Raw genomic sequence first — 1,153,433 nt, 5'->3', positions numbered from 1 at the left:
AAATAATAGACATAGACAGATAGTTTTAAGAGCAGTGAGGCTTGGGAGGCGGCACACGCTTCTCTGTGAGGCTTCGGTGTGCCACCCCAAGTATTGGGCTAGCTCTGTATTTATTTCATATATCAGTATTACAATCATAAATCTTATGAAAGCAAGGCAAATAATCCCATCAAGGTTCTTGTTGCACTTGCATTTCTACTAACTAGACTAACTCTACAGCTGATTGCATTAATTATATAGATTTACTTGTTGTTTTTTACTGTTTTAAGGTGTATGGTCTTAATATAAACAAAGTCTTGATAAGGAAGCCAAGTAGAGGCTGACTCAAGGACCAAATCCTAGCTGACCCACGGTCACACATTGCAGATGCAATGTTTTAATACTCTGACAGCCTTGTGTCCAAAGATAGACTCCTCTGACCCAATTAAGGTGACAGAAGAAAAGAGATGTTTCTTCTCCTTATCTGGACTGGAGCAAGTCTTCCTGTGTGGGACTAAGTTTAAAGATTCTACGTTCTTAACTCCCAAAAAGCACTCTGGCAGCACATAGCCCATCCCTGGCTGGAAGCAGCTTCAAGGCCTCCAGACAGCTCTAGTGCAGCAGCTCTGAGGGAAGGGGATCGATACAACACACCAGAATATTAAAGTGACAGGATCTCGCACTTTGTGCTCTAAGCCAGGAAACTGAGTTCAAATCAATTCTCCATTACTGTCCCCCTTCGTCCAGACTCTGTTCTCTATTCCTAATGATATTTCTAATCTAATAATTCATAATTGAATATTAGTTTCAAACATATAAAATCATTACTACTAGTAATACAAGCACATCAGGGTATGACTCTTCCCTTAAACATTCCCACATGCACTCTTTGGAAAATGAAACAGTCTTTTTACTGATAGGGAGAAAGTTTGAGCGGTCTGGACAGAAGGTCAAACCAGTCACAACATTCCTTAACCAAAGCCTAATCAAGAGCAAGGCCTTAACTCTTGAGTTTTGTGAAGGTGGAGGGAGGTGAGGAAACAGAAGAAGAAAAATTAGAAGTTAGCAGAGGTTGAAGGAAAGAAGCTATCTCCATGACATAAAAGTGTAAAATGAAGCAGTAAGTGCTTATGCAGAAGTTGCAGCAAGTTATGAGAAGAGCTAAGACAGATGAAGGTGACTACACTAATTGACAAATGTTGCATGTAGATAAGACAGCCTTCTACTGGAAAAAGAAGCCAGCTAGGACTTTAACAGATAGAGAGGAAAAGTCAATACCTGGCTTCAAAATTTCAAGGACAGCTTGATTCTGTAATGCAGGTGGTGACTTTAAGTTGAAACCAATGTTCATTTATTTACCATTCTGAAAATCCGAGGGCCCTTAAGAGTGATGCTAAATCTACACTGCTTATGCTCTAACTATAGAACAACAAGGCCTAGATGACAATACATCTGTTTGCAGCATGGTTTACTGAATATTTTAAGCCCACTGTTGAGACCTACTGCTCAGAAAGAAAAATTTCTTTCAAAATATTACTGTTCATACTTAGTAATCCAAGAGCTCTGATGGAGATGTACAAAGAGATAAATGCTATTTTCATGCCTGAAAACACATCCTTTCTGCACCCCATGGATCAAGGAGTAATTTTGACTTTGAATCTTATTTTTTAAGAAAAACATCTCATACTGCAAAGCTGCCATAAATAATGATGTATCTGATGGGTCTAGACCAAGTGAATGGAAATCTTTCTGGAAAACTTTCAGGAAAGGACTCACTATATTAGATGCCATTAAGAACATTCGTGACTCTTGGGAGCAATTAAAAATATCAATATTAACAGAGTTTGGAAGAAGTTGATTCCAACCCTCATGGATGACTTTGAGGGGCTATAGAATTCCATGGAAGAAGTAACTGTACATGTGGTGGAAATAGAAAGAGAACTAGAATTAAAAATGGAGCCTGAGGGCGGCGCCTGTGGCTCAGTGAGTAGGGCGCCGGCCCCATATGCCGAGGGTGGCGGGTTCAAACCCAGCCCCGGCCAAACTGCAACCAAAAAATAGCCGGGCGTTGTGGCGGGCGCCTGTAGTCCCAGCTGCTCGGGAGGCTGAGGCAAGAGAATCGCGTAAGCCCAAGAGTTAGAGGTTGCTGTGAGCCATGTGACGCCACGGCACTCTACCCGAGGGCGGTACAGTGAGACTCTGTCTCTACAAAAAAAAAAAAAAAAAAAAAAATGGGCCTGAATATGGAACTGAACTGCTGCAATCTCATAATCAAATATAACATATTTATATGCACTGAGAAACCAAAAAAATTATGTTACTTGTTTTATTCTGGTATTTGCTTTACTGAGGTCATCTGGAACTAAACCTGCAATATTTCTGAGATATGTTTGCAGAGGTAAGTGAGATATCACATAGTGTTAAATCAAAAGTCCCTGATGACTCCAAATATATCATTTAAAATCTTTTCTTTATAGCATTCCATAGTTAGCAGAGATTCAGAACACCAAAGAGAATCCTGTCATTAGAATTGTTCTAACTTACTTGTGTGTTGTGAACAAAAGTATCTGAATGTAATACTTCGTTAATCAGGCCAGTGAACACATAATGGGAAGTTTATAAGAGAAATGTGTCCCTTTGCGTTTTATCAACTGTGGGAGAAACATCAAGGACCTTCCAGCCTCATCTTATTAGCTGGACACTATGGGATTTTACTTGTTCTACTGCAAAGAGAAGAGATTCCCAGCTGTCCCTTGCAATTTTTCATGGTTCTAGACACAGAGAATTTCCATTCCCTTTGTATTCTCATTGTACAAAGTGAAACACTTATTCTATTGCACCCGTATCTTTCTGTTTTTTTCCTACCTTCTATCTGTTAACCCTCTACGATACTGAAAATGTTTTCAAATAAAGATCAGTGAGAATTCATAAACACTGATAGTAGGAGTGCAAATGATTAAACAACCTCAGAAACAATTCAACAAATTCAAGTGGAGCTGAAAATATTCATAACCCTAAGACCCAGTAATTCTATTCCTAGATACATGCCCTTGCACATTTAGGTGACAATATGGACAAAAATGGTCAAAGCAATTGTATCTCTAATAACAAAACCATATAAAGAAACTAAACATCCATAAATAAAAGAATGGATATAAACTTGCAATGTATTCATATACTTGGATATTATGTAAAAGTAGAAATCAATGGGTTATAGCTATATGTATCAATATGAATGAATCTCACAAATACAAGTTTGAACAAAAAAGGAAGTTATGACAAAAAAATGCAGTATAATGTTATTTATGTAAAGCTTACTAATGCAAAATAATAATAAATAAAAAAGATGATAACCATTATATTCAGGTTAGTGATCTCCTGTAAAACAGATGGAAATATGTGACCAGGGAAGGCTACACAGTGGGAATTGGCATATTGATAATATTTTCTTTCTCAAGCTAGGTTGTAAGTGCATGAGTGTTATATTTTTCTTCTGAAAGTAATGCTTTTATTTATTGAGCAGCTACTCTATGCAGGACACATTGCATCCATTATGTTATATATTCAAAGCCATACAAGATAAGAGCATACTCCTTTAAATTAGAAGGAAATGTATAATTAATTTGCCCTGATGACATAGCATGTAATGGCAAAGATAGAACCTACCCTCTTTGTAGAACCAATCGTCTTCCAGTCTCAGGCATTTGGACTGACTCCATCCCCCATCTGTAGGTATACACATAATCTATACATAGCCAATCAGAAAATCCATATTGTAAGGCACAGATTATAATAGAGTGTGAGAAGGACAGGTGATATAACCAGGTAAATTAAACCCAATCCCAGCACCATCATGATGTTGAGAAAGATACTTGTTCACAGGGTTTACGAAAGTAATAGGAGATGGTTATTTTGGGTATTGTAAGCTGCTTTGCTGTCTAGAATGGCATTGCTATGCTTATAGCAACCACCAGACTCCTGGTGGTCATCTTTGTTACTGCTTGTGAATGAAAACAGCACAGAGAAAATGAAGACAAGTGATAAAAAAAAGATGATTCCTAACAATATAATTGGAGACCTGGACTCCACGAACAGAACCATCAGCTTCATCTGGGTTTCTATTGCCAGCATCCAAGCATCAGTCTATTTCTTAATATGCTTCCTTTTTTTTTTATTGTTAAATCATACCTGTGTACACTAATGCACTCAAGGGGTACAATGTGCTGGTTTCATATGCAATCTGAAATATTCTCATCAAACTGTTCAACATAGCCTTCATGGCATTTTTCTTAGTTATTATATGTAGACATTTGTATTCTGCCTTTAGTAAGTTTCACCTGTACCCATTCTAAGATGAATGGTAGGTGTGGCCCCACCCATTACACTCCCTCCACCCAAACCTCCCCCCTCCCTTCCCCTCCCTTGGCCCTTTCCCCATATTCTTGTGCTATAGTTGGGTTATAGCCTTCTTGTGAAAGCTATAAATTAGCTTCATAGTAGGGCTGAGTACATTGGATGCTTTTTTTTCCATTCCTGGGATACTTTGCTAAGAAGAATATGTTCCAGCTCCATCCATGTAAACGTGAAAGAGGTAAAGTCTCCATCTTTCTTTAAGGCTGCATAATATTCCATGGTATACATGTACCACAATTTCCTAGTCCATTCGTGGGTCAATGGGCACTTGGGCTTCTTCCATGACTTAGCAATTATGAATTGGGCTGCAATAAACATTCTGATACAAATGTCTTTGTTATATTGTGATTTTTGGTCTTCTGGGTATAAACCTAGTAAAGGAATTATAGGATCAAATGGCAGGTCTATTTTTAGGTCTCTAAGTATTCTCCAAACATCCTTCCAGAAGGAACGTATTAGTGTGCATTCCCACCAGCAGTGTAGAAGTGTGACCTTTTCTCCACATCCATGCCAACGTCTCTGGTTTTGGGATTTTGTTATGTGGGCTACTCTTACTGGGGTTAGGTGATATCTCAAAGTAATTTTGATCTGCATTTCTCTGATGATTAAGGATGATGAGCTTTTTTTCATGTGTTTGTAGATTGTGCGTCTGGCTTCTTTAGAGAAGTTTCTCTTCAAGTCCCTTGCCCACCCTGAGATGGGATCACGTGTTCTTTTCTTGCTAATACATTTGAGTTCTCTGTGGATTCTGGTTATTAGACCTTTAGCGGAGGTATAACCTGCAAATATTTTCTCCCATTCTGAGGGCTGTCTGCTTGCTTTACTTACTATGTTCTTGGATGTGCAGAAGCTTTTTAGTTTCATCAGGTCCCAGTAGTGTATTTTTGATACTGTTTCAATTGCCTGGGGAGTCCTCCTCATAAAATATTCACCCAGGCCGATTCCTTCAAGAGTTTTCCCTGCACTTTCTTCAAGTATTTTTATAGTTTCATGTCTTAAGTTTAAATCTTTTATCCAGTGAGAGTCTATCTTAGTTAATGGTGAAAGGTGTGGGTCCAGTTTCAGTCTTCTATAGGTTGCCAGCCAGTTTACCCAGCACCATTTGTTAAATAGAGTATCTTTTCCCCACTGAATGTTTTTAATTGGCTTCTAAAAAGATCAAATAACAGTAAGTAGCTGTGTTCATCTCTTGGATCTCTATTCTGTTCCAGACATCTACTTCTCTGTTTTTGTGCCAATACCACGCTGTTTTGATCACTATCGATTTATAGTACAGTCTCAGGTCTGGTAGCGTGATTCCTCCTGCTGTGTTTTTATTGCTGAGTAATGTTTTGGATATTTGAGGTTTTTTTCTGATTCCATATAAAATGAAGTATATTTTCAAGGTCTTTAAAATATAACAATGGAGCTTTTATAGGAATTGCATTAAAATTATATATTGCTTTGGGTAGTTTAGACATATTTACACTGTTGATTCTTCCCAGCCATGAGCATGGTATGTTTTTCCATCTGTTAACATCTTCAACTATTTCTTTTCTTAAAGTTTCATAGTTCTCTTTGTAGAGATCTTTCACGTCCTTTGTTAGGTATACTCCCAAATATTTCATCTTCTTTGGCACTACTGTGAAAGGAATAGAGTCCTTGACTGTTGTTTTTTTTTTTTTTTTTGGCTTGGTTATTGTTTATATATATAAAGGCTACAGATTTATGGGTGTTGATTTTGTAGCCTGAGACATTGCTGTATTGCTTGATCACTTCTAAAAGTTTTGTAGTAGAATCCCTAGTGTTTTCCAGATACATGATCGTATCATCTGCGAAGAGTGAAAATTTGATCTCTTCTGACCCTATGTGGATACCCTTGATCGCCTTTTCTTCCCTAATTGCAATGGCTAAAACTTCCATTACAATGTTAAAGAGCAATGGAGACAATGGGCAACCTTGCCTGGTTCCTAATAGAAGTGGAAATGATTTCAATTTAACTCCATTCAATACGATATTGGCTGTGGATTTGCTGTAGATGGCCTCTATCAGTTTAAGAAATGTCCCTTTTATACCAATTTTCTTAAGTGTTCAGATCATGAAGGGATGCTGGATATTATCAAAAGCTTTTTCTGCATCAATTGAAAGAATCATATGGTCCTTATTTTTTAGTTTATTTATGTGCTGAATTATATTTATAGATTTACGTATATTGAACCAGCCTTGAGACCCTGGGATAAATCCCACTTGGCCGAGGTGTACAATTTTTTTTCATGTATTGTTGGATTCTGTTTGTTAAGATCTTATTGAGTATTTTAGCATCCGTATTCATTAGTGATATTGGTCTATAATTTTCTGTTCTTGTTGGGTCTTTCCCTGGTTTTGGGATCAAGGTGATGTTTGCTTCGTAGAATGTGTTGGATAATATTCCTTCTTTTTCTATATTTTGGAAGAGGTTTAGTATTATAGGCACTAGTTTTCTTTAAAGGTTTCGTAGAATACTGACTTAAAGCAATCTGGTCCTGGGCTTTTCTTTTTAGGGAGATTTTGTATAGTGATGCTATTTCAGAACTTGATATTGTCCTGTTCAACATTTCTACTTCATTCTGGCTAAGTCTTGGTAGGTGGCGTACTTCCAGGAATTGGTCGATTTCTTTCAGATTTTCATATTTCTGAGTGTAGAGTTTCTTGTAGTATTCGTTAAGGATTTTTTGAATTTCTGAGGGGTCTGTTGTTATTTCATCTTTACCATTTCTGATTGATGAAATTAGAGTTTTTCCTCTTTTTTCCTGGTTAGGTTGTCCAAAGGATTATCTATTTTATTGATCTTTTCAAAAAACCAACTTTTGGATTTATTGATCTTGTATAATTCTTTCACTTTCAATTGAATTTAATTCTGCTCTGATTTTGGTTATTTCTTTTCTTCTGCTGGGTTTGCGGTTGGAGTGTTCTTCCTTCTCCAGTTGCTTGAGATGTCCCATTAAGTTATTAACTTCCTCTCTTTCCGTTTTCTTGAGGAAGGCTTGCAATGCTATAAATTTCCCTCTTAGGAATGCTTTTGCAGTATCCCAGATGTTCTGGTAGTTCATGTCTTGATTATTTTTTTTTGTTCCAAAAATTTGGTGATTTCCTTCTTAATCTCGTCTATAACCCATCTATCCTTCACCATAAGGTTGTTTAGCTTCCATGTTTTTGTATGGGTATGCAGGTTCCTGTTGTTATTGAGTTCAACTTTTATTCCATGATGGTCTAAGAAGATGCAAGGAATAATTTCTATTTTTTTTAATTTGCTGAGGTTAGATTTGTGGCCTAGGATGTGGTCAATTTTGTAGTATGTTCTGCGGGCTGATGAGAAGAACATGTATTCAGTTTCGTTGGGATGAAATGTTCTGTAGATGTCTGTTAAGTCCAGATGTTGAATGGTTGAGTTTAAATATAAGATTTTCTTTGCTTAGCTTCTTTTTGGAGGATCTATCCAGCACTGCTAAAGGGGTGTTAAAATCTCCAACTACAATGGAACTGGAGGAAAACAAGTTGCTCATGTCTGTTAGAGTTTCTCTTATAAATTGAGATGCATTGGGGTTGGGTGCATAAATATTAATAATAGAGATCTCATCATATTGAGTATTACCTTTAAAAATATGAAGTGTCCATCCTTATCCTTAAATTATTTTCGTGGTTTAAAGCCTATTGCATCTGCGAAAAGGATTGAAATGCCTGCTTTTTTCTGCTTTCCAATTGCCTGGAGTATAGTGCTTTTTTCTGCTTTCCAATTGCCTGGAGTATAGATGACCATCCCTTCACCTTGAGTCTATATTTGTCTTTTAATGTAAGATGTGATTCTTGTATGCAGCAGATATCTGGCTTGAGTTTTTGCATCCAGTCAGCCAACCTGTGCCACTTTAGAGGAAAATTTAAACCATTCACATTAATTGAGAATATTGATAAGCCCTTCGAGGGTCTGGTGAATATTTTTAATCCTTTTGCAACTGTGGAAATTGGAATTGATCGAAATTTACTTTTGTGGTGGTGGATTACGCTGGTCTTTATAGAGGATAGGTCTGAGAATATCCTGGAGAGCTGGTTTAGTTTTGGCAAATTTCTTCAACATGTGAATGTCATTGAAGTATCTAATTTCTCCATCATAAATGAAACTCAGTTCAGCTGGGTACAGGATGCTGGGTTGAAAGTTATTTTGTTTTAGGAGATTAAAAGCCAATTACCATCCTCTTTTAGCTTGAAAGGTTTCAGGAGAGAGATCTTCAGTTATTCTAATATTCTTCCCCTTGTAGGTAATGGTTTTCTTTCATGTGGCTGCTTTCAGAATTTACTCCTTCATATTAACTTTAGTGAAATTGATTATGATGTGTCTGGGGGATGTCTTATTTGGGTTGAGTCATGCTGGAGTTCTGAAACTATCTGCTATCTGAATTTCAGAATCTCTTGACATGTCTGGAAATTTCTCCTTCATAATCTCATGGAGAAGAGACTCTGTGCCTCGTGAAGCCACATTGTCACTTTTGGGGATCCCTACAAGATGAATATTGGTTTTCTTTGAATTATCCCAGAACTCTCTGAGAGAGAAATCTGTTTTTGCCCTCCATTTCTCTTCCTCTTTGAGAGTTTGGGAGCGTTTGAAAGCTTTGTCTTCAATGTCAGAAATCCTTTCTTCTGCTTGTTACATTCTGTTACTGAGGGATTCTACTGTGTTTCTCAGATCTTTGAGGGCTGCAACTTCTTGTCTCAATGTGTCAAAATCTTTGGTCATTTGGTCTTTGAATTTGTTGAATTCTTGAGATATCTTTTGGGTTACTGCTTGGAATTCTAGTTCGATCTTATTTGCTATACAGATTCTGAATTCGATTTCTGACATCTTAGCTATTTGTTTGTGCATGGGATCTTGTCCTGTGTCTGTCCCATTGATCCTTGGGGGTGTTAGGGAGTTGATCTACTCTGATTATTCATATTGCCAGAGTTTTTCTGTTGATTTTGCCTCATGATTGTTTTTCACCGTTGCCTATGGCCATCCTCAGAGTTGGGGAGGTGTCTCTCCAAGATTAGACCCCAGCAGGATCACTCTATTGTTGCTGGATCTTTGTACAGAGTGACCCTGTGTAGTTCCTCTGAGGCGGCCCCAGCTGGGGAGTTCTAGTTGTGGAAGCGGCTCCATAGTGTGACACACCCAGATCCAGCAACAGGGCTGGAGGTGGTGCGCATGGTTCTGAGAGTGCCTGGCGCCCAGTGACTTTGGCACAGAGAGCCCAAGGCTCCAGCAGTCTCTGGCCAGGAGAAGGGCTCTGCGCAGAGGCACGGAGGGCTCCAGAGGGCACACAGCTACCAGAGTCCCTGGCCAGATGAGCAGGATGGTGTGGAGGCAAAGAGGGTACAGGAGGGAGGACGCAGGGTTGCGTAGCTCCTGCAGTTCCTGGTCAGGGCATGCAGAGGCCCGGCGGGCACGTGTCACGGGTCAGGTGTCACAGCGCAGCTCTTATGGAGGTCCGGTTTGCACCAAGCCCAGGAGTTTGAGGTTGCTATAAGCTGTGATGCCACGGCACTCTACCCAGTGCAACAGCCCACGGCTACAGTGTGCCAAAACTGGTCTCACTTTGCCCCTGAGGGTTAAGGCTGTAAGGCAGCTCAGTCCCCACCTTTAGGCTGCCACTAGGTTCCTAGCTCGTGCCCTATCCATGCTCTGCGACCCTGAGGGTGGAGCTTGCAGGGGCAGTTTTCTCACAATGGCTCCCTGCATCTTACAGTCAAACACTATTACCTCCATCCGGCTCAGCGGCTCAGTCTGGGGCCCTAGACAATGCCCAAGGTTCTCCGCACTCCTGCTCAAGCTCTCCCCAAGGCAGTTCAACTGAGTACCAAGTCCAAAAACACCGAAACAGTTCACAGGTAAGGCCTTTCCAGTTAGCAGTCTCACTGCTGCTTATACTTATGGCTGCCAGCAGGATTAGCTCAATCGAACACACACAACCACTTGCCAGTTTTCCACTGTTTTGTCGCCCTCTTGGGGTTCATAAGTCCTTTGCTGACTCCCTGTATCCTCAAAGGGATGAGTATAGGCAGATCCCACCAGTCAGAGATGCTTGGAGTCTTATCTCCCCAGACTCACCGTGCCCAGCTATAGGGAAGCTGTTACTCGACCGCCCTCTTCCTCCACCTTCTCAATATGCTTTCACAGAACTCTGGTCCTTTCCTCATATATTAGTGTCATTACTCATTTATTTGAATATATTTTGATTATTATAATATGAAATGTAATATGCATGAAAACAAGGGTCATTTTACTCACCATTATAACCTCAATATTTCCCAGAACTACCAATTGGTGCTTATTATATATTTGTTGAACAAATAAATACAAAAGAGCATCCAAACTCTTGCCCTTTTAAATAAAGTTCCCATTTCAACCTCTGCATTCATATTTCAACAGCAGAGGAGAGCCACCTCAACCTGTAATAATCCACCTCACCCTTAATTCCCAAACAGAAATGAACAAGGGTCACTAGATATTTGGAGGAAACCCTTCATAGAATAAGTTGTCCCTCAGTATCTGTGGGAGATTGGTTCCAGGACTCTTACAGATTCCAAAATCCATGGATGTTCAAGACCCTTACATAAAATGGTATAGTGCTTGTGTAAAGTCTTCATACATCCTCCCATATAATTTAAATAATTTCTAGATTATTTATAATGCGTCATGTTCTCTAATATCTACACATCAGTTTATTCACTTGGATGTAACAGCATGTGGAAAATTCAAGTTTTGCCTTTTGGAAATTTGTAGAATCCCTTTTAATATTTTCTATCCATAATTGGTTGCAGATACAGAGGGCTGGGAGTGCTGGATGAGGAAATCTATCAAATGTGGAAGCTGAAAAGAAAGAATAAAATTTTGATAAAAGAAAACAATTAAGATATGGAAGCTCATTTCAGAAGATTCAAATCTTTTAATATAAATTCCAATAAGAGAAAATTAGTCAGGAGGGCGGAGACAAGATGGCTGACTGAAGCCAGCTTTCCACAGAGGCTCCCATCCAGAAGGAGAGTTAAAGGACAGAAATTTAGCAAGTAACCTGGTGGATTAGAGTTGCACCAAGAGAGAAGGTTGAACAACGCACATCAACCCCACTGAGGTGAGCTGCAACCCCAAGGATACAAACAAAAGGTACAAAATCCATCAACAGGCGGACGGGAGTCCCTTCCCCCATGAGAAGGACTCAGAGTGCCCCACAAATAAACAAGTAGTGTTCAAAGGTCCTCCCACTACACTCCATGGGAGAGACCCTCTAAAAACTGGACCTACCTCCCCTACTAGGGTGCCACGGCGTTCTCCTGCCAGGCATAAAACTGTATAAAACTGTTTATATTCTCTACCTGCAACACTGAGCTCCCAGCACTCCCCTCCACTCTCACTCTGAGGTCTAGAGACCTGTCACCAAGTAGTCCAGATTCTTGGGTGATTTCTCAAGGGGTGTGGACAGGGCCTAAATTACAGTTGGTCAGTGCTGACTCTGGGGCAAGAGAGTGAGAAGAGGATGGTTGGCTGAAAGGGAAACACGCCGGAGCGGTGGTACCCCGAGGCGCAGAGCAGCAGCCATTTTTGGCAACAATAGGGCTCACCCCCGGATATTCCAAAGCCACGCCCCCTATCTCCCCAGAAACCAGAGGAGGCCAGACATCTTCTCAGGCGGCAACCACTGCAGAATAGATCTGGGACAGAAACGCAGGCCCCGTGAGTAAAGGGTTTGCCTGAGGCAGTTACCGGCCTGGGTGGAGTGTGGGGACTAGAAAACACACCCGCAGAGCAGGGAGATTCCCATGGCGGGGCTGACCCAGAGGACCACTTTACTGAGCCTAAGATGCACCTGGCCCTCAGGGGACCATCAGCCTATAGACAAAGGAAGGCAGGAGGCTACAACTGACAGCTAACTGTGCTTCAAACACAAACCTGCAGTACCAAAGACAGGGCCTGACGTTCAGGTTCTGGGAACTCAAAACAGCTTCCCTTCTGCAGGGCAATTTGGCAGGGACAGAAACAAATTCCCACAAAGTTGTTCTGTTCTGTCAGTAACATCAATTAGAGGCGAGGCAGGAACTGAGTGAACACCCCCAGTCTCCATCAAGCGACCAAGGTTGTCAGGCCTCACCTCCCCCTGCTGGATAGAGGCAGAGAGCAGTGGCCTGGCTGAGCAGATACAGATTTCCTTTGTGATTCAGGCAGGTGCAAACCAAGGAGTATCTGCTCATTCGAGGCAACTGGGTAACAGCCCTGCGGGACTATCAGTGACTAGGTGTGACAGAGCTGCAAGGTGGGGTAGTAGGCATCAACCTTCCCAGACTAATCTATTTGCTGGGTGGGTCCTCCTGACTTCACGAACCACTGGACCAAGTCATATTTGAGTTGCCTGCAGACCCCTGAAATCTAGTTGCCAGAGACATTTTTAACTCTCCTACCTGAAACAGGTGCTGACTGAGACAATTGATTTGGAACTTTTGACTCAGCCAATCACTGAGGACTATCCAACTGGTGCCCTGGATATGTGGTTGTAAAAAGGTTTGATTTTGCTTTTCCAATTGTTGCCTGTAGGGGGCGGGGTGACTTAATTGCTGGTATTTCTCCACAGCTGAGACTTCAACCCAGACTAACTGTTTCACCTGGGTCGCACAGAGACCAGCTGAAAACAAGAAAGAACCACTTAGCCCCATCACACCAAAAAGGTCCCCAGTTTCTCAGGCCATAGCATTTTATGGGTCCTCGACAAAGTTCAAGGGGAAAAATCAAATGGTATAAAATAATCATGGGGTGGAATCAGCGGAAAAACTCTGGTAACATGAAAAATCATAATAGATCAACCCCTGCCAAGGAAAGATATGGCAGATGTAACTGAAGATCCCATTCAAAAACAGCTGGCCGAGATGTCAGAAATCGAATTTATTTGGATTGCAAACAAAATTAATAGAATGGAGGAAAATTTGGAATTAGAAATTCGAGGAGCAATTCAAAAGTTGAAATTAGAAATTCGAGGAGAAATTCAAAAGTTGTCTCAAGAATGTAATGAATTTAAAGACAAAACTACCAAAGATTTTGACGTACTGAAGCAAGAATTTGCAGCCCTCAAAGAACTGAAAAATACAGTAGAACCCCTCAGTAACACAGTGGAGCAAGCAGAAGAAAGGATGTCTGACGTTGAAGACAAAGCCTTTGAAAGCTCCTGAACTCTCAAAGAGGAAGAGAAATGGAGAGCAAAAACGGATCATTCTCTCAGGGAGCTCTGGGATAATTTGAAGAAGGCTAATATCCGCCTCATTGGAATCCCTGAAAGTGATGAAGTGGCCTCACAAGGCACAGAGGCCCTTCTCCATCAAATTATGAAAGAGAATTTTCCAGACATGCCAAGAGATTCTGAAATTCAGATAGCAGACGGTTTCAGAACCCCAGCATGACTCAATCCAAATAAGACATTCCCCAGGCATATAATTAACTTCACTAAAGTTAATATGAAGGAGAAAATTGTGAAAGCAGCCAGATGTAAGAAATCCATTACCTACAAAGGGAAGAATATTAGAATGACTGAAGATCTCTCTGCTGAAACTTTTCAAGCCAGAAGAGGGTGGTCATCGACGTTTAATCTCCTAAAACAAAATAATGTTCAACCCCGGATCCTGTATCCAGCTAACTGAGTTATATTTATGATGGAGAAATTAAATACTTTAATGACATTCATATGTTGAAGAAATTTGCCATAACCAAACCAGCTCCTCAGGATATTGTCAGACCTATCCTCCATAATGACCAGCCCAATCCTCCACCATAAAAGTAAACTCACTCAGATACATTTGATCAAACTCCAACTTCCACGGTGGCAAAAGGATTAAAAATGTCCACTGGACTTTTAAAAAACTCAATACCCAAAATTTTACCAGACTTATCAATATTCTCCATTAATGTAAATGGCTTAAACTGTCCTCTAAAGAGGCACAGGTTAGCTGACTGAATACAAAAACTCAGGCCAGATATTTGCTGCAAAAAAGAGTCACATCTTACCTTAGAAGATAAATATAGACTCAGGGTGAAAGGATGGTAGTCCATATTTCAGGCAAATGGTAATTTCAGGCAAATGCAAAAGAATATACCAGGTGTTGCAATTCTATTTGCAGACACAATAGGCTTTAAACCAAAAAAGTAAAGAAGGATAAGAATGATCACTTCATATTTGTTAAGGGTAATACTCAATATGATGAGATTTTAATTATGAATATTTATGCACCCAACCAGAACGCGCCTCAATTTATAAGAGAAACTCTAACGAACATGAGCAACTTGATTTATTCCACCTCCATAATAGTCGGAGATTTCAACACTCCTTTGTCAGTGTTGGATAGATCCTCCAATAAGAAACTGAGCAAAGAAATTTTAGATTTAAACCTAACCATCCGACATTTGGATTTAGCAAACATCTACAGAACATTTCATCCCAACAAAACTGAATACACATACTTCTCATCAGCCCACGAAACATACTACAAAATCAATCACATCTTAGGTCACAAGTCTAACCTCAGTAAATTTAAAAGAATAGAAATTATTCCTTGCTTCTTCTCAGACCACCATGGAATAAAAGTTGAACTCAGTAACAACAGGAATCTGCATAATCATACAAAAACATGGAAGTTAAATAACTTTATGCTGAATGAAAGCTGGGTCAGAGATGAGATTAAGAAGGAAAATGCCAAATTTTTGGAACAAAACGACAATGAAGACATGAATTATCGGAACCTCTGGGATACTGCAAAGGCAGTCCTAAGATGGAAATCTATAGCACTGCAAGCCTTCCTCAAGAGAACGGAAAGAGAGGAAGTTAACAACTTAATGGGACATCTCAAGCAACTGAAAAAGGAAGAATACTCCAACCCCAAACCCAATAGAAGAAAAGAAATAACCAAAATTAGAGCAGAATTAAATGAAATTGAAAACAAAAGAATTATACAACAGATCAATAAATCAAAAAGCTGGTTTTTTGAAAAGGTCAATGAAATAGATAAACCTTTGGCTAACCTAACCAGAAAAGAAAGAGTAAAATCTTTAATCTCATCAATCAGAAATGACAAAGACGAAATAACAACAGACTTCTCAGAAATTCAAAAAATCCTTAATGAATATTACAACAAACTTTATTCTCAGAAATATGAAAATCTGAAGGAAATTGACCAATACTTGGAAGCATGTCACCTTCCAAGACTTAGTCAGAATCAAGTGGAAATGTTGAACAGACCCATATCAAGTTCTGAAATAGCCTGAAATCTCCCTAAAAAGAAAAGCCCGAGACCAGATGTCTTCACGTCAGAATTCTACCAAACCTTTAAAGAGGAACTAGTACCTATATTACTCAACCTGTTCCAAAATATAGAAAAAGAAGGAAGACTACCCAACACATCTACGAAGGAAACATCACCCTGATCCCCAAACCAGGAAAAGACCCAACTAGAAAAGAAAATTATAGACCAATATCACTAATGAATATAGATGCAAAAATATTCAACAAGATCCTAACAAACAGAATCCAGCAACACATCCAACAAATTATACATCATGACCAAGTCGGTTTTATCCCAGGGTCTCAACGCTGGTTCAAAATACGTAAATCTATAAGCATAATTCAGCACATAAACAAATTAAAAAACAAAGACCATATTATTCTCTCAATTGATGCAGAAAAAGCTTTTGATAATATCCAGCATCCCTTCATGATCAGAACACTTAAGAAAATTGGTATAGAAGGGACATTTCTTAAACTGATAGAGGCCATCTACAGCAAACCCACAGCCATTATTGTATTGAATGGAGTTAAATTGAAATCATTTCCACTCAGAGCAGGAACCAGACAAGGCTGCCCATTGTCTCCACTGCTCTTTAACACTGTAATGGAAGTTTTAGCCATGCATCTTAAAAGGGTACATGTGAAACTTAGTAAATGTAGAATATAATTTACTATTTTCTTAGTTACACAATAACTAAGAAAATGCCAGGAAGACTATGTTAACCAGTGTGATGAAAATGTGTCAAACTGTTTATAAAACCAGTGTACGGTACCCCATGATTTCATTAATGTACACAGCTATGATTTAATATTAAAAAAAAAAGAATATGGGGAAGGGGGAAAGAAAGGGGAAGGAGTGGGGAGGATGGGGGGAGGGAGGGTAATTGGTGGGATTACACCTGTGGTGCATCTTACAAGGGTACATGTGAAGCTACTAAATGTAGAATATAAATGTCTTAACACAAGAACTAAGAAAATGCCAGGAAGGCTGTGTTAACCAGTGTGATGAAAATGTGTCAAACGGTCTATAAAACCAGGGTATGGTGCCCCATGATCGCATTAATGTACACAGCTATGATTTAATAAAAAAAATTAAAAATTAAAAAAATTAAAACAAATTGAAAGAAAAAGAGAAAATTAATCAAATAAGGACGAGAGATGACTAAATAAATACAAGAAGAAAATATTGTCAATCTAAAGAATGGCACAAATCTTCAGTTTGGACATACTTCACGTTATGAATGAAGAAAGGTCATATGTAGACTCTACTACAAAAACAAAGAGCATGTCCTGTGTAGAAAAATTAAAATAAGCTGTATGCAAAGGAAGAAGTTTCAGATTGGAACTAGAGTTTTTACCAGTGACACAAGGGTTCAGACATCTGAGAGAAAGGTAATTTTCAATTTAAAGACTACATCCTTTTAAAACATCAACAAGTGTGACAGAATAGACTGTTTCTATGCACAAAGACTCAGAAACTTTACCATGAACATACCCTCTGTGAAGAAACATTTACTTAAAATATTTACATAAAAATATTTACTGGATTAATTCAGCCAGCAAAAATGAAAACGTACCCAAGAAAGAGAAAGCAAGAGAGCCAAGAGATAATTGAATTAAACTAAGAGCGCAATCAAAACAAATCTCAGGAGACAGACAAGCTCCAAGACCCAGAAAGCACTCAATCCAAATTAAAACAAAAACCAGAGGGCGCCGAGAAAAGAAAGTATTGCATTCAATAGATGAAACTATTAAAAAGCTTGAAGATTTTATTTGCATGAGTAAATTAAGTATAGGCTTCTAGCATCAACACTTTGCCCTTGGCAGGGGATGGGGAGCAGAGGAGGTAAATAGCTGTACACGGAAATTACAGTACCATATTAAAACTTTGCATGATTGTGAACTGATTTGTATGTAAGCAAAGGTAAATGCATTTGATCTTGTCATATGAGACAGAACACAATTGTTACAAAGCTTGACTGTGTAAAAATAATGGTATTCTGGCTAAACTGGGAAGGAGGAAAACAGGTGTAGGGAAGCGTAGGCACGGTGCTTTCCTCATCTTACATAGTAGGATGCAGAAAAAACTCTAGAGATGATATCTCAGGTATTAAGAGCAGAAAGGTAATCAGTAAGAATTAAAATTAAAAATGACAAAACAAAATCATAAAATGGGAGTTATAAAAGTGGACCAAAATAAGTTGATTCTTTGTTTTTCATAGCAGGAAGTCAGTGAGTCTTGTATAAGCTTACCAATCAGCTCCTATAAATAAAAGTATTTTATATAGTCTTAGAGAGGTAAGAACTGAAAAAGCTAAAACCAAAAAAGTGAGAAGTGGTTAATTCAGGGGGTGGGACAAGTGGAGAGACCCGGAAAATAAATGCTTACTTTTTATTGATAGACTTTGAAATAGCATGAGTTAATTTCTTCCAAGTATTGGAATTACTTGAATAACAAAAAGGAAAAAAATGACCAAAAAACTTTTGATCATTTTAGACCTTTACTAAGATTAAGTATAAACGTGGTTAATGTCACATTTATCATAGTACGATTTATATACAAAAAGATTTGCTTCTTTAAATGTCATAGTTCACAAATTTTGGCAAGTGACACAGTACCACTACAATCAAGGTATGGAATCTTTCACTCAACCCAAATAATAGACCCCTCCCCAGACCCCAGAAACCAGTCATCTAATTTCTAATTTTTTGCCTTTTTCTTAAAGATTTGCCTTTTTCACTACATTGAACAGTTTGATGAGACTATTTCAGATTGTATATGAAACCAGCACATTGTACCCTTTGATTACACTAATGTACACAACTATGATTTAACGATAAAAATAAATAAATTAAAAAAAAGATTTGCCTTTTTCAGAAGGTCATATGGATGAAATTATAGTGCTTTTGAGACTTACACGTAATATTGCATATATAATAGTTTGTTCTTTTTACTGATGAGTATTTCATCACATAAATGTATTAAAATGTATTTATCTGTTCAAAGTTGATAGGCATCTAGGTTGATTCTAGGTTTTGTAATTATTAATAGAACTGCTATCAGTATTTGCATATAGTTCTTTTGGTGGTATATGGTTTAATTTCTCTTGTAGATACCGAAGTATGAGATCACTAAGATACATGCTCCATTTATGATTAACTTTATAATACACTGCCAATCTGCTTTCCAGTCCTGTCTGTCATTCCTTTCATTATCTCTGGTTTTGTTCCTTATCCTGAGTCACCTTTGACTGATGTTAATATGCCCACTCCAGCTTTCTTTTTTTTTTTTTTGTGGTTTTTTGGCCGGGGCTGGGTTTGAACCCGCCACCTCCGGCATATGGGACCGGCGCCCTACTCCTTGAGCCACAGGCGCCGCCCCACCTTTCTTACACTTAGTGTTGGTTGTATGGCTTATATTTCTGATCCTCTTGTTAAAACTTACCTGTGTCTTTACAGAGTAGAGTTAAACTAACCTTAGAATAAAGATTACTCTAGACCACTGTTTTTCAACCTTTTTCATCTCATGGCACACTTAAACCTATAGTTAAACTTCTGGGGCACACTTAAATTATGTTGTTCAAAAAAAAAAAAAAAGGACAAAAAAAAGAATATATTTACTGTGCTTTGAACCTCTTTTAAAAATAATTTAACAAATTATCTTTAAAAATTCGAACAGCACATCTGAGATCCTCTCATGGCACACTGGTTAAAAATCACTGCTCTAGACCTTCCCTAATATATCTTAATAAAACAAACTTCAAAAATGCAAGTAACACATCTAGCCCATCAAAATAAAATTCAGGGTGGTGCCTGTGGCTCAAAGGAGTAGGGCACCGGCCCCATATACGGGAGGTGGTGGGTTCAAACCTGGCCCCAGCCAAAAACAGCTAAAAAAAAAAAAAAAAATTCAATAATTTTTCTGGAGGTCTAGTATACAGAAAAAACTTAAATATTTTTTAAAGAAAGACAATGACTAGGCACTCAACTTCTTAAGATATACTGTGCCAACTAAAAATTATCAGACAAGTGAAGCATCAAGAAATGCAACCTTATAGCCAGGAGAAAAATCAGTCAATGAAAACTGACCCAGAAAGTGACACTACAAATGAACTCAGTATAGAATGGCAGTTCAGGTCGTGATGCCACCCACCAGGGCTGTGCAGGCCTCACCAGCCACATCACCTCACTTAGTCTTAACCCAGTGTGACTTCTTCGCAACAGGGTTCATATGGGTTACACAAATGTCCCTTCTGGCTGCTGCAATGGCTTTTCAGAGTCCACAACCTCTCAGATACATGGTTTTATTATATTAATGTTATATAGCGTGGCCATAAAATTCATGTGCAATTTGAAGTAGTGTGCAATTTTAAATCACACACGAACTTTATATATAACGAATATATATGGTCACCCCATATATTAATAATATACCAGTTACTCATTACCCAGGGGCTTAGCCAGATATTGTTAGTCACAGCCCAAATGTCAGTAAAAAGAAAAGATACCAGCCCTTAGGTGTATTGAACAGAGGTTGATTTGAATTTAGGCTATTGTGCTGACTGGACCTCATTACAAATCAATCTTCCAAAGCTGTCACAGGTCTAAACAGCTGCTGCCACCCAGGAGATGCCATGAGCTTTAATTTTAGTTCAACCATCAGGAAACCAGTTGCTCTTTGCCAAAGTCTTTAATGAGCATAGTTATCAGTAATATATTTATCTGTAGTTCAAAGAGATCCTGCAGTTTATAAGCCCTGAGTATGGGCTGTTGAAATGGCCTGTTGCACCGTCTCTCTCTCTGCTTGCTCCTCAGAGCCTCAGCTAAATTTGGGACATTTTCTGGTCATTTTATACATTGTTTGGGCTCAACAAAACGCCTAAATGAGATGTGCTATAGACCAAATGCTTAGGAGCCCCCAAATTGGTATGTTGAAATCTAATTCCCAGTATTTGAAGATGGGGCCTTTGGATACAATTACTTCATAAGAGCAGTGAGATTAATGCTCAGAGAGGTGCCTTGCCCCCATCACCATGTGAGGACACAGCAAGAAGCCAGCATCTGTGAGCCAGGAGGAGAGCCCTCACTAGATACTCTATCTGCTGACATCTTATTTTTGGGTTTCTCAGATTCCAGAATTGTGAGAAATAAATGTTTGTTGTTTATAAGCCACCCAATCTATGGTCTTCTGTTACAGCAGCCTGAACAAACTGAGGCAAGATGGTATTGTTTCCAAAATCCAAATAATCTAATGAAGTGCTGAGCTCTCTTTTAGGTATTGGGGGCCAGAATGTAACTGTCCCTGTAGTGTCCCAGTGGTCAATTTTCGAGCCTCATGTACATTGCTGTCAGGAATCCGACTGCTTCCTGAACATTATCAGAATTAACAATTAATTCTGATGGGCTGTCACGTCAGTTAGTGTACATTCTAAAGTCACCGTCACTTACTCTATATCGAGGAGTGTGGTGAGCAGACTTTAAGATGGTCTCCACTACTCCCCACCTCTGAGTGGTACCCACAGCCTATATGATTATGCCCTCGACCAACTTGCTTCTTACCAATAGCCTACCTACCTCAGCTTTGAGGTGGCACTTTGTGATTAGATTACAAGAGGCTGTAATTTCCACCTTGCTAACAGACTCTCTCCCTTGCTGGCTCCAAGTAACTGAGAATGGCCTCCAGCAAACAACTGGCAAAGAATTGAGGCTCTCAGTGCAACAATCTTTGAAGAAATAAATTCTCCTGATAATTGTGTAAAATTGAAAGCAGATCCTTTCCCATTTGAACTTCTAGTTAAGAGCCCAGCCTTGGTCACTGAATTCAATGGCAATAATCTATCGTAATGGGAACGTTTAGCTCCTGTTAGCCTTTTCAATGGCCTCACTGCACTATTGTAGTGAACTGCATTTCTCAATAACCCTGGTGGCCTTTATGTCCTTAATAATGGCTTTGAATTCCTTTTCTCCCCTTGTAATTCTACATTGTTTTGGTCATATCACAGGGATAGAGCTAGAGGCCTAGCAGTCCACTCCGTTGGAAAAATCCCCTTGAAATTGATGAGCTCTTATAGCACCAGGATGCAGAACATCAATAGCAACCGGGCATGCTGCAGTGAGAGGGCAGTGCCCAGCCACGGCTCCACAGCCCAGTCACCTCCACTCCACATTGCACTCTTTTTTCCAATCTGGCCAATTTAATGTGTGGGCTTCACCCCTCATAAGAACTGAGTAAGATAACTGGGTGAACACAGTTACCCAAAAGAGAGATAAAAGTTTATGCCCCTAATCCCTCCATCCTAGCTCATTGTAACTTCAGTGAGATCTTCATAAAGTCTTCAGTAAGTTCTGGGATCAGAGACCCTTGTCTACCTTCTCCTAACAGGATTCAAATCAGGACATCAGGGCAAGGGTGCTGACAACCCCTTGACTTATTTTCTCTGGTAGCTGGAGCTGATCACCATGGAGGAATCTGATTCTAAAAAAAGCACTTTCAGGGCCAAATCTCATGACTCATGCCCATAAACATTGCACTCTGGGAGGCTGAGGGGTGTCTTGACAAAATAAAAAAGTTAACCAGACATGGTGGCCTGTGCCTCTCGTCCCAGCTCCTCGGGAGGCTGAGGCAGGAGGATGGCTTGAGCCCAGGAGTTTGAGTTTGCTGTGAGCTATGATGTCACTGTTCTCTAGCCCAGGCAACCAAGTGAGACTACCTCCCCCAGTTAATATTGGGACCACATCTCTCTACATGCCAAACCCATCAGTCTCTTCTTTGGGAAATTTCTGTCAATCCGTATCCATCGTGCTCTGCTTCCTTCCAGGCCCGTCGGAAGTGGCTGCTGCCATGCCTGCTCTTGCCTCACTCTACAGAGATGCTGCTTCCTCCGGGGGGTGTGAAGGTCACTGTCCTGGATAATCATTCACAGCCTTTTGCATAGCGATTCCAGCTATCAACAAGGAAATTAATGTTCTCCACATGAAGGGGTAGATTTTAAGAACTCACCAATCGTTCTCCAGTACAAGGTACAGTTTTGCCCACTGTGCAACCAATCTGAAGAAACTGTCTCTCTTGTGCTTTGATTATACAGCTACTGTTCCACAATATTTTCTAAGATTTCATAAGCCTTGGGAAAATCTCCGTGAGTTGGCCATGGTGTATCACTGAAACAGAATCCAAAGCCTTTCTGTGGAGACTGATTCTGGGGCTGCATGACATGGCCCAGTGGCTGGCCTTCCTGTGCTAACAGCATAACCTTTCTCGTTTCCTTGTAATATGAACACATTTGACCCAGACACACCTGCCAAATCTCTAAGGCCTCCCTGCTTGGAAAGGTTTGCTTCGGATTCTACTCAAAACCTAAAGAGTTTCTTTTTTAGTTCATCTCTCTAAGTGTTGATAGCTTTTCATATACAGCCAAAAGAGTCTCATTGCCTGAAACTCCCTTCACCAAATTGTGTTAAAGCTATGACTCTGCAACCCACCAAGTGTGATAGTGGGTAAAGATATTGTACCCTCCTTTCCTTAATGTCCTCACCTTACCAGTGGGAATATTGATGCCATTCTTAGTAGGTCATTGAGGAGACTCTACTGAACAAATGCAAAGAGCTAGAACCACAAGTTCATTAAGCGTTTCATTTTCCATCGTATCAACTTTATGTTAAGCTGTATGGGTTGTGTATTTTCTCTGGCCTCTAATGACAATTTCCTTCCTGACCTTAGAGGCTTCACTAAGGATCCCTTCTGGAGTCCCAAAGCTAAACCCGTAAGTTACAGTACGGGTTTTTGTTATAGCAGCACACCACATCCAAGCAACAGTTTGTCTTGGTTTCTAGTGCTAAATAACAAATCACAACAAAAGATAGAGAGTTTGGAAAATGTTTGATGTCTCTCACACTTCTGCAGATGCCTCACCTGGTGTTAGTCAGAAAGGGATGACACTGAAGTCATCCAGAGGTTTCTTTGGACACTCAGATGAATCAGTATTTCTCTGTGAACCATCATGTAATCTCTCCAACAGCGTAGCCAGATTTTTACACAGCCACGCAGGGCTCCCCAAACTGCAGAAGTAAAAAAAAGCTGCCAGACTTCTTAAGGCGTTGGACCCCTTAGGTTAAGTGTCACTTCCATGGCGTTCTGTTGGTTAAACAGTCATAGGGCAGGCTAAATTACAGGGAAAGGAAAAAAAGAAGAAACAATCCAGGGCCATTTTTTTCAAATCTACCCCAGTACTTGCTACCAGTTATCTAACTTGGCATATCAACTTGGTTGGCAAAAGCTTTGGTCATGGCACTCTAGAAGAATGTCTGACCTCTTGCTGTAACAATGTATTTCATTAAGAACAGATTTTTGCCACTGTTCTTTTATGCAAACATTTTCACTGACTCATTTCCTGGGGTAACAATCTAAGAGATTAAGAAAAATACATCTTTAATTTGTTCTTATAGAGGAAAAGGGGAGTGAGGTTTAAAACAGAAGACAAAACACCACATCTCTCTTGCTGATAAAAAGCAAAGTGTCAAAAGAAACAGATAAGCTAAAACCAGGCGTTCTTGTTGCTGAAAGGCACTAAAGGAGACAGGCAGCACTGAGATTTTGCAGGTTCTGTTCTGATGTGAATTTCACCTGGATGCATCATCGCATCACATTCCTGCAGTGCCAGGTGCCAGAAGCACCTTCCAGACAAATGAACTCTGCTAGTAGTGTTTACATCTTTGTAGATCCAGTCGATCAGAGATTCTTACCACATAAATGCTTCTTAAGAAGTAGAAGAAACACTTTGATGACATCCTCATTAAATAGATGACATATAATTAAATGTTCAGAAGTATTCTCAGACTTGGGCAAAATCCATGCATTGATTCATTCATGCTTTCACTCAAAAATTGGTGTTGAAAAGACTGATAGAGGGCAAATGCGACTTAGAATTTCAAAATAAAAGCTTAATAAAAGGCATTATGGGAGAAGTGTCTTTAAAAAGAGGTAATTTATACGAAGGGTGATACTGGCAAATTATAAGACCAAACACGATCTCTGCTGCAGGCAGGTGATACACTCTGCTTCCTACATGGGACAGATAAAACTCACACCAGGGGAGACAGAAATTACTTATGCAGGGTAGCCATAAAATTGGTGTGCAATTCAAAATTGCACACAAAATTTACAGCCACCCTGTACAGTTGGTTTGAAACTTCCACATCTTCGCTCTGAATTTTCTGTAACTGTGCTCTTCCTAATAGGTGCCTGGATGCCACAATTAGATTCACCTTTTAAGTAAGCTATTAGGAGGCTCCTGGAAACATGTCAGCAGACTTTAGTATTAAGCCACCAAGATTGTTCATCCAAACAACTAGCTGAGAGCTGGCTTGGAATGACTGAGACATGGGCCAGGGATGATGTGATACAGAAGTCTAGAGAACAGTGCCATGCCACAAGATCAACTCGGCGTAAACAGCAGTGCTGTATTTATTCAATAAGGCATTGCAAGAATGCTTATCATTCTCCATACTGAAGAAAACAATCTCCATTTTCAATAATGACATGGGTTCTCTCGTACTGAACACCTGCCTCTGCCTGTTACTACGATGGAACTCAGCATTAATTCACTCTGCTCCTCCCAAGAATGTTTCAGGAATATCATTATTCCCCCTAGAATGGAAGAAAAAGTATCCAATGTACTTAGCCCTACTATGAAACTAATTTATGGCTTTCATATGAAAGCTATAACCCAGTTATAACCTAAGAATATGGGGAAGAGGGAGAGGAAGGGGAGGGAAGGGGGAGGACGGGTGGAGGGAGGGTGATTGGTGGGATTACACCTGTGGTGCATCTTACAAGGGTACATGTGAAATTTACTAAATGTAGAATATAGATGTCTTAATACAATAACTAAGAAAATGCCAGGAAGGCTATGTTAACCAGTGTGATGAAAATATGTCAAACGGTCTATAAAACCAGTGTATGGTGCCCCATGATCGCATTAATGTACATAGCTATAATTTAAAAAAAAAAAAAAGAAAGAAAGAAACTGAGAGTAAAGGAGGTTAAACTTCTTGCCTTGTATTGCACAGCAGGTGAAGTCTGAGTCACACTTTAACACTTATGCCAGACTTTAGAAACCCTCTGAGTTCTGTTACAGGTAGCCACCTCTCAGTCAGTGACCACCAAGGAGCACCATCAAAATCAGACCAAGGGAGCATGAAAAAGCTTCAGGGGACAAGGATGCTGAAACCAAACCTCAAAAGAACAGATTTACCCATTTCAATTCAAATTTGCTTATAAAATTATAAGTTCTTGGTAGACTGTTCAAACTAAAGAAAAATGTAAAGAAAAAGCAAAATCTCTTCTCTGTCCTCCCCCACAGCCAGCAAGTCTAGCAATGTTCTTCAGAGGTAACCACTGTTAGGAACGCCTTGTGCATCTTTCAAGACATTCTACCTATAAAATCCTCTCAAAATTTAAGTTCAAATTATAAATTAAAATTAAATGTGTATCTTAAATTTCAAATGTGTATTAAATTTTATACATAGTACAGATCACTATGTGCTTTTTGTTTCTGAGACAGCGTCTCACTCTCTCATCCCAGCTGTGTAAAATTGTCATCATACATCACTGTAACCTCAAACTCCTGGGCCCAAATGATCCTCCTGTCCCACCCTCCTGAGTGGCTGGTACTACAGGCATGTGCCACCGTGAATAGCTAATCTTTCTCTATTTTTTATAGAGTTGGGGTCTCACTCTTAGGCTGATCTCAAACTCCTAGGATCGAGCAATCTTCCCTCCTTGGCCTTCCAAAATGTTAGGATTCCAGGCATGAGCCACCGCACCTGGCCTATGCGAGTTTTTTAATTTAAGAAAATACATTAACATCCTCCCATATTAGCATTAATGGCTAGATTAGTATTTCATTTTATGGAAGTGCCACAATTTATTTATTTTTAAATTGTTAAATCATAGCTGTGTACATTAGTGCAATCAAGGGGTACAATGTTCTGGTTTCACATACAATCTGAAATATTCTCATCAAACTGTTCAACGTAGCCTTCATGGCATTTTCTTAGTTATTGTATGTAGACATTTGTATTCAGCCTTTAGTAAGTTTCCCCTGTACCCATTCTAAGATGCACTGTAGTTAGCAATTTATTTTTTAAATGAACAAAATAGCTCCCATTTTTAATTTGCTATTACAAATAACACTGCATGTAACATCCTCGGGTATCCACACATCTCTGTGCACTTTCACACAAAAGGAGAAATTCCAAGAAGAGAAATTCAGAGTCATGTTTAAAAAATGATGACTATGGCCGAAGTGTGGAGGATAGACTTGGGGCGAAAAGGTCCCCGGTAAGGCAACATGGGGACTGCACATGAGAATATCAGGAGTAGAAATGGGGCTCGGCGCTGAGCAGTGGTTAGGGACCCGGCCACATGCACTAGGGCTGGTCGATTCAAACCCGGCCAGGGCCGGCTAAACAATGACAATAATAACAACAACAACAAAAAATAGCTGGGCAGGGTGGGTGGGGGGCGCCTGTAGTCCCAGTTACTGGGAGGCTTAGCCAAGAGAACTAAGGCTTAAGCCCAAGAGCTTGAGATTGCTGTGAGCTGTGACATCACAGCACACTACAGAGGACATAATGAGCCGCTGTCTCCAAAAAAAAAGAGTAAAAATGGGTCATGCACGTGTATGTGGCATACAGATTGTGGAGATAACCCTGAAATAAATTTTTTGCCTCCCCCTAACCACCACACTTGTATACAATACACACACACACACGTACAAGCACACACACTAGATAAGTCCTAGGTACAACCTCTTTTAATGAGTGCACTTCATAAGATGCTGTAATCTTCACTCTTTTTTTTTTCTTTTTGCAGTTTTTGGCCAGGGCTGAGTTTGAATCAGCCACCTCTGGCATATGGGGCCGGCGCCCTACCCCTTTGAGCCACAGGAGCCACCCTGTAATCTTCACTCTTTCAGGTCTCATGATCCACCTGAAGGAGGGCAGGGCAGAGTGCTCACTGCCAAGCAAGCGATCCTTGTTAGACTTGTAAAGCCCAGCAGGTCTCGAGAGGCCCAACCAAAACACGATTAGACACAGTTGCCTGTAGAGCAGCTAATATTAATGGCCTGGATTTACACTCATGACGTAAACACATTTTGAAAATTATCATTATTATTCTTATACCAGCTACCTTTACAGGAGTGGTAGAGGTGATAATGGAATTGTAGGGCAGATAGAAGAAAAATAAAGCCTCATATTTTGCAATCCCCCAAACTCAATATACATCCCTCAATATGACAAAACTTTTCTGCATATTGATGAGATGAGAAAGCCAAAGTCAAAACATTAGTTTTGAAGAAAAAAGCTAAAACCCAACAGAAAATGTAATCAAATTCCAATAGCTCCCTCTACTGTCCTTTTGTGTAATTGTTTCATTTTATTTATCCTTGTAATTATTCAAATAGGAGCCACACTGAATTACACGAGTGGGTCATTATAAAAGTTTTGAGATACACAAAAATTTAAACAAAAACGAATGAAGCCTTTCCTGCAATACCGATAAGCCAAGCAAGTTGAAACTTGCACAGGTCAATCAGAAAGGATGATGTCAACTGTATTTCTTGCACGTGAAACGACGTACCATAACACAGTCTGTCTCAAAACTCTCACATAAAAGTGTACTTGATGAAATCTTTATCACTTTCCCTGACTGGAGGCATCACACCCACATCATAAATAATGGGCATTTTCTGATCAAGCATTTCTTCTACATGGCAGAGAGAGAGGAATTTGGAGGGTTAGACTTCTGAAAAATGTTATATATGCTTCAATAACAAGGAAACATCGATCTCTAAAACGTAGCCTAACTTTTAAAATAAAGCTTTTAAATTTTCACTTAGATCTAATTCTGGTCATGTGAAATTTGAAAAGTCAATGGCTTTAAGAAAGAACTATACAGGGTGTGCAGATAAATGCAGAAAAGGAAAAAGTAGCTAAATTAAGAGAAAAGAGAACTCTTCCAGATGAAGATAGCCAGGACTGCTAGAGAGGAGAGGCGGGAGGAAAGGTGATGCTGGGTGAAGACTTGGAGCTGCCATGCAACATGCATTTTCATTTAATTCTCAGAATAATGCTAAGCAAGGATGTTACTCATTTTTGCAAATAAGAAAGCAGGGGAATAAATGTTGCTTTTATGTACGGTTTGAGCACTCCTTATTCAAATGCTTGTGACCACAAGCATTTCAGATTTCAGATTTTGTAGTATTTGCATTATATTTACTGGTTGGAGCAGCCCTAATCCAACAATGCTCTAGCAAGCACTCCCTTTATGTGTCACAGAGGTAGTCAAAACGTTTCCGATTTTGGAGTATTTCAGATTTTAGATTTTAGGATTAGTGGTGTTCAATCAGTTGTTGGTTGAGGGCGCAGATATAGACACATGTGACTTTGATGTGGAGACTAGAAAATCTGGGCTTAAAACCCTAATCGCTCACTCACAGGAACCTGGGGAATAGCCTGTTTCTTCATCTATAAACTGGAAGACGAGATTAAATGACCTGTTGGTTCCTTTCCAGCACTCTATTACCTCAGGGTAAATCATACTGTATTTCCAAACTTTACCTGACCCAGATAAAATCCAGTTTAAGTGAGAATCAAAGACAATTTTGGAAAGAAAGGAGGGAGGGAGGGAGGAAGGAAGGAGGAATGAAGGAAATGAAGAAGGCTTTGACAGAGCAGCCACGTAGAACACTGAAGGTGAACTGGAGATATCATAGAGCAGGGAACCTCCCCTTGGAGGAGGAAGGAAAATCACATGGCTTTTTTTGTAACTAGCAGCACCACTTTTTTCCTATTCTATGTATCACCAGTTCACAGACTGACTCCTGGCAACACCACGGCTACATCAACAGTTACCGAGTCCATTCATCACAATTTAAGAAAGGGTGTGGAGGACAGTCGTGACCCTCACTGACCCAGCAGCTATGGAGGGCTCCATGTATCGGGCAGTAAAAGAATCAAAGAAAACAAAGTCCAATTCCTCATGAAAACCATAGTTTACAGAATAAAGACATGGCCATACACAAATTTTAGAAAAAGTTTTATGAAGTAAAAAAACGACAAGGGAATAGAGGGCAGAGTAACTATTTCAGAGGGAGTGATCGGGAACACGCTCTCTGATAGAGCCCTGCAGAAGGGAGGAAATAGCTGACACCAGCAGGGAGGACAGATAAACCCTGGCGTGGAAACACACCTGACAGCTGGCAGGAACACAAGACAGCCAGTGTGGCTGGAGCAGAGCGACAAGGCACAAGGTGGTGAGGCCCGGGTTAACAAAGGGAATGATGAGTACAGATCTGGACAGAAGAGAGAAACACAGCAGAGGAAAGTAGAGAAGAAGAATGAATGATTTACCTCTACCTTTGCTTAGAGCTTGACCAGTCAATCCATTAGTGCTATTGAAAGAACTGAGAAAAAAAATGAAACAAGGGAATGCTGGCCTGAGAGAGCTGGGATTAGGACAGATGAGGAACGCCAAGGTTAAAAATGGATACTTCCCTTCAAAGTATCCCTACAAAAATCCCTTTAAAAATAAAACCAAAACTAACTGTGTGGCACAAATCAAACATAAATCGAAACTAATTTCTACAGGCCAGGCCCAGTGGTTCACCTCTGTAATACTAGCTCTCTGGGAGGCCCAGACGGGATGATCACTTGAGCTCAGACGTTCAAGACCAGCCTGAGTCAAGAGAGAGACGTTGTCTCTACTGAAAATAGAAAAAATTATCCAGGCATCATGGTGGGCACCTACTCACACCTACTCAGGAAGCTGAGGCAAGAAGATCCACTGAGCCCAGGAGTTTGAGGTTGCTGTGAGATAGGCTGATGCCAGGACACTCTCACTCTAGCCTGCGGCAAGGGGGAGACTGTCTCAGAACAAACAAACCTATTTTTACAGTTAAATCACTACTACTCACATTGTTTTTACATGCATTGAAGCATGAGATATAGCGAGATAATGATTAAAAGAAAGAAAATGATATAGTTAATGAAAACAATTCAATGATAATTAAAAGTAATGATGCAATAAGGTAGATGCCTCGTAATGCATCGACACTGACAAGTGAAGCATCTGTAAACAGGGCTGCTCTGGAAGTGTTCCAACTGAACTTCCTGAGACCTTCATTTACAGAGGAGCGTGAACACCACGATCCATCACCCCTGGCACCACAGAAGAGTGGTTCTCAAACGGAATTTGCAAAGCCAAAGTTACATTCATAACTGATACTGAGACGCTTTCATCTGCATTCTCTCACGCACGTTCAGTGTTTTCCAGAAGACTCCTGGGACAAGTGATAGTGCAACAACTGAATGCAGAAGCAGAATGAAAATCCAGCACTTTCTATTAAATAGAACAAAAAATGCTTTAACTTTTTTCAGTTTTAATTTCTAATATGGTAAATGTATCAATAGCTATAATCCACATAAAGGCTGTTGGGGGTTCCTCAAAAATTTGTGCAGAAAGGGGCCCAGAAACTACTAACTGTTGCCTAACCTGCTAATAAAGATTAATGTCATGGAAATATTACAAATTTGACATTTTTGATAATTTTACTGTTAATAAATCATGAGAGTCCATTAAGACCAGATACCTGGGAAGTATACCCAAGTATCAAAACTCGAGAACAGTGGTTCTTAACCTGTGGGTTGCGACCCACAGAACTGTATTAAAGGGCCGCAGCATTAGAAAGGTTGAGAACCACTGCTTTAGAACCACGTAAGATAGCAGATACTGCAATCTCTGTCTCCGGGGGGCCTGTGCAACACTCTTGAATTGTGTATAAGAAGAGCTCCATAATGATGAAAGATTTAAGGTTTCCCTTGAAAACAGGAGAAGTTGTGATTTCTTTGAGAATGCTGTCTTCATCAAACTGTGAGCATGAGCTAAAAGGGAAGGAGTGGCTATGTTACTAAAGCAGTGGTTCTGAATGCTTCGGTTCTCTAATGCTGCGGCCCTTTAATACAGTTCCTGTGGGTTGCGACCCACAGGTTGAACCGCTGTATTAAAGTCTTTCAAATGTGAACCTTCCCTGGAAAGCTATTCAAAATGTCTACTGTGAAATCTTTTTTTGTTGTTATTTTGTTTAAACTAGTTGCCCATGAAAATCAACACTGATCTAAATAAGTGGTTTATTTCTACATATATATGCTATTGATATGCATTCCATTTTTTTTTTTTTTTAATGTTTGACCTTTCAAATATTGCCTGGAAAGAAACAGGAAATTAAAACAAAACAAGCCTAGCTGGAAAACCCAGGCTACATAATGTCAAGACAGATATTTTATGACTAACTTCCTCTTCCTTACACATTTTTTTCCATTTAAAAGGGAGCTTGAGGGGTGGGGGAACAGCTTATACAGCTGAAACCAAAACCAGTGCCCACCTAAAAAAGGAATTCCTAAGATTTGACATGGTTAGTGCCCTTAAAGTTAGATATTAGGAATTGTTGCTGGATACATTTCTTTTCTCTAGCATTTCATACTAGAAATATTTCTCATAATTTAGATACTTAAATATGTAAGTACTAACATATATTTTCTAAGTGGCATGAATACTTCTTTCTCTTTATTGCATTTATTTGAAAAGATATTAACAGTGTATCATTACACATATTCACATGTGGCCACAGGCAGAAAATGGTCACCTTTTTTAATGCAGAGGAAGAAAGTGCTTCTGGACTTTAAAATATGTAATCTAGGTTAAAATTTTAAAAATGAACAGTGTTAAATTATGAGATATTAGTTAAGAAATGGATTACAAAGTGATACAAACCTACCTTAAACATTTTTATTTAAAATATTTTATACTTAATATTTTAATATTTTTTTAAATATTAAGTACTTAAATTACTTAATACATCCAAGACATTTTCTTTGAATGAGAATTTGAATTCTCTCATGTTCTTCCTCAATAAACAACACCTATAAGTTGTTATCTAAGATTTCCCAGTGCAGGGGGAACTAAGAATACACTTGCAAACTCAATACAAACTTCTGCATTTTTATGATGTTTTTTCTCAAGCTTTTAGTTTTCAAACCAGACAACTCACCTATATCAGGAGTCTCCAAAGCAGTCAACTTAACCTTCTTAGAAACAACTCTTCTTCAGTCCTTTTATCAATTCACATGTTTAAATCTCATAATAAAGTACAACTGGAATAAACAAGTTCAGAAAGAAGCACCAAAGATTCTTGATAGGCATTCCGAACAGGGAACTAGAAAACAGCTCTGAGGGACAAGTACTAATTGTGATCGGCACTGGGTGCTTTCCAGGAGACACAAGTCAGTTAATCCAGCAAGTCCAAGTAGAAACAGTAAATTTAACGTACCTGTTGAGAGCATTAGCTTTAATATTAGCATGCAATAGTATTATGTTGCTCACTATTACATTTTGTGAACTTTTTATCTCAACGCACTCTTTCATTTGAGTATATTTACTAGAATAGTTAGAACTACCATCGCATTTTGAGCATACCAAGTACCTCTTCCTTCTACAGTTGTAGTTTCACTGATGAAGACTCTATATATCAAGGGGTAATAAGCAAATCTAAAGACTTCTTATCTATGGCTTAGCACCTATAGCTCAAGTGGCTAAGGCACCAGCCACATATACCAGAGCTGGCGGGTTCGAACCCAGCCCGGGCCTGACTGACAAGGACAACTACAACCAAAAAAATAGCCGGGCACTGTGACAGGCACCTGTCGTCCCACCTACTTGGGAGGCTTAGGCAACACAATCACTTAAGCCCAGAAGTTGGAGCTTGCTGTGAGCCATGATGCCACAGGCACCTTACCTAGGGCGACAGCTTGAGGCTCTGTCTCAAAAAAAAAAAAAAAAAAAAGACTTCTTATCTAATTTTCACCTTTGGCTTCTTTAATTTTCTATGTTCATAGGTTTTCTGATCATTAGTTTCCCATGTTTGCCTTCCCCAAATGCACCTTTGGTCCTGCCATCTGCTCTAGCAGAATGAACTCTGTATTGTTACATTTTGCTTACTTGGAAAAGGCATGGCTGACAGTCCTCAAGAACATGGAAACCAAAAGCAGCAAAATCAACTATAAATTATAATTTAACGAAGCTTTACTCACACAGTGGCTATTCTGAGGATAACAATGTTCTAACTATATGAGTTGAAAGTAATCAACTTTGACTACAACCGCTAAGCTGTAAGCTGTGTCCAAGCAGCAAAGATTACCATAAGAAATCTTGCGTGGCAATCAATAAACTCTAAATTCTCCATAATAAACAAAGAGAATAGTTAACTTTTGAGAGCTTGCCATGGGCCCAGGGATTGTACTAAACACTTGTAAGTACTACTTCATTTAATCCTTCTGAAATAGGTTCCATTATCATTTCTGTAACCTTTGTTTAACCAGAAAACTGAGGCTTTGTTGCATAGAGGACCTAGGATTCCAGGGTAGATCAGGCTTCAAAGTCCATGACCTTGACCATTTCACAGCAGCCTCAAAAGTGGTTCAAAATAATTAGATCAAAACCAGACACCATCACTTCAGAGTGATTCAAAGAAATGCACCATTCTAACCATACACCTACCTCAAGTTTTGCCACCCAGACAAATCAGAATGACTATCAGTTCCCACCTATACATAAAAGAACAAGGTTTTTCACCATCATCTAAATCTACTACATCTTCAGTCCTTTTATTAGAATCATTGTTCCTCTACACACATAATTACAATAAATTCAGGTAGGTAGGTATGAGTCTACGTTAGAATTCCTCTAATAGCTAATCACCCTATTAAAAAATGAGAAAATGAAAGGGAGTTCTAAAAGGACGCAAGCAAAAATGTACTAGCACACAAGCTTACTGGGGTAAGAATAAATAGTAATAAAAGAGATTCTTGTCTTCCTCTTTGAAAATACAAGAATGTAAAAAGAGCAGTTTCTCATTCAAGTGTGGGCTGTGACTTCTTTCCAACAAGTACTGTGAAGAAAGAAGGAAGACGAAAGAGTAACATGAAGTGAAACAACCTAACACACACTATCTCAGCCAGGTGGTCAACATCACGAGTCATAAAATAGTGGTGGTATATATCCTTGATATGATATATCCTTGATATGACGTGATAAAAGTGGCACTTTACTTACATGCACTTCCTCTTGAAAGCTCATACTCCAGTCTAAGCATAAAAACACTGGCCAAATTCCAGAGGAGGAGCATTTTACAAAATATCTGACTGGTACTCTTCAATACTATCGAGGTCATCTAAAACATGTCCAAGAAATCACAGCAGAATCCAAAGAGACATAACAACTAAAAGTAATGTATCCTTGATGGGATCCCCACTAGAAAAAGGATACCAGGTAAAAACTAAGGAAATCTGAAAAAAAAAAAAAAAAAAGTATTTTAGTTAATGCATTTTAGTTAGTATCAATATTAGTTCATTTATTTGTAAGATGTTAATAACAGAGAAAACTGGATACTGAGTATATGGCAATTCTGAAGGTCTTTCCAAGTTTTTTGTAAAATTTCTAAAAATCTGTTTTTTAAAAAAATACAAAGAATATGAAATGGCAGCAAACCGGGGGAAAAAATCCTTGGATTTCTTTGGGACATACATCTCCTCTTCCTTATCTCTACTAATATTGTGGGAAAATGGGGATTTTGTACCATTAGACTTCAAAACTCACTGAAACTAGAGGTCATATTTGATCAGATTCAACCAACAAAACATTGTTTGGGTTACTCATTACATATACTCTGTATTAACGGATGACTATTAAAAATCACATCAGTGATGGGAACAATGGGTCACACCTGTAATCCCAGAACTTTGGGAGGCTGAGGTGGGAGGACTGCTTGAGGCCACCAGCCTGGACCACAAAGCAAAACCCAACCTCTACAAAAAAAGAATTAGCCCACCATGGTGAAGTACACCTATAGTCCCAGCTACTCTAGGAGGCTGAGGCAGGTGGACTGCAGTGAGTGAAGATGACATAACTACTCTCCAACCTGGGCAACAGAGTGAGACCTTATCTCTTAAAAAAAAAAAAAAATCATTATCTCCAAACTTACCTCCAAAAAAATAAAATAAAAAACATTCACTATTGCTAGAAATACAAAACTAGCACCTACAAAACTTGCTATTTAAATCACGAATCACAAAATCTCAGAACTGCAAAGAACCTTAGATGCAGTCTCCTCCAAACTCATGATTTTATTAGTAGTGGCACTATTAACAGAAATGACTTGCGCAGTCATTTCTACCAGTTAGAAATAACTAAGTCTGATCTTTCAACTACTAATTGTAAAATTTTCCTTAGATGATGATTCCATTCTTGTTATAGGTCTCTCTTAGACATATCCAATAATGCCGTGGACCTTTAATACAGTTCCTGTAGGTTGCGACCCACAGGTTGAGAACCACTGCAAAATGTTTCTGAGACCAGCCTGAGCAAGAATGAGACCCCATCTCTAAAATTAGCGGGGCACTGTTGTGGGCAACTGCAGTCCCAGCTACTCAGAAGGCTGAGGCAAGAAGATCACTTGAACCCAAGAGTTTGAGGGTGCTGTGAGCTATGATGCCACAGCACTGTATCAAAGGCAACAGAGTGAGACTGTCTCAAAAAAAAAGAAAAGAAAAAGACATTCTAATATCTAAATCTTTAAGTGTGTACTTTGAAGGGGCAAAAGGGGTTAAGGAATTTACCTCTTACCAATCCTATACTTATACCTTCAGTGCATACTACAAAACCAACTTCTAATTTACATTTAGACCCAATGTTGTACATATAACTAAAATTACAGAGGTGACAAATTCTGAATTTAGTATACTATTCATAAATAAACTTCCATTACTATGTGTGAGTGATATACAGAAATTCTAACTATTGCACCAAGAGAAATGAGGAAAAGAAGATACTAAGATTATGTACTGGCAAGTATGTATTTGGCAAGTACTATGATTCAAAAGTACAAATAGCCTTAAATTGTTAACTTATGACTGGAAGAATATTTTGCTTCACAGACTACAATTACTCAATCTAGTAACACTAAACAAATTAAGTCCCAAGTACAAATGACTGGCCTAAACTGTACGTACACTGATGACAAAAACCTTCCCTTTAGACGAGTAGGAAGGAGGACTCTAATGATGACACCATGTGGGGTGATTCTTTTAAGACCTGGTCACAGGCCAGCAGTGTTGTAAGAGTCCTGCTGGTTTTAGGAGTACAATACCTTAAACAACCCAGCAATAATCTGCGACATCCAGTTACCATGATCCTGTCCATACAAACTCCATCAACCCCAGAAGGCCAGTGTACAATGTCAGAAAAGCATTCCTTGGTACCAAGAGTGGGTACAAGATTATTAGCCACTACTGCCTCCTACAAGAAAAAAATAAACAGGCCTTCTCTTTCTCTTTTGCTGTGAGTTTAGTATGAAGAGCAAGCATATAATTCAGTAAGCTCATTGGAATGGGTAAAGATGAGGATAAACTGCTATCCTCCCTTTAATTCACTTACTTCAATGACCAACTAGAGGGAGCAAATAATCTATTCATATTTGAAAGATACATCTATCAGGGAATTCATTAGAAAGAAAGCAAAAATGTTAATGTTTTCAGGAAGGCAATACATATTAATAAAGATAAAATGGAAAGAACACAGGTATGAGTGAACAATTTTTATTGAAACCCTCAAAGATTAAAGAGGACCAATGGTGAGTTTGGGTACCATAACAGAAAATCTCACCTAACTGTACCATCATTCACAGGAATGAACAAACCCAAACACGACAAAATTCAAATTCTCATGTAATTGCTACAAGTGAATGTAAATGAACTAATCATTTTATCATAACCTTCCTTTAATCATACGTAAAAGGGAATTTACATGGCATAACAAAAGATACGCAAAACTAAATGAAAACACAATTCTCTCAAATTTCTCAAACTTATTTTTAAAAGATGCAGAATGCACTTGAAATGATTAAATGACTTAAGCTGATTCTTTTTTTTATTGCAAACTGTTTTAACATCAGCTTAACCCCCATGCATGGTATTCAAAAAGAACACAGCTTTTGAATTAGAAAGATCACTTAAGTTAGAAAGAGGAATTAAGGACTAAAATTAGGAAAAGGCTGGGTTTCTTTTGAAAGAAATCTTCAAGTACCAATATGTATAGAGAAGAAATACTAATTTTGGTTACATTTTCCTCCTTACTGTTAAATATACAAACTATTAATACCTTTCAAAATAAAATACCCACATAAGATAACTTTAATAAGAAACATTCAAACCAGAACTTGGAAAAACATTAGGCAAGAAAATTTACTGGGCCAATAATGTCTTAATTTGTGATTACTCAAACATTTGATTGTGTTTCCTCTTGTAGACCCCAGGCGACTCCAGGCTCTCTCCCTTTTGGTCCCCATGGTTAAGAAACATTCTATTTGCTGTTCTTGACACAAGTAATAATTTCATTTAGAGGAAAAACATTTTGCAATACAATGACAGACCAAGAAGGAAGAGAAGGTGGGTGCTCTGGAGAAAACGTAAATGAGAAATACACAAAATTATCAACTGAAAAAGAAAAAGGGCTTTTTTTCCAAAGGAATGCTGTACCCATTTCCTTTCAGATTAGAAATCCAGGTTAAAGGCACTGGGATGTACCAGGAATAGACTCTCACATACATTTTCTTAACCCTAGCTGAGTCTACTGCAATCAAGCCTGCTTGCTGGGTGCTTCCATGACAATCTTACATAAAAACCTAATGTAAATTGAACAAGTTTGAATCCATTTATAATGTAACTAGTTTTATAAAAATATCCAGAGTTGCTAATAAAGCACCAAGAAAAAGAGAACCTCAGGGGGAGGACTCAGATCCTTCCTACAAGGTCCCCCTTTTAAAGTAATAGGACCTTCAGAATGACAACAGTCATCTTTGACATGTCCCAACTATTTAGTCCTAAGAGATGGAGAACATTATTGTGAAGACTATACCCAAATGCCAATTTTCATTATAAATAGTAATGAGACATGTTATAAGATTTCATGGCTTACTCTTAAAAAGGTAAAATAGGTGCAATTTTCCTTTAAGAAAGTCTTTGTTTTATAATATACCATTAAAATTTTAATGTTCCCTTCAGTAAACACTGATGTAACTACACTGGGACTACCAAAAACTGTGTAGAAGCTATGGTTCTCTACAAATACTGTATTTTTTTTTTCACTTAAATACAGTATTTGTATATTTTAAGAAAACACTATACAAAAAAAATCATAAATGAAAGCCTCAAAGAAAATCTGACACTAGATTTTTGAGTTGAAGTGACCAAAGACCATAGTAAATGAAAACATTTCTAAACATGATGTAAACATAAACGGAGTAATGCAAAACATCAAGGTCTTCAAATCTACTGTATTGCTATTTTCACCCTTAACATATCTTTCTACATAGCTTTCTCCTCTCAAAACAGTAACATAAGGGGCAGTACATTATTTTCATAACCTTATGCCATCAAATCAATTAATACAGATGCTTGACATATTTAATTATACAAAATCAATTTGCTTCAAGATACAAAATTAATGTTGATATGTAATTAATGAAAAAAATAAGATGTTAAAAAGATAACTATAAGAATACCCAGATATATGTATTCCCACTTATATAGATCTGATCAATAAAACATCAACACATTCACTTAGATACTGATTTAATCCATGGATCAAGGCCATATTTTCAAAGTATTTTAAGGATGCCAGGACACTGCAAAAGCTGGAGAAAAGAGCTGAGGAACAGTATATGCTTGCTAAACAAGAACTATGTTTATTTAGCTAGTGAATACCTAGAGTAATAAATTTTTACTTCATGATAGCAATCAGGCTTGCAAACACCCAGAAATAGGAATAAGGGTTTTAAATGTAATTATAAAGGTCATAAAAAGTCTGATTAGACTGAGGTACATTTACTCAAAATTTTGAGATTCATTAAGTGGTAGCAAACAAAATAATTCCTCAGACAAATGCACATTTTTCAATATACATATTATTGAGGGAAGGAGGGGAGAAGAATGTGCATTAACTGGTGAAATCCACCAAGCTGCATATCAATATTCTGTTACACCAAACAGTTTGAAGACAAGGGAAATGTTCTAATATAATTTCAGATTATGTTTTATTTGGCTAAAATAGAGCTTAAGGTTGCTTTGCCATATTAAAAGTTTACTACAATAATTTTTCACATAAACATTTAGACTCGAACTCCAGGACTAAATATGGCATGATTATTTTGCTTTTAATCTGTCAAATAGCTAAAAATTGACAATTTAAAAACTACAACAAAGAAAAGTTGAAGCAGTGTGACTCTTACATCTGATTAAACCACTTCTAATGGTTAACTGTTAGTATTTAACAAATTCAAAGAGTTAATGAATCCTTGCATTCATTCAGTCTTCTGTGCCTTAGCTAGGATGCATAATTACAAAAGACAGCAGATACTGGTAAAAGCTTCAGGACAGAAAGTGCTTGACGAAGTTACAGTTCTCAAGTGTGTTTGGTGAGAGTATAAGGGCAGATGCGCTGATGAAAACCATTACAAGAAGAGTCAATTTTGTGTTAAAGTGTTCAAAGATGTCACCTTAAGCAGAAAAAAAGCTTTAATAATGTCTTCTTTGACTTATTAGGCATTTCCAGAGTCTACATCATTAGTGTTGTAATTTTAACAGGACATCTCCATATGGTTATTGTTTGTTTCTATTTCTCTCCTGAAAGAAAAACATATAAAGAATTATAACAAAATATTATCATTATTTAAAGACTTTAAACTATATGCACATATAATACAAATTATCTCCACAGAAAGTTGTTCCAATACTAAATCAAGTTAGTTCAAAACAATTTACAATCACTTCCACATACCATAATGTAATGAATTTCAAGAACTACTAAATACAAAAACCTATTTCAGGAAGTACAACCCTAGTTTCTACAGCCCTACTTTCCCACAGGATTTTGTTTAAAATAAGAATATTATAATGTATTTTGAGTCCTTTTGATAACTTTTTGATGGTCAGGCATTAAACAGACTTAAAAAGGCCTTTATAGTAATTTGAAAACTATTGCTTAAGTGGGGATAGGAGGAAAGGTAAAGAGTTGCATTAATTTCATTAACGTTACATTCAATTAAGATTTCAGTATTAGTAAGTATTTTGAATCACTAACTTCCTCCATATCTTACTCTCACGTTGATCATAACTTTTCTCATCAAGAAGTATGATGAGTGTTAGGCAGTTTCAGTTGAATGTTAATTCATGACATAATTGAGAGAAAAATAATCCCTTCTATATAAGAAAGCAAAAATTGCTTGAATAAAAGTTAAACTGAGTAATGTTTTCACAAATTTATTATTAATCAAATACATAAAGTTCAAACTTTATGGCCACCGTGTATTTATCTATTAACACTTTTGTCTAAAAAAATGACTAGCAATGTACACACCTACAAATGGAACAAATCAAGTATTGTGTACCATCTTGTTTTAGTGTGTACCATCAGTGGTTCTCAAGCTTTAACAAGTATCAGTATCACCTGGATAACAGGTCAAAAGACTGACCTTTAAAACTCAGAGGGGTCTGAAATGGAACCCGTGAATTTTCATTTCTAACAAGTTCACTGGTAATCCTGAACTACTGGTCCAGGGACAGCATTTTGAAAACCACTGGTGTTTATAATACATTGTACGACTTTCTCATTTTGCTTTTGCTACTCCCACTTTATTTTTTATTTTTGAGTAATATACATTCTAGAGCAAATACAAAACATACTCTGCAAGTGGTCATTAGTTTCCCATATTCTGAGATGCCAATAGAAAACTATATTTTAAACTTCAGAGAACCCCAAGTTCCTTGCTAGTAAAATCCTTTGTTTTTTGTTTTAATTCACTCCTGTAATTTGAACAACAGCAGTTATTTCTTGCAGAAAAACTAGTAAAATAAATGTCCTACTATATAGGTATAAATAAAATTATGAGACACAGTTGAAATGAAAAACTAAAACAAAAATAACAAACAGCTAATTTATGTTTCAAAATAATAAACAGCTTTGGTACCACAAAGCCGTAGCCTAATTTTACAAAGGCCCTAAAACTTTTTATGAACCAGCTGAAACAGAAAGTTTAGTTCTCAGCTGAAGGAATCAAATAGTTTGGATGACAAATTTGGAAGAAGATGCCCTGAATATGAAAATTTTGACATTATTACCTAGAAATAAAATGTATATAAAGCAAAAAGAGCTTAGAGCACATTCTTCAGACCTCCCCAGAAAATGAGTAATCAAAATAAAGAAAAACTCTACAATGAGTCCCAGAAAGTACAAGGGAAAAAAATGCAACTCCACATAAAATAAGACAGACAAAGAGAAGTTTAATACAAGGATGATAACCTATAATATGGATCATGTGTTATTTAAATGGAAGGTGGAAATCCTATTTCAGTTTGAACTGTAATCAACTATATACATAATACATGACTTCTCAATGAACAGGAAAAGTAGAAAATAAAGAAATCTTAATCCAAAAGGACAGAAAAGGGAGAGAGAACTTGAAAGATCTAAATTAATTAGAAAATACACAGCCGGGTGTGGTGGCTTACGCCTGTCATCCCAGCACTCTGGGAGGCTGAGGCAGGTGGGTTTGGATAGCCTGAGCTCACAAGTTCCAGACTAGCCTGAGCTAGAGCAAGACCCTGCCTCTAAAAACAGCTGGGCATTGTGGCAAGTGCCTGTAATCCCAGCTACTGGGGAGGCTGAGGCAAGAGAATCCCTTGAGCCCAGGAGTCTGAAGTTGCTATGAGCTTATGACGCCAGGAGCACTCTACCTGGGGCTACAAAGTGAGATGCTGTCTCAAAAAAAAAAAAAAAGAAAGAAAGCACAAAGTAAGAAGGTAAAAATAGGGGCAGCGCCTGTGGCTCAATGGAGTAGGGCGCCAGCCCGATATGCCGGAGGTGGCGGATTCAAACCCAGTCCTGGCCAAAACTGCAAAAAAAAAAAAAAAAAAAAAAAAAAAAGAAGAAGGTAAAAATAAACATTTATGCCATATATCAGGCGTCGCAAAAAATGGAGGTTCATCAATGAAACCACAGGTATCAGCTCCAAACTGTAAAAGATTTCCATTATATACAAAGTATAAGAAATAAACTTAAAATGTAAGAAGAAAAGTCAAAATTAATGGAGACATGACAACTGAAGCCGAATGACTCACACAATTATATTAATATCAGACAAAATGGAGTTAAAGGCAAAAAACAAAGGCAAAAAAAAAATAGTCACTACATACTGAATAAGAAATAGTTTTGAAAAGCTATTAAAATATTAAGTTAAAAAGACCATTTAAAATATTAAAAGTCAGAATTACAAGAAGCTGACAAATTATTGATGCTAGCAGGAGAATTTAACACATTTCTCTTAATAACTGGTAAAACAAACATGTTAGTAAAAATACACCTTAAAAATACAGAATTCAGAAAACTTACAAATAACTGCAAGGTACATATTCTACCCAGGAATACAATGAACCACAAAAGGTAACTGAACACCAAACCAGAAAGCAAATCTCAATAAATGCCAAAGAACCAGTGTTATATATATTTTCTGACATCAATTTTAACAAATAGAAAATAAGAAACACTTATATTTGGAAATTCTAAAATACAGTTCTTAAGAGTCTCCAAACAGAAATCATAATGGAAATCAGAAAAGAATAGTAAAAGCTGGTTTGGTTTTGTTTTGTGGGGCGGTGGGGGGGGGGGGGGTTGGTGGAAAAAAGCAACAGAAAAATCTCCAGAATAATGGATCTTAAAAAGAAATAAAGGGCCACACTTTAGTGGCTCATGCCTGTAATCCTGAAACTTGAGGAGGCTGAGGTAGGTGGATGCTTGAGCTCAGTAGTTCAAGATCAGCCTGAGCAAGAGTGAGACCCATCTCTAAAAATAGCCAGGCTGATCATGGCGGGCACCTGTAGTGTTAGGTACTTGGGAAGTGAGACAAGAGGATTGCTTGAGCTCAAGAGTTTGAGATTGCTGTAAAATATGGTGTCAGGGCACTCTACCGAGGGCAACAAAATGAGATTCAAAAAAAAAAAAATGAAGTATAAATGTCATGAAGACTTATTATCACAAAAATGTTACAAATGCCAATATGCCAAAAATCTGAAAGAGCAAGAGAAAATTAACTTTAAAAGAAGTAGAGCTAGTAAGAAGTGCTTGGATTCAGTATATATTTGAAAGCACAGTTAACAGGACTTAGTGATTAGATAAGGAATTAGAAAAAGAAGCATCAAGGATCAAGTCCAGAATTTTTGGTATTATCTCTCTGCAAAATGGAGATGATTTGGCAAAGAAACATGAGTTATATTAAATTTAAGATGCTTATGAAACAACAAACTGAAGGATGTTAAACAGACAGCTGGATATGTGAGCTGGAAAGAACAGGAAAGGTCTAGAAAGGGAATACAAATTTGGAAATCCTCAGTGCATGATAAATATCAAAAAACTCAAGTCCTCCAGAAACCTATGATCCATTTTTCAAGAACCTCTGCTTTAAGACCAAAAAACCTCACATTTGTATTACCAAGATGGATTGTGCCAATAGTGTTTCTATTAAACACGTATTTTAATGTAACAAGGTATTTCGATATTTATGAGCGAGCTATCAGCTCCAGAACACTAGAAATGAGACTAAAAATACCATGAGCTTAAAGTGATATCATTAACTGTTTTGTATTATAATGAAATGAGGTCTATATTACACAGCTAATTCATAATTATAGGTACTGGTGTGCATGTATTGTTGGGAAGTGAAACAGAGATAAAGGAAACCTGAATTACATGAATAAACAGCCCCTAGAACTAGTTCAGAGAATGTCACTTTGTTTAGACATATACTCTCCAATCACTTTCCAAAGTGATTCACAGAACTTAATTTTTACTTTTATAAAGATACCTCAAAAAATGACTTGGAGAGAGATCCCTCCCTCACCCACCTCTCAACCATTTTCCATTTATAGCACTATGCCTTGATCATGCAGATTCTCTGAGACTTCACAGCTAATGAGTCTCTGAGGAAGATACTGTAAAGTATAGGGCTTCTTGCCCACCCTGAACTGAGCAAATAACATTAGACACCAAAGAGAGGATCCTAAGGTAAAGACCAGGACTTCGCCTATAGGGATGAACCCAGGAGGAAATTTATGGCCAACTCTTGTCTTTTTGAGAGAAGTTAAAAATGAACTAAAACTTCCCTAGTCTTCAAACTAGGGAAAAACTAGAATACAAAGACTTTTGTCAATGACCGACAAGGGGCCAATATCTGCCCTTAACATTACAGATAAATGATGTATTTTCCTTCTAATCATCTGTAAGTTTATCACCATTAGGAATATTTCAGTAACCAGACTGGAGCCCAAATGAGCCACAAGGGAAAAGGTAATGGTGTATCTAAGAAGCCACAGCATTTAGAAGGAAAATGAGAATAAACATGGAGAACACAGGTAAAATAGTGTCCCTAGGGGGACAAAATGAAAACACAAACAAACACGTGAAATCCAAATGCAACAAACACAAAAAAGCACTTTTTGTGGCTGAGAAACCTGATTTTTAAATTGAAAGCTTCAGTAAATAACGAGGGAAATGGTTACTGACTCATTTACAGTGAATATTAAATCCAAGGAATACCTCACATCACAGAGCAGGAAAAATGAAATGGGAAGCACACATACAAAAGTAAAATAACTAGAGTACAGATCCAAGACAAAATGAGTACTCTAGAAGTAAGAAAAACAACAAATGGAAGAGAGACAAACAACAACGAAATGTCACAAGTTCCTTAATACTCTTCCTGCGGGGTGAGGGGCTGTTTATCTCCTCTTGAGTGTGGGCTGCAGTGACCTGCTTTTAGAAACGGGGGAAAACAGGACACTTAAGAAAGAAACCTAGCAGATACCGTGTAAGTGCTCCAAGTTAACATCACTAGTAAAAAGTTACATATGATGAAAAGCAAAGGACATGATCACCTCTAGTGGTATTCTGCGCCCAAATTCATAACTTCAAGCTAATCATGAGAAATCATCAGGCAAACTAAAACTGGAGACAACTTACAAAATACCTGAACACTTTAAAATGTAATGAGAAACAAAGCTGCAGAAACCCTAAGAGCCTGAAGGACACTTAAAAAGAGACATGACAGCTAATGTAATCTTAGTGTCCAGACTGGATCTTAAAACACAAAAGGATATGAGAAAACTAGGGAAATTTGGAAAAACTCTGAAATTTACCTAACAGTATTGTACCAATGTTAATTTCTTAATTTAGATAAGGTACTATGACTATGTACAGGTTAATACTGGGGAAATTAAATAAATGATGTATGGAAATTCCTCGTATTACCTTTAAAACATTTCTGTAAATATAAAATTATTTCAAAATGAAGTTTCTAAAAATCACCACTAAATTTAGAAATATAACCTGCATGCAACTGCCAAGTATCAAATATCATATGGCAGAAATACCCAAATAAATGTATTTAATAAGGGAGTATTATATGTTAATGGCTGCCTTTCTTCTCTTGTTTATGAAGATAAGTGTTAAATCTTACCTTAAAGTTAAAAACAAGGAATGTACCAAGACTGCATTTTTAAATTATGAAAAAGACAGTATGTATGTTTCAAAAAAAGACAAGGTTTATTACAGGTCTAAAAGATAATTTTTCAGAAAAATGAATGATTTACCAGAAATAAAATCTATACAGGTGGCTGATTAGTCTAGAACAATTCATGCCAAAGAACAGAACAAGGGCAGTTATCAGATAAAACCCCTGTTGCACAAAAATCTGCATGGATTAGAGTCCTCAAAGCGCTATAATACCTAAAGACATGATGGTTTCCTTTGCATTAAAAAAGCAAACGCCAAAAAAATGTAAAGGAAACAAGCCAATTCACTGAAAAACAAATTCAAACCATGCAGTCATCAGTGAGAAGGACAATGATTAAGCTTTGGGAATGGAGAAGTCCTGTTTTGGGAAATCAGTTCAATTTTTTTAAACTTACATTTCCAATTTAATGAGTTTCTAACATTCTTGATCACACTATAATACAGAACTACTTTGAATGGTTCCAGTACCTAGAACAGTCATAACATGTTAAATGGTTCTATGAGAGTAAGAACATGGCTGTAAGACCTAGAACTAAATTCATGTTCTAAGCTGTTATTTAATTTGGCAAAACAATATCATTCATCAACACAACTTTTTGTTAATGTGTAGTCTTATTTTGTTTCTACAGTTTTTACTTAATTTCATACTTAATACTAAATCATATTTAAGTAATATTAAAATAAAATGGAAATAAAAAAGCATAAAGATCAAAAAGAAATAGTACAGTCTCAATCTGTGGACTACATGATTATTAGGTAGAACATCATAAAGATGTATTGCTAAAACTACTAGAATAAGTAAATTTAACAATACCACTGGATACAAGGATATATTAAAAAATTAATTCTATGTCTACAAGCCAGCAGCAATTAGAAAATACAAACTGAAAATGCATTTTTATTTACAAAAGCATCCAAGAATGTAAAATATTTAGAAATAAACTTAACAAAATATACAGGTCATCAACACTGAAAACTACAAAATTCTCCTGAGAGGGAATATAATGGTTGTCTCTCTAAGCAGACTAATCTCTACAGAGTAAGAATTATTTACCTTTGGTGGCTTTCTGGTAGCTTTAACATATATCTACGAATAAGTGAGGGAACACAGTTAATAAAAGAACCTGCAGGATCCAAATACATGGTGATAGAGGTGGACGGACTGCTAATAGAAATCACAAAAAAAAAAGACTTGGTAACAGCAGCTTTTGAAGCCAAGTAAAGAAATCCATGCACTATTTTATTTTGGATGCCAGATTTAGACTATTTATGACAACATAAAAAAAAAAAAATCACTATATCATAGACTGTCTTTCACAAGTAGAATTATTCACTAGTAGCTTTTTTTTAAGCCTAGGATTCTATAATGCTTTTTTCCACTCCCTCATGCTATTTCAAATGCAACAGAAATCTTAATCAATATTGAGTGTGTCAAATGTGTAAGACAGTAGAATAAAAACATCTCTGAACAAATTCAGTTTTCTGCCAAGAGACAGTGTAATCAATTTCACTCAGAAATTAAAGAATGCAACACAGTAAAGTCTAGTGGGAATTGTCTACCATGAAAAGAGATTAACTCAACATCTGATAAATGATACATCTACCTAGCTAGAGACCACATGATAAGCAGAGTTTTACACATACAACATTACGTGCACTAACAAAATGGGGGAAAAAAATAGTTATAAAGGTTTTACTTTCATTCACGTAATTTAACTGAAAACAATACATATCTTTATATCTTTACATAAATACATACGATAGCTTAGATATTTCTAAATTAACACTTCAACAAACCTTTAAGTCGTACATAACTTCCCTGCTTAAAAATATTTAAAGGCTGGGTGTGGTGGCTCACGTCTGTTATTCTAACACTCTGGGAGGCCAAGGCAGAAGTACTTCTTGAGCTTAAGAGTTTGAGACCAGCATGAGCAACAGTGAGATCCCTGTCTCCACTAAAAATAGAAAAACTACCTGGGTGTGGTGAGTTGACATTGCAGTGAGTGGTGATAATGCCACTACACTTTAGCTGGGGCAACAGAGTGAGATTCTACCCCTCCCCCCCCCCCAAAAAAAAACAACTTTTAAAATGACTCCTCAATACTACCAGACTTTAGATTCTTAAAGACAAATTTTCTTAATGAGCTCTATCCCCTAAAGTATAACATAAATCTTGAACTGTCAGGGAAGGAACTATGGCATCTTTCCCTGTCTTCAACAACATTCACTACATGAGGAGGGTAAAATAGATAAGAGATCCACGTAGATGAAAAGTGTTTAAAGCCATTCCAAAGAACAGGTAAAGTCAGTCAAGCACTTTGATCTACATTTACTGAAGAATAAACCTTACATTCAATACCTACAGTTCTCTTTTCATGAAAAAAATATTTTCTTTACTTGAACACATGTATTCCAAATTAAGAAACTGCATATCATGTTTAAAATAAACTATAGTATCCAAGGCATGTGAAACCTGCATATACAGAGGCTAACTGTAGGACTTTGGTATGTGCAGACTTTGTTATAGTATAGGGTAGTCCAGGAATCCCCCAGATACGCTAAGAGACAACTGCAACTGCAATTCCATTCAATTTAATGATGACTATTCACAATTACAGTACTATAAAAATAAGTATACAATTGCCAGAGAAATGTTTGCTGTTGTAATTACGGCTGAAGCAGTATCTTGTATGTTAACACAAACTTGGGTACTTTCAGACAAACCTAACATTATCTCATTTTAAAATCAAATTCAATTCAAATGTGAAAAAATTTATATCAGGCCCTAAACCTTAAGTCTTCAGAAATACCCAACTGTATAATAGCACACATAACTAATACACATAGAAGATTCTAGAAAAGTAAAACTGTTTAATAGGAATTTTATTACAATTCTACCTTGCTTATTTCTGAACAAGCTGAAGGGCTCCATTTCTGTCTAAGGAAAAAGATACATGTCATGTTTTCAAAGTTATAGGCAACTGAAAACAGTAATTATTCATTCCTATGTGGACTTGACAGAGCTACTGAACTAAAAATCTCACCTCAGATTATTTCCTGATCAATGAGATGTTAACAGAAACTGAGAAATATAGAATTTAAATGGCTCATATTCAGTACAATGAAAAAATTTCAAAACAAAAAATATCTAGAGTCAAAAGTAGAGTTTACTGCTACGCAGCTTACTAGAATTTATACTGGACAAATATACCCAAAATCTTGGTAATTCCTTTTTTTCTATTATTTTCCAACTAAACAAGCTTTAACACAGAATAACCAATACAAATAATTTCTTTTGAGGGTAACTTAAGGTAAGAGAATTGCCTTTTCTCTAACTCTTTCTATTTTAAGTTGCTCTGGTAGGTTGGTATTAATTTAAACAACATACAAATGTCTCATCAATTCAGACACTGTCAATTCCCATTGTATACGATAAATAATTTTAAACAGTCAATATGCCAATTTTGTTTATAATCTTAATTATCTTTTGTCTCGTCATTGATTATATATATATCACCTCTCTTCCTTGGTCTCATACTAGAAGCCATACTATTTTTACTTCTAGTTACTGTACTCCTATGGCTTTAAATATTATGCTTAAGGCACTACTCTTTAACATCATCTTTAAGCGTTACCTTTAAAAAGATAAGAAAATAAGTGATTTGCCCTTCTTGCAACCTTTCCTTCCCATTCCATCTTGTTAACATTCTGTTCTAAATACATTTAATCTTTTATATCCTATTGTCCATTTCTACAAATGGAAAAACTACTGGACCAGTATTTGTTATGTGACTTGAATGATCACGTAAATAAGAAAATCTCTTAGCAAAGTATCTCAAGAATGGAAGAAAAAGTATCCAATGTACTCAGTCTTACTGTGAAACCAATTTATAGCTTTCTTATGAAAGTTATAACCCAATTATAGCCCAAGAAGAGGGGGAAAGGGGAGAAGGAGAGGAGGGAGGAGGATTGGTGGAAGGAGAGTAATTGGTGGGACCACACCTGCGGTGCATCTTACAAGGATACATGTGAAATTTACTAAGTGTAGAATATAAATGTCTTAACACAATAACTAAGAAAATGCCGTAAAGGCTATGTTAACCAGTTTGATGAAAACACTTCAAATTTTATATAAAAACAGCACATTGTACCCCATGATCGCATTAATGTACGCAGCTATGATAAGAAAGAAAGAAAGAAAGAAAGAAAGAAAGAAAGAAAGAAAGAAAGAAAGAAAGAAAGAAAGAAAGAAAGAAAGAAAGAAAGAAAGAAAGAAAGAAAGAAAATAAATTCTATGGCATTCAAACTTTGCAAAAGAAAATAAAATTCTTCAATTTAACAAATGTCTACTTCAAACCTACTATGTGCCAGGCATTTTTTTAGGTGCTATGGATTCAACAGAGACCAAAGCCAGTCCTGCTCTTTCAGAGGTTATGTTACCAAGCTATCAATTTTCTCTTTAACTTCATTTCTTCAAAGCCAGCATCTCCCAAATAAGGGTCCATTTCATTTGTCAGGCTTGAAGGATCCCAACGCCGATTAGTAGACAGGGTGATATGCCAAAAGTCCTGATTTACACTGTAAACAATGAAGACCTGACTCGAAATGCAGTTTCTGTTAAGAGACATTTGTTCTAACACAACCCGGTGTGACCACGTGGTGTTATCTTTCTTAAATTCCTTTTTCATTCTGCTGAAACATGTCAAGTAACTTTTTCGTGAAGGATATGTGACCAAGTTCTTATAAACCTAAATTTCTTTATTCTGTTCTCCCCACCCTCCACCCCAATTTACTGATGTAATTATATATTCAAGTTTACAGGTGTAATTCTATAGCCAACTCCCCGCCAACCTGAAATAAAATTTTACATTGAATATACAGGTTGTAAATTAGAAAATTCTGATGAGTCTCCTTCTCCTTCCTTTGTAGGCAATTCGTTTATTTATTTATTTATTTATTTATTTATTTATTTATTTATTTATTTTTGCTTAGAAGCCTTGAAGATTTTCTCCTTTAAACTTTTCTTTTCAGTTTTAACCTACCCTACTAGTCACTCAGTAAATACCCATTCCAACTAAAAATATGTATCTTTTGGCTCTGAAATTTTTCCTTTAATCATTTTTCCCTTTCTGTATTTTTTAATGGATTTGTCTTGGTTGTTTTTTCATCCAAGCTTGATTCAATTTCACTCAAACACATGTATCAAAACTATGTCTTCAGATCTAAGAACTACACAAATACTAACTGGCATGAATTTCTCCTACGGTTTGAAGCTTCACTAATATCCTTCACTCTAAAACAAAGGGGCAGGCATTTCAAGTTTTTTTTTTTTTAATTTTTTAAATTTTTTTAAATTTTTTAAATTTTTTTTTATATAAGCAGACAGGATATGTTAGGTTGGCTCCTCTACAGGAACAGTTCTACTTACTGGCCAGACAAGCTGGGGAATTCCCATTGCCAAAATAATCCGGAGGAAAAAAGTGAGTAAAAAATAACCAGCAATGACAAGAGATGGAGTTAGCATTTTAGAGTCCTTATCTATCATAAACAGGTCTAAGATTTTTAAGAAAAACATGAACAAAGAGAAGAAATGAAAGGTACATTAATCACAGACAAATATAAAATTTAGAACTATGAAACTTTGAGAAAGAAATAAAAAAATTCCCGGAACTTGGGGAAGGCAAAAATTTGATGTCAGATTAGCATAAACCTTCTAAACTTTTTCTTATTCAAAATTGTTTTGACTAATCAAGATCCTTTACCTGATCCTAGACTGTATCCTCTACTAGAAGAAATTAAAAAAGAAACAGAAGACTCTGTTGATCAACTAATGTAACTGTGGTTTTATAAGAATAACTTTATTATTAGGAAATATACTAGGTGAGACAATAAAGTTCACAAATTCATCCTTCAAAGTACTCGTTGGCCATCTGATAACCATACTGATACTCAATGAGCTAAGGAACACTTTTTCTAGGATGAGATTCGTGAACTTAATTGTCTGACCTTGTACACTACAATTTGGGGGGAAAAGAGTCATGATGTGTGGAAATTATTCTCAAGTGTTTCAAAAAGAACCATAAAACAAATAGAAAAAAATGTTTATAACAGATGAATCTGGATAAAAGGTGTATGTATGAATGTTTTACACATTCTCCCAAATAAATTTAAAACTATCATCCCCCCAAAAAAAGAGATGAGAAAAGATTCACCATACTGTTACATTAACTATCATTCATTCTACTATATTACTCTAGCACATAAGCATTTGGCCATTTTCCTACTGATGAACATTTGAATTGTTGCCTTATTTTACTATTATCAATTGTGTTAACAGCATTCCTATACATGTTTTGGGGGGTAATTAGTAAACTTTTGTTAGGTATGTATGCAAGAAAAAAATGCTGAATTATAAGATATATGAATGTTAATCTTTGCAAGAAAATGCAAACTTGCTTCTTCCCAAATTAACTGTTATTAATTTATACTCCCATGTTTAACTGTGTAACAAAGCCCTTCTTCATCCACATTCTTTCCAATACTTAGACTGTCAAACTTCTTAATTTTGCCAAATAGGCATAAAATATTCTCATTGTAGCCCTGTCTTCTGTTTCCCTAATTTTTGAAATCAACAGATGCAGAAAAATATTTCCCTGATTTTTAATAAGGTTTTACATACTTTTTAGCTTTAGTGTTTCTTGTCTCATTAAATGCCTATCAATATCTTTTGCTTATTTTTCTATTGGTTTATCTTGTTCTTGAGTTCTTTATATAGCCTTGATACTAATCGTTATTATGTTCAAATTTCTTCCAGTCTTTTCAAAAACATGTCTTCTTAAACTTTCCTTAAGGTATCTTTTGATGAATAGATTTTAGTCTAGTCAAATTTATCAATTTTTATTTCACAATTAGTGCTACTTGTATATTGTTTAATAAGAAATTCAACTTTTACCCAAAGTCTACAAGACGTGCACCTGGGAAAGTATGACAATCACATACAGAAACTTTCAGATATTTCAGCTAAAAACAAGACAGATGGATTCATATTAAAAGATAACATTAATAATCACTTGCAACTACTTTTATTAAAAAAAAGATATAAATAGTAAAGAAAATGCCTGCAAAACACTACTAATAATAATCTGTGTCCTTTTTGATGGAACCACTGGACTGAGAATAGACAGGTAGTATATCCTTCATCATTGGGATGCCAAAAATATTTGAAAGCAGTTATGCTGAGATGCCCAAATGCATCATTAAACAACTATTACCTTTATATCAAATATATACAAATATACCAAACAGCAAATCTATAAACATTTACAAATCTGCCTGGACAGGGCTAACAGCACCAGAAAGAATACCAGGCAAAAACACCTGGCAACCCATGTGTTAACACCAGTGACACTAGTTCCTGACACAGTAATTCAAACTTAAGGGAAAGTCAAATACCTAGTAGTATCCATTATATTGACTTTCCCTTCTAAATCTCCACATGCTGATGAATCATTCAACTGGTAAAGTCAAGTTACAGCATGATTCACCCATCTCCACATTAGCAGTAGGAAAAGTATATGCAAGTAACACCAGGAATTAAAGAATAGGGGGCGGGGAGTGAGGAGTACCTATTATGAAGCAAATTCCTTAGCTGGAGGATTCTCTTCCTCATTCAGTGAAGAGAACAAGAAAAAAGCCCAGAGCCTAGAAGCTTTCTCCCATCTCCCACAAAAGAGATAACAACAAAACCGTAAGGCCAATCAGGGACTGCCAGGGGTTAGACATGGGGGAAGAATGTGAATACAGAAGAGTTTGGGGATTATGAAAGTGTTCTATAACCTAGCTGAAGTGGTGGTAACACAATCCACACATTAAAATTCACAGATCTAAACACCCACACCCCAAAAGTGAATTTTACTGTATGATTGTTTTAAAAAATCTTTTAAGGGCCAAGCCCGGTGGCTCATGAATGTAATGCTAGCACTCTGAGAGGCCAACGCAGGTGCACTGCTTGAGCTCAGGAGTTCAAGTACTAACCTGAGCAAGAGCAAGACCCAGTCTCTATAAGAAACAGAAACACTAGCTGGGCGTTGTGGTGGGCGCCTATAGTCCCAGCTACTCTGAGGCAAGAAGATCTCTGGAGTCCAAGAGTGTGAAGTTGCTGTGAGCTATGATGACACAAGCACCTTACCCCAGTCTTACTCTGTCTCCAAAAAAAAAGGGAAAGAAATAAAATTGTAAAAGGTTTCTAAAGTGGTAAGTGCAGAAAACAGACAGAGGTAAAGAGGTAAAACAAGATGAACTCTGGCTCAAGACATTCAAGCAAGAAAACAGAGGCAAAAGAGAACTGAATGTGATGATGTAAGGCAACTAATACTAATACTGACCAGACCATTGAAGAACACTTCACAAATCACAGCATCAACACAAAGCAATCAAATGGATGTAAAAAAAAATTCAAATCCTCCAAATGAAGAGAAAAATAAAGAACCAATGGCACTCAAGGACAAAGATTCAACATATTTACAGACATTACTAGAAAAGTGAAAAAAACTTGATCTGTAGTCTAAGGAGTATAAAAAAAGGAAACCCATCTTGTACACATTTCACATATACATTCATATCGCAAGAATAAAGAAAAACCTTTTGTGTACACAAAAACAGCTATTTACAAACAGAAAATTCAGGCTGGCCTAGATTTTTCCATAATATAAAACCATAAAGAAAGCCTACAGCACTGAGTTAAAAACTGTGACCCAAGAATTCTATATTCCACTAACTTCTTGTTCACACATCCTGGCCAAAGAAGAGCATTTTATGAATCTGAACGAGCTTACAATTTAAAAAATATTTTTTAAAGTTAAGTAAAAATCAAAATAAAGCTGATAAAGGTGGGATAGACATTAAAAAGACTAACAGCAAATAACGAAACAAATACAAATGCAAAAAAGTTTAAATCAACACTGTGCATATGGCTACAATACGTCATAATATAGCTACAATTTATAACTATCACAGAAAAATTTCTCTAACAACTGTGAAATACTTAAATAATAAAACCAGAGAGCAGGAGGCAAAAGAATACAAAAACAAAACAACTGGGACCGAACTTTTGGACTGGGTATAAAAGAAAAGTGAGAAGACATACAAAGGTGACATCTCTCAGTGGTAGGAAACGCCGACAAGTGTTCCTGGCATCTTTCTCTGGGGGCATCCCAACCCACCTCTGTGCAATCAAGTGTTCAAACACAAGAAGTCCCTCAATCTTTGATTCTCACACCCAATCACTCAAAGGTACTTTGCAATCAGCACATCCCAAAATGAAGTATTTACTGGCATCCCAAGCTGGAGAAAGCGCAAATACATTCAGCAACCCACTTAGAAGGTTCACATGTGTATTACGCCAAAGTTTCTAACAATTCAGCACAATAATCAATAGCACCAAAATCACCTGAAGTGTTTGTTAAACATGTAAACTAGGAAAGGGCACAGTGGGTTACTCCTGTAATCCAAGCACTTTGAACCAGCCTGAACAAAGATGTGACCCCCCCCCCTACAAAAGTAGAAAAATGAGCTGAAGTGGTGGTGTGTGTCTGTAGTCTCAGCTACTGGGGGGCTGAGGCAAGATAATCACTTCAGCCCAGGAGTTTGAGATTGCAAAGAACTATGACGCCGCCACTGTACTCTGGCTGGGGCATAGAGACTAGACTATCTCAAAAAAAAAAAAAAAAAAAACAGGACAAAACAAATTCACCCTATCAGGTACAATGCACCCTACCCAAGTTGAGGGGCACATTTAGAACTTTAACTCATGTAACTCACAAAAAGCAATTCCTGTAACCAAAACATGGTACCCCTGCAATATCCTGAAATTTAAAAAAATAATAAAAACATAAATCTAACAAAATAAAGCAAAAAATGTATACCAGCAGATCCCTTACCAAATACACCAGAGAGTGGGTCTCAAGAACCTGCATTTTCAAGAAACACCCCAACTGTTAAGAATGTGCCCTAAGGTTTGGAAAGTACTGCTCTAGGATCATTACTTCAACCACCAATGTTCTCCACTGAGGAATGTTAGTTGTACCAGTTTCCCCTCCTGCACATAATGAAGAAACCACAAGGTAATTTAACTTCACACACAGCAACCAATCACTAGTATTTTATATAGAGTTAAATTAAGCTCCCACTTTATCTGAATTTCTACACAGACCTTTCCACAGTAACAATTATTTACTAGAGGAACTTCAAACTTTATCCCTGCTTCTTTTCGATGTATAGCCTATGAAAAAGTCATCTATTCTCTCTCCATAAAAATAGGATCCTGAGTTTATGTTGTAGTTTGGAATAGGAAACATTCCCCTGACCTGCTGGAACCTATTCCCTATGAATTCACAGCATAACAGGTACAAAAAATAAAAGGTTATTGTAAAAATGTTTCTCTTCATTAAGTGAAAGTGTGCTGTCCCCTCCCCCAAAGAAATATTTAAAGTAAATTTTAATAGTATCCTTTAAAAAGAAAAAAAAAAAAGAAAACATTCCCATCTACTTTAGCCTGTTATCAAATTCTGGCCAATGTGATGCAAGCATAAACGGAGCGTGTAATCTCAGGAAAGTCCCCCTCAGCCTCACAGAGGACAAATAACAGAACTCAAAACCAAATTCCGTAGTCTAATCCTAAAGCCTATGCCTTTCTCAACTCTTAAGTTGCCTTCTGAAAACCATATTGTCACTGTATTTTTGTACGAATGCTTTAAATATAGAAATTACAAAAATACTTCCGTAGTTTTGTGTTTAAGAAAATCTATTTTACTTTTCATAAACACAAAATAGTCAAACGTTTAAAAGTTGTTTCAAACTCTAAACACATTTTCTCATAAAATTAATATGACTAATAAGATCGGTGATTAGAGCCCCTAGCCAGTCCATAAAAGTCTGTTTAATTACGAATGCCAAACTCATTCAGCTTTGATCAGCAGAGAGTCAATGACCTTTTATCACCTGAAGGGTATAAAGAATTGGCAAGCTGCAAATTCAGTGTAAGGGGTTACCTTGGGAAGCAAAAAATAAATAATTCACATGGGGGACACATAGACCCCTTCGAAGGTGTTTGCAGAGTTCAGTTTCTCAAGCTAAGTGGCTGGTTTCTTTCAGAATGAAGCTCTTAAACTCAGAATGTAATATTAAGAAGCATTAAAGAATACTCATCATACACCCCATCAGAAATACAAAGACCCCATACACACAAATTACCATATTCTTACCCTACGCATGGCTTCCTCCTCTTCTTGACGCTTTTCATAATGTGCAAAGTCATCAAAGATTGAGGTGGTATGCTTGAAAGTAGCAATTATTTTAAGCACTTGCTTAGCTTTTTCTAGGGGTACCTCTTGAGTGTCCCTTGAATTGGTAACTGGTTTGTTGTCATTATTTTCTAAGCGAATATGCCGTAATTGGTTATTGGGAACATCTTTGACAAAGATCCATTTAACTTCAAATTTGCCCTTCCACTTATCCTGAGACCATACACCAGCATACGCATTATAGTCCACAACAGACTTCATTTCAGCCACTCCACAGAAATGTCCACTTCCATTCACACTGAAGAGTAAATAGAGTGGGCCTTTCCCATTCAGTGAACGATAAGCTGCATCCAAACGCTTATTACCATGCTCAGTACTACACCAGATAGAGTACTTAATGGAACGATGTATGTCATCCTCAGAGTAGCTTTTAATTATAAACACACGTCCGTTCTTCAGGTTCCAATCAAAGTCTTTGGGATTATAGTTGTTTATGGCCTTTAGCTTTTCCAGCACTGGATGCACTTCTATGCTAGAAGGTGAAGCACTGACAGGCACGACACCTAAACCAAAGTTTTCACTGCCCGCTCCATTGTTCTGGTTGAAGCCTGCCCCCCTGTTCCGAGGAGCTACCCAGCGATTCTGCAGCTGCTGCTGCTGAGGCTGCACTTGGTGAGGCTGGGCCTGCGGCTGAGGTCCTTGTTGCTGCTGTGGTTGTGGTGGCTGAGGCTGCTGTTGAGGCAGTTGGCTTTGCACCAATGGTGGTGGCTGAATTAATGGCTGAGGCTGCTGGATTATAGTTTGAGGAGGCAGAACTGGTTGGGTTGGTGGAGCCTTCACCACTGACCCCTTTTCATCCCACGTTCCAATATTCATGTTGTGTTTTATAGGAGGTGGTGGCACAGCAGAACCCCCAATTCCCACATTGCCCTTGGGTTTAAGTTTCGGTTGAGGTTTAGCAGGCTTTCTGGCAATGGCAGCCCAGGAAGTTGGTTTAGGGGCTGCACTGCTAACTGGGGGCACACTATTGGCTGCAATGCTAGTCATACCACTGCTGCTCAAAGCTGTACCTACTGTCTTTGTCACTGCGGCTGTCAGGTCACCACCAATTTTCAGTCCAGTCATGCCTTGCTCAATACTGCTAATGCCAGGTACCTTACTCAAAGTATCATTGCCAAATCCAGCCTGTCCATCAGTAATAGCTCTCCCAAGAGAACTAGGTGGATAGCCATAACTGCTACTATAAGCAGAACTTTGTGTTGATTGTCCCTGAGATCCACTTGTCCCCCATGTAGAGAAATCAGCATTACCAGGAAAAAAGTTAAATCCATGTTGACCAAGAAATGGAGGGGTATTTCCTAATGCCCCAGGTTGACTAAACACACCATCTGGTATATAATGATGTTCTCCATTACTCATTTGTCCATAGGTTGTCAGATATGGCATAGGCTGGTCTCCAGCTGTGGACCACGCTGCTTCCCCAAGAGAATAAGGAAATCCAATGGATGGAGCATAGTAACTAGGCATATATGGATCAGACATTGGTGGATAGCTGTTACTCTGCAAAACAAAATACCACAGTCAGTAGTGAATTGTCCTCCTAACAGAAGGTTTAAAAAAAAAAAAAGACACACGAAAGATTAAAATCAAATAGTTTTAAATAAAGGAAAAATCTATCTATTCTAGATAAACAAAAATTAAAACTTTAAACCCAGTTTTATCAACAGAAGTTGTTAATGAGTATTTGCATTTGAAAGTACTTGTAATACAACTATTTACAGGGCTTTTTTTGGTGTTGGCGTGTATAGGAGTAGCATAAAAATTATTTTTGAAGAGTCAGATTCCCCAGCACAATTTAATACCATATATTTTTACAGAAAACTACTTTTTAAACTTTGCAGACATATAATTATCATTGACAGCCAGGTGTGTTTTAATCTACTGTTGTATTCAAAAATTTACATACAAGGATTAAAACTGGAAACTATTATCAAATGACAGCAGAATTAAATTACAGTTTATCTATGGGGGTCCTCAAACTACAGCCCGCAGGCCACGTGAGGCGGTGTGATTGTGTTTGTTCCTGTTTTGTTTTTTTACTTCAAAGTAAGATATGTGCAGTGTGCCCAGGAATTTGTTCATAGTTTTTTGTTTTTTTTTTTAAACTATAGTCCAGCCCTCCAATGGTCTGAGGGACAGTGAACTGGAACCCTGTTTAAAAAGTCTGAGGACCCCTGAATGGAATCCAGTTTAGCCTTTAAATTTTGTACTTTCATTAACAAAAAAATGAAGAAATGCTCTAATTCCGAGGAAAGAAAAAGATTTAAGATTATGCCTATAGCATGACTCAAATAGTTTCGCTTTACTTATTCATTTTGAAAAAGAAAAAAATCCTTAACATGGTTTACTAATGGTAAGATAATAAATGCCCGGTCTTTACAGGCGCCTCTATTTTTCAAGTTTTACACAAAAAACTTACTACTTTCCGAAGAAGAATTTTTTAAAATTTATAGTGAGTTGATGTAATTTTTTTACAGCATTGCTATTAAATTGATCTTCATTTTGAATAATATTAATAACCATTTAACAATTTGCCAAAAATCAAGGCACCAAATTCTATTAAAGAAAAAATAAATTTTCAAATTTGTTACTAGTCAATGGTTTTTTTTTTAAGTATTTTAAAGATTCCCTTTGAAAGTAAGTTTCTTATGACAAAAAGAAGTATGATGCTAGGCTTTCAATCTTTGACCTCGGTGTGATTTTAAAGTTCCAGATTTTTAGAATTTGTAGGATTATGCATGTCTGTTGTTTTTATTTTATTTTTTATTGTTGTACCATCTTTTTTTCCCTCAAATATAGTTGGCCTTCCATATCCATGGGCACCACATCTGTGGATTCAATCAAATGCCAAATAATGTTCGCAGGGAAAAAACAAAATGAATAGTTAACAGTCTAGACTTGTTTTGGGGGTCACTATCTCCTAAACTATACAGTGTAACAACTATTCACCATAGCACTTAATGTCATATTAGGTAGTACTCGGCATAAATCATTTGGCGGTGACTTAAAGTATACTGGAGGACGTGCACAGGCAAATGCTACATCATTTTATATAAGGGTCGCTCGAGCATCTGCAGACTTTAGTATCCAAGGGGAATCTTGGAACCAATCCCCATAGATATCAAGGAACAACTGGTTTTTTTGCTCTGCAAGTGGTTGAAACCGCAGATATAAATCCCACAAACACAGAGGACTGGTTATATTTGAAACTAGGAAATTCATGGGTTAAATTTATTAATTCAGTTGAACATATTCTTTCGTTAGACTGGATATTACCTATAATTGAAAATATAATCACGGAATACTCACAATATTAACATGAAAGGAATTAACAGTATTTGTAAAACCACAACAATAGCATCATTACAAAAACTAATATTGGAAATAATGACTGCTATATATATTTAAATACACCTACAAAGAGCCTGAGAGAAACTCAAATACACCAACAATGATTTTCAAAGAAAAAAATCATGAAGAAGTTAACAATGAGTAAATTTTAGAAGCCATGATGATGATGTACACATGAAATTCAATCACTAAAATACCTGCTAAAAATAAAAATATTCACAGTGCTTCACAAAACTGAAAAGGAAATGTGATATAAAACTCTAAATAGAAATATAGAGAGGCACCCATAGCTCAGTAGGTAGGGCACCAGCCAAATACAACCAGGCTGGCAGGTTTGAACCCAGCCTGGGTAAACGACAACTGCAACAAAAAAATAGCCGGGCATTGTGGCAGGTGCCTGTAGTTTCAGCTACTTAGGAAGCCAGGGAAAGAGAATAGCTTGAGCACAAGAGTCTGAGGTTGCTGTGAGCTGTGACGCCACAGCACTCTACTGAGGGTGACATAGGGAGACTCTGTCTCAAAAAATAAATAAATAAATAATAGAAATATAATAAAAAGGAATAGATGTTCGGCCAATACAAATGAACATATATAACAACTGATTAAAAGATAAAATTGTCTGTTTAAACTGTTACTTAACCATATTCTTTTATTTATAATTTTACTATTTATTTTGACTACTTACAAAATGCCTACATTTTGAAAAACACAGAAGATACTCATTCTAAAAGAAAATCTACAGTTAAGTAGAAGACAAATTACACAGGAAGCAAATAAATTCCACATAGGGAAAGAATAGAAAAGCTGGGCTGAATATGGAGGCAACTGATTTTGAAGTTTTTATTTTGAATGTTGGCAGTAAAATCTGGACTCAGTAAATCTCAGAAGGATGTGGACAGTGAAAAAGCAAACCAAGTCGAAAAGTTTGTACATTTTTATAATAAAAAAAAATCAACACAATTATGCTTATAATTTAATGCTCTTATTTCACCAAGACAAATGCTGAATTCTACACATGTTACCATCAAATTCTTAATTTGTCTATATCCATAGTATAATCCAAGGGTCATCAAACTATAAGGCTGAAGAGTATATTTTTAAGTTCTGCAAAGCCACGTCCAATCTCTGGTCTCAGGCACAGATTCAGGGTTCCTCCCCCCAACAATCATTTCATAGCTTGAGAGCTTTCTCAAAAAACATTGTCATGGTCCCTGGACCACATTTTACCAATCCAAGTTTATCTATTACCTATCTGGGCCAATTTCTAAAAATAGAAAACTCCATGCTAAGCATGTTAGTTAGTGCCTGTAATCCCAAAGACTTAGGAGATGGAGGCAGGAGGTTCACCTGACGCCGGATGTTTGAGAGCAGCCTGAGCAACATAGTTAAGACCCTGTCTCTTCAAAAATTAAAAAATTAGCTGGCATGGTGGTGCACACCTATAGTCCCAGCTATTTGGGAGGCTGGGGAAGATCACTTGAGAACAGTAGTTCAAAGCTACAGTGAGCTACCATGCCAATATACTCCAACCTGCATAACAGCTCAGGACTCTGCAAGGAAGAAAATCCCCAAACATGTACCTTTACATACACGGAGAGCAATTTTTTGTCAATTCTGTCACACCTAAGATTATAACAGACCAAAACTTTCTAAGTATGTGGTTCAAAATTTTTTACTGTTTTACCCCTAAATCAGTGATTTTTGTCAAAATAATAGTTTAGTTTACTTTAAAATGTGCTCCATTAAACACAAGTGCCTCCAGACATTTTTGGCTAATAAAGCAGAGGTGCACTGGAGTCCCTATCTGCTTATGGAAATGTTCTAAGTGTTAATTACCACCTCAAACACGCGGTATAAATGGTCTTTCTCCTATTTATCCAAGAAGCTAACCATTTATTTCCCAAATCTTTAAGTAGAGATTTTCAACAAGACTTTTTTCCTTAGTTCTATCAAAGTAATTAACACAAATTTCTTTCTGAAGTCCAGGCTTTGGTTTTAGTTCCACTAATAACACAGACTTGCAGCAAAGTTGAAAAGTAAGACAATATCAACTGTTACAGCTCTTTTAGAATCTGTCTGGCAGATTTTCTATTTGTTTTTTTTTTTTGCTTTGTTTTTTACTAGAAACCCCCCAACACATATACACACACACACAAAATAATGATTATATAATTTTTATTATTAATTGTAAATTAATATACGTTCTGCTAATGCGGTGGTTCTCAGTCTTCCTAATGCCACAGCCCTTTAATACAGTTCCTGTGGGTCACAAACCACAGGTTGAGAACTGCTGTACTAATATAAGATAAATGTTTAATTCCTAGCTAAGGAGATTATCAATCAGAAGAGAACACCTTGGCAGTGAAGAACAAAATTTCTACTCAATAATGACAGAAAACAATAATTCAAAACTTACGTTTATATTTTCATTCCAAACAAAGCTAGTCACAGTAATAAACACAATCAACTCAATAATTTATGTTGTCCATTTAAAGTAGTGAGTCTATTCATAATTTGGAAATTGTTCAGTAATAGTGAAATTTTACTATGTCCTTAAAGTTCTTTAAAGATATGATACATTTACTAGGATGCCAAGGCAGGAGGATCACTTAAGGTCAGAAGTCTCAGCCTAAGTAAGAGTGAGGCCCTGCCTCTATTAGAAACAGAAAAATTAGCCGGGTGTCGTGGCAGGTACCTATCGTCCTAGCTACTTGGGAGGGTGAGACAGGAAGACCACTTTAGCCTGAGAGTTTGAGGTTGCAGTGAGCTTTGTTAATGCCACTATACCCTAGTCTGGGCAACACAGAGAGACTGTCTCAAAAACAAACAAAAAACACCTACAGCTCCCCACCCCAAAAAAACACCCTTTAAATACAGTGATATAAAATGTTTCATACTTTCCCCATATTCAAAGAACTAACTAGAACAATGGTCTCAACGTTCCTAATGCCGCGGCCCTTTAATACAGTTCATGTGGGTTGGGACCCACAGGTTGAGAACCACTAAACTAGAAGGAAAATAACATTAAGAAAAAGATATAAATGGTCACTGCATATAATTAAATATACTATGAAAAAAAAAAAAACTACAGACCCTTTATCCACAGTTTAAACACACACATAATCTGAAGAGGCCATCTGCTAATAAGAGTAGTAAAACCATGAGGTATAGGTATTAATAATCCCAGTCCAGAAGGGTCCAAGTTACTTATACTATAAACTGCATTTTTCATCTAATAAAAGGAAATAAAAAAAGAGGGCGTACAAACAGGTGTTCAACAAACAGTAGTTAAATTAATAATTGAACTTGCTACTTTAAAATGTAAATTAATCACCACACACTGCATAATTTAAACCTAATCTAGACTTAAGAGTAAAAGTCACAGTCATAGGAGTCATAGTAGAATCAAAGATATAGGCTCAATTTTTTACCACTGTCAGATCATTTAATTCAGCAGTTCTCAACCTGTGGGTTGCAACCCGTTTAGGGGTTGAACGACCCTTTCACAGGGGTCACCTAAATATATCCTGCATATCAGATATTTACATTATGATTCATAACAGGAACAAAATTACAATCATGAAGTAGCAACGAAAATAATTTTATGGTTGGGAATCATCACAACATGTAGAACTGTATTAAGGGGCTGTGGCATTAGGAAGGTTGACAACCACTGATTTAATTTGTCTGTGTTTCCTTGTTAACAAAATGGGAATAATACCTGTTGTTCTATTCAATTGTGAAGATTTTTAAAAAACTACTTTGTTAATTGCAAAGTGTTGTTATATCAAAGTAAAGTATTATGAATCATGTCTTTTACCTTAAAAGTGCTTCCTTAGAATTTCAAAATCATTTATAATCATTATTCCTTAGCCTTGTGATGTAGGTCAATTATTTTTCTATTAATTCAGGGAAAACTTGAACAAGAAGAAAAATTTCTTGCTTACTATTCTGACCTAAGGACAACTCAATTATAACTGCGTCTTTCAATTATAATAACTTAACATCCATTTTTACTTCATAATTACCCAAACATCCAACAAAGAGAATTGGACAATGTCTTAAAAGCTCAGTAAAAATGGTTAAGGCATTGTTCACTAATAATAGTTAACACTTCTGTACAGAGAAAAATGAAAACTTTTTCCCATTAAGAATCTGAGATACTTTTAACTCCTGAACTGCCTTCTGAATTAATAAAAAAATTACGTTTAGTATACTTTCAATGCTTGTATTATGCTGTGTATTTTCTTCAATTATTGTACTTTTTGAAAGTACAATCTGTGAGTATCTAAATCATGACAATGCTAAAAGAAAAATGTTACATATATAGTAATATTCGATCTGAATCTTTCATCTACATTAATTCTGCATTCTCTAATTCTATTATCTAATCCACTGATTCACTTACTAAATCTTTAACAAATGGTTACTATGTACCAGATACTATGCTGGTCAAGGAAGACAAAAAGATGAAGAACATGGTCTCCAACCTGGAGCACTTCACAGGTATAGTGAGGAAGACATGTAAATATACCCTACAGTGTAGGAGGCACTACAAATGAAGTAAAAAGTATGTAAAACCAAACACTTAATTCAAAGGAGGGAGCAAGTTAACTGGCACATCAGTAAAGACTTAATGAAGGAACCAACACAAACTGTGTGTGTACATGTTTGTGCATAAACCACACAAATAAACACAAAAACTGAGATCATGAAAGAGTCAGAAAATATTTATATTTTCAGATAATAATGGTTAAGTCCTACTTCCCTAAACAGAAGGAGAAAATTGACAAAAGATGGGGTAGAGAGGGAACTAGAGACATTTTAACATTCATATAATAAACACATGTACTCTTGTGAAACTGTGGTACTTCTTTAACATGACAGTGACACAATCAGACTTAGATTTTAAGATGTCTGCTGAATGGCAGTGCAGAATTATCAATTAGAAAATCATTCCAAAACCCTTGCATTAAAAAGAAAAAAAAAGACAGTGATTTTCAACCAGGGTGCTGTGAGAGGATCTAGGTGTGCTATGAAAAATATTAAAGATCATTAATTAAATTCAAAAAAAAAAAAGAGAAGAAAATTATTCCAATGGGCAGAAATAATGAAAACCTTAAGGCAATGAAGGCAGGGAGAGGAAAATAACAAAATTCAAAATATTTTGTATTCTTAATTCTCTATACTACTACTCTGATAAATAAACATAGGAATTTAGTTCCCTATACATGGCAAGCAAAACTAAACTTCAGTTTTCCAATTTACTCTTCAAACTAATAGCCACAATTACATGGTATCTTTAACAGTGCCTATTAAAATCTGAATTTACCAAATTATTCTCAAGAACTATAGAGAATTAATTTTAAGACCTGAAGAAATGGCATTTGCTATCAAAATTACTATAAAAATTGTTCCCTAAGAAGTTGAACACTATAAAACAGAAAAGTCAACGACTTATTTTAAATTATCCCTGGATTTGATGTGAAGTAAATCTAAGATACAAAACAATTTAAATCACAGTCAAGATATTAAACATCTTTCCCATCAAGATTGTTTTGTTATTTGTAGTTTTAAAATCAAATAAAAAAATTTAATTTTGAAAACACAATGTATATTTAGCTGTATTTTTTTTTTACTAAACAATTGCTTCATTAGGTCAGTATACAAGGACCTTATTAGTTTTCAAAATTTTATATTTTCACTAATTGGAAGTAACTGAAAATTCTCATAACTTACCTGTAAGACTCCAGATAATTTTCTTTTTTTTTTTTTTTATTGTTGGGGATACATTGAGGGTACAATAAGCCAGGTTACACTGACTGCAATTGTTAAAGTCCCTCTTGCAGTCATGTCTTGCCCCCATAAAGTGTGACACACACCAAGGCCCCACCCCCTCCCTCCGTCCCTCTTTCTGCTTCCCCCACCCATAACCTTAATTGTCATTAATTGTCCTCATATCAAAATTGAGACTCCAGATAATTTTCAATTTTCCTCTACAGTAAACCCAATGTTCAATATTCTACAGGATTAGTGCTCTTTAAAATGTAAATATGTGCACTACAGATAATTATTATTAATACTTTGGAAAGATGACCGGAGAAAACCTGTTCAGTACTGGCAAGGAGAGACAGAATAGGCCCTAGTGAAATAAAACTTCAAAACTTCAAAGGACATGAGTATGTTGTTTAAACTATCATTAAGTTATAATTATCTAATTAATACAAAATTTTAAAAGCTTTTCATTTTACTATCACATTAAAACATACCTTTTATAAATGGTTTTGCCCCAACATAAGAAGTAATAATACAACTGAAACTGATTTGTGCTCACCATAATGGTTTCCCAAGAATTCCTGAAATTTTTTTACAAGTAAAATCTAATGCATAATTTGAATATATAACACAGACAAGAACAGTACAACTCTGGCTGCCATACTGGGATCCTCTCATCTCCCTTAAGGAGACCCTAAAGTGCCTCTGTGCTACCTCAAAAACCCTTGTGACAAAAACTTCTGCAACAGAAACATTTCTCCATCTTTAAGGCAAATACTAAAGAACTGCAAAGTATCTGTTACCAAGTAAAATAAGTAAGAAGATTCTTTCAGGTAGCAATTCTGAAACGGCCTTTTACAGTCCACTAAAATTACTTAACAATAGAATCTACACAAGTCAGGAGATTCATAATATATCTGTATCTATCTTTATCTTAAGAAATTCGTTTATAAACTACGAAATCAAGCAGGAAAAAACTCCAAACTTATTTCACCATGGAGACCTTCACGGAGGAATGGAGGAACATATATGCTATATACTTCACAATATTAGAATTCCTAAAAAAAGTTGGAAAATTCTGCTATAAGGGTCAACTGAGATTATTATATGGGCCAGAATATAGTCTTTTTTAAAACTGACAATACAGCCGGGCACAGTGGCTCACAGTGGCCTGTAATCCTAGCACTCTGGGAGGCTGAGGCAAGTGGACTGCCTGAGCTCACAGGTCCCAAACCAGCCTAAGCCAGAGCGAGACCTCATCTCTAAAAACAAAAATAGCCGAGCATTGTGGCAGGCGCCTATAGTCCCAGCTACTCAGGAGGCTTGGCAAGAGAACTGCTTGAACCCAAAAGTTTAAGGTTGCTGTGAGTTATGACGCCATAGCACTCTACTTAGGGCAACAAAGTAAAACTCTTAAATAAATAAATAAACAAATGAAACTGACATTATATTTCAAAACAAATGATCTTATACTTTGAAAACGTTAGGTGGAAAGTAAATTTGTTGAGATTAAAATTAAACTACATAAATATAAATTTTTTCATTCTTTTAAGAGCAGTCAACTTTCACAGATTCTGTAACCAGCTTTTATTCCTTCTTATTTATTCCTCTTCATGTCTGCTAGGAATATAGCAGATAGGTAGGGGTGGTTAAAAAGAAATGACAAAGAGGTAGGTCAGGATGAACACAAACCACCACTCCCCAGTTGTGAGAACAATCTTACATTCCACAATTAGGGAACCATTTTGTTCATATTTTCTCTACACTGTACTGTTAAGTTCTGTAGTAATACTTGGTTCCTTACTCTTTCATAGTTTTAAAGCTCTCGGTTAAAAATGCAGAGTACATTTTCATTATTTCCCTATACATAAGCAGACAACCTCAAACTTTGGTTTTCCAATTTATTCTTCAAAGTAATATGCACAAATTACAGAGTATCTTTAACAATGCCAATTAAAACATGAATTTTTAATTTTAATAATTCAGTACAAACTTAATCATCAGATTATTATGAACAACTATAAAGAATTAGTTTTAATACTTGAAGATTTTTGCTTTGTTGGCAAAAAAAAAAAAAAAAAAAAAAAAAAGAAGTTTCATTCCAGGTTGTTCCCTCTAAAGAAACTGGTTAACATGAAAAATTTATTTTTTTAATTTGTTTCCAGTGGAAACCTATTTGTAACAACAAAAATAGTATACAGTATCAAATACCAACATTTTTCAAAGTTTAAATCTGAATTATTCCCATACACAAATCCTCAAAAGTTACCAGTTACTTAATTTTAGGAAATTCTCCATGTCTACACTATAGAAGTATTTTATAAGATCTATTCCCTAACACTGTCAAGTTATTAAAACAATCATAATTATCAATAAATTCAAAAAGAAAAAATACTACATTTAACCAAAAATGGCAGGCAATTTCAGACAACTAATCCCCCACTACATAGCACAAATTTCTAGCTAACTAAACCTTCTTATGGACTCAAGCTATGAATATGCAGAAGTGACATTAAAAGATTAAATTCTTTCAACACTCAAAAAAATCTAACCATGATACATACAAATAATGTTCACCTTCAAATCTTTAAAGTACTCTCCTGGGCCATAAATCCGCAACTGCTATTCACTACTATGTAGGCCTACAAAATTAATTCATTTTATGGTTAGTCTTATTCAACTAATATACCTATGATTAGTTTTATTTTCTAAAATCTTAAACTGTCAGGAGACTTACCTGATTTGTCTGGCTACTTAAGTATGGCTCAAAATCATCATCATTTACAGCATCTTTCTGATGAATCGAACCGTTTTGTACTGAAACTAAAAAACATACTTGTATTAGAAGCATTGCAATTATCTTTATGAAACACAAAGCACAAACTACTGTTTTTAATATTTTAGAAGGGTGATCATTATCTTTAGGAAACTCACAGCACAAAATAACATTTTTAGTATTTTGAAAAATACTAAGCCAACTCAGAAAAAGTAATCTTGAATTCTTTGTTCTTTCCACTTAGAAACCTCTAAGGATAAACTTTATTTTGGATACAAATCTCTTACTTTCCACAAATAACTTACTGTGATATACGGTATAAGCCCAAGATTACATAAACACGTCGTATGTACACTGTCCTTTACCAAAACCTTTTAGTAAATATCCAAATTTCAACAATGTACTGAGTAAATAATTATACAAAAATCCTGGAAAAAGTTCCCTAAAGCTGTATTTAAATCTAAAATAACTATTTCAAATAATGTTATCAACAATAAAAAGATTGCTAAACATTCTTTTTGTTTAAATCTCTGTATTAATTTGGTATAATAAAGATAAGTAAAGATTAAATAATTATTTTTGATATGAAGTTATAGTAAACGTCTTAAATGTCTTGAATAAAGTGACTAAAATTCATTTTATAGTATCACAATAAATATACTTCAAAACCTAAATAAAAAAGGCCTTAATTCACCCCCCTTCTCAATGAAAACAAGAAAGTACCAATGAAAACACTGAAGATAACCATGATTATTCCTGCAACACGTAAGAAAATGAGTCAGGAAATAATTCAGAATGGCACATTTCAGCAGTCATTTCCACACTCTATAATTCTTTGGATGCTGTCTCTCGAGCACGGACTCTATAAGTAAAAAGGTCCCAGATTTGAATCTCAAGTCCACCACTGAGATGGGCGATTGTTTATTAACAACTTTAAGTACTGCTCTGTTCAAGATTATTAACAGTATACACCTCATCGGACAATTAAATGACAATGTTCAATAATCTTGGATATTATATTAAGTATCACAAGATCCAAATAGGACTAAATATGACATTAGAACCATTTAAACAGAGAAGCATTCCTAGGCTAAAAATTGATAGGTTGGTACCATGTAAATACACTATCTTATACTACTGAAACGTGTAAGACAAAGAAAATGGCAGTTTCTGATAGATGTCAACTAAAGTAACAAAAAAGAACTCAGTATCTGTACTTTTACTGCTCAAAAATAGTGTCACAGAGCATTATAAATTAAGGTTAGGGCGATGGATTTAAGTTGTGTGTTCTGCTATACATTTTTATTGTTCTTCATGTTCTCCTGAGTTTAGATCACCTAAAATGTAATATGAGTTAACAGTGGCATGGGAGCACAGATATATGTGAAATTCCTTAGTGCCTTGCCATCTACTGAGCAGCAAAAATGACTCAAAGATACAATGCTACTATGTGAAGCCTTCCAAGTAGAACTCTTATACTCCACTGCCCGTAGAGGCCACAAGAGTAACCAGATCAACTTGAACCTAGGCTCCAGTGAAGTGATTTAACTGTTTTTGATAAGGACTCCATCAGAACTAGGGATAAGTTAAATGTGCTCCACAAAATTTAAATACATAGTAGCCACTAGAAACAAAGCAAAGAGAAGGGTGCCTTAGGTTACTTAAAAGGCGAGGCTAATTATTTCAGATTCTGACAGACCCGCTTTGAACCCGCCACCCTATTCTCCCTTTATTACTGGCTTCACTGCTCATTTATCAAAGATGTACTGCATGACCTACTGCTTCTTGGAAAAAAAAAATTCTTCACTATTAGATTACACCATATTTGAAACAGCTAGCCATTTCAAAATTGCAACTAACTCTTGTATCAGGTTCTCAGAATCCAGTCCACATTAACTCACAAAATGCCTACTTAAAATTTATGTAAACATTTACTACAGCAGAACCTCCAAAGCTGACCACCTATACTGACACCTCCTAAAGCTGACCTAATTTTCATAGACAAACATGGACCACATGGAACTATCAGTACAGCAGGCCCAGTTCCTTATGTTGACCATCTCCATATGCTGATCAGTTTGTTATAGTCCCTTGGGTAGTCACAGAGGTTCTACTGTGTACTCTTTTCTTATTTCTTCTGTAATATACTTTCTCTTCTAAGAGGCAGAGCCTGAGAACAATTCAATATTCTTATATTCTATGTAAATAAAGTCTACAATTTTAAATATGCATAAATGTCTATAAAGTCCTAAAATATTACACAAGTAGTAAGGTAATCTAAGGAAAAGATGTGTTTTCTTCTTGGTTTTTTTATTTTTATTTTTTTATTTTTTATTAAATCATAGCTGTATACATTGCTTTTTGGTTTTTTAGTTGTCTTTTTTTTCTTCCTTTTCCTTTTTTTTTTTTTTTTTGAGACAGAGTCTCACTTTGTTGCCCGGACTAGAGTGCTGTGGCATCTACCTAGCTCACAGCAACCTCAAGCTGGACTCAAGCAATCCTCCTGCTTCAGCCTCCAGAGTAGCTGGACCGCAGACACCCACCACAAAACCCAGCTAATTTTTCTATTTTTAGAAGAGACAGGATCTCACTCTTATTCAGGCTGGTCATACGCCTCAGCTCAAGGGATTCTCCTACCTCACCCTCTCAAAGTGCCAGGATTACAGGCGTGAGCCACAAGGCCAGCCAAAGGAAAAGTTTTGTTTTTTTTTTTTTTTTAAAGACAGAGTCTCACTCTGTCACCCTTGGTAGAGTGCCATGGTGTCACAGCTCACAGCAACCTCCAATTCCTGGGCTTAGGCGATTCTCTTGCCTCAGCCTCTCGAGTAGCTGGGACTACAGGCGCCCGCCACAATGCCCAGCTATTTTTTATTACAGTTTGGCCAGGCCCACTTTGAACCCGCCACCCTTGGTATAGGGGCCAGGGCCCTACTCACTGAGCCACAGGCGCCACCCTAGAAAAGATGTTTAATTAAATACTTTTAATTCACATATAGTGATAACCAATTTACATTAAACTAAATTCCATATAACCAGTCCTTGAGTTTCAAAATATACCTTTAACAAATTCAACCGCCTTAAAGACTTTAGTTTTTGAACATTATTTAATGACCACCTAATGTAAATGTCTTGGAGTTTAAAAGTCATTAAATAGTAAAGAAATCCAAGCTAGTTCCATAGTCTGTAAAAGTTCTTCAGGGGGAAAAAAGAACAACGACTTACATGATTCTTCGCCTGTTTCCTCTGCTCTATGAAGCAGAGTCAAATCAAGATAGAACATGGGCCTTAGGAGCCAGGTGATTCTTTGCTCCGGTCCTGACTACATCAAGTTAGGAAAGTCAACAGATCTGTGCATCATGTTTCCCCACCTACAAAAACAGTGACAATACCATATACCCTCTATCTCCTTATAGGAATGTTGTAAGGATTAGTAACAAAATGAAACCTAAAATAATGACAGTAAAGTGCTCTGAAATCATTTCTGGGAGTATGGAAAAAAGATACAACAAAATATTGCCAAAATATAAGGCATACTCCACTACCTTTCTGAAACATTAAAACTTAGCCAAATTCAATCTAATTCTTTTAAACTGCAATTGTATAAAACGATGCACATCTCTCTGTGGCATGGGGGAAAAGGGAAGAGAGGAAGAAAATGACAAATTATCTTCCATAAATTTGCCTATTTATAAACTTAGGGACAGGAGACACAGGCAGCAAGGCCTAAGATTACAACTACAGCATCTGATACTTCCATCTGTAGTGCTTTCCAAGTAAAGGCACAACCTACCTTTATTCCAGTAAGAAAAAATTCTACATGTTAACAATTTAAATATGAAATCAGTATTAAATTATGGACCAACAGGTCACTAATTACCCTTAAGTTTACTATCCTTTGGTACTACCTTTGCCAAGGATAATGGGGAGTTCTGATAGTTAATATTTAATATAGGGACAATCTATTAATTACAAAATAATACAAATTTATAAACATATAAAACTAGATTCATGCTACAAGAACATTTCCCCCCATCAAAGAGACTTAAGTATAATTCTTTTTAGTGCCTTTGGAGCATTAAGTCATTAAGGACACAACAGAAAAACACTCAGCAGAAAATCAAAGACACTAAAGCCAGGTGATAGGCTAGTGCTGTCAACTGAAGATAATTTAGAAAAAAAATTCAGCATCTCTGAAATTGTATCAAGTCAACTGAAAAAGATTATGCTTTCAAAATGTTAACTCACTCCAACTTCTCAAGAACATACTTTTCATAAGCTTGCTAAGTTCTGATCTCAAAATTACTATTCATATTCTTAAGACTATTTAGGCTGCAATTTAAGAAAAATAACTTTGCTTTCTGCTTCATAAAAGTAACCAATTGTAAAACTATTTTACTAATTTGAAAACCAGGTCAGAATAGTTTGCCCAAATACATACATGTAGCTATTGTTATCCGTTTAACTAGTGGTGCTAGCTCTGCCTTGCAATTCTCTGGTACACTTTGTACCATCTGCCATTTTAAAGCAACACAAATGATTACCAATATTTTTAGGCCAGTAGCACTTTTCCCCTCCTGCCATGACTCCATGCAATAGAGTCTTTCTGCACCTTAAAAACAGATGAAGTGAGGGAGATGAAAAGAAATCCAGCAAATATAATGTCTAGTAGAACGGTGAATTTTGTAATTACAATCCTTATACAACAGAATTATGGCTAGAGTAGTTATTACACTTGTTTTAGAGAGGGGAACTTCTAACGTAGGGGAAGAAAAGGTTTGTGTGCAAGCTCATTTGGCAAGTCTGTAGACAAAAACAGTACTAGAACTCAGGACTCCTAGGAATCCCAGACTATCAGTCTAACCTTGGATGAAACTATTGTTATTGAACATATTGAACGTAAGGGGAGGGAGAGTTCTCAGGAATAAATAACAAATAGGGCACGTGTCTAAATATATCTAACAGAAGTGATAGTGAGGGATTAAAATGTTTAAATAGCCAAAAATATTAAAAAAGAGTGGATACATAACATATTTACAGGTAATTTATATCCATAATATCAAAGATAACACTGGGATAATTGTTTCACCTAAGGGAAATGACCATTATAAAATCAAACTTGTAGCAGTGGCTTACAATACTGTAGTTGCTCTATTTTATCAAGCAAGTACTTTATAGAACTTGTGTACTTACCTTAAAGCAGGTAACACAAAACACATAGCATTTCAAATAGCCTTGCAAAGTGCCACCTCCCCACAGATCTAGGATAAAATAATTTATGCTAGGCAATAATAACCACAGATTTCACAATCACCAAGTCTACATATTTCCTAATGGGCAGACTAGCAAAAAAAGAAATTAATGGATCATTCTCTTTAAATTTACAAATTTAAAACTCATTTAAAATAAATCAATAATCCGGTTTCAAATCCATAAGGTTTATGCTTACAACACAAAAAATAATTCCGAATAAAAATAAAATTCTAAAACTTAGTTTCCAAATATTTATACACTTCAAGAAAACAAATCTTAATCAAAACAAAGCAATAAATATGCTACCTAATACAGTGGCGTATATTCAATATGTACAAGTTCTTATATAAATTGTACAATGCAAAATAAATGAACTTATCTATGTATATGAAACCTGCTTGTCTTCACATTAACCAAATCTGCAATAGCAGATAAAAACTCTAGCAAGAATTTAAAGAGTACCAATGAAGACACTGAACTTACATACAAAAGAATTACAGATCTTATTTTCTAAGTAATACTGTTACTGAAATAAAAACAAAAACAGGAAGCACAATTCTATTTAGTATTTCAAGCACCACTACCAATGTTATAAATATATAATCCACAATAATGCTATTTAATTGGCACTATCCCAAGAAAGCAGTTATTGTTCTCTTACAAATGTCACATGACTAATGTCATAATATTTCAGTCAGCTGACTGCATTGTTTTATATTAACACACACTCATTATTTCCAAAGGTACTTTTCTAAGGAGTAAATCAAATAATCCTGGCAGAAACCTCACAAATTATTTCCTCTTCAACCCTTTATAAAATACCAGATGGGAGTTACATCTTGCAATCAGTACTACACAGCACGATGACCTGCCTATTCAGTTTTTTCTCTCATATTACTGCCTCATTGCAACTGACTTCAATAGAACCGGTGGTAAATAGTACAATTTTAATTAACGTGACTTGGAATACTATGTAAGTTACAGTTCCAATGTAATCCAGACATATCAAACAAAAAGTACACTTTTAAGAACATACTTTTCTGTATACATATGTAAAAATGTTTGTGGCAGAAGTTACATAACACAGATAAATTGGAAAACTAAAGAAATAGCACTATATTCACGGTATTATCTGCTTAACTGATATAAAACTAAGAAAACTGTTCCTTACATTACTCTGGTTTCTATAAAAGTGGCTTCAAAGCAAGGAACTATCTAACTTTTGGATAGCACTGGCTGCCTTAGCCATGATGAATGTTCTTCTAATCCTACATTTCAAAAAAAAATGGAGCAAAAATAAAAAAAAAAAAGCCATCGCGCAGTTTAAAGGTTAACGTCAAGGCAACACTGAAAAATAATAAAAAATATCAAAACTCACCTTTATTTCCTTGCCCTTTAGGTCTCTGTGTACCAAGACGAAAGGTGTGGGAAAAAGGGAAAAAGGAGAGAGAAAGCGTGTGTTAATCAAAGACGTTATCAAAGACAAGTTATTTTAAATCCGCGTAGGAGGAAAACCTACCATACACGTATCGTATCCTCCACAGCCACCAATTTCCCAACCACCCCAGCCTTTAAACCTCCCACCCGCCCCTAGAAATCCGTCTCCCAGGTCTCAGCCCCTCGTCTGCCGCCCTCGAGATGCGTCCTAAGGGCCCCGAGATTGGTCCTTCCCCCCCCCCAGCGCGGCACGGCGCCCGCCAGCCCGCAGGCTCCGCGGCGGCAGGACCGCAGCAACTTGCGCCCGGGGCACCGTTTTTGGGGCCAGCAGCAGCGGCGACGGGGAGGAGCCGAGCCCCACGCGAGGGTGGAGCTCCGGGGCTCAGGCCTTCGCTGAGCCTGGGGCCTCTGCTCCCTCACCTGATCCACGCTAGTGGCTGACATTCTTCACCGCAACCCGAGAGGAGCCGCCGCTGCCGCTGCCGCCGCCGCCGCCGCCGCCGCCTGGGCCTCTCCCCGTGCACTCACAGCTGTTGGCCGCCGCCCTCGGCCGAGTGATTGTTCCAGCCACCAGTGCTGCTGCCGCTCGTTAAGAAGCCAAAATGAGGGCCTCGGACTCCGGAGTCGGCGAAAGGGGTCCGTCTTTTCCGCTTGCACGCTCCTCTTCACCTCTCGCTCTCCGCTTCTCGGGTCCACAATGGCGGACAGACTCCCTAGTCTCACTTCCGCTCCGAGCCTCCCTGACCTTCCGCTCTCCACTCTGACGTCCGCACTCACCTCGCTCTTCCTCTCCCACCCTCCCGCCACCGGCCTTGGCTCCGCCTCCTCATTGCCACGTCACCGCAGACGGGCTCCGCGCGCCCGGCCCCTGGGCGCATGCGCTGCGCACGGAACGCTCTAGTGCGGCTGCAAGCGGCAACTTCCAGGGATCATGCAGTGGGTCCTGCTGGCAGGCGGCGGGACGTGAGCAGAGTGGCTGCAGCTGGAAGGCTAGCCAAAGGCTGGATTCCGTCACATTTGCAGCAGGAAGAAGGGCCGAGCAGGACGCGGTGGCTGTCCGGGATCGCAGGGCCTGGGCTAAGGCGCGCTCTCCTGAAGGCGGATTGGACTGAGGCCGGGAGAAGCACCGCCACCGTGCTGGCCCCGGGAGAGCAGGAAGCAGTGGCCAGGCCTCCGCTGGAGCCTACGGAGACGGTCCAAGGCTGCGTGGGCGGCTGGCTGACTCAGCCGTCCTCGGGTCGGAGTTACCGCGCTATCCCCACAAGTCAGTGCAAGCAGTGAAAGTGACTGGGTTAGAACTCTGGCACTGGAAAAAGTGGAACCTTATAGGAGATGCACCGGCCCTGTTCCTTCTTTCCAGACCCCAGTAACAGGAACATCATAGGAATAGCTCAGTGCAACGGTAATCTCCGAAGTCAGACTTTGCCATTTAATTGGTGGACTTTTGTTTTGGTTTTTTACCCTCTGCCAGTTAATTTTAATGAATGAATAAAATTGCTTGGGAGAGATAAACATAGTTAACAGAGAGTTTTCCGGTCCTACAGAGAGGGAAAGTTCGTTTCAGTAGAAACCCTTAAGGTTGTCTTTCTATATACTGGCAAAACCAAAGCACCCAATTTGCAATATTTTGAAACTTGTGTTGAAATGTCTTTGCAATAAAGGCAAAGGTTCTTTGCCTTACGGTCATAATGGAATTTTTTGGTTTATAATTCAACAATATCTTAGAAGCACTGAATAAAAGAACTAAAACTTAACTTGAAAGGCTACTTCTCATGTAAATCACCGAAAGGCATTTTTAAGGTCTGATCAGCCAGCTTCCCCTGCTCTTTCATTCTTTACAACAGGCTAGTCCAAGATTTTTTCCTTTAAGAAGTATACTTCTAACTGCTGCTGATCCAGTGAATAATCAAGGCAACTTGAATCTATGCTCCTAGGTTATAGTCCACAAGTTTGGCCCAAATAAACTTTCTAAGTCTTCCTCATGAATAAAATTAGGTCTCTATGTACAATTCTTCGCACAGAGTAAGCTTTCAACAAATTGTGACTGTTCTAATTCCTTTGCTAAATGATTGCTGGATAGTAATAACTTACACTTAACTGAGTACGAATTGTATGTCAGAGAGATGGGGGAGAGGCTGAGTAGTCTGGTATGGCCAGGCCCCACAGGAACATGGGGGCAGTGCAGGAAGGCACTCCTCCCAGTAGGCTTGAGCATTAAGTGTTACTGTAGAAATCAACAAATACCAGGTTGAGAAACCTGCTGAAAATAACAGCCACTATGAATACAGGTAGTTTTGTCTCCAGAGCTTGTACTGTAGTCACCTTGTAATACTGTCTAATGACATAATGTTCTAATGAATTTCTGTTCTTTCATTGCTTCTCCTCAACAAACTCCTTCCTTCCCTAGGGCCTTGCTTCCTGGCAATGAGGTCTAAAGTTGCTGAATGGAGTGTTAGCTACCCTCAGATATAAACCTATTTAATATTAATAGATTTTTGAAGTATATCTGAGAACTGCCTAAACACATTCCCAATACCTCCAGAAGTATGCAGAGAATATTTTAGGATGCTGTTCTAGAATCTAGATTCTAGACAAAACAGCAATCCTTTTCAGAGACACTGGTATGTCACAGCCTCCGGGTGAACACAGTACAATGCAAAGGTTGGAAAGTGGAGGACAGACTGGATTTAAACCTCCATTTGCCCTTCAGCCAACCTTAGTGCTTTCATGCAGTGATGTTCCATGCTGCACAACTGTTAACTTCTGTATGACTACTTGTATCAGTTCAAATTAGATGCAGCTACAAAGGGCATCAAGTTCACAATAAAGGAGCTGAAAATAGAAGTCTGTTTTTCTCTTTCACAAAAGCAGTCTGTAGATAGCCAGTCTGGGGGAGTTGGGCTGCTCTAATGTCAGATATCCAAGCTTCTGGCTTCTGTGCCATTGCTCCACCATCCTTACGACATCTCTAGTTGGGCAGGATGGTTGCTCAGCTTCCAACCACCATAATCACATTTCCACCAGCAGAAAACAAGGTGAAGAAAGAAAGCACATCTGTGCCCTTAAGGACATTTTATAGAAATTCCATTCCCTACTTCTGCCTCCTATGAACAAAAGCATAGTTTCTTAAAAATACTTAGTTGAATAAAAGCTAGAAAACATATTCTGGGTGGTCATGTTGAGAAAAGAAAAATAATTCAGAGAAGGCTGAGCTAAGTGAGCTATGCAGGTCCAGAGACATGAGTATGGAACAGCACCACCCCTGTATCCATGCCTGGACCAATTGCTTAAAGTCATTTTGTTCTGTTTAGCTGCGTCACGCATTATCTTCACGTTCCTAGAATTTATGATACAAAGAATAATACTGGCCTGTTTGCCTCTTTGCCTACTTGTCCTGCAAGGGAGGCCCACTCACTGTCTGTGGCAGATGTATCCTGATCGTAAACTTTCTTACTTTGTAAGCCCACGTTATTCTTCCTCAATAAATTTTGTTTTCTGATTGCCTTAAAAAAAATAATAATAATACTTAAAGCCAATCAATAGCTTATATTATTTTAATGTAAATTCTTGGTAAATAACTCAAGAACTGCCTCTGTTGTTCTTTAAAAAATCAACTTGTAACTGCTGCTAATCCAAGTGTATTCAAGGCAGCTAGAACCTATGCTTCTGGGTTGTAGTACTCAAGATTGGCCCAAATAAACTTTCTACTTATGTGGACAGAAAAATTTACACTGTAAAATATTATTCTGAGCTGCATATGTGGTGTGTGTGGCCCGGAGCCACACCCAGAAAGCCTCGAGCAAGTAATTGTGCCATGGTTCGGTTGCAGTTTGGTTTTATTCATTTTAGGGTGACAGAAATTGCATATAAAGTCATAAGACATGAAGGTGTACTTTGTTTGGCCTGAAAAGGTGGGACATCTCAAAAGGGGGTAGGGGACTTACAAATCATAGGTGAGTTTTAGGGATTCTTTAGTTGACAGTTGGCTCTAAGAGTTAAGCTTTGTCTAAAGATTTGCAGTGAGTGAGAAAGAATGCTTGAGCTAAGATGGGGTCTGCTATGATACTTGAGTTAAGACAAAGGAGGTGTCTTCTATCTGTTATATGATGCTGTACCAAAATCAGATTGGGAATTAACCACATTATATCCAGTAAACAAAACCTGTTCAGGTTAAAAAAAAAAAAAGTTTATCCTTTGTAGATGTGACTCACCAGGCCTCTTAGGAATGTAGGCAAAAAAAAAAAAAAAGTTAGAATTCAGTCCTCAAATAATTTACCTCAGCATCTTCCTTTTAGGTTGACAATGTGCTCAGCTAAAAATTCAGGGAGTTTACTGCTGAAGGAGCAGAGGAGAATGGATAATTAGCCATAGGTATTTAGTAATAAACTGTGTACATAGTAATTTCCTAACTAGCAATATTTACATGTTATCTTTTCTGCCAGGCACAGTAGCTCATACTATAATCCTAGCCCTTTGGGAGGCTAAGGCAAGAGGATCACCTAAGGCCAGGAGTTCAAGATCAGCCTGAGCAACAGGGAGACTCGTCTCTACAAAAAAAAAAACTATATATATATATATATACACAAATTAGCTGGGCATAGTGGCACATGCCTATAGTCCCAGCTAGTCAGCAGGCTGAGGTTGGAAGATCACTTAACCCCAAGAGATTGAGGTAGCAGTGAATTATGATGAAGCATACTACCCCATGAGACACAGAAAGACCCTGAATCAAAAAAAAAGAAAGAAGAAAGGAAAAGAAAACCAAACAGACAAAAAGTATCTTTCAATTTTGTCGATATTTAAGCCAAAACGTCTGAGGCTTTCTGTTACCTTAAATAGCATAAGATATAGCCAGCCATGGTGGCTCATGCCTATAATCCTAGCACTCTAGGAGGCCACCCGAGGTGGATTGCCAGGAGTTCGAGATGAGCTTGAGCATGAACGAGACCCCATCTCTACTAAAAAGTGGGGGTGTGGGGGGAAACTAGCTGAGCATTGTGGTGGACACCTGTAGTCCCAGCTACTTAGGAGGCTGAGGCAAGAGGATGGCTTGAACCCAGGAGTTTGAGGTTGCTGTGAGGTACAAAGATGCCACACACTCTTCCCAGGGCAATTGACTCAGTCTCAAAAAAAGAAATAACATAGTATGTGAATCAAATGTGAAAAATTCAACTTGAAGATTGATTAATGTATTTTTAAAATGAAGTATCCTTAAACATCATGCTGTTAGGCAGGGACCAAATTTGTAGGTGCCATTCATAGGGGGAAGAGGCCAGGGATCAATCTGGGAAAGGAAATGCAGGCAAAACACAGAATACCTGTCAATCATACATATCAATCGTCTGGTAATATCCCACACCTCCCATAATCCCTCCCTTGAACCAGGCCAATAAAAGGAAAACAACTGGGAGCTTGAACATCTTTCTCCACACTTGAAGATTGACCTGTTTCTCTCTCTGGAAGGTATTTTCCACTTTATATAGCTTCCTTCTTTTCTGCTGTTTGTGTAGAATTGCTTTCTCTCTCTGCAATCACTCTGTTGCCCTGGCTCTGCTTGTAATTCTTCCAAGCAAGGAGGCAAAGAACCAGGACAATAGTCTGCCAAAAGGCTGGATTTGATAATCCTTAAAGCGGTGGTTCTCAACCTTCCTAATGCTGTGACCCTTTAATACAATTCCTCATGTTGTGGTGACCCCCAACCGTAAAATTATTTTTGTTGCTACTTCATAACTGTAATTTTGCTACTCTTTATGAATCATAATGTAAATTTCTGATACGCAGGATGGTCTTAGGCAACCCCTGTGAACGGTCGTTCAACCCCCAAAGGGGTCGCAACACACAGGTTAAGAACCGCTGCCTTAAAGCAAAACTACTAATAACTGAAAAGGACACTAAAAAGAGCTCATAAATAAATAAACCTTCCTTGAGACAGAAAAGCCAAGAACTTTTTCATTCATTCTTACATTTGCTGCATGGAAATTTACAATGACAAGAAAAAGGCAGCAGAAAACAGCAAGTAACCTTAAGGTTTCCCTAAAACAATGTTTCTCAAAGTGTTTCCCTGAGACTAATAGCAGCAGCTAGGAACTTATCACGAGGGCAGATTCTCAGGAGCCAGCTCAGATATACTGAATCAGAAACTCTAGGGTTAAAGTTCATGTTATTTTTTTAAAGCTCTTTTTTTTATTAAATCATAGCTATGTACATTAATGCAATCATGGGGCACCATACACTGGTTTTATATACATTTTGACATTGTCATTACACTGGTTAACATAGACTTCCTGGCATTTTCTTAGTTATTGTGTTAAGACATTTATATTCTACATTTAGTAAGTTTTACATGTTCCCTTGTAAGATGCACCATAGGTGTGATCCCACAAATTACCCTCCCGCCACCCATCCTCCCCCCCGCCCCTTCCCTCCCTTTCCCCTTTCCCCACATTCTTAGGTAACAAATGGGTTATAGCTTTCATATGAAAGCTATAAATTAGTTTCAGAGTAGTGCTGAGTACATTGGATACCTTTTCTTCCATTCTTGAGATACTTTACTAAGAAGAATATGTTCCAGCTCCATTCATGTAAACATGAAAGAGGTAAAGACTCCATCTATCTTTAAGGCTGCATAATATTCCATGGTGTACATATGACACAATTTATTGATCCATTCGTGGATCGATGGGCACTTGGGCTTCTTCCATGACTTATCAATTATGAATTGGGCCGCAATAAACATTCTGGTACAAATATCTTTGTTATAATGTGATTTTGGGTCTTCTGGGTATATACCTAGTACAGGAATTGTAGGATCGAATGGCAGGTCTATTTTTGGATCTCTAAGCATTCTCCAAACATCTTTCCAAAAGGAATGTATTAATTTGCATTCCACCAGCAGGGTAGAAGTGTTCCCTTTTCTCCACATACACACCAACATCTCTGGTCTTGGGATTTTGTTATGTGGGCTAATCTTACTGGAGTTAGTTGATATCTCAAAGTAGTTTTGATTTGCATTTCTCTGATGATTAAGGATGATGAGCATTTTTTCATATGTCTGTAGGCCGTGCACCTGTCTTCTTCAGATAAGTTTCTCTTCAAGTCCCTTCCCCAGCCTGCGAGGGGATCACTTGTTTTTTTTCTTGCTAATATGTTTGAGTTCTCGGTGGATTGTGGTTATTAAACATTTGTCTGAGACATAACCTGCAAATATCTTCTCCCATTCTGAGGGCTGTCTGCTTGCTTTACTTACTGTTCTTGGCTGCGCAGAAGCTTTTTAGTTTGATCAGGTCCCAGAAGTGTGTTTTTGATGCTGCTTCAATTGCCCGGGGGGTCCTCCTCACAAAATATTAGCCCAGGCTGACTTCTTCAAGAGTTTTCCCTGCACTTTCTTCTAGTATTTTTATAGTTTCATGTCTTAAGTTTAAATCTTTAATCCAGTGAGAGTCTATCTTAGTTAATGGTGAAAAGTGTGAGTCCAGTTTCAGTCTTCTACCGGGCACCAGCCAGTTCACACCATCATTTGTTAAATAGGAAATCTTTTCCCCACTGAATGTTTTTTTTTTTTTTTTTTTTGCAGTTTTTGGCTGGGCTAGATTTGAACCCGCCACCTCCAGCATACGGGGCCAGCACCCTACTCCTTTGAGCCACAGGTGCCACTAATACCAGAATTTCAGGTTCTTGGTCTCAGCAATTTGAAGAATGAATCCACAGACCACAGGATCAGTGGTAAGTCAGGATTTATTTACAGAAACAAAAATTACAACAACTACCAAAACCAAACCTCCTGGCAGAGAGCAACCAGGAGGGGAACAAGTTCTCCTGCTCCCTCTTTGAGGTCTGTCCTCGGGCTCTCTGCTCAGAGGTTTATATAGTGGCAGGAGGGTTGTTCTGCTAGGGCATGGGTCTTGTCAGTTACAGCCAGCTGTCCAATGAACTCTCAGGCCTTGGAAACTGACATGAAATCCACCAGTCAGAAGTGCACTGGAGGAGACAGCAAGGTGCCATCCATGAAACTGACTAGTCAGAAGTGGAGGAGCAGGAGACAGCAAGGCACCCTCTCCCGCAGAGGTGTCCGACCCTTGCAGCAAGCTGGTTCCTCTGATCTCCAGGAGCATCAACACCTCCAGGGCTAAGGCAGCAGGTCATGGTGCCACCTTGTCCTGCATCACCACCACCACTGAATGTTTTTAATTGGCTTGTCAAAGATCAAATAACAGTAAGTAGCTGGGTTCATCTCTTGGTTCTCTATTCTGTTCCATACATCTACCTCTCTGTTTTTGCTGTTGTGATCACTATCGATTTATAGTATAGTCTGAGGTCTGGTAATGTGATTCCTCCTGCTTTGTTTTTATTACTGAGTAATGTCTTGGCTATTCGAGGTTTTTTCTGATTCCATATAAAATTAAGTATTATTTTTTAGAGATCTTTAAAATATGACAGAGGAACTTTAATAGGGATTGCATTAAAATTGTATATTGCTTTGGATAGTATGGACATTTTAACAATGTTGATTCTTCCCAGCCATGAGCATGGTATGTTTTTCCATTTGTTAACATTTTCAGCTACTTCTTTTCTTAGAGTTTCATAGTTCCCTTTATAGAGATCTTTCACATCCTTTGTCAGGTAAACTCCCAACTATTTCATCTTTGGCACTACAGGCAATGGAATAGAATCCTTGACTGTTTTTTCAGCTTGACTATTGTTGGTATATATAAAGGCTACCTATTTATGAATGTTGATTTTGTAACCTGAGACACTGCTGTATTCCTTGATCACTTCTAAGAGTTTTGTAGTAGAATCCCTGGTGTTTTCCAGGTATGCAATCATATCATCTGCAAAGAGCAAAAGTTTGATCTCTTCTGACCCTATATGGATACCCCTGATTGCCTTTTCTTCCCCAATTGTGATGGCTAAAACTTCCATTATAATGTTAAAGAGCAGTGGAGACAATGGGCAACCTTGCCTGGTTCCTGATCTGAGTGGAAATGATTTCAATTTAACTCCATTCAATGTGATATTGGCTGTGGGTTTGCTATAGATGGCCTCTATCAGCTTAAGAAATGTCCCTTCTATACCAATTTTCTTAAGTGTTCTGATCATGAAAGAATGCTAGATGTTATCAAAAGCTTTTTCTGCATCAATTGAGAGAATCATATGGTCTTTGTTTTTTAATTTGTTTATGTGATGAATTATATTTATAGATTTCTGTAGATTAAACCAGCCTTGAGACCCTACGATAAAACCCACTTGGTCATGGTGTACAATTTGTTCGATGTGTTGCTGGATTCTGTTTGCTAGGATCTTGTTGAATGTTTTTGCATTGATATTCATTAGTGATATTGGTCTATAATTTTCTTTACTCGTTGGTTTTTCCTGGTTTTGGGATCAAGGTGATGTTTGCTTCATAGGATGTTTTGGGTAGTATTCCTTCTTTTTCTAATATTTTTCTATATTAAGTACTATAGGTACTAGTTCCTCTTTAAAGGTTTGGTAGAGTTTTCTGATGTGAAGCCATCTGGTCCTGGGCTTTTCTTTTTAGGCAGATTTTATATAGTTAATGCTATTTCAGAACTCGATATAGGCCTGTTCAACATTTCCACTTCATTCTGGCTAAGTCTAGGAAGGTGGTATGCTTCCAAGAATTGGTCTATTTCCTTCAGATTTTCATATTTCTGAGAATAAAGTTTATTGTAATATTCATTAAGGATTTTTTTAATTTCTGAGGGGTCTGTTGTTATTTCGTCTTTACAATTTCTGATCGATGAAATTAGAGATTTTACTCTTTTTTTCCTGGTTAGGTTAGCCAAAGGTTTATCTATTTTATTGACCTTTTCAAAAACAACTTTTTGATTTATTGATCTGTTGTATAATTCTTTTGTTTTCAATTTCATTTAATTCTGCTCTAATTTTGGTTATTTCTTTTCTTTTGCTGGGTTTGGGATTGGAATGTTCTTCCTTTTCCAGTTGCTTGAGATGTCCCACTAAGTTGTTAATGTCCTCTCTTTCCATTCTCTTGAGGAAGGCTTGAAGTACTATGAATTTCCCTCTTAGGACTGCTTTTGCAATATTCCAGAGGTTCTGATAATTCGTGTCTTCATTGTCATTTTGTTACAAAAATTTGGCAATTTCCTTCTTAATCTGATCTCTGACCCAGCTATCAATCAGTATAAGGTTATTTAGTTTCCATGTTTTTGTATGAGTATGCAGATCCTGTTGTTACTGAGTTCAACTTTTATTCCATGGTGGTCTGGGGAATAATTTCTATTCCTGTAAATTGCAAGGAATAATTGCAAGGAATAATTTCTATTCCTGTAAATTTACTGAGGTTAGACTTGTGACCTAAGATGTGATAGATTTTGGAGTATGTTCCGTGGGCTGATGAGAAGTATGTGTATTCAGTTTTCTTGGGATGAAATGTTCTGTAGATGTCTGTTAAATACAAATATTGAATGGTTAAGTTTAAATCTAAAATTTCTTTGCTCAGCTTCTTATTGGAGGATCTACCCAACACTGTCAAAGGAGTGTTGAAATCTCCGACTATTATGGAGCTGGAGGAAATCAAGTTGCTCATGTCTGTTAGTGTCTCTCTTATAAATCGAGGCACATTTTGGTTGGGCGCATAAATATCAATAATTGAAATCTCATCATATTGAGTATTACCCTTAACAAATATGAAGTGACCATTCTTATCCTTCCTTAGTTTTGTTGGTTTAAAGCCTATTGTATCTGCAATTAGAATTGCAGCACCTGCTTTTTTCTGATTTCATTTGCCTGAAATATAGATGACCATCCCTTAATCCTGAGTCTATATTTATCTTTTTAGATACGATGAGATTCTTGAAAGCAGCAGATATCTGGCCTGAGTTTTCGTATCCAGTCAGTCAACTTGTGCCTCTTTAGAGGACAATTTAAGCCATTCACATTAATGGAGGGTATTGATAAGCCTGGTAGAATTCTGGGTATCAGTTTTTTGAAAGTACAGTGGACATTTTTAATCTTTTCGCCACTGTGGAAGTTGGAATTTGATCAAAAGTTTCTGAATGAGTTTACTTTTGTGGTGGAGGATTGTGCTGGTCATTATGGTGGATAGGTCTGAGAATATCCTGGAGAGCTGGGTTAGTTATGAAAAATTTCTTCAACATATGCATGTCATTAAAGTATTTAATTCCTTCATAAAAAATGAAACTCAGTTTAGCTGGATATAGGATCCTGGGTTGAAAATTATTTTGTTTTAGGAGATTAAAATTCAATGACCACCCTCTTCTAGCTTGAAAGGTTTTAGTAGAGAAATCTGCAGTCATTCTAATATTCTTCCCCATGTAGGTTATGGTTTTCTTATGTCTGGCTGCTTGCAGAATTTACTCCTTCATATTAACTTTGGCAAAGTTAATTATAATGTTCCTGGGAGATATCTTATTTGGGTTGGGTTCTGCTAGTGTTCTGAAACTGTCTGCTACCCGAATTTCACAATCTCTTGGCATTTCTGGGAAGTACTCCTTCATTATCTCATGAAGTAGAGCATCTGTGCCTTTTGAAGGAACCTCATTGCCTTCAGGAATTCGTATAAGGCAAATATTAGTTTTCTTCAAATTATCCCAGAGCTCTCTGAGAGAATGATCCATTTTTGCTCTCCATTTCTCTTCCTCTTTGAGCGTTTGGGAGTGCTCAAAAGCTTTGTCTTCAATGTCCGAAATCCTTTCTTTTGCCTGCTCCATTCTGTTACTGTGGGATTCTACTGCATTTCTCACATCTTTGAGGGCTGCAAGTTCTTGTCTCAGTGAGTCAAAATCTTTGGTGATTTTGTCTTTAAATTTGTTGAATACTTGAGACAACTTTTGAAATGCTCCTTGAATTTCTAATTCCAACTTTACCTCCATTCTATTAATCTTATTTGCAATCCAAATTCTGAATTCAATTTCTGACATCTCAGCCATTTGTTTATGAATGGGATCTTCTGGTGTGTCCTCCACGTGTTGCATGACCAGAGATGTGAAAGAACAGCAGCTTTGCCATGGGTATAAGCTCACTCCTGCAATTATTAAGGGTAAACGAGAAACAGACTACACAGTATGGGATGGCATGTAGGAAAGTTCTTTAATTCGGGGATCTGATTTTATACACTTCTAGTCATGTACACACTTAATCTATCATCTGTTAGTTTCACCATTACCTCATTTTACCTGTCTGAAATTAACTTTTAAGGAAATATCCTGTTACCACATCAACACAATCACTTCTGCAATAAACCTCCTCTTCTAGACACTGACTAATCTCTTCAGCAGGTATCTAAATAAAGATCACAAAGAAGAAAGCAGCCAAAGGGGAACAGAGTTAATGGAAGAGTACCTTCAAGCGTTCACTCAGTTTACTCAGCATGAAGTAACCACTGTGTCTCTCCTCAGGGCAGAGTACCTATAGACCTCTGACAATACGTTTTTAACATACGTCAAACCTCTGGCCCGTATCTCTGAGGAAGGGTGGAATGCCCTTAGGCCTCAGGCTTAACCGGGTGCACAACTTCAGAGAATTGGCTTATGGAATTTTAACTCCAGGGAAGCTAACTCTGCGCATGCCTCAGGGGGGCCCAGTTCCCTTAAGCCTCTGTAAGAATTGCAAACCGTTTTAAACTCACACTGAGTTCACTTTTGTGCTTGATGTAGGATATGTTTATTTCTAAATGTTATCCTACACCATGTTGTTCCTTGGGGGAGTTTATCTACTCTGATTATTCATGTTATCAGAGTTTTTCTGCTGATTCCGCCCCATGATTATATTACACCATTTGGGTAGATGAGCAGATAAGGTGAAGTTGGGTTGGGGGCTCCTGGAGTAGTGATTAACCAGCCCTTTGCCCCAAATCTGGGACTGGTGTCTGTACCTTTTCCTCTAGAGCTTTGCACAGGACCCATACAGTGCTACAGACTGAGACACTGGGGATCTGCTTGGTGTGGTAGGGCTAACTGGCTCTGTCTTGTTTTCAGCTGGTATCTGTCCTACCCTAGTGAATCAGTTACTCTGGGTTGAAGTCTCAGCTGTGGAGAAATACCAGCAATTAAGTCACCTGCTCCCCATGGGCAACAACTGGAAAAGGAAAATCAAACCTTTCCACAACCACATACCCAGGGTACCACTTTGGATAGTCCTCTGGTGATTGGCCCAGTTCAAGAAATCCAAAGCAATTCTCCCAGTCAACACCCAGTCTCAGGCTGGAGAGTTCAAAAGGTCTCTGGCAACTAAATAGCAGGGGTCTGCTGGCAGTTCGAGTATGACTAACTCCAGTGCTCCATGGAGTCAGAAAGACCCATCCAGCAAATGAATTAGTCTGGGAAGGTTGATGCCTTCTTCCCCACCTTGCACCTCTGTCATACCCCATCACTGATAACCCCACAGGTCTATGACCCAGTTCCCTCCAATGAGCAGATGCTCCAGGGGTTTGTGTCTGCCTGAGTCACAGGTAGTTCTATGTCTCCTCGGCCAGGCTACCACTCTCTGCCACCATCTGGCAGGGGGAGCTGAGGCCTGCCAACCTCGGGTGCTTAATGGAAGCTGGGGTGGTTCACTCAGTTCCAGCCCTGCCCCTGATTTGTGTTGCTGACACTTATATTTTCACAGAATTTGTTTCTGTCCCAGCTATATTCTGCTGCAGACCATATGCTGTTTGAGTTCACAGAAACTGCGACTCAGCACCAGTCTGTGCTGCTGCCCAGAGCTGGCGTGTCTGTCTCCACTGCTCTCTGTGTTGGGGTGGTTGCAGTTAGAGCTCACACTCAGCTTTCAGTTCCTGCCTCTGCCCACCTGCTTTTGTCTCAGCTATGATCCCCTTGGGGCTGCGTGCTTCTTAGGCTCACTAAAGCAGTCCTTCTGACTCAGCCTCACCCTGGGAGTATGCCATCTCTTTGCAAGGGTATTCTAGTCTCCATCCCCACCCCAGGAGAACATACCTTCTACAAATAAGCAAGCAGAGTGCAGATATCCTCCTATTTTATCCCACGGGAGAGACCGTCTAAAAACTGGAACTCCTTCTTCAGAGAGGACCTACCAGTGTACTATGGAACTCTCCCACCAGGGCATAAAATTGTGTACCCAGGCAGATACTGCCTCAGGCATACCCTTTACTCACGGGGCCTGTGTTTCCATCCCAGATCTCTTCCGCCAGTGGCTTCCACCAGAGAAGATGCCTGGCTTCCTCTGGTTGCCCAGAGAGACAGGGAGTGTCTGTCCAAAATATCCCCAAGGGTGTGAGCCCTATTGTTCCTGCCTGCTGCCACTCTGTGCTGCAGGGCACCACCTCTCCCTCTCCTGTATGGTTCCCTCAGTTCGCCGTCTTCTCCTTACTCCCATACTGCAGAATCAGCACAGACCAGCCACAGCCCATGCCCTGTTCACACCTCTCGAGAAAATGCCCAAGAATCTGGACTCCATGGGGGGCAGGCTTCCAGACCTCGGGGTGGGAATGGAGGGGAGTTCTGGGAGTTCAGAATTGCAGGTAGAAAATATATACAGTTTTATACAGTTTTATGCCTGGTGGGAGAGTGCCATAGTACACTGGTAAGTCCTCTCTGGAGAAGGAGTTCCAGTTTTTAGAGGGTCTCTCCCATGGGATAAAATAGGAGGATATCTGAACTCTGCTTGCTTGTTTGTAGAAAGTATGTTCTCATGGGAGAGAGGACTCCCAATCCATCCATTGGCGATGGATTTTGTACCTGTTGTTTGTTTCTTTGTGGTCACAGCTCACCTCAGCAGGGTTGATGTGTATTCTTCAACCTTCTCTCTTGGCTCAGCTCCAAACCATCAGCTTACTTGCTAAACTTCTGTCCTTTAACTCTCCTTCTGGATGGAAGCCTCTGTGGAAAGCTGGCTCCAGTCAGCCATCTTGCCCAACTCACTGTCATAAAGGTTCTTAAGTTTCTCCTTAGATAACATCACCTTTTGAAAACCTAACAGTGTTGGGATGGTGCAAACATAATTGCAGTTTTGGACCATGAAATTTAAACCATCATAAGTAGTAAGTAGGCTTAAATACATCTTTATTAATCAAAATAAAACCCATTACAATCAAGACATTGTTTCCAATGAGAAATAAGTTTCTTCCTATAGTATGAAAATTCATGTTTTGGGATTTGACAAACTCTTGGAGAGTATTTTCTGCATCCTGTTGGTTATGGAAGTGTTTTCCCTTCAAAAAGTTGTTGAGATGCTTAAAGAAGTGGTAGTTGGTTGTCGAGAGGTCAGGTAACTATGGTGAATGAGGCAAAACTTCAGAGCCCAATTTGTTCAACTTTTGAAATGTTGATTATGCAACCTGTGGCTGGAAGATATCGTGGAGAAGAGTGAAACCCTTTCTGTTGATGATGCTGACTAGAGGCCTTGCAGTTTTCAGTGCATCTCATGGATTTTCTAGGCAGACTTCTTGGATGTAATGCTTTCACTGTAGTGGATCAGAGCAGAAGCAGACTGTCAGTGACCATGACCATTTTTTGGTACAAGTTTGGCTTTGGGAAGTGTTTTGGAGGTTCCTATTAGTCCTACCATTGAATTTGCCATCACCAGTTGTCATATAAAATCCACTTTTCACCACATCACAATCCAATAAAGAAATGCTTCCTTGTTGCATAGAATGAGAAGATGACACTTGAAAACAACAGTTGCTCTGATTTTCACTCGGCTAATGGGACACCCACATATCAAGCATTTTCATCTTTCCAATTTGCTCCAAATGCCAAATGACCATAGGATGGTGGACATGGAATTCTTCAGCAACTTCTCATGTGGTTATCCAAGGATCAGCCTTGATGACTGCTCTCCATTGGTTGTTGTCAACTTTCAATGGCTGACACTGCACTCTTCTTTTTCAAGGATCTCATCTCCTTTGCACTGCACGTTTGCTAGCAGTCCCTGGACCAAATGTGAAGTTGATGTTGTGCTGCTTTACCACCCTTTTTGAACTCGAATAAGAAAATCACTTGATTTTCCCTTTTGTCTGACATCATTGCCATAGTCCAAAATAAATATAAAATAAACAGCAAGTAATACATCATTAGCAGAAACACATAAAGTAAAAGATGCATATTAAAATGATGTGTAGCATAACCATATTTATTTAAGAATGTGTTCCAGTATCAAAGGGCAAATTTCAACAATGCAAAAACCGCAATTACTTTTGCACGAACCTGATAGTTTCTGCAATATCTTCCAGGCCCTGCATTCCAGTGGAACAGCTGACCCATCCAGCTCAGTGGCCCCATACCAAGGAACTGATTCAACTGGTCCTGTGAATCCCTCCACCAAGAACTGACTCATCCAGGAAGACAAGTTCTACACCCATGAGGTTCTACCCCAAACCCAGCCAATTAGCAGACCCAATTGCCTAGGCTTTTGCCCACCAAACTGTCTTTAAAAAACCTTTCTCCAAAATTTTCAGGAAGATGAATTTGAGAAATTTCTCTCATCTCCTTGCACAGCACCTATGACAGTAAACCCTTTGTTTGCTGCAGCACCTGCTGTCTTAGTCTATTGCCTTCATCTTGAGCAGCTGGCAATGAACTTGGTTGGGTTATAACACATGTATTGACTTTGAATTTATACATAATTCCTGTCTCTCTGAAATGTATAAAACTAAACTGTAACCCAACCCCGGTAAGACCACTAGCTCAAGGCTTCATGGGTGTGGTTCTCCAAACCATGATTGTTTTTACTTGGCTCAGAATAAACCTCTTTAAATTATTTTACAGATTTTGTGTTCTTTTCTATTGACTATGTATACATGACAACCCTCAGAATGAAGACTATACTCTTCAATAAGGTACAGACTTTTTTTAAAGATTGGAGGATTGAAAACAGAAATACAGGTTTTGGAAGAGAGAGAGGAAGAGGCTAGACCAGCTAACAAAGGTAGTTGTGTTATATAAATGAAATCTGACAGGAAGCAGCCCTCACAGAGAAAAGATGGCAAATGTTGTTCTCTTTTTTCAGACCTTTACAGGTGTCAGACTCTCAGTCAATCTTTTCTAGATCAGGAAAGGATAGACCTGGCTGCATTCTCAACAGATATGAATCTACGCTCCCTCCCCCGAAAAAAGACAGCCTTGAAATGTTATTTCCATCTATAAGACTCATGGAAACCATCTCAAAATATGTCATAGAAATATATTTTGAGCATACTGTATTTTTAATTTCCTTCAATGCCACAAGGCGAGGTGCCTTTCTCATAATATCATGTGTTGTATGTGCCACCAATATGACATATCCATGTTCTTCTTGGTCATTTTGTTAAATTCGTGTCTAGAAGGTTTCTCCATGCAAAGTAGGTATGTTTCCCTTTCCAAACTCCCTCATATTGGGAGAAAAGTCATTAAATCCAGCCCATACTCAAAGGAAAGGGAATTAGAGCTCCACCTCTTGGGTGGGAGAATACCTACATGCATTGTTCGGAATTCGCATGTAAGGGAGGTTTTTCCCTTCTTCTGCATTGATATATATCACTACGAACTTATGGATATTAATTTTATTCTTTGCATTATAATCCATTACTGTCATTATTTATTTTGTTGCTCAAATTATTTGCCTTTGGTATTTGGGAGCTCAGGTTGTATCCTTCTGGCATGTCCCCATTCTTTTTTCATCACTTCACTTTTGAGTACAACTTTCTCATTCATTGTCACGTTTAGTGCAGGGAAATTTACAACAGGAATAAGGCAGCAGAAAACATACCCTGGGATGCGAATATCAGTGTTACCAGGAAGTCTGTTAGAAGTGCAGATTCTAACAGGGCCTGACCCCATAGTCTTTTTTTTTTTTTTTTTGCTTCAGTCATACATATCTTTATTTTTTTTTATTATTGTTGGGGATTCATTGAGGGTATAAAGAACCAGTTTACACTGATTGCATTTGTTAGGTAAAATCCCTTTTATAGTTGTGTCCTGCCCCCATCACCCTATAGTTATTAATCAGAAATTCAAGCTGGGTCTCAACAATTTGTTTAAACTAGGCCTACTGGTGATTCTGATGCCCACTAAAATTTCAGAACCACTGCACTAAAATTTTCTCAAAGCAGGTTGAAACTCTACTGAAATAATCTCCCAATTATGTTATTACCCTGGTAAAAGTGTTTCTGAAGAACTTCTGTTTACTTCCATTAAAAATAATACAGATAGAAAGACATGAACAGATATTTCACCAAAGAGAATATACAGTTGGTAAATAAAAACATGAAAATATGTCCAACATCTTTAACTATTAGAGAAATACAAATTAAACAATGATGAGGTATCATTACTTACCAATGAGGATGGCCAAAGTAAAATAGCAACAGCTCCAAATGCTGGTGAGGTTGTAGAGAAACTCTAGCACTCACACGATCGATGCTGATGGGATTGTAAACTGGTGCAGTCACTATGAAAAAACAGTTGGCAACTTCACATAACATTAAACATACAAGTACTGTATGACCCAGTAGGTACGCTTTTGGGCATTTATCCCAGAAAAATGAAAACTCACTGTAGTTAGCTAAATATTAGCCCAATGGTGATGTCTATGTCTTAATCCCTAACTCTTAATTCCCTAATTCCCTAATCCAAATTTAGGAATATGTTACTTTCCATGGCAGAAGGCTTTTTCGCAGATGTGATTAAATTAAGAAGGGAGATTATACTGCATAATCCAAGCTGGCCCAATGTAATCCACAAGGATCTTTATGGGAAGAAAGCAGGAGGGCAAGAGACAGAGATTCTGTGATATTGGAAACAGTGGCCAGATTAATGCAGCCACAAGCCAAGGAATGTCAGCAACCTATGGGGAAAAAAGACAAGGATTGGATTTTTTCGAAAGGCCTCCAGAAGGGCGGCGATTGTGGCTCAAAGGAGTAAGGCGCTGGCCCCATATACCAGGGTGGTGGGTTCGAGCCTGACTCTGGCCAAAAACTGCAAAAATAAACAAACAAAAAAAGAAAGACCTGTGATCTACTATAACTGTAAGATAATAAATTTGTGTTGACAACAATCCAGATGTCCTTCAAGGGGTAAATGGTTAAAGAAACTGCTACAGCCACACCTAGAATATTACTCAGTAGTACCAAGGAATGAATTTTTTTTTTTTTTTTTTTTTTGTAGAGGCAGAGTCTCACTTTATGGCCCTCGATAGAGTGCCGTGGCATCACACAGCTCACAGCAACCTCCAGCTCCTGGACTTAAGCAATTCTCTTGCCTCAGCCTCCCGAGTAGCTGGACTACAGGCGCCCGCCACAACGCCCGGCTATTTTTTTGTTGCAGTTCGGCCAGGGCCGGGTTTGAACCTGCCACCCTTGGTATATGGGGCCAGCACCTTACTGACTGAGCCACAGGCACTGCCCAACCAAGGAAAGAAATTTTAACACATGGATCCATTTGAATAAATCTCCAGTAAATTATGCTGAGTGAAAAAAATTATGCCAGTCTCAAGGGTTTGTAAATTGTTCGGTTTTTGGGGGGCTTAGAAAGTGATACCCTGGAGACTGGCACTCTGACATATCAGAAGGCCTTAAAATCAAGGTTTCTCTAACCTTGTCTTGTCCCTCCTGCCCAAGAGCAGAGAAGTAATCTCTTTAGAGTTTTATTCTCTGACCAAGTAAACTTCTTTCCAAAAGAAAAGCAATTGTCTTAAATGCCACCCTCAGGGCAGGGCTTGGTGGCTCACATCTGTAATCCTAGTACTCTGGGAGGCTGAGGAGGAAGGATCCCTTGAGCTCAGGAGTTCCAGTTACTCAGGAGGCTGAGGCAGAAGGATGGCTTGAACCCAGGAGTTTGAGGTTATAGTGCGCTATGATGACTTCACCACCCTGTAGCTGGGGTGACAGAGTGATGTGGTTTGAGTATACAAAGGATTTTTACTTTGTTTCAGATCAGATTTTTTGCTTTTTAATTTTGTCAAGTGAATTTTTAAGGCTAGCTATGATTCTATTATGTGTCTTTTTTTTTTTTTTTTGAGAGACAGGGTCTCACTTTGTTGCCCTTGGTACAGTGCCATGGTGTCACAGCTCACAGCAACCTCCAAATCTTGGGCTTAAGCAATTCTCTTGCCTCAGCCTTCGTAGTAGTTGGGACTACAGGCGCCCACCACAATGCCCAGCTTTATTTGTTGTTGTTGAAGTTGTCATTGCTGTTTTTCAGCTGGCCGGGGTCAGGTTCGAACGTGCCACTCTCGGTATATCTAGCTGGTGCCCTACCCACTGAGCCACAGGCACCACCCTATGTGTTTCTTTTTAAGTTTTTTTTAATCAATACAAATAAGGCAATTGGTCACAGGAGAGATCTCTAAAATCTACTTTTTTTTAGTGTAGGAGTCTAATTTTAAGGGATCTATTTTTTTTTCTTTGCAGTTTTTGGCTGGGGCTGGGTTTGAACCCACCACCTCCAGCATATGGGCCTGGCGCCCTACTCCTTTGAGCCACAGGCCCTGCCCAAGGATCTATTTTTTAACCACTGACAATTAGAATTTCCAGTGGTGCACTTAATTCTAATAGTGACCCACTTTAATAGCCTCTTCAGAAAGGAAGCAATCCCAAAGCTGCCTGCACACTCCCAGAAATTAGCTAAAACAGCAACAGACTTGTCGCTGCAGTATTAATACACACAATGGTTGAAACTGTTGGGTTTCAAGGCTGCTGCAGGAACCCTAAATATCAGGATTTGAAGCAGCTGTCTACGTCCTAAGTTCTTGGGGTGCTCTTGGTCAAAGAATGACCAGACACTCCAAGATAAAGCAAGTGTGAAACTAAGTTTATTGAGGAAGAGAAAGGTAGGTGTACAGAGTAAGAAGGTTTACAGAACAAGATACATTCCCCAGAGATAGCAAATGGGCCTCCATTGCAAGGACAAAAAGGCAGAGGGGCAAAGATGCCTGGGTTATGGACAACAGTTCTATTTTATACTGTCTGGATCAGGCCTACCTTGTGGTTCAGAGGTCACCTTGGAATCATTGTGTCTTATACAGCATATGTGATCATCCACAGCCTTTCTAAAAGCCCAGTGTATACTTAGGCTAATCACACCAGTAATTAGCCTTAAGGCTGTTCCAGATAACATTTAAGATTCTAACTTACCTGTTACTAGGCCCTTGGGCTAGAGACTTCTATATTCTTTTGCAGGTGGCATGCTAAATTCTTTTTGGTAGATTGGTAGGGTCTTCCGTCCTCCACAGGTGTGAGAAATCACACACAGGATTAAGTTGAGATGGAAGCCTGGGGTCTCCTGCCCTTGTCTTTTCTCCCTGGGAGAGCCAGATTTCTCACTATCAACCTAACAAAATGGCAAAGCCCTTTATGAATGGGACTTCTTATGACAAACATCCCTGAGAGCCTGACACAGGAGTTTTTTTGGAATAAAAACTCCCAGGTTTCCAGACATTTTATATTTTTATATTTTTTTCAGATATTTTTAGACTGGTTACCTGATGTGATCCAAGAATCGCACACCCCTCCCCCAAGTGGTGGAGCCCAATAGAGCATTCCCACTTAGTCAAGCTTTCAAGGACATAAAACAAGAAAGGCAAAAACGTCAACCTGTACCCCTCTTTATGCCAAAACACAGAAAGACACAGATAAAGGAAAAGATCATTTCTAGGATAAAAGAGAACAATATGAATATTCATATCACAAAGCACCAAAAGTATATCAGAGTCGCTATACCCCAAGACTAGTCATACAAATTCTTTTTTCTTATTAATTGAACCTTGCAGAGGAACAGTGATTTTTACCCTTGGCTCAACTGAGTTCTACAGGGAGAGGCCAGGCAACTCACTGGTAAGGACATCTTACCCTTTTGCTGGTTTGTTAGGTTCCTAGATTCCCTCCAGTGCAGCTTCCAGAAGAGCAGAGCTTTGATCCCTCTGCTCACTGATTTTATAAAAGAAAACCACTTTCTTTCTTTTTATGAGTTCAGAGGCAAAAACTGTCTAGTTCTTCAGAAAACACCCCAATGGGTTAGAAGAAGGAATTGAATTAGCATATCCTATATTAGCCAAGACAAAATTATACTACATGAATAACATGGACACAAATGCTGGCTACTCTGCTCATTACCAAGTTTTAACCTTGCATAGCAGACAAAACGAGCAAAACCGTTACCCCTGAGTCAGGTCAGGCTTGCTGAATGTGTTAGTGATTCTTTCAGAGTTCCCCACACAGATGTGACAAGACAAAGACAGACATGAGAACTCTCAAATCAGAATTTGAAAACCAAAAACAAAATTTCAATTAAATCAAATGTGGTTTCTCAAGGTCATAGTCCCTTCAGCTTGAGAGTATCCCCCACCAAACCAAATGCTCTGCTGGGGGGAAGCCCAGCACCCTGCCAAACCAGAACCAGTGATGCAAAAGGATAATACTGGGTGGGCTGATGTACCACAGATGAGATACTCACTCAGGACATACTTTCATCTCAGTCTGCATTAGTTACCAAACCAAATGTGGGTCCACTCACACAGTGCAGCAAAGCCAGACATTGATGCCAAGATTTTCAGTAGGAGAAAGAAAACTTTTACTGCATGGTGCCAGGCAAGTAGAATGAGCAGCTGACACCTAAGACCTGAATTCACTGACATCATATAAGTTAAGAGTACTTCTTTCTTTATTTATTTAAAGACAGAGTCTCACTTTGTTGACCTTGGTAGAGGACCCTGGTGTCATAGGCATCATAGGCCCTGATGTTCCACTTAGGTTGTTACAAAAGGTATTAATCAGTTCACCATTTTTTTATGGCTGAGAAATACTCCAGTGGTACAAATATACCACATTTGTTAATCCACTCATGTATTGATGGACACTTGGGTTGTTTCCAAATATTTAAAGTTGTGAATTGTGCTATTTATAAACATTCAAGGGCAAATGTCTTTTTTATAGAGTATCTTTTTTTTCACTTTGGGTAAATACCTAGTTATGGGATTGCCAGATCAAAAGGTAGGTCTAATTTTAGTTTTTTTAGTATCTCCACACTATTTGCCACAGAGGTTGTGCTAGTTTGCAGTCCCATCAATAGTGTATAAATGCTGCTTTATGTCTGTCTGCATCCACACACACTGGCATCTACTGTATTGGAACTTTTGTATAAAAGCCATTTTTACTAGAGTTAGGTCCTATCTTATTGTGGTTTTGATTTTCACGTCCCTGGTGATTACAGATATTGAGCATTTTTCATGTCTATTGGCCATTAATCTATCTTCTTTTGAAAAGCTTCTGTTCATGTGTTTTACTATTTTTTAAGTGTTTTTTTGTGTGTGTGTATGTATTCTTGCTGATTTGCATGAGTTTTTGTAGATTCTCCATATTAGCCCTTTATGGGATGCATGGCATGCAAATATTTTCTCTCATTCTGTAGGTTGCCTATCACTCTGTTGTTTCCTTAGCTGCACAGTTATTTGATTTAGTCCCATTTATTTTTGTTATTGTTATGCTTGTCTTTGGGGTCTTTTTCATAAATTCTTTGCCTAGGAGGGTATCAATAACAGTTTTTCCAATCTCTTCTTCTAGAATTCTTATAGTTTCACACCTTAGGTTTAAGTGTCTTATCCATTGTGAATTAATTTTTGTGAGTGGTGAGAGGTGAGGATCATGTTTCAGTCTTCTGGGTTATCTAGTGTTGAGTTATCTAGTTCCCAGCACCTTTTTTTTTTTCCTCTCTGAGACAACGTCTCACTCTATTATCCAGGCTAGAGTGCCATGGTGTCAGCCTGGTTCGAGCAACCTCAAACTCCTAGGTTCAAGCGATCCTCTTTGTCTCAGCCTCCCAAGTGTCTGTGACTACAGGTGGCTGCCAAAACACATGGCTAAATTTTTCTAGTTTTTTGGGAAAGACAGGGTCTCACTCTTGCTTAGGCTGGTCTTGAATTCCCACCTCAACCTTCCAGAGTGCTTGAATTAAAGGTGTGAGCCACCACGCTGGCCTACAACCCAGCACCATATATTGAATTGTGTGTTTTGAGTATCTTCCCCTCCCCCCCCCCCATTGTAGGTTTTTGCCCGCTTTGTCAAAGATCACAGAGAACTTTGACAAAGATCACTATGGGGATGGTTTTATATCTGGGTTCTCTATTCTGATCTCTGTTCTTGTGCCAGCACCATGCTGTTTGGTTACTATAGCCTTGTAGAATTATCTTAAGTCTGGTAATGTGGTACCTCCCGATTTGCCTTTGTTGTTGCTGTTGTTTAAGGTTGCTTTGGATGTTTGGACTCTTTTATGGTTCCATGCAAACTGTAGAATCATTTTCTCTACATCTTCAAAAAGTGATGTTGCATTGAATCTATAAATCACTTTGGGTAGCGTAGACTTTTTCTTTTCTTTTCTTTCTTTCTTTCTTTCTTTAGACAGAGTCTCAGTCTGTTGCTCTAGGTAGAGTGCCATGGTGTCATGCTCACAGCAACCTCAAACTCTTGGCTCAAGTAATCCTCTTGCCTCAGTCTCCTGAGTAGCTGGGACTATAGACACCCATCACAACAGTCAGTTTTTCTATTTTTAGTAAAGATGGTGTCTTTACTGTTGCTCAGGCTGATCTTGAACTGCTGTGGTCAGGAAATGCAGTCATTTTGGCCTCCCTAAGTGCTGCAATTACAGGAGTGAGACACTGGGCCCAGCAGACATTTTAACAATGTTGATTCTGCCAATCCATGAGCATGACATATTTTTTCACTTGTTTACATCCTCCACAATTTCCTTTCTTAGTCATTTGTTGTTCTCCCTATAGAGGGCTTTCACTTCCTTGGTTAAATATGTTCCTAGGTATTTTATTTTCTTTGCTGCTATTGTGAAACGTATTAAGTTTTTGACTGGATTCTCAGCTTGACTGTTGTTATTATATAGGAATGCTACTGATTTGTGTATATTGATATTGTAACCTGAGACTATGCTGAATTTATCTATCAATTTCAGAAGCCTCTTGGCAGAGTCTTTGGAATTTTCTAGATGGAAGATCATGTCATCAGCAAAGAGTGAAATTTGCCTTCTTCTTTCCTTATTTGGATACCCCGAATTTCCTTCTTTTATCTGATTGCTCTGGCCAGGACTTCCATTAATATGTTGAACAAAAGTGGTGACAGTGGTTAATCTTGTCTAGTTCCAGTACTAAGCACGAATGCTTTAATTTTTCCCCATTTGGTATGATGTTGGCTTGTTATCTATGGTTTTAAAATATGGAGGAATGTTCTGTTCTATGCCTATATTTTGTTGAGACTTTTTATCATAAAAGGGTGCTGAATTTTGTCAAATGCTTTTTCTGTATCTGTTGACAGAATCAGATGGTCTCTGGTTTTGTTTCTGTTTATGTGGTGTATTACATTTCTAAATATTCATATGTTGATTATTTTTTTGATATACAGATGAATTTGGTTTGCTAGGATTTTATTGAGAAGTTTTGCATCTGTATTCATAAAGGATATCGGTCTGTAGTTCTCTTTTTCTGTTGTGTCCTTTCCTGGCTTTGATATCAAAGCAATATCAACTTCACAGAATGAATTGAGGAGGATGCCTTCCTTCTCAATGTTATGAAATATATTTTTTAGTAGAGGTACCAGTTCTTTTTTGTAGGTCCAGGAAAATTTGGCTGTGAAACTATCTGGTCTGAGACTTTTCTTGGGGGCAAGGTTTTTAATTTATTACTTGATGTTGGAGTGCCAAGGAGTTCCATTTCTTCCTGGTTGAGCCTAGGAAGTTTGTGTGTTTCCAAGAATTTTTCCCTTTCCTTCACATTTTGTGAAGCTTATGTGGACAGTTTTATAGTATTCAGAGATGATATTTCTGTGATCTCGATTGTGGATTTCCATTTTCATTTCTTATTGAGCTTATTAGAATTCTTTCTTTCTTGTTTCTGGTTAATCTGGTGAGAGGCCTGTTGATTTTGTTCATCTTTGCAAAGAACCAGCTTTTTGTTTCATTAATCTTCTGTATAATTATTTTTTAAATGTCATTTAATAAAAATACAAGAGCACAAATCCACTTTTATTTATTTATTCTTCATTAGTTTAAATCCTTGAGGGGTACAACATCACACGTAGTCTGTGTCCAATGACCTTAGCAGGAAGATTGTTTTGAAATTTGGCAGAAACCATGCCACTGTTTCTGTAAGCCCAAATTACCTTTCCCCAGATTACTCTGGTTTTGTTCACTTTGCTACCCGGTGTCACTGAGATGTTCTTTGCTTTTGTATACATAAACACATCTCTTGCTCAAATTGAATTTGGTTTCAATTTGGACATAAACACTGTCAGTTTTAAGAAGAGCTGTGTTATCTCTTTGGTTTTAGAGACCCTGCATGGAGCCAGAAAAAATGGTCTTGGACCACAGACTTCCAAGCACATTTGGCTTTTGGAAGTCCTATTCCCAGCAGACCTCCACAGGCTCTAAGATGGCAGAAAGGTTTGTATAATTATTTTGTTATTAATTTCATGTAGTTCTTCTCTGACCCTAGCAATTCTTTTCTTCTATTGGGTTTGGGATGGGTTTGATCTTCCTTTTCCAATTCCTTGAAATGATTATTACATTGTTGATTTGTGATCTTTCTGTCTTTTGGATGTAGGCCTTTATTGGCAATACATTTTCCTCTTACGACTGCTTTTGCAGAGTACCACAGATTTTGATAACTCATGTCCCCTTTGTCATTTAATTCAAAGAATCTTTTGATTTTGATCTTGATTTCCTCCTTATTCCAAATATTGTTCAGTAGTAGGTTGTTTAGTTTCCATGCCTTTTTGTAGAGATGAGCATTTATCTTGGGATTGATTTCTAATTTTATTCCTTTGAGGTATAAGAGGATACATGATATAATTTTTTCTTTACATTTTGTTGAGGTAGGTGATCAGTCTTAGAGAATGTTACATGAGTTAATGAGAGGAACATATATTCAATGGTTTGGAGATACGATGTTCTGTAAACATTAAGCCCATTTTTTTAGAGTTCTATTTAAGTTCATCATTTCTTTCCTTGTTGTTTGCTTGGAGGATCTGTCCTGTTCTTTCAGTGGGGCTTTGAAGTCCTCACCATTTTGATGCTGCTGTTTATCATTTTGTTTAGATAAAAATGACTAGGGTCTGCTTTATGAATCTGCATGCATCTGTGTTAGGTACATAAATATTTAGGATTGTTATGTCTTCGTGTTGAATTGTTCCCTTCACCATTTCATAGTGACCATTTTTGTCTATCTTTATTTTATAGATTTGAAGTCTATGTTATCTGAGAATGACTACAGCAACTTTTCTTTTGTTTTCCATTTGTATAGACCTTGTTTTCTATCACTTCATCTTGAATCTGAATGAGTCCTTGTGGGTTAAATGTGTTTCCTGAAGATGACAGATACTTGACTTGTATTTTTATTCGCTCAGCCACACTATGTCTTTTTGGTGAGGAATTCAAGCCATTCACATTTATTGAAAAAATTGATAAAGGTTGTAGATTTCTGTTTATATGGATGACTCAAACTTTATTCTTTTGTTTTACCTCTTGAGCCATTGTAGTATCTGGGTTCTGATCTTTAGCTTTTGTATGGTGTTACATTGGTGGTTATCTATTGTGCTGATCAGTGTAAAATACAGATCTGAGTACTTCCTTCAGGCAAAGTCTGGTCTTGACAAATTCTCTCAGTGTTTGCTTGTCTTTGAATATCTTTATTTCTTCACATGCAAGAAACTTATTTTTACAGAATGCAAAACTCAAGGATGGCCATTATTCTGTTTGAGAAGACTTAGAATGGTGCTCCAGTTCCTTCTGACTTATAAAGTCTCAGCTGAGAAGTCTGCAGTTAGTCTGATCTAATGGATTTTTCCTTTGTAAGTTACCTGATGCTTTCGCCTTACAATTCATAGGAGTTCCTCTTTTATTTTAATTTTGGCCAGTCTGATGACTGTATGTCATGGTGATTGCCTCTTGGTGAGGAATCTCTGAGGAGTTTGTTGCACTTCTAGTACCTTGATACCCAGATTTCTAGTAAGAGCTGGCAAATTTTCATTGAGTATTCTCTTAAATAGGCTGTCTGGCCATTGTGTATTTTTTTCTTCATCTTCAAGGATGCCTATAATTATTAGGCATCTTATTATCTTATTTTTAGGCATCAATTATCTTATATTAAGTCTCTTTCAATAATCCAAAATTTCCTGTAGACTTTTTTCATTCCAAAATTTCTCTGTTCTCTCCCTTTGATTGACTTGCTTAATTCAAAGATGTTATCCTCCAGCTCTGATCTTCTTTCTTCCAACTGATATAGCCAATTCTTAAGGCTTTCCACTGTGTTCTGTATATCCTTGAGTACATGTGAAGCTCTGCTTGATTTTAAAAATAATTTGACTTTTTTTTTGCAGTTTTGGCCGTAGCTGGGCTTGAACCTGCCACCCCCAGTACATGGGGCCTGCACCCTACTCCTTGAGCCACAAGTGCCACCAAATAATTTGACTTTTTTACTGAATTTTTCACTCATTTCCTTTGTTGTTTTGTGGGGTTTTTGTGTGTCTTTTGTTCAGTTGCCTTACAATCCATGTTCAATATTCTTTTTATTTTTTCTTTCTTTCTTTTTTTTTTTTAGAAACAGAGTCTCGCTTTGTCACCCATGGTAGAGTGCCATGGCATCACATATCATAGCAACCTCCAGCTCTTGGGCTTAGGCGATTCTCTTGCCTCAGGCTCCTGAGTAGCTAGGACTACAGGCACCCTCCACAATGCCCGGCTATTTTCTTTGTTGCAGTTTGGTTGGGGCAGAGGGAACCTGCCACCCTTGGTATATGGGGCCAGCACCCTACTCACTGAGCCACAGGTGCTGCCCTCAATATTCTTTATAATTCACTTTTATATTCTATTTCTGGTTTATTTCCATTGGTACATAGTTACCATTTTCTTTTGGGAGGGTCCTTTCACTCTGACTCTTCCTATATCCAGAGACCTTTCACTGACACCCCTCTCATCTGGAGTGGCTTTTGCTTCTTATGTTTGGATTTTCTTTTGTTTATATAGTGGCATGCCTGGTTTAAACTTTGAGACAGTGGGTGTTGCTTATGGGTGAGACTCAACCACATATGGTTGAGTCAGTAAATGCTATAAAGAAAGAGCAAATTCACCTTCTTGTCAGCAGGTGGTGCTTGGCAGAAAGAACACGCTGCAATATTGTTTTTGGGTCCTGTGACTGACTCTAGTCCTTCAGGAGAAGCACTTGATTGCCCCAGGTGGTGTATGCGGCCCTGGAACTTCAGGTGAGACCTAATTTTTTTCCACAGTAGAGGCTGAGGGAGGGTGTGGCCAGACATGTGTGGGTTGGGTGAGCCTGCCTTCTGGCTCCACAAACGTTAGTAAGTTATCTGTTTCAGCAGAGTCAAAGGTCTAAGCAAAGTCAGAATAGGGAGGGGCTGTAGTGTGTAGTGTTACTAACAACGGACATTGTGGCAGGCTCAGGAAACCTGCATTCAAGTAAAACTAATTAATTTGCAAAATAAATTTTAGTCATTCCATGATTTGCTTGATTATTTGCATAAATTGCAACAAGAACAGCAATTGGCCTTATATGTTCCTTTTTTTTTTGACACGAAGTCAAGGCTCAATTACAGTGGCATCAGCAATCGCAGACTCCTGGGTTCAAGCTATTCTTCTGCCTCAGCCTCCCAGCTATCTTGGACTGTAGGTGGGTGCCACAGTGGAGACTGTAAGTGTGTGCCACAATCCCTGGCTAATTTATACTCTTTTTAAATTGGCTTTACTAGAAGTTTTTCATAAGGAATTTTATTGACTTTAGTAGATTTTTTTAAATTCTCAAGGTTAGGAAGCCACGCCAAGGATTTGTCATCAGACTACAACTCTAACACTTCTCTTTTCTCATATTCTCCCAAATATATGGACGTTTCTGAGTTTGCCACAATGTCCATTGTTAATAATTTTTTAAAACTCTTAATCTCATGAATTATTCTGTTCTGCTTGATGTTGAGTTAGAAATCTTCATGGATACATCAGTTTTTTTTTTTTTTTTAGACAGAGTCTCACTCTGTTGCCTAGGTTAGAGTGCCATGGCATCAGCCTAGCTCACAGGAACCTCAATGTTCTGGGCTAAGCAATCCTCTGGCCTCACCCTCCTAAGTAGCTGGTTACTATAGGTATGCACCACAGTGCCTAGATAATTTTCTCTATTTTTATTAGAGATGGGTTCTTGTTCTTGCTCAGGCTAATCTTGACCCCCTGACGGAGCTCAAGCAATCCTCCTCATCTTAACCTTCCAAGAGTGCTAGGGTTACAGGTGTGAGCCACTGCTCCACACAAATGTATCAGCTTTTAATTAAAGTCCTAGGAGTTTTCACCCAGTCCAATCTCCAAAGTTATCAGAAACCTGCATTCAAGTAGGTTTCTACTATGAACTTCTTTGGTAGAAAAGGTAACTGGAGAAAGAATTATATTTCAGAATACATCTATAGGTAGCGGCGCCCAGAGCTCAGTGGGCAGGGCACCGGCCACGTGCATTGAGGGTGGCGGTTCTGGCCCAGCCAAACTGCAACAAAAAAATAGCTGGGTGTTGTGGTGGGCGTCTATAGTCCCAACTACTTGGGAGGTTGAGGCAAGAGAATTGCTTAAGCTAAGGAGTGAGGTTGCTGTGAACTGTGACGCCATGGCTACCCAGGGCAAGGGCTTGAGACTGTCTAAAAAAAAAAAAAAAAAGAAAAAAGAAAAAGAAAAAGAAACAAAGAAAGAGGCAGCGTGTAGGGGATGTGGTGCTGGTGGGGATAGGCAGGAGGAATTGGGGGGGGTAGGGCTTAAATTTTCTATATTAATTTTACCTTAGCTGCTTCCTTTTATGTCAATAAAACATACACTGCATATTTTCTGTATTATTTCTTACAGTATATATGAATCCAAAATTATCTCAAGAAGCATAATTTTAAATAAATAGACACCTTTCTTAAAAAGATAAGGCAGACATTATGAAAAAACAATGACTTGTTAAATGAGAATGCTTAAAAGGTTATATTTTATTATATTTTGAAGAATATTTAAACATATGGAAAATAGTACAATGTTAAATGAAAAGAGAGGAAGTGAATTTGGCTTTTACTCTCTGCATAAAAAGACTGAGAAAAAGAAATTAAAATGTTGATTCGGTATTAATTTGTGTGATTTTTCTTATATTCTAACATTTTATGCACAGTTACTAAATTTTCTTCTCATAATTTTTTTAGTTTAGTAAGAATTTAACGTATAAAATAGATAAATTGAAATGACACGCATTTAGGATTTGTGTCAAATCCCAGCAGGAAGCCCTGGCACCATGGCTCATACCTATAAGCCTAACATTCTGGGAGACCAAGGTGGGAGGATTGCTTGAGGCCAGGAGTTACAGACTTGCCTGAGTAAAAGCAAGACCCCATCTCTACCAAAAATAAAAAAAATAGCCATGGGTGGTGCATGCCTGTATTCCCAGCTACTGCATTTTGTCATTTATAAGGCACTCTGTGTACCCAAGTTTTCGGTCCAAACTTTCAGGAAAACATCCCTTGAAAAGTGGCCAGCCGTTGGCTGGGAAAGACACAGCTGGGAAGGGCTAACTCCCCTGGTAAATTTGCAGATTGCACTGCCCTCCCATAGCTGCTCGTTCTGTGAAGGCCGTCCCTTCCCTCTCTCCTGGGAGCCCTTCCCTTCCTGTGCTATCAGGGGCTGCAGCTACTTGGTCACTGGGGGCTTCGCAGGGCTTCTGATCCCCTTTGTTTGGCCAGGCCTCAGCCTCTGGCACGTGCCCGCACCACTACCTCCTCCTCCCCTGATTGCAGTGCTCTGTAGAGGACCCTCTGGCCCACTCACTCCAGATTCTGAATCCCCTGGGCTGGAACCCCATATTCCCCATGAGCCCAGGCAGGAGAGCAAGGCAGCCCCAGGAGACTTGCTGGGCTCCCCTGCACCTGAGCCATACTACCCGTGTAGTGCTTATTTTTCTCTCAAACGCTTGGACCGAAATAGTGTACATTATACGTGACAAAACATGGTACTAAGGAGGCTGAGGCGAGAGGATTACTTGAACCCAGCTGTCTGCCCTTGCAGTGAGCTATGATCCTGGCACTGGACTCTAGCCCAGGCAACGAGATGAGACCTTATCTCAAAAAAATAATCCTAGCAGAAGGAATTGTGGGGTTAAACAGAAAACTGGCTATAAGCTGTTGATCGTTGAGGCTGGGTGAAGTATCCCTGGAGAGTCACTTTACTATTCTCTCTATTTCTCTCTTTCAAATTTTTCCATGCCTGTAATCTCAGCATTCTAGGAGGTTAAGGCAGGAAGATTGCTTGAGCTCTGGAGTTCAACACCAGCCTGAGAAAAAGCAGGACACTGCCCCTATAAAAGATAGAAAAATCAGCCAGGAATTGTGTTGAGCACTGGGAATGCCAGCTACTCCTGAGGCTGCAGCAGAAGAATCGCTTGAACCCAGAGTTTGAGGTTGCTGTGAACTAGACAATGCCATGGCACTCTACCTAGCCTGGGGCAACAGAATGGAAACTCTGTCTCAAAAACATTTTTTTTCACAATAAAATATTTAAAAGAAGGATTAGGCTTGGCACCTGTAGCACAATGGTTACAGCACCATCCACATACACCAAGGCTGGCAGGTTCAAGCACAGCCCAGGCCAGCTAAACAACAATGATAGCTGTAACAGAAAAAAAATAGCCAGGCATCGTGGTGGGTGCCTGTAATCCCAGCTACTCGGGAGGCTGAGGCAAGAGAATTGCTTAAGCCCAAGAGTTTGAGGTTGCTGTGAGCTGTGACGCCATAGCACTCTACCAAGGGCAACACAGTGAGATTCTGTCTCAAATAAATAAATAAATAAATAAAGGATTAGATTATGAAAACAAACCAATGTGCAGTAAATTCTCATTATTTACAATAGTTAAGTCCAGTACCAAATCAGGCATTACGGAGTTATTGTTCCCAGGTATAAAACAAGGTAAGATTCTTGTGAGGTCTGGCCACGACATTTTCATGAATTGATTAATTACCTTAAATATACTCTTGTTTTATTTGTGTTTCTGTTTACAGAAGCTTATTCAATGTAAATCGTTGATTCATTAACCTTGAACTCATAACCAACAGCACTATAACCCTGCCTACACGAGGCTTGTCTAACATCCTTATTTTCTTTACAAGGCGCATCACAGCCTCTTGCACTTAGATATACCAGATGGCACTGCAGCACACTTGCAAGTCATTTTGGACAATGAAATCTCTGACAAGAACTCCAAAAATGTGGCCAGAAGCAGACCACAAAAAGGAGACTTTTAACAGTATGAGGGGTCGAATAAGAAGGCAGAGCATCACCTGGTTTGATTGAGTTCAGCTTGGAATTTGTGCCTCCTCCAGCAACACAATTTGGTTTTCTTTGCTATGCTTTACATGCATATGTCTGTAACCATGAAAGTACTAGAGTGTTGATTTGAGGCTTACAAATAAATTTTCACATGCAGGCATGTTCACAAATACAGAATTTGCAAATAATGGAATCAACTGTGTTTGATTCCATTCACAAGCATAGTGATTGGCACATTGTGAGTGATAGCCAAGTCTTTCTTCATGTTGCTACAACTATGACATCGAATTACTAAACAAAATCTTATAATTACTGTTGTTCTCTGAGTGAGTTAAACATATCAGAAAGCAATGAGTAGATTGAGCAACTATGTCATACAAATATTTGCTGTTTAAAACTAGGGGTTGAGTCATAGAAAGTTGAGCATAACCTCCTAGCCTATGAGACAATGTTGTAATGTTTTGAAATTACAATATTTTTGTCAATACCAAATCAACCGTAAGCTCAAAGACCTGTTATTAAATGAGATTTGTACTTACCCAAACTTCACATAAACATCAAATATATTTTTTGAACTATTTTAAGGCAGAAATATCAAAGAATTCTAGTTGTATTTTTCAATACAACTACTCCAGTTTTTTTCTTAAACTGGAAGCTTCAAATGGAATATATTGATGTTTCTGGTAAATCTATCATACACAGTGAAATCAGATTTCAATCATAAACGAAAATAGGGGCTTGGCGCCGGCAGCTCAGTGGCTGGGGCACCAACCACATACAGCAGAGCTGGTGGGTTTGAATCCAGCCCAGGCCTGCCAAACAACAATGACAAACACAACCAAAAAATAGCCGGGAGTTGTGGCGGGCACCTGTAGTCCCAGCTACTTGGGAGGCTGAGGCAAGAGAATCGCTTAATCCCAAGAGTTTGAGGTTGTTGTGAGCTATGACGCCATGGCATTCTACCAAGGGTGACATAGTGAGACTCTTTTCAAAAATAAAATAAAATAAAAATAAAAATAAAGAAAATAAGATCATATTTGTAAATGTCACTTTTAAAAAATCAGAAATATTAGTTGTGTGCAGTAGCTCAATCCTGTAATCCTAGCACCCTGGGAGGCCGAGGCAGATGGATTACCTGAGCTCAGGAGTTCAAGATCAGTCTGAGCAAAGAGAGACCTAGTCTCTACTAAAAGTAGAAAAATTAGCTGGGTGGGCTTGGCACCTGTAGCTCAAGTGGCTAGGGCACCAGCCACATACACCAGAGGTGGCGGGTTCGAACCCAGCCTGGACCTGCCAAACAGCGATGACAATTACAGTAAAAAAATAGCCAGGTGTTGTGGTGGGTGCCTGTAGTCCCAGCTACTTGGGAGGCTGAGGCAGGAAAATCGTTTAAGCCCAAAGAGTTTGAGGTTGCTGTGAGCTGTGATGCCACAGCACTCTACCGAGGGCCATAAAGTGAGACTCTGTCTCTACAAAAAAAAAAAAATAAAAAATCAGAAGTATCACTGATTTTTAAAACATTAAGCATGTTAGTAAATATTGTTTAACAGAATTGAGTGTAAAAGTTCCTCAAATTGACCAAAAGATCTCTCATTTAGTAAAAATTGTATGTTTCTTATTAATTAATGAATACTGAATGTCTTCTGTGACCCTAGCACATTTTGAGGCATTTTGCCAGGGTGTGGAGGAAGCAAAAAGACTTGATATGATCCTCATCCTCCAAAGAACTTGCTGTCTAGTCCTGAACATAAAACCTGCCATATTGCTAGCCCACGTGGCTAGTAATTGGCCGCTTTTAGGAACATTTTTGCATACATTCTTACACAAGCATTGTCTTGGTTCTTTGAGGCATCAGAGGTAGTACATAACCCATTTGCAAAAGATTGTGCCAGTGAGAATGATAGAACTAGAATTAGAACATTGATTTATCAGATGGTTGGGCTAGTTTTCTGAACAAATTACAGGCAATTTTTGGAAAGGCCTCTATGTTTTCCAGAATAATAGAATTTGTATGCCAAGCGACAGAAGAATTTTAAGTGGTCAAGAGGCCTTAGAAAGTGGGGCTGAAGCTTCTGCACAGCTAAGGGTACCATAACTAAAGCAAACAGACAGGTTTAGGAATGGGAGAAGATTATTGCATGTTATGAGTCTGACAAAGGGCTGATTAACTAGAATCTACAGAGAGCTCAATTGAATCAACAAGAAAAGAGCAAACAAACCCAGTTATAAGTGGGCAAGAGACTTGAGCAGAAACTTCTCTGAAGATGACAGATGAATGGTCAACAAACACTTGAGAATATACTCATCATCACTAATTATCAAAGAAATGCAAAGGGAAACCACTCTGAAATATCACCTAACTCCAGGGAGAATGGCCCACATTACAAAATCCTGAATCTGCAGATGCTGGCGTGATGTGGAAAGAAGGGAACACTTTCACACTTGCTGGTGGGATTGCAAACTAATACAAGCTTTAAGGAAAGAAGCCTGGAGAATTATTGTTTATTTTGTTTCATTTTATTTTTTTGAGACACAGTCTCACTATGTCACCCGGGTTACAATGCCGTGGTGTCACAGCTCACAGCAACCTCAAACTCTTGGATTTAAGTGATTTTCTTGCCTCCGCCTCCTGAGTAGCTGGGACTACAGGTGCCCGCAACACTGTCTGGCTATTTTTTTGTTGCAGTTGTCATTGTTGTTTAGGAGGCCAGGACTGGACTCAAACCCCCCAGCTCTGGTGTGTGTGGCTGGTGCCCTAGCCGCTGAGCTACAGGCGCCAAGCCAGTATGGAGAATTCTTAAAGAACTAAAAGTTGACCTACAATTTGATCCTGAAATTCCATTACCAGGTATCTACCCAAAAGAATGAAAATCATTTTACCACAAAGACATTTGTACTCGAAATGTAACCCTCAAGTGTTTCCCACCGTCACCCAGGCAGCTATCAAAGCTTGGTCAAAAATCCCTGATTCTCATTCCCCTTCTGGCTCTTTCCCCATCATCCACCAGGGGGCAACAGAACCTTACATAAATTTCATCGTTTACTTTCATTATTCACCTACTATTGAATGATAAGTAGAAAATCCTGAAGTTGCAGAAGTCCTTGTGTCACAATTGACTTGAGAATGCTAATACTGACTATCAGAAGGTCCTTCTTCCCTTAAAGGATCAACAAGCGAGGGAGTCTGACTGACTTAATCCATGCATGTCAAAACGTTGGCACAGAAGCCCACAGGATCTAGGAATTGGTGGCTGAATCTACCCACCAATGTTTTAAATGTGGCCTAGGACATTTTCAAAAAGATTACAGAACTGAATAACCAAGCTCTACTAAGCCTTTGCCAAAAATGCTTTGCCCTAAATGCAAAAAGGGGCTCCACTGGGCCAGCAAATGTAGATCGAAATTTGATAAATATGGCAAACGCTATTAGGAAACTCCAAAAAGGGCAAAGCTCCCTACGCTCTGCTACAAATGGGGAACAAGATCCAAACCCAAACCTGGAAGGTGACTGCCCCCTGGTGGATACCTCTGGACCCAATCACCCAATCCAAAAAAGAAAGAAAGATCAACAACCCATTTGCAAACCAATAATGTGCCTAAAGTGCTTACACAGAAGCACCAGAGTGGACTTGGAATTAGTACAAGATCTTGCTATATGAGAGGCCAACAGAGGCCAGGTCATCCTCACTACTATATGGGGACTCTTGCCTACTGGCTACTCTGGTTTTGTGGTAGGCAATCCTAATTGTTACCAGTAAGGAATTTTAATTTTTCCAGTTATTGTTGAACCCTTTTTATACAGGAAAAATCAAAGTTATAATGACAAGTTTTTCCTTTCATTTCTTGCCTAAAGAAATGAACATTCTACAGCTCTTTCTAATACCTTTTGAATTGCCAGAAATAAATAGTCATGATCCAACGAATATAGACTTCAGAAACTGGGATGTTTTTTGGATTATTCCTCTGTCTAATACCAAGCTCTTGCTTATTGTCCAGGTTAATCATAAACCTATTACTGGGCTTGTTGACTCTGGAGCCGACATTCATCATTGCCACCATGTTGACTCTGGAGCCGACATTCATCATTGCCACCAAAGATCGGCCAGCACAATGGCACACTCACAGCTCTATTATTACAGTTCACAGCTTAGGCAGGACTAAAAGCCTTTGCCAAAGCAAACACCCAGTTTTGTGTGTAAGCCCTCACAATCAGTCTGTTTCCTTACGTCCATATATTTTAGACCTCCCGATACTCTTTGGGGATGAGACTTACTGTCTCAGTGGAATGTTCGAATCACCACTGATTCAAATTTGTAGTAATGGTCACTGAACTTGCCCCACTCAAATTACATTGGATCCTGGGCTCCCCAGTTTGAGTGAATCAGTGGCCTTTAAAGGGGGAAAAATTACATCACGCCCCCCAGTTAGTATATGAATAACTTGCAGCTGGATGTATTGAACCCTCACAAAGTCCCTAGAACACACCCATTTGTTGTATCCCCCCCAAATCAGGAAAATGACATTTATTACTTGACTTAGGACAAATTAATTCCCATCTTGTCCCTATGGGAGCCTTACAACCTGGCCTCTCTAGTCCAGCAATGATTCCATAAAGCTATTATCTCATAATTATTGATCTTAAGGATTGTTTCTTTCCCATTCCATTACATCCTGATGATGGAGACAAATTTGCCTTTTCTTTACCTGTTATTAACAATGGGGCTACAATAACAAGGTTTCAATGGAAACTTCTTCCACAAGGCATCATTAATACTCCAGCCTTATGTCAATGGTATGTTAGTCAAGTCATTACTTCCACTAGAGAATCTTTCCCTAACGTCCTCCGTTATCATTACACGGACAATATATTACTTGCTCATTACAGTCTACCACTACTAAAAGGCTCAATCAACCATTTAAAGAAAAGCTTTAACTTCTGAAGGATTTTTCATCGCCTCTGAGAAAGTACAAACTATTGATCCCTGGCAATATTTAGGCTATATATTGTCATCCTGAACTATTCCACCACAAAGAATACAATCACATACACCCAGCCACATTACTTTAAATTAGTTACAGAAGTTTTTAGGTCACATTAACTGGCTTCAATCTTTGTTAAGCATCTCAACTCATGTGCTTAACCATTTGATACTTTGATAGTTTAAAAGGGGATTCAGCTTTAACTTCATCCATATTTTAGCCTTCCAAGCTAAAACAGAATTAAAGTTAATTAAACAACTCATTTCCATAAATCCACTTTCATGTCTTATTACTAATTTACCCATACATCTCCTTTTATTAAACAGCATACAGTTTAACTGGTGTCCTTTGCCAATTTAATCTTCAGATTGCTATCTTAAAATGATTATTTAGCTCCCAACATCCTTGTAAAAAATTACAGAGTCAGCTTCATTAACGGGTGTTATTATTACAAAATGGTCACCTCTAATGCCAGCAATTAACAGGAGCTGATCCATATATTATCAATCCAGGATTAGACAAAGATTAATTTTTTTACTTTACTGCCTGGCACAAAAATGAAGAAATGCAAATAGCTTTAGCAGATTTTGTTGGAGAACTTCAATTTTATTCTCCCTCCACAAAAGAACTTCTTGGACTAACTTTATTACTTTTATAACTCCTAAAAATTATTTCCTCAGTTCCCCTCCATGGAGCTCTCACCATTTTTCTGGATGGGTTAGGAAAAACTGGGAAAGGTGTAGTTACTTGGAAAGCAAATGACACTTGGCAATACTGTTTAACTTGTTATCATACTTCCACCCAAAGAGCAGAATTTTCTGCTGCCATTTTGGTGTTAACCCAATTTCCTGCCCAACCTTTAAATATTGTTGCAGATTTGGCTTATGTAGTTCACATAGTTACAGTAATTTTTTTTTTCCCCTTTTTTTTTTTTTATTGTTGGGGATTCATTGAGGGTACAATAAGCCAGTTACACTGATTGCAATTGTTAGGTAAAGTCCCTCTTGCAATCATGTCTTGCCCCCATAAAGTGTGACACACACTAAGGCCCCACCCTCCTCCCTCCATCCCTCTTTCTGCTTCCCCCCCCATAAACTTAATTGTCATTAATTGTCCTCATATCAAGATTGAGTACATAGGATTCATGCTTCTCCATTTTTGTGATGCTTTACTAAGAATAATGTCTTCCACTTCCATCCAGGTTAATACGAAGGATGTAAAGTCTCCATTTTTTTTAATAGCTGAATAGTATTCCATGGTATACATATACCACAGCTTGTTAATCCATTCCTGGGTTGGTGGGCATTTAGGCTGTTTCCACATTTTGGCAATGGTAAATTGAGCTGCCATAAACAGTCTAGTACAAGTGTCCTTATGATAAAAGGATTTTTTTCCTTCTGGGTAGATGCCCAGTAATGGGATTGCAGGATCGAATGGGAGGTCTAGGTTGAGTGCTTTGAGGTTTCTCCATACTTCCTTCCAGAAAGGTTGTACTAGTTTGCAGTCCCACCAGCAGTGTAAAAGTGTTCCCTTCTCTCCACATCCACGCCAGCATCTGCAGTTTTGAGATTTTGTGATGTGGGCCATTCTCACTGGGGTTAGATGATATCTCAGGGTTGTTTTGATTTGCATTTCTCTAATATATAGAGATGATGAACATTTTTTCATATGTTTGTTAGCCATTCGTCTGTCATCTTTAGAGAAAGTTCTATTCATGTCTCTTGCCCATTGATATAAGGGATTGTTGGCTTTTTTCATGTGGATTAATTTGAGTTCTCTATAGATCCTGGTTATCAAGCTTTTGTCTGATTGAAAATATGCAAATATCCTTTCCCATTGTGTAGGTTGTCTCTTTGCTTTGGTTATTGTGTCCTTAGCTGTACAGAAGCTTTTCAGTTTAATGAAGTCCCATTTGTTTATTTTTGATGTTGTTGCAATTGCCATGGCAGTCTTCTTCATGAAGTCTTCCCCCAGGCCAATATCTTCCAGTGTTTTTCCTATGCTTTCTTTGAGGATTTTTATTGTTTCATGCCTTAAATTTAAGTCCTTTATCCATCTTGAATCAATTTTTGTGAGTGGGGAAAGGTGTGGGTCCAGTTTCAGTCTTTTACATGTAGACATCCAGTTCTCCCAACACCATTTATTGAATAGGGAGTCTTTCCCCCAAGGTAAGTTCTTGTTTGGTTTATCAAAGATTAGGTGGTTGTAAGATGTTAGTTTCATTTCTTGGTGTTCAATTCGATTCCAAGTGTCTATGTCTCTGTTTTTGTGCCAGTACCATGCTGTCTTGACCACTATGGCTTTGTAGTACAGACTAAAATCTGGTATGCTGACGCCCCCAGCTTTATTTTTGTTACTAAGAACTGCCTTAGCTATACGGGATTTTTTCCGGTTCCATACAAAATGCAGAATCATTTTTTCCAAATCTTGAAAGTACGATGTAGGTACTTTGATAGGAATGGCATTGAATAGGTAGATACCTTTGGGAAGTATAGACATTTTAACAATGTTGATTCTTCCCATCCATGAGCATGGTATGTTCTTCCATTTGTTAATATCCTCTGCTATTTCCTTTCTGAGGATTTCATAGTTTTCTTTATAGAGGTCCTTCACCTCCTTCGTTAGGTATATTCCTAGGTATTTCATTTTCTTTGAAACTATGGTGAAGGGAGTTGTGTCCTTAATTAGCTTCTCATCTTGACTGTTATTGGTGTATACAAAGGCTACTGACTTGTGGACATTGATTTTATATCCTGAAACATTACTGTATTTTTTTATGACTTCTAGGAGTCTTGTGGTTGAGTCTTTGGGGTTCTCTAAGTATAAGATCATGTCGTCAGCAAAGAGGGAGAGTTTGACCTCCTCTGCTCCCATTTGGATTCCCTTTATTTCCTTGTCTTGCCTAATTGTATTGGCTAGAAATTCCAGCACTACGTTGAATAGTAAAGGTGACAGAGGACAACCTTGTCTGGTTCCAGTTCTAAGAGGAAAAGCTTTCAGTTTTACTCCATTCAGTAAAATATTGGCTGTGGGTTTGTCATAGATAGCTTCAATCGGTTTTAGAAATGTGCCACCTATGCCTATACTCTTCAGAGTTCTAATTAGAAAAGGATGCTGGATTTTATCAAATGCTTTTTCTGCATCTATTGAGAGGATCATGTGATCTTTATTTTTGCCTCTGTTAATATGGTGGATAACGTTTATAGACTTGCGTATGTTAAACCAGCCTTGCATCCCTGGGATGAAGCCTACTTGATCATGATGAATGACTTTTTTGATGATAAGCTGTAATCTATTGGCTAGGATTTTGTTGAGAATTTTTGCGTCTATGTTCATGAGTGAGATTGGTCTGAAATTCCCCTTTTTGTTTGGGTCTTTTCCTGGTTTTGGTATCAGGGTGATGTTTGCTTCATAGAATGTGTTGGGGAAGATTCCTTCTTCCTCAGTTTTTTGGAATAATTTCTGCAGTACAGGAATAAGCTCTTCCTTGAAGGTTTGATAGAATTCTGGAGTGAAGCCATCTGGACCAGGGCATTTTTTAGTTGGAAGCTTTTTTATTGTTTCTTTGATCTCAGTGCTTGAAATTGGTCTGTTCAGGAGGTCTATTTCTTCCTGGCTAAGTCTAGGGAGAGGGTGTGATTCCAAATATTGATCCATTTCCTTCACATTGTCAAATTTCTGGGCATAGAGTTTCTGGTAGTATTCAGAGATGATCTCTTGTATCTCTGTGGGATCAGTTGTTATTTCCCCTTTATCGTTTCTGATTGAGGTTATTAGAGATTTTACTTTTCTATTTCTAGTTAGTCTGGCTAATGGTTTATCTATTTTATTTATTTTTTCAAAAAACCAACTCCTTGTTTCATTAATTTTCTGAATGATTCTTTTGTTTTCAATTTCATTGATCTCTGATTTGATTTTGGATATTTCTTTTCTTCTACTGAGTTTAGGCTTAGATTGTTCTTCTTTTTCCAATTCCATAAGATCTCTTGTGAGATTGTTGATGTGCTCTCTTTCTGTTTTTCGAATGTAGGCATCTAAAGCGATGAATTTTCCTCTCAAAACTGCTTTTGCAGTATCCCACAGGTTTTGGTAGCTTGTGTCTTCATTGTTGTTATGCTCAAGGAAGTTAATGATTTCCTGTTTTATTTCTTCCTTCACCCATCTGTTATTCAACAGAAGATTGTTTAATTTCCATGCCTTTGGGTGGGCTTGAGCATTTTTGTTAGAGTTGAGTTCCACCTTTAGTGCCTTATGGTCTGAAAAGATACAAGGTAAAATTTCAATTCTTTTGATTCTGTTGATATTTGTTTTGTGTCCCAGGATATGATCAATTTTGGAGAATGTTCCATGGGGTGATGAGAAGAATGTATATTCTTTATCTTTGGGGTGGAGTGTTCTATATGCATCTATCAAGCACAGTTGTTCTAGGGTCTCATTTAAATCTCTTACATCTTTGTTTAATTTCTGTTTAGAGGATCTGTCCAGCTCTGTAAGAGGTGTGTTAAAGTCCCCTGTTATGATGGTATTATCAGATATCATATTGCTCAGACTGAGTAAGGTCTGCTTCAAGAATCTGGGAGCATTTAAATTGGGTGCATAAATATTTAGAATGGAAATGTCTTCTTGTTGTAGTTTTCCCTTGACCAATATAAAGTGACCATCTTTGTCTTTTTTGACTTTAGTTGCTTTAAATCCACATGTATCTGAAAATAAGATTGCAACTCCTCTTTTCTTCTGAATTCCGTTTGCCTGAAAAATTGTCTTCCAACCCTTGACTCGGAGCTTTAATTTGTCTTTTGAGGCCAGGTGTGTTTCTTGCAGACAGCAAATGGATGGCTTGTGTTTTTTAATCCAGTCAGCCAATCTATGTCTCTTCAGTGGGGAATTCAAGCCATTAACATTTATTGAGATAATTGATAAGTGTGGTAGTATTCTATTCGTCTTATTTGGTGAGAGTCCATTGCTTAGTTTTATCTTTTGCATCAGTGTGGAGGTTAGGTTTTGTCCTTTGATTTCTGAGTTCTTACTTTGCTGCTGATCCATTGTGGTGGTCAGTGTGCAGAACAGGTTGAAGTATTTCCTGTAGAGCTGGTCTTGTTGTGGCGAATTTCCTCAATGTTTGTATATCCGTAAATGATTTGATTTCTCCATCAATTCTGAAGCTTAGCTTAGCAGGGTACAGAATTCTGGGCTGAAAATTGTTCTGTTTAAGTAGGTTAAAGGTAGATGACCATTGTCTTCTTGCTTGGAAAGTTTCATTAGAGAAGTCTGCGGTAACTCTGATGGATTTGCCCCTGTAGGTCAACTGGCGCTTACTCCTGGCAGCTTGCAGAATCTTTTCTTTTGTCTTGACTTTGGACAGGTTCATCACAATGTGTCTTGGAGAAGCTCGGTTAGAGTTGAGGCGACCTGGGGTCCGATATCCCTCTGAAAGCAGTGTGTCAGACTCTTTGGTGATGTTTGGGAAATTTTCTTTTATAATATTCTCTAGTATGGCTTCCATTCCTCTGAGGCATTCTTCTTCCCCTTCTGGAATTCCTATAACTCGTATGTTGGAACGCTTCATAAAGTCCCATAATTCTGACAGTGAACGTTCTGCTTTCTCTCTCTTCTTTTCTGCCTCTTTTACTGTCTGAGTTATCTCAAGAACTTTGTCTTCTACCTCTGAAATTCTTTCTTCTGCATGGTCTAACCTGTTGCTGATACTTTCCATTGTATCTTTAAGTTCCCTAATTGACTGTTTCAGTTCCTTCAGGTCTGCTATATCCTTTTTATATTCTTCATATCGTTCATCTCTTATTTGATTCTGTTTTTGGATTTCCTTTTGGTTATTTTCCACTTTATTAGCAATTTCCTTCATTGTTTCCATCATTTCTTTCATTGTTTTCAACATGTGTATTCTAAATTCCCTTTCTGTCATTCCTAACATTTCTATACTGGTGGAATCATCTGCAGTAGCTACCTCATGGTCCCTTGGTGGGGTTGTTCTAGACTGGTTCTTCATGTTGCCTGGAGTTTTCTGCTGATTCTTCCTCATGGGTGATTTCTTTTATCTGTTTCCTTGCCCTAATTTTCCTTTCACTTCCTCTTGCTCTTTAAGTTCTTGTGCCTGTGGACTAAGGGTTACAGGACCAGAAGGGTGAGAAGGTTGACGAGCAAAAAAAGGGGATGAAAGAAAGGAGGACCGAGTGATAAGAAAAAAAGAAAGATAGAGAAAGGAGAGGGGGTGGGTATAAGGAATATTGACAAAAAGAAGAGAGGCACAGAAAGAGGGAGACAGGGCAATATAGGTGTACAGTAGGGTACTTTGACACAACCTTAAAAAATCCCACCTTCTGAGGGTGCCCAGTTGTGTGGTTCCCTTGAGGTCAGCAGCTCTTTGCTAACCTGATCAGACACAGTACCCCACCTCCACCAAGTAGAGAGGAAAGACAAAAATGCTATAAATCAAACCAAAAGAAGCAAACAGAAAACTTTACGGGGATAAAATTGGGTGAAAAACCAAATTATATCGGTAGAAACACTAGCAAAAATGAAGTTGAAGTTATTAAAAAAGGCAGCAATGGGAAATTATAATTAAACTAGGAAAATTGAGAAAGAAAAAGAGATCTGTGTGGAAAAGATTGAAATTAAAAAAACAAAAGAACATCAGCAATGTCAAAATAAACAAACAAAAAAAAAACAACCAAACCAAAAAAAAAAAGAAGAAAAAAATACACAACCAAAAACAAAGCAGTTTGTATATGTTATTGAATATTGTCTGGGCAACACGTGGTCTTCTGGGGTATGAGATGTTAGTCACAGTTCTGATACGACTGGAGGCTGCTGATTTCTCAAACCCCAGCAGGTAGACACCCTAAATCTCTCTTCAGCCTACTTAAAAGGCACTTTGAACTTGTAAACTTGCTGAGCAGAAGCTTTCCCAGCTTTCTCGCTGGAATCGCTGCTGAAGTGGCTATCCACTTACTCAGTATGCCAAAACCGGTCTCACTCTGCCCCTGAGGGTTAGGGCTGCAAGGCGGCTCAAACCCCACCCTTAGGCTACTTGGTTGCTGGGTTACCAGCTCCCACCCATTTCTAGCTCTGCGACCCTGAGGGCGGAGCTTGCCGGGGCAGATCACTGACAATGGATCCGTGTGACCCACCGCCAAACACTATTAGCTCCGTCTGGCTCAGCGGCTCAGACTGGGGCCCTAGACAACAGCCAAAGTTCTCCGCACTCCCGCTCAGGCCTTCCCCAAGGCAGTTCAACTCAGTGTCAAGTCCAAGGACATCAAAACAGTTCACAGGTAAGGCCTTTCTGGTTTGCAGTCTCGCTGCTACTGAACTTACAGTTGTGGGCGGGTTTAGACGGATTGAACACACGCGACCACTTGCCGGTTTTCCACTGTTTTAGTCCTCCTCTTGGGGTCCAGAAGTCTCTCGCTGACTCCCTGTATCTTCATAGGAGTGATGATAGGCAGTTCCCACCAGCCAGAGATGCCTGGAGTCCTATCTCCCCAGACTCACGGTGCCCAGATGCAAGGAAGCTGTTACTCGGCTGCCATCTTGCTCCGCCTCTACAAGGGAGTGATAGTTACAGTAATTTAAGACTCATTAATCATCAAACTTCTGATAAAAAATAATTTACCCTTTTTCTTTCTTTACAAAATTTAGTGCAAAAATGACAACACTCAGTATTTATTACTCATGATAAGTCATACAGGCCTTCCTGGGCCCCTCACTGCAGGTAATAAATAATATTACAGATTCCTTAATGATGTTCACACATGTCCTCTCCTCAGCTGTTAACTCCTATCAGTTTTTTCATCAAGGAGGATGTGCCCCGTCAGAACTTTTAACATTTCTTTATAACAAACCAAAGAAATCATCTATGCTTGTCCTGATTGACAACGTTTTGTTAATATATCTTTTTTTGGAATTAATGCTTGAGGTCTTTCTTGTAACTACCTTTAGCAAGTGGGTGTTACCCATTTTGCTCCTTTTGGCCATTTTCTTACATTCATGTTTGTGTGGATAAAGTTAATCACATAATCTTAAATAAAGTTTGTAAGTTAAAAGGCAAAATATTTTGAACATTTTATATATTGCTCACACACCTAGATCTAAAAATTACTAAATTAAGTATGGAGAATCCTTAAGGAATTAAAAGTTGACTTCCATTTGATCCTGCAATTCCATTATTAAGTATTTACCCAGAAGAACAAAAATCATTTATCACAAAGACATATTGCAGCCCAATTCATGATTGCCAAGTCATGGAAGTAGCCCACCTGTCCATCAATCCATGAATAGATTAACAAATTGTGGTATTTGTATACCATGGAATACTATTTAGTCATTAAAACACATAAAGACTTTACATCTTTTATGTTTACATGGATGGAGCTCCTTCCTTTCTTCCTTCTTAGTAAAGTATCTCAAGAATGGAAAAAACATAGAAAAAATTAGCCAGCCATGGTGGCACATGCCTGTAGTCCTAGCTACTTAGGAGGCCAAGGCGGGAGAATCACTTGGGACCAGGAGTTTGAGGTTGCTGTAAGTTATGATGATGCCACTGCACTCTTGCTAGGGGAATAGAGGGTAACCCTATACCTCTTTCATGTTTACATGAATGGAGCTGGAATATATTCTTCTTAGCAGAGTATCTCAAGAAAAAGTATCCAAAGTACTCAGCCCTACTATGAAACTAATTTATAGTTTTCATATGAAAGCTATAACCCAATTATAGCCCAAGAATATGGGGAAAGGGAGGGAAGGGGAGGGGGAGGATAGGTGGAGGGAGGGTAATTGGTGGGACCACACCTATGGTGCATCTTACAAGGATACATGTGAAACTTACTAAATGTAGAATATAAATGTCTTAACGCAATAACTAAGAAAATGCCAGGAAGGCTATGCTAACCAGTGTGATGAAAATATGTCAAATGGTATATAAAACTATCACATTGTACCCCATGACTGCATTCATGTACACAGCTATGATTTAATTTTTTTAAAGTACAAAAAAATAAAATACTTAGAAAATAGCTGTTACATGTTGAATTGTGTCTCCCTCCCAAAAAGATCTATTGAAATTCTAACCCCTAGCACCTCAAAATGTGGCCTTATTTAGAAACAGGTTCTCTGCAGATGTGATTAGTTGAGACAAGGTCATACTTGAGTATAATGAGTCCTTAATCCAACATGATGGTGTCCTTATAAGTTAAAAGAGAAGAGAGAGAAAGGAGAAAGCCAGGTGCTGATGAAAGCATTTAGACATGCAGTGCTTGTAAGCCATGGGACAGCAAACCACCCATACCAGGAAGAGGAGAGGTTTTAGAGGGAGCTATGGACTTGTCAACACCTTGATTTTGGACTTTTAGTTTACAGAACTGTGAGGTTATAAATTTCTGCTGTTTTAAGCCCCCAGATAGGTAGTATTTTGTTGTGGAAGCCCTAAAAAATTAATGCAATACCTTATGAATCTCCTTCAAGAATGTCAGAGAATCTTAATTTTGAAAAAATAAGAGGATACATCAAAGCTGTCAAAGTCATCAAAATCAAACAGTTGAGAGAAGCCTAAGGAGACAGGACTACTAAATATAATGTGATATTCTGGATGGGATCCTAGAACAGAAAAAGAATATTAGGGAATTCTGAATAAAGTATTGACTTCAGTTAAAAAAAAAAAAAAATAAGAGGATAGATTTTGGTGAATTTAAAAAGTTATGAAATAAAATGAGAACTAATAATAAAATACTACATTGGACCGTACCAGAAATCTAAAATTCTATGACAGTCAGTGGAACATAGTGGAAATGCATGAATTTTTCTTTTTCTTTCCTTTTTTATTTTTTTACTTATAAAATTTTTCATTTATATATCTGGTTTCAAATATTTGCTGAGCTACCTCATTGCTGTGTGGTTTTAAGTAAATTACTTAATACTTCCTCAGTTTTCTCAATTTAGAAATTGAATCACAATTCCCATCTCATAGGGTTGTTGTGAATTCATATCCAGCACTTGGGGCCCAGCAAGGGCTTTGCCAATTACAGCTCCGAGAACATGCCAGGGTGGGACAGTCTATAAAACAACATAGTAATTCCAGTTTACCACATTCTCACGTTAACAACGTGCAAACAATACTAAATTAATTTGTCTTATGGACATGAAGTAGAATATCGATTTTGCCATATTTATCACTTTCCTTCCAAATAGTCTATTTTGTTGACATTTTACTTTCACTTTTTTTTTTCTTTTTAGAAAGAGTCTCACTTGGTCACCCTGGGTAGAGTGTGGTGGCATCATCTCCGTTCATAGCAACCTCAACTCTCAGGCTCAAGCAATCCTCTTGCTTTAGCCTCCACAGTAGCTGGGACTACAGGTATCTGTCACAACACCTGGCTAGTTTTTCTATTTTTAGTAGAGACGTGGTCTCACTCTCGCTCAGACTCCCAGAGTGCTAGGATTATATGATCCTTTTTCCATATTTAAATAGCAGTTAGAGTCTTCTGTTTGCCCTTAGGGAAGAAATTTGGCTACAGAAAACATGCGGGAAAGATGAGTCAATTAGCCTTCTTGCCTGAAGACCACATGGCCGTCTTATTTTGAGTAACCGTGATTAAGCCAGTAGGTGCTGTGTTATCTCAAGTGCTTGATTCAAAGTCACTGTTGTTCTGCCCACTATCTAAGACTTCCAAGGCATTCTGCTGAGTGGACTTCCCAAGGTGCACTTTCTATGGGGGGACAGCTTGTTATGTTTGTTCACCTGCCCCAGGAGCTAGATGAAGGTGATGTCTGTGTTTGCTCATTGGCCGTCAGAAGCTAAATAAAGGGCATGTCACAGCTTCCTCAGACACTTCCATTTATCCTCCAAGGAGAATCCAGTGAGAACCTCCTTTGCCTCAACCATTGGCACAGGAAAACAGAAAAAAACAAACAAACAAACAGCGGAAGGGAGTCTCTTCTTGGCTTTTCAGTTTTAAAAGAAGAGAACTAATGAATAGATGAAAAAGTTGGAAGGTATCATCAGAAAAAGTACAGATATTCCTCTTCCATAGCTCTCTACACTCTTTGCAAACAAGAATCCTCAAGGATGAGAAGAATTTGGATGGTCTGGGAGGAGAGGTATGGCAGGGCTGTAGAAAGAGGGTGCCCCTCCTGGTCTCCAGGGAACAGGAGCCCAGGTGGGCACATGAGTCCCACTCAGGTTTTTTCCAGGTTAGACTCTAGGAAGTCAGACTCAAAGAAAGCAGCTGTGCAGTATATCCGTGTGGATGGGGGCTTAGCCTCATGGGTGTTCCCCTGGGCCCTGTTGCAAGACTCAGTTAACAAAATGAATCCTGCAGATCCAAGAATGGTGAGAAGTAGAGGAAAAACACATTGGCTTAATGGAGTTATGGAACAAGACCAAGGAAGTCCCCAGATAAGCCTGCTTGAATTAATTCAAATGGCCATATGAGGAATGGGTATCTCAACTGACTGAGGGTTAAAGGATGACACTGCTAATAAACTATCAGAAAATTAACAGAAAAAAACTCACAGTACATAATTGCCCCTTTGGAGAGTGAGATCATAGCACACAACTGCCATTTTGTTTCATTAGCCACATGGAGCTCAACTCATCTTTAAGATTAACTGTCTGTGGCTTTATGAGATTTTTTTCTTTCATTTCTTTTTTTTTTTTACAGCACTTGAAAATAACTGAGAAGATAAAAGGAGCATGACCTTCCCCCCACACCCACCAGACCACACTTCAAGGACCCTGATAAGCCAGCTGTAGGATAATATTTAGAAATAAACATATCCTACATCAAGCACACAAAGTGAATTCAGTGTGAGTTTAAAATGACTTGCTTTTCTTTCAGAGGCTTAAGAGGCCTGGACCCCTCTGGGACACAAGCAGAGTTGGCTTGCCTGGAGTTAAACATTCCACAAGTCCATTCTCTGAAGCTGTGCACCCTGTGAAGCCTGAGATCAAAGGGCATGTCCCCCTTCCTCAGAGATACGGGCAAGAGGGTTGACGTATGTTAACAACATATTGTCAGAGGTCAGTAGGTGCTCTGCCCTGAAGGAAAGACACAGTCATTACTTTATACTGAATAAACTGAGTGAATGCTTGAAGATATTCTTCTATTAACTCTGTTCCCCTGTGGCTACTTTCTTCTTTGTGATCTTTTTTTAGATACCTGTTCAGGAATTAGTCAATGTTTAGAAGAAGAGATTTACTACAAAGGTGATTATATTGATACGATGACAAAATATTCTCTTTCAAGTTAATTTCAGATAGGTAAAATAAGATAATGATGAAACTAATAGATAATAGATTAAGTGTGTACATGACTAGAACAGTATAAAGTCAAAACCTGGAATAAAGATTTTTGCTACATGCCATCTCATTTCATGTAGTCTGTTTCTTGACTTAATAATTGCAGGAGCGAGTTTACACCCACGGCAAAGCTGCTGTTCGTTCGCGTCTCTGGTCATGCAACACCAGCCTCCCAGAGAAGAGGGGTAGGGGAAAGGGAAAACATACAGCTGCTTCCGCTTTCTGCTATCAGATGCAAAAATAACTATTTCTTTTCTTTCCCCTTTATCTCAATAAAAACCTAAACCCCTTATGTTCTCCACAAGTACTTCCTTTTGTGCCATTCCCTCCTCCACCTTGGAAAGTAAAATAAACTTCTTACTTCTTTCTATCTTAATTTTGTGTCAAGACTTCTTTCTCAACCCATGCTGTGAGTTCCCACTCTGAGGGGACAATGACTTCGAGGATAAAAGTTTCTTTTCCTAAGTAACTTGGCTCCATACAATCATGAGAGGAAGAAGAGGGAAAGATGCCCAATTGACCAGACAAGATTTCTACTAGCCTTCTAAAATGATGTCTTAGATAGAAATCAAGTTAAATTGTAGAAATAAAGTTATCTGTATACATTGTATTGAATACAGGGACTGGCTGTGTTGCTCAGGCTGAACTTGAACTCTTGGGCTCAAATGACCTTGCCGCCTCAGCTTTCTGAGTATCTGGAGCCAAAGGCACACACCACCTTGCAGGACAAGCTATATTTCTTGCATGACTAAGTTTCCAGGTGGAGAGTCTAACCTGGTTTATATGCTTGGCCTATAAAGCTTGATTTAGTTCAATACACTTGACTGAGGATGTGCCAGGCAGTGTGGGAGACAGATATTAAAAAACAATTACAAGTCAAGTAAATTTTATCAAAAGAGAAATACATGGGAACATAGTGCAAAAGTATTTAAACTTTAGAGTGGTATGATAAATGCCTTCTTGATAAAATTCAACCTAATTTGAAAAATGAAAAATAAGAATCCCCAAAGCAAATGTAACAAATGAGACAGAAATAGTGGGAAAGAAGTTGGAAGAGCATGTTTCAGAGCTGAGACTGGAATCAGCATGGCTAGAGCATAAGAAATAAAGAATATTGGACTCCAAGACTCAGAGATGTTTGTAGATCTTTTATTATATTATTCTTTGCCAGGTAAGTTTACTGAAAATAAGGCAATGTACCATATTTAGGTAAAAACAGGGAGAAAAGCCTAGCCATTATTTACAAAGCTTCCTATCACAATGTTCCAAAATAACGTGCAGCGAGAGTTTGAGAAAAGTATTTCCACCCCTACACTTTGTGCCCCCCACGGGGCTTTTATCTGTACCTTTACACTGTGTCTAGATGAGAATCTGCTTAAGATTTTAGAGACTAAGTGCTCTCCTAAATATGTCACTATCTGTTACAACTTTGGCTGATGTTTACAAGTAGAAATGAGTTCAAAACATTAAACCACTTCCACTGTAACTCAGTACATTTCAAATGTTTCTTTCCATCAGAAAGATCATTTGTGTTGGCCATCTTTGACCACACATTTATTTATTTTATCTGTGTGAGCTAGAAATTTAGAACTTAAAATGTAGTCTTTCATTAAGCCAGTGGTTCTCAACCTTTCTAATGCTGCGACTCTTTTACACAGTTCCTCGTGTTGTGGTGATCCCCAACCATAAAATTATTTTTGTTGCTACTTCGTAACTGTAATTTTGCTATGTTATGAATCGTAATGTAAATATCTGATATGCAGGAGACCCCCAACCAATGTTCTGATCAGTGGCCTATACAAGGTCATGCATCCTATAACGTTGCTGAGCTAATTTGTTCTGCTCTTGACTTGTAATTGTTGTTACTTCACGAAGGTTTCCTTTCCTTCTTTCAGTTTCTGTTATTTCTGTTCTTTTTTTCTTTGCATTCCAAAAAGTATTAATTCTCAAAGACCTATCTATTGTGCTTCTAAATGCTGCTCTAACACGTCACTTTCTCATCACTCCCATGGCCACCTTCTGAGTTCCAGCTCTCGTGGTTTCTTGCTTTCAGACAGGACTCTGGACTGCTCCTGTGCACTCTGCCATCAGTCATCCTCCCCCTGTCTGCCAAGGCTTTAGATCTTGTCAGCACACTTCTGTCTCTAAATCTCTCATGCTTTCCCCTCACCTACAGTGGTTGTCTCCAAACTTCCTGGAACCCACACCCATATTAGAAAAACAATTTTGGACTCATCCCAATGTAGTCAAATTTATTTTTTTATAATTGATATATTTTCATTATACGAATATTATATCCAATATATATTATATCTTAAGAAATTTTGTAAATATGAATTGAAATTAATAACAATTATAATTTCCCCCAACTTTCTTGGCACCTGGGACCGGTTTCATTGAAGGCGATTTTGCCACGAACAGTGGGGCAGGGGAGGGGGAGAGGGTTTTGGGGAGGACTCAAGTGCATTACATTAATTACATACTTTATTTCTATTATTATTACATTGTAACATAGAATGAAATACTTACATAACTCATCATAATGCAGAATCAGTGGGAGCCCTGGGCTAGATCTCTCACGTGTACAGTTTACAGCAGTGTTCATGTTCCTATAAGAATCGAACGCCCCCCTGATGTGACAGGAGGCAGAACTCAGGTGGTGATGTGAGCAATGAGGAGCAGCTGGAAACACTGCTTCACTGCTTCGCTGGCTCTCCTGCCACTCACCTCCTGCTATGCATACAGCTCCTTTTTTTTTTTTTTCTTTTTTTTTTTGTAGAGACAGAGTCTCACTTTATGGCCCTCGGGAGAGTGCCGTGGCCTCAAGCACAGCTCACAGCAACCTCCAACTCCTGGGCTTAAGCCATTCTCTTGCCTCCCGAGTAGCTGGGACTACAGGCGCCTGCCACAACGCCCGGCTAATTTTCTTTGTTGCAGTTTGGCCGGGGCCGGGTTTGAACCCGCCACCCTCGGTATATGGGGCCGGCGCCCTACTCACTGAGACACAGGCGCCGCCCAAAGTGTGCCTGTCTTTTTTTTTTTTTTTTTGTAGAGACAGAGTCTCACTGTACCGCCCTCAGGTAGACTGCCGTGGCGTCACACAGCTCACAGCAACCTCTAACTCTTGGGCTTACGCGATTCTCTTGCCTCAGCCTCCCGAGCAGCTGGGACTACAGGCGCCCGCCACAACGCCCGGCTAATTTTCTTTGTTGCAGTTTGGCCGGAGCCGGGTTTGAACCCGCCACCTTCGGCATATGGGGCGGGCGCCCTACTCACTGAGCCACAGGCGCCGCCCGCATACAGCTCCTAATAAGCCATACACAGTATCATTCTGCAGCCCGGGGACTGGGGAACGCAGCTCCGAGTACCTGCATTCAGCATAACCACTCTGTAAAACTGTCTTCTCGTGGTCTACCTCCTAACTCCCACCAGCTCACACCTATGCACCTACCTTCTAGCCACAGCAGAGCACTTAGAATTCTCTCAATGTATCATAGTCATTCTTGGCTCTGTTTCTTTACACATGTTTTTCCCTTTACTTGGATGTCCTTTTTCATTCCCCTTCTGGCCAGCCACTTCTTTGCCTAACTCATCCTTCAGGGCTCATTTCTATTATTGTGTTCAAGGATTTCTTCCTGATACTCTCAGCCAAGGTTGGACACCTTTCTCTATGTTTTCATAGCACCTTGGGAATCTTTTATATTGTGATCCTTAAAGCTCCATGCAGATAAGGATCAAGTATTTCATCTTTAATATCATCATTGGTTAGTATAGCACTCGGCACAGAGTATTACATTAGGCTGAAAACAATTTGGCCAAAGATACTTTGGAGGAAAGCAATCTGGTAAACCTGTCATTTGGGTCATGAGGACAGTTTTGTATTATCATATGCATCTTTGAGTCTTGTTGGTCAGGTGTTTTTTTTTTCCTCCAGTTGCAGAACTCTGTATTTTTTTTTTTTTTTTTCAGTTTTTGGGCTGGGTTTGGTTTCAACCTGCCACCTCCAATATATGGGGCTGGTGCCCTACTCCTTTAAGCCACAGGCACCGCTCAGAACTGTACTTTTTAATATTAATTTATTTTCATCTAATTTTAACTGCTTTTCATTCTTTGTCATTTCAAACATTTGGGACAACATACATGTCCAATAACTGGTGCAAGAGTATGGATGGTTTTGGTTTGTTGAAGAATGACACATATACTTTATATAAATGAATCTTTTTTTTTTTTTTTATTGTTGGGGATTCATTGAGGGTACAATAAGTCAGTTACACTGATTGCAATTGTTAGGTAAAGTCCCTCTTGCAATCATGTCTTGCCCCCATAAAGTGTGACACACACTAAGGCCCCACCCTCCTCCCTCCATCCCTCTTTCTGCTTCCCCCCCCATAAACTTAATTGTCATTAATTGTCCTCATATCAAGATTGAGTACATAGGATTCATGCTTCTCCATTCTTGTGATGCTTTACTAAGAATAATGTCTTCCACTTCCATCCAGGTTAATACGAAGGATGTAAAGTCTCCATTTTTTTTAATAGCTGAATAGTATTCCATGGTATACATATACCACAGCTTGTTAATCCATTCCTGGGTTGGTGGGCATTTAGGCTGTTTCCACATTTTGGCAATGGTAAATTGAGCTGCCATAAACAGTCTAGTACAAGTGTCCTTATGATAAAAGGATTTTTTTCCTTCTGGGTAGATGCCCAGTAATGGGATTGCAGGATCGAATGGGAGGTCTAGGTTGAGTGCTTTGAGGTTTCTCCATACTTCCTTCCAGAAAGGTTGTACTAGTTTGCAGTCCCACCAGCAGTGTAAAAGTGTTCCCTTCTCTCCACATCCACGCCAGCATCTGCAGTTTTGAGATTTTGTGATGTGGGCCATTCTCACTGGGGTTAGATGATATCTGAGGGTTGTTTTGATTTGCATTTCTCTAATATATAGAGATGATGAACATTTTTTCATATGTTTGTTAGCCATTCGTCTGTCATCTTTAGAGAAAGTTCTATTCATGTCTCTTGCCCATTGATATAAGGGATTGTTGGCTTTTTTCATGTGGATTAATTTGAGTTCTCTATAGATCCTGGTTATCAAGCTTTTGTCTGATTGAAAATATGCAAATATCCTTTCCCATTGTGTAGGTTGTCTCTTTGCTTTGGTTATTGTGTCCTTAGCTGTACAGAAGCTTTTCAGTTTAATGAAGTCCCATTTGTTTATTTTTGATGTTGTTGCAATTGCCATGGCAGTCTTCTTCATGAAGTCTTCCCCCAGGCCAATATCTTCCAGTGTTTTTCCTATGCTTTCTTTGAGGATTTTTATTGTTTCATGCCTTAAATTTAAGTCCTTTATCCATCTTGAATCAATTTTTGTGAGTGGGGAAAGGTGTGGGTCCAGTTTCAGTCCTCTACATGTAGACATCCAGTTCTCCCAACACCATTTATTGAATAGGGAGTCTTTCCCCCAAGGTAAGTTCTTGTTTGGTTTATCAAAGATTAGGTGGTTGTAAGATGTTAGTTTCATTTCTTGGTTTTCAATTCGATTCCAAGTGTCTATGTCTCTGTTTTTGTGCCAGTACCATGCTGTCTTGAGCACTATGGCTTTGTAGTACAGACTAAAATCTGGTATGCTGACGCCCCCAGCTTTATTTTTGTTACTAAGAACTGCCTTAGCTATACGGGGTTTTTTCCGGTTCCATGCAAAATGCAGAATCATTTTTTCCAAATCTTGAAAGTACGATGTAGGTACTTTGATAGGAATGGCATTGAATAGGTAGATAGCTTTGGGAAGTATAGACATTTTAACAATGTTGATTCTTCCCATCCATGAGCATGGTATGTTCTTCCATTTGTTAATATCCTCTGCTATTTCCTTTCTGAGGATTTCATAGTTTTCTTTATAGAGGTCCTTCACCTCCTTCGTTAGGTATATTCCTAGGTATTTCATTTTCTTTGAAACTATGGTGAAGGGAGTTGTGTCCTTAATTAGCTTCTCATCTTGACTGTTATTGGTGTATACAAAGGCTACTGACTTGTGGACATTGATTTTATATCCTGAAACATTACTGTATTTTTTGATGACTTCCAGGAGTCTTGTGGTTGAGTCTTTGGGGTTCTCTAAGTATAAGATCATGTCGTCAGCAAAGAGGGAGAGTTTGACCTCCTCTGCTCCCATTTGGATTCCCTTTATTTCCTTGTCTTGCCTAATTGTATTGGCTAGAACTTCCAGCACTACGTTGAATAGTAAAGGTGACAGAGGACAACCTTGTCTGGTTCCAGTTCTAAGAGGAAAAGCTTTCAGTTTTACTCCATTCAGTAAAATATTGGCTGTGGGTTTGTCATAGATAGCTTCAATCAGTTTTAGAAATGTGCCACCTATGCCTATACTCTTCAGAGTTCTAATTAGAAAAGGATGCTGGATTTTATCAAATGCTTTTTCTGCATCTATTGAGAGGATCATGTGATCCTTATTTTTGCCTCTGTTAATATGGTGGATAACGTTTATAGACTTGCGTATGTTAAACCAGCCTTGCATCCCTGGGATGAAGCCTACTTGATCATGATGAATGACTTTTTTGATGATAAGCTGTAATCTATTGGCTAGGATTTTGTTGAGAATTTTTGCGTCTATGTTCATGAGTGAGATTGGTCTGAAATTCTCCTTTTTGTTTGGGTCTTTTCCTGGTTTTGGTATCAGGGTGATGTTTGCTTCATAGAATGTGTTGGGGAAGATTCTTTCTTCCTCAGTTTTTTGGAATAATTTCTGCAGTACAGGAATAAGCTCTTCCTTGAAGGTTTGATAGAATTCTGGAGTGAAGCCATCTGGACCAGGGCATTTTTTAGTTGGAAGCTTTTTTATTGTTTCTTTGATCTCAGTGCTTGAAATTGGTCTGTTCAGGAGGTCTATTTCTTCCTGGCTAAGTCTAGGGAGAGGGTGTGATTCCAGATATTGATCCATTTCCTTCACATTGTCAAATTTCTGGGCATAGAGTTTCTGGTAGTATTCAGAGATGATCTCTTGTATCTCTGTGGGATCAGTTGTTATTTCCCCTTTATCGTTTCTGATTGAGGTTATTAGAGATTTTACTTTTCTATTTCTAGTTAGTCTGGCTAATGGTTTATCTATTTTATTTATTTTTTCAAAAAACCAACTCCTTGTTTCATTAATTTTCTGAATGATTCTTTTGTTTTCAATTTCATTGATCTCTGATTTGATTTTGGATATTTCTTTTCTTCTACTGAGTTTAGGCTTAGATTGTTCTTCTTTTTCCAATTCCATAAGATCTCTTGTGAGATTGTTGATGTGCTCTCTTTCTGTTTTTCGAATGTAGGCATCTAAAGCGATGAATTTTCCTCTCAAAACTGCTTTTGCAGTATCCCACAGGTTTTGGTAGCTTGTGTCTTCATTGTTGTTATGCTCAAGGAAGTTAATGATTTCCTGTTTTATTTCTTCCTTCACCCATCTGTTATTCAACAGAAGATTGTTTAATTTCCATGCCTTTGGGTGGGCTTGAGCATTTTTGTTAGAGTTGAGTTCCACCTTTAGTGCCTTATGGTCTGAAAAGATACAAGGTAAAATTTCAATTCTTCTGATTCTGTTGATATTTGTTTTGTGTCCCAGGATATGATCAATTTTGGAGAATGTTCCATGGGGTGATGAGAAGAATGTATATTCTTTATCTTTGGGATGGAGTGTTCTATATGCATCTATCAAGCATAGTTGTTCTAGGGTCTCATTTAAATCTCTTACATCTTTGTTTAATTTCTGTTTAGAGGATCTGTCCAGCTCTGTAAGAGGTGTGTTAAAGTCCCCTGTTATGATGGTATTATCAGATATCATATTGCTCAGACTGAGTAAGGTCTGCTTCAGGAATCTGGGAGCATTTAAATTGGGTGCATAAATATTTAGAATTGAAATGTCTTCTTGTTGTAGTTTTCCCTTGACCAATATAAAGTGACCATCTTTGTCTTTTTTGACTTTAGTTGCTTTAAATCCACATGTATCTGAAAATAATATTGCAACTCCTCTTTTCTTCTGAATTCCGTTTGCCTGAAAAATTGTCTTCCAACCCTTGACTCGGAGCTTTAATTTGTCTTTTGAGGCCAGGTGTGTTTCTTGCAGACAGCCAATGGATGGCTTGTGTTTTTTAATCCAGTCAGCCAATCTATGTCTCTTCAGTGGGGAATTCAAGCCATTAACATTTATTGAGATAATTGATAAGTGTGGTAGTATTCTATTCGTCTTATTTGGTGAGAGTCCATTGCTTAATTTTATCTTTTGCATCAGTGTGGAGGTTAGGTTTTGTCCTTTGATTTCTGAGTTCTTACTTTGCTGCTGATCCATTGTGGTGGTCAGTGTGCAGAACAGGTTGAAGTATTTCCTGTAGAGCTGGTCTTGTTGTGGCAAATTTCCTCAATGTTTGTATATCCGTAAATGATTTGATTTCTCCGTCAATTCTGAAGCTTAGCTTAGCAGGGTACAGAATTCTGGGCTGAAAATTGTTCTGTTTAAGTAGATTAAAGGTAGATGACCATTGTCTTCTTGCTTGGAAAGTTTCATTAGAGAAGTCTGCGGTAACTCTGATGGATTTGCCCCTGTAGGTCAACTGGCGCTTACTCCTGGCAGCTTGCAGAATCTTTTCTTTTGTCTTGACTTTGGACAGGTTCATCACAATGTGTCTTGGAGAAGCTCGGTTAGAGTTGAGGCGACCTGGGGTCCGATATCCCTCTGAAAGCAGTGTGTCAGACTCTTTGGTGATGTTTGGGAAATTTTCTTTTATAATATTCTCTAGTATGGCTTCCATTCCTCTGGGGCATTCTTCTTCCCCTTCTGGAATTCCTATAACTCGTATGTTGGAACGCTTCATAAAGTCCCATAATTCTGACAGTGAACGTTCTGCTTTCTCTCTCTTCTTTTCTGCCTCTTTTACTGTCTGAGTTATCTCAAGAACTTTGTCTTCTACCTCTGAAATTCTTTCTTCTGCATGGTCTAACCTGTTGCTGATACTTTCCATTGTATCTTTAAGTTCCCTAATTGACTGTTTCAGTTCCTTCAGGTCTGCTATATCCTTTTTATATTCTTCATATCGTTCATCTCTTATTTGATTCTGTTTTTGGATTTCCTTTTGGTTATTTTCCACTTTATTAGCAATTTCCTTCATTGTTTCCATCATTTCTTTCATTGTTTTCAACATGTGTATTCTAAATTCCCTTTCTGTCATTCCTAACATTTCTATACTGGTGGAATCATCTGCAGTAGCTACCTCATGGTCCCTTGGTGGGGTTGTTCTAGACTGGTTCTTCATGTTGCCTGGAGTTTTCTGCTGATTCTTCCTCATGAGTGATTTCTTTTATCTGTTTCCTTGCCCTAATTTTCCTTTCACTTCCTCTTGTTCTTTAAGTTCTTATGCCTGTGGACTAAGGGTTATAGGACCAAAAGGGTGAGAAGGTTGAAGAGCAAAAAAAGGGGATGAAAGAAAGGAGGACCGAGTGATAAGAAAAAAAGAAAGATAGAGAAAGGAGAGGGGGTGGGTATAAGGAATATTGACAAAAAGAAGAGAGGCACAGAAAGAGGGAGACAGGGCAATATAGGTGTACAGTAGGGTACTTTGACACAACCTTAAAAAAACCCCACCTTCTGGGGGTGCCCAGTTGCGTGGTTCCCTTGAGGTCAGCAGCTCTTTGCTAACCTGATCAGACACAGTACCCCACCTCCACCAAGTAGAGAGGAAAGACAAAAATGCTATAAATCAAACCAAAAGAAGCAAACAGAAAACTTTACGGGGATAAAATTGGGTGAAAAACCAAATTATATCGGTAGATACACTAGCAAAAATGAAGTTGAAGTTATTAAAAAAGGCAGCAATGGGAAATTATAATTAAACTAGGAAAATTGAGAAAGAAAAAGGGATCTGTGTGGAAAAGATTGAAATTAAAAAAACAAAAGAACATCAGCAACGTCAAAATAAACAAACAAAAAAAACAACCAAACCAAAAAAAAAAAAAGAAGAAAAAAATACACAACCAAAAACAAAGCAGTTTGTATATGTTATTCAATATTGTCTGGGCAACACGTGGTCTTCTGGGGTATGAGATGTTAGTCACAGTTCTGATACGACTGGAGGCTGCTGATTTCTCAAACCCCAGCAGGTAGACACCCTAAATCTCTCTTCAGCCTACTTAAAAGGCACTTTGAACTTGTAAACTTGCTGAGCAGAAGCTTTCCCAGCTTTCTCGCTGGAATCGCTGCTGAAGTGGCTATGCACTTACTCAGTGTGCCAAAACCGATCTCACTCTGCCCCTGAGGGTTAGGGCTGCAAGGCAGCTCAGACCCCACCCTTAGGCTACTTGGTTGCTGGGTTACCAGCTCCCACCCGTTTCTAGCTCTGGGACCCTGAGGGCAGAGCTTGCCGGGGCAGATCACTGACAATGGATCCGTGTGACCCACCACCAAACACTATCAGCTCCGTCTGGCTCAGCGGCTCAGACTGGGGCCCTAGACAACGGCCAAAGTTCTCCGCACTCCCGCTCAGGCCTTCCCCAAGGCAGTTCAACTCAGTGCCAAGTCCAAGGACATCAAAACAGTTCACAGGTAAGGCCTTTCTGGTTTGCAGTCTCGCTGCTACTGAACTTACAGTTGTGGGCGGGTTTAGACGGATTGAACACACGCGACCACTTGCCGGCTTTCCACTGTTTTAGTCCTCCTCTTGGGGTCCAGAAGTCTCTCGCTGACTCCCTGTATTTTCATAGGAGTGATGATAGGCAGTTCCCACCAGCCAGAGCTGCCTGGAGTCCTATCTCCCCAGACTCACGGTGCCCAGATGCAAGGAAGCTGTTACTCGGCTGCCATCTTGCTCCGCCTCCTATATAAATGAATCTTAGAGAATATAATCTAAGGCATTAACAAACATATTTTATTATAAAACTGTATGTGCATTAAAACTATTCCTGCTCCTTTCAGAAAATCACAATCCACAAACAACCCAATAAATAAAAGAACAGTCAAGTTGTCACTGTTCTAGAGACAAGGGGGAAATGAAAGATATCGATATGACTTGGATATTAGTGACTTGATTAGGAAAAGGCTATGCTTTTTATTACTAAATTATAGCTGTGTACAGTAATGCAATCATGAGGTACAATGTGCTGGTTTTATATACAGTTTGAAATATTTTCATCGAATTGGTTAACATAGCCTTCATGGCATTTTCTTAATTATTGTGTTCAGACTTTTATATTCTACATTTAGTAAATTTCACCTGTACCCTTCTAAGATGCACCGTAGGTGTGGACCCACTCATTACCCTCCCTCCACCCATCCTCCCCTCTCCCCTTTCCCCATGTTCTTGTGCTGAGATTGGGTTATAGCTTTTGTATAAAAGCTATAAATTAGTTTCATGTTAGGGCTGTGTACCTTGGGTACTTTTTCTTCCATTCTTGAGATATCTTGCTAAGAAGAATATTTTCCAGCTCAATCCATGTAAACATGAAAGAGGTAAAGTCTCCATCTTTCTTTATGACTGCATAATATTCCATGGTGTACATATACCACAATTTTTTGATCCATTCGTGAGTCGATGGGCAATTGGGCTTTTTCCATGACTTAGAAATTATGGAAAAGGCTACTATTGATAATATTTTTGGAGGGTGTCATAAAAGATCATGTGAATTTGATGCTAATCTAGGAGGGACAGCTTGAAATAAATGAAAGACTCTTTCAAAGGATGGTGATGTTGTGCCCAGTCGAAATCCCCACAAAGACCACCAAGGAGCTGAATCTGATGCAAAAGCAAAAGAGCCATTTTACTGCAAGTTGGAGCTTGGACTCCTGGGGTCTCCATTACAACGGATCCGAGCCAGGAGCCCCGAGCTCTGGAGCAGGGGGGTTTTATGGTCCCGTGCAGCGGGTGGGTGTGCACAACTTGAAACAAAGGGGGCGCTTCTAGATTGCTTAGGTGGGGGGGAAGGGTCCCTGATTGGTGGGAAGTTGTCTCATGATTTCAGGGAATTGCCTGGGCTTGCCTGGGCTTGCCTGAAAGGTGAAACTTACTGAGTGAAATGGTGGAGGGTGGGGGGAGTGAAACTTAACTCCTAAGATGGCGCTGTTCTGGTTCTTCCAGTAAAAATGCCTGTGGTCCAGCCTTGCTGAGTGTTTCTGCTGGGATGGTGCTCAGCTGCAGTTAAACTTATCTTCCTACCTCAAATGAAAGTGCGATTTGTTCATTCACCTGCCTCAAATCTGGACAAATGAATCATATATTCCCGAATCTGTCTTTCCAGGTTTATTTTCTTCTGCTCCTCTAATTGCAACCAAATTATGCCCCTTATTCTTCTGCCAAATTCTTCCCTAACATTCTCTTAATTTTATGTCCATGCACAAGTTATTTCCTGGAAGGATTACCACCAATCATTGCCTAGTGACCTTTCAAAGCTCACCTGGAATGCTTCCTTTTCATTGAGGTCTTCACTTCCACCGCACTCCTACCACCCAATACAAGGAGTTCATTTCCTTTGAACTTCAGTAGCATATTGTATTTCCTGATGGCCTTGGCCTTCTGATAGTGTGGAAAGGGACAGAACAGTGAATTTGCACTATGTGCAGGGGGTTAGGAACTAAAATCACTGTAGAAATATGCTTCTAAATACTGCTCTAATATGGTGGTTCATCCTCACAAGTAGACTTTATATTCCTTTAGGGTAGAGACCATATTTTATTTGACTTTTTATCCCCATTGCCTAACATGATATCCAGTACATAATTATTTAAAGAAATATTTGCTGAATTTTTCTGCCTTCCCTGATATTTATTCTTTAGGAGTGACCATGGAACTCAAAGAAATGCTTCTCATCTTCGCTAAGCTACTAGTCACAATATTATCAGCCTCCATGCTGACTATGGCTGAGGATAAGGCATTGATCTTCCTCATTGAGTTTGTGAGATGTTGGTGTATAAAGTTTATTTCCTGGTATCATGCCTATCTAATCTTTGAAAAGTAGCTAATGAGTCATTGTCCTGGCCAAATGAAAGCTGCCCGAACTAGAGGAGTGGGCACTGGTTTTCTGGGTGGCATAAGCCAGAGCACCTGCCTTCACTTTGGGCTATTTGCCATGTGTGGTCTCGTCCCGCAGATCTTGCTTTGGAGCACCACCAGAAGGATTTCTCCTGCCTCTCAGTGTCAGAGAAGGTGACAAATTCCTTCCACACCGGCATGTCAGATGGTCTTATCCTTCATGTCCATCACAAACAAGTAGAGACCAATGTAAAATGAAGATGCTTGGCTCCCTCATTCCACTGGCTATTTCTGAATTACACTGGCTGGCTTTTCAAATAACATAAATTTTAGTTTTTAAAAATGTGAGTTCTAAAGGAAGAAAGTTTGACACAAATCTCCATTAGTTAGATATAATTCTGTTAGACAGATCTATTTATCAGAAAATTGCTTTTATAAATGTGCATTCATTCATACATATGTTGTTACCAAAACATGTTTGTTTGTGCATGGACAATTCCTTTCAGTTCAGTACCCATTTATTGTAGTTGTATTTTGTGCCAGACAGCTTACTAGTTCCTGAGGAAGAGGTGAATGAATTGCAGCCCTTGTCTTATGGAACTTAGATAAACCCCCCAATATACCCAGAAACTCACAGTGAATCGGAGCAGACCAATAGTTGTAATTTACCATGAAATGTGGGGTGGTTGACAAAAATTACAACAGTAGTGCAGAGGAAAGCAATATTATCTCAATCTAAGACAGTGGTTCTCAACCTTCCTAATGCCACAACCCTTTAATACAGTTCCTCAGGTTGTGGTGACCCCCAACCATAAAATTATTTTCGTTGCTACTTCATAACTGCGATTTTGCTACTGTTGTGAATTGTAATGTAAACATCTGATATGCAGGATGTATTTAGGCGACCCCTGTGAAAGGGTCATTCAACCCCAAAGGGTTGTGACCCACAGGTTGAGAACCACTGATCAAAGAGAACAAAGGACAACTTCACAAAGGTGGTGAGAGTTTTGGAGGATAACTAGGGGTTCATCAGGCAAAAGGTGAGGTTGAGGGGACTTCAATCACAGAGGGACAAATTGTGTATTTCAGGGGAATATGTAAGGTGATTAGAGCACCAGCTAATAAATTAGTGCTTCTCTATAAATAGAAATACTAATTCAATCTATGCTGGGATGCCATTTCCCTTCTCAGATTAGCAAGAATCCAAAATTCTACACATGCTTTGGATGAGGTTTCAAAGAAATACGTATCTCTACACTGGTGGTGAGAATATGAATTGGTACATTGAATAAGGAAGGCAATTTTGAGGTGTCTATCAAAATTACAAACACATATGTCCTTTTGCCCAGTAATGCCCCATCTGATAACTTGATAATTTATCTTCCATGTATATTTTCACAATTATAAAATGACACATGTAATTTAGGTAGTTTTTTCATGGTAGCATTATTTGTAATACTGTTCTGATTCATCTATGTTATTGTATATATTTGCTATTCATTCCTTTCTATTGCAGAGTAGTATTCCATTGTAAAGATGTTTATCCATTGATTATCTATAATTTGTTTATTCACTTCCCAAACTGATGGACATTTGTTTTATTCCCCCAGAGTCTGATTACTCAGAATAAACATTCACTTACAGATCTTTGTGGTGCTTTCATTTCTCTTGATTAAATATCTAAGAATGGGACTCCAGAGTTGCACGGTAAATATATATTTAAATTTATAAGAAGCTGTTGAATTGTTTTTCTCCAGCAATTTAGAAGAAGCCCCCTTTCTTTTCTTTTCTTTTCTTTTTTTTTTTTTTTTCTGGCAGTTTTTTTTTTTTGGCCAGGACTGGGTTTGAACCTGCCACCTTTGGTATATGGCCAGCAGCCTACTCCTTTGAGCCACAGGCACTGCCCAAGAATTTCCCTTTCTTTGTATTTGTCTGCATTTGTTATTATCAGCCCTTTTAAACTTAGACATTCTAGTAACTGTGTAAAGGTTTTTTGTTGTTGTTTTAATTTGTTTTTTCCTAGCAATTAATGATGAACTTTTTTTTTTTTTTTTTTTTTGTAGAGACAGAGTTTCACTGTACCGCCCTCGGTAGAGTGCCGTGGCGTGACACAGCTCACAGCAACCTCTAACTCTTGGGCTTACGCGATTCTCTTGCCTCAGCCTCCCAAGCAGCTGGGACTACAGGCGCCCGCCATAACGCCCGGCTATTTTTGGTTGCAGTTTGGCCGGGGCTGGGCTTGAACCTGCCACCCTCGGCATATGGGGCCGGCGCCCTACTCACTGAGCCACAGGCGCTGCCCGATGAACATTTTTTTTATGTGCTTATTTGTCATCCATACTCATTCTCTGGGGAAGTATGTGTTCAAAATCTTTCATTCCTTTTTATTGATCATTTGTCTTCTTACTGACTTGTGAGTGTTCTTTACATATCCCAAACACAGTTCCTTCATCAGATATGGATTAGAACTATTTTCTCCCAATCTGTGGCTTTTTCTCCCTGTTCACAGGGGTTCCTTTCAGAAAGACCTGAAGTTTTCAATTTTTATTAAGTCTAATTTATTGATTTTATGTTTTATGGTCATGTTTATTGTGTTCGATTTAAGAACTTTTTGCCTTAACCAGGGTCACAGAGATTTTCTTCTATGTTTTCTTATAAATTTTTAGCTATAACATTTAGATCTATTATTCCTTGGAGTTAATCGTACATGATGTGTATATATTGATCTTCAATAAAAAGTGAAAACAAAAGAGTTTCAACTTTGTTGATCTTCATTTGGTGTTTTTATCAGATTCGTGTCACTCCATCTAGTGGATACTTAAAGACACTCACATTTAATCTGTCCGTTCATGTGACATTTTAACAATAAATACAGAAGTTCTTTTCCTCAAAGGAGAACAGAAGTATTTTGACAAGTGTTTAAAAAATCATCTTGTAATTTTATTTTTGAAGTAAATATAAATATATCACGGATACCAGTTCTTATATCTCTGCACATTTAGAAAATTTAGAAAGAGATTTAGATTTTTTTCTAGCATACTTTAAAGTCTTCCACTTGTAGATGAAGCACTTCAGGGGATTCTAACTTTTTCTAAGGGTTGAAAGTACAGCACCTTCTAATTACTTATTAAGAACAGTTGATTGCCATGAGGAAAAGTGGAGATTTACTGATTTTCAATAAAACTTTTTTTTTTTGGAGACAGAATCTCACTATATCTCCTTGGGTAGAGTGCTGGTGCGTCACAGCTCACAGCAACCTCAAACTCTTGGGCTTAAGTGATTCTCTTGCCTCAGCCTCCCAAGTAGCTGGGACTACAGGTGCCTGCCACAACACCTGGCTATTTTTTTGTTGTAGTTATCATTATTGTTTAGCTGGCCTGGGCTGGGTTCGAACCTGCCAGCCTTGGTGTATGTGGCTGGTGCCATAACCACTGTGCTACAGGCACTGAGCCTTCAATAAAACTTTTTGAGCAAGTGTATGGAATTGAAAAATGAATGTTGGATCTCAAACTTTTGTGAGATGTATATTTTTTATAACCAAATATCAGGATAAGCTGAACTTATAACTCACCTTTTGGATTGTTGTATCAAAAACATGGTCACTAAAAATTTTAAAAAATGAGAATGCATATTTACTTAGCATTCAACAAAAATATTAATAGTAAGAGCAGAAAGCATTTTCTTTTTTACTAATTTCTAACATAAGTTTAATTCATTAAATCCATGCAGTTTAAACTTGTATTTTCCTGTGAAAGCAGAGGCATGAGTGTCCTCACTAGGCCTGCGCTGCTCCACTCATCTGGTTCAGCTTTAACCAGCTTCATGAGGACTGAACAGTCTGCTGAGTCTTCAGAATGGTGAATCCACACAGCCTTCCATCCTCAAATCCATCCTATGCAGGGCTCCTTACTCCTTCCACAGGAAGAATTCCTTGGAATCCCAGAGGGCTTTCCCATCTAGCAAGGGCCACCAACCATTCCCTATCCTCCAGCCTCAGCCCTCCCTTCCTTCCTCTCAGGGTTCATCTCAAAGGAAAACCTTAAATCCCTCTAAATTTGACACCCAGGCTTGGCCAGAGTTTAGGCCCCAGTCTGTCACCCTCTGTCCAGCTTCATCCCTGCATTAGTCGCCTCCCCTGAATGCCCTATTTGATTCCAGCTGTGCATGTAACAGCTGCATTCTGGAACATTTTTGAAAGACAATATGCAAATTTCAACTTCCAATCTCTCCCTGAAACCTGCTCCTTCACCATATTCCCTTCTTAACTATTCCAAATGTCCAGGTAAAAAAATAATGCAGCAAAAACATCTGGTGGCTTTACCTTTAATATCTATCAAGATTATTATTTATGTCTTATCTGCCACAGTCTGATCCAGAATCCACCATAATTCTCTTGGAGTCTATTGCAGGAGCCTCCTCACGGGTCTCCTTGTGTCACCCTCATTATCCCCTAACCCAGTCTGTTCTCTTCTGGGCGGCCACACGGAAGACTCAGATGGCTCCCCAGTAACATGGTCTTTCAACCGCAGACATGATGTCACTTTCTCTGCTGACAGGAGTGGAGCCCCAGGTTTCCCACATGGTCCGACTCAGGCACAGTTCCTATTGTCTGCAACCTCTGCCCCCTTGGGCACACTGTTGATCACATATGGAGCCCCACCCAAGCAGGGGCTGGCAGTGCAGTGACCTGGGGAGCAGGCAGTCCTCATTTGGGGCTTTAGAATTTGGATCAGGGTCGGGGAACTCAACACCAACCTATGGCGGCTTTGCAGCTAGGGAGGAGCATCCAGAAGCAAATCACTAGTGTGAGGCTCATACCAGATCCCTCCTCTGCCATGGGGACAAGGCTTCCTCTTGCCCTTTCCGGCTCCGGTTACCTGGGCCCTAGCCAGCAAGTTGGAGCCTCTGATATAGAGGACTTTTTTTTTTTTTTTTCCATAAAGCATTTTATACTTCTGATAAAATAAACTGATTTTAAATTGTTTATTCCATTTTTATATCACACTCTAAAATGCTGTATATATTTCATAATGTATTTAATTTATAAGTACATGAACATACACGTATAGTAATTACTTATACCTCGGAACACCTTAATCTCTCGAGTTCCTGTATTCTCGCCTGTAAAATGATGCTTTTAATTCTTCGATCTGGTCAACTTTCTTAACAATGCTTTGATTATGTGATTCTACTCCTAGAGACCCTGCTTTTGGCCCATATGCCCACATTTTTTAAATGATACCATCATCAGGCTTCTTTCCTATGTTTAAAACACATAGAGCCTACACTGGCTTTGGAATTCTGATAAAAGCATTTTTCTGTGTCTGATGTGAGTCTCAAAATCATGCAAGTATCCTCTGAGGTAAAAGTTAACTTTTTTCCCCATTGTGGAATACTGGAAGCAATACCACTATGATTAAGGAATGAAAAGAAAGAATTACTAAGGCAATTATTTCAGGCAGACTGAAATATGCATGGGGAAAATGACAGAGGTGTTTTTTTATTTTTTATTTTTTATTTTTTTTATTTATTTTTTTTTTTGTAGAGACAGAGTCTCACTTTATGGCCCTCGGTAGAGTGCCGTGGCCTCACACAGCTCACAGCAACCTCCAACTCCTGGGCCTAAGCGATTCTCCTGCCTCAGCCTCCCGAGTAGCTGGGACTACAGGCGCCCGCCACAACGCCCGGCTACAGAGGTGTTTTTTTAAAGACAGAAATAATAGAACCTGGGGATAGGTTGGTGATCTAAGGGAGTGCAGGGGACTGAAGGCTTGTCTCCTCCCTACATATATACACACTTTTTTTTTTTTGAGACACAGTTGGGCTCTGTCACCCATGCTAGAGTGCAGTGGCCTCATGATAGCTAACTGCAGCCTCCAACTCCTGAGCTCAAGTAGACTTCTTGCCTCAGCCTTCTAAATAGCAAGAACTATGGGTGCATACTGCAATGCCTGTTTTTTTTTTTTTTTTTCTTCGTATTTTTAGTAGAGATGGTTGGTCTTAAACTCCTGAGCTCAACCGATCCTCCTGCCTTGGCCTTCCAGAGTGCTAGGATTGCAGGCATGAACGACCATGTTCAATTTTGAAATTCATATATTGAAATCATAAGCCCCGAGGTGATAGTATTAGCAGGTGAGACCTTTAGGAAGTACATAGGTCATGAGAGTGGAACCCTCATTAAGGGGATGAGTGCACTTATAAAGGAAACCCCACAGAGCTCTCTCTCTTCCAAGTGAGGCTGCAACCCAGAGGGGATCCTCACCAGAACCCCACCATGCTGGCACCCTGGCATCCAGGACTGTGAGAAATACCTTTTTGTTGTTGGTAAGTCACCCAGTCTGTGGCACTTTGTTATAGCTGTTTGAATGTACTAAGACAAGAATATTTTAGAAAAAAAGAGTTAAAATAACTGACAAAATGGCTTGGCACCCATACCTCAGTGAATAAGGAGCCGACAACATACATTGGGGCTGGCAGGTTCAAACCTGGCCTGGGCCTGCTAAACAACAATGACAACTGCAACAAAAAATAGCCCGGTGTTGTGGCGGGTGCCTGTAGCCCCAGCTACTTGGGAGGCTGAGGCAAGAGAATCGCTTAAGCCCAAGAGTTTGAGGTTGCTGTGAGCTGTGAAGCTACAGTACTCTACTGAGGGTGATATAGTGAGACTCTGTCTTAAAAAAAATTTTTTTTACAAAATTCTAACCTTTGAGATTAAATGAAGAGTGACATCATGGGCAGATTTATGAACATATTAAAAAGATACTAGTTTGTAATAGGAGAATGGTAAGCTCAGGGACAAAAGTTGAATTGGAAATACTTTTGGTACAGCCAGTTTTTTCCTCCACTTTTTAATTAAAATATTCATCACAGATTGGGGAGAAAAAGTGTTAATATCTTTAAATGTACAAATCAATAGGAAGAGGAATGCATGTCCCACAGAAAAATGGGTGAAAATGATGGCCAGGAATTCACCATAGAAGATTCCCAAATGACCAATCAACATGAAAATGCTCATCTTTGTCATTTATAAATTAAAATAATAACTTATAATAAAAAATGATCAGGATAGGCTTTACCAGAGTTACGCTGCTTCTTTGGAGAAATGATTCTTGTATAGAATTACACTTGAATGCACTTAGGATACAGTTAGAAGTTCTGAGTTAAGGGCTCCAGCTTCTGGAAATGAGAAGCAGAGAGGGGACTGGAGGCAGAAAACCTAGCTGAGCACAGCCGGGTGATGCCACGTAAAGGGGAGGCTGGGAAGGTGCTGAGAGGGCTGACAACCGGAGCAATCACTAGTGTCTACATCCAGTGGAAAAGACAATCTTTTCCAAATTGAAATGATAGACCTCATTTTCAAAGATAATGAAAAAGTCAAATGTATCTCCATAAACCATGTAGTTGGGGCTTTGTCAACAGTAATCCCAAAGTATTTGGAAAAGTTAAGAAAGCACCGGAGAAATACTGAAAAGACAAATACTTTTATGCAAAAAGTTACAAAATATTAGGTACATTAATATGGAACATAAAGTTGGGCACATGCACTCCAATATCCAAAAAATGAAGAAGTTTTGTCTGAAAGTTCAAGAGGATGGTCTAGAGACTCAAAATAGAAAAATTGGTCATGTTAAAAAAAAAAAAAGAGCTCATGTTTGTGCTCAAGCAGGTAATCCCAGCACTTTGGAAGGCTGAGGTGGGAGGATTGCATGAGGCCAAGAGTTTGAGACCAGCACGGGCAACCTAGCAAGATCCTGTCTCTGCAAAAAGTAAAAACAGTTAGCTGGGCATGGTGGTGCATGCCTGCAGTGCCAGCTGCTCAGGAGGCTGAGATGGGCAGTTCACTTAAGCTGAGGAGTTCAAGGTTACATGGAGCTATGATCAAGCCACTGAGTTCCTACCTGGGCAACAGAATAAGAGCCTAGACTATATCTCTAAAGAAAGAAAGAAAGAAAGAAAAGAAAATTAAAAACATCAGAAGAAACAGCAGAATTTTTCCACTTCCATTTGGAATCTACAGAAGAAATTAAGGAATATCACAATGAAAAAGAAACTTCTTTTCATCAGCGTCTGGATTGTGGTACATTTTATGATGACTTTTCTTTCTTTTCTTCATTTTTTTTTTTTTTGATAAGAGGTGGTCTTGCTCTGTCTTCTGGGCTAAAGTGAGTGGCGTCGTCATAGTTCACAGCAACCTCAAACTCCTGGGCTCAAATGATCCTCCTGCCTCAGCCTCCCAAGTAACTGGGACTAAAGGCATGTACCACGAAACCTGGCTAATTTTTAGTAAAGACAGGGTCTCAGTCTTGCTCAGTCTGGTCTTGAATTCCTGGTCTCAAGTGATCCCCCTGCTTCAGCCTCCCTGAGTGCTAGGATTGTAGGTGTGAGCCACTGCACCTGACCTGTGGGAAGTCTTAACCTTGATAACAATACTCTAATTAATTTTCTCCTGTACAAAGCTGATTATTTGTATGTCTTTGGTGACTATTTCCTATTTTAACTGAATAACGTTTAGACTCTCAGGAGTGCCTCCTCATTTTATAGGCGAAAAATTTTAAAGCCGTGCTCCCATGCTATGTAGAGTAGATTGTCTAAAACGATGCACACGTCTCCGTGGCATGGGGGCCAGGGAGAAGAGAGAAGAGAGGAAGAAAATGACAAATTATTTTCCATAAATTTGCCTATTTATAAGCTTAGGGACAGGAGACACAGGCAGCAAGGCCTAAGATTACAACTACAGCATCTGATACTTCCATCTGTAGTACTTTCCAAGTAAAGGCACAGCCTACCTTTATTCCAATAAGAAAAAATTCTACTTTTTAATAATTTAAATATGAAATCAGTATTAAATTATGGACCAATAGGTCAACAATTACCCTTAAATTTACTATCCTTTGGTACTACCCTTGCCAAGGATAATGAAGAGTTCTGATCGTTGATATTTAATATAGGGATAATTTATTAATTATAAAATAATTCAAATTTACAAAACATATAAACTATAAAAACATAAATAGTATAGTACAAACATACTAAACTAGATTATTTATACTACAAAAACATTTCCCCCTTATCAAAGAGACTTAAGTATAATTCCTTTTAGTGCCTTTGGTGCATTAAGTCATTTAGGACACACAGAAAAACACTCAGCAGAAAATCAAAGACACTAAAGCCAGATAATTGGCTAGTGCTGTCAACTAAAGATAATTTAGAAAAGAAATTCAGCGTCTCTGAAATTGTATCAAGTCAACTAAAAAGAATTATGCTTGCCAAATTTTAACTCACACCAACTTCTCAAGAACGTACTTTTCATAAGCTTGCTAAGTTCTGATCTCAAAATTACTGTTCATATTCTTAGACTATTTTGGCTGCAGTTTAAGAAAAATAACTTTGCTTTCTGCTTCATAAAGATTCCAACCCCTCCTTTCTTCTGATTTCCATTTGCTTGAAATACTGTTTTCCAGCCCTTAACTCTTGAGTCTTGATTTGTCCTTCAAGGGTAAGTGTGCTTCCTGGAGACAGCATATATCCATATGGTTATGCCCAAAAGCTTGGGCTTTTGTATCCAGTCAGCCAGCCTGTGCCTCTCCAGTGGTGAATTCATTCTATTGACATTTATTAAGAGAATTGATAGGTGTGTTGGAGTTCTATTCATCTTATTTTGTGAAAGTCCATTGTGTAGTTTTATCCTTTGCAACATTGAGGAAGCTAAGTTTTGACCTTTAGCTTCTGGGTGTTTGCTTTTCTGGTGATCCATTGTGATGGTCCATGTTGAGACCAGGTCTAGGTATTTCCTGTAGAGCTGGTCCTGTTGTGGCAAATTTCCTCTGTATTTGTATATCCACAAAAGATTTGATTTCTTCATCAATTTTGAAACTCAGTTTAGCAAGATATAGAATTTGAGGCTGAAAATTGTTTTATTTAAGAATGTTGAAGGCGGATGACCATTCTCTTCTGATTTGGAAGGTTTTAGTTGAAAAGTCTGTTGTCATCCTAATGGCTCTGCCTCTGTAGGTCAGTTGGTGCTTATTGCTGACTGCAGAATTTTTCCTTTCATCTTGACTTTGGGCAGATTCATTACAATGAGTCTTGGAGAAGCTCTGTTTGAGTTGAGATGACCCAGGGTTTGCTATCCTTCTGAAAGAAATGTGTTGGGTTCTTTAGTAAAACTTGGGAAGTTTTCATTTATGATAGCCTCCAGTAGGGTTTTCATTCTTTTGGGACAATCTTCCTTGCCTTAAGGGATCCCTAGTATTGTATGTTTGAATGCTTCCTGGAGTCTCGTAGTTCTCCAAGCAACTCTCTCTTCTTCTCTGCCTTCTCTCTCTTCTTTTCTGCCTCTTTGACTACCTGGGTTAACTTGAAAACTTTATCCTCTAGCTCTGAGGTTCTTTCTTCTCCATGGTCTAATCTATTTTTGATACTTTCCACTGCATCTTTACATTCCCTGATTGTCTCCTTCACTTCCTTAAGCTCCACCATATCCTTTCTATATTCTACCTATCTCTTGTCTGACTTTTGGATCTGTCTTTCCATTTTTTGTCCATTCCTTTTACTGTCTTTATCTCCATAAAAAATATGGAATGCAAATTTGCATGCCATCCTTGCACAGGGGCCATTGTAATCTTCTCTGTATTGTTCCAATTTTAGTATATATTCTGTCAAACCAAATGCATGCTTCCATTTGTTTTTATTTTTTTATTCTTTATTTTTTGAGACAGAGCTTCAAGCTGTCACCCTGGGTAGAGTACCACGAAATCACAGCTCACAGCAACCTCAAACTCCTGGACTCAAGTGATTCTCCTGCCTTCCCCTCCCAAGTAGCTGGATTTTTGTATTTTGTAACAGTTATTCCTCCCCTCAGAATATGATGGTCCATATAAATAACTTACATGTGACATAATAATTGTGTGTTAACATTTATCTATGAAAAGAGATAAATTGGAATTTTCCATATTCTTAATCTGATATCAAATTAAAACTGTAACACAGGAAATTCCCAGCCACAACACCAGCTGTTTTTTGTTTGTAGCCATCATTGTTGTTTGGCGGGCCGGGCTGGATTCGAAGCCACCAGCTCAGGTGTATGTGACTGGCACCTTAGCTGCTTGAGCCACAGGCACTGAGCCAGCTTCCATTGTTAATGTCTTCTACTATTTCTTTTCTCAGGGTTTCCTAGCACTTATTATAGAGATCCTTCACATAATTTGATAGATAAATTCCCAGGGATTTCATTTTCTTTGGAGCTACTGTGAAGGGTATTGTATTATCAATTTTATTCTCAGCTTAATAGTTATTAGCATATATGAGAGCTACTGATTTTTGGACATTGATTTTATATTCTGAGACATTACTATGTTTCTCAATTACTTCTAACAGCTTTGTAGTTGAGTTCTTGGGGTTTTACAGGTATAAGATCATAACATTTACAAAGAGTGAGAATTTGACTTCCTCTGCCCCAATGTGAATACCCTTGATCTCCTTCTCTTGCCTGATTGCATTAGCTAGGACTTCTCGCACTATGTTGAATATTAGTGGCTGTAGTGGGCATCCTGTCCAATTCCAGTTCTAAGTGGAAATACTCTCAGTTTTACTACATTCAGTGTGATATTGGCTGTGGGTTTGTTGTAGATGACCTCTATCATTTTATGAAATGTCCCACCCATGCCTATTTTCTTAAGTGTTGTTGTCCAAAAATGAAAGCACAAATTAAAGAACAAACCCAGGAATTAAAGAACAAAGCCTAGCATCCACAATAGTTCAAGGGATAAAACTAAGCAGCAGACCTCCATAAAACAAGACAAACAAATCCCCAAAATGCCTATCAATTTTCTCAATAAATATGAATGACTTGAATTCCCCACTAAAGAGGCCAGTTGGCTCTTCAGGCTAGCTGACTGAATAAAAAAACCGAAACTTAATATTTGTTGTCTGCATGAAATACCTCTAATCGCTAAGGATACAATAAGATTCTTTGTAAATAGATGGAAACAATACTCCAGGCAAATGGAAATCAGAAAAAATCCAAGATCGCAATCTTGTTTGCAGATACAGTTGGATTTATACCACAAAAATAAGGAAAGGCAATGATGGACAGTATACAACATGGAGAGATGCAATCGTTAGTATCTATGCACCCAACCTAAATGCTCCTGGGTATATAAAAACAAACCCTAAATGATCTGAAAAATATGGTATCTTCCAACTCTAACTCCATAATAAATGAAAATTTCAACACCTCTCTGACAGAACTGGACATATCCTCCAAGCAGAAACTGAACAAAGAAGGAATGGACTTGAACATAGAACCAATGGGCTTAACAGATATATACAGAATGTTTCATACTGGTAAAACTGAGTACACATTCTTCTCGTCAGCTCACAGATTATCCTCCTAAATTGATCATATATTAGGGCATAAATCAAACATTTTACTTTTTTAAGTCAAGGTCTTAGTCTAGCCCCCAGGCTAGTGTCATCATCATAGCTCACTACAATCTCAAACTCATGGATTTGAACAATCGTCCTGCCTCAGTCTCCGAAGCAGGTGGGACTACAGGCAGGGATCATAACATCCAGCTTATTTTTCTATTATTTTAGAGATGGGATCTCATTTGTGCTCAGACTGGTCTCAAACTCCTGGCCTCAATTGATCCTCCCCTCTTGGCCTCCCAAGATGGTGGTGTGAGCCATCCACAACAATCCCTGATTGACTATGGACATCTGCATCACATCTACTTAAATTTTACTGGCCATAACTCAGTCACATGTCCCACCTAACAGAAGTGGGTGCACTGGGAAATGTGGTTTAACCACATGTCCAGGGAGGAAAACACAGATGGGGGGTGGCACCGATAGTCTTTTGCATGCTGCTTAAGGAGGCACACAGGGAGTGGACCACAGAGCAAATCCAGACAATTAGAAGTTGTAAAAAACAAACAAACAAATAAAGTATAGTTATCTATAGAAAATCTAGGCATAAATAAAACAAAGACATGAAATGAACAAATTTAAATAAGGCTCTGTGGGCGGCACCTGTGAATCAGTCGGTAGGGCGCCAGCCCCATATACTGAGGGTGGTGGGTTCCAAACCCAGCCCCGACCAAACTGCAACAAAAAAATAGCCGGTGTTCTGGCGGGCGCCTGTAGTCCCAGCTACTCGGGAGGCTGAGGCAAGAGACTCACCTAGGCCCAGGAGTTGGAGGTTGCTGTGGGCAGTGTGATGCCATGGCACTCTAGTGAGGGTGACAAAGTAAGACTCTGTCTCTACAACATAAAATAAAATAAGGCTCTGTGTGTGGTTTTAAGCTTCCCAGAAGTTAAGGCATATAAATAGATAAATTGTATTACAGCATCTTAAGTGTGTTTGACAGCCTAAACAAGTTTTTTCCTGAATAAAAAAGAAAAGCCTCAATGTATCACATTGATCTCCTAAAGGTAGATATTAGAGTAACACACAAAAATTATAATCACATACTCATAATCTTCTTCTCACTTCTTTTTTTTTTTGCCTTTTGATAGTGTTGGGTACCAACTCCATTCAGTTCTGATCCCATTTTAGCAAAGTGTCAATTACTTATATAGTAAATTTGCATTTTAGAATATTTTCTAAAACTCAGGACATGTGATTCAAATATCTACAGGGAGAGTAAAACTCTTTTCAAAACCTGAAAAAGAGATATTCCATTTACATATTTTTCGGGAGTAATATTGCTCAGTAGCAGTATCTGGAATTTCTAATTGTTGATATTTCTGTTAGCTCATTTTTTTCTTTAAAATTTCAAAAATCTGATCAGTATAAAATGAAAAGTAATTTAATATACTTTAAGCATTAGGTTCCAAAACAGAACAGTAGACTCCAACATCCATGACCCTGGAACCTAGAATAGTTTCTGGCAAATAATAGTTACTTGATATGTTTATTCAATGAAATAGTTGAAGGCAAACATGTGATACCTGTTATTGACAATTTGTACTTAAAAGCTTACAATATGCATGCAACTCCAATAGCTCCAGATCTCCCTTTCTTAAGTGTATTTAGGCTGTCAAACACACTTCAGAAACTGTAATGTGATAGATTTATTTATATGCCTTAACTTCTGGGAGGCTTAGAGCCACACACAGTGCCTTATTTAAATTTGCTCAGTTTGTAGATTCAAACTGAGTCTGAATTATTGTTGCCTCAATTTTCCAATTTGAAGAAGAGCTCTTCTGAAGAGCCTCGTCTAGCCCCTTCCCCCCCCCACATGTTCCCTGGAGGCCCCCGGTGTGTGTTACCTGCATTCCCATATCAGGGGAAGCTTCTCTCATTATACTGCTTCACGCCAGACAGCCACTGAGGGCCTCAATACTGTGCCTGAGCATCTGCCTCCACAGGGGTGTTGCACTCTGCCTGTTCTCCAAGGGCCTGGTCCTATTCCTCTCCAGGTTTGTCAGCAATCCTAGAGCTGGAGGCTATCTCCTTTCCTGCTTATCTTGTTAGTTGGGAGTATCTCATAACAGAAACTTCTGGCCTTACCTTATAAATATTTAGTGAGAAATCTCGGAGTTTGCCACTCCCTCCCCCATGAGCATTCTTGTATGTAATAGACCTTTGTAATCTTGTCTGATTATTTTCTCAGGCTAAATCTCCAGGCTAAATCGCACGTACTTTTTTTCAGACCATTTGAATACAGATTGCCAAACCATCTGGAAAGGTCCCACCAGCTGTGTGTGAGTATTGGTTTCCTAATGCTTTCCTCAACTATCCTGTTGATCTTCCCTTTAACCTAGTCTCGTCTGATGTATTAGAAATAGTATGTCACCGTCTTGTCTCTCGGATTACACTCTATGCAACCTTCTTAAAGGTGCATGAACATAGTTGCATAAAAATGCATTTCAGAAACGGTCAATGATGAAATCACTGATTTTTTTACAGGACAAATTCAAGCACATTCTGTTTTGAAGTATTTCTTGAACCTGGCTAATCAGATGAAAGTTAATTTGTATAACAGATCTCCAGAATTAACTCAAAGTGCAAGGTTAAGTAAACACATGCTGGAGTTGGTCTTTGGATATTTACAACACTGGGTAGTGTACTAAAGGCCACCACTGAATAAACAAATTACAGATGCCTGCTTGCCTCATTCCTTTTAAAATCTTTGCATCCAAACACTTATTCCTCCTCTCAGAATATGATGGTCCATATAAATAACTTACATGTGACATAATAATTGTGTGTTAACATTTATCTATGAAAAGAGATAAATTGGAATTTTTCATATTCTTAATCTGATATCAAATTAAAACTGTAACACAGGAAATGCTTTCCTGCAAATAAAACTTTCTCAGTGATTATTCCATGGCTATCATCCTGCTTGGAGAGAATGGAGGAGCCATTGGTGAGACGGCTCTTTGTAGTATAAATTCTACGTGCTACATGGTACATAGATGTAGCTACTTAGGTTCATTTTACTTTTATATCACATAGAAGCTCTTTCATGGCAAAGGAGGTTTTTGTATTTTGTAACCGATATAATGTTAGCCAAATTAATGCTGTCTTGTTTTGGCTAAGGCATTCCTAAAACTTCTTCAGGCAGAGATACCATATTTTTTTGCATCATATCCTTTAATTCAATCATCTGTATCCTTGTTTTTCTGCTCAATCATTATCCTCTATGGCTGGCTACAGTCCCCAACCCCTGCAGACCTTACCAGTCTATGGCCTGTTAGAAACTGGCAGCACAACCTTGCTGCCTGAGCTCGGCCTCCTGTCTCTTACTATCTCTCCACCCCTCTATACACCCTTAATCCTGTCCATGGAGAAATTATCTTCCATGAAACTGGTCCCGAATGCCAAAAAGATTCCAGTCAGTGGCATGTTAGGACCAGGCCACGTAGCAGGAGGTGAGAGCAGATGAGCAAGTGAAGCTTCATCTGTATTTACAGCCGTGTCCCCATCCTTAGCCATCTGCGTCACCACCTGAGCTCTGCCTCCTGTCCCTTCCTCATTCTCTTTACCCTTCAACTCCCCTTCCATGAGAAAATAATGTCTTCCATGAAACTGATTCCTGATGTCAAAAGTCTGGGGACTGCTGCCCTATGGCATTAAGATGTTTGTTAAAGGAGTCCCTGAAGGAACTTAAAGCCTCAGTGAATGTGGACTGCAAGGCAGCTTTGCAATGAAATGGAACCACCTCGTTTTGATATTGGGAATGTCAAACACTACATCTGCTTCACCAGCACTCCCTTCCGTCTTCATGACACTTTGGCTCCCACCTGTGACCTGCTGGTAATAGCAGTTATACAAGATTGCACCGAATGAAGCCTCTGTGGAAAACAGTTCGTCTGTTTTTCAAAAAGTTAAATGTGGAACTACTATATGACCCAGAAAGTCTACTCTTGGTTACTTTATGGCCAGCCTGTATATTCAAAAGAACTGAAAGCAGAGACTCGAACAGATACCAATACTCATAGCAGCTTCATGCACAATAGCCAAAAGGTGGAAGCAGCTAAGCGTTCACTGACTGATGAATGGATAAGCACTGTATAATCATACACAATGGATTATTGTTCAGCCGTAAAAAGAGAATGCAATTGGATACATGCTGCCATGTGGGTGGCCCTTGAAAAAATTATGTTAAGTAAAAAAGATCAGACACAGATGGAAATCCCACTTACATCAGGTACCCAGGCTAGCTTATGCAAATTCATAGACACAGAAAGTGGAAGAGAGGTTACCAGGGACTGGGAGAAGAGGAGGAGGCAATTACTGGTTAATGGGTAGAGTTTGTGTTAAGGACGATGGAAAAGTTTTAGGTATTATAGATAGTAGTGAATACCTTTTAATAAATTTAATGGAACTTAATTATACACTTAGGAATGATTAAAATGATAAATATCATGTTATGTGTGTTTTAACAGCAAAAAGAAACGAGAGAGAGAGAGGCCGCTCTTTTATCTCCAGTTTTGTTTCCATGTCACTCACACTGCCTGTGCCAGTCGTTCTGGCCCTTTGGATGTGCGCAGGTGGCATCGACTGTATCTTACCTGTAGCCTGGCTGACAGCAATTATGGGAAGTCCATTAAGGCACATGATAATTTCAGAGGTATAAAACATGGAAAAATGTGTATTCAGAGCAATGAAACAAGGGCCAGAGTCTTGGGATAGAATTAGGTGTCACTGTATAAGGCAAAGAAAGTATGCAGAATAGAGAAAGGGCGACACTGAGATAAATGTATTCGGGAACATGGGTAGTGAAATAGCACAGAAAATGGCCAATTTCAATTCGTAGTCAGCTCATGCCTGTAATCATAGCACTCTGGGAGGCCAAGGTGCGTGGAGTGCTTGAGCTCAGAAATTCAAGACCAGACTGAGCAACAGTGAGACCCAGTCTTTACTAAAAATAGAAAAACTAGCCAGGGGCCATGGCAGGCACCTGTAGTCCCAGCTACTTGGCAGGCTAAGGCAGGAGGATCGCTTGAGCCCAAGAGTTGGAGGTTGCTATGAGCATGATGATACCACGGCACTCTACCCAGAGCACCAGAGTGAGATTCTGTCTCAAAAAAAAAAAAAAAAAAATTGTAGTGAACTAAATTAAAGTTTAGTGTCAGAGTCACAAAACAAAGAATGTGGGTGAGCATTTTTATGTTTTGAAGCAAAATATAAATTTTGAATCTATCTGATATAATAAATAGCTTTTGAACAAACAGAAATATGTTTGTTATCCTAAATTTGTATTTACCTGCAACATAATTTTACATATATCTCATTTTATTTGACTCTCTCTTTTTTTTTTCCTTTGAGATAGCATCATGTTCTGTCACCCAGGCTGAAGTGTAGTGGTGTCATCATAGCACCACCTCCCAGACTCAAGCAATTCTCCTGCCTTAGCATCCTGAGTAGTTGGGACTACAGGTGCCCACCACCATGCCTTGCTAATTTTTCTATTTTTTGTAGAAACAGAGTCTTGGTCCTGCTGAGGTTTCAAACTCCTGACCTCAAGTGATCCTCCTGCCTCAGCTGCTCAGCATGCTGGGATGACAGGTATGAACCACCACACCCCCAGCCTGATTTGACTTTTGAAACAACCCCATGAGGTAACAGCAAGAATCTCATTCACGGAGGAGGAAGCTGAACCCTCAAGGTGAGGTTCCTTAGATTCCTGCATCTTGTGAGAAACAGAATCAGATTCCAGCCCAGGTCTTCTGACTTCAAAACTCAGGGCCTTTTGGCTTGAACACAGGAAATATTGTATCATATTTTAATATTTAATAAAGGAATTATCTGTGATTCAGTTCTGTGAGTTGATTTGAGTCAAGGAATAAGTAGATTTGAGCCTTGAATCAGTAGAGGTATTCTTGGGTTCATTGTTGGACCTTAATGTAATCAGGGTTGGACATCATGTCCCAGAGGGAGTGCTCTAAACCACCACAGTGTTCCTGACTTGTCAGTGAATCAGGTACACAGGTACTTCATGCCAGAAACTGAATTTAATCCTCTTGCCCAGCAGTCAAGAACTGAGTAGCATCAGGTTTCATAGCTATAATATTCTGAGACCCAAATCCTCACTTCTAAATAGGGATGGTATTACTCATATTAAGCATTGTTGTGAAATTAGACATAATGGATATAAAATATCCAGCACAGTAGCTAACAAAATGGTATGTATTAGTGACACTTAGTATTTACTCAATAATTTTATTTTTACTTCTAATGGCAGCCACATCGACCCAATCAGCCGATTATATATTAAAATAATTTGGTTCCTACAATATCAATTCATATGAAAGATATTTGCACATTTGAGGAAACATAGCATGAGAGACATGTGTGACTTGGGGCAAGTCACTTAACCTCTTTGTTCCTCCGTGTCCTTAATTATAACATGCATGTAATAGAATCTACCTTTTAGATTGTAGTGAAAATTAAATGAGCTAATATTTCTATTAGCTTAGGGCTAATTCCTGAGCATAGACTATTTCCTGGCATGGAGTAAGGGGATACAAGATATTGTTTAAACAAATAAATGTTTATATAGACTTTAACTCATGTCACTTTCAGATGAATGCTTGAACAGTAAGATACATCATAATATTCCCAGTGAGTTGTCTGAATCCATTTCTGCTCCTATAATAAAACACCTAAGGCTGAGCAATGGAAAAGCAGAAATTTACTGCTCATAGTTCTGAAGGTGGTGTGGAAGTTCAGAATCAAGGTGGCAGCAGATTTGGTGTTTCTTGAGGGCTTGCTCTTTGCTTTAAAGATGGCACCTTCTTGCTGAATCTTTGCATGGCAAAAGGGGCAAACATTCTGTTCAGTTTCTTTTAGAAGGACACTAATTTCACTAATCCCATTCGTAACCTAATCACCTCCTAAACACCCGCCCCCTTTTTTTTTTCTTTTAGAAACAGGTTTTCACTCTGTTGCTCAGACGGGAGTGTAGTGGCACAGTAATAGCTCATATGTACCACCACACCACCACACCATACATATATATAGTGTTTTGGGGAGGGTGGGGGTAGAGTTGGAGTCTTGTTATATTGCCCAGGCTGATTTTGGAACTCCTGGCCTCAAGTAATTCTCCCTCCTCAGCCCCGAATGTTTTGGGATTACAGGTGTGAGCCATTGTACCCAGCCAGGGCCTCACTCCTCAGTACCATTACATTGGAGGTTAGGCTTCAACTTATGAATTTTTGAAAGACCATGGCACAAAGGGAAACTTTTGACTTTTAGTAATCCACATGATTCTTAACGCACAGCTAAACGATAGTCTTCATGTTTCAAAAGTGGACAAACAAGTACCTAGTTCATATATTTAAATACGTGCTGGGTTCACAGATATGGAACTCCCTGATTGAGAAGAAAGTCCTGTCCCTTTGAGACATTGCCTGCAGCAGATGTAGACAATGATTCTTTCCCCCTGACCAAGCCCAGAATATCCTACAACCATTTATCAAAGTAACAAAGAAATAGGGAAAGGGAAATACTTGGAAGCTCTGAGGGTTCTGGATATTAAAAGGCTTAGGCTGAGAACCCCCAAATGCTACTGTGGCCTCTACTCAGAAGGAGGAATACAGACATCAAGTGTTGGGTGAAGTCTTGACTGGATCTGATGAAAGAAAACTGATCCTATGGTCATATACTCACTCACAAAATATATAATGGGAATAAATATACTTAATAGCTGGCAGAATCCCCATATTCGTTCCCTGATCCATGAAGAAAGCACTATTTAGTAGAAAGAGCCAAATAGAGCCTTCCCACACCCCTACTCTCATTCTCCTACCTAGTCAAAATTGTACACCCAAAGCAGTACCACGTGTCTGGGTGACTTAATGTAGAGACTGGGGCTATTTAATAGCTCCTTTGTTAGCGAAAGCCAGATGTCTTAGAATATGACTATGAAGTCTTATAAACTTAATCAAGTGGTGATACCAATTACAGGTAAGGTTCTCCATGTGGTTTCTGGACTGGCACAAATAACATTGTGATGTAGACTTAGAAAAGGATCTCCGATTTCTGTCAGTGGAAATAGTCAAAAATAGTTGGGCTTTACATGGCAGGGAGTGTAACTTTACTCCAGAGCTAGGGAAACTTTAACGCTTTCTGATATAATGTAGTCTAGAGAGACCTTGATCATTTTACTAGCCCTGACTGGTAGATTAGAGTTCTAACCAGGAATAGGTGGCACAGTCAAATTGGGGTAGTTTAAGGAAAGGACTATTTACAACAGTGAAGAGATGTGAAACACAAACTCATCATCACCCTTAGACCTTGTCATGGGTTAAGTACAGTAGAACTTCAATAGTTACCACTTCCCTACATTGACCACCTCCTTAAGTTGACCTAATTTTCTTTTTTTTTTACATTTTTTTTTTATAATTATTATTATTATTTTTTTTTTATTGTTGGGGATTCATTGAGGGTAAATAAGCCAGGTTACACTGATTGCAATTGTTAGGTAAAGTCCCTCTTGCAATCATGAAGTTGACCTAATTTTCATAGACCAGACATGGAGGTTGAGACTGGAGTGATGAATCCATAGGCTGGGGAATGCCAAGGATTGCTGGCAAGGACATGACACTGCGAACAAGCATGGGACAGACCTGTAGAGCTCAAATGAAAGGAGCCAATCCTACGACACTTTCATTTTAGAATTCTACTTCTAGAAATGTGAAAATAAATTTCTGCTGTTCAAGCCACTCAGTTGTGGTAGAAGCCCTAGCCAACTAATTGATCTGAATGGATAAGAGCTGGGAAGTTATGAAAACCCAGAGAGAACAGCTGTTTGTGCCTATAAGAGAGATCCATCAGAAAGGTCTTTCCTGGTCCCCCAGAAAAGGGAGATAGCCAATCTGCTATCACCCCATGGGAGGGAGCCAGAGGGATAAAACCCTGACCTCACACTCCTCCCATCTCTAGCCAGTGTCTCCAGTTGACCAAACACAACTAGAATCCAGAGGTCAAAGGGAGCACGTAGAGGAAATCAATAAAGGTCAGCCCTGTGGCCCACAGAGAATTGTGGAAGAGAGCAGAGGGTGCCACTGGTGTTAAAATAAAAAATATTCTGCACACTGATCTGTTACATTGCCACATATTAATTGGGCCTGGTGAGCAGGGTATGGCTAAAAGATGAGGTGTGTCAGTGAAACACTGCACAGCACAGCAGACGACCGGGGATGAACCTCACATTAGTTCAGGTGTTGCCACATCAATGAGAAAAGAGGCACAACATTTGCTTAGTCCTTTGGATGTTGGAGATAACATATTACCACATTTGAGCATGTTGCTGTGACCCAGTAGGTGTCCAGCTGTCAGGATGCCAACATTGAATGGGGCATGAAAAAATAAAGCGCTTTGCAGTTGGTTCAGGCTGCAACACCAACTGCCCTATTATTTGGGCCTTTTGCCTCACCCAGTGGTGCTGGGAATGTCTATGTCAGACACAGATATGCCATTAGGAGAATCAATGCAGACTTCTAGGGTTTTTTAGTAAAGCCATGCTCTGTTCTGCTTACAAAACACAGCACATCGTCATTCACATAGCAGCTCCTGGCTTGCTATTGTGCTCTGGTACAGACTGGATATCTGACCATGGGACACCAAGTAATAATTGCCTACCATCAACTGTGCGTTATTTGGTCTACTGAATCATGAAATTGGATATGTGCAGTGGCATTTTGTTGTTAAATGGAAAGAGCAAGCACAAAGCTGGGCCCTAGTAGGTCAGGAAGCACAGATAAATTCTATAAGCATTAGCACCAAATCCTCATTACCTGACCCTACTGGTCTCCCACCTCTACCCTAACTCACATCTGTGGCCTCACGGAGACTCCCTACAGCCAGTTAACAGAGGAGGAACAGCACGGCCAGAATATGAACCTGCTGACACCGGACATGGACAATTTCTTCATGACAGGCTCACTCTGTTTTACCCATCTACTTCATGTTAGCAGAGAGAAGGCTGAAATACAAATCTACTCTGATTCGTGGGCAGTGATTGATGGGTTGCTGAGATAGGGACCTGGAAAGAATAGTCCTGGGGACTTGGCAATCAGGCAGATGAGTGGAAACACAAGTGGGTGTGCCTCTTAAGACTGGCATGGTGGCTCACATCTATAATCCTAGCACTCTGGGAGGCTGGGGCACGTGGATTACCTGAGGTCAGTAGTGCAAGACAAGCCTGAGCAAGATTGAGTCCCTGTCTCTATTAAAAAATAAAAAAAACACTGGCTTGGTGCCCATAGCACAGTGGTTACAGCAGCAGCCACATACACTGAGGCTGATGGGTTCCAGCCCGGCCCAGGCCTGCTAAACAACAATGACAACTGCAACAAAAAATAGCAGGGTGCTGTGGTGGGTGTCTGTTGTCCCAGCTACTTGGGACGCTGAGGCAAGAGAATCACTTGAGTGCAGGAGTTTGAGGTTGCTGTGAGCTATGACACCATGGCATTCTACTAAGGGTGAGAAAGTGAGATTGTCTCAAAAAAAAATTAATGAAAATAAAATAAAATCACTAACCGGGCATTGTGGTGGGTGTCTATATTCCCAGCTACTCAGGAGGCTGAGGCAGGAGGCTAGCTTGAGCCTAGGAGTTTGAGGTTGCTATGAACTATGATGCCACAGCATTCTACCCAGGGTGACAGAGTGAGACTCTGTCTCAAAAAAAAAGACACGGGCTAAGAGTATAAATGTCCCTTGGAGACCATGGATTTCTGGCATAAAGGTGAAGATAAAGAGTCACCAAAGATCTCTGGTGCACAGGAGTCTCTCTTTAATAAAGATGCTGAGATGACCTATCCTGTGGGTGATTCTTACCCTCTTTTCCCAGGAACCCCCTTGCTTGGTCAATGCAAGCAGGAAGGTAGGCTGTACGTAGGATGAAAAACATGGACCAAGATCACTAGTCTGATCTGGTTCTTTCCCAGTTGGCCGTCTATGTAAGCCAATCCTGACCCTCAAAATGGCACCAACCCTGGGAGACAATTCAGCTGCTGAGCATTGATTACGCAAACCTGCTTTTACCAGGGAGAGAAAGTAATAACATCCTCATAGAAAAGTTACATATTTCAGGTATACCTTTGCATTCCTTGTTGAAGTATCTTCAGAAACACCATTGGGGGTAGACTCATAGATGCCTTGTCTTTACTGTGGTATCATTGCCACATCATTGCCTCTGACTCTAGAATTCATTATATGTCATAGGAAGTATAGCAATGGGCTCAAACCGACAGAATCCACTGGCCTTGCTTGCCCCCTTCCCCACCACCAAGGAGCAACTGAATGACTCAGAGTCAAAAAAGACTGACAAAGAATTAACTAAAGACTCAGTTATGGAGCCACCTGGGAGGCAACATACTGTGAGATTTATAGCCTGTCTTGGAAGATATAGATCTACTTTAAGCATATGATTAGTATATGGTGTATTGAACCCATTACCTCAAGACAGGGTCAGGAAACAAGGAATGAAAGTGACTTTGTCCCTTTATTGTATCTAATAACCTCCTTATGAAATATTTTGCTTGGAGTACCCGAAAGTTTTGGTTCAGAAAGTTCAGAGGTCAACTGCCCAAGAGAAGAAGTCTTTCACTAGAAAACATATTTATTTATTTATTTATTTATTTTCTCTATACATATATATGTGTTTATTTGGTTTCCACTTTTCACCTTCCCAAAATTCAAAAGGCTTAACATTTAATGACAATAACAATGTTTAAGATAAGGACTAGAAACAAAAACCTTGTAAAGAATGAACGAAGATAACTATTCAGAAAATAAATCAGATGATTGATGCAATGAAATATTGAGCAATAATAATAATAATAATGCAAAAAAAGTAACATTCACATTGCCAGATAAGAGTATGTCTATCATAGAATGCTTTGACTCTGAGGTTCAGTATAGAGTCATCAGTTAACTTCTTCTTTTTTTTTCCAAAGTCTCAAAAAATAGACAACTAATATTTATAAATACAAAACACATTTATGATTCTAATAAACAAATTCGAAACTTAAACTGTCTCATAGCCATTTGGGGTCTCTCTTGTCATTGAATTGACCCTCAGAAAAGGGTGATTATGGAACTAACCAAAGTAATTGATTAGAAATACTATAGAGACACTGGGTTTCTGCTATTCAACAGATGGAAAAAGGCCTTTTTTTTTTTTCTTTTGAGACAAAGTCTCACTCTGTAGCCCTGGCTAGAGTGTCATAGCATCATAGCTCACAGCAACCTCAAATTCTTGAGCTTAAGTGATCCTCTTGACTCAGCCTCCCAAGTAGCTGGGACTATAGGCGCCTGCCACAGTGCCTGGCTAGATTTCCTCTTTTTAGTAGAGATGGGTTCTCACTCTTGCTCAGGCTGGTCTTGAACCCCTGAGCTCAAGCAATCCACCTTCCTCAGCCTTCCAGAGTGCTGGGATTCCAGGCTGAGCCACCGCACTGGCCAGGACTATGTTGTTGACCTAGGGACTTCATTCAGGATCTCTGTGTTCAGTGGTAATAATGAACAAAAACTTCATTACCTAAACAAACTCCAGGGCCACCAAGGATTCAATTTCACAACTGCTTGTGAAATGAATGTTTGGGTCACCTCACTGGGCAAATAACTCTGTCTCACTGATAGAAAGGATGGGAACTGTGGAATGGGTAATGGATGAAGCTGGCTATTGATATTAATTTAGGCCATATGTGGCTGGCGCCCTAGCTGCTGAGCTACAGGTGCTGAGCCTCAGTCACCATATTGATTTTGAACTTAGTGTGGATACTTCATAGCCATAACACACTACAGTGCAGAACCTCTGGGCTCAAGCAATCTTCCTGCCATGGCCTTTCGGCCAACAGCCGGGGCCACAGGCACAAGCCACCACTTCCAGAAGCGTTAACTCTTTTGTGCCTGTCTTCTTTAAATCAATTCTTGTTGTGAGATGTGGCCGTGTTACTTGTATGCTTTTACTTTCCTCATCCTCCTTATCTATAGTACTCTATTGCACAAATAAAATGATTTTTAAATCTCTTCCACTATTGATGGGCATTTTCATTGTTTCCAATTTGGGGGCTATAACAACTGGAGCTCCTCCGAATATTTTTTATATGCCTTTGTTGAATATATGGTACATACAGTGCACGTGTTACACATTCAATCACATGTACATATGTGTAGGAGAGAATATTTCCACCTTCAGCAGACACTGCCAGCCAGCTAATGAATACAAGCAAGCATTTATCTTATGTTTCTTACAAAAACTGAATTTCAGGTGAACGAAATAGTGCATAGGGGAAGTTCCTATTTATAGACAAATCCCTCCAAATGGAAGAGGAGAGAATATAAGAGTCAGAAAATGAGCATTTTGCAACCCTTAATAAAGTAATAGACCAAAGATGGCCATCAGTAAATGATAAAACCATCGGGGGAAGGAAAAAGAAAAGCTTTAAACTGGACAGATCATGATGAAGGCACCTAAATCAACCAGTCATTATTAATGTACCAAAGTGTCGCTGGCGCTCAGAAATAATATCCCCCAATATGGCTGAACTGAAGAAGAAGGTTCAAGGGTTCTCTGATCTTCCCTTGCCCCATCCCCCAACCCTTTGTCTTTGTCAAAGCACAGGATGAAGATGTTCTCTGAAGCTCCTGCCTGTAGTCTGGACCCACCCAAGAAGAAAACAATTATCTCTGGTCCCTTCTCTGAAGATGCACTAATGTAACTGAGGAAGAAAGATCGAAGTGTCCCAGGCTATGTATGTTCTTCAAGCCAATTGAATTCCCCTAAAAATCATTTACTACCCCCTAAAATCACCACACTTCTTGACCTCCCTTTGCCTTAAGAAGAAGAGCATATAACCATCTGTGCCCGCCATGCGGTGGGGTAACGGCTCTGTGATTGCCCCTGTGCATGCTGATAAATTTGTATGCCTTTTTCCCCCTAATGACTCAGCCTTTTTTTCAGTTGATTTCCAGTGAATCTTCAGTTTTCCCTTGGCCTCTACAGTTTTAGGATCACAAACAGGATGCCAAAATCGCTCTGCTCTTTTGGAAGCTGCAGTCAAGGTCACTCAGGACCTGACAAGCCAGCAGATGGGTAAGAAATTCTTACCAGCCAGGGCTCCTGGCCTCTCTCGCTGCTCCTGGCCACTCAATCTGGCTGAGTGGACAGTAAAACTCACTCCTGATCTCTTTTTCCTCCCCAAAATCTTGATCAATGGGAGAAAAGGATATGTGTGCACTTAGCAACTCCAGTGTGCTTTTGGCATGAATATTCATGTTATGTGATCCTTTTTCTCCCACGAATTCTTTTCTTTTATATTCATCTTTCTCTGTTGTTCTATCTTAAAGAGGGATTCCACAGAGTAGAATATGAATCTAAATGCCCCACAAGCCCACTCTGCAAGCCAGCCTGGCAGACTGGTCGGTTTCGCAGTTCTAGTCATACCAGCACTGTTCAGACAAACTGCTGTAGACCCCTGAAATAAAAATGGCACAAGCTTCCCCTCTTCCCTGTGTTACATCCTTGAGATTCAAGCTGGATTTGTGACCAAGCGGGAGGGTCCTCTCATTCTCCACCATCTAGGGGCTATGAAGTTTAAGTCACATCCCGTCCCGTGGCCAAGATACTTAAGATTTTAAGCAGCATCCTTAACACCACACCCTGCAAAGTTTCTATTTTCATTTTTTTAGAGATGGAGTCTCCCCATCTTGCTCAGGTTAGTCTTAAGTTCCTGATCTCCAGCAATCCTCCTGTCTCAGTCTCCCTTACAGACATAAGCCACCATGCCTAGCCTCTTGGCGTGATTAGGTAAGAAAGGTACTGCCAGACACGTGCAGGCTGTGGAAACAATCACCCCCAGGGATGAGATTCCCATAGGGGATGGACTGATCAGAATGGGCTGATTGGCACTTCTCCCCCACCAGCCCAGAGGGAATGGCGTTTGCGGTACACTGTGGAAGTGTGATATAGCCAGATTCTATGGCATGTCCCTATTTTCGGAGGACCTGAGATTAAATGTTAAATTGAGACCACTGATTTTTGAAGATCTAACTGCTCTGTGGTCTAGTTGTGCCTCATTTTTACGTGTGTGAAAGCTGCAGATATTTTGTAGGCCCTATTTGTTAATGGGCTTTGCTCTGAGCTCAGTGGTCTAGCTGGATAACAGAGACCAAATCAGAAGTTACCTACTTTAATGAAATTGGTCTCCTTATAAATCCTGGAGGGCATGCCTATAATTTTGTGTTATCTTGGCATTTCTTTATAATCTTCCTCTAACACATCTAAATTCCTTGAAAAATCTTAAATTGACTCTCTGCTTTGAGATCTGAATTTGATACCCTGTTCTTTCTGAAACTTGGTAAGGGTTTCGGTCATGTGGGACAGATTAACCTGTTTCACTTATACAGCTACTATTTAATCCAATTGTCTTTCAGGATTTTTAGCTCATGGCAAAAATTTAAAAATCAAAACTGTAAGATCTTTGCACCTATATTTTTATATGTACAGATTTATATTTGCATATTGTCTACCTGATACCAAACTGACTTATAAGTAATTATAAATTCATAAGTTAAGTAAATAAGCCCAAATTCTTTTCCAGTTCATGTTACATTAGTGATTTTTAGTAAATGAAACTAACTTTAAAATAGTTGGTAAAATAAAACAGAAATGTTTTAGCATTCTAGGCATTGCCTGGGTCTACTGATCAGATAAATTTAAACTGTCTCTCCTAAGGGTTTTAAGTTATATAACTGCTGTTTCTGTGATATTTTTGATACTTGTTTAATGTGTCTATGATCTTTTGTCTTTTATTTTGAGCCGTTAAATTCTGGGGTATAGACAAGTGACCATGGAGAGGCCAGGAAACTTGTGTGTTCGTAGCTGGACCACCAGCTACAGAGCAGAGCCAAGCTTAATAGGGTCCTGTCCTACCTGACCCAGCTTTGCCCTTGGCCATGCTGGGAGGTGTGGGATCCTCCAGGCATTTGTACACATTACTCTGTCCTGTTCTATACTTGTCATCTGTTGCTTAACAATTAATATTGCTTAATTCCTAGGTTTTTTTTTTAAAGACAGACAGAGTCTTACCCTGTCACCCCAGCTAGAGTGTAGTGGCATCATCATAGCTCACAGCAATCTCAAACTTCTGGCCTCAAGTGATCCTCATGCTGGGGATGAGGGTCTGTGCTGGGACTACAGATGCCCACCACTATGACTGGCTGATTTTCTATTTTTTTGTAGAATGGGATCTTGCTCTTCCTCAGACTGATTTTAAACTCCTGAGCTCAAGCAATCCACTTGGCTAAGCCTCCCAGATTATTGGGATTATAAGTGTGAATCATTGTACCCAGTCTGTTCCTAGGGTTTTGTTTTTTTCATTAGCTGAAAATTTTACTCAAAATTTGAGTTGTTAAGTATTAACAGTTTAATGTATGGAATTAAAACCACTAGATGTGATAACAACAATTCTGTAGACAATGGATAAGGAAATTAGGATGTGTTTTTGGTAAAAATGTATATGAGAAAGGTATGAGACTATGTTCTTGTTAAAGGAAAATTAATTTTGCCTAGTTTAGAGATTACTTAAAGTTTTTCTTTTTAAAGTTGCTTTTTAATTTATTTTTTGTAGAAGCAGGGTCTTTCTATGTGGCTCAAGTTGGTCTTAAAAGCCTAACCACAAACAATCCTCCTGCCTTGGTCTCCCAAAATGCTGGGATGACCAAACCTGGTGTTAATGATTATTTTAAATTGAAGAAATCCTGCCTTGGGTTCCCAAAATTCTGGGATTATGGGTATGAGCTATCAAACCTGGTGTTAATGAATTGTTTTAAATTGAAGAAATAAAAAAGAATGGTATATTAAAAACTGAAGGGATATAGAAAGTTGGGGAAAGAAAAAGAATGGGAGAAAATGTAAAAGGGTATAAAAGGTTTACAGAAGTCTTCTGTGTGGTCAAAGCTGAGATTACATGAGTCTGTAGTTTTATTAATATTAGATTAATGTGAATAATTCACTGATACAAGGGCAAAATTTAATTTTTTGTTTTGAACAAGATTTTCATATAGTATTAACAAATAAAAAAAATTTTTGCTCACATTTAGTGTAAGCAAAAGGGGAAAAATAGAGGGGACAGAGGGAGGGACAGTCTCATGATGTCTTTATCAAGTCTTTTGAGTATTTGGAAGACTGAGTTTCCTCTCTGTCAAAGGGTAAAGGCTTTTCCTTTTTGAAGTTTTGAATTATCAATTTGGCTAAATGCCCAGCTAATTTTAGAGACGGGGTCTTGCTCTAGCTCAGGCTGTTCTTGAACTCTTGAGCTCAGGCAATCCATTCGCTTCAGCCTCCTAGAGTGCTGGGATTCTAGGTGTGAGCCACTGCACCCTGCCTGTCTGTGTTTTTGTTTTTTTTTGTTTTTTTTTTTTGCGACAGGGTCTTGCTCTGTTGCCCAATCTGGAGAGCAGTAGCATCATCACAGTTCACTGCAATCTCAAACTCCTGGGCTCAGTGATCCTGCCTCAGCCTCATAAAAAGGGGGAACTTTTTATAACACCACCATCCCTGGCTAATTTTTCTATTTTTTTTTTTTTTTTTTTTGTAGAGATGAGATCTAGCTCTTGCTCAGAATGGTCTCAAACTTATGGCCTCAAGCCATCCTCCCAGAGTGCTAGGATTACGGACGTGAGCCACCACACCTGGCCTTTACTCTTCTTTTAACAATGATAAAATGATACTCCTGTCTTTTCTGTTTAGTGTGAAAAAGAGGTTGAGGAGTTAGACATAGCCTGTAGACCTGTGATCCCCAATGCCTGGGCTGTGGCCTGGTACCAGTCTGTGGCCTATTAGGAGTTCCGCTGTATAACAGAAGATGAGTGTTAGATGAGTGAGCGAAGCTTCCTCTCTATTTCCAGCAGCTCCCAATAGTTTGAATCACCCCTTCTGTCAGATCAGCAGCACATTAGATTTTCAAAGGAGCATGAACCCTACTGTAAGCTGCACATTGGAGGGAGATAGTTTGCATACTTAGTATGAAAATCTAATGCCTGATGAACTGAGGTGCAGCTGAGGTAATGACGTGAGCACTGGGACTGTCTAGTTGCAGGAAAATGAGCTCTGGGCTCCCACTGATTCTCCATTACGGTGAGTTGTGTAATTAGTTCATATAGAGGGTGCCAAGTCTAATCTATCGCAATAACAAAAGAGGAATATAAGTCATGTTTGAGCACCTCTTGTAACTGCAGAAGGCAAACGTGACTTGAATATTATAATTTTAATAGTTTTTTTCTTTATTAAAACGTGTATACTTTTTTGGCACGCTCTGTGTATGTGTCTATATGTAAATATATCACAATGCAATAATAACAGGAATAAAGTGCCCGATAAATACAATGTGCTTGAATGGGAAACCATCTCTCCCCACCCCACCCTGGTCCATGGAAAACTTGTCTTCCATGAAATGCTGGCCGGTTCTAAAAAGGTTGGGGACTGCTGCTGTAGACCTAAAGTTACAATGAGCACGTCCCTATTTATGGGAAGCCAGCAAAGAACGATTCTGAATGATCTGTGGGACAGTCCTAGTGGAGGTCTGGCGCCTGTACCTTTCTGCCGGATCTGCTGAAGCATGTTAGTAACGCCATTCATTGGGAAGGGGGTGGGTGACTCAGCCTGCAGGACTGACTTTTCCTTTTGCATAATGTGTTTTAAGGGAGGTGCTCCTGAAATCGTTATTTTCCTTTACAAGTATTCATTTACTAATTTACCTTGTTTACTGTCTGTCCACTTCCTCCCGCCACAAGAATGAAAACTTACCTTGTGGGTGTTCACAAGGAGTACCCTGGGTACCTAGAATCCATGTGGGCACAGTAACCACTCAGCAACTTTTTAAAAACATGAGCGAACTGTCAGTCTTCCTGGCTAACTATCTTCTGAGTTCTTTAAAGATAAGAACTTGGTTTTATTTGGTTTTGCAAGTCCAGCATTTCTTAGCACATAGTGTACATTTGCTAAGAATTGGCGTCATGATTCTTGGAGAAATAGGTCAGTGCTAAGATAGTTCCAACAGGTAAAGAAAAGGCCAATTTAACAACCTTTTGGGTTTCCACATTCTTTCCCCATTTCATCTTCATTCCTCAAGATCACATAGATGCGATCCTGTAAGGGCTTTGGACCATCCCTGAGTGACTAGACACCCTTAAAGTTTAGGGATGGTGGAGGATAACAGGGTAAGTTCACGGTGTAAGAAGTTTGAGAGTGGAGGACATACGTGCTAGTGATTTATTTGTGCACGACTTTAACAGGGCCAGGTGCCAAGATCTAAGAATGTTCCCAGATTGGGCTAAAGGGGAGGAGTAGAGAGTCTGCTAAGGTGGCACAGGGGAGGGTGTATTTTAGAAACCATTGCTGTCATACAGATTGAGGCGTGGAGTTTTATAGGAGGGAGGAGCGCTCAGCATGCTGCCTACCCCAGGCCTTCAGTGGTGGCCCTAAGGCTCCTTTCAGTCACAAGTTTGTAAAAAGAAAGGAAGGAAGGGAGGGAGGAAGGAAGGAATTTAAAAAAAGTCTGCCAGTTTTTTATAAAGCATCCCGGCTAACTTTTTGACATCTCGCGCGCCAGGGACCTCCTCACCAGGTGAAGGGTCTGGTCACCGCCCAAAGCGACCACAGACGTGACTCGCGCGCGCGGGGACGCCACACGGTTTCGTTTCCGAGGCCGCCCGCCCGCCACCCGCGGGGAGCGCGGGCCGGGGACGGTGGGCGCGCTCCGGGCAGAGTCGCCAGGAGGCTGCGGGCCGCGGGGGCGGCGGGCATGGCCGAGGCGCGGCCCGGGCTGGCGACCGGGCCGGAGCTCAACGCGCTGCCGGACCACTCGCCGCTGCTGCAGCCGGGCGTGACCGAGCTGCGGCGCCGGGCCCGGGAGGCTGGGGTCCCGCTCGCCACGCTGCAGCTCACCGACGCCTTCTTGCTGCGGTTCCTGCGCGCCCGGGATTTCGACCTGGACCTGGCCTGGCGGGTAAGCGTGCGGGCCCGCGGCGCCCGGCGGTGCGGGCGGGGCTGTGCCCGGACCCTCGGGGAAGTGCAAGGTGCTGGAGGGGCCTGGCGGGGAACGCGCCCGCGTGCGCGCCGGCTGCCGGGGTGCTGAGCAAGCCTGAGCTGCTCCTTCCAATTTCTCTGAGTCGCGGAAACCTAGACAACCAGAAAGTGCTAGAGCCCCGGGCGGATGGCCTGTTTGATTCCAAGCTCTGGAACTGAGCCTATCAAGCTTGGAGGAAACGCTTCCTCTCCCTGGAAGAAAGTCCGTACTGTAACAGAGGTAACAGCCGAGAAGTTGGAAACTCAGACGTGTCACACGTGGACAGATAACGCCGGGTGGCGGGGAAAATGAAATGGCTGGTAGGCTGAAGTTCTGAAGCCATGTTATTATCAGCAGTACTTAAGGGCCAGTAAAACAGCCCAGTGTATTTCGAGTGATGGGGGCGAGGGGGTTGTGCGGTCGGGAATGATGGGGCGCTTCTGCGCTTCCGGGTAGGTTACAGCTGGTGGAAAGACAGGAATCCTAAAGAGGTGTGCGACTTTGAGTCCTGTCACTTTGAGCTCAGCATCCTTATCTGTTAAATAATGATGAAAACAGCTGCCTCGTTGACTGGTTGGGAAGGTTGAACATTAACCAGTTTAACAGAACAAGCAGTGCCCAGCGCAGCTCCCGGCACAAAGTGCGCTCTGAGCGCTTGGATCCGAACTAGCCGTTCCTCCGAGCGGCTTCCTCAAGGCTTGCAAGTTGGGCGGCGAGGAAGGTCTTCCTAGTCCAGAATCCCAGTGTGTCTCTGTATGAGGTTGGGGGGTTGTTTTTAAACTAATTTTTCTTGAAAAGGTAAAGAGTTGTGGTAACAAAAATCTAGGTAACACAAAATAGTAAAAAGTGCAAAGCAAGTTTCTAAAAGTAACATTCTAAAGGGAAAAAGAAGTTCTCCACTCCAGACCTTACATTGGCAGTCACATACCCAGAGGCCACTTACTGTAACCTGTTTGTTGTTTTAAGTGTCTAAGTTTCTAAAGGTAACTTTCTAAAGAAAAACACTTCCCCAGTTCAAACTTTAGTTTGACAGTCGTGTAACCCAGAGGCCACTTACTGCAAGCTGGTTCTTGTTTGTGTCTGGTTGTAAATTTCTAAAAGCAACTTTTTATAGGAAAAATGTTCCCCACTTCAGGCTGGGTGCCGGTAGCTCAGTGGTCAGGGCGCAGGCCACGTACACTAGAGCTGGCTAAACAACAACCCAACAACAGAACAGCCGGAGGCTGTGGTGGGCGCCTGTGGTCCCAGCTACTTGGGAGGCTGAGGCAAGAGAATGGCTTGAGCCCAAGAGTGTGAGGTTGCTGTGAGCTGTGATGCCACGCACTCTACTGAGGGTGACACAGTGAGCCCATTCCCTCCCTCAAAAAAAATGTTCCCCACTTCACACCTTAATTTGGCCGTCTTGTAATCAGAGACCACTTACTGTAACCAGTGTCTTGTTTATCTTCCCAGACCTAGCCTGCTCTCTGCAGGCATGTGTGTGTGTGCTTTCCGTGTTGCTTTCTTTGCCTGTCTCAGCACAGGGGTCATCCCATACCAGCTTGTATACATCCGTCTTACTCTTATGGGGCTGCTGTTACTCCACTGGATGGATGTATTACCCTGTATTGGAGTTTATCCAGCCCAGTCCCTTGTCATTGAACACGAGACTCATTGCTGGCTGAAGCCAGTGCTGCCTTGCACGCTACTCATCCCTCTGTGTCATGATGATTTACTTCTCCCATTTGCCTCGTAGTTCACAAGATGAGGTAAACTGGGCGGCTGTGGTTTCTTCCATCACCGACGGGCATTCTAGTATGTCTCTGTATTTTGTGCATAAATAGGGATATATCCTTACAGGATAAATTCAACCTGTGAAATTACTGGATGAAGTGAGATATGTATTTTTCAGTGTTGAGGAATATAAAAAAAAAAAACAACTGTTCTCCAAAGAGTTTGCCCTAGTGTTATCGCTCAGGTACATAATGCTGCCTTTCTCTCCATATTATCGCCTATAACTGTAGAATCAAACCTGACTGCAAACTTGCTAGGTGAGAAATGGTTTTTCATTGTTATTACGATATGAATTTTTGTAAATTCATTTGTAAATTCATTTACAAAATTTTGTAAATTTTGTAAATTCAGATGATATGTAAAATCATCTTTGATATATGTAAAATTTTAAAATTCTTTTTCGTTTAAATGGCCTGTTTATGCCATTTATTCATTTTTATGTTTTATCGGTTTATAAAAGATATATTTAAAAAATATCTTTATGTATAAAAGAAAAAGGTCTTTGTTCCAGCTTATTTACATCTTCGAACATTACTTATACTACCGTAGCACTTCCATAGTTGACCACCTCCTTACACCTCCCTAAGGTGACCTGATCGTCACAGACTGGTCCTACACCACATGTACATATCAGTACAGTAGGCCTAGTTCTTTATCTTGACTACTTCCATATGGCAACCAGTTTGTTACAGTCCCTGGGGTGGTCAACTTGCAGAGCTTCTACTGTATGTTCTTTCAGTGAAAAATTTAAATTTGTAGTTATTTATTTATTTATTTAAGACAGAGTCTTATTCTGTCACCCGAGAGTAGTGGTGTCATCAGCTTGCTGCAACCTTGCACTCCTGGGCTTATGCGAGTCTCCTACCTCCACCTCCAGAGTAGCTGGGACTACAGTGCACACTACCACCCCCAGCTAATTTTTTTCTGTTTCTGGTAGAGAATCTCATTCAGGCTGGTCTCAAACTCTTCAGTGATCCTTCCGCCGTGACCTCCCAGGGCTAGTATTATAGGTGTGAGCCATCAAGCTGGCCTAAAAATTTTTATGTATTCAAATGTATCGATCTGATTGTTCTTTGATTGGTTCTGGGTTTTTTTAAGCTTTTCCCTTAGAAATTTTTTTCTAATAATGTAGGTTTCTCTTCATTTTCTTGGAATCATTTGTCTATCAGGATTTATGTTGTTGTTAGGAGTGAAATAGGAATCTAGCTTCTTTCATTTTAATTGTGTCAGATGGCACCATGAGTAATAAATTACTATGTACTCAGCAGCTGAATCGAGGCACAATCTGAGGTCCTACGAAGAGTGCAGTTTAAAAAAGGCATTAAACATATATATGTATAGAGTTAACTAACAATAAAAGAGTATCATTTGCTGATTTTATTTTAGCTACTTTTTAAAAGGTATTGTCTAAATAAAAAAAGAAATAAAATTTACATCCAGCCTCTGCGATTATGTATTCTTATTCCTTATTTTATTGAATTGTTTTCATTCTACCAGTCTCTTGAGCAATTGGCTAGCAGGACTGTGTCTAAATCCACTGGACAGAAGTCAAGTTTCTGTCTGTGAACTCTTTGCCTTGTATTTCTGCCAACTGGAAAGGCAAGATAAAGGGTAAGAGTGTGAAATTATTTTTTCATTTTCCTCTTCAATGGCAGTTAATTTAACTCAAATTTATTTCTAATGTAAAAGCCCTGTAGTTTTTGTATTAAAAAAGCTTGATAAATGCCTCAGTTATGATGAATCTCAGTATTCTAGTTTTATATTTCAAGTTATAATGGATTAATAAGGTTTTATAATCCTAATAGCTAATATACTTATGAAATGCCAGGTACTTTGGTAGGCAGTGTTTGCATGGATTATCTTATTATTTTCTCATTTTAGAAGAAATTGCAATATAAGGAATAAGTAATTTGTTCAAAATTATGTAGCTGTTAAGTGGTGGAATAGCGATTTGAGCTCAGGTGAAACTCAGGAGAACCTGTGGTTTTAGGCACATAGCAGTTGCCTCTTCAATTTAAAACAATGATTTGAAACAAGGACATAAAAACAACTAATCGTTAACTTCTCTGTTCTACAAATTCTTACATGTGCCACAAGGGAATAGCCCAGTGCCTTATTCTTTTGTTACATGTGATAAGCTTTTTACCCTTTGACTGCCTTTGTAGTTTTTCCAAAGACTTTGAAGCTTCCAAAATGCCATAGACTTTCCAGGCTAATTTCCCTCTAAATGTAGTTTCTTTCTTCTTTTATTTTTTATTTTTTGCAAAATATATCATTTTAAACCTCAATTTCAGATTCCATTCTGTTCCTGATAGTTTTTAACCTTGAACAAATGTGTAATTTCTCAGAGCTTTATTTTCCTGTGTCTTTAATGCCATAACAATAGTGAAGAGGACTGAAATGATACAGTAATCCCTACACAGGTGGCACAGATATGATGGTTGTCATTTTCGTGAAAAATAGAGGCAGAAACCCCCTAAAACAGGAGGAAGAGAAATTCATCTTAGAGGCTAGAAAGAATATTTAGTTTTAATGCCGAGTAAACTATTAAAATAAATAATAGGATTGTGAAATACTATTAATAGTTATTCTGGTGCACTCTAAGACAGGAGGAAGAAGAGAAATTCATCTTATAGACTAGAAGAATATCCCAGAATCCACAATGAGTCTGTTGTTCTCACTGCTTTCATAAACTGCTATTCACCAATTACTGCTATTCACCAATTACTGCTTTGTTGGCAAATTGACATTTTTTCATTCTTACCTCTCTGTTGCATTTAACTCTTAGCGATATTCTCCCTTTTTTCTAAGTTAAGAAAAATTTATTGAATGCAGAAATGAAAGAAAGAGAGAGAGAGAAAGAGAGAGACCAAGAAAAAAAGGAGACAAAATCAGAAAGAGAGAGAGAGAGAAAGGGATAGGGAGAGGGGAGCAGAGCAACTCAGATGACGCCGTTCTCCCTTCTAAACGCCATAGTGCTGGGTCTCTTACAGTTCATCCAGTTTCTTCTCCCCCCAGCCATTCCCAGTCATTAACATTTCCACGGATCAGAATTTCACCTTGTAGATTTTTTTTTTTTTAATGGTTTCTATAATATTTCTCCTTCGGGTCATTGCTATTTGTGTGTTGATAGTTGCCATGTTCATGCCAATGATTCTCAAATATAAAATCTGTCCTTTTCTTTTATCTGAACTGTGGTCCCATATTGCTAAGAAATTTCTTTAAACTCTTAACAAATATATTATCTGTTTAGAAAAACTGAGAAGGCTAAAAATCATAAAGAGGAAAGTTAGAATAAAATATTTTAAATGCAGAATTCGCTTTATTATTTTTTGCAGTATGCTGTCAATATTTGTATTTTTGTGTTTCCATTGATTGGCCATTTCTGGTAGTGCTTTTGGAAAAAAAAAAAGTGAGATTACTTCAACCATTTTTTGCCAAAATCTAACATCCAGGTGTGCTGATCCTTAGGCTCTCCTAGTTCATTTCAATGATTTCTAGTCTTCTTTATTTCCAAAAAGACTATAGATGGTATTTCAGTTATTTATTGCTGAGTAACAAATCAATCTGAAACTTAGTGGCTTAAAACACAACAGTTTATTTGTTTGTGGATCTCCAGTTTTAGGCAGGGTGTGGTGGGTTGATTCTTCTCTGCTCCACATGGCATCAGATAGAAATTTCACTAAAGTCAGACCATCCAGGATGGCCTCTCAACCTCTAAGGCCTCTCTCCACACAAATTGTGATCATTCAGTAATCTTACATAGTGTCTGGAACCCAAAAAGCAAATTCAGAAGGTACCAGGCTTCTGACAACCTGGCACAGCGTCAGTTCTGACACATTATGATGGTCAAAGCAAGTTGTAAGGCCAGTTCAGATACAAGGAGAGGGGATCCAACACATTCCACATCTTAATGGTAAGAATGGCATGAATATACCAGCAGGGGAGGGATCGTTGGTGGCCGTTTTTGGAGACAATCTACAATAGGTGGCGAATGAAAATTACTCAAAATTGAATTTGTGATTAATCCCTATCACCTCAGATCTATGATCAAGGGAACTTTTGTTTTTTACAGCTAAAAAGATATACCAGATAAAAATCCTGGCATAGTGGATGCAAGATTCATACACAATGCCAAGGCTTTCTTAATGTTCTTACAAATGCTTACCATGTATGCTATTTGTAGAACATTTTAATTTTATTTTTCAGTTACTAAAAAACTATTATAAGTGGAGGGCAGAATGTCCGGAAATAAGTGCAGATCTACACCCTCAAAGTATTCTGGGCCTTCTGAAGGCTGGCTACCATGGAGTCCTGAGAGCCCGGGACCCCACCGGCAGCAAGGTTCTTATTTACAGAATCGGTGAGTCGGACACAACCCTTCTTTTTCTCTTCCTGCCTCCTTCTCTTCCCTTCCTCTTCCTGCTCATTTCCTTCTTCTTTTCCTCTCCTCCTCCACCTCTCCTTCTGTTTTTCCTTAAATGACCGTATAGAAAATTACAATGAGTCCATCTTTAAGAATTTAGGTTTAATTTGGGTTTTACTGTCGTCCAAATGTAATAAAAACAGTTGTGAGAAAATTAACCGATACCTGTGAAAATCCTACTTCCATTCTTTCACAAGATTTACCCAATTGTATGAAATAAGAGAATAGGAAAACAGAGAAATAGTGGGGGAAGGTAAACAAGATTAAGGAAACGTGTTTCAAAAAGGCTTAGTAGGAAATACAAATAAAAGAATCCTGAGCCGTAATAACGTAAGTTCTGTGAGATTGTGAATTTTGTCTGCTCTGTTCACTGATGTCTCTCAGGCACTGAAAACAGGGCCTGGTGCATGGTAGGTCCTCATTAGAAATGTGTGGCATGAGTGAGTGAATGACCAGTCAATTATGTCCCAGGTGGGGAGCAAGGGGCTTATTCCCCCATGAAGAGGAGAGTGCTGTGGAAGGCGGGACCCTGGGAATTGTTGCAGACCCTGTGTTCCATTAGCTTCTCTTTCTGTTCACTGCTTCCCCTTTTCAATGTTAAAAGCCCCTGGTGTTTCTTGTAAGTTGATATCTTAGTCCATTCAGGTTACCATAACAAAAGCCTGTGAATTGGGTGGCTTGTAAAAACAGATTTTTATTTCTCACAGTTCTGTAGTCTAGGAAGTCCAAGGTGCTGGCAGATTTGGCATCTGTTTGTTATCTGGTGGAGTCTGTCGCCTCGTTTGTAGATGACAACTTCTCATTCTCACCTCACATGTTGGAAGGGCCAGATGGGTCTCTCAGGTTTCCTTTATCAGGGCACTAATTCCATTTGTGAGGGCTCCACCCTCATGACCAAATCACCTCCCAAAGATACCACCTCTTACTGGTTCTTAACCTTCCTAATGCCGCAACCCTTTAATACAGTTCCTCATGTTGTGGTGACCCCCAACCATAAAATTATTTTTGTTGCTACTTCATAACTGTAATTTTGCTACTGTTATGAATCATAATATAAATATCTGATATGCAGGAGACCCCCAAAGGGGTCATGACTCACAGGGTGAGAACTGCTCTACCATTATCTTGGGAGTTAGAATTTCCCAAGAATTTGGGGGGGACATAAACATTCATACCATAACAGTTAGTGACTTACCTTTTATCCTTCCTTAGACCTGTGTCTGATTAAAAATGGCAGATGAAAGAGAAAGACTCATAATTGCTCCCTAGTTGAAAGGGTAAAGATAACAATTCAGGAGCAGAACCTTGTGAATTATAGCCTTACAGAAATTTCTACATCTTTTAACATTAAAATACTTATATATTTATACCTCTCACCTGCTTATAGCAAGTTATCTGACTATAACTCAATTACTTGCTATATCTTATTGGAAGACATTATATTTAATTTTTAAAAGGATATCAGAAGATTGAATAAAATGACTCAAGATTTTTTTGTCCTCCCTATATGTCAGGTACAATTGGGTTAATCATAAAGTCGTCATCTTATAAACGGACATCATAATGTCCTTTCTGTTCTTTTATTGCTCCGCCAGTATCAGAATAACTCAAATGAGCTCCTGACAATGAAATTCTTTGATCTCCTTGGGTGTGTTTTGCCATATTTAGCAAAGTACTTACGTTTTATTTAGCTAATAACTTACGTTATAAAAATGTAGGGTTCCCAGTGACAATTGAATTGCAGATAAACAACAAATAATTTTTTCTGTATGTATGAGGCATATCTATGTTAAAAAATTATATCCTCAAGGCGGTGCCTGTGGCTCAGTGGGTAGGCCGCCGGCCCCATAGACTGAGGGTGGCGGGTTTGAACCTGGTCCTGGCCAAACTGCAACAAAAAAATAGCTGGGTGTTCTGGTGGGCTCCTGTAGTCCCAGCTACTTAGGAGGCTGAGGCAAAAGAATGGCCTAAGCTCAGAAATTGGAGGTTGCTGTGAGCTGTGACACCACAGCACTTCACTGCGGGTGATAAAGTGAGACTCTGTTTCTAAAAAAAAAAAGAAAATAAAAAAGAATTATATCCTCATAATCTGAAATTCATCTTTCACTGGCTGTTCTATATATTATCTGGCAACTCTATTCAGGAGTCTGAGAAACATAAAACTGAGATGCACAGCTGATTCTTTCTGCAAAAATCTTTGCTCTACAGTACTTGGCTAGATTACTTTTTTTGTAGTTTGTTTATAATGTAACTGGGGCAGGTGAAGATTTAAAAATGACACCTTAATGGTGAGAAAGCAGATATGCTACTTTGACCATAAATTCCTGAACACTAATCCAGCAGGCCTTGTTTCTAGTGTGGCTCTTTTGTAGTCTATTAATTTATAAGTGCATTGTTTGACTCAAAGAGATTTGAAAATCAAGAAAACATGTAGTGTAGTGACAGAACAGGAAGGTATGTAGCATATCTCCTTTGTATTATGTTATTCTAGGATGAAAAGGAGAAACTTAGAAGACATTTTTTTTTTTTTTTGAGACAGGGTCTCATTCTTACTCTATCACCCAGACTACCCTGTTTCCCTGAAAATAAGACAGTGTCTTATTTTAGGGTATGCTCCCAAAGATGCGCTAGGTCTTATTTTCAGGGGATGTCTTATCTTTCCTGTAAGTAGGTCTTATTTTCGGAGGATGTCTTATTTTCGGGAAAACAGGGTAGAGTGCAATGGGGTCATAGTATAGCTCGCTGCGACCTCACACTTCCTAGCTCCAGAGATCCTCCTGCCTTAGCCTCCTAAGTACCTCTCCTCCCACCTGGCTTATTTTTTTGTAGAGATGGGGTCTCACTCTTGTGCAGGTTGGTCTTGAACTCCTGGCCTCAAGCATCATCCCAAAGTAGGAGGATTTTGAGCATGACTGTGCCCAGTTTCTCAAAAGAATTTTATGAGCAAAATGAAATGATAAGATAAAGATTTATAAATTCTCAAAATTTCACTGAAGTAGTAGGAAGAGCTGATAAGGAAACCCATGGTAGAACATTTTGGTAGAACAACGGTATAACCAGCTTTCCTTGATACCATCTCTCCTCAGTAAAAGCAATGATAAAATACACAGAGCCCATTCCTCCATGCCAGCTGGGCAACCCAAAGTGAAGCTCAAGTTTAGCCCCTTTCAGCATACATGCCAGAGGATATAATGTTATGCTTTTCGAGACTATTATACTATGGCAGCAAAAATAAAATGTAAAGTGAGAAGATCTGATTATGGTTTAGTTCTTATGAATACAGGTTCTGGGGCTTATGGGCTGAGTTGGAATCTCAGTTCTGCTACATTCTAGCTATGTGGAAAACTGTAGCTATAACTTCCATCATCTCTTCTATAAAGTGGGCAGAGTAAAAACCTGTTGCATAGGGTTGCCCTGAGCATTAAATCTATGTATCATCTATCTACCTGTTTATATAACAATATTACCTGGTGTATAATAAGCACTCAATAAGTGTTAGGTGCAGGCAGTCCCGAGGTTATGAATGAGATATGTTCTCTAGGTTTGCTCTTATGTTGAATTTGTATGTAAGTTGGAATAGGTACATTCACCTATTACCTGTAATAACTTCCATTTGTAAGTGCAAGTTTTACGTAGGTTGGATGTTTGTAACTCAGGGACTGCTTGCATGTGCTAGAGAAGGGATTAAAATTTCAAAGGTTTTTTTTTTGTTTGTTTTTTGTTTTACTGGAGCTTAAAGTTTAAAGAAGTGGTTCTCAACCTTCCTAATGCCTCCTTATGCTGCGACCCTTTAGTACAGTTCCTCATGTTGTGGTGACCCCCAACCATAAAATTATTTTCGTTGGGGAGGCTCCTGTGGCTCAGTGAGTAGGGCGCCGGCCCCATATGCCGAGGGTGGTAGGTTCAAACCCAGCTCCAGCCAAACTGCAACAAAAAAATAGCCGGGAGTTGTGGTGGGCTCCTGTAGTCCCAGCTGCTTGGGAGGCTGAGGCAAGAGAATCGCTTAAGCCCAAGAGTTAGAGGTTGCTGTGAGCCATGTGATGCCACGGCACTCTACTGAGGGTGGTACAGTGAGACTCTGTCTCTACAAAAAAAAAAAAAAATTATTTTCGTTGCTACTTCATAACTGTAATATTGCTACTGTTATGAATCGTAATGTAAATATCTGATATGCAGGATGTATTTTCTTTTCTTTTTTTTTTTTTGAGGCAGAGCCTCAAGCTATCACCCTGGGTAGAGTGCCATGGCATCACAGCTCATAGCAACCTCAAACTCCTGAGCTCAAGCGATTCTCTTGCCTCAGCCTCCCAAGTAGCTGGGACTACAGGCGCCCACCACAAGGCCTGGCTATTTTTGGTTGCAGCTGTCATTGTTGTTTGGCGGGCCCAGGCTGGATTCGAACCCGCCAGCTCAGGTGCATATGGCTGGCGCCTTAGCTGCTTGAGCTACAGGCACCGAGCCCAGGATGTATTTTCTTTTCTCTTTTTTTTTTAGAGACAGAGTCTCACTTCACTCTCAGTAGAGTGCTGTGATGTTGCAGCTCACAGCAACCTCCAACTCCTTGGCTTAGGTGATTCTCTTGCCTCAGCCTCCTGAGTAGCTGGGACTACAGGTGTCCACGGCTTTTTTTGTTGTTGTTGTTTGGCCGAGCCGGGTTCAAACCCGCCACCCTTGGTACATGGGGCCAGCGCCCTACCCATTGAACCACAGGTGCCACCCAAGGATGTATTTTCATTGTTACAAAGAGGTCGCAACCCACAAGTTGAGAACTGCTGGGTCTAGCCATCACTATCCAATACCTTACATGATGATGAAACTGTTCTACAGCAGCCACCAGCCACATGGGGCTACTGAGAACTTGAAATGTGGGTACTGCAACTAAGAAAATCAATTTTAATTTAAATTTGATTAGCCACATGGCTCCTGGCTACTGTACTGGACAGTGCAGTCAGACTGTCATCTGATCTGCAGACTTCATTTATTCTGCTCATATTTTTCCTCATCAGAGCATTCAGCCAGATGTCTTAAGTTAGTAATTTTGAATTGGGTTATCCATGGGTTTATTACTTAACTTCCTGCCAGGAATCTGAGGCTTTTAAAAAGCAAGGGCAATCCCACTGTTCCTTTTTAGGAATACTACTGATTATCCTTTCTCTTTGCAAATTTTCAACTTTTTCCTTACTAGTACTTGCTACCAATAAACACTTAAATCAGTTAAGGGTCAACCATCTGAAACAAAACAATAACTTCCTCCATCCCACAAAACCCTCCAGCCCCTCTCTAGCCATCTCCCTTCTCCCCTTCTCAGCCAGACTGTAACTTAGTGATGTCTCCACGGTTCCTTCTCAGCTCACTTCCACCCCTGCTGAAATCACTTTAACTTAATCATTAGTTTAAATCACTTAAACTAAGTGATTTAAATCACTTAAATCACTTTTCTTAAATCTTATGGACGTGTTTAGTCCTACTTTGCTTAACCTCTCGCAACAATGAACCACCTCCTCTTTCTGGAACTGTCCTTTTCCCTTGGCTTCTCTGAGGCCCCATTCTCCTGGTGTTTTCCTCTGACTTAATTGGCTGCTCCTTCATTATCTCTTTTTGGCATCACGTCCGCTACTCACAGTTTAAGTTTTGGAATTTCTTGGGACATTGGCCTCAGCATTCTCTTCTTATCTGATAAACACTTTCTCTTCTCCACTACAGTGGAGACAAACATAGATCTAAGATAATATCCCTGTCACAGATTGTCCTGCAAGCACAAACCACCCCCAGATCTTTATCCCTGTTTTAGATCCATCTGACTAGCTCCCATTCCAGCTGCATTCTCCTAGATGTCTCAATAATCACAATTTTCACATTGTGAACTATTGTGAAAGTTTGTGAACTTGTCCTAGAAAATGTGCTACATACCTCATTGCTGAGTATCACTACAGTCACCTTCGAAGTACTCCTCTTGGTCAACTGGTGACCATAGTAACAGTTGGCAATGAGGTATGTAGTACTTTTTCTCACATGAATTCATGAACTTTTGTCAGACCTCAAATGATGACAGCTCTGATGGCCATATCAGAAAAAGAGCTCTAAAATTGCTTTGAAGAATGGACTAGGCACTGGGATGACCCATAGTTTCCCAAGGGGAGTACCCAAAAGGTGACCCTAATCATATTCTGCCATGAGGTATGTAGCACTTCTTTTAGGATGAGTTTGTGAACTTAATTGTCCAACCTTATATGATCTTTTCCACCCAGTACTTCTTGTATCTCAATAAATGGTACCACCATTCTATCCAGTTGCCCATGTCAGAAAAAAATGTTTTTTAATTTTGCCATTACTTAGTTATGAATTTTTTTTTTCTTTTTCATTCATCCTGTTGGGCATTTCATGGACTTTTCAATCTGAAGACTTATAGGGCCTTCCTTTTGAGACCTGCTACTATACAGGGAAATTGTTCTATACTGTTACTATTCCTTTCTTTTTTCCCTGTTCTATTATTCCCTTCTAGAACTCTTAGATGTAGAAACTTCTGGATTTAGCTACATATATTTCTTTGTTGTTGTTGTTGTTATTGTTTGTTTGATTGATTGTTTTGAGCTTGTTGCCCAGGCTAGAGTGCTGTGGCATCAGCCTACCTCACAACAACCTCAAATTCCTAGGCTCAGGTGAAACTCCTGTCTCAGCCTTCCGAGCAGCTGTGACTATAGGTGCCTGCCACATCTTGCTAGTTTTTCCATTTTTAGTAGAGATGGAGTCTTGCTCTTTCTTGCTCAAGCTGGTTTTAAACTCTTAAGCTCAAGGGATCCTCCTGGATGGGCCTCCCAGAGTGCTTGGATTATAGGTGTGAGTCACCTCACCTGGCCTTCTATATGTCTGTTAACTCTTTATTCGTATTTATCAACTCTTGAAGAACATTTCTCAAACTTATTGGCTGCGTCTTTTCCATCATTTGTCCCATCACCTGAGTTTCTTTTTAATCTTTTTATTCCCAAACTCTCAACTGATTCTTTTAAATAGCCTTTTTATTTATTTATTTATTTATTTATATATTTTTATTATTATTAAATCATAGCTGTGTACATTAATGCGATCATGGGGCACCATACACTGGTTTTATAGACCATTTGACACATTTTCATCACACTGGTTAACATAGCCTCCATCCATGTAACCATGAAAGAGGTAAAGTCTCCATCTTTCTTTAAGGCTGCATAATATTTCATGGTGTACATATACCACAATTTATTAATCCTTTGGTGGATCGATGGGCACTTGGGCTTTTTCCATGACTTAGCAATTATGAATTGGGCTGCAATAAACATTCTGGTACAAATGCGTTATGATGCGATTTTTGGTCTTCTGGGTATACCTAGTAGAGGAATTATAGGATTGAATGGCAGACCTTGGCTATTCGAGGTTTTTTCTGATTCCATATAAAATGAAGTATTATTTTTTCAAGATCTTTAAAGTATGACAGTGGAGCTTTAATAGGGATTGCATTAAAATTGTATATTACTTTGGGTAGTATGGACATTTTAACAATGTTGATTCTTCCCAGCCATGAGCATGGTATGTTTTTTTATTTGTTAACATTTTCAGCTATTTCTTTTCTTAGAGTTTCATAGTTCTCTTTATAGAGATCTTTCACATCCTTTGTTAGATAAACTCCCAAATATTTCATCTTCTTTGGCACTACTGTGAATGGGATAGAGTCCTTAACTGCTTTTTCAGCTTGACTACTGTTGATATATATAAAGGCTACCGATTTATGAATGTTGATTTTGTAACCTGAGACACTACTGTATTCCTTGATCACTTCCAAGAGTTTTGTAGTAGAATCCCTGGGGTTTTCCAGGTATACAATCATATCATCAGCGAAGAGCAAAAGTTTGATCTCTTCTGACCCTATATGGATACCCTTGATCTCCTTTCTTCCCTAATTGCGGTGGTTAAAACTTCCATTACAATGTTAAAGAGCAGTGGAAACAATGGGCAGCCTTGTCTGGTTCCTGATCTGAGTGGAAATGATTTCAATTTAACTCCATTCAATACAATATTGGCTGTGGGTTTGCTGTAGATGGCCTCTATCAGTTTAAGAAATGTCCCTTCTATACCAGTTTTCTTAAGTGTTCTGATCATGAAGGGATGCTGGATATTATCAAAAGCTTTTTCTGCATTAATTGAGAGAATCATCTGGTGTTTGGTTTTTAATTTGTTCATGTGCTGAATTATACTTATAGATTTACGGATATTGAACCAGCCTTGAGACCCTGGGATAAAACCGACTTGGTCATGATGTATAATTTGTTTGATGTGTTGCTGGATTCTGTTTGTTAGGATCTTGCTGAATATTTTTGCATCTATATTCATTAGTGATATTGGTCTATAATTTTCTTTCTTTTTTTTTTTTTTGTAGAGACAGAGTCTCACTGTACCGCCCTCGGGTAGAGTCCCGTGGCATCACACGGCTCACAGCAACCTCCAACTCCTGGGCTTAAGCGATTCTCTTGCCTCAGCCTCCCGAGTAGCTGGGACTACAGGCGCCCGCCACAACGCCCGGCTATTTTTTGGTTGCAATATTGGCCGGGGCTGAGGTTTGAACCCGCCACCCTTGGCATATGGGGCCGGCGCCCTACTCACTGAGCCACAGGCACCGCCCTGGTCTATAATTTTCTTTTCTTGTTGGGTCTTTTCCTGGTTTGGGGATCAGGGCGATGTTTGCTTCATAGAACGTGTTGGGTTGTCTTCCTTCTTTTTCTACATTTTGGAACAGGTTGAGTAATACAGGTACTGGTTCCTCTTTAAAGGTTTGGTAGAATTCTGACGTGGTCCGGGGCTTTTCTTTTTAGGGAGATTTCGTATGGTTGATGCTATTTCAGAACTTGATATTGGCCTGTTCAACATTTCCACTTGATTCTGGCTAAGTCTTGGAAGGTGATGTGCTTCCAAGTATTGGTCAATTTCCTTCAGATTTTCATATTTCTGAGAATAAAGTTTCTTGTAATATTCATTAAGGATTTTTTTGAATTTCTGAGGAGTCTGTTGTTATTTCGTCTTTGTCATTTCTGATCGATGAGATTAGAGATTTTACTCTTTTTTTCCTTGTTAGGTTAGCCAAAGGTTTATCTATTTTATTGACCTTTTCAAAAAACCACCTTTTTGATTTATTGATCTGTTGTATAATTCTTTTGTTTTCAATTTCATTTAATTCTGCTCTAGTTTGGGTTAGTTCTTTTATTCTACTAGGTTTGGGGTTGGAATGTTCTTCCTTTTCCAGTTGCTTGAGATGTCCCATTAAGTTGTTAACTTCCTCTCTTTCCGTTCTCTTGAGGAAGGCTTGCAGTGCTATAAATTTACCTCCTAGGACTGCTTTTGCGGTATCCCAGAGGTTCTGATAATTTGTGTCTTCATTGTCATTTTGTTCCAAAAATTTGGCAATTTCCTTCTTAATCTCATCTGTGACCCAGCTATCACTCAGCATAAGGTTATTTAACTTCCATGTTTTTGTATGAGTATGTAGATTCCTATTGTTACTGAGTTCAACTTTTATTCCATGGTGGTCTGAGAAGATGGAAGGATTAATTTCTATTCCTTTAAATTTACTGAGGTTAGACTTGTGACCTAAGATGTGATCGATTTTGGAGTATGTTCCGTGGGCTGATGAGAAGTATGATTATTCAGTTTTGTTGGGATAAAATGTTCTGTAGATGTCTGCTAAATCCAAATGTTGAATGATTAGGTTTACATCTAAAATTTGTTTGCTTAGCTTGTTATTGGAGGATCTATCCAACACTGCCAAAGGAGTGTTGAAATCTCCAACTATTTTGGAGCTGGAGGAAATCAAGTTGCACATGTCTGTTAGAGTTTCTCTTATAAATTGAGGTGCATTCTGGTTGCATGCATAGATACTAATAATTGAAATCTCATCATATTATTACTCTTAACAAGTATGAAGTGACCATTCTTGTCCTTCTTTATTTTTCTTGGTTTACAGCCTATTGTGTCTGCAAATAGAATTATAACACCTGCTTTTTTCTAATTACCATTTGCCTGAAATATGGACAACCATCCTTTCACCCTAAGTCTATATTTATCTTTTAAGGTGAGATGTGACTCTTGTATTCAGCAAATATCTGGCCTGAGTTTTTGTATCCAGTCAGCTAACCTGTGCTTCTTTAGAGGACTGTTTAAGCTGTTCACATTTATGGAGAATATTGATAAGTCTGGTAAAATTTTGGGTATCAAGTTTTTCAAAAGTCCAGTGGACATTTTTAATCCTTTCACCACTGTGGAAGTTGGAGTTTGATCAAAAGTTTCTGAGTGAGTTTACTTTTGTGGTAGAGGATTTGGCTGGTCATTATGGAGGATAGGTCTGAGAATATCCTGAAGAGCTGGTTTGGTTATGGCAAATTTCTTCAACATATGAATGTCATGAAAGTATTTAATTTCTCCATCATAAATGAAACTCAGTTTAGCTGGATACAAGATCTGGGTTGAAAGTTATTTTGCTTTAGGAGATTAAAAGTCAATGACCACCCTCTTCTGGCTTGAAAAGTTTCAGCAGAGAGATCTGCAGTCATTCTAATATTCTTCCCTTTGTAGGTAATGGATTTCTTACGTCTGGCTGCTTTCAGAATTTTCTCCTTCATATTAACTTTAGTGAAGTTAATTATGATATGCCTGGGAGATATCTTATTCGGATTGAGTCATGCTGTGGTTCTGAAACTGTCTGCTATCTGAATTTCAGAATCTCTAGGCATGTCTGGAAAATTCTCTTTCATAATTTCATGGAGGAGGGCCTCTGTGCCTTGTGAGGCTACTTCCTCACTTTCAGGGATTCCAATGAGGAGGATATTAGTCTTCTTTGAATTATCCCAGAGTTCTCTGAGAGAATGATCCGTTTTTGCTCTCCATTTCTCTTCCTCTTGGAGAGTTTGGGATCATTCATAGGCTTTGTCTTCAATGTCAGAAATCCTTTCTTCTGCTTTCTCCACTCTGTTACTGAGAGATTCTACTCTATTTTTCAGATCTTTGAGGGTTGCAAATTCTTGCTTCAGTGTGTCAAAATCTTTGGTGGTTTTGTCTTTAAATTCGTTGAATTCTTGAGACAACTTTTGAATTGCTCCTCGAATTTCTAATTCTGACTTTTGAATTGCTGCTTGAATTTCTAATTCCAAATTTTCCTCCATTCTATTAATCTTGTTTGCAATCCAAATTGTGAATTTGATTTATGACATCTCAGCCAGCTGTTTATGAATGGGATCTTCAGTTACATCTGCCATATCTTTCCTTAGCGGGGTTGATCTATTCTGGTTGTTCATGTTACCAGAGTTTTTCTGCTGATTCCACCCCATGATTGTTTACAGCATTTGATTTTTCCCCTGGAGCTTTGTTGAGGACCCGTACAGTGCTATGGCTTTGAGAAACTGGGGACCTGTTTGGTATGATGGGGCTAAATGTTTCTGTCTTGCTTTAAGCTGGTTTCTGTTCAATCCTAGTGAAACAGTTACTCTGGGTTGAAGTCTCAGCTGTGAAGAAATACCAGCAATTAAGTCATTCCACCCCCTACATGCAGCAATTGGAAAAGGAAAATCAAACCTTCCTACAACCACACACACAGAGAACCACTTGAATTGTCCTCAGGCAATTGGCTCAGTTCAAAAGGTCCAAATCAATTGTTTCAGTCAGCACCTGTCTCAGGTGGGAGAGTATAAAATGTCTCTGGCAACTGGATCACAGGGATCTGGTGACAACTCAGATATGGGTTGCTCTGGTGCTCCATGGAGTCAGGAGGACCCACCCAGCAAATTAGTCTGGGAAGGTTGATGCTTCCTTCCTCACCTTGCACCTCTGTCACACCCAGTCACTGATAGCCCCACAGGGCTGTGACCCAGTTGCCTCTAGTTAACAGATAATACAGGGGTTTGCACCTGCCTGAATCACAAGGAAATCTATTTGTGCTCAGGCAGGCTGCTGCACTCTTCCTCTATCCAGCAGGGGGAGGTGACGCCTGACAACCTTGGGTGCTTGATGGAGGCTCGGGGGTGTTCACTTAGTTCCAGCCCTGCCCCTGATTGATGTTACTGACAGAACAGAACAGAACAACTTTGTGGGAATTTGTTTCTGTCCCTGCTAAATTCCCCTGCAGAAGAGAAGCTGTTTTGAGTTCCCAGAGCCTGTACCTCAGGCCCTGTCTTTGCTCCTGCAGGTATGTATTCGGTTAGCTGTCAGTTCTAGCCTCCTACCTTCCTTTGTCTATAGGCTGACGATCCCCTGAAGGCCGGGTGTGTCTTAGGCTCAGTAAAGCGGTCCTCTGGGTCAGCCCTGCCCTGGGCATTTACCGGGTCTGCGCGTGCATTTTCTAGTCCCTGTGCTCCACCCAGGCCGGTACCACCTCAGGCAAACCCTTTACTCATGGGGCCTGCGTTTTTGTTCCAGATCTGGTCTGTGGTGGTTGCCACCTGAGAATATGCCCAGCCTCCTCTGGTTGCCCAGGGAGACAGGGTTGTGGCTTCGGAATATCTGCGAATGAGCCCTATTGTTGCCCAAAACGGCTGCTGCTCTGCGCCTCGGGGCACCACCACTCTGGTGTGGTTCCCTCTTAGCCGACCGTCCTCTCCTCACTCCCGTGCTGCAGAATCGGCATTGACCAGCTGCAGGCAGTCTAGGCCCTGTCCACACCCCTCGAGAAATCACCCAAGAATCTGAAGGGACAGGCCTTCAGACCTCAGAGTGAGAGTGGATGGAGTGCTGGGAGCTCAGAATTGCAGGTAGAGAATATATGCAGTTCTATACAATTTTATGCCTGGCAAGAGAATGCCGTGGCACCCTAGTAGGGGAGGTAGGTCCAGTTTTTAGAGGGTCTCTCCCGTGGAGTATAGTGGGAGGACTTTTGAACTCTGCTCGTTTGTTTGTGGGGCACTCTGAGCCGTTCTCATGGGGGAGGGGACTCCTGTCCGCTTGGTGATGGATTTTGTATCTTTTGTTTGTATCCTTGGGGTCGCAGCTTGCCTCAGCGGGATTGATGTGTGTTCTTCAACCTTCTCTCTTGGTGCAGCTCTAATCCACCAGGTTACTTGCTAAATTTCTGTCTTTTAACTCTCCTTCTGGACGGGAGCCTCTGTGGAAAGCTGGCTTCAGTCAGCCATCTTGTCTCCGCCCTCTCTTAATAGCCTGTTCTTATAATCATAGCCTACACTATCATTTTTCCCTGTGCTGAAACCATTATGTTTCTTTATAATTTTTTTTTGTTTTAGAGGTGAGAGTTGGGTGGAGGTGGTTCTCATTATGTTACCTAGGCTGTACTCAAACTCCTGGGCTTGAGCAATCCTCCCACCCGAGTCGCTGAGATTACGTGTATACACCACAGAGCCCCACTTCTGTTATTCTTGTTTTAATGACTTTTGCTTTTGCAATTGTTTTGTTGAGTTTTGATGCCTTTGTTGAGTTTGGTTCCTCTGTTCTTTGTGTCTGTGTGCACGCACATGATTTGAGTGTGTTTGTACATGTATGCGAGTGTGTTTAATATACTAATTTTTGTTTTTAAAGATCCTGCATAATTTTCTCACTTATCCATTACTATTATTTCTGCACGCTGTGGCTTTTCCTGGGGATGGAGGGGAGGAGTGAGATGTGTGGACTAGATTGTAGGCAATTCCTTTCTTATATAGGTACTCCCTGTTTTCCCTGGGTGTGGGCAACTTCTTAAATCCTTACCTGGTTCTTCTTTCCCAAGCCCAAATTTATTATTCTAGCCAGTAGGGACATGACTCTGCTATGTGCTTCTTATCACGGAGGGTTGTCAAGAGGACCAACCTGTTTGTCTGCTCCTCATGGATTTCCCTTAGCAGTGGCTTAGGTTACCACAGGAACCTAATTGCTTCTCCTAATCCAGGTCTTTGCTTTTCTCATTTCCAACATCTCTGAGTTTGAAGCATACATAGTGGCATTCTCATCTTTAGCCACAGCCCTCTCCTATACGTGAAGTTGTGATTTCATTCTACAATCAAATCCAGCCTTCAGGGTGGTGCCTGTGGCTCAGTGAGTAGGGCACCAGCTCCATATACCGAGGGTGGCAGGTTCAAACCCAGCCCCAGCCAAACTGAAACAAAAAAATAGCTGGGCATTGTGGCAGGTGCCTGTAGTCCCAGCTACTCCGGAGGCTGATGCGAGAGAATCACCTAAGCCCACGAGTTGGAGGTTGCTGTGAGCTGTGTGATGCCACAGCACTCTACTGAGGATGATAAAGTGAGACTCTGTCTCTACAAAAAAAAAAAAAAATCCAGCCTTCATCCATTCTTACTTCCACTGTATTCCAAAAATTTGTTCTCTGCTAGGGATTTGAGGAGGAAGGGAAAAGTGGGCCCTTATTCCTGGATCCCAGTTTGATCTATTATTCAATTCATGTTCTTTATACATGTTTTTTTTTTTTTTATCTCTACTGATCTTTAAAACAAATTCATTTTTTAAAATCTTTCTGAATTTTTACACAATGCTGAAATATGATATGCTTTATTTTTTAGCACACTGGGACCCAAAAGTTTTTACAGCTTATGATGTATTTCGTGTAAGTCTAATCACATCTGAGCTTATTGTACAGGAAGTAGAAACTCAACGGAATGGAATCAAGGCTATCTTTGATCTGGAAGGTTGGCAGTTTTCTCATGCTTTTCAAATTTCCCCATCTGTAGCCAAGCAGATTGCTGCAGTACTTACAGTAAGTGTATATTTTAACTGTTCCGTACAATACTTCCAAATAGTAGTTTTAAATTTTGTTATAAACTAGACAAAGAGAAGTGATAGTACATTTATTAGAAACATAAATACATGGGCGGCGCCTGTGGCTCAGTGGGTAGGATGCCGGCCCCATATACCGAGGGTGGTGGGTTCGAACCTGGCCCCGGCCAAACTGCAACAACAACAACAACAACAACAAAATAGCTGGGCATTGTGGCGGGTGCCTGTAGTCCCTACTACAGCTACTTGGGAGGCTGAGGCAAGAGAATCGCCTAAGCCTAAGAGCTGGAGATTGCTGTGAGCTGTGATGCCACAGCACTCTACTGAGGGTAACAAAGTGAGACTCTGTCATTAAAAAAAAAAAAAAGAGGGCGGCGCCTGTGGCTCAAGGAGTAGGGCGCAGGTCCCATATGCTGAAGGTGGTGGGTTCAAACCTAGCCCCAGCCAAAAACCAAAAAAAAAAAAAAAAAAAAAAGAAACATAAATACAATTTTAGAAATGATACACAGAACACAATACAGTAGTACTTTTATTAATTTATAAATGAAAAATTCTGCAGCATACTATAAAATATTTAAAATTAATCACAAAATTTAAACATTTTCACATGTGGTAATGTAATCTTTTTTCAGAAAATTAAAATATTGACTCAAAAATACAGCAATAATACAATAAATGACACATCAATCTTGGGAGGTATATATTGGGTTTTTTTGCTTTTTTTTAGAGATCAAAAGGGTTTTTTTTATGCTCTACTCTTTTATTATTATTATTATTTTTAATTAATATTAAATCATAGCTGTGTACATTAATGCAATCACGGGGCCCCATACATTGGTTTTATAAACAGTTTGACACATTTTCATCACACTGGTTAACATAGCCTTCCTGGCATTTTCTTAGTTATTGTGTTAAGACAATTACATTCTACATTTACTAAGTTGATTACAAGGGTACATGTGATCAAAAGGTTTTTAAAATGATCATCTTTGACCCAGTATTTGTACCTCTGAGAACATAGCTAAGGAATAATTGTAAACACAGTAAAGACTTTGTAAATAATAATAGCTTACCATGGCTTGGCACCTGTAGCTCAAGCGGCTAAGGTCCTAGCCACATACACCAGAGCTGGCGGGTTTGAATCCAGCCTGGGCCTGCCAAACAACAACAACTACTACCAAAAAATAGCCAGGCCTTGTGGTGGGCTCCTGTAGTTCCAGCTACTTGGGAGGCTGAGGCAAGAGAATCACCTAAGTCCAGGAGGTGGAGGTTGCGGGGAGCTGTGATGCCATGGCAGTCTACCTGGGGCAACAGCTTGAGTGAGGCTCTGTCTCAAATAAATAAATAAATAAAATAATAATAGCTTACCATGTGCCAAGTATTTTGCAAAGTATTCCAAATGCATGACTTCTTAGTGTCCACATTGACCTATGACACATAACTGTTTTTCTCATTTTAAAATTAATAAACTGTGTCTGAAAAGTGACATAGCAATGTCCAAACACATAGTTTGGCAGCAGTGAAGTGAGGATTCCAGTCTAGGTCATTTGAATGTAAAAGTTATGCAGATAACAACTCTTCCCAAACCTCAAAGATAGGAGCAGCATCACTTTTAGTAGAAGAAAATTAGGAACAACCGATTTGTCTAGAAACAGGAAATTGGTTACTTAAATTATGGTACATGGATGATAGATGGATAACTGCAACAATATTAAAACATGATGTTTATAAAAACTCTTACATCAATGGAATTAAACAGGATGCAAATTATTCAGAAAGCATATTTGTAATTATGTTTAAAATAAAATCATGCATAGAAGGGACCTGGGGAAAAAAACTCCAAATTAATAATATACCTCTAAAAGCTATGAATAGAAAAATAAAAGAGAAAATTCTTCTGGAAGAAAGGAAAAGTGTTTGTATTAACAATATAACTTTGAGGTAGGGAAACTATTTTTTTCTTTTAAAACTTAGCTTTTGAAACTTTCTGCATAAGCCTATATTACTTTGCTACTTTAGATGTATACCAATTTTAAAAGTTTAAAGTTTGTGTTCATTGGACTATTCTTTCAATTTTTATGCAAGTGTAATTTTTATCTCAAAATAAAAATTTTTGAGGAAAAAGGTAAATATAGTTGTTTAAATCACTTATTTGTTCCTTAAAAAACATCATTTAAATGCGATCACAAATGTAATATTCTGGTAAAAGTGTGCAGGTATCTCTTAAAATACTTTAAGCTATAAGGATCTTTTTAGAGATCTTAATCTAGGGGCAATAAGCTGTAAACCAGTCTTTTATGTTAATGAAATGAATGATTTTGGAAATGAAAATCACAGTTTGAATATTGCTGTAAGTTTAACAAGTGTACAAGAGGAGACTGTTATTAGTAATAGGATTGTAATATTTGTTTTGTTATTAAGAAGATTTTTCTTTATTTTCAAAAGGATTCCTTTCCATTGAAAGTTCGTGGAATCCATTTGATAAATGAACCAGCAATTTTCCATGCTGTTTTTTCCATGATTAAACCATTTCTGACTGAAAAAATTAAAGGACGGGTAAGTAAAACTTACTCAAGTCACAGTTCCTCTACACCAAACATTCCAACCTGTTTTCACTTAAGCATTGCTATAATTTTAATCCATACAATTAGTCCAATATTATAAATACTTGTATAACAAGCTAACTACTTTTATAAATTTAAATTTATTTTTAATTTTGAAAAAACAAGGATATTGGTTATAAGGCTGAGGGGTAACTGGGCCTTTGATAGATTGCTGGTTTAAATGCAAAATGGTGTATTTCCTGTAGAGGGCAGTGTGGCAACACTTAAAAAATCATAGCTTTGGCACTGCTGGGAATTTATTCTACAGATATACCTGTACATAAACAAAATTACATATACAGGGGGATTCATTGTAGCAAAAGATTGGAAATCAGCAAGTGTTTATCGTTAGGGAACTGATAAAATAAACCATGATACTTCCATACAGTGGAATGCAACAAGATTAGCATGTTTTGTATAGAGAAACAAGCAAAGTGCACAATATTTCTATAAAAAGAAGAGAAATCGGAATATTTATTTACATTTTCATAAAAATTAAAGGTTTATACAAAAGATAATATAAAATTATCTTGTTTTGATTTCTAACCATGTGAATGTATTATTTATTTAAATAGAAATAAATACATTTCTTAATTAAACATGGAAGTTTAATGAAACAGTTTCAGTGTAACTGAAAACTGTAGTACCTGAATTATGACCTTCTGTCAGGCTTATGAAAGCTGAGAAATTTGGTGCTTTTTACCTATCCTGTGGAGCCTTATTTCAGGTGACTATCTAGTAGCTCTTATATCTAATATCTTCTTTCCTAGTTTGAAAATAGACTCTATGATTTCAAAAATGGCAACCACTCTTCTACATTAAATGGTAGAAGAGAATTTTTAGAGCATTTATTTAGACAAGCATTGGGATCATCTAATGCCCTGAACACAAAACAATTTTTAAAGGCCTTGACAATTTAAATCTCAAAAATTATTTAAATATACCAATGTATGAATTATAATAGCATATTTAGAATTTTGGAAACTATATTCTTTCATATTAAGAGAATATAATATCTTGTGCCTAGTCAGAAAATGGTGACCCTAGAGCTTTTTTAGAGGTTATATAGTGAACATTTCTCATATAATGGCCACTTTTTATTCTCATGCTTTTATATAAGTCAAATTTTGGCATTCATTTTTTTTCACTCCTCAGTGTAGCTTTTTAATAGCTGGCTAGCCTCTTAAAAATCTAAAAATAAGTATTTCTATTTCGAGTCATATTTTGGACAAAAATAGAAAAAAACAAGAATGAACTGCACATACTAAACAGGAGAATATGGACCAAAAAAAAAGAAAGAAAAATAAAAAATTGAGAAGCAGATGGAGCATTTCTCAATGAAAGATATGACACCAAACAGACTTGCTGACATACGGGGAATAAACCCCAAACCCAGCCACTTGCTTCCTTTTCAACTTTTTGGCAATACTCTATAAATTTGCTCATTTTGCTCTTTCCTGAGGAATTTCTTCTCACTTAATTGATAACATTTTAATTATTTCAGAAAAAAATTTAGGTTCAGGATTTTATTCATCAGTACTCCTGTTTGGCACATAGTAGGTATTTATTAAATGATTTTTGAATGCACAGATAAACATTTTGCCATAGCAAATGGAAAGGTTATTTATTTATTTTAGCAAAATTTGTTATGGTTTAAATTCCTACAGTTTTCTGGCATTAAATGATCAATTTTTTACAGTTAAAAATTTGAGTTCTCAACCATGATAATTATCTCTTAATTCTGTACTAGCCAAGACTATCCATCATCTATAGGATGTAAGTTATATCACATATGCCTAATTGTATGCTCAGATGTATGCTTCTATTTGATAGGAGTAGATAACATTTTAATATCTATGGAATAGACCCAGGATATTAGATGGTTTGGGAAGAATCACCTGAACATCAGGCAATAGAATTTACAAAACAATTTTATTTACTGTTTAAAAATCTGTTATTGAAAGAGGAAAAGAAAATCCTTATAAATATTTAGCTATTATAAGAATGCAAGTCTAAGAAAACAGTAAAATTATTAGATCCACAGCAATGCAATCTAAATAAAATATACTTAGATTTATAAGCAGAAAAATAAAGAATTTATTTTTATTTTTTTTTTTTTTTGAGACAGAGTCTCACTATGTTGCCCTTGGTGGAGTACTGTGGCATCACAGCTCACAGCAACCTCCAACCCTTGGGCTTCAATGATTCTCTTGCCTCAGCCCTCCAAGTAACTGGGACAACAGGTGCCAGCCACAACATCCAGCTATTTTTTTGTTGTAGTTGTCATTGTTGTTTGGCAGGCTCGGGCTGGGTTCGAACCCGCCAGCTCCAGTGTATATGGCTGGTGCCCTAGCGGCTGGGCTACAGGTGCTAAGCCGATTTATTATCAACTATCTATACATACTGTTCTATAGGGTACCTTGTTTTATGAGGTTGATTTTCCATTGGAAATGCATCTTAACACAGTGAGAAATGAAGGGGATAGTGTCTAAAATGTTTTGGCTATTTCAGATTCATATGCATGGGGACAATTACAAACAAAGCTTACTTCGGCATTTCCCAAACATTCTTCCGGTGGAATATGGTGGTGAAGAATTCTCCATAGACGACATTTGTCAGGAGTGGACAAATTTTATAATGAAGTCTGAAGACTATCTCAGCAGCATTTCTGAGATCATTCAATGAGAAGACGTTATTTCATGTGAATAGCTTTCTAATTAAACATACATGAATGAGATTCTACTTGGATATGGAAATGAAAGAAAAAAAAACAAATCTTTTAAACTAATAAATTCTTGTCTGATCTTTAAAATACTAAAATCTTTGGCAATGAGGAACATGGGATATTTGGGAAACGTTTTTACTCTCTAAATTTTCTTTTGGCTGATTTTTGCACTTGAGGAGATAACATTGAGATGGGTGCCAGCAGCCTCATCACCCCCATAAGATGGATACTGCCTGCCCCCGATTTGCACCAGGGGGCTGCGTAGGATAAAATATGAAAGCACAAACAGATGAGACTACCGTAACTCTGAAATGATGACAGACACCCTTACTCTTAGATTGGTCCAAATAGGGCCCAAACAGGATAAGATAAGAACCAATGGGCCTTGGGCGGTGCCTGTGGCTCAAGGAGTAGGGCGCCGGTCCCATATGCTGGAGGTGGTGGGTTCAAACCTAGCCCCGGCCAAAAAAAAAAAAAAAAGAACCAATGGGCCAAGTACTGTCACGATGAGCATTAGCGAGCTAAGTGCTGTGACACATTATTTTCCTTATCCTTTAGTTGCTACATCTGCGTTATGTTACCTTACTGTTATCTAACTGCCCTTTATGCTACCTATTGGCTAAACCGCTAAATTGCAAGGTTCACTTCTGTAAAAGAGATCATCGTGACCCCGTGCTCACTTTTTGCTTCTTTTGCCAAATTTCTTTTTGCTTCTAGTTACTAACTTTCAGCCCACCTGTTTGGCCTTTTACCAACTTTCAGACTAGAAAAACCCCAGCTTCAGACCCCTCACTGCTCTCTGGCTGAGTCTGCTTTAGACTTTGCTGAGACAGCCCTGCGGTTGATAAAAGACTCCTTTTTGAAATTCTGATTTGAGTCGGTGGTCCTTATCTCGCCCCAGAACAACATGCAAGTTATTTCTGAAGTAGCTGCTCCTGTGCACCTTTGTGTCCAGAATGTTTCATTTTACACAAGGTTTCTGATTACAATGGGGATTTAGTAACAAATTTAAAAATAGTAACTGAAAAGCATATTAGCACAAATTAACTGATAACATAAAACCATTAACACTCATTTTGGGTGGGTGTTAGATTATAATTCAGATTAAAATCTGAATACGGTTTTACAGTTAATTCTGTAGGCCATCTCAGGGAAATCCTATTTTAGCACATTTGCACAATAGAAATCTTTGACTGAAGAATCTATATACCATACTATTGTATGTAGTTGATTCACAAAACTAGTTTAGAAAATATGTCAGGCAAAGTTGATGGCATTTTTCAGATTATGCATGGAATTATTTCAGTTTTATTATTATCTCAGAATATTCCAACCAAATCCCATAATTTGTATTAACTTAAAAAAATTAGTAATCAAAATATGCTGTTTGTTCTGTAGTTTATGTCAAAGAATATTTCATTTATTGAGAAAGATATAATCTCAGTCATGCTTAATATAGCTTTCAATTATGACATAATTTTATACTTAGTATTTTATAATTTTTTAGTTTTTAGACTTGAAAGAATGTAAGGTACATAATTGGTTGAACATTTATTCAGTTAGTTGGGTTTCAATATAGTGATAGTATCTTTGTGCAAGGATATGTTAAAGGTATTTTTCTTTACAAGAAAATTATTCTAATTAGGAGACTTGTGATTCTCTGTATATATATCTATAATAAAATTGAGAGCAATTGTGAATGTTCTTTAAAGAATATGTTTGATTTTGATTTAGCATTGGGAAGCTAACTTAACACTAAAATTTTATTTTTATTTTATAAATTTTAGAGACAGAGTCATACTCCGTTGCCCAAGCTGGAGTGCAGTGGCATGATCACAGCTCACTGTAACCTCAAATTCCTGTGACCTCAAATTCAAGCAATCCTTCTGCCTCAGCCTCAGTAGTAGCTGGAAATAGAGGCATGTACCAACATGCCCAGCTAATTAAAAAAATTTTTTTTTGTGGAGAGATGAGGTCTCAGGATGTTGCCTAGACTGCAGACCTCAAGGATCCTCCTGCTAAAGTGCTAAGATTACAAGCATGAGCCACTCCCAACTGGCAACATTAAAATTTTTATAACAAAATTAGATCCTGCTGTTTTCTAAAAACCATTTTAAGGTCTTTTTTAAATTTTTTTTTATTTTTATTTTTTTGCCATTTTTGGCCAGGGCCGGGCTTGAACCTGCCACATCCGGCATATGGGGCTGGTGCCCTACTCCTTTGAGCCACAGGTGCCACCCCCATTTTAAGGTCTTTTTAAAAAATAAAATCGCATAATTTAAATTGTATAATTAAAAATAATAACAAAACCAAAAACCATTTTAAAAGAATAAATAGTAATATGTTTTAATAACAAAAAACATCTGGCTTATCCAACTTTTGTTTCTGGAAGGAGACTTATTATCCCAAGTTCTACTTCATTTATATTTGACTATTTGAACACTTTATTATGACCTTTCTTTTGAAAGAATTAGTTTAGCACCTGAACAAACGAGAACATTCTAAAATGTTGTTTAAATATGTGATTGGTTAGTGATGGGATTAATAGTAAACAGAATTAAAACAAGTCAATTAATTTATGATGGAACTCTGAACGTTTATAAATGGAAGAAATTCACTGATAATTGTTAAAGGAACAATGAAATAAGCAGGCATTTTTACAAGGTGTCAAGATAGTAACTGTCCAATTGTATTACTTGACTGTGATTGTATCAGAAGTGCCTTTTAAAATGTTATCTCTATGATGTGCTCATTGTGTTACTGAACTGCATAGCAGTTTAATACTGTTCAAAAGAAAATAAACATCTTTCAAATAAACTATAGTATGCACTTTTTTCATTTTTAAATATGAATATGAGGCATTCTTTTTCAAAAACTGATTTTCCTTTCAGAAAAGATTAAAGAAAAAGGTTACCACATCTAGTTGTCTATTACACATGTCAGTTTTAAGTTTTAATTGTGGGCCGGTTTTCCCTGCGGCTTAGTTCAACACTACCCCTAATGTCTTCCACTGTACATAGAGGGGACTGCAAACTGATTTCATAAAGCCATGCAGACTTAAGAAGTTAAAACTTCTAAGTGAAAAAAGCCATAGGGTACCACTTAATCAGACAATGTTTTCCTTATTTGAAATTAATATGAGGGTACGTATGTTTAGCTCACATCATTTTCAATTCTAAGGTAAAGTTCACGTTGTAGTTGAGCCTTTCACCCAGGCCACGTGCTGAACGTGTGCACGTTAGGTGAGATCCCGCCAATTGCCTTCCTTCCTGCCCACACCCCTCTTCTCCTTTCCCCTCCCCCTTGCCACATTTGTGTGGGCATGTAGGTGTCCACATATTGGTTTCATATTAGTATTGAGTACCTTGAATAGATTTTTTCCCCCATTCTTGAGATACTTTACTGAGAATGTTTCAAGTCCATGTAGGTCAGTGGTTCTCAACCTTCCTAATGCTGCAGCCCTTTAATACAGGTTTCTATGGGTCACGACCCACAGGTTGAGAACCGCTGATCTAGGTAAACATAAAAGATGTAAAGTCTCCATTTTTTCTTATGGCTGAATAGTACTCCATGATATACATATGCCACCGTTTGTTAATCCATTCATGGGTTGAGGGGCATTTGGGTTGCTTCCATGCCTTGGCAATTGTGAATTCCACTGCAGTAACTATTCTGGTGCAAATGTCCTAGTGGTAAAATGATTTTTGTTCTTCTGGGTAGATACCTAGTAAGGGGATTGCAAGATCAAGTGGAAAGTTGATTTTCTTTAAAAGGCTTTATTTTTCAGAGCAGTCTGATGTTCAGAAGAACGTTATTAAGCACAAGGTACAAGATAGATACTTTAATTGTGAAACTATCTGCTATTAGTCTAGATCAAGATTTTATTTGTCAAACTAGATTTTTCTTACAGAAATATCACTGATGCCCTATTGCAAATATTATCAGTGTCACTTACCTAGATTAAAACTGTAGATCGTAGAACAGATCAAACAAAAATCCAGCTAATCAGTAAGATGGTATTGTCCGGAATACTACTAATCAGCTTCATATGTTGAATTTTGCCTACCTAGATGCTGTGGAGAAATTATGAGTTACAGAGATGGAAGTAAAATGACAGCAGTGAAGTTAGAACCCGCAGCAGTGCTTCCCGCTAATATTTGTTATCAAGGACACACACTGTCCCTTGCACTCCCACTCCCAGCCCTTGACTTTCTGCATTTGACTTCTGTATCCAAATCAATCCTTTTAAGCAGTTAAAGATCTATCTTTGATAACACTGTACAATGAATTAAGTACTACAGTCAACTGAAAGATTAGCCAGATGGTATGTAGGACAGAGAAAAAATATATCCCAAACAGCGAAAGTGCAATCTATTGTAAAGGTCATTAGAGTGATTCCAATAAAGTGCTTAGGATGTTTAACAGAAGGAAAGATAATTTCCACCTGCATACTAAAGACGTCTTCTTAAAGGAAGCAGTATTTGAAGCAGAGCCTTTAAGGAGAACTGTTGGCTTGACTTGATGCAAACTAATAACACCTACTCAGTCCATTTTGTATTGAACTGAGGGGCCCCAGGGAGGCCAATACCCCAAGCCCTCCACAGGGAGAGACAAGGGTGCAGCCCTTGCCAAGGATCCTCACAGGCTTTTATTCAAGTCGGGAGTGAGAAAATACAGCACAGCAGCAAGCTTTAAAGAGAGAGTCAAGGTTAAAAAACAAGTTTTTCTTTAACAGCATGAATTAGCTCTTAACACATTCTGTTTACTGCACTTCCGTCTTGTCTTTTTCTTATCACTGCTAAATATGATTGAGGGCTGAGACAGTGTGCTGTGTCTAATGAGTATCGGTTTCAGTATGCGGGGCCACCAATGATGCTTGGCTTTTTCTCAGATGAGTCTGTCCCTAGTGCCTAGCACTTTTAACTCTATGCTCTCTTCCACAGAGAATTAACTTTTATAGGTAGCAATAAGAACGGAGAAGAGGAAGGATATTCCAAGAAAAGAAAGCCTGAGCAAGGCCTTAGAGATGAATAGGCACGTCTGAGAAAAAGTAAATAGCCCTATGTTTTTGTGGTATAAGTTGTAATGTCTTTTTTGTTTCTGATTTTATTTCTGTTTTCTCTTTTTTCTCACTTAATCCAGCTCAGTGTTTTTTAACCTTTTTTAGTCTCACAGCACACTTGAACCTGTAGTTAAACTTCCATGATACACTTAAATTATGTTGATCAAAAAAAGAGTAAAAAAAATAATATACTTATTGTGCTTTAAACTTCTTTCAAAAATAATTTAATTGGCAGCGCCTGTGGCTCAACGGAGTAAGGCACCAGCCCCATATGCTGGAGGTGGTGGGTTCAAACCCAGCCCCGGCCAAAAGACTGCAAAAAAAAATAATTATAATTATAATAATTTAATGAATGATCTTTAAAAGTTTTCACAGCACACCAGTGTATTACAGCACACTGGTCAAATATCAGAGCTCTAGCTAATAGTTTAATTTTGTTTAGCTTTTCCAAAAACCAACTTGGTTTTTCAATCTTTCATATTGTTTTGTTTATTCTATTTTATTTGCTTCCCCTCTGATCTTTAGTACTTCTTTCTTTCTACTAATTTTGGGTTTGCTTTATTCTTGCTTTTCTAGTTACTTGATGTGCATCATTAGGCGTCATATTAGGAGATCTAAAGGGACAGATAGGCTCTAATACAATAATAGGAGAGGAATTTAACACCCTACTCTTAGCCCTGGACAGATCATGTACGCAGAAAGACAAACAATGAAGAAACACTGGATTTGAAAACTGTACAATAGACCAAATAGATCTAAAAAGACATTCACAGAATATTTCATCCAATAGCTGCAGAATATACATTCTTATTAGAGCATGGAACATTCTGCAGGACAGATGATAGGTTAGGATATAAAGCAAGTCTCAACAAATTTTAAAAACTGAAGTATCAAGTATCTTTTCTGACCTCAGTGGAACAAAGCTAGAAATCACTAACAAGAATAACTTTGGAAACTGTACAAATACATGGAAATTAAATGACATGCTCCTGATCAACCAATTGGTCAATGAAGAAATTATAAGGGAAATCTAAAAATTTCTTGAAACAAATAAAAACTTACCAAAATCGATGGAATACAGAAAAAGCAGTACAAAAAAGTTTATAACCAATAAACACTTCATCAAAAAGCCCTATATTTTTGGAGAGGGGTGGGTACAGGAGAGTGGCCATTTTCCTAGAAAGATCCATGTGAATCAAATTATGGAAGGACTGTTAGCTGAAGGGCTCTAAAATACAGGGGGTGCCAACAAATGTGTACATTATCTATGTATTACTTTTGTAATGTTATCTATGTATGATTTTTCCTTCACTGTAATCAGAAGTGTCTGAATGCTAATGATAAGCCCTATGAGTACCTCTTGTAATTGCATAAGTCAAATGTGACTTGTATCCATCCTTTGTTAACACTAGATATTGAGTATTACAATTGTAATATAATTTGTTCCTTTCCTAACGCATGTATACTTTTGGCATCCTCTGTATATGAAATGCCGGGCACTATATTAGGTTTATTATATGTACATATATCATTTAATCTTTGGCAAAAAAAAAAGAGGCACTAGGTGGCACTAGGCCCATTTGAATAACCTATGCTCAGAATCACAGAGCTGGTAAGACAGAATCAGACTGAATTTGGCTGACCTAACTGTAACACCCACACACTTAATGACACCATGATGCTCCTATTAGATCTGATTCTACAAGCCTTGGAGATCAATGGCCAACGGATTGTATCAGTCCTACCTGAAAATGTCAGTTTATCTCTGAGGATTATCATCCCTCATATAATATGCTGCAATAGCTTCTTTCTAGACTATAAGTTTTCCACTGTTCCTCCCTTTACCTTCTATGCTACCAGATTTATTTTTCTGTAAGATTTAATTATCTGATCTTCAGAAGATAGCATTGCATGCAGGTGACTGGTAATTGGCAGCCAAAGACTTTCACACCGAGGCCCAATCTATTTTTTCATCCTCATGTTGCAGGACTCCTGACACTGCAGGTACTTAAGGCATACTGACTTTCTCACCACTCTTAATATATTGCCCCTTCCATACAAGACATATCAGAATTGATAGCAAGGAGTGGAGGGGTGAGGTGTATTTTATACTCTGAACCTTTGCTCTTACTGTTTCTCCTACTCAATACCTTTACACTGTCGGCTTATTTTCAAAGTCCTGCCCCCTGGTTCCCTCTGTGGAGCTTTCTCTAACCCTCTCCAGTAATAATTTTTGCTCCCACTTTTGTTACCGTTTGAATTTATAGCTGCTTACCTGCTTGTCTCTCTAATAGAAAGTGCTCTTAAACACAGATACTCTTTTTCATCTCTGAGGCATGCCTATATTCAGTAAATCATGCTGCAAACAGAGGTACCGTAATCTAGGCTTTGTTATTCCATTTCTAGAGCACAGGCAGAGCAGATTTAGTTTAATCCTTAAAAGTTCTAGGGTTTTTGGAATTGTAAATGAGCATTGGCATCAACTTAGTCATCAGCTGCATTAGCCCCTAACAAGAAAATCAGCCTGTCCTGTGAAGCTTCAAAGCCAGCCACTGACTTCTCTCTAGCTGTGTAAGTCCTAGATGGCATTGCCTTACAAGAGAAGCCTGTTTTGTCTTTGTTGAAAATTTGTAGAGTAGCTGCCTTCATTAAGGATCTTAGCTAGATCTTCTGGATAATTTGTGATAGGTTCTGTATCAGCACCTGTTGCTTCACCTTGCACTTTTACCTTTTGGGGATGGTATATTTCCTTAAACATCATGAACCACACTCTGCTATAGCAGCTTCTAATTTTTCTTTTGCAGCTTCCTCACCTCTCTCAGCTTTCCCAGAATTGACAAGCATTAGCTCCTTTTTCTGGATTAGGCTTTGGCTTAAGAAAATGTTGTGTCTTGTTTAATTTTCTATCCAGAGCACTAAAGCTTTCTCCATATCAGCAAGAGGGTTGCTTCGCTTTCTTATATTTGTGTGTTCACTGGAGCAGCACTTTCAATTTCCTTAAAGAATTTTCCCTTTGCATTCACAACTTGGCTAATTGTTTGTCATTGTAGCTCAGTTTTGGCCTATCTCAACTTTCAATTTGCCTTCCTCTCCAAACTTAATCATTTCTAGTGTTTGACTTAAAGTGAAAGACATGTGACTCTTACCTTCACTTGAACACTTAGAAGCCACTGTAGGGTTATTAATTGGCCTCATTTCTATATTGTTGTGTCTAAAGGAATAGGGAAGCCTGATGTGAGATTCAGAGGTGGTGGAATGACAGCTTAGCAGAACAGTTCAGAACACATACATTTATCAATTAAGTTTGCCATCTTATATGAATGCGGTTTGTGGTGCCCCTTAACACTATTAGGAACATCAAAGATCATTGATCACAGATCACCCTAACAGATATAATAATCATAAAATAGGCTGGGTGCAATGGCTTGTGCCTATAATCCTAGCACTCTGGGAGGCCAAGGCAGGAGTACAGCATGAGGTCAGGAGTTCGAAACCAGCTTGAGCAAGAGCAAGACCCCAGCTCTATAAAAAATAGAAAGTGAAGCTGGGTGTGATAGTGTGCACCTGTGGTCCCAGCTACCTAGGAGGTTGAGGCAGGAGGATCGCTTGAGCACAGGAGTTTGAAGTTGCAGTTAGCTGTGATGACACCATATCACTCTACCCAGGATGACAGCTCAAATAATAATAACAATAATAAACACCTTAAATTATTGCAAGAATTACAAAAATATTATACAAAGACACTAAATGAACACATACTGTTGGAAAAATGGCACCAATAGACATGTTGTTCAACACAGAGCTGCCATAAACGCCCAAATAGAACATGGACGTTCTACCCCCACCCTTCCAACCCCTTAAAACCCCCATCCACCTTAGAGTCACGTGCTGACCTTCTTCAGCTCACTCACTTGAACCTGGGTGGAAATAAAGGCCAACGCTGCCCACACAGAACCTGGAATCCGTTTCCTTTCCTTCACTTTCGGAATAATCTTTATTTTCAGTTTTTGACCTCTCATTTTGGTTCTGTGCCTGGGATCAGGGAGAAGCCCCCTTGGGGAGCTGAAATACACCCCATTGATGGACTCTTGTTCTGACGAGGCAAAGGGAAACAGGGGAACCCCTCTGACCCCTGCCTAAAATGCATCCATTTACTGGTGAGGTGAGCATTTGTTTAGAACCTCTTTCTGAACCTTTATAACTTTTCTTTCCATTTCCCCACTCCAGCTCCTCCTTCCCTCTCCCTCCATCTCTAGGGCTCTTAAGCACTCTTATACAGCCCCTCTCTCAGTTTTTTTTTTTTTTTTTTTTTAATTCTGGTGGTCTGCGCCTAACCCCAGTGAGTCAGGCTCGTCCATCCAGGGCCTCATGTTTCTAGAGACCCTCCTATGGGCCTAGACCATTCTCTGGCTGGTTAAGCCCATCCTTGCTTTTTCCAGCTGCTTTCACATGTGGAGGCTTAGTACCTAGCCCTGGCCACCTACAGACTCAGCCCGGCAAGTCAGACTCACCCATTCAGTGTCTCATGTTTGGGGACGCCCTCCTGTGGGCCTGGGCCACTTTTCATTCCACCTCTTTCCTCCTCTTCACAGGCTCTCTTTACATTTTTGCTTTAACCTCATTTATTTTTTTACCTCATTTCTGATACAGGGACTACTCAGTCATGAATTCCCCCTTCTTCACCTATAAGCTGCCTTTTAACTCACCTCCAGCTTCTGTGGCTTTATCCTGACCCTAAACCTAAATGCCTCATCTTTTTCTAGCCTATGTACAGACTAGACAATGGCTCTTGATGGCCTGAAAATGGCACATTTGATTTCTCAATCCTCACTGATCTCAATGACTACTGTCGGAAATTACGGAAATAATTATTCACAGATTCCCTACATCGAGGCCTTTCCTCTCCTCCCTCAACCTCATTCTTACCCGCAGAATTCCTACTGGCAGAATTCTACTCCATTCCCCTCTCTCTCCACTGCCCCCCACCCACACTCCACTGCATGGGTAGAGAGAAAAAAAAAAATGGCAGAACTCCGAAAATTCCCCCAGGGTCCTTAGAGTCCCCAGCAAGATCTGCTTGATCTTCCCTTGCAGGTGCAGCAGCGTCTCTCAGAGCTCCAGTTATTGGCTTCTGCCATTAGACAAAACCCAGATACTTCTTGAAACTCTGCAGGGCACTCCAAAAGAACAAAATCTCCCCAGGGACCATATTTTAAGTGCAGCAAATCAGGCCTTTGGGCAAAGCAGTGCCCAAATCCAAACCCTCCTCCAAACCATGTCCAGCCTGCGAAGGTCCTCACTGGAAGTTTGACTACCCAGATCTTTCTGAAGATCTGGTTTCACAGTCACTCCCAGGACCTAGCAAATTTCCCAACCTTTTAAGCCTAGCAGTGAAAGACTGACAATCCCCAGAAAATCAGGATGCCATCCTAGAAAATTAAACTCTGGGTATTTTTACTAGTGGAAGGTAAGCCAATTTCTTTTCTAATAAAAATGGGAACAATTTTTTCCATGCTGCCATCCTATAAAGGTCCTCTAAAACAAACAGATCTCGATGGTGAAAACTGATGGTAATTTATGACACCCTCAGACTACTCTACCCTTGTGGTGCTGGAATTGTGGCCTCCTTGGTTATTTCCAATTTTAGGTCCACTAATTATGATTTTTCTTATTCTCAGTTCTGTATCAGTAATCCTCCATCTCATCTCTTGATTTATTGACCAGGCACTCACCAGGAAAAAAACTGCTCACATCCTTCCCTGTGTAGATATCAACCAGTTCAAACTGAAAGCCTAAGAACATTCTCCAGTAAACACCACTCCCTTCCCTCTCCCATTTTCCTTTTTTCCTTATAGGCAGGCCACACCACCCCTCATTCCACAGGAAGCAGTCAAAGAGATACCACGCCCATCATCCTGCCTCCTTATAGTAGACTAAAAAGACAAGGGTGATAGAGTCAAATGGAGGGACCCGCCCAAATAGAACCCACCATTACAAGCCCTTAATACTCTCATCCACCTTAACACAGGTGCTGAATTCCTTCTCAAGCTCAGCTCACCCCAACCCGGGTGGAAATGAAGGCCAATGTTGCCCGCACAGAACCTGGACACTCTTTCCTTTCGTTCACATTTCGGAATAATCTTTTATTTTTGGTCTTTGACCTGTCACTTTCTCTTTCATCTAGGTGTCCTTTCTCTCATTCATATTCTCTCTCGCTCTTCCCCATTACCTCCTCCCTCAGGATTTTCCTTAGGGGTTTCCTATGTCCATAACCAATGCCTACCTTAGTCAAGCAAAAGATATCTTCCAAGGTTCACACTCCTTTAAAAGTATGAAAATAAGGTGGGGAGAATTGATGATAATTAATTCTTCACTGTATTTTTTCCTGAGTTTTAATTCTACGTTTTTTTGTTTTTTTTTTTTTAATTTGGGAAGTTTTTAGCTCATCTAAAGCCTATTTTTTTGTCCCTTTTGATTTGTATTGAGAATTTTGTAATTTCAAATTCAAATTTTTATTATTTTTCTTTTCTTAGTAACTTTAAAAAATTTTTGTTCCCTTGAGAAATATCAGTAAGATGGTGGAGTAATAATTCTCTGGCTTCACTGCCCGCAAAAGAAATCCCTAACAACTATCCATAGGTAAGAATACTACTGTGAAATCCTAGAACTTGGGAATGAGGCTAAGACACTCTTCTGCACTGCAAAACTGAGAAAAGTTGCAATCAAAAGGTAAAAAGAATGCTTTTCTTTTATCATGCTGGCCCTCCCCAAAGCCAGCATACAGTCACACACAGAGAATTCCCCTGGACCACAGTTTCTATAGTGGAAAAAGTGAGTTGGAGGTAGACATTTAGATTCCACACCACTCTGGCTTCCTTCACAGAAGGATCCCTCCTATCTTGTACCGTAGAAAACATTGGGAATTTCCAATGTTTCTAATGGGAAACTCGTGAAGGAGCTAAGGCAATCTTGCCCCAACATATGACTCCTTGGTATAAAGACTATTTTGAAGGCCATTCATGATCAGGAAGCATGGAAAGAGGCCTTTCCCCATTTACATAAAACCTGAGTAACCTGATTGAGAATCAAAAAGGTGCTGCTGACTTCCTTATTACATGCTAATAGACCTGGCCCCAGGGTCACTTGAAACACTATACCTGTCTCTCTGGTTAATCTACAGCTCAATCTGTTTCCACCCATCTACACACATCCCCTGCTGGCAACCACTTGCTGCACCGATACTTTCCACATTCTCCCCCTTCCCTTCCAAAGGCATCTATAAAAGTCTTTGACTATCACTGAAACTTTAGGTAATCATTTTTTGAGGTTCCCCCATGCACATCGCATTTGGAAACAAACCTTTCTCTTATTAATCCACCATAATTGTGAGTTAATCTTTTAGGGAACCAACCAAGGGAAAAGGGCAGGTTTCCCTGTCATCCCTTCACTGGCAAGGGTAGACCACCTGGGGTCAGTTACAAACAGAGAATGGGATTTGGGCTCAGCAACCAGTGCATGAATGTGGGTGGTTGCTATTCATTCTGGCCAATGGAAGAGCCACACTAGAGTAACTAGCCAACAGCATTATGCTGCTGAAAACATGGTCTATGGGTCTCCTAGGAGCCTCCCCATACAGTTCAAGTGCTCTTAAGTTTTCCCCAGGTCAGCAATTTCCTGCAGAGAAGTATTTACCCTTGCCCAACCCTAGCAATGGAGATGTGATCGAACTAAGTTCTAGTGCTTGTATTAAGTCTTTCCTGGAATGGAAAATAATTGCAGGTTAGCAAGTATTAATAGAGGGTGCATCTGTCCCTGCCCAACCCAAGATGAAGAGCAGTGACTCCACCAAACTTCAGTTCTCTGGTAAACCCTACACTAGGCCAAGAGAAGCTCATGTCCACACATATCTTTAGAGCATAGACATAAACCTGCCTACCATGTATGGCTGAGCAGACATCCCATAAGACCTTACCCAGTGTTGGAACTCATCACATGGCTCTGCCCAATCCTTGGGCTTAAGTGATATTTCAAACAACAGCACAGCCCATCCGGGAAAGAAAAATCTGCAATCCTGGGCTAACAGAGATGCTCACAGAACAAAGCCAGGAACCACACCTGACAGCAGAGTCCATCCAGTTAGCCTTGCTGAATCATGGAGCACAGGCTGTGACCCAGCCCAACAAGAGAACCTCACACCAAAGTCTGCCTGTTTAGGGTTGCTACCAGTGGAACCATCCTGAATCCCAGACTAAAGGAAATAGTTAAGGTTTATTTACTATAAAGGAAAAGGTGATTATTCCCACAAATGTGCCGGCATCAACATAAGTATACAGGATTATAAAAAGTCAAGGAAATAGGATACAAAAGGAAAGGACTAAAAAAAAGAAAGAAAGGAGGTTCTGGCATAGAAATGGGGTGAGGGTGTGCAAGAAAGGAGAGGAGGCCAGTCCAGGGACAAGTAAACATTTTAAAGAAGGGAAAAGCAGAATGGAGAATAACCAGGTATCAGCTCAGCTCCCACACTTTGCAAAAGCCTTTTTTAGTCCCTTGAGTACAGCTGGAATGGGGAAGTGAGTCTAGCATATGTTCCAGGATTCTTCTCTAGAAGTCAGAGTCAGAATCAGAGGCATGGTCATTTATGAGTAGGGTGTTTCCCAGAAACTGTCTTTGAAGCACTCCAGGAGTCTGGGGAGAGGGTCTGCTACTTTCTCCTCTTTTTTTTTTTGGAGACAGAGTCTCACTATGTTGCCCTCAGTAGAGCTGTGGCATCACAGCTCACAGCAACCTCAAACTCTTGGGCTTAAGTGATTCTCTTGCCTCAGTCTCCAAAGTGGCTGGGCCTACAGGCGCCTGCCACAATGCCTGGCTTTTTTTGTTGCAGTTGCCATTGCTGTTTAGCAGGCCTGGGCTGGGTTCAAACCTGCCTTGGTGTATGTGGCTGGAGCCCCCACTGAACTCCAGACACTTAGCTGGATTGCTGGTTTCTAACCTATTTTTCTAAAATGGCTGCACTCCTGTCAGGATTGTGAGAATTCCTTTCCCACAGAAAGAAATAAAGCTCAATAATGGATATCTATGAAATGACTGATAAAGAATTCAGAATAACTCTCTTAATTAAGTTCAGGGAACTCTAAGAAAATAGAGATAGAAAATTAAATGAAAATTTAAAAACAATTTAAGAGCAACATGAAAAGTTTGACAGAAATAGAAACAATTAAAAAAGAAGAAATCCTAGAGATAAAGAATATGATAACCAAACTAAAAAATTCAATAGAATTTTCTTCTATTCAATCAACAGTACACTTGATCAAGCAGAAGAAAGAATTAATGAGCAAAATCTGAAAACAGGTATCTACTATGCTCAGAAGAACTGTCCTTCAGAAATGAGGGAGAAATAAAAACTTTTCCAGACAAACAAAAGCTGAGGAGTTCATCACCATCAGGTCTGTTTTCCAGGAATTGATAAAGGGGGTGTTTAAACTGGGGGGGGGGGGAAGGCTTCTAATTAACAATAAAAAAAGAGGAAAGTAAAGAAAATTAGTGATGTAATTAATACACAATTATACTCAGAATTCCCTAAAACTATAAGGGCATTTATCCCTACTAAAAGAGGATTTTTTTTTTGAGGCAAAGTGACTCTGCCACCCTGGGTAGAATGCCATGGTGTTATAGCTCACATCAACCTTGAACCTTGGGCTTGCGCAATCCTCTTGCTTCAGCCTCTTGAGTAAGTGGGACTATAGGCATTTGCCACCACGCCTAGCTAGTTTTTTCTATTTTGTTTTAGTAGAGATGAGGTCTCACTCTTGCTCAGGCTGGTCTTGAACTCCTGAGATTAAGCAATCTACCTGCCTTGGCCTCCCAGGGTACTAGGATTACAGGTGTGAGCCACTGTGCCTGATTTTTAGTTAAAACTGGGACAGTAGAGTTTTTGCATTCAATTAAAATCAAGTTATTGTCCACTTAACGTCACTTGTCTTAAAGATAAGATAGACTGGGCGGTGCCTGTGGCTCAGTGAGCAGGGCGCCGGCCCCATATGCCGAGGGTGGCGGGTTCAAACCCAGCCCCGGCCAAACTGCAACAAAAAAATAGCCAGGCATTGTGGTGGGCGCCTGTAGTCCCAGCTACTCGGGAGGCTGAGGCAGGAGAATCGCCTAAGCCCAGGAGTTGGAGGTTGCTGTGAGCTGTGTGATGCCACGGCAATCTACCGAGGGCAATAAAGTGAAACTCTGTCTCTACAAAAAAAAAAAAAGATAAGATACACTGTGCAGGCTTTAGGGTAGCCACAAAGCAAAAACTTGAGGGCGGCACCTGTGGCTCAAAGGAGTAGGGTGCCAGCCCCATATACTGGAGGTGGCAGGTTCAAACCCGGCCCTGGCAAAAAAAAATAGAAAGCAAAAACTTAATAATAAAGCAGTCCAAAGGGGGAAAAAATAGCAATAAACACCTATGTTAAAAAGAAAAAAAGATTACAAATAAACTAATGATACAACTTAAGAAACTAGAAAAATAAGAACTAAGCCCAAAGTTAGCTGAAGGAAGGAAATCGCAAAAATAAGAGCAGAAATCAATGAAAAAAATAGAGCTAGAAAAACAATAGAAAATGTCAACAAAACTAACAATTGTTTTTTTGAAAAGGTAAACAAAACTGTCAAACCATAGACTACCTAGGAAAAAATAGATAAATTCCCAGACACATACAACCTTAACAGTATTAAAGCATGATAAAAAAAAAAAAAAAATTGGAAAACCTGAACAGACTGACACTGAGTGAGGAGATGGAATCGGTAATAAAATGTCTCCCAAAAAAGGAATGCCCAGGATCAGATGGTATCACTGCTAAATTTTATCAAACATTTAAGGAAGAACTAATACCAATTCTTATTAAATGCCACAAAAATATCAAAAGAGAGAGTATACTTCAAAACTCATTTTCTGAATTTTGTTATAGGCGATGAGGACCTACAAGTAAATTATAATCTAATATCTCTGATGAACACAGTTGAAAAAATCCTCAACAAAATGTTAACAAACCAAATTTGAGAACACATTAAAAGAATCATTCACCATGATCAAGTGGGATTTATTCCTGCGATGCAAAGACGGTTCCATATGAGCAAATGGAAAGTAAATAAGCTAATACCACATTAACTAAATAAAAGATAAAAATCATATGATCATCTGAGTACATGCAGAAAAAACAAAATTCAACACCCTTTCATGATTAAAAACTCTCAATAAATAGGTATAGAGGTAATATATCTCAGTACAATAAATAACTAACCAACAGCTAGTATTATTCTCAAAGATAATCTAAGATACCCACTCTTGCCACTTCTTTTTAACGTAGTAGTAGAACTCCTAGCTAGAGCAATTAGGCAAGAGAAAAAAGTAAAAGGTATCCTAATAGGAAATTAAGGAGTGAAAACAGTCATATTAATGACATAAATATAAATACATATATATAAATTATAGATATATATAATTTATAAATAAATAAATAGAAAATCCTGAAGACGCCATCAAAAAACTGTTGGAACTTACAAAGTAATTCAGTGAGCTGTAAAATATTAATAGAAAATCAACATACAAAAGTCAGTGTATTTCCATATATTAAACTATATGAAAAAGAAATCAATAAAACAATTCTGTTTATAATAGCAACAAGAACATTAAATACTTAGGCATAAACTTAACAAGGAGGTAAAAGATCTATGTACTCAAATCTATGAAACAGGCTCTGCGCCTGTGGTTCAAGTGGTTAAGGCGTCAGCCACATACACCTGAGCTGGCAGGTTCGAATCCAGCCGGGGCCTGCCAAAGAACACTGACAGCTGCAACCAAAAAATAGCCGGGTGTGTGGTGGGCGCCTGTAGTCCCAGCTACTTGGAAGGTGGAGGCAGGAGGATCGCTTGAGCCCAGCAGTTGGAGGTTGCTGTGAGCTGTGATGCCACAGCACTCTACCCAGGGTGACAGCTTGAGGCTCTGTCTCAAATAAATAAATAAATAAAACAAAATCTATAAAACACTTATGAAAGAAATTGAAGAAAACAAATAAGTAGAAACATATCCTATGTTCATGGATTGGAAGAATATTGGATCCACATATAAGTAGAAATATATCCTATTGGATCCAGAATAAGTAGAAAGATATCCTATGTTCACGGATTAGTAGCATCACTCTTGCCATGTAACAGGCTGTTTTGCTACACAAAAACTATGCACACTACTCACAGCAATCTACAAATTCAATGTAATCTCATCATTTTTCACAGAAATGGGAAAAATAATCCTGAAATTTATAGGGAATAAAAAAGAGATTCCAAATAACTAAAACAATCTTGAGCAAAAAGAACAAAGTTAGAGATGTCATACTCTTATTTCAAAACATAGTATGAAGCAATTATAATGGCATAAAAACAAGACATATTAACCAACGTAACAGGACAGAAAATCCAGAAATAAAACCGTGCATTTATGGTCAACTGATTTTTGACAAAAGATTCCAAGAATACTAAATGAGGAAAGGGCAGTTTCTTTAATAAATAATGTTGTGAAAGCTGGATATCCACATTCAGTAGAATGAAATTAGAGCTCCATCTTTCATCATATACAAAAATCAACTGAGGGCGGCGCCTGTGGCTCAGTGAGTAGGGCGCCGGCCCCATATGCCGAGGGTGGCGGGTTCAAACCCAGCCCCGGCCAAACTGCAACAAAAAAATAGCCGGGTGCTGTGGTGGGCACCTGTAGTCCCAGCTACTCGGGAGGCTGAGACAAGAGAATCGCTTAAGCCCAGGAGCTGGAGGTTGCTGTGAGCTGTGTGAGGCCATGGCACTCTACCAAGGGCCATAAAGTGAGACTCTGTCTCTACAAAAAAAAAAAAAAAAAGATTTAAAAAAATCAACTGAAAGTGAATTAAAGACTTCGGTAGCTGTAAAACTACTACAAGAAAATAGGGGAAAAGCTTTATGACATTGGTCACTTACATTTAATATTTTATCACAAAAAAATGCTTGAACAGATGTGTATTTGTTTAGTGTTTCTCTAGGATATATTCTTTTATCTAGAAAATGTTTTACAGAATATGTGAATCTTCACCTACCAGATATTGCCTAACTGCTCTCAAAAATAGTTGTAAATAGCTATAATTCTCCCAGCAGTGTTAAAAAATTCCCATTTTACTACACATTTGACTTACTAAAGGCTTAAACTTTTGTCAGTCTGTTCTGCAGCAAGCAGGTATATGTAAACCTACCCCCCAAAGGCCCAGGTTGTTGAGAGGCTGAAGAAAGAGGCTGCCAAATCCAGTTTTTAGAATAAATACTCAAATAGGGAGTATTAGGAACAGACGCGAAGTTTTGGGTGGCCATGAGATGGTGGATCCTTGCACTTGCTCTCCAGAAAGGCATGCTTTATATAGCAAGCTTTTGGGGTAAAGACATATACAACTGGTCATATTTCAGATGTGTGATCACTGGAGAGGTTAGATAAGGATCATACGGTTTAGGTAGCTACAGGTATTGTTTAAAGACTTTAGTGCAGAACACCTTGGTATATGTGGTTCCTGTGGAGCATGATGTTCAAACGTCAGTCATCATGGTGGTTTCCCTTCAAGGTAGCATCCCTCTTGCCATGCAACAGGGGAGGTAAAAGATTGTTGTGATATACAATCTAATGGATGTGACCTATTGTATTAACTTATATTTCTCTGATGACTAGAGAAAGTTTGGTTTTCATTTCATATTCTTTTCCCATTTTTTGTATTATGTTTGTCTTAATTTTATTTCTTTGTACATTCTAGAAATGAACACTTTAAAAGTTCTATATTTTATTATTTTCCAAGTTTGTCTTAACTTTGCTTGAAGATGTATAGAATTTTTAAAATTTTAAGATAGTCAAACCATTTGTGATTAACATTTGTATGTTTTACATATTTTATGAAACCCTTTCAACCACCAAGGTTATAAACATACGCTCCAATATTTTCTTATCAGACTACAATATTTTGCCTTTCATTTTTACATCTTCACTTCACCTGTAGTTTATTTCTGTGTGTAATGCCCGATGAAAAATTTACTTTTTTCCTACGTGGATAGTCAATTGTTCCAGCACCACAAATTCATATTTATGATTGCTCCTTGACTATTCAACTATGCTCAAAACCAGGTTGGCGCTTTCACAGTATCTTTCCTCACATCCTGTGGGGAAATTATACCCCTTTACAGTAGCATTATTTTCTCTTTAAACCAGATTACTTTTTGCATTCACTCTTCTTTGAATATGTCATGTACTCTCCACAGGTCATATCCTTGGCCATTTTTTCTTTCTAAATTGAAAATCTCTCCTGAAAAAGACATCACCCAGTTTAATTTTTCACCCTTAATACTCAGCATTGTTGAAGTAGGTTTTGAAATACTTTTGTTTTACTTTAACTTGGCCCTTAGAGGTGGGGAACTCTACCTAATATTACTGCTAGCTTTACAGCAGTAACCTTGAATGAACAGGAATCAAAGATGACTTCTGTCTCTGCTTAGTAGAGTTTGTGGTCATCTGTAGTTGATTGCCGCTGACTGTGAACTTTATTAGGATTAGGCTAATGTCGGTTGCCAGTGTGGCCTAGACTTGCCCCTCTGCAGCTGATGCCAGGAATTGGCTTCTTCTTGACCCAGTTCTGAGGTTAGGTGATGTTCCTGGGAATGTGTTCTCCTCCGTTCTTCACTTCCTCCAGATGCCTAGATCCTCCAAATAGCAATACATAGAAATCACCTCGGGAGCCACAGGGTAAGAAACGCCGGAGCGTCAAACTCGGCTGGCAGCACTGACAGAGACAGGGCCTTGACCATTGAAGCAGGAGGTAGAGTTGGCGCAAAATCTCTGGAGACTTCTAGAACCCCTGGCCAGCCTCCCTTGCTGCTAGGTTACCACACACGGCTAGGCGGGGCTCTCCTTTCCCCTGGAGGGGCTGGCCGCCCCAGCTTCGTCAGGGTGACTTAAGGCCCCACTGACATAACAGTCGCTGCTCAGGGGTCCCGGCGACCACTGAATACCCAACCTGCGCGTTTCCAGATTCTCGGCAGAGGCGGCCAAGCTACGCGCCAGTTTCGCCGGGTCGCAGGTCGCCGAGCGCAGGCCGGACGATGGGGCGCGCGCGCCGTTCGCTCGCCCAGAGTCACCCCTCACGCCCCCGCGGCCGCCGGGCGTGCGCGCCGGGACTACATTTCCCATAGGCCCGCGCGACGGGGCGTGGTCGTCGGAGCCCTTCGCCCGGCCGCAGGGCCTTTGAAAGGCGGCGGGAGGCGGCGGGTGGCGGCGAGGGCCATGGCGAGCTGCGGTCGCCTGCTGTGCGTGCTGGGCCTCTTGTTCTGTGGATCGGCGACCCCGGGGCAGTTCAGTCCTTTCCGCGACACTACCGAGAAGCCCATCATTGGTAAGGAGGCTCTGCGGGCGTGGGCCCTAGACCTGCGGGTTAGCGTCTGGGTGTCTGCGCTGGGCGCCTCCGCCTGTTGGGGCTCCTCCAGGCACGTCCGCCCTGGAAACCCTGCGAAGTGCCGGCTCACTCGCCGGGGTTGTAGTGCGAGTGAGACCCCGGGCTAGACCGTTCGGATCACCCTGACCTGGAGCAGATGCCTTGTTGATTAACCTTAAACTCACACGGCTCTAGCTTGCACTGTGAAGAATTCCGCCCATGGTCTTTGTTGCACCGTAGCCAGGAATGTGTAGTAAAATTTTTCTTCCCTTTTTTTCGTTTGCAAGGGATTTTTGCTAATTTTGCATTTACAAATTTTGTACATGCATTATATTAAAATTCCACCGGTTGAAGGCAGTGCGTTAGAATATAAAATCAAGAAAGTATACCTTAGACCTTGTCAGTTTTAGTAGTGGAGGGCAACAGTGACTGATATCTTAATGTCAGTTTTTTATTTGGTGTTAAAAGGAAGCATGAAATTTTTCTATTCCCAGCATATTCATGTTTTAAAAAGAGAGTTAAATCAGCTTTCATTACTATAACAGACATTTGAGACAGGGTCAGGAAAACCTACACAGAAGAAATCGTCATGAAGGTTAAAATTTGCCGAAAGGAATTTGCGTGTGGACAATTAAGATTGGTTTTATTTTCTTCTACAAAGAACTGTATTCTGTAACTTTACAGAAAATGGTGAATACTTTTACTAATATATGGGTAGTGCCCAATTTTCTAATTTACTAATATTAAATTGGAACTTTGGAACTTATTTTATAGCTGTTTGAAATGGTAATTAGGTTTTCTAAGAAGAATTAATTCAAAATATAATTATACATAGTGACTCGTATATTGTGAGTCCAAATTGGAGAAAAAAAAAAAAGAGAATGCGGGAGAGGATTTTTTTCCTTTCCTAGAATCTGGTAGATTGGGTCAAATAAGAAAAAGGGAATATGCTTTTAATCACTCTGGTCAATTAAGACACAATAGTTAACTGAGCACCTACTGTGTGCAAGGCATTGCTCTGGGAACTGCAAAGGATCCAAAGACAAAGTAGTCCCAGAGTTGGGAAATGGGTGGGTATGGTGGCTCATGCCTGTAATCCCAACACTTGGGGAGGTGGAGGAGGGAGGATCCTTTGAAGTTAGTAGTTTGAGACTGGCCTGAGTATCATAGCCAGACTTCACTTCTATAAAAAAATAGAAAAATTGTCTGAATGTGGTGGTGTGGGCCTGAAGTCCTAGCTACTCAGGAGTCTGAGGCCAGAGGGTCACTGGAGCCTCAGTCTGAAGTTACACGAGCTATGATGACTCTACTGTACTCCAGCCCAGGCAACATAGTGAGACTTTGTCTCAAAAAAAAAAAAAAAAATTGTAAGAGGTGGCTTTAAATTATGAGTAGAATTTTGGTCACATTTTGAGATACAAGGGAACACATCAGTCTGAGCTGTTTACCCTAGCATGGGAAGTAAGTGTGTGTGGGGCAGGGGAGGGGCGGTTTTGGTGGAACTTACTGTGATGTACTTCTCTTTTTCTGGTACCTTGTGCTCCCATGTTGCTTCAGACCCCGCTATGTGGCACCTAACCACTGTCTGCCTTGTACCACTCCATTTTCCTTCTTTATTCTTTCCCTAGCCACATTTCATTTTTCTGTAGTAAAGATGATCTTGCCTACCAGAGAGGAGAAAAGCAAGTTTTTCTGAACAAATTTTGGTCTTTGACATAATGTTAACTGAGTACCTGATAAAATGGCAATTGTTATAAGAAGCTGGGAATAGGAAGTGATTCATACAACAGCTCTTCCCGTTAGGTGGCCTACAGAGACATTGAGAATGTTCCAATTGAAAATGCTCCAAGTGGTGGAATATGGGATGATAATGAGCACAGGTTCCCACCTGACAAAACAGATGTGTTTTAATGTATACTGAATGCTAGTACTAGGCAAGGGCTGGGGTTTCACTAGTAAAAGGTAGCCAGAGAGGTGGGTGCGGCAGAGCACATTGGTTCTTTTTTTTGTTTGTTTGTTTTGAGACAGAGTCTCAAGCTGTTGCCCTGGGTAGAGTGCTGTGGCATCACAGCTCACAGCAACCTCCAACTCCTGGGCTCAAGCGATTCTCTTGCCTCAGCCTCCCAAGTAGCTGGGACTACAGGCGCGTGCCACAATGTTGACCCAGCTATTTTTTGGTTGTAGTTGTCATTGTTGTTTGGCAGGCCTGGGCTGGATTCGAACCCCCTAGTTCTGGTGTATGTGGCGGGTGCCCTACCTGCTGAGCTACAGGCACCAAGCCAGCACACTGGTTCTAACAGAATTTAGGAGCCCACTGAGGTGCTTAAGCACAGTGATGACCCCTGCTGATGATCTGTAGCTATCTCATCTCATTTCCCATGGCTTTCTCCCTTCCCTCACAGGGCTCCAGTCACATCCTTGCAGTGTGACAGGCGCACACCTGACTCATGGCCATTGCACTTGCTTTTCCCTTGCTCTGGATCATTTTTATCTGAATATTGCTTAACTCCCTCACCCCTCTGAATTCCCAGCTCAAATCTCGTGTTCTACCTTCTTAGGGAGGACTGTCTGGTCACCCTATTTGAGAGTCTCCCCTTTTCTCCACAAGGACCCTCCCCTCCACCCCCGGCCACCGTCCACTGCTTTACTTTTTCTCCTTACCACCAGCCATCACATGATAGAGTGTACTTTTTTATCTTGTTTGTCCTCTCTCTCCTCCCTCTTATACACTAGAATTAATGCCGCAGGGCAGAGATTTTTGTTTGGTTCATTCATATGTCCCTAGCACCTAGGTCATTTCCTGATATGTAGTGTGAGTCAGTGGTATACAGTATATTGAATGAATGAAGAAATGGTGATATGCTCAGATTTACCCGCCTTGTGGAGAGCAAACCATGTGGGTTTTTTCTTTTCTTTTAAGAAACAGTGTAGAGAGGACGTTTTAAGAATCTATTAGTCTGATGGGGAGAGGCAAGATACTAGTTGCGTGGATTAAGATGGTGTTGGTGATGTTAGAGAGATGTGGGTGGAAGATTTTCATGCTTTTGCTTTGTCAAGGAATCAACGTGTCTGTAGGAAGGGAATGGGCTCCTTGCAGCTGAAGGATCTGTACCCTTGAGATGGATTCTAGGTCTAAGGCTGTGTGACGGTTGCTGGTACTGTTGTAAACCTACTTTGGGGGTTTATTTGGCCTCCCTGGTACGTAAGAGAGATGAGGCTGCCTGGCAGATCAGTTTTCTGCCATTCCTTCCCCAGAGTGTATGGATAGATGAGTAGAAGCTTCCTATTTAATTCTGAGAATTAAAAAATAGGATATTTTACTGGGATGGTTTTTATTTTCTGAGCAAGAAGAAAAGAAATTTGCTTGAAACTAAAACATTTTTTTGTTGTTTAGGAGTATTAATGCAAAAATGCCGTACTAAACTCATGAGAAACCTTGGAAAATATTATATTGCTGCATCCTACGTAAAGTATCTGGAGTCTGCAGGTGCAAGAGTTATGCCAGTTAGGTATGCTTCGTTTTTGTTTTTCTAATTTTTCAACCAGCTTTATTTAGGTATAAAATGTACATATTTAAAAAGTGAAATTTTGTAAGACCTGATTTTCGCACATACTCAGGAAACCATCGCAGTCAAGCTAGCGCCTGCATTCATCATCCTCGCAGTGTCTTCCTGCGCCTTTGTGGTTTCTCTCTTCCACTCTTCTCTCTCCCCTTGCCTCTCCCCAGGAAACCGTTCATACTCTGTCACTGGACATAGGTTTGCATTTCCTTGAGTTTTACATAAATGCACGTCATACAATATGTACTAGTTTCTGTTTAGCTTTTTTCATTTTGCATAAAAATTTTGAGATTTACCCATGGTATAACATGTATTAATAGTTACTTCCTTCAGAAAAACATTTTTCTTTTAGAATTTTAGATTTATAGAGACATTGCAAATACAGTAAGTACATCAGGCTCCTGTAATATTTTACTTTGCTTCCCTGAATGTTAACATTATACATAACCATTGCAAATTAGTCAAAACTGAGAAATTAAGACCTTACTTGGAATTCATCATTTTTTTACTCGTTTTATTGTAATGGGCCACAATCCAATCTAGGTTACCACCTTGCGTTCAGTCCTTATGTCTCATTAGTCTCCTCTCATCTCTGGTAATTCTCAGTTTTTCCTTGACTTTTATGACCTATATAGTTTTTTTTTTTTTTTTTGTAGAGACAGAGTCTCACTTTATGGCCCTCGGTAGAGTGCCGTGGCGTCGCACAGCTCACAGCAACCTCCAACTCCTGGGCTTAGGCCATTCTCCTGCCTCAGCCTCCCGAGTAGCTGGGACTACAGGCGCCCGCCACAACGCCCAGCTATTTTTTGGTTGCAGTTTGGCCTGGGCCGGGTTTGAACCTGCCACCCTCGGTATATGGGGCCGGCGCCCTGCTCACTGAGCCACAGGCGCCGCCCTTGACCTATATAGTTTTAAAGAATACTGGTCAAGTATTTTATAGACAGTTCATTCCATACCATTTATTTAATGGGAATAAGAAAGTCATTCTTTTTATTTCTGACTTAAGTTCCAATATATGGACACATTCCATATTGTTTATACATTCACCTGTTCATGGAATTTTGTGCCATTTTTAGTTTTTGGCTATTATAAGTAGGTATGATGTTTTCTATGCTGTATAAAAAACTTGTGTTTTCTCTCTAAAATTAATGCTTGCTTGCCTATGATTGCATCATTGAAATGTAGGAATATTGTACCTAATTTTTGCCACAAACCTAATGCTTAGAGTCTTCGAATTGTTTAATACATGAAGCAATGTATATCTGTAACAGCGGTAGAGGTACTGTTTGTCATATTTGTTAGCATAGAGAATGAAATGATAGTTTTCTTTACCCCATTAAAGGTGGTCCTCACTGACACCATGAGGGGAATGAAAAGAGTCTATAATTTAACTAGCTTTATTCCATAATGTTAGCGTAGGAAACAGGGAATAAAGGTGATTTTGAAAAAATGACTTTTAAAATACCCTCAAACTCTACTTTGAAAGTTTGTAAATAACTTTGGCAGTAGTGTTGCTTCAATATGAATTATAAATATTACATTTTTAAAGGAGCTATATTATGTGTGTGTTAAATTGGCCTAGTAATAAAATGTTTCATATCATATTTTCATTTCAAAGGAGCTGAATTCATCTTACATTTGGAAGGTGCTAACAAAATCTTAAAAATGTTTGTAATAGCATGTCAGTTAAAGTTAGTATGTTTTAAAAGCCCCCAGCACCATCATCAAATCCATTTTGAGTCATTTCACATACGAAACAGAACTGTTTACTTTGTACAACCTGTTTGTGTAAATACTTTCTTATTAGAAATTATAGCAAAGAGAAGTACTACTCAAATATATTAATAACAATCAAATCAAAATATTATAATTTAGACTTATACCACAAAATATTACATTTAGATTCATAGGACTTATCTCCTTACTTGTTCTTTTACATTTAAACTAATTGTCATCTTCCTCAAGATGAATATTTCTTTGTGACATAGGTCTTTAATGTTCTAGTAGCAGACTTCATTTTTAAATGAAAGCTTATTTGGCATCCAGATAAACCAGAGTTTTAGAGCTGATGAAGAGGCTTTGAGAGTCTTCAGAACAGTATTTCAAAGTTTTCATCATAGAAGCTTTTTAATACAAGCTGTTCTTTTAGGATATTAGTGCTGATAGGAGAGAGGGACAAAAGGCAGCTGGACCAATTCAGAGGTGGTAACGTTAGGCTGGGTGTGAATAATGAGAGGTTGGCTTAGAGCAGTCGTGTGGGATTGACAGGTAAGCATTCTTAAAATTATCGACGCACAATGACTCATAAAAGGGTGCAAGGAGGAAGATATAGGTAAGAATGATTGAGGAAGTTTTGAAACTGGGGACATTTTGAAACTGGCTGACTTGTGGAATACTGGTATTTACGATGGAGGTGCTAAGTATCTGACTGCATAAAGGTGAATTTCCAGCTTGGGTTCCAAAAGTTCTTTTCAGATATATTGTTTGGAATTGGAATCATGTGTTCTTCTAGAAACAATGTAATACCTGAGGGCTAAATTTCCAGACTAGCTTTCAAAGGTAATGATCCCGATGATGATGTTAAGTTCATTGCTGAATTTTGGATGCAGGGTGTTAACTTCTGCAGTTCAGGAGGGCTAGAGGAGGAGATGGGAGACTTAGACAAAATCCTGAAGGAAGCCGGAAGCTTGTCTTTGATCTCCTTCTCCCTGTCTGCCACCTTCTCTCTCAGGGACTTGGTGCTGTCCGGTTGTCATAAATTCCCACTGTCAGATTATTAGAAAACACAAAGTGACTTGCCTTTTAACAGGTAATACAGAACATCCCACTGATGTTTTTGGTTGAAAAATGTGTTTTGTTCACCTAGCATTTTACAACATCTTTAAACATTTACAAATTAGAAGACTTCGTGAAAGTCTGAATTTCTGGCTTCTTTTGAAAACAGTTATCTGGTTTTAAATGGGGCAGGCATTCTGCATTGACAATGGTAAATGCTGCTAAGTGGCATTTACCATTATTACTGGGCTTATACCATTTTCTTTTGTTAAGGTGAGCATGAACTATTTCTCATACCCTGTTGAGAGGGTGTTTCAGGAAATGTCTAACAACATGCAAATAACATCCGTGTTCCAAAAATGTGCCTTGACCTGTTTTCTCTGCCAGGGCCAGGAGGCATGTCACTTGTGACGTCATTCCTCCTCTCTCCCCCCCCGCCCCCCCCCCGCAGCAATTAGTCTCCTTAATAATGATAAGCGCCCCTCCCTCCCCAGTTTAGTCCTGGACAGTATGGGCCTGCACAGGTGGCTGGCAGAGTCCTTGGAATGCAAATGAGCAATCTAAATCCATTCTGGTCTCTCACCAGACTTGAATATCCGTGGGGAGATGTCTGGGTCCTGTCTGGTTGGTTCCAGCTTTGTGGCACATCCTGGGGAGGTAGGACTGGCAGAATACTGGGCAGTGTGGAGAGTCACATTTCACCTCCCTGTTGCTTCCTAAGACAGGGCTGCCTGCTGTTTGATTCTCATTTAAGACTGAGGGAAGCACCTGTGTGGTATCACCCACTGGAGCTTTGTGGCTTTCTCTGGAATGGGGTTTACTTTGAACTTCAAAGGACTGACCTGGACATGTAAAGCTTATTTGCACTCAAAGGAGAGCCCAGAGGTGTTTGCTAGCAAAGTGCAGCTGGTGTTCTGGGGGTCACAGATGTCTGTTTAATAACGAGTGAAGTGTTCTGATGCCTCTAAAGCTGCTTCGGGGCAGAAGCGGACTGTAGCTGACATCTGATCATAAGTTTGCTTCTTTTGGGCAAATTGAGAGAGCATGTACCCTGTTATTCTCTAGAAACAGAAGACTGCTGAATGTGGAGGAGTTTTTACAAGGATTCCACAAATATGATGCTGTCTTCCCTTGTTCTTGCATTTTATTGAACTGTGGAAGAGCAAACATCTTACTGTGACTTGAGTACTGTGACATCTTACTGTGACGTCAGTTGTCACAGATTAATCCCATAGGTTTTCTTTGGAGAAAGGAAATAAAATCAATAACCTGGTGATTATTAGGAGGGCCTTAACAGGTGTTTGATCAAGGATGCTTCAGAATAATTACCTGGGCTGTCAGGCCAGTCTGCAGTGATCTGACATGTGGTCTGGCTGGTGAGACTAGACCTGAACTATTCTGACTTTTGAATGCACAGTAGCCCCTAGACTGTGGCACCTGGTTGGTGGGAGTGGGATAAGGTCAGAGACTTGACGTTTGTTTGTATTGTTTTTATTTGCCAAACCTGCCTCGAGTCAGGATATAACTTACATGATAGTAAAGTTCTTTATTGAGTCTTTGTATGAAACTATTGGGTATCTTCACATTCCTTTTCTTTTTTTTTTTTACATTTCTTTTATAGTTCTTAGAAAACAGAGAAATTACTAATGTCCTGTACTCTCATGGTTTTAAATGTTTTGCATAGTAGCACATACTTCACGATATCAAATTGCTTTAGATCACAGAAAAACTTGTTTCTTGTCTGATTGGCAAAACAAAGATAATTATTTGGCTTTCCTATAGTTTGAAAAAATACTTCTAGGAGAGCAGAGGTAATATTCCCTGGTATTTAAGAATTACTTTTCATTTGGCTTTTTAAAAGTAATATGGTGACTTTAGTGGTTTACTTTTTCCATGAGTTTTAGAAATGGATGTTTTATAACTGTTTTTATTGTTTTCAGGCTTGATTTTACACCGGAGGAGTATGAAATACTTTTTCAATCCCTTAATGGGTAAGTTGCAGCCTTGATTTAATACAGTATATGAGTGTCTACATATATATTTTGCTTTTGCAAAAAATGAAATGTAGATATTTCTATGTAACTGTCTTAGAGTGGTATAACAGTTTTCTGAGTTCTTTTATAGGAAATATTTTGTTAGGAAATTCGAAAGTCCTGTGAAGAGGAGGAAGCTGGTTAGAAAATGTATAATTGTTACGCAATAGATGTACTTAATTTCTTTTCTTAATGTGTTACATAGTCTTTGTTCTCTTAATTCTTGTCCTAAATGTTTTGAAGTCACTTTGAATGGCTTGGCATATACTGTCCGTAGGAGATCTATAAGTCCCAAGTCTGAGGATAGTTATCTTTCAGACATTATTTGAATAGAACTTGGAAATAATTTTTCTGTTTTAATGTCTTTACTTAAAGGTATGATTGGTTAACTCACAGAAAAAGAATCATATGAAAATATGTTTAACATTACTCTTAACGTAAGGAGGGAATGCTCATTACAACAATTAAAAACTGTTTTAACTGTCAAGTGGGCAAAGATCTGATAATTTGCTAGTGGTGTGTGGCAAGGGTGTGAGGAAACAAGTATCCCCACGCTTTCTTAGTGGAAATGGAAATTAGTGTTTAGAGGGACAATTTTGGAATATCTACTGAAATTAGAAATACATATGCCCTTTGACCTGGAACTAGGAATTGTATTCTCCTACTTGGGGGAAGACTTAGGCCCCACAGGCATTGTAGTATTATCTGACGAACTCCCAGTTTAGAAGTCAGTGAATAGTCCATGAGTTGGAAAGTGGCTAAATAAAACAAGACTGATGTACACTTAATAGAATACTAAGCAGAGGCTAAAAATGAGGATATCTACATCTGCTTTGGATGACTATGAGCCAAAGTGTGTGATACTGTCATGTGAAAAGGCAAGGCACATAATGGTGTAGATAGTATACTCTTCATTTGTTTTGTTTTGTTTTGTTTTTTGAGACAGAGTCTTACTTTGTTGCCCTCTTTAGAGTGCTGTATTGTCACAGCTCACAGCAACTCTAACTCTTGGGCTTAAGCGATTCTCTTGCCTCAGCCTCCCAAGTAGCTGAGACTACAGGTGCCCACCACAACACCTGGCCAGTTTTTTTGTTGTAGTTGTCATTGTTGTTTGCCAGGCCCGGGCCGGGTTCCAACCTGCCAGCTCCGGTGTATATGGCAGGCGCCCTAGCCACTGAGCTATGGGCACCGAGACAACGTGTTTTTGTTTTTAAGATAGCGGTGAGGATATGAGGTCTGATAATTAAGTTTGTAAACTCATCCTAGACACCTTTGAAGTGCTGCCCTGGGGAAGCCATGCACTGATGCCAGGGCCTAGTCCACCTGTCTAAGCACTTTTACTAGGGTGAGTTCACAAACTGAATTGTCAGATGTCATACAATGACAGCTCTGATGGCCATTCCAAAGAGTTCCAAAATTGCTTTCAAGGGTGGCCGAGGCATCAATGCATAGCTTCCAAGGGGAGCACTTTGAAGGTGACCTCAGTGATATTCAGCAATGAGGTATGTAGCATTTTCGCTAGGATGAGTTTGCAAACTTGTATATGCATAGCATATTTCTACCAAGTCAGCACAACACATTTTAATAGTATTTGTTTCTAACTGGAAGTAGGGTAGGAGGGTTTTTTTTTTAACTGTAAAACTTTTTTAATAAAAGCTTTGTTATTTAGTATTTTTACTTTTAAAAACTATGTTCATTTATTACTATTTTTAAAGTTTTGTTCAAAAAAAATTATTTGCCTTCAGTTTAGTTTGGCTTAGTAAATATTTACCGTAAAATCAGTTCAATTTAGTAAAACATTTACCAGGTCTGTTATGTGCTATGTGCAAGGTACTTTGGCACAGACGAAAATAAGTAAGTCCAGGCTAGAATATAATGGTAGAGCCTCAAAAATATAGTTTTTGAGGTACATCATTCATTTCTACCCTCTCATCAATTGCATTTCTGTTTGGAAAGGAATCTGAAATAGCAGTATAGTCAGAAGTAAATACTTTGGGAGCTAGCTTGTCCAGATGCTCATTGGGTCGTCATGGAAACCAGCAGTGGTCCTTAAATCTGTGAGAGAGCCCATCTGTATCCCCCTGCCCGTCTCTTGCGTTGCTTCCTGCTCTCTCTCCCTTAGGCCTGTCTTTCCCTCTCCTGATTGACAAAGAAAGCAGGGCTTCTAAGTGCCGTCAGCCAAGGCCCTTATTTACTGTTCCGGAGTGTCACAGGGAAAATTAGTGTTACTTTAATACAACTTCAAAAACACCTTACTTAGCACCCTGTTATGCCTAGATCCCATACTGTTTTGTAGGAGAGATGAAAAGACAGCCTTGCTAAAGAAGTTTGGCATCTGGGAAGAGCAGTCAAGTTTTACTGTATCAAAGGACTTTGAAGTTAGATATACCAAATTTGGATAGAGGCATATTTTATTCATTGATTGATTGAGACAGAGTCTCACTCACTCTATTGCCTAGGCTAGAGCGCCCTGGCATCGTAGCTCACAGCAACCTCAAAGTCCTGGTTCAAGTGATCCTCTTGCCTCAGCTTTCAGAGTAGCTGGGACTACAGGCGCCCACCCTGGCACCCAGCTAGTTTTCTGTTAGTAGAGTCATGGTCTTGCTCCTGCTCAGGCTGGTCTCAAAGTCCTGAACTCAAAAGCTCCTCGCACCTCAGCCTCTCAGAGTGCTAGGATTACAAGGGTGAGCCCCTGAGACAGCCAGAGAGACACCTTTTTAAATACTGAGTTAATGAAAAGAGAGAACCGCTACTGAATCTTCATGAAGCACTTCATAGGGTTTTCTGCCTGGTTTTGTGGCAGGTGCTCTATCACACAGATATTTATATGTTTATACTAGACTGTGACCTCCCTAACAGCAGAAACCACTCATCTTTGTTCCTCTAGGCAAGTACTGAGCCTGGCTTATGGAAGAAGTAGAATATATTTTTCGAATGAATACCAGCCTCAAAAGTGATGTTTCGCATATTTCAAATTCGTATTTAAGTATTTTCAGAATTTAATGTTTAATCCAGTTTTTGTAACTCCCTATGAATACTTTTAGTTATTTCAAGACCTATTATAATGTGTTTTAAGTTGAAAGTTAATTTTAAAAGTTGTTATGAAACATGATGCATTTTTATTCTATATTTTACTGTTATGAGTATATAAAACAAATTCAGATGTTTTATGACTGCCTCCTTCTTTTCCAAGACTTTTTCTGGAATTATAATTGTCTTCTTTTAAAAAAAATTTCTAATACTATGCTTATTTCCAAAGTGATCTCAGGGTGATAATCAAGAATTAAATTCTTAGGCTAGGTACGGTGGCTCACTCCTGTAACACTAGCACTCTAGGAGGCTGAGGCGGGTGGATTACTTGAGCTCAAGGGTTCAAGACCAGCTTGAGCAAGAGTGAGACCCCATGTCTACTAAAAATAGAAAATCTACCTGGGTGTTGTGCTGGGCACCTGTAAGTCCCGTGAGACTGAGGCAAGAGGATCACTTGAGCCCAAGAGATTGAGGTTGTTGTGAGCTAAGATGCCAGGGCACTCTACCTGCCCCCCTGAAAAGAATCAAATTTATTTCTAGTTTAAATATATTTTTATGACCAATTTGTTTTATGTAGTTTAATGAATTATATTGTGACCTACTTACAAGTATGGCCCTGCAGTTAATTTGGCACCACTGATCACCTTGATTTAAACCTAGCTATACCTGGAACTTTGTTTTATTTCTAGCCCTTGGTGCTCTTGCCCTTCCCTTGCTTATGCACCTTTAATTTGTTCACACTCTATTTCATTAAATAACTTTGTTTATTGAAGAAGATTTGGAAGAAGATGCACTAAAGGGTTGTTAACTTCTGTCATTTCTGAATGGCTGGGACTGTAAATATTTTTTGCCTTAGCTTTCTAATTTTCTTTAATGATCATACAGCTTGTATAATAAGGAGAAAATTGTTTTAAAATAAAAAGATTGCTTACTTTCTGGGGGATATGGAGCAAAACGTACTCATCTGATGTTGTTTCAGAATCCTTTTCCCTGGAGGAAGTGTTGACCTTGAGCGCTCAGATTATGCCCATGTAGCTGATGTATTTTATAAATTGGCCATACAGGTAAATATCAGTTATTGCTTGTTATTCCAGAAGGAGTTTCGTTCATTTCTGTGAGGATAATTACTTTTTTTTTTTTTTTGCAGTTTTTGGCTGGGGCTGGGTTTGAACCCGCCACCTCCGGCATATGGGGCTGGTGCCCTACTCCTTGAGCCACAGGCACCGCCCAGGATAATTATTTTTTAAGCATGTGGTCATGCTTCCTTCGCAGTGAGCCCTTGAACTTCATTATCACTTTAGCCTTTGAGGCGTCTGTTCTTGAACAGCCAGTGACTGCTCCTGCTCACTTTCTGTGGGCTTCTAGAGACCCTTCAGAGCCCTGCTGACTGGCTGTGCACGTGGGTGCTCATTAGTAGTGAACCGTCTCATCGTGTCGCTCAGTAATTCTTGTATCTCTCTCTAACCTCTTTTTATCATGTTATTAATTCTCATCACCTCTTGAAATCTGTTTTTCTTCCCAGTTCATTAAATCCTGTTTGCCCTTTCTTGACACTTACCTTAGACTTTATGTTCACTTACCAAGCAGAGCCTCTGACTTCTGCTTTGTAATTTCCACATTGGCCCTGCCTTTGCACCTTTGCTGAGAACCTTACTATTTCTCCCCTCAACTTGTACAACAAATTTTAAATGAATCTGGCCGGCTCTCATATCTTGCCAACCCTCACTTGAATATTTCCCTAAATAACTATTTTTAGGATTTGAGATACTTGTTTAAAAACTTTTATTTTATTTTTATTTATTTATTTATTTAAATTATTTTTTATTAAATCATAACTTTGTACGTTGATACATTTATGGGGTTCAGGGTACTGCTTCGATATACAATGTGAAATGCTTACATTGAACTAAGTAACACATCCATCACAATTATACTCTTTTCTTAATAGTTTTGAAATGTACCATTGCATCATGCACATTAGGTGAGGTCCCCCAAATGCCCTCCCTCCCTCCTATGTCCTCCCTCGCCTCCCCTCTCCTCTTCCCGTCTACTTTCTGAACTATAGTTTTATTTAAAAACTTTTAATAAGTTGTTTTTTTTTTGTTTTTTTGGTTTTTGGCCAGGGCTAGGTTTGAACCTGCCACCTCCGGCATATGGGACCGGCACCCTACTCCTTGAGCCACAGGCGCCACCCTGTTTAAAAACTTTTAATAGGCTCGGCACTCAAGCAGCTAAGGTGCCAGCCACATACACCAGAGCTGGCAGGTTCAAATCCAGCCCGGGCCTGCCAAACAACAATGACAACTACAAACAAAAAATAACCAGGCGTTGTGTTGGGCGCCTGTAGTCCCAGCTAATTGAGAGGCTGAGGCAAGAGAATTGCTTGAGCCCAGGAGTTGGAGGTTGCTGTGAGCTGTGATGCCACAGCACTCTACCCAGGGCGACAGCTTGAGGCTCTGTCTCAAAATAATGATAATAATAAATAAATAAAAACTTTTAATACTAGGCTAACTAACCTATATCTTTTTATATTGTTTGGGTCAAGATCCATCCACAGCTCATCTTTTCCATCCTATGTGGGGGCATGGTATGAAGAGGGGTTAAGTGATAGCTTATTTATGTATCCTGGAGAATTCTTTAGAAATCCCTGCATAACTCAAGGTGCCTACCTGGTAACGATAAACAATATATATAATTTTTGTTTTGGAAAATTTGAATAAACCTCGCTTTCTCTTTTTCTTACTCTTTAAAGAGTTTTGATAAGGGAGACTATTTCCCTGTGTGGGGCACGTGCCTTGGATTTGAAGAGCTTTCATTTCTAGTTAGTGGAGAACATTTATTAACTCTCACAAATACCACCAAGAACAAACTGCCACTGAACTTCACTGGAGGTAAGAATCTTCTTTTTAGTCCTTTTAGAAGTATTTACTGAGGATTATTAAGTAGCAAATATTAAAAAATGCTTAGGCCATTAATTTTTAGATTATCCCAGGCTAAAGATGGGAATGACCACCCTCATAGTCATTTCAGAAGATGACTTTGGAATTTTGAATTTTGATAACTCATTACTTCTAGTGATATCAGGACTATGTGGGATTAAGAGTTCTGAAATTAGAGCTGGTTTTGAGTCCTAACTTTCTCATTTTGGCCACAAAGAATCATTTAACCTCTCTCAGCTTCAATTTCCTTATTTGCAAAAGAGTCTAGTGAGAATTAAATAAAATGATGTTTTCCAGGCACTAAGCTTGGTACTTTAAACAAAACTCTTACACATGTTAGTTGTTATATTATTATTATTATTATTATTATTATTACAGTATCCACCTTTCCCCCTTGACTGTGCATTCTATTATAACTCCAAGTGAGTGTACTGCTATCCTGACACTAACCACCTAGAGTTCAAGGGCATGGTCCTCAAAAAGACTGCCCTGTTTGTTTAAGATGCCAGCCACAGGTCACATCCCCGAGCCACTACACTTCTTACCAGTTGCTACAGATGACTCACAGAACTCAGGAAAGTGCTGTGTTGGCTCACCAACCAGGAACTCCAATGACCTGTGGTATCCAGAGTTTTTATTATAGAGTTTTATTATGAGAGTGTGACTGATCGAGGCATTGGCTCAGTGATTGAACTCAGTATTCAGCCCCTCTTCTGTCTTTGGATGTTGGGCTGACTCATAGTTCCAACCTTCTAATATTGGAGTTAGGATTTCTTGTTGTCAGTCCCCATCCTGAAATAATCCAGGGACCCACCTGGAAGAGTTTTAGAAGTTCCCTGTGAGGAACCAGGACAGAAACCATACAGATTCTTTATTATACTGTGTATAAGTAGATAATGATTTTTGTAGGTTACTTGATCTTTGAATCCTCAGAACTGAATGCTACCAACTATTCCTATTCTTACGGAGGATTTTGGAAGGAAAGTTCATATGTAGAACTTATAGAATTCTTTGTACTTTTGAAAGCTCTTTATTTCATTGTCTCTCCTAATTGTTGCAAGAACGTTAGGTCAGACTACGGTCAGACTACTTTCGTTGTGTATTGTGAAAATCCAGTTTGTACAAAAAAGGAATATTTCAAGGTATTGGGTTCTCATGCATGGAAGCTATTAGGAAGAAAGAGGGGCCTGGTTTGGAACAGCTAACATCAGAGCTTAACACTTCAGGATTTTTTTTTCTCTGTTTTCCTTTAAATCTGTGTATCTGATTATAGACCGTTCAGTATGACCACTAAGATACAGTAGAACCTCTGTAAGTTGACCATCCACGAGACTGTAATGAATTGGTCAACATATGGAGGTGGTTAACACAAGGAACTAGGCCCACTGTACTGATGTGTACATAGGTACATGCTTGGTCTGTGACAATTAGGTCAATTTAAGGAGGTGGTCAATGTAGGGAGGTGGTCAACTATGGAGATTTTGTTGTATATTGCTTTTTTGATTTGTTTGTTAAATAGAGATTTCTTTGTGTTATCAGACAAAGGGGTCCAGCGCCTGTCACACTGTCTGCCAATATGCAGAGGTCGGGATAGGTCCTCCAAACTTCGTCACAAGGCTGGCGATTCTGGAGAACAGTGAGCCTAGCCTCTGAGACTATTGTGTTTTTCCATTTGCAAACTCACAGTTTTATACAGAAAAGTTCAAAGTAAAAATCACGTTAATCTTTATTTTAAACAATAATCGGCATAACCCATGACCCATAATAAACAATAATCAGCATTACCCTAGATCCAAAACAGCATTCCAATTCAAAGCTTAATCTCCTAAATCAATTCTTCTAAACTACTCAAGATTATGCACTTTTAGGTTAAAACTGAATTTAAAAACAACCAGAATGGGAGACATAATGCGAAGTCATGGAGGATCTAAACTGACCAGACCAGCTGTGTTGTCTCATCTCTAGCCTGAATGACTCCATCTTATTCCCACTACGTGTGGTTTCATTGGCTTGGTTAATGTTCTCTTATAAATGATTGATATTTTAAAACTTTTAGGTTCCAAATACCTTTGAAAATACATTGAAAATTCTGGATTCTTTCCTGGAAAACAAATATTTGAATTTTTTTTTTTTTTTTTTTTTTTTGCAGTTTTTGGCTGGGGCTGGGTTTGAACCTGCCAACTCTGGCATATGGGACCAGCTCCCTATTCCTTTGAGCCACAGGCACTGCCCAAATATTTGAAAAAAAATTTTTTTTTTTTAAATTTTTAATTTTTTGTAGAGACAGAGTCTCACTGTACCGCCCTCGGGTAGAGTGCCGTGGCGTCACACGGCTCACAGCAACCTCTAACTCTTGGGCTTACGCGATTCTCTTGCCTCAGCCTCCCGAGCAGCATATTTGAAAATTTTTAACCTGTTTTTTTCATAGCTGTCTAGTTCTCTAGCACATTCTCTCCTTATTCTATATCCTTGCTAAATCTCATATCAGAAGAATTTTACTTATTCATGTTAAAATTCTATAAGAAAACTACTTAAGTCTGGGGCATATTTGAATTTATGTTAAACGTATTTTGTGTTAGATTGGAATAGTTCTGTGAAACTGATGTGTTTTGCTTACCACTTGGTCGTCTTGCAACACAACCAAAGTAGTCTGACCTAATGTTCTTGTAACAATTAGAAGAGACAATCCAAATGTATGAAGAATTCTGTAAGTTCTGCATACGAGTACTACTACTTTCCTTCCAAAATCCTCCGTAAGAACAGGAATAGTTGGCAGCATTCAATTTTGAGGATTCAAAGATCAGGTAATTTATAAAAATCCTTATCTACTTACACGGAGTAGTATAATAAAGCATCTCTGTGGTTTTTGTCCTGGTTCATGACAGGGGACTTCTCCTTGGCTTCAGGGGATTTTATTTTTTGTGTGTTTATTTCTTTTGTGCTTAAATTATCTCAGGTTCATTGCACAGCAGAATGTTCCAGAATTTTCCTGCTGAATTATTGATGTCATTAGCAGTAGAACCTCTGACCGCAAATTTCCACAAGTGGAGCCTCTCCATGAAGGTATCACATCAATTACATAATGAAATTAGCAACATTTAGAATCACTACAGAAGTAATCATTTCTTTTATTTTTATACTCTAGAATTTTACAATGAATGAAAAGTTAAAGAAGTTTTTCAATGTATTAACTACAAATACAGCTGGCAAGATTGAGTTTATATCAACAGTGGAAGGTATATATCCCTATAGCATGTATGCTTTATTTCATTTATTTTATATTTATTAATTTGGTTTATATGTCTTTTCTTATGAATTAAATCATGTTACTTTGGGGATTGAGGATGGAAGTTAGAACATTTTTGGAAACAGGAAATGAGACATGTTTTATGCATGTTCCAAATCAATTAGAATTTACCCAGGTGTTTTCTAAAATGGAGTGAAGAGGAAGAGTAAGGGGAAGGCATAAAGAAACAAATGAATAAAGTAACTTCTGTTTTTAGCAATTTTGCAGATTAAGTACCTTGACAGACTCTCCCCCAAACAAGAACACAAAATGTGGTCGATAGAGAAAAACATGTTAAATACATTAATGAAATGGCAAGAAATAAAGATACTTCACGATTTGATTGGAGTATTTAAACCAGCATTATTATTGAATCAGAGAACTTGCAACAAAGCTCAGGCCCCCCCTACATGGACAGTCCCGATGGAGCAGGACCTGAAAGGGGGATACCTACAATGTAAGGGTGAACTCAGAAAACTCCTGGGATCCCGCCCTGCCAACTGCAGGGAGAAATTGCCCATCTTGAATCTTGGCACTAATGGAGTGTGGGGCAGGGATGGTGACTAAGCCTTGAGCATTCACAAGGAGAGACTCATTTTCCTAATGTGGCCTACATTGTACTAACAGGGAAGGTAGAAATCTCAGATCAACAATTTTGTTCAAAATTGTCTTAGACTGGTAATGCCCATATGTGCATGACAAATACAGATAATTCCTTCAGGAGAACCTCATGTTCAGCTGAGGCTTCCCGGAATTTCCACATATGAGGTTTGAAGGAAAATGAGCAATTGATAGCCAAAAGATCACTAATGATCAGGGAAGCAAGGTATCATGACCGAGAACTTGCAGAAACAAAAGATCCAAAGCAGATCTGCTTAGGTATTAGAATTATCATATACAATATAAGTTTTAAAGAGTAGGGCCACTTGAAAATATAAGCATGGGGAGGCACCTCTGGCTCAGTGGGCAGGTTGCCAGCCCCATATACCAAGGGTGGCAGGTTCAAACCCGGTCCCAGCCAAACTGCAACAAAAAAATAGCTGAGCGCTGTGGCTGGCGCCTATAGTCCCAGCTACTCGGGAGGTTAGGCAAGGGAATCGCCTAAGCCCAGGAGTTGGAGGTTGCTGTGAGCTGTAGCGCCCCAGCACTCTACCATGGGTGATAAAGTCAAACTCCGTCTCAAAAAAAAAAAAAAAAAATATATATATATATATAAAAGCATGAAATAATCAGATTTAAAAAGAACCAAATTCAGGTATTAGAAATGAAAATACAGTTGAAATAAAAGATGCATTAATCAGAAGATTAGACACGGACATAGATGAATGAACTAGTATATAGGACAGATCTGAGGGAAACATTCATAATCCAATATAGATAGAAATGCAAAATGGGCTAAAAGCAAGGTTGGAACCTGAAGGATAGAGTGAGAAATTCTAATATTCCTAACTCGAACTTGGGAAGGAAAGGGAGCGAATGGGATAGAGACAAACTGTATTTCCATCTACAAAAACAAATTTGGGGTGGATGAAAGACCTAAGTGGAAAGGAAAACTATAACAAGGGTTTAATGGGAATAAAGGAGAGTATCTTTATCATCTCCTGTAAGGTAAGAAGTTTTGGACACAAAAATGTAATATAAACCATAAAGGAAAAGATTGATAAATTCAGCCAAATTAAGAAGTTGTATTCTTTTAAAAAAATAGCACCGAGGGCCTCGGTGCTCTTAGCACAGTGGTTGTAGCGCCTGCCACATACACTGAGGCTGGCAGGTTTAAACCCGACCGGGCCAGCTAAACAACAATGACGACTGCAACCAAAAATTTGGAAATCCTTGTATTTTTTTTCATAATACATGTTTTCTGTGAACTTTTTGAACTCGTATTTATCTGTATGTATCTTTCTTTTTCTCCATAATTTATCAGATAATTTCTTACTATGATCAATCACTTATGGCATTTTTTATTCTCAGTAATACTTTTCATATCTTGTTTTATTTATTTATTTTTTTCAGATTAATGTGTGGGTATAAACAACCCACAGTGTTGCATTTGGTAGGTAGAGTCCCTTTTTTTCATAGCTTGAAGAAAAATAATACTAGAAGATCTGCCTTTTGGTTAACTGTGTGTAGCAGTTAATTTCCTATTCACCCAGCCTGTGGGTCTCTTGCTGGTAGCCAGTCCTAGACCACAGAGAAAGGACAAAGTCACAAGGAGGTGGGGTGGGAGGGAACAGAGCCCTGGGAGCTGCTTGTGGTGGGTTTTACTTCTTGTGAACCCCGACCAGGCTCAGGTAAAATGTTTTTTTTTTTCCTCACGGTCTGCTCTCTAGTGAAAGAGTCTAAGGGATGTGAGTGAACAGTGCTCATTTCCCTAGATACCTTTTCTTTTCTTTTTTTTTTTTCATTAAATCATAGCTGTGTACATTAATGTGATCATGGGACACCATACACTGGTTTTTTTTTTTTTTTCATACACTGGTTTTATAGACCATTTGACATATTTTCGTCACACTGGTTAACATAGCCTACTTGGCATTTTCTTAGCTATTGTGTTAAGACATTTATATTCTACATTTACTAAGTTTCACATGTACCCTTGTAAGATGCACCGTAGGTGTGATCCCACCAATCACTCTCCCTCCCCTCCCTCTCCCTTCTCTCTCTCCCTCCCCTTCTCCCTCTTCCCCATATTCTTAGGTTATAACTGAGTTATACCTTTCATATGAAAGCCATAACCCCTAGATACCTTTTCACTCAGCTAATTCTCTTCATTTCTCTGAGTACTTTCTGATAGTATTCATGGTTACAATTCCAAAGCAAAAAATAATAAAGGAGAGATACTTTTTATTAAAATTAGGAGAGGCACATGTGAAGAAGAATGAGTATGTGCATTTTTCAGAAGGTAAATATTACACATATATATGTTTTTAAAAAACTGTGGAATTCCTTAAGCTCATGTGAAAACAGAGAGCAGTAATACTTTGGACCCTGGGTACCTGTCTGTCAGCTTCAACAATTGTCAACATGTATGTGGCTCTTCTTGTTTTATATTTACTTTCTTTCCAGATTAGATTATTTTTTGAGGCAAATCCCAGGGATCATATCATATGTCATCTAGTAAGAGGTCTAGAAATAGGGCGGCATCTGTGGCTCAAGGAGTAGGGCGCCGGTCCCATATGCCAGAGGTGGCGGGTTCAAATCTAGCCCTGGCCAAAATCCCAAAAAAAAAAAAAAAATAAAAAAAAAAAAATAATAAATAAATAAAAAAGAGGTCTAGAAATAATTGAATTGTGTTACCTAGAATCTTTAACACCGAGTTTTAAAGTTTTGAAAACATTTTAAAAATTGACACCATTCCTCAGGAACAGTATCTATTAAAAAAAATTGGCAACATGAAGTTATCAATCTGTCCTTAGATTGAGAGAGAGAGACAGTTTAGGCTGGGACACATTGGCATGTGTAGAAGGACATCATAATTGCTGCTATAGTCCATTCTCCTTTGAATAGTAAGTCATGGGAGGGCATGAAAGCATGGTATAAAAAGCAGAGGAAAGAAACCAACCATGGGAGAAGCTTACGTCACTGCACTTGGCTGCTGAGCTGGGATAGCTTCCTAGACTCAACCGTTTTACTTTACTGTGGTTATCTAGAATACACATTACAAATTGTAAAAGCTCGCAAATAAGTTGAAGTACATTATTGGGAATTTACACACTGTGAATTATTTTGTATTTGAACGAATATGTACAATTTTGCTTTGATATATGGTATGATATTTATTATCATATTAAACCATTCCTAATATTTACAAGTTTGTGTTCTTCATACAGGGTTTAAGTATCCAGTATATGGTGTCCAGTGGCATCCAGAGAAAGCACCCTATGAGTGGAAGGAATTAGAAGGCATTTCTCACGCACCTAATTCTGTGAAAACTGCATTTTATCTAGCAGAATTCTTTGTTAATGAAGGTAATATGGGGTACATAATTTTGTCACCCTATCAGTTTTGTAGGGAATTGCCCTCATCTGAAGTTTTGTCTGTTCTTTTGCTTTATGAATGTTCTATAAGTTCTGTAGGTTTAATTAATATACATATGTATATATTAAATAATGTTTAGGTCCTGAAATCGAGATACTCAGTATTCAAGTAAAGCCAGGGCATTTATTGCAATTAATAGTACATGTATCTTATAAAAAGTGTGACAATTAAGTTCATGAACTCATCCTAGAAAATGTGCTACAAACCTCATTGCTGAATATCACTACAGTCACCTTTGAAGGACTCTCCTTGGGAAGCTAAGCAACTATGCCAGCACCTAGTCAACCTTTCAGAGCAATTTTGGAACTTAGAATGGCCATTAGAGCTATCACTGTATTACTCTTGATGTCTTGAATTTCATCGAAATGTCTTCCTTTCAGTATTTTCTTTATCTGTGGGTAAAGAAAAATGTCACTGGGGGCCAGATCCAGGGAGGAGTAGGAAGGGTGTTCTAGTACAGTTATTTGTTTACTGTCTAAAAACTCCCTCACAGACAGTGCTGTGTGAGCTGGTGCATTGTTATGCAAGAGCCATGAGTTGTTACCTAAAAGTTGAGTTGTTTTTGTCTAACTTTTTCACACAGCCTTTTCAGCAATTCCGAATAGTAAATTTAGTTAAATTTCTCTCCAATTGGTACAAAGTCATAATGAAACTGCCTTGTTTTGACTCTTGATTTGGACCGATAGAACTTTTTTGGTCATGGAGAATTGGCTGACTTCTGCTTGTACTTTGACATTTTGTTTCAGGGTGGTATTGGTACACCCATGTTTCATCACCAGTGATAACATGGCCCAAAACATGGTCTGGCCTCATGACAGGGTCTTAGTAAACTGACTGTCCTTTGCTTTTGTTCACTGGTCAGATTCTTCAGGACCATTTTTATCCATACCTTTCTCATGCCAAGATTTTCAGTTAAGATTTTCTTGTTTTTCTATCTGTTTACTTGGTGTCTACTATGCTTCTCACTCACAATTCAATGAATTTTTACGATGTTTTTATCAGTTCTGCTCGTTTACAGGCCATCCTGATCTCTCTTCATCAGAGATGCTTTTTCTCTCCTCAAAAATATTTAATCCATTTGTACACTGCTGTTTTCTTCATGGCATTATCCCCATGAACTTGGACTAATATGTCCCTGATTTCTGTTCCACTCTTGTCAAGTTTAAAAAGAAATTTAATGTTTGTTTATTGCTGTAATTTAAGCTCTGACATTTGTGAGACAGTACACAAAAACATGTAACATGAATGATGAACACCACTCAGCAAGATAGCACCACACCTCGACACGAACACTACTGTGAGACATTGATATACCAAGGTTGTGAAATCTTACCAAGCTGTTTGTACAGTGCTGCCACTGTACGCTCACAGTGACCAGTTCCTGGACTTGTCAGACCTTGTGACAATTATATGATAGAGTGGCCAGAATTCTTGAACACCAAGATAAAAAATGTTGAGTTCTTTTTTTTCTTTCTTTCTTAAATACTTCCATTAGGTTATCCCTCATTACTCTTCTTTTTTAGGGATAATGTTTTAATAATAATCTCTGAAAATTCGTTGTTATTTTTTCAAGACAATGATATAAATTGAATATATACCCACCAGTCTGTGATTTTAAGACTGCTTGCCTATAGTTAGTTAATAAGCTTTGCCTACTTTTTGGTTATAAAATCACAGACATTTTCATGGTATGTTTTATTTGGTGGTGAAATTGAGAATTTAGTTGTGTTTTATGTAGTAGTTGCCTATTTTTTAGTTGAGCGATGTGGATACAGTAAATTCTTATTTGACAGATTCTTAGAAACTGCACCTTTAAACTTAAACAACATATAATGAAACCAGTGACATTGAAGAAAGTGTTGTTGTTCAAGGACCTGCTGTCATTTTGTTTAAAGTAGCAGTTTCCAAGAATCTACCCCTGTTAAGTGAAGACTGCTGAGCGTGGCTGTTTGAAGACATCATGAGCCATGCTTTTTTATCCCCTCTCCACACTTGCTCTAAGTTTTTATCAACCCTCCTGCTTTAATTGGGATGTCAGATACTTTCTATCGTATTCACTCCAGTTTAGAATTACACACAGTCGAGTAAATGGTCCCGTGCCAAAAATTCTACATTAAAAAAAAATGAATTCTCCCATGTACATTATTAATCCAGTTAAGGATTTTCATGTTGTATGTGTGGGACTGAGTGAGGACGACAGTGGTGTAGCCAGGTTAGCTGCATGTTAATCACATGGTGGTCTATTTAGTCTTTATCTTCCAGGGCCCTCTTTCTAAAAATGCCTTTAGGAGGAAGTCTGAGCCCTCACCCCTCCACATCCCAGTTTTAGCAATGGTAGACTTCTTACTGTGCCTCCTTGTTTTCTATTATTCTGCTGTATCTGCCTCAGTTTCACTAATTTCTCGATCCTATTCTTGAAGCATCCCAGTAAAGATATTCTGTAAAAATTTCATGTCATACAATTCTGTCGGTTACCAAGCCAAACTTGTTGAGTGTTAGGACCTTTTCCTGCTTGTATTCCCATCCCCAGGCTCTGTGCACAGTCTCAGTGCACACAGTCACTTAGCATTTGGATGAATGGGAGACTAGTACCACAGCGGGTATGGTGCAGGGCAGACACTCTGTAGCTGCTTTGTTAGTAAAGCAGGTGCTGTTTTTTGGGGGGGGGAAATTTGTAAAGCATTTCTTTTCTTGTTGGTATTTTCCTGCTTAATACTGATTGCAAGAAGAAGAAATACAGTCTTTTGAAAATTTTGTCATCCAGTCTTTCTAAAAATTAACACTTTCTTTTTCTTGTAGCTCGGAAAAACAATCATCATTTTGTATCTAAATCTGAAGAGGAGAAAGCACTGATTTACCAGTTCCAGCCGATTTATACTGGAAATATTTCTTCATTTGAGCAATGTTATATATTTAATTGAAAGTCTTGGATTTATTAATAGAAAACTTTGAATAATTCCATGATTAAAGCCACAGCGATTTGTTTTTCTATGATGAGACTGACTGGCTTCGATTCTTTGTTCAGTATATGACTGTTTATATCACATTTGATACCCAGTGAGACACGTAAATAATACAGTATCGTTCATGGAAAAACCTTGTATCTGAACGGTAGAAAAATAAATTTATTGAAAATACAAATGTTTTTTCTAACATTGATTTTAGAAATAAATATTGCCCTTTTCAATCCCATCCTCCTTGCTGAAGACTTCTTAAATCCTACGTCTAGTTCACTGTCCTGTCTTTCTCCTTTGGGTCTCGGGAGTATTATGTCTGTGTGTACATGGGGGTGTGGGGGTGTGTATCTCCTATTCTGCTCCAGAGTTAAAGTGCACACATCCCGAGCAGAATCTGTGTCTTGAATTGTTTGCCTTTCACAATGTCTAGCACAGCAGGCCTTGATAAATACCTGTAACTACTTATAAATGAACTTTTTCCTATGGAAATAAAAAGCTGTCATACATTTATTCTGATACATTTTAGTATATTTTTAAATCTGTGCTCTCCTCCTCTACTCCTCACCATACTTTATAAACCCTTGAAAGTATGAAAGGTGGGAACTCCTTGAGGACAACCAGTTGTTGGAAGAGAGAAATTTGTTGAGCTTTATCTGATAAATGCTATTTATGCATCTGTTCTCTCTGGTCTTTTAGAGCTGTTGCTAGAGAATTAGAAATAGAAGAAATAGGGATTAGGAAAGATTTTGAAAGGGATTGTGAGTGATTTTACATGTGGAAAGATGAGAACAAATGTCAGAAGCTACTGAGGTAAGCCATAATCTTCAGGTAATAAGGACAAATGGGTCATAGAAATTGAAAGGGATTTTCAAGTTTAGTCTGCCGGGAAAGAAGTATAATAGAAACATGGCAGATTTAGTCTCTGTCCGTGAAGGTGAAGTTTCTTTGAGGTTTATGTTGTTGTATGTGCCATTCCTGGTTAAGTTCTTGTTTCCTACTAGAAAAAAGGCAGCAGTACTATTCCTGCTCATAATTGCCAGAGCGCTAGCGTGGAATCGTGCAGGTTGCTGGTCTCTGCGGATGCCAAGGAACGCTGCATTCTGACCCTTCTGGCGCACGTCCTTGTGCCCGTGAACAGTGACTTCCAAAGGTTCTTACTGGATGTCATGGATGATGGTCACAAATGCAAGTTTACTGTTTTGCTGTGTAGTTTTTTGAAGTTTTTATGCTGGAACACTAGTCCAAGAATGGAATGAATGTCTTTGAAAGTTGACCACACCCCTGCCTTTCAGACACCACCACCAGCGGGAAAGCCAAGCACGGGAGAAGAGCAGTCCCATTCAGGCAAAGAGCCTCTGTTCTTTGTCAAGCCTGACATCACTACCTCAGTGGGGGCTAGAGAGGATATTGATTAGAAGTTGCAGCACTTTGAGAGGCCAAGGTGGGAGGATCTCTTGAGCCTAGGAGTTTGAGACCAGCCTGAGGAACGTTACAAGACTTTTTACAAAAAATAAAAAATTAGCCAGGCGTCGTGGCTGCACTTGGTAGTCGTAACTACACAGGGGGCTGAGCCAGGGGGATCACTTGAGTCCAGGAGTTTGAGGTTGCTGTGAGCTGTGATGACTCCTGGGCAACAGAGTGAGAGATGCTGTTATGTTAAATAACATAAGTAAAGAAGTTCATCAGAAGAGGTGAGTGGTCACTGAAGGAGTGGGGACAGCTGGTCATATACTTCTTTGTCAACAGGAAAGGGACAGAGCTGAAAGGCCCAGTGTGACTGAGGGAGCAGGTGTGGATTAGAAAAGGGAAAGCAAACAGCAGAAGGAAGATGGATCGAGTGAGTGTGGGCTTCAGGCTTAAGAGACAGCTGATGAAAAAAAAAGAGACAGCTGATGTACACCCTCCTCCCCCCGGAGCTGATTTCAGTTTCTAAGGGTTTTTGGAGACCCTATTGCCAAAGTTCATAACCTCTGCCATTCCTTCTTTAATACCCCAAGTGAAAGGGCAGCATCAGGCTTCATGAGCAGGCCCTGCTCTCACTTCTGTCCAGTTAGACAGAGGGCCTAAAACTAAAGACCATTTGAGGCCTGATTCACGATACTTTGTGCAGTGTTGGGTGCAGAATAGGGAAATCCTCCAAACCAGGTCAGTAGGCCACAATTCTGTGGTTAGGATGGTCTTAGGGCACGGTTCCTGTACGTGGTAGGACCTCAGTAAGTGCCCATCCCTGATTTCCCTTCTCTCTACTACAGTAATTGGCCAGCCCTACACACATGCTGGGTCTTTCTGTTTTTACTTACCAGAATTATAAAGAAATACTCCATTTGAAAATTTCCTTATATGAGAAGAATGAAGAGAAAAAAGGCTTTCACACCTTAGAAAGAGAAATTGCTATTATTTTGCTTGGGATTTTATTCTATTGAAACAAATTTCTTTCTCAAATGAGTAAGTTTTTATTCTACATAGCATTTTCATTCTAATACGCATAGTCGTTTACACTTAACCAGGCTGTTTTGCAGTAATGCCTCAGGAACACTAGATGTCAGGGGAGACCAAGCTTACCTTTGGTTGCATTTGCCCTCAACCATTTAGAAATAGTACATTTTAGGAAATCGCTAGAAACCTAAAGAACATTTCTTGGTACAATATTATGTCTATTTAAATACTAATGGTTGTGTAAACATTGACTTATGCCTAATACTTGACGTTTTCTGCTGTGATCTACGGGGTAGTCCTAAACAAAATGACTTGACAAAAAAGAAAAAAAATTCAGCATTTTTTTAAGGGCCAGGTCTTTTTTGTACATAAATCTTTAGACAGTACATAAAATTCCAACACCCTTTCACCTGAAGCCTAACTGGCAAAATCTAGGCTAGAAGAGTGTTGTTGTGGGCAGGCGAAGAAAACCAGGGCCTCATAAGGAGAGATGCTGCTGCAGAGGCCTGCAGGGATGGCATCAAATCAGTCGAGATAAAATTTTTTGTACTCCTTGATCCTCTCCTGTAATGGAGAGGAAGGAATGGTGGAAGGTCTTGAACAAACATGGCCATCGTTTGTATTTCCTCTGTATAGTTTAAGGTTTCTTCACATAATGTACTCCAAATTTTGTTGTAGTTTCCCTTTCTAATTTGAGGGAAAGTCCTTAATCATAAGTTTTCCTGTTGAAATTCTTCCTTTCTGCATAAAATTTTCATGCTCCTATGCTTGTGATTCTCTGACATTTATTATAATGTATCATATACCTAATTTAGAGCCAGTTTGTTTCAGAATATAGGTTGTCATTAGAAGTATACAATACCGGCTTGGCACCTGTAGCACAGTGGTTATGGCGCCAGCCACATACACCAAGGGTGGTGGGTTCGAATCTGGCCCGGGCCAGCTAAACAACGACAGTGGCAACAAAAAATAGCTGGGTGTTGTGGCAGGTGCCTGTACTCCCAGTTACTTGGGAGGCTGAGGCAAGAGAATGGTTTAAGCCGAAGAGTTTTGAGGTTGCTGTGAGCTGTAACGCCATGGCACTCTACCAAGGGTGACATAGTGAGACTCTGTCTCAAAAAAAAAAAAGGATTATACAATACTACTTTAATATCTTTTGCTATAGTTCATCATTCAAGTTAATTCATCCTGTACGTTTTTTAGGGAGAAACTCAAGGGTTTGAAAGAATTAGAAAATCTCAGCGTGGAAGAGAATTTGGATTGTCATGGTAGGCTATGGGAAGACTTTGTATTTCTATTAAGGAAGCCTAAACAAGGTTTATTTTAGGTCAACCATCTTACCCCTGGATTACATTGAACTTGCGTTCACAAACCAGAAGTCCTAGTTCTTTTCTGTCCAGCTCATACGTCTTATCTTCCATCCAGCTTCCCAGAGGGTAAGAGTGGGAAAGAGCATGGGAAGTCAGAATGCCAACGATCCAGTGCGGTTTCTGCCGTTTCCTAACCATATAACCTTGGGCAAATCGTGCATTCACTTAGCCCTGAGCATTCCTATTTATACTCTGTGTTCTGTGTACTTCAGGTCTTTTAGCATTGTCCTTCAAGGTTTTAAACCCAGACTAGATACTTTAATAGTCTCTGGTAATCTTTTTGAAAAAAAATTTATACTCTTTTTTATAAAGTTAAATAACACAATAAAGTTTTCAATCTAAGCAGTTAGAATAGCAATTTTACTTTGCCAATAGTTAAAACTCTCTTTTCTCTTTCAATTTTATAAAATAAATTGAAGTGAGGCTCAGCATTTACTTCTTTTTCTTCTTTAGTCAAAAGAATTTAAATTACTTGGTTCCTCTTTACTAGTCTCCACCCAAGGACAAAGGAGCTAGTAAATATATGCAAATCTATTGGCATAATTAAAGATAATGAGTGACCTTGTTGAGAGAAAATATCCACATAAATCAGGATTTGAACTGTGTTGGAATTAGACTTTAGAACAATAACAATGTAACCATGATAATAGAAAAAAAATTGAATTCAGAAAGTCCTGTTATTTCCCCTTAGCATATTTTCATAATGTTGCAAATATAATTAGGGTCCTGCTCCTTTTACTTGACTGGATCAAAGCAGTTTCTGTGTTGCTGTATGGCCATCCTACCTTGCTGTGTCTTTGCCCTTCAGGGAGGGAACAATGGTCCTGCTGTGTGCTAACCTCAGCAGGGTAGGATTGGTCAGTTGTAGGCAGTGTGTAGACTAGAGTTCAAACAGACAGGACTTCTATTTGACCTAGTCTAGAGTGGGCAGGGGGCAGTGAGGTAGATGCAAGCCAAGGTAGGAGGGTAATCGGAAAGTGCCAGACCCGGGCTGGGTGCGGTGGCTCAGGTCTATAATCCCAGCACTTGGGAGGCTGAGGCAGGTGGATTGCCTGAGCTCAGGAGTTCGAGACCAGCCTGAGCAAGAGTGAGACCCCCCCACACACAAAAAATAGCCGGGTGTTGTGGTGGGCGCCTGTAATCCCAGCTACTTGCGAAGCTGAGGCAAGAGGATTGCTTAAACCAAGAGTTTGAGGTTTGGTGTGAGCTAAGATGCCACGGCACTCTATCGAGGGTGACAAAGTGAAACTCTTGTCTCAGAAAAGAAAAAAAGTACCAGGCCAGAGGACCACAGCAACTTAGTAACTGAACAGTGGAACCTAGAATTAAGGCCTGAACTGAAAAAGCTCGATGGTTTCCTACAAGCCAGGAGAGTCCAGGTCAGGTGCCCCAGTGTCTGCAGCGAGATAGAAGCTTACTTTATGTTCAGGAGGACAACTAGGGGCACCTCTGTCTTGAGATATGATAGCAAGTATTATACTAATTTATTTCCAATGACTGCAGCACATTCCATCTACAGAAGCTACCAGCACTTGCCTACTATGGGCATTGTAGGATGGCTACTGTAAAGCCAGCACAGGTTACACTTGAACCTCTCTTCTTCCAGCCCTCAGCTGTGGCTTCCCTGTCCAAGCCTCCTAGGTTAGAATCGCTCTGGGCCACCAGCCACTGTGCACTTCAAACCTCCTTTATTTCATGTTCTTTCTGGTCTCTTCTCCGGAGGGGGTTTGATATTCAGAGTGTCTTATGTTCATGCCCAGCTCTGTTGTATGTATGGGTCCTTGGGGTGGTCTGATTTGCTTTGTGATTCAATGAATAATGTACAAGGTCAGATTCCAAGCCCAGCTCAGCCTCAGCTGTGGAAGTGTCTGCTGCCTTATAGTAAGTGGGTAAGTCTTTCAAATCCTGGCCACAGTAACCAATCGATTGTTGTGCCAATATCTGGACCAGCATAACCAACATGGGCTGCATGCTGATTTTGTGAGGACTTTTGCTTATCCCTGGTGTCAGATATCATGAAAAGTATGTGCAGACCATTTTTTGCTAATCAGCTTCTGTTAGTGATTGTGTATTTCATGTGTGGCCCAAGACAACTCTTACTCTTTCAATGCACAGGAAAAAAAAAAAAAACAAAAAACAGTAGGGCACTCCTGATAGATCATGCAAAGGAACCTGAACTCAACGTGAGCGCCTGGTGGGACCAGTTCAGGAGGTGGATGGATGGTAAGATATGACATCTACAACCAGAGAAGGAACATCAGCTGTTTTCTGGGTGAGTCAGCTGGACACGGAATTGCCTTTGGAAGCTCAAGAACTATCTTTTTCTCTGGTAAAGTCACTAAAAAGAAATTTTCCCTCTGCATTGAAAACAAGGATGATGCTGGATCTTTCCTGGGTGACCTAGCAGGGCAATATTGTGATCAAACCCTATGTTTTGATTCCACAAAAGTTATTCTTTCACCTCTTAGATGGTGCTGAACGCTCATGGTGTCAACGATTGTCAAACCACCAGCTGTTATGAGTGGCTCATAAGCCAGCCCTGTGCAACTTGGGGTAGTTCATTCTCTCCCCTTGTTGCCAGACACTAAAGATTACATATGGACAAGTCTGGACTGACTTTGGTAGGTGACAAAACCAACTCCCATAACTGCTAAAACTGGATAAAAGTCCTTAAATTTATATTTCTTAACCTGTTCTATTTCCATAGATTGGCAGGGACACAGGGACACTGGAGATAGGAAGTGCCAGTGAGGAAGAAGATGCACAGGAAATGCAGACTCGGAGGTCACGGGTCATAGGTGATAGGATCAAACCTGACCTGTAAATTATACTGGTCTTTTTATCTTGTGTGGTGATAAAGTATACAAGTGGTTCCCATCTAGATGGTCAGGGTGCTATGGAACTGATTATTTGACACCTTCTGTTACCGGGTACTCCATTTTAAATGCCAGCCAAACTACACATTTGGGCTCTGTAGTAGATGTGATATTAAAAAAGAAACCTCTTGTATATCACAGTTCTAAGTTCTTTATAGTGCTCAGGACTCTTTGCCTGGCATTTAGAACTCATGAGATTGAAAAGATAGTTTTGAATCTCTCCATGTTGATAGAAGTGGCTCACTGGGTAGGGCACCGGCTGCATACACCAAGGCTGGAGGGTTCGAACCCAGCTCAGGCCTGCTGAACAACAATGACAACTGGAACAAAAAAAAAAAAAAATAGCTGGGTGTTGTGGCAGGCGCCTGTAGTCCCAGCTACTTGGGAGGCTGAGGCAAAAGAATTGCTTAAGCCCAAGAGTTGGAGGTTGCTGTGAGCTGTGATGCCAAGGGACTCTACCCAGGATGACAGCTTGAGACTCTGTCTCAAAAAAAAAAAAAAAAAAAAGAGTTGAGTATCACTATGCAAACATTTAGAGCACTTCAGTTATAAGTCAATAGCCTAACCTCTGTTGTATTTCAATAACACTGTGTCTTGGATGCCTTGACATGTCAACAGGGAGAAGCTTATATAATTATTGGCCAAAAAAAAAAAAAAAAAGTTTGTATGTAAACTACTCAGGGCAAGTAGAGACTGGTCTATACCTTTTAAAAGTCAAGATAAATATTCTCTATCAGATTGAAGACCTATTTCCAAGAATGGGACATTGGTTTAATGGGTTGTGAGGAAATGTGCTTAAAACTGTTATTTTCTACTTATTTATTCTCATTCTAATCTATGCTGTCTCCCTTTTCAAATCTCTTGTTACTTGGCTACTAACCTGATCTCTCCCCATCTACTAAATGGGGAGAGGGAAGTTCCAGACAGGGATAATGAAGGCGCTCCAGAAATCTTTGCCTGAAAATATGACTCTTTGGTATAAAGAATGTATACGTGTGTTATATGTATACGTGTGTGTGCGTATATATATATGTGTGTATATATGTGTGTGTGTGTATATGTATATATATGTATCTTTTTTTGAGACAGAGTCTCACTCTGTCACCCAGGTTAGAGTGCCATGGCATCAGACTAGCTCACAGCAACCTTAAACTCCTAGGCTCATGCCATCATCCTGCCTCATCCTCCTGAGGAGCTGGGACTACAGGTGCCTGGTCACAACTCTTGGCTGATTTTTTTCAATTTTTTAGGAGAAACAAAGTCTCACTCTTGCTCAGGCTACTCTCAAACTCCTGAGCTCAAGTAATCCTCCCTTCTTGGCCTCCCAGAATGCTAGGATTACAGGTGTGAGCAACTGTACCCAGTTTAAGAATATTTTGAATTAGTGACTCTTAGAAATTAGCAGGCCGTTGGAAGAGACTTGCCCTCTAGCTGCATAAACAAACAAATAAACTCTCCCTATTATCTCAATATATTGTTGGAAAGAAGATAAGAAAGCAGCCAACCAGACCTGACCCAAATCATTTGAAACCTAATACCAGTCTCTCAGGTTAATTTATAAGTCAGTCTTTTTCTCACATCTATTCCTCCTCCCTAGCAACTATTTATCGCCCCTAAACAGAATTACCCCTGCTCTTCATTTTCCCTCCCCTCCAAAAAGTAAGGAATAAAAATATCTGAATCTCTTTGGGATATTGGGTAATCCCTCTATGATTCTCCTCATTGGCATGTTAAATAAACCTTGCTGTGAGTTCATCTTTCAGCAAACTTTGGGGGGAAAGGACAAGTTTCCCCTCAACCTTAAACCATAAAAATAGGATCTTTCTAAAAATTTTTAACCCACTTTTTTAGGGAGTTGGGGTAGGGAGTTGGCTTACTAGTATTTCACTGATACGTTTATCTGTGAATTTTATACCTGTTCTTTTTATCGGGTCATTTATTGGGTATCAACCTTCTAAATGATACATAAGGGCTTATTATATTTTATTTATAGATAAATAAATTATACATAAATATATGATCAGACATGATATGATAAATAATATTCGGGATTACTACTTCATATTTTTGTATGTATGTGTCTTGTCCATGGTCTCTGTGATGATTATTTTTCAGAAACAAGGAAGTCAATGTGCGCATTGAATTGGGGGAACTGAGTCAGTCTGACATTGAAATGGCACATTAAAATAGCCTGGTTAAGATTTATAGACTTTTTACATGAATAAAAACATTGTAAGATGTTAATATGGTATGTAATTTTCTAGGAAGCCTTATCCCAAACCAGCTATTTATAGATAGATCAGCTGTGGGGCTTTGTTGCTGCTCTGTTACTACAGTTCAGCTTTTACCTTTCCTTTTCTTTCAAATTGGAGGCTCCGACAAACTGTGTAGCGTCTCAGGGCATCTCGGAGGCCGCCCAAACGGTGTCCTGTTGAACGGTACCTGACTGAAAGACCTGAGGCTGAGCTAATGAAAGAGTGTCAAGGTATTACTAAGTCAGGTCTCGTCACTTCTAATTATGCCTTCTAGACTTCTACAAACCTTGCCAAGACTCTGGCTTGGGTCCTTTTAAATGCATTTCCATTCTGAAGACTGACTGCCAATGTAGCTTTTATTTTCCCTCTGTATAATTAGATTTCCTCAATTATTTTAACTTATGAATCACTTACTTTGCCTTTTATAATGGAAAATTTATTTTCCTTTTGAAATGATTTTAGTCTTACAGAAAAATTGCAAATAGTGTACAAATAATTTCCATATGCCCTTGACCCACATTCAAATGTTAAAATTTTGCACATTTGCATTCTTATTTTCTCTTTGTCTATTCTGTGTATGTGTGTACGTATATTCATGCACATTATTCATGTATTCATATCCTTTTTTTTAACTACTTGAGGATTAAATTGCAGATGTGTTGCCTTTTACCCCTAAATACTTGCATATTTTTTACAAACAAGGACATTCTCTTCTCTTACATAATACTGCATAACTATCAACATCAACAAACCTTATTAAAATTTTATAATTTTTCCACATGTTGTCCTCCATAGCAAATGAAAAAAAATACATTCAGGTCCAGAATCGAATCCAGAATCACAAGTTGCATTTAATTGTCCTGTCTCTTTCATCACCCATAATCTGTTCCTCAGTCTTCGTCTTTTATGACCTTGACATTTGTGAAGACTATAGGATAGTTATTTTGTGGGGACTTTCTTAATTGTAAATCTTCAACTGATTTCAAAGGGTTGGCCTTTCACTTTCACTTGAGCTTTGGTTATCTTAATTTTTTCCATGTCTGATCTGAAGACGGTTACTTCCAACTTATTACTAATGAACTCAAATCTACAAGGACAGGACATTTCCTGAGCACCTGGAAAGCCCCTGTACTGGGCAGTTGATAACCATCTCATCTAATTAGCATATCTTCCTATAACTCATTATCATTATTACTGTTACTCCCATATTGCAAATAAAGAAATAGATGCTTAGAGATTGTAACCTTCTTAAAGCCACACAGTTGGTGATAGGACATTTTATAATCCAAAACCCCCCTTCACTGTACTCCTCAACAGGCCCTTAAAATCTATTTTGGGGCCAGGCACAATGGCTCACGCCTGTAATCCTAGCTCTCTGGGAGGCCAAGGCGAATGGAGTTCTCAGGAGTTTGAGACCAGCCTAAGCAAGAGCGATAGCCCATCTCTACTAAAAATAGGAAAATTAGCTGGGTGTTGTGGTAGGCATCTATAGTCCCAGCTACTTGGGAGGCTGAGACAAGAGGATCATTGAGCTCAGCAGTTTGAGGTTGCTGTGAGCTGTGGGTCACAGCACTGTAGCCTGGGGCAACAGAGTGAGACTCTTACCTCAAAAAACAAAACAAAACAAAAATCTCCCTTGGGTTTCCTGGACACCTAGCTTTCGACAGACCTTGACTTCTCAGGGGCTTCTAAGCATCCAGGAAGGTCACTAATTTACTACCTTTCTTCCCCACTGGAGTGAGTTAGTTCTTAAGGAAGGAAGGACCATAAATTATTAACTTTGTAGCCCCTGTGCCTAACTCAATGCCTGGAACTAAAACTTCATTTCTTGATTGACAGCATTGAGTATATAAAGTCTAAGGAGTGAGAAATGCTCCTTATGCACCTGTATTCATGTGGCCCCTATGCATGACTGTTAGTAACCTCAGCTGGACCCCTAGAGCTGTGCGTGCAGAGCCTGAGGTGCACCTTCACCTATGTTGTGGAGTCTCCCCACTAAGGGCTCCAACCTGATGCTTTGATGCTACTGTTGAGATTTTGAGATTTAAAACATTAAAAAAGAAAAAAATCTACCTTGCCTACTAGAAAGAAATATTAAATTTTTCCGTTTTTTTTTTTTGTGGTTTTTGGCCGGGGCTGGGTTTGAACCTGCCACCTCCGGCATATGGGACTGGCGCCCTACTCCTTGAGCCACAGGTGTCGCCTGAAATATTGAATTTTTCCAAAGATAGGGAAAAAAATCAAGAACTAAGTCTTGCATGATTTTTTTCACTTGTGAAATTTTATGAAACAAATGGAAGAAACGTTGCCTGTTTCTAAGAAATTTGAATCCTTTTTCCTTTAATAAATGTCTGTCCTCCTTAAGTATCACCCTATAGAAGTATAAATGGTTAAGCTATCGTGTCCTTGATTTATACTCCTCCGTGTACCCAGACAGCTGAGGGCAACATTGAAAGCAGCACTGGGTGTGGGTCTGGAGCCATAGTCCTTAGAAAGTGAATAAATATCTGCCTAGAAAGGGAAGGTCGGTGGGTACCATAGGATGTGTATTTAACTTTTCAAACTCACCTGTACACAACCAGCAAAAACCAAAAAAAGCTGTAATGAGAAAAAGAAAATGCTATATTTTGTGTATAACATGGTCCTGAAATACAAACCATTTCATTTGATGCTCATCTGAAGACGGACCAAGATGGTCCTGATACCACCACAAGCAGGACTTTTTTCTTTTCCAGGACTCGAGGCCGTTGTCCTGGCAAAGGATTCCTCTGTCTTCCATCATCAGTATTTCTCTCCAGACTTATTTCAGTGATCACATCTGAGTGCTCTAATACTGCCTCTCTTTAAAAAACCCTTACTTGACTCCATACCCTCTCATTATCTTCTTACGTTGCTGTGTATGTTTACAGTAAAACTTCTGGGAAGAGTACTCTGATTATTATTATTATTTTTTTATTTTTTGAGATAGAGTCTCCTTCAGTCACCCTGGGTAGAGAGCCATGGTGGGATAGCTCACAGCAACCTCAGACTACTGGGCTTGAGTGATTACTGAGTGGTTACTATTGGCCTCCTGAGTAGCTGGGGCCACAGGTGCCTGTTGCTATGCCAGGATAGTTGGGTTTTTTTTTTGGTTTGTTTGTTTTTGTTTTCCATTTTTCGTAAAAGCAGGGTCTTTCTCTTGCTCAGGCTGGTCTCGAACTCCTGAGCTCAAGCAATCCACCCACTTGGGCCCCCCAGAGTGCTAGGATTACAGGCGTGTGCCACCGAGCCTGGCCTGTCTATTCTTGATGACTCTAATTTCTTCTCTCCCATCCTCTCTCAAATCCATGGACTTAGGTGTTTACACTTTCACGCTCCATAGAAACTTGTCAGTGAAGATTACCAATGACCTCCACGTGGCTCAGTCCCTGAGTAACCTGATCTATCTGTGACATTTGGTGTGGTCCTTCCCCTTTCCTTCTCCAAGCATTGTCCTGGTACCAGGAAGACACGCTCCTTTCTTAAAAAACATTTTTACTAATGTTATTTTTTTATTGACAAAACATAATCATATACCATTATGGAGTACAATCTGTATGCAATTGTATGCAATGTGAAACGATTAAAGGAAGTTACATGGTCACTACGAAAGTTTTGAGACAGACTGTGTTATGCTCCATTATTTTACTTCCAAGAAACACAGTCAAGAGTATCCTTTCCGATTGGCCTGTGCAAGCTTCAACTTGCTCAGCTCATCAGTGCTGCGGGGAGGGCTTCCTTTGTATCCGTCCATGCAAACTTTATAGTTCTTGATTTTTGTGTATCTCAAAACATTTGTTGGCTTACTGACAACAGTCCCTCCTGTTTCTGTTCCCGTTTCCTGCTGCCTGTTTCTGCTATTGCTCCCCAGTAGTCTCTGCTCATTAAAGGGGTCAGAGTGATCCTTTAAAACTTCAGGTCCCATCATGTTGCTCCCGTGCTCTGAACTCACCAACTGATTCCCCGCTCAGAGTAGTGGTGGACTTCATGCACTGGCCTCTGAGGCCTCGGGGACCTGGCCCCTGCCACTTCTTCCACTCCTCCATTCACCTGCCCTGGCTCGTGCCCTGCTGGCACCGTAGCCGCCTCTCAGGTCTCCCACCCTCCAAGCCTGTCTGCTTTCCGGTCTTCATTCCATCATCACCTTCTCCACGAAGCCTTTGCTGGTCATCCTATGTGCAGCCGTAACTCTTGTCGTGGCACTGAGGCCCCTTCTTCGGCTTTATTTGTCTCCATTGCACATAAACTATCTAAAGTAATTGTATTTGCTTGTCCATGTAATTATTTTTTACCTCCTTACCTAGAATGTAATTTACGTGAAGATCATGTAAATCTTGTCTTCTGTCACTCTCTGTATGTAGCCTGAGATAACTGATGAAGAGCTGTGTATTTAATACTAGAGAATCTCCTGACCTGGCTGAGATGAATGTACAATCAAGTTCTTGGGTGCTGTACTTGGGGGTTGGGTTACAGTGTATGTAATGGACATTTTGACTGTGTTTAGCTTTTGGTGTATGCACTCATTTTATAACTTTGTTCCCCCAAGAGGGTTTGACCTCACTATAGAATACAGTGTCCACCCATCCTGTTTTAAAAAATAAATGACGAGAACCTGAAGACCCAATGCTTTTTTTTTTTTTTGCGACAGGCTCTCACTCTCACTCAGGCTGGTCTCAAACTCCTGGTCTAAAATGATTCTCCCTCGTTGACCCTCCCAAGGGCTAGAACTACAGCTATGAGCCACCATACCAGATGAAACCCAAGGCCTCTAAAGTCTCTGATCACAGTAAATAAGTCCTGATGTCAATGATCCCAAACATCAAATGATGTATAACTGAAAAAATGTTCAAGCCAGGTAATGTGAGGCTTTCTTGCTTCCAACTCTAATTCCTATCAATACGGTGCCACATACAGAATGAGACCCATAATTCCATTTGCAAAATGTAAAATAAGTCTTTAGTTGATGTTTTTATTTTATTTTTTATGAGGTAATAGAGGAGAGGGCTAAGATTTTCTGACACTCTGTATTTTGTTCCGCTCTTTCCTCCTCTACCACTTCTTTTTCTTCCCCCCTTCTTTTCTTTTTCTTTCTTTCTTTCTTTCTTTCTTTCTTTCTTTCTTTCTTTCTTTCTTTCTTTCTTTCTTTCTTTCTTTCTTTCTTTCTTTCTTTCTTTCTTTCTTTTTCTTTCTTTCTTTCTTTCATTTTTTGAGAAAAGCGCTTATTTGGTAAGTCAAAAGTTAATAAAACTATAATTAAACAGTTTACATATATGATTTCTACTTCTCCCATGATGGAGCAAAGAACAAATGAAAGCATATAAATCCCAACATTGAGTGAATTGTCCAGAATAATGTTATTTGCAGCTGGTAGGTCTGGAAGGACTAACAACCCAAGCTCTTCCCACTGTATCATGCAGCACAGCTACCAAGGGGACCCTCAGGTGTATCATAAATTCCAAATACTCTTTTGTTTCACTTTCAGTTTTTAATTTAAAAAACCTCAGAATTTGGTTGTTCTATTTACTTTTCCATTCTCATCCACTGCTGTCATTTAAAAATCCAAACAAATTTCTAGTTTTTGTTTTTTTCAGAAGTTAATCCAAATAAACTTCTGTTATCACTTACCTCTACCTATTGTCCCTCTCCATCCACTAATTTCCAAATTTTATTTGGAGCTTAGTTTCTAGAAATGTACTAAAAACGAATGTTTGGTGTCCCCCCACCCCAGGGAGGATTTTTTACCCTTAATATTTCTTTCAGCAAATAGATCTGTTGCCTACCTAGCTGGTCTGCATAAAACAGCTTCCAGTAATTTTACATCACTTTTGTTTTTATTTACTTCTTTCTTTTTTTTGAGACAAAGCCTTGTTTTGTTGCATTGGCTACAGTGCAGTGGCATCATTATAAACTCACTACAACCTCAAACTCCTGAGCTCAAGCGATCCACTTGTCTCAACCTCTGGGGTAGCTGGGACTACAGACACCTACCCCTTTTTCTAACTTTTTTCTGTTCTTTTTGGAGACAGAGTTCCAGTCTCATTCAGGCTGGTTTGAAACGCCAGAGCTCAAAAAGATACTCTGTCCTCGGCCTCCCAGAGTGTTAGGATTATAGGCATGAGCCACCACACCCAGTCCCCTTTTTGTAGTGATTTTTAATCTTAGGAGTGTATCAGAATCACCTGGAGGGCTTGTGAAACAGAGACTGATGGGTACACCATGTGTAAAGGTTAGAATTTGCATTTCTAACAAGGTGAGATTAATGCTATTCATCTATGTACCTCTCTTTTGGATACTTTTAGAATTATTCTAATCTCTAAAGCCATATTTTTTGGCTTTGTTGAAGTATGCTTGTTTGAGTAGAAATTGTGTACATTTAAGGTGAACAGCTTGAGATCTTGATACCTGTGGACAGTGTGAGATGAGTGTTCACTCTTCTTAAAGTTCCACAGGTGGCTCTAATCGCCTTTCCTTTCTGCCTTTTCAGACTCTCAACCTTCCTTTTCTTCTTTCTCTTGTCTTTCTCATTTCTCCTGTCTTCCTTCTACCATATATCTCCATGATCTTTCTAATAGAGGCCAGTTTTTCTCTCCTTGTCTTTAGTTCAGCAAGAACCCTGGTCCCACACTCAGCACAATAGAGGCTGAGCTGCTGTGTGAGCAAAGACCGTCCCTTTCCCCTGGAGTGTGGGCTACACAGCCTCCAGCCTCTCATTCATTCGTCTGTACTACAGTGACAGTTCTCTCTGTTCGCTTTCTTTCTTTCTTCTTTTTTTTTCTCTTGAGACAGAGCCTCAAGCTGTCACCCTGGGTAGAGTGTCATGGCATCACAGCTCACAGCAACTCCAACTCCTGGGCTCAGCGATTCTCCTGCCTCTGTCTCCCAAGTAGCTGGGACTACAGGGGCCTGCCACAATGCCTGGCTATTTTTGGTTGTAGCCGTCATTGTTGTTTGGTGGGTCCGGGCTGGGTACGAACCCGGCAGCTCAGGGGTATGTGGCTGGCGCTTTAGCCGCTTGAGCCACAGGCGCTGAGCCTGTTCTCTTTCTTGCTTTTTTGGCCTTGTTTAATTCTCATAGCACTTGCCCTGCAGCCGTTTGTTTGTTTGTTTTTTTTTTTTTTATTGTTAAATCATAGCTGTGTACATTAGTGCAATCAAGGGGTACAATGTGCTGGTTTCATATACAATCTGAAATATTCTCATCAAACTGTTCAACGTAGCCTTCATGGCATTTTCTTAGTTATTGTATGTAGACATTTGTATTCTGCATTTAGTAGGTTTCGCCTGTACCCATTCTAAGATGCACCGTAGGTGTGGCCCACCCAATACCCTCCCTCCACCCCTGCAGCTGTTTTGAATAAACTTTTGAAAAGTACAGAGGACAAACACCTGATATATCCACTTGCCACTATTAAACATTCAACAGGATATGCCTCTGCCACGCCCATCTAATTGCGGTTTATTTGCTTAATATTAAAACACTTTCAGATATACATAAGCCATCTGCTTTTCCTCCAGATTCACTGAGCCCTGATGCATTAAGCATCTGTAAAGCTATTTTATTTTATGTCATTAAAGATGGGAATCTGCGAATGTAAATACCAATTGGAAAGCTTGAGTAGTTTTTCAAAATTTTCAATCATGCTGTTTGCTGAATTACTATTCTGGATTAGTCTACTTGAGGTACAATTTCACAGTATCATCAAAGTCCGACTCCACTATTTAGATCCCAAATGACAAATTTAATGGCTTCAGTTAACACCCCAATGATGTAGGCTTAATTTTATGGTTCACCTATTTTTGCTATTTACTTTCCTGAGCTTGTGCCAAGCTGACAAAACTGTAAGAGAGCGGAGTCCGATTGTCCGTGAAAGCAAATGCCACCTGTCTTGCAAAAGGAAATGCTAGATTCTTCTAAGATGGCACCTGAAAGGGGCTCTCCATATGGGGACAGAGGAAATGTAGCCTATGTGGCTCCTCCACTTTTCCTAGGACATTCCCTAGTCAAATGAGCTTTCAGGAGACGCTCCTTCCCTTGAATGTTCTAGCTCAAATAAGGAGCTAAGACCCTTCTGTCAGTAGCCTGTGGCATTGCTGGCTTAGGCCTCACCTGTGGTGCATATTGCAAGGGTGCATGTCAAATCTATTATGTGTGGAGTATAAATGTCTTAATACAATAATTAAGTAAATGAGGTGAAGTCTATGTTGACCAATTTGATGTAAGCACTCCAAATTGTATATAAAATCAGCACATTGTACCCCATAAATACCTTAATGTATTAAAAAAAGATGTAAACGAGTATTGCATATTACATTGGTTGAAATACCTCCTAAAAAGAAGCAACAGAACATTTAATTATCAACTTGAATTTTTCTGAAAATATAAGGAACATCTAAAAATTCTCCTTCTTTGTTCTATGTTCCTCAGTCACCCTGCCTTTGTTCCCAGAGATGACCAGTGTAACTGAGCTCTTTTGCATTCTTCTTGAGCAATTCTGCACAGTTACCCGATCTCTTCCCCCTTTCTTCTAAGAACATACTGTGTCCACTTCTGCACGTGGCTTTTCTTTTACTCTCTCTTGAGTCCTCTAGCGCGTAGACTTCCTCTTTCTTCCCTGATGGTTACGTGGTGACCACTTGCAAGGCAGCACCACAATTTATTCAGGCAGTTTCCCAATGGTAGGCCTTGGGTTGTTTCTAATTTTTCTTACTACCGAAATGCTTCGCTGAAAACAATAATTTTTTTACACATGTGTGGATATATCTGTAGGACAATTTTCTTTTCTTTTTTTTTTTTTTTTTGTAGAGACAGAGTCTCACTGTACCGCCCTCGGGTAGAGTGCCGTGGCGTCACACGGCTCACAGCAACCTCTACTCTTGGGCTTACGCGATTCTCCTGCCTCAGCCTCCCGAGTAGCTGGGAGTACGGGCGCCCGCCACAACGCCCGGCTATTTTTTGGTTGCAGTTTGGCCGGGGCTGGGTTTGAACCCGCCACCCTCGGCATATGGGGCCGGCGCCCCACTCACTGAGCCACAGGCGCCACCTGTAGGACAATTTTCTAAAAATGGCTGGGCCAAAATGTATGTGAGTCTTTAATGTGAACTCAGAGTGCCAAATTTAAGCTAACAGTATTCTGGTTTACATCGTCCCCTGAAAGTAATGAATGCCCTAAAGAGTTTACAAAAGGCTGTGAAATAATGTAAAGACATCCACCAGTGACCTGTGAGCTATGCTTTTTTAGTTTGTTAGAGGAATGTTTTTCTTCCTAGCTCTGAATCTACCTTTACAGAGCAGAAACAATTTCAAATGAAATAGGGTCATTTTTTTCTCCCCTAACCTACCTCACACCCTTCTACCTATGTACCCTGTGTCCCCGAAAATAAGACAGTGTCTTATTTTAAGGTGTGCTCCCAAAGATGCTCTAGGTCTTATTTTCAGGGGACGTCTTATCTTTTCTGTAAGTAGCTCTTATTTTCGGAGGATGTCTTATTTTCGGGGAAACGGGGTAAGCCACAGTGAACACATGGATGCCTCAGGTTATGCGACTCCAGGACTAGAAAGCTGCTGAGACTCTTTCTGCATCTCCATCCTGCTGACCCCGGCATCTGGCCCAGCCAGAACGGATGCCAGAGGCCGCGTACAGGGAGTGATTGGTTAGCAAAAACACTGAGGAGCCCGAGAGGCCATGAAAAAGGTGAAAAAGAGAAAAAGAAGCAGGGTGAGAGATTTCTCTACTGCTGGGAGAGGGGCGGATCTATGGTGCCTCCAGGGCTTTCTTAGGTCTTAGTTACTCTCCTGGTTGACTATGGATTTTATAGGATGTGAATGATTCAAACTAAGACAGTCACTGTTATTCTATGGGAACAAAGTTTGAGGACATTTTCTTTTGCCCTCCATCTTCTAATTGTCGTAAATATTGGCAAAATCCCAGCACACCAAATACATATTACAATGAAAAAATACTAAACAACGCTGTTTGTGATAACAGACTGTGTGGCAAAATTTGCTGTGTGTTCACCATTTTCTATTTCCTGTTCTTTTTGGGTGAGAGGTAGATGCTATTTTTCTGCTTTCCTAGCTGTGTGGTGGAGTCCTCTGCTATGTTCTGTTGAAGCATTGTGGGCAGAAGTGATGTGTACCACTCCCAGGCCTGGCCTCTAACAAAATCCTAATACAGTCGCTCCTACTTTTTCTTTCTTCCTTCTTTTGTACAAAAATCTCCAAGGTCCCGTGTGATGACAAAGCCAGAATACAGAATGAGACTTGGTCCCTGAATTCTGCTCGGAGGAGAGCCACTCGTTTCAGGAAAGCTTACGTTCTGTCCTCATTAACTGGATATTAGCTGTCTCCTTGGGTTTGCCCGTGTTGATAGCTTGCTGTAATATACAGACACTTACATGCCTCTGGGTAAGAAGGAATAAAGGCAGGTATAGGATTCAACCTCAAGATACAGCTTTCCCCAAACAATCCTGCCCTTTTTTAGCACAAGGAGTCAGGTAATAGTTTTGAAATGTCTTAAAATAAAAATAAAAATAGATGCTTACTCTGAATGCTGGAATAAAATTCTGAGAGCATTAAACTCTCTACTGGGCATCTTCAGTCTTCAGACCGCAAAGGCCAAAGGTGAAGTGTGTGATGACTATGGGAACAACTTGACCTCGCCATGGGAGGAGAAGAGCAGAAAAGGGAGGGTCGAACAGGATAGGATGGGGCAGGGAGACTAACACTCGTGGGTAACAGCACTGTGTCTGGGCCTGTGTTATCTGCTTTCCATGTATTTTCCCACTTTTAAATCCAGTGGGACAGATGCCACCCTCCTTCTACAGACAAGGGCACTCAGACTCCGAGATACTTCACTGACTCAAAATACGAAATGAGTGAGTGGTGGACTAACATAACACAGAGGCACTTCCAAGTGTGCAGAAAGATTAGAGAGGGGAAGAATTAAAGGTAGAGATGATATGGCTTGGCGCCTGTGGCTCAAGCGGCTAAGGCGCCAGCCACATACCCCTGAGCTGGCAGGTTTGAATCCATCCCTGGCCCACCAAACAACGACGGCTGCAACCAAAAAATAGCTGGGCGTTGTGGCCGGTGCCTGTAGTCCCAACTACTTGGGAGGTAGAGGCAGGAGAATCGCTTGAGCCAGGAGTTGGAGGTTACTGTGAGCTGTGATGTTATGGCACTCTACCCGGGTGACAGCTTGAGGCTCTGTCTCAAAAAAAAAAAAAGGTAGAGATGCTAGAGGGGGGAGAGGACACTAGCAGTGTGTGAGGACAGGACAGGGCTCCACGTGGCACCTCGGCGCTGGCTACTGACCCCTCGCTCCTCTGAAGATGTTTGCTCTAGGAAAATGCAACCCAAGGAAATTGCTTTAGGCAGTTTTTATTCCCCAGGACACTTTGTCCCTTAAAGACTCATTCAATTAAAGAGCTCAAAAAGGATTGCATTAACTTGAGATATGCAGTCTTCTTTTATTTCTCATCGCCAACATGACAAAGCCGGAATCAAGCACCATTAGTGCTGATATTTCAGCTCATGTAAGTCTTCATTAGAGCCCTTTAATGTAACCATTTAAGGAGACATCAGCTTTTGGGAAAAACACTCTTTGAAAGCAAACTTAATGAAGTCCATTTCTACATAATCTGGAAGGAGAAATGTCTTTTGTGATTGAATTTCCAGTTCCAACAGATTGACTGATGTCAGCCTATTACGTGTCACAGAGAGCTGAACAAGCACATCCTTTGCTCTGCCTCACTACTGTGTGTTGTATTAAGATGGCAAAAGCAGTGGGGGGGAGGACATTAAATCTCATTTCTGCATAAGTAGAAGAAAAGTGCATTTACCTTTGTTCTTTGCCAACAATTTTACTTTTTAAAGATACCTGCAATCCCTCGTATTTGCTGGTGTTTGAAAGAGGTGGCACTGAGTGATTTGGTTTACCCACTGCTGTAAGAAGGGAAACATCCGCTGGTGGTTTCCTGTGAAGTGGAACCTCAACGTCTTGCCTTGGCCTACAGTGATCTGCCTACCGCCTACCTCCTGCCTATCCAACATCTTCTCTGTCCTCTCTCCTGAACTCTGGTACTCCACTGTGGAGGGCTTCTTTTAATCTCCTGATTGCGTCTGCCTATCTCCCATCTCAGGCCTTTTCCCTTGGTGTTCTCTCAGACAGAAAGACATCTCCTGAGGCTCTTCGCATCACTGAATCCTCCTTCAGGTCTCAGCTCAGATGCCACGTCTTTGGAGAGGGATTAACTGACCACTCTAGGGAAGGCAGAGCCCCATCATCCCACATCCATTTCCTGTCTATCTCATCTTTCTGTTAATTTTTTTTTTTTAAATGCTTTCTGGTACTGAGTTCTGTTAACTTTTTCATGGCACTTTTCATAATATGAATTTATTTTAATTTGTTTATTGATTTGCTCCAAGTTTATACTGAGAAAAGGAAAGAAAAGATCTAGCTTATCCCCTGATGTACAATGGGAACTCTTTGAATAGATAAATTGTATCTGTCTGGCTCAAGGTGAGCCCTAGAGCCCAGCATAGTGACTGGCACATTCAGAGGTTTAATAACGACTTGTTGAAAGATTGAATAAATCAAACTGCAGGTAAGAGGCTGGGTGTGGCAGCTCACACCTGTAATTCCAGCACTTTGCGAGGCCCAAGTAGGAGGATCACTTGAGGCTAGGCATTTAAAATCATCCTGGGCAACATAGAAAATTCCATGTGTACAAAAAAATTAAAAAAAAATTTATCTGGGCAGGCTGGTGAGCATTTATTTCCCCATTTACCTGGGAAACTGATGTGGGTGGATCGCTTGAGCCTAGGAATTCAAGGCTGTAGTGAGCTATGATCACTGGGCAATAGAGCAAGACCCAACACACACCCCAAACAAACAAACAAATAAACAAACAAAAAAATACTGCAGGTAAGACCATTGCTCTTCATGAACTTGGAGGCTCTCGCAGGAAGAGTGAGGTGCCACAAGACTGAAAATAGGCAATCCACATCAACATTTTCAAAAAGTGGGTGTGCGTAGATTTTATAAATCATAAATTGGTAAATTCAGTGGAAATTCTAGGTAAGATGCCATAATTTATAACATCTTATAAAAAACAGGGATGATCTTTGTGAAACAATACAAATTCTCAAAGAACACTCACAGTTAGAAAAGTTTTATTTCTTTTTCATAAAGTGAATACATGAGACAGCCCTGGGAGACTGGGGAACTTGAATTTGGGGTTCAGAATGGAACTTCCTCTACAGTAGTGCATCATGCCAGGACTAAGGACGTAGGTAGGGCCTGACCGATGTCAGCCATGATGGTTTGGCAACAATCATTCCCTTTTGCCCTATATAAGGATTTGTAGGTTCTGGATAGAAACATGTTTGCATATTGCAGATCACACAAGCTTGGGAAGAATAATCAATAAGTTGATTTTTAAAAGAATCAAATTTAAAATGACACTATCAGATTGAAATGATTGGTTTAATCTAATAAAATTAAGTTTCTTAAGAGTCCATGTAAGTGCCTGAAATAGAGTTTAATAAACCCATTGAACAGGTGCAGGATGGGGAGTTTTTACTTGACAGTGGCATTTGGTGGGGGTAAGAGTGCAGCAACAGATGATAAACTTAAGACTCTAGATTATGGGAGACTTAATAGGAATGAAGAAGGGGATATGACTGCCATAAAAGTTAATGCGAAGGGTGGTGCCTGTGGCTCAGTGAGTAGGGTGCCGGCCCCATATACCGAGGGTGGCGGGTTCAAATCCAGCCCCGGCTGAACTGCAACCAAAAAATAGCCAGATGTTGTGGTGGGCGCCTGTAGTCACAGCTGCTCGGGAGGCTGAGGCAGGAGAATCGCTGAAGCCCAAGAGCTAGAGGTGGCTGTGAGTCCTGTGACATCATGGCACTCTAATGAAGGCAGTAAAGTGAGACTCTGTGTCTACAAAAAAAAAAAAAAGAAAAAAAATTGGTGGTGCCTGTGGCTCAAGGAGTAGGGCGCCGGTCCCATATGCCGGAGGTGGCGGGTTCAAACCCAGCCCAGGCCAAAAAAACCACACACACAAAAAAAAGTTAATGTGAAAAAAGACCTAATGTACAGTCTTTACAACTATGTCATTCTCCCTGAGGTACCATGTATGAACCACATTCTCCATCGCCCCTTACAAATAAATATATCACCGTCATGAAAATCTGCTCATTCAACTGGCTGCTTGTGAAGCCCACATGACATGCTCAGATACCTCAAATTCAAAGAGAGCCCACATTAGACTCAAAATGAGTCACCATATCCCCATGACGTGAATCACGGTGCTCATGATAAACAGAGAAATTGCAAATGAGCTGAGACCTCATGGTTCACTCCAAATTCAAAAGATATCACTAAGAAAAAGTTAATGGACTTCGAGCAATCCACTAGGTAGAGAGGTCATTAATACAAGATAAATAATGGTAGTCAGGTGAACGAAGATAAGCTCCTAAATCCTTGCTTGCTTATTAAGGAAGATATCTTTTAGATTCACATTTGTAATGTAAAAAAAAAAAGAGCTAATGTGATTCCTATTTACAAAGTACTCAAGGGATTCATGATGTCATGGGTGTAGTTAGGGTTCAATGTGTAGTAATGGATGTAAAACCAAAGTCCCTGCAGTATAGAAAGACCAATTCTGCCTAGTAGAATCATCAGAATGAATGTGCCATAATTATAAATTAAGTGATTTTTTTAAAAAATGGGACACAATTGGACTTGGATCTTTTAAAAAATGGGACACAATTGGACTTGGATCTTAAAGAATGAAAAAATATATCCAGCATTAAAGATGATGTGCACATTATACATAAAGGGCTCCCCAGTCGTACAAGCATGAAAGAGCCCGGGACAATGTTTGGACAAGAGCAAGAAAGGAATGGTTAGGTTGTGAAAACGGGAGTAGTGAGAAATGGGGGCTGGTTATGGGTTGGGGGAAGCATGTATTTCAGGCTGAGAGGTTTGGATCTGATTCTTTATTCTATTTCAAGACTTTTAGCGAGGTAATAAAACAGAGCTCAGATTTGTTTTAGAAATAATAACGTTGAAAGCAGAGTTTGGAATGGAAAGGTGGAGAGGCTAAGCTGCATTAGGAGGTGATTTAATTCAGGAATGGTGAGAGCATAACACAGTGGCTGTCGGGCTGGAGAGGAGGCGCTAAGAGATGACAAAGTTTAAATTATTTTGACACAGGTAAAGAATGAAGAGCAGGGAAAGACTCTATACACATACTAGTCTGTAGTGTAAAGTCATAGCCTTGTAGTGTAAATTCATAGCCTTGATTAGGTTGTTGGAACATCTGTCATTTCCATTTGTCTGGCTAAGCTTGGGAATTCAAATGTCCATCCCAAGGAAAAAGCAACAATATCAGCAATTTAAACTTCTTTCCTTTCTTCTAAATTCCACTTTATGCCTTTAGCAGTAATTTCAATTTTCCTTTATTTTGCTTGTTAAGTAGATAGATGCTCTGAGACTAGACCATATTTCAATCTTTGACAAATGGGAATGGGCAAAACATTCATAACCTTTTATGTTGTCATGCCTTCATCTCTAAGGGTAGAATCTTTACAGAAAAATTCTGTAGTACAGAAGTAGTACAGAAAGTTCTCATACTCCTTAACAACCTCACCGACCCCTCCGCCCCCATGATGAGCCCACTGTGAGGTGCTACCAATTGCTTCAAGACAAATTTCATTGACTATTTTTGGAGAAGCCTGATGTAGGAATGGACTCTCAGTGGAGATGATTCAGGTCAGATGTTAAATGTTCTGTTAAATCAGTGATTTTTCAAGTGCCTTGAACACTGGTGTGCACTGAGAGGATCCTGGGTGTGCCTCGAAAGTTTTTGGAGCCCATTAATTAAATTATTTCCCAAAGAAGTTCAAAGCACAGTAAGTATATTCTTTTGCTCTTTTTTTTTTTTTGATCAACATAATTTAAGTGTGCTGCAGAAGTTTTCACTATACTTTCCAGTGTGCTGTAAGATAAAAAAGGTTGAAAAACACTGTCTAATGGAAACAGCACAGTATTTTCTTGATTACTGTCTCTGGAGATTATAGTGCGCTGATGTTAAGAGGATTTTATTCCCTGATTGTGTTGTGGGGGAGACCACCTGCCCTGGAGACTGTTAAGAAATCAAGAGTGGGCAGGTCTCCTTGGGAGGCAGAGGATGGCAGGCAGGTGTGCAAGAAGAGGGGGGCTGGGGCAGACTGACCCGGGAAGGAAGGTGAATTCAGACTAACTGGAGGTTGCTTGGTGCTTGAGACCTACTTAAGCTTTCCTTTTCTGTGGCACAGTCCCCATATTTACAGGCATTATCAAACCATAGTAAAATTTGTTAGTTACTGAGGTTTGTTTCAGCTTTGCTTGGGAAATCAAAAGACAACCTGAGCTCCTGCTTTGGGGAGAGGCATCCTGGGGTGAGCTGCGGTGGCTAGAGATGGTTAGGAGACTCAGAGATGTGGTGAGACACCCAGAGCAGCTGTCCTCAGCAAGTGTCGCAAGTGCTCCCATCTCCAGGGCTGCTTAGAAATGCTTGGCAAGTGAGTGGGTTTCCTATAAGTCATGTAGTCTGAGAGATTCCTTCCTTCCTTCCTTCCTTCCTTCCTTCCTTCCTTCCTTCCTTCCTTCCTTCCTTCCTTCCTTCCTTCCTTCCTTCCTTCCTTCCTTCCTTCCTTCCTTCCTTCCTTCCTTCCTTCCTTCCTTCCTTCTTCTCTCTCTCCCTCTCTTTCTTTCTTTCCTTCCTTCCTTCTTTCTTTCTTTCTCTCTTTCTCTCTCTCCTTCCTTCCTTCTTTCCTTTCCTTTCTTTTCCTTTCCTTTCCTTCCTTTCCTTTCTTTTCCTTTCCTTTCCTTCCTTTCCTTTCTTTTCCTTTCTTTCTTTCAACACCCTTCCTTCCTTCTTTCCTCCCTCCCTCCCTATTTCCTTCCTTCCTTCTTCTTGAGACAGAGTTTCACTTTGTCACCCTTGGTAGAGTGCCCTGGCATCATAGCTCACAACAATCTCAAACTCTTGGGCTCAAGGGATTCTCTTGCTTCAGCCTCCTGAATACATGGGACTATAGGTGCCCACCACAACACCTGGCTATTTTGAGAGACAGGGTCTTGCTCTGGCTCAGGCTGGTCTTGAACCCATGAGCTCAGGGATCCGCCGCCTCAGCCTCCCTGAGTGCTAGGATTATAGGCGTGAGCCACTGTGCCCAGCCTAGCCTGAGACTTTTAATGGTGAATGAAATAGAGGGGTAACCCCCTTGAACCTGAAGAAAGTGGGGACATTCGAAAAATGCATGTCTGTTCCAAGTTGACTGTAATAAATACATACTATAATGAGGAAAAACAGCAAAAACAGGAGTCTTCTACTTCAATGTACATTTTTATTCATAGTTGAAAAGAATAGTCTATTACTGCTAACTTATTGTAAATTTATCCAGAATCAAAGGGTTCAGAGAGATGTAAAAAATGTATGTAGTTTCTATTAAATAACATTTTCTAGTCACTTTAGAATATGAGTATAATGTACAGGTATTGTATGCACAAAAAATGTAAAAAGCAATTGTGAAAACAAGTTACCAGTTTGTATAAAAAGAAAAAAAGAAAGACATTCATTTTTTTCACAGGCTACCAACATCATACAGGATAGTTCCATGACAGGATTAGACTTTTCCAATTAATTCATCTGGTACCTCAAAAGTCTGTAGAAAAGAAGTTAACATACAGTGACATCACTACACAGTGTTATGGGACAGTAGAAATTTATATTGGTACAAAATATCATTCAAGATTTTTACATTGCGTTTCAGTGTCAATGTTGAAAGACATCTTAGTTGTCAACCAAGCTAAGAATCAGTGGAGTTTGAAATGATTTCTGCTGGTAAAATGTTAAAGGTTAAAAACACATAGAAATTGACAGAAGCTATAGTGTTCTTGTCTTTTTTGTCCTCTTATCAGCAATTCTTGCCTTTGAAATATAATGACATGCTTTAGGTACTTCCAGTATTTTCCATAAGATGGCAGAGTTGGTCTTACACACGTGAGAGCAAACCCCCTCTCATTCTGTCGTCACAGCAACAAAAAGAAGCTTAGGCTTGTTCCATCAAATATTACTATCGTGCTTGCAATAATAATAATGAAAACAGTAATGTCCAGTTTTTCAGACACATTAATAAGGAAACACGGGCTCATCTGCAGTCACGCCGTGGTTACATGGCACTGCTTTTGCCCCGTTAGAGTCCCTTACCTTTGGTTGCCCATTCTGTTTAGTTCTGATACTAACTACCCAAATTGTCCCTATGGCAACACACTCAGATCATCACAGATGTAGCGAGAAAACGTCTGTGGTATCGCTAGAGCAGGTCACAATTGTTTTTGACTGTTAGGAGCTCCGACTTGCTGTCTTTAATGCAGCCTGAGAGGTCTTTTGGACTGGCTTTGGTTGATTTAAAATGGGTGACTGCCGTTCTGAGATCTGTTACTCAGGTCCTGAGCAATAGGGCACTTGTTTGTCCGTTTGCTTTTTCATATAGAGTTAACATAAAACATGTGGCTCCCATCTTCCCAGATGAATGGGGATGTCTAGGGTCTATGGTCCTTCAATGTCATGGAGTGAACAGTTGTAAGAAGTGAACAACTCATCAACCCCCTGAAAGGTACTAAGTTTTTTATTGCACATTTCCCAAGGAGAAGATATGTATTTGATTTTTTTTTTTATCACTCCCTTAGCTTCTTGCAGAAAGCAGATGCTCCCTGTTGAGTGTGTAGGGAGACAGAGGAAGGCTGCAAATGGCCCTGCCTTCCTCTTGGCATCGGTGGGGCTCAGGATCTGGAAGGAGAGCTTAGGAGCTGCCAGCTTGTGCAGAACACTATTGGACCTTTGCTCTGGGCCTTGAGGGTTAATACAGCTCTTCACCTCTGGACCGTGAGCCCCCTGTGAGCAGACTGTTATTATTACGCTTTCTATCTCTAGTGCCCCCACGGTTGTCACATGTAAGTAAGCACTCAGTAGGGCTATCCTGAAGGAAAAAAGCAGCAGCCATAACCTGCCACCAGTGGGGACTGGTACTCAGTATGGCTTGACAGAAGTCATCTAATCCCGTCTCACCCAGGTAGCTGGCTTATTGAACACTCGTCTGGCAGCCACCTGCAGCGAAATGTCTAGATCACTAGCAGCTTCTGGGATCCTGACTTCTTTGTCAGTTCTACATACCAGAGAGCAAATCAGAGAGAAAGAAACATATCTCAGTTTGATTTAGGCTGCTAATATCAACAGACAACTTTTCTTTTACAGAGGGCTGACAAACCAAGAATGTGACAGGAAGCAAGTTTATTTTGCATGCAGGCAAGATCTTCCCACAGAGAAAGCATGCCACACCCATGCGGCCTGTCAACACTTTCCTTTTCTGTGAAATATTCCAGGACTTTGCTATCTTTGCAACTGAAAAACATCAAGGCATTCTGTTAGAAGAGACCATTTGGCAACTTCCAGGGGGAGGAAAGTTTAGGGCCCCCCACCCCCTGAGTCAGCTTCTCCCTGTACTATGGGTCTTGTTCAGAACATACATGATGTACCTCTGTGGTATTACTGATGCTTTGCCCTTCTAGCTATTTTGGAAGGAGCGTCTTCTAAAATGTCATTTACATCAACGTAAATTTAAGAAGACTGTACTGACCAGAGAGCCACAGCACACTGGTATGGGGACCCTGCAGGAAACGGCAATGCTACGTTGAAAGGGCATCTACTCAAACTGTAGACGCTGAAGATACACATAGTTATCACAAACGGTTCTCCAGCAGAGGAAAGTAAAGCACCTAATTTAGATACAAGTCAATAGTTAATATAATTTTAGGAAAGATAAAAGGAAACTACCTTTAGGAAAGGGTACCTATTCTTAATGCAGGAGAATAAAATTTTTTCTTGACAGTCTGAACTTACCATAATATGAATAAAATCCTATTTTTTTTTTTTTTTTTTTGTAGAGACAGAGTCTCACTTTATGGCCCTCGGTAGAGTGCCGTGGCCTCACACAGCTCACAGCAACCTCCAACTCCTGGGCTTAAGCGATTCTCTTGCCTCAGCCTCCCGAGTAGCTGGGACTACAGGCGCCCGCCACAACGCCCGGCTATTTTTTGGTTGCAGTTTGGCCGGGGGCCGGGTTTGAACCTAATAAAATCCTATTTTGTGAAGGAATGCAGTGTTGCCCACAGGCTCTTACCTTAAGTAGCTCCATACAACTGTTTGTTCATTTGTTTATTTATTTATTTATTTATTTATTTTGAGACAGAGCCTTAAGCTGTAGCCCTAGGTAGAGTGCTGTAGCATCACAGCTCACAGCAACCTCCAACTCCTTGGCTCAAGTGAGTCTCCTGCCTCCGCCTCCTGAGTAGCTGGGACTACAGGCACCTGCCACAACGCCTAGCTATATTTTGGTTGCAGCCGTTATTGTTTGGCGGGCCCAGGCTGGATTTGAACCCGCCAGCTCAGGTGTATGTGGCTGGCGCCTTAGCCATTTGAGCCACAACTGTGGTTTATATTTTTATATTAGTTTTCTCTTTTCTTGTAGTTCTGCTATTTTATATACTATATACCTTTCTCATTTTCTGCTTCTAATCTGGTTTTTAGTTTGTTTTTTTTTAGCGGGGGGACAGAGTGTCGGTCACTCTGGGTAGAGTGCTGTGGCATCATAGCTCACAGAAACCTCAAACTCTTGGGCTCAAGTGATCCTCTTGCCTCCTCCTCCCAAGTAGCTGGGGCTATAGGTACTTCTAATCTATTATGTGCTTGAAAACTATTTCATTAAGATATCTAGAATTGTGTAATAGTTAAGAGTAGGTAGGATGTAAAGGCTTGAAGAACTTTCTTGTGAATAAAACTCAAGAGTTTAAGTGTATGATTTTATAAAATCTATTGGAATAGTCAAACCTTTTTTGTTTGCTTTCTGGTTCTCAGAAACAGAAATCTATCTGGGTAGATGAGGGTTGCCAGGTGGCAGAGTTCTTGTCACACATAGTAGGTCCCAGAAATATTGGCAATGTAAGCATAAATGAGTAGATCATTTCTGTCTTTTTAAAAAAATCTCCAATGGCAGAAATTCCTTAGTGTTTTCAGATCAGAAGTTCTCAGTGGGAGTTCTCACCTGTAAGTTATCATCAGAGGATGAGAAATAGCTTTGTTATTCTGTGTCGGGCATTTTGCATTAGGAAATGATGTGGTTATTAATTCTTTTCACTTTGGCTATCTCCCCTAGGGATGAAAAGCATTTTGAAGTGTTAACACCCAAATTTCCTTTGAATTATACAGGATGAAAAATGGAATATCTATGTCTTTAAAGGAAAATTAGACATATTCTTATTACAATGATCACTGATGCTAATAATACTCTGGCCTTCTAGCAGCATCTGTCATATGACATCATATATTTGCAAGGAAACTTTAGTGAAAACTCTCCATTTTCTTAAAGGTTGTAATTATTATGCAAAACCATATGTATAGCTATGGAAATGAACAGCTCAGGCAGAATAAAATCAAGAAAATTTGATGGCCATGAACCCTGTAACAAATGAGGAAAGAATAAAACAGGACCAGGAGGGTGGCGCCTGTGGCTCAGTTGGTAAGGCGCCGGCCCCATATACCGAGGGTGGCAGGTTCAAACCCAGCCCCGGCTGAACTGCAACCAAAAAATAGCTGGGCGTTGTGGCAGGCACCTGTAGTCCCAGCTACTCGGGAGGCTGAGGCAAGAGAATCACTTAAGCCCGGGAGTTGGAGGTTGCTGTGAGCTGTGTGATGCCACGGCACTCTACCGAGGGCCATAAAGTGAGACTCTGTCTCTACCAAAAAAAAAAATAAATAAAAAATAAATAAATAAAATAAAACAGGACCAGGAGTTTGTCTTCGCAAGCCTACCCTGAAACCATTACCTAAACTTCCTTTTTAAAACAGATCAATGGGACCAGTGCAACCAGAGCTCAGAGACTTCTGAGCAAAGAGCTTGCAGGCTTAGGGGCAAAAAGAGAACATTACAGCATCCAGTGATCTCAACTTGTGGGTGAACTCTAGATAATTTAGATGCCACAATCAATGCCCTATCTGTGGTGTTAAAAAAGTCTAACACTAATCAATGGATTTTTTAAGATCCACCACACTAAACAAATGGTTTAAAAATAACAAATGAAATTACCGAGCTTTGCTTGTCCTAGAGAAACAAGTATGAACACAAATTGCTCCAAATGCCATTCTCTGAAGATATTTAACTTGGAGCTCCATACATCGTATTTTGCCTAAAAATATCACGTACAGGGAGCAAGTTGTCTTATTTAGAGACATGACAAAAATTAGAAGCTATAGGAGACCATAAATATTAATAAATTCGTTGCAAAAATGGGTGAAATCTGATGGCTTTATTACAGGGGTCCTCAAACTCCGCATGAGGCAGTGTGCTTGTATTTGCTCCCGTTTTGTTTTTTTACTTCAAAATAAGATGTGTGCAGTGTGCATAGGAATTTGTTCATATATATTTTTTTAAACTGTAGTCTGGCCCTCCAACGGTCTCAGGGACAGTGAACTGGCCCCCTGTTTAAAAAGTTTGAAGACCTCTGGCTTATAACAACAAAAAACCCTAAACAATGCAAAGAAAAGATGGAGTAACAATGTGCAAGGTTTGATGAAGGAACTAGGAAGCTAATTAACTTTGCACATATAATACTCTTACTTCTTACTGTCATTATCTGAACTCAGTAGGGATAACTGCAGTTTTTAGGTGCTTGGTTTTATATTAGACATGTGATCCTAGTAAACTATTTTGTAAAATTTCATTCAACCAGATAAAGAAACAAATGAGGCAAAAATTCTCATTTCACAGACTTGATAATTCCTCACAGTACTGAAGAATACATGTATATTTTTCTACACTGTATTATAATTAAAGTGCTAAAAATAAAAACACTATTCCAAGAAATCGTGCCAATTAGTTTGAACTGTGTGGCAGAAACAGCTAAACATTCATGCATTTATCAGGTTTAAAATAGAGTTAAGAAGCCAGACAGAGAAGAGAGTAATCCCCCTGAAAGACATAAAAGAAATAAAGCTGTGTAAGGTAGTTAAAAAGTTACTTAAAGCAATTATTTGTAAACTAACTTCCTCAGGAACAAAATTTTTAGAAGGGACTGACATTTGGCAGTTAAGAGCATCTTCAAGTTGGTTAGTGAAAAGTTATGAGGAGGCTTTTGTGGGGCACATGTCGTTATGTTTAGACCAAGAGTAAAGGAGGGGGTGGCAGCCAGCATTGAGCCCCTGTAGCTTTCGGTGAGCAAAGAATAGTCATCTGAGATCTGAAATGTCTTATTTGCCCTGAGAAGATAAAAGCAAAGATGAAAAACAAAGAAAAGGTAAGACAAAAGCTAAAGGCCCTCGGCAAGGCAACTTTCTGAGTCTCAGACCCAAGCAGAGGGAAGGTGAGAGGCAGGGAACCTACAGCAGGGATCTTTCTGTGGCTGTCCTGTAGCCTGGACAGCCCAGGCCACAACAGGCCCCAGCAAAAAGGCCTCACAGTGCAGTCAACAGCAACGGGTTAGTCAGCACTTGTTACTCCTGATGGCCAGCAAATGTAGAGGAAAGAAGTCTGCACTGAGAACTTGCACAGCAGACCTGATGGGACATGCCCCAAAAGTGTAACCATCGGCCTCAGTCTCCTCATCTGTAAACTGGGCCAATGGAACTGCTGAGATCCTTTTCAATGCTAACATTTTATCTTACTGAGAAATGATGCATCGTACTAGACATCTTCTTTCTTTCTTTCTTTTTTGTTTTTTTGAGCGTCTCACTTTGTTACCCTCAGTAGAGTGCTGTGGTGTTGTAGTGCACAGCAATCTCAAACTCTTGGGCTCTAGTGATCCTCTTGCCTTAGCCTCCCAAGTAGCTGGGATTACAGGTGCCCGCCACAATGCCCAGCCATTTTATAGAGACGGGGTCTTGCTCTTTCTTGGGCTGGTCTTGATCTCCTGAACTCAGGCGATCTCCCTGTATTGGCCTCCCAAAGGGTGTCTTATTTCTTTTAACTTTCACTTCCTAAAAATCATCATTTACTGCTTCTCATTTAAAGAAATGGGTCCTATGGCACATTTCAACAATGTGATTGTTTAGAAAAGGGTATACTCTGGGCGGCACCTGTGGCTCAGTTGGTAGGGTGCCGGCCCCATATACCGAGGGTGGCAGGTTCAAATCCGGCCCCGGCTGAACTGCAACCAAAAAAATAGCTGGGCGTTGTGGCGGGCGCCTGTAGTCCCAGATGCTCGGGAGGCTGAGGCAAGAGAATCGCTTAAGCCCAGGTGTTGGAGGTTGCTGTGAGCTGTGTGAGGCCACAGCACTCTACCGAGGGCCATAAAGTGAGACTCTGTCTCTACAAAAAAAAAAAAAAAAGAAAAGGGTATACTCAAGTGTTGATGTTTGTACGTAGATGTGGGTGTACAACATGAATAAATCACTCAATCTTGTTAAAATCATCAGGGGCAGCTTCCAGATTTGTAAGCACGAGGTATTAGGAGAATGTAACCAACACTTTTCAGTGACTGAAATAACTTTGTGGGGTATATTTTAAGAAGCAGTACCTAGAAGATGTCTCTCTTTTTCTGTCTCTCTCATACGCATGCACGCACATACATACAACCAGCCTAGGAAGAACATGCAATAAAATATAATTATAAAAAATTGTACTTTTTGCTCAGTTGTATTATTCTTAGGGACAATACTCATTTTGCAATAGCCAATAGTATATTCTTGAGAAACAGATGAAGGGAAAAACAGGCCCAACTTTTACTGAGAGAAAATCACAGAAAAGGAATGATCATATACTTCACATTTATCTATCCTGCCCCATCTTTCTAAGAACTGATGTCCATTATGTTATTTGTGAAGTTATGACAAGAAAATCACGTCAATTCAGAAGAGAACACTCTAGCAACTAAAATAGTTTAAGTGTTACCATCATAAAAGAAGTGATTTATTGTTATAGCAAGAGAGTGAGGACCAAGCAAAGCATTAGATTGGCTCTTGAATTTTAGATTCAATTCCCAGAAAAGCTGAACTACACTTTGCAGAATTATGGGAAACATAGGATAATCTTGTGCCATGGATTCATTTTTCTTTCTTTTTAACCACAAAGACCAGATAAAGAAATAAGATGAGGCAAAAATTCTCATTTCATAGACTTGATAATTCCTCATAGTATTGAAGAGTATATTTTTCTGTGCTGTATTATAATTAAAGTACTATATGAAAACACTAATTCAAGAAATCATGACAGTTTGAACTGTGTGGCAGAGATAACTAAGCCTTCATATATATATATTTTCAAATATATATATATATTTTCAAATATATATATATATATATATATTTTGATGGGCACAAGGTCATTGAGAATAAATACTATAATTCCCAGCTTTCTTCGCAGCAGAGTTTGGGAAAAATCAAGTTTTGGCCGATGAGATGTAAGCTGAAGTAGTGTGTGTGCCTCTGGGACCTGCATTCAGCCTGACAAGGTTGTCTGAGAAAAAGCAATAAGAAAGAAATAGGTTACTGGCTTCTTCAAACTATTTCTTAGGGACTTTGAAGAAGAAAGGAAAAGTATCATTTTAGTCAGTCGAAGAAACAAGAACACAATTTCAAGTTAAGAACTATGCTGCTCAAATCCAAATTAGGTAGATTTTTCAATTTTGAATTCTTCCCTCCTGCATCGTCTTCACTTCCTTTTTTCTCCTATCTTTCCCCTCTTCCTTCCTTTCTTCTGTTCTATCTTCTATTCTTGTCTTTTAATTTAGCTTTGAAGTTCAGGCCAATGCATATTTCGGCTTCCTCAAATATTTCAATTTTTTAAAATGTTTAGCATTTAACACGATTCTTGTTGTTTATATGAATACAAGTTCAAAGCAGATGATTCAATTTTTACCAGACACTAGATTTTTCTACAAATACCAATATCTGAGATGCTTTATCCACCTTCAAGAAAAGACGCTTTTTTTCTTGGTCCTCAATAAAGAAACTAAGCTTTTTTAGGTAGAAAAGAAATGCTACTCATAAATTTTGAATTTTTTGATAATTCCATTTTTGAAAATTCTTTATTCATAAAAATATTCTTCTAATGTTTAAAATACCCCTGTTCCCTACTGCATTGTACACCATGCAGTTACATAAGGAGTCATTTTCTCTGTCAGATCTACTTTGGGGGATGACACCCTTAAGTTGTGGACCTACTGAGCACAAGTATTTGCACATGGTTCTTATACACATCAACAGACCTCCTATCTGATGAAGGTTACAAATCACTCTTAAATTAGAAGAAAAAGAAAGAAATAATTAAAAATCCCCAGAACACCAAAGGTTTCTAAGTTTGTTTGTTTTTTTTTTTTTGTAGAGACAGAGTCTCACTTTATGGCCCTCGGTGGAGTGCCGTGGCCTCACACAGCTCACAGCAACCTCCAACTCCTGGGCTTAAGTGATTCTCTTGCCTCAGCCTCCCAAGTAGCTGGGACTACAGGCGCCCGCCACAATGCCCGGCTATGTCTCTAAGTTTTAAAAGATCAAATATTTGTATTTTTCCTACTTAATTGAGCTACCCTTTGAAAGAAAGCCCCTTGGGTGAAAGCGTCAAGTTAGAACATTTGAATTCTAACCAAATATAAAACTTCTGTTAGTAACATATTCACTTACTCATAAATGGTAAGTGAGTATTTGCTTTAAAGAAATAATCCATCAGAATAGTGTGTATTTTAGGACACCATGAATTTTTTAATTAGATAGAAAATGAAGATCTGTTTATTTTTGGCAAGATTCCTTTCTAATTTGCAAAGATTCAAAAGAGTAATTTCAGTTTTTGCTTTCTAATTTAACAAAGAGTCAAGATGTCTTTCTTCAGCTTTGCATTTTAGTTAGTTCTAATGAAGACAACGTCTTCTCAAATAGGTGTGTTCCGTTCATTAAGTGAGACAGATGGCAGCCTTGCCATATTTTGTTAGATCCAACTTTTTGAAGCTGGCTGCCACCCTTACTTAGGTCTACAAGAATAGCAGGGCTTATTTTTCTTAAGGAAAAAGCAAAGAAGTCAGTATTTTGTTAGGGTAAGGTATCTAATTGTCTTTAAAGTAGAAGAGCCGGACACCTCCCAGATATAAAGCAGCATGAACACAGGTTTTCATTTGAGGGACACATACGGTCATGTTATACAGCAGGTGAAAGAGGAAAATACTTGGGAACATATTTGTTTAGATATTTTCCTAAGAGATGTTTGAGATTTCTCTGATGTGAACTGTTGCACGCTCCAAGATATTTTCTAACCTTTGGTAATTCTCTGACCCTCCCTGTAATTCTCCTGTTTAACTTTTGCTGGCTTGGAAACATGACTAGAAGCTCAAACAAATAAAAGCTAAGCTGAAGGGCATCCCATCTTCCTGCGGTGCCACTCCGTGTCAGCAGAAGACACTTAAGAAAGGATGAGTCATTCACATAAGATAGAAGGCCTAGTCTAGGGAAGGGTTGTCCCAGGTTGATAAGGCTAAGGTGGCTCAAAGAAAAACATTGGTTTTCAATCTTCCCGTCCAAGTTCCAGTCGGCACTAGAGGCTAAAGGGAGGTGTCCTGCCTTGAGCTTTGCAGGGATCACTTCTGAGGACAGTTCTTAACATGGAGCTGCATTTGTCTTAAGATGGCAAGCTCCTGGCAAATGAATTCAGGCTAAGGGATGTGCTCATGTCCCCTTCACTGACCAGACACATGACTGCACATGGAGAAGCCAAGATCTGACGAGAATATGTATAGTGATCATGTCTTTGTTGAAAACTCTCCTGATGCACATTGCAGACAGGATTCTCTAAGACAAGAGCAAAAGCAAGAACTGGAATGCTCACTCCTTTGGAGCAGCAGCTGTGGTGGTACCATGGTGACATTGTGACGGGTAACTGCTGAGTGCTGCTGCTTAACTCTACACTTCTTACCCCATCATCTTGACTAAGCAAAGCCTCTAAAGCACTGATTTGCAGCCTGTGTGTCATGAACACTTTTAAAGATCATTAATTAAATTACTTTCAAAAGAAGCTCAAAGCACAGTAAGTATATTCTTCTTCTCGCTTTCTTTTTGATCAACATAATTTAAGTGTGCCATGGAAGTTGAACTATAGGTTCAAGCGTACTGTGAGATAAACAGCAGTTGAAAAACACCGCTCTAAGGAGCAGCCAGGCAGATGAGAAGCAGGGAGAAGAAAAAAGAGCAGGAGGGGTGGGGGGTGGTAAGAGATAGATCTACCTTGTTCCTGATGAGTGGCATATTTTCCAGAACTTTAGATCATTCATCATGTATTGCCAGGATTGGGGACTGGAACACTTACAACTGTATCATTTAAGTGAAGATTAAAAATAAAAACACATATACCACAGGAAGGAGTTGCCTATATTGAACATTCACAGAAAAGTCACTAATGGAAGGATTTCCTCCTCAAGGATTCTCTCTGCATTTACACAAAGTTTAGGGCCCTGTAGTGCCTCTTTGAAGTATGTCCAATGTCACATGAAGATAAAAGCAAAAGTCACTATTATATTATTTTGTGAAATGTTAATCATATTATTTGTATGTGTGTCGGAGGGTAATGATAGTCTTAAATATTTGAATATTAATTTTATCCCTGTTTTGCCGATTTTCTGGTATTTTTAGCTTTGTTTAATATATGTAACAATATGTGTTAATTTTAGAATGTGAATATAAAAGGATTTTTTTAATTAAAAATGCAATTTTTAGTCTGCTTTATTTTAAATCGCTTATACATGGCCAATATGCTTCACTTATTAGAGAACAGAGGGGTTTGTTGCTTCTGTGGGCTTTTCACAGTGCTTGGGTGGGTAGGAAGAACTCCAGACAGGGTCGAACTTACTGTTCTGACACTACTAACAATAACAGCCTCTTTCAATCATGTGGTGCTCCACAGTTTACAAAGTATTTTTTTTTTTTCATTTCATCCTCACCTCATCCTTGGGAATTAAGTATTATAGTCCTACTTCATGGATAAGGAAAACTTCAGGGCTGAGATATCAAAACAAGGCGATGGTGGCGGATTGGGGCCCACATCCCAACTCCTGCCGTTCCTATTCTCTGTCCTCTAGCCGGGGCTCCTGCCCCTCTGCACAGATGGAGGGTTCTGGACAAGTTCACCCAACCCCTCGGGGCTTCAGCTCTCTTAGCTGCACAACAGTGGGTTGGATTCCACCAACCCCAAGGGTCCTGCTATCTTTCATTCATTTGGAATTTTTGTTTACTCATTAGGATAAAACAGTAATGGGGGTTAGTGGATAGTAAGTGACTAAAATGGTGTAGTTCGCGAGCTAGTGAGTAAAGTAGGCCTCCAGAAAGTCCAGTGAGGTTGTGTGAACTTGGAGGAACCAGGGTAAATTTTGTTGCATTAAGATCAGATTCTGGCTCAGTGCCTGTAGCTCAGTGGCTAGGGTGCCAGCCACATACACGGGAGCTGGTGGGTTCTAACCCAGCCTAGTCCTGCCAAACAATAATGACAACTACAACAAAAAATGAGCCGGGCATTGTGGCGGGCGCCTGTAGTCTCGGCTACTTGGGAGGCTGAGGGAAGAGAATCACTTAAGCCCAGGAGTTTGAGGTTGCTGTGAGCTGTGACTCCAGGGCACTTTATCTAAGGGGATATATAGTGAGACTCTGTCTAAAAAAAAAAAAAAAAAAAGTTCAGATTCTTAACAGAGTCTCATGGTATCTATGGGCTCGAAAAGAAGAAGAGGGAGAAAAAGGATATTTACAGACACAAAAGTTTATAACAATTTTAGGTTGTGTCTAGACTGATTTCGTTCTAGAGATACGTGGACCAAGTTAACAACCTCTGTCCTAAATAGTGCACTTGGTTGCTATCCAAGAATGATTTTAACCGGTGTGCTGTGGCACACTGGTGTGCCATGAGAGGCTCTTGGGTGTGCCATGAAAAGTTTTAAAGACCATTATTTTCAAAGGAAGTTCAAAGCACAGTAAGTATATTCTCTTTCTTACTTTGTTTTTGATCAACATAATTTAAGGGTGCCACAGAAGTTTAACCATAGGTTCAAGTGCGCCAGGAGATAAAAAAAGGTTGAAGGACACTGAAGGTGAGCAATACTTATTTTCCTGTAGAAAATTGAGAGAATTGGAAAAGATGATGTGAAAAGGGTACATATTCTATATTGAGAATAGACAAAATTAATCAATGCTGATGAAAATTAGCATAGAGGGTTTGTCTATGAGAATGTGGGAATTAATTGAAAAGGGGCCTGAGAGAATTTTCTAAAGTAATCAAAATGTTGTGTATTTTGATTGAAACGGTTACATGGGTGTGTACATTTTCAAAACTAATAACATTGTTCCTATAATATTCCTGCATTTTGCCATAGGTAAATTTTATTCCAATTAAAAAGAAGCCCAACTGTGATGTGTTTTCAAGACAGTCTTTTTTCCCAGAGGAAATTATATTGTCCATATCATTTTCTTGGTTATTGGGATGGAGTGAGAGAAAGAAAAGTTGGTATTGCTCAAACATAATATCTTCATTACATTTATAGAGAATTCCATTGTATTTTAATGTTCCTTTTGAGTATCCTAAGAGCAAAGTTCCAGAATGATAGTTGTGATTTCTCTTCTACAAGTTCATGGGCTGTGTGTATAGATCTGGCACGGGTCAGGAGTGGGATAGAAAGTAGAAAATATGGGTCTCAGAGACTCCCATGTTCCCTTCAAAGGGGAAAGAGGTTCTACTAAGCATTTAACTCTTCCATGCACCCATTAAACATACACACACACATATATGTCAGAATACAGGAAGGATGTGATATCATGCACAAATCTAAAATTTTAGATCGCCATAACATTGTTCTGGGTTTTAAGAAGTCAAAAACCAAGACTCTAGGTTTTGTCTTGTGGTGCTGGAAGATGATTGATATTCAGTCTGAGAGCTGGATCCATCGTTTGTGCCATTTATTATTCTCAGAGTCTATCTTAGCATCTGACAACCACAGGTAATGTCTGCAAAGGCAAACGCATTGGGCCTAGAATAGTTTCAGCAGTCAGCAGACCTGACTTAACATCTCAATGACACACACTGACATTTCTCTTAGAATTGACCCTAGTAGGTTTTCACAGATTGTTTTTTTCATTTTGCATGCCTCACATTAAATATTGTTAGAAAACTAAAAACCAAATTTTTTTTACAAGGTTCATATAAGAAAAAAATGACTAAAAATAGATCCACCCAAGCACCTAGAACTCATCTAGCAAACAGTGCTGATAATTACGTAGGCTGTGACCAAAGAACTCCGCGGCTCGTGGGACGGCAGGGAGGCCCTGTACAACCTCCGGAAGGGACTAGGGGCATGTCGGATCCACGGTGGGGCTGTCGGTGGTGTTGTGTTCCCTAAGTCAAGTTCAGCAGCCGAATTTCAGAGTCGATGTCATTACTTATTTCGACCTAAAACAGAAAATACGAAGTGCTTTAAAAGGACTTCAGAGTTGAATATGAAATAACCTGTTTATTCATCCAGCCCTTTTGAAATGTCAGATAGCCTCTGGATGCATCTGGTGCTGATTGCAGCAATGAGAAAGGTGCAAACTTGGGTCTTCCTGCTTTTCGGATCAGGGCATGGTAATCCTGGACTGACTCCTTGGAAGGGAAGTGTCAAACCCACAGATTGAGGCCGGCTGTGTGATATGGAGTAGCCGCCATTGATTGCTCAGGGTATAAATAACAGGGTAGCCTGTGTCTCCAAACTCCTAGAGACACCTTAACTTATTCTTCCTATAGCATCTTGTTGGTTGAATGCTCAAGAATCATTCTGCTCTGGCTTTCACTTCGCCTAACCTTTGACCTACGTCCCTTACACATCTCATTGTGTGATGGTTAATTTTACATGTCCATTTGGCCAGGCCACAGTACCCAGATGTTTGGTCAAACACTAGTTTAAATGCTACTGTGAAGGAATTTTGGGGGCAGATTAACATTGAAACCAGTAGACTTTAAGTAAAGCAGTACCCTTCACAACATGGGTGAGCCTCATCCACACAGTTGAAGGCCTTAAGAGAAACAGACTGAGATCCCCTGAGGAAGTGGGATTCTACCCCAAACTGCCTTTGGACTCAAGCTACAACATCACCCCTTCTTGGGTCTCCAGTCTGCCAGCCCACCCTGCAGATGCTGGACTAGCCAGCCCCCATAATTGTGCGACCCAATGTCTGAAATCTCTCTCTCCTGGTTCTGTTTCTCTGGAGAACCCTAATGAATAGACATCCCCATCTCCAGGCACCCTTGTCTCCACACTTCTGAAAAGACTCTGCATATTCTTTACTTTCTATTGGGCACCAAGCCCCTGATGCGAGGGCTCTGGCTTTTGCATCTTTGCAGAGTATCAACCCCAACATAGCACTGGTTGCATAGTGGGCACTTAATAAATATCTGTCAAATACAATATTCATGCTCTTGCTATTTCTCTCTTGTGAAAAAATTTCAGCTAATCCAAACCTACTCACCTTCGAAGGTTCAGCTGAACATTCATCTCCTCTGTGGAGATCCCCAAGTCTCCCTCAGCCACATTGCTCGCTCATCCTGCTAATAGCAACCCTTACGCTGTCAGCTGTTCCCCAGGTGCAGCTAATAGCATCCAGCTTCACAATTAATTGTGCTCTAATTGGTTGACTCAGGCATGGAAGTTTCCTCTCTCTGACTAGATCACAAGCATCCTTCTAATAGAGACTGTGTTTCATACTCCTTTTATAGCCCCGTTTCCCAACTTCTCTACGAACTCAGTTTAATGACTGTGGCTTGGAGTTGACTTTTTCATTTCAATTTGAAATAGTTGAAAACGTTTCCAACTTTCCAGGTTCCGTTTTTGGTTGCGTTCTTCTTTCTCCCTGGAGATTATGCTCCCTCCCCTCCCCCTGGGGTCTGGGGTCCTCCCACTCTCTTCTGGTCTCCTGGGAACATTTCCTCCCTCGCCCATTTCTCTGCATTCTGAGTGACAGCCAGTATGTCTACTTCTTCAGCCCCCTGGCATTTTAACAGAGACTTAAACCACTTGATAAAAGGATGAGATTTTAACGTTGGAATGCTATTGTTTTACATAATCTTTAAAGAAGAAGGGAGATCCAGGTACTAAAGTCCATCCATCCAACAGTGACTCCCTTTGAGAGTGAGGACGGATGCTACCCATAAGGGTGTTTTCCTTGATAATGGTAGTGGGTGGGGACTGGGTGGGAAGTGTAGGTATCTACTATCTTTATCTTTAATGTCAGTTTTGCTTCTAGCTAATATTTTCTGCTTCTGGGCTTTAGTAACCTGGATTGTAAAGCAGTGAGGCAGGCTGAGCTGTTGATAGGAAATGTGTCCTAGGTGAGAATTCTGGAAGTGTTATTTTCAGGGATTGGGAAACATGTCTGTGAGGAGTTTCTGAAGAAGAAAATAAAGCAACTTTGGGAGGAGGCATTGAAAGGCAAGCCTATTGACGGCCTTATATGGGGTTTTACTAACAGATCGATTTTCAAAAATATCAAACCTACACAGAAGTTGAAAGGACGATATTCCGAATCTCTATATATTCATCACTCAGCTTCAACTAAAATAAAAATTTCCTTTAAATTTTTATCTATCTGGCTCAGCACCTGTAGCTCAGCGGCTAGGGTGCCAGCCACATACACTGGCACTGGAGGGTTCAAATCCAGCCCAGGCCTGCCAAACAATGACAACTACAACCAAAAACTAGCCTGGCTTGTGGCGGGCACCTGTAGTCCAGCTACTGGGGAGGGTGAGGCAAGAGAATGACTTAAGCCCAAGAGTTTAAAGTTGCTGTGAGTAGTGAGGCCACAGCACTTTACCCAGGGGGACAGCTTGAGACTCCATCTCAAAAAAAAAAAAAAAATACCTTTTTTATCTATCCACCAGCACTACTTTTTTTTGTTATATTTTAAACCAAATCCTAGACATTATGTTATTTAATGCACATCTCTGTGCGTCACTAATGCAGAAATTCTTAATCAGGGACAATCGCCCAGGTCTGAGGACAGTTTGGTTGTCACAGTTGGGTGGTAAGTGATGCTCCCAGCATCTAGTAGGTAGAGCCGAGGCTGTGGCTAAATATCCCAGAGCAGGACAGATCCCCTACAGGAGATTATCTGGTCCAAAGTCAAAAGTGCAGACCTTGAAAGAACCTGCTCAAGGATTTCTTTTTCTTTTTTGTACCTTTTTAGGATCCTTATCAAAATCAACAACAATTTCTCAATGTAGTTTAATATCTAGTCTATACGTTCTCCAATTGTCTAGAAACAGTTCTTTAATATTGGCGTGTTGAATTTATGTATGCTTTGCAACATCACTTGTACCCCATAGATATGTACCATTATTATGTCTAAATAAGAAATTAGGAAAACAAACAGGGCATACACAGTGTTTTGACTATTGTGTCTCCTCAGTGTCTTTTAATCAATAAGTTTCCCCTCCTGTCTTCTTTATTTTTTTAATTTGTCTTACACTATTTCACATGTGCTAGACTTGAATGATCGCTTCTTGTGGTGAGATGCATCTTATTCTGCTACTCCTGTATTTTCTACACTGTCCGCCCGAGCTCAGGCCTGAGTTTCTGGAGAGGCACTGCACAGGTGGTGCTGTGTGCTTCTCCCTGTGGCACAAGTCAGGTCACCAGTGTCTGCTGGTGCCGCCCGTCAGGAAGCTCTGATTAATCACTGCATCTGGGTGGAATAGTCTGAGGTTTATTTGGAGGATTCTTAAGATGGTCTCTCTCTCTCTTTAGTATTTGCAGATGTTTTTAGATATGTTAGTAGTTACCTGAGAATACCTGTCCTCAAAACGAAAAAAATTAAGTGTGTCTTCTCATAGGACTGTAGGTGTTTCTTTCTTTCTTTTTTTTTTTTTTTTGGCCAGGGCTGGGTTTGAACCTGCCACCCTCCGACCTATGGGGCCAACGCCCTACTCCTTTGAGCCACAGGGGCTGCCCTGTAGGTGTTTCTTTTCCCATTGCTTCTCTAATCTCTTCTGGGGTGTGTGTGTGTAAGCGTGTGTGTAAGCGTGTGTGTGTGTGTGTGTGTGTGTGTGTGTGTGTGTGTGTGTGTACAATTTCCTCTGCGTCCCGTGTGTTCTTCCCTATGCCTGGTTTCTTCCTAGAGCCTGTGATACCATGGGGATTTTAACTATTTTCTGATGTGAATATAAAATAAAAAGTATTTAGCATAAAATTTGGTTATACCCATTGCTTTTAATTTTAAAAACAGAGGATCCTTTCTCTTGGAAATAAGGGAAGATGAAACTAATTTTACTTATGTTGCTGTTGATCAGGTTTTCTAGGGGGGTGGACCAGAGCTCTACACCCTGGTGTAATTCTGTCGTCTTCCCGTTGGTATCAATGACAAGCACCAAGAGAGGTTCTGGGAGTTCTGGGAAAGTCAGGAATTGACGTTCGCCCTGGAGGACATCCATACACACAAAGAAGTCTTTTCTTATTTTGGAAAAAGACTTCATGTGCTTCAGGAGGCAGCGGGAAAACCAGGCTCTACAAAGTGCTGGGAGCAGAGAGTGAGGTCACAGGTCAAAGGAAATGATCTCAGTGTCCCCAGTGAGAAGAACAGGGCGATGACTGACCCCTGGTCAGTCACACGCATTTTGTGCGTGTCCAGCTGCACTGTTGGTGGCACCATTCCTTCCTGGTAAAAACAATGGTGCACAAACTGGCCGCCGGGGGATGAGTCTGAACAGCACTAGTGATGTCAACGTGGCCATTTCATGTCGGTGTGGCCACGACCACACTCAGGATGTGTTCGTCCAGCAGTCCCTGAAGTGGTGCAGCCAATTTCATGATGGATAGAAGAGCTATAAATGCCAGTGACAAAGCGAGAGAGCTCCAGAGCCAGGGAGAGCAGCGAGCCCGGAGCGCCACTGCGTGCGTGCTAAGGAGGCGCAGAGGGAAGCCTTCGCTCGGTTGGGACAGCTGGGAAGGTGCCGAGAGCATGACAGTCGCAGTGCGCTTGAGATAGGCCCAGAGAATGAATGCCTCTGTAAGTGCCTTCCATGTCCAGGGATGGACGGTGAACCCCGGGGAGCAGAACTCCACGCTGGGTAATCGGAACAGCGAAGCAGCAGCAATTGCTGGGAGCAGCTCCCACTCACTGCAGCTTGCGGGCCGCAGAGGAGACAGCACGCAGAATCTTACATAGCCCGGCACCCCGACGTCCAGATCAATATTAAAGTGTGAAAGCCAATCAAGGACAAGTGAAACAGGATCAAGACAGAGCTATCATTTTTTTTTTGTCTTTAGGTATCTCCAGTCGCAGTTTACTAACACATGGCTGTGGTTGGTTTTTAAATCAGGGTTTGAAAGTGTATCATTCACCTCCCCAACTCCTGTATGCGCTTGCGCGCGCGCGCACACACACACACACACACACGCACACACCCCCTTGACCTTGCCTCCTTGGTGGGACTTGATCCAGCTGGCTGTGTGTGCTGGGGTGCGCACACTCTGCTCTGTATCCTGTGTGTTCTTCCCTCTACCTTCTTTCTTCCCAGAACCTGTCATAACGTGGGGATTATAACTATTTTCTGATGTGAACATGAAATAAAAAAAGTATTTAGCCTTACATTTTGTTATACTCATCGCTGGCTGTGTGTGCAACGTGGCCAGGCCCTAATTTACTATGGAGATACTAATACAAAACAGCTGTTTTTAGGCACGAACAAACCCCTTACAGCTTGATCATCAAGGCAATTAAGGACAGACAGCAGGCGGGGAAGGCCCCCCGCTGGCCTGAACTGGGACTAGCCCTGGCTGTCTTCTGGTCCTTAGTTGCAATAGTAGCTGCTCAATTAGCAGCAACCACATAGCGTGTAGTGATTTTTGTGGAGAAAAATTAGCCTCCAGCAAAGGCAATCAGACTAGTCAAGATACCAGAGAAAAGTCAAGTTCTTACTTGGAAACCTTCGAAAAAAGATTTGCTGAAAGTGGTGGGGGAATCTCAGGGTCAGCTTTGCTTATCAAGTCTTTCTTAACTGCAGTCCTGGGGCGTCTTTCTCCTGGAAATTTCCAACAGAATCAGACGTAGCCCTACCTTTGCTGCAGAACTCAGTCGTGGAATTTCTGCTGCTGTCTCCCTTTGATAAACTGCTTTGGTCTAATCACTTTCATGCGAAGAATTACTGCTACATGGAGCTTAATCTTCTCACTACCCAGTTGCTAACCATTTTGATGGAAATACAGCGGTCATGATTTTGACAGACTCTAATCTGTCTACGCACTGTGGTGCTCCCTGAAATCCAGTATCCCTGTCACAGCCGCGCGGGTTTATGCCTTGTTATTTTTCCTCCTGAGGGGCACATCTGCTTTTGTTAGCCCTCCCTGCTCAGCACTACTCTGCCTCAACTGTAAGCCGAAGTGTGGGTGTCCTCATCAAAGCCACTGCTGACCAAAGACTCTGTGTCTTAAGAAAGAGCTGTCCTTGCTCAGGCCTCTCATGGGAGGTGCTATCAGGAAGAGGCATCCGTGACCCCGGAGTCACTGAGATCCTGGTGGAGACCCAGCTGCAGTTAGGGGGAGAGTTATACGCCAGGTGGACAGCTGTGGTAAGATGATGGACCCCAGCTCAGGCTTCCCATGACCTGTCCCCAAGCCAGACCCAGACAGCAGCTTTAGGCAGGAAGAACAACACCATCTCGATGGGAGAGCAATGGTGCTGAAGGTTTCTTAGCTAGTAAGACTCCTGCTCTGTTTAGGATCTGCTCCCTTACTCAGTCACGCATTTTATGTGAGAACCATGGCAAACACCAGATTGGACAGTCGGGAGCTTCATTTTTGTCCTCTGTAGAACAGCCAAGAAAAATCAGCCTCCCTGCAGGGGACACCTGTTCTCTTTCTCCACTTTATTTTCTTAATATGATTTTTTATTTTTATTTTATTTTATTTTTTTAAGTTTATTTATTTTTATTGTTAAATCATAGCTGTGTACATTAAGATGCACCATAGATGTGGCCCCACACATTACTCTCCCTCCACCAAAACCTCCCCCCTCCCTTCCCCTTCCTTGGCCCTTTCCCCATAGTCTTGTGCTATAGTTGGGTCATAGGCTTCATGTGAAAGCTATAATTTAGTTTCATAGTAGGGCTCAGTACATTGGATACTTTCTCTTCCATTCCTGAGATACTTTGCTAAGAAGAATATGTTCCAGCTCCATCCATGTAAACATGAAAGAGGTAAAGTCTCCATCTTTCTTTAAGGCTGCATAATATTCCGTGGTATACGTGTGCCACACTTTGCTAGTCCATTTGTGGGTCATTGGGCACTTGGGCTTCTTCCATGACTTAGCAATTATGAATTGGGCTGCAATAAACTTTCTGGTACAGATGTCTTTGTTATATTGTGACTTTAATACGATTTTTTAGAGCAGTTTTAGGTTCATAGCAAAATTTAGCAGAAGGATAGAGAGTTCCCATCCACTCCCTGCCCCAGTGCACCCCCCACCCCCGAGTGGGTGCATTTAGTACTACAGATGAACCAGCATCAACACATCACTATCCCCGAAAGTTTACATTAGAGTTCATGCTGGGTGCTGTACGTCCTGTGGGTTTGAACTGATGTATAAAGACATGTACCCACCATTACAGTATCACCCAGAGTAGTTTCTAAACATTTCTGTGCTCTGCCTGGTCATCCTTCCCCTGCCCCCAACCCAGACCTTATTTCTGTCTCTGTAGTTTTGTCTTTTCCAAAATGTCATACAGTTGGCAGCATATAGGACATAGCCTTCTCAGTTTGGCATCTATCACTGAGTAATATCAATTAAGCTCCTCCAGATCTTTTTATTGGTAGCTCATTTCTTTTTAGCCCTGAATAATATCCTATTGTCTGGATGTGCCACAGTCCCTGCCTTTACCTATTAAGGGACACCTTGGTTCTTCACCATGCTTTAGCAATCATGAATAAAGCTGCTATAAATATCCCTGTGCAGGATTTTGTGTGGACCAAATTTTCAACACCTTTGGGTAAATACCAAGAAGCTCTGTTGCTGGATCATACGGTAGGAGTGTGATTAGTTTTGTAAGAAACCGCCAAATGGTCTTCAAAGGGGCCTCTCTTCTTCTGCTTTAATAAACTCCTCAGCCTCTTACAAAGTTGGTTCAAGCATCATTTCCCAGGGAAGCTTTTCATCACCAAAGGAGATGTAGCCATTGTGCTTTCTGCATATCATTGCCTTGAGGACATCGTTTGACATCTATTTCTATGAAGGTCCCCTCCTATGTCATTAGTTGCTGAAGGTAAAAGCTCAAGTATTATTTGTCTTTGCATCTCCAGCACCCAGGATGGTGGCAGTAAATCACACTAAACTGATTCACGTAACCAGTGATCCTTGATAGTTTGATATCATTATATTAAAAAGAGAGAAAGAAAGGATGAAAGACCAAATCTGTGTATGAACCTGTCATCCCTATCACAACCCCACTGCCAGTATATTCATTCACACACAATTCATTAGGGGCCCTTGCAAGGTACGGTTTGTGATTAGGGGCAGTGACACAGTCAGGAGAATTAAGGCTTCTTGCATTGTTCTGCAGTATTACCAGGGAATGGACTGTTGGCTTGTAACTACCCATATATTATTAAAAACTATTCACATACATGTGCCTGGCAGTATGCTAACGATTGTTCTGATTCCCTTCACAAAGTGGTTTCTTCATAAAACCTGGCTTTGTACTCCATGGAGATTCACTAGGCCTAATGAAAGTTAAAAACCAGGGTTCGCTTTCCTCTCTAGCAAGTTAGTACAGGAGGCTGGATTTTTCTCCAAGCTGTTGCTGCTTGGAGATATGGTATCATTGAGCTGGGTACGGTGGAATCAGTACAAAGGCCTCATTAAAGGAAATCAAGCAGGCTGGCACACGCTGACGGGATAAATGCCACAGGATTTGCCCCGTGGTGGGGAGTGCAAATACTGACCTCTTAAACTGTTTCATGAACAATGATTTCAATCCAGGCTTAGTTTGATCTTTCGGATTCCCGCTTCCTTTGTGGTTGAAAGGCAATCCATATTTGTCTGACATGATAATATGCATAATGTGTCAAAGCAGAAATGTGTTCTCCTGCTTCCTGTTAAAGCAGTAGCCTGTAGTTCATGCTACATTCAGCTAAAATGGTGCGAGGTCAGTGTGAACAGGGATATGGAGAAAACCCTTTGAGGAGAGAGCGGAGTTGATCAAAGTCTTTTGCGTGATCTTAAAAGGATGTTTTATGTGTTCTTGATTCACAGAGGTGGAAGTGAGTTTAAAGAACATGAAGTTGAAGTCACTTCCCCCTGGGCCAGGCCGCAGAACACCCTTTTAGGGTATATAGGTACATGGAGGTCCATCTTTTAAAGAAGTCATTCAAGAAAGGAGATTCCATTATCAACATGTGTCAATGGCAGTTGTTAATAACCTTCCCTAATAGAAAGATCTCTCTTACATTGCACCATTTCTCATGTTGCTGTTTCTCTGGTGAGTTGTTTTCTCCCACAGTGGAGATGAAAGAAATCATTCATCATCCTCTTATCACATAACAAATATATAAAGACTCTCCACGTCGCCAGTGGGCACTGTTTTAGTTCTTTTCTCACTTCCAACACACTCATCATCTTATTATTGTCACAATCACTGCCAAGTTCTCCAAATCCACCAGTACCAACTTTTGGAGCACCTCATTGACGAGGACTCGGTAGCTGAGTCAAGAACAAGGTGGGGAGTACTTGGCTAGAGTGTTATACAGGGTAAATGTTTTCCCACACTGGATTTGCTTTAAGAAGCCAGAATTTATTTAAACATCTATCATGTGACAAACACAGTGCTGATTTGCGTAGGCTGTGAGCTATGTTTACTTTAGACCATTCTGCCAGAATAAAATTAATTTAACCTGAGAAGGCAGAGAAGCCTGTACAGGCTTCTCAGAGCTTTGTTCCCTAAAGATGCTGGATGTGGGGGTTGCAGATTTGGGCAAGAACCCCCGTGGCACAGAGGCAGCAGAGCTGTTTTATATAATCTCCTCTGTCACCCCCGGACTACAGAACATTGGACCGAAAACACAGGAAGGTCCTTGAAGTGAGTCCGTCCCATCGGGCTGGGTGACATGGCCAGCTCTCCCAGCTCTGTGACTGACCTGTAATGGGACATTGAAAAAGCTGCCTGGCCTCTACCTGACCTCTAGGTAATGACTATTACCTAGTACCTTACAGCATTTTCATGAGAACTAAATGAGCAAAGTACTTACTATGTGATATGTAGTAGCTATTACTATTTTATACAGTTGTCTATTTACTACTTAAAGTTTTCTAGGAATGGAGTCACTGTATTTATTTCCATGTTTTCTAGCATTTTACCAATCAGGTGACCAAGATTCTTTCCTTATACTCAATGGAAATCTATCTAGTTTTAGGTGTTTTTTTGTTTTCTTCTGTTTTTATTTTTTGTTGTTGTCATTGTTTAACTTCCTTTTATGTCCTGTAGGGACATAGAAAACTTATTCCTGAATTTGTTAGTCAAATATTTGATTACTAGAACAGTAACAGCTTTATAGACAGTATAAACACATATTTTATACAGATATTATCCCATTGAATCCATTCCCTATTCCATGAAACCTTGTTAGGGATGTTAGAACAAGCCTCAGAGATGGGAAGGAAGGCAGCTCAGACCCCACGTGGGGAGCCAGGATTCACCCTACATCTCTTTCCCCTTCCCACCCGGCTGTGCTGCCCCCATACACATACTTAGCCTTCACTTCTGCAGACTAAATAATCTCTTTTTTTTTTTTTCAACTTGGCAATCAGCTATTGATAGGTTAAATACAATAAATTATTATTTTAGAAATAGACACCATGTCACCTACTTCAAAACACTTCTGGAATGAATAATAATAATGATAATGTTGGGTTACATGTGAAAGGTGTGTTTCTATATGAGTGGAAAATTAAACCAGTGATTAGTAGCAGTAGATTCAAATTATTTCAGGTTTGGTTAGTTTGGGCCAAGTTAGAAGGATTAATATTTTTCGTATCATCACACCTTTACTTACAGGTTTAACAGGCTTTAACTCAACATGATCCTGGTAGTAGGAGTGTGTATCAAGTCCACCTATGAAATCAACTGAAAATATAACATAGCCCAATATGAATAAGGGTGTAAATAAAGAAGCACATAATACTAAACGTCTGAAGTAGAATACATTAAAAATAAGATCAACACAGGTATCTGTTTACCAGAAAATGGAAAAAATGTTTCATATCAGGGATTACTAGAAATATGGTCCGTGATCTAAAAAGGGGGAAATTTTAAGAAACACACAAAGAACTAGGACTCTTAGGGTCTGAAAAGTCAGTTGTTATTGGTTTCAGTAAAAAAAAAAAAAGCAATGTTAAATAACATGGGCTTAAAAGAAATGTGTTTGTCTTATTACACAGGCACACAGATATGCCCTTTCTGTCTATATATGAAAAGACATACTTTCTCTTCTTTTTGCCAGGATCCACATTTTCCTCTAGAATATTTATTGCACTCTTAGAAAAGGTCTTTAAGAAGCCACATAATCCATTTCCACGCCTTTGTGCTTAAGCTACCCTTGAGAAATGGGTGTCTGTCTGCCTTTTGCAAAGGTTTCCTTTCCTCTCTGATAACATGGTATTTGTCTTGCAGTCTGTGTAGACTCCTAGTCTTTCCAATATTCATTCTAATTTCTTTTTGTTTTGATCAAGGCCTCAATCTCTTTCCCCCCAATTCTAATATACACAGATGATCTTTGTTTCTCCTATTTTATGGTTCATTAAAAATAGCAATTACTTTAGACCAAGTTCGGTTGTATTATAACACTCACATTCACATATAGGCATATAGGAATATCGAACTCTCAGGAGTGTGTGTGTGTGTTTGTTCATACACACACTATGCAAAGACTGTATAGTTTCTTCAATTCAAGGTAAGCATTTCAATGAGCTGTGATTTAGAGAGGGCGAGAGAGAAAGAGAGAACGATGAATTAGCCTACAAGTTCAACTGAAGTCTTGACTAGCTCTGGGCATTCTTGCCAACTCCCTGACCTGCTCTGTTCTCTTACCTCCTTTGGAGGAGTTGAAGTGAGTTAGGGATAAGCAGAGCTTCACCAGCTCAGTGTGTAGACTTGAGCTTTGGCAGCCTGCAGAGTACCCAGAAACCACACAGCAGGGAACCACTTCCAAGTAATCACCCCAGGCCCGAGAAGCCTGAAGCTTCTTCTTTTTCTTCCAGGTCGTATAAGTCACTTGGACTCAACCTTAATGAGAGAAGCAGTGAGAAGGGTGCGTGCCAACCTGAGACACTGAAAATATGCATTTCCTGCCAAAGAAATAGCAGTGCCTAAAGAGACGATTTAAACAATCGTATTAGACTAAGTTTTTATCAGCTTGGATATTTAATCAAGTATCCTCTCCCCTAAGCTGGTCAACAAGGGGTGGGAGTTTGGAAGGAAGATCACATTGATTGACAATTGAATGATCAGATAATTTACAGGTACATGTGGAAGTTAAAGAGGATGTTACAAATACATAATGAACCTATGCATTTGTGAATAAATTGGTTCAATTGGAAATTATATTCAAAATAAAATTATTCAAAAACAAAATATATGTATCAAAGCAAAAGAAAAAAAGTATTTTTTTATAGTGACCACTTGAATACTGAACAGTAACGTTAACAGAATCATACTTTTTGGTATAAATTCATGTACTTGGATCTTTAGTTATGCTTGTCTCTCATACATCATGCCACTAGTATTTTTTTGAAGAATATATATATATATGTGTGTGTGTGTATGTATAATACAGTTTCATCAGTCTTATTAATTTTTTTGCAATATTGTCCAAAGTCTGTCTGTGTGGTTAGTACATCTGGGATCACTGACATCTTAACTTACTCTGTAAATCATAACACTTTTAATGGAGGAAGTAAATACAAGAATATTTGTTAAATAGAGGGTATATGTAATATATGTTAGTCCCAATATTTTCTCAGGTACTTTTTCTTTTTTTTTTTTTTTTTGAGACAGAGTCTCAAGCTGTTGCCCTGGGTAGAGTGCTGTGGTGTCACAGCTCACAGCAACCGCAAACTCTTGGGCTTAAGCGATTCTCTCTCCTCAACCTCCCAAGTAGCTGGGACTACAGGTGCCTGCCACAATGCCTGGCTATTTTTTTTTTTTTTTCTTTTTGGTTGTAGTTGTCATTTGGCAGGCACACCCTGGATTTGAACCTGCCAGCTCCAGTGTATGTGGCTGGCGCCCTAGACCCTTGAGCTGCAGGTGCGGAGCCTTCTCAGGCACTTTCATTTTGCCTCTAGACACAGTATCTTTCCCTGGCAAAACTTTTATAGGATGAAATCCATAAATTATATCGATATGAGTCTTTTCACTAAATGTAGATGCTGTAAAATTTTAAGTCTTCTCAAATCAATGTCTATTTGTTTTGGTGCAGAACATTTGTCCAATTAAAAACAGGTGCTCCATCACGAAAGCTTTCTTAAGTCAAGATATTTCAAAGGAGAACTATAAAATTAAATCTTATATAACATTTGAGTTCTCATTATTTTTTCCTCATTTGCTTTTGTAGGGATACATTTCAATGTTTTCCTTTCTATAATCTCCCAATGACGGCAATTTGCTAAAAGCTTGGAAAGCTGATTTTTTGGAGTGCTTTGTTTGTTGAATAATCAATTTATGTTTTCAATTGATTTTGATTGTAATGCAACTGACATGTAGAAGATTCATTTATAAAAGTACTCACAACCATTGTAAGAAATGTAGTTTGATTTACGTAGTAATTTTTTTGAAGGCTGAAATATAATCTTAACTCGATTGATGAAGAGAAGGAAAGAAAGAAACTATATTCTATCATGTTGAATTTCTTTTTATTAATTTTCACTATCAGCCTCATCACCACAACATTCTAGTTCATTTACTCTAAGTGTGTGCATATACGTATGTATAGACGTTTTGAAAACACTCAGAGTTTTTATTTTCACTGTTAAATTATTGAGTCTTTATTGAGATGCACATATAAGTTCCCTGTGCACCTGGACTCCAAATACATTTCTGCTTCATATGTCTTCTAATTTAGTAATAATACTTTGTTTTTGTTATTTTTACATTTTTAATTTTATTTAATTTTTCATTTCAAATTATTATGGGAGTACAAATATTTGTGGTTACATGGATCACTTTTGTAATGCTTGAGTCACAGTTATAAATATGCTTATTACCAGAATTGTGTTCATTATACCCATTAGGTAAGATTTTGCCCTTCCACTTCTCCCCCTACCCACTGACTGATTTCCAATGACTTTTCCCTCCTTCTGAGCACATGTGTGCTCTAAAGTTAGTTCCAATTTAGCAGTGAGTGTGTTAATATGTGGTGTTTGTTTTTCCATTCTGTAGATACTTCAGTTAGGATAGTGGTCTCCATCTCATCCAAATTGTTGCAAAAGACATTAAGTTATCCTTCTTCATGGCTGAGTAGTATTCCGTGGTACGCATATACCATATTTTATTGCTCCACTAATGAATTGATGGGCACTTGGGTTGATTCCACATCTTTGCAATTCTGAGTTGAACTGGGCTTCAGTAAACATTCAAGTGCAGGTGTCTTTTTGACAAAATGACTTCTATTCCTTTGGGTAGATACCCAGTAGTAGGATTGCTGGATCGAATGGTAGTCCCACTTTTAGTTCTTTTAGGTATGTCCATATTGTTTCCCACAGAGGTTGCCCTAACTTGCAGTCCCACTCTTCTCTCTGCATCCATGCCAACATCTATACTTTTTTGACTTTTTAATAAAAGCCATTCTAACAAGGGTAAGGTATCTCATTGAATTTACATTTCCCTAATGATTAATGATGTTGAGGATTTTCCCCCTAAATTAGTTGGCTATTTGTCTATCTTCTTTTGAAAAACTTCTGTATATATCCTTTTCCCACTTTTTGATGGATTTGATTTTCTCTTGCTGATTTGCTTGAGATTCTGGCTCTAAGGCCTTTATTGAATATACAGCTTGTGAATATTTTCTTCTACTCTACAAGTTGTCTATTTGCTCTGTTGATTATTTCCTTGGTGTGCAGAAGCCTTTTAATATAGTCAAAACCCGTTCATTTATTTTTGTTGTTGCCGTGATTGCCATTGGGTTCATCTTCAAAAATTCTTTGCCAAGGCTGATCTAGAAGAGTTTTTTCTTTTTTTTAATCATATGTTGTGCTCCACCAAAATTTGGATCTGTATTATTTCCACAAAATAAATAATTTTATCTTTAATCTTTACCTTTTATTGAATTACCACAACATTCAAATTAGTATCAGAGTTTTGACTTGGACAGAATGAGCATCTAAGAGGTTTACGGTGATTCTGTCAATTGAATTTAAAAATAAGAAATCACTGGCTGGGTGTGGTGGCTCACACCAGTAATCCCAGCACTCTGGGAGGCTGAGGCAGGTGGATTGTTTTAGCTCAGGAGTTTGAGACCAGCCTGAGGAGGAGTGAGACTCTACCTGTACTAAAAATAGAAAAACTAGCCAGCTGTTGTGGTGGGTGCCAGTATCCCTAGGTGCTTGGGAAGCTGAGGTAAGAGGATCTCTTGAGCCCAGGAGTTTGAGGTTGCTGTGAGCTATGACACCGCAGCACTCTACCTAGGGCAACAGAGTGAGACTGTGTCTCAAAAAAAAAAAAAAAAAGAAAGAAAGAAAGAAAGAAATCATTATTGAAAATAAATTAACTGGTGGTCTGTGGAAAACATCCAATGAACTGATATATAACTAGTATAAAACAGTATTATAACTAGTATAAAAATTGGTATCACTGTTTTAACTCGTAATGAATAAACGCACTGACCCACACTTTAGGAGCTTTCCACTGGCCCTGTTGGCTATAGTTGGGTGGGGATAGTTGTTGGTGGGTGTCCAGCTCACTGTGTCTCTCTCACCTCTAGCCGAGGCATAAGCCAAGTCCACCACTCCATCCAAGTACCTTCTTTCTGAGTGATCACCTTGTGAGCTGCCCCTGAAAGGAAGCTGCTAGTTATGCTGTGTCTTTTACGCTTGATGGAAAAGAGAGCAGTGCTGGTGTTTTTCTTACAGGTTTAACTTTACATTAAAAGGAGGGGATTCTAAAAAGAAGGGGAAAAAAGGAGAATTCTGTTTGTTGCTCATGCATCTGACATCTCACACGCCTCAGCAAGACTATGCCAGAAACTGAAAACATTTGTCTATTTACCCATTCAAGATTCTCTGAATATGACTATTAAAATAACATTTGATTTGATGACTGAAAAATCTAGGACTAAGTCTAAACCAGATAAGATGCCAGGGCCACTTGTATAAGCAGGGGCTTCTTCCACCAAAGTAGGACACGTGCTCACTACAGTCATTGGTGCCATCCATGAGCCACACTCTGTGCATATCAGAGTTACACTGTGATGTAAATTTTGTAAATCTCATGAAGTAAAATATCACATGTAGGAAAAACCAATTACCACGGTTCTAAACTAGATAAGACTTCAAAAAATATTTAACTAGTAAGGAGGACTATTGAAAAGTAGGTAATGAAGAAAAAAAAAAAGAAAAGTAGGTAATGAAGAAACTGAAAACATCAAGAATTCTTGCTATGTGGGACATAGCAGTGAAGCTTTTTAACAACAGAAGCCTATAGGTCCACAAGATGATGATGTTTTCATATTATAAATATTTGTTGGCTGGGCACAATGGCTCATTCCTATAATCCTAGCACTTTGGGAGTCTGAGAAGGGAGAATTGTTTGAGCCCAGAAGTCCAAAACCTATCTGAGCAACACAGTAAGATCTTTGTCCCTACACAGAAAAATAGAAAAATCTATCTGGGCATGGTAAGCAGAGTGTGTAGTCCCAGCTACTTGGAAAATTGAGGTGAGAGGATTGCTTGAGCCCAGGAGTTCGAGGCTGCAGTGAGCTGTCAGACTGGATGACAGAATAGGACCCCATCTCCAAAAAGAAAAAGGTTGTTATGCACATACCAACTGTTTCAGTATCCTGGAGTAGGATGACAGGTCAAGTAAAGGATCAATTCTAGAAGACAAATTTATAGATTTCTGAAAGGCTTTTTGTTAATTACGTAAAATGTTTTAAAAACAACGAAAAAACTGAAAATAGCAAAAGTCCTAACAAAAGACATGAAAACAACTCAGTAGAAAAGAACTTTAGCTTTGAGTTATGTTTAAGAAAGTCAGTCATGGGGTGGTGCCTGTGGCTCAGTGAGTAGGGCGCCGGCCCCATATACCAGAGGTGGTGGGTTCAAACCCGGCCCCGGCCAAACTGCAACAAAAAAATAGCTAGGTGTTGTGGCGGGCACTGGTAGTCCCACCTACTCGGGAGGCTGAGGCAAGAAAATTGCCTAAGCCAGGAGTTGTAGGTTGCTGTGAGCTGTGATGCCACTCTACTGAGGGTGATAAAGTGAAACTCTGTCTCTACAAAAAAAAAAAAAAAAAAAAGACAGTCATATTTCACCAGTAAGGAGTAAAGAAAAAAATTTCCTTTTAAAATTCACTTTCATGAAAAAGATAGAAGGAGAAAAGGTGCTGAATTAAGTAATTTCTTCAGCAGAAATATGAGGATGAATTTCAATGAAACAAGAAAAGAAAGAGGCATGAAAAGGTTTTCAAAGGTACTAGAAAGGCAGGTTAGAATGGGAACAGGCGATGGTATCTGTCACTCTGACAGCAAGAACTCTATATCCAGGGTCTTTAGCAGGAGAGATGGATGCTGGGGTCACACAGGCCAGTGAAGCTGGATTCTGTGTACTTTATTGAGCAGAGCCTGGGAGTGTGAAAAAAAAGTCAACACAATTAAGAGCTGCCTTCAACCGTCCAGGAAAGTTAGTTATCACTATCCTCGTTCCCGGAAAGTGAGGTGTTACCATCAAGGCTCCCGCGGGGAGAGCCTGCAGCCGGGAAGCCCCTTTGTTTGCACGCCTTTCAAATACAATTCCCGGGCCCATTTCCAATAGTACAGCCAAACAACTTCTTGGAAGAAATAATGTTACTTGTAACAGAATGTCTTTGCCATTATTCACTCTAGTCACGGCCAATTCCTGACAAGGATTCTCCCTGAACTGGAGGAATGACAGAGTTACTCTAGATTTATGGCAACTTCTTACTGTACAAATACAGACTTGTTTCCCAGTTGTCAAAGATGCACAGCCAACTGCAACTTTTCTACTTGTCTACAGGACACTTCAGGCCATAAATGAAGTTTCCTTTGGATAATTCTGCACTATGGACGCAATTCCCGGCTTAGCCATTGCAAAGCTGCCTGACTTCACACAGAAGCAAAGAAGAGTGGAACGCGATGGCTACTCCCTACCTCTCTGCTGTTGTGCAGGAGACAGCGTGTGTGGGGTGGCTGGTTTTCAACCCGGAAGATTCATATGAGAAATAATTACTACATGCCACGTGGAGTTGAAGTTCCAGCCCTTTGGGGGCGGTGGGAAGAATCACCCTCAGTTCTGAGAATATCCCTGTGTTTCTCAGAGGCAGTCTAAGTGCTAATGTTTTTCTTCTTTTATTCAAATGCTTCTGGGGCTTACAGTAAATCCAGAATCAATATATGGATCTTCTGGTGGGGGCTGGAGTTATTTTCCTCCACAGCTATGCATGTCATTTTGGATTTTCAAGATTCTTCTGAGCTAAAAGCTCATGGCAAGTGCATGAGGCTGTGGACTAACAGTTAGATGAGCGAAGACAGGTTTGAGCTGAGCAGACAAAAACAAGCTCTTCTTTCCACACCCAGACATTGCATTGGTGATAATTCTGATTTTATAAAGTATGGTAATTTTACTCAATTTGAAGTTGAATTTACTTTTTTTCGGCTTGCTACGAGGGTGTATACAATTAGGTTACATTAATTTACTTTTCATGTCTGACCTTAATTGCATACATGTTTGGTTTTAGTTAAATGCATTTTCAAATCGAATAATTTTTTTTTTGTTTCTATCTTTGAAAAGTTAGTTTGAAGTCATAAAACATCTCTGATATACAGAAAAACATAGAATATAAAATAATGGCCACCAGAATCCCCACCTTTAGGATTAAACAAATATTAACACTTTGCCTTTTTTTCCTTCAAATTTCTTTTTATTTGAAGATATACAGAGTCATAGAGGTAAAACTTTTTCTTCTATCCTCTTGTGTTGGTTTTACAGAACACATCAGGCAGATCTGGTTTAGAATTCCAGTTCTATCACCCACTAGCTTGGGGACTGTGGGCAAATTATTTAACCTCTGAGTGACAGCAGCTCACATGGACATGTGGCTTGTTCTAGTAGTTATCTATTGCTGCATGACAAATCACCCCGTAATAGTGGCTTAAAATAATCATCATCATTTATTTTGCTCGTGAACTGACACATTTGAGCAGAGCTCAGCAGGACAAGTTTATTTCTGTTTCACGCAGTGCTGACAGGGACTCACTGCAGGAGGCTGGAGGGGCAGCCTCCCTGGTGCCTCATTCTCACGGCTGGCCACTTGGTGCTGGGTTTTAGCTGCTTGCTCAGCTGGAGCTGAGGGCTGGAGACCTTGCTGCTCTCTGCACAGGCCTCTCCATGTGGCCTGGGCTTCCTCGCAAAATGGTAGTTGGGTTCCAAGTGACTCTAGATAGCCAGGCAGAAGCTGTGTCACCTGTCACCTTCTCTGACCTAGCCTGAACAGTCACTCAGAGCCACTTCCACCTAACTCTGAGTCAGGATAGTTGCCACACTAGGCTGGGTTCAAGAGAAGGGAATAAAACTCTACTTCTTGATGGGGAAATTTGATAGGAAATATCACTGTGACCATTTTTAGAAAATAAATCCTTCCATCATGGTTCATGGTGACTTCCAGTAGATTTACCGTGCAGATTAGTAAGAAACTGTACTCAGTATGTAGGAGAGTGCCTAGTTCAAATATAGTAATTTTCTTTTTTTCTGCTAGCATTAAAAATTGTGATCTTGCATTCATGTTTATTTCCCTAAAGCCGATGTCACGGCACCATGGAATGTCACGGCACCACGGAATTGCAAGGCATTCAGCAGGTGTTTGCTAAAGGAGTAACGCAGGGGAGAGGATTGAAAATCGTAAGGTTTCAAAAGCATTTAGTTATAGCTCTTATTATTTTTAGTATCACAGACTTATTTTATGACCTTATAATGGAACCCCTTTGTAAAAGAAAAAAAAGTACATGTGTCTATATCCCTGAAACTATTACCATATTATTTCATGGAGTTCACAGCCCATTGGCTTTATGGACTCCAGGTTAAGAATGTCAGATTTAGAGCTTTGACTTGGACTTCAGCTTCACCTGAAACATGCCGTTTCTGGGGAGCACTCAAGCTGTCATTTATGTTCCTGGTTTAACTACATTCACCAAATACCCAGAATGTGGGTGATTGTTTTTCTGCTCCGTCCTTGTCACATGTGCATTGTCACTGAATATAGGAACACACAGGCCTGGTAGGTAACACTGCGTTTAACTCAGAAAAGACAAGACTCAGGAGGACAAGGACCTGTTAACATGCGGATTCTGAGCTTGCTTTCTGGTCCAACACTGTTCCTGCTCTGTAGGTTCCAGGGCTTTCTGGTAAGCATTTATTTTACAAGTTGCCAAGTCCAGCAATAGAGTCTTCAGAAAACATTGTCCAGATCTTGAAGAATTCAAACATCGAAGCATTGTGATTTATTTGTTCTGTGATATGAATTCATAAGAAAAAAGCTGGGGAAGAGGTTTGCTGTCAACTTAGTTCACACAGAGAGGCCCTTAAAAGACCGCAGAGAGGATTTTGCAGCACCCCATGCTAATGAGGGCTCTTAGGAGTTATTCAGGGGTAACTGGCAGCTAAACTCTGCTGGTGTTACCAGGGAACGAGCAGCTCGGCAATGTCATCTGCTCTGCTGCTGTCTCCAGAAGGCATGTCCTGCGATGTCAAACCACAGGGGGGTCAGGGCACTCACAGCACACCAAGCAGCCTCTGCAGCCCCCCTGATGGGTCTGCTGAACACACTGGACATGACAATGCCCTAAAACATGGCTGATGTCCAGAGTGGGTGGTTGGGGCTGTGCTCCCACCTGCTTAAAATAACTCTATGACTCTTAAGAGCTGGCACCCAAGTGCCAGCCTTGTGGCTATTCTTTGTTGTTCTTTTTCTGATTCAGGAAGCTTAAAATCTCTACCACCTTCAGAAGGCACATGAAACTGAAGAAGGGAAGCACAGGGGACTCAGGAGATGCTCAGTGATGAGTCAGTGCCGGCTGGAGAGGGGAGTGTGCGGTCCCAGGGGCTGCACTGGCCAGCGCAGAGCTTTGCAACATTTTTACCACTTCCCGGTTGTGTACAGCAGAGCAGACTCTCCTCACTCTGTCTTGTCCCGCTTAGCCTTGGGTTCTGATGTGGAAAGAAGATGTGCTAATTTGGTCTGCAAACACTGAGAATAGCGTCTGGCGGGTGGAAACCACCCCAGCCTTGTCAGGGATCCCCACTCTTTCTCACCCTGGGGGTGGAGAGGAGAGGCCATAAGAGACCAGTAGTTACAAACAGGACATATGTGCTCCAAGGCAATGTAAGTGCTCCCGAATGGTGTGCGGGCATGCAGAGTGGTCTGAGCCTTAATTCCAAAATGTGAGTACCTTGAAGAAGTACCTGTGGGCATTCTGGACCTTGGTTCTCTCATCTACTTCCACAACTTCCTTGCCCCTTAGCAATGAGGGTCTTTGTCTCAGCCATCTGGGGTCTTACCTTGGTGCATCTCTCTGGAGGATAAAAGCCTTCAGGGCACCGAAGAAAATGACAATTTTAATTTTCTATGATGATGATAAAGTATTAGCTACTAAGGACAAGGTAGGGGTTTCTCAATTTTTGGCTTCCAAAGTAATTGAAGAAGAACCTAACTGATTCAGCAACTAATAGTACTTTAAAAATAATTTTTAATAATAAGATTGCTAAACATCGTTTTCCATACATCTCAACTACTTTATCTATAATGTCAATCCTCTGCACACGTTCTATCTCTGTCACTTTTTTGTTTTTTCTGTTTTATACTTACATCACAATTTGCCATGGTATATTGTATATTGTAAAGATACCAGTTGAACTGTAGAGCAATTAATCTACACATTCAAAGAAAGCCCAATAAGGATTTCAGCAGTTTAACTAAAAGGCTGATTCTAAAATTTATGGAAAAAGGCCAAGACATTCTTGAAAAAGGACCATGTTGAATTACTTATACTACCAGATATCAGTAATTTATTGCAAATAAATTATAGTAATTAAGAGCGTTTGCTATTGTACAAGAAGAAAAAGATAAATGAAGCACGATAGAATTAAAAAACAGGCCTACTCAATTTATGGCAATGATGTCATCATAATGCAATAAAGCACGGATAATTTTCTTTTTTTTTTGCAGTTTTTGGCCGGGGCTGGGTTTGAACCCGCCACCTCCGGCATATGGGACCGGCGCCCTACTCCTTGAGCCACAGGCGCCGCCCACGGATAATTTTCTTAAATTAAGGGTTTGGGGTCAACTGAATATGAATATGGAAGAAAAGAAGAATGTTGATTTTTGTCTCACATGATACTTGAAAATTAATAGATCCAAAATGTGACATGCTAAATAAATAATATTGAGGAACACCTTCATGGATTTGCGAGGTGAAGACTTCTTAAAAGGCATGCAAAAAGCACTAATAACAACACTCTCTAATTTAAGATTTAAGATTAATAACTGAACTATACAAATTAAGAACTCTTATTCATGCAAAGATAACACTAAGAATGAAATTTCAAAAAACAGATCATGCCAAATCTTGTAGACAATAGAAAAAAGAAGAAATATTTCAAAATCATTCTGCTTGGTCTGGATATCTTTTTTTTTGAAATTATCTTTTACTTTTATTTATAAACATTAGTTGTCTATTTTTTGAGACTAAAAAAAGAAGTTAAAAAATGAAATTTCAATGTACATTTTTTTCTTACTGCAGAAATACAAACTAAGCAAAAAAGATAAGACTAAATATATTATATTAGGACAGAATTTTATGGGGGAAGTAAAATGAAAATACATGTCCCCAAAGAAAATGGAATGGTTTAAAATTTCAATTGCGAATTAAAACTTGTTTAGATACTTTTAAAACGAATGGTGATGAGTATTAAATTGCTGCGGCATTTAAATTGCATGGGCTACTTTCGAAAGAATCACATCTTAGTTTTATTATTAAAAATTGTAGTGATTTTGTACTGTGCCAATTTATCTAAGTTGGAATTATTTGTCCCAGAATTGTCTTCTGTATATGACTCTGAATTACGGCCAGCCACAGAGACATCTGTGTGATTGCAGAAGACAGAGGAAGTGAAGCAATAGTTATGATGCTCAGGAAACTGGTGTGGAGCCCTGGGATCTCTGTAATGCACACGTGGAGTGCTGACAGCCAAGAGCAGGATGGTCCCACAGTGGCCACAATGAGACTCTTACACAGCTCAGAGGATGCCAACAGGAAAGACAGGGAAGAAAAGTGGATGTCTACCCCTACTGTTCCCAGCCCACACTGCCACATTAATACTGACCTCAGAACTACTCCCTGTGCTCACGCCTGATGTGTCTGAGAAATTACTCAGCTGGCTGAGTTTTCCTCCAGCTGACTACTATGAAGAAGAAAGACTAAGTTTGGTCATTAAAAACTAATGGAAGTTACACTTTGCTTTTTAAAAATCACACCCACAACATTTGTCTTACATCATAGTCTCTTATGTTGTATCAAGCCAGACTTTAATAATGGCAAATTCTTCAATTAGAATCCTATTGGATAGCTGTACAGAATTTTGCAGACTAATATTTTTTCTTTTTTTTTTTGCACTTTTTGGCTGGGGCTGGGCTTGAACCTGCCACCTCCAGCATATGGGGCTGGCATCCTACTCCTTTGAGCCATAGGTGCCACCCTGCAGATACTAAAATTAAACACAACTTTTTGTTTTTAGTGTTTTTTTTTTTCACAATTTGGTAGCATTTGAACTGGATACTGAGATTCTGTTATTCTAATGATAAGCTTCACATGTTGACTGGTGCTAAGACAATTTACGGGGAAGATTACTGCAAGTATTATTACAACTAAAAATAAAACCCAAAGTCCCCCAACTGACTGACTAAAGGGCCCTCCTCTTGGCCATGGGGACTCTAAAGAAACCTTAAAACCCAAGTTCCTGCCCAAAACAAAATGCAAGGTCATACACGTCTCATTATACCCCCTCCCTTTTGCAGTTTAGAAAGAACAGCCGCATTAATGTTAAAATGTTCCATAAGACTGATGGAACAGACTCTTTGTGGAAACAAGATACCAAGTTATAAACAAGACCTAAGGCCATGCCAGGCAGGGCTTAAGTCATGCACCGCTACACTTAGAATATAAACTATGTTCTAGCTGCCATGAGGTTTTTCTTTTTCTCTAGCAACTAATCAAGTACTGGCCTCAAGATAAGCAATTTTGAAATAACTGCTGCTCATGGTGAGACCCAGACTAACTGACTTCCTATTCCAAAAACCATAGCTATAGTTTTAGTTGGGTAAGAGATGATTTCAATAACTTCTCCTGATAAGAGACCACCAACAATGGACTGGCTCTGGCCAGTTTATAGAGACTATGCACCCAGGTACCTTCCTGTCTCTGCTTCCTCTTTTGATGGGTAGAGCCTAACTGTAATAAATTCAAATGTTACGTCTCCACCCCAATGTGAACAAGGGGCAGAGGTAATGTACGGGTTTATGCAGTACACATACGGGTTTATGCAGTAAATATTCAGGAATATTTACAAGCCCCTCCTACAACCTGTTGAACATGTGTACTTGGCCAATCTGTTCAGCGTAAATTCCTGTCTCCTCCTTTGCTTCCGTGAAGTACATGTTTCCAGGAGGGCCATTTGGCAGGCTGTAATCTTTTATAAGAAAGTTCCCTTTCCAAATTTATAAATTTTTAATTTTTTTTATTAATATTAAATCATAGCTGTGTACATTAATGCGATCATGGGGCACCATACACTGGTTTTACAAACAGTTTAACACATTTTCATCACATTGGTTAACATAGCCTTCCTGGCACTTTCTTAGTTATTGTATTAAGACATTTATATTCTACATTTACTAAGTTTCACATGTACCCTTGTAAGATGCACCGCAGGTGTAATCCCACCAATCCCCCTCCCTCCGCCCATCCTGCCCCCTCCCTCCCCTGCCTCTCCCCCTTCCACATATTCTTAGGTTATAACTGGGTTATAGTTTTCATATGAAAGCCATAAATTAGTTTCATAGTAGGGCTAGGTACATTGGATACCTTTTCTTCCTTTCTTGAGATACTTTACTAAGAAGAATATGTTCCAGCTCCATCCATGTAAACATGAAAGAGGTAAAGTCTCCATCTTTCTTTAAGGCTGCATAATATTCCATGGTGTACATATACCACAATTTATTAATCCATTCGTGGATCGATGGGCACTTGGGCTTTTCCATGATTTAGCAATTATGAATTGGGCTTCCGTATACATTCTGGTGCAAATATCTTTGTTATAATGTGATTTTTGGTCTTCTGGGTATATACTTAGTAGAGGAATTATAGGATTGAATGGCAGATCTATTTTTAGATCTCTAAGTGTTCTCCAAACATCTTTCCAAAAGGAATGTATTAGTTTGCATTCCCACCAGCAATGTAGAAGTGTTCCCTTTTCTCCACATCCACACCAACATCTCTGGTCTTGGGATTTTGTGATACGGGCTAATCTTGCTGAAGATAGATGGTATCTGAAGGTAGTTTTGATTTGCATTCTCTGATGATTAAAGATGATGAGCATTTTTTCATATGTCTGTAGGCTGTGTGCCTGTCTTCTTCAGAGAAGTTTCTCCTGAAGTCCCTTGCCCAGCCTGCAAAGGGATCACTTGTTCTTTTCTTGCTTATATGTTTGAGTTCTCTGTGGATTCTGGTTATTAAACCTTTGTCAGAGACATAACCTGCAAATATCTTCTCCCATTCTGAGGGCTGTCTGCTTGCTTTACTTACTGTGTTCTTGGCTGTGCAGAAGCTTTTTAGTTTGATCAGGTCCCAGTAGTGTATTTTTGAAGCTGCTTCAATTGCCTGGGGGTCCTCCTCATAAAATACTCACCCAGACCAATTTCTTCAAGGGTTTTCCCTGCACTCTCTTCTAGTATTTTTATAGTTTCATGTCTTAAATTTAAATCTTTAATCCAGTGAGAATCTATCTTAGTTAATGGTGAAAGGTGTGGGTCTAGTTTCAGTCTTCTACAGGTTGCCAGCCAGTTCACCCAGCACCATTTGTTAAATAGGGAATTATTTCCCCACTGGATGTTTTTAATTGGCTTGTCAAAGATCAAATAACGGTAAGTAGCTGGATTCATCTCTTGGTTCTCTATTCTGTTCCAGACATCTACTCTCTGTTTTTGTGCCAGTAGCATGCTGTTTTGATCACTATCGATTTATAGTATAGTCTGAGGTCTGGTAGCGTGATTCCTCCTGCTTTGTTCTTATTTCTGAGTAATGTCTTGGCTATTCGAGGTTTTTTCTGATTCCGTGTAAAATGAAGTATTATTTTCTCAAGATCTTTAAATTATGACAGTGAAGCTTTAATAGGGATTGCATTAAAATTATATATTGCTTTGGGTAATATGGACATTTTAACAATGTTGATTCTTCCCAGCCATGAACATGGTATGTTTTTCCATTTGTTAACGTTTTCCAGTTGTTTGAGATGTCTCATTAAGTTGTTAACTTCCTCTCTTTCTGTTCTCTGGAGGAAGCCTTATAGTGCTATAAATTTCCCTCATAGGACCCGTTGTTGAGGACCCATACAGTGCTACTGCCTGAGAAACTGGGGACCTGTTTGGTGTGGTGGGCTAAGTGGTTCTGTCTTATTTTCAGCTGGTCTCTGTTCGACCCTAGTGAAACGGTTACTCTAAGTTGAAGTCTCAACTGTGGAGAAATACCAGCAATTAAGTCACCCTGCCCCCCACAGGCAACAATTGGAAAAGGAAAATCAAACCTTCCTACAACCACACACCGAGGACACCACTTGAATAGTCCTCAGGCGAATGGCTTAGTTCAAAAGGTCCAAATCAATTGTCTCTGTCAGCACCTGTCTCAGGTGTGAGAGTTTCAAAGGTCTCTAGGAACTGGATTGCAGGGGTCTGGTGACAACTCAAATATGACTTGCTCTGGTGCTCCGTGAAGTCAGGAGGACCCACCCAGCAAATGGAGTAGTCTGGGAAGGTTGATGCCTCCTTTCCCATCTTGCACCTCTGTCACACCCAGTCACTAATAGTCCTGCAAGGCTGTGACTCACTTGCCTCCAGTGAGCAGATACCCAGGGGTTTGCACCTGCCTGAATCACAAGGAAATCTGTATCTGCTCATCCAGGCCACTGCGCTCTGCCTCTATGCAGCAGGGGGTGGTGAGGCCTGACAACCTCGGGTGCTTGATGGAGGCTGGGGGGTGTTCACTCAGTTCCAGCCCAGCCCCTGATTGATGTTACTGACAGAACAGAACAACTTTGTGGAAATTTGTTTCTATCCCTGCTAAATTCCTCTGCGGAAAAAAACTTGTTTTGAGTTCCCAGAACCTGTGCCTCAGGCCCTGTCTTTACTCCTGCAGGTTTGTATTCGTAGCATGGTCAGCTCTAGCCTCCTGCCTTCCTTTGTCTATAGGCTGATGATCCACTGAGGGCCGGGTGTGTCTTAGGCTCAGGAAAGTGGTCCTCTGGGTCAGCCCTGCCCTGGGAATTTCCTGGCTCTGCGCATGCGTTTTCTAGTCCCCATGCTCCACCTATGCTGGTACCGCCACAGGCGAACCCTTTACTCATGGGGCCTGTGTTTCAGTCCCAGATCTGTTCCACAGTGGTTGCCATCTAAGAAGATGCCCAGCCTCCTTTGCTTGCCCAGGGAGACAGGGGTTGTAGCTTTGGAATATCCAGGGGTGGGCCGTATTGTTGCCCAAAATGGCTGCTGCTCTGCACCTCTGGGCACTGCCACTCCGGTGTGGTTCCCTCTCAGCTGACTGTAGTCTCCTCACTCCCATGCCACAGAATCAGCACTGACCAGCTGAAGTCCAGGCCCAGCCCACACCCCTCAAGCAATCACCCAAGAATCTGGACTCTTGGGGGACAGGCCTCCAGACCTCAGAGAAAGAGTGGAGGGGAGTGCTGGGAGCTCAGAATTGCAGGTCCAAACACCAAATCATTGAGACCAAATGAGCAAATAAACAGATAAAAAGGCTACCAGACACACAAGCCCACAGATGTACAAGCAATCAGAAACACATAGACATACAGACAGCAACAACAACAAAAACAACCCAACTACAATAAAATAATGATAATCATAAAATAATTAAGAAAAAAAGGATAAAAAACATAGAAACAAAACAAACAAACAAAAAACCCTCTGGAAATCTGATGTTAGCACTCTCTGAAATCATAGGAAGGGAAAAAGAGGAAGAGAGAAGGGAGAAAACAAAAAGTGGTGTTCATAAAAAAGTTAAAAAAGAAGAAAGAAAAAGTTAAAAATAGAAAAAATAAAATAAAAAATATATAAAAAAAAATAAAAATTAATGATAGTTCCTCCAAGAAAATGATGAGAAAAAAAAAAGGCACCATCCACAAAAATGTTATTCTTGTATATATGTAGAAATATCCATCCATATATATGATGTAGGGATCAACTTTTGTAGGAATATATTTATAATGCAATATACTTTCTGGACACCAAGTGGCACTGTGAGTGGTTCCCAGGCTTATACTTGATTCACAGTTTATACTTTTAGCACGGTAATCACCCTACCTGGCCGATCGCCATTTTGGAGTTTCTGTAAAAGTTTTTTTACCTAATTGTTGTGCAACCTCAGCTGCTCTGTTCCAGACAGCACTCCTATCCCACCTCTCAACTCAGTGCAGGAGTCCACGCTTCACAAATCTTTTCACTCTGCTCCCGCGTTCTCCTGCAAACTGGCAACTGCAATCAGCTGTGGGGGAGGGTGCTGGCTGCCGCCAGGTCTTGCTGCTGCGCGGAAACCTTATACTCAGTTTTTGTGGCTCAGAGTCTCACTTTTGAATCTGGAATTTTGAGTCCAGCCACCCGCCAGTTCACCGCACAGCCTGAACTGCCAACCTGCACCAGGAATGGTCCAGTCTATTTAATCACTCCTGTTTTTCTGGGGGAAGGTGCCCGCCATTTTGGACAATTCAAAATGTCTGTTTCCTGGGCAGGATTCCTTCCTTTCAATTTTCCATCAGGTTACATAGTTCCTTGTGATTCTGAGTGGCTCCCCTTTCGGGTGCCAAACTCTGCTCAGGAATAAATTTTTGTCAATTGGGTTTTGCCAGGAATTGCAAGCTGCTGTCCTCCATGAGGGAGGGGCCTGCTGGCCAGCATGGCCAAGCAGGGAAAATCTCTACAACAGAGTCCGTGGTTTTAAATTACACCACATATATAGCAATCCGCCAATTCGCTGCGCATCTCCAGCTGTCTGTACACACCAATAATTCACACGGGGAAAAGGTCCAGACCACCCTTCCTCTCACGTGATGACTTGGGAGAAGTGGGCTACACGTCTGCCATCATGCTCTGCCTCCGGAGCCATTTCCAAATTTGTAATTTTTAAGTTAACAATTAAATTACATGTACCTCTCCCTACCCACTCGCATTTTAGTAGGCTAGTCCATTATTTTTGTATACATTATCTAGAAAATTTATATTGTTACTGCAGCAATTTATATTATCACTTCATATTTAAATATGATTATTCTGGTTTTAATCATGTGAGTGACCAATGTGTGTGTGTGTCTCTCTCTCTCTTTTTTTTTGCAGTTTTTGGCTGGGGCTGGGTTTGAACCTGCCACCTTCGGCATGTGGGGCTGGCTCCCTACTCCTTTGAGCCCCAGGTGCCACCCTCTCTCTCTTTCTCTTTTTAAACTTATTTATGAAGAATTTTATTGATATCCTTGTTGGAAAGAACGGCATTCCATGTATGTTGGAATGCATTTGTACTTTGGCACCCAAGGTATCTGGATCAAATATTAATTTCACTTCTTAAAAGCTGTGTGAATTGGGGAAAAAAAAATCTCCATTTCCTGGTCTGCAAAATGAGGGCAATGACTGGCTCACAGGGTGTCCTTACCTTGAAGGAGACAATGGCATGGTGGGTGGGCACGGAGAAGGCATGCCATAGACAACAGGCTGTTACTGATTTTATTTAAACATTTATCTTGACAACACACTCCCATCACCTGTGGATTTCCCAATTCAAAAGCTGTGCTTAGTTCAGGATTACATAATGAATTGTGAGAATCCCGACAGACACTCTCTTCCTCCCGTTCCCCAGGACAATGTTCCAGCCTTGTGGAACTTGCACTGAGCTTGTGTCTGGTCAGATTTCTCCTACTTGGACAGAATAGTTTGGAGGAGGAAAAATTGATTAGTTTGCCACACCGAAGCCTAGGGCTTTCCTTCTTCAGTGACTGCCTTTTATTCTGAAAAGGTACATTTTCCCATATAAAGATGTTACTTAGGAAAGAAAAGACGACTCAGTGGAGGCGGAATCTGTGAAGCTGAGTGGCCGGTAGAAGTGTGGGCTTTCCCTCTGTCCAGGGCCATCCTTGAGCTCGTGAGGGGGTCAGTGCCATGCACTTACCTGCCCGAGGACCCACTTGGAAGTCTCACTCCCCTTTGGTTTAGCATTTGCCTGGCAAGACTCTCATTTCCACTTTTTTTCTCCTCAGTAGCATGAACCCAGAGGAGAGAGATCTTAGTATTTCAAATCACTCTTGGTAAAATCCCATGGAGGGGGAGAAAAAGTGACTTTTTCCGAATGCTTTCAAAGTTATCGTTATTCCTTTAGATGCAGTGACCAGCTCACTCTGGTTATTCTGTGAGGATCCCCTAGGCCATTTGTCTTTGATTCAGGAGTTGTGGAATCTGGCTGGAGAGTCCCTGCAGGGGTGCATCTATTAAATCCTACTACCCGGGCTTCCTCACCACTCTTTGCTGTAAGAGTTGTGCCGCCTTTATAAAGAGGTCCACAACACACCTGCTCCCACCATCCCACCCCTCCAAACATACACATGCTGTATTTTTCTCAGATTTGGAAAAAGTAACAAGTTTTTTGTTTTTGTTTTTGTCTTACTTTAGTCTCTAATAGCACATTTTCCATTCTCTTTCAAATGACTCAGCTCTTTTAAAGCCACTCAAATTTGCCTTTACTTACCTGTGGTAGGCATGCCCTTAACTCTTCACTCTGTCTTTGTCGGTACCTGCGTAATTGGATGGAGTGGCTGCCTGCAGTTGTCAACTACGGTTTGGCTTTACTGAAGGCACTTTCAAAGTTTGTGTAATTTTTCAATTACTGCCTGTTCAAATTCACTGGTGGCTGAAGGCGTTTTGGTCAGTCTTGCTAAGCTCTTTTGGAGGCAAATTTTATTCTGGAGAAAACAGAATTGGAAAAAACCCCGAAGACACCTACTATTCCTAGTTTTGGAGCTATTCTGCATTTTTATTTGGCTATACTTCTGGCTTACGGTCCTTTTGTGAGTTCAGATCTCTCTTGAATCAGATGTTTCCCCCAAATCACTGCTGAATATTTCTTCCCACTTAAAAATTTTCTAGTAGTATATAATAATTAAACAATGGAAGAATCAGTTCCTAAAATCTCTTTGGAGTCAGGGATGTAGGATAGAATGGCTGAGAGGAAAAAATCGTGTTCAAAAAAGTATGAGGCTAAAAACATCTGAGAATTTATACAAAGATCTTAGACAAATTCTTTTTCAAAGTAATATATTTTTTCTTAGTTATCTAGTTTTTCCTCAATGTATTTCTATAATTCTTATTTGACTGCAGTCAACATTTTACTTTGCCCTGTAAATCAAGCAGCAAGTACTTGCGGGCTTTGACGTTTCTCTATAATTCCTTTTTCCTATCTGCTTCCACAGTTTTGGATATTTCCCCTCAGAAATATTATTTTCTTTTTTATAGCCCCTACTATTACTTTTGGTTCTCCTTTTCCTAGGAAAATCTCCATCTAAAATGCCGGTTCCTCACTGAAATCTCTTTTATAAATACTTTTCTCTTTCTGTGAATTACTGTTCAAAGAAAATTGAATCTGATCATATCATTCCCAAGATTAAATCCATTGACTGGCTCCACAGCAAAGCGTCCCAAATGGTGTGATCTGAGTGGGTACAGATGTGACAGGTCACTGATTTCACCCTTCCCTGGCACGTGTGCACACACAGACATGTAAGCACGCACAGGTTGAGTAGGATAGCTAGCCTTTTGGGTAGCGCTAGCTAGTCATTTACTTGCTGAGAGATGAATAATTTATTTACCACTATCCATGGTGGTAAATGCCTATAAATGTTGGCATTCTGTGTGAGTGCCAAATATGAAATAGATTGGAAACACTGGTATAAAACAGAATTCAAGGTCCGTCAAAGACTGACCCACCTGATTCACTTGGGGAATGGAACATAGTCAGTTACTCACGACTGTCTGAGTTATCCATATTTTCCACAAGCCTTCCTGAACTTTTTTTTGGGTTTCTAAGTTTTTGTGGCTTAGGACATATTTTTCCTAGTATCTAAGATGCCTTTTATTTGTTTCCTTCCTCATGATGTGCTATTTTTTATACAAGACCGTGTCCATATGCTCTGAGCAGCCATTCCTGATGCTCTGAGACACAGTTAGCTTCCACTTTTTTTATCTGTGCATCTGATTCACTTTACACAGACCGTTTTCTGCACTTTACTTTTCTGTAATAATTTATATACCTGATTCATCTATTATTATGTGAGATCTCCTAGGAAAGGGACCGAGTTTTATTCCACTCTGGGTCCTGGTGGTTTAACTCAGGGAAGTCTCTCAGTAACTGTTTCTTAAATGAATCAATAAATCGATGAAAAATTAGCTATTTAAGCTGGTTTAAGATCTAAAATTAAACAATACATTGGATTCATCTGGACTTTAGATACTTTTGGATATGGACAGGTGAATAACATCAGAATAAAAAAATTGTTAGGGAAACACAGCACAATCAAACTTTTACATGTCTTGAAGACTTAGCAAGTTTAAATATGGTAAGAATACAGGATTCTGTCTGGTGATATGATTAAAAGAAGCCAATGAAATGTCAATGAAGGTTGGTCAAGCTAGATAGGAAGATACTGAAACGTTATAAAGAGCTAACTAGTGGCGTGGCACCCATAACTCAGTGATTAAGGTGCTAGCCACATACACTGGGGCTGGTGGGTTTGAGCCTGGCCTGGGCCAGCTTAAAAAAACAACAACAACAACAATAATGCAACTGCTTCAAAAAAATAGCTAGGGGGTTTGTGGGTGCCTATGTAGTCCTAGATACTTGGGATGCTGAGGCAAGAGAATTGCTTAGCTCAGGAGTTGGAGGTTGCTGTGAGCTATGATGCCACAGCATTCTACCAAGGGCAACAAAGTGAGACTTTGTTTCAAAAAAAAAAAGAAGAAGCTCTTTAAATTCATTAATGGAAGGTTATACAACTCCTTTGGAATTTAAGTCATGCTTCCCAGATGAAAATGTTTGATTATGTGGCAACCTCAAGTTGTTTGAGATGCTTATTTGTTGGAGAAGTGTATTTCCAACACAAGAAATTGACTATATAGAGAACAAAGGGAGTCCAATGCATTTCTGTGAATACTATTCTATAAAATATAGATCAGAATTTTATAGTCTTTGGAATAATCTATATTTACTTGATATATAAAGTCTTTGTAATTCTTAACATAGATCGATTATGTTAGATCTGATAGATTTCACCTTATAAAAGCAATTCAAAAAATTTTTTTTTTTTAGAGATAGAGTCTCACTTTGTCGCCCTCAGTAGAGTGCTGTGGTGTCACAGCTCACAGCAACCTCCAGCTCTTGGGCTTAGGTGATTCTCTTGTCTCAGCCCCCCTAGTAGCTGGGACTACAGGTGCCCACCACATGCCTAGCTATTTGTTGTTGTTGTTGTTGTTGTTGCAATTTGGCCAGGGCTGCATTTGAACCCACCACCTTGGGTATATGGGGCCGGTGCCCTACTCACTGAGCCACAGGTGCCACCCACAATTCAAGATTTTTAATCGTATAATTAATTTTATACCTGTGATTCTGGGTTGAACAACATAGGTAAATTTTATTCAGTTTGTATAATGTTTTAAAAAATTGAGATTTAATTTATATATAGCTTATTTTATTAGATTTGTTACATTGGCTATAGTAGTTTAAAAACCAGTGAATGTTTTGTTAGGATAAATATTTGAAGGACTTCAAAAGAATAATAATTACAATGAATTTATGAATACAGTTTTTTTTTTTTTGAGACAGTCTCACTCCTGTCATCCAGTCTAGAGTCTAGAGAACCAGTCTAGAGATCCAGTCTAGAGAACCTCAGACTCCTGGGTTCAAGCAATCCTCCTGCCTCAGCCTCCAGGGAAGGTGGGGCTACATTTGTGAGCCACAATACCTGGCTCAAACTCCTGAGCTCAAGCAGTCCTGCTGCCTCAGCCTCCCAGAATGCTAAGATTACAGCAATGAAGCACTATGTCTAATCATGAGTGAAGGCTTAATGTTTAAGGAACTTTAAATTGTAAATGGAACAGCTTATTTACAGGAATATAGACTATTGAATTTAAATAGATTAAATAGTAATTGAAAATTCAATGGAATATTATTCAACCTTAAAAAAGAATAAAATTTTGATACATGCTACCATATGGATGAAACTTGAAAACATTATTGTAAGTGAAATAAACCACATACAAAAGAACAAATATTGTGTAATTCTATTTATATGAGTTACCTAGAATAGATAAAAATTCATAGAGAAAGAAAGTAGAATAGAGATTTTTAGAGGTTGGGGACAGGAGCTGATGAGGATTTATTGTTTAATAGGTACAGATATTCTGTTTAGTATAATGAAAAAGCCCAGGAAATGGTTAGTCGTGATGTTTAGACAATATTGTGAATGTACTTAATGCCAGTGAATTGTACATTTAAAAATGTTAAAATTATATTGTGTATATTTATCCCAATAAAAAGAAACACTCCCTCTACAAGTGATTATCAAAACTTCCAAATTTATAAATAGAATACTAAACTTTCTCTCTAGCATTTACAGCTTAAGAAAACAGAAAAATTTAAAAAAGTCAGTTTAAGAAATTGCATAAATTATATAAAGCACAGAGTATATATAAAGAGAGTTTTCTGCGCGGAGTGGCCCCTCACAGGCATCAGAACATGCACGGAGACCAGTCCCAGAGCGTCTCTGGTCTGTTCCCTGCAGCTCTCTTGGGAGGAAACTCACTATGATACCCTGGCCTCGTCTATAGGACTAGTCAGTACGAGGCTTAGTTTTCTTTTAAGGACAAAGAAACAGACTTAACTTACTTTTCCAAATAAACTTGTAGGTGAATGACTAGAAAATGAAGCAGAAAGCAAAGGAAAAGAAAAGAAAACGTAAGTCCATGCTGTGCACTTTTTCTCACAACGTGGGAAAAAAGAGTATGCTTTTCACATAGCCTTCCTGCTCAATACAGGACTTAAAATGAAGTCCACAGTACAGTCTGCCCTGAATTCACTGCTTTCTTGAGATTCTGAAGGTCAGGGAAGCCCAGATCACCTGTGTGACCCGGAGGTGCATTGGGCAGGACGCTGCTTTTGAAGTGAAAGCCTTTGTTTTGGTTGGAAGCCTCTGCTAGGAAGGGATGCCCTGTGAACTTGGTGTGCCTTCTGCTGGGGATGCTCTGCTGGCCCTTTGCCTCAGGGCTCCTTTTCATCCTCTAGGACTTAGCTTAGATGTCATCTCCTCAAAGAAATCTTCCTGGAGGCACACCGGAGGCACTTCTGTGTTTGCCTCATGCCTGAAATGTCTGAATCCCCTTGAGTGACAAGGAAAGCCCTTGCCTATTTCTACTCAGGGGTCCTCCCCCTCCCACCCCTAACTCCCACCCCCCACCCCCCTAGGAGCACTTCCCTCACAGACCCTCTCCTTGGGGTACTCCTCAGGGCCCTGTGCACCACCCTATTCTCAAGTTACATGGTCAACTTTCCTCCAGGCAATAAGTCAGTGACCCAGGCCCCTTTGAAACTGTGCCTCCATCATTTTCTTTTTCTTTAGTTTTGTAAAGATGGGGTTTCCCTCTTGCTCAGGCTGGTCTCAAACTCCTGACCTCAAGCCATTGTCCCTCCTTAGCCTCCCAGAGTGCTAGGATTATAGGTGTTACCCCTCTGTGCCCAGCCTGGGCTCTACCATTTTAAACATGTGGCTTCTGAAGCTTCCGTGCTGGTCTGCATGCAACAGGAAGAAAGTTAAAGAACAAGAAGAATCATATGTGGAGGTTATTTTAGAGGCCCAGCCTAGAAGCCACGGTCTAGATTTCAATCTCATGGGACACCTCCTTGTGTGGAGGCTGAGACATACAGAACAGCTGTATTCCTGGGAGAAGAACGAACAAATGGGTGTATTGAACACCCAGCCAGGCTCTGACACAAGCGTGGGTATAGACATCACAGATTGTCTGAGGGTGATATTAAATGAATAAGGCCTGGGAAACATTGCAAGTTTTGCAATCAATTAACCTGTGGCAAAGAAAGATGTCCTCGGAATACACTGTTAATTTTCTTTTGGGTTATATTATATTTTATTTTTTTTAAATCATAACTAGGTACATTAATGCATTTGTGGGGTACAATGTGCTGATTTGGTACACAATGTGGAATGCTTACCTCAAACTGGTTAACATGACCCTCACCTCACTTACTTATTTGTTGTGGTTGAGAGAACCAGACCAATGCTATCTTAGGCCAGAATATTGCTATATTAGGTATTAAGTTCCCGTTCCCCTGCCATTTTGTTTTATAAGTTTCACTTTCCAATAAGCCCAGGCAATTCCCTGAAATCATGAGACAGCTACCCCCCAATCAGGTACCGCCCTCTGGATCAAGTTGTATACACCCCGCTTGCTGCACCACGTTATAACAATCCCCTGTTCCAGAGCTCGGGGCGCCTGGCTCAGATCTGTTGCAGCAGAGCCCCCGGGAGCTCAAGCTTGAGCTTGCAATAAAAGGCTCTTTTGCTTTTGCATTGGACTCGGCTCCTTGATGGTCTTTGTGGGGGATTTCGAGATCTGGGCACAACATGATCAGACATTTATACTCTACTCTTAATAGTTTTGAAATGTACCATGGCACTGTGCAAACATTCCTCCGGACTTTCTCTTCTTAAAGTCACAGGGGAAATGAGGAAAAATGTGGATAAAATGGAAAGGCTATGTAAGTATAATTTAGGCACAATTTATAATTAATTTAATTTGTTCCTCATGCCTTTACCAAATCACCCCTGATGTTTTCATGTTGGCATTCAAGTCACGTGAATACTCCCTAAGACCTGGTTTAGGTTCCAGTTTCAAATGCTGCTCCCCAAAGAACACAAAAGTAGTATGTTTTCTTGGTCATGAAAATACTTTAGGATAAAGAACATGAGGGTGAGTGCTCCAAATATACCTTTTATTGCTGGTAACTTGCATGATATTTCATCAAAGGAATTATAAAATCAGATCTCCATGAACTATTAAATATTTGGTTCACGACTATAGCTTTTGAGAACTAAAAGGTCCTGGCAATTTGGAGAGTTAGAAAGCTATTTTGAATGCAATTGGCTGTGAAAATAAGAGCAGCATTATGACTTGAAGATGATGTTTTAAAGTGTTAATTCATGGATTAGTGCTGAAAAAAGGCCCATTTCAAGGCCCATTGTCAGTACCACCTCTGTCCAGTAGGAGATCATGCGGATGGCCCCAGAATGTTGAGTTTTCAGGATCGGTGTATGTTTCTCTCATCCGAAGTTAAAATCTGCTTTTTAATTTCCTCTAGGAATCCCCTTAAGTATTTATCTTTTGATTATGATTGGAACATTAGGATTATTCTCTTTTAGCTATTTAAAATGTACAATAGATTATAATAAACTGTAGTCACCCTACTGATCTGTCATATACTAGGTCTCAAGAAATAATTGTCAGTTGGTAAAAACTTGCTGTTCAAGAGAAGGGACTGCCCAGAAGTTCAGAGGAGAGAATGTTCTGGGAGGGCACAGTCAGCATTGACAGAAGCCGTCAGTTCCAATGAATCTTGATAAGATCTCAGAGAACTGGACCATTAAGAGTTCCTGCTGGCCTCTGTGACAGCATTTTTGGTGATGACCTAGGACAGAGGCCTTACAGCAGCAGATGACAGTGAGTGGGGGCGAGAACGTGCGCGCTGTCACTCTGGGCCACTTTGCAGAGAAGTTTGGATGGGGGGAAGGAGCATGGGAGAAGGAAAACGAAGTACACGTCTGTGCAGAGGCAACGCGGATTTCACTTTTTTTTGTTTTCTGGTTTATGTGACTTTGCTTATAAGCTAAAGGAAATGACTCACTGACAGGGAGAAGACTGGCTGTGTAGGGTGAGAGAGAGAGAGAGAGAGAATTAAGGGAGCATTGTGCCCACAGATCGGAAGGGATGACACAGACCCCACAAGAGCCATAGGGCAGAATGAAGGCTGCCTCCTCCACGTCAGAAAGGTGACGGTCATGGATGGATGACCATCGGCACCTCTGCTGGGAGAGAGAGCGCCCGGGGACTTGAGAGAGCCCATGCCCACTGATGGAGTCTAATGCTAAGGGTGCAGGGCAGGAGAGAAGGCTGCCGGACTCATGTCACCTCTGCGCCTCCCTTGTTCATCCTGAAAACAAAAGTAGAGACTCCAAAATGAGGGTAGGGTTCTCTAAGACACTTCCAGCTCAAAGAATTCCTTTTTATTGGACCTCTATGCACCCACAGTGGGGCTGGCAGCACCATCTTAGTGGTGGGAGGGAGGTCAGAATAGGATACTGAATTTAAATATAAAATGGAAACCCAGGGGGCCCTGGCAGAGTGCTGTCAGCTGCCCTTCCCCTGGGCTCCTAAATTTTGCCACTAATTGCCAGGATAAAACCTTAGCACGGGATCCTCGTAAAATCCTCACGGCCCCCTTTCAGCTTCTTACGTGCATTCAGGGTACCGTGGGGGTGGTGGTGATTTCTTTTTATTTGCTACTCTGCTCTCTCATGATCACTTCTGGATCCCAAATCCCTCACCTTCCATTCTGTGCCATCTGGACAGCTGACTTCTCGTTCTTGCTTCTTGGTCTGAGGACACGCTGCACAGAGAGAACCTGAGAACTCCGACCTGCCTGAAGCAGGGAGCGGATCAGGATTTTGGAAACACATCCCAAGGGTGACTGCTTTCAAAATCAGTGAAGGAGAGAATGTGATGTGTCTGATTATACCTTGAAACACCCCCGTCCACGGTGTCACGGGCAGAACGGCAGCATTATAGCCACAGAGTGCCTTTGGGATCCCCGGAAAGGTGAAGTGATCTGTCAATGGTTACAGAGCTGGATATTGGCAGCGTTAGCACCACTTTCACTGAAATAATTCCCAATGTCCAGTTTCAAGTGGAAACATAGAAAATCAAAATGCCTTCTGGGGTATAGGAGTGGTCTGCTTGCTAGTATCAATTATCTGTGGAAACAGGTCATGACTTCTCTCTGAAAATTTCCAGATAATATAAATACACCACATAAAGCCAGGCCCTTTCTCTGTAAATGTTCCAAATATTGTAAGTGCACAATATAAAGCCACACCTTTTCTCTGAAAAGTAGAGATGGTAACTACACAAACCATTTGTACTTTTATGTGTACAATACAAAAAAAAAAAAATCTGTAGCAGATTTTTCCTTATGGAACAGGGGAAGGAAAGATAAAATTTTCTTAAAGAGTGTGAAAAGGGATATGAGAGATAATGCGAAGATACGGGGCACTCTCCATTCTATGTACTGTGTGCAACAAATATTCACTACTTTCCTGTGATGTTCCGTATAGGGAGCCAGGTGAGATCCTAGGGAAGGCAAAGCTTGATTTCCACCCTTTGAGTAAGGGATGCAGTTAATGAACAGGTAAGTTGAGCGCAGGTGCAGAGACATGCTCAGGTTCTACTGAGGCCCATAGAGGAGCGTGTTTACCAGAGGAATGGTAAAGAACATGTAGGAGTTGTTAGCTACTTGACAGGAGATGCTGTGGTTCCGCTGCTTCTGTCCTCCTCCCCCAAGTTTACATGTTAAAACCAAATCCCCAGCATGATGGTGTGAGGAGGTGAGGCCTTTGGGAGGTGATTAGGTCATGAGGGCAGAGCCTCCATGAATGAGATTAGTGGGCCCAGATCTCGGCCTGTTCCCTTCACCATTTGAGAACTCAGTGAGAAGAGCACAGTCATCTACGGCCCAAGCAGGGGTCCCTCCCCAGACACAAAGCCTGCCCAAACCTTGATCTTAAACTTCCCTGCACAGAACTGAGTGAAGTGACTTTCTGTTGTGTATAGCCCACCCAGTCTATTCTATTACAGCAGCACCAAAGACTTAAGACAGGAAGTGAAGATGTCTCATTGATGACTGGGTGTGAGAAGTTAGGGAAGAGTCCAACTTTTGGGGTTGTGTGAAGAGGACTCACAGATAGAGAATAGCAAAGGAAGAATTTTCTCCCCCATCTCTGCCAGTGGAAGTCATCCTACTGAATCCGTTTGTTCATATGTTGATTCACTTAATATCTATTCAGTGAGAATTGTATAGGGTGCCCAGTGATATCAGGAAATGGGCTGGCCCTGGAAAATACCATCACTTTAAATAATTACACTGTGTTAAATGTTGCCAAGGAAAAAGCACAATGGGCAATGAAGTCATGTAATGCTATGTCATTGGTACTCTAGCCTGGGGAAGGTGGGAGGAAAGTGGTCAAATTTGGGAAGAGACAGTGGAAGTGAAACTCGAAGGGTGTGTGTACATTAGTGAGTTGACAGAGGGAGGTGGCCTCTCTCCCAGGCTTGGTTGTGAAAGCGCTCGCTGGATTCAGGAAATCTGTAGAATTTAAATTTGGAGACAGTCCATAGGAGGGCTGAATTATAGGAGTTTTGGTCAATGAGATAGGCGCAGCATGGCTCCACCTCACAGAGTTGAGCATAGGTTCTGAGACGTGCTCAGGTTCTACTGAGGCACAGAGGGGTTGACCAGAGGAATGTCAGTGCTGACTTTGCAGCTGGGTTGAGTAAAAGGGCTTCTCTCTCTTGCCCATGTGAAGAGTCTCCGACAAAATTCACTAGTTTGGGTATCTGAGTGCTTAAATTATTCTTGAGAAAGACTTTCTTGATAACCTATCCAAAGACTATCTCCCAACCATAGCCCTGGAGCTAGGATCCTATCCCTGGGTTGCCTGACCATGCTGCCTGACCACTCTATACCCGTAACTGTCCCCACCATATTTGGCAGATGAATTCACTCCCATTTGCTTCATTCTGGGAGTGCTTCCACCTTCCATATGCCTGTTTTCTCCGGATGTCTCATCCAGGAGTTCACAAATCAAGCTGTTGTTCTGATGTGGTACAGTGCAGGTTTAATCTCCCTCCCTATAACTTGACCTTTACAATTACGAAAAACCCATCAAATTATTTTACATAAATGCAGGACCTCTACCCAGTTCATACGAATATGTGCAAGTGCGTCAGACATCTTCACTAAATACTATACACAAGGCAGAATTATTTCGACAAAGTTCAGAACCTTGGGGTTTTGTAAAAATGAGTTGTTGGGTCCAAAAAAATTATTTAGTGGTCTAAACTCCACAAACACCTCTCTGTTGCATGCTATGTGAAGTCATTTTTCTATACCATAGGGCACAGCCAGGAAACAAAACAAAGATCCTGCTCTCATGGATCTTCCATTCTAGCGGGGAGAGGAGGAAGTCCATTCATCATTGTGTGGCTATTTGGCAGAGCCATGTTGGCCAATTAGGGAACATGTCGCAGGCTCTGCATCAGAGCTCTGGTGAGGCTGATGGAGAAATCGGCTTTTAGGATAGTTACATGCAACCAGTCAGATAGTTACTGAAAGAACGGAACTGGTGGATTCCAATGGTTTACTGGGAAAACTTCCTGCGACCTTTGAACTGTTGACTTTGATTTCAGGGTGACTCTTACCCAGCCTTGGGCATTTCTCCATCTTTGACTCACATTATTCTCCCCTCCTCCCACCCTCAAATATATGCCTTGCCAGGGGTGCAAACAGGGGACTCATTTCCATACTGAGGATCATCCAGGCCTCTGTAGTTTCCCTCCCAAATCCTTGACTTGTGGTCAATTTTCTTCTCTGAGGCTTCTGGACACATCATAAGTCAAGAAAGGAAATTTGGAAATTAACATTCAAATGAGTCAAATTCTCTCTTGTTAGCTTCTCTAGTAAGTTCTCCGGATCGTACTTAAAAAATTTCAACTCATGTCATTCCTATGGTAATATGACCTTATCCTCTCAGAAGGCATACGTGGGCAGAAGGGCAAATATGTGACCACTAGCCAGCTGGGAGCTTCTAGGACAGTAGAGATATGGAATATTTTTCCACTATTCATGCCTCCTTCCCATGAGAAATTCCTCAAAAGCAAGGGCTTTGATCTTAAACTTCCCTGTACAGAACAGAGTATTGCACACTAACCACAAGTGTAATACTAGCAAGGGCCAAATGGCTGTATTAAGAGCTATTTTCAGCTGCTGAGTGTAAGATATTGAACCTGCATCTGAAGGGTTCATTTCCTTCTCAAATACTGTTAGGGTTTTGGATATGCTTTTCTCTCCCACCATTCAACATGTACAAACCAGACCGGCATTTGTGAGCCCAAAGAAGTGCCCCAGTTGCTATTTGCAATCTCATACCAGAAGGAGTAGTGCTAGCAACAGATCTGAAAAAACCTGGCAGTGTCTATACAAGTGCAACACTATTTTTCAATATATTTTGTCTTGCTTCCACACTTCCTAAATTAAAAAATATTTTTTTCGTAAGTCTGACAAGCTGGTAACAAACTCACAAGTTCATTTCAGCAGATGATTTGCAAAGGAGACATTGACAGATTTTTATGATTATAGATTCTAAAGATTCTAGTTTCTAGGGCGTCAGGATGGCCGGGTGGCCTAAGGTTCCAGACTCAAGCTCAGCTTCCCCACACTAAAGATTCTGGTCTCACAAAAGTTTTGTTAGAGATTGATAGATGTATTTTAAAAAAGAAACAAAACACAGAAGGAAGAGATACAAGTAGGCCTTTTCATTAGAACAAATGATGGAAAGCCTGGGGCCCACCTAATACTCTGTCCTTTGTGAGCTTTTTATTTCATTGTCTTTGACCTGAAATCATAATTTTTATAAGAAATAGTAAAAGAGACCAAGAGGTAACAAGAAGATGGGTGGCTGGGAATAAATGTTTCCTCAAGCATTTATTACCCTTTGGAAACGTCCACCTGAAATGTCAGTCCAGTAGATTCACTTTAAGAACGCTGATGAGAGAAGTGGTGGCTGTTATTAATTTTTAAGGCTGGCTGACAGCTTTCAGTCCAAGAACAAAACTTAGCTTTGCATTTTGAATAATGCAGAGATTTCCATTAGTTCAATAGGAATCAAAAGTATAAATGATATATTGTTTGCCAGAAAACTAACATACTTGCAGTTACCTTTCGGCATAAGCATTCCAGAAGTATGCTTAGGCAAATTGGAAAGCTACTGTTGTTTCCTTATTTTTTATGTATAATTTTTGGAAAAATAATTCAGAGGACATGTCTCCTCTACTGTGGGTGGGCAAAGTCATAGGCAAGGACAAATCATTATTGCACCTAAATCTAAGTGTTGGCACAAATTGTACCTGTCTATGAGATCATTGCAATTGGTTTCAGACATTACTTTTTACTCGTATAGGCTTTCTGAAGACCCTGGGACAATTTAATTAGATCTGCACTTTTGATTCCTACTTCTTTCAATAAAAAGGCAAAATTGCCCTCAGGTGAGAACTATCAGACTAAAAGGTTTGTGATTGCTTGATTTGGGTCACATATGCCTTCTTTTGGGTGTCCACAGCTTATTCTGACTCTAAGTATTATTTGCAGTGATAGCAACAAGCTATTATATCCAGATGTGTCTTGGTAACTTAATGTATGGACCTAAAAATGATTAGAATTAAACCATTAATAGAATAGGCTGCTAGCAGCTGCTTCAATCTCAATTTGATGGGTATTAAAATAGCTGATTCAGATATTTCTATAGACAAACCTAAGCTAATTAAAGACATCAAAGTCAGTGTAATTACAATATCTTCTAGTTGCAATACAATCTATGTACACTGACATTATTACTCTTCAAAGAGGACTGTTCAAATATTAAAAAAAGTTTACCTAGTCTCAATGAGCCTTTTATTTTGTGTGTCATTTTGCATTTCCCGGTTTGATTTGAAATCATAAGTCTTCAGGAAAAGTCTTCTATGTATTTACTGTACTGGATAAAAGAAGACTATTGATTTGTCTACCTTTTATCCCACAGTAAGGTAGGACTAAGCATTGGCATCTTTAGAAAGTCTCCAGTTCAGTCAGGAGGAAAAGAAAGAAGACCATTTTTAATGATACTTGTTCAAAAGTGCTTTATAAAGACTCAGCTGCAATGTATTAGTATACTTTTTTGAAGTATTTATTCAGCTCTAATACCAACAATTTCCTTTAGATCCTAATTTTAGTTAAAATTGTTGATGTTAACCAATTCTATTTGGCTGTGTAGCCTGTCTTAGCTATGAGTTGGAAGCACGCTGCTGACTTTTTTTTTCTTTTTTGAGACAGAGGCTCACTGTGTCACCCTCAGTAGAGTACCGTGGCCTTACAGCTCACAGCAACCTCAAACTCTTGGGCTTAAGCGATTCTCTTGCCTCAGCCTCCCAAGTGGCTAGGACTATAGGTGCCCACCACAAACCCAGCTATTATTTTTTTGTTGTAGTTGTCATTGTTGTTTAGCAGGCCTGGACTGGGTTCAAACCTGCCAGCCCTGGTATATGTGGCTGACACCCTAGCTGCTGAGCTACAGGCGCCAAGCCCTGACTTTTTGTACATTTAATGTCATTAGATTGTGACACTATCACTAAGATCCCTGAAAATAGAGTTTTTGAAGTTAACCTCAAGATGAAAACTGCAGTTTTGAAGTGTTAGAAACTTTTTGGCTTACCTAGCATTAGAAAAAAATCCCCCAGTAAGCATAAAATATATGATGCTATCCATTTGTGTGTTTTCACTGCCTTGATAGGTTTGATCTCAGGTTCTAATATTTTTTCCATCTGGTCAGATAAATTGAGAAGAGGTTCTATTTTCAACTGAATTCCAGTTGGTCTACCACGCATTGCATCTATGTGGTATGAAGCATTTATCAGCCCACTTTGAAGTTATGCTTTAGAATTAAGTTAAATGGTTAGCTACTTCATCTCATTTGTTGGAGTCCATTTTACAATTTAAGCAATAATGCAATGATATAACCAAATCCTTCGTTTGGTTAGGAGTGGTTTGTTTATCTAAAATCATTCATTTTATAAAAATAAATTAAAATTTTCTTATTGCACGAGCCCATAACAGAGCTATGCCAAGGAGTATACCTATTAGCAGGTGTTCATGAAATGCCATTTATTGGCCCCTGTTGTTAAATCACTATCACATACCTCAGGTCAAAGTATGTCTTTTATTTGGGAGTTCTGTTAAAACATGAGTTAGTGTCTAAGCATCCTGTTTCTTCATTAGCATCTCTTATATATTTTTTGTGTCCCACATCCCACCTTGAAGGCTGTAATTTTCAGCTTTCTCATAGCATCTTTCAAGTTTATAGAGGTACAGATTTGGCTCTTGAGTATTGTTGTACTGATATTGTTACTGTTAGTCAGATTTCAGAATTCTGCCACCAGCATACTTACAACTGCTGACAGATGAAACAATTCCTGATTCTCTGCTCAGCATAACACCTTGGTTTCTGATGAAAGGTTGTGAAGATATGATATGACAGCAATCTGCAGGCTTCTGAGCCTCGCACTACTTGGATCGAGAGTTTTAACATTTATTGTCTCCTTATCTGTGTGTAGTGTGGTCTGTCAACTTCCGATTATAACTTTGCTATGGTGACTTAAATCATTTTAGATTCCAAATGTGAAAGATTTCGTAGTCCTGTAATGATTAGTTTTAGAAGCTGTGTATCGTCCGAAATGAACTCACAGGTACATCTAAGAATACTTACAGGTGTCCTCTTCTTCCACGGAAATACTGATCACATAACAGGCATACACAAAACCAACCAGCTGCAAAGGGAAAAAGTGTACTTTAAGAATCTATGCCAAAATTCCAGGAAGAGCCAATATAATCAAATCAGTGAAGAAAACATAGTGGTAACTTCTAAACATTCGTAATAGAAAACATCTCTAGATATTTTACTTACATTTTGATTTGAGACATACAGTTATTATATTTTCAAATCTGCACTGAGAATGCACATTTTAAAGTTTTGATTATTTTTGACTATTGAGCAATTTATATTAGTACTTATAATTACTATAATTTTTTTTAATGTTTAATAGCTACAAGAGGAATCAAATTTTTCCAAATCCAGCTCATTCAATAAACCAGCTATATACAGAAGAAAGAAACAGCTCATAAACCCATTGCTAATAACTTTCCCATCTTTCTTCTTGTAGTTGTGATACCATATCTGTCCTCAAGTTAATACTCTTCAAAAGCTTAGTTATCAGTGACCCTACAAGTTTGCACCATTTAAACATACTGCAATGTATGTGAGAACTATTTTATCGCTGGAAGTTGTTTTCAAGTTATAAATAGTAGTATGATGAACATTAATAAATACATTCTGTATTTTTGATGCTCTGATTGCCAGAGGTAGAAGTGGCACTAAATATTTTTAGGATTTCTTTTTACACATTGTTGAATTGGTTTTCAGAAAGTTTTTATCATCTCTTATTCTACACAGTACTGACTGACAACGCTTGTTTTGCCGCACCCTTTGTAGCACAGGATTATTCCACTTAAAAATATATGCCAAGGAAGTATGTTTATTTTCACAATAGTTTTACTTCATCTGAAACATTCCTTTTTTTTTGAGACAGAGTCTTACTATGTCTCCCTCAGTAGAGTGCTGTGGTGTCACAGCTCACAGCAACCTCAAGCTCTTGAGCTTAAGTGATTCTCTTGCCTCAGCCTCCCAAGTAGCTGGGACTACAGGTACCCACCATAATGCCCAGCTATTTTTTTTGTTGCAGTTGTCATTGTCGTTTAGCAGGCCCAGGCTGGGTTTGAATCCATCACCGTTGGTGCATGTGGCCCACGGAGAAACTACTGTGCTAGGGCGCCAAGGCCATCTGAAACATTCTTTGATTTTTTCTAGCCATTTATACTTTTTATTTTGTGAATTATCTGCAGAAGTTCTTAGACCATTTATTAACTTGATGTTTTCATTAATTTATTTGAGTTTTTATGAGGTAAAATCTTTACTATATTTGTTGCAATTTTTTTTTCCTCATGCCAGCTTGTGGTAGTGGTGGCTTCATAATGTTGGGACGTTTTCTTGCTAAACCATACATTTATTGGAAGTCATCTGTCATCAGACAACTTTCTAGTTCTCGGTGGGCTCCCCTTGAGGGGTGTAAGTGTGTTTATGTGTGTACCTGCAAACATAAATATGTGTAAACAAGAACTCGCTTCTATTTATTTTCTGTTGCTGTGTAAGAAATTGCCATGAATTAGTGGCTTACAACCATACAAATTTATGATCTTGCAGTTCTGAAATCATATTTCTGCAAATGGGCCTTACTGGGCTTAAATCCGGGGCCATCCTTCTAGAAGACCTGGCGAAATCTGTTTTCTTGCCTTCTGTAGCTTCTAGAAGATGCCTGCATTCTTTGGCTTATTGGTCCTTCCTCCACCATCAAGTCCAACAACATCAGGCTGATTCCTTCTCAGGCTGCTGTTACCTCCTGATCCTCCTCCTTCTGATCCTCCTCCTCCTGCCTGCCTGGTCTGTTTTAAGGAGACTGGTGGTCACACTGAATCCACCTGGACATTCTAGGTAGGATAATCTTTGATTTTAAGGATGCATGATTATCACCCTTAATTCCATCTGCAGCCTAATTCATTCCCCTCTGCCTTATATAGTGATTTAGTCACAGCTTCCAGGGACTAGGATGTGGAGGTCTTTTGGGGATCATTATTCTGCCCACCACATATGTGAACTCATCCTGTCAGCAGGCTGTCGGCACAAGTTAGGCCCCAGGTGAAATGGAGAAATTATATTGAGGAAATTACTTAAATTTGAAGGTATGGAGTATGACCATAACATCCTCATTTTTTAAAAGTTGACTTGAACAGAAACTTAGGGAAGCCACCTTTCCTTCCCTCCTTCCTTCCTTCCCTCCTTCCTTCCTTCCCTTCCTTCCTTCCTTCCTTCCTTCCTTCCTTCCTTCCTTCCTTCCTTCCTTCCTTCCTCCCTTCCTTCCTTCCTTCTTTCCTTCCTTTCTTTCTTTCTTTCATTGTTAAATCATAGCTGTGTACATTAGTGCAATCAAGGGGTACAATGTGCTGGTTCCATATACAATCTGAAATATTCTCATCAAACTGTTCAACGTAGCCTTCATGGCATTTTCTTAGTTACTGTATGTAGACATTTGTATTCTGCATTTGGTAAGTTTCGCCTGTACCCATTCTAAGATGCACCGTACGTGTGGGATTTCATTCCATCTCTTCCTCTCAGCAAATGTTTTAATATGAGGGAAAAAACTGCTCATCAATCTGTCAATCACTGATGCTCATCAATCAACTGTCATCCATCTGCTCTCTGTACATCTAGTCTGTGTCTTTACACTTAAACTACAAACATGTATCTTAAAAGCAGGAACATAATTATTTTAAGCAGTGTTTATTTCAAATGGTTTTCTTAACAATTTCAAATTGGGTTATATATTTTTTTTTCACTGTGATTAGATTATTGCTGTTTTTATTTTACATTGTATTTGGCAGAGAGCGTATACTAAGAGTAGGGTACATGACAACTCTGCCATCTAAAAAATCATACAAATGTCCACAATTCATTTTAGATTTGATCTACGGAATCTTTTAAGAAACCGTCCTAAGGCTGGGTGCGGTAGCTCACACCTGTAATCTAGCACTCTGGGAGGCCGAGGCAGGTAGATTGCTTGAGCTCAGGAGTTCGAGATCAGCCTGAGCAAGATTGTGACTCCATCTCTAAAAAATAATCAGGCACTGTTGCAGGTACCTATAGTCCCAGCAACTTGTGAGGGTGAGGCAAGAGGATCACTTGAGCACAAGAGTTTGAGGTTGCTGTGAGCTCTGACACCACAGCACTCTACTGAGGGTGACAAAATGAGATGGTTTCCAAAAAAAGAAAGAAAGAAAGACAAAAGAAATCATGTCAGTCATTTGAAATTTGTGAGCATTAATTTTCTTTTTCTTTTCTTTTTTTTTATTTTTACATATACGTGTGTTTGTTAGGTTTCTATTTTTGGCCCTCACAAAATTAAAGAGGATTGAAATTTAATAACAATAATAATGTTTAAGATAAGAACTAGAAACAAAAACCTTGTAAAGAATGAATGAACATAAATACATTCAGAAAAGAAATCAGAGAATTACAGCATCGAAATATTAAGCAATAATGATAATAATAACAATGCAAAGAAAGTAACATTCACATTGTCAAATAAGAGCATGTCTATTATAGAAGGCTTTGACTCTGAGATTCAGTATGGAATTTTATTTTAATTTTATTTTCTTAAAAATCAGTAATATGATCTCTAAATCTACTTAAGCCAGCAGAGAGATTGTAAATCATCGCAATAGATACAGAAGACAAATGTCACTGCTAACCCTGTTCTACTGTGGAGCTCTGGTTCTCCACAGGCCGCTGCCAGCCCAGTCATGCACCACATAGTGACTTCTTGGTCAATGACTAACCACATGTATCATGGTGGTCCCATCAGATTTTAATAGAGCTGAAAAATTCCTGCTGCCCAGTGATGCCAGGCCATCATGACATAACAGCATGACATCTTATTCATGTGTGTGTGGTGATGCTGCTATAAACACACTACATGGCCGGGGTAGGAAGGTGGCAGGTACCATCATGTACAGTACATAATACTTGACAGTGATAATGGACAACTGTGTTACTGGTTTATGTATCTACTTTATTACAGTTCTTACGGTTATTTTAGAATGTGCTTCTTCTACTTACATAAAAACAGCAAGACAGCTGCAGGCAGGTCCTTCAGGAGGTATTACAGAAGAAGGGATTATTACCATTGACAACATCTCCACGTGGGAAAAGATGGGCAAGTAAGAGACTGATATTTGTGATTCTAGCTCTGGGTGGCCCTGGTTAACGTGGGTGCTTGGGTCTTAGTTTACACTAAAAGTTTAAAAAATAAAAAAAGAAAGTTTGAGTAGAAAAAGACATCGAACAAGGATAGAAAGAAATAAAATATTTTTGTACAACTATACAATGTGTTTGTGTTTTAAGCTAACTGCTATTAAAAAAGAATTGAAAGTTAAAAAGTTTATAAAGTTCAAAAGTTACAGTAAGCTAAGGTTAATCTATTATTCAAGAAAGAGAGTTTTAAAATAAATTTAGTGTTGCCTAAGTATACAGTGCTTACTTAGTCTACAGCAGTGCACAGAAATGCACTTCACCGTCACTCACCGCTCACTCCCTGCCTCACCCAGAGCAATTTCCAGTCCGGAAAGTCCATGGTAAGACCACTTTGCAGGTGTATCAGTTTTTATCATTTATGACATATTTTTACTGTACTTCTTTCGTGATTAGAAACTCAAATACCACCATGTTACACTTGCCTACAGTATTCAGTACAGTAACAGGCTATACAAGTTTGTAGCCCAGGAGCAATATGCTATTCACTGTAGCCCAGGTGTGCAGTGGGCTATGCCATTTGGGTTTGTATCAGTGCACTCTATGGTGTGGCCTAATGACAAAATCTCCTGGGGCCATATTTCCCAGAACATATGACTGTCATTAAGTAATGGGTGACTGTGCCTTAGGACCATGTGTGACCTTATGGGCACAGGCCTGGTGAAGCTACTAATGTTAAACCACAAGTTGATTTTGTTACAAGCTAACTTAAATTTTCAGATAAAAATGAATAGGAAATGAAGCTATAACATTTCATCTCCACACGTCTGTGGATTATCCTGCGCGCCCCATTCATATATGTGTTCTACGTTATGTGTACCTCTTTCAATGCATAACTGTGGAGAACTTACTTTGAAGATGATCTTTTCTCTTGAAAAATTGGTCATTGAATTAAGGTGACATGAGTTCTAGTGACATAAACATTGATAGATCAGATTTCCTTGGAAATCTAAAGATGTAGACCAAGCTGCAGCCACACACATCATGGATCTTGGGTGGTGACTGAGATGATGACACTTTGGGGTTTCTTTCAGTCACATCACAGGAAGGAGAAGAGTAGTGAAGGGGAGAAGTAGTAGAGGAATGAAAGAATCGTGCTGTCACTGAAAAATTTCTGAACTGGTTTTGTGGTTCTGCATAAAGATAAAATTCAGGTGTTGCATTGTTAATTCTATCTTGGAAGTTGCTTATTGGATAGTAAGCCCATGGTTGCTTGATAACTTTTGTATTCCAGTAATCTTTCTTTACTTCAAACTCATGTAAGTTAAGTCTTTCTCTCTTTTTTTTTTGAGACAAGCTGTCACCCTCGGTAGAGGGCTGTGACATCACAGCTCACAGCAACCTCCAACTCTTGGGCTTAAACGATTCTTTTGCCTCAGCCTCCCAAGTAGCTGGGACTATAGGTGCCCGCCACAATACCTGATTATTTTTTGGTTGTAGTTGTTGTTTGGCAGGCCCGGGCTGGCTTCAAACCTGACAGCTCTGGTGTATGTGGCTGGTGTCCTAGCCACTGAGCTATAGGCACCGAGACTACAATAAATATATTCTGTTGTTCTATAGAGAATAGTTTTCAAGAAAAATAATGTAACACTTCTAAATACACAACTTGATGTTGATTTAAAGTAAGGCAAATTATTATGTTGTCTTTATCAATGCCTTTTGATATGAGAATGTTGTTTAAGGTATATGTTAACTTATTGGTAGCCTCTTTGACTGGAAACATATATTTTGATGTTTTCTAATATTGGCTTATTCAACTTGGCATACCTGATTCCAGTAGCATTTATTTGTTGCTCCATTTGCATTTACTGGTTGATCCTTTGGCATTGGTTGGAAGAAAGGGGAGTGGATTCATGAGAAAGCCCTTCAGGCCCTTTGGGAGCAAATTCAGTCATACCGAAATATTGTTCTCATGTGTTAATAGAGTTAATTTGATAGAATTGAGTCTGGAAACCTAACTGGAGGTCATTTTTCCCTTGCAGAAAACTTCCATCCTTGTAGAGAAAACTTGACCTGAAAGTAAGTCCTTACCATTCACTTGGAGTTTTTCTTCGAGCTTCTCTAAGTGGTCTAGAAAGTATTAAGTTCCAGTAGCTGAACCATAAAGTGTTTTGTTATGTATTCACATATTTAGGGATACAAATCTAAGGACTTTCTAACAAGTCTTTATAATATAAAATAAAATGGTATTTCTTTTCTTTCTTTTTTTTTTTTTTTTATTTTGAGACAAGAGTCTCAAGCTGTTGCCCTGGGTAGAGTGCCGTGGTGTCACAGTTCACAGCACCCTCCAACTCTTGGGCTTAGGTGATTCTCTTGCTGGGACTGCAGGCACCCGCCACAACACCCAGCTATGTTTGGTTGTAATTGTCATTATTGTTGGGCAGGCCTGGGCTGAATACCACCAAAAATGGTATTTCTTTATAGAAAACTCATACATGAATTCAATGAAATTTTCTTTGAGGCTAACCGGAAAGAGATTGACCAGATGATGAACACTGAGAAATAAATGCAAGCTTTGTGGTCTTGACTTTGTCATTAAAGTGAGTTCAGTTCAAATTCAAGGAAAGGTTTAGGGGCAGGACAAGATGCTGAGCACACAAGAAGGAACGCATTAAATGTTCACATACAAACTTGTATGAAGGCGAAAGACAGCAAGCTCTTTGGATAATTTTTTCAAAATATGTGTTTACTGAAGTTCTCTGTAACTTGTATTTTTCCTATAGTTTTAAGACCATGAATTATACTAAAAATATTGGGATAACTGGGTTTTCTGAAAAGATTCATTGTCTAGGTGCTGAAAAGAACTAGTCAATTCATTAATTTTTTCTTTTCCCACTAACTGTTCTCTTGATTGACAGAAAGTAAGGTCTGGTTATTAATCATAGGGGCAGCACGCTATCCCTCCCTATCCAGTGACAATTTTCTTACTGATAAAATGTAGAAATGCATGATTTTAAAAGAATAGAGCAATGTATAGCAACAGAAAATTTGTCAGATCTGATTGTTCACTAATGAACCTTGATATTGTCTTGTAGATGACAAGAAAGAAATTTTGGCCAAGTAATTGAGAAATACAGTACCATTAGCTAGAAATAATAAGCTGATGGCATTCCATACTAGAACTATTAGATCATTCTCTAAGCCAGGGGTTCTCAATCTGTGGGTCGTGACACACAGGAACTGTATTAAAGGGCCGCGGCATTAGGAAGGTTGAGAACTATTGCAAGCCCTCACACAGACTTTGCCAACCACAATTTCAGTGTTTTTATGAATGAATTAATTAGAATATTTCCTTTTATTTCTGCTTTATTGGTGGGTACACTAATAAAATATTTACTCCAAAAATTACTTTTGCTGTTGTGATTAACCAAACTGCTATTTAATTAATAAGGTTATCCTCCTGACAATCTGTCTAGACATCCCGTTAATCACCAATTTGTAGACGGCTGATGTTTGTGTAGCTCTTGATTTCCCAGAATATGAATTTAAATAGTCTCTCAGGCTTTCTGCTTATCTATGAGAAATGGAATAAAATGCATTCTTGCCAATAATAAACACACTCAAAGTAAACAACATCAGGATAATGATCCTGATTATTTTGCTTTTAATAAAGTTGTGAAAGTTATTCGTTTCAAAGACACCTTTTTTCATCCTTCCATTAAAGCCACCCACTTCTATTATTATTTAAAATAATTATTTATATTATTTAAAATAATTTTCTCCTCTGTATTGTAAATTTTGGCAGCATCAATTCTGTTTTCTTTGATACATTTAATGAATGCAAATAAAAAAACTAGATTCTAACTCAGCTTTTCATGTGAGGGGTTGATTAGTTTTTAAAATAAGATTTATGTATGGGATTGATTGGTTTTCACCTGCAGGCCTTTGACTGGGTGAGGTTTCCCTAGGAAACCTAGGATGCCGTTCTTTGGCTGTGCACTCTGCTAGCTGTGGGTCTTATTTGGAATGAATAAAAAAATTGAGTCATCTCTTAAATCATGAGTGTCTTAAGGGACCACTTGTAGGTGAAATAGATGGATGAGAAAGGCTCATTTAGGGAGCTCATTATTTGAGAGAACTGGTGGATTTGATGGAAGTCGAAAGGATCCTGAAATAAACATCATTCCCCAACCACTGTCCTAAATTTTCCAGCATTCACGCTAACACCTTACAAGTTAAGAGAATCCTTGAGAAATGATGCAAGTTTCTCTAGTCTCAATACTCTCAGTTAGTTCATTTTTCCTCCAGTTCAAAGTGAGTCTAAAATCCTTGTCCTGTGGGAGGCAGGCACGTTGTTCTGCGTAGAGCTTTATCCCTAGGAAAGTCATTAGGTTAAACATTTGTGAATAGAAAGCTTCTGTATGCAACTTATTTATGTTAAAGTAATATAACAAGTTACTTCTAAGAGGATCCTTCATAGGATATCAGAACTATGGAAGGTTTGGGATGTTACCCTGCTCATAAGTTAGCAAATTAGCTTGTTGCTTTGTCACAGGTGCTGGGCCAGAGACAAAGGACTTCGTTGCTCACAGCACAGAGGACAGCATGTGCTTCACGTCCCTGTGCTACGTCCCCCTGTCTCTGTGCTACATCCCCTTGTCCCCAGGGCATGGTGGCTGCCTGCACACACAGTGCATTGTTACAGGAGGGAATCCCTAAGGTGAAGAGCAATTACCTTTGGAGGTAAACAGTGTATCCATAAATGGTATTTAAAGCCTCGTGACTGAATCACATCACTAAGGAAGTGAGTGAAGTCAGAGAAGGGATCCAAGGATGAAATCCTAGAGCATCACCACATTTAGGGACAAAAAACCAGCAAAAGAGACTGAAAAGGACATATGAGAGAAGTTCAAGGGATACAGAAAGCAAAGGCTCTGGGCGCTGTCAAAGGTTTCTGGAAGGTCAAGGGCAGTGAGGACTCAGTGTTTGCAGTGGATGGGGCACGTTGGGGCATAGCAAGGAGCTTCATGAGGATCCCCGTGGTGGAGGGTAGGGAAAAGCCTGAACAAAGTGGATTAAGAGAAAACAGGATGTCAATAGTTCTTCCAAAGATTTTGCCAAAAAGCAGAGCAAGGAAAAAGATAGTAGCTGGAGGAAAAGGTGGGTTCAACACGGTTTCTATTTCTTTTTCTCCCTCTTTCCTTTGGAAGAGGATGTTGTGATAGCATGTTTGCATTCTGACGGAACCAACATGCCCTTAAATTCTGATTCAAATTTTGAGGGACTCAAGAATGAAGATATTTTACCGTTCCGAGCACATGTGTCCTTCCTATCCATCCTCGCCTTCTGTGGTCCTGCCTCATCCTGGCTTCAAGGTCACCCTCAACTCTTCTCTGCTAGGAGCTCTTCCCTCCCTGAGCACGTCCCACCCTTGGCTGACCCATGGCCCCCTCATCCTGTGCTCACATCTCTGCGGGCACAAACCCTCTCAGCCTTTCAGCCCAGTTGTAAGTATCAGTTTCTTTGATTCCTCCAGCCGATCCCTTTCTAGTCTGCACTGTTAAGGCATTTTGTTCTTTGCATCGAACCCCTGTGTGTTTCTTATCTTCCCCATAGTCTAGGAAGGCAGGAACTGTCCTCCAAGAGCGTTGACACGAAGGCCACATCCTCTGCGGTCCTGTGGCAGCTCCCTTGGGCACAGCACCTGCTGCTTCTACTTTGACACAGCCTCATGCTCTTCAGTGAAGACGCACTGCCCACAATCATGCACCTCTACTCACAGTCTGTCTCCACCACCAGGCCGTTTCAAGGGGACAGATTTTTCTCAACTCAACTTTGCATTTCTAACACTTAGCACTTCGCCTGGTAAGAAGAAGGTACTAATTAAATGCCGTGGAATGAATAAAAGATGAGAAACATTGTATTTCAAAGTGATGTGGGAGAGGGAAACCAGTATGTTTGAACTAAAGTAGATGCATTTCAGAATCCCAGCCTATGAGCAACCCCAAGGTCCCCCTGGGTCTTCTCGTACTCGGGTCACTCAGCCAGCTCTGCTTCTGTGCATCAGAGCTATTGCCTTATTCAGTAAGTTCTATGCGGTTTTGCTGCTTTGCTTTGATGCTGTCTGAATCATGCAATAAACATGAGAACAAGCCCATGATTATGTGTTCTTACATAGATGGCTGAAACACGAATGTGTGGAAAGGAAAGGGACCCTTGGCCATGCACTGTGAGTTAACTCTTCATTGGGTTTACATGAAACCAGACATCTGAAGTGTATTACAAATAGCTGTGGATATTCTAGAGCAGTGGTCTCCAACTTTTTTGGCACCAGGGACCAATTTCATGGAAGACAAATTTTCCATGGGCTTGGGAGGTGGTTTTGGGATGACTCAGGAGCATTACATTTATTGTGCACTTTATTTCTGTTATTCTGTTGGATTATAATGAAGTAATTATACAGGTCACCATAATGCAGAATCAGTGGGAGCCCTGAGCTTATTTACTGGCAACGAGACAGTCCTGTATGGGGGAATGGAAGACAGTGATATCGGAAGTGTGTTGCTTTTGTCCCCAGTTAAACTCAGGTCATGGAGCATTAGATCCTCCAAGGGTGCATGCAGCCTCGATCCCTCACATGCACAGCTTCCAAAAGGGTGTGCCCTCCTATGAGATTCTCATGTGACTGCTAATCTGGCAAGAGGCAGGAGTCAGGCTGTGATGCAAGAGATGGGGACTGGCTGTAAACACAGACAAAGCTTTGCTCACTTGCCTGCTGCCCCCCTGCTGGGGGGCTTGGCTCCTAACAGGCCATGGACCAATCTGTGGCCTGGGGGGGGCGGACCACAGCTCTAGAGTATATTGTGCTTCCTTCATCAGGGAGGGAGGACTAATAGGTCAGGGTAAAAATTTTCCAGCTGCTTTGTTGAATACAGTGATTTTCATCAAGCATGGAAGTGTTCCAACCCTCACCGCAAGCCTGCATTCAGAACTCTCTTGTGATGGGTCAGGATGACAAACAACAGAATGTCCAGATACATAGCAAACGGTTACTAATTTGGGAAACTTCTGACTCCCAAAGGGAGTCAAAGGGATGAGGGTTCAGCTTTGCCCAATTGCTTGCTCTTAGTTTTGGGTTGGATGGCAGGCTCCTCCCTCCTTATCCTTGAGTGTTTATCAAGTAAGTCTGAGACTAAAGCACAGGCAGCAGGTGAACAGTGTCATCCCACAGTGCTTTGTGGGCACATTTCTCTTTCTGTGACTCCCTGGAGAGCCTTTCTCTGCAACTGACACCCTTGCCCATCTGTTTTTCTCTTGCCTGCCTCACAGAACAGAATTCTAGGCTCTTAGGATCATCAGAGGAAGCAATCCTAGAAGAAACTGGCTTCTCATTCACTTGGGTACTCCTGGGTGAGTGTGACTCCGCCATCCCTAACCCTTTTGTTTTTAATCCAGTTGCTCGTACTATTTCTTCAGGAATCCAGAATTAGAGCTGTGTCTGTTTATGAAAGTGTCCTCTGCCAAGTGAGGTCTGAAATTATGTGAAGACATTTGGATTACTCTCCCAAGAGTCCCTCTGGCCCTGGACTCCAAATGAATTAATGAATATGGAAATAAGTTGTTTTCTCCATGATGATCATAAAACTGTACAACAGCAACAGCCTCATGTATTGGGGCCCTGGGGATTGATTGCCCTTATGTGGGTGTGTATGGAAAGCACTTCTGTAGACAGCTTCAAAATGGAAAACAAATGATTTGCTGGCCCCTGCTAGGGATTTTAAGGCCAAGCTTTTGTGATGCGGACACTCAGCTCAGCAATGTGGAGGACACAAAGGTGACTCTGACTCACAGAGAAATGAGTTCTCAGATGATGCATTCCTGACAGCAAGTCAGTGAGGATACAGCATTATTTAAAAAAATTAATAAGATGCCTGTTTACTTAAGTACATCATTTCATCCAGAACTTTTCCAATGTCCATTGTCAAATACAACAATTTTTCAGTGGTATTATGTGAATAGTTTGCTAGGGTCATTGTACTGAGTTCTATGAGATCATTGGAAGAAAAATGTTTTTATCAAGGAAATCTTTGCCTATTTTACAATCCTAAATGTAAACTCAGACAGAAATTGTAAATGTGTGAGATAACTACACACTTATTTGGCGGCAAGAGGGTTGTTTGGGTGATGATGCCGGAGGTGACAAGTAAGGTGTTGACTACTTGTTTGTGTGACAATGGGTACTTATCAGTTACCCGGATCACACTGAGCTCTGCTTCCTCCCTGCTTAACCCCTTAAGTAGACACAGGCCCAAGAAACTGGAGAGAGAGTTGAGTTTGGGCAGGAGCCCTCTGCCTGCGTCCATTTGGTCTGACCTCAGACTTGCTTGTCTGACCTGTATTCTCTGCTCCCACCTTGAGCTGTTGACTTCCTCCTGTATCTACTCAAAATTCTCATTGTTATGACTCATTATCAATCTGGCCTCTGGCTTGGTAGAGCAGTAGGGCATATTGAATCTTTTTATGCCCCTTTCGTTTTGGGGCACCTTCAGTGTGTTTGCTAGAAGACCCTCAAATCCAGCCGTATTCAAAATGAGTCCTAAGAATGAGAATTTTGAGTCTCAGATATTGTTACAGCAACGTAATTCAAAGACACATGGTATACTTGGGACTTGGCAGTTTACAAAGAAAAGAGTTTTATTTGGCTCACTATTCTGGAGTCTGGAAAATTCAACACTGGTCACCTGCAACTGGGGAAGGCCTTAGGGGGCTTCAACTCATGGCAGACAGCAGGAGGGAAGCAGGTGCGTGCTGAGAGAGCACCCGGAGAGAGAGAATGCCAGAGGAAGTGACCAAGAGCGATGGGCTCTCTGCTCTCTGGGTAACCAATTCATTCCCATAAGAACAAGAAATCACTTGCCCCTTCTGTGGGGGATCTGCTCTATGACTCAAACACCTGCCACTAGGTTATACTTCCCCACTGCCACAGTGGGGACCAAATTCCAACATGGTTTTTGGCAGGAACAAACCACATCTCAACACTGCCCAAAAGTGAAGAGAGGTTACCTCAATATGACCTACTCTTGGGGTGCGTGTATTGGCTGCTAGGGCTCTAACATTTTTGTTATTAGAGTCCTCAAATAATGTGTTAAGTTTTCTGCTCTATAATTTCGGAATTCATATTTCAAGACCAGCCTGAGCAACAGCAAGACGCCATCTCTACTAAAAATAAAAAAATTAGCCGGGTGTGGTAACACACACCTGTAGTCCCAGCTACTTGGGAGGCTGAGGCAAGAGGATCTCTTGAGCCTAAGAGTTTGGGGTTGTATGAACTCTAACCTGGGTGACAAAGTGAGACTCTGTCTCAAAAAAAAAAAAAAAAAAAAAAGGAAAGGACTCCAGAATGAATTTGGGGGTTGGAATGTTATTTAAAAAGGATATTTGAGTGGAAAGAAAGTTTAAAAACCAGTGACATTTCAAGATGCTTTAAAGATCTAACTTGTGCTTTTGCTTAAAGAAAGTCCTTGTAGATATACTATATGCCACAGAAATCCTAAAATAAAAAATTGATTAAATTTTGTATAGTTATGAGAAAAAAATAAATGCTGCCTGTGCTTCTATTTCAGGTCTTAAGAATGTGAAGTTGACAGTAGGTCTATTAGTTTTCTGCTTCAGTTCTGCTTTGTTACTTATCAGACAGAAACTATTCTGCTGTATGGACCAAACCAGGAGGAAGATGTCAGGGGTTGGTTCAGTGATAATTAGAACTTGGTCTCCCTGCTGTGCCCTGAAAGGTAGAAACTATGTGGGGAGAGGCTTTGGTGCCATGTAAACCCAGGGGGAGAGAATGATGTTCAATGAGCTTTAAAGATACAGCATCTTAAAATGGCATTTGGGATCCTTCAAGGCTCCCTCAGAATTGTAGTTCCTACCCGTGTGGTAGGTCTCTGCCTTTCGACATGGTGGGAGCTGAGCTGAGAAAATCTCATTCATTCTAAAGAACTGTAGAGAATACTAGAATGTGCATTATTATAGTGCTATTTTTTCTGGTAATAATCTGATACTTCAAGACAGATTATATCTCTTTAGAGATTGGTGTGTGCCACACCTGTTGTGGGCAAGACACGATTGCAAGAGAGACTTTGCCTAACAAATGCAATCAGTGTAACCTGGTCTATTGTACCCTCAATGAATCCCCAACAATTAAAAAAAAAGAAAGAAAGAAAAAGAGAGTTATATTACATTGGTAGCTGCGTTTTAAGTATTTAGCAGTCAGTAAATACCTTGATATTTACCTCGTACGTAATGCTGGGTGCTTGTAACTTTCATAACATATTTCTGAGGTGAGTACAGTTGGCCCTCTGTGTACCTGGGGATTCTGCATCCACAGATTCAGCCAACCAAGGAGGATAGAAAATGTAACCACATGTGTACTGATTACCTACAGACTTTTTTGCATTGTCATTATCCCCTAAGCAACACAGTGTAACAACTACTTACGGAGCATTTACATTGCATTAGACATTGTAAGTAATCTAGAAATGATTTAAAGTCTGCAGGAGGATGTGCGAAGGTTATATGCAAATATTCCACCGTTTTATCTAAGCATCTGCAGATTTTGGTATGTGAGGGGAGTCCTTGAACCAGTTCCCCACAATAACAAAGGACAACGATATTATTATTTCCTTTTTTTGAGTAAGGAAGCCAATGATCAGAGCAACTCGTTCGTTTCAGGTTCTGCAGCTAAGATCCCTTCAGTAAGTGAATCAAGAGTCAAGCACAAATCTCTCTCTCTCTCTTTTTTTATAGCTAAAGTACATATATTTTCAAATTTTAATAAAATATTAATACAAAGACATATAAGTCATTCACTAAAAAGATTAATAAAATAGTATTTGCAATTATCTTGAAAATGAACTCTAATGAAGTTTTAATATGAATAAAAGATTAGTCTAAGTACAGTACTTTTTTTTTTTTTTTTTAACTGCTCTGGGGAGAGAAAATCCAAGCATTTTGCAAAGATAAGAAAGTCCCACATTTCTGGATGTGTTTGAGAAAGTTCAGTGTTCTTTAGATTTGAGGACTGACCCACGATGAAGGTGAGTGCTGGGTCCCGGTTGGGAAGGGAGAGGAGCTGCCGCCTGGGGAGGGGCCTTCAACCACAGTTAGATGGAGTCAAGGTGGGTGAACACAGCCAGGTAGCTCTGAAGGCCCGAGAGGACAGGAGGGAGCAGTTCCGCTTTAAGATCCAGGCCCACTCCTGGGGCAGAGAGCAGCAAGGCTTGGCTCGTGGCCTCCTGGCAGGGATGGGAAAGCTCCTCGTGACTGGCCGCTTCTCCCAAGCTCTTCCAGAGACTGCAGCATGATTCTCATCTCTGTCATTGCCACTTCCTGTTCAGAGGGTCTGGATTTCTCCCTTTGTAGTTCTTGAACTAGATACATTAATTCCTCCATCAGCATTGAATTGGTGCTCTTCACCTTGCTGTAAGTATTTCCAAGGCTGTATATATTTAAAGACTCCTTCTCCAGCCTGGCTCCCTCTAGAGATGCTTCAATCTCTGCACACTCCTTTTCAGAAGCGCTGACCTTGTTGATGAGCAGGCATTTCTCCTTAAGTTGCGCAGCCAGTGTTTCTGCGAGCTGCTTTTCACACCTTGCATAAAGTTGGCTTCTAATACATTGAACAAGTCTGAATGAGACCAAGAGACCCACCAGTAAGATGATAGAAAGTGGACACACCACTGTCTCCCATTGGAGGTCACGGAAAGTGAGTTGCAGATTCAGGTCACAGGGCAGCAGCTCCATCACCACCTTGCCCAGCTCCCCAAAGGTCAGCCAAGACGCCATGTCCACAGAAGATCACAGCCCCTCAATGGCACTGCAGCCACTGCAGGGCTCTGGCCAGTAACCATGGATCCCATGGCCACAACAAACCCTGGAGAATATCCCAACATTCCACCTGGAACTCAGCCAGTAGCAGCCGAGATTGGTCAGTTACATGGTCAGTGGGGGCAGGAGGAGGGGAAAAGTAAATAAACTTTCTTATCTTTGTTACTCTCTAGTTATTATTATTTTTTTTTACCTATTTTTTATTGTGTTTTTATCCATACAAAATAAAAATACAGTGGAATGTGTCAGTCTTAACCGTATGCCTGGCAAGAGGCTAAAGCTTTATGCTCCTCACTGTTTAACACCCATCTTTAGTTTTCAAAGTTTCTGTGCCTTTAACTCTATCGTCTCCATATTCATCAAGCAAGGCGTGAGAAGATAAAGTTCGTCATACTAGGGCTGCCCCAGGACAGAAGTGCCGTGGGGGGTGGCTTCACTGCCCTCCTGAAGCCGCAGGTGCTCTGCCTTGATGACCTTGCCAAGCCCAACCCTGGGTCATTCCTGCTTTTGCCATCTTTGGCCTGCTCTTGAGAACTGATTAACTTCTTCAGGTTCAACTTCGGCCTCCATCTCCAGTCTCAAGTTCACCTTCCAGCTCAGCCGGGGCCATGTCCTTCTCTTTATTTCCAGTGTGTGACAAACCCTGTCTTTGTCTCTAGTGCACGGTCTCAGGGATTCTCCCAGACGTTGTCAGGTCTTAATACCCAGAGGCTCCTCGAAACTTATAGAAGTGGTAAATCAGTTTCCCATCTCTTGAAATGAAGAAATCACACCAACAGATTATTTCCATGAGCTTTTCCTCCAATAAAAATCTTTGACTCTGTGAAAGCCCCAGATTTATTTCAAAACACTTCCGTTCTTGCTAGTTACTTTGAGAAGTGTCAGGTTATTAAGGCAGATCAATCCACAGATCTACCTGATTATATTTTGTTTCTGGGGTAGTTTGTCACGTTACATAAGAGGCTTTCTCACTCTGAGACTCAAGTCAGTCCTTCTGCCCCAGCCTTCCAAAGCCCTGGAATTACCTGTGTGAGCCACAGGGGCATTACCTGTATGTAAAAATTAAATTACATTTATTCCTTCACTCTTTCTGAAGACAAGAAGTCCCTTCTCTTTAAAGACAACCTCTCTTTAGTGTTTTTCCTTTATCTTGATTCTCAAAGATCTTTCCCTTGTTCTTTTGTGTTTGTCTCCAATATCTTGTTTGCACAAACTTTTCCTTCCGCCTTCAAAAATGTTTAGTTCTCTCTTATCTTATGAAACCGTCACTTAATTCTGTTAGGTCTCGTCGCTTCTTCCTTCCACCCAGAAATGTCTGAAATAAATGTTATCAGCTGCCTCCTTTCCTCTGCTTTTCACTCTTTCCTTAGTTCATGGCAATCTGGCTTCTGGCCCTGCTTTTCTGCTGAGTTTGCGCTCTTAAAGGTTAACAGCCTACATTTTGTCAAATTTAATGGCCTTTTTATCCATCCAAATTCACAGAGCATGGACACTGGGCTCCAAGTAGCCTGCCACGGTCAGGTTCTGCCACACTTCCACATCCATCCCAGCTGAGGCCACTGAACCCTGCGTCTCAGCCTGACCCTAGCACCTAGAAGCAATTCTTGCTGTGCTAACAGTGGACGTGAAGAATAATGGGACAAAGCAACATGTTGCTGTTTGACATTAACAGCGCGGTCCTGGGTGAGCATTAGGCTGATTTCTCCTTGGGTAAAAGAGAACAGTCCAGGGCAACCCATGCTTGGCAACCCTGCTTGAGGTCTGGAGAGGCAGGACTGAGTCTAAAATACCCTTTAAGACAGCGGTTCTCAACCTGTGGGTCGCAACCCCTTTGTAATAATGAAAATACATCCTGCATATCAGATATTTACATTATGATTCATAACAATAGCAAAATTACAGTTATTAAGTAGCAACAAAAATAATTTTAGGGTTGGAGTCACCACAACATGAGGAACTGTATTTAAGGGTTGCGGCATTAGGAAGGTTGAGAACAACTGCTTTAGGAGGATATCAAAGTCATCTCTGATCCTGACTATGGCTAGTAGCCAAGTCCCATTAACTGGAAGTTTGTGTTCTCCCAGAATTGACCTGTTGAATCCCTAATTCCCAGAATGACAATATTAGAAGGTAAGGCCTCAGTAAGGCAGTTAGGTCATGGGGTAGAGTCCTCAGGATGGGATTAGTTCTCAGATGAGAAGAGGCAGGAGAAAGCCTCCCTCCCTCTCTCTCTCTTCCCCCCATTGTGCAAGGATATAGTGAGAGAATACCCACCTGGGAGCCAGGGGAGCAGCTCTCACCAGAACCCAATTGCGCTGTGCCCTGATCTTGGACTTCCCAGCTTCCAGAACTCTCAGGAATCAATTTCCATCATTTAAACCACCCAGTCTGTGGTTTTCTCTTATAGCAGCCCCAACCTGGCTGGGACAACAAGGTTTTCCTGACTCAAGTAAACAAAAAACACCCCAGATCCATGCTTCAGGGTAGTGCTAAATTCTCAGAGTGGTTGGTTTTAAGGATTAAAAATCAAGGAGGCCCATTTGAGAAAAAGTGAAGGAAACTGGAAACAAAGACAAGTCCATCAGGAAAGGAGAGCTAAGAAACCAGGGAGAGCGGCAACTGGGGTTCAAAGCTACTTTCCTTCCAGTTTGGGAGAGACAGCATGGGGATAGGGGAAAGGACCCCCACCCAAGAAATTAGTGCAAAAGGACCCAGGACTTCTGACTACTGGCACAATGAGAGATATGTGTCCATTATTAAGTATACAATGTGATGCTCACTCATACATACCCAGCCTTAGACGATGAATTCCTCCCAGATTCTATGGGCTAGTTGGGAGAGGGCACGTAGTATATTACCGAGGTTGGCTGTCACAAATCTGGGACGTTGGAAGGGCTGAGAGTGTGCACTGCTTTTCAAACTGAAATGCTCATCCACCTTACCCAAAATTCTGTTAAACTGCAAATTCTGATGCAATAGATTTGAGGTTGGGCCTGAGGGTCTACATGCCTAGCAAGCTATCAGGTGACACTGATGTTGCTGGTTTGTAGATGATTCTTATTTATTATGAGCAGCTGAGCCGAGGCAAAGCCTGCCTGCCCTAGCTTTGGTTCTTTGGTTTTTGTGCTGTTGAAATCTAATAAAAGTGCAGGATAGAGTCAAAAGCAATGTGGCTGAGTGGACACAGTAGGCCACAGGTTGTTTGAACATGTGAGGGAAGGGAACACATGTATGTACAGGTTTGCGTGTTGTAGGTTGCTAGTTACCTATTCAATATTCATTCTTGCGCTATTCTTTACCCCAGAAAGAATTGTTTGTTTGGGAGCTGAAAAGTATCCAGTTAAAGTCTATTGACTCAGACAGGGGGAGAGCAATTCAATGTGAAATGGGACTTTTAGGAAAGAGCTTTAAAGAATGGCGATAGCTGGGAGTTATTGTCTCTTTTTTTTTGAGACAGGGTCTTAAGCTGTCACCCTGGGTAGAGTGCTCTGGCATCACAGCTCACTGCAACCTCAAACTCTTGGGCTTAATTGATTCTCTTGCCTCAGCCTCCCAAGTAACTGGGATTACAGGTGCCGCCACAATGCCTGGCTATTTTTTTGTTATAGTTGTCATTGTTGTTTAGCTGGCCCAGCCGGGTTCCTACCCGCCAGCCTCGGTGTATATGGCCGGTGCCCTACCCACTGAGCTGCAGGTGCCGCCCAAGTCATAGTCTTTTGTTCTTCTTTCTTCTTTCCTGGAATGTTGTTGTGACAGATTTCACTCTAGCAAACCTATTGTATTCATGAGGTGATCTTGAGGATGAAAACTATATCCTAAGAACGATGAGGAAGAAAGATCAACAGTGCCCAAGTCTCTGACCATGACAGGCCTGGTGTCCCGCCTCTCAACCCCTCTCATGTGAAGAAAAAACAAACCTCTACTTTCTAGACCAGGCCTGGTAGCTCATGTCTGTAATCCTTGCACTCACGGAGGCCAAGGAGGGTGGATAGACTGAGCTCAGTAGTTCAAAACCTGCCTCAGCAAGAACGAAACCTTGTCTCTACTGAAAACGAAAAACTAGCTGGGCATTGTGATGGGTACCTCCAGCTACTCTGGAGGCTGAGACGTGACCCCAAGAGTTTGATGTTGTTGTGAGCTATGATACCACAACACTCTATCCAGGGGACAAAGTGAGACACTGCCTCAAAACCAAACCAAACCAGACAACACCCCCCCAGCCAGACACAAAAACCCCTCTACTTTCTAAACTACTGTTATTTGGGCTTTCTTTTAAACGGTAAATTCAGTGACTAACTGATACTATATGTACATAATCCTTTTGCAAGTTTATCTAAAGAGTGATATCAGCTCTTGCCTCTAGAGTGGGAAACTGATATACCCTGATTTAAAGGCTGGGAGAGAAAGTCAAATTTTTTAGTATGCCCTTCTGTTATCATTAGAGTTTTTAATTTTAGAACATAACAGCTATGAACATAATAATAATAAACAATAACAACAAAACACAAAAGAAGCAGAGAGAAAGAAACAGTAGTAACGTGAAAACCTCCAGCTCTTCTGAGCGTTCAAGAAAAAGATACTTTTGAATTTTCCTATTTTTACGTCCTTTGGGCAATATTAAAGATGAAAGTGAACCTAGCTGCATTATACGAATTTAGTCACATATCTACACATGCACGGACATTAGTATGCGTTACTGACATTCAACTCATCTCTGATTTTGTGTCTGGCCTGCTGGGGAATTTACATCATGATCACTATACAAATAATCAAAACTCCAGCGTTTTTGCCACTGTAATCAGCTCTACAAGATTTTGAATTCATATTTATGACAGATAATAAGAGAACAAATAGCTGAGGAAGAAATGTGTTTTAAAAGTCATTGTTGGGCCTTGATATAATTCAGTTAATCTATTTCATTAAGATGCTGAGTTTTCACTATTATGGGCATTTTAATGGCAGACATCCTGGGAGACACAAATCTTTGTGTATGATCAAAATGCACGATTAAGATTGTTCAAGAATCTGCTGTTTACACAAACGTCTTCACTTGCCTTTCAAGGCAGTTTTATTACAAAATCTATTTTATGTTTCCTGCAGCTAGGAAATACCTCTCCTCTGGTGCTCAGACATTTCATATTTTCCCATCATTCCAATCCTTTGTTGTGGGGCTTTCTCAGGTCTGGCTAGCAGGCTCCCTTTCTGCCTGTCCAGGGGTGTCTGAGTGTTTATGGAAGCATGTGGACATGCGTTCAGGGAGCAGCTCCCATCCTGCCCGCGGACATCATGGGCTTCCCCTGAGGTCTGTAGCTCACACTGACTCGCGGGAGCAAATGTCAAGAACCCATGTCCTCTGTCTGCAGCCAGTTCACAGCCCATAGCCCACAGATAGAATTCATCTGGTTCATATGCTGTTGACTTAAAATATTAAGATAGTTGCCAAAAATAAAATATTATTTTAGAAGGTCATTTTAAACAATTTCACATAAAAAAATCAAATTTCTAGTTTCTCTTAAAAAATTATAGGAAAAATTGGAGCTAAATTCTACAGGTCAACCGTCAGCCCAAATGGAACAGCTGCTGCCCTCAACGCCAAGAGTCTGGAGTTTTCTGGAGTCGTCAAACCCTTCTGCTAGGCCTCTGAGCCACTGGAGTCTTTCCTTTTATCCTCTGGGCAAAGGAGAGCCCTAACATTGGGGCATAAAAGCCCAGGTGGGAGGCGAGGCAAGCAAGCTGTCCTAAACACAAACTTTTGTGCAAAAATTTGTAGGTAGGGATTTGCATTTGTCTGATGAAAAAGTCTGCTGTTTCAGTAACATTTAGAGCCATGTGCTCTTTGTACACAGCACCCTGCATGGATTGTCTATAGCCGTGTGAAGTGATTGCACTATTTTTAATACTAATATATAATTTTAAGATTGAATGGAGCCTATTGAGTAACAGGATCCCCCTCATTCCTTTACTTTTTAGGACAGGAAAGGACTACATTGTTGGTTATCAGTACTTAACAAATCTCATTGCCGTTTCTTAATTCCCGCAAGCCTGGCCTTTCTAAATTAATGACAGATTCCCAGAGGGACACGTAGTATCATCTTTTATTTATTTCTGAGAAGTTACTAGAAGACTATGTGAATAAATAATTACCTAAATAACCTTTACAAAATTAAACAACTGTGATTTTTGACATGACAGTACCTTTTCCTCCTAATCTTTAAAATTTCCTTCTCTTCCTTTTTTTTGAATTTGTTATTGCTTGGATTAAGTAATTGACTTTACTTCTTTGGAAATATATCTGTAGCTGTATTTTCAAACATCTGGTTTATGCATTTCACTAGGGGGCTGATAACCATAGCCTGGGAAGTGTAAGGATAGATCTTCACACTTCATTACATCCAGGAACATTTCCTCACATCAGTTAATATGATGATAGTTTAAGAAATGTCTGCCTTCCTTCCGGCCCCTGAGGGTGTTAATGTGAAGCAAAGTTAATCTAAGGCTGGTGTGGAAGAAGATTTAGAAGGAGATTTTGCAGGTGTCATTTGAAATGTTAACCTATGTCAAACTCTGACTATGAAATTATGTTACCTACAGTACCATGCTGCTTCCTTCCCTTTTTCTACATGCTTTTTTTTTTTTTTTTAATTCTGAGAGATTGCTACTCAGATCTTTCAGACATCTACAGATGTTTCCATTTAGAAAATTAAAAGGCTGACTAACAGAGAACTATTAATACACATTTAATTCTTTCTAAAATGAACACAGATAGCCTCAGGACTCTCTTGTAACCTCTGCCTCCCACATGGTCCCCAGCCCTGCTTTCGTTATTTTTGCTACTGCTACCGGCTCTAATCCTACAAATAGGAATTGAAGCCTCATTCCCTTTCCTGCTGGATTTAGGATTTTCAGCAGGGAGTTTCCTGACATCCCTTCTCCACTCATTTTATCCAACCAGGATTTATTGTATACAGATGAAAGAGAGTAAGGGGACAAGAGGATGAGGATGAAGGGGAAGAAGAGTGGGATGGAGAGAAAGAGAATGTGTGAGAGAGAGGGAGGAATTCACATTCCTTAGGCTGAAACCACATCAAGTGTCTTTGGAAGGATTTTTTCTTTTTATTTCTACATTTCAGAAATAGCAAAATTACCAAGTGAATTGGTAAATAAAAAAAAGGAATTTTGTCCCTGCTCAAACGGCTCACTTGGAATAGGTTTTGAGTAGTTGAATAGTGACATCAAGGCGGCTCTCTTTGTCCCCAGTGATGCTGGGCCCTGCCTCACAGGACTGTCCTGTGTTGCTTCCTTTCAGATACTCTCAGATGCATCAGTATTAAAGAGCAAAATCACAGCCATCTGTTAGTCTTCAAAGGATAAAACAACAAAGGGATCAAGGATTCTAACAATCATAAAGGAATCAAGTTTGGTAAATGACAGAGTAGTTAATGAGTGGGCACGGACCCTTTGGTGATGAGAGGGATGGTGTGAGCAACACACACCACACCCGGACAAGGTGGTACCACTTTTATTCTGGGGACACAGGCCAGCCTGCCCTGGGGGGGTGGGAGAGGGGGCTCCCAATGCTGTCTCTCTTGTTGGTGAGTCTGCAGGAAAGTCCACACTGATGGCATGGACACCTCGTGGTGCTCCAGTTAGATCAGAAGGAAACTCAACTGACTAATCTGGAATGATAATTACTAATGAAAACAAACACAGGTATCAATACTTATTTTCTAAAGGTCTATATTTGGTGATGAGTATATTTTTTTGCTGTCAGAGCATAAAAATGTTTCAGTAATCCCCTTTGCAGTACAGTCTTTTAAAAACTTTGGTAAATGTTGGCCTGCTGTCTTTCCAAGGGGTCTATCAAAACATTTTAGTGCTGCTTTAGATCAACTGATTCCAAAAGGGAAATGTGGATTCCAACAGCTGGAATAGTCAGCAAATTTGAAGACCTATTCAATGGAAGAATGTGTTTAAAATAAATTATCCTTACAGTCTTTTCTACCCACCACACTTTAATTGGGGAGGTAAGTACATAGTTTTTAAAAATATATTTTCTCTGTCTTAAAACCATCCAAAATCTTGTTGAAAGAAACTTTAGTTTTTATTATGTCACTCCACTGTGGTTTCTCAGCGTGAAACTAGAAATGTGTGTGTGTGTGTGTGTGATGCAGTGCAATCTTGTGATCATAGCTCTCTGTAGCCTCTAACTCTTGGGTGTAAGCAGTTGTCACACCTCAGCCTCTCAGGTAGCTTAGAGTGTAGGCTCATGCCACCACACCCAGATAGGGTCTGGCTATGTTGCCCAGTCTGTTTCTAAACTCTTGGCATCAAACTATCTTCCCACTGCCTAAAGTGGAAGGATTATAGGCATGAGCCACTATACGTGCACCAAAATAGAAATATTAATAAGATAAATTTTCTTTCTTTCCAAATCCAAACCTGACTGAAATTTAGGGCACACTCATCCCAGTGCCAGACCTTTGCTCACCATGTTCTTCTCTCTCAATTCTGGCCATTGCTCAAGGTCAATCCCAAGTGTTCTGCCATGAAGGTTTCCTGAGCCTACCTTGGTCATCTTTGAAATTTGCATTTGACATTTCTAAATGAAACATTAACTTACTAGTTTATCCTCAATTTTCAATTGCCAGAGCATTCCATTCTGAATAAGCCCTGCTTATTTTACTTGGATTTTATCAGAGTCTAATGACTTGGGGGAAGGGAAATACCCAACGTCAGCATGCTCTCACAATTCTGTTCCATCTAACAGGAGGAGGGAAAAACTGAGGAGTACTCATGAAGTTCACTGTTCAGAGACTCACAAAGCCAAGACTGGATCACAAACCTGAAAAACACTTTATCTTCTTCCATACCTTACTAGCACATTACCAAGGGCATATATACCATGGTTCCTTCTCCCAGTCCATTACATGCAACTATCAAAAAATAATTACAAGGCATACTGAAAGTAAAGAACACAGTTTGGAGAGACAGAGCAAGCATCGGAACCAGACTCAGAAATGACAAAAACGTTGTGAATTTAAAACAACTATGATTAATATGCGAAGGGTTCTAATGGATAAAGTATACATCATGCAAAAGCAGATGGACAATAGAAACAGAGAGATGGAAATTTTAGTAAAGAATAACAAGTGCTAGAAATTAAAAACTTCATAAAAAAAAGAAGAGTATTTTTGATGGACTTATTACTGATGGACTAGATATAACTGAGAAATGAATCTCTAAGCTTGGGAATATATAAATAGAAACTTCCAAAATGAAAAAGCAAAGAGAAAAAAAATACTGAAAAGTACAGAACAGATTATCCAACAGCTATGGGACAACTACAGGAGATGTAACATAGAAGGTGAAGAGAGAGAGAAACAGAAGAAACTCTTGAATCAATAATGATTGAAACATTTTCTCAAGTTAATATTAGATGTCAATTAATGGTACAAGAAGTCAAGAACAGTAGGCAGGATAAATGACCCCCTGTCTCCCCAGTACAGCTGGGCCTATTATATTCAAAGGGCAGAAAGCCAAAGATAAAGAAAAAATTCCAAAAGAAGACAGAGGAGGAGAAAAAAGCTTTACCTATATAGGAGAAAAGATAAGAATTACAACTGACTTGGGCGGCGCCTGTGGCTCAGTCCGTAAGGCGCTGGCCCCATATACTGAGGAAGGCGGGTTCGGACCCGGCCCCTGGCTGAACTGCAACCAAAAAATAGCCGGGCGTTGTGGCGGGCGCCTGTAGTCCCAGCTACTCGGGAGGCTGAAGCAAGAGAATCGCTTATGCCCAGGAGTTGGAGGTTGCTGTGAGCTGTGTGATGCCATGGCACTCTACCGAGGGCCATAAAGTGAGACTCTGTCTCTACAAAAAAAAAAAAGATACAATTACAACTGACTTATCCTCAGAGACCATACAAACAAGAAGAGAGTAGAATGAAATATTTAAAATGTTGAGAGGGGGAAAAAAAATCACCAACCTAGACTTGTATCATGTGAAATTATCCTTGATGTTAATATCATTAGCAAACAGAGATAATTTGTTTTCCTCTTTCTTTACACATTTAGACCCTCTTCATTTTTTTCTCTTACTGACTACCCTGGCTAGGAATTTTAGTACTATGTTGTACAGACGTGGTGATAGTGGGCAGCCTTGTTTTGCTCCAGTTCTTAGAGGGAATGCTTTCAACTTTTCCTCATTCAGTTTGAAGTTGGCTGTGGGTATGTAATACATGGTTTTTATTATTTTGAGGTATGTTATTATTATGCTGAGATGTTTGAGGGGTTTTATCATGAATTTTATCATGTCTGAATTTTATCATGTGTTTGTTTGCATGTATTGAAATGATCATATGGTTTTTGTCCTCAATTCTGTTTATGTGGTGAATCACATTTATTGACTTGCATATGTTGAACCATCCTATGCCCTGAGTATGGCGTACTATCTTTTTGATGTGTTGTTCAATTCAGTTTGCTGGTATTTTGTTGAGGAGTTTTGAATCTATGTTTGTCAACCTTTCCTGGCTTTGATATCAGGGTGATACTGACTTCACAGAATGAGTTAGGGAGGATTTCCCCTTCTTGATCTTTTGGAACAGTTTCAGTAGGGTTGGTACCAGCTCTTCGCACATCTGGTAAAATTGGGCTGTGAATCTCTCTGGTCCTGAGCTATTTTTGGTAGGACATTTTTCCATTACTGATTCAATTTCAGTGCTTATTATAGATCTGTTCAGCATTTCTATCACTTCTAGATTCAAGCTTCGAAAGTTGCATGTTTCTAGGAATTTATCCATTTTACTAAATTTTCTAGTTTGTGCACATAGAGTATTCATAGTAGTCTCTAATTATCTATTGTACTTTTATGGTATCAGTTGCAATGTCTCCACTTCTATTTTTGATTGAGCTTACTTGAATTCTCTCTCTTCTTTTCTTTATTCTGGCTAGTGGTCTATCAATTTTGCTTATCTTTTCAAAGAACCTATGTTTCATTTCATTGATCCTTTTTATTGTTTTCTTATTGTTTTTTACTTTAATTTCATTTAGTTCTTGTCTGACCTTTGTTATTTGTTTCCTTCTGGTAGCTTTGAGTTTGCTTTGGTTCTTTTTGTTGCTTTTTAGTTCCTTGAGGAATGATAATGTTAGGTCATTAATTTGTGATTTTTCTGGTTGTTATTTATTTATTTATTTTTTTGATGTAGGCCTTTAGTGCTATTAACTTCCATGTTAGCATTGCTTTTACTGTATCTCAGAGATTTTGATAAGTTGTATCACTGTTATCATTCATTCAAATAAGATTTGAAAATTTCATCTTGATTTTATTATCAGCCCAAAGATCATTCAACAGCAAGTTGTTTAATTTCCATGTGTTTGTATTTTTGAGATTTCCTCTGGGAACTGATTTCTAGTTTTATTCCACTGTGGTCTAAGAAGATGCTTGATAAGATTTTATTTTTTTAAAATTTATTGAGACTTGTTTTATGGCCTAGAATATGGTCTATTTTGGGAACATTTTCCATATGCTGATAATAGCCTTTCTGGTCCTTTTATTTTCACTTTTGTTGAGTCGAAGTCTATTTTATTTGTATTTAACAATAAATATAGCTGGTCCTGCTCTCTCTCTATTTTCATTTGTGTTTCATTTTTTCCCACTCATTTGCTTTGAGTTTATAAACAGTTTTACCAATAAAATGAACATCTTGAAGGCAGTAGATACTTGGATTCTGTTTTTTATTTTTATCCATTCCACCAATCCATATCATTTAAATGGAGCATTTAACCCATTTACATTCAAAGTTAATATTGATGTGTGAGGTTCTGTTCCTATCATAACGGTATTTGTGACCTAAATGCTTTGTCTTCTCAATTGTGAAATTTCTTCTTCCTCCTTGGCTCCACAGAACAGCAGGAGCCTTGCATGAATAGCTCCCTTGGCAGTAAACCATGCAGACAGGGCAGCACTGGGGAAGGCAGCACCTTCTGTTCTGGCCTTGTGCTTACACTACCAGGTGGAGAAAGACTTGCCTGTTACTTTCAGTTTGGCTAGTCCTAACTGGCCCTTTAGTGTCAGGACAGTTCAGCTGTCACTCTCTCCAAAGAGGGAGCATACATGAACTCATGCTATTTCCTACTTACCCTTTGAGAAACACCCACTATGCCCACATTGACACTTGGCAGGTTATGCCTTTTTAAACATTCAAAAACAAAAACAAAAACACACACTAGCACTGTGATGCTCAAAAGTCTCAGTCGGGTCTAGTTCTGAATGTTTGGAGCAGCGAGTGTCTACATGGATGCTCCTGTGTTTGCACTTTCCTCTCTACTGCTGTGAGGAGACCCCAGCTCTTGTGCATGTGCTTTGGATACCTCAGATGTCACTGGGTCTCCCTGCCTCTCTGAGGTTTAGGATACTTGGCTATAACTGATGTAAACCCTAAGTCTTCCCGAAGACTTCAGGAAATTCCTTGTCCTACATATCACCTACAGAATTCTCTGTCCTGTGTTTGCAGGTACAAATTTGCTCTATGGTCATACAATGCCTAACAATGGGCATACATCCTGAGAAGTGCATCATTGGGTGATTTTGTCATTGTGCAAACATCAAAGAGTGAGTGCACTAACACAAACCTTGATGCTACAGCCCACTAGATGCTACAGCCCAGGCTATATGGTACAGCCTTTCACTCCCAGGCTGCAAACCTGTGCAGCATGTTACTGCACTGAATACTGTGGGCAACTGTAACACAGGGGTGATTGTGTATCTAAACTTATTCAGCGTAGAAAAGAGATAGTAAAAATACAGTACTATAACTCAGAGGACCACCATTGTGTGGTTTGCCATCAACTGAAATATTGTTATGCAATGCATGGCTGTATTTCATGTCCCTACATGATTCTATTTATATTTTTCTAAAGTTGAATATTATTAATTTATCTTCTATATTAATTTGTCTCCTGGATAAAACACAACTGAAGTATCCTAGATTGAAAAATATCTGTGATTCCTTGTTATCTTCCACAAGAAAGCAGGTAAAAATGGTAATTTACCGAAGATATGAAAATTTGCATGGGGAAAAACAAAAGGAGAAAGAAAAAGAATCAAAAGGAAAGAAAATCTGCACCTCCATGTTCATCCCAGCATTATTCACAACAGCAAAGTTTTGGAAACAACGTGAGTGCCTGTGAACGAATGAATGGATAATGGAAATGTGGTCTACACACAATGGACTACTACTACTCAGCCTTAACAAAGAAGAAAATCCTGGTGTTGGAGATGACAGGGATAAACCTGGAGGACATTATGTCAAGTAATATAAACCAGACACAGAATGACCAACACCACATAATATCACTTAGTACATGAGTCTAAAAAAGCCAAACTTACAGAAACAGAGAGACTGTGGGAGGAAATGGGGGAAACAAGGAGATGTTGGCCAAAGGGCACAAACTTGCAGTTATAAGATGAACAAGTTCTGGAGATCTAATATACAGCATTAGACTATAGCTAATGGTGAATACTTGAAATTTGCTAAGGACTAGATCTTCAGTGCGCTCATCACACACACACAAGTGATTAGCTTGATTGTGGCAATCATTTCACAATGTGTATGTATATTGAAATATCACATTGTACACCTTGAGTATATCTAATTATTATTTATCACACATTGTACACCTTGAGTATATCTAATTATTAATCAGTTTTACTCAATAAAGCTGGAAAAATCAAACTCTGACTTTATTTTTCCCAATGTGACTTTTGTTGGGTTAAAGAAGAGAAATCTAAAAATAAATGATTCCTCTAACCCACTTTTCCAGAACTAAACAGTAAGAGTAGATGACTTCATATCACAACTTCCATTCTTTCCAACTTCAAATGAATATCTATTTTTTTTTTAAAATCCTATTTAAATTTTGCATTGTTTCCTAGTCTTTTGTCTACTACTTTTCCTACTTTTCCTTTTACACTTTTTAAGTTCAAGGAATTCTGTTCTGTTTGATTTCACTTCCCCAGGTAGAGTCTATTGAGTTTAGTTCTCAGGTAAGCTATCATTAATCTTTCCTTGAAATTAATTTGTCTCTTGTAAAAATACCACCACCAACTATTTTTTGTCCAATATTTCATCTTAAAAATATTTTTTAAGAAATTTACTGATGTCTTCTCTTCAGAATCAACATCTCTTTTCTGCAGTATTTTTAGCCAACGTCATTTCAGACGACTTGCAGACAAAGGCACAGGCCACTCTCCCATTCTGCCTGGATTCCATTATCAGAGTTACAATTTTCTTGCTTTATTCAATTCTTTCACATGCTTGGTTCTTATCAATAGAGGCTGTTGTCAGAAGAAAACTATAGGGCAAGGAGAAAAGATATAATGCTTCAAAATTTTTCCTTTCCTCCCTTGCCAGAAAAAGGTCTGAATACAAATTGGGGAAAAAGCCAGGTGTATATCCTTCACTTGAAGTCTATTAGTAGGTTATGGAAATACTATATATGCTATCATGATGCAGAGCACCCAGGGACAGTCTTTTAGTTGACACACAAATATTTAGAAACTGAGCTTATTGGGGTTTATAAATATTGTATGCAAGCAATTTTCCCTTTCTGAAATTTTTGGAATAAGAGAGTTGGGTAGTGGTGTTCAAAAGTAAGATTCACATACATGATAATACAAGCATCTACACAAAACACAGGTCAGACCCAGAACACTGTGTTATCATCAGTATTTTATGTCTGAAGCCAAACCAGGTTGGGGTCAATCCAAGCAAAAATTCCCTTCTGTCTAAAACTTCTTGATATTTCAGATGTGAATTGTTTCTTCCTGAATTACTCAGGCAAATGTCTTCTTGGTCCATTTCCCTTTGCTAGAATAGTCCCAGCTTGTAATGGAAAGTGAATACCAGATCATAGGGGGAAAAATAAAAATGAACCAAGAATCAAGGAAAAGGAAACAGAAAAAATAACTACCGTTGATACGATAATGATTTTTGCTTTCATTAACGTTTCAAGTTCTTATACTGCACAACAGAGGGTTATTTACAGCTGTTGTAAAGCTCAAGTATTCATAATTTGGGTTTTTATTCTAGTGAGAACATCTGCTTCATTTTCCACCAGTCATACTTCTCTTCCTTTTCCTTTAAAGATGTTTTTCAAACTCCAGACACCCTGGTCTTTCAATCTGTTGTGGTCAGATGAGGTATATTCTTTGTGGAATGACATGGGAATTGTGACAAGGTTTCCCATCAGTTTAAAGATTTGGCTACTGATGTCCTGATAAGTTTTACAGCTACCTGTCCATCCACAGAGGGATGTTCACCCTTTCTCTGAGCACCTGTTCATGAATGTCTGTATATATTTTCAGTGTAAATACACAAATTCATGTACAATCAAGGGACCTATTTCATTCTGGGATGTGGATCATTCAAAGAGAAGCTTTTTATGTTATGTTTTTAGATTGCTAGTAAATGGTGGTTATGAAACCTATGGAATGTGCTACTTTCAATATCTAAATCAAACAGTAGGTGTCGAATTCATCACCATCTGCTATGATTTCCTGCTACTGGGCAGTGAGTTTTAGTGTGAAATTTATTGTGGAACCTCACTACTTCTGTCCTGGAAGAGTTTCCTTCCCAAGTTGACTATGTGGTCACAGACTTGCTGAGACAAGGGCAGGCAGGGTTGTCGGGGCTACGCCAAGGAGACTGCAGCTTCTCATTGTATAAGTCTCTAAGTTAGCACAGACATCTGTCAGCTAATGCTCCATTCTCCCCTCCTTCCTCCCATTTCCTGGCTGGACTTTCTGGCTGAACTTTATTATTTTATTGATAAGTATACCAGGAATTAAATTATTTTGATTTAATTGCTGGTATACTTACCAATAAAAATAATGATTAGAGTGACTACCATCAATTGATTATAATTTTGTGCTAGGCACCACGTTTAGGGCCTTATAGCTGATTTCGTTCAATCCTTAAAACAATCTTATGAAGAAGTTACTACTATTCTCCTTTTGTAAAAAAGAAATTGAGCCATGGGCGGACTAAACTGCCTGAGGTGACACAGTGTGGAAGTGGCACATCAGTATGTGAACTGAGATGTGTGTGACACTAAAAACCATGTTTTTAACCACTGAGGTGTGAATACAAAGAACAGAGGCCTGGTAATTATTTTTCTTTACCCCTTTCATAACGTCTGAGATATATGACACAGAGGACTGAAGTGTCTGGAGTCTTTGTTTAAATACATAAATAAGCACACGTACACAGAGGACTGAAGTGTCTGGAGTCTTTGTTTAAATACATAAATAAGCACACGTATACATACCTGTACACACCCACATGCATGCATGCACCTGCACACACACACATACACACAGGCTTAAACCTGGCTCTTATCACTTCTGCATTGCAGGATGGAGAAGAAAACTATTTTTAAGCTCCTTTTACTATTTATGAAAAGATAACCTGAAAACCAACTACAGCCTTTCTTCCTGATCTGAGCCCCAAGGCTACTCTTGTATTATCTAACTTCTCCCTGGAATATCCTTATTTTTGTTCATTCTCTGTATTCTTTCTTGAGTTTTTATTCTTTCCATTTCTTCAAGTCATTGACTTGTGTCCTATCTCTCCTAAAAGCTATAAATCATTCAATATTATTTTCTCCAATTCCAAAATGATTTTCAGTGACCTTTAAAACTCTCAAATGGATTTTTTTTTAGAACTAAGGATTTTTCATGATTTTCAGCACCCTTTTGTGTAAAGGAAGGAAAACTTACCATCTTTGGCCTTGCAAATGTTATAAATTACTTTTCACTTGCACCCTTTATTTCAGATTTTTAATATATCTGATCTTTTAAATAAACCAGTTTTCATTGATCTCTTTAATTTTAAATTTTAAAGTATTTTAAATTTTAATTTGTTTCCCTACAAAGAATCATGATCTCCTATGTGATATTATTATGATTCCATTCATTGATTCCATATCATATATATACATATTTCTTTTTGCAAATTACTATATATATATTTTTTAAATTTAGAACTGCAGATTGCTACCTACATGGGAGATTTCTTCTAATAGATAGCTATATTATACATGATACTCTGGATCTGCCATATAAACGAGAAGCTAAATCATATTTTTACTGCCTTAAAATACAAAGGGGGCAGCTGTCTAGTTTTATTAAAATTGTTTTTGTAATTGGATTCCTGATGGCAAATTCACTTTTTGGCAATCAGTCTTGATAGCCAAACTAAACTTCCAATCAAACAGATTGTTATAAATGTAACATGGTGAATGTAGAAATTTAGTTAGGATAAGCACGGCTTAATAATGCAAGGAAACAATTGGAGTCCTAAATGCACCATATGGGTATCAGGAAAGTCAATTTGTTTCACAAGTGACACTAAAGAATAAATGAAGGGACTTCCATTCCAGCTATTTCATACACATTGAGATGAATTGGTCTTCTTTATGAGTTCATTCATTTGAAGTTATTTTAGATGAGATTGCAGGCATACAATGGTATGGCTGTAGACTTAAAGTTATTTTAGAATATGAACATTAGGCTGCTGATTCAAACCTACCCATTATTTTATCCTAAAATCATTCATAACCATAAGACATTAATCAAATTCAAACTACTAATAAAATAAAACTAAAGTTAATTACAACAAATGTGCTAATAGCCTAATATAATCAAAATTACAAGATAGTATTATAGCTATACTTTTTGGAGTATATGAACATATCATTTCTTATATAAGGAAGTAACTAAGTTTATCCTTTTCAAATAATACTAGGAATTCTCACAACATTTTGAAAATGATGCATACTGAAACATAAAACTCCTTGTGGGATCCTGACCAAGAGAAGTGCCCTTTTCTGTGACTTACCTGTTGGTCCACCACAGCAGATGCAGTCTGGGGTGGGATAGAGGAGAAAGGAGTTTGAGTTTATAGTGAGGTAAAAGGAACAGGGTTTTACCAGCAGATTACTTGTGAAAATGGAGTTTGACAAAGACAATAACATGATAGTGGATGGAATGAGACCTGGTGAGGCTAAGGAGAGAGGTGCACTGTACACTGTGGGAAGCCACAGCAGAGTACAGAGGGCCAGCAAACAAGAAGTTGGGGTATTAGCTCTGCTCCAGGGAAGGAAAGGAGGATCAAGACGCAAGAAGACCGACGCCCAAGGAATACATGAAATTAACCCAATAGATCCTACCTTGGGACCTGTTATAGCTCATCCGGTTCCCCAATGCCAGGGCTGTGCTCTCATTCTGTCATGAGGTCTTTGGGTCTATAGCTGTGGCCACCATTGTATCGGGACACATATGACCCTCCCATTGAATAACCTGATAATCTCTGCCGTTCCTTGAAGGCCCAAATACTCTGCTTTCTCTGTGTTACTTATATGGATTGAAATATTAAGTGGGACATTCCATACGCTATTCAGCACCATAAAAGAAGAAACAGACAACGTGAGGGGAACCACAAGGTTATGTGGGAAGATGGATTTTGTGTGCCTGGGACGAACGATGTTTGAAATCCCTTGAAAGTTTGAAGAAGTTGTCCTTTACCACCTTCGTAGCCAGCTATTTAAATGCATGTGCAAAGAGGACAACCAAATCCAGTTTCAATCTCAAAGACCTAGAGTTTATTGTTGATGTGTTTGCTCCCTGGTTTTAGAAGGGCATGGAGCAGAGATCTGTGGGGACTGAAAAGCTGTAAGGGTAGAATTAAAGATCAATGTGATGAGGGCCATTTGGGGGTAAAGGATGGGTGCTTGAGAAAGCTGATCTGATTTTTTTCTGTCTATGGTGTTTGAAGACATTTTTGAAGGTATGTGTCCAAGTGTGATCAGTTGTGCTAGAATGCTTGCTTTGAAAATGTGAATTTATCCCAGAATGATTGGATTGGAATAATCGGAACATAACATTCAGGGAACTATTAGGAATGTTCAACAATCTGAACACAATGCAAATTTCACATTTGCTTACACATGAGTTAGATCTGCAGTCCTCAACCCACTGACCATGAACTGGGTCACATAGCAAGAGGCAAGTGGCAGGTGAATAAGCAAAGCATCATCTGTATTTACAGCTGCTCCTCATCATTCACATCACTGTCTAAGCTTCTCTTCTTGTTGTATCAGCAGTGGCATTAGATTCTCATAGGCGCACAGACCTATAAACTGTGGCATGCATGCGAGGGATCTAGATTGCGTGCTTCTTATGAGAATCTAATGCCTGATGATCTTAGGTGGAGCTGAGGCAGTGATGATAGCACTGGGGAGCAGCTGCAAATACAGCTTATCATTAGCAGAGTGGTCTGACTGCACAGAGAGCATAATAAATCAATTGCTTGCAGACTCATATCAAAATGATCTCTTCCCACACCCCTTGGTTCCTGGAAAAAATGGTCTTCCGTAAAACCAGTCCCTGGTGCCAAAGAGGTCGGGGACTGCTGATTTAGACCGTAGAAACAAGAGGTGAACACAGAAAATGGCACCAAGCTGGACTGAATTTGTGATTGCACAGAATGCACACATGGAAGCACCTCAAAAATCTGCCAGCTACCTCGGTTCACTACAAGCGTTATGAGCCATGGCCATCCACATCTGGAGTTACAATTTTCCATCAAATTTTGGACTTTTCTTCCATCTTTTCACAACAGCTCACAAGCTGCAAGCATTCTCCTGTGAACTTTCACAGGCAAACTGCAGCTCTTTTTCAAGGCACACACAAGGCTCTTTTTCAAGGGATTCAAATAGGAATCCCTATTTGGTGGAGCATATATATATTCTTTAATCACCTGATATGTTTAAAACTGTGATACCATTTTTAATAGCTTCCTACTTTCTTATGCATTACTGATGAAGTTTTGGGGTTTTGTTTCCCTGACCTATTTTCCTCATAAGCTCTGTGGCTTTTACTGCAGGATTTATAGGAACATATATCCCATTAGACTAGAATTTATGGGCCATTCCATTTATCTGCTGATGTTATTGGGATGGATTATAAAGGGTTTGGGAAAGGCACTTGTGATTGTTTGCTGTAATTCTAGTAGAATCCTTCTGGTCTATCTTCCTTCTAAATTGCATGAATACTGATTTCTCATTGGTAGTGACCAAATGAGGATGTTTTCCCAGTGCTGTCATGTTGAATTTGGTAGAAACCAATGTACCTGAAGAGCAATGCAGACACAGGCTGTGACTGTGGGAGGGGGATACTGGGGGTGTGGGGGCCTCCCTGACAATGAGTGCCCTCCAGGGGCTATCAGGTGCACCCTTTTCTGCTCCAAGGTGAACAACACATAAAGTGTCTGGGGCTGAAAAATAGGAAAATTGTGCATGCATCGCAGGCAATTCAGTAGCTGGGGACCTTCAGGAATTAATGTGCCAGGGTTTGGGGACTGGCTTTCTGGCTCTGTAATTTGGAAGTTACTAGACCTGGCAGTTCGAGGAAAGAAGAGGCCAGTAGATAAATCTGTTCTTGGCTGACTTGCTCATGTCCTTGAGGTTCTGTTGCTTAGTGCTCATGGCTAATGGGAGCTTTGACTCCCACTAGAAAATGTCACCAGCACTTCGAAAGTTGATGTTGAGGGTTTGATGGAAAAGAGCTCATTCTCCCAAGTGATACAGCTAGATTCCACCATGATCTTTAGGGAGAGTTTCATTACAACCTTCGCCCCCACCCCCCACCCAGGAGCTTGACAGCCTCCCCATGCTTCCACCTGGGAGCTGCCCTCTACAGTGAAAGTCAGTCCCAGGGCTAGGTTGCTTAAGCAACCTTATTCATATTAACTTTGGTTAATACCAAGCCTTATGTCTCGCTAGACCTCTGACAACTGCTAAAATATGTGATCATCATGTATCAGTTTTGTCAGAGCAGTAATTTTTTTTTTTTTTGTAGAGACAGAGTCTCACTTTATGGCCCTCGGTAGAGTGCCGTGGCCTCACACGGCTCACAGAACCTCCAACTCCTGGGCTTAAGCGATTCTCTTGCCTCAGCCTCCCAAGTAGCTGGGACTACAGGTGCCCGCCACAAGGCCCGGCTATTTTTTGGTTGCAGTTTGGCCGGGGCCGGGTTTGAACCTGTCACCCTCGGTATATGGGGCCGGCGCCCCACCGACTGAGCCACAGGCGCCTCCCCAGAGCAGTAATTTTTAAAACTGTGTTTTGTGCAGCTCAGGATGATTTGGAGAAATATCAAGAGAGAGAAAGGGGGAAGGAACGGGTGCTCCCCACTACAAAGGGAAACAGCTTCACTACTATGTTTTACGGTTGGGATTTGTTATGGGTTAAAATGTGTCTCCCCAAAAGATGTGGGAGTCCTCACCCCCAGCCCCTGTTAATGTGGCCTTATTAAGAAATAGGGTCATTGCAGAATATCGGATTAAAGTGAGATCATTAGGGTGCGCCCCAGGCCAATGTGATTTGTGTCCCTATCAAAAGAAGGCTGGCACGTGACCAGAAGCTAGGAAGCCCTCAAGAGGAATCAACCCCACCATTGCCTTGATCCTACATGTCCAACCTCCAGAACTGTGAGACAATACATTTTTGTTAAGCTGCCCAGTGTATTGTATTTTGTTATGGCAGCAGTCCTAGAAAACCAGTAAAGGACTTTTGGTCAAATTTTATTTGGACAAAAAAAGGACATGTGTTTTCTGAGGTTGAACACATGATAGAGAGAGAGCTGAGCAAAGTGATGAACTGTGGATGCTTCCAATACAGATCTACACTGCTCAGAGGACACAGACCTTTATGTCCCAAGATCCTACTAAGGTGAAGTCAACTGCCTACTTCCCAACATGGGTATCAAGTGGGTGTTTTCATAAGTAGCCTAGTACAGTTTTATATGATACATGAGAAAAGGAATAAAAAGTCACTTCACTTATTCAGTTATATAATAGCCCAGTGGAATCATGATCAGAATATTCTGGAGGACTTAGTGTATACTCAGAATGGCCATGGTAATAGTCTTTCATCTTTCCTTCATGATTCTGATGACTAATGTTCTTATCAATCCTTGTTTAGTGCAAACTGTAGCTCACCTGTGATAATACTGCAAGCCCAGAGTCAATGAGAAGGTGTTGGTTTTGGTAATGAGTTTATTTAACTCCTGGTGCTCATTGCACAGATGTGCATTCTTGCTTCTTCTCTTGACAAAGAGGAGAGAAAACAGATGGGCAGATGGGGCCCTTCTGTGGATTTCTTTCATTAAATTCTCCATAGGATGCATTTGACTGATTATGAATACATGCACCTGACAGAAGATCAGTAGCAGACGGGTAGAAGACAGGTGGGATTTTGGCTTAAGTAGTTTAAATATATCTCAGAGTCTGGGATTTCTTCATCAGTGATGGTGTGTTGTGTTTTCTCTTGTATTTCAGTGTGAGTCTACCAGAAAGAGGCTGCTGGAAGTGGTGCTGAAAGCACTGGAGCTGGCCTTGGCTTTCAGTGACTTCATGTAATGTTGGGAAAGCCTTCCAATCCCCCAAATCATCAGGTTGTGAGAAACTAGGTAGTATTCCAATATGCATATCACTAGTGACATTCAAATTATTAGTAGGTTTGGAAACTCTTGGTGCATTGACCAGAAATTGGGATTGTCTTTGGATTTTGGGTTCGTGATGTTGCCACCCAGCTCAGGGAATTACTCAGTTATGTCACAGTGTATGGATAAAGCCGTGCCTTGAATAATGACCTATATCCTTATGGAACTAAAGCAGAACCCTGAGGATTCCAAGAGAATGAGGTTTCCAACTCTGTTGTATGGATCCCATACCCCTCCCCCTGTACCCACAGCAGCCATCCTCACTAATAAAGGCACATGTTATTATGAATCCAGAAGAGGACTTGGCATTCTACACATAGCTGTCTAGGCAGCCACTATCAATAGACTAGACTATCATGCATGGCAAATCCACTTACCTTGCCCAGGTAGGGCCTTGTGTAAGTATTCGGCATAAGGCCTTCTACCTGTCCTGAAAAGAGGCTAGACAGGTGGCCAGTTGCAGAAGCTCCAGTGTCCTCAAAGAGGCACATTTGTCTCAGTAGACGTATCTAGATTATGTATAGGACGTTGCCTGACTCTTGGCTGTAAACCATGCACAAGAAAACCAACTTATCTTGGACAACAGCTCCTAGTCACTGCTTAAACCCAAGGACAAGCAGCTGGGATCAGAATATATTGCATTAGACAAAGAAATTTACCTAATCACCTTGTATATTACTGATTTCAAATCCACAGGCAAGAAAACATGGGGAAGTACTGACTATCCCAAGTACCTGTTTAAACCTCTCCAGTATCTGACTAGGAACTTATTCAGAAGGACGAAGTGGAAGCAAGCCCTCTCCCATGAACTACAGACTTTCTCTGTGAGGTCCAGTCACTCAAGGGGCTTGGGGTCTAGTTCTTGATTACCTATTAGTGTAAAATGTTTGTAACATTAAAATAAATTTGAAGCAGGGGGAGGAAAAGACACAGTGGCATCTATGGAGCTTGGCACTTTGCATACACCAACTCATTAATCTTCTCAACAGCCCCATGAGGGGGGCGATATGATTTCATTTTCCAGATGAGAAAGGTGAAACTTAGAGCAACTATGGACCCTACCTGACCCCACAAGCAAGAAGAGGGCAAGGTCAGATAACCTTTAGGTCTGCCCAGATGCTGCCCTTGTTCCTTAAGGCACCTGCTGCTGCTGCACCATGTGGGCTGCGTTTGAAAAGAAGCCACATCTTTTACATCACATATTTCGCCTCTTCCAAAATTTAAATAGCTTCTCATTATTCTTTCACATCCCTACTCTGCAGTCTGCATTTAAGCAGATTGATAAAACACTGCTGCCCACCTATCCAAGCTTAAAGGCTGCTATTAGTAATAATTTTGACATTTTTTGAGGTTACCCCTTCTCTTCCTTTCAACACAGAGATAAAGTCTGGCTCCATGTTCAAAATGAAGAAGCAAAATGGCAATAAATGTCAACTGCGATAGTGAGTCTTCCAGACAAAGCCCTAAGAGAGCCAGTGTATTAAAAATTTCATTCTCCTTTGCCCTTCCATTTACAGGGCCACATCCTCTTTATGTTGCCTTGTTGGACTTAACGCTGACCACCACTACCTGGGACACGGTCACTGTCTCCGTCCGTGTGAATCTAACTGCAGTGAGACCCACGAATGGCTTGTTTGGTACTGGGTATTGGTCAGAAAGATTAAGTAAATCTTGTAGGATTTAAAAGGCATAGGGGAAATGGGAGCTCATAGTCCCTAAAGCAATTTAAAATTATATGTCTATTTATTTGATTTTGGTTAAACGGAGCCAGGCTCCTTCCATTAATTTTTTTTTTATTTAACTTGGAGTAAAAGGTACAAAGTTAACCTGAAAACGAAAGTGTTTTTACTTAAAAAGGAGGTAAACTTCTTTTTAACTTTAAAAAAAAGAGAGAATTATCTTTTTAATATAAATTTGACATTTCTTCAATAGCATCATCATTGTATAACCTGTGGACACCAAAACACAATTAAATCATGGCAGCAACAAAACAAACATCATTTGCTTTTGCTTTAAAAAATTTTTTTTTATTAAATCATAGCTGTGTGCATTAATGCAATCATGTGCTACCATGTGCTGGTTTTATATACAATTTGAAATATTTTCATCACACTGGGTAATATAGCTTTCCTGGCATTTTCTTAGTTATTGTGTTAAGACATTTATATTCTACATTTAGCAACTTTCACATGTACCCATGTGAGTTTTGCTTTTTTTTTTTTTTGAGATAGAGTCACACTCTGTGGCTCTGAGTAGGGTGCCATGGTGTCATAGATCACAGCAAACTCAAACTCTTGTTGCTCAAATGATCCTTTGACCTCAGTTTTTCTATTTTTTAGTAGAGATGGGTCTTGCTTTTGCTCAGGCTGGTCTCAAACTCCTGGTCACAAGCAATTTAACCGCCTTGGTCTTCAGAGTGCTAGGATTACAGAAGTAAGCCACTGTGCCTGGCCAACTTCTTGCTTTTGATAAATCTTGTGTTAGTTGTCTATTCCTTGATTTCTTTTCTTTTTCTTTTTTATTTTTCTTTGAGAGTCTCCAGCTGTCATCCGAGATAGAGTGCCCAAACATCATGGCTCACAGCAACCTCATACTCTTGGGCTCAAGTGATCCTCTTGCCTCAGTGTTTCTATTTTTAGTAGAGATGAGGTCTTACTTTTGTTCAGGCTGGTCTTGAACCCCTGAGCTCAGGTAATCTGCCCACCTCAGCCTCTCAGAGTGCTAAGATTACAGGCACGAACCACTGTGCCCAGTCAAGTCATTGATTTCTAAGAATTTTTTTTTTTTTTGGTCAAAGCTCTTTTTGTTCATGCTCCTCTGTTACACAACCATCACCAGATACTGGGCTAGAAACACACCAGTTTTCCCTCTTGCCCTTTACATGTTACATTAGTGTTTTTTTGTTGTTGTTATTATGAAATCATAGCTGTGTACATTAATGCCATCATTGGGCACCATACACTGGTTTTATAGACCATTTGACACATTTTCATTACTCTGGTTAACATAGCCTTCCTGGCATTTTCTTAGTTATTGTGTTAAGACATTTACATTCTAAATTTACTAAGTTTCACATGTACCCTTGTAAGATGCACTGCAGGTGTAATCCCACCAATCACCCTCCCTCTGCCCATCTCCCCTCCCTCCCCTCTCTTTCCTCCTTCCCCCTATTCTTAGGTTATAACTGGGTTATAGCTTTCATGTGAAAGCCATGAATTAGTTTCATAGTAGGGCTGAGTACATTGGATACTTTTTCTTCCATTCTTGAGATACTTTACTAAGAAGAAGATGTTCCAGCTCCATCCATGTAAACATGAAATATGTAAAGTCTCCATCTTTCTTTAAGGCTGCATAATATTCCATGGTGTACATATACCACAGTTTATTAATCCATTCGTGGATCGATGGGCACTTGGGCTTTTTCCATGACTTAGCAATTATGAGTAGGGCTGCAATAAATCTTCTGGTATAAATATATTTGTTATAATGTGATTTTTGGTCTTCTAGTAGAGGAATTATAGAATTGAATGGCAGATCTATTTTTAGATCTCTAAGTGTTCTCCAAACATCTTTCCAAAAGGAATGTATTAATTTGCATTTCCACCAGCAGTGTAGAAGTGTTCCCTCTTCTCCACATCCGCGCCAACATCTCTGTAGGTCTTGGGATTTTGTGATATGGGCTAATCTTACTGGAGTTAGATGATATCTCAAAGTAGTTTTGGTTTGCATTTTTCTGATGATTAAAGATGATGAGCATTTTTCATATGTCTGTAGGCCATGTGCCTGTCTTCTTCAGAGAAGTTTCTCTTCAAGTCCCTTGCCCAGCCTGCGATGGGATCACTTGTTCTTTTCTTCCTTATATGTTTGAGTTCTCTGTGGATTCTGGTTGTTAAACCTTTGTCGGAGACAACCTGCAAATATCTTCTCCCATTCTGAGGGCTGTTTGCTTGCTTTACTTACTGTGTTCTTGGCTGTGCAGAAGCTTTTTAGTTTGATCAGGTCTCAGTAGTGTATTTTTGAAGCTGCTTCAATTGCCTGGGGGGTCCTCTTCATAAAATGCTCGCCCAGACTGATTACTTCAAGGGTTTTCCCTGCACTCTCTTCTAGTATTTTTATAGTTTCATGTCTTAAGTTTAAATCTTTAATCCAGTGAGAGTCTATCTTAGTTAATGGTGAAAGGTGTGGGTCTAGTTTCAGTCTTCTACAGGTTGCCAGCAAGTTCACCCAGCACCGTTTGTTAAATAGGGAATCTTTTCCCCACTGGATGTTTTTAATTGGCTTGTCAAAGATCAAATAATGGTAAGTAGCTGGGTTAATCTCTTGCTTCTCTATTCTGTTCCATACATCTACCTCTCTGTTTTTGTGCCAGTAGCATGCTGTTTTGATCACTATCGATTTATAGTATAGTCTGAGGTCTGGTAACGTGATTCCTCCTGCTTTGTTTTTATTTCTGAGTAATGTCTTGGCGATTCAAGGTTTTTTCTGATTCCATATAAAATGAAGTGTTATTTTTTCAAGATCTTTAAAGTCTGACAGTGGAGCTTTAATAGGGATTGCATTAAAATTGTATATTGCTTTGGGTAGTATGGACATTTCAACAATGTTGATTCTTCCCAGCCATGAGCATGGTATGTTTTTCCATTTGTTAATATTTTCAGCTATTTCTTTTCTTAGAGTTTCATAGTTCTCCTTATATAGATCTTTCACGTCCTTTGTTAGATAAACTCGCAAATATTTCATCTTCTTTGGCACTACTGTGAATGGAATAGAGTCTTTAACTGTTTTATCAGCTTGAGTATTTTTGGTATATAAAAAGGCTACCAATTTATGAATGTTGATTTTATAACCTAAGACGCTGCTGTATTTCTTGATCACTTTTTTTTTAATTAAATAATAGCTGTGTACATTCATGCGATCATGGGGCACCTCCTTGATCACTTCTAAGAGTTTTGTAGTAGAATCCCTGGTGTTTTCTAGATATACAATCATATCATCTGCGAAAAGTGAAAGTTTGATCTCTTCTGACTCTATATGTATACCCTTGATCACCTTTTCTTTCCTAATTGCAGTTGCTAAAACTTCCATTACAATGTTAAAGAGTAGGGGAGACAATAGCCAGCCTTGTCTGGTTCCTGACTGAGTGGAAATGATTTCAATTTTACTCCATTCAATACGATATTGGCTGTGGGTTTGCTGTAGATGGCCTCTATTAGTTTAAGAAATGTCCCTTCTATACCAATTTTCTTAAGTGTTCTGATCATGAAGGATGCTGGATATTATCAAAAGCTTTTTCTGCATCAATTGAGAGAACCAGATGGTCTTTGTTTTTTAATTTGTTTATGTGCTGAATTATACTTATAGATTTATGGATATTGAACCAGCCTTGAGACCCTGGGGTAAAACCGACTTGGCCATGAGGTATAATTTGTTTGGTGTGTTGCTGGATTCTATTTGTTAAGATCTTGTTGAATATTTTTGCAGCTATATTCATTAGTAATATTGATATCTATAATTTTCTTTTCTTTTTGAGTCTTTTCCTGGTTTGGAGATCAGGGTGATGTTTGCTTCATAGAACATGTTGGGTAGTCATCTTTCTTTTTCTACCTTTTGGAACAGGTTGAGTAATATAGGTACTAATTCTTCTTTAAAGGTTTGGTAGAATTCTGATGTGAAGCCACCTGGTCCTGGGCTTTTCTTTTTAGGGAGGTTTTGTATGGATGATGCTATTTCAGAACTTGATATGGGCCTGTTCAACATTTCCACTTGATTCTTGCTAAATCTTGGAAGGTGAAGTGCTTCCAAGTATTGATCAACTTCCTTCAGATTTTCATATTTCTGAGAATAAAGTTTCTTTTAATATTCATTAAGGATTTTTTTTTTGAATTTCTGAGGAGTCTGTTGTTATTTCATCTTTGTCGTTTCTCATTGATGAGATTAGAGATCTTACTCTTTTTTTCCTGATTAGGCTAGCCAAAGGTTTATCTATTTTATTGACCTTTTCAAAAAACCAGCTTTTTGATTTATTGATCTGTTGTATAATTCTTTTCTTTTCAATTTCATTTAAGTCTGCTCTAATTTTGGTTATGTCTTTTCTTCTACTGGGTTTGGGGTTGGGATATTGTCCTTTTGCAGTTGCTTGAGATGCCCCATTAATTTGTTAACTTCCTCTCTTTCCGTTCTCTTGAGGAAGGCTTGTAGTGCTATAAATTTCCCTCTTAGGACTGCCTTTGTGGTATACCAGAGGTTCTGATAATTCGTGTCTTCATTGTCATTTTGTTCCAAAAATTTGGCAATTCCTTCTTAATCTCATCTATGACCCAGCTATCTTTCAGCATAAGGTTATTTAACTTCCATGTTTTTGTATGAGTATGCAGATTCCTGTTGTTACTGAGTTCAACTTTTACTCCATGGTGGTCTGAGAAGATGCAAGGAATAATTTCTATTCCTTTAAATTTACTGAGGTTAGACTTCTGAACTAAGATGTGATCAATTTTGGAGTATGTTCCGTGGGCTGATGAGAAGTATGTGTATTCAGTTTTGTTGGGATGAAATGTTCTGTAGATGTCTGCTAAATCCAAATGTTGGATGGTTAGGTTTAAATCTAAAATTTCTTTCCTCAGGTTCTTCTTGGAGGACATATCCAACACTGTCAAAGGAGTGTTGAAATCTCCCATGATTATGGAGCTGGAGGAAATCAAGTTGCTCATATCTGTTAGAGTTTCTCTTATAAATTGAGGTGCGTTCTATTTGGGTGCATAAATATTAATAATTGAAATCTCATCATATTGAGTATTACCCTTATCAAATATGAAGTGACCATTCTTATCCTTCCTTACTTTTGTTGGTTTAAAGCCTATTGTATCTGCAAATAGAATTGCAACACCTGCTTTTTTCTGATTACCATTTGCCTGAAATATGGACCATCATCCTTTCACCCTGAGTCTATATTTATCTTTTAAGGGAAGTTGTGACTCTTGTATGCAGCAAATATATGGCCTGACATTTTGTATCCAGTCAGCTAACCTGTGCCTCTTTAGAGGACAGTTTAAGCCATTTACATTAATGGAGAATATTGATAAGTCTGGTAAAATTTTGGGTATCGAGTTTTATGAAAGTCCAGTGGACATTTTTAATCCTTTCACCACTGTGGAAGTTGGAGTTTTATCAAAAGTTTCTGAGTGAGTTTATTTTTGTGGTGGAGGATTGGGCTGGTCATTATGGAGGATAGGTCTGAGAATATCCTGAAGAGCTGGTTTGGTTATGGAAAAATTTCTTCAACATAAGAATGTCATTAGAGTATTTAATTTCTCTATCATAAATGAAACTCAGTTTAGCTGGATACAGGATCTGGGGTTGAAATTTATTTTGCTTTAGGAGATTAAAAGTCGATGCCCACCCTCTTCTGGCTTGAAAAGTTTCAGCAGACAGATCTGCAGTCATTCGAATATTTTTCCCTTTATAGGTAATGGATTTCCTGCATCTGGCTGCTTTCAGAATTTTCTCCTTCATATTAACTTTAGTGAAGTTAATTATGATATGCCTGGGGAATGTCTTATTCAGAATGAGTCATGCTGGGGTTCTGAAACTGTCTGCTATCTGAATTTCAGAATCTCTAGGCATGTCTGGAAAATTCTCTTTCATAATTTCATGGAGAAGGGCCTCTGTGCCTTGCGAGGCCACTTCATTACTTTTAGGTATTCCAGTGAGGCGGATATTAGCCTTCTTTGAATTATCCCAGAGCTCTCTGAGAGAATGATCCGTTTTTGCTCTCCATTTCTCTTTCTCTTCGAGAATTTGGGAGCATTCAAAGGCTTTGTCTTCAATGTCAGAAATCCTTTCTTCTGCTTGCTCCACTCTGTTACTGAGGGATTCTACTGAATTTTTCAGATCTTTGAGGGCTGCAAATTCTTGCTACAGTGCGTAAAAATCTTTGGTGGTTTTGTCTTTAAATTCTTGAGACAACTTTTGAATTTCTCCTCAAATTTCTAATTCTGACTTTTGAATTACTCCTCGAATTTCTAATTCCAAATTTTCCTTTATTCTATTATTCTTGTTTGCAATCCAAATTCTGAATTCGATTTCTGACATGTTATCCAGCTGTTTATAAATAGGATCTTCAGTTACATCTGCCATATCTTTCTTTGGGGGGTTGATCTATTCTGGTTATTCATGTTACCATAGTTTTTCTGCTGATTCTGCCCCATGATTGTTTTATACCATTTGATTGTTCCCCTGGAGCTTTGTCGAGGACCCGTACAGTGCTATAGCCTGATAAACTGGGAACCTGTTTGGTGTGGTGGGGCTAAGGGGTTCTGTCTTATTCTTAGCTGGTCTCTGTCTGACCCTGGTGAAACAGTTAGTCTGGGTTGAAGCCTCAGCTGTGGAGAAATACCAGCAATTAAGTCACCCCGCCCCCCACAGGCAACAATTGGAAAAGGAAAATCAAACCTTCTTACAACCACACACCCAGGGTGCCACTTGAATAGTTCTCGGGCAAGTGGCTCTGTTCAAAAGGTTCAAATCAATTTCTCAGTCAGCACCTGTCTTGGGTGGGAGAGTTTAAAATGTCTCTGGCAACTGGATCGCAGGGGTCTAGTGACAACTCAGATATGACTTGCTCCGGTGCTCCGTGAAGTCACGAGGACCCACCCAGCAAATAGATTAGTCTGGGAAGGTTTATACTTCCTTCCCCACCTTGTACCTCTGTCACATCCAGTCACTGATAGCCCCGCAAGGCTGTGACCCAGTTGCCTCTAGTGAACAGATACTCCAGGGGTTTGCACCTGCCTGAATCACAAGGAAATCTATTTCTGCTCAGCCAGGCCGCTGTACTCTGCCTCTATCCAGCAGGGGGAGGTGAGACCTGACAACCTCGAGTGCTTGATGGAGGCTGGGGGTTGTTCACTCAGTTCTAGCCCCGCCCCTGATTGATGTTACTGACAGAACAGAACAGAACAACTTTGCAGGAATTTGTTTCTGTCCCTGCTAAATTCCCCTGTAGAAGAGAAGTTGTTTTGAGTTCCCCGAGCCTGTGCCTCAGGCCCTGTCTTTGCTCCTGCAGGTTTGTATTTGGTTAGCTGTCAGTTCTAGCCTCCTTCCTTCCTTTGTCTATAGGCTGATGATCCCCTGAGGGTTAGGTGCATCTTAGGCTCAGTAAAGCGGTCCTCTGGGTCAGCCCTGCCCTGGGAACTTCCCGGCTCTGTGTGTGCGTTTCTAGTCCCTGCGCTCCACCCAGGCTGGTACCCCATCAGGCACACCCTTTACTCATGGGGCCTGTGTTTCTGTCCCAGATCTGTTCTGCAGTGGTTGCCACCTGAGAAGATGTCCGGCCCCCTCTGGTTGCCCAGGGAGACAGGGTGTGTGGCTTTGGAATATCCGGGAGTGAGCCCTTTTGTTGCCAAAAACAGCTGCTACCTTGTGCCTCGTGGTGCCGTTGTTCCAGTGTGGTTCCCTCTCAGCCGACCATCCTCTCCTCACTCCCATGCCCCAGAATCAGCACTGACCAGCTGCAGTCTAGGCCCTGTCCACACCCCTCGAGAAATCACCCAAGAATCTGGACTCCTGGAGGACAGGCCTCGAGATCTCAGAGTGGGAGTGAAAGGGAGTGCTGGGAGCTCAGAATTGCACGTAGGGAACATATACAGTTTTATACAGTTTTATGCCTGGCAGGAGAATGCCATGGCACCCTAGTAGAAGAAGTAGTTCCAGTTTTCAGAGGGTCTCTCCTGTGGAGTGTAGTGGGAGGACCTTTGAACTCTGCTCATTTGTTTGTGGGGCACTGCGAGCCATTCTCATGGGGGAGGGGACTCCCATCTGTTTGGTGATGTATTTTGTACATTTTGTTTGTATCCTTGGGGTTGCAGCTCACCTCAGCGGGGTTGATGTGCGTTCTTCAACCTTCTCTCTTGGTGCATCTGTAATCCAGCAGGTTACTTGCTAAATTTCTGTCCTTTAACTCTCCTTCTGGACAGGAGCCTCTGTAGAAAGCTGGCTTCAGTCAGCCATCTTGTCTCTGCCCCTCACATTAGTGTTTTTGATCTTTATTCTTTCTTGATAGTTGAGTAATCATATATGAATATTTAAAAATTCAGGTACTGAGTGGGATTTTTCTACCTTGTGGTTGGCATTCAACTCTTAGAAACTTGACATTCCATATTCACTCTCTGTCTTTTAAAAGAACTGGGAGACCTGGTTCAGTGTGTATTGCCTAGAATCCCAAAAGCAGGCTCTTTTTTATTAAATGAAACTATAAGATACAGAAAATGGGGTGAATGTTGTATTTAGTAAAACTTATATTGAATTTGGTAGCAGGTTGTGAGGGGTAGTGAACAAAATGGATCTGTCTGAACAGAGTCTGTCTTCTCCCCAGGCAGGCTTTACTACCATGTAATACACTATCCAATCCTTGCTTAAATAATGCCAGTTCCATTCTGTTCCCAGCACTGCCTGCCAGAACATTGTGCCTGGTCAGCAGGCTGCACATCTGCATGGCCTATTTAGTGAATGTCTGTTGAAAACATCATTTTCTCTGATTCTATTCTGTATCCTGTGGGATAACTGTGATAAGCCGTGGTAATAAATATGAATGCTCTGTCAGGCACTCAGAAAGTTTTCTTTCCTGCCCTGATCTGCCTTGCTCCTTCACTGTGGGTGCTGCATTCCTTCTCTTCGTATTCATCTCCTATTCACGTCCAGTGGGACAGTGGGGATGAAAGAGCTCAAGAGTCCCTGAATCTCTTTCTGTCGCACTTCTTGGGTGGGGAAGAAGTGATGAGGGTTGGACAGGATGGTGGGGGCTGTAAATCTAGGGCGAGAAATCAGCTTCTAAGTATAGCACTTTTTAAAAATCAGTTAACCAGAAGGTCAACCAATCTGTACTATGAAAAAGAAGCTTCGTAAATCATATAGCCAGTGCAGGAGAAGAAGAATGCGAACAAGTAAGCACCTCAAGCATCTCTCATTCTGGACATCTACATTTCTCTTACCAGTAAGAAATCTAACATCTGGTAGGACATGCCTTTTTTTTTTTTTTTTAATCTCTAATGATATCCAAATAGATTGTAGGTTGTGACAGTGGTGGTTTGATGATTTATGGTTGAGTACAATGTCCTTGGTAGGTAAAACAAACATTATTTCATCTAAACTTCCTTTCGGGCATGGGGCAAGAAGGTAAGTGGGACTAGAGGCACCGTAAGCCCTTTGCAGACCAGGCTTCCTCCTTGTCCAGGGTGCTGTGAATTATCAACTACACAGACCTAGTTCTTCTGCCCTTGACGGGCCTAGAAACGATCAATGTCCACCGGAGGCCAAAGGGGGACAGCCACCAAAATGAAACAAGCGCCTTTGACCACAGAATCTTTCTCATTCTTGCTTCTTGCATCAATCTTCCTTTTAACTGGACTTCAAGAAGATCATATTCAATTCTAATGCGTCAGCATTGTTTATGTTAAAATTAGTATAGCAAAGACAACAATGTATTCCCATGAAGGCTTAACTATTAATATCTAGTAATGTTGAAATCAGAGGTAATTAAATAGGTTAAAATAGAATCTGGTGAAAGCAGCAGAGTGATGACTTTCTTATTAAGCAAAAAGTCCATAGTTTATTATGTTCATCTACAGCTCACTCCTAAATGTCATATAAGCCGTTAATCCGAAGTTTTCTGGAAAAAACCTTACATCCCTATCATTTTTGGAAATAATGCGTCCTTCCAGGTTGGATGTGAGTACAGCCCATTTCTAAGGAGTTATTTTATGCTGTGGATACTTTCCTTTTTATCCAGTTTAACATTCAATAACTCTGGAGGTTGTCCCTTTATGCCATCTATAAGTAATGGAATCTTTTCTTTTAATAGCTTAAGGCAGAAATGAAACTATGTTAAGTTGCAAAAAAAAAAGATTTTTAAGACAAAAAGTGCCCTGTCCTATCAGCCAGGACGGTGATCTGCACAGTCAGGGCGTTTACTTCACAGCTCAGCTTTAGCCCTAGCCACTACCGTTCCTACGGAATTAATCTGGCCTGCAAATGGCCTTTTATCCTGAAGTTGCAAAGTGCTTCAAATCACTTCCTAGTTACAGGTTTTAGGAACTGGTATAAATGCTCAGCCTCCTACTGACTAATGAGTCAGTCCTCAAGGTTTTTCACTTCTTGCATTGCATTTCATTTGTATGGAAAGTTCATAAATCGGTAAGAACCCCACCAAGGAGAGGAGGGAGGCCACATCCTCTCACAGCAGAAGGAGACACAGACAGCTTTCTTACTACAGATGAGAAAAAAAAAAGACCAGTCAAAGCATTCTGCTGGTCTCCTGTTGTTGCTGTAGCAAAGCATCACAAACTTAGTCACTTAAAACAACCTGAAGGTATTATTATCTTACAGTTCTAGAAGTCAGAAGTCAAGGAAGTGGCAGGGCTGAGTTGCTCCGGGTGGCTCTAGAGAAGGGTCCATTTCCTGGCCTTTCCGTCCTGATGGTGGCCGGTGCTCCTCTGCTCTGAGCCCCCTTCAGTCTCCAAAGTCAGCAGCAGCCAGTTCTCAGGTTTCATCTCTAAGACTCATTCTACTGCCTCCGTCTTCCACTTTGAAAGACTCATGATTTTCAAATAATTTCCCCTCTGTGTAGGTTGTTGTCTCTTCATTTTGTTGTTTCATTTGCTGTGCAGAAGCTTTTTAGTTTGACATGATCCAGTTTGCCTATTTGTACTTTTGTTGCTTGAGCTTTCAGGGTCATTTCCAAAAACAAAACAAACAAACCAAACAACAAACAACAACAACAAAAAACCTTGTCCAAACCAAACATAGAGCTTTTATTCTATGTTTTCTTTTAGTGGTTTTATAGTTCTGGGTGTTACTTTTCAGTTTTTAATCATTTTAAGTTTATTTTTGTACATGGTATAGGGTAAGGGTCTAATTTCACTTTTCTGCTTGTGGATAGCCAGTTTTCCTAGAGACATTTGAATAGTCTGTCCTTTCACCATTGTGGGCTCTTGGTGCCTTTGTCAAAAGCAAATGACAATAAATATGTGGGTTTGTTTCTGGGGTTTCTATCCTGTTGCATTGATTAATGAGTCTATTTTATGCCAGTACTCTACTGTTTTGATTGCAATCACTTTATCATAAATTTTGAACTCAGGTAGTGGGATGCCTCCAGCTTCTTTCTTTCTTTCTTTTTTTTTTTTTTCTGAGACATAGTCTAACTTTGTCACCCTTGGTAGAGTGTCGTGGCATCATAGCTCACAGCCCCCCAAACTCCTGAGCTTATGTGATTCTTTTGCCTCAGCCTCCCAAGTAGCTGGGACTACAGGGGCCCACCACAATGCCTGGCTATTTTTAGAGACAAGGTATCCATCTTGCTAAGGCTGGTCTTGAACCTGTGAGCCCAGGCAATCCACCTGCCTTGGCCTCCCGTGCTGGGATTACAGGCATGAGCCACCGCATCAGGCCCCTTTTTTCTCAAAATTGTTGCGGCTATTTGGGGTATTTTGTGGTTTCACAAGAAATTTTTTCTGTGAAATGTGGCATTAAAATTTTGGTAGGGCTTGCACTGAGTCTGTAGTTAGTTTTCAGTAGTATGGGCATTAACAGTGTCAATTCTTTCAATCCATGAGAGCAGGATATCTTTCCATTTTCTTCAGTTTCTTTTATCAGTGTTTTATAGTTTTCAGTATACAAGTTTTACATCTTCTCATTGAAATTTGCATCTAATTTAAGAATATTTTTTGTTGCTGTTATGAATAGGATTATTTTCTTAATTTCCTCTTCAGATAGTTCATACATCTGATTAGGATTTACTACCCCCAATACATAAAACCTTAAGTAATACAATAGCAAGAAAACAACCCTATTAAAAATGAGCAAAGGACCTTAACAGACACTTTTGAAAAGAAGACATACACATGACAAAGGGTTCATGAAAAAAAAATGCTTAGCATCGATAATCATTAGGAAAACGCAAATTAAAACCACAAAGAGATAACACTTCACACATGTTAGAATGACTTTTATCCAAAAGGTGAAAAATAAGTATCGGAAAGAAGCAGAGATAAGGGAAACTTTGTATCTATTGGTGGGAATGTAAATTAGTACAGCGATTATGGAAAACAGTATGGAAATTCTTCAAAAAATAAAAATATAATCCAGCAATCCCACTGGTGTTTAAATTATCTAAAGAAAAAGGATATCAATTTGTTGAAGAGGTGTTTCTCCTGTGTTCATGCAGCGTTATTCACGATAGTCAAGATATGGAATCAGCTTAAGTGTCCACCAACAGGGGAATGAATAAATAAAATGTTGTGTATAAGCTTTATGAAACACTGTTCAGCCTTTGAAAAAATAGAGTTCTGTCATTTAGGACAACAGGGATGAATCTATCGGATCTGATGCTAACTGAAATAAACCATCTACAGGAAGGCAAACACTACAGGATTTCACTTACACATGTATATAGAATCTAAAAAATAAGTTGAATCCACAAAAGTAGAGAGTGGAATGAAGGTTACTAGAGCTGGGTGTAGGGGAATGGGATGGGGATGAGGAATAACTAGTTACAGGATACCAAGGTTCAGCTGGACAGGAGGAATACATTTTGAGGCTTTTTGCACAGCAGAATGACTCTTGTTAATAATAATTATTAGATTTTTTATTTTTTTAAATTTCAGATTAATATGAGGATACAAACCATTAGGTAACAATGTTTGCATTTGTTAGGTAAGGCCCCTGTTGTAGTTGTGTCCCACACCCAGGAGGGATGCCATAGACCCTTACATTGTGCCCATTCGGTGGGGGAGTATATTTTCAAATTTTAAATTAAAACAGACATTTCTATTGTATAATTACAAAAAATGTCAAGTGACGTGGCCAATATGTTAATTACCTTGATTTAATCACTCTGTAGTGTATACATACATCAAAATGTCACATTGTACTCCAGACATGTAATGCGATTTTGATTGGCCAACTAAAAAGATTATATTGTGCTTCCTGGGATAATCCAGGACAATCTCCCCATTCCAAGGTCCTCAATCATAATCATACCTGCTAGAAGTTCCCGGTTCCATGTAAGGTTCTGGGATTAGGCCACGCCCACCTTTGGGGGACCATTATGTTACGGAGCTACGGAGATGTGTGACCTCTCTAGCTGGCCTCTTCAGCTGGAAAGACCCCAGGGAAATGCAAAAATGTGTCACAAACAAGCACATGCATAGCTGTCCCCGAGGTGCTATGAGTAAATGCTGTTTACGAGATATTTCTTTCTCAGATGTGCTCACTTGGTCTTATACTGATTACAGACTTTCCCTCCCTTAATTTGCTATAAGTATGTTTTTCTTTATGTGGGTTGAGTTGCCAACTTTTTAACATAGAGACTGGGGACTGAAAAGTAATGTAATGCTCTTTAAATGGTTGAAAATACCCTGGTGGAATTTTCCTTGCTTGGAATTACAACATTTATTAGAGGCACTCCTTTCATCCTGGAGTCAACATTTGCACAGCAAAGATACCATCAATTTCACCCTCTCAAGCTATCTGGACCTCTGGAGGTCTCTTTATAGAAACATTTTTTTTTTTTAGCACTATGTAGAGAGCAGTGTGAAAAAAAAGAGGAATCAGAAGAAAGACTTACTTTGACTTTATATTCTAAGTCCTGGAGGAAAAGTAAAACCATGATTTATAATTAAAAATTAATTTCTTAGAAAACTTGATGGAGATGTCGGGGGTGGAACTGAGCAGATTATATTAAACAATGGTATATGCATTGTAAACACCAAGTACATATATAATCAAGCAACCAAACAAAGTCAACATCATTTTGAGACCTGTTTTTCATGTGGAATTAGCAATTGGAGGATAGTATGGGGTTAGGGAAGATGTCTGCCAAAACATTTTTTTTCCTTATGAAATCAGTAAGTCTTGCTCATATTTATGAAAGACATTTTTTATTCAAAATGAACTCAGGCAAATTAACAAGAAAAGAGCAAACAACCCCATCAATTAATGGGAAAGGGACATGAACAGAATTTTTTCTCAAGAAGACGGATGAATGGCCAACAAAACACATGACAAAATACTCATTGTCCCGAATCATCAGAGAAATGCAAATCAAAACCACTTTCAGATATCACCTAACCCCAGTGAGAATAGCCACCTCACAAAGTCCCAAAGCTGCAGATGCTGGTGGTGCAGAAAGAAGGAATACTTATGCGCTGTTGATGGGACTGGAAACTAGTACAGCCTTTTTAGAAAGAAGTATGGAGAATCTTCAAAGTGCTAAAAGTAGAATTCCCATTTGATCCTGCAATCCTGTTACTAGGTATCTACTCATAAGAAAAAAATAATTCTACCATAAGGACATTTGCACTCAAATGTTTATAGCGGCTCAATTCACAATTGCAAAGATACAGAAACAAGCCAAGTGCCCATCAACCCAGGAATGGATTAACAAACCGTGGTATTTGTATACCCTGTAATACTATTCAGCCGGAAAAATGGAGATTTTGCAATTTTTGTATTTACCTGGATGGATTTAGAGAACATTGTCCTAGGTAAAGTATCTCAAGAATGGAAAAGCAAGCAGGCTGTGTACCCAGTACTAAGCTGAAACCAGCAGATCAACAACTACAACCCTGCATGAAAGAAAAACACAATCAAATTCAAGAAGAAGGGAGGGAGGGAGGGAAGGGGCTTATCAAGTTCCCACCTATTACATACAAAGTAGGGTGTATGGCACCCTTCTTGAGTGAAGGACTCAACTACAAGTTTGGATTTTACCTTACAGATACAAATAATGTAACCCAATTGAATGAACCCTAAATTTAAAAATACATATTTATTAAGTATTTACTAAAAGCAATGCTGTGGGGGGGAGGGCATGTCTGAATGTGAATATGTGAACATGAAAATAAAATTCACTCATCTTCAATCTAGTTTACAATCCAGAGAGAAAATTCTGCAACTAAAGTGTGATTCCTGGGTTGTGCTGAAGACATTTTATGAATGTCTTTGATCTTCTAGTTTAAAACCCACTTCTGATTTCATTTATCTGATTCACACAAAATCATCAAAATGAGGTCTCTAAAACAGATTTAGTTCCTTTCATTTAGAATTTTAAAAAGCCAAAACAACAATACTTCAGATGTGAACAGTTTTTGATTTTTCTGCTAATTGGTAAGAGGCTTTTTTAGGAACCTAAATGCATTTAACAGAGACACAGGTGATCCCTAAATATTTCATTCTGTGGTGGTGTGAAAGTCTGTTTTTTAAAAATGCAGGGAAAAACCTTTAAAATCTTTAAATAGGAAAGTCTGTCAGGCTTAGCATATTTTAGGTTGGTTATAAAAAGAAAATTGAGACTATGCATAAATAAAGGGGAAAAAGTTGATAATAGAGAAAGAATCGTCCTAAGGTTTTGGAAGGAAGGAAGAGGTAGAGTTGAAATTATTGTGATGAAGAAACTCATCCCTGTGGGGTTCCTGCCTATTGGGGAGGTGGAGGTGGAGTATGTGTTCAAAGGGGGATGGAATGTCTGCATTCTGTGGTGCAAATCCTTGTAATTGTTGTACTCAGGGGCAAGGTGGGGGAAGACCCCAGTGGGGAATCAATTTTTTCCCCCTACTTATGAAGATCTAACTAAGTTGAAAAAATAAACACCCCCCCCCCCATTGGAAGAGTCCAAGTTTATCTTGGTGACCTCCAGGAACAAAAATTTCATTGTGTGACTCTAGCTGAAGGGCTTCGAGTGTGTGCACGTTTTACTGGGATGGTTGGAAACTGGCTTCCCGAATGCTAAGGAGTTTATCCTTTTGGATATAATCCCTGATTAGTTTGAGAAGGTAGCTGTGAATACATGAACACGAAGATAAAACCCACTTGCGGATTCACTCAGCCATTTATTTTATAGATCCATTTTTAGGCCTGATACCTAATAATTGTGTCTTATACATGCAGAAACTTCCGTATATGTGGTCAATAGCTCTTCTTCTAACCAATACCCTTATCAGCTTGATCTGAAGAATGAATTTTCTCTGGCTAAAACTTATGTAGGCATGTAGAGAACAGAGTAACATTTACACATCAAATAAGACAACTTGAGATTCATCCTAGCTATACAAGTTTACTTGATTTTATCTTCCAGTTCTAATTAAATTTCCACCAAATCCACAAAGTTCTTTCTAAATGTCCCACCTGTCTCCCCTGTCCCACCTGTCTCCCCTGGTGTTCAGAGAAGCACTTTGAACAAGACCTCGCCTTATATATTGATACCTATGCACACTTCTACATCCCAAGACTTAACTATTTTCTCTGTATACATTTTGTTTTCCTAACAAGTTTTTCACAGTTAAGAGGGCTTATCTTTACTTTTTTCATTCTCATTAGCATTAGGATGGACTTTACTACCTTACATTAGATGATATTTAATAAACACAGATTTTGTAATCAATCTGATTTCAACTAAGTTTGAGGTCTCTCTTGATATTAACCCCCCAAGCATAGTACCACTTCCTAGGACAGTATTCCTTTTGGTGGAAGATGTATTGGATCAGGTGTAATTAAGACAGATCACTTTTGGAATTTAAAATTGTGTTCAGGTGAGAAACATGGTGAATTAGCTCAGGATCCTTTGTTCCTCCTTAACCCCAAAGCATATTGAATTTTTAAAAATACGGTGAATGTTAATTGATAGCATCTCATTTTGTAAAATCTACTATCTACCCTAATGATTATTCTGTTACAAATTGGTGGAGTGGTGGGAAAACAGGAAATACTGAGTGACAGAGCAGAAACAGAAATACCATTCTCTGATCACCAAACTCCCACTATGTGTGAGCACTATGATACAATGCCATACATACACTGTTTTCCTATGCAGAATAAAAAGTCTTTCACAAAGCACTAAAAAATCATTTTTAAATAATTTAAAAATCTTACTGGAATTTTCAGTCATAGGAGAAAGATTCTTTAAGTTGCCTGATAATGATGGGGGGGACGTTTCCTTTGGCTCTGTATTACTTAGGATCCACTCCACAGTCCAGCAGCTGGGACCATTATTAAATCATTAATCACTGATTTAAAAGAATCATGAGGTAATTTTTTTTTTTTTTTGTAGAGGCAGAGTCTCACTGTACCACCCTCGGGTAGAGTGCTGTGGCGTCACACGGCTCACAGCAATCTCCAGCTCTTGGGCTTATGTGATTCTCTTGCCTCAGCCTTCTGAGCAGCTGGGACTATAGGCGCCGGCCACAACGCCTGGCTATTTTTTTTGTTGTTGTTGCAGTTTGGCCGGGGCTGGGTTTGAACCCGCCACCCTCGGCACATGGGGCCGGCGCCCTACTCACTGAGCCACAGGCGCTGCCCATGAGGTAATGTTTTAATCTTACGTGGAGATTGTGTTACCTTTCCTATCTCATGAAGCTACATTGAATCAATTGACTTCCAATGTCTTGAATAAATTGCAAGTTTGTGAACACAGAAGATAACATTCATTAAAAATAAATGCCAGTTCATTCTTCACAATGTCATTTACAAAGCCCTGATGGTGGGGACGTCACTACCCTTTGCTAATGTTTTCTTAGAAAACCAAAGTGGAATCTTAGAGGAATGTCAACCCCAGGCAGGACAATGAGTGTGGTCTTCTCTGTGTGTGAACTTCACAGAAACTGCATTTACTCCCTTTAATAATAAATGCACCTCTTAACACTTCAACTTCCAAACTCATTTTTTGTTTATTGAACGTGTGATTTCACTTTGTTCAACTCCTCATACAGTTGTTTGTATCTTTAATTCCATGAATAGGTGGAGTTCCCATTCTGGTCCCTGCGTCCTGATCGACCCTTCTCAATCCTATGTTGGACATAATGACCTCCTGTTCCACTCTGATGTCAGGATATTCCTACATGTTTTTTCTGTTGTTCTTGTGTATGTTCGTCCACTTCGCGGTGGGAGCCTGTCTGATGAGTTTCCTTTTGTAGCACAGACTCCAGCCAACAGAGGGTGCAGGTTGCACTCTGGTTGACTCCACAGTCAGAGCCTGTCTGATGAGTTTCCTTTTGTAGCACAGACTCAAGCCAACAGGGGGCGCAGGTTGCACTCTGGTTCTCAATGGGCCACGTGTTTTGAAGTGAACAGGTGTATTCATGCAGTTGTATTCATGCAGTTGTGTAGGAAACCAGCAGGGAGAAGGCGTGTCAGTGACAGTGATGTTGCAGTGTAGATTTCTGAGGACAGTGAGGTTTAGTGATGAAAGTGAGCATGAAGAAACTCTTCCTGTATGCAGTGATATTAGTTCCAGTAAATCTGAAGCTAGTGATGAAGAAGAAAGTTATGATATTTTGCAACTTGTAGCAAGTAGCTGGAAAGTTTATTGTGAAGGTGGTGGTGATCTTGTAAAGTTCCCATACTCTGTCACACAACAGGGATTCACCCTTCCTCAAAGTGCTTGGCCCCAAACTGAAGTTGAATATTTCCAGCTCTTTATCTCAGATGGTCTTTTTGGTGAAATTGTGCCCACGGCAAATATGTATGCAGCAGAAAAAATACAGAAGGTGACTCCACTAACAAAGTACTCAATGTGGCGCTTGTAGAAGGGTGTTCATCAGAGGAAAAGAAGACGTTCTTTAGTGTAATACTGAAGATGGCTCTGAATTTGAGGACACAATTAGTTGACTACTTTATCAAAGATTGGCTAGACCAAATCCCATTCTTCAAGGATGTTTTCTCTCACCTCTGTTTTTTAAAAGTATTTTGGGTGCTGCATTTAGTTTTTCCTGCTGCAGCTGAAGGGAGTGTGTGTACCCGAGGGAGCAAGATGAAGAATGTTAGTGAATATATGGACAATAAATGCAAAGAACTTTAGATACAGAGAAGAAATGTGCCTACAGATGAGAGCACAGTAGCTTTCAGAGGAAGGTTTTAATTCAAGTGCTCAATCTGAAGAAGTCTACAAAGTGGGGCCTACAAATTTTTTGCCTGTGTGATTCAGAAAATGGTTATGTGTTTTCTCACATTCCCTGTCATGGCAAGACAACAATAAAAATTCTCATTCATCCTGATTTGCCATTTATGTCTTGAATAGTGATTCATTTGGCACAAGTTTTGCAAGCACACAGGCTATAACATCTACACTGACAGGTTCTACACAAGCCTTCAATTTGCTCAGGAATTGCATAAAATGAAAATACATATTTAGGAACAGCTAATACTTCTAGGAAGGATTTTTCAAGTGATCTGAAAAAGAAGAAACTTCAAGAATATGAATTATGTGCTATCAATGTGATATGAAAATGATGTGCCTCTCATTCCATGATAAGAGGTTAGCTATAATGCTGAGTATGGTCTTTGGCCCTCAAACACAGTTGATCACTGGTTATAGGAAAAAACAGCCTCTCCAATTTGAAAAATTATTACTTTAGAATACACAAATTTTGTGGGAAGAGTGGACACAGCAGATCAGTACTGTGGACATTCCAGATTTATAAGGAGGTCCTACAAATGATGGAAAAATTATTCTCCTGGTTGATGGCAGTTGCAGTTGTGAACAGCCACATCCTTTACTCATTAGATAGGAGGCAGGGTAAAGAAAAAGTACAGACACACCTTTCTTACAGGAGAAATCTCACCACTCAGCTTGTGAGCAACTGTGAGGGGAAGGCGTTCATCTTTTGGCACTGAGGAAAGACTCAATGAGGGAATGCATTTTTAATGTAAAGTGAAAAAAAAATCAACAAAGGATTGCATGGTTTGCAGGAGAAGAAATGAGAACGGTGGAAGGAGAGAAAACATTTCCTATTGTGAGATGTGCTGGAGGAAGCCTGGACATCATATTAGAGATTGCCTCAAGAAGCATCACACTCTTCCTCAGCTCCCTTTCACCACTTACAAAAATCGAGTCAAGATGGATAAAAGGTTTAAATCTAAGATATGAAACAATAAAAATCTTAGAAGAAAGTGTGTGGAAAACTCCTGAAGATGTTGGCCTAGGGAGAGATCTTATGAAGACTTCAGAGGCAATCACAACAAAAATAAAAAAAATGGGACTTAATTAAACTGAAAAGCTTCCACACAGCTAAGGACACAATGATTAAAGCAAATAGACAATCTTCAGAATAGGAAAAGGCATTTGCATGTTACAAATCTGACAAAGGCTTGATAATTAGGATCTATAGAGAACTCAAATTAATCAACAAAAAAAGAATAAACAATCCCACCTATCACTGGGTAGACATGAACAGAAGCTTCCCTGAGGAAGCCAATTGAATGGGTAACAAACATATGAAAAAATGCTCATCGTCCCTCATGATCAGAGAAATGCAAATAAAAACCACCCATAGATGTTCCCCCTGTGAGAATAGTCCACATCACAAAGTCCCAAAGTTGCAGATGCTGGCACAGATGCAGAGAGAGGGGCATATTTTTACACTGATGGTGGGATTGCAAACCAATGTAGCCTTTTTGGAAAGAAGTGTAGAGAATCCTCAAAGGAGTCAAGTTAGATCTCCCATGTGATCCCACAATCTCATTACTAGGCAGAAGTAAAAAAAAAAAAAAATTATTCTATCATAAAGACATTTGTTTGCACTATATTGTTTCCTGCTTACATTTGCCAAGATGTGGAAACAGCCTAAATGCCCATCAACCAGGAATGGGTTAACAAACTGTGGTGTATGTGTACCATGGGATACTACTCAGCCATAAAAAAGAATGGAGACTTCACATCTTTTGTATTAACCTGGATGGAGTTGAAGCACATTCTCCTTAGTAAAGTATCACAAGAATAGAAAACCAAATATTTAATGTACTGAATACTAGGAGACAAAAACCCAAATACTTTATTTGATGTAAACTAAAATGGACAATAAAATTGTCAGGTGAACTCCTATTCATGTTTTTTCTCTTTTAAAACCGTAGGATAATTACGAGTAATCCACCACCCTCTTTCCTGCTTAAAATAAATAAGGGCTGGGAAGTATGTGGGTGGCAGAAAAAATTGGATTAGAAAGGGTTGTAATCATCTCTGGGTACTAGTTCATGTCAGACTCATCACCAGCTTGGACTTCAGCATGAGGAGCTTGAGGCCCTTGTTGCTGGAGGCCCCACCACCCTGCTCCATCCCCTGCTGACAATTTTGTTGTAAGCTGCCATTACTGTGAGAAAGAAAAAGAAAGGGCGGCGCCTATGGCTCAAGGGAGTAGGCCTGGCCCCAGCCAAAAACTGCAAAAAAAAAAGAAAGAAAGAACGAAAGAAAGCAAAAACCATGCCATGCTGGTACTTGAGAGCAGTTGCTCCTTTGTCCTTTGGTTATACTGAAATGATTAGAAAATTGTTACGTGTTTTCTCACATAAATGTTATGAATGAATCTTGAAATGGTCAGGCAGTGCCACGCTGACATCATGAAACCTAAAAAGTCCTGAGCCATGACCACACTGCCACCGCACTCCAGTCAGGGTGGCAGCCTACAGAACTAGACCATGTCCCTTAAAAAGAAAAAAAATCCTGAAATATGCAAATAAAAGAAAGGATGATATGACAGTCAATGCATTTGCTAAATCTTCCATTTATTTTACTTCCACAGGACACCATGTACTCAGAATGTAAAACAAAAGGGTATGTTTTATCAAACCATTCATGTGAAACATAGGGTTGAGTGAAAATTTTGTTTTATTTTCTGACACACAGTTTTTGGTAATACAAATATTAGTGTGATTTTTTTTTTTAAAACTTGGCCTAGGCTGTTCTCAAACTCCTGGCCTCAAGTAATCCTCTCCCGAGCACCTGGGATTAAAGGTTGAGACCCTGTACCAGGCAGAATTTAAGTGGGAGAAATCAGGAATAACTAAACAGCAATCTTAGCTAATACCCGATAAGCAGTCATGAAAAAAAAATCTATAAAAAATACTGTTCAAGGTGACTTATTGCCCTGGTTAAATAACAGAACAAGGGGGCAGTACCTGTGGCTCAAAGAGTAGGGCTCCAGGCCCATATGCTAGGGGTGGCGGGTTCGAGCCTGGCCCCGGCCAAAACCGAAAAAAAAAGAAAGAAAGAAAATACCAGAACAAGGACCCGGAATATTGGTTTCTGAAGTATTGTAACTAGAAATTTCCTATTTTTCAAAACAACTACTTTGAGCACCACAAAGTTCAAATTTGCATGCACAATGCAGGTTGTCTCAAAAGCAGAAGAAATAGGGCAATGGGAAAATGTGGCTAAATGTACCTTTATTTACCAATCATTCATTAAAATTTTTTAACAAAATACTTACAAAATATTCCTTAAGTGTTGGCCACTTCTTTCTATCCACACACCAAGTGTTCTCTCCTACTCACGGCAAACACATTCCAAGATAACTATTGCTTCAATTTTCCCCTACGTATGGCTTCTCTTTTGATGAATGCTTTTTCTTTTAGTAATTGGAACACAGTGACTATTTCTTCAGTTTGTTAGTTCCCCTCTTCACTTCAAAGTCAATTTGAAGTAGATGTGGCAATTGTTTCTCTCTCTCTCTCCTCTCCTTCCCTTTCTCGTTTTGTAAACAGGAGGTGAAAAAAACATCTTTCAGGAGTCTAGTTTAGGCACAAAAGCTTTACTGAATTAAAAAATTAGTAGTAAGAACATAGAGAAAGGGGGGTATAACTTTTTAAATGGCTTTCTTTTTACATATATAACTAGCTATCTATAGAAGTGTAACAAAACTATAGAACAAAAACACAAATATTATTCTTGTTAATCTTGCTTCCATGCTAAGTCATTCTTGTTTGATTTGTCAAAAAATTATCAAATCATAAGATTTGAATACCTTATTAATGTGAGATGGCTGCTTTTTCTTTCTTTCTCTCTCTCTCTCTCTCTCTCTCTCTCTCTCTCTTTCTTTCTTTCTCCATCTATAATTCATGCTTTGCAGGGCTCTATTTTTGTCTTGAAGAACAAGCATCCTTCAGGGAACTCTCTGCCTTTTCTTGCCATAGCACGTGACATCATCCTTGTTCCAACTACTTCTAATTAAAGTTAATCTTTTCAGTGTGACTCAATGCTGGGGGCCAAACATTAAGACCAGGAGAATCACATGGGCAACTCACGAAACACGTTGGTTTCTGGATCCCTAATCCAAGAGATTTTTATTCCTTAGGTTCAACAGGGGGTGGGAGTTTTGCATTTTTCACACTTCAGCCCATTCTGACTCAGATTGTCCAGGTGACTCACCAGGAAACTCTGCATTAAGGCAGTAATTCATGACTCACAGGCCAACTATTTCTTGAGTAACTGTTTCAGTTCTTTACTATTTATTACTATATGAAAACCATATTTATATCATCTACCTATGACTATATAACAAACTACTCCAAACTTTCTAGCTTGAAGAAAACCTAGTAATTTATTTTTCTCATGAATCTGCAATTTGGGCAGGGCTTGCTGGGGATGTCACTTCTCTGCCCAAAGCAGAGGTGGTTTGATTAAAGGTGGATGTTTACTTCTAACATGGTCACTCACGTGGCTGGCAAGCCGGTGTTGGCTGTTGGCTGAGCACTCAGCCAGGAGATTGTCAGCCAGGAGCCTTGGATTGTGCTAACGTGAAATTCTTCATGGAGCTGTTTGGGCTTCCTCAGAGCATGGTGATTGAATTCGAAGAATGAATGCTCTAAGCAAAAATAAGTAGAAGTTTCCAGTCTTTCACGATCTGGCCCTCAACACGGGCATAGGATAATTTCTTCTATTTTCCACTTGTCACAGTAATCACGGACCTTTTCCAGATTCAAGGGGTGGGGTGTAGACTCCCCCACCTCAATGGGGCAAGTTTCAAAGAATTTTTGGATATTTTAAACTAAAATAGTAATTTGATTATTTCAGACTATGATTACTAAAAGAGAACTTCTAAGTAATCTAGTATTAGTTTCCAAATTAGTGTGAGTGATAAACCATTAGAGTATAAAGAGAAAACATAACTTTATTATATTTTTCTCACGTGTTTTCTATATTATCATACAATGATGTGGCTTATTTTTTGCCTGTGTTTGACAATTCTATGTATTTTAATACATGTATAGATTTGTACAGCTACCATTATAACCAGGATATAAAAAACTCAGGCTAGCTTTTATAATGACGCCCTTACCCTACCTATGTGTATAACCTCTGGCAAACACTGATTAATTTTTTAATGACATAGTTTTGTCTTTTCAAGAATGTCAAAAAATGGAACAAAAAAGTATGTTATCTTCTGAGACCAGCTTCTCACAATGTTTTTGAGATTCATCTCTCTAGTCACATATGTTAATATTTTGTGAGCTGCATTGAATGGTAAGACTATACTACTTGGTTTATCTGCTTACCTGGTCACGGGCATTTGGATGGTTTCAGGCTTTTAGCTGTTATAAATAAAGCTGCTATGACTATTCATGGTTAGAACTTCATTACATTTTAATTCACGCTTTTAAAATTTATACTTGCAAGGTACGTTTTGAAATGTGCATAATACATTGGCACTTTAATACTTGTTTATAATTTACGTATAAGTTGTGTGAGTGCTCATTAACTTAGTGACAGGTGTATGTGATCATAAGGTTGGAAATCATGTTGCTAATAGTTGGTGTTGGCTGATGGGTACCTAGGGCTTTATTACACTGTACTTTCTGGTTTTTCATTTGTTTTAAAATTTACATCATATGAATTTTAAAAAGTCTGTAGACTTCTACGCGTTCCCTCCCACTCGTGTATAGATACGTGAGGGTGCTAATGACTTAGGAGCAGAAGCACGCCAGGCCTCCTGCCTCTTTCCAATGTGTCATGCTGCTAACCAGCTGATTTAGAGTGAAATAATAAACACACAAGAATTTTAAGTCAACTAGACATATTCTTCACGTTCTAGCATTTGATCTCCTTATACGTGGAAGAATTAATGGATAACTGAAAACAATCACATTCTGAGAGGGAATCGAGGTCATCAATGCTGTTCCTGTCCCATCTTTAAGGCTATTTTATTCTTCCTGGCACACTTAACACATATACTGCAGAGAAAGCAAACCAGAGGTTCCTGGGAGCTAGAAGTCCTCACCCTCTTTGATGTATAGAGAAATGCTGTCTCTTCTTAGATTTTTGTTACTAACTTCAGCAAACTGAAAACCAATGGATAAAGACTTTAGCACGGGTGCAATTTGTAACGTTGATGTAGAGGAACTTAATTTGTCAGAACAAACGTGCTACTCCCCTACCTGTTTATTGACACCAGACCCTCTGTTTGGCCTGGGAAATTGTTTATTTGCTATTTGTCATTATTAATTTATCTATTATTTCCCCTTGTAAAAGAAAAATCAAATAACCTCTACCAGCTTAGCTTGGCTAAAACCAGTCAAATAACAGAGTAATTTCCCTTCTACACACCTTAGACCTTGGTAACCCATTCTGATAAAAAGGAATGACTTTGAGATGAGGTATATAAAGTTGTTTAAACCAGCAAAGGAACCCAGATTTGAAACAAATGATTACAGTTCATGATAATTTAGCCTGTCTCAGCTATTTAAGTTCTCACTTACTTCCTCTGTTTTTCTAGCTATAGTACAAGGAGAGCATTGTATTTCCAATAAATAATGTATAATTAATTAGCATTTCCAAGCATAGGACCCTTCACATATAATTGTCTTCTCTCTACCCAAACAGCAGGTACTAATGAGATCAGGTTTTTGTCTTGGAGCAATCAGTGCCTGTTATTTGGTAATTATGGAGTGCTTAGGGAATGGAACTCAATTTCTGTGGGTTCATCCATTTAAAATCAACCTTGTTACTAGGAATGGATAGAATTATTTTACATGGGAAATCTTATTTAACAAAGTTAGAGAAAAGGCACCCTTGCTCTAAGGAAATTTTAATATGTGCTGCCTAAGAGAACTTAATAATTCTGAATTAAATAGAATATAGAGTCAGTAGAGATGCTGATCACATTTTGAGCAGGGCTTTGCCTGCTATTGTAATAAATACCTAAGCCCTTAGTCAAGCAAGTTTAAATAAATAAAAGTTTTGTCACTTCCTTTCTTGGACTAGATTTTTAAGATTACACATGGAAACTCAAAATAAAATCCTGAGCCCCTCCCCATTGACTATAAGGACCCCCTCTTGGCTAAAGAGACCTCAGAAAAACCTTAAAACTGAGTTCTTGGCCATGACAAATTTCCCTTGGGAAGCTGAACACATCTCCGAACCCACTCCGTTTGGAGTTTAGATACAGCAGCATTAATGTTAATAGACATCATAGGGCTGATACAACAGACACTTCATGGAAATGAAATGCTAACTTTCAAACAGGACCTACGTTCATGCAAGGCCAAGGTTAAGTCAAGACTTACAAGCTACAGCATCTTACTAAAAGTTCTTTTTTAAAATTAAGTGAGTGCAATGTGGCTTACTTTCCAACCTGATCTGGCATTCCCTATCTCATCACAGGTAATAGACCCCCTTATTTCATCTCAAGCATTTCTTTCTTTCACCTTCCTTTCCATCCTCTTCCCTCCTCCTCTCTTAATCTTTCTTTCTTTCTTTCAACAGGGTTTATCTCTTGCTTAGTCTGGTCTTGAACCTGGCCTCAAGCGACACTCTGGCCGTGGCCTCCCAGAGTGCTAATATCACAGGCATCAGCTGCTATTCCCTGCCCATCAAGCGTTCTTTTCTACTGACTCCACATCTTTAAACAAAGCCTAATTTCTTTAAGCAATTACAAATCCAAGAATCTCTGAATCCATCTGTGACTTGTAAGCCCCTGCCTTTTCACACTGAACCAATGTATATCTTCTGTGTATTGATTTATAATTTTATCATACCTGCAATTCCTGTCTCCCTAAAATGTATACAATGAAAGTGCAACCCAACTGGGGTGGGGTCACTTACTCAAGCATTCTTGGGTTTATGGCTCCCCAGGCATAATCACTTATATTCAGCTCAGAATAAACTTCCTTAAATTATTTTACAGTTTCTTTTTTTCCATCTTCTCTCTGGTTAAAGATAAATAAACTCTTACTGTAATATCAGTTTTATAATTTTATGTGTGCCCCGTGGCCTCAAATAGCCTTCAACATCTTTTCAATGATCTGCTGTGAAGTTCATGAACTTCTGAAGTCATGGAATGAGCCTTTAGTCACATAGGTTACTGAAGGGCAGTATCTCTTCAGGTCATTTTCAGGAAGATGACTGGGGATGAGGCCAGGAGGGTGTGGAGGTGGTGGCCTGGGGATGGTTGGGAGGAGGCCTGACCCAGGAGCATGTGTATTGGTATTAGAGTGGGCATTTGTTATAATTCACCTTCAAGGATGCTACCGATGTGGCGTGCAGAATATGTGCTTATCATTTTTCCAGGCCTGGCTGCCTCTGTGACCTTCACTCTTTTACTCTAGACCTCCTTTGACTCATGGGGTTGTCTGAAGCTGACCAGCAGTCAGGGTCCATAAGCCAGAGGGAGGGACACTTTGCAGAGATAGGGCCTCTGTGGCAGTACCACACAGGGGTCAAACTCTGTCACCTCATACTTCATAACAACAAAATTTCCAAATTTGGCTGTGCCAGGGTTAGCTGGGGAGCATCTCACATGTTGCCCTTGGAACCACATTTTGTACCCAGCCACTGCAGATCTCCAGAAAGTGGGACTTGGGAATCTTGGAAAACATCCCTGAATAATTCTGATTGTCACTCAGAAGCAATCAAAACATTGATTCACTTGATCTGGTGAATTTTATCTGACGATATAGCACCTGGGCATGTTTTGAGGCAGACTATTGAGATCAGAAGGATAGCAAAAACATTTTCATTTTCTCTATAGTATTCAATAGGCTGTAAACAATGTATTATGGATTTCTCCCCAAATACCTATTGAATCTACAATAAAAGATATTTATGATCTTTACTGAAATATATGTCTAGCAAAACTGAACGGGGCAGAGGAATTGTTAAGTTAGATCAGCATGATAAAATCTGTCTATTATTTGTGAGAAAAATCTACTTCCTCACATGTATTTCCAAGTTTCCTTAAGTTTGTTAAGAATGAGAGTCATGAATTGTTTCACTCATTGGGGGAGAGAGTGTAAGGCAGTGGATGGGGTCAGTGGATTTGCCTCTCATCTTAAATCTTTGTTTTGCCAGCTGGAGGAAAATCACAACCTCCTTTCTTGAGTTTTTATTTATGTACATTTTTCCTATTTGGGACGTTTTGTCAAGATCAGCTCTAAGGTCTCTTTGGACTCAACATTCTGTGATTATGAAAATCATCTCCTGAGTATTATTTTGGCCCCTGTCCTACCAGCATTTACCACTTAGGTAAGATGACAGGACCCCTCAGGGAGATGGTGAGTGGGGTGTGGCACCGGGGGTGGAGGGCGTGGGGGCGTGTGGCACGGGGGATGGGGTGGGGGGCTCGCTGTGGCTTAGAGCAGAGCAAAAGCTGCTCAGATCCTGGAGTGGGCTAAGACAGAACTTGTGAGAACTAAGACTGGGCCAGGGCTGTAAAGAAAAGATTTAAATAGGCAAAAAGGAGTGAAGAAGGCCTTCCAGGGCAAGTGGGAAGCATGAACATTGGGGTACACATGTATTGAGCTAAAGCTCCCATTTTCCATGAAACTGAATTTCTACAGGGAGTCAAATTCTCCCTTCTCTGCATTTCCAAAGCACACTATGGCTATCATTATCAGAGCAATCACTGCTGTTTCCCGCCCCCCCACCGTGTGCATGTGTTTTTCCCCCCTTAGACTAGCGGTCACCCACATTTTTGGCACTAGGGACCAGTTTCGTGGAAGACAATTTGGGGTGGTTTGGGGATGATTCAAGCTCATTACATTTGCTTCAGATCATCAGGCATTAGAGTCTCACGTTGAGGGCACAACCTAGCGCCCTGTGTGAATGGTTTGCAGTTGAGTTCCTGCTCCTGTGGGAATCTAGTGCTGCCATCCGTCTGACAGGAGGAGGCATGGCAGCTCAGGCAGTGATGCAAGGGATGGAAAGCAGCTATCAATGCAGGCGAAGCTTTGCTAACCCCCCACCTGCACCAGTGTTCTGCTGTTTCCTCTCAGACCATGGCCGGCTGGTACTGGTCCACGGCCCGGCAGGTGGGACCTGCACATTAGACTACAGAATCATTTTACTTTCACCTTTGTGTTCCCCAAACCCAGCAGATACCCTGTATCCAATAGGCTGGGTATCTAATAGAGACTTGTTACATTAAAGGAAGGGGAAACGGTGGGCATACCATGGAGGGGAGGCCAGTGCAGAGGAAGGCGGCGTGCCACTCAGACTCCCCATACAGGACAAGCACATGTTCCCCCAGGCATGGCAAGAGCTGGTGGCTGATGGCTTTCTGCTCAGTCACTTTCTGGGAATTACTTTCTGCTGAAGAAAGCTGTTTCACTCAGGGGAGTCCATACATACTTTCTGATCAGTGCAGGACTATAGACTCTCAATCTCCTTCCCTCAACGCAAACAATTTCAAAGCAGCGCTCTTGTGGGATGGGCTGGAGTCTTTGTTGGATTAATTTGCAGCTCAGTCCTCTCCTATGCCCTGTCCTGCTTCCTCACGTCCCCCAGGTGTCCCGATTATGAAGGCGGAGGACACCCCTGCAGTGGAGCTGTACAAGGGAAAGGGGCAATCTTGAAGTGGGAAAGCAGATGTGTGCCCGACTGCGAAGGGCTTTACCAATCAGTCTGTGGGTTTAATCTTCTCGAAGCTGCATCTTCATTTTTGCTGAGATCTGAGGGCTTTTGTGCAATGCCAGGATTTAAAAAATATTAAAAATAGTAATTCATTTTTATTACGGCCGCATGTGAGTTTGCTATCAGGCTTCAATGCCATATCATCTCTGAGATATATCCTGTACGTTTTTCTGTTCAATGTTATATGTAGTTAATCTGTGTTTTTCTGTCAAGGGGGAAATGATCTATGATTTTCCTCCTATTTACATACAGTCACATGCTGCATGACATTTTGGTCAATGATGAACCAAATACACAATGATGGTCCCATAAGGTTATAAAGAAGCTGAAAAATTTCTATTGCCTAGTGATGTGGTAGCTATTATAACATCATGATTACTTATTACTTATTTTTTCAAATGAACTAGTTTTGCCTAAGTGCCCAGTGTGTTTGAAGTCTTCTGTAGCACACGGTAACGTCCCAGGCGTCACACTTGCTCCCCACTCACTCACTCACCCGGAGTGACTTCCAGTCCTACAAGTCCCATTCTTGGCAGGTGCCCTGCATATTTGGACCACTCTTATCTTTTATACCATATTTTTTACTGTACCTATTGTATGTTTTAGCTGCATTAGATGCACCAAAACTTACCATTGATGCAGGACAGTAACACTCTGCCAGTTAGTAGTGTAGGAGCCACTGTAGTATGTAAGCTGAGTAGCCTGGATCATCTAGGTTTGGGTAAGTACACTCTGTGATGTTCCCATGATGACAAAATTTCCTACAGACACCCTTCTCAGAATGTGTCCTCATCATTAAGTGACACATGACTGTATTTGTTCACTGAGAAATATGTTCAGCAGAAGGAAGCCCCCTGAAGACAGTCCCTGGGATATCCCGAGTTATACATTGCAATGCAAGTCGAGTATTCAGTCCAGGACTGACAGGCATGGGGTGTAACACCAGCAACCTCCCATATCTACGCAGAAAATGAGACAGAGCTAAGAATCATTTCCCAGATTTCATTCAGACATAACTATTCCTTAGATTGTTCTTAGTTAGATCCCCCTAAATTAGTTAATTTAGGAATTTTAAGTATTCCATGATACTTCCATGGTAAGCCTTACTAAATCACACAAAACTAGCATGTATGTTACATACACGCAAGTCAGATTTTAAAGTAAAACTCTTTAAAAATTGATTAGTATGTAAGTTACCTCACATTAATGTTTTTATTGAAGCACTCATCATATTAAAGAATCTTTCATCTGCTTTCTACTTTTGTACCTTTATCCATAGAATTTTCTTCTTGATGCTTTGCCTCAGAATCCTTCAAAGATTCCATCCCAGTGAGAGGAAATAAATTATGCCCCAGCATCAGGAAGATAAAATCAGCAACAGAACAATCACTGGCGATCAGCTGGTGCGTTCTCCTTTGGACAATATGTTCCATTTTGATAACAGAAGGATTTGGCCACCTTGCTCAACCCAATTTAAACTTCACACAGGGTCGCAAACTAGTAATGAGAAAGTGAATTTCGCTGTGGCATCCTGAAGGGAACTTTTTCCCCAAACCCTAATCTGTGGCTTTGGTCATTGGCCTCACTGTAATGAGTTTTCAACAGCAAGGCTATAGGATCACTGCATTAGGAAGTGGGGCTTCTGATTGCCTTTTCAATGTTCAGCAAATAAGAAAGATTTCCCCAACTTTGGCTTTTCAGTGACTTAGTGTCACTTAGTTAAAAAAGGTCATGACTGCAAGGATCTGTCATGGTAGGCTTCTTGGGGAATCCCTCCCTGTGTTCTCCAAATGCAATGGGTATGGGAGCTCAAAAATAACATTTTTTAGCAAGCTTATATATTGTAGTTTCTGTGTTAAAGATGGGGTCGGGATATATAAATGTGTATCCTTTAGTTTAGTGATTCACGACCACATCAAAAATAACGACGTTTCAAAATGAGCTAGGAAGCAGTATGATCTTCCAAATTCTGCTTCTCGCTCAGAAAGCCCTCTTCATTACACACGAGATTACCTATTATATTGCTATTGCTAGAAAGCAATAGCCAGTATTCAACGACCCTTTTTCCTCCTAAGTTTATAATGTTTCTGGATAGAAACTTTTCCCAACAATGGGAAAGTAATTGAACTGTTTTGAGTATTTTTTTAATCAGTTCTTGGCCTTTGGCTAAGATCAAGTATAAGGGTTTGAGTATTAAGGTTGAACTTTGGTACAGATACAAGACCTCAGTCTTGATACAGTGAAAGAGAAAATAAACAAAAAAGAAAATAAAATTCCTCATTATCCCACAGATCATCACATGTTTGGCTGTAAGATATTTGAGAGCTGACTTTACCAGGTACAAAATAAAAGGAAACATTTACTATCAATAAAGAAGGAAAAGACTTTAGGCTAGGGAGTAATTGGTAACCTTCCTACCTCACCTGTCATTTTAAAGAAACCAAAAGCTCAACCTCTGTATAGCTCATTATGACAAAGACAATTTAGACTTTGAATTTTGCAAGTATCTCAAGATAAAATGCAATCAGCATTAATTAAAATACTCTTGCTTGCAATTATGCTCATGATAGGTTCAGGAGAATATAAACTACCAAGAAGCAAATACTACACAGACAATTAAACAAAAATAAAGGCTTCATGGACTTAGATTGCTTCAAATTATTTAGCTAAATGTGTACACTCATGTTTATGTTTGTTTTCTTAGAGTTTCTTCTTCATAGACACTTAGAGCTCCCTGATATGATATTCCAAGACAATCAAATGTTTCCTCAAATCTCACCTACCCCATGTAGCGTTTCTGAAATGATCAGATAGAATTTTCCTATGGTTCTCTCTGTCTCTGCTGGGTACTTTTTAACCTATAACTCTCTTATTTTCACTGGCTTTGGGTTCACCAGGGGTCCGCCCCTGGTCTTCCTTTGTTCTTGCTCTTCATGTTCTCCTCGGCAATATAATGCTTCAGCAAGGACAGTTAACCTCCAGCCCTAAGTTGTCATCTAGAGCTCTGCCTGGTTGTGCTGTAAATCCTCAAGTTTTAACATGTCTAATATCACATATTAGACTCACTATGTCTTCTCCCCAGCAAACCTACTCTGAGTTGGGTACTCTCTTTTTTTTTGAGACAGAGTCCCACTTTGTCACCCTCCATAGAGTGCCATGGTGTCATAGCTCACAGCAAACTCCAGCTCTTGGGTTTAGGCAATTCTCTTGCCTATGCCTCTAGAGTAGCTCTGGGACTACAGGTGCCCACCACAATGCCCGGCTATTTTTTTTTTCGCTGTTTGGCCGGAGCCAGGTTTGAACCTGCCACCCTCAGTACCTGGGGCCAGCGCCCGGTGCCCTACTCATTGAGCCACAGGAGCCGCCCTGAGTTGAGTATTCTCAAATTCAGTTAATGATGTTACTATCAAGAAAGTTGTTCCTCTTCCTCTCTCCTCTTCCAATGAGTCTTTGAATCTTAATTAAATCTGTCTGAGACACAGCCTTTCCCTTCATTCCCAAGGTCATGGTGTAGTTCAAACCCTCGTTGTTTACAAAGCTTCTTCATTGAAGTCGTGATGTCAGATCATTCTCCCTCTATTCTATACTCTCTACCACTATCTGAGATATGTACCAAACAGGTACGACTCTGTTATTTCCCCCACTGCAAACCTGCATGGATTCTGTCTTGCCTGTAGAGATTAAACACAAACTTGTTAGGACAACTTTGTCAGTTAGGAAATATTGTTAGCCACATTCCTAATAACCTTTCAGCTTCATAATCTTCCATTCCCACGTTGGCTCCAGCCAATATTTCAACATTTCCTTAACATTCACATTAAAAAAAAAAATCAGTACTATTTTTCCCTGCCTGGAATGACTTTTCTTTTCTTCCTTAATCCAGTAGTCCCACTTTTTAATATTTTATTTTATTTTTTAAAATAAATTGTACTTACTGAGACTATTTGACATTTTCTTTAAAACAATTTGTACAATCTTTTTGGATATAAAGTTTCTAAATCCTATCAGCTTATTTTCAGAGTCAAAGTGTGAGCTTACAATTTCAGAGCTTATAAAAATCACTCATAAATCTAATGTTAATGAAGGCAAAGTGATATTTTCCCCAGTAATGGCTCTAAAAAATGTTCATCTTCATCCAGTGCACAGAGGAAACACAAATTCAATAAATTCTTTTTATCCCTTATACCATGGCTGGTACCTAACCGGAATACAGAAGACTATGACCTAGAAAAAAATATTACTATTGTGCCCCCCAAAATTAATCAATGCTGTCTATGATTCAGAATAAATTAAAATGAAGATTAGGTACTAAATAATCTGAAGCTGTTATGTAAAGTGTAGATGATTACAGAATATATTTTCCTTCTTATTATGGAAATTTCCAAACAGAATTAGCATAGGAAGAATAGCGTTAATGAATTCCCATTCACCCAACAACCAATTTCAACATTTAGTAAATTTTTGTCAATCATGTGTCATCTATCCCATGTGATGTTATTTTTCTAGAGTATTTTTAAGGCAAATCACAGTCTTCAGACCCTTTTATTTGTAAATACTTCCATTTGTAACTCTGACAGAAAGGATTTTTTAAGCCAGTAATAATATGCCTAACCAAGTTAACAATAATTCTATAACTACCATTATTATCAACAATATCATGTCTTTATCCGTATCATTGTTATTAAATTACTAACAATAATTCCTTTATATTCATCCAAAGTGATTTCAAATTTCTTTGATTGTACCATACATGTCATTTTACAATTTTATTCAAGTAAGGACTACATATGAAATTTGGTTGGTTTCTTTTTTATCTATCTTTTAATTTATATCAATCCATCCATTTCCCTTTTGATTTATATCATTTATTTATTGAAAGAATTAGGCCATTTGATCCCACAAAATTTCACATGTTCTGAAAAGTCTCTACTTAACCCTTGAGATCTAGCTTGCACGTCCCCTCTAGGGAGCTGTCACTGATTCTCAAAGACAGATTTTCTGTCTTTGCGTCAGTGAGGACTTAGTTCATAGAATTATCAGGTTACTTTGTAGCTGTTTATGTGTTTTTCTTTTCCAACAGATTAGCATCTTTGAGACAGGCATTCTATCTTATTCATCTTTGAGTTCCCCAGGGCTTACTTATTAAACAAACAATGTATTGTTTGACACATACTTGATGCTTCAAAAATTTTTGCAAAGTAAATGAATAAATGAACAAATAAGATAGAAGACAGGTTATACTTGGAAAGATAAATTGACCTAGGAATAAAATCATCAGAAAAGGAGATAGAGTAAAATTTAATTAATGCTTTCCATGCATCATGTACAGGACTAAATTATTTTACATAGTGTATTATTGATTTTTCTTTAGAACTGCCTAATTCTTGAATGAAAAATGGTAAAAACAATCTTGCTATTGGCATGATTTTATAGCCTTTGTCTTTTATTTCACTTTTTTTTTTTTAAATAATTATAGGTTTCGAGAAGTTACAAAAATAGTACATTGAATTCTAGGAATCCTTCATTTAGTTTTCCCCACTGTGACATCATCAATGACTGTTAGAAATATCAGAACAAGTCCTTGACACTGGTACAATATTATCGATTAGATATTTTTCTATCTAATATTCAGTTTTCTCCAGTTTTTATATTGACTCATTCTCTTTGTGTGTGTGCAGATCTACGCAATTTGATAGAAACTTATCAGATTGATGGCAGATTTATCTCCAAGTTCAAAATTATGTAAGTCTCAAAGTCATACAGAACAAATAGTATCCGTTCTAGTTCAGGAACTAGATGAAGACATTTATTGCTGTATGAGGAAATTCATATTCCTAGACCAGTCCTATGAAAAATGCATGGCTGGGCGCAGTGGCTTATGCTTGTAATCCTAGTACTCTGGGAGGCCAAGGCGGGAGAATTGTTTGAGGCCAGGAGATTGAGACAAGTCTGAGAAAAGTCAGACTCTTTCTCTACCAAAAATAGGAAAAACTAGCTGGGTGTGGTGGTACACACTCCTCCAGCTACTCAGGAGGATTGCTGAGCCCAGGAATTGGAGGTTGCTGTGAGCTAGGCAGAGGCTGTTGCACTCTAGCCCAGGTGACAGAGACAGATTCTGTCTCACAACAAACCAAAAGACAGACAAAAACAAACAAACAATAGAAGACACTCTTAAGAGAGTCCTATATCTGGAAAGCACCATCATGAAAACACACCAAAGTATACAATTCACTGGTAGACCAAATGTGCAAGTGAGATAAAGAAAGTACTCAAACATTATCATTACAGGAGGTCACCAAACCATGAAGATAAAAAACAATAGGAGAGAGGGACAGAGGGTATACAAAACAACCAGAGAACAATGAATAAAATGACAGAAGTAAGCACTTACCTGTCAGTAACAACTCTGAATGTAAATGAATTAAATTTTGCAATTAAAAATATAGACTGGGTGCTGAATGTATAAAAATATGAGATGCAACTACATGCTGTCCATAGGAAATTCACTTCACCTTTATAGACATGTATACACTAAAAGCAATCTAATGGGAAAAGATTTTTCATGCAAATAGAAACCCAAAGTGAACAGGAATAGCTATACCTATATCAGATAAAATAGACATTAAGTCAAAATCTGCAAAAAAAGAGGCAAAGAAAGTTTGCTATCCAAGGCCTTCACTTATCAAACAAGATAATTATTAAAGGTAGTTCTTTTGCAAGAAGGAAAATGAACTAGGAGGGATGGTGCAAGTTGCAAGAAAAGATTACGAACACAGAAACTGATAAACTGGGTCAAAAATTTTGATGAACTATTGATTATAAAAAAAGATCAACCCAAATTTGTGTGTGTTTAAAACTTGTAAAACAAAAACTAAGGAGTAATCACAAGATGGGGCTAAATCGTGATAATGGTTTTATCATTTTTACAGAGCAGACTTCATTAACAAATGTATAAATTTTCTATATACCTTAAAAGATGAAACACTTATATATATATAAACTTAACAAAACATGCACAGTAGCATATGCTATAAGTCACACAATGCCAATGAAAGAAATCAACCAAGTTCTAAGTAAGTGAGGAAACATAGCCTGTTCATACACACACACCACTGGGAGACTCAATAAATATACCATTTCTACACCAAGTGACTTCTAGATCTTATGCAATTTTTAACAAGATCCAACCAAGCAAGGATTCTGTAAACATAAATAAGTTTACTTAAAATGTATATGTCAAGGCAGAGGCCCTAAAATAGGTAAAACATCCTGAAAAAAAAGTGCAGTGGAAAGAATCATCCACCCAATGGTAAGATCTGCTGTATATCTGCAGTTATTAAGAGGCTGTGGTATTGATGAAGAGATTGATGCTTAGATCAGTGAAACAGAATAGCGAATCCAAAAATACTTTCACACAAGTACACCCGATTCATGACTGATGAGGGTGCAGAAACATTTCAATGGTGGATGGATAACCCACCCAGTCATGGTCCTGGAGCTACTGGACATCCATAGGCAAAAATGAAACGACCTAAACCTTGCATCTGGAGAGGTACTGACCCCCCAATCAAAGCAAGTGACATGGCCTCATGTGCTCACCGAGGAACGTTGCCCTAAGATGGAAAAACTTCTTTCTTTGTGGACATGCCCGGGCTAGTAAGAACAATCAGTTAAATGTTCATAGAAAGGAAAGTTACCGGAGGGCTTCGCACGGTTGCAGCTGGGGGCTGGGCACTTGCGGGAGTTGCGGGAAGAGTGCTCTGCTCTATTCTCCTTTTAGCAAACAATTAATGACAATTAAGGTGGGGGGGAGGAAAAGCAGAGAGAGGGAAAGAGGGAGAGGGGTGGGGCCTTGGTGCGTGCCACACCTTCTGGGGGCAAGACATGATTGCAAGAGGGACTTTACCTAACAAATGCAATCAGTGTAACCTGGCTTATTGTACCCTCAATGAATCTCCAACAATAAAACAAAACAAGAACTTTTGCTCTTTGAAAGACCCTGTTGAGTGAAGGAAGAGATAAGCTACATACTGGGAGAAAATATTGGCAAGTAACATATCCAACAAAGAATTTTTATTTAGAACATATAAAAAACTTCAACAATAAGAAAAGCACACAATCTAAATATAAAATGGGCAAAAGACACAACAGATATTTTAATAAAGACGATACACAGATGCCAAACAAGCACCCAAAATATTCTTTTGCATCATTAGCTATAAAGGAGATGCAAATTAAAACCACAATGAGAAATTACTATAGTCCAATAAGAACGGTTAAAATAAAAAATAAGGACAACACCAAATGCTGGCAAGGCTGCAGAGAAACAAGAGCACCCCTATATTGCTGGTGGGAATGTACAATGGTACAACCATTCTGAAAGGAAGGTCGGCAGTTTCATTTAAAACTAAATATGCAAACACTGCAAAATGCAGCAATTATACGCTTGAGCATTTATCACAGAGAAATGAGACCTTTTGTTCACCTAGAAACCTGTACACAAATGTTTACAATAGCTTTATTTGTAAGGCCTCAAACTGTAAACAACTTAGATTTCTTTGCACACGAAACTAGTTAAACATGTGGTACATCCAGATGGTTCCATGGTATCAAGGAATACTGCTATTAGAGTAATGAAAAGGGAAAATTGAGTAATCAAAAGGGAGAATTGATATATGCAACCACTTGGATCAATCTGCAAGGAATAATACTATTTGAAAAAACTCAATCTTAAACGCTTATGTAGTATATGAGGAATCTATTTTTTTTTTTTTTTTTGTAGAGACAGAGTCTCACTTTATGGCCCTTGGTAGAGTGCCGTGGCCTCACAGGAGGAGTCTATTTATTAACATTTTTGAAATGACAACCTAGAGAAATAGAGAACCGTAGTGATGGCCAGAGATCCAGGATGGCGGGGGGAGGGACAGGAGGACACGGTAGGTGTGTTTTTTATAAAAGAACAATGGAAGGGATCTTTGTCATTATGAAATTGTTCTTTATCTTCCCCGTAATGATGGTCAATGTTCTGATTGTAATATCGTGCTACAGTTGTACAAGATATAGTTACCACTGGTGGAAACTGAGTCAACTCACACAGGCTCCCTCCTTATACTTTCTTATAAGTGCACGAAAACATACACATCCTTCCAAAGAAGTTTAATTTAAAAAGTAAAAAAAAAAAAAAATTAATGGTGATCTTTCAAGGGCGAAAGTATATGTATGTACCCTTTTCAAGTGAGAAGAGCACACACACAGATACATAATCAGGAATATTTAAAACTTTATCGGTTTAACAGAAGTCAGAAAGAGAGAAAAAAGAAATAAATGCCTCCTTCCTCCCTACTAACATACACGCACACATACACATGACAAGAAATAAAAACATAAAGTAAAAAGTTCAAGGTTTGTCCAGTAAATGGAGACATATTCAGTTCACATATTAAAAGACAGGTATCTACTTCAAGTTTCACATTCTATAAATGAGGAAACTGAAGCCCACGGAGTCTAAATGACTTCTGGGTAGTCTCACAGCAAATCGGATCTAGGAGCCAGACCGAAACCCCATCTCTCTCATTCCTGTGCTTGCATGCTGTAAATAAAAAAAAAAAAAACTTTTTTACCCCAGAAATGACCTGCCCCTTCAAATATGTCCCATTAGACTGGACCCGTATGCATTGTGATATCCTCAAATCATGAAAGAAGTGGAATGTGCCGGAAAACTGAATTACATTTTTCTCCAGAGTAAAGGCTCATCTGTTTTTCAAAGGTCATTTATTTTTCCATCTTTTCAATTTCTCTTCATGTGGCTGAAGGAACTACCCTGAATCTGAAACTCATGAATACGATTACTCAGGCAAGCCGCTGAGTTCCTAACTCTCTCAGCCTCCTACAGCAGAAAGGCTTTCCCAGCCCTAAGGACCCCGCTGGGCTTTCTGGTCCTGGGGCTGCGGGAATGACTTCCACCTGGCACCGGCCAGGGAGACTCCATTGTAAATTACGTGATCGGGAAACAAGAGTGACTCAAGTGTCTAGTTTTAGTTAATACTCGATTTCTTTTCACTGTCATAAAATAAGTGGATAAACATAAACATTATTGACTCTAGAGGCAGCTCTACCGGCCTTGGCATTTCGGGACCTAAGGTTTGCATAACTGAATGCCATTTCTTAGCTGTGTGATCCAGAAATGTGTAAATTCTTTGGCCACCTTGAACTTCATCTTAATTTGTTAAATGTGGGGCTAGTAAAACTATTTCCTAAGATTGTAAGAATCAGTGAGAGGAATCTATGTATGCTCCTGGCTGAACATGAGCATTCAATACCTTCCTTTTTAAAGTGGAATTTAAATTATTTTGAAAAAATTTAAATAGTAGTAGTGGAACTACTTAATTACCTATACAATTTTTTTTCCCATGAAAATTTCAAGTCAAGTCTTTCCTTCACGTGCAGGTACATGCTTCTGGGCATGCTTACCGAATGAGTGTGACTAATACAGGTGACTGCAGCAGTAGAGGTTGTGCTGGAAAAATAGCTGGTGGCCTAGAATAATGATTGAGCTGAACTACTATTATACAATATGATGGAACTAAAGACATTTGAAACAACAAAGAACTATGAAAGAGTTCACAAGTTTTGGTGAAAGAATTATTAAAGCACGTACTTCAGGAATAGAGAAATTGAACCCGGAGGGACATCAGAGAGGAACCGGAGACCACGATGTCGATAAGCATGTGAACGCCTGGAAGTTAACAGTTGCTATAAAAATATTATTAGGAGTGACAAAGTTGTGAACCTTCAAAACAAGGTGAACCTAAAAACTAGACAAAATTAATATGAGAAATGGAAGAGGGATGATGGGAATTAAAGTGCTATACAGTCCTAATTGTGTTCAATGGGAAAATAAAAATATAAATTAAGTTCAGATGGTTATGATCAAGTACATATGCAAAATGTTTTATTTAAAATAGTTTTCAAGGCTGGGCGTGTAATCCTAGCACTCTGGGAGGCAGATGGATTGCCTGCGCTCACATGTTTGAGACCAACCTGAGCCAGAGCAAGACCTCATCTTTAAAAACAGCTGGGTGTTGTGGCGGGCGGCGGGTGCCTATAGTCCCAGCTACATGAGAGGCTGAGGCAAGACAGTTGCTTGAGCCCAAGAGTTTGAGGTTGCTGTGAGCTACGATGCCATGGCACTCTACCAAGGGAGACAAAGTGAGACTTGAGAATATTTTTGAACATAACTATGTAACACATCATTTTTATACCTAACAATTAACAACAGTCCCTTATTAAAAATTAACAGATAAAATTGTATGTATTTATCATGTACAACATGATGTTTTGAAGTATACGCACGATGCATATGTAAAGTTTTGATAGTACCTATTGAAAGACCAGAAATAGCTATAGAATACCTTAACCAACAAAAGAAAAATGATGTTGGAATTCCATATCCACTCATGAGACACGCACGTACGGGAAGAGACCAACTTTAGGGTAATGGCTACCTCTGAGGACAAATGGAGAACCCAGAAGCAAGGGCACATGAGTGCTACCGTCAAGTTTTATAAAACATAACTAAATAAAATATTAACATTTGTTCAATCTGGGGACAAGGGTATCAGTTATATTATTTTTGCTCATTTGCAATATATGACAATAAAAAATCCATAAATTATATATGTTTGCAAGTGCATATGTGTACAAATTAACAAAAAGAAAACTTATCCTTTGTAGTAAAAATGTTTAAGAGGCTAAATATTTGATATTACATATGTGAAATAATGAAAGCATCATGTGTTTTAGGGTATGTCCTGGGTATGGTTTCTGACAGGCCAATCCATGTAGCTCTTTGCTTGTCATCCACTCTCCTCTCTGACCACCCCTAGGCCCCTCAGGGGACATCTGCTTAGTCCCCAGTGCAAGTCTTGCTTGGTCTCATGTGTATAATTCGAAACAAGCAAGACCACTATCTGGTGATTTTTTTTTAAGAGATAGGTCAGTTGTACGAAATTCTCCACAGTGAATTGAGAGTAGAGGAAATCTCTGGAAGGGACAGTAGACAGACCTCCAGATCTGTGATGATTACCGGTTCTGTTGACTTGGAATTCCTCCTTTTAGAAATAGATCTGAGATGACATGATACAGTTCAGTACCGCCATGGAGTTCCATCACAGCAGCTAAGTGGCAGGTGCTAGGCCAGCTCTTTGGTCTCACTCCTAGTTCTAGAGATCATAACCACTGTACCATTAGACAGTGCCTAGCAGAGGGCCTCACATGAGCCCTTCTGAGTACAGTAATTGGCAGAAACACTTACTGGCATACACGAAACTATAATTGAGTCAAGATAGCCAATCTAATTTTAAGTAGGAACTGCACCCCAAACGTAATGACTTTCTTAGGGGTTCAATGGCTCCTGGCTTTTGCCTCCCTTCTCCTTACCACATCGCTATTCCCTAGATCCTCACATCCATTTCCAGTACCCACATCAACCTAAGCTTAAGAAACACCACATAGGACCAGCCTGAATTCTCACCCTGGAACAGCTCTGTTAACCAGGCCTTCGGGTCCTTCTAGAGCTCCAGCCTCTTTGGAGTGATTTCTGATCAACAAAGATGTGAGACAGGAATTTGCTTTGGGGGCTACATTGGTCTTCCTCCTGAGTCCCCTTCTGCTCAATGCCTGGTATCCCGGGCCAGGGTGCTATCTCTTACAAGGAATTATATTCCAGTTCTTGCATCCCGATTAATGGTTGGGACACTCCCTCTTGTAGATAAGCTTTCTTGATGTCTCCTTTCAACACTTCTGGGACCCTTCCTACTTCCAAATTCTTCATCACTATGTGTGTTTGTTTTCCAGGACTGTTGTAAAGTGAAGTATCACAAACTGAGTGTGCTTACACAACAGAAATATATTGTCTCCGTTCTGGAGCCCAGAGGTCTGAGATGGGCGTGTCAGCAGGCCGTGCCCCGCTGCAGGGAAGGATCTGTTGTTCCAGGCCTCCCTTCCAGCTGCTGTGGCTCCTCAGTCTGTGTCAGCCTGATTCCTTTCTTCACATTCTCCCGTGGCCTGGCTGTCTGCACAGTCTCCATTTCATGACAGCAGCCATATGGGATTAGGGGATCCCCCTTCTCCGGAGTGACTCCATCCATTTCCAAATAAGGTCACATTCTGAGGGGTTAAGACTTCAAAGTACAAATTTTGAGGGGATGTGAAGGATACAATTTAACCCATTAATATTATGGGGTTTTTTTTGCAGTTTTTGCCCGGGGCTGGGTTTGAACCTGTCACCTCTGGCCTATGGGGCTGGCGCTCTACTCCATTGAGCCGCAGGCACCACCCTGTTGTTTTTTTGTTTTGTTTTGTTTTTAAACTCGTTGAGCTACTGACACTTCAAGTTTTTTCATTCATTTCTTTGTCTATTTGTCCCCTGTTACTTACTGCAATTTCCCCATGTATCAGACACTGCCAGACATTAGAAGAAACCAACTGAGCAGGGAGAGCTGTGGGGCTGTTGTCTGGTGAGAAGCACAGGAGGACAAGGGAAAAGCATTGCATTTTGGATCCTTCATTACAACTCTACAAAGGATGACTCATATTCCCCAAAATTGTTTTAATTGATCACAGCCTGCCAGATTTTGATAGACGCATTTGTTTAACTTACATATTTAACTTACTACTTTTCTAAAAGTGCCTTCTAAATTTACCTATGACCCAGGAGTCTATTATATTGATTCTGTCCATTTGATATTTATAAACTGTATTTTCCTGAACTTGGGTGGACAAGAGGGCTCATTTATTTAAGCTTTAGGGCCCAGAAAATTCATTTACCGTGCTACCGCTTTGCTATAAAAGTGATTTCTGATCAACAAAGATGTGAGACAGGAATTTTAAGGCTCCTGAGGAGCGATACTTCTCTGAAACAAAATATTCTGCCTCTTACAGAGTGTAAATTAAAGATCAATTCAAACAAAAAATACAGAAGAAACAAAGGTAGAAGATATTTTCATCCAATTTCTGTTATAACACAGTGGAGCCATAGTTCTCCACACAAATTGCATTGGAGAATACCCAATGCTCTCTTTAAACAGTCCCAAATGAACTATGAGATAAACTCCTACTTTTCCAGGAGGATCTCGTCATGTCAGGGTAAAGTCACACTCAAAGCACTAAAGGACTGATTTCAGAATGACAGTCTCTCCAGAGTGGTGCTTTGTAGTTCTTGTTAGGTTTAATGCATGTGTGTGCACATATGCAAAATGAGAACTAGCACTCTTTCATCATAAAAATCAAGCTTCCTTTCTACCAAATTAAATTACTCTATACTCAGTATCCTTTACACACTTATTCCTCTGCACAGTACATTAGATGCTGGGACTACAGCCCTGGGCTGAAATGATTCTTTGAGGTTTAGGTGATAAAAGAAAATATTCTCTGTAAACCCAGATCGTCGATACATCCAGTCATCAAAGGCCTACATGTGTGGCATTCAGATTGGCCGTCTGCAATTAGATAAGTTCTGAGCACCATGTGTGAGCAGCTTGTCGATGAGAGGCCAGGATGTCATCCTCTGCTGACCTTAAAATCACCACTAGTCGAACTGGTGAGCTTCGAACTAGAGGTGGAGAATTAAAGGCAGTTGTTTTGTCAGCCAAATCAACACACTTTTTGAAATGTTACTGTAAGGGCTTGTGACTTGACTGGGATCTGGATATTTGGTGGATTTATAAGGATTCACAAAATTCAGGATTAGCATTATTGTATACATATATACCATACATATATTATTTGAAAATGTGATTGATAGATAGCAATTTCAACCCAAAATAGGACTTGCTGATGTGGTTAAACTGAGTTCATACAATATTGATTTTCTGAGTCTAAGGATGTTTTAAGTCACTAAGATTAACATGAGGTGGAGTGAAGACTGTATATAGAACATATTTTTGAACATTCATAATGATCCAGGCTGTATTATCTAATTATTAATAAATTAAAAACATGTAAAGTAGTAATAAGTTATTAATTCTTTCTTAATTCCATTTCACAGTTGGAAAAAACTAAGACATGGAAAAGTGAAGTAACTTCTAGCTAATGGTTTTAGGGGTAGTAAATTCTGGAGCTAGGATCCAAGCTTAAGGCTGCCTGATTCCAATGTGGGAAGGTGCCTTTTCTATGACATCACCCTGTCTTAAAATCTCTGTTTACAGAACTTGTTAACCTGGGGTCCATGGATACCCATAGGGTTTTGTGGATGGAATTCAGGAGATTCATGAACACAGTGGGCGAGAAAAAAGTACATCTTTACTTTTGCTAATATTTAAGTAAATTTTAGCATTTATTTCAATTATAAATGTTAGCAAAACCTCAGAAATATCAGCACTTGTTTTTGTTTTGTTTTACATTTGTGAGAGAGAGAAAGAATAGGGATAAAATTTGAATAGGGAACAAGGAAAAGCCAAAGGGCAACTCCTTGGTGTGAGGACCCTGAGTCACACGTATTTAGTCATCTCTACCTCAGTGGTATTCAGGCCCATCTGAGCATCACAATCACCTGCAGAGTTTGTTAAGTTTACAAATTCCTGAACCTTAATCTCCAGAAATTTTGATATGGCTGTCCTTGAAATAAGTTCTGGTTGTTACTACCATGATAGACACACAGATGGTGGAAAATATGTGCTCTAACGGTGATGAACAGATGGATGCAAAAATGGATGGATGGATGGGTGGATGGATGGATGGATGGGTGTGTGGTGGATGGATGGGTGGATGGATGGATGGATGGGTGTGTGGGTGGATGGATGGGTGGATGGATGGATGGATGGGTGTGTGGGTGGATGGATGCATGGATGGATGGATGGATGGATGGATGCATGGATGGATGGATGGATGGATGGATGGGTGTGTGGGTGGGTAGATGGATGGATGGGTGGGTGGATGGATGGGTAGATGGGTGGGTGGGTGGATGGATGGGTAGATGGATGGATGGATGGATGGGTGTGTGGGTGGGTAGATGGATGGATGGGTGGGTGGATGGATGGGTAGATGGGTGGGTGGGTGGATGGATGGGTAGATGGATGGATGGATGGATGGATGGATGGGTGTGTGGGTGTGTGGATGGATGGATGGATAAATACTTGCATGAAAAAACTAGGTGAGCAAGCACAGTGGAGGAAGAAGCAGGAGCCATGAAACAGCCAGTTCTCTGTTCTCCACCACTCTGCCTTTCACTACAGCCAGTCTCTGAGATACACACCTCTGACTCACATACTACTTGCACTTTACACATGGTGGCTGTTAAGGTACTAATTAAATGTACCTGCTCCAACTTCCATACCTATTCAACTTAAGAGGAAAACGGATTGCTCCAACTTCCATATACATTCAACTTAAGAGCAAACCTACAGAACCTATCTCATTTGTAGCCCAGGGATTGCATGTATCTTCCTGTGTGGGCCCCATGTCGGGGAGTTACTCTGTGTCTCTACCAGGTCAGACTCTTCTTTAATGCTAGAAAGACAAATTATACATACTATCACAGGGCTCAGGCAAGCATCAGGAAGTCTCCAATTATTGCCACTTTCCCCCCAAATAAATAAAGAATATAGGAAATATACAGGAAAGAAAATGAGACTAGAGGTAGGGTGGAGTTGGAACAGCCCCATTTCTCCTGCTCATGGCCTGTTCACTTCTTTTCCCAACTTCTAATCTCAAGAAACCCTCTATGAGAGGTAATAACAGTGTTTTTCAGCAGATTGGTGGGGTGGGGGGCTGTAGCTGTAGCTTCAGGGTTGAGGACCATTTTCTAAGGGTTGAGACAGAGCTTTGCTTTTGTCCGATGACATTTATTTATTAATAGTATTTATTAGTGACAGATGAATGCATTTTTTCCTGTACTGATACCCCACGTAACAAGTGAAAGGGTTTTCTATGACATTTTTTCTCATGCTCCATTTGATATTTACTGCAGCTGGACTAGAACCTACACATGTTAAAAATAATCACCTCATTATGAGGCTGCGTATTACCAGACAAGCCACCTTACTTCCTGTAGGGAAATTACAGGCTACCAATGGTGGTAAATGAAAGGCACGAGAGATGACAAGAAGGGAAAGCTCCTGTGAGTACAGCAGCTCACTGTGCTAGGAGCTCCTGGCGTTGTAAGAAAGGCCTTTTATTTTAAAGGCCAAAAAGCAGATATTTAAGCATGTCTAATGAGGGTAGGTAGAAAAGGAATAAATGTCAACGACTGCTTATGTTCTCCGAAGGATTTAGTTAATAAAACAAGGCATTTTGCTGTTGCAACTTAATTAGGGATTTTCCCCCTCCCTCGGGCTCAAATTTCAGCAATGATAGAAATTATTTAATGTAGAAATGTCAGGTTTGATGACGATTCAAGACATTCTTGATAATGACATCAAGGGCACATTTCTCAGATAAGAGCACTGAAGAGCTGAAAATGAAATGTTGCAAGCAAGGTCCTTTCGGACTCCAGGACTGATGAAGAGGCTCTACACGCCAGCCTCACCATGGGGAAGGAGCAGAGCTGCCTGCCACATTCTCTCTCTCTTTTTAAATTTCAAGTTAATTTGAGGGTACAAAGAATGAGTTTGCAATGTTTGCATTTGTTACATAGAGTCCTTGTTGTAATTGTATCCCATCCACAGGAGGTGTGCCCTACACCCCCACATTGTGCCCATCAAACGGGAGCACACCAGTCCCCCCTTCTCCTGTACCCTTATCTTGAATTCAATTGAGTGTTTCTCTTATCTGGGTGTGTAGTAATCATTTACTGGCTTCATATTGTACACTGGATACTTACTTTTCCGTTCCTTTGATACTAAGAAGAATGTGTTTCAACTCCATCCAAGTTAATATAAAAGATGGAAGGTCTCCATCTTTTTTATGGCTGAATAGCATTCCATGGTATACACATACCACAGCTTGTGAGTCTATTCCTGGATAGATGCTGCCACATCCTCTTCTGAGGGTGGTGACCTAACTCACCCCTCCTACCTCTAAGTGGCCTTGTGATTTCCACAGTCACAAATAATGGACCTACTGGTGGGGTGGTGGACTCAAATAGAGACATCCAGTTTATAAACTGGCCATTGATCTGCAACTCAAAAGATTTAAAAACCGAAAGGCAGATATCCCGTGGTAACATTACATCAATCATTCTCTACTACTGACATGTGAAGTGAAATAAGCCTGGAAAATATAAATGAACCCCATACCTTTGAAACAGAAGTTCTTAGGTAACAACTTATGCCCAACATCTCCACTCAGATAATTGTTGTATATGCTGCCTGAATCATGGCCAAGAAAATGAATATTATGGCCTTTGAAATGATAATCCAATTCCCTTGTAAAATGTATCCTTTCTCTTATTGAAAGTTTGAGAATAAATTAAGTATATTCTGGAATCCATGGAAAATATTGATTTGGAATGGATCTTGTGGTAAAGTAGAGACATCAACGTTTTTAAAGTAGAGAAGAAGTTAATAATTGGGTTTACATTTTAGAAATAAGTAAAAATAGTCCAAAAGGGGGGAGATGTAGGCAGGGAGACCTTTGCAGGAACTTTTCAAAGTCTAAATTAAGGCAGTGGCTGTGGAGATGGAAAAGGAAGACAGGGAGAGACAGTAGATATTAGGAATAGGCACAGTGAAACCACCAAGTTTTCATATACAGGCTAAGAGGTCACAGACTATTGTAATTTTTACACCATGGTACATGTTACTTTGACTGTGGTACCCATGGTCATGAATTAGCTCCACAGCTGGTAATATCTAGAACTGTGTGAGGTGATGAACATGTTATTAGTTCTACTATGGTAACCTTCTCACAGTGTATACATGTATCAAAACATCATGTTGTACATCTTATACATACAGTTTTCATTTGTCTATTATGCCTTAATAAGTCTCAAAAAATAGAAAAATCAGCACAAAACCAAAAACAAACAAAGGCATATTCAATAATATTTACTTTTGAGACCTTTTGGGAAGGTAATATTAATTTTTCTGGAATCTGTGTCACAAAGATGATAGTAGTTTCGTCACAAAGAAACTTTCAATTATTATATGCATGAAAGCCAAAACACCTCCTTAGAATGAGCTAATTCTCACATGTCAGTTATAGGCATTTTACACCATTAGGAGTATTCCATTAAGGTAAGATGTGAATGCATTTTCCACTGTGGTTGCTAGGGAACTGAGGACAATTGCAGAGTACCAAGAGTCATTATTTGGATATGGCTTTGTTGCGTCTATTTCCTGGAAAGACAGACATTCATGTTTTGCTTGTGAAGAACAACATAATTGGATAAAACAGGATATATAGTAACATTTGTTCTAATGAACTAGCACAAGTAATTCACATCTCAGTCCTTATGCACTGAGGAATGTTTTTAGCCTTTGAAGTACAAATTGAAAGCAAATTTAACAACATTTAAATAACATAGAGGATTGTGATTCTCACAACAGCCTTAGTTATTGAGTTGGGCCTTTGAAAAATCCCATGTAATAACAAAATGTTATACAATCATAGGTTAAATTGTGAGCTGATTCTCAATTCAGTGCCAGGAGAGTCGTAAAACTATTCACCTATGGTTTGCTCTGGCTCCTCTCTTTCCTGTTTCTTCCAATTCACCCACATCCCATCAAACACTGAGATCTGTTCATTTTACAGTCCTGGTGGTCTTTTGATCCCCACTGCCACATGGAAGGAAGATTGCAAAAATAGCTACTGTACTTTGCAGCTCCTATCAACCAGTGGAATCTATTTTCCCATCTTGCAATCTGGGTTGACTTTGTGACTTTTTTTTAAAATCATAGCTGTGTACATTAATGCAATCATGGGGCACCATACCCTGGTTCTATAGAGCATTTGACATATTTTCATCACACTGGTTAACATAGCTCTCCTGGCATCTTCTTAGTGTGTTAAGACATTTATATTCTACATTTACTAAGTTTCACATGTACCCTTGTAAGATGCACCATAGGTGTAATCCTACCAATCACCCTCCCTCTGCCTATCCTCCCCCCTCCTTCCCCTCCCTCTCCGTCTTCCCCATATTCTTAGGTTATAACTGGTATTTGTACCAGAATGTTCATTGCAGCCCAATTCATAATTGCTAAGTCATGGAAAAAGCTCAAGTGCCCATCCATCCACAAATGGATTAATAAATTGTGGTATATGTACACCATGGAATACTATGCAGCCTTGAAGAAAGATGGAGACTTTACCTCTTTCATGTTTACATGGATGGAGCTGGAACATATTCTTCTTAGTAAACTATCCCAATAATGGAAGAAAAAGTATCCAATGTACTCAGCCCTACTATGAAACTATGGCTTTCATATGTGACTTGTTTTGATCCATGGAATGCAACAGAAGTGAGATGTGGAGAGTTCCAAGACTAGGCCTCAGAGACCCTGGAGCTTTTGTTAATATTCTTGTAGGCTTGTGGCTGCCATGAGAAGACCCAGTTAATTTTCACAGTAACATAATTACTCGGAGGTTGTACTACTATTATCTCTACCTTAGAGACAAGGGATCTGCAACACCAGGAAGCTGAGGTTGCAGAGCTAGTCACTGGCTGAGCTAGGGTTCAAACCTAGGTGTTCTGACTCCAGAACCTATACTCTTCCTCTCTTTAAATTTTCCATTTTATTTTATTTATTGTTTAACTTTAGATTAGTATAAGGGTACATATGATTAGGTTACACTGCATTTGTTAGGTAAAAGTCCAACTTGTAGTTGAGCCCTTCACCCAGGAGGTGCCATATAGCCTTCCATTGTGCCGCATTGGTGAGAGCTTACCAACCCCCCACTCACTCCCGCCACTTGAATTTGTGTTTTACTCTTGTGTGGGTGTGTAGTTGTTATCTAGTTTCATATTAGCACTGAGTACCCTGGATGCTTGCTTTTCCGTTCTTGTGACACTTAGGAAGTGTCCACATCCCTTCAGGTAAATACAAAAGATGTAGCCTTTATCTCTCTTCATGTCTGAATATTATCCCACAGTGTACAGAATCTGTCCTCTTAACCACCACCCATGTAGGCAGAGACAAGTGCTCTGTTTATCCGCACCAAGCAGAACCTCCTTGCTGTATGGGGCAGTAGGAGTGTGCACTGTCACTTTGGTCACATCTAGCAGAGTTGCAGTTACTTGTTCAAGTGTCCTTCTCCATAGCTTTTAAGCTTTTAAGCAGAGTTGCAGTTACTTGTTCAAGTGTCCCTCTCCATACAGCGAGGGCAGGACCATGTCTGTCTTACTCTCTATGTTCTAGTGCCTGGAAAAGTACCAGCTGTGTAGCAAATGTTCAAGAGAGAATATTGTTTCCCTTGTGGAATTTCTGCTTTGAAAATCCTCATCTTCAAAAGCACAAGTAGCTTCTGGGAGATTTCCCATGAAGTGTTAATATAAAGGTACTGTACACACACACACACACACACGCCACTGCTCATGGCCTGATGGCCGTCATCATCCCACCAGTGCAACCAGAAAAACAAGTGATGTTATGAATGTGCACATTTGAAAAGTGCTCATTATTTAGAAATAGTATTCATTTACTAAGTTTTCCTTTTTGCTCTGGTTGCAAAAAAAGACCATCGCGAAGTATTCTGTTTAGCTGTGGTATTTGATTTTCTTGGTCAATAACTTGTGATCTCTCTACTTTTCCCTTCTTATTTTTGATTATCTTCGTTGTTTTATTTTTTTAATCTTGTTACACTTATATTAATATGATACATATCACGTGTCAGACATTGTGATAAAACATTAAACTTATTAATTTAGATATCCAGATAACAGCATGAATTATAAAAACAAGTAGCCCCATAATTTTTATGTAAGCAAACTGAGGCACGTATCGCTTAAGGAACTTGTTTCAGGTTAGAGAGCTTCTTAGTGATGAAGAAAGTTTTGGAGTTGATCCTGAGAGATAGAACTTGAGGTACAGTGGTTCCCCCGAAATCCACTAGGGATATGCTTCAAGATTCCCAGTGGATGTGGGATGCCACAGATAGTAACTACTCTGCAAATATCATGTTTTTTCCCTATACGTACATACTTATGATAATGTTTTATAAATTAGGCATAGATTAACAATAATTAATAATAGACCAATTACAACAAAAGTCAGCATCACTGTATTTGCACTTTAGGGCCATTATTAAATAAAATAAGGGTCACCTGATCGATGATACAGCACTCGATCAGGTAAAGGAGATGGCTTCGAAGTGATTAAGGGGCAGGTAGGGTATTCAGCCTAATGAGAAGCTGAATGGACAAAGGGATGTTTCACGTCCCAGGTAAATATTCTTTGTTTTATTAACAATTGTTTTAGCACTTTTTAATTTTTATGTTTTTATTATTACCTCCCCAAATCTTTGGGGGAGGGTGAGTGGATAGAATGTGAAAATATCTGCAGAACTGTAAGTGTGTAAGTGATATGTTAATATGTGTTTATTTGATACATACAGCATATAGAATTGGAAATGGAATATATTTATTACTTGAGCATTGCCAAGCCTTTAAAGAAGGGCTTTATCATTTCCTGCAAGCCATGGTGAAGCATTAGCACTATGTGATGCAGATAGATACAGAATAATCTCAAGGGAAGCATTTACCTTTTTCTTTCTCCCACTTGTATTCATCCTGTTCATAAGGGATTGATCCCTATTCCCAGGCTTTCCAGGTTAAATCTGCTAATCCGGAGATTCCACATCGGCTGCTTCAGGGCAGGGTAGAGAGCAGCTGCGGATTTGAAAGCTTACCCACTGAAGCATACGCTCACAATCGTTCAGAGGACCAAGCCTCTGACAACTACATTCAGACTGTTTGCATGTGCCAAGCACAAGTCCAGACTTTAACTTAGTAAGAAGTCACCAAATCATTCGGGTTTCATCCTTCACTGACACCAGACATGCTACAGACCTTTCTCAAAGGGTAAAAGCTCATGCTGCTTTCTTTCCTTCAGCAATAAATATTTATGGGATTACCAGCCCATTGTAAATGGGAAAACCAAATGTATTCTAATGCAAAACTGCTGGCTGCTTATCTAGCTGCTTGACAGAACGCAATTACAAGACCAGTTCTTTTTTCTGTGCCCTTCTGTTTCTGCTCCCTGGATCACCCTGATGAACATTCTTCTAGGTGTTTTTTTTTTTTTTTTTTCCAGCTTTACTAAGTAAGTCAATACACATCCTTCAGCCCTACTAGATGAGTAGTGAAGTGGCGCTGGACCACTCTGTACAGCAGGAGACAGGCCCTTAGGAGTATTGGAGTGGGGCAGGGTTTTATTGTAAAGTCCTTATTACTTCCAAGGTGCCCCCACCATTAATAAAAATAGAGAATGCTTTAGAAAAAAATTACCCCAAGTGGGATAAAAACAATTTGGTACTATACAGCTAAATATGATTATTCTTAATCATGTATCATTATTTATTCCACAAACTTGAGTTTGTTAGGAGAGTACGTCTCTCTCTTTTTTTATGTTTGTATTTGGAGGGAAAATCCCAGGCCTCAAGTAGAAGTCTACACCTTGCCTGCAGTTTCACAAGGAGATGAAGCTATGTTTAGCATTAGGCACAAAAAGATCACAGTTAATCAACCTGCAACTGTTGCTAATGCAAATACAGGATGCTGTCAACAAAGCACCGATCAAAACCATCTGTGATGTGCTATCACATTCTTTTTAGTAAAGTATCTCAGGAATGGGGAAAAAAAGTATCCAATGTACTCAGTACTACTGTGAAATGAATTTATAATAACTCACACTTGCATATGAAAAATGAAACACAACTTTTGTCTATGATGAAGGAGGGAAGGGGAGGGGGAGGGATAGTGGGGGCTAGAAGTGGGACCACAACTATGGAGCACATTGCAAGTACAAGTTGGTTCTATCATGTGTAGAACACAAATGTACTAATGCTATAATTGGGTAAATGAGATGAAAGCTATGCTGATTAGTATGATGTAAGCACTCCAATTTGTACAAATAATCAACACACTGAAATGGGCATAAATGTATTTATGATCAATGTACAAAAGACTTAGTAAAAAAATAATAAAAAAGAAAAAAAAAAGCTGTGAGAGATGGACTGGATGGCAATCTTCCGTTACACTTCAGAAGACCTGAAGCCTGAAGGAGGAGCAGACACTCTGTGATACACAGGAGGCAGAATGGTACCAACAGATGGAAGTTTGAAAGTGGTGGATTTTGGATATCCGGGCAAAAAATTATCTGTAACACTTAGAGCAGTTCAACAATGGTCAGGGATGTCTAGAGGGTAATGAGCTGGCTGTTCAAGAAGAGGCTGCATCACTATTTGTCAGGGACAACAGAGACAAGCACTGTCCCATAAAAACATGAAGTGAGTTGTATTATGTGATTGTAAATTGCACAGTAGCCACACTAAAAAAGGAAAGAAATGCAAAACTGACATTCATACTATATTCTATTTAACCCAATACATCCAAAATGTTTTATTTCAACATATAATCAATATAGAAAAATTATAAGTGAGCTATTTTATCTTTTTTTTGTAGTAAGTTTTTAAAATCTAGTGTGTGTTTTATACTCATAGCACATTTCAATTTGGACCTGGCACATCCCACCTGCCTCAAAGCAACATCTGGGTGGTGGCTGCCGCATTGGACAGCACAGCTATTGACAGTGGTGTGGCACTGTCACAGGATGTGGCTCAAGGTAGTCGCTGATATAATTAAAAAGAGCAGTTAAAGTTTTAGCAAGAAAAATAAAGTTTATTACCAACTGGCGCAGCAAGCCAGGCCCCATCCTACTGACACAGGCTCCATGGAAAGCACAGTTTTGGGTTTTACACACAACTTTAACAAGTATCAGCTGCTTCTTGGAAGCCTCCCAGGTTCTTAATTAACTCTGTTCTCAAAACAACCCACCTGCAAGGTCTTAAAAACAACCTTCCTGCAAGTAATAATAAACAACCAATTTGCAAAGTCTTAATCAGCCTCATTCCCATAATAGCCCAGGTCAGCCTGACCTAAACAATCCAAAATAGCCTAACCATATTCATCATCCTCTCTGCTAATATCTAGCTAACTGCCAACAGTGTTCCTGCAGATGGTGAGAAGATTGGGCTAGACAACTTCAAAGGTCACTTTCAGTTAAAAACTCTAAGGATCTAAGTAAACAGAAAATAAACACTCAGAATCTAAAAAACCATGCAGGCACCTTTTTCTATTCAAAAAACTTTGAATAGAAGGGGTATTGATAGGAGAAATTCTTCTCAAACGGATTTAAATGAAAAAGAGCATTTATTGACTCATGTTATTGAAAAGCCCAAGAGTAGAGCTGATCTGGGCATGACTCAATCTTCCGCTGTTGTCCTCTATCTGGGCGTGTTTCTCTTTTTCACAGCCCTGCTCTCCTCTTGTGTAAAAGCTCTCCATGAGACAGCATCGTCCTCTATAGGTGTATGCCCTCCTAACTCAGCAGCCTTGGAGGGAAGAATTTATCTTCTCCAAGAGTTTATAATCATTGACGTGCATTTCGGGGACCAGCTTACTTCACATCACTATTCCTAAACCAATTATTGGGTACGGGGGAAGGAACATGCTGATTGGCAATTCTTGAGTCTCATGTCAATCTGGAGGCTAGAGAGTAGTAGGGTCAGCTCCACCCTAATGAGAACCCACCATTACCATACAGAGGGAAAAAGTAAATGTGTAACTCTTTAAACTAAAAGCAATTGAGGTGCTATTATCAAAAGTTGAAGGTATGGAGCACACACTGCCGAGTCCAGTTAGTGGTAACTTGGTCGACAACCCACCTTTACTGGCTTTTCTCAATCCTTTCTCACTGGTGCTTCCTGGGAGCACCTCCTAAATCAATGATCTGCATACACGTCCTTATTTCCGCACCTGGTTCAGGAAAACAGAAACTATGATACCTCTTACTTCTGAATTTCAAAGGAAATTTGAAATGTCTTTAATATCTCATTGGAAGCCAATTTTGAGGGTAATTTTTGTCAGAGTATCAGAATGCAGAGGAGATGTTAGGCAGACATCCTATAAAGTCTGAGTACCTGTTATTCTGCCACTTGTTAGCTGTGTGACTTTGGGCAAGGTCAACAGCGATTTCCTGCCTCTATTCTTACTTATGAAGGGGCTCATGGGAAAATTGGTAGGAGGAACATGAAATGAGTTAATATTTATAAAGTGCTTAGAAAAATGCCTGTGCATGACAGCTGTCAGGTCATTACTCTTTTCTTTTCTCTATGGTTTTCTGACAACCAAGCATCCTCATTGTAGGACTATGTCAAAATATCTTACATCTGTTCATGGAGATACAGAATCTACCCGGTTCAGGGATTGGCCAAAAGTAAATATTCAATGTTGTTGTTGATAACTGTTATACTATGGTAATAAAAGAAGAGTAAAATAAAAGAAGAGTAAAGTCTTCTTCAAAGTAGCTCTGGAATAATTAAAAAATAAATGTTTTGGCCTGACTTGGTAAAACTTTAATTGCATTTTCCAAGTACATTTAAAAAACGATAATACGATAATTTAGTTGAATGTTAATATTAATACTAATTCTATAGGAATAAGTCCTGTACTGAAGTAGAATTTAAAATATTGAGTTTAATATGATAGATGAAATAATTTTATTCATGGTAACTATATGTATGTGTGTGTAGTTATAGTTACATTTTGACAATTTATACACATATGGTACTCAGTACATGTTTACTTTACTATGATGTAAAGCTTACTTTTAGTCAGTTAAATCTAACATAATCATCTGCAACATCGAGACAGATTTTTGAGATAAACCAAATTAATATGATTAACTTCTTATATAAAGGTATTAAATTTTTATTAACTCATCCTTTCTTACAGCCTAGGCACTATGCAAATACAAATTCTGACTCAACAGTCAAGAAAAAAGATCAAAACAGAATTTATGATGTCTACTTCAGGAAAAGAGTCAAAATGAGAGCATACTTCTATAGCAGAGATAGGAGCATTCTGCTTAGGCAGTAGATTTTAGTATAAGACACTGAAATTTATAATTGCATTTGTATGTTTCAATTGCCCTATTAGTTTTCCGTGTTGTACCTGAAGCCAGCATAGTTGCATATTCACATGTAAGCATAGAAAAAACTTTTCAAAGCCCCACTTGAAAGAATTATCTGGTACTTGGGGATATCATTCCCGTTAATGGGAATAGTTTAGAAAATAATTTGTTTTCTCTGTCTAGTACATGTGTGATACAGAAATCTCATAATTTGAGGATTCTGGTTTACACTAAAATTGTCAAATACACATAATTTGCAAAATGACTGTTTAGAACTTTGTTTTCCCCAAGTATGTGTTTAAAATACACTTATATCTTAAGAGGGTGCCAAAAATGTATACATACATTAAGAAAGGAAAAAAACATATTAAAATGGTAAAACTCAATATCTACCAATAACAAAAGTGAATACAAGTCAGATTTGACTTCTGCAAGGTGCTGAAATGTGACTTGTATCCATCTTTTGTTACAGGTATACATTGATCTTTATAATTTTAATACAGTATTTTCTTTCTTAAAGTATATAGATTTTTTTTTTGCCCTCTGTATCTTACTTTTTTTCTGTTTTAACAAAGTGTCCTCAATAAGTACAGTGGTTTTGAGATACATTGAAACCACCTTTGATGTCCCCTCTCTAATCACTGACCATAGGGCCTTCGACAAGATACTTATTTTCTTTATCTTTTAGTCTCTTCGTGTGTAAATTAGAAATAATAAAATCTACTTCACATTATTTTCATGAAGATTACACAAGATAACACTTCAAAGAAAGATCCAGGCATATAGAATATGTTCAGTAAATGATAAATATGTATAATTATAATCATTGTCTTTAAACTCCTTTGCAACCAAACCTTACAACACAGTTTCCTGTTTATTTGAAATAGTTTAGCTCATTAATTAAAAGCTGTGTATATCGTGAAGATTTTAATTGTTTGTGTTTCATTGTCTGTAGAACTTCCTGATTATCTTTGCTACTTACTAAGTAATAATTATGCATTACAAATATTTCCTTGAATTTTATAAATCAATTTAAAATGAAAGAGCTATTTACATTAATCAATTTAAATAAAGAATACCACTTCCCCATAGCTTTCTTGTTAGCAGTTTTATTTTTAGTCTAATGTGAATGGTTGATATTGCAGTAATTGCTTGAAGCCATTATGATATGACGATCAATTTTGAGTCATTGGAATGGCGTAGTTTTCCAGTCTGAGAAGGCAGAGCTTCTACTTTTAAATAATCCTTCTTTTAGGCTGACTATATAAGTTTCATGATATATCTAGAAAGATTTCCTTAATGGTTGAAACTATTTTAAAAAAATAATCCATGTTCATTCTCTATTTCTCTTATAAGTTGAGAAGACATTAAAGATACCAGTGGAACAGAATCCCTGGACTCCCATTTCAGTAACCAACAGCATCACTACCCTATTGCTCAAATCCAAAATGTATCTCCATCCTCTTTTCTTCCTTTTCCTTACCTACAACTTCCTCCCTTTCCTGCAAGAGCTATTGTCTAGGCATTTGTATTTCTACTGTTTCCATCCAACTCCAAGCTATCATCTTCTCTCCTGTGGTCTAATTGGTTTATTTTTTTCTTACTCTTTTTCTTTTCAATCCATTCCCTGAGCAGTTCCCAAGTCTTTCGCTCTTCTGGTTGAACAGAGCAACATTATCCCAGTGTCTTAGAACCAAACTCAATTTCTGCCTCACATCTTTGTTAACCTCTACTCACTTCTCTGATTTCATTTGTAGTCACTCTTTCCCTTACTCTCCAAGCTCTAGCCATGTGAATCCTTGTTTATTCTAGAATATTCTTAGCCTCATTCTTTAAATGAGGTCAATTGTGTCTCAGTTCAAAAGCCACTTCCTAAGAGAAGCCTGCCTGGGCTACTCTGTTTAAGTATTGACTCAACCAATTGAATGATTTACAATCATGAAGTCTTTTTTTTTTCTTTTTTCTTTTTTGTAGCTATTAGAGGAAGTCTTGACCAAAAGTTTTCCTCTCCACAATCTTGCTACCAGAAATCAAATAAGTCTCAGTGTAAACTCTTCCTCATACACACCAAAATTTATTATAAAATAGCATAAAACTAGTCACAACCTGTCTTGTAAGCTCAATGAAAGTCCATCTCTCTGTCTTTTCGGCAATCTGAAAAGCTGCTTCTGACAATATTCTAGTAGCAAGATACAGCCATGTTTCCACTCAGAGTCAGGCAATGGAATCCTGGAGCATCTGAACCAAGGACTGGTTAGAACACAAATCCTGGAGCCCACTCCAGAGCATGGAGGCCCCACGGCAATCGATTCTGACTCCATGCATGCAGAGCAACCAGCTATGCCCAAAGAATATTTCTAGCCAATTCACACAACTTGAGAACCATTCATTTCACCAATGTAACATTGTTTCTAGTATTCAATGTGCTAAGTAAACACTTTCTGATGTTGATCAAGGAATAGGTGCTAAAGGCTTTTAGAAGCTTCCTCTGATGTGGGATTTTGCTTAATGTTTCCAACTGCGAATGGCCCTTCTGATTCCGGCACTGTAAGTGTGAATCCACCTTGATGGACTCACCTCCCTACCCCCCAGTGTATGTTGTAAAGGTAGTACACGTACACAACACATTGTTCAAAATAAATTAGAGCACAGACCTACACTGTCAATCTTTCCTGGCACGGTTTTCTTTCCTCCATGTGACTTTGGAGACTCCACAACTAGTTCACTTAGTTTGGCTTACCTGTGCAAAAACGTCTCTCAAGCCAGTGGCTTTATGCATTGAGAGGTGCATTGAGAGTTATGTCCAAGGCAAGGTGTTAAGGCTCTTAAGGTAAGAAAAATTAAAAATTATATATATTTGAGGACAACCCCCCTAGGAGAACTAGAAGAAACAAATAGAAAGCCAGCGACAGTAGGATCAAGTGGCTAGGAAGTGCTAAGCAATGACATTGCCCATTCAGAGTCAACTACTTCCCACCAACTCCAGAGGGAAGGTGTTGCTGAGAATGCAGCAGAACAGCTGCTGAAGAACTCAGCCTCCAAAGGTAAGAAAGAACTTTAAGAGACACTCTAAACAGCAGTAACCTCGAACTCAGCCTCCAAAGGTAAGAAAGAACTTTAAGAGACACTCTAAACAGCAGTAACCTCGAACTCAGCCTCCAAAGGTAAGAAAGAACTTTAAGAGACACTCTAAACAGCAGTAACCTCGAACTCGGCCTCCAAAGGTAAGAAAGAACTTTAAGAGACACTCTATACAGCAGTAACCTCGAACTCAGCCTCCAAAGGTAAGAAAGAACTTTAAGAGACACTCTAAACAGCAGTAACCTCGAACTCAGCCTCCAAAGGTAAGAAAGAACTTTAAGAGACACTCTAAACAGCAGTAACCTCAAACTCAGCCTCCAAAGGTAAGAAAGAACTTTAAGAGACACACTAAACAGCAATAACCTCGAACTCAGCCTCCAAACGTAAGAAAGAACTTTAAGAGACACACTAAACAGCAGTAACCTCGAACTCAGCCTCCAAAGGTAAGAAAGAACTTTAAGAGACACTCTAAACAGCAGTAACCTCGAACTCAGCCTCCAAAGGTAAGAAAGAACTTTAAGAGACACTCTAAACAGCAGTAACCTCGAACTCAGCCTCCAAAGGTAAGAAAGAACTTTAAGAGACACTCTATACAGCAGTAACCTCGAACTCAGCCTCCAAAGGTAAGAAAGAACTTTAAGAGACACTCTAAACAGCAGTAACCTCGAACTCAGCCTCCAAAGGTAAGAAAGAACTTTAAGAGACACTCTAAACAGCAGTAACCTCAAACTCAGCCTCCAAAGGTAAGAAAGAACTTTAAGAGACACACTAAACAGCAATAACCTCGAACTCAGCCTCCAAACGTAAGAAAGAACTTTAAGAGACACACTAAACAGCAGTAACCTCGAACTCAGCCTCCAAAGGTAAGAAAGAACTTTAAGAGACACTCTAAACAGCAGTAACCTCGAACTCAGCCTCCAAAGGTAAGAAAGAACTTTAAGAGACACTCTAAACAGCAGTAACCTCGAACTCAGCCTCCAAAGGTAAGAAAGAACTTTAAGAGACACTCTATACAGCAGTAACCTCGAACTCAGCCTCCAAAGGTAAGAAAGAACTTTAAGAGACACTCTAAACAGCAGTAACCTCGAACTCAGCCTCCAAAGGTAAGAAAGAACTTTAAGAGACACTCTAAACAGCAGTAACCTCAAACTCAGCCTCCAAAGGTAAGAAAGAACTTTAAGAGACACACTAAACAGCAATAACCTCGAACTCAGCCTCCAAACGTAAGAAAGAACTTTAAGAGACACACTAAACAGCAATAACCTCGAACTCAGCCTCCAAAGGTAAGAAAGAACTTTAAGAGACACTCTAAACAGCAGTAACCTCGAACTCAGCCTCCAAAGGTAAGAAAGAACTTTAAGAGACACTCTAAACAGCAGTAACCTCGAACTCAGCCTCCAAAGGTAAGAAAGAACTTTAAGAGACACTCTAAACAGCAGTAACCTCGAACTCAGCCTCCAAAGGTAAGAAAGAACTTTAAGAGACACTCTAAACAGCAGTAACCTCCAAAGAGACTATGTAACAAATCATATCATTAACTTTTTATGACTTATTTTTTCTGCTAACTAAAAATTTCCCATGGCCTAACATCTATACCTGTAACTCTGTATCTGTTTTGTTAGAATAGTATAAAAGAGCTTCGTGGGAATGCCTCAGGGGGGCTCAGTGCTTAAAGGCTCACAGCCTGCTGAGTTCCCTGCCAGCTAATACAACTCCTTCCCCTATAAGCTTGGTATGAGGGTCTGTTGGTTTCAATTCCATGGTCCTGCAACACCAGTATTGACCAAGTTCCTAAATGCCAGGAACAATTCTTTTACTTTCCTCTTAAAATTAAACTCTTTTATTATTTTTGATTATGTGATACAGTGAATGAAATGACTCAATGACCACCTGTTCATTATTCCCTCTTCCTGTAATGTTACTGGACTTTCACTTGTCACCCTGGCTCATTGCCTTTGGGATTCACCAAATTGGTGACCAAGTTCTCTTGATTTGATCTATGTCTCCTGTGAATCTTTAGTTCCATTTTCCTCCTGGATCATATTCTAGCTGAGGCTTTCCTGATCTCTCCCCTGCCTGCAGGGCTGTTCTACCAACTCCAAATCTTTCCCAAACTATACCTGCTACCCACTTCTACTTCTTTAGGCACATTTCTGATTGTTCTACTCTCCTGATGAAGAGCATTAGATTCATTTCTACCTTTACTAAATTAAAATTGTTAAAATTTAGAAAGTTTCAACTGTTAACACGACCCCCTCTCTGTTAACATTTACAGGACCACCCACCCCAAAGGTTCTATATAATATTATACAGATTACAAAATATTAATATAAAGATATTACGTTGAATAAGATTTTATGAAAATAAACATTTATATGAAAACTAAAAATGTAAGCAATAATCTTGATGGGCCAGCCATCAGCCTGTCATTTTCGCTTTTTGTCTGATACTTGGCTTGGGAATGTGTCTGACTCCTTGATAAAGACACGACACTTTTCTTTAAAAAAGACACTTTGTGTTTTCATCGTTTGTGGTGGCAAAGTGAATGTGAGGGATCACGGCTGTACTAACAAGAGTGTTAGGATGTAAAGAGTCCCCAGGCACAATATTTTAACAACTTTATTGTGTATTTCCAAATAATGTGCAGATCTGAAATGAATCATGATCTCAAAAATTCATATTGGAATTCTTGTAAGTTCTTTAGGATCATATTTTTTTTCTTTTGGATGATTTTGTCTCTAGTTTCCCTTTCCCAGTGGCTCATCGCAATGGGGGTGATTTCTGATGGAAAGAGCAAGGCAGGGGAGTTCTTTATTGCAAGCAGGTGGGTAGATTGAAAAATACACAGAGATCTAAACATATTAAACATTAAAATTTAGAGCGAAAATGAAGTCAGTACTTATCCTGCGTTCAAATGTGAACTCTATCAGCCTGGCCCTTTCTCCCGGCCACTCTGTGGCATGGGTCCCTGCCCCTCTTGTGCGTGCAGGATGGGCAGCACTTGTGGTCACCTCCCTTTGCAGTCACTTGCCATGTTTCAGGGATGTTTTCAGATCTATCATTTTATTTCCATTTCCACTGATACTTCAGAACTTTTCCTTAAATTTTTCTGGTATCCCGCAGAGTGTTCCCCTTTAAAATTTGTTGGGGAGTGCAGTTTTTAATTATTAAAAATATTAAAAAATAGTACAAAAGATTCCCATATTTGGCACCCAGACTCCTCACATGGTAGCATCTTACACAGCCACAGTATAATTTAAAAAATCCAGGGAACCGACACTGGGACAAATCTATTTTCTCATCCACATACTTTACACAACTTCCAACTCTGGTCTCACTAATGTCTGTTTTTTGGTCTGGGATCACAAGTTTTATTTTGTTGCCGCATTTCTGCAGTTTCCTGTCATCGGGAAGATGAAAAGTCTTTGTTCTCTAGAAGTTTCTTTGTTTGGTTGCTGTTGTTTTTAATAGCAGGATTTCTCCGAAACTATAATATGCTAATTTACATAGTGAATCTCCAAGGAGTGAATCTAACATGATATTAGTGAAACTTACATCACCATGGAGGCCTTCTTTCTTTCTTTATTTATTTTATTAAATCATAGCTGTGTACATTAATGTGATCATGGGGCACCATTCACTAGTTTCATAGACCGTTTGACACATTTTCATCACACTGGTTAACATAGCCTTCCTGGCATTTTCTTATGTATTGTGCTAAGACATTTACATTCCACGTTTACTAAGTTTCACATGTACCCTTGTAAGATGCACCGCAGGTGACCATGGAGGCCTTCTTGAGGGTCAGTTTGTAGAAGAGGCATTCCCCATACTCTGGGAGTAAGGTCTGAGAATATTCTAATCTCCGATCCATCCCTGCACTTGCTGTCAGAAGAGCCTCCTGAATTCACAGTTCTGTACACGCCGCTTGTTTGCAAATGGAAAGGTAGTCCTTTATTTCAGTTGGGGTAAAGGTCAAAAACCTTAACTGGATATTCAAGTCCCTCTATGACTGTCAGCCACCTTCTTTCCAGCGTTAAGCCCCATCTCTGTGCGTATGCCCTTTGCTCAAGCCAAAGTAAGCTGCTGATTATTTCCTTGTTTTCGTATTGTTACTTCTTTGCTCGTGTTGTCCTTCCGCACAGAATTCCTTTTTCTTTCATTCGAGAGTGAACTCTTTAGAGAGAAGTTATATACCACAACTTCCCGGGTCCCTACTTCCTCCTAGAGCCCCAACTACACTTGGAAATTAATTTTAGAGCACTCATTTTCTGTTCTAGGTTATAGCTCTTTTATTTTTTATTTTATTTATTTGTTTATTTTTGAGACAGAAATGTACTCTGTCACCTTCGGTAGAGTGCTGTTGTGTCATAGCTCACAGCAACCTTAAATTCCCGGCTTCCAGAGATCCGCTTACCTCAGACTCCCAAATAGCTGGGAGTACAGGCACCTGCCACAGTGCCTGGCTAGAAATGGGGGTTTTGCTCTTGCTGAGGCTGGTCTCAGACTTGTGAGCGCAAGTGACCCATTGGCTTTGACTTCCCAGAATGCTGGAATTACCGATGTGAGCCACCTTACCCGGCCTGGTTATAGACCTTTGATTGTCTGATCTCCCCCAGGAGACTGAAACAGACTTTGGTAGGACCATGATGAATTTGGCTTTGGTTAGTTGACCTCCATCCTTTCTTCCTCACACTCTCAAGCACAGTGCTTTGTACAGATAGGGGCTTACTGAGCACATTTCCTGAGTGCTGCCTCAGAAATAAAACTGCCTGTTCTTTAGAAAGAAGGTAAAAAGTGATGTCAGATTTTCTTCATGGAACTTATATAAAACTTGGTCTTTTCAAGGGAGAGCATAAATGTATTTGAATTAACTCTATTACGAATAACTACTTTTCCAACCAAATAGTTATTTAACCCAGGGCTAAAAATGAAAAGTCTGCCGACACCTGGATGACATAAAACTACCCTAAGTAATTGAAGTAAGACATCAATAAAATTAAATTCTTTCTCTGATATCTTCATAAATCTACTGTAATAACATTTTTCTTAATCATTAAACACATCTCAGATTCTGTATATTAATGGCTTTAGTGCTAAATACGGTTTCTAATTAAGCTTTGAATTTCTCTGATGAAACTTTAAGTTTACCACATGTTTTAACTTGCTTTTTTATTATTTAATAATTAATATTTAGGTGGTTATTTGAAAGTAGTAGGGCAGTAATAATTTATGAAGACCTACAACATGTCTGTCTGGGGTAATCATGAGCATTGGGGCTCAGAGACTGAGTCTGCTGCTAGGAAATGATATGGAATTTGTGGCTGGAGACAAATGTCTGTAATAACTGATTGACATGCAGAATAAAACCCAATAATATACACACAATTGTGGATAGTGTTATGACATATAAACTAGGAACTTTCACCTGCTTTGAATTGCTAGAACTTATAAATGCTGTGGACAAGGGATAAACAACACTCAGGTTTATGTAAGACCAAACATATGTATAATTATTTCAAAAAGATAGATGCACGATGTTATGTAGACAAAATACATGGTAGTTTACCTATATTCCCCTATGGTTTTTTCAGTGGGCAGGTGAGGGCTATCCAAATTTGAAGTGTAGTTCTGAAAATGTTGCTAAATATTATGCATACATTTATAACAGGCACAAATACCAAAAGTAAATATATGATCGAGTATTACCCAGCCAGAATAAGGAAAGAAGTTCTGATGCATGCTACATGGGGGAATTTGAAAACATTATGTTAAGTGAAGGAGGCCATAAAAGACCATATTACGTGATTTCATTTCTAGGATATTTGCAAATCTACAGATACAGAAAGTAGATTAGTAGTTGCTTATAGTTGAGGGGAAAGAGAGCCTCGGCTATGACATAGAAGTGATGGGGGTTTCTTTTTGTGTTAATATGTTCTAAAATTGACCATGGTGGTAGTTGTATACACCCATGAATATACTGAACGTTATTGAGTGCATACCTTAAAATGGTGAATAGTGTAGCATATGAGTTCTATTTCAATTAGGCTGATGAAAGTATGCATGTTTTACAGAAACTATACCGCAGAGACATGACTACAGAGAAAGAAATGGCTTAAAACACAGTTCATCAGATACTAGAAGCCCAAACTATTTTATTAACCAAGTGAACTCTAATTTCTGAATGCAGATGTTTGCACCAAAGCCTTGTGAATATTGTTGACATGGCAATTCTTCCTCCACAACCACAAACCCCTCTAGATATTTTGATGGTTCAATAAATGATTCCTTGAGTGAGTGGAACTTTAGATAAATGGTAGCTTCAGTTTTCTGAGGCTGGAACTGAATACAGATACCAGAGATGTGTGCAGGGGGTAACTCGATCTAAATCTTTAATACTTTCATGTAGTGCTTAATAGTTGCCCAAAATTTGTACAGGCAGAGGTCATTTATTTTATATAAAAATAGCTTCTCTGGGAAAAAGGGTAAGTCTGGAAAGAATTTGGAGCAGGAAAGGTTGATCATAATTTTATTCCTCTTACTAGCATCAAGAAAGCCCTGGCAAGTAAAAAAGAAAGAAAGAAAGGAACAAACAAACAACAACAAAAAAAAACAACGAAGCCGATATATATAGTATATTATGAGTGTTAAAATCATCATTTATTTAAAAACAAAAAGTGGCTGGGAGATGTTTTCAAGGGTGAAAGGGAACATTTTGAACTATCCACTTCACAAGCCTTTATCATTGCACTCTTATTGTTACTTTTAAATACTGGAGCTGCCAAGTAAAGCTCATCAACTCAACGGGACATTCATAGCCTTACAGATCCAAGTGAGTTTACCCCTGAACTTGGCAAAGGGAAATTAGAGGTTATCTTTTCTCATATCATGAGGAAGCTCAGCAAAGTGGTTAGGAGCATCGACTCTGGACATGAGTTTGAGTTTGAGAGCCACCTTTCCCGTGAGATGTTGCACAAATTATTTAACTTCTCTGTGTGTCTTGATTTCCCCATCTATAAAATGACCATAACAACACCTCCCTCTTGCAAAATTTTGTGAATTAAATGAGTTCATATTTGCAAAACACTTAGAACAGCTCCAAGTATATACTAGAAGTTTGTTAAATAAATGCAAATACTAACACAGAAATTAAACAAACTTTTAACTATAGTTACATTTTTGGAGAATACAATTAAAAGCAAATGGAACTTGTTGAAAAAGCTTGAATTCCACTTATCTTTTGACTTGCATTCTTACACTATGTGAGTGTAAGTTACTGAATTATCAACAGTATTATCTGCTCCCGTCATTGTGCAATTTACACAGGGAGCAGATGCCACAGATATCCAGACAGCCTTTGAAAAAAATGATTCTACAGGGTACCTTGTAGTTTAGTGTTACTTTTCGTCCTTCTCTATTGAATTTTAATTTATTTTTAAGCTAGATGTGTCTGAGACGAAGGGCAGAGAACTGATGAATGTTGAGGTGACCAGAGAGATAGAATGCAAAGGACATGGGGATGATGGAAAACCAGTTCTCAGAGCTCTGTGACCCCAGCTCTGACCATGGTGACAGCCGCCAAAGATGTTAGAGAATGACACTTGTCACCTATCAGACATGAAAAAAAACACATCAACAGTGAGGATTCAAGAAAATATATGTGTAAAATTAGCTCCAAAGACAGATCGATGAGGTGAATTTTAAAGATCTTTTCAAGGGTTAGAGATCAGGATTTTTCTACCAGTTATGGAAATGGGATCCTTCAAACATATATATTTATTTCTTATTTAGTAATTGACATAAATGTATGGATTCATGTTTACCAGCAAATAACTGACATTGAAAGTTAAAAAGTCCTTGAATTGCTTACTAATTATTAGTGACCTATTGACCCCTGAGTAGTCCACTAAAATGGAATGTCTAATAATAACTAAGTTTTAAGAGTGTCTCCAAATGATCAGGGAAGTATTATGAGATTTAGGATTGCTTAATAATCTAAAGAAAATAACCATAACATCTATTCTATTCTTCTATATAAATCTTATGATTAACTGTGTAATTTAAAAGCGATACATTAACAAACAGTTTTGGGGAAAACATATCCATAAGTCTACGTTTTTTTTTTTTTGGTATCTCAATTTTCTTTGTTGAATCCCCCTTTTTTTGAGACTGAGTTTCACTTTGTCACCCTTGGTAGAGTGCCATAGTGTCATGGCTCACAGCAACCTCAAACTCATGGGCTCAAGCAATCCTCTTGCCTCAGTCTCCCAAGTAGCTGGACTGTAGGCAACTACCACTATGCTTGGCTAGTTTTTCTTTTCTATTTTTAGTAGAGATGGGGTCACACTCTTGCTCAGGCTGGTCTCAAACTCCTGACCTCAAGCAATATATCCATCTCAGCCTCCCATCTTGAATACTATTTTAATTCGTAAAAGCCTTTTCATGTATATGATCTTAAAAATTAACATAGCTATTGATTTTGATCTATCATGTTGAAGTACTAAAAATTGTTACATCATGTCTTTAATTGTTTGTGTTTACACATACCCAGATTTGTCATTATGAGTAGAACTGAAACAAACATCACGAAAATAGCTATTTATTTTTGTTAAATAATTTCATTTCCTTTTTTTTTTTAGACAGAGTCTCATTATGTCACCCTTGGTAGGGGGCTGTGGCATCACAGCTCACAGCAACCTCAAACTCTTGGGCTTAAGTGATTCTCTTGCCTCAGCCTCCCAAGTAGCTGAGACTATAGGCTCTGGCCATTAACACCTGGCTATTTTTTTAGTTGCAGTTGTCGTTATTGTTGTTTAGCTGGCCTAGGCTGGGTTTGAACCCACCAGCCTTGGTATATGTGGCTAGCTCCCTACCCACTGAGCTACAGGTGCTACCTGTTAAATAATTTTCTCTGGAGAAATTCCACTGAGTGGGGTTACAGGGAAAAAAGCTATGGACATTTTAATGGTCCTTGCAATAAAAAATTCCTGTATCAATAAGTGAATTGCACTTTTCTATGTGCTATTATTTCTAAAAGTTGCTAAGTTAGCGAAAAGAATTTTTTAATTTTTCAAATTTAACTTAAACTATTAAGAATGATTATATTTTGTCCTTTTGTTTACAATTTAGATTTTTTTCTCTTACACAAACACTTTGTTTATATTGTTCATTGATTTAAATACTAAATTTTCAAAAAAAACGAAATTTTCATGTTCATTGGTATTAATTTAAATCATCTCATCATGTATTATGGAGATTGACCCTTTGCTGCTCACATGTGATGCAAATATTACAGTTACTTGTTTTATTTTAGTCTTGTAAGATTTTTTTGTTTCAAATGTTTGGATATTCAATGAATAAAATACAGCACAATAGAATGAGATTAAATGGTAATAGAGATTCTTGAAGCAGAAATATTTTATACATATTCTCTAGCAAGAAAAGAACATGCTTTATTTTGTGTTGCAATGTTTAACTACACACACATACACACACATTGTAGATCTGTGGCATTAAGTTCCCAGAATGAAAATCTGATTTGAAAATACAACAATGTAGTGCTTGTAATTTATCTGGACATAGTTTTAAATTTTCACCAGAAACTGTTTTCCTACCCACTTAATAGAGCAAAGCAACTAATACAGACTAAACATGGTTAATCAGTTCAAAATAAAGAACCTCAGAAAGAAGAGATTTAAAAGTGAAGCTATGGTCCTGGAACAGATTGACTTTCCTTTTTCCTGTACCGAGTATCTTCACCAATCCAGACAAATATCATCTGAATCAGAAATAATTTGGAAGTACTATATTTTACCATGTATAAGGTATATTTTTTTGCCCATATTTTTGAGAGAAAAATAAGGATGCTACATTGTACATGGGTAGTGCTAATTCTATATCTATATAAATGTTTTTAATTCTTTTATTTATGCATACATTTTCAAAGTGTAATTCTAGAAAGCGGTAACAATATCTGTATGCAAAATAATACACTTGGATATAGTAATCAGCTTTGTGGAACTTACAACGAACTTGTAGTGAAAGCATTTTTGGCCAACAAAGAGCAATATATTTCTCTTTGTACATTTTGGGTGGGAACTAGCCATCTAGATCATATTTTCACAAAAATTATTGGAAAGTCCCTTGGAAAATGTTGAAACAGATTTAACACACTGCAAGCTTTAAACAAACAGTTATTAAATACGCTAAATAGCATGTTGCCAAGAGACACTTTGCACCTCATCCCTCAGAGAGTGTCATCAGATTATGGAGGAAAAGTTTCTTCAGATGCCAAGACAGAAGAAGGTGATGAGAGGAAAACCTCCGAAGCGGCTGGAGGTGAAGACCTGAATTCTGGAGCAGTGTCAAGCTGGGGCCTCTGTTTCAACCAAGATGATACAGGGAGTGGGGAAAAGGATTACATAAGAAATAAACACTGATGATTTCTTGGGGACACCTACATTGTGCTTTAACTTTGTGAAGAAAAACTTCCAGAAGACACTGGTAATGTAGAAACTGAAGAAGATGATACTTCCGATATTAACAGCGTAAAGAACTCTTGGCCTTCCATGATGTGTAAATATCATACATTTGTTACCAGTACATAAAATTTCTTGTACCCATAAGGTTAAAAAATAAATGCTAAAAATCCTTTATAATACAAAAAAAGAAGTATCTAAGTATAAACAGATACAAATTTAAATTTAAAGAAAAGATTTTTTCCTGAAAGTTTGGGCCAAAAGCTTGCATATGAATCACACATGGGAGCACATTATACTTGGCAAATTATGGTATGTTTCCTAGATAATTTCTCTTTACCAAATGGTATAGAATAAAATCAAGACATAACCTCATTAAATTGCTTCCATTATTTAAATATTATGTACTTTATGTTTTGTAAATCTAAAAGCTGGAAAATTTGGACAATTTACTCAACAGCTATGAATGAGTGGGCACTCTGAGGTAGGCGTAGCCCTGTACCTACCTGTGTATTGGGATATGAAGTAATTAAGGAACCAAACTCATGGACCTCAGGAACATACTACTGGCCTTTGGCTACTTAAATTCTTATTTCAGGGTAGTAATTTTGAAATTCATGAAAATATACTCAGTTAATTGATTTCTCTTGTGAAACATAGGTGAGAAAGAATTCTGGGAAACTAGAAAGAGGAAAATAGATCCATAGAAAGTAAAAGTTCATTCCTCAGAATGGGGATTTATGACTGCTGTGTCCTACGAAGGGCACAGGAATTACATTTTCAAGTAGGAAATGAGGGTCAGGTGTGAGATGAAAGAACTGAGAATTCCGCCAGGATGGAGCCCCTCAGCCTTCCAGAGAAGGACCAGCCCAGGTAGGATGGTATTAAACACAGAGCATTGGGACTAATATGGGTAATTGCAATAAAAAGCCAATGTCTACCGAGTGCTTCTGTAGCAAGAACTGCAACATATTTTACCACATTCTCTTAATTTCCAAGATGGAAGGTGTCTTCCCTCTGGCTCCTGCATTTTATGCATTAACTTCTGTTCCATCAATTCTTCCCTTTGAGTGTATCCACTGCAGCCTTTGCAAGCTCTTGTTTGTTGCTCATTTATTCACTTGACAAATATTTATTTGCCAACACTCTGCTAGTTATAGAAGCTACAGACAGGAACAAGTAAAAAAAGGACACAATTCTGACCGGCAAGGAGACTTCATTCTAGTAGGCAGACCGCAGACGTAGTGGTTATGAAACAGTGTGCTCAGAAGTCAGGTCATTGCATGCAGCCCGGGGTGAGTGAGTGGGCAGGTCTAGGAAGTGCTCTCAGGAGCACCCGTCCACAGCGCTTTCGTATAACATGAGTGTAATGGTCATATTCCACATCATTACAGTATGTAATATGTTAAACTACTAGGTATTATGCTACCTATGTTATGTCCACAATTACTATTATGCATGGGTTAATAGTCCAGATGTTCATTAATAGGGGGCCATTACATAAACAATGAAACAATGACGGATGTGCTTATAGGGAAACAGCTACAAAATACCTAATGTAAAAAGAAAGGGCTCAGAAGAGTGCTTATCACATGCCAGCATTTGGAGGGAGCAAATAGAAATATAGTTATATTTTCCTGTATTTGCATAAAAATATGTTGTATTCATGCAAAACACTAAAATGAAAACAAACAGAGTACAAGTGCATCTCTTTGGAGGACCAGAGATGAGAGCACCAGGCAGAAAGGGCCCAAATGCCAAAGGGAGTGTATTTTCTGCATACAGTGTACGTCTTTGAACCAAGTGAAGGTATTTTCTGTTTTTAAAAATGAAATTCAAAAATTCCGAAATGTTTTGGGGGAAAGATGCCTACTAGTGAAAAGATGTCTGCTAGTGACCAGACAATGCAAAGAACTGAGGCTGGGTAGGAGAAGAGGGGTGGGATGGAGAACCCATTCTATGCAGAGCCCATGGGTAGGAAGGTGTGAGTGGGCCTGGGGGCTGCAGAACACACCAGGCTCTGGAGAGAGGGTGACTGCATGGTGGGGTGCGGAGGTCAGGGCAGGTGGGAGTCAGGCCCGGCACAAATCACCAGGCCCTCACACACTGCAGCAGGAACTGCACCTTTCATCCTGATGGTGATGGGAAGTTAGTGATCAGATTCGAGATTTGTCTTCATCTCTCAGGAGCAAAGGGCATGCATGCCAGGTGGGGAAGAACTCAAGTCTCCAGACCACATAGGAGGTTATGGACCACCCTTCAGGTGAGGAGTGACAAGCAGGAGCAGGGAGGGTGGAGAGGAAGGGCCCACACCACGCAAGGCCGGAGGATGGAGAGGAAGGACCTACACCGCCCACAGCCGGAGGACAGAAGGACCCACACCGCCCACAGCTGGAGGACGGAGAGGAAGGACCCACACCGCCCGGGGCAGGAGGACCAAGAGGAAGGACCCACACCGCCCATGGCCTGAGGACGGAGAGGAGGGGCCCACACTGCCCGCTGCCCATGGCCGCATTCTGGCGACGGTCTTTGACTTCCTGTTGTACCTAGCAAAAGAACCCCTAAAGGCCCTGTCTCAGCCTGAGTCCCTGCACGTCTCAAACCCCTCCTTGTGTGAATTCTGAGAACAGGTTTCAGAACAAGAAAATTCCCTGAGTTCCCCCCCCAAAAATAACTTCCTAGCCACAGGTAAAACAGTGGTAGAACTTACCCCAACCCCCTAGCAATGGCTAATGGTGGAAAGCTAATTGAAACTTAGTTTCTCAAGCTAAGTTTGTCCTGGTGCCAGTTGACATGATGTAACCCCCTGAGCCAGCTCACTGTAACCCCTCCACGTTGTAGCCCCCCACACCCACCCATTGTAACCCTGTCCCTGAGCTAACCAACCACCAGGTCCTGCTTCTGTGCTTGCCAGCTTGCCTGCCAACACAGCACAAAAATGGTATAAAAGACAGCCTGCTTTTCTCTTCCTGGCCGTTTGCCCTCGGGGGTGGCGACCTGCCTGCCCAGGTGTAATAAATCATGTGGTCCCATGCGCAGGTGTAATAAATCACCATCGGATTTATATCTAAAGTGGGGTCCGAGTCTTTCTTACAGGTGGCACATGAGTACAACATTCCCCCCTCCCGCATGGATTGCATTTTGCTCTCCCCTCATTGTTTATAGTGTCCCTTTGAAGGGCACGGGATCTTCAGCGTGGCGTTCCGGGCCAGCTGCAGAGCCCTGCTGAGGACTCCTTGGTTAGAGCAAGGAGAACCATCTTTCTGCCTTGTGCTGCCCCTCTGTCCTCAGCCAAAGCACCTAGGAACGACCGCGCAGGGAGCAGGTTCTGGAGAAGCTACAGCATCTGTGGGGGTGATGCTCCCAGTGCCCCTGGTGACAGTCCTGCACAGGAACCCAGCCGATAGCAGCCTTTCTGAGTTCTGTTATTTGTCATTTTCCACAAACTTGTGCACGGCTCATGTCGATACATCAGGGATACTTATGACGGAGGTTTCCTTTCTTCCAGTTGTAAATTCTACTGATGCCTGGGACAACTGTTGAGGTGGTATTCACAGAGCTGTATCCTCAGGTAAACCATTCCAATGCTTCTGTTTCATTTGGCAGACAGGAGCTGACCTGAAACCCCAGGGAACCCCCTCTTCCACAGGCTCTTCTGGGCATTTCCATCCCTCCCATAGCAGCAGGGTCACCCCAGTGCAGCAGAGCTTCCTGGATCTGCTCGAGTGATCAGATTCTGGTTGGTTGTTGCCCTCGTCCTTCAGGCTGTTAAATATTCCGACGGCCACCCATGTCTTTCACTAACAGGACAAACCTCTCAGCACAGACCTCTCTATTACACCACAGACATGTGAATAATTCTCCTATCATCAGACTTAAGAAAAAGAAGTCAAAATTCTAATAATTGTAAACATAATCATATGAAATAACTGAAAAATACCAGAAACCCACATAAAATCAAGCATCCCGACAACACAAAATTTGATAGTTGTGAAACAATTTCAGAATATATTTATGATAAAAAGAAACAATACTGAGAGTCTTGTCTTGCAGGTGTATTGCACAAGAAAAGTCAGGGAGTAGCAGCCCACCTTTTATTTCCCAAAGGCTGAACAGTGCATTCAGGACAGCTGTGCATGTGGCCAGCTTTGAATGATTGCTGAGATGCTATGGTGAGGAACGCATTCGTAAGTGACAAGTACTTTCAGGGGGTGACATACACCGTTTATTTAGATTTCCCTTCAGGAAATGTTTCTATCAAACAAATACTTTCACCTTGCTCTTCATCTGAGTGGGAGTTACCATGGGGAAATGACTTAGTGATTTCTCAGTATTCTGTTCCCAAATCTCCAAAGATCTGGGCACCAGGTCATCCTTGCACAAAACAATTTAGCAATTTTCTGCAAAGATTTTTCTTTTTAAAGAAGAATGATGTGCCCACATATGAAAGCTTCTAGAAAAATGTTTTCCATGTTATACAAATTAATAACCTTTATGTTAATAGTAATGATCTATTAATAATAGTCTTTAATACCTCAAAATAGCCTGGAAAATTAAAATAATATTCTCCACAATTTTTTAAAGCAAACATTTAAATATATGTATGTTACTGCAGTTGGATATGTAACTGTTATTACATATGAATCTGTGAAGATTAGAAAATAGTGAAAGACCGATAAGTACAGATTGACAAATGACAGTATATTTATACCATAAATCTGATTACAGAAATCTAGAGTGATCAGATTACCTGTTCCATTTCTGAAAGAAAACTCCTCAACTTTGAGATACAATCCCTTTCTTTGAATTCAGTGTCAAACTTGCCTTCCTTTGAACTAGAGCACTAAAAGATCTTTGATTTTTGTCATCTTCTATTCTTGAATCTTTCTAGAAAATTGTAACTCAAATGTGCTCTAAAACAACATTTTAAAACTTAAGACATGCAGATTAAAGAACAATAATTAATAGGTTGAGTAAATGAGGTGAGACTGCTGCCCTGGTGATCTTCTAGTGTCCTCTGAAACTGACCCTAGTGTCCTCTGAAACTGACCCTGGGCTTGTCATTGACTTGTAGCCAATGAAATAATAGCAGCCATTACCCATGTTTGTATGTCGGGGCTTCTTCTCTAAGATACCACCTGTTGGTGTCAGAGAGTTTTCCGCAGGAGGAGAATGGGGCCAGTGCTGGACATGTGAGTGAGGCCTCCTAAGACACACCAGTCCCAGCAGAGCCGCCAGTTGATAAGCTCATGTGAGTGGCCCTAGCCAACATTAGGTGTCATTTATATGACTGACCCTGCCTAATGTCACAGGGAGCAGAAGAACTACTCCACTGGGCCCTGTCCAAATTTCTGACCCACTAAATTAAAAGCAGTATATTTATAGAGGAAGTTACAGTGAGGATTTCTCCAAGTTATTTTTAGAGAAAATTCTAAGGTAACTGATTCACTGACATATATGTCTCATAGCTCTCCTATGTATCCATTTTGATTAAGCCTATGTCTCTTATTCTGATGGATAGTAACCAGCTGGCTAGAAGAATTGAGATGGTGAAAAAGTGTGGTCGAGGATGGCTTTATTATATCTTGACTCAAAGTAAACGATAATTCCTTACTGGGTCTCAAAAGAACACCATTGTGGAAGATGTTATACATCCTTCAATTAATTCTACTCCACACTGAGGTCAAGCTGTGGGTGGGACAGGCAGGTGGAAGGAAGTTACCTTTCCTGACTCCCTGGCATGTGAACGTTCTGTGGTATGGATCAAGCCATTTTCCTTCTCTGTATGAAATTGTATCTTAACACTAAATTGCGGGCAGCTGAAAGTCTCTGTAAAGCTTTGCTTTTTACGGGATAATTATTTGAAATGTGAAGTTTATTAGATGGAGCAAGGTAATTGGCTGTATCTGTTTTCACCTTTCTGCTCTGGCACTCATGCCTTAGCAGCAGAGCCTGGACCACGTCAGGAAGATGGTGATGCTATTTCATAGAATGGTGTGGACTGTGTCTCAATTTAGGAACTATAGCAAATAACTGCTTCTAAAAACAAAATGCGTAGATGCCAGGAAGGAAGAAATACAACCTGCCATCTAGACGGCTAGTGATACCATAATGGTTGCCATTTCTGTCATTTAAGGATGTTCTCTGCCTGCTTGTCTATGGAACCTTCTCCCAGGCAGGTGTGGAGACTGAGAGGCAAAACGCCAGTGAAGGAGAGGCCTGGTCAGATAAGGACACAGAACTGACACTTACGGAGAGGAGTATTTGGACGGCGCTGTGGATGACCTCCAGGTACTGGAAGTCGACCATGCAGCCTGTGACGGAGACGTAGGTGTAATCGTCCATCATGCCGTGGGCCAAGGGAGGCAGCACTCTTCGTACACAGCCAGGCCCATGTTCTCTCCACCATGACCGGTGAACGGAGATGTTGAATGTCATTAGGTCTGTATCCTAGATGGGCAGGAGACAGAGAGCAAAAGGAGGCAATCGTATTACATCCCGTCTTTGTCTTTGACTTTTGGGAGAATTCAGGCTGGAAGAAATTGTTGAAATGAATTTAAGCGAAAAATGACAAACAAACAAACAAAAAAACAGACAAAATGGCTATATGTATCATATGCCCAAACTATCATATAGATAACATATAATCTACATTGTACTTATTTAATGTGGAGATACAATTATTTAAATCATATTAACATTTTAAAGTTAACACATAGGAAAAATACAGAGACCAGATTCTCCACATATATTTATTTAAGAATGATTTTTATTTCGAGGCATTTTTGCTGCATTACCATCACAGGACTTCACTGATTGCTTTCCTGCATGCTAGACATTGCTCTGAGTGAATTTCATATTGTATATTCTTTGAGGTTCATATAGGTACTATTATTATCAACCTAATTTGTAGTAGGCTGAATTATGCCCCTAAAAGACAATTAACGCTTTAATCCCCGAGACTTTTGAATTTTATTTTATATGGTAATAAAGGACTTTGTTGATGTGATTACATTAAGGATCATGGAATGGGGAGATTATCCTGGATTATCTGGGTGGACCCTAAATGCAATTATATATATTTTTATAGGAAGGAGACACAAGGAGGAAGAGGAAAAAGCAATGTGACCATACAGGCAGAGCTTGGGGTGTTGTAGCCACCACCAATGAACGCTGGCGGCTTCCGGAAGCAGGGAGAGGCTCCAGAGGGATCATGGGCCTGCCAGCACCTCCAAATCAGCTCAGTGAAACCAACTTCAAACTCCGGCCCTTAGAACTGAGAGAATAGATTTTTGTTGTTTAAGCCATTAAGTTGGTGGTAATTTATTAACAGTAGCCATGAAAAACTAGTGCAGGTAAGGAAAGTAAGTCAACAGAGAGGTAAATTAATTTGCCCAAGGCAGCACAGCTGGTTGGTGGTAGAGCTAGGATACTGTGCGGCCTGTACCTTATGACATGTGCTCTCTCACATTCCCTGTTGTCTTCCCCCTCCTCACCCCTGACCATTCCTCCTACCCTAAAGGGAGCTGGGTCCTTCTCAGAGTCTCCAGAAAATAGCATCAAGTCAATGAAAAGAGCAAAGAAGACAAACCTTAACTTTCTCAGATCAAGGTATGTTTTCAGAACTCTTAGTGGAGACAGTAGCTTCAGTACTTCTGAAGTGTCATCTATGAAGGACTCAGATCATAGTATTTTTGTCACAAATCATAGACTGAGAAGAAGAGATGACAGATAAGGTTCTTGACTTCCAAATAAACCAAAGATTTGCAGCTGCCCATGTTGGGCAGGAAGGAGGAGTGGCAGTGAGAGAGGGCATGGTGGCCCCTGGACCAGGACTGTGCCCTGCAGGGCAGCTGGGAGGCTGGAGTGAAGGCAGCTTTTGTTGATTTCCTGGCCTTCATCCGCTTTGAGTGAGCTCCATTATCAGTGCCAGGGGACAGTGTTGGAGGGAGCCCCGTGCGTGGCCTTTGCGGAGAGGCCCAGACCTGCCTTGACTGCGTTCTAAGGTCACTCTAAGGACAGTCCCACCCCAGTAGCCCAAGACACTCTTAAGTGCCTAAAATTGAGGTTGGAACTCTGAAGACATAGGGAAAGCTAGTGGGAAATGGAAAGCCTTGGATTTATACACAGGTGGCACTGAAAGTAGCCAGGGTGGAGGCCTCTGGATAAGGACGAGGGACACCCTTGCTGCACATGGTGAGTGCATCACACCAATGGGCAAAGTTACTATGTAGTTACTATGCTTGTTCAAAGTACCATTATAAGTATGCCTGACACTGTATCAATAATAAAGCATTTTACTTTTTTTTTTTTTTGGTTATTGGTTTGCTATTCAGTTACCTTCACAGTTATAGCACTTCATTGACAATAAAACATTTACAGCATTTTTTTGGTTGTTGGTTTGCTGCATGTATCATTCGCAGTTACTCTCCGAAGGGAAAATATTATAGAAAAATAATTGGTTTAGCAAGTGAATTCAGTTTAACACAAGACAATTTACCCGCAGGCAAACTTCAGAGATGCAGGCTGATTGCTCTCTTTCCTGGTCACCAGATTTAATTTCTTAGAGTTAGATTTGATCTCTACAGAACTATATATTATTTCTCAACCTAATAGAATTCATTAGGTTCAGGATCAACGAGCCTGAGCTCAAAATTCATAGCCATTTCTATACTTTAAGGCTTCTTACCCAATGACCTTTTCTATTGCAGACTGTAAGTTCCCTTCAATATGACTTTAACTGAACTTTATACCATACAAATGAAATAAGAGTCAATTTATGAACTAATCATACATATTTGTTACACTCATAAAATCTCTCAGTGCAGTTCTCACTTAATTTGCTGGAACTATGACATATTTATAAACTGTACTATTCTTTGCAACGACTGTATTAAAATTTCAATGAGAACATCAATAGCACCAAATTATACTTGAAGTCCAAACTTCTTTTTTGTTATTGCAGTTCAGAAAACAGCACCCCAAATATGGTGCTTCGGTGGGCTGAGGACTCTGAACTGAAGACACTGAAAGGATTTCAAGGGTGGCGCCTGTGGCTCAAAGGGGTAGAGCGCCAGCTCCATATGCCAGAGGTGGAGAGTTCAAACCCAGCCCGGCCAAAAACTGCAAAAATATAAAAGAAAGAGCCTCAAAACCAAAGTCTCTTTCTGATCTTCTCCTGCCCTTTTTTCTCTTGTTCCCCCTTCTCTCCAGGGCCAAGCCCTAGAAAACTAGGATTTCTCTTCCCCAAGGTGGATCATAGAAACCAGACCTCTTTTCCCTCCAAGTCAGCCATAAAATCTAGAAATACTACTCTAACCTTACCCTGCCTTCCTGTGTAAGAGCTGGCCGTAAAGAAATTCTCTGGCCCACCTTGTCTGATGGTAGATCATAAACCCTTATTCCAGAGAGGACCTGCCCTATACTCAGGAGGAAGAAACTCACATGGAGGAGAATCTGGGTAGGTCTTGCTGGATTTCCCCACTCTGTCTGTTACCATTAGGTAATGACAAAATGATTAGGTCACATCATTTTGTCCAATCACATTTCTACACAGCTGCTCATTATACATCAAACCTACATATAAAAATAGTTTTCCCTGAATCTTTGTTTTTTCATTTTTGAAGGCTCTCAACCCATCTAAAAGATTAAGCAGCTCTGTTACGATTTTCTCTTGCTAATCTCATTTGTTTTAGGAGTGTGCACTGTGACCCTTGTGATGGGAAGGAAGAGTATGAGATCTCTTCCACTGCTACATTGGAAAATTTTATTTTAAGATTTTGTTAGATTTCTACCCCTTTCAGTACTAGACTTCAAACATTTAGGAAAAAAAAAAAAACAACCTTAACACATGACAACCCAATTCCCTATGGGAGGAGAGTTAAAGGAAATACAACACAAAAACCAAAAAGTTTTTATAAAACAGTAAATAAATATGGAAGATCACTTTTATTATAGAAGCTTGTGGTTCCCACATCAAAGCCTACAGTTTTGAAATACACGAGTTAAAGCTGAGCCATAGATCAACAAAGTAATTTTTAAAATAATTCTGAGTAGCTAAAATGCCCTTTCTCTTTACTTCTTATAAATAGACTATTTTAAGTACACCAGGTTAAGAAAGTTGACAACTGATGCAACTGATGTCTTTGCTTTTCTCTTTATAATTAAACAGATATAAACAATGGTATTTGTATTAATGCAAGTGTATATGAAGGGTCGTAGGATACGCCTCCCTGAAATATGCCTCTTTGACATAAAGATTATTTTGAGCTAAAGGCAATTGAGAAGGAGGTACAAGAAATTTCCTCTCCTCTTCCCTAAGAACTTAAAAGGACAGAGAAAAGAATTTTTTTCCTCCCCTACATGTGTCAGTCTAGAAACACTGTTTGTAGAACAAGGAATAAGAGAGTGAGGACAAAGAAGAGAAACCAGAAAATAAAACCAAGCAGGAAGCTTGGGAGGTGTGAAGACAGGAGAGAGAGAGAGAGAGAGAGAGAGAGAGAGAGAGAGAGAGAGAGAAATATCTCAAGGCTGTAGAGAAGGTACAATTTAACATTTGAGTTCTTACTGGGCCTGAGAATTAAATTGACACAAGACAGATTAACAGGAGACAAAAGCATAAGAAATTATTTAACATCAGATTTACATGACATGGAGGCCTCATAAAGGAATAAAGCCCCAAAGAAGCAATTAGAATTGACCACTTACATACTGATTTGGACAAGTAGTCAATTGTGAAAATGTGACAAAGCAAGGGGGCTTGGGCTAGGGCAGTTAACCACGGAGAAGTGGCCAGGCAGATGAGGACTGGGCTAACAAGTTTTGTTAGCACAGATTTCTCTAACCCTCCACTGCTCACTTCTGGTGATAAAGTCTTCCTTCCTCCAGGGCAGCGAGAACGTCCTTCATGAAGTTTTATTTTCTGCTTTTAGGAAGGTCCAGGTGCCCATCTTACATTTGCTGTCCTTCTTTCTCTAACTCAGAATAAAATGTCAAAGTGGCTTATATTGGGATCTGTGTTTGGAACGCCATCAAGACCAACAGAAGAGAGAATTTTAGGCAAGATAGTAATGTCATTCACTGGAAGCCTTCTAAACGAAGACCGTTATTGATTCCTGATTAGTCGGGTAATGGGGACCTTACAAGAGCCAATTCTAAGAGCATACTGGGAATAAACATCTAGATTAAGAGAACTCGAGGGGGCTAGCATGTCTTTTTAATAACTTTTGGGAGAGAAAGTAGTAAGAACATAAGATATTAGCTTCAAGAGTGGGCAAGGAAAGTAAAGGTTGGTGGGCGGCGCCTGTGGCTCAAGGAGTAGGGCGCTGGTCCCACATACCGGGGGTGGCGGGTTCAAACCTAGCCCCGGCCAAAAACCAAAAAAAAAAAGAAAGTAAAGGTTGGTATATGGAGAACCAAGTGCGGGATCTTCTCATAGTCACAGAGTTGTGACTTAACAGAAATGTATTCCAGAATATCTGCCTTTACCCTAATATATAAGTTAATATAAATGTTTGAGTTCTTTCATCTCATTAATGTGAACTCCAAATGTGTCCCCATGTCCTTTAAATATCTGAATTTAAAAAACTGATTTTCAGAATTCTCTGAAGTATTGTCCATTAACTGTGTCTATGGACAAACTTGTCCCTCTTTCATTCACTGTAAGTGTAGCTGTGGTTTGAAATCAGCTCCTATTCTAAAAAAATTCAAGATTAACTTCCTTATAGAATATCACCTTACAATTTCTCATTAGTCAAGGACCTAGCTTCCTTCTTATTCTTTGTTCTTTTAATCATCTACATTTTGGGCATACGTCTAATTTAACTTTAGGTAATCCTTTCTATTTCTAGAAATGGACTCCCAACTTTTAATAATATTCATTTTTTCTTTCTTCTTATTTGCAGCTCCAAGGGTTATTGAATCTATTTTTACATAGATATCTACTTTCTTTGTCTTTTCATTGTTTAAAGAATCATAAGCCAGCCCATCTGGAAGTGAAAATGTGACCTTGAAGAGAAGGCCTTATGTACTTAAGAAACTAGAATCGCTCTTGCTCAATTTTAAAGAGTTTGCTTTGAGCTTATATTGATAGAATAGAATTCATGCCAATGAAACTTCTTTTAAAATACTTGTTCGTGTCAGAATATGAATTAGAAAAGTTAAATCAACTGTCTTAAATTTCTAATTATTTTCTTTTCACTGAAACACTAAACATTTTGGAGAGTGCTGTGAGTCTATATATAAAGGGCATGTACAGTGATTAGTGGAGGGATTTATGTGTTTAGAGACTGAAGTATAAAGACTTATCACCAGTTCAAACATATCCACAATTATATGATATTTTTCTATGTTAAAAGCATCTTTTACAGATAGGCTTAATAGGCATTCATGCTTTCATTGGGATACCTCTGTTTACTTAGAAAAATTTCCTTGCAAGCCATGAATAAGTCATAATCATTTATCCCTGTGCCACCAGTGTTGAATATGAAGAGCAGTGCACAGACGAGGAGTGGTCACTGATCATTTTTTATATCCTATTTCTCATCTTTATAACTAGGTATTGCTAGGAATTTTTATTTATTTATTTATTTTTATTTTTTGAGACAAAGTCTCAGTCTCCCCCAGTAGAGTATCATGGCATTGTAGTTCACAGCAACCTCAAACTCTTAGGCTCAAGCAATCCTTTTGCCTCAGCCTCCCAAGTAGCTGGGACCATAGGCCCCTGCCACAACACTTGGCTTGTTTTTTAGAGATGGGGGATCTCGTTTTGGCTCAGGCTGGTCTTGAAATCCTGAGCTCAAGCAATCCACCTGCCTTGGCTCCCAGAGTGCTGGTTTTATAGGCATGAGCCACCTCGCCTGGCCCATCGCTAGGAATTTTTAATTCTCCATCACTGATCCCTGTTTAGAGTCAAAGCTAAAAGGAATCAACCCTTTTGTCTTCATTCTGGGGCTTACTCCCCTAAATTAGAGCACCTCAAGAAGCAATGACACCTTATCCATCCACTCAACAGATACAGGGGTCTTTGAAAAGTTCATGGAAAATGCATATTATGAACAAACAATGCATGGATTTCAAAATTTTTCTTTTTCACCCAAATAAACTCATACTAACTTATTATAACATGTCCAATACAATAATAATAAGTTTCTTGATGTGCAAAAGTTTTTCCCTTACATATTCACTTTGAGAAGTTGGTTGAGCTTCAGGAGATAAAACTCACAAAAGTGTGGGACTCTTCTGATGACTGAGTCACCTGGACTTTTAAATCCTCAGACTGGCCACACAGAGGGGCCGCTAATTGATACAGTTTAGGTTTTCCTACCCAGATACTTGTTCCCTCAGAGGTTTCTGCTCATGTGTTTCTTCTTGGTACTTAGTGATCCTTTGTATTCACCTGTCTGTATCTCCAAATTGGGGGGCAGCACTTTTCCCTGTGATCTCATATTTCTAACAGACCTAAGAAGAATTATTGATTTTTCAGATTTTTACTTGTTAGGAGGGGTGGTAACTTCTAAACTCCTTACATACCAAATTGGAAACTGGAACTCTCTGTCTCGCTCTCTCTTTACACACGCGCACACATAAGGAGTGAATATACATGTAGTAAAATCAAGTGCATACACATACAAATATAATAAGTATTAAATACATAAAAACTGTTGTCTTTGAAGGCAGGATAAGAAAAGTGATTGGGGAATAATAAACAAGAAATGTTTAACTGTGTTGATAAGTTTTATATCTTTATTTCGATGGGATAACAGGTATATGTTGATTTATTTTATGAAGATATATTTTGTCTTCTATATATGAAGACATATTTTGTCTCCTCTCCTCTGGTGGAGGAGACACTCATGGGAGCATCTGAAGTGAGCCTGGAAGTCTAACATCTTGGCAATGAAACCAAGATAAGATAAGATAAGAACCAAGATAAAAAATCCATTTATCTCCATTGTAATTGTCTCTAAACTCCTGGCATCTTCTCTTGCTGCCCTCCAATTTATTTCCCTCTTTACATCCAGATAATATTTTTTGAACCCTAATGTATTGATCCCAATAAGTTGCTTAAAATGTTTCTGTGGTTTTACCATTGCTCAAAGCGAAAGATTACATTTTTGGTATAGCTTAAAAGGCCTTTCCTTCTCCTTCTAACCATCTCTCTGGACTTGGTTTTCCTCCATTCACACTCCATACTCTAATTATACTGAACTTCTCCCCATTTCTCGAATGAGCTATTCTTTCTGACCTGCCACTCTTGACGTGCTCTGTTTTATCTTCATAGAACACGTTCACTCTTACCATTCATCTCCTTCCCCTATCTCTATAACCACCCTTATGTATTGCTAGGTTTCAGCAGAGACATTGCGTCCTCTGAAAGTCATCATGGAGCCCCTAAGTTTGGCCCATATAACCTTTCTATGCATTCCCAAGTTTCCAATTCATCCACATAATTGCATTTCTTCATATGGGTAGGAATAACACAATTCTTCTTTTGTAACCAATTTTATGACTCATCCAATCAGTTTATAATCTCCACTATAATGTGCACTGCCTTCCAGGTGCCAGACTCACAAGGACAGCTTAATAATTTTTTTTAAAAATCAAATGACTAAATGAACTTAACTGCTGGGTTTCTGAGGCACAATCTCAGTTGATAATTGAAGACTACACCACATAGTAGAATTGAACATTTGGCACGAGGTCTCTTACACTGCTAGTGAGAGCCGGTGACGTGGTCCACTCCCACTGCAGCTAGGTATGTATATACCTTATGACCTAGTAGTGGTTCCACTTCTGGGCAAATGATCAGGAAAGACAAGTGTATATGTCTACTAAAGACATATACAAGCAAGTTCTTAGTAGATTTTAATAGTGAAAACTTGAGGCGGCTCCTGTGGCTCAAAGGAGTAAGGTGCTGGCCCCAAATGCCAAAGGTGGCGGGTTCAAACCCAGCCCTGGCAAAAAAAAAAAGAGTGAAAACTTGAGAGTGGTCTAAATGTCCACCAAAAGTAGAGTGGGTAATAAATGTGGCAAATTTGAATCTCACAGATGTGTTAAGTGAAGGCAGTACGATGAACATTTCATCAACAATCATCAACCTATGTCTTCACTTCTTTGGGGTCCTAAGGAAGGCAGGACCCATCTGTGGTGACAGAGGTTGGGATAGTAAGGGTGGGTATTAATGAGGAGAGTTGTTGCTGGAACTGAGAGTTATGTCACGTTGGAAAATTTCTGTATGTTGAAAGTTGGTTTTACAGAATTTTTCATAGTTTTACTTTCTTGTCTTACTCATTTTGTAACTGGCACAAGCCTTGTCAAAAGGATTTCTTAAGAACAATAAGTATAGAGAGGATCAGCAAGCCTTCTCATGCATAATTTAAATAATCGAGACAGTACAAAACTGGAAAAGAGAGAACCAGGGTTAAAGACCTAATTTAGACCTAATTCCTTAAATTAGTTTGTGCAATTTCCTTCCATTGGAAGGAACCAAACAAAATCTTCTAGTTTCCTAATAATGACTCAAGAAATCATTAGTACCTTCAGAAGGGAGGATATGAGTGAAGCCTACTTTTGTTGATGAATCGCCTTCAGCGGTGCAGAGGAACCACTGTGGGAAGTTAGCAGAAATCTGCAACTTGCAGGAAAACATTTGTTGTTCTTTTTAAGTGTCAAGCTCCCCTTCTCTTAGCTGTAGTTTTCAGTTCTTTCACTATGCATCTCTTTCTTAGACTGGTTTGTCTACTTTAATTTATAGTGGGTCCAGAAGGCAGAACCAGAGATACCCATGTGAAATGGCCTTCCAAAAGCTTCAAAGGACTTGAAAATTGAAAACATTTCATGGCAGTGATGCCCCAAGTATCTTTTGTGACAATATGAGATAGTGTACATTATTGCTGTACCTGAATATACTAAGACTCACGTACAGATGATTTTTAAAATATATATATGTGCCCACATGTCATTTGTAATCCATGATTTTTAAACACCTGTAGTTTACTTAGTTAATTACTAAGCCCATTCAACACATCTGGCTTTGTGTTAATCAATAATTACTTGATTACAATGTTTTGCCTTGTATCCTAATTAGCATTTTGAGACCATAAATTTGTGCTACCTCTGTGTTTCATGCTGGCACTAATGTGTTATATTTATAGTTCAGTATGCTCATAAATCATGCATGTGTATGCACATATGCACACATTTTGCCTAATTTGTACAACACAAATTTTTCTATTTGTTATCTTTTTTTTAATTAAGTTTACCGCCTGGAAAGAATATCATTGCTTATTTTTTAATTTAGGTAAGGCAAAAATCACTTTTCTGGTGTTCATTTTAATGTGAAAATTATTTTTTAAAATGAAAAACCCGCATAATACTTTTAGTTGTTCCCTTTTTGAAAGGTAGCTGGATAAATTGAACAATATTGATATTTTTTGACATATGCATGTGGCCATCGGTGTGGTTTCAATCCTTTGGTTTAAATCCTTTTTTTAAAAAAGAAGACTGCCTTTTTTTTTTCTTAATTGCTTCCTCTGCTAAAATAATTATGAAGGCTGGAAACTGGTCTGATTAACTGCAAACTTGGATGTGGTAAAAACCTCTCTGGCAGGTTCTCATCTTTCACCATCAGTCTCAAGCTGCAGAGTGATCATCTTGGAGGGCGTGAAGGAGACAGACTCTTGGGATCTGGAAGTTTCAGAGACAGTGATGCCAATACAACCCTGTGGGTGGGTTTTCACTGTAGCTGTGGGATGTGGGTTAGCCCATTCTCATTGCCTGACTCCCCATTAGGCTTATTAGGGCTCTGAAGTCTTATCGGGTATGTGCCAGGAGGATGGTACTATTCACTTTGTAGTAAGGAACAGGATGAACTGAAACGGAAACCCCACATCTACATACTGTAGCTACATTCATTTTGAGAATATTGTCTCTCTTCATGTCGCCATAGATCCCCGGATTTGACTGTAAGTAATTGTACCAACTTGGGAGACTCTGCATGCCAACATTAGCTCTCTGCCTTTCATCAAAACACAATGAAGTTCTTGGCAGCCAGGTAGGTAGTCCACAAGCATGTAAAGTCCAATGGCACAATGGACTTAACTAAATAATTAATTGCTTTGTTTCATTACTATTTAATTCTTTTGGAAGAAACGCTAATGAGAGGCATTTATTTCCCTTTTCAATTTTTATTAAATCCTTGTCTAAGTTATGGAGAGATAATCTTTCCTAATGTTCTAAGTTGCTCACAGTGCTTCAGAGTCATTAATTAATTCAGTTAGAAAGTGAATGATTTCATTCTTCTCCTAATTAACCTCCATAGTTGACCACCTCCTTAAGTTGACCTAGAGTTCACAGACCGGACATGCGGCACGTGTGTGTATCAGCACAGTAGGCCTGGTCCCTCATGTTGACCACCTCCGTGTGTTGATCAGTTTGTTACAGTCCTTTGGTGGTTTACTTATGAAGGTTCTTTAGTTTCCTTAAATAAAGCAAAGCACTTTTAGCTCTTCTTTAATTCAAGTTGAATTTGAAGTCTTCCAAACAACATTTGAATTCTTTTCAATTTGCAGATCATGGAGGAGCTCACTTCTTTCATGAGGCACTAGTCAATTTCTGGTTGTTCTTACAGATAGTGGTTCCTCTTAAAACAAAGCATCCACTTCTCCCTCCCTCTCACCCAAAGCATACTTATTTATACTTTCCATAAGCATCTAGATGACTATGTAGATATTTATTCAAAGTGGAAAAACTCCTGCTAGTCATGGAATTAATTTAGCCATGCAATTACTTTTCTAACACAAGTTGTGTCTGTTTCCAGGGAACTCTTAGAGGTGGAGTCTTTGAGAGCTGCAGGGTAGGTTACTGTGGCTGCGTCTTTCACCATGTTGGAAGTGATACTGATGGCCTCCCGCATTGTCCATGTTCTGCCCTGTTTCCCCTTTGTCCAAAACAAGGAGCCTTCATTCTTGTGAATATAATAATCTCACCATACAAAGAGATAATTATAAATTAAAAAATCTCATTAGGTTACAAGATTTCTGGGAATGCATAAATTTGTCTTTGCTTATCTCTTTAATTGAAAGGCAGTTTACAACCATTGTTCTCAATTCATCATGGTGCAAATATTTCATGTCTTCATAATTAGCATTTTGTAATCTAAAAATATATAATCTACATCAGTTAAAATAAATTGTGGAATTCAGAAAAAAGATACCACACAGTCCCTGTGGCTGAGAAATTCCATCCATCCTGGGTCCAGCTCTTTTTCTGGGAATGAGATACACAATTTCTGATGAAGTCAGGTACTTTAAAAGTTAGTTTGCACACCTTACAGAAATATCAAACATCAGTAGATTTTTTTTTTCTTTTTAAGAAATGATGTCGAGACTGTCATTTCTTTCTTTCTTTCTTTTTTTTTTTTTTTGCAGTTTTTGGCCGAGGCTGGGTTTGAACCTGCCACCTCCGGCATATGGGGCTGGCGCCCTACCCCTTTGAGCCACAGGCACCACCCGAGACTATCATTTCTTTAAAGGTCTATTTCCTCAGTAAGGGGCAAGGTTTCTAAGGGCAGCCTTTGTCTGAAGAAGGAATAGCAGCACTCAAAGGGAGCAGATGCACCAAGGACCTAGTAAATGAGATTTACAATGCAGAGTTTGCCTAAAATTCTAATCATAGTCTCAGGTTAAAAAAGAATCTCTCTTGGAGCAGCAGGCTACTGGCTGAATTTTTTTCTTTTTTACCTTGAATCAAAGGAGAATTGAAATAGTAGAATGTGCACTTGGAGGAGCTTAATTTTCATTTACCTGCTTAACATTCTCTAATTTCAGGCCAAGCACCAAGTAGCACTACTACAACACTTTAGGCGAGTTACATAAAATTTTAATTTAAATTTAAAAGTCCAGGTAGTTTCTTTACATTTAGAACTGAAGCAGTCTTCAATGAAGTGTTGTGTTATTCGGTATACATTTTAATTCCAGACAGACCTGGCCATGTAGAAGGAACTGGTATTGTATGTAATACATGAATTTTGGAAGGGCAGAAATCATCCCATCTATCTCCTTCTCACGATTTTACACCGTCCCAGAGACCAGCCCATGGTATCACATGGTATTCAGTAAAGATCTATGAGTAAGGAAGGGGCAGGTGCACAGTATATCTGTGGTGTGTCTCAGGTAAGGCTGGACTGACATCACATTGCTCCAAAGAAGCACAGTTAAGTGAAAGGGGGCTGAAGACATACAGCCATCTTTTCTAGCAGGCAAGTTAACATGGAGAAGAATAATTTCCTTTTTCTTCTCAATGCCTCCCCTTTGTCTGGAATGGAAATAGTAGCTTCTTTTGGAGATATCTGACAAATAGAAGCAATTTGCAGTAAGAGGCTATATAGCTTGATGACTTGGGTTGTTACTGTCTTTGGGGGATAGCACATAGAAAAAAAAGACTAGAAAGAGGAAAGAGGGAATAAATGCTGCCATTGTTAGCACAGTCAGTACTGCCTGGGGCTCAGAAGGGAAGAGAATTTTATGAGAACATTCAATAAACCTGGAACCCATGGGTCAGATCCATGCATTATGTACAATTAACATAAGACTGAATTCAAATTACAAGATGATAATTCCCATTGGGAATTTTGGAAGCTATTTAATAATTTATGGTATTTTTTGTTCATTTATTTTACTCATGACCATGAATACTGCTCTCAGATTCATATGGCTGGATTATAATGTACCACACACACTGCCTATTTATGTATTAACATATAGAAGTAAAGGTATTACTGTAATTCAATGTTTATGAATGAAATGTCATCATCTCATCATAAAATACCAGGAATTATGATTGAAAACATTCTGGGCTATTTATATAATGATTCTTAATGCTGAAAAAAAGTTCTGCCTTGGGATATATAAATTACAGCTTCTTATTTTTATAAATACTCATTTGGTCATGATTACACATACAATGAGAAGTTTCAGTTAGTGCCTGCCTCTGAATCGTGATATGAGAATCTTGCATCTAATAGAAATGTATGCAGAAGATTGGAGGACGTGTTAACCAGCCCACAGCACTGGTGTTGGTGATATTTGTGACTCATCTGTCAGTCAAAGTATATGACCAATGGATCATTTGCTAACATTTTGCTGAAAATCAATTAAGAACAAAGCTGGATGATCAGAGTAAAAAACGAAATGAGATCTCAACTATAGGACAAGGATTCATAGGACTAGATTATACTAGAGCTTTTCAAAGCTTCTCATGGGAGATGACAGTCTTGAAGGGTACTTCCTAAGAGAATCTAACCAGGCTTCTAGTGAACACAATGTTAGCAGCAAGAAAAGGGTCCATGTTTAGTGTTTGCTTCTTATGGTTTTATATTGTTAATGAAGTCACAGATTGCAAACATTCTGAAGACCATTCTGTGCCTAATATTTACCGGGGAAACAATCACAATATTCTGATATGTTTGGACATGTGAGAGGGGAATGGCACAACAGTGTCATTTGTCTACTGTCCTTGTCTAGCCTTGGCCAGCAGGACTGAGCTAGCCTATAGTCCACAAGATGCCTACTTTCTTCCACTGATGTGAGTCCTTCTTTACAATGAGAGTTTACTATGAATTCAGCATCCTGCTACACCAAGAAGTGGAACCGGTAAATGGAGAAACTACCACCATTGGCACAGCTATATGTCTCCTCACTCCTTGGACTTTTCCACACCAGAATATAATTTTTCTTTTTGTAGCCTGTCTTGCCCTCTGATTTTGCATTTCTAAAGAGCTGGCATAAATTCATCTTTGTATACATAGAGCCAGACAGACAGTGGGTATGTAATAAATGTTCATTGAATAAATTATTGACTCTTAAATAAAATAACATGTTTACTTTGAAAAAAGTGATCAATTTCGTATGTATTAAAGGGTTAAACATACAATGTAAACTATAAAAGAATCACAGAAAACCAATATGAATATCTTAGGTTAAGAAAGTACTTTTTTTTTTTTTTTGAGTCTTCCAACAGTTTATGAGAAAGTATGTAGACGTTTAAAAAAAATCCCCACTGTCATAAACATAAATTGAGGTTTTCAGCCCTTGGTATAAGCTGAATAAAAAAAGAAAAGAAATAAAAAAATCCAATAGCGTATAAACATTTTTTCACTCATTTGCCATACTGACAGTGCAAATACACATCTGGTCTAAATGTACAGATCCTCAAGCAACAATGTACAGCTTTCTTTGTCCTCCATGCTAAAAGATGTAAAAGCTTAAGGGCCAAACAATACCAAATGTATAGGCTTCAAAAACCATCTAAGTTAGGGCATTCACTAGTTTTACTAAGATACATCTGGAACACTGACAAGTGATCACTTAACATACAATAATGTGAAGTAAATTTTTTAAAAAAATAAACTTTAGTGGAACAATCCTGAAGGATAAACCAGAGGAAAAGCAGGTTACCAGTTTAAGGTGTCAGCCAAGTTGTTTTGGCCACTTTTGAGTCCCTGTTCTAAAAATCTAAATTTAGTTATCTTTCCCTAAGCTGAAAACTTCCTATCATGTCAGTATCTATGTTATGAAGAAAAGGAGACTTTAGGTGAAATGCTTTTATTTATCACAACTGCTGTTATCAATTGCCTAGGACCTCAACAGCTTCGTGGAAGTCTGGGAAATGATCATGCATAAGGTTATTGCCTTAGCTGATTAAAATTGCCCCATACAATGGTACATTTCAATCCTTAAAGAAGCCTTTAAAAAACAAACAGGTTGAAAAATGGGTTAAAGGAGGCAAACACAGCTATCAACTCAGGAATTGTCTCAATTATGAAATCTTGCAGAGAAGTTATTTGTCTTTCTCAAAATCTGGGTGATGACAGTATTTCTTACTCCAGATCTGGCATTTTTTCATCATCACTGTCTTGCAAATCATCATCTGCTCCATCTACTTCTGGTAAATCTACATCCTCATCACCACCCATGTTGTTCATCATCTCAGAGAAACGATCAAAATTAGACATGTCTTCATCTGAATCATCTTCCCAGTCCTTCCAATTATTGGAGTCCCCACTAAGCCCATTAAGCTTTGCCCTTTCTTTTGTGAACCTTGGCCAAGACTGGCCAGATTCTCCTTTTCGTAAACAACATAAAATTGACCTGTCCCTTCTTTTATGCTTGGAATCACTGGGATCAGTGAAAAAGATCAATTTCATTTAAACGTTTAAAATGATCACTTCCTCCAAGACAACTGAACATAAGTTTGGATTTTTCAAAATTTACATTAACATCTTTACTGTCTTCAACTCAAAATTCAACAAAGACATAGTCCCTTCCATGGTACCACTTTGCAGAAGCAGGCTGCATTGGGGACGGGCGAGCAAGTGGGTGGGCTTCTCTGCTGGCTGCTACCAAGGAGTCTACTCTTCTCCAGTGGCGACTCTCCGTGATCCGCGGCCTCTTCTCGCTCGGCTCAGAAGATGGCGACGGCGGCGGGATCGACCTGGGTCCCAGAATGCACCGCGCTGAGCTGCGGTGGCGGGATCGACCTGGGTCCCAGAATGCACCGCGCTGAGCTGCAGCGGCGGGATCCACCTGGGTCCCAGAATGCACCACGCTAAGCTGCTCCTCAGCCGGAGAGAAGAGGATAGTGCAGGAGAAGGGGCAGAGGACGGAGAATGAACTTGCGTGCATGGAACGAGGGGTGGTGAGTGGAAGTACTTTTTAAACACCACCACCACCACCAAAAAAGAAAAAAGCAAAGGAAGAAAACTGATATAAATTTGATTGAATTGGGTTGACGATTGAAAATAGGTATAAATTTGCTTTAGATGACAGGAAATGAGAAGTAAAACGGGGATCGGAATCAAGACTTGACTGCCTTCCAGCCTGCATTCTGCTAAGCTACTTTGAAAAAATAGTGTTGAATGGAGCAATATCCATGTAAAAAACACCATCTTTACACAGATAAATTGGTTTAATCCATTACGAAAAAATGCTACATGAACTAAACAAGATGCATTCAACGTCTTTTAAAAACTCATCACCAAACAATTGGTCTGACAATATTTCTAGGAATATAGTCCATTAACCTGGTGTCCCTTAGGTATGATTTAGAATTCAACTACTAAGGAATTACGTTGTGTTAAATATGTACAGTTTTACAATTCCACAAATAAATAATAATAAATGGTTCTTCTATTTACCACGGCAGTTTTTGCTGGGATTGTTTGACAAGTAGTATGCAATGCTAAGCAAGAAAATTCACCTATGGTTGAGGAGCCTAAGCAATAATCTATAGAAAGTCACATCTGCAAGTAATATATGTTATTTTTAATACCTATAACTTTTGTCACTTGATTCACCATGACAAAGATTTTGGGGGGAATTACTGTCTAGTAAATTTAATTTTTAAATTCTATTTATAAAGCTTATTTTCCTGTACTCATACAGAAATAGACATCTATAGCAAATTAATATAGGTAAATACTTCTTTAATAAAAATCTCAATCTATGTATATATTAGTGTCAGACACTCGAAAAATTAACCAATAGAATTCAAAATTAGCACTTTATTAAATTAGCTGGATAATGATTATTATTTGGCATTGTAAGATACAGTCTTAATTATAATGAAGCAAATAACACACAATAAAACACAACTTTGGTTTTATTAAAATTTTCTTATGATATAATGTTCATCTTATAAAGGCAGAAATCACTATTGATAACAGCAAAGCACGAAGAACAGGGAGACACGTGTAAAATATCACCTTCCACATGTGGGAAGCTTAACACATTGCAGGTAATACTCCAGTGCTTTCAGGAAAACAACTGAGTGGAGTATTTCCAAAATATTTGAAAATATGCTGGGTAGAAAATGAACAGTTTTTCTATAAATAAATGTGACCATTCAGCAATACAAGCCACTGATGACTCACTGAGTTGTGACCTCTTTCTATCCACATTCTGGGTGTAGAACTACTTTCAGCTATAGTCAAGACCCTATTTGCAGTAAAATTCATTGCTACCTCTTGATCAAAAGCTCTTTTGATAAAGTAATTTTTAAAGTAAAATTGAAGCTGTGTTAATGAAGCCACTGATGTAGCCTCCTTCCTAATTTTGGGTATCAGGCGCATCTTCAGTAGCAGGTGCTAATTTTTAGGTAAATTTTGCTTGAGCGTCTTGAAGGATGATTCCTAACAGATGTTATTGTCTGTTTTTTTTTTTTTTTTTCCCCTTGAATTCTAGTTTCTTGGCCAAGGGAGCAACTCTCCCATGTGTCTGTGAGCTCTGATGCCAGTTCTTTAAAATGATATTAATCTCTATACCACAGTTTCATGCACTTTTTAACCTACTTTTAAAATCAAGAACAAAAGGATATAATGGCCCATTAGGAAACATTAAATCCTTATCATTTCGTTAATGTTCTTGCTAATATATGTTCTATAAAGTTGCTCACTTTTATGACTAAGATGTTGGTGTCATGGGTTAATGATCCATACGGCTTGTAATGTCATACATCTGCCTTGAATCCATTATCAGGAAAAGACTAATCTATCTCTCTAGCAGATGAATCAGAAGTCTTGGAAGGGTAAATTAACCCCTGTACTTTACTTTTTCACATACAGTATCATATTTGATTTTCAAAACCATTCCCTAAAGTCAGACAACATGTACTGCTGTTTTTTATTGGTTGGTAGGGCCTGGTGGGGAAGCATAGCGTCGTAGATATCATTGACCGAAAAGGGCTATGGAAGGGGTTCTCTTCTTGTTGGGAATGTGATTGACTGTGCAGTTTCAGGAAGGACACACTGGAAGCAGTGAGGAGGAGGATTTACAACTAGTCAAAATGAGCCTGGGTAACATGGTGTTGCTTTGTAAATTACGAATCAACAGTTCCATGGCAGAGATGGGAGGCAAACTCAGGACGCAGACTTGCTCCTGGTTCCGTGGGCATCCTTGGCACCCCTATGCTAAGGGCTTCTCCATCACACTGACAGCAGACAAGAAAGCTTGTTGCAACTCTGTTCATTTTATGTCCCACCCCTGCTTGGCCCCATTGCCTCAGGGAAGGTGACCCACCATTAGGTCCAGAGTGTCTAAGGGTAAACTTATCATCCTATTTGATGATTGCTTCAGGAATTGGCCTGAAACCCAACTCCTGCTAAGCCCAGATTCAAGGAAATCCAAGGACTGAACAATTTTCTTCACATATAAAAGGATGAAATAATTTCTTTTGGACAGGGTCACAACATAACAAGAAAAACAACAAGTAACATATATCTGGAACTTACAGTGTGACAAACATAGTTTCTAGCACTTGATATATTTTAACTTAACCCTCACCACAACCATGGGGTAAGGAATACCATTGTGCTGAGATACCCAGATAAAGAAACTGAGGTATCCAGATAAAGAAACTGAGGTACCCAGATCTGAAGCCTGAAACTGCTGCAGCCTTCCTGTTTCCAGGCCTAAATTAGCATGGCAAGGCTGTCATTCTCAGTTACACTCTAATGTACGTAGGTCCAGAAAGTTTAAATAACTTGCTTCAATCGACAGGCTGTAAGGAGCAGATCTGGTTTTGCAAGTCACACTGAAGTGGAAAACCACAGACATGGGAAGAACCTGAGTCTTTGATGACGCCGTTGCATCGCCCGACATGGACCTCAGCTCTACTTTTGGACTCTGTGGTGTGTGATGCTCAATGCCCTTAATGTCAGAGCCATTCTGTGTCAGAGTTTCTGTCACCTGCAGCATGAAGTTTCCCAAGTGATTCAAAGGTCATATCGGAGCACCAACTGTGAATGTAGCTACTTGTGTTTAAATTTTGACCTGGTGGTTTGGGGTTTACTTTCTCCCTCTGAGACTCCCTTCTTCATTGGTCAAGCAGTAATGACACCTGTGTGTATTACACACTTGAGGTGAGGACAGAATATGACATACAAGAAGCACTTAGTGCCTCAAGCATAGCTCACATTCGTTAAATAATAGCTACTGTTAATATTATTACCTTGTTATTTTATTTTATTAGCCCTGGGTATTTTTCTAGTCTATAAAATGTAAATAACAATAATTTAAAGGGCTATTACAAAGATTTAGTGTAAATAACCCAGATGAAGTATTTAGAAGATTTTCTGACATTTAGAAAATATCCATAGATATTAGCTATTTTATTTCCTAGTAATTTTAATCAAAATAATATACATATTATGGAAAAGATCAGATAAATACTGAAGACGTATAATCAAAAAGCAGTCACTTTTATTTTTCAGTAGCTATACTACCAAGTTATTTTGCTGATAAAAAAGTGTACATTAAAAATTCTATCATTTTTTCTGTAATGACCTTTTAACAAACACATCTGAATATAAACTTCATATTTTTTATAAATTAAAGCCAATTATAGTCTGTGAAAACTGTTACTTATGAAAGGCCATACATATTGTACAAGCGATCACTCTATTTCTAAAATGAGAAATGGAGATATCTATGGCAAATTATATTGCCTGCTGATCAATAAACTTGTATAGATCAAATATCCAATATAAAAATTAAATATCTAATAGTATACTCTTAAGAAAATAATATACTATCTGTATAAATGGAACTTGATCTATCAAAATCTAGTAGTTTAAGTATAATCTTGGCTGAAAGAGATAATAATAAAAGCAGCCTGATTCTAACTAAAGACATTACAGTTTGTTTTCTAGCTTTCTCAGAAATCCGATGAAATTTATCCAGAAACAATAAACTAAAACTCTATTTGCATTATTAAATTTAGTAATAGAATGAGAGAGTCTATATGTCAAAGTTGTATTTAGTGACTCATAAACCATAGAAATGTTTACTTTAATCTGCACTTGATTTGGAAAATAACAAGTTTTAACCTATAAAAATTCATCTAGTGGACATTCCTACTAATTGAATGATATCCAATTTACAATAGACATGCTGTGTAATAAAATACAACATTAATCTCAATGTTCAGCGCTGACTTTGTGGTTGCTCAAGAAATATTTGTTGAATAAATAAGAAAACAGGAGTAGATAAAATGCTTACCTAAATTTTTAACTTTTTCCAGTATAGATTTTTTAAACTTATGGAGACATCTATGTATTGAATCATTGGTGGAGGAAAGGAACATTTAGTTTTATTAATTCATAAAATGTATAAATCTGTAGTATATGAAGGTACAGTGGTACTATGTTTCAGACATGCTTAAAATATTTCAATGATTCTACAAATATCAATTTAGTGTCTAGTCTGTGTAAGCCATTGTCATATGCTTAAGATTCAAAAATGAAAACCATACCATTTTGGTTTTCTATTAAGATAGGAAATTGAAAACATACAAAAATGATATTAAAGGGATACATGTTAAAGATCTAACCCACAAGTCTGGGGAAAATGGGAGAGGCAAAGGGCACCATTTCTGAAGCTAGAAACAAATGGATGAGTGGGAACTGATGTCCGTAGAGAAAAGTAGGGACAGACCCAGTTTACACCTGTAGAATCACAGAAAGCATCATCCACCTCTGGGAGGGAAGAAAATAGGGTGGCTCTAAACTGAGGCAGCTGGGGTAGAATCAGCTTGCGAACCAGTTAAATCTCTGATGGCTTCTGCTCCTCGCTGCTCCATGCTGCTCCCCCTCAAAAAGCCTGGAGTTGTATTCATTAGAAAGGAAAAACAGAATCTAAAGTTGGGGAATGCTACACACAGTCAGAGATGTATGTACCACAGTGACAGTGTGGGGATTAGTTATGAGATGTGTACTGAATACTGAATATAAAGGCTCTCATCCTTTTCCTCTACTTGAATCTGATTCCCAGATTGCTCTCTTCAAGATAGAGAAATTGGAAGATTCTTTCTTGGGGAATTTATTCTACTACAAAGCAGAAAAGATGAAGACACTAACTCTTGGAATTTCCCAACAAAACATCCATACAGATCAACTTACAATGTAGTTCCTAGTTGAGAAGCCCCATCATGTGTTGGTCAGAGCCAATCAGATTTTTAATCCCTTATCCACCATCATGCACAAAAAGCCAAGGGTGAGAAAACTTTGAGGAAAGGCTCTCAGGATAAAGATCAAAACAAATGAACAGGAAAAAAAGTCAGCAAGTTAAGCGAACATTATGCAGGGAGAAAAAACTTAGGGGATAATGACAATTAAGGTTATGGGGGGGGAGGAAAAGCAGAAAGAGGGATGAAGGGAGGGGGGTGGGGCCTTGGTGTGTGTCACACTTTATGGGGGCAAGACATGATTGCAAGAGGGACTTTACCTAACAATTGCAATCAGTGTGACCTGGCTTATTGTACCCTCAATGAATCCCCAACAACAACAACAAAAAGTAAACAATGTAACCTAAAAAAAAAAAAAAAAAGAAAAAAAGAAAAAACTTAAGGGAAAAAAAGCTACTTGTAACACACAAACTAAAACTCAGTTGCTGTAATGCAGAACACTCAAGTAACAGTAGAGATACTTGAAATTGGAAATATGATGGCACAAATAAATTCTACAGAAGGACTGAAAAACAACATTTTGAGAAATAGTCTTGAATGTAGAGTAAAAAGACAAAGGAATTAGAAGTAGGAGAGAAAAGTAAGAAGCCTTAGAAGAGCAGTCCAGAATACCTAGTGTTTGAGTAGTAAGAATTCCTATGAAAAAGTGGAGGACATAGAACCTGAAGGGGAGAAAATTATCAACAAATAATTGAAGAATTTTTCCAAAAACACAGGTCATGAATTTCCAGAAAGAAAAGCTCTGCTAACTGTCTGGCCTGAGATGCCTTGTATGTAAAAATTCTCCTGTTCCCCAGAAGTTATCACATGTGAGGTTTGGTGGCATCTCCTAACGGATCTTCTGGTCAATCCATCAAATCAGACATGACTCAGGGTCTCTGTCTGGTTTGTCTTCTCATTACACTCTCTCTGTTCCTTAAAATATAAAAAACTAAATTATGTAACTCTGGGTCATAATTTAGTTGAAAAATAATGAAGCAATATAAGAAATATCCCTAAACAATATCATATTATTTAAAAAGCATATTTTAAAAAGCATTATTTATTCATAATATAATATTTACACAACTTTTAAGAAATTCATCATCCCTATCAAAGTATGATGTACCTTCGTGGTTATTAACTTCCATAAAAAAGATGTTTCATGCTTCCAAATTGTGCTAGGTATTGTCAATGAAAAACTGGATGAGTCTTAGAATCTTTCTTCTATTTGACTGGATCATTGTTCTCAGTAGCGAATGAGCCATACAGTAAGTTCTTAGGAATGTTCAGACACTTTGGCCTTGAATTTAAAGTAAAATGTCCTAAACAAAGCCTAAAAAAAGAGCAGCAAGGACAGCTAGTGTTTAGCTTCCTAGATTCCTTCCATTAATCACTATTTACTCAACAATTTCTTAATTGACACCTACTTTTGCAAGTTATGCTAAGACTATACAAAGTCCTCATCTGATGGTGGTTTGAACAGACATGTCTACTTTGGTTACTTCCTCAAACCTCATTAAAATATAAGTTAGAGGTTTAAAAAAAGTGTGTAAGCTTAAAAGAATGAAGCCAAGCTTCAGTCAGGAGATGAGAAGACTCTTCTAAGGCACCTACCCAGATGGAAAGCTAGCCAAGTCCATCACACTACTATGAAGGAAACAGCCAAGGAGGTGTTAAGAGCTTCTGAACGATCTCTCTTCCAACTTTTAAATATAAGGGTTATTAGGCATTTGAATAAAGCCCCTGCTATGGGGGACAGAAGACCACAGCAAACTGTGAGAAACACACAAAGTACTTGGAAAAAACAGACACTGTCATGCTGAAGACATCTCTCTTCAGAAAAATTGGACAGTTTTTACATCAACATTAGACAGAGGAGGGGAAGAGGCAAGATGGCTGACTGAGCCACTTTCAGCAGAGGCTTCCATCCAGAGGGAGAAATAATGGCCATAACCAACCCAATAAAGCAGAATGGGAGCTGAGCTGAGAGAGAGGATTGATAGGTTCGCACCACCCCTGCTGAGGCAAGCTGGGACTCCAAGGAAACAAGTTTCAGGTACAAAAGCCATCCCAAACAGGACTGTAATCCTTCCCCTCATTCCCTCAGGAGAGTGGCTTAAGGTGAGTAGTGAACAGAGGACCTTTTGTTTCACCAAAGTGGAGAGAACAACTGAGGGCTGGGACTCCCTCCACCAAGAGATACCACTGCAAGCCCAGGCAGTCTCTTGCCTGGGACAAAAGTTGAACTAATATTCTCCTTACCTTCCTGAACTTCCAATCCATCCCTCCCCCCTCTCCTGGAGGTCTGGAAGACTACCCCCTTCAGAATCCAGAGAGTCTGGCAGATTTTTACTAGGGTAGCATCTCACGGGCTATGGGGAGTTGTGCTGAAACTATAACTTTAATAGAGGCGGAAAGTCACAAGGGGAGAGAGACTTGTCCCATGTTGGACAGAGCATTGTGTGGACTTGCGCCAGCGACCACTGAGGACCAGAGTGATGCCTGCCGCCATCCCTCCCGCTTCTGCTACCCACGGGGCAGCACCATCCTCCAACTTCCTGGCTACCCGCACAGGTCCTGTAACCCCTGCAGCCTGTGCCTATGGTTGAGGTTCTGCCCTCTGGCTCCCTGCTTGGCTCCTGCACCCACAGCCAGGTCTGCAGCTGCATACTTCAGCTCCCCACCAGGCTGCTGCAACCCATGGCCAGAGGTCAGCGGCTCCTCCCTCTGGGTCCCTGCGCAGCTCCTGCAACCTGCCGCAGGCCTGTGGCTCCTCTCAGCAGCTCCACCCTCAGGCTCCCCACCCAGCTCCTGTGACCTGTGCACAGCAGTACCCCAGACCAGAGCACCACCCCTAACAGTGGCAGTGCCACCCCTGACAGTGGTGGTAGCTCCATGGTCCGTCCCACTGGGGTCAAATTTGGGAGGCACACCTTCCCATTTCTGTGGAACATGTAGGGAACCCGATCTGACCTGCAGGGAGGGGTTCCAGAGGTGGAGTGTGGCCAAGGCAGAGGCATGGTCTCTGAGGGAGGAAAACATACTCCTCCACAGTAACCCCTAGCTGGTTACAGATGCAGATGGAACACTCCCCAGTTTCCAATGATCATCAGAAGGAATCAGGCCTGAACTCCGCCTACAGGTTACACAGTGAGATGGCCAGGTCAGGGAGGCATTGTCCCCTCTTTGACTTAGGTGCAAATACTTGAGTATTAGAGCTGGGTTGCAACCCTGTGCGGTAACCTATGACTGGGGGCGATGGTGATGTAAAGTGGGAAAAGAGGCACCAACCCCTAGAATAATTCTTTTGCTGGATGGGCCTTTCTGACTCCACAGACCACTGGAGTGAGTCACACTTGAGCTGCCAGTGGACAGCTGCTGGAGACTTTTTGAACTCTTCCATTTGATCTAGTTTGTGCTGACCAGGACAATTGGTTTGGAACTCTTGATTTGGGCCAAACACTCGAGGACTCTCCAAGGTTATACCCTGATTGTGTTGTAGAAGGAGGGTCTGATTCTCCTCTCCCCGTTATTGCCAGTGGGGGGCAGGGTGTCTTAATTGCTTGTATTTCTCCATAGCTGAAATTTCAACCCAACGTCACTGATCCACTAGGATTGGTAAGAGTCTAGCTAACTACAAGACAGACCCACCTAGGCCCATCATACCAAGTGGGTGCCCAGAGTCTCAGGCTATAGTACTGAACAGGACTTTGGGAAAGCTGTAGGGGAAAAGCCACAGCCACCAGTCCCAGCACTCTAGTAAAGGGCTGATTAATTACATCTCCAGGAGCCCTCAATTTAACTCCACCTTACCAGACTCACTAAACAAATGGTGAAAAATAACTATGGGGCAGAATCAGTGGGAAAACTCAGGCGACATGAATAATCAGAGTAGATCAACTCCCCCAAGGTACAGGAAGGAGATGCAACAGAAGATTCCATTCATAAACAAATGGCTGAGAAGTCATAAATTGAGTTAAGAATTTGGATAGCAAATAAGATTAACAGAATTGAAGTAAAATTGGAAGTAAAAGTTCAAGGAGTAATTCAAAAGTTGTCTGAAGAATTCAATGAATTCAAAGATAAAATCATCAAGGATTTTGACAAATTGAGGCAAGAATTTGCATTCCTCAAAGACCTAAGAAATACAGTAGAAGCCCTCAGTAATAGGATGGAGCAGGCAGAAGGAAGGATCTCAGACATTGAAGACAAAGCTTTTGAACACTCCCAAATGCTCACAGACAAAGAGAAACGGAGAGCAAAGATAGATCATTTCCTGAGAAAGTTGTGGGACCACTTCAAAAAAGCAAACATTTGCCTTATTGGAATTCCTGAAGGTGATGAGAATGATCTGAAAGGCACAGTTGCTCTAGTTTAAGAGATTTTAGTGGAAAACTTTCCAAACATGGCAAGAGATACTGAAATTCAGATAGCAGTTTCAGAACCCCAGCACTACTCAATCCAAATAAAGCATCCCCTAGACACATTGTAATTAACTTTGCCAAAGTTAATATGAAAGAGAAAATCCTGCAAGCAGCTAGACATAAGAAAACCATAGACTACAAAGAGGGAGAATATTAGAATGACTGCAGATGTCTTTGCTGAAACTTTTCAAGCAAAAAGAAGACAGTCATCAACCTTCAATCTCCGAAAACAAAAGAACTTTCAGCCCAGGATCCTGTATCCAGCTAAAGTGAGTTTCATATATAATGGAGAAGTCAAATCCTTTAATGACATTCACACGTTGAAGAAATTTGCCATAACTAAACCAGCTCTTGAAGATATTCTCAGACCCATCCTCCATAATGACCACCACAATGCTTTACTACCAAAGTAAACTCACTCAGAAATTATTAATCAAACCCCAACTTCCACAGTGGCAAAGGATTAAAAATGTCTACTGGTCTTCTGAAAAACTTGACACCGAAAATACCATCAGGCTTAACAATACTCTCATTAACAGGAATGGCTTAAATTGTCCACTAAAGAGGCACAGGTTGGCTGACTGGATACTAAAACTCAGGCCAGATATCTGCTGCATATAAGAATCTCATCTTACCTTAAAGGATAAATATAGACTCAGGGTGAAGGGATGGACATCTACCCTGTTTCCCTGAAAATAAGACCTACTTACAGGAAAGATAAGAAGTCCCCTGAAAATAAGACCTAGCGCATCTTTGGGAGCACACCTTAAAATAAGACACTGTCTTATTTTTGGGGAAACAGGGTATATTCCAGGCAAATGGAAAATGGAAAAAAGCAGGGGTTGCAATTTTATTTGCACATACAATAGGCTTTAAACCAACAAAAGTAAGGAAAGACAAGGATGGTCACTTCATATTTGTTAAGGGAAACATTCAACATGATGAGATATCAATTATTAACATTTATGCACCCAATTAAATCCTTCTAAATTTATAAGTGAGACCCTAACAGACATGAACAATTTAATGTCTTCCAGCACCATAATAGCTGGAGATTTTAACACCACTCTAGCAATGTTGAATAGATCCTCCAAGAAGAAACTAAGCAAAGAAATTTTGAACTTAAATTTCACTATACAACAATTGAATTTAATAGACATCCACAGAACATTTCATGCTAACAAAACTGAGTACGTATTCTTCTAATCAGCCCATGGAACATCCTCCAAAATTGATCACATCTTAGGTCATAAGTCTAATCTCAGCAAATTTAAAATAATCAAAATTATTCCTTGTATTTTCTCAGATCATCACGGAATAAAAGTTGAACTCACAAATAACAGGAATCTGCATACTCACACAAAGACATGGAAACTAAATGACCTTATGCTGAAAGATAGCTAGGTCAAAGATGCGATTAAGAAGGAAATTACAAACTTTTTGGAATAGAATGATAATGAAGACACGAATTATCAGAACCTCTGGGATACTGCAAAGGTAGTCCTAAGAGGGAAATATAGTGCTGCAAGCCTTCCTTAAGAGAATGGAAAGATAGGAAGTCAACAACTTAATGTGACATCTCAAGCAACTGGAAAAGGAAGAACACTCCAACCCCAAACCTAGCAGAAGAAAAGAAATAACCAAAATTAGGGCAGAATTAAATAAATTTGAAAACAAAAGAATTATTCAAAAAATCAATGAATCAAAAAGTTGATTCTTTGAAAAGTTTAACAAAATTGATAATCCCTTGGCTAGCCTAACCAGAAATAGAAAATTAAAATCCATAATTTCATCAATCAGAAATGACAGAAGTGAAATAATAACAGATGCCTCAGAAATGGAAAAAAATTCTCAATGAATACTACAAAAAACTCTATTCTTAGAAATATGAAAATCTGAAAGAAATTGACCAATACTGGGAAGCATGCCACCTTCCTAGACTTACTCAGAAAGAATTAGAAATATTGAACAGACCTATATCCAGTACTGAAATAGCATCAACTATATGAAATCTCCCAAAAAAGAAGAGTCCGGGACCAGACGGCTTCACATTGGAATTCTACCAAACCTTTAAAGAGGAACTAGTACTTATATTACATAACCTTTTCCAAACATAGAAGAAGAAAGAATACTTTCCAAAACATTCAGTGAAGCAAATATCACCCTGATCCCCAAATCAGGAAAAGACCCAACAAGAAAAGAAAATTATAGACCAATATCTTTAATGAATATAGATGCAAAAATATTCAATAAGATCCTAGCAAACAGAATCCAGGAACATATCAAACAAATTATACACCATAACCAAGTTGGTTTTATCCCAGGGTCTCAAGGAAGGTGCAATATATGTAAATCTATAAATATAATACATCAAATAAACAAAATAGAAAACAAAGACCATATGATTCTCTCAATTGGTGAAGAAAAGGTTTTGGTAATATTCAACATTCTTTTATGATCAGACACTTAAGAAAATTGGTATAGAGGGACATTTCTTTCTTTCTTTCTTTTTTTTTTTTTTGAGACAGAGTCTCACTTTGTCACCCTTGGTAGAGTGCCATGGCGTCACAGCTCCCAGCAACCTCCAACTCCTAGGCTTAGGTGATTCTCTTGCCTCAGCCTCCAGAGTAGTTGGGAATACAGGTGGCTGCCACAACACCCAGCTATTTTTTGTTTCAGTTTGGCCTGGGCTAGGGCTAGGTTTGAACCCACCACCCTCAGTTTATGGGGCTGGCATCTTACCCATGAGCCAGAGGCGTCGCCCTAGAGGGACATTTCTTTTTTTTTTTTTTTTTTTTTTTTACAATAAGCCAGGTTGCACTGATTGCAATTATTAGGTAAAGTCCCTCTTGCAATCATGTCTTGCCCCCATAAAGTGTGACACACACCAAGGCCCCACCCCCCTCCCTCCGTCCCTCTTTCTGCTTTAATTTTTTTTTTTTTTTATTGTTGGGGATTCATTGAGGGTACAATAAGCCAGGTTACACTGATTAAAGGGACATTTCTTAAACTGATAGAGGCCATCTACAGCAAACTCACAGCCAATATTATATTGAATGGAGTTAAATTGAAATCATTTTCACTCAGATCAGGAACCAGGCAAGGTTGCCCATTGTCTCCAATGCTTTTCAACATTGTAATGGAAGTCTTAGCCATCACAATCGGGCAAGAGAAAGCAATCAAGGGCATCCAAATAATAACAGAGGAGATCAAACTTTCAATCTTTGCAGATGATATGATTGTTTATCTGGAAAACACCAGGGATTCAACTACAAACCTCTTTGAAGTGATCAAGGAATACAGCAGCGTCTCAGGTTACAAAATCAATACTCACAAATCAGTAGCCTTTATATACACCAATAATAGTCAAGCTGAAAAACAGTCAAGGACTCTATTCCCTTTACAGTTGTGACAAAGAAGATGAAATATTTGGGAGTTTACCTAACAAAGGACATGAAAGATCTCTATAAAGAGAATTATGAGACTCTGAGAAAAGAAATAGCTGAAGATGTTGACAAATGGAAAAACATACCATGCTCATGATTGGAAAGAATAAACATTGTTAAAGTGTTCATACTACCCAAAGCAATATACAATTTTAATGCAATCCCTATTAAAGTAGCACTGTCATACTTTAAAGAGCTCAAAAAAAATAATACTTCATTTTATATGGAATCAGATGAAACCTCGAATAGCCAAGACATTACTCAGAAATAAAAACAAATCAGGAGAAATCATGTCACCAGACCTCAGACTATACTATAAGTCGACAGTGATCAAAATAGCATGGTGCTGGCATAAAAATAGAGAGATAGATGTATGGAACAGAATTGAGAACTAAGAGATAAAGCCAGCTACTTACCATCATTTGATCTTCGATAAGCCAATCAAAAACATTCAGTGGGGAAAAGACTCCCTATTTAACAAACGGTGCTGGGTGAACTGGCTGGTCACCTGTAGAAGTCTAAAACTGGACTCACATCTTTCACAATTAACAAAGATAGACTCTCACTGGATAAAAGATTTAAATTTAAGACATGAAACTATAAAAATACCAGAAGAAAGTGCAGGGAAAACACTTGAAAAAATCAGCGTGGGAGAATATTTTATGAGGAGGACTCCCCCCAACCCGGGCAATTGAAGCAACATCAAAAATACATTACGGGGATCTGATCTAACTAAAAAGCTTCTGCACATCCAAGAACACAGTACATAAAGCAAGCAGACAGCCCTCAAAAATGGCAGAAGATATTTGCAGGTTATGTCTCTGAAAAACGTTTAAAAACCAGAATCCACAGAGAACTCAAATGTATGAGCAAGAAAAGAACAAGTGATCCCATCTCAGGGTGGGCAAGGGACTTGAAGAGAAACTTCTCTGAAGAAGACAGGCACATGGCCTACAAACCCATGAAAAAATGCTTATCATCCTTAATCATCAGAGAAATGCAAACAAAACCATTTTGAGATATCATGTAACTCCAGTTAGATTAGTCTGCATCACAGAATCCCAAAACCAGAGATGTTGGTGTGGACGTGGAGAAAAGGGAACACGTCTGTACTGCTGGTGGGAATGCAAACTCATACGTTCCTTTTGGAAAGATGTTTGGAGATTACTTAGGGATCTAAAAACAGACCTGCTATTTGATCCTTCAATTCCTCTACTAGGTACACATCCAGAAGACCAAAAATCACTTTATAACAAAGATATTTTCACCAGAATATTTATTGCAGCCCGATTCATAATTTCTAAGTCATGGAAGAAGCCCAAGTGCCCATCGACCCATGAATGGATTAATAAGTTGTGGTATCTGTATACCATGGAATATTATGCAGCCTTAAAAAAGATGGAGACTTTACCTTTTTTATGTTTACGTGGATGGAGCTGGAATGCATTCTTCTTAGCAAAGTTACTCAAGAATGGAATAAAAAGTTTCCGATCTACTCAGCCCTACTTTGAAACTAATATATAAGCACCCACACCTCCATAATGAAAGCTATAATCAACTACATCCCAAGATGAATGAGAAAGAGGAAGGGGAGGAGAGCAGGGGGCAGAGGATGGGTGGAGGAAGGGTAATTGGTGGGACCACACCTATGGTACATTTTACAAGGGTACATGTTAAATCTACTAAATATAGAATATAAATGTCTTAACACAATATCTAAGAAAATGCAGTGAAAGCTATGTTAACCAGTTTGATGAAAGTATTTCAAATTGTATATAAAACCAGCACATTGTACCCCATAATTGCATTAATGTACACAGCTATGATTTAATACAAAAAAAAAAAAAACTTTGGACAGAAAATATTTTACCACATAAGCAAGATTAAAATTTTAATAAAAAACAAAATTTAGGCTAAAAGTGATGTTTTGAGACTGATAAATATCACAGTGCAAATAAAAAGATCATTTAAAAATATTACAAATCAAAGTTAATGAAATCTTCCATATATATATATATTATTATTTTTTTTTTTTGTGCAGTTTTTGGCCAGGGCTGGTTTTGAACCCACCACCTCCTATATATGGGGCCAGTGCCCTACTCCTTTGAGCCACAGGTGCTGCCCATAAAATATATTTTTTAATTGAAATATATAAGATAATAGAAAAGATAAGAAAAATAAGATATATAAGATAATATATAAGATATTATCTTTTCTATATAAGATAATAGAAAAGATAAGAAAATAGAAAAGATAAGAAAATTAGATATCCAATCAGGGAAGAACTAGTGTTCCTGAAATAGAGAAGAAAGGAAAGAAATGGCAAATGAGTAGTAAAATAACTTAAGATCATTTCTCAAAGGATGAACGTGACTTTCCATATTGAAAAAGTCCACCGAGTCGGGTACAGAGCATGGAAATGCACTGCTGTCAGATCAGATCATCCAGAAATTTCAGGACATATGAATAAAGAGAAGGTGCTACAAACTTTCAGGGTAAGGAAACCAGTCACAAACAAAAGACTGGGATATAAAACGGCTTTGGTTGTCTCATCAGGGATATTAACCACTGAACAAGATGGAGAGAATATAAAGAAAAAAAAAATTTCCGCCTAGAATTTTATACCCAGAAGAGTAGATCAAGCACAAAGTTTGAATAAAAAAATATGTCAAACATGAAAATTTCAAGAATTTTACTTCGTGGGCAAGTCAAGATTGTGCTATACTCAGTAAGAGAAGAAAATCAAGAGAGAGGGAGACCTAGATTTCAGACAGCTGGATATTTAGCACAGAGGAGAAGCAGAGGAAATCCCCGAGGAAAACTCTGCCTCATTTGAGGATAGAGTGCACAACAAATGAAATTGAGAACTAATTTCTAATTAACTAATTGATAAAATTGGTTGGACAGCTGATATATCCAAAAACAGTATTTTGAAATGGTATTTAGAAATGTGGGGGCCACTGGAGGGTAAATACAAGCCAAGTAAAGATAGTCAGAAACTCCCAAGACATTTAAAATGTTGTTCATGAAAGAGAAAATAACCAAATTTTACAACATATCTCAGATGTAAATATCATTTTCATAGCATGATAAAATAAGCATTGAATAGAAAAATAAGATAAAGCAAAACCAAGTATAAAAAAAATTCACGTTGCTAATTTGCAAAACTATGTGTTGAACCTATCTTTAAACGATTCCCTTGCCGAAGTGGTCTGTTGATCTGAAAAACCCAAATTAGAAAATGATACTGTTAAAATGAAAATAAGCATTTACTTCAAAGAATACTTAGTGAAAGATGACCAAAAACAATGGATATCATGAAATTAAGCAATTGTATAACTTAGTTAACTGTGGTTTTAAGCAATATATTTTTAATAAATTAAAGTAATGAATGTACACACTGTTTGCAGGGTACAGGCAATTAGATTTATTAGCACTGATATGGAACAATACTCCTGTTTCCCTGCCCCCACCCATAATAAGCTCCTTTCGAATATTTTACTCTAATGGTGTTTATTCCCATGACGCTACTGAATAAAAGGAATGAGATATTGCTGCAAATGGAGGCAGTCATTAATGTTGACAATTTGATTCAGTACAGCATAATCCCCTGTGCTTTTTATTTTTAATTTTTCTATGATTATATACATATATATGCACTGAGGGATCAGAATATTTCTATAGGTGCAATCTTTTTTTTTTTTTTTTGGTAGAGACAGAGTCTCACTTTATGGCCCTCGGTAGAGTGCCGTGGCCTCACACAGCTCACAGCAACCTCCAACTCCCGGGCTTAAGCGATTCTCTTGCCTCAGCCTCCCGAGTAGCTGGGACTACAGGCGCCCGCCACAACGCCCGGCTATTTTTTTTTTGGTTTGCAGTTTGGCCGGGGCCGGGTTTGAACCCGCCACCCTCGGTATATGGGGCCGGCGCCCTACCGACTGAGCCACAGGCGCCGCCCTATAGGTGCAATCTTAAATCCAACCTGAGAATTAAAAAGAAGCAACCTGTCAAAATTTCCTAGAACAAAATTCTGGAAAGCAAAATCTTAGCTGTTGCTAAGTAGGTTCTACAACAACAGAAATATTTGAGGTACATTTAAAATCAAACCATCTGGAAATTTTTTAAAAAAGGATCTGTCGTGAGTAATGCTAGCATGTTGGTAATATAATTTATGAGAGTCATTAAAATACACTGCTGGTTTCTGACCTCTAAATTGCAAACTATAAACCATCTAGAAAGCCACAAAATGCTGTTTGATTCAGTCATCGGTATTTACCCTGGGTGACTGAAATAACATAATCATTTGTTTGATCAGAAAATGAATTTTCCACAGGGATTTTGTCTTTCTCTCTGTAATATCTGCATAAGAATATTACTTTTAAAATTATGAAAGAACATTTGCTTCTGCAATGTCCAGTCTCCACGTTAAAGTCATTACCCAATGCCTTTGATCCCCTCTCATTTTTTAAACCTTGTAATTATGTGTTCTGTTTTGAATTGGATGCTTTCATAGTGGGATGATACCAAAAATGCTGGGTTAGGAGTTGTATATTTATGTCAGATCAAGCTGATACATTCAAGTTCTAAGAGTGAACCTATGCTGCCATGGCAGAACTGAAAATTGCATAGCTTTAACTTGACATTATACATTCACTCAACTTTCACACTGTGTGGTTCCAGGGCTTCAAGAGTGAAGACAGCGTGAGGATTTCCAATAATCTAGACATGAAGAAAGCACATAAAGAACTAAATCATGAAACCAAGAAGAATAGAAATGTTCTACAATGGGCACACACGCCCACAAAGTGCTGTTCACCCAAGGATGCCTTAGTGGAATTTGCAGAAAAAGCCGTCCCTGTGAATGGCCACTGCACTGGGTATCCTGTGTACACTGGGGGTAGGCGGAGCACCATTGCACTTGAGCACTGCAAGTGAGGGCTTTGCAACTGCGTCAGAAAAATCAGTTCCAAGTGCATGCATGGCAAGGTTTCCAGGAAAGGGCGACATTTGGATTTGGAAGAACATGCAGCTCCCCAGTTCATAGAGCAGCCTGGGAAGGACAGTCTGTTTCTCCCTGGGTCTTATCTCTAAATGATGGCAACAGGGTTCCAGAAGCTTATTTTGAAGAGAGTTGATTTGAATAGTTGAGCTGACTATATCTTTCACATATAACTCTGCTACACAGGCCTGCAAGTTTAATAGCTCAGCGTGGAGAACAGGGTTTTACTTTAATTTCCACACAGGCCGAGCACAGGAGTGACGGTCCGTCACCAGGCTCTGAGGGGACTTACTTGATCCACATGTGACTGCCCACCAAGCTTTTCAGCTGTCTGTCTCTTTTAAGGAACCCCTGTGTTTTCACAATCCATAAAACATGTAATGACTAAATTTGAGGTTTTTGTAATTGAGAATTAGAAAGTGTGACTAAAGCCTGTGTGGCCACAGTGAGAGCTCTTGGCTACAGGCGGTGCATTTTTGACAAATGGCTGGTCATGTGTAGTAAAGGGTGGACATCAGATGCTACCCCAAAAGCAGCCTCCATTGGTCTGATGCCACGTTTTAAAATGCCCAGATGGCCAAATCCTAACATCTATTGCATTAGAGTGGCATTATGAATTAAATCAAGGGAAAGGATTCTGGGGCCAAACAGTGGTTACGGTACAGTGATAAAAAGCTTACAGCCCAAGCAACACACGGGGATTAATAAAAGGTAAATCTGGCTGGATTTAATGCCGACCCTCAACAAAATAGTTTACTTTTCAGCAACCACAAATGGGTTTATAGGAGAAAAGATTAGCTCTATATAATTTTATGGTTTTTGATAAAGGATCAAAATGCAAACCTAATATTTAGAAATAATTTGCTTCAGGCCAAGAGCACCGTGAGTATTAAGGTCCACAAAGTAAACGAATGGAAGACAACAATGTAAAAATTGATTCAAATCAATTTTTCAGTTCGGAAAATAGAGTATAATGATGATTCATTTTATTTTACATGTATCAGAGAAAACCTAATAGCCTCTTCGAACTGTGTTTGTTGAAGAATCACGTCACTAAACAAGAAATAATTGATTATTGTTGTAAAAATATGCTTCTAAGATAAATTTCTTTACTGAGAAATACAACTTGTGCTGAAGATCATGTATTTGAGCTTTTTAAACAGAACTTGTTATTTCTGCATCTCCATGTTCTTTGCCAAAGGTGATGATTAATAATAGGCGATTCAAGGTTTAAATAATACATGTCTACCAAATTGACCATTCTGATTGAATTAGGGGCTGAATGGCAAAAGAGATTATGTCTCTGGGAGTCTGCGCTGCATTTCCTAGTTCATAAGACACTTTCACATTTGAATGATATTATCCAGAGGCAATTCCGAAAAATATCATTTCTCTATGTTTTAGCTAAAGTACATTTCAATGCAGACAGTTATGACAACCTGCCCCAAAGTATCAGCCAGAACGGAATTCTGCAAGGTCTCCATTCTTGGTGATTTTTTTCTTTTACCCTGTGCAGTTTCTCTGAATTATCAAGTAAATCTGAACAAAAAAAATTCGCCTCAGAGATTTCTTCTTACCCCCTACATTTGCTCAAATTAACCATTTTAACATTAGAGATAATACCCCAAAGTACCTAAAGTCATTCTGAATTTTAAAATCACCCCCAGAAATTAAATAAATAAATTTTCTTCTAAAAAATATTGCTCTAGAAATATCCTGATTTTGAGTGATAACGCATGGGCTGCTTGTTGTTTTCACTTTGCACGATGGATAAGTTGGAGTAACGTGAAACAGCAGGAAGGTTCCTTTCTGTGGTACACCAGCACAAAGACTACAGTTTGAAACTAATTTAGGAATGTTCGGAACAGCCAAGCAAGTTTAAAGATTTCCGTAACAACCCCAAAGGATAGGACATGCATGAATAAATCATAGAAAGACTTTTGAAGATGTTAGGATCAAGAAGATCCCTTCTTCGCCCTCCCCCCATGATAGAACAGTAGATACATGAAGCATTCACCATGCAGGCTACTTACTCAATTAGCTACTGCAGCGATCACTTAATCAGATTTTGCACACTATCAAAAGCAGTTTATTTCATTAGCCCCAGTTCCATTTTGAAGGGCAATGACATTAAAGGCGTTTTTAATTGGTCATCATTCAAGGTTTAATGTAGATTCTCAATGTAATTGATTTAGAATTAAAAGTATAATCACAGAGAAATCTAGCAGCCTGCTTTATAATAAAGGAGCATATCATACTAATTTCCTTGAACTTGTTTGACCTTTCTAGAACAGCTTTTGTGTAGCTGTATCAAATTAATTTTCTAGTTTTCAAAAAGTAGGAAGAAAAATTATGCGAACTATTGATATGCATCTTAAAAAGAGATTTTAGAATAAATCATTAAGAGATCATGTGTAAATATCCCGGGGAAGATCGCAAGAAAGCCAGCACATGTGTAATGATAATAACATATCAGGACTTATTTCTGTGATAGGGTGAGCAGATCAAGGATGCAAAGAAATAATTGTCCAGGACTAGCTGTTAAATTGGCAAAATCTTAAACAACGTTCTTATTCTTAAGATGGAAAAATATGAAATTTCAATAACAGGTAAGCGACTCAATCTCTACTTCAGTGGTGCTTATTTGTGAGTTGATGTCAGTTACAAGGGAGGTTTCTAGTGGTTTGCTGCAGTAATCTTCACTCATCCTTTCCGGCTCAGTTATTTAAATTTTTGTCTTTTTTTTTTGAGACAGAGTCTCACTCTGTTGCCTAGGCTAAAGTGCTGTACCATCATAGCTCACAGCAACTTCAAACTCTTGGACTCAACAGATCCCCTTCCCTCAGCCTTCCCAGTAGCTATGTCGACAGGCCCCCACCACAATGCCTGGCTAGTTTTTCTGTTTTCAGTAGAGATGGGGTCTTGTTCCTGCTCTGGCTGGTCTGGAACTCCTGAGCTTGGGAGATCCTTCGACCTTGGCCACCCATAGTGCAATTGGGATTATAGGTGTGAGCTCCCACACCTGACCAGATAAATTTCTTAAATAAAAAAGTAAAGATCACACCCCTCCAAACTTGTAGGTGAAATTAAATTTGTGAAATTAAATTTGTGATTAGTGATTATGCTGCATCAAAACTGTACTGACATGAGGTAGCCATCAGCTAAAATATACATTATTATTTAGTTGGCAAACTATGAGTTCCTGTACAGGGTTGTACACACTAAGGAATACATAGCCCAACTCTTAGGAATTAAATTTGATAAGAACTCCATTAATATAGCCTAAAAGGGGCAAACATGATTTGAGGCTGAATTAATAGAAACATGATATCCAGAAGAAGTGACAGAATGCTTGAGCTCCCTTCTGTGCTGCAGGGACCACCGCTGGGGTTTGTGTCCAATTGTGGCTGTCACTCTACATGAAGAGGCACAGTAAGGACTCACGTGATAGAGGAACTGGAATTTATGTCACACGTGGAACAGTTTAGTGTTTACCCTGCTTCTCAGCAGAGGTCCTCAAACTTTTTAAATAGGGGGCCAGTTCACTGTCCCTCAGACCATTGGAGGGCTGGACTTTAGTTTAAAAAAAAAACTATGAACAAATTCCTATGCACACTGCACATATCTTATTTTCAAGTAAAAACACAAAACAGGAACAAATACAATCATGCCACCTCATGTGGCCCGTGGGACGCAGTTCGAGGACCCCTGTTTTGAGTGGAACACGATAACTCTCTTCAAGTATCTGAAGATCTGTTATTTAGAAGTGAGATTTAAGGAAAATACTATAACCATTTTCTTCTAATGGCATCATCACAGAAAATTAATGTCTGTTCTATTGATACTACCTGCAAAAAATGGGAAAATTTCTCCCCAGTTTTACTTCGTGGTTTCTATCTTCTTTCCATTTCTCAGTTTGTATTAATTTACTATGTTAGTTTAGATCTAATGTATGAACAAATTATTTTATTAAATGATATGTTCTCTTTCGATAATTATTTTTGAAATATGTATTTTTAAACAAGGTCAACGAACATAACCAAGATTTAATTCTATATTTTGTTGGTATTGATAGCCTTATTTTCCATCTCGCCTTTCCTCTTTATGTGGACTCATCTCTCAATTTGCTGTAGCATATCTCTGTGTAATTTTTCAAGAATGGCAATTTTTGCTCATCTAACTATAGAATGTCCTTATATATCTTTTGCACATGTAAAAATTACCTTCTAGTCCCTCGTAATCATCGTCCCTCTGAGTTAATGAGTATTCATTCATTTGTTCAAAACATGTTATCAAGAATCTAATCTGTGCTGGGCACTATTTTGGGAGTTTGGATGAAATCAACAAACATCAGCCAAAATAGACAAAAACCCCTGCCCTTCAAGAGCACATGTTCTAGCGATTGAGAGAAAGAGGTAAGTAATAAAAATAAACATAACAAGTAAGCAAGTTATGAAGTATGTTAGAAAGTGACAAATACTGTAAAAAAGAAAAAAAATATGGTTCATTGGGAATAGAGAAAATTCCAAGTTTTAGATAGGGGGTGATAAGGGTAGTCACCTGAGAAAAAAACTTGAAGAAGGAGAAGTAGATGGCTATGAGGATCACTCATGGAAGAGAATCCAGGCTGAAGGAAGGGCACATGCAAAGGCCCTGAGGCAGCCGTCTTCTCAGCAGAGGAACCACCAGGAGGCCAGCGTGGCCAGAAAAAAGCAGACAAGGAGTCGGACAAAGGATGAGGACAGAGAAATAGGAGGGCCCTACACACTGTTGTAAGAACTTGGTTCTTCTTAGTGAAACAGGGTGCCAAGTAGAATTTTGAACAGAGGGCTGCTTTGGTCTGATCTGTATTTCAAAAGGATCTGGCTGCAATTTTGAAATTTGACTATAGAGGGTAATTGTAATATAAAAAGATTCAGCCCAGGTTTCTCCCATTTATTCCCTAGTAGTGTCATTTTGCATTTATTTTTATACATTTATATATGTGTGTAAATATATATAAGTTTTACTAGAAAAAATGTAACAGAGCAGATAGAAAAGAAATCACTGAATTATATGTCCAGAAGAAACCATGAAAAACAATCTATTCTACCCTTAAATGGATAGTATCCCAGTAAATGACTATAGACATGTATGAATTCTGCTTTATGTTAGAACACTTCTACTAAAAGACATTTCACAGCTTCTTATAATCCACACTTCAAACTTTCACAAATGTCTCTTTCTGAAATTTCTGTCTTCTGTTAAATTAGAATTCTTCAGTTTAGTAGTTACAATTTCTTCTTCTTCTTTTAATACATGAGAACTTAAAGCAAGGAGTACTAAATGTAAAATAGAAAATCCAGATCTCTAATCCCTTTGAATTCTAATCACACTGGCATACAGTGTTTGTCAAATCACTGTCTTTGTGTACAAAGTAAGTAACAGATGTAGCCCTTCCTTTAGCTCCTAGAAAAAATGAACGCTGTAAGTCCAAGATACAATTAGAATCATTGTTGGTATTATTCTGCTCTCATTAGAAATGGAAAATTAATCCAATCCCTTACTAGGAATTTAACTCAGCAAGATGGTGTATGTGGCCTACAGATATGACATCTTCAGGGAGCATTAAGTCATTAATTCTGAGTCTGGGGGATAAACATTCTGAATTCACCAAAGCTTTTAATCCAGAGTTAGATCCATTTTTACTCTATTACCACAAGTGACCTGTAAGGAAAAATCCTGACAACAATTTAAAAGAAGTTTAATAGAACAGTGCAGGATAGCTATCATAAAGTCTCTTATAAAATATATTTTAGGTGTTAAAGCACAGTGATGAAATTAGATATTTAACTAAGTGAATATTCATTGGAAGTTCATTAAGAATTAAAAATCACAGAGAGAGAAAGAAGGAGGGAGGGGTGGGGAAAGGAAGAGCAGAGAGAGGGAAGGAGAGGGGGGGTGGGGCCTTGGTGTGTGCCACACCTTTTGGGGCCATGACATGATTGCAAGAGGGACTTTACCTAACAAATGCAATCAGTGTAACCTGGTTTCTTGCACCCTCAATGAATCCCCAACAATTAAAAAAAAAGAATTAAAAATCAATAGCTTAATTTCCCAATAGAAACATTGTATATTTATGTGTATATAAAATATAAAATATGTTTCTTTTTGTAAAATATTTCCTTCCTTGAGAGCCATTATTCTTAAGGTACAGGCAACAAACCACTGTATTTAAAAGAATTCCATGTCAGAGGAGAGTAACGGCAGAGACCGCAGCTTTGACTGTGATTACCCTCGGCATTCCAAGAACGGGTCATTCAGTCCGCAACTCCTGAGCCCTCACTGTACCCTGAGTTCTGCTTTCAAAATAAGGAAAATGCAAAAAAAGAAAAAAAAAAAAGCAAGGCAGCAACCGCTGACATTACAGAGTGCACGTTTATCACACCAAAAACTGAGTTCCTCAGCTTCCCTCCTGCTTCCTAAAGCTTGTTATGAAATCATTCATTCTTGGCTCTGAGCTCAATTTTGGATTTATTGTCAATTACTCCTCTGCCCTTTCAAGGCCTGTGGATTCTATTTCCAGAGATGCCCAATATTCTTCTCTCTTCCATGTCCATGGCAATTTTCTGCTTCACTTCTTTATGACCATCTTCAGCCTGGATTATCTCAGCACCCTCCTCACTGGTCCCCTGCACGTGGCTTGCGCTCTGATCATCCCTACAAGCCGTTCCTGTATTTATTTTCGTAAGGCATCGCTTCTAGTGTTTATTCATCCAGTGTCACTGAACCATTGCCTGATGTCATGTACTGTGTTAGGCGCTAGTGATGTCCCAGTCAAGACTTGGTCCTTTCACTTTTGAGACTGTAGTTAAGTTTGGCACCAAAACATGACATTAGCTGAGTATAATGCAGTACAATTAGTGAGACTCCTGAGCATGTACAAAATGCTATCACAGTAGGAGGAAGGACAGATTCAGGCTGCCAATGGCAAGAGAGATTAGGGAAGTCTTTAGAGAGGAGAAGGTACTATTAATCTGTGTATTGAGGAATAGGTGGGCTTGCACCAGATAGATGCTAGAGAAATCTAATTGTACACAGAGATAATGATATTTACAGGGACATGGAGATGTTAAATATAGCTAGTTTGAAGATCTCTAAATTTTCTAGCATGGCTAAAGCATAGGATATGAGTTAAGAATTGACCAGAGAGTTGGGGAGGACTCCGTTAGGGTGGATTTTCCGGGTCAAGCTATGAAATTTGGACTTTATTCTTATCTCGTAGATAATGGGAGCTACAGGGTGATAGCTGGTTTTAGGAAGATGGTGTTGGAAAGTGTGCTACTGATTTACTGGATGGCCAGGGACTGGTAGCAGGTGATCAGGTAGTCTATGGCAGGAATCCAGGTAAGTAAAGATTAGGGCAGTCCAGGTAGGGAAAATAATGATAGGGGATTGGAGAGTAAAAAGCTGCATTCTAGAGTTGTAATAGAGAGGAATTTTTACCAAAAAGTTGGGGGAGATATTCTGTCACTTTATTTGTCTGATGAAGACTCTGAATACACCTTCGTGAGAGCCCCCTCTGCCGGTCTCACCTACAAGAACATGTGGGGCAGTAGTTGTCTTTCTGTGCCTGCGTTACCTCCCTTCACATAATGGCATCTAGGTCCATCCATGTTGCTACAAATGACGGGATTTCATTCTTTTTATGGGTGAATAATATTCTATTGTGGATCTATACCACGTTTTCTTTATCCATTTGTCCATTGTTGAACACTTCAGTCAATCCCATACAGCATTACGAATAGTGCTGCAATTATCAGGAGCTGAGAGAGTATGAGGGAAGTAGGATAAAGAAAAGTTGGTCAATGTGTAGAAATATACAGATGGAAGCAATGAATTCTAGTATTGATAGTATAGTAGGGAGACTTGAGTTAATAGATTATTGTATATTTCAAAAAAAAAAAAACAACTAAAAGAGAAGAATTGGAACATTCCCAACACAAAGAAAACATAAATTTTGAAGTGATGGCTATCCCAATTACTTTGATTTTATCATTACACATTGTTTACATGTATCAAAATACCACATGTAACTCTCAAATACATATGTACTATTATATATCAAATAAAGGAGAGAAAAAAAACAATTCTGAATCCAACCTCTTCTAATTATTGCAACTTTTTCCTTTTTTGTTTTCTAAAGTTGGTCAGATACAGCCCAAATCATCATGTTTCTGTGTAAATGGCATTTGCTGTTTTGCTAGAGTATGCTGATTTCATGTTTCTTCCAGGTCCATGATTCCTAAGTTGGGTTAGTCATGGCCTTGAGCTTCAGGGGCCTTGCAGGAGAGGGCTAGAAGGAATGAGCAGGAGACCAAGGGGCAGAGTACCTCTATCCACATTTCAACAAAACCAGCTCTGCTTTTATTTGTTGTATGTGTGAGATTCTATATAAGATTTCATTTTTAAAAATCTGCTTAAACAGCTTTTGCTCAGGATAGTAAGTAGAACTTACAAAATTTAACATTTTTGGTAGGCATTAATGTCAGACTTGGAAAAAGAGCCTCCTCATTTTGTGCTAAGATGTAGGGAAAGGTTGGACTGAGTCTTTGCAGTGACACTGGAGAAATACAACATGCCAACAATAGCAAGTCACATCAAGATGAGATTTCTAGTGTACAAGAAGGTCAAAAGTCACATCGGAAGGCTTGATTTTTTTTTTTTTTTTGTAGAGACAGAGTCTCATCCTATGGTCCTCGGTAGAGTGCCGTGGCCTCACACAGCTCACAGCAACCTCCAACTCCTGGGCTTAAGTGATTCTCTTGCCTCAGCCTCCCGAGTAGCTGGGACTACAGGCGCCCACCACAATGCCTGGCTATTTTTTGGTTGCAGTTTGGCCGGGGCTGGGTTTGAACCCGCCACTCTCAGTATATGGGGCCGGCGCCCTACCGACTGAGCCACAGGCGCTGCTCGAAAGGCTTGATTTTTGTAGTCCTTTGGGATAATACACTTGCTCCTTGTAATGGGATGTAAATTGTTAGGTTGTTGAGAGCAGATTATAAAATGCTTCCAAAAGAGATAAAATTTTTTACTTAAATCTAAGTTGGTCAAGATATCATTAAGATACTGATAAAATTATCTTCTAATTAAAATTAGATGGAGCAAATTACGTAGGTCCTACCTTCATAATTTGAAGAACCCAGGGAACCGTAGCCACAGCTCATGAGAAGAGCATTCTGATACTGGTAACATGTTAGGAAATGCACGTGTAACTGACCAAACCTGAAGACTAAATGTGAGAAGCGAGGGAGAAGGAGGATGTTCAACCTAAGTGCCCATCAACTGATGAGTGGATAAAGAAAGTGTGGTATATAAAAGCCATGAAGTATTACTACTCTGCCTTAAAAAGGAACTTGGATGGAACTGGAGGCCCTTACCCTAAGTGAAGAATCTCAGGAATGGAAAAGCAAATACCATCTATTCGGGTGGGAGCTAAATGAGGAATACATATATGGTCATAAAATTCCATAATGGACACTGATGACTAAGAGAGGGGAAAGGTGGGGTGGGGGAGGGATACAAGTCTACCTGTTGGGTACAACGTTCACTATTCTGGTGACAGGTACACCGAAAGTTCTGACTACAATTCATCCAGGTAACAAAAATTACTGTACCCCTGAATTTTTTGAAATAAATAAAAAACTGAAGGATCAACATTGGAGAAAGAAAAAGTAAGCCAGGAGAGAGTGGTTATCACTGAATCCACAGAAGGAGGGAGTCGAGCAAGGGGCTCTGGATCCCTGGTAAATGCACACACCAGCATTCCTCTGCTGTAATTCTTGCTTCCCTCGGGTGACCGTATATGTATGTCTAGAACAAAGCTCAGAGTCTTTAGCATGGAATTAAAGTCCTCCCAAATCTCATTTGCGCTGTCTTTCTCACAACCCCGCTGTGTTCTTCTGTGCTTGCACATACAACATCTTTGTTCTAACAACAGTTCTCTTTTCCTTTTCTAGAACATGTTATGAGCTTTCCTCATAATAGTTCTTACACCTGGATGCATTGTTACACGTTATCTCTGCCAGCAGGGCTTCTGTTTCTTTTTTCTTTCTTTCCTTTTTTTAATTTTTTTTAGCTCCTGTTATCCTTGAAGTTTGTGGTGGTTTGGTTGCAAAAACAGCCCCTATATCTATGCCCCTTGCAATACAACTTTGAAGATTCTTCCTTCAAGAAATGGAGCCTATTTCTCCAGCTTTTAAATCTGATGTGGCTCCTTGACTTGTTCTGACTAGCAGAATGAGCAATATGAATCCTGCCAGCTCAAGCTTACATTTTGAGTAGCCTTGAAAGCTTGCATTATCTTTCTAGGAATGCTGCTGTGATCTGAGAAATAGCCCAGGCTAGTTGGCTGGAAGATGTCAGATCACGCAAAAAAGAGCCAAATCCATCATAGGCCAGAACAGAAATGCTATCCCCAGACTCGTGAGAGAATTCAGCGAATATCCATAGAGCTGCCTGTCTGCCCAAAGCTGACTGGAGACATGGGAATGGTTCCAACAGACACCTACCAGCTGACCATTAGACTTATGAGCAATAACAAATGGTTATTATTTTAAGCCACCATGTTTTAATGCAGCTGGGTCCACAGCACTAGCTAACCAGTACTGTGGTCTGGCTCGTATCTCCTCAGTCCCATAAGCCCTGCTTTGATGAATCTTGCTGGGACACAAAACCGAAGTAGTCACTTTCCTTCCGCATGGGTGAGTGGCAGAGGAAGGAAAGACCCAGAACACGCAGGACTCACAGGCTTTGTTAAAGATTTTAGAATTTAGCATGTTGAAATATGCCAGACTTTTTTTGTCATTTGGATTAAAAAGAAAACACACACACAGCAAACTCTTATCATTATGTTAAACATTTCTGAAATCCTGAGACAACTGGAAATCTACTTGAAAACATTTAATGTTCTGTTTTCTCTAACCCAGGCTGGCACACCACGGGGACACCTGCCGTAGCACTCAGCCTCGACTTCCTCTGCTTTTCTTGCTACCTAAATGTAAATCTGGAGCAGGGTCAGGATGGGAAACACTGGAACGTGTACATCTTACCCTCTTTTTCTGGTTTCTTTCCTGAGTGCTGGGGGTGCTACGATCCCCCAAGCTTCATTTTAATCCACCTTTCTGTGACACCTGCTTTAGTGCTGAAATCACTCGCACAGAGGAGATGATGGTAACACCACACGAAGAAGCAGCGGCTGCTACTTAGCATCAAGAACTTCACATAAAAAAAAAAACATTAAACTCCGTACTTGAAGCTGTGGACAACTCTAAGATATGTGACTGTTTTTAATGGCCTCCGGGAGTTGGACAACTTGAACCTATGGTGGGGATCATAAGCCTGATACTTCTCTACTTTGTATCTGGGGAGCAAATCCTTGCCTACATAATCTATTCCTTGGTGTGTAGTCAGGATCTAAAGTGACAGGGAACACAATGGGAATCAGTGAGACAGTTGCCACACGCAGTGTGTCCTGCGCCTGTGCTGGGAGCCGGACGTGGCAGCTGCTCCCGCATCTTCCCCTTGTAGATGCTGCGCGGTGAAGCTCACACTTAACTCTCACCGGGAGTGTAGCAGATTCACACAAACTCAAGCTGCCGCCTCCTCACAGGAATGTTTTTCTCCTATGAAATGTGGGCAGCTGTCAGAGAAAACCGAATCAGCTCTGAGAACCAAGAAACTGTCTGGGAGGGCCCCCGTCAGAGTCCTCCTGCTCCTAGCCACCCAGCCTCCGGACAACTGTCCCCTGTTCAGTGCTGCCAGCCAGGCAGACTGAGACAGAGGCGGCAGCTCCACGGAGGCGATCATGCTGAATCCTCCACGCCTCTCAGTGGTGAACTTGGAAAACTTCCCAGACTCTACATCTGCCTTCGCATAATAGCTTGTACTTCAGAGAATGAGGCTTTCAAGGGACACAGTGAGAACAACTCCATCTATTCACAGAGGGAGGGTACCATGTCTTCCTTCTTTCAGGGACAAGTGCCTGCTTCCTTTCTCTCTGCCCCCAGCGTTGTGGCCGTGGGAATGTGTGTACTCAGGAAGTGCCACCGGACACCCAGCTCTGCTGGGAGAAGCCCCTGTGACCAGTGCACAGCCCAGCTGGCTCCTCTGAGAAGGCTACTTAGGATGGGGGAAGCCAGGAGAGAGACAAAGTTATACTCGCAGCAAGGCCAAAGATTCTTCTTTCCTCTTACCTCTCCTTGTCAACTTGTGGTACACAGTTTTTGTTTTTTATTTGTTTGTTTTTCAGCGTGGTGGCCAAGTAGTCGGATGCCAATGAGCTGAGGATACCAGAATAGAGGTGTCTCCCATAATGCCTGGCAAGGTTTTCTATTTTTAGTACAGACAAGGTCTCTCTTGCTCAGGCTGGTCTTGAACTCTTGAGCTCAGGCAATCCACCTGCCTTGGCCTCCCAGAGTGCTAGGATTATAGGCGTGAGCCACCGCGCCCAGCAAATTAGAGTTTCTCTTATGACTTATCTTTCCTCTCAACATTACAGCAGCAAATACCATAGCAAATAAAAACTAGCATAGAGAATGTGCAAGCTATAAAAGGAATACTTACATTTGCAGTTGTTATTTTACATGTGGAAATAGACAAATAACACAAAAAAGAATTCAAAATATTGATTCTTTCTTACGAGGCTTACAGTTACCATAAGAAAGGATTTTTCAATGTTCCATATGTTAATAGGAAAAATTAAGCCATCCCACAACCATGCTATCTGAAGAATAGATGGAGACCCTGGAATGTTTATTCTTAACGTAAGGAGACGCTGTAGGGAAGATGATACAGTGTGTGAGAGAGAGAATAGCCAGGGAACTCGTTGTTTTATATGTTTCCCTCTGTATGTGCTTTCTTCACCAAATGAAGAGTATTTTCTTCCACAAAATGTCTCGTGTTCGTAATTCAATGTGTATTCTGGATATTTTGCATTTCCTTAAGGCAAGGCATACTTTTGTTTTATTCTCTCTTACATTACCAGGGTTTATTCCAAGAATTGGGTAAAATAAATGCACGGTCAATATTTTATGAGTAAATGAACAGATGAATGAATCTAGATCATTATTGGATATTACAGGGAATATGGAATTAATAGTGAGCACCTAGCGCAACAAAGAGCATATGGGGTATTGATGTATATTTATCTCTTAATCTTCCCTATGATCTTGAAAGACAGGTGTTACTAGCTCCCTTCTGTAGATGAAGAGCCTGCGTTTCTAGAGATCATCTGACCCATCTCTGTTGGTTTAGGTCCAAGGCCAGTGTTATGTCTATCAGGCTCTTCTGCCCATAATGGAAACAGACACCAACTCCATACAGGATGGACTTTCTAAGACGTCTACAGTTCTGGAATTCACTCTCTTATGAGGAACTGAATGACCTGTCACTGGTGTTATGGAATCTGCTTGACAATCTGCCAGGAACAGATAACAGAGAAGACAGAAAAAGAGGTTGTATTAGAAATCCCCTAACGTCCCCTGAAGTCTGAAACTTTAATTTACTGGCTAGCCATATGCCAAAGTGGCAGAATAATATGGTGCTTCCCTCCCTTGGAATTTCCCCATTTTTCTTTTACCTTTGAAGCAGATGGTTACTATTGTGCTTGTCGCCCCAGGAGAAGAGTGTACAGAACAACAACCAGAAAAAGCCTGCTATTTTTTGGCCTTTCTGTTCCAAAAGGCTAATCCTTTAAGGAAAGCTGGAAGCTTAGGGAGACAAACTGTTTCAGAGAAGATTAAAAAAGAGAGCAGGCCTTCCAGACAAGTTTGAAAAAGCTGATCTGGACTAGTGAGTGAAAATGAGATGGAGGAAGCATGGAGAAGCTGATGACAAGAAGAGGTTTGAGGCTTCAGAGGAAGAGCTGCTTTTAGCCACCCTTCTTGGGGGGAAGGAGAGTTACTTCAGACAGGGATGATTTCAGAATATAAGAGAACACACCTGCTTCCAGGAAAAACCCTGAGGAGACAGAGGGGCCCAGCAGAAAATTGTATGTAGGGAGCATCCAGGTAGATGGCCGCAGGACAAAAGAAAATAAATCAATGCTCGGTCAATATTTTATGAGTAAATGAACCAATGAATGAATTTAGATCATTGTTGGACATTACAGGGAAAATGGAATTAATAGTTAGTGAGCACCTAACATAACAAAGAGCATATGGGGTATTGATGTATATTTATCTCCTAATCTTCCCTATGATCTTGAAAGATAGGTATTATCAGACCCATCTCTAGAGATTATCTGACACTCGCCTTTGAAGGACATTGGTCCTTCCAGGGTATTAATAAAGTTCCAAGCTTAGGATGCTGAGGAAGGGCGCAAACCCTGAAGGGAAAGGAACAGTGACAGAGAGGACTTGAACCTGAAGACCAACCAAGCCCCAGACTGAATATCTCTTTTCCAACCTTTCTTGTAGTTTCTGCGATTTTCTGCAGTTTCAGCTAGTTGAAACAAAACCACACCTATTGGGCGGTGCCTGTGGCTCAGTAGGTAGGGCGCCGGCCCCATATACCGAGGGTGGCGGGTTCAAACCCGGCCCCGGCTGAACTGCAAACAAAAAATAGCCGGGCGTTGTGGCGGGCGCCTGTAGTCCCAGCTACTCGGGAGGCTGAGGCAAGAGAATCACTTAGGCCCAGAAGTTGGAGGTTGCTGTGAGCTGTGTGATGCCACGGCACTCTACCGAGGGCCATAAAGTGAGACCCTGTCTCTACAAAAAAACAACAACAACAAAAAAAACACCTATTTATTTCTCCAGTGAGGAGAGTATTTCTCCAATGTGTATGTTTGGAATAATTCAAATGTCCTGTTATGGGATTTGCACCTTAAAGGGGCTAACGTGCTTAGTTTCTTTCTTCTTTTATTCTTCACAATTATCAGTGTTTTAATGTTACTGTATTCACATATAATAGAATAATCTTTTGGTCATCTGGGAACTGGCTTTTGAAATGAAATTTAGAAGGTCTGCAGGGGAAAGCTTTTGAGAGAGTGAAGGATGATTTTTCTCACTTACAGATCTTATCTTTAAAATAGTAACGGGAATTTATGTGCAGTTATAATGTTCAGTTTTTGTTTGTTTACCCCTATATACTCAGTACCTCAGACCACGCCTGACAAAACTTGAGAACTAGAGGGTGCCTGGAACAAGGGGCTTCCAGGGCTAAGGCTGGCAACATAGATGTCGGGCATGCACTGGCACCAGGAAGACGCTCAGGGGTCTCTCTCCCCTCTTCTTTATTTCCAGCATCCTATCTCTTCGTGCCTGTATGTACCCATCTTTTGGCTCCCGCTTATTAGTGAGAACATGTGGTGCTTGTTTTCCCATTCCTGAGATACTTTATTTAAGATAGTGGACTCCCGTTCCATCCAAGTTGCTCAACAGTAGGCTGGTAAGTCCAAAGTCCGCAGGCTGGGCTGGCAGACTGGACACTGAAGGAAAGCCAGTGTTGCAGCTGAAGTCCAAGGGTTTGAACCCGCCACCTCCAGTATATGGGGCCGGCACCCTACTCCTTTGAGCCACAGGTGCCGCCCCTATTTCCTCTTCTCCTAAGGACACTGGTCAGATTAGGGCCTACCCTTAATGACTTCATTTTAATTTATTCACCCTCTTAAAGCCCCTTTCTCCAAATATAGGCACATTCTGAGATACTAGAGGTTAGAGCAGTGATTTTCAGTTGGTGTACCACAGCACACTGCTGTGCCAGGGAAAAATTTTAAAGATAATTATTTAAATTATTTTCAAGAGAAGTTTAAGGCACAGCAAGTATATTCCCCCCTTATGACTTTTTTTTTTTGAGAAACATAATTTAAGCAGCTGTGGAAGTTTAACTTTGGTTTACATGTGCTATGTGATAAGAAAGGTTGAAAAACACTGGGTTAGAGCTTTAATATATGACCTTTGGAGACATAGAATTCAGCCCAGAACTATGAGTCATATCTGAGAACAAAGGTGTTAAGTAAACCTATCTACATTTACACTCACAGATCTGACAGCTTTGGGGCCAGCTGTGCCCACCCAGTTTTGCTGGGAGGTGCTGGCTCAGCAGCCCTGGCTTGGTACACCTCTCGTCCCAATATCCCCCTTCAAAACACCCCACGTTAACTAGATGATGTGGGGGTGTATCAATTTTCTGTACAGCAAAGTTTGTGAGCATGGGAAAGAGGCACATTACTTCCCCAAACCTAAGGAAGGAGAATCCCAAGAGAATAAGTCATTCGAATTAGATGTGCCCAGCAGAGGAGATTGACAATTCTTCCCCAGCTGAACCTCTGCATTGACACCAGAATTTCTGTCCTAGTGGAGTAGGGGATGATGACACTGGGGAGAAATGGCATGGTGGCTTTTGCCAGGTCATAATGGGTCCCCAAACACCTCCCCCTCGACCATTCTTAAGAGGCAAGATGGATTCTGGAGTCTTGGTGCATAAGGTTGATAGTGGATGTTTGATGAGATTGGGAGCCACAGTCTATATTTTGGAAGAATGCAGGTTCGGGATGCAAGTGGGGTTTGGGCACAAGACGTGGCCAAATCTCACATGTGACTATGAATATTGGGAAGAGTAGCTAAGGAGGGGGAGTAGCTAAGGAGGGAGCTTTGTCAGGGCAACTAGTTGGCGACACCCCATCCATCCTTGTCAAACCCCACAAGCTGGGTCAGTAGTGTGATCGCGCAAACAGGGAAGGCCTAGCCTCAGAACCTGCTTGACTCCATCCTTCCCCATTGCCAACAGCCAGATACAATGAGAGAGGCAAGTGACAGCCAGGCTGAAACTGCTTTCATTCTGTGTTCTGGAGGGCCGGGCAAAAGAGTCATGAAATGTTTATGAGATTCTGAGTTTTAGGAACTCTAAGTGACTATTTTAATAACTGAATAAAACTGAAAAGTCAAGAGTCTAGCTGTGATCCTATTACTGGAGCTCACTCAGCAAGGAGAAAAGGCGGGATTCAGCAGAGCACCTTTGGCGAAGTTATTGCCAAATAACAAAAGTTTTATTTTTATACCTTAACATATTATAATTTCACAAAAAGCCAATTACTCACTGTAGATAAAGAGTTAATGATATCTCTTCTCCTGCTGCATTTGCCCTTTGGGAACTCTGCAGCATCGTTCCCCTGGTATTGATAAGTTGGTAACAGCATGTGCTGACTACATTATGCATCAACATTGAGTATGATTCAAAACTTACCCAAGGTTGGAAAACTGCATCTCGACTGGGATTATCTATTGTAAATGCTGATGAGAAGCCCTCATTTTTGTCGATGCTGTGTCTCCAATGGGGACTCTGGAAGCTATCCCTGCAGAGGTTTTACAAGAAATATTGGGTCCCCTGGTGCATAAAGATTTTAAGCTAGCACGACTCCTGGACCTGTTTGGTATAAAATTCAGCTCAGACTTGAATTGTTCCATGGATTGTTCTTTAAGACCTTCTGTGAAGAAGAATAGCTGCCCCTGCCCCGCTGGCAAGTTCTGGTCCCTCCTTAAATTCTCTGATTGGTACTAAGTGTGGCCTATGGTGGTCTTCAGTCTGAACATTTAGTTCAAACCTAAGAAAATCTCTTTGTGACTATTGTTCACATATTGAGATACACAAAAATCAAAAATCAAGAAATGTAAAATCCATGTGAACAGAAACTAACGAAGCCTTCCCGGCAACACTGATAAGCCGAGCAAGTTGAACCTTACACGCGTGGATCAGAAAGGACGCTGTTAACTGTGTTTCTTGGAAGTGAAATGTCTGTCTCGAACCTTGGTAGGGACCCATGGAGAAGTAATTGATAAAAAAATATAGCTGTTAGAATATGACTGGCAGAATATTTGTGAGCACCACTGCACATGAACGGCTTGAATGTCCCCTCTAGAACTCATGTGAAAATTTAATTGCCATTGTGATAGAATTAAGGGGTGGGATCTTTAACATGTTATTAGGTCATGAGTGCTCTGACACTCATGGAGTAGCTTAGGTATTGTAGAAATTGGCTCCTGATGTATGTATGAGTTAGGCTGAACTTCCAACTTTGTCTCCATGTGGACTCAGGCCTGGCCTCCACTCTCTATCTCCACGTGGAGTCACAGCCCGGCCTCCACTCTCTGACTCCACATGGAGTCAGGCCTGGCCTCCACTCTCTGTCTCCATGTGGAGTCAGGCCTGGCCTCCATTCTCTGTCTCCACATGGGTTCAGGCCCAGCCCCCACTCTCTGTCTCCACGTGGGGTCAGGCCTGGCCTCTACTCTCTGTCTCCATGTGGGGTCAGGACTGGCCTCCACTCTCTATCTCCACAAGGAATCAGGCCCAGCTTCCACTCTTTTTCTCCACATGAGGTCAGGCCCAGCCTCTAGTCTCTGCCTCCACATGCTTGCTTACTTTTGTGTCATGTTATGACACAGCACCAGCACCCTCATTGAAAGTCAGCACCACATTCTTGGATTTCCCAGCCACCAGAAACATAAGACAAAAAACTTCTATTTTATAAATGACTCAGTCTGTGGTATGCTGTGAGAGCAGCAGAAAACTTACTGAGACCAGCCCTGTGTCTACATTAGAGACAGTGCTCTTGAGTAATGAAATCCACCTTCTCAGAGTCCCCATCACTCCCAGGAGGGCTGAAATTCCCCCTTCTTCCCTTCAGTCTCCTGGAACATACCTCAGCATGTTCTTTGTGTGGGTTCCTAGTCTTCCAGCTGGCTTTGCTCTTCTCGTTAATTGCCATTTGAAAATTGCTAATATTTATTGAGAGCTTTACTATGTTCCAGGTTTTAAGTATTTTACAACATTATCTCACTTCATCTAGTCCTTACAAAAAATGATGAGGTAGGGAGTATGAGGTAGGAGGCATAGTTCTCATTTTAAAGACCACGATAAGTTTCAATAACTTCTCAAGATCATATAATTATTAAGCAATATGGCCAAGATTCAAGCATTTCACCTGGAAAGTGAGTTAAAGTCATAATCTGTTAACACAGAAGATTCTTGGAATGTGTTTTCCTTCAGTAGTTTATATAGATAAAATTATTTATAAAAAATACATAAATATACATGCTTTCCTAATATTTTGTTTCGAATATCTACCCCCCACTTTCAACCCAGTTCATCAAATAGGAAAAAAAAATGACCACATGATGTGTTTTTCCTTACAACATACTAAATTTTAATGATAAGCCTTAATTGGAAAGGTGGGTCAGGCACAGGGGCTCACGTCTGTAATCCTAGCACTTTGGGAAGCTGAGCCAGGTGAATTCCCTGAGCTCATGGGTTCAAGACAAGCCCAAGCAAGAGTGAGACCCCTGTCTATAAAAAGAGCTGGGTGTTGTGGCAGACACCTGTAGTCCCAGCTACTCGGGAAGCTGAGGCATGAGAATCATGAGCAAGCGTGCTATGATGCCACAGCACTCTACCAAAAAAAAAAAAAAGGTGGAAAAAATTAAATTTGAAAGTCCATGTTGTGATAATAACAGATCAGTTGACTGAAAATCAATTCTATGTCTAGAGAAGAGAGCGAGAACCTCAAAGGAAGGCTAACAAAGAAACTTTTTCTTAGGAAGAGATGGGGACTGTGAAAGCTCGTGTGCTGTAATCTCTCATCCAACCATCTCGCAGTTCTTTCCAAAATAGTTCTGGTCCATCTGAAGCATCATTTACAATCACTGCAATTACAAATGCAATTTTAAAAGAATCAGCATTTTATCCGTGTTTAAAGGGGCATGCAGAGAAAGTGTGGCTTATCAGGAAAGGGTTGGCTTTGAGTATCTCGAATGGTCGTACTTACTAAGTAGGATGATTCAAGTGTGGAATGCTGTGTCTCAAGATCAAGGCACTAAAGATATACCAAAAAAACATTTCCTGAAATTATTTTAATTTTAATTTCAAATTAAGATATCTTTAGTTATTATTGTTTTTAAAAAGCTCGGGAGATGGTTACATATATATGATGCTATTTACTTCATTACAAATGTTTACTCATATTTATTACTTTTTCTCTAGAGTCCTAATTACTGTAATAGGAGGCAAAATTTGTTATAAATGAATGAAAATTGGCAAGGAAAATTTGTATAACTAAAAGAATGATTACTTAGAATATTTAATATATATTTTTTGCAGAGACATGAAAGCGAGCGGACACATGTGCACACACGCACTCAGCAACCATCAAAAGGTCAAAAATTTTAGCTCAAATCACACATTATATTTCACATTACTAAATTTTTGGATTTAAGACTTTGTGTTTACTATAGAATATGCTCAAACAAAATAATGAAATCATTTTTGTTCCACCTCTGATATGGGGTATGCTAAATTTCCCAGTATCTTGAAAATGCAATATCTTTTAAACAAGGAAAGAAAGAGATAGGCTATTAGCCAAATTTCTTTTTTTTTTTTTTTTTTTTTTTTTTTTGTTGCAGTTTGGCCGGGGCTGGGTTTGAACCCGCCACCCTCGGCATATGGGGCCGGCGCCCTACCGACTGAGCCACAGGCGCCGCCCCCAAATTTCTTTTTAAGTTATGCATGTGTCAACAATTATAAGGTGCCTTTTAATATCTGTATAAGTTTCATATGATTGCCATAACAAATTACCTGATTTGAGTGGGTTAAAACAACACAAATTTATTTTCTGATAGTTCTGTACATAGAAGGACAGATGGTCTTGCCTGGAAACTCTGCTTAGAATTTCACAAGGCTAAAACCATAGTAACTGTAGGATTGTGTTCCTTATTAGAGGTTTTGAGAAAAATCCTCTTCCAAACTCATTTAGGTCAGTGGCACCACTCAGTTCCACGTGGTGGCAAGACTGAGGTCCGGGTTTTCTTGCTGGCTTTTGGCTGGGGTGGTGTTCAGCTTCCAGAGGCTGCCACATTCCCTGTTTTAGTCTCCTTCATCTCTGAAGCAGGCAATGGTGGACCAAGTCCCTCTCATGTTTCAAGTCTATCTGACCTTCCCTTCTGCCTCATCTTGTCTTCTTTCCTCCCAGGTGAAGACAGCCCTTGGCTTTTAAGGGCTCATGGGGTTAGACAGATCTCCCAAGGATGATCCAGGGTAATCTGCCTGTTTTAAGGTCCTTAACCATTATTACATTCGCAATGCAGAGTAACATATTCACCAGTACCAAGTTTAGGGGCATGGCCCTCTTTGTGGGAGGACCTACTATGTTGCCTACTGTGCTATCACGAGTTGGCCATTTCTCTGTGCTGTTACCTCTGACCTCAGCCAGATGCATCCCTTCCCCTCCACCTGTGAACTCTGGAGGTGTTTCCTAGGCACTGCTTCCTTTTATATAGGAATCGTACAATGATTCTGGTCAGAAATGACCTCAGTTTCCAAGCTCCCCATTCTTACTGAACCCTCCAATCTTCTCTTCTGCCAGATTTGTGCTTCCACTTCAATTCTGATGGATGATCTCTTCCCTGTTGTTAGTCTGGATTTCTGAATGTCTGATTTTCTCAGTTCTCCACCCCATCCTGGTTGATCAGCATGACTTCCAACTTGGTAATCCCAAAGCAGAATTGGCAAATATGTCTTTCTGGTAGGTCTCAACCCTCTCCGCAGTTTTTCTGGTTATAGTTTGAGTTACTCATCCTTTGCCATGAGGCACTATTGCCCCCCTTTTCATATTTATTGAGAGTTGCTACTTGGTATAGGATGCTACAAAAATATCCTATATTCTAGCATTATTCAGAAGCTGTTGGACACGCTTATTAGCTGAGCTAGTGTTCATGTGTTATATGATGCATCACAATACAAACTCAGAATTATTTTTCAAAAATCCAGGCAAAATAGAAAAAAGTTTACACAGCTGGATAAACTGTTTCCTAGATATTTTTGACAAATTATTCAATGATGACGTAGTTATACTGATGATATTAATGTGCTTGAAATGACTGGGCTGTAAAATATCCATCTTGGTAATTTGGGCCATTTTAATAAATGAACTGTATTAATATGGTAGTAGTCTAATCATCTACTTAGTAATTGGTCATTGAGTAACTAGTAAGGGTGAGGGGAGAGCAAACTGTGGGTATTGAGAGGAATCAAGTAATCTCTATCAAATCTCTAAACTATTCTATCTCAAACATTATGTGATCTCATAATTCAACCTACAAATATTTATTGTTAACTCAACACAATTGACTTCAATCAAATAAGAGGATAATCTTCCTTCAAAGTACATACAGCCTCTTAGACAATGTAGCAAGTATCTCGATACCTGGAATTCAAGGTGATGAATGTCGATTAAAGTCGTAGATGATATATAGCATGTACCTGAATACTTGGAATTCAAGGTAATGGGTACCCTGGCAAAGGCACAGACAAAACATGAAAGGGATTGAGAAAAAAATGGCTGCAGCGTCCAGAAACATATACAGAACCTAGTCCAGAGAAGACACTTTGTAAATACTTTTGATTGTGTTGAGCTTCTCAGATGATTTGAATGTTGACGTATTTGTACTCAGAAAATGGATAAAACCAGCAGTCTATTCAAATGAAGAATGTCAAAGCAGAGCAGAAACCAGCCTCTCCAGGCGACTGGCTTTCCTTGCTCTGCTCACACTCTTCCCTCCTGGGAGATGCCTCTTCTCACTGCCATTCTCCATCACTTCCTACACGGGGAACCTTATCTTAAGAGATTCACCTTTCCAGTTCCTAACGAGCTCCCCACACCTCCTATCTGGAAGTGATTTTTGCCCATATTTGATCCATTTGAAACTTTTCTGTACTTTTCCTATGCCATATTTCATGCTATTTCAGGATGTGTATAATTAAAATTAGCCTAAGCTCCCTGAGAAAGAGTGTATGATTTTTACACCTATGTCCTCACAATGGTTACTGACAAATGACAGTAAAGGTTTCATGAGTGGCTTGCTACCATCTGTTCCCTCTTAGTTTTACTTCTCTATAAAACATTCACTTGTTATTTGATATTTTCTAACTGGCTGGGTGATTGAATGACTGTCTCCCAACACCAGGAAGCCTAATTTAGGGACCTCGTAAGGCTTTCTTATCACATCTTCAGCATGTCTTAGCCATTCACTCAACAAGCGTTGAATAAATGAGGGATTGAATGACACTGGATATTTAAGAACAGTATCGGTGTCTTAATAAACAAAACCAAAGTTTTGGTTTGCCGTTCTTCATTTGAGTAGACTGCTGGTTTTATCCGCTTTCTGAGTACAAATATGTCAACATTCAAATCATCCGAGAAGCTCGACACAATCAAAAGTATTTACAAAGTGTCTTCTCTGGACTAGGTTCTGTATATGTTTCTGGACGCTGCAGCCATTTTTTTCTCAATCCCTTTCATGTTTTGTCTGTGCCTTTGCCAGGGTACCCATTACCTTGAATTCCAAGTATTCAGGTACATGCTCTATATCATCTATGATTTTAATAATCATTTTTATATAGTAGCAAGACACTTTCCAAGTATTTCCTATTATTCCTATTTTTTCAGGTTCCTGGGTACTTTTACGTAATACAGGTAAGTAGAGTCATTAACGTTTCAAATATATTTACCAGCTGACATGTAGAAAGGTATTGCATTTTTTGTGATGATTTATTGTGAAACATGGACATGTTAAAGGTTTTTTAATGATGCTGAAGTTTGGGAGATAGAAGAGCCAGCTGGAGGGGAGGTCTGTTAATGGTTCCTCCTGCCTGGAGATTCTAACAGGATTCTTGCTAATGTGCTCTTTTATCATTCTCAAAGATGAGACATTCCTCTCCTTCTCCTTCAGAGAGATCACTTACAGATCTCTTGTTTGGCAGAAAGTATACTTAACATCTGTCTTGAAAAGAAAAGTCTAAAATTGACTTTTTCCATTGACAGGTAGAAATGGTGGAACTCTCTGGGTGCAATCTCAGAACCGGGCTTGAGTCCTGGCTCGGAAAACACTAGCTGTGTGCACTTGAACAATTTGTTTCAACTCTTGTCTATAAAATGGGGACAAGAATGGCACTGATTTTATGAGACTGTGGTGAGATAATGCATAGAGGCCCTAATGACACCTCCCCACTTACTATATGCCCTGCCTTGTGCTAAGTGCTTAAAGTGAATTACTCCATTTAATTCTCACAACAGGTCACAATCAAGCTAAAAACTTTTGCACAGCTAAGGCTACCACAACTAAAGCAAACAGACAGCCTTCAGAGTCGGAGAAAGTATTTGCATGCTATGACTCTGACAAAGGGCTGATAACTAGATTCTACAGAGAACTCAAACTAATTAACAAGAAAAGAGCAAAATTCCCATTTGTAAGTGGGCAAGAAACATGAATAGAATCTTCCCTGAAGGAGACAGACGAATGGCCAACAAACACTAGAAAAATTGTTCATTGTCTCTAATCCTCAGAGAAATGCAAATCAAAACCACCCTGAGATAATCACTCAACCTCAGTGAGAACAGCCCACATGACAAAGTCCCAATTCTGTAGAGGTTGGCACAGATGTGAAGAGAAGGGAACACTTCTACACTGCTGGTTGGATTGCAAACTAATATAGTTCCTATGAAAGGAAGTATGGAGAATCCTCAAAGAGCTAAAAGTAAACCTTTGATTTGATCTCACAATCCCATTACTAGGTATCTACCCATAAGAAAAAAAAATTGTTTACCAAAAAGACATTTGCACTAGAATGTTCATTGCAGCTCAGTTCATCTGCTGAAATGTGGAATCAACCCAAGTGCCCATCAACTCATGAATGAATTAAACTGTGGCATACATGTACCATGGAATATTATTTAGCCATAAAAATGATGGAGACTTTATAGCTTTTGTATTTACCTGGGTGGAGTTAAAAAACATCCTTCTTATGCTTCTTAGTAAAATATCACAAGAATGGAAAAGCAAGTATCCCAGTCTACTCAGTACTAATATGAAACTAATAGATAAACAACTACACCCTCACATGAGAGAAAAACAAAGAATTCAAGTGTTGGGGGGAGAGGGAAAGGAGAGAGGGAAGGAGGAAGGGGAGTTGGTGTGCCTTCACCAGTGGGCACAATGTAAGGGTATATAGCACATCCCCGGGTGACGGCTCAACTACAACTTGAACTTACCTAACAATATGGGTAACAAACAATGTAACCTAATCATCTGTACCCTCATATTAATCTGAAATTAAAAAAATGAAAAATAGTAAAGTCAGTGCTACCATTATCCTTATTTTTCAGATAGAGAAAGTGAGGCAGAGTTTCCTAAGATCCTTTAAGTTCTTCATAATATATAGCTTCTGTAATTATTTGCATTGATCAATACAATATCTATTAGCACATATTTTATTCAAATTATTTTAATCAAATAATGAATACATGTTCGCATGTGATTAGATTTATATGCTAATAGTAATAGCTAATAAGTAATGAGCGTTACACTGCACCTGTTGCTGTATTAACATTTTGGGAGTCGTCTAGTTTAATCCTCACAGTATGTTTATGTGATGTGGTCATCGCTTCCATTTTTTGGATGAGAAAACTCAGGTTTAAAAGGTTAAGTCGTGTACCTGAAGTCACAGAATGAGAAGTTGGTAGTGCCAATATTTAAATGCAGACTGCCTGGTTCCAGAGTTTGTGTGAGTAATCCTACTCTTACAGATTCCAGCCCAGCTCCTAATATCTCTAGAAGTTCCTCATAAAAATCCAAAAAGGAATGGAGAGTGGGGTTTGGGGAGCAGCACTTTGGATTCATTCCCCCTGGTGGCTGTAACAAGTCACTGCAAGGTGGGTGGCTCGAAACTATAGGAATTTATGATCTTGTAGTTTCAGAGTTCAGTTGTCTGAAATAAAGGTGCCTTCAGGGTTGCGCTCCCTCCAGGGGCCCCAGGAGATGACCCATTTCTTGCTTCTTCCAGCTGCTGGTGGCTGCTCACATTCTGTGACATGTGGCCTCATCAATCTAATAATTTAGGACACTATTTCAGATTTCTCTCTGCTTCATCTTTAGATCGCCTTCTCTGCCAGGTGTGTCTCCTTTTGCCTGTCTTTTAAAGGACATTTGGGATAGCATTTAGGTCCCACCTGGATAACCCAGGATAATCTCCTACCTCCAGCTCCTTAATCACATGTGCAAGCACTTTATCCCGTAAGGTAATATGCAAAGGTTCTAGGCATTAGGACCTGGTATCTAAGGGGACATCATTAAGCTCACTATGGTAGGGAACACAAAACTAATAATTCATTGAATCCATGGATCCATTACTTGTGATATACACTATTTGTTTATCAGGAAGAGGGAAAATGCCCAACACGGGCAGCCTACTGGGAGACTCTCAGCATAAAATTCAGACAAGGCCAAAGTCAGAAAATGTCCGTTCCACAGAAAGAAGGAAAGGGGCATCTTGTACATTTTGACCTCGGTAGTGGGTGAGGGAGGAAGACAATTCTTGGGGAATGTGAGCCCAGGTGATGATGACTGAGGGAAGTGGGGTCCGTTGCCCTGTGGGCAGGCACACTGTTAGGCGGCTCCAAGTACACCACTCCGGCCTGAGGAGGAGTCTGATACCTCCAAGATGCATGTGTGAGTCACCCTATCAGGTAAGTCACCTAAAAGAGCAAAACTTGTGGCCAAAGATGAGAGAATTTCAGAATGGAATGTAATTTGTATGTGATGTGACCTCAAGACCACTGCAGCCATGGGGGCTGCCTCTTACCCCACTAACCTTCCTTTGATAAGTTATCCCCCAAATGGGACCACCCAGGATCCTGGAGGAGCTGGTACACATCAGGTAAGCTCACTAGATGAATGAAGTGGTCCCTGAGGACGCTGGTGGGGGTGGTGGGGGCTGCAGCGTAAGCTGCAGGGAGCCTCCCAGGCCCCCAGCGTCATGGAGGCATACTTGCTATTTCTGCAGGGCCACACGGCTCTTAGTTTAGACCTTTTCCAATAACTGCCCTCTGTGGAAGGAAGTAGCATCACTCAGGGTTATGCTACAGCCCCTCGTACATCCATGAGAGGCCTAAAGGGCTGGCCTCCTTGCCTCCATGGACTTCTCTGAAGGAGGTGATGCCAGCTCTGAGCTGAGATGGCCCCAGGCATCTACTGCAACTGTGTCACTCTCCCTGTCCAACTGGGGATCCTGCTCTCCCCACTTCCTTAAAGGTGCCATTCCCGAGAACAAGCTTCTCTGGTTTCCAGCATGCAGTGTCCATCTCGGGGCCCGTTTCCTGGGGAATCAGATCTAATGGGTATTTTTAAAGTATAAAAACAAACCCCCCAAATTACCAAAGACCCAGTATTTGTCCAATTGTGTGTCATATTTAAAGACTGTTATACATTGAACCATCCAGCAATTAAGTTATAAATTTAAAAACCTTGTATAACTCAACTATAAGGAGATATACTTAGTCTTTTAAATCTTTGGTAATTTATGTTGACTTACAGATTAGTGTACTTCAGTATCTGATCTATTGTAATAAGCTAATAAGAATGTTCTTTTGAGTCAGACCTGGGTATAAATTTCTGTCTTCTCACTAACCATATATCTTTGCAGAAGCTACTGGGTCTCTCTGAGCTTCTGTAACATGGGGATCGATCTTATCTAGCTCCTTCACGAGACTGTCATGGACATTAAATGAAATATCCTCTAGGCAGAAACCTAGCACTCTGCCTGTCATAGAAAAGACAACTTATGAGCGTTACTTTCTGCTCCATTTCTCACGAGGTATCTGAGAAGTTGCTCTTTTGCTTGTGGTCTTCTATGTAGAATAATGGCAGCAGAATAGCAGGGAATGAATTCCTTGTAGGTGGGTTTTTTAAATAATTAAAAAACAAACTAAACACAACACAGTCCACGTGCAATTACAGCAGACTGTGGTCTGTCCGCAACGCCAGGCAGATTAAATGAGCCCGAGACAGTCTGTCCACTTGCTTCCTCAGGGAATTTCCTGTCAGGTCTCTGTCACCTCCCGTGTCATCAGCAGGCTCTTACCCGGTGGTCCTGAGAGTACACCTTGCAGCTTTCAAAGAGCAAGAGAGGGGACCAAGAGCTGCTGGGCTTATATTTGCTTCCTTCCTGGCCAATGTTGGAATCTTAGGATCCCCAGTCCTCCAAGTCCAGTGCAGAACTTTCCACAGTGTCTGGCACTCCATAGGTATGGGTGGTTTAAACCTGGGTACTCTTCTAGAAAGGAAAGTCAACCCTGCTTTTACTAGTTCTCCTGGGCTGAATAAATTGGGCCACCATAAATTTCTCAAGCCCTAGACGAAAGAAACACACACATTCTCTGCCAGAGTAGAAAAGGTCATAAGGAAATGTATTTAAAGTACTTTACTTGGTAATAAACTATCCAGTTATTTTTTGGTCGATCACCTATCAAGGTGATTTGTAAATACAGATCATGAAAAAGAGCTGAAAACAATGACATTAAATATTTGGCAATGTACAGGGCATCTGAAAAATTTTAGTGGCATAGACCCAAGGGAAAGGTCTTGCTACAGGTAATCACGTCTCATTTCTACATCACCTTGCAGTCGATAAAGCTCTTTTGCATGTAGTAATGTGTGTAGTAATCCTTTATGATAGCTGGCTTATATATTCATAACCTCATTTCACAGATGATCAAACTGAAACTCAGAAACATTTAACAGGAAAAAATAATTACCTCCCATGCTCCAGGACAAAAAGCTGGGAGAAGGCTACTCTGCTCCTCAGCACTTCAAGGAAGCCCATGTCTTGCATATTAGCAAGATTTGTGGAGGAGAGTGTTGAGGGGTGAACTGGGGCCAGATCTGTTCCCCCACCCACTTTACCCTTATCTGTAGGTTTTGTGATTAGCCACAGAGGGCACAGTAAGAACATCTGTTCTCCGTAAAGTGAGTAACAGTTTTGAAGGGTTCCCACAATCCTACTGCCCTTGGCTTCCCATGGCCTTTCCCTGGACCATCTTCCGCACCTGAGCATGTTCCCCATCTACAGCTGACTTCTAGGCATCTCAGCCTGGTTTTCTGGCTGGTACTTAAAACTAATCATGTCCAGATGAAATTAATTATCATCCCCATCAAACTCTACCCCTCCACATGTTAAGCAAATTTATAGCAAAGCCCCAGACACTTAATTGCAATTAAACAGTTAATGACTCACTTCCTTGCCATTTATTACCTTTTGTGTTTCTGATGACAGTGGTTTTCTCTTGTCCGCCACCCCCCAAACCCAAGCATAATACTTGAACCTATCATTTAATTCACAGGAACTGGGGCAAAGCTACCCACTAGGAACTTGTTAGTAGGGGGAGGCTGACAGGTGCATGAATGAGAACAAGATGGTGGATTTCTGCAAAAAGCACCATGAGCCTATGAAGAAGGTAACAGTTACATTGCTTCTGATGACAGAAACAAGAACTTGCTGATCTGTGTTTTGCATCTAAGATCAACAGGCAGGTGGGTGGGGTGAGGAGGAATTCAAGGGGAAGAGATAGCTGGAGCCTAGGATTAAGCCACACATACACGTGCACGCATGCACACACCCCCATACACACACACAAAGTGCACTGGCTTATTTGGGGGAGTTTTGAGCTCTTCCATTGCCTGGATGAGGCCAGAGAGATTGATGGGAGGTCACATCATAGGAATGTGTATGTGCTTCTAACTAGGGTGGACATTATCCCAGTAGCACAACACTCAGCCCTGGCAGGAAAGTAGAATCCCACAGAGGCATTTGAATAAGGAACAAATCCCCTCCCTGCCAATGCACCAACACACAGAAGCTAATTTCATCCTTCCCCTGAAGCTTGGGAATATTTTTTTATAGTGCCAGAGATGATTCACAGGTAATTTCTAGGTTCTAGGCAAGAGAGTGTCACTCAAATACAATCATGTGCTACATGATGACACCTGTCAAGGACGGCTCAAAACACAATGGTGGTCCCATAACATTATGATACCATCTTTGTACTATACCTTTCTGATTACATCCACTTAGATACACAAATAGCTACAGTGTTCAGTACAGAATCATACTCAACAGGTTGTATGAAGCAATAGACTACAGCAGATAGACCAGGAGGGGAGGAGGCTAAACCATCTAGGTTTTTGTAAGTGCACATTATGATGTTTGCGCAAGGATGAAAAGGCTTAATAAGTCATTTCTCAGAACACACCCCTGACAGTAAGTGAGGTATTACAAATACTGCCCTCCCTGCCATTATGGAGGTTATCTGAGAGGGACGAGATCATAGGTAGACGTTCTATTTACTTGGACTCTTCAATGTTTTTGGTACCCTTCTTTTTTATATTTAGCAAGGCATCGTGTCTTTGGCTTTCTTAATCCACGTCTTCTTTTCTGTTTCTATTCTTATTCCCTGATTTATTGCTTCATTTTTTTTTTTTACTTGATTAACTTCAATGCACACATCTGCTGAGGCCCCATGCTTGTAGTTTGACTTTACTGAAGTTCAATCTATCCTATGTATACACACTAATCTTCTTTAACTGTAGATCTGAACAGATAGTTGTTCTGCTCAAAAACTTTCAGTGGCTCCCTATTGATTTCCAAATATTTAAAAACCTCTCATTCTACCACCAAAAGTCCTCAACTCTGTCCAGGAGCACTATTTTCTCCCCCTTAAATACCATGTTTTCATTTTTGCATTGCTCTTATTTTTTTCTTCTTACTAGAAGATGTTTCCCTAAGCTCTGCTTGCTAAAATCACTCACATTTTTCTTCCAGGCTTGGCTTCCACATCGCCTTGTGTGGGAAGCCTTGCCTGATTGCTCAGCCAACGTGACTTCCTCCTTATAGATCTCTTAGCATCTTCTCAACCAACATTTATAACTTTCTTTCTTCTTCTTTTTTTTTTTTTGTAGAGATAGAGTCTCACCTTATCGCCCTTGGTAGAGTGCCATGGCATCACACAGCTCCAGGGCTTAGGTGATTCTCCTGCCTCAGCCTCCTGAGCAGCTGGGACTACAGGCGCCCGCCACAATGCCCGGCTATTTTTTTGTTGCAGTTTGGCCGGGGCTGGGTTTGAACCCGCCACCCTCGGTATATGGGTCCAGCGCCCTACCCGCTGAGCCACAGGCGCCGCCCCAACATTTATAACTTTCTAACATCTTCTCTATAGCATCATCTAACATGCTCTCAGATCACACACTCATTCCTATTGGCAAATAATTGGCTTTACTCTAAATAAAGATCATTTCTGTGTCATTACTGTGTACTCTACTGTATAGGAACTTGTCCGCTCTATGCATAGAAAAAATGAAGTATTATTTCTCTATACAATTTAAAACAAACAATTAAGAATTTTCACTGTCTTTAGATATGAAGAATTTTTCCTTTTAAGAACTTAATAACGAATTAAGGTAAACACAGGGCTCATTTGAATATTCCCTCATAGTTGTTACATGTATAAAGATCATCGAGGTACGAATCAGACAAATACAGAATCGAATCTCACTTCATCATTTACTGATTGATTGACCTTGGGAAAGTAACTAGATGTCTTTGGATATTAGTGTCTTTTTCTATAAAATCACACGGCTATTAAAATGTACAAATTAGATAACAGAGCATCTGTTGTTATTCAGTGTAGATAACCAACAAGTATTATTCCTATTTACATATATTAAGTTTTAAACTTTATAAAAACAGTAAAGAATGTCATTTACATGATATGTGGGAGGAAAATAAGATTTTTACCAATAAAATTTGGCTTATTGAATTAAACCTTAAAATGATCACCCTTTAAAAGTATATGAAAAACTGTCAAAATTGTGTTATTGGTTTTCTCTTGTTATGAATATATAGGAAAGCCTGAAGGAACTTGCACATATAATAACCCCCAATATTAAGATATGTGTGCCCCCCAATACACCAGCTGTTTGCTACAATCCTTCTGAACCCCACGAGCAAACTGAATTTGCTATGTGGTATTCTGATATCTCTAGAAAGACAATACTCGAGTTATAACAGAAGGAATACCTATACACATAAAAAGGAAATACTAACAATTTCATAATATTTACAGACATGTGTCTTTGTATATTTTCAATAATAACTAGAAGTTTTCCATGTAGAAATACCATATATTTCTGAAGAATTATTTCCATGTATTTCATATTTTGTCTTATCATGTTCACTTTAACTCTCTAAATGTCAATGGTAGACAATGGATATTTTATGTTGAACTTAAAAAAATAATGGTAAACATGAAAAAAATAAAAGTATATGAATAAATTTTAAAGCAATCGAGTAATTCCTGGATAGAAGACTCCATTTAAGGTTTAAGTTCATTTAAAGAGAAAAGGGTCATTCTGGAAAAGGTATTGACAACAATAAAGCACAGGAAAAGAAGTGACAACGGGGCAAACATGTCTAGTGCCCGTCTGGCCCCACACCCAGAGGACCCACCGCCCAGATCTGCAGACAGGGTCGAGGTATCAGACTGTAATGCCTAGATGTAACTGTACATGGACTAACCACATCTCTTCTGGTTCCACATATAGTAGACATCCCTTTGGTAATAATTTGACTTTTCTTGTAGCTGACAGGTGTCTGTTCACTTTGAAAAGGGATGTTTTAATGTTATTGGAGCAACTGGCCTTTTCGAATATACAGTACATCTGAGTCTTGTGAGTCCTGTTTGTGTGGATTAAGGTTTCCTGTCCTAACACTTTTAGGGCAGTCATCAGGCCACAATTCAAGGTCGCACCACAGGAAGAGTCCCCTGCCCCATTACAAGATACCTTTGTGTTGCTTCCCACGCTCAAACTTCTGTACAAATTGGTAGATGACAGAGATGAGCCTTGGACGGGACAGTTAGTGGAAGCTCTTGCTCCTAATTTACAAAGGAAATACAATGGGGCCAGGTATTCACTTGTTGGTTGCCTGGGCCATGTGCTTATCCTTTCCTTCTTCCCAGCAGCCTCTTTTGGGCATTCATGGGTTTTTGAAGAAGCTGAGCCCATCATTGCTCCAGGAATACAAGACTGGCTACACTACTATGAAACTAATTTAGGGTTTTCACATGAAAGCTATAACCCAGTTACAACCTAAGAATAGGAGGAAGGGGGAAAGGGAGGGGAGGGAGGGGAGAGGTGGGTAGAGGAAAGGGGATTGGTGGGATTACACCAGCATCTTACAAGGGTATGTGTGAAACTTGGTAAACGGTCTGTGAAGCTAGTGAATGATGCCCCATGAATATATCAATGTACACAGCTATGATTTAATAATAAAAAAAAAAAAGACTGACTACAGTGACTGGTTTGCAGTGGGCTAGTCCAGGTAAGCCAGCCTGAATCACAGCTCTTCCTCTGGGACGTGGGAGGTGAGGGTGTGTACCATCCTCTACATCATGTTTGCGTACAGCTACCGCACCCGGGACTGCTGCTGCCATTCTGGGGGGTGGGGGGGAAGCTGGTCATGAAGAAAATACCACAGAAGGAGGAAATAGCTAAGGACAATTTTAAAAGGCAGAGATAGTAGCCCAGGAAGACCATGCATGGTTCTAAGTATCAAATTGTGTCTGAGCCGGATGTTCGTGTGTGTGTGAGAGAAATCTATCTATCTATCTATCTATCTATCTATCTATCTATCTATCTATCTATCTATCTATCTATCTATCTATCCATCCATCTATCTAGTTATTTGGGTCAGTTGAGCTTTATGTTACTTGTAAACCAAAAGACACTGATCATAACTTATTTTTCTTTTCTCATTTTTAAAAATAAAAATCTTATAAAGAATCAACAAAATTATAAACTCCATAGCTCCCTGGTATTAAAATTTCACAGCCAAATCCATATATTCATTCTTTCAAGAAGATTCGACCACACCCTAAGCAACTTTCTGATGTCATGAAGAAGAGATGGTTAGTGTGCTCACTTACTTATCTGTATTCTCTAGCCAGTACAATCTTGGCACTAGATTTTTAGTTCTAAGCAGCTGAATCTGAAACGATTGTTTGTCAAGTGTACCTGAAGGACATTACAGAATGTTCTTGGGCAATAAGTAGGTTTTCTTTTTAAGTAAAAAGTTGTGAGGCAGGCTTTCAAAAATCCCAGCTCATCAAGGGAAGTGAAATGAGAAGTAGCCCATTCTTGTCTCGTCTTATCCTGGGTGACCTGTCTCCCACATGGACTTAAGAGTTTGAAACATGTGTGAACGAGGACGGAACTCTGCAACGCTTCAGCAGCAATGACAGGCTAGAAGAAAACAACAGGAATTTACAGCAAAATGAAACAGCTTCCTTACTGCATAAAATCTTCTGTCATGCCACTTTCTCCTCACACCAGTAATTATCAACGTTGGATTTTTGAGAAGTGGCACAGATATCTCAGTGGGTTCTGTTGATGCAGAGAACGTGGGGAAAGGGCACAGGAGACACAGCTTCCACATTTTAACGTGTCCTGGACTCCCTCACCCATGGGATTAAAAAAAAAAAAAAAGCAACTATTCCCTTTGGCAAGGCTTTACTTTCTGTTTTAAAGTCCCAGAAGAAAATTCTTTTAAGTCACAAGCTTGCTTAGGAAAGGAAGGACCTGGTCGGTTCAGTTTCTCTAGTGGATGGCGAACACCTACAGCTGCCCTCCCCATAGGACCGTAGGTAATAGTGAAAAGAACCATTTACAAGAAAATCTGGGGCTGTTACAAAGTGACTAGTCCCTGGCCAGCCAAAGGAGCACTCGTTTCAACTACGTATCTATAAATCCAGGGATCCTGAACCAAATTCCTGCCTCCTGATCTAGAGAATGCCACAAGGGTTAACAGCTTTATGTCAGAAGTCTAAAGCACAGGACCTGGGAATGTGCAGCAGAAGTTAAAATGCCTATGCTCTACAAGGCACAGACGTTGCACAGAGCAATTCCTTAAAGGCAGTGTCCATGGTTAGACATTCTTTCTATTGCATTAGATGCAGGAAAATGTCTGGGGATGCCAATCCTATTATTCTTTCATTTAAAAACATAGAGCCCCTAAAATATCATGTATATAATAAAGAATGGATCTCTTCAGAGATAAGGGCTGACTTCTTTCATCCTGGAGTAATAAATAAGGTAAAGCATTTCTTTAAGTTTCATTCTCCACATCTCCTCTGGCAAAGAAGGTTTTTTTTTCCCCCCTTTATGGTATAGACCTGATTCTAACTGCATTGCTTCAGGAATATAAGACTGACTACAGTCTGCTAGTTTAGACTATCTAAGGCTACCTAAAAAACATAGATTTAATCCTCAGACTAAAACTTTTGTGGAGAAAAGCATTGGGAAGGAACACAGTTATGAAGAGAGACTTTACCTAAGAATGCAACATGGTAACCTAATTCTTTGTATTCTCAGTTTAACTGAAACAAACAACAGCAACAAAAAAAGCATTGAGGCAAGAGGGACTTTGCCTAACAAATGCAATCAGTGTAACCTGGTTTATTGTACCCTCAATGAATCCCCAACAACAAAAAAAAGAAAGAAAGGAAAAAGAAAAAAAAGCATTGAGAATTTCTTCCACTGTGGTTAAGAAGCCCCATACTGATAGTAAGAAAAGAAAGGCAAAGGTTTCACTTTTTATTTTTATCAAGTGGCTGTCCAGTAGCTGAGTTCCTTGACATGCAGAAGAAAGCGTAGAAGGAGAGGCAAGCACACTTTGCTGTTGTGCAGCAATTTGTCAATGTAATGCACTGATGTCATATGTAAATACTCAGTGGGTCAGACAGTTTCATCCATCACAATACAGCCCTCACCATGCCACTGCCCCAGATGGATGGATGCAAAACCACCGCCATTCCAATGAGCCAGACAGAAGGAAAAGGTAATAGATTGCAAAGCCACTTAGGTCTTTGACATAACTTTGCAAGGAGTGTCCTCCTCATTCCTTTCTCTTTTGTCCTGTCGTCATGATTATGCATGCCAGCCTGATTATACACCATGCACACAGTCACTTGATGAAATACGTTTCCCTAAAATGGAAGAAATAAGGAATTTTAAAAGTGCATCATTTTGGTCCTTTTGGAAGCTGAGACAAAGTTATTATTATTAGGGGTTAATCCTGCAAAGATAAAAGAGGGAGGAAGCAGTATTGAACAGGGAAAACCTTCAGACCGCAATGCAGATCTAGGCCAACTGAACAGAAAGCTTTCAAACAAGAAGTGATCACTCCAGGAGTTCTGTGGTGGGCAGAGATGGACGATGTGAATATCTCAATCATTCTCCTTGTTGGTGGGGCTACCTGGAGTGACCGAGGCCTTGTAAGAGACTGTCAATTGGCAGCATTCCTTGAGAATAAAGGTGCTGTCAGAAACCTTGCTGACTGCTACAGAATAGGAAATGGTTAGTCCAGAATTAGACACAACAGTAGTTGCAGTGATTGAGGGTAAAATACAAGGGTCCTCTATTTATTTTTATGGCTGCTATTAAGACTCCCAGTCCTGCATTTATAGACAGAGAGAAAATTTAACAATTAATTATAACAACTGTTTTTTAAAAGCATGTATAAGTTTACTATAACTGATTAAAAATTGCAAAATATTAAAAAAGTTAAGGAATATGAACGTATAAAATTAGTAAGTGTAAACTGGGAGTCTTTCTTTCCTTCACCTTTCTTTCCACAGGCTTATTTTTAAGTAAATTGCTTAAGTATGTTAAGGGTCGGTGTGGTCTCATGTTGACTTAGTAATTTTTATTCCAGAAATTTTATTACAGATGATCAAACTGCCTAGAATTGTGAATAAACATGTTCTCACCTAACAGATCTTCGGAGAAGATGACATGCGTAATGTCGTGGAAATAACTCAGTGGGAAGACTTCAGGTCTGGTCTTGGGTTCTCCTTGTAGTTACATTTAAATTCTCAGAAAGGAAAAAATAATTTCCTTTCTATTAAAAATTCCACTGTGGGTTTTATTTTAACAGTATCATGGAAGACCATACCAAATGTTTTTTTTTTTGGGGGGGGGGCCAGGGCTGGGTTTGAACCTGCCACCTCTGGCATATGGGGCCAGCACCCTACTCCTTTGAGCCACAGGTGCCAACCTTAAGTGTTTTGAAAGCCTTTAAAGCTAATCCTTCCTGCACTTTACAAACATTTGCAGTGTACAGAACTACGGTTGGGCCCAGTTCTACGCTCTGGAGATACAAAGCCAAGTCCAGGCCTCCTTGGGTTATAAGCTTTAAGGGATGGGCGAAGAGTCATCAGGAAAACAATAAAGTACAAGCTGTGACAGACAGAGGTGTCACGAAGAGCAATGAAACACAGGAAGCAGAGGGAAAGGCGTGTGGCCGTGCAGAGGAGCGGGAAGGGTGAGGTCTGATTTCAGACATGGTGTCAAGGTCATTTTCCGAGACAGAGTCTTACTATGTCACCCTCAGTAGAGTGCTGTGGCGTCATAGCTCACAGCAAACTCAAACTATTGGGCTTAAGTGATTCTCTTGCCTTAGCCTCCCAAGAAGCTGGGACTACAGGCCAAAATGCCTGGATATATTTTTGTTATTGTCATCATTGTTTTATTTATTTATTTAATTTATTATTTTTATTGAGACAGAGTTTCATTTTCTCACTCTCAGTAGAGTGCTCTGGCGTCACAGCTCACAGCAACCTCAAACTCTTGGGCTTAAGCATTTCTCTTGTCTCAGCCTCCCTGTTGCTGGGAGTACAGGCACTCACCACAGTGCCCAGCTATTTTTTTGTTGTATTTGTCATTGTTTTTAGGAGGCCCAGGCTGGGTTCAAACCTGCTAGCCATGGTGTATGTGGCCAGTGCTCTAACCACTGAGCCATGGGTGCGGAGCCCAAGGTCATTTTCTTATGGAGAAGGTGTTAGAGTAGAGGCCTATACTGTATGAAAGAGGCAGATAGAGGAAACGTGGGGAAAGAAGGAACAGTGAGGGAAAAGCCCTGACGCAAGCATGAGCTGAGCTTCCTGGAGGATCCCTTGGAAAGGGAGTGGATTAATCTCTGGGCAAGAGCGAGAAAGGGCAAAGAAAAAGGCTGCAAGGGGGGTGACGGGAAGGCCTGGCCTGGTGAATAAGGACGTCGGGAGGGCCATAGAGACTTTCGACAGTTAAATCAGCAACTCTCGCCAAAAAGGGGGGGAAAATGTGGGTGTGAGGTACAAAGGTGGCCAAGGTGCAGAGACCAGCGGGAAGAGTTAGAAACAATTTCAAACAGAGAGAAAAAGGATATTTATTCCTCCACCCTGCCCTTGTATGCACGCCTCTCTTCTCACTTACGTGAGGGACCCACATTTAACTCTCTCTGGAAGTGCACTAAGCCTTCTCACTGTGCTTACATAAAATCTCTCTTCGTGATACTGAAGCTGGAGGAAGTGCCCCTGCTGTGCCGCTCTGGTTTTACTCTGGGCTTCTGCACACTTTCACTTTGTATTTGTCCATGCCTCAGATCAACTTTCTAGTTCCACCAAGTAATCGAACCAAGTCAACTGGGTCCCAGGAACCAGGACCCTGCCCCTCATCAAAAAGGCTGGCAGGAGAGGGGGGAAGCAGAGGGAGGGCAGATCGTGGGGCAGATCGAGTCTGAGGTTCATTCTAAGCTTGCAGGGAAGTCCCAGATGTTTTCGGGCAGGACAGCTGGATCCGACTGACTTTGTGGCAGATCACCCTGGTTTCTATGGGGAAAGCAACCTTACAGGTGGGGAGTATGACAGCTGGAGTCCAGGCGAGACATGAAAATGACTCGTGACTGTGATAATGGTCTGTGTCACAATGCGTTCAAAGGTAGAGCTGTCTTTAATGGTCTGTGGGTTAGGTGTAGGGTGTGAGGATAAGAGAAGGATCAGATTCCTAATCAGAGCTACCACATTAGGTGTGGAACTCAAACCTGCTGTCAGGCATTTGCCAAAAGTCAGGGGCCAAAGCCTTCTGTGGGTTCTGTTAATGTAAGACTGAACATTTCAGAACACAAAACAGGGTGTGCCATCCTGTTTTTTCTACTCACTGCATTATTCCTTACTCACTAACAATACAGTCCCTGTCTTTTGACATAAATTACATTTTTTTTTTTTTTTTAATTCCACAGAACCCTCTTTGGGAGAGATGGACAAGGGGAGTTTTGGCTATAATTGGGCACTTGTTTCAGAGGACAGAGATGATTGGCAATGATGACACTCATTCAAATCCAGCCCCTCATTTGAAGTGGGTTTAATGTTCTTTGGTATAATACATAAGCACAAGCTGGCACAGTTTTTAGATAAGGACTTCTTGTAGGAACTTGGGAGCATTAACATTCTGTCACCATAATGTGAAAATTCCCTTTCTGAGAAAGCTACACAGAGATGTCAGGACTCCCTGCAAAACAGTAAGTAACCTGAGTCCAGGACAGACCAGATACGTAATTACAAATAACAAAAATTAGAATGAGAAATTATTAAATGTGAGAAAAAGATCTCAAAATGATAAATCTGTATACTTAAAGTTAGCAAAAACACAAATATCATTTATTATGTGCAAATATCACAATCTTTTAAAATAAATGAATTATCTGATATCCTTCTATAAAACTTTTACATACTCTTTTTGGGGGGCAATATAAATTTTGATATAGCCTTAAAACAATAATTATATCATTTTTAAATAGAAAAGATACAAAGATAATTCTACTTTTACTCTTTGAAGTTGATCGAATTTTAAAAAATAGAAAAACTAGCTGGGTGTGTGGTGGGGCCTGTGGTCCCAACTACTTGGGAGGCTGAGGGAGGAGGATTGCTTGAACCCAGGAGTTTGAGGTTGCTGTGAGTGATGATGACACCATGGCACTCAACTCCAAGGTGACAGAGTGAGACACTGTCTCAAAAAGCATGTGTGTCATACACATGCACTCACTGGAGAATTTGTACAAACACAGAAAATCTGATTAATTCTGTTTCACATAGTTTCTGTAAAAAAATCCTACGATTGGATGATGGAAAATTTGAAAGACGAGCTCCTAGCTCCATTTCTTCAAACATTATTCCTCTTGATCTACTCATGGGCATTTTGTGTTGGGCACTTTCCCATCATGACACTGCCCTGACATGACATCACTGTGTCTGGATGTTGGGGGAGGGGGCACGGCGAGTCATCAGATTACTCTCGGAAGCCATTCCTTTGCCAGGAAGCCCACACAAAGAATGATCTATGAACCTTGTAAATATACCCCATTAAACCAAAACTGAATGCATTCTCAGCTTAATTTCCCTTCAGTGAATCACAAAAATGTCCATATTCACTCCAATGTCACCTGTCCGTCAGAGGCGTGACAAGACAGGAAAGGAGAGAGGAGACAGGGTTCTTAATTTACGTAAATTACTTTGGAAAATTATACAACATGATCATGTGAACACCTTGCTAGGGACCCTCCTTGGAAGAGGCCTGTGTAGTGAGGCACCCTGAAACATAAACTTCTTTTCGTTTGTGATAAATTCTCTTTCAGGCAAGAGTCACAATTTGGTATGTCCTAAATAAGTGGTAAGCTTATAAAGGGGCTTCAGACTCAGAGCAGGGAAATTTGACCATAAATCTGTTAGAACATTAAGAATAAAAGAGGAAAAAGTAATTTGCTTAGGCGATGTTAAGACTGAGATGTTTTATTCCAGTGCTACTTAAACCTACACGTGCCTGGGAATTCTCTGGGGATCTTGTTAGGATGCAGATTGGGACTCCGTTTGGGGGCAGAGCTTGAGATTCTGCATTTCTGTAAAGTTCCTAAGGACTCTCGGTGCTGGACGTGAGACCATATTTTGAGTCACAAGATCTTGGAATTATTCAAGTGAAGATTTAAAAAGACTCTAGAATTAAAAGTAGAGTTGGGGACAGAAATAGGGATTCTGGATGTCATCACCATGAAATAAGCTAAGTCATAATCACCCTTGGGAAAAGGGCCAAGGACGAGGAGTTCTAGGCTGCCTCAACTTCAGAGTGAGCCTTTCTCAGCAGGAGCTCCTCATCCAAACCAGGGAACACAGATGATGCTTTGAGTGACTGTTTCCCCATCCTAAGGATGTCACTTCAGTAACCCTTTCTGGATGCATAGGGGAATTACACAGACGGGATCCTTTGGACATTCAGCCTTCATGCTCAAGGGAGCTCTGGTTGAGAAAGTCTGACTCAAAATATGGGAAAGGAGCACTGGTTCATCATGGTAGACTGAGATTGACTAGTTAGGAAGTCAGAGCATTATTAGGGCTTCTCAGAAACTCAGAAAGAAAAATATATCAAGAACGAGGAAGTAATCAACTATATGAAAAGTTATTAAGAGATCAAAGAAAATGAGGAAGGAAGGTATTGATTACTGTCCCCTCCTCCTACAAGGGTTGAGGTGACCTTGATGAGAGCCATTTCAGAGAAGAAGATAGAAGGTTTGATTTGGGTGGGTTTGGGAGAGACTGGACTGTGGGAAAATTCAGATGTTGGTTATAAGCCCTCTAGCTAGACCCCAAAGAGGAAGGGATTGGGAAGATTTTTTTTAAACACATTAAGTGCCATATGAATTGTATTTTACTCATGCTAGCTTTTCAGTCCAGGGCCTCATGAAGCATATATAACTCACATGTCTCTTGACCTGTTTTGACCTAATAAAATACTGAACATATTTTGGCCTCAGGGGAAAAACCTTTTGTAGTGTACAAAACCTTTGTACCATTGTAGCCTTTTTGTGTATATTCATCAAAATGATCTAGCAGAGAAGGAAAACTGTGGAGTCAGAATTGAGCAGCGTCAATCTTAGGAGTAAAGTTTCCACCAGGAGTAAGGGAATGTACTAGAGCTACCAGGAAACGGAGGAATTGGTTTTAGCAAAGGACGTGCCTGTTTCACTTATTGTAACAGGAAAGGGGGTAGAATATCCAGGCTCAGGTGTAGGGCCAGTATATACGATGAGATAGAGTGAAAAGACACCCCCGCCAAGGTAAGAGTTTTCGACCCGATGCCATACCCTTTAGGGCCTTGCGTGCAGCTCTCTGTGACCTGTCAAGTTCTCTTGTGTTGTTTCAATTCATTCATTTGGCAAATAAGGAGGATCACCTGCATGTCAAGCAGTGTGGCTTCACGTGGTTGACTGGATTCATACACAGAGCCTTTCTTTTCTCCTGTAGAATTCATGGAGGCTGTTTTATGAGCTTAATTTATAAAGTAAAAAAAGAATTGGCAGGCGATATTACACAGAAAACACTAGTTAAGATTAAGATGTGGGAGCCTGAGTTCTGACCTCATTATCCCTGTGTCCAGGGATATAGGGTAGAAAATCGTAGAAGAAGATATTACTTCAGGAGATATTTGGATGTATGTTAGTATCTTATAATATCCCCCTGCCCAAGGGCCACCTAATGCCCAGATTTCCTGGATGGGAAACTCCTGGACACCTCTGACCATTTTGTCAGCTGCTTACTAAACTGTCCCACCCCATCTTGTCACCTGTCTCATACCTGACCTCTCATTTTCTCTTATCCTTGTGTCTCAGCCTCTTGTAATTTACTGCCGGAGTTACTGCAATAGCCAACGAATAGGTTTCTTTGCTGCTTTATACCAGGTACTGATTATTTTGTTTCCTAAATCTTAGCAAGGATCATAAGCTTTTTCTCCAAAACTGCTGTTTAAAGAAAGCCTAAACTCAAGAGGGCATTGAGAGTCTCCAAATCTGACATTTTCAACTCCATCCGTTCTTCCCCTGATTACATCACCCTCTGTTCCAGCAGCACGGGGCTACTTGCCCCCAACGCCCTGTCTTATCCCTTCTCACGCACTTTCTCTCCATCTTCACTACTCCTATCTGTCCTTCAAGTCTGAAATTTAACATACCTTTACGTTGGCCTCTGAAATTATTTCAAGGATTCATAAAAAATTTTATATTATATGCAAAGCCTTCTGGAATATTTCAAGTATTATAATGAATTGCTCTTTCTTCCGCATCTCCACAGACACTGAATTGTGCAGCCATTGTCGTGCTTATTTATGTCCCATGTGTTGGTAGATACCTGCTTTTCTCCAGAGGGATAGTGTTTATTTAACACTAAAGAGTCTCCCAAATATATTCACACAATGTTGTCTCAAAGTGCTTTGTATATAGCAGGTAGCCAAAGACATTTCCATGAATACATCAACCAAGTAATCTACCCAATATTTTTTTAAAGAGACATAAAAACAAATTCAGACCATTCACTAGATTAGAAGGGCTCCAAAGGCAGAGACTTCTTTTTTTTCAGTTTTTGGCTGGGGCTGGATTTGAACCTGCCACCTCTGGCATATGGGGCCAGCGCCCTACTCCTTTGAGCCATAGGCACTGCCCCAAGGCAGAGACTTTTATTAACTTTTGTTATTCTCAATACAAAGAACAAAGCTCAACTCAATAAAAGTTTGTTCTATGAATGATTCAAAATATTCTAATGATCAATATATCTCAGTCCTTTTAGAAGGTTAGGAGGAAAAAGCAACTCTACTGTAAAACAGTAATAAAACAAGAATAATTGCTGAACAAAATGGAAGGGAAACAGTAGAATTCTGGAGTCAATCACAGCTGGATTAGCAGTGATCGGGATGTCTAGAAGAAATGTACTTTCAAGAGCAGCCAAGAAAGACACCGTGTACACCCCTCCCAACTGGGAGAGAGGAAAGCCTAAACTCAAGGCTGAGCTGCGGAGCCTTTGACAGAATGTCTGAGCTGGGGAGCCTTTGTCTATTCCCTGTTCTGCACTGTCTGGTGAAGGCCAAAGTGACGTTTGCAGAGACCACAGTGAATGCACGTGGCAACTTGGCACTTCTGGGTAGGGAGGGGGCCCTAGGTCAGTGCTTCTCAGCCAGCCTGGGCTCCTCTGTAGCACAGAAGGGCCCAGAAACTGGTGCTTCCTATAAGGGAAGGGACAGATATGAGAGCTGGGGAGCTGGCAGAGGGGCTCCTTTTGGCAGGGGCTAAGTGACTCTGACTCCAAAGCCTGATGGAACAGGCTTCTCATGACTCACAAAGTGGCCTGAGTGGGTGAAATACACCAGTGAGAGCTGTGTGTGGCCCACAACCGGAGATGCTGGGCTCCCCAGGGCACAGCCTGGCTGAGAAATGCACCCAGAGCTACAACAGCTAGGACTCGAGCAGAAACACAGGCAGGACCCCCTAATTCAGGCCACATCCACCAGAGCTCAGCAGACACCAGCTGGAGGACAGGGAGGCCAAGACCTGGTTGGTGCAGGGGACGTGAGCCCAAGACCTCACATGAAACCAGGGCCTTCCCCATCCTGGCATCAGGAGGACAAGAAACTTCCCCTATAGCCAAAAACCATCTGTGGAAGGAGGAGAGAGGGAGGAGCCGGTCTGTTAGAATGAGAGTGACACTGATCAACTGTTTACCCAATGGAGATAATCGGGTCTGAAATAAACAGGAGACTGCTCAGGTTACGTCTCCCTCACCCTCTTAGCCCCAGACCAGGGAAGCAGAGGATGGAGGGAAGGCCTGGATCTGCTAGAGAAAATAAAAAGGCACTCTGTATCTGTTTTTATGAATCAGCCCAGTGTATTTAAACTGTGACCTGTCAACTTGGAGTTCAAGGGGCTGTGAGAAGAGCAGTTTCATTTGGAAACAAGAGGCTAGCCTATGGCTTAGACAGAAAAGGGCATAACTATCCTCACGGTGATAATGGCCCAAGAAGAGCTGAGCCTGACTGTGCAGGGTAGGGAGAGAGAAAAAGGCAAGAAGGGCCAGGTCAGGGCATGAGCCTGCTGACCCAGGGAGTAAACCTAACCAGCCTGGAGAGTTTATGCTTCAAATCTATTTTCAGTAACGGAATGATGTGTTTTTCTATCATCCCTAAACTTTGCAGCCCTGTCTTACCGTAATTGCCCGTGTTGAAAGTGTGGAGAAGCGCTAGAAGGCCGGCAGGCGCACTTTGTGCAGCCCTGCAGTTCTGCAGTGGGCGCTCTGCAGGGCAGCAAGGTGGGGAGAGGCTACAGAAGCCAGAGAACCCTCCCCACCTCCCCATGCCACAGGGGCTGAGCACACAGTCCCTGCCCGGCTCCTGCATCAGTACCTGCAGCTGGTCACACCCCGCCTCCCAGGCATCTTCTTTGGCTGAGGGATGTGGCTTGGAGGACGTCAAGGAAGACTAAAGAGATGGTTCTCAGAGTGTCTGGGTGCACGGCTCACTCCTGTCCCACCACATGCTCGCTTCCAGAGCTGGGTCACATCCTTGAACCTTTAATTTCTAACTACCTTTGACTAGATTTCTTTTCTTAATGAATCAAGAACAACTTACCACCCTTGGCCTTTAGTCCTGAACTATCTGATCTACCTGTAATCATTTCGCCAGTAGCACTGGCACCCTATTTGCCTGATGCAGTAAAACCTTTTATGATGTTGTCTGGTGGAGTTTGGAGGTCATTATCCGGAAAGACCATCTAAGGTAAGACTGAGCATAATTAAAATCCACACTTCTTAGAAAGGAAAAAAAGCAAAGCCTAGTTGTTAGATGTATAATTCACGCACGGATACCTCCTCATTCTCCATATACTTAATTATGAATTATAAAACTAATTAGGTTTCCATCAGAAGCTGCTCAGGATACTCTGCATTCATCTTCACTACATCTTTGGTGGTGGGACCATAGGCTCAATTGTTTCCCCTAAAGGAGAAGAGCTGTCTGCCCAAGGTCACTCAACCAGATTAGCACTGAGACCTGGTGCTATAGTGGTCCCCAATATTTTTAACACCAGGAACTGGTTTCATGGAAGGCATTTTTTCCATGGGCTGGGGATGGGATGGTGTTGGGATGATTCGAGTGCACTGCATTTATTGTGTGCTTTATTTCTAGTATTATTACTGTAATATATAATGAAGTAATTGTATAACCCAATATAATGCAGAATCGGTAGGGGCCCTGAGCTCGTTTTCCTGCAAAAAGTTGGTCCCCTGTGATGGATGATGGGAGACAGTGACATCTGAAGTGTGTTGCTGTTGTTCTCAGCTGCACCTCAGATCATCAGGCATTAGATTCTCATAACCTAGATCCCCCTGCTCAGCATACTCAGTTTACAGAAGGGTTCATGCTCCTATGAGAAGCTAATGTCCCCGCTGATCTGACAGGAGGAGGAGCTCAGGCAGTGATGTGAGTGATGGGGAATGGCTGTAAATACAGATGAAGCTTTGCTCACTCCCCTGCAACCCACCTCCTGCTGTGGACCTGGTTCTTAACAAGCCACAGAGCAGTACTGGTCCATGGCTGGGGGTGGGCAGGAATCCCAGACCCCATTATTTCTGCTGCTGTGCTCAATCCAGGAAACTCTGCTACCTCCCAAACATTGCTACTGTCTCAGGAGTGGCTCCAGTTCTACTAAAGTGGGCAGACATTCCCCAGCATGCATTCAGCTACCCTTAGAGTGTGCACCCACTGCACGGCCAGATCTATTCCTTCCCTTCAACCAGAAAGCAGCATGTACTAAATGGATTATGAAACAACCAGAAAGCAGCTCCCCAATCTCCATCCATGGCAACTAACCCCTTACTGTGACAATGACAGCAAAAGCAGAGGTGCAATGTAGCTGTCGATCACATTAATCTATTAAAAAACAGAGAGTTAAAACATGTGAGACCCTAAAGTATTTCTCATGGATCAACCCATTTAATCCTTTCAAAACATCATGAGATACATACAGTCCCCCTAACAGAACAGGTAAGTGCCAGAGCAAAGCCCTGAACCCAGGTCTGTCTAACTCCTGTTGTTAAAGCAGGAGGCAGCGTGAAGGCAAGTCCTCATGCAGCCACTACCACCCATGGGCATGGGAGAGACACTCTTGGAGCCAGCTGTGGGGGGGTGAGGAGAACAGGAAACAAAGAGGAAGGATTGTCCCTTAGGTTACCTCTGGGCTGTGGTGCTGCTTCAACTGTGTGACCTCCGCATCGTCAAGGCCAGTGTCAAAGCAATTTCTTAAAGTTAGAAATGATTTTTTATTGAAATGGATGCCTGGGGGTGGAAAATGACAGAGGAGGGGGACTTAGGGTCATGCCTCCCGCGCCGGTGGGCTTGTCCTCTCTCACACTTGCTGTCACTCCTTTCTCCTCATCCCTGCTCCATTTTCAGGGCCTCGATTGCCCCTGCATTCCAGATATACACTCCAGTGTAAATATGCAGAACATTTTGACACTTAAAAATATGTCCATAGCAAAGTCGGACAAGTTAGAATTACAGTGTAGCCTGGAGGCGTAAGGAGAGAAATGAGTAAGTAATACTTTACTTCCTGAAGTTACAGGGAATAGTTTCCCAGCCAATGGCTGCATGGGGAGGATACAATTACCAACCAAATCAACAAATGCATGGGCTAGAAAACAAATTATTTCAGCACTATTTCAGAAACCCATGTTTCATTGATGATAAATCACTGAATGGGAGAGAAGCTGTGAATACCGTACTTATTTTAAAGACTCAAAATATGACTCAGTATCTTCATGGTGTGATATATTCATTTATTCAAAAGTGAGCCATCAAAATATATGACTGGGTAGCCCTCATTTACATATGATGTGCCAAGCTCTGAAAAATTACAACTATGAACATCTATTGCCTCAGTTCCCCAAAGATAACCTCAACTAATTTCTGCGCCATCAAGCAAACAAGTAAACAAAATGGCTGTTTTCAGAGTTTACTAAAGAATCTTGTACTGAATCTTCATTACCAAGTTACATTTTGCCCATTGTCGTGTTTATGACGCTGGCCTTTCAACAGTCAGAGGGTTGGGCATGTAATAAGCATCCGTAATGCATGGGTGGGGGGGATTAAGAGATGGTTACAAGTTTACTCCAAAGCCAGTGCCCTAGAAACCAACCTACTGGCATGATTTTATGACGTTGTGAGACTGTACTCTCAAAATGTTGCAGGAACACTTCCGTTTAATTCCAAAGGCAAACATAAGTGCTCAGGATAATCCACGTCTTGGCTGCCCTTCATTAATGCAAATAATTAAAAGCTAACAGCAAACACAAAGGCACACTGCGGGTGCGATAAACCATGAGATCTGCATTCTCTTCGGCCCTTCTGTTTTCTTTTGTCCTTTTGATTATTTGGATGTTTGCAGGGCTCTCACCATTCCCTGCACTTACTGCCTGCAGAGGTACAAGGCAGATAGCTTTATCCTCATTCCCCAAATGAGGAACCTCAGGCTCTAAGAGTCACAGACTTGCCCAAGGACATCCAGGAAAGAGTAGAAGCCATACAGATTTCAGAATTCCCTTTTCCTCCTCACAAGGCCCTTTCTGCTGCCCTGTCTCCATAGTGTAGTTCACAGAATGCACCAACAGCTGACACCATTCATTCATTCAACAAGTATGTTCCTGAGTGTTCCTTGTGCGCACAAGACTCAAAGATACTACAGGTAGAATGCTAAAAAAACAAAACAAAACAAAAAAACTACACTGCCTTAATGATTCTAGGGAATTGCTAATGTAATAGGTGAATCGCAAAGGTTTATTCTTTTTATTCTTTCAGCTTTCTACCCATAGGAGAAATTCGTACAATCACAGGATGGACTTTGAATACGGATGATAAAAAGTGGACTGCTTACTTCTTTGTGCAAATCTTGGTTTCCTGTTATTGAGAATTAGCCGTGGTCGCACAAGAGGATATGATTTGCTTTTTATATAATGAGTATGTTAAATGGATCCAAATGAATATAATTAAATGTACAATATTGATCAACAAGTCTATTAAAGTGGCTACTATTGAATAGATGTAATACTACATTAGCTTCAGTTTCTAAAATGGATTTTGACATCTTAAGAGGTTTCATGGTACATCTCTGAAATATTTACAGAACTGTTCTGAGCAGGGGATGAATGATAGCAGATTTCAGGTACGCTTAGGAACTACTTTGAAAGTTAGAATTCCACATATAGGCAGACGTTTTAAACAGTATAGAACATGAAATGCTTTAAGTACTATTTTTATCCCGAACAAAATAGCTAAAACAATGAGTTATGAACAGAATAAAATGCAATTTACCCTCATCTACTGGACATTGACCTTTCTAATGTTTTGGCTTAGAAAACACAAAGAATACGTTTCCATTGAAAAAGGATTCATATCCTACAACACAGCCTTAATAAAATCTTCAGTCATTTTGTAACATGTTGATTTACTTGTCACTTCCACTATCTTTGCTTATTCATAGCCTTCTTTATCTGCCCTGAACAGGCTTGACTGGAGGCGACTTCAGAACTATAGAAGGCCATTACAGCATTACAGGTTTCTTTTCAAAATAAGAAAAACTGGGTGGGTGCCAAGGTTACACAGGAGGTGGTAAGAAAAATGAAAACTATTTATTCTGGGGATTAGGGGAGTGGTGGGGTAACTAGACATTCTAGAGTAACCATAAAAAATATTCTTATGTCAATTCACAAATTCACTAAAATAACTTATGTTTGGGGAAATACGATTTTTAAATACAAAGGCTGTCTATGGACGTGGGGCTGTAATTTATGAGACTGGTTGCTGTAAGCCACAGAAGAACTGCAACCACGGGCTTCTATAATTCTTCGTACCTGGCTTAGTTTCTTGAATTTGCTTTTTCCCGTTGTATGACGTAACAGGCACTGAAATTCTTCAAGCTACTGAAGCACTTGCAAGCTTAAAAATCTAAGCCCTGGGGCCGCGCCTGTGGCTCAAGGAGTAGGGCGCCGGTCCCATATGCCGGAGGTGGCGGCTTCAAACACAGCCCCGGCCAAAAATCACAAAAAAAAAAAAAAAAAATCTAAGCCCTGATTGTCAAGGCTGAGATCAGAACAGGTTGCTGAATTGGATTATCCAAATTAAAAAAGAGGGAGTGTAAAGGGAATCAAGAGCAGCCAGGCTGGGAAGGGCAGCAAAACGGCTCCAGGCAGGATCTGCCGCTTTCCCTGAAGGCGAAGGCGAGGCAGCTGCTCAAGGAAGGGTCTCCTCTCTGCTGTCAGCTTCTCCTGGGGGTGCCCCACCTGGAGCTGTGCCCCTGGCCTTTCTAGGAGACAGAGCCATGAAGTTTGGCCAGAGCAGATGATTATTGTTTAATTTTATTTGCATTTTCAAATAAAACGGGGCTTACTTTATTTCCAACACAATCTCTCCAAGGGAGCAGTTATTTCAGTGTTCCTTACTTCCTACACCTGATATTTGCTCACCAGCCACCTCATCGTATGTCCCTTTGTTCTCCTCACTTTACCACGTATTCTTCACATTTGCAAACACCTGTTGTTTAGGATGAAGAAATATACATCATCTCCCCCTCCTGAGCCCCAAACCCATCAATCCCGCTCCCTGCTGGACTTCTTTACCTGGTGGGCTTCATGTACAAATAGAGACCTGCACCTTCCTCCACCAACCCGCTCTCTCTCCTGCATCTTCTTTGTGTTTTGGCAGACAGACTATTCCCAGTTCCTTGTTGAGTCCACCTATTTTTGTATCTGGACATACTCTTCCCTTCCGTCTTTATTCATCCCTACAGTCACTATTTTAAATCCGGGAGTTTATAATAAATATCTTGCCTGCTCTACCGCAGACTTTTAAGTGATCTCCTTTCTCCTAATCTTAATTTCCTGAAGCCATAGTCTACACGAAAATTCAGATTTGATTATATTACTTTCCCACCTAACATAATTCAACCATGACCTATAATATAGAGCAATGATTTTTAATATTTGTTCATGAAAGGTTCATTCATAGATATTTCAAATATGCGTAAGAGACAGAGGTGGACTCATTCTGGATGAAGAGGAGTGGGGCCTCTCGGTCTTATCAGCTCAGACTCACCCTGGTCCCCCCTCCCTGTTCCCCAATCTCCTGTCACCGTGCAGAGTTTGCAGACCGCTGACTAGTCACCACAGCCTCAAGCTCCTCTGTTTTGCCTTTATACTGAGGCCTGTCCTCTCCTCCCACTCCCAACACCTGCACTTCCAAGTTTATTTGTTCATAGCTGAATTTACAGAAAAGAATGACGGTAACTACAGAGCCCTGGACTGTCCTTGGCATACACTTTCATCCTTTTTCCAATCTGAACTCTGTGACACAGGGCGACAATCCCAGGAGCTCCTTCTCTGTAGTGCTGGGGAATCTCGTAGCCTCTCTCCTAACTGAGATCTGTTTCTCACGAGGTCCTCTTTTTTTGTTTTTTGTTTTTAATTCATTTTCTTGTTTCATCCAAAAAAAGCCTCTTGTGCTTCATGAGAAAGAGTATGTGTGTGCATGTGTGATAAATTTTTGGAGATCTTGTCTGCCTAAAGACGTCTCTATCATATCATCATTTGATTGTCACTTTGGCTTGGTTTATATTTTAAATAGGAAATATTTTTCAATCTAATTTGCAGCATCAGAGGCTCCTTCTATCATCCTCTGGCTTCCCCCGTGCCATTAAGAAATATGGTAATTTGGGGTCTTTTGTGTTTCTTATTCCAATTTTTGGTCTTTTGTATTTGACCTGTGCTATCTTTCTCTGGAAGCTCACTGTGCCTGCTCCTATTTTCTCACTGTGCCTGCTCCTCTGAGGTCTCGAGGTGATGTTCTCCTTGTGGGTTTATTTCAGCCTCATGATGGGATTGGTGACCTTGTAACAGAAGATGCTAGAGAGAGCTCGCTCTGCTCCTCTCCCTTTCTCTCCCTTTCTGTAGCTTTCTCTCTCTTTTTCTCCCTTTCTCTCCCCTTCTCTCCTCTTTTGCACTCTCAAGTGGCTCACAGAGGGCCAACACAGCGAGAAGTCGGCCCTGTAAGCCGGGAAGAGGGACCTTGCCAGAACCTGTCCTTGTTGGCACTCTGATCTCAGATTTCCAGCCTCTGCACCTTGGGAAAAATTCATTTCTGTTATTTCAGCCACCCATTCTGGGATGCCAGCCTGAGATGACTAATACAGTAGCTAGCACAGAGAACAAGCTCACAGTCACTTTCAATAAATCAAGATGAGGCTACTGTCCTGAACCCAAATTGATAATGGCTATAGGGATATCAGTTCAATGTGACAGAAAGAAAAAAAGCACGTCCCCACTTTCCTGGTTCTGCTCCTCTCAGGCTCTCTTTATAAAGGCACCAGGTGCAGTTCTGAGCGCAGCTGCAGCATCGGCCGAGTTGTAACCCTGCTCTGACACATCCTAGTGGAGGGACACTCATAACTTCTCTGTGGCTCAGTTTCCTCCTTTGCAAAATGGGGACAATAAGTGTATCTGCTTCAAAGTGCTATTTGGAGAATTAAAGGTACAGGGCTTGGAAAAGCTCAGGCATAGATTATTTTCACAAAAAACAATAGTTGCCACACTTGAGCATGCACACCATTATTCTAGGATAATTCTGATCAACAACCTCAAGTTGGCACACAACAGATGTTTCCTGCTTTACCCTAAATAGTCAGCCTCTTTATAACCTTCTGAGAAATGCATTTTGCTAATTGTCTGACTGCAAAGGAGACTAGATTTTTATATCCTAATATTTCAGGAATAAGAAGACATTCTCATCCTTTTTAAAAAATATTATCTGTCGGGCGGCGCCTGTGGCTCAGTGAGTAGGGCGCCGGCCCCATATACCGAGGGTGGCGGGTTCAAACCCAGCCCCGGCCAAACTGCAACAAAAAAATAGCCGGGCGTTGTGGCGGGCACCTGTAGTCCCAGGTGCTCAGGAGGCTGAGGCAAGAGAATCGCGTAAGCCCAAGAGTTAGAGGTTGCTGTGAGCTGTGTGATGTCACGGCACTCTACCTGAGGGCGGTACAGTGAGACTCTGTCTCTACAAAAAAAAAAAAAAAATTATCTGTCTTCTGAGAAGAAAAGCTTTGCTCTGCCAACATCTGGCAGGGTTTCAGCCAAGCTGCAGGGTAGCCAGTGTCAGGAGGGCCTGTGAGCAACTTGTTACATTGCTAACTGCCATCTTCTCTTTAAGAGAAAATCTGGATGATCATTTTAATATTGAAGTCCAGAAACTCTTGATAGAGATGATTTCCTATAAAATATTGAATGATATTATTAATCTGCCAGCAAAATTACTGGGTGATACTCCTTTTAAACTGCCAGGATTCGTGTCCCTTCAAAGTTCACATTTGAATCCTAATCCCTAGCCTGTGATGGTGTCTTGGGAACTGATGAGGTCATAAGGGTAGAAGCCTCAAGAATGGGCTTAGTGGGCTGGGTGTGGTGACTCATGCCTGTAATCCTAGCACTCTCAGAGATGAAGTGGGAGGATCCCTGGAGCTCTGGAGTTCAAGACCAGCTTGAGCAAGAGCAAGACCCTGTCTCTACTAAAAATAGAAAAATTAGCCTGGTGGACATTGTCGTGGACATCTGTAGTCCCAGCTACATGGGAAGCTGAGGCAGGAGGATTGCGTCAGCCCAAGAACAGTTTGATGTTACTGTGTGCTAGGCAGATGTCATGGTGCTTGAGCCTAGGCAACAGAGTGAGATTCCATCTAAATAAAACAAACAAACGAACAGACAATGCGATTAGTGCTTTTGTAAATGAAACCCCAGAAGGCCGTCTTGCCCCTTTTACCATGTGAGGACACAGTGAGAAAGTGCCACTTTTGTGTCAGGAAGCAGCCCTCACCAAACACTAAATCTGCTGCCACTTTGATTTTGACCGTCCTAGAATTTAGAACTGTAAGAAATAAATTTCTGTTGTTTATAAGCCACCTAGTTATTGTATTTTGTTATAGCAGCGTGAGTAGAATAAGACACAAATCTTCTGCAAGGGAGACAATCATCTGCCAATAGCTTTAAGGAGATGGATGTTAGAGAGTAACGCAAGTTGCTCGAACATGAGACTTGCAAATTGTTATTCCTGTTTGATACATTGGGCATCTCTAGCAATTCAAACCATAAAGAGCTTCTTAAAAAAAGATACAAAACCTTTTTATCATGCAAATATGAATATACAACATGAATAACAATAAAATTATAAGTTGAAGTAAAAGAAAGCGTATCAGTGTTGTTCTGAAAAAAACAAAAATCCCACTTTTCCTAGGGGGCAATAATTTTGCAAATGCATTCTCTTTTCTTTTCAAAGATGTGTTTTTTTTTTCCTTCTCTTTTTGGCAGGTACTGATGGGAAATCAAAATTATATTCAAATGAAGATTCATTAAAAAATACACATCTTAGGGGCATTCTCTGAATTATTATTTATTTTTTAATTTCAGTTTAATGTTAGGATACAAACAACTAGGTTATAATATTTGTATATGTTAGCTAGAGTCCCTGTTGTAGTTGTGTCTCACACCCAGAAGGTGTGGCTTATACCCTTACCCCGTGCCCATTAAGTAGGAGCACACCAGTCCCCTCCCCTCTTCTCCCATCCCCCACTCATTTTCCTCTCCCCACCTTGAATTGAATTGAATATTTCTCTTGTGTGGGTGTGATTAGATCATCTACTGGCTTCATATCACTATTGAGTACATTGGATATTAGCTTTTCCATTCTTGTCATACTTTACTAAGAAGAATGTGTTTCAACCACATTCAGGTTAATACAAAGTATGTACAACTCCATCTTTTTTATGGCTGAACAGTATTCCATGGTATACATATACCACAATTTATTAATCCATTCCTGGGTTGATGGACATTTAGGTTGTTTCCATATCGTGGTGATTGTAAATTGAGTTGTGAAAACAATCTAGTGCAAATGATGTTATGATAAAACAATGGTTTTTTTCTTATGGAGAAACACCTAGTAATGGGATTGTGGGATCAAATGGGAGGTCTTATTTGAGTTGAGTTGAGGATTCTCCATACTGCTTTCCAAAGAGGCTGTATTAGTTTGCAGTCCTACCAATGGTGTAAAAGTGTTTCCCTCTCTCCATATCTGTGCCAGCATCTGCAAATTTGGGACTTTGTGATATGGGCTATTCTCATGGAGGTTAGGTGATATCTCAGGGTGATTTTGATTTAATTTCTCTGATGATCAGGGATGATGAGCATTTTTTCATGTTTGTTAACCATTTGTCTGTCTCCCTTAGAGAAGTTTCTGTTCATCTCTCTTGCCTAGCAATATATGGGATTATTAGCTCTTTTTGGATGATTAATTTGAGTTCTCTGAAGATTCTAATTATCAAGCTTTTTTCAGATTTGTAACATGCAAATATTGTTTCTCATCCTGAAGGTTGTCTATTTGCTTTAATTGTTGTGTCCTTAACTGTGCAGAAGCTTTCCAGCTTAATTAAGTCCCATTTATTTTTGTTGTGATTGCCATTGAAGTCTTCTTCGTGAAGTATTTCCCCAGGCTGACATCCTTAAGAGTTTTTCCCACACTTTCTTCTAGGACTTTTATCATTTCATGTCTCAGATTTAAATCTTTTATCTATCTTGAGCCAAGTTTTGTCACTGGTGAAAGGTGTGAGTCCAGTTTCAATCTTTTACATGTGGTTATCCAGTTCTCCCAGCACCATTTATTGAATAGGGATTCTTTTTCCCATTGTACGCTTTTGTTTGGTATATCAAAGATCAGATGGCTATAAGAGACTGGTTTCATCTCTTGTCTTTCTCTTCAGTTCCATATGTCTATGTCTCTATTTTTGTGCCAATACTATGCTGTTTTGATTACTATAGACTTGTAATATAAATCCTTATTTTTATTACTAAGAATTGCCTTGGTGGGATGGGCGTGGTGGCTCACACCTGTAGTCCTAGCACTCTGGGAGGCTGAGGTGGGTGGATTGATTTAGCTCAAGAGGTGGAGTCCAGCCTGAGCAAGAGCAAGACCCTGTCTCCAAAAATAGCCAGAGGTTGTGGAGGGCACATGTAATCCCAGCTTCTCAAGAGGTGGAGGCAAGAGTCTTGGGCTTACCCAAGACTGAGGCTGTTGTGAGCTGTGATACCATGACACACTACCAAGGAGGGCAAAATAAGACTCTGTTTCAAAAAAAAAAAAAAAAAGGAATTGCTTTGGGTATACGGGGTGTTTTCTGTTTCCATATGAAATGAACTATTTTTTTCCAATTCTTCAAAGTATGATGTTGGTATTTTAATGGGGATTGCACTGAATCTATAGATTGCTTTGGGTAGTATAAAAATTTTAACAATGTTTTCAGTTTCATTTATTTCTGATTTAATTCTGGTTATTTCTTTTCTTCTGCCAGGTTTGGGATCAGATTGGTCTTCCTTTTCCATTTGCTTAAGATGATTCATTAGGATGTTTATGTTTTCCATTTCTGTTTTTCGAATGAAGGCATCTAATGTAATAAATTTCCCTCTTATGACTGCTATTCCAATATCCCATAGATTTTGGTAGCTTGTACCTTCACTGTTATTATGTTCACCCTTGGATAGTTTCAGCTGAAAAGTATGTTGTTTTCACTGGATGACAGATTCACACAGTGACTAGTAGCACATAGACCAACTAGGGTGTTATTCTAATGAGCACCTGATTTCTAAACCACATTCTAGCAGAGAAGAAAAGGTGATATGAGAAATGTTGTGAAAGAAAATTGAGATTGTGGTGGACAGATTTATTGCAAATCCATGTAAATATAAGAGTTATGGTGAAGAATACCATATAACTGATCATAAATATACATACTTCCATAGGCACAAGAATGACCAGATTTGGAATCAAAATATAATTTTTTCAGCCATCTGAAGGATCATGTAAAACTCCATAGTAAGCCTTACCAGCTGCTCAGTGTTCGGATAGGTGGAACTCTCAAATTAACTTTGTATTTAACAAAAGTTCACTATGTACTTGACATAGGATTAAGGACTGGAGGGAAATAGAAAATTAAAATTAAATACACTTGTCATCATAGAGAATTTTCATTTGCTAAAAATGTATGAGGGTCTGTTGGTCTCTGGCCACAGTGGGGAGGCCCCTGCGAGACAGTGCACCTCTTCCTTGGGAGAGGTTCTGAGCAGCGTGGTCTCAGGCTCCAGCATTGTCTTTTGCTTTTTCTCATGAGCGCTCGAGTCCAAGGATCGGTTGGACTTTCTCCTTCCTGTCATAAATAGATGCAACTGTGATTTAAGAGATGACAAAAGAGGATCAAGAGGCAGTGAGACTGTTTCCAACTTCTACCAGCATTGCTCCACGTACACCATCCTTACCGAGGGTTCCAGCAAACTTTGTCATTAAATCTAATGGAGAATGTTCTGTTTTTTGCAGTTATTGGGTATCTTCTGGGTACAAATGATAGGAAAACAACTAAGACTAACTGAAGAACAAAGAATGCATTTATTGTTCACAAAATTTAAATATCCCAGGATTTCAGCTCTTTACCTTTGTTCCAGCAAAATCCCTGGCATGGAGTCCCATTGACCTGGCTGATGCACAGGCCACCCCTGTACTTCCAGGTGGTGGTGGGAGGGGGGAGGCATCCCACATTGATTACTAGCACCTGGGCTATATACTAACCCTCAGAACCATTGGGTGGAGTTCACTCTCCCACACTGAGTACATCAAGAGTAGGAGAGGTGTGCCTTCCCAAAGGAAAGCCATCGTACTTTACCAGAATCTCAGAAATCCATACACAACTACTTCAGTTTTATTTTATTTGACTTGAAAGAAAGATTTGACACTGATGACTTATTCTTGAAATATGCTATTGCTTTTGATCTTTGACATTATTTGCTTTCTCCTGTTTCTCTCCCTGCTTCTCAGGCTTCTTTGCAGGACATGCCAGTTTACACACCATCACAAATCATTTGAGGTCATCCATTACTTGCTCTAATTCCTTGCTGAAGAGAATCTCTTGAGACTCACACCCTTGCATCACTTAGGAAATTCCAGCTGCTAAGGCCATTGTTTCATCTCCCAACACTACCCCTGTCTCAGACTCTTTCAGGGGCTGCTGATGGAGCTGTGGACAGGTCTCCATTATGCTCCTGGGGAACAGTGCAGAAGCCCAGCACCCAGGAGTGACCGAACTGGACCCAGGGAGGCTCCGGCTTCTCTGAGGGGCTGTGCTCTAGAAGGAGTGAGATGCAAGATGTGACCCATGAGAGACAAGAAAAAGGAAGTAACTGGAAGACAATTATGTGCACATCTGTAGCCTGTCACCGTTACCTCAAAGGGAGTAGTAGTTCCATAGGGTTTCCCTGGAGATGGCTCATATGACTAAGTAGCAGGCTGCAGTTCCTGCGCAGCTAACTATATAATGTAGCCCTGTGTATTTTCCTTCCTGCCTTCCACACTTCTCTTCTGTTTTACTCTTATTCTTACTGTCCTGCTAAGGGATGGCCCTTGCCACCATAAGTGGTTAGCATGTGGCTTTGCTTGGACATAGGACCAGTTTTATCTGCTTATCACACACTTGTAGTATTCTGTAAATTTTGTCCTCAGTCACTTCTTCCAACAGACATTCTTCTAATGAGACCCATTTCCCAGATTTCAACTGTATCACCAACTGTAATGTGATGACTTCCAGATCTCCATCTTTATTCCAGGCTCCTCTCTTGAGCTCCAGATCCACAGATCCAGCTCCTACTGGACATCCCTGCTTGGAAGGCTCATAGGTATCTCCAAGTCAACATGCCCAAAACTTATCCGTGTGCCAATCCCCATCTTTTCTTCCCTGAACATTTCCTTTCTTAGTGACACTACCATGCACCCAGCAGGCTAAGTCAGAAAACTTAAACCTGAGAATCACCTTGACCCTCACTCCCTACATCTACTTCTCCCTGGGCCATGGCAATCCTATCTCTGAGTCCACCCCAGACTCACCAACTTCACTCTATCTCCACTGCCATAGCCTCTCCAAGCCATCCTCCTCCCCACATACATTCTTCCAGTCCATTTTTTCTTTATAACATCAATCTCGAAGCTTCTGGGTCTCAAGTAAAATTTCTTTCATGAAACTTACTCTGACCTTGTGTCCTGTCCCCTACCTTTATCTACAGGTGAAGTTCTTGTCTTTCAGAGCAATCTAAGGGATTTAGCCTTCAAATCTATTGCATTTTTATCTCCTTCTGGATCCATGATCTTTCTCATTTCTGAGTCTTTGCACAAGCTATTTCCTCTGCTTCTTACAGTCTTCTCTCTCCTCCACCCTGCCTAACTTCTGCTCACCCTTCAGGTCTCATCCCAGGTATCACTACCTCCAGGAAACCCTCCCGAATCCCCATCCCTGTCTCCAGTCTAGGCTCTTGCCAAAGCTCCTGCCGCACCTGCACATTTGCTCTTAAAGCATTTAGAGCATGGAATGAGAAATACTGTTCAATCGTCTTTTCTGTACAGGGCAGGTGCACTGTCCTCCTTGTTCATAATTTCTTTCCTCAGAACCTGACCTGGTGACTGGCTTGAAAACTAGCCTAATGTATGAACACCTTTATAAGGAATTTTGTCACTTTAGTTGTTTGTATCAAGTCTCAGAACATCTACTATTTTCTCTCCAGAATTTTAGAGAACTTTCATGCTTGCCTTTGCAGACTCTTTTAACAGCTTTCCTCTCAGAATCACTAGGGATAGTTGTATTTAAATGACCTTCAAAACATGAGCTCTAAGGTAGAATATATATCACTGAATAGTTCTAAGAAATAACCACCAGTTGATGTGAATACAATTATTATTATGTATTTCAATGTTTGTCTCCTTTCTATCTTACATTCTGGATTTCCTGAAATGCAGAGTGTAAACACCCGCAGTCTTTAAGAATTGATTTTATAGCAAGTGAGTAAATTAAACACTCATTGGAATTGCTTGCTAGGGGCTGTGTGCAGGGAGCTGGGGACACAAGTCATCTCTTTATTCATTGATGCCTCTTGGAGATGACACTCACTGCTGTTTCTTCCCATACTTCTCTATTTGGGAGTCTTTATTTTGTGACTGGCCTATCCTATTATACCCTTAAACAGATTTTTTGATCATCCGTTTTTATTGTGTTTGATGCTACTTTCTGTGATTACGAGCATTATTGTCATAATGGGTTTTGCTCTGCTTACAGTTTATTATCTGCTGGACAGAGGATGCTGATGGCAATTTTTAGGGTTATAAAAAGTAATATGTGCTCATATTATAAATGAGGATTTTTAAAGGGAATAGATTCCCAAAGAAATAAACTTTATGTAAAAGCTAAGCCCGTTCAAAATAGAATAAATACAATTGCTTACTATGAACATTAGAAGCATATAAATTAACTTTTACATTTGAGCTTTATGTTCAGAAAAAGCTGCTATAGACTTAATAAAGGGCATTTTTATGTCCAAGCATATCATATTCCATACAGTTTTATTTAATATCTTAAATAACTTATTTGAGTTAGGTGAATGAATGGAAAAGTTCCACAAGTACAGAAACAAAACCTAATTCTGTGCACTGTTTTGCAGTTTTGACTGTAAAAGGATGCCTTGCAGATTGTTGGTTGGAGTGGATTAAGTTTAAAAAACCGCCTTGTAGGCCTGATTTCATTTTAATTGAGTTTGGTACGGTTGGTCTTACATCTATTAGACAGCTGTATCCTCCTATCCCCCGGGGGGGGGGGGGAGGATACAGCTGTCTAATAGATGTAAGACCAAAAACATCCAGACAGCAGTCCAGACATCCATGCCTGCCATCCTAAGAGGATGAGCAAAAAAATGCCCTTTGACTTTTAGGCCACTGCAACCATTTTTTTCCATATCTTCCCCAAAGTTTTTGGTATGTATTTCAAAGTAATGTTTTGAGATTTACTAATATAATAGAAAACATTTTTTGAAAGCAGTAAAATTTCTGGAAAGCAGAATATTAATTTCATGGAAATGGGTCTGCAGTTAACTACAAAGAATTTCTTGAAAATTGTTTTGTGGGGCTCGGTGCCCATAGCTTAGTGAGTAGGATGCCAGTCACATACACTGGAGCTGGAGGGTTTGAATCCAGCCTGGGTCCGCCAAACAACAACGACAACTACAACCCCAAAATAGCTGGGCATTGTGGCGGGCGCCTGTGGTCCCAGCTACTCGGGAGGCTGAGGCAAGAGAATCGCGTAAGCCCAAGAGTTTCAGGTTGTGAGCTATGACGCCACAGCACTCTACCAAGGGTGACAACTTGAAACTCTGTCTCCAAAGGAAAAAAAAAAAAAGAAAGAAAGAAAAAGAAAAGAAAATTGTTTTGTGGATTAAACAATTGAAAATTTGAACCTCAGATGATGAGTTTATATCACAAAATTGGATTGATAAGAACAGTAGTTGAAAACAGAAGTCCCGGAATATCTGTAAGTGTCTAATCAGATTTGGGACTCAGAAAGGGCAATGCCCTTTACAAAATTCCTCCTAACATTCCACTTCAAAAAACAAGGTCACTGGGCTCTTAGAGAACCCATCTGTACACGTAAATTTGAAGTTTTTATCTTCAATCAGTGTTATATCTGATTTAAAAGGATGAGAGAGGTTGTGCTGTGTGTGTTTGGGTAGACTATCTCTTTACTTCTTGACTAAGTATCGTCATTCATATTGTCCATAGAAAATAAGCCAAACTCTGTAATATAACTTCAAGAGCCAAAGTTGAGGACCATGGCGCAAAGCTGTACCCAAGAAGTCTTTAGCAAGTGGAATCACTTGCTGGGTTACAGTTTGGTTTTATAAATTTCAGGGAGACTGGTGGCGCCTGTGGCTCAGTGAGTAGGGTGCCAGCCCCATATGCCGAGGGTGGCGGGTTCGGACCCAGCCCCGGCCAAACTGCAACAGAAAAATAGCCAGGCCTTGTGGCGGGCGCCTGTAGTCCCAGCTGCTCGGGAGGCTGAGGCAAGAGAATCGCGTAAGCCCAGGAGTTAGAGGTTGCTGTGAGCCGTGTGAGGCCACGGCACTCTACCCAAGGGCGGTACAGTGAGACTCTGTCTCTAAAAAAAAAAAAAAAAAAAAATTTCAGGGAGACAGAAATTATAGGTAGATCATAAACCACCATGTGGAAGGTGTATGGTTTGGCTCCAAAAGGCAGGACATGTCAAAAGTGGGGGAGGTTACAGGTTCTGTAGGGGTTTAAAGAATCTTTGATTTGTAATTGGTTAACAAAATGAAGCTTTGTCTAAAGGCTTGGAATGTTTTAAATGAAGATAAAGAAGTCTGTTAATCAGAGACAAGATACTGGACACATACCCAGACTCAAGTGATCTGTTAAGTTAACTGATGACCTGCCAGTGTGATTTAAGCTTTGCCTTGCATAGCTTAGGCCTGTCAGTGAGTTACAAAGTGCGTCTGTAAGCAGGGAATGGGGGCATGTTGAGGCGTGTCTCACCTTCCTTCTCATGGCCAGCAACTCAGCTTTTGGGTATTTCTGGGTTCCCTTGGCCAAAATGGAGTCCCTTCAGGCAGCTGGAGGAGTTAGCTCACGGAACTGAAATAAAACCTCAGCAAAACCGTGTCTTCTCTTTAAAACTATTCCTTTCCGGAAGCAGTGTGTCTTTTTTACATGGAGCACAAGGTGATAAATAGATACTATCATCTACATACTACCTGGTAGGATTTTTCTCTCCTTAAAATCTGAAAAAATATAAAGTAAAAATTTGGAGTAAATAAAAGGTTTTGTCCAAAGCATAAACATGCAATATCTTCAAAGAATTGCAGATTCAGCTTTGTCCCAGAACTATCATTTGCTGCCATCCAACTCTGTGATATGAATCCACTGAGGGGTGGTTTGCTGATAATTTAGTCTCCCAGGCTCTGTTCTTATTCTCTTTGGATCTTACTGCCCTGCTGGCTCTTAATTAGCATTGGAATCAGACCATCCAGAGACTGCTGTGATTTGCCTTAGATGAATGATAACCTAATCAAGCCAACTTAAAGACCTTCTCTATGCTTAATATTTGCTACATAATTCCCCTCTGGGTGTTCCCTTAATCTATCTAATGAGAAAATGCAACAAAGTTCACATTTCCCAGAGATAATATAGCTATGGATGGCTCATCTGCATACAAAACAATAGAGTGGAATGTAGATAACTGTATAAGCAATTAATTATGCAAACAAATGAATCAGCCACCAGTTATTATTTATCTGTTTTGTGCTTGACACTGTACTCAGTTCTGTGGACGATAAAGAATGAAGACCTTTCAAATACATATTAATTTTGGAGGAACCACTTAACAAACAGAAATGTTAATAAAGAAAATGCTAAAATCAATAAGTATAATCAATATACAGCCATTACTGAGCTTTTGGTTGCAACCAAAAATAACTTACCCACAGTTGTACTTTCCCACAGGATATGATATATGAAAATCTGATTCACTTAATCTTATAGAGTCCAAGAAGTCATAATTCTGAATTTCTAGTAAATTTGTGATATAACTATATAGACAGATACAAGGACAGATGATTAAAAAAGGATCTCTTTGTGATGTGGTCAAAGTGCCGTTGTTAAGGACTTTTATTTTTTCCTCTTAAAAAACAGTCTAGCTGTACTTAATTCTTGATCAGAATGTCACACCTGATTTGTATCCATCAGGGTCCCCAAAAGAAAGGGTTGGCACAGGATATTTGGAAGAGGTATTTATTTGCAAAGGGACTAATTACAAAGACAATGAAAAGATCTAGAAGTACAAAGGATAGCCAAGAAATCTAGCACCAGTGTGTGTGTGTGTGTTGGGGTAGGGGGAGGGTGTTGTCTGTCCCAGACCTGAAGGGACTAGGGGAGTGACAGTTTAGCCAGATAGAAACAGCCATGTAGAGCAAGACAGGAAGTCGAGGGACCCCACCAGCCAGAGGCAGTCCCACGGGGAGGAGTCAAGGATAATACAATCTCTGACTTTGCATTCTTCCCTTCCTTCAATCACTTACTTGGTCTTCTTATTTGCCCAAACCAATCAGGGCCTCAGAGAGCATGAGAGCCCTTTACTAGGTAGAGTCCCCACAAGTGTAGCCTGGACATTTATGTGGAGGAGAAGGGTGAAAAGTCAAATGAGTGATATTGAGCATTACACTGAAAGAAATTTTGTATCATCATCTTTTTTTTTTTTTTTTTTTTTGGTTTTTGGCCGGGGCTGGGTTTGAACCTGCCACCTCCTGCATATGGGACTGGCGCCCTACTCCTTGAGCCACAGGCACCGCCCATCATCATCATTTTTGCATCACTATTTCATTGGAACAAAAAGAGATTCAACCTCTTATGTATAACAATAGGGCCAGCTCTTTCTCAAAAGACAGAAAGGCATCTTATAATGTTTGGAATGTTGATGGGAAAAGTCCACAGTTAGGTGTTGAGTAACAAAAGCAAGTATCACATGCAGCCCATATAACAGATGCCTGAGGTTTCAGTGGATCATTCCCCAGAATGATTAAAAATAATTTTTCTTTTAAAAACAGCAAACAACCCAACAGCACACACAATGGGTCTTCGGAAGCCATGTTTGTTTGAGCATCAGCTGAGGCCCACTTTGTCCCCAGCATCCTAGGGACTCACAGTGCCTTCTGATTGGATAAAAGCTTGACTCTTGGAATTTTGGTCCAATTCTCCACATCAGCATTCTATAAGGACTGAATGCCTTGGATACTTGGAGGTTGCAGGTTTTCAGATCTTTCTCTGGCTGGCTGACTAGCCTGCCTGCAGGGAATCCTTCTTGCACAAATTAACCTCCTTTTTTATAGGTTATGTTTTTTGTGTATTAACTTCCTAGCTGATTATACATTATTTCTACTCTTACCCGATCAAATTTTTTAAGTAATACTATATTTAACTTGCAGAATCATATTGTATCTAGTAGGAGTCAAAAAATCTTACTGCGCATTTTAATCACAGTATTGTCTCTAATTGAATGAACTTGGTTAAGTTGTTTGTTTTGGTGTTGTCACATAAACAGAAGAGGAAGGGCCAGATAAGATGATCTCAAAGGACTTTTTTTAGCACTAACATTCCTTGATCATTTCTATTTATCTCTAGGACATAGAAAAATGCCTTTAAAAGCATGATTTGAACAAAACTTCTGAAGGTGACCCTTCTATGCTTACTAATGTATAATTTCCGACAGTGCCAGGGAATATCTGATTTTATTCTATCTTGTTATAGAAAATGCATCCCCTGTTCATATTTACTAGGACATATTTCTGTTTACAATATGTTAGCATATAAACTAATTGATGAAAACAGTTTCTAAATCAGCTTTATGTAGGGGTGATGTTAAAATGGGAGGGAGCAAAATACTTAGAAAAGTTCATCATTTGTACTTAACACGCCATTGGATAAAGTAAACCGTCTCTATTTTTGGCAGGAGAAAGGGATCAGGAAGAAAACTAATAAAGAAAAGAGGCTAACATTTTTTAACTTTTTTTTTTTTTTTTTTAGAAAATGATTAAGGTGTGAAATCTGTGAAATATATTTGCTTCACCAGAAAAAACGAAAGCGTGTAAATTTTCTTTGTTTACACTGCACATTATATTGTTTAGTGTCATCCCACTGAACCAAGAAGTAGGAGAGGAATCATAAATTGGGGTGATCCTCTCAGAATCTGGCAGTTAGAGTTCGGGGCCAACATTATCCAACTTCAAATAAAACTGGAAGCCTAACAGGTATATTTTTAAAATAATTATTCTATAGGAGTGAGAATGCATCGTGATAATAAACATATAAAATGATGTTGTTCTCATCCGGTGGACTGCACCAACTATTATTCTGCAATAATACTTTTCCACTGAGAATGACAGATTTCTGGCTGAGGTTTCAGTGACAGGTCTGCTCTGACGTGCTATATGATCATGTGTTGGGACCTCAGGCTCACCCATGACAAAATGGTTTCTATTTCAATAATAGGTTTTAAGTGGTTACATCAGAGAAGATGAATGTAGGAGTAATTTTCTTTATTATTTTCTCAACTTCCGAACTTTCAACAATCAACATATATTAACCTTGATTTTCTTTTTCCCCAGAGTAGAGTGTGGTTTTTGTGGTCTGATTAGTTTCATCCATGTCTGTCCCAGCAGGGCAATTCCTAACATCCTCAAATCACTTCACATGGTGACCCCAAATTCAACTTCCCCTCCCCCTTTCTGGGCAGTCATAAGGGCCTCCTCTGTAGCCGCTGTTCATTTTCATACAAGATTAAAAATTTAGCTAATGTACCTTAAATTTATCTTAGTCACATGCATCATGGAACTAAGTGGAAAAGAACTCCTTAGAAGACATTCAATAAACTTACAAGATTTCTAGCATAGGTGAAAGCTATATCTAAATTTTCCAGTCTTTTGTTTTTATAGGCATTTTCTTGAAAACAATTCTGTGATTTACATATTCAAGAGTAGGTTATTAAAATAACTAACTAATAACCCCCTTTTAAACCTGTATCTACTTTATCAATGAAGTATTTAACATGGTAAGTAGTATCTGATGGCTCAAGAAACATTTCTTTGCAGTTAGGGTTAGGAATTTTGAGTCTGATTAGGATTGGGCTCTGGAATGTGGATGCTGTTTCCTGGCTCCTGGCTGTCTTCTTATCAAAAGCCTACAAAGTGTAATTGTGCTATAAAGCATTAGTGGATTATTGAGAGCATTTTTGTTATTGTGAATATGTTTTTTGTGACTTTTTTCTTAGCTGCAATTCACACTGGAGAGTCAGCCTACATTAAATGAAATTCGGCTTTCCTGATACTGCTCAGAAAACCTTCCCGTTCCTTAGGTCCAACAGATACGTAACAGCGTGCCTTTATTGATGAACAAAAATCAAATCAATTATTTACATTTCGTATATTCTGCAAAGATTGCTCTTAGCACAATGACATAACTTTACTTGGGAGGTTCTGTTATCTTCTGAAGGAGTATTTATGAAACTTGGGTGGTGCAGGAATCATTTCAGCATGTTGCAGATTCTGATCTGATGGATCTACAGTGAACCTAAGAACCCCAGATGCCTTTTTTTTTTTTTTTCACTGTTTCTGGTCGGGGCTGGGTTTGAACCTGCCACCTCTGGCATATGGGACCGGTGGCCTACTCCTTTGAGCCACAGGCGCCTCCCCCAAGATGCCTTTCTAATAAGCTCTAAGGCAGTGCTGATGCAGCTGGTGCAAGGACCAATTTTAACAAGTAAAGATCTAAAGAGTACATACAAAGCTTTCCTATTTCTGGTGCACAGTCTATAACTTTTGTTACCATGGTGCTGAGGGCCCCAAATTATTGAGGTTAAGTAATTTGAGTATAAAAATGGAATTGGCCCTAGGTTCCAGCTTTAAGAAAGAAACTAGAAACAGATATCTCACGTTGGTGGTTCTTTGGGCTCTAGATCACATTGATGATCAGAGGACATATTTAATGTCCATTAAATACCCACAATTAGGGGATTTGGGTCCACCACTGCATCCCTTTGGAGCAGTGGTTCTCAACCTTCCCAATGCCATAAAATTATTTTCATTGCTACTTTATAACTGTAATTTTGCTACTGTTATGAATCATAATGTAAATATCTGATATGCAGGATGTATTTTCATTGTTACAAAGAGGTCACGACCCACAGGTTGAGAACCGCTGCTTTGGAGACATAAGGGCTAAGCCAGACCTTGTGTTTCCCAGGCTGGGTGTATGCGGAGGAAAGAAAGCAATGATTTGTATAACCATCTACATTAATAAGGCACAAGGTAAAGGAAAAAAGGGCTAGAAACAGCTCTTGAAGTACCTTATCCACAATCATAAATTCAATCTTGGATCTTAAATTCCACAAATGTTTATGAGGTTATCTACTTGCCAGGACACTAAAGCATGCCCTGGAGAAAACACCGACATTCAACCTTTGAGAAACTTGCAAACAGCTGGGAAAATATGATTTTCACATACAAAATAGTTACTAATAATATGATGTAGCACATGCTAAACACCAAATTAGAGACAAGGCCTACATTTATGCATGGACACTTGGTAAAGCCTAGGTAGGAATCCTACTACGATTTCCTTGTCCTCTTGTGTTTCCATCGTCCAAAAGGTCCTTTCCTCATCAGCTGTGACGTCCCTTGTTTTTTATTGATACAAAGCAATCACTTCCTATCAGCAAATCAACTCCAACTTACATGTTTCACCCACATTCTTCCCTTCCCCTGTTTGCATCTTCCTGATTTTGCTTTTGTCACTTGTGGTCCTCTCAGGGGTCTTGCATTTGCAATATTGTCCCTCTCTCTCTCTCTCTCTCTCCCTCTTGTGAGGTCAATTTCTTTCTCTCAACAATTACCTGGACTTGCAAACATGCCTTAACATTATCTAGACTTTAAAAAAGTCAAAACTCAAGACTCCATGGATATTACACCTTCTAGCCACTGTCTCACTTTTCAGCTCACTTTCAGGACAACTCTTCAAAGCAAGTTATTTCTTTTTCATTTTCTCCTTTTCTACCTGCTGTGAGTAGGATTCCTACCTCCCACACTCTTTAAGTGACCTTCATTTCTTATGTTTCCATGGACATGTGTTTCATTCTGTGAAATCGGGTGGTATATTTTCTGATCTTATTTCATGGGAACTCCCAGGAGCATCTGATGTGGTTGACTACCTCCCTCTCTTCTAGAAGCCCCTTCTTCTCTTGGACTGCATAACACTACTCTCTGGGTTTCCCTCACGGGGAGCTTCACCCCAGGGCAACCTCTAAATGTTGGCATTCCCGTGGCTCAATCTTTGGCCCCTTTCTCTTCTGTATTGATTTCTCTATTTCCATCTACTTCAATCTATATGGATCTCACTCAGTTCTTTGACTTCAAATAAAATTAAAAAGCATACTATGGACTGTAATTGGGTTATAGCTTTCATATAAAGGCTATAAATTAGTTTCATAGTAGGGCTGAGTAGCCCAAGAATATGGGGAAAGGGGAAAAGGAGGGGAGGGGAGGGGGTAAGATGAGTGGAGGGAGGGTGATTGGTGGTACCACACCTAGGGTGCATCTTACAAGGGTACATGTGAAACTTATTAAATGTAGAATATAAATGTCTTAACACAACAAGAAAATGCCACAAAGGCTATGTTAACCAGTTTGATGAAAATATTTCAAATCCTATATAAAACCAGCACATTGTACCCTGCATTAATGTAGACACCTATGATTTAATTTAAAAAAAAAGCATACCATGGGGTTTTGAGGTCCCCCACCCTTGATTCTGAGATGGAAGAAGAATACCGAGACAGTACATTCCAGAAAACAAAGTTACAACCTCCAGGGCCATTATCTAGGGGAAACGCAGGAAGGAAATGTCTGACAGATATTTTGGTTTGGCAGACTTTACTATTAAAAGAACAAAGCTGTCTTTGGAAGGAGCACAGAGATGATGGCGCACTCAACCTCTTTTGTGCTTATTTGGGACTACCGGACCTGTCCACTCCTGCACATATACAATGCTGGCCATTTAGGTGCCCAAAAGCTGTACTGGCATTCAAAGAAGGAAAGATTGCTGGCTTTTGTTATGAGCAGTGAATTAGGATGGACTTGAGAAAAAGAAATATCAATAATATTACAGGTGTAGCCATTTTTGGCATTTGGGGTGTGGGGGATGGGAGGCACATTCTGTGCCATAGTTATGCTGCTCATTAAATTTACTCCTCCAAGGGCAAATACATGTTCAGATCCTAAGGTTATCTTGGCCACCTAGAGATTGGCCGACATGGCTGCAGAAGATTTGAAGGGTGGCAGGAAGTCCAGTTGGATGACACACGCATTCCGCCTCTGGCTTTGCTGCTCTGCTGTGTCTCGTTTCCAGTTACTGCTCCTATCACCAACCCCTGATAGTTAGAACCTGACTCTCATGTGAGAAAGACCCAGCACAAAGCCAAGGACTAGGAAGGAGAAAGGGGAAGGCACTTTTTAAAACTGATAATTGTGAGAAAAATGCTAAAAATGGGTTTTTATTCAAAACAAGTCTTAACTCCTATCAATACTGCTTTAAAAATCATTCTGAGATGCGTTCACACCTTACTAGGACGGGTCCATCATGCACTTTCTCTAGAAAAGCTTTGAGTAGAAGTCAAACCCTCCAGCCACTCCCAATTATGGAGAAAGTCCTGTTTCTAAAATTGTGTCTATTTCCACATACAGAGATGTGGTTATTAGTATACTGTGAGCTAGTCTACAGCTTTAGAATATTTATCGAAGCCCCCTATGTTACTAGATCTACAGGTGTTCCCTCTGGACTGAGGGAATGACTGCCGTAAGGACATATGTCTGACTTTCCACGAGGGAGTTTATAACCATCAGACGCAGAAGGAGGCAATGTAAAATAGTAGCACGTCTGACGTCCGGGAAATCTGGCCCTTGCATATTCCTGTGTGTGCTTCATCTCCTCTTCTTGGCTTCACGGTCACATGAGGGACAGAAAGATCCACTAGGCCCCTGATGCTGTGGGCACCTGCTCAACCTTTGGCGGGGAGTCTCTTTGATGCGTCTGACTCTCTGGAATGAATTAGTGACAAATGCCCGAGATTTACACTGCTCCCCTGAGCTGGGCAAAAGAGGCATGGAAGTCCACTCATCTAACAGTGGTTCCAAATGCAGAGAAGGAAAACATTCCCCAGGGCTTGGTTTCATTAGTACTTTTCCGTGTGGAACACTACTGGCTGAAAGAGCTTCCCATTTCTCAGCAGTAATCTGATTAGTATCTTCCTGTTGGAGTTTACCTGGGGGTGGAAAAAGAGCAGAGATCACCTGCTCCAGCAGAGTTTGCAGGGGGAGGAAGCTCATTTGACGTGCACCCTACTGCACTGGGCTTGTTTCTTCCACAGCTCGTTTGGTCCACATGCAAAGGAATAGTTCTAGGAACTCTGAGCAGCTTCAAGGGTATCTTTCAAAGACATCAGGGAGCAAAAATGATTGAAAATTCCTTTGGTTAGATATGGAACTTTATTAATTAGAGGAAAATATTGGTATCATGCTGGTTATGTCTGCTATTAGCTTTTGTTATTTAAATTTTTTTTGTCACCAGAGTCATAACCTTGAAACCATCCTTTCTCCAAACATACCGAATTCCCATTTTTTTTGAGGAAACTGATGGCTGTTTCTACACATACAAAATGAGCACTCATTATTTTCATGTAAAATAAAAAAGTTCATTCACTCAGAAGAAAGAAAATAAGTCAATTTTTAAACAAACATAAGTGAAAGAGTAAAGAGTTAATTCTAATAAAATGGGTTTAGCTATTGTGTATTTTCAAATATCAATTTGCCATCACTAATTACTATCATTATACAGTATGAACATAAGATTAATTGGGATTTCAGTTCTCTAATGAGGCTCTTTGTAGCAAAATTTATAGCAGTGACATGATTTCCTTTTGTTTACAATATCAGTACAAAATTAATTCATTTCTCTATGTAGGAGAAAAGTCTTGAATAGAGAAAGAAGTTTCAGCTAGTAACATATGCCCAGTAAAATGCTCTTCTAAGGTAACTGTTACACAAACCCAAGATTATTCTTCAAGTAGAATTCTCATATTCAGATTGAGACATTTTTTAATTTGTCTTGAAGCTGCCACGGACATGAATTTTCAAGTTCAATATTGTTCAGAGGTATGTATTTTAAAATATGTTCTTTACTATTTGTAAATTTCATCTTTTGAGAGTACAAGGGAAACTTCAGCATCCATTTCAAGTGCACTGTGAATAGAGTGCACTAGAAAAACTTTGATAGGAGCTATTGCTATACTGACATGAATGTGTGGTTAAGAGAGAGAGACTGTGTGTATTTTCACAAGTTACCTTACTTCTAAAATTTTTGGAAACTGCAGAGAGCAAATATTTCTCTGTCTTCAATCATTCATTCAGCATGAGGCACTGCTACAGAATATTTTGTAAATTGCTGCATCACAGATAGGGAGGTAAGTTAAATGACAAGGGCACTGGAAACTTGGTCTTCTTAAATGCCAATTCTCAACTTCAATCTATTTCTGAAACTGTAAGAAGGAATAAAATCAGTCATGTGTGATCTCCCTCTAGAATCATCTTTGGCCTCCATCACTTTGATGTGAATTTCTTCTCTTTTTTTTGCAGTTTTTGGCCAGGGCTGGGTTTGAACCCACCACCTCTGATATATGGGGCCAGTGGCCTACTACTTTGAGCCACAGGCGCCACCCTGGTGTGAATTTCTTATCACAAGGTTCCATCCTGAACTTTTTGCAATACTTTGTCTATGTGGACTGTTTGGCTGTTGCTCAGCCTAGAAAGGGCAGAGTCACCTTTCACATAGTTTCTCTTGTGTTTTCTCTAATCCCTGTATAACTTCTCCTAAAATTCTATCACTGATGAGTATCACCTAAAGACAATGATCTGAGAATAGGATACAAGTTTCCTTTGTCCATTTAGCCTTCTATCATAAAACACCATGGTCCGGCTGGCTGATAAACCAGAGAAGTTTATTTCTCATAGTTCTCTGGAGGCTGAGAAGTCCAAGATCAAGGTGCAGGCAGATTCCATGTGTGCTGAGGGCTGCTTCCTTATCCATAGGTGGCACCTTCTAGCCCTGTCTTCACATGGCAGAAGGGGCGAGGGAGCTCTCCTTTGAGAGGAATCACTAGTCTCGCTCACCTCCAATAAATACCACAAATCACCTTGGAGCTAAAATGTCAACATAAGAATTTAGGGGAGAAGCAAATATCCTGACCAGAGTGCTTTCCTAAGCAGTTCCCATGGTCACCTCCTTAAAGAACCACACGTCTGGACTTGGCAGCTTCTATCTCAGATTTTACAAATCAAGCTTTTCATTTCTGTATCTTCAATTTCTTCATATACATACTCATTTCATATTCTAATTTATGGGGACCTCACAGCAAAAGAATATACAATTGAGAGAAGTCACAACCAGATACAATCCTTTGGAGTTGGGTGTGTATTTAAAGCCTTTGAATGTATCTTTGGGGGTGTCTCCTCCTTGCTTCACTGTTTTCATTGACCTTGCGCTGGAAGGATGTTCGATGCTTCACACCATCTGAACCCTTGCCATGCCCGTGGTGCCGCGGTCTCTGCTCTCATCTCTTTCCTTCCTCATGCTCAGTTCCCTGGGGTTGAGCAGCGGCCCCTGATCCATGAGCTAAACTTGAATCCCCAGGTTCGCTCTTGCTTGGTCTGAATTCTGACGTTTTTGTGTTTGGCTTTCTGGAGCTGAGCTTCCTACATACAACACCTCCCCCAACTTTCTTTTTTCTCCTTCCTTTCCCCCCTTTCTTCTTTCCACCATCTCTCTTTCCTCCCCCCACGTCTGCCTCAGTATCCCGAGGCCGGCTACCGCAGACTCTGTTCTCATTTGCTTTAGCCCCCAGGAGTGATGCCATCCACTCAGCCTTCTCCATTTCCTCTCACTAAAGGCCATTTTGGAGACTTTCTACCAGGAGTCCCTGCCAGGACCTGTCTTTCCACACTGTCCCCAGTAGGGACCACCTCTTCCCACCTCTGAGAGGTAAAGCCACCACTTCCTGTGGACAATATTTTCATAGAAGAAGAGCACTTCTCTATGTCGTTACGTTTCAGATTTCTTGATTTCAGATCTCAGATCAGATGAGCATACATCCCTAAATCCACCTTATTTTTTGGTCTTTTTTTTTTTTTTTGGAGAGCGGAGAGGAGCAGTCCCACCTCTATAAGTCTACCCTAAGCCCTCCTGCCCCTTTTGCCTGCCTTCCCTGTGCTCTCTCACATGTGACTGGGCAGAGCGGGTGGAGGTGGGGGGAGGCCACTGTGGATAACAGGCACATCCCTATACTTTCCCCCTCCACAGGAGCTATTGTAGGGCTGATGGGGTTTCTTTTGGGTGGGATCCTTCAGTGTCTTTGTGAGGCAGGGACACGAATGAAGCTGAAGGGCTCTGTGCACACAGTGTGCCGACTGCACTCAAGGACACTCTGCACGTCCTGCAACTTTGTTGCCCAGAGGCCACCAGGACTGGCCTCTGACTCACTCTCCCTCCTTATAATCTGCAGTGTCCGTCTCTCCTGCAGACCACTGCCACCTACCCTGTGGGGCTGTCACACAGATTAGAAATCATAGATGTGAGGGCCTGGCATGGTGACTACTGTTACTATTAGTGATGTAGAATATTTTACCACCCAAAGGCTTTTTTTCACTGCAACCCCCCCTCACCCCCAAACAGGAGACACTAGGGAGAATTCAGGAACGCAGAGTATACACAAAGCCCCCATCCAAGAGCACAAGATCACTCAGACAGCAGGTGCTTGTCAGTTTAGGGACCCTTTCATGATGAGAGGTGGGCAACACACAAAAATAGTTGCTGGATAATAAGACAAGGAGAAAGGTGTATCCTCAAAAATACTTTCATTTTCCCACTTTAAAATATTCTGAAATAATGCCCATAACAGTGAGGTTGGATTTAATTTTTCCCCATTTCACAGATGGAGAAATCGAGACTCAGAGAGGTGCAGTAACTTGCTCAAAAACCTGACTGTTGAGAGGGAGAGTGAGGCTTTGAAGTCAGGTGCACCAGGCTCCCAGGGCCTGGCCCTTACCTTACTCTTCACGTCTCTGCACAAGGACTGCTGAGCCGCCCCACTCTGCTTCTGCGGCAAAGGGCCCCTTTGCCTCCCTTCCCAGGACAACCTCTGTAGGGTTAACGGAGATGGAACATTTCCCCTTTGCAGGAAAACTGTTTTATGGCCATATTTTTTATTAAATTTCCTAAAACTTACACAGTGAATTTACTGTTTGGTTTTGTGAAATGCATAGTCCTTCAGGACTGTTTGAATCTGGTTCCTAATTAAAGATATTTGTGAATCAGCTGTCTTAGAAGCTTACTCTTCAAACAGCTTCTCTGCCTCAACCCCACAGAAACTTTCATTGTCCTGCCCAGAAACTAAGAAAAGAAAATCATCTAAAGTTCATATTAATATTTGTGAACAGTATTTTCATTTTGTACCTTAGTCCAGCATTTCTTAGTTGTGTTCCCTGAAGGAATGATAGGTATTTCAATTAAAAAACTTCATACGAGCAGATTATATTAAAAATACAAATTATATATGAAATATATAGATTTGAGAACTACTAAAGCCATGTACATGGGTGTTCTTACTTCTGAGATAATCTGCATGGAAGAAAATGACTGTCAGAACTGAGAAAAAGAGACAGCCCCCCAAGAGCACCCCAGGCAGGGTCCTCCCCTCCACCCCTCCGTGTGACCCCCCCCTTACAACATTTTCTCATTTACCACAATAGGCGCTGCCTCGTAGAGCCTTGTTAGAGTTCACTGAGCCTTGGCCACGGTGCTATAACTCCAACAGGAGATAGTACCAATGTTTAGCCTGTGTCAGACGCTGCGACAGACCTCCTGAATGAAGTGATGGTAAGACACCATACTCTCCCATTAAGTGACTTAAAATCTAGTCAGAGCCACCCAAACCAGCCAAGTAAGTTTAACACACAGTTGTTAAGATAAAGGGTTGGGGCAGGGAGCTCGTGTGAGAGGGAAAAGGGCAGCAGGAAGGAGGCCCTTGAACTGAGCTTGGAGGTTGAGAGTCTAGCTGAGCATCAGAGGGAGGACTGTTCTGGAGATGAGAGAGTACAGAAGTTTCCAGGACTCAAAATGAGTTTGAAACAGATGGAGGGTAAGAGAAGTGGGAGGAGGTCAAGAGAAGTGGAAGATTCGGCAGAAGCCAGGTCATGAGCCACTCTGACTATCTGGCTAAATATTTTAGCTTTTCCTCTGAGAGCTATGAGAAACCATAGAAGGGTTACAAACCCAAGATTAACATGATTAGATTTTTGGTTTTGGAACATTATTCTGCCGTGGGACACTGTGGGCATGGGAATGGTGAGGGTGTAGGAAGGGTGCTCATGTCTTCGGATTGGGCGATGGTGAAGGATGGTGTCCTTCGTCAAGGCAAGAGCTTTGCTAGAAGGAGCAGGATGGGGAGAGGGGATCACAGATCAACCTCTCGTGTGGTGTGACATCACGGAGGAGACATCCTGGAGGAAATGCCTCAGTGCAGCTGAAGACCAGGGTGTGGAGTTCTGGAAAGACTGCCCCGCCTTCTGGGGACATGGATTTGTAAAGAGTTAATGGGAATGTGGTCAAAAGTTTCCAGTGCTACAGAAAGTTCTAGTAAAAAGGTTTTGACAGTGGATAGGTGCTGACTCCTACTGGCAAGGAGAGGTCACTAGTGACCACCAAGAGAAGACTTCCTTTTGAATGGCGAGGGTCCCTCCACTTGGGGAGTAAATGAGAGGTTCGGAAGAATAGAGAGTAACAACAGCCTTGTCCTTCTAGAAAACTTGGCTGTTCAGACAGGGTTTCAGGGCAGGAGCTGGAGGAAAGTTGCTTTTCTCTTAATATTGGAGGGAGGCTTGTGGCTTGTTGACAAGATGAGAAGGAAGGTCTAGCCGTGGGGGGAGAATACAAACACAGGCGAAGGTGTTGGGTGGAAGCTCCTGTGTCCCTGAATCACACAGAGGGAGTGCTTTCAGAAAAAGACAGGGCAAGCTGAGGACATTCACAACTGATTGGCCCTGTTTCCATATTTGAAGTAAGAAGCGATGTCTGCAGAGCTTGGGGGTGATGAAGGTTGGGTTAGTGACTTGAGGAAAGCAGGAGAGAATGTAGGGCCGGCTACTATGAGACTAATTTATGGCTTTCATATGAAAGCTGTAACCCAGTTATAACCTGAGAATATGGGGAAGGGGGAGAGGGAAGGAAGAGAGGAGGGAGGTGGGCGGAGGGAGGGTGATTGGTGGGATCACACCTACGGTGCATCTTACAAGGGTACACGTGAAACTTAGTAAATGTAGAATATAAATGTCTTAACACAATAATGAAGAAAATGCCAGAAAGGCTATGTTAACCAGTGTGATGAAAATATGTCAAATGTCTATAAAACCAGTGTATGGTGCCCCATGATCACATTAATGTACACAGCTATGACTTAATAAAAAAAAAAAAATGAAAGAAAGAAAGCAGGCCGGGTGGAGGGGGCCTGGTGCTCTCAATGCACACCCCATAGCAGTTTTGGTGACTTGTTGAATACACTTGGAAAACCTAGAGTTACTTGTTTTTTAAGGATCAGATGTCCTGTCATCCTTGAAGAAACCAAAGCTTCATATCACATGATTATGAAATGCTACCTTTCATGAAGAGTTTCAGTTCTTTAATCTGACTGGGCTAAATCCCATTGTAACTTTCATTTTATTGTAGAATATAATTGGAAGAACTGGCTCCATCCTACAGTAATTTTTTTATAGTTCAGTCTCTACCATTTGCTCAATTTTCTAGTATACAGTAGTCTTCCCTTTTGTGCAGGGGATGAATTTCAAGACCTGTGCAGGGGATGAATTTCAAGACCCCCAGTGGATGTCTAAAACTGTGGCTAGTGGCAAACCCTGTATGTATTAAGTTTTTCCTACACATATGTATCTATGATAAAGCTTAACATAAATTAGGCACAGTAAGAGGTTAACACCAATAATAAAAAAGGACAATTATAACAACATATGTTGTAAAATGTAAGTGGATGTGCTCTCTCTTTCAATTTTTTACTGTACATACTCATCTACTTTTGGTCCACAGTTGAACACCCGTAACTGAAGCTAGGGAAAGTGAAACCTCAGATAAGACATGATTATTGTGATTGCATTAGAATTATTAATATACACCTTCTAATTCATTTTTTTAAAATCCAGAACTCCTGAAAGAAGTATGCACCTTTTAAAATACCCGCAATGAATCAAATTTTGGATATAGGTTTATATGTAAGGTTCATACACTCATATGTCTAATGAAAAGGAATGAATTTGAAATACTTTAATTAGTATTTTCTAGTCTAGAAAAGCGCGTGCCACCCCCACATTCATGGGTTCACCTCAGGTCAACACTTAGCATTTTTTTACTGAGTAATGATGAGTTTATAACAAACAATTTGTTCTCCTTCGATTTCCTCATAATCAGTGCAAACCATAGATATTTATCTACTCGGTCTATGTACCTCTTTTCCTAATCATGTCTAACATTTATGCTTACTATCTGCCAACATTATTCTTGGTGATTTTCTTAGTATTATCGCATTTCATTGTCCCAGAAATCTTACGGTGTAGGAATTATTATGGATGCAAGTTGATTGTGTTCACTGCTGTTTTTCTACCGCTTACAGCAGTGCCTGGCACACAGTAGGCATGAACACACATTCATTCAATAAATAAAACTGCATTTGACAGATGAGGAAACTGAGTCACAGAGAGGCTTAATCACTTGCCTTACTTCCTGGGGTGGCAGTGTGTGCCAGATATACAAACAAGAAAATCAATCAAAACAGGGTAGGGGTGAAGATGACATGCAGTCACATGTGTGAGGTATTAAAACAAGGGTGGGCACTAAGCAATTTATATAGGTGATTTGCTAGCATCACTAGAATGATCCGTATTATTATTTTTGTCCTTCCTTCATGTGTGGGCAGAGCCTAATTCATTTCTGTGCTGCTAACTCCTGGGAGAATGTCTTACATAATTAGCACACAAACATGTTGGGAGAGAGAAAATGTTTTCCAATAGATATTTTTGAGAGCTTCATGAATTATTTGTTTCAATAAAAATAAAATGAATTTCAACCATATATTCAATATTTATTTAACGAATACGTATGAAGGACTACCACATGCTAGGCACTCTCTGAGTGTTCTGACAACAGTGTTGAAGACAGACATAAAAAGACAGTTCCTACCCTCAGAGAGGCTGCCATCTGGGGAGGGTGGGAGCTGCAAAATAATTTTGAACAGGAATTTGTCTAAAATGATAACTGATACATCTACACAAACTTCTTAATAAACTGAGACACAAAATAAGGTGATAAAGGTGACTAAAGGAAAGAGCTATGCAAAGATATTAAGGACATAGCCTGCATGTAGATCAGAGCTAAATCATACTGAAAGAACAAGAGATCTGCTTATTTGGAAGAGAGTAATACATCAGGCCAGAAGATTTTCTGAAGTCATTGTTTATTATAGAATAGATGATAGTAAGAAGTAACATTATACAATCTAAAAAAGGAAACCTTTAGGTTGGAAATGAAGAAACCTGGAAATATAAAACTGGTTAGCTAATGGGATAATTTAACGAGAAACACTTTATTTTCAAATACAGGCGAGGACCAAATGTGCAAAATTTGCTCTGCAAACCGTGGACACAGCCGGTGGAGAAACCGAGCATAACGATGCCTGCTGTTGCACAGAAACACCTGCGAGCATTGATCCAGGGTGGAGACAGCGACGTTTTAGCATCTCAGAGACACAAGCTCGAACACAGGCCTGGTCTCCGTCCTCTCCAGGCCCTGCCTCAGGTGGCATTGCCCCAAGCAGATGTGGAAGGCAGCTGTGTCGTCTTTGTCAAGCCCTCGGACAGCGTGGGCTTCAGTGTCCTCCTCTGTGAGGCAGCGTAAGGAGACAAGTCACAGGGAAGGGACCACCAGACGCCTTGTCTGAACGTGCGGCTATGGGGACAATGCGCCTCATTTGCCCAGGGGCCCAGAGAAGGCCAGCTGGCCCCCGGGGGCTTGTTTAATCTCCACTGCTGCCTGCAACGTGGTGCTGCTGCTGTTACAGATGAGGAACCGGGGCTCTGTGGGATTCAGGACCTTTTCTGAGTGCCCCTGCCTGGTAAGGTTACAGCCAGGAGTGACCTCGCTGCATCCACAGTGGACTGATTTCCTGTCCCCCCTGCCCCGCTCCCTCCGGCTATGTCAGCCTCTCCTTCAAACCACCATGAAACGGGTAATCTATGGAAGATGAAACATGCACCCTTCCCAGGCTTCTATTTTATCAGAGAGTGATGACTTTCTCATCAGATAGGAGCTTTTCAACCTTGACAAGGGTTGTGAAAGGGAAGTTGTTGTCATTACTGCAGTGACACCATCCTCTTAGCCATCCTGATGAACCGTCCTGTCAGGGCAGGCCTCAGCCACTGTTCAAAGCATGAGAAACTCCCAGAATCTTCTCATCTTTCTCTCTGGATCCCTTTCCATCTCAGCTCCAAAGCACGCTGCTCTGAGACCGTCACCCACCTTCCCCACCTCCAGCCATGCCTGCCAGGAAAGTAGCCTGATTGGGGTGTATTCACAATAGGCCATGAGCAAGTGCTAGACCCCCAGGGCCCTCCTAGGGCATGTGTTTTAAAGTGAGCTTGGATTATGGAATCAAGGTAGCAGATAATAGGTAGAATGTGCCTGGAGTACCACTGCTTGCAAAGATATTTAAAACAAGCAATGTAATTCTGTGGGGTGCTGTTGTCTGTATTTCTCAAATAGAGAAACAAGCCGAGTTATTCTGTGTTTGAGTGGCAGAGCCACCACTTGCATGCAGAACTTCTCAGCCCTGGCTGCATCTTCTGTCCTATATGCCTCCAGCTGCTCCCCGGCATCGGGGATAGAGGCAGGAGGACTTTTCTGAGAACGATCTTCTTTCTGGGGTCCTTCCTAGTTTTGGCCGGCAGCATATCTTTCCCCCGAGCCATGTGTGTACAAATCACGCAGTTAATAGTTTAGCAAACACCTCTGAAAACGTGCTAAATATACCTCTGTATTTCACTAACATGTTAAACAAAGTTAACGGCCAAATTAGGCAAGAATGAAGCAAAAGTGGTTGATTAAGTGTTTGAAATTAGTGCTTAAGCCCTGTGGGAAAATGCTTTCAGCAAAAGTGCATTATTATTTTGCTGTTTTATTTAAGGTGTGCTGGGGACTTCCACAGTTTACACACACTATCTCATTTAATACTAATGACCACCCTAAGATGAAAGTGCTATTATTATCTGCTTTTTATAAAACTCAGAAGCACAGTTACATAACTTGCCTGAGCGTTAACAGGTGGAAATGGGCTGCAAACCCCAAAGAGTGCATCCCCCAAACCCCTGCCCTCAGATACGATGCCATCCAGCTTCCCTTGTCCCTCCTTCCTTCATCCTGGGATATGCTGCTGTGGTTAGTGCTGAATAGCACAACTGGAATCAAGGTCTGGAGAGTCTGAAGACAACCAGGACCCCATCACGCCTCAGATGCTTTCTAACACGATGTGTTTGCTTGGTAGGAATGATCTCTAGATTCTTCATTGATCTGAATTTGACCTTGCCACTCCTGGGAGCTTCTGAGCTCAGCATGAAACACAACTTTTTGTCAGGAACAAATAAATCCTTCTTTGCTTCCCATTCAATTAAGGCTTTTTCTCTATGGAAATCAATGGGAATTGAGTGGCTCTGCAGAGCCTGCCTGAGATGAGCTAATAGTGGGATAATCAGGTGCCCTCCTGCCTCCTGCAGTGATGAGCAGAAACTCCAAAATGACTATAGCAACAAAGGACTTGAACCCATAAACATATAGGCTTGAGTCTAAAGGAAAAGAATGATGGCATTTATATAAGGTATGGGAAAGAGAAATTATCTTCACAAACAACTACATGCATACTGTTTATACTATTTTACTTTAGACTATTTTGAATTTTCGTAGGAAGGAAACATCATAGTGTTACATACACACAAATTTTAATTCTAGTGAAGAGTTTCCAGATCTTAGGTTGTTTCATAGCTTTTTTTTTATTATTAAATCATAGCTGTGTACATTTGTGCAATCAAGGGGTACAATGTGCTGGTTTCATATACAATCTGGAATATTCTCATCAAACTGTTCAACGTAGCCTTCATGGCATTTTCTTAGTTATTGTATGTAGACATTTGTATTCTGCATTTAGTAGGTTTCACCTGTACCCATTCTAAGATGTACCGTAGGTGTGGCCCCACCCATTACCCTCCCTTCACCCTAACCTCCCCCCTCTCTTCCCCTCCTTTGGCCCTTTCCCCATATTCTTGAGCTATAGTTGAGTTATAGCCTTCATATGAAAGCTATAAATTAGCTTCAAAGTAGGGCTGAGTACACTGGATACTTTTTCTTCCATTCTTGAGATACTTTGCTAAGAAGAATATGTTCCAGCTCCATCCATGTAAACATGAAAGAGGTAAAGTCTCCATCTTTCTTTAAGGCTGCATAATATTCCACAGTGTACATGTACCACAATTTGCTAGTCCATTCATGGGTCGATGGGCACTTGGGCTTCTTACATGACTTAGCAATTATGAATTGGGCTGCAATAAACATTCTGGTACAGATGTCTTTATTATATTGTGATTTTTGGTCTTCTGCGTATATACCTAGTAAAGGAATTATAGGATCGAATGGCAGGTCTATTTTAAGATCTCTAAGTATTCTCCAAACATCCTTCCCAAAGGAGCATATTAGTTTTCATTCCCACCAGCAGTGTAGAAGTGTTCCCTTTTCTCCAAATCCACGCCAACATCTCTGGTTTGGGAATTTTGTTATGTGGGCTACTCTTACTGGGGTTAGGTGATATCTCAGAGTAGTTTTGATTTGCATTTCTCTGATGACTAAGGATGATGAGCTTTTTTTCATGTGTCTGTAGATCGTGCATCTGTCTTCTTTAGAGAAGTTTCTCATCAAATCCTTTGCCCACCCTGAGATGGGAACACTTGTTCTTTTCTTGTTAATACGTTTGAGTTCTCTGTGGAGTCTGGTTATTAAACCTTTATCGGAGGTATAACCTGCAAATATTTTCTCCCATTCTGAGGGCTGTCTGCTTGCTTTACCTACTATGTTCTTGGCTTGCAGAAGCTTTTTAGTTTGATCAGGTCCCAGTAATGTATTTTTGATACTGCTTCAATTGCCTGGGGAGTCCTCCTCATAAAATATTCACCCAGGCTGATTCCTTCAAGAGTTTTCCCTGCATTTTCTTTAAGTATTTTTATAGTTTCATGTCTTAAGTTTAAATCTTTTATCCAGTGAGAGTCTATCTTAGTTAATGGTGAAAGGTGTGGGTCCAGTTTCAGTCTTTTACAGATCGCCAGCCATTTCACCCAGCATCATTTGTTAAATAGGGAATATTTTCCCCACTGAATGTTTTTAATTGGCTTGTCAAAGATCAAATAACGGTAAGTAGCTGGATTCATCTCTTGGTTCTCTATTCTATTCCAGACATTTACTTCTCTGTTTTTGTGCCAGTACTATGCTGTTTTGATCATGATCAATTTATAGTATAGACTGAGGTCTGGTAGCATGACTCCTCTTGCTTTGTTTTTATTTCTGAGTAATGTCTTGGGTATTTGAGGTTTTTTCTGATTCCATATAAAATGAAGTATTATTTTTTCAAGATCTTTAAAATATGACAATGGAGCTTTGATAGGAATTGCATTAAAATTATATATTGCTTTGGGTAGTATAGACATTTTAATGATGTTGATTCTTCCCAGCCATGAGCATAGTATGTTTTTCCATTTGTTAATATCTTCAGCTATTTCTCTGCTTAAAGTTTCATAGTTCTCTTTATAGAGATCTTTCACGTCCTTTGTTAGATAAACTCCCAAATATTTCATCTTCTTTGGCGCTACTGTGAAAGGAATAGAGGCCTTAACTGTTTTTTCGGCTTGGCTATTGTTGGTATATGTAAAGGCTACAGATTTATGGGTGTTGATTTTGTAGCCTGAGACATTGCTTTTTCCTGATCACTTCTAAAAGTTTTGTAGTAGAATCCCTAGTGTTTTCCAGATATATGATCATGTCATCGGTAAAGAGTGAAAGTTTGATCTCTTCTGACCCTATGTGGATACCTTTGATTGCCTTTTCTTCCCTAATTACATTGGTTAAAACTTCCATTACAATGTTAAAGAGCAATGGAGACAATGGGCAACCTTGCCTAGTTCCTGATCTAAGTGGAAATGATTTCAATTTAACTCCATTCAATGTGATATTGGCTGTGGGTTTGCTGTACATGGCCTCTATCAGTTTAAGAAATGTCCCTTCTATACCAATTTTCTTAAGTGTTCTGATCATGAAGGGATGCTCGATATTATCAAAAGCTTATTCTGTGTCAATTGAAAGAATCATATGGTCTTTATTTTTTAGTTTGTTTATGTGCTGAATTACATTTATAGATTTACATATATTGAACCAGCCTTGAGACCCTGGGATAAATCCCACTTGGTCATGGTGTATAATTTTTTTTATGTGTTGTTGGATTCTGTTTGTTAGGATTTTATTGAGTATTTTTGCGTCAATATTCATTATCGATATTGATCTATAATTTTCTTTTCTTGTAGGGTCTTTCCCTGGTTTAGGGATCAAGGTGATGTTTGCTTTGTAGAATGTGTTGGGTAGTATTCCTTCTTTTTCTATATTTTGGAAGAGGTTTAGTAATATAGATACTAGTTCTTCTTTAAAGGTTTTGTGGAATTCTGACGTAAAACCATCTGGTTCTGGCTTTTCTTTTTAGGGAGATTTTGTATAGTTGATGCTATTTCAGAACTTGATATAGGCCTATTCAACATTTCCCCTTTGTTCTGGCTAAGTCTTGGTAGGTGGCATACTTTGAAGTATTGGTCAATTTCTTTCAGATTTTCATATTCTGAGAGTAAATTGTAATATTCATTAAGGATTTTTTGATTTTCTGAGCGGTCTGTTGTTATTTCATCTTTACCTTTTCTGATTGATGAAATTAGAGATTTTACTCTTTTTTTCCTGGTTAGGTTGGTCAAAGATTTATCTATTTTATTGACCTTTTCGAAAAACCAACTTTTGGAATTATTGATCTGTTGTATAATTCTTTTGTTTTCAATTTCATTTAATTCTGCTCTGATTTTGGTTATTTCTTTTCTTCTGCTGGGTTTGGGGTTGGAATGTTCTTCCTTGTCCAGTTGCTTGAGATGTCCCATTAAGTTATTAACTTCCTCTCTTTCAGTTTTCTTGAGGAAGGCTTGCAGTGTTATAAATTTCCCTCTTAGGACTGCCTTTGTAGTATCCCAGAGGTTCTGATCATTCGTGTCTTCATTGTTGTTTTGTTCCAAAAATTTGGTGATTTCCTTCTTAATCTTGTATATAACCCATCTATCCTTTAGCATAAGGTTATTTAGCTTCCATGTTTTTGTATGGGTATGCAGATTCCTGTTGTTATTGAGTGCAACTTTCATTCCATGATGGTCTGAGAAGATGCAAGGAATAATTTCTATTTTTTAAAATTTGCTGAGGTTAAATTTGTGGCCTAGGATGTGTTCGATTTTGGAGTATGTTCCGTGGGCTGATGAGAAGAATGTGTATTCAGTTTTGTTGGGATGAAATATTCTGTAGATGTCTATTAAGTCCAGATGTTGAATGGTTAAGTTTAAATCTAAGATTTCTTTGTTTAGCTTCTTTTTGAAGGATCTATCCAGCACTGCTAAAGGGGTGTTAAAATCTCCAACTATTATGGAACTGGAGGAAATCAAATTGCTCGTGTCTGTTATAGTTTCTCTTATAAAATGAGGTGCATTCTGGTTGGGGTGCATAAATATTAATAATTGAAATCTCATTGCATTGAGTATTACCTTTAACAAATATGAAGTGTCCATCCTTATCCTTCCTTATTTTGGTTGGTTTAAAGCCTATTGCATCTGCGAATAGGACTGCAACACCTGCTTTTTTCTGTTTTCCATTTGCTTGGAGTATAGATGACCATTCCTTCACCTTGAGTCTATATTTGTCTTTTAATGTAAGATGCAATTCTTGTATGCAGCAGATATCTTGCTTGAGTTTTGGTATCCAGTAAGCCAACCTGTGCCTCTTGAGAGGACAATTTAAACCATTCACTTTAATTGAGAATATTGAAAAGCCTTTTGAGAGTCCAGTGGACATTTTTATCCTTTTGTGGCTGTGAAAGTTGGAATTTGATCAAAATTTTCTGGGTGAGTTTACTTTTGTGGTGGAAGATTATGCTGGTCTTTAGGGAGGATAGGTCTGAGAATATCCTGGAGAGCTGGTTTAGTTTTGGGAAATTTCTTCAACATGTGAATGTCATTGAAGTATTTAATTTCTCCATCATAAACGAAACTCAGTTTAGCTGGGTACAGGATCCTGGGTTGAAAGTTATTTTCTTTTAGGAGATTAAAAGTCGATGACCATCCTCTTCTAGCTTGAAAGGTTTCAGCAGAGAGATCTGCAGTTATTCTAACATTCTTTCCCTTGTAGGTAATGGCTTTCTTTCATATGGCTCCTTTCAGAATTTTCTCCTTTATATTAACTTTAGTCAAATTGATTATGATGTGTCTGGGGGATGTCTTATTTGGGTTGAGTCATGCTGGAGTTCTGAAACTGCTATCTGAATTTCAGAATCTCTTGGCATGTCTGGAAAGTTCTCTTTCATAATCTCATGGAGAAGAGACTCTGTGCCTTGTGAAGCCACTTCGTTGCTTTCAGGGATCCCTATAAGATGAATATTGGTTTTCTTCGAATTATACCAGAGCTCTCTGAGAGAGTGATCTGTTTTTGCCCTCCATTTCTCTTCCTTTTTGAGAGTTTAGGAGCATTTGAAAGCTTTGTCTTCAATGTCAGAAATCCTTTCTTGTGCTTGCTCCATTCTGTTACTGAGGGATTCTACTGTGTTTCTCAGATCTTTGAGGGCTGCAACTTCTTGTCTCAATGTGTCAAAATCTTTGGTCATTTGGTCTTTGAATTCGTGGAATTCTTGAGACATCTTTAGGGTTACTGCTTGGAATTCTAATTCGATCTTATTTGCTATCCAGATTCTGAATTCTATTTCAGACATCTCAGCTATTTGTTTGTGCATGGGATCTGGTGCTGTGTCTGCTCCATTGTTCCTTGGGGGAGTTGATCTACTCTGGTAATTCATATTGCCAGAGTTTTTCCCTTGATTTCGCCTCATGATTGTTTTTCACTGTTGCCTCTGGCCGTCCTCAGAGTTGGGGAGGTGTCTCTCCAAGATTAGACCCCAGCGGGATCACTCTATTGTTGCTGGATCTTTGTAGGGAGTGACCCTGTGTAGCTCCTCTGGGTCTGTCCCAACCAGGGAGCTCTGGTTGTGGAAGCAACTCCAGAGTGTGACACCCCCGGATCGAACAACAGGGCAGGGTGTGGTGCACATAGTTATGGGAGTGCCTGGTGCCCCGTGACTTTGGCACAAAGGGCTCAAGGCTCCAGCAGTCTCTGGCCAGGAGAAGGGCTCCATGCAGAGGCAGGGAGGCCTCCGGAGGGCACCTAGCTACCAGAGTCCCTAGGCAGACGAGTGGGTGGGAGTGGAGGCAAGGAGGGTTTGGGAGGGAGGATGCTGGGTTGCACAGCTCCCAGAGTTCCTGGTCAGGGCTTGGGGAGGCCTGGTGGGTGGAGTAGCAGGTCCGGGCGCAGCTCTTACCAATCTGGGTGGGCGGAACTCTTCTGGAGGTCCTGGAGGGTGCCGATCGCGGGTCCCGACACAGCTTTTCTGGAGGTCTAGGAGGGAGCCGATAGAGGGTCGCAGTGCAGCTCTTCCAGAGGTGTGGGGGGGGTGCCGATCCACGTTTTTTTTTTTTTTTTTTTTAATTGATCAAAGACCTCTTTACTTAGAAGGAAGGAGGGGCGTGGAGTTATTAATATACACACTGGACTAGACTGTTGAAGAACTGGCAAAAGGAAACTGCTGGGAAGGTTTGAGATCTCTTTGAAGCTGGTTCAAATAGTATAGTTTATCCTCACTCATTACTCCTAAAAAATTAATCACTGAATTTTTTGATTTAATACACACACATACAGTTCCTCCATTATGAATATGTGGAATTCAATCCCACATAAGGAATAAAAATACAGCTTAATTAACACAAAATGGATTGGACTTATATATAAATAAAAACCATAAAACTTTAATTAAAAAATGAAAAATCTTCAGTATACAGTGCTAGGTGAAGAATTCTTAGACTTGATGCCAAATCCATAAAAAGAAAAATTAATAAATTCTATCTCATCAAAATTTAAAATATTCACTGTGTGACAAAGCGTGTTAGGAGGATGAAAAGACAGCTAGCTACACATTGAGAGAAGATAGTTATAAATGATATATTTGACAAAGGACTAGAATTTAGCTTACATAACAAAGTCTCAGAACTTAATAAAGAAACCAAATAATCAGCTGGACACGGTTGCTCATGCCTATAATCCTGGCACTGTGGAAGCACAGGGTAGGAGGATCGCTTGAGATCAAGAGACCAGCCTCAGATAAAGTGAGACCCTGTTTCTACTAAAAATAGAAAAATTAAGCTTGGTCTTGTGGTGGGTCCCTATAATCCCAGCTCCTTGGGAGGCCGAGGTAGGAGGATCACTTGAACCCAGGAGTTTGAGGTTGCTGTGAGGTCAGCTGATGCCACCATACCCTAGCCTGGGTAACAAGTGAGACTCTGTCTCAAAAACAAATAAACAAACAAACACACAAATAATCCAACAAGAAAATGGGCAAAAGACAAAGAGCGATTTCACCAATGAAAGCACGTGAAAAAGTATTCAACATCATTAGCTATTAATGAAAGGCAAATTAAAACCACAATGGGCTATGACTACACACCTATCAGATGGCTCCTGTCATTATACACATAATAATGGTAACACCAAATGTGGAAAAGGATGGAGAGAAACCAGACCACTGAGACACTGACAGTGGGTTTGGAAAATGGTACAATCTCTTTAGAAAATAGCTGGAAAGCTTTCTTAGAACAAAATGCAAAACTACCAAATGACCTGACAATTACACTAGGGAATCTATCCTAGAAAAATGAAAACTTACATTTATACAAAACCTTTACCCAAATGTCCATATCAGCTTTATTCATGATAGCCAAAAGCTGGAAACAACCCAGATGTCCCTTAACAAGTAAATGGCTAAACAAACTACGGCAACGTCCATACCGTGGACTCCTCCTCAAAAGTAAGAAGAAATGATCTATTGATGCATAAAACAACTTGGAGACATTTCTAGAGAGTTATACTGAATCAGAGGAGCTCATTCCTAGAGGTAACATACTATGGAAATTCATTTACACAATATTTTTGAGATGACAAAATTTAGACGTGGAGGAAAGAAAGATTCTTGGTTACCAGGTGTTAAGGATGGGATGGCAGGAAGCATGTGTAGCTATAAAAGGGTGACATTAGGGCGCTTGTGGTAATGGGAATGTTTTGTTGGTTGTTGACCCACATCAAGGTCAGTTTCCCGACTATGTTGTACATTACGGTTTACACCTGTTACCATTGGGAAAAGCTGAGTAAAGAGTACAGGAGCTCGGGCGGCGCCTGTGGCTCAAAGGAGTAGGGCGCTGGCCCCATATGCTGGAGGTGGTGGATTCAAACCCAGCCTTGGTCAAAAACTGCAAAAAAAAAAAGAGTCCACGAGCTCACTCTATATATATAATTTCTTACGACTGCATGTGAATTTACAATGATCTCAAAAAAGAAAAGTTTAATTAAAACAGTGTTCTAAGAATATTTATAACACAGGAAAATGTTTTTATTATAATATATAAAATGCATAATATGAAACAATGCTTTAAGTAGTGACAGATTTAATATATAATGAACTTAACAAATAGGAATACTAAAATGTTAGGTTGACCTTTGAGTGGTGAAAGAAAATTTCTTCTTTATAATACGACATATTTTTTTCGGTGCCTAATTTTTATATATCACATCTATAATTAGTATCAATGAATTAGAACTATTTAAGTCATAATCATCCACTCAACTCACAATTCAAAACTTCAGAACTTTCCTAGTAGGGTATCAGAAAATACGGCAGTTTGTTGAAAACTTGGATCTGATATGAAATAAATGATCCTTTCCTACTCTTCAGAATGATGACTTTTATAATTAATGGGTTAATTTAACTGCAAATATCCCAGTCAGTAATATTAATTAAAAAAGAAGACATGTAAATGACCTTCTGAAAAGGACTTATCTCTTAATTTGCCCACAAATGAGCACTCGCGATTACTTCTTAATCAATACCAGGAAACCGGCTAGAATTAATACCAGCTCTCTTAGTTTCAGCTACTTTTAAGAGCACTCAAGATCACCACACTCTGACTGTTCAAGGCCAGCCCTATATTTTCCTCGAATCTACCTGACCTTTGAGGCAGTAAGTGAATTTCAGGCATTTACAGGCTTGGCCTGAATAACTGGCAACTTTCATTACTTTAATAATTGACCCAAAGCTTTGGGAAATGTCAGCCTTTCCTAGGCCATTGTTTAATATGTTGATAATATCCCTAAAATCGTTCTTACCTGAGAAAAAGATCTGCTACATAAAGAAAGTGGTAGAAGGCTGAAAGCGTAGGGGGATGGATAAAACTTTATTTTTTTAGGAGAAAATTGGAGTTCTTTTGGTGGCTAACAGGTTTCAAGGAATTGACATAGGCAAAAAGCAGTTACCTCTTTGTGGGAATGTGGGTCTAAAGTCAGCAGTGACAAACAAAATATTCAAAATTACTCCTGCATTCCTTGAATTGTCCACGAAGGACATTATTAATACGTAGTTGTATTGATGGGGTTCAGGAATGCTACCCCGAAATATGGCACCTTAGGATGTTGTATAGTTTATTTTTTCACAACGATCCACTTTTCATCAAAGCTAGCATAAAACACCCAGATCTGACTGTTTCTCCAGGTCTTCATTTCCCTGGGAAGGCTCTTGTGTTATGTACAACACATTAAATAGATTGCTATGCTTTTCTTTTGTTAATTTGTCTTTTATTGCAGGCCCCCAGCCAAGGAAGCTAAGATTCATAGAAGTAAAAAGTAGTATTCCTCACTTACTGCAGACATCCCTACAGCGCTTCCTTTAAAGCAGCGGTTCTCAACCTGTGGGTCATGACCCCTTCGTAACAATGAAAATACATCCTGCATATCATATATTTACATTACGATTCATAACAGTAGCAAAATTACAGTGATAAAGTAGCAATGAAAATAATTTTATGGTTGGGAGTCACCACAACATGGGGTCGCGGCATTAGGAAGGTTGAGAACCACTGCTTTAAAGAGTAGCTGTCAGTTCAATCATTTTCTTTTTCAAGATTGTTGGCTGTTTTCTTGGACATCTTGGCAAGCATTTCATCGATTTGTTAACAGTGGCGAAGACCCTTAAAAACCACTGGCATGTTTTTTCAGTGGTTTCCCCAAAACACATTCAGGCTTGACTGCTTCTGTTCCCTTATGAAAGTAAGTGGCCCAGGATGGGAATTTCCAAGTTGAATTTTGCTAAGGTAGGTGAATACTTTTGTCATGTGACTGCACTGGGACGCGGTAGGTTTGGATGAGTCTACAATCCCTTCCACCACATCATCCTTTGTACATGAACCCACCAGTTACGTTTCACTGGTTCTGTTATTATCTGGTTTCTCCATGTTAGAACCTGAGGTTTAACAGACAACATCACAAATCAGGGTGCTTAACCGAACCTCACCACTGGGGAAACAAAGGTATAAAATCTAAAATCTAAAATCTAATTCTTCCCTTCCCTTCTCTTCCCTTCCCTTCCCTTCCCTCCCTCCTTCCTCCCCAACCAAAATCAATCAAAAATAAGTAAATAAAAGGGAAACAAACAAAAAAAAGCCACCACAGCTCATTGTCCACCGCAAGAAAAGCAAGAAGGGACTACACCTGTTTCTGACAGCTGGTGAGATAGCAGCTTGAATTGGCTCAAATTTACCATGGTTCCAACTCCAAACGCGAACCACATTCTTGAAAATACCCATGGATGTGGGAACTAAGTTTGACTCACCCTTTAGACACCCGTTTTTGTGTCCTCACTAGAGGTGCTGATTTCTCAGATACCATTTCCTGAACTGCAGACTGGGATAAATGGTGCCCTGCAGGACTAGCGTGGTGATGTAATTCCTAAAGTTCTGCTGCAAATGTTTTGATGAGAATCACAAATGAAGGCAGCATGTGGGGTAGCTGACCTTTCAAATCCAAATTACAGAGTCATAAGAACATAATCTTTCAGATAATTCAGGGCCCAAACCTTTCTGCAATCTGAAAATATAAATGTTGATTTACAGTCTTTGATGCTGGAATCTCAAGATCACTAAAGTAACTCTCACAATCCTTTTGTGTTATGTAGCCCGGTGTCAGCTACTCAGAGTTCTGTTTATTCATAAATCTTTCATGTCTAGGCTTTCCTTCAGCCTAGATAAGCCAGAACATTCCTCCAGGGGGAGGAGAAGGAGGTATGAATACAATAATGTGTTTGTCCTGTTTTTTTTTTTTTCTTCCATTTTGTGTTTCTCTTATACAGCAGAGGCAACTGTCAATAATGGATACGATCTCCGCCTTGGAGAGAGAAACCCAGGAATAAATGGTGCATTTGCTAGATATCATTTGCTGTCCAGGAGTAAATTATTTATCTTCTATAAGCTTCCATTTTCTTATCTATGGAAAGGACGTTGTTTTTGGCAGATTGATGTTGGGATGAAAGGTGTTCTCAGCGAAAATGTGCCGGGTACTTGGCTTGAAGCTCTTTGTACTTAGAGATGTTGTCTTCTCATTCTGGTTTAACTTTAGCACCTAGTTCTTCCAAAAGTTCTTTCTCAATGGGTTCATAATTAAAGATGCCACGACTATTGCAGTATTTTATGTATATATACATGTATACATATTTGGTGTTTATCTTCCTAAAACCCTTGGAGTTTCCAGTGTGTCTTTTGTTGTTAGTTGATATGTAAGGCTCCTTCTGACTTTACCTGATTTTATGTTAAAAGATGACTTTTGAGGTGGGTGAGGTGGGGTGGGGATAGACAGCTTCAGAAGGGGAGCTGGTTGCCAAGGAACAGAGCACATGTTTGTAGGGTTGGAACGTCAGCCCTCCTTCCCAAATGGGAAAGGACACTAGACATCAAATCACCTGCCAGCAGACAATAATTTAATCAGCCATGATGTGTTGGTGGACACAGCACGTGATGCTGCTGGGAAGGTGGGTGCAGGCAGAGGGCCTGGGGCCTCCACCCTCATGCCTTGTCCTCTGCCTCCCTCCCTTCTGGCTGCTCCTGAGTTGTATACTTCATCATAACCCAGGAATGGTAGCAGTGCACCTCTCTGCACCCCATGAGTCACCTAGGGGGTGATCTAACCTCCGGAGTGGCCATGGTAACCTCTGAGTTTGTAGTCATCTGGGCAGAAGTCATCTAGCCATTTGTAGTTGACACGTGATGTGGGGGCAGTTTTGTAAGACTGAAGCCTTAACCTGTGGGATCTACACTAACTCTGGGTAGTGCCAGAATTGAATTGAGTTGTTGAACACCCACTTGGTATTGGAGAGTTGGAGAATTGGTTGGTGTTAAGAAAAAAAATAACACACGCACACACACACACAATTTGAATTTTCCCAAAGACCAATAAGGATTGTCATTGTGGTTCGAAGAATTTCAAGGTAAATATATATCACTGAGTAGAATTGACTCTGAATTTAAAAAGCCTGTCCTTTTTGTTATCAGCTAAAGGCTGTTTTTGTTTGAGAGAGGAAGGAAAAGGCCATATCTTGTTTTTGTTTTCCACAAAAGTTATCAGATGTATCTATTAGAAGTACACCAACTATTATGTCAAGGATTTTGATTGGAGTCTAAAAATGCAGAGTGGATCTGATCTACCAAGAAACTAAGCATGGTAGGCTCAGGACCACTCAGCCACTGTGTGTTCAAACACTCAGCCATTGACAAAATCTCGGCACCCTGAAATAAGACTTGGAGCACAAACAATATATAATGCAACAAAGGAAAGCAGGAAACGCACAGGAAAGAGAAATAAGGAGTATGAAGTTAAAGGAAAAAGAAAAGGGCTAGTTGAGAAGGAGGAGAGAACATGCATTTCTTTCTTTCTTTCTTTCTTTTTTTTTTTGGCCAGGGCTGGGTTTGAACCCGCCACCTCTGGCATATGCGGCCGGTGCCCTACACTTTTGAGCCACAGGCACCTCCCTAAGAACATGTGTTTTTAAAGCATGGAGAGCACACTTCGTGTTTGCAATCTCTGTCTCCATTTATGCTCTGATGTAATTACTGCTGCTCTTTGGCATATGAGAAAATTCAAAGTCACGGACAACAGCACCTGGGGCAGAGATGGAATTTGAAACTCTCTCATACACCACCTCTGCTGCATTAACAAAGCCTGCCTGCTCTGCTTTCCAGCTATACTTTAACTCTCATCACTTTTAATTCACTCAGTGCCACCCCCAGTCCAAGCCACCTTTCTTTCGTACCTGTTCTCTCACAATCCTTTCTCTATGGGCCCTTTTGCTTCCACTCCTGACCCCTACACAGTGATTTCTGAATCTGTTAGTCTCCTAGGCTCAACCCCAAATGGGTTCCCATTGTTCTGAGACCAAATCCAAATCCTATTGTGGCCTACTAGCTTCCTGCAGGATCTGACTGCACTGTCCCACTCTCCAGACCCATGGCCTGCCCTCCCAGCTGGCTCCCGGCACACTAGCAACACGACATGGCCTCCCTGCTGTTCCTGTCCTGGGGACTTGGCATCCCAAGTCTGTGTGGAGCTTGCTTCCTTCTGCCACTCAAACCTCTGACCACCCTCCACCCATGAAGTCACTCTTTCTTCCTTATTCTGCTTTCTTTCCCCTTGACAGCACTAAAGCAGCATGACATTCCACTGGGCACGTCCATGTTTATACACCATGTCTCTTCCACTAGAACAGAAGCTTTGTGAGGGCAAGTTGTTATTATCTCCCAGTTACATTCTCAGCACCCACAACAATACATACAAAAAGAAGACGCTCAATAAACATGTTGAATAAATGTGTCTGATTCTAAAGTCAAGAAAAGAAAATGTTTAAGAAAATTGGAACTTATTTTTTTTTTAAATAAAACCTCTAAAAATATTATCTTTAAAAAAAAAATATGTAGAGCCAGGTATAATCCTAGTAGTCTGGGAGGCCGAGGAGAGTGGATCATTTTAGCTCAGGAGTTTGAGACCAGCCTGAGCAAAAGTGAAACCCTGTCTCTACTAAAAATAGAAAAACTAGCCAGGCATGGTGGCAGGTGCATACGATCCCAGCTACTTGGGAGGCTGAGGCAAGAGGATCACTTGAGCCCAAGACTTTCCTGTGAGCTGTGATGCCAATGCACTCTACCCAGGGCAACAGAATGAGAATCCGTCTCAAAAAGAAATGTAGAAAACAAACATGTTCCACTAATCACTATGCCTTTGGAACATTTACAACAGCATTATTTCTCACTTACATACCTGGCAGTGTTTTGACGATAGCTGTCATGTTTTTGCAGACTACCAATAAACTAACCCTATGTTTGGTGTTCATAATTAACTATGTAAGGTTTTCTATGATTTAGTGAAAAATAAAGTAGGGAGTTTCTAAAGGTAAAGAAATAGATCAAGTCAAAATCATTAGAGTCTCATCCAAGCAGAAAGAGGCCTTCAAGTATGAACCTATCACAATTTAGACCTCAGAGATTTATTTCCTGATGTTTGCAACAAAGTTGAAAGCTACCTAAGTTGCAGACATTCTGTTAGGCTACCATATAATTATACCAATCTAATCTTTAGTCAAATAGAGAAAACCACAATATCATGATCCATAGCATAGCTATTTCTAATTAATTCAACATTTTCTCCTTATGAAAATATATCTTTATTTGCATTAAAACTACTATAGACCAAGAATCCACAACATAACTATATGACTTCACTGATTAAACCTCCTAAAGTCAAGATTGTGTAAGTAATTAAAACATTCTTATAGGAACTGAAATTCCTATAATAATTGTGAATCTGTTGTTAATGATATAGCAAGAAAGTTTAAGGAAATCAGATTCTAAGTTTACATGCCTTCATTACACATAATTGGTTATTAAGTAAGAGAGAGGATTTTGGAAAAGATGAATGCCATTGCCCCTTGCCATTCCCAAACTGTGCTTCTAAATATCTGGTAAAATAATGCCTGTTGGCCAACAGTGGTGAGAGTATTGTTTGCCACAGGTGCCAAAACAAAGCAAGATTGCTGAGCCTCTTCAGAGCTGTGTCAGTCTTCAACATGGTGTGTTAAAACTGGTTCATTCCTATAAACTTTTTATTTGATCTTTTAAAAAAATAAAATAAACACAACACTTTGGATAAACTTAGATTTATGGTTTAGTATAAATCTCCATTAAAGAGTTCAATGTTTGGCTTTTATGATCAGTTTTTAGCATTTTATACCTTGCCTTTAATAGTTGACACAGGAGATCAAAAATAATTTATCAAATTATTTTGAGATCAAAATCAAAATAATGACCAAAGCACAACACAAGAACTGCCATCACTTTGTAAAGGAGTTCATAGATCCAGCCAGATGGGCAGTGAAAAGAAAAAGAAAGTATATGTCTTAGTTTTCAGATTGATTTCATTGTTCACAATAACCCATACAGGAAGTCTTGACTTGTTTGTCATATGGAAAAGTAAACTCAATTTAAAAAAATAGTTACTATAGGCATATGTGATTTCAGATTAGGAACAACAATGAGAATTTTGATTTGCAAGATTTAAGCTTGCTAGGAATTTTTGGAGAAGTGTATAAATTAATGTAATTATTGAGGATACATTTATTTTTGGTAACACTCAAAAAATGATCAATCACAGGTTATACTTTGTGATGCTCCAACGAGGAGGTGCTGTACTTTATGAATTTTATTCCAATAATAGCAGTCATCCTTCAGGGTACTCTGGGATTCAAATTCCCCTGGGGGCTAAGTCTACCTTCATTTCACCTTTTTAGAAATTCCAATATGAGGAAATCATTGTTACTGACTTAATACCAATAGGGAAAAAAAGGGTAAAGAAATTGCACTAATAAAAAGGGGATTTTCCTTTAATCGTTTTCTTATGAAGATCTGAGACGCACATCCCTGGAGCAGGATGACAGTGATCACACCCCCTTGCACGGCACAGGACTAAAGAAATCTAAGGATGACAATTTCTTTTCCAAGAAATAAAAGTTCATCACTATGCAGTGATGGACATCAAGTGCTTTCCAGCACAGAGTGATGCAAAGGTGCTTAATGGTCCCCAGGGAAGGTGCATCACCCTCTGTGACAGTGCTCATTTGCATACACTCAGCTCGCCCCAGCAGGAGCTGTGCGTGCAGGGGTCTCCCAGGACAGAAATATAGACATTCTCAGGGAAAAGCAGTTCTTCATAAACTTTATAACCTCATTGCAAACTCCAGGTGTCAGTTTACAGCCTTCCAGATTGACATCCTAAATCAAGAAAATGTCACACGTGTACAGTAACTGGCCTAATTTTTTCTGTAAATTGTTGCCTGTGGTTTTCAAAAACATAGTAAATTGCTGGTAATTGACAATGTGTCTTCCTCCACGGCTAAACTTCACTTCTGCTCGGTTAACAAATCGGTCTTCAATTATTCATGCACATCACCCAGTCTAGGCTCTTCTGACAGTCATTGATCTCAGAGACCAGTAGCTTGCCTGTTTATACAGAACTGAAGTGCATTCCATGCTCTCGGCATGCAAGATTAATAATACGCAGGAAATAATTACTACACTCCCTGCCTCAGTATTTCAGTTAATGGTGAGCACAGCTCACTACACAATCAGTATTTCTGATGTCCTATGCTGCCTTCAAGCAGGACAGAATGTTTTCTCTGATTAACTTAAAATACTTTAATACCAATAATATTTTAAATATACAGAGGAAGTGTTTTCTTCACTAATTCTATAATTACAGGGTAAGAATAACTGATGAATTATATCTACAAACGAAAACATCTGATGACCCATTTACAAATGATGCCATCAAACTGTCCCACATTGTTCTGGAAACAGGGTCAAATAAACTCCCCAGACAGCTCAACTAAATTGAATTTCTGTTGCTAAAATACGTGTTAGGGTAGAGTGCTTGTTCTGAAAGGACTTATAACTTTTACACCATTTTTCTTTTGGTGGCATGCTTTCTTAAGGGGATTTTGCAGAAAGGGTATTTACCCTTTCTTGAAATACTTTTTGGATAAGTACTGACTCCAAGATAAATAGTACAGGTGTGTGGTGGAATAGTCTCCTATTTGAGGAGACCATTTGTCTATTTATCCTCAGGAAAATTAACTCCAGACAACTTCAAAAGGGCCCCAAGTAGACTGACATATTTTCCTGTGTCCAAATATTACCAGGCCACTGATTGTCATGGTCTGTAACTTCATAGCTCTCTTGTTAAAAGCGTGTTTCTACAAGGTTTCTCTAGGTTTCACCTCCCAAGGGTTGGGGCCTTAGTCCTGATCTGCGTAATCTCATGGAGTTCTCTCTCCAATGTGTGCTTTCCAAAAGAGAGTCTGAGAAAAGAGGGTGGGAGGTAAATGGATGGATCAACACACATTCATTATGAGGAATTTTTAAAAGTGGAACTCAAGGCACTTTTCTCACTGACGGTAGGTCAATTCCAGCATCTTCTGAAGGTCGGCATGTGATCACAATGCTGCTCCCTACTGAGAGAATATACTCCTAATCTCATCTTCTTTACAAAGACCACGCTCCCTGCTCTAAAGTATCGTGGTTCTTTTCCCTTTCATCACTGTAATACTCATGTTATGGTTATGGTTTAGTTGATGTCTGTCTTTCTGGTAGAATCATCCCTCAATATCCACAGAGCTTTGTTTCCAGACCCCTTGCAGATGCCACATCAGGGCTGAAGAAGCCCCTGATAGGAAACAGCATAGTATTTGCATTTGACCTGTGCACATAGGCTATGGGGAAAGCCTGCAAGAGCCATGCTACAAGTGGCCTCTGGAAGCTGGAGAAGGCCAGGGAGAGATTCTTCTCTAGACTCTCCAGAAAGGAATACAGCTGGGCTGAGCTGACATCTCAGTTTCAGCCTGCTGAAGCCTGCATCAGGCTTCTGACCTACAGAAGAAATGTGAGATACTAAATTTGTATTAAGTCACTAAGTTTACACCTGTTTCTAATTTATTAGTCTTAAGCAGCCTTTTCAGAAGTCCCTCTCAGTCCTTCTGAGTGTATCTTAGTGGTCAGCACTTACTGAGAGGAGCATGCCGATTGACATAGAGGCAAAAAAATACAGCTTTTGAGCCCTGTCATCCCAGATAAAAGCAGGATTCTCCTAGACTCTCGAGCAGACAAAGGGAGAATAAATAAAGGAAGACACACCTCTTGGGGATGGGACACAATTATAAGAGGGACTTTACCTAACAAAAGCAATCAGGGTAGTAACCTGGTTCTTTGTATCCTCAATGAATCCCTAAGAATTAAAAAAAAAAAAAAGGAAGACAACCGGAAACTTCTGTCCCCATTTGTTTAATGAATGGATAATGGGGTGGATGTAGTTGAACATGTGGAAAATTAGGAAAGTGATATGATTTTTACAGAAAGTTGTATTTCCTCTGGACATTCTTCCTTTTACTTCTAAGTTCACCAAATTCTATTCAAGGTTTGTTCTTCCCTCATCTAGTATAATCTTAGGAATGTATGGGTTTTAAACTTAGGAAATTAAGAAAATTAAGAACCACGGGATATTTGGATTCCATAAAAACGTTCTCAGAGGCATCGAGTCAAAGTGGCTTCAACAGAATAATATGGAATTACTTTATTCATCCCTTCATTTGGTTTTTTTGTCTCATTTGCTATGTGGTGGTGAGATACTGCATTTGGTTTCTATAGCAGGATAAAAGTTTCTAGATAAAAACCATCCTTTCAGGGAGTGTAAACAGAGAGATGCTTCAGTGTGCAGACTTGAACGTGCAAGGGCTCTGACAATTACTATACACATAACTTGTTCCTGTACTTCTGTTATTCCCCAGTCAGAAAACACGAAAAGGTGAATCAATGCTGAGGGCTTCGAAAGGGCAGGGCAGATTACCATATTTTGCTGTGTGTAATATACACTCTTTGGCCCAAATTTTTGAGGGAAAAAGAAGGATGCACTTTATACATGGGTAGTACTAATTCTGTATCTATATGAATTTTTTAATTTGTTTATTTATGTTTATGTGTTTAAAGCAGAACTCTAGAAAACAATAACTATTTCTGTATACAAAATAACACCCTGGAATATAGTAATTGGTTTTTGGTGAACTTACGGTGAACTTGCAACAAAACCATTTTCGGTTAATAAAGAGAGATGTTATTTCTCTTCCTGCTCTTTAGGCAGGAGCTGGCAATTTAGCTAACACTTTTACAAAAATTATTGAAAAATTCCTTGGAAAATGTAGAAATGATTTTCCTACACTGCAAACTTTAAGCTGACATTTATCAAGTACGCTAAAGAACATGGCTACAGAATGGGGAAAGGGCCAAGGAAGGGGAAGGGAGGGGGGAGGTTTTGGTGGAGGGAGGGTAATGGGTGGGGCCACATCTATGGTGCATCTTAGAATGGGTACAGGCAATTGCACTAATGTACACAGCTATGATTTTACAATAAAAAAAATAAAAATAAATAAATAAAAAAAAAAGAACATGGCTACAGAGCTGGCAAGAGAAGCTTTGGACCTCCTAAATGTAAACAATTTAAAATTAGAATTAAAAACTTAAAATGAAAGCTTTTTCTGCCTGAAAGTTTGGGCCAGAAATTTAGATGCACATTATACACAGGAACACATTAGACCAAGCAAAATATGGTAGCTCACTGGTTATTATCAGACAGCCTGGTGCTTCTTGTGCCCTCACTTTTTAAATTTTGTTACCCTGTTGCTTCCATTCGGCCGCCTATATTGGGACCAGCTATTTGCTCATCTTCTGGGCGGTCTTCCCTTGAAGCACTTTTACTCTAGTTTCCTTTTTGTTAGCCTCAGACAGGACATGCAGGGTCCGACTCTCTCGAGTCTCCTGATTCCTCTGTGGGCACGATTCCAGCCAGCCCCAGTAGTGGGAAGACATTGACTTGTCAGGAGCTTCACACCAAAGGGAGTCTCATTACTGACAAGGATGTCTGAAATGTCATTCTGCTAACACCTCCCTGCATCAAGAGAAAATGAAAATGATCTCTCTTCCTACCTCTCATCTTTGACACTAATCTTCTGGCCAATCTTTTTCTTTTTCTTTTTTTTTTTTTTCAGAAAAATCTTTTAATAAAAAAGTGGGAGGGGGTAGGCACAGTGGCTCACACTTATAATTCCAGCATTTTTTTTTTAAAAAATATTTGGGGAATCATTGAGGGTACAAGGACCAGGTTACATTGCTTGCATTTGTTAGGTAAAGTCCCTCTTCTAATTGTGTCTGGCCCCCAAGAGGTGTGTCACACACCATGACCCACCCACCCTGGCCAATCATTTTTTACATATTTCTCTATGCGTCTGTTGTGAGCATCTCAACATTTTGCACACTTCATATCCTTAAACTTATCCTTTTTGAGCTGGGGGTCCAGAGCTCTTATGCTATAAGAAGGCATCAAGCTTCCAGTAGCTGCCACAAATCAGATGCCTGTACTTTTTGAGCCAACTATGTTCAAGGCACTAACCTAATTCTGTCTGAAGCCCCAGAGCTGTAATTCCTCATGACATCATAGCACTGTGGCTGAGAAAGAAACTTTGTGCAAAAAGAATATTTTAGATAAGATTATTGCTATCTGTGATGGTCTGCTCAACAAGTTACATAGGAAAATTTGACACAAAGCATTTAAGTGACTTATGTTTCGGCTCTGTAACAGAAACACTGTTGGGTGATTGTTATCTTAGGTTTTCTCGTTCCTGTAGGGCCCTTCAGCTCAATGTTCATCAGTCATAACCTGACAGCGTGGTGCAATGTTGTGTTGTAAGGCTACCCAGTGATACATTATGCTACTTTTGTTTTAAAAAGTAAATAGAGGCAACTAAATATGTTCATCCGGCTCTCTCTTATAATCCTGTGAACCATTGCACACATCTGGAAACTCTTCATCACCAGGATAGTCATGTTAATTGACTCATGACAACAAAGAGACTGTGCATTCAAGAGACTTATTAACAGCACAACAAGAACTAGGATCTATAGAGAACTCAAATTAATCCACATGAAAAAAGCCAACAATCCCTTATATCAATGGGCAAGAGACATGAATAGAACTTTCTCTAAAGACGACAGACGAATGGCTAACAAACACATGAAAAAATGTGCATCATCTCTATATATTAGAGAAATGCAAATCAAAACAACCCTGAGATATCATCTAACCCCAGTGAGAATGGCCCACATCACAAAATCTCAAAACTGCAGATGCTGGCGTGGATGTGGAGAGAAGGGAACACTTTTACACTGCTGGTGGGACTGCAAACTAGTACAACCTTTCTGGAAGGAAGTATGGAGAAACCTCAAAGCACTCAACATAGACCTCCCATTCGATCCTGCAATCCCATTATTGGGCATCTACCCAGAAGGAAAACAATCCTTTTATCATAAGGACACTTGTACTAGACTGTTTATTGCAGCTCAATTTACCGTTGCCAAAATGTGGAAACAGCCTAAATGCCCACCAACCCAGGAATGGATTAACAAGCTGTGGTATATGTATAACCATGGAATACTATTCAGCCATTAAAATAAATGGAGACTTTACATCCTTCGTATTAACCTGGATGGAAGTGGAAGACATTATTCTTAGTAAAGCATCACAAAAATGGAGAAGCATGAATCCCATGTACTCAATCTTGATATGAGGACAATTAATGACAATTAAGGTTATGGGGGGGGAAGCAGAAAGAGGGATGGAGGGAGGAGGGTGGGGCCTTAGTGTGTGTCACATTTTATGGGGGCAAGACATGATTGCAAGAGGGACTTTACCTAACAATTGCAATCAGTGTAACTGGCTTATTGTACCCTCAATGAATCCCCAACAATAAAAAAAAAAAAAAAAAAATCTTAATGGCATTTATTCATCTTCTATTTGTTCTACACTTTGTTCTTCTAAAATGATCTTATATTCAATTGACTGCATCAAAAATTTTGCTGCAGCATCTATAAATTTACTTTAAAAGAACACAGCAAATCATTCAACTATAAGCTATAAATGAGTGGTTTCTCCACAGCACCAAAATTCTCTTGGTAGTAATGTTTACATGCAAATTCCTGGTCTGCTCAGCATGGCTGAACGTGATGTAGCCAGTGGGTTAACAAACTTTGATGTATTGGAATAACTATCAACTCTTTAGAAATAAATACTGGCTTATTGAAGTGAGTGGAAGAATTTGTCATATTTGGAGATACATCCAGCAGAGGTTACTAGCGGCAGCTGGACAGACCAAGGCCAGCATGAGCTCCAGGATCCCTGGCAACCTACAGCATCAGCTCAAGGTTGGCTATGCAAGAAAACCAACTAATTCCTGTCTCCTCTCCCAGAATGGAGTGTGGGCCAGGGAGAGAGAGGTGGGAAAGGCCCGAGCAGAGTCAGCTTTGGTGAGGGGCAGGGAACAGATCTGAATCAGACATGAGACAAACTCTTCCTGACTAATGTTACAGAATATGTTCACAATGTGTTAAGGCATGGAAAGAGGATGTGGGATAGAGATTTGGAAGATAGTTTATTTAAAGACATAAATAAATTTTTCATGCTTATGATCCAGTAAGGAAGACAATAAACTAGATACACAGGTTACATGTTTATGTTCCTTTGAAATTTTTCTCTGGCATATTTTCATAAGAAGAACAAAAAATGATAAAATACAAATAGCAGAGACAACTTATTTCTGGGTAGTTATTCAATGATATTTACATAAGCCTCATCAAAACAGAGATCATATGCCAAGAAATACAGCAACTGTTGGTTGAATGATATATCCACCTGCTCTTTTGAAAAAACTATTCAAACCCATACAGAAAGACCTAATATTACAACACAAATTTTTGATTAAAAACTGCTAATACCACCCAGGTTGCAGCGATTACTTAGTAGCACAGATCTTGGTTTCTAGGTATCATTGGACTATAATGTGGCATCACATTGAGTTTTTAGAGTAAAGATTTCCAAAGTGCTTGTCTTTCATAAAACTTCTGCAAAATATAAGACTAGTTTAACCTTGCTTGGCTGGGATATGTGTCTTATAAAGGGCATTGAGGATACTCAAGAAGTTATGTTTACTTAGACTCAAACCCAGAGAAAAGGTACACTTTAAATCTTTGGAATAAGCAATGCATAAATATATTTACACTGCCTCCCTATTTTCTGAAGAATAGAGTTGTTTCACTTTGGAAAAGTGCAGAAACCAAACATAATAATAACATTTGCAGGCCTCTTGGGTCTCATTTAAATTTAATGCCTAAAGCATATTGCAATGATTCTTTCCCTATAGATCCTTAACATCTAGACAGATACCCACAGACATCCCCCCTCCAGTCAATATTACAAACAAAAATATTACTTCAAGAGAGCCGGATACCTATATACTAACATAATAGTCCAGAACCTAAAATATTTTGTGGCACTACTTAGCAGAGTAGGTATATTCTTTCAATTGATATAGATATCCAATTTACTCTACGATACATTATGTAAACAGAACGCCATTCTTGCCCTTTTGGGAGCAGGCATAGTTTTGCTGGTTTTCTTGGATGATTATGTCTGTAGCATTTTCCAGAAGCATTGTTCACAAGTACAGATATTTTGTACTCTATCTCCAGCCCTCTATAAATATCACATTTCAAGATTTCTTTTTAAAAACCCAGGTAGGAAGAAATCATCAAAAGGAAAAGATAAATATAACCTTGAAACTCATTACTAGCTTCAGTAAGTTTTATTTGTTTAAATAAAAAAGAAAAAAGGACATATACTATACATGTCTCATTTAGTTTGAAACTGCCATCAGAAAAAGACCTCTATAAGATACAAAAATATTTGTAATAGAATATTAATTTTTTAAAAAGCAATGAATAGATTGTAAACATCTAAAGGAAACTGAGAGTTCTGTTTCCTAAGCAATTGTTCATGTACCAAACTTTGAACTGTCTACAATTTTCCGAAAGTGCCTATCCAAAGCTAAAGTTGATAGAAGAATCTAACCTTGAAGGAAAATGAATCTTGATCAAGAAAAAGACTTTTCTTACAAAGTGAAGGAACAACTCACCATCGTTAGATAATAAGAATGAGCCTAGAAAAAGAAGAATTATTTCATTGAAGCTGGCTGGTTGCTGGGTGAACTATTCAACTGAAGATTTAAGAAGAGGACTCTCGTGAATAATGGTGTCAATTTATGTCAAAAAAGGACAGAAAAGGTTATTATTCCTTCTTGGAGGAAATGGTCTCAACTTCTTTAAGAATCAAAATACCCGCAAGTCAGAAAAAGTGTAGTTGTTAACATGTGACAGAGAAATAAATGAAGGTGGGTTTTCCTTTTGTGCAGAAAGGCAAAGTGCTGGAATGGGAAAAGAGGTAGCCTTGGAATCATCAATACCTGACATCTCCATTTATAAGACATGTGCCCTGAGAAAGTAAGACTCTCCTAGCTGAGGTTCCTCATTTATAAAGTAAAGATAATAATGTCTACCTTAGAGCGAACGATCACATGTAAAAAGCCAATGGAAGGCACCCATATGGTATAGGAAATTGGAAAGAATTAGTCATCCCCTCCCCTGCCCCCTGCCTATACGTTTTTAGAAGGCTCCTACTCAAAACCCATGATCAATATGTCTTCATAGAAGGTCTTTACCATCACCTGCATATCTAAGGTACACTCATGCACAGTCATATATCTTCAGAATTCTATGAAAATGTGACACATTGGAAATTCTCTCACTGATCTATAAGTTCCACACCTTTGAAGAAAAGTCAATTAGAGGAAATATTAGCCCATGGTTTCTACAATTTGGAGTAATCAGAAAGATGCCATTAAGATATCAGCTTAATTCCTTTGGAATAAAAAATAATACAACTTTAGTTGTCAAAGTAACTTATTTTTCAGTATCTTTAAAGGTAGTAAACAGAATGGGTTTTCATATTTACATTCTGAATATAGTCCTAGGGAGAAAAAATTACTTCAAATCTTGTAACTTCCAAAGAGACAGCAATAACTTACTAATTGTGCCCTTGGTGATCTTAAAGTGTGGCATGAAAAATAGCCTTAGAGACTTCCAAAGATGCTGAAAGGACTCCTAAGGGGAGCAGTAGGGACGGGAGAATATGGCTGCAGATGTATATCAAAAAGCTATTTACATGTTGAAGGAAATGATTTAATTAATAGCATTACAGCTGTGAAGTTAATATGCAAATCTGAGGTCCCATCACAAGGGACTGCTTCATATTTTTTAAACAAGTCACTTAGTCCTACAATTTTTCCTTTTACAGTTCTTGCATAGTAATAAGTATGTGTCCCCAAGGTTTCATGATAAAGATCCTTCTGTCTGTTAATTCTTTCAGTAATTACAAAGATAATGATGTTGACAGCACTCACAAGGGCCACCGTTTTCTGATACCTCACAATATGTCATGATCCTTTCTAAGCCCTGTATAGGCTATATCTTATCATTTCAACAACCCAATAAGATTGGTGCTGTGGTTTTCCTAATTTTGTAGCACAGGAAACTGAGACTCCAGAATATGACGTAAGTACAGACATCTTCAGCTACCCAGGTACAGTCTTTCCTCACCCCACCACACCCGCACACATTCCTTAAAAACAATGCGTCCATTTCCTTCACGTGCTGGATGATGCAGGGAGAACCAGGACACCCCGGGCCACCCTGAGAAGTGCCTGAAGCTGGGCTGGCTAGCAGACGAGATGAGCCCAGGGGAAATCTGGAAGCTGTGATGGAGAACCCCGCGACTGGCCAGAGGTGCGAATGTCCATGCCCTGACAGCGTACATCACTAGACAAGAGTGGCCAGTGTTGTTTCCCTTTCATGAGACTCCCCCAATTTCATTTTCTGAAATTACCTTTCCCCCAGTTTATGGAATCAGTAAGACTCTAATCTCAAACCCCATCCTCCCTTGGAGAAGGGGCTGGTGGTCGATCCAGCTGGGATAATTACACATTCTCCCTGTCACACCCTGGTAATTTAAATGGTGAACAGATGGATGACAGCTGAATCCTCTTTCCAGTTAAGCAGTGGCTTTCTGACAGGACTCTTTACTCCCAGGCCTCCAAGGCCCACTAGCTAGCTCCTGGTGGTTCCCAGACCCAGTCTTCCAGCCTGCTGGCTCTGGAGCCCCTGTGATCCTCCCAACACAGTCCTTCCCACATTAGTTAGCAAGAGATGGCTTCTGTCCAGTGACACCCAAGAGTACTGGCACAGCCTACAATGCATAGTTTATAAAGAATCTGATGTCTGAACTTTGTTTAAATTCACAACTTGTATGATTGAATCTGTCATTCAAAACTTTCTTCCCAAATTCTCTAATACAAATTCTTCTCAATCTTTTCTAAATTAATTAAAAGTTAAATATAATGAGTAAAAACAAAACTGAAATGAGATATATGTGTACATATACATATTTATATGTTTGAAACAGATTTATTCTAAACACCATCTAGAAAAACCAATGCATTAGGTCAAATCAGAGAGAGTTGGGAAGACTGAATTTTAGATAGATAATTTTTATTATAAAGTATATACAAACTAATACAATTAAAATAATACTCTTCTAAAAATGATGATATTCTAGAAATAGAGACTCTAGGAATTTATTTATCATAAGAAAGGCCATCACCAATCAGGGAGAAGTCTACTAAGTCAATATGGTTCTACCACTGTTGGCTGTTGGTAAAAATACCAATTTAGATCATTGGCTTGTACCATGTGGCAAAATCACACTCCAAAGAGATTAAAGACCAAAATGTTTAAGTTACTAAAACACAAAATATAAAAAGATGAAAGTCATTAACAAAAAGTTGGGGGAAGGAAGCTGATTACCATGCCAACTGGGAGAGACACAACTTTTAAGAAATCTAAGAAATTCTAATTAAGACAAAAAAAGTTCTTTCCCCCCACTGTGAAAACAGTCAAAAACAGGGGAAAGGGATTAATTTATACTAATGACACTCTAGATACTCAAATTGTGCAGCTCATAGAATACCTTTTTAAGAAGAAATTTAGAGAATCCTTTAACATTTCATAATAGTAAAGAGCAGAAAAAAATTACATCCATTATATGTAATATTTACAAAAAGGAAAAATAATAACCAAGACTTCAGTAACAACATGGGAATGTCTTTCATTAAGCCCAATTTTTTTTTAAAAAGTTCTTATGTAAACTTCCTCTACAGTATCTTCTCAGTGATATTAAGGGAAAAAAGAAAAGAAAACCATGGAATCGTGATAGCATGAGACTAAACTTAAACCAAAATATGAATTGCAGTAGTCTTTGAAGGGTTGAAACAAAAGTGTTGTTTTTTTTTTTTTTTTACTTGTCTGTTTAGCTGCTGTAACTCTTTTGTGTAACTTTCATATTTTTACATTTAATGAGATAAAGAACTTTTACCCAAAATAATCCTCACCTTTGCCCAAAAGAAAAAAGAAAGAAGAAAATTTCAAGTTATTGTCCCTTTCCAATAGAAGAAAGTATTTGCAGATTAATAATCACCACACTTTAAAAGGTACTGGGGAATTAAAAAAAATGGCCTTACATATAATCTGACTATAGACTGTTCTGCCCTTCGAAGGAATGACATTTCTCATATGCGGGGCAGGATTTGATTTGCCATATGAAAGAGCAAGAATTGTGATTTTACAGCCTAGAAGAAGAGAGGAGAGGAGAGCAAGTAGCCATAACCAAATTACCCTGCGGACGCTCTTTTGGCAAAATGGCTCATGAGATATTTCCTGGGAGATGGCCAGGGATTGTTAGGACATTGGTGTCTATTTAATTCTTGCTCTCTAAGGTGATATCAGCATTATGTTAGGTCGTACAATTTGAAAAATGTTTCCCTCTTCTCTATTTTCTCTGAAATTTTTGGGTACACTTAGCACCATTTATTTCTTATATGTTTGATAGATTCATCATTGAAGCCATCTGGGCCTGAAGTTTGCTTTTAATTATAAATTTATGGCTATCCACATTTTCTATTTCTGTTTGTGTTAGTTATTCTGTCCAGAGATTTGTTCATATTTATCAAACATTGAAATCAAGCCATTTAAGGTTTTTATTTCTATTACTCTTTGTTTTGCTTTTTAAATATCTGTGTGAATATATGGGGTGCAGGAGAAACTTCGTAACAGGTTTGTAATGTGTAGTGATCAACTCAGGTTATATAGTGTCCATCTCTCTGCTTTCAAACATCTAATTCAGTCCTCCTGCCTCATTCTACGTTGGTAACCTTTATCTCACTTCTCTTCATCCTCCCCACCAACTCACCCTTCCCAGTTTCTCTTTTCTAATTCCACTCTCTACCCTGAGGTGTTTGAAGTTTTTAGCGTCCATGTATATGCAAAAATATGTAATATTTGTCTTTTGGCTTATTTTACTTAAGACGATGAACTGCAGGTTCATCTCTATTGCTGCAAATGATATGGATTCATTCTTTTTGTGGCTGAATAGTATTCCATCGTGGACATACACCAAATGTTCCTCATCCATTCTTCCTTGGATGGACATTTAGGTTTTTCCCATCTTTGCCATTGTGAATAATGCTTCAGTAAACATGCAAGTGCAGGTATGTCTTTGATGTATTGATTGCTTCTCATTTGGGTATATATTCAGCAGTGGGATTGCTGGATTGAACAGTCACTCTCATGTTAGGTTTTTTTTGAGATATCTCCATACTGTTTTCTATGGTGGCTGTGACGGTTTGTATTCCCACCAACAGTGGAATATGAACACTCTTGTCAACATCTGTTATTTTTTTTGTCTTTTCAATGATAGCTATTCTGACTGGGGTAAGATGATCTCTCATTGTGGTTGTAATTTGCATTTTCCTGATGATTAAGAATGTTGAGTATTTTTTCATATATCTGTTGGCCATTTGTAAGTCTTTTTTTGAGAAATGTTTATTGGTGTTCTTGGTCAACTGTTTAATAGGATTATTTCTTTTGTTCTTGTTGAGTTGTTTGAGTTCTTTTGTGTGTGTGTGTGTATGTGTGTGTGTGTGTGCGCACGTGTGCTCATGTGCATATCTTATTTATTTATTTTTTTACAAGAGTTGTCTCATGGGCTAGAGTGCCATGGCCTCAGCCTAGCGTACAGCAGCCTCAAATTTCTGGGCCGAGGCAATCCTCCAGCCTTAGCCTCCTGAATAGCTGGGACTACAGGTGCATGTCACAAAGCCTGGCTAATTTTTTCTATTTTTAGTAACAATGGGGTCTCTCTCTCTCTCTCTCTCAGGCTGGTCTTAGACTCCTCAGCTCAGACAAGATTACAGTCATTAGCTACCACACTGGCCTCTTTATATATTCTTGATACACATATTAGTCCCCTGTTATATGAATAGCTTACAAATATTTTCTCCCATTCAACAGATTGATTCTTCATTCTTTGAATTATTTCTTTTGCTGTGTAAAAGTGTTACTTGAGTATGTTGTTTAATTGCTACATATTTGTATAATATCCACAAGTTCTTCTTGGTATCAATATCTAGTTTCATTCCATTGTGGTCTGAGGGGATACTTGATAAGATTTTGATTTTTAAAAATTTGTTGAGACTTGTTTTGTGGCCTAACACAAAACTTGTTTTATGTTCTATGCTGGAGAATGTTTTATGTGCTGATGAAAAGCATGTATATTGTGTAGATGTTGGGTAGAATGTTCTGTAAATGTCAATTGTTGCATTTGATATAAAGTCCAATATAAATTCATTATTTCTCGGTTGATTTTCTTTTTAGATGATCTGTCTAACACTGAAGGAGGGTAGCTGAAGTCTTTCACTTACTATATTCTGATAAAAATCTAGGTGAGTACTATTCACTTTATAAATCTGGGTGCTTCAGTATCAGATTTATACATAGTTAAAATTTTTGTATACCTTTTCTGGGTTGATTCCTTTATCATTATATAATGATTCTCTGCTTTTTGTTTGTTTGTTTGTTTACTGTTCTTGATTTAAAGCCTGTTTTACCAGGTATAAGTAGTACAGCTATTCTTCCTCCTTTTTGTTTTTCATTTGTGTAGAATATATTTTCCATTCAGCTATTCTTCCTCCTTTTTGTTTTTCATTTGTGTAGAATATATTTTTCATTCTTTAATTTTAACTCTATACATCATTACTAGGAAGGCGAGTTTCTCGTAAACAGCATATATTTGAATCATTTTAAAAAATCCACTCAGCCTTCTATATCTCTTAAGTGGAGAACTTAATACATTTATGTTCGAGTTTAATATTCATATATAAGGCTTTGTTTCTGTCATATTGTTAATTGTTTTCTGATTGATTTCTGTATTCTTTGATCCTTTCTTTTCCTCTTATTGTTTGTCATCATGGTGTGGTAGATTTGGAGTACTGCTACTGGAATCACTTCTCTTGCTCCTTTGTATGATTCCTTTACCAAGGAGTTTAATATTGTGTGTGTTTTCCTGATGGTAAATGTTGTCCTTTTGCTTCTAGGTTTAGGACTCCCTTCAGTATTTCTTGTAAGACCAATCTCATGGTAATGAATTCCCTCAGTATTTGCTTGTTTGGTAAAGACTATTTATTTTTTCATTTATGAAAGATAATATTGCTGTATATACTATTCTTGGCTAAGAGGTTTTTTTTTTTTTTTTTTTTTGCTTTTTTTTTGTTTCTCTCTCTTTCTTTTAGCACTTTGAATATATTATCCCATTCTCTGGTGGCCTTTAAGGTTTCTTCTGAGGTGTTTGTTATTAGTCTGATGGGCTTTCCTTGATAGGTGACTAAATGCTTTTCTTTTGTTGTTTCTAAAATGTACTCTTTTATCTTTGACTTTGAACAGCTTGATTATAATGTGTTATGGAGAAGAAACTTTTTGCCTTGTATCTGCCTGGAGATCTTTGAGCCTTCTTATCTGAGTGTATAAATTTCCTGCTAGATTTGGGAAGTTTTTATCTATTATTTTGTTAAGTAAGTTTTCTAATCCTTTCTTTTTTTTTTTTTCACCAACAAATAACAAATTCAGTTGCTTTTTGTTGTCCCAAATATCATAAATGCTTTACTTATTCTTTATTCTTTTTGTTTGACTGGATTAATTAAAAAAAAAGTCATCAATTCCATCTGATTTACTCTGTTGTTGAAGATTTCAAATGTATTTTTTATTTCCTTTAAAAAATTCTTCAGTTCCAGAATTTCTATTTGGTTCTTAAGAAAAACCCCCAAAACTTTCTCTTTGGTAAATTTCTCATTCATGTCCTGGATTATTTTCCAATTTCTTTGTACTACTTTTCAGAATTCTTGTGTTTCTTAGTAAACTTCTTTAAAATCAATATTTTGAATTCTTATCTGGGATTTCAAAAATTCTTCTTGATTAATACCTATTGCTGAAGAATTATTGTGTTTCTTTGGAGGAGTCACGTTTCCTTGCTTTTTCATATTTCCTGTGTCCTTACATTGTTATCTGTGAATCTAGTGTAACAGCTGCTTCTCCCTATCTTTAAATTTACTTTTGTAGAGAAGAACTTTTTCTGAAGATACATCTATGATGTTGGTAAGGTAAGTATTTTGGTTCTAATTCTGGGTGCATGCAGCAGTGTCGTCTCTATGTAATTTATTTGGTTATAAGTAGCTTTAGTAGTAACTGTGGTTTATTGGTGGAGGCTATCATGAAGTTGTGCTTGAGATTGGAAAGACAGATAGCCCAGTCTTCAGGCCCCAGTGGTGGCAGTGTTGGGATGAGCATGCCTATTTTTGTGTTCCAGGGCAGTATACACTGGCATCTGTGTTGGCAGTTATTAGTGCGCTGATACTTCAGCCTCCAAGTAGCTTGCATGGATGGATGCTAGTAGTGGCAATGGTGGACTGGGTGGATGGGCATGTTCTCAGGTCACTGGGAAGCTGGTGTGGTGTGGACAATGGCAATATCATGATAAGATGAATCTTTGGGTCCTGAGCACTATGTGTTGATGTTGGCGCTGGCTGCAATGGGCTGGACATGCCAGTTGCCAGGCCCATAAGTGCTGTTGGCAGGTAAGTGCCAGCTGTGATATCAGGGGCTGGGAAATTTAGGCTCAATTTCAAGTCTCTAAGAAGCTGTTCTCAGGTACCCAAAGTGGTGGATTATGTTCGGCAATACCCAGGACCCAGGACTATGTCCTCTGTCTTGATGGGATGGGGTGAAGCCAGTCATACTGGGCAGGCTGGGCTAAGCCTTCCCAATGATAAGAACAAAGACCAGCCATGGTGTGTGGTATGTGGTGTGTGGTGTGTGGTGTGGGGTGATCCTCAGGCCCTTGGTAGAAGGCTTGAGAGAGAGGCAGTAGCTGCTGCACTGAGACACTGCCACTGGAGAGAGTGAGGTGATACTCAGTGGCCACTCCCTGGGCCAGTGGATGGTACTGGCCCCTTCAAGCTCCAGTCACAGAAGGGCTTTCCCCCACCCTGGCTACAATATCCCCCACCTAACTTGTGATCGGTAAGAATATGTGCCCTGCCTATGTCCCCATCTTAGATCCTGGCAGGGCTCACTTCCCATACCAGCTGCATATGCTCATGTCTTGCTCACTTTCTAATCTTGGCTGCAGAATCATTGCTAGATCACTCCTGAGTCTCAGCAGTGACAGGTAGAGTTTCCATAATGCCTCAGGACAGCAAGTAATTTGTCAGAGGCTAGGTTTGAAAATGGCACCTTGCCATAGCTGCTGCTGTAGCTACTGCTGTCTCAGAAAGGGTGTGAGGCCCAGTGTGGGCACCAGAGGAGTTCCACTCATATTTTCCTAGCTCCCTATGTTAGATTTAGGGACTGGGCAGGTCAAGAGGATTCTCCTGAAGCAAGAAGTGTATGATTTCACATCAGGGTCACTAGAAGTCTCTCCTTCACTCTCTCTCTACAGTGGCAAGTCTTTCTTGAATCCCAGCCCTTTTCAGCCATAGAAAATGCTTCTTTTTCCCTTGGTTTGGTGTCCCTTCCCTGTCACTTCTCCACTGAATTCTAGTGTTCCCTTTCAGGTAATGTACTTGAAGTATGACTGTCTATGTGTTGCTGTTACTTCTAAGTGGAGAAGGTAGAAATGAAATGCTTCTAGTCTAGTCAGCTGTCTTGAACTTCTTGCTTTTCTATTAGTCTTTTAATTTCTATGGAATCTATAATTATGTCTCTTCTTTACTGATATTGATTATTTCTATTGCATCTTTTTTGTCATTCTTGATCAATCTTACTATATGCTTATCAGTTTATTAATCTTTTCAAAGAAGAACTATGGTATCTCAGGTAAATTGTTCTTTGTATTTCTTCAGATGGAAGCTTATGTCATTTATTTTAACTTTTCCTTTTTCCTAATATCAATGTAAAGCTATATTTTTCCTCTAAATACTGCTTTGAATTCATTAAAAAATATGAATTTTCTTTGTTTATTATGTACTTCAAAATATTTAAAAAATTCCCTTAAATTTTTTTTGATTTGTGAATTACTTAAAACATGTGCCTTTTAAATTACAAATACTTTTGACTTTTCTAGATAGCTTACCACATGTTTGAAATTGCTGTGGAGTTTGTGGCTGGAGAATATTCTTTGTATTATTTCAGTCATTGGGCATTTATTGGAACTTTTTTATGGCCCAGAATACAATCTTGGTCATTGTTCCATATGCACTGGAGTGCAAAATATATTTTGTATTTTTAAGTGTAATGTCTTATATAAGTTGTTCAATAGTCTTGTTCAAATATTTTATTTCCACTGAATTGTGTCTAATTTTTCTATCAATAACCAAGAAAGGAGTGTTAAACTCTTCACCTACATTTGTGGATTTGACAATTTCTTCCTTTAAACTCTCCACTTATGTTATTGAATTTGTCAATTTCTTCTTTTAGTTTTGTCAATTTTTCCTTCGTGTGCTCTAAAATCATATAATTTGGTATAATTTAGAATTATTATGTCTACTTGATAATAAAACATTATATCATTATATATATATCATTATAAAACACTTTTCTTTATCTCTCTTCATAATCTTTACCATGAAGCTTACTTATTTTTCCTGATATGAATATGACCACAAAAGGCTGTCTTTTGATTGTGATGAACATAGCATATCTTGTTCATCTTTTTAATTTCAATGTGCATATGTATTTATAATTAAAGTGTATTTCACGTAAGTAGCATTGACTACTGTCTTTTTAAAAGTCCACTGTTTTAATCTCTCTCTTTAATTGAAGTGTTTAGTCTATTTACATTTTATAATTATTGATATGGTTGGAATCTTTCTTTCTTTCTTCTCTCTCTCTTTTTTTTTTTTTGAGACAGAGTCTTATTCTGTAACCCTAGGTATAGTGCCGTGATGTCACAGCTCACAACCACCTCAAATTTTTGGGCTCAAATAATCTTCTTACATCAGCCTCCCATGTAGCTGGACCTATAGGTGCCTGCCACAATACCTGGATAGTTTTTTTTTCTATTTTTAATAGAGATGGGGTCTTGCTTTCTCTGGCTGGTCTTGAGCTCCTGAGTTCAGGAGATCTGCCTGCCTCAGCCTTCCAGAGTGCTAGATTGCAAGAGTGAGTCACCGTGCTCAGCCTGACATGGTTGGATTCTAATCCACCATATTATTATTTGTTTTTCATGTGTATCATCTGCTTTGGTTTTTTACTGTTTGCTTTTGTTGTTCATATTATTTTCACTTATTTATTTATCTTATTTTACTCGTTACTCTGTGGCAGTGATTCTCAAATTTTCTGGCCTTAGTGCCTTTATCATAGTCTTAAAAGTTAATGAGAATCCAAAACAGCTTTGCCTTATTTAAATTACATCCATCAATATTTATCTTACAAGCAATTAAAATGACCTTTTAAAACACAAGAATATACCAGCACCCATAGCCCTCCTGCCTGTGGGACTGCTCGCTAATTTCAGGTAAGCCAGGGCTGCTTTCACTCCATGGGTGCATCCCAATACCAGAAGGGCTCTGTGGAGTACAAACTGACCATTCATAGGCCACATCTGTCATTGGAATGACACCTGAATTCATGGAGATGTTGTAGAAATTATTCTGACCCTAGTTTTCGGAGAAAGATTATTTCAGAATATAAATTCTGGGCAAAAATCAAGGTATAGGAAGGCTTCTATTAATCTATCTGAATGAGTACATCTAAGAAATGCCTTCACGAATTAGGAAAGAGAAGAGCTCTTATAAAGTTAGTATACAAACCTGCACACTTGCACAAGGATTTCTTACACAGTAGAGTTCTATTTGGCAGGGTGGCAGAGGTACTTGTGTTCGACAAGGGTCCTTAACTCTGCTACATTTTTCAGAATAGATTTTCTACAAACTGGAATGAAGGCTAAACTGTGGCTAATCAGAGAGATGTTACCAGTCTTGGAGGCAGTAAACAGAGAGACCAACAGAAAATCTTTAGGATGCTGCTTTTGAAGCCATCTATCTTTTTAATGGCCTGGATTACTCGATTGACTGCTTAATGCCATTTGGATGGATAATAAAAGGAGTAACCAGGACTGCTACATCCATTCTTTTAACATTGCTCCCAAAGAAATGAGGAAAAAAAATCCTTGTTGTGCACATTGATGTGAGAAAAGGAGTTACAAAATGCATTTCACAAGGATGACCTTGAGTGGTGTAGGAAATCAGACTTGTATGGAACAGGTGACAGCTGGTATTTATGTATTTTTTTTTTTTTTTGTAGAGACAGAGTTTCACTTTACCGCCCTCAGTAGAGTGCCATGGCGTCACACAGCTCACAGCAACCTCCAGCTCTTGGGCTTACATGATTCTCTTGCCTCAGCCCCCGGAGTAGCTGGGACTACAGGCGCCCGCCACAACGCCCAGCTATTTTTTTGTTGCAGTTTGGCCGGGGCTGGGTTTGAACCCACCACCCTCGGTATATGGGGCCGGCGCCCTACTCACTGAGCCACAGGCGCCGCCAGTATTTATGTATTTTTGATCACTTCAAAGAGTTGTTTTGAAGGTTACCTGAGTTACCATGTATCATGTGCATAAATCGTGCAAAGCGGCCAATAAACATCGACCACTATCATCATTGGCAAAGCTGGTTCTATTATTGTATTTCACAGTGACTCAGTGTGGTCAAATGGTTTGCCTAAGGGCCCACAGTTAATAATGCTAAAGATAAGATTAGAACTAAAGACTTATGATTCAAAATTCAATCTTGTATCAATACATTGTGATGCCCCTTCCATAAGAGAAGTTATCTCTGGTCTAATTTATTCCAAATCAGTATTGATTTGTAAATTTTATAAGTTTTAAAACTCTCTCTATATAAATTTCCACCTAGTGAAATAAAAGGTACTGTTGAAAAACACCATTGAAATCACAATATACAAAATGCTGTAGGCTGAAAATACATTGTGACTAACTTATTCATGGTTATTTTTATTCATAAGATTTTTACTTTACCATCACTTATTTTCATTATCTTCCTTTACAGAAAATAACTGGATGTTGATTTAAGTTCCTTTTTTTAATCTTAGAAATTACTGGTGAAATTTGATCAATAGCACAATTATTTAAGATAGATGTTAGTACATACATATGGAACTCAATATTGGGAATGTCATTTCTGGCTCCCAAATACATTTGCCAATGTAAGAAAGTGATGCCAAGTTTAATTATAGTTGTTATTGTATATAAAAAAAAGAGTAATCAGTTCTGAAGCTTCTGGTAAAAATCCTTCAGGGATTTTTGCAGCTTGGCCAAATCAAATATACTTTGTTATCATAGAACCAAATAATTCTGAAAGTATCCATGCTAGTCAAGGCAGATTTTCTAAGAGTTTAACCACAAATACATTACTTAGAAAATTAGAGATTGTCATAAAACAATGAACTAAGTTAGCACAAATTATTCTTGATAATGAGAAGTCTATAAAAATAATGATGGACTTCTCATACTTCTTGTAATTATACAGTTAAATTTCTTTACTACAGCAAAAACTGTGCTAGTTTATAAGAAGACTCTTTAAGAAACACCTCTAGACATTTAACCCATGTTCCTCATAAAGTTGGGTAGCAGACCTTATGCAGGAAGCTTAAACAATGATGTGCTCTGCTGACAGCTCTAGACAAAGAAATGATACTGCATTAACACAATCGTTTCTATGTGACTGGGATCTGAAAACAAGAATCACTACACTGATGCATTTGTTTGTTAGTAAATGTGTGTTCCACCTACCTATTTTCATTCTTTGTCAAACTTCTTTTTTTTGCAATTAATATTCCAGCAAAGATAGCAACTTGCCATTCAGGTTTGTTACCTTGTATGTTAGACTATTTTCTTTTCCTACTTTAAATACAAGCATGTTCAAAACCATTTTTCACTTAACATTTGGGTCTCTGTGACATTATATCTTTTTAAAATGGACATGAGTATACCCTGGAAACCAAGTCCCACTTCAGCATCACAAGAAGAACCATAAGGCAATAATGATTTTGAAGTTCCATTGTATTAACACACCCCGAGATCATTCTTTCCTGAAAGGCACCTGAACGCCATTTGACTGATACTGCATTACTGTACTTACATATATAACAATAACGTATAGTCCCAGTTATTTACAAACGTACTCTGTTTAAAGTGTACTTTAAAAGCATGATCGACTCACCTTAGAGAGCCCACCTACTTCCAAATAAAAGCAGATAATGAACACATTCCAGGTGACCCAGAGGGCAGTCCATACTGTATACTAGACAGAAAGAGGAGGGGAGAAAGAGGACAGTGAGAAGATGCAAAGTATATACACTAAAGTAGATCAATATAAAATGTCAATAAGCCTGCCCGTCTTCTGGAAAGAGACTGGGAACGCCCAGAAAAGAGTTCTCCCCTAAGGGCTCTGGAAATTAAAAATCCAATAGTTTCTACTGCTTTCAGTAGACACCAATAAAGCGAGATTTACTTTTAAAGTGCTTTGCTAGCTTGTAGTTACCAGTTTAATCCAAGTGCTGTTTGGATTTCTGTTTTCTGTGTATTATCTGTTGCAGGGAACACAATCATGCAAATTTTCTGTGAGCGAACCACCTATCATTTTTAAGTTATAATAGAAAACTGTCTAAGGTTTAGGACTGTTAGTCAAGTCCAGCATTTCTATATTCCTAAATGAAGAGCATGCTTGAAAATAAATGTGTGGAGTAGAATTAACAAACTTTCATCACCTGGATTATTTTATTAAGAGGACAGTGTATGCCTCCAATATAATTATGTAATAACATTACAGTTACATAACTTAGTTTTTAAAAACACAGAATTTAAAAAACAGGATTAAGAATAAGCAAATGAACAATAGATTTCCATAATAATACCCTCCAATCACCTCCAATATAGTCTAAACCTATGGGTTTAGTGATTAATTGGTTTCATATATTAGAGAATATCTTCCCCTTGAACATAAGTCAATATTAATTAATGTTGCCCTACATTGAGACTCATCATGCCCAGCAAGTCTGGGCTTATCTCAGTCAGTCACTTCCTTGTGCAGACAAAGAAATGGAGTCCCAGACAACTGACATACCAAACAGTGCCATGACGGAAGGCAGTTCTCACCCTAGCATACAATGAACACATCAAATACAATGGTTTCCCCATTCACTTTATCAGTCGCCAAAATCTATGAAATCTTAACTTCTTAAATAGGCACACTAATTAAATTATTGCTTTTTATCAGTGATTCCAATTGTTGCATGCTGTTTTCAAATCAAAATATTGACATCCTTTCCTTAGCTTATTCTATGCTGTGTCCTATATTAGAATTATGAATTTAAAACTGTACAAAATAGCCATGTTACCTATTAGAAATGTTATCAGAAGCTTGTAATTATTTGTAAAATTCCATTTACATTTTGTGTCATTCTGTCCTTTAAGGGCTTCACAATAAACTCACCTAGTTGTGCAGTCCTGTTATTAGTAACATTGGATGTCCCACTGAGCATGACTTTCATTTTTTGTTTTTAAGCATCACTGTTTTTGAGAGAGGTTTTGGTTTGTTTTTTTTCTGTGCACTTAGTTTTTAAAAATATGCTAAATATCCTAAAACACACTTTTCTGAACGATAAAATGTTCCCATGCATATTGACAATAGTTAGCCTTCATCCCTTTTTTTGAGACAGACTCTCACTATATTGCCCTCCATGGAGTGCAGTGGTGTCACAGCTCACAGCAAGCTCAAACTCTTGGGCTTAAGTGATTCTCTTGCCTCAGCTTCCCAAGTAGCTGGGACTACAGGCATCTGTAACAATGCCCAGTTTTTATTTGTTGTAGTTGTCATTGTTGTTTTTTGCAGGCACAGGCCAGGTTCTAACCTGCCAGCTCCTGAGTATGTGGCCAGTGCCCTAACTGCTGAGCTACAGCACAGAGCCAGCCTTCATCCTTAACATGCTCTTTTAGCAAGTCACAATAACTACCACAAATCTGAAGCTCTTGCTAATAAGATGGCATCTAGTGTCTGATATTTTCCATTCTAAATAAATCTAATTAAAAGTATAATGGAAGGCGAGAGAGCAATGTTGACCCAAGTTGTGAGAAAAAAAGACAGTGACAAAGGTTAAGGAAAAACTAAGATAAGAAAATGGACTAAATTATTACAAAACAATATGATAGGGCTTAACAATTAGAACTCAATGCTAAATCCACAAATATTCTTTCTGTCAATCAATTCACAGTAATAAAAATGCATAATAAAACAAATCAGTTTAAGAATCATTTATTCTTTTTATTTTATTTTATTTTATTTTTTATTGTTGGGGATTCATTGAGGGTACAATAAGCCAGGTTACACTGATTGCAATTGTTAGGTAAAGTCCCTCTTGCAATCATGTCTTGCCCCCATAAAGTGTGACACACACCAAGGCCCCACCCCCCTCCCTCCGTCCCTCTTTCAGAATCATTTATTCTTAATTGAGGTGTTTTCAGGGTCTCTCACACCTGGTACCACTACACTGATGCTAGTTCTAAAGTTTCAAAGATAAAATCACGGAGCGAAGTAAATTCCAACTGTCAGTTCCTGCGTTTTAAATAGCAACAGGGATTATTACTTTGGTGCTTTCTGTGTTTCTGGGGCTGTGGTAAGTGCTTGACATAGATCATGTCATTTAGTCACCACCCCAGAACTGAGGTAGAGAGGTAACCACTTAATCACATATTTAGTGTCAGAATTAGGATTTGAAATCTGACATTTTGACTTCAGAGCTGGGATGCTTAAGCATTACATTATAGGCTTTATTTTTAAAGATCTTAGAAAAAGGACTACAGATTAATTGCAAATTAACCCTTCACCAATTTAGCAGTTTGTCAAATGATCAATGCACCAAATCACCAATGGAACAAAAATTATTTTATTGATATGTATCCTATAACTCACAAAGAACACTGTCTTTCATATTTTGTAATTCATGTGACATTCATGATATGAACATCATGAGGCATTTGCTAGCTTGTTTTAGTAACACTGTAGAGTTTCTTCTAGGTTCTTTGTATTAGAAGTTTCTTCTAATGGATTTGTATTTGTTGAGAACAAAGAATATTTGTATTATTGAATTTTGGCTTTTTATGAGATGTAAACTATACACATTAATATGTACTTAAACAGAAGTCAGATCATATACATACAGAAAAACAGACATCTAATGATACGAACACATGTATGCAAACTGAACTAGGAAGGATTAGGACAGCTATGGCCTAAGAGACTGGCTATCCTCCCTGCTTTCTTTGTGAAGCGGGTTATTGTAATGATAATTCAATTGAAGCAAAATTTTAAAAAGAGATAAGACTCTCCATATTCTTAGCAAATACCTTTCTGTTATTATACAGCACATCTATGTGCTCACACATCCAGATAGATTAGATATATGTGCAGTAAAGAAGACTTAATGTCTCAGTGTAAGGTAAAAAAATCACTGTGCAGAATCTGTCTCCTACTTTGCTTATGTTCAGCGTAGACACCGTATATCCTAATTCACGTAGACAAGAACCGTAATGATGAAAAAAGAATTTCTGTACATTCGTTGTGGCTTCCTAAATATTTCCTAGTTTTATAAGGCTATTTCAGCACTTTTTAATTAAAATGAACTTTGGAAGTCTTCCAGTCTATTTCTTCCCCATTGAGCAATCAGTCTACAATATGCATTATGTTTACTTTCTGAGCTTGCCTATTTTCCAACTAGAAGAAAGGCCATTAGTTCATTTATCCATTCTTCACATTCGAATCAATCTGTTATAGTATTAGGCACAATATGCTAGGCTTATAATAAAAATAGAGGCTACGTTTCCAGTTCATCCATTGTTGTGACGTTTTCCGGAGTTTAGTGTTCATGTCTGGAGGAATTTTAAGAGCAACCCATGATCCCTACCTTTTTTTTTTTTTTTCTAGTTCAATATCTTTTTTTTATTATTATTAAATCATAGCTGTGTACATTAATGCAATCATGGGGTACAATGTGCTGGTTTTAGATACCATTTGAAATGTTTTCATCACACTGGTTAACATAGCCTTCATGGCATTTTCTTAGTTATTGTGTTAAGACATTTATATTCTACACCTAGTAAATTTTAATGTAACCCCCCCTTCCCCCAAAAAACAAGTCAAAAAAACAAACAAACCAAAAACCAAAACCAGAATGAAGGGGGACAAAAAGACACTGTGATTTCAATCATTTGCCAAGGGTTACCCTTTGTTAAGCCATGGTAAGCAAGTCACATGTATTAATTAATTCTTAAAAATGGTCTATGGCTCAGCTTTTTCCAAATGAGATAACTATGGCAGAAAGATAGCAAATATAATACTCCAAAGGCTTCACAGCCAATAATTGCTAGAGAAGGATTTAAATCTCCTACCAAATGAATCAAAACCTCACAGTCTTAACTTCATGCTGACCAGTAGCCCAGAGATGAGATTCATGATGGCATAGTAGGGAAAATTTCCTATCTAACAATTCAAATTAAAACAAGTTGTTTTTCTTTGCACATGAGGATTTTCTATAGACCTAGCATATTTACTTAGCATTTTTTTTTTAATTTTTAAAGGCAGCTTTAAGTCAATTATAATTCCAAAGTTGATTTCATTTTTTGGAATGTTAAATAAAGTTGTTCATTTAACTGCATTTAAATTAGCTTAAATCTGCTTAATTAAAAAATTACTCATGAAATAATAAAGATTAAAATAGTTCTAGGAAATAATTTTATTTTGGAAATTGTAAGTAAAATTTAAAAACTTAAAAAATTTTAAATTTAAATTTAAAATAGTCCCAGCGAAGAATCTTATTTTGGAAATTGTAAGTAAAATTTTAAATATTTTAAAATATTTAACCTAGGGGTGAATGGATAGAACACAAATGATTCTGTAATAATACTTCATAATTGTTAAAATGATTTCAAAGCTTCATAATTTCCATAGCCAAAGAAGCGCAAAAGGTGCATTCAACTCCCAAGACTGAACCTGACATTTCCTTATGTGTATGTTCTACCTTGTACCTTAGCTAAAATAATTTTAATCAGTAAAGGAATATTATAGGATTCATTCAAATGAATGAATGAATGAATGAATGAGGTACAGAGATGGTAAGTTGTGCCTTATCAGTGTGATGGCATCTGAAGGGGAATTATTGCTTTCTAATTCTGTGATTTGGATGAATTCTTCTAATAATCTGTGCCGAGAGCCCTCTTCAATTCCCCTGGCAGGAGCCACGTTATATTTCTTAGAAAGAAGTAAGTCAGTAAGTCTTGAGGAGCACGTCGTCTAATGGCAGGTGCAGACAGCACAGCATATACTGTTTTGTTTTGTCATGTTATTCCTCAACTAAGTTCAGACAGCTAACTGAGGCAGAAAGGCCATTTCCTCTTCCTCAACTATTGTTGACATGTTCTAAGAAATCACCATGCATTCCATCCTGTAAAATCATTTCATGTAGTAATCTGTAATTCAATTACGATTTTTTTCAATCAGGTATTCTCCAGTGGTCTGTACATATAGGGACACACCTGGAATACAGCACATTCCCTCCTGCCAGGAATACACTGTTCAATGGGGTGAGACAGGGAAGCAATAAAGACAACCAGGAAGGGTGGTTGGGCAGAAATTTCCAGAACCTATGGCAGTGGAGAGGAAGAGGCATTTCTGCTGCAAAGGGTAATCAGGTAAGGCTTTTAAAAACAATTTTTGTATTCAAAATATACAAATGTTTTTGTTGCATGGACAGCTTTTGTAGTGCTCGCGTCACATCTGTAGGCATGCCCATCATGTGAGTAGGGTTCACTGTACCTGCTTTTTTGATCCTCCCCTGTCCTTCCTTCCTCCTGCTTGATTTCCAATGACTTTTATTTTCCTCCGTGCACTTGTGTGCCCATCAGTTACTTACGATTTATTACAGAGTATATGTGGTGTTTGTTCTTCCATTCTTGAGGTACTTCATTTAAGACATTGGTCCCCAGTTCTGTCCAAACTGCTATGAAAGGCACTACCTCATCCTTTTTTATAGCTGAGTAGTACTCCATGGCGTACATATACCACGTCAATCCACTCATGAATTGATGGACACTTGAGTCGATGCCACATATTTGCAGTTGTGAGTTGTGCTGCAATAAACATTTGAGTGCAGGTCTTTCTGATAAAATTACTTCTTTTCCTATGGGTGGCTACCCAGCACTGGGATTGCTGGATTGAATGGTAGGCCGGCTCTGAGAAATATCCATACCATTTTCCACAGGGATTGTACTAATTGCAGTCCTGCCAAGAGTTCCTTCTCCTCTGCATCCGTGCTAGCATCCATTGCTTTGGCCATTGCTATTTTAATTAATTAATTAATTAGTTTGGAGACAGAGCCTCAAGTTGTCACCCTGGGTAGAGTGCTGTGGCATAACAGCTCACAGCAACCTGCAACTCCTGGGCTTAAGTGATTCTCTTGCCTCAGCCTCCTGAGTAGCTGGGACTACAGGCGCCGGCCACAACGCCTGGCCATTTTTTGGTTGTAATTGTCATTGTTGTTTGGCAGGCCCCAGGCTGGATTCGAACCTGCCAGCTCTGGTGTATGCGGCTGGTGCCTTAGCTGCTTGAGCCACAGGCGCTGAGCCATGGACGTTTTATTTCTTTTTTATATTTATTTATTTTTATTAAACCATAGCTGTGTACATTAGTATGATCGTGGGGCACCATACACTTGGTTCATAGATCGTTTGACACATTTTCATCACATTAGTTAACATAGCTTTTGTAGCATTTTCTTAGTTATTTTGCTAAGACCTTTACATTCCACGTTTACTAGGATTCAAAATTCTAACATGGGTAAGGTGATATCTCATCGTGGTTTTAATTGGCATTTCCCTGATGATTGGTGACATTGAGTATTTTTTTAATTTGTTTGTTTTGGCCATTTGTCTATTTTCTTTTGAAAAATCTTCTGTCCATGTCTTTTGTTCACTTTTTAATGGTTTGTTTTATTCTTGGATGGGGTCCAGTTTCCCGGTGGATGTGTCAGTTACAGGCATCTTTAGTGTGGGGGTTTTCTCCATTGCCAGTTGTTTGTAAGTTACATGTGTGAGGAAACTCCTTGTTTCTTGTGGCTGAGGGAAGATGGAGGTATTTGAAATCCTTTCTCTTTCTCCAGCCCTGTAGTCTTCATTAACGGCATGAATTACCATGGATGTCCAGTTTAATCTCTGAGAGTAGATGGTGCTTGTGGGTAAGAATCAATCACACCCAGTATAATTGAGTCAGTATATGGGGTTAAGGGCTGTACGATTTGTCCTCCCTGCCATAGGTGGCTCTTGCCAGAAGGTACCTGCAGTGTTGTTTGTTTTGGAACATGTGACCAGCTCTAGCCCCTCAGAAAATGCACTTGAATGCCCTGGTGGTGCCTGAGACCCTGGAGCTCCCAGGGGAGTCTTTATTCTCTGCCACAGCCATGGTGGGTGTGAAACTGGGGGCAGAGTTGGGTGAGCCTGACCTCAGCATCAACAAAAGCTGATAAAGTAGCTGTCTTGGTAGGGGACAAGAGTCAGCTCCCAGGCTGCTGAGGAAGCCACCAGGGAGGGGCTGAAGTGGCCCCACCCAGCCAGAAAATCTGCTTGGGGGTCAAGAGCCATCTGAGATTCACAGCCTGGCTGTCAGGAGTGGGTTTTGTTCTTCTCACCCTACTCTGCCCTACAGCTTCCCTCCAGCATCTGATAAAAGACAGGAGTTCAGCTGAGTTGCCCCATGATGGTCTTTCAGGCTGGGGGCTTCCCTGTCCAGGATCCTGTCTGGGCTAAGAGCACGGCTTCCCTGTAGGTGTAAGGGTGCTCTGTGAGTGTGCTGCGGCCAGGACCCACACTGCATTCTCTTTTCAGAGAGAGTGAGGTGTCCCTTGCCTCCCGAGATTAGTATAGTCGTCTCCCCCTCCATGCCCTTGAGCAACATGATCTAGTCCTGAGGGCAAAGGATTTGGCCTGTGGGCCTTCCCTGTCCCCCAAGTTCAATTCCTGATCATGCCAGAGAGAAGCGTGTTTACTCCGAGTTGCTCATGGAGTGTGGTAATGGGTTTGGTGTCTCCCTGCTTTGGGATCTGCCCTGCTGTGCTGGAGCAACTGGCGAGCAGAATCTGGGAGGGCCAGAGGTCAGGGGGCTCACAGACCAAGCTCCCCTCGGTCTCCTGCAGGTCCTTAAGACGAAAGGTGTGAATCCCACTCTCTGTGGAAGCCTCCTAGGTGGGGAAAGAGCAGCTCCTGAATGCCCCAGCTCAACTGTACCTTTTGGAAGCAGTGGGGAGGGGAGGAAAAGCATATGAATGCAGGGAAGCTAGAACTCTGGTCATCTCTGTCCCCTTCTAGGAGGCAGAGGGCACCATATGTCCAAGTTCTGGGATCCCACAGACCCCCAGGGACTCACCAGCTCCTATGGCTCCCACAATCTGGGCTGGAGTTGGGAAGTATGTATTTGTGTGGTAATGAGTGAGACAAAAACTTATGGGCAGAACCTCCTTGGGGAGAACAAAGGTGAAGAGTGGGTGGGAACTCAATGTGGTGCCTGCCTTCTCAGCCTGTGCCTGTGGTGATTAGAAGCAACCCTGAGGGGGCTGGCAGCCTGGTCCTTTGCCCCCATAAGCTGTCAGTTTACTAGTGGCAGCAGCCCTTCGGCTCATGAAGGCAGACCCTCCAGGGTCTCATGCACCACCAGGCTCTCTGGAGCGCTTTTTCTGAGGGGCTAGAGCCGGTCACAGGTTCCAGCATTTCAGAAACCTACTGACTTCCAGAGGTATAAGAAAGAGGGAGACAGAACCCCCCCACCCCACACGTTCCCAGCCTCATGTGGGTTGATCTCTGTGGATACCTTGTTCCTTGTTCTGCTCTGCAACTTCTTTCCATGGCATCTCTAGGAGGTTCTGGCACTTTCTCCTCAGAATTACACCCAATTTATGTTTTTTGTTTGTGCATCAAAAACTTTTCCTTCTTTCTGATATGATTTGGCAGCCCATGTCTCTGGTCAGCCATCTTGGAAATCCTCCAGGTAAGGTTTTTAAAAGGTGACAATTTACTTTTGCGGCAACAAGAGTGGAAATGGAGGCCATTATCCTATGTGAAGTAACTTAGGAAAAAGATAAACCACCTGTTCTCACTTGTGAGAGCTAATCTATAGCTACAGATGGCCACACAAAGTGACATAATGGACACTGGAGACTCAAAAAGGGAGAGGTTGGGAGGGAGACTAGGGCTGAAAAGTTACCTTTTATGTACAATGTACACTATTGGGTGGTGAGTACAGTGAAAGCCCAGACTTCAGCACTAAACAATGTATACATGCAACAAAACTGCATTTGTATCCCCTAAATCTTTTGACGTTTCAAGAAACAGAGACAATTTGGGATTATTAAGACTTCACTGAGAGGATAAGAAGATCAGGGAATTCCAGGAGAAGGTGCAGTCTGTGCAAACTGGGGTGGCAAGAACAGCGTGGTATTTGGAAAATCCAAATCATTCAGCATGCCTGTGAAGGAGCTAAGGAAATTTTGCCCCAAAATATGACTCCTTGCTATAAAGAATATCTCTAATTAAAGGCCATTCATGATCAGTAAGTATTGAAGGAGGCCTTTCCTCCATCTACATAAAACCTGGGCAACCAGATTGGGAACCAAAAGGGGCTGCTCACATTCTTTTACATGCTAATAGACCTGGCTCCAAAGTCCCAGAAGCACAATACCTGTTTCTCAGGTTGATTTACAAATCAATCTGTTTCCTCCCATACCCTCCCCGCCGCGCCCAGCAACCAATAGCTGTACCTATACTTTCCACATTCTCCCCACTCACTTCCAGAAGGCATCTGTAAAGGTCTCTGACCATCACTGAGACTTTGGGTAATCATTCTTGTGGTTCCACCCATGCTCATGGTGTTTGGAAATAAACCTTTCTCTTATTAATCTACTGTAATTGTAATTGTGAGTTGATCTTTCAGTGAACCAGCCAGGGGAAAAGCAGCTTTTGCCAGGATCCCTACAGCTGGCATGAGGTAGGTGCATGGGGAGTGCAAAGGTACAGGGGAGAGAAATACAGGAGTGATTTTGTACCCTTTGATTTACACTCTGAGGATTCTGTAAGTTTGCCTATAGACATTGGAGAACTTGCTCCTCATGGTCCTTCACATGAGCCATTTTCATAAAGTGATTAATCCTTTAAATTCAATGGTGATGAACCCTGTTTGTTGTCAGAAACAGTAGTGACTTATCATCTGTGTTTTTGCAAAAGTAGATTGTGAGCTGTGTTGAACTGTTGTGGTGCATAGATGTATTTTATTAATCTCTGGGTAAGCACTTAGCACATATCTGGTGCTCCAAAATGTTTGTTGGTTTGAAATGAATTAAATTTAATTAGCCTATGTTGGAGACTATTTCAGGCAATAAAGGATGCCACTACTAAAAAAAATAGTAGATGTGATTTTGAGAGAAAATCTCTTGCATTCAAGACGCTCTTTCCCAGGTCAGGGCAAAGTCGGTCTGGATGCCTGCTCCAGAGTGACTTTCCCTGCTGTCTCAAAGTTGGTGCTTCTTGAGACACACCTTGATACATGTGACAATGCCACTGCTTATTTTCAGTTTTTTATACCAGAATTAATTCCAGACCACCAGTTATAGCTTCAGAATATATTCATGAAAACAACTTCAGGATAAATGCCTTTTGTGTGACAATTAATGAATAAATAACCACCTTACCATATAACATGACAATAGTCCCATTAAAAGCACTCTTTAGGAATGATAGAGTCAAGTTACCGACCTAGGTAGGATCCCTTTCCTAGGAAGCATGTCCCTCCCAGGAAATAGTGAAGGGACCAATCCAGACTTCCCTAATCTTGTCCCACCTACCTGCCCAGGTTAAAGCTATGGACAGACCAATCCTGGCTGCCCTAACCCTTTAAATCCCTATCTGCCATATGCCATGTGTGGCTTTCTCCCTAATCAGGAATCTCACCTGCACTCCAGGTGGAATAAAAGCCACTTTAATTGCATCAATTGGATCTCTGTCTTCTTTTTGCTTCACATCTTGGAATGATTTTACCCTTGGGTCCAGAACCTTTCAGGGAACAGATTTTCTAGACTCATGGATTAATGATATGCAGGCATTTTTCTCAAATAGATAATTTATACCTATGTTAAAATAAGAGGAAATCTGGAATCTCACAAAGATAACAATATTCTATGATTGGCTGAGAGGCAGGCCAAGACCATTTCCAATATGAAAACTTATATTGACAATGGTAACATCTCCTCTGGAGTATGATGGTGGAAAAAAGCACAGATCATGCACCTAACAGCTTCTTGAACCTAACAGTAACAGGAGTGAGGCCAACACACCGTCAGCTCTATTGCTTACAGCGTGTTCCTTGGGCAGGTCACTCAACTTTTCTAACCGCTTTCCTTGTCTGTGAAATTAAGGACATTAATGCAGACCTTGTAAGATATTCTCAAAGATGAACCCAAGTTACATGTTTGGTGTGGAGGGATTTCCTGCCATCTCATTGTTTTCTTTTCCTCTCTTTCCTGGGAGAGGATCTTGCATAAGATAGCAAATAAAATGATAGCGATTGTTTGGCATAATCCATGAAAAGAGGCAACTGAGAAGAGCAAAAACATGGATTGTTTGTGCTGTGAGTGGTTTTGTTTTTTTTTTTTTTTTGGGTTCAAGGTCTTGATGATGGCACATGCCTATAGTCTCAGCTACTCAGGGAGGCTAAGGCAAGACGATCACTTGAGCCCAGGAGTTTGCGATTGCTATGACACCATGAGACTCTAGCCTAGGGCAACAAAGTGAGAGTGTGTCTCCAAAAAAGAACCTGAAAGAACTAAAAACCACCTTCCACTACACACAGAGGGCAGAAGGGAGAGTGAGGGAAGCAGAGGGGAAAATACCAGACGGAGAGGTGACAACAGCTTTGTCATGGGTGCCATTGAATTGGTAAGGCCCTAGAGCAGTGGTTCTCAAGGAACTGTATTAAAGGGCTGTGGCATTAGGAAGGTTGAGAACCACTGCCTTAGATGGAAAGAACAATAAGCGAATACGTATTGAGCACCAGTTACAATTTATGGTCACAAAGAGCTCTTTACTTAGTATGGATGACATCAACATGCAGAAATTATAAAACAGGCTCAAGAAACAGAGGCAAGGGAAGATGGAGTGATTAGCCTGTAAAGTGCATAGGAGGCTGGGTAAGGTGGCTCACTCCTGTAATCCTAACACTTTGGGGAGGCTGAGGTGGGTGCATTGCCTGAGCTCAGGAGTTCAAGACTAGCCTGAGCCAGAGCAAGACCCTGTCCCTAAAAACAGCCAGGTGTTGTGGCAGGTGCCTGTAGTCCCTGCTACTTAGGAAGCTGAGGCAAGAAAACCGCTTGTGCCTAAGAGTTTGTGGTTACTGTGAGCTGTGACACCAGGACACTCTACCAAGGGCAACAAAGTGAGACTTTGTCTCAAATAATAATAATAATAATAATATAATAAAATAAAAATAAAGAAAAGTGCAGGGGAGGAGAAAAAGTTGCTGGAGGCAGGGCACAAACACCAGGCAAGGTTACTGGAGCTGGGGGCTGGAGTCAAGGAGTAGCAGAAGGTCCGTGCCACTGAAGGGCCCTTTCAGGTCTCTGCACCCGGCTCATGTCCGCCCCAGCCCTCAGCTCACCACTAGTCTCGTTCCTCTTTCACTGTCATTTCCCACCTGCAGAGAGCCCTGGGCCCTGCGCCTCCTTACCCCTTAATAATGAGCTTCTGGAGAGAAGGGACTCTGAAATTTAAATTCCTTCCTATGTGTTCAACCTTAGCACAGTACATTAAGTCCTCAAAAAATGCCAGTGAGTGAATGGGAACTGGTGCTGTGGCCCTACTGTGTGCCCTGTGGTGCCTCTTTCTTCACTGGAGGACCCCCCTGCACACTCGCACGGCAGATCTCTGCTCCTGCCACTTCTGCAGGTGCCTCCCCTGTTGCCCTGCTGGGGTCAAGTCCTCCATCAGTCATCTTGTGGCACAACATGCTTCTTTGTTATCACCTACCACAGTTGCAACTGCACATTTATGGGGACAATTATTTGATAAAGGCCTATCTCCCCTCAGTAGATGGTAATGTAAGCAACCAGGAAGGCAGAGAGTTTGTCTGTATTTGCCCACCAGTGTAGTCCACACTTAACACAATGCCGACTGCATGGTAGAAACTCAACTAGGAAGGTGGTGCCTGTGGCTCAAGGAGTAGAGCGCCAGCCCCATGTACCAGGGTGGCAGGTTCAAACCCAGCCCCAGCCAAAAACTGCAAAAAAAAAAACTCAACTAAGAGCTTCTGAATGGATAAATCAAGGAAAAAAGGAAGGAAAGAGGGAAGGTAGAAAAGAAAGAAGGGAGGAAGGGAAAGAGAGAGAAGAGAAAGAATGAAAATAAGAAGGAAGAAATGGATGGAGAGAGGAAGGAAGAAAGGAGGGAGGGAAGAAAAAAAGGAAGGATGGTGAGTCATGGTCCTGGTCAGGCGCATCAGGCAAAGATATTCTTAGAACTTACTCTGTCAATGAGCCAGTGAGGGCTTTAAGCCAGTGATTAAAGAAAAGCACAAGGAATACACAGAAAGAGAGAAAGGTTGAAAGTGAAGCAGGAAAGTCCGTCTATGGGAGAGAAGGGATGTGCTGCAGCCAGGGCAGTCTGCAAACAGCTTGCAGGGCTAATACTTAGTGAGAGGAGGTGAGAGAAGGGGATGATGTTACTAATGGTACCTACTGTTTCTCCTATAGAAGCTGCCTGTGATTTCATACGCGTCCCACATTTTGTGCCTCATCAGAGCTTCAATATCGTATGATAAAAAGTCCATAGTGAGTCAACATGCTCTATATTCACATAACAAAGTAGAAAATATGTAGAAACCAATAATAGTTTGATCTCATGCATGACATTAAAGCATTATGCTGCAAGTTCAACTCCACGAACCCCCCGGTAGGAGATTACGCATTGGCCTAGAACAGCCTATCTTTAAAAGTAAGGCAGAGCTGTTCAGCTGCTGCAGCAAAGCGAGAAGCATCAGATATTCGCCACGGCCCACTGAGTACAGAGTTCATCTGTGAGCCCATCACCTACACCTGTGTGACATGACAAACTGTGTCAAAAAGCCAACTGGGAGACTCAACATCGAGAACTGGGGCATTTATGGAAAGATCTGTGACTTTATTCATTGCCACAGATGTAAATGGATTAAATCAAAATTGAAAGATGGTGTGTTTTTAAGTCTGTGGTCGCACTGCAAGAAAATACCATAATTCCACTGAACACTGTATTTATTCAGATTCCATGGAAATTTTAGAATATGCTATTTCTTTTTTTTTTTTTTTTGAGATAGAGTCTCACTATGTTACCCTGGGTAGAGTGCCATGGCTCACAGCTCATAGCAACCTCAAGGTCTTGGGCTTAAGCAATTCTCTTGCCTCAGCCTCCCAAGTACCTACAATATGTTACTTCCATTTATAATTACTTACATAAGCTTATTATTTCTCACAACTGTCTTACATTGTAGTGACCATCTTATATTGTAGCGTACAATACTGTCCACTTTTTCTTGAAAAGACAATTACTGTGAATAACTTCCATTAGATTGTGCATCACAGCCTATACCTCATTAAATTGTCCTACAATGGAGGGTGAGCTTACCATGTTTGGCATACCTCAGAGAATAGATTTATGCCTCATATTTATCATAACAATAGCATACAGTATGAAATCCATTAGGAGTCTGTACTAAATATCCATCACTACCTCCATTTGTAATGTCCTAAATTAAAACTGAATTATATTATTGTTTTCAGTGGTTAAACAGTTATTAGACAGGTTGGCTTTTTATGACTAGTGACAAATGTCCTTGAAAGTTAATGACTGATTAATACATGGATATATTGATTGTTAATGCACATTGCAACTTAGCACAACAGTGAGACCATAACCAAACCTCTTACTTTGTCCAAACCCTATTTTAAATTTCTTCGTGAAGTTTGAATTCAGTTACCCTGTGAATCACACTGTATCATCTCATACCATGGGCATGTTGCTTTGCTCTCACTGGAAAACATTCACATTGTTGTCTTTTAATAGAATTGAGTATTTGTGGACCAAAACAGCAACACCACGTCATATCAGAGAGGGCCACTTAAATTATTTTATTCATATTCTTATAGTAATTTTATAGGGTGTATACAAAGAGATGTGATAAAAATAAGACTTACCACCATGATGTAGCGAGGTCTGTACTGAATGGTTCCAAACAAACCCAATATGACAACAATTATATGTAGAAAATTTCCAAGAATAGGTGCCCATTGGAAACCAAGGAAATCAAAGATCTGCCTCTCCAATGCTGAGAGCTACAACAAAGCACAGAACGGTCATCAGAACCTGATCCAAGCATTATAACACCACGCTAATCTTTATTTCATGGCTGGAGAAGACTGAATATTCATAATCACATTATCACTTGAATTTTAATACTTACTGTATGTATTATTTCACACAAAATCTCTTGGAAAATATACTATGATAACTTTGACATTATAGCTTCAATTATCAATATATTCTTAACCTATCTGGAGAGTTAGAGATATACTTCTTAAATCATTTTTACAATAGAAATTCCAGGCAGATATTCTGTGACTTAAATTCACTATTTTTAATAAAGTGAGTGGCTTAGTATAACATACTTGGAACAAAAAATAACTCCAGGCTTATACTACTGGAATTAGTACATTTTACAAAATGAACAAAAATCAAAAAGTCCTACATATCCCTACTTTCATGTATGAAATAGATATTAGCAAAACCTGTTTTGTTTCATTCACTTTCACTGGACTGCTAGTTGTGATAATTGCTGACTGCCTTTTCAAAAGGAGGCTTAATTCTTTTTTTTTTTTTTTTTCTTTTATTGTTGGGGATTCATTGAGGGTACAATAAGCCAGGTTAGGAGGCTTAATTCTTTCCTCACACTGGACTCAAGTTCCTGATGTAAAACTGAAATTAAACTCTAGTTCCTTTGAACCATATTTATTGTGATAATATACTTACAAGAAAATATAGCTTAGATTAAGTAAAATTCTTTTGTAGATACCCAAATAGAAATAATGGGGGCATAATGATTGTCAACATGCCACAGTTCGTTATATTTGCATTGTGTACATCTACAGTTTTAAACAATTCCAAAATGTACCAAGATATACATTTACCCATTTATGATGAAATAGATGGTCCAGCGAATACCAACAATGTCATATTGTATGCAAATGGTATTGCTTGAATTCTTTATTGAAAATTTTACATTTCCACCTGCTGTATTTGGACACTAAATTTTATACATTTCAGGCAATTTTTAAGACTTATATTGCTGAAATAGTAATTCTAATAAAATGATCCAGTGTTTAGCCATACTGGTGGCACCAGAAACGGCAGCTTTGTAATGAAAATGGCACCCTAGGTAATTTTCTATTTATGTGGCAGGTGTATGCCTGAATAGCTTTAATTTCCTTGAACAAAAGGGAATGTCCTCTGCAATAATCTGAATTTACCTTGGTTAATATTTGCCTACAGCAGGCTATGGAGGAAAAGATTAAAGAACTAATGCCCACAGACAAACACACCAAATCCGCATTCATTTCATGGGTATTGCCTGAGCATGAAGTGAGGTCTCACCATCTCCTGCACCCCCAAATGTACAGAAATGGCTGAAACACAAAATACCAGAGCAGTATAAAAAAGAAGTAGAAACATGTTTTCAACTTTCTGTTTATTACTTCTTGCAGTATCTCTGTTACTCTAATTAGTGCCCAGAAACTTTCCCCACCAAATGCAGAATTTTATTTACTGGGCCCATCAGTGATATAAATATAGACACTGTTGTGTGTGTGTGTGTGTTTATGTCCAAATAGGATTAATATGCTCAGGAAATAAAAAAAAAAAAAAAAAGAAAAGAAAGAAAAGAAACCCTGACAAGCAGCTGCAGGCAATTCATTCTGAAAAGCAAACCTATTTTAAAGCTGTTATGCATCACAAAAAACCTTTAAAGCAAACTTTTCATACGGAGAAAAACTCATTTTCTTGTCTGTCAGAAGATGCATTGATAGCATTCTTTTTTGTGATATTAAAGAAAACACACATAATGAGAAGTCAAATTAATGCCACTTATTAGAAAATGTGTACCTTTGATTCAGGACACTCTATTAATATTTTTTTTAACTCTATTAATATTTATTCCTTGAGAACTTAGAAAGTCGACTTGAGATAGGTTGAAATAAGTGCACAAATAAAAGGCCACAAAAAACAGACAGGAAATCATCTCCAGAGTAAGGAGCAGGGCAGCTGTAACAACTCCACATGCATCAGGGGTGTGACGCCTGTGACCTCAAACCACATGTGCCCTTCTAGGTCCTTAACTGTGACTTTCTGACTGAATCCAAACAAATCCTTTCATTTTTATTAATACATTTTGTTCATCATTTGTGTTTTCACTTTATTTTCAAAATAAACATTTTAAATACTAAAGAGCAAAATAAGTTTCAGTGAAATAATCCTCACAGATTGACCAGCTCAATTAGAAAATTAATGAGCCATAAGGGCTAAGTTGATGACCACTACGCTCATGATTTAGTTCCAACTTTCTGCACCTAACTGGCAGAGTATGGCACAAGGCTGGTCAGTGAGAGTGCATGGAGGTCATGTGCACCAGTCTGTTGTTCAGTTTTGACAATGGTGCACAGTGTTTCTATCTGAAGTGGAATTTGTGAATAGTTTCATAGCTCAGCAGCATTTTAAAATTCTGTCTGCTGGGAGGCGCCTGTGGCTCAGTGAGTAGGGCGCCAGCCCCATATGCCGAGGGTGGCGGGTTCAAACCCAGCCCCGGCCAAACTGCAACCAAAAAATAGCCGGGCGTTGTGGCGGGCGCCTGTAGTCCCAGCTGCTCGGGAGGCTGAGGCAAGAGAATCGCGTAAGCCCAAGAGTTAAGAGGTTGCTGTGAGCCGTGTGACGCCACGGCACTCTACCCGAGGGCGGTACAGTGAGACTCTGTCTCTACAAAAAAAAAAAAAAAAAAATTCTGTCTGCTTAATAGCCCATGATGTCAAGGAAGACCAAGAGAACCCTGAAGGAAGAAAATAGATTATTTTAATGAGGATTGGGAATTGCAATATTTTCTTGTTTCTGCTAAAGACAAGATGATTTGCTTGCTTTGTGATGCTGCATATCAACTTTAAAGAAATTTGATGCTCATCAGCATTATAACCCTCATAAGGGCTACACATATTTTAAAATGGAAGGAGGGGCACAAAAGGTTGTATTGCAGAAATTAAAAAATGAAAAACAAAAGCAACTATAATTCTTTTAAGCAGTAATAAGACCTGAAAATAATGCTTCTAAAGAGGCTTATAAAGCAGCTCATATACTCAAGGAAAAAAAGAGAAGCAGTTCAGTGATAAAGAGATTGTGAACGAATACACTGTTGACCTTGTAGGATGCTTAGACCCTGATAACAGTTTCAAAATACAGACAACAGCCTCATTCAAGGAGAACTATTGCTCATCACCAGAATGAATTAGCCTTCAACTTAACAGAACAACTTCATACAATACTTCAAAAGGAAAATATATATTATTAAATCACTTCAAATAAATCAATTGACACTACTGAAGCCGTGCAGGTTTATGCTTCATTCAGGTCATAACAGAAGACAGCAACACAGTATTGTCAGTTCTGTAACATGTTAAAGTTGAAAGATGAGGTATTCAGTGTGGCTTTCCCCTATCTTTCTATGGTGGGTTGGCTATTGCAAGGCAGGTGTTAGCCAAAATTTTATTTCTATGAGGATAGATAAGTTAAATTTTTTTTTTTTGATAAGTTAAATTTTATGAGGAACAGAACCAGCAATGTGAATTCTGGAAAAAAGATTTATGTAGGAATGCAGCATTTCTGTGTGATATGATGTCAAATCAAAACGACTTGAATATTTCTTTGCAAGATAAAACTAAAACTATATATGATATGTGGCAAAAATCCAAGTATTTCAAAAAAAGCTACCTTTTTTCAAAACACTTGTTCTTCAAAAGGGAATTTTAAATGAACATTTTCCCCAGTTAGCAAAGATCATTGATGTGCAGGGTGATATATGTAAATCATTTCAAGAACATGTAGCTGTTACAGACCTATTATTTGGAGAAAGCAATGAAAGTTTCCCTGACTTTGAGAATGATGACATCATACTCCTATTAGCTTTTCAGCCTCACCAAGTTGTATCACCAAGGCAGCTCAAGAACTACAGATGGAATTGATTGAGCTCCCAGGACACACTAGCTTAAAGTCATTGGTTGATGACAAGAAAGATCCAGTTGAGATATGGAAACATGTGGTAGAATTCCCATGCCCTCAGCAACATGCTTGAAAAAATGCTTTCTTGCTTGCAATCACTTACTGATGTGAATCTACATTCCCTCCTCAAATCAAGACATTTCTCAGGTCACCAATGACTGATACCATCATCTGAAACTGGATCTCTACACTGCAAACAAATATTCAAAAGCTTTCCAACAAAAAGCAGACACAACAAAGTCATTAGAAATTTAGCTAACTTTAAAATTAACAGATAGTATTTATTTTTTGAAATTATTAAGTACATAGAAATTAGATGTTTACAAAATAAGGAACATTTTTAAGTATATATAATTGAATTTTCTTAAATCTGGCCCTATTGGATTATAGCTAAATTAACGTGGCTTTCCAACATGAAAAGGTTCTCTACCCCTGAACTATAAAAACTATGATAACTAGATCTGAGTATTATATTTTAATACTCAAAGAACGAAAACTTCAAAACTAAATAAGTTACTATTGTATTGCTTGCCTATTTAATTTCCTACTTAAGCTATTTTGTCATTTAGTTAACTATAAATATCATAATCTTTAGATATTAATAATAATGACCCAAAGGCACCAAATGAACTTGAATAATACTCAGGAAACTTTGATAACTCAGAAAATGGATGAATGTCTTTTAGAAGTATCTCCGTCAAAATGGCCCTAATCAGTGGTGAGGGCTCTAGCCAGGAAACCGTGCCCATCTCTTTCCAACTCCACAGTCAGTGACATCAAGCTGGCAACTTGACATTCACCGTGATGGGAACATCTGCCACACGAAATCAGGAAACACTAAACATCAGAGTCTGCTTGTTTGCTTGTTTGTTTTGAGAACCTATTGTTAGATATTCATGTGCACACAACTGAACATGACACCTAGAAAACAGTGGTTGTGTCTCGGGAGACCAGTGAAAGGAAATCACCAACTTGTATCACACATAATAATAGAAAGCAGCCTGTCCAGAGGAAAGCAGAGGTGGAAAGCTGATGGAGGGTCTCGCAAGATGCCAGAGCAAAGAGGATGCATGAGATAGTTACAAAACATGAGGCTAAAATAAGGGTAGAGAAATCAAGAAAACATAAAGGTGGGAGGAAGTCAGAGAAAACAAAATGAAACTGTCACCGGAATAAAATAGAACAGGAAACAGACCTAATGAAAAACATCATCATTTCTAAGTGAAGGCTAAAGTAGGGAAGAGTTTGGAAGATACAAAGCATATGATAGAAAAATAATATATTTATTTTCCTGACAAGTTAAAAAACAAAGACCATCAGGATGTTAAGGAAAAGGAAAGCAGGCAGGAAAGGAAAAGGGAGAGAAGGAGAAAGAAAGGAAGAAGGGAAGTAAATCAACTCTGCAAGGAAGAAAGGATGGTTCAAAATACATTAAAATGGGGCACGATTTTATACGATCTGAAGAGAAGCCAGAGTATAAGGGGCACAATTTTAACATAGAACCTCCGTAGTTGACCACCTCCCTGCTGACCACCTCCTTAAGTTGACCTAAGTTCACAGACTGGACATCCACCACATGTCCATATGAGGCCAGTGAGCCTCGTTCCTTACATTGACCACCTTCATATGTTGACCAGTTTGTGACAGTCCCTTGGGGAGTCAACTTGCAGAGGTCTACTGTATGTAAAAATCATTAAAACATTCTCCTTGAGTGGAGCTGGGAAGGCAACCTTGGAGTTGCCATAGAGAAATGTAATCCTTATCCATATTAGGTACAGCATTACAAATATTTCACACTCATTGTAATATATATGTATTGAATTGTAACTTTCAGAATTAAGTTGCAAAGAACTTGAAAGTCTTTGCTGTAGTTATGAAACAAAATGTAAGTATAATTTGATCCTATAAGATAATATCTAGTAGGATTGGCATAGGCTGAATGTTCTGTCTATATTTTGTGTATTATGGCAAGGGCGGTGTGTTTTAAAACTCTTTCTGCAGGGTTAGACATTTTCTTATAAGACTCCAAGGTGAAAATAATGCTTCCTATAAATCTATGAATCATTAACCTTGCCCCACGTTAACCACTGCGCTACCAATAATTCAAGAAGTGCTCTGCTTCTTTAAAAATCTCATGCCCACACAATTTCTGTCTTGACACATAGGAATGCCTTTCAAATGCAGTAGGTTTTATTTTGCATAATTTCTTATAATGATTATTCCTAATTGTGAAAATTATTTTTCACTTAACCATAGAGCTGTAACAACTTTAGGTCACCAAACATGTTGCTTGGCTTTTATCTAGGCTGGGTCTATATAATCAGCTTCTGCCCAAACAAGAGCTGAGAACCAAGATTTGTTCTTAAGGAGTGAGCACCCTTAGAGACTGAACTTCACAATAAGAAAAGTGAGTGCCTTTTACTGTCATTCTACTTGGATGTTTCCCCTACTCATAAGAGACAGACGTAATGAAAAAGATCAAAACAGGGTCACTGGTGTTGGAAGAATCACAAGAAAGCATTTGGTCAAACCACTGTTTCATGAAGGACTGTGAAATTAAACTGCCTTGTATGGCTGTTTCCCTCTTCTGTGTAACCTCTAGCCTAGGAATTCATGCGGTAAATATTTGATAACCATGAGTGATCAATTCTTTCCCTAAAGTGGGGATTTAAGAGTTCTGATTAATACTTTTATTATCTATATTGACATTTCCCAGGCTATTTCAAATAAGTTATGGGTTATTAAACAGGTGTCTATATGTCTGGAAGGTCCACACATACTCAGCTGCACCCTTACTTCCTCTGTTCTAAAATTAATTAACCACTAAACTTCCCAGGGGCTTTTCGTACCTAACTTCTGATTGATCAGTGCTGCCTAACTTCCATGTGTGTTGACACGGACTGGGCCAATTATGTAATTTGAGAATTTTTTTTTTTTCAGGACTCTGCAAAGACAGGGCTCAATAGCATTTGTATCATGGCCCTACCTCATGATGTCATAACAGAAATCATCATAATACCCTGGAGATTCACCATGATGCTGAAGCAGGTGCTACTCTGGAGAACATACCATGTGTCTAGAGACAGAAGAACAAGTCTTACGAAGTACAGAGATCATGAGATGGTCCTAGTAATTGTAGATCTGACTTATTGACTGTATGGTTCATCCAGTAAAGGCAGGAATAGTGTTAAGGACTTCACTGCTTCCGCATAGTTTTAATATTATATTTGTTAGGAGTTAGATGGCAAAGCCTATGTCAGTAAAACCAGAAAATGATCATCTAATGAAATAAAGTCAAATAAAATTAAGAATAGTTTAATATCCCACTTCCTTTGCCCATGGTTTGATCTTTAGTACCCTCTCCAGTGGCCTGAATGACCAAATGTGCTTATGTAGCTCAATGAGGTAGAACCATGAATGCTCAGAAGACCAGCATTGTCCTTGAAGCCAAGTGTGCCTGTCTGAGTCATTCCTTGAACTAGCTTTACTAGGTGAAGCAGCTCTCTCCAAAACACTTGAAAGGGCCACACGAGTTCTGTCTGTGTATTTCAAGTCCCTAAATCTCAAGAAAGTTGAATAGGCATTTCCTACTCTTACAATTAGACAATGAAGGTGTAAACTATATAGGATCTCAGAAAACAACTGCATGTTGTACTACAAATCTATGTTGTGAAAGAAATAAAAAAGTATGAGGCACATATCAAAGAAAATTTTCTGTTATACTACAACTAGATTTATGGAGGCTGCTGAGCAGAAAGAGTGCAAATGAAGGGCACCTATGTACTAGGATTCACTCAGGAAAGTTCTTTCTATATCGTCTGTGCTGACTCAGCGTACCAAGACGCAGAACTGACAACTATTTCACCAACTTTTCAGTATGTTAAAGAATAAGGCAATGCCCTAAAGAAAGACTATAAACTATGAAAAAGTAATATTATGGATACAACATCATTTAATTTTTTATGCTAAGAAAAGTAGGGTAAATATTCTTATCTCTATTATATGAAAAGAAACTCAGAACAATCAATTAATTCAGGGGTGTCCAATACACAGCCTGCAGGCAGCCAGGATAGTTATCGATGGGGTCCAATGCAAAATTATAAATTTACTTAAAACATTATGAGATTTATTTTGTTATTTTTTGGGGTAACTCAATTGCACAGTTTGGGGGTATGAACTTTATAGATGATAATGCCCTGTTGATACAAGGCTGGTGGTGACCTGTTGGGCTGAGGCAGGCCTAGGGAAAGAACCACTTCACTGCCCCGGGGGGGAGGAGGGAGGTGGGAGTCAAGACAAGGGGTAGTGAACTACTCTGCAGGACAGAGGTGAGCTCTGCTGAAGCCCACGGGTCCCTAGAAGTTGAGGGAGTCCACCACACAGCCCATGCTGCTGCCGACCCACCTCTTCTTTCCCCTTGCTTCAGAGTACAGTGTCCACTGGTGTGAAGCTGCCCTCCGGGCACACACACAGCTTCTGAAGCTGGGCATGACGGTCATATAGGATTCCCCCATTCAGGGTGGAACAGGAATGGCCCATTACCCAGGCCTGGGCAATTTCATGAAGGGACTGTATCCATTCATTAGTGCGCTCATCACTTTGAAAAAGTGGTTTTCACCCTATCAAGTCCTGGCCAATTGTAACTCTCAAGGCTTTCCCTTTGCCAGAAGTTCTGGTGCTTTTTTACTCCTTCTGTATTCCTTTCTGGCTAATAAATCCTATCTCACCACCAATCTGTGGTCGATGGGTTGATTCTCCAAATCCCCAAGACGAAGGACCTATTGAAGAAAGAAATTCCCTTAACAGTGTCACATAAAATCAACACATGCATGCTCTCGCTATTTGTATGCACTTGCGGCTTCAGTTTCATGGTGGTGGTGGCTTCCAGCGTGTTTTCTTCCAAGCACAGACAGCTGAATTGGCACCACCAAAATTAAGGCAAACTCAAATTAAGATAATTTTATGTTTAAACATGTTGAGTAAACACAGTCTTGTGAATAGTAAAAAAATACAGTCTTGGTTTTTGATTTGATACAAGAAGAAAACAGATTTTCAACAAAATAATCAACCTTTAGGTACACTTGTGACTTCATTTTCAGTCAATGTATGTACGTTACCTGCCAAATTTCAAATGAAATGTAGAAACCTGTGATCTGACATTCAACTAAAGAAAAAATTGATCATGTCTCTTTATTAGGCTTTTATAGGTCCTATCTTCTCAGAGACAAATATTTCTCACATCACAATCACGCCTTGTTCATGTCATCACTTTTTGGTAGCATCTACATTTTCAAGCAACTCTTTTTAAGAATAAAGCACATTAAGGGTAAAATTAGAATCAAAAGACCTGATGAGCACCATGAGAACTCACTGAGAATTGCAACTACGTGCATCCAACCGGATACTGATGCAGTTGTTTCTGAAACACAAAGTCAACTATCCCATCAGTTCTATGTTACCTACTTTTACCTTCATAATAAAATTTAAAATATTTTTAAAAGACATTTTATCACTTAGATATGTAAATCACCTATGTTAGTGATCACAAACTTGGGAACTCCTCGTCGATTTTAAGACTCTCTAAACTTTTTTTCTCATTAGCTTTCATCAGTGTTCTTGTATTTAAAGGGTGGCCCAAGACAATTTTTCTTTTTCTAATGTGGCACAGAGAAGACAAGAGGGTGGATGCTAACTTGCATCAGCGCTGGGACTAGTCACTCTATGTCCTGACCATACCACTCTGAATTCATGCAACAAAATGAACATTGGTTAATAAAGTTAAATTCTCTAGTTAGTTTATCATAAGACGCAGAAATAATATAGAAAGCATGGTGGTGCGTTGCATGATGTAGACTTAGTCTTCTCCTCTCCACCCATTTCTAGGTGGGACATTCCCTTCCTCGATCCTTCCAAAGGGCAAGTTCCACCTTTCACAGATTTACCAGCTATGCTCTCTTAGTCACCCTCCAGTACCTTCATCAATAGTAGGCAATAGTAATAATCTTTGCCTTGCTGACAAATATTAAGATATGCACATCAACACATAGGTGACAGGTGATAAGTAGCAACAGTTGCTATTCCAGTGCTCTAACAAATTACCAAAGCTTACATTAGTTTATCACCTCCTATAGTTTCTAAGGCCAAAATCAGTCTCAGTGGGATAAAATGAAGGTACTGGCCATGCTGCATTCCTTCTATAGATTCTCGGGGGTTTCTCTTTTTTTTGACTTTTCCAGCTTTTAGAAGCTGCCCACACCCTTCGGCAGATGTCCCTCTTTCCTCTACTTTCAAAGCCACCCACAGTGGGTTGAGCCTTCAGACTACCTTCTCTCATCTATCTTCTTTCAGTTATAAAGACTTTTGCAATTACATTGGGCTCTCTTGAATAATCCAGGAAATTATCTGTCTCAAGGTCAGTTTAATACTCAATTTTATCTGTGATATGAACTCCCCTTTGCCACAGAAGGTAACATAACTCACACATTCTGGCGATTAATATGTGGACATCTTTGGGAGCCAACGTTCTGCCTACCAAATGTTTGATACTTCTTGCTCTCTCACTGTAGGGCTCCCTTGGTGACGGTCACCACCCTATAGTGGGGATGTGTACATATCTCAGCCAGGCCCTAACCAGTCTAGGAAGAACCCAGAGCCTCCTCTGTCATGCCAACCCTGAAAACCATATCTGAAACAGTGTCACTCTTTCTTCCAGCTCCTGCTGTGACCAGACCTATTCCGGAGGGGAGCAGACTCCTCCCACACCATCCTGCTCCCACTGGAATGTTTCTTTCCAGAAAAAAAATTCATCAAAGTAATTCCATAATTCAAATTTGTGATATAAGTATTAGAAGTTTGATTAAAGGTATTAGAACTTTGTAAATAAAAATAGTCTTAACTCCACAAAAGTACCTATACAGCTTTATTAATAAGACATAATGGAAAGGAAAAGATGTGTTTGCAGTATACACAGGGACATAAGTTGGTGTGCAATTTACTATATGAAACTATTTTAATCACACACGAACTTTATGTACAACCTGTATATCATATATACACTAATACCCCATTTGAAATGAAAATATTATGAATAAGCCCTCATTCTTTGCTTAGAAAAAAATCACTTTCATGTCAATAATGAGGAACATCGCTTGGGCTATATCTAGTGATACTTAATGATCAATGGCAACATTCAGCACTTACATAGAAATTCTAATCTTTAGGCCACTCTACTGATGTTAATTGAGTTCATGGTACTCTGACTTTTCCAAGATTAATCAATTGGAAGTAAAGTTGTAGTTGGTCTTTCTAGAGTTCAGGGAGGTATGTTTTGTCATGGCAGGCATTATAAAAATGACATGATAACAGATTTTAGAAAGAGAAAGATTATATACAAAACTATATACTCATATATAATGAACATAATGTGGAACGATTGAGAGGTAATCATAGAATATTAAAAAAATAGTTTTAATCCAACCATTAGAATATAATCAGTTATTTTCTCTTAGGTTCAGTTTTATAAACTCTAATCATCAATTTATTTTTTCTTTCTTTTGTTCTTTCATTCATTTATTTAACAAGTACCATTTAACAACTGCTGAGAAGTAGGCTCTGAGGGTACAAAGGTGAAGGGCAGAATTTGTGGCCTGGAGGAGCGATTTCCCACTCTTGTGGAGAAGAAACACACAAATCAAATAATTAAAATAAACCATACACACTATCGTAGAGGAGTATTCACAGAGCGAAAGGAGCACGGGGGAAAGTGTTTTAACCTCTGCCTAACATCATTCACAAATGCGAGACACCTTTACGAAGAGGTTGCTATCGAACGTGATTCTCACAGAATGGTCAAAGGTGTGCCAGCAGAAAAAAAGGACAGAATAATTAAAGTTAAAGGCTGAGCACAGCATTTCCATGGGCTGTGAATATCTGATGTGCCTCTGAAACAAATGATTTCAAAACATAGACAGTCCCCAGCCCATAATGGTGATGGTTCAACTTAGGATATCTGCTTGACCTTCGTGCAAAAGCAATCCTCATTCAGTGGAAATTGTACTTTGATTATCCGTACAACCACCCCGCTTTTCACTTTCACCCACCACCCTCGGTATTCAATAAATTACAAGATCTTCATCACTTTATTACAAAATAAACTTTGCATTTGATGATTTTGCCCCACTGCATTCTAATGTAAGTGTTTTAAGCATGTTTGAGGTAGGCCAGGCTAAACTATTCAGTAGGTTAGGTGTATATATAGCATTTTTGAGTTAAAAATTTTTTTTTTTTTTGTAGAGACAGAGTCTCACTTTATGGCCCTTGGTAGAGTGCCGTGGCCTCACCCACCTCACAGCAACCTCCAACTCCTGGGCTTAAGCGATTCTCTTGCCTCAGCCTCCCGAGTAGCTGGGACTACAGGCGCCCGCCACAGCGGCTATTTTTTGGTTGCAGTTTGGCTGGGGCCGGGTTTGAACCCACCACCCTCGGTATATGGGGCCGGCGCCCTACCGACTGAGCCACAGGTGCCGCCCTGAGTTAAAATATTTTCAACTTATGATGGCCTTCCCAGGACATAACCTCATTGTAGGTCAAGGAGCATCTGTATTCACTTTTGGCTCCACTAAATTTTAAGACCACTTTCGGAAATTTATCTTTATTACACAATTTGTAGAGGCAACATTATGTAGTGTTAAGCACACAGACTCCTGAGCCAGACTGCCTACATTCAAATTCGGGTTCTGCCACTTATACTGTGATCCTGAGCAAGGTCTTTAAATTTGGGGCCTTGGTTCCTTATCAGGAAGATAATAGAAATTACTTTACTTGTTCTTTTGCCAACTAAATGAGTTAATATTGGTGCTCAGTTCATTCCTGATGTGTCTATGCACAAGTCCACATGGGCATATGCATATGCAAATACACACACATACATATTAATACATACATACAAATGTACATGTTTTGAATAGAAATCTAAAGTCTACTGAGGTAACTTTTGGGTTATTCACTACGAGAGATTATTTTAATCCCTACACTCCTTATATCAACTCTGTTAGCTTACTTAAATATAGAGAATTTAAAGGTGTAGTGTTTAATTATGAGAATTAAGGTTCTTATAATTAAGTAAACTTTTACAATATGTGTGGTAGCACATATTTGATGAAAATAATCTTAAATTTCACCAATAGATTCTCATCAAGGAAAGAGTTTATTTTATTTTATTTTTTTGCAGTTTTTGGCTGGGGCTGGGTTTGAACCCGTCACCTCCAGCATATGGGACCAATGCCCTACTCCTTTGAGCCACAGGCACTGCCCAAGGGAAGAGTTTTTAATATTTGTTTTCTGGCATCAGCAAAGACACTTATACAGACATGAAATAAACCATGCCATAAAAAAACTATGGTATGAATATTCTCATTCCTTCTTTCATGATAAATCATTAATACGCTGGCTAAGAATTTTATAAAAATTAGGCAGAAGAGTATAATCTGTAAATATTTGCTCAGGGATGTCCTTTCTACCCTTGCCAGAAATTATCCCCCATACAACCTAACTCCTCCTTCTAACTCCCAAGCAAAAGCAAACCTTAAAACAATGCAGCCATAGTCCATGAATAGCTCAAACCAGGAATAAAACCACAATGTTAGCAAAAGTCCAAAGTGCCAGTTTGTTACAGAACAGTGATTGAAGATTGAATTTCAATCCTCTGTGGTGCCAACATGGATCTGAGAGCACTAAAGATGGAGCCCTCAGCCGAGTGACCACTACGATCCCCAGAACCGCTGGTGGGAACATGCTCACCAGGGCATTTAAGACCCTCATGGTGGTTTTGCATAAATGACAACCCAGAAAGAGAAGAGAGAAGAGAGGGCACGGGCCAAAAGTTTCTTTAAGGACCTTCCTCACTTTTATTTGTAGTTGAGACCGCTTGCAAAAAGTCCTTCTTTTAAAAATTCTTTTGAAGCACACATTTTTAGCCAAAACTAAATATTACACTTGGGAGTGAAATGAAATGTTTCTTCTTTAGAAAATAACATAGGGAAAAATTCCTTTGTACATATCAAGGTTCTTTCTCTTTTTTTTTTTTATTAAGTATTTTGTACATAGATCATTCATACATTTATGCCAATTTCAGTGTGTTGATTATTTGTGCAAATTGGAGTGCTTACATCATACTAATCAGCATAGCTTTCACCTCATTTACCCAATTATAGCGTTAGGACATTTGTGTTCTACACATGATAGATCCAACTTGTACTTGCAATGTGCTCCATAGTTGTGGTCCCCCTACTATCCTCCCACCCCCTCTCCATCCCTCTCCCTCCCCTTTCCTCCTTCATCCTAGGCTAAGGTTGTGTTTCATTTTTCATATGCAAGTGTGAGTTACTATAAATTGGTTTCACAGTAGTACTGAGTACATTGGATACTTCCCCCCCCCCCCATTCCTGAGATACTTTACTAAGAATATTTTCCAGCTCCATCCATGTAAACATAAAGGAGGTAAAGTCTCCATTTTTTTTTTACTGCTACATAGTATTCCATGATATACATATACCACAATTTATTAATCCATTCATGGGTCAATGGGCACTTGGGCTTCTTCCATGACTTGGCAATTATAAATTGTGCTGCAATGAAAAATCTGGTGCAAGGCTCTTATGCTACAGAGAAGCCATTGTCATTGGAAAATTAGAATGTACAATAAACATTCTAATATATCTAAGTCACAAAGAGTCATGTGGTTTACCCTTCACTGACAATGGAAAACCTGGCTGGTTGTAGAACCAGAGAAAACCTTACACAATGATTGAGGTGTTTCTGGTGTAATCTTACGTTTTATTTTCTTCTTTTCCACACTTATCATTAACCAATAGCTATAAATTAACTTGGGGGAAAAGGTCTTTACCACTTTTCTGGGAGTGTCTTTACTCTTCAGAACCTCAAGGGTCAGGCTCTTTTAATCATGCTCAGACCTTGTGGGCATTAGAATATTTCACAAAGGACCTTGAAGCTTGCTTAGCCCCTTGGTTGTCAGCCTTTTGAGACAAGTGCACAAACAGCCTGAATATAACAGAAGTAATTACATAGATTACAAGATCTGTCTTCTGGCTCCCGCTTTAGTGACAGAGATCAAACAAGTGTTAATTTGGGGCTCTGAAGCAGTTGGTCATCCAGAGGATACACCATCGGCATCCTGGTTTTTCTTTTTTTATCTCTATGCCATCCATGCCCTTACTTCTAGTGAGGATCCATATTTGTAAAGTCTTTAATATAAATAACAATTTTTTCTCACAATATCAAGTGCAACCAGTATAATTAATTATGGTCCATACTTCAGCCTAAAATGTTGTTAATATTATAGAAAAACATATTTATAGGAAAACACATTGAACATAGTATGTTTAATAATTATCATATTGACCCTCATTTTACTTGAAAATATAAGGCTCTTTGGATTAATGCTTTTATAATCTATTTCCATTTCTTATAATGTTAGGGGAAGAAGAGAGGGCCAATATTTGCCCATCACCTACTTTGTTAGAGGCATTGCATGCGGGAAATAATTAGATGAATAATGTGAGGGTTTTAATGATGTATTTCTGCACTAATGTGATAAAAATAGCTATATAAGCTTTCCAAGCATACACCATGCCATTCTTCCCTAAATTGTTGAACTTTTACATGGAGGGGGATTTGGGACTTTTATTTCTTTGTCCTAACCACCACCACCACCATCTGTTTTTCCTCTCATAGTCACCTCTCCATGGCAACTTATATTGACTTAGCAGCATGATTGCAATTGCATGGCCAACTTTCTGTAGCCTGGTCCTGGCAACCATGAATCTAGCACTTTTCTCTTTCTACCTCAGCTTTCAGTGTCACCATCCACCGGTTGTGTTGCTGCACCTTAGGGTACACCACACACAGGGAAGTGATGTTTTCTTGAATGAAAGGTGCTTTTATCCCAGCAGCCGTCTCCGAGCCAGAACCTCTCCAGCAGTTCTTTTGTGAAAGTTAAGACCTGGCTGGCGACTGAAACTGTGCATACTTGTCAACAGCATTAACTGAGATTTCAATGTATCAAACCAGAGAAAAGAGAAGCAGGGAAACTGGCATCAAGCTCAGAAATAGGATATTTCCTTTCCCATTTGTTCTGCGTGGTACCATTCAGCATACAGTTTAATAAGAACTAGATGCTCTGTCAGTCATTAAATAGTCACTCCCGTAACAACAGAAAACATGAGTGGATTGCTCACTGAGCCTGGACTTTCTTTCATCTCCACGGTGCAACTTAGAAGAGTTTGGAAGTATTGCATTGAGAAAGATTGACAATGCAAAGAAATCATTAAACTCTCCATCAAAGGATTATCAGATTCACTCATGTTGTGAACAGCTTGGCAAAATTACAAACTGGTATTTTTCCAGTGGAGACCTGAGTCAGAGGATTATTTTTCTCCTAATAACTACTGACTTCACCAGAACACGTCTTCTTAAAATAAATTAGAAATGAAAGCCATACTAGAAGGTAAAAGACAGGAAACATCAGAACTGATAATGACAAGTGAACGTGAGCTCAAACACTACTCAGTGAGGTCCTCGCTCCACTTTTGCATAATTATTTATGTGTATGTGTTGTACTATGATATTCGGAGCATAATGAGTTTAATAGTTGTATGGTGAGTGAATGAATTATGTCCTGGATCGATTCATAAGAAAATCGGTGGAAAGACCCATGATGTCCTTAACTCCTTTGGTATTTTGCATGAAGTAAGATTCGATCAAAAACATTTGCCAAGAAATGTGATCAAACAGATCATTTTTCTACCCATCAACAGCAAGAGTTTTCAAGAGAGAGATTACTGAAACCGAAAATTCAAGATCAAATAAAATGTAAGTGGCCAGCTATATCTCTGATATGAAGGCATGTCCTACAAATATTTCAAGAATAAGCATGTTTTACTTATTTTCCACCTGAATTCTGCATCTACAAATCTTCTTGCTACAACTACCCACAAAGTGACTTGTTGATTTTTATAACGTTATACTCCTGTTGTCAGTGAATGAAACTCAAGTTACAAACTCCTTTTCCAAAGTTCTGAAACAACTGTCCAAATGTAATAGCTTTTTGTCCTCTCTGACCTTCATGGTCTCAGTCAAAGTTTCTAGGTCAGAGGTGAGCCCTACTCTAGCACCAAACACACAAACAATACAATGCCACTTTCTCTATATTTCTGAAAAATAAGGAAACTTATTTGTCTCTGTTAAAATAATCACTAAAGCACAGGTGGGCATTATTCCCGTAACTCCTAGGATTCCTCCTTTCATGATGGTTCAATTGTACTGACATTTTGAACTAAACCAGTCAGTTCTTAAAAAACAGAAATCTATTGATGTTGACTCTGTTCAAATTACATAAGCCTAGAAGTGAAGTTAGGAACCCTAAAGATTCAACCTTTGCCCTTTCCTTCCCTCTATTCCACTCTACCCACCTCATCTACTTGGGAGAAGCACCATTTGAAAAATATTGAGGGAGTTATAGAAATTATATATATATATATATTTTTTTTGGCCGGGGCTGGGTTTGAACCCACCACCTCTGGCATATGGAACCGGCGCCCTACTCCTTGAGCCACAGGCGCCGCCCTAGAAATTATATTTTTACATTCCAGAATAACCACCATACAGAAGTGCTGTCTCTTCAGATTATTCACTCGGTGAGTGTATATAAACAATACCGTATATGTTTAGCTCTCTACTCTGTGTCTAGGCCTCAGTGAGGGGCCAGAGTCTGCCCAAAGCCTGCCATCATGTTGAAGAGAGAGCTACGTAATTCAGCCATGCGCAAGTGCAGTTAGTGAGGGGGGAGTAAGAGAGTGGAAAGTGACATTGGGATCCCTTGGTAGATAATGGGTAGTTTCAAAGTGCTTACAGGATTTGTAAATAAAATAAGACATTTACACTATTCTTCTTGTGCCAAAGACTTAATTGAACTAATTCTCTTGTACATATTCCTTCCCTTCCCCATCTTCTATACATAGAAGATTCTGTCCCAAGAATCTATAGAATCCCTTACAATTTGTAGCACATCTAATTTTACTGGAATGCATTAATTCTCCAAAGTCTTTTTATTTGCCTAAAAATCCAATGCTCACTTTGGCCTTGGAGATGTGTAATAAATATGAGTTTTCCCTTGAGAATCTCACTTTTCTAAAATCATTTCTACTCTCCATCTTTCAATAAACGCTGTTGAAAGTGATGGTGTCTCATTGTTCATATAGAATGTCACAGATTCTAAATTCAGTTCAGCCAATGTCAGGGATTTTCTAGGAATGAATATAGACACTGTCAGAGATTTAGAAAAAGCATAATAAAGGAAGAGAAAACACAATAGGGAAATTATTATTTTCCTAAAAGGTCTTAAAACCTAATAGGGGTGATAAGTCCACAGATGACAAAGCAGAATGCGATAAATGACATAAGAGAGTCATAAACCAAATGAGAGTCCTAGTTCAAAGGCAGAGATTAAATTAAAGCTTCTTGAGGGTCATCCATGTATTTCAAAGGATAAAAGGGGACCTGCATGTAAACAAAAAGGTAAAGAACACCTTTGAAAACCCAGAGTTTGACAGCAAACAGCAAAGGAGCAAGAGAAAGGTTTAGCAACATAGCTGTCCGAGGGGAGAGTAGCAAGAGGGCAGTCACCGGGCACCTGCACATTCTCCTGACAGGAGTTTCAATATCTTGTTGATCTTTAAACACTGGCTGTTAACCTTACCAGAAATAGTGTGCATTCATTCTTTAATTCACACATTTATTCTTTTAATAAGCATACATCAAATACCTACCCCCAATAACCAGTGATCTGCTAGGCTCCAGAGGCACAAAGTTAGCAAAGGGGGACTCATCTTTTCTTTCTATGAATGTTGCACCTCTAAAAATGTGAAACAACGTCACAACATGCATGTTCAGGTATGCATGTGTAAGCTTGTGGATGTGTAAAATACCACTTCTCAAATCTGGAATAAAAATTAAGCTAACACATTGGTCAGGAACTGCAGATCATTTAATGGAGGATAAAAAAAAGTGAGAGATGAAGAACGAGAGAAATTGGTAGGGGGAAGACTGGGAGAGAGACGAAGAGAGTGAACAGGCTCGCCTGAGAGAGGAGAATTTATCTCCCCACCTTAGCCAAGCTGCTTCTACAAGGACCTGTGTTGTCCAATTTCTGAACAGAATTTTTTTATTCTCAGGCAAAAATGAAAAATTTAAAGTGATAGTATTAGCAGCTAGCTCCTTTTACATGATAACGTTTTCAAATTTATCAGTTATAGGCAGAAATATGAAGGAACATACTTACTGAGGCTAAATTTTACATAGTAGGACAACAAAGAAACCGTTTTAAACTACACAAAGATAACCTAACTAAGTGGTATGGAGACCAAAAGGAAAAAGGTACAGTGGAGAAAAACAATTGGATTTAAAGATGTGGAGTTTTGCTCTGCTCCATTTGGTAAGGTGAATTCCTAACAGAGTATTATTCATCTTACTGAGTGTCTTGGGGAAGACAAATAAAATGAAAGACAAGAGTTCTTCCTTTAAGGCCCTGGGAGTTTCATCAGATTTTAGGGAATGCTATCGAGTTTGCAAGGAAAATGAAAGCATGAACATAATCTAGAAAAAAACGCATTCACTTTTATAGTCAATTAAATATTTTTTAAATCTGTCTCCAGTTTCTTTAAAGAGTAGGTAGAATGGGCTTTTGCAAGTAGGTGTGTGGAAGGAAGGAAAAATGATATTTAATGATGGTAAAACATTACTCAGTGTGGTTTCTTTTTTACGTGCAATTTATTGAAAGCTACAATATAAAACAGGAATAATTTTAAGGAGAAGTTAAATCATGCACAATCCACACCTTGACTAGTCTACCATTTTTGTTTGGTTTTCCTGGGTTCCTTTTTGTTACTTGTTCATTATATATAATCATAAATTGAAGATTGTAAACATGAAAAATGCATTATTATATCCAATTCTTCTTTATTAACAAAACAAAAAAATTTCCATGTTGGTATAGTTTTCCCAAATATTATTTTCCGAGATACATTTTATTCCATTGGCTTTACATGTCATAATTTGCTTTATGTATTTATTCCAACAAGGATTTCTTTTTCCACTAAAAAGGATTTAGCACATGAAGTTGCCATTGGATCTGTATGGTGCTTGTATCAGAGGTGCAGCTATTAATCAGAGCACTGCAATGACCCCCCCAAGCTGGACCTGTGAGAGCAATAACCCCAGGCCTGCGGAGGGCCTGAACTGAGTCCTGGCAAGGAAGTAACAGGTTAGAAATGATAAAACATCAGTTTCTTCAACACTATCGTTCCTAACAAATGTTCCAAGTGCTGTATTTATAGTTCAGCAAAATGGAAAATACGTTTCCAACATGAATAGATTGAATATATTTTCAGTTCATTTATTGACGTTCAACTCTAACTCCGGCTAGTTTGCCTTGTGAAGTCATTAGGAATAAAGGCATTATCATAAAAAAATGTATCGATCGCCTTTTCATCGCTGTAGAAATTGAATTTCTGTGCACTTGTGTGCAGGTAAGAGGCCAGAAGGGCATGGAAGTTGGTACGTCCTATGAGATGCAAGAGATCACAAGTCAGCAGGGTTTTGTTTATAGCTTCACCTATTAATTGAAAGATTTGAAACATAAGGCTTTGTGTACTCAAAGAGTGGGCTGTGAACCAGCAGCGATCAGCATCAGTGTCACCTGGGGGCTTGTGAGAAATGCAGAATCCTGAGTCTTGGAGAAATACATCATCTGACTCTGCTTTTAACACAAGCCCCAGGTAACTGCATGCACATTGGAATTTGAGAATTAGTGCCTTGGAGGACGCCTTCATCTTCACAGCACACCACGTTCTGTGCCAATCTTGTGGCAGTGGGAATAATCAGCTCAAATCCCTCCTCACAGCTTGAAGCCCGGGATCAGTGGGCCCCATCACTTGGCTATCTCCTTGCTGCCAATTGAAGAAGCAAGTCTATCTATCACATGTTTAGACCATCACTGAGCTGGTGGCCAGGAGCCATTTAAAATAATAGCCCTGAAATTCTACAAGCATCTTAAAGCAGATTCAAGCAATGGAACTTTTTGAAATCACTGAAGTCCTGGAATAGAGATTTCTAACCTCCTTACCATCAGATTACTGGCCTCTGAGTTTCTCAGTTTGATCAGAAACAATTAAGCAAGAAAACCCCCTGACAGTAAACATAAGCCACCATAGCCAGGACCTTGTTTTTATTTGCAAGTTACGATGGCCGTGGGTGGTGGCTTTCACCTATAATCCCAGTATTTTGGAAGGCCAAGGAGGGAAGATTGCTTGAGGCTAGGAGTTCAAGATCTGTCTCTACAAAAAAATTAAAGGAAACAATATGGAATGACATTCTTGAAAAGAAGGAAATATGGTACTCTGTGAATAACTGGTCAGGAACTGGAAGAGGCAGGTGGACTGATGGAGCCCTCTCTAAGGACAAGGATGAAATCACCAGGCTAGTAAAATAAGAAAATCCAGGCAGCTCAGGTAAAATGCAGATCACTAGTGACACTATCGACTCCTTAAAATATATTTGATCATAGCAATTGCAGGTGACTATTTGGGGCAAAGTTGTAATTCATTAACAACCTCACCCTTATCTGCCATCCTCCAGTGAACATATCAATCCAGCCTTTAGACCACAGGCACCAATAATGAAAAGGATTGTCTCTGGTGTAGGCTCAGCTGCACCAGGTCTCCACGAATCTACTTTCTTCCCTGGCATAACACATGAAATAATAGAATATTCATTGTTCACATAAAACCTTATGCTACATTGGCACAAAGCCCATCATTGCATATTTAAAGCTGTGCTGCTCTCCTGGTACACTCCATCAGAATCCAAAGGATGGCATGTTCAGTGGACAGTAAGCCTTACATACCACAATTGTCTTTTCCTTGCTTACCCTTTCCAACAATTTTAAAGCTTATGTTTAAATAGAAATGAAATCATATAGATGATTTCATCCAGTGGATTTCTGGTTTGAAACAGGGTCTGACATGGCCTTTTCAAATTTACACAATGATCATGATGACGATACCAAAACAGTTAAAATTTACTAAAGTACAATATAAGCAATAGGCCAATTAATGAAGCTGGGAGGAGACATAATTGGTGCTCATTTGTGCTTTGCTATTTAGAAACCAAGCAACTCGGCGATTATGAATAGAAATGCAACATGCCCCCCCCCCACCATTTCAGTATCTCATTGTGTGCTCCTGAGATCAGAAATGAAGGATCCACATCAACCCTGAGACTAGCTTCTGCTTTTTTGGGATAACCAATAGACTGCATCATCTTTGCTCTCAGAAGTAATATTTCCTACATCTGTTTCAATAATGATGTCTATAAAATGAACAGAATTGCAACATGAATGGTCCAGTGACAGTCTTTTGAATATTCTCCCTGAATTCTTCTATGAGCATACAAGGAACACATTAACCGATTGTACATGGTAGACAGAGGCAGGCAAAGAACAAGCCCTGGGAGCCACGTACGCTGCCACGCAGAATGCCAGACAGCCAGCAGCCTGTCTGCTTGAGGACATCAGGTTTGCATGAATGCTGAAAATCAAGCAAATCTATATTAAAAATTTTAAAAGTAATTTTTTTTAAAAGTAAAATTTGCTCAGATTGGCAAAATTGTTTTCAAGATTGATGATATTCAGTATTGGTGAAGGTTTGAAGAGAAAGGCATATTTATATTTTTGGTTGAACTTAGGCTGCCTTTTTGGAAAGCAATTAGGCCTTACATTAACATTAAATATTCATACCTTTTTGATTAAATAATTCTACTTCTAGGAATCTACTTGACTAAAAAGACTTTTTGCACGCATACGTACAAAGATACACACTGTATATTTTGTGTTACAGTAAAAACTGAAAACAATTCTGGAAACAATTGACAAGTATTTGTCAATTGAGGTCTTATTACGTAAATAACGGCACATCAATTTCATGAGTCATTAGAAAGAAGGAGATAGATAGACGCTGAGATAGAAGTGCTTAAAGTGACCAAATTTAGGAAGTAAGTTCTGAAATAAAATGCATGTTATAAATTTATTTCTGTAGAAACTTTAACTGTTGATGTGTACATCTATTGAAGTTAGTATGTATAGTATACACTGTATCTTTGGATCTGAGGAAGTATGATCCTTAAACCAAATGAGCTTGAATTGTGTGGATCCATTTACATATGGAGTTTCTTCCACCTTTGATACGCGGAGCCAGAAATGCCAACCCCACCTGTACCTCCCCCTTCTATGCCCTCCCTATGTGAAGATGATAAGGGCGAAGACCTTTATGATGGTCCACTTTCACCTATAAGCAGTAAATATACTTTCTTTTCCTTACAATTTTCATAACATTTTTTCCTCTAGCTTATTTGTCAGAATATAGCATCGAATATATAATGAAATACAAAATATGTATTAATAGACCATTAACATTACTGAAAAGGTCAATGAGGTCAACAGCAGGTTATTAGTAATTGAATTTGGGGGTCCCAAAAGTTATATGCAAATTTTTAACTGCAAAGGTGGGTTGATGCCCCAACTCCTATGTTAACAAGGGTCACCTTTATATAAATATTGTAAGTATTATACATGTCTAGAAAGAGGTCTGGGAAAACATAAAACATACTTCATTTTTTTGTGGTGGTACAATGATTTTCCTGCTAGCACCTGAAGCCACACAAAGGTATGTGTTAGCTCACAAACTTCATGGGACTGTTGCACCCATTCAACAAAGTGACAACCGTGCAGTACCACTAGTGTCTCAAAATCAGGAACAGAATTTTCAATTGTTTAAACACAATCCATAGTATTAAAAACAAAATCAAAATCCATCCAGAGTTATACCAGCTGTCAATTAAAAGTTGTCCACTTAATACTTGATAGAGCATCAATATCTAGAAGGGGACACTGAAAGCCATTTCAGAATCTATTCTGTTTAATTTTACTAGGAAAGTTTCTTGAGTAGATATGCGACTGGTCAAAGGTGGGTACATCCAGGACCAGACCAGCAAGTGAAAGTTCTAACAGTTTCTGTAGTTTCCACTTTTTTCCTTTGTCAGTTAAAAGTGAACAGTGAGAATCAAATACTTATTACATGTATACAAGGTATGCTGTAAGAGCATATTTGCTTACAAACACACAAATTCTTGCTAACTAGTTTGGTAAGAAAATAATGTACGAAAGTATATAACAAAACCATTAATCATCTCTCACTCTGGAACGATCAATTCCATATTTTATATTACATCAAACAAAAATAGTCTTATCGAGAAATTCTTTAAAAAGAAAAACAGAAAGATATTACTCATTTTACACTTACCACGGCTATGAAAAGAGTTACGTTAAAAAATCAAGTATACTGAAATGCCTAAGTCTAGAATGAGTCCAAATATTGGATCACAGAATATTATCTTCAACAGTGGGTCTTTAAAAGCGGTTTTTAATTTATAAATACAACAGGCATTTTGGTATTTTGGCTGCTGGAAAACCAAAGCTGTGACATCAGTAAAGATCTGGGATCTCTCATTTTTGTAGATTCAATTCAGTATATTTAAGGTTAACTATCGTTGATACTGAAGTCATTAAAGATAGACGAAAATTCACATTTAAAAAACTTCATATATTTCTATTAGAGTGAGAGTAGGATACATGATTCTGAAAGTTAAAAATTACATCACAACCTGTGGTTTTGGCTTGGCAAACAGCTTAGGTTCCAAAACTGATTCATCTCTGTTAAAATGTAAGTGCTTTAAAAAAGAATGTGGCTCTGTATATAGACATATATTTTAAAGGAATCAGATCACCTTTGAAGCAGCCTTAGTGTTTACCTTAAATCTGTGTGGAAATGACCACTGTGTTAGCTTCAGAGAAAGGATTAGCCAGCTTCTTGGTCTAAGGCTATTATGGTGATCATTTGTCTAAGGACAGAAAGGTATCAGCATGAGGAAAACTGTCAGGAGAGGAAAAGATGAGGGATTTTCCTTGCAGTTGATAGCTAGATAATGTGAGGGATTCTGGAACGTGACACAATGTCAGCCTCTTGCCTTTTTCTTTTGGTGTTAGTTCTGGTGAAGGAGGAAATTCCTGCTTTTGAAACTTGCTTATAACCTATACATGTTCATGGAAAGCTTGATCTACACTCACCCCAATCTTGGCTGATGCCTCTATGTATATTACCATAAGCTGCTGGGCTAACTGCTGTCCTTCTTCCTGTGTTACTTGTCCTAAACTGTAAAGAGGCTATACTTTGAAAAGTTTTAGGGACAAGAAGGCTGAAAAGGGATCTTGATTACTTATGCAATATAACTCTGTACTATCTATATTTTTAAATGGGCACTTTTTTACTTCTGTTATTAAAATTAAAGAATCATGCCTTCAAGAAATATGTAAATAAAATGTTTTAAAGTGGTAATATCTAAGGAGAAGTAAGGATTTTTTTTGTGACAAGCAAACCCTTGAGAGAAAGTGTCATGACCATACCTGCTCTGTGGGAAATACTCAGAACTGCATTATATATGGATCAGCACAGTAGGTGCTCACCAGTGTAAAATCTCCCTTTGTTTGAAGGCAAACAAAGCAATAAGTGACTACCCAATGAGATGAACAGAGCAACATCCCAACATCAATTCTATCACTCAACGTGAACAGTCTGAATCCTCCACTCTGAACACACAGACTGGCTGACTGGCTGAAAAACAATACAACTCAAGTATGAATGTCATCTCCAGGAAGCACATCTAACCCACAAGGACTCACACACACTCAGGTGAAGGCATAGAAAAAATATTTCATGCAAATGTAAACAAAATGAGAACAGGTGCAGCCATTCTTATATCAGATAAAATGAATTTTAAACCAACAAACATAAAGCCAAAGCTGGCCACGATATAATGGTGAATGGAGCAATTCAACAAGAACAAATAACAATCCCACCTACATATGCACCTAACACAGGAGCTCCCATATTCATAAACACATTTTACTAAATCTCAGCAAAGAGATAAACAGCAGCTTTGTAATTGACAGGGATTTCAACACTGCATTGAGAGAGCTGAACAGATCATCCAAGCAAAAAATAAATAAATAACAACACTGGGTTTACGTGGGACTCTACAAAAGATGAACCTAATTGACATGGGCAGAAAATTCCATCCTGAAACTACTGCATATCCATTCTTCTCATCAGCACATGGGATTTTCCAAGATTGATCATATCTTAGGCCATTAATTATGTCTCAACAAATTCAAAAAAAATGGAAATCATGCCATTTATTTTCTCAGATTACAGTGGGATAAAGGTAGAAATCAGTTCCAAGAGAAACACTTAAATCTGCACAAAGTCAAAGAAATTAAACAACCTGGAGCTGAAAGATTTTTGGGTCAGTAACGAAAGGAAGGTGGAAATCAAAAGATTCCTTGCACTGAATTACAAAGGGGACACAAGCTATCAAACTCTATAGGATGCAGTCGTTAGGGGAAAATTCAGTCTTAAATGCCTGTGTCAGAAAGACAGAAAGACCACAAATTATCAACTTAATATTACATCTCCAGAACAAGAAAAGGAAGATCAAATGAAACCCAAAGCTCACAGAAGAACATAAATAACAAAGATTGGAGCAGAATCAATGCTAAACAACCAAGAAATAGAAAACAAACAAATAAAAAACAATGCAAAGGATCAACAAAATAAAAGGTGGTATTTTCAAAAGATAAAATGTTACTATCTGCATAGTAAGATTCTAAGTTTGAATTTCTTACCTATTTGTGTATTTTCTGAATTGTCTATAGTCAACATACAAGTTAACCCTTTGAATTTTTTTTTAAGATCTACACATGATACATCTTTAATTTTGGTGCTTTGTAGGAAGATTCCTGACAAATGCCCATTTTTAATATCAGACAGTATTTCAATAAAGGTGAAATAAATTCTAACACTTTTTTTTTTTTTTCAGTTTTACAATTGGCTTCTCAAATGGTTTAGGGAAAGCCTTTAAACTTCCCTGTACCATTTTGGATATTTATATTTTGAGATCCCTATAACTTGCCCCTTAATGACCCAGTTAGTCCTATTGAGTTATCTTTCAAGAAATTAATTCTTCATGATGTCACATATGTACACTGATATTACTAAATTTGTATTAAAGTTCAGGAGGTATTCTGAATACTGATGATCATTTTGGATAGCTCTAGAGCCAATATAAAAATGACATACACATTTCAGGGCACAGACCCAGGAGTTGGTAGATAGAATTAACACAGGCATGAAAGTCTGGAGAACTTGAAGCTCAACTATTATTGTTTATTTGCCAAATATTCACTGAATGACTCTCATGAGCCAGTCACTGTTCTAGGTGCCTCCAGGACAAGGGGAGGAGATAAACAGGCAAATATTTCATATGTGAAATGGTACAAACTAAAATGAAAGGGAATAAGGGCATGAAGTGGTAAGAGAGATGTTATTGCATAGTTCATTATCTGATAAAATGAACTTGCATTAGTTTTATTTCTAAAAACTAGAAACAGTAAAGACCCACTAGATTCAAAGTAGTAGAAAAATACTTATAAAAAGGTGCTGTGTAATATATGAAAACATTTTGATGGAACAAGTATATAATATCAGTATTAGTTGCATCTGAGGTCATAGAGGCTAAAGTTATAGAGTATATGCTATCTGCAATTTGTTACTAATAGACAATCCTCTTATAACATGAAATCCTACAAGAATCATTTTTATGGCTAAAATTGACTAATATAAATTTTAAGGCAAAAAACGCTTTGAAAACCACTTTCTTTTGAAACTCTACTTAAGATTTACCTTGCAGAAAAAGAAGTAAAAGGAAACTATAAAGTTAGTTCATAATAAGAAAAACCTTTCAAAAGTAATTGTGTGGAGATCAAGCCAGACTTATAAATTCCCAAAGCACCTTGAGGTTCTACTTGTCACCCCTTTCTCCATGCTCAGACACCTGGTTTCTGTCAGGGGGACGGCTTCTGGCAGAGACCCTGGGCTCTGGGGAGGTTGTATAAGAATGATAGATGAGACCAGGCTCACAGATGACACAGCATTGTCTTTGAACTTTGAGATGTTGGATGAAAAAATGTAAAACAAACAAACAAACAAACAAAAAAGGGAAATAAATGAGAACACTACCAGATACAACAAGATGCAGTCAGGGAGAAGTGGCTGGGACTAATGAAGTTAAACTAATAAAAGGAGAATCTTCCTGGAAAAGAATTTGTTCCTAATTAAAAACTTACCATTTGTAGAACCTTTAACAGATACTGGACACTTCACAACAGTGGCAGAACCAAGGGTGTGAGCTGTTGCAGAACTCCAATAATTGAATAGTTTTCTCTTCTGGGGACCCTAAACAGAGACCCACTTAACTAATTTTTCTGGCAAATATAAGTAAGTCATCTTTTCATGGCGATTTAGTATATTTGTAAGCACCTGGATGGAATTGGAGACCATTCTCCTAAGTGAAGTATTGCAAGAATGGAAAAACAAACACCACATGTCCTCAGTACTAAATGGGAACCAGTTTATCAATACCCAAATGCTCACAGGGAAGCAAAACTCACAGGAATTTAAGTAGGGAGGAGGGGGAAGAAGGGATGGGTAAATCCCCACCCATCCAGCACACTTTCTGGGCTACGGACACACGTATAACTCTGACTTTAACCTTTTAAGCAAGCTATGTAATCAAAACTTATATACTCCCATAATAATCTGAAATGTTAAACAAGTAAAACAAGTAAGACAAATAAGTCATCTTTTAAATTTTGGTGGTATTCTTTAAGCTAAATCAGTGCATTTTCTTAGCAAACACAGCATAAAACAAACCTTTCATCTCTTGATTTTAACCACACTCTTGTACCTGTGCCCTGCTGACATAGAAATCTAGAGTAGGTTCTGGCCCAATTGCATAAGAGTTCTTTCTGAGACTCATTGCCAGGATATGTTAGCATTTTGTCCTTATTCAAAATGTATCTGTACCCAGAATTCACCCCAGCAATAAAAGCATTAGGTAACTGGTTGTCTTTTCTTTCCCTTTCTTGAAATGACGTAGTGCTGACGGCAAAACTTAAACATTTGTGTTCATGCTGTCTTCAGTTTTTATAACTAACTATGCTGTCTTTTGGGGTCCTATGCTCTTAGTGACCTGGAACTGAGCCCACAGATCCCAGTTCTCCCACCAGGAGTGTTGGTAGATTGCTGGAATGCGGGCTGAGGATTGTTTGGATCGTATATAAAAATGTTTTTCAGTTTGGGAGTCGTGAACTGAGGCTTACTGCCTTCCAGACAAGGTGCTTCCTGGCTCCATCTGTCACGCTTTCCCAAGCCTTACTAGATGTGTCCCTTCAGGCCGGCACTTGGAACCTCCAGGAAACACTTGCTGTTTTCCTTCTTGTCCCCTTCCTTACCCAGTCTCTACAGATAACATCTCAAAAGCAAATATAATTCAGCAAATTCAGTTAATTAGATCCTAGTTCTCCTTGAGAAAAAGAACATATATTAACATCATTGTTAATAAAAGAACATATATTAACATCATTGTTAATACCCAGCATGCACATAATAAATGCTCATAACTCATCTATATGTTTATGTTTTAAAAATATTTGCACTCCAGGTCTAACAGAAAGGCCAGCTTGTCACCCTTCATGTCTTCAGCTAGAGGCTTGTCCTCAGGGGAATTTTCCACCATTGCTTTATCAAGGCATTATTATAATACATTTATTTTAAAATGATTTTTTTCCTCTTAAAAATGGTAAAAGAATTCTTTATTCATGTCCCAGATGGCTCCAAAAATACTTACAGTAATTTCTTTGAAATTTTAGGGTCATATTCAAGGGAACTTAGATTCGTGTGTGTGCTCATACATGAATATTTAATATAATAATATATACTAAATATAAATATGTTAATATTAATAAGTAATCACTTATAATAGAATATATAATTAAACATTCCCAAAGGTGTTATTCCATCCTTATGTATGTATGAAAATACATAACGACATACATGACATATATATGGATATCAATGAAACAGCACATGGGCTGACATACGCTACTCGTACTTCCATAACACAAATAGTATATGACACAGAGCACTCATCTGTTAGTTCTACCAATTTTGGATGCAAAGAAGAATCACTTAGCATTGAAATGAATGGTAGAAAAGACAGCATAAAGACAGTCCAATTCCAAGTTTTATGAATAATGCCACTCACAAAACAAGCACGCACACAGATCAATTTGAATTCCGATTGTACATCTGCTATGGGTGGGGTGTTTTTTGTTTAGCTGTGTTTCACAGGAAACTGATTATAAACACTTTCCTTTTAGGACCATTCTGTGACACTTGCAGAAAAATCAGAAAATACACAAAGAAAAATGGAAAAACAATACATGGAAAGCCATTACATTTTTGCCATGAAGAAAGGAGCATTTCCTTGACATGAAGGGACAGCCATATGGAGAAACAGGAATCTTTTAGATCAGTGGTTCTGAAATTTGGCCCAAGAGGATCAGTATAAACACATTCAAATTTTTCTAAATTCTGTTAGAAAATCCAAATGCCCAGGCCTCACTGCAGATTTACAGAAGGGAAGGCTGTGCGTGAGGACCAGTGCTCTGTTCCAGCAAGCCCTCTGGGGCATCTTGACATATGCTCAAGTAGAAAACCCTACTTGAGGGTTAGGCTTTCAAGAGTAAGAAACAGCTGATGGCTTTTACAGTTCATACATGAGACCCATCCTATGCTGGTTTTCGGGGAATGAAATAACACAATTAATTATGACCTAAGTTACATCATTTCCAACTAACAAATGAAGCGTTGGTGGGGACGATTTCATGATTCAGAAATATCAACACTGGGGCAGCACCTGTGGCTCATAGGGGTAGGGCCCTAGCCCCATATGCTGGAGGTGGGGGAGTTCAAACCCAGCCCCATCCAAAAACTGCAAAAAAAAAAAAAATATATATATATATGTATATATATATCAACACTGAAAGAGGGCAGGTGTCACAGCGTCAGCCTGGTAGGCGAGTCATCTCTATTTATGAGCACTCCTGTCTGATGTCTCCTCCAGGAAGGTCTGGGTGTTTTATCCCACCTGGCTTGGTTGTCATTAACTTTCAAAGGAAGCAACTCAACTTTCCCCCCATGTGGTCACTGTTACCTCAGTCCCCAGATTCCTTATAGTGACCAGCCTAGTCAGGGACAGAGCTCTCATTTCGTGACCCTGAGGGTCAGTAAAGAGTGGCAGTTCCAAGGCCAGAAAACAAGCAGAGAACAGAGAGAGACTGAGAAAACCCAGTAGCTGGGCAAAACTCAGCAGACTCATTTCTGAAGTCAGAGATGATCATAGCCTGGGGGCTCCCACTGCCCTCCATGAGCACTCCTCCCCAGCCCCATCCTCAGTTCCGGTCTACTTCATTTCTTTCAAGTCTAACAACTTACAAGTCTTCATGATGTGGTAGTACAACTGGGACCACAACTTTGCTTTCCATAATTTCATGGTGGAAGAGTTCTATTTACTCAGAGTCGGAAAAAACCCTTGAAAAATCCAGGCATAATTCCCATTGTTGTGAATATAATATGAACCACCAATTTATATCTATGTACTTTTTATCTAGGACTAATGACCAAGGACTGAAGCAAAAGAGAAAGCAATTCTACAAGTTTAAAAAAAGTCTATAAACTACTTACAAAGGAAAAAAACAGCCAAGAAAAGGCACATGTTTCCTGGGGTTTCAGATTGGCAAGAACTTTTCAGTGTCTCTGAAACATAATTCATATTATTCAAAGGATAATTCTCCTGGGGTTTCAGATTGGCAAGAACTTTTCCTGGGGTTTCAGATTGGCAAGAACTTTTCCTGGGGTTTCAGATTGGCAAGAACTTTTCAGTGTCTCTGAAACATAATTCATATTATTCAAAGGATAATTCTCCCCATCCAAGCATCCTGAAACTCTAGTTTAGGAGACAGAATAAGGAGATAACCACAGAAAGCCCCACCCAGGCTTTACCTGGGTGAGGATTCTCCAGGTAACACTACAGAGTGGGAGAATTATTTTTTGGTATCACTCTAGGTACTCCGATCGTTCCACTGCAGCAGGCCATGCTGCGAGGAAATCTCTCAGAAGTCTCAACTGTTAGTAGCTTTAGTTACCACAGGTTAAACTTCCATCTTTTTACCTCTTTCCTCTTGAGATAATCATACTTTCACAGAGCGCTTACTCAAAGTCACATTTTCAATGAAGCTGTTCCTAATCACACTATAAATTATAGCTCCCTTCCCTAACTCCTTTATTTCCTGTATTTTTTCCTTTTATAGAACAGATCATCATGCCATCGTTATGTATTTTATGTTATTTATTGGATTTATTTTCTGTACCCCCCTCCCATTAGGATGTCAGAGTTGTTGTTGTTTTTTTTTTTTTGGCCAACTGTTGCATCCAAGTGACTCACAGAGCAAGTGACACAGGGCAGACTCTCAAAGAAGTATTGAAGGATTGAACAAATGAATACTCCAGAAGGTGATATCTTTCAGATCCAAAATACCAACTCACTAATACTGGAATATAACGTACCAAACTCAACAGTGATACGGAATATGGAGTGGAATTTTTCATTCCTGTTGCTTCAAATCTTTCTACCTTGATCAATGTGTTAACTAGAAGATGCTGGGGAAGCTTCCCCAGTCTTAGGTTATGGTAAGAAGCTTTTCCACAATGTGGAATCACAAGGCAGACCTGGATCGCAAAATTATGTTAACAAGACTCACTTCTAACCAGACTCACATACGAAAATATTTTCAATATGGTTTTTAGCCAGATATTGGCAAAATTCTGAACCAAACAAATACACTACAAGGCCACCTATTGCCATGCAACAAATGCAAAATTCTGAGCCTGTCTGTAAGTGACACTAATTCTTAAAGAGATTAGCTTTCCAGCTCTATGAAAATGTGGATAATTATAGCATCGTGTTTATTATGCTGTAGCTAACAAAGCACACATTCATTATAATGTAGTTTTCTTCCCTTGGGGCTTCAGTACAAATAAAGATGTTGTATTTTGGATTGGATCAGGAAGGTGTGAAATCTCAGCCTGGGAGGCTTAACAGGGGATGTTGGGTGGAACCAGATGACAGCGTTGGCACAAAAGAAGGGCTTTGTTTCTCTGCCAGGTCTTGATGTCCTCTACCTGGTAGCATGAAGCTATCCCGAAACATCAGCTAACAGTCCTTATCAGTGTGATGACACGGAGCATGTTAGATGATCATCTTATTTCTCATGGACACCACTGACAAATAATAGCTTAACAGAGCCTCTGGCTAAAATGAGCCATGTTCAAGAAAGAAAGAATCAGATCAGGAGCCTTAATGAAAGAATAGATGCCAAAGTTAGTCCAAAGAACACATCTGTTGGGGCTTCCAGGGAGATTCTAATTGACAACGTGATTCCCCAGACAGGCGGAGGTGAGGTGTATTAAGTCCCTACTTCATTGCTGTTATCTGAGGGAACTAGGCAGTCATGATAACACTTGGCAGGAAGCTGGGCACACGGGCATGATCCAAATTCCCATCCCCCAGGAGGAAGCATGATATTGTGCAGCTGAGAGCTGGCATTCATGCCTGGAGACAGCGGCTGCTCAACATTACAGAGAATCTGGCAGTTTCCCTTAAATCTGTCTGTTCATCTTCAACCACACCAGCCACCATCTGAGCAGGCTGTTGAAAGAAGCACAGGCTCTATTTATTTCAGATTATCTCTATGTCCTTATCTTAAACTATGATACATTGTGGGTTGATTCATCCCTTCATTCCTTTAGTCAGAAAAAAATGTATAAGCCACTGACGTTATACCAAACAGTGGGCTGGGAATATAAAAGAAAGTATGCCCCTTGACTTGAACATCCCAGCCCAGTTGGAAAAAACTGACGTGCAATCAGCTCCTCATATGCGTGGTGAGAGTGCTGCAGCTGGGATGGAAGGAAGGTAGGCAGGAGGCTTACTGGGCTGTCAATAGAAAAAGGGAACAACCAGTACTATCTAAGTGTTAAACTAAGAATAAATGGAAAGAGCTCCTGAAACACAGAAGTCACATGATATTTTACAGACAAGTAAGGCACTTGCAACCTATGAGACACGTTAGCAAAGATTAAGTGCAGCATGGGGTTTTGACTATGGGTAGAAAGGAACAGAAACAACACACACTTCATGTTCATAGTCATATAATATTCACAGCTCACCAAAAAGACATGAGGTACCCTGAGCTGCCATCTGGTCTTTGGAGAGTAGTGGATGTGGCCAGGAGTATTTGCTGTTGTGTTCTCCAGAGACACCCCACACGGGTGTTAAGCCCTTGAACTATGCCATCAGAGGGCAAGGCTATAGGCAGAGAGACAGAACATAAGAACGTGACCCAAACCAGGATCCTGGCATGTGTTCCTTTTCTAAAGTGAACATAATATTGCTTTTAGAGAGTAATAGACTAAATTAAAGCAAACATTTAAAGCTAGGAAATGCATGAGAGAAAGAAAAAAGCAGAATGCAATGCTGTTCACGTTTTCTTACATCTGTAGAGAATTTATTCATGGAATTCATGAATTTTCTATGTTATTCCAAAAATTAGTCCTGATAATCCAAGAGCCAACAGCAGCAGAGTTAGTGACTATCATTGTATCCTGATCTGAATTCACCTGGTTTCCCAGCAAACTGCAGTTCTTAAGGTCATAGGATAAAGATCCAATGTTAGAAAGCTACTTGAGTAGGACTGGTGCTTGAGTTCTGGTTTCCAACCCATTTTACGAAGTCATGTATGAAATATATTTCTTATACCAACTTGCTAAAGATTCTGCAAGTATGAGGCAGAAAGAGAAAGTGGATCTGGTGTTTGCATCACATTTTATTTATTTATTTTTTAATTAATTTATTTTTTTATTAAATCGTAGCTGTGTACATTAGTGCAATCAAGGGGTACAATGTGCTGGTTTCATATACAATCTGAAATAATTTCATCAAACTGTTTAATATAGCCTTCAGGGCATTTTCTTAGTTATTATATGATGACATTTGTATCCTGCATTTAGTAAGTTTCACCTGTACCCATTCTAAGATGCACCATAGGTGTGGCCCCACCAGTTACCCTTCCTCCACCCCAACCTCCCCCCTCCCCTCCCCTCCCTTGGCCCTTTCCCCATATTCTTGTGCTATAGTTGGGTTATAGCCTTCATATGAAAGCTATAAATTAGCTTCATAGTAGGGCTGAGTACATTGGATACTTTTTCTTCCATTCTTGAGATACTTTGCTAAGAAGAATATGTTCCAGTTCCATCCATGTAAACATGAAAGAGGTAAAGTCTCCATCTTTCTTAAAGGCTGCATAATATTCCATGGTATACATGTACCACAATTTATTAATCCATTCATGGGTCAATGGGCACTTGGGCTTCTTCCATGACTTAGCAATTATGAATTGAGCTGCAATAAACATTCTGGTACAGATGTCTTTGTTATATTGTGATTTTTGGTCTTCTGGGTATATACCTAGTAAAGGAATTATAGGATCGAATGGCAGGTCTATTTTTAGATCTCTAAGTATTCTCCAAACATCCTTCCAAAAGGAATGCATTAGTGTGTATTCCCACCAATGTAGAAGTGTTCCCTTTCTTCCACATTCACGCCAACATCTCTGGTTTGGGGATTTTGTTATGTGGGCTAATTTTATTGGAGTTAGGTGATATCTCCAAGTAGTTTTGATTTGCATTTCTCTGATGATTAAGGATGATGAGCTTTTTTTCCATGTGTCTGTAGGCCATGCACCTGTCTTCTTTAGAGAAGTTTCTCTTCAAGTCCTTTGCCCAGCTTGAGATGGGATCACTTGTTCTTTTCTCGCTAATATGTTTGAGTTCTTTGTGGATTCTTTTGTCAGAGGTATAACTTGCAAATATTTTCTCCCATTCTGAGGGCTGTCTGCTTGCTTTACTTACTGTGTTCTGGGCTGTGCAGAAGCTTTTTAGTTTGATCAGGTCCCAGTAGTGTATTTTTGATACTGCTTCAATTACCTGGGGAGTCCTCCTCATAAAATATTCACCCAGGTCGATTCCTTCAAGAGTTTTCCCTGCACTTTCTTCAAGTATTTTTATAGTTTCATGTCTTAAGTTTAAATATTTTATCCAGTGAGAGTCTATCTTAGTTAATGGTGAGAGGTGTGGGTCCAGTTTCAGTCTTCTACAGGTGGCCATCCAGTTCACCCAGTACCATTTGTTAAATAGGGAATCTTTTCCCCACTGAATGTTTTTAATTGGCTTATCGAAGATCAAATAATGGTAAGTAGCTGGATTCATCTCTTGGTTCTCTATTGTGTTCCAGACATCTATCTCTCTGTTTTTGTGCCAGTACCATGCTGTTTTGATCACTATCAACTTAAAGTACAGTCTCAGGTCCGGTAGCGTGATTCCTCCTGCTTTGCTTTTGTTTCTGAGTAATGTCTTGGCTATTCGAGTTTTTTCTGATTCCATATAAAATGAAGTATTATTTTTTCAAGATCTTTAAAATATGACAGTGGAGCTTTAATAGGAATTGCATTAAAATTATATATTGCTTTGGGTAGTATAGACATTTTAACAATGTTGATTCTTCCCAGCCATGAGCATGGTATATTTTTCCATTTGTTAACATCTTCAGCTATTTCTTTTCTTAAAGTTCCATAGTTCTCTTTATAGAGATCTTTCACATCCTTTGTTAGGTATACTCCCAAATATTTCATCTTCTTTGGCACTACTGTGAAAGGAATAGAGTCCTTTACTGTTTTTTTGGCTTGGCTATTGTTGGTATATATAAAGGCTACAGATTTATGGGTGTTGATTTTATAGCCTGAGACATTGCTGTATTTTTTGATCACTTCTGAAAGGTTTGTAATGGAATCCCTGGTGTTTTCCAGATATACAATCATATCGTCTGCAAAGAGTGAAAGTTTGATCTCTTCTGACCCTATGTGGAACCTTTGATCACCTTTTCTTCCCTAATTGCAATGGCTAAAACTTCCATTACAATGTTAAAGAGCAATGGAAGCAATGGGCAACCTTGCTTGGTTCCTGATCTAAGTGGAAATGATTTCAATTAAACTCCATTCAATACGATATTGGTAGTGGGTTTTCTGTAGATGGCCTCTATTAGTTTAAGAAATGTCCCTTCTATACAAATTTTCTTAAGTGTTCTGATCATGAAGGGATGCTTGATATTATCAAAAGCTTTTTCTGAATCAATTGAGAGAATCATATGTTCTTTATTTTTTAATTTGTTTATGTGGTGAATTACATTTATAGATTTACGTATATTGAACCAGCCTTGAGACCCTGGGATAAAGGCCACTTGGTCATGGTGTATAATTTTTTTGATGTGGTTTTGGATTCTGTTAGGATCTTATTGAATATTTTTGAATCAATATTCATTAGTAATAGTGGTCTATAGTTTTCTTTTTTTGTTGGGTCTTTCCCTGGTTTAGGGATCAAGGTGATGTTTGCTTCATAGAATATGTTGGATATTATTCCTTCCTTTTCTACCTTTTGGAACAGGTTGAGTAATATAGGTACTAGTTCCTCTTTAAAGGTTTGGTAGAATTCTGATGTGAAGCCATCTGGTCCTAGGCTTTTCTTTTTAGGGATATTTTATATAATTTATGCTATTTCAGAACTTGAGATAGGCCTGTTTAACATTTCCACTTCATTCTGGCTAAGTCTTGGTAGGTGATGTGCTTCCAAGTATTGATCAATTTCCTTCAGATTTTTGTATTTCTGAGAGTAAAGTTTTTTGTAATATTCGTTAAGGATTTTTTTGAATTTCTGAGAGGTCTGTTGTTATTTCGTCTTTACCATTTCTGATTGATGATATTAGAGATTTTACTCTTTTTTTCCTGGTTAGGTTAGCCAAAGGCTTATCTATTTTACTGACCTTTTCAAAAAACCAACTTTTTGATTTATTGATCTGTTGTATAATTCTTTTGTTTTCAATTTCATTTAATTCTGCTCTAATTTTGGTTATTTCTTTTCTTCTGCTGGGTTTGGAGTTGGAATGTTCTTCCTTCTCCAGTTGTTTGCGATGTCCTGTTATGTTGTTAACTTCCTCTCTTTCCGTTTTCTTGAGGAAGGCTTGCAGTGCTATAACTTTCCCTCTTAGGACTGCCTTTGCAGTATCCCAGAGGTTCTGATAATTTGTGTCTTCACTGTAGTTTTCTTCCAGAAATTTGGTGATTTCCTTCTTAATCTCGTCTATGACCCATCTATCCTTCAGCACAGGGTTATTTAACTTTCATGTTTTTGTATGAGTATGCAGATTCCTGTTGTTATTTTGTTCAACTTTTATTCCATGATGGTCTGAGAAGATGTAAGGAATAATTTCTATTTTTTAAAATTTGCTGAGGTTAGACTTGTGACCTAGGATGTGATCGATTTTGGATTATGTTCTGTGGGCTGATGAGAAGAATGTGTATTCAGTTCTGTTGGGATGAAATGTTCTGTTAAATCCAGATGTTGAATGGTTAAATTTAAATCTAAAATTTCTTTGCTTAGCTTCTTTGTGGAGGATCTATCCAACACTGCTAAAGGTGTGTTAAAGTCTCTGACTATGATGGAACTGGAGGAAATCAAGCTGCTCATGTCTTTTAGAGTTTCTCTTATAAATTGAGGTGTGTTCTGGTTGGGTGCATAAATATTAATAATTTAAATCTAATCATATTTAGTATTACCCTTAACAAATATGAAATCTCCAATCTTATCCTTCCTTATTTTGGTTGGTTTAAAGCCTATTGTATCTGCAAATAGGATTGCAATGCCTGCTTTTTTCTGCTTTCCATTTGCCTGGAATATAGATGACCATCCCTTCACCTTGAGTCTATATTTATCTTTTAAGGTAAGATGTGATTCTTGTATGTAGCGGATATCTGGCCTGAGTTTTTGTATCCAGTCAGCCAACTTGTGCCTCTTGAGAGGACAATTTAAACCATTCACATTAATTGAGAATATTGATAAGCCTTTCGAAAGTCTGGTGGACATTTTTAATCCTTTTGCAACTGTGGAAGTTGGAATTTGATCAACTGGGTGGGTTTCTGGGTGGGTTTACTTTTGTGGTGGAAGATTGCGCTGGTCTTTATAGAGAATAGGTCTTAGAATATCCTGGAGAACTGCTTTACTTATGGCAAATTTCTTCAACATGTGAATGTCATGAAAGCATTTAATTTCTTCATCATAAATGAAACTCAGTTTAGCTGGATACAGGATTCTGGGTTGAAAGTTATTTTGTTTTAGGAGGTTAAAAGTCAATGACCATCCTCTTCTAGCTTGAAAGGTTTCAGCAGAGAGATCTTCAGTTATTCTAATATTCTTCCCCTTGTAGGTAATGGTTTTCTTATGTCTGGCTGCTTTCAGAATTTTCTCCTTCATATTAACTTTAGTAAAATTGATTATGATGTGTCTGAGGGATGTCTTATTTGTGTTGAGTCATGCTGGAGTTCTGAAACTGTCTGCTATCTGAATTTCAGAATCTCTTGGCATGTCTGGAAAGTTCTCTTTCATAATCTCATGGAGAAGAGACTCTGTGCCTCGTGAAGCTTCTTCGTCATTTTCAGGGATCCCTATAAGGTGAAAATTGGTTTTCTTTGAATTATCCCAGAGCACTCTGAGAGAATGATCTGTTTTTGCCCTCCATTTTTCTTCCTCTTTGAAAGTTTGGGAGCATTTGAAAGCTTTGTCTTCAATGTCAGAAATCCTTTCTTCTACTTGTTCTTTTCTGTTACTGAGGGATTCTACTGTATTTCTCAGATGTTTAAGGGATGCAACTTCTTGTCTCAATGTGTCAAAATCTTTGGTCATTTTGTCTTTGCATTCGTTGAATTCTTGAGACATCTTTTGGATTTCTGCTTGGAATTCTAATTCAATCTTATTTGCTATTCAGATTCTGATTTTGGTTTCTGACATCTTAGCCATTTGTTTATGCATGGGATCTTATACTGTGTCTGCCTTGTTGTTCTTTGGGGAAGTTGATCTACTCTGATTGTTCATATTGCCAGAGTTTTTCCATTGATTCCACCTCCTGATCATTTTTCACCATTGCCTCTGGCCGTCAGCAGAGTAGAGGAGGTATCTCTCCGAGATTAGACCCCGGCAGGATCACTATATTATTGCTGAATCATTGTAGGGAGTGACCCTGCGTAGTTCCTCTGGGACTGCCCCAGCCAGGGAGTTCTAGCTGTGAGAGCAGCTCTGGAGTGTTGCACACCTGGATCCAGCAACAGGGTAGAGGATTGCGTCACATTTTAGGGTTAACCCCTGTTCTGGGGTTGAATGGCCCTCTTCTAGGTGCCTTGGCATCCCTCTCCCTATTTTATTTTCTGGCTCTTACCTTTCTAATTGTTCCATCTATTTCAAGTTCAAGTTCTGAGCCCTTATGGTAAGCTGTCTCAACCCTTTTTGACTGAAATTTAATGAAATTTACTCAGTACATAAGTAACACAGCGGGGTTTGGGGTGGGGGCAGCCAAGCTAGGAGAAATGGGAACTGGATAATGGCAAAACTGGTAGGGGAAAGCATCATTCAGAGGATTCTGACAAGTGCTCTGACCTCTAGCACTAATTTTCTACACAAGTCATAACTCCTTAGCCCTCCAGTGTGTCCTGAGAGAGCAAGAAGGCAAATCCATTTTGTTAGCATTGTCTTAATCTGTTCTGGCTACTGTAGCAGAATACAATAGTGTGAATGTCTTACAAACAACAAGTATTTATTTCTATGTTCGAGAGACTGGTGTCTCCAAGACTGAGACACTGGCAGATTCAGTGTCTGGTGAAGACTTGCAGCCTTGTTTGTAGACTGCTGTCTTCTCACTGAAACCTCACACACTAGGAAAAAAGCCAGCTCTTTCCAGTCTCTTTTATGAGGGCACCAATCACACTTGGGAGGGCTTCACCCTCATGACCTAATCACCCCCAAAGACTTCCCTCCTAATAGGATCTCCTTGGAGGTTATGATTTCAACATATTGAAAGGAAGGAAGGAGAAATGTGTCACTGAGATTTGTCAAAAATAATTTGAAGTTAAATGACAGAAGGGCTCTGTGAGTTTGGAGTAAATTTTTTTGCCTTTTAAATTAAAGAAATGTCAAGGTTATCCCAAAAGAATGTCACTCCACCTTTTGTCCTGATTTACTTTTTAGAAGTAAACAGGTTGGATTATGAGGAGGCCAGGAATTACATTCAACTCTAGGTATGCCCATGGGAGTGTGTTTAGTATGTGTATCTCATCTGCTATGTATGACAAAGAAGAAACAGGTTGAAAATGGCTGGTCTCACAGAATGAAAATGGGCCTTGGTTTCAGAGAGACATGACTACAGTTCTGCGTTGGCCACTAAGACTTCAGTCAAGTTACTTAGTTTCTACACACCTCAGTTTTCATATGCATAAAATTGGGAAAATGATATATATCATTTAGGGGAATAAAATGATCAAATATGCACTCAACATGCTACTTAGCTCCTCTTTCTCTCCCAAGTGTTCTGAATAATTACTGTACCAGTTAGCAAGCTTTTGTTTGTGAATAACAGAAAACCAGCTTACACTGGTGTAAACAACATGGAACTTATTGGTCCAATAACTAAAATGTTATCAGGGTCAGGTTTCAGAAACTTAGTGCCGACTGGCTAAGAATGGTCACCAGGGACATGTTTCTTTTCTGAAAGAAAAGCTGAATTCAGCTTTTAACAGGGCCAGCTGCCCTCCTGCATGCACAATGTTGCAGGATGGCTACATGCAGCTCTTAGGGCTAAGAGCTTCTGAGAGAGAGATAGAGAGAGGAGTGAGGGATATGTATTGTGTCACCACCAGGGACAAATAGCATGGATTCTGCACAGAGGGAGAGTGGTGGATTAAATTAGACATTGATGAGGAAGAAACCACAAAGCCTACCACAGAGCATTTTAAAGTCCTTATAGAAATATTTCATCTTACATTTATTCTACAATAAAAATACACACACACACACACACACACACACACACACACTTTCTACTCTAAGAAGTAGAGAGAAACTACAACTCTAGACCACCAGTTCTGATGTCGCCCCATCGCCTCCTGGACCTGAAGTAGAAAAGTCAAGCAGAGAATTTGTCCTCTCTTTAGCATTCATCCAGGTATTTTTTTTCTCTGTATGGAACCACACAGATAGATTTAATGTCCCAGGAAGAAGTAAATATATTTTTCTCACTAAATCACACACACATACACAGGAGGAAAAAAAAAACCTTCATTAATTCCTTCATAAACAACCACTTTTACACTGATATCAGTCACGAGTCATAACTAGCAAGAGCCCTTGGGATTCATTATATTCTTGACATTTCTGAAACAGTTTTATACATAAGTCATGAAGACTCCTGATTAATGTTTATTGTTGGAGTCTGATTGGATTAGGGAGGTACACATACTAATGCATTTTCTAAACATCAGTTCTTCACCTGTCCATACTATTTATTAAACAGGGAAGACAATTGAGGGTCAGGGCATTAACTCCCAGAAACACAGCAAATGTCCTGCTAATTATATGGAGATTGTGCATCAATTAGACATTACATTTTTGAAACAGTCTCAAATTTATAAACCTTAACTTGCTGTTTCCAAATGGGTACTCTATCTCCATGATTATTTTGTAAAAATACGATTCCTGACATTTTCCAGCTTGTGGTTCTGACTGAGGCCTTTGCTTCTCACTTCTGCAATGACATCTGTATCAGATCTAAGGTCCTGAGACTATATATTTACACAAGATCATGGCATTTTTGTTTTCTCCATTTAGGAAGGTTTTGAGCTTTCTTATGATGCTAAGAAAATACTCCTTCATGACGGTCTTAGAAACTGATCTGATTTCTGGGAAGCATGCATCAAGTGACAAGGAAATCAAAAAGTAATCTTCTAGTAATGAAATGTTGCCCTCCAAGACCGTAGGTGCGTAGTACTCAGAGCCAGTCTAGTTCACCCTCAGAAAACAGCCTCCTACTTCTGCTATCCTGTTAAAATATTTTATTGACTATTTTTAATTATAAAAGGAATTCAGCATATTATTATTAACTATAGGATGTTGTGGGAAGGAAATATTCCATAACCCTCATTAGTCCCTCCAAAACCTTCCCTATAAAATATCATTATTTTATATTGATAAATTTGAGGTGTATATATAATTTTCCAATATACAATTTTATATTAGAAATTTGAGGTGTATCTCCATCTCATGGCAAGTGTGAATAACGGATTGTTGAGTGTGCATTTCTATGCGTCTAGATATGATACGCACCCTCTGATCACTGCTAGTGATACAAAATGTGGAAGACACATCCTTGACTTCTAAGAGGTTTATGCAATTTCAGGGTCATCTCTGTGACCCCTTTACTCATCTTCTGACATATTTAGTTATCAAACGTAATTGATTCTTTTTTGCATTGTCTTTGTTCTCACATTCTTGTACCAGCACCGTTGCTCATAGTTCTTTTCCAAGAGGAGGAAGAAGCTGGTGTACAAAACAGAAGGGCGTGAGACGCCTTGTGTGATTACGAAGAGCAAGGGCTCCTCTGCTTATGAAATTGCCTCTTCTCGGTCACCTCCTCCATCTCCCACTATTCAATATTTGTTTCTTTTGAAATGTCAATTTTGAAAAGGTTACAATTCACTCTTTAAGTATGCATTCTTGTGTAAGCATTTGAAAAAAAATGCAATCATCTCTCACTAGGGGGTTCTGTGGCAAGATTCTCAGTCTGTAAATCCCCATCAAAGCTAATCTGAGTGTAGTTGATGGCTCACAGCAGGAATTATAAAGCTGTTGCTAATTGAAGAAATTTATATGGAATCATTTACCCTTTGAGGATCTCTCCACACCAATCCCCACCACAGCAGCCCATGCAAAGAATAAGTTGTCAGAGCAAAGATGGCTCTGTATGGGCTTTTTCTCATGGACCCTTCAGTAAAATCAATCCTGATATGCAATTAATACATTTTTAATATGACCGTGTACAGCACCAAACCAGTGCAGCTATTAAACTAGAGTATCTCAAGAACTCTCTGGAGAGCTGAATTCATTTATAAAATGTCAAGATGTACTCAGTAGTGAGTACAGGGTAAACAGGTAGCCAGCATGATGGACAGAGTGCTCTTAAGAATAAGGATTGGACACGGGCACGAACCACAGCTGTTCGGCTTCAAACCTTTGAGAAGAAAGCAAAACAAACTTAAATGTTCTGATAGCCACCTTAGAAGGATGGGGTATGCCTAGAATTTTCAAATACTGATGAATGCCAGGAGGGTTAATTGATGTCAGGAGTGCATGGCTGATGAAACCACTCACCGTGGACTGAAGGTGAGTAATTGGTTCTGTCCAGGGCCATTTTCTGAGCGACCTGCTGATTGCCATCAGCAGACAGAATTAGTTATCACTGCCAACGTGTCCCTTCAGGGTCTGCTCATTTTTCAATTCACTGCCATTTGGTTGAGTTATTCCCTAAATGAACCAATCATTAATTCATAATTATATCCAATGACAGTCTTTATCTCTGTAGTGGAAAACTTTGGCGATGACAACACGAATCTTTAGACAAATCTGAGGTATAGCATGTATGTTATTCTTAAAATCAATTCGTCGATTTAAAATCTTTCTTGGCCAAGATAGCTAGAATCTTTCTTTCCCTTCCCTTCCCTTCCCATCCCTTCCCTTGATTTAGTCTGATAAACTCAATACTATTTCTTTTTAAGAATCTTCCCTTGTTTTTCATAAACGTGCATGACCAGTATTCTGGAGTAGTGGATTTATGGATATCATTGACATAAAGAGTCTTGTCTTCAGCTCTTGTTATAGAAAGTATTATATAAAAGTAATTATTATTATTATTTATTTTTGCAGTTTTTGGCCTGGGCTAGGTTTGAACACACCACCTCTGGCATATGGGGCCGGTACCCTACTCCTTTGAGCCACAAGCGCCACCCTAAAAGTAAGTATTTTTACCATAAAACTAGATTACCCTTGAGGACAAAAACAACACAGTAGGAATTCCTTGTGGCTATGCTAAAACCCTGTAAAACAATGGAGAAGAAAATAATAAGCCTAGACAAGCCGGCTTGATTCTGACTTCTCCTCTCTGTGAGAATTAGCAGGGTCTGGGTTCTAGGGCAGTGTTACCAGCCCCACAGTTAAAACTCATTGGTATTCACTCTTATTCCCATGAGAGGATCGGGGTGGCTGGGCAATTGGCCGTCACTGCTACCACTATTGGGTTCAAGGAACCTAATTTCAACCAACACATTGAGAACTTAGAGTTACTCATACCTAATGTTTTTTTTATTAATATTAAATCATAGCTGTGTACATTAATGTGATCATGGGGCACCATACACTGGTTTTATAAACAGTTTGACACATTTTCATCACACTGGTTAACATAGCTTTCCTGGCATTTTTGTTATTGTGTTAAGACAATTATATTCTAAGTTTCACATGTACCCTTGTAAGATGCACCGCAGGTGTAATCCCACCAATCACCCTCATACTTTAAAAGTTTTAAAAGTAATTGTAACATTTTAGAATTTAGACTTCCCTGGAATAATAAGTAAAACAATTTAGGGAAAACTTCAACTAAATCTCAGCCAGGAGAAAGATTTTGATGACATTGATTTTCTTTAGTTTGTAGAATCATCCTTTTTAAATTGACAGCCCTTAAGTACTTTCCATCTCTGAGTCTTCCAAGATGCACTGGGAGTGATGTTGTGGGGAACCACACGCTGCCATTTGGGTCCAGATCTGAGATGCTCTTTTGTCCATGATTCGGCTACCCTGCCAACAGTTGCAAGCGGGGTCCACAGGCCCTCCCTCTGTATTTAACTCACTATGGATGTGTCCTTGACCTCTGCAGACCATTTAAATTGGGGTAGCATGGAAGTAAACACATGGAGTTTACTGCACACCGGTTACACTCACAGCCATAGAAAGGACTCTTCTAGCCCCCATAGCTTTCCAACCTCCCTAACTGAGCATTTGCTGAATTATCAACACATTCCCAGGCAAGAATAAAAAACTTAAAAATTTTACAGCACTAATCATGTAATCACAAAGATTAATTGTTTTTGCAATAACAATATTTAAAAGTAGCTGGCACCGCGGCCTTTCTGTTTGTGGGTTATCCTAGAAGCACAGAACCAGAGCAGAAAGTGACCTTGAGAGAACAGGGGTGCGATCCTCCGTCCTTCGGAAAGGCTTGCAACTAAATCATCCCATACAGAGGCACATTTGCCCTAATTTTAATGAGCTCCAGGGACAGAGCTCTTGCAAAGTTCTGCTCTGAACAGAGAGAAATTCATTTGTGCAGCTACACAATCTCTCCCATTGGAGATGGAGAAGGCCCTCTAACAATTCAGACTCCTGCCACACAAATATGTCAGTTTCTTCCTTGTGAAGGATATTTTCCCCTAACATTTAAAATATTTAAAAATTATTTTTGTGACACTTTACTTGTCTCTCAAAGTTATCTCTATTTCTTCTCAGTGTTCAAGTCCTGGTCTGTACACTATTTCCCAGTAAGGTCTCTGGCTGGGCAAGCTCAGAGGCCCTAGCCACATTTGTGCCTGACTGACTGGGAAACCAATTTTTATTTTATACTTGATTTTATCTAATTTAAATTTAGATCTAACAGCTGACATTTATTTCAGTGTTTGAAAGATTTTGTTGTTGTTGTTGTTGCTGTTTTTTGAGACAGAGGCTCATTCTGTCCACCTGGCTAGACTATAATGGCATCTCAAAGCTCACAGCAAGCTCAGACTCCTGGGCATAAACATCTTTTGGCTCACCCTCTTGGGTAACTGAGACTACAGGCACTTGCCAGGATGCTCGACTAATTTTTCTGTCTTTAGTAGAGAGGGGTCTCCCTCTTGCTCAAGCTGTTCTCATATTCTCTGGAGCTCACACAATCCTCCCACCTCAGCCTCCTAGAGTGCTAGGGTTACAGGCTGCGCCACTAGAGTTAAAAAGTTTTTAATTATGTTTGGAATAATTTGAGTTTTTCCAAGTGTAAATTTTACACATAAAATAAATGATGTTCAGATAATCACTGAAAAAAATTCAGCACCCAGTTTGAGATGTGCTTTAGTGTAAAACAAACAGAGGGCGTTAAAGAATTAATATGACAAGAATTTAAGCAACTCATTGTATTTTCACATTGATTATACGTTGAAATAATAATATTTTGGATACACTGGGCTAGATAAAAATGTTACCTGAATTAATTTTATTTATCTTTTTTTGCCGTTTAGAATGTTCGCGATCCCGATAACAATCCTTTCATGGAAGTACTATCTCTTATTATACTTCCCCTTGTAAGTATCCTAAATCCGTACATAATTGAATGTCTGTGAAAGGAGACAGAGGTAGTGAGAACTATGGGATTTTAAGCAGTGCACCACGAGGCCATGCTTACAACAGCTTAAGGAAGAGCCCTGAAGGCCATTCAAGTGGTCTCAACACCCCAGCTTTGTAGATTTGTAATCTAAAAGGGTAATGATATACATTTAATGCACACAAATAAGTTAATTTTAAAGTTCTTGTTTTGTGTTGTTTTGTTTGTTTCAGATTTTGCAGAAGTGGGAAAATGCTAAAAATGAGATTTTTGAGAGTCCATCAGAACATAGCCCTGTGGCTCAGGCTGCCCTGCTGGTCTGGGAAGGCTGTGCTAAGCTGTGTGTGCCTGACATTGTGGCCCAAGACTTGTACTCAAAGGTCACGTTCAGAGAGCTGAGAGGTTGGGGCAATTTGGAAGTTTAGAAAGCTATTTTGAACATAATTGGCTATCACAACATGACCAGCATTACAACTTGAAAATGATGTTTTAAAGTGTTAACTCACAGATTAGTGCTGAGAAAAGGTCCATTGCCAGAACCAGCTCTGTCCAGGAGAAGAGATGATCGTGCAGACAGCCCCAGAATGCTGAGATTTCAGGATTGGTGTACATGTCTCTCATCTTAAGTTAAAAGCTTCCCCTAGGAATCCCCTTCAGGTGTCTTTTAATGATATCCAACAAAGCTGTTCTGTGTGTAGCTCCTGTGATTGCAGGCATGAATATTGCAGAGGTGTTCATGGGTTCTGAGAAAGTGAAATGTGCGCTAGTCAGCAGTTGTTCTCTGAAGTGACGTTCATTCATGACAGCGTCATTTTACGAGTCAGGTGAGTGAATCTGTCTGGTACGAACTGGGAAACCCCCAGGAGAATGAAAATAGAAGACAGGAGATTCTGCTTCCGCATCTTCTAATGAATCATCATAAGATGATTCAGCAAGTCAACTCTTCTTCCAACTTTTCCTTGACCTTTTGAAATATTAGTCTCTTGCCATTTCCTCTGTTTAAAATATGCTAACGCTATCAGGAATTGAACCTGATGGTATTAGAAGCTCCCTGAAGGCAGAAACTGTGTCTTCCATGTCTTTTGTGTGTCCTGATTCTCTCTATGTACAGATCTGGCACAAACGTCTCCATGAAATACTGGGGATTTCTTTTTTTCACCCTTCGGGAAAATATGTCCACTTTACACATTGTGAAACTGTTTAACATTAGAATTTCAGTGTTAAAATGACTCTGGGAGATTGCTTTGTAAATCCCTTCATGGTAGAACTGACGAAGCTGGGACCGAGGCATTAATGCCACTTCTAAACCCTGAAGCTAGTTAGCAAAAATCTGAGCTGGGATCCAAGGCACTAAAAGATTTGCTTCCTTATGCTGTTCGGCAATAGCTGATGTTATTGATGAACAACTCAAATACACAGATGAAATATTCCAAGTCCATTTTTTGTCTCTCCTTTTTACTTTGAATATTCATGGTTTTAAAGAGCAATCTTTTTTTTCTTTTGTATTTATGTAATGTTTTATTTGTTGACTTCTCTGAAACATGTCAAAATTCATAGTTAATAGAACTTACTATGCTAACATGTTGCCGAACGTAACAAATTTCTTCACAAGTTAGTCTAAGATTAAAGTTATTCATTTTAATAGTGAAGAATCAACATGTGACCATTACATTTAGGTGCTAAAAATCAGCTTACAAATATAAGAAAAATATCAAATAATACACATCACACTTCTAGTTTACCAGAAAATACATGTATAATGAACAGTTGGTGACAGTCGTTTAACACCTAGGTTAAGTAGAGAGAAAAAAGGAGCAGGGGATGTCATAGAGGTATGGGAAGATTTTATGGTTCAAATAATCTTTAGCCCTTAAAGGGCAATCTTTACTATGTTTTTTGAAAACTATTTTTAATCTTTTTGATGCCTAATCTGATGGATGCCAAAAGTTAGAACCAAATGTTTAAAACATTATGAAATCATATATTCTACGTAGCCAGAATCATTCAACACTCACTATGTGCTGGGGACCATGCCAGACGCGTCACAGGCATTTTCTTCTTCAATCCTCCAGCACCCCTAAGAGGTAGGCACTGTTGCTATTAATACTTTGCAATGAGGAAACAACTGTTACTGGACTGTCAGCCGATATGCAGACACAGGGACAGGCCCACCAAACTTTGTCAGAAGGCCAGCGATTCTAGAGAACAGTGAGTGTAGCCTCTTCAAAGCTGTTCTGCTCTGCTATTTCCAAAATCACAGTTTTATACATAAAGGTTCAAAGCAAAGGCCACATTAACACTTATTTTAAATAATAAACAGCACAATTCAGTGACCTATTGCAACACTTCCAATTCCAAAGTTCATTTCCTAAATCAATCCTCCTAAACTACTCAAGATGGGCATCTTTAGGGGGGAGCTAAATTTCCAAAACAATAAGAATGGGAAATAGGGGGTGAAGGTACAAAGGATCTAAAATGACCAGACCAGCTGCGTCATGTCGGCCTCAGCCCGACTGACCCCATCTTATTCTCACTACATGTGCTCTCACAACTACACAGAGAGGTTACCTAAACAGCTCAAAATCAAACACAAACTCTCTGATGGAATCCATTAGGCTTCTGCAGGTACTTGAATCTCCAACATTGTGTGCACTTAACTCAGTTGCATGAATAGGACCATCTAGGGGGAACCCATACTATGACTCCCAGATACAAATGGGAGATGAAAGTAGATAGACAGACGTGTGTGTGTGCGTGTGTGTGTGTGTGTGTGTGTGTGTGTGTGTCTTCTGGAGTGTTCTCTTTTCTGGTGAAATTCCAAAAAGGAAACATTAGAAATAGACAGACCCATTGTGAATAAACTGCAGACCATACTATCTCAGGAAAACTTAAAATCCATGGTCCCAAGAGAGCAAAATGTCTACTCCATGATATGCTGGAAGGACTCCGGGTTACAGATGAGGAAATGTGCTCGCCCTTTCCTTGTCAGAGATACCACACACTTGTGGTGGAGGCTAGTGGTGCTCCCTCACACCCCCTTCTTCAGGGGGGATTAAACCCCCTGTCTCTCTGCAGTCAATGCAGTTCCAGACCACACTCTATGTTTGCTTTCACCTAAAGTTTCTCATTGCTGATGAAAAACTATACAGCAGCATATATTTATCTTTCTCTTTAATTTCTGGTTAGTATGAGGGTACAAATGATTGGGTTACATTATTTGCATTTGTAAGGTAAAGTTCAAAGTCTGACCTGTAGTGGAGTCCTTCACCCGGGAGCGTGCCATCCAACCCTGAGTTGTACCCCAGATGAGAGCTTATCCAGCTCCCTCCTCTTCTTGAATTTAATTGTGCTTCTTTCTCTCACGTGAGCCTGTAGTAGTCGGTCTATCAGTCTCAGGTTAGTGCTGAGTACATGACATGCTGGTTTTCCATTCTTGAGATACTTTTCTTAGGAGATGTTCTTCAAATCCATTCAGATAAATATAAAAGATGCAAAATCTCCATCTTTTTTATGGCTCAATATTATTCTATGGTATGCACATACCACAGTTTACTAATCCACTGATGGGCTGATGGGTATACAGCCTTCTCTTTCTCTTCTATGTTATGGAAGAAGACTTTGAATTCCAGATGACATTGCTACAGGATGGTGAAGCCTGCACTCCCATGTCTCACTGCAAAACTGTATGGAGAACAACTGCCCTAAAGAATTACCTAGACCGAGAGCAGACTTGACTTAAATTAAGTGCCCATTGACCCATGAATGGATTAAAAAATTGTGGTATATGTACACCATGGAATATTATGCAGCCTTAAAAAAGATAGAAACTTTACCTCTTTTATGTTTACTTGGATGGAGCTGGAACATATTCTTCTTAGCAAAGTATCTCGAGAATGGAAGAAAAACGTATCCAATGTACTCAGCTCTACTATGAAACCAATATATAATCACCCATACCTCCATATGAAAGCTATAACACAACTACAGCCCAAAATGAAGGGGGAACAGAAGGGGGAGGGGCGGGAAGGGGAAGTTTGAGTGGAGGGAGGGTAATCGGTGGGACCACACCTATGGTGCATTTTACAAGGGTACATGTCAAATCTGTTATGTGTAGAGTATAAATACAATCATTAAGAAAGTGCAGTGAAGGCGATGTTAACCAGTTTGTTGTAAGTATTTCAAATTGTATATAAAACAAGCACATTGTACCCCATAATTGCATTAATGTACACAGCTATGATTTCATAAAAAATTGGGGGCTATTTGTTCATACACCATATTTCAGACTATTGCATTTTTTGAGGGCAAGGTTATTAAAATATTATACTTGTGGCAACAATATTATTTCATACTTAAGAAAGAACATATGGCTCCCACAATTAGAAGGTCACCACCAAGCCTTGTAATCAGAGGAAAGAAATCATTACAATTTATTTATTGATTCAATCAGTCTTTATAGGCTAACTGTGAAAAGATCACTCTTATAAATAACTTTGGAATTAAAATAGAACGTAAGGAGGGGTTAAAAGGGATAGTGTGAAAGAGAACAACGTAGGTAAGAGGTCAGTAAAGGATTTATGATCAGATACCTGGACGGAGCAGAAAGTGGCAGCTACTATGGCAATGAGGAAGACTGAAGGGGAACATGCTGGATGTGAGGGAGGATCAAGTATTCCTTTAGATGTACATGAAATTTTAGATCATGACAACCTCCGAAAATGAAAATATCAAATTTGCGGTTTGGTATAGACATAGGGATGAACAGCAAGAGAAAAATGTGTAATGCTGATGCAGATTTATAGTAGTTACCAAATTAGTAAATTTTTAGGAATTAATGTGGAACCTGTAAAATCTGTACAGTGTCTATTTTTAAAACTCTGTTAGAGGACGTAAGATATATTTAAATAAAAGGAGAGATAAGCTTTATTAATGATAGAATGATCTCATACTTTAAAGTTTTTTATTTTCCTCAAATTTCTGTGTCAATTTGATCCAATACCAATGGACTTTGCAGAAAACTCTTTGAAAACTTTGGAAACTTACTTGAAAGTGACATGAATAAAACAAGCCTAAGTTACTTTGATAAAGAAAAGCAAAAACAAGAATCTTGCTTCACCATATTCGAAGATACATTTCGAAGTCCTACTAACAAACAGATGTATGGTGCTGGCACAGCACAGAGAACTCAGAAAACACCCGTAACTATGTGACCTTGACGTGCATTAGTGCTGCTGAAATGGTAGACTGCTTAACTGAAGGCATTGAGGAGAGATTTGCTCACTGATTTAAGAAAAAAAACAACAACCCCAGATACTTACCTTATAGCATACAGAAGGGAAATTAAGATAAGACAGAAACTTAACTGGGAAAGGTGGAAGAGGATGGTTAACTGGTTAGTAGAAGACTGTCCAGAAGAACATCTGAGACTGCCAAATACGCAAACCACAGGCCCCAAAATGGGAGAATATGGACACATCTATATGTAGGCTTTTTGTTCCCAGAAGATATGTTATGAAAGATCACAGGCTGGGAAAGATTTATGATAAACAAAGAGTAATATCTTGAAAATGTAAAAAAAAATTACAAATCAATCAGAAAGAAAACTCAATGAAAAAGCAAGCAAATGATACCAAAATGTAAATCATAGTGGAACCTAAATAGTTATCAAGTATATAGAGACCTGTTCAGCCTCACGAATAAAGGCAAAGTGTAATAAGATGTGACATTACTTCCATCGGATTGGCAAAAATTAGAAATCTGAAACAATATCCAGCATTAAGATGTGGAGAAACAGAAACCCCTGTGGACTCTTGTTGAGAGTATAATTTTTATTTTTTTTGAGACAGAGTCTCACTTTGTCCTCCTTGGCAGAGTGCTATGGCATTGGCGTCACAGCAGCCTCCAACTCTTGGGCTTAGGCAGTTCTCTTGCCTCAGCCTCCCACAACACCCAGCTATTTTTTTGTTGCAGTTTGGCTGGGGCCGGGTTTGAACCTGCCACCCTTGGTATATGGGGCCAGTGCCCTACTCACTGAGCCACAGGCACCGCCCGAGAGTATAAATTAAAGTAGTCCTCTGATACTCACTACAACGCTGTTTGTGGCATGGGAGAGAGAGGGGATATGTAGGGGAGGGAAAGTAAAATATGCAAAGTTTATGTACAGAACTCCAAGCAGGTGTGAGAGAACTACATTAAGATGTATACATATGCCAAAACATCACATTGTGTGCCATAAATAGGCATAATTTTTCATTTCCAATTAAAAACTAAATTTTTATAGAATTACATATACCAACTTGAATAGTTTATTAAGATCAGAATGTCCTTTTAGCACAATTTCCTTTCTTTAAATTTAGCATAATTTTTTTTCGTGAAAACATGTACAGACATAACAATCATGTCATGATGCATTGTTACTCAGGGGTTATGGTTATGCTGGGGAAGCTATGCTGGGAGTAGGGCCAGGGTAGATAGAGATGGCTGGGGTAGAAAATGAAAATCAACTCACAGACTGAGGATTGCGATTATTTCAACACTTAATCCCTTAACATCCATGAATTCTTAATGGACAATTTTAGGGTAGAAGAGCATGAAAGTTGAAGAGAAGTGAGATCAAGATGGGATTCTTCTGCAAGATGTGAGATGCCACTGCAGGGCTGAACACTGACGCTTCAGGAGACAAGGGGAGGGCGGTCCGTGGAACAGGCCAGGCCAGGCCTCCACTGAATTCCCCAAAGTCAGAATTCCCATCTTATGGTTTTAGGTGTGTTAACATCCTCTAAACTATACTCATCTGGAGAGAGGATTGAGACATGAATTATTCAATCATTTACTATGACTAATTCGTGCAGAACAAGAACTTCTCTAAGAAGTTTGGATTGAGGTTGAACTGCTATCACTTCATATTTCAATATATAACTATTACTATTGATAAAGAAATCATGTAACTAAACCCTGAGATTTGTCTCCATTTTTTATTAGTGAAGAATCTGTGGAAAGAGAGGAAAGATAATAATATTTTACAATTACAATTTAATAGTTACTGATTTAATTTTATCCTCTCCCTAAGATGTTCTTGTAAATAATTTTATCAATTTATAGGGTATTTAATGTTTCTTTTTTATTGTATTTTCAGCCTAAGCATGTATGTTCTTTTTTTTTTTTTTTTGTGGTTTTTGGCCGGGGCTGGGTTTGAACCCACCACCTCCGGCATATGGGACCGGAGCCCTACTCCTTGAGCCACAGGCGCTGCCCTAAATAATTCCAAAGCTTTTTCTTATTATTTATTTATTTTTTTTAGCATGTATGTTCTAATGTACATTTCATAGGTTGAAATATCCCAGAGAATAAGAATTAATGGCATTATTTTAAATGTTTTTAAAAATCAAAGAATAAAACAAAAACTAGCAGAAAGTTACAATAATTTTATACATAACAAAATGCATTTGAAAAGAAGGACAAATGATAATCACTAATGTAGGGAGGACTTCCATTTTTCTTTTAGCTTAACTTACACACTAAATATATTTATGCACAATTAGTTAAAATATTTAAGTAATTAGTTAGAATGGCCTGACAATTACTTATTCATAGCAAAAATTATTATTAAATCACTTAATCACATAATGATTAAATTCTTAGGATCTCTCCATGGGCTTATAAAGATCTAGAAAACGGAGGGTTTTGCTTTTTGTTTTTTGTTTTTGTGTGTGTGTGTGTGTGTGCGGGGGGAATGCATGCAATTCCAAGATGTTGTATATAAAATGAAACTAAGCCACTATGATTAGTAAATCCATAAACAAATATGTAATTTGTCATAATTAACCCGATGAAACAGACCAGACTCCACACAAATACAGCCTTATTACACAAATACAGTTTTTGATGAACTGTATAAAAACCTGTGTGTAGCATTAGCTATATTCTAATAAAATTTGATTTAGAAAGCAACACTTAAAAATTCAAGAATCTAGAAATAAAAGTGTATGTGTGCCGTTGTGTCCGAGTATGCAGTCTGGGGCTGAGTGTGAGCTGATGTGATAGAACGCAGCTTTGCAGATGTTGTCATTATCTGCGAAACAATCTTTGCCAAACAATAATATAATAGACTGCTCTCTGCCTAAAACCTTTCCAAGGGTTCCCATTATTTCCAGGAAAAAGACACAGGCCTTTGCATTTCCTACATGAGAATCTCTACAGGGGCTTCTCTTTTGCACCTAGAAGCACATTGTCTCATCCTGACTCTACCACAGCCCCACTGGCCTTTTTCCATCTATTACTGAGCACCATTCTACCCACTCCCTCCACAGGACCTTTACTAATACTCTTTCCCTTCCCTGGAAAGTTTGTCTGGCTCCTCCACCTTCACCACATAGCTCTGCTCATCTGTCTAACTGCAGCTCAGGAGCCACTTCCAGAAGAGGTGCAGGAGGACAGCAGAACAGAACCCTCCAGTGACCAATCATTCCACCACGGGAGCACCAAATTGAACAACCAAAAGCACTTTCATAAGAACCGAAAATCAGGAGAGTGATCACAGTACCTGATTTAACAATACTGTACATCAAGGGCAGAGGCACTGAAGAGGGTAGGAGAGACAGCCTTGCATTGCCCACGCCATCCCTCCTACATACCCTGGTAGCATCGCACCTGTGCCTGGTGGACAGAGAATCTGCTTGGGGGAGGAAGAGTGAAGTGACTGTGGGACTTTGTACTGGAATTCAGGACTGCCAAAAATACAGGGCAGCATTCTTCCAGCTCCCATGGAAGGAATATTAGAACATCCTCAGCCAAACGAGAATCTTCTTCCCGAGTGGTAGGAAACTGAGGTACAGGCAGCTACAATGCTGGCTGAGGAAAGTGTCCTGGAGCCTGGAATAAATTTGAAAGGTGGTCAGGCCATAGAGATTCAGTCCTTGGGCAAGTTTCTGCTACTGGTCTTGGAGCCAGTGGATTTGGGGTACACATGACTCAGTGAGACACCAGCTATGGTTGCCAGGGGAGTGCGTATGTCACTCCCACCCCAATGCCCGGCAGTGCAGCTCCAGACCAGGCTCCCTCTACTTGGAAAGGAAAAGGAAGGGTACAGAGAGCTTTGTCTTGCAATTCGGGTACTGACTCAGTCACAGTAAAATAAAATACCCGGCAGATGCTTGAAGCTCCTGATTCTGGCCTTTGCTCTTAGAGGGCATTTTAAGATCCACCTGGGCCAGAAGGCAACCTCCTGAAATGGAGGGAATGACCCAGTCCTGGTAAGATTTACCACCTGTTGACCAAAGAGCCCTTCGGCCTTGAATAAATATCGGCACTAGCCAGGCAATATGCTCGTGAATGACCAGTGAGTCAATAAAGAGATTAAGAAAGAATTTTTAAAATGCCTTTGTTTTTATTTCTTAAAACTTTTTTATTACAGAAAATTTCAAACACACATGAAAAGAGAGAAAATCGTATAATGGACCATATGTACTCATCAACCAACTTTGCTTATCAGGCCTTTGCCAATCTTCTACTCCTTCTTATCCAGATAAAAAATGTCTTGAAATAAATCAATACGAAACATAACACATCAAAGCCTGGGAGATACAGAGAAAACAACATTAAGAGGAAAAGTTACAGCAATGAGTGCCCACTTCAAAAAAGTCGAAAAACTCCAAATAATAAATGTTCCATATTAAAGACTAGAGAAATAAGAGCAAACTAAACCCAAAATTAGGAGAAGAAAAAAGAAACGGTAAAGACAAGAGCTTAAATAAATGAAATTGAAACAAAAAAATACAAAAGATCAACAAAAGGAAAAGCTGCTGTTTTGAAAAGATAAGCAAAAATTGCCAGATTTTTAACCAGACTAAGAAAAAAGAGAGAGAGGGAAAAAAGATCCAAATAAATCAAATCAGAGTTACTAAAACCAGACACAGACAGAACAAAAAAGGAAAATGATAGGCTGATATCTCTGAATGAAGAGGCAAAATTCCTCAACAAAACACTAGTTAACCAATTCAACAATACATTAAAAAGATTATTCATCATGATGCAATGGGATTTATCTCAGGGATGCAAGGATGGTTCAACATATGCAAATCAATCCATGTGATTCATTACAAGAGAATGAAGAACAAAAACCATATGATCATTTCAAGTGATGATGAAAAAGCATTCCATGAACATCCTCTCATGATAAAAGCTAAATAAAAGGGGTATGAAACGAACACACCTCAATACAATAAAAGCCATATATGACAGACGCACAGCTCGTGTCATCCAAAATGAGGAAAAGCTGAAAACCCTTTCTCAGAGATCTGGAACAAGACAAGGTTGCCCATTTCACTGCTGTTATTAACACACCACTGGAAGTTCTACCTAGAGCACTCAGACAAGAGAAGGAAATAAAGGGAATCCAAATCAGAGAGGAAGAAGTCAAATTATCCTTGTTCGCAGATGATATGATTTTATATTTACAGAAGCCTAAAGACTCCATAAAAACTATTAGAACTAATAAAGAAATTCAGTAAAAATTCAAAATGCAAAATCAACACAATAAATCAGTAGCATTTGTAAATCTCAACAGTGAACAAGCTGAAAAAGAAACCAAGAAAGTCATGTACAATAGGTACAAAAAAAAATAAAAAACCCAGGAATAATGAAGTGAAAGAGATTTGCAATGAAAACTGTAAAATATTGACAAAAGGGGGAATTAAAGAGGATACAAAAAAGTTGGAAAAATATTTCAAGCTCAAAGATTGGAAAAATCAGAATTGTTAAAATGTCCATACTATTCAAACCAATTTATAGATTCAATGAAATCTCCATCAAAATACTAATGACATTCTTTAAGGAAATAGGGAAAATAATCCTAAAGTTTATATGGAACCATAAAAGACCCAGAGTAGCCAAAGCTATACTGGCAAAAAGAACAAATTTGGAGGAATCACATTAGCTGATTTCATATTATACAACAGTGCTGTAGTAACCAAATTAGTTTGGTACTGGCATAAAAGTAGGCACATAAACCAATGGAACAGAACCGAGAACGCAAATAAATCCACACACTTACAGGGAATTAATTTTCAACAAAGGTGCCAAGGGCATACATGGGGAAAGGACAGTCTCTTCCATAAATGGGGCTTGGAAAACGGAATATCCATATATGGAAGAATAAAACTAGACCCTTATCTCTTGCCACATGTAAAAATCAAATCAAAATGGGTTAAAAGCTTAAATCTAAGACCTGAAACTATGAAACTACTAGCAGAGAACATTGGGGAAATTCTCCAGGACTTTGGGCCAGGCAAAGATTATTTGAGTAAGACCTCAAGTCAAAATAGACAAATGAGATTACACAAGCTAAACAGCTTCTGTGCAGCAAAGGAAACAATCAGCAAAGTAAAGAGATAACCCACGGAATGGAAGAAAATATTGCAAACTACCCATCTGGCAAGGAATTAAAAACTAGAATATATAAGGAGAACTCCAATAACTCACTAGGAAAAAGTCAAATAATTTGATTAAAAAATGTGCAAACAATCTGAATAGATAGCTTCCAAAAGAAGACATATAAATGGCCAACATGTATATGATAACACACTCACCATCACTAATAATGAGAGAAATGCAAATCAAAACTATAATGAGGTATCATCTCAGCCCAGCTAAAAGGCTTATATCCAAAAGACAGGTAATAATGGATGCTGGCAAGGATGTGGTGAAGGAGCAACATTATTGACATTGTTCATTGGATTATAAATCAGTGCAACCAAAATGGAGAATAACACACACAGAGCTTCCTCGATGATCTAAAAATAGAATTATCATATCACCCAGTAATCTGACTGCTAGGTAAATCTCCAAAAGAAAGGAGATTAGTATATCCAAAAGATACCTGTTCTATACCCTGTTTACTGCAGCAGTATTCACAATAGCTGGATTTGGAATCAACTGACACGTCCATCAAAGGGTGAATGGATAAAGAAATTGTGCTGCATATATATAATGGATTATTATATAGCCAGAAAAAGAATGAAATCCCATCATTTGCAACAACCTGGATAGAACTGGAGGACCTTATGGTAAGTGAAATAGACCAAGCACAGAAAGACAAAGCTCATATGGTCTCACTCATATGTGGGAGCTAAAAAATAAAATAATGAATTTCTTAGAGACACAGTAAAATGATGGTTACTAGACAGTAGGAAGAATAACAGCATGGAGGGATACAGTGGGACGGTTAATTGGTTCAAAAATATAGTCACATAGTTAGAATGAACAGTATTTATAGCATAACAAAGTGACTATTGTCAATAATGAGTTACTGTCCTCTTTAAAATAACTAAAAGATTAGAAGTGGAATGCTCCTAATATAAAGAAATGACACATGCTTGAGGTGAGAGATACCCCAGTTATCATTATTTGATGATTAGACATTGTATGCCCGAATGAAAACATCTCATGCACCTCAGAAGCATGTGGCAGCTCAGTTTGTATCATATACATTTATATTTTCTTTGGAACACAGTCATTGCAAGAAATAACTATCCTCCCAACAGATTATGGGTACAACTATTCGGTACCCATAATAATAATAAATAAAACATTTAAATATTTAAAAACAAAGAACTACTTCCTTGGGGACGTTTTCCTTAACATTCAGATCCACATCTTCCTAGAGCCTCTTCTCATTCATTCATCATGGTTCTTTTTATTTATGATCATGTAATTGCTTTGTGATTATTTGATTAATAGTGTCTGTTTCCCTATCTAAATAGTACTTTCTGATAATAGTTGCTGGATCTGTTTGGGTATTGGAAATTGCTGCATGTAGCTGCGTTACATTTACTTGCAACTAATGATCATAGTATTTTTTTTTTTTTTACTAGAAAGACGTAAGACATCTATTTATCGCAATGCACCACCACTATTTATTTACATGAGGCTAAATAGAACTGATACCTTCTAGGAATGCAAATCCTTTGACAAGAAAGGATTATTTATTTCTCCCAATGACTGTGTTCCAAATTGAGCTGCCAAAGTCAGTTTCTTGGGCCATTTTATGTTTTCTTTTCAAAAGTGAATCTTAGGAAGTAAGAAAGCAAATAATGTGATAAGCTCATTTACTTAGAGAGTTTCCCCTACACTCTGCCACTGTATTCTTTGTGTTTGATTTTATTTGTTTCTAAATCCTCATTGGGAGGATAGTTATTTGTTACTTGCTAGTAATGCACTATCTGTTCAGAGAAAATGAAAACAGTGATAAAAGTTTTCTTGAACTGAAAGGAAAGGTGAGATGAGAAGACACTGAAGCTTTACTTGAGCTCAAACAAGTAATTACACAAGTGGACTCCCCAAGTGAAAAGCATGATTTTCTCGGTAGCAGCAGCTGATGCTAGCAGTTAGACTAACACGTAGCATCAGTCACTGCAAAGGGGACACTGCCATCTGGGACCTGGGGACCCTGGGAGCGCTGCAAAGCCCCGATTTCCCTAATACAGCTTCTAGACAATAAGGCTGAGCAAATAGAATAAGGGAATTTGAGATCAAGGGAGGCAGTCTGGAAGATTTAAAAAAAGAAAGAAAGAAAGAAAGAACAGCCTGAAACAGAACTGACTACAAAGTTGACAAGACAGAGGGGTCTAAAGTATCAAATCCCTTACAATCAGGGACGACCTGGTTGCACGTTGGAGGGGTCCTTTCCGATCACAGGAAGCAGAAGTGAGAACTTGTTTCCAGGTCCTCATTAATCATTTAAAAGAGAGAATCTGTGTAGAAGAAATAGATTAGTAAAAGAAGTGTTGGGTGATAGTGTTAGGGATTACCTAACACTAGGGCAAAAAACTCATGAACCCACAATTTTCCTTCAATAACCACAAATTCATTAGTCTGATATTCACAATCACTTATTTATTAAATCACTCATCTGTCAACAATTTTAGTAACTCTCAGGGATAAGACCTCTTCAAGGTCCTGGGCATATCATGGTAAATCAGGCTTGTTTCAGTTCTCCAGAACGTCAAGGTATAAAATAGGGAGTCAATTCATTTTTTGCTAAGAGCTATAAACTCTATCATTCACTACATTATATGCTCAATTGTAATGCTGCGTACCAAGTGAGACATTGGGAATACAGGGTCAGTAAAACAGACGCGGCCGCTACTTCACTGAGATTGCTATTTAGAGGGGGAAATGGACAATTAAGCAAATAGTCACAAAAACAATTTTGTGGTCATGAATAAGGACAAGCACAAGGAATGACACAAGGCTATATGAAGACACAGATCTGGATTTTAAGAAAGTCTTCCCCCAAGGAAGAGGTTTTTGAGCTGCAACCAGAAAGATGAGATGGAGCCAGTGTGATGAAGGTGGACAAGATGACCAAACATTCCAGGGAGAGAAAGAACATCTATATAGACCCCATTGAGGAAAGAGGCAGCAGGGCACTTGGGAGAAGACGGAAGAAGCCAGTGGGGCTGTGGTAGAAGGCAGAGAAAGTAGGAGGAAGACAGAGGTACCTGTAGGTGCAGGAAAGAGGCCCCTGTAGGGCTTTGGAACATTAATGGCCTTTATCTTCTCCTGAGAATAACAGGAGCTCTTGGAACAGTTTTAGGCAGAGGACAGTCCTCATATTGTGAACTAAAATGAAATGAAGTCCCCTTAGCAGATTGAATGGACTCCTTTTGGCCAAGGGGAACCCAGAAGATTCCTTACAGCTGAGTTTCCAGCCTTGAGTGGAAGGCAGGCTAGGTAAACCACCTGTCCTTTTTGGACTTAACTCTTTGTAACACTCATCATTAACAGGCCTAGGGGCATACAAGACAAGGCTTAAACCACACCCTCAGGGCGGTTCACTTAACAGATCACTTGAGTTTCCATAAATGTCTGGTGGCTTGTCTCTGAAAACAGACATCCCTACCTTAAAACGTTCTAAGCCCTCAGACAAAGCTTCATTTCTTCAACCAATTACAAATCAAAGGATCTCTAAATCTATGTATAACTTTGTAAGGCCCAGGCTGGAGATGTCCTGCCTTGGCAATGTCTCACCTTTTTGCGCTAAACCAATTTATGTTACCCACTTATTTTTTCTTTTGACTGTTACAAAGACTTCTGAAATATTTTATTTCCAGACTTGGTACATTAAGTGTATCTATTTGTTGTTCAATTATTGACTTAGAATTGTACATGTAATTCCTGGGTCCATGAATAAACCAAACTACAACCCGACTATCATGGGCACACTTTCTCAGGAGCCCTTGAGGCCATGTGCTCCATGCTGGTTACACACATTTGGCTCACCATAAACCTCTTTAAATTATTTTACAGAGTTTAGGTTGCTTTTTTTTTTTTTTCCTGTTAATACTGTTTTTATTTGGAAAAGATAATTTGTTGTAGCATGAAGCACAGTGTGGAGAATGGCCAGGGGGTAAAGGAGACTGATCCAGGATCCGGGCTGGGCTGCTGGCCGTCTGCGATGGTGCTGAGAGACTAGAACAGTTGGTCCCAAATCAGTGATTAACGTGGTGAGATAAGCATCTCCAGAGGTGGGACAGGGAAGCTCAGAGGAGAGGGGTAGAAATTAGGCTGCAGGATGGCATCTTGAAAGAAACGGCTCTCGAAGGAAGTCACAAATGAGAAGTGATTTGTTGGACAAAACCAAGAAGTGTGGAGTTCCAGGGGCTACGGAAAGCAAGAGGGAAGCCAGAGAGGCCAAGATGACTGGGAGGATCAAAGGCAGAAAGAACCTTAACTGGCTGTGCAGGAGGTTGGAGAGCAATAGTGTAAAGCTGGTGAGTTTATGTGGGTTCCCTTCGGAGGCATGAGAAGAACAGAGAAATTAGACAGACGCCTTGTAGCGCGGCCATTCACGTGGAAAACAGAGGGTGGGCGTCAGCAGGCTGCCTTCAGACAGGGTAGCCAATCAGCAGGCTGTCTTCAGACAGGGCAGCCAATCAGCAGGCTGCCTTCAGACAGGGTAGCCAATCAGCAGGCTGCCTTCAGACAGGGCAGCCAATCAGCAGGCTGCCTTCACACAAGGCAGCCAATCAGCAGGCTGCCTTCAGACAGTGGAGCCGGAGTTATATAGAAGGAAAACGCAGGAAAAAGGTATCAGAGAAGGAAGGTGAGTCTACAGGATCAAACATCAAGAAGTAAGAAATAAGAAGATGAGAGCTGCCTAGGGAATTTGGGGTTTATAATGCAGCCTCCAAATGGTATCCAAATTGATCACACTTTACCCCTAAAATTCAGCTTTAGGCCATTTTTCTTCCTCTTTGTCTTCCTCCTCCTCAGTCTTTTATTCCTTCTTATTCCACCTTTCTTCTCCTTCTATTTTTGTAAGGGACCCAATCACAAGTGGTCTAAGACAATCAGCACATCACTGCCCTTCTGGTGATCGGCCTGCAGAGGGACACGAGCCATCAGCACTGCCCTGGGTTGTCCTGAGAGCTCAAAGAAGAGCCAACAGGCTAGAATGATGGAGTGAAGGAAGAGAGGACCCACCTTGATGATACTGCTGGCTCTGAACACAGAAGGAAGGTGACCAATCTGGGATGAAATGTCCCCAGGGTTTTTGTAAAAGAAGCCCTAAATGCTTTTGCAATTTAAGCTAGTTTAATAGCTTTTGTGATGTCTCTTTCACCCTCAGTCATTTCTAACAAACATGTAACCAGCTATTCACTGTGCCTTACACAAAACCCATTTATTATTCAGTTTTCCTTGTATTCAGCCTAATTCCACTTCCAAGAGATCCATTTACCGAATCTTTATATATGTATTCCAAATCAACTCAATTTTTAAGGCATTTTTATGTCTCTTCATGAGTTTTTTTTTTCTCCTCCTCCTAGTCCCGAGGAATTACCCACCTTTCCCCATCCCTCAACCATCCCTGTCACTTTCTGTGCAACTCTCTGGTCACTTAAAGTATAAGTATTTATGCTTATGTCCCTTGCTAGAGATTAATTTGCTTGAGGTCAAGATCCATGTCCCCGTTAATTTCTCAACATCTAATAAAAAGTTTTGGCTATACCAGGTACTTTGCCATAATAGGTATTTATGGAGTCTGTGACTTAATCAAATGTCTTAAAAGTCTCAATATAAATGAGGCTAGTAGTAGGGAAATAGGGAAAGTATAATATTTAAAAGAGTAATGAGAAGAAAGTAAGTCAGGAGAAAGAGTTAAGAGTAATTTCAGATACAGCCTCCCCAAAAGGTGCACTCCTGGGATTGTGGGCTCCTGTCTTATGGCAATGCAGTGGTCACGGTGTTGTACTTCTGGCCCCAAGATGCTTATGGTGTTTAGATATAAGGATGCCACCATTGTTGCATTTCATTGATAACCCAGATATCAGAAATACCAAACCCAAGGCTGTTTTTGTTAAGTCAGGGCCATGCAATAATGGCAGTAAAGGAGGGGTGCATACAGATGGATCTCAGAAATAGGTGAAGTGGCAGGTAAAGGATGAGAAGAACAGGGGCCACAGCTCTCTCTGGATGGAGCCCATTCCCCGGACAGGATGGTGGGAGGTCGAAGATACTATAGGGCAGGAAAACAGAGTCTGGGGTGCAAGTTAGGAAGGGAGGCAGGTGAATGATGAAGAAGGTCTCTGTGAGTGCCTTTCTCAGGCTCTGACAAAGCTTTGCTTGAAAACACCCCTTGCACACTTATTTCCTACTTTCTTTGATCAATATCTTAGATCACACATACAGAGTTCATGCTGATCTTGTACACAGAGCACAATTCTTTACTTGTCCTTCACTTGTTCTGAATATTTTTGCTTTCACAATAAGTTGGTAGGGTAGACCTTGTAGAGAAAGCTACCTTCTCACTAAAGATAGATAGCTAAGCCTATGCTGAGGGGAGCACAGATGACTGTGGAGAGAAGTCGTCAAGGATGCCCAAAGACCCTGCTTTAAAAACCTACTGCAGGGGTGGGGAGGCCTTTCTTTTTTTTTTTTGTAGAGACAGAGTCTCACTTTATGGCCCTCGGTAGAGTGCCGTGGCATCACACAGCTCACAGCAACCTCCAACTCCTGGGCTTAAGCGATTCTCTTGCCTCAGCCTCCCGAGTAGCTGGGACTACAGGCGCCCGCCACAACGCCCGGCTATTTTTTGGTTGCAGTTTGGCTGGGGCTGGGTTTGAACCCACCACCCTCGGTATACGGGGCCGGCGCCTTACCGACTGAGCCACAGGCGCCGCCCGAGGCCTTCTTTTAATAATTCGCATTGCTGATTCTGTTCTTCCTAAAATGTAACTATCGTTTTCATAGAGATACAATTTTGGCTAATTCCTGTCCCTGTGACAGCCTACAAGCTTTAGAATGATACAGCAAATCCACATTGAATATCTAGTCTTCCAACCTTCTCATGCTACAGAACTAAGGATACCATGTTATATTTGCACGAATATAGTTAACAAAAGGAAAAAAAACATATAATTAATAACATTTATAGCTTGCTGTGAAGTGTAAATGAAAATAGTAACTTTAGCACAGAGATTTTGCTGATGTAAGATACAATGAAAAGAAATGAGAGTATCTGGATCTGTGAATACTTGTTTTGTCTGTGCAATAAACCCTTCTTGTTTTCCTGTCATGGAAGGTGCACCATCTATACATACACCCACTAAATTTACCAAATTCAGTCCAACTTCACATTTATCTTGAAAGTTGTTGAAGATATCTATTTCCTGTGTTGTGTTCACAACATTTCTCAAAGTGAATGACTCTTCATAGCAAAGAAAAATCTAGTGTCATGACCCAAAGGAAGTATTAAAACTACACCAAGTCAGAAGTATCAGCTGATTCACCCCAAACAATTGAATAATATGCATACATATATATTTAAGTACTGCATGAAGTTGTTCTGTTAAGACTAATTCACGCTGCTAATCAGTTAACAATTCTCCTGGAAAGAGACCGTTATTTGTGCTTTTGAACATTATCAGGGTCTAAGCATCCTATAACTTTGACAACACATTCTTTCACAATTTCTGCATCACTGAATGGTTTCTCTTTCCCCCAAGTACATAAACTACTTCTTTTTTTTTTTTTACATTTTTTTTTTTTTGTGGAGACAGAGTCTCACTGTACCACCCTCGGGTAGAGTGCCGTGGCGTCACACGGCTCACAGCAACCTCTACTCTTGGGCTTACGCGATTCTCTTGCCTCAGCCTCCCGAGCAGCTGGGACTACAGGCACCCGCCACAACGTCCGGCTATTTTTCTGTTGCAGTTTGGCCGGGGCTGGGTCCAAACTCACCACCCTCGGCATATGGGGCCGGCGCCCTACTCACTGAGCCACAGGCGCCTCTAAGTTGCTTCAGAGGAATTATTTCCAGGTCTTATTGCTGCTTGAAAGAATGGTCTGCTTTTGCTTTTGTTTTTTTAATTTCTACAATTCAATCTTTCATGCCTCTCCCTCTGATTTAACATATTTGTGGTCTTTATGAGTGTTGTAATGCTGATAAAGCACTGCATTTCTTTAATGTTGATATTTCAGTATCACAAAGCAAGCAAAGCATCTAATCTTTAGCAGAAACAAGAAATTATTGCAATTCCCAATCCTCATTTAAAACTCTGTTTTCTTCCTTTGCTATTCTCTTGGTCTTCTTTGACATGATGGGCTGTTAAGCAGACAGAATTAAAACTACCAAGCTGTGTAGCCATTCGCAAATTCCACTTCAAGCAGAAACACCATGTATTATTGTCAAAAGCTGACAACAGTCAGGCATACTCAACCCCCATAAACTTCACCAACCAGCCTCATGCAGCAGAGGCACCAGTCAGGTGGGGAAGGTCAGAACTAAATCAAGAGCACAGCAGCTGTCAATTTAGCCCTTTATGGCTCATTAATGTTCTATTTGTGCCAGTCTGTAAGTATTATTTAATTGAAAATTATTTTACTATTTGGTATTTTAAATACATTTATTTTAATAATAAAATAAAACAAGCAAAATTATACTAATATAATAAAAGGATTTGTTCTATAAAATTTTGATTCAGTCAAAAGTCTGTACTTAAGGACCTAGAAGGCCAAATGTGGCCTTAAGGCTATAGGTCCTCCCCTGCCCCACAGCCTACCAAACTGCAAAGGGGCAATTAGTAAAGGCAATGTTCAATTTCTCGAATTGGGTGTCTGTTATATGAGTGTATGTACTCAGTGAAAATTCATTCCACAGTACACTTGTAACTGGTGAATATTTCTATATGTATGTTATACTTCTGTAAATATTAACTTAAAAATATTTATTGAGGGCTGCGCCGGTGGCTCAATCGGTAAGGCGCTGGCCCCATATACCGAGGGTGGTGGGTTCAAACCCGGCCCCGGCTGAACTGCAACCAAAAAAAAAACATAGCTGGGCATTGTGGCGGGCGCCTGTAGTCCCAGCTACTCGGGAGGCTGAGGCAAGAGAATTGCTTAAGCCCAGGAGTTGGAGGTTGCTGTGAGCTGTGTGATGCCACGGCACTCTACCGAGGGCCATAAAGTCAGACTCTGTCTCTACAAAAAAAACAAAAAAAAATATTTATTGAATGTCAGGCTAAAATAATCTCTATTTTGAAAGAAAACTCATAATGAAACTCACAAGAACACAAGGGCTCAGAGGAGAGGTGAGAACAAGTGAGGACTATATCACCATCTTTATAGAAGATTATGCCATCCTGGAAGAACACCTGGAAGCTGGCCGTGCATGGCAAAGCCTGCTATCTTATCAGGGCCTCCCAACAAACCAGGCAGGCAAACCATGTAGGCATTAGTCTAACTGGCCCCAAACAAGGGGCTTGGCCTGGATCTCTAACAGTTGGCACAGAAGCCACAGCCTAATGTGACAGCACAAGGGGCTTATGTGATGTGCAGCAGAGGGAAACTGGTGGCTGTGACTTGGCTGTGAACTGGAAAGTTAAAACAAGATTCAGAAAGTGATTTCCAAGGTGCAGGGTGAAAGGGCAAGAATGGGTTTAAAGAAAATGGTGGAAAACAGGGAACCTGCTGTAATAGAAGGTAAAATGTTCTTTGGCTGTGAAGGCTTGGCTTTCCCCTGAGAGGCTCATGGTGTGAAAGGGCTGCCTTCCTCACCCTTGTGCTTCCACTCTGCATTTGCAGGGAAGCTTCCCTGCTCTCTGATCAGATGCTCCCCAGGTTTTCTTCACAGCCCAGCACACAACTTTCAATGCCTTTCTAGGGATTGAGGCATAAAAAGAATTATTTCCTACAAGCTATAACATGTTATCTTCCCCGAGGAAGCCCGATCACTATGTTTGACAAATGTCTGTCTCAGATAAGCCTGAAAAAACAACACATTGAGATGTTTTTCAGTACTTTTTATACTGTGGAACTAAAACATGGCTCGTTCAGGCACTGGTGCCTGAGCTAGCAGGAAGGTCACCCGATCCGCTCTCAGCCCACGTCTCGTTTTCCATGTCCTTTCTGAAAGCCCTTGCTCTATCCCTGGCCTTTGGCATAGTGACCCCAGCGTAGGCTTCAGTTCTTGTTCAGATCCCACAAGGAAAGACCTTTAATCTTCTGAGTAATTTCTTTCAGCTGTGAAAGAGGGAAGTAAGTTTGTAAGAGAAAGGAAGAGAGAGTCATATTAACAGTGTCTTTTTCATCTATTCTGGGTCACCACTTAAAAAAAAAAGACAGATAGAAAGAAATGATGACAGCTTTGTGTTTTTCACTTAGCAGAGTATAATAAAAACATTTCTGGGAAAATACAGCATTCAGCAGAAAGTCTCAGATCTTATGTTTCCCCAAACAACATCAGGGATTTGGGAGTGGCTATTACCTTCAGGTATGGGGTGGACAACTGTAATATGAGGCAGCAGCTGGGAAAAATATGAAAACATTTATGGACCAGGTGAGAAAAATAAAATGTGATTCTCTTATTGAAATAATAAGCATTTATTGGGCACCTGCTGTGTGTGATACTAGGTAGTTGCTATGGTACTGATTACATTGGTCTTACTAAGTCCCAGTAAAAAACTCATAATCCACAAGCAGAATTTTTGTTCACATTTCAGACTCAAATCGGAAATCTCCATCCATCTGGTCGTATCCATAATTTCCAAAATTTTAATTTTGTATAGAAACTGACAGACATAAATACAAACATTTTTTCTAACCACTCACATTGGAAAACCAAGGGAAATTATTCACAAAGTGCAAAATTATCTTTATTCAGAAGACCACATAAGCAGAATGTTCACAATCAGAAACATTCTGCATTAGCAATGTTTACCACTCATTTATGCAAGAGCTTCCCAGGGCTGGTAGATATTTTTATTTCTTCATTTTGCTCCAAAGAAATGGAATAGATGTTTGTAACCTACTACCAAGTCTACAGCAAGTGTTGAGAAATGCAAAGCATTGGAAAGAGAGAGGGAGAGAGGGACCTCCAGTGCTCCCTGTAAAGGGAGCAGATCCTGACATGGCCACCCCAGACACCCTCTTCTAATTCCAAAGTCCAACCTTACAAAAGCTGAAGAAAATCCACGTGTCCTAAGTCACATATGCAGATGTATCCCAACACAATTACCTATGCATTCTAAGGAACTGTAGCTTTTGTTGTTTTAGAGAAAAGCACGTAGAATTACATCATGCAATTTGTTCCTTTCAATGCATACTTTGGGAGTTCAGAGCATCTGTTGTAAATTAGGACATGTCAGTGAGATGGTGTGGCATATGGAATAATAGTCCCCCCAAATTGTCCTCATATTAACTCCTGAAACCTGTGCATATGTTACTATATTTAACAAAAGAGATTTTGAAAGTGTGAAGACTCTGAGATGGGAGGTTACTTTGGATTACCTAGGTGTGCCCAGTCTAATCAAATGGGTCCCCAAAACAGAAGATTTTTTTAGTGCAGTCAGAAGAAGATGTGACGATGTAATACTAATCTGAGAGATGAAACCTTAGTGGTTAAAAGATGGAGGAAGTGAACCACAAGCCAAGGAACATGGGTTAAGAGGCCAGGAGAGGAAGAGAAACAGATTCTGCTCCAGAGTCTCCATAAAGAAATCCAGACCTGCCAGCACCTTGACTGTGGCTTAGTGAGAACCATATGGGACCTATAACCTATAGAGCTGTAAGATAATCCATACTGTTATTTTAGGCCATTTATTACTCTTTGTGCTAATTTATTATAGCATCAATAGTAAACTAATACATATAAGCTGTCAGATACAGGTTCCTTGTACCAACATCTCAAATAAATATGCAAAAATGATACAAAGACACTTTAAGATGTCAGAGATACTACTGGACATGAGTCTGGCTGTATTTGATAAAAATACTGCCGAACTTAGATAATAGTGCTTGATTTCGCAAACTATTTAGCCTGTCCTTATTACATGGATCATTACAAAAGCTTTGAGATACATAAAAATCAAGAAATATAAAATCTGCTGCATCTAAAGGTATTCTCCATAGTAGAAGATCTGAATTTTTTTCAATGTTATGCATTCATTAACAGTCATAAAAAGGAATGCTTCTATCTTTATAACAAAACCATTATTGAGGGTCTTATATATGATTTTACTCAATCACATATGAAATGTTCCAAATGGAAAATTTTCCTCAAATTTTGACACCAGGTGAAATTTTGTTCTTTGTGACCGACTGCTGTACATATCACTCTAGGATGGCATATTTCCGTAAATTCTTTCTGAATAGGAGCCAGATCTGTCTTGTTTCTAGTTGCCTTTCTATAACTAGTGCTAGGCACAGGGGATTTAGCCAAAAATTATTTGTGAAGTGAATGAATTAATATTGGCTAATCAGTGGTCCAGGGCCTGGTTTGTGCACAGCCAGAGTAACTCCCCCTTCTGCTGTCCTGACCTTGTTGTTGGCATAATTACTTTTCTTCCTGCCTCCTTTACCATTTTAATTCCTTTTCTACTAGCTTTATTGCATTTATAGTGTCTGATCTCAAAGGATTTAGCTTGTGGAGACAAAGAGCACTTGCATACTAACTACAATAGACACAGAATAAAAAAAGCACTAAGCAGAAATTCAACCAAGTGTTGCAGGGACCACAAAAGAAGTTGCTAAATGTAACTGATATTTGTTGTTGTTGTTGTTCAAGGAAGAAGGGAATTAACATGAAAGAATGCCATTAATCCATATAGCTTGTTTGAAGGGCACTGAGTAACTGGTGCAACTAGAACAGAAAGTTCATTAAAAAAAGTTGTGGGAGAAAAACCTGGAAAGACCGTAGCCACGAGACGGTAGAGAACACTGACAGCTAAGCGAAGGAATTGTGTCATTATGCTCCTATGAATAGGCAGAAGGATCTACTGAAGGGTTTTAAAAAGACTAACTTGATGGTTACTGAGTTTCAAGAAAACAAAAAACAGAGTAAAACTCTGATGATGATATATAATGGATGGTCTGGAAAAATGGGAAATCAAAAGCAGAGAAATCAATTTGAATGTCAGTGCAACAATTCAGGAAGCAAATAGTAAAGAACACAGCACAGACAGCTGGGGATCGACTCAATGGAACCTAGAGAAGCTGAACCCCCCTGGCACGACCAGTGATCAGATGTGAGGACTAAGACAGAAAGGAAGAGAAAATGACTATGATATGATGATGATGTGATTAAAAATGATAGGAACACAACAGGAGCCAGAGGCACTGAAGAGAAGATAATAAAGCAGAATCAATTTTATGTAAGAATTACAGCTATTTGCCAGATTTTGATTCATATATTTTATATTCAGTTACTCTGCAAAGTCACTTTTATAGTATTCATTTTATAGCTGTGCAAAAAGTTTAACGGGACCTTCTCCAAGGTCCCTTTGCAGCTAAGAGCTAGATAAATAACCATAGTCTGTCCAAGTACAAAGACCAGGCTCTTGCGCTGCCCAGCAAAGTTCAATTGCACTTTGGACATGTTGAATTTGAAAGTCCAGAAGAGCACCCATGCCCATCAAGCTGCTGGGTATGTGTATGTGGTGCCCAGGAGAATAATTTGTGAATGTAATGTGGATTTCAAACCATCCGAGGCTAGATGATGTCTGGGGTAATGTCTGAGGTCATTTATAGAGAACACATGAGGACAAAGAGAAGTGAGAAGAGAAACTGAGAAGAATGAGAAGCAAGGAATAAAAAGAATGTGGTGCTACAGATGTTGAGGAGGGGGAAGTCACAATGGAAGGAAGGTTCAGCCCTGGGAAGTTATGTGGGTGGGGTAACTGGGAAAATGGCCACTGGACTTGACAATAGGAAATCCATTAGTGAGCCTGAAAGGGCAGCATTACATCTATTATGTCCATTGTCAAACAAGATTGGAGGGTTGGGTGGTGACAAGTGGTGAAGACATGAAGCCTGTTCCCCATTATATTTATTAATGACAGGACGCTTAAAGACTGGACAGAGAATGAAAGGCTCAGGACGATCAGGATGAGGTACCTTTTCTCTATATTTTGATGTCTGAATGCCTTGACTGGTATAAGAAGGCAGGGAAGAGGGACAAGGAGGAGACAGTTTTTCTTCACTGTCTTGGCAGATTTTACAGCAGCAGTGGGAGGGGACGTCTGCTGCGACTGTGTGGCTCACCAAGTGGTGGGCAGCTCTCTGGTACACCTAGAGAAACAAGGATCTCTTAAGCCCTCTTTGGCTTAAACATGAGGTCTAACTAGATTCTGTTGGTATTTAAAATGCATCCACTGAGAAAAATGCTGTATCCCAGACATGACTCATCACTTAGCATGGTTACATTGTTAGTAAATATCAAGGATAGTCACTTAAGCTTGTGATTTTATTTTGAATACATATAGTAGCGCTGATTTGATTCCTTATACACAGGGAACATACCCAGTGGCTTACATTTGCTACGAGAGTCTATTTCAGCCTTTGACAGAGTAATCGGAAAACAAACATTTAGGATACTGCAGGAAGAACAATTGTGGAGGTTGCAAGCTGTTTGATCAAGCCTGCGCAATAACAGAACGCACAATGGTGATAGTACACACTTTGCATAATGGCTAGACATACGGGTAGACAGAGCAGAGTAGAGTTTGACTCGGGAAGAAGACCAACAAAGCAACAAAAGTTTTGGAATCAGCAGCAAACGTGAGAAATGAGACCAGGAAAACATGTGAGCAAATGGAAAGCTTTGTGACGTGAAGGGAATTGGGAAAGCAAAGACAGCAAAAGGACACCAGCCTTGAAGAGAAAGCCCAAAGGAACAAAATCAGTGTGGCGTCCCACATTACTCTGTTCCTAGAAGAGTGGTTTTAAAAAGAGAGAGAGGAGAAATCATTCTGTAGAGATTTAGTAAGGTTGCAAGGGTGGGTAGGGGAAATGAGGCTGCAGTGGTCCCCCATGGACAGTCAGGGTGTGATGCCTTCCTCTGGCTCCCTTCCATCCTTTCTTATGTTCAAAATGTTTTTATACTGTGTTCATAAAACAATTCTAGGGGTTTGGGGATATTGTGTTATATTATAAGTGATCTTTGCCTTTCCAAACTTCACAAGTCAAGCCAGCTGGAAATATGTTAAAACTAATAGTATTGGGGCGGCGCCTGTGGCTCAATTGGTGAGGTGCCGGCCCCATATACCGAGGGTGGCGGGTTCAAACCCAGCCCCGGCCAAACTGCAACCAAAAAATAGCCGGGCATTGTGGCGGGCGCCTGTAGTCCCAGCTACTCAGGAGGCTGAGGCAAGAGAATCGCTTAAGCCCAGGAGTTGGAGGTTGCTGTGAGCTGTGTGAGGCTACGGCACTCTACCGAGGGCCATAAAGTGAGACTCTGTCTCTACAAAAAAAAAAAAAAAAAAAAAAAACTAATAGTATCAATGGAATAACTAGAAAAAAGAAACAGGTATAAGTTATGTTTATGTGAGTATAATCAGCATAATCAGAGAATAATGGATATATTCTCAAATTTTTCTGAGAAGCTGAGAAAAATCACATGTGGTGTAGTAGCGCCCAGGCGCCCTGGCATGGTGCTGGGTGAGTCATCCCCATGGCAGCGCCCGGGCCCCCTGGCGTGGTGCTGGGTGAGTCATCCCCATGGCAGCTCCCGGGCCCCCTGGCGTGGTGCTGGGTGAGTCATCCCCATGGCAGCGCCCGGGACCCCTGGCGTGGTGCTGGGTGAGTCATCCCCATGGCAGCGCCCGGGCCCCCTGGCGTGGTGCTGGGTGAGTCATCCCCATGGCAGCTCCCGGGCCCCCTGGCGTGGTGCTGGGTGAGTCATCCCCATGGCAGCTCCCGAGCCCCTGGCGTGGTGCTGGGTGAGTCATCCCCATGGCAGCGCCCGGGCCCCCTGGCGTGGTGCTGGGTGGGTCATCCCCATGGCAGCTCCCGGGCCCCCTGGCGTGGTGCTGAGTGAGTCATCCCCATGGCAGCGCCCAGGCCGCTGGCGTGGTGCTGGGTGAGTCATCCCCATGGCAGCTCCCGAGCCCCTGGCGTGGTGCTGGGTGAGTCATCCCCATGGCAGAGCCCGGGCCCCCTGGCGTGGTGCTGGGTGAGTCATCCCCATGGCAGCTCCCGGGCCCCCTGGCGTGGTGCTGGGTGAGTCATCCCCATGGCAGCGCCCGGGCCCCTGGCGTGGTGCTGGGTGAGTCATCCCCATGGCAGCTCCCTGGCCCCCTGGCGTGGTGCTGGGTGAGTCATCCCCATGGCAGCGCCCGGGCCCCCTGGCGTGGTGCTGGGTGAGTCATCCCCATAGCAGCGCCCGGGCCCCCTGGCGTGGTGCTGGGTGAGTCATTCCCACAGGTCCACAGCTCTCTGCAGTCTCCTGCTGCTGCTCCCCAGCCCCTTGCCTTCTCCTCCCTTACCCTCCCAGCCATAACCCTGTCCACACCTGTCTCCCTCCACACTGACGTCACATACAGAATACTCTTCAAAGTCCCACTAAGGTGTAATTTCCTTGATGAAGCCCTCCCTCACTGCTGAGCAACAGTCCTCAGTCCACCCCACTTACACGTGGTGTCACAGGGGTCTCATATAGTTGTTTTCTGATCGTTTTTCAAAGAATAAGTCTGATTTCTTTTTCTGGAATTTAAATCCATGTAGCATTTGTCCTTGATTAAGGAAGACATAATCATTATCTGAAGCTTCCAACTGCTGAAATAAGCCTCCAAGAAAGCTAATAAGATTCAAGGGACTCAAGATTAGAGACAGAATGCTCAGGTTCAAAGCCAGGCTCTACCACCAGCTTACTGTGTGCTCTGAAACAGCACGTTTAACTTCTCTGGATTGCAGATTGCTTTGAATGAAAAATACTGGGGCTGAGGATGATAGAAGTCTCTGGTGGTCTGTGAGAAGCCTTCCTGGCGACCCAGGCCATCCAAACACACTCATGTGATGTGATTCACTGAAGGTGGTGTCAACCTTAAAATGCTAGATAGGATCTTCCTCTCAAAATAAATCACCAGTTCTCCCCTCCCGTTATCAGTTTTGAAGGTGCTTCAACCATGACAACACATAATAAAAAGGAAAAGTAATTGGTGACCTGAAAAATCCTTGTACTGATAAGGACACTAAAAGAAAAAGGGAAAGAGAAAAAACCCTGACTACTGTGTCCTTTTGCAGTCCTTTTATCACAGACGTCAAGGCTTTGTTAGTGAGATGGTTAAATTCCATCCTCAAAAAATACACTGCCTGAACTGTTAATAAAGGGGAATATATACGTCCCTATCTTGTCACTAACCAACTTTGATTAAAGTACCGACTTCCAGTGACTTTCAACCCCTTTGGAGATAAGAAGCTATATCCTTTGGCCCTTTATTTTCCTTCCACGGTGCCATACGAAACATAATTTTCCTCTAAATTGACATAAATAAAATTTAACTTTGTTTGGAGACCTTCAGTGAAATACCTCTCTAATAAATTTGAGATACCGTGAGCATTGCAGAGTTGGTTTTGGGAATCATTCAATGGCATTCCATCCTAGACAGGCAGTAAAAAGAACAGAAAATACAGTTTTTATCTCCAAGAATGTGATGCTTGTAGCTATCTTTTACCAAGGTCTCACCATGAGCCAGAGAAAACCTTTTCACAGTGAAGGCCGTCTAGGTTCTAGTCCACTATTTGACCTCCATCTTAGTTATGTTTAGACAAATCACACTGCACAATCTGACAAAGACTAAGGAACTCTGTATTGGCAAGGAAACCCTTCATGGCAGTAGAGAATCTGAATTAATAAAAGGTGGAGAACACGGAGTAAAACAGATCACAGTTGGAAATCCACTTACACAGAAGGCGACATCTGAGTCAGTCTTGACACTGTTACTAGATACAGATAAATGGTTTGAAAGAGGAAAGATATCTCAGGAAAAAAATAAAAAGGAATAGTGTACAGCAAGGAAGGTCTTGTCACGGTAATTATCACATCTGCAATTGGGTGACTCCATGCCAGTCATCCCAATTAGGTTATAAGAGTTCTGGGGTCTGACTCTGTCTTGCTCATGGCTACAGTCCCAACTCCTAGTACGTAGGAGTACAGGGTGAATGGAAGAAAAGATGAGTGTCGCTGGGTTGACTGGATCCTAGGCCCCAATTCTCTATTCGTCATATATTCAGGACCTTTGCCACGTAACTTTTCAGTTCCTCCCTAAAATGGTAGACTGGAGGCTGCACTTCACTGCTCATTCATTGAACGTGTGATTTGCTTTAACCGATACGATCATAGCAGATGTGATTAAAGCGAAGCTTGAGATGTGCTTGCCTTGTTTCTTGCGCTTCTGCTGACATCACAGGGAATATGCACAAAGTGCTTATGACAGTTGACTGTGGGACAGAGGAGACAGTTGTACAGAGTCCTGTCACTCAGTGGAAGCAGTATCATGCTATAGGTGTCAGAGAGAGAGGAGCAGGACATAGGGAATGAGGGGGAAAAAGCAGTTAGTGCATAGTCTCAATAAAATTCAAAAGTTTGCATTTCAATAGGAGGTCTAAAACCATTATAGAATGTTTACAATGATACTGAATAAGATGAGTCAGAAACTAGAAACTATTACACAAAAATAAAACGTTCTTCAGACTAATTCTTTGTTCAACATGTTACAATCTGCTATCCTTTGTGTCACTCTCTTTGACAAAGACACCGGACATCCTGTTTTCACAATGTGTTGTATAATAAGTATAGCTAAATATTATCCTTTTTTTTTTTTTTTGAGACAGAGTCATACTCTGTCACCTTGGGTAGGGTACTGTAGCATCATAGTCACAGCAACCTCAAACGCTTGGGCTCAAGTAATCTTCTTGCCTCAGCCTCCCGAGTAGCTGGGACTACAGGCACTTGCCATGATGCCCGGCTAGTTTTTTCTACTCTTAGTAGAGATGGGAATTTACTTTTGCTCAGACTGGTCTCAAGCTCCTAAGCTGAAGCAGTGCATCCACCTTGGCCTCCCCAGAGTGCTGGAATTACATGCCTGAATATTCTTAATTCATCCAATCCAAAGTCTTGATGGTGACCAGCCTTCTTTATCTGCAGTGTGAATCTCTTATCTTTCTAAAAACCAAAACTAAAAAAAATTAAGTAACAAGATGAGAGAATTGAATTTATGCATGCCAAGTAGCTTGGGCACTTAACCACTAAGTCCTTTCAAGAGTAGGTGCCATCAGTTTCACTGGTGTTAATCCCGAGACTTTTCTAGTAAACCCAAGTTGGCAACACCAGAAACTCAGGCTGCAGAAAATAGTAAAATTAATTCCTGAAGGTTGAGAATCCAGAGAGCAAAAGATATCCAAGGGTGTCAGAGTGAAAGCCTGGACAGTTTAGTACAGGACTTTCAGACTTCAACCTCAGGTGTAAATTTGGCTCTCATTCCCCATCACAGATGTGGGTCTTCTCCTAAATGGAATCAGCCTCCCTGAAACAGAACAAAATTCTCTAGGGTGTCTCCATTAAAAATGACCTGGAGCCACACAGGAACTTGTAGGTGGGAAGCGAGTAATAAGATTAGCAGATCACCGTCTACCAGAACAGTAAGAGTTTGTGCTAAGACAGTAAACACTTCTAAGATTCCTGCTAGGGGCTTGATAAGAAAATTCAATCTTTGATGGTGGAATGGGGTGATAGTTTAAAAAAATGTATTGTACTTGGGTGATGGGCACTTTAAATACCCTGACTGGGTGGCTAGGCATTATATGCATGGATACAATTTCACACATTCACCATAAATTTGTACAAATAAAAAAGAAAAGAAAATTGAGGGAACATAGAGAAGTCACTGACCACAAATCTCACATGTGCTACAGAATATTGATTAGATTATCACAAATTTGTTTTTATTGGTAACACAACATATATTTTATCTTCTATTATTACTTATTTTTCAAGTCTATAACTGAGATGATCTATGTTTATATTTTTATAAATTGATTCTCATTTTTCTATAAATTGATCCTCTTTTCTATAAATTAGATTCTACATTTTTTGCCCCCAAATAATTAAAGCATACATTAATAAAAGCAGTCAAAAAGCATACCAAATTTTGTCAAGGTAAGAAATAAAATTTTAGCCTTAATGCAGAAGAAACAACTTCTTTTCCAGATTATTAGTTCTTTCAATGGCAGCTGTAACATTAAGGAAATGGCCTTTTTTTTTTTTTTTCCTTCCTAGGACCTTGAACTTCAATGCCTTTTTAATTGTGAAACTCATTAAGTGTTTAGAAATGACATTATTCTCTAAAGCTCATACCCATTAAGCCGAGCATAGCCATTGTGTTTATTAAGATACTAGAGAATCATGGTACCAGTATGAGGGCAGGAAAATAGGAGGCCACAGCCTGAAGTTAAAACAGTCCTGCTAAGAAACTAATTGCATAAACAATGCAGAGCAAATGAAACTTCTGCTCCCAGAAAGTGAAGCTAGGCTCAGTCCAATCTACTCTAATCACATTACACAACACACTTCACCTCTGCTTCTTTGAGCAGCCTTCCAATGCTCCCTGACCCATGGAAACCTCCTCTTCATGTTATCTTGATTATGCAATATGTCAAATAAAGTCACATATTAATCAATAAATCGATGGACGATGAGTTTAGGCCTTGAACAAACACTTGAGTTGACTTTCAATTGGACCATGGCCCCAGTTTTTTGTGTCAATCAGAATTAGTAGGAGAGACGGAGATCTACCAACCTCCCTTCTCTGAAGCTCTGCTCCTTCCATGAGATCTCTCTCTGTCTCTGATGACCCAGCAAGAACATGCTGGACTAATGTCAATGCCCAGTACTTTCAACTTATTTCCATAAGACTATGATGGAGACCAGGAACTCATGGAAGTTACTAGAGCATGTGATTTTTCTCCACAGGGTGAAGCTACAGCAGGAACGCTGCTTGTCTTCAGCGCTTCATGCTCATTGGATGGCCATATAAGTGGAGCCTCATCAATGCTCTATTTATTTAAAATAGCTTATTTCTTCTTGTGTGCATTCATAATTTCCTAGCTTTCCTTTTATGTTTAGATATTACAAACAGTAAGCACAAAATTAAAGCTGTTAAATTAATAGACTATGATGCACATCATTAAAAGCTGTTAAATTAATAGGGCATGATGATCTTAATAAAAGTATCTAAGCACATATTACAACTGAACATAACAGGTGCCTAAAAACTCAGTGCCCGGTTACTGTACTCAAAGTTCCTGGCTTAGGCCACTTTAGTGGGGACGAGTTGTGGCCGACTGTGCTATGGAGGGAGCACCTGGCTGGAGGCGACACTGGTGGGGTTCTACTGCCAAAGAGTTTTCCAGTGGGAAGGAGTGTTACATTGGAAGTCAGCCCTTGGATTAATTTATTAGTCATGTGATTTTGGGAGAGTTACCTAAATCCTGTGACTCTTAGTTCTCTTATTCGAAAGTTAAGAGCCTTAGTTCTTAGAGTTGTCGAGATATTGAATTAGGTAATGTGGGTAAATGGCTTAGCACGGTACAAGATAAGTCAATAAATTATAATTTTAAATACCTATATTGTCCAGCTAATGATAGTGCAGGTTTCTTCTTTCTTTTTCATTTATTAAAAAACCATAATATAGTTTTGTTCCCATAAGAATATAATCTTTACACAGTTTTAATTTTTTTAATTTATGCTGTCATTGTTCCCCAAGGGCAGACAGCAATTCTACTTTTTTATCCTCCTTAACAAGTGCACCTTTGAACTTCCGAACTTCTTGGGGGAGGACCCAATGTTGCACTGAAAAGCTGTGTGAAAAAAACATTCTGTAATCCTCGAACATGGTGCTGTTTTATACGTTTTATTCATATCCTGCGCTCGTTTATTAATTTATTTATAGTTCTTAGCTATACATTTCCTTTCCTTTTCCTAGGGAAGTGTCCATTATTCTAACTGTATAACCATGTTCTTACTCTAGTAATTGAAATCCCTTGCTCAAACCTATTCTTAATTTTTGATTCAAAAACTATTTAATGATGATTCATATAACCTACACATAATTGTTCATGATGCAATTACAGCAAGTCTGCAGTGCAGTGAGCAGTCTCAGCACAGCTTCTGTAGGTAGAAATGGTGATGGATAGTGAGAAACAAGAAGTCACCATCTAACAAACGGCTTCTGATAATGGAGGAAGAGATGTAGAAGTAGCCTGTAGACCAGGCGCTTTTCTCTCCCTCCAAATTGCTGCCAATTGAATTACTGATAATGTTTCCTGTTATTCATGGGCAGCTGCAAAAAGCTTAATTACAAAAACTGATGGAAAATTACGTTTTTGACATTTTCACAGATTTGTGAAATGACAGGTCAGAACATCTGAACTAACTACTACAATAAAACGATAGTTGGAAATATATATGTTCAGACTAAAATTTGAGCAATTGCAGACAGAGCGGGTGCCATCTTGCATTAGCATGTTGGCTCTGATAGAAAGAAGAAAACAATTCCGTATGGTAGGGCCTGGGCAATACATAAAGAACCTGGTAGGATAAGAAGAAAACTAGACTCAATACACCACTGAAATATTGGTTCGTTGTGTCTGAAGTGGGGCTTGGGCGTCTACATTTACAAAGTTTCACAGGTAATTCAGGTATGCCACCAAGACCAAATGTCTCAACTTCCAACACTACATGTACTAAATAAACACTGCACTCTTCACTTCTGGAGAGGGGCAACTGCATGGTACATTTTGGTGGACACCATCACGGGCCACTAAGGTTCACTAAAATCCCGAATGTGATCATTTCTTTATTCTTTCCTTTTTTTTTTTTTTTTTGTAGAGACAGAGTCTCACCCTATGGCCCTCGGTAGAGTGCCGTGGCATCACACAGCTCACAGCAACCTTCAACTCCTGGGCCCAAGCGATTCTCTTGCCTCAGCCGCCCGAGCAGCCGGGACTACAGGCGCCCGCCACAACGCCCGGCCATTTCTTTTGTTGCAGTTGGGCCGGGGCCAGGTTCAAACCCACCACCCTTGGTATATGGGGCCAGCGCCCCACCGACTGAGCCACAGGCGCCGCCCTATTCTTTCCTTTTTAAATAAACCTCTTATAAAATCTTTCTATGGCTCGATGCCCGTAGCACGGTGGTTACAGCACCAACCACATACACCAAAGGTGGTGGGTTTGAACCCGGCCTGGGCCAGCTAACCAACAATGACAATTGCAACAAAAAATAGCCGGGCGTCATGGCGGGCACCTGTAGTCCCAGCTACTTGGGAGGCTGAGGCAAGAGAATTGCTTGAGCCCAAGAGTTTGAGGTTGCTGTGGGATATGATGCCACAGTACTCTACCAATGGCCACATAGTGAGACTGTCTCCCCCACAAAAAAGCGTTCTACAATTTGTTATGGCTCCTCTTAACCTGTCAGTCTTGACTCAAGAAATCCTGTTTTTCATTAATGTTAATGGTGATTGAGAGATTGTAAACCTAATGGGTAGTTTTAAGCTCTGGTTTTCTGGACCTATCCTCTTAGAGGTAACACATCACTGACCCTCTTTGAAACAGTCGCACGTTCTCATTTGCTCACCTGTTCTTTGGCTTTCTACATGGACTTCTCTTTCTGCAGCTTCATATTTGATGCTCTCCATTCTCAGTCTTCTTCTCCCTACTCTAGATTCTCTTCTTAACTCATCAAGGAGAATGCTCAGATAATTCCATTTAATCCAGACTTTTATTTTCTATAGTCACTCCAATACGACTTAATGTCCAACATAGAATTATCTTCATTATTCCCACCTTCTCTAGCAAGACACTTGCTCTTCTTCTCTACTTAGATAATTTTTAATGCTTTTTAAGTCTGATTGAGGCTAATCTTTGTCTTTGTCATTAACCCTTTAGAGGTCACCATTTCTATTTGCCTGTATCAATAAATAAAAGGAGAAAAGTCTAGAAGAAAAAAATAGCAAAGTCTTTCAAAAGACTGCATGTAATATTTTGAGAGAGCAAAGGAAGCTCCTACACTCCGTTGATTCTAATAAATCTAATTTACAAGTAGACAGGCACCAATAAGTGATCTAGGCAAAATAACAAAGGAGATGACAGGGGTGAAGGCTGGAGCGATAGCTAATCATTCACCTGTAGAATCTGGCATGGTGTATCTGTGGTTTGAAGTGTCTGATGATGATGTGTAGAGAGCCGTGTGTTGCCGGTGGAGGGAATTAGCAGTCTAGTTCCTAGGAGGAAGTATGGTAAGATCTATAGTAACTATTTTTGCACAATTTGGGAAGCTTGATGTAATAATTTTCTCTCTTTTTTTTTTCTTAAATCATAATGTGAAAGATCTCTATGAAGAGAACTATGAAACTCTGAGAAAAGAAATAGCTGAAGATGTTAACAAATGGAAAAACATACCATGCTCATGGCTGGGAAGAATCAACATTGTTAAAATGTCCATACTACCCAAAGCAATATCCAATTTTAATGCAATCACTATTAAAGCACCACTGTCATACTTTAAAGATCTGGAAAAACAGATCTGGAAAACCTTCCAAGGAAGGTTTCTATTAAAATGATTCAAGACCATTAGTGTTTTAATAACTACGGCCTGTACCCAACCAAGCTGACACACCAAAAAGACTATTACCACTTTTAATGTGGATAAATAACATTTATTATAGTACTTGACCTGTTTTCAAATTATGTAACATCCAATACTCAAAACAATGCCGAGAAAACTGAAGGAGAGCTCATTGTCCCCAGTTTGTGAAAAAACACACCCAGTTCAGGTAACTTGGATTTACCTACAGTCACACGTAAGGAAGCCGTGGAGACGTTTGGCGACATGACCTATTTTTGGCAGCACACCTTGATGGAGGTCACTGCCCCGTCACCCACCAAAGGCACCAGACAATATTCATGTAAGGTAAGAAAGTTCTGTCTGAGACAACTATCTGAGTTATATTAAACTCGGTGTGTTAAATACCTGGTTTATTGATTGCTTCATTGATATATATATATATATATATATATATATATATATATATATATTTGAGACAGAGTCTAACTCTGTCACCCTAGATAGTGTGCCGTGGCATCAGCACTCACAGCAACCTCAAACTCTTGGGCTTAAGTAATCCTCTTATTTCAGCCTCACCATAGCTGGGACTATAGATGCCTGCCATAATGCCTGGTAGTTTTTCTAATTTAATACAGACAGGATCTTGCTTTTGCTCAGGGTGGTCTTGCACTCCCAAGCTCAAGCAATTCACCCACCTGTTGCCTCCAAGAGTGTGAGGATTGCAGGTGTGAGCCACTGTGGTCAGCCCCTCAGTGATATTTGTTATGAGCAAAGAACATAATTAAAATAAAATGCAGACTAACAGCTCTTTTAAATATGCTAAGTGTTTTGCCACCATTTTTTAAATTTGTTATTCTTTAGAGCCTATCTATTCCACCTTTTTTTTTTTTTTTTTAAATCTTCACTATCCATGTGTTAGAACTATGGCATAGAGAAGCTTAGGGCTGCAAAGACCTTCAGAGACTTTTAAAGTTTTCATTCATTCTCTGACACATTCCTATATAACATACTATAACAAATAATTGATTAAATTAGTGTGTGTTTTTATATATAAAAGGTATACATAATTAAGATTTGAAGATTTATTTTTAAATTTCTGGGCTATGAATACATAATGCATTTTAAGACTGAAACTAATGTGTGCTTAACTTTAAAATTTCAAATCAAGCAAACAGATGATTGTCATAGAATGAGGAACACTTAGTGCGCCTGTCATTCTGTTGAAACAATTTACATAAAATATCATTGAATTTTTTTCAGCAAAATTAGCACAGCTGCTCAGTGGCAGAGCAAAAGGGTGAATGAAGATCTAAGTGACTCCGGGTCCTGAGTTCTTGCCCTATTAGCTACCTACCTCTCTGTTGATGGCAGCCTTATAGTTTTTCCTCAACATCTCAAGCTTTGCAAAGATTTCATTTTGTTCATAGTAGACCATTGTTCTTTAATCAGCACATCACCATTCTTCTGATTCCAGGTAGTGAGAGGCTACACACTGATCTCCTTCTCCCATAGCATAACTTGTTACATTTGCACATGTATGTTGGGAGCATATTTGACAATATTGATATTCAAAACACTTGAAGAAAATAAAATTTCAAATGAAAGCGTCACTAAAGCATGATGACCATAATGACCAGCAGGGAAATTCAACCATGCCTCTTCCTGGTGACATCACTGTTGGAATTGTATCATGCAAATGCAGGAAATGTGGTATTACCCTCTAAAAAGAAAAAGAAGATTGAATTTTCATTGTAGAAATCAGCCTAAAAATAATCAATGTTCACTTCTTCCTTCTCTCTTTGCTTTGGTTTATAATACAGGGTAGACATAAAGTTCATTTGCAATTTACTATGTTAGACTATTTTAAATTGCACATGAACTTTATGTCCACCCAGTATTTCCTTAAGGGTTTTCCAACTACTACTATCCACAAGCAGTACAGTCCTTTATTCAGAGAACGAGCCCATCATTCTGGGTGTTTGCTGATTATAAAGGAAGCAAAAGCCTTTTCAGATTCTTAGCACACCCAGGCCATCCTGGAAACCAAACCCAGCATGTCAGAATATCTGCCCTGACTTCCAAGTTCATTTGTGAGGCTCTCAATCGAGTGCCTGAGCAGACTGGGAAGCAGGTAGTTCTCAGTGCAGTGAAGGCAGTTAGCACATATTGCGGTTTTTTAAAGATTCAGGCCTTTATTTGGATTATGGCGAATTCTCTGCTTTGGCAAAGCAAGGGGATCTGGCATTATAGGGAATGGCCCCATGGAAAGAAAGAGAAAATAAAATCATGAACATTTCCCGTGCTTGTTCAGGGTCCCCGTGACGTGACTGATGGAAAGCTTCTGTCATGTGCTTGCCCAATTTCAATGCACCATCAGATATCAACCCACAGCCAGGACACTTCCAAACTGCATTAACCCTGTTTTTAATGGTCCTCTCTCCCTTTCCTTCCATCTTTCTGCTTTGCAGTCCTCCCTCATGAAAAAGATGCGGAATGAAGTTGGTGCCAGTTTCCATTTACTGAGCCTTCAGACAGTTGTGAGAAGTAATAAGATGGCCGGAGAACGGCCCTGGGAAGATTAATAATGTCTTCCCCACTTCTCCAATCCAGGGTGTGTGTCAGAAGTTCTTTCTCTTTGTGTTTGTGAAACTGTAATAAAGGATATTACTTTTTCACATTGCCTTAGGTCCAGGATACCAAGTCAGAAATTGAAAGCAAGTGCCCAAGATGCCCCACTCAGCCTGTGGCTAACGGTACCAGACACAAAGCTTGCATCCAAATAATATTTGAAATAACTGGGGGGAAACATTCCAAATATGTAATACACATGCACAAACCATTTGAACACCCAACATTCAGATGAAAAAATTTACACAAAGAATTTCTGTGACTCTGTGCTAAACATGCAATAAATTAACTCCTTATAAGACCTTTCTCCTTTGAGCTCAATAGCTACAGATGCAGTGAGGATCCTTTTCTTCTTAGCTTCCATGTCTGCCCCCTACTGCACTCCATTCTCTAAAGCATCCACTCCACCAGCCCCATCAGACTTTCCATTTTCTATCTTTTCTTATCTCTTTTGCTGACCCATTTTGCCTCTTAAATATTGGTGCTTCTAGGACTCTGTCCTCAACCTTTTCTCCTTTTGATTTTTGTTTGAGTGATCTAAGCCTCTCTCATAGCCTTATACAGCAGCCACTTCCCAAGTTTTCTTTTCTCTCCAGCCCCAATCTTATTTGTAAGCTGACACTCTCATTTGTACTGTGTCCATTCAACTAAAAAGCCTACAACTATTTCCTAATTAACATGAACTTGCTGTCATCACTTGGCTCTCTCCCTACCCCTGTTTCATAAATCAGTAAATGCATTGTCGATCCCAAGCTCACTCAAGCTAAAACACTTTCCTGAAGGAGTCTTTTCTGATCTGTCATTTGATCTCTCAAGTAGACTTCCAGAATTGCTCTCAAATCCCTTCCCTCTCCTCTTTTCCTAGGATCATTGCCCTGTTTAGTTTTTAGTCCCTTCTGCGTAAAAGAAGGCTGCAGCCTCTTATCTGATCTTCTGGCTCCCAGCCCTTCTCCCTTCACCCCATCCTCCATACAGCTGCCTGAATCATCTATATGACATACAATTATGTCTCATTCAATCCCCTGTGTTCCTGGCTCCAGGTGCCTACAGAAGAAAGCTCAAACTTCTTGTGAAATGAGAGGCTAGAAAAAGCCAACCCCAAATATGAGTGACTTAAGCCCCATTCCCCACCTTTAAGTGTAGGAGCCTACACAAACAGACTGGGCGGATGATACACATTTTCTGAGTAAATAAATGAATGGGTGGTTTGTACAGGTATAGCTTATTTGTGCTGTGTAAAAAATATGGTAAAAAGAAGTAAAATTAAGCCAACATTTATCTTGCAATTATATATAAAGAGCCCATGGACCTTCCCAAAACCTCTTAAAAATGGACTTTAAGAACGTATACCTCAGAGTTGATCCATGGATTCTATCAACATTGCCAGCCTTTCTCTCTAGAGTTTGTGTTCCCATTTTGATGTTGTGAGGATAGCAAGCAAACAGGAGTATCAGAGCTTTGCATCCTCTGAGACAGAGGGCGCAACCCTGGGGCAATAATGACTGTGCCTCTCTCCTGCCCTGGGAGGGGCAGGCCTCTGTAGCTCCTGCCAGACAGGGACTATCCTGGTCCTGGTGGATCAAGGGCAACAGATAATTAATCTATAATGTGGTAAGTCTGATGACAGAGTTATGCACAGGAATTTATTTGTCCTGGTTGGATGGGAGGGTCTGCTGCAGTTAAGTCCACAGTCTTGCTAATGCCTGCAAGGATCTGGATGGAGCCCCTGCCTGACCACTGCTTATCTTCAAGCAAGTCTGTGCCTGGCCTTCTGTGACCAAAGGCCCCATGATGACCCCTTTGGGCTGTGTCAGAAATCGATGGCCTATGACCAAGGCTCCCCTGCTCCAAGTCCCTGTCCACACTGAGAATACAGAAGGAGAAGGAAAGGAAGACATTTATGTTTTTCCCAAGAAATAATCTAGAGTACATTTTTCTGCTCACCATATAAGGGCCATTGAAAAAAGGTGCTGCCTTTTTAATTAAGTAACTACTTCTGGATTAGAAAGCTTGTAAGTGGAGATTTAAGATCTGAATCCATGCAATCCCCATTAAAATACCAACATCATACTTTCACGATTTGGAAAAAAATAATTCTTTGTTTTGTATGGAACCAGAAAAAACCCTGTATAGCTAAGGCAATTTTTAGTAATAAAAACAAAGCTGGGGGCATCACCCTGCCAGACTTCAGGCTATTCTACAAGGCCATAGTGATCAAAACAGCATGGTATTGCCACAAAAATGGAGAAATAGACATTTAGAACTTAAAAGAAAATCATGAGATGAAACTAACATCTTATAGCCACCTGGTCTTTGATAAAACTGAACAAGAACATACACTGGGGGAAGGAATCCCTATTCAATAAATGGTTCTGGGAGAACTGGATATCCACATGTAAGAGACTAAAACTGGACCCACACCTTTCTCCACTCACTAAAATTGATTCAAGATGGATAAAAGCCCTAAACTTAAGGAATGAAATGGTAAAAATCCTCAAAGAAAGCATAGGAAAAACACTTGAAGATATTGGCCTGGGGAAAGATTTAATGAAGGAGACTTCTATGGCCACTGCAACAACAACAAAAATAAACAAATTGAACTTAATTAAACTGAAAAACAAACAAATTAAACAACCGAAGCAAACAGAAAACCTTCAGAATGGGAAAAGATATTTGCATATTATGAATCAGACAAAAGCTTGATAACTAGGATCTAGAGAACTCAAGTTAATCAACAATAACAAAAAAAAAGACCCAACAATCCCATATATCACTGGGCAAGAGACATGAACAGAATCTTCTCTAAAGAAAACAGTCAAATGTCTAGTAAACATATGAAAAAATGCTCATAGACCCTAATCATTAGAGAAATACAAATCAAAACCACCCTGAGATATCACCTGCCCCCAGTGAGAATGGCCCACATTACAATGTCTCAAAGCTGCAGGTGCTGGCATGGATGTGGAGAGAGGGAAACCCCTTTACATTGCTGGTGGGACTGCAAACTAATACAACATTTTTGGAAGGAAGTATTGAGAATCCTTGAAAAACTGAAATTAGATCTCCCATTTGATCCTGCAATCCCATTACTGAGCATCTACCCAGAAGAAAAAAACCCCTTATATCATAAGGACATATGCACTAGACTATTTATTGCAGCTCAATTTACAATTGCCAAAATGTGGAAACAACCTAAATACCTACCAATCTGGAAATGGATTAACAGGGTGTGGTATATGTACACTATGGAATACTATTCAGCCGTAAAAGAGATGGAGACTGGCTCAGCACCCGTATCACAGTGGTTACGGAGTCAGCCACATACACCAAGGCTGGTGGGTTCAAACCCGGCCTGGGCCAGCTAAACAACAATGACAACTGCAACCAAAAATAGCCTGCATTGTGGCAGGTGCCTGTAGTCCCAGCTACCAGGGAGTCTGAGGCAAGAGAATCACTTAAGCCCAAGAGTTTGAGGTTGCTGTGAGCTGTGACGCCACAGCACTCTACTGAGTGTAACATAGTAAGACTATTGCCTCAAAAAAAAAAAAAAAAAAAAAGGAAAGAAAGAAAGAAAAAGAGAGAGAGATGGAGACTTTACATCTTTTGTATTATCCCAGATGGGAGTGGAACACATTCTTTTTTGTAAAGCATCGCAAGAATGGAGAAGCAAGAATCCAATGTACTCAATTCTAATGTGAAGGCAGTAGATGAGCTAATATAGAGGTTGGGGTAGCAGAATGCGGGGGGAGGGAATGATGAGGGGGTCACGCTGTATGGCACACCTCTTGGGGCCGGACACAATTAAAGAAGGGACTTTACATAACAAATGCAATCAGTGTAACCTAATTCTTTGTACCCTCAATGAATCCCAAACAATAAAAAAAAGATTTGAATCCAGAATAATCCAGCTCCAATCCAGCTGCCTTTTCATTACGAATCATATTCCTGGCTGAGCTGTGCACAGGCCAAACCCAGACAGCAGAAGGAGCATCAGCTCGGCCAGGGGGAAGGAGCCTCCACTGAGACGCAGACCTCCGAGCTGAGTGACTGTGAAACTGAGTAGACACCCACGAAGCGGAGGGGCTCCCGTGCGGGAGCTGGGGTGGCAAGAAGGCTGGGGCGAGATGTCCTGGGAAGAGGGAAAGAATGCCGTGGCACAGACAGAAAGAGCTGAGAGTCTGCTACCAGTGTCTCTCGGGACCCGAGGGGTGACGAGATGAGATGAGTCCAGTGAGGAAGCAGATCACCTTTCCAGATGATTGTAAAGGATGACCAGGTTAAGAAGCACTGTGGAAAGTGTACTATTTATATTAATAATAAGGATGATTAATAATGATAAGGATGATAACATGATAGTAGTCCTTACCGAGGGCTCACTTCATTCTGCTGACTGTGCCGAGTGCTTGGTCACACAAATTCGTGGTGGCAGAGACACAGTGGGAATGTGGATTTGAATGACTTCAAAACCTGCAATTTTAACAGAACCACATACACCTTTTCATTTTATATATGCGGGGGCCATCCCTATGGTCATGGTATTCCGCATGACTTTCCTTTCTTCTAAAGCAACAGGCAATAATTTGGGCAGTGGTCACTGGAGCCTGGTACCTTGGCTTTGTACAGTGACATCATTTGGCTAGTGGTTAAAAGTATGCATGGACTCTGGACCTGGATCCCTGCATCTCAAATCCTGGCCTCGTCACTAACCAGCTGGATACTTGGCTCTACTAATTACCAGTTCCTTAACTCTGTGTGCCTCAGCATCCTCATCAGTAAAATGGGAATAACAACAGTACATGTCAGGGTCTGCACGTTTATGCCCCCCACCCCCACCCTGTTGAAACGCTAAGCCCCAGTGTGATGGTGTTTGGAGGTGAGGCCTTGGAGCATTCCTGATGAAATTCGTGCCCTATAAGAAAAGACAGAGGAAAGCTTCCCTCTTCTGTGAATACATGCTCTATAGGATAAAAACTCATCCCGTCCTATACGCAGTAACTTTAGCTCCCATGAGAAGATGTCAGTTGGTTTCCTAGGTTCAAGGTCAGCTCTGCAAACTATATATTTTTCTAATGTTTCCCCAATCCCCTTACTTTTTTTTATGTAGGCCTGCATCTCTACTCTAGATTTCAAAATGCCATTCCTTTTTTTTTTGCCAACTTCTGGCCTGTGCCCATGTGAGTTCTTGCCTGGCTTATTACATTTTGATGTGAGCAAAAACCAATGCTTCTGTTTTATTGCTGAGTCTCTCTTTTCCATTTTCTTCCTCTGTGGCACTTTTGGGGTTTGGAACGCACACCTCCCAGCAGCTCCTTGCACATCTTGACAAAAGCACCCCAGCTCCCAGCAGTACTGTTCCTATCACCCAAGGAAGCTCTGGCCATGCAAGTGTAAAAGGAATGGCCAGAAGCGACCACCCTGTGCGGGAATCCTTTCCGCAGCTCTGTGGCTGGGAAGAGAGAACAGCAGGGTCCTTGGAGAGCCATGAAGTCAATGAAAATAACAACCAAGGCTGCACTGCCCTCACAGCACCTCGGCTCTGGCTGGACAGAGAAAGCCCACGGCCCCCATTCATCCTGCTCAGCAACTTCATGTTTCTCATCGTTCCTGAAAAAGAGATGTGCTGTTGTCACTGTCCTTGGCAAAGGACCCCAAAGACACACGTGTGTGAGTGTGAGTGAGTGTGCAGGTGTGGGGCACCTGTCTTGCCCTCCTGCCCGCCCTGCCAAGGAGCCTGTGCTCCCACCTGGCTCTGCCCTGTGTGTGTCCCCACCTGATTGATACTATAATGTTTCCGCCAGCTGTTGACTCCCCATTTCTCTGCAGGAGCCTTTCCTGCACCGACTTCTCCCCCTGGCTGGGAGCTCTGTAATGGTTTCCTCTGATTGCTCTCATGCTTTCCAGTGTCCCCAATCAAAGCTGCCTCTGCATTTGTAGTCAAACCGCATCTCCTTCCCTCCCCAAGTGACAGCATTCTCCCCAGCTTCTCATTTCCCCCTTCCAGGTGTAGTATTCCACTTCAAAATTCCTGTGACCCTTTTAGATTGTCAGAGAAAAGAAATACACTCTTTCTGAAATAAGAGACAGGAACAAAGAGAAGTAAAAAACAAAACAAAACAATAACACAAAATGACCCACACTGCCCAGAGTGTGCAGGCTTTTAACAATTCTTTAGCAGCAAACAAGGCAAGATCTTGTCTCTGCTTCTGTAGTAATAGTTTCAAAAATGTGCAGGCTCAATTTTTCCCAATTCCACCTGAATAAGATGAACCATTTACCATCGTACCACTTCCCTCTCCCTTTTCATATATCTCTTCCCCAGTGACTTACACTTCCTTGAAACAAGTTCCGTGATTCTAAAACTAAAGCCTTCCTACGTAATCTTGGAATTGAGCAACAAAATGCTCCAAATCGGTCCTAGTATAACTCTACCCTGAAATTCCTAGCTATAAATTATAAAGGAAATAATAATTAAGACCAGGAGGACTTACCATGCGCTGGGTATGTTCCCAGATAATTTATTTTGTTTCACGGTATTCTCCCCACCACCCCATGAAGAATGTGTTATTTCAGGGAGGAGAACTGAGCGTCCACCAGTTTGAGCAACTTGCTGAAATTCCCGGAGATAGAAAACTCTCAGAGTTCCCATCACACCGAGGAGCTGCTGTTCTTCACCACTGCTCTCTACCATGCTGTGCGTTCGTTAGTGAAAGTGTTTGTTCATATCCTTTAACAAGAACTTCTTTTTTAAATTCAAATCAATGTGAGTTACATAAGGTTCCTAGATTGCACCCCACCAGGGAAACCCTCACAAGCATAGGCCTCTGGAGTCGAGTCATGCCAGGATCCTGAGTCTACCGCAAATTCCAAAAGGATTATTCTTACCATGGAGCAATGAGATCTTCGTGAATTTTCAGGGTTTAATGAAGAGGCAAACTGAAATGGATTTGCTTAGAAGACAGCAGGATTACTGTTGTGGCTGTCAAACTAGTATTCTCCAAATTCACCTGCGGGAGCCTTTTACCCACACAGCTACGTCAAGTCGATCAGCAAGAATCCGGGTTCAGTGAGGGGAAGGTGAATCCCCTGATCCTAAAACGTAACAAACAGAACTACAGGACAAAAGACTAATTGGTACAAGGTTTCTTTGAGGATGTTGAAATATTCTAAAATTAGATTATGTTGATGGTTGCAAAACTCTGTAACTATACTGAAAATCACTGAATTGTATCCTTTACATGTGTGAACTATATGTCATGTAAATTGTATTTCAACAGAGCTGTTAAAAAAAAAAAAAAAGTCGGGCGGTGCCGGTAGCTCAGTGGGTAGGGCGCCGGCCCCATATACCGAGGGTGGTGGGTTCAAACCCAGCCCCGGCCAAACTGCAACTAAAAAATAGCCGGGCATTGTGGCGGGCGCCTGTAGTCCCAGCTACTCGGGAGGCTGAGGCAAGAGAATCGCTTAAGCCCAGGAGTTGGAGGTTGCTGTGAGCTGGGTGAGGCCACAGCACTCTACCGAGGGCCATAAAGTGAGACTCTGTCTCTACAAAAAAAAAAAAAAGTCACATGCAGAAATGAAGCTACAGACCCAGCCCTTTAACCAGTTCCATCTGACAGCAAACGTACTGAAAGCCCCACAAAAAACAGGGCACGGATACTTTCCCTCACCTGGAAGTGTTGTGGTTTCCTCATTTGTTGCTGGAAATTAGTTTGTGCCAAAGATAGATATTTATAGAGGGTCACATATTTTTATTCTTTTTGATCCCTTCTGTTCTGTGCCCCTTCGTTTCTTGTTTCCCTTTTGTATTTGTGAGTGGGGGGAGGATATAAACGCGAATGCTTCATTATCTCTCTGCTGGCTTTTCAGCTGTGACTGTTTTTATTATTCTTACGGTTATTGCTCTAGGAATCAAAATATGCATCCTTAACTTACTATAATCAATCTTGAATTAATATTTTATATATTTTCAAATATGCTGTAAGAAATTTTAATTGACTTTTAAATAATTTAGAGGAGAAATGACCTTTTATGTTTACCCTTTTATTTGCCATTATCAGGATTCTTTATTCCTTAGTGTAGGTCTGAATTTCTACAGAATTTGCCCCTTTAGCCTAAAAACCTCCCTTTAGCCATTTTGGTAGTGTGAATCTTGTGGCAATTATTGCTCTCATCTTTTGAATGTTTTCATTTAACCTTATTTTTTGAAAGATATTTTGCTGCATATAGAATTTTAGGTTGATAACATTATTTGGTTTTTGGTTTGGGGGTTTTCTTTTTTTTTGAGGCAAAGTCTCACTTTGTCACTCTCAGTACAGGGCTGTGGTGTCATAGCTCACAGCAACCTCAAATTCTTGGGCTCAAGAGATTCTCTTGCCTAGGCCTCCCAACTCAGTGGGACTACAGGCGTCCACCACAATGCTCCACTATCCTTTAGAGACGGCATCTTGCTCTAGCTCAGGATGGTCTCTAACTCATGAGCTCAGGTGTTCTGCCCACCTCAGCTCCCACAGTGCTGGGATTACAGGCGTGAGCCACCTCACCCGGCCTACATTATTTGATTTTTGTGTTTGAGCTCTTAAAGGTTTTGCTCTGTTCTCATTATGCCACCATCATTTTTTATAATGTCGTATTTATTATTATTTCCCTGTGGGCACCAGATCTTTTGCGGGGAGAGGGCTATAAGATCATGAGGTCTTTTATACTTTCCCACCCAACTCTCAGTCTCTGCTTATTTAGTAAAATTCACGCAGAGGGAATTGCTAGACTCCTTTAGATTCCAATGCTGTCCATACACAGCAGCACATACAATTATCTCATGTTTGATAGCTTCTATCTGTGAGAGCAAAGGCTTCCCTTCTCCAGCATGTGGCTTCCCTGTGACCCTGGCTCACCTCCACCAACTTGACTTAGGAACTTGACTCATCTCCACCAACTTTTCCTTCGGTATTTAGTTGTTTAAGATTTCTGCTTGTTGAGGTGGCGCCTGTGGCTCCTTGGGTAGGGCACCGGCTCCATAAACTGAGGGTAGCAGGTTCGAATCCGGCCCCGGCCAAACTGCAACAAAAAATAGCCCGACATTGTGGCAAGAATCTGTAGGACCAGCTACTCAGGAGGCTGAGGCAAGAGAATCCCTTAAGCCCATGAGTTGGAGGTTGCTATGAGCTGTGGCGCCACAGCACTCTACCGAGGACAATAAAGTGAGACTCTATCTCAAAAAAAAAAATTAAAAGTTAAAATTAAAATAAAAAAAAGAAGATTTCTGTGTGCCCACCATTGTTCAATGTCTGTAAGGAAAACTACCATTTTTTTCTGTTTGTATGTCTGCCTGGGGATTTCTAGTTTTTAACTACATGAACGAAAATTGTTCATACCTTTCTGTATCTTAACTGGAAGTGGAATACCCTCCCTTTTCAAAGAACCTTAAAATCTGGCTAAAGACCACCACAAAACTTGGTTGGAAATGCCAGGTAACAAGCAAACGATGAGTACCCCCTCCCCAAAAAAAAAATTCCCAAGGATTCAGAGAAGGAAGTAGGGTCACTGGACACAAACAGGTCCCATGGGTAAACTTAAACTTCTGATATATAGAAAATAACATTTTTAGTAAAAATATATCTTAAATATTGGGATACACTTAACATTTAACATTATTTCTTATTTATGTGAAATTCAAATTTAACTGAACATCCTGCACTTTCATTTGCTAACTTTGTAGAGAAAGACCATTAGTACTGTAGGGAAAAGGGCTCAGGAAGAAACTAAAAATTGACCTGGGCTGGTAAAGAAGGACTGAGATGTTCAAAAATTGCTACATAATGCGTATGCAGACAAGGACCAAGAGAAATGATCAGAGAAATGTGTCGAGTTCAAAACCTTCTGGGATTCTGAATGGCAATTTGTGAAGAATGGGCTTCATTTTGTTGGCCGAGATGAATAGGAAAGATTCTTTCTGAGTCTCCCATTTTTGACCCTTTTAAAGGTAACAGTGGCAATAGAATCAATTTTATGGTATAGGTCTTCCACAGAGAAGCCCTTTGCAGGTTTTATAGGGCTTTTTGCTTCAATAAGGTCCCATTTCCTTTTTATGTTTTCTTCAGATTTTTACAGTCTTCCTTTGTTCAGGGATAAGAAATGATGATGGCTGTACCTTCAGGAATGGGAAACAAATAAGATTTTCTATTGCTGCCAAATAAATGAAAATCTAGGTGGTGTAGAAATTGACAAATGCCAAACAATAGACTTTTAACCATTTTTATTGGAAGCAACTTGCTGTACTTCAGTGCACAATTATAAATCATCCTTTCAAGCTCTTCAGAATCCAAGACCTGCCAAGAGCTAATTAACTGCTCTGACGGCAAGAAGATGTAGCAACAGAAGGCAGGATTTCTGAATGACTGCAAGGTATTTAATTTGAATAAAAGGAAAATTAAAAAGCAGCAGTAAGCGAGAGCAGCAGCGGATAAAGGATGGCCGGATTAAATATTCTTATTTGACTTCAAAATCATCCACTGGGAATTTATATCGGGATGAATGTCTCACAGAGCAACCCAGCTTCCCAGCGCAGAGAGCAGAGACGGATGCTGTGACTCGGAGTCTGCCTGGGTCCAGCTCACGGTGGGGAGACAGAAGTCTCCTCTTGGAGCACATGCCCTGCACTGCAGACCAGTGGCCGGAAGGTGAATGGGGGTGTTTGGTGCTTAGCGTTGTGGGCAGACCACTAAGCTTCTCCTTCCCGTGTGCAGCTGAGTCCAGTGGCTGCTGCGCCCTGACCAATTTCAGAAGTGCACGCATCTTCCGATAGGTACCCTCCCCGTTCACCCTGGTTCTTTCCAGTCACTGCAGGGCCTAACCCGTCACCTCCACCCCACTCCCAGGTCTGAGGAATGGAAGCTTAAGGGATTTGGGGGAAGATTCCTCCTGAGACAGTGCTTAAGATAACATCAGCTCAAGTCTGCCAGCTACTTCTCTCTGTCACCTCCCTGTGCAACCCCCAATTATATTTACCCGAATGGCTGGAGGAAAACTAACTTTTATTGAGATGCCAACTCTCTCACGGGTTATTGCACTTCATTCTCATGAGACTATCACCAAGGTGAGTACTCCTATTTTTGAACAGAGAAACTGAGACTGGGAAAGACCTGACTCTTGTCCATCCTTCAAACTCAGGAGTGCCGGCTGTCCCTGGCTGGCTGCCCACACTCTCTCCTCTCCCCGTTTTGCCTTTCCTTTCTTGTGGAATATTTACCTCTGATTTACTTTGAGCCTGTATCTGACTCGGCCCCATTTTCATGTAGAATTAAGGGACCCTATACCTTCCTTCCCATCCTAAGTCTCATCAATAACTTAGTCCAGCTCATCTCGGGATAGAGGCTGGGCTGTCCTTGTCAAGTTGAATATGTTCGAGCTCCCCGAATCCTCAGGATTTCTAGATGCTTCCCTTCTCCCTAGCAGTACCTATTTAGATTCACGGTTATGTGAACCCTCCTGCTATGTGACCATTTGATAATTTTTCAAAGCTGATTTTGCAACTAATATGTACCTTGTCCTACAGAAGGCAGCTGAGCATATGTATACAGGATGTCCATAAAGTTCGTGTGCAATTAAAATAGACAACTATTTTAAATTATAAGATGTTTTACCAATAACTTTAACAGTTTTATGGTACATGTAAGATTTTTCTGTTTTAAATATCACTCACAACTTTTCATGATACTTAATTTTCATAGGACTTATGAAACACGTCAAGCATATTTAAAAGTATAGAGAAAATACCACATCTGCATAATTATTATCACAATCAATCAGATGTTAACATATTGCAATTTGCTGCAGATCATTATTTTTTAAAGAAAGAAACTATTACAAATATTATTGAAGTGCTACTCTCAGCCTTTACCCCATCCTCTCCAGAAGTCTCCATTCTCCGGTAGGTGGTGGGGATCATTTCCATGCATGTTTTTGAACTTCTCTAATATGAATGAGTCCATCCATAAACAATTTTTGTGAGTTTTAAAGACTTATAGGATTGGAATCCTACTGCACATCTTTTTATACCTTCTTTTTCTCCTACTTTTTATGAGTATCTCTGTCCCAGAGAAACTAGATGAGCACAAGAAGATGTGTAGTTAGATTTCTACTAAACTGCTGTGTGTTCTAGTTGTTGTTGTTGTTTTTAAAGAAAACCTAATCATCTAAGTGTTGTGCAATGTTTAAATAAATGTGATTTATTCATTCTGCAGAATGCTATTAATGCTCTCCAGCAGTTAAAATGAATCAACAAGATCCACACTTATTTATAAACTTAAGTTTTCTTTCTTTCTTTTTTTTTCCTTAACTGCATTTAGGCCAATAAAAGCTATGACTATAAAGTGATTTTTGTGTGTGTGTGAAAGTAGGTTTTCTGTTTTCTTCTTTTCAGTAGTGATCCCTTGATAATATAAAATATTGAGTAATTTTGTACATAAAAATCTTAAGGTTATCGCTGATGGGGGGGAACAATGATTCAGTATTTTATTTATCTATACCTCTGTTCTACCTTTAGCTCATGTGTTGAACTCTACAATACAGTTAGCAGAAAAATAAATTTAGTTAACATATTCACAAGATCTCATTTAGTCCTTATTACTGATGCTACTAAAAAAACTAAGGGTAATAGAAGTTATGTCCGCCTTTAGTTTCTAAGAAATTATTCCCATCTACCTTAATTGTGTATAACTATCAGATGAGTGGTGCTTTTCAGAAGCCTGGATTTTCTTGATCTCTTGTTTATCCAGTTAGTTCTGAAAAATACTTTAGATAACTCATTTGTATGCAAGCCAGAATTTTCAAATTGGCAGCTCACAGTATCACAGCACTTGAATTGCCATCTATAGATGATAGTAAATTACTTCCCATATTACCTCCAGACTGTACAGCTCCAATGGTGTGAGAACAATGCACATGTGCATATTGCTACAGTCAGAGGGACTCAATCAGTAAAACAATATTGCTCAGTGTTTCAGCAGAGCAGAGGCCCGATAAGGTAATGGTAGCTTGAAATATGTTAATAAATATATTCAGTAAAACCTCATTAGTGGTTGCCATAAACTGGGAGAACTACAAAGCACACCAGGATCTGCACAACTGAATGCTGGAATTCTGCAGAACAAACTTTGCTGTGGTTGAATCTGGAAGCAAAGTGATGTGCGAATCAGACAATAAGCCTTGAGCCATCCAATTGAGTTGATGAGCAAATCAGCAATTCTCTGCCAGGTCAGGGCACCCTGCTGTAGACTTTGTGCACTGCAATCTTCCTTGGTAGAGCTTACCACAACTCTAAGTATGCAATTCTCTGAAGAATTATGTGATAAAGGCTTCTTTCCTTGAATAACTGCTGAACTAGATGGAAGGGGCTATTGCCCATCTTGTTTGTTTTGTATTTCCAGTTCCAAGCAAAGCTCTTTGTACAGCATTTAAGATAGAGTCATAAAAATAGTAAAGGGGAGGGTCCGAACGCACAAGTGCTGCTGGGGACCCCCAGAACCTGACAAAGCTGATCTTCTCTGTCTCCACTCACCCTGCAACCAGTCCAGCAGGAGCAGAAAGTCAGTAGGATCTTTGGATCACATGGATCACATTCTGCTGCGTTGCCCACCTGCTGTGTTATGTTACTTTGGACAAGCTGCTTAACTTTCCTAAGCTTTTGTTCTCCCATCTGTAAAACGGATGACTGTTTCATGCATTGTGTTATAAGATGAGATAATCCAGATATTGCATACTGGCTTGGAGTCCTTGTTCAAACATATTTTGTATTATTTCTGTTATCATTCAAGGTTAGAATCTCTGCCTAGGGAATAAAAGTCAATAAGAAAGCTCCAGCCACTGGTAATGCGGTAGGATGAGGTTCCCATCTCAGAGATGTGAAGTCTTGGGAAGAATCACCAGCGTATTTCAGAAAACAACCCAGACTTTGTGGTTCAGGATAACCACACTGTGAGAGAAGAGATGGGCCAGTGGAAGAGGGTAGAGTCCTAAGCATTGAGGGCTTGAGGAAAAGCCGCAGAGCCCTGCGTTAGGTAAGAATGAATTCATTGTCAGGAAGAATGCAGAATCTAACAGATCCCTATTGCGTGCTGGGGTTAAGGTGGCCTTGTTCGGAATTAGTTGATCTACACATGAATGTATTAATAAACTGTGGTATATGTATACCATGGGATGCTATTCAGCCATAAAAAGATGGAGACTTTACATCTCCGGTATTTTACCTGGATGGAGATGGAAAAACATTCTATTTAGTAAAGTATCACAAGAATGGAAAAGGAAGTATCCAATACTTCCTATAGTACTCAATACTAATAAGAGTACTACCAATTAGTACTCAATACTAATAAGAGTACTACCAATTAGTACTCAATACTAATAAGAAACCAGTAGATGAACAAATACATTCCCACATAGGAGAAAAACACAATTAAACTCAAGTTGGGGGGAGGAGGGAGGAAGATTGGCGTGCTTCCACCTAATGGGCTCCATGTAAGGGCATAGGGCACATCTCCTGGGTGAAGGACAGAACTACAACTCGGACTCTATTTAATAAATGCAAACAATGTAACTCAATTACCTGTACCCTCATATTAATGTGACATTTAAAGAAAAAAAAAAAGGATTAGTTGATTCAATTTGAAAAGCTGGCAAAAAAGAGAAGAAACAAGTTTGGGCTGACAAATTCATTGTGATGGTACTGGTTACTCTCAGAAATCTCAGGCAGCAACTTAAATATGACTGCACAGAACCAGATTTAGAAGAACATCTGAAAAGGGGAGTGGTGGCCACACATTCACATCATACTTATTTAAATTAAGTCACATTCAACAGAAATCAATAAATAGTGGATTTGGATTTTTTTTTTTTTCACTTTTGGAAAATAGTTTTCATTGCACAGTGAGAAATTATGCAAAATCAGCGATGAAACTTAAAAAGACCCACTGGCTGATGTAATCTTGTCCAGGCATTGCCGATACTCAGTACATCTGCGGCCATTACCTATTTCCGTGCACTTGGTGAATGAACCTCCAGGAACAATCCCTACATCCAACAAAACTGTCTTGCCACCCAGGAGAAGACAAACTCATTTCACCTGATTGAGATCAACCTTCTAGTACTTGTATGAGAAAACTAAGGCCTGCTGAGGGGAAACCACTTTTCTCCTAAAATTTTGGAACAAGCTATTGCACCTGTCTTGGTTAGTATGTTTCCCCTCCTACTTTCGTGATCTTCATTTCTGTTTATATTTCTATTCAATTAACATAATTGTTGTATCAGATACATTTAGATAAACTATCTGATTGTAAATAAACAAACAACTAACAAAATGATCTTTCTGAGGGCACCTACCTAGTCGACTCTGCTCAAATACTAAGTATCTGTGGGTAAAACCATGTAAGAAAAGATAGAAAGAAATTATGCTGGTTAAACTCAACTAAAATTAAAGCTGATTTCAAAGGAAAGGAGGTAACACTTATGAAGCATCATAGTGACTCTTTTTGATGTAAAAATTCACGGAGAGAAAAAGATATAAACACACAACCTACTTTGGGAGATGTTAGGAGAGATTTGGATCTACTGAATTATATTCCCCCCCCGCCCTCCAAATTGTAAGTTCTAAACAGTAAAAAATACAGTTAATGAAATGTGTGATGCTTTATTATAGCTTGTATGCCGACTTCAGATAAATTTCTTTTTTTCAGACAAATATATTTTTGCATCAAGCATTTTTACCCTGTTTTTGTTTTACCTAAAACAATATCCAACTTCTAAGATGTCAGGCTCATTTAAATTGGTTTTATGAGTTTAGAGTACTTGTACCTTTGTTTTCACAAGGATCATGATCAGCCCTACGATTGCTTTACTAGAAAATCCTTATGATTCCTCTAATTTTTATTTTCTGAGGAAGTAAGTCATCTTTTTGTTGTGTTGCAGTTTCTAAGAACACATGGAAATAATATGAAGAAGGCACTAACCAGAATTTCAGACTTGGTTTGGACTTGGAGGGGAAGGAGGTAAAACCAGCTTTCCAGGCAGAAGTAGCAAGAACTAATGCAAAAGGCTGAGTCAGGAATGAGTGAAGTGCCTTTCAGGAAGAACACACGTAGCACCTGTAGTTGCTGCCTGGTACAGATGAAGAGCGGGGACAGAGGGAGAGGAGCGGTCAGAGCCAGGCCCTGGAGGGCATTTCAGGGTACCGTTTAGCCAATGGATTTGTACGGAAGCCATTTGAATGTAAATGGCATTTCAAATGGAAAACCATTTGCAGGATTTAAGAAGGCAAATGCCCAGTAATCATCACAGCTAAAGATACAATTGCCCAAATGTGGAAACAGCCTAAACGCCCACCAACTCAGGAATGGATTAACCAGCTGGTATATGTACACCATGGAATACTTTTCAGCCATTAAAAAAGATGGAGACTTTACATCCTTTGTATTAACGTGGATGGAAGTGGAAGACATTATTCTTAGTAAAGAATCAGAAGAATGGAGAAGCAAGAATCCCATGTACTCAATTTTGATATGAGGACAATTAATGACCTAGTACATGGTGGGGGAAGGGGGAAGGGGAGAGCAGAGAAAGGGAAGGAGGGAGGGGGATGGGGGTCTCAGTGTGTGACACACCTTTCAGGGTCAGGACACAATTATAAGAGGAACTTTACCGAACAAATACAATCAATACAACCTGGTTTCTTGTAACCTCAATGAATCCCCAACAATTAAAAAAAGAAGAAGGCAAATGCATGATCTGAATAATTTGCTACAATGAGAGTATCTCTCATCTTTGGATTTGTGTCATTTAAATAAATAATTAGATTCAGGAAAGAGATTGTTTCTCATTCATCTCTACCACCTCCACACTGTTCAGTTCATACCAGTCCAAGAATAAGTGTTTTACTGAATGAATGAGAGGTTGAATGGCTTACTGAATGAAAAAAATTATTACAGGGAAAAAACTATCAGTGTGAATAGTGTTCAAAAAACATGCTGAAACAATTCTGTTCACATCTAACGACTAGTTGGGGGAGGAAAAATACTTCCAAGTAGTATGCATTTATTATTTATTCTTGGAGCTGTAATTAATCCCAACATTTTTTTCTTCTTCAAAAGTTTGTTTATTCCGCAGTTGTTGTGTTAACATTCTTGTTTTATTTAAGTGTTTTCTTGCTGATTGGTATGCATTTATGTAGTCAGGATAATTAGACTGAATTACATCAATTCGGAGAGGTTAAATTTTAGTAATTATACATTTGCAACTTACAATTATAGTATAAATCTGATGATGGTATATTACTTGCAATGCATATGATAATAGCTGTTTAAGAAAGATGATGTAGACTTAGAACTCTGCATATCATTAACTTAGGCAAACTATTTAAATATAAAAATGTTTGAGCTTGAATATTCTAAAATAAGAAAGCTGCATAATGATATTTTTCCTTTCATAGTTGAAAATGCTATATTGTGTCTGTCTTTAAAATGTTTCCAAACATTTTAAGTCCTGTCCAGAATAGAAATTTAAAAAGTAGAACAACATTTAAGAAACATCATAGGAAAAAAAATTCCTGCTGTGTGGTAACTTGGTATATTGAAATACTGATTCCATCTCCTCATATGAATGACAGAGCCACTTCTGCAAACAAATTGTAAGTTTTACTATCAAACTACTTAATGATAGAGAATTTCAAGCTGCAAATAACTAAATTACATATTTAGGAGTGTGAAATGTCATTGTTATCAGGAAAGATTCCACCTTTGACACTTTGTTCAGAGTCAGAACTAAATAACTGGAATGTTCTGTTAACAATAAACTATTTTGCTTTTCCAAAAATAGTTATACCTGAGGATCTTGCTGACTCATCACGGGAGACTTTTCTCACATTAGGAGATGTAGAATATCATTAGAATATATGTGTCAATATATTCAAATAGAACATTCTAACCAGCATTTTATAGTGCATGCACTTTTTGAGCATTACACTTCTGACAGACATTAAAATGGTGCTGTAAAAAAGAGGGCCCACAGAGTAAGTCATTTTTAAAAATTTTACTTTATCCATCAAATAACAATATTAGTAACTCGTTTGCTAACTTGCTTCTATGCAAACTTCACTATACATGCACATGTATATTTATACATAGAGAGATTACACATTAATGATTATTTGATAAAATTTGTTACTATCAAAAGCAATTCTGCAGACTTCACAATGTCAGGAGAGTTATAGAATGTGCCAGCTTTCAGAGTTTTAATTTGAGAATATTTTCCAAAGATTTCATCAGCTTTCATTCCTTTATTTTTAAATAAACGTAATTGTGGGTTAAGTTTATAGATTTACAGAAAGGTTGCAAAGATAGTACTGCTCACCCAGTTTCCTTTATACTGCTCACCCAGTTTCCTCCATTGTTAAAATCTTACATTATCATGGTACATTTGCATTTGTCAAACTAAAGAAAACAATTTTGGTACATTTTGACTTACCAAATTTCAAACTTTATTTGGATTTGATATTTTTCCACTAATGTCTTGTTTCTTTCATGGGAATATTATAATATATATATGTGTGTGTGTGTGTGTGTGTGTGTGTGTGTGTGTGTGTGTTTGTATGAAAATAATATATGTATTTTGTGTGTGTGTGTGTGTTCAACAGACCCTGGGTACATTTTAAATACACAGGTTTGTTTCCATGACATGACTTCAGAAGCATGCGTGTTCTAATATTATGTTGTAGAACACGATAAGAATTTTGTAATTTCGTCTGTCTGCTAAGTAGCTGTGTATTCCAGGATGAATTACATTGATTTTCAACATTTTCTGAGGTAACATCAATATTAATCACTAATCAGCTTTGTACTGTGTCTAAATAGACTCAGCATTTACTAGAGTCTCTTAAGCTGAGTTCTAATGGACTAAACTTGCTATTCATTGCACATGTTGTTTGTTCCTGCTCTCACAGAAACATTTTTAGCTCTAAATGGGATTGCAAACGTGAATTAAAAGGTCAATCCTCCTCCTAAGGAGCTCAAAATCTAAAAGGAGGGAAAGAAAAGTACACTGGATCAGAGTTCACGAGGATCAAAGTGAGACATGTATCTACAAAAGGAGTCGGAACTAAGTCAACACAGCGGCTGGGAAGAAGTGGCTCTGACCATGGGCATGCCTAGGATGCACTGGCCAGTAAGTACAGGACAGAAGTCCACTCACTCTAGGAGGGGAGCACAGACTATGCAAATCCCCCATGTGCAGTCCACAATCTTGTGGAAAGGCCAGTTGCCTCTTAGCTCCAGACAACTGCTCTCAACCTGGTTCAGTCTGTCAGATCTGTTTTCAGAAGCTAGGAGCCAGAAACGCATATTTTAATCTAAAAATAGCTTGGTTTTTAAATATTGGCATTGATTTTATTTGTTTTCTTCCTTACTTCTTCTTCTTCTTCTTTTTTTAATGTTGTATAGGGTTAAAAAAATATGTCCACTGACTCAACTTGGCAAATGGTTTATAATTTGTGACTTCTGGCCATATAAAGGCAAAGAATGTAGCCTGAGGAAGGGGATATGGGGATATTCAAAGAACATAAAAATATAATGTAGCAGCAGCTTAATCTTCACATAGTAAGTACGGTGGACAACAGGGACTGTGCCCAAAGTATTGACATTTTAATATTTAAACATTTGAATTAATGTAAAAGGTTCGGTGTCAGTTAAGAAATAATTAGTTCCAGGAGGAAGACACCACATGCTATGCATTGTTAATGGCAATGAATAATGAGTGCATTCTGGATTATAATATGTATTTGACCCCAGTACTTTTGACCTTGCAATAAAATTACTAATTGTGTTTCTGTCTCCCTTCTTCCTCCCCTGTTCTCCCTCTTAACTCTGAGTTGGCAGTCTTGTAACTAACTTTTTTGAGATAAATGGCAGCAATAATAGAGGACATCTGCATGTTCCCACCGCCAACAGTCCCATCCCACTTCCACTTGCATCCACAGGCTCTGTCCTCCATCCTTTTACAATGAGACATCTGTCCATGCTCCATGTTGCATGAGGTGACACTTCTCTCTTGATGCTTTCAAGATTCTCTTAGTCTTTGGCTTTTGCTAGTTTGAAGATAATGTGTGGGTATAATGTTTTCTTTGAGTTCATTGTAAATGGAGTTCATTATGCTTTTTGGATGTGTAAAGTTTTTAAGGACATTTAGAAAGTTTTCTGCCTTTATTTGTTCAATTATTCTTTGGGGGTTTTTTTGTTTCTCTATTCTCTTCTTGAGGTTTCCGTTATGAGATGAGAATGAGCAGCAAGGTATATTTGACTGTGTTCCACAGACATCTGAGGCTCTGTTTAATATCCGTTATTCTTTTTTCTTTTGTTTCTCAGACTATATAATTTCAGTTGACTCATTGTCAACTTGGCTGATGATTCTTTTATAGGCTCAACTCTGATCTTGCAAACTTTTCTTTTAGATTATTATACTTTTTGACTTCAGAATGTTTACTTTTATACTAATTTATATCTGTTCATATTTTCTCTTTGGTGAGGTGTCATTCTTATGATTTCCTTTAGTTCTTAGAACATATTTAAAATAGGTGATTTAAAGTCTTAGTCTAGTAAGTCCAGCATCTGGAATTACAATTACTTGCTTTTCCCCCTATGCATGGGCCACCATTTTTGTGCTTTTGAATGACTTAGTAGTTTTTTTTTCCCAAAAAAGAAAACCTGAATATTTTAACTAACGTAATGTTGCAATTCTGTAAATGACTTACAGTCTTCCCCAGGGTTTGTAGTTTTTTCTTATTGTAGACATTGGTGTTTGTTTGGTGACTATTCTAAACTAATTCTGTAAAGTACATATTCTTTGTCATGAGTGGCTATTGATGTCTCTAATCAGTGAACTTAGTGGTCAGGTATTCATTCGTGATTAACTTCCTTGTCTTTGCTGAGAGACTTTATGTGTGTGTTGGTGCATACTTTCAACAATCATCAAGGCACCTGCAACTCTGCATCTGACTTCACTTCTTGTTTGTACAGAGTCTGAAGATCAACCAGACGTGGGGGCCTCAGGACCTTCTTAGCATGTCCTCAGCCTTACGTCCATGCATACTCTCCCAGGTTTTCAGAAATATGTCAAAAGTTTTTACAGTCCCTTTGGACATCTCAAGCTTTTCCTTTTAATCTTTTTTATTATTCTTTTTTTTTTCTTTTTTATGAAGACAAAGTCTTGCTCTGTCACCTGGGTTAAAGTGCTGTGGCATCAGCCTAGCTTATTGAAACCTCAAACTTGTAGTTTCAAGTGATCATCTTCCCTCTGCCTCCTAAGTACTTGTGACTACAGATGATTGCCGTAACTCTGGCTAACTTTTTTCTATTTTTAGTAGAGGAGAAGTCTTGCTCTTTCTCATGCTGCTCTTGAACTCCTGAGCTCAAGGGATCTGTCGCGCCCGCCTTGGCTTCCCATAGTGCTATAATCCTAGCCAGCAGTGAGAGTTGCTGTACCTGGTCCAAGCTTTCTGATTATTCTATTGATTGTTAAAATTGGTATCAATTCCTCTAAGCAGTTCTAAAGTTAAAAAGCTTCCCTGTAAATTTTTGACAAACACTCCTATGACCAAAAGCTTTTCTCTCTTGGTAGTTCTGAGTAATGTCAAATATGGATAGTTGTGCAAGTGAGGTCCAGCAGGGAGACAAGACAGTCAAATACTGAGAGTCCTTTAGAAGCCAGGATGTGAACGGGCAGTAGCTCTGTTCTTCCCTCTCTGGTGGTGCCAGGCTGCACTGAGAATATGAGCTCTTATTTTTCTAGACCAGCAGTTCTCAACCTGTGGGTCATGACCCACAGGAACTGAATTAAAGGGTTGCGGCATTAGGAAGGTTGAGAACCACTGTTCTAGACAGTTGTGGAGCTGGAGAGCAGGAAATGGGAGTCGGGTAAACCAAATACTGCAAAACTCATTGTTGAAGTATTGCTGTTTTTCTAGAGAAAGTGCTCCCTGTTTGCTATAAGGCTTTGTTTAATTTCCAGACTTCTGAAAAAGTTTACTCTGACCATTTTTGCCAGTTTTGTCATTGCTTTTATGGGGGAGAGGACTTTCAGAAGCACTTCCTCCATCCTTTCACTGGTGTTCCTCCACATTCTTTTAACTATTCCCAAAGCCTTCTGACTGGTCTCTCTGCTTCATCCTGTTGCACCACATCACAGTCTATTCTCGCAACAGCACATTGCATATAAAATAGTATCATCTTACTTCCTGTGCTCAAAATCTTTCAGTGACTTCCCAGCTTACTCAAAGGAAACACCAAGTTCTTACTATGACCTATAGGTCTCACATGGTCCCTCCTCCACCCACCTTTCTGGACTCAACTTTTTACATCATTCTCTCTACTCACTCCACTTTAATTCCTGGTCTGCTTGGATGAGCACAGTTCACCCTTACATATGGCCAGAATGCTCTCTTATTAGATACATGTATTTCATCTTTCATTTTTCCCTCCAGATTTCTGCTCTAATATCAATTTATCAGAGAAAAATTTCTTTACCTTATCTAAAATAACATTCTCCCTACCATGTCACTCCATTCTCTGATTTGTTTACCTTCATTGCACTTATCATCACCTGACGTAACATATTTTTTCATTCTTTGGTTCCTTTCACCAAAATGTATACCGCATAAGAGCAAGGACTTTGTTCACTGCTGCATCCACAAGGCTTAAAAAAAGCCTAGAATGTAGTATGTCCTCAACAGAAATTCATTGTTAAATGTCATAAATGTCTGCAACAAAGTAGCAATCATCGTTCCAGAATAAAATGACTTGGCCTAGGATCACCCTTATCTAGAGACCCTACAGAAATTTCAGCAGCCCTGACAGGGCTAGTAGGCTTTAATTATAGTGCACACTGAATGTTGCTCAATTGACCCAGACTTATGGGAATGTCCAGATCTCTGAGGGCAGAGTTGATTGAAGTTGCCAAGACCAGATTGAATCTCCACTCCAAATGGCAGCTGAGGTCCTGGTCTAAATTCTTTAAGCCTCAGCTAGCTCAGATCAAGACACCTCACATGACCAAGCAGTGCTGAGGACAGAGCTCTGTCAGTTTAGAGTCCCATAGCCCGAATTCACTAGGCTTTCTTTTTCTCCAGCCAACTCTTTATCTTTTCCTATTATCATAGGATATAAAATCTAATCTTTCACCCTATCAGTTATGATGTTTGAATGTTTATTGCTATAGACAGTCTGAAAATCTCACAGGACAGATAAAGTATTCTAAAGAATTTCAATTCTATTTGTATTGACTTGTTCCAAAATAGACTCTGTCCCTATATCCCAGCAGGGACACCTTGGACCAATAAGCTGGACATTCCCCTTTCTTCTCTCAATACCTGGCCCAGAGGCTCAGTGAATTTTGATTATAAACTTTAAAGACTGAGGTGTTATTTTATATCTAACAGGCATTCATTAAATGTTTCTTGAATTTAATTAAGGTTTTCCAGTCCTTATATGTCAAATGGATGGGCAATGTTATAAGAACATCAGAAAGACCTTCCATCTGACAGATGAATCTTGTTCTATAAAGACAAACTCTTAGAAAACCATCTGCCTCAGCTGCTTTTCCTAATCAATATGACCAGTAGGACATGCTTTCTTCCTGTCCGTCACAGTGACAGCTGATTCAGGGCCTGGTGCTCAATTACCAACAACCCTTATTCACAATTGTCCTAGGGTTGGGTCGATTGCCTACAAACCCAGTTGTTACTCTCCAATCTGGCTTCCATGGGCAGATACGTTTTGACATGTCTGTATTCCTAAAATGTCTTATTTCCTTTTTGCAAACATTTAACTTTTTAACATGATTTTTAGGCATGCTCCCTGTAGGTAATTGTTTTTATTCCTTAGGTTTGGCCAATGAGTTTTTGTAGAGATAGCAAAGAAGTTGAAGGCTGAGATTTAAGACTTGAACTCTTTCAGAAGCAGCAGCATTAACTAAACATCTGAGGAATAGGGGGAGATTAATTCTGACAGAGTCAGACACGCAGATACCCAGGAAGAGGATGATATGCCCTGAGTCCTCTATTGTAATGCTGTTATATTATTGTTTCATGTAAAACTAGAGCACTTGAAGATCAGATAAAACTGGACTGTACACTAACCATCCCCCTTGAAGGCCTACTTATAAATACAATCCAAACAAGAGAGACAGAAAATCTGTAAGTAATCAATAGTGAGACAATTACAGTGCAGCGACTTAAGTAATCTGGGCAGGTGCCTATTTTATCCACCGAAAAAGACTGGAATAAGTCCTCCCTGAATAAAAATTGAGTAAAAACAGAAGCTATGTAGAAATGGCCAAGGTAAGGAAAAGCAATTTACAATATATGGCGAACTCAAATTGGTGCTGATTATATCTACATAATTTAACGCACTAAAGACTCTTTGTGTAAATTTCAATCAATGGTAAAGTGTGCTTAAATCATGCTTTACTCAATATTTTTCACCAATCATTATCTGTCTAGGAAAAAGAACTCACAGTTAGAAAAATGAAAAAATGGATTTTTAAATGAAATGAGGAAATGTCTTCAAAAGAAAAAAAATAAGAGTTGCAAACTACAAGTGGAAAGCTTCTTGTGCTTAGTTATACTAAAGTTACACAATCAGAATTGAAGAGGACTTCAAAGTCAGCGTGCACACCCCCGACAGAATGAGAATTCTGCTTTATCACTCTTTATGGCAAGAAGATTATCTCCTCTATTTGAACACTACCAGTTACAGAAAGCTTGATACTTTACAAGGTACCCCTCTTTGCTCACGGGTGAACATTCTAATTTATTTTTAAGTCCTCTTGAACCAAAACATTTATCGGCAGCTTTATCTCAGTAACAGATCTTCATATTTTTTCCCTAGAAAAAACATGAAGTAAAAAATCCCTGTTCCATTCAATGACTTTCCAAATATTTGAAGATGACTTTCACATCCCTCCCTAACTTACTCCTCTCTCCATCAACACCCCTGATTCAACCACTTCCCATGTGCATGGTTTCCTGAATTTGCATTATTTTAGTTTCCCCCATTCTTCAATTATTAAATATTAATTAAGCACCTATGGCATGTCAGGCACTGGAGATATGCTGATAAATGGAAAAATATAGCTAGCTCTTGCAGTTATGGAACTTAAAGTCTACTAAAAAGGCAAATACTTTAAGCAAGATCATTGAGAATGTAATGAGTGCTACAAAGGGAAAGGTCACAGGCACTCTTCAATGACATTCTTATAAAGTGGTGCCTGAAACTGTATGCAAACCATTTTAATGAAGGCAGGGTACATTAAGATTATTTATCACCTTGATCCCACCCATGATTCGTTTAATTTGGCTAAAATTGCAATGACTCCAAACTCATATCACTATTGAATGGGAAATATTCATACTAAGGACAAGGTAAGGGGAAAACTGTATATATAGTTCAGGTGAAAATCCAGACTATATTGAGGAAATATTGTAAGGGAAGCCTGTGGTTCATTAAGATAATGATCTGTTCAGATGACCAACATGCCTCAGGAAAAGAATCCTCATGGAGACCAAGAAAGGCTCTCACACAGCACTCACCCTTTATACATGGTTTCTCTTTCTGTAGTTTCAGTTACCCTCAGCCAATTGTGGTCCGAAAATACTAAAAAAAAAATTCCCAACATAAACAATTTGTAAGATTTAAGTTGCATGCAGTTCTGAATAGCATGGTAAAATCTCTTGCCTTCCTGCTCTGTCCCACTCTGGACGTGAATCAATCCCTTTGTCCACTGTCTACAGACTGTATACGCCACCTGTTGGTCATTTAGCAGCCATCTCAGTTATCAGATGGATATATCTACATAATATAGATAAAATTTGGTACCAACTATGGTTTCAGACCTCCAGTGGGAATCTCAGAACATATCCCCCACACAGAAGAGGGGGTACTACTAGGTATTTGCGACAGTGAAGAACAGTCAAAATGGAATTCCCAAATTAAAGTATTTGTTGCTAATAAGTTAGACATTTTAAATCAATGTTAAAATTACTAAACATCTAGCCATATTCCCTAGGGACCTCTCCCAGAATGTTGTTCAATATTCCTCTAGCTTTGTTTTTTCTACACAGGATTCATATTTCTCTGTGTGTTTTTTTCATGATAATTCCACACTTCAATTCCATTTTTCCCAGGGACTTTTTTTTTTACTTTTTCATTAGAATTTGACTATTTTTCCCTCTTGATATGCAGAGATACAGAGAAGTCAAATTCTCACACATATATGGAAAGTTCACGCTTTGCTGTCTTTAATCGTTATCCTGAATAGTCAATGTCAGGAGTGCTGCTTTGCTGTGTTCATGACTCCAGACTTTAAAATGCTGAGAAAGAGAAAGTGTTCAAATTAAGTTGGAGAAAATGTTCACTAATTCACGTGGACACGAACGTCAGTTCAATTTACAGTCCTCCCCTGACCCCATATAGTTGATAATAAAAAAACACTAGGGCAGGAGCTGTGAATTTTTCTGAATCTTTGTGACTATTTTAGGGGAGGTTAATAAATCAATTGCAGCAGCAGGTTGTTCTGGAGTGGGGCACACAATTTTGGTTCATGGTGCGGTTTGGCGCTTATTGCCCAAGTGACTTTGACTGAGTGATGTCATCTCTGAGCCTCAGTTTCCCTATCTACAAAATAGCAGTATAGATGAAATTCTCTATAATGTCTTAATTTCTAAGTGTGTATAATCAAGTTTTAGAGACAGTAAAGAAATATGAATATTTTCCTTGCTATGATGGTAATTTTGGAGTTATTGCAATCTTCATAAAATCATACGAATCATGAGTGGGATCAAGGTGATAAATAATATTAATAATTCAGCTTGAATTTTCATTTGTGATAGGTCAGAAAATAAATGGCTTATGATGTAATTTTTTTTCTCAGTCACAATAGGCAAGTGGAACTAAAAGTTTGCTGATATCTTTTCTGTAAAGTTTCTTTACAGAAATTTTGAAATATTCCATAGACTTATAAGTAAAACAAAGATACAGTGATTTCTGCTCAGTTGGCAAATACTTCATTATATATGATTCACTGAGGAGACTGGTGAGAAAAATATTTTTTTCTGATTTACCTAAAATTAATTTGAATGTGTTGTGACAAATGGTATATGCTTATAAAAGCTGTTTTATAAGACTAATTAGTCAAACACAAATGGAAGCTCATGGTTTTCCAAAATTCTGATACTTAGTTTTGGAGTACCCTGAATAGCACAAGAAATATGCTAGAATATTCAATTAATTTTTCTGCACAAATGTGTTTTAAAATCAAGTTGAATACTTTAACAACATGCCATTCATTACTATTAGTAAGGAATTAAGAATATTACAAAATCAAGAATAATGATAAGGTATAAATTCCAAAATAATTAGACATTGAGACTCTTAGTTTCCTTTCTTTTACTGGATTCAGCAAGTTGTGATGTTCAAACATTCACAACTACTTATTGAGGTATCTTGGCAAATGAATAAATAATCACAAAGTTTCATGTGTAAAGGTCGTGTTCTGCTAAGCAGTTGTGTAATCTTGGCACAATTCCTTGAGCATTTGCAAACTCAGATGTTTTGCATACCAAATAAGAGGTCATTTTTGAAGCTTTCTAGGTTGCTTCCAGCTTTAATAGTCTTTAAATCAGAATACTTTAAAATTATATTTAGTTTCTTATCACCATTTCCATAAGATATGTAAATCAAGAAAATTCTTTGGTAATTAGAAGACTAATCACAAATCACAAAAGCCTCAAGAATACTTGCTTGTGAATGATTCTAAGTCACCTCTTTCAAAGCTTGAAACATTTAGTTCTTAGGATTCTACAGAATGTTTTTATGGTAGATTTTAGCATAAATCCTCTCATCAAAGTCCCATCAAATAGCCTAAGTCTGAAAACAGATTGCTAACATGGTGCTTCTAAGTTTTCTTGATTTCCATACTTTATGGAGATGGTGCCAATGATTATAAGCAACTCATTATATGATTAAAATCATCTGAAAATTATATCTGAAATAAGATATTTTGAGGTACCTAGAGCTATAACCAAAGGAGAAAAGAAGGTGATACAATTATGAGCACCTGATTTTTCATTAATTACATTTTATAATAACTATATGTTACTTTAAAATTACTCTAAAGATAATCATAAGTGACAGCTGCCTATTTTCCAAAAGAATGTGATCCAATCTAACACCAAAAAAAAGATAATCACAGCACTAGTCAATATCTTCCAATTCAATGTCAAAACATAATCTATTCTACATTTTATAAAAGCCATCTGTATGGTCTGTGGGAGAAATCACTGTATCTATCCCTATTCACCATGTCTATTCTTTACCTACAAAGTGGATGAACCATCCTTATCTTCTTCTTTCACAACCTTGTAGTGAGGTGTGTACAAAATATATCACACCACAATAACATATGACCTTCTTCCAAGCCACTTTAATCCTTTCTGAGTTCAACCAATCTTTCTTTGCAAGGATCCAGGTTCTTACTTTCTGATCCTGAGCCACACTGTCGATGACGTAAGAAGACAACATAACAGAGATGAGGGGCCTTTGTTTGTGTGGTTTCCCCTCTCCTACTTTTCTGCCTTAACACCAAATCTCATCCTGATTCCATGTTAATGAATATTTTTGTAACAATGCAGATGCTAAGACCAAATAAAACACGAGTAGCCGCCTGATTTGAATGTTGGAGATTAGGATTCGGTTAATTCAGACATCCTGCTCATCAAACATCATTCTCACATGATTTGAATAAAGCTAGATGCTTTTCTTTTTTCTTTTGCTTAGAACTTTCTTATAGCTTACTCAATCTTTTTTTATTTTATTTTATTTTTTTAGGGGTGGGTAAAGAGAAGCTAGAACTTTCTCTGGATTACTCAATCTTTTATTTATGTATTTTTGAGACAGTCTCACTTTATTGCCCCATGTTAGAATGTCTTGATGTCAGCCTTGCTCAGAGGAACCTCAGACTCCTGGGTTCAAGCGATCTTCCTGCCTCAGCCTCCTGAGTAGCTGGGACTATAGGTGAACACCTGGAGAATTTTTCTATTTTTAGTAGAGACAACATCTTGCTTTTGCTGAGGCTGGTCTTGAACTTCTGAGCTCAAGAAAACCAGTGACCTTGGCCTCCAGAGTGCTGGATTACAGGCATGAGCCACTGCACCTGGAGCCAACTTACACAGTCCTAATAACAGCAAAAAAAGTTTGTTCAAATGAAAGGGTGCAATACCATTGAGAAAACCAATATGCCTCGATCATCTGATTTATGAAAATGGTGACTTCAGAGATTTAATTGAGTTTTAAAGGTACAATTCAATGCATTACAGAATGTTTTACTCTAAGTTTTTGATTTATAAGTCCATAAAACGCTTTATGATTTACCAAGAATGGCAAGATGGAGGGCAATGAATGAAATAAAGACTGCATCCCCTAAATATATAGGAAGTAGGAGAAAAAAGGGAAAAATGGAAAAAAGACTAAACCAAACAGTCATCAAAAGCACGATAGAATCTTCCCATGCCCCATCAAAGCTACGGGGAGCACTAAATAAACATACGTATTCACTAATAACCTAAATGCAAATAATATTGAAATAAAAATATATTATTTTTCTTCCTCCCAGGGTTCTAGTTTTAAATATTATGAATACTTGTTTACCTTCTCACTAAGATTCACTTTAGCCACAGTTATCTGTAACCATTATTGACAGGTGGCAATCCCAGTAAGGAAAGACCACATGTGGTGGCTTCCCCGTGGCTCTTCCCTGTGGCTCCTGCCAATATAATGTGTATAATGTGTTTAATGAGGTTTATTGAATTTTAATACAGACAATTTTTCCTGGTAACTTCATAAGACACAAACTCTTCAAGAACTACAGGGGCAAAGCAACAGACACTTGGAGATTGTTCTCTCTCTAAACCATACAAATACCTTTTAATATTTAATACTTAAAATTCATTCTTTCTGAAGACTTCTACCTCTATGAATCAGGTACATGTGACTCAAAGGCTAGAAAACAAAGACAAAGAAACAACTTGAAGAACTTTCAAAGTTTATTGTTAGTTTTATGATAGAACTCAATGAAATATGAGAAAAAAGCAATTATAGCTACTTTATCATGATGGACAAATGCCCTAAAGGGCCCAGCAGAGAGCCATGTAAGTGAAATAGATATTTTGACAGTCCTGAGTGCTTCATAGCCTTTAAATATTTGACACTTTCTCCAGTTGATAATGCTTCACTCAAACATAGGATGGAATGCAGCAGGTGGACAATCTTGGGATGTCAGACACAGATTTAACAGACTATGTACAATAGAGTGAGCTTAGCTGCTAAACTTAGGCTTGTTTTCATTCATTTAGAATCTCAGAAAGTATCTGTAAATACAACCTGTGTAATCACAGAAAATTATGAATCCCATAATTTTTTTAAGCACTACTTCTAAAGGTCAATTGGTTTTCATGTCAGTGAAGCTGTCAAACCCTACATTAAAAAAACGTTTTGAGGGCGGCGCCTGTGGCTCAGGGAGTAGGGCACGGGTCCCATATGCCGGAGGTGGTGGGTTCAAACCCAGCCCTGGCCAAAAAAAAAAAAAAACCTTTTGAGATCACTGATGCACTTTAAACTTACAGTTTCATTCAAAGATCACATTACAAACTTTTTCACATCTTATACTCTTGAGTTGACAAGTCTAAACCCTATAAAAGAAGAAAGGCAAGCAAAATAGCTTTGGAATCCTAAAATAGCATCTTTTCCTTCAACAGACATTAGATAAGACAATTTAAGTTCAAATTAGGAACTGTGTTTTTTTTTTATTATTCACTTATTTTATTTTATTCTTTTTAATTTTTTTATTGTTGGTGAATCAGTGAGGGTACAAAGAGTCAGGAATGGGGGAGCAGAGAGAGGGAAGGAGCGAAGGATGCACTGCTTGAGGACAGAACACTATTATTAGAGAGACTTTACCCAAGAAATGCAAACAGTGTAACAATGGAACTGTGTTCTTATTAACAACACCACTAAAGACGAAAAATTGAGCTTGAGAATTTTCTGCATTTAAGCATCTACATTACTTCATATCCCTTTATCCTTAGAACTTGATATAGACTTAAGTTTAATGACTTCATGAAAAGCTCTGAGATTGTTGTAACGATGGCCTTCCATATCTTCTGATTGGCATAGCTGTCTCCTCCAGGTCTGCTGCCTTTTCCTTCAGTTACCTAAAGAGCTTATTTCAAAACTATGCTTGAGTATACACATGATATAGTTGAATAAAGTGAACTAAGAATAGGTATTGCACAATCTCAGTTATGTTACAAAGAGAGACACAAATAGCTAGAAGCTAGAGGTGTCATATTGACACCTCTCAATGGTGAGGTGTTTTCTTTTTTATGTTTCTGTGTAATCTAAAACTTCTAAAATATATTAGTATAATGAGTATTACATTTATAATTCTAAGAGGCCTTTAATCTATTATCTACATATCTGAAATGTGAAATTTTTGAAAACTGAACTTTTCCATAATTATGCTAGACTTTTGTATGGCAACTTAATCTGATCTAACCTAGCCAAAAGCTCCTAATAGTTTATCTTCTTGTGATAATCTCAATATGTTATGCTGCAGAATATTATTTATTTGTTTATGGAGTTTGATAGTGGACCCCACTGGGGTTGTTACAAAATTTATGGTGAATGCATCATATTACATTTGTAACACATGACAAATTCTGAATATATAAGCATGTCTTACCCTATGGATTTTAGATGAGGAATTGTGGATCTCTAATAAAGTAAAAAATTTTGATAATTATCTTCCACAAAAATACCATACACGTATATGAGATGATAATGATCTAGTTGCATGAAGAACTTGGATATGACCTAGTAGATACTTTATGCTGTCATTGAAATAGGTCATAGCAAAGAGTATATCAATAACAAGTGGTTATTTAGTGCTGCAACAAATTCTACTTGCAATAAGATCCACTTTTTATCTTTGAAGGTCTCTATAATTTTGAAAATGCTATAATTAAGCAATAACCTATTTAATGCTTTCTTAACGTGAGATCAACCCAGGGATGCTGGAAAAGTACTACTATTACTAAACGGTAATGTTCAGAGAGGGATGGTGCTATTTCCTGTAAACTAGTGGTAATTCAAATTAGAACAAACTTTTCTGATACTTATCATCATAGAGGGGTTTTTTTTTGGGGGGGGTTGTTTTTGCTTTTTCAATATCCTTTCTTGCCACAGACAGTGGACAAATTTTTTTTTAAGTTTGTTTTAAAATTCCTTCACTTACTAGATCTTGACCTTGGGTAAGTTACTTAACCTGTTTGAGGCAGGTGGGTCTCCAGCTCCAAAACAGAAATAATTATATGGGACTTCAAAAAGGTCTAGTACATACAAAGAGAATTAGCTTGGTTTTTCAAAATATTAATAATATCTGGTAACTTGGAGAAAGTTAAGTTTAATGTAATTTTATTTTTAGAACCTAGTTTGTTTGATTTTATGCATCATACTTGTAGACTTGGTTAGTCTTTGAAATTTTTACATTGATTAAATTGAATTTAAGAGAACGCCATAAGATTTAGAAAAGTAATCTCATTTTATGTGAATTCATTCTGTAAATTATGTATTTACAAATTGACTGTAAAAATTTGTTTTATTTTCTTAACCTGTCTTTTACAATAGTAATTATCATCTGGGTTATATAAATGAACAAATGTTGCAATATTTTACCCTTAAAATCTAATTTAGAAAATGAGAAGTAGATACATATATATAGGATGTTCCAAAAGTTGCCTGTAAAGTCACCTTACATAGGGAAAATGGGAAACTGTAGCTAAACATTCATTCATTTACAAAATACAGTAGAACCTGTGTAAGTTGACCACTCAAGGGACTACAACAAACTAGTCAACATACATAGGTGTCAACATAAGGAACTAGGCCTACTGTACTGATACATACATGTAGAGCATGTCTGGTCTACAAAAAGTAGGTCAACGTAAGGAGGTGGTCAATGTAGGGAAGTAGTTAGCTATGGAAGTTCTACCGTAACTTCATTACCTAAGTGGTTAGCTTAGGGGAAATAGATGGATTTGATTTCATTTTACTAAATAGAATTTGAATGGTTTAAAATTACAAATATGCCCCTAAATTGAAAAATAGACTGAATTTTCCAATGAGATAAAATAAAATATTGTCATTTCACAGTTTCCAGTCCCTGTAAATAGAAGATTCTATTTATTTAAGTACACTTCAAAGAAAGAAGGGGGCCATATGGCCCAGTTTGCTTGGGAAAACTGGGTTTTATGCCTATTTTCTCTAGAAAATATTAGTCATATAACAATTACTGTTAAATGAATGCTGGTTTGGATGATAAAGTATGTGGTTACTCTAACTATAACTGATATTCACAAAATGATTTAAAAATTTCACCAGGAATGGCATACCAGTATTACATTTCTAATATCTTATTGGTTTGTCTTGTCCAAAAGATTTTTTTTTCAAAACCCAAATCATTTATAAAAGAAGTCTTTACATATCACCATTCACAGCAGCATATTCACAATGGCCAAAAAGTAAAAATAATTCAGATGTCCAAAAACAGATGAACGGATACATAAAAGCAGTTTATGTACATGCACAATGGGGTATTATTTGGCCCTACAAAGAAGAAAATTCTGACACATGCTGCAATATGGATGAACCTTTAAGATATTATTGTAAACAAGATACGCCAGGCTCAGAAGTGAAATATAAGGTACCTAAAATAGACTAATAGAGACAAGAAGTAGAATGATGGTTCCCAGGAGTCAGGGAAGAAAGGAATAGGGAGCTATTATTTAATTATATATATTAATTGCCAACTATATATGGACAATTTCTATTCCCATAAAGCTGTGTATAGTGAAGGAGTCATATATATATATGATTATATATGTATATATATGACATATATGTATATGTATAATGACATATATGTATACATTTGCATATTAATATATCCATTAATGTATGTATGCACAAATAATTAGAAAAATATACTGCTTTTGTATAATTTTGAAAGCACTGTCTTTTGAACCAGAGAGACTTGAGCTCAACTTTATTCTTCTAAAATCTGATTATGTTTCAATTTTCTTATCTGTATAATAAAAAAACATAGTTCTCATGGTTGTCCTGACTGGTGAATGAGTTGATTTTTGCATCATAACCATACTCATTAGTTTAGGAGTTTGGAGTGTTATTGTGCATTACTTAATAGTCTTACTAATAAAGCATATATGTGGAGTAATAAAGAATTTATAAAATCTTACTTTACATTAGGTAGAAATTATTACTTCCAAATTGTATTGAATGTAATAATTTCAGTAAAGTGTCAGTTTACAAAATGAATGTACACAAATCAGTAGGTTTTGTATAGGCCAACAATAGTTAAGCTGAAAATCAAAAACACAATAACCCTTCACAGTAGCATCAAAGAAAATGAAATACCTTGGAATATATTAACTAAGGAGGCAAAAGACTTCCATAGGAAGAATCATAAAACACTGAGAATGAAAATTATAGAAGATGGAAAAATGTACCATGCTCATGGATTGGCAAAATCAATACTGTTTAAATGTCTATACTACCCAAAGTGATACACAGAGTCAGTGTAATCCCCACTAAAATACCAATGTCATTTTTTGTAGCACTAGAAAAAATAGTTCAAAGCTTTGTGTACAATCAGAACAGATCCCTGAATTAATTATATGATCTTATGTAATATGAACAAATCTGGAGGCATCACTTTACCTGACTTCAAGCTATACTACAGTGCTATAGTAATCAAGACAGCACAGTACTGGTGTAAAGATAGAGACATAGACCTATGGATCAGAACAGAGAACCCAGATAGAAAATCATTCTCATATTCCTATCTGATCTTTCACAAAGCAGAGAAAAACATACACTGGAGGAAAAGAATCTCCATTCAATAAGTGGTACTAGGAAAATTGGATAGCCACATGTAAAAGACTGAAACAGGATCCCCACCTCCCACTACTCACAAAAATTAATTCCCAGTGGATAAAGACTTAAACCAAAAACATGAAACTGTAAGAATTCTAGAAGAAAATGTTGGAAAGTCTCTTATAGATACAGGTCTAGGCAAGGAATTTATGAAGAAGACCCCAACAGCAATCACAGCAACAACAACAAAAAATTAAAGAGAGAAGATTTTCAATGGGGTAAGGCACTACCCACTAAAAGAGACCAGAGTAGGGCAGCACCTGTGGTTCAGTGAGTAGGGTGCTGGCCCCATATACCGAGGGTGGTGGGTTCAAACCCGGCCCCAGTCTAACTGCAACAACAAAAACAACAAAAAAGAGACCAGAGTGCATGAGGATAGGAGAACAACTAGCAAGGACAGGGATGGCTGACATAAAATATCACTATCACTATCTCTGACCACTGTTTTCCTAACTTGAATCTTCTTTTTTCTTCCTTTGATTTTGTGATACCTCCCCAACTTATATTTCATCTTCTCACCTTTGTATAACTGTATAATACAAATGGCAAAGAAAAACAGAGTGTGCACTGAGAACCAGAACTGGTAAGGTTCAAATCCCAGCCTTAGCATTCATTATGTGAGCTTGGGAAACTTATTTAATCTCTCTGGGGCTCAATTTCCTTATAAAAATTGAGTCTAATAATAGCATTCACTTCAGAGTATATATGTAAAATATTTAGGGTAAAGACTGGCATGTTGGGAGAAATCAAGTATTATTAACTAAATATATTTATGAACACAATTCCTTGTACCTTTTGGTTATCCCATATCCAGTCTTCATGAGAAGAATCAACTCAGGCCCCAGTTTCTCCAAGAAACTCTACCACATAACTCAATTGTACTAAGTCCTACTCAAAAACTCTTTCCTATTCCCATTGCTATTATATTTACTTGTGCATGACAACTGAATGGAATGCTTATGTTTTATCTTTCTAAATATAATAAATAATAGTATAGTATGTAAGAGCATTCTGTGGAATCAGAATGCTTGTGTTCTAATCCTAACCCCAGTACTTGACAAAGTGCCTGAACTTACTTAATCTATTGATGCAGAATTTCTTAATGGGTAAGATGAAAATATATTTAATACTTTTCTTAAGTTTTTTTTTTGTGTGTATTAAAGCAATTAGTCCAATGCCTATCAAATAGTTCCTAATAAAAAATAAATCTCTATGAATGGCAAGAACTGATAAAAGGAAGACAACCTTTATTGAAGGCACCATAAGTGATAGAGGCAAAGGAAATAATTTCTAAAAAGCATAATAAATATCCTCAATGATGCAAAGAAGAATAATAAACACATGAGGTAGAAGTCAACAATTTCAAAGAAGAACCAACTGGAGATGCTAACTGTGAAAATATAATCATTGAAATAAAGACTTAATTTGGACTTCCAGTTCTAAAATGGTGGTGCAGCAAAAGGCTGGATTCACTCCTCCTCTACAGAACATCAAAACCAAATATGCAGCACTGAAATTATCACCAACAATATCCCAGAATTTACATATGAGGATAAGACAGCTCCCAAGGCTAAGAGAAATAAAAATTTTTGAGCAGACATTAAGAAAATTGGATGTTCTTATTCAGGATGCCCCTTCCTAATCTGCCTGGAGTCCAACAGATGCAAAATTTCCCCCTACTCTTGGTTCCTACATCGGAAAAAGTGAGATTGAAGAGAATAATCATATTCTTTACAATCTTGAATTCCCTGGAAGAAGATCTGTCCCTGGCTTAGCCTATAAGCAGCCCTGAGAGTGCCTGATAGGATAAATATCTCTGAGGATAGTCAAAAAAAGGGGGGAGGGGAGGAGGTAGTACTATCATCTCCATCCCTAAAAACTCTGCTCTGTAACTTAGCAAAATGAGATGTAAAATCATAGTTGCTGTTTAGCATCACTATGCTATAGGAGGTAGGTTCCACAGGTCTCCTGGACATTAACCCCTAACTAGCTGGTCTTACCACACTGCCAGGATATTCCCTTTGGGATCTTCTCCATTCAGGATTGGCAGCACTTCCACCATTTACTAAAGCTGAGGCAAATCTGGCCTTAAGGTACCACCTAGAGCCAAAAGGAGGTGGCAACTCAAGAGAGGATAAAAAACTTCAAAAGTTAAATTATAAAGAATAATTAAGCAATATATGCAATAAACACCAAAATAAGACAGAGAAGACTGAAATAGACAACAAATCTTTCAATTCGAAGACATGTATGTACATCCACAAGAAACAACAGCAAACAGAAAACAATGACCACCCCAAATAGAAAGAAGAAAGAGCCAGCGACTGATTAATGAGACAGTGATACATGAGTTCTTTGACCACAAATTCAAAATAGCAATTTTAAGGAGACTCAGTAAGTGTATTTCATAGTTCCAAGACTTAATTGATTTTTATTATTTCAATATCTTAACTAAATCTCTTCGATAAATTATCAGTTGACTTGTTTCTTTTTTTAACCAAAATCAGTTGTTATCTCCTTATAATAATGTGTTTAATTTATAAGATGGTTTTTGTAAGCCTGATGTAACTACAATACAAAAACCTATAATAGATACACTAAAAATAAAAAGTAATAAATTAGAACATATTACTAAAGGAAATCAATCAACCACAAAGGAAGATAGTAAAAAAGAGAAAAAGGAAGAGAGGAGTCTCAACAAACCCAGAAAACAAACAACTAAATGTCAGTAGTAAGCCCTTACTTATCAATAATAACACTGAATGTTAGTGGGCTAGTGATTTAGTTAAAAGAAATGGAGTGGCTAAAGGGTAAAGAAACAAAACCCAACTATATAATGTCTACAAGAAGCCCACTTGATCTATAAAGACACACATAGGTGAAAAGTGAAGGCATAGAAAAAGGTATTCCACATAAGTGGAAACCCCCCAAAAAGAACAGAAGTAGCTACAGTTAGGTTAGATAACATAGATTATAAGACAAAGACTGTAAAAAGAGAGAAAAAAGTTCACTGTATAATGATAAAAGGGTCAATTCAGCAAGAGGATATAACAATCTATGCACCCAACACCAGAGAACCCAAGTATATATAAAAAAGAGTAGTAGACCTAAAGGGAGCGATGGATTGCAATAGGAGGGGACTTCAACATCCCACTATTAGTAATGAACAGTTCATCTAGATGGAAAATCAACAAATTTTGGAGTTAAACTATTCACTTACCAAAGAGACAGTTACAGAACATTCCACCTAATTGCTTCAGATTGCACATTCTTTTCATCAATGCATGGAACATTTTCCAGAATAGTCCATACCATAGGCCACAAAATAAATCTTAATGAATTCAAAATAATAGAAATCATGTCAAGTATCTTTTATGACCACAAAGGAATAAAACTAAAAAACAATATTAAAAGGAAAATCAAAACTTGAAATTAAGTTTTGAAACACATTGAAATTAAGCAACATACTTCTCAACAACCAAGTTGATGAAGAAATTAACAGGGAGATTTTTGAAATTCTTGAATGAATGAAAATGAAAATACAGCACAGTGACATCTATGAGATACAGAAAATATAATACCAAGAGGGAAGTTTATAGTGATAAAGGCCTACATCAAAAAAGTAGAAAGACTCAAAGAATCTAATAGTGAAACTGAGGAACCAGAAAAGCAAGAATAAGCTAAATCCAAAATTAGTAGAAGGAAAAAAATTGTAAAGGTCAGAATACAAATAAAGGAAATTGAGAAAAAAAGATCAATGAAAAAAATTGACTTTTTGACATGATAAACAAAATTGAAAAGTTCAAGATATACTAACTAAAAAAGGAACAAAGAAGATCCAAGTAAATAAAATCAGAAATGAAAAAGTAGACATAAGTAGATGTAAATACAAAGAAACATTAGAGATTACTATGAACTATTATACACAAAAAAATTGAAAAACTTAGAAGAAATGAATAAATTCCTAGACACACAAAATCTATCAATATTGACCCATTAAAAAAATAGAAAACCTAAACAAACCAATATCTAGTAATGAGATGGAAGCCATAATAAAAGAAAGTCTCTCATCAAAGACAAGCTCAGGACCTGGTTGATTCACTGCTGAATTTTACTGAATATTTAGAGAACTAATATCATTTCCACTCAAACTCCTTGAAAAAATTGAAAAGGAGGAAATTCTTCATACCTCATTCTATCAGGCCAGTATTGACAAAACCAGTTAGAATACAATAAAAAAAGAAAACTACAGGTCAATATCACTTGTGAACATAGATAAATATGTTCTTAACAAAATACTAGTAAACCAAATTCAGCATCATATTAAAAAGTTTAATACTCATAACTGATAGGGATTTATTCCAGGAATGCAAGGATAGGTCAACATACACAAATCAATAAACATTATATGTCACATTAATAGACTCAAATATCTATTGATCATTTCAATAGATACTTAAAAAACACTCAGTAGTATTCAACACCCCTTGACAAAAGAAAACCTGAACAAACTGGGTATAAAAAGAACATACCTGAAATAATGAAGGACATATAGAAGATACCCATACCTAACATCACATCAAGCAGGGAAAGATAAATTTAAAACCTTTCCTCTAAGATCTGGAATGAGATCAGTATACCCATGTTTACCACTTCTATTCAACATAATACTAGATGTCCTGGCCAAAGCAATTAGGCAAGAAAGGGGAAAAAAAAAGATCATCCACATTGGAAAGGAAAAAGTCAAATTAGCTTTTTTTCACAGATGACATAATCTTATATTTAGAAAAATCTAAAGACTCCATTAAAAAAAAAAAACTGTTAGAACTAAAATAATTCACTAGTTGCAGGATACAAAAAAAATATACAGAAACCAGTACAATTTATGTGCGCCAATAGTGAATAACCTGAAAAAAAATCAATCCCATTTACAATAGATGCTACAAAGATTCTAAATTATCCAGCAATAAATTTAATCAAAGAAGTGAAAGATATGTATACACAAACATACACACATATATACATATATATTTATACATATACAAAAAACATTGATGAAAATAATTGAAAAGGACACATGAAAGAAAGGATATTCTATGCCCATGACTAAGAATAAATAGTGTTAAAATGATAATACTGTCCAAAATGGTCTATAGATTCAATAAAATCTCTATCAAAATACCAATGAAATTTCTCCACAGAAGTAGAAAAAAATTCTAAAATTTATATGGAAACTCCAAAGATCCCAAATAGTTAAAGAAATCTTGAACAAAAATAATAAACTCTAGTAACCAATTCAGAATACTATTGTTATAAAACCAGATGCACAGACCAGTGGAACAGAACAGAGACCACAGATATAAACCCACACATTTAAAGCTGATTCATTTTCAACAAAGGTGCCAAGAACATATAATTAGAAAAGGATAGCCTCCTCAATAAATGGTACTAGGAAAGCTAGATAACCACATACAGAGGAATGAAACAATTCCTATCACAATACACAAATAAACATGTATTAAAGACTTAAATCTTACACCTGAAACTATGAGATTACTAGAAGTAAACTTTGGAGAAAAGCTGCGAAACATTGATCAGAGCAAGATGTTTTGTGTAAGCACAGGGAACAAAAGCAAAAATGGACAAATGAATATTACTTCATCCTAAAAACCTTCTTCTCAGCAAAGGAAGCAGTGAACAAAGAGAAGAGATAATTCAGAGAAAGGGAGAACATAGTTTCAAACTGTCCATCTGACATGGCATTAATAACCAGAATATATAAGGACTTCAAACAAATCAATAACAAAATATCTGATTTTAAAAAATGCACAAAAAACCTGAATAGACATGTTTCCTAAAGAAAACATGCAGATGGCTGACAGGTCGATGAAAAAAATAGTTAAACATCACTAATCATCAGAGAAAAGCAAATCAAAACCACAATAATATATCATCTCACCTCAGTTAAAATGACTTTTATCAAAAAGCAGAGAATACAAGATGCTGGTAAGGACAGAGAAAAAGGAACTCTTGTACACTGTTGCTATGAAGGTTTTTAATTAGTACAACCACTGTGGAAAAAGTACATCAGTTAATTGAAAAACTAAAAATAGAATTACCATATGATCCAGCGATTCCACTGCTTAGTATATTTATAAAACAAAGGAACTCAATATATTGATATCTGCACTCTCATGTTTATTACAGCAATATTCACAATAGCAAAAATATGGAACCAACATAAGCATACAGCAATATTCTTATGAATGGATAAATAAAATGAGGTGCACATACACAATGCAACTTTATTCAACCATAAGAATGAATGAAATTCTGTCGTTTATAGTAATAGGATGGAAGTTGAGGTCAGTCAGTACGTTAAATAAAGTAAGGCAAAGACAGAGAAAAATAACACATGTCCCCCCTCAAAAGTGGGGGCTAAAACAGTGATTTTTATGAACACAGTGAACAGATCTGTAGTTATCGTAGGCCCAGAAGGATAGGGAGGAGGGTAGATGAAGAGATGTTGATCAATAGGTACAAATACATAATTAAATAGGAGAAATAAAACTGCTCAATGGATCAGCACAGTGGCTATAGATGACATCAATCTATTGTACATTTCAAAATGGATAGGAGAGAATAATTTGTTCCTAATATAAAATCAAGACAAATATTGAAGTTGATGAGTATCCCTATTACCTGGATTGATCTTGTACATTATGTAAATACATCACGTTATCACATGTGCACCAAAAATATGTATATCTATTATGTATACTTTATTATTATTATAGATTTCTTAGGAAGCAGCATGTCACAGTGGTCATATTCAAGTACTGGAAACATTCACTATGTGGTTTGGGGACAGGTATTTAACATCCCAGTGTCTCAACTATTTTGCAAGGCTGCAATCAGTATAATAAAAAAGATACACTATCAAATAAAAAAGATGAACAAACCAAAATTGGTTATTTAAAAATACTAAAAATTAGACAAACCTCTGTTAATACTTTTATTTTTAAGTATAAATGGGAAGTAAAATATATGTATGTAAACAAATTGCAGAATATAAAGGAGAAATGACTCCTGATATGAGAGGTAAAATAATAATAGTATTTTTTGTGACCACATGCCAATAAATTTGGAAATATGAAAGAATACATTTCTAGGAAAATATAAAATGCCCAAACTGGCCATATTGGTCTAATGAATAGACATTGACTATTAAAAACTGGAATATGAATTAAATATATTTCTCTCCCAAAAATTTAATCAAGGCTCACTTTTACAAAAATTTCTATTAAACTTTCAAGAAAAGATCTTAATAACAATGCATTTCATAAGTGTGAAAAACCTGAGTTAATTAAATTAGTTCATGTAACTCAAGAATTTAACTAAAGTATGTTATATTCAAGGAGAAAATACAATATCAAGTTAATATCAAACACCTACAATACAATTAATCAATTTCAAATTAGTGAAATAATACAAAAATAGAATTTTCTCAGATTTAAGAAAGCAGGGATGAAATTCAACATCATAATAAAAATTCTGAGGAAATAAGAAGTAAAGGGAACTCCCTTAACTTGATAAAGGCAATGTACCAAAACCCCACACAAATATGACGGATGACTTTGGTGGGTAGTTTTTAAAACAGGAAATGAGCAAAGATGCTCCTTATCAATGTTTTTGTTTTCATTTATTTTTCTGATATGGCACTAAAGATCCTGGAGAAAGCAATAAAATTTTAGAGTTTTAAAGTTTATTCATTCTATTTCCATATATAAAATATTTGCCTAAATGAAGAGTCATACCCTGTTGATAGACAGTTTGATATTGTGCTGAGGTCAATTCTTTTTAAACACATTCGCAATGAAGATTTCTAATTCAATATGAAGACATACAAAAATACAAAAGAAAATAAAACAAAATATCACACACATAGTAGTAAAGATAGTATGAAGATGAATAATCTCCTAAAATCAGAAATATTATGTGATACTTCTTAAAAAATAACAAAAAGCTTAGCCTTCTGCTTGAATCAATGGGATCTAACATTCCCAGAGAATATTTCCACTCAAAACTGTAGATGTAAGAACAAAGTAGAAACAGCATAGAAAAAAAGAAAACAAAAAACTAGAGTGAGTGTTGACTAGTTTTCACCAAAAACTTCAAAATGGAGGCAGGGATATTGCCTCCAGGGAGGATGGTTTTGAGGGTAAAATCTGAAAAACTCTTGGGAGCTAAACTATGTCAGGATATTTGAAACAGTGCTTTTGTGCAAACTTTCATCAACTTGTACTTAAACTCTTTCAGAAGCCACAATACTGATCCACTTGCCTCTGGCAACCCAGGCAACATTAATCTTTCTGGAAAACTATAGGCCAGGAGAATAAAGTGTTTGAGGGGAAGGATCTTTCACTGATGTCTTTATTTCATGGTGTTTAATGCTCTTTTGGCTAAAGACAAGAAGTTGGGAGAGAGAATGCAGCCATTTGTGAGTTATGGAAGAGCAAAGAGTTGGTTTTCTTATAACAAAAACTTGAGCATGATCACATATGTAGGTTTCAGGGACACCAGACAGGAGCAAAGTTTCAAGATTAGGAGATATAATGGCAATAAGAGAAATGGAAAAGATTAGATGAAGCACAGAGTTGGAGATGATAGCCTACGACAAGGAGAGAGAAGCTGATTTTCTTTTCTTTTCTTTTCTTTTATTTTTATTGTTGAGGATTCATTGAGGGTACAATAAGCCAGGTTACACTGATTGCATTTATTAGGTAAAGTCCCTCTTGCAATCATGTCTTGCCCCCAGAAGTGTGGCACACACCAAGGCTCCACCCCTCTCCCTCCTTCCCTCTCTCTGCTTTTCCTCCCCCCATGACCTTAATTGTCATTAATTGTCCTCATATCAAAATTGAGTACACAGGATTTATTTTCTAAGACTGAGGGACAGTCACAGACTTGCCAATATACTGGCTAAACTGATTCCTCTAATAGCTACTGACAAAAATACTACCTTGTCAGTTGCAAATTTTATCTTAATTTTGACCAACATTTTATCCCCAGTGAAGGTCAAACTAGGATTCTTTGATTGCTAATAATTTCTGAACAAGAGCAAAGAAGTCATAAAATTCACACATACAGGGCACCTTTAGTTTGTGGTGGACTTTGATGTTTATCTTTTGAGTCCTTTTAGTGTTCAGCATGGAAAGTAAGTAACAAGACTGACAAATCGATATCAGAGATAACGATGTTTTCCTAATTCAAGAACGGTCCTTACCCTGGAATGGCATAAAGGATGAAATAATAAGTAGTAAAAGTAGCCCTTAGTAAAGGCAGAGGATCCAATCTTGGTTAAAGACAGGAAGGCAGAATCCAATGAAAAAAGTGGGTCCTGAACGTCTTTCCATTAAAATCAACATCCAAACGCAAGTAAAACAAATTCTGTTCCTATTAATATGGGCTTTCCAACTGATTAAATAAAATAATAAAAAAGTAACAACAGGGCGGTGCCTGTGGCTAAAAGGAGTAGGGCGCCGACCCCATATGCCAGAGGTGGTGGGTTCAAACCCACCCCCGGCCAAAAAATAGAAAAAAAGAAAAAAAAAGTAACAACAAACCATAAGTGAAACAGTAGTTATTCCAAGGCAGTAAAGTAAAATGCTTCCTCAATACAAGTACATGCTCAGAACTTAACAGCAAACAAACAAAAATTGCTTCTCTGTTGACTGCACCTCACGTTCAGTGGCAATGGCTGTCCTATGCAAATTAACTGAGGAAACTGTGAAAAGAGAACATCTTTGATGACATCTGCCTGCAAATATTCAGAACACTCAGCATTTGAATCCATGTGGCTAAGTACAAATGTTAATGGTTCTGAATTAGATTGGATGGAATGTTGACACAGGAGGGAACAATCTGTGCACTGGATAGTATTTTTTTTAACTCAGGATGAATGCTGGAGAGCTGAGACACTTGAAGGAAATCTATTCGTTAGGCAAAATGATGCTGGTATTTTTAATTTGCTTTCTTGCTTCCAGGCTCGAACACCTGCTAAGTTTGGTCTTTTTACGACTGAAAAGCATGGGTTGGTTGGGATCAGAATTATAGTTAACAGGGAAACTGAAGCTGCGTGGTAATTGTGTTAACAGTCTCTTCAAATGTGGCTTCTCCCTTATAATTTGTAAGATGTACTTAACAGAGTTTTTCCTGTAGCTGTGGAGAGGGTCCTCATGTCATAATCCAGAGGCTCCTGCTTTCACCCGGTGTATACCCCATCCATGGTGCCAATGTGGACCCTGTCCAGAGTAATTGTTTACTTCATACCTCAGGTCGCATTACCCTTTCCTGATTAAAATCTTTCAAGAGCAACCAAGTGACCTGGATAAAGTCTAGTGTCCTTAATTACCTTGGTCTGGAAGATCTTACATAATTCGCTCTACCTAACTCTTCAGCCTAAGTTGTGCCAGGCCCTGGGTGCTTCGTCTGGTCCAGCCACACCACCCTTTCTCTCCCCTGACACCAGCACTGCTCCTCTATGTCAGCATCAACATTTTTGGGAACATCAGAACTCTTGAGCACAGATTGTGGCGTTTTCATGGTGGCTGTTCCTGACACTGGTCTCAAAAATGTTTCTTACAAGTGGGAGCCAGAGCAGAAAAGAGATGACATGGTAGGTGACTTGCGGTGATTCCAGGGGACAGATAGACTAACAGGTGCACCTGTGAGCCAGACAGGGTAAAGTGGAGTCTCATAGCATTGTATTCAGGCACAAGGCAAATGTCCCCCTATTTGTAAATACAGGTGGCATTAGACTTTCACATGCTGATTCCCCCTACTACAAGGAAAAGAAAAGAAAAATTTATTCTTTGTTTTCCTACATATAAGGACAGGACCATTACTTGTGGAAAGATTTACAAAGAAAAATGTGAAACTTTCAGAAAGCAGCACAGACAAGGATGCTGAAATAAATGGGAGAGGGCAGCCAGGACAGCAGGAGGGTCCCGCAGCTGGGTGTAGTCCCTTCCCTGGAAGGTGCCTGAATTCCCTCCACCAGGCCCCTGACCACAGGATCCACAGCAGAGATTAAAATAGAGGGCATTCATATTGTATAAATAACGAATATAGTTTTATTAGGAGAAACTTGCAAAATCTGAAATGTAAGGAAGGAGAGTTCTATGAGGTTCATGCAGAGCAAGCCAGGTCATGGTAAGCCTCTGCTGTATTTTCTCTCGGCTTTTGTTGTTAGAGTTTTAACATGGTTGACTACTTATTTCTTTTACAGCCGTTTCCCAGGCTATCACAAATTCTTCCTAAATGTCAATTTACATAACGTTGCTGATTCCATTCTGAAGATGGACCACCATATGTTAACCCAGTTTCCCTACCTGGATATTAAAATCATTTTCTTTCTTTTTTTTTTTTTTTCACTTGTTAATGTTCACTGTGCCAATTGTCTTTGTCATAAGACATTTCTAAGTTCATGAACTCTAAACATTATTTGTGGAATTCAAAAACGTTGTCTTTTCTGTTCTCAGTAACATCCATAACTTAAAATTTCTTAGACCTTTCCTTGCACAGCCAGACAAGAGGACTTATGCCTATAATATTTATAAGTCATTGCTAGAAGTGACAGAGCAGCCTGGCCACTCATCAGTCACCCCTTAAGGACATTCACACCCATGGCTACAACGGAGACTGTGTGTAAATAAAACATCTAAATACTGCAAGGGAACATGTCAAATATATTAAGAGTAGAGTATAAATGTCTAAACACAACAAATAAGTGAGGTGAAGGCTATGTTAACCAGTTTGATGTAAACATTCCAAATTGTATATAAAATCAGCACCTTGTACCCCCTAAAAAAATAAATAAAACTTTATTGTCACTCCCCCCCAAAAGAAAGCAGAACACTTATTCTGTTAAGTGACGCAAAATAAATAAATAAATAAATAAATAAATAAATAAATACTGTGCTGTCACTGTATCTGTAAACCTGGGGAATTTATTTAGAAAGCAAATTTAATTTTCTTTTTTTTTAACTATTTCTGTGAAAGGTTTATGTTTCCATTCAGGAAACATTATGATTTGCTAAGGTACACTCAGATGAGTTGCACCTGTTTTCTAGTGTCAGGGGTGTTCTGTGGGGTATGATAGGTCATTAATGGTCTCATGATTTTTCATCTGCTTTTAGCCTCTGGATGTCCAAGAAAGCTCTTCTACATCAATCCAATCTGATGCCCTCGAAAATCTCACAATTAGTAACATCTATTTGTAATCAATACATTCCTCTCTCCTGTCTCACACATTTGCCTGTATTTTAACTGTAGGAAACAAAACAATGTGATTAAGAAAACAGTATGTTGAAGAATCTAAAGTAATCTTTTGTTCACTTTGGCACATTTTCTCTAGAGTTAAATTCAAATTATTATTAACTCATTTTAATATGCAGCCCTTCTTTTGGTGTGTCTCACACATCAAAATTATAGTTTTGTTTTGTTTCACTTTTTAAGGCTCTTAATGCCTTACTTCTGTTTATGCAAGTCTGATACTTTTGAGAAACATGAAAAATGTTAATTGCCAAGTCAAATAGTACTTCTCCGTAGCTTATGACATCACATTGACTCCACAAGGTGAATTTCTGATTCTAAACCATTTGCATGAATCTATTTGCATGAATCTGATTCTAAACCATTTGCATGAAAGCTATTTGACATTTATAGCATTGTCATTTAAAAAGTTGGTCCACATGTAAGAACACTGAATAAAGTGACCATAACTAAGATTTCTTACAAAGAAAATACTCTCCAAATCCTATGTGTTTATATAATTGCTTTGTTGTGTACTTAACAACCAATAAAAAGAAGAAGATGGGGATCGATCCACAATTATGTAAAATTTCTGCATTCATTAAGCTGGGATCACAGCTGTTTTATAACTTCTTAATCAGACAAGAAAAATGTGATGGCTTTGTTCTGTCTCATTTAAAGTCTCCATATTAAACACTATTAAATAAATAAAAGCTTAAACTTTTCTCAACAACAACAAAAACAAAAATACCTTTATGAAACATTCTCAGTCTGAATTCAACCCCTCTCAGGAGAAACAAAAATGTCACCTGGTTACTTAATTAGAACCGAGCCAGTAACATTTAGGATAAAATATGAGTGAAAGAAGACTTTTTAAGAATTCTTTTGGCATTTTAAAATCCCCATTATTACTTAATGGGTACAATGCACCTTACCTGGGTGACGGATACCCTAAAAGCCTCAACTTCACCACTACACAATATATCTCTGTAACAAATTTACACCTGCACTCTATAAGTGTACACAAAAACAATTAATAAAATCTTCATTTATTTATTTATTTATTTTATTGTTGGAGATTCATTGAGGGTACCATAAGCCAGGTTACGCTGATTGCATTTATTAGGTAAAATCCCTCTTGCATTCATGTCTTGCCCCCAGAAGGTGTGGCACACACCAAGGCCCCGCCCCCCTCCCTCCGTCCCTCTCTCTGCTTTTGTCATTAATTGTCCTCATATCAAAACTGAGTACATAGGATTCATGCTTCTCCATTCTTGTGATGCTTTACTAAGAATAATGTCTTCATTTATTAGTGAGAATGGGGCGATACTGGCTCTCCCACTCAGCCACTGGGGGGATTTGCAAGACACAGGATATCTCACAGGCAGTTTTACAACGTGTTACATTTTAGTTAAAAAATATTCATGTGCTGTGACCCAGCCTTTAGAAATGCATCTTGAAGAAAAAAAAACCAAAGGCAATGAAAAAGATTTACACGTAATGGTATTCATTTCAGTGTTCTTTATGATATTGAAACATTGAGAATGAAACAGAGAACAATTCTATGTCTGTTGAAGTTCTCTAAAGAATTAGAGTATTCCAGCTACTCGGGAGGCTGAGGCAAGAGAATTGCTAAGACGCCACAGCACTCTACCCAGGGTGATAAAGTGAAACTCCTATCTCTACAAAAAAAAAAAAGAATTAGAATATTCCCATACTTGTAAAGGCATACTGTATAGAATACTTAATGAGAAAAAAGATAGTGCTGCCATTATATTTTTGAATGAAGAAAGTCAACAAAATGATTTTGCAGTATTATTTGAAGTTTTAAAACATTGTGCTTGCTTAGATGTGTGTGAAAAAACATCCTGAAATGATATACATCAAAATATTATCACCACAGAAGTGATTTTTATATATTTCCAATGAACACATATTACTTTCTAATCTTTGGTAACATTTATTAATTTCTTAAAATTTTAAGGGGACTAAAGAAGGTGAAATGTATCCTTAAGCCATTTGTATGGTCTTATGACTAAAATTAACATAGAGACTTATGGGCTTTCACAGAGTTTGTAAAAGATTGAAATTATTTTTTGGCTTCACATGATGTTTACTCAACATAACTAAAACTTTTTATTTTTTATAGGACCCATTGTCCTGCAATCTAATCCTCCTGCCCCCACATCATATTTCCGTAGATGTGTGGTTTTCGGTAAGAGCACAAGGAAAATAGTGCTGGAGAGATTTTATTGTGTTTATAACCTTCAAGTGTCATAATCAGAGGTTGGTGTAACTCAGAAACCTATTATTAGGCCCCCACGAGGAAGTAATTTGAACCATCAGAAAGTCCACCCTTAGATACTCTAAAGCTGCAGTCCCCAGTCCCCATGTCATGGACCAGTGCTGGTGAGGTCAGTGGCCATTGAGGAATGGGACTGCACAGCAGGTGAGCAGCAGGCAAGTGAGGGAAGCATCTCCTGTATTTAAGCTGCTCCCCGTCCCTCACATCCCTGCCTGAGCTGCACCTCCTGTCAGGTCACCACTGGCATTAGATTCTCATAGGAGTGCGAACCCTGCTATAAATTGCTCACGTGAGGGATCTAGGTGGTAGGCTCCTTGTGAGAATCTGATGCCTGACAATCTGAGGTGGAGCTAAGACAGATGCTAGCACTGGGACTGTCTAGTTGCAGGAAAACAAGCTCAGGGCTCCCACTGATTCTGAATTATGGTGAGTTATGTCATCATTTAATTAATATGATGAAATTAATAAATTAATAACTTTCATCATTAATAGAAACAAAATGCACAATAAATGTGATATGCTTGAATCATCCCCAAACCATGTCCCCTCCTTGGTCCATGGAAAAATTTTCTTCCATAAGACTGTCCCTGGTGCCAAAAAGGTTGGGGACTACTGCCCTAGACTCTCCACAGCGATTTTTAATATCCTTCCAATGTTTGGTCTCATGTAAAACCAACCAAGAGTTAACTCTTATGAAATTGCAGCACAGCAAACTTGACATGCTCATATTGGTGGCACATCTCAGGCTTCTTATAAATAACTGTGAATGAAGGGGAAAAATGAGAAGAAATAAGGCTAAAACTTTCATGACTCAATGTTAACAACAGGGCCCAAACTCTGCTCAACTCTGAAAATCAGCTCAAATTCTACACCCTGAAGGACACTTCCTCTGACCTTAAGATGAGTGGCACTTGGCCCCTATAAAATGTCAATACAAGCCTCCCTCATCGTGCTTATCCTGGGACGTCAGTATTTATTTTAAATGTATTCTTTCCCTGGATCTTGTACTGTTCACCTTGGAATGCTCAGTATCAAGTTCACACAGATTATAAGCTTTGTGAGGACAGATGGTATTTCTGCCTGCATTGTATTCATCTCCAGAATCAGCAGAGACTTCCACTTTCAGTAAATGTTCAATAAAGATAAGTAACCTAATAGTTTGTTCCCTCATATTAATCTGAAATTAAAAAAATAGAAAAAGAAGTGTCTCGATCAATTGTGTGGTAGTCAAAGAAGCTCCTTTTGATTGCCTGCCCAATTCGAAGGCATTACTAGGGTTCTTAAGTCTTACAGGCAAAATTAAACTAAAATTATTGGGAAGTTTTGGGCTGTTTTCTTTTGGGGAAAAAAAAAAGATATGCCGATGGCTAAACAAAATGAAGGTTAAAAAATCAAAGATGCACAGAAGGTTGACAGGATGTTAAGAGATTTATTTTATGCCCTTGGTTGACATCTAAATTCCTTAGTCAAAGACTTAGTTTCAAAAACCAAGGAAGGGAGAAACTATAGATATTTTTGCCAGGCAAGTTTCTAAATTCCTCTTAATCCAATTCATTTAATTAATTAAATTTATTTTCAAATAAAATTTAAAGTAATAACCCAGAAGTCTGGAACTTGCTTATAAACAATCTCCCTCCTCCGGTAAAGCATAACGGACATCTACATTTCCGTTTCTGATAGAGCTTTTTAAAATTGTTTCATTAGATACCGGGTTTGTGAAATAACTATAAAATGCAAACAAAGTTACCCAAAGCTGTGATGACTGTGATTGATGTAACTTTGCATGTATTTTTCTCTAGTAATTTAAGGGATGGCTACTTAGGATTGTACTTTTATTTGACTAATATTTATAACTACTTTAATTATCGTTTGCATTATTATTGATTTTCCCCTTTTCTAATCAAACTCTGTGAGTTGATCATTCTTGTTCCTCACCTGCTATAAAAAGACTACCAATAACATGGGTTAATAAACTGAATATTTAGTATGAATTGATGCTTCTGCTCCGAGACGGCTCACAAACCTGTGATTTGAAGTTAAACAAGAAATATCCTTTATCGATACCACATTTTCAATTGTATTGGACTGAAATCATTACAATTTTTTCAGGCATAAAAAAGATGAATATTTCACATCTTTTGCATGGAGTTGAAGAACATTTTCCTTAGTAAAGTATCTCATGAATGGAAAAGTAAGTATCCTGTGGATTCAATACTAATTTGAAACTAATAGATGAACAAATATAAGCCTATGCTAGAAAAAAACATAATTAAATTCAAAAAGTGGGGGGAACATAGGCTTAATAAGCTCCTACCTAACAGAAACACTGCTATAAACTGTATCACCCTCACCCAGGGGTATACAGCACACCTCCTGGGTGAAGGACTCAACCACAACGCAGACGTTACCTAACAAATGCACACAATGTGACCTAATTGTACATACCCTTATATTAATCCCCCCAAATTCCCACAAAACACTAAAAAAAAAATAAAATCTTATTTGAATCAAAAAGTGCTCAAAGTAGGCATATTGCCTTTTAAAGAGCCATCCCATTTATTAAACATTCACAAGCATAAGATACGTTGCCAAACTAATCAATTGAGGATTACCTATTTGGAGATTGAGATGGCAACAAACTACTCTAAGTGTGGCCTTCATGTGCCTTTGAATGAAACAGACTCACTTCCCTGGTTCAGAACACACCAAGTGGCTGTTAGAGAAATAAGGATTCAGATGTGGAGGATACTGCTGGGCTCATCTGGCCATCCATAGGGCTGAGGCAGGGTGTAATGGATGGCTATTGTCTCAACGATACATCAAGCACCCACGCACAACACAGTCTTATGTTCTTAGACTCATTACAGCACATTCAGGTTGACAGATAAGCAAATGCTTAGAGAAAATATGAAATTCACGGTCAAATTCTAATTTCCCCGGTATAGGCTAAGGGGTTTTAGACTGTAATGCGTCCTCTCTGCAATAATGAGCTACATAGCGATTTCCCTTGACACCGCTTCAGAAGAGATCAAAGGCAGCCTGAAAAAAGATGATGTGTGATATTCTGACAGACATCGAATACCATGCCAAGGTACAGTTTCTGTCGCAGATTAATTTGACGCATAAAGCCTTTAGTCACGGGAGTATCGCAGAGGGTTTCCTGTGTCACAAATCTAAACCATTTTGCAGTCCTCTCTGCTAAGACAGTAGGTCATTAAAATGATTCTCTAGTTATAAAGAAATAGTTTTATCTGGAAAAGATGCTTCCCCATTTTATAAAGTTCCTCCAGGTGATAAAAGAGCTCTTAGGCTAAGTTTTTCCTACACTGAAAAGGGAGTATTCAGCTGGGAATTAAATGAAACCATTTCTGCAGAGAGTCTTATTTAAGACTTAGTATTATTTCATCAGAGACCTGTTTTTGTGCATTTTTATGCATTATTCTGAGTGATTTGTCTGTCTTTTAAGGAGAAGCAAACTGAGATCATAAAGGGAAACAATCGAATTAGAAGAGAAATCCATGTCGCCACCTGTGTGGTTCTTCCTTATTCTCATATTATTTATTTTAATTCTTTGACTAAACATGATTCTCTCTTACATTACATAACTGTAAAGTATTCAAACATGAGACAACCACAAAATCAGTCATAGTCTAACTGGGTGAATGTAGTTCTTAGAAGTAGTTATATTTTTTCCCTTTTTTTAAAACTCTCTTCGGTTGTTCTGAGAGCATCTTCAAAGATAATTAAGCATTCTCTAAGGCACTTACATTTCTTGTTACTATCGATTGGTAACAAGACTTAGCAGAAAATAAATCACTTTCTTTTTTTTTCAGGTTACCTAAAAACATTAAAAAATATCCTTTTCTCTTTTAGAAAATAAATCACTACAACAATAATGCTTTCAGATATAAGCCGTGGTTAAGAACAAAAATGAAGATGTTATTCGTTTCATTTTCTGGTAGTTGAATTCTAATGGTCAAAGAGCCTTTCACCTGAAATTATGATTGTTTCTCCACCACTCACATTTCTGCATTTATAATTTAAAATACAATATTGGGTGACAGGCTCATGCTTTAGTTAATTTTGCACAAATCAGTTTGCCAGAACTCTGGGCAAGTAAAAGGCTTGGGCTAACAGAAAAAAAAAAATGCTATTAATGTGTCCATTTTGAAGTCAGGTTATATGTAATCAAAAAGAAGAGATATGAGAGAAAGAACCATCAGGTCAGTCTTGGTTCTTTGTTATATTTTTGCTAAATGAAAGCTCTCTGTTTAATACATTTAGAGAATTTTGTTTTTGTGTTTTAAGAACACCCACTTTCAAAGACTGTAGCCTGATGGAAGCTAGAATTAAAGAAACCCAACAAGAAAGCAATCTTCGATTCAGACTGTCTTTGGATGGGGCATAAGATAATTCACCTAGGAAAAATGTTTCTAAGTAATATCAATATAAAATACACAATCTTAAACATGTTTGTAAAGTTTTATAGAGACTTTACCTCCTTCTTTCTGACAGATATTCTTCTAAGCCCAATTGTTGTTTTATTTCTCAATAAATGGTGCTTGCCTGCTTTCTCATGGTCTACAAGAACACTAACAGTGATTCAACATACATACTGATTACCATGCCCTCTGCAACGCTTTCCTCTTTCCAAACAGAGCTTCCTCTGTTCTGAGGGAGCCATCTTCACACATACGTCCTGCTTATCCCACACAAGATGGAGCTTACTCAGAGCTCTGCTGCAGGGTACTTTGTCTGGGTTGATTTTCATAACCCATTTGTACTTATTCTCATTTTCCCAATTTAAGCAATTTTTAAAATATTCCCCCTTCCTCAGAAAAATATCTAATCTCAAAGGCAAAGTTTCTATCTCAACTTCCTTTAAGGATGTGTGAAGAATGGCTAAACTATGATGTGGAGAAATTGGAATCCTTATGTACCATAATGGGCTGAGAATGGAAAATGGAATATTCACCGTAGACAATGATATTGCAGTTCATAAAAATGTTTAAAACAGGATTACCATATAATCCAGCAATTCCACTTCTTGGTATATATACAGCCAAAAGAATGAACACAGGGTCTCTACTATGACACCATGGCACTCTACTGAGGTGAGTGAGACTTTGTCTCAAAAAAGAAAAACAAAACTCTAAGAAACTAGTCTAGAAAGGACAGTGCATTTATAACAAGCTAGGACTAAAATTCTAGATAATATCAATATTTTGAGGAGTATGGGGCTGAGAGAGGAATGAGAGGCCAAAGTGGCTAGACAGTAGTCTACAGAAGTGTTTTTGGAAGAGTGATTCACAAACTATTTGTTAATGGTTCTCAGTGAAATAGGAGCTTTCACTAGAATGGAAATCAGCTACGTCATAACCAAATTCTGGTTCAGCTGACATTATATTCACAGCAAGACTTTCCTAATGAAATTATAGCTTTCACACGAAGGCTATAACCCAACTATAGCACAAGACTATGGGAAAAGGGCCAAGGAAGGGGAAGGGAGAGGGGAGGTTAGAGTGGAGGGAGGGTAATGGGTGGGGCCACATCTACCGTGCATCTTAGAATGGGTACAGGTGAAACTTACTAAATGCAGGATACAAATGCCTACATACAGTAACTAAGAAAATGCCATGAAGTCTACGTTGAACAGTTTGATGAGAATATTTCAGATTGTATATGAAACTCACACATTGTACCCCTTGATTGCACTAATGTATACAGCTATGATTTAACAATAAAAATAAATTAATAAAAAAAAAGAATGAACACAGGGTCTCTAAATATATTGTATATATTTGCGATATCGGCATAAGCATCTCAAAGAGAGTGTATGTCAATACTAAAGTTACCAATAATGTCATAGCAGTATTAGTCACAATGGCTACAAGTTGAAAGCAACCCAGTGTTCATTAGTGAATGAACACATAATCCAAATGTGATCTATCCATACGATGGAACATATTCACCTTAAAAAAAGGCAGAAACAGGCATGAACCTTGAGAAATAAGCCAGCCACAAAAAAGCAAATACTATATAATCTCCTAATATGAGGTATTTAGAGAAGTGAAAATTATACCAACAGCATAAATGATGGTTTTCAGGAGCTAAGGAGTAGCACAGTGGGGAGTTACTCCTCAATGAGGATGGAGTTTCAGTTTCGTAACAGGAAAAGAGTTATGGAGATGGACGGTAGTGATGGTGGTCACACAACATTATGAATGCATTTAGAACAACTTTATTGCACACTTAAAAGTGATAAGCTTTATGCATATTTTTTCACAAAAAAATGTAGAAAGATTGGATTAGTTCTCGGTGCAGCTGCAGGCCGCAGACACTGGTGGGTGCTGAATGTAACACCTGTGCTGACAGGAACATCAAGGCTCTTAGCTCCTCAGTGGGGTGTTAATATATTGTCATGTGGGGGTGCAACCTTAACTAATACCAGTTCAACTCAAATTATTCCAAAAAAATAGAGAAGGAATAGTTCCAAGCTCATAGGACAATGGGACAGAATAAAAAACCCAGGTGTAAATTCTCACATTTATATCCAACTCATTTTTGACAAAAATGCCACAAATATGCATTGAAGAAAGGGTGGTCTCGTCAATACTGTGGCTGTGAAGACTGAATGTCCCTATGCAGAATAATGAAACTGGGCCTCCATCTTTCACTGCGTACAAAAATAAAATAAAAATAGATTAAAGACTTAACACTAAGACCTGAACTATGAGCCTGCTAAAAGAAAACAATGAGGAAACTTCAGGACATCAGACTGGGAAAATATTTCTTGAGTAAGATTTCAAAAGCACACGCATCCAAAGGAAAAATGAACAAACGGGATCTCATCAAACTAAAAAACTTCACAACAAAGGAAACAATCAACAAAATCAAGAAACAAACTATGGAATGGGAGAAAATATTTCAATTTATCTATAAGATATTAATAATTAGATATGTAAGAAACTCAACTCAATAACTGAAAGACAAATAATCCAAGCTCGGTAAAATGGGCTGAATACCTATATAGACACTTATGAACAGAAGGTGTACAAATGGCCCAGAGGTATACGAAAAAATGCTCAGCATGCACATCGTCAAGCAAATGAAAATCAAAACCATGATGAGATATCATCTCACCCCAGTTAAAATGGATATGATTAAAAAAAAAAAACAACACCCAAAATAACCAATGTTGGGGAAGATGCAGAGAAAGTGGAATGCTTTTCCATTGTTAATGGGAATGTAAATTAATACAGCCACTACAGAAAATGGTATGGTGGTTCTTCAAAAACTGAAAATTGAACTACTCTGTGATCCAGTAATCCCACTGCTGGATGTATGTGTATATCCAAAGGAAAGAAAATTGACATATTAGAGAGCTGTGCATCCTCTGTGCTTATCGCAGCATTATTTACAACAGCCGAACATGGAATCAATCTAAATGCCCATCAGCAGAGGAACAGATAAAGTAAATGTGGTGTATATGCAAACTGGAATAGTATTCAGCCACAAAAAGAATTCTGTCATTTGCAGCAACATGAATGAAGCTGGAGGACATTATAGTCAAGGAAATAAGCTGGGGACAGAAAGATTAAACATTGCATGTTCTTACCCATATATGGAAGCTAAAAAAATAAATTATCTCATGAAGGCAGCAAATATGGAAGTTACCAGCAGATGGGAAGGCAATGAGGTGGGGAGTGAGAGGGGATGGTTAATGGATGTAAAAATGCAGTGAGATAGAATGAATGAAATCCAGTGTTCAGTAACACAATAGGGTGACAATAGTTAACAATAATTTGTACATATAGAAGATTTGCAATGTTTCCAACTAAAAGAAATGACAAATGTTTGAGGTGATGCGTCTCATGATTACGCAGATTTGAACATTGCACATGGTATGCTTGTATCAAAATATCACATGAAAAAAAAATCACAAGTACCTATAAATATGTACAACTATTATGAATCCATAAAAATTAAAAAATAAGCAAAAATAACCTACAAAACATAAAGAATGGGCTTTTACTCAAAATGACACAGAATATATGATGTGGGTAGCTCTACATGCAGAGGAAGGCACTGGGAGTAAACAGTTTATTAATAAATCATCTCTGTTATTAATTAGGCTATTAGCAATAGCTACTTTGTACCTAGTGATTTTCAGTAACTTGACACATACTACCTCGATTCTTCTTTAGAAAGTTTTTGGAAGGACAATTACCTAAACTTCAGATGAGGAAACTGAGGCTGACAGATGACAAAAGCTTCACTATAGCCAGAGACTACTGGGGCTAAGATCCAAGCCCTCTGCGCTTTTGCCTCCCAGAGGCTCCCAGTTACTCTCCCACCGGTAAATAGCAGGACCTCCTATACCTGGAGAGGTCTTAGGCATTCCAGTTTTAGAGAACCTTGTGATCTTTTGTTTCAGTTCCAAAATAAAAACCAAGTTTCCAAAAAAGTATGAAATATTTAAACTTATATTTAATATATTAAAAATCTGACATGAGCCAGGTTTGGTGGCTCATGCCTGTAATCTCAGCACTCTAGGAGGCTGAGGCAGGTGGATTGCTTGAGCTGAAGAGTTTGAGATCAGCCTGAGCAAGAGTGAGACCCCATCTCTAAAAATAGCAGGGCTTTTAGACAGTTGCCTGTAGTCCCAGCTCAGGAGGCTGGGGCAAGAGAATCACTGGAGCCCAAGAGTCTGAAGTTACTATGAGTTATGATGCCATGGCACTCTACCAAGGGCAACAAAGGGAGACTCTGTCTCCCAAAAATAAATGAATAAAATTAATAACAACAATAATAATTTTGACATGAAAGTAATCTCCTTTGCAGATAATATGAAAAGCTCATCTTTGTAGCTTTCCCTGGATGGAGGAATGGGCCACATGGCCATCTTAATCTTGGTTAACAGCCACAGTGCCCGTACCTCTCATCCAGCTTGAATGTGCTACTCTACAGCTGTCACCTCACAGGAAAGTCCCCAGAACAGGATGTCCTAGGTTCTATGGGTGCTTTCCAAGGATCCAGGATGGGATCGCCTGTGCTTCCATATTATCTATAGTAGCCAGGCTCACTGGTGTGGGCAGCATATAATTTCTTCTTGCCAGCCAGCCAGTGCCTTCTGACATACATCTTAAGATGGATAAATCTAAAATAAAGACTAAAACAAAACATCAAACAAATTGGCAAGCAAATAAGGAAAACGCAAAGCAGAAACTTCCTTAGAATTGCTCCGCTGGAATGTTCTTCATGAAATATTGACTTCAGGCTTTCTTCCTGAAGCTTTTAATGAAAGGTACCCCACATAACCTCACCCAAGGAATCAAGGGGGAAATGGAGCAAGTTTGGGAAAGCACTGAACACACACAAAGTCATTCAAAATTAAACCATTAGTCAGAAGCACTGCATGGCACGAAAAGTGTCTTTTCAAAGAGGAATATTCCCATTTGCGAAGGATCGTGTTAGAGTGTCCATCACTGTGGAAATGGCTACGGCCACCACTGATTCTTCATAAATACCCCATTAGTTTAAGGTTAGGTTGTTTGACCATTGATGATGCACACTCTTACTGTAGACTCATATTCTAATATAAGTCACTTTGAAAAATTACACCCCACCTCCATGATTAGAGGAGTACTTTCCCTAGTAAGGATCACTTTAGGAAGCAAACAAAATACTTCTGAAAATGTAGCCATTATCAAATTTTCCCTGTATTCCTTTCATCCTTATGAAATTGGAACTTGGGGTAATTCTGTAACTGTGTGTCAACAATGGTGGATTCACCTATTCTCATCATTATCCTTTGTCAATGCCAAGACTTTGTTTTAGATCCCCAAAGACTTGTCTAGATATTGACCTGACATATCCAATCTCACCAAGATGCACTTGATTGCTCATGATACTGTAAATAAATATTTGAGACTGTGAAAGACTTTTGAGTACCTATATAGTCCATCCATCAATCAAATCCATTCAAGTAGATAGAATGTTAAATGTATGTTCTAATCTGACAAATATCCTCATAAAATTAAATTATATGACTGTCTAAAATTTATGTCTCTGGAGAGCGTAACAGTAGGATTTCAGATAATACAGAACAGGTAAGACAGATATGGGACACTGAGGCAGAGAATGTACAGCAAAGCAAGCTGCTCAATGAACTTGGATTCAAGACAGTTACCCTGGATGCCAAGACTTGTATTTTGAAAAAAGCCAGCATTTGTTCTAAGACACCCAGCGCCTTTATTTATCATTCCTTTAAAAATGACTTTTCTAACCAAATTACCAACACTGCATATTTACAGGTTTTGCTGTTCAACGCATCAAGAATAACAACACAACTTAGGTGTCTTCAAACCAAATAACAAATAACAGCAGACAATTTAATGTGGCCCATATTTAACCCAAAGTCCACGAAATTAAAGTGTTTTCATTCATACTCTCCTCTACACCAGTGTTGTCCAACATATAACGTCCATTTCCCATGGGATTCCAAGTGTACAGTACTCAAGTTAAAAAAAAAGAAGAAGAAATGAAATTAATTTTCATTATATATTTTGTTTAATCTAATACTTACAGCCCACATTTTTCACGTTAGACAGCCCAGGGCCAGCATAATTCTTCCCTTCTCATAATGGTTTCTTTCTGTCTAAGTTGTGATAAAAGCATGTAGCACAAGGTATTAACTACAAGGTTAACCACCTGACATGTTTTTAAGTGTGCAATACATATTGTTAACTATGGGTACAATGTTGTACAATAGATCTCTAGCACTTAATCATTCTTATAAAACTGAAACCTTTTTTGTTCTTATGTCCTTGCTTTTTCCCCCTTACCCCAGGACTTCAGCAGAATAAAACTGAAACTTTAACTGTTGAATAGTTAACTTCCCTTTTCCTCTCTCTTCATGCCCTGCTACTGCTCTTCGACTCTGTTTTTGAGTTGGACTATTTTAGGTATTTCATGTACGTGGACTCATGCCCTATTTCTTCTTCTGTGTCTAGATTACTCCCCTTACCCTAAAGTCCTCAAGGTTCATCCAATGTTGTCAGACATGGTAGGATTCTTTTCTTTTATAAGATTGAATAATATTTCATTATATATATATGTACATACACATGTATATATATATATTTTCCTTATCTATTGATTTGTCCAAGAAAATGTAGATAATTTACACATCTTGTCTATTGTGAAAGCAATGAACATAAAAGTGCAAAAATTTCTTAGAGATACCAATATCAATTCTTTTAATAAAGAAATAGATATCCAAATATTGGATATTAATAAATATCCATTGCTGGATCATACAGCATTTCTATTTTAAGTTTTTTGAAGACCTATGGTACTGTTTAACATGGAGGCTGCATCATTTCACTTTCTCATAAAATACAAGTATTTCAGATCATCCTTGTTGGTATTTTTTTTTAATAATAACCTTCTTAACAGGTGTGAAATAATATACCATTGTTTTTGTTGCTGTTTTTAGAGACAGGGTCTGGCTATATTGCCCAGGTTGGCCTCAAACTTTTGGGCTCCAGCAATCATCCTATCTCAATCTCTGGATTTGCTGGGACTACAGGCTTGCGCTACTACACCCATTTGGTTTTGCACGTCTCTAATGACTAGTGACGCTGAGCATCTTTTCACACACCTGCTAGCCTTTTGTAAGTCTCTTTGGAAAATTATCCACTTAAAGCCTTTGTCCACATTTTAACAGGATTATTTGTTTTTTTTTTTCTTTTTTTTTTTTATTAAATCATAGCTGTGTACATTAATGCGATCATGGGGCACTATACACTGGTTTTATTGACTGGCATATTTTCATCACACTGGTTAACATAGCCTTCCTGGCATTTTCTTAGTTATTGTGTTAAGACATTTATATTCTACATTTACTAAGTTTCACATGTACCCTTGTAAGATGCACCACAGGTGTAATCCCACCAATCACCCTCCCTCTGCCCATCCTCCCCCCTCCCTCGCCTCCCTCTCCCTTTTCCCCATATTCTTAGGTTGTCACTGAGTTATAGCTTTCATGTGAAAGCCATACATTAGTTTCATAGTAGGGCTGGGTACATTGGATACTTTTTCTTCCATTCTTGAGATACTTTACTAAGAAGAATATGTTCCAGCTCCATCCATGTAAACGTGAAAGAGGTAAAGTCTCCATCTTTCTTTAAGGCTGCATAATATTCCATGGTGTACATATACCACAATTTATTAATCCATTCGTGGATCGATGGGCACTTGGGCTTTTTCCATGACTTAGCAATTATGAATTGGGCTGCAATAAACACTCTGGTACAAATATCTTCAGGATTATTTGTTTTTCTTCTGTTGAGTTGTGTGAGTTCTTTGTATATTTTAGCCATTAACTCATGTATGTATGGTTTGTGACTATGTTCCTTCATTCTGTAGCAAGCCTTTTTATTCTGCAATTGTTTCCTTTTTGTTTGATGTAGTCCCATTTGTCTATTTTTGTTTATGTTGTCTGTGATTTTAGCATCATATCCAAGAAATCTTTGCCCAGCCTAATGGCATGGAATTCACCTCCTACATTTTTCTTCTAATAGTTTTATAGTTTCAGGTCTTAAATTTAAGTCTTTAACTCATTTTTGAGTTGATTTTTGTGTATGGTGTAAGACAAATCCAATTTCAGTATTTTCCAGGTGGATGTCCAGTTTTACCACCAAAATTTGTGAAGATCCTGGAAGATTTTTATTAAACATTTTAGTTTTAGGTGAAATCCTCAATATTCACATGTAGGAAGTGAAGGGTAAGGTTTCCATGCAAAAGAACACCACAAACAGCTAAAAAAAATACTCCCACAAAACCAATATTCAGTTAGGTATCTTTAAATGGACTGCATCATTTCTGCCTATGTCTTCACTAGATAAGATGTCAATATGTGAAAAAGATATTACAAAATATGTTAGAAAGACTATGAGGATTTGCCATTAGTGAAAAAGATGTGAATTGGATGAAAGTAAGACAACCACTTGAGAGAAGAAACCATGATCATTTCAAATTGAAGTAGAATCAGGGGAAGTGGGAGAAGGCATTTAAAAAATCACCTTTCAGTTCCTTAATAAAATGTGGTATATGACACACCACGAAGTACTTTACTGAGCCATAAAAAATGAATCAATATCTGTTGCAACAATCTGGATGGAGCTAGAGACAATTCTCCTAAGTAAAGTATTACAAGAATGGCAAAACAAACCCCACATATACTCCCTATTAAAGTAGAACTAACCAATAGGCACATCAGGGCACAGAGGGAGGTAACACTCGGTGGAAAGCAACTACAGGTTGAAAGGGAGGGAGGGGTAATAAACCAACCTAATGGGCACTATGCACAGTATTTGAGTGATGACAACACCTATAACCATTACGAAAATGATCCATGTAACCTAAAACATTTGTGTCCCCTTAATATTTTGAAGTAATAAAATTAACCAAAAAATACCGCTAAAAATAACCTTTAACTTTCATTTCTATTTTCGACAGATCTGGTTAAGTAAAATAGAGTATAAAGAAGCCTAAGACAGCCCTATGAAAATCAAGCTATGAGGAATAACAATACCAATGGTAGAGAAAACATATATAGACACATAGATATGTCTATTATGTAGAGAAAGATAAAAAGTGAGCACAATATGAATATATGCAGAAGTAATATATATATAAAATAGGAAAGTTATATTATGTAGATGACCACAGATTCTTTAAAGGACACACACGGCTGGAGATAAAGAACCTGAGGGGACCATGCCTACTTCTCTGAGTTGACTAACCGATCACTAAAACATTCAAGCTAACTTTCCTTTCGCAGTTGCACTTAGGAAGGGGATTTTCCACTCAGTGACTATGTTTTCTAGTCTGCATTTGGTTGTGGTGATGGGATATTTTCTGGCTAAACGATGTTAATAAAATTGACTTGTGTTACTTCCAGGCTGATATGGTTAAATATTCTCTATATTAATACTTCCTCAGCAACCTTGACGATGGTAGAGCTACCACTGGAAGGATCCAGAGTTCTAGTATCATTCTTTGGAGCTGCCCACAGGGAGTATCTGCAATGGGCTTGACACAAGTGACGAACTTATTTGGTGAGATCGTCAAGATTGAGGAATTGTTTCTTATGATAGAAAACTGTCTTAAATTTGAATTATTCTAGTCCTATTGCTTAGCACAGAATATAAAAAGTAGTGAGCAAGGAATAAATACATCCTTTTCATTGTATAAACGTGTAGTAGATATAACAGACTTAGTAGATTGTCTAAGTGAGAGATGGGAAATAGGTGTAAATGCCTAGACTAATTCCAGCCAACTGAAAGAAGCTGCCAACAGAATAATCTGGAAAAATTTCTGAAATAATTTCTAATTTCAATAGAAAAGAGCGTTGATTAGTATGGCTCAGATGGGTGCAAGACAGGGTGATGGGACATGTGCTATGTATCGGCCATTTGTCCCTTTCTAGATCACCAGAATAGGGTACCCAGGTCCCCAAAAGCAACTAGAAAAGATGGGACTTCACCCACATGCCAATAAAAACAAGAAAGCGGATATTTCATTTTTAAACTCTTCTCAAAATTACCGGAGGCTGCATTTCTCTGGCCTTGAGTTCAAAATATATTTCCCCTTCCAATTTTGTTATAGTGTTTTACCGTACAACAAGATCCAAAATCTTAAAAATTACTTAAAATATTGTTCATTCAAACCACATTGTTTTTCTAGGAAAGACAGCATAATAGGATATTTTTAAAAATCTTTTTTTCATACTTAATGCATTTCATTCAATATTCAAGGTAAACAGAATACATAGCATTGCTGTATTATGTTTTATTCCCCCCCCAAATAACTTAACATACTTTATTTTTCTCTCCTTGCTGATTTCTTCGTGAGACTAAGATGAGAAGATTATCATATTGTTGACTAGCCAAATAGCAAGGTCTCTAAAACCTTGCTGTAAGAACAGACAGGAAGCACGTTCCTGTGCACCACGGCCCTTCTCTGTGCGGCTTGGTAGTGGTGGGGAGTCAGAGCGCTAGAGGCTGAACCCCAGCCCCTCTCATACTGTCTATATGACTCCACAGCTGCAGTTATTTAATTAACCTGTGTCTCACTTTTCCCCAATAGATAAAAAAGGAACAACAGAAGCCAGATCATGGGGGTTCTAAGGATTATGTGGTATAAATATGAAGTGTACTAGAAGCATTTAATACACATTCCTTTTTAAATAGTGAAGAGCTACAGCCCAGTTTCCTGAGGAGAGTAGATGGGCAGCCACAGGCACATGGAGACGAGAGAGAGAGAGAGAGAGAGAGAGAGAGAGAGAGAGAGAGAGAGAGAGAGAGAGAGAGAGACTGACTCCCAGTGGCAGCCAGATCCTCTCACAGTCTTTTCAGTTGATAAAGAAAGATCAGCTCCCTGTCAGGCTGATTGTGTGTGGTGTTGCCAAAACAGGCTACTTCCTCAAAGAGCAAAGCCCCATGTGGGGATCAGATTCTCCTCCTGCACTGCCAGAGCGCAGACATGTTTAGCTTGGTGTTAAGGAACACCACGTCACGGAGTATTCGGGGAAACAGGTATTGTCTAGAACTGCAGATGGGGGTAAAAGTTGATGCCAAGTTCCTGGAAGACATCTTGGTCACTAACTACCCAACAAATGGGAAACAAGCATTCTGGGGAGCTGAGCCCTCAGTAGAGCACCATTCTCCTACCTGCATTCCCAGCTGGCTGAGCTGAAGCAGAGGCTAGCATCAACAGACACAGGAGGGTTGATGCTCTGCTCAGGGCTTGATAGCTGGGGGACCAGAACTGAGGACACAGCATAATCCAACACATGGTACAGAATGATCTTCTGAGCACCTGGATGCTCTGTTTTATGACTCACAACCTAGCGTGGTGTGTTTCTTAGCCAGCACTGTGTGCTGGTTTCCATGCTTAAACATAGTCAGTGGATCATTTACCATGTTTAAGACCTAGTACAGTCATCTGATGAATAGAAAAGAAAAATTTGGCCTTAATGCTATTTTTGTGTGATACAGCTGTTTACTATCTGAATAAAAATTAGTGATTAAACAAAAATACATACCAGCAAAATTTTGTTAAGGATATATGATAATGAAATTCATTTGTTTATTTATTTAAATTTATCTGAAAAATAATCTAATTTCTATTTTCATCCTATTTTTATAATATACAGATCATTTATTTCCTCCTTGAAATTTTGTTTATTGCTTATCTAAACATTTGGTTAATTTTCATTAATGCAAATCTTTAAACTTACTCCAAAAGATAACCCTTAGGATGGCTATTTGGGTAGTTTCTTAAAGTTTAAACTTGTGAAACTTGACACGCTTATTTTAAAGAGCCTACAAAGCTGCATATTGTATGTGGCTTCTGCATCTTCTGTATTACTGAGATGCTTACGGCCAGTGGCTTCAGAAGGAAATTCAAAATTATAGCCAAAAATAATTTTGGTGAAGCCTAGGCCTCATTACTCTGATACTTAAACATTAAAATGTGTACTGTGGAAATACCAACTTCATTTCTAGAATGAGTGCTTGGCTGTGGACTATGAATTGACTGTGTAGTCAGAACTATCTTGTTAAGTCGGATATGATCAGATCTGCTGAGACATGATTTTAAGTGGGCAGGGCTATATATAGCACATTGCTCTCTGGAATCGCAAATCTGGGACTGGGCCTAAGCAGGTGCAGAAAGCATGAGTAAATTCCTTGAACAGGTAAGACAAATTCTGTGATACCTACTTCATTTATCCAGGCCTCTCCCTTTCCTCACATCTATGACTCCTAAGAGATTTTCTATAACCAGATGATGAAGAAGAAAGAACTCGGGCCTAGCTAATTGATGATGTGTCAGTGCTAGCTAAAAGTTAAAGGTGAAAGCTCCATGAAGGTGTTGCCCTAAAATATAACAGGAAAGAGAATGCTCTCAGGTGATGTGGTTGTAGCTTGTGAACTTGGTCCGCTACTCCATAAGTAACCTGAAGTGTCCTGTATTGTAGACATGCCTGTGCTTCTGGGTGGAGATGAGTGGCTTGGCTGGTTGAACGTGTTGCCTCAAAGAAACAAGATTAGAAAATCAGGAATAGAGATATGAGTAAGCGCTCTGTGGCTAGATCTGCAGGAATGAATATAAAGTATTTCAGTCTTTGTGTCACGTATTAATGCGTGAGAATGTTTGTCAAAGTGTGTCAAAAAAGTGTGTCACGTATTAATTGGAGAATGTTTGTCAAAGTGGGAGCTCTAAACAACCAGTGAGAGGAAGGCTCAGCCTCTGACTGCCCGTGTGCAGGGCTGCTATAAGGACACCATGAACAGACTAGCTGTGGTAATGTATGTAGAGCTCATAAATGCACTTAATAGCACAGGCTCCCTCTCGACAAGTTTTGTCTATTTTGTCACTGCTAAATATCCAACCCGCTAGCAGCAAAAACTTACACTGAGCCATCTCTATGACGCTATTACTTGAAAATAGCATCTAGCCACTTACTGAGAGGTAAGTTACATCAGAACCTGCAGAATGGTGATTTGTCCTTACCAAAAGGAATACTTCTTCCAGATTTCTTTCCTGGGCTGGAGAGGGCAGGCAACATGACTTCCCCAAAGTGTATCTGAATGATCAATACAGTACTGATAGCATTGCCTCACTTGAAAAGACAAAAGAAGTGTGCCAGTTATGGCCTGCACATGGAATCCAGGTACCAGTCACCCAGAAGCAGTCAGCTTAAGATTGATAAAATGGCCTGCTATCGTCTCACTTACAGTTTAAAGCTTAAAACCAATACTTTGTGGGGTAAAGGCACTGACCTCCAGGATGCAGGACATGCACCGAATCAATGGCCAGCATAGAATCCTACATCCCCCTTGGCTAGACTACCTGGGCCTTGAAATGAAAAGATTGGAGATTGGCCCCTTTCACCGTCTCTCCCAGTGACCCATCTACAGAGGTCATGCTGCCCATCCCTGCAACTTTAGGCTATGTGGGGGCACAGGTATGGCCTCCTGAGATGCTTCTGCTACTAGGGAGCATATTAAGGATACCAACTTTCAGCTGCAACCCCGTCTGGTTCCCACAGTGCATCTCATGCCAGCGGATCTACATGTAAGTAAGGCAGTTGTGGGACATGGAGGTGAACGACATCCATGATTACCAGGAGTGGGGTTGTTGCTAAACAAAGAAAAGGGATAACAGCCAAGGGATTTGATAGGGAATGCTTGGTGCTTCCATGTCCAGCTATGAGAGTAAATTACAGAATTCAGTAATCCTGACCCCTAAACACCAAGGAAACTAGGGATTTAGATAACTCTGAAATGACAATTTGGATCACTCCACTAAACAAATAACCCAGGCTAGACCAACTGTTGACTAAGTGAGGGAAATCTAGATGAGTGCTGGAGGAGCGGAGAGAGATGATAAACACCAACCACAGCCGCCCAGGACCCACTGCAGCAATCGCGGCTGCAGATGATTGCACAAACGCAATCATTAAGCCTTTCAAAGGGTGCGGTGCCTACTTACCCTCAAGGAATTTTGCTGACGTGATTGATTTATTCTGTTTCTCTCAGAGAAGAAGTGAGAAAAATTTATTTTTCCCATTTATTGTGAGAGCCAGACATGATGGTGGAGCTATCCCAGTAGCTGAATAGTGCAGTGGGACACTGCGTCCCCCTCAGCCATCACTGCAGGTCTTCTTGACTCACTTGTCACTAAGCCTAACTTACATGGCCTCTGGCCATCTTCACACAGGCACAACTCAGTGCTGCCCCTCCCTCATTCCCCACTGATGATGGAGCCCAGACTCAGTCTTTCCATCATGGGGATCACAGCTACACTCCGTTGGCAGGTGAATTGATAATTCATCTATAACTAGGGTAAGAGGTGAATTGATAATTCATCTATAACTAGGGTAAGAATGAAGCACTGCTCTGGATGAAACTTTAAGAGTACATCAAAATCTCAGTACTTAAAGATTACTATATAAAGGTATATATATTTTCCTATATGTATATACATTTTTATGTATTTATATATATATAGACATACAAATTCTTGCTGTGTTGCACAGGCTGGTCTCAAACTCCTAACCTCAGGAAATCTGACAGCCTCACCCTCCTCAGTAGCTGGTAGTCATAGGCATGTGTTATCATGCCCGGGTAACATAACAATTTTTTTAAGAAATAAAAATTAATTTAAAAATCCATGATGAAAAAATGTAAGACTTTTATGTAAAGGATGAAATCTCTTGTTGGCTCTCCCTCTGTGCTCCTGCATTCTGCCGTTCTTCATCCTTTCTTTCTTAACTGGATTCCTTAAGAAAATACCAGCCACCAGCCTCCTTTGTCAAGCTCCGCTTTCTGGAAAGAAAAGGCTAAGAAAATGCTAACAAATGAGACCTGTCTGAAGGAAGACACACTTGAAGACCATCTACAAAGGCCATCTACCCTTCACTCTCACAAAACTAGAGGGAATTAAAATGTGATGTGTGTGTGTGTGTGTGTGTGTGTGTGTGTAAGAAGAAAGGAGACATCAGATAAACAAAGCTACTGAATCTTTGGTAGGCATAAATTGTGACTAGTGGAAGGTAAAGACTGGAGCACATATCTTCCTGAGCACCAAAATTCTCCCAGAGAAGGTAAAGATACATCCTGAAACAAGGCCTGAGATTGTGACAGCAAGGGGACAGAGAAAAGGGGATTCATCTCCACAGAAGTGTGAAAAAGAACAATTCTTAATAAAATTATCATAATGAGCCATCTGTACACACAAAAGGTAGAAGAGAATTTCTGTACCTTAATAATATAGATTATAATCAAAGTGGCCCTGTAGAATATGCATAAACATTAATGAATGCCTTACTGTAAAACTGAAACTTGAATCATCTGTAATATATAACCTATAATAAAAAAATGAAAGGTTTTGCAAAACTGGACCCTATATGCATTAATTTTAAAATATTGTATTAGTCTCTTATGAATCATTAATAACTTTATCATTTTACAAATTAAAAGCATGCAAGCCAAAATGTTCATCTCCTTGGTGACTCTGCAGATGGTTGTGATGATGATGTTGACAATGATTAAGAACTATTATTTATTAACACTTATTATTTATATAGGTTTTTATGATTATCTATTTATCTGCGAGATATATAACACATAGTATTTCTCATTAATTTCTAATAAACGGATAAGATGGGATCTAGGGGGCCAGATAGTTGCCTGAAATTCAAGCCAGAATCTGTAAGAATCAAAACACATGGTGCTGCCAACTTCAATACATATAAACACTGCACACTGAATGGTTGACTTGAAAAACGTTGTACATGAAAGAAAAAAACACAAGTGTAGGCTAAGGAGGGGGAGGGGAGGGGAAAAAATGGGAGAGGAGAGCAAGAAGGGAACTTGGGGGGATCTCACCTAATGTGCAGAATGTGAGGGTGTTCAGCACGCTCCTGGGTGAAGGGCTCAACTGTAACTTGAACCTTACCTTAGAATTAAAAACAATGTAACCTAAATGTTTGTATCCTCATATTAATATGAAATTTTTAAAAAGATAAAGGAAAAAGAATAATAAATATAATTTTGAAAGGTAAAAAAAAAAAAAAGAGAGAGAGAGAAGTGTTCTAGGTAAATACTCTTGTCAGTCTCCAAATTTCAACTCTAACAATATTTACAAATGATTGATAAATACTACTTGCCTGTAACATTTTCCAGCATTTCCTGATTGTTCATATAACCTCTGAGTAAAAGCCAGTAACATTTTATAGAGCACTGTTAAATACTGGCTGCTGACTCAGGCCCCCAGCCAAAAGGAACAATCAGAGAGTTCATGAAATACAGCTCTTTTTATCCATGTCTAGATCCTGAGAAGGCTTTATAAGACCAGTTGAAGAAGTATTTATTGTGTTTAATTAAATCCAGTTTGCTGAAAATAACTAGAAGAGTTGAATCATTGTTCACCTTCCTTCAGCTGTTCTTATCAAATCTTCAGCATTCCTGCCAGGAGCAACAGAATTGTTGCTAATAGTCATACCCCACATTGTGTTAAGTAGTGATAATACCCTCAAACAAAGCATCATACTAACAATTTCACCGAATAATTTTCCACCCTCCCTATTCCTCAATTTAAGTGGCAAATTATTTGAAAACTAAATCAAATCTTCAGGTGTTTTGATAATCACATACAATATTTGTTTCATTGATAATGCAATTGCTTCTATTTACACAGTATACAGAAAATCCCATTGAAGCAGATATATTAAAAAGAAGATCTTGTTATATAGTTTAAAACAAAGCAATCTATTCTAAATACAGTCTATAATGAACTTGAAAATTGGGGAATGGGAAGAAAAACAGAGTATATTTATTCATCCTGAATAGTATTCAGGTGGATTAATTTTATATAAAGCCTCAAATCAGATATATATGTATGTGTATACATGACAATACAAGTATAAACAGATATTCCAAAACTTTATCAATATTTATTTCAGATTTTGGTCATTGTTTATTTGTTCACTGACTATTCAATGCTTTATTGTCTATATTAGAAGACATAAATAAGTTCCTATATGGCTAATATTAATCAGAAAAAGAATAGCAAAGAAGAAAATCGCATAATGCTTTCTATATAAACTTATGGCAATAAAACCAATGATTTAAAGTGTATTAGAATAAGAAGGTATAATTCACTAATGATTCATATGTAGTCTATCATTTCCTATTTTTATGTTTCAAGTAAATTTTCTAAACAGGAAGACATACCCATAGTATGCCATATTTTCATTTATTAAAATGTACACTTATTCCGATACAACTGCATAATTTATTTTACTAAGTAAATAAGCTTAGTCAAAACTTCTGGATTTAAACTTTATACTTTAGTTTGTTTCTTTCAATATACTTAGGGTTCCAATGATCACATTTTGACATTAGCCTCAATTTATTTAGCTCTTTAGTAAAATGCAACTAGGAAACAAAATTATAAATGATGCCTTCGAATTTATTGATCTGTGAACACTCTCTACATGTGAAAACCACTTATTTGTTCAATAATTACTAATGCAGTAAAAAAACTACACGGTGTAAGGCTTAGGCAAAAACCAATGAACAGACCCAAGAGTAACAGTGAAAATACTTAGCAAGTGGTCTGGCAGTTGCTCCAAACATTCAGAATATGTTCTGGTGGAATGCTCTATAAGACATCCCTGCATTCTTATAGAATACCAGCTCTAGATAGGCAACAAAATAGAACCATTAATCCCTACAGAGATGCTAGAATGTATAAGAACACAATCTAAAATTCTCCAAGTTTCTAAATTGTTCAACAAATTAGTAAAGCAAGGAAACTATTTAAAAGAAAAACAAATCTAAAGATGGGTATTTTTTTCTTTTTAGCCTAGCAAGCAACAGAAACAAACAAAAAGCCCTAAACTTAAAATAAAATTTTTAGTTAAGAATTCAAAAGCTAAAATTTAAACAGAAATTCTACAATGAAATATTGACGAATATTAACTGATTTGGGGAAATGGAAAACCTTCTAAGTTTTAAAATAAGCAATAAAAATGTTATTCAGACCTGTAAAAAAATATAAACAAAATACTTGAAATGAATATAATGGATAATAGTTAATGTAGCCATCACCTTAAAGCGTTTGTAAAAAAAAAATTTGTTCCAGTGAAAAAATGGCATAGGACATTAATGTGAAATTTATAAAACAGATTTATATAAATGTAGGAAAAATGTCAACCTCACCATAATCAATGCATTCCAAATACAAGATTCTCCGAATGGCATAGCAGCACAAAGCAATAATCTTTAAAAATCATTTTCTATTTTCCCTCAATAATTAGTTCTTGGGTTTGAGCTGGGTTTAAAGAAGCTCAAAATAAAGACCACAACTCCCAGTTTCTCTAACAATCAGGTTTGGCCAGATGACTAAATTCTGACTAGTGAGATACAAACAGAAGTTATATAAGCAAATTTATAAAGTTTTATAAGAAAAAGTCTGTATTGCTCTCTTAAAGAGAAGGCAAACTTCATCTTCCCTTCCCTTTTTTATTTCCTTCTTGGTACTGTTTGGAACATGGTATTGTTAGTGATATACTATCTTAGTCATGAGAGCTAGAGTAAATGAGAGAATAATGCTCTCATGGAAAATCACTGTGGTATATCTACACCAGGGAATACTATGCAGCCTTAAAGAAAGATGGAGACTTTACCTCTTTCATGTTTACAAGGATGGAGCTGGAACATATTCTCCTTAGTAAAGTATCTCAAGAATGGAAGAAAAAGTACCCAATGTACTCAGCCCTACTATGAAACTAATTTATGGCTTTCATATGAAAGCTATAACCCAGTTATAACCCAAGAATAGGGGGAAGGGGGAAAGAGAGGGGGGCGGAGGGAGGGTGATTGGTGGGATTACACCTGCAGTGCGTCTTACAAGGGTATATGTGAAACTTAGTAAATGTAGAATGTAAATGTCTTAACACAATAACTAAGAAAATGCCAGGAAGGCTATGTTAACCATTTTGATGAAAATGTGTCAAATGGTCTATAAAACCAGTGTTTGGTGCCACTGATCACATTAATGTTCACAGCTATGATTTAATAAAAAAAAAAAAAAGAAAGAAAATCACCTTTGCTTACCCTATATCACTAAATGAAAGAAAAATAAACTCCTATCTTGTTTACATCACAGGTTTTAGAACACCCACATGTTTCTGTTAAAGGCAATTGAACATTAACTAATGATCAATGAGAAATATCTTCTTGTAAAAATAATATTAGTGACTTTTTAAAAAGATTATATTTAGTGACAGTAAGATGGGTACACTTATACTCTATAAAAGAGAGTGGAGTCACCAGTGCAGTTGTGTTGGTTGAACACTGAACAACTCCAGAGACTGCTATTCACATATACCTACAAACACACATATGAGTGTGTAAATTTGTATTTAAAAATATACTTTGAAGGTATTGATCAAGAGAGTTTTAGAGAATTATGAGTCCCTTAGAAATCCACTGTGATGAGTAATATGCTGAATTAGTAGAGCCATATTCAAAATCTTGTGTTCAAAGTTTCATTATATAAAAGAAAAATAGGAAATCATAATATCTAGAATAGATGATAAAATGTATATAGTCCATACATATAATAGATATAATCTAGACACTAAGTATTATATTTTTGAGAACTATCAAGTGTTGTCAAAAAATAAATTTAATGCAATATTAAATTAATTTTTTAATACTCTACATGTGCCCCAATCCCAAGAAGTTTTAAGATGGAAGAAAGCATGCAAGAATATGCACATATCAAAAGACTGGATGGCTTATAAAAATATTAGTATATTTATTACTGAGGGATCTATTACTTTTTTATTTCTTCTCTGTTAATGCTTCATATTATTTCCTTTTTCTACAATAAGCATGTACTAGTTTGAAAATCAGTTAAAGACTTAAAAGTCCAGTTTAATCCTGAGTAGGGAATTTAAAAAAATTTTTCATCTTCATATTTCTAGGAATCATAAAAATCCTATTTTTTTCAATGATTCTGGTATCAGCAATGACCAAACTAGACCATAATAAAGTAAAATACGTATTATTCATAATTAAAATAAATTGAAACATCGTTCAAAACTTATTCTAAATGAACATTGTTCATTAAACTTTACCCAGAAATTACATGGAACAGTCATGTTGTCTATTTTAATTTATTTGCCATGATCACATACAAATTTAAGAAAAATACAATTCTTTTCATATGTGGAATTAGAGACAAGAATATCTAATAGAAGGAAAAAATTTCTTAAGTATTTATTGTGCTTAAAGATCTTTATCTAAAGCTGTATAAATTCATTAAAAATATTTTTTAGATCTAAATAAAAATGGTGAAAATGATATAAATGATATCTTCATGTATGTAAATATGATAATTTATAGCATAATATTTTAACGTTATAATGAAAGGTCTTTCCCAGGGCCAACGTTAGAGCAAATTTCACAGCACAGAAAGCTGTGAACAACAGCTTCAGAATATAAATTTATATTATTTTAAAATAAGAGTAACTAATTTTCTTTTATGGGAAAGAAAACCTTAGAGTTATATATTAAAACATTTATTTTATTTTATTATGTTTGGAAAACAAATCTTGGGCATCTTATAAAGTTTATGTATTTCTTAAATTCATGTAAGTTCTCTCTTCTTAAGTCCTTACATAACTAGTTAACCTATTAGAACAGACACAAATCCTAGTGAGTTACAGCCTGCTCTATTTCAAGATGTTGGAAGTGGATGCAATGAAATTATAGACATGATTTAAATATTTAACATTTAATCCAATAAATACCTATCCAATCAACAAATATTTATTTACTGAATACCTTGTATATCCTCAGCCAAGTGTTAGTCATCCAGGATAAAAACTGAGTAGGAGAAATGACTTCCCTAAGAAAGACTTTGTAACAATACTTCATTAAACACCACAGTGACCAAGATGAATTATTCTTGGTTTAACTGTAGTGAGCCATATTGATCAATGAACCTACAGTCTTACTGGAGAAAGGAGACCCATAAATTTCAAAGCATTGAATACTGGTTCAAAATAATTTGCAGCCAAGTGATAACTTGTATTGTGTAAATTATTAACAGTTTGTTAGTTAAGAGAAAGGAGAAACAGGAGAGCTCATAAAGGGAGAAAGGCACATCAAGAACACTTGAACATAGACATAAAACAGGGCAAGAGCAAGAAAAAAGAGAAGGTGGAGGTCACAGCTAGAGTGAAGTGTGAGAGAAACGGCATAGACAATGGCAGTGCCCAGGATATGTGGAAGGCAAAGAAGTCAGATGCTTCATATTTAGAAAGGTAGAAGGAAGAGCTTACTGTAATGAGTCAAATACATTATCTTATTAGCTTGTTTTATCAAAATCTACATAAGCAATTTGATCTACGTTGTTGTTTACAGTCTTTGGGGAACGTGGAAATTTGGCCTAGAAGCACTAGCTAAGTGCTAATACATGGCTGGAAAAATCAGTAGATAATCTGGCCAGAGAAATGAAATGAAACTTGACTTAGAAAAATAACTAGGGCAGCGGTTCTCAGCCTTCCTAATGTGGCAATGTATTTTCATTGTTAAAAAGGGGTCATGACCCACAGTTTGAGAACTGCTGAACTAGGGTCACAGCAAACAAATATACCATATATATGCAAAAAAGAAAAATAGAAAAAGAAAAGAAAGAAAGCCAAATATAAAGTTTAAGAGTAGCTTTAGAGGTGGCGCCTGTGGCTCAGTGAGTAGGATGCCGGCCACATATACTGAGGGTGGTGGGTTCAAACCCAGTCCCAGCCAAACTGCAACAACAACAAAAAACCAGCCAGGCTTTGTGGCAGGCACCTGTAGTCTCAGGAACTCGGGAGGCTGAGGCAAGAGAATTTACTAAGCCCAAGAGCTGGAGGTTGCTGTGAGCTGTCACTCTACCGAGGGCAATAAAGTGAGACTCTGTCTCTAAAAAGAAAAAGAGTAGTTTTAGGGAAAAAAAGGGGGGGAGGCAGAAAATTCTTATTGCTGTCCTGTAACCAAACAAAAATGTGAATTCTGACAGATTTTAAGATAACCTCCAACAGTCCTTGCCTCATGGCATTTATAACTTTGTGTGATCCCCTCCTCCTGGCCAGGAGTTGCTTCTAATCAATAAAACATGGCAAAATGATATAATACATAAGATTATGACATCTGTCTGGTTAGTAGACTCTCTCCCTTGTTAGCTTTGATGAAGCAAGTTGCCTCTTTAGGAAGGCCCAAGTGCAGCCTACAGCCAACAGTCTGAAAGGAAGTGAGCCCATCAGTCCCACAGATGTTGACAAACTGAAAGTTGCCAATGCTATATGAGGTTTGAAGGGGATCCTTCCCTTGTCAAGCTTTCAGATGAGATCTCTGCCCTGGGGTGACATCTTGATTACAGTCTTGTACAAAACAATTAAACAGAGTCCTGACCTAAACGCTGAGATTAAAAGAATATTTATTGTTTTAATCTAGTAAGTATGGGGTAATTAATATATGTTATGATATTGGTAGATAACTAATAATTTTTCTCTTTTTTTTTTTTTTTGTCTTTGCCTCTCTCTCTTCTTGACCATTATGGAGAAGCATGACTTAAATTTCTTTTCTTTCCTCAACTTTTCCCTGATGAAAAGTTCATCCACTGTTGAAATTATTCTTTTTGATGTTTGTGTTCAGAATTGAGAAAAGAGAATGAAGGGATAAAGAGCAAGAAATACAAAACCAGACTGGGGAGGAGACTTGAGGAGAGACATAAAGGGTGAAAGGAGAGGGATAAGATGAGAAAGGGAATGAAAAATGTAAAAACACTTGAGCTAATTTTCATTCACTTTTGGTGATTGGCCTGTGTAACTTTTGCCATGGACATATCTCTGACACTGGACACATGGCTCATCGTATCAGCAGAGCAAAAGAACACCATCTACTTTTCTTGGTATTAGCTGCAGGCAAGGTTAAGCCTAAGGAATGTCAACAATTGGCTTCTCAATAACTCCAATCTTTGAAGAGTTTCACAGAGCTTCCAAGTTCCCAAAGACATGTACCAGGTACTAAAATTTTGCTTTCCAATCCACTCCATTTTAGGCACGTCTCCAGCATGAGCAGGAAAAACCTTGATGAATTAAGGAACAGAACTAGCACAGCCTCTGGGAAAGGCCTCTTACCTGTGACTCATATAAACCCGTCTGAGACCTTAATGTAAATTAAGTAAAGGCAATTAGCTTTTAGCATGCAGCATGCCATAAGAAAACATATTTTTTCACGGGCTTATCACAAAATTTTACCTAAAATAAAATAATGAATATTTGGGGGTGCTATTATATGCTAATTTTCTAAGTGCTATATATCTATATACACATATTAACTCATTTGAATCCCACAACAATTTATGAAAATAAGTCCTATTATCTCCATTTTATAGACAAAGAAGGAGACAAAGAGACTTTAAGTAACGTGTGAAGGTTTATAAAGTTACTTAAGGGGAAGAGTCAGGTTACACACCTGGGCAGTTTAATTTCAGAGTCTTTGTTCTTAATAGACGGTAATAAATAGTGATTGGCTGATGAAGAGTTTGGAGGCACTCCCAGAGACAGAGCTGCACACTAGTAAGTTTAGGAGAAACTTACACGTGATATGTCTTCAGAACTTTCAAATACTGTATTAGCATTTCCCTTCTAATTGTGGCAAACATAATTATAACGAATTAAACAGCTTTGTAAGTTCTAACACCAAAGCATTTGCTTTCGCAGGACTTTTTTGATTTCAACAAAAAATTCAATTAATCAATATTAGTAGAGTTCTACCCCTTTTTGGTCACACATCACTGTCAGTCTCTTCATGCGTCCTTGTCAGTGCTATCTCCTCAAAGAGCTCCTGCATCCAGTTGTCTCTCACTGGTAGCTGCTAGTCTGAGCCTCACCATCTCCTGCCAGAACTGCTGTAATATCCTTCTCTCTGGATCCTCTACTTTCACTTTGCCTTCCTAGTTTTCCTGTTCTTAAGTAAATCAGATCATGCTCCAAATTCTCCAAGGGCTTCTGAAAGCAATTCAGGCGAAATTGAAAAACTGCCCCATGGCCTCAACTTCCCACCTGAACTGTCTCCTGCCCCTTCTCAGTTGATGTCACCAGTCACTTCACACTTTGGTCACTGTGCTCCAGCCACAGTGGCCTTGCTGTTGTCTTTGACTACGCTCATGTGCTGTCAGAGCCTTTCTCTGTGCCAGAACCTCTTTCTGCAGTGCTCTATCTCCAGAGCAACACACAGCTATCTCCTTTACATGGTGGGGGCTCAGCCCAAATTATACCCTGTATCTTACCTTCTCCCTAACTTATTTTCTTCACAGCATTTACCACTTACTGAAATTATCTCATGCTCTGTCTATCTTCCTTACCAGATCCATGAGAAAAGGACTTTATCCAATATTCCACTCTTATCTCCCACGGCTAGAGCAATTCCTGACTTTCACGAGTGAATAGATGAATAATTCAGGCTAGTGATATATGAGACAGTCAGAAGTAAATAAGAAAGACACAGTGCCTACCCTCAACTCTCAGGATGTGCTCATTTTCCTCCCAAGGAAATAGAGTATACACAGGATCATGAAGAACAGGAAGGAGTCAGCCACTAAACAGTGGGGAGAAGGGCTGGGCATAGTGGCTCACATCTGTAAGCCTAGCACTTTGTGAGGCCAAGGCAGGTGGACTGCTTGATCTCAGGAGTTCAAGACAAGCCTTACCAAGAGCAAGACCCTGTTTCTACTAAAAATAGAAAAATAGCTGGGAGTGGTTGTGCACGCCTATAGTCCAAGCTACTCAAGAGGTTGAGGCAAGAAGATTGCATGAGCCCAAGAGTTTGAGGTTGCTGCAAGCAATGATGCCGTGGACTCTACCCAAGATTACAGAGTGATACTCTGTCTCAAAAAAAAAAAAAAACAAACAGCATGGAAAAAAGTTTTCCATGAAGATAGACATGGAAACACCAAATCCCAGAGTAGTGTGACAGGCCAAAGTCAAGGCTGGAGGTAAAAAACCCTAGATGATCTAGTGCCGTGTTTATAACTCTTTTTAAGAGTATGGGCATTACCATAAGGGAAAGAAGAGCTCTCGGAGTGTTTTAAATGAGGAAGTGACACTGTCCTATTGAGCAGTGACCAAGGGTTGGAAACTGGATTCATCCACCTGCAACTAAGCTACACCTTAATACAAAATGAAATGTGGCCTTATGGAGTGATGTTCCAAGTTAAAATAAAAAGAATTTGTGGTGAAAGGTGAGTTCCTAGAAGTGTGCTAAAGAGTCACAGTATATAACTCCCCTGAATAAATGATATCATGATTCAACACTGGTCAGAGAGGTAAGCATAGGCTAAAGTATCAATAATCTTTCTTTATGTACATTCTGGGTGTGTGTGTGTGTTATTTAACTTCTTTTCACAAAGCTGTGAGTACTTGGGGAAAGGCTAGTAAGAGTACTTCATTTACAAATTAGTTCTAATTTTTATAGTTTGCCTCTACAGAAAGGACTCAGTTATTATTTCTCCCTTTATTTGCAGGAAGAATATAATTTAGATATGATATTTCAAAAATTATGTTGATGTGATTCTGTCAGACTATTCATTCTGTCGACACAGGATTTTTAGAAGTCAGATTTTATTCTTGGAAATTTTTACTCAGTTTAGTCATAAGAGATATTTTGCTCTGAAATGAAAATTCTAGAAAATAAATATTTAACATCATTTTCATTTGGTTTCCTGATTCTGTAAAAATATGAGGCTGAGGCAGGTGATCACTTGATCTCAAGAGTTGGAGACCAGCTTGAGCAAAATAGCAAGACCCAGTCTCTAAAAAAATAGCTGGACGTTGTGGCAGGTAACTGTAGTCCTAGCTACCAGGGGAGCTGAGTCAACAGGATTGTTTGAGCCCAGGCATTTGAGCTTGCTGTGAGCTGTGATAACATCGCACCTACCAAGGGGTGAAAAACTGAGAATCTGTCTAAAAAAATAAAATAAAATCAAAGAAATTCTATTGTATAGGTGGTACTCTGGCCACTAAGATTTCAGAATCACTAAACAATCGATCCAGATACTTCCCTTTTCCCCTAAAATTATTTATAATATTTTCTGCCCATCTTTACAAGTATATCAATCAAATAATTTGATTTTTTTCCACATTCAGCTTTGTAAATCAAGTTTACTAAAATAATATGTATGTAAATGTTAGTAGTAGAAGCTTACTCTTGAACTCCTCATGAAGCCAGAAGCTCATTCTGACACTTCTTTGGATCACGGCACTTTGCATGGTGCCTGGCACATAGTAGGCACTCACTAAACATTTACTGCCTAGAGAAGAGCAGGATATAACTGACATTCGGCTGTTATATTTTACTATTCACAATTTATTTAAATATCCACAAAAATTTGCATTAAAAACTGGGTCTATATTGATGATACCCCATATTTGCTAGTGGTATCCAATACTTGTAAAACCAATTTTTGTTTTATTTTTCTTTTGCAACTATATATTCATTTGCTTTCAATTTCACCTGTAACTGTTATTCCCCCATGACCTACTTTTGGAAAAAAAAGAATATAGTTTGTATGTAAATAATTTATTCACATTTTGTTCTATCCACAAAGTTTGAAGGCATTGAAATGTAGCATAATCTCAAAAATATTGTTATTAATATTAAAACCATGTAAAACTGGGACAGAAGTCTGTTTTGCATTAATAAAAGTTCTTATCAATGCAAATTATTTTCACATTATCAAAATTAGCTATGCAGAAATGCAAACATGGTTCTCCAAGGAGTTAAGAACTTAGCTTCACTGGGATGTAGGTATTCCTGGGATTCCTTCAGAACTTTTGTTGAATATGCTGCATTAGCAGATTTGTGAACTTTAAAGTAATCATTTTATATCTGGTTTAACAGATGTGAAAATTAATTAACTTGGAAAGTACAATATATAATTTATAACATTTATATTCATTTTACTTCCTTAAATGATTGGAAAAAAATGACCAAACTGAAGCTGTATTTATAAGGATATTATTATAAACTTATTAAGAGAGTAACCAAACTAACTTTTTCTTTCAAAATATTGAAAACGAAGTACAAATATTTTTGTCACATGGATACTTTGAATAGTACTTAAGTCAGGACTTTTAGTGTGCCCATCACCAGAATAGGGTTTATTGTTATCCGATAGGTAAGTTTTTACCCCTTGCCCTTTTCCACTCCCCTCCCTTCTTAGTGCCCCTGGCTTTTGCACCCCTTTGTGCCTACATGGGCCCATCGCAATAATAGCTGCCTATCATTAGAAAGTATATGTGGTGTTTGTTTTTCCACTCCTGAGAAACTTCACTTGGGATAATGGTCCCCAATTTCATCCAAGATGCTACAAAAGACATTGTTTCATTTCTTTTATGGCTGAGTAGCAATGCAGGGTGTCTATATGCCAAATTTTCTTAGTCTACTCATGAACCAATGGGCATTTAGGTTAATCTGGATTTTCAAGCACCATGTATAGAATAGGACTTCTTTTCCCCAGTGTATGTTGTTGTCTGCATTGCCGAAGATCAGTTGGTTGGAGGAAAATGGTTTTATTTCTGGGTTCTTTGTTCTGTTCCGTTGGTCTACGTCTCTACCTTTATACAAGCACCATGCTGACTTGCTAACTAGAGTCTTGAGTATAATTTTAAGTCAGTTAATGTGATGGCTCCAGCTTTGTTCTTTTTGCTTAAAATTGTTTTGGCTATCTGGGCTCTTTTATTGTTCCAAATGTAGAACAGAACTGTTTTTTCTAGATCTGTGAAATATGATATTGGCATTTTGATGGGGATTGTGTTGAATCTATAAATCATTTGGGGCAGTATGAACATTTTAATGATGCTATTTCCACCAGTCCATGACCATGAGATGTTTTTACATTTGTCTTTTTCTTTCTTTCTTTCTTTCTTTTTTTTTTTTTTTTTTTGAGACAGAGTCTCAACCTGTCACCCTGGGTAGAGTGCCATGGCATTACAGCTCACAGCCACCTCCAACTCTTGGGCTTAAGTGATTCTCTTGCCTCAGCCTCCCAAGTACCCACAGGTGCCTGCCGCAACACCTGGCTATTTTTTGGTTGCAGTTGTCATTGTTGCTCAGCAGACCAGGGCCAAGTTCAGACCTGCCACCCGAGGTGTATGTGGCCGGCGCCCTTGCCAGCTGAGCTACAGGCACTGCCCTCATTTGTCTTTTTAATCTGTGATTTCTTTCATTAGTGATTTGAAGTTCTTCTTGTAGAGATCTTTTACCACTTATGAATATTCCTAGGTATTTTATTTTCTCTGCAGCTATTGCAAACAGTATTGAGTACTTGATTTGACTTTCAGCTTCACTATTATTAGTATATAGAAATGCTGCTGATTTGTGTACATTGATTTTGTAACCTGGGAATTTATTGAATTTGTTTATAAATTCTAGGAGTCTTTTCATGCAGTCTCCAGGATTCTCTAGATAGAAGATCATACCATTAGAGAACATGGATAGTTTGACCTCCTCGTTTCTGATTTGGATACCTTTTATTTCTTAGTCTTGCCTAATTGCTCTGGCTAGAATTTCCAGTCCTATGTTGAATGGAAGTTGTCGCACTGGTCACCTTGTCTTGTTCTAGTTCTTAGGGGGAATGCTTTCAACTTTTACTCATTTAGTATGATTTTGATTTGTGGGCTTGTCATATATGGCTTTTATAATTTCGAGGTATTTTCTTTCTATGCCTACTTTGTTGAGGGTTTTTTTTATCATGAAGGCAGGCTGGATTTTGTTAAATGCTTTTTTCTGCATTTATTGAGATAATCATGTGGTCTTTGTTGTTACTTTTGTTTATGTGATGAATCATATTTATTGATTTGTATATGTTGACTATCCTTCTTGCATACCTGGGATGAAATCACTTGATCATGGTGAATTATCTTTTTTGTACTGTTGAATTCAGTTTTCTAATACTTTGTTAAATATTTTTATATCTATATTCATAAGGGACATAGGGTCTGTAGTTTTCTTTTTTTAGCTTTGTCCTTTCTTGGCTTGAGTATCAAGCTGATACTGACTTCTTAGAATGAGTAAGGAAGGATTCTCTCCTCAAAGTTATGGAATAATTTTTGTATGATAGATATCATTTCTTCTTTGTAGTCTGGCAGAATTTAGCTGTGAATCCATCTTGTCCAGGACTTGCTTTTGTTAGGAATTTTTAATTATTATCATTTTTTCCATCTTGCTGCTCCTTACTGGTCCATTTAGGATTTTTTTTTTTTTTTAATCTAAGTGACTCAAGATTGAGAGGTTATGTTTCCAATAATTGATCCATTTCTTCTATGTTTTCCAGATTGTGGGTGTTGAGGTTTTCATAGTATTCACATATGATATTTTGTATTTCTGTGTTGTAGCTTATAATGTCTCCGTTTTTGTTTTTGTTTGAGCTCACTGAATCCTTTATCTTGTATTTGTCTTTAATTTGGTTAGTGGTGTACTGAATTTGTTTTTCTTTTCAAAGAATCATCTTTTTGTGTTATTGATCCTTTGTATTTTTTTTTTTTTTAGTTTCCATTTCATTTAGTTCTGCCCTGTGCTTTGCTGTTTCTTTGCTTTTTTAATTAAATCATAACTTTGTGCATTGATGCATTTATGGGGTTCAGGGTACTGCTTTGATACACAATGTGAAATGTTTACATTGAACTAAGTAACACATCCATCACAATTATACTAATTTCTTAATAGTTTTGAAATGGACCAATTGTATCATGCACATTAGGTGAGGTTCCCCCAAATATGCTCCTTCCTCCCTCTCCCTGTTCCTCTCTCTCCTCTTCCCTTCTACTTTCTGGACTATAGTTATGTTTTTCCATTAATATGAGTGTGTAGGTGGTTATATATTGATTTCATAGTAGTATTGAGTACATTGGATACTTTTTTTTCCATTTTTGAGATACTTTATTAAGAAGAATATGTTCCAGCTCCATCCAGGTAAACATAAAAGATGTGAAGTCTCCATCTTTTTAATGTCTGCATAGTATTCCATGGTGTACATATACCACAATTTGTTAATCCATTCATGGGTTCATGGGCACTTAAACTGTTACCATGTCTTGGCTATTATGAATTGGGCTGTAATAAACATTCTGGTGCAAATGTTTTTGTTGTAAAATAATTTTTGATCATTTGGGTATATACCTAGTAGAGGAATTGCAGGATCCAATTGTATGTCTACCTTTAGTTCCTTGAGTGTTCTCCAAACTTCTTTCCAAAAAGGTCATATTAGCTTGCATTCCCACCAGCAGTAGAAATGTTCTCTTCTCTCTGCATCCATGACAACATCTGTAGTTTTGGAATTTTGTGATGTGGGCTAATCTTACTGCGGTTAGATGATATCTCAAAATGGTTTTGATTTGCATTTCTCAGAATATTAATGATGATGAGCATTTTTTCATGTGTCTGTACCGTGCGTCTGTCTTCTTCAGAGAAGTTTCTCTTCAAGTCCCTTGCCCACACTGAGGTGGGATCACTTGTTCTTTTCTTGCTAATACGTTTGAGTTCTCTGTGGATTCTAGTTATCAGACCTTTGTGAAAAGCATAATCTGCAAAAATCTTCTCCCATACTGAAGGCTGTCTGTTTGCTTTACTTTCTGTGCTCTTGGCTGTGCAAAAGCTTTTTAGTTTGATCAGCTCCCAGTAATGTATTTTTAGTGTTGCTTCAATTGCCTGGGGGGTCCTCCTCATAAAATACTCTCCCAGACCAATTTCTTCAAGTGTTTTCCCTGAACATTCTTCTAGTATTTTTGTAGTTTAATGTCTTAAGTTTAAATCTTTTATCCAATGAGAATAAATTTATGTTAATGGTGAAAGGTGTGGGTCCAGTTTCAGTCTTCTACAGGTCGCTGGCCAGTTCACCCAGCACAATTTGTTAAATAGGGAATCTTTCCCCCACTGAATATTTTTGATAGGCTTTTCAAAGATCAAATGACGGTAAGTAGCTGGGTTCATCTCTTAATTCTCAATTCTGTTCCATAAATGTGTCACTCTGTTTTTGTGCCAGTAACATGCTATTTTGATCACTATAGATTTATAGTATAGCCTGAAGTCTGGTAATGTGATACCTCTTGATTTGTTCTTATTTCTGAGTAATGTATTTGCTATTTGAGGTTATTTCTGATTCCATATAAAATGAAGCACTATTTTTTCAAGTTCTTTAAAGTATGACAATGGTGCTTTAATAGGGATTGCATTAAATCTGTAGATTGTGTTGGGTAGTATGGACATTTTAACAATGTTGATTCTTCCCAGCCATAAGCATGGTATGTTTTTTCCATTTGTTAACATCTTCAAGTATTTCTTTTCTCAGAGTTTCATAGTTCTCTTTCTGGAGATCTTTCATATCCTTTGTTAGGTAAATTCCCAGATATTTCATCTTGTTTGGCACTATTGTAAAAGAAATAGAGTCCTTGACTATATTTTCAGCTTGACTATTGTTGGCATATATAAAAGCTACTGACTTGTAACTATTGATTTTGAATCCTGAGATGCTGCTGTATTCCTTGATCACTTCTAAGAGTTTTGAAGATGAGTCCCTGGGATATTCCAGGTGTAGGATCATATTGTCAGCGAAGAGTGAGAGTTTGATCTCCTCTGACTCTATTTGGATACCCTTGATCACCTTCTTTTGCCTGATTGTGATGGCTAAGACTTCCATTACTATGTTGAATAACAGTGGAGACAGTGGGCATCCTTGCCTTGTTCCTGATCTGAGTGGAAATATTTTCAATTTTCACCATTCAATATGATATTGGCTGTGGGTTTGCTGTAAATGGCCTCTATCAGTTTAACAAATGTCCCTTCTATGCCTATTTTCTTAAGTGTTCTGATCATGAAAGGATGATGGATATTATGAAAGGTTTTTTCTGCGTGAATTGAGAGAATCATATGCTCTTTGTTTTTTATTTTATTGATGTGATGTATTATATTCATAGATTTGCATATGTTGAACCAACCCTATAACCCTGAGGATTGGGTTTATTCAAGTTGGAATAAAACCAACTTGATTATGGTGTATAATTTTTTGATGTGTTGTTGAATTCTGTTTGCTAAGATATTATTGAATATTTTTGCATTGATATTTATTAATGATATTGGTCTATAATTTTCTTTCTTTGTTGGATCCTTTCCTGGTTTGGGGATCAGGGTGACATTTGCTTCATAGAATGTGTTGGCAAGTATTCCTTCTTTTTCTATGCTTTGAAAAATGTTGTATAATATAGGTACTAGTTCCTCGTAAAACGTTTGATAGAATTCGGATGTGAAGCCATCTGGTCCCAGATTTTCTTTTTTGGGAGATTTTGTATTGTTGATGCTATTTCAGTGATTGGTATAGGTCTACTGAAGATTTCTAAATATTTCTGGTTGAGTCTAGGAATTTCTGGCATTTCCAAGGCATAGTGACCAAATTATTACTTCTGCAAAACTTCAAAAATTTGAAATAATCTTGCCCTTGGGCCTTGTGATATATTTTTGGTCACTATGCCCACTTGGAAATCTTTAAATTATGATTGTATCCTTTCCATTAAGTCATACCCTTGATGTTAGAGAGTAAACTGCTCACATGACCCACCTATGTATTGGAGGTTTTTGCAGAACTTTGAAAACTCTAGCTTCGAATATTGGTTATTAATTGTATGGTTTAGATTTGCCCTTATCTTTATTATTATTATTTATTTTCTTTTTACAAAAGTTTATTCTTAAATGCACAACAGGTTCCAAGACAATACTTTATTTCAGTTATAGGTGAAAAGACTTTATGGCAGAGAATTCAGGGTATTAAATAGGAATGAAACTATCATCTCAGACATAAAGAATGGCTTACTTTTTTACCAGATTTCTTAATTCTAATCTGTGAACAGGGGTTCCTTCCCTGCTACCCCTGCTTTTAACTCCTCAAATATCATCTGTTCCTCTTTTTGTTTGTGCTTGAAAAGCTTATCTTCCGCACTCCTCTCTATGGCTGGTTTCTTGGGCTGTTTTGGAGGTTTCTTGCTGCCTTCAAGGCCAGACATGGCACCTGCCACCCGCCCATCATACTTGCCCTTATGTTTAATTTCCATGTTTGTATGTGGAAAAAGATATATAATCGTGTAATTCCATCTCAGTATATTTCTATCTACAAAAATAGAGGGCAGCATAATCTTGACCACCCAACTCTGCAACTACTATTGTTCCCCAACTTTTCTAAGTTAGATGTTTCCCCCATCCAGGGTCCTTTTGCTTGTATCAAATCATTGTCTTCCCATATGCCTTTCTCTGGTCTTTGCTGCAATAGCAAGACAGATGCCCCAAAGGATTCTAGAAGACATCCCATCACCGACTGAAGGGCAAGGATAAGTATGTGAACCAGGATCTGTAGCTACTCATTAGAAACTGTAGGTAATTCAGTTAGCTTTATATAAAATTTATCATCTTGTTTCCAAGGACTGAGGAGCATAGAGTGTGATCTAGTGGATAAAGAACTAATTGGGAGTCAAGAGACCCAGTTTCCTCTCTAACTTCTATTATAGTTGAGCTCTGTGACTTCAAGCAACATGAGGCATTGCTCTATTTCAATTGTCCTCCCTGTAAATCATATTTCTACTTATTACCTACAACTCTCTGCAGAATTTGAAAGATCTAAATGAGTTATTGTCTGTAGAGTGGCTTGTATTCCTGAGAAAAAAGAAGTACATTCTTTGAGATAGAAATTCTTTAATTTAAACAAAGTAAACAACTCTAATACTATCACATTTTTACTCTGTAAAACAAGTGAATTTCAGAAGCTTAGACTTTTTTTCCCTAAGGGTTTAGGTAATAAAAGGCATAAATGGGATGATAGCATTTATTTTCTACTCTAATTAATCATCAGGATGGTGGAAAGGACCAGCATCTTTACAGCATTGAGGCCAACAGCATTCCTATTAAACTCTAAAATGTTAAAGATTAGTGAAGGATGATCCGAAAACAGATAAGCCATTCTGAGCCAGGAGTTTTAAGGTGATTCTTCTAAAACACCCCAAAGAACATCTCAAATATCCCAATACCCAAATAATATTTAGTTTATATATGCTGAGCCATGAAATTGCTAACTGTACATACTGTATCTCACTGCCTTGTCAAAGACTCCGGTCTTTTCTCTCTGTGAATGACAAACATAAGTTAAAGCAGCTTGGGCACAGCACATGCCAAATGTAGTCATTTTTATCTAGTACCCAGAAAACAAGACACATTAAGAAGTTTCTCTGGACTGGAAGATGGGAACATTTTCATAATGGTGATCAACACAAGGAAAATCATGGTCAAAATAAATGAAGTAATTGTTCCAAGAATAAAGTGTAAATTACTAAAGAAATTTTCTTCAGTTTCCTGCAGGATAGGCAGGGTAAGTGGGGCTAAAATGGTGAAGTGATTGGTTAGATAGTAGAAATTTGACACATCAGCTTTATTCTGCTGTAAATTAGGAGCTGCTCTTGTTTAAGCAAAGAAATGAAATGAAAATACTATGATAAATACATTAACGCTTTAAACTAAGGAGTGTCCAGGAAATGCCTTGCTCTTTAAATACAGGGAAGCCTGAGAATTAATTCTTTAAATTCATTTATATGCCAGTGCAAATTTCCTTTGTAAGAAAAGCCCAAACTTTTCATTGAATAATTGTCTTAAAGAACATTGATGCGGTATGGACAGAACAAGCTTAGATACCAGGTTACTGGCTTAGCCACATGAGAGCAGCTTTGAAGCCACCTCTCCAAGCTCAGTTTCCTCAGCCTTCCAAAGGGAAATAATCACAAAAGAGAAGCTTCTAAAATAGAAATAATCATAAGAGTATTGTAAGGATGAAAATACAATCTCTGCAAATGTGTGAGGGTTTTTTGATGATTAATACTAACCATTACACCGAATTGTTAGTGATTTCCCTATAGGCACTAATTTCTACATGGCATGCTGTTAAAATGACACCATAGTAAAGTATTAAGTTTCTTTTTATTCAAAATAAATAGCCACATTTCTATTACTCTAGTATCTCATAAAATGATAAATCTGGAAACTTCAGATTCGTTATATGAGTGATTTTCATATGTATTTTAGAATTTTGTAATATAAAAATTCATTAGCTTCTTTGAAAGGATGATTAACATTCAAAAATATGTATAAAAAATAAAAACAAATACATGTTCCTTTTTTATTTTGATAAGTAGGAACTCTACTGATCACTCAAATATTTCTGTTATAAAATATAGATCTAACTAAAATATCTTAAGGTATATCTTATATATATATGTATATGTTCATGAGCATATTTGTGTGTAGAACTTTGGATAAATATCAAATAACATCATTACAATTGGAAACAATGTTCCAGATTCACATAAACATCTAGAAAATAATAATCCTTTGAAATTGACCTTAACAAGATGACCCTCTTACTTAAAAAATTTAAATCTCTATTGAGATCATTCTAAATTTGTTTGTTTCATATACATATTTGTATAAATCCATTAAAATATTAGAAAAGCCACTCAAGAAATAAATAAACAGAGGTGACAAAAAATGCACACATTTTAAGAAAGGAAAATATTGTATCAAATTTGTAATACTCAAGTCCCATTTGACTTCAGCAATTACAAGAGCTGCTCACCATGATTTGTATTCATCTTCTGTTATCGGTGTATATTATTACAATTTTAATACAGTTTTTCCTTTCTTAAAATACGATACATTTTTTGCATCCTCTGTATATGTATCACAACCTACTAAGAACAAGTATAATTTTTCCCATGTATGCATATTTGGTATAATAGGCAAAGATTAACACAATATATAATCGAAATGTAATTTAAAAAAATCACCGTAGAAGAACCTTAGTAGAAAGTTTATGAAAAAAAATTTTAGTAATGAGAGTAAAAAAAACTTCCTAAGCCTAGTAAAGAGTATCTATGAAAAACATAAAGGTCACTTCCTGCTTAATGATGAAAAACAGAATTTTTTCTCCCCCAAATTGAGAAAAACACAAAGATGTCTAGTCTCACAGTTTTCATTAACCATAACAAGGGAATATAGAAATAAAAGAAAGAAATAAGGTTAAGATCCAAGTGATAATAGTGTGTTTATCTGCACATGTCATGATGTGTATATAGATAATCCTAAGGATATATTAAAAAGTGCCTAAAACTGATGAGTTTAACAAAGTCACAGTATTTAAGAACAGCACAAAACTCAATTTTACTTAATACATGAGAAATGAAAAACCTAGAATGAAATAAAAATTGATTGGCAACACCAAATACGATAAAAAATAAAATACAGGTACTTAAGAATTAATTAAACAAAATAGTTGCTATGCTCGAGAACAGAAAACTATAAAATATTGCCGAAAAAATTAAAAAGGGCTATTTAAGTGAGGATATATACTGTTTTATTGATTTGAAAATTCACAATGGTTAGGAATTCAATTCTTCCAAAATCAGGAAAGGAGTCAGAATCAAAATCTTAGGAATCTTTATTAAAGTTTCTTTTTTTTGGTTTGTTTGTTTTTTGAGGCAGTGTCTCAAGCTGTTGCCCTGGGCAACCTTCAACTCTTGGGCTCAAGAGATCTTCTTGCCTCAGTTTTTCTATTTTTAGTAGAGACAGGGTCTCGCTCTTGGTCAGGCTGGTCTTGAACTCGTGAACTCAAGCAATCCACCTGCCTCAGCCTCCCAGAGTGCTTAGGATTACAGGCATGAGCCACCACAACTGGCCTCTTTATAAAAGAATTTGGTAAGCATGGATAGAGCTGGAACATATTCTTCTTAGTAAAGTATCTCAAGAATGGAAGAAAAAGTATCCAATGTACTCAGCTCTACTATGAAACTAATTTATGGCTTTCACATGAAAGCTATAACCCAGTTATAACCTAAGAATGTGAGGAAGGGGAGAGTGAGGGGAGGTAGAGGGGAGGATAGGGGGAGGGAGGTGATTGGTGGGATTACACCTGCGGTGCATCTTACAAGGGTATATGTGAAACTTAGTAAATGTAGAATGTAAATGTCTTAACATAATAACTAAGAAGATGCCAGGAAGGCTATGTTAACCAGTGTGATAAAAATGTGTCAAACGGTCTATAAAACCAGTGTATGGTGCCCCATCATTGCATTAATGTACACGGCTATGATTTAATTAAAAAAAAAAAGTATGGAAGAAAAATTAAAAAAAAAAGAATTTGATAAGCTAATGTTAATATTTGTGAAGGTGAAGACCCAGAATAGCCCATGTGATTTTTTAAAATGAAAAACAGTATCAGAGGAATCAAATTAGCTAATATTTAAGATTTATAATAAAAGCACACTAATTAAGGAGTATGAAATTGGCAAAAGGATAGACACATAAATCAATGGCAAAGAATTTAGAGTCCAGAAATGTAAGTAAAATTATTATATTGTAAGCTGGTTTTCAATAAAGATGCCAATGAAATTCAAAGGGGTACAAATTCACTAAGTGGAATTAGGACAGCTGGACATCTACATGGAGAAAAAAGGACTTTGGCATGTTCCCCATATGATACACAAGAAGTAACACAAAATTTATCATCAGGATATATAACAGCTAAAATTGTAAAACTTGTAGAATTACACTTAGAAGAAAATCTTTATAAACTTCTCCAACACCAACAGTAGAATATTACATTATATCACAAATGAAACCACCTCGTCCTCTAAGAAAATAGCAGGTACGCATTATCTAGGTGTCAGTTGGTAGCTAATGATACTTAGTTTACATTTTCTATGAACTATAGACTATCTTAACTTTGCTCTTAACCTTTCACATCAAAAAAACACTTCTGCACATTGTCCACATAAATATTTGTGCTGCTGTTACAGTTCAGCTGCCTGAAAGTGCTGAATATAAGGCAATTTTTTTCTTATTTTTAAGTTACATGTTTTATTTTTAGTATTTTTGAGGAATAGTTAGAATATTTTTTATTAAATCTGACCTGCAGTTTTTAAGGATGGCAACACACAAGAATTATGATAATAAAATGAAAAGATAATTACCAAAACCAGTTGTTTCTCTGTTCATCCTGACAAACAGATGTAATGCTTTGACAGCTAATCAACATTGGTTATATATTTTTTCCTGCTATATCTATCCCTTACTTATTTATCATATTAATTTCACTAGCTTGCTGGGCTCCCATTTAACAGTTCAATGAATATAATTTGTGCTTTTCATTGTGTAATTAAGAGGCCAGATAACGAGGAGAACTTCTTGAAGTTAAAATAGCCAAAATATCGGTTCCCAAAATAATATATCGAGTTCCCATTATTACTGCTAATAGAACTTATCTAAATTCTACTCTTAGACTTTCATACTGACTCTAAAGGTGAACTTCACTCTACAAAAATCTCCTTTAAATCATACACATTTTTGAAAGGAGCCAAATATTCTTGACAATGATAAGATAAATTTCTCTTCATTACATGTTTATCTAGTTTTGAATTATTAGGAAGTCAAATAATTGCCAACAAACCTAATTACTGCTCAGAGCAAAAAAATCAGTAACAACAATTTTCAGGAGTATAAAGTTTACCTACAATTTTTTTTCATAGACTTATTCTATTAGAACATTGAAATATTTGGCAGCCCTCATGTAATACCAATCTTATTTTTCTGCACCAATATTTTTTAGGGTTTTAATTGGAGCTTTGTCAAATTGTCTAAGTTATGTTTTGTCTTCATCTTTTTTTTTTTTGTAGAGACAGAGTCTCACTTTATTGCCCTCAGTAGAGTGCTGTGATGTCACAGCTCACAGCAACCTCCAACTCCTGGGCTTAGGGGATTCTCTTGACTCAGAACTCCCAGTGGCTGGGACTACAGGTGTCCGCCACAATGCCCGGCTATTTTTTGGTTGCAGTTTGGCCAGAGCCAGGTTTGAACCCACCACCCTCGGTATACAGGGCTGGCGCCCTACTCACTGAGCCACAGGCGCCACCCATCATTGTCATTTTGATGTCACTAAGAGACAGTCAGAGATTAATGTGCCAAAGACACATAATTGCAGTCGGGAAAGAAGGAGCCAGCCGCAATATAACTTCATGAAGCACGAGAAGACATTTGTGACATTTCTGACACTATGTATGTTTCCGAAATAAATCTAATAGATTTCACACACTCACACTCACATGCCTTCATAATGCATTAAACACTGGGAGGCTTTAAAAACTTAACATTTCATATTCTCCTTTGTAATATGCAAATTATATTACAAAAATTTTCATTTTCTCTTTTTTCATTGCCTTATTCTCACTAAAAAATCATATTTTAAGATCATATTCTCTATATATTTCCCTTGGTATCCATATGGTCAGACCTTTCCTACTTTTTCCCGTGTATCTTTTCTTCCCTCTTGTATCCACGTGACCTAGCTTCATTTAAGTGCTGCTTTTCCTTTTCTTCAGCTCTTATCTTTCATCGATTTCCTAACTCCCAATATCATCTTAAATGCTAACTCTTTCCTATTTTATTTTCTTTTTTATTTCAGGTTTATGTTGGGATACAAACAACTAGGTTAAAAACTAGGTTAAAAAAATGGTTAGGTAAAGTCCCTCCTGTAGTTGACTCCCGCCCCCCCGAGTGTGCCAAATCCCCTTCCACTGTGTGCAACTCTTTTCAGCCTGAATGGGAACTAGTGCTATTTTGTTTAAGTCCCTTCTGACGGACTGTTTTAGATAGAGGCAGCAGCCCTCTGAGCACTGAGGCTATCTGAGAGACCTGGCCTCCACAGGACAGTCCAGGCAAGGTACCAGGATGGCCAAAAGACAAAGGCACAGGTGTCTGTGGAGGTGACAGTTGTTCCCAGGCTGGTCTGTCTCTGGAGAAGCTCCAGAGGCAAAGCAGGCTCTCCCCAGACGGAAGTGAATGTCCACCACTCCCAATACACACAAAAACATAGCAACGACAAAAACTATAGCGTGTCCCAGCCTCTAAAGTCACCGTACACAGGGGAAATGAGAAATTATAGCTAAACGTCACTTTATTTGCAAAATATTCGGTCTAAAATTTTACAAGGAGGTGGCCAACACATAGAGACTATGGCGTAAATATTTTGTACAATTTTATAATGAATGTTTTGTAAATAAAGGCATATTAAATATTTTGTCAATTTTGTAAATAAAGGCAATAGGAATGATGACTTTCAGGGGCACTTCTGGAACACCCTGTAGATAAAATAACACTAATTATCTAAGATAAGGCACCACTCTTACTGCATACTAAGTGACATCCAGGGGGCAGGAAACTTAACTACATCCCCCTCAACTTACTGCATCAGGAAGCTGTGCAGTGAACGGTTACTCTGTGGCCGGCAGTTAGTGAACCATCTTTCCTTCATAACCACCTTCACACACTCCCACACCCAGATATGTAACACAGGGCAGCAAACCTATGTAGCTTCCTTTTTCCATAAATACCAGGAAATGTATACCAAAAAATGTATACACATTTGAAGAGATATTGTTGAAAGTAAAACTGACCATTCCCCAAAGGTGTAGGAATCGTAGGAAAAACACATGTTCATAGCATGTATCCGGTACACTTGACCAGTAGCAGTACCTTCCATTGAACTTCAAAAAGTAACATGGTAACATTTCTTAAAATGTGCATACTTTCTTTGGCACCCTCCATATGTTTAATGTAAGATGTCAGGAAGAAGAACGGGATAATGACCCCTTTCCGTACCCCACAAAAAAGGAAGACCAGAGAAAATTCCCTCAAATCGACATGGCAGAGGCTGCCCTGGGATGGTCCAACAGGGACACTTTCCTGTCTCCTCATTTACCCGCTTGGCCTTAATGGGGAGACATGTCGGTCAGCATCCCTTTCCTCAGTGGAGTCTGAGAAGAGCATTTCTACGTTTGTTTCTCCCTGTTCATCTTCTGTAAAGGAAAAGGAACGTGAGGTGAGAGCCTCACACTCTGTGGGTCACGTCTCTCTGTCAGATGGTATCAAGGTGTCACAGCACACGTTGTCCAACACCTCTCCTGTCACTGACCACCTAATTCTCCATTTCAAAGCAGCGAAAGAGACAATTTTATATGCTCTGACCACAAAGGAATGGTAAATATTTCAGACGATGGATACGCTGTTTAATATGACTCCATCTTTCCACCCTTAATATATATATATACACACACACACAATTATTATCTGTTACTTAAAAATAAAACAAAAGTGCACATTGTGACATGGTAGCTTTTGTTTTCCCGTGGATGCAGCTTGTTCAGGTTGAGGCTCTGTCTTTCCAGTGTCCATGGAGCAGCTGACCCTCCCCTGGTGGGAACGTCCTCTCCGACTGTCTGCCTTCCCCTCCCCACCATGAATTGATTTGAGTTTTCTCCTCTGTGGACGTGTATTAGATCATCTACTAGCTTCATATTAGTATTGAACACATTGGATACTTGCTTTCTCATTCTTGTGATACTTTACTAAGAAAAACCTGCTTCAACTCCATCCAGGTTAATACAAAAGATGCAGTATTAGTATTTATTTGTATTAGTAATACAAAGGCAGTAGTTCTCAACCTTCCTAAAGCTGCGACCCTTTAATACAGTTCCTCATGTTGTGATGACCCCCAATCATAAAATTATTTTCATTGCTTCTTTATAACTGTAATTTTGCTACTGTTATGAATTGTAATGTAAATATCTGATATGCAGGAAGTAGTTTCATTGTTAGAAAGGGGTCACAACCCACAGGTTGAAAACCGCTGATGTAAAGTCTCCATCATTTTTATGGCTGAATAATACTGCATGGTATTTTGTGGTGTATAGTTTGTTAATCCATTCTTGAAGTGATGGGCATTTAGGTTGTTTCCACATCCTGGAGACTGTAAGCTGAGCTGTGAAAAAAGACAAGTTATAGGAAGGTATGCATGTTTAGGGGAAAAGTCACAAAGGTGTGAGCATTTACTAGTCTAACCAACTATCGTGTTTTGCAAAGAGTGCTGAGCTGGCAGGCAAGAGAGCTGTGCTCCCATGTGGGCTGCAAGTCAGCCTTCTGTCTGTCAGAGTCCTAGGCTGGAGTGCGTCCATTCAATTCAATTATTTAGATAACCAGTCATTCACCAACTTTGGGACAGGCTTCTGGAAAAGATGTCCTTTATGTTGCCAAACACTACTTCCTCTATTTAATTAATACAGTTCTTTTAATTTAAAGAAAACACCATGTAGTAAAACAGTACTTCCTAAACCTAAAGAATTAGTTGCCTAAAGCTTGGGTTGAGAAGACACCTCTATATAAAGATGTTTCACACACACTTGAAGCTTTACACTAAGAGTAAAGCTTGAATTTCATTGGAAGGATAAAAATGTCTTGGTGAATAGTGAAGAAAACTGATTCTCAGTATTTCAAAAGGTCCTCATGGAGACGAAAACAATAGGTAAAAATTTTAACAACAGGAAAAATTGTCAAGACCAAGGGAAGAAAAGCAAACTAATTAAAGTTCTACACATTAAGAAATGATGAAGGGTCTTGGAAAGTATGGATATAGTACTTTATTCAGCTTTATGATTCTAGAAAATGGAATATACACTAAAGCATAGCTAATTTATGCTTTTAATTGCAAAACCAAGTACTGTAATTGATTTTTTTAAAGCAGGGGTAGTCAAAAGTAGATCACAATGGGTTGTTTCAATTGGCCCAGTAAGAAGTAAATTATAAAGTCCCCGTTTGTGCCTCACGGTAAAGAAAATCCATTACCATTTGCTCTTTATTGGTATAATAGTTCTTTAGAATGGCTTACAACTGAGCGTATATTTCACACATGAATGTTTGATTGAATTCACCTGTTGTGATCTGCTTTAAGTGCCTACATTTTCAGTAGCAGCTGTAGATAGCAAAACTGAGGCTTTTAAAACATTTTAAAGTACTTCAGAGAGGTTTTCCTTTTTTTTCATTCTCACTTGAACATTAAACAAAAATTACTCAAGTTTGGAAACTCGCAGGCTGACAATGGAAGCTTGCTTAACCAACAGATTTTAGATCACCTTTCTTACTACCTCCCTGTGACAAGGCTTTCCGGGGACAGGTACAGGAGCCAACCAGTGCTGTTCCCTGTCACTTCTGTTGAAGTCTAGGCACGTGCTCAACAGCTGGAGGGGTCAGGACCTTGGGCGCCTGTGATCAGTGCTGGTAAGTGGGGCATCTGCCTGCTGGACCATCTGATAAGCCAGAAGCCCTTATCCCTAGAATGTGTCAGCCTTTTTTTCACGGACATTTGATAGGAGAAAGGATAGACAAGTCCATTTTACATATATATGTATGTATGTGTGTGTATGCATGTGTTTGTGTGTGCGTGTATAGTATTCATGAGGAATGCAGACAAACAAATTTCCAGCTAAGAGAGTCTAGAGGTCTAAGTGGTTGCCTCAGTTGTCCTATTGAGGCATGAGAATGAATTCGTTTTCATTTATCCTTTGAAAGTGCAAAGTATCTATTAATTTAAAAAGCTCCTCATGTGATTCTTGCCCCTATTAAAGCCTACATTTGTCAATTTTTCATTCTTTAGGCAAAAATCTACCTAATCTGTTACAAACGAAAAGATTTTATACTATTGTTAAACCATGTTGCATGTACCTACCCACTATACTATTTAACACCCTTAACAGCAAGACAATCTGCCCCAGGTTTCCTGAGTTGCCTCGGACAGTGAGATACAACAGCAGGGAGATCTGTGGAGATTCACACCCCGGCTCTGTCGCCCTCTGAGCCCACCTATGGCCTCTTTGCCCTCATCTGTAATGTGGGAATCCAAGAATGTTGACCGCTGACAGCCAGTTTGAGGAGGTAACCTACGTAACAGTCCCTAGTAGAGAATCTGTTCTGAAAGAAATTCAAGTTCTTTTCCCCATGTTACATTTATAGTCCATAACTTTATATGTTCTACTCTGCCGAGGCAACCCCAGAGAACGGTGCATTAACACTCTTCACAAGCTTGAAAATGGCTGCCACTTCCAGCCTTATCTTTCCTGATCTCTGACACTGCACATGGGTGTCAGAGCCCATTGCAAATGAAAACCATAAAGTGCCCAGGAATAGGAAAGAATATTTTAAAGCAATAGCTATTAGACTGAAAACAGTTTTGAAAATCAGAATATTTATTGTTTTTAATTTTTGTTTATTTATTGTTTTTATTGTTGGGGAATCATTGAGGATACAAAGAACCAGGTTACACAGCTTGCATTTGTTAAAGTCCCACTTAGAATTACGTCCCACCCCAAGAGGTGAGTCACACTCCGTGACCCCCACCCCCATCCCTCCTTCCCTCTCTCCACTGAAAATCAGAATATTTAAAAAAATATAAGACTTTAATCATTAAAGTCTCTTTAATCATGAAATTCTTTTATTTAAGCCTAAATAAGAGATTTTTTTGAGATTTATTTTGAAGGAAGAGTAAATAGTAAAAGACAAAGTTGTGTCTACATATGAAACTATTCATTTTGCCTGAGTGTATGTGTGTGTGAGAGAGAGAGAATAGTTTTTTAAACAGTATATATTGTCAGCAATCAACATTTTTTCAGAGCAGAAATGGAAAATTCTGTTCTAATTAAATGAAAATTAAGTAGTAAAATGTGCTTTTATTTTATTGTTAATTTTCCATTACATTAACCTTCTCATCAAAACTTCTGTTCATATACTAAAGTTTTTGACTGAACTTCATGAAAAAAGTTTAGAATGCTTTATCTGATTATTTGTGTCATGTAGAGAAGAAAACAAAATTCATATAAAAGACACATAAATGTAGCTATTGCAATGCATCTTGCATAGAAGGTTGAGTCTAGAAAACAGAATAAGATTGACAACAAATATGTTCTATTTTCTACTTACACTGTTTAGAACAGCTTAAAAAACTCCAGTTTACCTGAAGAATGATGTCTAAATACATTAGCCTTTTAGAGCTCCCTATATAACTTCTGACTTCCATGTCAGTTTCTGAAAAAGAGTTTGTTTTAGTCATCTTTATATTCCCACATTGAAAAAGAGATTCTTAAATAGTAGGTATTGAATAAATGTGTCCCAAAGCCCATGTGTCACAGTGTACTCATTGTTCCTCAATACAACCTGTTTTCCCTTCAACATTTATGTTCCCAAGAGTATATAAACCAGCAAGGCCTTTTACCTTTTTCTCTGCCTATTTCAATTTATTTGTTTTGAGGACAAACTCAAATATCACCTTCTTGTTAAAGCTGACCATCTGAACCTCTTTGAATCTCCACCACAGACAGTACCAGCTCTCCAGGGAATAACCCAGTCTGGATTAGTACCATAGAGAGTACCAGCTCCCCGGGGAGTAACCCAGTCTGGATTAGTACCACAGGCATACCAGCTCTCCAGGGAGTAACCCAGTCTGGATTAGTACCACAGGCATACCAGCTCTCCAGGGAGTAACCCAGTCTGGATTAGTACCACAGGCGTATCAGCTCTCCAGGGAGTAACCCAGTCCGGATTAGTACCACAGAGAGTACCAGCTCTCCCAGGAGTAACCCCGTCCAGATTAGTACCAGCGTACCAGTAACCCAGTCTGGATTAGTACCAGGCGTACCAGCTCTCCAGGGAGTAACCCAGTCCAGATTAGTACCACAGAGAGTACCAGCTCTCCAGGGAGCAACACAGTCCAGATTAGTATTACAGGCATACCAGCTCCCCAGGGAGCAGCCCAGTCTGGATTAGTACCAGCTTCCCAGGGAGCAACCCAGTCTGGATTAGTACCACAGGCGTACCAGCTCTCCAGGGAGCAACCCAGTCTGGATAAGTACCACAGGCTACGAGCTCCCCAGGGAGCAGCCCAGTCTGGATTAATACCACAGGCATACCAGCTCTCCAGGGAGTAACCCAGTCCAGATTAGTACCACAGAGAGTACCAGCTCTCTAGGGAGCAGTCCAGTCTGGATTAGTACCACAGGCGTACCAGCTCTCTAGAGATTAACCCAATCTGGATTAGTACCACAAGTGTACTAGCTCTCCAGTGATTAACCCAATGTGGATTAGTATGCCAAAGTACAGTGCAGAAAATTTAGGCCCCTCCTAAGAAGTTCATCAAGGTGGAGCCCAGGCTGGATGTTTGAACAGAGGAGCAAGATCAAGAGGCAGTTATCACATCTTTGCATTAGGAAACATGAGGCTCTATCTAGAGCTGTCCATGGGGAAAATGAGAAAATGTCATGGGCAGATGGGCCAGGATGCAAGTGGTCCCAGACAGGGGTAGACACCTGTCGATTAGGAAGGATGGGGTCACATGGGAGAAACTGGTTTTCAGGGCTGGGGATCCTAGTACCTGGAAACACTAGAAGACTGGAGGCAGCATTAAGGTGTGACAAGCTAGGGACACGAGTAGACGGAGATGTACGGGGGGATGTGGGAAAGTTCTCACAGCCAAGTGCAGAGTTCCCGCTGAGCTCTTAACACAGGTCAGGTCTACATTTTACATTTTATTGGAGTGATTTTCATTAGTGGCTGACTCTGAGCACCATTAGGACAGGGATTTTGTCTTTTCTGTTCCTTGTATTACCAGCACCTGACGTAGTGCCTAACACCAAATATTTTAAGAACTCTTGGAGTCAACAGAAACAAATCCAATGTAAAGGAAAGGGGAGGTTGAAACTGTTTCTAAAACAAAAATGGACAGAATTTTTGTCAAACACAAATCCTAGAAATTTGCTGTGAAAAAATATAGATATTTACATATGTAAATAAAATATAGTTATATTCAATGAGAGTTTTAAGAAGGCAGGTGATTTAAGCATTTTAGCATTGTTAAAGATTCCTTCTGCAATTGGTTGACTTTTATCCCAAGTAGCCTGCCCAGACAGCAGGGTATGTTCTAAATGTACTTTGCTTATGAAATTTCAACTTCACTCTCTCTGATAGGTAAATGAGAATCAGGATTACACCTGACAGGCCTAAATATAGCATGATCATTTACTCTCATGAATGAAAAACTAACTGATGTTCAGAATGGCTGAGTAAGTGACTTGTGGGCTCTTGACAACTAAGTCACCTAAACAATGTCTAAATGAACTATGTCTGACTTCCAAACCTGAGCTCTTCCCACGGCACACCACTCCAAATGACTGGCATGTTCTGTGGTTCAGATTTACTCACCTCTGGGGAGGGGGATGGTCTATGTTTCACGGGGAAAACCTGCAGGTCTTGTCAATAATTAACACAGAGCATCTGCACGGTACTTCCTAGTGGTCACAGATCTCACATAATTGATCTTTACACTATGTCAGGAGGACAGGCCTGGTCACATTGGTCCCATTTAATTGGTCACAGACTCAAATCTCTGAGTTTAAATAACATGCTTATAATCTAGCAGCTGGCAAGTAACAAAGCTAGTATGGTTAATGCAGAATGTATAAGGTTGACTTGAATTCAATTTTAGAATAACGAATTTGTTTCAAATAATGCATCTCTAAGGAAGTAGCAGGGATTATTTAATTTGAGGTGGGGGAAAAGAGCATTTATACATGAGAAATATTGAAAATAGATAGACTAAGTATTGACCATGACGCAAAAAAGGAAGCAAAAATTGTACACATGCTACCGCAAAAATGTGCACAGATTTTTATGTGCTTCAAGGTTTTAGTTGTGGTTATTTCTCTAGAAGTTTAATGTCTCGTATTCAAATGACACACTTCATTAGAAAATAAATGAAATAGGCAGATAACAGAACATTCTGTGACATTATAAACAAAGTTTGGTTAAAATAGGTCATTTCAACACACATTTGCTTGAGTTTGCATTGATTTGGGCTTTGCCAGATTCACTTCAACCCTTCAATCTTCCCTCAACCCTGCCCCCCAGAGTTGTTTAATTTGCCAGGATTTCCTTTAGTAGCTAAAAAATGTGAAGCTATCAAGGAAAACTGTGAAAACTAACTGCACCAATGTGCAATTTGCCACTAAGAAACCCTCATTTTATGGTTCAAATTCACAGTTTTAAACTAGAGACAACCTTTGTGGAGGAAAAACACTGCTTGTTTTGATTAAAACATCCTCTTTAGCCTATACTCCTGAATTCTCAGGCACTTGATCACTCCGGGGAATGCCAAAGCATCATTTTAACTTCTGTCATGTTAGGCTAACTGGAGTTAGGCTGCAGTTGCAACTACAGATGGATATACCCAGGCTCCACAGAAGTCTACTTTGGTCTAGTCAGGAAAATACTTTGAATGGAATTTTAAGTGAATAGCACTATCCAAAATTGGTTTGATTTCAAATATGGCTACTAATACCCTTCTATTTTGAGAGTTGTATTTTAAGGGTGACTCTCTGGGATCAAGAAATATAATTTCCACAAAGGGCACTGAGACTCAAGCCTACAATTTATTGAAGGAACAATGAACACCTTTGTGACAAAAAGTACATTTGACTGCTGCAATTAATGGCGACCCATTTTCTTCAGTACAATAAAAGTGTAACTTAAATCTTTAAGTAAGTTTTTGGCTTGCTTTCCTTGCCTTGCAACTATACATGAAATGATACATTATCTCTACTATAAAGATGCTTCATAGGTACTAAATTGTAAATCTGAAATAAATTACCCAAAAAGGCTTGGTTTAGAAAGGTTCTAAATTTCCATACTGGCAGAGTACAAATAAGATATGGGAGCAAACAAATCAGTATATTCTCTCTTCTCTCAGTTAGAATATGGACGTTTAAAAATGTGGGTAAATAGGTAATATTTCTGACATTTTCTGTAAGAACTCTATTAACATTATGAAACCATATTGCTATTTAGAATGAAAGGTAGGAGAATTTCAATATAGAAATCATAAAAGTAAATGTGGTCAAGAAATTTTTCTAACCTCGAATTTATTAATTAAATGAAAGAACTATCGACATAAAACCTTTTTTTAAAAGTTATCTCATGTTCAATAGCCTTTTACAGTAACATCTATTTATTGACATTATAAAGGATGATATATGCAATGCATGAACGTGTACAGATCCTGTCACTTACCTATGATAAATATCTCCATAATGACTCTCGTTTTAGTAGTATTTGGGGGATATTACAAGACTATTTTTTCAGGTAATTTTCCTAAAAGCATAATTTCTGATTCAAAGGGAGTATACAAATTCTACAGTTTAGAAAAATGTTTTGCTAATTGCTCACAGAATTTGTTTGTCCTCCCATTAGAATGCTTTTTTTTAAGAATTATTTTTTCCTAAAACAAAACTAGTGATAGGAAATATATATTTTTTTAATGTCTGCAAAAAGAGAGGGAACTGTTAAAAGATATATTTTAAAATCAAAACATTAAGTACAGTAAAGGCAGAGATAAAAGAAAGGACATCTTTTTTTTTTTAATTTTTGTTCATTAGTATTTCTGCTATTTTGACTTCCTTTGGACCATAAGAAAAGTAAAAAGGTAAATCATCTAAATGAAAATAAAAATTCCAACAGCTCAGCAAAAACTAACTCACCATAATCAAATAGATCGCATCCCAAGCATGCAAGGATGGTTCAACATATGCAAATCAATAAATGTGATTCACCACAGAAAAACAAAAAAAGAAAATACATGTCATTATCTGAATAGATACAGAGAGAGGATTTGATAAAATTCAGCACCCTTAACAATCTAGACATAGAAGGAACATACTTTGAAATAATCAAAGCCATATATGACAGACACACAACCAACATTATACTGAGTGGAGGAATCTTGAAAGCATTCTTCCTAAGAACTGAAACAAGACGAAGGTGTTCACTTTCACCTCTTCTCTTCAACATAGCACTGGAAGTCCTAGCCAGATCAATTAGGAAAGAGAAAGATGGGGTCAAACTGTCCCTATTTGCCAATGATATGATCATATGTCCAGAAAACTCTAAAGACTCCTGCAAAATAATACTGTAACGAATAAATAAATTCAGTAAAACCTCAGGTTATAAAATTAGAATGTACAAATCGGTAACATTTCTATATACTAGTAATAGGCATTCTGGAAATCAAATAAAAAACTCAGTACCATTTCTAATAGCTGCAAAACAAGATACCTAGGAGTGGCGCCTGTGGCTCAAAGGAATACAGCACTGGCTCCCTATGTCGGAGGTGGTGGGTTCAAGCCCGGCCCTGGCCAAAAACTGCAAAAGAGAAAAAAACAAGATACCTAGGAATACCTTTAAACAATGAGGGGAAATATCTCTACAAGGAGAACTATAAACACTAATGACAGAAATTATTGATGACACTACTTAAAAAAATCTCAAGCTCATCAATTGGAAAAATTAATATTGTTAAAATGTCCATATTGCCCAAAGATATTTATAAATTCAATGCAACTCCCATCAAAATACCAATGTCAGTTTTCACAGAATTAGACAAAACAATTCTATATTTCATATAGAATCATAAAACAGCCCAAATAGCCAAAGAAACCTAAGCCAAAAAAGAAAAGAAAAATCTGGAGGCATCGCATTACTTGTCCTCATATTATATTCCAAGGGATAGTAACTAAAACAGCATGGCATGGGTATAAAAGTAGACATATTGCTCAATGGAACAGAATAGAAATCTCAGAAATAAAACCACACACATACAACCCACTGGTCTTCAACAAAGCAAACAAAAACATACACTGGGGAAAAGATGCCCTTTTTGATAAATGGTGCTGGAAAAACAGGGTAGCTATATGAAGAAAAATGAAACTGGTCATCATAAAAATAATGACTCAAGATGGATAAGAGACTTAACTGTGAGACCTGAAGCCACAAAAATTGTAGAAAAAGCTAAGGAAACCACTTCTGGACATTGGCCTAGGCAAAAAAATTATGACTAAGATCACAAAAGCAACTCCAGCAAAAATAAAAATAGACAAATGGACTTAATTAAACCAAAAAAGCTCTGCACAGCAAAAGAAATACCCAACAGAATAAACAGACAACCTACAAAATGGAAGAAAATATTTTCAACTATACACTGGACAAAGCACCAACATTCAGAATTATAAGGAACTCAAACAAATTAGCAAGAAGGAAACAAATAACCACATTAAAGTCTGAGCAAAAGACATGAAATGACAGTTTCAAAAGAAGATAAATAAATGGCCCACAAACATATGGAAAAATTCTCAACATCACCAATCATCAGGCAAATGCAAATTTAAATCAAAATGATATTACCACCTTACTCCTGTCAACATGGCCATTGTACAATAGTCAATAACTAAAAGACAACTGGTGCCAATGTGGTGAAAATGGATCACTTTCTCACTGTTGAAAGGACTGTAAATTAATACAGCTTCTATAGAAAAAAAATATATGAAGATTCCTCAAAGAATTAAAAGTGGACCAACTATTCCATCCAGCAATCCCACTACTAAGAGCCCAAACAGAAAGAAGTCATTATATCAGAAAATAAAAAAATCCTGCATGCATATGTTTATTGCAGCACAGTTCACAATTACAAAGTGTGTAACCAACTTCAGTGGCCGTCAACTGATAAGTTGATAAAGAAAATTTATATATGTACATTAACACATGTACATATACATCACAAAATACTGCTCTGCCATAACAAAGAATGATGTCTTTCATGGCAATTTGGATGGTCAAGGAAGCCATTAACTTAGTGAAGTATCTCAGGATCTCAGGAATGGAAAAACAAATAACACATGTACTCACAAGTAGGAGCTCAACCATTGGCATATATGGTCACACAGAGCAATTTAATAAACTGTGGTGTCTGGGAAGGGAGGAACGATCAAAAGTTTGATCCTTATATTTGATACAATATAAACTGAGTTATGGCTAGACTAAAAACCCTGATTTCACCACTACATAATTCATTCATGTAACAAAAAACACTTGCTCCCTCTAAGTCTATTGAAATGTTTTCAAATTCTGTGAAATGCTCTACCACATTTTTTAGCTCATCTCCAGGATTAATCAATGGACTTATATGCAACTTACTTTCAGAACACACATCACTAACAAAAACATTTGAGTACTTAAGAAACCCCAAAGTCAGTTGAAACACACAACAGGGCACTTTTTCCCTTTTTGCCTGCTTATTGAAGGATCTGTGGGAAAAAAAACAGTACATGTGCAGGAATGTGAGAGGTTACAAAACAAACAACCTACAAAATGGAAGAAATTCTCTCTACCGCTTTGCACTCTACCCCTTCAATCCCTCCCTACCGACCCCTGGCAACCACTTTTCTTATATCTTACAAATGGAACCATATAATATGTAACCTTTTGGGTCAGTCTTCATTTATTCAGCACAGTGCATTTGAGATTCATCTGTGTTGTTGTCCACATCAGCAGTTCATTCCTTTATGTTGCTCAATAGTAATATACTGGACCACAACGCATTCAGTGCGGTTGACTCATTGTCTCCTCTCATGCTGAAGACCACAGCAATAATTTCCTAAGTCTGACAGGTGCCAGCAGCCCATTACGGGCAAATAAAGGGCATGACACCATAGTATAACACCATGAGTTATCTACTTTCATCCAAAATTTCCTTTATACTCAAATCCAGTTTCCCCTTTGGCAAACATTTGGAGACAAACATTGGGGAGAATGTAACTTTAGTAGTTTCTGAGATGTAGGGCCTTTATTTTGACTTATCAGAATTTCTACAAGAATTTCCTAACTGGAAATTAGGAAACCAGAAATTAGGAAATCTTAAAACCAGATCCTATCAATGCCCAGTCAACTTGCGTTCACTGCAGCCTCATGCCAGCTCTGCTCCTAGTTTCTAATCTTTTCCTTACAGCTAATCAATTCAGTTCTATAAATCTATCCTTGTAAGGTTTAGAGGAGCTAAAAGTTGAAGAAAATGTAAACCTCAGCATTTACTCAGTATTTTTCAATCTGATTTATCAGGAATGACTGTTGACATGGTTATGTCAGCAGCCTCTGAGTAGAGGGTTTTCCAGGTTTTGGGTAACTGCTGGGAGAAAAGAATTTCTGGGTGCACCCTGTAAGAGAAGCAAACAGCAGCCTTTTTATTGAGAGAGAGAGAGAGAGGGAGAGAGAGAGAACATACGCAGGCTTGCAAAGAGCAGCTACACCAGAAGGAAATGATGTTTCTTCTTTGGAAGCCTTACAAATTGGGGGGAGGAATATTCAAATCTAAGGGGTTGGCTTTTACTAAGAAGTTGAGTTGTAATTCCCAGAACTGGGTTCCCTCCCATTTTCATGCTTCATATGGTTGTTTCAGAACTGCCAGGGTGATTTCAAGGAGAAATTTTAAAGCCACAATGTAAATGATACTATACTTTGCCAAAGTTCACGTAAGGTGGCAAAATTAGCCAATAAGGTGGTTGGAGCTGGTGTTGCCTGCAGTTATCAGCCCCTCTAGTTAGTTCCTGCCTGATGGTTGTTTGCTTTTATACCTGCACCTGATCCTTAAGCCCCTGAATCTGGTCTCAGCCCTGTCTTCTAGTCACCTACTCTAACATACATAAAACAAAACATGCACACATAAAACCTTAACTCAATATTTATTTTATGCACAGATTACTAATATCAGATATTAATATACTCCTTTCTCCTTTTATTTTTGTACTAACCTTTTGTTAATATGAACTCCCTTTGAAGTCATACGTTTTTCATTTTTAAAAGTCAAAGCACCATTGACATAAAAAGTAAAATTCACTTACATTAGTGGTTAGTTCTACAAGTCGTGATGAATGGATACAATCCAATAATCTCTACCATAGTCAAGATATAAACTATTTCCATTATCCCTCCAAATTCTCTCTACCCCTTTGCCCTCTACCCCTTCAATCCCTCCCTACCGACCCCTGGCAACCACTTTTCTTATAATATCTTACAAATGGAACCATATAATATGTAACCTTTTGGGTCAATCTTCATTTATTCAGCACAGCGCATTCGAGATTCATCTGTGTTATTGTCCACATCGGCAGTTCATTCCTTTATGTTGCTCAATAGTAATATACTGGGTAGATAGTTCACTCATCAGCCATTCCAAAACCGAAGGACATTTGGATTGTGAAATCACATTTTTATGTATCCTTTTTTTTCTTCATTAGAACATTTACAATGATATGATCAAAATTTTTTAGATCCTTAAAACACTCTTAAGTTATCTTCTCTTGTATAGCCTCTGGTCTGTGGAGATTATATTTGTCTTTACTCTGAAATTTTTAATCAATGGATTATTCTTTTTATTTCATTCTCCTGTTATTGTGGACTTCAAGGTACACAAGAAAAGGAATTCCATTCATTCAAAGGTTACCATCACTTCCGTATGTAAAGGCTATATTTCTTCAAAATAAGTGCACTTGCCCCTCAAATAATGGAGGCTGTTTAACTTATTGTTGTGTCATTAAAAAAAAAAATCAGGGACTAGTAAACGCAGAGATGTTTGATTTTGCTTTTATGTTTACATAAGCATACGGGGTTTGTTTCTTTCATAAAGAGGAGAGGGGACAAGATTTCCTATCCACATCCTCTATTACTGAAAACTCTGCTATTGTGCCACAATGAAAGTAACAACAGCTATTGCTTTAAAAATAAATGTCTCCATGCAAATTAGATTTAATAAAATATTAACTATTGCTCATACTTGATAGAGACTATTATAAAGAGTGTTCTATCTATGTCATTATGTGTGTTCTGCTCTTTTGTAAATACTTCATAAAATTGTGATTTTATGAGATCGTAATTGGTTGTCATCCTTGTATAGCAACTGGGAAACATAAAATAAAAATGAATTGAAAACAGTACAAAATGATACAGCACATAAACAATTATATGAAATTCAAATTATATCTATCAAAACTATAAGAAAGTATACCCCTAGTTAAGTAGCATCTATTGCTCCTTTATATCTATCAAAACTATAAGAAAGTATATCCCTAGTTAAATAGCATCAATTGCTCCAGCCACTAATTATGATACTGAACATGTGATGTGAATATTCACAGGCAGATGTTGGTCTAAAGATATTCATTCAGCTGACAGCTTTCCCCTCCTTCAAGCAGAAAATCATATATATGGTTAAAAACATGAAAGGGAAATATATTAGTAACATACTTCAGAGAAAATAATTAGCCCTCTACTCATTTACAAAAAAAATAAGAGAAGGCAAGTGCATCTACTTATCCATTTATGACATGTTATGTTCTTTGAGAAATAAAAAAATAGGGGCGGCACCTGTGGCTCAAAGGGTTAGGGCCCTGGCCCCATAGGCCAGAGGTGGTGGGTTCAAACCCAGCCCTGGCCAAAAACTGCAAAAAAGAAAGAAAGAAATAAAAATAGTGATGTGTCTCCTATATAGAGTTAAGTACTAAATATTATTTAAAGGATATATGTGTGTATAACCTAAAATACAATTTTCTCTTTTTTTAAAGTAAACTCTCATAAACATAGGGGCAAAAGATTTACATGTTTATCTACAGTCTTTATAAATCTTTATAATCATCTCCTGAGTCTCACGGCTAATTTTTATGACTTTTTTATCCCAGAAAATCTAATCTGAATTAAAGTTATTTTATGTTTATTGTTTAAACAAAGACTAAGATATAATCCGTGATATAGATTTCTATTATGAAAGGTAGAAAACAGGAAGAAAAACTGAACAGAAATTCAATGACATTTTGATAATCTCTTGGCAAAGAAGGTAAGAGGAACCTAGTCTGCAAGAAATAAAAGGTGGGGGAAGACATCATGGAACATAATTTATCATAGGAATTGAAGAAAGTTCTAGAAATTTCTTTAGCATCATCACTGTTCCCAGAAAGCAGAGGAGTCTGAAATTAACAATAACATGCAATCAAATGGAAACACGTGAAATAAAGAATGGATTCAAATGTTTGAAAATCACTACAAAAAACAGAAAAGCAGAACTATAATAAATATTGGAAAGCAGAAATTAACATCACAGAATATAAAACCCACGAAGTGGGAAACAGGGAAAATTCTCCCCAAATTCAGAAGAAAAATCAAAGAGAGTGAAACAAGAAAACAATGAAAATGTGGAGGGCAGAAAATAGCGATCCAACATATGGTTGGTAGTTGTCCTTAAGGACAAAACAATAGCTGGGATAAAAATCATAATATTAGTAGAAGAAAATGGAACTAGATCTTTTATTCAAGAGAAAATGTGAAAGTTCTTACCAGGCACTTCAGAATTAATTTCATTCTGTCCAAAGAGTAGCTGAAAGTGTGATGTGTAAGTAGATGGATCTTGAGAAGACAGTTAAATAAGAAAGGAGAAATGGAGAAAGAGACTTAAAACAGGCTCCCTTCACAACACCACCACAATATGTCATCTGGATGTGACTATTCAGGGGTGTTAAATTCAGGAGCTTTGAGAAATGCATGTCATGGTGAGACGTCAGCCCGGTTATCATTAGTGAATTATTACAGCAACACAGTGTAAATTAATTTATGCTGTGGCTCAGGACAGACCACATTTATGTGCTTATGCTTAGAAAGGTTCTTTAAGTTTTACTATAAATAATCTTGAGGAGAAAGAAATTTATAACTCAGATTCATACAGGCTAACTTGTTAAGTCTACATTCATTGGGTTTAAATTTCAAAGGAAATAATTCCATGGTGTTTTGTGAAGCCTGGGGTGGTTGGACTCTGCAGAATTCCTGCTGCTTTTCTTTAATGTTCCCCAAGTCCAGTCACAGGAAATGAGTTTCTAACATCACCTTCTACTCATAGTTCAGACAGACAGAATTTTTGCAATTTTAATAATTAGATAATACAATATGAGGTGTTAGTTATTTAATTTTTAATAAGGTTAAACATATTATTAGGCAATTACTAATGAGAAAGCCTCTTTTTCCTTTCTTTTTTTTTTTTTGTGACTTTTTGGCCGGGGCTGGGTTTGAACCCACCACCTCCGGCATATGGGACCGGCGCCCTACTCCTTGAGCCACAGGCGCCACCCCTCTTTTTCCTTTCATAGAAGCCGAGTTACAAAAATGAACATCATCAAAGAACTTGAGTTGTAGCATTGCAAATTTATAGTATGTCAAGTGCTATACGTCACGGTTTCTTTCACAGTGAAGACTGGCAACAAATATTTCTGACTTCTCATTCTCTATCTGAAACATGTGAATATTCCTAAATTAATTCTGCTTAAAATCAATACAGAAGGTACAAAAAGTATACATATTTTAAGAAAGAGAAAAACTGTACTCATTGTAATACTCACTATATATCAATAACAGAAGATGAATACAAGTCTTCTTGAACACCTCTTCTCCGAAGTCAAATGTAACTTGAGCAATACAAACTTAATACAGTTTTTTCCTTTCTTAAAATGTGTATACACTCTTTTGTACCCTCTGTACATAATGTATAGTCATAATAATGAATAAATGAAACAATACAACAAGAAAATGAACTAACATGCAAAATACTAACAGTTATCTACAAGGAATGGTTTACTAGGTGATGCTTTCCTTCTTGAGTTTTCTTTTTCCAGTTTTTTAAGGAGCACACGTTGATTAATATTTTTTTGGCAATTTTCAAATAAACAATACATTGTTATTAATGTACATACATTATACTTTTTACATAATTATTAATATATGTATATTATACCTATGCAATAACTTATAACATTAGTATAGTCACAGTATTCTTCAATACAGCTCCTGAACATACCACTGCTGTCTGACTAAAATTTTGTATCCTTTGACCAAAGTCTCCCCGTCTCACCACATCCCTGCAGCCCCTGGGAACCACCATTCTACTCACTCTGCTTGTATGAGTCTGACTTTTAAAGCTTCTACATGTAAGTGAGACAACACCCATCTGTCTTTCAGGTACGGTTTATTGCACTTAGCATAACGTCCTCCAGGTCTATCGTACTGTTGTAAATGACGGTCTTTCCTTTTGGGGGTAGACTAGCACTCCATTGTGCTCATGTGTCACTTGCTACTTCCGCATCCCTTGTCGGGCACTCAGACTGATTCCATGCCTTGGCTAGGGTGAAAAATGCTGCCATGGATTTGGAAGTGCAGCTACCTCCTCAAGATACTAATTTCACTTCTTATGTATAAATACCCAATAATGGGATTTCTGGATCATACAGTAGTTCTGTTTTTAATTTGTTTAGGAATCTCCATAATAGCTGCAGCAATTTGCATTACCACCAACAGTGTACGCGTCCTTTTTTCTTCTCACATCCTCACTGACACTTGTTTTCTCTTGTCTTTTTAATTAGAGCATAACTGTTCCTGCAATTATGGGATACAATGTGCTGGCTCTTGTGATAGCCTTCCTAACAGGTGTGAGGTGATACTGAAGTTTTAATTTGCATTGCTCTGATGATTAGTGGTGTTGAGAAGTTTTTTATATACCTGTTAGCCATTCGTATGTCTTCTTTTAAGAAATCTATTGACTTCCTTGCCCATTTTTAAACCAAGTTCTTCATCTTCTTCCTATTGAGTTCCTTACGTATTTTAGATATTAACCACTAACCACATATATGGTTCACAAATATCTTCTCCCGTACATAGGTTATCTTTTCCCTTTATTACTTGATTATCTCTTCACTTTATTACAGGCATCCTCAAACTTTTTAAACAGGGGGCCAGTTCACTGTCCCTCAGACCGTTGGAGGGCTGGACTATAGTTTAAAAAAAGAAAAAACTATGAACAAATTCCTATGCACACTGCACATATCTTATTGTAAAAAGACAAAGTGAAAAAGTAAAACAAAGTAAAAACACAAAAACGGGAACAAATACAATCACACCGCCGCATGTGGCCCGCGGGCTGCGGTTTGAGGACCCCTGCTCTCTTACTTGCTCCTTTTGCTGTTCAGAAGCTTTTTATTTTGTAGCAATTTCTTTTTTTCCCCCCAGTGATAAGAGAGAATTTTATTAGACAGAAAGGAATACAGAAGTAAAAAAAGCACCAGAGCTTCTGGCTGAGGGAAAGACCCAACTGAGAAGAAGGCTTCCACCTGGGTCCTTTGTCTAGGGAGTTTGTAGCAATTTCATTTTTTTGGTTTTTGCTTCTGTTGCCTGTGTTTTCTGGGTCATATCCAAAAAATATTTGCCCAGATCAATGTCAAACAGGTTTTCCCCTATAGTTTTCTTCTAGCAGTTTTCTAGTTTCAAGTCTTACATTTGAGTCTTTAACTCATTTAGAGTTTATTTTCTGCATGAGTTGAGGCAAGAATTCAACTTCATTCTTTTGCATGTCAACACAAATAACAGAGAGAGACTCTCAAAAACTAATAAGGCTTATTCAGGAATAGGCAAATGCAATGGGGATACATGTGCTATAGGGGGCTATATGCATATCCAGGAATGTAAAGACAAAAGTTTTAAAGAAAAAATGAGAAGGATTACACAACTTTTGAGATAATTATTCCTGGCTAAAAGGATCAATAACATGGATAGCACCAGTGTGATGTTGGGTAGGTGGTTGTGGGCAGTATCCTCACAGAAGTGCTTACGTGTGTAGGATTGTGACGGCCCCTGAGCAGCTGTGGTTTCTGAGGCCTTTAATGGTAATTCTTGTAATCAGGTGTTTGTGTGTGAAGACCCTCCCTGCATGGCCTTCTTCAGCACTTTTTGGCAGAGCTTTTAACATATCATTCCATTTTGATTCTGACAATTTTCATATTTCCACTTTTTATCAAGGTATTTCTCTGAAAGCATCACTGATGAATTATCATGTGGGCAGGTTTTGATTGTCCCTCCATGCTAAGATAGACCTGTTCTGGTTTGGTCTGGTCTGGTCCTATGCCAGAGAGAAGTGATTGATGACTAGGACCCAGGGTCAAAACTCCTTAAGCCAAAATTTGAGCAATAAGGGAGGTCTTAAGGAAGTGGATCTCAGGCTACAACTACCTAGGGTCCATTGTTAAGTTCAATTTTGTCTGTTATGCAGGTGTTTGATATCATCTTAAAGTGCTAGCCCAGCATTATTCTGTTAGGCCTTATACTTCCACAGTCATTTAACAACTAACAGATAGAAAGTTGAAAAAGGAAAATGAAAAATAAAATGAATAGTACTATGACAGTGCAAGTTTGCATAATTGTTCTGAAACATGAACCTAACAAGGCAGACAACTGAACAAATTCAATGATCATGAAAAATTAAGTGAAATTGTTTTAACCATGTGGTCTACTTTCTTATTTTGTGGATATGGGTTTCAACGTTCCAGGATGAATTTATCTAGGGACAGCATGTAGTATTTGCAATAGCACAGATAATTTCCTTAGTAAACCATTCAATAATATAGAGCTCCTTTATGATCTAATACCTCATGACTGGGTTGAATTAAAGCAGAGAGTAAGCAACAGGTGTGTTAGGGGTGTTGCCAAAGTCACCCAGTAGGTGGACTAAAGAATTTTTTAGGTCAGGTTTTGTCAACCTACTGGCTGTGAAATTTAAATTAGACGTCTATCCTGCCAAGTGTCAAAGCTAGGCATGAAGAGGAGTCAGACTCTCACTATGATATGGAGTCTTATTCCATTGTTTTGAGAAACATTGTCCACAGCGTGCTGCCATCAACTGCTCGTTATGTAACGTTATGTAGTGGAATGTCTTAGTTACAGCACCAGGTAACTGATGAACTTTCTGAGTGACCCATACTTCACGCACAAGACTTGTCTCTTAGAAATCACCTAGTTTTGTTCTATAGGACTTTAGGAACAGCAGCAATTCCTAGTTTTAGTGATTCAATGGAAGAAAGTTGGATTGAAGGAATCTAGAAAAATTTAAGATCTAGTCTAACTTATAGGCAGATGACAAAAACTTGAAAACAATGCATGGAACTACAACTTAATAGCAGGTGCCTACAATTGATAACCAGTGTTAGAAAGAAGTAATAGCTTTAGAAATCTAACTCTTTTTCTCTGCACACATAGTAATCTCGGATTTTAAAACCTCTTAAAGCTGGGAGCAATGGCTCATGCCTGTAATCCCAGCACTTTGGGAGGCTGAGGTGGGCAGATGGCCTAAGCTCACGAGTTGGAGACCAGCCTGAGCTAGAGGGAGATCCTATCCTTAAAAATAGTTGGGCATTGTGGCAGGCACCTGTAGTCCCAGCTACTCGGGAGAGTGACACAAGAGAATCACTTGAGCCCAAGAGTTAGAAGTTGCTGTGAGCTATAACACCAGGGCACTCTCTACTGGGGGCAACAAAGTGAGACTTCTCTGCCTCAAAAAAAGAAAAAAAACCCTCTTGAGGCTAGGAAACCAAAGCAAGGCAGACTTCAGATTTCACCTACAGTTTTGAGGTTCTGGGCCTTCCAAGAAGTGAGAACTCTCACTCACTCGCTGTAAGTCAGGGAGTCCGTGAAACTAGGAGTTCTATGCACATTGTCAAATGCAACATTCCAGTCAAAGTTTGGTCATTTAACTAATGCTTCCAGTTGTGTCTTGTTATGAAGAGAGATCAGACTTTTACAGAATTTGTACAAATAACCATATTATTGTAAGAATACTCATGAATAGTTTCCAAATTTGGAGGGATTAAGTCAGCATAACAAGTAAGTGCTTTCATATTTGTTCGCAAAAATATACTTTATCAAATTGCTGTAAACTACAGATAAGAAAAAAGTTTCTTTAAATCAGCAAAAAAAAAATTAAGGATATAACCAACGATGTTTCAAATAAAAGTCATAAAAACTTTGTCTTCCACAGTTTCTTAATCTCATTCAAATTTTTGATCTGCCTCGGTCTTGATCAGTAGTTTCATGAATTCATAGGTTTCTTCATTGGAGTTCTGAAAATTTTTATTTGGTTCACTGATCTTAAAGTTATTAAAAATCTATGTTTAAGAGTACTTATTGGAGTCTTTTCCATGAATCTGACCGCAAATTTCTTTAGAGAAGGATAAAAACTGTATGACAGAGACTTAGAATAGCCATGGTTAAAAATTTGACAGAATTTCATTATAATCAGCAATTGACAAGGAAATTTGATTATTTTTATGGCATATAACATAATAACCTGAATCATGACTTGTGACATATAGAACTTCTAAGAGTTTTATGGAATTTTGAAACATTCAAGTCAACAAATTACCCATAAAGACGCTTTCCATACAATTTACAAAATAAGCCAAATTGATTAATAGATGACTGATACATCCTTTGATGCTTTTCAAGAGTACTTATTGGAGTCTTTGATATTAGAAAATTTCAAAATTAATTCTATGTCAAAAATACTTAATTTAGAATTTTGATACTTGGAAAAACCATCAAAGATTACCAAAGATTTAAAACACTGAATCAAAAATAGGACCACAGGTAATTGTAAAGTAATAGTCATTAATTTAATTAGAGTTATAATCAAAGGCTTCAATAGCCATAGAAAAGTTGTATGGATATTAAAAAAAAAACTTTAACTCTTTGAAAGCTCAGTTTTTCTAAGTAATCAAACAACCTAATAAAGACAACTTACGAAAGTATCTTGATAAAACATAAAATCTTTCTAGGCCAGTTGTTAAAAAAGGTGAAGAAACACTTTTTTGCAGAGTAATTGCTCCTGTTATGGGAAGACCATATAGATAACCTGGAAGTCGAACCTATGAAAAGGTACTTGAATTTAATGAAACACAAGAAGAATGGGTATCAAAGGCCATGAGTGTATGTCCTATTATATGTATTCATAGAGGAATGTAAACATGAAAACTCACACCTTGAACAGGGGAATACCTAGTTCTTAATAACAGCTGGGAAAACTTGCTAGTGACACGGCATAGCTCAGATACAGCAAGAAAACCCACGTGTACAGAATTAAGTTATGCTTTAAAATAAACATTTCCGTGTTAGGCCATAATAGCAAAGTTTGAATAAGAGAAAAGTTATAGGAGCTGATGAAAAAGTTGAAGGTGAGTGTTATCGCCAAGCCAAAGAGACTGCCTTCAAATCTTGTGCATTGAGATACAGCAAAAGTTAGACTTCTGAGCAGCTCCATGAGGAGTACTCTGGGGAAATTGGATCTCAGGGAGAATCATAGCAAAAATATAAAATGTAAAACAGGAAGAAGGTACAGTAGAAAAATGGATGTGATTGATAAAAAAGTTTTCAGAATTAAAAATCAAAGTCTTTCGCAATTTTTCTAAGAGAAGATCAATACTTTATAAAAACCTTATTGTTCTAACACAGGGAACACATTTTTATTATTCATTTATTTATTTATTTTTAAATTCATAAACTTTATTTTTAAAGCAGTTTTTTTATTAAATCATAGCTGTGTACATTAATGCGATCATGGGGCACCATACACTGGTTTTATATACCATTTGACATATTTTCATCACACTGGTTAACATAGCCTTCCTGGCATTTTCTCAGTTTTTATGTTGAGACATTTACATTCTACATTTAGTATGTTTCACATGTACCCTTGTAAGATGCACCGTAGGTGTGGTTCCTCCCTCTGCCCATCCTCTCCCCTCCCCAGAATACATTTTTAGCTATGAATTAGTGTGGTTTTAATATTAAAGCTAAATATTTGAAAGGTTTCTAAAGAATTCCCTTCTAACAGGACCTTGATCACATGCACAAATTTTCTTCACAGTCATAATTCACAAACTTTTTATAACTTACACATACACTCTACAACATGCTTAGCCTTTTAATTTTGTTCTGTTTCCTCTTTCTTAAATAACCAGTCATTTTACTATCAGGCGAAAATTTACCATACAAGATTCTTTCTCAGAAAAAATATTCTCTTTTCTTTTTAATCTTCCTTACCCCGCCTAAAAACTTTCATAGCTATAAGTTCACATCTCTCTCTCTTATTTGGTGGTTTCTTTCTGTCTTATTTCTATTTCCTTCCTAAATTCATATTTTGAAATAATCTTTAATAACATCTGAGTTTAGACAAGTTATTCTTTTCTTATAAGAGCATCTTTTATGACTTTCTTATGTAATATTTCTCATCAAAAATATAACTTCACTTGGTAAGTTTTGCATATAGAATTATAATTTAATTAAAAGTTTTTTACTCTTAGCCGGGCGTTGTGGCGGGCGCCTGTGGTCCCAGCTACTCGGGAGGCTGAGGCAAGAGAATTGCTTAAGCCCAGGAGTTGGAGGTTGCTGTGAGCTGGGTGAGGCCACGGCACTCTACCGAGGGCCATAAAGTGAGACTCTGTCTCTACAAAAAAAAAAAAAAAAAAAAAAAGTTTTTTACTCTTAGTCGCTGTAAGTTCTAGTGAAAACCTAGGAACCAGAAATTTTTTAATTCCTTTACTATCGACACTTTGTTATCTGAAAATCACTTTATGATTTTAGGAACATGTTTCCCCATAACATAATTTTTTGTGTATTAACATACTCAAATAAATTTAATCTTTCTATGAAACTTAAGAAGCCTAACTATTTAATGAGTTCGGCAATTTATATTTTAGTATTTTATCTTATTTGGAAATGACTCATGTTAAATGAGTTTATCCCTTAATTTGACCTAATATATCATTAAGATTTCAAATTACATAAAAAGTTCATTTATAAATGCTAATCCCATATGTAATACCTAATTTCTTTCTTTATTTAATATATTTTTAATGATTATATTTAAATTACTTATGAAAACTAAGACATTAAACAGAACTAGTCATCATTTCAAGTTATTTCCCTGTTACCATGTTTGTGGCCTATGAATATGATGTGTTCACCTAAGAACCTTAAAGTTAAATACATGGGAATTTTGCCAGTAACTCAGAAGACACAGCTGTTTTCAATAAAATAATAATAATACATTTATCTTATTTATCAAAGAGTTACTCAAAGATCTTTTTGGGACCTGGGTTTATAGTTTTTTAAACTTAAAACATAGCATAGAGACAAATATGATTTTGTCTGACTAGTAAACCCAGACAAAAATGTATGCTGACAATTCTGAGGATGTTTCTATACTTAGTTTATCAACAATTTTTTTTCTTTCAATAAATGTAAAAGATTCGAGTGGTTTTTGATATATGTATAAATTGCATAGTGGTAAGTGGGGGCTTAATTATTATTCTTAATACCCAAATTGCATATCAGGTACAATGTATATTTTCAATAAATTTAAAACTAGTTTTATTTATCAAAGATTTACTTAGGTGACATGGACTAAAAGGCATTTAAGCTAATGACTATATATTTTATATAAGCATTGACTTATCTAAGCCAGTCTGAACAGAATTCTTTAAGGGATTTCTGATTATGCCAGATTTTTCTGTACAGACATGACATGTCATATACATGAACACACATAAACACATACACATGTGAATGAAGATCTTGTATTCAACACACTTTCCTTAGTGTTCCTTAATGGCTTTCATTTTAGAATTTTAGTCCTTAGATAGTAAAACGCAGTTATACCAACTCACCAGTCTATACAAGGACAGGTGGGTCCAAATATGTTTCTGACAAAATGGGACCTGTTTACAGGGCTAAATTTATTTTCTCACATGGGTAATCAAATAAAGGTTGTGAATCAAAATTTTAGATAAAGCAGTTTCCATACAAGTTTTATTTTAAGGGCAGCGCCTGTGGCTCAAGGAGTAGGGCGCCGGTCCCATATACTGGAGGTGGCGGGTTCAAACCCAGCCCCGGCCAAAAACACACACACACACAAAAGTTTTATTTTAAAACAGATCTCTTTTTATACTCTGCTCCCTCACCGTTTTTAGCTTCAAATGAGTTTAGAGTTTCAAATCTTCAATTGTTTACATTTCAACTAGGACCTGCTGAAATCTATAAGAAAGAAAAAGAAAAAAAATCTCTCCATGCAGACTTGAACTGGTTAAAAAAAAAAAATCCTTATTTTGTTTGCCCTTCTGGTTTGTTTGAGCAGTAAATACAGGTGGGAAAACATTTTAGAAAATGTTATGTCATTTTTTTCTTTATTTCTTTCTGGCAGATAAAGCAATTTTTATTCCAGTTGGAGATAGCTTATGTTTTTGCTCTGAGTTCAAGATTTTGATCTGTTTGATTTTATGAACATTTATCTAGTATTTTCTTTTAAAATATCAGTCCTTCAATTAAGTATTTAATCAGTTTTTAGTCAGGCGAATCTAAGCTTACATTTCAAAAAGGTATCCACATGTTGCTTGCCATGGAACTGTTGTCATTTGTAAAGCATTAATCCAAAATCCCTTTAACACTTTTTTATACACTCATAAAAGTAATCGATGCTAACTGATTGCACAACCAGTGCTCTTTCTTTTTTTAAAATCTTGACTGTAACACCACAAGCAGTGAGTTTATTTCAATGGAAACATAAAAGCCAGCAGATTTAAAATAGGCAGAAAAGAAAGATAGAGAAATTGAAAGGTTCTACATGTTTAACCACAGTTTCAGTTTTCTAATTTGTCTCTGAGAAAAACAGACTTGGGGAGTTCAACTGATTCTCAGTATGGTCACTGATTCTAAAATGTGCACAGGAGCAAAGGATGTAGCCAGCTGGAATCATACCAGTTTCACATGCCTTAATATTTAAAAGTCCCATTCCACTCCTTATTAATCTCTCAACAGTAAAGAAAATTCTATCAATCCTGTCAGAGAATGTCGAGAGTTTGGACTGCTGTAGGTGTTGGCCAGTGCCCCAGTGAATTTTAATTGGCCTTCCCATGTCCACCATTTGGCATCTTTATTTTTGCTCTTGGAAAATGTTCAAAAACAAGCAAGGGAAGGGGAGGAGGGAGCCAAATAATTTACATGCACACATAACCAAGCCAAAAGGAAACAAAACCAGCGTGCACAAAAATTTGAACCTATACATGCAAATCAAAAAAATATTAAACCATGTGCAGAAATAGCACATACATGGCAATCAAAGACCATACTCCAGAACAATCCGTGCCTCAAAAAGAAACTAAAAAACAATCTTGAGACAAACAGAAACGAAAATACCAAAACTCATAGGATGCAGCAATAACATTACTAAGAGAGAAGATTATAGCTATAAATTCCTACATTAAAAAAGAAGAAGATCTCAAATAAACAATCAAATGTTAACCTCAAGGAACTAAGGAAGAACAAACTCATCCCAAAGTTTGTAGAAGGAAGGCAATGATAATTATCAGAGAGGAAATAAATGAAATAGAAACTAGGAAAACAATTGAAAAGATCAACTAAAATTAAGAGCTGCTTTTTGAAAAGATAAGTAATATGGATGAGACTTTAGCTAACTAGGGTAAAAATAAGACTCACATAATCATAAATGAAAAAGAAGTCATTACAACTGATGTCACAGAAGTATAAAAGGTTACAACAGATTGCTGTGAATAATTATATGCCACAAACTGGATGACGTGGAAAAATAATGATAAATTGTTACAGACACACAACCACCAAGACTGAATCATGAAGAGATAGAAAACCTGAACAGAACAATAATGAGTAAGGAAATTGAATCAGTAATCTGAAATTTCCTGTCAAAAAAGCTTAGCATCAGGTGGCTTCAGGGGTCAATTTCACCAAATATTTAAAGATGAACTAATACTGACTCTTCTCAAACTAGCCTCCAGATTTGAAGTGGATGGTTTACTTCCAAGCTCACTTTTAGGTCACCAGCATTACCCTGAACAATTTTTAAAAATACATTAAGCAATATATAGAAATACACAAACCTACAGTATTCAGATGAAGGCATATTAGCATTTAGATTCTACTTCATACTAAAAAGATAAGCAAAAATTTATAGTGAGAAAGTACTGACAGACATCAGAGCAATATGCGGACTTGACCCTCAAGGAAGTACAAAGTGAGAGATTAGGAATAGGAGAAGTTAAAGATCCAAACTTATGCTATGATTTAACAATGTTCCTCCTAGAGGAATACATGTAGAATGAGTAAAGGCAATACATACATATATAAAAAGGCAAAAGTTTGCAAGAAAAGAATTGGAAACCATATCAACATCCATTCTACAAATGTCTTCTATATAGAATATTACACAGAAGTTACAGTGAACGAACAATGCAACATGCATCGGTATGGATAAATCTCAAAAACACTACGTCCGACAGAAAAAATAATAGTGTTATAGTGCACAAACCTAAATTTATATGCTAATATTTAAATAAAGCCTAGATATTAAAAAACAATGCCATATTGTTTATGGGTCCATAACTACAGAGCAAATACAAAAAAAGATTACTGGGAAAAATAAACACTAAATGCTGCAACATTTAGATAGCAGGGATATAACTGGCAGAAAAGAACAGGTGTTTGCGCTGCTTTCCCCTGCACTTTTCTGTAGGCTTCATGAATCAAATTAATAATAATGCACTATAATAACCGCCAATATTTTTTAATTTAAGCAACTTCTCAATTACAAAGTGAAAGAAGTAGTTTGAAAACAAAACGTCTGTGGGACTTTGCGATGTGGGCTAAATCTTATTGGGGTTAGGTGATATCTCAGGGTGGGTTTGATTTGCATTTCTGTCACGATTAGGGATGATGAGAATTTTTTCATGTTTGTTACCCATTCATCTGTCTTCCTCAGAGAAGGTTCTGTTCAAATTTGTTTCTCAGTGATAGATGGGATTGTTTGTTCTTTTTTAAGTTGCAGGTGTTGGCATGGATGTGAAAAGAGGGGAATGCTTTTATACTGTTGGTAGGACAGAAAACTAATACAGTCTGTTTGGAAAGAGGTATGGAGAATTCTCAGAGAGCTCAAATTAGATCTCCCATTTGATTCTGCAATCCCATTAGTAGGCATCTCCCCAGAAGAAAAAAAATAATTTTATCATAAGGACATTTGCAGTTGATTGGTCATCATAGCTCAATTTACAGTTGCCAGAATGTGGAAACAACTTCAATGCCCATCAACTCAGGAATGCATTAACAAAGTGTGGTATTATGTATACCCTGGAAGACTATTCAGCCATAAAAAGATGGAGACTTTACATCTTTTGTATTAACCTGGATGGAGCTGAAATATATTCTCCTTAGTAAAGTATCACAAGAATGGAAAAGCAAGTATCCAATATACTCAATAGTAACGTGAAGCCAGTAGATGATCTAATACATGCCCACATAAGAGACAAACTCAATTCAATTTAATTTGGGGGGAGGGAGAGAAGGGAGGAAGGAGGGAGTTTGGTGTGCTCCCACTTAATAGGCACAAAGTAAGGGTTATACGGCACACCTCTTGGGTGTGGTTCACAACTACAAGAAAGACTTTACCTAATAAATGCAAACATTGTAACCTAGTTGTTTATACCCTCACATTAACCTGAAATTAAAAAAAAATAATTCAACTGTCAAACCACGAAAGAAAGAAAGAAAGAAAGAAAGAAAGAAAGAAAGAAAGAAAGAAAGAAAGAAAGAAAGAAAGAAAGAAAGAAAGAAAGAAAGAAAGAAAGAAAGAAAGAAAGAGAAAGAAAAAAAGAAAGGAAGGAAGGAAGAAAGAAAGAGAAAGAAAGAAAGAAAAAGAAAAGAAAACATTTAGACTTGGACTGATTTCTAGATATTGTTCATTTTGATTCTTTACCCATGATATCTTCAGAAAATTACAAATCAGATGCCTATCATAACAAATCTTATAACTAATCACCTTTAAACTCTACTGATTGATCTTTAAGGAAAGCTGGGACAATGACTCTGTAAATAAAGATTTTTAACAAATATATATTTTAATTGATTAAAGCAAGAAAACGTGAAGTGTACTACAGCAGTGCAATATTCCATATATGACAAAATGAAATCAGAAAGGGAAAAACAGTAGAGTAGAATTTCCTGTAATGACTTTTGAAACTCCAAGGAGGACAAAAACCTATTATGGAAAAATGTTGGAGTCTATCACCCAAGCTGCTATTCTCAAAAATAAATAAAACTCAGACTGATTCCATTCAATGTCTAAAATTACAATGGGCTGGACATAGGGCCAAAATGTTAAGTAAATAACATCACTGGTTTTGCTGAATTTTTCCATCACCAGAATGCCTAATTTTATAAACTTTCTAAGTTAGAGAAGTTGCATGATTTGGGAAAAAAATAATTTACAAAAGTTTTACAATGACCTTTAAGGCATTGCTACAAGTCTTGATTTGCTAATTGACTTTTTTCATGTTAATAGCTTTGAGCCAAATAATGTATATCTTTAAGTCATGCCCTAATTTGTTTTAGTGCTTTCATTTAGTGGAACTACAACAGAGCACAGACAGAAAACCATTCATTCACTTATTATCATGCCTAATAAACACTCACACTTTTCTTTAGACTCTTACGGGTTTTAAAGAAAAGTACTCATGAAAATGTTTAAGCTCATATAAGCCTCTATCTGTAGAAGAAAAGTCAAATGAGAATTGTCCTTCAGGTAACCATTTCCCATTAGTATGGTACACTGTACCATTCTAAATAGAATTTTGTATTATTTATAATATGTATTGCAAAATACAAATAGAATAAAAACTGATTAAAGACCTTGCTAATTTTAGACAAGCAATTCATATCTTAGGCTTGAAAAAATCAGCTATCTCTATCGTGTAAAGAGAACAAGTCATTGAGATAGCAAATTCACAACAGAATTTATGATAATTGCTGACTTGCTCAAGGAGCTTCTTGGACGGACAAAAAACAATTTTTTCAACTCTTAGAGGCCGAGGCGAGTGGATCACTTGAGCTCAGGAGTTTGAGATCAGCTTGAACAAGAGCAAGACATCGTCTTTACTAAAAATGGAAAAATTATCCAGACATCATTGGCTGGGCACCTGTAGTCCCAGCTACTCAGGAGGCTGAGGAAAGAGGACCTCTTGAGCCAAAGAGACTAAAGTTGCTGTGAGCTATGACTCTACAGCACTCTACCCAGGGTGACAAAGTGATATTCTGTTTAAAAAATAATAATAACTTAGCAATTATGAATAGGGCTGCAATAAACTTTCTGGTACAAATATCTTTGTTACAATGTGATTTTTGGTATTCTGGGTATATACCTAGTAGAGGAATTATAGGATTGAATGGCAGATCTATTTTTAGATCTCTAAGTGTTCTCCATACATCTTTCCAAAAGGAATATATTAATTTGCATTCCCACCAGCAATGTAGAAGTGTTCCCTTTTCTCCACATCCACGCCAACATCTCTGGTCTTGGGATTTTGTGATATAGGGTAGTCTCACTGGAGTTAGATGATATCTCAAAGTAGTTTTGATTTGCATTTCTCTGATGATTAAAGATGATGAACATTTTTTCATATGTCTTTAGCCCTTGCGCCTGTCTTCTTCAGAGAAGTTTCTCTTCAAATCCCTTGCCCAGCCTGTGATGGGATCACTTGTTCTTTTCTTGCTTATACGTTTGAGTTCTCTGTGGATTCTGGTTATTAAACCTTTGTCAGAGACATAACCTGCAAATATCTTCTCCCATCGATCCAGGAATGGATTAATAAATTGTGGTACATGTACACCCTGGAATATTATGGATTGGTGGGATTATACCAGTGGTGTATCTTACAAGGGTATATGTGAAACTTGGTAAATGGTCTGTAAAGCTAGTGAATGATGCCCCATGAGCATATCAATGTACACAGCTATGATTTAATAAAAAAAAAATAAATAAAAAGAAAAAAACCCAAAAAACAAGGGTATGTGTGAAACTTAGTAAATGTGGAACAGTCTATGAAACTAGTGTATGGTGCCCCATGATCACATTTATGTACACAACTATGATTTAATAAAAAAAAGAAAGAAAAATAAAAATAATAATAGTTTTTCTCCTCTCCTCTCTCCCAATTTGAAATTTAAAACAAAAATTCAAATAAAAAATAATAATTTTCTTCTTAACATTGGACTTTTTCTCAACCACTTAAGGCAAAAAGGATTTCTCCCTCCTCTGACAATTTAAGGCCCTTATAACATACAGTTCTGTACTGTATTATAATTTTTCAGTATTATATTTTATCTATCCAGTAAAAATGATTAACATCTGAGCAGCATTTTAGAATTTATGGGGTAGGACTACAGCTTCATCCTAGTCTTTGAGGAGAAGAACAACTCCCAGGGGAGCGTTCAGGCCCAGAGTTAGAGTCTGAGACATTGTCAGAGAAGCTGCCACCATTCCCAGGGTTTAAACAAGATCGTTGCCATGGATGACAAAGCTAGAGGAAGACCTAGTCTACAGAGTGAGCTCCAGAGGCCATCGTTATGCTGATTCATTACCCAGAGAATGAGAAGTCCTGGGAGACGTCTCAGGTGTGCACAAGGGCAAATGCAGGATAACAGCATCACCGAGTTAGAGTCAGGGCACTTCTCCTGCGGGTGCTGCAGAACCGAGCTCAGGGATAGACATTTCTTTGAGAGTTTTATGGCTCTACACATATCCCTAGTCACGCTCTTTCTTGCCCTCCTACATCATACTTTGTTTTGCCTCTTCCTTGAGGTGCCTTTCCCTCTGTGGGTGGTGGTGGCAGTGGTGGTGTCTTGTCCTATTTCTCTTCTGCTCTCCAGTTTCTCACACCTGCAGTTGTCAGGGCTTCATGGGTTTCTCCCACCCACCACCCCTCCGGTGAACTGTCCCTGTATTTGACTCACTATGTTCTTTTTTGCAGCTGCTGTTTCCTTTCCAGGGGGTCTTGCTCATTTTTCCCAGAGTTATGTTTCTTTTTCCTTTCTTCCGGAACTGGCATAGGAAGCTGGAAATCACCAATTATGAACTTCCATAATTGGTAGAGAAAGCTGGAAATTACCTGGCATATGCTGAGAGATGCACGCCCAGCTCTTCAAAAGCCAGAAACCATTATGATCATCTGAGATGTGTAGGACGGTCCCGGTTGGTTGCTTTGATTCCCAGCTGCTGCTCCTATTTTGTTTTTCAAATTCATGTCCACTGACTCGATCATAATTCTTATAGCATGCTCATTTGCTTAGCCCCCAAAGCTCATTCCTTCATTCACTCATTAGGAATTTATTAAAATTATTTGTTGTGTTAGCCCCTGCTAGGCAGTAGAGAAAGTTTCAATGATCAAGAAATGTTAAATGTCTGGGGTGATGGATACCCCAGTATCCTGAGTCACATCGTATGCCTGTGTCAAAGCATCAAATAGACCTTATAAAGATACACAGCTATTATGTACCCATAATACTTAAAAATAAAAAAGTGAATGACCACAACAAGAGAGCTATATGGTCTAGTTTGGGGAAACTGACCAAGAAGAACCATAAGTTACAGGGCATGGGGAAGGGAACCAGATCAGGCAATAGAAACATATACTTGACTCATCTTGAAGGGCCTAGCAAAGCTTCCTAGTGGAAGGGATATGGAAGTTAATAACTATAGGAAAAAGATGAACTAATTAGGGGACAGGGGAAGCAAAAAGCATTGTAGAGGAAAAACCTATCTACAAATCTAGAGACAAACAAAAAAAAAATATGGACAAACAAAAAAAAATTACGTCCTGATGATTATGTTAACTGTGACAAGACTGCTCACAGTTAAAGCTGCTGTGTAGGACAGAGGATGCTTTCTATTTTTGAACACTTAACTCTTCACTGATCACTTTACATCAATTAAAAATACATAAGTACATACTTCTCTTAGGAAAATGAATCATTAAACACATGCTTATATTAAGAACATGAGTCATTAATTAACATTTCATTTACTGAAACAAAGGACCTACAATGATTTTCAATAATTCACTTGCCTCATCTCTCTAAAAAATTTAAGTTATTATCATAACAGTTTTTCTCTGCTTAAAAGTATTGTGATAAAGATATTGGGGCACTGTAGGCTACATAAACAATTAACTTTCAACTTCCTTCGTTCATTTTATCCTTCTACAAGTATTTAATGAATTCCTACTAATACTAAGCACATTTCTCACGGTCGTTACTTAGCTAGTGAAGGGAAGAGAATACCAACACAAAAACAAGTAAATAACTAAATAAATTATGCCGTACATCCAATATAAGCATTAAAGGCGAAGCAGGACAAATGATCCATAAACCTAAGATCAAGTCATATCAAAATGTTCATTACTAAAAACACAGCTGAAAACAAACCAAATTCTAAAGGACTGCTGCTAATCAATGGCATTAATTTTATTTCCTTTATGTCATATTAAACAACCACAACTCACAGGTTCTTTTTCCTGAATTGGACTCAACTTATTAGGGGTAACCAGCAATTCCACCACTTTGGGGTGAGGTTCCATGGCTGTAGAGATGGCCTATCATCTTCCTTCCGTCATTCATTAACTGGAAGGATTTCAGTAGGTTATTTCACTTCCAAAGAACTTCATTCCCTCTTTTATAATATGGAGATTAAAATGACAGTATCAAACATTTTGAGATTTAAAATGGATTAATTGAGTTTAAATTAACTTGTGTTAGGCTATTAGAGCAATGCCTGCACATTCTATGCCTGGTAGATACCTGCGTGCCGCTTCATTAAGAGAACAGCAAAGACTCTTGCTGTTCAGAGCCACCGTGAAATCTGTAAACTACTTCTGCTTTCTTATGTCTCCACAGCTACCCTGTTTCCCCGAAAATAAGACAGTGGCTTATATTAAGGTGTGCTCCCAAAGATGCGCCAGGTCTTATTTTCAGGGGAAGTCTTATCTTTCCTGTGAGTAGGTCTTATTTTCAGAGCACATCTGGAGAAACAGGTTATTGTAAAAGAGCTAGTTCACTGCTATACTACATCAGATTTCAAAGAATAAAATGTTGATTTGCCCTTAAACTTCCCTGCCTGGTTACGTCCTGATGATTATGTTTTTTTAGTATTAAATAACCATGGGTTTAAGCACTAGCTTCTTGGAAATCACCAGTTACCATCCACTTGGAGATGTGCAGACAATCAGAGGAAGGACCATCACTGCCCACAGAACATCACTCCGTGACCCCATGATCAAGACTGACAGCTCCTCCCTCCTTCCTGGTAGGCTCTCCCTCCCTGGGGCGGCCACAGAGGGTGCATCCTGGGGGAGGCTGCGAGACAAGTGTATGTGGAGTGAGACTGCCTTATGCTCAAGTTTTCTGATGTGGGCAGCCCTGCTTAGGTTACAGACAGACATCCTGGCTGAAGTTGCTGGACTCTGAAGAGCTCGACACCAGAACTGCTCCTCCTTCACTATTTAGGTCATGACGGCTTTGAAGTTAACCTCTGTCCCAACTCCAACCCTAACCCTAACCCTAATCCGGACCACGAATGTTATCATCAGGTTCCATTTCCTTTTTTATGTCAAGCAGCAGATGCTCTTGTGTCCCCAGTGCTTCCGTAAGACAATACAGGACGGCGTGGATAGCCTACTACAAAGTTTGTAAAAGGCGAAAGATTTATACGATCTGAAGAGAAACCAGAGTATACAAAGTTTGTGTGTCATACGCATCAAGAGAGATTTAGTGCGAGTTTGTAGGTGTAGAAGATTCTGGCTTACACGCCTCTGGTTTCCAAGGGTAGACTTGTCCTGGCCCTTGCCTCATCCTCACTATTCTGCACAGTAGGGGAACGAGCCTCGCGTGGGTGGACGACACACTGGCCCTCCACTTGGGTAGAGTATGGGGGCTGTTCTCTGTCCTCCGGGGACCAAGGAGATGCAGCATTCCTGAGAAAGCATCTGTGCCCTGCTGATTTAAACCTCCCTCAGAAGGAGCAGTCCACAGTTCAGCCTAGGGTTCAGGAAGAGTGAGGTGCACGTGACTTCACCTCCCAGACACACCACAAGCTCCAGTAGCAATTTATCAGTCTTTTGAAAGTGATATTTTGATCTCTGTCCGTGTTTCAATTGTTTCTGAACCAAGTATGTAGAAAGGATGGTATTTGTTATTGCCCCCGCCATTGCCAACACTTAGTTCTTTAAGAAAAGTAATTTTAAAATGCAAAAATTGTATCTAAAGTAGATGGCAATTAGTAAAAGACCTTAAAAACATGGCTAAGAAAATGGCATCTCTGTCAGGAGCTGTCTCTTGCACTATTCTTGTTGTTGTTGTGTGTGTGTGTGTTTACTTACATAAATTAGTCAGATTTCTAACTCTGATGTAAATAAGACAATAGACACACATAAGTTTTTTTAGCATTTATTAATAAATCCTAGAAAATAAATGGAATAATTCGCTTCCACACGCAATTGACCTTATAGCTTCAAGCATGATTCTTTAGCAGTCCAGATGCTGCAGGTACCTTTTCCTTAATTATGCATTACAGGACAATTTCTATCTGAGGATCTTGAGTTGCCCAGGGTTAAGAGGTGCTGGCTTTAGCAATGCCCATCTCTTACAAATCGCACATTCTATCATTCCTTTCTAAGAGAAAATGTTTAATTTTTTGAACTAATGCATAAAAATGCAAATGTGAGCTCATTTATATCTACCCTTACCATATAATGGAATAAAACTTTTTCATTTGGCTTACTTAGCATTTTGTACCTTATCAACCACCATTAAAATGCATTAAATGGCTCTAATAATGATGAGCAACTGGCCTGCCCAGTGCTTCAGCATTCTTAGTCACGTCTAATTTCTGTCTGAAAATGAAGTACAGCCTAATTATCAAACTACTAACTTCAGGTCCTTTGAATACTAAAAGAATTTTTTTTTTTTAGTATTAGGACATTAATTAGCTTCAACTCTCAATCTTATAAACGTAAGCACTTCTTAGAGAAACCATCACTGACATAATTCAGGCCTTCCCTCCATATGTGTGTAAGATATGAACAATACCCAGGTTTGATGAATTAGGCATACCTGTGCCACTTTCCCAACCATGATCTCCTTAGCATGAATCTGTAATGTCTTCCAGTATGTTGGCTTTTAAAATGAGAGTCGCCCCCCACAGCCAACAGAAACCTAGTTCAATTTAATCCTTTAAAATGTATGTGCCACCTCCAAAGAACAGATAGCTGATGACCTGCACATGTGTCAAAGAAAAAGATGAGGCAATACATTATCATCTAAGAACAATTTTAAATATAAATTAGATTAACAAATAAAATGTTTAGAATTTTTCATAGTATATAATTCCACTTATATAACACTTTAAATTGACAAAATTAGTGATTGTCAAGGTCAGGGATGGGTGGGGTAGGAGGGAGGAGGTTTTGTTTAAAAAGGGCAGCAAAAGGGTTTTGTGCTGTTGGAATTGCTCAGTACCGGAGTATGTGACACAGTATCACGAGTACGTGAACTCGTGCCACTTGTGTAGCTCTGTAACTTACCCAGGTGACGATGTTACATAGAACTGATGAGTACAAGTAAAACTGAGGGAATTAGAACAAAATTGGTGGATTGTATCAATGATAAAATCCTGGTTGCAATGTGATTCTAAGTATTTCAAATGCAACCATTGGAGGAACCTGAATGAAGTGTATGAGCAATCTCTTCTATATTATTTTTAAAATGTGCATGTGAATTTATGATTATTCTGTTAAGTAGATAGCCAGAAATCTGGCTTTCCCAGGGAAAAGAACAGGGGTGGGGAACCCAAGCCCCCACCTCACCTTAATCCTGTCTGTGGTTGCTCACACCCAGGGAGGTGGGAGCACTCTATGAATCTACCAATTGGAACTTAGTGTGCCTACTACAAAAGATATAGGATGTAGAAGACTCTATAGCCCAGGGGCATAGCAACAGGTGGAATAAAGTATTGAAGGTGACCTAGAACAGCCTATGGCTAATTATCATGTCATAAGCTTAAATATACATTGTGATACACACACACCCTCATGGGGTCTTCAAGAGGCTCATGGGACTTATAATGCGCAGTAAGACTCTGGTTCCAAGGTGACCTCTGAACCACAAGGTAGGCCCAACCCAGACAGTATAGAACAGAACCACCAGCCATAACCCATGCCCCTTTGCTCATCTGTCGGGACAATAGAGGCCTGTTGGCTGTATAGGGCAAACCTATCTTGCTTTGTAAATCTTCCTACTCTGCAAAAATATTTTCTCTTCCTCAATAAACTTTGTTTCACATTTGCCTTACTTTGCGGAGCCTGGTTGTTCTTCAGCCAAGGGCACCCCAAGAACCGAAGACATAGACAGCTGCCTGAAACCCTGACATTTTCAATTAAACTTTTAATTTAAAGAAAGGGTAGTTGGTAGTATGGAGAGAAGTTAAGAGACCTTTGATAGAAGTACGTATGTATCATGTATACATAAATGTGTGTGTATGCATGTGTGTGTATAAGTCAAAGTCTTAAACAAACTCACATTTTAAACCTAAATTTTGTCTTTGTTTCTGTTTCAATTCCAACGACGTTAGCCACAAGAAAATATTACGCTCTACAGGTGATAAGCAAACTTAGTCACGTAAATGACTCTCTCTATAAAAGTAGGAAATCTATTTATTCATTAATAAGTATTTAGTGAGTTCCTACTATGTGCCAGGAACTGTAATAAAAGCTTTAATATAAAAATTAACAAAACATAATTGATTACTGCCTTTGTAAAGTGTCCCGTAAAATAGGAGAGGCTATCCAGTGATATATCCTATAGTTTTAATTTCCTTAGAAAAGAGATAATATAGCATTCGTGCATTAATAAAAATTTTTGAATAATAGCTGAATGAATGAATAGATGGATAATGAATGAATAAAATACAAGTAGGAAAACTGAGAAGAATCCAGGCTACGTACCAAATATATGTATTGGCAGCCTGGGGATTTCTGAAATCATTTCAGATCACTAATGTTAATGAAAACTCATTTCTCTACACAAAGTAGAATTTAAATTCTGATTGCACTAAAATCCCTGTGCTAATACTTCCTACTAAGAATGCACACAGGAACTATTAAGCTACACTTAAACTAACCCTGTCTTAGGATCAATTATTTTTTCTTTTGTAACAGGCAAAGTTTCCCATGTGTTTCTATACCAAGGCACAGTTCACCACTAGTACAGATCACTATAGCTTAATTGTCTATCTGCATCGCTGCCACAGGCCTACTGAGCACAGGGATGTATGCTAAAGCTTTGTCGTTTTGGGTCTTACAGACACAAATTACATCACATCTGGGGATGGAGGGTGTTGGTTGGATTTGATTGCTGCACACTCAGATGGCAACTGTTCTTGTTGATACAAATCCCCGAACTCACCAGTTTTCCTGACTGTATCAAGAATGGGAAACCTGGTTCCCTGAAGGTAGAATACAGTCATGATTATGCAGTGAAAGTTTGTAAGGGGCAAAATCTTTACATTTTTTATCATTAATTCATTCACTCCACAATTACTAATAAGGTACCTTCATATTTTTTCCAGTCATTGCCTAGGAAAGAAAGTAGGAGGTACGCCACAGAGAGGACCAGTCTCTGTGCACCTGAGAAATTTGCCCTGGAGAAGGGAAAGGGATGCTTACCTGTGATTATGACATGACAAGCCAGTGTCCCCGTGGTCATTAGCAGTTTAGTTAAGGCACAGACAGTGTGAGACAGAGTAATCTTAAGAGGTAAAAGACAGTCTTTTCTACCTGATTCTTCAAGATCAAATAGATCAAATGCCAGTTATGTTTAATGTTGGGAGGAGTATGGCTATTTTAGTAGACAAGGCTGAGCTTAATTCTTTTCTCTCAGAGAATCCTCCAGAGCCTCTGACCGGCTCATGCATTGCTCAGCCTTCTTGTCTGTGCATGATTTTTTATTTAATTCATTCATTCCATAACCCCAGAAGAAGCAGAGAAGAAATACATTGCTTCTCCCTTCAAAGCACTTAAAGTCTAATAAAAAGGTTGGAATCAGCATGAGCGAAGAAAACAGCCCAAGTGCTATGACAGGAACATGTGTCACATGCAGCCACAAGTTGTCCTTTCCATCAGGGCTTGCTAGAAAAGCTTTAACAAGGAGATCTTACTCAGTGCTCTGAGAGATGAGGGGTGCTCCCTGTGCAGGCAAGGAGCGGAGGAGCTGAGCTGAAGGTCAGTGGAGACGACTGTAATGCTTCCGCACCTGTATCCCTACTCTTCCACTTCCCCAAACACCCTTTTGTGCACTGATAGGAGTTCAACTTGTTTCTGTAGCATAACGCTTCTTCCTAACACATTGTCTCTCTAATACCTAGCTGATTCCTTGGTTTCAATCCCTGCCTAGTAAGTATAGCCAGGCTTCATACATGACCTTGACCTGCTCCATCCATATTATTCAGCCATGACTTGTATGGACCCTGCCCAAGAGAGACATCTTTGTCCCCATTCTCAAACTGCAAACTTCTGAACACCGCTTCTTCCCTGGTTATCCAGGATACCTGCATAGGATCTTAAATTTGTCACTATGCCTTAGTGATGCTACTTCCTCTTAGAATGATAAGAGTGGAAAGGTAATTTTGAATATAGTAAGCCCAGCAAAAATTAACATCTAAAGGACATTTGGTAAACCATAAAAACTCTTTGGTGAAACTCATATAGATCGTATTATTTGGTTGTTCTAACATCTCAATGTAGAAAGTGATTCATGTTTTACAGATCAGATACCTGAGGAGGGGAGAAGTTGTAACTTTCCCAATGTCACACAAACTATACAATGCTTCACAAACAGATAACAATTTTTTATTATACAGAAAAAAGTTATTTTATACATTATAATATATATAGTCAGCTCTCTGCAGATATCATATTTGCAAATTTAACTCACCAAAAGATGAAAATATTCAAATTTTTAAAAGAAAACTAAAAAGTACAATAAGAATGATGCGAATAAAGAAAAAAATACTTTATAGCAACTCTTGCATACCATTTACATTGTATTACATGTTTTAAGTAATCTAGAGATTATTTCAAATATACAAGAGGATATGTGTAAGTTATATGCAAATACCATGCCATTTTATGTAAGAGGCTCAGCATCCATGGAGATCCTCAGTGGAAATGATCATCAGTGGATACCAAGGAATTATTGTATTGCATATTTTTTATATATTTTAATATATATTATACATTTATTTATACAGTTATTACATGTTATTTATATTATATATATTTTATGTAAAATATTTTATAATGCATTTTATTTTATAATAGATTGTAGCAGCCTGTATAGCCTATGTCTAGGAGGAGTGAGAGTTATAAGAAATACCTGTATAGCTCAATAATGGAACACCTTGGTGAAAAGGGCATGGAGAGGTATTTAGCTCTCCTAACAAGCATAAGAGTTCACGAGATGAGAGCATTGGTGAATTGGCAGTCTCTTCACCTGTGGTGTTGAGACACACGAAATCAGCTTCATATTAGGCTGGAGGAGAAGGCAGTCGGGAGCATGTGCATTCTATCACGGATGGGCTTACTCTGACTCTGTCTCCTCTCCTGCCTGCAGAATGCCAGCACGGCGTCTCTCTGCTGAAGATCACCAAGCTCTACTGAAGACTAAGCTCTATCTATTCTAAGTGTCTCTCTCTTTCTCCAGCTAAAGTAGTTAGCCCTCAGGCACCTAAGAGAAATTGTTCCTGAGCAAGGTAGCTTAGCGGTCCGCGTCCAGAGCCTAGTTAAGCCGGCCCGAGACATGGCCAGTCATGGGCCCTGACAATAGATTTTATTTTATACACACACACACACACACACACACCTCTGTTTCCCTCCCCTACTTGATCACTGTCAGTAATGAAAAGCTCATTACTCTCTAAGGCAACATGTTTTGATGTTTTGTATGATTCAAATGTGCAGAACATGAAATTTACCATGTTAACCATTTTTAAGAGTACATTTCAATGGCATGGAGTAAATTCACATAGTTGTAGAACCACTGCTGTCATCTGTCTCCAGAACTTTCCATCCTCCCGCACTGCAACTCTCCACCCATTAACAACAACTTCCCACGAGCCCCTCTCCTCAGCCCCTGGCACCCACCCACCATTGTACTTTGTTTCTCTATCAATTTGATTACTCCATACAACATTCATCATTCAGTATTTGTCTTTATTTTATTTAGCATACTCTTGTCAAGGTTCATGCTGTTGCTTCATGTATCAGAATTCCATTCCTTTTTAAAGGTGACTAATATCCCATTGTTGTGTATAAACCCCATTTTGCTGGTCCATTCATTTGTCAGCAGACATTGGGTTGCTTCTACCTTTTGGCTATTGTGTATAATGCTGCTATGCACATGGGTGTACAAATACCTGTTTGAGTTCCAACCCTTTGGAGTATACACCCAGAAGTAAAATCACTGGATCTTATTGTAATTCTGTTAAATTTCTGGAAGAATTTCCATAGTGCTTTCCATTGTGCCTACACCATTTTCATCCTCACCAGCTACACACTGGAGTTCCACAAGGCAACATACCTTGAACCATACAAAATGAATGTAAAGTTAATTTGTCAACACAAATGGACCCCTAACCAGAACAGAAATGCAAACCTGAAATGAGTGAGAACACCATGGGTGTGTGGTCAGTTCTTGAGAGGCAGGTGGAAGGCGTGGGGCAAGGTTCACCTGGAGAAGGTGTTGACATATCTACCCTCACTCGTTAAGACTGGGAAGGGTTGAAAGCTTGTCTTCAACACGTTGTTAGCCTGAGAGGCCACTTGCTCTTCAACTCATGCTCAGGATGATGGTGGGGACTTTACTGGTCTGGCAACCAAGCCTGACCTATTTATTCCATCTAGCTGGATCCTAATTGGTCTGTGTGTGTGATCTTCTTGGGATCCAGGCCTATACCATTTGTGTCCGTCCACTCCATATTTCAACACCTACTACTTTCACACTATTTCTATGTATTATCATTTCTTTGACTACATCTAAATGTTACATTTGAAGCCAGCTTCATCTGCTACATCTGAATACAATTGGGTCTTATACAAAGTGTGAACAACTGAAGCCTTTGTTTATTTTTACTCTAATGTTACTTATATATTCCCCTATCCTGTACTCGGAGGTTGATTTCTAACAAATCTTCATCTGATTTTTTCACCAATTGATCAAATCACAATTTGTCTTCCTTAACATCTACCCCCAGTTTTAATCTTCACCAGTCTGATTAGGTTTTTGTCCAAACCCGGGCTGTAATTTTCCTGAACCCATTTCAAATTCCAATTTCAGTAGTTCAAATGCCCAGTCCCTCTAAAGCAGGGCACCTTGCTCCAACCCTCCCTCCAGGGATAAAGCAGTAAAGAATCCTATCGCTGCACTTCCGCAGTGAAGTCACCTGGGGCTTCCAGGTAACTGTGCAGCAGCTTCAATTGCACAATTCAGTTTGGCAGAAAAAAACGCAGTGACATGCTATGGCCCTGAAAACTAATGAGGCTCAGGAAATAACTTGGGATTTTTCTTTGCTGAAATGGAGTTATTTTTAAAATGATTACTGCTAGATGGCTAGGATTATATATCCCACGTCAGGGTGTGTTTGAGTAATGGCCCATTCAAAGGTTACACAGCCACTGAAACGATCATCACTGCTACAACTGAAAATCTGAAAATACGCAGCACATCTCCAAAAGCCAGGTATGAGCAAGATATTTCTTGTCCTGAAGTGGGACAGACAGGTTCGTATTTCTTGATCAATTCTACTTTTTAGATGAGCGATGAGTAGATGAAATTATTTTAGTTGGGTTTCATAACAATCGTCACACTTAATTCTTTCCAAACTAGTATCTCCAACCATTCCAACAGTTTCCCATACAATGTGGTTTCCAGTCACATGGGTGAGGACATTCTTGTTTATGAGGGTGCATCTTAAAATTGGCAGCTCTAAATGAGCCAGACACTTCAAAGAAGAACAGCTCAGTGGGGGGCTCTGCTCCTCTCAGCCCTGCAGTCCTAAAGCAGTGCAGCTATTGTGCAGCGAACATTCACAAACGAAGATTGTGGTCACTCTTTTAGGAGCCAGAGAACACAATTGGGTGTCATACAAAGTGTGAACAACTGAAGTCTCTGTTTATTTTTACTCTAATATTGTTACTTATATATTCCCCTATCCTGTGTTCGGGAGCTGATTTCTAACAAAACAGATCATCTTAGCTTTTTCTTTCTTTCCATCATGCAAGCCAACAGAAATATTTTCCATTTTCGGTAATATCATCAAATGTAACTGCAATGCCTAAAAGTTTATGTTATCTACAAATATAAACAGGCATCATGGATTAGTAATCCTTCAAAAGAGACAAATAGTTTAAATTGAATGACTTGGTCACAGTGCACTCACATTCTAGCAATTACTACATTCCAAAGTACTTATCATATGTTCTCTGTTTAGTAGCCTTTTGCTAAAAATCAATAATTAGAATAATCAGTAGTGCTTCAATTCAACTTACCCTCAAATTTGGAAATTGGGATAAAGATTGACTATCCCTGGCAGTCTAGTATATTTCTGGACAATGAAATTCTAAAAGAAAAATACTGACAGTGACTCAAAAATCATATATTTAAACTTTTTTAAGATGTAACAATTCTTCTGAGCTTTGACTTACTTAAACACCAAGCAGTTTTTAATGTTTAATCCCCTATCTGAATGATGAAGAGTGTCTTTCTCCAATTTAAAGTTCATTCTCTTACTTAGATAAAATAGAAGATGAATGAATTGGCAGTTTTTGCTTTCCCTTTGCCATTTTATAACACTCAATCTACCCCGGGAAAGAGTCTATCGCATCTTTCTTGTCAGTCTTATTCTTACTATCTTTGCAAAAATACTTCTTAAATTTTTAAACATTTAAAAAAAAAAAACCATTCTAGGTTTTTGTCTGTCTGGCATTGTTCTTACATGTTAATTCATCTTTTTGTTTAATCCTTGCTTAGTTATGCACCTTTCCTTTGATTTTTTTTTTTTTTTTTTTTTTTTGTAGTTTTGGTTGGGGCTGGGTTTGAACCCACCACCTCTGGTATATAGGGCTGGTGCCCTACTCCTTTGAGCCACAGGCACCACCCATCCTTTGATATTTTTATGTACTTCTCCTTTCACAGGGTTGACCATTAAAGGCCTACTCATATTCCCACAGAAATGTTTACTTTTTGATCTTTATTAGGATCACCTGTAATTGTATAGCCAAGATTTGCCTTTTGAAAGTCTAGTATTCATTCTTTAGAGTCTTGGAACATGGAAATGAATCTCCTTTTTCAGAATTTTCTGATATCTTCTTTAGAAAAGGGAGAATTCCTACCTGGAGATGCCCAACAATTCCTTTTTCTCTCTACTGCAGCTTCTAGTTTGAGCATCACAGGCTCCTGAGGCTCTCATAAGACCTAAACACTAACACATTTTCCTCTTTGGATAGAAGGAATCAAACCAAAGCTCCCATCTTCCTTCAGGGAATGTGATGTTAAGTCACGCAGCACACAGGTAAGCCAAGATCTCTGCTTTCTGTAAACTGAACTTACAGTCAATGTCTTCACATTAAACTCCTCTGTTGCGACTCTGCCCTCTGGAACCCACTTACACTTTGTTTGGGTCAACTTCACCTGTAATTCTCTGTCCACAGGAAGATCTCTGTGTTGCTATTCAGGAATGGACACCGTCATCCACTCATGGACTTCTCTAAATGTCCTCAGTTCTCCTGGTGTAAATTGTCATTTGTCATTAAGACTTTCAGTTTGGCCACAATAAATGAAAGGTAAAGTGGAGACATAATATCAGTCATTTGCCCCTGAAACAGACTACTGACCAGTCATTGTACACATTTCAAATACTGTGTGATGGTCACCGAATCATCATATTCTGTGATTTCCCTAAATCATGAAGAACTCAATCTACGTCTTATGTTTTGCACTGGCCCTGATGACTCCATGGTGAACTCCTAATGTAAAATAATGGGCCTCAGGTCAGCCTGTCTGGTGGCAAGTAGAGCCCCACTCGCATGACATCTAAAAACAAAGACTCTAACAGACTCAGCAATAACCAGGTCCTGCCTTTTCCTCACTTGCTAAATCAATGGCGACCTTAAAAATAGGAGTTCACAGAAGACTCATTTATTCTGCATGTCTATGATTGTAAAGCCCTTAAGGTATATGTGATTATTTCCAAGATCATTTTAATGTAGGAACATATGACTCATTTTAGCTTAATAGCTGTATAAGGTTCACATGACTGGAATCTTATAATTCATTGGCTAATATGCTATACCATCCTATGAATCCCAAATGTCTTAGTTTTTTAATGTTTGTTTAATTTATAATGGACATAGTAATTGCACATATTTATGGGGAAGAGAGTGATATTTCTATATATGTATATAGAAATATATATGTATATGCTGTGCCGTAACCAAATCGGCATAATTCAAATATCCATCACTTTAAACATTTATCATTTCTTTGTGATGATAACATTCAAAATCCTTTCTTTTAGCTATCTTGAAATATTCAATAAGTAATTCTTAGCTGTAGTGATTCCACTGTACAATAGAACACCAGAACTTATTCTTCTTGTCTAATTTGAACTTAGTATCCATTGACCAACTACTTCCATCTCCACCTATCTCCTTTCCTGGTAACACCTATATACTCTCTACTTCTTTAAAATCAGGTCTTTAGATTCCACATATGAGTGATACAACATGATGTCTGTCTTTCTGAGCCTGGCTTATTTCACTTAACACGATGTCTTCCATGTTCATCCATTATTTCATTCTGTCTTATATCTCAATATTATCCAAAAAATGGAATTTCTAGCTAGAGAAATCAGGCAAAAGAAAGAAGTACAGAACATTTACATTGGAAAGGAGGAAGTCAAACTGTCCCGGTTTGAAGTGACATGATTACACATATAGAGAGAGAAAACCCTAAAAACTCCACCAAAAATGTTATGGCCGATAAAAAATGTAGTAAAGTTGCAGGATATACAATAAACATGCAAAACTCAGTAGCATATCTGTATGTTGATACCAAACTATCTAAAAAATGAAATCAAGAAAGTCATCCAATTTATAAGAACAAAAAAGAAAAAAGAAATTACTCCAGGATAAACTTAACCAAAGAGGTAAAAGAATCTACACAATAAAAACTATAAGATGCCTATGAAAGAAATTTAAAAAGGACACAAATAAGTGGAAATATTTCTCTTGTTCATGGATTGTAAAAATTAATATTGTTAAAATCTCCATGTTACCCAAAGTGATCTACAAATTCAATGCAATCTCTGTGAATGGCATTCTTCCAAACACTATAAAAAACAATCTTAAAATGTATATAGAATTATAAAAGACCCCAAATTTCTTAGTATTCACAGTTTACTACCTGTTTAGTAAACTGGAAGACTTACATCACTCAATACTTATAGGTACCTGGGTTGCAGGATAAAAAAAATATGTACCAATTAGAAGTATAGAGTCCTTATTAGATCACACAGTTCACCTCTGCCCACTACCAGCTCACAAAGAAAAGCTACAGTCTAGAGAAGAGAAAATAGAATGCACCAATCTCTATTGCAAGCCTACATAAGTGGTATAATTGTAAAGCTATCATAAGCTAAATAGGGGCAATCTAATGTTCTCATTTTAAAATGGCTAGTTTTCCCCTCTGTATTTAGAACTTTGAAATACCACAGACACAAGTATTAATACCACAGATAACAAGAATTCAAAATGTAGACATTTGGAAATACAGTGTGCACGAGGCCCTTACGTATAATATATGTGCATAAATATTTCATGTACTTTTGCACATTATACTTGCTGGTACAACTGTTTTCAATAGAAGCCATAGAGATTGGGCTTCTTGACAGTTAATGTGCCTCTAAACTTACCTCAAAGAAGTGATTCATTTCCTTGGTTTCCAGTTGAGGGCATCCCGATCTAGCTCTAGCACTGTGCTGCCCCAGAAGCCACAAAACCCTCCACCCAGCCGCCTGCCTGTCAAAGGCAGTTCTGAATCTCAGGAATCAGTCCAAACTTTCCTATGGAGATGAAATGCCTTTTCCAGTCTTTCTTTCTCATCTTCTATTTGCTGACATAATTCCCTAATGTATGTAACATTAACTTTTAAAATGTTAAGCCACACTTAGATGCTAATTATACGCTGACCATAATGACTGCCATGCTCATCTCTAAAGAATCAAATGTGGTTTCTACACTACACCAACTTCACACTCACTTCCAAAAGACTAGCTTTTGTAAACAGGACCCTAAGTCTACATTTTTTAAATGTTTAAACATTTGTTAAATGAGATGTTCAATGTTGACTACAGAATACGGATAGAAATGTTTTATAGTCTTATGTATACAATGAGAGAATACCTTTGTAATAGACAACGAGTTTGTCACCCGAGTAAATAGGGAAACTTTTTGTAAATAAAATAATAACTAATAAATGCTGACTCTATGCCAGGAAGAATTCTGGGAAATTTACAAATATTAACTCCAACAATCCTGCAAAGTAGGCACTATTTTTTATATATATTTTTGCCCCTGGTTGTGATTCTTCCAAGGAAAGTAGGCACTATTACATATTACCCCTCTTTTACAGATAAAGAATTAGGTAAAGCCAGTTTATGTAAATTGCCCAGAATAGTCCTGGAGTTATATTACAAAACCAGGATTTGAATGCAGTCAGTCTGACCCTGGAGTATTTACCCTTATGCAGACTGCAAAGTGATTTCTAAAGGATAAATAATAATAACTAATACTATTTGCTTGTGTCTGAAATGACAAGAATGATAATGAAAGAAAGATGGTATGTAACAGAGAGAAATCTAACATAACAGGCCACGCGTGTAATTTCCAGGCTCTGAGTTCTTCCCATCAGGCATGCTTCCTTAAGAATAATTCCCTGTTTCTCCCTGAAATGTCCATTACTGGCACATGAATAGTTACATTAAAGCATACCATCTACCGTGATTCCCGCTGGATTTCACAAAAGTCAATCTCAAGTTCTCAAGGGCAGTCCTCTCTGTGACTGACAGCCTGACCCAACTTTAGACACTCTGAATATATTCTTTTCAGACGACATTACAAAGAGCATTACAATTTGAGCCAAAGCTACGGCAGCTGTGCGGCGCTGGCTGGGGCTGCTGTGATAACCTTTCTTCCCATCAGCACTTCAGTGAAAGAGCAGCCCTGTGATTCGGTGACACCAGATGAGAAACATCGAGAGCTCTGAGAGCTCCTTTGTGCAGAAGTCTCAGGCCTCCGCACTGGGAAGGCAGCCTGATGCCCAGCAGTACCCGACTGGGTGACACTCAAAGGGCGGTAATGGATTCAGGAATTAAGAGACCAAATACTTTTGTTACAGAAGAAAAGCGGGCTTTAAAATGTTTCTATTCCATTGGTCTTTGTGGTTATAGTCAGTATTCAAAAAGATACTCAAGTCTGTTCTGAACTTGACTGTGAATTTATAGACATTTCCAACAGGACTGTGTACAGCTCTGAGCACCAATAAAATAATATACTTCTCAATTTCCAAAGCAAACAAAAAGAAGGATTTTTTTTCTTTTCTTTTTTTTTTTTTTATTGTTGGGGATTTATTGAGGGTACAATAAGCCAGGTTACACTGATTGCATTTGTTAGGTAAAGTCCCTCTTGCAATCGTGTCTTGCCCCTAGTAGGTGCGGCACACACCAAGGCCCCACCCCCTCCCTCCTTCCCTCTCTTTCCCTTTCTTTCATTTCTTTATGTTTGAGACGTACAATTGTTAAATTCTAAAATTTGAGCCAAAGCTACGAAGAGAGGTAGATAGCTCTTTTATTCCATTATCTCTCCTTTACACAAACATTGCAAACGTTTTTCTCTACTGGGAAAAAGTTATCAGAGATGTGAATTCTTTTCCAGTTGTGACAGAATGTACTGAAATTTGCATTGGGAGATAGAAGATCTGAATTGCAGTCTTGATTTTGTCAGGAGGAATTTATTTTTGAATAACTTCTGTTTCTATAGCTTTCAAAAGGTATTTGTGGGATATTTTGCAATTAAAATTTACATACAAAAGAGAATAAGAAAGTTAAGAGTGGGGAACCAGAAACCAAATGGGAGAAAACATGCTCAGCCTGGAATCATCTAAATCCACGGACCCTGAACACAAAAGTAGAAAAGGGAACGTGAGGAATCGCATAGATCTCACTGTCAACACAGGAGAGGCCGCTGATTCCTGACAGAAAGCACAGTTTCTGCGTGCTTCGTTTTGTTTCCTGGCACTAAATTTTTGAAACTTTTTTTATTTTTTTTTGTAGATCTTTATACAAATAGGCATCAAGTCAGACTCTTCATCTAAAGAAAATGCAGAAGCTCTGGATAAAAGGGCATTTTATTGAATCATATTGAGCAAAGGTAATTTCTTTTTCTTTTTCTTTTTTTTTTGTGGTTTTTGGCCGGGGCTGAGTTTGAACCCGCCACCTCCGGCATATGGGACCAGCGCCCTACTCCTTGAGCCACAGGCGCCGCCCTAAAGGTAATTTCTTTGTAGAGTTAATCCACTGTAGTTCAAGTAAATTGCTTTTGATGCTCTTATTTGACAGAAAAAGTCACCACATCACATACAATGCCACCTCTCTTGCCTCTCAGTCAGTAAACCGGAAAATTTTGATGAGATGAACTTCAACATTTCTTCTAACTCACACGTTATATTATTTCTAGGAAGAGTTTCCTCTGGACTCACTATTATTGTTAGCATGCTATGCAAACTCAGATGCCCACAGGATGGGTATTCACCTCACTTCTCATCTTTCATAAAGTTAACATCATGAAATGTATTGGAACCCAATCATGTACTTTAAGTAAGAGACAGGGTCTACCACAGTATGTACAAACAATGCCTGTTGAATTCCTAAATACATACCCACATTTGCCACTTTTATGCTTTGTCTTTAAAGGGCTGAGATTAATGGCTAACAAGTGAGCTGTCCGTATGTCCTGTGAATTCTAAAATACACAGCACAGAAACTTTGCTGTAGCCAAGATTGGTTCCAAGGGTAATCTAATAACACTAAACTACATAGTTACAATTTCTAGATAAATAAAAATGTAAGTACTTTAATATTTTAGTGCATAAAATATAACCATCAATCTGTTAGGTTTTGTAGCAGCTGCATCTCTTGTCTGTTTTGAAGAATGGATGCATAATGATAAGACATTCTCTTTTACCAAATTTCAGTCAGGCTCCTCTAAGCCGCCTTCTTGACAATGCTTCAGCCACACCTTCTCCAACTCCGATCCATGCCAGGCTGCATAGCCCAGTTTTAGCAAAGATGCTACTAAATCAGTTCAAAGCAACCCCCCTTCCCCGCAACCCTTGATGTCCCCTCTCCTAATTTCCATCCACCGTTCCCAAACCTGTTCATTGGCTGTTACTGGGGCTCAGAAAACAATACCCCTCCGTGTGGTGCTTTGGCACACTGAGATGGTCAGGGCCTCCAAAACAAGTTCTCTCTGATCTTCTTCTGCCCGCCTTTCTCCTTTCCCAATTACTTCCCCAAAAGCAGATTATAGAAACTAGAATTCCACTTCCTCAAGGCTCAGGTCATAGAAACTGTAATAGAACTCCATCCTCACCAAGCAAGTTATAAAACCTGGCATTGTCACTCTCTGACCTCCTCCCTTCTCCTTCAAGACGCTCATGTGACAGGTGTCCTGCCCTGTACTCAGGAGGAAGGAGTGCTACACAGAGATGGCAAGAATTAGAACAAATAGCCTTGCTGGATGCCCCCAATTCCAGTTTATTAGCCCTACATTTTATGCCCAATCACATTTCTATGCAAACATCTATTCTTCATTACACCCAGGTACCAAAATACAGTTTTCCCTGGGTCTGTAGGTCTCCATCTCTGAAGTCTTCTCTGTCACATAGAACTTGGTTAAATAAATTCGTTAATTTTTCTCTGTCTTTTTGTGAAAAGCGAGTCAGCCGTGATCCCTGGGATAGGCGAGGAAAAGTTATCACCCTCTCCTGCCTGGACACCATAAACATCCACTTGTCTTTGGGCATATCCACAGTTTAGCCTCATTCTCGCCCCTGTTAGGACAGTTTTGACACCTATCATAATAGTCCTGAGTAAAGTCTTCCTTACCATTTTAACAAATGTTAGAATCATTTTTCTTTAAAAATAGACCCTCGGTTTTTACTTCCCAAAGTCCCTTCTTTAGAAAAAGAAATCCTTTCTTTTTTCCTTGGGATACAGAGCATTTATATAAACACATTCCCTGTTGAACTCTCTTAGGAATTATGAACATTTGCATAGAGAAAATTAGAATTGACAATTAAGCAATCTACATGTTCTTAAAGAAAAATAAAAGAGATGAATATCATTTTGCAAATTGATTACTATTTACACACTAGGTTAGGCAAAACTAAACAAAACCTGATCTTTTAAATTTTAATTTAAGGTATGTCCATACTTACATATGTAATTTAACTTCCAAGCACAAAAAAAAAAAAAATTCCATAGAAAATTGTCAGAGTAGAAACTGAACACTGATCCCTGGATGTTTAAGAAGCTGATCGTCACCTCACTTCCATCTTCCCTTCACCCAGCTCCATCTCCACAGGGCAGTCACCCTGAGCTTTCTAAAACATAAACTGGACCTTGCCCTGTTCTGCGGGCACATGAATCGCTTCTTATTAGACTAAGAGAAAAAAAATTAGAAAGGAAAATCCAAACTCCTTGGTAAGGCTGAGGAGGCCCTGCTAGATGGATCCTATCAGCCTTCCTATCTTATCTCAGACAATTCTGCACCCAACTCACCCACCAGGCATCACTTACTCTGCAGATTCCGTTCCCAAGCCCAGAAACCATATCCTGACCTGAGAACTTTGTTTGGCACAGTGCTCTACTCCACTCTGGAGCAGTCTCCCTGCTGTTCTGACTGAAGGCAGCTCCTTCTCATCCTTCAGACTTTCTCAAGGCCACTCACTCCAAGAGCCCCGTCTGACCACCCTGCGTCAAGCGCTGATCCCACTTTTCCATATTTCAGCTCCCGTTTGTTCCTGTCATGGCATTCATCACAACTCACAAGGATTTTATCTACCTATTGATTTGTGTTCATCTGTCTGCCCTTGTGGAATGTAAATTCCACAATAGTGTCGTCCTGTTCACTGATGCAGTTCAAGCCCTGAGTTAACCATTCATTGAGTGGAGAACTATAGAAGGATTCCACATTTTACCATTGTCCTATTAATGTTATCATAAAATTCATTTCATGAGCATTTTTCACAATTTTTTTTATTTCAAATCCTCAGTGTGCATATAAAGTTTCTACACAAAACAGAAAAATTATAAACTTTTCTTATCATACAATGGGATGACTTCTACAAGCATGTGGTGTTATTTTCACAACCTATAGAATTGATAAGGTTTTATGGCTACTTCAAACTAACATGTTATCAGGGTGACTCAAAATAAGCAGTCACATCACTGATAGAGAATCAAATAAAACTGTATGAAAGACACTAGACATGCCTTATTTTGTCAAAGAAGTCTCTGGGCAAACAATTGCTTGCAAAGTTCCTTCCTGTTCTCCTATTAAATCAATTCCCTAAAGTTACTAACAACATTATGTAACTGGGACCCACATGCCTCACTGACCTCTGTGTCTTCCGCACCCGCTGTTTTTCACACTCCAGTTTATGAAATCAAACTGCAGTTGTGAAATCAATTCAGCGGACAATGACCAGAATTCCTAAAAATCCAATACTATAGAAAGAATGGAAAATAAAATCCATGATTGCACAGACTTATGATAACTGATATTTGAAGAAACTTGCCTTAGTTACATGTTTGGAAGTGTGTGTTGAAGTGTGTTACACACTGTGTGTACGTATACTGTGTGTCCGCACACGCGTGCATGTTGTATGGGTTATATGTGCATATTGTGGGTACAACGTTTGCCATTAAAAAGAATATAAAACCTGAGACACAAAAATATTGAAATATTAGGTCAATGGCCTGTGAGTATTCAAGTGAAAGAGTCACATGTCTGTCACTTTAAATCACAAAGCTAGAAATGACTAATCTTAAATGAAGAAGGCATGTCAAAAGATGAAATAAGTGGATAGCTAGGCCTCTTGTGCCAAATGATTAGCCAAGTTCTGAATGCAAAGGGAAAGTTCTTGAAAAAAATTAAAAGTGCTACTCCAGTGAACAAACGAATGATAAGAAAGCAAATCAGCCATATTGCTGGTATGGAGAAAGTTTGAGTGGTCTGGATAGGAGATTTTTTTTTTTTTTTTTTAATTTTTGAGGATTCATTGAGGGTACAATAAGCCAGGTTACATTGATTGCAATTGTTAGGCAAAGTCCCTCTTGCAATCATGTCTTGTATGGTACAGCAGTCAGAATGCACACATTTGTTCTTGCAATTAAACCTGGAGTCTTATGCAAGCATGGCTTGTGGCACCCCCAAACAAATCCAATAGTAACATCAATGGCCAATGCTCACAGATTGCCATAACAGATACAATAATAATAATGATAAAAGGGTGAAATATTTAGAGAATTACCAAAATGGGACACAGAGACGGTTGGTGCCAATAGACTTGCTGGGTGTAGAGCTGCTATAACCTTTAACTTGTAAAAAACATATCTGTGAAGCCCAATGAGGTAAAGTGCAATAAAATGAAGTTTGACCATCTTCATGTGTGTATATAAATTTGGAGATGCCGTCACTGTTGCTTACGAGCTATTTTCACTTTAGCAAGCACATAGTAATGTTAGCTCAAGAAATGCCTCAATGACTGAATGAAGACTTAACATAATCAGTTAAGGAATCATTACCAAAGCTGAAAAGAGTCTCTCTGTCCCACTCCTGGGCTGATTTTAGAATGCCAATTCAGCAGACACAAATAGGATTCTTGTGATTGTCGAGCATTAAAATTCTCAAAATAATGTTTTGATTCTCCAAATGTTTTCTTACTTTGTAGGAGAAAATACTGTAAAATGATACTTTCCCCAAGCATGTATTCTTATACTTGTTTAAAAGTAATCTCAGAATCAATCACAAATATGATCATAATCACAATCAAATGAATGTTAAATTATGTTAAATTATTAAGTGAAACACACACACACAAAAACAAAGAATATAAAACCTTGGCTGGGTGGGGTGGCTTATTTCTGTAATCCCAGCACCCTGGGAGGACAACGCAGGAGCATCCCTTGAACTCGGGAGTTCAGGACCAGCCTGAGCAAGAGAGAGACCCGTTATCTACTAAAAATAGAAAAATTAGCCAGGCCTTATGGCAGGTACCTGGTGTCCCACTGCCGAGGAAGCTGAGGCAATAGGAGCCCTTGACCTCCCAGGAGTTTAAGGTTGCTGTGAGTTAGGCTGACACCCTGGCGCTGTAGCCCGAGCAACACAGTGAGACTCTGTATCAAAAAGAAAAAAAAATCGAAAAGCCTTGCACTTGGCAATAAAAGAGACAAAACAAGAACTAGAAACTGCTCCTAAAACACATGTATACACCCAAATTCACTGTGCTTGATTATTTTCCTGTTCTTGGCACCCTGCATTCTGTCCTGGATGTCAGGTAACTGGGTTCTTATCTGTTTCTAATGATAAGGTAAGCTCCTGGAAGGGAGGGAAATGTCTCACTCACCAGCCTTGGAAAGACTGTTGGTGAAGCCGCCAAGGAAAGTGAAAACATGTTATTGGAAGCTGGAGAACATGGGATACTTTCTCTGTATCAGCAGAAAGTTTGGCACTAATGTTACATGTGATAACAAAGAAAATGGAGCAGGAATCTAATAAACTTATAGATTTGGCAAGGAAAATTATAGGCAGAACACAGGAAGCGCCGACTGGCTCCCCACTTGCCCAGGGTAAGCTATGAGATGAGAGGAGCTAAAGAAGGAACTCTCGAGTTCATGAGCAGGATTTAGAGACATATAAAAGAAGCAGACATGCTGGGTATGAAAATAAAACTTTTTCTTCTTCTAGTCTTTCTCCATAATAGACTTGAAAAGTCATAAATGACCTCAGGACAATGGTTAAATCCATATTGCTGGACATCATGTCCTTGAGCTAAAAATATTTAAAGACGGTTCTTTGTTGAGACCTCAGAAAGATTTGAGGGTAAGCTAACAGGGATTCTAGAAGCCTCCAGGATATAACTTCATGAATTTTAAGACTTCCTGATAAACTCTTTCAGCTGGAAGACCTTCTACGTATCATTTTCTAAGGATATCCTCAATCCTAGCCCAGAATGAAAGGGACTATATCAGAATCAAATGTGGCTTTCCTTAGACTGGATCACCTTTCGTTTTTTTTTTTGTAGAGACAGAGTCTCACTGTACCACCCTGGGGTAGAGTGCCGTGGCGTCACACGGCTCACAGCAACCTCTAACTCTTGGGCTTACGCGATTCTCTTGCCTCAGCCTCCCGAGCAGCTGGGACCACAGGCACCCGCCACAACGCCCGGCTATTTTTTTGTTGCAGTTTGGCCGGGGCTGGGTTTGAACCCGCCACCCTCGGCATATGGGGCTGACGCCCTGCTCACTGAGCCACAGGCACCGCCTGGATCACCTTTCAATCCTCAGAAGTCCTATAAAGTTAGTATGGAAAAGAAGGAGGACTTAGAAGTAGGAACCAAGAGCTGCTGCAAACATTTCTCGGAAGAAGGACTGGACCCTAAGGAGGAAGTGGTGTCCTGTGTTTGGCTGGACTTCAGCATCACTGTGGAGCAGTAACCAATACCTGTGTCTCATTTTCTCCTTTTTTCTCATGGTTATCACACCCTTATCCGAACTAACATATATTGCAGGAAGGGCAGATACATTGTCCCCGTAGTTCACAGGTCTTCAGATGGAGATAAACACACTCCAAGAATCTCCTCTGTGCATGGACCTGTTCCATAGCATCAGCTCTTAAAATTCAAGGCAGTTCTGAAATGTGATTAAGATTTTCAAATATGGGAGGAATGTAAGTAAACTGTGGCCAAAAGGTGAATGATAGTCCTTCCACAGAGAGTTGGACTCTCCCTTTAAACCTGTGACAATGACCCACAGAACATGGTGAGAGTCCCTGGAGAGTCTGGAAGCTTTCTCTTTCATTATGTGTTCCTGGGATCATGGATATTCCTGGGGATGCCACATGGAGAACAACCGCCCAACCAAACCCTGCCCGAACTTTGACTCACAACATCCTGAGATATAATAAAATTACTGTTATTTGAAGGCACTAAGTTGTGGGGTAACTTGTCATGCAGCATGAGATAATAAATACGTGTTTCATACTGGTACTACAAATACACAATGATATCATCATCATCACTAATCTCCAAAGCCACTGAGTTAGGAAACATATGGTCTTTGTTGAACTGGGCATAGGGTCTTTACAGATGCAATTAAATGAAGGTGAAGTCTTACTGAATTACCAGCGACTGGTGCTATGGAACGTGGGAATGTGGACATGAGGGAGGAGGCCGTGTGAAGGTGGAGGCGCGGATTGGAGAGATTGGCACCTATAAGCCAAACGAGACCAAGAGATGCTGGAGACCACAAGAAACAAAGAAGGACTGTTTCCCTAGGGGCTTCAGAAAAAGCATGGATCTACTCACGTCTGGATTTTGGACTTCTATCCTCCAGAATTACAAAGGAGTAAATTTCTGTTATTTTAAGTTACCTGGTCTGTGGGCTTTGTTACTGCAGCCCTGGGCGACTGACACAGTCTCCTACATTAGGTCAGCGTAGAACACTTACATGTTTATTATAAACTGACTAATAACACAGTATGTTGGAATGTTATTAATACTGGGCAGCAATCTGCAGCATATATAAATTCCAGATACTTGGTTTCTTTTTCCAGATTATTCTAATGCTCTTTTATATGCTGAATCTGGAAGTCATTCTGGACCCGCCAGGACCTCTGGCCCTTGAAATCCACTGAACAGCTTATAAACTTTACAGGTAAGGAAGGGGCAGAGTCATAAAAGGGGTGAAATCCAAGGAGGCAATGCCATTACTCTCCAGCAGTTTAGTAACAAATAACTATAATTGTTCTCTAAAATGAGATTTGGGAAGTTTCTATGGCTTTTAGTTTCTCATTCTAAATGCTTTCAGATAATGATACTTGGACCCAAAGGCATGGGTAACGCATTTAATGATGTATATTTATGGCCATATAATACTTCAGAATGTCTGTCACTCCAGAAACAGAAGAAAAATTTGTGCTGCTTATTTTTATTATAAAACATATATATAGCTTTAAAAAAAATGATGCATCAAGTCAATACTTAGTAAATCTTCCTCCAAAATGGTCGTTTAAACCTGGCTTCGGGAAACAACCAGATATATGTAATTATCACAGATGCCAGTAAGGGCATTTGCAGTATTTCTCATCTGACATAAAGCTTCACTTAAGTAGTCCCTAGTACACCTACATAAAATGCAGAATTATTGCCTTATTATTATTAAAAATGCATGTCATATTTCCAGATTGTGTTCATTTGGCTAACAGGACCGTGTACTGTAATGAGCTAGTACCAGGTTCATCTGAGCTATAAAAATAAATAATAACTACAGGATAATCTTTTAATGTAAAGCCCCAAATCATTTAATTTGTAAAAAGGCGAAATGGACCACAAATTCAAAACTGCTTATGAGTACTTGAGGAAAAATCTTCAGAGACAGATAACTCTACCCTTCTCATACAATGAAAAAAAAATTTAGGGAAAAAGTTGATAGTGAAATGACATATTTCTGGTACTCGCATAGTAAAAAGTTTGAAAGTAGCTTTAAGAGTACTAGCTTGTGCATTTTTAAAAACAGCCTTGTAAATTGTGCTAGAAAAACTTTTTAGAAACAACAAAAACAAAAGGAAACCAGGAACATTTTAGCATATAAATAGAGGGAACAAGAGTTAGTGATTGCAGACCTGGGTTCACATTACAGGTTAGCAGCGTTAGGTCAGCCAACCACTCTTCTCCAACCAGTTTCCTCAAATACAGAATGAAATTATAGTATTACCTTTGCCACTGAACCATTATTGTGAAAAGTGATAAAAGTGCACAGAAATTTTCAATGTAAATTGCAAAGCATTATACAGATGTTAGCAGATTAGCGTTAGCAGATTATAATATTAGTATTACACAGATTCATTCATGCAATGGGAAAATAACATCATATTACAAATTTTCATGTTCATTCTAACTTGAATCTTTGAAATGTAGGTTTCGATCTGATCTATGCTTAGTTATTTCTGATGACTTTTTAGCTTTACTCGAAGTATAAACTTGGAACACACTAAACCAGTTCTTCATCAGTGATGGAAACTTAGAATGGAAACACCATCTTCTCAGTCAAAAGCACATGCTGTTAAGACATTCTTATTGATCTTTAACAAAGTCTGTTAAGTGGAAACAAGGAGTTAAGAATGTCATGGACTGAGAAACATTTTTCTTATTTCTGAAGCATTTGTGATTTCACAAGTTTCCTTTTCAAAGTCCCTTAACAGCTCTGTCTTAAGGCTCCATTGAAGTTTCAACTGGCAAGCAGACAGATGGGAGGGCAACTAGTAAAAAGGCTTGCTATTAGAATCGGAATGGAAATAACTCCTTAATTGTTTCCTTCAAATTCAGATCATGATCATCCAGAGCCTATTTCTGCCCAGTTCATGCAGCTGGGGAGTTCCTCTGACATCAAAGAAATCTCCTCTCAAAGAAGACATCAGATGATTCCTATCCGAGGGCAGAGTTAAACGTGGAAAACTAAAAATGTTTTTATCATTCTGAAAGTATTAGGACAAAGCATTGTTCAATTGGTTTTGTAAGTAGAAGGACAGAGATGTAAAATAACCTACTGATCCCAGAGCTGTGAATTACATGCCTCTTCGTGCTCCATAATTTACTTCCCAGTTTACTGAGGATAAAAATCAAATTTCTTCCTATAGTCAGGAAAAGAAATCGGAATGTTTGAAGGCAATGCTTTGCCATTCACGTTTATGGATAGTCTATTTTATGCCAGACACCAAGCTGATGGTACCAGGCACGTGAGGACAGGTCCTTGCCTTCAGGGCATTGGCGGACCAGGGAGAGAGACTGCCATGTGGATTCCAAATTGCATTTAGTGAGAGGAGACCTAGGGGAGAGGGGAATCAGAGATGCCAGTGTATGTCCCAGAAGAAGTGACATACAGCTGAGTTCTCACAGACATGCAGGAGTGAGCTGGGGGAAAGACAGAGTTGGACACCCAGACTGAGGCAAGAACAGATTTGAGGGTTTAAAGGTACAAAAATGATCCCGGTGGTTTAATATGGCTGTACAATAGGGCTTTGGGGAGATGAGGAGGAGGAGGAGGAAGGGGAGAGGAGAAGATAGAAAGGATAGAGAACAGAGAAAGTGATGTGTGTCTAAGCCAGGGCATGGACTGTGAGTGTGCCCACAGCGACACAGGAACCATGGCCTATCCGAGCAGGGGGAGTGAGAGCTCACACTAGTATTTGTTTGGATGAGTCTGGCAGGTGTACAGAGAATTGCAAAGAAGGCACGGCCAGGAGTGGAACTGTTAGGATCCATCGCAAAAATTGAGGGGTGAGGTGGAAAGGGTTTACATAACACTACTTAGGTGGGGAAAGACGGGAAGTAACAAACTAATAAGATATATTTTCGGCATTAGACCCAAATAAAATTTGGTTACTTCCTGGATGCAGTCCAGTTTCCATGTGGAGTGATCTCCTCCGATCTAGAGGAGCAGGCATGTGCTAGAGTCCTGGGTTCTCACTAATTTATACAGAGGATGCCCACAATGTCTTCTCATTTTAAGAAAGGAAAAAATTATATTAAACTTGTAATACTCAATATACTGATAATCAAACATGACTATAGGTCATATTTGGCTTCTGCGATTACAAGAGGTACTCAACACCTATACATAATACAATAAATAATACATAGAGAATGTCTCTTATAATGTGCACACATTTTTTGGTACCTCAGTATTTCCAAGCCAAATCCCACAAATTCTAACCTCTTCAGATGCTCTCCTTTCCGCTGTGGCTCTTAGGCCCCCAGCACTCACTCTGCCTTATATTCTGAACGGGAGTCATGTTTCCACTTAAAAATTCTCAGCGGCTACTGTGCAGCTGCAGGGCAGATCTCAAACTCCTGCCTGTAGGACACACGTTGCTTGAGTTCCCTGCTCGCCTCCACTCCTCATTTTTCCTCACTCCCACCTGTCGTCCACATGGAACTTGTCCCAAGGAGCTACTATTTGTCAAGCCTTCCTTTGGTTCCCTCATTCCCATCCTTGGAGCCACAGATTACACTTCATTTCTGTGGCAGTCCCTGGACTCCAAGACCGAGTTGGCTGCTGCTTTTAGGTGCCATTGTGTTACCCACTCTTGGTTTCATGGTAAATCAGCACTTCACCAGTTTTTCTAAACTTGAAACTTCTTGAAGGCAGGACAGTGTGTTGTTCTTCCATATACCTCTGTCTTAATTATCTGCGCTGTTTAAAAAAATTATCCCAAACTTATCAGGGTAAGAGAACAAAGACTTATCATCTCACAGCTCCTGAGGGTGAGGAATTCTAGAGCAGCTTTTCTAGATGGTATTGGGACCCCAAGAGGCTGCAATCAGGGTGTCAGTGGCAGCTGCAGACACTTGGCTGAGAAGTGTCTGGGCTAAGAAGTGTCTTCCCAGCTCACTCAGCTGGCTGCTGCAGAAGGCTTCAGTTTCTCACTTCATGGGACACTCCATAGGGATGATGAAGCCGTGGTTTCCCCAGAAAGAGTGACACAAGAGAGATAAGTCAGAAGACAGAAGTTAGTCTTTTACTACCTATCTCAAACGTGACATGCCATCTTTTCTGCAATCTTCTATCAGTCATGCAGACCAACCCTAGTGATGTGGCCCAAGAAGATGTGAGTAGCAGGAGATAGAGGTCATTGGGGACCACCCTGGGGGCTGAATTCCACAGTCAGTGGAATGCATAATGCATGCAGTGCCATTATCCCATAAGAGGTTCAAAACAAATATTTGGGAATGAATTAATAAATGCATGAATAAAGAGTAAGCAAGTTTATGCAGTTTGGGGCTAATTACTCTGGAAAATGTCATGATATAAAAGATTTTTCTTTTAATTTTATCTGTTTAATATGTTTCTCTCCTAAACATGTACACCATGATCTCTAAGATGTTAAGGTCTTTTTTTTTTTTTTTGCATGAGACAACTGGTGCAAGGAGAATTGTTTTAATGCACATGGTTCTTTCTTCTTAGAAGATTGAGGAGATAGAAAATCTTTGTAATAGTAACATCTCTTTACATTTAGAAAATAAATCTAACAAGCAAAGTTTGTTATCCACGGATTCTCATGCTTGTAACATGACTTGTCTCATTACGATTATTTTGAAACCTTTAAGCTGATTTAAAAGTAAAGGAAAGCAGTGTCTAAAATAGCAGGTCCATTAAGTAAGAAAATGAGAATCATAAACAAGAGAAAGGATATTAAACTAGTTTACCTTTCATTGGACTTGTAAATTGTGTAGAAGATAAAATTGAGGGAGATTCCAAAACTACATTGTAATAAGAATGTTTTTGTGTACTGGCATTGCCTTCTAGCTATACTACATTGAATGTCAGTTAATTGTTTTAATAAATTTTTAGCCCACAGGTACAATTCATAAACATTTCTCTGTCTGTCTATAAATGGAATAAACCAGTATAGTAGATGGATAAATATATAATGCAAAGATAGATAGAACCAATAAGGGAAAAAATCATTACATTAATTGCTTTAATATAGTCACGGTTTAAAATGAGTGCTGTATAATGAAAACTACAAAGCAAATCTAATAAAAATCAAAGAAGACATAAATAAATAGAAAGAGATCCCATGTTCATGTATTAAAAACCTTAATAGTATTATGTCAATATTACCCTAAGCAAGCTATAGATTCAATGCAATCCCTATGAAAATTGTAATGAAGAGGTTTTTCTTTTTGCAGAAACAGAAAATTTTATCCTAAAAGTCATAGAATCTCAAGGGACTTGGAATAGTCAGAACAATCTTGAAACAGAGCAAAGCTGAAGGAATCATATTTCCTGATTTCAAAACATGCTCTAAAACTATGGTAATCAAAACTATGCAACGGGCATAAGACAGACATAAAGATTAATACAGTCCCTCTTATATATGGTCAACAATTTGTGACCAGTGTGCCAAGATCATTCGATGGGGACAAAATAGTCTTCAACAATTGGTGCTGGGAAAGTGGCTATCCATATGGTAAAGAATGAAGCTAGATCCTGATAAAATACCATACACAAAAATTAATGAAAAATGGATTGAAGACCTAAATGGAACAGGTAAAACTATGAAACTCTTAGAAGAAAACATAGATCAAAATGTTCACAATATCAGATTTGTCAATGATTTCCAAATGATACCAACAGCATAGGCAAGACAAGAAAAAGTAGACAAATTGGATGTCATGACGATTTTAAACGTTAATCCGTCAAAGGACCATATCAACAGAATGAAAAACTGGGAGTATTTGCTAATCACATATCTGAAAAGAGAGATGTATAGAGAACTCTTAAACCTCAAGAACACCCATCAACAAAAATACCTGCTTCAAAAACAGGCAAAAGACTTAAATAGACTTTTCTCTATAGAGACATAAATGGCCAAGAAGGGCATGAAAAGACTTTCGACATCATTAACCATCAGGAAAATGCAAATCAAAACCACAAAGAGGTACAATCTCACAAACATTAGGGTGCCTACTATCAAAAAACAAAGTCAAAACAACACCACCAACAAAGACAAACCAGAAAATAGAAGATGTTAGCAAAGATGTGAACAAATTAAAATCCCTGTGCCCTGTTGATGGGAATGTAAAATGATGCAGCCACTAAGAAAAGCAGTATAGAAGTGCCTCGGACAAACAAACAAAACAAAAAACATTACACTGCTGCACCTCTGACTTCTGCCCTTGCCAAACTAATCATACCCACTTCTCTCGGGTTCATTCACACTGTAGATTTTGGAAGCAAAGTTACCTTCTCATTCCAATTTTCTGAGATAATTAACTTTTAAAAAAGAGTTCTTTTGCTAAATCAACTCCTATGAAGTTTTATGGACTACTGGGTAGCCTCAAAAGAATTATCCATCTATGGAATCTTCAACAAAGCCTGAAAAGTTCCTGGGACTACCCTGGAAACCAAGGTGAAGACACTTCATAGCAGGGTAGTGGGCTAAAAGTCATCTAAACGAGGGTAGCAGAAATCTGTGAAGTAATACTTCATATGGCATTATCTTTACATGATAATTTGTGCTTATAGTTGAACTCTAGAAACAGACTATGTAAGAGCTTTGTATGAATTCATTTTAGACAGTATTTTCTTTTCCAGTTTCTTTTTCAAATATACAGTTAAGTAATGGCTGTTACTTAGATAATGTGTGGTAAAGCTGATTTGCTGTCCTTGTCAAAAAAACAAAAAAATGCATCTTGCATGATGGTTCTGTCTTAAAAAATCCTTTAAGTCTTGCTTTGCAATCTATTGTCACCAAACACCAGGCAATTCTATCCCCACTAAGGTCCTACAAGCTGAACACAGCTAATACAAACAAGCGAGATTGTCAATCCTCTCACCTGCAACTTCCACAAGCTTGAGCTCTCGAGATTTCATTCACCTCCTGAATTAAAGAGTTTTTCTTCACCAGAGCACATTGCGTTCAGTGCTCATGACTACAGATCTCTGTCACATAAGAGTTGGCTAGTATTAAATACCGTGTAAAGTGTATGTTTAAAACATCTGCTACAAAGTAATCAGTGTTTTGATTATTGGCAAACATATTATTTGATAAGACATGATCATCACAGAGGCACCTTGAAGAGACAGGACTCTCTGCAACTACAGACTGGGTTCCGAATGCCAATTTGGCAGAAGCACAGGGGCTAATGCTCAAATTTTACTCCTGTCCAGCACGAAGAAGCTTGCCATACAGGCCAGCAATGGAATGGGAGCCAGGTAATACTAGGAGAAAGCAGAGTCATTCTCACAAAGAAAGACTGGCTTGAAGGGCAGTGGGGTTGAGCATGCTTCTTCTACCAGGAACACGTTAAACTAAAGTCTGGTTTCTTCACAAACTTGGGGCTCTCATTACAGAAGGGAAGAGGACTTTTTGCTTGTTCAATTCTAGTATTCAAAGTTAGACTTGAAGAGTGTTTTGGGCAATGGCACACACAAGTTATACAACTGTCACTGTGGTCAGACTATTCACTCTGGGTCATGTCAATAGAAGGACACATTGCAAGTACAAGTTGGATCTATCACGTGTAGAACACAAATGTCCTAATGCTATAATTGGGTAAATGAAGTAAAAGCTATGTTGATGTAAGCACTCCAATTTGTACAAATAATCAACACACTGAAAATGGCATAAATGTATTCATGATCTATGTACAAAAGACTTAATTAAAAAAAAGAATGACAGTTTAATATAGCAAGAGCATTTTCTGGGTTGCTTTTACATATTAAAATTTTCCCAGTAGTTTAAGAATTTGACAATTTTCATCCAGCTATGCATTTTTACATTTAATTCAATATTGTATTACATGCAAAATATTAAAAAATCTTCCCTTACCCTATGATCTTGTTTTCAGTGCCTGGGTCGGAACTTGAGAGTTAGATAGTTATTCAGAAGGCAAAATCACCCACTATAGGATACTTAAAGTCAGTCTAACATAAAGAGATGATTAGCAGAAGGAATAATGATACAAATGTGTGTATATATTTTATTTCATTTCTCTTTAACTTAAAGCATTGCTGTGTTTCTCCTCTAGTTACAAATGGGGTCAATCTTATTAACAGCAATGTCTCGAGTGCTTTGTACATAGTAGGTCTCCAGTAAATGTTCTGTGAATTAGTAAATAAATCCACGAAGAGTATGAAACATTCAGGATCATAAATATATTTGGTCTGAACGTGAACTCAGTGCATTGTGAACAACGGTGCTAATGTATATATCCTTTGACAAAAGGTGCTGGAATTCTTTTTTTTTGGCCAGGGCTGTGTTTGAACCCACCACCTCCAGCATATGGGGCCGGCACCATACTCCGTTGAGCCACAGGTGCTGTCCGGTGCTGGAATTCTTTTATTTATTTATTTATTTATTTTTATTGTTGGGGATTCGTTGAGGGTACAATAAGCCAGGTTACACTGATTGCATTTGTTAGGTAAAGTCCCTCTTGCAATCATGTCTTGCCCCCAGAAGGTGTGGTACACACCAAGGCTCCACCCCTCTCTCTCCTTCTCTCTCTCTGCTTTTCCTTCCCCCCCCAATGACCTTAATTGTCATTAATTGTCCTCATATCAAAATTGAGTACATAGGATTCATGCTTCTCCATTCTCGTGATGCTTTACTAAGAATGATGTCTTCCACTTCCATCCAGGTTAATACAAAGGATGTAAATTCTCCATTTTTTTTTAATAGCTGAATAGTTTCCATATACATATACCACAGCTTGTTAATCCATTCCTGGGTTGGTGGGCATTGGAAATTAAACAATCTTCTGTTGAACAACAGATGGGTGCAGGAAGAAATAAAACAGGAAATTATTAACTTCCTTGAGCATAACAATGAAGACACAAGCTACCAAAACCTGTGGGATACTGCAAAAGCAGTTTTGAGAGGAAAATTTATCACTTTAGATGCCTACATTCGAAAAACAGAAAGAGAGCACATCAACAAACTCACAAGCCATCCTATGGAGTTGGAAAAAGAAGAACAATCTAAGCCTAATGTCAGTAGAAATAAAGAAATCTCCAAAATCAAATCAGAGATCAACGAAATTGAAAACGAAAGAATCATTCAGAAAATTAATGAAACAAGGAGTTGGTTTTTTGAAAAAATTAATAAAATAGATAAACCATTGGCCAGACTAACAAGAAATAGAAAAGTAAAATCTCTAGTAACCTCAATCAGAATTGATAAAGGGGAAATAACAACTGATCCCACAGAGATACAAGAGATCATCTCTGAATACTACCAGAAACTCTATGCCCAGAAATTTGACAATGTGAAGGAAATGGATCAATATTTGGAATCACACCCTCTCCCTAGACTTAGCCAGGAAGATACAGAGCTTCTGAACAGACCAATTTCAAGCACAGAGATTAAAGAAACAATAAAAAATCTTCCAACCAAAAAATGCCCTGGTCCAGATGGCTTCACACCAGAATTCTATCAAACCTTCACGGTGCTGGAATTCTTATAACACAGTTTTGGAAAGGACACTTTTATGCCTTTTGGAATCTTGAGTGAAATATCTAGAAATTCCCCCCAAATAGAAGCAAACCTTTTTCTGCATTCATCCCTTGGTGTCTATTATTTCCATCAGTAATATCTGCTACTTCCCCTTGAGCTCTCTGTAATTAATAATACTTTTTTTTTTTTTTTCAAAATTTCTGACATTTATGCCCTGAGCACTTGCTCTTCTGAGGAAACATCCTGACTTACATCCCAGGGAAGTTTATGTGCATACTTGCATAATTATGCTATCATTCTTTTTTGAAGCTTTCAGAAAAAAAAGGAAAGAAGAAAAACAGAATTCCAAATAGAATTCTGAAAAACATAAAGAATGTATTAGTATTTCAAAGACACGACTCTCTTGTTTAAATGACAGAGTAACGAGCTCACCTCGTTCCATCCACAAAACTGATTTCCTAAAGGAAAGTCTTGATTATTGATTTGACAAATAACAGGGAATACTTGAGTGAGGCAGTTTACCCAAATGAGTGTTTTGTAACAATTTCATGTTACACAATGTAGTCACGCATTGATGTTTAGCTTTGCTTCTTTGCTGGAAACAATAGTTAATAATGGGCTGGGGACCAGGAATTGCCAATTTAAACGCAATAGGTTTACACATTGTCTCAATAGTTATCTGAGACATATTTCCTTACATGCCTCTTCGTGTCAACAGTCAACTATTCTCTGCTCCTGAAAACTGGAGATATGACAATTCATTAGGAAAGAAGTTTAAACATCCAGCTTCAAACACTCAGTTTTCTTCTAGTAGTTTCTTGGGAATCACAAGCTTGGGACTGTAAACCCAAAACATCTCCACGCCCCCAGCATGCCTTTGACATTACATGTACAGAAGCAACGCTAGAGAAGGGCTCCCTCTTTTTTTTTTTTTTGGCCGGGGATGGGTTTAAACCTGCCACCTCTGGCACAGGGCTCCCTCTTTTCCCAAAGTTGATCTTGTCTAGCTTGGTGGTAAAGAAGACGCAGGTGAGGGAGTTCACTCAACACAAGAGCCCTCAGAATTGACAGTGCTCACCAACACTTTTTACTTACATACCCCAGATATTTGGTTTCCTTCCAACAATCACTCTTTTTTTTTTTATCTGACTGACATCTAAAAGATTAGTTGCCAAAGGTGTAATTTCTATTGCCTTATAACTAAGTCAGCACAATTTAATTTTTTTCTGTAGTAATATTTATCTTTTATATTTTTATTTCAGATTAACATGAGGTACACATGATTATGTTACATTGTTTTGCATTTGTCAGGCAAAGTCCAAGTTATAGCTGAGCCCTTCACCCAGGGACTGTGCGGTACACCCTACGTCATGCCCACCAGGTGAGAGCACACCAATCCCGGCCTGCTCTCTGTCCTCTCCTTCTCCCTCCTCCCCCCCATGCTCTTTTTTCTGGGCACGTCATTGTTTTTCTATTGGTTTCATACTAGCATTGAGAACACTGGATACTTGCTTTTCCATTCTTGTGACACTTAAGGATAATGTTCTTCAGCTCCATCCAGTCATAAAGTTACCATCTTTTTATGGCTGCATAGTATTCCATGTATACAAGTTTGTTCCTAAGTACATTTCAAAATAAAACTGCTGCATCACTCTTTTAAAAATATCTATTGAATCTAAATATCGTTATGAATCCAAAATCATCTATTTCAAAAAGGCACGAACAAGGTCTTCTTTAAAAGGCAGAAATCTTGCATAGCTCCTTCCTCTCCCTAAACTCATGCCAACATTCCACTTCCCCCACGGAATTTCATTCACCTCAATTGTTTTTCCAAAAACTTTTTCTCAACTGGCCATACTTCTTTGAAACAATTTATCTACAACTAAGATACTTACTTTCTGTCACTACAAATCATCCAATCTCAGTACTAATGTGAGTAGTTTGAAAGCTCCCTCTCTTTGGTGCCACCGGGGTTTTTACTTCTAGGAAGAGCACACCACGGTACAAGGAGGGGTGGGTGAGAGGCAGGCCTTTATCTGGCAGAGAGGAAGAATGGAATTCAGAATGCAATAGGGGAAGGGGACCCGTTTCAACCAAAGGTCGACTTTTCATGGCAGATGAAATGGAGGTTGAGGATCCGAAGTGAACCCTCCTAAATTTTCAATGCACAGGAGCCCTGGATGACATACACATCCTGATCTGAAACCCACTCAGCTAAAACTTCACTGGTTCCAGGAATCTCACGCAGACTTGAGCCAGTCTGGAAAACTCCCCATTAGCCTATAAGTCCTGGAGACGGCTCATGGAGTAGAGGACCCCTGTCCTGCCCTCTGACAGCCCAAACTGAACACAGCCTCAGACTCTGTGATGAGCACAGGGGTTGGAGTCAGACAGACGTGAGTTAGGAATATTTAGACGGCCACCTTTTATCAGAATGAACTTGGTGAAACTACTCCAATCTCTGGCCCCCATTTGCCTCCCCTTGTAAGTGGGGTTAATAACACCCCGTTGTGTGAGGACCTCCTAGGGAGCCCTTCACATAGGGGCCTAAGGCAGCACATATAACACCTCTCTGCCTTTGCCCCTCCCTGACCTCCCTCCACAGCCTACTCAGTGGTCTCTGCTGCCTCCCATCTCTCTACCAAAATATGTGTGTGTGTGTGTGTGTGTGTGTGTGTTTAATTAGCTCTACTTTAAAGATACAAAATGGCAGAAAACAACCTATGTGTTGCATTTTCCCTGTTTTCATTTTTTATTTTTTTAGCTTTGTTCCATTTTTTAAAATCAGTTCTCAAAGCCTCTAAATAATGGTTCTTCAAGGAGTTGAGATTTCAGATCTAAAACTCAGTAGTACACCTTTCACCATTAACTAAGATAGACTCTCATTGGATTAAAGATTTAAACTTAAAACATGAAACTATAAAAATACTAGAGGAGAATGCAGGGAAAACCCTTGAAGAAATTGGTCTGGGTGAGTATTTCATGAGGAGAACCCCCCGGGCAATTGAAGCAGCTTCAAAAATACACTACTGGGACTTGATCAAACTAAAAAGCTTCTGCACAGCTAAGAACACAGTAAGCAAAGCAAGCAGATAGCCCTCAGAATGGGAGAAGATATTTGCAGGGTGTATCTCTGACAAAGGTTTAATAACCAGAATCCACAGAGAACTCAAACGCATCAGCAAGAAAAAAACAAGGGATCCCATCGCAGGCTGGGCAAGGGATTTGAAGAGAAACTTCTCTGAAGAAGACAGGCGCACGGCCTTCAGACATATGAAAAAATGCTCATCATCTTTAATCATCAGAGAAACGCAAATCAAAACTACTTTGAGATATCATCTAACTCCAGTGAGACTAGCCTATATCACAAAATCTCAAGACCAGAGATGTTGGCGTGGATGCGGAGAAAAGGGAACACTTCTGCACTGCTGGTGGGAATGCAAATTAATACATTCCTTTTGGAAAGATATATGGAGAACACTCAGAGATCTAAAAATAGATCTGCCATTCAATCCTGTAATTCCTCTGCTGGGCATATACCTAGAAGACCAAAAATCACAATATAACAAAGATATTTGTACCAGAATGTTTATTGCAGCCCAATTCATAATAGCTAAGTCATGGAAAAAGCCCAAGTGCCCATCAATCCACGAATGGATTAATAAATTGTGGTATATGTACACCATGGAAGCCTTAAAGGAAGATGGAGACTTTACCTCTTTCAAGTTTACATGGATGGAGCTGGAACATATTCTTCTTAGTAAAGTATCTCAAGAATGGAAGAAAAAGTACCCAATGTACTCAGCCCTACTATGAAACTAATTTGGGGCTCTCACATGAAAGCTATAACCCAGTTACAACTTAACAATAGGGGGAAGTGGGAAAGGGGGGGTGGGTAGAGGGAGGAGGATTGGTGGGATCACACCTGTGGTGCATCTTACAGGGGTATTTGAGAAACTTGGTAGATGTAGAATGTAAAGGTTTTGGCACAGTAACTGAGATAACGCCGGAAAGGCTATGTTAACCACTGTGATAAAAATGTGTCAAATGGTCTATGAAGCGAGTGTATGATGCCCCATGATCATATCAATGTATACAGTTATGATTTAATAAAAATAAATAAATAAATAATAAAACTCAGTAGTGAGATGAATTTGAGGAAGAGAAAGCCTCCCCGCTGCCCGGACTGCATCTGTTTGTTGGGTGGCCTTGAGTAAAACTCCAGCTGACCCTGGAGGTCCAGCAGCCTGGACAGGAATAGTTTTGATCTTTGAAGGGAATCTAGCCCCACCTACCTATACCTGCTCCCAGCCTCTTGGCAATGTCGGCAGCAGAGGGATTCTTCCCTAGTTGAGATGGAGGCTTACACAATCGGCCAGCTCCGTTTCAGCTGAGCGTACACTCTGGTCTGAGCAGATCTGATTCTACCTCCCACAGCAATGGGCAAACAGAACCGGCTTCCCTGCCTACCCAGTGCTTGATCAGATATTTCTCTTTCTTTTTTTCTTTCTCTTTCTTTCCTTTTTTTTTTTTTATGAGACAGAGTCTCACTTTGTCACCCTGGGTAGAGTGCCATGGCTTCACAACTCACAGCAACCTCAAACACTTGGGCTCAAGCGATTCTCTTACCTCAGCCTTCCAAGTAGCTGGGACTATAGGTGTCTGCCACAATGCCCGCCTATTTTTAAGAGACAAAGTCTCGCTCTGGCTCAGGCTGGTCTCGAACTCATGAGCTCAGGCAATACACCCACCTCAGCTTCCCAGAGTGCTGGGATTACAGGCGTGAGCCAACACGCCCGACCTTGATCAAATATCTCAAGCTTCAGCAGCACCCATTTTTTACTATATGTGACCTTCAGAATCTTAAGGACTAATCAGCTTACAAACTAATAAATAATACAAAAGAAATTAAAGAGAAAGTCTCATATACAACCTAGCACCTACTGTAGCATGGGAACATTCTAAATACTTTCTAATCTTGCTAAACCTCATATAAAAAAGTTCTCTTTAGAATTAATATGTGCAATTTGCTTAGCAAGACTTTGAACATAGGTTCTTTGCTATCTTTAGTTCCCTTCTTAACCAAACTCAGTGTTAAAAGATCCTTCCTTAACTTTCAATACTTTCAAAAACAGCCAAAATAGGGCTTTCACTTTTATAGTAATGATTTCAACTCCATTTATTCTCTTCTTTAAGCCTTCAAGTCCAATTTTTTCAATTTAAGTTTCACTTAAAGTTCTCCTTACCTTTTAGCATGTAACTGTCTCTAACACTAAAGCATTTTATAAGACACTATAAGAAGGCATTCTGAAAATAAATTATAGCCTGTTTTATTTTACAGAAGCAACAAACAGGTTATATTCCTAGCTCATCAGACTGACATTGTATCATTAACCATTCTATTTAATGAAGTAACACCTTCAGGATTTTTTTCCAGTATCAGAGTTTAGGAAACTAATTTACAGTTGAGGTAGAATGCAAAATATAGAGAGTAGTTTCAAGAAGAATTATGAAAAATAGACATGTTTCAAAGATATTTTACCTTATCTATTTTAAGATACAGAGCTTACACCTTGCCTCAAACTTTTGGAGATATGTGGATATATCAGAAATTTCATTAAGCTACCGTGGCTACTTCAGAGATCTGAAGAGTCCTTCTTGCCTTTTGCTCAACTATGATACAAATCACATTTTTATTTCAGACAATACAAAAAGTCTCACCAGTCACACTTACCTACATTCAATTGAAAATCATACAAATACACATGGAAGGGTCTGGAGTCCCTTGACTGGGGTCTCTAGAGTTAACAGACCCCAAGCATTTGGGGAATTACCAGTCCAGGATTTGTATTCATATTGCAAACAGGTCCAGTATTTCTCTCTTGAAATATAACTCAGAACCTGGTAAGTACCAGCTTTATGATGCATGCCAGACCAAGGTGAGTGATGGTTTTATCTTCTGCTGTAAATTAGAGTTTAGCCAGCTCTCTAGCTCCTTGCTTTTCAATCCCTTCTGAATGTGTCTTGACAGGAAGTATTCAGACGGGACAGTTTTCCTCCTCAGTAAACACAGCCTGCTTTTACAGGCATATGTAATTTAGAAATCCAAATGAATTATTTAGGTTAGCAATTTAAATCTATTTTTTTAATGTTACTATCGCATCTCTTGGAATCATGATTAAACAAATTTGTTTCAATTTGGACATATAACAAATACAGAAATAGTATTTTTTTTTTTATTTAAACTCCAAGGCTGGGTGCAGTGGCTTACGCCTATAATCCTAGCACTTTGGGAGGCAGAGGCAGGTGGATTGCCTGAGCTCAGGAGTTTGCAACCAACGAGAGCAAGAGTGAGACTTTGTCTCTAAAAAGACAGGTGGACATTGTGGTGGGCGCCTGTAGTCCCAGCTAGTTGGGAGGCTGAGGGAAGAGGATCACTTGAGCCCAGGAGTTTGAGGTTGCCGTAAACTATGCTGCCTTAGCACTTTACCAAAGGTGACAAAGTGAGACCCTGTCTCAAAAAAACAAAAAAAAAGAAGAAAAGAAAAAAGTAAGCTCCAGTGCTCACTGTGGCAGCACAGATAGTAAAAAAAAAAAAGAAAAAATTGGCTCAAAATTTTAAACTCCAGGTGAAAACACCATTTTTAATTTCGAATTAATATGAGGGTACAAGTGTTTAGGTTACATTGTTTTTAATTCTAAGGTAAAATTTAAGTTGTAGTTCACCCAGGGGGTGTGCAGAACACCCTCACATTGTGCACATGAGGTGAGATCCTTCCAACTGCCTCCCGCCCTGTACCTTCCCCCTTGCTAGACCACATTTGTGTTTTATCTTTCCTGTGTGTGTGTATTTATTTATAGATTGGTTTCATATTAGCATTGAACACATGAATTTTTTTTTCCATTCTTGAGAAAGTTTACTAAGAAGGTGTGTCAACCCCATCCAGGTAAACATCAAAGATGTAAAGTCTGTTCTTATGATGGAATAGTACTCCATGGTATATATATACCATGATGTGTTAATCCATTCACGGGTTGATGGACACTTGGGTTGCTTCCACAACTTGGCAGTTGTGAACTGAGCTGCAATAAACATTCCAGTGCAAATGTCCTTGTGGTGAAATGAGTTTTGTTCTTCTGGGTAGACACCTACTAATGGGATTGAAGGATCAAATGGAAGGTCAACTTTTCGTTCTTTAAGAATTCTCCATACTTCTTTCCATAAAGGTTGTATCAGTTTGCAGTCCCACCAGGAGTGCAGAAGTTTTCCCTTTTCTTCACATCCACACCAGCATCTCCAGATTTAGGACTTTGTGAATTGGGCTGAAGATGAACACCATTTTTATGAAACAAAACACCTGAATACAGTCAGGTTCTGCTCTGGCTGGAGGAACCAATCTCTTCCAGCTTTTCACAGCTCTGCTCTTATTGCACTCTGCTTTACTAGTTTAACTTTCTGAGCTATTTTATTGTCCTTAATTTTAAAATTCTTCAGAAGCCCATGTACAGTCAAAGGCAAGAGAGTCTTCCTTTTCAAGAACTCTTTGACATGTAATTATAAAATTTGGTTCTCTCCCCAAATAGTAAAATTTAATACAAAAAAGGAAGAAAATAGTCTGCACTTGAAAGGAATTGAATACTAAGAAGACGTTCAGGCAGAACTGAATCAATGACAGGTATGAACTAACTTGTTTAACACTAATAAGTAACATTTCACAACTAAGAAGTGAAAAGGACATGTGTGCAAAATATTTGGTTACAGACCAAGATTCCTAGAGAGATGCTAATAGTTCCAGAAAGCCAAATACATCGCAAGCACTAGCTCAGGAGGCACCCCCTTTCCTCCTCCATTCTCCTGTGTGTCCTACCATTGCTGTCCTGCAGGGCTCCAATAGCACGGTGAGAGGATGGCTGGGAACCCTGGACAGCAGATGAAATTCAGGGCTAGCAGGTGAAACTCCTCATTTGCCATTGGGAAGAGGAATAATGAGTCAAGGTCCTCAAACCCAGCAACATATCCAAGGACCAGATGGAGAAGGGGAGCAGAGACTAGCCTTCCATTCTCTCACATCCCTTAGCACATGCTAGAGCCTCAGGCCCAGGATGAAGGCTTGGAGGCACCACCCTGCTCAGACATCCAGGGCGCTTTACAGGACAGGCATTTTAAAGGGGGCTGGAGTCCCCCCTTTAGTTTCTAGAAAGGAAATTGAAACCTGCCTTTTAACAGTAGTGTCTCTCTAAGGGTGTGTTTGCCAATGAGAAGCAACAAACTCAGCAGGCACTGGGTGAAGGTCACTGGCACCCATCTCTCCTAACAAATAACCATGTTCCTCAACAAGAGAAGTTGTTACGGTTGTCATGATTTTTGCAATGGCCCCTTGTCAAAATTATATCTGTATACATTATGAAATTAGTTAACTCGAATTCCCTTCAAAACACAATTTTTGTTGAATGTTCTGAAATAACTGTTTTCAAAATAGCTATCAAAAACCAGAACAGCAACATAAGTGAACGTATAACAAACAGTTGGAAAATAAGAACATATTTCTTTAGGTCTTATATAATCAAGGGTGAGCTATGTATGAGGGTAAGTATAACTATAACACTAATAATAGCCACTACTTAAAGAGAAACTGTTCTATGACAGGCAATGTGCTATTTCCTTTACAAACCTCCCTTTGGTCCCTGAACAAACCCATAATTATTCTCACATTACACATAAAACTGACAGACCAAGGTCATATAGCAAATGAGGCTTAGAACTGAGATTTGATCTTATTTTTTACCCCATATCTCTGGTTCTTTCTCCTATAATTGAGACTTTCCGAAGCAAGATTTCATTCACACAAAATGGATTTCCCATTTGATTTTGGAGCAGCTTTTGCTCATTAGGAACTTCACACTGATGTCCATACACCAAGGACATGACCACAGTAGAATGCTGTCACTCTACATTAAGTTGGAATAGAATAGAAGCCAGCAGGCGATTTCCTAAGACATTCATTAAGTGGTGTTCAAATTACTGGTATGGAAAACAAATTATGGAATATTAGATCCTGAGTTCTTAAGTATTACCCTAGGACCCTAGGTCAGTTAGCAACAACTTGAAACTAGTACCTTATATCTCCTGGCTCTCAATTCCCTGTTCTTTCTTGATTGTATTTGAATATTTACAGTCTAACAAATACACAAATGATAAGTATGTGAGATGATTGCTATGTGTTAATTATCCTGATTTGATTACTACACATTGTATACGTAAATCACAAGATCATATTACACCCTATAAATAAGTAAAATAAGTATGTGTCAATTAATAATAATAAAAGCAAGCTTTCAAAAAATGTTGTACCTGTTTTTCAGAATCTATTCTAAAATATTGAAAATGAAGGAACCTGTCCCAACTCCAAAGCAAATATCACCCTGATACCAAAACCAGGAAAGTAAATAACAACAATAAAACCTTATAGAGCAATATCATTAATGAATATTGATGCAAAAATACTCAATAAAATCTTAGCACACAGAATTTAGCTACACATCAAAAAAAAATAATTCATCACAACAAGGTGGGTTTCATACTAGGGATACAAGGCTGGTTCAGCATATGCAAATCTGTAAATGTAATTCACCTTATAAAGAGAAGTAAAAACAAAGACCATATGATCCCTGTCAATAGATGTAAAAAAAAAGCATTTGACAAAATTCAGCATTCTTTTCTAATAAAAACCCTTAGAAAGTTGGTATAGATGGTATAAAGGGGACATTCCTTAAACTGATAAAAGCTATCTACAGCAAACCCACAGCCAATGTCATACTGAATGGAAAAAAACTAAACATTCTTGCTTAGAACTCGAACCAGACAAGGATGTCCACTATCACCACTACTATTCAGCATAAGTCCTAGCAAATGCAATAAGACAAGAGAAGAATCTCAAGGGTATTCAAATAGGGACAGAGGAGGTCACACTATCTTTCTTTGTTGGTGACATGATCTTATACCTAGAAAATCTCAAGATTCCTGGAAGTGATCAAAAGATACAGTGACATCTCAAGATATAAAACCAATGTACACAATTCAGTAGCCTTTATATACTCCAACAATAGTCAAGCAGGGAATCAAATTACAGATACAACACCCTTCACAATAGCTTCAAAGAAAATGAAATACCTTGGAATATATTTAACAAAGGGTCTGAAGGATCTCTACAGAGAGAACTATAAAATAGTGAGGAAAAAATTCGCAGAGGATGTTAACAGATGGAAAAACATATCATGCTCAATGCTTGGAATAATTAACACTGTTAAAATGTCTACCCTGTGCAAAGCAATCTATGATGCAATCTCCATTAAAATTCCAGTGTCATACTTTGAAGAACTTGAAAACATAGTTTTACATTTTATATGAAACCAGAAAAAAACCAAATAGCAAATACATTTATAATAAGAACGAATCTTGAGTCATCATTTCATCATTTTACCCGACTTCAGGTTATATTACTAGACTATGGTAACTAAAATAGCATGGTATTGGCACAAAAATAGAGACAGAGATCTATGGAACAGAATAGAGAATCTAGAGATGAATCAAGCTGCATATTGCCATCTGATGTTTGACAAAGCAAAAAAAAAAGCATACACTGGGGAAAAGAATTCCTATCAAATAAGTGGTGCTTAGAGAACTTGTTAGCCATTAGTAAAAGACTGAAACTGGACCTGCACTTCTCACCATTTACAAAAATTAACTCATGCTGGATAAATGCACCTAGGGTAAGATTTTATGAAGAAGACCCACTGGCAATCACAGCAACAACAAAAATAAATAAATGGGACCTGATCAAGTTAAAAAGTTTCTACATAGCTAAGGACACAATCAACAAAGCAAAGAGACAGCCTTCAGAATGGGAGAAGATATTTGCATTCTGTAAATCTGACAAAGGGCTAAGAGTCAAAATCTACAATGAATTTAAGCAAATCAACTAGAAAAGAGCAAACAACCCAGTTAATCACTGGGCAAGAGAAATGAACATAAACTTTTCATGTGAACAGATGAAACAGCCAACAAAAGCATGAAAAAAATGTTCATTGATCCTAATCATCAGAGAAATGTAAATCAAAACCACTTTGAAGTATCACCTAACCCAAGTGAGAATGGCCCAGTTTACAAAATGAGAGATGCTGGCTTGGATGTGGAGAGAAAGGAGCACCCAGGCCCTGCTGGTGGAACTACAGATAGTACAGTCTCTAGGAAAGAAGTATGGAAGTTCCTCAAGGAACTAAAAGTTGACCTATGTGCCCATCAACCCACACATCTACTAATATTGGCATATTATGGTATATGTATACTATGGAATACTATTAAACCACAAAAAAGTGGACACTTGACATCTTTTGTATCTACCTGGATGGAGCTCACTAACATTCACCTTAGTAAAGTAACCAAAAACTACAGAAGAAGCATCCCATGTACTCAATATGAATTTGAAACTAGTAGATGAACAGCCATAGGCCTTCGTGAGAGGAAAAACCCAATGAAATTCAAGAAAGAAGGAGTGGGAAAAGGGCTCAAAATCCTCCCATCTAACAGGCACACCTCCCGGGGGAGAGACTCAATACAACTCAGACTTTTCCTAACAAATGCAAATGTAACCTACTCATATATACCCTTATATTAATATGAAATTTTAAAAAATAAAATAAAGTGGGGCGGTGCCTGTGGCTCAGTGAGTAGGGCGCCGGCCCCATATGCCGAGGATGGCGGGTTCAAACCCCCAAGGATAGTGGGTTCAAACCCAGCCCCGGCCAAACTGCAACAAAAAAATAGCTGGGTGCTGTGGCGGGCGCCTGTAGTCCCAGCTGCTCTGGAGGCTGAGGCAAGAGAATCGCGTAAGCCCAAGAGTTAGAGGTTGCTGTGAGCCGTGTGACGCCACGGCACTCTACCGAGGGCGGTACAGTGAGACTCTGTCTCTACGAAAACAAAAATAAATAAATAAAATAAAATAAAGTAAAAGAAGATTTACCATTTGATCCTGCAATCCCATTACTAGGCCTCTACCAATAGAAGAAAAGGCATTTTACCATAAAGACATTTGCACTCAAATGTTTATAGCAGTTCAAGTCACAATTACAAAAATGTGGAAACAACCTAGTGCCCATCAACACATAAATGGATTAATAAACCGTGATATATATATATATATATATACACACACACACACATATATATATATAGATGTGAGTTATATATACATATAGAGAGATAGATACCAGGGACCATGTTATATAGATGACTGGTATAGTCCATGTTCATGGTATATATATACCATGGACTACATCCAGATTGTTACAAAAGATACAAAAATCTCCACTTTTTAATGGCTGAATAGTAGTATATATATATATATATATCACTATATATATATAGTGCTTTCTTCCTGATGAATAGGTAACCCACGTGAACACGTGAATGCCCTGGTTTACCCATTTGGCAAACCTGAAACGGAAAACACTGCCAGGTCATGCCTCAATGAATAGCTTCACTTGAGAATATATAATATATAGATAATATAATAAAATTATATTATATTAATTACATATTATATTAGTTATTATACATAGTTATATATAGTATATATAATTTATATTAGTTATATATTATTATATTAGTTAAAATGATATATATAATATAGTATAGTACATAGTATTATATATATATACTATTCAGCCATAAAAAATGGAGATTTTTGTATCTTTTGTAACAATTTGGAGTGAATTATCACAAGAATGGAAAAACAAGCATCATATGTAGTCAGTACTACACAATTAGCACTACCTGGTTCTGACAAATCTCACTTGGGTACTTTTAGGGATATGTGTTAGCAAAAACATTGGCGGGGGAAGCTTATTAAAAATATATGAGGTAGGAAATGAGTGAGCTAGAGATTGGATCCTGGGTCACTGGCTATTTTTCAAAAGTCTTGTGATAACTTCAGGAAATTAAAATGGGAAGTTTTGCTCACACCAGGAAGCACTTCCAAGGCTGTTAGCCACATCTAACCACCATTCAACAAATGCACGCATTTCATTTTAATTGTCACCAAATTAGTGACCCAAGAGTGCAGCCATTTTGAAAAAGGAACAGTAAATCCACCACTGAAGAACACATTTTTTCAACTATCCCTTCTCCTTTGAACACTGCATCTTGTTTTTCACGTCCCAAGACTACAACACCATGACCTGACATAAACTCCCAGGTGTATACTCCTTGTATACTCACTCCCCCTATTAGAGCGCAAGGATGCAGTTGAAGTGAGCTTGTCGTCTCTGTGTTCTTAAGTGACTCAGTGTGGGAGTAAAGCCCAGATCTCCACTTATTAGCTCCCGTGGAAAAGAAATCGTGGGGAACATAGGCAAACACAAAATGTAAATCTCTGCACAAAGATGCCCTAAATAATATTTGGTTATGATCTGATTAAATCTTATTATCATTATTTTCCCTATGCATTTATTTACTAAGAAGAAAATAAAAGATAACATCTGCGGAGATCAACTGTCAGTTTTTTTACCACTGAAACAACATGGAGGGTAAGATTTTTACCTTTGCACAGCCAGGATGTATTGAGTAAATTCGCAGCCAATATTCACTGAGTAACTTCTATATACCCGGCACTGTGGCAAAAGCCAAAAATCTCCATTCAGTGTCCGACGGGTGTTTTGACGTTCCTTATGGTTACTGACTTGAGCTAGTCTGTAACTATAATAAAGTATAAGCTTAGCTAAAATGATATTTTAAAATGAAAGTTTATACATTTTTTGTTATTGATCCAGCTTCTAAAAAGAAGCTAGAGGGAAAATAGCCTTTGTGGAATAAACTTTAATTATTTTTTCGTACAGCACCTAGCAACGATGTCTACCCTTTGAAATACTGACCTGTAGAGTTTCCTTTGATGAAAAGGGCTGCAAAATAAGTTGGGAACCCAGCTGATTAAGAAGAAAGGATGTCTTTTATTCATGTGGGTTGGGGAAGGAGAAGAGATTAATGAGCAAGTCTAGAGAAGTGCTTTCTTCCTAATGAATAGGTAACCCACGTGAACGCCCTAGTTTACCCATTTGGCAAACCTGAAATAGAAAACATGGCCAGGTCATGCCTCAATGAATAGCTTCACTTGAGAATTCCGAACATGGAAGGAGGTAGATGAACATGTTTTCATTCATCTTGGAAGCCTGGTAGGGTAATTAGGGAAGTGAGAACACTTAGATTAATTAAGGAGTGCCATTTGGATTATTTTAGGAAAACCCATGGCAGCCACTGCTGAAGACCAAGAATTTCCAAAGGGTACAGGGTGTAAGATATCAAGAATGAAGGCTTTCCAGGATAAAATTTAAGGCTGAAGAGCCTATGGGTTTGTTTTCAGTTTTGATTATGTGCAAGGTAACACTCACATTCATTTTTGTTGCTTCTTATTTGCTATCCCAAAAAACTGGTTTTTTATTTTTTATTTTTTTGCTAGTTTATTTTTATTTATTTATTTTTTTTACTAATTTTTATTTTGTTGCTAGACAATAGCAGCCACAGAACACGTGTGTGTGTGTGAGTGACAGAGAGACAGAGAGAAACAGATAAAAAGAGAAAGAGAGCAAGAACAGGGAGGAGCTGGGAGTGCGAGGGGGGAACAACTGGAAAACGTGTGTATGTTTCCCTCCCCTGTTCATGTTGAGCAGCTTCAGTTCTATTTCAAGTGCAGCTCTGGGCTCAAGCATGGTAAGGTCTAAGGAGGGGAATAAATCTGGATTTTGTTTTTAACCCCCCTCCTCCCAGAAACATACTGAGAGGGGTGTAAATTGCATGAAGTCCGAGACCCCCTGGGAACGCTGTCCAGTGGCCAGACTAGGGAGGGGTGTTCTCTCCGTGAGGACAGCACTCATGCCACTCCCAGCTCTGCTCTGGTTGGTGGACATGTGCCCAAGCCCTAGGCCAAGCACAGGGACAGAGAGTCCCCACAACAGGGGGCACTTCGCAGCATGCCAGGGGAGCCCGTTCTGCCCAAATACCAGGCTCTCGGCTTATCCTGCCAGTTGAGGAAGCTGGAGCCACAGATCCCCACGGGAAGCCCTGAGAGCCGCGAGCCCTGCAGGCTGAGTTATGTCAGCATGGCACTTGAGCCACTTGCCTTTCAGTCTGACAAATCCAGCTGTTCACTCCAGCCTGTTAGGATTACTCAGAGAGCTAAAACTTAGAGATCTCTAGACTACTGATGGTGACCACAGGAACCTACAAATGCCTCCTAACTCAACAAGAGTGCTTGCTCACTGCCGGTGCTCCCTGCTGCCCTAGCGTGTGTCTGCAGTAGTCTCTTTCCCCTTGCTTCTTCTCTTCTCTATCACCTGTGAGTTCACAGAAGGGGGGTCTGTATACTATTTCATTTACCTCCATATAACCTCAGTATGTGGCATGACAGTGGCACACAGCCACAGGAGGCACCCAAACCTTTTATGGAACAAAGTGAATGACATTTGAATAATATTCAGCTCCTCTTGACTACTTCCATCTCAGACAGAGCCAATGAAAGCTTAGAGACCCAGTCAAGAGCCGTGCAGGATTTGGAAGGAGACCTCTAATGTCAAGGCTGTCAGAGGCAGAACAGCTCAGATTTCAGCCTCACCACCATCAGCCCTATGACCTCAGACTATTTATTTAACTTCCCTGTGTCTCAGTTTACTAAAAATTACCAACAGAATTACTTGAGGTTTTAGAAGAGGTAACATTAACAAAACACCTTGTATGGTGTCTGCACACAGAAGGCACAGGGAGTATGCAGGAGCTTGCTTATAAAATGCTTGAGGACAATGAAGAAGAAATATGTCAAGAGAATGTTTTGTATTTAAGTCTTCATGGTCCATTGGCTCATGTTATTCCTTTGGGATTACTATTACCCTAGACCAAATGGCCAGGACCTAGGGCAGTAGTTCTCAACTTTCCCAATGCCTCAACCCTTTAATACAGTTCTTCATGTTGTGGTGACTCCAAACCATAAAATTGTTTTCGTTATTACTTCATAACTGTAATTTTACTACTGTTATGAATCATAATGTAAATATCTGATATGCAGGATGTATTTTCATTGTTACAAAGGGGTCCCAACCCACAGGTTGAGAACCGCTGCTCTAGGGCAGTGTTTTCCAACCTTTTTATCTCCCAGCACACTTCTGCGGCACACTTAAATTATGTTGATCAAAAAAAAAAAAAAAAAAAGAGAGAGAGAGAGTAAAAGAAAGAATATACTTACTGTGCATTGGATTTCTTTGGAAAATTAATTAATGATATTCAAAAAATTTTGTAGCACACCTAAGATCCTCTATGGCACACCAGTTGAAAATCACTGCTCTAGGGCCTAAGAACATTTCACCCACTAAATATCTTTTTCATGGGGAAGATTATAACCAAGTCCTGTAGCAAAAAGCTTGCTAGCAATCTTATTACAAAAATTAAAGGAATACACCCACATGAGAGAAAAAGGCACTTAAATTCAAGTGGCGGGGGGCGGGAAGGAGAGAAAGGAGGGGGTTGGTAAACGCTCACCTAAAGTGCACAGTGTAGGGGCCTATGGCAAACCCCCAGTGAAGGGCTCAACTACATTTGGTCTTTACTTAACAAATGCAAACAATGTAACCTAATCAATTTAAAAAGAAAGAATTAAAGGTCGGTTTGGTGGTATTCATGAATATTTGCATCCATTTAGGCCTGTGTTCTTTCAATTTCTTTTTTTTACAGACTCTAAGGTCATTCAGAGTTTCATAAAGCTCAGGAATGAAAAGACAAACATTATATAAACCTAGTGTGATTCAAAATATGCATCACATATGCATTAATTTGGTTACTGATGGCTGTATTACTCTTACACAATGTGTAAGTCACGGCACCAGGGATGAGCCATATGACAAGGATAAGTCAAGTCTGTCTTCAATGAGCTTTCCTGATGGGAGAGGAAACAGATTTATACTGTATAAATCTGTAGTCTCATGAAGAGTGGTAGATTGCGGGCATGCTGCCCTTCTTCTGTGAGTTTCTTCTCTCTTTCTCAAAGCCAAGTCTTTCTCAGCTTTCAGGTCTCAGCATAAACATCACTTCCTCAGAGAAGCCTTCCCTGTCCCCTGTACCTCTCTGCACCAGTCTAGGTCCCTACTCTTTTTCTTTTGTATCCTGAACTATATTCTACTTCTCCAGAGTCCATCTTCACCACTTGACCAGAGAGTCCCTGAGGTTAAGTTCCATGTGCCCAGAGCACAACATCTGTGTAATAAATCTCGAGTAACCAGGCAAGAGTCAGGAGACCCAAGTCAAAGGACGGGCAAACAGCATCAAGTAGGATTGAGACGTCAGCAGTACAAAACACTCCAGGAAAGTTAAAGGAAAAAGCAAACCAAAAGTATCTACGGTGTTTCCGTTAATTAAGGTCATTCTTCATCAATTACTCCCTAATTGAGGGAGTAAAAGAAGACTGCATTGCATGTATTTGAGAAGAATTGAGGAAGCTGAAAGAGCAAATAGAGACAGGCTTGAAGAACAGAGATTAACATCTAGAAAGAGTCACCTGAAGGAGGCGGGAGGAAAAGATGATGATGAAAGCACAGGGAAAAAGAAGCAATTAATTAAGAGTGAATACGCATGCCATGTATGGGAATGAATTATTGCAATGTATATAAATGTCCAAATATTTGCGTCCCTAATCTATATTTAAAACTTTACTAAGGATTTATTCATTAACATTTGGAATAATCACTCCGAGGAAGGACAGTATTCACCAGAACAAGGAAATAATGCCCCTAAAAGTTTGAGCATCTTGTTAAAGTTGTAGACTCCCACTGTGTCTCAGTAACAAACCATCCAACAGTTCTAGCTTCTTCACACTGTTTAAAAACATGAAGGATAGACTGATTTTGCATTAGTAATGTGCATGGCCAGTGAAGCAGATTGTTCAAGGGCATTGAAATGACTGCCACAAGAATAGGTGAAATATGGAGACACAGGAACACAGTGTGTAGAAAAGAAAGACATCCTAAGTGGGAAAATAAATTGGAAGAAAACGGTGACAAGGGATTTGGCTTGGACATGTCAATGAGGTCAAGAATCAGGGGTGGTGGGAGTTAGGAGTAAGAAAGAAGTCTAAGATTTCGGAAGGTGGAGGCTGGGCACTGCGGCTCATGCCTGTTCCTTCACCACTTTGGAAGGCTGACGTAGGAGAATTATTTGAGACTAGGAGCTCAAGATAAGCCTGAGAAATACAATGAGACCCTGTCTCTACATAACTGCTTAAAAAATAGCTGGGCAATGGTGCAGGCCTGTAGTCCCAGCTGCTTGGCAGGCTGAGGCAGGAGGATGACTTGAAAGCAGTAGTCTGAGGCTGCAGTGAGCTATGATCCCACCACTGCACTCCACCCTGAGTGACAGGGTGAGACCCTGTCCCAGAAATATATATGTATGTTAGAGGTTGACAGATGGCTGACTAGACACAGCTGGTGTGTGCCACATACTCAGAAGAGAGCCAAAATAGCAAGAAGATACTCGCACTTCGAAGAGATCATCTTGGAAAGAAAGGTGAAATATGCAAGAGGCAATGAGAGGTGCTGAGGATGAAGGAAGAGGTAAAGGGGCTGCCTGCTTGGGCCAGGGGAGCTTTGAGCACCCCTGGATGCAGAGCCAAGGGAAGGGTAAGTAAGAGACGCCAGCCTGAGCACCCTTGGATGCAGACCCAGGGAAAGGGTAAATAAGAGATGCCAGCCTTGAGCACCCCTGGATGCAGACCCAGGGAAAGGGTAAGTAAGAGATGCCAGCCTTGAGCGCCCTTGGATGCAGACCCAGGGAAAGGGTCAATGAGAGATCCCAGCCTTGAGTGCCCCTGGATGCAGACCCAGGGAAAGGGTAAGTGAGAGATCCCAGGGGCTCTACCTCCTGCCATGGACCTTTCAGTCTCAGCTACAGTAAAGTGCCTCCACCCTGCAGACCTCCAGACCAGCACAGGGAGCTGCCCGAGATTGCAGAGGCACTGCTTGAATTCATGTGGAATTCCACTGGGCACTTGGGCACAGAGCCGATGGGAGCCCATCCCCCAAGGCTGAATTCTGCCCTGAGTTTGCCACTGTTTCTGTTTCTGTCTCTGCCAGGCCAGGGAGAGAAAGGGGAACCCTGCACCCTCATGTGCCCCAAATATAATTTCTGTCACTGCAATTGTGGGCTACTAAAGGACCCAGAGCATTCCAACCTCCCTCACAGCTACCTACCTGGCTACTCACACAGAGGGGACTACTCTTCCCAGAGGCTGGTCCACAGAATAACTGCCATTGACCTGCCTGAGTATCCCATGGCAACCTGACTCCCCTCCTTACCACAGATAACACTTGAACTCAGGGGATCTGAGGACATGTCCAGGGCCGGGTTCCATCCTCCAGTACTTGATCATGCCCATGCCATTCAGGGAATGGCGATGAGATCTGCAACTTGATTTCAAGTAGGGAAGGAGCCCCCACAGTCAGAACTGAGAGGAACTGAGAGGTGTGCCATGGTTCATGCAATGGTGTGTGAGCAGGACACTTCTCCCTTCCCAGGGCCTGCCCAGGAAGAGTGTGGCCTGAGAGCCTCGGTTTCTGTCCCTGGCAAGCAGGCTTATGGCCTGAAGAAGCTTCACAACCTGGACTCAGACTGATTGAGAGCAGATAGCTAATTTGGTCTGTTGCTGGTGGCCAGACATAGAAGGGAGGCCCATGGGGTCAGGAGAATGGCAGCTGAGCAGAGCCCACCACCCACTGCTGGCCTATGGATGGATACCAGGGTGCTCCTCTCCCCCCCATGCAGGTTCTCACCCCCAACTGCTACTGGGGTTAGCCTTTCTACCAGATTGGGGAGCCTGGATGCAGGATTGCCTGACCCAGCCATGATGAGCTTTGTTCTCACCCACTGCCTCAGTGGCAGAATAAAGGATAGGAACTCCTAGACGTTCCCAAGCCCCACCCATTGCCAGATGTTTGAGTACTTCTGATTAAGTAAGGCCCAGCATAAATCCCACAAACACCAATGCTGTTGGCACTCTTCTGCAATCACCAACTACTGTCTGGGAAGTCAACCTGCAAAGTTGATTACAAGGTTTGCTGACACAATTGTACAGTGTTTGGCTGACTCTTACCTACAAACACCACCTACTGGCCTGGAGAGTATACTGCATGACTCAGTACAACTTCAGAAGTGAACAGCACTAGGGAATAAGATAAGCTTCAGAAAACCTCCATCTGCCCTTCTTGGCAGGAGTCAGGGAACCTGCTCACATGCCTCTTACAATACTACTATAACTACATTGAGAAAAACACTGCAATAAGGCTACCCTGTAACCAAGATATTCACAGAGTCTTGTATCCTGAAAGCACCTGCACGCAAAGCCGAAGGCTCCTACCCAAAATACACCACAGGCACACTCTTAAGAGGGAGGAAAATGTTCCATCCAAACAAAAGTGTGTCCAAAAATAAAACTGATAGCTTCTCCAGATGAGAGGGAATCAGTGTAAGAAATCAGGCAATGTGGAAAAACAGTGTCATGACCCCCACAAAGGATCAAAAATGACACATAAAAATTTCAAAACATGTATTGTATTAAAGCTCAATGAGATCTAAGAGAAAGTATTCACAAACCATGCATTCATCAAAGCACTAATATCCAAATCATACAAGAACTCCCCATGATAAAACAAGAAAAAAAATAACTCTATTAAAAAGTGGGCAAATTATATGAAGAGAGATTTCTCAAAAGAAGGCATACAAATGGCCCCCAAAATGAAAAAATGTTCTATATCACGAATTATCAAAGAAATGCACATTAAACCACAATGAGATACCATCTCACTCCCATCAGAATCGTCATCTTTAAAAAGTCAGAAAACAGTAGACATTGGTGAGGATATGGAGAAAAGAGAACACTTACACATTATTGGTGAGAATGTAAGTTAATACAACTTCTTTGGAAAGCAGTATGGAGATTTCTCAAAGAAATAAAAAATAGATCTACCATTTGATCCTATAATCCCACTAGTGGCTATCTACCCAAAAGAATAGAAGTCAGTATGTCAAAAAAAGATGCGCTCATATTTTCATCACAATTGCAAAGGTAAGGAGTCAACTTGTGTCCATCACTTGATGATAGGATAAAGAAAACATTATATACATACATACACACACGTATATCACACATATACCTAAACACATACATGTCCGTGGTATACTACTCAGCCATAGAAAGAATGAAAGAATGTCCTTTGTAGCAATTTGGGTAGGACTGACAGCCATTATCCTGAGTGAAGTAACTCAGGAACAGAAAATCAAATATACGTGCTCTCACTTGTAAATGGGAGCTACACAACAGTTATGAATGGCCAAACTAAGTGGAATCATAGACACTGGAAATTCCAAAAGGTGACAGTGTGGTCAGGATTTGGGAGGGAAAATCATCTGTAATTAACAGTACACACTGTTTCCAGCACTGGGTACACTAAAAACCCAGACCTCCACCATTCACAATATATTCATGTAACACAGCTGAACTTGCATCCCTACATCTATAAAAATTAAAATGGTTTTTAAAAGATTTTAGAGGTTGGAAATTCCCAGTGACATTCAGGATGTGACTAAAAACCAGGACAGCCACCGGGGGCAGAGCCCTTGGAGAAGTGTGTCCTTGGCCCCTCACAGATGAACTTGAATCTCCCAGGGTTTCCAGGGAGGAGAATTATGGTGAGGGCCTGGTCCATCAGCCCACAGGGTCCTCCCATGAGATTCCCTGTAGGGATCTCTGAGTGACTCCTGTTGCCATAGGTATTCCTCCCTTTGAAAATATGGATTAAGCGAGGATTCTTAGTTTAATTATTTGGTTCTGCTGAGACCATTTCCGAAATATTAAGGTTCAATGATACAAAAGACAAATTGATAGCGTAATGTGAAAATCTCATACTCCTTTTTCTTTCTCTTTTGTTCTTTTGTATTGTTTTGTTTTTTATATGACTTACGCCAGTTTGGACTTCCCTACATGGAGATCTCCTGGCTTGTTCCCTGCTCCAAGCAAGTAGCTAAGACTCTTTACACTCGGGTACCCACAGCTTAAAACATGATAACTGGATTGGGTCTGTCATATATTCCACATAACTGTGAGATCAGCTCAGTGAGATGAGCTCAAAAGAAAATATAGGCTCTTTTGGTGTGTGGGAGGTATATTATTAGTTTACATTATATTTCATTGAAATGTTTTCATGAAGTATAATCTTTACATCACAATAGAATCTCGGTTTTTACTTCCAGGAAGACATGGTAGTTGAGCTCTGATTTTGCCAAATATACATATTTCAAGCAATATAACCTCACTTCTTTTGCAATTTACACATTGTTCCCCTAGTGCAAGCCTCAGACCAACATTCCCTCACTCTCAGCAGAAATGCCGCAGGACAGATAATGCTGAAATGCTAGAAAAATAAGCCTTTTCAGAAATGTGGCTGTAGTTGTCATCATCATTGTTAAGCAGGGGTTAGAAATACAGCTAACATATTTAAAAGAAAAACCATAAATGTTGACCACAACATAGATAAAGAAAGTGCTCAGCCTAATTCACACAGCCAGGTAAACAGTGAAAGTATGCAGCACTCTAATAAGCTGTAATTCTGAATTATTCCTCAAGTACATCACTGGGTATTTTTAATGGTCAAATCATCAAAAATGAACTAGAGAAGCAGCCTAATTTCATATTCCTTAGGTCTTGAAAGCCTAACTAAAATGGCTCATCAACGCTGTTATATATCTAAATACCTAGTTCATCTTTTTAACCTAGCATTTCAGTGTGAGCCTGTGATTTCAAATTTTTCCCTTTCAACCTGTATTGTTGTGAGTAATCTCCCACTGAACACAGATGCAATCAAGGCTGAGAATCATGAATCACCACTCCCCCCACCCGCTATTTAATTGGCATATCTCATTCAAAAGATGCAACAAGAAATTGTTTTTAACAAACACCACTGCTTCCTGGAAAATTATCTATTCAAAAAGAAAGGAACAAAAATTCCTTGCAAATTAGCAATTAAAATTTCCATCTGCAATGCTGTATAACAATTTTACACATTCCAGTACATGGAACTCCATCATAAAACAATGGAAATAATATCATTAAAATACATAGGTTCCCAACATATATCTCCAAAAGCAGTACAAGATGCAATTATTTGCATGCAGAAATCTTTGCCTACTATTTTGGAAGCTATGATACATATTTTTAGTGTTATCTTAACTTTTCTTAACAGGTAGAGCCAATCACAACCATATAAAACCAGGTTCATAGACCACATGCGAATAATGGATCAAGTGATTTAACTACTTGTCCACTCAAGGCTCTCACCCGTGAGGGTCACTCCAGGGTCATCCCTCTGTCCCATCAACCATCACTTTATAGGTTGATCCTAGAGTGGGAAATCAATAAACACTTCTGAATGAATAAAAAATATGACTAAAGCTTCCTCATCCTTTATTCTGCCTCTTGAACCCTCTGGGCTGCATCTTCTTTCCTTGGATTAAACCTGTTTTTATGCCATCTCATCTCCTAGTTTCCCAGCCTGAATTCAGTCTTTGATTCTACCTGCCAACTTCCTTCCTATATCCAGGCACTTCCTGCCTCACCTTCCTGGAATTTAGACCTGAACAGCCTTTCCTGGTTTCTGGATTAAATTGTATTCCAAAAAGGCTCAGTCCAACTCCTTGGCATAGCAGACACCACTCACCCTGCCATCTAGCACCCAGAGGGATTTCTTGACTTATAGGACACGTGAAGAGGAAAAAAGGGGCATGAAATCAGAGCAGTCAAATTCCACTTCTATGATTCTCTTCTCTTCAGACAACCAGAACAACACAGAAGATGCCCTGTGGTTGAAAGTACACCATGGAGTGGACTGTGGGGTTGGCTCATACTCGAGAGCACAATTAGATGGGTCTACACTGGGACCTGGCTCTGAGAGGGACACGCTAAGTTTGTAAGAGAAGGACAAAAAAGACACGGTACAATCAATCACCAGATTTTACACCAGTGACAAGCTACAAGAAAATCCTACATAAAATAATCCATTCACAGAATGCCATAGAGTATTAATCAAGTGCAAACTGAAATATAATTATTCCCCTACTGCTAAAAATACATATAATAATTGATAGCACCATTTCCCCAAAATGTCGCTTGTATGTGATTGCATAAAAAAACATCTATTCCAAATTAATAATTAACTATATTATTAACTTCTTAAAAATAAAATATTCAAAGGTTTAGAGAAGTCACACTCAAATCGAATTGACATTCTACTTTAATGATACACAAGCAGAAAATGTTATATTTCTGTACAGAGCTAAGGCTTTTATAAAAAATAAAAATCTCAGAATGTCATGAATTTCCCTTTACTTAATACTTTCAGAGTGTAAGAACTTACTCAGACTCTTTTTTATTTATTTATTTATTTTAGACAGAGTCTCACTATGTGACCCTTGGTAGAGTGCTATGGCGTCACAGTTCACAGCAACCTCAAACTCCTGGGCTTAAGAGATTCTCTGGCCTCAGTCTCCTAAGTAGCTGGAACTACAGGCACCTGACATAATGCCCAGCTATTTTTAGAGGTGAGGTCTCCTCTGGCTCAGGCTGGTCTCTAACCTGTGAGGTCAGGAAAGAGTATACCTTTAAGAAATACATAAATGATTCAATGAACAAAAATCTCTGAACATGCCTCACACACTCTCCGCTTCACAAAAAATGTTTGTTGCTCGCTGGATATGACTTCTAAAAACTAAGTCTTTTGAAAAGTTTATATTAACAATGTGCTTTTCCTTCTTTCACATTTGATATCAAACACTAAATTTTGAGATAACTCAAAAAAATAGAATAATTATTTTAGCCAAACAGGATACTTTTTAAACTGCTTTGACTTGTCCCATCCGTAATATTTTTGTTTCATGACTTTGATTTACTTTGTAATTTAAAATACTTTAAATTTCGATTTCAAATTACTTCGATTTACTTTGTAATTTAAATATTTACTAAATATTTAAAAAGTGGTAATATATTAAAACTGACCGTGATTTTTACTTTTATAATTAGAAATTAAACTTTTTACAGAAGTCTGTTTTTCTGTTTGAGTGAATAATCTCATTATGATCAATATCTACCTTTATCTAATTATGTCTGCAAGATAGAGCTAAGTGACATATCAGTAGGATTATAATCTCATTTTTGCTTCTCATTTAATTTAATTTTTTTATACATCTGTTCCAAAGACCACTTCTTATCTACTTTTAATTAAAATAATATGATTATGTTTCAGGTTATTGTAAAAACTATTTTTTTCATTTTATCCTATGGTCACCTTTTAGGACCATACATTTACTACATTTAATATTTTCAAAGTGGAGCAATGCTCCACCTTTTATAAGGGTCCCCCACCACCCTTACCGACTCACGTACATGCCACCACCACCATCACGCACTAGGATTGCTGGTGGGATGAAATACCAATGTTGTATCCAGTCAACAGTATCAAGATGTGAAAAGCCTTCCTTTAGCTACTCAAATCTTACCAAAGCAAAGGAAATGATTCTTATTTCTTGTCATGATTTTAAACATAGACGACTATTCCCCAAATCTAGCATTTAGAATTTACAATTCAAAGTATCATATCAATTTTAGAAAGATTTTTTTTTTTTTAGCTAAAAATATGCCAGGAAGTCAGTAATAAAGTACTGTGTTTCTTTTTTTCTTTCTTTATCATTATTATTATTATTTTTTTTTTTTTTTTTTTTGCAGTTTTTGGCCAGGGCTGGGTTTGAACACGCCACCTCCGGCATATGGGGCCAGCACCCTACCCCTTAGAGCCACAGGCGCCACCCACTGTACTTCTTTTTAAGTAAAGAAAAATGTGGCAAAAACAATAAAAATATAGGCTTCCTATATTCATACAGTATTAAATTTATTGTCATTTTTTAAATTTTTTAATTAAGTCTTTTGTACATAGATCATACATACATTTATGCCCATTTCAGTGTGTTGATTATTTGTACAGATTGGAGTGCTTACATCATACTAATCAGTATAGCTTTCACTGAAATAAAAACCTGTCTTAATATACCATAATATGAACTTTGCCATAAAACTCTGTTCCATAAGAGATGCAGGGAAATTAGGGGGTAATACACAGAGGGGTATTCCCTTTTTGACTTGCTATCAACTCTTAAATTTACAATCAAATGCTTGTTTCTCTAAAATTAGTCTGGGTGTAGATATGAGGGGAGGAGGGTGATAATAAAACTGATTTGAGCTACATTTTGTGTTATGAATCTTGAGTTTCAATCAATCTGAAAAGCATTCACTCTGGGACCAGAAAACAGGTGCCAGAAGTAGGAAAATGGGCAAAGTTACCCAGACGGGTGAGAGAATCAAGGGATATGCTCTGGAATTCTTACAGGAGAAAGAGCATGGGGCAGATGCACCTGCCAGCGGGGTCTGGGACACAGAAGGAAGTCTGGGCTGGAGACAGGAATCGAGGAGCTGCTGCCACGCAGATGGCAACCAGAGGAATGAATTTCTCTCTTCTCCGTGCAGATCTGCTCAACTGATAAGTCTAACAATTTCTCTCACACTAAACTGCAAATTCAAGATTTCAATCACCTAAAATTAATCTTGCTCTTTCTTGCTCTTTCGAAGATGTTAATTGCAGTAACAGTACAATATCTCTGTTTTAAGATTCCAGTTAATAAACTATACCCAGCTCTGAATATGAGATGATGTATCGAAAGATTTAGAAACATAAGAGGCATGGAATTTCCTCTAAATGCTTATAGGGATGGCATTCTTAATTCCTGTCACATATAATTCCCCTACAAAAGAGTAGGGTCATGACAAAAGGGTTGCAGACTGCGCACTGATATTTTGTATCTAGTTAGTCAAGCTCCTTTGAGGAGTCCTGGTCTCAGGGATGCCTCATAGTAATTTATTTAGACTGTTGCTACTTTTTATTCTGCCCCACCTCTACTATATCCCACAGGAAATTACAGCTAATATTCCAGCATCTACTTCTTCAATTTCCCCATGAACAAGTCCACCTACTACTATACCCTTGTATGTTCCCAAAGAGTTTTCTGTTCTCCAAAAACAAGAGTTTTAACTCCAAATGGAATTACACAAAATCCAAACACCAAGCAAAATACAAAGGCAGGATGAATTTGCACTAGTTGAAGCCAATGCTGGTTTTAGAAACAATTTGATGCTTTATCGAAGATCAACCAAAAATATGTACTATCTTAATATTTGAAGTGAAAATTTGTCTCGAGTAAATTTTCTGGTGTGTAATGTTATTAGAAATGTAACACCATGAAGGCATAGATCTGTCTGTTTTATTCATTTCTCTATTCCCAGAACATGGAATTTTATGGCCCAAAGTAATTACCCAATAAAAACTGAAATATTTGAACAAATGAATGTAATTAATTGAATAAATCTTGACAAACAAGCATCAAAACTACCTGTAGAAAAGTTTTACTTTATGTCCAGTATATTTCTATCCAAAGATCAGAGCTAAAAGAATACAATGGTGCTCTGAAGTATTATATGTGAAGAATTCCAGGAACATGGGGACTAGACTGCTGCTCCTTATGCTCCACTCCCAACTCCAAATTGCAGTTTTTACAGAATTTCTGGGTCTGTGGTCAGCGCGAGAAAAGGCAGGCCTTGGGCTGTCCTAAGGTCTGTGGAAATGACTGGTGCAAGGCTTCCTCCCTGTTCTCAGAGACCAGAGTGATAAAGCTCGTAGGTACACCTGGGGTGGATTTAGCCCGTGAGACCCGCAGTGACCCAGGGTAAAAGTGATACCAGTGCCACACAGAGGAGCACATGTCCATGGCCTTCCAGAGAGCAAGAAGGAATGAATCAATGGACTGAATCCACCCTATCCCTAAAGCAGGGAGATTCCAAGGAGACTGGGAAAGTGTAATTTTTATTACAATACAGCAAACAGTACTTTTTGTTGTTGTTGGAAAAAAAGATCTTAAATTTTATATGGAAAAGGCATTCAGTGGGGCCACACCTACTGTGCATCTTAGAATGGATACAGGCGAAACTTACTAAAGGCAGAATATAAATGTCTACATACAGTAACTAAGAAAATGCCATGAAAGGCTATGTTGAACAGTTTGATGAGAATATTTCAGATTGTATATGAAACCAGCACATTGTACCCCTTGATTGCACTAATGTACATAGCTATGATTTAACAATAAAAATAAATAATAAATAAATTAAATAAAATAAAATGTCTTTAAAAAGCAGTGAAATAGAATCTATATACTATTGGTAGATGAATAATCCTCAAAGGTAAGTGTTAATATTCCTGTTTCTATAGACCAAAAATACTAATCAGAAACAACGATTCGCAGTGGTACACGTACTTGTTAAAAACAGAATCACAAACTGATTGGTATTGGCAACTTGCCAAGAATACTCTTTGAAGGTGATGGTTTCACAGGAATCTATTCATTTAAATTATACAAGTCCTATTGTATCAAATTACAATATAGAAAGTATTATCTTTCTTCCACAGATAATTCCTTCATTGAAATAGGGTTTGGTATTGTGCTATATGAGAACTGTTCATTTTTAAAAAAAAATTACTGCATCTTCTTTTATAAAAAATTTTTTAGAAAAGGTCAAAGATGCTAACTACTATACTTCACCACTTTTTTATATGAGACCGGTTAAGGTAAGTTTTATACTCTTTTACTTTCAAGGTAAGGTTTATATGCACAGTCTCGTCAGAAACTAAATCCTGAATAATTTATTACCAAGAAGACAATGTGCTGAATTTAGGAAGCTTCCCCTCAAATTAATGGCCCAATGATAATCTTCTGTTGCGTTCAGTCGTCTGGTATGACTGCTTCCTTCCTTTAAACCATTTTTACTCCATTTTATAGTCAATTTGATTTAACAAACATTTATTGAGTGTCTACAATATACAAAGCATTTAGCTAGACAGCTGAGATGCAGATATACATAAAAATCATATCTTGCATTTAAAAAATATGTAAGCCACTGCAAGTTCAGTAAGTGGAAGAAGGTATCCCATAAATAAATATGCCCACATGCATAATACAGGGATTCAATTGCCTAGCAGAAATCTTGTGTCTAATTTAGCCTTTCTTTTTCTCCTCCAGTATACAAGTATAGAAAATTGAGTTGATAAATCATGTAAAATCCTAAGCGAAGAAAAACTGCCATCACTTTTAAGATATCTGGCCCAGATATTTTTGTCTGATTGGGTTACCCTAGTCTGCAAGTCTAGGGGGGAAGTAGTTTAGGTAGTGTGAAGTTTGAAGACCCCGGGTGTGGTGTCCAAACTTTATCCAATTCAGGAGGTGACATCAAGAATAAGTTAGGGTATATTTTAAAATAATTGAAAGAGTGAAACTGGAATGTTCCTAACACGAAGAAATGATAAATGCTTTAAGAGATGGATGTCCTATTACCCTGATTTGATTAATATCTACTCTATGTCTGCATCACAACATGACATGTACTCTGCACACACCTCTATCAAGTACCAACACTAACTAAAATTAACTGCAGTAGTAGGCAGCGCCTGTAGCTCAGTCAGTAGGGCTTCGGCCACATACATCGAGACTGGCAGGTTCAAACCCAGCCCAGGCCTGCTAAACAACAACGACAACTACAACAAAAAAAATAGCCAGGCGTTGTGGCGGCGGGCACCTGTAGTCCCGGCCACTTGGGAGGCCAAGGCAAGAGAATCGCTTATGCCCAAGAGTTTGAGGTTGCGGTGAGCTGTGACACCACAGCTCTACCCAGGGTGACAGCTTGAAATTCTGTCTCCAAAAAGATAATAGAAATAAATAAATAACTGCCGTGGGACCAGTTACAGTTGAACCTACCCAGACAGCTGTGAGCGCCTTTCTGAGGGAGACCCAAAATCCTAACACGGGTCTGGCCAGGACCAGGACAGAACAGACAGCAGTGAACACCAAAGCCCAGATGGGCTCAGGGACTCTCTGACAAATTGCTTCACATAATCTGCACCAGCCACAGCTGTTTTTAGGTTCAGCCTCTTGAGCCGCAGTTCTCATTCCAAGAACATCTTAAAAGAACATCATAGCTCGTGATGAGGGACACCAAAGCTAGAATTTCCCCAAAGAAACAGATGCTATTTTTGCAGGTGAGCACAATATGCATTTATGTATTCTTTCAACTTTTTTTTTATCATAAAATATACAACTCAGTAGAATCATTATTTTCCCAAGATTTTATAGCTGGCAACTTCAGATCAATGGTTTAGAAGGCACACTTTCTCAATTTTACAGTGACTTTTTCTTCTCTAGTGAAACCTATATTTTTTAGAAGGGGGGGCTTTAGTATTTGTGAATCTTGAGATATTATCAGGGGAAAGATTAAAGGAGAAGTTTTTATGATGAGTATTGAAGAGCCCTGGGCAGTGCCTCTTTATTTTCCAGAAATAGCAATATACTCGAAATGAAATTGTAGAGTCATTCTAGTGCATTCCTGGACCAATATCTTAAAATACTGCTTTGCCACTTTCCACTAAAAAGAATCTGAAAACTAAAAGGTCCATTTTCCCCCACCAGCTTACTCACAGATGCATGTTTAAATCACTGAACGTGGATGTCCCTGAGGAAATCTGAACCACATTTATCAGGGAATTCTTTTTAGCTTCTATTTAGGTAATTACATAGGTGAGATTTTCCAATTGAAGAGTTTATTTTTGCTTCTTATTTACACCACAGCCATGTTTTACCGCTTTCTTCCTGTTGAAATTCTACCCCAAACATCTTATCACTGGTGGGGCTTAAATGAGCTGTGCTCTCTGAAACTAAGCACCGAGCAGTGAACCTTCTCACCAGCACAGCAAGGAAGCATCATGGAGAGTGGAAGAGATCGAACAGCCACTGCTGTTACCGGCATCTTCCCCTAAGTCCCAATCTCAGGGGTTACAATGACTGAAGTAGTCAGCACTGACACCACGTCGCCCTCACCCAGGCAAACCCCCTGCTCATGCCCTTTCACACACTATCACTTCCTAGGGGAGCATATCCACCTGGCATTCTGGGCTGTGTGGTCTCAAATTCTCAAAATGAAAAAGTGGAAGAAAATGTTCATAAAGTTCAGGAAGGCAAGCATTTCAGTTTTTCCATGTACAAGAATTCCTGCAGGTCCTCTTCAGAATTCTTGACACTTCTGTTCTGGCTTGTTGTAGGATTTCTCTACAAGTCAATATATTATTTTCAAAAATATATCCCCAAAGAAATCAGAGTGTCATGTGTTTGCTATTGTGTACTTTAAAGTACAAAATTTCTAAAATAAAGTGTTTGCTACATGTCACCTAACATGACCTTAAAGGTCACTCTAAGAAACCCAGAATTGCTGGGACACACTGCGCAAAGAGGGAGTGGAAGAAAAGTTCTCAATATTTGCAGCTGATAAAATTATACCATCTCAAAAAATAAGAGCATCTCCTGAAATACTATAAAAAGAGGAAATACGGAAGATACTTTAAAATCCTATATAACTTTACTCCTGAAATACTATTAAAAGATGCAATACATAAGATATCTTAAAATCCTATGTAACTTTAAAAATCAGTTAGGAAATACAATGGTACATAGATGTGATTTACAATAACAACCCTGGGCCAAGCCAAGGACCAGAAAATTTCCCAATAAGGGATCCTGTGGAAAGAATTGGATCAGTTGCCAAAGCAAAAGTCCAATTTAAATTTTTTATTTGTGCAATTTTTGTATTAACCCCAAACTTTGAGTAATTTTTTGTTCTGTGGAATATCCTTGTCTCTGGATTTACTTTAAGGAATTCAAGGACTGGTTTGTGCTCCAGACTAAGGCAAATGTTTTCACGGGATTCAACAAATCAGCACCTGAGAGAAGCTAGTCTCAGGAAAGAAAGTGATAACCTGCAGAAGAACAGAAAAAATAGCTGAAGTGGCAGTGACAGAACGGGAGATGTAAGGGGCACAGGCATGCTTTTTTTTTTTTTTTTGGTCTTCTGTTGTGATATTTGTCACAGGAACTCAGAAAACACCCGGAGTTCCTGCATTCAGTTTGGATAAGTGCTCAAGATTAAGAGGAAATGTGAACTCACAGTAAAATATGTCTGGATGACAGATGCATATACATTTACATACACATATATAAATGCAACATAACTAAACAAAAAACAAAGATCAAAAGGAAATAATCTAAAATATTGATTAGACATTGACTTCAGATAAAATTGCAGCTGTTTTTAATGTGTCTTTTTGGCCATTTTTTTTGTCCAAATTTTCCATAAGTCCAAATTACCTTTGTCATCAGAAAAAAAAAAAAAAGAAGTATTTAAAAATTAAGAAATACTCCTTTTGCTCAAATACTCTTTTTGCTCCATGAAGCCTCCTCAATCCTACTGTGAACTAATTCCTTTCTCCTCCGAACTTCCCAACTCTTATCATGGTCTCAAGGAGTCTTTATACAGCACAGCTCTGTCCCTCACTAAATTACAAACTCTCTAATGGTTACAAAAACCAGGTCATACTTATTTTGGTATCTCAAATAGAATCTAGCAAATATTCTGCATATAGTCAGTAGACATTTTGCTGCATCTATAGACTCTTAAGTCATGACTTGAAATTAAATATTTTTCATTCTATAACCAAGCTTAGCATAAATGTTGTCAGTTTCTTTGAAAATTTCAGCAAACATAACATTTCTGATTATTGGCTTTAGAAAGGTGTTTAATGAGTGAGGCTTGCATTTGGTGTGATTTTAACGAATCATTCGGTGTGATTTTTCTGTTCTTCTGCAAGTTATCACTTTCAGGTACCCCAGGTCTCTTCCTTAGGTAGGTTTGTGCGCATAATTATTTTGTCAAACAACTGGCCTAATAAAGTATTAGAAACTCTGATGAAGATTAGGTATGTTTGTTCCATGGAGCCAGAAATCGTCACAACAGAAGCAAAGGAAAGTCACAGCTTGAAAGGAAATAGACTTATTACCTGTTTTTCAGGAATCCCTGAGAACTTGATTAATAATCAACTGGTCATGAGAGAGAATGGACAGAATGGTTAATAAGATGGAAGAAACGGTCTCCACACTAACATGCATTGTAATAAAAGGACGAAATACAGAATTGAGACTACTGAAAACGTCACGCCTGACATCATTATAACGAGCCCGCAGGGAAGCTAATTAGCAGGTAACTGAAAAGCACAAAAATAATTTTTATTTAATGTGAAATAGCAAAAGAATTTAGACTTTTGGAGTATTGCCAGGGAATCTACAACTGAATATTTAAAAATGTGTCTGATGGAGGAAGATTTCCACAGAGTGAAATGCATACACCCTCATTTACATGATTCAATTAGTTTGGTCAAATGTATACACCCATTTAGTTCACAACCCAGTCAAGATACAGAGTATTTCCACCACCCAGAAAGTTCCCAGTTGTCACCTTCCTCCTTTCTTCTCCCCACCCGTAAGAAACCACCATTCTGATACCACAATAGATGTTCTTTTTTATTTTTTTTGAGACAGAGCCTCAAGCTGTTGCCCTGCTTAGAGTGCTATGGCATCACAGCTCACAGCAACCTCAAACTCCTGGGCTCAAGCAAGTCTCCTGTCTCTGCCGCCCAAGTAGCTGGGACTACAGGCGCCTGCCACAACGCCCGGCTATTTTTTGGTTGCAGCCATCCTTGTTGTTTGGCGGGTCGGGCTGGATTCGAACCCGCCAGCTCAGTTGTATGTGTCTGGCGCCTTAGCCGCTTGAGCCACAGGCGCCGAGCCCACAATAGACGTTCTTGAACTACACATAAATATATTACCCAGTAAGAACTTCCATGTTTTCTGTTAGATGATATGTCTGTCTTCTTTATCTCAATAAAGGTGTCACAGTTTTGCGATTCACCCGTGTTACTTCATGTATCAGGGGTTCATTCTTTCTCTTTGATGAGCAGTATCACAATTATTTATTGTTCCGTTGATGGACATTTGGGTTGTGTTGGGAATCATGTATGTAAAGATACTATAAGAATTGTGTACAAGTTTTTGTTTTGACAAATGTTTCCACTTTTTCTTGCGTAAATTCAGAGTAGAATCGTAGGTGACAGAGCATATGTTAATTTCTCAGAAACTGCCAGTTTTTCAAAGTGTTTGCACTATTTTACATTTTCCCAGCAAGATCTGAGCATTCCAGTAGCTCCACATCCTTGCCACAATTTGTATTGTCTATCTTTAATGCTAGCTATTCCAAAGCTATTCCTTTTACTGTGTAAAAGGTAAGAAATAGCACTTTGTTGTGATCTTAATTTACATTATTCTGATGAACAATAATGGTGAGAATATTTTTCATATGTTTACTCTCACATTCACGTGTGACTGCATCTTCCAATCCTTTGCCTATTTTTTAATTGGGCTATTTGTCTTTTATTTTTTGGTTTTAACACATCTCTAAAATATTCTTTTTTTTTTTTTTTTTTTTTTTAATTTGGCCGGGGCTGGGTTTGAACCCGCCACCTCCGGCATATGGGACCGGCGCCCTACCCGCTATTCTAAACACAAGGACCTTGTCAGGAAAGTGTGACACAAATGTTTTCTGCAGTGTGCCTTGTTTGTTCATTGATAAAGTTTGTCATGTGATGAACCAAAGATTTTAATGTTGATGGAGAACCATTTGTCATTATTTTTCTTTTTTTATTAAGTCTTTTGTACATACATAATAAATACATTTATGCCATCTCCAATGTGTTGATTATTTATACAAATTGGATGCTTACATTGTACTAATCAACATAGCTTTCACCTCATTTACCCAATTATAGCATTAGGACATTTGTGTTCTACACATGATAGATCCAACTTGTACTTGCAATGTGCTCCATAGGTGTGGTCCCCCTACTATCACTCCCACCCCCCTCCCCTCTCCTCTCCCTCCCCTTCCCTCCTTCATCCTAGGCTAAAGTTGTGTTTCATTTTTCATATGCAAGTGTGAGTGATTATAAATTAGTTTCACAGTAGTACTGAGTACATTGGATACTTTTTTTTTCCATTCCTGATACTTTACTAAGAAAAATACCTTTTTCTTTTATGATTAATGCTTTTTATACTGCCCTTACCTCTTCCAAGGTTGCAATAATACCTTCCTAGGTTTTCTTCTAGAAATTTATGAGTTCAGCTTTTATGTTTATGCTTATGTTTATGATCTGTCTCTAATCCATTTTTGTGAATTAAGTGAAATTGGGTCGAAATTCATACTTTCCATCTGTCTATCTAGTGTTCCTGCAGCATCTGTTGAGAGTGCCTTTACTCCATTGAATTGCCTTGACACCGTTGTCAGAAATTAATAGACTGACTGTGTTTGGGTCTACTCCTGGACTCTGCTGTTCCCTTAATCTATGTGTCTATCCAGGGCACACCTCCCTTGAAATTAGGTACTATGAGTCCCCCAACTATGTTCTTTACCAAAACTGCTCTGGATATTCAGGATCCTTTACATTCCATATACAGCATAGAATCACTTGTTGTTGTTGTTTGTTATTTTGCTTTGTTTTTTAGCTCATCAACAACAGAAATTTATTTCTCCCAGTTTGGGAGTTAAAAGTCCAAGATCAAGGTGCTAGCAGATTTGGTATCTGGTGCTTCCTGGAGCATAGACAAGTCTTCTCACTGTGTCCCCACATGCCAGAAGGTATAGAATCAGTTTGTTAATTTGTACTTCTTCACTCCCAAAAAAATTTTTATAATTTTTGATAGAATTTTGTTGAATCCATGTTCTGAAATTTTTCAGTGTCCTGTTTTGTGCATATCTATTATGTCGATTTGATTCACAATGTGTTTTAAATCTCTTCCACTCTTACGGATTTTCTCTTTGTCTGATATTCCTATTGATTACTGAGAGTTTTTAAAATTGCTAATTATGAATTTATCTATTTTTCCTCTAGTGCTGTTGGCTTTACTTAATATATTTTTAATCTTTGTTAGTAGCTGGATGCATATTAAGATTCATTAGAATTTCTAAAGCATCAACCTTTTATTATAGACAATGTTCCCCTTTGTAACTGCCAAGTTACAAATTTCCTAATTTCCATTTTGTTTAATATTCATAAAGCACATCAGTTATTTGAAGTTTGTCATTGGCATGGTATAATAATGCCCCAATTTGATTTTTTTATAAGTAAATTTATTTCAGGTTTAATGTGAGGGTACAAACAACCAGGTCAAAATATTTGATTTTGTTAGATACAGTCCCTCTTGTGGTTATGTTCCACACACAAAAGGTAAGCCAACCCCCCACCCTGTGTCCATTCTGTGAGAGCACCCTAACCTCCTCCTCTTCCTCCTGCTCCCTGATTTTTAATAGCATACATCAAGTGTTTTGATTTTTGATCCAGTCTGACAATATATACCTTTCCACTGAAGGGTTAATCAGTTTATCTTTGATGTCATGATTGATTTTTTGGGGATTTTCTATGGCATCTTGAAATACTTGCTAACTTGTTCCTTATAACTTTTACATCATTGTTCTTCCTTTCCTGGTTTCTTTGTAGTTATTAGTTTTATGTGGGTCATTACAAAAGTTTTGAGAAACACAAAAATCAAGATATGTAAAATCCATAAATATCTTGGATGGAAAGATAAGAAGCCCTCCCAGCAACACTGATGAGCTGACCAGGTTGAAACTCGAAAAGGGGAGCCAGAAAGGACACTGTCAACTGTGTCTTGAAAGTGAAATAATGAACCCTGACACCATCTGTCTCAAGACCTTCATAGTGACTTACTTATTTTCTATGCTGTCTTCAAAGTTACATTTCATTGAACTATTATATCCTCTGCAGAGATTACAAAATGCATCCTTTAAATATGACAGTCAACTTAGAAATTAACATTGCACCCTTCATATAAAACATAAATATCTTACAGCAACATAATCCCATTTATTCAGTCCATCTCTTTTCATATATTTTACATCTGTATGTCATCTAATATAATTAACTGATGTTATTTTTATTTTAAATGATCAATTGTCTTCTAAAGAAATGAAAAAACAATTTTAAATTATCCAAATTTGTATAATTTATGAAACTATTCTTTGCTATTTGTGGAACTAATTTTCTCTCTGTTATAATGTCTCTCAAGTTTGAAGAGATCTGCTGGCAACAAATTCTTTTCAAATTATATTTATCCGAAAATTGTCTTTACTTTTATCATCAATTTTGAAGGGCATTTGGAAACTTTGTATAGCATGCTAAGTTATCACATGTCTTTTTTTCTCCCAACAATTTTGTTTTCTGGTCTGCATTATTCCTGATAAAATGCAATTCATCATGCATAGTATTGTTTTCTTAGGTATAACATGTATTTTGTTGAGTGCTTTGAAGATTTTATGTTCATCTCAGTTATTCAGCAGTTTGATGATAATGGGCACTTTTCTTTGCATTTATCCTACTTTAGGTTTACTAAATTCTGGAGTCTGTAAGTTAATTTTTCTCATGGTATTTGGGAAATTTTCTGTCATGACTTCTTTAGAAGTTATTTTCTTTTCATTCCCTTTTTGTTCATTTCAGATTGCTCCACTGAAGCTCTGTTCCATATTTTTCTCAGCATTTTCTCCATTTATTTAAAGTTTTATATTTTTTATTGCCTTTTCTTTAAGCCCTCTGGACCTTTTCCCTTCAGTGTCCAATCTGCTGGTCTGTTCAGTGAAGGCAATTTTCATTCCAACATGGTACATTCAAGTGGTAAAATTTCCTCCTGGTTCTTTTCTTACTTTCATTTCCTCTGCAGACTTCTCCTCTCTAGTCGTTCATCATTTCCATGCTTTTCTTTAAACCTCTGAACATATTTACATGACAGACAAGAATTTGAAAGCCCTCCTTGTTTAGCTCCAAAATCTTGATCCTCTTGAGATCTGTTTATATTGACTAATATTCCCCTAAACTATGGATCATTTTTTGTTTGTTTTGTTCTTTGAATATCTAACAATTTTTTCTTTTATTCTGGACATCATGGATTATGTGTAGTCATCTAAACTGTGGATTATGTTGTTCTCTTTACAAGGGCATTGGTCTTTTTGTCAGCAGCTGCTTAAAGTAAGGGGGAGATCTCTGGCCCTGTCAGGTGTAGTTTTATGCGTAGTACACTGGGTCTGTTTTGCTTCATTTCCTAGTTTTAGCGTGTGCTGCTTGCTCTAGTGTATAATTACTCCTACTCCTGGATATATCTCCATGGTATCAATTGTCCAAGGGGTACTCAGGGAGACCTCTTCACTCTGTTCGGCTCTCTGTCCTGCAGTAGTAGCCTGTCATGGATTATTCCTTTGGGCACATGTGGCTCAGCCCACAGCCAATATCTTGCGACAGAGCCACACTGAGACTTCTTTCATCTCTGTGCAGCTGTCTGTCTCTCTTACTTACTCCACAAAAGTTAGTGCCAAACTCCTCTACCTGCCTGCTCACAAGGAGTCAGGCACCAGGTCCTGGCTTCACATTGGGAAAGTGCCCCATAGGCTCTCCCTTCTCCGAAGGTTACAGGCCTACCTGTTGTGCAACACCTGAAAAGCACTGCATGTACCTTTTTGCTTTTCGGTGTTATAGTTGTTGATGTCAGAAAATGTAAGTTCGATACTAGTTACTTCTTCTTTCCCAGAAGCAGAAGTCTACAGAAAATTAAAGGTGGATTTTAAAATAAATAAATTGTACTTCATTCAAGGACATATCATAAGTCTATATGACTGTATCTTAATCCTTTTCATAGGAGAAAATTTTAAATTCTTTTTTTTTAATTTCTAACAGGAAAATAGTTTTACTTAAGTGAATGCCATCTTAACTTTAAAGACGAGTTTTATCAGCAGTTTTAGAGCATTTTCATGCCACATGAGCTATGAGATACAAAGGTTAATGATTCATCCTTCTTTCTTATGAAACATCAGCTACCACCACAGCCCACAGAGAGAGTTTGTAACACTGGGCCATGCAGAGGGGTAGTGAGTGAGAGACAGTCATTAGCAGTCATCGATAAGGCCCATCTGCTGACATCCCTACACATCCCCAGAAGCTTACCCAGGATGCTCAAAAATATAAACCTCCTTCTGTTCGATCACAAACTAGTGATTATCTAAAAAAGATATCTTATTTATATAATTTTTATCGAATAACTCTCATGATGGTTTCATTAAAAATGTAGCTAATATATACTATTTCTGTAATAACAAATTTCTATTAAGTTTATTTATCCTTGACTTTCAAAAGTAGATTTTTAACATTTTATCCAAAAGCCATTGCATACATCATTATTTAAATTGAAATGCAGTGATAAATACAATTTAACTATTATTAACAATTACAATTACACATGCCAAAGGAAAAAAAGTACACAAGCCAAATTTAAAAAGTATAAACTCCAGCTCCATCCATGTGAACATGAAAGAGGTAAAGTCTCCATCTTTCTTTAAAGCCGCATAATATTCCATGGTGTACATATACCACAATTTATTGATCCATTCGTGGGTCCATGGGCACTTGGGCTTCATCCATGATTTAGCAATTATAAATTGGGCTGCAATAAACCTTCTGGTACAAATATCTTTGGTATAATGTTATTTTTGGTTTTTTGGATATATACCTACCCTGTTTCCCTGAAAATAAGACATCCTCTGAAAATAAGACCTATTTACAGGAAAGATAAGACGTCCCCTGAAAATAAGACCTAGAGCATCTTTGGGAGCACACCTTAAAATAAGACACTGTCTCATTTTTGGGGAAACAGGGTAGTAGAGGGATTATAGGATAGAATGGTAGGTCTATTTTTAGATCTCAGTATTCTCCAAACATCTTTCCAAAAGGACCATATTAGTTTGCATTCCCACCAGCAATGTAGAAGTGTTCCCTTTTCTCCACATCCACGCCAACATCTCTGGTTTGGGGATTTTGTGATGTGAGCTAATCTTAGTGGAGTTAGATGATATCTCAAAGTAGTTTTGATTTGCATTTCTTTGATGATTAAGGATGATAAGCATTTCTTCATATGTCTGTAGGTCGTGTGCCTGTCGTCTTCAGAGAAGTTTCTCTTCAAGTCCCTTGCCCACCCTGAGATGGGATCACTTGTTCTTTTCTTGCTAATACATTTGAGTTCTTTGTGGACTCTGGTTATTAAACCTTTGTCGGGGACATAACCTGCAAATATCTTCTCCCATTCTGAGGGCTGTCTGCTTGCTTTACTTACTATGTTCTTGGCTGTGCAGAAGCTTTTTAGTTTGATCAGGTCTCAGTAGTGTATTTTTGATGCTGCTTCAATTGCCCGGGGGGTCCTCCTCGTAAAATATTCACCAAGGCCGATTCCTTCAAGAGTTTTCCCTGCACTTTTGTCTAGTATTTTTGTAGTTTCATGTCTTAAGTTTAAATTTTTAATCCAGTGAGAGTCTATCTTAGTTAATGGTGAAAGGTGTGGGTCCAGTTTCAGTCTTCTACAGGTTGACAGCCAGTTCACCCAGCACCATTTGTTAAATAGGGAATCTTTTCCCCACTGAATGTTTTTAATTGGCTTGTCAAAGATCAAATAATGGTAAGTAACTGGGTTCATCTCTTGGTTCTCTATTCTGTTCCATACATCTACCTCTCTGTTTTTGTGCTCTGTTTTGATCAGCAAAGTATCTCAAGAATGGAAGAAAAAGTATCCAATGTACTCAGCCCTACTATGAAACTAATTTATAGCTTTCGTATGAAAGCTATAACCCTATTCTAGCACAAGAATATAGGGAAAGGGGCAAGGGAGGGGAGGGGAGGATGGGTGGAGAGAGGGTAATTGGTGTGATCACACCTACAGTGCATCTTAGAAAGGTACAGGTGAAACTTAGTAAATGCAGAATATAAATGTCTGAACACAATAACTAAGAAAATGCCATGAAGGCTATGTTAACCAGTTCGATGAAAATATTTCAAATTATATATAAAATCAGCACATTGTACCCCATGATTGCATTAATGTACACAGCTGTGATTTAATTAAAAAAAATAAAAAGTATAGACTCTTAAAGTCTCACAAGAATGGCAAAACAAGAATCCAATGTACTCAATTCTAATATGACGCCAGTAGATGATCTAACGCATAATCACACAACACAAAAACTGAAATCAATTCAAGGTGAGGGGCAGGCAAATGGGGGCAGAAGGAAGGAGGGAGATGGGGGTTACAGTGTATGGGACATCTCTTGGGGGCAGAACACAATTTTAAGAGGAATTTTATCTAACAAATACAAACAGTGTAACCCAATTCTTTGTACCCTCAATGAACCTGAAGCAATATAAAGAAACAAGTATAGATTCTTATGTGGTAAAAGTATGGAGTCCTAGGGAAGAATAAAACAGAAAAATAATGAAAATATGTATTTTATTCACCATTTAATATAAAGTATATAGATATTAGTTGAATTCTTCAAGTATAATTATTTTAATGTTAAGATTGACTTAAACAAAAGTGACTATTCCTACAGAAAAATGCATTGACAATTATCTTCTCCTGATTTAATCATGTCTGCTACTCATTAGAAATTCCTGCCTTCTTAATTTTAACCTTTCTTAACTCTACTGAATATCACCTCCCTCTATCTTGAAAGAAATAGATAAACTAATAAACAGGGAAATTCGCCAATTTAATTTTCAAGTGATTTTAATAGATAAAACTGAATATGTAAGTAATTCAAGATTAATAGGAAGCATATGTATACTTTATAGCACATCATCTCTCATTTTTATAACTGGTCATTAGGATAGAGCTTGAGGTCATTAAAGCAAAAGAAATGCTGTATTTCTAGCTTTCTCTTCTTAAGTCTAGTGCCACACTCAGGCAATACAGTGTCTTGTCACTGCACCAAAATACCTCTGTTTAATTACTAATTAAAAAAAATAAAAAATAGAACTTACATAATAAAACTATTCAAGTAACCAGTCCCACTCTCAGATATCAATTTTTTCTTACATTTTCAACTAATTGGGTCTCATTTATACCCAAGAAAAAGACACCTTGAGTTTCTACACAACTCAATAGGTTTATATTTCTTCGACATCTGAAAAATGATGGAAAATTCCAAGAAAAAATGGATAGTAATCTTCAAACTTATAAGAGTGAATACTGTTTGAAATACTGTCTCCATTTCAACATCAAAATAACTCAAAAGCTCATATTATGGTTATATTAATAGAAATAGTTTTCTGATATATATAATTATACCACAAAAATTGTTAATATGACAAATAGGATTCACTACATTGCACTGAATAATGTTTGAATATAAATTACAAAAGATTCTCTACTCCTTTAAAATAAATAATATTTGATTACTTTTCACAGCACTTAGACTTACTCTATGAGTTCGTCATCAGGACAAGTCATTAACCTGGAAATGTAGGATTAGTATGATTTTTTGAAAAAGAAATTGAAGTAAGTCTATGAATACATAGACTCTGACAATGACAGAGAAAATTAAAAATAACAATTTCTTACTTGGATTTTCTTTTAATCAAAATGGAACATCAAATGATAGAACACATGTAGAGGGAATTGAAATCAAGAAACATGGGGTGGCTCCTGTGGCTCAAAGAAGTAGGGCGCTGGCCCCATATGCCGGGGGTGGTGAGTTCAAACCCAGCCCTGGCCAAAAAAAAAAAAAAGAAAGAAAGAAACATAAAACACGTAGAGACCTTCCTCATCGCTTCAGGTGCATTTACATCTGGAGCCCAACTGAATTTTATCCCTAAGTTACATTATCACAGCAGACTTAGAGGAATCAAGGGTCATAGATCACACCCAACTTCATCGATGAGTAGTGAGGGCTATAATAACAAAGAAACATAGGCAGTAATGAAGACACCTGAATTATCTTTCACAGCTTCCAAAAATTGCTTTTTTTTTTCAAATGGGATACAATTTGGTTCCAGAAGAACAAATGATTGCTAACTATATGTGTGGTATAAGCTATCTCAGAAAAAAATGAGCTTAAAGCAACTAGTTATTCCTCATTTCATTCGTCATGCAGGTAAAGAGCTTATCTGGCTAACTTCCACTCTCTGGCACAGGCATTACATAAATTCACAAATTCCAAACCAGAAAAAGAACACTCTACTAAAAACATTTTAAGATGTGAACTTCTGAGATTAGCTTTCTGCTGCTGCTTCTCTTTGGAATGTTTATGGGAGGCCTGGTGGATGTCAGTAGTAGCCTAGGAAGGCCTTGAGAAGGGAGGCATTTATAGACCACTGCTAACTCCCACCTTCCCCTTCACATGTTAATGGGCCCATAAAACCCATGGACATTTGTTTAGTCATGCTACAATGGCATGAAAATCCCATTCAGGCAAATATTTCTAAAAAGGTGTGTGTGCAGGGGCCAGGCTGGTAATATTTTCATCTCTTCTCAACACACTGCAAAAATACATGAATAAACAGATGATTTACTAATAATCTGTTACACATGACCAATGTTAGACTTGTTGGCATTAAGATAGTGGCACAGTAAGAACTTGTCACAGATAAGCATCTTGATTTCAGAAAGAAAATACAGGTAATCCCCTCATAATTCTAAAGAATAGGAATGATTGCCTATTGCATGATAAAAGTTTGGTGATGTTTCATAAATTAATTGATGATTAAATTATGGTGAAGAAAACACGTTTATCAATTAGATGACTGACCATATTAAAACATTAGTTGCATAGTATAAGAGTTTGTTGAGGCTTTTTCCTATATAGGTACTTTCTTTGTGTTGGGATGAGGAAGATAAAAGTACTAAAGTCATGTGTTGAGGTACACAGAGTTGAAAAGGAACCTAATAGTTCTATCTGTTAGTTGATCTAGCTGCAATAGTTAGAATTCAAAAGGTTCTCAGCTAGCTGGAGTGACTGGCTAAAATTAACAAAATAATATGAACAGACATAATGTTATTATATTATATTATTAAATAATATGAACAGACATAATATTATTATATTTATATTTAAATCTAATAATTCGTCATATAAAACAAGTTGATCTAGGCACAGTGGTGAACGCCTGTAATTCCAGCTACCTGAGAGGCAGTGTGGGAGGATCACTTGAGCCCAGGAGGTCAAGACTGCTCTTAGCAACATAATGAGATCCAATCCCTAAAAATAAAAAAATTAAAGAAACAACAGATGGACAATCTATGGCCCATGAGGCAAATCTATCTTACCACCTGTTTCTGTAAACGAAGTTTAATTGAAACACAACCATCCCAATCATTCATGTATTGTCCATGGCTGTGGACAAAGTGCTTTTTCTAGGATGAGTTCATGAACATAATTGTCAGACCACATACAAAGACAGCTTTTACAGCCATTCCAGAAAAAGAGTTCCAAAATTGCTTTGAAGGGTAGACGAGGTGCTGGCATTGATACATAGCTTCCCAAGGAGGGTACTTGGAAGAGGAGTACTTAGAATATTATTAGTGATGTTCAGCAATGAGGTACATAGCACCTTTCCTAGGATGAGTACACAAATTTACTTGTCCAACCTCATAGGTGTTCTTCATGCAGCTTGGGCAGGCCACAGCTAGAGGACTGGATCAAGTTCTGAATACCCCACCTCAACCGAGACAAAGGCAACCTGGATGATCCCAGAGGAGAGTCACAGCTTGGGCAAGGTCAGTAGCAAGTGACAGGAGTAACACTAGTGAAAGCCGTCAGCTGTCTATGCCTTTGAAGGACAGAGCCGATACCAACGGAGAGAATTTGCAAGGTTCTGGACACACATAAGGAAGTAGTTTCCTGAATGTTGTGTGAACAAAGTGGTCAATTACTTGAGAAAGTGATGACCTTTTTTGTCTCTAGCCCTCCTTTCAGAGAACCCAAAGACTCGCTGCTTGTCAACAGGGTTGTTATTATTATTATTATTTTTGAGACAGAGCCTTAAGCTGTTGCCCTGGGTAGAGTGCTGTGGCATCACAGCTCACAGCAACCTCCAACTCCTGGGCTCAAGCGATTCTCCTGCCTCCGCCTCCCAAGTAGCTGGGACTACAGGCACCCACCACAACGCCCAGCTATTTTTTGGTTGCAGCCATCATTGTTGTTTGGTGGGCCCAGGCTGGATTCGAACCCAACAGCTCAGGTGTATGTGGCTGGAGCCTTAGCTGCTTGAGTCATAGGCTCTGAACCTAGGGTTGTTATTCTTTATCTCAGGGAAGAATTCCTCCTTGTGCAGGATTTCCTGTTCATCAAGGGCAGTAGCACCTCTGTGCTTTGAGAACCTAGATGATCATAGCAGCTCATACCCCTACTACTCCCACCATCTGGATAACCAAAACATCTCCACACCGGTTCAAGTGGCCTCGGTGAGTACCAAAGCACGATACTGCCCTGAGTGAAGAGGTGAGGTGATTTGTCGTTAGTATTTGAAGGAATTAGAATTCTGAATTAGCTGTGTCTAGGATCCACTTCTATTCCAAAATCCTATCCATTTATTCTCTCACTTATTCACCTGTACAACAAACAGCTGAGCACCTATTAGACGTAAGTCCCTCCTCAGGCTGGCTGGAGGACAGACATTCTCTGTAGTTTTTACCAGTTACTCTCTCTGCAATAGCCACACCTCTTTACAAACCACACAGCTGAGCTACAAGAGACCGACAGCTCCATCCAGCAATCCTGCCCTCCCACAGCAGGGGTGTAAGCTGCTCTGGATGAACACAGGTCTTTGTGGGCTTTCCTTGTGTATTTCAGAGACTAGCACTACAGAACTATAATATTTCAGCATTCTAGAACGCCCTTTGAAGAATCACTAGAGCTGAAATCAATTCTCTCTTCCCTGAAGAGATTGTAGTAGATGATCTCTCCAACGTAATGGAACAAACAAACAAACAAAAAGCAGGAGGGAAATTGCTAAATCCTTTCTGGAGCCATCACACCAGTAGACTCCTTTGGATTTTAAAAGAATTAAAACAACTAAGGTTGGCCTGTTTGCTCTTGGTACTCTACTACAGAGAAATATAGCAGGAGGAAAAACATGACACTATTGGCTGGGATAAAGTACAATTGAAATCCTCCTTTCATACTACCCTGCAAACCTCCTCCCACTATCATGCCAGCTTTGGGGCTTATTTATGTCCCTCAGTTCTGAGGGATACCCAGACACATTCTCACAGATAACGAAACCAAGCGATTCTCAATTCCCTGCCTGAGCTAGTCCTATGTAAAGCTTTCTGTCCAAAATTCCCAATTTGGGGGCCTGTCACAAATCTTGGACTTAAAGATAACAGTGAGAAGAGATAAGTCAAAGAGTTTATTGCAATAAAAGACCTCATTTGTGCTCCTATCCAGCTGTCATGAACTATTTTGTTGGCAGTTTGGGTCACAGTAAATTTTATCCATGCTGCATTCCAATCTTGGCAGAAGCAGACCCACTTAGATTTATTATTTACGTCTCTGGCTCTCTACTGTGTAAAACTAAAGCAGCCTGTAAAGACTTTTAAATGTTTTTTTTTTTTCTGAGAGGATACTCTGTGTTTCATGTTCTACACCAAGAAACTGTCAAGAATATGAATATTGTTATGGGAGACATCTAAAAATACTAGATATGTTTTTAATACCAATTTTTAACTTGTCTACAAGTCTCAAAAGAACAGGAAAAAGGCCATGTGTGGTGACTCATGTCTGAAATCCTAGCACGGTTGGGAGGCCGAGATGGGAGGATTGCTTGAGCTCAAGAGTTCAAGACCAGCCTGAACAAGAGCGAGACCTCATTTGTACTAAAAATAGAAAAACCACCCAGGCATTGTGGCAGGTGCCTGTAGTCCCAGCTACTTCACAGGCTGGGCAAGAGGACCACTTGAGCCAGAGAGTTTGCCATGGCTGTGAGCTATGATTCCATGGTACTCTATCCAGGGCAACAGAGTGAGACTCTGCCACAAAAAAAAAAAAAAAAAAAGAGAGAGAGAGAGAGAACAGTGAGAATAAATTATTTCACAGGGTATGCTAAAGTTCAATGGAGACTCCTTTCAATATTATTTATATTTTTAATTGGAAGACATTATACTAAGTGAAATGAGCCAGGCACAGAAAGACAGATACATCTTCTCACTTACATGTGGAATCTAAAACAATCAAACTGGAAGAATCATGGAGTTAGGATGGTGGTTACCAGTAGATGCAAGTTGGTGGAGGTAATGTGGAAATGGTGCTCAAAAGATAAGAAGCCACGATTAGGTGAAATAAGGCTTTCTTTACTTTGAGGTCTATTGCATAACATAGTGAATACACTAAATAATAATGTATTACACGTTTCAAAATCACTTAGACAGTAAATTTCAAATGTTTTTCACTTCAAAAAAGAGTAAGCATTTGAAGTGATAGATACATTAATTCTTGATTTAATTATTCCACATTGTATTCATAAATGACATCATTTTTTAGCCCATAAATATACAACTACGATTTATCAACTTATAATTAAAAAATAAATGTTTTAAAATGTATTGCATATGTTATCAAAATACAAACATGTGATTTGAGTTACAAAAGAGTGGGAAAAAGCATGAAGCCCTCCCCATAAGCTGAAGAAGAATAATTAATTTAATTGTTTTTCATTGTTCATACTTCAACATAAATTATTACTTTTTCTTTCCTTGAAGGAAAGTGCTGGAAATTTATAGAAGATAGATGGACTTATGATGTCCCAAGTTTTATTTTTATGACTTCTCATAAAACAATGAATCTGATGAGAATGTTTAATTATGTGTTGTATACATGCCAGGGTTTTCCACCTAAAGGCAGTGGCAGTATCAGCAGTATTAATCATCATTACTGAATGCCACACAAGTCAAAGTTGTTGACCCCAAGTAGCTTAGAATGGAGTGTAATAGACAAATAGGACTATGATAGGAAAAACACACATAAGGGGGATACACAGTTTGATACATGATAAAGATTTCCAAAATATGATAATCTACATACTAGTCCAACAAAGATGAATATCCCCAACCTTATTTTCACAGCACTATGAAATTTGCTATGCAGCATGCATTAGCTAGAAGGGCATGTCACCTGCAGAAAAAAAGCACATCCAAAGATAAACAGGATTGTATCTCCAGCTCAGCACTATATTGGAATAAGAAAGGACTACTCCAGAGATACATCGTCCAACCTTTCTCAAAAGCAATTTTCTAGGGAATTGGAATATAAGACATTATAAGATCAAGGAAGAATTCCATAAGTGGGGCAATTTTCAGTTTACCAAAAAGCTGTGTTGCTAAGAAGTGCTTGATAGTTGGTTGTTTCATACACATTGGGGTTAGAAATGGTTTTTGAAAGAGCAGGAAAAGCTAGGTGAGCTACAGTGCTGTTGATATTTAGTGTGATATATACACCACGAAATACTGGTAAAGTTGCAAGCTCTACTTATCCACCATGACAGGGTTGCATTAAGCAATGTTCTATATTCTAGAATTGCAGCAAGTACATCTGTACATTACATTCCACCTCATGAAAAGAGCAGAGGCCTCTGCCTCCTGGGACAGCGATGACAAGGACAGATGTTGTACAGGAAGATGCATTCCAGGCAGCAACAGAAAGGATCACCTTTTAGTGACCTGAAAAGATTCACATGCTAGAAATGCCATAATTAGGCTTAGCGATGTGAAGACATCTCCTATTATTATCGATTTATTTAGAGAGGGCATCTCTGAAGCCGGTCTCCCTGGATCAGACCTTCCCAGCTTTCTGATACTGTGCATGGAAGAACCACCCAACCAGCACCACGTACCAACAGCCTCTGTGGCACAGGAGAGAAGAGCGGGGTGTAGACATTCATGGTGCCAGGCTGGAATCCCAGCTCTGTTTACCTCCCACTATACTTCGTTTTTAATGTCTCCTTTTTTTTTTTTTTTTTTTTTTGCCGGGGTTGGGTTTGAACCCACCACCTCTGGCTTATGGGGCCAGAACCTACTCCTTGGAGCTACAGGCACCGCCCAATGTCTCCTTTTTCTTATTTGTAAAAGAGGGATAACACTAACCTTGTAGGGGTAGTTGTATGAAGAGGAAGAATTATGTAAATAAAAAACCTAACATAACAGGAATTCTATGAAGTTAAGAAATTATTATACCTCCCCACCTATTGTCACAGTATCAATGGAGACATCAGTTGCTGATGTCCCTTTAGAGAAATGTGCAGACCAGCTGAGAGCACACCGCCTCTGTCACACACCTTGGTGTCCTGCTTAAAGGATGAATTATGCTGGAATACAAAGCATGACAGTTTTGCAGGAATTGGTCCAGGGAAGGGCAAGGGACCCAATTCTGGTCAATGAGTTATAGGCAGAAATCTGGAAAATATTTTCTTTCCAGACAAAAAGAGAGTTATAAGAGAAAAGAGGTTCTTTTGCATCTTGTTTCCTTCCCAAGTTGAGTATTTTCATGTGGAAACATGAGGCTTATAGCTCCTGATAGAATATTATAATCAAGCTGGGAAGAGCAAGAGAATCCTAGAAACCCAACCTAGAGGCCTAACATTGTTGAATACCAACCAAACAATTGTTTTCCTCTTGATTTCTTATAACGTAAGATTTAAAATAAACACCCATTGTCTAAACCCATGTTTAAATATTTTATAATAAAGGAATTGGTTAGGTTTCTTTGTTTGTTTTGTTTACAATTGAGGATAAAAACAGTTGTAAAATACACTGAAAACAAATTCCTGGTATAATTTCCAAACACTTGGATGTCCTGATAAATTAAAATTATCATCAATGTTTCCAAATGCATGCTCTTAATGACTTAGCTCCTTGCATATCAGAAATAATTTCTGTCCTGACAACAGTCTATGGCTCACACTTCTTGTAGCACTAGTTTAAGAAACTTTTACCAGTGTGCTTTGCATCCTGCAACCAAAACATAATAGTACATTTATCTAGAAGTCAGCAAATAAGTACTGAGCAACTGTTAGATGTAAATCAAATTACATCCCCAAATAAGGCTTATTTAGACTCCAGTGTTTTATAAAATAGAATCTTAATTCTTTGTTTTTTTTTTTTTGGTTTTTTGTTTCTGCTTAAAATGCTCCAAGGCTTCATTTCCTCCAGAGTAAGATCATACACCTTATCCTGATACGAATCCAGGTGCTTGGTGTTCCTTGTTACTAATCTCCTCTGAGAAGTTCAAGAAACACTTCTGGAACCCTAGGGTGGGGAAGAAAAAAGTGAATGGAGAATGAAGGAACAAAGGGAGGAAGGGAGAAGTGGGGAGAGAGTGAGCTCTCCTTAAAGCAAAGGAGAACTCAATTTAAATCAGTTTTGTGGGCCATGGACTATCCTGAGACACAGGTCCCTGGGGTGCTTTTTATTGCCACTCTGATCATATATGATAAATGCAGTTTGCTAACTTTTAGACACTTGAAAATCTCAAACCAAACTAGGAACGCATCATACTGTTAAGAGTTTTAGATTGTTTTAAATTTCCTTGTGTCCAAAGCTAAAGCCACCTGGTAATTGTGTTAATTGAGCATCACTGCATAAAAAAAAATGTACAATGAAAAATTGTAGCCAGCAAGATTTTACCACACAGTTTCCAAGAGACTCTAATTCAAAGTGTTAAAAATTCAAGCATGAATAAAAGAAAGGGGACTGGCTTGAATTCATGAATAAAACGTAAAATATGCTTAACTATATATTTAAGTGAAATTATATTCTTTTCGATTTATGTTTAAAATATGTAAATATTAGAAATGTTTTCTCTGCACATGTCACGCACCAACTGTGTGTCTATAAAAGTTTACTGAAAGCTACATAGTGCATTCTCTGCCTGGAACAGTGGCTGTATCTATCTTTTTGAACAAAAGTATCTCAAACCTATTTTATTCTTTAGATCTTCATAGAAATAATTTCCAAAATCTTCTCCTATGAGCTTGACAACACATCTTGTTCAGACAAAAAAATGTTTACAGAATCTGATCATGCCTGCCAGTTTGTAGAAAAGAGTAATTATAGAGTATTTACTGGCATGGCTTTCTTATGGAGAAATAAGCAAAAAGAGCAGCCATGCATCTTACAAGGGTACATGTGAAACTTAGTAAATGTAGAATGTAAATGCCTTAACACAATAACTAAGAAAATGCCAGGAAGGCTATGTTAACCAGTGTGATGAAAATGTGTCAAACGGTCTATAAAACCAGTGTATGGTGCCCCATGATCACATTAATGTACACAGCTATGATTTAATTTAAAAAAATAATAATAATCTCAAGCCACGGGTAGCAATTTCAAATAATGATTTGGGCAACAGACAGTCAAAAATGGATCACATATACACTGATATACACTAATGTCAAACTCTTTTGCTGTAGCAGCACCTCTTACGCACCTGTTTCATCCACTATCTGCTGCCATAAGTTGTAGATGTCTGATATTTTTACTTTTCTCTTATGTCAAGCAAGTCACCGTGTTGGAAATATTACATGGCTTTTTTTCTCAGCTATATGGGTGGAAAAGGCCAGATCATAAAACACTGTTCCAGGTGACCTCTGAGAGTCTCCATAGAGTGTCACACTAAATAATAATAATAATAATAATAATAATAATAATAACTGCAATGAGGAGAGAGATTCATGGAAAGACTCAGGCAGACTACAGTCACAGAAGCAGCAGCACGGGCACCACAATGTTGTAATTTTATCATTCCAGGGGGCACTGGGCAGATCCAGCTGCAGCTGGGGTCTGCAGGGGGAGGGTGCTGTATAGAAAATACTGGAAGGTAAACCCCTGTGTCTGCTGCATCTTTCTCGGTAGTAGAAGACTGATGTAGAAAAGTCGTAGCTGTGGCTAACAATGGTGCCAAGTTAACTCCAATTGCACCTTTTTATAACTACAGGCCCAGTCCAGTGCCATAAGGTAGATTCACTAGTAGGTTACAGCTGCCAAACCTTAGGACCCGTAAAAGAGCTTAGGACGCAAGCAGATAAGGAGTAATGAGGGACCACTTCTGTAAGGTGACCAAGTGTCTCTAGGAATTCATCTTAAAATATTGCCATTCACTCTCTCTGCTTCTAAAAAAGAAAGCTTTAAGTTTACGATTTAATGTCTTGATGGAAATCAATTGAAGAGCTAAAGACAGTATACATATTATCTCGCCTCTGTCAATATAGGCTCAGGAATTGGGCGGCTCAGAACATTCAAAGTGGGATAGCGATCCCAGGGATGAAGAAAACAGGGAATGAAGCAGGTCAAGAGTGGAGAGATATTTTCCTTTCAACATTCTGAGACAGTCTCTTGTGATACAAATAATTCACCATTAGGCTAAATAATGCATTCCTTCATTTTTAGTTTTGAACTAATTCCAAATTACCTTTCTCTTTAAGTTTGACTACATTTTGCAAAATACTTCCCTATGAGACTTTTGAAACGATTGCTTTCATGCATTTAAATATATTGGATCAATGCGGAGAGAGTAGATTGCTACACAGCATGCTATATGTAGGTATCCAATACTTACTGCTTAAGAAAATATTACATGGCTGATGCATCTTTTGTCACTAGTTAATTACTGTTTGAATCTTTATCTCAGGACTTTCTTGCTAATTATCATTTGCATGAATAACCCTGCCAAAAACACCATTTCCCCTACACTTGAATGGAATAGAAGAAAGTCCAAAATCAGAAACTTCCAGAAAAGCATACTATGGATAAGAAGAAGATCCAGAGACCTGCATGAGGTTTAGGCTCAGAACTACCCTCTCCACTTGCTAATCTCTTCTTGGGACTTACTGCAACTATACTTACTGAGTTATTATTACAAATAAGCTTTATAATCAACCTGCTTGGCTCTAGAACTAAAGAAAAGATGGCATATTTTTATTAGTATTGTTGAAAATTTATGAATGAAGTAGGGAAGAATTAATACATTTGGGGGATGTTACACCTTCTTATCCAATGCTTATCCAGTGGTTCTTATCCAATGCTTCTTATCCATATCATGCTTTTCCTTCTGTTCAAATCTATTGTTGTGTCTTGGGTAAGACTTTAATAGTTCTTCTCATCTAGGGTTTTCACATTTCCCATTAAGTCTATCCCTTGTTTTATTATTTCCTCAATTCTTTAATCCAGCGAGGTCTATTCTCCTCTCTGTCTCTCTGATTTATGGTGTGGCAGCAAAATCTAAATGAATTTTTCTGCTAAATATCAAGCTAGTTAGTCTAATTAATCATTTACTGAGTAATCTTCTGTCCTTTATAGATTTGTGATGCCTTTTAATCATGTATTAAAATCTTTTTTTTTATTATTTTATTTTTTTATTGTTGGGAATTCATTGAGGGTACAATAAGCCAGGTTACACTGCTTGCAATTGTTAGGTAAAGTCCCTCTTGCAATCATGTCTTGCCCCCATAAAGTGTGACACACACCAAGGCCCCACTCCCCTCCCTCCGTCCCTCTTTCTGCTCCCCCCCCCATAACCTTAATTGTCATTAATGGTCCTCATATCAAAATTGAGTACATAGGATTCATGCTTCTCCATTCTTGTGATGCTTTACTAAGAATAATGTCTTCCACGTCCATCCAGGTTAATACGAAGGATGTAAAGTCTCCATTTTTTTAATGGCTGAATAGTATTCCATGGTATACATATACCACAGCTTGTTAATCCATTCCTGGGTTGGTGGGCATTTAGGCTGTTTCCACATTTTGGCGATTGTAAATTGAGCTGCAATAAACAGTCTAGTACAAATGTCCTTATGATAAAAGGATTTTTTTCCTTCTGGGTAGATGCCCAGTAATGGGATTGCAGGATCAAATGGGAGGTCTAGCTTGAGGGCTTTGAGGTTTCTCCATACTTATGTATTAAAATCTTATATACAACTTAAATATGCACAATAAAAAAATACAGTCTTAAAAAAAAAAAAGAAACTTCCAGAAATGTTCAATGATTTTGTTTCTTAGGTTTATAGATGAAGCTTATTAAATTTGCTATGGTTTACTATACTCTCTCTTTACTCACGTTTTTATTTATGCACATTTATGAAGTATATGAAAATTTTATTATATGCATATAATGCATAGTGATCAAGGTGGGGTATTTAGAGTGTCCATCATTCTGGTACAATATAATTTATTAAATACAACCATCCTACTTTGCATTTATTCCTTTTGAATTACCATATGTGTGTGCTCTTTAACTCACTTCCCTTCAAACCCCCCACATCCCCTACTTACCCTCCTCAGTCTCCGTTACCAACTTTTCCACTCTCTACCTCCTCGTGTTCAACTTTTTTCATTCCCACATATAAGTGAGAACATGAGATATTTTTCTTTTTGTGCCTGGTGTATTTCACTTAAAATAATGAATGACCTCCATTCCATCCACATTACTGCAAATGAAATGCTTTCATTCTTTTTAAAAGCTGAGGAGTATCTCATTGTGTATATATACCACATTTTCTTATCCATTCCCCACTGATAGACACTTAGATTGATTCCATACCTTCACTATTGTGAACAGTCCTGCAATAAATATGCAAGTCTAGGTATCCATTTGCTGTATTGATTTTTTTTTTCCTTTGGGTAAATACCATTTGCTCGATTAAATGGTAAGTCTGTATTTACTTGTTTGAGAAATTTCCATAGTGTTTCCTATAGTGACTATACTAGTTTACATTCCTACCAACAGGGTGGGTATAAGAGTTCCTTTTCTCTTCATCCTTTCAACATCAGTTATTTTTTATCTTTTTTAATCAAAGTCATTCTAACTGGGGTAAGATGACATCTCATTGTGTTTTTTTCTGTTTTGGGTTTTGGGGGGGTTTTGTTGTTGTTTGTTTGTTTTGTTTGGCATTTCTCTGATAGTTCGTGATGTTGAACATTTTTTTTTCATATTTGTTGGCCATTTCTATGTCTCCCTTTGAAAAATGTCTATTTATGTCCTTTGCCCACTGTTTAGCGAGATTATTTATTTTCCTATTGAGTTGTTTGAGTTCATTCTATATCTGAGTATAAGTTCCCCATTGAATGAATAGTTTGAAAATATTTTCCACTCAGCAGGTTGCCTCTGCACTCTGTTGATTATTTCTTTTGCTATGCAGAAGCTTTTTAGTGTAATGAAGTCCCATTTGTCTATTTTTATTCTGGTTGCCTGTGCTTTTGATGTCTTAATGGCAAGTTATGCCTAGACCAACATTCAGGAGAGGATTCCTGGGTTTTATTCTAATATTTTTATAGTTTCAGGTCTGATATTTAGTCTTTAATCTATTTTAAGTTGATTTTTGCATATGGTTAGAGACAGAGATCACTCACATTTAGTTCAACTGTGACAACTCATTCTTTCTTTTCTTTTTTTGTTGTTTTAATTTCAGAATGTACCAGGGGTACACATTTTGATTACATAATTTGCTTTTTTACATTTTAAGTAAAAGTTATAACTGTGACCTTCACCCAACTTTGTGCATTGTACCAGCTCAGTGTGAGTTTACCCAAACCTTCTCCCTCCCAACTTCATTTCTGTTGAGCTTTACTTCCTTTTTTTTTTTTTTTTTTAATTTGGCCGGGGCTGGGTTTGAACCCGCCACCTCCGGCATATGGGACTGGCGCCCATACCCGCTGAGCCACAGGCACCGCCCGAGCTTTACTTCCACATGTACACTTAAGTATTAATTGCCTAGTTCCAATTTACTGAGTACACATGGTGGTGTTGTTTTTTTTCCATTCTTGCAATATTTCTCTTAAAATAATGGTCTCCAGTTCTATCCAGGTTGTTACAAAAGGTACAGGATCATACTAGATCACCATTTTTAATAGCTGATATCAGCCTAGGGAAAGAATTTTTGAAGGTGACTCTCAAAGCAATCATAGCAAAAGCAAACATAAACCAATGAGACCTGATAGAATTAAAAACTTCCTGCACAGCTAAGGACGCAATCAATAAAGTAACCTACAACCTACAGAATGGGAGAAAATACTTCCATGATATACATACAATAAAGAGATGATATCAGAATCTACCAAAAAAAAAAAAAAACTCAAGAAATCAACAAGAAAGAAATCAAACAACCCCATTAAAAATCTGAAAAAGGACACGAACAAAAAAATTTCAAATGAGGAGTCTAATGGCCAACAAATACATGAAAAAATGCTCAACATCTCTAATCATCAGGAAATACAAATCAAAACCACAATGAGACAAAATATTTCTAATGTCACCTGTTTTTCTGCTGCTATCATACATTTCATAAGTTTCATCACACTAGCACCAGTCCTACCAAACTAGTCATAATTCCTCCCCGCCCACCCACCCATCCACAAGGTCAGCCACCAATACTCCTTTGAGTACCTTGGAGAAAATCATTGCTACACAGCAGCTAACCACCCATCAGCATACTTTTGATAACTATGAGATAATGGTTCTCCATAGTTTTTCTTAAGTGCAGGTGACACTTAATCCAAATCTAAAATCACATATTATCTCTTAATTACATATAATGCAAAACAATTATTGACTAAAGGAGAAGTGTATTTCTACGTACAAAAAGAGCTTTGACTACCATGCTCCCCAGAGCATTATCCACCTTTCATTGGTAGAATGACAACTAACAAGCATTTCAGAATCAAATTAAATATTATGTTAAGTAAAAATATAAGAAGTACAAAGTCTAGATGTCTAAAAATATGTTGAAATATTAGCATTGCTTTAGCCACGATGTGGTCCTCAAAATAGGAAAAATAATATTACTTCCTAAATATAACAAGATAAAAATAAAGCAATTTAAATTAGAATCCGTGCAGATGTTTGCAAATACCAAATCCATTTTATCATTGCTAAGGGAAAATATACAAAGAAAGTTAATAGTTCATTTTCTTAAAAGAAAAACTGAGCTACTAAATCACAATATTACTTATAACTTTAACCAAAACAATCCAAAATCTGTTCTAAAAGTATCATTAGAATTGATGGGGTTAAAAAGTAGATATAAAGATACTTTTGGTTGAGCAAAATTAACATTAATAATAGATGACCAATGTTCCTCTGCATGCTGTAGGGTCTGTGAAATGTTACAAAATGTTAAATGTCCTTCTTGTATGAAATGCTCCAACGGAACCCATGTGCGTGAAAGGCATATCCCTAAGGACAGCTCCATCTGCGTATTTCCAACCACAGTTCTCTTTCAGCTGAAAAGACTGTTAAGGGATCTTTTCAGGCCTGCTAATGGTTCAGAGGCTTCATCTAATGCTTCCTTCTAATTGGCCCTGAAACCAAGATGCTCTGCCAGTGGTGTGTTTGCAACATTCAGACCTTTGGCAATCACAACACTACCAGGCCAAGAAAAGTTTCCCATCAGACAGCAAAAAGAATTAGTGGCTTCAACTCTTATGGACAGAGAAGGTATTTGTAGAACAGTTTCCCATCAGCTAGCAAAAAGAATTAGTGGCTTCAATTCTTATGGAGAGAGAGAATATTTGTAAGTGCGGATAGGTCCCTCTGATATGAGCAGATTCTATCTGGACGGTGAGAAGACATTGTCAGAAGTGGTTCTTCAGTGGAAGAAAACAGAGCATGTGAAACCCAAAGAGTCCTCAGTCTGCAGAAAGTTAGCATTTCATTTGTTTTTTATTTCAGGGTAAATTGGGGTCCCAAAGGACCCCAAAAATAGACATCAACTCTGAGGAAAGCTACCCTCTACCAGTAGAAATGGCAAAACAAATCAAAACAAAATCACCATGTCCAAGAGTTAAAATCTCTCTCCTTCTTAGACAAATTACCTGGATTATATTTTTAAAATCACATTTCATGTAAAGAAATTGCTTGCTTACATAATTACTCTTTACAACAGGTTTGATCTAAGCCTAGAAAACAATTCTCTGATGTAATCTGCTCGTAAGACCACACACCCACACACAGAGTTTTGGTACCCACATTTCTACATTTCTCATGCTTTAAGTCATATCTTTGTTCCATTTGTAACAATGATTACTTTTCAAAATTTAGAAGATGAATCGTAGAAACTAAATACCATTGAGTGTGCTCTCAAATAAATCACCTTTCTGAAGCCTCCTTCAGGATGAAACATTTAGTATTTCAATGTACGGATAACGGGAAACGCAGCCTGGAAGAACCAGATGTGCATGTAAAAAGCTATTTCAATCTTTTGGCCATTGATTACTTGACATCCTCATGGAAAGAGCTGATTAGGACCAATAATTCAGACAGGTGGAGGAACTGGGTACTGGAGAAAGTCCTCCTTTGCTCATGGGAACTAATGAACACCCTTAGGCAGAAATAACTTGCTATTATAGGGAAAGAGTCTAGATTCTAGTTAGACACCCAGAAGTGAAACCTGTGAACCATTAACAATTCTGGATCATTAAGTTATAAATCAGTCATCAACAAATCAGTTATTGTGCTATGTGCAGAAATGTTTTAGAGAGATCTAAAAGCTACTATGTCCAAAAGGATTTAATATGCAACTTAATGTGGCAATTTTTGTAAATAAAAATTTCCCCATTACATTTCAATAATTTTACATATGTACTCAAAGCAATAAATAAAAGTGCTTAGGTTATGAAATATGCTTTCTATACATGCACTAATTAGTGATCTTAAAGGCTTAAAAGTCAGTTCTTATTTGTGCTAGAGAAATAATTGGCCTTCTTATGGTAAAAGCCCCTGTCTGGTGATGAACTAGTAAATGTTTAATCACTGGCCTGGGGGGAAGAGGGTGAAGATGGACTGATTTGTGGCATATGTGTATTTACATAATGTAAATACTTCCTCCATAATAGATTTTCAGCGGGCCAATATGGCATTACTGGATGCGTAATTGGATAGAGAGGCTCAGTAAATAGTACACCGTTACACAGAATTGCCACCACACAGACAATGTACATGTAAAATGATCTCCAGTGCAAAGATAACAGTAAATGCATTAGAATAATTAGAAAATGTTGACTTTTGAATATTTATTATCTTTGTTTTTAATAAAATTTAATTACATGTTTATATAATCAATTTTTAAGAAAGCTGTGGTTAATAACCAGCTCACAAAACTCCTAGAAACCCAATGGTAAACTCTCCCCAATTGGTACAAGCGTACTTCAGCCTATGGCCACCTCCATTTGTTCCATCCAAATAAAAAGCAAATGAATGGAAGCTAGACCAGAAATTGAAGCAAGATTCCATTCTAAGAGATATTTAACAATCAACAGGAGAGTCTTCAGTACTGAAGTGTCACACACAGAACTACCTTGGAGATAAATACGGCTCTCAAATACATGATTTCTTGAGGAGACCTTAACTCTAAGATATGTTATTTTTCATAAACTATAATTTTATAGACCAAAAAATTATATTTTAAATACTAATTTGAATAAAGAATGATCATTTATGAGCATTTCTATTTCCCAATACCTTAATTCTGATTATTTACAGCTAGTTATTGCAAAGAAACAGAACTTGATTGGAGAACCTTCCCCTTTGCATTTTATTTAATCGATTTAGCCAGGCGGCCTCTGTAGCCCTGTCTTCTTACACAAAAGCTCCATCATACTACATGTTAATCAATACCAAGGTATAACAGTATCTTTCATTACTGAAATAAAGAGAAACTGCCAGAAATGTATCTGTGACTTATCATCACCCTTATAGAACTAGCTGATGGCTTAATAAGAAATCCTGTTCCAAAACCTTCTGTTAATAAAAGAATAAAGAATCTGCATGAAACCGTTCATAGTGCAAGCACCTGAGCAGGGCATGGAGAAAAGGAACACACCACTTATGATTCAGGTATGCAACTAGGCAGGAAATTCATTCTAAAGAATAGACCTCTCAGTAGAAAAGAAAATGAAAAAAAACCTGAAAAAAATGGGGCAGCGCCTGTGGCTCAGTGAGTTGGGCGCTGGCCCCATAAACCGAGGGTGGTGGGTTTGAACCCAGCCCGGGCCAAATTGCAACAAAAAATTGATGGGCAATGTGGAGGGCACCTGTAGTCCCAGCTAACTTGGGAGGCTGAGGCGAGAGACTCGCCTAAGCTCAAGAGCTGGAGGTTGCTGTGAGCTGTGATGGTACAGCACTCTACCGAGGGTGATGGAGTGAGATCTGTCTCTAAAAAAAAAAAGAAAAAACTGAATAAAATCATTACCACTGCTGTGATCTTCTCTGAGCCACTTCATTCTTACAGTGAGAGTCCTTATCACCCAACCCTTGATCCTCACAGGCCTTCTCCCTCGCTGCCTTTTCCCAGTGGATAAATGTTTCTGCAATTCAATACACTGGACAATCTCTTACCAGAGTCCAACAGAACTGCAGTCTTCTAGGTTTACTAGACAGGGTTTCCCCTTCCATAACTATGTCAATCAACGCCTTCAACTGATATATTTTTTGTTTTTTTTTACTATGCACATCTTAAAATAAGTATTCTCCTATACTCTGTCTAGACCTAAGATAAGAATGTTCCATTATAGCATATGCAAGGCTTAGCTCCCATTTTATTTTAGTATCTTTGCAAAATATGTCAAAAGAAATGCAAATTAGATACTTTGGTGCTATTTGTCATTTGCTTGCCCCACCATTTAATTGGCATTTTGAATATTAATCACTGATGGTGCATTTCCTCTTAGCCTAATGTTATATTATCTCGAACTTACATGAAGAGTCACACACATTAACACCAATTAGTGTTAATGGAGATAAAGAGCATGACTATTTTTGATGCATAAGAAGCTAGATTTTAACCTCACCAAGTATTTGCCAGCATCCCTAAAATTGACATTCAAAACAACCATAAGATGGTTTGAAAAATCTCTCCAATTTTTCAAAATTAATGTTAAGGTTACGTAAGTGTGACACAGAAAGTATTTTAAGAAAATCATAATAAGCAATAAAGAATGATTTGTGATTTTTCTTTTTATTCTTATTCTTGCCTAAACGATTGTAAATTCTAACTTACATATTAATCAGATTTTCTTTCAAACTAATTAATATATTAATTCTCTCATTCCATATCAACTCCAAATTGATACTAGGTAGCTGGCTCAAAATATAGAATCAAAGGCCCAGGTGCCCTCCTACAAGCAAAACAAGTGTGGATTTCAGCATAACACGTGAACGCTTTTGAGCAGGGCACAACATTATATGAAGAACCTGGGTCAATTATATTCTGCTTATCTCCCGAATTCTTCAATCTTGCTGGTCTTCTTTTGCTCCATTTTTATTCCTAGCACAATTATGGTCACACTGTGACACTGGGACCCTAGGAAGAGGGAAGAAGGTCTGCTACAGCCTGCCAAGCTCGTTAACATCTTGTCCGTCATCTTGTTCCCAAAGCCTTCCAATTTTGTGTTTTTCATTCTGATTTTTATTTTTATATGTAATGAGTGGACTTGAGTGCTTGTAAATAAGCTTCTTTAAGCAAGACATACATTATCTGAGGAAAGCAAATGTTTAGTCAAAATATACATTTACACATACAGATTTGTTCTTTTTCCTACTCACATAAACTTCGGGAAATCTTAAGTAATATCGATTCAAATTTTCATGTTCGAATAATTTGAAATTCTTCCTGCACATAATGTGCATAATTGTTCAAATCTTTTCTAGAGACCTAAAATACACACTGACCCCTGTATCACAGGTAAAATTTGTGAGAGAAAGGTAGAAAAAATATAGACAAGGCAGCTCATGTTTTTAATGCAAATATTATTAAAGTTCTAGGGATAGAAAACAATTAATTTCTAAAAATTTCATGATAATGTTTGTCGTTTTAGGAAAGAAACAAAAGACAATAACAAAAAAAAAAAACACCTGGGAAAAAACAAAATTCCATATGGGAGTGACCAGAATGAAAATGATTTGGCAAAAATTGGGGACATTATTTTAAAAATCAATAGCACACGATAATTTTATAAAGAATAAAATAAGGGAAATACGTATAACTAGTTCCATTTCAGTGAACTTTGTTTATTCTCATTTTCTCAGTTTACAACCTTGACATTGTTTCAGGAAAGGTGAACTACATATGTTCAAGGGCACAAGGGTATGAATGTGGGCTGTTCATTGAATACTAAGTTTTGTTCCCATGGAGCTGGGGATGTAGACTTGGAGAAGTGGGAAATAATTCTGTATCAGTAGGGTATTCAGGGAAAAATGGTAGTTTAAATATAGACATTACTTTTTTTAAAAGAGGAGCAACATGGAGAAAATATCATTTAAGGGAGATTAATCAGGCAACGTTGTGGAGGGTGAATGATTTACATCTGGGCAGGACAAGAAAGCTAAGGGGAGAATTTGGGAAAGAAAGTGTCACATGTTTCAACCTGAAGAACAGGATGTACTATTCAATAAAAGAAAAAGTGAAATAGGTTTCTGGAGCTTAGGAGAGAAAAGGTCTGATGTTGTAAATTTGATAGTTATATATAGGAGAAGCTTCAACCATGAGGACTGCAGAACTGCCTTTTATAGACAAAAAAGTCAATGTACACTCTTTTTTTTTTTTTGAGACAGAATCTCTCTCTGTCACCCTTAATAGAGTTCCATGATGTCATAGCTCACAACCTCATACTCCTGGGCTCAAGTGATCCTCCTGCCTCAGCCTCCCAAGTACCTGGGACTACTGTTACCCAGCATCATGCCCAGCTAGATTTTTTTTTTCTATTTTTAAGAGAGTCAGGGGTCTCACTCTTGCTCGGGCTAGTCTTGAACTCCTAAGCTCAAGCAATCCACCTGCCTCAGGAACCAGTGTGCTAGGATTGCAGGCCTGAGCCACCACGCCAGCCTACAACTGTCTTATAAATACCTATCAGAAGGACATAGTCGAAATAACATATTCAATGTTATAAACAAGGATTTTGATCTGAGATTCATTGCACAGAAGAAAGACCATAGTAAGAAAAATACATGTATATTTCAAATATACAATAAGGGAGTAAATTTCAAATGTCTTGGCACAAATGAAAAAAAATGGTGAGGGAAAGAACATGCACATTAGCTTGTTTTACTCTTTCCACACTGTACACATATATCAAAGAATTATATTGTAACCCCTACATATATACAATTATTATTTGTCAGTTATAACTGAGAATAAAGTAAGGACTTTGGTTTGTAAAGCAAAAATAGGAACATTTCACGTCTTCACAAATAGGGCCCAGAAACAGGCTTTAGTGTACTCTCCTGTAGAAGAAATGGTGAAACCATTCATTTCAGTAAACCATGCAACTGTGCAGTATGAGTCCCTAGACACCTTTTACCAAAGCACAGTGATTCTTTACAGTCCTGGGCAAGGAAATAGAGACAGTGTCAAAAGAAGTTGTAAAGAGGCACCCGCCCACTTCCTCCTGGTGCCCCTACGTGGTCTTCCTGTCCATGAACCTGACCCAGCCTCTATCATAAAAGAGTTTGGAGCCTGCCTCAGATACAGCTGATGCCACTTGTGCAGAGGACAGGGAATCTCAGTGACAGACCTATCAGGTGGGAAAGCTGGTCCCCTCCAATTCAGACCACATCCCTCAAGAAGCCTGATGGGACGACTACATGTTTTTTTCATAGACATTAAGCCTCCATAAGAGAAGCAACCCATCCCAAAATCTTAAAGAGTTACAGAGATCCAGAGTGACAACTCAGCTGAGTAGAGATCTGAGTCATCCTAGGAAACCTACCCTTCTCCCAGGAGGAGGTGTCCACAGTTATTTCTTTTCAAGTTCTTCTCACTCAGACGACTCTTCATTTAAGTAAGAGCCTCCAAACCTCAATCTACCTCAATCAGAACCATTTAAGGAGCTGTTGATAATTCATGCTTCTGGAGCTCTTCTTCAAAATATTTCTCTTCAGTAGGTCCTGGGAGAGCTTGAGCCACTGTCTTTCAGAGGTTTCCTCAAGTGATTCTGATTTTGCTGATCCGAAGACCCCTGTGAGGAAACTGCTATGTAAAAGGCCTTGAGCCTGATCTACCCAAACCCACATCCCACCGAACATCAGCATTTCTTTCACCATTTAAATGATTTTGCTTAAACCTCAGTTTCTTCTCCCTTCAGACATACTCCAGACAATATCCATCTATCTATGTATCTACCTATCCACGTATCTGTCTATCCATTTCTCACGCTATCCCTCCTTCCCCACTACCTCACTATTAAGTCCCTAGGGTTCTTGTAACAAAACGCAACAACCAAGTGATTTAAAACAACAAAAACTTATTTTTTCACAGTTCTGGAAGCCGGAAGTCCAAAATCAAGGTGTCAGCAAGGCCGTGCTCCCTCTGAGAACTGCAGGGAATTCTTTCTCGCCTCTTCCGAGCCTCTGGTGGTTGCCCCCGTCATCAGCGTTCCCTGGCTGGCACCACCGCAGTCCCACCTTCCTCTGGTATCCCGCGTCTTCACATTGTCTTCCTTATGCGTTTATCTGTCTTTGTATCCAAATTTCCTTTTTTTTTTTTCAAGGCCACTAGTCATATGGGACTAACATATTTTAGTCACATGGCCACTAACATATTTTAGTTCCTATCTTAATGACTTCATTTTATCTTAATTACTTCTGTAAAAATCCCCATTTCCAAAAAGAAAAAAAAAAATCACATTCTGAGGCCCTGAGTTTGGGCATCAATATATCTTTTTGATAAAACACAACTCATGCCATAACACTCTTCTCAGTCTTTTGCTAACAGTGTTCTCTTATTTACTTAATTATTTATAAAAGCAAAGTGCTCTGTTAACTAAAAGGTCAATGTTGTTTGATTGCGACTAATACATGTTAATTGTATTAGATTAAAGGTAATTTAAATGACTGTTACAGGGTGTCCAACCTGCGGCCCTTTGAACCTCAAGCTGATTTTGTAAGGACTTTTTTTGCTTTTCTGTCATGTTGGATATCACCAAAAGTATACATGGACCTTCTTCCTGCTAATCAGCTTTCCTTAATGTCTGTGTGTTTAATTTGTGGTCCAAGAAAAATCTTATTTTTCCAATATGCAACAGAGAAAAAGAAAGGTTGGACACCCCTGGTTTAGTACTTTATTATTAAAATTATTAATTTATTATCATTATATAAAATGTCTTGCTTGCTACACCATGATATGTGATAGAAATCACTTCTCATGTTGAATGTGATACTACAGAACCTGGCTTACTGGGACAGAATACAAAAATATAAGGATACATATTTTTAAATAACATTGAAATAATAACCTTTCTCTTAATCTTACAGAAAAAAATCAATTTGATAATCATTATTTCCTCTGTTTTTTAAAGCAAGTTAATTCTTTTTTTTTTTTTTTGTAGAGACAGAGTCTCACTGTACCGCCCTCGGTAGAGTGCCATGGCGTCACACGGCTCACAGCAACCTCTAACTCTTGGGCTTAAGCGATTCTCTTGCCTCAGCCTCCCAAGCAGCTGGGACTACAAGCGCCTGCCACAACGCCCGGCTATTTTTCGGTTGCCATTTGGCCGGGGCTGAGTTTGAACCCGCCACCCTCGGCATATGGGGCCGGCGCCCTACTCACTGAGCCACAGGTGCCGCCAGCAAGTTAATTCTTTCCGGCCTTTTCTGTTGTATCCTTTGCTAGCTTCTTGTTCTCTACTTGGCCTTGTGGTAAGCCCTGATTTTTCACAGTACTGGTCTCATCTATATACTCTCACCCTGAAGTGATCTCATCCAGCACTTTTAAGTACCACTATTGTTTGTGATTCCCAGTTCTGAATATTCATTCTAACTCTGGTTTCCAAATTCACGATCCAGACAACTACTTGTCCTCAAGTGTCAGAATCTTAAAGTTTCTCAAACAGAACCCTTAAGTCTTCAAACATTTCTGCTCAGCATACACACACAAGTGCCGACACACAAACACCCCACCCAATCTTCCCCTGCGCTGTACAAAGCACCTCAATGTAATCTGGTAGTCATGACATGTAGGTCAACCCTCAGCGTGAGGTAATGCAGAAAGGTTTCAACACAAATCACATTATAATGCAAGTTGCATTATTGTCCATCATTTGAATCTCCCAAACTTTTTCTAAGTTTCATAAGGTGAAGGAAAGTATTGGAATATTGAAGAGAAGAGAAGAGAAACTATAGGGTTAAGAATTATAGTACATAGGAAAAGAAAAAGAGCTACTAAAATTAAAACTATGTTAAAGCAAAAGTATCAGGAAATATACCTAGTGAAAGAAATGAAGGTCTGCCTTCCCTGCCCAGTATTTGCGAGAGGTGAGCCGTGCATTTCACAGAATTTACTGGAAAACATGTTGCTAACACTACATCGCTATCCTTCAGACACCTTCTAACACATTTTATCTTAGCACTATAATGTCACAGGTGTTTTTGCTCACAGATGGTTTGAATGGAGTATGGAGAGAAAGTTAATTAAACGTCATTTCTACTGTGAGAAAAAATGCTCATTTTCTTCAATTTGAGAGAATGTTCTCTAAAATGAAAACATACAACCCATTCTATATGTTTAAAAAACTCTCTATTTTCTATAAATCTTTTAGAGTTTCTGCTACCATAGGTCTACTAAGAGTTTCGAGTTTTCTTGCACTGATTATTAGTGATAATAGTAGCATGACCTTCACCCTAAAGTGATGCAAGGTACAATAAATGTCCCCGGGTTACAACAACAACATCCAGACACAAAATTTTGTTGAAATACCTTTGAGTCTGACCTCGGTGACGTTGAAAGGCATCTAAAGCTCTGTGGCAACAGTGCCTGCTAAAATAAGTTCAATGCTCCACCAAAACAACTCGCAGAAGATAGCTTCCAAATGACACGGGGAGTGTTAGACTTTAAGAACGTGCAATGAAGGCTCATTTATATGTGGTAACTGAAAATCATGTACTAAAAGCTTATGATTGGGTCCTAGGTCTGGATTACACACATCTAATGATAACTCTGCCATTATTATAAAACAAGCAAAAGTATCTTTACAAATGTGTATTTCAAGGCTCTTGGATAACTGATAGATTGGTGACATGGTAATGAATTACTTTTTTTTGAAAAAGTTTCACACACTTTTCGATGGGCTGTATTCATGCTTTTCCTTTTCTCCTTCATTTCATCTAGAAAAATCAGGAGAAGGAAAGTAAACCCTGGGGCAAATACACAAATGTTCTTGGGGGTGAAGGCATGGAGGAAAAAGTAGTGATGGAGGACAGGCCATAAAAGTGGAATGAAAAAAGAAAAAGAAGATTCAGATGTTGCGAACAATAGCTCATCCACGGACACCAGCCTAAAATGATAATTTCTCTCCAATTAGACTTCTCAGCCTGGAGTTTTTCCACTCTGAGAGTTCACATGAAATGAGAAGAAGATAATAAAAACTTTTCATTTGTTCCTTTGACTTTTTGGAGGAGCTAAGGTACCATCTCTTCAGTGACCTCATAGTCAAGTCTTGGCGGTGACCATGTACTTTGTCTTCAGCAAATGTGCTCTCAAATTCTGTCCCTTTTCTACATCCAGACTTGTGTACTGCTTTATAACCTCCATCTTTCAACAGTTGTTGGGAGCAAAGAACAACATGAAAGGGGAAAAAAGACCAGCTGGCTTCAATGAAAGAACACCAGATCTTGGAAACAAGGGTCCCTACCCTGTGGTCCCCTAGAGCAGGCTTACATGGGCTCAGATAGTTCGTTGGCTAAGATTTTTAAGAATTTTTAAGAATTTTTAATAACCATTATTAAGCATTAAATTATACAAACTTAAAGTTAAATAAATCCTACTAAAAACAGAGGTACTAAATAGTTGAAACATATCCATTCTTAATTATTTTACTGTGTTTTACTCCGTCAATGCTTAGGAGGCTGTTTATACCCACTTAACTGTATGATGGAAATACCAAATAAAGGCAGCATTGACATTGCCAAGGTAGGAGTTTTTACACTAAAGAATTTGGTAAACCCCACAAATCAAGGTATGACTTTTGTTGATTATCTAGACTTAAGCAAATGATGGAGAAAGAATTTTAATAATATGTATTACACCTCAAAATGTGTCATGTCTGTAGCCATAACACTGTCAATAGCACAAAAGAAATTGAGGAAATAATTTTTGAGCATTTGAAAACTATTATCCTTGGGCAGCACCTGTGGCTCAGTGGGCAGGGCACCAGCCCCATATGCCGAGGGTGGCAGGTTCGAACCTGGCCCTGGCCAAACTGCAAAAAAAAAAAAAAAGAAAGAAAACTATTATCCAATGTTGCAAAGAATCTGTTTGTGTCATTAACAGGCAATGAAGTTCCAATACAGTCTTCTTTGTTTCACTTGCTTCTTAAAGCCAGTAAATATATTCACCAGCATTCAGGACTATAGAACCAAGATTCTGTCAAGTTCAACAAAAGGATTCTGCCAGAAATAAGTGGCTTTATAGAATCCACAGTAAAGAGTATTGCAATTTTATTATCGATATTATTTGTCAATTGATTGCTACACATTCTTTACATAAGTAATATTACATAATATTCTTTACATAAGTAATATTATATGATATTATAATGTAATATATAAATATGTTTTGATTTACTTCAGATCCAGTTGTTAAATGTTCACCATCACCCCACTGTCCCTACCATCATTAAAAACTCTTGATTTTAGTAAACTTGTTTAACTGTATGAGTATCAACTTCCTCATCTACAAACTAGTGAAAAAATTACCCTCCTCAGAGGACAATTTTAAGGGACAAAAAACTTATGTCAAAACCCTGTATGGAATGTAAATGTTAGGTATTGTTATAAATTGAAACATGCTTCAGTTCCTGATGTGAGCACTGAGAACTTGCAGTGTTTGCAGAGATGAATGTTTGGTCCCTACTCATGTAGACCACAGTCTAATAATGAAGAAATATGTGTAAATAATTTAAAATTATTTATGAGAGGACACAATATTTTATAACACGAAAACGCACAGTGCTGTGAGATTAAATGAAAATTAGTGATTTTACCTAGAGAACCCAGGAAGACTTCATAAATAAAATAGAATTTTGAGATATGCTTTAAAAATAAGTTGCATTATTTGTCAATTGATAAAGTGTACATGGATAGTGGAGGCCTGTCTAGCCTCAAAGACATCATCACAAATGCTACAGTGCTAATTCAGAACATCACAATTGCATTTATAAATCTTACCTAAAGAAACCTTACATGTTATTTTGATGTAAAATTGAAATGATGCCTTGAAAGATTATAGGATCCAGGCTCAGCCCCCATAGCAAGGTGGTTATGGCGCAGGCCACATACACCAAGGCTGGCGGGTTCAAACCCGCCTGGGCCTGCTAAACAACAATGACAACTGCAACAAAAAAATGGCCGGGCGTTGTGGCAGACGCCTGTAGTCCCAGCTACTTGGGAGGCTGAGGCAAGAGAATCGCTTAACCCCAAGAGTTGGAGTTTGCTGTGAGCTGTGACACCCAGCACTCCAGGGAGGGAGACACAGTGAGACTCTGTCTTAAAAAAAAAAAAAAGGGATTATAGGATCCGGTATGTCTATCTACAATAGTACATAATCAAAGGTTGAGTAAATAATTATTCAGTTTTTAGAACTTATAAGGTATGCCCATTTCAAAAAACAAAAGTATAAATTACTCCCGGCCTTCGTTCCTTAGTGTGAACACATTAACAAGGGAGCAGACTTTTAAAATTATTTTTTCAAGAAAACTCTATAAACAACATTAGATTTAAGCTTTTACAGGCCATAGTGGACTGTCCAATTGTCTTAAAGACAAGTAGCCACTAATTTCAAATCTAGGAATATTATGCATGCATTATGTGAAAAACGAGGAATATACCCAAAGTGAGGTTTTTACGGAAAAAAAAATACCCTAAGACAAGAGAAAAGTAAACAAGTATTAACTGTTAAAGAACATTATTTTTTCCCTTGAGTAATGAGTCTTGCGAAGGTTGACTTTACTCAGTAAAGTTTATTGAAAGCTTTTTCCTCTTGTTGGTCAAAATACGCTAGCTATGTTCGCGACAAAAAAAAAAAAAAATCCCACAATGCTTTGAAAAAAAAATCTTGGCAGAACATCTACAGAATCCTCCTTAAGTGTAATGAAAGGGAGATGTCTATTAATCTCCAACACACAAAAGTCTGACACGAAAGGTCTGTGGCCTTGACCTCAAGTGACCCCAGGACCAGTCCAGGTTCCAAAGGGATTAAGAAGAGCATCTGCTCCTCTCTGAAAGGCCTTTTTCTCTCCACTGTGGTTTTTAACTACCCATCACACGCACGCTCTCTGCAAGGCACCGCGCCAACAGAGCCGGTTCGCTCTGTCCTATCGCTGACCACAGCTGTCAGTCTGTCGCTGCCCGAACATTTCAACAAAATCTAAAGCAGAATTGCAAGAGCAGGGGCTCAAACACGCAGCCAAGACGCCTCACGCGCCTCCTTCCAACCTGCTGAAGGTAAGAACCACCTCACTCTTAACTAAGAGAGTTAAGGCTGCCGCAGTCTGCGCAGAACCTGGGCATTCCCACGCACGTTCACATTAAGCAACATTCCTGGAAATCAAGCCGAGAAGAAAGAGCCCGCAACACAAGCCCCTGTGTAACTTCAGCAGGAACGCGGGGGGTGTTAAAGCTGCTGTCGCCCCTCAGAGCCAGGAAATAACTCGCTCCCCCGGCGCCAGCGCAGCACCCCCAGAGTGCGCGGCGACTCCCGGGGTCGCGGGTGCGAGCGCACCCCGGCGCACCGACCCCAAGTCAGACCGCGCCCTCCCGCGGGGCAGGGGCGACTCGGGCAGTGTCCACTGCTAGAGGGCAGTACCAGCCCAGCCGGGGTGGCGCGGAGGGCAGCAGCGGCGGGAGCGCCCGGCTCACCCTTTCACCCCTTGCCCAGAGCTGCGGAACTGCTGAGGGAGCGGGGGAGGCCGGTCCGGGGCAGAGCGCAGTCCCCCGGAAGGCCCCCAGGAGGAGACCGGCCCCGGGGCGGGGGCACGCGGGCCACTCACCAGCTGCAGCGCGCAGAGGCAGATGAGTGAGCAGCGCCCGGTGCAGCAGCCCATGGTGCCGGCGGCGTCCGAGCGGCGCGGGCGGCCGGAGATCCACGTCCTGAGGCGCTGCTGCCTCCCGACTCCCGAGCAGCCCCCGCCGGGGAGAGCCGGCCGGGCCCAGGCTCGCCAGCCCCGCCGCCGCCGCCGCCGCCGCTCCGGGCTCCGGGCTCGCGCCCGCCTTTGTTACTTTCCCGGCGGGGCGGGCCGAGGTCAGTGCGGCGCGCGCGGCCCGAGCGTCTGGCGGGGGTCCCTGCCTCCCGCTGTGCAGGTCTGCTTCTTGGCGAGGGGGAACGGGCGCGCCGGCGGGCGGGGGACCGAAGGAGGCTACAGATGGCGAGTGGGTGAATGTCTGTTTAGGGGAGGAGAGTATGTGGGAGGTGGGCGTCTGGAAAGTGGAGTGGGCTGTCTGGGCTGGGGTGCGCGCGCGTGTGTGTGTGAGTGTGGTGGGAGGGGATGAATGAAAGGCAGGGCCACTGAGGAGGATCGGCTTGTCTTGTTAGGAGTCTTTGGGGAGAGAAAAAGGGACTGAGAGAAAGAGAATGAATATGAATGAGCCTGAATTACGCTGGCGGCGACGGAGACCCTCCGTGACCACCGTAACTGGGGAGATCGCGTTTGGGTTTTCTTGTGGAGGGTTGTGTTGAAGGGCTGGCAGAGCGATTGGAAGAGTTTGAAAGAGAGGGAGACACAGGATTTAGCAGAGCCATCCCGGAGGTGGAGAGGGTGGGAGTTTGTGTCCGGGAAGGACGGGACCGGAGGCGAGTTGTCCAGGGCGGACCAGCGCGGCAGAGCGCACGGCCAAGCTCGGCCACCAGCCGGGCGGCGAGCGCGGGCAGCGCGGGTTGGGGCGGCGCTGCGCGGCTCCAGGGTCCCCAGCCCCAAGCCGCTTCTGCCCGCCGCAGTCGGTGGCCCAGAGGGCGCCCCTGCTGGAGTCTTTAACGGAAAGTTGGACTGAGTTGGTTGGGAAGAGTCGCTGCGGCAAGGGATGCGCTGAATTGGTTGGAAACTGGACTCTGGGAGACCTGGTTCCCGGTTCTCAGCTCAAAGACCCTTTGAAGTCCTCACCAGGCCGAGTGGGGAAAAGGACGCGTAAGGTTCTTTTTCTGAGAATGAAGATTGTTTCCGAAACAAGCATAAATACAATTTCTTCACAGAAAAATGTAAATTGTTTTAGAAGGGTTTAAAATTAAGACCTGAGCGGGGGTGGTTAAGATCAGGACAAACTCTCCGCGAATCCCAAGGAAACTCTACGGCTCTCTCTCCCCTGGTCGCTCAGAGCTGGAGACTTCTCCTGGGGATTAAATTCATCGGGGCACAATGTCAGATTCCTTGGGCATGTTTGTTGTCCCTGGTGAAGCTGTGCAAGTAGCTTGAGCACAAGGAAGAACAGAGAACAGGCCTCCAGGCCAATTGTCTGCAGAGTGTGGCCCGGAAACCCTCTTTCTAACCCGCTGCTGCCCTCCTGGGTTCTCGGTGACAGGTTGGTAAGACAGTGTGAAAGAGCTTTGCGTTTCATAGAACGTCCGCTTCCTACAGGTTAACTGCTCAGACATTAAAAGGAGTTCTGTTTTTATTTGTTTTACAAGTAATGGACCCTTTCTGAAACACCCTTCAGGATCTATGTTTATAATTTAAGACAGTTATAATTCCCAGAAAAGTCTTTGCATGTTATTTTTAATCCTAGCAGGGACACGTGAATGACTTCAGGATTCGGGTCAATAAAGAGTCCAGAACATACATTGTTTACTTCCCTCTCTGCCCATTATCTCCTTTTTTAACGCAACCTTTAAGACATCAGTGATCAAGGATTGTGAAGGCGTAGTGCCTGTAAGCACAGTGTACATCTCATCATCATTCATGATGGATGAAAACAAAAGGAACAATGGACAATGATAAAAATAAGTAATGTAACATAGGAAAGGGCGCGGCAGAAAGTCTCGTGACATTGACCCGTGCAGGTGAAAAGTGAGAGGGCACGAACAAGCCTTCTGTCTACAACATCCAGAAACTAATGTAGCCTCTTCACCTCCAGAGACTGTGATGAATGATGGTAATAAAGATACTGACGCTTCCTTCTCTCCAGACTATATAAGTTTACATCAACATACTTTTCCATGATTTTATTTGTTCAGACAACACCATATTAGCAGCTAATCTGCATCCAATTCTTGCCAGGTACCTGGCACTAGTTTAAGGGTTTTATGTGTGTTCACTTATTTAATCTTCACAACAATCACACAAAGTGGGTGCTCTGAGCATCCCCACTGAAAAGATGTGGAAACAGGAGCAAAGATTCCACTGGCTACTAAATGGAGGAAGGAGAACCCAGACCAGGTAGTCTCTGTAGAGCTCCTGGGTCTTCACCTTCACTGATGCGGCCTCTGGAACTTAGGAGACTGTAGCCCTTCCCCACAGTACAGCTGACTCTTCTCTCCCTGGGAAGTAGGCATAGTAATTTTCATTGACCTAACCTCAGAGCCAGGACCACTCATGTGGAGTGATTTTAGGAGACGGGGGTGGGGGGGGTTCTCTATACCTCTCCATTTCACACCATCCTCCATACTGGTACCAGATTGGAGTTCCTTCCTGGTGTAATTTAATAGAATTGAAAATGTCTTTGCTTTTAATGCATTTAAGCAAGAAAAGATAACATGATGCCAGTAACATTTAGAAATTATGTGAAGCTTCCTTTATTTCTCTGCTGTCTCTTTTTCTCATTTACTAAATTGTATTGCATCCTAAACTAAAAAATCTTCTTCTTTTTTTTGTTCTCTACCTTCCTCCACTCTTCCCTCAAGTATTTCCCACAAGCTTCATTTCTTAATTGCTTGCCAGGGAAAGGGCTGTGCTACTTGCCAGGAGAAAGTAAATAGTAGTTTTCCCTTCCTTCCCCTAAAGTGCTTGTACTAGGGCAGGGAGAGCAAATGCAGGAAGGAGGCAGAGCCCCCTCTGAAGGGGGTGGTACCATGTACCGCCTTTGAGTTTTCTTCTCTTCAGGATTAGGAAAGATTTAAAAGAGGAAATACCAGTCTCTAGGGGAGAGAAGAGGGGAAGGGATTGGAAAATGACAGAACAATGGAAAGGGTGAGGTGTGGAGAGACTTTGGAAAAAACAATTGAAGAGGAAATGATCATCTAAGTAGAGCAGCTCATCAGATACTTGGCTGTTTATGCTGCTGATTCTGTAGTTATGCTATAGAATCTCAGAGAAGTCACCTGGCTTCCCTGTGAGCCCTATTTCCCCCAGATACAAAGTGGACATGATGATAGGACTTGCCCTGGAAAACTAAGCCTTGTCTTTTGTCCGCCATCCCGTGTCTATGTGGAGCTTGCCCCTTCACCTCTTGAAGAGGGATCTCAGCCTCCTGTCATATCCCATGGAAGCCTTTACTGAACACGCCATCCAAACAACTCCTTAGCGGCTCTGTTTTTTTGTTGTTGTTGTTCTTCAAAATACATATTACTTATTTTATAATTTGCCATCCCCCCACTCAAATACAAAGCTATTTCACCAGTGCTTACAGCAATACTTAAACTTGGTATTTGCTGAATGAAGAACAATCATGTACGCACATTTGTAGCATAATACTTCATAGTGTTGAATATATGTATAAACAAATATATAGTAAGTATGAAACTTGTGTGCATATACCCACGTACCTTAGTGTCATTTGAGTCTATATTTTTGTTTGTTTGTTTTGGAGTATTTTGTCTTGCTTCTATGTATTTAATTTTTTTTTTTTTTTTGTCTTGGTAAAATTCTTTTTCAGAAACTCCAGTCCTGTCTCCCTTAAAGTTGAGAGAGGAGCAAGTTATACAAACTAACAGATAACTGAGGAAGAGACAAGGCATCTGTCTGGAGGCCATATCTGGAAGTGAAAATTTCTTGATTTCTAGGTTTCCACCTTTCTGGGGCTGATGGGACTTTCAAATACTAGGGCATGGGATACCATTCCTCCTTAAATTAAGTTTCTTCTAAATTAAAGTTCTTCAATTATTTAGCTGGTTTTGTTTGTTTGTTTAAGCCTTCCAGTTCTGCATTTTTATTTGAATGGAAGAGTTTATGGCCTGTGGATACTACCCACATTGTAAACAGTTTCTAAATGTGTTTTATCTTGTGTCTTCTGCCTCTTCTTGGGAACTTCTTGGATCCAGCAAATTATAATCCTCTACATCTCCTCCTATAACTGATTTAATTTCATGACCCTCTGAAAGACATTGCGAAATCAGTGTGCCAATGCAGTTGGAGCAAATATAGAATGGTGGGACATTCCCTCCTTCTTCAGGTGTGGACAATTGCCCAGTAAAGGATCAAGGTGGGGCAGCACACCAAGCAAAGATAGGGTGTCCCCTGAATCAAAATTTCAACACACATGCATGAAGGTTTGGAAGCATGCCTATGAAGGGTCGAGGAAATGGAAACCACCTTTTGGTCATTAAATTGGTTCACTTGTTATGCATTGTAATGGAGGTGTTGGGTTCAGCAATCCTTTTCTCAGTTTTTGGTGTGCTCTTAGCCAAACAATGGCCAAGGACAGTAGCATCACTGCAAGTGAAAAGAAAACACCAGTACAAAGTCTCTGCAAATCCTGATGACATCAAAATGTTTTATGTGTGCATGTATGTATGTATTTATTTATTTGATTGCTTTATGTGCTCCAAATTAAAGAGAAGACTCTCTTCCAAGCCCCTCACCCTGACCCCCTATTTTTAACACCAGGAGGCATTGTTACGTGATATATAGAGCATCAATATCAGATAATCAACTTTTAGGGATTTTCTCACATCTGTCTAGCTCAAAAATCAACCTGTATTATTGCATTATGCTATGTAAGAGGTTACCTTTAAAGAATGGGAGTGAAAGATAATAGTACCTCTATGTATTACTTTTGCACCTTTTTTTCTAGGCCTAGGAATATTTTAAAATTAATAGTTAAAAATAAGAAACAATCATATAAAATGTGCGATAAGTGCACATCAGTTGTTTGCAATACCAAAGAGATTGACCATCAGAAACATAAAACCTAACACTTAATATATTTAGGCTAATATGGACTGAACTGGTTTTCAGTAACATAGAAGTGATGGATTTTTTTATTTGTTCATGATATATTATTAGTATGCATATAAAATATTCAAATAATTACACTATTACACATAAATGTACAAATTGTTTTATTTTTAAAACCACTGAGGCAAGCTGACAATTCAAAATGGACATGACTCTGCTTTTTCCCATTCATTTTTTATTTCAGAAATTGAAAGAGTTTTTAAACTACGATTAAAGCTACTAAAATCACATAATTTTTCTGTATATTCTTAAATGAGAAAATGAAAGGATAGCAAGAGAGAGTAGTCATTTATAAAACATACTGAGATATTATGAAGCAGATTTGAAAATGAGAAGTGGCATTCAAGGCCAAATGGCATAGATTCTCATAGATCTAGTAAATACTAGATCCCAGAATGCCCAGAGTAAGGCTATAGTCTTACTGTGAAAGAGGCACAGCTCACCACAGCACAGCACATTTTTTTAATAGACGCAGCCCTTTTATCTTAGGGTTACCCAGCGTGTTTTCTGTAGTGGGTATACAAGTAAGAAATTGACAGATTTTGAAAAGTCGTAGATATAACTCAGTTTTTTCTATGCCATATAGTAAGAAAAAAAAGTATTATAAATGTATTAAAATAAAAAGTAAAAGCACAGAAATTCAATTTTTGGTTAAAAACAATCCTGAGTTCCTTTATGTAGATACTCAAGTGCGTAGTCAAACTACTGGTGCTGCAGCAAAGTGAGAAATGTAAAAAAGTAATTTTACCAATTTGTACATCCAGTGAGAAAAAGCATCCAACAAGGGTTTGTAGTAGATTCTCTTGATTTCCCTGCCCACATTTCATTCTCCTTATCATTTCAGCACACACTAGTTCAACTTTCTCTTGCCAACACGTGTATTTCACCTGTGGGGCAGGCTGCAATTAACATCTCAGGAGTAACTCTCAAGTTCTGACTGACAGGAGCTGGTATATAAATACCTGAGCTCCCTAGACTGTCAGCGAAAAGGACCCTGCATGCATATTCTGTACCATTTCCAGAGCTCCCCATTGTTGGTGGCCCACGGTGGTAATTTGTTCTATAGTCCACCTTTTATTGGCTCCTCCCCTTCCAGTTTTACTTTCTTGCATCTCTCCTGTGGTTTCCAGGGGGACTATCTCTCAAATGAATTGCTTGCACTTGAACTCTTGTCTTAGGATCTGCTTTCATAAAACCCCAAACGAAGAGAGGGTTGCACTCACCTGGTTTGTCTATTCTTGGCAGTAAAATCTTGAATAATCAGTAGGATTCAACCCCATTTCACATATATGAAAACAACTTGAAAGAGTCTTTGAATCCATATTTTATGAGTGTAGGAAAAAGATTAGAGGATAGACCCGAAACCGTAACACAGGATCCAGTACCACATTCACTGCCTGCCAGAGATTAGACACAGTGGGAACGCTGCCATAAATTGTCATTCCCTACTTGCTGGAAATTAGGAACACTCTTAGCCAAGCGCTGACAAGAACAACTACCTCTGTTTTGTCCAAATCTGTATTTCCCTTCTTGTATTGATGGGCTCTGCCACGCCTGCTCTGGGTCTTGTCTGTCAATATTTTTCATGAACATCTCCAGTGTAGTTATCTTACCATGTGTCAAGACCCCGAGTGTAATTCTGTGCTAAATATTCCCAGTCCCTGCTTGTGTGTAGCTCGAAATCCATTTTCAACACAAATTTCTCATCTGTGGAATTCAGGAAAGTTGCCTCTGAAGGGATTTCTCCTGAAGGCCTCTTACCAGTTCCTTGTATCTCTAGTAAGGGATTATTCACGGAGCTCAGTTTTTCTGTGATTCCTCATTTTAGAAACAGAAACATACACCTTGTCCTACTTGCCCTGCCTTTAACTCAGAGGTTTTAGTGCTTTACTATTTATTTCCGATCACGTGATGGCCTTGATTATGAGCATTTTTTTTTTCTTTCAATCTCATTGGATAATAGACACTTCCAAGGTTGAAAGATAGGGGGAGCATGCCTGACCTTCAGTTAACCATGAACCTTTTTTGGTGGGGTGGGGGGCACACTTCTAAAAATGTGACATACATTTTACATTCAACGTAAAAAATGCTGCCAAAAGAATATCCTCATGGTTATTCTGCCGTAAATCCAAAGTATAAATGATTGTGCTTCACACCCAGTCTCTGCAGCAAGATCCAGCTCTCAAACTGGTCATGATTGCTTGTTCATACTAGTGCATTGCCCAGAGTTACACTTCTAAGGTGCTATTATGCCTTTTAATCCCCTTGGTGTCCAGAATAACCCCTGAGGCATCAATGATAACTGACTAATGCAGGTAGTCTATGACTACCATCTCTTACCTTAGCAAAACACACGTACGCTACATTAGTTAAGGTGGATAATATTAACTACAATAATGGACATCCTAAATCTTAGTGCTTTAACACAATAAAACTTTGCCTGTCTCTCATACAAACATTTCTACCGATAGTTGGCAGGGAAGGTGTTCCACAGGTTCATCCAGTGCCTCGGTGCCTTTCCTCTTGTGGCTGCGCCCTCCTCCCATTCAGCTGATCAACGGTGAAGCAGGAAACAACAGAGGTTTGAATGTGGGAGCTTTTTAAGGATCAGACCTGGAAGAGAACACATTACTGCTGGGCATATTCTTAAACCATAATCAGCCACATGGCCACATTCACTGCAAGGGAGGCTGGGAAATATGATCAAGGTCTGAGACTGGGGAAAGAAACAGGATTTGAACACGTGACACTCTCTGTCAATTGTATGATGCCGCTTTTAAACTCCTCATTCTGTCTGTGACCTCCTCTGCCTAGACAACCCCAATCCTGCATGCACTTCCTGTTTCTGGAAAATACTCGCCCATCGCAGTGACTGAGCTCAGATGTTGCCTCCTGTGGGAAGCTTCCCTGACTGGGAAGCTTCATCCCCATCCTCACTTTGTAGGAGTTGCTCATTCCCTTTCCCCTCTTGACCTCTATTCTTAAATTATATGAGATGCATTAACATTTCTGTCTGATTTGGGGCAGTCCATATTAGTGACTCCATCCATATTTGTGGGGTACTGAAAGAATGAAGTGAGCCCCTCATTCCTCTCACTATGACATGCTCTCTGGTGGCACCAAATGGCAATTCTCCAACAGGGTTGGTAGCCAAGAATTATCTGTGGTGTTTGTTATACCTAGTCCCTCTGCACCACCCCTCAAGTGATCACTCCTCTTGCTCTGTGGGGCAGACTGTGCTTCCTGACCTCTTTGGTCTTAAATTTGGTCACGTAATATGCTTTGACCAGTAAAATGTGGGAATAAGTTAGTGTGGGCCAATTTCAAACAGAAACTTTAAGGATCATCACATATTTTTTTTTATTTGTAGTTCTTTATTTTTTATTTTTTTATTATTAAATCATAGCTGTGTACATTAATGCAATCATGGGGCACCATACACTGGTTTTATAGACCGTTTGACACATTTTCATCACACTAGTTAACATAGCCTTCCTGGCATTTTCTTAGTTATTGTGTTAAGACATTTATATTCTACATTTGCAGCCTTAAAGAAAGATGGAGACTTTACCTCTTTCATGTTCACATGGATGGAGATCATCACATATTTTAATTTCCCTTATTATTCTCGTGCCACTGCCATCAAAAGTACAGGTCCCAGGTGGCTACTGTTCCTTCTGTCTGCATTCTAGAAAGATAGGCACATGGGACTTAAACCCAAGCGTTGCCCAGACGAGGTGTCTCAGTCTATTCCGGCCACTACAATAAAATACCACAGACTAGGTAGCTTGTAGACAACAGAAGTGTGTTTCTCATAGTTCTGCAGGTTCATAAGTCAAAGATTAAGGCAGCAAAGCTTCAGAATCTGGTGTGGGCCCATCCACAGACAGCACCTCCCACCTGTGTCTACACATGGTAGAAGTCTGCTTTATAGAACACCAGAATACTCCAGAGTCTGCTTTATAAGAACACTAATCCTAGCCAAGACCGTTCCACCCTTATGACCTAATTATTTCCTAAAAACCTAACCTTCCACCACCCTCATCTTGGTGATTAGACTTTTAACATATTAAATGAAGGAGGGGACACAGACATTTGGAGCATAGCACCATTTCAACTAAGCCACAACACAATTCACGTCTGTGCGTGAGAAATAAATACCCGTAAGCTACCGAGCATTTTAGCAGTGTTTGTTCCGCAGCATAACTGAAGTAGGGTGAGGCCTAGACATCTGTATTTGATTTGACCGTTATTTACATGGATGCTAAGTCAGCCATGTTTAGGAACTATCGGCTGCATTATTTTCCTCCTTATTAGGAGAAAACCTGGTGTTTAAGCTCATACAGCAAGCCATCTACAGAGACTGTATCAGTCATTTCTCTAGACACGTGGGCAGGGTATGGAAGCCGGGCATCTCCCAGGTGGAAGTTGAACATGAGCCCAGTATCAGTGGAGGACTGAAGAGGCAGAAGAAGTTGAGTTGGGCAATAACAGTGTATGAGACTATGTGGAATGTACATTGGCATATTTTTTCTTTCAACTTGAATTCGTTGTTTTATCACAGTATTACAAGGGCCAGATTACCAAATCTTATATAAGATAAGTTAAGCCTTTCTAATTATTAGGTAACATTATTTAAAGATAAAATGATTATGTTCTGCATATCATCCATAATGGAACTATAATAGCATAATTTCATATGTCTATACGATCGTTCATTTTTTCTGGCATGTAGAATGCTATGATTGGTATTTTTTCCCAAGATGCTCAAATTACTTTTCTATCTCTCATTTTTAGCCCTACTAATACCATTGCATTCTGTTTCTCCAATGGTATGTGTTCTCTGTTCATGAATAACAATTGAGGGTTTGCCCTGGGCACAAAAGTACCTGGGCTACATGACAGCCATCCCTACCCACTATGGTGTAAGTGACAAAGGAATTTGACTTTTGCTGTTTCTTTGGTGAAACAGGAAAGGTGTGGAGAACAGAAATATATTTCACTCTATAAATACTTTGGCTTATTTCCTTTTATCATAGTAGAAAAGGAAGAAGAGATAGAAGAACCCTGAGAAATTTGTCACATCCATGAATCACCTTAGATAGTGAGATTAGCATTCCCTTTTTAAAAAGGGATGACAGTAACATTCATTTCAAATACAGCATTATAATCTCAAAGAATAGGCATACTATGTCAGAGAGCAGCAGAACTCTTTTAGAGTTCATCATGGGCTGCAATCCTGGCTCACCCTGCCTGCCTGCACCTGCTACTTGGACACAGTTTTGGACACCTTCAGGAGGCTTAATAAAGGTTTGTTGATGGGCAGTGATGAAAAGGGAAGATTTCTACTAGGCAAAAGAGGTATCAATGAAGATGTTAATCCAAAAAGCTCTACATGAGGTTAGATAGACATTTATTTCCAGAAACTTTGGCTCTTTGTTCCTGTCCAAGGATAATCTCATGCTTGCACTCATTGACAGAGGCTTTGGGGGGTGCGCACACAGGTAAGTCTACCAGGTCAGCCTGTCACCTCCTCAGACTCCGGCTGACCCTACGTCTGACACAAGTGCTTCAGAAGATTTCTGTCTGCTGTTAACTTTTAAATGGACGCTATTGAATTTTCTATAGTATCATAAATGTTTTTAGCAAATCCTATTTTCAATATATTTTTTAAATGACAGACATAAATATGATCTAATTTTAAATTCATATACTTATAACTCATGTTAGAAAATAGCATTCATCATTGAAATTGACTCAGTTATGTAAAATGACTAACTTCCTTAGTATTTCTGAGCAAACTAAGTGGAGGAGCTTTTTCTAAATGCTTTACCAAAGAATAGCACAGAAGAAAGCAGTGGTCACCTTCCAAGACTTAGCCAGAATCAAGTGGAAATGTTGAACAGGCCAACATCAAGTTCTGAAATAGCATCAACCATACAAAATCTCCCTAAAAAGAAAAGCCCGGGACCAGATGGCTTCACGTCAGAATTCTACCAAACCTTTAAAGAAGAACTAGTACCTATATTACTCAACCTGTTCCAAAAGGTAGAAAAAGAAGGAAGACTACCCAACACGTTCTATGAAGCAAACATCACCCTGATCCCCAAACCAGGAAAAGACCCAAAAAGAAAAGAAAATTATAGATCGATATCACTAATGAATATAGATGCAAAAATATTCAACAAGATCCTAACAAACAGAATCCAGCAACACATCAAACAAATTATACATCATGACCAAGTCGGTTTTATCCCAGGGTTTCAAGGCTGGTTCAATACACATAAATCTATAAGTATAATTCAGCACATAAACAAATTAAAAAACAAAGACCATATGAGTCTCTCAATTGATGCAGAAAAAGCTTTTGATAATATCCAGCATCCCTTCATGATCAGAACACTTAAGAAAATTGGTATAGAAGGGACATTTCTTAAACTGATAGAGGCCATCTACAGCAAACCCACAGCCAATATCGTATTGAATGGAGTTAAATTGAAATCATTTCCACTCGGATCAGGAACCAGACAAGGCTGCCCATTGTCCCCACTACTCTTTAACATTGTAATGGAAGTTTTAGCCATCGCAATTAGGGAAGAAAAGGTGATCAAGGGTATCCATATAGGATCAGAACAGATCAAACTTTCGCTCTTCACAGATGATATGATTGTATATCTGAAAAATACCAGGGATTCTACTACAAAACTCTTAGAAGCGATCAAGGAATACAGCAGCATCTCAGGTTACAAAATCAACATTTGTAAATCAGTAGCCTTTATATATACCAACAATAGTCAAGCTGAAAAAAGTCAAGGACTCTATTCCATTCACAGTAGTGCCAAAGATGAACTATTTGGGAGTTTATCTAATAAAGGACGTGAAAGATCTCTATGAAGAGAACTATGAAACTCTAAGAAAAGAAATAGCTGAAAATGTTAACAAATGGAAAAACATACCATGCTCATGGCTAGGAAGAATCAAAATTGTTAAAATGGCTATACTACCCAAAGCAATATACAATTTTAATGCAATCCCTGTTAAAGCTCCACTGTCATACTTTAAAGATCTTCAAAAAATAATACTTCATTTTATATGGAATCAGAAAAAACTTTGAATAGCCAAGACATTACTCAGAAATTAAAATAAAGCAGGAGGAATCACGCTACCTGACCTCAGACTATACTATAAATCAATAGTGATCAAAAGAGCATGGTTCTGGCACAAAAACAGAGAAGTAAATGTCTGGAACAGAATAGAGAATCAAGAGATGAGTCCAGCTACTTACCATTATTTGATCTTTGACAAGCCAATTAAAAACATTCAGTGGGGAAATGATTCCCTATTTAACAAATGGTGCTGGGTGAACTGGCTGGCAACCTGCAGAAGACTGAAACTGGACCCACACCTTTCACCACTAACTAAGATAGACTCTCACTGGATTAAATATTTAAACTTAAGATATGAAACTATAAAAATACTAGAAGAGAGTGCAGGGAAAACCCTTGAAGAAATCGGTCTGGGCAAGTATTTCATGAGGGCGACCCCCTGGGCAATTGAAGCAGCTTCAAAAATACACTACTGGGACCTGATCAAACTAAAAAGCTTCTGCACAGCCAAGAACACAGTAAATAAAGCAAATAGACAGCCCTCAGAGTGGGAGAAGATATTTGCAGGTTATGTCTCTGACAAAGGTTTAATAACCAGAATCCACAGAGAACTCAAACGTATAAGCAAGAAAAGAACAAGTGATCCTATCACAGGCTGGGCAAGGGACTTGAAGAGAAACTTCTCTGAAGAAGACAGGTGCATGGCCTACAGACATATGAAAAAGTGCTCAACATCTTTAATCATCAGAGAAATGCAAATCAAAACTACCTTGAGATACCATCTAACTCCAGTAAGATTAGCTCAAATCACAAAGTCCCAAGACCAGAGATGTTGGCATGGATGTGGAGAAAAGGGATCACTTCTACACTGCTGGTGGGAATGCAAATTAATACATTCCTTTTGGAATGATGTTTGGAGAACACTTAGAGATCTAAAAATAGATCTGCCATTCAATCCTGTAATTCCTCTACTAGGTATATACCTAGAAGACCAAAAATCACATTATAACAAAGATATTTGTACCAGAATGTTTATTGCAGCCCAATTCATAATTGCTAAGTCATGGAAAAAGTCCAAGTGCCCATCGATCCACGAATGGATTAATAAATTGTGGTATATGTACACCATGGAATATTATGCAGCCTTAAAGAAAGATGAAGACTTTACCTCTTTCATGTTTACATGGATGGAGCTGGAACATATTCTTCTTAGTAAAGTATCTCAAGAATGGAAGAAAAAGTATCCAATGTACTCAGCCCTACTATGAAACTAATTTATGGCTTTCACGTGAAAGCTATAACCCAGTTATAACCTAAGAATATGGGGAGGGGAGGGAGGGAGGAAGTATGGGTGGAAAGAAGGTGATTGGTGGGATTACACCTGTGGTGCATCTTACAAGGGTACATGTGAAACTTAGTAAATGTAGAATGTAAATGTCTTAATGCAAAAACTAAGAAAATGCCAGGAAGGCTATGTTAACCAGTGTGATGAAAATGTGTCAAACTGTTTATAAAACCAGTGTATGGTACCTCATGATCACATTAATGTACACAGCTATGATTTAATAATAAAAAAGAAGAAAGCAGTGTTTGCATCATAAGTAGCATATGAACTTAAAGTTCAAATTTGAGTCACAGCACCAAAGATATATATATATATATATATGCATAAAGATAAAACATATAAACATGCTACTATTTGGATAGATTAACTTACTCTGCAGAAAATAGAAGTAGATCCTCTGGGCCTCACTTATCACACAAATTCAGGCAAACTTTTCTTTCATTACTATTTTGTCTAAGTCATAAGATGAAGATAAAGGTAGTACAACAAATATTCTATACCACATCATCATCATTTAAAGCATGAGCTTCATTTAACAATCAAAAAATGGGAAGGCAAATGGCTTAGTCCTTATCCTAGAAACCATAAGATACCAACTCTGATCTTGAATGACAAAGTCTCTGGACACTCCAAGTCAGATTCTAGCTACAAGTTTAATTTTTTTTTTGTGTGCGTGTGTGTCTTAATCTTCTAATGCTACGAGTAAAATCCTGTCTAATGATGACCAGCAGCTCTACTCAGAAGAACTTTAGCTCTAAAATTTTTACTTAAAGAGTGCCTGTGTTTTTTTTCTGTTGTCCAAAATTGTCAGATTCTTGTCAGTCCTCGGAACTTGCTGGGTGCCCAGGGATGCAAGTTGCAGGAGAGAAGGCCTGGTTGAATTTTGCCTTCCCTACAGGAAGTAAGAAATTGGCATCGTCTTTGAGATCTCCTTCATAATTCAAGGTGGTTCACAGTCCAGCTCCAGGATGCTTACCCAAACATACCTACCACTCTTTGCAAATTAGCAACCCCCCCAAAGCTACTGTAAATCTAGTTTCCTTTCCTTCTCGTGCCCCTTTCTGAAAAGGAGATGATATGCTCAGAGGGAAAAGCATGGCCTTTGGAAAAAGACATGTCTAAGTCAGCCTCCCCTCTTCTGCTCACTGGCAGTGAGGGCAGCCACCTGAGTGACAGCTGTGGTCATCACAGATCCTACAACTTTTCCTCAGTCCCTGTTCCTTCTGAACCTTTCTGTAATGTAGGACACTGTGGACCATGGCCCTCTAGGCTGACTTCTTCTTCCTGTCTGACCATTCTTTCCTAAAAAGAATATAATGACAAGAAGAATAGCTCAAATATTAATTGATACACTGCAATCAACTAAGCACTGTAGCAGGAGTCAGAGATACACTAAATAAAACTATGACCCTGCCCTTCAAGAACTTAGTATCTGAAGGAGAAACAAGATTATTGAGAAGGGTCACTGAGAAAGGGTCTTCCAGGGGTGTGGGAGGAGAACCTTGCCTGCTGAACCAGGAGGTGTGGAGGGCCCAAAAGAATATGGTATGAAGTAAACTAGGTAACCAATGACCCATAGAAAGAGACAATCAATGGCCAATAGAAATGGGCAATACTGACTGGAGGTGCAGAGAAGCCAATGGAAGATTTGCAACCAATTTCAGACAGAGAATATTTATCCCCCTGTAGACCTTTGTCTCATCTCTCTCACTTTCTCTTACCTTTCTCCTTCATGAGAGGGACCCACTTCCAGTTCTCTTTGGAAGTGCACTAAACTTTGTCTTTGTTATTTCTAAATAAAATCTCTCTTGGTTACCCTCAAACTTGCATAAGTTACTTTTCTTCCCATCCACAGTGCCCGGGTCGATCCATTTTTATTGTCAGTTTCCACTCACTTTTGCTTTCCATTGCTGCAGGACCTCAGTTGAACTTTCTAGCTCAGCTGAATCAATAAAGCTTGGTCAACCGGGTTTGGGGAACCGGGACTCCTGAACCCCAGCAATTATAAAGAAATAAGTGCAAACCTTATGTTAGTAGTAGTGGTAGTAGAGTAGTTCTAGACCATTGATGCTCTTGAATGCCTGCATGAGTAGCTTAAGCTTTACTCTGTAGTCTGTTCTAACTAAACTTTTGAATTATGCAACATGGTATGCAGCAGTGAACGCACAAACACATGCACACACATACACACAAAATATACAGTCAGGTACCCCACGATCGCATTAATGTACACAGCTATGATTTAATAAAAATAATAATGATATATATATATATATACAGTCAATACTAACTATCCTCAGAATCCATATTAGCAAATTCAGTCACTAATTAAAATTTATTTGTAACCTCCCAATCAATACCCTCAGGATTTTACATCCATTTTTAGACATGTGCTGAGCAGGAAAACCTGGAAGTGCCCTAATCACTTAATCTGGCCCCCCCCTGACTTTTTCTTTACATGAATATGAAGAAAATATTGAAAAGAAGGCATTTTGATGACATTCAGGACCTAAAAGCTAATATGACAACAGTTCTGATGACCATTCTAGAAAAAGAGCTCCAAAATTGCTTTGAAGGGTAGTCTAGGCACTGGTTCAGTTCATATGTCCCAAATGGAGTACTTCAAAGGTGACCATAGTGATATTCACCAAAGAGGTATATAGCACTTTTTCCAGGATAAATTTATGAATTTAATTGTCAGACCTTGTGTGTGTGTGTATCTGTACCCATTCCATTCATATATTTATGGAAATTTATTTGTTTCTGTGAATAATTCTGCCTTAAACATGGGGATGCAGATACCTCTTCAAGATACTGATTTTATTTCCTTTGGGTATATACCCAGAGGGGGATTGCTGAATTGTATGGTAGTTTTATTTTTAATTTTTTGCAGAACCTCCATATTTTTTTCTATAATAGTTGTTCCAATTTACATTCCCACCAACACTGACTGGGTTTTCTTTGTTCCCACATCCTCATTGATGCTTGTTATCTTTTGTCTTTTGGATAGTAGTTATTCTAACAGGTGTGCTGTGATAAACCATTGTGCTCTGATGATAGTGATGTTGAGCACTTTTTTATATACCTGTTCCCTGTTTGTAAGTCTTCTTTTGAGAAGTGTTTCCTCAGTTCCTTTTCCCAATATTTAAATAGGCAGTTAATTTTTTTGCTTTCAAGTTGTATGAGTTCCTCATGTATTTTTGATATCAGCCTTTTATCAGATATTATGGTTTGTATACATATATATTTTCTCCGATTCCGTAGATGGAATAGGTCTTCTCACTCCATTAATTATTTCCTTTGCTGTGCAGAAGTGTTACAGTTTGATGAAATCCAGCTTGTCTATTTTTTCTTTTGTTGTCTGTGCTTTGGGGTCATTTCCAAAACATTATTGCCCAGATCAATGTTACAAAGCTCTTTACCTATGATTTCTTCCATTATTTACTTGTTTTCAATATTTATTTGGTTACACTTAAGTCTTCAATTCATTTTGAGTTGGTTTTTATATAAGGATACAATTTTATTTTTCTTCATGTTGGTATCCAGTTTTTGCCATAGCATATATTGCCCTATCATGCATTTTAGACACCTTTTTAAAAGATCAGTTAGTAGTATTTATTTCTGGGCTCTCTTTTCTCTCTCTTCTGTTCCATTGCTCTACATGTCTTTTTTTTTTTTTTTTTCTTTTTTTGCCTGTATCACGCTGTTTTGATCACAATACCTTTGTGACATACTTTGGAATCAAGGTGTGTGATGCCTATGTTTTGCTCTTTTTGCTTAAGATTGCTTTGTTTATTAGGGGTCTTTTATGGTTCTATACGAATTTTAGGCTTTTTTTTCTATTTCTATAAAGAATGCCATTAGGATTTTAATAAAGATTGAATTAAATTCATAGATCACTTTAGGTAACATGAACTTTTGTAGGGTTTCTCTCCAGAGTGAATTCTTTGATGTACAGAAAAGGTTGAGTACCATTTGAAGGCTCTGTCACATTTTTGACATTTGTGGGGTTTGTCTCTAGAATGAATTCTTTGATGTCTAGAAAGCTGTGAGTACTGGTTAAAGGTTTTGCCACATTGTTGACATTTGTAGGGTTTCTTTTTGGAATTAATTCTTTGATGTCTATAAAGGGTTAAAGAACTGTTAAAGCCTTTTCCACATTCTTCACATTTGTAGGGTTTGTCTCCAGAATGAATTTTTGATGTTTAGAAAGGTGTGAGTACTGATTAAAGGCTTTGCCACATTCTTCACATTTGTAGTGTTTCTCTCCAGAATGAATTCTTGTATGTCTAGAAAGGTTTGAGTACTGGTTAAAGGCTTTGCCACATACTTGACATTTGTAGGGTTTGTCTCCAGAATGAATTCTTTGATGTCTAGAAAGGTCTGAGTACTGGTTAAAGGCTATGCCACATTCTTTTTTTTTTTTTATTGTTGGGGATTCATTGAGGGTACAATAAGCCAGTTACACTGATTACAATTGTTAGGTAAAGTCCCTCTTGCAATCATGTCTTGCCCCCATAAAGTGTGACACACACTAAGGCCCCACCCCCCTCCCTCCATCCCTCTTTCTGCTTCCCCCCCATGACCTTAGTTGTCATTAATTGTCCTCATATCAAGATTGAGTACATAGGATTCATGCTTCTCCATTCTTGTGATGCTTTACTAAGAATAATGTCTTCCACTTCCATCCAGGTTAATACGAAGGATGTAAAGTCTCCATTTTTTTAATAGCTGAATAGTATTCCATGGTATACATATACCACAGCTTGTTAATCCATTCCTGGGTTGGTGGGCATTTAGGCTGTTTCCACATTTTGGTGATTGTAAATTGAGCTGCAATAAACAGTCTAGTACAAGTGTCCTTATGATAAAAGGATTTCTTTCCTTCTGGGTAGATGCCCAGTAATGGGATTGCAGGATCAAATGGGAGGTCTAGGTTGAGTGCTTTGAGGTTTCTCCATACTTCCTTCCAGAAAGGTTGTACTAGTTTGCAGTCCCACCAGCAGTGTAAAAGTGTTCCCTTCTCTCCACATCCACGCCAGCATCTGCAGTTTTGAGATTTTGTGATGTGGGCCATTCTCACTGGGGTTAGATGATATCTCAGGGTTGTTTTGATTTGCATTTCTCTAATATATAGAGATGATGAACATTTTTTCATGTGTTTGTTAGCCATTCGTCTGTCGTCTTTAGAGAAACTTCTATTCATGTCTCTTGCCCATTGATATAAGGGATTGTTGGCTTTTTTCATGTGGATTAATTTGAGTTCTCTATAGATCCTGGTTATCAAGCTTTTGTCTGATTGAAAATATGCAAATATCCTTTCCCATTGTGTGGGTTGTCTCTTTGCTTTGGTTATTGTCTCCTTAGCTGTACAGAAGCTTTTCAGTTTAATGAAGTCCCATTTTTTTATTTTTGTTGTTGTTGCAATTGCCATGGCAGTCCTCTTCATGAAGTCTTCCCCCAGGCCAATATCTTCCAGTGTTTTGCCTATGCTTTCTTTGAGGATTTTTATTGTTTCATGCCTTAAATTTAAGTCCTTTATCCATCTTGAATCAATTTTTGTGAGTGGGGAAAGGTGTGGGTCCAGTTTCAGTCTTTTACATGTAGACATCCAGTTCTCCCAACACCATTTATTGAATAGGGAGTTTTTCCCCCAAGGTAAGTTCTTGTTTGGTTTATCGAAGATTAGGTGGTTGTAAGATGTTAGTTTCATTCCTTGGTGTTCAATTCGATTCCAAGTGTCTATGTCTCTGTTTTTGTGCCAGTACTATGCTGTCTTGAGCACTATGGTTTTGTAGTACAGACTAAAATCTGGTATGCTGATGCCCCCAGCTTTATTTTTGTTACTAAGAACTGCCTTAGCTATACGGGGTTTTTTCTGGTTCCATACAAAACGCAGAATCATTTTTTCCAAATCTTGAAAGTACGATGTAGGTACTTTGATAGGAATGTCATTGAATAGGTAGATTGCTTTGGGAAGTATAGACATTTTAACAATGTTGATTTTTCCCATCCATGAGCATGGTATGTTCTTCCATTTGTTAATATCCTCTGCTATTTCCTTTCTGAGGAGTTCATAGTTTTCTTTATAGAGGTCCTTCACCTCCTTCGTTAGGTATATTCCTAGGTATTTCATTTTCTTTGAAACTATGGTGAAGGGAGTTGTGTCCTTAATTAGCTTCTCATCTTGACTGTTATTGGTGTATACAAAGGCTACTGACTTGTGGACATTGATTTTATATCCTGAAACATTACTGTATTTTTTGATGACTTCTAGGAGTCTTGTGGTTGAGTCTTTGGGGTTCTCTAAGTATAAGATCATGTCGCCAGCAAAGAGGGAGAGTTTGACCTCCTCTGCTCCCATTTGGATTCCCTTTATTTCCTTGTCTTGCCTAATTGTATTGGCTAGAACTTCCAGCACTATGTTGAATAGTAAAGGTGACAGAGGACAACCTTGTCTGGTTCCAGTTCTAAGAGGAAAAGCTTTCAGTTTTACTCCATTCAGTAAAATATTGGCTGTGGGTTTGTCATAGATAGCTTCAATCAGTTTTAGAAATGTGCCACCTATGCCTATACTCTTCAGTGTTCTAATTAGAAAAGGATGCTGGATTTTATCAAATGCTTTTTCTGCATCTATTGAGAGGATCATGTGATCTTTATTTTTGCCTCTGTTAATATGGTGGATAACGTTTATGGACTTGCGTATGTTAAACCAGCCTTGCATCCCTGGGATGAAGCCTACTTGATCATGATGAATGACTTTTTTGATGATAAGCTGTAATCTATTGGCTAGGATTTTGTTGAGAATTTTTCCATCTATATTCATGAGTGAGATTGGTCTGAAATTCTCCTTTTTGTTTGGGTCTTTTCCTGGTTTTGGTATCAGGGTGATGTTTGCTTCATAGAATGTGTTGGGGAAGATTCCTTCTTCCTCAATTTTTTGGAATAATTTCTGCAGTACAGGAATAAGCTCTTCCTTGAAGGTTTGATAGAATTCTGGAGTGAAGCCATCTGGACCAGGGCATTTTTTAGTTGGAAGCTTTTTTATTGTTTCTTTGATCTCAGTGCTTGAAATTGGTCTGTTCAGGAGGTCTATTTCTTCCTGGCTAAGTCTAGGGAGAGGGTGTGATTCCAAATATTGATCCATTTCCTTCACATTGTCAAATTTCTGGGCATAGAGTTTCTGGTAGTATTCAGAGATGATCTCTTGTATCTCTGTGGGATCAGTTGTTATTTCCCCTTTATCGTTTCTGATTGAGGTTACTAGAGATTTTACTTTTCTATTTCTAGTAAGTCTGGCCAATGGTTTATCTATTTTATTTAGTTTTTCAAAAAACCAACTCCTTGTTTCATTAATTTTCTGAATGATTCTTTTGTTTTCAATTTCATTGATCTCTGATTTGATTTTGGATATTTCTTTTCTTGTACTGAGTTTAGGCTTAGATTGTTCTTCTTTTTCCAATTCCATAAGATCTCTTGTGAGACTGTTGATGTGCTCTCTTTCTGTTTTTCGAATGTAGGCATCTAAAGCGATGAATTTTCCTCTCAAAACTGCTTTTGCAGTATCCCACAGATTTTGGTAGCTTGTGTCTTCATTGTTGTTATGCTCAAGGAAGTTAATGATTTCCTGTTTTATTTGTTCCTGCACCCATCTGTTATTCAACAGAAGATTGTTTAATTTCCATGCCTTTGGGTGGGGTCGAGCATTTTTGTTAGAGTTGAGTTCCACCTTTAGTGCCTTATGGTCTGAAAAGATACAAGGTAAAATTTCAATTCTTTTGATTCTGTTGATATTTGTTTTGTGTCCCAGGATATGATCAATTTTGGAGAATGTTCCATGGGGTGATGAGAAGAATGTATATTCTTTATCTTTGGGATGGAGTGTTCTATATGCGTCTATCAAGCATAGTTGTTCTAGGGTCTCATTTAAATCTCTTACATCTTTGTTTAATTTCTGTTTAGAGGATCTGTCCAACTCTGTAAGAGGTGTGTTAAAGTCCCCTGTTATGATGGTATTATCAGATATCATATTGCTCAGACTGAGTAAGGTCTGCTTCAAGAATCTGGGAGCATTTAAATTGGGTGCATAAATATTTAGAATTGAAATGTCTTCTTGTTGTAGTTTTCCCTTGACCAATATAAAGTGACCATCTTTGTCTTTTTTGACTTTAGTTGCTTTAAACCCACATGTATCTGAAAATAAGATTGCAACTCCTCTTTTCTTCTGAATTCCATTTGCCTGAAAAATTGTCTTCCATCCCTTGACTCGGAGCTTTAATTTGTCTTTTGAAGCCAGGTGTGTTTCTTGCAGACAGCAGATGGATGGCTTGTGTTTTTTAATCCAGTCAGCCAATCTATGTCTCTTCAGTGGGGAATTCAAGCCATTAACATTTATGGAGATAATTGATAAGTGTGGTAGTATTCTATTCGTCTTATTTGGTGAGAGTCCATTGCTTGGTTTTATCTTTTGCATCAGTGTGGAGGTTAGGCTCTGTCCTTTGATTTCTGAGTTCTTACTTTGCTGCTGATCCATTGTGGTGGTCAGTGTGCAGAACAGGTTGAAGTATTTCCTGTAGAGCTGGTCTCGTTGTGGCGAATTTCCTCAATGTTTGTATATCCGTAAATGATTTGATTTCTCCATCAATTCTGAAGCTTAGCTTAGCAGGGTACAGAATTCTGGGCTGAAAATTGTTCTGTTTAAGTAGATTAAAGGTAGATGACCATTGTCTTCTTGCTTGGAAAGTTTCATTAGAGAAGTCTGCGGTCACTCTGATGGATTTGCCCCTGTAGGTCAACTGGCGCTTACTCCTGGCAGCTTGCAGAATCTTTTCTTTTGTCTTGACTTTGGACAGGTTCATCACAATGTGTCTTGGAGAAGCTCGGTTAGAGTTGAGGCGACCTGGGGTCCGATATCCCTCTGAAAGCAGTGTGTCAGACTCTTTGGTGATGTTTGGGAAATTTTCTTTTATAATATTCTCTAGTATGGCTTCCATTCCTCTGGGGCATTCTTCTTCCCCTTCTGGAATTCCTATAACTCGTATGTTGGAACGCTTCATAAAGTCCCATAATTCTGACAGTGAACGTTCTGCTTTCTCTCTCTTCTTTTCTGCCTCTTTTACTATCTGAGTTATCTCAAAAACTTTGTCTTCTACCTCTGAAATTCTTTCTTCTGCATGGTCTAACCTGTTGCTGATACTTTCCATTGCATCTTTAAGTTCCCTGATTGACTGTTTCATTTCCTTCAGCTCTGCTATATCCTTTTTATATTCTTCATATCGTTCATCTCTGATTTGACTCTGTTTTTGGATTTCCTTTTGGTTATTTTCCACTTTATTAGCAGTTTCCTTCATTGTTTCCATCATTTCTTTCATTGTTTTCAACATGTGTATTCTAAATTCCCTTTCTGTCATTCCTAACATTTCTGTATAGGTGGAATCCTCTGCAGTAGCTACCTCATGGTCCCTTGGCGGGGTCGTTCTGGACTGGTTCTTCATGTTGCCTGGAGTTTTCTGCTGATTCTTCCTCATGAGTGATTTCTTTTATCTGTTTCCTTGCCCTAATTTTTCTTTCACTTCCTCTTGCTCTTTAAGATCTTGTGCCTGTGGAAGTTGTGGGCGGGTTTAGACGGATTGAACACACGCGACCACTTGCCGGTTTTCCACTGTTTTAGTCCTCCTCTTGGGGTCCAGAAGTCTCTCGCTGACTCCCTGTAGCCTCATAGGAGTAATGATAGGCAGTTGCCACCAGCCAGAGATGCCTGGAGTCCTATCTCCCCCGACTCACGGTGCCCAGATGCAAGGAAGCTGTTACTCGGCTGCCCGGCTATGCCACATTCTTGACATTTGTAGGCTTTCTCTCCAGAATTAATTCTTTGATATCCAGAATGGTGTGAGTACTGGTTGGTAAATTTGTCACATTCTTTATAGTTATAGGGTTTTCCTCCAGTATCAATACCCTCGTGCTTATCATATTTTGAAATGTGGCTAAGACATTTGCCAGAATTTTCATAATTGTAGAGTTTCTCTCCAGTGTGAAGTCTCTTATGCTTAAAAAGTCTTTAGCAAGATTGGAAGCCTTTGCTAACTTCTTTACATTTGTACTGTTTTTCTCCAATATGAATTATCTTATGTTCTGTAATGTGCGAGCATTGGTGAGAAGCTTTCCTACACTTTTTACATTTAAACCTTTTCTCTACAGTATATATTGTCTTATGTCTATTTAGATTTGACAATTTTCTGAAGACTTTCAAACATTTACTACATTGGAAGATTTCGCCATGAGTATCTGTAAAATATTGGTCAATTCCACTGGAACATACTTTCTCTTCCTTACACTCATACAGACTTTCCCAGTCTTTTGTTAAGTTTAAATTCTCAGGACCACAGGTTTGATATCTTCTCAGGATCCTCTCTGGAAATAAAATATTTGTGCCCAGCTCTTGCAAATGGTCTTTGGTTGAATGATTAGACATAACTGTGTGCTTGAGTACTGTCTGGTGTGTCTTCACCTTCCAGGGTTCTTTGTTTTTCTCCAGGCATGTGATGAGGTCTGGCGTAGAGACAGCAAGCCCATTTTCCAGCTTCTGGTATGTACTAGCGTCATCGCTACAGATCTCCCAATATCTGCAGGCCACAGGGTGACAGAGGCTGCTGCAGAGACACCTGAATCCTCCTGGACATGCAACAGCAAATAGGGGACCCCAGATGAGCAAACGAGAGGAAAATCAGATAACATGAACTTTTTAAAATATAATACTAATTCTTCCGATTCAGGAGCATGGATGCTGTTCTCTTTATCTGTGTCTTCTTTAAAGTCTTCCTTTTTCCCCCCTCTCCCCTGCCATCTTTAATTTCTTTCATCAATGATTTATAAACATATAAGTCTTTCACTTTTGATTAAATTTATTCCTTACAGCATTTTTGTTGTTTGTTTGTAGCTTTCATAAATAGGGTGTTTTAAATTTTCCTTTGGGTGTGGTGTTGTTTTGTATAGAGACATCGATACTCTTTGTGTCTTGATTTTGTATCCTGCAACTTTGCTGAATTTGTTTATTAGTTTCAAAAATCTTTGTGTTGTTAAGGCCTTAGAGCAGTGGGTCTCAACCTTCCTAATGCTGCAACCCTTTAGTACAGTTTCTGTGGGTCACAATCCACAGGTTGAGAACTGCTGCCTTAGAGTTTTCTGTGTATATGATCATGACCTCTGCAAACAGAGATAACTTTACTTCTTGCTTTTCATCTGGATGCTTTTTAAAAATAATAAAAATTATTAATATTTTGCCTAATGCTCTTACTAGGATTTCCAGTACTTTGTTGAATGGAAGTAGCAAGAGTGAGTACCCTTCCCTTGTACTATCTTAATATAAAAGTTAAAAGACTAATGTATTAAGGATAACAACAGCCACAAAAGTTTGTTAATGCACGCACCATGTAAAAAGATCTAAGTGCATGCTACCAGAACACAAAGTGAAGGAGGAAAATGAAAGTGTAGACCTTTTTGTATGAGACTGAAGTTATCAACTTTAAATAGTTATATGTTGTGCAAGCCTTGAAATAACCATCAACTTTACAGAACATAACTACCATGACTAATGAAATAGACTATATGGATATGTTTACATATACATTATAAAAATATACTGTGTAATTCATATGACATGCCAAGAAAATTATTCTAGTCACAGAAACATCTTGTCAGGGTTAAATTTTTTCATGTGGGCACAGGAAGACAGATTATAATGGGTTCATGTAAACAATTCAATTATTTCTTCATGTCCAGTTGACTACTAAGCCAAATAAGCCTATCTTTGAATAAAAATGTAAATATATTCTAACAAGAGCAGGACACTGGGATTTCACTAGTTTTTACTCTCATATATAACTTTAATAAAGTCTCCATAAGAAGCCATTTTCCCATTAGCAAATATATTAGGTATTTATTCTCTAGAGTGAAAATTCTATTAGCAATTGCATTATGAAACCCTGTCACTGTCTGGTGACATCTATGTGGAAAATAAAACTTGACTATCCTCAATAAATAGTCAGGGAGACCACAGACCAATGCTTTGAAAGGAGGGCTACAATAGCACGAAAGTAACACGGAAAGACCACGGTTGCAGTTTGGAGGAAGACAGGACAGCATCCTTAACAGGATCAATTTCTAGCAAGTGGACAGTGGCCTACAGGAGTTTGAGGTTTCAGGGATGGATGGTTCTGGCAGATGTACAGGCCCAGGTCCCCATCATGGAGCGACTGGCTGAAATTGACTAGAAGTGAAAATAGTTAGAGATCAAGTGGTCAAAGAACACAGTTTCTCTAAAAATGGTAGAAATTGGGATGGGGGAAAAAAAAAAGCATGAACTGAGCCCTAAATTCTTTCTAATTGTAGAAGAGTGACCCAGAGACTGAAGATCATGTAGAAAGGGGCATGGTGGTATGGTGGCCTGGTGCTTGGGCTTCCATACATTTTTGTTTAATAATGGAATAGTAAGGGTTTGGAAATACTTAGGGTAGATTGCTCTAGATTCAAACACAGGCAATATCATGCGGGATGGGGAAGCAGCTCTCACTTGCCAGGACATTTTTTATCTTCCTGGGAGTGCTGGAATCTGGTAGACTCATGGAGATGCAGAACTTGTTTATGACAATGCTACATTAGTGTGCAGAGACACAGTCTAAGGGGTAAGGAGAAAGAGCAAGCTGTAGACAACAGTGAGTGCAGAGGGGAAGGAGCAGAGCCAGAGAAATAACCAAAGAGGCCTGACTTTGAGCTTGGACCAAAACAATTCCGATATAGGAAGAACGGAAGCAATTTATTAGTCTAGGTAAGTTTTCCTAAATTTAATATAAACATTATTTTAATCATAAAATTGGCTGAGAGTCTTGACTATTATCACACCCTGGTCTGTCCTGGCCTTTCCTTGTTGTTGCATAGTAAATGTCCCATAGCATGCACATGCAAAAAGATTTTTGGAGCCCTGCCTTTCAGCTTGCAGAGCTGTCCAGATACAGGGTGGTGTCCTAAGCATGGTTTACAAAGCCCATCATCATCCATCTTTATCTCATACTATTTCTTTCTGACCCAAGTAAATTTCCAACAGCGCTTCACCTTCCACAAGCAAGTTCCAGATGAGTACCACTTACGTTTCCTCTCCAAATTTACTTAGAAGTTCTTTTTTTTAAATTTATTTATTATTAAATCATAGCTGTGTACATTAATGCAATCACTGGGCACCATACACTGGTTTTATATACCATTTGACATATTTTCATTACACTGGTTAACATAGCCTTCCTGGCATTTTCTTAGTTATTGTGTTAAGACAATTATATTCTACATTTAGTAAGTTTCACATGTACCCTTGTAAGATGCACCATAGGTGTGGTCCCACCAATCACCCTCCCTCCCTCTCCTCCCCTCCCTTTCCCCTTTCCTCATATTCTTACATTATAATTGGGTTATAGCTTTCATGTGAAGGCTATAAATTAGTTTCATAGTAGGGCTGAGTACTTTGGATACTTTTTCTTCCATTCTTGAGATACTTTGCTAAGAAGAATATGTTCCAGATACATCCATGTAAACATGAAAGAAGTGATGTCTCCATCTTTCTTTAAGGCTAAATAATATTCCATGGTGTACATATACCACAATTTATTAATCCATTGGTGGATTGATGGGCACTTGGGCTTCTTCCATGACTTAGCAATTATGAATTAGGCTGCAATAAACATTCTGGTACAAATATCTTTGTTATAATGTGATTTTTGGTCTTCTGGGTATATACCTAGTAGAGGAATTGTAGGATCGAGTGGCAGGTCTATTTTTAGATCTCTAAGTGTTCTCCCCAAACATCTTTCCAAAAGGAACATATTAGTTTACTTTCAACCCAGGATCCTGTATCCAGCTAAACTGAGTCTCATTTATGATGGAGAAATTAAATACTTAATGACATTCACATGTTGAAGAAATTTGCCATAACTAAACCAGCTCTCCAGGATATTCTCAGACCTATCCTCCATAATAACCAGCACAATCCTCTACCACAAAAGTAAACTCACTCAGAAACTTTTGATCAAACTCCATCTCCCACAGTGGCGAAAGGATTAAAAATGTCCACTGGACCTTCAAAAAACTCGGTACCCAAAATTCTACCAGGCTTATCAATATTCTCCATTAATGGAAATGGCTTAAATTGTCCTCTAAAAAGGCACAGGGTGGCTGGCTGGTTGGAGGTTGCTGTGAGCTGTGTGAGGCCACAGCACTCTACCGAGGGCCATAAAGTGAGACTCTGTCTCTACAAAAAAAAAAAAAAAAAAAAGATAAATATAGACTCAGGGTGAAGGGATGGTCGTCTATAATTCAGGCAAATGGAAATCAGAAAAAAGCAGGTGCTGCAATTCTTTTTGCAGATACTTAGAAGTTCTTAATCCAATTCAAGACCCAATGGAAACAACCACACAGCGAAGCCTTCTCCAAATACTCCTCCCCTCCCCAAGCTTCAATAAACTCCCCCTGCAGGTTAGAAAGTTATCAGTGTGCTTCAGACAAACTGAAGATGTCCTGGAGCCTCTGAACTAGACAGAAGTAATGTGTTCAGAGATCCCTAGGGATGTGTCTAATGTCCATTCCAATGGAGAAAGTCAAACATATATACCTGGCAAACGAGAGCCATGATTTACTTCGTGGCTTTGAGAAATTTACATTACCTTCATGTCCTTCTCTGTGAAAGGGTGATAATAAAGATATTAAACACACGCAAATATTATGAGAATTAAATGAGTAAATCACGTAAAGCAGTTAGACCTGCCTTAGACTAATAGCGAATGCCTATGAAAGGTCGGTGCTATTTTGATTAGAACAATTTTTAAAATTCTCTTAATTCTAATTGAAGTTCGTTATCAAATTTGTATGCTTTCTTTTTGGCTTTGTCCATTATTTTGCACATTTTGCTTTTCTCTTTCTCTTGCGAGAATTCAAGTAATAAAAACTAGAACTAGAAAATTATTAAGAAACCTTTTAATTTTTCCTAAATCTAATATAGCTCATGCTTCCTTTCAAATTAAGATTTGATACTTTTTACACTTAAGAACACACATGCGTAAAAATACACATATAATAATTTAAAAATAATTTTAGTTATTTATTGGGTTATTATTATTATTATTATTTGCAGTTTTTGGCTGGGTTATTATTATTATTACTATTATTATTTGCAGTTTTTGGCTGGGTTTGAACCCGCCACCTCTGGCATATGGGGCTGGCGCCCTACTCCTTTGAGCCACAGGCACCGCCCTATTGGGTTATTATTTAACTAAGATATTAACAATTTTAGTTATTTAAGTGCTTGCCTCTTTGTATTCTACCCACTCTTTGAAAAAGACATTTCTATAAAGTATTTTAAATGGATAAGGCAAAATAGGAATTCAGTGTATTTGAATTTTCGTGAAACTACTATTTCTTACCTATTCTTGCTCTTACAAGTCTGTATATTATTATAAACAGGTACTCCTTATTTCCACTTCTTATTCAAATCCTGTGGGAATATAAATACTGGTAGCTTTTCAGATGAAACTGCAAAGTGAAATGTGTCCTGTGCTTTAGTGGAGCTTTGCTCTTAACATAAACTTGCCAGTGGAAGATTTTAAGACTTGACGTCTATTTATTAGTTAACAGTTCACTTAAGATAGCCTTTGTCCTAAGCATTTGTCCAAATTTCTAAGCAGTTAGAAATCTTACTAACACAACACTAGCCAATCCATCTCAGCTTCACAAAGCAGGCAATGAAAAGCATGCCTGTCTCCTGCACTTAAAATTGAAATTAGCCTGATTGGATTGCACAAAGAGTCCTCTGCAGTCAGCCCTGGTTGACTTCAAAGTATTCAAGTACATGGAAGACAAAAAAATCCAAAGGTATAGAGTCGAGAATCTGGCACAAATAATGTCATCTTTTATTTAAAGCTTTTTTATTTTATTAATTTTTTTTTAAATTTTTGAGACAGAGTCTTACTCTTTTTCCCAACTAGTGGGCCATAGCATCAGCCTACCTTACAGCAACCTCAAACTCTTTGGCTTAAATGATCCTCTTGCCCCAGCCTATCAGGTAGTTGTGACTACAGGGGCCTTCCTCAGTGCCTGGCTAGTTTTTCTATTTTTGGTACAGACCCCAGGTCTCATTCTTGCTCAGGCTGGTCTTGAATTCTTGAGCTCAAGCAATCCTCCTGCCTTAGCCTCCCAGAGTTCTAGGATTACTCCTTACAGCCTTAAAAACAAAAATCTGCCATTGCAGTGAGGGAGGATACCTGAGAAGGGTGAGGTCTAGGAGAACAGGTCTTCTCAAGGAGACCACAAAGATACACCTGCAGGGTCCTCTCCATGGTGACTCAGCTCTTAGGAATTTGTGGACTTAACTTCCTGGAACTTGGAAATTTCCAAGTTCCATGAAATCCTGTAGTTCTGTGGGGGCTGGAATAGCATCTCCCGCTTGATTCAAACTGGGCCAATGAAAAGGGTACCTGTGTGTTGGAACTTTTTCACTCTTGATAAAAAGGGAAAGACCGGGTGGCGCCTGTGGCTCAGTGAGTAGGGCGCCAGCCCCATATGCCGAGGGTGGCGGGTTCAAACCCAACCCCGGCCAAACTGCAACAAAAAAATAGCCGGGTGTTGTGGCGGGCGCCTGTAGTCCCAGCTGCTCGGGAGGCTGAGGCAAGAGAATCGCGTAAGCCCAAGAGTTAGAGGTTGCTGTGAGCCATGTGACGCCATGGCACTGTACCTGAGGGCAGTACAGTGAGACTCTGTCTCTACAAAAAAAAAAAAAAAAAAAAAGGGAAAGACCAAGCCAGGCCAGGAGCACGGCCATTTGGAATTCTACTATGCCATAGCTCTCGGCTGGTGAATAAAGCCCTTTCTCTTATAAACATGGTGTTTGGGTGCTCTTTCTCTCCATTGGGCCTCGTCTTCCTGCAACAGCAGAAGTTTCCAGACAGTTGATTTTAATACTATATTTATTTGATCAACCTATTCATTTGTCATTTAATAGTTAGAGGTGGCTGGAAATATTGCTTGTCAAATTTAAGTCTATTATTTTTATAATTTATAAAATAATTTTGCTTTGGCAAATAAAAAAATAATATTCTAGAAATTTTGCTATTTTCACTGACCATTTACAATAGGCATGGCAAACAGAAAGGTTTACAGGGCCAGGCAGGAGGTGTGGCCCTGGCCGCAGGCGAGGACAGGCTTGTCTAAAGGGGGCAGGCAGATTCAGCTTTAGCCTATTGTTGCATTGCATGGAGCTGAAACTCGGAAGACTGTCAGAAGAAGACTGAAAACTGGATTGTCATATGATCTCAGCCAATTCAAACAATTGTAATTAATTCAAAAATGTATGACACTGTGTAGGCCATCAAACAAATGAGTTATTTTTATCTTAGGAGTAGACGTTTAGTCACCGCCATTTAATAGTTTGTTTCATAGTTAGTGTTCTAGAGACGATCTTGGATTGTTTGTAGTTAATAGTTTACTTTTGTTCCTTTGGCCAGCCTCTAGGATATTGATACAATATGGTTCATAAACTTCCTTTAGTAATACTAATATCTAGGTTTACCAAGCTGATCTGCATAAAGATATTTCTCCTCCTCCACCTCCTCATCCTTTTTTCTCTTTTAAATAAGATTTAACCCTCAATCATTTAAAGGACGGGAACTAACATTTATTAAGTGATTCATATGTTCCAGACTTTTCTCTTACCTCATTTAATGACAAAACCCTCCAAGGTTTCCAGACAGGGAAAGATTCCAATGATAACTTATTCAATATGAAGCATCTAATAGGTGTGATAAAAATAATCCAAACCAAGTTCTGCTAATGGCAGAGCCTACACCATTTTTATTTCAGCATGCTGCCTCTAAGTAAAAAAAAGAAAAAAATCTTTTATATTTCATTCCACAGGAAATCCAAACAATATATCACTCTTTTAGACCCTATAAAACAAATGGAAAATAAAGGGGAGGATACAGGTATTAATGCTAATATCAATTTAAGTATAATGAACTCTGAGATTTCTAATTTGAAGATAGGAGCAACAAACAAAAAAGCAAAGTAACATAACTGCTGTTGGATAAAACCAGAGGATGACCATGATACTGAACCACAAGATAAAGGGGATTTTCTAAACAGTTGTAAGTAAGGGAAAGAGAGGAGGCAGAGAAAGGATGCTCGTAGCCAGCTCTCAGAAAAAAATAGAATGTAAATTAAAACTACATACTTTTCCAAGGTTGAGAAAATCCCCCGAGGGGCTACAAAACGTCTTGTTTGCAGGAGGGCTAATAAGGAGAGTCGGCTGGTAGTGGGATCTACCCTGGAGTGAGTTTCATTCCAAGAACAGAAGAGGTACAGCCAAAGGGAAGCAGCAAAGAAAGCCACATTGCTTAAAGCCATCCACCGGCATTAGGAAGAGGAATATTTTTTCTCAGTATACAGCTCTATAACAGTTGGCCTATTCTATTACACATGAATTACTGAGGAAATCCTGCCTTCCATTCAGAGCCCTCACTGTCCTCACTGTATGGAGAAACCCAATTTCCCCTCGACTATCTCCAGATCGATTACCTCTGTCAATATACTTAGTGTTTTCTATCCCTTTTGTTTCAAGAAGAGCCAAATACACCCAGGTGGCATTTGAACTTTCACTTTGTTGAAATCTGTCATCTAAAGAAGCATTCCTCCCTTGGGAACTACCCGTCAACCAGGAGAGCACAAGGTTGTGTGAAAGGGAAGAAAAGTTCTGCAAGTCCCTGATAGATATGATAGTGAGAGGAGCCACGCCCACTCCTCACAATATTATAATGATAAATATTCTTCTCCTTAGAAAAATAAGTCCACTGAGACATAAGAAATACATTAGTAATACAGAATAATGGTATTGGTTTAATCCAATATTACAGGAATGCTTGAATGATAAAAAAAAATGTCTTCTGATGTCATTCATCCCATTATAGGGATAGGAGGAAGGAAGGAACCCATAGGATTATCCCAAGATGCTGGGGATGGGGGGAACATATGCTAAGATACAATATCCATTTATATTAAACTATTTATACCAAACTAGGATTAGAAGACGAATTTCTTAAACTGATAAATTAATCTATAAGAAAAACAAGAACACCAAAATATTTAATGTTGAAGCACAATGTTTTCTACAAAAGCGAGGGAAAGGACAGAGATGTTTGCTGACAGTGTTTGTTATTTTCCTGGAGTTCCCAACTATTGAAGTTAAAATAGAACAAAGAAATGTTATAGAGTTAGAAACAAGAAGATGTGAACTGTCATTCTTTGGAGATTACCCATAGAAAAATCCAAGAAAATCTGTGGATAAATCACTTAAATCAGTAAGGTTGTTAAATATAAAGACTGAGTAAAACGAAATGATGAAATCCTTATAAAACAGCAGCAACCAGTTGTAAAACATTATTTTATAATATCACATTCACAACAACGTAAAACATTAATACCTAAGAATTAATCCAGAATACATATATGAGATGATTCATTTAATTTTACCGAGTAACATAAATAATACCCAAATAAAACATGAGTAGACTATGTTTATGGATGGAAAGGTTTACAATTATAAAGATGCCAATATATAAATTTACAGTTATTGTAATAAATAACTCACCAATATTTTTCTTTTTTCTTCTTCTTCTTTTTTTTTTTTCTGAGACAGAGTCCCATTCACTTGGTCACCCTGGGATTGAGTACCATGTGCAGTCACAGCTCACAGCAATCTTAAACTCTTGGGCTCAAGCAATCCACTTGTCTCAGCCTCCTCAGTAGATGGGAACTACAGGCACCTGCCACAACCCTCAGCTAGTTTTTCTATTTGTAGAGATGAGGTCTGGATTTACTCAGGCTGGTCTCAAACTCCTGAGCCCAAGCATTCCACCTGCCTTGGCCTCCCAGAGTGCTAGGATTATAGGTGTGAGCCACCTTCTCCAGCCCCACTAGTATTTTTCTAATTTGATCTTAAAAGACTTTTAAAATCACACTGTTCAATAAATAATGCTAGAATAATTGTCTATCCACATATAAATAAAATCTGTATCTTACACCCTATTACAAGATCCTGTATCTATGCAGGATAAAGATTTGAATCTTATGAAATGACTTACAACAATTGAGTCTTTAAAACATGTAAAAGTACATTTGGGAAACTAATAACTTGGTGTAAGGAATGATTCATTAAACAAATATTAGAAAATTCAGTGAATAAAAGAAAAGAATGATACATCAGACCAGTGGTTCTCAACCTTCCTAACGCTGTAATGTATTTTCATTGTTAAAAAGGGGTCGTGACCCACAGGTTGAGAACCGCTGCATTAGAGTACATTAAAATAAAAATTTGAGAAATCCTAATTAAAGGTTAAATACAAACCAGAAAATAGGATATTTACAAAATACATAAGTAAAAATGTAATACCCATTATATAAAAAGAATCTCTCCAAATCAGTGATAGAAAACCAATAATTTCATAGAAAAAAATGATTACTGTGATAAGATTCACAAAGGATGATAAAAATGAATAGTGAATTATTATGGGAATACAATAGAGAACAAAAAGGTACAATTTAAAAGGTATAAGACCTTATGATCTTTGCAAACATGAAAGTACAAAACTATGGCAAGGGCTTTGGGAACCAAAAACTCATATATGCTAAGAGGTGTCCAGTCCACCACTTTCAAGAGTTATGCTGAAATAAATAAAATATATGTATATATTATACATAAAATATATGTAGATAATATACCTAAAGTATATGTACATAGTATGTGTAGCAGAAATTCCACTACATAAATCTCTTTCTGAGAGAAAACCACACACACATGCACAAAGACTATCTAACAATGTCTGCTGGATCATTATTGGTAATAGCTGAAAATTAGAAATCATCTAAAACAGCCGTTCTCTGGCTCACTACCTGTAGCTCAAGTGGCTAAAGCACCAGCCACATACACCAGAGCTGGCAGGTTCAAATCCAGGCCGGTCCTGCCAAACAATAATGACAACTACAACCCATAAAATAGCTGGGTGTTGTGGCGGGCGCCGGTAGTCCCAGCTACTTGGGAGACTGAGGCAAGAGAATAATTTAAGCCCAGGAGCTGAAGGTTGCTGTGAGCCGTGATGCCACAGCACTCTACCCAGGGCGACAGCTTGAGGGTCTGTCTCAGAAAATAAATAAACAAATAAAAACAGCAGTTCTCAACCTACAGGTCATGATCCATAGGAACTGTATGAAAGGGGGCGACATTAGGAAGGTTGAGAACCACTGATCTAAAAGCTCATTATTAGGGAAAAGCAAATGGTATAGGCATAGGGTGAAAACCTACATCAGGGAAAATTAATAAGCTGAATGAATACGGATCAATATGATAAATCTGTAAAACCATGTTACGTGCAAACAGCAAATGCAAAAATATGTTAAATGTCATGTAGTGTATGTGAACTGTAAAAGCATATCTCACACACAGTCCACGGCTGCACACAAATGTGGCCACTCCCACAAACTTTGGGCTATTTGGGGAATTAAATGATAGAAGGAGCTTCGATTATATTTGTAAGGTTTTTTTCTTATTAAGAAAAAAGGTTTTGAAACAAAAATGGTAATATTTACTTTGAATATTTTGATAAAGAAAAATGAGAAAGAACAAGAAATAACTAACAAATTTAATGTCATGAGCTTTTTTACTTTTCTATTTCTAACTGCTTCTCTTAACATCAGTACATACCTCCTGGCGGCTGGTCACAATCATAAGAGGGACTTTACCTAACAAATGCAAGCAGTGTGAGCTGGGTCTTTGTACCCTCAGTGATTCCCCAACAATAAAAAAAGACATATATTGTTAAAAATTAATACATACTGTATACATTACATATCATTTGTATGTAATCTGCAATCTATAGAAATTAATATAATCATATTTTTCTCCCCCCCCAAATCCTTTTGTTTATTTTGGTGTTAAAGGCTTCAATCTTTTTTATACGCAGACCCAGGCTTTGCCTCTCAGAGTCAACATGCCCACCAAGCAAACTAGTGGTCAGCCTAGAGAAAATATTCTTTGGGCATTTCTTCTTACCATCCTGCATATCTTCTGTTGAAACCCAGTCTTTATCCTAGAAGAGCCTAAAGAAAACAGGTACTGGTCTTCCAGGGCTGCTCAGGCTTTCCTGGTTGTATCCATTTTTCTTTAAAGGAGAGGCATTTCCCCGGTGATTTACCTAATTGAGCTCTCTGCCTCCAGTCATGGCTCTTGCTTCAGGTGAGAACCTTCACAGGGTGGAAGTTTGTTAGAGTCCAGCTGTGGAGATTCTATTATGTAAAATAGCTTGATGCCAAAATAACTACATATCCACAAATCAAGGTGATGGCACCTGTGTTGTTGTGTACACTCAGAGGGCTCTGCTTAACCTCTGATTATGTAAAGTCTTAGACAAATAAGAATACCTCATCAGCATTTTGATCAAATCATCACCCATGCCTATGAACTCTGAAAGGCCAGTCAGCCTTGGGTAGAAGGCATTCTACCAGCAATGGAATGATATTTGTTCACATGTACTACTGCTGGGATGAAATTACATAGGGAATGGAAAGATCTTTGTCCTTACCCCATAGATTAAAAAACTGAAGCTCAGGCAGATTAAGTGACAGTGAGTTTAGGACAATGGCAAATTTTAAATTATAACATTCTATTCTTCTGGAATTTGGAAAAGTGCGACATACTTGAGGTCTGAAAATCACAGGTCTAGCCCTGTCACTGAGCCTCTTTTCAAATAAAGCTGTTAGGTAGATAGTCAGAGAAGTGACAATTATACAAATTCTAAGAAATGCTTCTGTACAAAGACATCTGTGTCTTTCATGAATGACCATAATGTACTTTAAGGAGACTTAAGCACTGAGTAGTTTATTGTATAAATACTTGTGTAAATAAATAACTAAGTAAATGAATTCACTTGTGACTTCAATTCTAAGTTGCAAATACTTTAAAAGGGAGGTAAATTTCATGTCTGAAAATATTTATTCTCAAAATTTTCTCCAGATTCATCTTCTGTTTTGTGTGTCCAGTGCTGTAAACACTAACTCAATTTATTCACTGCCAATACCACAATACCACAATCCATTTAGACCAAATGTCTTCATCACTGCATGAGTAATTAATCAAATGAACTTCAATATATGAAGTGAGCCAGTTCTTCTAGGGCATAAACATATCTCAGGAAGGAAGTTTGATGATGAAAAAAATTTGGATCACCTTTTTTTTCTATTTTAGGAGCATCCTTATTCCTAAATAAAACTAATGCAATAAGCTATCTGTTTCAATGAAAGGAACAGCCTTCCTAAGCTCTTTTCACTAGGCTTCTGGGAAATTTGAAATGTTAGCATTCACGCCCAAGATTTCTAGGAGCTAAAATAAACTAATAACAAATAGTTAAGGGGAAAATCTGAAATAGTAATGTTTTCAAAAAGGTTATCTGATGATGATATTTTTCTAAATATAAATTCTTCAAGGAAAATAGAATGTTTCATTAACACAGGAGAAACACTCGGATAAGAATGAAGGTCTTTTCCTCTTCTGAATAAAATAAATGTCAGTTACTTGGCCCACGATATACTGAGTTACATGCACAAGAAAAAAAAAAGAATATGATTAAATAGTTTCTCATTTGGTGCCTTGTTTATAGATTCAGTCTTGATGATAATGCACTCAAACACAATTAATCACTGATTTTAATTTCCTTTATTGTGCTACAGACAGATGAAAAGAAAAAAGAATTAAATGCAGTTGTTAGCCAGGCTGTGTATCATCTTTCTATCCAGATGGTGAACACATCCTGTGTCATTTGCAGCATGAATGTGGTGAAGCGGCAATGCACCCCTCATCCTGGTCCATGCAGTTTGCAAAGCACTTTCCTAGGAGTTGGAGTCAGAAAAGACACACACTTTACTCTTTATGAGTGAGTCTGAGAGGGGATCATAAAGTAATGAGCCTAAGTTTCATAAGTTACCTAAAGACAAAGTCTCATGTTCTATATGTATTACATGTTCTAAAAATTATAAGGTTAATATTATATGCCTTTGTTATCACCAAGAACTCAATGATCAAGAGTGTATTTGCTAAAGTTTTAGAACATGATTGACCTTTTCTGATTTTTTTCTTAAAACTTTCTCTCTTTTTTTCTTTTTTTTTTCTGGCTCCAGGACCAACGATCACCAGCTGCCCAGATACCAAAAAATTATGCTTCCGAAATCTCTGGATGTCGATTCCACACGAAGAGCAGTTGAGTTGCAACTTTCTCTTAATCATACAAATGTTAATCAGAATTTATAACATGATGTGCATGGAGTGTGGAACAGAAATGAGGATAAGAACTGTTATTTTTACCTCCCTTAAGCCAAATGTTTTCTAGAGGTGTAAAATCTAAGGAAATGATCTATATTTAAGTATCTGAAATTTCTTAGGCTTTCTGTCCAACGGGAATAAAAGAGTTTTCAGCTTTCTATCCACCACCTACCATTACTATCCATCCGCCACCAGTTCTGCGGTGTTTTAGCTTATGAAATTGTTTCTTCAAGAAACTGCCTCAAAATGTGAGACTCTTTCTGGAAATTTATCGTTGCTAAAACACAAAGCTATTTGTTTTGGATAGATGTCACTACCACCTCAATATAACAGGGTAAATAAAGAGTAAAGTGGTGACTAAACAAGGATCTCTTCTTCCAGGCACCCTAATGTGACACTCAAGGGATGTGACCTCTTCTCTGTTGACCTTCCTCAAATTCCCCACCTCTTTTGGCACAAAATAGCCAAAAGGTGTTTATTTGTTTCTGTATCTCTTTTCTAATTACCTGTGTGCTCCACGAGGGATGGAGCTGTGACTTTTGCATCCCTGTGTCCCCTGGGGCAAATAAAATTAAAAGAATAGTTGAGGAATCCTCACATTCAAAGAAAATTCAGTTTTGTATCCCTCTTCATGGACTTTCTGGACACTTCTGGAGAATTCTCTAACATGTTATCTCTAATATTCTCCAGAGTACATTTTAAAATTCTCATAACATCATGAAAAGGCTCATTCAAGGGCAAGACACCAGGGAAAAAGAATGGTCTGCCCTTAACTTTGAGAGTCACAGCTGCTTCCCAGCACCACTGCGACCTCTGCTTTCCTTTCCCAGTGTGATTCCCCGCAGTGTCCTCTCCAGGACTCGGTAGCAGGGTGCCCAGGGTGCCCTGACTGCCGGGAACAGCGGGGGCAGAGTTGTGCGCAGTCATCAGTTTTGGGAGGGGACTCATGAGGCCTTCAGAGACCAGGCACTGGTGCATTATGTGGGAGAAGACGGGAGATTTTGTGTTTAAAACTCTCTTCGTCCCATTGATGTAACTAACACACAGCACACCGATTTTTTCCAGTACCAACCACAAAGAAGTAACATAGGAAATCCTGTGAACTGAGTTGACTTCACCCTGGAATCGCAAGAGGGTCTCAGGTTCCAGTTTACCAACAGCGTGGACTGTGGGGCCAGGAGAGGTGATTTCTTCATTTTAGCTTGTTTTGTGATGCTCACCAGCCACGCCATTATGTTCTTTTCCACCTCAGGATTTTCCACCCTGAGGCAGGGGACATCCTCCATGCATTAACTCTGTAGACCTCCCCCAAAGGGGGACAACTGTGCAAGTCTGGACAACTCTGGCGGTGGCCTGGCACATCCCTCCACACCCATCTCTGACTGCTGCTGTGCCTGTCCTTCCTTCACTCTCTGCACCCACGGTGGACAGACCTGAGCAGCCCTGGAACATAGGAGCTCCCCTTAGTGTCCTGTGTCCATTAGGAGAACCCAGTTACACAAATTTTCCTCTTTGGGAATACTATAGGAACTGGATAATATTTCATGATTTCTACAATTCAGTGCCTAATCTATTGCAAGGTATTATGGAATGTTTGACTTTTCACAAGTATTATTGCAATCTTTGTTTTTGATCTTAAACATGTATTCCATACAAAACTAGAAAAGAGAGTGAAGAATAAACATCCATACATAAATTCTGGTTATCTTTTCTTTTCTTTTCAGAATGGTTTTATGTAAATTCCAAGTCTGAAAATACTTTCCCCACAGCTTTTCTCGTAGCCAGCATCTCTGACGTCGGAATTTGGTATATGCCCTCACAAACTGTTCCTAGTTTAAACTCTAGTGCGTTGAGATTACCATCTAGAGAAGATGAATCCTAAAGAATTAAAGTGTTCAGAAAGTAAAACCACGATGAAAAATTAAAATTCATTTCAGTATGTGTAAAATAAAACAGATTTCCTGCATTTCACGCTTCAAGGACAAATGATAGGAAAACAAACAGCAGAATCCAAGGTCCCAGGCACCTTCTCCATCCCTACTGTGGACTCTGGATACCAGGTATAGAATGGGACTGAAACCAATTGCAATCAATAATAATAATCATAAAAAGTATGCCCCTATAAGTCTATGGAAGTACTTCCCATAAATTTTCACTTAATGGAATTGAGCTGAAAGTGGTTCCGAGGCATTCATGGCATTCTCTTTGTCACGTGGGGACACAGTGTAAGAAGCCGCCTTAAATATCAGACCTCAAGGTCAGAGGAGAACGAGGCCGTCTACCTTTGTGTTTCCTCCTGTTCTGACACCTGCCACTGTGCTAAGTGGCCAAACACATGCAGGCAAGAAACGAAGGTCTATAAGCGCAGACATTGTTCCCAGGAAAAGCAGACAGAACATGAAATAGAACAAAATAAAACGTCTCCAAAGGAAAAGGAGAAAAGCTCCTTTTTTTCCCTTGCCATAAGTAAGTAGAATGAAATAGCCGGTAGAAAGAAAGCGTATATAACCATAATGGAGGGCACTTGATAACATGTCTTATTAGCCATATATTTTGTCTGTATGCCAAACAATTGGTGCCTAATTTAAAATGAGAGTATATAAAAGATGGCAGTATATAAAAGAAAGACGACAGCCGATATTAAATAAAATGGTCAGAACGTGGAAATGGAGAGATGTCAACGATTGCTTTAATCACCACCTCCGATTTTATTCAGATTAGAACTGTACACTTCTTTTTTTCATTGCACGTCCCAAAAATGATTTGATAAATAATGAACTGCTGTTTGTGAAGCATTTACATTCTTTTTTTTTTTGTAGAGACAGAGTCTCACTTTATGGCCCTCGGTAGAGTGCTGTGGCCTCACACAGCTCACAGCAACCTCCAACTCCTGGGCTTAAGCGATTCTCTTGCCTCAGCCTCCCGAGCAGCTGGGACTACAGGCGCCCGCCACAACGCCCGGCTATTTTTTGGTTGCAGTTTGGCCGGGGCCGGGCTTGAACCCACCACCCTCGGCATATGGGGCCAGCGCCTTACCAACTGAGCCACAGGCGCTGCCCAGCATTTACATTCTTAAATGATGATTGTCCTAGGAAGGCAGAAAACGGTTAAAGGAAGAAGTATTTTTTCCGAGCTGAACCAATTTTCATCTACGACATCATGTATGAGAATCTGGCTGCCTGCATTAGGAGGATATTCTAATACTTGAACCTCGTCCATGTATGAGAATCTGGCTGCCTGCATTAGGAGGATATGCTAATATGTGGACCTCGTCCATGTATGAGAATCTGGCTGCCTGCATTAGGAGGATATGCTAATATGTGGACCTCGTCCATGTATGAGAATCTGGCTGCCTGCATTAGGAGGATATGCTAATATGTGGACCTCGTCCATGTATGAGAATCTGGCTGCCTGCATTAGGAGGGTATTCTAATACTTGAACCTCATCTTTTGGGGAAGCAGTAAGAGTTCTTCACAGCCAGCCTCAAGCACTGAGTCTTCCCTCTCCCTATCAGATCAAACCTGCCCTTTCATCTCTCTTTGGGGAGATAAAGTCAAGTGACATGTGTCTATCCCCCCACCAAAAATTGTCTTAGTGAACTATGTCACTCCACCTGGAAGAGAAAGCTCAAGGCATCAATTTCCCTTGGTGCAGGATGCAGGATGCTAAACTTGCCTGGATTCTCCATTTATCAACAAACAGACAAATTACAACTAACACCGGAGTGTCAGAATTCCCAGAAGTGCCAGGTGGTTGATATTTTCTGCAAGGTTCTTAATGCTAAATTAGAAAAGATAACTAAATAGCATTGGACCTGACAGAGGATAGAAACTGTTATCAAGAAAACTACTCAGAAATGGAAGGAAGTCTTAGCTTTAAACGTCAAGTCTAAATTGATCTGTAGACAGGGAAAGGCTCCCTCCTAGAAAAAAAAATGATGCTGAACACTCATTAATAGAGACAAAAGATGAGCTTGGCAAACTGGTAAGTGGCTATGAAGGTGTTTGATAAAACTGCAGAACAGAGACAAAGCTTTCTGTTGGAAGAGCAGACTGAGGCCCCACTCTCTACCTGCCAGCTTCGGCAAACGTTGACATCCCTTCACAAGACACGGACAAGGGGTAGAAAAATGAAGGAGTGAGTCGCTGAATGAGACAGAAAGCTCTGGATCAGTCAGAGGCATTGCCTGGAATACCTGGAGTTGAGTACGTGCCGGAATCTCACGATGCAGCAAAAATCTGCCATTAGCTACTCAGAAAAGATCAACATTCAGCACAACCAAACTTAGCTAACTGTTCATTAAAATTCTACACATCTGGGGCAGGACGGGACTTGAATGAGCTGAGCCAAATGTCAGGCACAGGAGAGATAAGGAGAATATGAGAACCACCATCTCTCTTCCTGCCGAGCTCAAAATCATTGTAGTGATTGTGCCTCACTCAGAGCATCTGGGACGTGATCTACAGGCGTGGATTTACATGCTGAGCTCTAAATAAGTCCAAAATCTTCTGCTCTTGAAAAATTTTACCCCAAACTATTTAAAGAATTTGGGCCAGAAATCATATAGTCACAAAAACCCAAAATGGGATGGTGCTGCTTTGAGACAGAGGTACGTTTATGGCCATAACGATGCCCTGTGTCCCTCAGGAGAACTTCCTGTGAGGTCGCGCTTCTGAGCCCCCTGCATGCACAGCAATGTGCTGAGGCCCTGCTCCCCACATCTGCCTGCATCAGGGACTGGGCACAGCAAGGCTCCTGGGACAGGCCATAGTCACCTGACCTGGAAGTCCCAACAGCAGCTTGTGCGACTAACTCAGTACCGACTACTCTTTGAGGCCCTTCCTGCCCCATCCTTCCTCTCCCTCTCTTCTTCCAGGGAAGGCTCAGGCTCTACTCTCCACCTTGTGCCCCCGCCCTCTTTATCTTATATGACATTTCCCCCCAAATCTGTTGCATGTCTAGCTCTGTCTTGGCAACGACACCTTTGAAGACGACCTGAACTAGCAGCAGGTTTTATCCGTGAACTGTAGACGGCCAGGAGTCTTTGAGTCTACCAACTACATATGCTATCAGTGGAAGAGTCGAGAGAGATTTATCAAAGTGTCTGGGAAGAATCAGATGGTCATAAGGGGTTTTCTAACTATAAGCCACGGAAGATTTAAATGATTTTCTTTTTCAACACAGTTACCAGACACAAGAAGAAATGCAGAAGATGTATTTTCTAAAGGCATCTGGTAATGTCTTGCATAAGACTATATCTGGCCCATGGGTATTATCGGGCACTGAATGATGACTAATTCTGACTAAGCACATCAGGGAGGCTGTGAAGGATGCGTGGGAGAGGTGCATTCTAGGAAAGTGGAGAAGATGGCAAAGGCTCAGCGGGAAAAGCTTCCATCCACTAGGTAGGATAATGGCAGAGCCTTTACATCAGGCGGTGTAAAAAGCACGTACATATTATATGTACTATATATAAACATAACCCTCTGCAAGCCTGTGAAGAGAGGTGATGTCCCTGTGTTAAGGATGAGGCAGTGAAAGCACAGGCAGTGTGCTTACCCGGGCAAAGGGCGCACAGTAGGTTAAAGGCAGGGTCTGAGCCCGGTCTATCATTGCCCCAAGCCTTGTGCTTGCCACAATCCCTGCCTCCTATTTTTGGAGAAACATATTAAGCTCAGTGTGAGCAGAGTTTAATGTGCCTTGAATGGAGTGATCCAAGGGTCCCTGCTATACAATGTGAGGTCAAAGTTTGCAAAAAACTTCTGCCATCCGTTTTTGTTTTTGTTTTTGAAACAGAGTCTCACTATGTTGCTATGTTGCCCTCAGTAGAATGCCGTGGCATTACAGCTCACAGCAACTTCTAAGGCTTCTCTTGCCTCAGCCTCCCAAGTAGTTGGGGCTACAGGTGTTCCCTACAATGCCCAGTTATTTTTTTGTTGCAGTTGCCATTTTTGTTTAGCAGGCCGGGGCTAGGTTTGAACCTGCTACCCCAGGTGTATGTGGCCGGCACCCTTAACCACTGAGCTACGGGCACCGAGCCCATCTGCCCTCCTTTTTCCATGCAATCAGCCTCAGTCATGGGGTAATACATGAGAAAGCAGGAGAACGTGTTGTGGGTCTTGGTGTCCTCTGAACACTTACCCAGACACCTCACTGACGGGATGGTGTTTGGGCAGGATGGCTGGCCAGGGCAGTGTAACACCGGGAGGGCTGGAGGTGCATCGGGTGAAGAGACCGCTCCTTCCCTGAAACACGGGGCAGCAGGCACAGTACCTGCAACCTTCACAGTAATGCGGACTCTATGTACTGCTGGGTTTCCATGTGGTGGAAGCTCCAGGGATGCTCAGCCTGCTCTGTACTGCCAGCCTCCCACCTAATCACAGACCTTATGACTTCTGTCATTCTTGGGCAACAACTTACCTAACTTAGTGGGATCTCTTTTCAGCTTGTTGTCATGAACAGCCTGGAACACAGAAAATGTAGCCCCTGGGGAAGGGAGCCACTGGTTAATCCTGTGAGCATTGTCTAGGCCTCTTAGCAGTCCTGGAAGAACTGAGCTACTACTGCTCACAGTAATATCCTAGGTAACACACACTTGTATTGCCTTTCCATCCTTCCTTGTCTCAATTTCTCTGCTGCCTCGTTTCTCTCACCTATCAAGGCAGGGTATGCTCCATTAGTCAGGACTCCATGGCAACAGGTCAATTCCTGCAGCCACAGGGAGGAGACATTTTAAATCTAGCCCAGAACTGAATTATAAGGATGAGAACCCAACAGAGATTGAATTATTAGTATAATCTTGAGAGGTACCCTTTGCTAAAACAAGGGTTCTTAAAGGACCTGGGATACTCACATGTCTGGATCCAGCAAAGATACAAAGGCAATAACTTCTCTTCCTGTCACTTCCAGTAACACACCTGCAGAATATGTGTAATACAAATCCTAGGATTAGAGCTCAGGGTTGGGTGACAAGGGGGCAATATTCCCCTAAGGGATAGATTTTCCAACAAATGGAGTTCTGATTATTTATTCTGGGCTCCTTAGTTCAGCAAAAGAATGAGTTTCCTTTTTGAGTGTTACTCTGATCGCCATTGGGAGCTGAAGGAAGAGCATATTTGCAACCTAAGGGTCTGCTCAGGAGTTGGCCAGTGTTTCTGTGCCTTGTGACAACTGTGAATAGACAACTGTGGGAACCATGACTCAAAAAGGGCAAGATAACCCAGAAGTCAGACCCCTCAGGCTCAAAGGCCTGGGCCACTCTGCCAGATAAGCAACTTAGTTCTGCAGAAGGGCTAGACGGTGAGGGAACTTTAGAAGGGGTGGTTGAAGAAGGAGATAAAGAATCCCAATTAAGTTCTAGACATCAGTTGCAGCAGAGAAGGTCGTTACTTGTTCTGCTGAATTTGCCTGTATGATACTTTCTGATAGGAATTTCAGCTAGAGGCCTCCCCCTGAAGATGCAGGCGCAGAGTGCACTTACGGAGGCACAAGAGGCCATATGAACAGAGCACCAGGCTGGACTGTAGCAGGGGCCACTTGCCTCATCTCAGTTTCAGCCTCACCTGAGTGCACAGTGTCCTACAAAGTCTGACTCACCTTGCTGCACCCCAGCAACCGCAGCCTGAATCAATGCATTGGTCCTGGGGCTTTCAGAGATGCCAACAGCACCTGCTTGGTCTATTTGTAGGAAGAGCCTGAAATTAGTGCCCTTCGCAGTGACCTTCTACCAGCGGGAGATAAGTGTCAGTGGATAAAGGCTTCTGTTTCTTCACTTTCATGAAGACATTTCTTGGATTCTGTTCATTTCTCAGAGGGAGATTCTGCTGAACTGAGCTCACTTGCCATCAGTAGTGGAATAATACACTGTCCTTTCTTCTTAGTGCATCTTTGAGGATATCTCTCTCTCTCCCTGACTTCTGCTTTCCCAGATCATCTCTCAGACAAACTACCTGTCCTGAAACCCCTTCTCAGGCTCAACTTTCAGAGGAAACTGAACTAAAACATACAACATGTCTCCAGACCCTTCACTCTTTTTTCTGCTTTATGACATCCATGTTCGCTCCTGCTGGAAGGATAGCTGGATTGAATAGTGGATAAGAATATTTATTATTTAGAGCCCGGGAGCAGTGTGAGTCTGAGTATGTGCCAGATTTCAGATTTCAACTGCTTTGCAGAATCTTCACCATAAAACTTGGCAGAGATGCTGAAAACCCAGACGAATTATTGCTATTGGAGTTTTTAACAGGAACTCAGATAACATATTTTTAGAGAAAATCTACCCCAGAGCAAAATTGGAAGCACTGGAGGGAATATACCTTATAGACCTATAATTTTTCACCTTTCAGATTCTCTTACATATCCAGCTCAAGCTGCCATTAATATTGCTTTGGGAGCATTCCAAGCTGTCCCCAGTGAGCAGTCTGCTACTAGCTCTAACCCCTTCTAAGAAACGTGAAGTTCAAGCAGTGTCTAAAAGCTTAGATCAATGAGTCACCAAGAAACTAAATGGAATGATTGCCTTCACAGAGCTCCCGGACCCCGAGCACAGCATGGGCAATGCTGATGAAGTCTCTCTGAGACACAGCAGTGAAAATAACACTTAGCACTTAGCAGTTTCCAGTCACAAATTATTGTATATTCTGTAGCCATGCCTTGGAAGTATATGATTGTGATTATATCTTCATTTTTCTAAATAGACTATAACAGACTAAAGGTGATGGTTTATTTTATAGTGTAGTAGTACAAAATCCAAAATTTGGACTTGAGTTTAGAAACATCTCCTTTGGCTATTTTAGTTTGAAGATTCGTATTGGATGGGTGTGTCATGCAGAAATTTATTTATTTTTCTTTACATTATTTCTTGCTGTGTCCCAGAAGCAAATGAAGTCAGCAAGTTCTTTGAACAGGAAGGTGTAGCTTCAAGTTCTGGGAGTAAAGGATGTTTTGTTGCCCTTAATGTGTCATTGAGATTAGGGAGAACTGAAATCAAATATTTGCCAATTCTTTACTTATTTTGCATAGACAAAAGAGGAAGTGCACAATGGAAGGAGTGGATCGAAAGGTCAGAGCAAGGAGGAGAGTTGACAACTCACTTAGCATCCACAGTAATCCAAAATTAAGGCACCATTTCTTTATTATTGTGCTACTGAGTTAAATAGCTTTTTATTTAGAGTGTTCATTACAGTATATAATTATAAGCAACTTGTTATTTATATTACAAAATTTCCTCTGAAATATGGTTCAAATAAATGCATTAATTAAATTATTTTAATAATCTGTTCACATAGACACAATTCTCAAAATTCTAGGCATACATACCTATATCACTATATAATAAAGTTTCTCAACCCAAATGAATGTAATGAAAACTAAGGAGTAGAGAAGAAAAGAATTACACTAAGGCATATAAATTCTCATAATCTTTGAAATTAAATGCTGACAGCTAAGTACCATTTCTTCCCCCCACCTCCCAAATCCTTGGGTTTCTTATTAAAAATAAATATTTCTGGACATCACCTTGGACCACCAAATCAGAATGCCTCAGAGTTCAGGGATCAATATTTTCACCTCCACCACCAGGTGACTTAGGAAGTGGGCAAGACATGATTGCAAGAGGGACTTTACCTAACAATTGCAATCAGTGTAACCTGGCTTATTGTACCCTCAATGAATCCCCGACAATAAAAAAAAAAAAAATCCTGCATGTTGTATTCTTTTTTAAATTTATTTGTTAAAATTGTTATGGGTACGTAATAGTTGTGTGTATTTGTAGGGTACATGTGATCTTTTGACACAGGCATACAATGTGAATTAATCAAATCAGGGTAATTAAGGTATTGGTCACTTCAGGTACTTATCAATTTTTTACATTAGGATCATTCCAATTCTACTCTTTCAGTTGTTCTAAACTAAGTAAACACTAACTTATTGTTGATTATAGTTACTGTGTTGTGCTATCAAATATTGTTCATTCTATCCAACCGCCTAACTATATTTTTGCACCCATTAACCTTCCCTGCTTTATCCCCTATCCCTGTTACCCTTCTCAGCCTCTGTCTCTATGAGATCATTGTTTGTTTGTTTTTAATTTAGCTCCCATGTATAAGTGAGAAAACATGAGATTTGTCTTTCTGTGCTTGACGTGCTTCATTTAACATAATGGTCTCCAGTTCCATCCATGTTGTTGCAAATGACAAGATTCCGTTCTTTTCTGTGGACATATAATCTTCCATTTTATATATGCAATGTAATTTCATTATCCATTCATCTGTGATGAACATTTAGGTTAGCTATTGTGAATAGTATTGTAATAAACATGGGGGAGCAGATAGCATTTTGAGATATTGAATTCTCCCCCTTTGGATATACACCCAGCCATGGGATTGCTGGGTCATATGGTAGTTCTGTTTTCAGTTTTTTGTGGAACCTCCATACTGTTCTCCAAAGTGGTTGCACCAAATGGTATTTCCTCCAGCAGTGCATGAGGGTTCTCCTTTCTCCACATCCTCAACAGCATGAGTTATTGCCTGTCTTTTTGATAAAAACCATTTTACCTTGGATGAAATGATATCACATTGTGGTTTTGATTTGCATTTCTCTGATGACTAATAAATGTTGAGCATTTTTCTTCCTATACCGGTTGGTAATTTGTATTCTTTTGAGAGATGTCCACTTAGATCCTTTGCCTATTTAAAATAGGATTGTTTTTTTCCATATTGATTTGTTTGAGCTCCTTATGTACCTTTGTTAGAGGGGGAAATTCATTTCTGAGCTGTTCTGTGGACCTGATTTAGTTCACTCAGTGGAACTAGTGAGTTCAGTTGAGTCAAAGAGAGAGTGAGGAAAAGGAGAGGAAAATGAGGCAGCTAGGACTTTAGTCCTAGAAAAAGAAGTGCAGTTTTTATTTAAAGCAGAGACGAGCTTCTATTGGTGTATTGCCTTTGTGAGGTGGACCCTTTACCATTTCATTTCCCTGGAAATGTGGCCTGAGAAACTGGGGCTCTGTCTGGTGTGGTGGGGCTAAGTGGTTCTGTCTTGTTTTCAGCTGGTTTCTTTTCCACCCTAATGAAACAGATACTCTGGATTGAAGTCTCAGCTGTGGAGAAATATCAGCAATTAAGTCACCCCACCCCCCACTGGCAAACAATTGGAAAAGAAAAATCAAACCTTCCTACCACCGTGCACCCAGGGCACCACCTGATTTGTCCTCAGGTGATTGGCTCAGTTCAAAAAGTCCAAATCAATTGTCTCAGTCTGCACCTATCTCAGGTGAGAGAGTTTAAGAGGTCTCTGGGATCTGGATCACAGGGGTCTGGTGACTACTCTGGTGTGGCTTGCTCCAGTGCTGCGTGGAGTCAGGAAGAGCCACCCAGCCAATAGATCAGTCTGGGAAGGTTGATGCCTCCTTCCCCACCTTGCACTGCTGTCACACTCAGTCACTGATAGCCCTGCAGTTGGCTGACCCAGTTGCCTATAGTGAATCTGTACTCCAGGAGTTTGCCTGCCTGAATCACAAGGAAGTCTGCCAGGCTGCTGTGCTCTGCCTCTCTCTAGCAGAAGGAGGTGAGGCCTGACAACCTCAGGTGCTTGATGAAGGTTGGGGGGTTTTCACTCAGGTCCAGTCTCACCCCTGATTAATGTTACTGACAGAACAGAACAGAACAGAACAGAACAACTCTGTGGTTCCCCTGCAGAAGAGAAGCTGAATTGAGTTCCAAATCAGCTTGTCTATGCTCTTGTATTGTCTATAGGCTGACGATCCCCTGAGGGCCAGGTGCTTCTTAGGTTTAGTAAAGCGGGCCTCTGGGTCAGCCCCGCCCTGGGAGTTTCCCCAGTTTGCAAGTTGGAGTAGCCTCAGGCAAATCCTATACTTAGAGTCTCTGGTTGCCCAGGGAGACAGGGGGTGTGGCTTCAGAATATTCGGTAGTAAGCTGTATTGCTAGCAAAAGAGGGCTGCTGTTTTATGGCTCAGGCAACCGCTGCTCCGGTGTAGCTCCCTTCTGGCCAACTGTCCTCTCTCACTAATTCTAAGTTAATGTATATATTTAATGTGATAGCATCACCATTCTGCATGTTTTACTTTATTTGTTTAGTCTGGAACCACACAAGGTGATTTTAAAATTAAAAGAAAAAAAAAAACTGTCCAGAAACCCTTGAAAAATAAAAACAACTGAGTTGAGAAAAATGTATGTATACATATGTATGTCTGTATATATACATATATAAATAAAAATAACCCATATATAATAAAATACGTAATTTACATTAATCTATTATTATATCTAATACATTTTGTGTTATATATAAAATATATTATATTACTCAATACATTAAATATATTATTTATATTTTAAAGCCAGGCTGATATACCAATAGCACAGAGCAGAATATGAAAAAAAACTAAAATATATGTGAAAAATTTGTATATGATAAAGGTGAAATCACAAATACCTGAGGAAAAGATGGAATTTTAATTGTTAGTGTTGCGATACCTAAATGGTAATTTAGTACAAGGTAGTTTGGAGAACATATTTCACACATTCCCTTCAATAAATTAAGCATAGAGACTTAAGTATAAAAATGAAAACATTCAAGTAATAAGAAAAAAATGAGTGAATTATTTTATAACATGAGAGTAGAGAATGCTTTTTTAACTAAGCTTCAAAATCTAAATTAATAAGAGAAATAAGATTAATGAAGCTACATACAATTTTATTGGTAAATTACATGGCAAATAACATTCTATAAATGATATAAAAAGACAAATGCCAGAGTGACAAAAACTACTTGTAACCAACATGCAAACAGAGGTGTCAATTCTCTGTTGTGTTCAAAGGTCTTCAAAACCAAGAAAAAAGATGGCTTCCAGAATAGTTCTGCAAGAAGCTTCATAGACCCGCTCCTCAGCAAGACAACTCAGCTGGTGAACATTAATTGAAACAGTTAAAGTCGCTACACATTATGGTAAGAGTATACAGAAAATGAAGAAATTTCCTTTTCTCTTTTTCAAAAAATCTACTCAATTTTGTGTAGAGCAGAGTCTGTAATTACTTGAGAACTGACCTCTGACTTTTTTTTCTTGCTTAAATTCCTTTCTAAGGGGGCTGCTGAGTGATGCCTTACAAACCTTACAAACCTTATAATCTCATTAAACAGGTTTTAGATTGACCCAGAATCATGTGGCTTACATTGCCACCGAATTTGGTATAGCATCACATGACAGATTAAAAAAAAAAGCTATTATCTTAACTCAAGCATCCTGGCAGACCTCTGTAGCTAAAGCATTCCTTTCTACTGACTCCAAGTCTTAGGCAAACCTTCATGCTCTCAAACAAATGCCAGCTAAAGAATCCCTGTACCTACCTATGACCTGTAAGTCCCCCAATTGCAGGTGTTCTTGTTTCTCAGACTGCACCAATGCACACCTTCCATGTATGGATTCATGATTTCACTTGTAATGTCCACCTCCATAAATAAGCCTCAACTTATTGATCTTGTCTGAACTATTGGCTAACTGCTCCACTATAATATTAAATAATAGTGGCTATTATCTTGCCTTGTTCATGGTTTTGGTGATAATGAGAAAGATGTCTCCTTGTTAGGTAAGATGGTGATGTGGCTTTGTCTTTATTGCCTGGGATAAATCTGACAGTCCTAATACATTTTTAAAAATGTATTGTTGAATTCCATTTGCTAATAATTTGTTTATAACTTTTCTTCAATATCTGTGAGATTAATTTTATGTTATATTCCCTTCATAAAATTAATTTGGACGTCTTCCTTATTTAGTAAGTCCTACATCAGTTCAAATACCAATAGCATTATTTGTTCTTTGAAAGTTGGACAAAAGTTCCTATAAAACACGTGTCTGAGTTGAGGTCCTTTTTGGGGGTTAGCATTTTCGTATCGTTCTCCATTTCTTCCAAATGCACCAAGATGCAGACGTTCTCTTCTTCCTGAAATTCAGTTTGGTAAATTTTATTTTCCTAGAAATGCATCTTTTTTCTTTAAGTTTTCAAATTTATTTATGAAGAATTATATAAGGTCTTCTCTTAGAGTTGAAAAACTCTTATAATTTCAACAGTTATTTTCTCTATCATTTTGATTTTGTGTATTTGTGCTTGTTCTTGCCTGTCTTGATTATATTATCTAATGCTGCGGTCTCCAGCCCCCCTGGCTTCCATGAAGCCTGTCCCTGGTGCCATAAAGGTTGGGAACCACTCATCTAATGGGTATTCTATCAGGTGTTTTGAACTCATCAAAGAACCAACTCGTTTATGTATTAGTCATTTTCTTGTTTTCTAACTTACTACCTCCTTTTATCTTTATTACTTTTTCTGCTTTCTTCGTGTTTATTTTATCTTCTTGTTGCTTTCTGAAATAGATGCCTTGTTGATTCATACCTTCTCCCCAATTTTTCTTATTATTTTTAAAGAACCACATATTTTTCCACAAACATTGTTTTAATTATATTTCATAATATATCCTTTTTCCAGTTTTAATCATTTCTAAAAGAAATTCTTTAATTTTGATTTGTTTTTCCCTTTTTTTCTCAAGAGATGTTTTTAAGAAGTTTTAAAATTCTGGTTGGAAAGACTTCTCACCCCCTTTAAAAAATTAATTATAGTTTAATGGATCATCATCCTCAGAGAATGTTTTTGTTATTTTTAAGTTAGATTTTAGTGAAAGTGATTCTATCTTATTATTTCTTTATTTCAATAACTTGTCAAAGCTTGCAATGTTTGTTCATATCATCTATTAATGGGGAGAGTCAGTCTTTCACTAATGTTTATTTCTGATAGTTTTAGAAAAGTTATTGCTGTTTTTATTTTTCATTTTTTATTTTTCATTTCTACTGATTAATGTTTTCTATTCGTTGCAAAATTGTGATCTTATTTACTAAAAAAAAGCAAATTGCACATTTTAGACATTGTAAACTGCAGAGAAAGTGTATTTAATCTTATTGTTCCTATCCCTTAGCTTTAATAGTTCCTAACTCAAGACCAATTTTGTTCCATCGATACTTCCACAAATCCTGTACTTGCTCTCCTGAATTATTTTGAAGCAAATTATAGATTGGAGTTTTAAAATGGTCCTCTTTTTCTGTACTTTCATATAATTTAAGTAGCATTAGAATCATCTAATCTTTAAAAGTTTGTCAGAATTTCCCCTCAAAAACACATACACTGGTGCTTTCTTACTGGAAACTCTATAGCTATTTCGATTTTTCCAAGGGCACTTGTTCTAATGTGATCAATTTTTGTGAACTGCATCTTTCCCTAGAAAATTATGTATTTAATCTAGTGCTTCAAACATGTATAATGTTATGAAACATTGTATCTTGTAGTTTATTTAAATTTCTTTTATTTTTATAATTTCCTTTGTATAAACATTTATTCTTTATTTTTATTTTTTTTTAATTGTTAAATCATAGCTGTGTACATTAGTCCAATCAAGGGGTACAATGTGCTGGTTTCATATACAATCTGAAATATTCTCATCAAACTGTTCAACATAGCCTTCATGGCATTTTCTTAGTTATTGTACGTAGACATTTGTATTCTGCATTTAGTAGGTTTCGCCTGTACCCATTCTAAGATGCACCATAGGTGTGGCCCCACCCATTACCCTTCCTCCACCCTCATCTCCCCCCTCCCTTACCCTTCCTTGGCCCTTTCCCCATATTCTTGTGCTATAGTTGGGTTATAGCCTTCATGTGAAAGCTATAATTTAGCTTCATAGTAGGGCTGAGTACATTGGATATTTTTTCTTCCATTCCTGAGATACTTTGCTAAGAAGAATATGTTCCAGCTCCATCCATGTAAACATGAAAGAGGTAAAGTCTTCATCTTTCTTTAAGGCTGCATAATATTCCATGGTATACATGTACCACAATTTGCTAGTCCATTCGTGGGTCGATGGGCACTTGGGCTTCTTCCATGACTTAGCAATTGTGAATTGGGCTGCAATTAACATTCTGGTACAGATGTCTTTGTTATATTGTGATTTTTGGTCTTCTGGGAATAAACCTAGTAAAGGAATTATAGGATCAAATGGCAGGTCTATTTTAGGTCCCTAAATATTCTCCAAACATCCTTCCAGAAGGAATGTATTAGTGTGCATTCCCACCAGCAGTGTAGAAGTGTGCCCTTTCCTCTGCATCCATGCCAACTTCTCCGGTTTTGGGATTTTGTTATGTGGGCTACTCTTACTGGGGTTAGGTGATATCTCAAAGTAGATTTGATTTGCATTTCTATGATGATTAAGGATGATGAGCTTTTTTCATGTGTCTGTAGGTCGTGTGTCTGTCTTCTTTCGAGAAGTTTCTCTTCAAGTCCCTTGCCCACCCTGAGATGGGATCACTTGTTCCTTTCTTACAAATACATTTGTATTCTCTGTGGATTCTGGTTATTAAACTTTTTTCGGAGGTTTAATTTTTAACCTGAAAAAATTTTCTCCCATTCTGAGGGCTGTCTGCTTGCTTTACTTACTATGTTTTTGGCTGTGCAGAAGCTTTTTGGTTTGATCAGGTCCCATTAGTGTATTTTTGATACTGCTTCAATTGCCTGGGGAGTCCTCCTCATAAAATATTCACCCAGGATGATTCCTTCAAGAGTTTTCCCTGCGCTTTCTTCAAGTATGTTTATAGTTTCATGTCTTAAGTTTAAATCTTTTATCCAGTGAGAGTCTATCTTAGTTAATGGTGAAAGGTGTGTGTCCAGTTTCAGTCTTTTACAGATGGCCAGCCAGTTCACCCAGCACCATTTGTCAAATAGGGAATTTTTTCCCCACTGAAAGTTTTTAATTGGCTTGTCAAAGATCAAATAATGGTAAGTAGCTAGATTCATCTCTTGGTTCTCTATTCTGTTCCAGACATCTACTTCTCTGTTTTTGTGCCAGTACCATGCTGTTTTGATCACTATCAATTTATAATAGAGTCTCAGGTCTGGTACTGTGATTCCTCCTTCTTTGTTTTTATTGCTGAGTAATGTTTTGGCTATTCAAGGTTTTTTCTGATTCCATATAAAATGAAGTATTATTTTTTTCAAGATCTTTAAAATATGACAATGGAGCTTTAATAGGAATTGCATTAAAATTATATATTGCTTTGGGTAGTATAGACATTTTAACAATGTTGATTCTTCCCAGCCATGAGCATGGTATGTTTTTCCATTTGTTATCATCTTCAGCTATTTCTTTTCTTAGAGTTTCATAGTTCTCTTTGTAGAGATCTTTCACATCCTTTGTTAGGTATACTCCCAAATATTTCATCTTCTTTGGCACTACTGTGAAAGGAATAGAGTTGTTGACTCCTTTCTCAGCTTGGTTATTGTTGGTATATATAAAGGCTACAGATTTATGGGTGTTGATTTTGTAGCCTGAGACATTGCTATTTAATCTCTTCTGACCTTATGTGGATACCCTTGATCGCCTTTTCTTCTGTAATTGCAATGGCTAAAACTTACATTATGATTGTAAAGAGCAATGGAGACTATGGGCAACCTTGCCTGGTTCCTGATCTAAATGGAAAGGATTTCAATTTAACTCCATTCAGTATGAAATTGGCTGTGGGTTTGCTGTAAATGGCCTCTAATAGTTTAAGAAATGTCCCTTCTATACCAATTTTCTTAAGTGTTCTGATCATGAAGGGATGCTGGATATTATCAAAAGCTTATTCTACGTCAATTGAAAGAATCATATGGTCTTTATTTTTTAGTTTGTTTATGTGCTGAATTACATTTATAGATTTACGTATATTGAACCAGCCTTGAGACCTGGGATAAATCCCACTTAGTCAAGGTGTATAATTTTTTCGATGTGTTGTTGAATTCTGTTTGTTAGGATCTTATTGAGTATTTTATCATCAATATTCATTAGTGATATTGGTCTATAATTTTGTTTTCTTGTTGGGTCTTTCCCTGGTTTGGGGATCAAGGTGATGTTTGCTTCATAAAATGTGTTGGGTAGTATTCCTTCTTTTTCTATATTTTGGAAGAGGTTTAGTAATATAGATACTAGTTCTTCTTTAAAGGTTTGGTAGAATTCTGATGTACAGCCATCTGGTCCTGGGCTCTTCTTTTTAGGGAGATTTTGTATAGTTGATGCTATTTCAGAACTTGATGTAGGCCTATTCAACATTTCTGCTTCGTTCTGCCTAAGTCTTGGTAGGTGGTGTACTTCCAGGTATTGGTCGATTTCTTTCAGACTTTCATATTTCTGAGAGTAGAGTTTCTTGTAATATTTGTTAAGGATTTTTTGAATTTCTGTGGTGTCTGTTGTTGTTACCATTTCTGACTGATAAAATTAGGGATTTTACTCCTTTTTTCCTGGTTAGGTTGGCCAAAGGTTTATCTATTTTATTGACCTTTTCAAAAAACCAGCTTTTGGATTTATTGATCTGTTGTATAATTCTTTTGTTTTCAATTTCATTTACTTCTGCTCTGGTTTTGGTTATTTCTTTTCTTCTCCTGGGTTTGGGGTAGAAATGTTCTTCCTTCTCCAGGTGCTTGAGATGTCCCATTAAGTTGTTAACTTCCTCTCTTTCCGTTCTCTTGAGGAAAGCTTGCAGTGCTATAAATTTCCCTCTTACAACTGCCTTTGCAGTATCCCAGAGGTTCTGATAATTCGTGTCTTCATTGTTGTTTTGTTCCAAAAATTTGGTGATTTCCTTCTTAATCTCATCTATAACCCATCTATATTTCAGCATAAGGTTATTTAGGTTCCATGGTTTTGTATGGGTATGGAGATTCCTGTTGTTATTGAGTTCAACTTTTATTTCATGATGGTCTGAGAAGACGCAAGGAATAATTTCTATTTTTTTAAATTTGCTGAGGTTAGATTTGTGGCCTAGGATGTGGTCAGTTTTGGAGTATGTTCCATGGGCTGATGAGAAGAATGTGTATTCAGTTTTGTTGGGATGAAATGGATGTGCATTAAGTCCAGATGTTGAATGGTTAAGTTTAAATCTAAAATGTCTTTGCTTAGCTTCTTTTTGGAGGATCTATCCAGCACTGCTGAAGGGGTGTTAAAATCTCCAACTACTATGGAACTGGAGGAAATCAAGTTGCTCATGTGTTTCTTTTCTAAATTTAGGTGCATTCTGGTTGGGTGCATAAATATCAATAATTGAAATCTCATCATATTGAGTATTACCTTTAACAAATATGAAGTGTCCATCCTTATCCTTCCTTATTTTGGTTGGTTTAAAGCCTATTGCATCTGCAAATAGGATTGCAATGCCTGCTCTTTTTCTGCTTTCCATTTGCCTGGAGTATAGATGACCATCCCTTCACCTTGAGTCTATATTTGTCTCTTAATGTAAGATATGATTCTTGTATGCAGCAGATATCTGGCTTGAGTTTTTGTATCTAGTCAGCCAACCTGTACCTCTTTAGAGGACAATTTAAACCATTCACATTAATTGAGAATATTGATAAGCCTTTCAAGAGTTCAGTGGATGTTTTTAATCCTTTTGAAACTTTGGAAGTTGGAATTTATTCAAAATTTTCTGGGTGCGTTTACTTTTGTGGTGGAGGGTTACACTTGTCTTTATGAATGGTAGGTATGAGAATATCCTGGAGAGCTGGTTTAGTTATGGCAAATTTCTTCATCATGTGAATGTCATTAAAGTATTTAATTTCTCTGGCATAAATGAAACTCTGTTTAGCTGGGTACAGGATCCTGGGTTGAAAGTTATTTTGTTTAGGATATTAAAAGTCAATGACCATCCTCTTCTAGCTTGAAAGGTTTCAGCAGGGAGATCTGCAGTTATTCTAATATTCTTCCCCTTGTCGGTGATGGTTTTCTTTCTTCTGGCTGCTTTCATAATTTTCTCCTTCATAATAACTTTAGTGAAATTAATTATGATGTGTCTGGGGGATGTCTTATTCGGGTTAAGTCATGCTGGAGTTCTGAAACTGTCTGCTATCTGAATTTCAGAATCTCTTGGCATGTCTGTAAAGTTCTCATTCATAATCTCACGGAGAAGAGACTCTGTGCCTTGTGAAGCCACTTCATTGCTTTTGTGGATCCCTATAAGACGAATATTGGTTTTCTTTGAATTATTCCAGAGCTCTCTGAGAGAGTGATCTGTTTTTGTCTTCCACTTCTCTTTCTCTTTGAGACTTGGGAGCGTTTGAAAGCTTTGTCTTCAATGTCGGAAATCCTTTCTTCTGCTTGCTCCATTCTGTTACTGAGGGATTCTACTGTGTTTTTCAGATGTTTGAGGGATGCAACTTATTGTCTCAATGTGTCAAAATCTTTGGTCATTTGGTCTTTGAATTTGTTGAATTCTTGACAATCTTTTGGGTTACTGCTTGGAATTCTATCTTATTTGCTATCCAGATTCTGAATTCAATTTCTGACATCTCAGCTATTTGTTTGTACATGGAATCTTGTGCTGTGTCTGCCCCATTGATCCTTGGGGGAGTTGATCAACTCTAATTACTCATATTGCCAGAGTTTTCCTATTGATTTCACTTCATGATTATTTTCCACCATTGTCTCTGGCTGTCCTAAGAGTTGGGGAGGTGTCTGTCCATGATTAGACCCCAGTGGGATCACTCTATTGTTGCTAAATCTTGGTAGGGAGTGACCCTGTGTAGCTTTTCTGGGAATGCCCCAGCCAGGGAGTTCTGGTTGTGGGACCAGCTCTGGAGTGTGACACCCCCGGATCCAGCAACAGGGCATGGGGTGGTGTACATGGTTCTGGGAGTGCCTGGTGCCCAGTGACTTTGGCACAGAGGGCCCAAGTCTCCAGCAGTCTCTGGCCAGGGAAGGGCTCCGCGCAGAGGCAGGGAGGGCTCCGGAGGGCATGCAGCTACCAGAGTCCGTGGCCAGACGAGTGGGCCGGTGTGGAGGCAGGGAGGGTACAGGAGGGAGGAAGCAGGGTTGCACGGCTCCTGTAGTTCCTGGTCAGGGTGTGCGGAGGCCAGGCTGGTGCAGCTCTCACAGATGTCCAGGCAGGAGCCAATTGTGGTTGTGGTGCAGCTCTTATGGTGGTCCAGGCTGTGTGAGGTCAATGTTTCCTTCGTGTTTGTCAGCTCTCAGAAGGCAGATGCTATCTCACCCCAGCCACAGGTCGTCACTGCCGCCTATGTTACTGCTGCCTCCACTGACAGAGAACCAACATTTACTCTTTAAAAGTCACTATTAAAAGAATAAAAAGGCAAGTTTCAGAGCAGGAGAAAGTATTTATAAATAATGCATGGAACGAGGGAACTTTTCTTCAAAAATGTAAAGAACTGTTGCGTTAATAAAAAATAAAGCAATCCAATTAAAAATGAAGGCAAAAATTTTGAGCAGACAGGTCCACAAAGAAGATAGATGGGTGGAAAAATAAGCACATCGAAAGGGGCCTACATCATTAGTTATTAAGAATTGTACATTTAAACCTAATGAAATATCATTGTATAGATACCAGAAGGGCCAAAGCAAAACAAAACAAAACGGCAATACCAAGCAAGGTGAGGATGTGGAACAAGTGAAACTCTCATATATTGTTCACGGGAATGCAAAATATTACGGTCACTTTTCAAAGTAAAGCATAAGTTGCCATATGACCCAGAAATTTCACTCCTAGGTGAGATTCACATAAAACCTGTATGTAAAAGTTTACAGTAGCTTTATCCATAATCACCCCAAACTGAAAATACCTGTATGTCCTTCAGCTGAACATATTTTTAAAAATTCATTCACCAGTTGAAGGACATAGGGATATTTCCAGTTTGGGGTTATTATCGATAAAGCTGCTATAAACTATTACATACAGGTTTTAGGTTAGAATGGATTTTTTAAAAATACTGTAATAAAATATTTCTTAGCCATTAAAAGCCAGTGAACTATCGATACACAAAACAATGTGGATGAGTATCAGATACCCTTTGATAAGTGAAAGGGGTGAGCCTTAAAGGCTAACCACTGCGTAATTCCATTTATGTGATATTCTGGAAGAGATAAACTCCTCGTCTGTGAGAATATATTATTGGATTCCAGGCTGGGGGATCAGGAGAAGAGCTGACTACAAAGAAACTGCAGGAGAAAATTCTGGGCAGTGATGGAAATGTTCTGTATCTTGACTGTGCTGGCATTTGCATGACTCTGTGTACTTGTTAAAACCCATAAAACTGTATACTAAAAAAGAGTGTATTTAGTGTATGTGTATGTAATAAACAAGAATGAAATGGGTCTGAAGCAGAAAGACATAAAGAAAATAAATAAAGTAAATAAGCTGGATACATATATATATATATATATATATATTTTTTTTTTATTACAAAATCATTCTCATCCCTTCCTCACATCCCTCTGTGATGGGGCGACTGATCTTCTTTGACTTTGTCAGCATGTCCCCACACCATCCGTTTGTTGGGAGATTTGGCCAAATCCAGCCTTTGTTATGGGATCAGACAGGAAGGAAAGGGTCTTGGGATAGTGATTCTCCAGGCCTCTCCCTGGACTGCTTTAAGCTGACTGTGATCTTCCATTGATCTCCAGAAACTTCCCTGGTCATCCCGTTAACTCTAATCTCCTCTTACAACTTCTGGCACTGACTCCTTCTTTAGAGCTGATGATGGTGCTCACTGACACCAACCCTAGGGAACCGTACTATCTTTGGTGGTTCCTTTAGCTTTGTCCATACTTTTATAAATACCTTTTTATTAAAATATTTTGAATTATCCAATTTAAGTTTATAGTCCATTTCTAGAAGACATAGAGGGAATGGTTCTAGCATATTCATGGGGGCAGTGAAGAGGCCAGCTTCGACTGTAATAAGAAGGCATAATTTGAAAGTGAAAAATAGAATAGAATTCATGGTATGAAGTTATTATGATGAAGATTGCAATATCTGACTAAAACTAGGTTTATCTTAGTTACATGTGGAAATAGGAAGCCAATGGAAACTTTTAAACAGAAGATTGGTATTACTAAAGTAATGCTTAGAAAAGATTTGCCACAGTATGCAAGATGAACTGGAGCAGAAAACACGGAGTCCAGATGACCAATTAAAAGAATGAGGGAGATTACGTAATAGTTGTGCAGAAGGAAAAAGCAAGGTTTCCAAGATGGGTCTTGGAAAGCACCTGGAGACACAATAAGAGAATATGAGCCTAAGGTGACTTTGAAGTTTGAAATCTGGAAGAATGAAAATGTTACTAAAAGGCAAAATTTGTTGGGGATGTAGACTGTTTTGTAAAGGAAGGTGATATGTGGAAGGTAAAGACCTCATACACTCACTCCACCGACTCAGGAATTAGCTATAATTGGTGGGATTTGATTTCAGCTTTGCTTAAACAATTTTTATTGGGCAGGTGTGTGGCTCATGCCTATAATCTTAGCACTCCAGGAGGCTGAGGCAGGTGGATCACCTGAGCTCAGGAGTTTAAGACCAGCCTGAGCAAGAGTGAAACCCCATCTCTACTAAAAATAGAAAAATTAGGTGAGCTTGTGGTGGGTTGCCTGTAGTCACAGCTACTCAGGAGGTTGAGGCAAGAGGATCATTTGAGCCCAAGAGTTTGAAATGCTGTGAGCTATGACACCACAGCACTCTACCCAAGGTGAGAGAGTGAGATTCTGTCTCGATTTTTTTTTTTTTAGTTCTCCTTGTGTTAAATAAAAATCAAAGGTTATTAATCCACATTGAAAACCATCAGATATCTTCCAGTATAGTCCTCAAAGTATGAGTATGGGAATCATTGGGAAAAGATACTCGAGTCCCAGGAATAAGATAAAATAATGATTTCTGCGACTAACCTCAATATAACGGGTTAAGCAAGTTGGTGGCTAGAATCAGGGGAATTTTATAGTGGATCTGGAAAATGAAAACATAATCCAAACTGAAAGGAAGACTGGTAATGAAAGCTTGTCTGGCAGACTTGTAGAACAAACGCAGGGGAGGAGGCATAGGGCATCATTCTAACAGACGATGTTTTTACTAGGAGTTTACCAGGCAGACTGAGGTTACTTAGTGTAGTTAGTTGACCTGAGAAGAAGATGGTGAGAATTTGGATTCAAAGACCACAGAGGTATGTGCTATTATTTCTGCTCAAGTTCTTGCCTCTGATTAGTAGTGACATATGTACGCAGGTGATGTACGCAGGATCCCCGCCATTCCACTGTGATCAGGCAGCTGAATCTGATATTCGAGGAGCACAGTTCAATAGGGAGTTCAGATTCCTGGTTAAATTATTGCTGTCATAAAACATGAAATGGCTTGGTAAGTGAGGGGAAGAGAGAAGCTGAACAGGGAGAGCATCTGTGAACTCAGGAGAGAGAGGGGAAGCTGCAGAGGGAATATGCCCGAGATGCAGGTTCCTAGGGAGGTCTGTGTATTTTGTTTTTTCATTTCAGCCTCCTCTAAAGCCAAACACGATGTTGGGTTTGGAGGAGATGCTCAATAAATGGAATTGAATGGCACTAACCCAGAATAAAGGCAGTCCAACATCCAATGTGGACTATTTTTTCTTGAAAAAGAATTAAGAGCAAGCAAGAATCAGGGACCCTCACGAAGATGTTTAAGTTCTGAAAAAAATTGCAATGCTTCAGGAAGCACGAAGTGGGACTCTCAAATCTGTAAGGGCGAACGTGTCTTTTTAAATAAGGATAGGTGTTATCATGGCAGGATGATACATAGCTCCACAGCTACTGCAGGAATAAGAGTAGACAGGCAGACTGGAGCTACCATTCTGTATTTTTGAAAGAAATCCCAGAGTTAAGAAAAGACATATCAGGGAAGACCTAGCAAGTCATTGATTTCTCTCATTTGAAACTGGAACAACTACAGTGCAGTAAATATATTTGCATACCTCATACGTTCTTTCACGTCAAAGAGGCAGTGTTAAGGAGGCATATCAAAAGTCCATCGCCTCCAAATGGGTAAAGGTGCTGTAACCATAGAGTACATATAAAGACCTTCTTACCAAGTCCACTTCCCAGCTCAGTCTTCCTAAGCTTTTCCAGCAGTGTTTCCCAGTGGTCAATCCTTCGTGATTCAATATTGGCAGGGACAGTTTCTTTTTTTAACATTGAATCAGAAGGCTTAGGAAAAATTGTTCTTAAAGAGGCCTAACAGAAAAATCTGCCTGTGTTTTCAGAATCACCTTTTAGGTCATTAGATAATATATGTGTCTGTGATGCTGGATTCTTCAGTTGTAAAGGATATCGCTGTCTTCATTCCCTGACCTTAACTTTTCTTCCTTGCCAAGTTTGTCCCTGTTCAGTAGGATTTCAGTGATAGTCCATAGGCATTTTATTGAATGAAAGCTCCAGAAAAATTAATTGAAGAATACTTTCCTCATCAAAACACATTAAATAATTGCCTATAATATATCACAATAATTCACAGACAGATGTCTTAATATTTCTTAATAAACTTCATATCAAATATTGTTAATATTTTAATAGTGATGGGGAAATTAATTTTTTTCAGAATGCATATTATATATCTACAATGCAGAGGTCATTTTTATTTGTTCTTAATTTTACTGAATAGGCAATTGAAACCTCGATGAAGACAGCCCAAAGTCACAGAACAAACTAGTTTCCATACTCCCGAAGGCATACACTCAACTTGGCAATCAAATATCTGAAGGGGATGCTCACTGAATTGAATTAAATTGGCACTAACCCAGTATACATCAAGAAATAATAGATTTTAATTTTACACCATCAATAATGGTAAACAGCTTAGTTATACTAAGGTATTTACAAGACTCGCTATACAATGTAACTGAGCAACATGTCTCAACAGCGACATATAACACATTATGGAAATTTAAAATGAATGGGTAGGCAGTTACTTTGTTCAGTTCTTGATACTTTATAAAATTGTTCGGATCAGAAAAACTCTAACAGCTGATTCCCAGTAGATGCAGGATACATTTAAAACCCTAATGAAAGGGGTGTTTCATTTAAGGAAAACCATATGCATTCATTTAAAGATTTATTGATAAAAATCAAAATAGGCTTTTTTCCTTTGGTTTAGAAAAAAGTAAAAATTCCCTTGGGAAATTTTCTCTGCTATCCTCAAGGCTGAACAACTTGGTTTTGTACAGATTAATAATCCTAGAATTTCATCCTCAAAGAAATGTTTAATAGCGTGATGGATTATGGCAAGGTGCAAGCAATTTTTATGAAATGTCATATTTTATTTGCTTTTAGCACAACAAAAGCCAGCCTCACATAATTGTAGTCTCCCCTCCTCAGTGTAGTTTCCCTTACTCTGAGTTTATCATGAAGAAGAATGATGCTTTGATTAAAAAAGGAACATCACAGTTGCGGCAGTGCAGCTTCACCAAGGGCAGGTCTGCCTGCCTTTCTTTTTCTCTTTTCCTCATGAATGTGTCAGAAAGCAATGGTAAAATATATCAGATTATGACAGTGGTGCAAGAGCTGCTATGCGTCTTCAGTACCTCCTGAAACATGCACATAGCATCGCTAACCATTGCCACGCATACTGTCATTAATCCTTAGTTTTCCTCCTTTAGAAAAATGTGGTAATGTGCAAAAACAGGCAAGGTCTATCAACTTCTAGCCTGTCAACCTAGAATTATTAACTGATGAGTATGATTTTAAGTAAGAAGGGCAAATAAAAACTCTAATGCATTCAGCCTCTCCTTGCTATCCTTTCCTATCTTCACAATCACTGCTCTGGTTCAGTGTCTCATCATTTTGGACCCAATTTATTGCAATGATCCTTTCATTGATTTACCCGCTTCCTACATCTTGCCCTTGGAACGCATCCTTCCCATGGCCCAGATAGTGCTCAGGTCTGCACTCAGCTCCCTCACTGGCAGAGCATCCGAGACTTTCGAGTTTCTTGGCATTCTCTACCCCACTCCCACCCTTATCCTCCAGGGGAAACATCCCCATACCCTGGTTCTACTCTCAGTGTTCCTGGACTCCAAGGCCATCTGGGTCTGGCCCCCTTTGCCTTTCCCATCACTGCATTTTTTTCTGGGCTTTATCACCTTTTCTACTCATGTTGTATGATTGTGATTGATTTGATAAAGACCTTTTACTGATAAAACTTGATCAGTGGGTTCTTGAGTTTGATCAGTGGGAAAACTTAAGTTTCCAGTGGGTTCAACTTAACTCATCTTGCAGAATATACACAGAAATCTGTATTTCAAAATACCCGGATTTCTCACCCCTCGTTCTTTAAATTTTAATGATATTTCTTTACTATTATTCCAATGAGACAATTTCTGGCACTTTTAGAGGATACCATTTTATGTATTTTTGATCACTTTAAGTGTATAAAAGCCAACTTACTATTCACAAAGTATTTTCCAAGGGTTTTTGAACACTGGAAGCATTTCCAGGCAAAATGAAGTGCATCATTCCTAAATTATTATTATTATTATTTTTATTTTTTTATTTATTAAATCATAGCTGTATACATTAATGTGATCATGGGGCACCATACACTGGTTTCATAGACTGTTTGACATATTTTCGTCACACTGGTTAGCATAGCATTCCTGGCATTTTTCTTAGTTATTGTGTTAAGACATTTATATTCTACATTTACTAAGTTTCACATATACCCTTGTAAGATGCACTGCAGGTGTAATCCCACCAATCACCCTCCCTCTGCCCACCTCCCCCTCCCTCCCCTCCCTTTCCCTCTTCCCCCCTATTCTTGGGTTATAACTGGGTTATAGCTTTCATGTGAAAGCCGTAAATTAGTTTCATAGTAGGGCTGAGTACATTGGATACTTTTTCTTCCATTCTTGAGATATTTTACTAAGAAGAATATGTTCCAGCTCCATCACTAAACATTATTACTGGCATGAACAATAGTGAATATCATCCATGAATAGGGGTCTACATATGACATTGAAAGACTGAGTGAGGAATTAGTTATATGAGTGTTAGTATATTGTTACATGAGAATTAGTTATATGAGAATTAGTATATTGTTTAAAAGCTATGTTTGAAAACAGTTCATGTATGAATAATGAGAAAACATATTAGTCTGTGTGGGGAAAAGAATGGGATAATATAAATCCATTAATACTATTGGCTCTTATTTTAAATTTTAAAAGGTATACAGAGACTGAACAGAAACTGGTTTTCCCATTTCTTTTGCCATTTTATTTGGTCTAAGCAAAATTTGAAAGCCATATAGTCACATTCACTGAACAATGTAGAATTTCACCTAGCTAGGTACTATCTGTACACAGCCCTTTATCTAAACCCTTGAGAGCAGATGTGCTTTGGAATGCTTTGGAATGTGCTTTTTCAAATTTGAGGACAGTAAAATAGTACATGAATCTTCTATTACAAAATACCCCCCAGGGAGGATCCGGGGGAGTATCCTATAATCAAATACATTAAAGTGTCAGCAGTGAAAGTGATGACCATTCACTTAGGAATAATAAAGTTTATAAATAACCTTGTGTCAAAAAAAGTCAGGTTTTGTAGCCAAAGGAGTGACAGAGATAATTTTTGTTTTTGTCTGACTTTTTAGATTTCAGAATTGTAATTAAAGGTTTGTGGATTTGTGATGTCCAATGAAAAATAAATAAGTATTTCCTTCCTTTGCTGAAATTTTGGTTAGTTTATTCTGCTTTCTAGTTCTTTGATTTCTAAAGTTATATCATTTGGCAAAGATCTTTTTTCTTTCTAATAATAGTAGTTAATGACATAAACTCTTAGTGATACTTTGTTGCATCCCATAGGTTTTGGTTAAGTTTTCTTTATTGGTTTTTAAATTTGTATTGTTCCCAAGGTATGTTTAAAACATCCTCTTGATTTTTTTTCTTCTTCCAGTGATTTCTCAAGAGAATGTTATGCCTAGTTTCCATGTATATGGGAAGTTTCCGGTCTGCTTTCTATTTTTGATTTCCAGTTCTTTTCCATTTTGCTCTGGAAAGATTCTTGGTAAGATTTCAATATTTGAAAAATTATTAAGACTCTTTTGTTACCTAACGTGTAATCTATTCTGGAGAAGGTTTCATGTAAGCTTGAGAAGAATAAGCCTCCTGCTGCTGTTGAGTATAATGTCATGTATTTGTCTGTTAGGTACATTTGGTCTTTAAACACTAACACTTTAAAGCTTAAGTCTACTGATTCCTCAGTGATTTTCTGTTTGGATGTCCTACCCATTGTTAGAAGTGTGGTATTAAAGTTTTCTACTATTACTATGTTGTTAATTTCTCCTTTCAGATCCTGTCCACTTTCATTTTATATATAGGGTGCTTTTTGAAACTTTTATCATTATGCTATGACTTGTCTCTTTTTGATTTAAAATCTATTTCGTATGGTGTGAGTACAACTACCCTTGATTTCTTTTGGTTACTAGTGGCATGGAAGACTTTTTTTCCATCCCTTCACTTTTACCTTATGTATGTCCTTATATCAGAAGTGAGTCTCTTGCAGAAAATGTATTCCTATATCTTGCTTTTGAAAATACAGTTGGGTACTCTGTGCCTTTTGATTGGAGCGTTCAGTCAATTTATATTTAAAGTGATTATTGATAAGTTGCCGTGAGCTTATCAATTGCCAGTTTAAAAATTGCTTTAAATTGTTTTCAGTTTAGAGCACTTTTGTTTCTCTCTTCCCCTTTTGCTGTTTTCTTTTACTGTTTTGTTTTGCTGTGGCTTGGTTTGATGAAGGTCTCTTTCTCTTTAGTGTGGATTGCCTGAGCTCACAGTTTCTAGACCAGCCTGAGCCAGAGTGAGAACTTAACTCTAAAAAAAAAAAAAGAAAAGAAAACAACAACAACAACAAAAAACTGAGCATTGAGGCAAGCACCTGTAGTCCCAGCTACTGCTAGTTGGGAGTCTGAGGCAAGAAAACTGCTTGAGCCCAAGAGTTTGGGGTTGCTGTGAGCTATGACTACATGGCACTCTACCAAGGGTGACGAAGTGAGACTCTATCTCAAAAAAAAAAAAAAAGAAAGAAAGAAATTCTGGCGCTGAAAAATACAATGATAAAAACATGAATGCATTAAAGGAGCTATAACAGCAGGCTCAAGCAGAAGAAATAATCAACAAACTCAAAGACAAGTTATTTGAAATTATCCAGCCTGAGAGGACAAAAGGAAAGGATAAAAAGAAGTAAAGAACCCCTTATAAATATGTGTGTGTGTGTATATATACATATATATATATATATATAGAGAGAGAGAGAGAGAGAGAGAGAGAATATATAGAGAGAGAAACACCATTAAGAGAACCAAAGTATATATTATGGCCATCCAGGAGGAGAAGTAAAAGAGAAAGGAATGAAAAAAGCTTATTTTTTAAGAAAGTAACCAAAAATTTATCAAATGTGAGGGAGAAATATACATCCAGACTCAAGAAGCTCACAAAACCCCCAAAGAGTTTGAATTTACAGAGATATATTTTGAGACATATTCTAATTAAACTGTCCAAAGTCAAAGAAAAAGAATTTTGAAATCAGCTAGAGAAAAGCTAATATATTAATGAATGCAAAATAACAATATAGGCAAAGTAAATACATAACTAAATACAGAATAATATAACACTGTAACAGTGGTGCACAAATTACCTGTGAGACATATAAATGTTAAAAGATAAAATTTAAAAATAATGATAATCACAGACATTTGGTACTAAATTCACAATATAAAGAGAAGTAAACTCTGAGTTCAAGAAGACATAACACGTGTGTGAGGCAGGTAAAAGTATAGAATTTTTCTATACAATTTGACTTTTGTATCTTCTTATTTTCTTCTTGTTAATTTCCTGGTTTTTAAAAATTGCTTATGTGTCCACTTATAGCTCACTGAGCCTCTTTAGAAAAATTATTTGAAATTCTTTGTTAGACATGTCATATTGCTCTATTTCTCTGACATTTGGTCACTCAATGTTTATTTTATTACTTTGGAAATGTCATATTTCCCCAAACTTCGTGATCCTTGTAGCCTTGCATAGGCTACATCTGTGCATTTAAAGAAGTTATCACTTCTTCCAGACTTTATGGACTGGCTTCAATAAGGAAAGACCTACATCCGCAGTATTAACGGGTAGGGTGGAGTCCCTCAGGGTGTTGATAGAGGGAGCACATTCAAGAGCGTATGAAGGGTGCATGTGGGAAGACTTAATGGAGGAGTCATATCTTGATGTGCTTGCATTGCTAGTAATAATGATTTTATAAGTTTGAAACTAATACTCAATTATTAATTGTTACTAGATTAGAAATATTATTAGGAATAGGAAACAAAGTCTAGACAAAGGGAGACAGTCATGAGGAATTGATTCGGATCCATTTTCCTGGCTTTGAGCACAAAGTGTGAGATCCTATCACTTTAATTTCTGCAGCCTAGCATGTTGTTTATCCCTCTTCTCATCGCAGCTGCTGCACAGCAGCTGGCTGGAGGCCTTCAGCTACTTTCTGCAAGGGCCAGGCCGTGTGGCTGAAGGAATGGTTTTTAGGAGTTAAGACTGTAAATGCTTTGAACTTTGTCCAACTCAAGAAGACTTGCTCTGGACCACATAAGGAGAAGGAACTCCTTTCTTCTGTCACCTGGATTGGGCCAGAGTAGTCCATCTGTTTGGATACAAGGCTGTCAGGGTATTGAAACATTACATCAGTGGTGTGTGACTGTGGGTCAGCTAGGATTTGGTCCTTGAGTTGGCCTCTGATTGGCTTCCTTATCAACTTTGTTTACATTAAGACCATAATATTTTGAAGCAGCAAAAAAGTTAACAAGTAAATCCATGCAATTAATGTAGTCAGCTGTAGAGTTAGTCTAGTTAGTAGGAATGCAAGTGCAGCAAGAATCTTGATGGGATTGTTTGCCTTGCTTTCATGAGGTTTATGACCCTAACACTGAGGTATGAAATAAATACAGAGCCAGCCTGACACTCAGGGTGGCATACTGGAAGCCTCACGAAGAAGGGTGTGCCGTTCCCCAAGCTCCGCTGCTCTTAAAACTATCTCTTTGTCTGTGTCTATTATTTCTCTGTGTTAATATTCTATAACTCCTACTAATAATTTTCTGGTCTCCTCATAGCACCAGGCCACAAGGAAGTAAACCCGCCACGTGTCAAGGCTGGTCCACGACAAGTGTAGTGGAACTGAGTCTAGATTTATGGGACACCAAGTGTAGCAAGGTGTCTCGATGGATTGGGCAGCTGGGATCAGTCTATAACATCAGCTACTGTGTGGCCCGTAGGGGTGGGAACTGTGAGTGTTAATAGTCCTCAATGGTGCTTTTGGGTTAAGCATTGATTTTGTCTTAGAGGTTGAGGCTATTGGTACCTAGGGCTCAGATCCGTGGTGTGCACATTCTCAGTGGCTGTGTCTGGACGTTGATGGCAGTTACGGCTGGCTGTGTGCATATGTGTGATAGAAGGGACTAACAGTGGAGTTGATGTATTGATGTAGAAGACAGAAGGCTGGCCATAGGTGCATATGCTGCAAAGAGAGGGGCAGGGTTGGTTCTAGGGGCTAAAGCTGGCTATAGACACATGTATGATTGCCGTACTGAGTCCTATAACTGGGGGACTTGCAGCGTTCCTGCCTAGAGTGTTTCTGGCAGGACAGCGGGGAGGTCAGGCAACTGGGGTCTGTAACAGTAAACCAGTGTGGGACTAGAGCAAAAGCTACAGTGGGTCTACGATGGCTGTTGAGTCCTCAATGGTGAAGGCTGTGGAGGGTCTTCTGCACAGCAGGCCACTGTGGACTGAAATGGCTCCCACTGTGCACGTGGTAATGACAGCACATTTCCTCCTTCTTTGTTCCTCACCATCTCCAGATATCGTAGCCATACTGATCTCTCTAGTGAACTGAGATGAAACTAAAGCTGGTGACCTGGGAAGTGCCCTGAAAGATTTTATTTCTCCCTATAAAGTCAACTTGTGTGCTGAAGAAATTCCTTTGGGCACTGAGTTCTAGGAGAAGGGATGATGTAGGCAAATAAAACTCTTCTTCTTACTGTTCTCTGTGGGTAAGTCTGTCCTTTCTGTCTTCCTTCCTTGTCTCCTTCCTTCCTTCCCCCACCGTGTCACTGAAACTTTGTATTTAGACTCTTGCACTCTCCCAGGGCTATTTTTGCTATTTTTGTTTGTGGGAAGATGTCTTCTTATTGCTTTTTGAGGAGAGACAAAAGCTGAGATCTTCTAACTCTGCCATGTTGCTCATATCGGTCCTCTCTGACTGCCTTAGTTTAAATCCCTGCTCTGGCACTTACTGGCTTCAATAAAAGGCTTAATGTCTTAATTACCAAATTTCCACATTGGTTGAATACAGATAATAATTTTACCTATCTCATGGGGTTGTTGATAACTATGAAATGACTTAGTAAAGGTGTAGCACCGAGCGCCATCTTTAGCTAACATTAAGCTGTCTGTAGAAGCCACCACCCCCACCCCACTAAGGGTAGCCATTGTCACCTCTGCTACTTGTCAGCTCTGCTAGGTTATGGACTGTGCCAGCCAGTCTCTTGCCTCCAGGACTGCTCTGTATTCATCTTCTCTAGAACCACGTAATCCAAGCAACTCAGCTTGCTAGCACAGCCTTCTTGTTACTCTCCTTGGCCTTACTTTTGTTCTTGTTTTTGTTGTCAAGGCTGCAGCTGCTGCTACTACTGACTTTCTTTTCTTTCTCCTGCTTCCCTTATTTTTCTTTTCCTTCCCTCCTCCTCTGCTTCTGTTCTTATTCCTCCTCTTCATCCTCATCGCTCCTAGAAATTACCTTGTATGCATACACAAGTCAACATAAAAACCTGTCCTTATGCTTCCCTCTTTCAACAATGAGCTCCCTCGCTTACGTCACTTTGTCCCAATAATGCTGACCTAGCACATTTCATAAAGAAGAATTCGCTCCATTCTATTAAGTCATAATTTCTTCAGAATTTGACCTTATCTCCTTTCTGGATATTTCTTTCTTATCTCTTCAGACATAAAGCATTGCAATATTACATATTTTATTATAATCTTCATTACAACTCTGAAGACATACTTAAGAAAAAATCAGTGTCATTGCCCTTCCTCCACACACAAGCTGAGTCATGTTTTTTCATCTATGTCATAGCTTTCCAAAAAATAGACTTCACTTTTCCCTCCTGTTTTCCAGTTCCTGTTCCTAATATGCTATCACAAAGAAATATTGTCAAGGTGACAATATTTAAATGGCAAGCAAGAGCCATCACATTCATGGAGTAAACATTCTGATACTGTATTTTTTCATATGTTAAAAAGAATTAAGTTTACAGACTTTCCCCCCTTCCCTACATTTTAATACAGAACCTTAGATAGACAAACTGAATTTTAGAATAGCACACAAGCTCAATAATAAAGTTATTACCCTTGCCAACTTTATTTTAGGAACTGTGGCCTTTTTAACTCTACATCTTAAACTGCCCAGACTTTGAGATAGAGTAACTATGAAGCTACAGGGAAGAATGATTGAAGTTTGGGTTTCTTATTTCTGATTTTTCCATGGCTTTTCAAGTAATAATGTCCTTTGTTCAGGTTTCCCAGCAAAAAGAGATCAATACAAAAACATTTATGCTAACTTAGGACTGACCTACCAATTATAAGGCAATGTGATGATGGAAGCAGAGACTGGAGTGATGTGGCCAGGGGTCAAAGTTGCTGCAGCCTCTGTAAGGTGGAAGAAGCAAGAACAGATTCTCCCCTAGATCCTTCAGAAAGAAATAACGCTTATGAAAAATTAACTTTCGTTCAGTAAAAATTATTTAATAATCTGTCCTCTGTGACTATAAAAAAAAGATATATTCTGTTTTAAAATAGTTTATGGTAACTTTTTTTTGGAGACAGTTTCACTATGTCGCCCTCAGTAGAGTGCTGTGGCATCATGGCTCACACCAAACTCCAACTCTTGGGCTTAAGTGGTTCTTTTGCCTCAGCCTCCCAAGTAGCTGGGACTACAGGCACCTGCCACAACACCCATCTATTTTTTGGTTGTAGCTGTCATTGTTTTTTGGTAGCCCCGGGCTGGATTTGAACCTGCTAGCTCTGGTATACATGGCTGGTGCCCTAGCCACTGAGCTATAAGGTGCCAAGCCAATTTGTGGTAACTTTTGACAACAGGAAAAGGAAACATACATATTTGGGTACTGTAAGTGGATGCTGCCATAGCAAGTACCTAAGTTATCACAAAGAGACTGTTGCTAGAAATACACAATTAAAGGTGCCCTGGTAAAGACATAGAATCAATGAGAATCAGGGTGAAAAAGCCTATATCATCTCAGAAAATGATAAAATGTTAAACGGAATGTTGGTCAAAAGTAGGGTAAGTTGCCATTATAAAATATTCCAATTCCTCACTTCCATCCCTGGTATCATTAACAGGGTTTGTTTCACTTATACCTAAGCCTACATAAGATTATATCCATACATAGGTATGTGTAATTCAATACAAAGGAAAGGTTTTTATTATAACTTCCCTTATTCCTTCTCTAGTGCACTTTTTTTTTTTCAATGTAGATCTGAGATTCTGCCCTACACAATTTTATTTCCAAAGATTTTTAAAACCATGTTTTCTAGGGACCTTTAGTGACAAAAAATTTCCTCAACTTTGTTTACCTGAGCAAGACTATTTTCCCTTCATTTTTTGAAGAATAATTTAGCATGATCCAGAATCCTTTGTTGTTGGGGTTTTTTCCTCAATGCTGTTAATATTTCACTCTTTTCTTGAGGGAAGTGATATGAAATTCTTATCTTTACACTCTTGTTGATAAGGTATATCTTTTTTCCCCTCTGGCTTCTTTCAAGTTTTTTTTTCTTTACTTTTTATTTTCTGCAGTTTGAAAATGATATGCCGAGGTGGTGTTTTTGGCATTCTTCCCTTTTCGTGTTCTCTGAGCTTCCTGAATCTATGGTTTGCTGCCTGGCATTAATTTTGGAAAAGTCAGTAATTATTGCTTCAAGTATTTCTTCTATTTTTTTCTTTTCCTTTTTCCTATCACACATAAATTGTATTTTTGTCATTGTTCCAGAGTTCTTGAGTACCAAGCAAACAAAATTCCAGTTTTTGGTTTTTGTGTTTTGTTTTTTTTTTTTTGTGCAGCCATTCTTGCATGTTGTCTGCTGTTTCTATTAGACCGCTTAATGTTAATTATAGTTGTCTTAACCTTATGCTCTGATAATTGCACCATCGCTGCCATATGAGTCTGGTTCTTCAAACTGTGCTTCATACCTTCTATGTCTTAATTGTTTTGTTATTGTTGAAAGGCAGACATGATGTTCCAGATGAAAGGAACTGTGTTAAATAGGCCTTAGGGCTGTTTAGTTGTGCCAGTAAAGGGTTGTAGAAAATGAAGCATTCCACCGTCCTAGTGTGATATCTCAGTCTTTTTTTAAAGGTTCATTTTATTTTTTTATTTTAAAATATTAATTGTGTACAAATGCTTTTGTTACATGGAAAGCTGCACACGGGCACAATGAGATATAAAAGATACCAGAAACCAACAAGGGAAGGGTGGGAGGGTGAGGGATAAAACTTACTTACTGGGTGTAATGAACAGTATTCTGGGAATGGGCACCCCAACGCTCTGCCTTATGTCTCAGTCTTTTGGTAAGCCTGTGCCCTGGGTTGTGAATGACACAAATGCTTTTGGGTTTTTTTTCCCCACTCCCTTAGGTTTTATAGAATGGCACTTGGGCTGGAGTTGGGTATTTCCCTTCACCCAGGTTGGTTAAACTCTGATAAAAACTCCATAGGTTAAGCTCTGGAAAAACATCTTGTTAAGTAGAACAGAAACAGAATTCTCTGGGATATTTCAAAGTGGTTACTTTTCCTCCTAGGAGTCTGATGAGACTATTTCTCTAGTATTCACTGTGAGAACTTGGTAGAGCTGTTGATGGTGAAACTCACAAAAACGTGGCCCCTCACTCCCCATCCACTGGATCACCCTGGAGCCTGGAGATCTCTCACGCTCTTCTGCATGGCATCGGTTTGTCAATTACAGTTCAGATTTTCCTGTCCTAACTCTGGTTCCCCATGAAGATTTTTACCCATGAGTTTCTGCCCCCATGAATTGTGATTCTCTACGTCCACTCGTCTCTCACATTATTGATAGACCACTCTGTCCTGTTGCCTTACTCCCCTGCCAGATGTAGGAAGAGTTGTTGAATTTTTAATTTAATTAGGATTTTAGCTGATATTAAAATGGAGTGGTGAATTTTGAGCTTTTTACATGCTGTACCACAAACCAAAATCTCTTTAAACTATTTTTAAAGCAGCATAGTTGGGGTGTGCAAGAATGTAATAAAAATGAGGGATTCAAGAAATATATTCACCTGATATTAGAGACTTGTGCTGACCAGAATGAGCTAACAGAGAAGAACTTGTACACTGAGAAAAGAAAGAATTAGAGAAGCACAAGAGAGAGAACATAATCTCCTACGTAGGTGAAGACGTATCTTCAAACAGAAGAATAAAATCTTCATTAAAGACTGATGTCCTATTCTGTTACTCATGCATAAAGATGTTTAAGTGCAGTAAGACGTGGCACCATTCTCTTTTTTTTTATTAAGTCATATACACATAGATCATGAATATATTTATGCATATGTGGGGTACAAGGTGTTGATTTTTTTTTATACAACCTGACGAGATTACATCAAACCAATCAACAAAGCTTTTGCCTTATTTACTTGATTACTGTGTTAAGACATTTATGTTCTACATGTGACCAATTTGACCTGTACCCTTGCAGAATGCTCCATAGGTGTGGTCCCGCCTTTTACCCTCCTCTATCAAACCTCCTCGAAAGTGTGAATAAATATAAATAAAAGTACTAAATAAATAGAAGTACTTCATAGAAGTACTGAGTACATTGGATACTTTTTCCTCCATTCTTGAGATACTTTACTCAGGAGAATATGTTCCAGGTCCCTCCATGTAAACATAAAAGAGGTTTTTGAACAGTCAGCTGAACAAAATACAAGACATTTCTATGGATTCTTAAGAACTGCTAATAATGTGTGATGTTCAGAACACAAATGGAGCAAAAGTATCTCCGCTAGACCACAAACCACATAAAGTCTCAGTATCCACTTTTACATTGTCCTAACCTACAAATCTGGAAATTTTCTAATCCCTTCTCCTTTGAACTACTTGACTCCTTATCTCCACTTTTCTCTATACCAATCTCTCAATATCTTGCATTATAACGGTGTTTTTATTTCATTTTGGTGAGAACGTTGGTTGACAATATTGACAGATATTTTTTGATGGAGTTCACTTTTCCTCTTACCCTGATTGAATTTAGGATCTTTGTCTAGTTCATTTTTAATTCCAAAAAAGGGCCTGAACCTAGATCTTTACTTACGCATATAACAGGCAAATGCTTACTGAATTAAAAATAAATGAAGTTACTTTAATGTTAGTATATTCATGCTTGCATGCATTAACTGGAAGAAATAATAGTTAAGAGTACTAAACTTTTCTCATGGATTATGGCACTTAATCTTCATGCAAGCTTGTGATGTTGATGTAGTTATTCAAACTTTATCACTGAAGGAACTGACCTTTAAAAAGCTCAAATAGTTTACCCAAAGTTTCGCAACTAATGAGAATTTGAATCTATGACTAGCCAACTTGGGCAGCTTGTTTTTTAACCACCACCTTCTTTCATGACTAGAGTATGTTGACTGTTCGCATTAACTTTTTTTTTATTTTATTTATTTTTTTTTTAATTAATCTTAAATTTATTTTTTGTGTGCATTTGCGTTTAGTTGGGTTTGGGGAGTTTGTTTAGTATTTTATTTATTTTTTTATTTCATATAAATATATGGGTACATATAGTTAGGTTACACTGTTTGAGTTTGTTAGATAACGTCCAAGCTATAGTTGAGCCGTTCATCCAGGAGGTGTGGTGCATACCTCCACATTGTACCTGAAATGTGAGCATACACCAAACCCATTTCCCACTCTCCCCTTCTTGAATTTAAATGTGTCTTTCTGTAATGTAGGCATGTAGTTGTTCATCTACTAGTTTCATACAAATATTGAGTAAATTGGATGCTTACTTTTCCATTGTGATACTTTAGAAGGATATTCTCCAAATCTTTCCAGGTAAATACAAAAGATGTAAGTCTCCATCTTTCTCTATGGCTGAACAGTATTCCATAACACTCATTTTCCACAGTTTATTTATCCATTATGAATTGAACTGCAATAAACATTCTAGTGCAAATGACCTTATGATAAAATGATTTTTTTTTCTTCTGGATAGATGCCTATTAATGGGATTGCAGGATCAAATGGAAGTTCTATTCTTAGCTTTTCGAGGATTCCATATATCTTTCCAAAAAGGCTGAATTAGTTTAGAGTCCCACCAGCAGTGTCTAGGTGTTCCTTTATCTCCATACCCATGCCTGTATCTGCAGCTTTGGGACTTTGTGATGTGAGCTGTTCTCACTGGGATTAGGTGATATCTCAAGGTGGTTTTGATTTGCAGTTCTCTGATGATTAGAGATAGTGAGCATTTTTTCATATGTTTGTTGACCATTCATCTAGCTTCTTCAGAGAAGGTTCTGTTCAAATCTCTTGCCCAAAGATAAATGGGATTGTTTACTCTTTTCTTTCTGATTAGTTTAAGTTGTCTTTAGATCCTTGTTATTAGGCCTTGGTCAGATTCGTAACATGCAAACATCTTCTCCCATTATGAAAGTTGTCTATTTGCTTTAGTTGTTGTGATCTTAGCTGTTCAGAATCTTTTTAGCTTGATCAGGTCCCATTTATTTATGTTTGGTGTTGCTGAAATTTCTAATGGGTTCTTCTTCATAACATCTTTCTCCAAGCCAATATCTTTAAGTATTTTTTTCCCCACACTTTCTTCTAGAGTTTTTATTGTTTCATGTTTTAGATTCAAATCTTTTACCCAGTGTGGGTCAATTTTTGTAAATGGTGAGAGGTGAAGATCCAGTTGCAGTCTTCTATATCACATTAACTCTTGATTTCCTACAATCAGAACTTACCAGGTACCAAAGTCAAGCATAAGGAAAAATAGGCAACAAGCAAATATATTGTACAGTTACAGATAATATGGTGGTATTATGAAAAAAACCCTAGAAAAAGAGTCTCTATTTGTGAAGTCCCATCTAGTTCACATAGCACTAGTATGCACAGGGACATTGGTTCAGCTTGTCCTCACATGCTTAGATATAATGTGATTGCTGAGATCAGTTCCCATTTATTTATTTCTAGTGTTGCTTTCTGTTATGGCTCTGGTGTTTTTTTTTGTTGTTGTTTTTTTTGCCAGGTCTGGGTTTGAACCTACCACCTCCGGCATATGGGACCGGCACCCTACTCCTTGAGGCACAGGCACCGCCCTATGGCTCTGGTGTTTTTAAAAGTATTTTGGAGGGCTTTATAAAGACCACTAGATGACAGTCACCTATCTTACTGCAGCACAAGCACTTTGTGGAGTTGGGACACTGAATTGAAAGTCACTTTCTCCATCCCTGAGAAGCAATATTTTCCATTTACTTCACACAGACAACACTTTTTCAAATACAGAGTTGATGTCTATTTTCATAACAAAGGCAATTTATTCTAGTTACTTAAGATTGACTTTAAATTTGTGTGCCATTGGCAATTTAGTATAGATATAAGGAAAATATTCCTCAGCCTTATGGTTTATTAAACAATGCAATGTGCTGCAGCTGAAAACTGAACTTTCCTTTTCTTGCAAAGATCTTTAGAAATTGAATCAATGGGAAAGAAAGGATGGTGGACTAGAACCAGTCTCTCCATTACCTCTACCAGGAAAAGTAGGGAGAAGTGCTGTCAGTGTTTGCCATTTGATTCATTTTGCATAGAAGCAGCATGGTGACAGCACAAAGAGAAAGCATGGGATGCCAGGAGTGGTAAAAAAAAAAAAAAAGAAAGAAAGAAAGAAAGGAAGATAACAAAGGAAACAGGTGATAGGGAGTTCTGTGTCCAGAAGCAGAGATTCCACATAGGACTGCAGTGTGATCTGAGCTCCCAGGTGGCTAGCACCATCTCCCACAGCCTCTTGCTGAGTTAGTCTGTGGAATGATCTGAATTCTACACAGAGCTTCCCCTCCAGACAAAGGGCAAGAAGAGAATAGACAACAGCTGGGGCCACTATGAATTAGAAATGCCAGGTGCACCACAGAAGCCTGGGGCAGGGTAGGAAGGGAACAGATTGACTTGTGGCATCTCTAAGCCATAGTTGGATCCCTGTAGTTAATTGCTTCCCTCATGAAACACAGGAGGATCTTGGCATTGGAATTGGTGGAGATGGGGCCAGATGGGTTACCATCCATCATGGAAACAGCAGGCCACTACTCCACTTTGGTGGGGCACAGGAGGGGAATGGACAATATCTCAAATCTGGGGCCACTGGTACCTACATCAGCCCTGCTTGACATGGCTTCCCAGGGGCCCTAGTGACCAATGTTCAACCTACTAGGCAGTGGACTTGGGTCCTGCCTTCCAGGATTGATTTAATGAAACATTCAGGGTAGCCCTGACCCTGCATAAACCTCTTTCCTGATTCCAAAACCTGCTTGGGTCATTGAATCTCCATCCCTGCCCCACCCCAAGCCCTGAGACTACCTTTTTAGAACTTGTAGTGTTGCCCCTGAGCATCCAGCATACTCTTAGGCCTATGACACCACTCCCAAATCTCTAGGACTGCACCTGCCCCACAGAGCCCCACCCTAGCGCTTCTGCTAACAGAGCAGAGCTAGAAGTTCTGCCCTGAACTTTGAGCTAACAGACTTTTTAATCCCAGAAATAGCTCAGCTCAGTGAAGAAAATGCACATCCAGCAGCTTCTGTTACCACTAATACTAGAGTGCCATCTAGTGATCTCTCCTTATTCAAACCCAAAAAAGATAACGCCAATTAAGATCTAGGGCCATCTTACCCTTTTGCTTAAAGATAAAGGAGAACACACATGAGGAGAAACCAGCAAAAGAACCCTGGCATCATATAAACTTGAAACAAAACAATTCCCCAAAAGACAACAATGGATCCTTTGTAGTCAGCAGAAAATTCCAGCCACAAAGAAATTGTGAAATGATAGAAATGAAATTCAAAATATGGATGGCAAGTAAGATGAATAGAATTGAAGAGAAAGTTGAAAATCAACAAAAATGTCTAAAACCTAGGTTAAGAAATTAACAAAATGAAAGATAAAGTCACCAAAGATCTGAACAAAATTATGAAGAAAATATAATGAGGCTTAATAGTTGAGAAAAACATTCAAGGGGTTTCAAAACATAGCAGAGAGCTCCAGCCACAGATGAAACCTTGAAGAGGAAAGAATCTAAGAGCTTGAGGACAAGGCTCTCAAGTCATTTAAAGAGGCAGAAAGGAAAAAAACAAGCACAAAGGAATATCTTAGAGAAATTTGGGATGATGCGAAGTGAACAAACATATGGTTTATAGGTATTCCTCAGGGAGAAGAAGAGAGTTCCAAAAGCATGGAAGCATGAGTTGAAGACATTCATTTTGAAAATTTCCCAAACTTCAACAGAGACTCATACATCCAGATACTGGTTGCTATGAAATTCCAGAAATACTCAATTCCAATACAGTATCTCCTAAACACATTGTAATTAACCTGGCCAAAGTCAAAATGAAAGAGAAAATTCTTCAAGGCAGCTAGATGATAACAACATCTGAACTACAAGGGTAAATCCATCAGGCTAACAGCAGATTTCCTTGTAAAGATCCTACAAAGAAAATAGGGGTCCACTCTCTTCTCTAGTGGGCAATCTTAAATAGATCAACTATCAGCCCAGGATTTTATATCCTGCAAACCAAGCTTCATATTTGACTGAGAATCAAATCTTTTCCCAACAAGCAAACTTTGAGGAAATTTATCACAAGTAGACCTTACCTTTAGAAAGTATTCAGACCTGCTCTATATATGGACCAGCACAATAGACTCCCACCAGTGTAAAACTACCCACAAACTGAAGGTCATAGTCCAGATACTGCAATGGCCCAAGTGATAAAAACAAAGAAATATAGCCCACACAATAGGGCAAACAGAAATCTACCACACTTATCATTTCTCCGATAAATGAGAATGGCTTGAAGTCCCCACTAGAGAGACATAGGCTAGCTGATTGGAAAAATGTCAAATATATGCTATCTTCAGGAAATACATCTAACCCCCAACAACATATCAAAACTCAAGGTGAAGGATTGGAAAAGAATATTCCATAGAAATAGAAACCAAAAGAAAATGACAGCTCAATTCTTATTGCCAATACCATTGACTTTAAAGCACTGAAAGTAAAGAAAGACAAAGATGGACATTATGTATTGGTCAAGGGAACAATTCAACAAGAATTTAAATTGATATCAATCCTAAATATTTATGTACCCAACTTTAGTGCTCCCAGATTTATAAAGCAAATTTTACTTCCTCTAAATAAAAGAATAAACAACCGCACCATAATGACTGGGGATTTCAACACTCCACTGATATATCTGGACAGATCCTCCAAGACAAAATTCAACAAAGAAACTTTGGACTCAAAAACAACTCTAGAGCAACGAGGCTTAACAGACGTATATAGAACATTCCACCCTAATATTACTAAAAGTATATTCTTCTCAACAGGTCATGAAACATTCTCCAAGATCAATTAAAAAAAATAAGGCACAACAAATTTTAAAAATATAAATTTTACCATGTATCTTTAACCAATGCAGTGGAATAAAATTAGAAACCAAATCCAACAGAAAAACTTATCCCAACACAAGTCACAGAAACTAAACAATTTATTGCTCAATGATACTTGGGTCAAAGAGGAGATAAAGCTGAAAATGAACAGATTATTTGAATAAAATTACAGTAGGGCCAGAAACTATCAAAACCCGTGGGATACTGCAAAAGAGTCCAAAGAGGGAAATTCATTACCTTAAATGTTCACATTCATAGATCAGAAAAACCATAAATCAATAGTGTAATGAATAATCACAAGAAACTAGAAAAGAAAGAGCAAACGAATCCCGAACAGAACAGAAGAAAAGAAATAACCAAAATCAGATCAAAACTAAATGAAATTGAGAACAAAAATACCATAAACAAGATTAAGGAAGTAAGAAGTTGGTTCCTTTGAAAAGATAAAATTGGTAAGTGTTTGTCCAAATCAACTAGAAACAAACAAGAGAGGTCTCTAATAATCTTCCAACGACAACAACAAAAAAGTCCCAGACCAGACAGTTTCACACCAGAATTCTGCCAAACTTTCAAAGATCTTGTACCTATGTTGTATAATCTACTCAATAACATTGAGAAAGTGGGAACTCTCCCCAAATCTTCCTATGAAGCAAATATCATCCTGATACTAAAGCCAAGACAGGACATAATGAAGAAGAAGAAGAAGAAGAGGAGGAGGAGGAGGAGGAGGATGATCTTTGCCCTGTGCTTCTTTTTTTTTTTTTTTATTGTTGGGGATTCATTGAGGGTACAATAAGCCAGTTACGCTGATTGCAATTGTTAGGTAAAGTCCCTCTTGCAATCATGTCTTGCCCCCATAAAGTGTGACACACACTAAGGCCTCACCCCCCCTCCCTCCATCCCTCTTTCTGCTTCCCCCCCCATAACCTTAATTGTCATTAATTGTCCTCATATCAAGATTGAGTACATAGGATTCATGCTTCTCCATTCTTGTGATGCTTTACTAAGAATAATGTCTTCCACTTCCATCCAGGTTAATACGAAGGATGTAAAGTCTCCATTTTTTTTAGTGGCTGAATAGTATTCCATGGTATACATATACCACAGCTTGTTAATCCATTCCTGGGTTGGTGGACATTTAGGCTGTTTCCACATTTCGGCGATTGTAAATTGAGCTGCAATAAACAGTCTAGTACAAGTGTCCTTATGATAAAAGGATTTTTTTCCTTCTGGGTAGATGCCCAGTACTGGGATTTGCAGGATCGAATGGGAGGTCTAGGTTGAGTGCTTTGAGGTTTCTCCATACTTCCTTCCAGAAAGGTTATACTAGTTTGCAGTCCCACCAGCAGTGTAAAAGTGTTCCCTTCTCTCCACATCCACGCCAGCATCTGCAGTTTTGAGATTTTGTGATGTGGGCCATTCTCACTGGGGTTAGATGATATCTCAGGGATGTTTTGATTTGCATTTCTCTAATATATAGAGATGATGAACATTTTTTCATGTGTTTGTTAGCCATTTGTCTGTCGTCTTTAGAGAAAGTTCTATTCATGTCTCTTGCCGATTGATATAAGGGATTGTTGGCTTTTTTCATGTGGATTAATTTCAGTTCTCTATAGATCCTGGTTATCAAGCTTTTGTCTGATTGAAAATATGCAAATATCCTTTCCCATTGTGTGGGTTGTCTCTATATGATATCTGATAATACCATCATAACAGGGGACTTTAACACACCTCTAACAGAGCTGGACAGATCCTCTAAACAGAAATTAAACAAAGATATAAGAGATTTAAATGAGACCCTAGAACAACTATGCTTGATAGATGCATATAGAACACTCCACCCCAAAGATAAAGAATATACATTCTTCTCATCACCCCATGGAACATTCTCCAAAATTGATCATATCCTGGGACACAAAACAAATATCAACAGAATCAAAAGAATTGAAATTTTACCTTGTATCTTTTCAGACCATAAGGCACTAAAGGTGGAACTCAACTCTAACAAAAATGCTCGACCCCACCCAAAGGCATGGAAATTAAACAATCTTCTGTTGAATAACAGATGGGTGCAGGAAGAAATAAAACAGGAAATCATTAACTTCCTTGAGCATAACAACAATGAAGACACAAGCTACCAAAACCTGTGGGATACTGCAAAAGCAGTTTTGAGAGGAAAATTCATCGCTTTAGATGCCTACATTCGAAAAACAGAAAGAGAGCACATCAACAATCTCACAAGAGATCTTATGGAATTGGAAAAAGAAGAACAATCTAAGCCTAAACTCAGTAGAAGAAAAGAAATATCCAAAATCAAATCAGAGATCAATGAAATTGAAAACAAAAGAATCATTCAGAAAATTAATGAAACAAGGAGTTGGTTTTTTGAAAAAATAAATAAAATAGATAAACCATTGGCCAGACTAACTAGAAATAGAAAAGTAAAATCTCTAGTAACCTCAATCAGAAACGATAAAGGGGAAATAACAACTGATCCCACAGAGATACAAGAGATCATCTCTGAATACTACCAGAAACTCTATGCCCAGAAATTTGACAATGTGAAGGAAATGGATCAATATTTGGAATCACACCCTCTCCCTAGACTTAGCCAGGAAGAAATAGACCTCCTGAACAGACCAATTTCAAGCACTGAGATCAAAGAAACAATAAAAAAGCTTCCAACTAAAAAAATGCCCTGGTCCAGATGGCTTCACTCCAGAATTCTATCAAACCTTCAAGGAAGAGCTTATTCCTGTACTGCAGAAATTATTCCAAAAAACTGAGGAAGAAGGAATCTTCCCCAACACATTCTATGAAGCAAACATCACCCTGATACCAAAACCAGGAAATGCCCTGTGCTTCTTACAAGGCACTTCTGGCCCTCAAGGGGTTGGTGCCCATCCTTTTATCCCAAATCTCCCCACCCCTGCCACTACTTCTCACCCTCATAGCACCTGACAACCACCATTCTTCTGTTTTTTAAGTTTGATATTTTTATCTCCTACAGAATTTTTATAATTGGAGGTCATAGGGGGAAGATGGCTGACTGGAGCCAGGTTTCCACAGAGGCTTCCGTCCAGAAGGAGAGCTAAAGGACAGAAGTTTATCAAGTAAGATGATGGTTTGGAGCTGAGCCAAGAGAGAAGACTGAAGAGTGCACATCACCCCTGCTGAGGCAAGCTGTGACCCCAAGGAAACAAACAAGAGTGCAGTGGAGACAGACACTCCAGTTCCATGAGAACTGGCACAGTGGCAGCATCACAGGGCAGGGCTGAGTGACAGATTCTGTGAACTCAAACAGCACCTGGCCCACAATGGAATACAACCGGGACAGAAACTCAAATTCTGTGAGAATGTAAGTGGCAGCAGTATCAATCTGGGGCAGGGCTGGAACTGAGTGACACTCCCCAGCTTCTATTAAGCACCTGAGGTAGTCAGGCTTCAGCTCCCCTTGCCAGCTGGTGGCAGAGTGTGGCAGTCTGTCCAAGGAGACATATCACCCTGTGACTCAGGCAGGTGAAAACCCCAGGGCACATCTGCTCATTGGAGGGAACTAGGCCACAGCCCTCAGGGTTACCAGTGACTGGGTGTGACAGAGATGCAAGGTGGGGAAGGAGGCATCAATCTCCCTGGACTCCTTATTTGCTGGGCAGGCTCTTCTCACTCCACAGAGCACCAAAACAAGCCACACTTGAGCTGCCAGTAGAGCCCTGCTACCTAGTTGCTGGAGACCTTTTGAACTCTCCCACTTGAGACTTGGTGCTGACTAGGACAATTGATTTGGAACTCTTGACCCAGACCTATCACCCAAGGATCATCCAAAGTGGTACCCTGGTTGTGTTGTTGTGGGAAGGTTTGATTTTCCTTTTCTAGCTGTTGTCCGGGGGGGTGGGGGGGTGGGGAGCGGTGTCTTAGTTGCTTGTATTTCTCCACAGCTGATATTTCAAGCCAGAGTTACTGATTCACTAGGATTGGACAGAGACCAGCTGAATAAAAGACAGAGTCATCTATCCCCACCACACCAAGCAGGCCCCCAGTGTCTCAGGTTGTAGTACTGTACAGGTCCTTTGCAAAGCTGTAGGGGAAAAGCTGCAGTCACCAGTCCCAGCTCTTGGACTAAGGGCTTGTTAATACCTACTCCAGGAGGCCCCAATACAATTTCACCTTACCTGCTCATCTAGCCAAACAGCGAAAAGTAACCATGGAGAGCAATCAGTGGAAAAACTCTGGCAACATGAATAACCAGAGTAGATTGACTCCCCCAAGGAATGACAAGGGGGACACACCAGAAGATCCCATTCATAAACAAATGGCTGAGATGTCAGAAATCAAGTTTACAATTTGGATGGCAAATAAGATTAACAGAATGAAAGTAAAGTTGGAATTAGAAATTCTAGGAATAATTCAAAAGTTGTCTCAAGAATTCAATGAATTCAAGGACAAAATCACCAAAGATTTTGACACATTGAGAAAAGAATTTGTAGCCCTCCAAGATATGAGAAGTACAGTAGAATCCCTCTGATATGAGAAATACAGTAGAATAGAGCAGGCAGAAAAAAGGATTTCTGACATTGAAGACAAAACTTTTGAATGCACCTGAATGCTCAAAAAGGAAGAGGAATGTAGAGCAAAAACAGATCATTCTCTCAGAGAGCTCTGGGATAATTCCAAAAAACTAATATTCACCTCATAGGAAATCCTGAAGGTGACGAGATTGCTTCAAAAGGTCCAGATGCTCTACTGCAAGAGATAATTGAGGAGAGTTTCCCAAACATGGCAAAGAGATTCTGAAATTCAGATAGCACAGTTTCAGAACCCTGGCATGACTCAATCCAAATAAACATCTCCCAGACACATTATAATTAACTTCACCAAAGTTAATATGAAGGAGAAAATTCTGCAAGCAGCCAGACATAAGAAAACCATAACCCACAAGGGGAAGAATATTACAGTGACTGCAGATCTTTCTGATGAATCTTTTCAAGCTAGAAGAGGATAGTCATCGACCTTTAACCTCCTAAAACAAAATAACTTTCAACCCAGAATCCTGTATCCAACTGAGTTTCATTTATGATGGATAAATTAAATATTTTAATGACATTCACATGTTGAAGAAGTTTGCCACAACTAAACCGGTTCTCTAGGATATTCTCAGACCCATCGTCCACAATGGAAGAAAAAGTATTCAATGTACTCAGCCCTACTATGAATCCAATTTATAAGCACCCACACTTCCATATGAAAGCTATAACCTAACTGTAGACCAAGATGAAGGGGAAAGAGGAGGGGGAGGGGAGGGGGGACAGTGGGTGGAGGAAGGGTAATTGGTGGGACCACACCTATGGTGCATTTTACAAAAGTACATGTTAAATCTACTAAGTGTAGAATATAAATATCTTAACACAATAACTAAGAAAATGTGGTGAAGGCTATGCTAACCAGTTTCCTGAAAGTATTTCAAATTGTATATAAAACCAGCACATTGTACCCCATAATTGCACTAATGTAGACAGCTATGATTTAATAAAGAAAAGAAAAAAATAATATAAATGCAAAAACTACTCAATAAAATTTTAGCAAACATAATTCAGCTGCACATAAAAAAATAATAATTCATTATGTCCAGGTGTGCTCCATTCCAGGGATACAAGGCTGCTTCAACATATGCAAATCTGTAGGCCAGGCATGGTGGCTCAAGCCAGTAATCCTAGCACTCTGACAGGTCAAGGTAGATGGATTGCCTGACCTCAGGAGTTTAAACCTGGTCTGAGCCAAAGCAAGACCCCATCTCTAAATAGTAGCTGGGTGTTGTGGTTGGCACCCATACTCCTAGCTACCAGGAAGGCTTAGGCAAGAGAGTCACTTTGAGCCCAAGAGTTTGAGGTTGCTGTGAGCTATGATGCCACAGCAATCTACTGAAGGCAACAAAGTAAGACTCTGTCTAGAAAAAAAAAAAAAAAGAAAAAGAAAATCTGTAAGTGTAATTCACCACATAAATATAAGTAAAAACAAGAACCAATCCTCTCAATAGATGCAGAAAAAGCATTTGACAAAAATTCACCCCAATTTTTTGATAAGATCACTTAAGAAAATTGGGATAGACTGGACATTTCTTAAATTAATAGAAGCCATATACAAAAACCCACAGCCAACATCATATTGAGTGCATTTCCGCTTAGAACTGGAACCAGACAGGATGTCCACTATTGCCTCTACTATTCAACATAGTGCTGCAAGTCCCAGCCAGAGGTTTCAGACATGAGAAAAATATCAAGGGGTATCCACATAGGTACAGAAAAGGTTAAACTATCACTCTTTCATGATAGCATGATCTTATAACTAGAAAACCCTAAGGACTCAGCCAAGAGATTCCGGGAATTGATAAGTGAATACAGCAACATCTCAGGATATAAAATCAATGTACACAAATCAGTAGCTTTCATAGATGCCAGCAACAGTCAAGCTGAGAATAAAATCAAAGATACAATGCCCTTCATTGTAGCATCAAAGAAAATAAAATACCTTGGAATATACTTAACAAAGAATGTAGAAGTTCCTTATAGAGAGAACTATAAGACATTGAGAAAATAAATTGCATAGGATGTTAACAGATAGGAAAATACAACATGCTCATGGATTGGCAGAATAAACATTGTTAAAATGTCTTTACTACCCTAAGTGACTTACAGATTGAATGCCATCTCCATTTAAAATACCAATGTCATATTTTGCAAATCTTGAAAAAATAGTTCTACAACTTGTAGGAAACCAAAAGAGACCCCTATTAGAACAACTTTTATTAAAAATTCCAGAAACAATAGATGCTGGCATGGATGTGGAGAGAAAGGAACAGCTTACACACTGTTGATGGGATTGCAAATTAGTATAACCTCTAGTGAAACAGTATGGAGAGTCCTCAAAAAAACAAAAGTAGACCAACCATTAGGAACACAATACCACTTCCGTGTATCTACTTGAAGGAAAAGAAGTCATTTTATTAAAGGGACACCTGCATTCACACGTTCATTGCAGTACAATTCAGAATTGCAAAGATATGGAAATCAACCCAAATGTCCATAGGCTCATTAATAGATTTATAAAATGTGGTCTAGGAAGGCCGTAGGGCACAACTCAGCTATAAAAAGGATGAATTAATGGCATTTAAACAATTTGGATAGAACTGGAAATCATTCTCTTAACTGAAGTATCTCAAGATTGAAAAAACAAGCGCTACATGTACTCATTATTAAACTGGAACTAATTGATGGGCACACACGTGCACAAAGGGAATCAAAACTCAGTGGAAATCAAGTAGGAGGAAAGGGGAGGAGATGAGGGGTGAAAACCCACCTAATGGGTACAGTGAACACTATTTGGGTGATAGGCACAACTATAAGCAACTAAACACTCAAGTGTTACAAAGCCAAAATATATAATCAAAATATTATACAGTGTCTATATTTTGAAATTTAAAAAGACTTCAGGGGTAAGTAAATTGAGTAATGCATGTGCATAAAACTTTTAGAAAACTAAATAATAATATAAAAATTAAAAATCAAATTTATGAGATATAATGAAATGCTTTTTGTTTCTAGCTACTGTATTTTGAGATAATTAGCTTTGCAGCAAGAGATAATTGAAATAGCCCCCTAGGAAACTGAGTTAGAAAAAAATTGAGATGTCTGAGTGGAATGTGTATATTTGCATTAGGGGAAGCAACGACTGAATTAAAAGCTTGGAGGACTGGGAATAAGGATAGAGCTTTGTTGAGAGGATGCAATGACTCCAAGGTAACTAAAAACATGTACAGATTTATAGTCTTCATAAACAAGTAGCTGATGACGGTTAGATTTCTGGCCCTAAAGAATATTGGCGCATATAATTTATGAGTGTATGCATCTCCGTAGGAGCTTTGAAGTGGTCAGGAGCCTGGATGAATTGGGGGAATAGATTCAGGTAGGTTTGTGGGAGTTCAGATTCTACAGAGTGACTGGCCTGAAATTTTCCTGAGATTAATCTCTCAGAGGTTTCTAACACTTGCTAAAAGTTCTTACTTAACTAATTATATCCATTCATTAAGCAATATTAATTGCATCATCTGCCTATGTAAGTTCGGTGCAAGGTTCTATTAGTGATAAAAAGTAGCGATGCTGACCTTGTGCTCAAGGGACTTATCCGGTGGGTAGACTGGATCAAGCACAGAGTAAAGTCACTTTAATGCATATAAGAAAATAATGATGTCTAGCATTTGGAGAGAGGTGACAGACTCTAGAGTTTTGAAATCTATTTAAGGAAATCCCTAGGTTTAAGATGCAAAAAATGAGTTTCCAAATAAAGTAATGTACCAGAAAAACACAAAGGAATAAAGCAAATATCCAGGTATTGAAAAACATGTACCAAGGTCTCTGGAATTTTCAGCAAGATTGATTACATCCTGAGTCTTAGCTACTTCTCTAAGCTTTTAGGTCCAGTAAGGTACTGGGGTTTGCATTTGGAGGGGACTGCACGTGATTGCCAGCAGAGGTAATTAGAGAGCAACCTGACATTAGAACCAGTAACATCAAGTGGATGTCTGCAAACTCGTGAAGATTTTTACTGCCTGATGTTCCCTTAAAGTCCCTGTTGGTGTAGAATACTAACCACTGAGTTGGATAGAATTTGTCTTTGACCTCGTGATGGATGTTGCTGATTAAACCTCAGAGCCAGCACCCTACCTGCCTTCACTTCTGCCCTCTCATTTCATCCAATAACTTCTCTTCTACTAGATTGATCACATCTAGTACCACCCAATTCAGCCAAAGACTCATCAATCTCACCTACCTGCCCTCCCACCTCTCCCAGTTTCAGCCATATTCAGACTCCTCAATAATATAAAAATTTTTTAAAAGAAGATTTTACTAGACTTTACTGACTGGGAACTCTTTCCTCTGTACTCACTTTCTCAGAGTCTCTTGCAGCTGTGCTTGGCCAAGTCAAACTTTCTCCAAGGAGATGTAAGAAAATCTCTTCCAGTTACTTAGGAAAGACAGGTTCTTTCAAGAAGCAGCTATGAAAATGCCTGTTTTTTTCTTCATGCTGTCTTGAATATAGATGTGATACCTGAAGTTGCTACAGCCATTTTACAAGACAATGAGTAGGAAAATGAAAAGCCACCACACTGAGGATGACAGAGAGAAAAATAGAAAGATTTGGGTCATTGATGACATTGATTTTCCAAATCAGCTGCAAGACTTCTTTTTAAGAACACGATGAACATTTTTATTAAGTCACTGTTGGACAGGTTTATAGCAGAGTGAAATGTTAACTGATGTAGTTACTACGTTATTTCATTAAATACATAATGCAATTGATTTTAAGTCATATCATTATTTACTTTACTGAATAAGAGAATAAGCAGAAAATAACACATAATAAAATGTTTGTCATCACTTATAATTTTTGTTTTATACTTCTTAAAAGAGTTCTTTTCTATTAAAAAATGTTATGAAATTTTACCACATATTCTATTTGTGACTATGTAAAAAAAAAGGTGAAATCAATTTGTTGAAGTGCCCTAAAACTTCTTCCCATTCAATGTACACTTTAACCAAATAACTTTGTGACTCATAGTTTTGTATTCCATGATTTTCTACAGATTATCTTTGCCATCAACAGTGTGAATAACACAGTAGTTTTTAACTGATTCATAAAAAATTAATACCTGATTTTTGCTCTTGAATGGCCTTCGCCTGTGCGAAGAGCAAATCAATTTTGGGACCTCCATGTCAAGAATATCTCTCAACAATTTCCAACACCCTCTCTCCACACTATTCTCTGCACGTATCTGAACTCCTACGGTAAGTAAGACTCATTTTTGTCTCTCATGCAAGTTAGGGAATGCTAATTGGTCATCAGCTTGGGTATCCTTTAACTATGCCAAGTCTAAAGATAACTATGGGGGCAAGACATGATTGCAAGAGGGACTTTACCTAACAATTGCAATCAGTGTAAACTGGCTTATTGTACCTGTACCCTCAATGAATCCCCAACAATAAAAAAATAATAATAATAATAATAAAAAGATAACTGCCAGGGGGCGCTGTTGCCCATCTGTACATACTGACCTTCACAGTCTCAGTCCTGGCTCAGTTAAGACCACCTTTGCCTGTTACCTGTAAAATGAACATTTTATGAAGCAAGCAAGATAACTGCTACAGAACTTGGTCTGGATCAAAAGGTGCATGTGAATGTTCACTCCTCTCCTCCTGCGTTCTGTCGGTAAAGTTGTCTTTACTGAGTCCTTCAATCAACTAATTCTTCCCCATATTCATCTTTTTCTTCTTTGGGGTCTTGATATTATTTTAATCATCTTTCAATCTGGGTTAACTGTGTGTGTCTAGGGATGTTAAGACATTTGTTCAGTGACTTGTGGGATACACTGAAATTTTGACCTTTTAAAATTTTAGTCAGTAGTTATCAGCAGTCATGTCAGAGCCTAGAAACTCTGTTTCACCACCACAAAGTGAAACTTAGCCAGTCCTTAGGAAGCCCCAACTCTAGGACGTATCACTGTCTCCTTCCCTTTTCCCTCGCCTGTCAATCTTGATGCTTCGTTTCCTTAAGTTGTAATAAATTGTAAGACGCAATTTAAGCTAATGACAGGTAATGTAGAAAATAATAAGCAAAAGGAGGAAAAAGTTTATCTTTACAGAAATAAATGACATTAACATTTTAGTATATTTCTTCGGTTTTTATTTTTAGATATGTATTGGTATGAATATGTTTAATAGTAAAATCATACAAAATATTATGATACACTCATATTTTCTCTCAGCTTCATATCATAGTCATTGGACACCATCACTAAAATTGCTTCAGAAACAAATCAGTAAGAATATAATAGTTCATTCTATTGATCTGATAATTTATTTAATTTATTCCATTGACTTTTATATCAATTAAGATAAATTCTTTTTTATCATGTGTCCTAATAATTCTCATCTTAATTTAGTTTTAGAATTGATAATGAAATATGGAATTACTAGGTCAAATGGGATTATTTAGTCTATAAACTAATTTTGTAGAAAATTTTTAATAATTTCTGCTTTCCCTGTTAATGAATGGTAGATCTGACTCAGCACACCCTCTCCTCACTTTATCAGGACAGTTTCTTTCAGTCATTCACCGTTTTGCTCACCATCTCTAGACCAAATTCTTACAACAATTTTCCATCTCAAGGATTACAACTTTCTTCTGGACTTAGTCCCAGTACAAAGTTATAGGTTAATAAAGCTGAGGAAATAACTGGAGATGTTGGTAAAAATAAACCAGGAAATTCTGAGTCTTATGAATGAGCTCACATGCACACATCATCGTTGAGGACACATCTCCCCGAAGTAAACGCTCCCTACTCTTAACTCAAAGAGCTCATTCATGTTTCCCAAACAACTACATTTGGATTATGAAGTCTTAAAATGACAGAGCTGCTCCATGTCTTTACTTTTTACTAATTTTCTCAGTTTCATTAAATATATCTATTCAAATTAACTTGTTCACTAATTTTACTTTCAAGTGCAAACTTTCTTAATACTAAATCTTCTGCATCGCTGCATCGTGTGTGCAGAGTGCTATATCCCTTCTCTTTCCTGTGGGGAGAAAAAAAAGGACGTGTCTTGGAATCTCTTCAAATTATTTATTCTTTGATTCGACCAAAAAAAAAACATTCATTATCCTGAGCTCTGAAAAGACACTGGCGTCTACCTTTTCTGGCATGCCTCTCCTTCTTGGAATTCCTGAGGGAAATCCCAGGAGTCAGTAATGTGTTACTGGTAAGGCTTTGTTGCTCCAATTCACTTTAAGTTTTGGTTTTCTTTACCGATTTTCTTCACTGGTTTTCTTTACTGATCATCAAGCCACAAAGCATGAGTAAGCCCTAGGAAACATTTACACTCCCTTCATACACTCTAGTCTAAAACCACACTATTAATATCATCTTTATATATTTCATATTGAATGTAAATGTTTTGACAGTAGCCACAATGCCTTCTTTCCATTTGTTCTTAATTAGATACTAACCATTGATTTTGTTGCTTTGACAAAATTACCTTATTCATTATTCGATTTATAACATGTTCACAATAGCAGCACTAATGTGGTTACATGGCATTCAATATTGTGCTATTCTAGCAATGTTGCCTAACATCATAAACTGTTTCTGTATCCTTTTTTATAGTCAATTTTCTTGAATAGTATTTAAATGTTGGTTATATCTTGTGAATGCTTGGGTTATATATGAGAAGAATGCTCAAAATATTTCAGAGTTTGCATTGTGAAAAAAATCCTGGAACCCTCTGTAGTTCCTATAGTTGAAGATCTGATGAAAGTGAATTTGGTTTAGGGGCTGGTGTCAGAGAAGACCACTGGGTATTCTCAGATATCCATAGAGCTTCCACATTTCTACTCCTATTTCTGGAGTTCAAGGTGAGCCTCTATCTAGACTGAGTGTCCAGAGTATAGAAGCTTAAGATGGGTCTCTAGATCAGAGGTGGCTGTGGAGCCTTGGCAGCTACCTAATAATCTAAATTAGTATTAATGGGAGGACAAGTTCTGCTGGAACTCAAGGGCTGCAAATGGTGAGTGCACAGAGCGACTTGTGGAGAGGAAAAAGAGCCTCAGCTGGTTTTATATGTGAATTATGTCAAAATGCTGCTGCACTGGGGAAGGGTTGGTGGGGCAGAGAAACCTGAGGAAGGTCAGCACGGGCTGAGGAACTGGGCGGGCCCTGCACCTGCAGGTGAGCTCACAAATGGAGGGAGGTCTGAGAGCTGCTTTTCTTTACTGTATACCAGGGTATTCAATGCCCAAGGTAACTATAGCTGCCTTTGTCTGCATTTTGTTTATTTCCCTATTCCTGTTTTTTGGAACCCATTAAAAGGATTTTCTGCTTCTTTCCTCTGACCACACTACTGCTAAATCCCCAAAGAGATGGGTCATGTATCTATCATCTTACTACCCACTGCTGGCTTATTATTGTAAGGTACTTTGCACGGTGCTATGGTGAATGGGAATGAAACTGCATAAGACAATGTCACTCGAATTACTAATATATGGTCACATAGATGAAGCATGGACGTGTATAAATCCAATACAAAATAATATGTAAAATATTCAAGGAGTACAAAAACATTTTAATTTCCAAAATGAGTTACCTTTGGATGACGGATAGTGAGTAATGCAGTAAAATGGATTCCCAGGTCTGGAATGAAATAATTCTAATTGATGGATGACAACCTTACAACCATCACACTTTTGTATGCCATGCCTTTTAGAACGGACCTCTACTACGGAAGCTAGCTAATCTGCAACAGCTGCATGTCAGTGATGAACTGTCCACAGTTGAAGAGCAACTCATCCCTAACAGGGGTATATGCCCAGCAGTCTAGAACTCTGTGCTTCTCCAAACCCTATGTAAGATCAGCAGCTTACTTTATTCAAAGAGATTGCATCACATGTTTATCCTTGGTAAGTAAGAAAAATTTAGCTTTCTGTCTTAGAGTTAAGTTTGTGGCTTTTTCCTTTGACATCTTGATTAAACTCATTTGACCGACGTGATCAGATGGGTTTCTCCTGGAGACATAAACTATCAGGAAAGACGCAGCCCAGGAAAAACAATTCTTCCAGTCTAGAGTGGCCAATCCTGTTGGTTCCAGGACAGAATGTTCTCTTGTAAAATCAAGTTCCTAGACAATTTTGGAAAGAGGATTATAAATGCTAAGTCATGCTATCTCTAACTTATGGATGTCAGGATCAAAATGGGAAAACTATAAAATGTTTACCTGACACTGTGAGCTCAGCGATGATCTGCTGCCTCTCTCCACTGCCTGGCACTAACTAGGATAAGCTGGCCAGGACCCTTAAATTGATCATACAGGAAAGATATAGAAACCTTAAAGAAGGTAGGTTTATTTTCTAAACTCTAGGCTTCTTAGGAGAGTGAAATAATAGAGCCAAAGAGGAAAGTTAAAAGGTCTAAATGGTTATAGTTCACAGCTGAAAAGTAGACTCTGGCAGTCTTTTCAATATGAAAATAACCTATCACTTTTTTCAGAGAGAACTGGAAAGCAAAATGTTATAACTGTGCCTTAATGGGTAATACTTCTCACTGGACTCGACAGGCCTAATGCAGGTTACAATACTTCATGTTTAACCAATTCTTTTGGGTTGAAAAATCTTCCAGCTTCTGGGCTATATTTTGCCTGGAGAAGTATTATAAACAGAGAAGAAAGTCAGCTGTGAGAATTACTGCATGTCACTTCACCGTTGAGTGATTAATAATGAACAAAGCAGATAACAAAGCATCTATAATAATGCTGTAGGAGAGGGGTGATTGTTAAGGGTGATTATATTGTGAGTCAGAGGGGAAAACAGCATCTCCTAGCGAGGGTGGAGGCTTGGAAGAACTGAGTGAGGGATGACAATTTTTCTTAGAGAAGGACCAAGAAAGAAATGACAGTGCAATCAATTATCAGTGATAGGTTACTGGCTAACCTTGCAAGGAGGTACGTCTGATTCATGTTCACTTTTTAATTTTTAGAATTTTTAATTATTATGGGCACATAACAGTTTCATATCTTTACATGGTATCTGTGATGTTCTGATACAAGTATAAAATGTGAATTAATCAAATCAAGATAATTGGGGTTTGTATCCATCACCTCAGGCATTTAACATTCCTTTGGACTGGGAACATTCTAGTTCCACTTTTTTAGTTATTTTAAAGTGTGGGCTAACTTATATTTGATTAGAGTCATTTTGCTGTGCTATCCATATATCATTCGTTCTATCTAACTGTAGCTACTCTCGTCCTCCAGAAGCAGTTTCTCTTGCCCCTTGAGTGGCATTCACCACTGGATCCCTTCTCTGCAGTCAGTTCTTTTTCACCAGCAATATTTTTCAGTAATTTCACATTTACGGTGGACTTGTTCTTTCTGGGGTGATCTCTAGGACCTTTCTTTTCTCATTCCCTTTTCCTCAGCAGTGTTCATTGCATCTATCCCCAGCCTCTCCTCTCCACAAAGTCTGAGAAATGGCTCCGCAGATGATGGTCATTTGCTTTTGTGCTTACAGGTAATTTGAAATTTGTAGTGTTCGCTGAATCCTAGTTATGTTATTTGCCTGGTTTTATTTGTTATATTGAACCAAAGATACTGCAAAGGAGTGGCCAGTGGGGAGATGTTGTGTTACCAAGCCAAGGAAAAACTTTCCTCGAGATTAAGGGATAGATCAGTATGTCCAGTGCTGCTGGGAGGGTGATTAGGTTGAAGATCAAAACCAAGCATTGGTTTAGGAAGGCTTGAAAAGGGTCCTACTAGGGAAAAGCCAGTACAAAAGATAGTACTAATCCATACTATTGGTATGGATTCTATGGAGAAAACAGTGTGAGAACGTGGATGCAGCAAATGTCGCCAAGTATCGAGCATTCATTCATGCCGGGTCCTCCTGCAGTCTTAGTTGAGGGAAGACAGGGGCCAGCCTGACCTCGTCCCAGGGGCTGAGAGGGATGGCGAGTGTCAGTGGCTCGAAGAACACCACACGGAGCCCAGAGGCTGTCGAAGCAGGATCTCACCTTTATTGTAACACGCTGCAATATTTATACACTTCGGCTAGGGGGCAAAAGGCGAAAGCAGGAAGGAGGGGGTACATAAAATGAGGTGACAGGCTTCAAGCCAATAAAATCTAACCCCGTCACCTGTATCCAGGCAGAGGCTGTTTCAGGTCGGGTCTTGCTGAGTCACTCCTATGCGGAAGTGCGAGCACAGCACCAACTTGACTCAGGCTTAGGAAGTTCCTCTAGGCCTCAAGTAGGCCTTGCCCACACGAGAAGGCCCAACACATTCAAGCAGTTTTATTATAAAAGTTCAGATAAACGTGGTAGTTAGAGGGCACAGTGGGATCAAGTGCTTCGGGTTTTATTTTTTTAACTTTTAAGCATATACTTACAAAAAGTGTTGTGTACCTTAAATACACCTCTTAATGAATTTTCTGAAATGCAATAGCCTGAAAATAAAAGGAAAGAACATTAACATCTTCCCAGAAGCCACCAGTGCTCCACGTAGTCAGTTACCTCCCAAATGTCACCCCCTACAATTCGTCCTGTGCTAGAGTGTTAGCTCTTTATTTCTGGCTTCCTTTGCTGTGTGTTAGTTCTGTGAGACTTACTCCTTTTCTTATTAGTAGCTGTAGGTTTTTAATTCTCATTGCTATCTAAGTTTTTATCGTCCGGTACTCAAATTTATTTATCTATTATAAATTTGAAGAGAATTTGAGTAGTTTATAGTTACCAACTAGTATGCACAGTGCTCCTAAGTGCTGTTCATAACTTCCCTTCATGTATTTCCTAGTACATGAGTTTTGTTGACCATATGTAGGAATTCCTATGGGGTTTATACTTAGGAATAGAACTGCTGCATCATAGAAAACCCATATGTATAGTAAGTAACTATGGCCAAGGTATTTTACATACCATTTTTCTCTTAAAGCACTTACACAGTTGCTGAATATTTTTGCCAACACTTAGCTGCGTTCACATCAGTGCCTAGTCCACGCTTCAGAGCAATACTGGAACACTCTTTCTGGAATGGCCATCAGAGCTCACATCCTATTACTCTTGAAGTCCTGAATGTCATCCTTTAAATACTTCCTTTGTCTTTGGGTAAAGGAAAAAGTCACTGGGGGCCAGATCAGGTGAGTAGGGAGGGTCTTCCAATGTAGTTATTTGGTTACTGGCTAAAAACTCCCTCACAGACAGTGCCTTGTCATGATGCAAGAGCCACACCTGTCTCATGCTAGGATTTTCAGTTAAGATTTTCCTGTTTCTCTATCAATCTCACGGAGGCAGAGAGAAGAATGATGGTTACCAGCAGCTGGGAAGAGTGGATGAGAGAGTGGCAAAATGGGAAATGTTAATAGTGCATAGCTTCCCCAGGGGAGGACTTTGACAGTGACTATTGTGACACTCTGCAATGAGGTATGCAGCACTCTTGCTAGGATGAATTCCCAAACTTAAGTGTCAGATCTTGTACACTACATCAATTTCCCAGCTATGGAATTGACCAAAATTAAAAGGCTTCACAATCCACTTTTTTATTGTTCAGTAATTGGGATGCCCTCTACGTAAGATGACATCTGAATGCAATTTTTTAAACCATGACTATATTCCATTTGGAAATAAATAAACTACCTTGAAATAAAGCAGAGAGAAGGAAGGAGGGAGAGGGGTGGGGCCTTGGTGTGTGCCACACCTTCTGGGGGCAAGACATGATTGCAAGAGGGACTTTACCTAACAAATGCAATCAGTGTAACCTGGATTATTATACCCTCAATGAATCCCCAATAATAATAAAAAAAAAAAAAGAATGGGAAATGGAATTGTTTGTAATATTTTGGTGTCTTTTTACCATTCTCCTTTTCTCCATTTCCTGATTTATTATAAATAAACTACCATGCACTGTTTTTCCAATGGAAAAAAAGGAAATTTTATGTTGCCCACTGGATGTTTACCCTTCATTTCATCCTTGACTTAAGTATGTGTACCCAGAATGGAAGGGAAGTGGCTGGGCTGTAAACATTTAATGAGATGATATGCTAGATATGAAGCTGGGTGCCTAACAGCAGTTGATATATAGTTCCTTTTTTTTTTTTTACTTATATCTTTATCAACAAAAAATACTGTGTCTTATCTAACTCATTATATAAATGTGTCAAAACCCACATATGGAGTCACATACACATAATTAAGACGAGATGACTCACTTCACTAGATGGATCCATAGCAAGATTTTCTTAAATAGTAAACTATTTACTGTTTACTTTTTACTAATTTAATTAATTTACTAAGATTTCCTTTAACTAATAAGTAATTCCTAAACAACTTTTAGTGAACATATATATGTCTATAAAAAGAGAACCAAGCCAGTGAAGATTTATAGAGATAAAAAATATGCAAATCACATTAACATAATATTGGTCCTTCTTAATAACATCAAGCAATTGAACATTTTATGATCTGTGTCAGTGCTGTGGATTTTAGAACATGCTTAGTGAACTAGGGTGAAAGTGGTTCTGAGAAATGTACTCTTGCTTTTTAAGAATTTTTTAAATTTCAGTACCACTATAATCTTCCATTAGGACAAAGAAGGCAGAGGGCTTTGGGACCCCCCCAAAAGAGATTCAGGTGACTGTGAGGGTCTGTTCTTCCGTCTCAGCAGCAGCAGAAGTGGTGTGGGGTTGCCTGTTCTGCTCTGAGCTCCTCTCTCCAAGCTCCATCTTTGAGACTTCTTCTCTTCCAGACAACAGTGTGCCTCTTACCTGCCTGGGTGTTGAAAGAGGCTCTGGAGAACATAAAACATAGATGGAGAATTTAAAGAGCTGTGGGAACAATAAAAAACATAAAGGATCAATTGATCCGGGCACTTGATCTCAACAGTCTGGCGGCCAGGGCTGGTGGGACTCTCCTCATTGGGAAAGCACAGAGTCAGAGCATGTTTGAAGTGACTCACAGGGAAAGCAGTTCTTCCTTCCGCTCAGCACATTTGTCTCAACATCAAGAACTTCGTTAGGAAATTCATCCCTGTCTTCTGTGCCAGTGTCTTGACTTTTAATCAAATAATTCTTCAGGCAAAGACTTTCTTGTGGGGAATGGTTGATTACATTGGTTCTTTGAAGAAAGAATAATTTCCTGAAGGACCTCATCTTTCAGAGGGTGCAAATGTCTCAAGGATTTACGTACATTATCTTACAACTGCTAAAATAAAAAGACTTACTCGGGAATACGGGGGCACATACGAACTACTGGATGAACGGGACCTGCACATGCACACACATGTGATGCAATTATTTAAATTTTTTTCAATAGAATGAAAGTTCTATTCCTAGAATTCAAGGAATGCACTTTATCTGTTTATATTTTGCTGAGAGACCACTTCCACCTAGCATGGTCCGTGCTTAATATTTTCTGATCTTCTGAACTTTAACTGTATTTTCATACCTCTCCCTGCTCTACTTTGGATTATTAAGCATGACATGAAAGAATTTATGAATTCTCTGTAAAATGATATAAAATCTATTTCTATGTGCATTTGAGTATGAATTTGGTCGTGTATAAGGTGCCCTACATGCTTATCAAGTTACTAAACAGACAAGCCAAAAGCATGCATTCCTAGAATTGTAAGCTTAACATGATACTATTAATTTTACATCTTTGTCCTCGATTTTGTTTCATTTTCCAGTTTATTTTGATTTGGTGGTAAGTTCTTGCTTTGCCGTAGTACTTGTAATTCCACAGGGAAGAACTATGAAAAGGTGAAGGAGAGAGAAGTGGGTAAGATTAGGACAATGTATAGATAATGCTGGTATCCTTAGGCAAACAAAAGTAGATGGCTATCTATTTTACTTTCAAGATGTCTAATACCTTTTCATTTGTAATATTAGCATAAGTACTAAAAATAGACTTTTTATTTCCTTAATTTTTTCTTTTTAGAAAAAAACACGTAATTTATTACCTTTCTTATTGAAAAAGCATGAATCAGCAATCTACATACTCTATAATCTATATTCCAATATTGTATACTGGAAATTCAAAAGATTCTAAAAAGAAGTCAAAATATCTAAAGTACCTATAATGTATAACATGGCTCATAATAAAGAAAACTGGACTATTCTTGGCCTGACCCCTAGTGTTAACAGCAAATAAGTGTAAAGTTCAACAATATTGGGCCAAAAAATTGTATAAAAGGGAATACAGCATAATTTGTTTCATAATAAGATAATTCATCTCTAGTTACTTAAATACCAAGCACGAAAGCAGAAATCCAGAGGGTGCTTGAGGATTATTTAACAACTCCATTTGATAGAAAGGAAACCTGTAGAATCATAGAATTTGTCTGAATTAGTTTCTGAAGCTGCATGTCAGCCTGTGCACCTGCTCATCCTCTCCACTGACTGTAAATCAGTTTCACAACTGTGGGAAGATGCTCTTGGTTTTTAATCCCTGTCATCTCTACCCCCTGAGCATTGCCACCACAAGACCTGCACACACTCCATGTTTGTTCTGAAGTTGGAAGGCAAATTCAAGCTACTGAAACAAAGGGTGCACCAGAAAGAGCCAGAGAAAGAATTTATTCTTTATTGATCCAGTCTAAATTTAGACTCCTCTGACTTTTCTTCAATCAAATGAAACAGTCTCTTAGTAACTTCATCCATTTGCAAAACACTCCTAAAGTCAGCTTCTTATCAAGCATCTCAAGGATTTCAGTCTTTTCTCTGACAATAAGAAATACGTTCTTATAGCAGAAGCCCTCTGAAATTTTGCAGGGAGCATCTCACCTTGTGAAGTTATCAGGCAGGTGTTTATTTTTATCTATGACTTTGGGTGAAGAAAAGAAAGAAAAGAGGAATTGTCAATTATTTCTTATGTTTTTTACCGTCTGGAGTGCCCTGCTTTTCTCATCTCCTCTGCCTTTACATACTATGCTTGTTCTAATCCTCCAAATCTGCAGTCTTTATTTTGTCTTCATTATCAATTTTTTCTACTTCTTTTGATCCTGAATTCAGTAGTGATGATTTGCCTAGCTTTAGATACCAGATAATGTAACCTTGCTTTTTATTATAAAACTAATAAAGACATTTGCTTCCTAAGAAAATTGTCCCCAGGGTATCTGAGATACTTTTAACAAGACATAATCTACAAGTTAATTTTTCAATGCAAGTCTAAGTAGCTCATGTTCCATTTACCACTCAATTTCTTCCTCGGGGAATTTATAAGCTGATTAAAGAAGGCTATGCTTAGAGGTAGCCTAATTATTACTGGTCTTAAAAATAACACCATTCTCATTCTTTTAAATATTTGTTCTTTTGTCTCTTTGTATACTAATAGAAACATTTGAATATACAAGTCCCTTCAGAGATGTTGTCAAAATAAGGCTGCAATAAAGCAACAAAATTTTCAATGGAGCAATTGCCAATGATACACATTATGTGTATATTTGAATTTTTGCTGTGTTTAGTTTTCCAGTATTAAAGAAACACCATTGGTAACAAAGATAAGTATTTTTGAGTAAATATTAACTACTGCACTGTAAACTATGATAAACTAAGACACCCTGTCCCTGCAACAGCCTGACTTCTACCCATCTATCCAGAGCTCTGTGATTTCTGCCTGTTTTCTAAACATGGGGTCCAGAAACTTAATAATTCCATGAACTCATTCAATAGTATTTTGATAAAACTCTCCTGTGGTTTAATATTTGTTTCTGTTGCTTGTATTTAATTGCCAGGTTTACATCAGGATAGGTTTTGAGCCTATTAATTAAATAAAAGTAAGCTAAAATTGGTACCAGGCAAAAGTAAGGCAGGTGGCAGTCACAATTCCTATCCACAAAACCAGGGAGGAATGTAATACTTCAGAATTAACTGGCTATGTTACATAATTACATTACCACTTGTGCTCTTCCCAAATCAAGTTTCTATTTCTGGCAAGATTTGGGGAGGTAGCACTGCTTCTGACATAAAGAATAAGAAATACTCCAAACCTCAGAGCGACAAGTGCCAAGCTGTAGTACTTACTCTGAGGCAAACATGGTTATCATAACAAACAGTGGGACCAGTACAATAAGCATAATACTTTGACTCACAGTTGCCATGGTCAATTAAGTATGAGTTTCCTAGAAGCAAACCAAAAATAAAATTTTTACTCCTGGGAATAAAACTCTTTCTGGAGCCACCACAATACATAGTTTTGGTACCCTCTCAATTCTCAGTTCACAGTCCAATACTTTTTTAATAAAAGAAGGCAGGGTGGACTTCAAGATGAACATATCCACTATGTATGACCTGTGAAATTTCCCCAGCCGTAATCAAAGGGTCCCAAAGCTACTTACTACAATAATTCTCTGATGAAATGAAAATGCCACATCCTTTAAGGACTATCAGGCTTATGTCTGAGCTAATTCTTGGGGTCCCAAAACATTGCCACATGCCACCAAGGTTATTTGGGCTTACGGTCACTGCAATGAATGAAGATTTTTCATATTAGCCTCTCGGAAAAGCTAATGGGTTTCAATCCCATTTTATGGTTATTTTTACAGCTCCTGGGTGCATGTTTTGAACAGACATCTATAGGAGCAAGCAACAGCTCTCCACTGTACTTCGCTGACAGACTAAGTCCAGCAGTATAAAGAGGCAAGAGGAAGTCCTTGGAACCCTCTTTTCCTTCCAAACAGCAGAACATGAGGAATCTCAGTACTCTATCTTGTTAGGAGAAACTGTAGGGACAAGGAAAATTATCATAAACTTAAAAGATTTAGAGGTAGTTTTCTCATATCCCATTTAATTATGAAATTTATTTTTACTTCTTTATTTTTACGTTTTTGTTTGCTTTTGAGACAGTCTCACTATGTCACCCTCGGCAGAGTGCTGAGGCATCATAGCTCACAGGAACATCAAACTCTTGGGCTTAAGCCATTCTCTTGCCTGAGCCTCCCGAGTAGCTGGGACTACAAGCATTCATCTCAATGCTTGGCTATTCTTTTTGTGCAGTTGTTTAGCTGACCCGGGCCGGTTTCAAACCCGCCACCCTCAATGTATGTGGCTGGTGCCATAACCACTGTGCTACAGGCACCAAGCCTAATTATGCAATTTAATGGATGCAAAAGTGAAGAGAGCCTAAAATAGAAGGAGCTTTTAAGTTTTGTTTACCTGAAAAAAAGGGGGAAAGGTCTTCTCACCTTGATTCCTGGGGGGTAATTTCTCTGCATTAAATTCAAGGTTAACCGTTCCCTTCTCTTAGTACATCAGCAACTTCCTTCTTCCTTCCCCTGGCTGCCACGGATGCCTTAGAGAAGCCACTTGCCAGTATCAAGGCTGCTACTTGGATTATTTCTTTGATTTTATACAGTTTCACTATAAATCATGGTATTTATTTCTTCTTATTTAACCTGCATGGGCATTCTTGTGATTTTGGATGTGAAGATCAAAATCTTTCATCAGTTCTGGAACATTCTAAGCCATTATCTTTGGTAATGACACTCATTTGTCTTTTCTCTCCTTTAGCAACTCTGGTTTGGACCTTCACTCTGTCTGTTACTTGTTAATTTCATCTTGATTTTATATATTTTTGTCTCCTTATTCTTTATTCTAAATGATATTTTCTGATCTATTTTGATATTTTGATCTGTCATTGATTTTTTCTTCAGCTGTGACTAATCCGCTAATAACATGTTCAATAAATTTCTAATTTCAGTCAATTCATTTTAAATAGACTTTATTATTAGATTTACAGAAAAATTGAGACTCTGTCACAGAGAGTTCCCCCATACCCCATGCCCAGTTCTCTCTGCTCTAAACCTCTTACATTATTATTATTCATTGTTATAATTAATGAACCAGTATTAATAGGTTATTATTAGCTGAAGATCATAGTTTATTCAGGTTTATTTCAATTTTACCTGTTCCAGGACCTCATCCAGGTCACAATGTCTGAAGATCATAGTTTATTAATGTTTATTTCAATTTTACCTGGTGCCCTTTTCCTGTTCCAGGATCTCATCCAGGTTACCAGGTCACATTTCATTGTCCTGTCAGCTCTTCCTTGATGTGATGATCTCTTGCTTTTAATGATCTTGGTAATTTTAATTCTTCCCTTCCCTTCCAAGGTCCTTCAAGCTTTGAATCTCAATTTTTTATCATTCTCTTTGTAAGTTCCCACATTTACTTTCTTTTGTTCTTTCATTTCTGTGAATTCCAGTTCCTGGCTCCCATCATTCTGCTGTGATCTGAATGTCCCCAAGACACAGATGTTGGAAACAAAGGCAACCTGCTGGGAGGCAGGGCTTCTGGAATGGAGTACAGCTGTTATAGAATTGATGGGTGGAGTCTGGTCTCTATCCTGCCCTTGCAGACCTTCTGCTGTCTGAGGACACCACGTTCCTCCATGTTCCTCTCCCCTGGCGTGTATCACAACAAGGCACATTGTGGTTTCTTAGACTTTCAGCGCCTAGAACTATAAGAAAAAACAAAAATCACAAATTATTCATTCTCAGGCATTTTGGTATAGCAGAACAAATGTAACTAAGACACATGTCTTTTAAAACAGGAGACTTGCTCCTGTGTGATCCTTGGCAGCCTCTGTGTACACCTGGCTGGTTCTTCCCATACTCTGGACTCTCAGCTTCTTTTTCTGCCCCACAAGGGGACTACATCCTCCCACTGTATTTTCAGACACACTCTCATGGCTGTATCTAAAATCTTGTCATTACCAATAAATACAGAACAAACTGGTAGCTTCTGTCCAGATCCTGACCTGTGGCCATAGAAGACCCATCAGCTGTCCTGCTCACCAGCAGAGTCCTCCAGCAGACGAGGATTGTAATGCTGGAAGGGAGACTTAACTCCACGAGTTCCATTTGCTTCTGACCCCCTCCTGTAACATCCTTCAGGTGAAAAGCTTCTGCTTAGCCCTGTACATGGACCATCTAATTCTAAAAAGAATTTAGTTTGTAGTTCAACTCTAGAAGAAAGATGGTAACTGTTTCTTTTCTAAAAGTAACTATCAGGCTCTTTTTAGTGAAAACAGTACTGTTCTGTTTAGGGTCCAAGTTTCAGAATCGCCTTAGTCAACTGCCTTTCCAGCAGCCACCAAGGCTGTTGGCTGCTTGGTCCGTCTGTGACTGCAGTGTCCACCGCTGCTGTGTTAGGGCAGCCTGGCTTTGCAGGTGGCTTTGCAGGTGGCTTCTGCGGCCACTTGTGCACGCCTGCCATGCTCTGCTGCAGGCCACAGGCCCTCTCCTGAATGTTCCATCACAAACCGAGATTGAGATGCAGGCTGTGACTGGGCCTCTGACATTTTCATATGGTCTCAAAGGCTGTTTATTGCTCTCCTAAGGAGGGATAATGCCTGAGAAACTCTCCCCACCAAAGTATGTGGCAATAATGATCCCACGGTAGAGAAACCACACTTCCACGTCAATGACAAAGGCCTGGAAGGGGCAGGGCTTAATTTCCACTATGATTAATTTGAAGCTGAGTTAGGTTAGGTTGCCCTAGTACACTGCAGTGAACAGTGGCAGAGCCAGGATTCTAAACCAGTTTACTCTCAATCCACACCTGATTTTTCACCCCTATGTTAGTCCTCCTAAAATGCCTTTTAAAGAGTATATTTCTTTTTATCAAAATAGCATACAGATGTTTTATGGAAATGCTTCTCAATCCCATTTACTGTACATTTGTTTGTTTGTTCGTGTATTCTGAGACAGGGTCTCGTTTGTTGCCCTGGGTGGAGTGCAGTGGCATCATCATAACTCACTGCAAGCTCAGACTCTTGGCCTCCAGTGGTCCTCATTCCTCAGCCTTCTTAGTAACTAAGCATTCAGGACTCAGGTGCACATTGCTGTGCTTTCATTCTATATTCTCTGACTTTTCACTGACGGGAATTAGCGAAATTATGTGGTTAATTTTTTTTTTATTATTATTTGTTTTGTAGAGACAGAGTCTCACGGTGTTCTTTAGGCTGTCTTGAAATCCTGGCTCCAGTGCTCATCCTACCTCTGCCTCTCAAAGTACTAAGGAGTCACAAACTCCAGTCTATAATATTATTAATATTCAGATCCCTAATAAAATCCAGTGGGTGTGGTTTAAGCTTAAACCTCTAGGACAAGTAGGAAAAATGAAAAGCATTCACTTTAGTATGCACTGCTTCCTAGGGACTCCTTTGAGTATAAATGGGCTCCATGATTGCCGTATGGTTTTTAACAGAATAGAAATGGAGCCAGAGAAAGTTGATCCATGAATGGATTAATAAATTGTGGGTACATGTACACCATGGAATATTATGCAGCCTTAAAGAAATATGGAGACTTTACCTCTTTCATGTTTACATGGATGGAGCTGGAACATATTCTTCTTAGCAAAGTACCTCAAGAATGGAAGAAAAAGTATCAATGTACTCAGCCCTACTATGAAACTAATTTATGGCTTTCACATGAAAGCTATAACCCAGTTATAACCTAAGAATAGGGGGAAGGTGGAAAGGGAGGGGAAGGAGGGGGAGGTGGGCGGAGGGAGGGTGATTGGTGGGATTACACCTGTGGTGCATCTTACAAGGGTACATGTGAAACTTAGTAAATGTGGAATGTAAATGTCTTAGAACAATAACTAAGAAAATGCCAGGAAGGCTATGTTAACCAGTGTGATGAAAATGTGTCAAACGGTCTATGAAACCACTGTATGGTGCCCCATGATCACATTAATGTACACAGCTATGATTTAATAAAAAAAAAAAAAAGAAGAAAGTGAATGTGGGTCATTTGTCCTCTAACTGGATGAGCCAACAGTCAAGAGATTGATGAAAGCAGGGAAGAACGTTTCTCAACTTATTTTGGTGTTTGTCTTAGATTCTGTTCTATCACATCACTACACTCAGATGCATAGAGAATCCTACAAATGATTTGAGATCCTAGGGCCCCTGCTCAGAGGGAGTTTACCCACACAGGGGACGGCTCCATCGCCAGCCTCACTCCTGGATTACCGCAGACTTCCAGTTGTCTGTGCTAATGCCAACTTGTGCAGTTTCAACTGAGTGCACAATTCTTTTCTCATTCTACAGTTTCTCCGAGATCTATTTCAGTTTTTGTTTTCATGGCTTTTTCTCAACTTCAACATTACTGATATTTGATAACGAAACGATCTGTTTTTGAAGCTAGAGTTACTGATTATCCTTTGAAAACTGTCACTACGATACCTATATTCCTCTAATCCTTGGCAAGGGCCAAGTGGAGCTAACAAGAGTCTTGGTGATTACATTCAAAGGCTCTTTTTTTTTAACCAACTGACGATTATAGCCCTTTTGATAATTACTCTTTAGAATCATGTTGGGACTCATAGTCCTCAGCTCAGCAAAACTGCTGAACCTCCGTGGGGAGACTTGATATTTGACAAAGAGTTGGAAAAATGAGCTAAAATCTAACAACAAACATGCAGATTTGCCTCATCTTATATTCTCTAATTTGTTTAATTTAAGGTGATGTAAAGAGATCAGAGGTTTAAACAAAAGTTCAGACATTGCAGGGAAAGTAACTAACAAATGAATTAAAATTATGAGCCACATGCGGCCTAGGTTGGAACCTCTTTCCTGGGATTCAGTTCTCCAAATGTTGTTGATGCTGCTAACAAGCAAATGATCATCAATTAATATACCTAGAAGATGAAAGAGGTAGATGGGAAGTGTGCATGATGAAACGTCTATGTTTCTGACAGTTTAGAGCCTTAATGTTATTTCATTGTTTTTAAACATTAAAGCTAAATCTCTTGGGAAACAATAGGAATTGTTTAAAAATAATTTTCATGTCTCATGAGTGGAAAAATTCCAAAATGTTTTACAATCCACATCAGCTCTGTAAACAATCCTGGCTGCTTGCTTGAAAAATAAGTACCAACCTGGATTCTAAAGTAACTTAATTATTTTTTAGGAGAAAAATGTTAACCTTAGAAAGATAACCAGCAAGCCTGGTTAAAGTATTTTTAGGCCTTTTTAATTATTCTTTTACTAGTGGGAAAGAAAAAGGCTTTTTTGACTCTAGAAAACTATTTTTTAATGAGACATAAATAAAGTCATGTTTTATGAAAAAATAAATTACTACACCAAGATCCTCAGTGATTAATTCAGAAGGAGTTAACATCAAAAAAGTATACAATCAATTTTACTTAAGGTTTGTAGCCTGTTTTTATATACAACTTCTTATGATATAGAAAGCAGTTTAGGTTATAAAAATTAAGGAAGCAACTTCGTTTTCAGGAGTATTTGGTTAAGCCAACTGTATTTTATTGTTTAGAACCATACACGATACTTGTATCATTAAAGTCTTATTTGCTAAAATGTTGGCATTATTGAATATCAGCATTCCTGTATGATTCACTGTCATGGACTGGCTGTCAGAGAGACTAAAATAGTATGAAAAGTTGAGATGGCCCAATTCGCTGGAATGTCGGTCCTCTATGGTGGACACAAATTGGTGTTTGAAATCAACACACAGATAAAACGATCTATTTGCTTTAATGGTTGATCAATTAGCATCATTCTCCACTCCTTTAATACCTTAAATTTTCTAGCTAACTTTAAAAAATATATATATTCCTTTTACTTCCAAAAGAAAACTTTATTCTGAAACAGTTGCCAAAGAGTATGTTTTCTGTAACATCTCAATGGAAGTGTTTGTTAGTGATTTCAAATGCACTAATTGGTAATATTTACATGTGTTTGTGCTTCCTTCTTGTTATCAGCTTTAAATTATTTAAACCTTCTGTGAATCTTTCCTCTCCACACAGGCAGAGTCCGCTGCGGAAAGTGGAATATTCAGTTGCAGTGGGTGTTGCAAATGGGTTACTTTCTCTTTTTAGACTGGGTAAGTGTATATGTAGGGCTTCAGAGTCTGAGTCATCTAATTACTCTCAGGTTCTTTACTTGGATGTGCCATTAACACTTTACATAGCATTCTGAGGACACTTCTCCAATCACCGGGATTATTAATCTCTGTAAGATCATTTTAAAGAGATGACCAGACTAGTTATTTGGCGGGACATTTTAAAATCTTCTTCCTTCCTATTAGACACACACAGTGATTTTACTGGCCAAAGTAGAAATCTACGGTTACTATTTTTTTTTCCTTTTTTTTTATTTTTATTAAATCATAGCTGTGTACATTAATATGATCGTGGGGCACCATACACTTGGTTCATAGATCGTTTGACACATTTTCATCACACTAGTTAACATAGCTTTCATAGCATTTTCTTAGTTATTTTCCTGAGACCTTTACATTCCACATTTACTAGGATTCACATGTACCCTTGTAAGATGCACAGCAGGTGTAATCCCATTAATCCCCCTCCCTCCACCTACCTCCCCCCTCCCTCCCCTCCCTTTCCCCCTTCTCCCTATTCTTAGGTTGTAATTGGGTTATAGCTTTCATGTGAAGGTCCTACATTAGTTTCATAATAAGGGTGAGTACATTGGGTACTTTTTCTTCCATTCTTGAGACACTTTACTAAGAAGAATATGTTCCAGCTCCATCCATGTAAACATGAAAGAGGTAAAGTCTCCATCTTTTTTTAAGGCTGCATAATATTCCATGGTGTACATATACCACAATTTATTAATCCATTCGTGGATCGATGGGCACTTGGGCTTTTTCCATGACTTAGCAATTATGAATTGGGCTGCAATAAACATTCTGGTACAAATATCTTTGTTATGGTGTGATTTTTGGTCTTCTGGGTATATGCCCAGTAGAGGGATTACAGGATTGAATGGCAGATCTATTTTTAGATCTCTATGTGTTCTCCATATCTCTTTCCAAAAGGAATGTATTAATTTGCATTCCCACCAGCAGTGCAAAAGTGTTCCCTTTTCTCCATCCACGCCACAAAATCCACGCCAACATCTCTGGTCTTGGGATTTTGTGATATAGGCTAGTCTCACTGGAGTTAGATGATATCTCAAAGTAGTTTTGATTTGCATTTCTCTGATGATTAAACATGATGAGCATTTTTTCATATGTCTGAAGGCCGTGTACCTGTCTTCTTCAGAGAAGTTTCTCTTCAAGTCCCTTGCCCAGCCTGAGATGGGATCCCTTGTTCTTTTCTTGCCAATGCCTTTGAGTTCTCTGTGGATTCTGGTTATTAAACCTTTGTCGGAGACATAAACTCCAAATATCTTCTCCCATTCTGAGGGCTGTTTGCTTGCTTTACTTACTGTGTTCTTGGCTGTGCAGAGGCTTTTTAGTTTGATCAAGTCCCAATAATGTATTTTTGAAGCAGCTTCAATTGCCTGGGGGGTCCTTCTCATAAAAACTCGCCCAACCTAATTTCTTCAAGGGTTTTCCCTGCACTCTCTTCTAGTATTTTTATAGTTTCATGTCTTAGGTTTAAATCTTTGATCCAGTGAGAGTCTATCTTAGTTAATGGTGAGAGGTGTGGGTCCACTTTCAGTCTTCTACAGGTTGCCAGCCAGTTCACCCAGCACCATTTGTTAAATAGGGAATCTTTCCCCCACTGAATGTTTTTAATTGGCTTGTCAAAGATTAAATAACGGTAATTAGCTGGATTCATCTCTTGGTTCTCTATTCTGTTCCAGACATCTACTTCTCTGTTTTTGTGCCAGTACCATGCTGTTTTGATCACTATTGATTTGTAGTATAGTCTGAGGTCTGGTAGTGTGATTCCTCCGGCTTTGTTTTTATTTTTGAGTAATGTCTTGGCTATTCGAGGTTTTTTGTGATTCCATACAAAACGAAGTATTGTTTTTTCAAGATCTTTAAAGTATGACAGTGGAGCTTTAATGGGGATTGTGTTGAAATTATATATTGCTTTGGGTAGTATGGACATTTTAACAATGTTGATTCTTCCCAACCATGAGCATGGTATATTTTTCCATTTGTTAACATTCTCAGCTATCTCTTTTCTTAGAGTTTCATAGTTCTCTTTATATAGATCTTTCACGTCCTTTGTTAGATAAACTTCCAAGTATTTCATCTTCTTTGGCACTACTGTGAATGGGATAGAGTCCTGAATTGTTTTTTCAACTTGACTATTTTTGGTATATATAAAGGCTACCGATTTATGAATGTTGATTTTGTAAAAAAATATGGAACGCTTCACGAATTTGCGTGTCATCCTTGCGCAGGGGCCATGCTAATCTTCTCTGTATTGTTCCAATTTTAGTATATGTGCTGCTGAAGTGAGCACAATCTACGGTTACTATTATGTATTTTTTTAGTATATGAATTAAATCAGCACTTTGAAAATGTGTTCTTTTATCTGAAATAGTTTTATAAAATTACGAAGAGTAGAAATAATTGCTAATACATAAGATAACCAGCAGCTAATACATCTTCTTTTTGTATGGAATACTTTTATGTCTATGGAAATGTGATTGGCACAAAATTCCTCTGAAGTAGCTAATAAATGGCTTTAATTATTCCATTTTACCAGCATGAATATAAGGTCCAAGAAAAACCTCTCATTTCAAATCCTACTGCTCTTCTTTCTAACATTCAGCACTCCTTTCTCACGTCCTTTCTGTGAGCTTAGCCTGGTAAATTATTTTGTAAAAAAATTTTCTATAGTCAAACATGTTTTGATAACAGTGAATACCATACTCCCCTTTGGAAGCGTCACAATGCTTAATAGCTTATTATAAGCACTGAAAAGTTTGGAAATAAATTTCAAGTATTTCTATCATTACAGAATGATTTTTACAAGGATATCTATTAACATGCCATTAAAAATCTTCAACCATGCTATTCTAAAAAGATTATGCTTACTTACAAGATTTTGTTCACATTTCTATTATTCTTAATAATCAGTTCATAGACAATGTTCCAGACTGGAGTTGTTTAGAACTCAGAAATTTATTTTAACCTTGCTTTCAAATGATGGGCCAACATAAGTATATTTGTAACGGAGAACAGCATAAACATTGATTCAAAAAATTGTATTATTTACATTAAATTCTACTATTAATTGTATATGAAGTAAAGAGAGCAGACATTCGGTAGAAACAAAAAGAAGCAAATCCCCTGCTTTATAGGTACTCCCTGAGCAATGCAGTAAAGTCACAAAGAGCCACTGCCTGACACCACAAATAGCTTGTGGGCTGACCAGGCTGTTCAGGTGGTCTCCCCCAACTCAGGACTGATCTAGATGGGCTGAAAGCCAAGGACAGAAGACAGCAGCCTTGCCATTGAGCAGCATGGTTACAGCTCAGCTTGCCCCTCTCAGCAGGATCATCACTCCGACAGAGGCTGGAAGCGTAAGCAGGGGTTGCAGGGACAGGGTGTGTGGCACCAAATCCAACTGTGGCACTGTTGGACTTTGACTTTATGCTCCTTGAACTCTATCCTCTACCTTTGCCAAATTGACCTGATTGAAATATAACTAAAAGAATGGTCAGAGTTAAAATGAAGAATCACTTGCTCATTAACAATTGTTTGACTAAACAGAGGGTGCAGTTTTAACTGAACACAGGCTCAGCCACCTGCCACTCCAAAGCCAGACTCAAGAAACAAAGAATTAGTGGAAGGAAGGCAGGTTTATTAAGAGCCAGCATCCTGAAGGGATGGTAAACTCATGTTGCAAAGGCCATTTCAAATTCCTCAGGCTGGCGGAAAGGTTCATAAAGGGATGGGGGCTTGGGCATAGCTGACTATTCGCAGCTCGGCATGTGTTCTTCTGCTGGTTAACTTCAGTAATGGGCCATCTGTCAGCTCGACCACCACCTCTTCCATTAGGGGTGGAAGGTTCCCACCATCCTGGTTCCACAGTTACTTGCTCACGACCAGTTCCTGAAGCACATAACTGGTCATTGTAAAAGAAAGAGTTGTTAGCTAGCTTGAAGATGGAGTGACTGTTACCATTACACATCTGCAAAAATGTCCTTCACGTAAGGGCCCTTTATAGAACTGGCATAATATTCAAACTGAATCATCAACTCTTCTACAATCAGACCCCCAAGCTTTCCAAACTCCTTGGTTTTGCTCCTGTTACTTTTGCCACAGATCAAATTCCCACTCCCTGAGTCAATACAAGCACAACTTTGCTAAATTCAAGTCCAGGGTGCAATGTTACTCTCTTTCATGATTCCTTCCTTATTTCTATCATCCAGAAAAAGAAATCCTTTTGTTTTTTGCATTCCTGTCACATTTTCACTGTATTTCTTTTATAACATTTAATATCTTCAATTGTGAGTTATATTTATTTGCCTATTTAACTTTATTCACTTATAAACAGTAAACATAAAGGGGTAGGGTTTGAATTAGAGCCACCTTGGTTTTCCATTTGTCCTTGAAAGCAGGAAATGTATACACACACACACACATATATATATACACACACAGACATATAGCCATGCTTTGTGTTATATATATTATATATGTGTACACACACATATATATACACAGACATATAGCCGTGCTTTGTGTTATATATTATATATGTACACACACAAACATGTGTATGCACACACATATATAAATATATATATTAATATATATTATAATATATATATTATTTATATATATTATATTATATATTATATATTTATATATTATACACACATATATGTATATATACATATATTATATATACATATATAATATATATTATACATATATTATTATATATACACATATATACATTATACAGATTATATATATGTATAATAAATCTGTATAAAAACAGAATAGATGGGACCATTTCAGTAGGGAAGTATATGCAACTATTGGTAAATCTGGGACTTATTCAGATGCCAAAGAGTGCAAAGAAAATATAAGTAGAATGTATTTTTTTCACATCACAGGATATTTATATACATGTATATATGTATGTTACATATGTATATATATTATATCGTAGCATATTTATATATACATACACATATACAGACATATGCTGTGATGTGGAAAAAAGTACATTTTGTTTATATTTTCTTTGCATTCTTTTGTACCTGAATAAGGCCTAGATTTACCAACTATTGCATATACTTCCCTATTAAAATGGCCCCATCTTACACAAGTTTCACTTCTTCAGATTCCTAAATACCATTTTGGGTATTTAATACTACTTAGTCATTTTTATTTCAAAAATATTTATTGAGTCTAAATTATATAAATAACTTCAAATATGAAATCAGAGATCATCTATAAAATGTCCTTAACCTAATTTTCAGATTTTTCTCTGGGTACCTGTGCCTGGTATCTTGGACCCCCTACTACAAACCCACTAGATTTATTTCCTTTCTTCTTGAGGATCTTGACCTCACCTCTCCCAGGGTATCCACATAGGGTCAGAAGAGATCAAACTTTCACTCTTTGCAGATGATATGATCGTATATCTGGAAAACGCTAGGGATTCTACTACAAAACTTTTAGAAGTGATCAAGGAATATAGCAATGTCTCAGGCTACAAAATCAACAACCATAAATCTGTAGCCTTTATATATACCAACAATAAGCAAGCTGAACAGTCAAGGACTCTATTCCTTTCACAGTAGTGCCAAAGAAGATGAAATATTTGGGAGTATACCTAACAAAGGACATGAAAGATCTCTACAAAGGGAACTATGAAACTCTAAGAAAAGAAATAGCCGAAGATGTTAACAGATGGAAAAACATACCATGCTCATGGCTGGGAAGAATCAACATTGTTGAAATGTCCATACTGCCCAAAGCAATATATAATTTTAATGCAATTCCTATTAAAGCTCCATTGTCATACTTTAAAGATCTTGAAAAAATAATACTTCGTTTTATATGGAATCAGAAAAAAACTTGAATAGCCAAAACATTACTGAGCAATAAAAACAAAGCAGGAGGAATCACACTACCAGACCTGAGACTGTACTATAAATCCATAGTGATCAAAACAGCATGGTACTGGCACAAAAGAAGAGAAGTAGATGTCTGGAACAGAATAGAGAACTAAGAGATGGATCCAGCTACTTACCATTATTTGATCTTTGACAAGCCAATTAAAAACATTCAGTGGGGAAAAGATTCCCTATTGAACAAATGGTGCTGGGTGAACTGGCTGGTACCCTGTAGAAGATTGAAACTGGGCCCACACCTTTCACCATTAACTAAGATAGACTCTCACTGGATAAATGATTTAAACTTAAGACATGAAACTATAAAAATACTTGAAGAAAGTGCAGGGAAAACTCTTGAAGGAATCAGCCTGGGTGAATATTTTATGAGGAGGACTCCCCAGGCAATTGAGCAGTATCAAAAATACACTAATGGGACCTGATCAAACTAAAAAGCTTATGCACAGCCAAGAACACAGTAAGTAAAGCAAGCAGACAGCCCTCAGAATGGGAGAAAATATTTGCAGGTTATACCTCCAATAAAGGTCTAATAACCAGAATCCACAGAGAACTCAAACGTATTAACAAGAAAAGAACACGTGACCCCATCTCAGGGTGGGCAAGGGACTTGAAGAGAAACTTCTCTAAAGAAGACCGATGCAAGATCTACAAACACATGAAAAAAAGCTCATAATCCTTAATTGTCAGAGAAATGCAAATCAAAACTACTCTGAGATATCACCTAACCCCAGTAAGAGTAGCCCACATAACAAAATCCCAAAACCAGAAATGTTGGCATGGATGTGGAGGAAAGGGCACACTTCTACACTGCTGGTGGGAATGCCCACTAATACGTCCCTTCTGGAAGGATGTTTGGAGAATACTTAGAGACCAAAAAATAGACCTGCCATTCGATCCTATAATTCCTTTACTAGGTTTATATCCAGAAGACCAAAATTCACAATATAAAAAAGACATCTGTACCAGAATGTTTATTGCAGCCCAATTTACAATTGCTAAGTCATGGAAGAAGCCCAAGTGCCCATCGACCCACAAATGGACTAGCAAATTGTGGTACATGTATACCATGGAATACTATGCAGCCTTAAAGAAAGATGGAGACTTTACCTCTTTCATGTTTACATGGATGGAGCTGGAACGTATTCTTCTTAGCAAAGTATCTCAGGAATGGAAGAAAAAGTATCCAATGTACTCAGCCCTACTATGAACCTAAATTATAGCTTTACATGAAGACTATAACCCAACTATAGCACAAGACTATGGGGAAAGGGCCAAGGAAGGGGAAGGGAGGGGGGAGGTTTTGGTGGAGGAAGGGTAATGGGTGGGGCCACATCTATGGTACATCTTAGAATGTACAGGTGATTGCACTAATGTACACAGCTATGATTTAACAATAAAAAAGAAAAGAAAAAAAAATAGCCAGGTGTTGTGGTGGGCACCTGTAGTCCCAGTTACTTGGGAGGAGGAGGCAGGACAATTGCTTGAGCCTAGAAGTTGGAGGTTGCTGTGAGCTGTGATGCCATAGCACTCTACCCAGGGCAACAGCTTGAAGCTCTGTCTCAAAAAAATATATATAAATAAAAAAATAAATAAAAAAGATTGATACAGAGAATTTGCTAAAAAATTAAGTTTGGCAACTGATGAAGAAATTTAGTCTTTTTCAGACAAGTAAACATGGAGGAAATTTTTCAGTCCTTTAGGAATTACCAAGAACAACATTATGCATGAATCAATGAATCAGCACAACAGATACCACTAGTCTAAAATAGCCTTAGCCCCCCAAGTTCATGCTCTTATAAAACAATAGCATAAGGGGAGAAACAAAGCAATATGGTGCTACTTGACAGACTGAACAGATTAACATCCCACATAAATTCTATGACTTTGCATTAATAGTCTGAATGCCCTCTTTTAAAAGATATAGCCTAGTTGAATTGAAACAAAAATAAAACCTAGGTGTCTGCTGCCTCCAGGAAATACATCTAAGTCCTAAGGATGTACACAGACTCAATATGAAAGAATGGGGAAAAAAAATTCCATGCAAATGGAAATCAAAAGAGAACAGGAATTGCCATCCCCATATCAGATGAAAATAATCATAAGTCAACAAAGATAACAAAAAAGAAAGTCATGATAAAATTGTAAACAGAACAATTCAACAGGAAGACATAACAATTCTCAGTATATATTTACCTAACACAGGAGCTCCAAGACATATAAAATAAATTTTACTTGAGTTAAGTAAAGAAATATATAGCGCCATTCTAATTGCTGGGGACCTCAACATCCCACTGTTGAAGCTTGACAAATCATCAAAGCAAAAAATAAATAAAGAAACAATGGACTTAAACTGGACTCTAAATCAAATGAACCTAACAGATATTGATAAAATGTTCTATCCAAAAATTAGTAAATATAAATTCTCCTCAGCAACATATGGGATATTTTCCAAGATTAATCCTATCTTATCTCACAAAACAGGTCTCAAGAAAAAAAAAAATCAAAATTACACCATGTATCTTCTCAGATCCCAGTGAAATAACACTAAAAATCTATTATAAGAGGAACACTCAAATCTACACAAAGTCATGGAAATTTTAAAAACCTGCTGCTGAATGATTATTGGGTAAGGAATGAAATTAAGGTGGAAATTGAAATATTATTTAAAGTAAATGACAAAGGGGACACAAACTATCAAAATCTATGGGACACAGCAAAAGTATTCCTTAGGGGAAAATTCATAGCCTTAAATGCCTGCATCAAAAAGACCAAAAGATTACAAACAACACCTGAAGGAAGTAGAAAAAGGACAAAACAAACCCAAAGCCAGAAGAAGAAAAGAAATAATAAATATCAAAGCAGAAGTAAATGAACTGGAAAACAGAAAATCAATACAGAGAATTAATGGAACAAAAAGTTGGTTCTCTGAGACACACAAAAAATTGGTAGACTTCTTTCTAGATAAACTAAAAAAGGACCCATATAAGCCTCAATTAGAAATGAAAATGGAAACAGTATAACTGATACCACATAAATACAAAACAACATCCATAAATCCTACAAAAATCTCTATGCACATAAAGCACAATAGAACATAGAGGAAATAGAAAATTCTTGGAAACATACAATCTTCCAGGACTCAGAAATAGAACAGACCAATAATAAGCAGTAAGAAGGAAGAAGCAATAAAAAAAAAAACCTCCTAACCCCAAACAAAACAAAATAAAACAAAAACAAAAACAAACAAACAAAAAACTTGGGTCAGATGGTGTCACAGCTAGATTTTACCAGACTTAAACAGAAGAGTTGGTGTCCGTACTAAAGAAATTATTACATAACAGTGAAAAGAAGAGACTTCTCCCCCCAAGTTATTGTATAAAACCAGTATCACATGATACCAAAGCCAGGAAAGGACACAACGAAAAGGAAGACTGTAGATCATTTGCTTTTATGAATATACATGCAAAAATCTTCAACAAAGTACTAGCCAACTGAATTCAGCAACGCATCAAAAAAATAATCCAACAGGACCAAGTGGGCTTCATCCCAGGGATGCAAGGATGGTTCAACATACATAAATTAATAAATGTGATTCATCACATAAACAGAAGCAAAATCAAAGACCATTCAATCAGCTCATAGATGCAGAAAACACATTTGACAAAATCCGGCATTCTTTCATGATAAAAACACTCAGTAAACTAAGTCAAAAAGAAACATCGTGGGCGGTACCTGTGGCTCAAAGGGGTAGGGCGCTGGCCCCGTATGCCAGAGGTGGCAGGTTCAAACCCAGACCCGGCCAAAATCTGCAAAAAAAAAAGAAAGAAAGAAACATATCTCAAAATTAAAAGGTCATACACGACAAACCCACAGGCAACATCATACTTAATAAGGAAAAGCTGAAAGCATTCTTACTAAGAACAGGAACAGGGCAAAGATGCCTATGGTCACCACTACTATTCAACATCGGGCTGAAATTCCTAGACAGGGCAACCAGGCAAGAGAAAGAAATACAGCATATCTAAATCAGAAAAGAGGAAGTCAAACTATTGTTTTTGTTGATGATATAATCTTGCATACAGAAAATCCCAAAGACTCCACCAAGAGACTCTGGGAATTGATGAATAAATTTAGCAAAATATCAGGTCACCAAATCAATGTATATAAATCAGCATTTCTATACAAAAAACCCAGTCAAGCTGAGTTTCTATATACCAATATATATATACACATACCAATAACAGTCAAGCTGAGAGTCAAATCAAAGACTCAATATCATACATGATAGCTACAAAGAAAATAAAATGCCTGGGAATATACTTTACCAAGGAGGTGAAAGATCTCTATAAGGGGAACTACAAAACCCTAAGGAAAGAAATTGCAGAGGACACAAACAAATGGAAAAATATACCATGGTCATGGGTTGGCACAATCAACATTGTTAAAATGTCCATAGATTCAATTCAATGCCCATATCAAAATGTCAACATCATTTTTTTACTGATCTAGAAAAAATAATCATACCCTTCATTTGGAATCAGAAAAAGCCTGACTTGTTGAAGAAACCTGAAGCAAAACCAACAAACCTGGAGGCATAATATTACCATAATTCAAGCTACACTACAAGGCTACAAATAACCAAAACAGTGTGGTATTGGTACAAATATAGAGATAAAGAACAATGGAACAAAATAAAGACCACTGATTTAAGACCACCTACCTGCAGCCAAATGATTTTTGACAAAGCAGACAACAACATACATTGGGAAATGAATCCCTATTCAACAAATGGTGGTGGGAAAATTGGATAGCCACACGCAGAAGAATGAAATAGGACCCCTATCTTCCACCACTCACAGAATTAAAAATGAATAAAAGATATAAATGTAAGGCATGAAACAATAAAAATTCTAGAAGAACATATTGGCAAAACTCTTCTAGATACTGACCAAGGGAAAAAATTCGTGACTAAGACCCCAATGGTAATTCCAAAAACAACAAAAATAATTAAATGAGATTTGATGAAACTAAAAAGCTTCTGTGCAGCTACAAAAACAGTCAACAGAGGAAAAAGAAAACCTATAGATGGGAGAAAATCTTCACAAGGTATACATCTGATAAAACTCTAAAAACAAAAATCTACAAAGTACTCAAGCAAATCAACAAGAACAAAAACAACCCCATTAAAAAGTGATCAAAGGACATGAATAGAAGCTTTTCAAAAAAGATAAAAAATGGACCATAAACATGAAAAAATGCTCAATGTCATTAATCATCAGGAAATCAAATTAAAACCCCAATGAAGTATCACCTCCCTTCTGTTTGAATGGCTCATATTGAAAAGTCCCAAATCAATAGATGCTAGCAGGGATGCAGAGAGAATAGCGCTTATACATTTTGGGGAGAGCAAATTAGTACAACTCCAATGGGAAATAGTATGGCGATTCCCCAAAGAACCAAAAGTTGACCAATTCAATCCAGCAATCCCACTCTACCCAAAATAAAAGAAGTTTTCCTATCAAAAAGACACCTATACTCAAGTGTTTATTGCAGCACAATTCACAATTGCAAAAATCGGGAACCAGCTTTAGCATCCATTCATTTATGAGTGGATTAATAAAATGTGGCACAGGTATGCCATGGAGTACTATTCAGCCATGGAAAGGGATTAATTAATTCCTTTTGCGCAATCTGGATGTTGAATATTATCCTAAATAAAATATTCAAGAATGGAAAAAGTAATACTATAGGTACTTATTATTAAATTGGAATTAACTGATGAGCTTACATGTGCATAGAAGTAAAACTCAGTGGAAATCAAGCAGGGCAGGGGAGAAGGAGAGGTACAAAAACCTTTCTAATGTGTATAATGTATACTACTTGGGTGATGGGCCACTTGTTGCCTTGACTTTATCATTACAACAGCAATTCATGTAACCGAAATATTTGCACCAACAATGTTATGAAAAATGAAAAAAAAAATTATAATAGCATTGACAATATCAAATGCTTACTGTAAATGTAATAAAAAGCATAGAAGGCTATGGTCCCCAACCCCTGGGCCAGTACTGCTCCGTGGTCTGTTAGGAACCAAGCTTCTCAGCAGGAGGTGAGTGGTGGGCCAGGAAGCAAAGCTTCATCTTTATTCACAGACACTCCTCATCACTAGCATGAAGAGTGATGCCCAAACTTCACCTCCTATCAGGTCCGGTGGCATTAGATTCTCGTAGGAATGCAGCTGTACCATATACTGCTCATGTGAGGGATTTGGGTTCTGGCTCTTTATGAGAATATAGTCCCTGATGATCTGAGGTGGAGATACGATGTGTTTGAATTATCCAAAAACCACCTCCCACCTGGTGCTCTGGAAAAAATGTCTTCTGTGAAATCAGTCCCTGGTGTCAAAAGATTGGAGTCTACTGAATAAGGACATACACATGGTACTGAATAGAATATTGCTGAAAGAAATTCTGAAAGATATACATAGATACCATATTTACAGAGTGAAATACTCAGTATTATTAAGATGTCAACTTTCTCCAAATTTATCTGTAGGTTCAATAAAATACCAATGATATTATCAAAATGGTTTTAGTTTCTTTTCTTTAGCCACATTCTCCTCCCCTCCTTTCTTTTCACCCATCCTTCTCCTTCTCCTCTTTCTATGAATAGAAAAACCAAGTTCAATATTTATATGGAAATGAAAATAACTTAGAATATTCTAAAGGAAATTTTCCTTCATAAACAAAAAGTTGGAGAACCTATATTACCTAATTAAAGACCTACAAAGGCGGCGCCTGTGGCTCAAAGGGGTAGGGCACCAGTCCCATATGCTGGAGGTGACAGGTTCAAACCCAGCCCTGGCCAAAAACTGCAAAAAAAAAAAAGTACTTGCAGGGGAAAACAGTATCCTGCAATCCCATTACAGGGCATCTACCCAGAAGAAAAAAGTCCTTTTACCACAAGGACATTTGCACTAGATTGTTTATTGCAGCTCAATTTACAATCGCCAAAATGCAGAAACACCCCAAATGCCCACCAACCCAGGAATGAATTAACAATCTGTGGTATATGTATACCATAAAATACTATTCAGCCATTTAAAAAGATGTAGACTTTACATCTTTGGTACTAACCTGGATGGAAGAGGAACAAATTATTTTTAGTAAAGCATCTCAAGAATAGAGAAGCAAGAATCCCATGTACTCAATTTTCATATGAGGAAAATTAATGACTTAGTACACATGGGGGGGTGGGGGAAGGGGAGAGGGGAGAGGAGAAAGGAGGGAGGGAGGGTGTGGAGGGTGACACACCTTTTGGGGGCAGGACACAATTATAAGACGGACTTTACCTAACAAATGCGATCAATGTAAGCTGGTTCTTTGTACTCTCAATGAATCCCCAACAATAAAAAATAAAAAAGGGATAAAGACATCAAATAGATGATCTAAGCTTCCACTTTAAAAATGCTCAGGTTCTATTCTTAAGATACTTTGCTAAGAAGAATATGTTCAAGCTCCATTCATGTAAACATAAAAGAGGTCAAGTCTCCATATCGAGGCTGCATAATATCCCATGGTATACATCCACAATTTATTAATTCATTTGTGGGTCAATGGGCACTTGGGCTTCTTCCATGACTTAGCAATTATGAATTGGGCTGCAATAAACATTCTAGTGCAAGTATCTTTGTTATCATGTGATTTGGGGTCTTCTGTATATATACCTATTAGAGAAATTGCAGGATCAAAAGGCAGATCTATTTTTAGATCCCTAAGTGTTCTCCAAACATCTTTCCAAAAGGAACGTATTAGTGTGCATTCCCACCAGCAGTGCAGAAGTGTTCCCTTTTTTCCACATCCATGCCAACATCTATGGTTATGGGATTTTGTAATGTGGGCTAATCTTATGGGAGTTAAATTATATCTCAAAGTGTTTTTTATTTGCATTTCTTTGATGTTCAAGGATGATGAGCATTTTTTCATGTGTCTGTAAGCTTTGTACCTGTCTTCTTCAGAGAATTTTCTCTTCAAGTCCCTTGCCCAGCCTGTTGTGGGATCACTTGTTCTTTTCTTGCTAATATGTTTGAATTCTCTGTGGATGCTGGTCTTAATCCTTAGATGGAGACATAACCTGCAAATATCTTCTCCTATTCTAAGGCTGTCTGCTTGCTTTACATACTATGTTCTTGGCTGTGTAGAAGCTTTTTAGTTTAATCAGATCCCAATAGTGTATTTTTGGTGTTGCTTCAATTGCCCGGGTGGGTCCTCCTCATAAAATATTCTCCCAGGCCAATTTCTTCAAGTGTTTTACCTGCACTTTCTTCTAGTATTTTTATTGTTTCATGTCTTAAGTTTAAATCTTTTGTCTAATGAGAGTCTATCTTAGTTAATGGTGAGAGGTGTGGGTCCAGTTTCAGTCTTCTGCAGGTAACCAGCCAGTTCACCCAGCACCATTTGTTAAATAGGGAGTCTTTTCCCCACAACACCATACCTATGGTGCACTTTACAAGGGTACATGTTAAATCTATTAAGTGTAGAATATAAATGTCTTAAGACAATAACTAAGAAAATGAGGTGAAGGCTATGTTAAGCAGTTTGATGGAAATATTTCAAACTGTATATAAAACTAGCACATTGTACCCCATAATTGCATTAATGTACACAATTATGACTTAATAAAAAAAATAAAAATGCTCATGCTTACCTCCTGTGTAATACTTTGATCTAGAAGTTGATTGTGTTCACTTAGGGTAGAAGGCACACCCAAGGGACAAGGCCCTCAGGGAGGAAGACAGCACCCGTGAAGGTGGCTATGAGTGAGGTCTGTGGGACCAGCTGACCTGGGTCTACATTCTGCACCTACTGCTTCTCAGCTTTGCAATCCTGGGCAAGTGACTTTTCGAAGCTTTAAGGCTCTCAACTATAAAATGGGCCAATGATATAACTAGTATGCTAATATTTGTGTGAAGATATAATAAAATATGAAAAAAGCAGCTGAGTGTTGGGCACCTATGTTGGCTCATGATGTGAGCTGCTGTCATCATCTGGAGAGAAACAGAGGCAGTGGGATGAGTTCTGGAGGTTGGGGCTCTTCGGGGAAGTGCACCCCACTGAGATAGTAAAAATCTATGGAATTCCAGCTGAGACTGAAGCAGAGAGTGATACTTTTTAAACCCAACTGAAAGTGTTTTGTGTCCTCAGCATGAAAGTTGTTGAGGTTACAGTTTACAAATAAGAAAGGGCCTACACAATAACTAAGAAAATGCCATGAAGGCTATGTTAACCAGTTCGATGAAAATATTTCAAACTGTATATAAAACCAGTTGGTTTCATTACATTGTACCTCATCATTTCACTATTGGACACAGTTATGATTTAATAAAAAAAAAAGAAAGGGCCTAGAAATACATGACTGAGTCCTTCTACTTGTCCTGTTGTTATTATCTTTCATGCTTAATTCCCAGCCCACTTCAGCCCTGGGTTTCAAAGAATTAATGTTTTCAGAGAAAAGACCCCCTTGACTTCTCTGAGACTTACTGGCTGGACACATGAAAGATGATTAAATTCTTTGATTCTTATTTTCCTAACCCATAAAAAGGGGGATAATAGTTGTAAAAATTATAGAAAACTAAAACTGCAAGTATCAAGCTCTCACTTCTATAAAATAAAATTGTTAAAATCAATATAACTTATCTCACTGATAATATTCAAGGTACAAGGAGAGCAATGAATTTCCACATAAAAGTATCAGAAAGAGAATATTGTATGCCTGGTGGAAATGTGTATGAAACAGAGGTCCTACTGAATAGTCAAAATGTTTTGTCCGTTTAAACGACCACTGTTTTGTTTATCTGTTGCTGCATAATAAACCACTTCTAAAATTCAGTGGCTTAAAACCATGATAACATTTATTTTGCTCATGAAATGGTAGCTTGGTGTGCATCTGGCAGGGAAGGCTCATCCCCTTTCCATTTGGCAGCTTGAGAGCTGGGGGATGAAATTATCTGATCATAACCACTTACTTTCATTTGTAGTAGTTGATGCTGGATCCAACTAAGACTTCAACTGAGCTGTAGACCCTATATGTAGGATTGGCCAATCTGTGTAGCTACACGGCTTCCTCACACCCTGGAGAATGGTCCCAATGGTAAAAGTCCTAAAGCGAGACCTGGGTAGAAGCTGTATCACTTTCTCTAACTTATCCTTAAAACAAAGGCGTTATTATTTCAGTGTACCATTGTGCTTCTATTCATGAAGCAGTTAACTCAAGCTGGCCCAAGTTGAAGGGTGAGTGGAGTTAGATCCCATCTATTTATTTATTTATTTTTGAGACAGAGTCTCAGTCACTCTGGGTAGACTGCTATGGCATCGTAGCTCACAGCAACCTCAAACTCTTGAACTCAAGAGATCCTCTTGCCTGAGCATCCTTAGTAGCTTCACTAGTTTCTGTATTTTTAGCAGAGATGGGGTCTCACTTTTCTCAGGCTGGTCTTGAACTCATGAACTCAAGGGATCCTCATGCCTCAGCCTCCCAGAGTGCTAGGATTATAATTTCCTCCACAGGCACCAGCCTAGATCCCATCTTTTGATGGGAGAAGTTTCCACAAACCTATTTACATGTTTTAAAACCACTATAGATCACCCTCTGGCCACAAAAAATTTACCTTTCTCACTCACACAAAATTTATTTATTCCCTTACAAAACATTGTTTCCTCAAATTACTCAAATTAGGGCATCAGGTTGAGGCTTCAAAAGTAGGGTTTTGTAGAGTAGGTCAGATTTGAAGGCAGATGAGGCTCCTTTGGTTCAGTTCCTTGAATGTAGCTCCCCAAGCATAGCTTCTCTCGGGATAAAGACAGAGAGCTAAGGAGGCACCCATCCTTCTCCCACACACCATGGTGGGACACGTGCAGGGTAACTATAGTGCACACTCCTGCTTGAAGAGAAAACAGTCTGTGTTCCATAACATTTGTACAAACCAGCCAGGTTTCCTTGATTATCGCTCAATCCTGCTTTCCACACAGTGCTGGCCTTTGCCTTTCGGACTCTCAGATTTTCCCTCTGAGTTATTCATTTCTTTTCTATAAACAATGGTCATTGTTTGAAGTTAAGTATATTCCTCAGGCTACTTTCTGCCCAAACTTGTGGACCTGTTTTCATGTGCTGATTTTATCTCTTTGACTTCAAGCTCGTGGTATTTCTGCTCACACAATTATTTCAAAGAACTTTGTGGGTTTTTCATAAATATTATTGGATCTCTTTCCATTCAGTAAACATGTTACCCACAAATTTCACTGACATTTGCCCTTTCATTTTTGGGGTTCTCCATAAGGTTACAATGGGACAATATACTCTTCAGATTCTTTTTTTTATATTTCAGGTTAATGTGCGGATAAAAACAACCAGGTCACAATATTTGAATTTGTTAGCTAGCGTCTTTCTTCTGTTGTGTCGCGCACCCAAAAGGTGTGCCCTACATCCCTACATTGTGCCCAGTAAGTGTGAGTACACCTATCCTCCTCCTCTCCTCCCCTCTCCCTCAACCCCTTAGCATTTTGGGTTTCAGAAATGTTTCTTCCAAGAAAAGCCTAATTATTAAGCTATGATGATTTCAATTGAATGCTTTTGTTTTTAAGGTCTATTTTATAGATTAAAAATACATTTTCATTTTTTAATTTTTATTTTCTGCTGCTCTGAAGTAACTAGCCTCTGTTTAACATGTAATTATTATTATTTTTTTTTTCAAGACAGAGCCTTACTCTGTCACCCTCAGTAGAGTGCATGGTATCATAGCTCATAGCAACCTGAAAGTCCTGGGTTCAAGGGATCCTCTTGCCTCAGTCTCTCTAGTAGCTGGGATTACAGGAACCTGCCATAAAACCCAGCTATAAGGTGTAATTTAATTATTTAAAAGGGGGGAAAGGAGATACTCAAAATGTTAGTAAAAAACACTTTAGAAAGTTAAGTTTTCAAAACATGATCCTACTTACCTACATTTGGTTGGTTTTCTTATGGAGCGGAACACTTGCCATCTTTGTGCTTTTAGTGACAGTTGATACTGATCCTTCTTCAAAGTACAAAAGTGTAAACTCCACAGGCTGTTGTCAGCACTTCCTTTGTCATTTTCAGAGTCATACTCGGGAGGTCCAATGAACCATGTCAGAGGCATCATAATCCTTCTCTAGAGATAGTGGCTTGGATGCTTGGGTTACCATAACTATCGCCTGCACAGGAGCTTGTGTCCGCATTCTCTCTGTTCTGCTTTCAGATCTGCTTTGGTCCCTGAATGAAGAGTCTCAGAACCCAGAGTTTGGAGTTACTGCATTTGAGCAAAGTTAGGGTGAATCTAATTTGGCTGTACTAAATGTAAGCATTGTCAGTTGAACATGGAATGTCATGTCAATCTGCATACACATTTACAAAAGCAGCATGCAGTAAAAAGAGACTGCACTGAGTGGAAATATAAGCTAATCTTACTATTGCCTTCATTCTGTCCAAAATAGAAAAATGACAAACCAAAACTGTAACTGGGCAAAGAATAAATAATAGTGTTCTTCAGTGAGCAGGGGTATGCCAACTTGCCCCCAAAGGCCAAGGGAGCCAAAGAAAGAGACTGACAAATCCAGTTTCTCAGAAGGAAATATTTAATAGGGACTTATGAACAGAAGTAGTGCTTCCGGTGGCTTTGAGATGGTGGATCCCTGTGCCCGCTCTCTGGAAAGTATTCTTTACATAGCAAGCTTTTAGGATAAAACATGTGCAGATGGTCATATCTTTTGACTTTTTTCCCAAGGCTTGTGACCACTGGGGAAGTTAGATAAATATCTTTATGAAGTTAGATAGATACCTTTATGAGGGGTTATTCATGTCACGGGCATTGTTTAAAGACCTGGTTGTAGAGTGCCTTGGTATGTGGGGGTCAAATACTAGCCTGTTTGGTGGTTTTGTTTTCAGATGGTATCACTTTTGCCCTGCAAAAGGCTGTTTCCCTACAAATAGTGTAATGGTGAAATAAAGAATGCTTACAAGGAAGAGACCTCAAAGTCAGAACTTTTCAAAGGAGTTATCTATTGATAATTAAAACACAAACAGCATACATTTGAAAGTAAATAATCATATCACACATATGCATGCATGTGTATATATAACATCACTATAATCATCTTTGGTTTTTGTGTTTCTTTGTGATTATATTAATAGCTACCACTGATTAAGTGCCTATGTATGTTAAGTCTTCAATAATAGGTCTTCAATACTTTGTTTGTGGGGCAGAGACATTCTAATTTTATAAATGAGAAAACTAAAACTCAGAAGGGTTAAGGAAATTTTTTAGTCCAAATGGTGATTTTCCTTTATATTTTTCTTAGTTCAGATTCTTTAATTTATCTATGGTTTTTTAAATTAAAATAATTCTGTCACGTGCTCTAAATGCTGGTAGGATTTCATATGTGGATTTGATGGAGTTACCTGCCAGGTCAAGAGAAGAGTTACCTGAGCCTTATATTGAAGAAAACAAAGAATGTATGTTTGAAAAGGGTGTTCTGAATAAAGAGGGAATAAACAGGCAATCAGAAAGGTGGCTGGAATTAGATTATGGAAAGCCAAAATTTGGATTTTATTTTAAACAAATAGGGAGCTATTGGAGGGTGTTAACCAGAGAAGTGATGTGATATAATCTATCTTATTATAGAATTGATCTATTTAGTTGTCAAGAATGAAGTGAGACTGAAACCAAAGAGGTCAATTTGGAAATTAGGGCCATACTGAGATGAGGGGAGAAAATGACCTGCTGCAGATTGGAGATAGAAAGTGAATAAAAGGCAAACATTTTCTGTAAACAGAGTCAGCAGTACTTGACAATATTATCAAAGTGGATAATAAGCGATTCTTATTGGGCTATCCTTATTAATCTCACTGATTGAACTGGGAAGGTCAATGTTTGGGAAATAAAAAGTGTTTTTAATATGGGAGGCACCTTAGCATATTCAAAAACAAAAACAATGATAAACAACGACAGACCTTTCACTTCTGGTCATGGTGGAGTAACTGACACTGGTCTTGTTTGCTTTCCATAAACAACTGGAAATCTGGTTGCCTTCCCAAGAAGCTGGCTCTGATCCACATTCACAAAGATGTAAGAAAAAGTTTTAACGATCTGAGGAAACTCACCAGGAATCATCAAAATAAATCCAAAATTCTTGTAAGGAAGTCCAAAAATCTAACAATGTAGTATTCTCAAATTGAAGTATGAATTTAAAAAGTTAGACATGTCAAAAAGCATGCAAATATGACCTATAGCTAGAAGAGAGAAAGGAGGATAAATTAAAGGCAGGTTGCTAAGGAGGCAGGAGGAGATTGAACCCTGAGCAGAGGTGGAAAGATTGGCCTCAGAAATGACATGGATACAGGACCAATCCCAAAGCCAGTTGGCAGCAGTCAGTCAGCTGAGTTTCTGCATGACAGGTTTGGTATTTTTCTGTGAATTAGGTTTTGGCTGACAGTGACTTGAGTAATTACTACAGTGATGTGGAAAGGGCATGGGCTCAGAAGTAGAATAGAACAGCAAGGGAATATTGGGATTCAGTATAAAGACTAGAAAAAATAAATTCATGAAGGCACTGATCTGCAGAGGCACAAGCTTTCCCCAGGTGTGGAGAAGGAAATTGGCTGGTTAGTACAGCGTTGGGAGATGGAACAGTGCCAGAGGATGGGTCATTTTGTTTACAGTGAAATCCAAGCAGAATTTGGTGAAAACTATACTGTGAGCCGGTAAGAGAGTTTTCAGTGCACAGAAAGGGAAGAGAGAATGGAAGATACAGATAAGGAGCCAATGCAAAGTGAACAAAAAATAAATTAAATTGTAAGACAAATGTACATGATTAAGAAGAAAAAATGTTTAACCAAAAGTCTTAGGAAATGTTTTAATTTTTTTTTTATTACAGATAGTTATCTTTTTAGTCCTCTTTCCTTTATAAATGAAAGTTTAAGAAATACAAGCATGTTCTATGGACCTAACATTTTAATACCAAATTAAAAAAAAAAATCTAAAATATTGTTAGCTTACTGTAATCATGACATATGCCTAATATGACTTTTTATATAAATCAATTATTTTGCACATATACTTTGGGTGTTTAGAAAATGCAGACTTGAAAATTCATTTTCTCTACATCTCTTTTGAAAAGTCAGTAACAGGGCGGCGCCTGTGGCTCAGTCAGTGGGGCGCCGGCCCCATATACCAAGGGTGGCTGGTTCAAGCCCGGCCCCGACCAAACTGCAATCAAAAAATAGCCGGGCATTGTGGTGGGCGCCTGTAGTCCCAGCTACTCGGGAGGCTGAGGCAAGAGAATCTCTTAAGCCCAGGAGTTGGAGGTTGCTGTGAGCTGTGTGAGGCCACAGCACTCTACGGAGGGCCATAGAGTGTCTCTACAAAAAAAAAAAAAGAAAAGTCAGTAATGATGCTAAATAATAAGTCATATAATGCTAAAGAACAAATAATAGACTTTAGGTATATCATGTAATAAATTCAATAAACCTTAAATAGATATCATGTCTATTGTCTTGATATAGTTATCTAAATACAGCTTCAAATACGTTATTTAATATATAATAATTTGACAAAATAAATGAAAAAAAGAAATCTATTGCTGGATTTGGAATTTTATTAAGTTCTGTTTTATTTTGGTCTTTTGTAATCTGATTCATTTTCCTCATCCTTTTAACCTAAAATCTAAATCTAACTTCAATGTTTAAAAGTGTATTACTACGTATTTTCAAAAAAAGTTTTTGTTATTTTTTTCTTTTTAAATATGCATTAAAATGCTGACATTGCCATGTATTCAAGTACACGATGATGCCTTGGAGAATGATATTAACATTTCTGCAGGGGGGGAGACAAGATGGCGGACTGAAGCCAGCTTTCAACAAAGGCTCCCGTCCAGAAGGAGAGTTAAGGGACAGGAATTTAGTAAGTATCCTGGTGGACTTGAGCCTCACCAAGAGAGAAGACTAAAGAACGCACATCAACACCGCTGAGGCAAGTTGTGATCACAAGGACGCAAACAAAAGCTGAGACTTCAAGCCAGAGTAGAAGTTGCAATAGGATCGAACAGAAACCAGCTGAAAACAAGACAGAACCACTTTGCTCCACCACACCAGACAGGGCCCCAGTTTCTCAGGCCACAACACTGTACGGGCCCTCGATAAAACCCCAGGGGAAAAACCAAAGGGAGTAAACCATGGGGCGGAATCAGCGGAAAAACTCTGGTAACATGAATAACCAGAATAGATCAACCCCCCCAAGAAAAGATACGGCAGATGTGATTGAAGATCCCATTCATAAACAACTGACTGAGATGTCAGAAGTCGAATTCAGAATTTGGTTTGCAGACAAGATTAATAAAATGGAATTAGGAATTCGAGGAGAAATTCAAAAATTGTCTCAAGAATTTAACGAATTTAAAGACAAAACCACCAAAGACTTAGACACACTGAAACAAGAACTTACAGCACTCAAAGATATGAAAAATACAGTAGAATCCCTCAGTAACAGAATGGAGCAAGCAGAAGAAAGGATTTCTGACATTGAAGATAAAGTCTTCGAACGCTCCCAATCTCTCAAAGAGGAAGAGAAATGGAGAGCAAAAACGGATCACTCACTCAGAGAGCTCTCAGATAATTCGAAAAAAAAACAACATAAGGGTTATAGGAATTTCGGAGAATGATGAAGTGGCTGCCAAGGACACAGAGGCCCTTCTACATGAAATTATGAAAGAAAATTTTCCAGACATGCCTAGAGAATCTGAAATTCAGATAGCAGACAGCTTCAGAACCCCAGCACGATTCAACCCCAATAAGCCATCTCCCAGACATATCATAATTAGCTTCACTAAAGTTAACATGAAAGAGAAGATTCTCAAAGCAGCCCGGCGAAAGAAAACTATAACGTACAAAGGTAAGAATATTAGAATAACTGCAGATCTCTCTGCTGAAACTTTTCAAGCCAGAAGAGGCTGGTCATCAACTTTTAATCTCCTAAAGCAAAAAAACTTTCAACCCAGGATCTTGTATCCAGCTAAACTGAGTTTCATCTATGATGGAGAAATTAAATACTTCAATGACATTCATATGTTGAAAAAATTTGCCATAAGTAAACCAGCTCTTCAGGATGTTCTCAGACCTATCCTCCACAATGACCAACCCAATCCTATACCACAAAAGTAAACTCACTCAGAAACTTCGGATCAAACTCCAACTTCCACACTGGCGAAAGGATTAAAAATGTCCACTGGACCTTTGAAAAACTCGATACCCAAAATTCCACCAGACTTATCAATACTCTCCATCAATGTGAATGGCTTAAACTGTCCTCTAAAGAGGCATAGGTTAGCTGACTGGATACAAAAACTCAAGCCAGATATTTGTTGCATACAAGAGTCACATCTCAACTTAAAAGACAAATACAGACTCAGGGTGAAAGGATGGTCATCCATATTTCAGGCAAATGGTAATCAGAAAAAAGCAGGTGTTGCAATTTTATTTGCAGATACAGTAGGCTTTAAACCATCAAAAGTAAGGAAGGACAAGAATGGTCACTTCATATTTGTTAAGGGTAATACTCAATATGACGAGATCTCAATTATTAATATCTATGCACCCAACCAGAATGCACCTCAATTTATAAGAGAAACTCTAACAGACATGAGTAACTTGATTTCCTCCAGCTCCATAATCGTTGGAGATTTCAACACTCCCTTGGCAGTGTTGGATCGATCCTCCAGAAAGAAGCTGAGCAAAGAAATCTTAGATTTAAACCTAACCATCCAATATTTAGATTTAGCAGACATCTACAGAACATTTCATCCCAAAAAAACTGAATACACATACTTCTCATCAGCCCACGGAACTTACTCCAAAATTGATCACATTTTAGGTCACAAGTCTAACCTCAGTAAATTTAAAGGAATAGAAATTATTCCATGCATCTTCTCGGACCATCATGGAATAAAACTTGAATTGAGTAACAACAGGAATCTGCATACCCATACAAAAACATGGAAGTTAAATAACCTTATGCTGAATGATAGCTGGGTCAGAGATGAGATTAAGAAAGAAATCACCAATTTTTTGGAACAAAATGACAATGAAGACACAAGCTATCAGAACCTCTGGGACACTGCAAAGGCAGTTCTAAGAGGGAAATTTATAGCACTGCAAGCCTTCCTCAAGAGAATGGAAAGAGAGGAAGTTAACAACTTAATGGGACATCTCACGCAACTGGAAAAGGAAGAACATTCCAACCCCAAACCCAGTAGAAGAAAAGAAATAACCAAAATTAGAGCAGAATTAAATGAAATTGAAAACAAAAGAATAATACAACAGATCAATAAATCAAAAAGCTGGTTTTTTGAAAAGGTCAATAAAATAGATAAACCTCTGGCCAACCTAATCAGGAAAAAAAGAGTAAAATCTCTAATCTCATCAATCAGAAACAACAAAGACGAAATAACCACAGACTCATCAGAAATCCAAAAAATCCTTAATGAATATTACAAGAAACTTTATTCTCAGAAATATGAAAATCTGAAGGAAATAGACCGATACTTGGAAGCACGCCACCTTCCAAGACTTAACCAGAATCAAGTGGAAATGTTGAACAGACCCATATCAAGTTCAGAAATAGCATCAACTATACAAAACCTCCCTAAAAAGAAAAGCCCGGGACCAGATGGTTTCACGTCAGAATTCTACCAAACCTTTAAAGAGGAATTAGTACCTATATTACTCAACCTGTTCCAAAATGTAGAAAAAGAAGGAAGACTACCCAACACGTTCTATGAAGCAAATATCACCCTGATCCCCAAACCAGGAAAAGACCCAACAAGAAAAGAAAATTATAGACCAATATCACTAATGAATATAGATGCAAAAATATTCAACAAGATCCTAACAAACAGAATCCAACAACACATCAAACAAATTATACATCATGAGCAAGTTGGTTTTATCCCAGGGTCTCAAGGCTGGTTCAATATACGTAAATCTATAAATGTAATTCAGCACATAAACAAATTAAAAAACAAAGACCATATGATTCTCTCAATTGATGCAGAAAAAGCTTTTGATAATATCCAGCATCCCTTCATGACCAGAACACTCAAGAAAATTGGTCTAGAAGGGACTTTTCTTAAACTGATAGAGGCTATCTACAGCAAACCCACAGCCAATATCATATTGAATGGAGTTAAATTGGAATCATTTCCACTCAGATCAGGAACCAGACAAGGCTGCCCATTGTCTCCATTGCTTTTCAACATTGTAATGGAAGTTTTAGCCACCGCAATTAGGGAAGAAAAGGCGATCAAGTGTATCCACATAGGGTCAGAAGAGATCAAACTCTCGCTCTTCGCAGATGATATGATTGTGTATCTGGAAAACACTAGGGACTCTACTAAAAAACTCCTAGAAGTGATCAAGGAATACAGCAGCGTCTCAGGTTACAAAATCAACATTCATAAATCGGTAGCCTTTATATACACCAACAACAGTCAAATTGAAAAAGCAGTTAAGGACTCTATCCCATTCACAGTAGTGCCAAAGAAGATGAAATATTTGGGAATTTACCTAACAAAAGACGTGAAAGATCTCTATAAAGAGAACTATGAAACTCTAAGAAAAGAAATAGCTGAAAATGTTAACAAATGGAAAAACATACCATGCTCATGGCTAGGAAGAATCAACATTATCAAAATGTCCATACTACCCAAAGCAATATATAATTTCAACGCACTCCCTATTAAAGCTCCACTGTCATATTTTAAAGATCTTGAAAAAACGTTACTTCATTTTATATGGAATCAGAAAAAACCTCGAATAGCCAAGACATTACTCAGAAATAAAAACAAAACAGGAGGAATCACACTACCAGACCTCAGACTTTACTACAAATCGATAGTGATCAAAACAGCATGGTATTGGCACAAAAACAGGGAAGTAGATATCTGGAACAGAATAGAGAACCAAGAGATGAATCCAGCTACTTACCTCTATTTGATTTTTGACAAGCCAATTAAAAACATTCAGTGGGGAAAAGATTCCCTATTTAACAAATGGTGCTGGGTGAACTGGCTGGCAACCTGCAGAAGACTGAAATTGGACCCACACCTTTCACCATTAACTAAGATAGACTCTCATTGGATTAAAGATTTAAACTTAAGACATGAAACTATAAAAATACTAGAGGAGAATGCAGGGAAAACCCTTGAAGAAATTGGTCTGGGTGAGTATTTCATGAGGAGAACCCCCCGGGCAATTGAAGCAGCTTCAAAAATACACTACTGGGACTTGATCAAACTAAAAAGCTTCTGCACAGCTAAGAACACAGTAAGCAGAGCAAGCAGACAGCCCTCAGAATGGGAGAAGATATTTGCAGGGTATAACTCTGACAAAGGTTTAATAACCAGAATCCACAGAGAACTCAAACGCATCAGCAAGAAAAAAACAAGGGATCCCATCGCAGGCTGGGCAAGGGATTTGAAGAGAAACTTCTCTGAAGAAGATAGGCGCACAGCCTTCAGACATATGAAAAAATGCTCATCATCTTTAATCATCAGAGAAATGCAAATCAAAACTACTTTGAGATATCATCTAACTCCAATGAGACTAGCCTATATCACAAAATCTCAAGACCAGAGATGTTGGCGTGGATGCGGAGAAAAGGGAACACTTCTGCACTGCTGGTGGGAATGCAAATTAATACATTCCTTTTGGAAAGATATATGGAGAACACTCAGAGATCTAAAAATAGATCTGCCATTCAATCCTGTAATTCCTCTGCTGGGCATATACCCAGAAGACCAAAAATCACAACATAACAAAGATATTTGTACCAGAATGTTTATTGCAGCCCAATTCATAATAGCTAAGTCATGGAAAAAGCCCAAGTGCCCATCGATCCACGAATGGATTAATAAATTGTGGTATATGTATACCATGGAATACTATGCAGCCTTAAAGAAAGATGGAGACTTTACCTCTTTCATGTTTACATGGATGGAGCTGGAACATATTCTTCTTAGTAAAGTATCCCAAGAATGGAAGAAAAAATACCCAATGTACACAGCCCTACTATGAAACTAATTTGGGACTCTCACATGAAAGCTATAACCCAGCTACAACTTAACAATAGGGGGAAGTGGGAAAGGGGGGGGTGGGTAGAGGGAGGGGAATCGGTGGGATCACACCTGTGGTGCATATTACAGGGGTATTTGCAAAACTTGGTAGATGTAGAATGTAAATGTTTTGGCACAGTAACTGAGATAACGCCGGAAAGGCTATGTTAACCACTGTGATAAAAATGTGTCAAATGGTTTATGAAGTGAGTGTATGATGCCCCATGATCATATCATTGTATACAGTTATGATTTAATAAAAAAATTAAAAAAAAAAAACTAAAAAAACATTTCTGCATTACTAATTTGCAATGGGAAAATAGTTTGCATAAAGGCCTCGTTAATGCAAAACAAACTTGTACCTAGTTTCGCATTACTTTAATGTTAATAACCATATGCTTTATATTGTCCACGTTTCAATGTCAGTAAATTTATAGGTGGGATAAGATTTGAATTTAAATTATTCATGTACAAATAAGACATTCACGGTTTTACGAAAGCTAATTACTGAGGAATCACAGGTGTCCCTGTAGTGAAAAGGGCTGAATAGGATACAGTTGCAAAGGGAAATAAACGACAGAAGACTTGATGTGTAAGCACCAAATATTGCTACTTGAAGTAAAGACACAATTAGTTTTCAATAGGAGATTTCATATACATTTAAATAAATTATATAACAATTAAATCTAACAGCCAAATAACCCTCAAAGGAAAAAAGGCAAGTTATTCCCATTCTGTTCCATTCAGCAAATACACATTTTCTACCTACTTTGTGCCGAGCACTGTGCTAGATACAGAAAATACAAAGAAAAGTTAAAATTCATTTCTCATTATACAATAGTGACAGCCATGGTCAAGAACTCCTAGACTAAGTTCAAACCATTTCTTAAACATACACACCCAAATAATTCTTCATTAACTTTGGTTTGCAAATTGGAAAATGAAAGTAAAATCATTTTAATAATTTAAATTTTAATAATTTCGTGAAGGTGGATCTGATTACACAGACCCAAACCATTCACATTGTGTCCTGGGTTATCTGGATTATTTTTTCATAGGGATCCAAATGACTGTTTAGCTTAATGTTTAGCATACAGTTATGCTCTTCCTGCTTAATATGCAGGCACTTTGCACGTAGTAATGCAGTTAGAATATATGAATATTATTAAAAAATAAAATAATAATTACTGAACACTGACATTTTAAAATATTCTCCTGAGATTTTGGTAGAGTAATACATAATGATCTTGTTGTATAAATGGAAGACAAATCACAGTGATCTGAGATAAAAAATAATTACTTAAAGCCTTGGCTGGTATAATGAAGGAAGGTCTGATTGAATCTGACCATTTTACCTTTTGGAAACATAATTTAGCAGGGTTGGACCTGAATACAAGAGAAAAAAAAATTAATCTAATTTACTTAAAATGGAAAATTATGTCAGGGTTCGCTGCTGGAGTAGTCTCACTAGTCAAAAAAGCATGTCTTGGAAAATGTGTGGAGTGCTTGCCATGTACTACAGAAAAGAGAGTGTCCTTGGACCCAGAGTTTATCCCTCTGCCTTGCACTGGGCCATTTTATAAGTCATCCAGGATGAGACCTCAACGCTGGATTATAAACATTAGCAGGAATTCTCCATTCATCAGCAACCCTTCTATTTATCCAGATCATGACCTCATTGTTTGTGCAAAGGGGGCTTAGTTGAAGCCTAGGTTAGTTCAGGTTCTGTGTTTTGATCACTATGTAACATGACAGCATTACCTATTGATTTAAAATTCTTCTAGAGCCCTCCATTCTCTGATGGTAAAGTCTACATCCCAACAAAGCTCAGCCTTTCTACCCTCCAGCCTCCACTCTGCTCCCTCTCACCTGTCTGCAGAGCAGCCACGGGGTCCTCTTTCGGTACCTCCAGCAGTCTCAGCGCCCTCTCAGTCCTGAGCCTAAGTGTTTCACAGTTTGTCTTTCTAGATAGCAATGCAAAATGAAGTCCCTTCCTCCCAAGGCTCACACACTTGTAATTAATAGTCACATGAGACATAAAGACACAAGATAATTTCAGAAAATGATAAATACTATAAGAAAAGTAAGTCTTCTTGTAGAAAGTTCTAAAGAAAGTTCTAGAAAACTTGGTCCTCAAGAATCAAAAGGAAAAGCCATGGCAAATTCAGAAGAAAGGACATTCTAGGCAGCAGAAATGCAAGTTCTGGAGATTGGGATGAACTTTTGGCATATCCCTGGGAAGACAAAAGATCATGTGCCTGGAGAACGATGAAAAAATAGAGCTTCATGGCTAATAGAAGCTAAGCGTAGGCAGCATTCCAATCCTGTGGCGCAGTGCAGGTCATAATTTGCAAGTTGGACTTTATTTTAATTCTAAAAGGAAGTCACTGGACAGTATGGAACAGGGAAGGGCCACATTCTAAATTAGATTTTGGAAAAATTACATTGTAAGTAATAAAATGTGGGAGGAACAACAAGGGAAGCAGAAGTGGTGGTGGCTTGGCCGAAGGTTTAGAATGATAACTGGTAGGATTCAGGACCCAATTTAGAGAATAGAATTTTGGAGTAATCTGAATATAGAAGGTGAGGAAATGAGAAAAATTCAGTAAATATTTATTAAAATTGGTTTTCTTATTTTATTTTAAGAATAATTGAAAGAGAACAGTTTTGGATTATGTCATGATATCTCAACCTTAGCACTTCTGATATTTTTATCTGTGTACTTTTTTGCTGTGAGGAACTCAGGTCTTGTGAGATATTTGGCAACACCCCTATCCTTAACCTACCAGCTGCCAGTAGCAGCCTCTTCATGACAATGAAATGTCTCCAGACATTGCCAGATGTCCCCTGGGGAAAAGCATTCCTTGATCGAGACCCCCTGGATTCTCCTTGAATTTTTAATAATATTGTAAATATGAGGCTTGAATTTGTAATAATATTGCAAAGATGAGACTATATTTACCAAGAGAAGTAATAATATTTTCTATTTTTAAAATAGAAGTTCAAGTAAAAGACAATAATTACCTTTTCTGGATGATTTTTTTGAATCTTTTTCTTCCAGAGAATTTCTTCAGATATACTATTTACCAATAAACAATTATCATTATATTTAGAACAAGGAATCTGCAGTAGAATGAATGATTATAAATCCTGCCTCTGCCATTCATTGTCTGGGGTTAGTGATAACATTCATAGAAACATTCTCATGTTTTTTTTTTAAGAGTCACTTTGTCGCCCTTGGTAGAGTGCTGTGGCATCACAGTTCACAGCAACCTCCAGCTCTCGGGCTTAGGTGATTCTCTTGCCTCAGCCTCCCGAGACCACCTGCCACAACACCTGGCTATGGGGGTTGTTTTATCTTTAAAACCTGCACAGCACTTAGATCAGTTCCAGGCACACAGTAGGCACTCAATAAACAATTGTTATTGTTGCTATTGTAATTGCCTACTCTGAGAAATTACTTGGGACCTTCAGAAGGCATTTATTTCATAATAAAAAAAATTCTCTTCAAAGAGAGCCATTCTGCACTCCCTTTGAAATAATAATAATGTAAAAGATGACTAGGTTTACTGTATTTTATTGCAGAGTACCTGTCAGAACTGAGTACCTGAATCACAAGAGCGTGTCATATCTTGATGCTGTTCTAGACTTGTGTCCAACAGATCAAGGACCGTTCTGCAAAAAATACATAGATGAACAATTGCAAACACACACAAAATACCTCAAATATTATTTGTAGTTTTTATATACAGTGAACATTAAATATAGTCTATGAGAACACTTAACTTTCTTCTCTTTCTTTTTCATATAAATCCCTTCTACGTTATAACTTCAGTCTATTGCCTCTAACACTTCTTCCTCAGGCCAGTTCTACCCATTCCTTTTCTTCTCCTGCACCGTCTCATTTTCAATTTGCACCATACATTTAAAAGGATGAATCTGGAAGGGAAGAAGAGAAAGACTGAGCTGGGGGGGCCAGCCCACTCACAGATGGACAGAGGTAACAAAGTGTGGACCGAGGATGCATTGAGTATGTGGTCTGGTCCCAGCAGGAAGAGGTTTTGCCACAGAGTTTTCTTGTCTTCTAAAGCTATTCTCATGCCCTAGATTTACCTTTACAAAAATTCTGCTCTGGTCCCAATACTATCTCATCCTGACGTATTGCTCCGGCCTACCAGTGCCATTCACCAGCCTCAAGTTCATTAGCATACACTGACTTATTCCAGGTCACACTTGCAAATCCTCATGATTCCTGGGCTAAACAGTTTTAATGCAGGTTAAATTGTTAATATAAGGATGTCTGATTACATTAGTATTTAGTATAATTACACTTATTTAATTAAGCACTTCAAATACTCTGAAAACCTATTTTTTTGCCTTCTGTGTGTGCTCAACTCCACTTCATCATCACGTTGTATGCTCTTCCCTGGGCAACTTCTCCATTTTCTCCTTTCTATTTACTACAATTTCACTGATGTTTAAAGCTCAACATCAGTATTGAATGTGAAGCCTTCCTACTTTTTAAACTCTATTCTGACAAATGAAGCATTCATGATTTATACTGTACAAGATGTCATTTGACTCTAAATTATTTTGTACTAATTAGTAATTGTTTCTACTTTATAAGCCTCATTTGCTCCATAAGATTATAAGATCTTCAATCAATGAGGCTCACAGGAGTGCAACCAGAGAAAATTTCTCTCAGTTATCACAAGTGATAAATAAAGTGCTATTCTGATGTTTAACTTAGGGATGATATGTTTATCTCGGTACCCTCACACCTAATACCTAAGCAGGTATATATCAGATATTCTGTTTCATATGGTTAGTTATTTTAACAGAGAATTTATATGGAGAATTGTTAGCTTAGTATGCAGAATTGTTAAATAGGTAACAAAGTACCAAAAAGAATACATTAAGGTGTCACCACTATATACTTTATAGTAAGTATATTAAATAGAAAGCATCTACTAACCCAAGGTGAGGGAAATTGAGTGAAAAGTTGAAATCATTAAAACATTGAAGCTTGAGAAGGGGGGTTGATTCTATTTGGTTGGTTCTGGTGTTTCTAAACTTGGAGTAGAAAGCTGCACTCTGGGATCCTAACAGCAAAGGAGGAGGTTATACTGGGCTGATGCCAGTGTTTCATCAACATCACCCCCAGGAGAAGAAATACAAAGTCTCTATCATGAGAAAATAGGCACACAACAAAGGTAAGTGCACACACACACACACACACACACACACACACACACACACACACAAACACCTGGTAAAATATGCCTGGGAGTTGATCGCAATATAACAATGAAAAAGACCAAAATTGTTGTGGACATGCTTACTAGAAATTCTGGATTTACTGTGTTAGTAAATACATTTGAAAATTTACTTGATTATGGGGGAGAGAGCAAGATGGAGGCCGAGTAATAGCTTCATTGCATTTGGGCACTGTGAGTCTGGGGAGATAGGACTCCAGGCATCTCTGGCTGGTGGAATCTGCCTATAACCATCCTTGTGAGGATACAGGGAGTCAGCGAGAGACTTCTGGACCCCAAAAGGAGGACTAGAACAGTGGAAAAATGGCAAGTGGTCGCGTGTGTTCAATAGGTCTAAACCTGCCCGCAACTGTTAAGTTCAGTAGCAACGAGACTGCAAACCAGAAAGGCCTTACCTGTGAACTGTTTTGGTGTCTTTGGACTTGGCACTCAGTTGAACTGCCTTGCGGAGAGCCTGAGCGGGAGTGCGGAGAACTTTGGAAGTTGTCTAGGGCCCCAGTCTGAGCCGCTGAGCCAGACAGAGCTAATAGTGTTAGGCTGTGGGCCACAGGGAGCCATTGTGAGTGATCTGCCCTGGCAAGCTCTGCCCTCAGAGTCACAGAGCAAGAATTGGGCAGGAGCTGGTAACCCAGCGACTGAGTAGCCTAAGGGTGGGGTCTGAGCCGCCTTACAGCCCTAAGCCTCAGGGGCAGAGTGTGACTAGTTTTGGCACACTGAGTAAGTGGATAGCCACTTCAGCAGTGATTCCAGCGACAAGCACTTTCCTGGGAAAGCTTCTACTCAGCAAGTTTACAAGTTCAAACTGCCTTTTAAGAGGGCTGAAGAGAGATTTAGGGTGTCTACCTGCTGGGGTTGGAGAAATCTGCAGCCTCCAGTCGTATCAGCACTGTGATTAACGCTCATACCCCAGAAGACCACGTGTTGCCAGACAATATTCAACAATATATACATACTGCTTTGTTTTTGGTTGTGTTTTTTTTTTTTCTGTTTTTTTGGTTTGGTTGTTTTTCTGTTTATTATGATGCTGTTGATGTTGTTTTGTTTTTTAATTTCAACCGTTTCCGTACAGATTTTTTTCTTTCTCAATTTTTCTAGTGTAATTATAATCTCCCATTGCTGCCTTTTTCAATAACTAGAACTTCATTTTTGCTAGTGTTTCTACTGCTATTATTTGGTTTTTCACCCGATTTGATCCCATAAAGTTTTCTGTTTGCTTGTTTTGGTTTGATTTATAGCATTTTTGTCTTTCCTCTCTACTTGGTGGAGGTGGGGTACTGTGTCTGACCAGGTTAGCAAAGAGCTGCTGACTTCAAGTGAACCACCCAACTGGGCACCACCAGAAGGTGGAGATTTTTTAAGGTTGTATCAAAGTACCCTACTGTACACCTATTTTGCTCTGTCTCCCCCTTTCTGTGCCTCTCTTCTTTTTTAATATTCCTTTTACCCACCCCCTCTCCTTTCTCTATTTTTTTTTCTTTTTCTCGTTCCTCCTTTCTTTCATCCCTTTCTTGTTCTTCAACCTTCTCATCCTTCTGGTCCTGTACCAAAAGGACTCATTGAAACCTTAGTCCACAGGCACGAGAACTTAAAGAGCAAAAGGAAGTGCTAGAAAAATTAGGGCAAGGAAACAGATAAAAGAAATCACTCATGAGGAAGAATCAGCAGAAAACTCCAGGCAACATGAAGAACCAGTCCAGAACAACCCCGCCAAGGGACCATGAGGTAGCTACTGCAGATGATTCCACCTATAAAGAAATGTTAGGAATGACAGAAAGGGAATTTAGAATACACATGATGAAAACAATGAAAGAAATGATGGAAACAATAAAGGAAACTGCTAATAAAGTGGAAAATAACCAAAAGGAAATCCAAAAACAGAATCAAATAAGAGATGAACGATATGAAGAATATAGAAGGGATATAGCAGAGTTGAAGGAACTGAAACAGTCAATCAGGGAACTTAAAGATGCAATGGAAAGTATCAGCAACAGGTTAGACCATGCAGAAGAAGGAATTTCAGAGGTGGAAGACAACAATTCTTGAGATAACTCAGATATCTAAAGAGGCAGAAAAGAAGAGAGAGAAAGCAGAACGTTCACTGTCAGAATTATGGGACTTTATGAAGCGTTCCAACATACGAGTTACAGGAATCCCAGAAGGGGAAGAAGAATGCCCCAGAGGAATGGAAGCCATACTAGAGAATATTATAAAAGAAAATTTCCCAAATATCACCAAAGATTCTGACACACTGCTTTCAGAGGGATATCGGACCCCAGGTCACCTCAACTCTTACTGAGCTTCTCCAAGACACATTGTGATGAACCTGTCCAAAGTCAAGACAAAAGAAAAGATTCTGCAAGCTGCCAGGAGTAAGCACCAGTTGACCTACAGGGGCAAATCCATCAGAGTGACCACAGACTTCTCTAATGAAACTTTCCAAGCAAAAAGACAATGGTCATCTACCTTTAATCTACTTAAACAGAACAATTTCCAGCCCAGAATTCTGTACCCTGCTAAGCTAAGCTTTAAAATTGATGGAGAAATGAAATCATTTATGGATATACAAACATTGAGGAAATTCGCCACAACAAGACCGGCTCTACAAGACCAGCTCTTCAAACTGTTCTACACACTGACCATCACAATGGATCAGCAGCAAAGTAAGAACTCAGATATTAAAGGACAGAACCTAACATCCACACTGATGCAAAAGACAAAACTAAGCAATGGACTCTCACAAAATGAGGCAAATAGAATACTACCATACTTATCAATTATCTCAATAAATATTAATGGCTTGAATTCCCCACTGAAGAGACATAGATTGGCTGACTGGATTAAAAAACACAAGCCATCCATTTGCTGTCTGCAAGAAACACACCTGGCTTCAAAAGACAAATTAAAACTCCAAGTCAAGGGTTGGAAGACAATTTTTCAGGCAAATGGAATTCAGAAGAAAAGAGGAGTTGCAATCTTATTTTCAGATTCATGTAGATTTAAAGCAACTAAAGTCAAAAAAGACAAAGATGGTCACTTTATATTGGTCAAGGGAAAAATACAACAAGAAGACATTTCAATTCTAAATATTTATGCACCCTATTTAAATGTTCCCAGATTCTTGAAACAGACCTTACTCAGTCTGAGCAATATGATATCTGATAATACCATCATAACAGGGGACTTTAACACACCTCTTACAGAGCTGGACAGATCCTCTAAACAGAAATTAAACAAAGATATAAGAGATTTAAATGAGACCCTAGAAAAACTGTGCTTGATAGACACATATAGAACACTCCATCCCAAAGATAAAGAATATACATTCTTCTCATCACCCCATGGAACATTCTCCAAAATTGATCATATCCTGGGACACAAAACAAATATCAAAAGAATTGAAATTTTACCCTGTATCTTCTCAGACCACAAGGCACTAAAGGTGGAACGCTCAACCCCACACAAAGGCATGGAAATTAAATAATCTTCTGTTGAATAACAGATGGGTGCAGAAAGAAATAAAACAGGAAATCATTAACTTCCTTGAGCATAACAACAATGAAGACACAAGCTACCAAAACCTGTGGGATAATGCAAAAGCAGTTTTGAGAGGAAAATTCATCGCTTTAGATGCCTACATTCGAAAAACAGAAAGAGAGCACATCAACAATCTCACAAGCCATCTTATGGAATTGGAAAAAGAAGAACAATCTAAGCCTAAACTCAGTAGAAGAAAAGAAATATCCAAAATCAAATCAGAGATCAATGAAATTGAAAACAAAAGAATCATTCAGAAAATTGATGAAGCAAGGAGTTGGTTTTCTGAAAAAATAAATAAAATAGATAAACCGCTGGCCAGACTAACGAGAAATAGAAAAGTAAAATCTTTAGTAACCTCAATCAGAAATGATAAAGGGGAAATAACAACTGATCCTACAGAGATATAAGAGATCATCTCTGAATACTATCAGAAACTCTATGCCCAGAAATTTGACAATGGGAAGGAAATGGATCAATATTTGGAATAACACCCTCTCCCTAGACTTATCCAGGAAGAAATAGACCTCCTAAACAGACCAATTTTAAGCACTGAGATTAAAGAAACAATAAAAAATCTTCCAACCAAAAAATGCCCTGGTCCAGATGGCTTCACACCAGAATTCTATCAAACCTTCAAGGAAGACCTTAATCCTGTACTGCAGAAATTATCCCAAAAAATTGAGGAAGAAGGAATCTTCCCCAACACATTCTATGAAGCAAACATCACCCTGATACCAAAACCAGGAAAAGACCCAACCAAAAAGGAGAATTTCAGACCAATCTCACTCATGAATATAGATGCAAAAATTCTCAACCAAATCCTAGCCAATAGATTACAGCTTATCATCAAAAAAGTCATACACCATGATCAAGTAGGCTTCATCCGAGGGATGCAAGGCTGGTTTAACATACGCAAGTTCATAAACGTTATCCACCATATTAACAGAGGCAAAAATAAAGATCCTCTCAATAGATGCAGAAAAAGCATTTGATAAAATCCAACATCCTTTTCTAATTAGAACACTGAAGAGTATAGGCATAGGTGGCACATTTCTAAAACTGATTGAAGCTATCTATGACAAACCCACAGCTAATATTTTACTGAATGGAGTAAAACTGAAAGCTTTTCCTCTTAGAACTGGAACCAGACAAGGTTGTCCTCTGTCACCTTTACTATTCAACATAGTGCTGGAAGTTCTAGCCAATACAATTAGGTAGACAAGGAAATAAAGGGAATCCAAATGTGAGCAGATGAGGTCAAGCTCTCCCTCTTTGCTGACGACATGATCTTATACTTAGAGAACCCCAAAGACTCAACCACAAGACTCCTAGAAGTCATCAAAAAATACAGTAATGTTTCAGGATATAAAATCAATGTCCACAAGTCAGTAGCCTTTGTATACACCAATAACAGTCAAGATGAGAAGCTAATTAAGGACACAACTCCCTTCACCATAGTTTCAAAGAAAATGAAATACCTAGGAATATACCTAACGAAGGAAGTGAAGGACCTCTATAAAGAAAATTATGAAATCCTCAGAAAGGAAATAGCAGAGGACATTGACAAATGGAAGCACATACCATGCTCATGGATGGGAAGAATCAACATTGTTAAAATGTCTATACTTCCCAAAGCAATCTACCTATTCAATGCCATTCCTATCAAAATACCAACATCGTACTTTCAAGATATGGAAAAAATGATTCTGCATTTTGTGTGGAACCAGAAAAAACCCCGTATAGCTAAAGCAGTTCTTAGTAATAAAAATAAAGCTGGGGGCATCAGCATACCAGATTTTCGTCTGTACTACAAAGCCATACTGGTCAAGACAGCATGGTACTGGCACAAAAACAGAGACATAGACACTTGGAATCAAATTGAAAACCAAGAAATGAAACTAACATCTTACAACCACCTAATCTTTGATAAACCAAACAAGAACATACTTTGGGGGAAACACTCCCTATTCAATAAATGGTGTTGGGAGAACTGATGTCTACATGTAAAAGACTGAAACTGGACCCACACCTTTCCCCACTCACAAAAATTGATGCAAGAGGGATAAAGGACTTAAATTTAAGGCATGAAACAATAAAAATCCTCAAAGAAAGCATAGGAAAATTTACTTGATTATGGGTGAATAAAACTTGGACTCAAGGATGGTCTACAATAAGAATGTTAGAGATAACAGATTTGCTAATTACCCTGATCTGGTCACTACCTTGTTTCCCAGAAAATAAGACAGTGTCTTATTTTAAGGTGTGCTCCCAAAGGTGTGCTAGGTCTTATTTTCAGGGATGTCTTATCTTTCCTGTAAGTAGGTCTTATTTTCGGAGGATGTCTTATTTTCGGGGAAATGGGGTATATATTATATGTATCAAAACCTTACTGTATACACTGTTAATATGTACCATGATTATTACATGTCAATTAAAAATAAAATTTAAAAAAGGGTATTTAGATGCAAGACCTTCCTTGTATACCAGAAAAGAAGAAAAGCAAATGTATGGGCAATAGGATGTTGTAAATAATAAGGCTGTTTTTGTCAGTGCTAAGAAAACTGAATACTGTTAACTCAAAAGTAGGCTTTAAGTACGACTGGAGTTTAAACTTTAACTTTGCAGATTCAGTTGTCACACAGTGAGTGATTCTGGAAGCATCACCAACTTCCTGCATGAATGTCAATTTGGAATTGGTCCCAAAGCTAAGACTTCTATTTCCTAACTGAACATTCATTATAAAAGGTATAATTTTAGCTGCCAATGTTCAGGACCTTATTTATCTTTATCATTAATCAAACTTTGTGTTTTCTAACATTGTACTTTACACAATAGAAAGTAGGCAGAAGTATGGAATGGCCCCTTCAGAGCCCAGGACTGTACTAAACAGAATAGTGAAGAATTAGTGGCTAAAATGAATTTTCATGAAAATCTTATACATTATTTGCTACGTCAAGTTTCTAAAAACTCTCTGCCTCTTTTGTATTACAAAGAAAATTCTGAGATAATAGCTGAGAATTTTACTATTATTAGCCTGGTTTTAGTAATATCTGTATAGATGAATAGACTACTGTAAAATCATAATCCAGGATGTATGATCTGGTTTCTTTTGGAGACTTTCTTTGATACAAAATACATAGAAACAAATGTTTGAGCCAAATGTTAATGTTTTGTTCAAGAATCAGTGTAATGAAACTTTGGGGCGAAAATGATTTCTGAAGAAAATCATTGTATTTTCCACCTGACACCATTTGCCTTAAATGTCTCAGGAATATAGGACGTGTGTCTTTCTGGTTATTGAAAATAGACTATAGAATTTAGGCCTATTTAAATCTTGTGAAATAATTATTTCGGTTTCCTCAATGTTTGGGTAGTTTCTGACTGCACAATTATCCTCTATTGCCACTCAAAGATGTATGTTTTGAATTAAAAATTTAAACATTAATAAAACATTGAGATTATCCTAATTTTTATACAATCACCAAACTAAGAGTTAAGAAACTGGGAAAAGAAAACCTCTATTATTAAAAAAAAAAAAAAGGAGTATTTAAGGTACTAACTGATTAGAAAAAAATACTGAGAAGAAAATTTATGAATCATTTTTCTCATATCAAAGAAAACAGATTATTATGAAATCATTGAAAAAGGAGTATTTTAATGCCAAATAGATCTGGGTTTAAAACCTGGATCTTTTATTTACATGTTACAGCCGTGAGTATTCTACTTAGGCCCTCAAGTTTCTCTGTGTTTCACTATAAAATGGGGATAATGCCTGATTTCTAATGCCCCACGTGCCACGTTCTTTACCTAGAATGTCCTTCTGTTCTTCATTACGACATCACAAGGTGTCCTGTTATTTGCAATTTTAGTATCACTTCTTTAGCAAATTCTTCCCTTGTCTCTTGAACTTACCCTTTAAGACCGTGACCATAATTGAGATTGATTAATTATAGCTATCGTTTAACATTTCTCTCCCTCATTTATCTGCTATGAGAGCAGGAGTCATTTCCATATTGACAATAGCATCCCCCCAGTAAGCACTCCCTATATATCCATGGGATGTATGAATATCGTTTATGAGCAGCACCTGAAAAATGGAGACAAGCAGTAAGTGGTAGTTAGTCCTATATTCCTCATTTGTGTTTCTATATTATATTTGAATGACTTAAGATACAGTCTTTAATAAAAGTCTGCTATGACACTATGTCACTCACTATTTCCCTTTTTTATTCCACAGATATTAGAGACTATAGCATAAATATCAAAGAGAAAATTTTATTACTTAATCAGATGAATATGTCGGGTCTCATTTACCTGCAGTTTTATAAATGAGAGACTTTCTAGGGCAGAAAGTTTTTCCGTTGCTCCTATGCTAGAAAAAAAATTCCCAATTAACTTTTTTGTTTATATTCAGAATTTAACACTTGTACAACCATCCACTGTTGACTGCAGATATAAATATTAACACATGGCACATAATCCACTTACCTTATCCAGGCACCTTCCTCCTCTCTAGATAGCTAGAAAATTTACCAGAGAGAGTGGGAGGTCATAACCAAAGCAGCCAGGTTACTAAAGATCACCTTTGTTCCAGCTAGACTTTTCTCCCAGTTCCCTGGCCCCGACAAAGATCATAGTATATTTGTTAGTACCTGGAAACTAATATGGCAGTCACTTAGCCAACTCAGTATTTGCAAAAGGAGAGATGACTGTTCTTGCAACCCTAACTCCCTTATAACCCTTAACTCTTACCCCACAAAGGATTTATGCAAAGGAGAATCCAATGCAGGATTAAATTCCCTCCCTGACCAATAAACATAGAGGATAAGTGGAGTAAACCTCCTTAAAAGTATCAGGATTGACTTATGCAGCATTACTGACAAAGCAGGAAACATTAGTCATATTCCAAGTGATAATGGTTTTTCTAACAAAAGTAATAGAAATTCATTGTAAGAAATTTATAAAATATGGATACCAATAATGGCGCCACTTACCAGTAACTGTTGTCACTAGTGGTTTTTTGGTATAGATTGATCTAGACCCCTTTGACATGTACATATGTGTAAATTAATGATCCAAAGAAATAGATATATATTAAGTTCTTTTCTACTTTGTGTATATGAAATAAATGTAAAACATGATTATACTATAAGACTTTATTAGCATTCTTCTGTGACATTATCATCACTTAATATAATTTTGATTGTGTAATATTTTCTTTTATGAAAATCAAATAGCTCATTTGTGAAAATTATACATTAACCCTAGTGTACATTTATATAGTTTTACTTTTTTTACTACATAGAGAGTAGTAAAAGTTCTGCTATTCTACATTATTTGCATATGTGACTTACAATTTATTTCAATATAAATCTTGTGATATAAATCTTGGTAAAATATGCAAATCTTCAAGGATATTTGCAATATTTAATGATATTATGTTCTAAACCTTCATACATAATGTTTACCAATTTATACTACTGTTGGGGTTGTTAAGAGAAAAACTTTAAACAAACTAAATTTAGCAGAATTTGTCTGAGGAAAGAGCAATTCAAGGATTGGGAAGCTCCCTGAAGCAGGCAAGAAGCTGATACCTCATGGCTTTGCTCTTTGGAAAAGCAGTATGTTTGGGTAACACTGCACCAAATGCTCTGAGACAGAATTTTAGTTTCTAGAGCAACTACCAAAGCTTCATCTGTGGATATAGATCTGTAGAATTTCTCTACTTAATAGCTGATCTGTGCGGAATAGTACAATGTTTTTACATTTGTATACTTCAAGGTTTAAGGTGTGCAATTGCCCTTACAACATAGCTACGATTATTCCTAATTTTAAAATGGGAAAACTGAGGCAGAGTGAAGCAGATAAAGTATAATTTAGACATTTTGCAGCTAGTAAGTGATGAAGCTGACATTCAAGCAAAATTGGAGTAGAAATTAGAACTTTTGTACGCTATTGGTGGAATATAAAATAGTGCAGACAGTATGATGATTCCTCAAATAATTAAATGTAGAATTATCATATAAATCCAGCAATCTCTTTTCTGGGTATATTATCTAAAAGAATTAAAATCAAGATTTCAAGATGCACTCTCATGTTTAGTACAGTGTTATTCACAATAGGCAACATATGAAAAACTTAAATGTCTATTAATATATGAGTGGACAAAGAAAATGTGGTAGATACAATAATGAATATTACCCAGTCATAAAAAGAACAAAATCATGCTCTATGTGACAACATGGATGAACCTGGAGGACATTATGCTAAGTGAAATAAACCATCCAAAGAAGAGTGAATAATACTTCATTCCACATATATAAGATAAAAAAATAGTTACGTTCCAAGAAACAGAGTAGAATAGTTGCCACAGGCTGGGGACAGGGGAAATGGGGAGTATAAAGTTTCAGTTATGTAAGATAAATGTTGTAGGTCTGCTATACACCAATGTGACATAGTGAACATTGCCTTGTGCATTCAAAATTTGTTAAGAATATAGATCTCATGTTAAGTGTTCTTATCAAAATTTATTTTAAAAAAGAAAACACAAAAAACTAAGCTGATCCAACCTCAGAATATCTACCCTTCAGTACCATGTAAAGTGTCTGTAGAAAAGAATAGTGATGAGTGGAAATTTATATTTCTCTCTGATGATTTTCTTATATAAATAGAAAATACATGAATTTATTTCACTAGTCAAAGACATATACCATGCCATTTCTATGCGGGTTAGAAATTTTAAAAAGTATAAGAGTGGCCAATTGGACAAAGATTATGGAGAGTTCAGGGAAGACTTACCAATAGGGGAGCTTGAACTCAGGCTTGGGTAATGCGTGTGCTTACTATGTAGATGTGATGTGGTTCACAGAGATTGATAAGGGCCTTCTGAGTGGAAGAGGAGTTGAACAAAAGTGTGAAGCGTGAAGTGTGAAGTTGATGATCACAAACCAGCTGCAGCTCCATGGAGCTGATGTCGACCTCATGGAAGTGGTTCTCCAGATGTTTGCCTCACTTCTTCAGGCTGGAAAATATACCTTCTGCTTCTTATGCATAGATTTTTCAAGACTGAGGTACATATAATATTTCCTTCACCTTGGCAACATCATGAAAATATCTTACTGAGGGACAGATTACTCTAGACAACTGTCTATTAAATTAATGAAATTGTGCATTCAAGTATAGGAATTGTCAGGTTAAATTGAAAAATGAGATATTAAAAATCCCTCTCTTGATTTTATTTGTGGATGGTTGAAGGAACACACTCTATTTTCTCTAAATGTTTTTATGGTTCTCGATTACAAAAAGTTTCCTCTGGCTGGGTGCAGTGGCTTAGGCTGCAATTTTAAACTCTGGGTGGCCAAGTGGGACGAGCCCTAAAGCTCAGGAGTTCAATACCAGCATGAGCAACAGCAAGAGCAAGACCTCTACCAAAAATAGAAAAATTAGCCAGGCTTTTGCAGGTGTCTATAGTCCCAACTGCTGAAGAGCTGAGGCAGGAGGATCACTTGCACCAAGGAATCTGAGATAGCTGTGATGTAGACTCACATGTACTCTAATCTAGGCAACAGAGTGAGACCTTGTCTCAAAAAAAGTTTTTTCTAAACATATGGACTTTTAAAATTCAATTAGTCAGGATAATAATTTGAAACAGAATGATGAACTAATATAAATTCTTCAGACAGTCCACTCTTGCAGCTAAATGCAGCTTACATACAATTCAAAATAAAAATAATAATATTTTTTTCCCTGTGACAACTGTATTACATATAATAAGCCTAGGGCTCAGGCTGAAATGATCTGTGCTAAGTTTGAGAAATAAGACATATTAAACCAGTATAGGATTTGAATTTGTGAATTTTAAAATGTGAATGAGAGAAAAACACTGAATTCATGTATACTAGGCTTATTAAATAGATTGAAGTACAGCAAAATGAAATAAATGGCACCTCTGTGTTTCCCTAAATTCAGCTGATTTAAAAGAATTATTTCTCTAGTAAGTCATATTATCATACTGAAAAATAACAAAGGCTTTTTAAAATATATTCTGTTAACCTGATAAAGGAAGTGAATTATTTTCTACTGCCTTGTTAGCAATCAATGGTAACAAAGATGGTAAAAATACCTTAGAGAATGCTTAATTATCTTTTTGAGATCCTCTGAGAACAACTGAAAGAGCAGTTTATAAAAAGGAATTAATTAACTTGTTTTTAGAACTATATCCATCCAATTAGAGTATAACATAAAATACAGTTAACTCACTGTAAGTTGTTCAATATATGAGTTAATCTATGCAAGAGGAAGAAATGAAGCAAAAGAAAATATTTTATTTATTTTATTTTTTTTATTAGTATTAGATCATAGCTGTGTACATTAATGCGATCATGGGGCACCATTCAATGGTTTTATAAACAGTTCGACACATTTTCATCGCACTGGTTAACATAGCATTCCTGGCATTTTCTTAGTTATTGTGTTAAGACAATCATATTCTGTATTCACTAAGTTTCACATGTATCCTTGTAAGATGCACTGCAGGTGTAATCCCACCAATCACCCTCCCTCTGCCCAACCTCCCCTTTCCCTCCCCTCCCCCATATTCTTAGATTATAACTAGGTTATAGCTTTCCTATGAAAGCCATAAATTAGTTTCATAGTAGGGCTGATACATTGGATACCTTTTCTTCCATTCTTAAAGAAAGATGGAGACTTTACCTCTTTCATGTTTACATGGATGGAGCTGAAACATATTCTTCTTAGTAAAGAAAATATTTTAGAACCAAATAATTACATAACCTCACCTAGTTCTGTTTTGACAATTACTCTTTATTTTCTTTTTATAAATAAATTATTTATAATTGCCCAAAATGCCCAAAATAAGAAAATGCATAGAGAATGTTTCTAATGTTACAAAGATGCTTAGAGAAAACAAGACCATTATGACAGTTATTCACAAGTCTAAAATTATTATAAATTATTGTATAAGTGACCTTTTAGATATTTTATTTAATTTCCCAACTCAATATTGCCTTTTTTAGTGGAGGAAAAAGTCAGCCTAAGTCCTCTTAAATCATTTTTGGAGCCTTAAATTTAAAAAAATGGCAATACCATCTTTTAAAAAATTACATATTACTATAGAATCACTTTAGTGAACTACTTCTATGTATGAAGAAAGAATTGTCACCCAGAATACATTCTGTGACCCCAAGTTGAATTAAGAGTACATATTTCAAAAGAACTTAGGAAAAACAGAGTATATTAGCATATTTTTATGGGTTGGAATATTGTACATAATATGCTGTCATGCTAATGCTTATCTTTTCATGGAGACTATCCTAACTAAAACCTAACTGAATATAGGCTCCAAAGATTAGGTTATGTCTGAACAGGAAAATGTAGCAATGAATCTGGGAAAGAATAATTATTATGTTCCTTGGCATTGCTATTTAGAAGACTGCAATGTATTTTTCTACGTGTTTGGTATGCTTATCTCCACAAACAGTGTTTTTATATTTGGTCAGGACTCAGTAATAACCACTATACATCTGAGTCTCAGATAATGACTTGGTGCATATTGAACTGGAAAATCCCTCTCATGGAGAGACCTGCAAGATACTGCTAACTATGCTTATAACAGAATGGTACAAGCTCAAGGGTAATAATACTTAGTTGATAACTTGATAGAGATTTTTAAGACTTTAATATGTAGTCCTAATTTCTACTTCGAGCTAGAAGACAAGCAGACTGAGGAGAACGACTATAACAATGAGAACCTGCCAGAAAAGCTGTGAAATCATAGTTAGCCATGTTGGAATAACCAGAGTCAAACTTTGTCTCCTGGTTTAAACAACTAGAAAAATGGAGACAGTCTATGAAACAACTTATTTTGCACAGTGGATAATAAGCAGTGCAGGACAGTGATCTTTAAGAAGATTAAAATAAACACAGAAGCACTCTGGGGGCCAAGGTGTGTGGATTGCTTGAGCTCACAGGTTTGAGACCAGCCTAGCAAAAGCAAGACCCCATCTCTGAAAATAACCAGGCATTATGGTGGGTGGCTGTAGTCCCAACTACTCGGGAGGCGGAGACCAGAGAATCACTTGAGCCCAAGAGTTGGAGGTCACTGTGAGCTACGATGCTATGGTACTCTACCTGGAGCAACAAAGTGAGACTATCTCAAAAATCAATAAGATAAGATAAGCACAAAAGCTTAAAAGTAGCCTAAACTTTTGCATGTAGGCACCTTCAGAATAAGAATGTAGAGCTGTAGGTTGTACTGGATTGAGGAGATAAAAGTTGTATTTTATCTGAGTAGTCCTATAGTTTGAGACTCTGGCATCAGACTATTTTAGACCAGAGTACTGAAGAGTAGGGAGCTGTGTAGAAATAAGTGTCTAAAAATCTGTATGGGCTGACACTTGAGTTTTGTACTGATTACAAATTTGATTCTGTATAGAAAAAATACCTTGCATACAAGCAAGTATGTTCTATGTCATAATACAAACAATCCCCAGAGTTGACTCAGAACTACAAGATATCCTAGTTCCAACATGCTGGAGTGGAGATATCTCACTGGGCACTCAGGGAATTTAGTAAAGAAACCAGGAGGATCACATTTCAGCAATAAGATTAATCTATACTCAGAGGAAACCTACTGCAAATCCACCCTCAAAGGTTTATAAAAGAAGCCTAAAAGGATCAAGCTACTACAGAAATAACTTGACTATCAAAATAAACACCATTCTTTAAGATGAAATACTTTAGACAAAAATGCAGTGAACAAAATGACAAGAACTCAATTAAAATTTACTGGAATGTGAAAAAGCAGGGAAATCTTATTCATAACCAGAAGAAAAATAAGATTATATTAATAAAAATAATCAAATGTGACAGAGACGATGGAATAATGAAAAGAACATTGACATAGTAATTACAAGCATCGTCAAGAATTTAGAGAAAATGTAAACCTAAAGGCAAGAAAGATAGAATTTATAAAAATGAACAAAATATGTCTGTTTGACAAGAAAAATGCAATATGAAAATGGAAAAATTCTTAACATGCCTAACAGGTTATTAGGGATATTAACAAAAAATGTTCAATAAACTTGAAGACATTGCAAAAATTGAATAAATTAATACAGCAAGGTGATAGATGATATTGTAGATTGACAAATAAGCATGTGAGAAGAATGACAACTTTAAAAACTAAACAAGACCCTAACCACCTATGCTAATGTGTAAAGCAGTCTAATAAATATTTACTTGGAGTGTGTAAAAATGGAGAAAATATAAAATATATTCAAAAATACAATGGTTTGATATTTTTTTACTTTGAATTTTTTTTTAATATTTGTTGAAACTATAATCTGAAATGAAATCACAAAGGCATAAAAGTAAGACTTGATTCCTAACTTTTCACCATGGCCAAAGCAAACAAGGAGACAACAGAATGAAATCTTCAAAGTTATAAAGGAAAAGAAAACAATAAAAACTGTCAGACTAGAGCTTTATGAACAGCAAAAAAATATTGTTCAACAATGAAAACAAAATAAAGACATTTTGGTAAAAAAAAAAAAAATTACTGCCAGTGAAACTTCATGACAGTATCTGGTAATGCAAGTTATTGAAAATGATGAAAAATGAGATATCAGATCCATGAAAAGAAAATAGGTGAATTAGTTTTTGATGTGCTGTTGAAATAATTTTGCTAAAATTTTACTGAAAAAGTTTGATCTATATTCATAAAGTATATTGGGTATATAGTTTTCTTTTTTATTTGGGTCTTTTCCTATTGGCTTCATAGAATGAGTCAGGGAGCATTCCTTCCTTTTCAGTGTTATGGAATAATTTCTTTAGTATAGTAAAAGCTCCTCTTTGTAGGGTTAGTAAAATTCTGGTGTGAAACTCTGACTTTTTTTAGTTGGAAGATTTTTTAATGCTGCTCAATTTTGGTGTTCAATATTGGTCTGTTCAGGAGTACTGTTTCTTCCTGGTTGAGCCTAGGGAGGTTGTGTGTATCCAAGAATTTGTCTATTTCTTCCACATTTTCAAATTTATGGATGTAGAAATTTTTACAGTATTCTGAGATGATGTTTGTATTTCCATGATATTGATTAATGGCTTTTTCATTGACTAAGGACTTACTTTTCATTTTCAATTGAGTTTATAGAGTCCTTTTCTGTTTCTAGTTGATCTAGCAAGAAGCTTGTCCATTTTGTTTATCTTTTCAATGAACCAACTTTTTGCTTCTTTAATCCTGTGGATCAGGGGTCCTCAAACTACCACCCGTGGGCCACATGAGGTGGTGTGATTGTATTTGTTCCTGTTTTGTTTTTTCACTTCAAAATAAGATACATGCAGTGTGCATAGGAATTTTTTCATAGTTTTTTTTTTTTAAACTATAGTCCAGCTCTCCAACGGTCTGAAGGACAGCGAACTGGCCCCCTGTTTAAAAAGTTTGAGGACCCCTGCATAGTTCATTTTTTCTCAATTTTATGTAGTTCTACTCTGATCTTGGTTATTTTTTTTTCCTCTGCTGGGTTTGGGATGGGTTTGCTCTTCTTTTTCTAATTCCTTGACATGATTAATTAGATTGTTGATTTGTCTTTCAGATGTGAGCATTTTAGGCTATGATTTTTCCTCTCAGGACAGCTTTGTCTGTATCCCACAGATTTTGTGGGTTTTTTTTGTTTGTTTTGTTTTGTTTTGTTTTTTAGAAAACTTGTGTCCCATTGTCATTTTGTTCAAAGAATCTTTTATTCCATCTTTGTCTCTTCATTGACCCAAGTGTTATTCAGCATCAGGTTGTTTAGTTTCCATGACTCTGAATGTTTCTGTTAGAGGATTGATTTCTAGTTTTACTTCATGAGAGAAAAGACAAGATATCATTCAATGGCTATGAAAGTTTACTTTTGGTTTCCATTTTCATAGAACATTTTTTTCACCTTTCACATTGAGTCTAAATGAGTCCTTGTAAGGTAGATATGTTTCCTGAAGACAGAAGATACTTGGTTTATGTTTCCTTATCTATTCAGGAATATACTTAACAAAGGAGGTAATAAAAGACTTCTATAGGGAGAATTATGAAACACTGAAGAGAGAACTTATAGATAATGTAAACAAATGAAAAAATATATCATGTTAATGCACTGGCAGGATTAACATTATTAAAATGGCTATGTTTCCCAAAATGATTTTTAGATTGAATGCAATTCCCATTAAAATACTAATCCCTTTGTTTTGCAGATCTAGAAAAAACAGTTCTATGCTTGATATAGAACAAGAAAAGACCCTAAATAGCCAATGCAACCCTACGTAATAGGAACAAAGTTGAAAGCATTACATTACCAGACTTCAAACTATATTACAAGGCTATTATAACTCAAACAACATAATACTGGCACAAAAACAGAGACATAGACCTATAGATCAGAAAAAAGAACCCAGAAATGAAATCAACTTCATATTCCCATCTGATTTTTGACAAAACAGATAAAAACATGTGCTGGGGGAAAGAATGGCTATTCAATAAATGATGCTGGGAAAACTGAATAGCCACATGTTAAAGAATGAAACAAGATCCACACCTCTCACCACTCACAAAAATTAACTCATCATGGTAAAATACTGAAACCTAAGGCATAAAACTATAAGAATTCTAGAAGAAAATGTTGGCAAATATTTTATAGACATTTCCCTGGGCAAAGAATTCATGAAGAAGACTCCTACAACATTCACAGATCCCCAAAATATTCACAGCACAACAAAAATAAATAAATGGGACATGATGAAATTAAAAAACTTCTACACAGACAAAACACAATAAAAGAGCAAATAGACAATAGAAAGGGAGAAAATATTTACATACTATACATATGATAGAGGACAGATAACCAGAATCTACAAAGAATTCAAGCAAATCAACAAGAAAGAATCAAACAATCAAAGAATCAAAAAATGGACAACAGACATGAACAGAAACTGTTCAAAATGGAGATATGCTAATGGCCAACAAACTCAAGAAAAAATGCTCAACATGTCTAATCTTTAGGGAAATACAAATAAAAACCACATTGAGATATCATCTAACTCTAGTGAGAATGGCTTATATTAAAAAGGTCAAAGGAAGCTGGAGCTGGTGGGTTCATACCCAGCCCAGGCCTGCTAAATGTTGTCAACAATGACAACAGCAAAAAAAAAAAATTGCCAGGTGTTGTATTGGGCACCTGTGGTCCCAGCTACTTGGGAAGCTGAGGCAAGAGAATCACTTAAGCCCAAAAGTTTGAGGTTGCTGTGAGCTGTGACACCACAGCAGTCTACTGAGGGTGACATAGTAAAACTCTGTCTCAAAAAAAAAAAGTATATGCACCTGTTCTCACACAAATGTTGGTGCTAAACATTAAAAACAACTTATCTCATGGAGACAGAGAGTAGAATGATGGTTACCAGAGGCTGGGAAGGTTAGTAGAAGGGGGTGGGGACAAAATGGGAATGATTTATGAGTGCAAAAACAGTTAGATAATTAGATATAATGAGCAATATTTGATAGCGAAACCAAAATAAGTTAGGGTATACTTTAAAATACCAAAAAAATGGAATATTCCTAACATGAAGAAATGATAAGTGCCCAAGGTGGATGCTCCAATTCACCTGATTTCATTAATTCATAACGTATAACTGCATCAAAACATCACATGAACCTATAAGGACAGACGAGAAAATGTATCCATAATAATTTTGTAAAGTGTATGGATTTAATAATATAACTTCAAAATAAATAGCCAAAAATGGAAAGAACAAAAAGGAGAAATAGACAAATCCATATTTACGGTGGTTAGGTAGACTTTAACATTCTTCTCTTAGTAACTGAAAAACAAGTGGACAGAAAGTCAGTCTCCAAGGATCTAGAAAAACTAGACATCCCTAGCTACCAAGTTGACCTAATTGACGTTTACAATAACCTAGCAAAGGCAGAATTTGCATTTTTTAAATGACCTTGGAAAACCAATCAAGAAAGAATTTAAAGCTACAAAAATACCTCTGAAAGATTGAAGTCATAAAAAGTATTAGGTTGTAAATTAATAATATACTAAAGGTACTAGAAAACTACTTCAATTGACAATATTTATGTGGTTCTATCTCTTCATTCTCTATTTATATATATTTATATATATCCATTTACATATATGTGTCTATTATTTTGCCAATATCATGATGTCTTAATTATGGTAGTTTTACTGTCTTGAAATTGGGTAATGTGAGTTCTTCAGTATTTTGTGGGATATTCTGGGTCTTCTACTTTCCATGTAATTTTTAAGAACTCTGCAAATGGTTTGCTGGTAATTTGATTGGGGTTATATAAATCTATAGATCAAGTTAGAAATAATAGACAGGTTAACAATATTGAGTTTTCCAGACCATGAATACAGATTTTTTAAAAAATTACTTAGATCATACTTTATTTCCTCTGATAGATTTTTATAATATTCCATGGATAGAAAGTGTACACATTTTATTATCTAAGTAATTATTTTGGAACTATTGTAATTGATATTTTTAGTATTTCAAATTACAGTAGTCCATTGTTGGTATATAGAAAAACATTTGACTTGAGATACTTTTTATACTGTGATTTTGCTGTACTTGTTATAACATCCAAGATTGTTATGTCTTTGGGATTTTATACATAAGAAATTATAATATCTGTGAAAAAAAAAGTTTTATTTATTCTTACCTGAATACCTTTATGTGTCCTGTTTTATTACAGTAGCTTGGAATTCCAGCACAAGAGAGAACATTTCTTTCTCATCCCTAATAATAAGGAGGAAATGTTAATTTTTCACCTTAAGGATTGTTATCTGCATTGGTTTTGTACATGACCTTTATCAAATTGAGATAGTTACACTCTATCTGAGACGACTTACCATATTGAATTCGGTCATATCCTTTTATGCATGAAATGATACAGCTACATAATTTTTCTTCTTGAGACTATTGCTAGGCAAATTCCATTAATTAATTTTCAAATGTCAAATATAGACTTACACAATTGAAACAAATTTCAGTTTTTATGTTATATAATTCTTTTCACACAAAATTTGGTTCCCTTGGCTAATATTTCATTGATAAGTTTTGCATCTATCTTCATGAGAAATATTAATCTATGTTTTTTATTTCTTATAATGTCTGTATCTGCCATTGATAATAGTATAATGTTAGAATGAATCAGGAAGTGTTCTCTTTGTTTTTTTCCTTCAGTGGGATTGTTTAGATGGGTATCAATTCTTCCTGAAATATTTGGTACAATTTAACAGTAAAACCATCCAAGCTTGGGCTTTCTTGCTTTCTCTCTCTCTCTCTCTCCCTCCCTCCCTTCCTTCCTTCCTTCCTTCCTGGCTCTTTATTCAATTTACTCAATATAAATCAATTCAAATAATCTATTTCTCCTTATGTGAGTTTTGATAGTTTGTGTTTTTCAAGTAATTGGTCCATTATACCTGAGTAAACAAATTTGGGGGCATAGAGTCTTTTATGAGAGTTATTATTTCCTCTGTATTGTTTTGTTTTCATTTTCATTTATTTTTGCTTTAATTTTATCATCTTTTTTCTTCTGCTTAATTTAAATGTAAGTTGCTCCTAGTTTAAAGGTAAATTTGTCCTAGTTTTAAATGTAAGTTGCTCCTCAATTTAAATATAAGTTTTTCCTAGTTTCCTAAGATGGAAGTATAAATTATTGATTTTATATTTTCTTTCCTTAAGCATATACATTTAATGCTATAAGTTTTCTCAAATCACTGCTTTCACAGCATCACTCAAATTTTGACAAGTTTTCTTTTCATTTTAACTTCTTGATTATTATACTATTTTTGAATTTATCTTTAGACTTCCTTGATTTACATGTAATTCAGTATGTTGCTTAATCTCTAAATATTTGGGGTAATTCTTATGTCTTTCTGTTATTGATTTCTAGTACAGTTCTATTGCTGAAAACAAACTTTATACGATTTAAATTTTTTAAATATGTCAAGAATGTTTTATGATAGAATGATGTTTATTTTTGTATGCAAGACTGAGAAAAATGTGTATTCTGTTGTTCAAGGGAGCCCTGTATAAATGTCAGTTAGATCCAGTTGACTAATAATGTTGCTCAGGTCAATTATACCCTTAAATACTTATTGTCTGCTTTTCCTTCAGTACTGAAAGTATGGTGTTGAAATCTCTAAATGAAATAGTGAAATTGTCCATTTTTCCTTGTACATCTACCAGTTTTTTCCTCACATCTTATAATCTGCTGTTGCGTGCATACATATTTAGGACTGTTAGTTGTTCTTGGCAAATTGACAACTGTATCATTATGTAATGCCACTCTTTTTTTTTTTTTTTTTTAGAGACAGAGTCTCACTTTGTCACCCTCGGTAGAGTGCTATGGCATCACAGCTCACAGCAATCTCCAGTTCTTGGGCTTAGGTGATTCTCTTGCCTCAGCCTCCTGAGTATTTGGGACTACAGGTGCCCGCCATAACACCCGGCTATTTTTTTGTTTTTGCAGTTTGGCCGGGGCCAGGATTGAACCCGCCACCCTCGGTACATGGGGCCAGCGTCCTACTCACTGAGCCACAGGCACCACCCTATATAATCCCACTCTTTATTTCTGAAAATATCCCGTGTTCTAAAGATTATTTGTCTTAAATTGACACAACTACTTCAAATTTTGTACATCATTGTTATCATAGTATATCTTTCTCTCAATCCCTTTACTTTGAAACTATCCGAGTTTTTGTATTTAAAGTAGGTTCTTTGTAGACAAAATATAGTTGGATCTTATTTTTTATATCCACTTGACAATGTATTTTTAAATTGGTGTATATAAATCATTGACATTTGTTAACATTTTTAAATATTTGGTTTAATATTTATCATGTTTTTAATCTTCTATTTATTACACTTGTTTTTTGATTCCCTCCTTTTTTCTCTCTTTGATTTTAATTAAGCATTTTATGTGATAGGTATTTAAGCTACTCTAAGCATATTTATTTTACATTTTCTTCTAGAATTTTTAGTGGTTTCTCTAGTATTTGACATACATGATTACACCAATCCAAATCTGCAACTAATAACACTAGACTGCTTCACAGATAACAGGTAATTTTTAACAGAGTGTTCTCCATTCCTCCTCCTATTCATTATTATATTGTTGCCATTTATTTTACTTCCCAATTTCCATGCTCATTTAATACTCTGGTATTATTTATACTTTCATATGAATCAAGAATTCAAGAAAGAAAAGATTTTATTTTACCTTCATTTATTCTTCTTTTGATTCTCTTCTTTTTCTGATGATTTTCTGAATCTGTGACCTATATAATTTTGTTCTTCCTTCAAAACTTCTTTATCCACTTCCTTCCTTTCTATTTTAAGGAATTTCCTTTGTTTTTGTTTTTCCTGAGATATTCTCTATTTCTCTTTTAATGTCAAAGGATAATTTCACTGGACATAGAATTCTAGGTGTGTTTTTCTTTCAACAGTTTAAATACTTTTTTTCTGCCATTATTTTCATGGTTTCTCATTAGAAATCTGCTATAAATTTCATTTGTTTACTTGCCTTTTAAAATTTACTGAAGTAAACAAGTCTTTTGAGAGAGGTTTGATGTTAATCTAGCTAGGATGAAGCTGTATGTGTTTAATGTTTACTGTAGCCTTCGGTGTTTGAGGTTTCCTTTCCTTAAAGGTTCTTATTTCTGTCTTCCTTTTTGCCTTTGAGTCTTCCCACAAATCCCTTCCCATAGTGCTTTCAGCTGTGATCTACTGTTGTTGTATATGAGTCCTATTGGTGTGATGACTGTACCCATTGTGAGAAGGATGATGTCTTTTCTCAAAGTGTTGTTACTGCATGCTTCAAAGATTATCTAATTAATTTTACAATGCCAAAGAAGTGACAAATCTAGACAAAAGAAGACTAGCATGGCTGTGTTATAAAAATCAAGCTGTTGTATAATCCTGTTAAACTAAGAAGGCACAGCTTTATTGAACATGTTAGGAAAGCTTATTAGGAAAACTTGAAAAGGTTTTAAGTTTAAAAGGTCCATATCTGCTAATGAGCATGTATTAGTCTATTTAGCATTGCTATAAGGAAATATCCGAAACTGGGTACGCTATAAAGGAAAGGAATTGATTTGACTCACAGTTCTGCAGCCTGCACCAGCATGACACTAGCTTCAGCTTTTGGTGATGGGTTCAAGGAGCTTGAAATCAAGGCAGAAGGTGAAGGGCAAACAGGTGTGTCACATGGCAAAAGAAGGATCAAGAGAGGGAGGAGGTGGTGCTAGGTGCCTTCAAACATCAGTTCCCCTTTTGAGTGAACACATAAAGTAAGAAGCCACTTGTTATCACGGGGAAGGGCACCAAGTCATTCTTGAGGCATCCGCCCTCAAACACCTCCCACCAATCCCACTTCTAACACTGGGGATCAAATTTCAACATGAGATTTGAACTATGTCAGTGCATATAGTCAAAGGTCAACCAACTGACCAAAAATATATAAGATATGTATGCAAGGTCTACTGTTTTCTAAAACGTATTGTCTTTCTACATAGAAGGCACAAATAAGTGCAATGTAGTAGTCATAAACCTAGTAGTAAGGGAGGTGTTACATTTTGGAAGATGATTAGGATGATTACTATGCACCTCCAGCTTCTCTCATAAAACAATAGAACTTCTGTAAGTTGGCCATTCAAGGGACTGTAACATACTGGTCAACGTACAGAGGTGGTCAACATAAGGAACTTTGACTACATGTGGTGTATGTCTTGGCTATTAACATGAGGTCAACTTAAGAAAGTGGTCAGTGTAGAGAGGTAGTCAGCTATGGAGGTTTACTGTATTATTTTGACTTCATTCAGCCTATCCTCCTCAGTTTATTGAAAGACAAAACTTAGTCACGTTTGAGCATAAGACATAAAACCCAAATTAAAACACAAGCATCACCAGAAGGCTAACAAACCCATTTCCCTAAAATTCCTTGCATGCTGCTTTCCTCCTAAAGGGAAAAAATATTATGTACACAGACTGTATCTTCCTCACATCATACTTTACATTAGACTCGGAAGTCTCCAGAGTCCTCAGTCTAACTCAGAAGCATTAAAACTTGTTTTCATGCACATCCATTCAGATGTTGAATGCACTGAACATTTTCAGGCAGATGTTATCAAAGACATTTAATTTTCTTGTCACAGTTTCCCCATAAATTTGCATAAAATAACCATTGCCACTGAAAATGAGTTACACTTAACAAACAATTTGTGTTTGTTCTCGAGATCTGAAAATATAGCTCTATTGAACAAGGATTTTTTTCTTTATGTAATAAAAATGCTTTTAATATTTTAAAAATATTTTAAATACCTTCCAACAATATTTTTGCATTTAATCTGAAAACTCACATAACGCATACACATATACAGGCATACCTTGGAGATATTGCAGGTTTAGTTATATATCTCCATAATAAATAAAATACTGCAGTAAAGTGAACACATGAATTCTTTGGTTTCCAGGTGCATATAAAATTTATGCTTATACCATACTATAGTCTATTAAGTGTGTAATAGCATTATGTCTAAAAATGCACATATTTTATTTCTAAAAAATGCTAGCAAGTGTCTTAGCTTCAGTGGGTCATAATCTTTTTGCCAGTGGATATTTTTGCCTAGATGTTGATGGCTGCTGACTGATCAGGACAGTGTTTACTGAAGGTTTGGGTAGATGTGGCAATTTCTTAAAATAAGACAACAGTGAAGTGTGCTGCTTTGATTGACTCTTCCTTTCATTTAAGATTTCTTTGCGGCAAGTACTGGCGTTTGATAACATTTTACTCACAGTAGAACTTTCAAAATTGGAGTCAGTTCTGTCAAAACTTCCTATTACTTTATCAATTAAATTTATGGAATGTTCTTACTCCTCTGATGCTTTTTCAACAATATACATAGCATCTTCACCAGGAGTAGATTTTATCTCAAGAAACCCCTTTCTTTGTTCATCTGCAAGAAGCAGCTCTTCATCTATCCAAGTTTGGTCATGAGATTATAGTAATTCAGTCATATCTTCAGGCTCCACTTATAATTCTAGTTCTCTTGCTATTTCCAGCATATCTGCAGTTATTTTTTCCACTGGAGTCTTGAACTTCTCTTAGTCATCCAGGATGGCTGGAATCAACTTTTTCCAAACTTTTGTTAATATGGCTATTTTGGCTTCCTCCCATGATCCATAAATGTTCTTAATGACATGTAGAATGGTGAATCTTTTCCAGATGTTTTCAATTTACTTTGCCCATGATAATGATCCATCAGAGGAATCACTATGCATAGCAGACATACATCTATAAAATGTATTTCTTGAAGAATAAGACTTCAAAGTTCTGTTAGCAGGCACAAAAACTATAGTTTCCTTGTCCATCTCTTAGGTGGCTCTCTTAGGTGACCAGGTGCATTGTCAATGAGCAAGAATATATTGAAAGGAATCTTTTTCCTGATGGTAGATCTAAACAATGTGCTTAAACTATAGAGTAAAACATGCTGTAGATAAATGTGTAGTAACCCAGGCTTTGTTGGGTTTTATTTATTTATAGAGCACTATTTACAGAGCACAGAGTAAATTAAGTATATCTCAAGGACCCAAAGATTCTGTAATGGTAAGCAAACATTGGCCCTCAGCTTCAAGTCACCAGCTTCATTAGCCCCCGCACAAAGAGGGTCAGCCTGTTCTTTAAAACTTTAAGGCCAAGCTCTGCCTTCTTTCTAGCAATAAAAGTCCTGAACGGTGTCATCATCCAACAGAAGCCAGTTTTTTCTTCACTGAAAACCTGTTGTCTGGTTTAGTCAACTTCATCAATGATCTCAGCTAGAGCTTTTGGATAACTTGAGGCAGCTTTTCCATCTATACTGTTCTGTTCACCTGCATTTCCTCTATTATCGAGATTGCTTCTTTCCTTAAGCCTCACGAACCACTCTATCCTACCTTCCAACTTTGCTCCTTTAGCTCCCTCACCTCTGTTAGCCTTAAGAAAGTTAGGGTCTTGCTTTGAATTAGACTTTAGCTTAAACACTGTGGCTGGTTTGACCTTCTATCAAGACTACAAAAGGTTTCTTCAAATCAGCAATTAAGCTGTTTCATTTTCTTATTATTTGTGTTATTTTTTTTAATTTCCTTCATTCCTAATTCTCCATGAAATCAGCACATCGTACCCCATAAATGCATTAATCATGTACACATGATCTATGTGTTTATGATTTAATAAAAAAATAAAAACATATATTAAAAAATAAATAAATAAGAATTTTTCTTTGCTTTCACAGCTTGGCAACAGTTTGGTGCAAGAAGGCTAGCTTTCGGCCTTTCTTGGCCCTTGACGTGCCTTCCTCACTAAGCTTAATCATTTCTCGCTTTTGATTTAAAGTGAGAGATATGCAACCCCTTCTTTCACTTTGTGTATTATTAATTATCCTGATTTCTACATTTTTGTGCATCAAGGAGTAGGGAGACATAGGAGAGGGAGAGAACTGGGGAATAGTCAGTCAGTGGAGCAGTCAGAGCACACAAAGTATGCACTGCTTAAGTTTGCTCTTCTACATGGGTGTGATATGTGACAGTCCAAAATAATCTCCATAGTGATCTCAAATCACTGTTCACAAATTATGAAAACGATAGATAAACTACATGCCCACATGACAGAAAAACGCAATTAAACGCCCTTTCAAGTGGGGAAAGGGAGGGAGAAGGGAGGAGGGCGGAGGCTTGATAAGTTCTCACTAATGAGCACAGTGGAAGGGTCTATTGCACCTCCTGGGTAAAGGGCTCAACTACATCTTGGACTTTATCTAATAAATACAAATAATGCAATCTAATTGTTTGTACCCTCATGTTGATCTGAAATTTTAATAAAGAAAAATATCACCATAATAGGTATAATGATAATGAAAAAGTATGAAATATTGAAAGAATTAGCAAAATGTAACACAAAGATACTAAATGAGCTTATGTTGTTGGAAAAATGGTGCAGATAGACTTATTCCATGAAAGGTTGCTACAAATCTCCAATTTGTAATAAACACAAATCTGTGAAGCACAATAAAACCAAGTGCAATTAAGAAGGCATGTTTGTATGTATAAATATCTCTTTTTGATGCCCCCAATCCCTCTCTAAACGTTCCCTAAATAATACAAAGCATATTATCTCTCTTCTTTCTCTATCTGGTCCCATGGAGAAAGAAGAGAGCTGACATAAAACTTTTACTTCTGGTCATTATTTAAAGGTCACAAAAGACCATTACTCTTATAATAATAGTAGTAGTAGTAGCAGTAGTAGTAATTGGATAATTGTAAAAAGTCATAGATGTTTATAAAAACCATTCAAAATCCAAAGGTGCAAATAATTTAAATGAACCCAAACTCCAGAGACAAATGAGTTCTACCTAGAAGATAAAAATTTGCTAGTTAATTTTATGCCTGCAGGCAGAGTAGACAAAGGCTGTAACCTTCCCCGCACTACATATGTAAGGAGAAACTTTTAATGGATACATGTTGAATGACAAAATAAATTAAATTCCAGAAAGTCCCATAAGAATTGTACATTTTAATTTTTCCACAAATTCTTTCTCAGAAAAGTTTCAAATACATGGAAATGTACTAAATATGGGGTCCAAAGCAGGAAGGCAGGGGAAGATCTCTTGGTGTGCATAAAGGGAGACAGAAGGTGGTTGAAGAATTCACTAGTAACCCAAAAGTAGTCCTGGAAAGCATGAAAAAATCTTAAGAGTCTCACAATTTATAGACACCAAGTCATTCTAAAATTAGGAGTCCAAATTTTATGTCCAAAATGTTTGAATTCAAGAATGAACTCAAATAAATCAGAGCTGCCACCTATTCCAGATTCATTTTAACAAGAGCTTAGATCTAGGTCTGGCAGAACAAGGAGTTTTGTCTATTATGAAACTGAGCATCATTTACCTCCTTGATGGTCATTTTTTATATAAAAGATTCAACATACAATACAACATCCTATGATACTAAAAAACAAAATGAAACATAAAAATCAGGATACTAGGGATCAAAAATCAAGGAAAAATTTGTCACAAACCATGCAATCAAAGTTGAACACATGTTAGTTTTAGCAGGCAATAACATCATTAAAATAACTATTTTAAAATATTTTGAAAAATGTAATAAACATATTGTACTGATAGGATGGATTAATGAGAATTCCATCTGAAAAATGGAAACTGTACAAAAGAAACAGAAGAAAAATTATGAAATTGAAAAAGACTATTTTAAATAAACAGAATTACCTCATACACTTAAGAGCAGATTATGTATAGCAAAACAAGTGGTAAGTGTGAAGATTAGTTATCCAAATATATTATAAAAATAAGCAAAACAAGAAAGGTCAAATGTCTGCAAAATAAAATGTCACAAAAACAGGGAGATGTGCTATAAGACCATGTGATCCATCATGCTTGAAACTTAACTTTGAACAGAAGATCCAGAAGACAGGGCAGAAAAAATATCTGAAAATACAATGGCCAGGAATTTTTCAAAATTGATGAAAGACATTAGCACACATATCCCAAAAGCTCTTTATATAAGTAAAACTTATATAAAATAATTATGAAAGAAATCACACTGAGGAAAATCATAGTCAAGCTACTAAAAAGTAAAGATAATGAGTAATTTTTAAAGCATTCACAGAAACTTGACTTCTGAAATGACAGAATGAGGAGCTTGGAAAATTCCTTCCCAAAAAAACAATAATAAAATAAGGAAAAAATTGTCAACATCAACGATTCTGACTCTGGAAATTAACCAAAGAAATACAATACTTTGCGAAAAAAGAATTTTAATTGGATTTATGGGACTAAGACCAAAAACCAAAACTAAAAAAATAATAAAAGTCAGTACCACACACTAGTTAGTATGTCTGTTTGCTCAGAGGAGTATGTGTTAGCAACTCTGTAACTACTTTATGTGTTCACTAGCATTGAACAAATAATACCTACAATAACAAATAGCTTTCTTTCTTACAGAGAAAGAAGTTAGAAGCAAAGAAAGACGGAAATTGCAGAGGAGATTTGTGGTATTTTATTAAAATAAAAACTGTGTGTATTAATTCATGGCAACATTCATATACAAATTTTTAAGTACATAATACAGTGTTAGCTACATCAGTTAGTACATCAGATCTCTGGAACTTATGCATCTTGAATAACTGAAACTTTATACCCATTCAACAGCAATTCCCTATTTCCCTTGCATCCCTACCCCATCAACCACCATTCCGCTTTCTGTTTCTAGTGAGTTTAATTATTTTTGATATGTCATATAAGTAGAATTATGCAGCATTCTACTTTCACTTAGTATTTATTTCACTTAGTATGTGTGCACACATACAGATCTATGAGTTAATATTCATACTTCTGATTCAAACATATACTCCCCGCACACAAACACGTATACAGTCAGTCCCCAACTTATGATTGTTTGACTTGAGATTGTTCAACTTTACAGTGGGTTTGTCTGGCAGTAACCTCGTGGTGAATCACAGGCATGAGTATATAGAATGCGTGTGTGTGTGTCGTGTATGTGTGTGTGCCCACAGGCTCATGAGCATAGAGCCTTGCATATATTGTTCAGTTCTGTCTACTAAGATATCCTAGGTGTATTTCTACTTTTCTTGAAATGATAAAATGAATATATTATTGCCTACATCTTAGTTTCTAAATACAATTTTCTAATAAAAGGAGCCTCGTCTACCATTCAGTTCTATGGCTGAAGCTGGGTAAATGCAAGTTGAGCCTAGAACACCCTGTGATGGCAGAAAATAAGGACATGCCTGAAAAAATACAGGGAGAGGTCAATGTACACAGAAGATAACTTGAAGGATCTACCATTGGCTGATTGTTGTAACAATTTAACAAAAAAAATCAGAGCAATTGTATTGGATTATACTCCCACAGAATCAAATTAATATCCATGAGTCAATAAATATATACATGGAAAAGTGAGTAAATAATGAAGTGGAGAAAAGATAGTTCTTTACAAAAGAATTCTAAATGAAACAATGCACAAGAAATGAAGGTAATACAAAATTACAAAATACAAAAATGGGAAGAATATAAAACTAGGAAAACCCTGCAGTAATAATGAGGATAGGCAAGAACCACAGATGAATACTGAAATTCATGAGTAAAAATTTATAAACAGGATTTTATCATTACCTTTACACATTTTATCACCCCCAATCCAAGCAACTGAAGATAACATCACGAGAAATAAGACACATGGACGTCACATACACCTGCTGTGATCCACTGAGAAGGCAAACATCGTTGCTATGCTATTCTTGCTGTCCAATTATGAGAGAACATCAGACGAACTTAAACTGAGAGATAATCTATAAGGTAAGTGACCAGTACTCCTAAAAAATATCAAGATCATGAAAGACAAGAATGAAGAACTGCAGCAGATTGGAGGAGACTAAAGACACACAATTTAAGGCATCCAGGATTGCAGATTAGATCTAGAAACAGAAAAAAGGACAATAGGGGGGAAACTGATTAAATTTGAAAAATGCCTGTAGATTAGTTAATAGTTTTGTACCAATGTCAACTTCCATTCCGATACTTGGACTCCGGTTATATACGTTGATACAAAAGGAGAAACGGGGTGAAGGGTATACACAGACTTTCTGTACTGTTCTGTAATGTCGATGTAAATCTCAAATTAAAATAAAATTTGGAAGAAAAAGGACAGATGATTTTGCCCTAATATATCAAGTGACATAGCATATTAATTTTTTTAAAAAGATAACTTCCAAAGCAGACTTCATAATATAATTGTTTTCTGGATACATATAAAATGGACATTTGAATAACACAGGTTTGAAAGGTGTGGATCCACTTACATGTGGGTTTTCTTCCATCTCTGCTACCCCTGAGACAAGAAGACCAACCCTTCCTCTTTCTTCTTCTCTTCAGTCTGAGGAAGATGAGGAGGAAGACCTTTATGATAATCCACTTCCAGTTACTGAATAGCAAATTATATTTTCTTCACGATTTTCTTTATAACATACTCTTTTCTCTAGCTTACTTTATTATAAAAATATAGCATATAATACATACAACATACAAACTAAGTGTGAATCAACTTACGTTATTGGTCAAGCTTTTGATCATCACTAGGTTCTTAGTAATTAAGTTTGGGGAGAGTCAAAAGTTACGTGCAGAATTTCAATTGTGCAGGGGTCAGTGCCCTTAAGCCTCAAGTTGTTCAAGGGCCAACTTTGTATATACCTTTATATGTGTGTGTGTATGCATGAATTTATGTTTAACATACATTTATGCTTATGTTTAGATGAACACATGCAAATAAAAAACTTACAACACTATATACCAAATTATTGATTGATCAATTGATTGCTTTTTTCTCATTGGGAGAAAGGGGTGGGTAACAAAAGAGATCACGTGTTGTCTACATGCTACATTTTATGTTTTTCTGTCCCGGTTAAGTTTCTGTAATGAAGATAGACAGTACAAGTATTAAAGTTAAAAACAATGTTGGACAGTATAATAGGTGAATAAAAACCAGGTTTAGAAACTAAGCTTACTTTATCCATGTTCCATTAAATAAATGCCTGACTTCCTGAACCATCGCTCCAGCCAGCCTACGTATTCAAATTTATATCCATGTTTGACTGGAAACATTAACAAATAGGGAAGGTATAAAATATTTAAAGCCCATGGAGCACTTAGTACTGCCGGGATGATCTATTTCCCACACGCAGCCCTGAGCTGTGCCTTTCAGGTCACTCTGGCCGTTTTATGCTAGCCAGAGCTACAATGCTGCTCGCAACTTTCTTATATATCATTTAGAGCTGTCATAAAACTAACAATAGACTTTGATACATACTTGAAGTTCCTTTTATTCTCTAGCCTTCATGTCATATGCAGGTGATTTAGAGAGGCAAATTACATTCTCTTCAGTAACAATTTTTAAATATTAAGAACACCTAGAAAGTGCATTTATAGTTTAAGGTAGAAAACTACCTTCACATTAACGCCCCTACCCACGTCTATTTAATTTTTGCTGATATTGTGTCTTGCTGAGTTGTTAGAATGAACTCAACTTGTGCTTATTCAAACTTCTAATGAGACATGTAAAGTTCCTTCCTTTCTTCATGGCTACAAGTAAAGACACCACTGCTCATGGGGTCCTTCTGTGCTGGGACTGACTCTGTCAGAAGTACAGTCACTTCGGCTGGGTGCATTTTAAGATAATGGATGGATATTCACAATATCTTGAAAAAGGATCTCTGGGAGACCTAAAGTGATACAATTTTATTTTATTTTATTTATTTGTTTTTTATTATTAAATCATAGCTGTGTACATTAATGCGATCATGAGGCACCACACACTGGTTTTATAAACAGTTTGACACATTTTCATCACACTGGTTAACATAGCCTTCCTGGCATTTTCTTAGTTATTGTGTTAAGACATTTATATTCTACATTTACTAAGTTTCACACGTACCCTTGTAAGGGCACCACTGTCCCTTGTCACCCTGGATAGAGTGCCATGGCATCACCGCTAGCTCACAGCAACCTCATACTCGTAGGCTCAGCGTCCCAGTTAGCTTGGACGTCAGGCTCTGGCCACAAAGCCAGCTTGTTTTAGAGGCAGGGTCTCGCTCTTGCTCAAGCTGGTTTCAAACTCCCAAGCTCAAGGGATCCGTCTGCCTCGGCCTCCCAGAGCGCTAGGATTACACGCATGAGCCACATGCCTGCCCAATTGATGCAATTTTAATTTGATTCTTCTTGAATTTAGATTTCCAGTAAGTTTGTATGCTAATGAGGTGTTTCACGTGGCAATTCTATCCTGCTTCGAGTTTCTATATTCTTCAATCCTTTTTTATAGTTATGTTTCGTGATCCCCACCCCACCAAAAAAAAATAATTTGTTAATTCATGATGAATGTCATGGGGTTTCAAATAAAAAACTAAAGCAATAAAATGCTATCAGAAAAATGTACCAATTTGGCTCTAAAAATTTCATTTAAACTGTAACGTCAACTTAAGGTCCTTTTCTTAAAGAAAATAGAAAAACTATGTAATATAGCATTATCATCCTTAGTGAGAAGAATTTTTTCTCTTACTATGATTAATCCAAGTGAATGATGGTATTGGTGGGCATTAAAAGTTCTAGTTAGTTTTACCGCTCTTAAGAGTAATTAGCAGAGGATTAGCTCAGGCATAAGGAGAATGATGTGATAAAGACAGATTCCTGGACATGCCAAAGAACTAGAACATGCCATTTTACTTTAAGGATAAATGTAATCTGGATCGTAGGGCTCTCTGCTCTAGCCATTACTATCCCATAGAATTTAAAGGACTATTTGTCTGGAAACCTGCTTAACTATTTGGAAAGCTTCTTGAGTACCTAGATTCAACTAGAAGTGCCCTAAATTAAGGATAAAAATGTCTTATGATATTGACTTTTGTTTTTGGTTTTGACTTTCTTTGCCCTAAATCAGAGGGGAACTACATTTTATTTTATATATGGATATAAATTGAATATTTTAAGCTTTGTGACATTACGGTTTCTGTCTTGACTATTAATCTCTGCTGCTGTGTAAGAACAGCCGTGAACAACACACCAAGGAAGGGCCGAGCTCTGTGCCAAAGGCCGAGTTTGAACAAAGGAAGGGCCGAGCTCTGTGAACAAGGGCCAAGCTTGTTCACAAAGGCAGGAAGCAGGATGGATTTGGCCCAGAAAATATTACTTTGTATATGGTCCTGATAAAATAGAATTGAATGAAATTTGTGCCAATCAGAACTAAATTTATATTTTTATAGAATGACCATACAAAATCATATAAACTAAAGAATCTGTTTGCAAACAAGACCAAAATCAACAAAAACACCTTGGGAAGGAAAATATACCCCATAATGACAGGGGTACATTCTGAGAAATATCTCTAGGTGATTTTGTCCTTTGGAACATCCTAGCATGTACTTTAAAAAAACCTTGATTTCATAGCCTACTACATACCTAGGTTATGCAACATAGCCTATTGCTCCTAGTCTATAAACCTATGCAGAATGTTTCTGTACTGAATGTTATAGGCAATTGTAACACAGCGATAAGTAGCTAAACATAGGAAAGATATAATAACACAGTGATAAGTAGCTAAACATAGGAAAGATATAATAAAAATATGATAAAAATATGGTATGCAAGATGTAAAATGGTATTCCTGTATAGGGCCCTTGCCATGCATGAATGGAGGCTTGCAGAACTGTTAAAACTGGAAGTTGCTCTGGGTGAGTCAGTGAATGAGCGGTGAGTGACTGTGACATTACTGTGCACTACTGCACACTCTATAAACCCTGTGCACATAGACTATGCTAATTTATTTTGGGACGCAGAGTGTCACTACACTGTCAGGTCTGACTTCAAGCAATCCTCCCCCCAGGGACCCCCAAAGTGCTAGAGATACATGCATGAGCCACCATGCCTGGCAGCCTACACTAAGTTTGTTTTAAAAATTCTCTTTTTTAAAATAGATTAGGTTACTGTAATTTTTTTTGTTTTTGTTGCAGTTTTTGGTGGGGGCCGGGTTTGAAATCACCACCTCCAGTATATGGGACTGGTGCCTTACTCCTTGAGCCACAGGTGCTGCCCAAGCTTACTATCAATTTTTTACTTTATAAGCTTTTTATTTTTTTTAACTTTTGACTCTTGTAATGACACAACTTAAAATACAAACATATTGTACAGCTGAACAAAAATATTTTCTTTCCTGACATTCTGATTGTATAAGATGTTTACTATTTTTTAAATTTTCATATTTTTATTTTTAAACATTTTTGTTAAAAACTAAGACAAACACACACATTAGCCTAGGGTAAGGATGACCAAGACAACATTAGGCAATAGGAATTTTTCAGCCCCATTATGATCTTGTGGGACCACTATCATATATATAATCTGTTGTTGATGAAAGATTATTGTATGATGCATGAGCTTAAGTTTTTTAAAAAACTCTTTGACAGCACATAATCTTCAAACTGACATAATTACTAAAATTATTACTAAAATAATCAAGGCATTTCTACCACTTGTCTTTAGCAATAAAATGCAGAAATTGGAAGTTGTGTTCTGATACATGTATATCATCTGTACATAGACGTTCTGAGGGTTTGACCTGCGCAGAATCTCATGGTTAGAGGGAGCCAACCTAAAGTCAAAATGGTACATACTCTTCTCACATCCTCTTTGGGGATCATAATGCTGCCATTTAAGTGCTAAACTAACAGCTTTGTCATAGCTACACTATCTCTACTTTCTGGCCCTTATGGTTAAATATGGAGGAAAATGTAAATTACATTGAAAAGTGCACAAATGGATTAACAAAGCACTTAGGTGACTTTAGTGATGCTGACACTTTCCCTTTCACCAGTCTTTTTTTCAAGGACATGAAAAATATAACTCACTGAAGATTAAGTAGAGTTAATAGAGACCTGGCATTAAAAGTTAAGTATAATGATTAAAGAGAACAAATTATAAGTCTAATGCCAGCAAAGAATCTTGCCTTTCAGGTAATGTTTTTGTCCAAATGCAAAGATACACAGAAAAAAATTTCATTTTGTTCAACCACGTACAGCCAACTTCATGACCAAAAAGTAAATACCAGAGCTGCTTGGGTTCAAGGAGTAGAAGTAGGTCCCACCTTTTGATGGGAAGTTACAAGGCCACATAGCAGATAGGGAGAAGGACATTATTGCAGCCACCTTTGGAAAATGCATGCTGTTACAGTTTATGTGCCTGCACAAATAATTGAATTATTGTCACATGGTAATACAGATACATTTGTGAATTATTTATCATAACACATGTGACCAGTGAAAATAAAAATTTTCAAAAATAGAGAGTTATTGTTCGCTTTTGAAAATACAGTCATTAATCATGGAAAGAGAATTTTTGGTTCCTTTTTGTAATAGTGCATTAGTCTGCCACTATCCTTTCTACTGTTCGTAATATAACATCATTGCATTTATTTTATATGCGACAAATGTATAATTACTGTAATTTAACCTCTCTATAAAGATGTAATTTAACAAATTATACCGCATGTTTAAATGCATACTAATCAGTAAGAAATTACTTAAGTAAAACAAGAAAATTAACACAAGAAATAGAAAAAAATCAACTTCTGGAGAAGAATAAGTTCAGGGATTAATTATATCTCCAACAGTAACTCACAAATGCAACTAACACAAAGACTTCTTTTTTTCCATTCACATCGTAGATGTGGCCAGAATTAGTCCAATAATTCTGTCCCACATAATGTTAATACTTCTGTATCCATATTCAGTTATTTATTCAATAATCCATTTATTCTGTCGTCCATTCACTGGGCATTTGCTCCGAATCATATTTCTGTCATGAGTCGTTACTAGTAAAAGAGTCACAGGTTAATCAAAGTCTGTTCCTGACCTTGAGAGGGTTACTGGTTAGTTTGCAAGGGCGTTATTTACCTGACTACCAATAGTTCATATTTAAAAGAGACATGATGATTTTTAAAGGACAAGTTGGCTCATATCATTTTGCCATTTAAAGCTCAGTCATGACTTCCCAGTAGATTGATATTATTGATAAAATTCAAGTTCTAGCCTTGGTCCAGCACCCTTCCTTGGTTGGGCCAGTCCTTATCTTTCTGATTTCACCACCTTCTCTGCTCTCTCGCATCTACCACCACCGCCAGAGTGAAAGTGTTTGTTTCAAAGAAGCCAAAGTCTCTCCTGCTTGAGGCTTTGCCTGTGCTTTGCTCCTTCTGCCTGAACAACGGGGCCCTTGCTGTGCGCTGCCAAAGCCCACAGAGGTCGCAGATTCTGGACAGCACGTTCTTTGTGCACTTCTGTATATATCTGAAAAAAAAACAACAACAACACACACATTGCAAATAGAGTGTATTTTTTCACAGAAAAATAATCAAAGCAGTTAAGACTAAGAATTCCATAGCAAATAAATCATAGTCATGACTGAATAAAATGTTATAAAAAGCAAGGGTCTATCCACTGTAAGTTCCCATAGACATTTTAGTGGATGATGAAATACTACTAGGTTGCAGCTTCTTGTTTAATCAATGTACAGGTTAAGTACCTGACACAAAATACAACCTTTGCAGTAATAAATCTGATCCAGACTCAACCAGGAAGCTAACATTAGCATTTTGCATCAATTGTATATAATTTCCATTGCTTTAAATTTGTAGGAGTTTGGCAAAAATGATTTGGAACATCCAGGTCTCTTAAAAACTGCTAATGGTGGCACGTGCTTAGCATTGTACCATTTTAAGCAACTTCCTTGGTAGTAAGAAAAGATAGTGAAGATCCTCCAATGAGTTTCTCTCATTGAGAAGAGTTTTGAAACAAAATAGACCTGACGTTTTTCCTTTTTGTACTTGATTCCGTAATTAACTAATTCAGAGTCACGGCCGAACTGCTTAGCATGTGACTTAACTATCAACCGTTGAGATGACTTTAGGAAAATCGTTACATTTATACTCCTGGTATTTGACATTTTCTTACATATATTTGACATAGCTTACAACAATTAAATAGACAGAAATAGAAATGAGAATCATAGAAAAAAAAGAGAAGAAAAATATACTAATCAGGGACCTGTGGTTAATTGGCTGTGGGTTTAAGGAGATAAGGTTTAGCTCCTGGAGTCCTGGGTATTCTCATTTAAACACAGATCTGTATCACAGGGGGCAAGCAGGTCCTCCTCATGTGCCCAGGCTATGTGGTTGGAAGAAGCCCCTGCACTGTGTTAAGGGGGTCCTGGGACTATTCCTGGTTCCCCAGGGCGGACTTCCTGGGTAATTCAGTGAGCTCTGCCCAAGTCCCAGCCCTGGAAAGTGGTAGAATATAGGCCACATACTACATATTGACCATTTCGGGAGAAGATTATGGCCATCAGGAACTTGTGCAAGTTCCTTCACAGTTTCTGCATGATTTCTCACTTGCAGTGACAAACTCTTTGCAGATAATAAAATACATCTGATCCATCACACACACTCAAGAATACCAGTGCTTTGAGTTGGTTTGAGTGAATAAGTTCCCCTCACTTTCCTTTTAAGACATCTTGAAAATTCTGAGCACAGTACCTGACTTTATCCAGTTGAATGTCTGGTAAGGGAAAAAACTTTAATCAAGTATACAAAAAATACACCATTGTTGTTACAACAACGTTTCTCAAGGCAGGGACTAGTGTGCAGCAAGGCAGACCTGGCCTACTCTGGCAGGTCTGAGAATTGCCACTACACTTCACAGACTGAATTGAAGAACACAGTACTTATTCTTTGATTCTACACGCTTGCTTCCCTCTGTGAGGTTTTACTGGATATTTTTTCATTAACATAATTCAAGCCACCATTACCTTATCAGACATCTGCTTTATTGAAATACTGAGCAATATTGTTTTATTGATTGTGTATCTACGGATGGTAGCACCAGGCAAGCATGCATTATTCTCATACCACTGCAGCCTGAATAGTTTGAAGGTAATATTAAAAATAATTTACTATTATCTATGTGTGGCAGTTTAGATGCTACAATACTTAGAGCTGCCAATTTGGAAATGTACACAAATGAGTTATTGAAAGCCTTTGCAGCACTAAGTTAATACATCAATATATCAGGAGAGCCCAAACTTCTAAAAAGCATCACTGGTCTGATTACTGTTCATAGTTATAGTCAATAGGAACAGTTCTTGAAAATTAAAAAGAAAATATTTTTATATTTCTTAATACAATCAATGAAAAGGGACAGATGAGGTTTTGCTAACAAGGTCTAAATCCTACACCCCTTGGGTGACTTTCTATAAACACGAGGGTTAACACATGAACTAAAGGGTGTGCATATATTCAGGTAGAGAAAATACAACACCGATAGTGTTTTCAAATGAGGTTGTTTAGTGATTTTTCTTTCTTTCTTTTTTTTTTTTTTTTGAGATAGAGTCTTCCTCTGTCACCCTGGGGAAAGTGTCATGGCATCATAGCTCACAGCAACCTCAAACTCTTGGGCTCAAGTAATCTCCTTGCCTCACCATTCCAAGTTGCTCAGACTTCAAGTAGCTGGGACTACAGACTCCAACCACAACACCTGGCTAGTTTTTCTATTTTTGATAGAGATGAGGTCTTGCTCATGCTCAGGCTAGTCTCAAACTCCTGAGCTTGAGCAATCTACTGGTCTTGGCCTCCCAGAGTGCAAGGAGGCCAGCGTGAGCCACAGTTCCTGGCCTAGAGATATTTTTTAAAACGAAGAATTTTTTAAAGATCACTTCACATACATTGTTTGAGAATTTTATTTATTTTTGCCATTCAAGAGCCTTCCATTTGATTGATAACATGTTTGTATTTTTACTCACCTTCCTCTCCATGGGATGATTAACCTATTTAAGGTTTTTTCTGCTCTTCTGTGGAGTACTATGGTCAAACTTCTTGTATACATTTTATACACAACTAGGTAGACCAGTCTGGACACTGACAGTAAAACCAGAAGAGAAGTTGCAAAAGAATAGGCATGGAAGAATCCAACTGACAGAAATTTTTACAATATTAAATTTTTTATAGATACAGTTTTTGCTGAAGAGAGGTGCCAAAAGCACAGGAATAACCTATTCAAGCTTCAGAACAGTCATCACCCTTTGGGGAGTGAAGGAAGGCAAAGAAATTGAAGTAAGGCTTAACTGTACTCTTACTTTTTCTTCTTTAAAACTAACTTAAAAAAACATGGAGTAACAGCTTCCCTGCAACTGGGCACCATGAGTCTGGGGAGATAAGACTCCAGGCATCTCTGGCTGGAGGGATCTGCTTATAATCATCCCTTTGAGGATACAGGGAGTTCATAAGAGACTTCTGGACCCCAAGAGGAGGACAAAGTGGAAAACTGGCAAGTGGTTGCGTGTGTTCCATAAGTCTAATTGCACCGGCAACTGTAAGTACAGCAGAAGTGAGACTGCAAACCAGAAAGGCCTTACCTGTGAACCATTTTGGCACTCAGTTGAACTGCCTTGGGGAGAGCTTGAGCAGGAGTGCAGAGAACTTTGGATATTGTCTAGGGCCGCAGACTGAGCCGCTGAGCGGGATGGAGCTAATAGTGTTCGGCTGTGGGCCACAGGGAGCCATTTGAGAGAAGGACCCTGGCAAGCTCCACCCTGAGGGTCGCAGAGCAAGGATGAGGCAGGAGCTAGTAACCTAGTGACTGAGCAGCCTAAAGGTGGGGACTGAGCCGCCTTACAGCTTTAACCCTCAGGGGCAAAGTGAGACCAGTTTTGGCACACTGGGTAAGTGGATACCCAATTCAGCAGTGATCCCAGTGACAAGCACTTTCCCTGGAAAGCTTTTGCTTAGCCACCTTTAGAAGTTTAAAGTGCCTTTTAAGAGGGCTGAAGAGAGAATTAGGGTCTCTACTCTGTGGGGGTTGAGAAATCAGCAGAGGCCTCCAGTTGTATCAGCACTGTGACTAACATCTCATACCCCAGAAGATCAACTATTACCCAGAAAATATTCAATATTCAACAAGATATATATATATACACTGCTTTGTATACAAGCATATACAACAAGATATATATATATATATATATATATATATATATACACTGCTTTGTTTTGGGATTTTTGTTGTTGTTGTTAATTTGATTGTTTTTTTCTTTTTTCGTCATTTTGTTTTTTAACTTCAAGCTTTTCTGTGCAGATTTTTTCTTTTTTTTATTTTTTTCCTTTCTTTCTCCATTTTTCTATTTTAAATATAATTTCCCATTGCTGCCTTTTTCAATAAAACTTCATTTTTGCTAGTGTTTCTACCTCTGTTATTTGGTTTTTCATCCAATTTTATCCTGTAAAGTTTTCTGTTTGCTTGTTTTGGTTTGATTTATAGTATTTTAGTCTTTCCTCTCTATTTGGTGGAGGTGGGGTACTGGGTTCGATCACGTTAGCAAAGAGCAGCTGACCTCAAGGGAACCACCCAACCAGGCACCCCCAGAGGTTGGAGTTTTTTTAAGGTTGTGTCAAAGTACCCTACTGTACACCTATATTGCTCTGTTTCCAGCTTTTTTTTGCCTCTCTTCTTTTTGTCAATATTCCATTTTACCCACCCCCGCTCCTTTCTCTATTTTCTTTTAATTCTTTCTTTCTTTCTTTTTTTCTTTTGTTTTCTTTCTTTTATCTCTTCTTGCTCTTCAACCTTTTCATCATTCTGCTCCTGTACCAAAAGGACTCATCAAAACCTTAGTCCATAGGCATGGGAACTTAAAGAGCAAGAGGAGGTGAAAGGAAAATTAGGGCAAGGAAACAGATAAAAGAAATCACTCATGAGGAAGAATCAGCAGAAAACTCCTGGCAACATGAAGAATAAGTCCAGACTGACCCCTCCAAGGGACCAGGAGGTAGCTACTGCAGAGGATTCCACCTATAAAGAAATGTTAGGAATGACAGAAAGGGAATTTAGAATACACATGATGAAAACAAAGAAGGAAATGATGGAAACAATGAAGGAAATGGCTAATAAAGTGGAAAATAACCAAAAAGAAATCCAAAAACAGGATCAAATAAGAGATGAACAATATGAAGAATATAGAAAGGATATAGCAGAGTTGAAGGAACTGAAACAGTCAATTAGGGAACTTAAGGATGCAATGGAAAGTATCAGCAACAGGTTAGACCATGCAGAAGAAAGAATTTCAGAGGTAGAAGACAAAGTTCTTGAGATAACTCATATAGTTAAAGAGGCAGAAAAGAAGAGAGAGAAAGCAGAACGTTCACTGTCAGAATTATGGGACATTATGAAGCATTCCAAAATACGAGTTATAGGAATCCCAGAAGGGGAAGAAGAATGCCCCAGAGGAATGTAAGCCATACTAGAGAATATTATAAATGAAAATTTCCCAAATATCACCAAAGATTCTGATACACTGCTTTCAGAGGGATATAGGACCCCAGGTTGCCTCAACTCTAACCAAGCTTCTCCAAGACACATTGTGATGAACCTGTCCAAAGTCAAGACAAAAGAAAAGATTCTACATGCTGCCAGGAGTAAGCGCCGGTTGACCTACAGGGGCAAATCCTTCAGAGTGACTGCAGACTTCTCTAATGAAACTTTCCAAGCAAGAAGACAATGGTCATCTACCTTAATCCACTTAAACAGAACAATTTCCAGCCCAGAATTCTGTACCCTGCTAAGCTAAGCTTTAAAATTGATGGAGAAATCAAATCATTTACGGACATACAAACATTGAGGAAATTCGCCACAACAAGACCAGTTCTACAGGACATGCTTCAACCTGTTCTATACACTGACCATCACAATGGATCAGCAGCAAAGTGAGAACTCAGAAATTAAAGGACAGAACCTAACCTCCACACTGATGCAAAAGATAAAACTAAGCAATGGACTCTCACAAAATAAAATGAATAGAATACTACCACACTTATAATTTATCTCAATAAATGTTAATGGCTTGAATTCCCCACTGAAGAGATATAGATTGGCTGACTGGATTTGAAAACACAAGCCATCCATTTGCTGTCTGCAAGAAACAACACACTTGGCCAAATTAAAACTCAAGTCAAGGGTTGGAAAACAATTTTTCAGGCAAATGGAATTCAGAATAAAAGAGGAGTTGCAATCTTATTTTCAGATTCATGTGGATTAAAGCAACTAAAGTAAAAAAAGACAAAGATGGTCACTTTATATTGGTCAAGGGAAAAATACAACAAGAAGACATTTCAATTCTAAATATTTATGCACCCAATTTAAATGCTCCCAGATTCTTGAAACAGACCTTACTCAGTCTGAGCAATATGATATCTGATAATACCATAATAACAGGGGACTTTCACACTCCTCTTACAGAGCTGGACAGATCCTCTAAACAGAAATTAAACAAAGAGATTTGAATGAGACCCTAGAACAACTGTGCTTGATAGACGCATATAGAACACTCCATCCCAAAGATAAAGAATATACATTTTTCTCATCACCCCATGGAACATTCTCCAAAATTGATCATATCCTGGGACGCAAAACAAATATCAACAGAATCAAAAGAATTGAAATTTTACCTTGTATCTTCTCAAACCATAAGGCACTAAAGGTGGAACTCAACTCTAATAAAAACGTTCGACCCCACACAAAGACATGGAAATTAAGTAACCTTTTGATGAATAATAGATGGGTGCAGGAGGAAATAAAACAGGAAATCATTAACTTCCTTGAGCATAACACCAATGAAGACACAAGCTACCAAAACCTGTGGGATACTGCAAAAGCAGTTTTGAGAGGAAAATTTATCGCTTTAAATGTCTATATTCAAAAAACGGTAAGAGAATGCATCAACAAACTCACAATCCACCTTATGGACTTGGAAAAAGAAGAACAATCTAAGCCTAAACCCAGTAGAAGAAAAGAAATATCCAAAATCAAATCAGAGATCAATGAAATTGAAAACAAAAGAATCGTTCAGAAAATTAATGAAACAAGGAGTTGGTTTTTGAAAAAATAAATAAAATTGATAAACCATTGGCCAGACTAACGAGGAATAGAAAAGTAAAATCTCTAGTAACCTCAATCAGAAATGATAAAGGGGAAATAACAAATGATCCCTCAGAGATACAAGAGATCATCTCTGAATACTACCAGAAACTCGAAGCCCAGAAATTTGACAATGTGAAGGAAATGGATCAATATTTGGAATCACACTCTCTCCTCCCTAGACTTAGCCAGGAAGAAATAGAGCTCCTGAACAGACCAATTTCAAGCACAGAGATTAAAGAAACAATGAAAAAGCTTCCTGGATGATGCCTGTGGCTCAAGGAGTAGGGCGCCGGTCCCATATGCCAGAGGTGGCAGGTTCAAACCCAGCCCTGGCCAAAAACCACAAAAAAAAAAAAGAAAGAAAAAGCTTCCAACCAAAAAATGCCCTGGTCCAGATGTCTTCACACCAGAATTCTATCAAACCTTCAAGGAAGAGCTTATTCCTGTACTGCAGAAATTATTCCAAAAAATTGAGGAGAAAGGAATCTTCCCCAACATGTTCTATGAAGCAAAACATCATCCTGATACCAAAACCAGGAAAAGACCCAACCAAAAAGGAGAATTTCAGACCAGTTTCTCTCATGAACATAGATGCAAAAATTCTCAACAAAATCCTAATGGATTACAGCTTATCATCAAAAAAGTCATACATCATGATCAAGTACGTTTCATCCCAGGGATGCAATGCTGGTTTAACCTACACAAGTCCATAAACGTTATCCACCATGTTAACAGAGGCAAAAATAAAGATCATATGATCCTCTCAATAGATGCAGAAAAAGCATTCGATAAAATCCAGCATCCTTTTCTAATTAGAACACTGAAGAGTATAGGCATAAGTGGCACATTTCTAAAACTGACTGAAGCTATCTATGACAAAACCACAGCTAATATTTTACTGAATGGAGTAAAACTGAAAGCTTTTCTTCTTAGAACTGGAACCAGACAAGGTTGTCCTCTGTCACCTTTACTATTCAACGTAGTCCTGGAAGTTCTACCCAATACAATTAGGTAAAACAAGAAAATAAAGGGAATCCAAATGGGAGCAGAGGAGGTCAAACTCTCCCTCTTTGCTAACGACATGATCTTAGAGAATCCCAAAGACTCAACCACAAGACTCCTAGAAGTCATCAAAAAATACAGTAATGTTTCAGGATATAAAATCAATGTCCACAAGTCAGTAGCCTTTGTATACGCCAATAACAGTCAAGATGGGAAGCTAATAAAGGACACAACTCCCTTCACCATAGTTTCAAAGAAAATGAAATAGCTAGGAATGTACGTAACGAAGGAGGTGAAGGACCTCTATAAAGAAAATTATGAAATCCTCAGAAAGCAAATAACAGAGGATATTAACAAATGGAAGAACATACCATGCTCATGGATGGGAGAAATCAACATTGTTAAGATGTCTATATTTCCCAAAGTAATCTACCTATGCAATGTCATTCCTATTAAAATACCAACATTGTTCTTTCAAGATATGGAAAAAATTATTCTGCATTTTGTATGGAACCAGAAAAAAGCCTGTGCAGCTAAGGCAGTTTTTAGTAATAAAAATAAAGCCAGGGGCATCACCATACCAGATTTTAGGCTGTACTACAAAGCCATAGTGGTCAAGACATCAGGGTACTGGCACAAAAATAGAGACATAGACACTTGGAATCTAATAGAAAACCAGGAAATGAAACTAACATCTTACAACCACCTAATTTTTGATAAACCAAACAAGAACATACCTTGGGGGAAAGACTCCCTATTCAATAAATGGTGTTGGGAGAACTGGATACCCACATGTAAAAGACTGAAACTGGACCCACACCTTTCTCCACTCACAAAAATTGATTCAAGATGGATAAAGAACTTAAATTTAAGGCATTAAGCAATAAAAAATCCTCAAAGAATGCATAGGAAAAACACTGGAAGATATTGGCCTGGGGAAAGACTTCATGAAGAAGACTGCCATGGCAGTTGCAGCAAAAACAAAAATAAACAAATGGGACTTCATTAAACTGAAAAGCTTCTGTATAGCTAAGGAGACAACAACCAAAGCAAAGAGACAACCTACACAATGGGAAAGGATATTTGCATATTTCTAATCAGACAACAGCTTGATAACTAGGATCTATAGAGAATTCAAATTAACCCACATGAAGAAAGCCAACAATCCCATATATCAATGGGCAAGAGACATGAATAGAACCTACTGTAAAGAAGACAGATGAATGGCTAACATTCATATGAAAAAATGTTCATCCCCATCTATTAGAGAAATGCAAATCAAAACCACCCTGAGAAACCATCTAACCCCAGTGAGAATGATCCACATCACAAAATCTCAAAACTGCAGATGCTGGTGTGGATGTGGAGAGAAGGGAACACTTTTAAACTGCTGGTGGGACTGCAAACTAGTACAACCCTTTTGGAAGGAAGTATGGAGAAACCTCAAAGAATTCAAGTTAGACCTCCCATTTGATCCTGCAATCCCATTACTGGGCATCTACCCAGAAGGAAAAAAATCCTTTTATCATAAGGATACTTGTACTAGACTGTTTATTGCAGCTCAATTTACAATCGCCAAAATGTGGAAACAGCCTAAATGCCCACCAACCCAAGAATGGATTAACAAGCTGTGGTATATGTACACCATGGAATACTATTCAGCCATTAAAAGAATGGAGACTTTACATCCTTCGTATTAACCTGGATGGAAGTGGAAGACATTATTCTTAGTAAAGCATCACAAGAATGGAGAAGCATGAATCCTATGTACTCAATTTTGATATGAGGACAATTAATGACAATTAAGGTCACAGTGGTGGTGGGGGAAGGGGAGAGCAGAGAGAGGGAAGGAGGGAGGGGGTGGGGCCTTGGTGTGTGCCACACCTTTTGGGGGCAAGACATGATTGCAAGAGGGACTTTACCTAACAAATGCAATCAGTATAACCTGGCTTGTTGTACCCTCAATGAATTCCCAACAATAAAAAAATAAAAAAATCTTAAAAATTAAAAAAAAAGAACAAGAAAAAGTAATAATGTCTGTTTAACTTTGGAGATAGCTGTGTAAGACATCTGCTTTACCGCTTAACTATACTTTTCTACTTACTTGAAATATTTCATAATTTAAAAATAATCTTAAATTCCATGAACAGATTAGAATACTCTCTACAAGAAAATTCCACGTATGTTTTAAGTGCATTAGACTCAAAGATAAAAGGATCTATTCATGCACATATCTAATTGCTTCATTTCAAATCATTTCAAATACGTTAACCATAAGCATTTAAAAATGCAGCCATTACAACATGATACACAATAGAAAGGTCACATAGTTTAAAAAAAATTAACAACACTGCACAGGGAGTCTTCAGTGTTGGGAACAGGTTCTGAGAAAAGGCAACTTTAAGTGAAACAAAGTCTAATGAAATTGATTTCCCATGTACTAACTGAATTAAACAAGAGTTAAGTTTCTAGGGTATGTTTCTGCTCATAAAGACATCACCAAACTTAAAAATAAACTTCTAAAATCTTTTAACACTAAACATTGAAATAAATGTGAACTTTGCATACATTCTAAAAAGATTAGTAAAAACAAGTAATAGACACTTATGCCTGGTCAGGGCCATGGGTGGCAAAAACCCATTACAGCATCTCAGGGAACAGGGCAGGCAGGAATTACCCAGCAGGTGCCCTCCCGCCGCAGGCACTCTCACACTCCACACTCCCACTGTGACTGTTTAGACACCTCCACGGGTCTCGCATGCAGTTTTAGGGTGAGAAGAAGCCAGAGTACCCAGAGAAAACCCACCCAGACTTGGGGGAATGTGCGAACTCCACACAGATGGAGGTACTGGCTGGGAATCTAGTGTTTTTTCCTCAACATTATAAGAAAATGACATTGAATGAAATAACATTATTGGAGGACCCGCCATACTGGGTGGAATAGCATACCCCCGAAATGCATGTCCACTGGGACCTCAGAGGGTGGACTTATTTGGAAACAGGATGTTGGGGGATGTAACTGGTCAGGATGAGTCATACTGGATCAGACCGGGCTTTCAGTCCAAAGACCGGTTGTCTTTGTCACAGGAGAGGACACACAGAGACGCAGACATTCACAGAGGGGAGACAGCCACGTGACGATGGAGGTAGAAATTGGAGTGAGGAAGGTACCTGTCAGGGAATGCCAGGGACTGCTGGCAACACCAGAAGGCCGGAAGAAGCAAAGAGTGTGCCCTGCCAACACCTTAATGTTGGATTTCTAGCCTTGCAAACTGTGAGAGAATCGTAATTATCACTGTTACTGAAGTCACTAGGTTTGTGACATTTTGTTAAAGCAGCCCCGGGAAACTAGTACAAACCCTTTCTCCTTCAACTCTGGTGGTTGGAGCTGGGGCAGGGCCAGCACACAGGAGTCCCCATTGTTCAGGGACCCCCAAAGTTTCTGCCAACCTCAGTCCATCTCCTTTCCAGGAGCAGCAGACTAGGTGAGAGGCAGCACTCAGGTAAGATGGGAAGGAAACTATAGGTGTCTTTAACCCCACACGAAATCAGAAATGGACCAAGGATAAGATACAAAGAACATCAGAGCACATCTGGTGAGAAGGGGCACTTTCTGGGGGGTGTGGGGGTGTGTGTCATGAGGCGGGAAGGCTACTCAGGGGAGCTGGAGACCTGGATTGGAAACTTTCAATTTCAGTAGTAGAACCTGGGTTCGTTGACCTCTCAGGGCACTCGTTAACAAACTGGCCAACATACGAAGGTGGTCAACATAAGGAACTAGGCCTACTGTACTAGCCTCAATACGTGCATGTGGTGCATGTCCAGTCTATGAAAATTAGGTCAACTTAAGGAAGTGGTCAAGGTAGGAAGGGGGAAACCAAGGGGGTGCTACTGTATTCTCATGGGGATTAAATGAAATAATGCGAGTAAAGATCTTAGCACCACAATAAAAGTAAATAAAATTCCTCCTCCAACCATAAAAAAAAAAACATTAAAAAATTAGAGCTGAGATACGGAGGGATGAGCCAGCCTGGGTCTTTATCAGAAGGTCTCTTTTGAAAGGATTAGATAAACTCTGCAAACTGAGTTGCTTCTTTTTGGGGGTTGGGATACAGACTTGGTCATTAGTAATGTCAGTACTTATTAGATCCTGAATATATTCCTACAATTTTGGGGATAATTATTTACAGGTGGCTGGTATTGCCATTTGCCCCAGCTGCACAAGCTTAGAGGAAGCCTGACTGTTCAAGCTCTTACACCATCAACCAGTCATCCCCATTCATGTGTTGTTACTGACCAGAAATACCATGATGGCTTCACTAGCGCAGAATTACAGAGTGATGGCTGTCCTTGCTGCAATTTGCAATGCAAGCCTCTCTAAATGTTAAACAAAAATTCCCAATAAAAATATTCAGCAGGCAATTTTGAAATTGAATATGAACCCTTTCAGTAGGCATCTGCTCTATCTGCTGATACTTTTGTTAATTGCTGCCCTTTAATTCTTGCATTGTTCAAATGAAATACCTTGCAGCCATTCAGAAACTGTGAACCACATTTCCCCATCTTCTCGCTGACAGAGCAGTTAATTAGCTCCTGGCAGGTCTGAATGCATGAGAAGACTGCAAGAAGGATTTACAATTGTGGACTGAGGTACAGCACAATTTTGATGTCTTTTGTTCAGCATTTATAATTTTGACACCATGTAGATTTTCAGTTATCTGAAGGAAAATAAAAAACTTTATTTGTTGTATATTCCTGGTGGTGGCATCATCATTGGTCTTTTAGCTGAATCAAAGAAAAACAAAAATTGGTCTTATGGAAGCAAACAGCTCTGTAAAACTTGAAGATTCTTTATAGGTCTAAAACTATAAACTTATCCTCTCTAGCTATAGTGTGAAATGTATTCTTATCGTTACTGTTAATGTCAAAGGGACCAAATTTGAAGAATTTACTGAAAAAAGCCTCTTTTTATCCCTCAACAGTAAAATAAAGTTTATTATGTTTATACTCAGATTAGCATTCAAGAAACTCAACAGTTTTTTAACTTAACAGGTAGAATTTCTCTGATCATTTTTCCTCATACTTTCCTCTCTATATATCATATGCCAATTAAATGGGGGCATTGCAGAAATTTCTTTCCAACTTGTTTTCATCTTTAACAGCCCAACTCCATGTTTGTCTCCTTGAGTCTTTCTAAATTGATCACCACTCATGCTTTTTAAACCCTTTGAGATCCTATGATGCATAGATCTGTACTTATTTGCTACCTCTTAGATCTGTACTTATCATTTGCTACCTCTCCTTTTCAGGCTAGTTGACAGCTACACCTTCAGCCAGACTTTTTAGCTCATGTCTTTTCGCTTTTATTTGGAGTATGTTGTTTTATTTTCATAGATACGTAAAAAACAATCTTGTTTTCTAAAAGCCATCTTTCTATCTGGAGTCCAAATATCTTTTCTAAAAGGTACAAACCTTAAATTCTTGTTTACGACTCATTTATTTAGCCTGAGGTACAAAGGACTTCCTTGGACCTTGGACTTCGTTGGATCTTGTATGTTTCAATACATAGGTAGCCCAACTCAACTGTACATTAAAAAATTACTCAATCATATATTTAAAAAATTACAAATTAGAATCACAAAGAAAATTATATTTGATTTCTCTGGGTTACCTAAGTTTCTTCAAGGCATATTGGGGGGTAGAGATACTTGCTGCAGAGTCTCACTGTCTTTTAGAGAAATTATGTAAAAGGTACAATGACCCAGGGCAGTGTTGTGTCCAAATGGGCAGCCTGATATATTAGCTGAATGATAAAAGCAAGAAAATGACATATTAGTAAATGCTGAAAACTGAGAGTTCAACCTTGGAACCTGGATGTCTGACCAGAGTGGGAGAACCACTGTGTCAACTCTTCTCCCTATTAACCAGTATCTCTCTTCTAACTAGTTTCATTTCCTTTTACTTCTTGATTAGACACTGGAAGTTCAGAAGTATTATGACAGTGAAAACAATGCCATGCAAATTTCCCTGTGCACAGAAGGCCCTACTGCAGAAAATCTCCAAGGGGCACAATGCACATTGTGTATGAGGGTGATCAGGGCCCGACTGTTGTAGCATATTTGCCCTGGGTAAACTCAGGTGGATTTAAACAGAAAATGACATTCCAAAGAAGACCAATAGATAATGTGCCTTATATAAAGAGTAGTATATAAAGTATACACTCTCTCTATATATATACACACTAGTATATATATAAAGAGTAGTGGTCAAGAGCATCACATACTGTGTGGTTTGATTCATCACAGAGAAATTGTATTTCTGTTCTGTCTTAGTGAAGAATTTGGACAAATTACTCCAATTCTTTGTACCTCAATTTCCCTAACTATAAAAATTCATACTTACAAGCCTGCAATAAAACCTAAATGAAATGAAATAAGTAATGTGCTCAGAAGCGTGCCTGGCACGTGGTAACACTCACAAACATTTGTTATCTTCATTAGAGATTACGGTTATTAAATTGCCAAACAGACTTGAACTGGCAGCAGTTTAAAACATTTTGTTGCTCTCTCTCAGCATGGAATAAGAAGACTTAAAATTTTGGAAGTAATACCATGAGACGTATTTCATATGACTTTCGGGTCACTGAAAAATAGATGTATGAAAACACAGAGGGAAGAATTAAGAGAGTGAGTGACTGACTTTTTCTTTCAGAGACATTGAGAACAAAGAAGTCTGTACCTCGAAATTAGCCTTGAGTGGTAGAAGGGGACTCCTTCCGTATGCGCGGTGTTTAAACATTGCTGAGCGAGCACACCGGCGGCGCACGTGTGTTTCTCCAGCAGCTCTAAAAATACACAAAATTCTTCCCTCACCTGCTCCATTTTTCCCTTTTTGGCAATTTCTGTTTTACTTTTCCCACTTTGCTCCTGTCTCCTTTCACCTCTTTCATAAATAATAAACTGCTTTTCTCCATCATTCTAGAGGGGTCGTGGGGACTTCACATTGATACGGCTGTAAAGGAGGAAACGCGAAGCCAGGGAATCCGCCGGGGGTGGAGAGAGGCGCAGTTTGACCACACAGGCACAGGCGGCTTTGATTGAGGTGAGCCCAGGAAAGGTCCAAGAACGATCAGAGGAAACGGTGCCAAAGCTACCAGCAAAGGGAAAACTCAGCGGGAGAAACGTCCTCGCAGGGGCCTGGGAGGAAACAGCGGGTTAGAGACAAGCACCGGTCACGCAGGTACGCTGTGCCGGGAGCGGGGCGAGTGTTCGCTCCCTGCCGGGACTGGACTGAGGGCCAGGACGGCTTAGATCTAGGTGCTCATTCACACTCAGGCATCCACTCATTTGCACGCGCGCACAGGTGCACACACATGCACACGAGCACACACGCACACAGGTGCACACGCAAACACACAAAATAAGGGTCCTCGGGCAGTGACAACTGCACATCCAAGTTCCCCTGGCAGTGGCACTGTGAAATGGCGAGTGGGGTAAACCGAGCCGTGGGCTTTGTGGGGGCTGGGGCTTGGGCGCCGTGAGAAAGAGCAGCGCAAGTTGTTATTTTAACATTTCTCATAAATCGGCCCCTGATGGATATTCCCGAGCGCTCCAGTGGCCCTGCGCAGTAGTGTTCCGTGACTTTCCTCCTCCGGGCCTCTGAGGACCAGGTGCCGAGACTGGGTCCTGCTACCCCACGTGGGCTGGTTTCTTTGGTCTCCATGGCTGTGCTGTCAGACCAAAGAGTCAGTCCGCCTGTCACCCATGTCAGTGGAGAAGAGGATAAGAAATCAAGTTTCACTTTTATTTACAGAAAAGCCAGTAATTCTGGAGAGCAGCAGGGATATCTCCCCAAAGATCTGCTCTACCCGCTCTTTACCTTTGTTACTTTTTATTCTCACAGTAAAAGTGAACATCAGCAATGTTATTACTCATCAGAGGAAACGTTAAACAGATTCCTCCTCATAGGATACCAGGTTACACCGTATCTTCCTATCTTAAAAGGTTGTATCTTCAAAGCATTTTTCTTCCAGATTAAATTTATGGCCAAAACTTCACAGAGTTCACAGAGTGCCCTGAGTCCTTGGGTGGTACTGTGGAGTCCAGTTTCCACAATTATCTATGAGGGTAGCCTTGGCAATGAATAAACAATCTCCAGACGTCAGCACACAGGCTCATCCTGCCTTGTGACTGCCTGACCAGCTGGCCTTGCATGAAATGGCCCTTCAGGCCATTCTGGTAACAGCTACTGTTACTCAGATAATGGCTGTAAGCCAAGGAAACAATTTAATGGAGATGATATTTTAAGGCTATCATTCTCTCTCTGTCTCTCTCTCTTTTTTTTTTTTTTTTTTTTTTTGAGATGGAGGCTCACTCTGTCACCCTGGGTAGAGTCCTGTGGCATCATCTTAGCTCACAACGACCTCAAACTTTTGGGCTTAAGACATCTTCTTCCTTCAGCCTCCCCAGTAGCTGGTACTACAAGTGGCACTCACCACCACACCTGGCTAGTTTTTTCTATTTAGTCCAGAGGGGTCTTGCTATTTCTCAGGCTGGTCTTGAACTTCTGAGCTCAAGCAATCCACCCACCTCAGCCTGCCACAGTGCTCAGATTGCAGGTGTGAGCCACCATGCCCAGCCAAGATTATCATTCTTTGCCACTCCCTAAACTCTAGTGTTTAGTATCTAGTATTTTACTAAAATCTAGTATTCTAGATTTTAGAAGCAGCATTACATGCAGACAACGGCCCGGGCTTCATCTGTGATAATGAGAGCTGCTTGGCAGTGGGCGTGTCTTACAGATTCTAGGAAGCACCCCAGAGAAACAGAAAGTGTATCAACAGAATGCAGAAACTCTGTGGAAAGGCGAGGAACATAGCTGCAACGCCTGATGTAGTGCACGCAAAGGGCGAGATGACTGACCAACTGAAATTAGTCTGAAATGGAGGAATAAGAAGAATGGCGTGTGGGAAAGAAAATCCCCCTCTAGTAAACTGGGGACTGAGCAACTCCCAAAGAAAAGCTGTGAGTTTTTTTGGTTTTGTTTTTGTTTTTTTCCTAACATGAATCCAGTCTAGGGAAATGAACTAATATTCACGAGCCCAAAGGAAAACATGATTCTTTTTTATTTTAATAGAAAGGTCTAAAAAGAACAACTATAAAATACTAGCATTATACAGTTCACTGTACTGAAGGAATATGAATACTGATAAGAAGAAATGGCAAAAGAAGAAAAAGTCTCTGTTTTATTAAAGTTGTGTGTAATATGACATAAAACAGGGAATAAGCTGGCTTTGGGGATTCAAAATCTCATCGTATCTGAGATGCCCTCTGTTCTACGAGAGACACTGCCGCATAGGAAAGTCTATGGGGAAGAAATAGCTCATAAGTTATGTGTACATGCTGTATGTTTCTCGGAAAAACAGTACTTCATATGCAGAAATTAAATCACAATTTAATACAGGTGATAAGCAAAGGGCAGTCCAAGACCAAGGTAAAACACCGTACTATAAAAAAGTCGTAAAATAAACACTTATCCAACCAAGACACAAAAATGAGCACTTAGTACATGCAAAGATTCTCAACATTATTAGTCTTCAGGGAGAACCACAACGAGGTCTCACTTTACACTCATGGAGCAGGCTGGAATCAAATCATCAGATAACAACAAATACTGACAAGGATCTGGAGAAATGGGAACCCTCAGACAATGCTAGTGGGGATACAAAAGGGTAAAGCCGTTTTGAAAAACAATCTAATGATTCTTCAAATGATTAGACACAGTACCATTTGACCCAGCAATTTCAGTCCTAGGTGTATGCCCAAGAGAAATAAAACATGTGTTCACATAAAACTTTGTATGTAAATGTTATAGCAGCATTATTCATCATGGTCAAGAGGCAGAAACACACCGAATGTCCTTAGACAATTGATAAGCACGATGTGGTGTACCCATTCAATGGAATCTTATTGGCCATAGAAAAGAGTAAAGTACTACCCATGCTATAGCATGGATAAATCTTGAAAATATTACACTAAAGTTAAATACTCAGGCACAAAAGATTGCATACTATGTAACTTAATTTGTATCAAAGAGCAGAATAAGGAAATTGATAAAAACAGAAAGTAGGATTAGCAGTTACTTAAGGCTGAGCAAGAAAATGGGAGCATACAGGGTAATAGCTAAAGGGTAGAGAGTTTCTTTTTCAGATTATGAAAATGTTCTGAAATTGATTCTGGTGATGTTTGCACATATCTGTGAATATAGTAAAATCTATTGAAATGTACACATTGTATGGGAATTATATCTCAATAAAGTTCAAAGTAGAGGAGTAAGTAAATAAATTATAACAATGGAGAAGAAGAGGCATTAAGATGTTTGGAAAAAATAAGCTAGTAAATATTTTAAAATGTCTTTGCAACAGATAATATTTATACAATTAAAAGGGGATGCAGCTCCATAGCAACGCTTATGCATAAAGTACCAAGAATAAGAGCCCTTAAAGAAAAAATGTAACCCATAAAAATCTCTGGGGCTGGATGGTTTTACTGGAAAATACATCAAATATTTAAAGAAGACTTGCAGCTAAGGAGAGATTTAGAGATCGAATTAGATTTGATAAATTTCTGGTGTATCATTGACGCTGTATGAAAGGCGTATTCCACTCAGGCAGAGAGCAGATAGAAACAGAAGGGAGCGTAGAAACAATGGTATTTAAGAAGCAAGAGGAAGAAAATGAGCCAGCAAAGGAAATCAAGTAAGCCAGCCAGGTGGATCATCAGTGAAGACCAGCACCATGGAGGCGGCAGGACAACTTTTGAGACACCGAGGTAGTCTCCAATGCAGAGAACCTCCCGTTTCTCTAAGCCGGCACCTCACTCAACCTCACAGTAATACAGGGAAGGCGATTCATTGCACTCTTAGCTCAGGGTCCTAACGTTTCTTAAAGTGTGTTTACGAAAAGTCTTTTGCAGATACTTGAGAAATGGCGTAGAATATTTTACACATTTGAAACAGGGTACCAAGGAAAGTTGAAATACTGTTCAAAATAATTTGGGTGCAAATCACCTCTTGCACTGATAACCAGAATGGGATATTTTGATGACTGGCACTGGATTTTTGACATGGAATCCTTGATCTAAACCAATGAGAAAAGGAATTTTTTTTTTATTACAGTTTGACAAATACACAGAGAAAACACCCCAGACCACGTGTATGAAAAAGTGAGGAAGGTGCTGTTAACCTTCCTGGAGGAGTTCCACTGCAATTCCTATCTCAGCTTCTGATGGTCTCAAAGCTTCTGATGGTCTCAAGGCTGCAACAACTTCATTCCCACATCCTTTCTCTGAAGGAAAGGATGTAAATTGGAAGAGAGAAAGCATGAGGAACCAGAGTTGACTCAATTCTGAAAATTCTGCTGCTGCTGTCTAGGATCTGGTGGTGCGGTATAATGGTCTTCGGATGAGGGAGAGCCCTCTGGAAGAGCCCAGTCATCTTCTGTGGCCCCAGACCAAATCTCAGGAGCTCTAGTACCTTTTATTTTCTCTTCATTTCAACTAAACCATTAACTAGAATACCCCATTCCCTGGCCTGCCAGCTAAGAGCATGTTCTCTATAATTAATTATAATAAGAGCTTAATCACTTAAAATATCTTAAAAGGTAATAATTATCCTCATTACACTGAGGACTCACCTGCATCTTAGACAGTCACTTGGCACTGGGTCCTGTAATTGGGGCAGGACTGCAGTATTTGATGAGCTAGAGATTGGAGAGTAACATTTATGATAACACATTTAGTTTCCAAGGTGACAGAGAACGTGCTAAGGAAGTGGAAAAAAAAAATCTTCTGTTCTCTTCTAAGCAGCATAAACTCAGAACTCTGGGAGTGAGTCCAGGGGCTGAAGGACAGCAATGGGCCACTCAGGAATAACAAGATGGGCAAAGGTTGTGTACCGTGTCATACACTGAAGCAATCTAATCCATTAACAATGATTCCATTCATTTCTATAAAGGGAACTTCCAGAAGTTAAATTTAAATTTACCTTTTAGAAAAAAGTTTAAAATGATCTGTATTTTTGAGGGTGTGATGGCGTTTTGTGTTGTAATTCAAACTAATGTTGCAAATAGGAATAGTCATAGTTCAATTTCCATATGGTTTTACTATTTTGCTGCTAGTCTCAAAAAAGTTGACTTTTTTCCAGAACGTGAGATATCTGTGTTGTCAAATGTGATGACAAACAAAATTATTTCTAGCCCACTAATTTACAAGAAGCTGGGGAAATGTAGATTATACAAAAGCTATTGCTATTGATATCATTCTCAAACCATCATTACTGTACATCTTATGTGAACTGATCGTATTCTGTTGATATGTGTAAAACATCCCTCCCTCTGAAAGCTGCACCTAACTCATATAGGTAATTTATGGCCTGATCACCAGCCGTAAATTACCCTTGGAAATCAAGGTAGGGAATAAGCCAAAAAAAGTGACCGAAAATAAAAAAAAAAAAGAAAAAACAGTAAGTCACTCGAGGGTTCTTGGTAATATTAATAAATATAAGCACTTCATTTTTGTAGCATCTAAGATTTCTAGAAAGTCATCTCGATCACTGAGGGATCCACTCTGAGTTTTGAGGGATCTATTGGTCCATTTCATTCTTGGCTATGTGTTATAATTTTCATCTTTATTTTTACAACTTCATGCACTGCATTTTTACATTGAAACTTCCTAAAATGTAACATTCTAGCTTCAATGTATGGTGATATTATTACTTTTCAATAATCCTTCCAAATGTAAGCTCAACTTCCCAAGAATCCAAAGGTATCATCTGTGAGGCGTCATCCAAAACCCTCATCATGTTCTGTTCTCTGCTTTTTGCTCAGATGCAGAAAGCACGTGCTGTTCAGACACATACTCTTTCATGTGCTTTGAAGTTTTTCTTCCATTATTCATAATTCTCCTAATCCTACCTCATACTTCAAGCACAAGCTCAGATGTCACTTCCCCAGAAGAGAAGCCTTTCTAAATTCCCTCGATTATTATTCTCCAGCATCTTCCTCCCAATCCCCATAACATGCGAGTGTGGCTTTAGTATAAAGCTTGTTTATCATTTCACATAATTGTTTACTTCCTGACATATATGCACCAGACATCAAGTTCTCAGAGAATAGAGACGCCTTCTTTCTTACTCATCCCTTTTGTCTTTAGTACTTCCCTGAGCAGGGCACATTAATTCAAAAAGTCTGTTATAAAGAAATGAACATGTGGGTAAAAGAATCAAAAATGCTAGTGCTAGGAGCTCTGTTGTCTGAAATTTCATTTGGGATAAGGTAGCAGACTACAGACCTATCTTTAACATGGAAGAAGATGGATTCAATACGAAAATAGAAGAGTGATTGGAAGGGCCACACTAGTATCACAGTGAGAACTGCAGGTTACCAAGAGAAAGACAGAAACTTCTTAGCAAACATTTAAAGTAATACCTGCCTGGCTGCATTAAATGGAGCGGGGCATAGCCTGTCGGACTAAGAACCCGGGCTCTAGAGTAAATCAAATCTTTAGTTTAAACTGCAGCTTTGCTACTTAACCAGCTGATGTAAACTTTAACTTCTCAAAGTCACTTTTTCTTCTAGAAAACTATGCTCCTAAAGTTTGAGGCATGATTAACAAGATAAATATCACCAGACGTGCCTGGCACCTGCTAAGTACTAAAACATAGTTATTATTTTTTCACATGTGAATTTACCTTTGATCCCGTTTCTGCCCTTTTGAGCTCACAAGTTAAACTTGCTTATCTGAGGCTTGAATTAATATGTGTATCCACAACCACTTAATTAAAAATGTAACCTGATATAATCTGAGAAACGAAAACCTCTATATTTTAGGAACATACTAAAGCCATTGTTTGTGTATTACATTGGGAAATATACCAGGGGTAGCAGAGGGTAGGACCAAAGCTCTGACCTTCTCTGTGACCATAAACACATTTTACCTCATTTTTGTTGTTGGGCAGATAGAGCTAAAATTCCAAATTTGACTACAGATAGGTTGTAAGGAATAACAATCAGGAAAAATGAAGCACTTAGTCCTTAAAATGTTGCTAGCTGGTATTTTATATATTATTTTATGTTCTTTTCTAAAAAATAAAAAATTAAATAGCAAAAAACAATCAATAAGCCCAGGGCAAAGTTTACTGAAACTATGATTTGAGACAAACTGCAAATTGAAGCATTAGCAGCATGCCTTGTGAATATTGCCCACACAGTGACCTCCAACAACAGGTAACTATAAAAGCAGAGCAGGGATCAAATACCAACTCCACTTGAACTAACTCTGCAGCCTCAGGCTCTTCTTCTAAATCATTAGATCCTCTTTATCTTCTTCTGTAAATTGGGGATAATCAGCTCTCTTCCAATTATCTCAGAATTCTTTCAAGAATTAAAATCTGACTAGGCACCTATAACTCAGTGGTTAGGGTGCCGGCCACATACACTGAGGCTGGTGGGTTCGAACCTGGACCGGGGCCTGCTAAACAACAACGATAACTGTAACAACAAAATAGCCAGGTGTTGTGGTGGGTACCTATAGTCCCAGCTACTTGGGAGGCTGAGGCAAGAGAATCTCTTAAGCTCAAGAGTTTGAGGTTGCTGCGAGCTGTGACGCAATGGCACAAGGGTGACATAGTGAGACTCTGTCTCCAAAAAAAATTGACATGAACATAGCACTAATGAATTAAAATGAATTATCGGAACTAAAAACAATGATAGAATTTCACTGACCTGCCTTTTTTGTAGGTAAAGTAATGATGAAAACCCCAGATGAAAACAGGGTGAAATAAAGGATTGCAAATAACAAACAGAACCTTCCTGAGAAGTTGAAGTGAGAGAGATCACGGTGGAAGATGATAAAAATAAGCAACCATCATCACTTTAGCTACATGGCACTAGGCTCTTCCAGGGAGTAAAAGATGTTCATAAATGTTTCCCAGGTGAACCAAGAAGCCAAAGAAAGGCTCAATCTGCCAATCAAGCCACAAGGCTAATGTCATGGTAGATGCAGCATGTCCTCCTGGAAAGAGCAAGGTCTTGAAGACTGTGTAGGTATCCTACTTTAATGAATCATTATTAGCTATCTGTCTTTGCTGAATCTCAATATTTTTAAAGTAGATGGAGGATAATAATACTTACCTTAGAGGAGGATGTGAGAATCAAAGGACATAACACATATGGAGGGTCTATCACAGAGAAAGGACTCACTAAACTAATCCTTTGGAACTGGGTCCACCCCCAAACAATCCTTTTGCTCATTGATTTTACTTCTTACTGGGAACCTGCATAGATTTCTAGGGTTTCTTCCTAGTGCTCCTCACCTGCTATCATCAGTCACAGATTCTCTGCTATTTAGCCAAAAAAAGGGGAAATGTCAGAGGTTAGAATAGTCAAGAATAGTCTTCAGGTTAAAGAATAGCCAAGAATAGTCTTCAGGTTAAAGTCCTCAAATCGATTGACCTAGTCCCTGACCCTGTATACTTCATCATTATTATTTCTTTTATCTTTCACCACTTTTCAACCACTTCCTGATATAAAAGTATAGTGAAAATAATGGAAAACAGAGAGCTACACCTCCCTGTTCCTTTCGAACTAGCCATATTAAATCTGAAAACTTTGCTTTTGTATGTTCACAAGCAGAGAACATTATCAGCTTACTTGAAGTGGAATTTAATTAAGGTACTATTAAAAACACCATTCAAAACATCACTCCTTAACTCAAATGGAAGAGTTTTCCTCAACTTAAGTTGTAACTTATAAAAAATTCGCTTATATTTTCAAATTGAGATTTGGGTGAAGATAATCATGTATGTTAAAAAAAAATCCTGATAGAATCTAAATCATTTTCAAGGCATGCCTAAAATCCTTGAATAAAACATGTAATTTGGTTTGTTATAAATTAAGTTTATGAAGCGTCATACAGAATGTTCAGTTGATGTGAAGCCGTATACACAGAGGGAAACGTTGACTTCTTCTGCAGTCCATATAGTGAACACCTGCTTTTGTGACTACCAAGTATCCACGCCCCTGTCTTGCACTAAAGCCTCCCCATTGCCATTTTTCTTCTGCACAATCACTCACATTTACGTGTAGTGTGGTGGTAGAGTCCATTCAGATGGCTTGGCATGCACATTTGGCCTTGATGTGGGCATGTGGGCCAAGGCAAACCAGTTGGACTAAGGCTTCTGTGATTTTGAAACTTGATTAGATTAAATCCAATATGGGTAAAAAGAAACCTGGAGCCAATTCATGTCAGTGCCCAATTTTGGCAAATGAGCGGTTCACTTGCGTTCCTAAGGAGCCAGAATCTTTCTGCTTTATCTCTTCTTCCACAGGGCACAGACTTCTCTTCTATACTTCCCTCCTCTCATTTTCCCAAACTGGAGCTTAGGTCCAGATGTCACAAAACGATGTAATTCTACAGAGTGGCAACTGAGTCTGGGCTCGCCTGGACAGCTCATCGCTTGAGCTGACCAGCTGAGCTTGATCCTATGGTTAAATAAATAAGTACATTCCAACTCTAATTATGTAGCTCTATATTTTCAAATGTTCCAAATATGATTACTACTAATGTGTAATTATGCCTTTTGAAGCTTTGAGTGTCAATATACTTTCAATGACTCGTTGTGGTAGTAATTTTAAAGGGAAGAGAAAAAAAGTATCTTTGCTGTGTCCTCAGTAATCCCTTATCTTTATTTTATCTTTGCTGCATCCTCAGTAATCCCTTACCTTTATTTTTGCTCTACACGGACTCTGCTCCAGCGAGAGCAGCTGTAGCTGGGAGCCACCCAGGGTTTTGATTTCTTGCTCTCTTGCGCATATTTTTGTCCAAGATATGGGGCTCACCATTAAATGTTTGTTGAATTAATAATTGAGACTAGGTTAAATGAGGAAATGAAATTATTATGATAAGAGCTTAAGAGTAGTTACCATAAACAAGAAGAATAAAAGAGATGCAATTCCTGCGAAAGAAACGGAAATGAATGTATAGTTGAAGCTGACAGCAATAAAGGAGGCAGAGTATGAGCTGCATATTAAAAATATGGCTGTCTTGGGATTCATAAGATCTGCCTCTGAGAGTTATTAGAATCTCTCAGGCACACATTCTTGACAGTAAGCAATTGACTTTAAGAAAATATTTTTTTGTTATAAAATGTATTCCGTCAACACTATCTCTGGGAAGAACACAGAAATGGAAGAAATCATCTCTACTCTTGATGTACAGTGTGTTCAGAAGTCTATCGAATTTATCAACTTTTAGAATTAGAAGGACCTAAAACTACTATTTCAACCAAACTTATTCATTTTATAAATAAAAAGTTTGAAGTACGGAGAGGTTCACCTAGCCTGTAATATTTTCAGTACCACCTATGAATCACATGTGCTGTGTTGTCTTAAAGCATTTATACACATTGTACACACACTGTCTTATTCAACGTGCTCCACAAACCCTATGAAACAAGAGTCCCAGTTTATGCGGGACTGAAGTTCAGCAAGGTCAAGTCACTTGTCCGTGGTCCCACAGCCATGTTGCTCACCTGCAGTGAGGCCCAGCTCTGCTGGCTCCCAGCCCATGCTCACCGTACAGCACTTACACCTTGAACCTCTGAAACAGCCTGGGTGGAGAATGTGGAGCCCAGTATCTGGGCACAGAGTAATTGGCCTTGATGTGCAGGTTGTAACGTGTGGCTATCTGCATTTATTAAGATCATCATGCTCTATTTAACAACTTTTAATAATAATGTGCTTACTGTCTACAAATTGTAAAGATCAATGAAAAGGCAAAAAATCAAGAGATACACCTGATGAAATAAGCTGTTTTAGGCTAGAGCAATAAGTATACCGGAATCGGCATCCCTCAGAGCAACCTGGCCAGAATGTCCTATGAGGTCAAGGGAGACTGATGGGCCTCCTGCGAATGGAAAGAACCTTGCACAGGAAAAAGAGCCATTCCCTGTCATCTCGTCTGTGGGTTCTGGGTGATGTGTACACATCTGCAGTGAGTTCAGCAGGAACCACCTCTGTCGTTCCGTGTTCAAAACCAGGACTATGCACCAACTCACTCACACCTGTGTTTATTCACTGTCATTACAATCGGGATCCTGGGACGGGTAGTTTGCTTGTGGCGAGCAATATGAGAAGAGTCTCAGAAGATGACTTAGGATCCCCTTTCAAAGAAGCAGAGTTAAAAGAGGTTGGGTGACATCTAGAGAACATTAGACTAACTTCAGCTCCTCTTCTTTTCAGAAGTAGAAGGTTCACTTCTTTTCAGGTAGAAGCTTCACTTTTGTCCATGGTTGTATGTAATTAGTTTCCTGGCCAGAACTGTTTTATTTTGGTTTGATGATCTCATTTTCTGGCCTCTCTTCCAGGATACCAATTCCTAAAATCGTAATAACGACAATGGAATGACCATGCTCCGTGTAATGGATAGAAGCTTTAGAGAATAATGTCATTTCTGAACACTTACTGAATTTCACAATTAAGAAGGCATTCAAGTTCAAGGTCTTATAAAGAAAGAAATCTTCCTGATCACAGCATTTCTATCTGAGTGAATAACCCAAGTAGTCTTTTCTTTCTGACTTAATGGTCAAAGACATTAGTTTATACTTGTAGTTGGTTTTGACATAATTCAAATATGTGAAGTGCCATCTTGCCACCATCACAGAAAACGATTATGTGTGTGTGTTTCCATGTATGTATATAAAATAAATGTAGTATAGCATAATATATATGACATTGATACAGTATATCATACCATGTCTATGTCTGCATGTATAGACCTATGATAGCATTTTATATATACATACATATACACACCAATTCTAGTTTGTGGCAGTTTGTGTGATTTTCAAATAGCCATTTCACATAACAAATTATATCAGATTCCTGTATATCATATCTACAGTTACTATACGATGTAAATACCGTAGCATCTAGCTCTATACTTACCTTGATATGTAATAGTGGGTATAATATAAGAGCAATTAGTACATAAAGAAATATGTTGACATATAATCATGTATTAATTATTAATAAAATACAGTTTAAGGAACAGAAAGTGACAATTTTTAAATAATGAACTTTAGAAGAATGAAAGCGTGCACACACACATTCTGTTTTTGGTGGAGACAGGAAGGATTTATAATAGTGAAAGGGCGGATGGTATTTCTTTCCTGTTTGAGAAAGAAAAAAAATTGAAGCAACCCTCTCGAAGTTCTCCAGCATTTAAGGGGGTACCACTAGTGTACTCTGAACTTCCCCTGACACACCTCATGGGGGCCCCGGTGTTGCACATCTACCCTCAGGCAGCCTGATTAGAATCGACTCTCGCTACAAGAAAAATCCTGTCTGCTCATCTCACATTCACTTTCTATCTCTAAGATCCTGCTTGGTTCCAGATGCTTTCATGGAGAGTTTTTTCCCCAGAAATTCTCTTTCTATTATGAGACCTATTCCAATTTGTAGAAGATCCTAATCCAGGCCAAATGTCATGCCTGATCAAAATAGTCTGCGAGATCACCTGGAATTTGAGCTAAAGTCCAGCCGTCTTCCATGGAGGACTGATGACTTTATGATGATGTCATTGTACTTCCGTTCTGTCCAGGTACCCAGCCAGCGGGTGCTTATTATCTGTAAAGGTCATTTATAAAAATCAACCTTGGTAACTAGCTTGGCACACACTGTTTAAAGTGGTCATGTGATGAATATGATAAGCGGCTAATGCCTTATTCTTGGCATGGTGTATTTAAATTCCCTATTGTTGCTTGGTTACTTTTATTTAGTTTTTAGAAAGATGCCAGACACTCGGCGTGCTTTTTAATAAATGTGTATTGATGATGATTGTAACTACCGCACTATTATGGGATATCAGGCAGGCATTAAGCTTTTGAACTGAATTGAATGAGGAAAACCTCTAGCCAGCATCAGGTTGAGAAAAATAAATGGGACACATGCCACAATGGAGACCTCTGGATTTTGCCAAAGTAAAGCAACAGGAAGATGGTGAATTGAAATCCTTTTTCCTGAGAATTGCCATATGACATGAAAATAGCTTGTTTATGCTGCTTCTAGTTTCTGAACTCATCTTACTCCACTCCATTTTAAACAATGTTCTATCATTTCATTCTTTTCTCCACAGACACCCCATTGAAATAAAATGATTTCAACTTGGTATCAAAGACCATCCCTCAATTTCACTGCCTTTGCCCCATTCTGAAATCTCCAACACACACACACAGTATCACAGTGCTTTGATCTCATCCTATTTCTTCTTCTAGATGACACATCAGTTTCCATAATCCATCTGTTCTTTATCATGTGCCAATATGGAGTCTGTCAATCACTGTTGTATAAACAATAGCCTCAAGACCTTGGTAGCATAGAGTTCTGAGTTTGGGGTTTTCCCCAGAAATGTGGCAAGTCAACAGGGGTTGCTGAACCTCAGGCTACAGGGACTAGAGTGTGTCCTTCCTATTTGTCTCTCATCTTGGCCCTGAGACCATCAGACTGGCAGACATATTCTTCTCATAAGAATTGCAAAATACAGAGGGCAAGCCCCACTGTGCAGCTTATGTCAAACCTCTACTGAGAAAGAACAATTTGACTTCTGTGGGCAGAACTGTGAAGTTACAGGAAAGTTACAGGAACTGGTGTGAATCCAGGAGCAATGCAGGGTTGCTTCCAGTATCTCCATCCACCCCAGGGGATGATGACGCGTGCCCTTTCATTCACCCCACCTGCACCTGCTATCGCCTACTACATACAAGGAATTAGAATTACAGCTACAAAAATAGATTGAAACTTTTTTTTAAAAAAAAGTCAGTACATGGAACGAAGGAAGAAGGAGAGAAAATAAATTTTTTTCACTCCTAGCTGGAAACATTAAAAAGTAATAATTAAAAAATAAAAAACAATGTGTTCAGGGAACGTGGGTGGAGCAGAATGTTCCCTCTAGATGCAATTTATTTAGCATCGTGTGGGAGGAATTGTGATTTGCTGTGCCTAACCTTATACATATGTCACTTAATTTTGAGAAAAATTAAGAACTAGCATATCAACTACCTTCTAAGTAAAACTAAGAGTTCGTTGATATTGCTAATTAATAGTGCTGAATAAATACTGTGTGTTTTCTTTTACTTCCAACTAGATTGTAATTGTCAGATTGTGAAGAAAAAATAATTTCTGCCTTATCTCTTATCACCTACAAATTACCCAGTTTTGTGTTATAAATAAAATATTGGAAATGTTAATACCCTTCACACATTGTAAAATCAAAAGATAGCAAGCACAAGAAGAATGAAAAATGACACAGACATTGCTTTGGGGGGGTTGGGGGGTAGAAAAGGGTTCAGCTACTTTGGAAAACAGTTTTCCCTTTCTTATAAAATGAAACACACAACATAAGAAATAGCAACCCCATTCCTAGAAGTCATTTGCTATCTTTACCCAGTATGCAATCATGTTTTCATTTTGGAGATTCTCTTCAGGGCTGCCATCTTTGTCTTGCTGTATTTTAATTTGCTCTTTCAATTTCCCCCAAATTCTGTTTACTTCTGTCATTTCTTGTTCTCATTTTCTCAAGATTTAAAAATAGCAGATTCCAAGGATTTTTTTTTTTTTTTTGCAGTTTTTTTTGGCTGGGGCTGGGTTTGAACCTGCCACCTCCAGTATATGGGGCTGGCACCCTACTCCTTTGAGCTACAGGTGCTGCCCATGGTTGTCGTTTTTCTTTGGGATCTAACTATAGTCGACCCCCTTTGCTATGTCTAGTCATGGTGCAAAACGCATGTGGATGCTATTGTGCGTCCTGCTTGATGCTGACTAGACCTCAGCCCTTGCAAGTTCTCTTCTTATGGCCTTTAATACTTTGACTTCTTAACATTTGTTTGATGAACACTTATTTAATAATTGAAATCCAGAGATATTTGTAGCAAACATAAGCTACTGATTTCTACTCTTTGATATCGAAGTAAGTGCTGTGGTATGTGAGCACAATTCACCTATTTGAAGAAATATCTTTAAAATTTCTGGATGATATAAATATGCTAAACAGTGAGTCATGTCTGAAATGCAGAATGTCTCACAGCAGATTCATTTTGCTGCCAGGAAATACTATCGACATGATGTCTGAGTTCAAGCGGGTTTGTGTTGTTCCAATTTGCTGAGTTGTCAGTCGGCTGCCACACGGCTCTGTGTGTGCATCCACCACCCAGAGGCCATGCCGTTAGAGCCCCCATTCTCTCTCTCTCTCTCCCTCCCATTTTGAATATCCTTCTTGCACTTTAATAAGTCTTCATTATAATCAAAAACAAGAAAAACAAAAGTCAAAACAATCATCAGCAACGGAAAACCCCATTGTGATGTGCCTGGCGCCCAGTCTCTTTCCCATCTCTATTTCTAGAGCACTGACAAAAATCACAAATAAAAAGGTCTCAGTTCCTTACTGTCTCTGCCTCTCTCCATCCCCTGAGGACTTGCGCCGAGTTTCCCAGTCACTGATATGGGAATGCTGCTGCCTTCCAGAAGCCCTGCTGAATCCCCCCTGCAAAATTCAAGCGCCTCTTCCCGGATCTCACCCTCCTGTGACTTCCTGCAGTGTTTGACACTGCTCCCCACCCATTCCTTCCTATCATCTCCTTCTTGGCTTCATTTTCATCTCTTCGTTCTCATTCTGCTACCACCAGCCCTCTCTATGGCTTCTCTTTCTGCACCTGCCCTTCTGCTGTAATTTTCTCCTCGGTCTTCTCTCGCGTCCTCTCCCTAGGGAGTCCAACCCCACTACACTGTCAGCCTTCACCTCCCATCCTATGGGTCAAACTCTGCCTTACCTGCCTCTTCTTTTAGATACTGCACCCACATTAGTGACCCACATTAGTGACCCTCTGCTTGACAGGGATTGTGCAGTTATCACTAGACCTAACATGTTCAAAAGAAAAGTGGTCGGTGAGGAATAGTGCATAGAGCATGGCCTTTGAATTCAGGCAAGCCTGGGTTACAATTTTTCCTTGTCCACCTCTCTGCTATGTGCCTATGGAAAAGACCCATAAGTGTTATACGTAGCTATAACTTGGAGGAATTACAGTGAAAATCAAATATTCACTGTAGTGCTACCTCAAATATAGTGGCACTCAACACCTGGATGATATTCAGCATCACTATCTTCTTTTCAATGTTTTTTCTCTTGTATCTTTATGTTCTTAAATAGCACCATTAAAACCCCATAGTGTGGGCGGCACCTGTGGCTCAGTGAGTAGGGCTCCGGCCCCATATGCCGAGGGTGGCGGGTTCAAACCCAGCCCGGCCAAACTGCAACAACAAAAAAAAAATAGCCGGGTGTTGTGGCGGGCGCCTGTAGTCCCAGCTACTTGGGAGGCTGAGTCAAGAGAATCGCCTAAGCCCAGGAGTTGGAGGTTGCTGTGAGCAGTGTGATACCACGGCACTCTACCGAGGGCAATAAAGTGAAACTCTGTCTCTACCAAAAAAAAAAAAAAAAAAACCCATAGTGAATTTTTTTTCACTCTCTATCTTCATATCCCGTTAGTGGTTGAGTTATGCTGATCTTTAAAAAAAAATTTTTTTTTTTCTATGAATCTCTACTTAACTACCTCTACATTGGGCCTTATTACTGCAAAACATCCCAATTGTTTCTTTGGTTTCTCTCATTCCACGAAATCATCCATCAGACTGCCACTGAAGTTATTACCCTAACCACTGGCAATAATGCCTTTCCATTCTTCCTCAAACAGCTCCGGTGGCTTCTAACTGTGTAGCGTAATGACCAAACTCTTAAACCATAATTCATTATTCTTCCCACTCTGATTCTTAGTTGTCTTTTAAGTTTTACCTCCTACTATTTCTTTTTATAAACTCTCTGCTATAGTCAGATTGGATAATTAACTGTCACTCCAATATGCCGTGAATGCTCAAGACACTTCTTCCCTTTGCAAAGTCTCTCTTACTGTAACAGATTTCATCTTTTTTTACCCACCTCTCCCTCGGGGATCATAGAGCATGTTGCTTTTTTCTCAGTTAAGTGTTTTAATCTTTCCTGTCTCTCTTATATTATTGTCAGGTATGCAGGTGTCTTTCCTCACCACAAATTAAGCCCGTTGGAAGCAGAAATGACAATACAATAAAGTTAGTAAAATAGAAATAAAAATGAAAAGCCAAAATTGAGAAAAATTAGTAGGCCAACATTATGGCCCAATATGATTGTGATCATTGCCAACCCCTATTCTGATCTTCTTAGTAAAACAAAATTTAATAGTCCATTCGTTCGTTCATTTCACAAATATATGTTGGTTTGGGTGAGGACTTTCTTTTTTAATTTCAGCATATTACAGGGGTAAAATGTTTTGGTTACATGGATAGCTTCTGCACTGCTTGAATCAAAATTATAAGTGTGCCCATTACCCAGATAGAGTACATTGTATTCCTTAGGCATAAATTTACCCACCCCCTCCTCCCTACTCCCATCTACTTGATTTTAGCAATGAGGTATGTAGCAATTTTGGTAGGATGAGTTCTTGAACTTAATTATCTGACCTTTTACAATGAAAGCTTTGATGGTCATTCCAGTAAAAAACTCCAAAATTGCTCTGAAGGGTGGAGTAGGTACTGGTGTTGGTGCATAGATTACCAAAAGGAGGATTTCAAAGGTGACCATAGTGGTATTCAGCAATCAGATATGCAGCACTTTTTCTTTTCTTTTTTTTTTTTTTTTTTTTTGTAGAGACAGAGTTTCACTTTATCGCCCTCCGTAGAGTGCCGTGGCCTCACACAGCTCAGAGCAACCTCCAACTCCTGGGCTTAGGCGATTCTCCTGCCGCAGCCTCCCGAGCAGCTGGGACTACAGGCGCCCGCCACAACGCCCGGCTATTTTTTTGTTGCAATTTGGCGGGGGCCAGGTTTGAACCCGCCACCCTTGGCATATGGGGCCGGCGCTCTGCTCACTGAGCTACAGGTGCCGCCCTGCAGCACTTTTTCTAGGATGAGTTTGCAAAACATAATTATCCAACCTCATATATCATGTTTATGTGGCATGCCTTTTTTCATCCTTCATTATCAAGCTAGCTATGCTATTTGGTTTTTTAGATTTGAAGTGATTTTCTTGTGAAGAGTATAGAATCACGTCATTTAAAAAAAATTAGATTAATATGAGGGTACAAATGATTGGGTTACAATTGTTTGCATTTGTCAGGTAAAGTTCAAGTTGTAATTGAGCCCTTCAGCGAAGGGGTGTGCTGCCTTTTGTACAGCTAAGGTCTAATAACTAAAGCTAACGGACAACCTTCAGAATGGGAAAAGATATTTGCAAACTACAAATCTGACAAAGAACTGATAACTAGAATCTACAGAGAACTCATATTAATCAATAAAAAAAAAAGAAAAACAACCTCATTTGATAAGTGGGCAAAACACTTGAACAGTCACTTCTCTGAAGATGACAGACAAGTGGCCAAACAAAAATATGAAAAATGCTCGCCATCCCTGATCATCAGAGATAGCTTCCTATCTTCCTATGGATTATTTAGAAATTCTGAGAATTACATCTTGATTGATTTATGCTTTAAGTGGGTCCATTTGTACAGTTTTTGCAGTGGCTATATTGGGTATTACACATACATAGGTGGCATCACAATTCTATTGGTGATCAATAGTTTTTCATTTCTAGTGAAGTTTGGGAACCTTATTTCCTTTTAGTTCCCTTTTTTCATGCCCGCATTTAGATGTCATTATCTCGAGTATCAAATGGTGCAACAATTTTTGATTCAATTATCAAATTAATTTACAAAACTATATGGAAAAGGACAATCTATTGTATGTACTCAATTCTCCTCCTTCCTTCCTCATGTTCCTGGATTTTTTTCCTTTTGAAGATTCTGTTTGAACAAATTGTTTAGCCAGTTTTTGAGGGTATGTCTACTAGTGACAAATTCTTTTAGATTTTCTTCCTCTAAGAAGGTCTTTATTTCTCTCCTTTATTCCTTAGGAATAGTTTTCTGACATATAGAGTTCACAGTTGACAGTTTTTGTTTCAGAATTTTAAAAAACGTGTACTTTTTGCTGGTCTCAATAGTTTCAGAAAAGAATCCGCTATTGGGCGGTGCCTGTGGCTCAAGGAGTGAGGCGCCAGCCCCATATGCCGGAGGCGGCAGGTTCAAACCTGGCCCTGGCCAAAAAAACAGCAGAAAAAAAAAAAAAAGAATCCGCTATCATCTTAATTAGTATTTCTCTATGAGTAAAATGTCATTTCTCTGTAGCTGCATTCAAGAATTTTTCTTTGTCTTTTATTTTTAAATTTTTAATTATGATGTGTCTTGTCATAAATGTCTTTGGGATTATCATTTTGGGGATTTGCTCAAATGCTTGAATCTAGAGAATTATCTTTTGCCAAGTTTGGAAAGTTTTCAGCAGTTATTTATTGAAATATTCTTCTAGCTCTACTCGTTGTTTTTCCTCTTTTCTGATTCTGATAAGAATGGTGGGTATTTTGTTATCATCCTACCTAGGCCTAAGACTCTGTTCATTTTGGTGGGGAGAGGGACTGTTTTTTTCTATTGTTCAGATTGGGTAAATTTTATTGCTTTGATGTCAAATTTACTGATTCTGTTCTCTGTCATTTCCACTCTATTATTGTGCCATCCAGTATTTTTTTTTTTTTTACATTTAAGTTATTCTATTTTTAGTTCTGTAATTCCCATTCAGGTTTTTCAAAATAACTTGTATTTCTTTTCTGAAATTTTCTACTTTTTATTTGTTTCAAGAGAATTTGTTATTGATTAGTGAAGCATTTCTATGTTTTCTTTTAAGTTCTTGTTGGGTAATTCCAATATATGATTCATTTCAGTATTGGTGTGAGTTGATTATCTTTTCTCATTCAGGGTTGATTTTCCTCATATTAAGATATGATGGGTGATTTTCTATTGTATCCTGCACATTTGACATCCTACTTAAATCTCTTATTTTAGCAAGCATTCACCCTGTTTAGACTTAGTATGTGGGTTTAGAACTTTTTAAATTTAAGAACCTTTTTAGTGTTTAGTTTAGCCCCACTGGGGCTCCCACTTATCCTGGCTGGTGCTGCCTGAGGGAACAAAAGAAGGTTTCCTGGGCCAGGTGGTCTGGAATCTCTCGGTCAGGGAGAGGAATCCTAGGCCTGGCTCACAGACACCAGGACTAAGAATTTTCTCTAGTCTGGTTTCCAAATTATATATGTTTGCAAAGTCATACTGCATATAATAAAGGGAATGAAAAGTTGATCAAACATTATAGGGAATGAAATGGAGTGGGAAAATTTAGAAGGTTTTGCCACGATTATTGAGATTTGGAGGAGAAAGACATGGATTGAGACATCTCTGTTTTGATTCAGTTACCAAATCAATTTATAAAACTTCTGGCCCCAGACTCTGCTTTGCTGGTAACACATGCCCCAGGCTCTGCTTCGCTTCATCCAAGTAGCCTGGAGTAACCACCACACCATCTGTTCTGGGGAAGGGCCCCATCCTGGGAGATTTGTGGCCCTCGCTCTTCTCACCCTTCATGTGCTGTGTTCATTTATTGCTGTGCTCCATATTTTCTCTTCCTTAATTGTCTGTACCATGTGTCTCTGACTGTAAAAAGGCATCTCATGTTTGGTATTTTTGGTCTATGGGCTATTAGTGAAATACGGGAATGACTGCAGTTTTTTATCTAAACGCTTTAAGCATTCATGGAACAAAGGCATACTATAATTGCCTGATTGCTGTAAGACCTAGGCCCATAATTGAAAAAATATCTCATCTAGCTTTACCTAGTTTTTCTGATTTTGTTTCTTTCAACAGCAATGTCTTCCTTATTGTGATTTTCCTAAGCACCATATTATCTATTTCCTTCTATTACTAGTCTTGTACAGAGAGAGACATTTTTAACCATCCCATCGTGTGTCTTTTAGTTTATTCACTAACTGAGTCAATATTTACGAAGCAGTTGCTACAGACAAAAACATCGCATTAGGTAGTGGATATAATTTATACATGAATTCTGTCCTTACTCATCTCCTAGTTAACAATGGGATTCAGAATATTTACATATTTCTTTAAGTATGCAAAAGAAAATTTGTACAAAATAGTTATGAGTATTCGCAACAGGGATAGATTCCTTTGGACTGTAAAAAAATAAAAATCTCACAATAGAATTCCCATTTAAAATAGGCCTTTTAATATTTCAGGATATGTGAATATTAAGGGAAAGGACATTCCAGGCCAACAAAATAGTATTTGAAAGGAAAGAGAAATGTACAACGAAGTTTGAAGTTTGTAGAGAGATAATAAATATCTTTAAGCTGTACGTCATAGAAAACTCTACTAAATAGTGTTTAAAATCTTCTATACTCTCCTAGATATAGAATATTTACAGTGTGTTTATAGAAAGCCTAAAGACAGAGTGACTCAGGGTTAGGTCTATGGCTCAGACAGATCACCCATAACCCAGGCCATTTCCCTTCTTCTACACTTGCATTCCTTTGAACTTTGTTGCCTTTGAACTTTCTTTTGCATTCCATTTTTTAATGTATATTCATATCTGGATAATGAGGATAAAGATGAACTTTAACTCATTTCAATAATAACTATTTAAATGTAGAAAAATAATAATTCAACTCTAAACCACGTCACATACTGTACTTATTTCCTATTGCTGCTGGAATAAGTATCACAAAATGAGTGGCTTAAAACACACAAGCTCACTATCTTACACTTCTGGAGATCAGAAGTCCAAAATGGATCTCACTGGGCTAAAATCAAAGTGTCCATTGGGCTGTGTTCCTTCTGGGGGCTTGAGGTATAATCCCCTTTCTTACCTTTTCCAATTTCTAGAGGTAGTCTAAATTCCTTGGCTTGGGATCCCTTCCTTCATATGAAAAGCCACCAGCAGTGGATCAAGTTCGAGTTCTTCTCATGTCACATTATTCTTGCCTCCTCTTTTACCTCCTTCTTCCCCTTTAAAGGACCCTTCTAATCCAACCAGAAAATCAAAGATTATATCACCATTTTGAAGTCACCCTAATTAGTAGCTTAGTTATCCTTTTTCATGAAACATATTCTCTGGGGATGGGAAGTTGAACATCACCGGGAAGTCATTATTCTGCTGACCACAAATAGGATATTCATCATTTAATCTAAGTGGGAATAACTATGTTCATCTGACAGGACCAGTCCTAGAGACCTGTGCTATAGATGAGGTTTGTCTGCTGTTGATTGAGATTTTTTTTTTCTGTTATCACCCTTGCCTCTAGCCCAAGGAGGTCTTTTTCCCATTCTTTGCCCTACTATTCCTCTACATGAATTTGCTGTTAAGGAAGAATCTAATGTGGAATCAACCCAAGTGCCCATCATGAGTGGTTTAACAAAATGTGGTACATGTATACTATGGAGTACTACTCAGCCATGAAGAAGGATGAATTTGGCCTTGTGCAACAATTTGGATGGAGTGAAATATCTAAAGAAACACCACATGTACTCACTATATCAAGAACTGATATACTAGCCTTAGTTTTAGTCCTTTGGGATTGGAAATGGCCTAAAACACTTGAGCCACGACTCTCCTGAAATCCAAGCAGGTCAGCTCTAGGATTCTTTACAGCCTTCCCCTGCCCCCATAATACTTCACTGTAACCTCAAAGTAAGAAATGCAAATTTTTCCTTTTAGAGTAAACCATAATACTTCATATAGACCATCATTCTGGAATAGATCATGTGGGCAGTATGATTTTTACATAAAAAATACATTTAGGTTGAAGACAACATTTCTGTCTCTGAAAGTTCCAACATTCAAATAGTTAAAGCACTTGCAGCGTTCACATATTATAAATAGATAAAGTAAAAAAATTGCTAACATTACAAAACGTGTAAGAAAAGACAAGAGTAAACATAACTTGCTGAAGTTCCCTGGGTGATTCATTAACAGAACTGGGACTGTTTAATCCCTCTGGCATCCTGTCCTTTCAAAAGGGTCAGATTCAGTTTTCTGATCCTTAAAATGGTGCCATCATGAAAAATAGAACAAAGCAAAGATAAAACTATACACCAAAGGGGAACTATTTGTAGCTTCACATTTCATTTTCTATGAAGATTAAATCTATGCAACAACATCCATTACGCATGCATGCCACCTCACAGGAAGCTACTTAGAGTGTGTTTGATGTCATGGAAAGACATACTTGAGTATATTTCCAAAGAGACAAATAGAATATTCCACATATAATGATGGAACTGAATGTCTTCACGGGAGGCGTAGAAAACTCCACATTGCCTTGGGTGTCTCTGCCTGACCCTCTCCTCTCTGCCTGTGTGGAATTCTGAGGGTGGGTCCATTTTAAACCATACTCCCTGATGTACCATTTTAAACAAACCTCTTAAGGTCATACTGCACTAATATTTTTATAAACAGACTGTTGTTTTCAATATTACTGCCTAAGCTTTCAAATCAGAAATTTATTGATATAAATTCATCCTCTGGATCTCACGATATGCACCCCAGACCAGCTCTTTTACATCCTAATCAGCACAGCCCTGTGCAAGTAGGTCTCATTCTGGAAACCTTCCCAGACAAGTGAGATGTCCTGAGGAACGCCAAGGTTCCCTTCTCAGTGCTTCCTTTATTCAGACTGCACTTTCTGGGCTATCATCATCAAAAGCTGAAACAAAATAAAAAGGAAGAAACTATGAAGACATTATGCCAACTGAATGAGGCACACCTTCAAAGGACAAACCTTGGCTGAGTCTACCTACATGAGGCACCCAGAGTAGTGAAATTTATAGACACTAAAGGTAGAAGAGCAGTTGCCAGGGACCAGGAGAGAGGGGATCTCATTTATTGTGTACAGAGTTTGGGTTTGGGGTAGTGAGAAAGTTCTGGAGTGGGTGGTAGAAATGGCCGCACAACAAGGTGAATACACTAAATGCCCTTGAGCTCGATACTTAAAATGATTAAGATGGTAAAATACATGTCATGTGCAGTTTATCACAATAAAAACTATGATATTTTAAATTAGTGTTTTTGCGTATGTTAGATGGCCCATTGCCTTAGGTTTATAAAAAGTTGGAGTGCTTTGAGGTAATTTTGGCTGAGTGACACCTTTATACTATAAAGTTTTTAGCTAGAAAAGCTTGTATCATGTAGACTATACAAATGTTCATTAGGTAATAAAATTAGTAGTGAAAATACATACACAGAGGGCATATGTTGCTAATGTGTTGAGAAAAGATGGGAGATGATGAACTCAGATATGCCTTAAATTTTAGAGACTTATATTATGATGTTACCAGACCCTTCAAATATTCCACATATGCTTAAAGCAGGTGAAAACAAAGAATGCCTACATGGAGGGAAAAATATCATACAAGATATAGATCTTCCTCCCACCCAGGACTGATTAAACCTTTACTAGAAAAAAATGTGCACTTCTAGATTGGAGAGATGAAAAGGAATGTGGATAAATTCTGGAAAGATGAGAGAGTTGTCACAGAAACAAAAAAATGCTCAGGGCATTTAAAATGTTTTGGGGAAACAGAAATCTTCCACGAGGAAAGAATAGATTCAAGTTTATGTGGAAAGAGTTCGTTATACAGAATTGTTAGGCCCTTCTTCATCTCAAGCAACACCCAGAAAGAGTTGAATAGATTTTGATTCTACTGGGACAGAATGGTTAATTCTAAGAAAGGATTTTTCTCTCTGTCCCTGGAGCTCCTTAAAACTAGGGCAAATGTGCCTTTGTCTGGAATGATTTACTTGCAGGCTCTCCTGAGGGACAGGGGGATTGCACCAGTGTTCTCTCAAGGTCTCTTCCTGATCTAATTCTGTGTTCTGGGATAATCCACATGGCCAGCTGTTTTAAATGTTGTTGGGAAAGCAATTAATCTGTGGGATTACATGAATAATGTTGCAGAATTTTTTGATTTTCCTTTTGCCTTGCAAATATGCTGTTAAATAAGTAAAAACAAGAAAATTCTGAGCTGGTAGAAAAATTTTCTTCTATAGAAACAATAACTGTCATGTTTAATAGAAATTAAATTCTGCATTGGTATTTGAGGGTCATACAAATATCCCATTTAAATGGCCTGCAAAGAACTTCTGAGGCCAAAGACGCATCCATGCTAAATGGGCCCAGAAGGTGGGCCCAGGGACTTCACTTACAAATGATTATTCTTTGAGAATGAATTCAAATAATCTATTTACAGCATGGCTGAATTGTGGTCAAAAAAGCACCACTTTAACTGTGCACCTATGTTCTAGCATTTACTTCCTTACTCCATCATTTTAAATTTATATCAAGAGATGCATTAATGAGAAGTTCTTAGAGGAGATGAATTATAGAAAAAGGGATCCAGAATTGATACCTCTGATTAATTTAAATTTTTATTACAGAATATGATTATAGATAAGGTTTTCTCTAATTCATTCTATTTATAATGCCAAAGAGGTTTCAATATGGAAAAGCTGTGATTTCTTTAAAAATGAATGGAATATGGAATAAGAATATCTGACTCTATTGGTTTAGGTTAGACATGGAGTCCCTGAACCAATAAGATGTTAGAAAATAGTGGTGGCAATAGCAGTCAAGTTCAACAGTCTAAATGCATGCCACTCTACTCATGGAGGTAAAGTCGAATAGGAGAAATTCTTCGAACAGGACTGTGATGTGACAAGGAGCTAAGAGAGCAGCATTCTAGCTCACATATGCACACCTGACACTGTTCATTATTAATAAATTATGGTACATAGTTGGAAATGAGGGCAATGCTCAGGCTTCAGCCAAATTGGTTCTTTGCTGATCTTACACAATACCTCAGTATCTCTTCACTCACAATCACAGTATCCCTTATTGATTTAAATCCATAAAGCACTGTAAAGTTATTCTGTGAGATGGAAACAGAGCTCTCTCATACAGAGTAGCTAAATAGCTACTATCCACTATTACACCTCTCCAATCCACACAGGGAAATGCTTGTTTATACACAGAAAGGAATAGAAATTTCCAGACCTTTGAAGTGCCCAGCGTGAATCACCCTGGAATCCCCCAGACATTAAGGGATCTCACCATTTCCATGGAAAACACAGGAGCTGACTCCTTATTTTCACATTTGACTGCTAACAGCTCTTAAGCCTCACCTATGCCCTTTCATCTTGTGCACCACATCTGGGAAGGTTGATAAGAAAGCCTAAGTGCTCCCTCCATAA

At 38.7% G+C, this 1,153,433-nt stretch overlaps 4 protein-coding genes, 1 non-coding gene and 3 pseudogenes across 17 annotated transcripts; 2 read left to right on the top strand and 6 right to left on the bottom strand.

The window, feature by feature from the left end:
• Nucleotides 1–37,392: 37,392 nt before the first annotated feature.
• YTHDF3 (YTH N6-methyladenosine RNA binding protein F3) lies at nucleotides 37,393–77,167 on the bottom strand. 6 transcript variants are annotated; one of them, XM_053559633.1, is made up of 7 exons: nucleotides 76,798–77,058; nucleotides 76,319–76,343; nucleotides 74,881–74,948; nucleotides 72,913–73,058; nucleotides 69,652–69,737; nucleotides 57,690–59,288; nucleotides 37,393–40,490 (listed from the first exon to the last, which is right to left on the bottom strand). In XM_053559633.1, the coding sequence occupies exons 4-7, from the start codon at nucleotides 72,968–72,970 to the stop codon at nucleotides 40,467–40,469; spliced, it is 1,767 nt and encodes a 588-aa protein (XP_053415608.1). In that variant the 5' UTR covers nucleotides 72,971–73,058; nucleotides 74,881–74,948; nucleotides 76,319–76,343; nucleotides 76,798–77,058; the 3' UTR covers nucleotides 37,393–40,466. The 6 variants fall into 6 exon arrangements, with proteins under 6 accessions (XP_053415608.1, XP_053415607.1, XP_053415609.1 ...); XM_053559632.1 differs by lacking the exon at nucleotides 74,881–74,948; XM_053559634.1 differs by lacking the exons at nucleotides 74,881–74,948; nucleotides 76,798–77,058 and adding an exon at nucleotides 76,460–76,488.
• A 73,342-nt stretch (nucleotides 77,168–150,509) lies between these two features.
• LOC128564108 (uncharacterized) lies at nucleotides 150,510–150,609 on the bottom strand (annotated as a pseudogene).
• Nucleotides 150,610–171,476: 20,867 nt separating this feature from the next.
• On the top strand, nucleotides 171,477–199,136 carry TTPA (alpha tocopherol transfer protein). 6 transcript variants are annotated; one of them, XM_053559642.1, is made up of 5 exons: nucleotides 171,682–172,412; nucleotides 178,455–178,608; nucleotides 193,356–193,381; nucleotides 195,847–195,957; nucleotides 198,516–199,136. In XM_053559642.1, exons 1-5 carry the CDS (start codon nucleotides 172,209–172,211, stop codon nucleotides 198,687–198,689), a joined length of 669 nt encoding a protein of 222 aa, XP_053415617.1. In that variant the 5' UTR covers nucleotides 171,682–172,208; the 3' UTR covers nucleotides 198,690–199,136. The 6 variants fall into 6 exon arrangements, with proteins under 6 accessions (XP_053415620.1, XP_053415617.1, XP_053415619.1 ...); XM_053559640.1 differs by having other exon boundaries at nucleotides 171,702–172,412; nucleotides 193,188–193,381; XM_053559641.1 differs by lacking the exon at nucleotides 171,682–172,412 and adding an exon at nucleotides 172,452–172,712 and having other exon boundaries at nucleotides 193,188–193,381.
• A 19,700-nt stretch (nucleotides 199,137–218,836) lies between these two features.
• GGH (gamma-glutamyl hydrolase) lies at nucleotides 218,837–244,370 on the top strand. The gene is made up of 9 exons (XM_053559639.1): nucleotides 218,837–219,219; nucleotides 222,653–222,767; nucleotides 227,534–227,584; nucleotides 231,636–231,720; nucleotides 233,409–233,547; nucleotides 236,552–236,658; nucleotides 236,741–236,831; nucleotides 240,712–240,849; nucleotides 243,719–244,370. Exons 1-9 carry the CDS (start codon nucleotides 219,111–219,113, stop codon nucleotides 243,838–243,840), a joined length of 957 nt encoding a protein of 318 aa, XP_053415614.1. The 5' UTR covers nucleotides 218,837–219,110; the 3' UTR covers nucleotides 243,841–244,370.
• A 39,036-nt stretch (nucleotides 244,371–283,406) lies between these two features.
• Nucleotides 283,407–933,841, bottom strand: NKAIN3 (sodium/potassium transporting ATPase interacting 3). 2 transcript variants are annotated; one of them, XM_053559475.1, is made up of 7 exons: nucleotides 933,552–933,841; nucleotides 615,080–615,217; nucleotides 599,992–600,072; nucleotides 447,277–447,474; nucleotides 330,142–330,202; nucleotides 294,966–295,036; nucleotides 283,407–284,344 (listed from the first exon to the last, which is right to left on the bottom strand). In XM_053559475.1, the coding sequence occupies exons 1-7, from the start codon at nucleotides 933,603–933,605 to the stop codon at nucleotides 284,291–284,293; spliced, it is 657 nt and encodes a 218-aa protein (XP_053415450.1). In that variant the 5' UTR covers nucleotides 933,606–933,841; the 3' UTR covers nucleotides 283,407–284,290. The 2 variants fall into 2 exon arrangements, with proteins under 2 accessions (XP_053415450.1, XP_053415451.1); XM_053559476.1 differs by lacking the exon at nucleotides 294,966–295,036.
• On the bottom strand, nucleotides 462,036–463,379 carry LOC128563929 (prostaglandin E synthase 3-like; annotated as a pseudogene). The gene has a single exon (XR_008373932.1). The product of XR_008373932.1 is annotated as a prostaglandin E synthase 3-like (transcript).
• Nucleotides 933,842–971,355: 37,514 nt separating the features above from the next.
• Nucleotides 971,356–971,545, bottom strand: LOC128564196 (uncharacterized; annotated as a pseudogene).
• A 74,245-nt stretch (nucleotides 971,546–1,045,790) lies between these two features.
• On the bottom strand, nucleotides 1,045,791–1,045,897 carry LOC128564252 (U6 spliceosomal RNA). The gene has a single exon (XR_008374093.1). It is a non-coding gene; the product is annotated as a U6 spliceosomal RNA (small nuclear RNA).
• Nucleotides 1,045,898–1,153,433: the final 107,536 nt, after the last annotated feature.

The sequence above is a fragment of the Nycticebus coucang genome, chromosome 13 (genome assembly GCF_027406575.1).
Source record: "Nycticebus coucang isolate mNycCou1 chromosome 13, mNycCou1.pri, whole genome shotgun sequence".
Taxonomy (NCBI): Eukaryota; Metazoa; Chordata; class Mammalia; order Primates; family Lorisidae; genus Nycticebus; species Nycticebus coucang.
The sequence above is the reverse complement of the archived record's forward strand: the minus strand, read 5'-3'. Positions and strand labels throughout refer to the sequence as shown.

Coding starts and splice junctions, on each gene's coding strand:
- YTHDF3 (XM_053559633.1), bottom strand. CDS start 72,970: ATGTTCTATCTTGATTTGACTCTGCTTCATAGAGCAGAGGAAACAGGC. Junction 59,289..69,651: donor TAAGTAGCCAGACAAATCAG/GTAAGTCTCCTG, acceptor TTTGTTTTGCAG/AGTAACAGCTATCCACCAAT. Junction 40,491..57,689: donor AGGAGGAAGCCATGCGTAGG/GTAAGAATATGG, acceptor TTTTTCTTTCAG/GAGAGAAATAGAAACAAACA.
- TTPA (XM_053559640.1), top strand. CDS start 172,209: ATGGCCGAGGCGCGGCCCGGGCTGGCGACCGGGCCGGAGCTCAACGCG. Junction 193,382..195,846: donor AGATTGCTGCAGTACTTACA/GTAAGTGTATAT, acceptor TATTTTCAAAAG/GATTCCTTTCCATTGAAAGT. Junction 195,958..198,515: donor CTGAAAAAATTAAAGGACGG/GTAAGTAAAACT, acceptor TGGCTATTTCAG/ATTCATATGCATGGGGACAA.
- GGH (XM_053559639.1), top strand. CDS start 219,111: ATGGCGAGCTGCGGTCGCCTGCTGTGCGTGCTGGGCCTCTTGTTCTGT. Junction 222,768..227,533: donor GCAAGAGTTATGCCAGTTAG/GTATGCTTCGTT, acceptor TATTGTTTTCAG/GCTTGATTTTACACCGGAGG. Junction 236,832..240,711: donor GTTTATATCAACAGTGGAAG/GTATATATCCCT, acceptor TTCTTCATACAG/GGTTTAAGTATCCAGTATAT.
- NKAIN3 (XM_053559475.1), bottom strand. CDS start 933,605: ATGGGCTGCTGCACCGGGCGCTGCTCACTCATCTGCCTCTGCGCGCTG. Junction 600,073..615,079: donor GACCTCGCTACATCATGGTG/GTAAGTCTTATT, acceptor CTTTCTGTCTAG/TATACAGTATGGACTGCCCT. Junction 284,345..294,965: donor AGTTAAAGCCTGTTAAACCT/GTAAGTAAAGGT, acceptor TTTCTGTTTTAG/GTCGAAATAAGTAATGACAT.